General features: G+C 37.7%; 4 protein-coding genes, 1 long non-coding RNA gene and 1 pseudogene across 16 annotated transcripts; 3 read left to right on the top strand and 3 right to left on the bottom strand.

The window, feature by feature from the left end:
* LOC134760307 (small ribosomal subunit protein uS5-like) overlaps positions 1-21,137 on the bottom strand; it is a 21,529-nt pseudogene extending 392 nt beyond the window's left edge.
* Positions 21,138-66,004: 44,867 nt separating this feature from the next.
* On the top strand, positions 66,005-70,428 carry LOC100940197 (uncharacterized). The gene is made up of 3 exons (XR_152627.4): positions 66,005-66,125; positions 67,227-67,449; positions 68,120-70,428. It is a non-coding gene; the product is annotated as an uncharacterized LOC100940197 (long non-coding RNA).
* Positions 70,429-120,951: 50,523 nt separating this feature from the next.
* Positions 120,952-165,538, bottom strand: SOCS6 (suppressor of cytokine signaling 6). 5 transcript variants are annotated; one of them, XM_054537483.2, is made up of 3 exons: positions 165,452-165,538; positions 127,515-127,618; positions 120,954-126,617 (listed from the first exon to the last, which is right to left on the bottom strand). In XM_054537483.2, exon 3 carries the CDS (start codon positions 126,489-126,491, stop codon positions 124,884-124,886), a length of 1,608 nt encoding a protein of 535 aa, XP_054393458.1. In that variant the 5' UTR covers positions 126,492-126,617; positions 127,515-127,618; positions 165,452-165,538; the 3' UTR covers positions 120,954-124,883.
* An 82,377-nt stretch (positions 165,539-247,915) lies between these two features.
* On the top strand, positions 247,916-452,306 carry RTTN (rotatin). 5 transcript variants are annotated; one of them, XM_024236082.3, is made up of 49 exons: positions 247,916-248,403; positions 248,717-248,904; positions 249,750-249,927; positions 252,055-252,144; positions 254,222-254,312; positions 255,978-256,092; positions 257,065-257,215; positions 260,122-260,287; positions 262,850-263,031; positions 265,342-265,457; positions 276,859-277,029; positions 284,627-284,839; positions 286,668-286,780; positions 287,500-287,626; positions 302,928-303,053; positions 303,573-303,689; positions 304,630-304,766; positions 307,884-308,055; positions 311,287-311,386; positions 313,485-313,573; positions 313,957-314,074; positions 318,386-318,482; positions 319,124-319,192; positions 325,089-325,277; positions 325,894-326,133; positions 332,421-332,565; positions 339,524-339,678; positions 344,414-344,633; positions 360,406-360,534; positions 360,991-361,101; positions 365,072-365,230; positions 366,464-366,535; positions 377,592-377,781; positions 379,134-379,222; positions 389,022-389,115; positions 394,905-395,097; positions 397,133-397,223; positions 400,682-400,835; positions 403,727-403,864; positions 407,054-407,271; positions 424,296-424,401; positions 425,166-425,263; positions 426,499-426,576; positions 430,563-430,689; positions 434,529-434,731; positions 437,636-437,903; positions 449,631-449,734; positions 450,848-450,917; positions 451,874-452,306. In XM_024236082.3, exons 1-49 carry the CDS (start codon positions 248,373-248,375, stop codon positions 451,957-451,959), a joined length of 6,684 nt encoding a protein of 2,227 aa, XP_024091850.3. In that variant the 5' UTR covers positions 247,916-248,372; the 3' UTR covers positions 451,960-452,306. The 5 variants fall into 5 exon arrangements, 4 of the variants coding, with proteins under 4 accessions (XP_024091850.3, XP_054394048.2, XP_063573021.1 ...); XM_054538073.2 differs by having other exon boundaries at positions 248,277-248,403; positions 276,859-277,038; XM_054538074.2 differs by lacking the exons at positions 247,916-248,403; positions 249,750-249,927 and having other exon boundaries at positions 248,815-248,904; positions 276,859-277,038.
* A 1,008-nt stretch (positions 452,307-453,314) lies between these two features.
* On the top strand, positions 453,315-594,653 carry CD226 (CD226 molecule). 3 transcript variants are annotated; one of them, XM_054538076.2, is made up of 8 exons: positions 453,315-454,482; positions 455,154-455,297; positions 508,679-508,848; positions 509,142-509,477; positions 559,450-559,794; positions 583,505-583,607; positions 588,892-588,946; positions 591,882-594,653. In XM_054538076.2, exons 3-8 carry the CDS (start codon positions 508,803-508,805, stop codon positions 592,005-592,007), a joined length of 1,011 nt encoding a protein of 336 aa, XP_054394051.2. In that variant the 5' UTR covers positions 453,315-454,482; positions 455,154-455,297; positions 508,679-508,802; the 3' UTR covers positions 592,008-594,653. The 3 variants fall into 3 exon arrangements, with proteins under 3 accessions (XP_054394051.2, XP_054394052.2, XP_024091748.3); XM_054538077.2 differs by lacking the exons at positions 588,892-588,946; positions 591,882-594,653 and adding an exon at positions 585,022-585,601 and having other exon boundaries at positions 453,319-454,482; XM_024235980.3 differs by lacking the exons at positions 453,315-454,482; positions 455,154-455,297 and adding an exon at positions 497,826-499,516.
* A 19,136-nt stretch (positions 594,654-613,789) lies between these two features.
* Positions 613,790-1,054,258, bottom strand: DOK6 (docking protein 6). 2 transcript variants are annotated; one of them, XM_024236187.3, is made up of 8 exons: positions 1,053,836-1,054,258; positions 890,300-890,407; positions 855,545-855,659; positions 778,196-778,315; positions 757,036-757,225; positions 717,336-717,474; positions 697,755-697,872; positions 613,790-614,834 (listed from the first exon to the last, which is right to left on the bottom strand). In XM_024236187.3, the coding sequence occupies exons 1-8, from the start codon at positions 1,053,899-1,053,901 to the stop codon at positions 614,695-614,697; spliced, it is 996 nt and encodes a 331-aa protein (XP_024091955.1). In that variant the 5' UTR covers positions 1,053,902-1,054,258; the 3' UTR covers positions 613,790-614,694. The 2 variants fall into 2 exon arrangements, with proteins under 2 accessions (XP_024091955.1, XP_054394053.1); XM_054538078.2 differs by having other exon boundaries at positions 614,650-614,834; positions 697,740-697,872; positions 1,053,836-1,053,988.
* Positions 1,054,259-1,153,433: the final 99,175 nt, after the last annotated feature.

Raw genomic sequence — 1,153,433 nt, 5'->3', positions numbered from 1 at the left:
GGGCAGAGGAGGAGAGGAGCAGAGAAGGCGCCCAGGAGGCCACCGCCATCTTCAGGGAAGCAGAAGACAAAGGTGGTGAAATGCAGATGGCGGAGAGAGTCACACATAAGGTATTTTGAAATGTAAATTGATGGTGAGGACAATGAGCTATAGCTAAATAAGGAGCAGCTGACCCTAAATAAAATGTGACGTTAATTAAATGGCGTTGTTTATAGAAATGGGAGGAACAGGAGAAAGGTGCCCCAAATGGGAGAAATTAACCGCATACTTAGAGTGAATGCACCTCAAATACTGTATCTTCTGGACTTCGGGGTCTTACAACATCGGGTTGCATTTCCACCCCCGCCCCACAATTGATAGAGAACAAGAAGTTACTTTGCTAAATACTGCCTTTGTGACTAGAATTATAGACTGAAAATATCAACACTACTAAATTACAGTAAATTTTGTGGGCCGAAAATAAATACTGTCATGATAGGGAAAGTATTACAAGAAAAACTCTTGGCATATGTATTTTTACAACTCCCTAGGTAATTACGATGTGCACCTAAGCTGAAAAAGTCATTGCATCACTTTGATGAATATTAGGTAAGAGTAAAAAGGTAGAGTGGTCAAACGGATATAACTTATTTTAATGTGCATATGTAAATTGATATTCCAAAAAGATAACAATCTTTGTAAATTAGCAAGCTAAGAAATGCAAGTAAGTCAATCCATACCTCTCTATGGATATAAAAAATAAAACCCTCTTGCTTTAAGAAAAAAAAAAAAAAAAGTGAAGCATTCTCCTGGCCACAGGAGGTCAGTATTGCTTCAAAACAAAATTACCCTAAATCTCTGGGGGCATAATGGTCTTTTAAAAAATGATTATATTTTCTTCTTAAAAAAAAAAGGGTTAGTTTTTGATATATCTGATTTCTAGGCTTTACTGAGTGACAGATGGTTACAGCATGTGAAAAAATATCAACTTGTTAAAAAATCAACTTGTTAAAAATATGTATTTCATGCAAAATTGAACTTGGAGCCTCCTCATTTAAAAGCAATCCTAGAAATTAAGAGAAAGGAGAAAATTATATATATGTCAGAGAGGATGCATGTGTTCAATTCAACACAGAGCTCAGTGCCAAGGAAAAATGAGAACCATGTCTTCAACTTCTCACTTTGTAACTGAAGAGGTCAGATACACACTCATGACATCTTTTGGTAAAAATACAAAAATGAAAAATAAATGCTGTACTGTAGACAGTGATGGTAGAGAATAGTATTGACTGAATCGTTGCAACGTCCTCATTATAAGATTGAGAGAAATGAGGAGTAAAGACATGACAGAGGGAAGGAGAGTTGGATCACTGTGAACATACGGGTGAAAAATTGTAAGTAGCCTGTTGAGAAGATCTTGTGGGAATGATTGCACCAGCATTTGGGGATGTTGTGTAAGACAGAATCACACACATTGCCCAAATTCCAGCCTTATTTTAAACATTCTGATATTCATTCATTCATTCATTGCTCTAGACAAAGTTTGGACAAAAGCAAACAAAGCCCAGCCATCATAGAGCTGTGTTAAGTGAGTAGACAAATTCCTGGATATGCAATTCTCTACCTTGTGATAAAGGCTCCGAAAGAACAGGGCAGAGTGATTAGAGAAGGCTTCTTCAAAGAAATGCCATTTAAGCTGAGACCTGAGGACATTCAGGCCAAGAGATGGGGATCAGACTGCAGGTCCCGAAACCCCAAGGCCAGCGTGACTGATGCACAGTGAATTAGAGGGAGAGAGAATTCTGGGTCTCAAGGAGTTTCGATCTTATCCCAAATGCAATGGGAAACCACTGGATGAAACTGGAATCATGTGATCTAATTTACACACTTTTTAAGAAGTATTTTGGGCCCGGCACAGTGGCTCATGCCTGTAATCCCAGCACGTTGGGAGGCCAAGGTGGGCAGAGCACATGAGGTCAGGAGTTCGAGACCAGCCTGGCCAACATGGTAAAACCCTGTCTCCACTAAAAATACAAAATTAGCTGGGCGTGGTGGCAGGCACCTGTAGTCCCAGCTACTCAGGAGGCTGAGGCAGGAGAGTCACTTGAACCGGGGAGGCAGAGGTTGCAGTGAGCCAAGATCTTGCCACTGCACTCTAGCCTGGGTGACAGAGCAAGACTCCATCTCAAATAAATAAATTAATTAAATGTAAAAGTATTTTGGCTGCTGTGTTTGTGAATGGGAAGGGGATTCAGCAAGAATGGAAATGGAGAAACGCAAATGTGCTTAGGAAGCTAGTGTGGTTGTCCAGGAAGATGATGCCTGGGAAGAAGAAAGCAAACAGATTCCTGGCATTTAGAAGCAGAACCAGAAAGTCTTATTGGTGGGACAGATGAGAGAAGTCATATTTTTGCTCACCCCGTATAAGTGTATACATTTCTGCCTCTACTGCTGAAACCTATAGAAATATTAACCTTTCCTCTTAGAAATAAAATTATTAAATGATCAATTTATACAAAGAAGTATCAAATAATAAATCAGTGATTGTGTTGATTTATGTACATAAAATAATATCAATTGAATGCTATGACTTTTTAATGATAATGGAAACAAAATTATATTCAGTCAAATGCTTTTACAATTAAAGTTTAATAAAGAAAAGATTAAAAGATGATTATTCCTTTGACATTCTGATTTTATATCCATTGTTCAAAGTCTCTGTTGATTTTTTCTCTTAGAAATATTCATAGAAAATGAATATATTGAGTTCAAAAATATTCACCTCGAAATCTGTACAGTCACATTTCATTTCCATCCTACAAGAGCATTTTCAACAACACTGTGATAAGAGTATCTTCCTCAGCCAGGCGACTAACAGGGGAGATGGTGCGTCTGTGGATGCTTCTAGATCTTATCTAAAGTACAAGAACTAAGATGCTTCACGTGGGCAAAGCTGCTCTCCTAAATTAGTTCTGGACTTTCTAGTGAAAATGGAAGTTACCTGGGCAAGCTGGTTTTCACTAAGCAGAACCAGATTGTCAACTCTTATGCCTGGAATCTTAAGTGAATAGATTTCTTTTTTTTTTTTTTTTTTTTGAGATGGAGTCTCCCTCTGTTGCCCAGGCTGGAGTGCAATGGCACAATCTTGGCTCGCTGCAACCTCCATCTCCTGGGTTCAAGTGATTCTCCTGCCTCAGCCTCCCAAATAGCTGGGACCACAGACGCAGGCCATGACGCCCGGCTAATTTTTGTGTTTTTAGTAGAGACGGGGTTTCACCATGTGGACCAGGCTGGTTTTGAACTCCTGGCCTGAAGCAATCCACCTGCCTCAGCCTCCCAAAGTGCTGGGATTACAGGCGTGAGTCACTACCACCCAGCCAGTTTTTGTATTTTTAGTAGAGACGGGGTTTCACCATGTTGGCCAGGCTGGTCTCAAACTCCTGACCTCAGGTGATCTGCCCACCTCGGTCTCCGAAAGTGCTGTGAATACAGGTGTGAGCCACCACGCTCAGCCAAGTGAATAGATTTTTTTTTTTTTTTTTTTTGAGACAGAGTCTCGCTGTTGTCCAGGCTGGAGTGCAGTGGTGATCTTGGCTCACTACAACCTCCACCTCCCGGGTTCCAGGGATTCTCCTGCCTCAGCCTCCTGAATAGCTGGGACTACAGGTGCGTGCCACCACGCCCAGCTAATTTTTTTGTATTTTTTTTAGTAGAGACGGGATTTCACCATGTTAGCCAGGATGGTCTCGATCTCCTGACCTTGTGATCCACCTGCCTTGGCCTCCCAAAGTGCTGGGATTACAGGCATAAGCCACCACGTCCGACCCACGTGAATAGATTTCCAAAGGTGCTCCTGGCAGGTGCCAGGTGGAGACCTCAATGTGTGGGGGTTTGGGGCACTTTTAAACTATACAACATAAGGATAACGAGGCAGTTAACTATAATGACTGCAATTTTCCTGTAGAAGAGTTGAGCACAAAAAGCAAACAAGGCACTGAGCAGTCTCTGCTGAATGCCAGGGATGCGTTTAGAACCACACTACCTTTAAGCTTGGTTCACATAACATTTACCTGGATCTGGTCCCATAAGACTCTCTCTATGCCCATACGTTGTATACTGCCTTGTCCACATCACTGTCTCTATTCTATGGAACAGCCCAATAATTCTTCACTCCTCTCTTTCATGATTGTTATAGTTGCAAATCGGGATAATGGTTGTAAAGTGCTTTGAAAAGATGAAAAGTGCAAGAGAAATGCAAGACGTTATAATTAATTATGACTTTTTTTATGATTCATCTGTTACATTTTATTATGGCTACCGAACTTATTATCTTATAGAATATGTATATAACTATAATTTTATATTGTGTAACGGTACAGATTGTTTATTCTTAGTCCTCAACAAAGAAATGAATACTAAAATCTCCTTAAGATTTTTTTTTAACTATAGCTATTTTGGCTTTATCCCAAATCCTTAAATCTGACTTTCTAAGGGTGGGATAGAGGCATATGTGTTTTTACAACTCCCTAGGTAATTCCGATGTGCACCTCAGCTTAAAAACATCACTGCATTACTTTTGTGAATATTAGGTAAGAGTACAAAGGTAGTGGTTAAATGGATATAACTTATTTTAATATGCACATATACATTGATATTCTAAAAAGATAACAATCTTTCTAAATTAGCAAGCTAAGAAATGCAAATGATATCAATTAATCTATACCTCTCTATGGATTAAAAAAAAAGCTGTGCCATATATAGATTGTGCTTCTCTGCTTCACCTGTCACTCACTACTATAGTACCTCTGTATCTCTGTTTCCCCCCTAAAACTGGAACTCTCTCCAGAAGGCATCTCACAGGTAATCAAAAACACATTCCCATCTACCAGTGTGGCAACTTCTGTATCTCTGCCCCTTTGCAATGCCTCTGCTGTGTGTGAGCACTCCTGGCTGCCACTAGCGCCGTCACCCACCCATGCCAGTTAAGATCCCAGTGCCAGTGCTGCAGGGCACCGAGTCCTCGCTTGGAGCCAAAGCCACTGCACTGCACTGGCCCTAAGGTCACTGAGATCTGTGTGCTGGCCCCTAGGTGCACACAGCACTGCGATATCCTGTGTTACACAGTGATGTGGAGAGAATCCCCCCACCCCCTCCGCCACATACACCTCCCCATCTAGGCTTCACTTCTGTGTTGGTTTCCCAAAAGTGCTTCTTTACACTCCCAGTGCCTCTCCAAGATTTTTATAAAATTAGCTGTATCTGTTTTTAGTCCCCAGACTTGAAAACCTCATGTGAAGGATGAGTGTGTAGACAGAGGGAGAAGATCTGAGGCTAAGAGGGTGAGAAGGGCTGAGACAGACGGCTGAGGGACAGCTGACACCTGGGGCGTTTCTGTCCTGCCTCGTTTGGCTCAGTCTGCTCCTCCTTATTGTCAGGAGCTGCTCCTTAGAAAGGGCTGCTCCCTGGGTCTGGCAGAAATGCTTGAGTTCTAGTGTGACCACAACATGAGTTTAGGCTGTGACCCTGTTAGGAAAGGGGTCTCAATCCAGACCCCAAGAGAGGGTTCTTGGATCTCTCACAAGAAAGAATCCAGGGTGAGTCCATAGAGTAAAGGGAAAGCAAATTTATTAAGAAAGCCGAGGAATAAAGAATGGCTACTCCATAGACAGAGCAGCCCTAAAGGCTGCTGGTTGCCCATTTTTATGGTTATTTTTGATGATACGCTAAACAAGGAGTGGATTATTCATGCCTCCCCTTTTAAGACCATATAGGGTAACTTCCTGACGTTGCCATGGCATTTGTAAATGCTCATGGTGCTGGTGGGAGTGTAGCAGTGAGGACGACCAGAGGTCACTCTCGTGGCCATCTTGGTTTTGGTGGGTTTTGTCCGGCGTCTTTACTGCAACGTGTTTTATCAGCAAGGTCTTTATGACCTGTACCTTGTGCCAACCTTCTATCTCATCCTGTGACTTAGAATGCCTTAACCATCTGGGAATGCAGCCTGGTAGGTCTCAGCATCATTTTACCCAGCTCCTATTCAAGATGGACTTGTTCTCGTTCACACGCCTCTGACAAACCTACCCTTGCAGATGTGGGATTTGTCCCTGATTTGCCGTGGGAGAGAAATCTGACAGGCCAGTAATATCATAAGAAAAATTATGGGAAAACCTGTTTTATTTACAAATAAGCATATAATTTAGCCCTTACATACAAAGAACTGTTCCAATATTTATCTTTCAGTTTTCATAAACATGTGATCAATCTGTACTGGTATTCTTTTCCCCTTCTTCTTCTACTCAACGACAACTTTGTTATGGAGTTAAAAAATTCTGACCACTATGCAGGTCTGTTAACAAAGTGTGGGCCGGGCACGGTGGCTCACACCTATAATCCTAGCACTTTGGGAGGCCGAGGCAGGTGGATCACCTGAGGTTAGGAGTTTGAGACCAGCTTGACCAACATGGAGAAAGCCCATGTCTACTAAAAATACAAAAATAGCCAGGCATGGTGGCACATGCCTGTAATCCCAGCTACTCGGGTGGCTGAGGCAGAGGAATCACTTGAACCCAGGAGGTGAAGGTTGCGCTAAGCCAATATCACGCCATTGCACACCAGCCTGGGCAACAAGAACAAAACTCCATCTCCAAAAAAAAAAAAAAAAGACAAAAGTGTGTTAGGCCGGGCGCGGTGGCTTACACCTGTAATCCCAACACTTTGGGAGACCAAGGCGGGCAGATCACGATGTCAGGAGATCAAGACCATCCTGGCTAAAACAGTGAAACCCTATCTCTAATAAAAATACAAAAAATTAGCCAGGCATGGTGGCACGCGCCTGTGGTCTCTGCTACTTGGGAGGTTGAGACAGGAGAATCGTTTGAACCTGGGAGGCAGAGGTTGCAGTGAGCTGAGATTGTGCCACGGCACTCCAGCCTGGGTGACAGAGCAAGACTCTGTCTCAAAAAGAAAAAAGAAAGAAAGAAAGAAAGAAAGGGTGTCAATAAAGCCTTCTTTGTCGGTGGCGTGTCTCCTGGCTCTGTAGTATAGTAGGCACCCAAGTCAGACATTATTGGTCAAGCAACTTCTGTACTTATTCCTGATCTCTGTGGGAGAGGCAAACTCTGGGCTAACATCTCATGAATGAATGCAGAGTTGGGGAGTGTGAGGCTTCCAGTTGCAGATAAGCATCAGAAATGCCTCTAACCTTGCAGATCTGCCTGTTCCAAAAGCCCTCCATCAGGCTTACCCCATTAGGTAATTGGTGTCATTTCCCAGGCTGTGACATGTATGCAAGCATACGTCTTAATTTAGGGAGAAGGGAAAAAGGACTATAAATTGGTCTGGTAACTCCTCCATCTGGCTACAAGTCAGAGAAGATGCAAGTGTGATCTCAAACAGTTTACAAAAAAAATATTTATTTTGAGATAATTTCAGACTTACAGAAAAGTTGCAAAAAAAGTACCATGAATACCCGTACAAACTTCAACTGGTTTCCTAAATATTGACATTTTATCATGTTTGCTCCATCATTCTCTCTGTGTCTTAATGGGTCTTTTTCTGAACAGTTGAGGAGTAAGTTGCAGACATAATGCTTTCCTATTCCTAAATATTTCTGTCTTACTAACCACAGCACAATCATCAAAATCAGAAGTTAGCATTGATATACTACTATTACCTAGCAGGTAGATCTTATGCCAATTGTCCCACAAATGTCCTGTGTAGCAAAAGGAAGAAAACACAGTGTTTTAAGGCTTTTGAGTGGAGTCACAATGGCTCTGAGACCTTGTCCAGTAACAGGGACCACAAGAACTGTTAGGACCCAGTCTGCCACAGTCCTGATCTAAAATACCCTTTGGTATTTAGGACATGGGCATCTGCTGATCTTTTCTAAACTGAAGAGAGAAATTAAGGACACAGAATGTTGGTTATATGCCTTTTGTTTTTTTCTCCGTTTCTCTTTTGACCAACTTATTTTAATGCAGCAACTCCTCACAAACTGCCTGATATACCCAACACATATCTTTAGTTCTGGGAAATAGAGAGTTATGTAAGATGTGGTCCCAACACCCCTGTGAATCAAAATGCTATTACATAATCAGTAACTAAACAGAAATGAAATAGTAGTGTTAGGAATGATAAATTCCTCTTTAAAAGGTTTAATTGTGTAACGTTTTTGTTCTTTGTTCAAAAGCCCAACCTCCTTGTCCTCTCATTTCTAGCCTGAAAACCATCCTCCCACTCTTGTTGCACCCTGACATGCCCAGTAGTATAGTGGACAGACCAGTCCTACCCCCTCTTTCTCTTACAAATCGTGCACTTACCTTATTTAGAAAAGTTTAAGTCTTAGCCAACCGGGATCAGTTTAGATTGTGTGGTCCAACCCTAGCCTATAAGGGAATGACACAGGGACAGGAACTGTGTTAGGGTTAAAAACCCCTTCCTTCCTTTGTTCAGTGTGCTCTTGTGGTCAGGACAGATGTGAGCAGCACTCTTCTGCAGAAATAAATGTGCCTTGCTGAGAAATTCTCTAAGTGCTGGTTTTTCCTTGTGGCACTGAGCACCTGTTTCTAACAGTAGTAATGTTAACTGTGGCAGAGAACCAAGTTACCCCAAGTTACCAGCAGTGAATCCATACAGGTCCTCAGCAACTTCAGCCCTTGTCTCCTCAGAACAAAGAAACTGGTCGAGGGGCATAAGGCAGAAAAAAAGACTGAGGCAATTTTCAGAGCAGGAATGGAAGTTTATTTAAAAAGGCTTTATGAATGGTACAATGGACTTTGGGGACCAGGGCAGGGGGAAGGGTGGAAAGGGGCGAGGGATAAAATACTACGAACTGGGTGTAGTGTACACTGCTTGAGTGATGAATGCACCAAAAGCTCACAAATCACCACTACAAAACTTACTCATGTAACCAAATCCCACCTGTTCCCCTAAAACCTATGGAAATAAGAATTTAAAAAAAAAAAAAAAGAAAAGCAAGAAGACTAAGAAAAATAACTATGCTGAAAAGAAATCTATGAGAAATGAATTTCAGGTTTTCTGGAAAGTTCTGACTAAATGACTGCATTATATTATTAGAGTGGTTTATTATGTAATTCAAGACTGTAATTATATAATATTCCAAATTAACTGTCACCAATAAAAATGCAACATTGTTGAAAATAGAAAAAAATAAATAAAAAATAAAATGAGTAAATAAATAAATAAATTTTAAACATAAAAAGGCTTTAGAACAGGAAAGGAAGGAAAATTCACTTGGAAGAGACCCATGTAAGCCCCTGAAAGTCCAAGAGAGAAAAGAACAAAAGGTTGGGCGTGGTGGATCATCCCTGTAATCCCAGCACTTCGGGAGGCCGAGGTGGGCAGATCACCTGAGGTCAGAAGTTCTAGACAAGCCTGGCCAACATGGTGAAACCCTGTCTGTACTAAAAATACAAAAATTAGCTGGGTGTGGTGGCATGTACCTGTAATCCCAGCTACTCGGGAGGCTGAGGCACAAGAATCGCTTGAACCCAGGAACCAGAGGTTGCAGTGAGCTGAGATCACACCACTGCACTCCAGCCTGGGCGACAGAGCAAGACTCAGTCTCGAGGGGAAAAAAAAAAAAATAGAGCAACAAACAGCACTTTAACCTTGATACTGGGACTTTATAGGCTCACCTCTTTCCCATGATTCTCCCCTTAGGGTGGGCTTCCCGCATGCACAGTGCTTTCCTTACCCTTTGGACTTGAGCACACCCAGTGTGTTTAGGGATTTATGCACATGCCCATCTGAGGCTTTCTTCCCTTTTCCCCTTTTCCAATGGTGTGTACCCCACCCGGAACATGGTACTTTGCCATTATTGTCTTTTAACAGGCATGCCCAGTAGCTTCTTCCTGGGGTCTGCATTCAGTTAACATTTTGATGTTAACAGGTGTGGACCATCAGGAAATGGCCTCTCCCTGGCTGCCAAATTATCATTTTTAAAGAGGCAATGTGATAATTGCCAAACCATCGCCCGACATTCCCAGTGGGTAGGGGCGAAGGAGAGCCCTCTCCTGCCCTGCTCATATGTAACTACCTGTAACAGGAAGAAGGAAGAATACAATATATGGTCAAGTGTTTGATAGACAACATGTCAAACGATTTATATACATATTTATTTTTTACACACATATGGTGACATGTGGCATTATTATCTCTATTTTATAAATGAGGAAATACAGGATCATAAAAATCAGGAAATCTGTTCAGCATCTTCACGCAGTGAGACACAGAGCCAGGATCTGAACCAAGGTCGACCTCCAAAGCCCAAGCTTTGTTCCATGAAAACAAGAGGTATAAACAGATAACACAGAGCAAATGTGAGAAGACAGAAGTGGGGACACATGAAGGCTTTCCAGGTCTCAAGGACAAAGGTATATTTGAGCACAGACTGAAGAATGGATGAGACTTTGCGGGTAAAGATGAAAGAAACAATCCAAAGGGGAAAGCCAGCGACTTGAAGTAGCTGACTGCAGTGTCCAATGCTTTGACTCAGCAAAACAGCCAAATTAGGTTCCCATGACAGGGCAGAGGATACACAGCTTCTTGAAAGCTTGAGTGTGCCCAAGGGTCCTTACAGTAACAGCAGAAAGCTCAGACAGATAATTCCTACCATTAGGCAGGAAACAGCTTCTCCCGGGGACTCGGTGGTTGATAAGCTTTCTTTTCACCAGGGAGCTTTTTCTGATTTCTTTTCTTAGGAGGAAGACTTGCCTATTTAAGATAAAGAGTAGAAGGCAGTACCGGGAGCACTTTTCTAAATTAAATAACTCCTCAGGGTGCCAGCCTGTTAAGTGTGGACAGAAGCAGAGAGGCAGGACTTGCTGGGCTCCTCCCCATTCATGAAGTAAAAATTGCAGAGTTCCCCAGGAAGCCACGCGGTTTTGTGGACATCTAAATTTCCGACATAAAGAGATGCTATTTGTTTACTTTTTGCATATTCTAAGGAAAGACAGTAATGCATAATAGATTCAGCAGGACATTGCATCCTGTACAAAAATTTTATTGATCATACTATCACTAATTTCTCCTGAAAAATGACTATAGTAGCCTAATTGAATACTTTTCTATTGTAAATATTCAAATTATATTAATGACTTAGATTAGCATTTTTTGAAAGATGCTCCTTGTGAAGTTTGGAAAGGTACACAGAGTTCAGCTTTTTAAAACTACATTTAAGATCCAAGGCTTACTTCTTACCGTGGCTTACTCCTGTAATCCCAGCACTTTGGGAGGCCAAGACAGGAGGATCACTTAAGTACAGCCTAAGCAACATGGTGAGACCCTGTCTCTACAAAAAATAAAACATTAGCCAGGTGTAGTGTCACGCACCTGTAATCTCAGCTACTCAGGAGGCTGAGGTAAAAGGATTCCTTCAGCCCAGGAGTCTGAGGCTGCAGTGAGCTATGAACACAACACTGCACTCTGGCCTAGGCAATAGAGTGCAGTTTATCTGAGTTTAACTCAGCTTCAAATATAAAGGAGAAGCTTTGAGTACCCTAAACTGCCATGAGCTTAACCACTTACACACTGCTACCTCTGGCCACTAAGCCAGGAGAGAGAAGCAAGTATCCCTCGTTACATCCCAAGCTCCCTTCAGCTGTGAGACACAGGAGCTTCTGCTTCCCTCCCCACAGGGTAGGCTGTAGTCATTCCCCTCCCTCCAAGTTCATGAACACTGCCTGCCATTTTCTGTAGGTAAACTGCTCATTTATTAATCTTATAAAATCATGAATGAATGAACAGCTAGTGAGTATGAAAAAACATGTGTTGTCCTACACAGGAAGCCTGAGATCACCAGCTCAGGTGGAGCCAAGAGGAATTTTGCCAGAAGCCCTGTTCACGGTATGTTTTCTATTTGTCTCTCCAATATCTTCCTACATGTCTAACCACCACAGTGCAAGGATGGGAAGAGTACAAAGATCCTTCCCATTCACTCGTAACTATGAAAGAGATTAACTCACATTCCCACTTAATTCAGGGGCAAGAACGCCCCATATGAAGGATACCTAATAACATTTCTACTTAACCTCACTAATGCAATTAAAGTGAGAAAAAGAAATAAGTGGTACAAAAAGTAGAAGATTGGAGATAACATTTCTATAAAATTCCTAATTTGTAGAAAATGCGTCACCATTAAAAATGCAAGCAAAACTATTCAGAGAGTTCAGCAACTACTTTAAACAAATAGGCCAGGCACGGTGGCTCAACCTGTAATCCTAGCACTTTGGGAGGTGAGGCAGGTGGATCACTGGAGCCCAGGAGTTCAAGACCAACCTGGGTAACATAGCGAGACCCCCATTGCTATAAAAAATACAAAAATTAGCTGGGCATGGTGGTACATGTCTGCACTCCTGGCTATTCGGGAGGCTGAGACAGGAGGATTGCTGGAGCCTGGGAGATCGAGGTTGCAGTGAGCCATGACTGTAGCACTGCATTTTAGCCTGGGCAACAAAGCAAGCCCCTGTCTCAAAAAAGCAAAAACGAAAAATCAATAAATAATAAAATAAATTATTTTATAATTAAGCTTATTTTAAGCTTATTTTTTAAACTTATAATTAAGTTATTTTATAACTAAGCATGAACTATAATAGGAAAAAAATGGAGGAAAAAGAAATAACATAAACTATAAGATTCAAATGAATAAATCTCTTTAAAAGTGGACAAGACCTTTATAGAGAAAACTAAAAATATCATTGAAGGACACACAATAAAGGATTGTGAATAGTAGAGATGTAATCCATGTTATTCAATGATAAGACACATAGATACATTAGAATTTTACTAAAAATATCAGTGAAACTCCAATTTTAAAAATTGTAAACAAGCTTTTTCTTATAACTGAACATGTCTATTCTTAATATATAGAAGAGCAGAGACATTTCTAAAGACAAAACGTGGCGGGGAAGGATAAGATCTTGCCTATTAGATAATAAGGATTATTACAAAACCGTAGTCAATTAGAAGAGCGAGTTTGTTGCAGTACTAGGCAGTACTAAGTAGATCAGTGTTTCAGAGAGGCTGGACACATAGCAGTCTTTTCAATAAATCTGAGAAAATTGGTCATCCGTACGGAAAATATTGTATCCCTCACTTACATCATATAAAGAAATAATTCAAAGCCTACTAAAATGCCAGACATGAAAATCAAATCCATTAAAACATTTAAAAGAATTATAAGAGCAAGATTTTATGACTATGGTAGAAAATGATTTTTCAAACAGGATTTCTTTAAAAGAACAAATGATAAAAAAGGTATATTTGACAACATAAAATTTTTTTAAAACTTTCATGAAACAAAAGACACCACAAGCAAAGTGAAAAGACAAGCACAAACTGGTACAAAAGATTTGCAATACTTAAAGAAAGGCAAGTGTCGGCCAGGCGTGGTGGCTCACACCTATAATCCCAGCACTTTGGGAAGCTGAGGTGGGGGGCTAATCCAAGGTCAGGAGTTTGAGACCAGCCTGGCCAACATGGTGAAACCCCATCTCTACCAAAAAAAAAAAAATATATATATATATATATGCAAGGCCAGACCTGGTGGCGGGTGCCTGTAATCCCAGCTACTTGGGAGGCTGAGGCAGGAGAATCGCTTGAACCTGGGAGGCGGAGGTTGCAGTGAGCCGAGATTGCACCACTACACTCTAGTCTGGGCAATCACAGAGTGAGACTCCATCTCAAAAAAATATATATATATGCAATACTTAAAGAAAGTGTCCAGAATCCACAAAGGGTGATAAATAAATAAGAAAGAGATAAACTATCCAATATAAAGAGAGATGGGGGTGCAAACCCACAGTTCACAGAATAGGAAACAGAGTCAAGAAACATTTGACAAGATGCTCAATTTCACTAGTAATGTGAAAAATAATAGTTAAATGGAATACTGAAATTAAACCACTTCGCATCCATCAGAGAAGCAAAAAATCCAAACTCTAATAATAATAAGCATTGACAAAGACATGGACAAACTTCATTTATTTCAAGAGGAAAGACCATGGTTACAACCACTCTGGAGAACAACTGGGTAAGATCTCATGAAGTTAAAGGTATACTCAGAAATTCCAAAACACTCAGAAATTCTACCTCTAGGCATAGACCATTGAGAAATTCTTGCACATGTAGACCAGAAGATACATATAGCTCATAGCTCTGTTGTTTGTGATGATGGCAAAGCATAACCATCCTAAAAATCCATCAACAATCAAATAGAGAAATAGATTTTTTAATTAACACAGGGCAATTACTATGTTTCAGGAACGTTCTATTGTAAGAATGTTAAAAATATTAAATTATTTAACTTTCAAAAGAACTCTATAAGATAGATAGGTTTTTATGAATTGTAATACTTCCACTATTTTTAGTGACTATTTTCCCCATTTTATAGATTAGGATCTTAAGACACAGAAATAAGCCCAAGGTCACTCAGCTGGTTAGAAATAAAGTGATACAGTGGAATGCTACAGAACAAAGGAAAAGAATGAAATAAAATTATATGTAGCATTATGGATAAATATCAAACGGTGAGAAAAAGTAGGTTGTAGACTGATACAGTAACATACCATTACATTAGTCTGAAAGATGCAAATCAATACTGCCTTAGTTTCCTAGGGCTGCCATAACAAATAAGCATGAACTGGGTAGCTGACAACAGAAATGTATCCTCTCACCCTTTTGGAGGCCAGAAGTTGGAATCCAAGGGACCAGCAGGGCAGCACTCCTTCAAAGGCCCTAGGGGTTCCTGCCTGGCCCTTTCCAGCTTCCGGTGCCTCCAGGATGTCCTTGGCTTGTGGCCCTATCACTCCAGTCACTGCCTCCATCTTCACACGGTCTTCTATTTTCTCTCTTGTAAGGACACTTGTTGTTGGATTTAGGGTCCACTGGATGGTGGAGGATCATGTCTTTTCTATATCCGCCAAGACACTTCCCAAATAAGGGCACACTCACAGGTTGCAGAGGGTCAGGATGTGGACATACCCTTTGGGAGGACCAGCATTCAACCCTCTACAAATATTGTCGGTAATTTACAGGTATTTACCTAAGTAATGAAATGCCATTTACAAAAAAATCTCATGGAAATAATAAACACTAAACCCTCCTCTGGGAAAGAAGGGAGGGAGAGAGTAACAGGAGAGGAAGGTATTACAGAGGGGGTAAGTGTCTCTGTAATTTGTTCTTATTTTAATCCTGGAGGAAATATGGCATTTTAAATCTAAAGTTAATATAGCAACATGTTGAGCTTTGATAGGGCTGAGGGGCAGACACACACCTGTTGGCCATGATTTTCTCTGAAATTTTCTTCTCTTTTTTTTTTTTTTTTTTTTTTTTGTGACAGAGTCTCGCTCTGTTGCCCAGGCTGAAGTGCAGTGGCGTGATCTCAGCTCACTGCAGCCTCCATCTCCCAGCTTCAAGCGATTCTCCTTCCTCAGCCTCCCGAGTAGCTGGGATTACAGGCACCTGACACTGTGTCTGGCTAACTTTTGTATTTTTAGTAGAGACAGGGTTTCACCATGTTGGTCAGGCTAGTCTCGAACTCCTGACCTCCGATGATCCGCCCACCTCGGCCTCTCAAAGTGCTGGGATTACAGGTGTGAGCCACTGTGCCTGGCTGATTTTCTCTGTAACTTTTTATAATTAAGAAATATTTCACAATGAAACAATGCAAAGATGTCCTCTGCCTTAACTCTGTCATGGTATTTGGAAGAGTTACTTTTGACAGGTCCTTGCTGAACCTTGTCTGCAAGCTGTTATTAAACGTCTATGGTATTATCCACTACTTCTCTCAGTCCTATTTGAATCAGCTCTAAGTCAGAGCTCCTCCATGCTTTCCCAACTCACCTCTTAACATTTACAGCCTTTCCTCTCCACCATTTAGTTTGCTTTAGATGTTTTTTCTTATTAAGAACATCACTGCTCCAATAATGATGAACTGATTTCCAAATGTCAAAGACTAATCCAACACAGAAATATCAAAGCAAAGACTGCAGATAAGCAACATGGCTTCCTCGTGATGTTTGTTGTGCTTCTAGAAAACAACTTTTCTCACAAATCTTTTAAATCACGTTTTATCTTTACAATAATGAGTACTCTTGCCTTCTTTGAGAACATCCTCACCTCTCCCAGAGAAATTGTAGTAGCATCAGCAAGTTGATGGGCTGAGACTTATTTCTCCTGGGGTGACCTGCCAATAGCAGAATCATTAGCACAGTCCCCTCTAAAGCACTAATTTTTTTCAATATTCTTTTAAAATTCTCCAGCCAAAAATGATGGGAACCATGATTATTCCTGGCCACTGCCATCTCTAAAGTGGAGTTACTCTTCCTTCTATGCCCAGCCATATAAAATCAAGACAACCCACTGAAATACAATTACTGATGTTTTGAAAAATAAACAGCTAAAGTAAAGCTACAGCAGTTTTAGTAATGTGCTGTTTTATTTTAGGTGATAGGAAAACCAAAAGTTATACAGCTATTTATGAGGTTCAATGATGAAAGTAACACATTATTTAAAAAATTAATCTGAGTAATCATGATAGTACGGAATTTAAAATTAGAGGCAGGGTGAGGTGGCTCACGCTTGTTATCCCAGCACTTTGGGAGGCCAAGGTGGGCGGATCACTTGAGGTCAGGAGTTTGAGACCAGCCTGGCCAACATGGCCAAACCCTGTCTCTACTAAAAATATAAAAATTAGCTGGGCGTGGTGGCACTCACCTGTAATCTCAGCTACTCGGGACGCTGAGGCACGAGAATCGTTTGAACTCTGGAGGCGGAGGTTGCAGTGAGCTGAGATCACGCCACTGCACTGCAGCCTGGGTGACAGAGCAAGATTCTGTCTCAAAAAAAAAAAAAAAAAAGAAAGAAAGAAAGAAAAAGAAAAGAAACAAATTTAGAATTTAGAATCAAAAGACTTTAATTCCTGGTTCTTCCAGTGATCAGCTGTGTGACACCGGACAAGTTAGTTCCGTAAACCTCAATGTGCAACACTGGGCTAATGACAGTAGCTACCTGATAAGATTGACATAGACATTAAAAAATAATAGATAGGCATTCCATATATCATAGCTCAGGTTGCCATACAAAATATCATAGACAGGGTGACTTAAACAACAAAAATGTATTTCCCACAGTTCTGTAAGCTGGAAGTCCAAGATCAAGGTGGCCACAAGGTGGTTTCATTCTGAGACCAATTCTCTTGGCCAGCAGATGGCAGCCTTCTCGCTGTGGGCTCACATGGCCTCTTATATGCCTGAGGGGAAAGAGAGAGGGCTCTCCGGTATCTCTTCCCGTAAGGAAACTGTTTCTATCCAGAGCCCCATCCTTCTCACCTCCTTTAACCTTAATTACCTCCTTATAGGCGCTATCTTCAATTATAGTCACAGTTGGGGGTTAAGGCTTCAACATATCAATTTGGGGGAGACACAGTTCAGTCTGTAATACCTAGGTAATATTATCAGATATTTTAAGGCAGCGACAGGACTGGGCACAGTGGCCTGTAATCCCAGCACTTTGGGAGGCCGAGACGGGTGGATCACCTGAGGTAGGGAGTTCAAGCCCAGCCTGACCAACATGGAGAAACCCCGACTCTACTAAAAATACAAAATTAGCCAGGCGTGGGGGCTCATGCCTGTAATCTCGGCTGCTGGGGAGGCTGAGGCAGGAGAATCGCTTGAACTCAGGAAGTGGAGGTTGTGGTGAGCCGAGATTGTGCCATTGCACTCCAGCCTGGGCAACAAGAGCGAAACTCCGTCTCAAAAAAAAAAGGCAGCCACAGTACTTCTTCCATGCATGTTTGTTGTTTTTTATTGGCCTGACAGAAAAACCCATGAGAAATAAAAATGAAATACTAAGCCCCTCAACTCACTGAATGGACCCCCTCTTGGTCCAGGGGACCCCAGAGTAACCTTGGAAACTGAGTTCTTGACCATGACGAGATGGGGTCAGACACACCTCAATGTGCACCTCCCTTGCTGACCACCATTAGGCTTTCTTCCCTAAGAGCGAAACAGAAACCAGTCTTCCAAATGATTCCACCGCTATTGACCAACCTGACACTGCCCCTCCTTTTTGCCTGATAAGAGACCACGGAACATGGACTCTACAAGGAATGTGCAGTTGGGATTTTTGTGTCCTCTGGTTCACCTTTTGAAATCAGAAGGCCGAACACTCCGCCCTCCGATCGTGCTAACATGGCCATTTTCTGAACATGGATCCCTTGGAGAAGCAGGAAGCTTTATTGCTCATGCATGTGTTTCCTCTTTCATAAAGATTTATGACTTCTCCTGTGGCTTATTAAACACGTATATTCAGCCACCTCATTCAGCATATATTCCTGTTCCTGTTGTCCCTCCCTCAAAATGTTTGCTTCTGGCTTCCCAGCCTGTCAGATGGCCACCCTGCAGGCTGCAATGCTTTCCAAATTTATGAGCCTTGTCATTCTTCAGTTGACAACCATAATCCCTATGCCATAACTTGCACTGCATGAAAATTATATTGATAGGTGTAACCAAAATAAAGAGAATCTTCTCATGTTTTTTATTAAGTTATGTAATTAGAGGTATGTGGAATTTTTCACTCTGCTTTCTCATGAAACAAAGCATAATCATTATTTCAATGCTCCTACAAAATAGTTACAATCACCACTGTCATGTCTTAATGTTTTACAGTTGGAATAGTAAAAACTATGCCCCTGTAATATACTAAAAAGTTTTAAGCGCTTACCTAAGAATATCCTTTAATGAAAGATGTTTGTTCAGTTCAGGTTTCTGCCTCAGCCTCTGAGTAGCTGGGATTACAGGCACCCACCATGATGCCCGCCTAATTTTTGTATTTTTAGTAGAGACGAGGTTTCACCATGTTGGCCACGCTAATCTCAAACTCCTGACATCAGGTGATCTGCCTGCCTTGGCCTCCCAAAGTGCTGGGATTACAAGTGTGAGCCACTGCACTTGGCCTATTGTACCATTTTCTTACTATGAAGATGTTTAAGTTATTTTTATTTGAACTTCCTGGGCAATAAAAATAATAAGTTACAGTTTTAAACACTGCTATATGTATTTATACATTATGCTTTTTGAGAAGGCAATGAATGACAAGATCACATCAGTTTATACTTTTACCACAGCAGTATGAGCTGCCATTTCCTGATACCCTCACAAATACTGATCATTATTGTTCCTTTCTACTCTCTGCCAAATTGGCAAATGGAAAATTACTTAACATTTTTATTTGCCTTTCTTTGGTTTCTATTGAGTTCAACTTTTTTTTTTTTTTTAAGACGGAGTCTCGCTCTGTTGCCAGGCTGCAATGCAGTGGCGTGATCTTGGCTCACTGCAACCTCCACCTCCTGGGTTCAAGCAATTCTTCTGCCTCAACCTCCCAGGTAGCCGGGACTATAGGCACCCACCACCAATCCTGGCTAATTTTTGTATTTTTAGTAAAGACAGGGTTTCACCATGTTGGCCAAGATGGTCTTGATCTCTTGAGCTCGTGATCTGCCCGCCTTGGCCTCCCAGAGTGCTGGGATTACAGGCGTAGACCACCGTGCCTGACCTGAGTTCAACTTTTTTCACACTTCTTGTTGTCCATCCAAGGTTTCATTTGTACAATACATATCTCTGATTAGTAGGGTTTTGTTAAGTACATGATGATATCTGCAATCTTGGGAAAGAGACTTTATGGGAGGTAACTTCACTATTCCTAAAACCTCCCAACTTGATTCTTCTTATACTCAAAATATTATTAAATCCCACACTGACCCTGCACTGCAGCATCCTGAGAAAACTCCACCTGCACTCTCTGGGTGTGACACAATTCCTATATTCCATTATCAGGCAGATAGTGAAGATTACTTAGTACTAGGTCGGGGGATAGTTTATAGGAATTCCTGGGCTTCAGTTTAATCCAATGTTGAATGCCAAACCCTCCAAGATGACATTTCCTCTTTCATCATGTGAACTTTTCATCCTTAAATCTTCTTCTAGTGTGTTGCTGTGTAACCCTCCTTGACTGAATAAACAGTTAGGACTGTATTTCTCAACTCAGGGAGAATTCCTGTTGCCTGATGTCTGGATTTGTCAGAAGTCTCACCCAGCCTATTATAATCTATCTTTATTTTAGAAGCTGTTCTTTTTTCTTTTTTCCCCCCACAGGCTCGATTCACTTTATTTTTTGTGTATAAAACCCTATGTTGTAGCCACAGCTGGAGCCTGGGTCCTCTGCACGGAGACTCTGGCGTTGGCCTTGACCAGGTGTGGTCAGTGAATTCCTGATAGGAAGGCTTGGTGAATACAGGCTCCTTCCAAAGGTGGGGGGCGGGGGTCAGGTAGCTGTAGGTCTTAGAGCTGTAGGGTCAAAGGTGGCCTTGGCAAAGTTGCCCAGGGTGGCAGTGCAGCCCCTGGCTGAGGTGTAGCAGACATCCATACCAGCCATCATGAGCAGCTTCTTGGGCACAGGCACCAAGACGATGCCAGTGCCCCTGGGCACGGGGATGAAGCGCACCAGCACAGAGCCTCAGTGGCCTGTCCCCTTGCAAGGGACGGTGTGGGGCTTGCCGATCTTGTTCCCCCAGTAGCCTGTGCGCACGGGGACAATGGAGAGCTTGGCCAGGATAATGGCCCCGCGGATGGCAGTGGCCACCTCCTTGGAGCACTTAACACCCAGACCGATGTGGCAATTGTAGTCCCTGATGGCAACAAATGCCTTGAACCTGGTGCGCTGGCCGGTGCGGGTCTGCTTCTGCACTGGCATAATCTTCAAAACCTCGTCCTTGAGAGAGGCCCCCAGGAAAAAGTCAATGATCTCAGATTCCTTGATGAGCAGGGAGAAGAGATAGATCTCCTCCAGGGACTTGATCTTCATGTCCTTGACCAGGAGGCCCAGCTTGGTAATGGGCGTCCACCCCTTATCCTTGGCCTTGACTCCGCGAGCTCCGCAGCCTCGGCCCTGGCCCGGTCCACGGCCGCGACCCCGGCCCGGATGCCACTGCGGAAGCCTCCGCGGAAACCACCGCAGTTCCCATCCCAGGGTCCCCCGGGGCTTCCGGGTCCCCGCTGCACCGGTGTTATCCGCCATTTGGTGTTTTCTCGGAGAAGACGGAGAAGCTGTTCTTGTTCGTCATCACTAAGTAACTTCCTTTGTTTTAGAAGCTCTTCTGTGTTCCTCATCACTACGTAACATCCTTTGTTTTAGAATCTTTTCTGTGTTCCTCGTCACTATGTAACTTGTTTCTTTTAGAAGCTGTTCTATGTTCGTCATCACGACGTAACATCCTTTGTTTCCTGTTCTTAATGGCTTTCAGAGAAAACCCGAAGTCAGAAGCACACCGGCATCCACTTTCGGCCGCCCTGCCTGAGTATGACATGGATGGGTGTGACCAACATAGAGTCTTCAGGAGGCTCGGTTTGGTAACTTAGGCATAGTTAATACATCCACATCACTTTTCTAAATTCTATGTTCTTTCATCTCTTTCTCCACATTTATTCATCTAAAAATGGTGGGAGAGGTTCAAAATTTTTTTAAAAACACACTGAAGAATAGTGAGCCTTCTTCATTTGGAATTCATCCCAGTGTTAAAACAAATGAAAGAATATTGTGCAAATTTCCAGGAAAATGTCAATGATGACTGACTAAATTGGAACAAATATCGAAAGACTCCAAAATATTTACATCCCAGCTGGAGGCAAGTATTTCATTCCAAGTCAGGGACGGGACAAAGTGAGGCTGCAGCAGCGGAACGGGCGTAGCCTGGGTCCCAGCCCTCAGCATCACCAAGGCGCATTCGTCCCTGAGCACACCAGGAGTTGTGACAAGTCCTGTTCCTTTGGTTTTAGAGGTTTTGCTGCAGAAGCCATCCCCATTTTGACCACTCCAATAATACCGTAAGCAGAGTTCAAAAGCTGAAGCGGTACACTGTGCCTCCAGGTTGTGTTTGTGGATGATACCCTATCAGGGTCTGAATGTCGTCTGACAGTTGCATCATTTCCCTGGAAGAACACGTGTAGACAGGCCAGCCAGTGGCCCTCTCTGTACAGCAGTGGCTGTGGCACTCAGTGTTGAGTGTGGAACTAGGACTGTGTGATCACCTCCCAGAACTTCCCTTTCCTTATCTTTTTTTTGTTTTTTTTTCTTTTTTGAGACAATCTTGCTCTGTTGCCCAGACTGGAGTGCAGTGGTGTGATCTCAGCTCACTGTAACCTCCACCTCCAGGGTTCGAGCGATTCTCCTGCCCAGCCTCCTGAGTAGCTGGGATTACGGGCACCCGCCACCATACCTGTCTAATTTTGTTTTGTATTTTTAGTAGAGACAGGGTTTCACCACGTTGGCCAGGCTGGTCTCAAACTCCTGATGTCAGGTGATCTGCCCGCCTCGGCCTCCCAAAGTGCTGGGATTACAGGCGTGAGCCACCGCGCCGGGCCTAATTTTTGTATTTTTAGTAGAGACAGGGTTTCGCCATGTTGGCCAGGCTGGTCCTTATCTTAACATAAAGAATGATAAGGACTTCCTCACAGACTGTTAAGAGAATTAAATAAGTCAACACATATATAGTACTTAGAGGAGTGAGCAGTAAATATTAGTTTAATGATGTGAATACACACACAGGCATACTTGAGAAAGCCTAGTGAATATCTGATCTGTCAGTAACAAAATATTCAAAAAACAGCAATGAAGATCAGCAGTTTCTTTTATAATTCAGGAACTAGATAGCCACAAGCAATACAGTTTCACTTTGACTTTCAGACACCACTGAAACACCTGTGCTAGTATTCAGGCTAAAGCTCTTGAAGAGGGTAAAATATTTTCTCCATCTACCTACCTCTGGCCACAAGCACTTATGTGAATTGGAACTCAGGAAATGGTCAAAATCGATGTACTCACCCCTATTTGTATGAGTGTTGATTTAAATAAATTATTAAGATAATTTAACGTATTGATTGTTCAGATTAGAATTAAACAGAGTGACCTTTGAAAATTTCATCTCATGATTACTCTTCATGGCACCTACCATCGACTCTTTTCTTAACCATTGCTCAATACTTAATCCGCACTCCTAGTCCTACCTTCTAGCTGGAAGTTATCATTAAACTAAATAACAGCCTTTGAATGAAAAGCAGGATGATACAGTCTCATTATCTCAATACATAAATCATTTGGTTTTAATGCCACCAAAATCCATCACCACAGTAGCAGTGCCTTTCCCTTGTAACATGGACATTGTTTCTAGGTACTTGTTCTTCTAAGTCAGAAATGCTCTTCCATTATTACATACTTCATCTGTGACAACCATTTCTGAATTCAGGTTTTTTTTGTTTGTTTGTATTTTGGAGACAAGGTCTTGCTCTGTCGCCCAGGCTGGAGTGCAGTGGTATGATCTCAGCTCACTGCAGCCTGGACCTCCTGGGCTCAAGCAGTCCACCCACTTCAGGCTCCTGAGTAGCTGGGACAACAGGTGTGCACCACCATGCCAGGCTAATTTTTTTTTTTTTTTTTTTTTGTAGACGTGAGGTTTCATCATGTTACCCAGGCTGGTCTTGAACTCCTGGGCTCAAAAAATCCACCTGCCCCAGCCTCCCAGAGGGCCGGGATTGCAGGCATGAGCCACCGCACCTGGCTGAATTCTTGTTCCTAGTGACTTCGGGTCCTAAGAAACTTCTGTTTGTTTGTTTGTTTGCTTGTTTAGAGACAGGGTCTCGTTCTGTAACCCAGGCTGGAGTGCAGTGGCTCAATCACAGCTCAATCTAACCTAGAACTCCTTGGCTCAAGTTATCCTCCTACCTTGGCCTCCCAAAGTGCTGGAATTACAGGCATGAGCCACCACACCTGGCCCTTAGAAACTTCGTAAACTATTCATTTGGGTGAACCTAGAAACACCTTAGTAGATCCATTAATTCATTTATTCAACCAACATTTGCTGAGCCCCTGCTCTGCTTTGAGCTCTCCTCTAGGAAGCACGGCAATACACTCAGGGGCAAGTCTGCATTATCCCATGTGAGTGAGGGCTTCACCATCTCGGGGTGAGGCGGAGATGTAAGGGGCTGGGGACAGGAAGAAGCAGATAAAGGAAGGGGACCTGCTTTGCTGGCTGCAGGTACACAGTCAGCAGCTCTGACATGGGAGCTCTCCGTCAAGACATCATCGCAGAAGAGATGATTCTTCCTGCGTCTGGGACAACAGCATATACAGTCTCTACCAGATGGCACGGACAGTTTATGGAGGTGGATGTGTAAAGAAAACATCCTCCTCACCACTCACACCCCTCCCCTCACAAGCCTCAAAGCAGCTCAGAGCGTTCTGCAAAGAGGAGGCTCTGGTAGTGCCGCAAGCCCTTGCCTCCTATTTACATGGCAGCGACTGTCACTCTTTTCCCCAGAAGAAATTTTGCTGTACTCTTCGAAAAGCAAATTAGGAAAGCATTCCCGCTGGCAAATTGAATGTGTCTTCCTGCCATTGCCAGCAGTGCCAAGGAAAAAGAATTGGGGAAGAAAATCAGGGTTTTTCCCCACAACATCACCTATGCTTAGGTGTTGGTACCCACCTAGAAAGAAGAGTGAGTTTAGTGCTCAGTAACAGTCAAGTTTTACCCAGAGCTGGTGGGCAAAGGCCTAGATGTCTGGCCTGCTTTGTCTAATTCTAGAGCTGAGGCTAGAGGAAAAGGCCCTTTCTCTGCGTCTTAGTATCTTCCTCCAACCCAAGATGACAACAAAACACACTTATTTATTTACATAGTTTGGATCTGCCCAAATCTCATGTTGAATTGTAATCCCCAGTGTGGAGGTGAGGCCTAATGGGAGGTGATTGGATCATGGGGGTGAATTTCTTCCTTGGTGCTGTTCTCCTGATAGTGAGTTCCACCTCAAAAGGGAGCTACCTAGTAAAACTGTCTTGCTGCCTATCAGGGTCTTTGAACACATTCAGTGTTGAGGAGCAGTGTGACCATGTCAAATTTTGTGGCAAGAAAGTCCCTCTGTGTGAAAGACCATCTACCTGGCCTGACAGCAAAGCTGCCATGAATTTTCAAAAGCCAGTCCAGCTGACAGCCGGGAGGAATGTGTGAGTCTCTAGTACCCCAGAAAGGTAATGGAAAACAGGTCTTTGAAAATGACACATTTTACATTAGAAAGGCATTGGTATGTACTAATGTTTTAATTCTTCAACACGTGATGCCACAGCCTCTGGATGTCTTCTGGAAAGACCTCTGTCACTCACAAGCATGGTCATGGCCAGAGGAAATTAACCAGAGGGCAATGAGCAATTCCTACTGCTACAAAGAGGGCACCACTCATTGCCTACCAGACCCTCATCCAAGTGCTTTCATTAATTCATCTCATCCTCCAGTCCACCCTATGATATCAGCACTTTGTAATCATCCTCATTTTCCGGTAAGGTGACTGAGGCTCAAGGTTAATGTCAACTGGAGATACTTACACCTGCAACATGAAGGGAGAGAGGAAACAGACATAAATAGAAAGAGATCTGAAGATAACAGAAAAGCAAGGAAATACCAGTAACTAGTGTCATATTACCTCCCTACCAACTGAAGGAAAGTCCATTCGGATGATTAAAACATCTTAGGTATTCAACAGCCTATTTCTAGATAAATTATTTTTTATTTTAAAATACAAATAGAAACATAAAATAGACTAAAAACATGGTAATTAGTAGAGGTTCTTGTAACTGCCTTTGGATGTGTGAATTTGGTGAGGCTGCAGTCCCCAGTGATTCAGTCAAACCCTATTCTAGGGGTTGCTGGGAAGATATTTTGTAGATGTCAGTCAATTCCATAGTCAGTTGACTTTATTTGTTAAGGGAGATTATCTGAGATAATCTGGGGCAGCCTGATTCTGTCAGTTGAAGGATCTTAAAAGCAGAAATGAGGCTTCTCTGAAGAAATTCTGCCAGTGCATAGCAACTCCAGCCCCTTCTGGAGACTGCCCTGCAGATTTCAGACTTGACTATCCAGCCGCATGGTTACATATCCAATTCCCTGCAATAAGCCTCTCAATATCTGTCTCCTACTGGTTCTGCTTCTCTGGTTGAACCCTCATACAGTTGTTAAAATGTTATTGTAATTAATGTATAAGGATGAATTAGTAGTATATTGTGCTGGTATAAAAGCTAGTACACTTAAATGGTTTTAAATTTTTCCGTGTTCCCGTTTACCTATGAACTTACACTCTCTCAGAGGAAGGACTCAGAAAATCATCTTGCTAAGCCCAAGTAAACTCTAAATGTAAATTCCACCTGAACAAATTATGAATGAGTGGAGTCTTAATAAAGTTGCAGAATGTTAAATGAGAGGAGAGAGTGAAAGATGCACCTTCTCTTTGATTTAAAGCATGTATTCACACATACACACACACACACACACACACACGCACACACACATTTTAGAAAAGACTACCTGATTCCCATATTTTCATTTATTCTAACAGCATTCACTGAATGCCAGTGACATCCTGAACACCTTTCAGCTTTATGACTATATTAGTCCTTTCTTGCAGTGCTACAAAGAAATAGCTGAGACTGGGTGATTTATAAAGAAAAGAGGTTTAGTTGGCTCACAGTTCTGCAGGCTCTACAGGAAGCGCAGTGTCTTCTGCCTCTGGGGAAGGCCTCAGAAAACTTACAACCATGGCGCAAGGCAAAGGGAGAGCAAGCACTTCGCATGGTGGAGCAGGAGGGAGAGAGAGAGGGAGGGGAGGTGCCACACAGTTTTAAATGACTAGATCTCACCAGAACGCACTCACTATCAGGAGAACAGCACCAAAGGGGAAATTCACACCCATAATTCAGTCACTTCCCATTAGGCCCAACCTCCAACATTGGGGATTACAAGTAAACATGAGATTAGGGTGGGGACACAGATCCAAACCAAATCAATGACTCTGCATGTTATTCAATATCTCTACATCTCAGGTTCCTCACCTGTAAAATAGGGATACAAATTGTGCCAGCCTCGTAGGACCACAGTGATTATTAAGTTAGTTAAGGTTTTCAAAGTGCTTAGAATAGTCTGACACGTGGTGTGCAACATCTATTTTGTGGGCTGGGGAAGCTGGCAAGGACTTCACAGAGGAGGAGGTGCTAGAAAGACTTGGATTGGGAAAGGAGCACGACGAGGTACTATCCTGAATCATGGGCAAACCGGTTGAGCGAAGCTTGGAGGCAGAAAGGAAGAAAGCTTGTGATAGTAACCCTAATTAAACCAGCCTGCCTGCTGTGAATGGTTCTTACTAGAATCCCCAGGAGAGAAGGTGAGGGCCAGATTTTGAACAAAGCAAAGCCTGGATTCTACCTCTAAACCACATATTCAAGATATCTTAAAAATGACAGTTCATGTTTTTCAAAAGGATTTTATGGTTAAAGAAGTTTGGAAAACAGGGTTAAATAACAGGTTTCTTTCAAGCAGGATTTCCCCCAGTGACCTTAATCTGCTAACACACTGCCAGAGGGGACCCACAGACAGCAGTTCCCAAAATAGAGGACAAAATCCTCTTGCTTCAGAGCATCTCCCAGGAAAACTGTTCCGAGGTGCACACTCCTGCAAATGAGGCTTGTATTATCTATATTTTTGCATTCTTGATGCTCTGGCGTTTGGGGCCTTGCTGACGGGGAGAGACTGCCTCTCTCAGGGCTTGCCAATTCTTAGAGATAGCACAAAACTCACCTGGGAGCCCATCCTTCATATGGAAACTAACAATCCAGAGCCAACACCCACCACATCTTCCACCTGGCACACATACCCCGGAGACAACGTTCCTCTGCGCTAATCATCCAAGAGCCAGGTACCGGACAACTAGGGACAGCCTCTCTAGCCCAGAACCCACTGAAATTATTCAGGCTTACCAATCCTAAGCCTGCCTAGCCTTGCCTTTCCTGTGGAAGCCACAATAAAGCTTCCTGCTCACATTCTGCCCCACCTCTCTCCTGCCTCCCGACACACCCTGGTGCTTCCTCATGGGGCCCAGCAGGACACTTGCCCCCTCCTCTTGGAACTGTTAGTAACAAACTATCTTTTCCACACCAATCATCTCCCAACCTGTTGGCCTCACCATAGCTCAGTGACAATAAAACTACAATTGAAAATACTGATGTTGGCAAGAAAGGGCTTTCAAAGACATTTAAGCAAAAGAGTAACATCATTATGTTTTAGAAATATTCATCTCACACATCCTCTCTATACTATATTTTGAATTCTCAGAGCATTGTTAGAGCCCCAAGAAGCCCAATACAAAAACTGAAATGTTAATGGAGAGATACAGAGGGGTCTGGGGAGCCTGAACCCCCACATATTTGGGAGAAGTCCTGCTAAATGTGATGAGACTTTGGGAGTACAGCATGTCTGAAAGAGGGCTGTCCCCTTAACCCACCTTGGATACCCTGTAGCCAGCTGTAGCTTCTCCACCATGTTTAGGTGATTCTAGAGGTCAGAGGTCATCAGAACTTGTGATTCATCTGCAGCTTTGCAAATGGAAGTACCCCAAGGACTTGCAAAACAAATCCTACCTCTGAGCACTTCATTGCCTCATTTTTCTTGTTAGCAATCTAAGGAGGTTGAGGTTGACTCACTTTGTAAAATACCTTCTGGCTCTGAAATTCTGTGATTCCTGTTTTCTCTACAGAGCTACTAATTCCAGCAAATTTTATAATCCTATAAAAATCACTCTAAGTCACAAATATCAGGATTGCTGTAAAACTTTTCTATGTCCTTTTGTTCTTTTGTATGTGATGCCAGTTCTCCAAAGGGCACTTCTCTTTTGTGAGTTACAATTACCCCTACTATTTATTGTGAGCCAATTAAAATAAATACTGTACTTTGGAAAAGGAAATGTACTTTTTTTCCTAGACCCACGCCAACCTTCATTCCACACCTTGCCCCATCATTTAATCAACTGTGATTTTTATCTACAGTTGGAAAAGACATTAAGGAATGAATGACTCACCGCCCAACCAGAGTTCTTTTAGGTCAAGAGGGCACAGGCTGCACCCCCTCCCCCATGCAAAAGAGCACTTGGCAGAACCCTGAATGGGAACTGCAGTGAAAAAAAATAAGGAAATGAATCACTGGGCTTGACCAAGACTTACTAGTTCTGTCTCCAAATGAAGAAACAATGACAAAACTGCTGGTTGTCTGATAAACAAATTAGAGCCAAGAGTGGGAGACAGAAAGATTTTAGCTGTTATCTTCTAAAGGGAGAAGTTTGCAACCTGATAGAAGGTGCTTCTCTGGACTTCCATGAAAACCAGCTGCCTGTCATTTGATCTCTGTGTGGATCTCAGGTTTCTCATACATAAAATGTCAGTTTGGAGACAAATGGTATTTCAAATTAAATGTCTTCTTTAGTCATTAAATATGAAGGTCGATACTGAATCCTTTGACCATGCTCTTTTTTCAATACAGAAAATAGATGCGCAGGTATTACCAGATTGTAACAAAGCTACCAAAGAAGTATGATCATTGCTCAAAGAAATATTTGTGCAAAGCGGGGAAAATAGCCTTAGAGTCAGGAGCATTAATCCCACCTAAGCCAGCGAAAATAGGAATGCTTGACAGCACAATTTGAAGGAGAAGGAAATGAGCAAAGAAGATGACAACTGACATTTAGGTTGGCCAGTGGGTTATTAGTCATGATAAAGAAAGGCAAAAGCAATAATAAAGTAGAAAAGATTTGCCCCATTAGTCAGCAGTGTAAAGAAGCAGGTGTAAATGATAGCACTGAACATTGGAAGATGTGGACCATGCCGGAGAGATTGTCCCTGTGGAAGCATTCAACTGTTGTACTCAAACAATGTTGTAATTATTCTTACACTCATGTAGGGCCACCACTATATATATTTATTCAATATTTATTTATTGAACATCTACTTATATATAACTACCTTAATCACTTTAGTACCTATAGAGACAAATAATTTCTGCATTTAAGAACTTTTCTGGCTAGGCGTGGTGGCTCATGCCTGTAATCTCAGCACTTTGGGGGGCTAAGGTGGATCACCTGAGGTCAGGAGTTCGAGACCAGCCTGGCCAACATGGAGAAACCCCGTCTCTACGAAAAATATGAAAATTAACTGGGTGTGGTGGCGAGCACCTGTAATCCCAGCTACTCGGGAGGCTGAGGCAGAAGAATTGCTTGAACATGAGAGGCGGAGGTTGCAGTGAGCTGAGGTCATGCCACTGCACTCCAGCCTGGGTGAAAGAGTGAGACTGTGTCTCAAAAGAAAAAAAAAAGAACTTTTCTGTTAAGTAAGGGAAACAGCTAATGATAACCCCACTATAAGTACTATTGCACTTATAAATAAAAAGAACAATGAGCAAAAATATTCTTACCAAAAATCTTATGCTCAAGGTGAGATTAAAGCTTGCTTCAAAGAAAGGATAAGATTTTAACAGGCATGTTGAGAGGAAAACTATTCTAGGAAGATTAAACGGAAAGAGCAAAGGTATTCCTTAAAATGGTTTACAAAACCCTTCCAAAGTTGACCTCACCACTCACAGTGCCTCATTGTCTGTAATCCCAGCACTTTGGGAGGCTAAGTTGGGAGGACTGCTTGAGCCTGGGAGGTCGAGGCTACAGTGAGCTATAATCTTACCACTGTACTTCAGCCTGGGTGGCAAAACAAGAATCTGTCTCAGACACACAAAAAAAGCTGATCTCCACTTAAATTTCCTGCTTATAATTCTCCCCACTCACCAAACTTCTTTTATCCTCCTATTTGTCATGTTTTCTGAAACCTCAGGACCAGAAACAGTTTTTTTCTAAACTTCTATACCTAGAAAACTCCTGATTTCCACTAGAACAGAAAGTAATTATTTCAGGCTTTGAAGACTACGCGGTCTGACTCACAACTATTCAATTTTGCTGTTATGCTGTGAAAATAGCCATGAACCATATTTAAATAAATGAGCAGGCCGTGTTGCAATATAACTTTATTTACAGAAACAGGAAGAGGATTGGATTTGGCCCACAGGTCATAGTTTGCTAACCCCTGCTATAGTGCAATATCACTCTCTCCTAGAAGGGAATGATGTTTTTAGTCCCATGAAATATATATGTACACCCTATGGAATGCATCTGCCTTATGTACTATTGGTTGTTCAATTGAAATTCAAATTTAACTGAGCGTCCTGTGTTCTATCTGGCAATCCTAATAAATGTCCATCAGAACTTCCTGTCTTCATAACAGCAATGCCAAAAATCCTAAGCGCTCAATTTCTGGTAAAACGTGTGTCTCTCGCTTTTCTCCAGCGGACGTTTCCCCCATCCCTTCATCTTCAATTCCCATTCCCCCAGACTCTCTCCCCTCTGCAAGTTTGTTAATTGTTTTTAGAGAATGAGAAAGTAATTTTCATTTCTTTAATGAGTGTTTAAAGAATTAAGGAACGTTTGTCATGTCAGATACAGAAAATAACAGTCTCAAGATTCTCTCATTCCCTGGGTTTTATACCGTTGTATTAATCTAAAAGCTACCCATTTGATCATCTCCTTATAATTCTCCCTGATGATTCAGGAGCTGTACTGCCTGTGGTTGGATTTGCTGCGATGATAACTTATCTCCATAGGACAGGAATTTATTAACTGGTTCCATTTAGATTGGAGCTGTTTTCAAGAGTCTCCTGAGCTGAGCTTTTAGAGTAAACCTCTAATCTCCAATGCAGAATTAAAGACTCTGCTTCTTATGAAAGAAATCACAGGCACCAGCTACTCTTGAAGAATGTTTTCTTGTGGGAGGTGGGGAGTGGGGCAGGAGTTAGGAACTGAGCGGAGAGGAATCTTGGAACCCACGGACTCTACCAGCCGCACCTGTCTTGGCACCTTTCTTCTCAGTCACTGGGGTCACAGCTCTTTCCTCTGTGTCCTCCTCTTCTTCAGGTAACTCACTCTCTGCCCTCCTAGCTGTTCACACTAACATACACCATTTATATTCTAAGGGAGCATTAGTGTGTGTTTTTAATGATTAACTGCTCTAGCACAGGTGCCTTCTGGCCGCTTCCACCCAAAACCTCCTTCAGCTGAGACCCTGCGAAGTCTTCCTGCCTCTCCTGTGGTGGGGTCATAACAGTAACAATATGGCTGTGGTGTGGGAGGTGGCAGGGGAGACTTAGGGTCAACCCTGCTCTAAATCACTGTCATCTTCAACTGCAGAATAGAACTAATATTGAAACCCACAGACCACACAGAAGAAACACCGACATTTCCAACTCAGATTATAAAGCATAAACCCTTCTGTCTCATCTCCCACGTGCCTCCCGCCTCACCTATCCATAAGCTGCCCTTCATGCTGCTGGAAGAATATTCTTTCTGAAACATCAATGCTCACCTTTCTCTCCTGTGCCCAGGACCAGCCCTGGTATCTAGGGGCTGCAGGGCGGAATCCAGGCTTGCCTTCATGGTCTGCTCCTTTGGCCCTCTCTACTATCCCAGCCTCGTTCTTCAGTGCAATCCACAGTCAACTTCACACGGCTGTGCGATCCTCAAGCGTGAGTGTGTTTTCTGTGCCACTCATTCTTTCATCCATTCAGTCAACAGATATTAACTGAATATCTGACTTAAGCCAGGCGCAGTGAAACACACTGGGGATAAAGTAGTGGAATGAACTTACAGTCCATTGACGGATGAAGAGAACTGAACAGGGTAAGACAGAGTGATAAGAGCCCAGGGAGCACATAGGAACAATTCAGAGAGGGAAGGACGTTCTGGATTTTTCTTTGCTACATCAGGCAACTCTGTGTGTGTGTGTGTGTGTGTGTGTGTGTGTGTGTGTAACTCTAACTTGTAATGTGGAGTCATCCCAGCAAAGATGCCTGACCGAGGTCCCCCTATTTTTATTTGTGTCCTCTTGTGTTCCTTACTTTATCACTGCCATTTTGCCTATTACCATTAAATTGTTTTACAAAGAACAATACACCTATTCTCCAGATTACCCCCCAAAACACATTTAAATACATTGCACCTAGCCAGCCGCAAAATCCCTATTTCTACTTGGGCCTGGGAATTATAGTATCCACCAATAACAGTACATACAGATTGCTGACATTTGTACTACAGATAGTAATTTGACACATTTATTGCTCTCAGACCAAAGATATTCCTGGAGGAATGAATTTTAATTTATTTCTAGCTATTTTTTTATTACCAATAGACAATTACTTAGATAGCATCTTGAGTAAACGCACCCCTTGTATCCTAAGCATCCTTTTTAGCCAACTCAACGGATGAGCAAACACATTGCCGCATTGTCCTTAGATCCCAGCATCTCGATCCATCTCTCAGACCTGCAGGAAACTAGATGCTATCACATCAAGTATTTGCTTTATGGTCTGGGGAAAATTAGCTCTTCAATTTCAAGCTTAAGGGTCCCAGGCAGAGTTGTGTTCTAGAAAGATATATTGCACTGTGTTACATTGAACCTGAATCCGTAATCTCAGAGGAAGGTGGGGCCAGCACAGTCTCCAGAACTCGGCTCGGGCAACAGCTCCACGGTGGCAGGACAGCAGGTGGCACCTCCGACATCTCGCGAGCCTCCGCTCCATGGGATTTTCATAAATGAATTGACCAATAACATTTTTTCCAGTAAAATAAAATCATTTTAATGAAATAATAAAATAAAATTGGGGAAGGTTTTTGAGATTATTTTCTTTAACCAGAATTCCAATACTTTCACATACTGTATAATTTTAATGTTCTCTTAATTCTCTTTTTTTAGTAGTAATATTATTTTGTTTTTGTTTTTGTTTTGAGACGGAACTTCACTCTGCCACCCAGGCCAGAGTGCAGTGGCACGATCTCGGCTCACTGCAACCTCTGCCTCACGGGTTCAAGCGATTCTCCTGTCTTAGCCTCCCAAGTAGCTGGGATTACAGGTGTGTGCCACCACGCCCAGCTAATTTTTGTATTTTTAGTAGAGATGGGGTTTCACCATGTTGGCCAGGCTGGTCTCAAACTCCTGACCTCAAGTGTTCCACCCACCTCGGCCTCCTGAAGTGCTGAGATTACAGGCATAAGCCACTGTGCCCAGCCCAAAGCCACCGCGCCTGGCCCTGTTCTCTTAATTTTCAAAAATAAAGCACTCCCAGAGACTTAAGGATATTTAAAAAGTTTTGAATATAAATTCTAACTGCGGCTACATCTGGAGGGAGAGATTATGGGATTAGTTCTACTTTTTTATTTTCTATATTTTGTATGTTTGAATTTCTTTAAGAGATAATATACTCTCTCATAGTATACATACATTTTTTGCAACCAGAAAAAGTAATTTTCGCAGGTTGCAAACTTCCAATTCCTGTTCTATGTAAAGCAAGCTCTCAGTGAATGTGCATCACATATATTTTTGCCTACACCATGATGCCATGCGCTGATAAATGCTCCATAAGTATTAGTTGAATCAAATACTCAAGAAGTAAGCAGCATGTGCCTGTCACCAGGAGCATCATGTGTTGGGTAGGTCTGGCCATCATTGTCTGATCATCACTGCATAGCTGAACGCAGCTAAAACAAATGGAAGTGAAAAGAGGAGAAACTACAGAATTGGAGGCTCCGAGGGCTGTGCCGAGCCTCTGCCCCTCAATCCCACAGCCCAGCACTAACTAGGTCACACTGGAAGGCTGTGCCTGAGGGTGCCTGAGGGTGTTTGTTTCTTTCTTTTGTTTTATCTTATTTTTTTTTTAGACAGGCTCTTGCTTTGTTGCCCAGGCTGGAGTACAGTAGCGTGATCATAGCTCACTGCAGCCTTGACCTCCTGGGTTCAAGTAGTCCTCCTGCCTCAGCCTCCCAAGTAGCTGGGACTACAGGCCACAACATCACACCTGCCAATTTTTTTTTTTTTTTTTTTTTTGGTAGAGATAGGTCTTACTACGCTGCCTGGGCTGAACTCCCGGCCTCACGCAATCCTCCCGCATCAGCCTCCCAAAGTGCTGGGATCACAGATGTGAGCCATCTGGCCTGGCCTGGTTGTTTTCCTTTAAATCCACCTCGGCCCAAGCCCTTGCCTTTCTCCCTGCTACCGCCTGGACAGCCCTGACTTCCTCCCCGCTGCCTGATCACCTAGCAGCCCTGATTGTAAAACACGCTTCCACCCTTGCTTTACTGTCACCATCACTGTCACTGTCACACCTGGAGTGGAATGAAGCATGATTTCAAATGACACCACCACCATCACCTCCTGCTCCCCATCGCCCAGGATGAGACCCGCCTCCTGTGGGGTGTGGTTACCTGGGCAGGAGCTTCGCCAGCCTGAGTCACCCCCTAGGGAGAGGCTCAACGCCTCAGCCTGACTGCTTTGTTGAGTTTGCTGAAGACCTAAGTAGAGAAAAATAACGAAATGAAGCAGAGTTGTTACCCTGATGCTTTCAGCTTTCTATTTTATAAGTACTCTGAATACAGACTAATAAGTATTCTAGTAACGGGTGTACATTTTCTGCTCAATGTTTATTATTCTGCTTGACTTGATTAGGGAACTCATTAAATGTATTAAAATTTGAAAGTAAAGTGAAAATAATTTTATTTTGGGGTGCTCTAAGTTCTGCTACGTCACTTCTTAACCTTGAAATTAGCTAATTTAGAATTGTTTGCTGATTTTTAAATATATTTATCATGATTGTCTTTACATGTGACTTAGAAACATGACTTTGTTTTCATATATGTAAACTTTATAGCAATAGCTTTCATTAATCCTTTAATTAATTTCACCCACATACTTTGAAACGCTGAATACTGGATTGATCTCTGGCTGTTTTGCAAATAAAAATATGCACATAAACACACAAAACAAGACATATGAACTAAAAACTTTTAAATGGTATTTTCAGAAGATAATATTTTTCTATTTCAATTCCTTTTTGACTAGATTTTAATTAGCATTCCAAGAGCTCATGAGGCATGTCTACTAATGTTTCAATGTTTTGAAGAAAATCCTGTTTATGCCGGGCACGGTGGCTCACACCTGTAATCCCAGCACTTTGGGAGGCCGGGATGGGTGGATCACCTGAGGTCAGGAGTTCAAGACCAGCCTGGGCAACATGGTGAAACCCTGTCTCTACTAAAAATACAAAAATTAGCTGGGCACGGTGGCGCGTGCCTGTAATGCCAGCTACTTGGGAGGCTGAGGCACGAGAATCGCTTGAGCCCAGCAGGCAGAGGTTGCAGTGAACCGATATTGCGCCATTGCACTCCAGCCTGGGAGACAGAGCAAGCCTCCATCTCAAAAAAAAAAAAAAAAAAAAAAAACTGTTTATACTATGATAGGTACAAAACCATTCTGCCCCCTAAACTTCTCTTTTTTTCTGGTTAGACCAACTTGTATTGCTCACATCTGCTGAAAACCAATATAATATTCTTTGCATATTTGAAAAGCCACTTTCATTCATATACTTTAGTTCACATATTTATGAGAAGCAATGTGTTAATGAATGAGTTAAAGTTTTAAGTAGTTTGGTGTCTTTAAATGAGGGATTTGTGAATGTTTCGATATCTTGACTGAAACAAATGCCATTTTTCAGTTAATCTAAGATATATACTTGGCAGCTAACATATCATCTTAATTGAATTTGGAAACAACTCGTTTTTTCTAATAAACTTTTTTTCCCACACACACAAAAGCCTGCAGAGCACTAGCAAGTGTGCTATTTTTATTCAAAGCCTGGCCACAAAACGAAGCTAAACCTGATTAGGAAATGATGTCAAGAGATAAAAGAAGTGCAGGATTTGCTCTCTGGTAACTCCAAGGAAAAAAGTTCTTGCAGCCCTTCAGTTGTCTAGGAGAGCAGCACTGAAAGGCTCAGTCAGTGACACCTATTGAATATTTCCGTGGGAGAAATCAACCACTGCAGGCTGGGCAGCAGCGACCTTTGCACCCCTAACACCAACGCGAGGCACCCCTGACACCAACACGAGTGCAACCCATCCTGCCCCAATGGCGGGGGCCCAGTCTAGACGGATGGAAGAGATGCCAAGCAGAGGATGGGGAGAGATTCACATCAGCATCCGTAGGCTCTGGAAAGTTCCTTGGTTCCCACATATCTGAGGCAATCTGCTGCCAAATCTAGAACAACCAGGGACCGTGGTGAATAACTCAAGACCCTGATGGAGTTTGGGTAGAAAACATCAGAGACAACCCTGAGTTCCTAGAGCTCTTGAGAAAAAGGAATAATCATTAATGCTTTACCAATAGAATTTTATAGGCTCCACAGACCCCAACCTTACCTTTCAGGGACAAGCTCCCATTTTCTCAACTTTACATGAAAACATGTTGAAGACCTAGTCCACATGTATGTCTTTAGGTGGTGGCTTAAAGTTTTTTAGAATTGGAGCCTAAAGCTAAGAGGAGGGTTAAAGGGTTGTGAGTTGAAGGCGAGGAGGATGATCCTGAAACACTGAGTTGGAGCCCAAGTTGCTGCCCATTCAAAAGGTGGCCCTGGTCAATGGCTGGCCTGAAAAGCCAGTATGTGCTGTGTGACCAGGGCCTTAGGTATGCAAGTCTGGGAACACCCTCTGTCAAATCCAGGGAGAACATGAAGAATGAAGAAAATGTGTCCACTTCTTTTTTCTTCTCCCAACTAATGATTGCAGTTCTGCTTGACCAAGAAGATGGGAATTCCTTGTTACCCCATCTGTATTTGTTCATGTCCCAGTGAATATAAGTGTGGGAGCATGGACAAAAACCTCCACTTTCTACTGCTCCTTTTACCTTTTTTTTTTTTTTTTTTTTGAGATGGACTCTTGCTCTGTCACCCAGGCTGGAGTGCAGTGGCATAATCTCAGCTCACTTAGCCCGCCTCCTGGGTTCAAGTGATTCTCCTGCCTCAGCCTCCTGAGTAGCTGGGATTACAGTCATGTGCTACCACACCCAGCTAATTTTTATATTTTTAGTAGAGAAGGGGGGTTCACCATATTGGCCAAGCTGGTCTCGAACTCCTGACCTCAAGTGATCCACCCACCTCGGCCTCCCAAAGTCTGGGATTACAGGCATGAGCCACTATGCTGGGCCTCCTTTTACCATTTTACTGGCGTCAACTCCTTCATCTTCACCAGCCACTCCTGTTCACTAAACCCTGCGCTTTGAAAAACCAGACACATTTTATGCCCTTTGAATGAAACTTGTTTGTATCCAAAATTCTCCCTTTGCCCCTTGTTTAGAATTATAAACCAAGCTTACTGGTAAGCCAAGCTTATTACTGATATTATCATAGGCTTAAAACTGGCTCTAAAGGTATATCTGTGTGTGTGTTCTTTTGCTTGTTTGATTTTAATGTTCAAAACACATTGATTTGCTAAATCACTTTCAATTGACTTATATAAGACAATTTCAACAAATAAAATGTATAGTGAAAAATTATAGTATACAATGGACCTGTCTCTAGAAAAAAAAAAATAATAAGTCTTAATTATCAGTTGAGGGACGAAAGTATTCCTTTTAGTTAAACGTAGGTTTTAGAAAAACATTTCTTGGCCAGGCGCGGTGGCTCATGCCTGTAATCCAAGCACTTTGGGAGGCCGAGGCGGGTGGATTACCTGAGGTCAGGAGTTCGAGGCCTGGAGCCTGGCCAACATAGTGAAACCCCCTTGCTACTAAAAAACACAAAAATTAGCCAGGCATGGTGGCGGGGCCTGTAATCCCAGCTACTTGGGAGGCTGAGACAGGAGAATTGCTTGAACCCAGGAGGCGGAGGTTGCAGTGAGCCAAGATCGTGCCATTGCACTCTAGCCTGGGTGACAAGAGCAAAACTCTGTCTCAAAAGAAAAAAAAAAAGAGACAGAAACATTTCTTATGCAGTCCTGCCACAACAAAAGTGAATTTCCTAAGAATGGTTTGAGTATCCAGTGAAATATTAACAAGTGAACTGTAATTGTTTTCAGTCATATTCAGAAAACCTAATGTGTTTACTTGCTGGTTGAGTCTTTGTCAGTCTAATCTTTTTGGCTTTGGTGATTAACTTTCAGTGCCTTTTGGCAAGCTTTTCCTGAGGCTGATCAAGTCGGGCCTATCAGCTGAAATCTCCCGGTGATGTCTGTTCTGACCACCAGGAAGGACCTTGAGTTTCCAGCAGTGTTTCTCTTTAATTTCTGTGTATGCATTTATTACTGCTTGAACATTCTCAGGAGTTTTAAACCTAGCATGGCATTCTGTATCTCCTTCTAGAAATCAATATAAACAACTTCTGGGATCACTGCCAAGTATTCTGTACAAAATCACTCTTGACTTAAAATTCGTGTAAAAATCGTTCAACTTTTTGCAACTCATGAAAACGTTTCATCAAAACTACACAAAAGCTTAAGTTCCTAAACAGTTCAAGAGCTCTCACTTTCTCTGTGTGTGTGTTTTAAGGCAATCAGAAGAAATATCTGAAAGAAGAGTTGCAGCCAGTCTTTTGTTCAGGATACCCTCCCAGGAAGGGATGCCACAGCCCATGGTCTTGGGAAGCCTGCACGCAGGGCAGCATGTCTGAGGATGGGTGGCCCTTCCTCCTGTCTCCAGACTAAACTATCTGCTTTTTTCCTTCACGTTCCTCCATTAACTTAACCTTCTTCCCTCTTCAATATTGGAAAGCCCAAGGTCTCCAGGTGCTGGATATCCAGGCATCATTTTTGTGTTCTTGTCCCTTTCCTCCCCTTCAAGCCCAGCAATTACAATGCCAGGCTCCAGGAAACAGCCCTCAGTCCTAGGAAGAAGGAAAGAAAGGGAAAGATGCTGGATTACTCATCCTCCCAGCACCATGAGTGCCTTAGTCTATTCTGGCTGCTATAATAAAACACCACAGACTGGTGGCTGGACATCCATTTTCACACAGATCTGGAAGCTGGAAGTCCCAGATCAAGGTGCCAGGGCTGGTTTCTGGTGAAGCCTCTTTTTGTGGTTCGCAGACAGCTGCCTTCTTACTTCTGTCCTCATAGGGCCTTTCCTCTGAGCTTGCACAGAGGGAGGGTGGAAGCGGGAGAGAGAGAAAGAGAGAGGTGGGGAGAGCATGAGAGTACACCAGGGGGTGCAAGCAGGCTCTCTGGTAATCTTTTCTTTTTTTTTTTTTTTTTTTTTTTGAGACGGAGTCTGTTGCCCAGGCTGGAGTGCAGTGGCACTATCTCAGCTCACCTCCAGGGTTCAAGCGATTCTCCTGCCTCAGCCTGCCGAGTAGCTGGGATTACAGGTGCGCACCACCACGCCTGGCTATTTTTTGTATTTTTAGTAGAGATGGGGTTTTGCCGTGTTGGCCAGACTGGTCTCGAACTCCTGACCTCAGGTGATCCACCAGCCTCAGCATCCCAAACTGCTAGGATTACAGGCATGAGACACCTCACCTGGCCTTTTTTTCTTCTCTTAAGGAGACTGGTCCTATCAGATTAGGGTCCCACCCTTATGACTTAATGTGACCTTAATTGCCTCCCTAAAAATCCTATCTCCAAATACAGTCACATTAACAGTTAGAGATTGAGGCCGGGCCCGGTGGCTCATGCCTGTAATCCCAGCACTTTGGGAGGCCGAGGTGGGCGGATCACAAGGTCAGGAGATCGAGACCATCCTGGCTAACACTGTGAAACCCTGTCTCTACTAAAAATACAAAAGAAGTTAGCCGGGCGTGGTGGCGGGCGCCTGTAGGCCAAGCTACTCAGGAGGCTGAGGCAGGAGAATGGCATGAACCCGGTAGGTGGAGCTTGCAGTGAGCCGAGATCTTGCCACTGCACTCCAGCTGGGCGACAGAGCGAGACTCTGCCTCAAAAAAAAAAAAAAAAAGAGTTAGAGATTGAATATATTAATTCAGGTGAACAGAAACATTCAACCCCTAACAGTGAGTGAACTGGACAGGTTCTAGGCAAGGTGCCACAGGTTCAGGAATCAGATTCTTGAACCTTTCACTTTAACACGCAATGACTACAACGAGGAGGATGCTGAGGGCAATGATGATGATGGTCGTGGTGAAAATTCACAGATACTAGCTAAGCAACAAAATTGAGAGGAAAAATTACAGCTTTGATCTCGTCATGTGAAATTAAAACCAGTATTAAGAATAGTCATTTACTTAAAGTTGTAGTGCAATTTGAAAAGGAAGAGTATAAAGTACCCTTACCCAGTTAAACCACACTATTGTTATTACTCTTGATTGTACTTTTTAAGTCACACGGCATCACCTGATGGATTGAAAAAAATATTGAAAGAATTAACTGCTTAAAAGAGGAACTGTGAATAAAGGAAGCTGGGGGGAAAATGAGATAGAGAGTGGAATGTGGTAGTGTTCATTCATGCACTGCTTACATGGAGGGAATATGGCCAATGAAGCCTTACATTTCATTCATTCGTTTCATAATTCTTTATTGATTGTCTGTTGGTGCTCGGTTAATGAGGCAAATGAAATCAGACTAGCAAGATGGCTGTCTGCACCCTGGGGAAAGGATGGGATGAGGCAGGACTGGAGGCAGGATGGAGAGTGAGAGCATTCTGTAGCAATCCTGGTCAGAAATAATGGTAGCGTGGACTGCAGTGTTGCCCGATGACTGACAGAGAAATAAGCAAATGCAAGGGGGAGATATTTGGGAGTTAGAATCAGTTCCTGTGGAAAGATTATTCTTACAGTCAAGAAGAGAAACTTGAGCTGTCTACATTCTCTTCAGATCAAGGTGATAATAATGGTAGTTAATACCACATACTTTGCACTTCAAGACAAGTGGTGTTAACAATAAAGGAGTTAGGAAAGTGTGTTCAAATCCTAGCTCTCCCTCACTAGCTATGTGGCCCTGAAGGAGTTCTGAACCTCTCTGTGCCTGTTTCCTCAACAGTCTTGGAAGGATTAAAGGAGTCAACATATCCCCTTGACTTCATGCACTTTTGTGTCTAGTCATCTAGCACATTCTTTCTCTGACCTTAAGACCCACTAACAAGGTGGGAATGAAGAACAAGGTAGAAACTCAAGCAACTCATAGCAGTAACAACACCTCCTTGAAAAATAGGCAGAGGTCCTGAATAGACATTTTTCAAAGGAAGACATAGAAATGGCCAACAGGTGTATGAAAAATGCTCAATCTCACTAATCATCAGAGAAATCCAAATTAGAACCACAATGAGATACCATCTCACACCTGTAAGAAGGGCTATTACTTGAAAATCAGAAGATAAATGTTGGCAAGGATGCAGAGAAAGGGGAACTCTTGTACACCATTAAAGGGAATGTAAATTAGCATAGCCATTATGGAAAACAGTATGGAAGCTCCTTAAAAAATTAGAATTAAAATCAGAGCTACCATCTGATCCAGCAATCCCACTACTGGAAGTACATCCATATCAGTCTGTCATAGAGATGTCTGCACCCCCAAGTTCACTGCAGCAGTATTCACAATAGCTAAGATATGGAATCAACCTAAGTGTCCAAAAACAGAGGAATGGATTATTCATTTATTTATTTAGAGATAGAGTTTCGCTCTTGTCACCCAGGCTGGAGTGCAATGCCACAATCTCAGCTCACTGCAACCTCTGCCTCCCGAGTTCAAGCAATTCTCCTGCCTCAGCCTCCCAAGTAGCTGGGATTACAGGCGCATGCCACCACACCCAGCTAATTTTTGTATTTTTAGTACAGACGGGGTTTCGCCATGTTCGCCAGGCTGGTCTCGAACCCCTGACCTCAGGTGATCTGCCCGCCTCAGCCTCCCAAAGTGCTGGGATTACGGTCGTGAGCCACTGCGCCTGGCCGAGAATAGATTTTAATGTTTTCACCACAAAAAATAAGTATGTAAGTAAACTATATCTTAATTAGCTCAATTTAATCATTCTACAATGTGTACATATTTCAAAACATGTGTATACTATAAATATATATAATTTTAATTTGCCAATTAAAAAAAATTAGTGCATTAAAAAAAGAAGCAAGGATATCGGTAGTATAAATATTATTAAAATTGTCCTGGAGTTATTAACCAATGAAAGTAGGCAAGTGAATGAAATACAAAAGATAAAAATTTAAAATAAATTACATTCAAAATTATCTTCCGATGTTGGGCTTGTATACAAAGAAAACCTAGAGAATTGACTAAAAATTATCACAAGCAATAAGAAAAGACATAGAATTAATTTTTTTAAAAGTCACTTACCCACAAGTAAACAACACCAAGTTAAAAAAGATGATGGGCCAGGCGAGGTGGCTCACACCTGTAATCTCAGCACTTTGGGAGGCTGAGGTGGGCAGATCACTTGAGGTCAGGAGTTCGAGACCAGCCTGACCAGCATGGTGAAACCCCATCTCTACAAAAAAACACAAAAATTAGCCAGGCATGGTGGCACACGACTGTAACCCCAGTTACCTGGAGAGATGGAGGTTGCAGTGAGCTGAGATAGTGCCACTGCACTCTAGCCTGGGCAACAGAGTGAGACTCCATCTCAAAAAAAAAAAAAATGATGGAAGAAGAGACTCACTTCTGCAACAGCAGCAAAAAAGATGAAAGATCTAGTGATAAACATAACAAGATATATACAAGTCCTATTCTTTTTTAAAATTTAAATGTGCCAGTTGCAGTGGCTTATGCCTGTAATCGCAACACTTTGGGAGGCCAAGGCGGGTGGATCACCTGAGGTCAGGAGTTCGAGACCAACCTGACCAACATGGTGAAACCCTGTCTCTGCTAAAAGTACAAAATTACCCAGGTGTGGTGGCACATGCCTATAATCCCAGCTACTCAGGAGGCTGAGGCAGGAGAATCACTTGAACCGGGGAGCCAGAGGTTGCAGTGAGCCGAGATCGCGCCATTGCACTCCAGCCTGGGCGACAGGAGCGAAACTCAGTCTCAAATAAAATAAAATAAAAATAAAACAAATTTAAATGCTACTGAGGGACTGTGATAAAAACTGCCATTTGTTCCTCATGTCCCATCAAAGGGTACAAAGTTTCAGATAGAAAGGAAGAATAGGTTTTGAGATCTATTGGACAACACACTGATTATAGTCAATAATAATGTATTATCTATTTCAAAATACCTAAGAGAGTACATTTCAAATGTCTCACTGCAAAAAAAAAAAAATCAGTAATCAAGGTGATGGATATGTGAATTGGTTTGATTTAATCATGCCACATCATATACATATATCAGAACAACACATTTTACCCTAGAAATGCATGTAATAATGATTTGTCAGTTAGAAAAACGTAATGTAGCTCCTATATTTTAGCTTGGTGTATAGACACGCGGAATTAAAACTGCTTTGCAAGCTTGCTTCTAGGTAAGTATGACCTTTAGGCTTCTAGGTAAGTATGACCTTTAGGCTAAATGCTAGACCACAGGGTTTAAGTAAAAGTGGAATGTACTAAGGCTGGGAGAGGGCCTTAAAGACAGGAGGTAGACCCCCTCCACTCTCTTCCTCCAGGCTGAGCATATGAAGGTGGAGCTGGAACAGCCATCCTGCCTGTAACGTAGAGGCTGTGCTGAGGATGCTGGAGTAACAAAATGGAAAAATCTGGGTCTCCAAGGATGGTATGGGGCAACCATGGAGCCCTAGATAAACCTACATTCATGGGAAAGTGGCTCTTGTTTAGGATTTGTTACTTGGTGCTTTCAATCAGTCACAGCTGAACTTAATTTTGATCCAGAGCCCCAATAAAAGACTTGCAATCAAGACAAGCTGACTCAGCTGTGTCCTTCTAAAAGCACTCCTTTTTAGATTGCTGATTTCACACCAATTATCAACTCCCATCCCTCCATCTCCCCATTTCTCACAAGAATATTTATTTCTATTTTTATTGTATTATCTTTGAAAACATTTAAAAACAAATAACAATTTCTTAACTCATCTTCTTGACTCAAGAATCCATCTTCTATATTGCTCTAAATTATCTTCCTAGATTAAAAATTTCACCCTAAGGCCGGGCGCAGCGGCTCACGCCTGTAATCCCAACACTTTGGGAGGCCAAAGCGGGCAGATGACGAGGTCAGGCGATCGAGACCATCCTGGCTAACACGGTGAAACCCCGTCTCTACTAAAAATACAAAAAAATTAGCTGGGCGTGGTGGCACGCAGCTGTAGTTCCAGCTACTCGGGATGCTGAGGCAGGAGAATGGCTTGAACCTGGGAGGCGGAGGTTGCAGTGAACCGAGATTGCACCACTGCACTCCAGCCTGGGCAACAGAGTGAGAATTCTGTCTCAAAAAAAATAAAAATAAAATAAAATATTTGATCCTGCCAGTCTTGTGTCTGAGATTATTCATCAGTGTTCCACCATTTACAAACTTCTTAAATCCTTCATCATCCAGCCCTTGGCTTTGTCTTCCACTTTCCCTCCCAATCTACCTATATGACCTCCCCGAGATTTCATCCAAATAGAATCCCTGATGGCCAGGCACGGCAGTTTACACATGTAATCCCAGTTCTTTGGGAGGCCAAGGCAGTCAGATCACTTGAGGCCAGGAGTTCGAGATCAGCCTGGGCAACATGGCGAAACCCTGTCTCTACTTTAAAAAAAAAAAAAAAAACTAGTCAGGCATGGTGGTGCACACCTGTAATCCTAGCTATGTTGGGAGGCTGAGGCATCAGAATTGCTTGAACCCAAGAGGTGGAGGTTGCAATTAGCTGAGATTGAGCCACTGCACTCCAGCCTAGGTGCCAGAGCAAGACTCTGTCTCAAAAAAAAAAAGAGAATCCCTTGCAGTTTTCCCAGTGCAGCGGGCTCTTCATGCCTCTGTGGCTTTGCACACAGTTTTCTCTGCCCCATACCCGCTCTGCTCTGACTCGCTCACCTATGCATTGATCTCAGCTCATGCTAGTGACACTTCTAGGAGAATCTAGGAGAAGCCCTCCCATGTCTCTCTCTGCCCGCCCTAAACTGAGCAGATGACCCTCCTTCATAGTTCATTTCCGGATTTCCTTAATACCCTGCTGTAATTCCCAAATACAGTAGTCTCACCTTATCCATGGCTCTGCTTCCCTCAGTTTCAGTTACTTGCAGTCAACCCTGGTCCAAAAACGGTGATGTAGTACAATGAGATATTTTGGAAACACATTAACATAACTTTTATTACAGCCTATTGTTATCATTGTTCTATTTTACTTTTATTTATTGTTAATCCTTCACTGTGTCTAATTTATAAATTAAACTTTTTCATAAGTATGTAATGTATGTATAGGAGAAAACATAGTATATGTGCTTGGGTACTATCCACAGTTGCAGGCATTCACTGGGGGTCTTGGAACGTCTCCCTCAAGAATAGAGGGGAACTATTATATCCCAAACATTAGTTTTTGATCCCTCTGCCCCATTAGAACATAAACTCCTTGAGAACAAAGACTGGACCTTGTTCATATTTGTATTTCAATAATAGAAACAATTGGGGTGACATAGTCAACTTTTAAAACAATTATTGAGCTAATTAATCAATCTCTAGAGCAGTTTTTTTCATACCTGAGAATTCACAGGCCAATGTAGAGTACTGCTGTTCTCTATACCTAGCGTGGGAAATACTACCTTCAAGTTACATAGCATCTCTTTAAATGATCAGTGAGCATTAGTTCAATTGTTTAAAAATACAAACACAAAAAGGCTGGGCGCGGTGGTTCACGCCTGTAATCCCAGCAATTTGGGAAGCCGAGGCGGGCAGATCATGAGGTCAGGAGTTCGAGACCAGCCTGACCAACGTGGTGAAACCCCGCCTCTACTAAAAATACAAAAATTAGCTGGGCATGGTGGTGCATGACTGTAATCCCAGCTCCTCGGGAAACTAAGGCAGGAGAATCGCTTGAACACGGGAGGCAGAGGTTGTAGTGAGCTGAGATCATACCACTGCACTCCAGACTGGGTGACAGAGTGAGATTCTGTCCCCCCCCCCCAAAAAAAAATACAAACACAGGGCCTAGTGTGGTGGCTGACACCTGCAATCCTAGCACTCTAGGAGGCTGAGTTGGGAGAATCACATGAGACCAGGAGTTTGAGGTCAGCCTGAGCAACATAGCAAGACCCAAACTCTACAAAAAAAAATTTAAAAATTAGCCAGGACTGGTGGCATGTGCCTGTGGTCCCAGCTACTCAGGAGGCTGAGGTGGGAGGATAACTTGCACCTGGGAGATTCAGTGAGTTGTGATAGTGTCTGAGCTCTAACCTGGGTGACAGTGCAAGACCCTGTCTCAAAAAAATAAAAATAAAAAACACAGAAGCTAAAACTGAATAGTAGTACTGGGACATAAAGAGATCACCCAGATAATCATGAACAAGTTTATGGGTTTTTAAAAATTATCCAAATAAATTATTCAAGTATTTGAATATTAACTCGACATCCAATTATTATACAAATAAACATAATGTTAAAATATTCTCATTTATATTGCATATCCCTTAAAAACATAACTGTGGATTTCAATTTGAAAAGCAGTTAATTATTATTTTTCTTAGAAGTCATATGCCCCTTCTCCCAGAAAACTGCAAATTTTGCAGCATGTATATGAGCGTGGTTTCATAAATGCCGCAACCCTATCATGAACCTGAAGTTAATTCCCACTTTAATGAAATTTCCTGAAATGCCTTCATCTGCAGCTTACTCTGGGAGGTCGGGCTAATTTAAATATTGTAGAACACTTGCCTTTCATCCAAAACAGAATCCTTGCATGGCCAAGGAACCCTTAGGAAGCACGCCAGTGAGTTTAATAGCCTCTTCAATTTTACTAAACTGCCTATGACTACTTGAAAGATTACCTCCAAGGCTAAAACCCTTGTAAGGAATTTTTTGTTCCAGGCCCAGGCTGACTGGACCTTTGGCTTGAGTTTAACCCAGCTTCTCTGCAGAAATTCTTCCAAAGACACAGAAAGCTTTAAGCTCCTTGCTACAGCTGTCCATCAGTACTCACCTCCAGGCCATTTGAGGTCTAACTGAGAAACTCAAAAGCCGAACAGTCTCTGGGGTAGAAGTGTGGAGAACCTATCCAAAAAGAGTTTACTCCCATGATGTTGGAAAACTTTTTAAGACATGAGATTACCACTGGGATTCTCTACAGACACAGCCTCAGTGCCTCTCGGCTGGTATTTGCAAGGCCCACACTTTTTGAAATAAATTACCTAGTTAGAAATAATGTAAGAAAAAGCAAAACTGCCTCCTAGAAGAGTCACCAGAGGAGTGTTCAAAATTAATGCTGGGTCTCTTTGGAAGAAAGGAATCTCAAAAATGTGAAGGAATATTTTGACAGTTAACATGTAGCTAATTACAGCACGTTTCAAAAGAGGAATCTGCATTTTACACAAATAATTTTCACAAATAAAATTACTCCTGCCGGGTGCGTTAGCTCACACCTGTAATCCCAGCACTTGAACCCAAGAGGTGGAGGTTGCAATTAGCCAAGATCACACCACTGCACTTCAGCCTGGGCGACAGAGCCAAAATAAAGAAAGAAAGAGAGAAAGAGAAAGAGAGAGAGAGAAAAGAAAGAAACAGGAACATGTATATGTAAATGTTAAAAGAAAGCAAAACTGAGTGAAAAGAATGGGTACAAGTTATGGCTACATAAAGGAAAAAATGTGGAAACACAAAAGAAGGGAGAAATTGAAGTGCAAAAAAACCCAGAAAGTGACATAGGACAATAAACAAGCATTCATGCTAAATGTATCTTACTTCAGGATGCTATAAAAATTTAACATAATCCCAGCACTTTGGGAGGCCGAGGCGGAAGGATCACAAGGTCAAGAGATTGAGACCATCCTGGCCAGTATGGTGAAACCCAGTCTCTCCTAAAAATACAAATATTAGCTTGGTGTGTTGGTGCACACCTGTAGTCCCAGCTACTCAGGAGACTAAGGCAGGAGAATCACTTGAACCCGGGAGGCGGAGGTTGCAGTGAGCCGAGATCACACCACTGCACTCCAGCCTGGCGACAGAGCAAGGCTGCGTCTCAAAAACAAACAAACAAACAAATTAACATAGGCTGGCCCTTTAAGCAATACACATTTATTTCTCACAGTTCTGGAGTCTGGGAGGTCTAAGATCAAGGCCCCTGAAGATCTGGTGTCTGGTGAGGGACTGCTTCCTGGCTTGCAAACAGACATAGAGGGAAAAAGAGAGAGAGAGAGAAAGGAAATTTATTAGGGGAACTGATCCATGTGATTATGGAGACTAAGAAGTCCCACAATAGGTTTTGTACAAGCTGCAGAACAAGGGAAGCAGGTAGCATGGCTCAGTTCAAATCTGAAGGCCTGAGAAACAGGGAGACTGATGGTATAATTTTCAGTTTGAGGCAGAAGGCCTGAGAATCCAGGGGCCACTGGTGCAAGTCCCAAAGGTGGGAGAACCTGGAATTCTGCTGTCCAAGGGCAGAAGAAGTAGGCGTCCAAACTCCAGGAGAGAGAGAGATGAATTCGGTTTATCTCTGCCTTTTTGTTCTACCTGGGTCCACAGCAGATTGGATGGTGCCCACCCACATTGGTGAGTGCAGTTCTTCCTTACTCAGTCCTTTGATTCAAAGGCCAGTCTCTTCTGGAAACATCCTCTCAAACCCACCCAGAAATAATACTTTACCAGCTATCTGGATAACCCTTAACCCAGTCAAGCTGACACCTAAAATTAACCATCACGAACACAAAAATAAATATATATATAATGGAGAAATCCAAGTAAATTCTATGAATGGTACTGGTGTACTTACATTCAATGTTAACACTGGGAGAGGCTGGGGGGAAGGGTTCAGAGGACCTTCCTATTCATTTCTTTGGAAAACCTCCTGTGAATCTATAATCATTTTTTTAAAATATGAAAAATTTAATAAAAGGATTTTCTAAGTATTATAAGCTAATCACTCTAAGCACACCTTTATGGATTCTACAGACATCATTCTCTTAGGTATTCCTTTTTCTACTAATTCACATTTTACACACACAAAATTCAAGAAGGTGACACTGTGCTTTAAGAAAAAGGACATTCATATGAATTTTAATGAGGTTTACAAGACGGAGAAATGTCTTCCATATTTTAATGCCTCATTTTTTTCAGATGAGAAGTGATGTTCATGATTGCAAAAATAATCATATGGCTCTTACTCAAATTATTTTTATCAGACAAAAGAAATCAGAAGTGGAAAACCAACTTGTGGTCAGAAAACCAATGGCGGACATGTTCAGTGGGAAGGCCTATTTAAGCGGTTGGAGTCACCCTTTTAAGCCTATTAAGCAGAATCTGTATTCACTGCTGTTAAGCTCACTTATCCTAATTGATAGAATTTGAGTGTTAAAGGAACTCTGGTCACCTACTAGTTCGATGAGATTTAACATCATATTTTTAAACTGCCTTAAGTCCAACTGTGCGGTGTGATGAGAGACTCTTTAGACAGATTACAGCATCAGAATAGAAAGACCCAAAATAGACTCAAGTGCTATATGAGCATATAGTAGAAGATAAAAAGCATATCTGTACAGATTTGTCGGGTTGCTTAATAAATGGTGTTGGGATATGTTTACAGTTAAGATACAAAAAGAAAAAAAATTAAAAGGTATCTGTCCCCCACATTCCTGCAGGCATAGGGGAACGTGGCACTTCTGCTCCATACAGAGAAAATAAATAGGAGGTCTAGGCAGGGGCCACAATAACATGAGGGCTCATAATTTTGGATGTTTTTAAGAGAAATCTCTATTTTTATATGAAGTCTTCCAAATTTTAGCTGTTGGCAACCATGTCAAATATTTTTAAAACAGTGTGTGAAATGAGCTGTATTTAGTTTCCCAGCACTGCCATAGGGAATGACCAAAAACTGGGTGGCTTCAAACAGCAGAAACTTCTTCTCTTATCGTCTGAAGTCAAGAAGTCGGAAGTCAAGTTATTGGCAGGGTTGGTTCCTCCTGGAGAATGGGGGAGAATCTGTTACCTGCTTCTCTCCTAGCTTCTCGTGGTTGCCGGTAGCCCTGGCTTGTAGATGCGTCAGTCCAGTCTCTGCCTCCTTCATCCTGTGGCATCCCCTCTGTGTCATCTGTGTCCAAATTTCCCTCTTCTTATGAAGACAGTGGTCCTTGGATTACGGCCCACCCTATTCCGGTATGACCTTATTTTAATTTGATTACACTTGCAAAGACCTTATTCCCAAATGAGGTCACATTCACAAGTACCAAGGGTTAGGACTTAAACATATTCTTTTGGGGCACATGAACCCACTACGCAAGCAGAGCAATCTGCAGGCCCAATCCGATCTAGGCCACCAGTTTACATTATCTATTTGGTGGCAAAATAAATTCCAAATAGGTTAACATCTTTTGTATTAAAAAGCATTTGAAAAATATTTAGCTAAATGGTTGTACATTCAAGGGATACAAAGGGACTTTATAAGCATAACTCCAAAATGCAAAATTTATACAGAAGATTGATAAATTTGACAGATTTAACCACAAAAATATAAATATTTCTCTACATTAAAAAAAAGAATAAAGTAAAAATACTGACCAGAACTGACAATGTGAGAAAAGGTTAAAAATAGTCTGTAGACACACAATTAGACTTTCTTTCTATTAATTTATAACCCTCAAAAGAAAGATTGGCACAGGACTGCAATAAAAAATTAACAAAAGAGGAAAGACAAATATTCCATAGGGATACGAAAACATGTTGAATGTTAGCAGTTATCAATGTGCCGCAAACGTGAAAGCAATAATAAACCTTTTTCTCCCCATAAAGTTGATCAAAATTAAAAATAAATCAACAAACGTTCCCAGCGATAGCAAGAAGGTAGGGAGATAAAGGGACCATCATCATACGCTGCCATTGACATTTAAATTATCCAACCTTTCTAGGGTCGATTTACCATCTGGTATCAAAAGCCTTAAAAATGTTCATCCTCTTTAGCCAACACGATTTTTCTTCTAGACATATACCCTAAGTAAATAAGTGAGGAAGAAAAACGTTTGAACAAGGCTATTCATCTGTATTAGCTTGGGCTGCCATAACAAAATACCAGAGACTAGGTGGCTTATAAACAACAGACGTTTATTTTCTTACAACTCTGGAGGCTGGAAGTCTGAGATCAGGGTGCCAGCATGGCTGACCTCCCAGTGAGGGCTCTCCTTCTGGCTTGCAGATGGCAGCCTTCTCATTGTGTCTTCTCATGGTGGAGAGAGAGTCTTCCTCTTCTTATAAGACCACAGTCCTGTTGGATTAGCATACAGTATGCCAGACACTCTTCTAGGAATGAGAATAGAGCAGATAATAAGATTAGAAAGGCAGTCCCTGCCCCCAAAGTGAGTTCATTCTAGGAGGGGGACTGATTGTGTACATGATGACATTTTTGTTATTTAAAAATAAAAGGGTACATACATTGAAAAGCACATACATCATATTTATATAAAAATTGGAAAGAACAACCACTAAGATGTGAACTCTCTCCCCTGGTTGGTGAGATTATAGATATTTTTTCTTTTGTAAATCTGTATTTGTATGGATTCTTTTTGAAATAAAGAATGAAATAATGCTTTTAAAACAGAGAAATATATTTCTACATCTCCTTTCCCTTTTTGTACATTAGAGGAAAGCACAGTTCTAATATTTACTCCAATTTTATTTCAAATTTGTAGTATCACTAGAAATGATAGAATTTTCTACCAGAGAAGCACATGCTTTAGGGACCTATCCCATTGACCAGTTTTAGCTCATATAAAGTCACTGAACACAGGCTGGTGTAACTAGAAGCAGATCGCTGGGAATAGGTAAATCTTTCTTCTAAGAACAGAATTCAATTTGTGGTAATGACTGTGTGTTTTCACTGGCCCACAAAAAGCCATGAGGTTACCTTTGGTACTAGAAGCCTTTGATTTAGAGGCAGGTCTATGCCTACTTTTCCCAAGGGAAAGGGAATGCTACTTTGGCAAGGATTGTGGAAATGAAGAATGTTGATTGTTAGGAGCAGAAAAATCAATTAAAAAAAACAATGGAAGAAAACAGTGCAAAGTAAAGGCTATTAATGAAAGGTATCAAATCTAAAAGTATGTGGTAAGTGGACCAATTAGTGGATCATCTCTTAGATTGGCCCCCAAAAATCAGTTTTTTGTGTTTTTGATTTTTGGGGAGGGGGAACAGGGTCTCACTCTGTCATTCAGGCTGGAGTACAGTGGTGTGATCATAGCTCAGCCTTGATCTCCTGGTCTCAAATGATACTCCCACCTCAGACTCCCAAGTAGCTAGGACTACAAGCATATGCCACCACAGCCAGCTAGTTTTTAAAAATTTTTTGTAGAGACAGAGTCTCACATTGTTGCCCAGGCTGGTCTCAAATTCCTGGCCTCAAGTGATCATCCCGCATTGGCCTCCCAAAGTGCTGGGGTTACAGGCAGGAGACACCATGCCTGGCCCCAAAAATCAGTTTTAATGGATGATCCAAGAATGAGTCAAAGGACAGCTTTAATTCACTCATCTATACTCAGATGACTATACTCAGAGAAATAAGAATAAAGAAACAAAAGCAACAGAAGCAGCAGACATTCACCCAGAAATCTGCATATTGTCAAATTTACAGAATTATGTAATAAAATATTAGTTTGGTTTTCACCAAAAACTGGATCAATTGTTTGTACTGATATACATACTGATGTACACTAAATACAATAGAAAGTTGTGTAATAAGATATAACCGACTCACATTCATGGATTATGCATTATATAAATGCTTCATTGTTAGTAGAACCAAAGCTTCCCAGGAAAATAATTTCCAATTCCCTTTGCAATAAAATCCTACTTGTATATATTAAGAAACTTCTCAGCCCTTCATTCTCTTTTGAATAACCTGAAAATAACTTTATTATTTTCATTTTTCTGCATTTCTTGTGTGAATTCCCATTAAGCTGAATAAAACAAATCATTTACTTCTCAATATACGTGAGACAACCAATTGTTGTCTCATATGAAAGGAAAGACTATACGCTTTTGATAGCAAAGGCATTCAGGTTTTGGAAGTTATTTGTGAAAGCTTAAAAGAGAACAAAATAAGAAATTGCTACGAAATCAACCAAGTTCATTCAGTTCCGGTGCATAATCACTTATCAAGTATCTGTTTTGCACTAGGCATTGTACTGTGTTCAGAGAATTCTAAGATGAATACGACATATTCCCTCTAGAAGCATATGTATTAGGAGGTAAACAGACACGTAAAATAAATAGAACATTTCTATGTAATGCACAAGTGCTATGATAGAGGCATCAGTTGAAATTCTAAGTATTCAAATAACGGAATTTTAAAAATCCATACACAACACATTTTCAGTCAAACAAGAAGCAAGGGAGATATATAGTGTTTTTTTTAAGTACTTGTAATAGACTGAACAATGGCTTCCAAAATGTCCATGTCCTAATCTCTGGAAGCTGTGAATATGTTAGGGTACACGGCGGAGGGGAGCTAAGGTTGCTGATGCATTAAGGATGCCAATCAGATTACTTAAATTAGGAAGACTATCTTGAATTATCCAGCCAGGCCCATGTAAACATCCTTAAAATCTTTAAAAATGAAAGCGAAAGACAGAAGGAGTCAGAGTCAGCCAGAAGGTTATGACTATGAAAGAAAGGCACAAAGACAGGCAGCACTGCTGGCCTTCGAAATGGAGAAAAGAGCCACCAGCCAAGGAATGCAGGCAGCATGCAGAAGCTGGAAACACAGTGGAGACAGTCTCCCCTATAGCCCCCAGAAATGAACACGACCTGGACTTCTGTCCTCAAGACCTGTTTGATAATAAATGTGTGGGGTTCTTTTGTTTTTGTTTTGCTTTGTTTTGGAGACAGGGTTTCATTCTGTCACCCAGGCTGGAGGGCAGTGACAGGGTCTCGGCTCACCGCAACCTCCACCTCCCAGGTTCAGGCGATTCTCCTGTCTCAGGCTTCTGAGTAGCTGGGATTACAGGTGTACACCACCATGCCTGGCTAATTTTTGTATTTTTTTAGTAGAGACAGGGTTTCACCAAGTTGGCCAGGCTGGCCTCAAACTCCTGGCCTCAAGTGATCTGCCCGCCTCAGCCTCCCAAAATGCTGGGATAACAGGCGTGAGCCACCACGCCTGGCCAGATGTGTGTTGTTTTTAAACACTAAACTTACAGTAATGTATGACAGCAGCAGCAGGAAACCAACACAATACCCAAGAGGGATGAGACCTACAGGATTCTATTTAGCATCCTAAGAAGTTTTCTGAATTTAAAATTTCTGAGGTCATGATCTACTCTAAGTTCTTTTTCACCTTTTCATTGTGAGCTTTTGAAGGAGGCAAGGAGAGCATGGGGAAGGGAAGGAGAAACTCATACGTGTGTCCTAAGTACTGAGTGCTGAGATGGGACTCTTCCCCTAGATTATCTCATTGGATCCTCACAGAAAGTCCTGGAAGGATGATTTTATTGTCCCATCTTCACAGATAAAGAAATGGAGATTCTGAGCATTAAAGATACAATGCTGATACACTTCTCTCAGACTGCAAAGCCCTTGTTCAATCAATATGCCAGGCTATTGCAAATAAAATCCTAGGCTCCAACACACCGTGGGCTCAGGGGCCTAGGAAAGACCACCATCCTGCCCAAAGGCCTCCTCAGTCTTTTGGTAGCAAAGACAAAAAGAGACTATTTTCTATTTAAATACCATATCTCATCAATACTAGGATTCACCTTTGACATAGTTTGTGTTATGGTTAAACTTTATGTTCCCACCCAAATCTCACCTTGAATGGTAATCCCCGCAATCTCCACATGTCAAAGGAGAAACCAGGTGGAGGTAACTGAACTGAAGCATGGAGGTGGTTTCTCCCATGCTGTTCTCATGATAGTGAGTGAGTTCTCACGATATCTGATGGTTTCATAAGAAGCTCTTCCCGTTTCACTAGGCACTTCTTCCTGCCGACTTGTGAAGAAGATGCCTTGCTTCCCCTTTGCCTTCCGCCATGATTGTAAGTTTCCTGAGGCCTCCCCAGCCATGCTGAACTGTGAGTCAATTAAACCTCTTTTCTTTATAAATTACCCAGTCTTGGGCAATTCTTCATAGCAGTGTGAGAACAGACTAATACAGTTTGGAAACTTGTCTCCCCAAACCTCCTGTTGAAATGTCATCCCCAGTGTTGGAGGTGGCGCCTGGTGGGAGGTGATTGGATCATGGGGGTGGATGGATTTCCCATGAGTGGTTTAGCGCCAGCCACCCTATTGGTGCTGTCCTCATGGTAGTGAGTAAGTTCTCATGAGATCGGGTTGTTTAAATGTGTGGCACCTCTCCCCCACTCTCTCTCACTCCTGCTCTTGCCATGTGAGGTGCCTACTCCCCCATGTGATGTGCCTGATCCCCCTTTGCCTTCTGCTATGATTGGAAGCTTCCTGAGGCTCTGACCAGAAGTAGATACTGGTGCTACGCTTCCTGTACAGCCTGCAGGACTGTGAGCCAATTAAACCTCCTTTCTTTATAAATTACTCAGTCTCAGAATTTTTTCCCTTTTCTTTTCTTTTTCTTTTTCTTTCCTTTTTTTTTTGAGATGGAGTCTCGCTCTGTTGCCAGGCTGGAGTGTGGTGGCACGACCTTCACCTCCCAGGTTCAAGCTATTCTCCTGCCTCAGCCTCCTGAGTAGCTGGGACTACAGGCGCGCACCACCGTGCCCAGCTAATTTTTGTATTTTTAGTAGAGACAGGGTTTCACCATGTTGGCCAGGATGGTCTCGATCTCTTGACCTTGTGATCTGCCTGCCTCGGCCTCCCAAAGTGCTGGGATTACAGGCGTGAGCCACTGCACCCAGCCTCAGGTATTTCTTTATAGTAATGCAAGAACAGCCTAATACAATCCTTTTTTCTGTCTCCTTTTTTTTTTCTTTTGAGGGAGGGCCTCACACTGTCACCTAGGCTGGGAGTGCAAGTGGTGCAATCTCAGCTCACTGCAACCTCTGCCTCCCGGGCTCAAGCGACTCTCCCACCTCAGCATCCCGAGTAGCTGGGACAACAGGTGTGCATCACCATGTCTGGCTAATTTTTGTACTTTCTGTAGAGTGAGTATTTCACCACATTGCCCAGGCTGGTCTCAAACTCCTGGGCAAAGCAGTCCACCTGCCTCAGCTCAGTGCCACAAAGTGCTGTGATTACAGGCATGTACCACTGTGCCTGGCTTTGTTTTTAATTGAAATTACAATGCATCTTATGTTCATAAAGCCTTGCAAGTATAATTGACAACATTTTTTCCTTCTTAGTGATATGTACAATTACAGTGTGTTTTACAATGGAGACTTCTCAGGGTCAGTGAGTTTGCATAGAATGCATCCCTAAGCTAAGCACTGGACTATTTTCAATATCAGGAAACATAAATCCCTTGCCCTGCAGCACAAAGAAAATGGTCACCCATTTTTTAAAATATCAACCCACTAATCAAAATGTGGGTGTTTTTTCTCAGAATTTACTCTGTGCTAAGTAGTGGGCAAGAATCCTTAAAAGGTCACAAAAGAAATGGAAGATGGGGCCTCTACCCTCAAAAAACCCACAAAAGAGGTAAAACTAACATGAAAAGTCATATGACATATGACATACTTAGGGACCTAACTGTAGCAGCAACTACACAAGGAGATATGATCGATTACATCCACATTGTGTGTTTTCATTTTACTTTGTTTCTTATTTTCTTTTTGTTTTTAGTATAGTCTCATCATCAAGCTTAGTTCATTAAACTCATTAAAAGCTGATGTAAAAATACCTTCAGGCCGGGCGCAGTGGCTCAAGCCTGTAATCCCAGCACTTTGGGAGGCCAAGGTGGGCGTATTACCTGAGGTTGGGAGTTCAAGACCAGCCTGACCCACACGGAGAAACTCCGTCTCTACTAAAAATATAAAAAGTTAGCCGGGCATGGTGGCGCATGCCTGTAATCCCAGCTACTCGGAGGCTGAGGCAGGAGAATCGCTTGAAGCCGAGAGAAGGAGGTTGTGGTGAGCCAACATTGCGCCATTGCACTCCAGCCTGGACAACAAGAGCGAAACTCTGTCTCAAAAAACAAACACACACACACACACACACACACACACACACACATATATATATTTTAATGAAGTAACTTAGTGTAGTGACTTGACCTGTGTCCCCTGATAAGATGTTGAAGTCCTAACCCCCCTGCCAGTGAACGTGACCTTATCTAGAAATAGGATCTTTGCAGATGTAATCAAGATGAGGTCATACTGGTTAGGGTGGGCTTTAAATCCAATGACTGACATCTTCAGAAGAGAAAAGAAAGGGAGATTTGGATGCGGAGGCATGAAGAAGATGGCCCTGTGAAGACGGAGGCGGAGATCAGTGTGATGAAGCTACAGGCCAGGAACACCAGGAATCGCCAGGATTCACCAGGAGCTACAGAAGGCAAAGAAGCTTCTTCCCTGGAGGCTTTAGAGGGAGCATGCCCTCACCAACGCCTTCATTTCACATTTCTGGACTCCATAATGGTGAGACAATACATTTCTGTTGTATTAAGCCACCAAGCTGATGGAACTTTGTTATGGCATTGGGTCTGAGAATGGCCCGTAGAGATAACCCACGTGAGATTGATTAAAATTAAATAAAGTGTTTTTGAAAGAAAACACTTAACCTCAAAAATAAATTTTTAACAGCTAAGGGACATAACTCAATTCTTAGAACTATCCAAATATAGCAGAAAAAAACCGTGAAAATCACACACACAAAAATGAAAAATTCATGTAGATGTGAATTTATCCAAAGTAGGAAAAACAAATTGTGCAAAAAAAAAAAAAAATTTAACAATAAATAAAAAATAACAGGGTGGTACCAAAAAAGAACTCTTCCTTGCCTAAACTCAGGTACACATTAAGTCAGCAAAAAAAAAATTTGCAACTATAGCAAACTACATTAAAACTAATGCAGTCTTATTAAAATTATGTAAAGCTATATAATGAAACTATAGTTTTCTATATAAACAATATAAACTATATAAACAATAGAGATTTGCCAACAGGAATTTACTGAGTATCTGCTACTTCTTTCTGGAATGTAGAAATGGAAGAGTATATACTTAATTTTTTAAAAAGGAAGAAAGAGGCCGGCAGTAATCCCAGCACTCTGGGAGGCCAAGGTGGGCGGATCATGAGGTCAAGAGATCCAGACCACCCTGGCTAACACGGTGAAACCCCGTCTCTACTAAAAAAAAAAAAAAAAAAAATAGAAAAAATTAGCTGGGAGTGGTGGCAGGCGCCTGTAGTCCCAGCTACTCGGGAGGCTGAGGCAGGAGAATGTCGTGAACCCGGGAGGCGGAGCTTGCAGTCAGCCAAGATGCACCACTGCACTCCAGCCTGGGCAACAGAGTGAGACTCCGTCTCAAAAAAAAAAAAAAGAAGAAAGAATTCTAAAGTAATACTATGTGCTAAAGTACAGAGAGAGCAATATCCTAACGTGCAGGGGCGTGCAGAATATTGGACTAAAGAGAGAAAGAGAAGTGCCTGTAGCAGTGTCTGACAGACCTCTTACCTTATTATTATAAATACATAACAATATTTTTCCAATAAATCACAAAAATGGCTGGGCCAGCTGCAGTGACTTAACGCCTATAATCCGAGCATTTTGGGAGGCCAAGGCAGGAGGACTGCTTGAGGCAGGATTTTGAGACTGGCCTGGGCAATATAGCGAGACCCTGTCTCTACAAAAAAAAAAAAAAAAAAAAAAAAAAGTGTATAAAGTGCCAAGATACAATTCACGGAAAAAAAAAATTTAACTATTAGATTCATTTTTTTCTAAAAGCAAAACCTCTGATAAATACTTGACATGCCTTAAGAAATACCGTGAAGATAATTCATCAGTTAAATGTTTGAAAGCATAGTAAAACCATCATCAATCTGGAATTAATTCTGAGTGACTCAGAACTAGTTGGGACTATGAACATGGTGGAATACTAAGATGAATGTGAAAATGTCATATCAGAATATCACAGTTTAAACTAGAGCTACTTAAGTCCTTATTTATGTCTCCTTAGACCATATCAGCATGGAAATTCATGGAGGCACAGGAATAATAAAATTCAGCTGTCCCCACCTCTGTCTCCTGCCCTTGACATTACTAGGATTACTAGGTTCTTTCTTTGTTTCAAGCTGTTCCGTGGGTTGATTCACTTGTACACCCAAACATCCATGACTTCATTTCATGTTTGGTGGTTAAATGTGTTGTTAAACATTTGCTGATAATTTTTAGCTGTCCAAACTCTAGAATTAGATCTGCAACATTTGGCTCTGAAACTCCCGCTTGGCACCTTAAATTACCACTAAAAACAAGTCAGCTAGTTCACATATTATGGCTTCTGGGCAATGAAAAGATAGACAGGTAGAATCTGGAAGATGTCCAGCCTAGGACATCTTAATTTCAAAAAGGTATTTAACATGGTGATGCATTAAGGTGCACTTAAAACCACATGGACAAATCCACCCAGTTAGTGTTAATCAGCCAGAGAAGTGATCCAGAATTCTGTACTCAAGCCCATCCTGCTCAGAATTTCAGTTAATGACTTAGATGAAGGTTTACAGGATGATTATGTCAAATTTGCAAAGGAAGCAAAAATCAAGGCCTGGTGCAGTGGTTCACGCCTGTAATCCTAGCACTTTGGGACCAAGGCGGGTGGATTACCTGAGGTCAGGAGTTCAAGACCAGCCTGACCAACATAGTGAAACCCCATCTCTACTAAAAATACAAAATTAGCTGGGTGTGGTGGCACATACTTTAATTTCAGCTACTTGGGAGGCTGAGGCAGGAGAATCACTTGAACCCGAGAGGCAGAGGTTGCAAGGCTCAAGTGAGCCAAGATCGCACAATTGCAGTCCAGCCTGGGCAACATGAGTGACACTCAATCTCAAAAAAAAAAAAAAAAAAAGGCCAGGCGCGGTGGCTCACACCTGTAATCCCAGCACTTTGGGAGGCTGAGACAGGCAGATCACATGAGGTCAGGAGTTCAAGACCAGCCCGGCCAACATGGTAAAACCCTGTCTCTGTTAAAAATACAAAAATTAGCCAGGCATGATGGTGGGTGCCTGTAATCCCAGCAACTCAGGAGGCTAAGGCAGGAGAACCGCTTGAACTTGGGAGGTGGAGGTTGCAGTGAGCCGAGATCATGCCATTGCACTCCAGCCTGGGTGACAGAGCAAGACTCCGTCTCAAAAAAAAAAAAAGAGAGAAGTATAGAGGAAGGCACCAGAACCAACTATACCTGGAGAGAAGAAACTGAGGGACAAAAACTAGCAATAGAAATGCATTATTATCAATATTTAGCAGCAATAGTAGTGATAAGAATAGTAAATATTAGTAATTAAAATAGGAATAAAGGTAAAGTAGAAAATTTAAGGTAAAAATATTCAATTGCATAAAGACAAAACTTGAAGAAAACTAGAAAATTACATTTTTTTTAACGTAGGTTTAAAATTAACTACATATTACTCAGGAATGGAAAACCCCATCGTATGTTCTCACTGATACGTGGGAGCTAAGCTATGAGGACACAAAGGCGTAAGAAAGATACAATGGACCGGGCACGGTGGCTCATGCCAGTAATCCCAGCACTTTGGGAGGCCAAGGTGGGTGGATCACCTGAGGTCGGGAGTTCGAGACCAGCCTGACCAACATGGAGAAACCCCATTTCTACCAAAAATACAAAATTAGCTGGGCGTGGGCAGCACATGACTGTAATTCCAGCTACTAGGGAGGCTGAGGCAGGAGAATCACTTGAACCCGGGAGGTGGAGGTTGCGGTAAGCCAAGATTACACCATTGCACTCCAGCCTGGGCAAGAAGAGTGAAATTCTGTCTCAAAAAAAAGAAAATGATACAATGGACTTTGGGGACTTGAGGGGAAGAGTGGGAGGGAGGCAAGGGATAAAAGACAACAAATACGATGCAGTATATACTGCTCGGGTGATGGGTGCACCAGGATCTCACAAATCACCACTAAAGAATTTACTTGTGTCACCAAATACCACCTGTACCCCAATAATTTATGGAAAAAAAAAACTACCTTTAGCTTAATGTGAAGACTCCTCAGAAAACAGCAGAATAATGGGAAGCTCTAATTTTTATATTAGATAAATAAAAATAAGTGCTATTCATTTTGCTATAAAAAAATTAACTACATATTTAATATGTACCATCTCCATGTCATACATAGTTTTTTTTGAAGTAAGAGTTTTAGGATATATTCATAGAAGTATAGTGTATTTATTGGCCAGGCACGGTGGCTCATGCCTGTAATCCCAGCACTTTGGGAGGCCGAGGTGGGCGGATCATGAGGTCAAGAGTTCAAGACCAGCCTGACCAACATGGCGAAACCCCGTCTCTCCTAAAAATACAAAAATAAGCCAGGTGTGGTGATGGGTGCCTGTAATCCCAGCTACTCATAAGGCTGAGACAGGAGAATCGCTTGAACCCAGGAGGCAGAGGTTGCAGTGAGCCAAGATCGCACCATTGCACTCCAGCCTGGGTGACAGATGGAGACTACATCTCAAAAAAAAAAAAGAAGAAGTATAGTATATTTGTATAGTATATTTATTAAAGGTAGTATAGAGTCATTATATTCAGTATTGCTCAGAACGCGTTTTCTGTTGTAATCACCTGTTAAGGAAGAACACTACCAAACTGTAGTGTCTCTAAAAGTGCATCGACAGCATTGAAAAACACAGATTTACAGCCAACAGGTACCTTGAAGATCATAATTCCAGGATAAACAAATTGAGACTACTGAGATCCTATAAGACTGAAGTAATACTACCCGTATTTATTGGGGTTTGTTGCTAAAAAGGAATACGTGGGACTGGGTAATTTATTTAAAAAGAGGTTTATTTGGCTCATGGTTCTTCACACTGTACAAGAAATATGGTGCTGGCATTTGCTTCTGGTGAGGCCTCAGGAAGCTTCCAAACATGGCAGAAAGCAATGGGGGAGCATGTATGTCACATGGTGAGGGAGGAGCCAAAGAGAGATGCCAGGCTCTTTTAAACCACCAGCTCTCCCATGAACTAACAGAGTGAGAACTCACTTATTACCAGGGGGAAGACACCAAGCCATTTGTGAGGGACCCACCCCTCTAACTGAACACCTCCCACCAGGCCCCACCTCCAACACTGGGGATAACATTTTAACATGAGCTTTTGAGGGGACGAACATTCAAGCTATATCATCACCATTATACACAAGCTTACCTGGAACCCAATATACTGACTGGGTCACATAAAGAATATGTATAGGAATTAAGATTGTTCAACCTGAAAAAGGAAGACCTAATGGTGGGGTACTGAAAGTAGAAAGGCTGTTAAATGAATAGAGGAGGCTGTTAAATGAATAGAGGAAAGATTTCAGATCAGCAGGGCAGACAGTAAGAACTTTACACTGGTAAGGATTGTTGGCAATGAGAGTGATAAATCTTTCAATGAGGGGAGACTGAGGTCACCAGGAGTGTCCAGAGAATAAATGATCACTACAGGGAATGCTGCAAATGTCCTCACAACACTCAGTAGAAAAGTGGATGCAATAAAATTGCCAAATTCTGAATTTCACAAAACCCTGGGGACTGACCTTAAGTCACCAGCATTTTTTTTGCACAGGAACTACATTTACAAAATGAATCACAAAATGATATACAATTATCACCATTTCACTAAATATAGGATATTTTAGCACCAAAACTTCAGCTCAGAATAATGGGCTGTCCTCTAAACTATCCTCCAAACAGAAATAATTTGGTTTGATTGTTGTCATCCAACCATAAATTGGTAGAAATTTGTTCATTGTGGCAGACACTCTTCTACAATGTGACATGAATTCGCCTCCCATAGAGTGGCGGGGTCTGTGTTCTTTGCGTTCAGCCTGAATAGACCTTTATGACTGCCTTTACCAATAAAGGATGGCTTAATGGAAGCTCTATGACTTCTGAGTCCAGGTCATTAAAAAAAAAAAAAAAAAGATTTAGTAAACACTAGGCTTGATGATCTCTCATTCCTCCAAGCCCAAAATGCCATAATTCACTCACAGATCGCCTATTGCAGATCTGAAATGGTGGCTCTAGTGTTCACAAATCCCTCAAAGATTTGACTACATTAATCAGCCCTCTTGATTGATTCCTGTGATGATAAATCCATTGAGATACTTATGGCTGTAAATACAGTTAGCCCTCCATATTCATGGGTTCTGCATCCGCAAATTCGAACAACCACAGATCAAAAATATTTGGGAAAGAAAATGCATGGTTGTGACACTACTGAACATGTACAGTTTTTTCCTTAATCATTATTCCACAACAATACAGTATAACAACTATTTACATAGCATTTATATTGTATTAGGCATTGTAAGTAATCTAAAGATGATTTAAAGTATACGGGAGGATGTGCATAGGTTATATGCAAATACTGCAACATTTTATACCAGGGACTTGAGCATTTGTGGATTTTGGAATCCGAGGGAGGTCCTGAAACCAATCTCCCATGGATACTGACAGACAAATAAATATAAAATAAATCCTAATTAAAAATAACTTTGGCTGGGCATGGTGGCTAACACTTATAATCCCAGCACTTTGGGAGGCTGAGGTGGGCAGATCACCTGAGGTCAGGAGTTCAAGACCAGCCTGACCAACGTGGAGAAACCCCGTCTCTACTAAAAATACAAAATTAGCCAGGCATGGTGGTGTATGCCTGTAATCCCAGGTAGTTGGGAGGCTGAGGCAGGAGAATCCTTGAACCGGGGAGGCGGAGGTTGCGTTGAGCCGAGATCAAGCCATTGCACTCCAGCCTGGACAACAAGAGCGAAACTTCGTCTCAAAAAAAATAATAATAATAATAAAATAACTTTAAGTGAATCGTATTATCTCACCTAACAAAAAGTCCTATTATGTGACATAAAAATAGGTGGGGTAGTGGGTTGCAGAATGGTTTTATTAAACAAATCCACAGCAACTTCAAGGACTCAGATTCTCTCCACCATTCTGTTGGGTCATTACCAGCTGTGTTTATTTTTTGGCCCAAAGACTCCTCCTCTCTCTCAGCTCCCCCAGAACTGCCATGAGCCTGTTCCCCAGAGAGAATGTGATCATTATCATTACAGCTGACTTAAACTCACTAGGACTTATGCTTGGGGGAAACAGGATCACTGTCCCTGAGAGCCTGGCCATGGATAGGAAAAAAGGCTCTGATCACATTGGGGTTCTAGTACAAAAGAAGAACTTCCTTGAAGGCAAGGAAGAAGAAAAGAAGGGCAATGGCTTCTCCACAGTCGAAAGGAATTCCCTTAAGTTTAAGGACTACTTCTCATTCAGCATGGCACTGTGAAAAGTGCTCCTCTCAAGGGGTCCGACAGAACTGTGTTCAAAACCCAAATCAGGCTGGGCACAGTGGTTCATGCCTGTAATCCCACCACTTCGGGAGGCTGAGGCAGGAAGATCCTTTGAGCCCAGAAGTTCGAGAGCAGCCTGGACAATACAGCGAAACCCCATGTCCGCACAAAGTAAAAAATTGCCGGGTGTGGTAGTCCACATCTCTAGTCCCAGCTATGCGGGAGGCTGAGGCAGGAGGATCACTTGAGCCTGGGAAGCTGAGGTATTGAAACCACCTTTGCAAAATTATGACTGAGACACTGAGACATTGAAAGAGATCTAACTTAACTGACTCCATCTTGCTTCTAACCTCCAAGCTGCCCTTGTTCATTCCTGGGCGTAGGCTGAACTAACTTTGGGAGAAATTTAGTTTACAGTTTAAACAAAGATGGTAACAGCAGACCTCCTTCTTGTGTGGGGACTAGATTGCCTTTGTAAGACTAACATTAGCCACAAGATTAGAAATTATGGTTTCGAAGCCATGCAGCTGGAGGCTACAAGATTCTGACCCTCCCTAAACTGCTCCTAACATCAGTGCTGGAGATATTTTGCAGACCTGCACTTGACGGATCAGCCGGCACCTCCCATATCAATAAACTGGCTCATCTGATCTTGTGTCCCTCTGCCCCACCCAAGAACCGACTCAGTGCAAGAAGACAGCTCCCACTCCCTGTGATTTCATCTCTGACCAATCAGCACTCCTGGCTCACTGGCTTTCCCCCATCCACCAAGTTATCCTTAAAAACTCTGCTCCCCGAATGCTCAGGGAGACTGATCTGAGTAGTAAAAAAACTCCAGTCTCCTGCACAGCCAGCTCTGCACGAATTACTCTTTCTCTATTGCAATTCCCCTGTCTTGATGAATCAGCTCTGTCTAGGCAGCGGGCAAGGTGTGCCCCTTGGGTGGTTACAATTGCAGTGAGCCATGATCGTACCACTGCATTCCAGCCTGGGCAACAGAGTGAGACCTTGTCTTGAAAAAAAAAAAAATCCCAAATCAGCCACTTAATGAAAAGGCTCATTCTCCTCACATGCAAAGTAGGGATAACAATAACCACTTCCCATGTGCACATCAGGACTCACTAAGGAGCCAGAGTAACTGGCATCCACTGCCTGCTGATTATGCTGGGGTGTTGCCTGCAGGGAAGTGCTTTACATGCGTCGGCCCAGAGGCTCCCCACATCACGCAGGAGGTAGGCGCTTTGTTCTTTTCTTTTCTTTTTTTTTTTTTTGCGACGGAGTCTCGCTCTACTGCCAGGCTGGAGTGCAGTGGCACGATCTCGCCTCACTGCAAGCTCCGCCCCCCGGGTTGAAGCGATTCTCCTGCCTCAGCCTCCCAAGTAGCTGGGATTACAGGTACACACCACCACGCCCAGCTAATTTTTGTATTTTTAGTGGAGACGGGGTTTCACCATATTGGCCAGGATGGTCTTGATCTCCTGACCTTGTGATCCCCCTGCCTTGGCCTCCCAAAGTGCTGGGATTACAGGCGTGAGCCACAGCACCCGGCCTGGTGCTTTGTTATTTTCATACTGCAGATAGTAATCTGAGGTTTGGAGAAGTAATACAAGACTTGCTGAAGGTCACACAGAGCAAGGACAGAATTCATTCTGACTCCAGAGCCCATGCAATGTCCAAGAGCCCCCACCATGCCACGTTTTGAATGCTCATCTCTCTGCACTGCGTGCAATGCACTGCCCTGGCCATCCAGGCTTGAGGTATCTAAACCATGAGAGAGAGACTGAAAGAGAAATGGCAGCACATCTGTCAAAGAGTAAATTCCATTTTAAAACACTGACTGTGTGTGACAGCAAGGTTGGACAGCTCCACGGGGACACAGAGGGCCCCAGACACACGCCTGCCCTCCTAGATCTTCGTTTAATTCTATGAGTGGCCATGGAACAGATGGCATAAACAATTTTATATCTAAAAACTTCAAAGCTAATATTGTCTGAGATTCATATTGTGAATATATATCCTCATTTTTACAGAGAAACTCTGAGGCTCAAAGACATTGAATGACCTGCTGCTTCACGCACAGGTGGTCAGTGTTGCCAAAGCCCAGGACAAGCAGTCCAGGCAGCTGTCACGTTTCCAACATGTGGAAAGCCTCGCCGAAGCATGAGCTCTGCTGTCACCCTTCCATACAGCCAGGCCACATGAGGCGGACATGGATTTGTTCCAGCAGCTTCACCAGGGAATAAACAGGCATAGGTACAAATAAATAAACCTCAGGCTTGAGATCCTCTCTTTATCCAAAATCAAAAACCAATTCTTTTCTTTCCTTTCTTCCCTGGGGCCATCTTGGTGTCGCCCATCTGCCTGGGCCAGAGGCCCGTACTTGTTCCTGCATTGCCGGGCCATTTGGTAACATGAGGAGCTGATGCCCCTTTCCCTCCTGCTGTATCTTTTTTTTTTTTGGGGGGGGGGGACAGAGTCTCATTCTGTCACCCAGGCTGGAGTGCAGGGGCATGATCTTGGCTCACTGCAACCTCCACCTCCCAGGCTCAAGCGATTCTCCTGTCTCAGCCTCCCGAGTATCTGGGATTACCGGCATGTGCCATCACGCCTGGCTAGTTTTGTATTTTTAACAGAGATGGGGTTTCACCACGTGGGCCAGGCTGGTCTGGAACTCCTGAACTCAAACCATCCACTGGCCGCCTCGGCCTCTCAAAGTGCTGGGATTACAGGCGTAAGCCACCGCGCCTGGCCTCTCCTGTTGTACCATGTTAACCCCAGTTGCTGCTAAGCTAGCTTGTCTGTTTCTTCACCGTTTTCTTTACTTATGTCTGCTCTTCTAAACGTAGACAAACTTTTAGATTTTATTTTCCTCCCCAGTTGTAAATAGCAGAATCTGGACAAGAACTCAACATTTCTATTTCAGATTACACACTCTTTCTATATTACTATGAAGTTTCAAGATATTTTATGCGGCTTTTGTAAGAAACATAATCCTACTAACATTGACTGAGTACCAGGCCCTCTGCTAGAAGGCAGGGAAACTGCATACAGCAACTCCAGCATCATCCAGCCTCGAGGGCGAGGCAGACACGTAAGCAGGTGATCATAACAGTGTGTGCTAAATGATATATTGGGAAAATCACAGAATACTGTCGCAACACCCAGGGTGTGCTCTCACCCATCTTGAGAATGAGGAAGAGTTAACCCAGAACAAAGAAAGGGTAGTTGATGTTTAGTGTTTGGGCAGATACATTCCAAGCAAAGGGAACATTATTGGTAAAAGAAGAAAGGGGAGAAAGAGCCCAGAGTCTTCGGAGATCTGTAAATATTCAGTCTGACGGGGGTGTCAAGGCACAGAAGTGAAGTTTGGAGTTTATGCTACCGACAATGGGAATCTCTAAAAGGAGTTCAGAAAGATCTGAAAATAGACTCAAAGATTTCTTCAACAAAAGGAGATGGGTGTCTGAAAATGATGAAGATGTGGTCTCTGACTCCAAAGAGCTCATCACCTACTGGGAGAGACAGATATGTAAACAAATCATTACAGAACAATTTGTTTCATTCTAAATGTAGCACACACAAAGAGCTGGGGACAGTGAAGAGGAAGCCGTCAGCACTGCCTGGGGAGAAGAAAGGAAGGCTTTGTGTAGGTGACAACTGAGCAAGATGACAGATGAGTGGGCGGAAACCAGTCCTAGCAGAAGGGGTGGACCCCTGGGGCGGGACCAGGAAGGGCACCTCCAATTCATTACCCAAGATTAAATGAATGGAACATTCCCCGTACTCTTTAAATTTCAAGAATTTCTTTTCTTTCTTTCTTTCTTTTTTGAGACGGAGTTTTGCTCTTGTCGCCCAGGCTGGAGTGCGGTGGAGTGATCTCGGCTCACTGCAACCGCCGCCTCCCGGGTTCAAGCTATTCTTTTGCCTCAGTCTCCCGAGTAGCTGGGATTAAAGGCATGAGCCACCATGCCCGGCTAGTTTTGTATTTTTAGCAGAGATGAGGTTTCTCCATGTTGGTCAGGCTGGTCTCAAACTCCTGAACTCAGGTGATCCGCCCGCCTCGGCCTCCCAAAGTGCTGGGATTACAGGCGTGAACCACCATGCCCGGCCTAAATTTCAAGAATTTCTATTGCAACTCCTTTGCCTCAGGAATTTGTCCCCCTCCTAGTAGAGATAGTGAATGTTAAACTGTAACCTACATATCTCTTCTCAAGGATTTTGAATGTTTGTTTGTACAGAGAGAACACTCCATCTGGTATATCCCAGAAACAAAAGGAGCTTTTCAGCAAGATTTTCAGTGCACAGAAGCCGTGCTCATTTCTAGAGGCTGCATTCTCGGAAGCTTTTCGCCCTAAGCACAAAATCAGAGGCAAGTATGAGGAGTGGGGCTGCACCTGAGTGCAGCATTGCTGTACCCATCCTGTTTCCCAGACAAGCAGATTCAAAAATCAAGTGTCTTATTCGCTGGGGTTAGAAAGAATCTATTTTTTTCCTTTGGCAGCATCAAACATCACAAATAATTCCACTGAAAAGAATATTATACCTAATATATTCTACTTAAAGTCCAACAAATATATTAAGAGCAGAAAATTGTAGGATACAAGATTCTCAAATTTTCAGTAATACAGCTCAATATCAGTACACAAGGTGAGGCCTTATGGACTGAAGGTTTGTGTCCACCCAAAATTTGTATGTTGAAGCCCTAACCCCCACTGCGATGGTATGAGGAGGTGAAGCCCCTGGAAGATGATTAGGTCATGAGACAGAAGCCCTTGTCAATGGGACTGGTGACCTTGCCAAAGGGACCCTAAAGAGCTCTTATGCCCTCCTTCCTCTTGTGAGTGCACAACTAGCCGGCAAGCCAGAAGAGGACCCTCAACAGAACCTGACATTGCTGCACCCCGATCTCAGAATTCCAGCCTCCAAAATCGGAGAAATACATTTCTATTGTTTATAAACCACCCAATCTGTGGTACTTTGTTATAGCAGCCGAAAGTGACTAAGATGTGAGGCCAAAAAAGGTGCTTTCTCTATTAACAGCACAACTCTGCCTGTGCTTACAAAGAACTGTGGTTGAAATGGATTCAGCTTTACAACATCTGCAGAAGGCCAAGTTATATGCGGCAGTAGTGGTGGAAATGTTGAACTAGGAACTGTATTAAGGGGTGGAAAATAAAGGGATGAGCCATAATTTATTCAGGAAAATGCAAATAAAAGTAGTGGAAATAGCAATATTCATGAAAAGATAATATGGCATTTAATTTAAAAAGTCAGAGAGTGACTCGGTAATGATAAAAAAAAAAGCCATGAAAAAAATATTATAGTGATGAACCTTTAGGTACTAAATAGCATAGTGGTAAATATATATGACAAAAACTCTGGTCTGGCCTGGTGGCTCACGCCTGTAATCCTAGCACTTTGGGAGGCCGAGGCAGGTGGATCACTTGAGGCCAGGAGTTCGAGACCAGCCTGGCCAATATGGTGAAACCTCGTCTCTACTAAAAATACAAAAATTAGCCAGGCGTGGTGGCTCACGCCTGTAATCCCAGCTACTTGGGAGGTTGAGGCGGGAGAATCGCTTGAATCTGGGAGGTGGAAGTTGCAGTAAGCCGAGATCATGCCACTGCACTCCAGCCTGGGCAACAGAGTGAAACTGTGTCTCAAAAAAAAAAAAAAAAAAAAAAAAAACTCTGAGAATACACAGATAATTTAGTGTAACTGTGATCACTGCAGACTGGTAGTTCTTACTTTGAGCAATTTTGTCCTCCCATGAGACATTGGTGACAACTGGAGATATTTTTGGTCATCACAAATTGGACAGGGTAGAGGAAGGTGCTACTGGCATCTGGTGAGTAGAAGCCAGGGATGCTGCTAAACACCTGCAATGCCAGGACGGCCCCACAACAGAGAGATACATGGTGCAAAATGCCAACAGTGCCAAGACTGAGAAGCCCTGGTCTACAGTATTGCATTATATACTTCTCTCAAATCGACAGGTCAAGTAGACTCTCTCTATATATTTGTGTGTGTGTGTGTGTGTGTATACATCTATTATATGTTTGAATATATATTTGTGTGTGTGTGTGTGTGTATATATATATATATATATATATGAAGCTGGACTTAGTATACAAAGATAACTTTCACCCTGCCCAAAATATCATTATAATATGTAGATGTATATAAACATCTATACACATGCACACATAAATATATATTCAAATATATATGAAGCTGGACTTCGTATACAAAGATAACTTTCTATTCTACAAAATATATGTATTCTCTCTTATATTTAAAACCTTTATGATTATATTTAAGCTTGATAGCATGTTTTAACTTAACATTTATTGTAAGTCAAACACAACTTTATACTGATCAGCATAAATTGGCTAAAAGTTTTTTATTTCTTGAACATTACCAAATTTGATCTTTTTCAAAAGTAAGATAAAATGCCTATCTGAACTTTGAAAGGAGGAAACCTGATGAGATATAGGTTCCCATTTCTCAAGACCTGGCATTGTGGAATCTGTCAGAAGTTAAGAACTAGTTCAGGGATGATGGACTCTATCAGGAGTTAGCCAAGTTCTCATAGAAGCAGAGGGAAAAGGGGAAATTCAAAGGGTGTAAGCTTAGCCAGGCGTGGTGGCAGGCGCCTGTAATCCCAGCTACTTTGGAGGCTGAGGCAGGATAATTGGTTGAACCCGGGAGGCGGAGGTTGCAGTGAGTCAAGACCGTGCCATTGCACTCCAGCCTGGGCAACAAGAGTGAAACTCCGTTTCAAAAAAAAAAAAAGGGTGTGAGCCCTGGTCACATACAGATGCTGTGGGACAGGGACAGTCATTTAACTTAGAGACCATCCTACTTCTTAAACACTATCTGTTATCTGTTCTCTCCAGAATTGGGCTGACAGGGACTACAACAGCTGTTCCCTGGATAAGGTGCCATTAACCTTTACATTCAGCTAAACACTTCCAAAGAGCACTGATGCCCAGACGTACATGCACTCAGGGAGCAGTGGGGGTTGGAGAATGAAGGCGTGGATTGCTATGGACATCTGATTGCTGTGGCCTGAATGTCTGAATGTTTAGTTCTTTCCATACTGAAATCCTAACCCCCCAAGGTGATGGTATTAGGAGGTGCGCCTTTGGGAGGTAATTAGGTCATGGGGGTGAAGCCTTTGTGAATGGGCTTAGTGCCCTTATTATAACAGAGCCCACGGAGAGCTCCTTGCTAGCACCACATGAGGTTATAGTGAGAAGGCACCCTGTATGAAACAGGAAGCAGGCCCTCACCAGGCGCCAGATCTGCCTTGATCTTGGACTTCCCAGCTTCCAGCAATGTGAAAAAAAGTATTTGTTGTAAGCCTTCCAGTTCATGGTACTTTGTTACAGCAGCCTAGTAAACTAACACACGTGGTGAAATCAATTCACCTCCAAGCTGACCTGGCTTGGTGCTTCCTAATCATGAATGGGATCTCTGGTTTTCTCCAGTCAAATTCAAGGCTATTCTCACTCAGAAGCATTTCATCACGTATCTTCCAGGCTATAACTTAATTGATAGGTATAGATGTATTTCCACTAACAAAACTGCTCGTGGAAGGAAAACGCTAGAGTCACCTTAAGCCTCATGCTTTTATCAGACAGACACATTATTCTGGGTCTGTGTACAAAAATTGCTTCCCACACACTCTCTGGAGTCTCAGAGGACCAGGGAAGGAATCTGGCAGGAGACAAGCAAAAGGCGATACACAGTCCACAAAGTGGCACGGGGGTTCTTCCGGCCCTGAGGCCTGTTGACATCACATTCATCATCCCTACATGCCAGGGGTCTGGCGGGCTATGGAGAATCCTCTGCGAGAGGGAGGATGTTTGCAGGAATAACTTTCCTTTTGAACTCTTTTGACATTAGGACCTTATTCCAGGCTACCTCATTTACCAAACACTTAAAAGATCAGGACTGAAGCCGTAGAAGGGGCTTCACTGGGAAGATGTGTCAGCCGCACCGTGCAGCTATGTTGCAGTGTAGTTACATGAGCTGTCCCAGATACCAAGTACGGAAGTTAAAAAAGATAAATAAATAAAAATAAATGAACAAATCAAAAGGAGTAAGTGTGGTGGGGAGGGAGGAAGAGCAAGCACATGGATCATGCACTTTGGGAAGAGAAAATAAAAGAGGAATGAGTTTTCTTTTATCAAGGAAATCTAAATGACATGTTCAAGACCATAGCAACCAATCTAAGTGTTTCCATTCTCCCAACACACAGATGGACCCTGGAGTGAGAGGGTGGAGACAGCAGTAAGTGTGTTTTTCTGTCTCGTTGGAAATGTTTTTCCCGTTGATCTAGCAACACTGTTACATCAGTACAAATGCCCACAACCTTAGGAGAGTTAGGTTCAGGTCCAAAGTCCATTTTCTTGGTTAATCATTACCCAGGACTGTTTAAACCAGGCCATTAAGCTATAACATAACATGCACCCACCTATATGCTTGGATATCTGTGTAGTCTGAAGTGGTGTTTCCTTTGCATTTCCTTAAATACCGAATTCATTTGCCTTTAGAGAATGAATTTATATTTTTAAGTCTATTTGATTGTTGGATTTTTTACTTAAAAACAGTCTTTATTAAAATAGTTTTATTAAAAAACATAGTGGCAAAATTTCAAATTATTTCAAAACGTTTCATGCTCTACTTCTCTGTTCCCAGCTCTGCTCTAGTCACCTCAAAGAGATTCAGTTTGACTTCACATTTTTTGCAGGCAGATGTATCCACCAGCTGACACTGGATAAAAGAGCCCTTTCAGTTAATGTCCCTCTGGGCCAAATGGTAAAGTCACCAGTCCCATGAACTGGTCACCTCCCTGGTGAAGCGGCTACGTTTTCTGGGGTCTATACCCTGAGGTTCGTCGTTGCACGACAGGAAAATTTAGGACATGGACACACACAAGGAGTTTAGGAGCAAATGTTTAATAGGCAGAAGAGAAAGAAAAACAGATCTCTCCATAGACAAGGGAGTCTCCCAGGGGAAAGGACCAGTTCGGTTTGAGGAAGCCATGTCTGATTTACATAGGGTTCACAGATTGGTTCGATCAGGTATGACATTTAGATAGCGTGTGGGGAACACTGGTTGCCCCACCCTAATTTTATTATGCAAATGGGCTTTCCAGTTGATGGGTGCCGTCTTATCTGGTCTTTACTGCACATGTGACTGACAAAGGGAAGGGAGGATGGCACCGCCATCTTGAACATGTCTAGTCCCTAGTTCCTGCAGGCATTCACTTGCCTGTCCCTCTGAGCCAAATGGTAAAGTCACCAGTCCCACGAACTGGTCACCTCCCTAGTGAAGCAGCTACGTTGTCTGGGGTCTATACCCTGAGCTCGACTTTATAGGCTGCTCTTTGTTAAAAAATGATCTGGGGCTGCTTTTCACGAAAAAGAAAACAAAGCCTTGCTGAGGACTCCCATACCTTTGTTATCTGCCTAAGTGATTTCTTCTTAACTCCTGTATCATTGGCAAGGAAAATGTCAGCAAAGAGGAAACAGGAATACGCAGCAGAGTGACGATTTGCACTAAGATGAGAGCAAAGTTTAACCAAATGGAAAAGTCAAATCATTGGTTACAACTTTACTTTACAGTGGAGATTACAAGTTCTTTTCATTTATCCAATTAACCAGGTGCCAAGAAGGTGTTCATAAAACTATGTTGAATTATTCTGAAGGGTACAGAGTTGTACTCTCTGGTACAACTTTTCCTAGATGCCTAGGTTTACAACCAATTTAGACTAAAACTAAATATTTTTTTACTTGCCCTTTACTTAATTCAGCACCTAAATAGGATGTACATTTGCTACTTAAGAAATATCAGAGGTCAGACGTGGTGGCTCACACCTGTAATGGCAGCACTTTGGGAGGCCAAAGTGGGCAGATCACTTGAGGTCGGGAGTTTGAGACCAGCCTGACCAACATGGCTAAACCCCATCTCTACTAAAAATACAAAAATTAGCCGGGCATGGTGGTGCGTGCCTGTAATCTCAGCATACTCAGGAGGCTGAGGCAGAAGAATTGCTTGAACCTGGGAGGCAGAAGTTGCAGTGAGCCGAGATCACACCATTGCACTCCATCCTGGGTGACAGAGTGAGACTCCATCACAAAAAAAAAAAAAAGAAAGGTAAAATAAAATGGGTTGGGGAGGATATGGAATACTAGCTTCTCTAATAAACTTAAAACCTTTAGCCGGGTGCTATGGCTCACGCCTGTAATCCCAGCACTTTGGGAGGCTGAGGCGGGCGGATCACAAGGTCAGGAGATCGAGACCATGGTGAAACCCCGTCTCTACTAAATATACAAAAACAAAATTAGCCAGGCGCGGTGGCAGGCACCTGTAGTCCCAGCTACTCGGGAGGCTGAGGAAGGAGAATGGCGTGAACCCAGGAGGCGAAGCTTGCAGTGAGCCGAGATCGCGCCACTGCACTCCAGCCTGGGCGACAGAACGAGACTCCGTCTCAAAAAAAAAAAAAAAAGCAAAAAGCCAATCACTTAAAACCTTTTTTTCTTTTTTTTAAATCATTTCCTCTGATCCCTGGAGAATTCCACTGTAAATTAGTATCTCCTTTTTACTTTTTCTGTTTTCAAGCAGGAAAAAAAAGAAAATGTAAAATCAACTTATTGTTTTTATTAGTTTGATATATGAACCCTGAATATGTACAATGTTAGATTATTTATTATTTATAAATGTTTAAAGGTGAATAAAAATTACCCTCATAGCCCAAGCATAACAATGTTTTTATTTTCCATGTTTTCCCATCTTCTTGTCCATGGGTAGCTTCAAGAGTCATATAAATGCAAGTTTATATTCTGCTTTTTTTCATTTGAAATCATAACAAATATTTTCACAATATTTGTTATGCACAGATATAATTTCTACGTCTTGTATAATGATGACTTATTTCTCTACTAGATATTTTGGTTACTCCCGAGGTTTTGGTATTGCACATGGGGCTGTAACTATTATATCTTCATGCTTACAGAACAGAAATATTTTGTTGCGTTTGCTGTTGTTTTTTCAAGATGGAGTCTTTTCTTGCTGTCACCCAGGCTGGAGTGCAGTGGCATGATCTTGGCTCACTGCAACCTCTGCCTCCCAGGTTCAAGCGATTCTCCTGCCTCAGCCTCCCTAATAGCTGGGATTACATGCACGTGCCACCACACCAAGCTAATTTTTGTATTTTTAGTAGAGATGGGGTTTCACCATGTTGGCCAGGCTGGCCTCGATCTCCTGACTCAGCCTCCCATCAAAGTGCTGGAATTACAGGCACGAGCCACCTCGCCTGGCCAGAACAGAAATGTTTAACCAGAGATTAACCTTGTCACAAAGCTGTCACTCCAGTAATTGTGTGTTTATGTGTGTGTGATGTTACTCTGAAAAAATTTTAATATCCCTTCCATCCTTAAATTCCATGATTCCCTCCATCACCAGAAAAACCTCAAGTGATCTCACTTAGATACCAGTCAGACAACTGATATTCAAACCAAGGATATTTACAATAGAATTGTTCAAAATCAGGGATAGCAAGGATTCCAGGACCATGAAGACAAAACCAGAGCACAAGCTGCTCTCACTATCAAAAAAGACAAAAAAAAAAAAAAGACACCTCTACTAGGCATTTCAGACAAAACATCCTAGATGATGAACTAAGTTGATGTCTAAGCTTCATAGGCCCAATATTGACCTGCAGTATCTCTGGGCAAAATAGGACATTTTGAAAAGGCCATCTTGATTGTTTATCTCCAGTGAATCAGGAAGAAGGAAGCAAGAGAGAAGCCTCAGTATCAGATGGAACTTAGGGTACTAAAGCTTCAAGGTGGATGAGTACATATACAAAAGTTCCTCTGGACATGATTAGACACTCTGAGATTCTGCTTTTCTGGGTGACCCAAACAGCACTGGGTTTGAATCTACCAGGAGACAAAAACCAAGCTGTGTTTGTTCTACTGAGCAACTGTCTTATTCTAGGGAAGCTATAAATAATAAAAGATATAATTTGTAGAATCCCATTATGTTATCATGTCACTTCAATTCATTTAATCCTCACAATTACCCTAACAAGGAGTTTGTTAGCCTGTTTTTGTGACACCTATCTACACTCATCATGTTGACGATGAATTAAATTCATCTTCTCTGATAAACCTGCAGTCTATCTGGATTAGCGGGGAAAAAGGAAAACAAACTCAGGCTCATCCATACTGTGACTTGCAGGGAACTGCGAGTGATCCACCAAAGAAATGAAGCCAGATAGATTAGTGCATTTTCTAGATAAACACAGGTGTCACCTGACCAGATTGGTGATTTACAAAGATGAGGCTGGATGCAACATAGGGAATAAACGAGAGAGGAGGAGAAACTGTTAAGAGACCGCTGTCTCCTCTGTTATCTCCATTCACATCTAGTTTCTTATTGCACAGTGACCCCAGGCCATTTGTATTACCCACCTAAATTTCATACTTAACATATCTAGAAGCAAGCTTGTCATTATCCTCAGGGAATCATTTGTCCCTTGGACTTCCTAATCTGCGTCAGTGGCCACATATATCATGCTCTTAGTCACAAAGGCTCAAAACCTCAAAATCACTCTTGGCTCCCAGCTCTTCCTTGCTTCATCTTCTTTCAGTCTCTTGTCAAAGCCTGACTGTCTATTCTTTCATAATAAGGTTCTTTATTTCAACTCCTACTGTTACCAAAACTTCTCTAAGTTTTAAACAAATTTGAAGGGGTGGCTGCTTCTATATAATGACTCTGGAAGTCAGAAAGAGGCAATTATTGCAGAGAACTCCAAAATAGACCCAGAGCTCACAACCCAGCCTTCTCCTTTGCACAGCCTCCTCCTTTGCTCATCTGAGTCTGCATTTTGCCTGATACTTATTTTAACTGGCTCCATAAGAAGACAAGGGGAGAAGAGGGAAAGACAACAAGGGGGAAAAATGAGAAAAACTCCCTTGTAAATTGACTGGGACCAAATTGATCCTGGAACATTCTGTCTGAAGCAGGATAGTTTGTCTCCATCAGTGCTTTTGCGCAACATAAATTGAGTGTCTTTTTTAAGCAATTTTTTTTTAGTGTTTACAATGTGTTTGGCATTGTTCTAAATTTGCTATATATTAGCTCATTAATCCTCAAAAAGCCCCTATAAGGAAGGCACTGTTACTATTCTTATTTCACAAATGAGGAAACCAAGGAGCAAGAAGCTTAAAAAGTCACCTGTGGTCACACAGCTGATAAAAATAAAACCAGAATTTGAGCCAAAAACCTGTGTTTCAACTCCTGGGCCCAGCACCCAAGTATCATTCTATTATTGCACTAGTTCCTGAAATTTACATGATTCTCCTCCAGCCTCCTCTCTTCCTTGTTAAATCAAGCTTAGCCTAAAGCTGCCTCCTTACATATTTTACGTTTGGCCTAAAGGTTTTTCTGTACATTGCAAACTATAACAAGTGGAGGTGTAAACAGACAGACTGTAGCCTACTCTTGTGCCAAGCACTGAGTTTTGGCCAATCAAATGTGGTCAACTGTTCAAACCATCTTCAAATAAGGCAAACACCAAGCTGTAACCAATCCCACTGTTTCTGTTCCTCACTTCCATTTTCTGTATGTTACTTTCCTTTTTCTGTCAGTAAGTCTTCTGCCACATGGTTGTGCTGGAGTCCCTGAGCCTACTTCTGGCTCAGGAGGCTGCCTGATTCACAAATTGTTCTTTGCTCAATTAAACTTTGTTAAATTTAATTTGGCTGAAGCTTTTCTTTTCTTTTGAGACAGAGTTTCACTCTCGCTGCCCAGGCTGGAGTGCAATGGCGCGATCTCAGCTCACCACAACCTCTGCCTCCCGGGTTCAAGCAATTCTTCTGCCTCAGCCTCCTGAGTAGCTGGGATTACAGGCATGTGCCACGACGCTCAGCTAATTTTTTGTATTTTTAGTAGAGAAGGGGTTTCTCCATGTTGGTCAGGCTCGTCTCAAACTCCCAACCTCAGGTGATCCACCCACCTTGGCCTCCCAAAATGCTGGGATTACAGGCATGAGCCACCGCACCTGGCTGAAGCTTTTCTTTTAACATCCTCCATCTCCCCTACTTCTGGGCTTCCTTGTTCACCACCTCCACATCCAGATGTCATTCAGAAGTGATGACTCACTCTCTCTTTGATCATCTGAACTCCTATAGCAATTTATCTAGAGTACTTCTTACTTTCAGTCTGGTATAACCTACTCCTATCCTCCAGCCCTGGAGGTACCTCCAGGTGTTTCTAGGTGTTCTCAAAAAAGGAACCACTTGTACTTACAATGGAGCCTATTGTCAGCAGCTCCCTCAGGCAAGGCACCCCCTCCCCACCTAAACCAGGACTCTGCTTGGCTCAGGGTTCCCTGCTGTGTCCCCAGGCGGCTGCATCAAAGTGGCCAGAAGAAGCACTTCCCCTTTGATCCATTCATCCAGGGGCCAACCCTGTACCACTTGCTACTCTGGCCCTGGGGATACATTTGTGATCACAACCAGAAGAAAATTCCTACCTGAAGAGCTTTCATTTAGTAAAGAGTCAGGTAATAAATATAAGAATAAAGAAAATACATAGTATGTTAAAAGACGTAAGTGCTATGAAGAGTAGTAAACTCAGGGTGGACCTCTCTAGATATTTAAGCAAGAGTGGCAGGAAGTGAGAGAGCTGGCCAAGTGGATATGCTCCAGGGAGAGGGAAGAGCTGATGCCAAGCCCTGCAAGAGAGCCCCTGGGTGTGGTGGAGGCCGGGGACATAGGGAGAGTGGAGAAGAGTATGGCCATGCACGCCCTGTAAGAACTGCTGCTCTAAGTTAAGTAGGTAGTCATTGTAGGGTTTCAAGGACAGGAGTAACAGGACCTAAGTTTTAAAAGGAATCCCAGCATTTTGGGAGGCTGAGGAGGGTGGATCAGTTGAGGTCAGGAGTTCGAGACCAGCCCGGCCAACATGGTAAAACCCTGTTTCTACTTAAAATACAAAAAGTATCTAGGTGTGGTGGTGGGTGCCTGTAATTCCCATCTACTTAGGAGGCTGAGGCAGGAGAATTGCTTGAACCTGGGAGGCAGAGGTTGCAGTGAGCCCAGATCGCGCCACTGCACTCCAGCCTGGGTGACAGAGTGAGACACTGTCTCCAAAATAAATAAATAAATAAATAAATAGGATGACTTTCCAGGCAGGAGTGCAATACCACTTGCAGTGTGTGCTCAAGAATGTGAAATGAGACCCATCAACTGGTTGCAGGTTTTTCTCCAGCCATGGCCAGCTGTAAATGTGTAGGTAGAAGTAAGTGGAGGTTTGGATTTGCTAAGATGGAACAAAGAAGGGAGAGGAGTAAGGAGTTTGAGAAGGTGTAAGATCCTGCAAAGCACTCAGAGAATAGTTTTTGGACCCCAGTGTGGGCTGTTAGGGCAATAATTCTTCCCACTTCTATTTCGATTGCTCTTTTTCCCCCTAGACCCAGACAAGCACCTTGACCCAGAGATGAAGTCTATCAAATTTCAAAGTGGTACTCAGAATCTCAGTCTTCCTCTAATGATTAAATTGTGTTGCAGATAAATATGTTCACTTTTCTGCACGTTTAATTTTCCCTACAAGACTGCAAGTTTTAAAGGGAAGAAGCGCTAATTCTTATTCATTTGTTTCCTCTCAGCAGAGGGTCTCTCTGCACTGGAATCATTTGGCAGCTTTTACAAATCATGATGTCTGGGTCCACCCCTAGAGAATTGGCCTTGAGTGCAGCCTGGGGTACTGGGCTCTTAAGAAACCTCAGATGATTCTGATGGGCACCAAGGATGGAAGCCTCGAGACTATATTATAAAGCAATGTCTCACATATAGAAGGTACTTAATAAATAATTGTTGGGAAATATTAATGAATGGGCCCGGGAAACAGCTTCTCAGCTAGCCTCCTGAACTCAGGTATATTTTTCTCCAGTAAGTCATCTTAGACACTCTCTTCTGCAAAACGAAGCTTCCTGGAATTCACGTTAAAACTTCTGCCTCAAAAACATCCTGCATTTCTTTATCATCTGCAATAGTGGCTCCCACACTTTGGTCCACAGGCTGGACCATCTCAAGAACTTTAAAATATGGCAGGTTCTAGGGCTTCAAACCTCATCGAGTTTCTGGTGTAGTCATTGAGAAGCCCAGAAGTCTGCATTCCTATCGGGCTCCCTTCAGAATCCTCATATATACTACGAGGGTGAGAATTCTTGATCTACAAGATAAAACCCAATCTCCTTCCCCGGTTGTCAAATTTCTCCACCATACATTCCTATCCAATTTACAATCTTTTATTTCTGTGTAATTCCAACCCAAATCTTCTGCCACAGGAAAGGAAATTAACCCCATGTTCATTATGGTGCCTTTACTTCCTAATTTGGTTCATGTTGTGCCTTCACCTCAGCTGACTCTTCATCCCTCTATGCCTGTCTCAAACTCATTCATTTTCCTGGACCTGATTCAAACTCTACTACTTCCTCCACAAGGCCATCCAGTTCATTACAGCCCAGTGATGTAACCCATCGTTGCCTAACCCAAGCATCACTTACTGGGGTAATTACTGCCTTTGATTTAACTTGTTATGAAATAATGTGTTATGTGTCTAATGAAGCTATTAGCTTCTGTAAGATGAGGGTAATTCTTCCATACCCCTTTGTATCCTAACTATAGTAAGACAATGAATGGATGAAGGAGTCTATAGCATGTACAAAAATTTCCTTAGCATTTCCTCAAGTCTTTTTTTAATTGTCACGATTGAATTATCACAAAATGACTTCAACTATCTTTTAGGAAAGGCATAGCTATCATAAAATGAAGCTGTGAAGATAAGTTGTGTTTTGTTTGTTGTGTTTTTAATGTCTGTCTTGTGATAATCACTATGTATGAGGTACCACAGATAAGCTAACACACCTTAGCTATTGCAATAAAAAATTTTTTTTAAACAGTAGATGTGAATTGGGTCACATATACTTTCTGGAGCTTTTATTTTATATTCTCCTTGAGCAGTATTAGTCATTTTACATATTTTATTTCCACTAATTACACTTTCTGGTTCCTATAATCCAAAGAACGCTGCTAATATTTTTCATTTCTGATTCTATGAAAATTTTAAAAGAATTTTAAGGTTTTTATTGACCTAATAACTCCACAGTGTTCTATTGTAATAATACACCCTTGTTTAGGGGCTTAGCAGGATTTATAGAAGTCTAACTTTTTAGTTGTGATAGAATAAAAAACACCCAATTTAAAGACTTTTAGTGTCATAATGGGAAAAACACACTACACATCACTATTTACCCAGGGGCTACTAGGGGACCAAATCTCTCTTTTATAGGAAGAATTCTGGAGGAAGTTTTTATTGTATTAAAGGCTACTGTGCACAAAATGCTGTACAGATTTCTATTCTAGTTTTACAAAAAGGTGATACTCGCAATCTATTATACATTATTACCTAGGTCGATGAAAAGAGTCAAACTCTGTGAAATGCCTGAAGAGATTTATTCTGAGGCAAATATAAGTGGCCATGGCCCGTGACACAGCCCTCACGAGGTCCTGAGAACATGTGCCCAAGGTGGCTGGGGTGCAGCTTGGTTTCATACATTTTAGGGAGGCAGGAGCCGTCAATCAAATACATTTGAAAAATACACTGGTTTGGTCCAGAAAGGCAGAACAATTTGAGGGAAGTGGGGACTTCCAGGCTATAGGTAAATTCAATAAATATTTTCTGGTTGACAATTGGTTGAGTGTCTAAAGACCTGGGATTAATAGAAAGGAAAAGTTTAGGTTAAGATGGGGAGACAGGCTGGGCACATTGGCTTATGCCTGTAATCCCAGCACTTTGGGAGGCTGAGGCGGGCAGATCACGAGGTCAGGAGTTCGAGACCAGCCTGGCAAACATGGTGAAACCCCGTCTCTACTAAAAATACAAAAACTAGCCGGGCATGGTGGCAGGCGCCTGTAATCCCAGCTACTCAGGAGGCTGAGGCAGGAGAATCCCTTGAACCCAGGAGGCTGAGATCACACCATTGCACTCCAGCCTGGGCAATAGAGTGAGACTCTGTCTCAAAAAAAAAAAAAAAAAAAAAAAGATTGTGGAGATCAAGGTTCTTTTGAAGTCTCATACTGGCTGCCCTTAGAGAATAGATGACAAATGTTTCCTAATCAGACCTTTAAAAGGTGTTAGACTCTCAGTTAATCTCTTCAGGATTGGGAGGGCCTGGAAGAAAAAGATCTAGCTATGTTAATAGAGATTCTTTACAGGTGCATATTTTCCCTCACAAAGGATGGCTTTGCAGGACCGTTTCAAACTATGGCAAAGCAACATATTTTGGGGTAAAATAATTTTATTTTCTTCTTTGTCACATAATGTTATGCCAGAGTCAGATTGGAAACTAAAGTCATGATATATAGGGTTAAATAAAACCCATCTGATGAGAATTTATGGTTTGGAAGGCATGAGTCTCCAGATCCCCTAAGTAGAAATTTGGGCAAAATAAAAAAAATCAGAGTTTAGTCCTCACCCATAAACTTCCTGAAAACAGAAGTCATAATTTTCTTGTTTAGTGTTTTATCTTATTCAGTGCTTAACACAGGGCTTGGTCATAGTAGGTATGCGAAGAACATTGGTTGGCTCACTGATTGTTAGGCATCGGTGGGTAAGAGCCAGAGAACAGAGGGACAAGACAAGGAGGCGGCACGTGAGTGGAGACTGTGATTATCTCAAGTCCAGCTACTTGCATTTTATGGGCAACCAATTACAAGTTGGCTTGACCATGGCAGCTGGAATGTACTTATATCTTTGTGTGAACTTCGAAAGCAGAATATTACATGTAAGGTGAGGAATCTGGATTCTAAGCACTTACCAATTAGCTACACAATGAAGAAAACTGTGTGTGTGCGTGTGTGTATACATGCATGTGTGTGTGTACATGTGTGCGTGTGTGTGTGTGTGTGTGAGACAGACAGAGAGAGAGAGACAGAGATAAATCACTAATCACAGAGTACTATCTTTGCTGAATATAAACAAGTTTAGGGTGTGAAATGTGGGCCCAGATAACTGGGTTAAAACAAGAAGGAGAAACAAATGGGTAGCCAACTTTTTCTGCACAAGAAAGAGGCACGTGGATAAGTAGAAGGAATGACTGAGAAAGGAAGAGAGAGAAAAGTCTAGCCAACATGCAGGAGGCTGGAGGGAGCTTCCTGTGAGAAATTCCAAACAGCAGGAAGGCTGAAAGCCTTTGGAAAGAATGTCTACTATTCAGCTTTAATCCCCATGCTTTGCTGCGGCATAAGCCTCCCCACTGCATCCCCAAACCTTCAGTGGTCGGCTGCAAAGAAACTTGCCTGCCTTGGGTCATGTACCCTCAAGGAAATGAACTGCCAAATGCAGGATGATGGAGTTAAAAAATAAAGCAAAGAATAGAGACAGGGGCTAAGTTCTATAGGTGGGATGGTAGAAAAAGAGAACAGCCAAGGCATTGAAAAATGAGTCGTAAATGTAAAATGATCCGCAATCAGGTGAGCAGGACCTGTGAGGCAGAGTGGTCTCGATAATGTAAACATCCAGGATTTGGCAGAAAACTTGGCCTTTTAATAAATTGGGATAGGGAATCTCAGCTTATTTTATCAACATCTGGAAGGCAGAGTGATCTCAAACGCCATCTGGGTTCCAATTCTTTAGCTTCCCCCTCAAATGCCTGGTTGCTGAGGATGTCCAAGTGCCAACCCTCAGAGCCCTGATTTTAGAAATAAAAGGCCAGTATTTCTCATGCATATCATGAGGCATAAATATTTAAGAGGGAGGTTTTTGTGATTTTATGGAATGTTTTCAAGTTCTTTGCAACTCTGAACAAATGCTTTCTGCTCATTTTATAACCAGTTTGTTAGGCAACAAAATAGAAGGACTTCTCCGGAGATTTAGATCTTTCTATCATAATCCTCAATATCCTAATGTTTCATTCATTTATTTAATAAGTACACATTTAGCATCCACTATGGACTGGAAATTGTTCTAGATACGAGTCATGAGTAGAAAACACTGCTTGCCCAAAGGGAGCTTAAGTCCAGAGCAATAGTTCCAAACTTGGCTTCTCATCAGAATTGTCACAGAGCTTCACAAGAAGAACGACTCCAAAGAATCCACACAGACCTACTCTACCAGGAATCTCCTTTCCATCCCTATACCTTTTGATTTTTCACTAAGCAAGAGTGGGTAGGTTGAGGAATGAAAACAGGCCAGATGGGGCAAACGGAACAGGAAGAATGCCATGACCACTTTCCTGGAGCTGTGATTCCAGCACGTTATCTGAGGATTGGCTGAGTTCAGGCTAGATCTTCTCAAAATCCTGCCCATTAACCACAGCGAGATAGCATTTCATACCCACAGGATGGCCTAACGAACATGACAGATAATAACGAGTATTGGCAAAGACGTGGAGAAACTGGAAACCTCAAACATTGGTGGTGGGAATGCAAAATAGTGTAGCTACTTTGGAAAACAGTCTAGCAGTTCCTCAATAAGTTAAATATGGAGTTTTCATATGACCTAGCAATTCCACTCACAGCATACACCTAAGAAAAATAAAAACACATGTCCACACAAAACTTTGTATATAAATGTGCATATCAGCATTATTCATAACCAAAAAGAGGAAAGAACTCAAGTGGCCCTCAACTGTTGAATCAGTCAACAAAGTGCTGTATATCCACGCAATGGAATATTATTCCGCCATAAGAAGGTACTGATAGATGCTATAACATGGTTGAACCTTGAAATATTACATTAAGTAAAAGAAGAAAGTCATAAAAGCCCACATATTAATGATTCCACTGATATGGAGTGTCCAGAAAGGGCAACTCCATTAGAAAGAAAGGAGATTAGTGGTTACTAGGGGTTGTGGGGAACACAGAATGGGTAATGACTGCTCATAGCTGTGGGGTTTCTTTTTGGGGTGATGAAAAGGTTTTAAAATTAGTGCATATGTTTGTACAATCTTATGATATACTAAACCACTAAATTGTACACCTTGAAAGGGCAAATATTATGGCATGTGAACAACATCTCGATTAAATACATATATTAAAAAATTTTAATGGTATGATAAAAAAAAAACTCCTGCCTGCCCATACTATGGAGGAAGCATTGGATGGGGTAAAGAAAGTTCTTAAATTATGAACTCCGAGCTTTTGAGGGCATAGATTATGTGTTATTCATCTTTGTAAGAACAGTAATTATTATGCTTCCTAGCCCATATACTGCTTCTGCTAGGAAGGTTCATATTATCAATTAAGAAAAATGAGACTCAGACTCACCTAATAAAGGAATTATTGGTCCATTTGACTGAAAAAGTGCAGATTTTACTTCAGGTAAAGATCGGTCTGCAAGGACCCAATTTCTTTTCATGCCTCAATTCTGTTCTTCTTAAAAAACTTTGACCCATGACTTGATTTCTTCTTGTTCCTTAGATGATTTCCAGTAATTTCTAGAGCTACAAACTTCCTCATCTAAGTCCCTGGTAGCCTCAAAGTCCAGGAAGTGATAACTGATGACCTTTACTGTGCTGACTTTGGTCTTTCGCCATAATAAAATGAATCACGGAATCCAGGAGGAGAATGTAAAAACAAAACAAAACAAAACAAAAAAACAAAAAAAAAGTAAAGGAGCAAAGCTGAATTTATTTTCTTGCCAGGCAAAAGAGAGTCCCTCATTCAAACATGGCTAAAAGAAAAAAGAATGGATCTACAGAACCAAGGGGGTATTTATTCTACATTAGAAAGGATTCTAGGCTTTAAGTACTGATCATTTTTTGGAAGGGTAGAGGAGAAAATTGAAAATTCCTCTTTTTGATGTGATCCATTTTTAAAACTGATGTGATAAAGTGCCACATCAAAGAGACTGGTTTTCAAAGAGCTCTCAGGTGAGATATTTCAGGCTTTGTTTGGCTCATGTGGCACTTTACCATGTGCAAGCTTAGGGCTTAGCAGTTTTCTTTTTTAACAATGATAAACACATATTGTTCTAAACCAGTGAGGGTCCATCCCTGGGTACTGGGTGGGGCCAGTCCCACCATCACGGCTCTCTGTGAGAAAAAAGAATGAAGAGATGATTGTTGGAGAGGTGGCCACGTGCACCGCACTCTCCGTGAGGGCTTTGCAGCATTTACTCAGAAAGACAGTAAGACAATAAGGACCACCTTGACAACAAGTTCTAAGGAAGAAAGTACTACAGACACTAGGACTGTGTGAAAACCCCCAGGCCTCTTGGAGAGGGTTTTCTTGGCAAAAGACAACTATAAAATGTGCCATGTTTTTTTTTTTTTCTTCTTCTCTTTTTTGAGACGGAGTTTAGCTTTGTCGCCCAGGCTGGAGTGCAGTGGCATGATCTCTGCTCACTGCAACCTCCGCCTCCTGGGTTCAAGCCATTCTTCTGCCTCAGCCTCCTGAGTAGCTGGGATTACAGGCACCCACCACCACGCCCAGCTAATTTTTGTATTTTTAGTAGAGATGGGGTTCCACCATGTTGGTCAGGCTGGCCTCAAATTCCTGACCTCAAGTGATCCGCCTGCCTTGGCCTCCCAAAGTGCTGGGATTACAGGTGTGAGCCACTGCACCCAGCTAAAATGTGCCAGTTTTACCTGAAATAATTTATTCAGTAATATATTCACCCCCTTCCCCACCATCACCACAAGCGCTTTACTTTTTACATGTACAGATCAACAACTTAAAAAAAATTATTGAAATGCTGTCAAGACAAGAAGAAATTCTTTATTTGTTAAATCAGGATAATAAAGAGTTCATTTTCATAGGAAAAATTCTTTGTGTTGGCAACAGCATAAGACATCCTAAAGCAAGAGACTTTCTCAGGGAAAATTGTCCAGAGCAAATTCCAAATGAATAGAGTTTCACCACCAAAAAGAGTATAAACAACCCAAATTTTCTATCTCCAGATTCTACAACAGCTATCTTGCCTCCTGTTTCCAAAATAGTTCCAAGTTTAAAACTCATTTCTCAATTATTAAATTTTTTATAGCATGTGGCAGACATGCTGAGAGTTAACAAGTATGTTCTCATACTGTGAGAGAAGGCCATTCATCAAGCTTCAGAATCAGATAACGAATCTTGTCTTTGTTGCTCATTGGCTATAAGGCTGGAGCTAACTGCTTAAACTCTGTCCTGTTCCCTTAAAATGCTGGTGACAATATCTTCCTAAAAGGGTTCCCAAGAAGATCAACTGAAATAGCAATGCCTGTAACGCACTTAGTCCAGTGTCTGGAAAAATCATTCAATAAATACTTGTTCCAGCCTAGCCAACATGGTGAAACTCTGTCTCTACTAAAAATACAAAAATTAGCCAGGCATGGTGGCACATGCCACCTATCTCAGCTACTCAGGAGGCTGAGGCAGGAAAATTGCTTGAAGCCAGGAGGTGGAGGTTGCAGTGAGCCGAGATCGCGCCACTGTACTCCAGCCTGGGTGACAGGGTGAGACTCCATCTCAAAAAAAAAAAAAAAATTGTTGCTATTGTTGTAACAATTCATAGAAAATGTGTTCCAAATACTTGAAATGCAGCCATTAGTTATTGAATACCCCCACATGACTAAATGTATATAGCTGAGAACTGAGGTAGAACCTTCCTCATTTATCAAATGCAAAAACTGACAGAAGACAACATACCAACAGAGATAACCCTATGGCAAAAGAAAATCCAAACTCCTCCCGGTGCAGTGGCTCAGGCCTGTAATCCCAGCACTTTGGGAGGCCAAGGTGGGTGGGTCACTTGAAGTCAGGAGTTCGAGACCAGCCTGGCCAACATGGTGAAACCCTGTCTCTACTAAAAATATATAAAAATTAGCCAGGCATGGTAGTGGGCGCCTTTAATCCCAGCTACTCGGGAGGCCGAGGCAGGAAAATTGCTTGAACCTAGGAGGCAGAGGTTACAGTGAGCTGACACAATGCCACCACACTCCAGCCTGGGCGACAGAGACTCCGTCTCAAAAAAAAAAAAAAAAGAAAATCCAAATTCCCTTGTATCAATTGTCTAGACAAGCTAAAAGTGCCAATTCATAGGAACATTAATTCTCAGAGCCAAAAGAGAACACACTGACTAACCCCACTGTGTAACTGACACAACTATTAAGGCCCAGAAAGTCAACAGAGGGCAAACATCAGGCCAAATATTTATTTACTGACCTAGTTATTTAAAATAGATCTCATAGCTTCTTCATAAAAGCAATAATAATAGCAAGCATGTATATACATTGAGAAACAAAAATAAAATCCTAAGTCCCCCGACTGACTGAACAGACCGCCTCTTGGACAATGGAACTCCAGAAAAAATTTAACAACTGAGTTCCCAGCTATGACTGGGTAGGAGGTAGGACATGCCTAGCTATATCCAGTTCCTCAGAAACTACCATTACACTTTCTTTCCTAAGGGTAAAACAGAAACCAGCCCTTTCTAAAGACTTGCTGAACTCTGGCACAGCAACTGACCAGCATTCTTTCCTGATCAGAGACCAGTGAGCCCACTAAATGCCTTCGTGTACCTGCTTCACCTTTGGACACATAGGGCCTAATCATAATACATTTAAGTGTTAAGTCTCCACCCCAAAATCAACATGGGATGCATGTAACATGCTTATTTGCTTGCTACACATGTGTGTACCCCCTTCATTAATATTCACAGCTTCCCCAGTAACCTGTTGAATATGCACACTTGACCAGCCCATTCAGCATAAAGTCCTGTCTCATCCTTCCCTTCTTTGAAGTGCTTGCTTTTGGCTTCTGTGGGAGACTTCGCTTCCCAGATGGTCAGCCTGCAACTTACAACATCTTATAAGAATAAAGCTCTCAGCCGGGCGCAGTGGCTCACACCTGTAATCCCAGCACTTTGGGAGGCCAAGGCAGGTGGATCACCTGAGGTCAGGAGTTCGAGACCAGCCTGGCAAACATGGTGAAACCCCGTCTCTACTAAAATACAAAAATTAGCCAGGTATGGTGGCACACGCTTGTAATCCCAGCTACTCAGAGGCTGAGGCAGGAGAATCGCTTGAACCCAGGAGGCGGAGGTTGCAGTGAGCTGAGATTACACCACTGCACCCCAGCCTGGGTGACAGAGTGAGACTCCATCTCAAAAAAAAAAAAAAAAAAAAAAAGAATAAAGCTCTCCTTTCCAAATTTATAAATCTCAGGATTCTTTAGTTGACAACATATACATTATATATATATGTGTTTGTGTATGTGTGTGTGTATATATATACACACACACACACACGCACATATATGTTAGGTTAGTGCACAAGTAATTGCGGTTTTGCTACTTAAAAGGAATTGCAATTTTTGCCATTAAAAGTTATATATATTTTCCAGGCACTGTTCTAAGTACTTTCCACACAGTGATTCTCTTTTCCATGTATTTACTTATTCATATATTGGCTCAATATATGAATTTCCATATATGGACTCCATATATTGACTCATGGTATTGATGACAGCTCTTACAGAGGACAGCACCATGCAATGAACAGTCAAGAGTAGCAACATGACAGGAATGGGATGCAAACCCTGGCCACGTGTACAGTGTCTGTGTTCTGCTATTACGTTCCGTGTTCAGCACAGCCCAATATGGGAGCCACTAGTCACATGTGCACATATTTAAAATTTGAATTAGCTTAATTAAAATTAAATAAAATTACAAACTCATTTCTTCAATTGCACTAGCCACAGTTCAAGAGATCAATAGCCACATGAGGCCTGTGGCTTCTATTGTACAGAACAGATATAGAACACTCCCATCATCACAGAGAGTCCTATTGGATGGCAGTGGCACAGACAAAGCCTTGTTGTCTGTGCTCCTAACTATGACACTTTACTGCCTCGTGGACTCTAGCAGTCTACCTACTTTGCCTGTCTATTGTCATAGTTTCCCTAGAATTCAAAACAAATTAAAAAATTTTTTCATTCTTCTATTGAGCAAGTAGTTTATTTAAGGTCTACATTCTACCCACCTATTCAATACAACATACCAAAGGTGGCAAAGCAGACAGAAAACATGTTCCCTGCCATTAAAAACTGAGAATCTACTTGAATAATGTGAGTGAATTCCCCGATGCCTACCACAGTGGGGGCGATGCTCCATTCCAGTGGAACAAATCCACGAGATCGTAGAAAGACAGGATTACTACAGGCAAATTTAACTACCAAAAAATTATTTTCCAAATATTTTCTTGCACTCTTATGGCTTACAACTTTACATTTCTCCCACAGAATCACCGACCCACATCGTGGCTCAATCTATTTCATCTGACCAGAGCCTGTGTAAGGAATCTGTGATTCGCTTGAAGCACTGTATTGTTTCCTATATTACAGGACCTTTTCACTAGATGTGAAATGAAACCATGGAACCCAAATACCTCCTCCGTACTTCGCGGCTCTGACGCTCTGTAACACTGGCCCCTCTGGGACAATGATTTTACATCAGAGTACACCCAGCGTTAAACTCACGTAGGAGTCGAGAGAGCGACCACATGCACAGGTGTGAGGCGGAGGGCAGAAAACTGAGTGTGGACAAGTCAGACCTTGCGTGGAGTCCAGCTGCACCACGTTTGTGGTCTTCTACACCTAGCCAATTCATATATCGAGCCAATATATGGAATAAGTGAATACATGGAAAAGAGAATCACTATGTGGAAAGTACTTAGAACAGTGCCTGGAAAATATATATAACTTTTAATGGCAAAAATTGCAATTACTTTTAAGTAGCAAAACCGCAATTACTTGTGCACTAACCTAACATATATGTGTGTGTGTGTATATATATATATACACACACATATACACAAACACATATATATATATAATGTATATGTTGTCAACTAAAGAATCCTGAGATTTACAAATTTGGAAAGGAGAGCTTTATTCTTTTTTTTTTTTTTTTTTTTTTGAGATGGAGTCTCACTCTGTCACCCAGGCTGGGGTGCAGTGGTGTAATCTCAGCTCACTGCAACCTCCGCCTCCTGGGTTCAAGCAATTCTCCTGCCTCAGCCTCTGAGTAGCTGGGATTACAAGCGTGTGCCACCATACCTGGCTAATTTTTGTATTTTAGTAGAGATGGGGTTTCACCATGTTTGCCAGGCTGGTCTCGAACTCCTGACCTCAGGTGATCCACCTGCCTTGGCCTCCCAAAGTGCTGGGATTACAGGTGTGAGCCACTGCGCCCGGCCGAGAGCTTTATTCTTATAAGATGTTGTAAGTTGCAGGCTGACCATCTGGGAAGCGAAGTCTCCCACAGAAGCCAAAAGCAAGCACTTCAAAGAAGGGAAGGATGAGACAGGACTTTATGCTGAATGGGCTGGCCAAGTGTGCATATTCAACAGGTTACTGGGGAAGCTATGAATATTCATGAAGGGGGTACACACATGTGTAGCAAGCAAATAAGCATGTTACATGCATCCCATGTTGATGACATAATAAGCCAATAAACCCCCAGAAGTAAACGGAAATCTTGAAGACCATCAATTTCTTTCCATCAGCATTTTTTCTTTCTACTCCTCTTCTTTCCATCTTCCATTCTTCTACTTTGTTTCTTCTTTTTTTCTAACTTCGTCATCATTTTAGACCTGAACGTTGGTACCATGGTCTGTTCAGGATTCAAGCTTTTCACGATCTATTATGAGAATTAGGGAAAGTATTCTTCCTTTAAAATTCCTTTCCTGTCTCTTTCTCCACTTCCTTTTCCTATCTTATTAAAGGTAGCTACCATAATGGGAATGGGGAACTTATATGCTACAGCTTTATATACTGTGTTTTATTCTTATCATCTCATTCAATCTTAGAACACCTCAGCTGGTAGGATTATAAGACACTAGACAATAATAATGTGAAAATATATTAACACTCAAGAAAAAAAACGAAAAAAACAAGCAAATATTTTTCATTTATTTAGTCTTTTGAGACAGAGTCTTGCTCTGTCACCCAGGCTGGAGTGCAGTGGCATGATCTCTGCTCACTGCAACCTCCGCCTCCCAGGTTCAGGTGATTCTCTGGCCTTAGCCTCCCAAGTAGGTAGGATTACAGGTGCACTCCACCACACCCAGCTAATTTTTGTATTTTAAGTAGAGATGGGGTTTCACCATGTTGGCCAGGATGGTCTCCAACTCCTGACCTTAAGTGATCTGCCCACCTCGGCCTCCCAAAGTGCTGGGATTACAAGCCTGAGTCACCACGCCCAGCCAAGCAAAAATATTCTGATGACTAATCTCGTAAATAGTTTCTGATGCAGCAGGCGTAGTCATTCAACTTTTTTTTTTCTTTTTTTTTTTTTTTTTGAGAAGGAGTCTTTCTCTGTCCCCCAGGCTGGAGTGCAGTGGCACAATCTCAGCTCACTGCAACCTCTGCCTCCCGGGTTCAAGCAATTCTCCTGCCTCAGCCTCCCAAGTAGCTGGGATTACAGGCATGCACCACCACGCCCAGCTAATTTTTGTATTTTTAATAGAGATGGGGTTTCACCATGTTGGCTAGGCTGGTCCCAAACTCCTGACCTCAAGTAATCCGCCCACCTTGGCCTCCCAAAGTGCTGAGATTACAAGCATGTGCCACCGTGCCTGGCCAAGCAAAGATATTTTGATGACTAATCTCTTAAATAGTTTCTGATGCAGCAGGCATAGCCATTCAACTTTAACTTGCCTCATTTCGCCTACAGGATTGACTTTCATCTGTGAATGAAGATGACTTCCACTGAATCTTTAAAAAAACCATATTATAAACACTGATTGTTGTAGCTCTGTTAAGCTTAAACTTCCTACATTTCTCCTTACAAATTTAATAATGTGTTTTTTAAAGGTGTGGGTAAATACAGGCTCCATAATAATATCTACAAATGAACCTTTAGCATATCCATACTTCAACTGCCTACAGCCCTTGGATGCTAACAGCCTCACATAGAATCTGAGTCCCATCTATGTTTGCCAAACAATCCTGGTTTATAGGGTAATTGAGAAATCTCCGGAACTATTTTCATTATTCCCTCGGACTAGATCTGTCCTCATGTAAATAGTAAGGCTATAAAAAGTTTAATTTTATTTTTTTCTTATTAGCTTAATCAAATGTGCTATGTGAAAATTATTCTTGTGGGATGAACAGATATTTGATAAAGCACATATAGTAATATTTTAATTGTAGATCTAGGCGATGGGCATATGAATATTCACTGTACAGTTCTTTCAACTTTTTAAATTTGAATGTTTTTAAAGTAAAATGTTTAAAATCTCCTTTGTAAAATATTTATCATATATTCTACAGATATTTATTAACTCCTGCTGTATACCAGGCACTGGTATATGATGGGAAAGGAGCATACAGTTTGAGGCAACAATCCTGCAGAATTGGCTTATGTTGAACTTGGAACCCAAAGCTGAGGAACAGATATCCTTTGTTTTTTTTTTTTTTTTTTTTTGAGACAGAGCTTTGCTCTTGTTGCCCAGGCTGGAGTGCAATGGCGTGATCTTGGCTCACTGCAATCTCTGCCTCCCGAGTTCAAGCGATTCTCCGGCCTCAGCCTCTCAAGTAGCTGGGATTACAGGCATGCACCACCACGCCCAGTTAATTTTGTATTTTTAGTAGAGACAGAGTTTCTCCATGTTGGTCATGCTGGTCTCAAACTCCCAACCTCAGGTGATCCTCCCACCTCGGCCTCCCAAAGTGCTGGGATTACAGGCGTGAGCCACCATGCCTTGCCCATATATTCTTTTAGTTGAAACAGGAAAACCCCTCTGAGCTTACTCAGCCTACAGGGGTGAGGGTCCCCAGTTATGTGCCTGTTGATAGTGAGCCAATCAAAGACTTTGAACAACTGATTGAAAAGCCAGTCAGAAAGTTCCATTACCCACTCCTATATCCTCCACATCACTTCCAAAAGTCCTACCCGAAGAGAGCATGCCACCCAATAGAACACTGACCAACCAAATATTGGCCTAAGGCTTCCTCCTTTTATTCTGCAAAACCCACTGTCCTTTCAAATCTCTTTGAGTCTCTATCAGTTTCCTTCCTTGTAATTCCAGCTCACTCCTTTGCTATAGTAAGCTCTGAATAAGTAGCCATTGATGAACTCAACAGTCATCTTCATCCTTTTGATATTCCTCAACTATAGTCATCTACATGTTTAATTGAAATCAGTTGTGACAACTCTTCAAAAACAAATATGATGCCTACATTTCTTTTCTCTATAATTCCATACTCCTCTGTACTGCAGTCTGCTTCTAAGAGAGAAGGGGATCAAGTTACAGGTAGCTTGCCTAGAATGGCATATAACCCACTGTGCCTCCTTGTTCGAGAAGGTCATCTACACTGTGATATTCCAGGCAAAAAATGTTGAGGACCACTGAGTATTCAACTTGATGCATCTATGGGTTGGTGCCTATATTTTTGAACAAAATAGAATCAATTGCTCTGCAATAAACTTAGTTTCTCCTGGAATCTAGTTAGTGAGATCAACAGATGAAACTAGAGAGCTGGATTTTACACCACTTGTCTCTTAACAATGACAGCAAAAACATGAATTGTGCTTAATATATGCCACTGATACTTAACAAAAATAACTCACATACTCACAACAGCCCCATGCAAAGCAGGCAACATTATCCTCATTTTATAGGTACAAAAACAGAGGCACAAAAGTGAACTTCTCCCAAGGTCGCAAAGGCAAGTGACAGAACCAGGTTACAAACTCAAGACACTCTGCTTCCAAAATCTATGCTCTTATCCAATATGCTACACTTCCTCTATTTAGGGTTTTATATTATTTAAGGCATTTATTTCTATGAATGTCAGGGGAAAAAAACATTAGCATAAAAAAATTACCAACTACGCTCTCCTCAATGGGGCTATTCTATAGCTTAAAAAAAAAAAAAGATACCCTACATAAGCAATGACAAGGTAACCATTTATGAATGCCTGACTGGTAGCCTGGCTGTGGGGCTTCATCTTTTATTAATATGGAAGGGGAACACTGCTTTCCTTTGTATGGCCTTATAAAGATTTACTTAAAAAGAAAACTGCTTCATATACTAATGTCGGAATAAGATTTGGTAAAGTTCAGTCATAACTCTTGGAACACAGACTTCTCCACATGATTGGCACAGAAGGAAAAGTGCCAATTCTGCTTTTTTGCTAATGTATTTGGTCAATTCCTGAGATAGTCATTGTGCTCTGTTTCACGAGGAGCAAAGCTTTAATGCTTTATGGCAGATCAAAGACTCTGCCCTTTTCCTCTTTCCTGCTCAGCCAATTATTTTCCACTTTCTGTCATTTAGTGCTAAGCACACGCTGAGCAAGAACTTCCATCTAGAAGCAGGCCTAGCTGCACTAAATATACTGGATGTACTGGCTTCTCTACCTACACCTCAAGGGGTAGAAAAGTTAACCACCTGTCTTCATATGGCTAGTTGTCATAATAAATGTAAAGGAAATTTCCCTCCCCATTTCTATTCTGGAAGATGGCAATTTATTTTATACCTAGCTCAACATCATCAAAACAGAGGCAATCATTTTATTAGGAACCTTGAAATAGTTGTCTTAAGCCCTTATCAGCACATGTGATAGGCCTGGACAGCTTAGGGAATTAGGGCAACTAAGGAAAACTGAAGGTGTCTAACTGCTACTTAAAATATATTTTAATATTTCTCATAATGCAGGTCTGAGGATAAATAAGTTTTCTGACCTTTTGTTTAACTATTTTACCCTCTTTTTTAAAGTTATTTTTAATGGAAATAGAATTCTGGGTTGACTTTCTTTTTCTCTTTAAGCTCATTAAAGATAGTCCATTGTCAGCTGGGCGCGGTGGCTCACGCCTGTAACCCCAGCACTTTGGGAGGCTGAGGTGGGAGGATCACCTGAAGTCAGGAGTTTGAGACCAGCCTGGCCAACATGGCAAAACCCTGTCTCTACTAAAAATACAAAAATTAGCCAGGCCTGGTGGTGCCTGCCTATAATTCCAGCTACTTGGGAGGCCGAGGCTGGAGAAGCTCTTAAACTGGGGAGGTGGAGGTTGCAGTGAGCCGATGTTGTGCCATTGCACTCCAGCCTGGACAACAAGACTGAGACTCCATCACAAAAAAAAAAAAAGTCCATTGTCTTTTGGACTGTATTGTTTCTGATAAGAAGTTAGCTGTCATTGTATTGTTGTTCCTCTGGAAATTATGTGTCATCCTCTCATTCCCAGAAGCTTATAAGGTTTTTCTCTTTATTTTAAATAGTCTGATTATGATATGCCTTGGTATAGTTCTCTGCATTTATCCTGCTTGGGGTTTGTTGGCTGTCTGGGATTTGTAAATTATGATTTCACCAATTTTAGGTAATTTTTTATCATTTTTTCAAATACTTTAACCTTTTCTTTTTCTCCTCTTCCTGTAGGACTCCTATTTCAGTTATGTTAGACTGTTTGATAACTTCCTAAGTATTACTGAGGCTCCTAATTTTTTCCAACCATTTCTTCTCTAGGTCTTCAGAATATAATTTCTATTGCTCTACCTTCAAGTTGACCAACTCTGACAGTTGCAGTCTCCAATTTGCTGTTAAACCTATGCAATCAAGTTTTAAATTTCAGATAGAGCATTTTTTGGTTGTAGAGTTTCCACTTGATTCTTTTTGGAAGTTTCCATTGCTCAGCTGAGATTTCCCATCTGGGCACACTTCTATTGTCTTCTTTTTCCCTACTGTCTGGCCTGGGGTCCCTTGTTCCAGCTTTTTAGCATTCCTGATAATTTTTGACTAGATGCTGAACATTGTGGATGAAAAATTTTAGAAGCTCTGAACTATTATTACCTTCCTTCAAAGAGGGTTAAGTTTTCTTGTTGAAGGAAGGCTAGGTAATGGATTCCTTTGAAACTTGGTTGTAGGCATTGTTAAGTCTGGCCTATTTAAGTTTTCCTTACTCTTCTGGCACAGCCACCCTGAGGTCTTGATTTAAAGCTTAAGTGCTTACCAACCCCATGCTACTTGAACTCCAGCAACTGTCTCCCCGGCATTTTATAGCTGCTAATGTCTCCGGCTCTTCAGCCTCCCTGCTGTTGTTTACTTCTAAGATTCTTTTTTTAGGCTTTTTTTCTTTCTAAGGTTCTTGAAGCTTTACTCTTTGCATGAACATTTTAAGGGTCCAACAATGGCCGGGAACGGTGGCTCACGCCTGTAATCCCAGCACTTTGGGAGGCCGAGGCGGGCGGATTGAGGTCAGGAGATTGAGACCAACCTGGCTAACACGGTGAAACCCCATCTCTACTAAAAATACCAAATATTAGTCAGGCGTGGTGTTGGGCGCCTGTAGTCTCAGCTACTCGGGAGGCTGAGGCAGGAGAATTGCTTGAACCCAGGAGGCGGAGGTTGCAGTGAGCCGAGATCTCGCCACTGCACTCCAGCCTGGGCGATGGGAGCAAGACTCTGTCTCAAAAAAAAAAAAAGAAAAAAAAAAAAAAAAAAAAAAAAGAGTCCAACAATGGCTTGAGGGAAATTGTATGAAGTTCCTTGTTTTTTGTTATTTTTTGTTGTTGTTTGTTTGTGATTCCTCCTTTTCTAAGGTTTTGTCCCTCAAGTTCAAGATACTTTGATAGCTCTACACACTGGCTGTTGTCCCTTTACCTGCTAAGACTGCCACTTTCAGCTTGGAGTCTTTTCATGCATGCTACAATTTGGAAAATGTGCTCGGGGAAAAACCAGGGTAAACGTGGAGCTGCTTCCCTGGGTTTTCTGTCTGGAGCACTGTAACCCATCAAGTCCTGCCTGTCTAAGTTGGCTGCTCCCCAGTGTTTTCTTCATGTTTCAGATGTAGTGTTTTAGGTGGGATGGTTAATCAGCTACAAGACGGCTTTTCACAACCAGAAGTGGAAGTCATAATTGACGTTTGATATGCCATGTTTATTTGTTTACATGTTTATTGTCTTTCCCTCTCTTCTCCTAGCACCCTCCATCAGAATGTCGACTCTGTGAGGACATTTTGTTCAACTAATATCTCCTTATAAAAGGTGCTCGATAAATATTTATTGTATTCAATCGTCAATCACTGAAATCCAGAACAAGGGGAAGTAAAACCTATTGATACCGAGAAATGACAGGTAAAATAAAATTCAGAGTGATCATATGGTAGTCACTTTATAAAATGTGAATTTTGTTATGCTTTCTATAACCTCAATAAGCAAGACAAAACTTGCCTCCAATTAAACCAAGTCTTCTGTGGGAAGCTGAGACTAGCCATTGCTTTCCATAGTGAGGCTGACTCTGAGGTCCAAGACCTGATCTTGAAAGGAAAATCCATCTTCATCAGCTCAGGCTGTTACAACAAAATACCACGGACTGGGCACCTTACATAACAGGAATTTATTTCTCATAGTTCTGAACACTGGAAGTCCAAGATCAAGGTGCCAGCAGGGTCGGTGTCTGGTGAAGTCTCTCTCCTTGGGTTGCAGACGAATGTCTTCTCGCCATGTTTTCACATGGCCTTTCCTTAGTGTATGCAGGTAGAGAGAGAGACAGATAAAGCAAGTGAGAGAGAGAACACCCATGCACAAACATGAGTGCACTCTGGTGTCTTTTCTTATTACTATTATTATTAATTTTAAAGATAGGGTGTTGCACTAATACCCAGGCTGGAACACAGTGACGTAACCATAGCTCATTGCAGCCTTGACCTCCTGGGCTCAAGCAATCCTCTCACCTCAGCCTCCCAAGTAGCTGGGACTACAGGCACACACCACCATGCCCGGCTTTTTTTTTTAATTATTATTTTTAATAGAGACAGGGTCTCATTATGTTGCCCAGGCTGGTCTTGAACTCCTGGCCTCAAGTGATACTCCTGTCTTGGCCTGGGATCCCAAAGGGCTGGGATTACAAGTGTGAGCCACTGTACCTGACCCATGCTCTTCTTGTAAGGGTACTAATCCTATTAGGGGGGCCCTACCCTCATGACCTCATCAAATCCTAATTACCCCCGAAAGGCCCCAGCCCCAAATACCATCACATGGGTGTGTTAGGGCTTCAATATATGAATTTTGGAGGGACATAAACATTCAGTTCATAACAGTGAGGGTGGATCAGATCCCAGCTGGTGGTTGGGTGGGCCACCTCAGCTTTTTAACCTGAGGTCTCTTGTCCTATTTGTGTAGCCCCTGACTCCTCTCTTTTTTCCCATTCAGTTAGATGTTTAGTTGTAATATTTCTGCATGGTGTATATGATTTTTTGGTGGTTTAAAAATTGTGCACACTTTGAGAGGCCAAGGTGGGCGTATTACCTAAGGTCAGGAGTTCAAGACTAGCCTGGCCAACATGGTGAAACCCCATCTCTACTAAAAATACAAAAAATTAGTCGGGTGCATTGGCACGTGCCTGTAGTTCCAGCTACTCAGGAGGCTGAGGCAGGAGAATTGCTTGAACTCGGGAGGCAGAGGCTGCTGTGAGCTGAGATCGCACCACTGTGCTCCAGCCTGGGCAACAGAGCGAGACTCCATCTCAACAACAACAACAACAACAACAAAATGTGCACAAACCCAACCATAACCAAGAGGATTTTGGTTTTCTTTTATTATCTGAGCAGGCAGATTTACTCTGGAATGGGAAACATTCCTGCAGTTAATTTGTTTTTGCTCTGCTCTTGCCACCTTAAATCCAGGAGTCTTCCAAACCTAGCACAGCTTTTTTCTATCTCCAGAAATAGCATTTTTAATAATTCTGTGTTGCATTCGTTCAGGTTGTTCCAGTATCTAACAAAATTTTCTTTCAAAAACAAGACTTTTGTAGTTGTTAAAGATTCAATTCCAACGTATTTCCTACAGCTGTCACATTCAAATAGGTTAAAGGTAAAAAATATATATAAGTTGCTGAAACGATTCTATTGAAGTTTAAAATCTACAACCTCTTTTTCTTCTTCTGGTACAGCAGTGCTTTTTCTCATGGGTTTCCAAATGAAGCCATTTTAATGAAAAAAATATGCCAAGGCACAAGGCTGAAATGTACACTAATACTTTGCTTTGCTGTGACCTTGGAGCTCTCAATAAGTGTGTCTGCATGTCCCTGAATAATTAAGAAAATGGGTTTTTCATGGCTTTGATCACTTTCTAAGCTGGTCTCTTGATTTACCTAGGCAATGGCCTATTTTTCATATGAGAATGCCTCTTCAGAAGGCAACAACATTGTGAAGCCAAACTTTGATCTATATCCTTTGATTATGGGAAAAATATAAATGTAATTTACTTATTAGAAACCATGTAATTTTTGAAGCCTCAGTTGGCAAGTACAGCTAAGGTGTGGTGTGTAGTTTATATTTATGCCTTCAGGGTCCCACTCAAAGAGTTCTTACTTCCTAATCCTAACTACATATTTCCCTAGTAATGATAGTTGATGGTTGGTTTGTGATTGCCTTAAAAAGTGATTTAATTTTCATCAGTTTTTTTTTCCTTACTCCTAAGGAAGTAGTTTTTCCCTGTTTAGAATTTAAAGACAATTGATGGATTCCAGAAATTCAGCAAATGTCAACTAGAAAGGGAAATTTGAACTTGAGCTTTAGAACAATTTGAACTGAATATTTTTTTCCTTTGTGACTTATATACTGAAATACCCACACATTTATAGTGTTTCAAGTCATTTGTGAGTTTTCAAGCTATCTACAGTTGCCATGTAACGGGAAGATTAAGTGTGAAATCTGCATTTAACTTAATTAATATGTGTTATTAGCTCAAGGGCATGAAAGAGTTCATCTACAGACATCAAATATGTAAAATTTATCAACTACTAAATAGTTATCCTTCATCATTAATTGATAGAGCCTTAAACTGTAACACTGTTGTTAAACTATTTGAGTTGAAAGGATTTCCCTCTCTATAGGAACTGGGTGGTAAGCCCTTAGCAGGGTGGGAATATATTTCTATTGTTCCCTCAGGAAGTTAAAACGCAAGACATATAAATGTTCACATAACTAAAATCTCTTAGGAAGCTCTGTGTAAAAGCAATAGATGTATTTTTTTCAATTTCATTTCCATATTAGCCTTAGGGTGAAAATTCAATTTTAATATCTTCATGTTTATTTCTATTCAGAACTTGTGGTAGAAATGAATATGTCTGGACCCAGAGGTTGAGAATATAACTAAGGTAATTCTGAATTTTAGTATGAAATTTTCGATTGCATTTCTCACTACCTGATAGTTTAGGATTTTTTTAAAAATCTAAATAGATTATAAAATAAAATTCTGGGGCAAATTCCCTAACAGCCCTTGTCTTTCCTGATACTGAATCGGAGATTATATCTTTATAGCACTCATTTTGGCAATTAATCATAGACTGCTTAACTGTTCACTGTATAACTGTCTTACCTTCCCAAAAAGATTATAAAAAACTTAGAGCGGAAGATGGCCGAATAGGAACAGCTCCAGTCTACAGCTCCCAGCGTGAGCGACGCAGAAGATGGGTGATTTCTGCATTTCCAACTGAGATACCAGGTTCATCTCACTGGGGCCTGTCAGACAGTGGGTGCAGGACAGTGGGTGCAGCTCACCGAGCATGAGCCAAAGCAGGGCAAGGCATCGCCTCACACCGGAAGTGCAAGGGGTCAGGGAATTCCCTTTCCTAGCCAAGGGAAGCTGGGACAGACGGCACCTGGAAAATTGGGTCACTCCCACCCTAATACCGTGCTTTTCCAATGATATTAGCAAATGGCACACCAGGAGATTATACCCTGCGCCTGGCTCAGAGGGTCCCACGCCCACAGAACCTCGTTCATTGCTAGCACAGCAGTCTGAGTTCTAACTGCAAGGCAGCAGCGAGGCTGGGGGAGGGGTGCCTGCAATTGCTGAGGCTTGAGAAGGTAAACAAAGTGGCTGGGAAGCTCGAACTGGGTGAAGCCCATCACAGCTCAAGGAGGCCTGCCTGCCTCTGTAGACTCCACCTCTGGGGGCAGGGCAGAGCTGAACAAAAGGCAGCAGAAACCTCTACAGACTTAAATGTCCCTGTCTGACAGCTTTGAAGAGAGTAGTGGTTCTCCCAGCACGGAGTTTGAGATCTGAAAACGGACAGACTGCCTCTTCAAGTGGGTCCCTGACCCCCGAGTAGCCTAACTTGGAGGCACCCCCCAGTAGGGGCAGACTGACACCTCACATGGGCAGGTACCCCTCTGAGATGAAGCTTCCAGAGGAATGATCAGGCAGCAACATTTGCTGTTCAGCAATATTTGCTGTTTTGCAGCCTCCGCTGCTGATACCCAGGCAAACAGGGTCTGGAGTGGACCTCTAGCAAACTCCAACAGACCTGCAGCTGAGGGTCCTGACTGTTAGAAGGAAAACTAACAGAAAGGACATCCACACCAAAACCCCATATGTACGTCACCATCATCAAAGACCAAAGGTAGATAAAACCACAAAGATGGGGAAAAACAGAGCAGAAAAGCTGGAAATTCTAAAAATCAGAGTGCCTCTCCTCCTCCAAAGGAACACAGCTCCTTGCCAGCAACGGAACAAAGCTGGATGGAGAATAACTTTGACAAGTTGAGAGAAGAAGGCTTCAGATGATCAAACTTCTCCGAACTAAAGGAGGAAGTTTGAACCCATCGCAAAGAAGCTAAAAACCTTGAAAAAAGATTAGACAAATGGCTAACTAGAATAACCAGTGCAGAGAAGTCCTTAAATGGCCTAATGGAGCTGAAAACCATGGCACGAGAACTATGTGGCAAATGCACAAGCTTCAGTAGCCGATTTGAACAAGTGGAAGAAAGGGTATCAGTGACTGAAGATCAAATGAGTGAAATGAAGTGAGAAGAGAAGTTTAGAGAAAAAAGAGTAAAAAGAAATGAGCAAGGCCTCCAAGAAATATGGGACTATGAAAAGACAAAATCTACATCTGATTGGTGTACCTGAAAGTGATGGGGAGAATGGAACCAAGTTGGAAAACACTCTGCAGGATATTATCCAGGAGAACTTCCCCAACCTAGCAAGGCAGGCCAACATTCAAACTCAGGAAATACAGAGAATGCCACAAAGATACTCCTTGAGAAGAGTAACTCCAAGACACATATTTGTCAGATTCACCAAAGTTGAAATGAAGGAAAAAATGTTAAGGGCAGCCAGAGAGAAAGGTCAGGTTACACACAAAGGGAAGCCCATCAGACTAACAGCAGATCTCTCGGCAGAAACTCTACAAGCCAGAAGAGAGTGGGGGCCAATATTCAACATTCTTAAAGAAAAGAATTTTCAACCCAGAATTTCTGATCCAGGCAAACTAAGCTTTATAAGTGAAGGAGAAATAAAATCCTTTAGAGACAAGCAAATGCTGAGAGATTTTGTCACCACCAGGCCTGCCCTACAAGAGCTCCTGAAGGAAGCACTAAACATGGAAAGGATCAACCGGTACCAACCACTGCAAAAACATGCCAAATTGTAAAGACCATCAATGCTAGGAAGAAAGTGCATCAACTAACGAGCAAAATAACCAGCTAACATCATAATAACAGGATCAAATTCACACATAACAATATTAACCTTAAATGTAAATGGGCTAAATGCTCCGATTAAAAGACACAGACTGGCAAATTGGATAAAGAGTCAAGACCCATCAGTGTGCTGTGTTCAGGAGACCCATCTCACATGCACAGACACACATAGGCTCAAAATAAAGGGATGGAGGAAGATCTACCAAGTAAATGGAAAACAAAAAAAGGCAGGGTTGCAATCCTAGTCTCTGATAAAACAGACTTTAAACCAACAAAAATCAAAAGAGACAAAGAAGGTCATTACATAATGGTAAAGGGATCAATTCAACAAGAAAAGCTAACTATCCTAAATATACATGCGCCCAATACAGGAGCACCCAGATTCATAAAGCAAGCCCTTAGAGACCTACGAAGAGACTTAGACTCCCACACAATAATAATGGGAGACTTTAACACCCCACTGTCAACATTAGACAGATCAACGAGGCAGAAAGTTAACAAGGATATCCAGGAATAGAACTCAGCTCTGCACCAAGCAGACTGAATAGGCATCTACAGAACTCTCCACTCCAAATCAACAAAATATACATTCTTCTCAGCACCACATCACACTTATTCCAAAATTTATCACATAGTTGGAAGTAAAGCACTCCTCAGCAAATGTAAAAAACAGAAATTATAACAAACTGTCTCTCAGACCACAGTGCAATCAAATTAGAACTCAGGATTAAGAAACTCACTCAAAACTGCTCTACATGGAAACTGAACAACCTGCTCCTGAATGACTACTGGGTACATAATGAAATGAAGGCAGAAATAAAGATGTTCTTTGAAACCAATGAGAACAAAGACATAACATACCAGAATCTCTGGGACACATTTAAAGCAGTGTCTAGAGGGAAATTTATAGCACTAAATGCCCACAAGAGAAAGCAGGAAAGATCTAAAATTAACAACCTAACATCACAACTAAAAGAACTAGAGAAGCAAGAGCAAACACATTCAAAAGCTAGCAGAAGGCAAGAAATAACTAAGATCACAGCAGAACTGAAGGAGATAGAGATACAAAAAACCCTTCAAAAAAAATCAATGAATCCAGGAGCTGGTTTTTTGAAAAGATCAACAAAACTGATAGACCCCTAGCAAGACTAATAAAGAAGAAAAGAGAGAAGAATCAAATAGACGCAATAAAAAATGATAAAGGGGATATCACCACCGATACCACAGAAATACAAACTACCATCAGAGAATACTATAAACACCTCTACACAAATAAACTAGAAAATCTAGAAGAAATGGATAAATTCCTGGACACATACACCCTACCAAGACTAAACCAGGAAGAAGTTGAATCCCTGAATAGACCAATAACAGGCTCTGAAATTGAGGCAATAGTTAATAGCCTACCAATCAAAAAAAGTCCAGGACCAGACAGATTCACAGCTGAATTCTACCAGAGGTACAGGGAGGAGCTGGTACCATTCCTTCTGAAACTATTCCAATCAACAGAAAAACAGGGAATCCTCCCTAACTCATTTTATGAGGCCAGCATCATCCTGATAGCAAAGCCTGGCAGAGACACAACAAAAAAAGAGAATCTTAGACCAATATCCCTGATGAACATTGATGCAAAAATCCTCAATAAAATACTGGCAAACAGAATCCAGCAGCACATCAAAAAGCTTATCCACCATGATCAAGTGGACTTCATCCCTGGGATGCAAGGCTGGTTCAACATACGAAAATCAATAAATGTAATCCAGCATATAAACAGAACCAAAGACAAAAGCCACATGATTATCTCAACAGATGCAGAAAAGGCCTTTGATAAAATTCAACAGTCCTTCATGCTAAAAACTCTCAATAAATTAGGTATTGATGTGACATATCTCAAAATAATAAGAGCTATTTATGACAAATCCACAGCCAATATCATACTGAATGGGCAAAAACTAGAAGCATTCCCTTTGAAAACTGGCACAAGACAGGGATGCCCTCTCTCACCACTCCTACTCAACACAGTGTTGGAAGTTCTGGCCAGGGCAATCAGGCAGGAGAAAGAAATAAAGGGGATTCAATTAGGAAAAGAGGAAGTCAAATTGTCCCTGTTTGCAGATGACATGATTGTATACTTAGAAAACCCCATCATCTCAGCCCAAAAGCTCCTTAAGCTGATAAGCAACTTCAGCAAAGTCTCAGGATACAAAAGCAATGTGCAAAAATCACATGCATTCTTATACACCAATAACAGAAAAACAGAGAGCCAAATCATGAGTGAACTCCCATTCACAATTGCTTCAAAGAGAATAAAATACCTAGGAATCCAACTTACAAGGGATGTAAAGGACCTCTTCAAGGAGAACTACAAACCACTGCTCAACGAAATAAAAGAGGACACAAACAAATGGAAGAACATTCCATGCTCATGGATAGCAAGAATCAATATTATGAAAATGGCCATACTGCCCAAGGTAATTTATAGATTCAATGCCATCCCCATCAAGCTACCAATGACTTTCTTCACAGAATTGGAAAAAAAACTACTTTAAAGTTCATATGGAACCAAAAAAGAGCCCGCATTGCCAAGACAATCCTAAGCCAAAAGAACAAAGCTGGAGGCATCATGCTACCTGACTTCAAACTATACTACAAGGCTACAGTAACCAAAACAGCATGGTACTGGTAACAAAACAGAGATATAGACCAATGGAACAGAACAGAGCCCTCAGAAATAATACCACACATCTACAACCATCTGATCTTTGACAAACCTGACAAAAACAAGAAATGGGGAAAGGATTCCCTATTTAATAAATGGTGCTGAGAAAACTGGCTAGCCATATGTAGAAAGCTGAAACTGGATCCCTTCCTTACACCTTATACAAAAATTAATTCAAGATGGATTAAAGACTTACATGTTAGACCTAAAACCATAAAATCCCTAGAAGAAAACCTAGGCAATACCATTCAGGACATAGGCATGGGCAAGGACTTCATGTCTAAAACACCAAAAGCAATGGCGACAAAAGCCAATATTGATAAATGGGATCTAATTAAACTAAAGAGCTTCTTCACAGCAAAAGAAACTACCTCAGAGTGAACAGGCAACCTACAGAATGGGAGAAAATTTTTGTAATCTACTCATCTGACAAAGAGCTAATATGCAGAATCTACAAAGAACTCAAACAAATTTACAAGAAAAAAACAAACAATCCCATCAAAAAGTGGGCAAAGGATATGAACAGACACTTCTCAAAAGAAGACATCTATGCAGCTAACAGACACATGAAAAAATGCTCATCATACCTGGCCATCAGAGAAATGCAAATCAAAACCACAATGAAATACCATCTCACACCAGTTAGAATGGTGATCATTAAAAAGTCAGGAAATAGCAGGTGCTGGAGAGGATGTGGAGAAATAGGAACACTTTTACACTGTTGGTGGGACTGTACACTAGTTCAACCATTGTGGAAGACAGTGTGGCGATTCCTCAACGATCTAGAACTAAAAATACCATTTGACCCAGCCATCCCATTACTGGGTATATACCCAAAGGACTATAAATCATGCTGCTATAAAGACACATGCACACGTATGTTTATTGTGGCACTATTCACAATAGCAATGACTTGGAACCAACCCAAATGTCCATCAACGATAGACTGGATTAAGAAAATGTGGCACATATACACCATGGAATACTATGCAGCCATAAAAAAGGATGAGTTCATGTCCTTTGTAGGGACATGGATGAAGCTGGAAATCATCATTCTCAGCAAACTATCGCAAGGATAAAAAACCAAACACTGCATGTTCTCACTCATAGGTGGGAATTGAACAATGAGAACACTTGGACACAGGAAGGGGAACATCACACACTGGGGCCTGTCATGGCGTGGGGGCAGGGGGAGGGATAGCATTAGGAGATATACCTAATGTAAATGACGAGTTAATGGGTGCAGCACACCAACATGGCACATATATACATATGTAACAAACCTGCACGTTGTGCACATGTACCCCAGAACTTAAAGTATAACAATAATAAAAAAAGAGAACATACATTATAACAATAATAAAAAAAGAGAACATACACACACACACACAAATAAGTGGTAGCCAACATTAAAAAAAATAAAAAACTTAGTGTAAGGTTATAACACTGCCATAATACCTAGTCTCTAGGACTTAATTACTTCCTTTAAAATGTTTCTAAAATTAATCATAATTTTTAGTATGACGTTAGCAGGCACATATGCCAAAATTGCTCACAACAAAGACACAGGTGATTAGAAAATTCTTGAAGTCTTTCTTTTCTTTCTTAACTTGAATTCTTAAAAATGATGTCTTTTGGCTGGGTGCGGTGGCTCATGCCTGTAATCCTGGCACTTTGGAAAGCCGAGGTAGATGGATCACCTGAGGTCAGGAGTTCAAGACCAGCCTGACCAACATGGTGAAACCACGTCTCTACTAAAAATACAAAAAGTAGCCAGGCATGGTAGCACGTACCTGTAATCCCAGCTACTCAGGAGGCTGAGGCAGGAGAATTGCTTGAACTCGGGAGGCAGAGGTTGCAGTGAGCTGAGATTGTGCCATTGCACTCCAGCCTGGGTGACAAAAGCAAAACTCTGTCTCAAAAAAAAAAAAAATGTCGTTTTAAAAATCTAAAATGCATATATATCTTAAATTCATATCTTTCAAAGGGAACCATGCAAGTTTCTAACATATATATATATATATATATATATATTTTTTTTTTTTGAGATAAGGTCTCACTCTGTCTGCCAGGCTGGAATGCAATGGTGTGATCCCAGCTCACTGTAGCCTCAACTCCCAGGCTCAAGCAATCCTCCCATCTCAGCCTCCCAAGTAGTACCACCAAACCTGGCTAATTTTTTTTTTTTTCTTTTTTTTTTAATTATTATTTTTTAATTTATGAAGTATTTATTGATGATTCTTGGGTGTTTCTCGGAGAGGGGGATATGGCAGGGTCATAGGATAATAGTGGAGAGAAGGTCAGGAGATAAACACATGAACAAAGGTCTCTGGTTTTCCTAGGCAGAGGTCCCTGCGGCCTTCTGCAGTGTTTGTGCCCCTGGGTACTTGAGATTAGGGAGTGGTGATGACTCTTAAAGAGCATGCTGCCTTCAAGCATCTGTTTAACAAAGCACATCTTGCACCGCCCTTAATCCATTTAACCCTGAGTTGACACAGCATATGTTTCAGAGAGCACCCCCACAAATCTCAGCTTTGTTCTGGAGACAGAGGGAGACAGATTTCCAACCCAGAATACTACACAGAGCCTAACCAGTAAACAAATAGACATACAAATGAGTGGAATAAAGCGATTTTAAGGCATTCAAACTAAAAAAGAAAAAATAATCATGCACTTTTTCTCAGGGAGCTATTGGAGGATGTGCTCCAACAAAAAGAGGGAGTAAACCCAGAGACAGCTGATCCCCAACATAGGAGAAATATGAAGGGAATCCTGGGAGTGGTAATAAGATAACTCACTAAGTATCACTGGGAGTGATACAAAGAGTAACTTAAGGATATCTTAAGGTTAGCAGCTATAGTAGACTAGAGAGCAATCCATCCAAGTTCAAAGGAAAAAGCTTGAGGACAAGTAGGGATGTTTCAAGAAGAAAGAAAAATGGGTAGATTATCTGTTGTGTTTCAATGCATTGAGAAATAATTTCCAATTCTGATGAAAACTTCAAAGATGACCAGTACATAGAAAATTAACCGAATGAAAAAAATGTGACAAATAATAAGACTGCAGTTGTACAAGAAAAGTTATACAGGAAAAAATAATCATAGCACAATATATGTTTTAGTTATAAAAGTATTTACTGGCTTATAATAATTTGCATACCTCCAAAAATTGGGATATAACACTTTTGGGAGAATGAGAGAAGAAACAATATGTATATGTGTGAGCGTGTGGGTATATATAAGAATTAAAGCATTACATTTATGAAAGTAAGTCAACAGTTAATGCCCTAACGCTAAGGTCTAACCTAAACAAGAAAATCCAGAAATAGTAGTTTACACTGGTAATAGAGCAAAGAGATTTTAGAAGTCAGATAGGGAGCTTTGAGTGTGATAGGCAGAATAATGGCCCCCAAACATATCCACATCTTAATCCCCAGAAACTGTGAGTATATTGCCTTTTGTGACAAAAGGAACTTTGCAGATGTGATTAAGTTAAGGATCTTGAGATGGGGAGATTATCCTGGATTTATCTAAATGCAGACAGTCTAATCACCTGAATCTTTCACAGCAGGTTATCTTTTCTGGCTGAAGTCAGGAAGAGGGAGAAAGATGCAAAGTCTGGCAAGAGTTGGACCTGCCATTGCTGGCTTTGAAGATGAAGGAGAGGCCCTGAGCCAAATAATGTGGATGGCCTTTGGAACTTAGGAACGGGGAAATGAGGATCTCAGTTCTATAACCTCAAAGAACTAAATTCTGCCAGCAACCTAAATGAGCATGTAAACAGATTCTCCACACGTCTCTAGGAAGGAACCCAGCGCTTTGAACACATAGGTTTTAGCTCAATGAGACGTATGCTGCACTTACCATCTCCAGCCTGTCAGATGATACATCTGTGTCATTTGAAGTCACTAAGTGTGTGATATTTGCCACAGCAGCCAACAGAAATCTGTTGAGGTATAGTGAAGAAGAGATATTTTAAATTCTGTGGTACTTTTTACATGAATACATTTGTTTTAAATATGTAACAATTTTAAAACTTCAGTAAAATAAGAATTTATGGGTATTTTCTTGATGTGATTAAAAATATTTAATTAAAACCATCAACCTCCTTCTGGCTTCTCTTCCATTAGGTACATTTACACATGAATTCTGGTGGCTTATGCAGTCCATGAAATGGAGAAAGGAGAAATGATTCCCAATTCATTTTGATATTCTCCCAAGCTTATACTGACATAGCTGTGGTGGTTTAAAGTTGCGGCTGCAAAGTTTTTGACATTCCTACTATTAAGGGGGTTATGAGCCCTTCCCTTTTATCTGGGCTGGCTTGTGACCGAGTTGACCAGTAAATAGTACCTGTGACAGTAGAGGACTTCTGGTGTAGGTTATAAAAGACCATGGTGCTCTGTCTCATTCACTCTTGGAGTCCTGAGCCACCATCTACAATGTCTGGCTGCACTGAGATCATCACGCTGCACAAGCCACATGTAGGTGCTCTGCTCAACCAACCCTCCTAAGTGGATTCTTCAGCCATCTTTGACCAGACAGATGCACAAAGCCTTCCTGTGTAGGAAACGATCTTAGAACCCTCCAGCCCAGCCCACCTGTCAGCTGAATAACACTGAATGATCTTTGCCAACCCTTCTTAGAACAGAAGAACCACCCAGCTGATCCCTATCCAAATTCCAGACCCACAAAATCAGGAGATGTAATACATTGTTGTAAGTCAGCAATTTAAAGTTTTGGGACAGTTTGCTATGTAACAATAGATGCCTACAATATAATTTTATTAGAAGACAGGTTCTGATCATGGCTTTCACACCCTTAACATCAAATCTGGCCTTGGGGATCTTGGCTGAGCTCCAAAAGCCATGGTATTTGGTTCTCTATTGGAGGACAGGAGCCCATCCCCAACCAAGGTCCTGTACCTGAAGACACTCCCAACTCTTGGTCTCATAAAATCCAACTGTCTCCCCAGGAAGGGCCACTTTCTTTTTGTACCCCCAGAACAAAACTTGTTTCCCCTAATGTACCTCATAAAACAAAATTAGCTTTCTTCTAGGTCAGGGATATCCAGAACTCAAGGACTTCAAGACCAGCTATCTTGCTTAACAAAGAAAAAGGGGAAATTTCTCATGGTCCCATGGTAGGAAAAATGCTACCACCAATAATCAACCAACTTCTCAACCCTATCAAACAACATGCCTTATTCAGTGGTGGTGGGTTGAGGCAAAGAGGGGGTGTTTAAATGTTACCGTTAAAAAAATAATTATTGGTTACTTATTGTAGTGTAGCCAGAGAATGTGGGTTTCATATTTTGTAATTTTTAGAATCTGCTGAGATATTCTTTTTCTTTGAGACAGAGTTTCTCTCGTTGCCCAGGCTGGAGTGCAATGGTGCGATCTCGGTTCACTGCAACCTCTGCCTCCCAGGTTCAAGCGATTCTCCTGCCTCAGCCTCTTGAGTAGCTGGGATTACAGGTGCCCGCCACCACACTCGGCTAATTTTTTTGTATTTTTAGTAGAGATGGAGTTTCTCCCTGCTGGACAGGCTGGTCTTGAACTCCCGACCTCAGGTGATCCGCCTGCCTCGGCCTCCCAAAGTGCTGGGATTACAGGCATGAGCCACCGCACCCGGCCTGAGATATTCTTAAAGTCCTAAGATATGATCAGTTCTTTACATCTTCCAAATGTTTATATTAAATATATATATGAATATGTTTTAAAATACCTGTTAATTACATTATTCAATTCTTGTAATAATAAATGCTTGCATAGTATTCACTCTGGGCCAGGTGTTGTTTCAGAAATTTTAGATAAATTAACTCTTAAGTGAGAGCCCTCTGAGGCTGGAGCGGTTACTATTACCGCAATAAACTTAATCAGTAAAGTTAAGGCAGTGAGAAGCTAAATGGCACTGCTAGTATGTGGCAAGGCAAGGGTTTGCACTCAGGCAGTGTTATTTATATTCTAAAGGCCATGTGGCTTATGTAGACTTTATTTCAAGCCACTTACGTTATTTTGAAAGAGTTATAGCATGCCTTATTAACAAACAAAAAGTTTTATTTGCTGACAACCCTAGTTAACTCTCAATGCTTAACATATTTATGATATTTCTCTCCTCTGCTACTTCTAGTTACTCCATTTTTGCTTACTTTGTAGAAGTTGTTTGACAATATTGCTGACATTTAAGTATTCTTGTACATTTCTTTATATTGGTGATTTCTTTCTTTTTTTCTCCTTTGCCGCCTTTTTATTCTAAAGGTTTAAGAGTCAAAAAATGACTAGGTTGCCTTAATTACAACGGTTTGAATGAGTTCGTTTGGTTTTCTTTTTTAATCTGTGTTCTCTTTATATCCTAGCCTAGTTTCTGGGAGGTGCAAGGCACTGAGTGACTCATTGGAACCTGCTGAGTCATTAGAGAGAGTGCCTGAGGGACAGAGGCCAGACTACAACTTAAGCTATCTGGAATCTCACCTCTGCTGTCTTACTGGCTGTCTACATGGGGCTACATGTTAACTGTGGCTTACAGGTAATCATTTAATGTCATGTTCTATCTTTTCCCCTCTAAAGTGGTAGTAATCATCCTTTATCTCTCCATCTCTCCACCAGGATATTGCAAAGATTAATTATTATTAAAAACAAAATGAAATTATCAATCCCTTCAGGAATATGTTTGCCGTATTAATATAAGAAACTATTCTCGTGGTTTCCTTGATTTTTATAGCTGTGCTTATTGTGCCCCTTCTCAATGAAGGAGATATTCCAAATTGCTCCCAGAGGCATATGGCATTGATTTAAAATCGATTCAGTGGCTGAAGAACCCTGAAATTGTCCCAGCGGGTTCTTACTCTGCCAGGTAAATATTTCCAAGAACTAACATGCTAAGTTTGAGACTGGTTATTCATGATTTAACTGTTAGAGTTGTATTGTTTTTGAGTTTCTTTGGGGTTACCTTTCTTGAATCCCTATGATTTTGTGCATCCCGCTCATCTGTGTCAGTGTATGTTCTTCAAGACTGAGGGATACGAGAACTGGCAGGAACAACCTACTTGCTAAGGAAGGACATTCAATGTGTACTTAATAAGATGTTCAGAGGTAGATTTTCCCAGATGGTCACAGGGTCCCATGCTCTCTTTCCTTCCGCTCCAACATCTGCAGCATGTTTCGTTTTTGTCTTTAAGTTTGATGATTCATGGCCACCCAATCGTTGCCACACTTCTAGACAGCAAGTCTTTACTTGACCGTGTACACGTCAGAAGTTGAGAGACTGCAAAGATGGCAAGAGAAAACTCTTCTCCCACGCCTGTCTCTTTTCATCCAGGAATGAAAATCTTTCTCAATCTTACATCTATTGAATCTCATGGGCTTTCTGGCTCTGCAAGGGTGGCTGGAAAAAATGAGTATCTTGCTTTTTCAGCATCTACATTGAGAGGCAGGCAAGGAAAAGGTGGATGAAGACGAATTAACCGAAGTGTCTGTCACAACTAACAAATTCTTTTTCTCTTTTCCTCTCTTCTACTCCACAGAAATCATTGCCTGTCAACAACCTCCCCACCCCCACTCTTGGGAATGGACTCTGACAAACTCACCATCAGGAAAGTTGATGTTTCCCATCTAGGATGGAAGAGTGGGATTCTGAACTTTGTCACTGTTTCTGAAATGTCATCAGCTCCTGTAACTGCACGGTTGGGACAGATCTATTTAAATTGCTTTGAAGTTTTCCCAGGAAATTCCCACAAAATTGCGCAACCCAAGGAATTGAGGTGGAAAAAATGGCACTGGCGTCAATTTGCTTCTCACCACGACCTTGAGAAGGAGGCAGGTAGCCACTTATATTTATGACTTAAAAAATGAGGGATCAACAATTAAAGGGGTAACAGTTCTAGGTGCTTGGACTATTAGTTTTATCAAAAACACAGTCGGTATAGGTTCATTGACAGCTGGCATTCATCATCTGAAATTAGATCCCCCTTTGAAATTATTGTTTCTCTCATTTTCCTTGCTTTTACATAGAAGTTTTTTTTTTTTTTCTGTAAATAGATAATGGCATGGGATGACACTGCAAATAGGCAATATACCATATAATCAATTCTATGTATTAATTCCAGAACAGTTTCCTCATTAATGTAAATACAGGATGCATTCTGGTATCATTATTGTTGACATTTCTCTTTGTTTTTATTATATTCAATAAAATATTGTATTCAACAGCTTACCTCAGAAGAGAAGTTTGATGAGGTTTGATTGTCCTTTAGTTTTACCTTTATCACCCAAGACTGGACCCAAAACCTGTCTTCCTCCTAGTGTGGCAGGGCTGTTGCAATGAAGCATGCAGACAACAAACACATCTTTCTAAAGCTCTCCTTCATCTGAAAGTAAAGACGACAACTTGATATGAATAAAACCCATAGAATTTTGGAAAATTTTGATGTTTCTCAATCTGCACTCTCTGGTTGGGATTGATTTAACTGAGAGTAACAGAAACGTTGACACTGCTTAAACAAATAAGAGGTTTATTTATCTTGCAAACACTATGAAGGTATTCATTTCAGGGCCCAATGCAGCTGCTCCAGGGCCAGCTCATTTGACCTTTCAGCTTTTCTGTCCTGCATGTGTAACTGCTGAGCATCGGAGAGTTACATTAGCAAGCCAGGAGAAGAAGAAGAAAGATGAAGAACGGAGGATAAGTGGCTATAGCAGGAAGTGGAACATTTCCAGAAACCCCAATAAATGTATATCTTGCCTGAACTACATCTCACAACCACCTTTAGCTGCAAGAGAGTCTGGTAACTAGTTTTTTCACTGGGCACACTGCCATTCCTGTAAAAATTAAAATTTTCTTAATGAGGATGAAATAGAGACATGATGTTGCCTCAGCAACTAGCAGTGTACACCACACCTATCATCGCCAGGCAAAGTGTAGTGTCTATGATTCCATTTGTTAGTCATCACTTTCAACATCTATTGCCACAGTAAACGTAAGCCAAAATGATTAGATATCAAAAACTGATCTACCATATTATTTTGTTTTTCCAGTAAGTAATAGCAGCCTTACTCATTCACCTTTGAGAAGAAGTGTAGTTTATTTTATAGTCACAATTTTACATATATTTCTATTTTGGGGTGTGGGAGTAAGTAAAGATCTATGTCTTTGTTTGGGCTGCTGTAACCCAATGCCATACACTAGGTAGCTTATAAACAACGGAAATTTCTTTCTAATAGTTCTGGAGGCTGGGAAGTCCAAGATCAAGGCACCAGAAATCTGGTGTCCATTGAGAACCCACTTCTTGCTTCATAGATGGCACCTTCTCCAGGGGCCAATGAGCTCTTGGGGGCCTGTTTCATAAGGGTGCTAATCCCATTCATGAAGGCAAAGCCCTCATGACCTAATTACCTCTCAAAGGCCCCATTTCCTAATACCATCACTTTGGGTATTAGGATTTCATCTTTTGAATTTTGGAAGGACTTAAACATTCAGTCCATTTGGATAGTAAAGTGAGCTTGAGAGGGACAAAACTCACTGGATTGTCAAAGGGGTCTGGGATTCATCTTGGGACTGCTGTGTTTCCCTGCTACACTGTCTGAGCACCTTGGCTTTACCCTTTAGAACCAAGGCCCCTCAACCCTGACTAAACCTGGAAACAATTTGAACTCAAGGCTGAAAAACAGCTTCTGAGTCAATGGGTGGCCTATTTTGGGCTCTGCCTGACCTAGCTGTCTGGCTGGGTCTGTAGGAAACTCTTGATGGTGTCATAGGCAACAAGTCAATGGTGTATTTAAACAGAGCTGGAGAAATGCTCTATGCACTGCCTGGTTACATCATGACTCCAAGGCTCTTATCCCAGGAAGCTAAATGAAATGGGCATACCAAACCGATGGACTCATTGTGGACTCAGCCTATTGCAACTATGTTACAAGTTTGAACTTTTTTTCCTTCTAGCTTTTTTTTTTTCCTCCAAATCTTTTATTCTTTTCCTCTATTTAGGTTTTGTCTTAGAAATCTTATTAGAAATTTCAAGTTGGAAAGACTTTAAAAAGACCTTTTCCAGCTCCCCACCTGCAGGAATCCTAGAGCACCACATCCACGTTTTTCAAATGTGGACACCTAAAGCTGAGACAATCATTATCTTACAAATCTGCCAGTTTTGAGTAACATGTAAGAAAGGTATTTCTTATTATTACACTGATAGCTTCAACTGGAAGATTTCATAATCTCATACCCACAGGGAAACTCTAAAATCCTATTTAACAAAATGACCAAAAAACCTGATGCACTGAGTGGGTATTACATTGCTAGCTCATCCCTTTTGCATCAGCTTTGTTGATTCAGAATTATGGGATAGCTTAAGAGTCTCTATTAGAAAATTTGGAGAACTATATAAGAAGCATAGCAACAATTCTGTGTAAAAGCTGAAGGTTTTGATGGGGTGTGAAAAAGAAAAAACTGAACAGTGTCATGTGCGTTTCTGTCATCTTTAAAATTAAATTGTCCTATGAGGACATACATCCTTATAGGGATCACTGAACTTATTCTTCTTCATTTTCAACAGTGAAACAGGTTGTATCTCCTCCCTTCCTTTCTTCTAAGGCTTATGAGAGTTTCAAGGAGGAGAGGTTAATCAATTTGATTTGGGATAATGAGAGAAGACATTGTGAGATAAGTCTTGAAATACCTTTAGAGAATGAGTATTGAGTGTCTGGTTGGGTGGGATGGGAAAGATTGAATAAAGACGGATGAATAAATGCAATAATTTTTATTGACTCTGCTTGGGTGGCTAAGTCATGATTACTCAAGCCACTATTATGCAAAGTAAATATGCAGCCCACAGGCAGCCACTACTGTTCATACTTCTTTATCCCTTACTTTGGGGAAGGCAAAGCATTTGTTACTATTGACTCTGTATCTGCTGGTTTGAATCCACAGAGCTGGAGGCCTTTCAGGGGCTTGAACATCGGTAGATTTTTGTATCCACAGGTGGTGGTGGTGGGGAAGGTAGAGGGTGGTCCTAGAACCAATCCCCTGCAGATACCCAGGGACGCCTATATATTCACCTTGTGACCTAGTGTAATTAAATCCTAATGTCCCTGGATGCCACCATATTAGACCCATGAAACCAAGTGAGAGATCCAGAAAAACCCTTACATCCTTATCGGTGTTTCCTAGAGCTTTCTTGGTGTGGGGAAATCCATTGCTTGTGATTACAAAGTGAGTCTTCCTTTTCAATTTAATTTTTTTTTTTTTTTTTTTTGAGATGGAGTCTCACTCTTTCGCCCAGGATGGAGTGCAGTGGTGCAATCTCGGCTCACTGCAACCTCTGCCTCCCGGGTTCAAGTGATTCTCTTGCCTCAGCCTCCTGAGTAGCTGGGATTACAGGTGCACACCACCATGCCTGGCAGTTTTTGTATTTTTAGTAGAGACGGGGTTTCACCATGTTGCTCAGGCTTGTCTCGAACTCCTGACCTTGTGATCTGCCCACCTCAGCCTCCCAAAGTGTTGGGATTACAGGCGTGAGCCACTGTGCCCGGCTCAATTTAATATTTACCCTGTTTGTAAGCCATAGTTAACCAAGGACAGGATTTGACAGCCCACAGTTCTCTCTAGGCAAGACAACTGGCCCTATTCATAAACCCTGATCTAGCAAGCTCTGCTTGGCTCTTAATATGTAAGGGAGCCTTTCCCTCCTACGACTCCTCCAAAACTGGTAAAGGTGAGACTGCCTGGTATTAAGGAGGGAAGAATATAGGCTGGTACGAAAGTGTTCTAGTAATCTGTCTACAAAGCTCAGAGGTGCTCCGAGATGAATGCCCGCCCAGATATTCACTATTAATTGGTTCTTTGCCAGCGTCAGGCCTGGGACACTCCCAGGGGTCTCTGGATTTGACTTCTGTAATCAAATCTTAACAAGCAGAAGGTCCTTTTCACTCTCAAGTCCACTGGTTGTTTCCTGGGGTTTATGACTTATCTTCCTACTAGGACTGAATTATGTAATGTCATAAACCAACACTTCTCCATCCAATCTGCCGTTTCCAAAAAGGAACACAAAGACCCTATGGAACCATAAAGTCTCACAGGTGAAGGTCTAGGAAAACTGTCCTGGAAAATTCCAACATGAGGGGGAGCCTGACTAGAGCTGCAAGGGTCAAAGCAGCTGTAAATCCATCAGCAAAATAAGCCATACACAAAGGGAAGGAAGAGAAGAGTCACATTTTGCTAAAAAGAGGATTCAAAATGTTAGGTAACCCCAAAACTAGAAACTGAAATACAAAAAAAGTTAAAAGAATTAAACAACCATTAAAAAAACAACAACAACAATGAATTGTAAATGAAGCTGAAGATTTGAAAGCAGAAAAGCCACCAGGCCAAAATAGCAGACATGAAAGCTAAATTCAACAGAAATAAAGGTTAAACTATTTTTGATCCAGAAAGCTGAAAGCCTAGGAAAAGCAGAAGTAAAATCTGTGAGGCTTAAAAAAAAAAAAAAAAAAAAAAAGGTAAAAATTTAAAGGTGGGAGTAAAAAAAAAATTGGCTATAGCAAACAAAATTATGTTATTATTGAAGTTCTGACGCAGGGCCAGTATTTTGTGTGTTATCTGCCAGCCTAGCAGCAGGTCTTTCATCTTCTGAGAGCACCTGCCTGCTCTCACCCTTGCCCTCCTCACAGGTGGCCTTTCAGGACCACGAGCACCTACAGAGAATGCAGCTCGGCCTCAACAAACTTCCCTGTTCCTCTATCTTGTTAAATGAATACCCCTAGAGAAGAGGTAGATGAATATGAAACATTTTCTAAAAAAGTTAAAAGTCTGTTTACCTGGTGATGGTATACGTTTGTGAAGTCTGTTCTTTTGCACAATTCTTGATCCCACGATAATCTCATAATATAGTATTTTGTTAGCACTGTCATCAGCAAAGTATAACGTTAACATCACAGATTCCAAATTGGGTTTCACTGAAGTGAAAATTTGTGATACATTCTAAACAAGATCAGTTTAAAATTCATCTTTGAATTAGCCATGGTTTTTCAAAAAAAGAATTTGTTTACAAAGTATTCAAACAAAATAAAGTGGGTGTTTCATCCCATGTTTAAGAACTCTGAAAGATACAATTAAATACAGTGGATATAAGAACTCTTTTCTTACCTACGAAAAAATTTCTAATGACCCCTATATAAACTTTAATGACCTGGTTCTATTTCAATGAAATATTAATAGTGCTATGCTTTTTTAATGTCACAATCCAAACATTGTATCATTTAGCCTAGCCTTCTTTCAGTGAGGTTTCATTACTGTGTCGGTTTTTAGTTCTTTGCTTAGTACAAGTTCTCCAAACTCACTCCAGCCTTCACCGGGAAGGTTTCCATAGATTAGCACCACTAGCTGACATCTTCCATTAGGGACATGATTCTGCTTTCCTATTTTTACTAAAATTTGCTGGTTCTCACCCTCCAGCCCCTGCGCAGTTCCTGGGACACCCAGAAATTTTCTAGTTAACCCCATACTAATTAAAATCAGGCACCTCTCAGGGTATTAAGTAGACTACAAGGCAGGTCTTGTGAACGAAATTTTTTATTTACACACTGTATCTAGAAGCAGATACATAAATTCTTATACAATTAATTTCCAAAAATGTGCAAGAAATTACTATAATTTGTTTACAAACCAAAACACGTATTAAAATCAATGGACTTTGGATAATTCATTTTGTGGTGTTCTCAGTACAAATGGTACACACCTGATTCGAAACATACAGAAAAAGTGTAAACTACCGCAATCTGAATTGCAAGTATTAATTTCATGGCACTCCAACGACTATGAAATTTCTTTAACCCAACATGTATATACTTATTACAAAATTCTATAAGAATTTTTCATAATCTCTGGATGTAGAGTTTGGATCACTTTTCAGAAACAGCAACTACACACTTCGCCATGTTATGACGGATTAATAAAAAGAATGTTTATAAAAACCCTTCTTTACAGGATTAAAAAAGTATTAAAAGAAACCATATTTGTGATTGCTAGTGTACCAACACTTTTAGAATTTTAAAGTTAGTTACGGAACTGGCTATTGTTCCTTTATTAGAGTTTTCAAGAAAACTGTCTATTGCTGGTAGTGTGATTTCATTTTGAAATTAAGAGTTCGCATTTGATGAAAAGCAATTAATATTTAAATGAAAATGTATTATTCCGATTTATTCATAAAGCAGTATCTCTCATATACAATGTGAAATGTACAGTAATTAAAACTGGCATTTCTGAAAGCATTGTTACAAAGATATTTTAGACTTGTAGCACTAGCAGAGACATTGCATTAACCTATGTTAGATTTTAGTAACTTTTATCCTGTTTCAGTAATACTGGCTCAAAAATTACAACATATACTTTGGGTTTTGTTTCCTTTATGCCAATGATTTAGCCTTTTGGAACTGTTTTCTTCAACAGCAAGACGGTTGGTTGCCCCGTGTAGCTGGTTTCCTTAAAAACTATTTTTAGTTCTACGATCATTTCCTGTGACATATTTTGACCTTCTAAATTTTCAGATTATTGCACCAAGTAGAAAGAGTTTTCCTTAGACAGAAAGAGAAAGAATTAGATATTTTTCAAGTACTTTCTACAGCCTTCTTATTATTTATAAAAATGTATAATAATGTTATAGTAAGCCTAAAAATAGCTTCTGGCCTCCATCATGTTTCGTGATGAAATATTTAATAGAAAACAATTCTGATTCATCTATTATGGCAAATGGATACAGCTTTCCTGTTTTCTTTTTCTTGCTTTGAGCTCAGATTTTTAGAAGCACGTATTTAAAAAGCACTCATAGGCTGTGTCCGTGTCATCTATGTTAACTGCCAACAGAATCCTAAAATTTAACCAAATTGTGTCTAGACCAAACTAAATGATGAGTTTTCTCTCTCTTTTCCCTGTTTCCACTTTTAACCGGACTGTGTTAGTATCATATAAAGCCAATCTTTCACATTCTTTTGTGCAGCCCACCCCAAATGGTTATCTTTCTACACAAAAGTAGAAAATATCGCAAAACATCTCTCTGCTTGTAAATTTAACTTTTTGGCAAATAGTTTGACTTTATCATTATACTATCAGAATCTAACAATTTCAAACTAGATTAGAATAGGGCATATTAAAGTATATATTATGAATATACAAAAGCGCATCAAAATTTGGCTTTCTGAATTAGAACAGTATCAAGACTGTCCTCCACTAAAACACAAAATATAATTTTAAAAACATTTAGATGAAAATCTCAATAATCTTGACACTAAGCGGGTAGATCTTAAACACATGGCATGATGAGAAAACGAAGGGAATAGGTTATGTCCACATAAGACGGGTTCAGGGCAGTCCAAAGACCTCTGTGCACCATGATCTCACAAGGAGGACGTGTAAATGCTTCTGGAGACACGGAGAAGCCATTTCAACATTTATGACTAATACACAGTGACTCTGTGACAAAACCTGCCATCTAATATAGATGCACAGGGACTTTTAACTCACCCTAGATATACTTTAAGTTGTTTTAAAAATAAATAGTTTTGCAAAAAAATAGTTTAAATGTCTTGCATTAATTTGATAACAAGCTTACAACTCTGTAATAGTTTTTCATCCAAATAGCTTACAATGAACACTTAAATTATATTATTACAGTATACTCCATATTCCATCTTATTAGGAGAAAACATAAGAAAATGGGAGTCTTTGTAACAAGGTACAATCAACATCCCACCAAAATTAAGTACCTTTTCCCCTTTAAGTCAAAATACCATAACACCATAATATTATGGCATTGTGCCTTTTCTTGGTAATATCTCAGTTCTGACCCTAAAAAACAAAGAGAAAAAAGAGAGGATTCAGATACGTTTGAATGACAAAGCCAGTAAGTTTGACCTAAACCTTTACCCTCATGTTTAAAGTGGGTAAGAGACTTTTCCTATCTCTTCCTTTAAGTGACAAAGGAAGAACCATCCCAAATTGCATGTTTCATCTGAGATAGAAACATTTTCCTTTAAAGGTGTGTAGCTGAAAATTTTCTGGACAGGGCAATCCCAAAATACTACATCCATTGCAGAACTGTGAAATGAATAAACACTCTGCATTTCAAAATAACTAAAAATTATTGAATATAACATCCCTCCCCAACAACCAACTCAAGGAGATAAAATTATTAGCAACGGCAAATTACTTAAGACTTAGCTAAATTTTAAAAACCTATTTTTAAATGGCAGTATACATGATAGACAATATGACTTCCACATTATCTAATATGGTTTAGAATTTTTCTCACATTGTGAGAAAAATTGCTCCACAATTTCCACAATTTTTAAACTAAAGTCATCACGGGTTCTCTTTATAGTGGGGGTAAGGATCGGTCAAATCCAGCACACTTTTGTAGTAACTACATAGAAGAAAAATATAAATCCAACTTTAAAACAATGTTTTCTTTCTATTCAAATCAATTTAAAACTTTTTATAAACATTAATGTTGCAAGAGAATCCAGTCCATTTATGAAAATTAGTTGACAATCAAGTTCACCCAAGAAAATGTTGACTAAGCTAAAGAAATCACAGATAAAACATTTTACCAAAAGGATAGGTAACACACAAAAAAATGCTATCACAGGAAGCTATGATCATCTAATATTTCTTTAATAATAATTCTAGTTCCATAGGTTTTCATGTTATGCCAATTTGTACCCGAGTTTAATTACAGAAAAGGCAACAATTTCTAAATTGGTGGTATACATTTCTTTACAATTTTTTTTTAATGTAAGGCCATTTATTAAAATAGACAAACTAGAAGATGAAAACGAAGGCAACAGAGAAATTCAACTTTTCACAACCAAAAGAATTAGCACAACCTTAGAAATAATTTAGAAAAAAGTGTTGTTAAAAGACACGTTGCAGATCTCCGTTCCATTACCCAAGATTATGTCAATTCACAATACTAAATAAATCTTTTTAAAGTAAGAGACTAAAAACTCATCTTCAGTGTATATGTAAATTCTGTGTTTTATCACACAGGTATGTTTATTCAACACTATCTTTTGAAAACGGGCCATTTAAAAAGACATAGCAATTTCCATTCTGTAAGTTTCATTCAACTTTACTTAGGGTTGAACACACATGAAATGTGCTTTTAATGCATAAAAATCACAGTGGATAGCAGCAAAGGACTGGGTGGGGGGGGCATTGAGAATCTGATAATTCACATTGTGATTATTCTGCACATTGATGAAACATAATTCACACCTCTAAAACCTCAAGACTTCCCTTTTTAAAGAACCAAAATAAACCCAAGACACCTTGCTGACACTTCCCCACCCCTAAACAAACTGATGACTCTTTTACACATAAAACTGAAATAGTTATGGCAGCAAAAATTTTGATGGCAATGAAAGTTTGTAAACTGTATTTCAATCTCTTGTTCTTATTCCCAAAGTGCAAGATGCAGGGTTCTCAATCTTTCAGTAGTGCTTCTCCTGTAAATAATCCTTCATTTTGTTTGGCAAAGGCAGTTTCTGAATTAAGTCTATTCTGGTATACTGACGTATAACAAAACGACACAGGTACTGCAATGAGCGCACCTGCATGAACCGGGACACTGGGTTGGTCAGTCTGACGGGGTAAGTTGCAGATCCAGGCAGCCGAGACCTTGAATAACAAAAAGCTCCATTTTCAGAGTCCCTGATTGAATGCTCAATTAGATCAACTATGGACGTATGTCCTTCCACATCTGGCTGTTCATAAAAGCTAAACCTACCATTTGAGTGCTCAATTCTAGTGTGAAGTGTTTTACCATGGGAGCGAAAGCTCAAGCTTAAAAGGTAACGGTCGTCAGAACTGTCCCGAACAAGAAAAGAACCATCTGGCACGTTTGCTAGCTTCCCTTCTGCCTCCCAACGTGTGATTGGTCCCCAGTACCATCCTTGCTTTGCAAGTTTTTTCAGCTCCTCTGTAAGGCTTGTCACAACCATGGGACCACTACTTTGCACTGAGTCATAAACTCTTGCAACCCCAGGAGCAGAGTTCGGATCAAAATTCAAATGACAGCGCATACTTTCAGCCACGTGGGCTTCTGTGCCAGTGAGTCCACTGAAGTTCCTTTGGATTTGATTATTCTGCATTGGAGGTAGCAATGGTGAGAGTGGAGGGACATCATCCTGACCCGCTCTCGGGCTCTGCAACATGACTCCCGTGGTGCCAATCAACAAGCCATTCACCGACTGATCCACGAAGATCTCTGGGGCGACAACTAGGTCCTGGTCTACCTGACTCTCATCTTCCGGGAAAGAGCGCCCTCCCACTTGAGGAGGAACGGCAGAGACTTCCATGGGAGAAGAGCTGTCCAGACAATAGCTCCGTGATCCTTCCAAAGGATACATCCCCTCATCTAAAGGCACGGTATACTGAATGTAGTCCTGAGGCATAAGTCCAATAACGACAGGCACATGTTCATCCAGGTGAAGATGCAGGTCTCCGTTATGAGAAGCCGAGCTCTTCAGTGAATTGGCTTGCTCTTGGCACGCGGTCTCAGACTGGAGGTCGTGGAAATCCTTCCGGACGCCATTCAGGGCTGGACTCGGGCTGGAAGAGTGAACCAAGGCCTTGACTCTCACCTCCATCTTGATGCAGGTCTCCTCGGAGTTTGTGGGTCGCAGAGGCCACGGCGTGGGACTGTAGTGGTGGCTGCGGAGCGAGGTGGACCTTATCGGCCTCTGAGCTCTCACGTCTTTAAAGACTATGGGTGCTGAGGAAGAGGAGAAGGTGTCCTCATCGGCAGAGCTCCCAGAGGGTGTGCCCGCCTTGCCTTTTGACTTCTGTTTTGCAGAAAGCCGCCTTTTTAGCGTACCCATCAGGCTCTCGCTTTTTGATCTGTTTTTTCCGCCTTTTTCATCTTCACCGTTGATATCGCAGCTGGCCATATCTTTACCATAGCAGCTACCAAATAAAGAATCATCTTTTCCAAAGTCACTGGCTAGCGATGGTTGTTGTACTACCATGAAATCAGTTTCTTCTTTACTTTTATTCAAGTTAAAAGATTTCCGTAAGGTTTTAAGACTAATTTTCTTCATTATGACTAGTTACCTAATCCAAGGGATCAATATTTCTATCTGGAATATTATCCCCAAACATCTGGAGAGGCTGCAAGGCTGCATCTATGTATTTTTCCTGCTTCATTTACCCTTTGGAGCCATTTTCTAAAAAATAAAAATATAAAAAGAGTCATATTAAAAAATATTTCCACAGAAGTTTTATTTTAGTCAGTTTTAATCCTTTAACTTCTGAACAAGAACACCCCAGTCTTTTCTTAATGTCAGCTCTGTTAGGACTGGGATTTCTTTCTATTGCACCCAGCAGAGCAGATCACTGCCTACTACACAATTAGCATTTCGCAAGTATTTGATGATGTTTATTTTGTTATTATTATTATTATTATTATTTTGAGATGAGTCTCACTCTTTCGCCCAGGCTGGAGTGCAGTGGCGTGATCTCGGCTCACTGCAAGCTCTGCCTCCCAGGTTCACGCCGTTCTCCTGCCTCAGCCTCCCAAGCAGCTGGGACTACAGATGCCCGCCACCACATCCGGCTGTTTTTTGTATTTTAATAGAGACGGGGTTTCACCGTGTTAGCCAGGATGGTCTCGATCTCCAGACCTTGTGATCCGCCCGCCTCGGCCTCCCAAAGTGCTGGGATTACAGGCTGAGCTACCGCGCCCCGCCCAATGATGTTTATAAAGAACAAGCCTGCATCTACCTTTTGTTCTTTCGGCACCTTGCTTTTTGGTATAATCTCTAACGTGTGGGCCAGTGTCCACAACCTTTCCAGCTGGACTCTAGCTAGACCTGTGCACTCCTTCAGCACTGACCCCGACTGCTCCTCCGCTGCCCGCCCGTGTCCCAGCCTGTGGTCCCAGCACCACAGTGAAGGAGTTCCACAGAACTGCAATGACAAGCCTAGTCAACTGAACAACTGATGCATATTTTAAATAGTTAAGCATGTGTCAAAATAAACAAAAAGAATTTCATTATCTGTAATAAACTATCTAGAGATGTTCCTCTATACTCGAGAGTTCCTTGAGAATAAGAATCATTCACCTTCAAGTTCCCAATGCACAGAGGAGGAAGAAGTTCAATGCATGCAGGTTGAAAAGTTTCATCTCTGAAGTACACCCATAAAAAGCCATGTGTCTAGTTTTGATCTATTTGGAAGATTATGAAACATATTTCCAGAATTATTATTTCTTACTCTTCTTTTTTTTGCAATTTCCCATGGCAAATTTTTACTTCTATATCCAGAAATATATTTTCTAAACTTTTTTTGTACATTGTTCTACACTGAAATGACAGGCTTTCAATTCTGTAAAGACTTTCTGAAAGTCATTTCACAGCAAAAAATCTTGGTTCCATAAACCACATTAAGTGATCCTAACACTACTTTACAAAGCCCTTGTGTTTAAATTGTGTAGAATGTTTTCTTTTCTCCAACTTCATGTTCTGCCTTCTCTGCACATGCCTTGACAAGGTGATTCGCTTGAGTTGAGCGAAATGCTAACAAAGCCCAGAACAAGATTCTGGCCTCCCAAATCAGCAATTTAGCACCACTCAGTTTCTTGGCACAAGACTACGGCTCTAGCTTTGATCCCATTCATGAATTCACTCTGCATTTACTAAGCCCCTACTCAGCCTCTGCTGAGTCAGCTTGGCTCAGCCCTGTGTGGCAATACACAGATTGATGAATAACTGATGGTCACCTAATCCAGTAGGAGAGGACAGATGTATGAACAGATAAACTGTAGTATCAACCCTTCAGTAACATAATGGTACACAAAGTGGGAACTGACAGGAGAGAGAGAACCTGACAATTGTCCCCTTTTAGTTACAGATAGGATTCGGGTGGTGTGCAGATGGAATCATTCTTACTAAAAACCACTCAGATCAGACAACCTATCGGGATCAGTAATATGTCCCCAAAAGGAAGAAGCAATTTTTAAAAGTCTACTGTCATGTACTATGTTTCTGAATAAGTTGTAAAAAATAAAAAACTTAAAATATTTGAAGCACCAGTTACTTTTAAATAATAAATGAAGTTGTATATTAGGTGAACTCAGTGTCTTAGTAGCATGTCTTCTACCCAAGCATAATGAAATACTATAACTGCCAGAATCAGTAACTGATTAACCCTACTAAATGTGAGATTCAAATAGTTGTGCTTCCCACTATCACGCCCATACCCCAAAACACGAGAGACTAGCAACCACAGTAAAAGTACTTGGCAATTACCTGCTTGGAAATTATTCCTTTTTCAACTACCAATCCATATTAGTAAGCTATTAATCAATACTAATATTAAAGAAACAAAATTCAATCCTAGACATTACAAACTATAAAAGTTCTATTAGGCCATATGGTCTTTTATCTCTTCCTTTCATATTCTAGGCAAAGATTACTCTAAAATTTTTAAGAGTATCTGTTTTTCTGTTTGCACATCCAAAAATATATGCCATCTTTTTATAGGATTACCATCTGTCTTGTGCCTAAGTAAATGTTCTGAATTAGTTTTACTGCTTTTCTAATTGTAAAATTTTAAGTTTATACATATACTTGAAAATGTATATAAAGTTTCAAGGGAAAAAGCTTTAGACATAAACTTTATCCATATGGGTAAAGGATAACTTCTTCAAATAATTTCAACCTTTTCTTAAATGACTTGAGGTAGTCATGTCTGTCAGTCATCATAACACATAATGAAAAAATTGAAAAGATCAAACAACTACTTAACCTTCAATAAATAAAACAGCTTTATTATCCCCATTTTATAAAATGAGGAAACTGGTTATCAGAGAGACTGGAATTTGCCCAACAAAGTTAAACAATTTACTACTAGAAACAGCAGATCCAGAATCTGAACCTGGCTGTTTATTTGCAAAGCTCACATTCTTTCCCTATGCCAAACTGTCCTACCTGTCATTGTACTGCTTACATCAGTGGTTCTCAAACATTCTGGTCTCAGAACCCCTTTATTCTCTTAAAAATTATTGGAAGACAGGAAGAAGCATTGTTTATGTGGGTTGCGTCTCTTGAAATGTACCCTATTAGAAAATAAAACTGACAGGCCGGGCATGATGGCTCACTTCTGTAATCCCAGCACTTTGGGAGGCCGAGGCGGATCACCTGAGGTCAGGAGTTTGAGACCAGCCTGGCCAACATGGTGAAACCCCATCTCTACTAAAAATACAAAAAAAAAAATAGCCGGGCATGGTGGCGTGTGCCTGTAATCCCAGCTACTCAGGAAGCTGAGGCAGAAGAATTGCTTGAGACTGGGAGGCAGAGGTTGCAGTGAGCCAAGACTGCGCCACTGCACTCCAGCCTGGGCAACAAGAGTGAAAACTCTGTCAAAAAAAACAAAAAACAAAAAACAAAAAACCAAAACAAAACAAACACCTGAGAAAATTCGTTATTTATTTATTGAAGACACAGAATCAGAGTCTCGCTGTGTTGGCCAGGCTAGAGTGCAGTGGTATGATCTCGGCTCACTGCAGCCTCAACCTCCTGGGTTCAAGAGATCCTCCCACCTCAGCCTCCTGAGCAGTTGGTACTATAGGCACGCACCACCACGCCTGGCTAATTTTGTCTACTTTTTGTAGAGATGAGGTCTATGTTGCCCGGGCTGGTCTTGAACTCCTGGCCTAAAGCAATCCTCCTACCTCAGCTTCCCAAAGTGCTGGGATTACAGGTATGAGCCACTGTGCCCAGGCGAATTTTATATTTATTTTAAAATGACAATATACTCACTACATGTTAACATTTTCATGAATGATAATAAAAACCAGTGAAAGTGGTACCACCTGACATTACTGTAAATCTCTTCTGCCTGACTAAAGGAAGACAGCTAGACTCTCATGTCTGCTTCTGCACTGAATCTGTTACAGTACAGTAGCCCTCTCTTATCTGCAAGGGATACATCCCAAGATCCCCTGTGGATTCCTGAAATCACATATAGTACAGAACCCTATATAAAGTATACTTTGCTTTTTTCCTAGACACACATACCTATGATAAAGTTTAATTTTTAAGTTAGGTACAGTAAGAGATTAACAACTATAACTAATAATAAAATTGAACAATTACAGCAAAATATTGTAATAAAAGCTATGAGAATGTAGACTCTCTCTCTCTCACAAAATATCTTACTGTACTGCACTTAGCTGTCTTCAGATGACTATCGACCGTGGGTAATTGAAACTGCATAGGGGACTACCTGTAAGAAGAAAATTCAGCCTCCTCCAGATATATAGTTGGAAAAAGGAACAATATATTTTATTTAATAACCTTTTCATATAACTATGGATATTTTTCTTTGATACTGTATCAAAACTCAATGAATGATAGTTTCTTAATGTTAAATTGCCCTGTAAAATCTGAAACCATACCACGAAATTTTTTTACTCTATAACATTCAAACCCATTGGTCATGCCTATAATCCCAGCACTCGGGGAAGCCAAGGTGGGTGGAACACGTGAAACCAGGAGTTAGAGACCAGCCTGGCCAACATGGTGAAACCCCGTCTCTACCAAAAATCTAAACATTAGCCAGGCATTATGGCTCACACCTGTAATCCAAGCTACTCTGGAGGCTGAAGGAGAATCACTTGAGCCCAGGAAGCAGAGACTGCAGTAAGCTGAGATCACACCACTGCACTCCAGCCTGGGCAACAGAGCAAGACTCCATCTCAAAAAAAAAAAGAAACTTTGAATTTTATCACTGGCAACAATACTGTTATTTGTTTTTATTGACTCATGTTGATTATTTATGGGAAAATATCTATTAAAACACATGGAATAATCATGTGTGTCTGTCGATCATTGTTTTTAGTAAAAGTGGTTATTTCACACAAAAAAAGGAGCTAGTTAGCTAGTGTAGACAGCAATTCAAACAAGCACTTCCCCTGGAGACACTCTTCCTTCTTCAGTATGTACCGGAAAGTGTCTTTGAAATACTCACATTTCATAAAAAGAATTTTAGAAAGATGTAAGCTCAGGGTGAAGATTTCATAAAATTAATAATTTTTATAGCTTCATCAATGGCATCTGTAAGTATAACCTTTTTTTTTCTTTTTTTTTACTAAAGTGCTTGGTTCTTACTAAAGAACATACGACTATTATTACATTTACTATTACAGTTTGGTGCCACTGCCTTGACTCATGGTAAGTAAGGTATCATCAGTTTTATCCATCACTGCTTTCTGTACCATCAGTGAAAAAGGTAAATGATGTTTCAGGATTATGATGAAAGAGGATCCACAGACCAGAGCCACAGGCTTAAATTATCTGTGAAGGCAATTTAAGAGAACAAAAAGAAAGACTTTAACATAAAGCAAAGCATCCACATGAAAAGTTAATAGCGTTGTAAATCTCTCTCTACACCATAAGTTGCACTGTCAATTTCTGAACCTGTATGGTTCACGTACTTTCATCTCAGCTTCTTAGATTCTACTCCACTGCTCCTAAACCTGTGAGAACACTATTTGCCATTCCCTTAGGAAAAAAAGGAAAAATAAAAAAGAGATACCAAAGTCTTCCCAGAAACGGAGAATAGAAAAACAAAGAATGGAACAGACCATATAATAAAAGAATTACAATACAAATATAACATGAAATATGATAAGATGTAGGCTCCAAAATGTTTGTTATACCAATACATATAAATGGAGTAAATTCAACTATTAGACAAATTTTTCTCTTTCTTTCTTCTTTTCTCTTCTCGTTTTTCTTTTCTTTTTTTTTGTGAGACGGAATCTTGCTCTCGTCGCCTAGGCTGGAGTGCCATGGCACCATCTCGGCTCACTGAAACCTCTGTCTCCCGGTTTCAAGTGATTCTCCTGCCTCAGCCTCCTGAGTAGTTGGGATTATAGGCGCCCACCACCACACCCGGCTAATTATCGTATTTTTAGTAGAGATAGGGTTTTGCCATGTTGGCCAGGCTGGTCTCAAACTCCTGACCTTGTGATCCACCCGCCTTGGCCTCCCAAAGTGCTGGGATTACAGGCGTGAGCCACTGCGCCCGGCCTAGCAAAACATTTTAAGATCTGATTAAAAAAAAAACAACAATCATATGTTATATATGGAAAGGACACATTAAAACAAATTATCTCAGAAAGTTTCAAAATATCATAAAATCTCTCCAGTATTTCCACTCTTTCCAACTATTCTCTTCTTCACTGTGCCTGCGATTTTCTTATGCTACCAGCTGGTTGTACTAAGTGTGTTCTACTTGAGATCAGGAATGTTTTCAGTAGTGGTCATGACTGTATCTCCAATACCAAGGATAGCTCCTGGGCATGGGTGATGCTCAGATGCAAACTTTTTTTGTATTTAAATTCATTATGCAATTTAAACATAAGAACAAGTAAGAATATTTTTGAAAATTATTTACATAAAAATAGTGCGAATTGATTTAGAAATAATAAATAAATGCAGGTGGCTAAAAATGTTTTCTGTAGAATCAAGTACAGGCAAAAAGACTAGGGAAACATTCCTTTAAAAAAAAACAAAACTATGTCTATAATAAATAATAGTCCAGGTACAGTGGCTCACGCCTGTCATCCCAGCACTTTGGGATGCTGAGGCAGGTGGATCACTTGAGGTCAGGCGTTCGAGGGCCAGTCTGGCCAACATGGTGAAACTCCGTCTCTACCAAAAATTAACAAAAATTAGCTGGGCGTGATGGTGCGCGCTTGCAGTTCCAGCTACTCAGGAGGCTAAGGTGGGAGGACTGCTTGAACCCTGGAGGCAGAGGTTGCAGTGAGCCAAGATCACACCATGCACACCCACACACCAACCTGGGCGACAGAGTGTAGGGACCTGTCGCAAACAAACAAACAAAAAAAGATGTTGGTGTGAATGTGGTAAAAAGGGAACACTTCTACACTGCTGGTGGGAACGTAAACTAGAACCACTATGGAAAACAGTGTGGAAATTCAGTAAAGAACTAAAAGTAGATCTACCATTTCATCCAGCAATTCCACTACTAGGTATCTACCCAGAGGGAAAAAAAAAATTGTACCAAAAAAGATACTTGCACACACACAGCAGCACAATTCACAACTGCAAAAATACAGAACCAGCCCAATGTCCATCAACCAATGAGTGGATAAAGAAAATGTGGTGTGTGTGTGTGTGTATGTATGTATATATGTATGTGTATGCACACACACACACACACACACACACATACACATACCATGGAATACTACTTAGCTATAAAAAGGAATGAAAGAATGGCATTCACAGCAACCTGGATGGAATTGGAGACCATTATTCTAAGTGAAGTAACTAACTCTGGAATGGAAAATCAAACATCGTATGTTCTCACTTATAAGTGCGAGCTAAGTTATGAGGATGCAAAGGCATAAGGATACAATGGACTTTGCAGACTCAGGGGAAAGTGTGGGAGGGGGTGAGGGATAAAAGACTACACACTGGGTACAATGTACACTGCTCAGGTGATGGCTGCACCCAAATCTCAGAAATCACCACTAAAGAACTTCCATGTAACCAAAAACCATCTGTTCCCCAAAAACTTATTGAAATAAAAAATACATTATAAAAAATAAATAAATTCCACTATGCTATCTTGAAAAAAATAACTGGGCCTTTGTACAAAGATTGCTTTGCAAAGGCAATTAAACTTCTAATTATACTTAAAAGAAGTGCTAAACTAGAAATCCTAGACATATTACGTAAGGATATAGATTGTATCATTTAGACTGATACAGAGTTCAGTCAATAGATATTTAAAGAAAACACACTGGTCCTACATTTAGAAATTAATTAAAGAGTGTATTTACTTGTTTTAATTTAAAATAAAATGTTTAAAGTACACAAGTCCCTAGTAGTGAAGTTTTTCAATTAACTGAAAAATTCAATTCTGAAAAATTCAATTCTGAAAAATTCTGAAGAAAAAAGAGTCCTCTAACAGAAAAGAATGGAAAAAGGCATAGGCTAGCAACAAGGAAGCTAGAGTAACAATGGTAAGATGGCACTGCATTCAAGAAAAACTGGTCAAACAAAATGAAAAGGGGCACATTATGAAAAGTATAATCCATAATATAATGAAGAAAAAATCTGCCAAAAATCTTTGAACATAAAATGGAACAGCATTAAAATGTCTCTTTCAGCCCAGGAAAATGAAGTAAACAAAAATGAAGAATATAGCAAATTTAAATTACAAAATTAATTTATCTTTTAGACATATGGGATTCTGTACCCTAAAAAATGAGAACACATCTCCTTTTCAAGAACTTATGGAACAGTTACTAAAGGCCCCTATGTAAACTTTAATAAATTTTAAAAGTCAGAGAGATCTCCTTAATTAACCACAAGGCAATAAAATAGCACAAACAAAAAAAATTAAGTAACTTAAATTAAAATCAAGCATCTTTAAATAACTCAAGTCAGAGATAAAAATCTCAAAGTAAACAAAAATGGTATACTAACATAATGAAAATGCTACATATCAGCTGGGCGAGGTGGCTCACACCTGTAATCCCAGCACTTTGGGAGGTTGAGGCGGGCAGATCACTTGAGGTTAGGAGTTCAAGACCAGCCTGGCCAACATGCTGAAACCCTGTCTCTACTACAAATACAAAATTAGCTGGGTGTGGTGGCAGGTACCTGTAATCCAAGCTATTCAGGAGGCTGAAGCAAGAGAATCGCTTAAACCCAGGAGACGGAGGTTGCAGTGAGCCAAGATTGTGCCACTGCACTCCAGCCTGGGCAACAAGAGCGTAACTCCATCTCAAAACAAACAAACTACATATCAAAATCTATGTGATTCTGCAAGACCCTAAAACTGGGTCCACAGAAAAATTCAAAGATTTAAACACTTACAAAACTACCTGGTAAGGAATTAAAAGAAATAAATTAAGCATTCAATTCAAGAAGTCAGTAATTATAAACGCCCACCCAGCAAAAGAAAAATCAGAAAAAATAATGATAAAAGCACAAATTAATGAATTAGAAAATAAAAAGTAACAGCATTAAACATTATAAGAGTTGATTCTTTAATGATACAAGAGAAAACTCGCTTGGTAAACAACTAGCTGGCATAATCAAGAAAGGGAAATATGCTTACACAAAATTAGAAAGAGAGCAATAACCATGCATGCATGAGGAATCAAAATGTGGAAAACTACTTAGAAAATTTTATGAAAATTAATTTGAAACTCAGATGAAAAGGATAATTTTATAGCAAAATATATATCATCAAAACATGCAGCAGAAGACACAGGAATCCAAAAGAAGCTAATAATTGTCAAGGAAACTGAGAAAGTGATCAAGGAGCCACCACGGCTCTTTTTCCTTCAGTTTCAAAAGGGGAGGACAATAAAGACATAGGTCCAAAATTCGCAACACACTTCAGAGCACAGAGACAACAGAAAGCTCCCAGATTTATTGTTGAGATCAAAAGAATACTGATACCAAAATTTGACAAAGAGGACCAAAAAAAAAAAAAAACTGATCTCACTTATGAACACTGAAGTACAAACCTTAAATACCAGCAAACATTGGGAGTGGTAGGGAGAAAACAATTCAACTAGATAAGGTATATCCTGGGATTGCTAATGTGGCTCTAATTTGGAAGTTTATTAATATATATTACCTTAGATCAAAGGAGTAAAATAATATGATCATAGCTATGAGTCACAAAAAGGATCTGTGCCTCTCCCTCTCCCCTTTCTTCGGTCTCCCTCTCCTTCTTTTTTCAGTCTCCCTCTGTTGCCGAAGCTGGACTGTACTGCCGTGATCTCGGCTCGCTGCAACCTCCCTGCCTCGGGCTCCTGTGACTCTCCTGCCTCGGCCTGCCGAGTGCCTGGGATTGCAGGCACGCGCCGCCACGCCTGAATGGTTTTTGTCTTTTTGGTGGAGACGGGGTTTCGCGGTGTTGACCGGGCTGGTCTCCAGCTCCTGGCCTCGAGTGATCTGCCTGCCTCGGCCTCCCGAGGTGCTGGGATTGCAGACGGAGTCTCACTCACTCAATGCTCAATGGTGCTCAGGCTGGAGTGCAGTGGCGTGATCTCGGCTCGCTGCAACCTCCACCTACCAGCCTCCTGCCTTGGCATCTTAAAGTGTTAAGATTACAGCCTCTGCCCCGCTGCCACCCTGTCTGGGAAGTGAGGAGCGTCTCTGCCTGGCCGCCCATCGTCTGGGATGTGAGGAGTCCCTCTGCCCGGCCGCCCCATCTGGGAAGTGAGGAGCGCCTCTGCCCGGCTGCCCCGTCTGGGAAGTGAGGAGCGCCTCTGCCCAGTCGCCCAATGTCTGGGAAGTGAGGAGCGCCTCTGCCCGGCTGCCCCATCTGGGAGGTGAGGAGCGCCTCTGCCCGGCCGCCCCGTCTGGGAAGTGAGGAGCGCCTCTGCCCGGCCGCCACCCCATATGGGAGGTGAGGAGCGCCTCTGCCCGGCCACCCCATATGGGAGGTGAGGAGCGCCTCTGCCCGGCCGCCCCCGTCTGGGAGGTGAGGAGCGCCTCCGCCCGGCCGCCCCGTCTGGGAGGTGAGGAGCGTCTCCGCCAGGCCGCCCCGTCTGGGAGGTGAGGAGCGCCTCTGCCCGGCCGCCCCGTCTGGGAGGAAGTGAGGAGCGCCTCCGCCCGGCCGCCCCGTCTGGGAGGTGAGGAGCGCCTCTGCCCGGCCGCCCCGTCTGGGAGGAAGTGAGGAGCGCCTCCGCCCGGCCGCCCCGTCTGGGAGGTGAGGAGCGCCTCTGCCCGGCCGCCCCGTCTGGGAGGAAGTGAGGAGCGCCTCCGCCCGGCCGCCCCGTCTGGGAGGTGAGGAGCGCCTCTGCCCGGCCACCCCGTCTGGGAGGAAGTGAGGAGCGCCTCCGCCCGGCCGCCCCGTCTGGGAGGTGAGGAGCGCCTCTGCCCGGCCACCCCGTCTGGGAGGAAGTGAGGAGCGCCTCCGCCCGGCCGCCCCGTCTGGGAGGTGAGGAGCGCCTCTGCCCGGCCACCCCGTCTGGGAGGAAGTGAGGAGCGCCTCTGCCCGGCCGCCCCGTCTGGGAGGTGAGGAGCGCCTCTGCCCGGCCGCCCCGTCTGGGAGGAAGTGAGGAGCGCCTCCGCCAGGCCGCCCCGTCTGGGAAGTGAAGAGCGCCTCTGCCCGGCCGCCCCGTCTGGGAGGTGAAGAGCGCCTCCGCCCGGCCGCCCCGTCTGGGAGGTGAGGAGCCCCTCTGCCCGGCCGCCCTGTCTGGGAGGTGAGGAGCGCCTCTGCCCGGCCGCCCCGTCTGGGAGGTGTACCCAACAGCTCCGAAGAGACAGCGACCATCGGGAGCGGGCCATGAGGAGGATGGCGGTTTTGTTGAAAAGAAGGGGGGGAAGTGTGGGGAAAGGAAGGAGAGATCAGATTGTTGCTGTGTCTGTGTAGAAAGAGGTGGGCACAGGAGACTCCATTTTGTTCTGACTAGGAGAAATTCTTCTGCCTTGGGATGCCGTTGATCTATGGCCTTTCCCCCAGCCCCGTGCTCTCTGAAACATGTGCTGTGTCAACTCAGGGTTAAATGGATTAAGGGCGGTGCAAGATGTGCTTTGTTAAACAGATGCTTGAAGGCAGCATGCTCTTTAAGAGTCATCACCACTCCCTAATCTCAAGTACCCAGGGGCACAAACACTGCAGAAGGCCGCAGGGTCCTCTGCCTAGGAAAACCAGAGACCTTTGTTCATGTGTTTATCTCCTGACCTTCTCTCCACTATTATCCTATGACCCTGCCACATCCCCCTCTCCGAGAAACACCCAAGAATCATCAATAAATACTTCAGAAATAAAAAAAAAAAAAAAAGAAAAAGAACAAAGTCAGAGGACTCACATTTTCCAATTTCAAAACCTACAGCAAAGTTATAGTAGTCAAGACAGTATTGTCTTGGCATAAGGATAGACAAATATGTCAACAGAATAGAATTGCAGGTTCAGAAATACATCCATAACTTATGGGCAACTGATTTTCAACAAACATGCCAATGCAATTTAGTGGGGCAAAAATAATCTTTTCGACAAATGACACTGGGACAACTGAATATCCACTTGCACAAGAATGAACTCTTACCTCATAGCATATACCGACAGAACTCAAAATGGATCATAGACCTAATTATAAGAGCTAAAACTATACTTTTTTATCTTTCTACCTTGTTTAAATATACTTTTATAATAACAAATTGGGAAATATGGTTAAACTTATGGTTTTCTGTTATTGAATGTCATCAAATTGATGAATAACAAATTGATTGAATATCAAAGTTGATTGAGCTTAATTATTATTAAGTATTATTGTGTATGTCTGTGTATCCTGTTGATAGACTGGCAATATTTGGGTAAGTAATAAAAGAAAGACATACATAATTTATAAATTATTGCATACTATATTAGTTTGCTAGGGCTGCTATAACAAAGTACCACAAACTGAGTGGCTTAAACAACAGAAATTTATTATCTCACAATTTTAGAGGCCAGAGGTCCACGATCAAGGCATTGACAAGGCCATGCTCCCTCTGAAGGAGCTAGAAAAGATCTGTTTCATGCTCCTACTGGAAAATATAATTCCAATCGTCACCTAGAGTTATCCCTGCATGTTTGTCTCTGTGTTCAAATTTCCCCTTTTAATAAGGACACCAGTCATATAGGATTCGCAGTTCACCCTACTCTGGTATTATCTCACTTTACCTTAACTAATCATATCTGCAATGATTCTGTTTCCAAATAAGGTCATATTCTGAGTTACTGGGGTTTAGGATTTCAACATGTAAATTTTAGGAGCAGGGGACACAATTCAACTCATCACACATGCTTATTTCATAGGATTAGTTTTCTTCCCTTAATTTCAACAAAATAACTAAATGTGTTATTATAATCAATATTTTTACATAAATTGTATTTGATTGTAAAATCGCCTGAGGAATTAAAAAATAAAAAAGTATAAGGTTATAAAATTTGCATAAATTTTATAAAAATATGTTAAAATAAATGTAAAATTTAACAATTAAAAAAAAAAAGGATCTGAAAAGATACTAAACATCAATTCCTGACACCCCAAACCCATTGTAAAATAGGGACATATATATATATATACACACACACACACACACACACACACAAAATCAGAGCTGTAATGAAGAAATGCTGAAAGCCAGCAACGAGGACATCAATTGTCAGTATTATTAATTAGCATTATTTCCAACATATTAGCCAATGAATTAGACAAGAAATAAATATAAATATTGGAAAGGAGAAGACAAAATTATCCTTATGAAATGATTAAACACCAGAAAATTCAATAGATGCAGCTGAACAAGAGGGGTATGTTCCGAGAAATATGTCGTTAGGTAATTTTGTCATTGTGCAAACACAGAGTGGATTTACACAAACCGTGATTGTATAGCTTACCTAGGCTTTATGGTATAGCCTATTGCTTCTAGGCCACAAGCCTGTAAAGCATGTTACTGTTCTAAATATTGTAGGCAATGTAACACAATGGTAAGTATTTGTGTATCTAAACATATCTAAAGAAAGAAAAGTTAGGGTAAAAATATGGTATTATAATCCTATAGGATCACATTACACACTCGGTTCATCATAGACTAAACTGTCATTTTGCAGGGCATGACTGTATCGGGGAAAAAAAAGGAACTCAGTCAAGTGACCAATTACAAAATTCATATGTAAAAGTCACTAAAAATTCTGTAATTTATTTTTATAAATTTATTTTTAGTTTTGAGATGGGGTCTCACTCTGTCGCCCAGGCTAGAGTGCAGTGGTGCCATCTCAGCTCACTGCAACCTCTGACTCCCAGGTTCAAGTGATTCTCCTGCCTCAGCCTCCCAAGTAGCTGGGATTACAGGTGTGTGCCACCACACCCAGCTAATTTTTGTGGATTCTATAATTTTAAGAAGCAAATAAGAAAACATAATAAAAGACTAGTCCTATTTATAACAGCTTCAAAAAAGGTGAAATAATAGCAAATGTAAAACTACATGAAACACTTTAAAACTCCTCAGAGAATCATAATAGATCAAATATACATAGACATATCTTGTTCTCAGGTAAAACAATTCAATCCTGTCAAAATATTGACTCGAGATCCCAAGAAAACATCAATAATGCTTTTTCAAGAAAGTCAACAAAATGACAGTAAAGTTAACTTTGTTATACAAACAACAAAAAGAGAAAAATTCTAAAAGACTAACTGAAGGAGAATGAGCTACATGACATATTAAAACATGCTGCAACAGCTTAACACTGGAGGAGGGAAAAGACAGAATAGAAAGTCAAGAAATAGACCAAGAGACATATGGGAAGAGTATGTCATTAAGAAGACATCTTAAGACCACCAGGGATAGGTGAACCATCAATGAATGATGATGAGTAGGTAGGAGAAACTTTCGGGACTAGTGGGTCCAGCAGGGCTCTTACTTAATTTCTTGTATTAAAATGAATTCCAGAAACATCAAATATATAAATATTTATTTTTAAAAAATATAAAAGTTGGAGAAAAATATTTTTAGAAGCCTTGCACTGCAGAAGGCCTTCTAATACATAACATAAAACCCTGAACCCATAAAAGAATAAATCTGACAATGCAAAATGTACAAATTTCTTGATAACCAAAAAATAGAGAAAATGCATAAAGAAAGCAAAAAATAGAGAAAAACTGCAAACATATATGACAAAGGATTAATGTTGTAACATAAACTGTGCTGTTAGAAATCAGTAAGAGAAAGGCAAACAATTCTATAAGCAAACGGGCAAAGCATAGAAACAAACATCACACAAAAAGAATGATGAAAAGGAAGAAGAAAGGCAAGAATAAGAAAGAAATCACAAAAGCAAGAGGGAGAACACAAATTCAAGCAGCCAATCAATACCCTAAAATATTCTCAATTCATTCATCATTAAAAAATCCACAGGCCAGGTGTGGTGGCTCACGCCTGTAATCCCAGCACTTTGGGAGGCCGAAGCAGGTGGATCATGAGGTCAAGAGTTCGAGACCAGCCTGGCCAACATGGTGAAAGCCTGTCTCTACTAAGAATACAAAAATTAGCCAGGCATGGTGGCGTGTGGCGCTTGCCTGTAATCCCAGCTACTTTCTTGCTGAGGCAAGAGAATTGCTTGAACCCGGGAGGCGGAGTTTGCAGTGAGCCAAGATCACGCCACTGCACTCCAGCCTGGGCAACAGAGCAAGACTCCATCTCAAAAAAAAAAAAAAAAAAAACCAAAGAATTTTGGCGCAATAGAAATTGTTCTATATCTTGATTGTGGTGGTGTTTATATGACTCAATGCATTTGTCAAAACTCAACAAAATGCAACAAAAAAAGGTGATTTCACTGTATGCAAATTATATCTCGATTTTTAAAATTCATTGAAAAGGAAATTCAAACCAAAACAAGATAACCTCTTCATCTGAGTCTGAAAAACTTAAATTAGTAACACTTAATGTTGGGAAAGGCATCCTGAACTGAGCACTCATAACTCATGATTGAAGTAAACTGGTAAAACTTTGTAAAAGATTATTTGAAAACATTTATCAAAAATTTAAATTGATATACACCTAACCAAGTAATTATGCTACTAATGATTTGTCCTTTGGATATATACTCATGCCAAAAACAAAGACATATGGACAACAATGTTCCTTATTGCATTAATTGAAAAAAAAAAAACAAAACAAAAAGCAAATATTACTTGATCATTGACCTAATATTGGTAAATACAGACCACATATTGGCCTACTATGTGCCAAGTCTTTGTTATAACCCTGTAAGTTTGGTACTGTGCACTGTGGAACCAGACTGCATAAGTTCACGTACTATATTCTGGCTCTACCATTGAGTACTTGTGTGATCTTAGAAATATCAGTACCCATCACTCAGGCTAGTTGTGAGGTTTAAATGCATTAATATATGTGATGTTTTGAAAATAATGCCTGGCTCATATTAGGCTATACAGATGTTTGCAGCTAGCAAAAGTAGTAGTACTAATGTTCTCAATGTATAGATGGGGAAGCTGAGATACAGAGAGGTTAAGGAACTTGCCTAAAATCACACAACTGATTTTGGAGCTCACTTCCCTACACGAAACATTTACTACATAATTCATTTTGGCAAAAATGTGGAACCTAAATGTCAGGAAGCAACAATAACCATAAAAAAATCATCAGACTAGTTTAATAAATGATCATCAATACAAGGGAATGTTGTAGAGATAAAGCCAGATGTCCACTACACATTATTGGAGAAAGAAGCTATAAAACTAAATGCAAAGATCATCTCATTTGTATATATATTTATATGCCTAAAGTGCATAGTAAATGTTTCAAAGAATACACAAGTAACAGTGATTACATCTCTAAGTGAACGGGAAAAGGGATCAGGAAGTTGTAACCGTCGAGTTGTAACGGTTACATTACAGTAATGTAACCGTTGAGCCGATTTTACATGACTACAAAATGACCACTCCACCCCATCAAGTGTTCAGGTACAATTTAAGGTAAAATAAGCCACTCTAAGTAAAAAACCCTGTGTCTGTGTTTCAGTTACTTGGTATCATGAAAAGCAGGACTGTGATGCTCTCAGGGCCAAAGGTATAAACAACTTTCCTTAATCCATCTCCCATAAGCCTTCCCAAACTGTTCCAATTGTTCCTCGCTTTTAATCTCATGAAGCAAAGTATTAGCCTCATGCCTTGCCTCATTCCAAGTACCTCATTTCAGCCTTTTGCTTCCCTCTTCAAGCAATAGCAAAAACACAAGGATGAAAGATGAACTCATTACCTTCTAGGATCTTAGATTCTACTGTAGAATACATTGGGGAACATCTGCAGGAGACTGTAAGAAGTGCTCTAAGAGAAACATATTTCAGAATGCCATCAGCACTCAGAGCCACACCTAACTCAGACCAGGAGGAATGAGGGAAGGCTTCCTATCACTAAGGCTGCTACTTCTGCTGCTGCTCCAACCGCCACTCACTTGGAGGTTATGCACTAACAAATGTTATGTTTATCTTCTTGAATCCTCACAAGAGCTCTACTTGGAAGACACTATTTTTATCTGTTTTATAGAAGAGCAAACTGAACCTTAGCTTAATAATTTGCCCAAAGTCACAAAAGAAGTTACCATGTAATGGATACAAGTGGTGAACCTTTGGTGCATAATTCAAAAATTGCCATGTTACTTGAATGTGCACTCACTTAACATCAGGCATGGCAACACAGAACCTCATGATGAAGAGCACAGACAGGAGACGGGAGATGAGAGTCCACATTGCAACTACTATTTCCTAATGCCCTTGGACATCCATGTCTCAGTCTCCTCATGTGAAAATGGGGATAAAAGCAGTATATACCTAGGCGATTCACTTCTGGCATGATGGAATGAGGTAGTCGGCCGGGCTTGGTGGCTCATGCCTATAATCCTAGCACTTTGGGAGGCCGAGGTGTGCAGACTGCTTGAGCCCAGGAGTTCAAGACCAGCCTGGGCAACACAGGAAGATCCTGTCTCTGCAAAAACAAAAAACAAACAAACAAAAAAAACCGCACAGAAAATTAGAAAATTAGCCAGGCATGGTGAAGAATACCTATAGTCCCAGCTGCTAAAGAGGCTGAGGTGGGAGGATCACCTAAGCCTGGAAAGGAAGGTCAAGGCTGCAGTGACCTGTGACTGCACCACTGTAATCCAGCCTGGGCAACAGAGTGAGATCCTGTCTCAAAAAAAAAAAAAAATCATTTATGAAAACTATATTTTAAAAAAAGGAATGAGGAGGCCAATAAATTTCCTTCCCCAAAAGTAACTATGAAGCTGGACTAAACTGTCAATAGCAACCATTTCAGTACTTTGAATTCATCACATTTGGTGATGACTGGAAACGTTAAGTGTGTACGTCAATTTAAAATACTATAAATATATTTTTTTCATTTCTTCTCTTCTTCAAAGGACATGAGATTGTATAAGTTAATAACTGTTAACACAGTACTGTTGAGGTTATAACATACAACATATAGTAATTTACGTAAATAATAGCACAGGCTGGGCGTGGTGGCTTACGCCTGTAATCCCAGCATTCTGGGAGGCTGAGGCAGGAGGATCACTTGAGGTCAAGGGTTCGAGACCAGCCTGGCCAACATGGTGAAATCCTGTCTCTACTAAAAACACAAAACAATTAGCCAGGCGAGGTGGCACATGCCTGTAATCCCAGCTAATCGGGAGGCCAAGGTAGGAGAATCACTTGAACCTGGGAGGTGGAAGTTGCAGTGAGCTGAGATCATGCCACTGCACTCCAGCCTAGGCAAAAGAGCAAGACTCTGTCTCAAACATAAAAATAAAAATAAAAATAAAGGCATAAAGTTAGGGGAGGAAAAGGAGACATGAAACCAAGTGTCTGTATTTTATCAGTATTAAGCTAGCATTATTTTGAAGCAGACTGTGGTAAGTAAAGATACTGGAGTGATTTGTGGAGCAATCACGAATAAAATTACTTAGACAATATTATTTTAAAAATAAAACGTCAACAGAGGAAATAAATTGGCACACCAAAAGATATGCACTTAACACAAAATAATGCAGTAACAGAGGAACAAATAAACAAAAAAAATTTTTTTAAAGAATAGCAAAATGACAAACATAAATCCAATGGAATCAATAATCACATTAAATGTGAATGGACTAATAAACCCTTACTCCAGGAGTCAGCAAACTTTAGTTCACAGGCAAAATTCAGCGCATCATCCTTTTTGTGTATTTCATAAGCTAAAAAATGTTTTTTTTATTATTTAATGATAAAAAAACAAAAAAGTGACACATGGAAATTATATGAAATTCAAATTTCAATGTTCATAAATAAAAGTTTGGAATAAAGCCACTCCTACTTTGTTACATATCTTTTATGGCTGCTTTCTCACTGCAACAAAGTTGCATTGTTAAGAGGCCATAAAGCAAGCAAAGCCTAACACATTTACAATCTGACCCTTACAGAAAAAGTTTGCTGATGTCACTCTACTCAAAAAGTAGAAATTGTCAGACTAAATCTTTTTTAAAAAAGAAACAACTATGTGCTGGCTACAACAGACTCCCCTAACACAGAAAGACACAAACCACTTAAAAAGGACAGGAAAAAGTTTCCATGTAAATAATAATCACGAGAGCTAGAATAGCTATATTAATATCAGACAAAATAGACTTTTAGTATTACCTGGGGCAAAAAGGGGCATTTCAAAATGATAAAAGGGTCAATACATAATGAAGACACAGCAATTGTAAACACATATGCACTTAATAAAACCCCAAAATACATAAAGCAAAGCCTGAGAGAACTGAAAGGAGACACAGACAATTCAACAATAATACTTGAAGATTTCAAAAAGCCAATTTCATAAATGATGGAACAAATAAAGATGAAATAGCAAGATATATAATACTTCAACACTATCAACTAACTTGACCTAATTAATATTTTTTCAAGGCTTTATTTTTCCGGATAGACCAAAACAAGCCTCAATAGCCAGGTGTGGTGGCTCACACCTGTAATCCCAGAATTTTGGGAGGCAAAGGCAGGAGGATCACATGAGCCCAGGAATTCAAAACCAGCCTGGCCAGCACAGTGAGACCTAGTTGTTGCTAAAAATTAAAAAAAAATTTAGCCAGGTATAGTGGTGCATGCCTGTAGCCCCAGCTACATGGGAAGCTACATGGGAGGATCACTTGAGCCCAGGAGTGTTGAGACTGTGCCTTGTCCATCATTACGCCACTGCACTGCAGTCTGGGTGACAGAGCAAGACTGTCTCCAAAAGCCTCAATAAATTTAAAAAGACTGATACTATAATTATACCAAGTAGGTTCTCTGACCACAATGGAAGTAAATTAATGATATATCTACAACAGAAATAAATCTGGAAAAACACCAAATATTTCTAAATGAAACAAAACACTTCTAAATAACCAATGGGCCAAAGACTAAAAATCACAAGAAAAAGTTAAGAAATATTTTGAACAGAATGAAAACAAAACATACACAAATTTATGGGATGTGGCTAAAGTAGTGCTTAGGAAAAAATGTACAGCTTTAAATGCCTATATCAAAAAAGGTCTCAAATCAATAACCTAAGCTTTCACCCTTAAGAAATTAGAAAATAACTAAACCCAATGAAAGCAGAATAAAATAGTAAATGTTAGAGTAGAAATTAATGAAATAGAAAACAGAAAAACAAGAGGGGAAAAAAAAAATAAAACCAAAGGTGGGTCATTCGAAAAGATAAAAAACAGACAAAGCTTTAGGCTAGACTGACAAAGAAATTAAGAGAGAAGACATAAATTAGCAAAATCAGAAATGAAAGGGAGGCTATCACTATCAAGCCTATGGAAATTTAAAGGATTATATGGGAATACTATAAATCACCTTTTACCAACAAATTAGAAAACTTAAGAGAAAATGGACAAAATCCTAGAAAGACACAAATTACCAAATCTGACTCAAAAGGAAACAGAGAATGTAAACAGACCTATAACGAGTAAAGAATGAATTGATAATTAAAAACCTTCCTATAAAGAAAGGTCAGGCTCGGGTGGCTTCACTGGTAAACTCCACTAAAGATTTAAACAATTAATACAAATCTTCACAAACTCTTTCAGCTAATAGAGAAGAAAGGAACACTTCACAAGCCATTCTGTGAGGCCAGTATTACCCTGATAACAAAGCCAAAAACATCACAAGAAAACTACAAATCAATATCCATCATGAACACTGATAGAAAAAGTCTTTATTATTTTTAGAGACAGGGTCTCATTCTGTTGCCCAGGCTGGAGTGCAGTGATGCAATCATGGCTCGCTGCAGCCTCCATCTTCAGGCTCAAGTGATCCTCCCACCATGGCCTCCCAAATAGCTGGGACTACAGGCACGCACCAGCACGCCTGGCTAATTTTTTATTTTTTGTAAAGATGGGGTCTCCCTATGTTGCCCAAGCTTGTCTAGAACTCCTGGGCTCAAACAGTCCTCCTGCCTAGACCTCCCAAAGTGTTGGGATTACAGGCGTAAGCCACCATGCTTGGCCAAAACTTCTTAACAAAACGTCAGCAAACTGAATTCAGCAACATATAAAAAGCATTATATACTTTGACCAAATGAGATTTATCCAGGTTGGTTTAACATCAATAACCAATTGATGCACTACAGCATACTAATAAAGATGGAAAAAAAACACAAATGATCATCTTAATAGTTGCAGAAAGGCATTGACAACACCTAATGATGATAAAAACCTTTTTATAAGCTAAGAATAGAAGGAAACTTGCTCAAACTAATTAAGGGCAACTATGAAAAACCTACAGCTAACATCATACTTAATGCTGAAGGGCTGAATGCTTGCCACTAAGACTGGGGGCAAGACAAGGACATTTGCACTCACCCCCTCTACTCAACACTGTATTGAAGGTTTGAGCCAGTGGAACAAGAAAAAAATGCATACAAATTGGAAAGGAAGAAATAAAACCATCTTTATTCATAGTTGACACAATCTTAGTTTTTGGCTTTTTTTTTTTTTTTTTTTTTGAGATGAGTCTCACTCTGTCACCAGGCTGGAGTGCAATGGCACGATCTCAGCTCACTGCAATCTCCGCCTCCCAGGTTCAAGAGATTCTCCTGCCTCAGCCTCCCCAGTAGCTGGGATTACAAGCACGTACCACCACATCCAGCTATTTTTTTGTATTTTTAGTAGAGACAGGGTTTCACCATGTTGGCCAGGATGGTCTTGATCTCCTGACCTCGTGATCTACCCACTTCAGCTGCTTTTTTGTGACAGGATGTCACTCTGCCACCAGGCTGGGGTGCAGTGGCATGATCACAGCTCATTGCAGCCTCGACCTCCTGAGCTCAACCAATCTTCTCGCCTCAGCCTTCCAAGGAGCTTGGACTACAGATGCATGCCACCACACTTAGCTAACTTTTAATAGAGACAGGGTCTCCCTATGTTTCCCAGGCTGGTCTTAAACTCTTAGGCTCAAGCGATCCTCCAGCTTTGGCCTCCCAAAGTGCTAAGATTATAGGCATAAGCCCCCACGCCTGGCCAGCTGACAAAATCTTATACGTAGAAAAACCCAAGGAACTCACACAACACACACACACACACACACACACACACACTACGAGCCTACAAACTTAGCAACAATAAAACGACTAGCACACCAAAAGTGAATTAAGAAAACAATTCTGTTCACAAAATATAAAATGACTGAGGAATAAATTTAACACATGTAGTACAAGATTCATACAGTCAAAACTACAAAACACTGCTAAGAGAATACAGAGATTCTAAATAATTAGAGATTCCATGTTTTTGAACTGGAAGATTCAATATTATTAATATGGCAATTCTTCCAAAATTGATCTATAGATTCAAACAATCCCTATCAAAAGCTTAGTAAGCTCTTTTTTATATTAATTGATACAACATTCCTAAAATTTATATTGAAATGCAATTTTGAAAAAGAACAAAGTTGCACTATCCAATTTCGAAAGTGCTTATAAAACTATAGGAATCAAGACAGTGTGCTGCTGACATAGAGACTAGTACACACATCACAGAATAAAGGAGTCTGGAAATAAATCCTTACATTTATAGTCGACTGATTTTCAAGAAAAGTCCCAAGACGAGTCAATGAGGAAAGTCTTCTTGACAAATGGTGCTGGGACAACTGAATAACTAAAAACAAAAATGTAAACCCTTACTTCACACCATAGGTAAGAATTAAGTCAAAATGGAGCATACACCTAAATGTATGAACTAAAACTATAAAACTTTTTTTTTTTTTTTGAGACGGAGTCTTGCTCTGTTGCTCAGGTTGGAGTGCAGTGGCGTGATCTCGAATTACTGCAACCTCCGCCTCCCGGCTTCAAACAATTCTCCTGCGTCAGCCTCCCGAGTAGCTGGGATTACAAGTGCATGCCACCATGCCCGGCAAATTTTTGTATTTTCTTAGTAGAGACTGGGTTTCACCATGTTGGCCAGACTGGTCTCGAACTCCTGACCTTCAGATCCGCCTGCCTTGGCATCCCAAAGTGCTGGGATTACAGGCGTGAGCCACCGCGCAAGGCCATGAAACTATAAAACTTCTTTAAAAAAACTTTGTGACTCTAGTTTGGACAGAGTTCTTGGACACAATGCCAAAAGCACAATATATAAGAGAAAAACTCTGCTAAGTTAAACATCATTAAAATTTAATAACGAAAATTTAAAAATGTTTGTTTCAAAACAAACCATTAAAAGAAAGATAAGCCACAGGCCAGAAGAAAATATCTGTGCATCATATCTTCTAAGCCACAGGCTAGAATATCTGTGTATCATAACTGACAAGAGATTATACCAAGATATAAATAAAACCTAATTGTTTAAGTGAGCAAAAGATGTGAACAGACCTTTGACCAAAGACAACACACAAATGGCTAATAAGCAAACGAAAAGGTGCTTAATAGTATTAGTCATTCAAAATGTAAATTAAAGCCACAAAAAGATACCACTGCACAACACTATCATGACAATATCATGACAAAGGCAGGGATGCAGAGAAACCAGAAACCTTATACACTGCTGGTGGGAATGTAAGATGGGTTGGCTTTTAAGCAAAGTTTTTTTTTCCCCAATTGCGGGAAAGTGACGATTAAAGTGTGTGGCTAAATATAGAGAACAAAAAAATTTATCACACAGCAGGTAAACTTCAGACCCCTAGAAATCATTCTGTATCAGTTCATACAGATCATCCTGTGTCTTTTCTCTTTTTTCTTTACTGTTGCATTGACCTTGTATCTTGACTTTTTATTCTTTTTCTAGTACCTGAGGATCAGAAGTTTCTCCATTTTATTTTAGTCAAATTTATCAGTTTACCTTTATTATTTGCCCCTTCTATTGTCTTAAAAAAATTCATCTGACATTGAGATCATATGTCCTCCTGTATTTGCTGTAAAGAAGTTTTGGTTTTCATATTAAGTCCTTGATTAATCTAGTACTGATTTATGTGTGAGGTAGGTAAGGATTTACATTTTTCCACACAACCAATTCACTCAACACATTTATGGAAGAATATCAACCCTCACAAGAATCAGAGATATACAAATTAAACTATTAACACTATGATTTTCCAAAAGTCAAATCAGCAAAGATTTTTCTAAATGGTTGTATTGATTGCCTGAAAGTGTCTTTTTTAAAAAATTTATTATTATTAGTTTTTTGAGAGTCTCAGTCTGTCACCCAGGCTGGAATGCAATAGTGCAATCTCAGCTCACAGCAACCTCTGCTTCCCGGGTTCAAGCCTCCTGCATCCTGTAGCTGGAAATACAAGTACATGCCACCACTCCCAGCTAATTTTTATATTTTTAATAGACATGGGTTTCACCATGTTGGCCAGGCTGGTGTCAAACTCCTGACCTCAGATGATCCACCTGACTCAGCCTCCCAAAGTGCTGGGATTACAGGTGTGAGCCACCGCGCCCAGCTGAAGGATCTTAATACAGCCATAAAAATTAATTTGGCAATATGCAACTGAAAAATAACCATACTTCTTGACCCAATAATGCTGTTTTTATAAATATTAAAGAAAAAAACCATAAAAATATTCCCTGGATCATTATTTATGACAAAAAGTAAATTTAAATTAAAAAAAATTGGAAACATCCTAACTTCCAACAGTATGAGTAAACAAAATCCTGGCACATTTACACAATGGAACTTAAGAGAACCAGTGAAATTGATATTTATACAGAGTTATAAATAACATGAGGGGAAAATTCATATTGTTCATTTGTTAAGTGCAAAAACACAGGAAACAAAATTATATGTATGTGTTCAATTACATAGAAAGAATAGGGAGGAAAACTGGACCACAAAGTACAGCAGAACTGTTAACTGGATGGAAGAATTTTTTGTAAACATTATTTTCAAAACATCCTATAATGAACATGCAGTGTTTTTATAAGAATAAAACCTGTGAGCTTGTTTGTTCTTACTTTTTTAAAGGAAATGGTTGAGTAAATCCATTAAAAATGCAGGGCCTTTTCTTGGCTTTCAGTTATACCATGACTGCCAAACAAAAAATAAATCAAAAGATGAGACTGTTGGGTTTTTTGTAGCTTTTTGTTTTTACTATTATTCTTTGGCTTTGGTAGAACCTAGACAGCCTCCTCCTCTTTACCTGCTCAAAATAACTTTTTGCAAATCTGACTTAAATTTTTTTTATACTGGTGTATATATATACAGTTAGGAACTGGCCTTGAATATTCAAAATCTAAATGACAAGAGTGATAAGCCTACCAGCTTTTCAAGACCCTCTTCCCTTCCTACTCAGCTTATATTCCACAATTCATCACTGTAATCATTTCCTTGTGTATACTTCTATTCCCTTCCTCTATTCTCCTGAAAAACTCTCTTGGTAAAACCATATTAGCAAATTCAACTCCGCTTATGTCATGCCTGCACCCATAGAGCTAAATAAGGCAGGAGAAAAAGAGAACTGGTCTGATGGGTCTCACTTTGTAGTCAAGGCCATGACCCGCAGGTGGGTCCTTAATGCTGTCTGGAAATCAAACTACTTTTCCCTGGTCCATTCTTCTCCTTCCCTGCTTACCATTTCACACCTTCCCTCTCTTTTCTCCACCCCGGAACACTCCCATTACCCCGGAACACTCCCTCATTTAATATCGCAGCAGATGGCCCAACTTCCTATTTCACCGAGAAAAGGAACGACATCAGAAGACCTTAGACTCGGCCCCCATCTACCCACTCAGCACCATGTTTCCATCTACTCCATCCTGCTACCTTGCTCAAGGGCCCCCACTGTCAGCTGGCACACTTAATCTCCCAACAATCTCCCCACTCCACTGGATCATTCCTGAAAATGTTATTTCTCATATATAAACAAACTTGTAGGGACCCCACCTTCCTCACCAGCTGCAGCCCCATCTCTCTCATTCCCTTTGCAGCAAAATGCCTTAGGAGAATTGAGTCTACTGATGCCCACGATTCCTCTCCAATCTTCTCTGACACCCACACCAAAGCCTTCTCTACCAATCATCGCACAGAGCAGCTCTTGTCTAGCGAGAGTTCACAGTCCTAATCTTAGAGGCACTGTGTGACCACTGACCACTCCTTTTCCTTTAATAAAATTTTACCTCTTTGCTAAGCACACCACTCTCTCACGGTCCCTCAGTCTGACTCCTTTGCTAGTTTCCCTCTGGAGTCTTAACGGGAGTGCCCCAACACTCAAGACTTTGGTCCCCTCTTGTCCATCCGTGATTTCACTCATGCTCATGACACTATATAGCATCGATGTGCCCTACACTCCCAAATTCTCTCTCTTCATTTACAGACTAGTTATATTCAGCTCCCTTCAGGACACTGCCACTTTGATGTCTTGCAGATACCTGAAACTTCACAAGTTCAAAACTCAACTTGGGCTCTTTCCCACCCCACCCCCACACCAGCCCCACTTGCAGGTTTAAATCTTCTCTACCCTACTTCCATTTCCGGCTACTCCACATTCTTCCAATGATCAGATCAGAACATTCAGAATCACCCTTGGCTCCTTTCGTTCTCTCATTCCTCATCCAGTATGTCATGAAATCCCAATTTCAGCTACCTCCAAAACCTACGCAGAATCCAACTACTTTTTGCCACTATACTAGTCCAAGCTACCGTCCTCTTTCTCCTGCATTACAGCAATACCTCCTAATTAGTTTACTTGCTTTCTTTCCCCTGCCCCATTCTATTCTCAACATGTCTCAGCAAACTGGGACAGATGCTGACACTCTGGCTACTACTGTAATAAGGTCCTTTATCTCTGACCCAAGAGTCTTATGTCTTCTGCCAGCATCCATGAAACTGTAGCAGGCTAACTGGTGAGCCTGCCTTTGAGCTTGTGTTGAAGGCAAAAATCTCAGACATTTTACACTTCTCAGCAACTACATTCAAACATAATAAATATTTACAACTACATAAAAACAGAATTACATTTACATAATAAATGGAATACAGTTGCTTTGACTTCTTTCAGGGCCCTTAGCTCTTACCACAATAATCTCTAATTAAAATGCAATAGGAACACTACATGGCTACAAAGGTAGATTTAAAAAAGTTAAATATAGCCAAATTAAGACAAATGAACTTAAAGTTGCCAAATAATTTAAACTTAAGAATAAATTTATATTTACAGCAAAAGTTCTAATAAATTTTCAAGTGATTCACTCCTACTTTATAGGCTATTGACACAAAAATATGGGGTAGCACTAGCTTAAGTTTGCAGGGGGATACTGAGTGAATCTCCATATAAAATACGTGATAATCTCTAAATCATGTCCAGTTCTAAAAGCATCTGACTCAATGAAAATAAAAATATGTACAGACTTAGATATCTAACCAGCAATGAACAACTTTCCCATGAGCATTTCTAAGCATCCTTCACTGTAATTGTGTTCAATGCATTCTTATTCAATTATTAAACTGAATATGAAACAAATATTCATAACGTCAATCATGTAAAAATGCTATTTGTGTTGGCTTATAAGAATTGATTAATGAGGCTGGGTGCGGTGGCTCACGCCTGTAATCCCAGCACTTTGGGAGGCTGAGGCGGGCGGATCACTTGAGGTCAGGCGTTCGAGACTAGCCTGGTCCACGTGGTGAAACTTTGTCTCTACTAAAAAAATACAAAAACTAACCAGGTGTGGTGGTGAGTGCCTGTAATCCCAGCTACTTAGGAGGCTGAGGCAGGAGAACCACCTGAACCCAGGAGGCAGAGGTTGCAGTGAGTCAAGATCATGCCACTGCATTCCAGTTTGGGTAACAGACTAAGTCTCAATGAAAAAAAAAAATAAAGAATTGATTAAATGACTGCACACCTCTCCTTAATTTTTTAATTCAGATTTTAACAGGTTGCATTAAAAAAGTAGTATACATATACACCAATTCATCACTGTCTTTATACGTATGCAGTCATCCCTCGGTAATCATGGGGGATTGGCTCCAGGACCCCCACCAATAACAAAAGCTATGAATGCTCAAGTCCCTTATATAAAATGTCATATTATTTGCATATAACCTATGTACATCCTCCTCATACTTTAAATTCATCTCTAGGTAATTTATAATACCTAACACAAGTGTTATATAAATGGTTATATTATTTTTTGTTGTCTTATTTGCACTTAACCAATTCAAAGAAATGTGATATAAAAAATATTTCATCTTAGTCCCTAGTTCCTGGCACAGTTCCTATATCTTTGGGATTTCCTGAGATAGGAATGTTTTTTATTGTTCAAAACAAGCCCCTTTCAATCACAACTGTTAATGCTAACGCTGTGATTAAAAGTAGCCCTCCTAGATGGCCTCAGGATAGGGCTGGTCACCCCGAGACCCAGTGCCTAGAGTGTGGAACTTTCAGCCTCGACCCCCAGTCCCTATCCTGAAGAGAAATGAAGAGAAAAGGAAAGGATTAGAGATTGAGTTCTACAGAAACTCTAACTAGAAGATTCGGGGACCTTGTGCACACAAGGGCGAGCTAGGCAGGAGGCTACCCTAGGAGGGGACAGAAGCTCCACGTCCCCCCGTGCTTGCTCCGTGCACCTCTTCTACTGGGCTGTTGCTGAGTTGTGCCCTTAATAATAATGTTTTCCTGAGTTTTATCCCAGCAAATTACCTAATCTGAGGAGGTAGTGGGAACCCCTGATTTGTAGCCAGTTGGTCAGAAGTATAAGAGGCCTGGGACTTGCGACTGGCATCTGAGGACGGGGCAGTCTTATGGGACTCAGCCCGTTGCCTGTGGGGACTGTATTTACTCTGGGTAGGGTCTGAATTAACTGAAGTGTTGGACACTCAGTTTTCTTTTTTTGTTTTTAAGACGGAGTGTCGCTCTTGTTGCCCAGGCTAGAGTGCAATGGCATGATCTTGGCTCGCTGCAACCTCCGCCTCCCGGGTTCAAGGGATTCTCCTTCTAGCCTCCCAAGTAGCTGGGATTACAGCATGTGCCACCGTGCCTGGCTAATTTTTGTATTTTTAGTAGACACGGGGTTTTGCCACATTGGTCAGGCTGGTCTCGAACTCCTGACCTCAAGTGATCCACTCACCTCGGCCTCCCAAAGTGTTGGGATTACAGGCGTGAGCCACCGCACCCAGCCTGGACACTCAGTTTTCACGCTGAAGAAGTGGTTGTTGGTGTTGGAAACACATCACAAGAAATAAATCAGCCTTTTATCTTCACCACTGTGTGTATCAGGCCTGAGTCTCCTATGAAATAACTATGACACTTTTCAACAAATTAATATAGGTATCTTAACTCTAAATCAGTGGAGACCTGGGCAACACAGATAATGGAAATCATTTGCACACTGAAAAGACAGCACCTCGACTTACTACTAGTAAGATCCTTAATGATGTCCACATCTGCAACCTTATTGGCTAAGGTATAATTACAGTTGGTGGCTTAGAAACAGCTATTGTAATACTTTCTGATATAATATATATGTAATACATCCTGACCTCCAGAATGATAAATGTAAAATACTATCCTGTATATAGTTCTTTTAATACCATTCACCTATATATGATCATAGCTGACAATGACAAATTAAAGAACAATTATTTAACACTTTAATGTAAACAAAATTATTTTAACTAAAAATATAGCAAATTCCCCAAAAATCTCACCACATTAATTGTCTATGAAAAAGAATGACCTCATGAATTATAAACTACCAAGTAGGTAAAATTCTTTCAGAATTTGACAAATTATGAACAAAGATGTTTTGTTTTTATTCTGTACTGCAGCAAAGTGTTTTAATAGTTTCTTCATTGCTTTTTTATTTTTTCAAGATTAAAAGTAATTTGTTTATATATTAAAATATCTTAAATGTAATGAACTACTAAAGCAAAAATATCTAACTTGTGAAAGGCAACATGCATGTAAAACTAACTGAAAAGTAACACAACTATTAGGACTGCTCTCAGAGCCTTCAGATCAACACAAAAGCTCTAATTTAAAGAGCAATTTGTCCATTATTCAAATGCTTTCACATAGAACATAGAAGATTTTGTCATTCAATTTGCAGTAGAGAATTTGAGTTTTCAGTTAAAACAATCTTTTCCCCATTTCTAAAGTACATCCAAATGAAGAATGGAGTTTTAAATAGCAGATTTGGGGAACACAAAGTAATCCACATGAAATTTGTTATTAAATGTACATTAAGAGCCAACATAAACTTCATTCATTGATCATTAGAGCTGAAGGGAATCTTGGAAAGCAATAATTATTCAATTTAATAATATATCCCTATTAAGCAAATAATATAAAAATCTTACAAAATGAAAAGATTACTTGCATTATAAAACAATAATTTGATTGCCAAAAGTAACCATTTATTGTGGGTTCCCAAAGATGCGATCTCTTGATGCTTTTAAAATAGTCCAAATTAAAATAATTATGTTACCACCCACTACAGATCAGCAGGCCTTTCATCAACTAAGTTAATTGAACTCAGTGACACAGATGTGGCTTCATGAGAGCACTAACTGAAAACACTACCTTTATTTAAAGAAAAGAAATAGATCTGGTTTTCCCCAAAAACGAAGGGTTTAATATTCATTGATGATAGCAAAACAAACAAAAACTGTTTAAAACAAGGAAAAAAAAAAAAACCCTCCTGATTAAACATACACTTCTTTAACTCCATCATTCCCCAAAAGCACAGGAACGAAGAAAATCACAAAGCGAATTATGGCAGATGACAACAGTGTTAAGTGGCTAAAACAAACTGGAGTAAACCGAAATCTAAGACTGCTGGAAAGGAAGACAACGAAAAACCAGCCTGAGAAAAGGTTTCACAAATCTGAACCGAGAGGCGGATGATATTTGTTTAAAAAAGAGGGGGTGAAGAGAACAGTTAAAAAACAAAACTCCCACAGCCAAAAAGTAAACATTCAATAAAAGAAATTGAGGGAACTCCCCTCCAAAGAACAACAACAACAACAACAACAAAAAACTGACAAGAAAAATGGAGAAAAAAGCTAAGAAAATAAGTAGATGGCTTTAGGAGTTCCTATGTCCAATGAAGAAGAGCTTAAGACAGAAAAAAAAAAAAAAGAAAGAAAATGAGAAAATGAAAGGGAAGAAATTATAAAAGTCATTTTAATGGTTTTCCTAGAACTAAAAAACACAAGTTTATAGACTGAAAAGCTCTGTGGAATGCTCAGCATATCCACAGTAGAAAAGAACAATCACCAGATCCACCATGGTAAAATGTTAGTAGTTAGGCAACAACACAAAAGTCCCCCCAAAAGCTTCTAGGGGGAACAGAAATGGCTTACAACTGCCTGGGAAACTGGCGGCATGTGACTTAACAGTAACGCTGAAAACCGGAAGACAACAGAGCAAGCAATGCCTGCAAAATTCCAAGAGGAAACACACTTACAACTATGACCCCCACTGACAGTTCAATGACTCTCCTTGTGCCCTTGCACGTGTCTGGCATTCTTGCAGGGACTAGGCCTGGTTCTGGCCTATGGTGACGAGCGTGCGACCTGCAGATACACCCGCATCCGCCATGGGGACAACAGACAGGAACTGTAGGTGAAAGCAGATTGGACCCAAAGGAAGAGGTCAAGGGAGGCGGCGCCCACCACAGACTTTGTGAAAACAAGACACAGACCTCTATTCATGCACTGAGATTTCAGAGTTAATTTGTCACTGCCAAATAACTTATTTGATCTGAACTAAAATATTAACCTGAAATTTTATACACAGCCAGGAATACACCAAATACTTAGAACACAGACATTTTCTGACACACAAGGCTCAAAAAAAAAACAGTATCATCTTTTCCATCACCTTTCACAGGAAGTCACTAGGAGGATGAGCTTCCTCATATCAAGGAGGTAAACTAAGGAACTGAAAACAAGGAACCCTACTTGGGAAGGAGAAAAGAATTTCTAAGTTGACGGTAGAGGCTCCTGTGATTCGCCCTGTTTTAGATACTGTCCCTGCCTTCTGCATCTTTCTCCAATCAAACACACGTCACCCTGCAAGAGCCAGCTCAACTGTAACATCCTCCAGGAAGACACAAATCCAAATTCCCCAGTTCCCAGGATTAAATTAAAACCTTACGCATCAACAGCAAGAAGGGCTGCATACACCAGAGTCCATTCTGAAATCGACTACTAATGTGGTGTGTGACTCTGGGCAGATGACACCCTGCTTAGACCCAATTTCCTCATCTGTGCAAGGACGAAGATAATCTATAATCAGAGCAGTTCCTTCTAGCTCTAAAATGCAGTAATTCTGCTGCAAATGTATAAAATCACTAAAATCCTACTGTAATTCTCTGCATTGGTATTTGCTTACATTTTCTGCCAGTCTGTGATATTTGGCAATAATGTTATTTCCTAAATATGTCACTTTTTTTTTTTAACTTTAAAAGCAATGTCAACAAACAAAAATGACTATTGTCTGAGGGATGGTTAATACGTTACTGAAAACCGAAATTAAGCTTTAAAAACAAACACCATTATTATAAACATCACAACAAACTTTAAACAAGTAACATACAGACACAGTAAAAATCTACCAGTAAGAATTCATCTGACTTTAAAAGCATGCTAACCCAGCTGCTTCAACCATCTAGCGTATTATCGATATGGTCAGAACAATGTGTACCACAAAAATCACTTTAAGTGCCACCATAAACAGCACCAAATAATCGGCTACCCAGAGCGCTGGGTAAAAATACCTTGTCTAAAGATTTAACACTGAACTATTGAAATTGTTTTTGATGGAAATCTTATCTAATAGGAGCCATACATTCCTCTGTCTTCAAAAAGGTATTTTAAGCACAAGTGTTGTATATTAAGTATAATCTCAGACTGTCACAAACTGCTGTATATAAATGGATGCCTCTCCAGACGACCAAATGTATCTGCTGGAAAATTTCAGGATGGCATAATGACACCATTAGGACTTACTGATGTTCACATTACTGCCTGCCTTCCAGGCCTCAGATATATCCTGTCTTCTTTCTTTTCTTCTCTATACTCAAGAGTCCGATGCTATGGAAAATAAGATAATCATCACTCCCCAGTCTCCAAGTGTGATGCCCTTTTAACAATTTTAAGAAAGTATTTTAGTGTGTTGGCTGTTAGGAGTGATAAAACAGTATCAGAACAAACGTAATCAGAGCAGAAGGCTCTGCAGAGAAGGCAAGTGCGGCATCTTTTTTGTTCTCGGTCTCCCACCAATGAACTGCAATGACCCCACAGCCAAGTCAGGCAGTTGCTGCTAACGCTGTGACCACCTGTAATCCTTACGAGTCCAGCAGCTTGCACTAGCAATCCTTCTGAACACGCCCATTCACTTACTGCTTTCATTTCCATTTCTCTTGCTCCTTTGGTTTCAAACACTTTTCCCACATGAGGCTTCCTTAACAAAAACACTCAAGTCTAACACAGGTGTGGCTGATTAATCAGAATACTACTTTTGACTAGTCAGATTGTTTTAAATTAATAGTAATAATTACTTTAAATAGGAATTATTACCATTATTATATATTATAAAAGAGGGGGTGAGGAGAACAGTTAGAAAACGTAACTCCCACAGCCAAAAAGTAAACATCCAATAAAAGAAAAATTGAGGGAACTCCCCTCTGAAGAACAACAACAAAAAAAAAAAACTGACAAGAAAAACGGACTCCTACTCAGTGGCCAGGCCCCCTGGGATGTGTCAGAGACACAGAAAAGAATTAATAGTAATAATATTAATAGTAATAATTATTTTAAATAGGAATTATTACTATTACTTTAAAACATAATCTGACTAGTCAAAAGCAGTCAGATAAAGGAGTAGAATACTAGTGTTAAAGTATTAGCACTTGTTATATTTCAGGCACTTAATTAATACACTAACATGCATTATCTCATTCCATTTTCTTTCTTTCTTTTTTTTTTTTTAAATGGAGTCTCGCTCTGTTGCCCAGGCTAGAGTGCAGTGGCACAATCTTGGCTCACCACAACCTCCACCTCCCAGATTCAAGCGATTCTCCTGCCTCAGCCTCCCGAGTAGCTGGGACTACAGATGCGTGCCACCATGCCCGGCTAATTTTTGTATTTTTAGTAGGTTTCACTATGTTGGCCAGGCTGGTCTCAAACTCCTGACCTCCTGATCCACCCACCTCAGCCCCGCAAAGTGCTGGGATTACAGGTGTGAGCCACTGCACCCGGCTATCTCATTCCATTATCACACCAGCTCTGAAAGAAACATCATCATTATTAGATATGTAAAGGAACAAAAACTTTAAGTTTAATTTTTTTGTTTTAATCTACCCTATAAAATTGAAGTGCTGAAATTTAAACCTAGATCTGCATCCCCATGGGAGACTGTCTTCCTTAGTTAGCATGGAGGGCTTCTAAGTCTCTGGCTTTTCTAATTCCAAAGTAGTTTTTCCTTCTGGCTTAATTCTACACCAGAAAACTGAGGATATCAGGAGGTTTCAGATAACTGAGGTTTCACTTTACTAAGCTATGTAAGCAGGAGAAATGCGTTTTGGGATGGTGACTTTCTATACACTACACATGACTATACTTCCAGAAGTGAAAGAGATCTGGGCATCTACACTGCGAGTCAGTCTGGTACTTGAGTCACTCAGACACACATCATAGCTCTACAGGCAGCGACAGTTCTCTCTCTGTGGGGCTGTTGGGGCCACGTAATGATAAGGACTTTGGTTTTATTAGTGCTATGATTTACTCAGCCAGGCAAGCAGACCAGCTCAGAACAGGACAAACGACATGAAACACCAACAACTTTCTAACACGTACACAGCACATCTCTGCCTTTAAGGTGTAGATAACAACATGAAAACTGCAAGTACTTTCTGTATACCCACACCCCTCCTACTCAGTGGCCAAGCCCCCTGGGATGTGTCAGGGACACAGAAAAGAAGGACCACAGCAGACATTCTGCCCTCACAGAACTTATTTGGGGGGGGGCGGGGGAACAGCAGAAGCAAGTAAACAAAGTAATTACAGACAATAATAGAGGTTATGAAGGAACCATACAAGTCAATTACTTGGGATTACTGAAGGAGCCGTAAGGTAGTCAAGGAAGTCTTCTCTGAGGTGGTGATGCTCTGAGGCGGTGCCACTGGCATTAAGATCTGAGAATGAACCAACCACAGGAGCCTCCGAAGGACACTGTAGGCAAACAGAACTACTGTGTCACAGGTGGCGGAGCAGGAAGCAGCTCAGATTGTTGAGGAACAGAAAAGCTAGGGCAGAACCCTGGTAAGGCAGAGATGGTTGTTCAAGATGAGAACTAGGGAGAAATGAAAACACATTTCAGAACTAGGCAGAAATGTTATAGTCGATGAGGAAGAGTTTGGATTTTTGGCTGGGCACAGTGCTCATGCCTGCAATCCCAACACTTTGGGAGGCAAAGGTGGGAGGACCACTTGAGCCCATGATTTCAAGACCAACTGGGCAACATAAGGAGACCCCACCTCTACAAAAAAAAAAAAAAAAAATCAGCTGGGCATGGTGGCGTGCACTTGTGGTCCCAGCTACTGGCGGAGGGGGTGCTGAGGCAAGAAGATCGCTTGAGCCTGGGAGGTCGAGGCTGCAGTGAGTCCTAACCGTGCCACTGCACTCCAGCCTGGGCAACCAGAACAAGATCCCCGTCTCAAAACAAAACAAAACAAAACAAAACAAGGGTTTGGATTTTACCATAAATACACATTCATTATAACTTTGTGAGATAAATTATTGTCCCCACTTTAGCCCCAGATAAGGAATAAGACTCAGAGGGCATATAGAACAAGTTCAGGGTGACAGAGCAGGTAAATGGATGCCCCAACATGTCCAGAGTGTGCAAGGTGAGAACTGAAATCTTATGTGATTTTATCTAAGTATGTTTGTTCTCGAAACATCAAGACCAATGGCCACCTAAAAACAACTGCCCCAACTAAGTAAAATGTAATGTTTGTATGGGTGGGTAAGGACCTGAAATCAGTTTAAGTAAACTGTGTCCTCAGTCCTAAAGCCATCACGACTTATTAGCTAAACCAACACGCCAAACAGCATAATAAATTACCCATAAAAACATTAATGACAATTTCACCTCAAAACAATATCAAACACGTCTTACATTGTTCGTCTTTTAACAGCTGAACAATTATTTCTATCAATCTAGCCATATAAGAAAGTTTCTCCTTTTTATGACATATACTAGTATTAGGAATTTCTCCCTTGTAAAATGAATAATTTTACAAAAGCACTTCGGCACCACAGGTGTAAATACAATTTCCAGAATTGGAAGAGGTCATGAGTGCATATTTTTAAGAGAGTAACAATAATTGAGTCCCAATAAGCCCATGATAAATTGAAAATATCTTAAAGTCAAAACTCACAGCGGGTTTATCTGGATATAAGTCGAGGGGCATACTGAATGTGTATCGTTTTTGCTCCATCAAAAAGTCAAAAAATCCAAAATTGGGGACCATCTATACGTTTGGACTTTTAAATAAGATCACACCTCTATGAGCAAAATAAAAGATATGATCAATAACCCAAAAGTTTCCTGAAAACTAGCCACAATGGAGAAAACTAGCAAGATTTTTCTCTGAGGAATGTAGCTACACAAGAAGGCTTAAGAGGTGGACACTTGCAGGCTGGGTGTGGTGGTTCACGCCTGTAAGCCCAGGGCTTTGGGAGGCTGAGGTGAGAGGATCTTGAGGCCTAGAGTTTGAGACTCTAGGCCGAGGGCGACCTCGGCAACATAGCAAGACCCCACCTCTCCAAAAAATAATCAACCAGGTGTGGTGGCACATGTCTGTAGTCCAAGCTACTCAGGAAGCTGAGGGAGGTGGATCACTTGAGCCCAGGTGTTCAAGGCTGCAGTGAGCCATGATTGCACCACTGCACTCCACCCTGGGTGACAGAGGAAAAACAAAAAAGAAGATACTTGCTTTCAGTTTCCTAAAAAAGAGGGCCATTAAAAAGAACACCTTTTCCAGTTCTAACGCAAGAATGAAGAAAAACACTGGAAGGCAAAATGACTCGAAACCCAGTCAGTACAGCACCATTTTCCACCCTACGCCCAGTCAATGGCTCTCAAATTCCTTCCCTGCCACTCCCTGCGGGGGGGGGCCCCACCAAGAGAGGGGGTCATGGGATGACCCGAGGGTGTGCCCTTGGGTGGGAGGCCCTGCTGAAGAGAAAGGGGCAAGACTACCAATTTAGAGGGTAATTTAAAAGATAACGATAAAGGTAAAAGAGAAACAGTGTTTTAAAAGAGATGCTGAATGGAGTTCTAAAAATGTATAGATTCGGGTGAATACCTGGCTGACCCTTACCGAGGCACAAGCGGAAAGCCCTGGCCAAACTCCAGATAGAAGTTCTTCTAGGAATCCTTATCAAATCCACTGTCCACGAACCAGGTTCCTCCAAGGCACCAAGGCAGGCTTAGGGTGGGTGTTGGAACCAAAGGGTTAAGGCCACATATTTAGTTTAGAGCTGAATGGATCCTGGACCTTACCGTATCCACGCGTGCACAAAACCCACTAGGAGGAGAAATTAGAAAGCCCACGGAAAAGTATTACAGACTTTTTTTCCGGTTTTTGTGAAACCTGGTGAGCAATGCCATTCGTGTTTTTAAGGAAGGCTGTCCACAGCATTAAATACTACACTTAAGATTCATTCATCCAAGTAAGCTAAATGGATTTAATGTTATGGTAGTTGGTTAAAAAAAAGTCAAGATAAATTGCTACCTTCTGTGGTTGAGAAGATGTCAGATATTTTATCTTGAAGTAGAACGTTTACTTTTTTGTTTGATTCCAAATGTATCTTTATCCCAAGGAACACAGTAAATTTAAAATGTCTCTGGGAGACGTTCAGTGTGTGTAATTCACGTTATTTCTGTCATTACTGTGTTCTCTGTCCTCATGCACAGTGCATGTTGCCTTATCCGGGCAGACGTTGCAAAAACATTTGTTGAAATGAATTCAACATTATTTATTTTGCTACCGGAAGACTGAGTCCTGCCACATATTCCCACCTGGCCCTTCATTCCAAACAGTGGGGATGGGAACCCCAATTTCACATTCCAACTGAACGTTAAGTTGGCACACACACTACTGCACATATCCCAAGTTTTGTGCCAGGATCTACCCCTGAGAAACGTCCATAATTCCGCTCCGTGAGCCACAAGGGTGTACCTGAAGTTGCCAACTCCCGAAGCAAACTGAAAATTCAGGCCCGTGTCGGTCCCAGGAGCGGTTTAAATTCCACAATCGTCCGGTCCCTGCACCCGGGTGAGTGCGCGGCCGGCCGGCGGCACCTTCAGCTGCAGAGCAGCCCCGGCCTGCAGCTCCACCAGCGCCGGCGCGACCTCGCGGTGGGGCGGGGGCGTCCCCGAGTCCCAGCGCCGCGCCCCAGGCCCGCCCTCGCTCCTGCGGCCTCGCCGCGCCCCGACCCCGAGCCCGAGCCCGCGGTGGTCCGAGGAGGGACCCGGCCGGGGCGCAGAGCCGCGCAGGCCCCGCGCCGCCGCCCAGGCCTCACGGAGCCCCGGCCTCTCCCCGGCGAGCTGCGGGCAACAAAGGCGGCGGCCCGGGCCGGCGCGCCGCGGCCGAAGAGGCCGAGGGGTCGAGAAGAGCCGCCCGCGGCCGCGCAGGCCTCGGCCCTTCAGGGGCCGCCGCGCCCCGGCCCCGGCTCCCCGGTTTCCGCGTCCCCGCTCCCGGGACCGGCCCCGGCCCCCGTTCCCCGGTCCTGGCCCCCGCCCGCGCACCCGCCGAGACGGCGCAGGGCCTCGCGCTGACCCAGACCCGCCGCTGCAGCCCCGCGCCCGGCGGCCTCCCCGGCCCGACTCGCGCCGGATCCGCCCCCTGCGCTCCGAGGCGAAAACCAGCCCCGCGGACGGTGCCCCGGACCGCGGGAGAGCCGGAGGCGGACGGCGAAGCCCGGCCCCTGCCTCCCGCCCGAGCTCCCCGGACGCTCACCCGGAGGCGGCCCGGCTCCGCTTCCTCGCCCAGCGCCGGCGCGACTGCCGCGCTCGCCTTCTCCTCTCCGCAACTCCTCCTCCCGCCTCCTTCCTCCTCCTCCTCCAGGAGGGGCGCGCGGCCGCGGCGCCTCGGCCCGAGCGGGGAGCGGGTGCGGAGGAGCCGAGCGGGCCGCCCCGCGCCCACTACTCGGGCCCGCGCGCAGAAGGGGCGGTGGGGCGGCGGGGCGCGCGGGGCTGAGGCCGGGGGCCGCGCGGGGCGGGGCGGGGGCCGGGCACTAAGTGGGGGTTCCGACGGGAGGGGCGCCGGGCCGGGGTCGTGGGGCGGACGGAGCGCGGAGCCCTGATCCCTTCCCCCACCCCCGCACCCCTCGGCTGGTGCCTGCAGGCGGCCGCTCCTCCCGCCCCCGGTGTCCCTGTCCTGGTTTTTCGTTTGGTGCTTTCCCTCTGGCAGGGGTGGCCCCGGCTAACGCGGAAAGGAAAGTCTCCTCGGCCCCCCGGCCCCGCGGATTTGGCAGCTGCGGTCCCTGTGCCCCTGTGGCGGGCGGCCGGACCCCCGCACTGCTCAGGTCCGCTAGGCTCGCGCGGGGACCCCGGCCTCGTCCCTGCAGGGAGGGGACCCCAGGACAGACGCGCGCGCACGTTGTGCAGAGCCACAAGTGGGGAAACCCTCGACTAAATTGTGAAAAATGCTTTTTAAAAAACCAAACATTCCTTGTTTCAAGCCATCTACTTTTCCATTTAGTCGTTTTCAGGGAGGTTTTGTACAAGGAATAGTTGTTTGTGCCGCCGAATTCCAAGGTAGTGTGATATACAAGTTGCATGTTGGGAACTTGACTAATTTCTTTGGAAACTGGCTGAACATACTACTAATATATAGCAGTACTACAAAAAACTTGATTTTTGTCCATAAGATTCAATAGGAGAATTTGTATTTCTCTTACGATGAAAAATGGTTAAAAAATGAATATCATTAGTATTTCAATAAAGCTTGGGGGGAGATAAATATTATTAAAATCTAACAAGAATTATTGTGGACTTTAAAAGTTGTGTTTCTTGAATAGTACGGACCTTTTTAAAAGAAAACCGAAAGTACAGAGAAAAAAGGGCTAGAAAAAAAGTCTAAAAAGTTGTTGAGGTATGAGTTGGTACCCGAATTATATCTCAATAAAGTTGTTAGTTACAAAAAAAGTTCAAGTACAGTAATCTTAATTCCTATGTCCAATATACAATCTAGATTTCCCCAAGAAATCTAGATTCGTAACAGAAAAGTTGGATCTTTAGATGATGCAAAGTTGATGTCATTTGTTATGTATCATACACTATCATTGTCATCTTCAGTTTTTACTTGAATTTATTAATAAAATACTACCATTATTGTTACCATGATTGAAATGCAACACAATTCTCAAATATCTAATTACAGTGATTGGAGAATGTAGGTCGAAATAGAATTGTCAGAGAAGTTAGTGGGAAACACAACAAACAGTAATTAACGGTGGCTCATGCCTGTAATCCCAGCACTTTGGGAGGCCAAGGCGGGCTGATCACAAGATCAGGAGATTGAGACCTGCCTGGCCAACACAGTGAAACCCCATCTCTACAAAAATACAAAAAGTAGCTGGGCGTGGTGGCAGGTGCCTGTAATCCCAGCTACTCAGGAGGCTGAGGCAGGAGAATCGTTTGAACCCGGAAGGCGGAGGTTGCAGTAAGCCGAGATCGCGCCACTGCACTCCAGCCTGGATGACACAGCTAGATGCTGTCTCAAAAAAAAAAAAAGAAAAAGAAGCAAACGTTTCAATCCTACTGCCTCGGGGTGCCAGTGTCTCCCTATTTTTTCTAAAAATGACAACCAGCAGGAGCTGTGCAACAGGGGGTTAGTGAGCCTTTCACGCAGCAATGGGGCTGTGCAGGATGGGGAAGTGTTGACTCTTCCAGGAGACACTTAAATGTATGGTTAAGACCCTGGGGTTCTGAGTCTGGCAGAGCTGGAGCAGAAGCACAGTTTTGACAGGTCATACAGCTGTGTGACCTCAAACAAGTTTCTCAGCTGTAACCTCAGTTTCTACTTTTGTAAAGGGTGAGTGAGGGGGCTCGATATTAATTATGTCAAATAGTTGTAAGATTACATGAAATAATGCACAAAAACCACTAGGGGCCTAATCTAGGTAATGAAACTTCATGAGTCCGGCCTTGCATTCAGCTCTTTTGAATATGTTATGTCCTTCAATTTTCATATCAATCCTATAAGGTCAGTATTAACATCATCCCCATATTTCTGATGAGGAAACTGAGACTTGCAGTGTGAAAGTAGTAATTTACTCTCCCAAAGTCACAGCTACTATGGGGCAGAGCTGGAATTCAGGCTTAGGCATCTGTGATTTCAGAATATGAGCCCTTTACCACTAAATAGTGATAACAATAACATAGCAACAACTTCAGGGTAGAGATATTAGTGTCTAGATAATACTATTAAAATCTCCATGCATGGCTGAATTCCAAACACTTCTTGGCCATAAACATGTGATATCTTCTTGGCTGTCTGCCAATGAACCCTTTTTTCCATCAGCACTCGCTCTCCCTTTGGAGGAAATCTTATCTTTGCCCTACCAACACCCAGCACAGCTAAGATATGTGCCCATGACTCACCTACTTAAACTCTTGCCTAGGCCAGACAGGGAGGCTTACACCTGTAATCCCAGCACTTTGGGAGGCCAAGGCGCGAGGTTCACTTGAGGCCAGGGATTCGAGAGCAGCCTGGGCAACATGGCCAGATGTCATCTCTACAAAAAATTAAAATGTTAGCAGGGCATAGTGGCATGGGGATGGGAGGATCGCTTAAGCCCAAGAGTTCCAGGTTGCAGGGAGCTATGAACATGCCACTACACTCCAGCCTGGGCAACAGAGCAAGAAGACTGTCTACAAGAGGAACCAGGCTGGGCGCAGTGGCTCACACCTGTAATCCCAGCATTTTGGGAGGCCAAAGCCGGTGGATTGCTTGAGCCGGGGAATTTGAGACCAGCCTGGGCAACGTGGCAAAACCCTGTTTCTACTAAAAATACAACAATTAGCTGGACATGATGGCGCATGCCTATAGTTCCACCTGTTCAGGAGGCTGAGGCTGGAGGATTGCTTGAGCCCAGGAGGCAGCGGTTGCAGTGAGCCACTATCATGCCACTGCACTCCATTCTGAGCAACAGCATGAAACTCTATCTCAATAAGCAAGCAAGCAAGCAAGCAAGCAAGCAAGCAAGCAAAAGAAACCAGAAAAGAAAAAGAAAAGAAAAAAGAAACTCTTGTCGAGATGCTTACTGTTGTGCAAGTGATATAATCATGGAAAGCTCCTGGAAGAGGATGGGATCAAGTCTACTGTAATAAGGTACCTGCACCAAATTGATCCTGGTGCCAGTCCCCAAAGTCTTCTGATAAATCCCTGTTTTGCTCAAGATAACCAATTTCTGTTGTTTACCATTACAAATGCTGTCTGATAAATATGCTTGTTAAAAAATGGGGATAGCCACTGGTCATATTGAAAATCTATCCTCTTAACAGTGACAGGGGAACATAGTTCCACTGCTTCCTCCTAGAGCAATAGCTTATAGAGCCAGAAGCACCCTTACTGATCATCCTCAACATCCTCTTTTTACAGACATGAAAACAGTCCAACATCCTCATTTTAAGGAGGTGGAAACAGACTGAGAGATCAAATGATTTGCCCAAAGTGACAAAGTTTTGACATTTCCCAATTTTGAGTCTTGTTTGATTTCTAATATTAAACCTCTTCCCTTCATCTAAAAGGGGAAAAAGAGAAGTCTAGACTTAAGAAAACTGGGTGGAAGCAGGGTGGGTTACAGTGTGCAGCCTTCCATCCTAGTCCTGGTGATTCAAGTACAGTCAAACCTCACTTAACGACAGTGCTATGTTCTGAGAAAAGCGTTACTAGGTGATTTTGTCCTTGTGCTAACATGATAGACCGTATTTACACAAACCTAGAGGTAGCCTACTACACACCTAGAATAATAGGGTATAGCCTGTAGCTTCTAGGCTACAAACCTGTACTGCATGTTACTGTACTGAATTATGTAAGGCAATGGTAACCCAATGGTATTTGTGTATCTAAACATATTTAAACACAGAAAAGGTTCAGTAAAGATACAGCATTATAATCTTATAATGGGATCACAATCATGTATGCAGTTGACCAAAACATTATCCGGTGCATGACCGTACATCCTCAGTGCTAAAAGCACTCTCAGGGCCCGGTGAAAAGCTGCAAAGCAAGCAAAATTTACCACCCTCCACTTCCTTCCCTCCCTCCCATTACCCTTCTGCTGTTCCTGCCTTCCTGTCCTGATGGTTTAGGCGCCATGCTCCACGCACACAAATTTCCCTTGCGTGGGACTTGTCCTGGGTTACATAATGTCCTCCAAAGAGTCGTGTCCTTTCCAGAACCTTAGAATGTGACTTTGTTGGAAGTGGGATCTTTGCCACTGTTAAGCTGAAATGAGGTCCTGCTGGGATAGAGTGGGCCCTTAAATCCAATGTGACTGGTGTCTTTATAAGAGGACGAGAGACACAGAGAGAGACACACAAGGAGAGGAGAGGCGGTAAAGACATATAGAGAGAACTCTGGGGAGGCAGAGACTAGACTGATGCATCTGCAAGTCAAGGAACACCAAGAATTGCTGTCAACACCAGAAACTGGGAAGAGGAAAGGAAGGATTTCATCAGAGGCTTCAGAGGCAGCATGGCCCCGGTGTCACCTGGATTTTGTAATTCCTACATCCAGAACTGTGAAACCACAAATTTCTACAGTGTTAAGCCACCTAGTTGGAGGTACTTTATTATTTTATTATTTTATTTTATTTTATTTTAGAGACAGGGTCTCACTCTGTTGCCCAGTGGCAGGATCTCAGCTCACTGCAACCTCCACGTCCTGGGCTCAAGCGATCCTTCCACCTCAGCCTCCTGAGTAGCTGAGACTACAGGCATACCACCATGCCTGTCTAGTTTTGTTTTTCATTTTTTTTAAGAGATGGGGTCTCATTATGTTGCCCAGGCTGCTCTCAAACTCCTGGACTCAAGCGATCCGCCCGCCTGAACCTCCCAAAGTGTTGGGGTTACAGGTGTGAGCCACCATTCCCAGCCAAAGGTATTTTATTGTGGTAGGTCTAGGAAATGACCACAGTGCTGCTAGGCCTGCCCAACCTCAGTGCCTGTTCTCTGTAATGAACTCACTGCAGTCTCCTCCTGTCTTAGTCCCTTTTCTGTTGCTATAACAGAATACCTGAGACAGGGTAATTCATAAACGAGAGGCAGCCGGGTGTGGTGGCTCATGCTTGTAATCCCAGCACTTTGGGAGGCTGAGATGGGCAGATCACCTGAGGTCAGGAGTTTGAAACCAACCTGGCCAAGATGGTGAAACCCTGTCTCTACTAAAAATACAAAAATCAGCCGGGCATGGTGGCACATGCCTGTAATCCCAGCTACTCAGGAGGCTGAAGCAGGAGAATTGCTTGAACCCGGGAGACGGAGGGTGCAGTGAGCCAAGATCGCTTTGCTGCACTCCAGCCTGGGCGTCAGAGCAAGACTCCATCTTGGGAAAAATAAAATAAAATAAAAACATAAATGATAGGCCTATTTAGCCCATGATTCTGGAGGCTGAAGGTCCAATATCAGGCAGCTGCATTTGGTCAGCTTCTGGTAAGGACTTCATGTTGTATTGTAACATGGTGGAGAAGCAGAAGAGGAGGCCAGTACATGTGAGAAAGACCCAACATGATGGGCAGCCTCACTTTATTACTAGACCAGTCCTCCCAGAGCGAGAACTTGCTGTCCCAACATGAGTTTTGGTGCAGACAGACCATATTCAAGCCATGGCACTTCCCAATCAAAATTTCTCTTTGAAGAATTTCCCAATGACTGGGTGACCATAGATCCCAGTTTGTTCAGGACAATACCAGGTCATAACTGTTGTTCTGGCACAACTGTTAATCATGCCACCTTTCATCTCTAAATCATCCCAGTTCATATAACAAATTCCACCTAAGGGTAAGATCATGACACATTGACCTGACATCTAAAGCTCTTGGAGAAGTGGCCCCCTCCTGCTTCTCCAGCCTCACAACTCACTGCTTCTTTCTGCTTCACTTTGCCAGGCCAAGATGGGTAATTCAATCTCTAGACAGATCCAGCCATGTATCTTAATTTATACTTTTCTGTCTGCCTAGAATTTTCTTCCTTCTCACTCCCTACCACCTAATTATTTTTATAAATAGAAAATCTTACTCATCATCAGTCAAGGTTCAGAATTGTCCCATCAGAAATGATGTAATCCCATTTGTGAACCTCACATGGGTTCAGTCCTTTTTAGAGTCCATTTCACACTCTACCGTGAATTGCAATATTTCTTATCTCTCCTCCTTTGAATGCAGATGTTTTGTCTTATTTCTCTTTATATTATTTGTACTAGTACCTTGAAAGATAATGTTTCACACAATAGACACTCAAGAAATATTTGATGAATAAATATGAGTATACCATTCCTCTCTGCATCTATTTAAGAGAATCCCTGTGAGAAACGGACTTTCAAATCCTTTTAAAGCTCCACTTCAAGATATAGGTGTGGCTGGTTTGTCCTTCGGGCAGTGACAAATGCCTGCTTTCCAGAGCATAATTATTGAGGGAAAGTGTCTTTGTTGTTTCAATCAGCTAGATTCTGCTAGATGGGAACAAGCCAGAGTCAAAGGAGTATCTACCACCCTGAACAATGAGCTCTGAGGATTTTTAAGACCTGGCAGAAAATACGTGGTGCTGTTTGTGTGGGTACCTTACTCAGAAAGGTAAACAAAGGTATTTAGCAAACTGTTTTTCCCACTTAGTCCCTGGTACATTTAGCTGAGCTTAACATTATTTTCTATTTCAGATCAAAGACTCTCACTTGTTGATAAATTTATTTTATTTTATTTATTTTATTTTTTTCAGACAGGGTCTCACTCTGTTGCCCAAGCTGGAGTGCAGTGGTGCGATCTCGGCTCACTGTACCCTCTGCCTTCTGGGTTCAAGCGATTATCCTGCCTCGGCTGCCTGAGTAGCTGGAATTACAGGCACCCACCACAACAACGAGCTGATTTTTATATTTTTAGTAGAGACAGGGTTTTGCCATGTTGGCCAGGCTGGTTTTGAACTCCTGACCTCAAGCAATCCACCCACCTCGGCCTCCCAAAGTACTTTACTTTACTCTTGCCTGCCCTCTTTACTTCTAGGATTCAGGGTCCTCTCTGACTGCTTACTCAACCTTTCACTATAGGGTAACTGTATTAGTCTGTTCTCATGCTGCTGTGAAGAAATACCAGAGACTGGGTAATTTATAAAGGAAACAGGTTTAATTGACTCACAGTTCCACAGGGCTTGGGAGGCCTCAGGAAAGTTACAATTATGGCAGAAGGGGAAGCAAACATGTCCTTCTTCATGTGGCAGCAGGAGACAGAAGTACAGAGCTAAGAGGGTAAAAGCCCCTTATAAAACCATCAGGTCTCATGAGAACTGACTCTCTACTACAAGAACAGCGTGGGGGAACTGCTCCCATGATCTAATCACCTCTCACAAGTTCCCTCCTCCAACACGTGGGGATTACGGGAACTACAATTCAAGATGAGATTTGGGTGGGGACACAGCCAAACCACGTTAGTAACCCTGTAGATTTAGTGCAAAAACCTAGCAAATACTCATTATTACGAGTCAACAGCATGTATTTGCCACTTTAGAAAACGTAGGAGGTATGTCCTATGATAGAGAATAATATCATCTACAATTCCCCCTATTAACCCAACGATGGAAGAATGTGTTAGAATTCTTCTCTACAATAACCAAACACAAGGATTCCTATGACCAGCTCAGGGTCTTGAACTGCCACCACTGCTTTCCCTACCAGTGAGACTATCAGAGGCATTCAAACCAGAGTGACTCTATCTTGAATAGGGGCTAGGTGAAGTAAGGCTGAGACCTACTGGGCTGCATTCCAGGAAGTTAAGGTGTTCTTAGTCACAGGATGAGATAGGAGGTTGGCACAAGATACAGGTTATAAAGGCCTTGCTGATAAAATAGGTTGCAGTAAAGAAGCAGGCCAAAACTCACCACAACCAAGATGGCAACAAAAGTGGCTGCTGGTCGTTGTCACTGCTGATTATACGCTAAGTATAATGCATTAGCATGCCAAGAGACACTCTCACCACCACCATGACAATTTACAAATGCCATGGCAAAGTCAGGAAGTTACCCTATATGGTGTAAAAAGGGAGAGGAACCCTCAGTTCCAGGAATTGCTCACCCATTTCCTGGAAAGCTCATGAATAATCCACCCCTTGTTTAACATATAATCATCAAGAAGTAACAATAGGTGGAAGAAGCTAAGCAGCCCAGAAGTTCTTTGATACCTTATGTCCCTTTCCCTTGAATCTAGGATTACTGTTGTGACTCACTTTTAACCAATAAAATGCTGTAAAAGTGATACTCCATGACTTGTGAGGTTAGGTCATAAAAGGAGATGTGACCTCTACCTATTTTGCTTGATCACTCTTTCTGGAGCCCTAAACTGACATGTAAGCCATGCATCCAAATGGCCTGAGGCTGCCATAGACACCTAAACTGTACATCAAAAGACAAATGTGCATGCGCGCACACACACACACACACACACACACACACACACACACACAAAATACAAAAGACAAAAAACTTATTTAGGAAACCGGAAAATCACTTGAGTGGTGACTTACAGAAACTCAACATGATAAAAATCTTATAAGAATATCTTCAACTTAACTAGGGAACTGGGAATAAAATTGATACAACCCAGAGTCAGACAATACCAAGTGTTTGTGAGGATGTAAGGAAAATAGGAGGCCTCATATTAAAATTAGTGGTGGGATTACAATTTAAAAAATGCTGGTGGAATTACAAAATGGTTTAACTACTTTAGAGAGTAATCTTGAAATATTAGTAAATTTGAAGGTGTAAATACGCAAGCACTGACACTTTTAGATGTATGCCATCAAGATCTGAAAACAAGAAATGAGTCAGGCATGGTGACTCATACCAGTAATCCCACCTGTAATCCCACTCCAAGGCAAGAGGATCATCTGAGCCTAGGAGTTCAAGACCTGCCTTGGCAACATAGTGAGAGCCCATCTCTATAAAATATTTAAAAATTAGCCAGGCATGGTGGTGCATGCCTGTAGTCCCAGTTACTTGGGAGGTTCAGGCAGGAGTATTACTTTAGCCCAGGAATTAGAGGAATTGGAGACTGTGGTAAGCTATGATCATGCCACTGCACTCCAGCCTGGTCAAAAGAGAGAGACCTTGTTTTAAAAAACGTAATAAAGAAAACAAGAACTGTTTGATGAAGCACGCACTGTTAGTGGTAGTGAAAACCTCAAAACAACACAGTGACGACAATGCAAATGTCTACAGCTGGATAATGGGATAAACCAAATGACTTCCATTTAAAATAAAACATTAGTAAACTAGATTATATGTATCAACATGTATATATATTAAAGACATTATTTAGTGAAACAAAAAACTAGTTCTAGAAGGATACATACAGCACGCAACCATATATGTAAGGTTTGAAGCATTCAAACTAATAATATACAATTTTATGGGTACATGCATATATAGAAAAAGTACAAGACTGAGCGTCGTGGCTCAGGCCTGTAATCCCAGCACTTTGGGAGGCTGAGACAGGTGGATCACCTGGGGTGGGGAATTCGAGACCAGCCTGGCTAACATGGTGAAACTCCGTCTCTACTAAAAATGCAAAATTAGCTGGATGTGGTGGCGGGCACCTGTAATTCCAGTCACTAGAAAGGCTGAAGCAGGAGAATCTCTTGAACCTGGGAGGCGGAGGTTGCAGTGAGCTGAGATCGCGCCATCACACTCCAGCCTGGGCAACAAGAGCGAAACTCCATCTCAGAAAAAAAAAAAAAAGAAAAAGAAAATGGGGTTTGTTTTCCTTCTCTAGGTTTACACATGAATCTGCTAATGTGATTCCTGCAGACCCAGGGCCTTCTCATCTTCCTCTCCTCGTGGTTCCCCTGACATCCTATTAATCAGGTCTAAGTGGTCCCTAAAGAGCAGGCTTGGAGGTGGGATTCTTGGCTGTGTTGGGAGCTTGAGGTCCGGCCCACTCTTTTCTTGCCTTTTGAAGCATTGCGCTTGTCTTTAGTCATTTCTGTCAGAACTGGGATTTGAACCCACACCTGCATTCAGAGACCAGAAGCCATTTCTGCTTTTGACTCTCTCTGTTTGTGATGCCAGAGGAGAGAGGGAAACTTTTCCCGTAGGGAAGCTTCCAACTGGCTGACTTGAATAATAAATGTCGTCAGGGAAATGCGGTTCTCTGGGTGACCAGGCTGGGTCCTGTATCCACGCATGTCTGTGGAATTAGGCATGAAGCGCTCCACTTAAACTCTAGGGAATGGGTTTCCCATAAGGTAAAGATGGCAGTGGCACAGGGCAAGCCAAAAAAAAAAAAAATGGAAGCCAGTCACTGTTAAATAAAACCGGAGCTGGGCAGGAGTTAACGCTGTGAGTGCAGATTTTATTCAGGAATTATTGCAGTAGTGGAAAGAGACCTCAGTATAGAACCAGGCTCAATTCTAAATACAGCATGGACAAGTGGCCATTTATAGCCAAAAAGCAGGGTGGGGTCAGTGGTTGGAAAAGTACTGAGAGGAAACATCAGACATAAGGGGGATTCTGGCTAAACCAACTTGACAGGATTCTTGCTGAAGGCGGCCCAGGGTGATCAGACATCACCTGGGGGATGGTGGGGATAAGGACCAGATATTCAGGATGAACGTCCTTTGTAAACTGACTTAACAGGATTCTTGGTTCAACTGAGTGATGCACACTGACAGAAATGAAGGATGTCCGCTGATTGTTGAGGGCTAGAGGGCTAAGAGAAGTCTGACTAGAGTTAGGCGGAGAAAGTATTTGTCAACAAACATAATAGATCTTACCTCCAAGGGTTTCTCAGGGGATTGAAAGATTATATAATATCTTTAGCACAGAGGTGGGCTGAGAGTAAATCCTCAATAAATGGCAGCTGTTATTACTTTTCTTTCATGGGCCTTATTATGACTGTAATCATGTAATTGTTCACATGATTGTTTGTTAAAGTCTTTCTCTCATGGGAGACTTCAAAATCTGAAAGGACAGAGGTTTCTTCATTCACCACTGTATCTTCAGCACCTGAACGTAGGCTGGTACTCAGTGGGTGTTTAGTGAAACATTGTTGAATAAATGAAGGATTTAATGATGTCATCGTATTTGGTTTTTAAAAAATATATGTGAAAATACTAATTTTGCGTGGGACCAAATGGATGATAGAAAAAAGACTGATGATAAATTTATTTCACAGTGTTTTTATTTCCGTTCACAAAATTTCCAGATGTGCTTAGTAAAATTATTGCCAGTTTGTGAATGAGAATCTGGATGAGTAATTTATTTGAAGATCATACATGGAACTAATTATATAAGAGTCACTAAGTTTGCCAAACTTTTCAATTGCTTTTAATTTAGTCACTGTTTAACAAACTTTACAACACGTTTTCAAATCAGATTTTTGTTTATTTATCTCAAGTCATGTGTAAAGTCCCACTTAGAAAGATTTTTAGGTTCTAGATATAAATAAGGTTTTAATTAGAACAAGAACATATGTTCAAGGTTAATGACTTACTTTTATTTATTATTTATTTATTTATTTACAGAGGGTCTTCCTCTGTCACCCGGGCTAGAGTGCAGTGGCACAATCATAGCTCACTGCAGTCTCATATTCCTGGGCTCAAGTGATCCTCCTGCCTCAGCCTCCCAAGTAGTGGGACTATAGGTCGTGCCACCATGACAGGCTCAATATTTTCTGTGGAGATATGGTCTTGCGATGTTGCCCAGGCTGGCCTCAAACTCCTGGCCTCAAGCGATCTTCCCACCTCAGCCTCCCAAAATGCCAACATTACAAGCATGAGCCACCACACATGGCCCAAGGCTAATGACTTTTACAAAGCCTAATTCCTTATGTTAAAGAGAACTAGAAAGTGACAGTAGTTCAAGTAGCGTCTTTGTTCAGGCTGTTATAACAAAATACCATCAACTGGATAGTTTATAAACAATGGAAATGTATTTCTTAGAGTTCTAGAGGCTGAAAGTTTTTGATTGTGGTGTTGGCAAGTTCAGTGTCTGGTTGGGTCCTCACTTACTGGTTTGTGAACAACCATCTTTTTGCTCTGTCCCCCCATGGCAGAAAAAGTGAGGGAGCTCTTCAGCGCCTCTTTTATAGGTGCACAAATCCCATTCATGAAGGCTCCTTCTTGAGCTGATCCCCTGCCAAAGGCTCTACCTCCCAACATTGTCACATTGGGGATTAGGATTTGAACACAAGAATTTTGAGAAGACACGAACATTCAGACCATAGCAAGTGATGAAACAGATTTTATTCAGGAGCTATTGCAATAGAGGAAAAGAGACCTCAGGACAGAGCCAGGTTCAATTCCAAGTACAGCATGGATCAGCGGAGATTTATAGCAAAGAGCAGGGTGGGGCCAGTGGATAGAAAATTGCTAAGAGGAAACGTAAGGGGTAAGGGGAGATTCTGGCTAAACAGACTTGATAGAATTCTTGCTGAAGATGGGCCAAGGTGATCAGACATCACTTGCGGGATGGTGGGGATGAGGAAGTGGATTAGATATGGGAAGTGATCAGATATCAAGGGTGGAAATTCTCTCTAAATGGACTTAATGGGAGTTTTTAAACTGGGCTATGCAGGTTTGACAAGGATGGAGCCTTGTCGAGAAGAGAATTTAGAGGAGCTCGACTAAAGTTTGGTCAAGATGAGAGTTTCCATCACTAACAAACCTTTTATTTTTCCACTATTATTTTTCAGAAGGTATTAACCCAAAGTTACAATTGCTAGAATGGTGTAGGTAAAGAAAAATACTTTTTTCTTCAACCCTTCTAGGTTCTTAGTTGGAATGGACCCCTATAACAAAAGACAGGCTAAGAAGAAAGAAGCAGTTTATTTACATGTATATTTCACATCTACGTGGGAGAAACCCAGGGAGTGAGTACTTCTTAAAGAGGTGGCTTTGAATTCCAGCTCCTTCAGCATCTTCACGAAAACACAGTGAATTTTGAGAGAAGTGACAGGACAAAGGAAAAGCACTGTTAGTCTGTAGGGGTGGCAAACGGGGTTGAGTGCAAATAAATGATAGATAAAAGCTAGTTAGAAAAGCTTATTCGTGTAGATTCCTCTTATACCATCTCCAGATGGTTGAGTTCAGTGGTTAGTCTTCATTCTCCCTGGTAGAAAGGAAGGCAGGATACCTTTCGTCTTCATAAGCCTATGTCCTGCTTTTAGGTGAATACGGGGAGGATAGGGAGCTTTGCTACCTGAGCTTCTTTTTAATTGCCTTTAGCTCAACAATCTTTCATATTTTGGGGTGTCATATTCCGGTCTCCCACATTGTCAACAATTATTTTAAAGTAGTTGTCCTGTGATTTGCAATTCAGACACATTCTCTTTTTTTGTTTTGATTTGTGGGTGTTTTTTTTTGTTTTTTTTTTTTGAGACAGAGTCTCTCTCTGTCGCCCAGGCTGGAGTGCAGTGACATGATCTCGGCTCACTGCAACCTCCGCCTCCTGGGTTCAAGCGATTCTCCTGCCTCAGCCTCCTGAGTAGTTGGGACTACAGGCAAGCACCACCACGCTGCGCTAATTTTTTTTGTATTTTTAGTAGAGAGGGGGTTTCACTGTGTTAGCCAGGATGGTCTCAATCTCCTGACCTCATGATCCGCCCACCTCGGCCTCCCAAAGTGCTGGGATTACAGGCATGAGCCACCGCACCCAGCCTCAGACACATTCTTGAGAATGAAACTAGTCAGTCATAGATTATGAAATACTTTAAATCTAATGAAAGTCAGATTTATTTCATTAAGAGAGGAAAGAAGAACTATTGAAAGGAGCAGATATTGAAAATGGAACAATGTGGTGTTATTTCACTTTGTGAGCAACCCAGAACAAACATATAGGATGTAAATAGTGATACACAGGCCAATCAATGATTACTGAGGCACTTAGATTAATAGTATAATTTATGTAGAAGTAACTTTACTGTCTTCAATTAATAGCATCCATATCTAAGAAGTATGACATTTGTGCTAGGTCAGGCAAAAGTGCTGGTCATTTCAGTGTTTTGTACAATAATAAACATACCTTAGACATTGGTATATATAAGTTTCCCATCCTGAGTCACATTTTAGTAGTGGCTCACCAAATGACTTAAGATCAAAAGTCACTCTCTTTGAACTAAGTACTGTACAAGAGGTTTCAGTGTGTGTGACTTTCCCCTGCCAGGACCCATTTTACTGTCAGAGTTGGCTCAGAGTTTTGGCTGAGGTTGGGAATAATAGGTGCTAAGTACCTTTATATTAAGTGCTTGGCTATCTTTACCAGACTTGCAGAAGGCTTGCTCAACAACCTGTTATGCCTGAATTGGCCCACCCGCCTAGCTTCCCATAGAAAACAGAAGTTGTGTGTTTCATCCTGTAATGAGGGAGAGGTGGAACTGTTTCCTCCCCATTTTAAGGCAAGTGATGAGAAGGCTAGAGAGAAACAAATTTGAGAGCTTGACCTATGCCCTTGGTGTTTGAGTGGTGCAGAGACTGATGTCAGATATCTAAGTCCATTGTAATTGTTGGTCTCCCATGGTGCAATAGTCACTCCCCCTGTTAGAGTAGGCAGATAGTTAGACATGAACAGGAAAGGAAGCCCGTGGGGGAGGAAGCTCTGGGAAATCTCAAGCCCCAGAGACCACCTGAAACCTGCATACTAAGTATGAGCAGAGAAGAGGGGAAATATCTACACAGAGAGAAACACCCTGAAACACTCCTTAGGATGTCCAGTCAATGCTCATTCTGCAGATAAAATTGTCGGAATCTAGCTAGCTACATGTTGATAAGAAGGGCAAAAGGGCAAAAGGGAAATTAATAAGAGATACGCGGGTGCAGTAATTACAGACCTGACCACTATACGACCTTCCTGGGGTGGTGGTAATGAGCAATACCACCAGTAGGTAGGATTAATATTGATCACGTGGTCCCACACATGTGCATCAACTGACAGTAAGGGAGAATCCCACAAACCTGAGCGGGGAATTAGGTGGGGTCAAAGGCGGAGACTTAACACAGAAGCAAGAAACTAGACAAAGACTTAAGACAGAGGCAGGAACTTAAAGGAAATGTCCGACCTCTTAAAAACTGCAACACAGAACTCTCAGGTTTGTTCCTGGGAAGGTCAGCCCACTTCTCTCTTGGAGTGTACTCTTTTTTTCCTTAATACACCTCTTTGCTTACTTTACTAATTGGTCTCTTGGCTGAATTCTTTCCTTCAAGAAGGGAAGAATCAAGGACCCCATACTTCCCAGTAATACCCCCACATTCTCAATAATGTTTTTGAATAAAGTCTTTATTCACTAAGTCTGGATCTCTTTTTTATTTGCCAGGACTTGAAGTAGCTGTATCAGATGGGGAGCAGTTCAGTGTATGTCTGGAAAGACAGGAGCTGAGTGCAAGTCTGTAGGTCAGTTGGTAGAGACCCGCCCCGAATGAATCAAGAGAACTGTAGGTGAGCGAACCCAGTTGAATGAGGGAAGAGGAAGGAAGAAATATCTCTAAAGAACCACAAATGTAACCACCCAAAGAGTTCATTTAGCCTGCTGCCCAGATAGAGCCAATTTACCAAGACAGGGGAATTACAATAGAGAAAGAGTTTAATTCCTGCAGGGCCAGGTGAATGGGAGACTGGAGTTTTATTATTACTCAACTCAGTCTCCCCCAAAGTTGAAAATTTGGAGACTGGAGTTTTTTAAGGATAATTTGGGGGGCAGGGGGACCAAGGAGTGGGGAGTGCTGATTGGTCAGGTCAGAGATCATCTTAGGAAGGTAAGCCTGTCCTCTTGTGTTGAGTTGGTTCCTGGGTGAGGGCTATAAGATCAGATGAGCTAGTTTATCTATCTGGGTGGTGCCAGCTGATCCATCAGGTGCAGGGTCTCAAAAATATCTTAAGCACCAATCTTAGTTTTCACAATAGTGATGTTATCCCTAGGAGCAAGTGGAGTGATTTAGAAACTTGTGGCCTCTGGCTGCATGACTTTTAAACCATAACGTCTAATCTTGTGGCTAGTTTGTTATTCCTACAAAGGCAGTCTTGTCCCCAGACAAGTAGGGATTTATTTAGGGAAAGGGCCATTATCATCTTTGCTTCAAAGTTAAACTATAAACTAAGTTCCTCTCAAAGATACTTTGGCCTATGCCCAGGAATGAACAAGGACAGCTTGGAGGTTAGAAGCAAGATGAAGGCAGTTCGGTCAGATCTCTTTCATGGTCATAATTTTCTCATTGTTATAATTTTTGCAAAGGCAGTTTTACAAAGGTACCTCATGAGAAAAAAAATCAGCACTGGGGATCTGCTACATTGAGCTCACTAATGGCAGGTGACAACTTTATCTCTGGCAAGACCTTTCTGTCAATAATAATAATAATTATTATTTTTTCTTATGCTAGTAGGTCTCAAGACAGTAGCTAGAAAATGTGAGTTGACATGGAGGGAGGAAATGATCCAGAAGCTGACCACAATCCTGTCCTCCAAACCTGAAGCTCTGATTCCTAGAGGAGTAGAGAGACATTTTACATTGGATAATGGTTCTGAGTTTTGATATGACCAAGGACTGGATTATTTTTTAAAACCTAGAAGTGATGAGATAATTTTTTACTATCTGATAATGCCTGGAGTCAGGAGTGGGAACATTTATGTCCACTGAGTGGTTTTGATGAGACGTGTTGGAAAAGAATAATGTTTTCTTTCTTAACAGATGCCTAAGTTTACATACATGAATTCCTTAGTACCACACATTGTCAACTATGTTTTTTTGTGGTTAAAATGAGAAAAAAAGAAAAGTGAATGATCTGGTTTGGCTGTGTCCCCACCCAAATCTCATCTTGAATTGTAGCTGCCATAATTCCCACATGCCATGGGAGGGACCTGATGGGAGGTAATTGAATCATGGGGGTAGGTCCTTCCCATGCTGTTCTCATGATAGTGAATAAGTATTACGAGGTCTGATGGTTTTATAAAGGGGAGTTCCTCTGCACACTCTGTCTTGCCTGTCACCATGTAAAACGTGACTTTGCTCTTCTTTCACATTCCGCCATGATTGCGCAGGCCTCCCCAGCCATGTGGAACTGTGACTCCATTAAACCTCTTTCCTTTATAAATTACCCAGCCTCGGGTATGTCTTTCTTAGCAGCATGAGAACAGACTAATACAATGAATATATTACAGATGATGAAAATAGAGCTTTCCCCCATTGATCAGATATGTATTGATGGTCTATTTTGTGTTAGGTACTGGGGATACACAGCCATGTTTTCCTGGACATCATGGGAGATGACTGTGATGATTAATTTTACGTGTCAACTTGTACTGGAACGAGTGGTGCAAACATTATTCTATGTCTGTGAAGGTGTTCCTGGGTGAGATGAACTTTTCAATTGGTTGACTGAGTAAAGCAGATTGCTCTCTCTATGTGAGTAGTTATCATTCAATCAAGTGATGTATTAGTCAAGGTTCTCTTAGAGGGACAGAACTAATAGGATATATATATAAAGGGGAGTTTATTATGTATTAACTTGCATGATCACAAGGTCCAGCAATAGGCCACCTGCCTGCTGAGGAGCAAGGACAGCCAGTCCAAGTCCCAAAACTGAAGAACTTGGAGTCCAATGTTCGAGGGCAGGAAGCATCCAGCATGGGAGAAAGATGTAGGCTGCGAGGCTAAGCCCATCTCTCCTTTTTATGTTTTTCTGCCTGCTTTATATTTGCTAGAAGTTAATTAGATTGTACCCACCAGATTAAGGGTGGATCTGCCTTCTGCAGTCCACTAACTCAAATGTTAATCTCTTTTGGCAACACCCAAACAGACAAACCCAGGATTAATACTTTGTACCCCCCGATCCAATCAAGTTGACACTCAGTAATAACCATCACAAGTGAAGACCTACATGAAACAAAAAAGTTAAGACAACTACTATTGATGCCTGAATGCTTGAGCTAGGATATCTTTTTTTTTTTTTTTTTTTTTTTACTTCCTGACTTTAAAGTTGGACTCAAACTGAAACATTGACCCTTTTGGGTCTTGAGTCTGCCATCCTGGAACTTACACCATCAGCTCTCCTGGGTCTCCACCTTACTGACTGTGGATTTTGAGATTTTCCAACCTCCATAATTGCGTGAGTAAACTCTTTATAATACTCTTTAACAAATATACACAAATACATGCACCTAAGTACACATATCCTATTGGTTCTGTTTCTCTGGAGAATCCTAACTAATACAATGTCACTATCCTAAAAAAAATCACACAAATAAATGGGGGTGGTAAGTACTATGAGAGCATATAATAAGCAGATTTAACCTAGTCAAGAAAGACTAAAGAAATATTGTGCTGCCTTCAGACTGAGAAATGGACTAAGCAGAGGCAAAAGCAGAAGCAGAAAGTTAAAAGTTACTGCATTAGTACAAATGAGATGATTATTACATGAACAAAGGGAGTTACGGGTTTGGAAGAAGATGGGTTACACATGTACCTGGGTAGATGGATGGTGGTCCCTTTTGCTGAGAAAGGAGACACTGGCTTATCAGGGACAATATCGTGATCTTGGTTTGGTTGAGTTTAAGTTCTTTTGCCATTTCTAGGTAAAATGTCAAATAGGCAGTTGATTAGACGTGAATAAAATACATGAGTGTAGCATGCTCTTGTTCTAATCATGTCAATTAATGGGAAACATAGTTGAGTTTCTGACTGAACAGGCTTAGTTGCGAAAAAGGAAAAGCAAGAATGAGGGAAGGTTAAAATTATAATAAAAGATTATAGTTGCTGAGTGCTTTACATATTAGATAAGCCCTAAATGCCTTACATACTAAATTAGTGAATATGTTACACATCACACTATGAGGTCTAAATACTATTATTATCCCCATTTGGTAGCCTGACTTTAAGATGATCCTCAGTGATCCCCATCTTCTGGTATTTGTGCTCTTGTGTCATCCCCTCCCACAGTGAGGAGAGCTGACTTGTGTAACCAATAGGATATCACAGAAGTGATTTAGTGTCCTGACTTCTGAGGCCAGATCATAAGAAACATTGTGGCTTCCATCTTGCTATCTTGAATTACTTGCTCTGGAAGAAGCCAGTCACCATCTTGTGAGGAAACTCAAGAAGCTCATGAAATAGCTTATGTTGATAGAAACTCACCACATGAGTGAGAGCATAAAAGTTTGAAAAATTTGCAGCCTGACAATGTAGTAGAAAAGAAAACCCTATTTTCTGGGGAGAAATTCAAGCTGATAGCAGCCACCATGGAAACCCTGGCCCCAGACAAGCCTTTAAATGACTGAAGCCCAGCCCACATTTTGACTGCAACCTCAGAAGAGAATCCAAATCAGAACTATCCAGATAAGCCTCTTCTGAATTCACGACCCAAAGAAACTGGGATAATACGCATTTATTGTTTTTGACCACTGTGTTTTGGGGTGATTTGTTATGCAGTAGTAGACAATACATTTCATTTTATAAAGAAAATAAGTCACAGAGAGGTTAAATAACTTGCCCAGTATCATATAGCTAAAAGTGGCAAAACCAGGATTTGAACTCACATTGTCTGGTTTGACTCCCCTCCTGAACCATCACACCCTATGCCTCTGCTGCTTAAAGAGAGTGAGGCAAGATGTTCAGCATGAGGAACAAAGAGGATTTCTAAGTGGCCCATAGGTACATAAGTATGCTCATTTGCAGAATTTTATTTTATTATTTTGTTTTCCAGAATTTTACACAGTTTATTCTTTAGAGCAGTTTTAGGCTCACGGCAAAATTGGGCAGAATTTACCTACTATTTTTAGTCATCAAGTGTTTGTATATATTTGAATTTACTCAGAAGCTGATAATTTTTTTTTCTTTTCTTTTTTATTTTTATTTTTTTTGAGATGGAGACTTGCTCTGTCACCCAGGCTGGAGTGCAGTGGTGGGATCTCAGCTCACTGCAACCTCCCCCTCCTGGGTTCAAGTGATTCTCCTGCCTCAGCCTCCCAAGTAATTGGGATTACAGGTGCTCGCCACCATGCGCAGCTAATTTTTGTATTTTTAGTAGAGACGGGGTTTTAGCTTCACGGCAAAGGGGATGTTTTCTCTTTGCCCCTACACTCTAATCTATCTCCTTGGTTTTCTCTTTACTTCTGACATCAAAATAATCACCTTTCCATGGCCATATTTTGTAGGGAAGAAGTGACCCACCAATTACATGAGAAAGGGGGACTAAAGTAGTTTTTATTGCTGTCTCATCCCTAAACTTTATGCCTCACTATCATGGCAGAAGGTGAAGGAAGAACAAGGCACGTCTTACATGGTGGCAGGCAAGAGAGCTTTAGGGTAGAGTTAACTTTCAGTTTTTTGTTAATAATTGTCACAACAATCAATGCTAAGTCAGCCACCTATGCACCTCCTTCTTCTCTCTTCATTATCCCTGCATTGTCGTTATGAAAAAGTTTGCTTCAGATGAGACCCAGACACAGAATAGGCTGGGCACCAACTTAAGAAAAGTACTTGGCAAAAGACAAGTCTTCATTTCCTAAAGGAATAAGCAAATACCTATCAGAAGATTATATTTTATCGACATATAGTATATAGTTCATCATAATAGCAAACTAACATCTATCAAAAATGGCCAATGAGCAATTTTTGACCAGTACCTTCTGGAATAGTCTTCTGTTCTATAGATTCTATAGAATCTAGAAGATTCTCCTTTAAAAATATTGGTGCATCTTCATAAACTCAGGAAAAATCTGGCAACCCCAGGATTTAACTCAAAAAGATAAAACAAAAAAGAGAGACCTAGGGAGCTATTTAGGAAACTATTAGGGAGCTATTTGGTGTGATTCAGATTTCCTTCTGTCATTAGCTATTTGTGGATTCAATTTTGTGTGAAAACAATTTTAGGGTTAGGGCAGGGGTGATCTTGGAGCAAACAACTGTAGTCCAATTAGTTAGCTTTTCAGAGGACTACCTCACTGGGTTTCAGACAGGTTATCTCTGTAAAGATACTATCTCTCAACTGAGTTGCTGATAAGTATTGAGTGGCAGCCAGATAAATCCCTTGATTCCTGACAAATGGCTAGAATATAAAATATTTAGTCTTTATTGCTGGTTGGTGCAGAGCAATAGGTTTAACTTTTAGGCAGGCCAAGGATAGGCCAGCCAAGTTTGTAGATGTTGTGGAACCAGACAAGGATAGATCTGAATAGAAGATTCTCAGCTTGGCCCCAGGTTGTCCCAGGGTGTTTCTGAGAGCAAGGCCAAGATACCTTCAAACATTTTACTTCTGCTCTGTCATACCAACAAGTAACATGAGTCTCAAATTTCAAAGCCATGCTTGAATATGCAAAAATGTTTACCCTCCAAATTTTAAAGCAGATGTAATATAAAACAGGAGACGTTTTCTGTGAGATGAAATAAATTCCCTTTATGTTTTCTAGAACTTAATGCTTCTCGGTTAGTGTACACTTTGGTTATTGTTATTTTGAAAGAAGAGATGAGGGTTCATACAGTAAAATTAATAAATAGAAAGCAGGTTTAAATTATAGCTAATCCTCAGAAATATTAGTATTAAACATTTTAATATTAATGTTACCTATTTAGTCTCAACAAAAAGAGTCAAACTCTGTAAAATACTTGAAGAGATTTATTCTGAGCCAAATATGAGTGACCAATGGCCTGTAACACAGTCCTCAGGACATCCTGAGAACATGCGCCCAAGGCAGTTGAGCTACAACTTGGTTTTATACATTTCAGGGCGACATAACACATCAATCAATATATGTAAGATGTACATTGGTTCAGTCCAGAAAGCTGGGACAACTTAATGGTGGGGGATTTTCCAGGTCATAGGCAGATTCAAAGATTTTTCTGCTGGGTGCAATGGCTCATACCTGTAATTCCAGCACTTTGGGAGGCCAAGGCAGGCAGATCACTTGAGGCAAGGAGTTCAAGACCAGCCTGGCCAACATGGCGAAACCCCATCTCTACTAAAAATACAAAAATTAGCCAGGCATGGTGGTACACACCTGTAATCCCAGCTACTTAGGGGGCTGAGGCAGGAGAATCATTTGAATGCAGGAGGCAGAGGTTGTAGTGAGCCAAGATAGCGCCACTGCACTCCATCCTGGGTGACACAGCAGGACTCCATCTCGAAAAAAAAAAAAAAAAGATTTTTCTGATTGACAATTGGTTGAGTTATTGTCTAAAGACATGGAATCAATAAAAAGGAATGTCTGGGTTACCATAAGGGTTTGTGGAGACCAAGGTTTCATCACGCATATGAAGCTTCCAGGTAACATGCTTTAGAGAGACTAGATTACAAATGTGTCTTACCAGACTTGAAAAGTCTGTTCTATCAGTCTTAAGGTCTGTGTTGATGTTAATGCTGGTAAGCTTGGCCTGAATTCTAAGAGGGAGAAAGGTTTATATGAGGCGTGCCCAACTCCCCCCGTCCCATCATGGCCTGAACTGGTTTTTCCAGGTTAACTTTGGAATGCCGTTGGCTGAAAGGAGGGGTCCATTTGGATGGTTGAGAGGCTTAGAATTTTATTTTTGGTTTACATCAGAATGACACATTGTCTCAAAATATTTTGGCTGAATTTTTATTTTTATTTTTTTCAAATCAGGGAATAGAAGAATCCCAACATTATTTTCCTCCCGAATCTTATTTATATATTTCAGTTTCTCCTTTTAAGTCAATCACCTGATTAAAAAAAAAATCCATCTTGTAAATCAGGACTATTAAAGGAATGATGTATTTCCTAAGTAACTGCTCCAAGGGAAGAAAGAACATTTTCAAATCATTTTATGTTAATTAATACTTTTAAGCCAAGAGCAGAGCTTTCCTGTTAATTTTTAACTAACCAAAATAAAAAAATTTTATGACTAGGCAACATTTTGTTGACTTTTTCAGTTTGTCAAACCAGTGGAAATAGACACATTAAAATTGACGTTCAGTTCTAATTAAATTAATTGGTACCAATAGCTCAGCTGTGAGAAACACAGGTAGGTTGTAAAAATGCTTACATGAGTTCTTCTACTCTTAATTTTTAATTTTTTTTAAAACAAAGATTGGCTCAGCATGGTGGCTCACACCTAGAATTCCAGCACTTTGGGAGACACAGGTGAGAAGATGGCTTGAGCCCAGTAGTTCGAGACCAGCCTGGGCAACATGGCAAGACCTCATCTTTACAAATAATAAAAAAAAATTAGCTGGGCATGGTGGTACACACATATGGTCCCAGCTACTCAGGAGTCTAAGTTGGGAGGTTCGCTTGAGCCTGGACAGTTGAGGCTGCAGGGAGCTGCGATGGCACCCCTGCATTCCAGCCTGGATGACAGAGCGAGACCCCATCCCTCCAAAAAAGGCAAGGGAAGTTAATATTTGTCTAAGAGTAATTCACATTATCAGTGTCAGAATAAAATTCCACACCTTAACATCTGGAAAGATGTGAAATAGTGGCTTTTTAGAGAATAGGAATTAAAACTCTAACTCTATAAAATATCTTCCAACTTTTTATCAGAGCCAGGCTTGGTTCAGAAGAATCCTTGTCACCCTATGACAGTATTAGACGTATCTTGTTACTGGAAATATAGTCAGAAGAAAACATCATTTAATGCCTAATTAACAAATAGAAAATCCCATCACCAAATTAGAGAAAAATAAAAGCAAACCAAAAACAATCCTTATCTCAAGGCCTATGATATTCAATAATTATGTTCCATTTCATGAATATTCACAAAAATTTCCAGTAACAAGGGGTAGCATCTCTTCAGGAAGTTGGCGTCATTTTACTTATGGTTAAAATCAATGAGAGAATTTTTAGAAAAAAAACAACAACTCTAAAGCCCTACCCTGGGCTGTCACAGTTGCCCACAGGCCCAACACCACATGTAAGCTGCCAAGACTTGGGGCTTGCACTCTCTGAAGCCATGGCCTGAGCTATACTTTGGCCTCTTTTAGCCATGGCTGGAGCTGTAACAGCTGGGATGCAGGGCACTATGTCCCAAGGCTGCACAGAGCAGGGAGACCCTGGGACTAGTGCACGAAACCATTTTTCCCTCCTAGGCCTGAAGGCCTGTGATGGTAGGTGCTGCTGTGAAGGTCTCTGACATGTCCTAGAGACATTTTCCCCATTGTCTTGGTGATTTGCATTTGGCTCCTATTTACTTATGCAAATTTCTGCAGCTGGCTTGAATTTCTCCCCAGAAAATGGTTTTTCCTTTTCTACTGAATCATCAGGCTGCAAATTTTCCAAACTTTTATGCTCTCTCACCTCTTGAATGCTTTGTTGCTTAGAAATTTCTTCTAAGAGATACCCCAAATAATCTCTCTCAAGTTCAAAGTTCCATATATCTCTGGGCAGGATCAAAATGCTGCTAATCTTTTTGCATAGCAAGAGTGATGACTTTTATTCCAGTTCCCAACAAGTTCCTCAGCCTGAGACCACCTCAGCCTGGACTTTATTGTCCATATCACTATCAGCATTTTGGTCAAAGCCATTCAACAAATCTCTAGAAAGTTCCAAATTTTCCCACATCTTCCTGTTTCCTGAGCCCTCCAAATCTCTAGGAAGTTCCACTTTCTCACATTTTTCTATCTTCTGCTGAGCACTCCGAACTGTTCCACCCTCTGCCTGTTACCCAGCTCCAAGATTGCTTGCACATTTTTGGGTATCTTTACAGCAGCACCCCACTATCTAGTACCAATTTACTGTATTAGTCTGTTCCCATGCTGCTGATAAAGACATACCTGAGACTGGGTAATTTATAAATGAAAGAGGTTTAATGGACTCACAGTTCCACATGGCTGAGAAGCCTCACAACCATGGCTAAAGGCAAATGAGGAGCAAAGTCATGTCCTACATGGTGGCAGGCAAGAGCACATGTGCAGGGGAGCTCCCCTTTATAAAACCATCAGATGTCGTGAGACTTATTCACTATCATGAGAATAGCATGAGAAAGACCTGCCCCATGATTCAATTACCTCCCACCGGGTCCCTCCCACGACTCATGGGAATTATGGGAGCTACAATTCAAGATGAGATTTGGGTGGGGACACAGCCAAACCATATCATGCCCCCATGTTGGACAATCAGCTTCATGGTTCATTCAGGGTAACAGGAGGGGAGGAGAGATCTGCCCACCCTCTTTCCAGGTAACTCACTTGTTCCTGAATGGAAGTTGCAATAGCCTTGGGGATCACTGGTCCACTGTGGGTGGTGTCACCAGGCCCATGGGAAGAGGAGATGTTGCCTCAACTTAACATCCTTAGCTAAGGCAGGGGGCATGGGTTTGGTGGGTGGAGGACCAGAGAGTGGGAAAGGGGGCTGGGACCCTATAGCTGGTGAGTTGCAAGCCCATCAAGCAGTGGGGAGGATGCACTCGTAGAGTCTGCACTTGCTCACAAGTATTATCCTGGTGCCTGAGAGAGCATGACATTAACCAGCAAAGAGAAAACAATGAAACTGGTGGAGCACAGACTCTTTGGAACAACACTACATTTTAAGTGATTTAGTATTTCCTAGAAATTTGATTCCTAAATAACATTTACAAAATTGCATTATTGACTAGTAAGTTTTTCAGTAGAAGCAGCAAATGTCACTTAAAAACTGTGTGTGCTTATGAAAGGAGGTCATTTTACTTGAGATCGATTGTGTGTGCTGCCTACTCTCAGTTTCTCACTCCAATCCACCCTTCACTCATCTCCACTCTACTCTGTGGTCTAGGAGGCTGCTGTCTATGAATGGCATTGCCTGGGGCTTCCTTGCCTGCTGGCATCCATGTGGGTTTAGCAATGATGGTAAACAGTATGTGATGGAAGATCGAGAGCAGAAAGAATTTGGGGTGTTTGATTCCCTTTGCCCCCTCTTTGCTAGGTGCAGATTGGACAGAGGCTGCCTTCCTCCGCTTTAGGCTTTGTCCAGATCTCCCTCTGTCACCCTCCATGGTTCACTGGAGCTGCTCTTTCCTCTTGCCGCCTGGAGCCTGTGGGTGGTAATGGCTTCCCACTGTTGCCAGTTCATGGGTGCTTTGTTATCCCTAGTTATATTTTGGCTCACCACTCTGTGGTCGGCTGCTTTCCCAAGCTTTCTTTGGTTAAACCCTTTGGAACTGCCTTCTGTTTCTGCCAGCACTCTGATTGACACAGCACCTTTTCTTCATACGGCACACAAGTGGATGCGATGCAAGTCTGTAGCTCGGAGGCATTTAATTGGAGCTTACGTCTTAGAATCATGCTGTCATCTCATTTCCTGGTTAATCCCTAAGCATACTCTGATGGCCTGGCAATATGCTAACTTGGCTAGGCTGGACGACATTTTCCAAAATTCTCGTCCCTAACTAATATTCTAGTTAGTGTGGGTCACAGAGATATTTGCAAAGGGGAAGTAGAGTAACTTTTAGGCTCGAGGATCTGTGGAGGCACCAGATATTGTGGCAACTCGTGCCCATTGGCATTTGCCTGCTGGCTGCCCTCACTGGTGTGGGAAGTACCTGGGCCTGCAGCTGTTCTGTCAACCCCAGATCCTCCCATAGCTTCTCTGATGCTTGGGCCACGTGTGTGTTCAGCTACAAAACAAAAATGCCAGCTTCCCCTGCCGGACACCCACGTCATCGGCGTTGGCAGAGACAAGACTCACCAGGCTCCAGTCTGTCTCTGTGGGCTCCAGCTTATGCCCATGGGTTCCCGTTTCCTTTATTCTTTTCCACTTTCCATCTGTTTTCTCTTCCTACCTGTGGCCGTGCAGACTGAAGGTCAAACACCAGACAGAAAGACTACAGTCCTACAGCGACTGCCCAGCCCTTTCCCATGGTAGTATTAGGTCAATTCTTGTAATACACAATATTTGTATAATAAATAATATGTAGAGTGGGTCTGTGTCTCCCATCAAACTCTGACATACTTACTTATACCATCATTCTTTTATCTGCACATATGTACATTAGATGTTTTAATACTTTCTGCCATTGGTTTTTCTTCTTTATTAATGCCATTTCAACTATAATTTCAGAGCCTCATTACCTTCTAAAATATCTTAGAAATAACCCTCTGAAATTGTATTCCTTTGAGAACATAATTAACTAATTAACATCAATCTGGATGCCTGCTTTGAGGCCATTAGCATCCCACAGAGGCTATGATTTGTAAATTAAACTAAAATCAAATTGGCTTTTCTGTTATTTCTCAAACTATTGTATAATAATTACTAGGTTTCTGTGAAAATATTTAAAAATTGTTTAACTTATTAAATGACCTGTACATTTCACTGATCCATGAATTCCATTCTTTCCTTTTTTTTTCTTAACTACCCTTTCTCTTTCTTCTTTTTTCTTTCTAGTTAGATGAATGTCTAAATTGGTCAGAAAACTTCTTCTGTTATCTATTCTTCTGATAAACTACTTCTAGTAAGCAACTTCCTTTCTTTCCATTGTTTATCAGTGGAAAGTAAAGACCTTCTTTCATTGGGCCAATAAAAATCCCCTCCACCTGAGCCCATTTTTTTATTGTAACATTTATTGCAAATAGAAATTTTTTCCATATTCTCTTACTTTTAATATAAATTTTTCCATAATTTGAAATCCATTATTATGTCATTTATTTTGCATGTGTGTGTGTGTCTGTGTCTGTGTATGTGAAAGGATACTAATTAATCTAAATGGAGTTTTTTATACTCCAGAAATGGCTACAATTCCTATTTTCTTTCTTATTTGGAATTTACTTGTCAAAGCTGACTCTAATTCATAGAGTATATGCATTATCTGATATCTATTTCTGATAGAAAATGTGACATAATGTTAGATGTTAACATTCAGAACAAATTATGTCAGGATTTTCTTTTCCAGGAATGTCTTTGTTTTTATGATCACTTAATATTGTGAATTATACACAAATATGTTTATATTAAAAGGGGGGAAGTTTATTTTTGTAAAGGTAAGTAAAACAAACATGACCAGCGTATCTAAGAATCAAAGACCTTTTGTTTATCTAAAAATAGATTAGAAAAAAATTAGAATATTAATTTGTCAATTTATGAAATTAATTTAGAACAAAATAATTATGAGATAATTATGAGAAAAAATGTATAGAGAGCAATTACATTTCAAAACCCTTTCGTATTCACCAGCCTGAAAAATATTTTTAATGTAACCATTATAATCTGACTTTCTTTACTATGTGAATGCCCTCATAGAAGATAAATAAGAACATTCATATTAATAAGAACATGCATTACCTTATTTAATTAAATGCCATCCACAGTGGAACTCATCAATCCGAGGAAGATAATGGACTTGGATTGTTAGGGCATTGCAAAAGCTAAGCCAAGATTTTCTTCTAATTTTACAAATCATTTTCTAAATCAAATACACATATTAGCACAGTGTTCATTTTAAAAGAGGTTTATTTTAAAAGTAATTGGCATGGAACCTGGACAGTGCTCTATTCTACTAATTTTATAGTCCTGGGTAACTCACTACAAATAGATAAAAAGCAGGATCAGTAATTTCCTGAGCCAGAGCTCAGTTTGTAATTAACATAGAGTTTACTTAGATGGAGTGAAGGAAGGGAGGAGAAATAAATAAATTCATAGGAAGGTCAGCTGAAATTAATGTTAAACTCTCCATAATAAAATATATTTTGTGTAGTTTACTACTAACCAATTGGTTTCATTTGTATAGTATATATCCCGTAATTCCCTAAAATATAGGTTAGCATGATAAACAATAATACTAGGATATTATCTCTATTTAAAAAATATAGTGATTATCTAGATTTTTAAAAATCACTGAAAAGAAGCAGCCAATTTATATTCTGTTTTCAATGTGAAGAGAAGGAAATCATTTGCCTTATGAGTTTTATTTCTTGATTAATGTAATAATTACAGTATTGGACATTTTAGAAAAGAGATTGATATTTCAACATAAGAAGAAAATTACCAAGTAATATTTAGATTCAGAATCCCTTGTGGAATTCCATGAAATAAATCAAAGGTAAAATGCTCGTTTCCTTTTCCAGGAAACAAAGTAATTAAATTATCCTCTTTTAAATAGGGTTGATGCTATTAGTTCTTGAATTGATGTAAGTTGATTTCAATGTTTTCTACTTTGTAACATTGAAATTATGCTTCCACATATTGTGATAACATTAAGCATATTATTTTTCTTGGATTAGATGCCTGACATTCTACTATGAAAGGATTATATATTATACATATGATATATTACACTACTAAGTGATTTACATAGTCACATTATGTCTCAAGATTCTTAAGCACGGGTGTTAGCTCTTTAACTGTCTTAACATCCTAAAATAAACAGAACAAACACTTAGATGCATCAGAGTGAGTACATATATATGTTTCTAAAATTTTAATCACATAACTTCTTCTGTTGGTTTTCAGAAGTACTAACTCACCAGAAAAATCTGAGAATTGTGCTACAGACTGATTTTCCTATATCAATTCAAAGACAAAGATAGTGTTGTCATAGGTCTAGTAAAATGTATTGCCAAAAACACTTCTTTAGAGTTCTAAGTTTATACAAAAATAATCATCACACTTTTTCTCACTCATATTTTAGTTTTATGAAATAATGCTACATAGACTCAACTGCACGAATTTCTCTCATAACTGCAAATGCTAGAATTTTAACACAGATCGATCCATTTTCAGGATCGCCTGCCGTAAAATTACTGATTGATCCCTTTGGTTGAACTCTGTTAACTGATTTCTCCTTTCTCTGTTTAGGTAGATTTATAGACCTATCAAACATCACATAAAGTCAGTAATGTTGAAATGTTATTTAATGAGGCTTCATAGCTAGTGTTACAAACTAATGATGTAAAAATTTTAAAAGCAGGTTTGGAGAATAAAACTGACTTCAACATTTCATCCTTTAAAAAACTGTAAATCCTTTACAATAATGGGAATTTGTTCAAAATATATTGAAAAATTAAACTTAAGACAGAGCATCAAAAACTTAAAGGAAAGGTCTTCTTTTAGAATCAAGTAGGCATACTGCCATTTACTATATTTTCATAATTCTGTAACATTCATCCATGGTCAAAGTACAGTCAAAATTTAAAAAATGTTAAATAAGCAAGCATTATAAATTCATATTTTATTTTAATTTTAAGGTAATTCTTCCTAAAAATATTTCATTTTCACTTCTTGAAAACAGTTGCTTTTGTTGCATTGATGAATGAGTTGGTTGATACTCAGCAGTTTGTGGGCTCCTTGAAAGTGAAGCCAGGATCACAAGGCTGTGCGATGGCTTCACCAAAACCATGTGAGGCCACTGTAGCCTTATTTCTTTTTTAGACAGCGTGACTAAAGCGGTAATTAAGGGGCAAAATGTAGACTCAGGGTATTTGAACTTCAGCAAAGCATGTGACAACATCTCTCATATGATATCTTTAAGGATTAAAGGAAGAAATGTCAGCTGGAGGCAAGAACAGTGTGATAGATTGAGCCCTTGGTGAATGATCATAATCAGGACACGTGAAAATGACCATAATCAGCACATGTCAAGATGACCGTAATCAAGGGCAAGCTCTGTCCTTGGCCCTTTGCTGATCAAATTTATTAATGACTTAGATGAAAATATGAAGCTCCGTAGATTTATAGCTAGCATAGAAAACTGAGTAACAGAAAGATCTGCACAATTGGGTTGAATCTACTACGATGAGATTTAACACAGTAAGTTCATGATATTTGGTCTTAAAAAAAATGAACAAGTGAGATTGGAGGAAATGTAGCTCAGCAATTGTAGTGAAAATATGAGTCAACAGCAAGATGTGACTCTTAGCAAAGCTACGCTGCCCTTGAGCTGCAAGAAAAGAAGGGTAATGTCCAGAGTGAGAAAGGCAGTTTTCTCAATCCATTCCATCAAATCCCATCTGAAAAATTATATTGTCTATGTGGTATCAGAGGTTATTCAAAAGAAAGTGATCAGGACAGTGAAATAATTTTAAAGCATGTGATCTGAGGAACAGTTAAAGAAATTGGGAGCCAAGAAGACTGAGGGAATCCAAAATCATGGCTTTAAAACATTTCAAGGACAGCCCCAAAAGAAGAAGGACTAGACTTGTGCCTAGTACAAAGGGTAATACTGAGACTGTCCCCCATACGGAAGTGGAAAGGCTCTTTCTGCAGACCTATGTCAGCTCATAAATGTAGAAGGATTGATGGAATTAGAAAGTCACCATTTTGCAACTGCTGTTGCAGTAATTGACTCAGAAAGGGATAATCAATGGATGCTAAAACCAATAAGAGAAAGGGTGGTGAGAAATAGGATATTCATAGGGTGTCAAAGTATTAACCCACAGATGATGTTCTTCTACCGCTTGTTTTAAAATCACAATTTACTTCTATATAAATATATTAGGGAACAATTTGAACATAATGCAGATTTTGCACTTGCTTATACCTGATTTAATCCAGAAGAGTCATCCTGTCACCCGCTTCTACATGCAAACTTCAGGTCTCTTCAGGGGAAAGTGCCCTATTTATATAGTTTACATGTATTTATTTACCATTTAACATGTGTAAAACTGTGCTGTCATTTTTATTGGGCTCCTGCTTTTAAAAAAAATGCATAATTGATGAAGTTTTGGGTGTTGTGTCTTTAACCTGATTTTCACCATAAACCCTGTGGTTTTTGTTTTGCAATTTTTCATACCTGATGATTTTTAGTACCACATCTGCTAAATTATAGTGGACTCACTGTATTTGCTAATCACAAAGTTTACAAGTACTTACAATAGAGTGATCTTGCTGTATCTGCCTTACATGAAATAATCATCAATAATCTAACATTATGTGCCTCTTGACGGGATGCAATATGATGTACACACATAACCTATAACACGGCCAGAAATATCTTAGTTGGATCTAATCAAGCCTTTATACATAAACAAGATAGGATATATATTTATATATTCACATAAAGGATTGGCTCAGAATTTTCACTCAGCACAAATGTTACATTAAATTTGAAAACAAGAACTAAAATAAAACTGGTGATGAAAAAGTTTTGCAGAAAATTAAGGAAATCTGAAAATAGATTGAGCATTAGATGATAATAGGGAATTATTGCTTATTTTCCTAGGTATGATAATGGTATCATCATCATACAGAAGAATATCCTTTTCTTAGGAGAAGCTTACTAAAATCAAGGTAAAATAGCCTAATGTGTGCAGTGGGGGTACTCACAATACTATTCTTTTTTAAAATTAAGTTTTAAAGATTTAACAATAAATAGTTGAAAAATTAATTAAGATATCATTAAAAAGTGAATGAGTGTTGGGAAAGGGATATTAGTAAAATGACATTTTCAGGTTAAATGTAATTTTTGTGGTCTGCTCCTACTTGAAATATCGTGTAAATTTTGTATAAGATATATATCCAGATTTGTTAACTGGAAGAAAATAGACTAATTACTGACAACTCAACATTAAAATTCCTGGTATTAAAAAATACAGCACCGCTTCATTGGATAATGAACTTCAGGGAATTGTAATGGAAGGCAATGAAGCAAAGAAATGATTTATTTATGTGTAGCCTAAGATGATAAAATGACTTATAACGGTGAGAAGGGTATTCTGAGGAACCACAGCATTGCTGTGAAAAAGCGAGCAAATACTTTTTAAATTTTTTAATGTTATTATTATTATTTTTTGAGATGAAGTCTCGCTCTGTTGCCCAAGCTGGAGTGCAGTGGTGCGATCTCGGCTCACTGCAACCTTCACCTCCTGGGTTCAAGCAATTATCCTGCCTCAGCCTCCCAAGTAGCTTGGGATTACAGGTGTGCGCCATGACGCCTGACTAATTTTTGTATTTTTAGTAGAGACAGGGTTTCACCATGTTGGCCAGGCTGGTCTCGAACTCCTGATCTTGTGATCCACCCACCTCGGCCTCCCAAAGTGCAGGGATTACAGGCGTGAGCCACCACACCTGGCTGAGCAAATACTTTTTGATAGAACTTGTTAAAGTAAAACAAACACAATATCTATAAATATGTTTGTATAAAATATTAGTTCTAAGAGAAGCATTGGGAAGTCTTTATGGCTTCTGGTCTTTTCTTGAGTAATAATATATTAACCTTACCCTTACTTCTTTGCTCCTTAGACACCCTCCTCTCAAATGATTACGTGAAAGAAACTCATAGAAGTTTAAGTAAAACAATCTCAAGCTTTTAATACAACATTATTTTTGACAGTGAAAAAGACGACCTCATTAAGGAAAAATATCAATAACGTGGCATCTATTATATAATTTTACATTCGTTTTAGCTTTAGAACCAAGTATGATAAACTGTAATCACACTGCGGTCATTCATAGTTTTGTTAAACTCTTAACCAGTTGTAGGGTTTTGCTTTTTCTATGCTTTGGCTTTCCTTCAAATCATTAATCTTTTATGTTTCCTCTGTGAATGAAAAGCACATTTTATTTTCATCAATATGAGACAATGTAAGTATGATTATCTCTCAAACTTGAAAATTGATGACCAATATATCAAAATTATAAGACAGTTTGTTACATTCAAATGTATTTATTAAGAGCAAAACTTTCATTTAATTCACTTGACATCTGTTTCATAGAGTCACAGACCTGAGCAAAATTATATTTTTATGGAGAAGAATAATTTTAAAAAATGCAAATGAGGACTAGCTCTAGCTTCTCAGTACTGGTGATGGTGAATTGGAAAGTAGTAGGAAGCATGGCTGGATTTTAAAAAGGCACTCTCCAGAGAAAGGGCTATGACTTGGGCCTGACATGTGCTTGCTGTGTCCAGGGTGCTGAGGGTGAAGGGGGAGAAGGTTAGGAGAGAACATCAAAAAGCACACGAAAACAAGTGCATTTTATGAATTGATGCTTGGAAACATCTTGGAATAATTCTTTTGAACATTGTTGATGGTCAAGATATATCTATTATTTGCAAATTACCAATTGACTGGTCTCTTGCTCCCTAAAATCTGTAACTACTGGAACTCTGACATCTGTTAAAAACTACAGCTGGTCATACTTTACAGTTTCTTGATTTCACGTTCGAAGCCATCTCTAGACTATAGATGGCATCAGTCATTTGTCTTAGAGGGGCTCGTTGTTAGAGAAATGCAAGAGAAAATAAAAAGGTTTATTCAAATTTTTTTCTCTTCCTCTCCCTGTTGGTTATTGCTACATTGGACAACAATACCCTCACTCTATACTCTCTCCCCCAAATTTCTAAAGCAAATGAGGAGGCTGTTCTTCCTTTGCCTTTTTGTGACCTTTCTTTTTTCCCCAGAGAGCCTTGGAAATTTATTTAACTAGATTTCAGCTGTATAAAATGGATGGTTAGGAAGAGAAGGAAGCATATAATGTGGTTGTGTGTGCCCCAATACTTCCTAGAAATGACCCTGTGGGCCAAATTCCCCTAAGGAGATGTCGTGCTGTTTTATAATCCATGGAGCATCTTATAATTATACAACCATTAATTCTTTTTCCTGCTTCAAATTTCACTGATTTACTTATGTAACAGTGTCATTAAATCCCATATATCATTTTTCACCATTAATCCATTATTCATGAGTTTCTTCCATCTCTGAAGTATGTTCATCAGGAAAAATAGCCTCAATTTGCATTTTAATTGACCAAATGTACAGTGGTATCTGATCATATAAATGGTCATTTCTGGTTAAGCAGAAGCTTATGTTTAGTAGGATTAAAGTGATCTTTATTTTACAGTTCTCTCTTCTGATGTGATTTTCATAAATGTTAACATACTGGTATTACCAATAGCTATACAACTAGGGTTGCCAGATAAAATACAGGAGGCCCCATTAAATTTGAATTTCAGATAAACAATTATTTTTCCTTAGTATAAATATTCTACAAATATTATATGCATACTTACATATAAAATTATTTGTTGTTTTTTTGAAATTCATATTTAACTGTGTGCTCTGTGTTTTTATGTACTAAATCTGGCGACCGTACCTACATAGTAACAAAGTCAAAACAACTACATAATTCCCTACTATCAACAAAGATCTCCTTTATTACAATGAATAATTTTTAAAAATATGTTTTTGAGGATTTTGATACTCTTAAATAACTATATTGGTAGGTACCAGGAAACAATATTGATTTGTATTTTTGACCTTGTGTTGAGATAATCAGGTTATATCCATTCAAATTCCCATTGTATAAAAATGTGTAATATTTGCTATCCAATTTTATTTCTACCAGAGAGTATGTACACACAATTCTGCATAGACTAAGTCTTCAACAAATATTTAATTAATTCACGACTCCTTTCTTTCTTGGAAGAATTAAAAACTAAAAATCCATTCAATCAATTTATGTCTCTACTTCAGAAAAAAAATAAATACCAGTAAATAAAGGTCATGAACATATTGTTCCCCAAAGCAGTCAGCAGGTCAACCATCTTGATTTTTACTTTTCATTTTCCTTGACTTCAAGGGAAATATTTTCGTTTCCTATTGCTGTTTGTAATAAAGTACACAAACTTAGTGGCTTCAAAGAACACAAATTTATTCTCTTGTAGTTCTAGATGTCAGAAGCCTGAAATGATTCTTTTGGGGCTAAAATCAAAGTGTTGGAAGGGCTGGTTCTTTCTGGAGGTTTCAGGGAGAATTCATTTCTTTGCCTTTTTCACCTTGTAGAGGCCATTTGTATTCCTTGGCCCAAAGCCCCTTCCTTATTCCAATTCAACTTTGTGCTCCAACGTTACGTCTCCTACTACTTACTCTGATCACACTCTCTCCTTCTTACAGTGACCCCTGTGATTATATTGAATTCACCCAGATAAGCCAAATCCAGAATAATCTCACCATCTCCTTTACCACACCTGAAAAGTTTCCTTTACTATATAAAGTGACATACACTCAGGTTCTGGGAATTAGGATGTGAACCTTTAGGGAAACATTATTCAACCTACCATAGAAAGGGATTGGCAAAATGAAACTCACAATACATTTCTACATCTGTATTATAAATCAATTATATATGTACACACATACCTTACATTTACAGAGTGTTAGTCTTTTTTTTTAACAGCAGTGCTTTTCACTTCCAAGAACTAATTTGAGTATTACTCTTAGAGTAGGTAGTGAGGCAGACATGAACAGGCCAGGAGACAGCCCCTCACCACTGTCAGGCAACCATCAGGAGATGCTCAGGAGGTTATTAAACTGTCTTTCTAGCATAATAATTGGTCACAGCCAGCGCCAGGGAAAGGCAATCTCCCAATAGGTAGAAAAAGCCTGAGACTGGTGATCAGCCGTCTTCCCAATAAGATCTCAGGAGTTGGCAGAGTGGGCTCAAGCATGAACAGTACGAGAAAAATGGCAGAGTTTAATTTGTATATGATCTTCCTCTAGGAACATTTGGTAAGAGAAGAACGCCTCAAGGGAGCATGTGCAAAGCTACGGTAAACACACTGCGCGTGTGGCCCCTCCCAAGGGCTGGCAGCTCCCTGCGCATGCGGACAGCCCACCCCAAGGGAAGAATCAGGGCAGAAGGGGTGCAACCCCCTGGAAGTACTCCAATGTATCAACCCCAAGTCAAAGGTCCAACTGCACACATTCTCTCAAGCCGCCTGCTTGGCCCTCTTCCAAGTGTACTTCACTTCCTTTTGTTCCTGCTCTCAAGTTTTTTTGTTTGTTTGTTTTGAAACGGAGTCTTGCTCTGTCCCCAGGCTGGACTGCAGTGGCGCCATCCCGGCTCACTGCAAGCTCCGCCTCCCGGGTTCACGCCATTCTCCTGCCTCAGCCTCCCGAGCAGCTGGGACTACAGGCACCTGCCACCACGCCCGGCTAATTTTTTGTATTTTTAGTAGAGACGGGGTTTCACCGTGCTAGCCAGGATGGTCTCGATTTCCTGATCTCGTGATCCGCCCGCCTCGGCCTCCCAAAGTGCTGGGATTACAGGCGTGAGCCACCGCGCCCCGCCTGCTCTCAAGTTTTTTAATAAACTTTCACTCCTGCTCTGAAACTTGCCTAGGTCTCTCCTTCTGCCATATGCCGCTCAGTAGAATTCTTCCTTCTGAGAAGGCAAGGACGGAGGTTGCTGCGGACCTGTATGGATTCACCGCCTGTAACATCACAGCACCACGGTGGTGTAGACCAGACAGGTATTGTTGTGCTGCTTTTCTTTTTAATTTTTTTTTTATTTTTTATTATTTTTTTTTTTTAGACGGAGTTTTGCTATCTCGCCCAGGCTAGAGTGCAAGTGGAAGAATCTCGGCTCGTTGCAACCTCCGCCTCCTGGGTTCAAGCCATTCTCCTGCCTCAGCCCCCCGCGTAGCTGGGACTACAGGCGCCCGCCACCACGCCCAGCTAATTTTTTTGGATTTTTAGTAGAGACGGGGTTTCACCATGTTAGCTAGGATGGTCTCAATCTCCTGACCTCGTGATCCGCCCACCTCGGCCTCCGAAAGTGCTGGGATTACAGACGTGAACCACCGCGCCCGGCCTTGTTTTGCTGCTTTTCATATGCTCATTAGTAATCACGACTGCAACCTTTTCAGTGTTTACTATGGGCTAGGTATAATGTTGGGAGTCTTTCATTTCCTTTAATTTTTGGAACCACCCTATGAGGTAGGTTTTATTATTATTCTCACTTCCATGTGAAAATAAAGGAAGATAGAGAGATTAAGTAAATGAGCAACAATTATTAAGACATTTTTAATATTTAGTATTTACTCAGTCACTGTAGTACTTCACATACATTATCCCATTGAATCCTTTCAAAACTTCAATGAGTAGATAATGTTATTAACGCTCACAGTTTGGAAAAGGTTAAATAACGTGCCCAAGGTCACGCAGCTTGTAAGTGGCAGAGCCAGGATGCACACCGGGCTGACTGGATTTTGGGAATCATATTATTAACCATTCCACTCTGTTGAGTAAGGAACTTGTCTACGGTTGCATGGTTCATACGCAGCAGAACTCAAGTTACAACAAATAACGCCCGTTTCCTAGGGTGTTGTTCTTTCGGTCACAAAGCCATCAGGATGATGGTCTGTCTGGCATTCTAGTGCAGCCACAGCCCTCAGATACCAATTCTATTAGCCTGAGGTGAGGCCCAAGCACTAGTATAGTTTAAAAGCTGCCTGGGTGATTAAAACGTGCGGGCAGGGTTGTGAACCACTGCCACAAAGGGTAGATCCTAAACTTCTGGGAAGCAGCAGGCTATGATGCATAGAAAAAAACAGAAAAAATAGAAACTGTTCTGGGCTAGGCTCGGTGACTCACGCCTGTAATCCCAGCACTTTGGGGGCTGAGGCAGTGGATCAGTTGAGGTCAGGAGTTCAAGACCAGCCTAGTCAACATGGTGAAACCCAGTCTCTACTAAAAATACAAAAATTAGCCAGGCGTGGTGGTGCACGCCTGTAATCCCAGCTACTCAGGAGGCCGAGGCATGAGAATCGCTTGACCTGGGGAGGCGAAAGTTGCAGTGAGCTTAGATCAGGCCACTGTGCTCCACCCTGGGCGACAGAGTGAGACCCTGTCTCAATAAATAAATATAATTTTTTAAAAAAGTTGTTCTGGAGGTCAATTACGTGCCCTTGTCACCAGCCATCAGGAGGTTTGCTACATCCTACAGCCTGCATGAGGTTACAGAGAGTCTGCAGAGAGCTATTAACCATTTCTTTGTTTCTACTTCTGCTGACAAATACAGTGAATGGGAACCTCTCAGAAGCCAAAATTACATCAATGTAATCATTAGTGACTCTGATAAGAGAATAGCCAGAAGTCCCCCAAACTGTGAATGTGCTTTCAGTGAGCTCACATTTTAAAAGCATGAATATAGAACAAAGAAAAAAAAAAAGGAAGCCTAATCAAAAATAGATTTAGAAGTATAGCCCAGGCCTGTAAAAATATTGTTAGAAAGGCCAATATCCAGAGTGTGCTAAATTGCAATAAGTCTAAAAACAAAGCAAAACAAAAAAACATTTTTAGAGATACGAGAAGCAAGGCCAGGCATGAGGCTCATGCCTGTAATCCCAGCACTTTGGGAGGCTGAAGCAGGTGGATCACTTCAGCCCAGGAGTTCGAGACCAGCCTGGGCAACATGGCAAAATCTCATCTCTACAAAAGAAAACAAAAATTAGCCAGTGTGTTGGCACATGCCTGTGGTCCCAGTGGAGGTTACAGTCAGCCAAGATCATGCCACTGCATTCCAGCATGGGTGACAGAGGGAGACTCTGTCTCAAACAAACAAAAGCCAAAAAAAAAAAAAAAAAAAACCAAAAAAAGTGAGATACAAGAAGGAAGAATTTTAAATAGCACAGGCCAAGATATCAGAAAACCCTCCTTTAAAAAAATCCACTGAAGTTTGTACATGTTTTCCCTATCATTTAGAATGATTCTCAGACTGGAAAAGATAAGACAAGTATACCTTATTAAATCAGAATTTTAGAGCAAATTTAGAGAATCTAGCTTGTGCTCACTTCACAGCCCTTACCAAGCGAAGTCTTATTTTTTTTTATTTTTATTTTTTGAGATGGAGTCTCGCTCTGTCGCCAGGCTGGAGTGCAGTGGCACGATCTTGGCTCACTGCAACCTGCGCCTCCCGGGTTCAAGTGATTCTCCTGCCTCAGCCTCCCGAGTAGAAGTCTTTTGAATATGTTATTAACTTGGCCAGTCAATAGACTTTTTTTTTCCTTTTCTTTTTCTTTTTTGAGACAGAATCTCATTCTGTCGCCCAGACTGGAGTGCAGTGGCACGATCTCAGTTCACTGCAACCTCTGCCTCCCAGGTTCAAGTGATTCTTGTGCTTCAGCCTCCCAAGTACCTGGGATTACAGGCATGCACCCCCATGCCCAGCTAATTTTTGTATTCTTAGTAGAGACGAGGTTTCACCATGTTGGCCAGCCTGGTCTCGAACTCCTGGCCTCAAGCGATCCACCTGCCTCGGCCTCCCAAAGTGCTGGGATTACAAGCGTGAGCTGCCATGCCTGGCCCAATAGGCGTTTTTTGAGTGGGTGAGACTCCATGCTGGGTTCCTGTGAAGGAGCATTGTCCCCTTGCCACATCTCCCCGTCTCCTCTGGGGCTTGGTCTAGTCTAATGAGTTTATATTTAAACAGCAATGTTGACTTACTATTGAAGCATCAGGAGAACACAGAAATAGAAAGCTGGGCATGTATAAATATTCTCATCTCAAAAATGTAAGGTAACATCTATGAACTTCAGACTTGCAAAGTTGGTGTTGATCTCTAGACAACTCACAGGGCCTTCTGAAATAAGATTTCTGCCATCCTTCTCAGTGCATCAAGCAGAGCCTAAATCACACAGGGTTTTGCAACTCCAGGTGAGGTTGCAGTGAAAGCCTAGAGAACTCCAGAGGAAGAGTGCATTTAGCTTCTTTTCATTTCTAATTGAATTTCAGACTAGGTTTATATTTCTAGAATGGAAATAATTTGCCCTCAAAAGCATGAAAACTTTGCCCCATTGTCTTCAAGGTATTTGAATTCTCCTTCTGGAAACATATGACCTGTTTTTTCCTTGTAGAAACATTTAGTCTTCTTTTTTATTCCTGTTATTTTGAAATGTTATAAAGATATTCTTTGATACTTGTCTTTTCCCATTCATTGTGCCGTGCCCTCAACAGGAAATTTTGCTCTGAAAATTCTTACCTTTCAGTTTGGAGAGATATTCTTACATTATGTCTTTGATATTTCTCTCTCTATTTTCTCTGTTCCTTATTTCTGGAACTCCTACCAAGGAAATTTTTATCTCTTTTCTGACTTTATTTTTGTATCCTTTTTTTTTTTTTCCTATTTTGCATCTCTTTGCTTTTTAACCTTATTCTTTGAGAGCTGTCCCCAACTTTATCTTCCAATCCTTCTATTGCATGTTTTATTTTTGCTATCATAATATTAATTTCCCAGAGTAGTTTTAGTTATCTGAATGCTCCTATATTTTTAAGATCAGTTGTTTCATGGAGGAAATTTTTTTCATAACTTTAAGAATATCTATCTATATATGCATATTTCCTCCTGCTTCCTGTGCTTTCTCTGCCTGTGAGTTTCTTTGTTTTGTTCTTTCATGTCTGGGTTTCTTCAAATGTTCAGTGATCCCGCATGGTCTGTTCCTATTTTAAAATGAGGCTCTGAAAGACTAATTTGGAAGCTCTGTGTGTTCAGGCAGTGCTTTTTGTATTGTGAGTATCATGTGGGGATATTGTGACAAGGTCTATCTTTACATTTGCTTTTTCTTTTTTGGGTGGTCAGTTTCCTTAGAAAGGGATGAATACGTGGCTGTCTGTGTGTTTGGGAGTGAAACTGGGACACACTTGTCATGATGAAGACTTCCAGTTTTCTCCCTCGTTGCAGTTTAAGAAAAGTGTGCCATCTGTTTCCTGCCCAGAACCTGCCTGATAAGCTTTTGGCTATGCCAGAAATCTCTTGTCCAGAGCCCCTCTGGTTCAGTGTATTCAATGAATAAGCCACCAAGTCTTTGCCACAGATTAAGTGAGAAAACAAATGTTCCAAAAAAAGTTGCAGAACAGTATATGCATAATATGATTCACATAATTTAAAATAGTGTGCATGCATTCCACTTCCACATGCCTCCTATATGCGTTGTGAAATAAAGTTTATGGGAGGCCATTGTTTTGGACTGAGCTCCTACGCTAGACCCCGACAGACCAGACCAAACCAGAATGGGTCACTCGTGCCAAGTGCCATGTAATCAAACTGAACTTAGAAATGGGTGTTTCCAAAAAACGAGGAGAATAACAGCAATCAATCCAAAGGGGCCTAGTCCGATGTCCAGCTGCTTCTCCTTTCTCTGTCGATTGAGTGTGGGTTGGGAGGTGGGGTGGGCCACGGGTAGTTTAGGAAAAGGCAATGTTTGAGCAGAAACAGGGATGTAAGTTTTTACCTTGGGCTGCGGTCTTAGGCTTTTTGGCTTGAGTGTGGGACTTCGCCAGGGACTCACCTTTTTCTGCCTAGAATTTCTCTGCTGCCTGTCCCTATCTGAAGGAGTACACTCTAAAACAATAATAAAAAATATAGTATAGTAAGTACATAAACCAGTAATGGTCCTTTATTGTCATTATCAAGTATTATGTACTATTCATAATTGTACGTTATGCTTTTGTACAACCAGCAGCACAGGTTTACACCAGCGTCACCACAAACATGAGTAATGCATTGCACTATGACGTTAGGACAGCTATGACATCATTAGGCTACAGGAATTTTTCAGCCCCATTATAATCTTATGGGACACTCTGTACTACATCCATTGCTCACCAAAATGTGGTTATGTAATGCATAACTGTACATTCAATTGTTAACAGGATTTAACTCTAGGAAATGGTTGTGGGGTAAAAGAAAGAAACAAAGAACTTCTTATTTTTAATTTTTACAATTCTCTGCTCTTCCCCAGAATGACCATATATATCTTTATAATGTTTCTCACAAACAGCTCCCGGTGTAATTCTGATGATCAGCTAGACTTGGAATCACTGGCTACTATTTCTGTGTTCCTCTCTCAGCAGAATATTGGAATTAAAACGATAGCAAAGACTGAATGGCCGAATGATAGGAATTCTACAGAAGTCTTCCTGTATGAGGTTGTGGGAACATGGGTGGTGCACAAAGAAAATGGTCAGCTTGGATTGTTTTTCATTTAATGCATTTTTGGTATAAAAATATCTCAGTTTTTGTTGTTGTTCGTTCATTTGTTTGTTTGACATAGGGTCTCCCTCTGTCACCCAACTTCAAGGACAGTGGCAAGATCACAACTCACTGCACCCTCGAACACCCTGGCCCCAGTGATCCTCCCACCTCACCCTCCACAGTAGCTGGGAATACAAGTACATGCTACCACACCCAGTTTATTTTTTAATTTTTAGTAGAGGCAGGCTGGTCTTGAATTCTTGGGCTCAAGTGATCCTTCCACCTCAGCCTCCCAAAGTGCTGGGACTACAGGCATAAGCCACTGTGCCCATCCTGAGTATTTGTTTTATAGAGTACTGTGGACATCCAATAGATATTGATAATTATATCAATAGTTTACCTGTGAATCTAAACAAGTAGGACTACATATGGTGCAATATGGCTTTAAGTTAAATAAATGATATTGTCTTAAATGCACCCCCATACTTAAAATAGCCATATGAAAAAATACTGATCTATATTGTTCCTTTTTCATACACACACATACATTACAGAATTTGTTTGTAAAAGCAAAGCACTAATTACCTAACCACCTTAACACAATGACTATTTAAAAATATTTCTTTACATTAGATTTCAAAAAAAATCTTCTATTGTTCATGTAAGTAAATTTTCTTGAGTTTTGTCTGATTTTTATAATTCTGAAAACTAGTAATACATTTCACTTTTCTGTACACAGATATTTCTATAAACTGCAATATGTTTGAAAGTATTTTTTCCATTAAATAAAAAAGTAGTATTATGTTTCGAAGTGTCTGCTGTTACTGTTTCCACCCACTAAAAAAACATTCCATTGCTACTGAAAAAAAGTCACTTTTTTCCCTCAAAACATTGTCAGAAATTCATGTGATAGTCTTTTTCTTTTCTTTCTTTCTTTTTTTTTTTTTTTTAATTCTTTGCTAGGGCAAAGGGGAGGGAATATTATGTTGTAGATCATGGCCTTATATACCCTTGTAGTTAAATTTTGAGAAAAAATAGTTTTGAGTAAACAAACAACTAAAGCACCAACTATTTTATTTGTAACCACCGTTTTAAATCGTGTGTGGATCTTTTGTTTCTGGCTATGGGAAAGGTAAATAGGGCAGTTCCTCTTACAGTCATGAGCCAGATTCCATTACGTTTTCGTGCTTGTCCAAATTAGTGAACGATGGCATTTGTTGCTGTTCACAGCTAATTATCAGTTTTTCTACAAATTCAAGCAATTGTATTATTTGGAATTCCATGCTCCTTTAAGCCACGCCAATGTTTTGTTTTGTATTGTAGTGCTCTGCAAATCTGTATAAAGCAATGTATCATTGTTAAATAGAGAAAAAAAAGACCTTTCAGAAAGAATTACCCCGAAACTTTTAATACGACAATTTTTTGTTGTTTGTGCCTGGCTCCAGTCTGAATATCAGCATAAGCATCACGCTAATTTGTGAGTTTTCCATTGTCTGTGAATGAGGTGCCCTTGGATGCTTGAGTTTTTCTAAGCCTTTGCTTTCATTCCAACTGTGGGTCCTGCCACGCCCTAGCCACATTTCAACAACAAAGGCACGCCTCTCAAAAGTATGCAGCACGCTCTGTCACTTTTTCCTCCTCGTACAATCTTACCATTGAGCAAATGATGCGCTTGTTGTTTAAGCAATTAGATAAAGCGATGATGAATAAACAATAATTTCTTGTTTATTCTAATGAAAGAGTAGTTGTTGAAAATGGCTAGAATGGCTATAAATATTCAAATAGGAGTTGTACGTTGCCAAACACCTTCATTTATTTACTGAACATGCCCTTCAAAGAGATTTTTTTTCTTCTTTTTTTTTTAAATTATACTTAAGTTCTGGGATACATGTGCAGAATGTGCAGGTTTCTTACATACGTATACATGTGCGATGGTGGTTTGTCTCACCCATTAACCCATCATCTACATTAGGTGTTTCTCCTAATGCTATGCCTCCCTTTGCCCCCCACCCTCCGACAGGCTCCTGTGTGTGATGTTCCCCTCCCTGTGCCCATATGTTTTCATTGTTCAACTCCCACTTATGAGTGAGAACATGCAGTGTTTGGTTTTCTGTTCCTGTGTTAGTTTGCTGAGAATGATAGTTTCCAGCTTCATTTATGTCCCTGCAAAGGACATGAACTCATTCTTTTTTATGGCTGCATAGTATTCCATGGTGTATATGTGCTACATTTTCTTTATCCAGTCTGTCCTTGATAGGCATTCGCATTGGTTCCAAGACTTTGCTATTGTAAATAGTGCTGCAATAAGAATACGTGTGCATGTGTCTTTATAGTGGAATGATTTATAATCCTTTGGGTATATACTCAGTAATGGGATTGCTGGGTCAAATAGTATTTCTAGTTCTAGATTCTTGAGGAATTGCCACACTGTCTTCCACAATGATTGAACTAATTTACACTCCCACCAACAGTGTAAAAGTGTTGCTGGAGTGCAGTGGCATGATCTCAGCTCACTGCAACCTCCGCCTTCTGGTTTCAAGCGATTCTCCTGCCTCAGCCTCCCGAGTAGCTGGAATTACAGGTGTCCACCACTACATCCGGCTAATTTTTGTATTTTTAGTAGAGACGGGGTTTCGCCATGTTGACCAGGCTGGTCTCGAACTCCTGACCTTGTGATCCACCTGCCTCGGCCTCCCAAAGTGCTGGGATTACAGACATGAGCCACCGTACCTGGCTGCTTTTTTGTGACAGGATCTCACTCTGTCACCAGGCTGGAGTGCAGTGGCATGATCACAGCTCACTGCAGCCTCGACCTCCTGAACTCAACCAATCTTTTTGTGTCAGCCTTCCAAGTAGCTGGGACTACAGATGCAATGCCACCACACTTAGCTAACTTTTAATAGAGACAGGGTCTCCCTATGTTTCCCAGGCTGGTCTTGAACTCCTAGGCTCCAGTGCCCGGCCTATATCCTGACTTTTTAATGATTGCCATTCTAACTGGCGTGAGATGGTATCTCACTGTGGTTTTGATTTGCATTTCTCTAATGATCAGTGATGATGAAAGTCTTCCTTTGAAAAGTGTCTGTTCATATTGTTTGCCCACTTTTTGATGGGGTTGTTTTTTTCTTGTAAATTTGTTTAAGTTCCTTGTAGATTCTGGATATTAGCCCTTTGTCAGAAGGATAGATTGCAAACATTTTCTCCCATTCTGTAGGTTGCCTGTTCACTCTGATGATAGTTTCTTTTGCTGTGCAGAAGCTCTTTAGTTTAGTTAGATCCCATTTGTCAATTTTGGCTTTTTTGCCATTGCTTTTGGTGTTTTAGTAATGAAGTCTTTGCCCATGCCTATGTCCTGAATGGTATTGCCCAGGTTTTCTTCTAGGGTTTTTATGGTTTTAGGTCTTACATTTAAATCTTTAATTCATCTTGACTTAATTTTTGTATAAGGTGTAAGGAAGTGATCCAGTTTTAGTTTTCTGTATATGGCTAGCTAGTTTTCCCAACACCATTTATTAAATAGGGAATCCTTTCCCCATTGCTTGTTTTTGTCAGGTTTGTCAAAGATCAGATGGTTGTAGATGTGTGGTGTTATTTCTGAGGCCTCTGTTCTGTTCCATTGGTCTATATCTCTGTTTTAGTACCAGTACCAAGCTGTTTTGGATACTATAGCCTTGTAGTATAGTTTGAAGTCAGGTAGCATGATGCCTCCAGCTTCGGTCTTTTTGCTTAGGATTCTCTTGGCTATACGGGCTCTTTTTGGTTCCATATGAAATTTAAAGTAGTTTTTTCTAATTCTGTGAAGAAAGTCAATGGTAGTTTTATGGGAATAGCATTTAATCTAAAAATTACTTTGGGCAGTATGGCCATTTTCATGATATTGATTCTTCCTATCCATGAACATGGAATGTTTTTCCATTTGCTTGTGTCTTCTCTTATTTCTTTGAGCAGTGGTTTGTAGTTCTCCTTGAAGAGGTCCTTCACATCCCTTGTAAGTTGGATTCCTAGGTATTTTATTCTCTTCATAGCAGTTGTGAATGGGAGTTCACTCATGATTTGGCTGTCTGTGTATTTGTGTATAGAAATGCTTGTGATTTTTGCACATTAATTTTGTATCCTGAGGCTTTGCTGAAGGTGCTTATCAGCTTAAGTTTTGGGGCTGAGATGATGGGGTTTTCTAAATATACAATCATGTCATCTACAAACAGGGATAATTTGACTTCCTCTCTTCCTATTTGAACACACTTTATTTCTTATCTTGCCTGATTGCCCTTCCAATACTATGTTGAATAGGAGTGATGAGAGAGGGAATCCTTGTCTTGGGCCAGTTTTCGAAGGGAATGCTTCCAGTTTTTGCCCATTCAGTATGATATTGTCTGTGGGTTTGTCATAAATAGCTCTTATAATTTTGAGATACATTCCATCAATACTTGGTTTATTGAAAGTTTTTAGAATGAAGGGGTGTTGAATTTTGTCGAAGGCCTTTTCTTCATCTATTGAGATAATCATGTGGTTTTTGTCATTGGTTCTGTTTATGTGATGGATAACATTTATTGATTTGCATATGTTGAACCAGCCTTGTTTTTCAGGGATGAAGCTGACTTGATCATGGTGGATAAGATTTTTATTGTGCTGCTGGATTTGGTTTGCCAGTATTTTATTGAGGATTTTCGCATTGATGTTCGTTGGGGATATTGGCCTGAAATTTTCTTTCTTTAATTGTGTCTTTGCCAGGTTTTGGTATCAGGATGATGCTGGCCTCATAAAATGAGTTAGGAAGGAGTCCCTCTCTTTATATTGTTTGGAATAGTTTCTGCAGGAACGGTACCAGCTCCTCTTTGTACCTTTGGTAGAGTTCGGCTGTGAATCCATCTGGTCCTGGGCTTTTTTTAGTTGGTAGGCTATTAATTACTGCCTCAATTTCAGAACTTGTTATTGGTTTATTCAGGGATTCAACGTCTTCCTGGTTTAGTCTTGGGAGGGCGTATGTGTCCAGGAATGTATCCATTTCTTCTAGATTTTTGTAGAGGTGTTTATAGTATTCTCCGATGGTAGTTTGTATTTCTGTGGGATCAGTGGTGTTCTCCCCTTTATCATTTTTTATTGTGTCTGTTTGATTCTTCTCTGTTTTCTTTTAATCTTTCCAAAAAACCAGCTCCTGGATTCATTGATTTTTTTTTGAAGGGGATTTCGTGTCTCTATTTCCTTCAGTTCTGCTCTGATCTTAGTTATTTCTTGTCTTCTGCTGGTTTTTTAATGTGTTTGCTCTTGCTTGTCTAGTTCTTTTAATTGTGATGTTAGGGTGTCGATTTTAGATCTTTCCTGCTTTCTCCTGTGGGCATTTAGTGTGATAAATTTCCCTCCAAACACTGCTTTAGCTGTGTCCCAGAGATTCTGGTACGTTATGTCTTTGTTCTCATTGGTTTCAAAGAACTTATTTATTTCTGCCTTAATTTTGTTATTTACCCAGTAGTCATTCAGGAGCAGGTTATTCAGTTTCCATGTAGTTGTGCGGTTTTGACTGAGTTTCTTAATCCTGAGTTCTAATTTGATTGCACTGTGGTCTGAGAGACTGCTTGTTATGATTTCCGTTCTTTTGCATTTGCTGAGGAGTGTTTCACTTCCAATTATGTGGTCAATTTTAGAATAAGTGCAATGAGCTGCTGAGAAGAATGTATATTCTGTTGATTTGGGGTGGAGAGTTCTGTAGATGCCTATTAGGTCTGTTTGGTCCAGAGCTGAGTTCAAGTCCTGCATATCCTTGTTAATTTTCTGTCTTGTTGATCTAATGTTGACAGTGGGGTGTTAAAGTCTCCCACTGTTATTGTGTGGGAGTCTAAGTCTCTTTGTAGGTCTCTAAGAACTTGCTTTATGAATCTGGGTGCTCCTGTATTGGGTGCATATATATTTAGGATAATTAGCTCTTCTTGTTGCATTGATCCTTTTATCATTATGTAATGCCCTTCTTTGTTATTTTTTGAGCTTTGTTGGTTTAAAGTCATTTTTATCAGAGACTAAGGTTGCAACCTACCTTTTTTTGCTTTCCCTTTGATTGGTAAATCTTCCTCCATCTCTTTATTTTGAGCCTATGTGTGTCTTTGCATGTGAGATGGGTCTCCTGAATACAGCACACTAATAGGTCTTGACTCTTTATCCTATTTGCCAGTCTGTGTCTTTTAATTGGGGCATTTGCCCATTTACCTTTAAGGCTAATATTGTTATGTGTGAAGTCGATCCTGTCATTATGATGCTAGCTGGTTATTTTGCCCATTGGTTGATGCAGTTTTTTCATAGTGTCGATGGTCTCTACATTTTGGTATGTTTTTGCAGTGGCTGGTACCAGTTTCTCCTTTCCATATTTAGTGCTTCCTTCAGGAGCTCTTGTATGGCAGGCCTGGTGGTGACAAAATCTCTCAGCATTTACTTGTCTGTAAAGGGTTTTATTTTTCCTTCAATTATGAAGCTTAGTTTGGCTGGATATGAAATTCTGAGTTGAAAATTCTTTTCTTTAACAATGTTGGATGTTGGTCCCCATTCTCTTCTGGCTTGTAGGGTTTCTGCAGAGAATCCACTGTTAGTCTGATGGGCTTCCCTTTGTGGATAACCCAACCTTTCTCTCTGGCTGCCCTTAACATTTTTTCCTTCATTTTAACCTTGGTAAATCTGGTGATTGTGTGTCTTGGGGTTGCTCTTCTCAAGGAGTATCTTTGTGGTGTTCTCTGTATTTCCTGAATTGGAATGTTGGCCTGTCTTGCTAAGTTGGGGAAGTTCTCCTGGGTAGTATCCTGAAGAGTGTTTTCCAATTTGATTCCATTCTCCCCATGACTTTCAGGTACACCAATCAAACATAGGTTTGGTCTCTTCACATAGCCCCATATTTCTTGGAGGCTTTATTCATTCCTTTTCATTCTTTTTTCTCTAATCTTGTCTTCGCGCTTTATTTCATTAAATTGATTTTCAATCTCTGATATCTTTCTTCCGCTTTATCAATTTGGCTATTGATACTTGTATATGCTTCCCAAGTTCTCGTGCTGTGTTTTTCAGCCCCATCAGGTCATTTATGTTCTTCTCTAAACTGGTTATTCTAGTTAGCATTTCCTGTAACCTTTTATCAAGGTTCTTAGCTTCCTTGCATTGGGTTAGAACATGCTCCTTTAGCTCAGAGGACTTTGTTATTACCCACCTTCTGAAGTTTACTTCTGTCACTTAGTCAAACTCATTCTCCATCCAGTTTTGTTCCCTTGCTGGCAAGGAACTGTGATCATTTGGAGGAGAAGAGGTGTTCTGCTTTTTGGAATTTTCAGCCTTTTTTTCCGCTGGTTTTTCCTCATCTTTGGATTTGTCTACCTTTGGTCTTTGATGTTGGTGACCTTCAGATGGAGTTTTTGAGTGGTAATCCTTTTTGTTGATGTTGATGCTATTGCTTCCTGTTTGTTAGTTTGCCTTCTAACAGGCCCCTCTTCTGCAGGTCTGCTGGAGTTTGCAGGTGGTCCACTCCAGACCCTGTTTGCCTGGGTATCACCAGTAGAGGCTGCAGAACAGCAAAGATTGCCACCTGCTCCTTCCTCTGGAAGCTTCATCACAGAGGGCACCTGCCAGATGCCAGCTGGAGTGCTCCTGTGTGAGGTGTCTGTCAACCTCTGCTGGGAGGTGTCTCCCCATCAGGAGGCACAGGTGTCAGGGATGCACTTGAGGAGGCAGTCTGTCCCTTAGCAGAGCTCAGGCCCTGTGCTGGAAGATCTGCTGCTGTCTTCAGAGCCAGCAGGCGGGAACATTTAAGTCTGCTGAAGCTGAGCCCACACCACCCCTTCCCCCAAGTGCTCTGTCCCAGCGAGATGGGACTTTTATCTATAAGCCCCTGACTGGAGCTGCTGCCTTTATTTCAGTGATGCCCTGCCCAGAGAGGAGGAATCTAGAGAGGCAGTCTGGCTACAGTAGCTTTGTGGCCCTGCGGTCGGCTCTGCCCAATCTGAACTTCCAGGAGGCTTTGTTTACACTGTAAGGGGAAAACTGCCTACTCAAGCCTCAGTAATGGTGGACGCCCCTTCCCCCACCAAGCTAGAATGTCCCAGGTCGACTTCAGACTGCTGTGCTGGCAACGAGAATTTCAAGCCAGTGGATCATAGCTTGTTGGGCTCCGTGGGGGTCAGATCCACTGAGCAAGGCCACTCAGCTCCCTGGCTTTAGCCCCCTTTTCAGGAGAGTGAACGGTTCTGTCTCGCTGACGTTCCAGGCGCCACTGGTGTATGAAAAAAAAAAAAAAAAAAAAACTCCTGCAACTAGCTGGGTGTCTGCTCAAATGGCCGCCCAGTTTTGTGCTTGAAACCCAGGGCACCCGAGGGAATCTCCTGGTCTGCAGGTTGCGAAGACTGTGGGAAAAGTGCAGTATCTGGGCCGGAATGCACTGTCTCTCCCGGCTCAGTCCCTCACGGCTTCCCTTGGCTAGGAGAGGGAGTTCCCTGACTCCTGCACTTCCCGGGTGAGGTGACAGCCCACCTTGCTTCTGCTCACCCTCTGTGGACTGCACCCACTGTCTAACCAGTCCCAATGAGATGAGCTGGGTACCTTAGTTGGAAATGCAGAAATCACCTGCCTTCTGCGTTAATCTCGTTGGGAGCTGCAGATTGCAGCTGTTCCTATTCGGCAATCTTGCCCAGGAATCCTGAGATATATTTTTTTAAATCTTAGATTCAGTTTTGTTTCTCATGAACTAACAAGTTGGGGTTATTTAAGATGGCCAAGTAGAATGGTTTAAAATGTGAAACGTGCTACACTATCATTCCTTTAACGTCGAGAGGGCAGGCAGGATATGTGCTGTAGCCCATGGGGAGACATCTCAGGATTCAGGTGGTTCCCTCACACCAGCAAAAAACCCACTCACCTCTGATTCAGGCAGAGAGAGCCAGCTCCCTAGTTCTCCTTCATCGTTTTATGAATTCCACCCAAAGGCTATTGTCACTTACACACAAACACACAGCAGAAGAAAGACAAAGCTACCCCAGAATACAGTTTCCGCAATTGGGATAAATTAATGGTACAGTTACTAACTGGATGACCCAGCTGGGATCAGGAGTTTCTCCAGGATTTGCTTATGAATTAAACTGTACTCTTCATCAGGAAGTCATGTCTTTTTTGATTACTGCTGGTGTGTTTTTTCCTTTCAACTAATTTTCCCACTCACTTTTTTTTGGGAGTTCTGTGATTTGGTTTCCTTCCTCTGCCTACACTTCCTTTTCATCCCCATGTGGCCTAAATGGGGGCCGTGAGTGAAAGGCATTCCGTAATTTTGCCCAGGTTACTACTGCTGGTGTGCTTTAGCATGAACGTTTGATTTGACCCTGGTGTGACTGCCCAGGCCTCCTTGTCACTGGGATTCAGAAACTCCAAGGTGTGGAGGCCCCGGTCAGGTAAAGGATGGAAGCAGCTGGCTGGGGAATGCAGAGCCCTGGAAATCAGCAGATCCTCTGGGCTGGGTCTCCTGTTGAAAACCGCCAGTGGCTTTTCACTCCATTTAGATTAAACCCAAACTCCTTCACCTACATCGGTAGGTCCAATAAGCAGGATCAGAACAGAAAGCCAATCCAGATAAAGGAGGTGAAACTGCAGAGTGAAAACTGTGTGTCCACTAGATGCTAGGTGAGCCAGGATTCCCATTGGAAACAGACAAAGATAAATCAAAATGTCAGGACTAGTGCTGTGAGCTGTGTGCCTGGGGAGTCGGCACCCAGCAGGAGGCCTCGCTTAGGGGACAGAGGCCTGCAGTTCCCCTTCTCTAGGACTGGGGCTGTCAGTAGCACATCAGTTGCCCAGTTACCTGCATGAAGGACTGACGAGGTTTGGAGGGGATACTTGGCAAGCTACAGAAGAGAAACACCCATTTCTACTTCTACTGCATGGTAAAGGTTCCTGGTGTATGTCTGTCTAGACTGGGTTCTGGAAAGAAGAAAAGAACATACTTAATGTCAGTTTGATGTTCTGTTAGAACTCGGACTGGCATAAGGTAACAATTTATCATTAAATTTGACTCTGAGCATTCTGGCAGTCAACTCCAAAAACCATGCAGTCAACTCCAAAAATCCATCAACTTATTGTGGGTCTGTGTCAGTTATCAGCGATGATACTTTTGCTTGAAAATAACAGAACACCCAGCTCGGAAGGTCAGCGGGAAATTCTTCGCAACAAGCAGTCTGGAAGGGAGGGTGAGTCTGTGGGTCATTAAGTCACAGGCTCAAGGCATCATCGAGGGAAAAGGTTTCCCATTCTTTCAGCTCCGCCTCTCTCAGAGCATGTGACCCACCTCCTTCCACCTCCCTGTGGTCACAAGTTGACTGCGGAAGCTTCAAACATCATGTGCTCACACGAAAATATCCAGACGCAGGATGGACAATGAGGAGCACATTCCTGCTCATGCCCTAGTTTCAGAATCAGTCCCCTATGGATTCCTTCCTCCCCATGTCTCATGGGCTGGAGCTGTATCACAGCCATTCCACCAGTCTCTGGCCAGCAGAATGACGACCAGGGTTCAAGCCCCACTCACCTAGGACCGTGGAGGACTCATCTCCCTGAGAACCAAACATAACCGCAGGACAGGCAGCAGGATGTGAATGGGGGAGGCGGCAGCCTGAACACCATTTGCCACAGTGGTTTATGCAATTCTTCCATCCAGTAAAAAGAATATATCAATATTTTTAACAGAGGCTGATCAGCGTTGATATTCATTCAACAAATATATATGGGATATGTCCTTTTAGCTAAACACTGTAGTGCTAAGGTCCTACAGTAGACAAAATATGGAAGGTCATTAAAATATACAGTGATTAAGTCTCATACAGCATGCATAAACCTAGCCAGCTGCACACAATGAACTTACTTTATTTTTACCATGTGTTCCCAAATTTAGCTTACTACTGCAAAAAGGCTAACAATTTCCAAGTGAAAAATGTGTTTTCCTGCAGTAAAATAAACACACTACCACAATAGTTTCCCCACCCAAGCTGATAAATACTTCCAAGTGGAAAACCTACTTTAGTGAAACAAATAGAGTCACTGAAACTTAAAAAAGAAGATCATTACCCATCAACAAATACTTAATTGCAATTGAATTCAGTACTGTTTTGAGAGTATTGAATTCAATACTGTTTTGAGAGACAACTTTTCAATTAAGAATAACACTTGTTCGTTACCTTATGACTCTGTGTGCAGAAATATGAATAAGCCAGGAAAAGCTTATCTGAAAATAGCCACAGGATTTTAGTGACTGTGAGTAGAAAATGCATGGGTGTCAATTCTTTAAAGTGACACTGAGCAAACTATAGATATTGCCATGAAAAAATTTATGCATTATTCAATAGACATTTACTCAGAGTTTTAAAATTCTTAAAGTCATTTTTTTCTTGAGATATTTTCTGTGATTTTTAAAAAATCTAAGGCTATAATATTGTGGAGAAAGCAGTAAAGTAATCACATTGTCAGAAACAATGCAATTTTTGGTAAACTTATTTTCTTAAGATCTGTGGGAAATCCAGAAGCATCTAAGAAGGTTACTACCATTTGCCTATATATGACAAAATCAAAATAAATCGGTCTAATGTTGATCTTAGACTCAGACAGATATATCACATTTTGCTTATCTTCTCTGTGATGATCAATTCTCAAAACGAAATTAGTATACTTCACAAGCAGATTATCAACAAAACTGTCTTGACTTGTTCTTTCTACTGGTCTATTTTAAACATATTACTTTTCCTCCTTGGAAGATATATTGGTAAATACTGAAGCACTATGTTTACCAGGCCTTTTCTCATGCATCAGTCCTTTTGAGTACGGGAAAACAAGGGGAGTTCATATCATTTTCACTCTACAGATGGATATGGAGGCGCAGAGATGTACTGTTTCCCAGCCCAGAGATCAGATCTTGAATTCAGATCTTCTGACTTCAGTAGCTGGAGTGCTGAGGTGCTATCTTGGCTCACTGCAACCTCTGCCTCCCGGGTTCAGGCAATTCTCCTGCCTCAGCCTCCCAAGTAGCTGGGATTACAGGAGCCCGCCACCATGCCTGGCTAATTTTTGTATTTTTAGTAGAGACAGGGTTTCACCATGTTGGCCAGGCTGGTCTCCAACTCCTGATCTTGTGATCCACCTGCCTTGGCCTCCCAAAGTGCTGGGATTACAGGCATGATTCTGGTCTTTTTAAATAAGCAGCTGTGCTTCTGATCGGAAGGAATGTTAACAAAGAGAACAACAGTGAGTATATGAGTTTCTGAATCTGTAAATAATTGACAGGGAAGGCAGTGAGAGAACTTCTGCAACTTAGATACCTACCTTTGCTGGTCCGAAGGAGTTCAGGACATACCAACCCAAAATATGTCTCTTTGGCATAAGAATTATTTTGAGCTAAAGGTACTTGAAAAAGCAGCAGGTGCAAGAGGGTCACTGTGAACCCCCTCTTTCTTCCTGTGAGCAGGAGATAAAATTCTCATGTGCAAGATGCTTTCCCTACACCAGAAGGAAATCCCTACACCAGGAGGAAAGTAAGGTTATTGTTATCAAGGATGGGAAGGCAAAGCCAAGAGAAATCCGTGCAAACAAACCTTGTTCAGTTAACTAACCCTTATCTTCCCAGTGACTTCACCACTCAGTTAATTACCCTGCCCCCTGCCCCGAGCCCCTTTGCCTTGTCATGTTTTTACAATCTACTACCCTTTGTCCAACTCAGTATTAAATGTTTGACTCTCACTGCTTTGTTGAGTCTTCGTTTCCTTTGCCCCTGTGTCATGCAAACCTTTTACTAAATAACTTTGTATGCTTTTCTTCTGTTAATCAGTTTTATGTCAGTTTAATTCTCAGACCTAGCCAAAAACCCTATGATGGTAGAGGAAAAATTTTGTCTCCCCTACACATCCTTATCTTCTCTGGGGAAGGCCTAAAAACTATCTTAGAGTTTTAAAACCTATCATACCTGCTGGGGACAGTGGCTCATGCCTTTAATCCCAACACTCTTTGAGGCCAAGTTGGAAGGAAAAATTGATTCAGGTCAGGAGGTTGAGACCAGCCTGGGCAACATAGGGAGTCCCTATCTCTATAACAACAGCAACAAAATACCAGATGTGGGCCTACTTTTAGATGAGTTAAAGTCAAAGGAAGTTATGGTTATGAGAAAAAGAATATTTTTATTCTTTTTCCACCTTGGCAATTGATTTTCCTCTCAGACCTAGTATTGGTTTTAATAAGAAGAATAATGACAGGCGTGGTACATGATGGTGTGGATTAGACTATTCTCCAATGTGAAAGGAATGGGACATTTTAATTTGATGTTATTCACGAGGGGAAGAAGTCCTAAATAAGTTAAAATGAGTAAACACACTTACCTTCTTTTATAGTATGCTGTATGTGTTAGTCTGTTTTCATGCTGTTGATAAAGATACACCCAAGACTGGGCAATTTCCAATTTAGTGGACTTACAGTTCCACATGGCTGGGGAGGCTTCACAATCATGGTGGAAGGCAAGGAGTAACAAGTCACGTCTTACATGGATGGCAGCAGGCAAAGAGAGCTTGTGCGGAGAAACTCCCGTTTTTAAAATGATCAGATCTCATGAGACTCATTCACTATCATGAGAACAGTCCAGGAAAGATTCACCCCCATAATTCAATCACTTCCAACTGGGTCCCTTCCACGACATGTGGGAGTTATAATTCAAGATGATATTTGGGTGGGGACACAGCCAAACCATATCAATATCGAAAGATAACTCTTACGTAAAATATCCACAGACCAACCTTTGGGAACCACCAATAAAGAGAAGGCATGAGGAGATCTGGTTTCTAGTCCTAGCTCTGCCACTAACTCTATGACCTAAAGGAGTCACTTCTTGCTGGATCTCAGGTTCTTCTTGTAAGACATGGAAGGTACTGGATAAGTACCTTCTGTGTCTCAAATGTGTCCTAATGCCCAAAGGCATTTAGTTCTGAAATTTTACGCTCTTCTATTCCTGCAGGAATCTTCCGCAGTCTGCACCAGCCCTCACTATGCCCTTACTACCGCCTGCCAGTTGTTAAGCATTTTCTAGCCATCACTAGTTAGAAGTGATTTGCTGATTTTTGTACTAACTCCCTGCTATGGACTGAATCGTGTCCTCCACAAAATTCCTATGTTGAAACCCTAACCCCTGATATGGCTGTATGTGGAATAAGGACATAATTAAAGTTAAAGGAGGTTATAAGGCTGGAGCACTGATTTGATTGGATCAGTGTCTTCGTAGGAAGAGACCCTAGAGAGCTCACTCTCTCTGCTGTGTGAGGACACAGTGAAAAGGTAGCCATCCATAAAACAGCTCCCATCAGAAACCAAATTGGCTGGCACTTTCTTCTTGGACTTCTAGCCTCCAGAACTTGAGAAATGAATTTCTGTTGTTTAAGCCACCCAGCCTATGGTATTTTGTTATGTCAGCCAGATCAAACTAAGACACTCCCTAAATACTAGAAGTATGTGTCTATGGGAATAGGTGGGCAAAAGAGATAGAGTTGGAGATGGTTTATTTGTCTTAGGGCTCCCAGCAGAACACTGAGCAGATGACCAAAAGGAGATGAATATTAATAGTGAAACCACCTTGCAAAAGTGTGACAGAGACAGTGAAATAGGTCCAACTTAAACGACTCCATCTTGCCTCTAACCTCCAAGCCGTCCTTGTTCATTCCTGGGCATAGGCTGAGCTAACTTTGGGAGGAACTTAGTTTATAGTTTATAGTTTATAGTTTAAAACAAAGACGATAAGAGCCCTTTCCCAAAACAAACCTCCTTCTTGCCTGGGGACTAGATTACTAACACTGGCCACAAGATTAGAAATTATGGTTTTGGAGTCACGCAGCTGGAGGCTATGAGATTCTGACCCTTCCTAAACTGGTCCTAAAATCAGTGCTTGAGTTGTTTTGTAGACCCTGCACCTGATGGATCAACTGGCACCATCCAGATGGAGAAACTGGCACATCTGACTTGTGACCCCCACCCAGGAACTGACAGTGCAAGAAGACAGGGATGCCCCATGATTTCATCTCCGACCCAACCAATCAGCACTCCCTGACTCACTGCCCCTCACCTCCTACTAAATTGTCTTCAAAAACTCTGATCCTCAAATGCTCAGGAAGACGGATTTCAGTAATAATAAAACTCCAGTCTCCCACACAGCCAGCTCTGCGTGAATTTCTCTTTCTCTCTTGCAATTCCCCTGTCTTGAGAAATCAGCTCTGTCTAGGCAGCAGGTAAGGTGAACCCACTGGGCAATTACAGCAATGCAATAGAAATGGTGTTTCCCTTCTCCCTGACTTGTTTGTTTGTTTGTTTTGAGACAGCATCTTTCTCTGTTGCCCAGGCTGGACTGCAGAGGCGGGATGGCTCACTGCAGCCTCAACCTCCTGGGCTCAAGTGATCCTCTCACCTTTGCCTCCCAAGTAGCTGGGACCACAGGCATGCACCATGGTTATTATTATTATTATTTTTTTTGGTAGAGATGGGGGTCTCCCTATGACGGGTCTCAAACTCCTGGGCTCAAGCAATCCTCCCACCTTCAGCTCCTAAAGTGTTGTGATTATAGGAGTGAGCCACTGTGCCTGGCCCTCCCTGTCATTTAACACATATATATTTACACACACACACACACACACACACAAACACACACACACACACACGTATATCTTAAATATTTTTCTAGTCTTGATTGCCAGGGCAAACTTAGAGTAAATTTATAAATATCAACCTCTCCCTTGTCATCGTAACACACGTTCTTTTATTCATTTATTTATTCATTAACACATTCTGCTTTGTATCAGGTGCCAGTGGTTGATGCTGAGGATATATCTAAAGCTTATCCAGTTTCTAGACTTCGGAGAAATAATAAAATTCTCAGCCCCTAAATGACTGATTGGACCCCTTCTTGGCCACAGGGACCCCAGAAATGCCTTAGAAGCTGAATTTCCAGCCATGACAGGATGGGGGTCAGACACGCCTTATTATACCCACTCCCTCAAAAACTGCCATTAGGGTCTCTTCCCTAAGAGGAAACAGAAGCCAGACTTTTCAAAAGATTTCACATTGATAATGACAATTACCAGCTTATCTTCCCAGGCACAGAACAAAGACAAGATGAGATTAATTTTTCCTTCACCCTTAGCTGAGACACCTGCTTCTTCTATTCTCTTTTTCTTCAAATGTTCACCTATGTAAAATACAGATTTCTTGGGGACTGACTAAAGTCTCACTAGTATGTAACAATTTGTCTCACTGCCCTTTTAATGAAAATGCATAAATACTAAACTTTCTAAGAAGTTCTTTGGAAAAAACAGCCACAGAGGACATCTGTGACTCATGCTTTTCCTAGGCACACCCTCAAGCTGGTTCAATAAACCTCAATTGATTGAGAAACCTGCCTTCATCAGCCATTTTGGTTGTAACTTTCTAGATCTCTGAATGAGTTCATTTCATGAGCCAATAATAACTAATACTAGACAATACAGTTGAAACCCTAGCAGAGATTATATTAGCAGATGAAAGGGAAATTGGACATATAAGAGTTAGCTTCAGAATTTAAGAAGAATAAAAGGGAACAACTATATGGAAAGGCCTTTAGTGCGAGCCTGAATTGCACATCTCAGGAGGTTATGGGTAGAAATGAATGGAGTTTTCTTGCCACTGGAGATGCCAGATAAAAGGCATGAATTATTTTGGTCTTGCAGGTTATTGAATTTAGGCTCACCAGCTTTGAAGCAAGAGATTCTCTTGCTCCTTCAGGTTCTAGATTTTTACACAGTTTTAACTTTATGCAATGTCCCCTTGATACTGTGGGAAAATAAAATTGTTCACAGGAAAACCAGGTCTTTGGTAACTCAATGGGAGGAATGAAACTGTGTCATTTATTAGTTGTGAGATCCTAGACAAATGCCTTTAGCCTTTTAATTCATTCTCCTCATTTGTAAATGGAGATTAATAACAACTTCCGTATAACATTCTGGCAATTCAGTGAGAGATTAAAAGATGTACCTGACACATATACTAAATTTAAGTCACAGTAATTATTAAAAATAAGCATTTTCAAAATGGATATTCTTTTTTGCAAATTTAATAATCATTTCATAATCTTGAAATCCTAATGCCCCACTACTGAATAGAATATATTTTATGTATTCCCTATGCTATTATGATTGAGTAACTTGCACAACAATCAACTGTCTAAAAGTTGCAAGAAATTTCTGATTGTAAGATAGTCTTTAAAGTATTCATAATAAATCTTTCTCTACTGCTGATACAATAATTGTGTATGTTTATGTCTTTAAACCAAAACTTAATTAGACTCAGTTACTGCAACCTGCAGTAATACATTCTTAGAAGTTCCTAGAAATAATGTAATTGCCCAGCCTGGTGCTTCTTGCCCACTGCACAGATAAAGCCAATGCACTGAGACAGCGGTGTTGCAGCAGAGAAAGAGTTTAATTATTGCAAGGCAGCCAAGTGAGAGGATGGGAAATATTTCTTAAATTCACCTCCTTGAGAGCAGAGAGGCTATGGTTTTTTAGGAAATTTGGCAGGTGTCAGTTTCTTGTGGGGGATGTCACAGGACTGATTGAGTCATGGGTCTGGATGGGTCATGGTGGTGTCGGTGAGTCTGCACAAATGCAAAGGTCTGAAATACATCTCAAAGATCAATCGTAGGTTTGACAATAGTGACGTTATTTATAGGAGAAATTGGGGAAGTTACTAATCCTGTGACCCCTGGCTACGTGATTCTCAAGCAGTAAGCAATTATAGAAAGGCAAGCTATGGAATAATGGCTGGTTTTTGTTTAACCGTGCCTACATCTTAGCAGAATTCAGGCCCCTCCCATAATCCTAACCTTGTAGACTTTGATGAGACTTACAAAGGCAGTTTCAGTCCCTGAGCAAGGAAGGAGTTAGTTTCAGGAAGGAACTGTTATCATCTTTAACAAAGTCAGTTAGTTTGTGCTATTGGAAGCAAGATGGGGGTATTTATGTCAGATTTCTCTCACTTTTATAATTTTTGCAAAGGTGGTTTTGATAACCAAAAGCTAATTAAAATGAATGGATAAAAGAAAAGAGGAAAGTTTTCTTTCTTTCCGTGGCTCAGTAGTATTATCAAGTAAATTATCTGATGGATGTGATCTGATGCATTTGATCAATAATAGAGTCTGGTCAAGAGATTCTTATTTGGTTTTACTTGCCTGAAAAAGTGCCTTCACCTTTTATATAACTGTGTGTATATTCCATGATAGTGGTTAAACAAGTCATTTAAATAGATAACATATTATAGCTAAAACCAGATGAGTGTCATTGTAAAAAAAAATTTGCAAATATTACATTTCCATCTGAAATCAAGGACTTTCTCAGGCCAATAATTGTTTTCAAGGATGGCGTTAAAAAAAGGAATGCACAAAAGGGACAGAGCTAAAATCCTAGATTTTACTAAACTCTATGTTCCATTAGGGCAGGGGCAATAACTTATTTATTTTTGTTATCTTCAAAAAGATGTTTTGAATGGATGAGTTAATAAGTGCAGAGTGATCATTAATTCAAATACGCAAAATAGTTAAAATCTGGACATGCAGATGTATCATAAAAATATTTTCACAAATGAAATTACCATTATTGGCTGGGTGCGGTGGCTCACACTTGTAATCCCAGCACTCTGGGAGGCCGAGGCACGTGGATCACGAGGTCAGGCATTTGAGACCAGCCTGGCCAATACAGTGAAACCCCATCTCTACTAAAAATACAAAAATTAGCTGGGTGTGGTGGTGGGTGCCTGTAATCTCAGCTACTCAGGAGGCTGAGGCAGAAGAATTTCTTGAACCCAGGAGGCAGAGGTTGCAGTAAGCCGAGATCATGCCACTGCACTCCAGCCTGGGTGACAGAACTAGACTCTGTCAAAAAAAAAAAAAAAAAAGAAATTGCTATTATTTAATATCATTATTAAATATGTGCTTCATGGAAAAGAACTCTTCCTATGACTAACATTCTTGTATATTTTCTATTATCAAAAACGTTTTAAATTTTTTCGTTAGCAGATATATAAAATTAACTAATAATTATTGATATTAATAATATTACTTTGGTTGCATTTTATAAAAACTAGAGTATCTCATTAATAGCTCTTTGTGTTCAATCCTATGTGTGATTTTTACTTGCTTTTCATAATATGATGCAAACCTGCTTAAACTTAAAACAGGGAAGATGCTACTTCAAGGAGTAGTGGGTGTTCCTCAACTCTGTGGTCTTATTTAGGTAGATGCTTTACTGTGCCCATACTGTGTTATTACAAGTCATACAGAATATATTGGGTTTCATTAATATTCCATATTTCTGATTAATTATTAAAATTTCAATATAGGCTTGAATTTCTACTGATGTTTAAAAACAATTCAAGTTGTATATCTGTGATTAATGATATGGGGATAATTCCCTTGATAGTTAAACTAAGATTTGCTTTTCAGAAATAACTAAACATAACCAGTATAATATACTTTGAATTGAGCTCACTTTCAATTACAGTTAAAGTTCAGTAGGGGATGGGACCGAGGAAAGAATTTCCAGCCAAATTTTACATCCTATGGAATAGAGACAAAGGTTCTAAAGGTTCACATGACAATTGAGTCACCCTTCATAGATTTGTAGGGAAATGAGGCAGTTACCGAGGTCTAATGCTTATAAATATTGTATTATTATACCCTAGCAGGAACCACCAAGTAGTAAACCATTCTGAAAGGCTGAAAGAAGTATGAGTCATAAATTAAACATTTGGGAGAATAAAGTATTGACCATTTGCTGAAAATTCAGAATAGATTCCCCATTCAAGAGAGAAAAGATATGCTAGTCTTTGGGGATATCCTCTCAGTCTTCACCTGGAATGGAATGCCACTTTGTCTCATATAGGAATAAAAATTGGCCCTCATGGCTTCGGTTCATACTGGAGCTTTGATGCCAGTGAGGAGCTGCCACCCTTTTGTCAGTAATAATAGCACATACAAAAGGTGTCACTGCATTTGTCAGGGTTGTTGTGCCAGTTACTAAGCCACTGCCCCTCCGCTTCAAACCACCCTTGGTACTGGGTTTGGTGATGTTGGGGCTGAGTATCTACAACCCACACTTCTGGTCTGCTGGCTGTTGGTCCTGTCCTTGGGAAGGCTTGGAGGGAGGCTCCATGGCTCGGCAAGGACAGGGCTTCTCCTTCATGTCTGCCCCTGTCACTGTGAGCATCACCTCAGCAATAATGCTGCATTTCATTAGCAGCAGCTGATTCCTATGGCACAGTTGAATCCAGTTTGCAGTTTTTCTTCTCCTAGAAGAGCTAGATTCAATGTACCTCCTCAGGAACCACCAGTATCAGCCAGCTCTCAGAAGTCCAGATTCCAGTGCCATGAAGCCCAACTCTGAGCTCAGAATCACCAGGACCAAGCAGCATCCCCTTCTCAGAGGTCTGGGCTTCAAGCTTTCCTTAATTTCTTTCTTCTTCTTTCTTTCTTTTCTCTCTTTCTCTTTCTCTGTTTCTCTCTCTCTCTGTCTTTCTCTCTTTCTATTTTTCTTTCTTTCTTTCTCTTTCTTTCCTTCTGTCTTTCCTTCTTTCTTTCCTTCCTTCCTTCTTTCCTTCTGCCTTTCCTTCTTTCCTTCCTTCCTTCTTTCTTTCCTTTCTTTCTTTCTTTCTTTCTTTCTTTCTTTCTTTCTTTCTTTCTTTCTTTCTTTCTTTCTTTCTTTCTTTCTTTCTTTCTTTCTTTCTTTCTTTCTTTTCTTTCTCTCTTTCTCTCTTTCTCTCTTTCTCTCTTTCTTTGACAGAGTCTTTCTCTGTTGCCCAGGATGGAGTACAGTGGCACAGTCATAGCTCACTGCAGCCTCCAACTCCTGGGCTCAAGCAATCCCATGCCTCAGCTTCCTGAGTATCTTGAACTACAGGTGCATGCAACCATGACTAGCTTTTTTTCTTTTTTCTCCCATAGAGACAGGGTGTTGCTATGTTACCCAGGATGGTCTCGACCTCCTGGGCTCAAGGAATCCTTCCACCTCAGCCTTCTGAGTAGCTGGAACTATAGGTTCGCACCACCACACCCCGCTCCAATCTTCACTTTAGTCCCCAAAGAGGAGGGCCCTCTGCTTCCCATAGTTTCTAGGGTGGTGGTTGTTTAATGTTGTATTTATCTTTTCGGCACTTTGATGTAGTTACCGATTTCACATACCTAGTTATTTATTCTTTTTATTAAATTGTGTCTGTTAAAATAACTCATATGATTTCTGTCTACTGGCTGATACACTTATAATAGGAGAAAAGGGATCAAAACAACTCAACTACAAAAATTAGTCAAATAATAGGGTTAGAATTTTACAAAGAACCATATTGATTTAGAAGATTAAATGGCTGCTTATAATATTTTAAGAAGAGGGAGGTAATGTGAAAGTACTTTAAAAATTGGCTGAATCCAACCGCTTTTCTCAGTTCTTGTAAGTTTGCTGTCTTATTTACAAATATTCAATTCTGCTACAGAATTCAATTCTGTATTCAATTCTGCTACAGGAGAGACAAATGGGTGGATGAAACACGTAAGTGTTAAAGTAGTAGCTTATGAGTTATAGACAAAACTCACAGATTGTGTTAAAGAATTAAAGCAAAACCATGAGTAAGGGGGTACTACCATATTTTCCATTTTTTATGGACCTCATAGTGAGTGTGAAGAGATACCTCATTGTGTTTTGTGTTATTTTTAAGAGACAGGCTCTCGCTATGTTGTCCAGGCTGGACTTGAACTCCTGGGCTCAAATGATCCTCCCATCTCAGCCTCCAGCGTAGCTAGGACTACAAGTGTTCATTGTGGTTTTGATTTGCATTTCCCTAAATACTAATGATGTTGGATATCTTTTCACGTGTTTATTAGTCAGTTGTATGTATATCTTCTTTCGAGAAGTGTCTATTCAAATCTGTTGCCATTTTTTCAGTCAGTTTATTTATCTTTCTATTGCTGAGTTGTAAAAATTCTTTATGTATTATGGATTCTAGATCTGTATTTAATTTGCAAATTTTTTTTTCCATTCTGTGGGTTGCCTTTTCATTTCTTGAAGGTGTCCTTTGACACAAAAGAAGTTTTAAGTTTGGATGAAGTCCAATTTTTCGCATTTATTTTTTTCTTTGGATGCTGTGCTTTTGGTGTCGTATCGAAGAAATGGCTTCATCCAAGATCACAAAGATTCACATCTATGTTGTCTTCTAAGAGTTTTATGTTTTTGGTTCTTATGCTTAGGTCTTTGATTCCCCCCCCAACATGGAGTTAATTTTTCTATATGGCATAAGGTATGGACCAACTTCGTTCTTTCCATGTGGATATCCAGTAGTCTTCACATCATTTATTGAAACGACTAATTTTATTCCCCATTGAATGGTTTTGGCAGCCTGTCAAAGATCAATTGAGGATATATTTATGGATTCATTTCTAGACTCTGAATACTATTTGATTAATCTATATTCGTGTATTTCTTTTGCCAGCACCACACTGTCTTGATGACTGTAGCTTTGGGGTAAGTTTTGAAATCAGAAAGTGTGAGTCCTTCAACTTTGTTCTTCTTTTTCAAGATTGTTTTGGCTATTATGGTTCTCTTGCATTTCATATGAACTTTAGGATCACCTTTGTCTGTTTCTGTAGAAAGGGCAGTTAGAATTCTGATAGGGGTTGCACTGAATCTGCAGATCAATTTGGGAGTATTGCCATCTTGACAATAATTAATCTTGTAATCCGTGACAGAAGATATCTTTCCATTTATGTATTTAGGTCTTTTAAAGTTTCTTTCACTGAGATTTGTAATTTTCAGTGTACAAGTTTTACATTTATTTTGTGAAGTTTATTCTTAAGAATTTTATGATAAAATTCTTCTTGATGCTATTTTAAATAATTTTTGTAAGTGATTCTTATTTTTCATGTGGTAAACAATTCACATTCTGGCTGCAGCACGCAAGTCTTTATCAGGATGGTGTCTCTATTATGCCCCACATCTCCTGGCTGTTCCAGCTCATGGATAGAAGAAAGAACAAACCAGCATCTCTATTTATTGTCCACATCTCCTAAAAAGGGCAGCTTTATAGTTCTGTATTGGAACATGATTTTTCTAGAATGTTCTACATCTGAAAAGTTGTCTCTCGTCATCACTGAGTGAATTTGTGGAGCTGATGCTGTGGAGAGCCTGGAGCACATGGCATCTGATCCGGTAAATGCCACTGCTCTCTAATTAATTGAAAAACGCTCTTTGCTGCTGACTACTGCTTCATGCTGGAAGACTATGTGCCATAATTTAATTAGTGGATAATTCTAATCTACTAACCTAACTAACTCTTCTTTTGAGCATTGTGTCATTTGGCACAACATTTTAAGACAACAGAAAAGTGCACAGTTTCTGGGCAGTGTGCCTTAATTTACTGAACAACTATGGTACTTTCATATTTGATTTAAGTATTCTGCTCTTTGGTATTACAAGGTTTTCAGCCAAACCTATTGACGTGTGCTCATTAAGACCAGTTGTCTACAAAGCACCTGCTTTCCTGTGAAAAGATCTTATTACTAAAACATAGCTAGTTCTTGCCAAGAAAAGGGCTTAAATTTCTTTGGCTGGCTTGATGCTTTATCGGGCTGCCTGTTTGGTCTTTGTAGTCATTGTGCTTAGCCCAAATTTCTTCCTTCTCCTTTTGTTCTGGGAAGGTCCTGCTGTGAATCGCTTTCCATTCTCCCTTCTGGAGGCCAGATCGCGCTGTGCCCAGCCCTGCATCTAGATTGTGCTGTGATACGAACACAATGGTTCTAGTTCCTGCTACCATCTCAGGGGAGTCGTTTGGGTCCAAGGACAACCAAAGAGTTACAGTCTGCACCTCCTCCTCCACCCGGCCCTGTCAGCAAATCCTGTTCCCTTCCTCTGCTTCTATTCTAGTCACCCTCGTCTTTCCCTTATTATGTAACTTACCTGCACATTGCGCACATGTACCATAAAACCTAAAGTATAATAATAATAATAATAATAATAAAAAAAAGAAAAAGAGACAATAATTATAAATTAAAAAAAAAAAAAAAAAAGAACTCCTGTTGGAATCACCAAAGGCAGGGCCAGCAGAGAAAGGGGCTGAGATACAATCCCTCCCATTGTTCTAAGGACAGCTAGTTCCAGCATCGCTCTCCTAAAAACGGAAATACTCCCGTGGGGGAAGCCACCTGAAACTTAAAATACCTCAATGAAAGGGAGAAGCAGAATTCGCTAAAACTGACCCTCTGTTCTAGGACTTGAAGCCACGTTTCTTCAAATCTCAGTTTCCAGATCTGAAAAAGGTGAGAGCAGACTAGATCCGTTTCTTTATTTTGTGCAGGCTGACAGAATGCTTTGGGAATCTGATGAAAGCCGTGGACTTTCTCCTTAGAATAGCGCACACGTGCAAATATATAACACAATTATGAACAGGCTGGGGATTGACTGACACTCTGGAGGTCCGTGTGCACTGAGTTACAAACAAAAACAGAAAAGCAAGCAGATCCATGAACACAATCTCTAAATTCATTTTGAAGCCTTATAGTCTGTGATTCCAACCTCCCTGTCAAGGCTCTTGACCTGACTCAGAAAGTCCTCAGCACCGATGAGTCCCTCGTGCCTCATTCCTGTGACATCGTCAAAGTGTTTGGTTTCCTATTAGTTAACTGGAAAAGGTCATCTTTGGGCAAAATCATGAAACTGCGATGAGACACTATAGGGCTCCTCTACCATTAGGCATTTCTTTACACTTTTGAAATTTTTCTGTTATTAAAAAATTTGTTTTTAAAAATTGTGATAAAATATACATAATATAAAATTTACCATCTTAACTTTTTTTTTTTTTCCGACAGAGTTTTGCTCTTGTTGCCTAGGCTGGAGGGCAATGGCATGATCTCGGCTCACGGCAACCTGCACCTCCCGGGTTCAAGTGATTCTCCTGCCTCAGCCTCCCGAGTAACTGGGATTATGGGCACGCATCACCACGCCCGGCTAATTTTGTATTTTTAGTAGAGACGGGGTTTCACCATGTTGGTCAGGCTGGTCTCGAACTCCTGACCTCAAGTGATCCACCCACCTCGGCCCCCCAAAGTGCTGGGATTACAGGTGTGAGCCACTGTAATCCCTTAAGATTACAGTGGTTAAGATGCGCCTGGCGCATCTTAACCATTTTTAAGCATACTGTTCAGTGGCATCACGCACATTCACATTGTTATATAACCATCACCACCATCCATCTCCAGAGCTCTTTTCATCTTGGAAAACCGAAACTCTGTACCCATTAAAAAGGAATTTTCCATTCCTCCTTTCTCCAGTTCCTGGTAACCACCATTCTACTTTCTGTCTCTATGAATTTGACTATTCTAAGTACCTTGTATAACTGCGATCGTACAGTATTTGTCTGATTCCAACCAAAATTGTCACTGGCCTATTTTACTTAGCATAATGTCCTCAAGGCTCATTCATGTAGTAGCATGTGTCAGAATTTTGTTCCTTTTTAAGGCTAAGTAACATTCCATTAAATGTATATACCGCATCCTGTTTATTCACTCATCTGTCAATAGAAACCTGAGCTGCTTCCACATGTTGGCTACTGTGAATAATACTGCCATGAACAATGGTGTACAACTATCTGTTCAAGTCTCTGCCTTTGATTCTTTTGGGTGTATACTCAGAAGTGGAATTACTGGATCACATGATAATTCTAGGTTTAATTTTTTGAGGAATAATCATATTGTTTTCCATATGGCTGCACTGTTTCACATTCCTACCAACAGTGCACAAAAGTTGCACTTTCTCCACATCTTGGTGAACACTTGTTAAATTTTGTTTTCATTTTCTCTGATGGTAGACATCCTAATGGGTGTGAGGTGGTATCTCATTGTGGTTTTGATTTCCATTTCCCTAATGATTTTAACACTGAGCATCTTTTCATGTGCTTATTTGTCATTTGTACATCTTCTTTGGAGAAATATCTATTCATGTTCTTTCTCTCTTTTTATTTTTATTTTATTTTTGAGATGGAGTCTCACTGTGTTGCCCAGGCTGGAGTGCAGTGGCGCGATGTCTGCTCACTGCAACCTCCACCTCCCAGGTTCAAGTGATTCTCCTGCCTCAGCCTCCCAAGTGGCTGGGATGACAGGCATGTGCCACCACACCTGGCTAATTTTTGTATTTTTAGTAGAGACAGGGTTTCACCATGTTGGCCAGGCTGGTCTTGAACTCCTGACCTCAAGTGATGAGCCTGCCTCGGCCTCCCAAAGTGCTGGGATCACAGGCGTGAGCCACTGCACCCTGCCCTCTCTCTTTTTAATTAATACATTTACGTTTTGCTATGGACTGAATGTTTGTGTCCTCCCAAAATTCATATTTTGAAGCCCTAACCCCCAGTGTTACTGTATTTGGAGATAGGGCTTTTAGGAGATAAGTAAGGTTAAGTGAGGTCACAAGAGTGGGCTCTAATCCTATAGGATCGGTGGTTTTATAAGAAGACAGGCCAGGCATGGTGGCTCATGCTTGTAACCTTGGAGCTTTGGGAGGCTGAGGGGGATGATCGTTTGAGGCCAGGAGTTTGAGACTAGCCTGGGCAACACAGCAAGACCCTGTCTCTATGAAAAGTTAATAGATTAGTTGGGTATAGTGGTGTATGCCCGTAGCCTTAGCTACTCATGAGGCTAAGGTAGGAGAATTACTTGAGCCCAGGAGTGTGAGGCTGCAGTGAGCCATGGTTGTGCCACCTCACTCAAGTCTAGGTGACAAGGTAAGACTCTGTCTCAAAAAAAAAAAAATGACACCAATGAGTTTTCTCTCTCTGTCTGCCACATGAGGACACAGAGAGAAGATGGCCAGCTTTAAGCCAGAAGAAAGGTCATCCTCAGTCTAGCAGCTTGCTCATACTATTTCCATACTCTCTCTTCTTCCAAGTGGTGTGAAAAAATCATTGATTTTTTTTTGGAGAAAATACCCTTTAAAGTAACTCTCTTATTAGAATGCAACCCATTGGTAGCTGATGTAGTTTGGCTCTGTGTCACCACCCAAATCTCATCCTGTAGCTCCCATAATTCCCATGTGTTGTGGGACGGACCCAGTGGGAGGTAATTGAATCATGGGGGTAGGTCTTCCCTGTGCTGTTCTCATGATAGTGAATAAGTCTCACAAGATCTGATGGTTTTACAAATGGAAGTTTCCCTGCACAAGTTCTCTTCTCTTTTCTGCTGACATGTGAAATGTGACTTCCGACTTCCACCTTCCACCATGATTGTGAGGCCTCCCCAGCCACGTGGAACTGTAAGTCCAATAAACCTCCTTCTTTTGTAAATTGCCCAGTCTCAGGTATGTCTTTATCAGCTGTGTGAAAACAGACTAATACGGTAGCCATGCACTCTTACAAGACAATAGCACTCAGTTTATTCATTCATGCACTAAATATACTTATTATTGTCTCCTATGAGTTAAAAATTTGGCTACACTCTAGGTATAAAGTAGAAAACAAAAACAGAAAACTTCCTCTCACAGAATCTGCATTCCAGAAGAGATGATGGATACTAATCAAATACATGTAAAATTGGAATTATAATATGTCACAAAGGTGAAGAATATTGTGCTTCAGGAGTGTATAACAGAGGTTTTTGAACTTAGTCAAAAAAGAAAAAGGCCTTTCTAAAGAGGTTATGCTTGAGCCTATGAAAATATAAAGGGTAGAGAGGAGTTTATGAATCAAATAAAGGAGAATAAAACATTTCAAGCAGAAATAAAACTATATTCAAAAGCCCTGTGGCTTAAAGGAACACAAAAACACATCAGATCTGTAAATCTGGCCAGAGCGAGTGGAGCACTGAGAGTGAATGGGAGCATGGCATGAGATGAGGTGGAGAGAGGATTTGTTCCACACCCTGAACACCATGTTTAGTGTTTTCTTTACACTAAAAGTAATTGGAAGCCACAGAGTACATCAAGCAGTGAAGTGGGGAGGGGTGATGTTACAAGATTTACATTTTGAAAAGATTGCTCTAGCTGTCTGCAGAAAATCGATTTGAGGGGACATACATATGTATTTACGTAAATCGACAATTTAGAAGGATAGATGGTCCCTGAAATAGTCCCTAAATGTTTGGCACCAGAAGTGTTTCAAATTTCAGATTTTTTCAGATTTTGGAATATTTGCATCCCAAATCTAAAATTCCCAAATCCCACATGGTCCAATGAGCATTTCCTTCGAGCAAAAACCTTTGAGTGTCATGTTGGCACTTGAAACGTTTCAGGTTTTGGAGCATTTTGGCTTCTGATTTTTGGATTAGGGATGTTCAACCTGTATTGGGTTTGGAGATATTTTCCATATAGGAGTAAGGAAGGAGAAGCATGAGGGTTCCTCCAGTATCTAGCTTGCAGAAACAGGGAGCCGGCGCAGCTGTTCACTGAAATAGGAAACATTGAAGGAATATGATGTTTGGGAGAGAGGACCATGTGTTTAGATTTTTGTGTGTTGAGTCTGAGATGCCTCTGAGATGTCAGACTGAAGATGCTGAGCAGGCAGTTGAGTACCCTGGTCTGGATCTCAAAAGAAAGAAATGGAGATATAAATAAATGTGTAAGTTGCTTGTGTTTGTTTTTAACTGAAACAAAAAATGTGAATGAGATTAGGGAGTGAGAGCAAATAGCATGGGCCCCGGCTTGAGAATTTCAGAACTTCCAAGATTACTGGTTTATGAAGGAGATCTACCCTTAGTGCTAGGATTTAGAGAAAACACATATTAAAACAATTCAGGCTGGGTGCGGTGACTCATGCTCGTAATCCCAGCTCTTTGGGAGGCCGAGGCGGGCGGATCACGAGGTCGGGAGATCGAGACCACGGTGAAACCCCGTCTCTACTAAAAATACAAAAAATTAGCCGGGCGTGGTGGCAGGTGCCTACTGTAGTCCCAGCTACTCGGAGAGGCCGAGGCAGGAGAATGGCGTGAACCTGGGAGGTGGAGCTTGCAGTGAGCCGAGATCACGCCACTGCACTCCAGCCTGGGTGACAGAGCGAGACTCCGTCTCAAAAAAAAAAAAAAAAAAAAAATTCAACTTATTTTCCAATTTCATAAAATCTCTTTTAAAAAGATTAAGTCTTTTCTGATTCATGACTTAATAACTCACTTCCCAACAGAAATGATCGTAAGCATCACCTGGAAGTTCGTTCATTTATTCAATCAGAATACTTACCAAGCAGGGCTGGGCACAGTGGCTCATGCCTGTAATCCCAGCACTTTGGGTGGCCGAGGTGGGCAGATCACCTGAGGTCAGAAGTTCGATACCAGCCTGGCCAACATGGCAAAACCCCGTCTCTACTAAAAGTACAAAAGTTAGCTGGGTGTGGTGGCGTGCACCTATAATCCTAGCTACTCAGGAGGCTGAGGTAGGAGTATCACTTGAACCTGGGAGGCAGAGGTTGCAGTGAGCCGAGATCGTGCCATTGCGCTCCAGCCTGGGAAATAGAGCGAGACTCTGTCTCAAAAAAAAAAAAAAAAAAAATTATGAAGCAGATGACATGGGTGGAATCTCATAGAAAATCAAAGATGGAGAGGTCTTCAAGTGACCAGCTGTAGGCCCCTTCGAGAGCCAGCCTGTCCTGGGCCACATGAGGTGTGCAAAAATGCTATAAATAAAAAGCATTATTATTAGATTGTAGAGACTAGCCTCATGAGAAGAGATTCTTTAGAATTCCAAGGCTTTTGTCTTCATTTGACAGTTAACATGACACAACGTTTAAATCTGAGTGCTGTGCAGGGTTACCTTCCCAAATTAAGGGAGGACTTCAGACACTTTTATAAAAAAATGACCAGTGTTAGGCCTCCACTGCTTTTTTACATTAACTGATTAACTGCCTTTTCCCCTTAGTGATAACTGGCTTTAAAATGGAGTTGGCACTGAAAAGTATCACAGTATCAAAATACATTCTGCAGAAGTGACTGAAATCAGTATTTTATTTACAGACCTGACACACATTCAGCACAGACGTATCACTAGCCAAGATAGAGCCGAAAGTCAGGGTCAGGTTCTGAACTTCACCTCAATAGATGTGACTCAGCTGGAGCCCCAGAGGAGACCATTATTGTTCAAGTTGAGCGGAGAGGGACTGCTCGCAGGAGCTACTTGAAAGATCACAAGAAACTAGATCTTTGTGTTACATATCTAAAGAGCTGGTTTTGTTCTTTCTTTCTTTTTCCTGGAAATATTTCCTGCCAAGAATCATATATCTGACTGTAATAATGAAGTTATATGTCTTTATCTGTTGAAAAAACTTCTTAACATTATAATAATCTTACCTTGAACTTATACTGCACTCTTCATGGAAGGACTTTCTCATCTTGCTAAGCAAATCTCACAATTTGGAAATCAAAGTACATACTTACCTCATTTTACCAAAAAAGAATGTTTTGAGAGGTTAAATGGTAGAGTGAACAGTAACCCCAACTTGAAGGACAAGGGGAAATGGGGCAGAAACATCTTGCATTTGCTGAATAATGTAGATAACTGGCAATGGTGCTCTAAGGTTCACAAAAGGGCCAGCCGTCTGATCTATCACTGTAGGAGGTTTACATCTAAACGTCATCAGTAAATGGAAAATAACGCTGTCATAAATTCCCAGGAAAAGACACTGATTTTCCTTAGCAAACTTTTTGTGTCTTTACAAAATAAATTCTTTACGAAATAAATTCTTGTGTTTAACTTAATATCAGCCTATTGCTTTTTTGGGTACTACATTATTAAGATACTATTCAGGTACTACAAGATTCACCAATTTAAAGTGTACAATTCAGTAGGTTTTTTATATTCACAGATATGTGTAACCATCACCACAGGCAATTTTAGAACATTTTCATTACCTCAAAAAGAAATCCCTTATGCTTCAGATATTACCACTCTATTTCCCCAACGACTCCCAAATCTAAGCAACTACTAAGCTACTTTCTGTCTGTATAGATTTGCCTTTTCTGGACATATCATATGAATGGAACCATATACTGTAATACATGTACTTTCATGGCTAGCTTTCAGTTAGCATGATGTTTTCAAAGTTCATCCACATTGCAGCACATATCAGTACTTCCTTCCATTTTTAGCTATATAATATTTCATTGTATAGATATGGTTTATTTATTCCATAAGTCTATTGTTTATTCATGAATTGATGGCCATTTGGCTTGTTTCTAACTTTTGGCTCTTACGATAATGCTGCTATGAACAATTGTAGACAAGTTTTTGTGTGTACTTATGTTTTCATTTTGGAGAGCAAGTACCTAGAAGTGAAATTGCTTGGTCATATAGTCACATTCTGTTAACTTTTGAGGGACTCCCAACTGTCTTCCAAAGTGGTTGTAACATTTTATATTCCTACTAGCAGTGTATGAGCTTTCTGATTTCTTCACATCCTTGTCAACACTTATCATTTTCTATTTTTTTAGAGTTTCATTTTTTTTAATTGAGGGGAAATTCACAGAACAAAAAATTAACATTTTAAGGTGTACAGTTCAATAGCATTTAGTACATTCACAATGTAGTACAACCATCACCTCTATCTAGTTCCAAAACGTTTTCATCATCCCTAAAAGAAGGCAGCAAAGCCAAGGAGTCACTTCCCATTCCTGGATTCCACCAGTCCCTATCAACCAGTGATCTTTGTCCATCTATGAATTTACCTATTCTGACTAGTTCATTTTGTTATGGACTGAACTGTGGTCCTCTCACCCTCCCAAATTCATGTGTTGGAGCCCTAACCCCCAATGTGATTGTATTTAGAGATAAGGGTGTTCAGGAATTAATTAAGTTTAAATGAGGTAATACGGGGGAGATGCTCATCTGATAGGTCTGGTGTCCTGATAAGAAGAAGAGACAACAGAGATCTCTCTCTCTCTGAACATGCACAGGGGAAAGACCATGTGACACAGCAAGAAAGTAGCTATGTGAAAGCTAGGAAGAGAGGCCTCCCCACACACCGAACCTGCCAGCATCTTAATCTTGAACTTCCCATCCCCTAGAACTGTCAGAAAATAAATTTCTGTTGTTTAAGCCAACAAGACCATCATATTTTGTTATTGCAGCCCAAGCAGACTAATAGACATGTAAATGGAATTATCCAATATATGGTCTTTTGTGACTTGTTTCTTTACTTAGCATGATGTTTTCAAGGTTTATCCATGTTGTATCATGTCTCACTACTATATTCCTCTATCGATAGACATTTTTGTTGTTTTCAGCTTTGGCTATTGTAAATAGTGCCTCTATAAACATTCATGGGCAATGAATTCATTTGTTGGAACATCTATTTTCATTTCTTTTGAGTATATACCTGGGAGTAGAATTGCTGGGTCATATGATAATTCTGTGTTTAACTTTTTGAGGAGCTGCAAGACTATTTTCCACAGTGGCAACACTATTTTAAATTCTTAGCAACAATGTATGAGATTTCCAATTTGTCCAAATTGGAAACTTGTAGTTTCTCCAAATCCTCATAAATAATGTTATTTCCCTTATTTTTGACTATAGCTATCCTAGTAGGTATGAAGTGATATCTCATTCTGGCTTCGGATTTGCTTTTCCTTGATGACCAATAATGTTGAAGACCTTTTTATGTGTGTATTGGCCATTTATGTAGCTTCTTTGATGAAACGACTACTTAGATGCTTTGCCCATTTTAAAATCGGGCTATCTTTTGCATTTTTGTAGTTTTATTTTTTTGAGACAGGGTCTTACAATGTTGCCCAGGCTTGAGTGCAGTGGTGTGAACATGGCTCACTGCAGTCTTAATTTTGTAAAGAATTTAATGGGTTCAAGTGATCCTCCTACCTCAGCCTCCTGAGTAGCTGGGACTACAGGTTTGCTCCACCACACCCATCTAATTCTTTTATTTTTTATAGAGTTGGGGTCTTAGTGTGTTTCCCAGGCTGTAGGTTGCCTTCTTATTTTTGAGTTGTAAGAGTTCTTTGTATATTCTGGATAATAGTCTCTTACTAGATATATGATTTTCAAATATTTTCTCTCATTCTGTGTATTGTCTTTTAATTTTATTGATCATGTCCTTATGTTCGCAGTAGAAGAGACCTCAAGTTACTGGTGACCTACCCTTACGAGTCCATAGCAACTTCAATCCTTGCCTCCTCAGAACAAAGAATTTGACTGAGGGGCATAAAGGAGAAAAAGAGACAGAGGCAAGTTCCAGAGCAGGAATGGAAGTTTATTGAAAAAGGCCTTAGAACAGGAAAGAAAGGAAGGTGTGCTTGGAAGAGACCCACTGCTAAAACTTAGAAGTACAAAAGTTTTTAATTTTGTTGATGTCCAGTTCATCTATTTTTTTGCTTGTGTTTATGCTGTCAGATCTGAGAAACCATTGCTTAATTTACAAAGATTTATGCCTATGTTTTTTCTAAAACTTTATAATTTAGCTCTTGCAGTTAGGTCTTTGATCTATTTGGAATTAATTTTGTATATGGTGTGAGGTGCAGATCCAAATTCCTTCTTTTGCATGTGGATAGCCAGTTATCCCATTTGTTGAGAAAACTATTATTTCCCTAAGAGTTGTCTTGGTGCACTGGATGACAATCAATTGACCAGAAGTGTGAGGGTTTATTTCTGGACTTTCAATTCTATTCCATTTTCTGTCCTTATACCAGTATCACACTGTTTTGAATACTGTAGCTTTGAAATATGTTTTGAAATTCAGAAGTATAAATTATCTGATTTTGTTCCTTTTCAAGATTGTTTTGGTCAGTCTGATTCTCTTGATTTCCACATGAATATGAGGACAATCTTATAAATTTCTACGAGAAAGGCAGGCGAGTATTTGATAGAAATTGCTTTGAATCTGTAGTTCAATTTTGGGGGTATTGCCATCTTAACAATACTAAATCTTCCAGTGCATGATACAGGATGTCTTTCAATTTATTTAAATAATATTTAATTGCTTTTAATAATGTTTTATAATTTTCAGTGCAGAAGTCTTTCATTTATTGTGTTAAACTTATTCCTAAGTATTTTATTATTTTTGATGTTATTGGAAATTGAATTATTTTCTGAATTGGACTTCTGGATTGTTTATTGCTAGGGTATAGAAAAAGAATTGATTTTGTGTATTGATCTTGCATTCTGCAACCTTGCTAAAGTCTTTTCTTTGCTCTAATAGTTTCTTTGAGAATATCTTAGGATTTTTTTTTTTCTTTTTTTTGAGATGGAGTCTCACTCTGTCACCCAGGTTGGAGTACAGTGGTGCCATTTCAGCTCACTTCAACCTCTGCCTCCCAGGCTCAAGTAATTCCCTCACCTTCCACCTTAGCCTCCCAAGGAGCTGGGACCACAGGCACATGCCACCACTCCTGGCTAATTTTATTTTATTTTATTTTATTTTATTGTATTTTTCATAGAGACGGGGTTTCACCATTTTGCTCAGGCTGGTCTTAAACTCCTGAGCTCAGGTGATCCACCCGCCTTGGCCTCCCAAAATGCTGGGATTATAGGCATGAGCCACCACTCTCAGTCAGGATTTTCTATATATAAGGTGATGTCAATTACATATATAAATTTTCTTTTTTTCTAATCTGGATGCCTTTTATTTCTTTTTCTAGTTTAGTTACCCTAGATAACACTTCCAGTACAATGCTCAATGGATGTGGCAAAAGTAGACAACTTTATCTGTGTCTCCCCTTTTATAATTAAGACAACTATTTACTAAATTGTGAAAAGAAAGCAAGGCTCAATCATGTTGCTTTAATTGAAATGGAAAGTGAATATATCTTGTTTCAATCCTTCCACTTTAAAATGGCATAAAATATGTATTAACTTTCTATTTTGGTATTGAGAGAATAAATTAGAATTTGATGATACCCTTAAAAATTAAATATGTGAATTCATAGGACAAAGTTACGGGGCATCATTAGGAAAATTCGTAAGTGAGGGATGAAACCTTGGGTCATTTTTCCTTCTTAGAGCTCAGAATTATTAATAAATCATGACCTTTATTCTGAAAGAAGGCAGGCTGGGGTGCCAGTGACTTTCCTGGAAGACACACAAAACGTATGCCTGCCCTAGGGACAATGAATAACTTCTACACATATATTGGTTTGAGCCCCCTTTGTTTAGGAATCCTGCTTGCTTGCTATTTTTATATGATGTTTTCATAAATAAATTATGATCCCAGTTAATGTAAAAGTAGGTTGTAAAAGAATTTACTTCTTGGGCCAATAATCTCTCCCCTCCGAAGAATAAGAAAAAAAGTATCAGAGTGCTGCCTTCCCCCTTTTTCTGTTGCTGGAAATGTTGTTTGGATATGGCTGCACAAATAAATGCAGTAAGGTTGTGGGCGCCTCCGCTCTGCAAGCCTCCATCACTTATGTAGCAAAGTTGTTTCTGGGGTGTAAGATCCCTCTGATGAAGGGAGCATCTACCTTACAGTTACATTCAGAGACAGTACTTGAGCATGGTTTGACATTGCATTTGATTCCTGGAAAGGGAGGTATCTCCAAGTTTGACAGGTGTTGAAACAGAGCTATTATTTGTAGTAACTACTTATTATGGGAGGTCTTGGAACAAATCCTTTCTCTAAAACATCTTCTTTGGCCCCCGGCAGTCCTATTAGTAGGTATTATTCATCTTAATTTTCACCTGTGGAAGCTGAGGCTTAGTGAGTCTAGAGATACCATTTTTTTTTCTTCCCTCTGTGCAAGATTCTTTTCCCTCATTTTCTGTGAATAACATACCTTTTTAAGTGGAAGTCTTCTGCCCCACTTTCTGTAACTCTAATTTTAATAATTACAATATCCTGCCCTGCTGTTTAGAGAGTGTGAACAAATAACATAGGATCAGGTAATGTCCTAATGGTAATCCTGATTAGGGTTCTTATCATAGACTTTATATCTGGATGCTCAGAGAGAAGCTTTCTTTTTCTTCTGGAGTCCTTAGATGGGAAGATGGAAGTCTGGACCACAATCTTCTCTTCCTCTACATCTTGAGGAAATTCTGCCTGTAATAGAAGAGAAACATACAACACACTGAGAAAATCAAAGCCAAGAGACGAATAAAAAATATTGGTATTCTTTTGAGTCTCTGAGGCTAGATCCACTTCTAGAGTGAGATAATAGATAACCCATTTTTGCTTACTTGCCTGACTTACAGCTTTGTTATTTGCAACCGAGAAAGTTAATCAGCTTGCCCACAGTTGTGTGATTAGGGAAGGCGCAACACTGCTTTTAAATCCATGTCTGTCTACCTCCAAAGCTTGTGCTCTATACAGTATTTTAGCTTATACTGATATGAACCAGATTTGGTCAAATATTAACAGAAAGAAAGGGTATAAAATGCACATGATCACAACTGACAGATCTACCATATATAACCCCAAATATGAAAACTCATGTCCAAAGTGTGAGGAATAGCAAAAATGTATGTCTTTTCCAAGAGAAAAAAAGCCTTTCATTTCCCCCTAGAATAAATTCCTACAGATAGTAATATGAGTTCTTAGGAGAGTAACTATTTCCTGTGACTTTGGGTATAAATATCTCATCTAATCTAAGTGATCTGATTCAGCACACGGAGGCAATGACTGTCAGTGATTTTACAGGTATGACCAAGAGGTTGAAGATGAATCAGATTCAAGGGGAAATAGCAGAATTGGTAGATAATTAGATAGTAGAATTTGACCTCCGCCTTTGGGTTCATGTGTCCTTAATGTCCTGTGGCTTGTGATCACAGCAAATCTCAACATACAATAGCTCTACCTATGACCCCTTCCCAATCCATGTATATATCACCAGTTGAGTGACCATCATTTATCATCATGTAAAATTCAACATAAGTTTTTATACATAGCATTTAAATAAATACAACAAAAACCACTGTAAATACAAGAAGAAAATTACATATGGTTTTCTATACATCCACACAGACATCTATTGCCCATTTTTTTCAAGTTCACTTAAAATCTTTGACTTTAACATTCACATTACAAAAGGCCCTGACCTTTTGTAATTGTTGCTGACTCTATATAATAAAAGTCGAAATTAATAACTAAAGCATATGTAAGAAAGACTTGGTGATTAAAGACCACCTTCCTACATGGATCTTGGGTGAAACAGAAAGCACCAAAACAGCAGTTTCAGATTGGTTGAGAACACAACCTTACAAATCGAAACTCATGATACATGATTAAAACTTTTTTTACATGCAAATTCATGGACTTAAAATTCTCTATAACTAAAAAAGAAAGAATGTAAACAAGACCTTTAGCTTAAGAAGTTAAAAAAAGAACAGCAAAACACACTTAAAGAAGGATGTAGCCCAGGTGCGGTGGCTCACGCCTGTAATTCCAGCATTTTGGGAGGCCGAGGCAGGAGGATCATTTGAGGTCAGGAGTTCAAGACCAACCTGGCCAACATGGCGAAAACCCATCTCTACTAAACATACAAAAATTAGCTGGGCGTAGTGGCTCACGCTGATGATCCCAGCTACGCAGAAGGTGGAGGCAGGAAAATCACTTGAACCCAGGAGGCAGAGGTTGCAGTGAGCGGAGATCACACCACTGCACTCCAGCCTGGGCGACAGAGTGAAGTAACTGGTAAAAAATAATACAGTTAATACACTAGAATATATGTGTGTGTTTTCAAATAGTAGAATTAATAAATCGAAGGTTTTTTTTTTAGGAAAAATTGCTGAATCAATAGTCTAATAGGAGAAGGATAGATTATTTGCTTTGAATGTAATGAATGGGATTTAATTATTTTTGTCTAATTACAGGAGCAATATATGCTCAACAATGAAAATAAAATAAAATGTTTATGTTGATCTTGGGTGCAACATAAGTAAAACCCTTTCATAGTTTGACCCCCATTTTACTTGTAACATGCTTGTTTTAAGTCAATGGATTTTTTATATTTCTTCTATAGTATTAACGCCCCTTACCCACTGCATCTACAGTCTCTCATCATCTAAGATTGTTCATCTCAGAAATATCATTGACAAGTTATTTCTATTATTTTTCTGTACTGTCACGTGTTTTTTGACCTTGACACTTCAAATCTGTAATTAACACCTTCCTTCCTGGATAGCTACAGACACTTCTGAGCTGGTGTAACTGGTTCTGCAGTGCCCACTGTGGTATGCTATCCATCAGGAGATGTGGTCTTTGGGTCAAGGAATTCAGCCACTGTTAACAATCCTGGCCAGGCAGGCTTAGGCATGGGCTAGTGGAATCTTGGTTTAATATTCGTATCTCTTTCCTCCTACTTTCCAGTTTCCTGCTGATGTCTCCTATAGGCGGCAGCCAACTGGAAGCCAGAGGGCCAGGCAGCCTGGGTAGTGCAGTCTTTTTGCCTGATCAGCTCAGTTGATGCAGAGCTGGAAGAGCTGGGAGGAACCACTAGAAGGTGGAATGGAGAATATCCAGCATGCTAGCAGCTCTCTTGCCCTGCCTCTCTTCTTCCCAGAGATAATATGGCCACCTTGAATTTTGTTCTTTTCCCGAATTTGACACACTCCGTCTGAACTCTTGCCTTTGCAAATACAGTTTTCTCTGGCAGGAATTTCCTTACCCAACTTCTTTGTGTGGCAAACTCCTACTTACTCTTTAAGATCCAACTCAAATATCATCACTCTCTTATTGACACACATGAGGAGGCAGCAAGGTACTCTGAATAGAACAAAGAAACATCAGGTCAGCTCCTCAATCTGTCACTTACTAGTTAATGTGACTTTGTGTGGGGGTACTTCTGTGATTCTAAGTTCCCTCTTTGGCAAAATAGGAATGGGAATACAGTAGGCCTTTGCTGTCCACTGGTTGTACACAGAGAATTCAACACACGGGATGGAAAATGTTCGGGAAAAAAAACCCCACAATTGAAAATAACAATACAACAATTAAAAAATAATACGAATAAAAAGTACAGTGTAACAACTATTTACATAGCATTTACAGTGTATTAGGTGTTGTAAGCAATCTAGAGATGATTTAAAGCATACAGGAGGATGTGTGTAGGTTATATGCAAATACTACACCATTTTATAAAAGAGACTTAAGCATGGGTGGATTTGGATATCTGCGGGGGTCCTGGAACCAATTACCTAGGGATACCGAGGGCCCACTTTACCTGCCTTGACATCCCTTTCCCAGGGAAAGTGAAAGGATCAGAGCGAGAAAATGCAAATCATTTTCCAAATGTAATTTTGTTGTTGTTCTTACCGATGCTTAGAATTAACAACAACAACAAAAAATGATTTGCTCAGCTCGATCACTGTGCACGGTGCAAAAAATCAACTTTGGTGGCATTCAGCAAATCATACCCCCACGTCCCGCCTTTATTTTCCTTTTTGCAGCCCTGTTTCTCTCTTCTGCTCACTCATACCCGCCCACTCCGCTTTTGTAGCTTGCTTGTTCATATCTGAACTTGGGTATCCAAAGACACTGCTTGACTTTGCAGGTACATTCCACCGTTAAAGAGGGTTCGTCATTTAGTTCATTTAGTAGTCGGGGATGGGGAGAACTGTCACAAAGCAAAGTCTACATTCTAAATCGTGAAGTTCTGGGAGCTGAGAATCAGATTGGCAGGGCCAAGAACGAATCCGTCGCCGAGCCAGGAGGCGGGGCTCCTGCTGGGGCCTCTGCAGCCCGCGCTGGGTTCCCGAATTCCCGCGCTGTAAGCCGGAACCCCAGGCCAGCGGGCGCCGCCGCGGGCCCGGAGATCGGTGCAGGACGCACGACCGAGCCAGAACTACAACTCCCGACGTGCGCGGCGGCCAACGCTGCTTCTACCCCTGCTTGTTGCTTTTTTTTTCCCCCTCCGTTTCTTGCGACGGAGACTGCTGTCCAGGAAGTGCGCAGTAGTGATTCTAGAGAGGCTGGAAGTTCTCCTGGCGTCGCTGGGGCCGCGAAGGGCTCATGTAATGCCTCCTACTCCCGGTGAGCGCAGGCGTTGCGGAACTCACCGTCCCACAGGACGTGTTTCCGGGGTACATTAATTGTGGCTGGACGCAGTGGCGCGGCAGTTTAATTCTCCGGCAGCTGCAGATTGATGGGACGAGATGGTCCTGGCGGGGCTCATCAGGAAACTCGGTAACTGTCAGGTTGCCCCTCGCCCAAGGCACCCCCCACCCGCTCTGGCCACTTGCTGAGAATGGTCGTGTCACGTTTCCCCGGCCGGCCGCTCCGCGACTGCTCCCTCTTTCGCCCCCGCTTTGTCAGGGTGGCCCCCGGCGACCCATCTCGGACTTTGTGTGAACTTCGCGGTTCGAGTCCCGAAGGCACCAGTGGCCTGCTTCTGAAAAAACTGGTTTATTTTGTCTTCACGCCTCTCCTGCCCACAGCATAAGTAACGTAGTCTCTTTGCAGTCGGGAAATAAAATAGTTTTGTGCCGTTCGTTGACAGGTCATCAGCTGGCCGAGATCAGGGAGCGCGCTCTCAAGAGTATTCTCTGCAAGATTGAGCACAACTTAATCTGCTACGCTGATCTCATTCAGGAGAGGCAACTTTTTCTTCATTTGCTGGAATGGTTCAATTTCCCGTCCGTTCCGATGAAGGAAGAGGTTCTGAACCTGTTAAGCAGATTGGTTAAGGTAGGGTCATTTTGAAATAAAGAAAATAATCAGACGAGTGACTGTTTCTTAGTCATTTAATTGTAGCGTTTATTGAAAGTTAAATAATTGGGGTTAAAAGTTTTTTAATCAACCAGAGATGTTTAATTTTAATTAATCTGGGTATATGGCTCATCTTTTATTTGTGATACTGAATCCCACATGGTCTCTGCTGTGCTCAGAAGTAACACAACTTCTTTTGAGTTTTGGTATGTTCTGTGTTTTTGAGTTATCTTTGGAGGTTAATATTTGTATTCTGTTTTTATTTTCCGATATTTACATCTTAAAAATTAGATATGTCATTATGAAAGGGAGCACATTTAAAAATAATGTTACATAACCGTGATTCATAAATACCAGTTTTAAGTTGCTTTCCCATATGCTTTTAGATTGGTATTCTTATGCTGTCAGGGTCAGATATCAAAGTGTGGGTTTAACCTTTCAAAACTAAATCACTGTACGTGGTAGAGGAATCTTAAACTACTTTGACATCCTGTTGACCGGTTGGGGCTGGGACCAGAAGGTGAGTGTCAGTGGAAAAAAGTAACCCATTAAAAAAATAAGAGTAGGGATTGATAATGTGCATTTCTAGTGTTCAGTGTTGGCTCATCTTGCATAAATGTTATCAAGTGTTGGATGTATGTCTCTATAGGTGTATGTGCTCCTCATGGAGCACAAAGTGCCTTACTTTGGGGCAGAGCCATGAAGGATTTGTTTTTCAGAAAAGGAACATGTGATATACCAAAAATAATTTTATGTTTTGATTGCTGTAAGTTAATAGAGATTTTGATACAGTTATTCTCAAGATCATCCTCTTCTTATTTTAGTATCCCCCAGCAGTCCAACATTTGGTTGACTTTGGTGCAGTAGAGTTCTTATCTAAGCTTCGGTCTAATGTGGAGCCAAATCTGCAGGCTGAAATTGATGGCATTTTGGATGGACTTTTTATTCTTCCTTCGGAAGTTCCTGCAGTATCTTCTGCCTCATACCAAACCAATCAAACTGGTAACTCTTTGGAATCAACTTGATGGAATCTGTTAAAATACAAATGTATTAATTCTAATGGGAAATTTTAAGGAAAGGGAGATTAGATTTTTTTAAAAAGGATTTCTCCCACCTCCCTCAAACTTATTTTTCTTGTGTTAACTTACATGATTTTGACCTTTTTCCCCTCCTCTACTGTTAGTCAAAGGATGGTACATTTGCATTAATTGCTTTTTGGGTCAGGCCTAAAGGATGCCAGTGACTTTGCTTTTATGAGACCAGTTTGACATATTATTTCTTTGACAATAACAACGTATTTTTATTGAGCACATGAGTGCTCATTGTTCTTAGTGCTTTATATTTGTATTTTTGACCTTGTTCCTCATATTGGAGTATAATGATATCTGTCCTAGCTCATGATCTTGTTGTGGGGACCAATCAAAACGACATAATGCAAGTATTTTTATATGCTGCAGTCCATCATGATATACTTGTTAAAATCCAAGTCAAAGAGACATGGATTTAAGTCTCAGTTCTGCTGCTAGTTGTGTGACCTTGGCTAAGGTAATTAACCCTTCCAGGCTTCAGTTTTCTCATTCAAAAACTGGGATAATAAGAAAGAACACCGGGCTGGTCATGGTGGCTCACGCCTGTAATCCCAGCACTTTGGGAGGCCGAGGCAGGTGGTCAGAAGTTCAAGACCAGCCTGACCAACATGGTGCCCCGTCACTACTAAAAATACAATACAAAAATTAGCCAGACATGGTGGTGGGCGCCTGTAATCCCAGCTAGTAGAGAGGCTGAGGCAGGAGAATCACTTGAACCCGGGAGGCGGAGGTTGCAGTGAGCTGAGATCACCTCCATTGCACTCCAGCCTGGGTGACAGAGCAAGGCTCCATCTCAAAAAAAAAAAAAAAAAAAGAACACCTTTTTCATAGAATTGTCATGAGATTAAATGAGACAATGTCTGTAAAGTGCTTAGCACAGGGCCCAGCGTGTATGAAATGTGGCAGTGTTGCCTGCTGTGCTGCTGCTGTTGTGTTGTTGTTAATGCCTAGTATAGTGCCTTGCACATGGAATGCATTTGAATTGATTTGAAGAAAAACATCTTCATGCAATTTATGTGACTGAGTAGTAAAAGTAAAAAAAAAAAAAAAAAAAAGTTTTGCTGCTTAACCTGTTAGACCATATTTTCTTCTCTGCCAGTACTGTTATAGCTTCAGCTGTGGGTACTGCGGTTCACAACAACAATAGCAGCTGTCATTTATTGAGTTTCGTTGTGGGGCATTGCATACATTGATTTAAACACATCATCTTGTTAAATCTTAAAACAGCCCTTTGACTGAGATGTTATTAGTCTTACTCTATAGCTGAGAATAAAAATATAAAGTAACTTGCCCCACAGTACCCAGTTTTGTAACCTGTAGCAGATGCAGGAGTCTAACATTGCTTTATCTGGCTCCCAAACCTGTGATTTTTAACAATATATTTTACAGTTTCTAAGACATCACAAATAAAGTAGAGGCTTACACTGTGAATTTTTAATCTAATTCCTTGCGGGTGAGAGTAGAAGAATGGTTTAGGGCTAATTGTTATTTTTCTTTATTAGTGTTAGGAACTATTGCCATGAAAACTTAAAATTACAAACTATAGTTTTAGCCTTTTCCTCATTTTCATTGCAGCTGAACTGCTGAACGTATAATCACATGTTACAGGGAATTGTAAAGGTATTGAAAGATAATGTTTGACTTCTTTGTTTTTGACAACTTTCTTTTTAAGGTATGAATGAAAATTGAAATGATCAGGAACTATATAATTGGAGTCAAGGGAGAGGGAGATGGATTAGGAAGTAGAGAGGGATAGTCCTTGAATGCTTTGTAGCAGATTCTTCGTGTACATTCTAACAAATAACTGTGTTTGGCTAACAGTAAAAGTGAGAGGGAAAAAGTGTCTTAACTGGAAGTGGGCTCAATGTGCACATTTTTTCCTCTTTAGGAAGATAGATCATTCAGAAAAAAAACTGGACTTTTTTTTTAATTTTTAAAATGATTCCAATACTTAAGAGAAAACATTACCATTTAAAGAAAGTAAGTTTCACTTTTAGCAAATAAGGAATCGAGAATACAGTAATGTTTATTTTCTTTTCAGAATTGTCAAAAAACCGTGAAATCTTAACAGGATATTTTCCCCAAGACAAAAGTAATTTGCAGCAGATGGAGGTGCCGCCACGACCAGTGGGTGTGTATATGTTGGGAAGTAAATCCTGTTGCCTTGGGAAGTTGAAAATTAGTGTACTTTCTTCATTATTGTGAAGATGTATTTTTACCAAACTTGAATGTTTCAGCACCAAACTACCATTAAGTGTTTTAGTTGTTTCAAGTTAGTTTAGGATATCGAGTAGAAATGATCAAATTTTGTGTTATTCTAACCATATTTGAACAGCTGTGTAGATGGATGGTATTAATGGCAGTAGTATGTTGTACTGAATGAACAAGAGTTTTTTGACGCATTGTGCCCTGCACTACACATGTCATCTCATTTGTTCTCCAGCTTACCGATGGCACCAGCTATCCGGTTATGCCAGCCAGAGACTGAAGATCATTTTAGTTTCTTTTCCCATTTCCTCAACACCCAGTTAATTAAAAAATTCTGATTTAGAGCCCCGTTTCTGGAATCTGGAACCTCATCTCCATCTTTTTGTATCTGGCTGTGTTCAGCCTCAGCTCACATGCCACCTCATCAGAGACCTTCCTGATGATTCTAGCCAGTGATCACTTCCTATGTGTAGTTTTCTTCCTAACACATTATTTTTTATTATTTTTGTTTTAAGTTTGGTAATAGCCGTGAACATTGCATTATTTTCAGTGTCTGGAACAATGCCAAAAAATGTATTAGGCACTCAGTATATATTCTTTGAAGGAATGAATGAATCCTCCTGGAGTGTCTTTGAGATTGGTATTATTAGTGACCACATTTTACTAATAGAGACACTGAGATTAGAAAGGTTGAAAACTTTGTCCTTGGTGAGGCAGTTAGGAAGTAGTTAAGTAATCACGTACTTACTATTTTCTTGCCTGCACAGTTAAGATGAAAAGGATATGTTCAAGAGTATATCTGCTGATGTCACATATTCAAATGAACTCCATTTGGAAGCCTCTGTTATTAAAAAGCTTTCATGGAAACTCACAGATGAAATAACAAGAAAGAACTGAAAACTTGTTAAGCCATTAGAATACTTTACCTTTTCATTCTGGAGAAGTTTTGTTAGGCTTGTAGCAAGCTTTGTTTTTGAGGCCAGATGGCTGAGAGGCTTAATTCCATCAAGATGAGAGACATCTGAAGGGAGGGGGAATCTCTAGGGTTGGTAAAGGATGGGTGTCTGAATGAAGCCGATGAAAACATTAAGGGGGATTGAGATTGTTACACGTTTATGTGAGTTGCAGTTTGTCTTGATTGAGGGTCTGGCTTATTTTGGACACATTTTTACTGTGTAGTGTAAGCCTGTCCTTCCCTCCACCCACCTCTCCTTATTTCCTTAGAAAGTAAATCCTGCTTTTATGTTAGCACTTTTGAAAGAAGTAACTGTGCTATGTTTGGGAATTTAATAATACTGCTATCCACATTTAGCAATTCCATGCTCTTTTCAAAGCATTTGGCAGAAAGACTGCCATTTGGAAGGACTTATGTAGATGCTATTTCTCAGTGTTGCCACCTTAACTTGTACTATATAAGATCTGTTAAAAATAACTTGCATGGGGATAGTTTAAAACTGTGTTGCTTTCTCAGATCTCTTTTAATCTTGTTTGAACACTGATACTTGTTTTTTGACCTTACGATCTTCAAGTCATCTTCGCAGAGGTTTGAAACACCTGACACCATATAGGATATTTGAACATGGCTAGATATAGTATATCATTATGTTTTGTCATTTTTAATTTCGAAAAGTTAAGGTTTTCCCTGAATGTCAGTTCCTTTTATGTTGAATTTAAGTTTGATGTTCTGGTCAGCCACAGGGTAAAATAGAAAATTTAATGGAAACTTTGTATGTCAGTCTGTATTGGGTTGTGTTTAATGCTCTTCTTCTAATACTTATTTTAATATCATATGAGTTCTGTTTAAATTATAAAAAGAGAACTCTCTTATTTATCCTGTGATAGAACAAATTTGCAGCTGACCTTGTTTGGTATATTTTAGGTTACTGTAAGATGCAGCCTTTATTTTGGGACTTGTTTTAAAGGGAAAACTTACTCTTAACATTGTGAATCTGTCATCTCTTTATTGTTTGATACCTTAAGATTTGCTATTTCATTGACAGTAAATCAGACTGTGAAGTGCTTGAAGTTTTCTATATTTCCTTGGCTACCCCTGACCACCACAGACAGACATGTCCTCTCCTCTAATGAAAGGTATGGTGCTTGATATATTTTCGGGTATTTTTGTTCACTTATAGTCATTAAGTTTGATAGTTATTACAATATGTTTTACCAGGAAAAGATACTAGTGGCAGTGAAAGGTAGTAATGGTCATATTTAAATGATTTTTATTTTTCAAAAAGCCAGAAAAAAATTCCTATTTACTTTTAATCAATCTACACATCAAGTTTCTTTTATTTTTTTTTTTTTTGAGACAGAGTCTCGCTCTATCACCCGGGCTGGAGTGCAATGGCACGATCTGGCTCAGTGCAACCTCTGCCTCCTGGGTTCAAGCGATTCTTGTGCCACGGTCTCCTGAGTAGCTGGAATTACAGGCACGTGCCACCACGCTGAGCTAATTTTTGTATTTTTAGTTGAGATGGGGTTTCCTCATGTTGGCCAAGCTGGTCTTGAACTCTTAATCTCAAGTGATCCGCCCCTCTTGGCCTCTCAAAGTGCTGAGATTACAGGCGTGAGCCACTGCATTTGGCCCACGTTCCTTTTTGTGGTTGGACTCTTGTGTAGTCGTTGGTGACAGGAGTTTTCTCTTATTGGCCAGGTTCTCTTATTGGCCATTGCTTATGCTCTTGATTAATAAAAATGGAAAATTAAATATAAATGTAGTCTTTTTGGCAGAATATATTTCAAAATGTGGGCTTCGTTAGGAGACAAATTAAACCATGTGGATAAGGTTGGGTACCACTGATCCAATCTAATGTAATGACTGTTAATTGATTGCTACCCACAAGAGTAAATAGCTGATATATAGAAATTTAGAGAGTATTTTAATGTCCAGATTCACTTTGTGCAGTTTCATAAATGCCACAATACACGAGTTGTCTGCTTTTTTGGAGTATAAATCTGGAAAATAAAGACCAATTTACTAGGGCTAGGTCCAGATTACAGGTGGATGCCATTAAATTATTTTTAATAATGACATGAATTCTCTTGGAACAACATATTCAAGAGGCAAAGTGCACATGGGAAAGGGTTAGGAGGTTGTCTGATCTCTCAGTTTTGAGTCAGTCCCAAAGGCAGAGATGGCGATAATTTCTAATGCATGCCTCTAGATAGTGAATGGTGGATAGTGTAATGGAACTAGGCTGAGAGAAGGGGTGTGATTTTTTTGGGGTGGGGAGTGAACAACTGCCAATCCTAGGTGGGCAGAAGTTGATAGGTGTCCTCTGTATGGGATAGGAGAGGAGTCCTAATCTGATTCACTTTGAGTGGAGAAAGATCAGTAAGGACTTTAATTCTTAGAATTTGCCTCTGTACTGTTGTTCTGTCTCATTTCTTAATTTATTTGGCAGATTTCCTAGAATTGTGTGCTCTTTGACCTTATTGAACTAATTTTGCAGCCTTATGATAATCTCTGAGGGTACAGTGGTTAGTATGATGTCGTTCCTGCTCTTGAGAGGGTCTAGTGGGGAATGCAAAATCAACAGGCAGTTATAATATCACAAATAATGGACAAACGGAAGAAGCACTGCCCTAGAGTTGTTTATTGGTTAGGGAAAAAGATCTAGGAAGACTTTTCTGGAGAATTGATATCTCAGCTGAGACCTGAAAGATTGTTAATGGAGGCATTGTGTCAGTAGGCTACTTAGAATCTGGAATAGATGAACTCTTCTTAAAAATGGTTAACACTGTGTTTTGTAGCTCTTTAAGAAGTAGTAACCACACTTTAATCTGGAACACCTGTGAACTATTGAAGGACGTTATCATGCAAGATTTTCCTGCTGAGATTTTCCTTCAAAGACCAAAAATTGTTCAGGTCAGTGCCCTCTATAATTGTTTTAGATTTTGAACTAGAGAACTTTTTGCAATAAAGCAAATTTTGCAGAGTAGGAGTTCTTGGGAAGCAACTTTGTACTCATGTTTTTAAAAAGTGAAGTATTTGGCTATTTAAAGCACTTATTTGCTAACTTAGGTGGATAGTTTTAGTTCTTCCAATAGTAGTAGTTTCATTTGACACTTGCAGTCCAGTTTGGCCACCTTGAGTTACCATTTATGGATCACCTAAATGGTAGAGTAGACTTTGGACATTGAGGTTGTGCAGGAGCCCTTATTAAAAGTAAGAATAGCATTGCTTCTTGAGTATCTAGTTTATTTAACGCACAGTGCTACATGCTGGGAAAATACAGTAGCAGTGAGTAACACAGATGGATTCTTTTCTTTTTTTCTAGTTTATTGCTTATATAGTAGAGAGAGAGGGATCCAGGGTGGGGAATTGCAGCATCTTCACAGCAGCCAGTAATGGCTCAGCATTCTCGTTCCACACTCCCAGGGCTGAAATGGACTCCAGTGGGTGCCAACTGTTAATACCTAGGATCAAAGCTGGCAAATGATTGCAGAGGAAAGCTGTTAATTACCAAAATGTGGTCAAATGGTTTAGATGCTTGAGATGAAAAGGGCTTGCTGTGATTTTTAAAATGTTCTCTGTAATGTAATGTCCTAAGTGGGGAATAATTTCTGTCTTCTCTCAGAATGGTTACTCAACTAACAGATTTTAGAAATAGGAAACACTGACTATTCTATTTAAATGTTGTCTTATTTTATGTTGACCCATCTCCTTGCTTTATGCCAAGTCATATTTGCCCATTTCTGTTTCTTATGTCTTACAAATATTTGGCAACTTATTTTCTCTTGATTATTCACTTAGGCTTGCTTACTTAAGCTCCACCTTATGCTTTGAAGTTGAGCACTTTGTTCCCTTAATCATTTTCACGGCTCTTCTTGATTTCAGAGCCTTTTATCTCTGTTGAAACTGGCCTTTGGAGGAGATGGAAAGCATCGCCTGGCATTACAGTCAGTGTCCTGCCTGCAGCAGCTGTGCACGTATTTAAGAAACAGACTTAACTTTCACCGAGATCCAGGTTTTTTCTCCAATAAACAGGGTATTTATTTTTATCTGTTTATTAGCCACTGGTGTTATTTGTAGATTCTTCTGGGAACTTTCCATTGTAGTTACTGTTAGGGTTTATTGTGTACGCATTTTCACAACATAAACTCCCCACTCCTAAATGTATTCAAATGATTATCTTTACAGATTGCGTGAATGACAGAAACTGCCATGATCTCTGGAGCCTTTTTTTTTTTTTTTTTTCTGGATAAGAGATATTTACAAGGTGTTTTTCTTTTTTCTCCCAGACTTGTAGAGATTCTATATAAATAGTGTTGTTGGGACGTAGTGACTAGGATATTGGGTATGGCTATTCATGTAGGACTTTGGACAATTTAGCAAGTTACATATAGTGTTAATACGTTGTTTTGTTTGAAAAATATTGATTTGAATTTTATGAAAAGTATTTTTATGCAACTTGCGATGTAGTCAAGTGTTAAAGCAATGCCAGACTTTTCAGAGAAAAAGCGCCACCTAATGGCCAAATAGAGTACCAGACTGGCTTCGACAAAACAGTACAATTTAGGATTTTTGTGTGCTTAATGTAATCTGCATCGAAAGTCAAATATTATAGTCATTTGTCATCATGTTTCATAGTTAATCCCTATTTCTTTGGGAGTTTCATTGATCCTGTGCTACTTGAATATTTATGTTTTACCTTGGTTTTATTCTAGATCTTAGAGGATATGGCATTGTACAAATGACTGATAATAGAGAACGTCTGGGTACCCCATACTTCAACAGAAAAAGAGTTACAATGTTGATTTAAAAAGTTGATATCTCTGAAGAATTGTTAATGTATTTAATAAGTATGTATTTATTACCTGTTTTATGCCCCTGATATTCTAGCCTCTAGGGAAGTATAACACTGAACAAACGAATAAGATCCAAGCCCTTATGAGCTTCTATTTTAAAAGGCTGGGGACAGGTGATACACAAATAATCAAGTTTGCTTGAGATAAGGAGAAGTACTTGAAGGAAATAAAAAGGGTGATGTGACAGAACGTGGTTGGGTAAGCATAGCTTCATTTAGGATAGTCAGGGAAAGTCCCTCAGAGGAGGTGACCTGAAGGGTGACAAGGAACCATCACTTGACGAGCTGCAAGAAGAGTGTTCCAGGGAAGGCCAGGCCTCAAGGTTAGCGCTGAGGGTGATGTCCTTGAGCAGCTGAAATAAAGCCCATGAGAGTGGAGTGCAGTGAGCTGGGCAGGAGAGGAGAATGAGGTGACATCAGAGAGGTAGTTAGGGGCCAGAGTATATTGGGGCTTGCAGATCTTTTTAAAGATTTTATATTTTCTTTGAAGTGTAGTGAGAAGCTCTTGGAGAGTTTATTTTTTTCCCCCTCTCTCTGAGTGTCAATGCTTTTATTACCTAATTCTTTTTTTAAACTGGGGTAAAATATATATAATACAAAATATGCCATTATAAACATTTTTAAGTATACAATATGGTGACATTAATAACATTCACATTGTTGTGTAGCCATCACCACGATCTGTTTCTAAACCTCTTCATTATCTTAAATGGAAATTCTAATCATTAAGCAGTGATTCCTCATTTTTCCTTTCCCCAAAGCTCCTGGTAACCTCTAATTTACTTTCTGTCTCTGATTTTGTCTATTCTAGGTACCTCATCTAAGAGGAATCATACAGTATTTGTCCTTTTGTGTCTGGTTTATTTATAATGTTTTCAAGCTTCATCCACATTGTAGCATGTATCAGAACTTCATTCCTTTTTATGGCTGAGTAATATTCCATTGCATGTGTATCCCACATTTGATTCATCTGTGCATTTGTTGATGGGCGTGTGGGTTGTGCCCACATTTGGCTGTTGTGAATAATGCTTCAGTGAACACTGGCATGCAAGTATCTGTTCAGTGCCTGGTTTCAATTCTTTTGGGTAATACCTAGGAGTGAAATTGCTGCATCATATGGAAATTCTATCTTTAGCTTTTTGAAGAATCGCCAAACTATTTTCCACAGCAGCTGTACCATTTACATTCCCATCAGCAATATATAAAGCTTCCAGTTTTTCCACATCGTCACTAACTTGTTTATTTTTTTCTTTTTTAAAAATAATCATAGTCATCCTAGTAGATGTGAAGTGGTATCTCATGGTTTTGATTTGCATTTCTCTAAGGACCTAATGATTAATGACCAATGAATCTCTAATAACTTTTTATGTGCTTATTGTTTGTTCATATATCTTCTTTGGAGAAATGTTTATTAAAGTTCTTTGCCCATTTAAAAAATTGGACTGGTTTCTTTATTGCTGGGTTTTAGGTTACTTATATATTCTGAAAATTAAACCCTTATCAGATATATGGTTTGCCAATATTTCCTCCCACTCTATAAGTTGTCTTAACACTTTCTTGTAATGTTCCCTTGGTGTACCGAAGTTTTAAATTTCGATGAAGTCCAGCTTATCTGTGTGTTCCTTGGTTGTTTGTGCTTTCGATGTCATATTTAACAATCGATTGCCAAATTCAAGGTCATGAAGATTTATTTTTTCTGCTAAGAGCTTTATGGCTTTAGCTTTTATATTTAGGTTGTTGATCCATTTTGAATTAATTTTTATATACAGTATGAGGTAGCCATTCTTGGAGAGTTTTAAGCAGACGAGTGCATGATCTAGTGTTTTTCTGCTTTGGTAGTCTCTAATGTTGTAACTGAATGCCATTGACTAGAAGGTCCCATGTAATCAAGTCAGTTAGATATAAACCTAAATGTGCTAAGTGAATACTTATAGAAAAGTTTGATCTTTGCTTTTGTTTTTACCCCTGTAGAAGGATTCCTACTATCTTAATTTATTAATGTTTTTGGAAGAATGATACATAAATACCACATAGTCAGAAGTCTGTTTCTACTAAGGGATAATTTTATTCTTTCTTTTTTTCCCCAGACACAGTTTCCCAAAATTCTTCTTTGTCTTATTGTCATGAAGCAAGAGGTACTCATCATTCCCAGAATCCTTCCCCAGGAAGCAGCAGCCCTCGGCCTTCTGTGGTTGGGCGCACAGGCCAGCGACCCAGAGGAGATGGCCAGGACTGGGATGCAGCGTCCTCTAGGTGACTGCTAGCAGTGTCTCTGGGGAAATTAGAAATGCCGGTTAACTTGTGTGTGTTAATTTCAGAAGGAGATAATTATTTTTCTGTCCTTTTTTTTTTGAAACATTAACACAGGTATAGGCCTTGTGTTAAACCCTGGCTTCATACTTTTTTTGACCATGATCCACAGTAAGGACAGATAAATATTACATCGCAACTCAGTGCTCAGTACGTGAACATATACTCTGTTTATGTATATATGTGTGTGTATGTGTCCCCCAAAACAAAAATTCACAAAATAGTATTCTGATACTATATTTGACACACCTAACTATATTTTCAGTTCCAATTTCATTAAAAAAGAAATGATTTTGATCCACTAAATTGTTTTTACCAGCCGCAAACGGAATATGATCAAGTTTAAAAGCATAGCTTTAAATGATAGATACCTTGTTGATAGTATTTTACACATATTTTTGTAAGTCTTATAACAAATGGATAAGTGTTTACTGTTAAAAGGAATGGTTGGAGAATTTTATAAAATAAGGACTCCTTCAAGGTGAACAATTTATGGTATTTGTTAGTGTAAATACAGATTTTTTTCTTTTTTTTTTTTTTTTTTTGAGACAAGGTCTCACTCTTGCCTAGGCTGGAGTGCAGTGGCACGATGATAGCCTTGACTTCTGGGCTCAAGTGATCCTCTCGCCTCAGCCTCCCGAGTGGCTGGGACCACAGGTGTGCACTACCACACTTGGCCGAGCCTTTTATTTTTTGTAGAGATGGGGTCTCACTATGTTTCCCAGGCTGGTCTCGAACTCCTGAGCTCAAGTGATCTTCCCATCTTGGCCTCGTAAAGTGCTGAGATTGCAGACATGAGTCACCATGCTTGGCCCCAGTGCTTGGCACCCAGATTTTCATACACCAACTCTGCTTAAAAGGATTGGTGTGATATTTGTATGTTACCTTATCCTTGGGCACAAACGTGTTAGAAACATATTAGTCTCTTCTTTAGTGTCATTCTAGAAAACGTTCAATAAGTTAAGCATTAGTCTGTTGGCTTGATTATTTTCTTGCAATACTGCTACTACTGTTAACAAGCTAATACCAATTCATACCTGCTGTGTGTATGGTGTTATGCCCTGTGCTTTGCATAGTTTGTCTCCTTTAGTTGTCCTAGAATAGGATTGATATTATATATAGGATTAGTATTATTATTATCATCCTCATTGAGGTTTAGAGAGGTTAAGAGCATAACAGTTGGTAAAGAGCAGAGGTAGGGTTAAATAAAATGATAGGAGAGTCTATGCTCTTAGTCCTTCTATTGTAGTTGGTTGTTCAGCCATGTTTTTCTCTTTCTCCTTGTGAAACCTTTCTGCCTCATTCTCTTGTGTGCTTCCTGCTTGTAAGTTTTCACTCCTGAGTGAACAGCCTCCTCACTGAAACTTCCTTTCAGAGTTACAGAGAAGCCCGAGTTGTTTCCGTATTTTGGGGTGCTTGGTATCTTGAAATGGAAGAAACGACAAAGTTGGTATATAATTTGGGCAGATTTAAATGTTCCATAGCATTAATATATCTCTTGTGATTCAGCTTCAGTTGTGGATAACATCAAAAGACAGAATTTTGAGGTTGTTTGTAAGTGTGAGGCTCTAGCCTTTCTACACTTTTTAAATCCTTACTCCAGCACTTTACATCCGAGGTAAGAACTTTTTAATGAAGAAAGCCAAGGACAATGGGATGTTCCATTTTTTTGGGTGCATTTTTGAAGTCACTACATGATGTCGAATATACTAAATGAAGTAATACATTTCCCGTGATGTTTTTCTGGAAACATCCTTCATTTACTAACACTGGCTTACTCAGAACAGTGGTGAAACTCAGAAAATCTAGGAAACTGTATGAACTATTGGTTTTGTCTTTACACGTTGATTACAGAAGAGCTTTCCTATAAATCTGCTTGTTTTCTTTTAGAAATGAATGGGTTATCAGTGCTAATATTGATTGCTACTATAGGAATGTTGACATGTTTTGAGATATCAGCCTGAAAAGCAAAATATAGATGCATTTTTGGCTTCATTTACAATTTAGAGTCTTTTTTTTTTTTTTTTTTTTTGAGGTGAAGTCTTGCTCTGTCGCCCAGGCTGGAGGGCAGTGGCGCTATCTCAGCTCACTGCAACGTCTACCTCCTGGCCTCAGAAGATTCTCCTGCCTCAGCCTCCCCAGTAGCTGGGATTACAGGTGCGTGCCACCATGCCCAGCGAATTTTTTTTTTGTATTTTTAGTAGAGATGGGGTTTCACCATGTTGGCCAGGCTGGTCTTGAACTCCTGACCTCAGGTGATCTGCCCGCCTTGGCCTCCCAAAGTGCTGGGATGACAGGCATGAGCCACCACTCCTGGCCTTGAGTCGTCTTTATGGAATTTAATTTCGTAAATTTGTCAAAGTTTCTACAAATCTGACCAGAGTTGAATGAAGCAATAGAGTTGTGACTTGTATGGGGCTTCTAATATGCCAGGCTGCAGATACGCAGTAAATCTGTTTGGGGATTGTTTCTATATGCAAGGTTTATCATTTGTTTATTTTGCAGTGGAAGTAGCAGTCATGCTCACGTAAACTCCAGGATATCCGTTCATTCACCTTTGGATATGGGACACATAGACCTACCAGAGCTGGAAACTGAAGACACATTGGAACTACAATTCCAGCAGCTCAGTCTTCCCCAGTTTTGTGTCTCCATTCTGGAATCAGCTGTTCCTCTCTTAAGAACAGGTTAGTTGTTTTTGAAATCGTAATTCTGATGTAATTTGTGTTTGTTTTGTGTTTCGTTAGGATTTTCCTTTTTTTCTCTTCTATGTTAGGGCCTTTGGAATCTGTATTTACTTTTCTTTTGGGATATAAATTTCTAAAAACCTAATAAGGTCTTTATTATTTTTAAATTAAATGTGGATGCCATGGAGGGCTATTCAGCTTGCCCTCCCATTTTATGAGTTTTTATTGGCACAGGCTTTCACGCTTTTTTTTTTTTTTTTAGAATTTTTGTCTATATTTTGCATTTATTCTTGCTGTCATCTATTTTTTTCTTTTTTTTTTTGGATTGTATGGCTATTTTAAATTTGAGCAGTGACAACATAGAGCAACTGGAATAAGGTATAAAATGTGGACTGGCATGAATAGACCAGAATTAAAAAATCTTTGGCTTTTGCTCTTTGGAAACTTTTTGATTAGCTGTCAGTTGTTCACTCTTCCCATTCATTTCTTACTACTTAAGCCACTTAACATGTTAAAAACAAAACTCCAAAACTGGATTCTTACCTTTGTAGTAATTTTTCTTAACCCACAAATATTTTGAGATTCCATTTTTGTTCAGATGTGCTAGGAAAATTTGAAGAGGTTTACTGAAATATACACTGGTATTTAATTGTAATTGTACTGAACAACGGTAACAGCAATAGCAATATGACAGATGTCTACTGAGTCTAGTAATGAAACAACAGTTAGCATGTGTCCCTACTGGGTTCTGCCTTCATACTTGGTTTTGTGTGCATTATTTCATGTATTCTTCATATCAACCCATTTTGTTTTTTCACTGGTAGTTACTAATTTTATCTCCATTTTTACAAATGATGAAGCTGAGTTTTTGAGTGGTTTAGAAACTTGCCTGAAGTCAAACAGCTAAAAGCAGAGACTTGAACCACGATTCTTTTGAATCTAAAGTCCATGCTTTTAAATACTTTAGCATTTTGCAAGGTGTAAAGAAAGTTTTAGAAAGAAAACAGTCATGATTTTTATTCTCAAAATCTATACATTTTCAACATTTGATAAACTCATCAGGATATAAATAAGAATAAGCAAGTTTTGCCCTTTTTACTTTATACTGGCAAAGTAAAAATATATATTCCAAGTTAATGGTTAAGTCCCATGTCTATTTTTTGCCACTTGGTGGTGATGGAGGAGAAAGAAGCAGGAAGGTATATATTTGGAAAACATTTAAAATGTTTTTATTCTGAGGAAAACTGTGTACTTATACTTTTTACTCAGTAAGTGCTTCTACTAGCTGGAACTATATATTAATTCATATACTAATAATATGAAATAAAGAAAGATCTGAACTTTGGCATCATAAAGTACATATGTTTATCTGTCTGGTAAGCTGAGAACAGTTTTAGACTTTAATGATTTTGCATTTAACCTTTCCTTAATTTGCTTTAGAAAGTCAGATTGATAATTATAAAGCTATATCTTGGTACATAAAAACTTCTAAATGTTCTCCTGCCCTTTTGTGGTAAATTATGGCATGATTTGTAACTGTTCAATATCATAAGAGATTTCTAAGAGAATTTGGTCCAGCTGTTTGAGTGAAAAAATTAATCTAGATCCTTCTAGTCTGGTAGTTTGCTTTACTTTGATTCATTAGAACTTAACCTTTGGGATGCGGGGCGGGAAAGTCTCGTGTGAATGTTCATCTCACACAGGATGATGGAAGTGGAATCTGTTATTCTGTCTCTCTAGAGAAAGGAGGTTGCTCTGGTGGGTGTGACTTTGGGAAGTTTTCTTGAGTTTAACGTGAGTACAAATAGAGTTTCTTTAGCAAATGTCAGTATGTTCATTTATTCCTTTAGTTGCTCCAGTCCAAGCTTAGCTTCCCAGGCAACTCCTGTGTGGGAAAATACTAATTTATGAGAAGGCTCACGCCTTCTAGTACTAAGTAGAAATTATTGGAATACGTTTTCTAAACCTTTCTGGTGCTTTGTCACATATTACGTGTAAAATGGATGGTCCCTAAATTCGAAAAATTATTTTATTCTATCTCACAGTACTTGTTAGATTATTGCTACTTTCAATATCTTTTCCAATTATAAATGTATTTGATTTGTTATATAGTAAAGTAGTATTGTGACTGGAACAGAAGCCTTCAGTGTGATTGTAAATTGTGATTTCTCTACAGTTCTAAGAACATTAGAAAAAAAGAGAAAACGTTGGAGCATGACTAACTAGAAAATTGAGCAATATGATATTCAGCTGATTATTTTAAAGTTAAGTAACTTCTTCTCCTTTACTTTTTTCTGTTTGTATTCTTAGGTAGCAGACAAGTGATAATAAGAGTCCTGGAATTGCTTGCAGAGGATATGACACTTATTGGTGAAGCAATTTCAACAGATATCTGGGATGACAGCAGCCTTTTTGGTATAGATATGGTAAGAATCAATGTTTTCTTTGGGATATAGGGAATAGTATTTTTTAAGATTTTGGTTCTTTTAAGCTGGTTTCATTGTCTCATTCGTGTTCAAAATCTTTTTTCTTTTTGACTCAATATGTCCCAGGCTTATTTTATAAATAGCCTGGAACAGGCCTATTTTTCCAAAGGTTCTGGTTACTTCTAATAGGGGAAGGATTATTAAGACCAAAACCAGGCCATCAGAGGTGGTTATAGCTACTGTGGTATCATTCTTTTCTTTCAGGAACAATTAGGAAATACGTATTTTTAAAGATCGTGAATTTATATTGCTATTTTTCTTATTTTAAATTCATATTTCTTATCCTTGCGCTTGCTTGTAGAAAGTCTTCGTTCCTAGCAGTATCAGCATAATTGCTTATTAGCTTTGACCTTAAACATACATAAGATAGTTTCAGAACAGCAATATTAACATTACTATGAACAACTCTAATGAAAAGTTCAAGATTTCCTGGCAGTTCTTTTTGACATAGACTAATCTCACTAAGGATATACAGTCAAAATACTATGCCTTAAGGCTACTGTTACAAATTCAGCATACAATTAGATTTGTTTTTGTTTGTTTTCACTATTGGGAATTGTTTTTTCTTCATAAAAATGTAGCTCAGAGATGCCTCCCTCCCGTCCAGTTACCTTTAAGATGTTTTCCTTATTGGTAGTCTTTCTGGCTATTTTTTCTATTTTTATTTTATTTTTGCAAATGTAAGCAACTAAGTATGTAGATTCTTATCCTCTCCCCATCCTGCATAAAAGGTGGTATGTTATATACACTGTTTTGCACCCTGTTTTTATAACTTAAAAATACGTCTTACATGCATAGAATAGTAGGTATGGGGATTATTCCCTATCTATCTATACGTGAGATTTTCTCATTCTTTTTTATAGGTAGCAAATGCTTCGTTGTGTATTTGTTAACCCAGTCTCTTGATGGATATTATTGTTAATATAAATTATGTACAATGAATAATGTGCTTATGCTATTTCATAAATGTGCAGGTGTGTCTCTAGGGTAGATTTATTTAAGTGGGCATGCTGTTTTTCTAAAAAACTTTTATTTAGCTTCAGCGGTACGTGTGCAGGTTTGTGATATAGGTAAACTGTGTGTCGTGGGGGTTTGGTGTACAGATTATTTTGTCATCCAGGTAATAAGCATAGCACCGATAGGTAATTTTTGTGATCCTTCTCCCACTCTCCACCCTCGAGTAATCCCTGGTGTCTGTTGTTCCCCTCTTTGTGTCCATGTGTTCTCATTGTTTAGCTCCCACTTATAAGTGAGAATATGTAGTATTTGGTTTTCTGTTTCTGGATTAGTTTGCATAGGATAATGGCCTCCAGCTCCATCCATGTTGCTGCAAAGGATATGATCTCATGCATTTTTATGGCAGCATAGTATTCATTGGTGTATATGTACCACATTTTCCTTAATCAGTCTGCCATTGATAGGCATTTAGGTTGATTCCATGTCTTTGCTATTGTGAATAGTGCAGCAGTGAACATACACATGCATGTGTCTTTATAGTAGACTGATCTCAAGTGATCTGCCTGCCTTGGTCTCTGAAAGTGCTAGAATTACAGGTGTGAGCCACCGCACCCGGCTGAGCCATGTTGTTTATGTAGCAGTACAGCAGTTCCTCGCTTGGCATCATAGATAGGTTTTCGGAAACTGTGACTTTAAGCAAACTGACTTATAACAAACCCAGTTATTTTTTCTCATCAGCATTTAGTGAAATGGCATGGAACTTGTAATGCTGTTTCATTAAAGTCAGTTTCCAAGAACGTGTTGACCATGTTAAGTGAAGGCTTGCTGTAGTTTATTCATTTTATTTCTGAGTAGTATTACATTGTGTGGACATACCACAATTTGTTTATCCATTCACCTGTTGGTGGACAATGGGGTTGTTTCTAGTTATTACAAATAACATTCCTATGGACATTCCAGTTATTCCACATCTTCAACATCTATTATGTTCAGTTTTTTTTTTTTTTTTTTTTTTCGGTGGGGAGAGGGCATTCTGGTAGATGTGCAATGGTATCTTACTGGGTTTTAATTTGCATTTCCCTAGTGATTGATGATTATGAGCATCTTTTGTAATTTTTAGAGAGCAAGTCTAGGTTTTTTTTAAAAAACACTTATTCTGAAGTATTTTATTCTTTTCAGTGCCATTGTGAATGAAAATTTTAAAAGTTTTTGGATTGTTCATTATTAGTATATAGAAATACAATTGATTTTTGTGTATTGATCGTCTATTTGGTGGCCTTGCTGAACTTACTAGTTCTGGTAGTTTTTTTTTTGTTTGTTTTGTTTTCTGGTAGATCCCTTAGGATTTTCTACCTATAAAATCTTGTTATCTGTGAATAAAAACAGTTTTAAGATCATCTTATCTGTGAATAAAGACAGTTTTATTTCTTTCTATTTACTCTGGATACCTTTAATTTTTTTAAATTTCCTAATTGCCCTGGCTAGAAGCGTTAGTATAATGTTGGATGGACGTGGTGAGAGCCTTCTTTGTGATTTAGAGGGAAGCATTCAGTCTGTCACCATTAAATATAATATTAGCTCCAGTACATTTGTATTTTGTAGATGCCTTTATAAAGTTGAGGAAGTTCCCTGTATTCTTAGTTTGTTGAAAGTTTCGATCATGAATGATTATTGTATTTTGCCAAATCTTTTGTCTCTATTGAGATGATCATTTACCTTTTTGAAGAGCAGAAATAATTAATTTTGATGAGGTTCAGTTTCTTAGTTTTTCTTTTATGGATCATGCTTTTGATATTTTATCTAAGAAATCTTTACCTAAAGTGGAATACAAAGAATGTTTCCTATGCTTTCTTTTAGAATTGTTACGTGTGTTTTAGGTTTTATATCTTTGATTAATTTTGAGTTGATTTTTATATACAGTACAAGGTAAGGAATGAACTTTTTTTTTAATGGGTATACAATTATTTTCTCAGCACTATTTGTTCAAATGACTATCCTTTCTTTCCTGAATTCCTTACCAACTAACTATATGTGGGTTTACTTCTGGAATCTGTTTGATCAGTTTTCTCTTATGATGCCAATACCCAACTGACTTAATTATTGTAGCTTATAGTGAAGGCTTATAGTGTAGCTATAGTGAAGCTTATTGTAAGTCTTGAAATAAGGTAGTATAAGTCCTTCAACTTTGTTCTTGTTTTTTTTTTCTTTTTTTTTTTGAGATGGAGTCCTCGCTCTGTCACCGAGGCTGGAGTGCAGTGGCGCCATCTCAGATCACTGTAAGCTCCACCTCCCGGGTTCACGCCATTCTCCTGCCTCAGCCTCCCAAGTAGCTGGGACTACAGGCGCCCGCCACCACACACACACACACACACACATACACACACGCACACACACACAACCTGCTGTGGTTTTGAATGGAATTGAGTTGAATTTGTAGATCAATTCAGGAAAAATTAACATCTTAATAGTATTGAATCTTCTGATCCATGAATACCATATATATGTCTTCACTTGTTTAGCTCTTTATTTTTATTTTTATTTTTATTTTTTTTGACGTGGAATCTCATTCTGTCACCCCGACTGGAGTGCAGTGGCATGATCTCGGCTCACTGCAACGTCTGCCTCCCGGGTTCAAGTGACTGTCACTACAGCTTCAGCCTCCCAAGTAGCTGAGATTACAGGCGTGTGCCACCATGCCCAGCTAATTTTTTTGTATTTTTAGTAGAGACAGGGTTTCACCATGTTTGCCAGGCTGGTCTCGAACTCCTGACCTCAGGTGATCCGCCTGCCTCGGCCTCCCAGAGTGCTTGGGACTACAGGCATGAGCCACTGTGCCCAGCCTTATTTAGCTCTTTAATTTGTCTCTGCATTGTTTTGAAGTTGTCAGTGTATAGGTCTTCTACATTTGAGTATTTCAGTTTTGGGTCTTGTCCACTGGCTGATTTTTCTCTTTATGGATCTTGATATGTGTAGTAATTTCTGATTGGATGCTGGACCTTTTCAATGTTACCATGCTGAATGTCTTGATTTTTTATTTTGCCCTTTTAGAAGCCCTTTGGGAGGGTTCTGAAGCCCTTTGGGAGGCCAGCATGGGAGCATTACTTGAAGCCAGGAGCTTGAGATGAACCTGGGCAACAAAGCAAGATCTTATCTCTTCAAAAATTAGTAACATTAGCTGAGCATGTAGGTGCATACCTATAGTCTCAGCTATTTGGAAAGCTGAGGCAGGAGGATCACTTGAACCCAGAAGTTTGAGGCTGACAGGTGGTTATGTTACTTGTAGAGCAGTTTCATTTTCTCAGGACTTTAAAAAATGTTGCTAGAATGGGTCTAAAATAGTGGTTTTCAACTGGGGGGTAATTTTGCTCCCCAGAGGATGTTTAGCAATGTCGGGAGCCATTTTTGATTGTCACACCTGGAGTGGTGCTACTGGCTTCTAGTAAATAGAAGCCATGACAGCTTACCACAACAAAGAATTTTTTAGCTCAAGATGTCAAAAAACCTTGAGGAAGTGTTGAGGTTGAGAAACCTGATCTAGAAGAACCTTTGCTTGGGGTTAAACTCTGCTCCTGAGATGTGATCCTTTGGGACCTCTATTGAATGTCCAAAGTGATTATTGATGACTGTCTACTCTGCCTGGTTGAAGATTGAGTTTTATTGTCTTGTGTGAGCCCTGGGAGTTGTTTAATTTAAATCTCAGTAATCATCTTTAGCCTGTATTTACAGAGTATCTACCTATAATCTAAGCCACCTAATCTCAGCATGGTCTGGATGGAAACTTGTTTAGGTCTCTGAAATTCTTCCTTTGCATAGCTCTCCCACAATTCCTAACCATGTCAGCTTCCACAAGCATCTTCATCTCCTAAAGTCATCGAGACTGTCAGACTCTTTGGATTTCTCTTGCCTGTGTTTGCTGTACAGTAATTGTTTTCAGGTATAGTAGGACTCTCATTGCTTATTTTCCTTCTCTCTGGCATCACAGTCCTGCAATGACACTATGCCACTTTCTAGTTGATTTCTGGGGAAGGAAGGAGATGTCCTTGTTCTTATTTCATGGCCAGAATTGGAAGTTTAACATAAAGTTTTTAATTATGTCATTTAAGCAACTGGCCTATCTGTGAGTTATTAGGTGCGTAAATGTACATTTATCTAGAGTGAAAGTTCTGGATCAACTTTAGAATAATCATTCAAAGTGTGGAGAGTTCAGGATACCTTGTTTTTTGCTGTTTGTATTTCAGTAGAGTAGATAATTTTAGAAAATATGGAATTAAATTTTGTTTTTTTTGCAAGAAGTGTTTTGATAAGTAATATTTTGCATGAGTAATCAACACGTGTATAGTAGTAGCCTTAAGAATGTTATATTACAATATAATATTTAAGAGATCTATGGAATGCCAGAGTATGTCTCCATGTAACTGGAAACCATATCTTTTTTAACATTTCAAAATATCATAAATCATTTGTCATTTAATATCTTTCATTTTGAAATTGTCATCTGATAACCTTGCCTTCCTTGAAGATTTGGCATTCTATCTCTTCTGTTAATGTGAATTCCTAATGTCTGGTCTTCCTTCCTCTCCCTTTCTTCCTTCCCCTCTCCCTCCCTCCCTTCCCTTTTGCTGCCTTGTCAGGGCAGTAGAATCAAAATTTATTAATCATAAAAATATATATTGACTGTTACATTTATCAGGTTTTTTTCTCTTTATGCTATTTTGATGTCGGTCTATATTTAATTAAACATTGTTACAGGCTGTCTGAAATCCTTGTGAATAGAGGTCTGAATATTAAAAAAAATAAATTACAGATATTTACATAATAACAATACCCATGTAAGAAAGAAACCCAAACTTTTATTTTTTTCATAACATGAACCTCTTAAAAAGAGAAAGAAATTGCGTGTTTTAAAATGGGTATATTTTCAAGTCTTTCCTTTTCCGATGATAGTTCTGAATCTTGGTTTTTCTTTAGTCCTTAAGGTTATCACACTATTTTGTAGTACTTTTAGGAGATTTTTCACATATTGAAGGTTTTCAACAAGTAAATTTTTCCTTTGAAGTGTGAGGAATGCTTTATCAGTTGTTTCTTAAATTAACTTAAATTTTCTTGGCCAGAACATTTATCTGTAAAAGTTAGTCATTCACTTTTAACTTTTGGCTGCTGGTACTTTATGATTCAATGAATTATTTTTACTTTAAAGGTTAATTCTGTTGTACAAGTGCCAGTTGGTATGTTAGAAATGCTAAATAAAACAGAAGTACTTTAAATTATATTTGATTTACTTTTACTTGTTTAAAAAGAATAAATGTGTCTTTTCTTTGGCTATATTTTAAAAGAAGCAAACAAGTAAAATTTCTTAATGTTCATACTTTTGCCAGTTTTCAAAAGAAAGACAGAAGCAGTATTTTTGTTGAGTCATTAAAGGAACAAAATAATAAATGTTGCTATCAATTTAGAAATTAAGTACCGGAGGATATATAATCAAATCTCTAGGTATTTCCACACAGTGCTAATATCAGTAGCATCAGTCGTGTCTGGAACCCTGTAACTCAGCATGGAAGGGAATTTCAGTTTCCCCCCTTAATTGAATATTTTTATATTACTCAAAGTGAATAAAAGAAAAAATATTTTCACCAAAATTAGTTATGCTGACCTAAAGTGTGTCATATGTCATTCCCCCTAGTCCTCCATCATCAAATCAGGTCTATTTTTTCCCTATTTACATGCTAAGTCAGGTTCAAGATCCAAGGAGAAAGTAGCTTTCACCTCCTGCCAGATAACCTAGACTCTTAGGTCTATATTCTGTTTCTTTTCCGCATTTCTTCTGTGTCATTCCTGTCATTGCAGTCATTGGAAAGCAGTCTTCTCATCTTTATGACTCATTGCTTCTAAATTCCCATCTGACTGGCTGTGGACTGGTAACTTCCACATCAAGGCATGCTGGTAGAATTGTAGCATGTTGGTAGGACTTCAAGAGGGGCTAAGAGGATTGTGAAAGAAACTAAAGATCTTTGTATCCATTAAGGGCTCATTAAGGATATTTGGACCAGATTGTGAATTGATAACTGGTATAGTGGGATCTCTGATTACATAGACCTTCCCTGCTGCTGCCACCATTCCAAAGACAGTTATTTTAACTCACATTTCTTGATTGCCTATTATTAATATATGCTAGGCACTTGGGATGTCAAATAAGATGTAGTGCTTTTTATGCCTGTGGGTGATAGATACTTTTAATATGACATTAGTAAAACAGAGATAAGCATACAGGAATAACACTTAAACTAAGATAGTTTAAATATAGCACTTACTATATGTCAGACACCAAGCACTATTTATGAAGTCATTTAAGTATCATGACCCTGCAAACTCCGTAACTGAGGCACAGTTTATTTTTCAGGGTCACTTGTGGTTTTGTATTTATAGCCATTATGTTCTATTGCCAATGGTGCTTTGAAAACACTATGAACTATGAACTTGGGATGTCAGTGAGGGCTTTTTTTTTTTTTTTTTTTTTTCTCTTCCCCATACTCAGTCTCACTCTGTTGCCCAGACTGAAGGGGAGTGGCGTGATCTTGACTCACTGCAACCTCTGCCTCCTGGATTCAAGCAATTCTCGTGCCTCACCCTCCCAAGTAGCTGGGATTACAGGCATGTACCACCACTCCTGGCTAATTTTTGTATTTTTAGCAGAGACTGGGTTTCGCCATGTTGGCCAGGCTGGCCTCAAACTCCTGGGCTCAAGTGATCCTCCTGCCTTGGCCTCCCAAAGTGCTGGGATTACAGGCATGAGACACCGTGCCCGGCCTCAGTGAGGGCTTTTTGTAGATCTGAATGAACTGAGTTTTAAATTATAAGTAGGATTTGGCCAAGCAAATAAAATAGCATTTTTTTTTTAATCTGGCGGAGAGTGACAATGAACCATGAGCCATGACAAAGAGGCATGGATAGTTCTGATCGGAGATAAAGGATAGGGCTGGTGGTAGATGGAACACAAGCACCTAGAGCGTGAAATATGAGGTGCAAATAGTGCAGAGAGACTGGTGGGATAAATGAGGGTCTGCCGGTAGGGGTCTTTTGACATGGTGCTCAGTAGTCCTGCCTTTCCTCTGAAGGCAGGATGAGATTGCCTTTAATCAGAGAAGTGCCTCATGAGACTGGCACGAGGAACTGTGACTGGCTGCAGTGTGGAAGGTCCATTGGAAGCATGTGAGGGGCAGAGCCTCCTGTAGTTTCTTCCTCCAGGTGCCTTGTAGAATCCACAACCCATTGTGTATTGCAGAGGTAGTGTATAAGTTGTGTTTACACTATAAAATCTGTTTTATTGGTAATATTTAAGACATTTTGCTAACCTGGTATTTCAGTTTTGTACCTTCTGTTGTAAAAACTATGAGTATCCTGTGAGGACTGGTCTTTCCCCCTCCCGTCAACTCCTTTAGGGTTGTTGCTTAAACATCTTTAGCCCAAAGAATTAAAAAATGTGGGCCAGTTACTATTGTTTTTCAATCCTTTCCTACAAAACAAAACAAAACAAAACAAAAAGCCATTTTTTTTTGATTAGAAGAAATGTTGGAAATAAAACTGTAAAACTCATTCTTAAAGTATTTGCTTTTTATGATATTTTGAGAAGTACTCAATTCGTCATTAGAATTAGCAAGATTATTTTAAACAATTTCACAAGTAAATAGACTTGAATAATAGAGATGTTGTTCTTGGTACTGTTTTCATGGAGAAATACTGTATGGAGGAATTAATTGCCTGTCAATATAATAAGACTGTCACTGTATTTCCAATTTGTTCTCTCTAGACCAGTAGTTATTTGTATGAGGATGTTTTACTTTTTCTGTTTTAATTTTTTAAGGATTGTTCTACTTTTGGTTTAAATATTTATTACTTTTTAGTTTTATTTCTTGGGGATCAGAGAAATATAGCCTTAAATATACATTGAAGTTTTCTTTGTGGTAAAGTATGTTTAAAGTTAATTTTTGTCAGTGTTTCTTGGAAACTTAAAGAGAAGTTATATTCTTTGCAGTGTTCAAAGTTTATGTCTATTAATTTTAATTACGTTCAAAAAGACTGAGTTAAAATCTATAAATTCATATCAATAACATGTTTTGTTGATGTCCTATGTTATTCAGATCACAGACTCATTTTTATTGAGTCTTTATTGTTAAACATGTCATCAGTAGAAAATTAATTTATTTTGCCCTAAATTATTCACCATTCATATTGCTTAGATTTTTTGTTTTAATTCTACTACTCATTGAACTTTTAACCTTTTATTCACAAAGATTTTTTTAAATTTTATTTTCTTTTTTTACTCGTAATCCCATGACAATTAAGGATTTATATATAAATTTTTAATTTTTGTTTTTTACTTCAATATGAAATTGTTTCATTTATGGGAAAATTTAAACTTTTTATAGTATAGTTATGCTTGGTCTACTCTCAAAAGTTTTTGCCTTATTTTGCTTATGTAGATTATTTTGTCTTCCTTTTACTTCTGCAGTGACATTGTTGTACAACTATTATCATTATCTATGCAACTTTTTCATCATCTCAAATGGAATCTCTTTACCCATTAAACAATAACCCCTCATTCTGCCTATCCCCAGCCCCTGGTACCTCATATAAGTGGAATCTATATTTGTCTTTTTGTATCTGGCTTATTTTACTTTTGTATTTGGCTTATTTTACTTTTGTATTTGGCTTATTTTATGTTTTAAAGGTTCACCCATGTTGTAGCATGTATCAGAATTTAATTCCTTTTGAATGCTCAACACCCTTTTCTTTTTTCTTTTTTTTTTTTTTGAGATAGAGTCTTGCTCTGTCGCCCACACTGGAGTGCAGTAGTGCGATCTTGGCTCACTGCAACCTCTGCCTCCCGGGTTCAAGTGATTCTCCTGCTTCAGCCTCCTGAGTAGCTGGGTTTACAGGCACGTCCAACCACGCCCAGCTAGTTTTTGTATTTTTGGTAGAGATGATGTTTCACCATGTTGGTCAGGCTGGTCTTGAACTCCTGACCTCATGATGTGCCTGCCTCGGCCTCTCAAAGTGCTGGGATTACAGGCATGAGCCATCGCACTGGCCTCCTTTTCTTGTACGTATATACAACATACCACGTTTTGTTTCTGCATTTACTGGTCAGTGGCCACTTTCATTGTTTCCACCTTTTGGCTGTTGTGAATAGTGCTGCTGTTAACCTGGGTATGTATACATCTCTTTTTGAGACTCTGCTTTCAATTCTTTTGGGTATATACCCAGAAGTGGAATAATTTGCGGGATCCTATGATAATTCTGTGTTTTTTTGAGGAACTGCCCATTGTATTTTCCACAGTGGCTGCACCATTTTACATTCCCACCAGCAATGCACAAGGGTTCAATTTTTTCCATATTCTTGCCAACGACTTGTGATTTTTGGGCCTCATACCTTTTAGTTGTTCCCTGTGTAGTCATCCTTGAATTGAAAAAATTCTGATATATTAGATGTTTGTTCTTAGTTTGCAGGTGTGTCTCATTCTTCTTTTTATATGTTTTCAATGGAAAATTGAAAGTTAAGTACTTCATTTTTTTTTTTCTTGCTTACTGAGGGTGTCCTTTTACCTGCTAGTTTATGGGGGCATGTCAGTATATCTGGGATATATTTTGTCTATATTGATGTGACTTACAAGTCAGTCTACTATGCATAGATTCTTCTTCATATTTAATATATATCTTTTAGTTTAAAAGATATTATTTCTCTTGAAGTAGTAAATTATTTAAATTTATGATGGCGTAACATTTTCCACTTGAAACCTTATTATCTAAAGAGAGTTTATAAAATTTGATATTTAATTGCTTTTTAATTATTTGACTTTCCTTGATTTGTTTCTTTAGAAATGTTGGTATCAATTTGAGGACAGGGATCATCATGTCTCTTGTACTAATGCATTTTTTTTCATTATGCCTGCCACTGTGTTAGGCGTATAGTAAGCATACGAAATACTTGACGAGGGGTTTATGTGTTAATGTTCCAAATTGGAACAATTAAGCACTAGAAACTAGGAGGAATTTATGGTTCATTTACCTTTTGTATTTTATTGTTCGTATTTATTCATTGTTAAGATTCATCATATTAAATATTTAAAGATTATTGTATTTTTAAAATGTAGGTTTGTTTATCATTGTTTATCATTGTTTATCGTGTAGGTTTGTTTGTCATTCTTTTGTGCTTTTTAAATTATGTCAGCAGGTATTGGTAATTCTCAGAGAGAGGAGTAAATTCCGTTTTGATTTGTTTTCCTATTAATGATAATGATAATATTTTAAACTGTTCTCCATGGCTTTTGTACACTGGCCCCTAAAATTGGTTGTTTTCTTCTGTTTCATGTCGTGTAAATGTTTTCAGAAAGAGAAACTACTCCTGGTGTTGGGAGCCCTTGGAGAAACCATGTGCTACCATAAAAGTAGTGTCAGTTTAGAGCGACCAGAGGTGATGCTCGTGCACCACAGAATGGCCTTTCTCAGCACTTCCCTGTTTGCAGTTCGACTGCTACAAACGCTTCTCCCTGTTGAAAAGGTGAGGCAGGTAGTGCTGCTCATTTGTACTCTACTGACTATTATAAATAAATGCTCTGTTGTAAATTTCTTCTGCTCTTTTCATGGTGTGTAGGTATTGTGCTTTAGGCCATTTTCAAAATAAGTGTAACAGATTATATGGGAAATGTAGAAATTGAGAAATGGCTAATTTTGAACAATTTTGACAAATCATTTGATGGGAAATTGTTTTTTAATCTTGCTGTTGTTTTTATTGCATATGTTTTATTGCAGTCTGTACGTTTGTTTGTTTATTCCTTGTTCATTCAGTGAATAATTTATTGATTGCCTGCAGTGGGCTAGCAGTATTACTTGCTGGATGTAAAACTGAATAGGTTAGAATTAGTCCCTGGCCTCATAGAACTTAGTTTTGTAAAAGACAAGACTTGGCTGTTATCTATAGGTATACACATGCGTATACATATACATATACATATACATATACATGTATATGTACATGTTTGAATTCTTTGGTTTCATTTCTTTAATAACTTTGGGATCACTTGAGGGAAGAGATTATGTCTTCTATACGAATACATTTTTCCATACATATATACATATATAATTGGTGCACTTGTATCTTTTAATTGATTGGAGGGCATTGAAAGCTTACTGATCTTATCTCTGCAGTATGTTTCTTGTTTCTTATCATTAATATCAAGAGTAGCCTTTCCTTCTCTTCAGCTAGCTACGTGTTGTCAGAGTTCTTTACTTATTCACTATTTCCCAGGTTCCTTGACACACAGAATACAAACAATAGTTTCCATTGCTGCTCCAGAAATTATTTTGTAGTTAGCATATCTTAATGTCATGGAACCTTTTCTTTTTCTTGTTTTATCTATTCAAAATAGTGTTAGCAGTGCTTTAGTTTCTAAGTGTTGATCAAGTTGGTTTCTGAGGACTGTCCTGTTTCTTGTATGTGTTGTACGTTATGTATATTGCTGGTGTGTTGCATATTTTAGCAACTTAAGGGATTTTTTTTTTTTTTTGGTCACATGCGTTTCTCTTGAAGGTATCCCACTATTTCCTTTCTGCCAGCAACTTAATTGCTTAATATTTTTATTTTAGCACCTGATCTAAAGAATTTCAGAAGATATCTTTGGTAGGATTAAATATCCTGGTTTTTATTTGATTCATCTAGTTAATATTTGGTAACTTGTTTTATGTCTAAACCATATTTATAGTTTGAGTTATGTAATACATGATTTCATACCTTAGTATGTCTTTTGAAAGTTTTTTTTTTAATTAACATGTTGCTTTAGGTGTCTTTCACAAAGCTGCTTTTCTGCCCATGATAGCAATAAACTATTTTCTGTGCTAGTCTTTATTCTTGTACTTTTCTTTTTCCTGCTTTTCTGTTTTACCTAGCCCTTTCTTTTCTTAAGCTTTGGTGTTTTCAGTTTTTAACTTTTATTCAGAAAATAAGATGTTTATTTAAAAAACATTTTGATGTACAAAGAAGAATAAAAATTCATTTATAATTTCCAGTTAGTTTTGAGGCTTTTTTCTTTTCTGCTTTAAGTCCAATTGACAGCATCTATAAAAGTTATTTATTCTTTTTTTTTTTTTGGTTTGGTTTTTGTTTTTGAGACGGAGTCTCACTCTGTCACCCAGGCTGGAGTGCAGTGGCACTTTCTTGGCTCACTGCAACCTCCACCTCCCAGGTTCAAGTGATTCTCCTTCCTCAGACTCCCAAGTAGCTGGGATTATAGGTGTGAGCCACCACACCCAGCTAATTATTTATTTTTTTTAGTAGAGATGGGATTTCGCCATGTTGGCCAGGCTGATCTTGAACTCCTGACCTCAGGTGATCTGCCCACCTCGGCCTCCCAAAGTGCTGGGAGTACTGGCCTGAGCCACTGCACCTGGCCTGTTTATTCTTTTTTTTTTTTTTTTTTACCATTTCTTATTATCTAACATACATTTTCCGTTTAATTAAACACTTCATAAATTTTAATGGGTACTAATATTTTACCAGCAAGATGTTCTATGATTTCCACAAGGATTCCAGAAATTAAGCTTTTAGGTTTCTTTTTTTTCTTTTTTTGGTATTTTGATAAATAACACTATGCTGAATTGCTAGTTACACATGTTTACTCATATTTTGGATTCTTACTTTCCTAATGGCATTGCTAGTTCAAAGGCTGAATGCTTAAACATGTTTTTATTATAAGCATAATTTAAAAATATTATAGTTTCACAAGTTTTATTGTTTTTAACTAAAGAATGGATAAAAAGAGTAGTACACGGAAAAGAGAATTGTGAGAATATATGGCAGGGAAATTATTAAAAAGAAGCACTTTTTGAAAGTGCCTAAGGCCGGTGTCTCTTCTGTGTGTTTGCTAATTACAGTTTCTGAAATTGTGCACTGTTAGTTTAATCAGAACACTTAAATTTTTAAATGATTTTTAAAATGCTATCAGGAAAAAAACATTAATTCTGTAAAGGCTTTTTTTTTTTGAAAACTTTCATATACATTCAGAAAAGTACATAGTTCAGTGCTTTTTCTACTAAGTGAACGTATCTGTCTTTAAAAAGTGACCACCCCCATAACAGAAAATAGAATGTTACCAGCATTCCAAAGGCCCCTTCCCATCTGTTACCTCTCCCTCCTTCTCCAAACCACACTCCTTTCTGACTTCAGTCACTATAGATCAATTGGCCTGTTTTGAATGTTGTTTAAATGAAATTATAAAGTATGTACTCTCTCAACTCCTTTTTGAGGTTCATAACTATTGTTGCCTATAGCATTAATTTGTTAACTTTTATTACAAAATATTCCATTGTATGAAGTCTGTTAAAAGTGATTTTAATATGTGTAAATATTTCTTTAAAATCTTCTCACCAACTGTATTTTTAAATGTGAGGTTATCTCTGAATTTGAATGTTAGTGATAAAAATATCTCAGATCATTCAGACATCAGTGTTTCGTGGTGTACTTATTACAAAAACAAAGGAGTGGCACACTAAATGCAGGTACGGGAGAAATTATGAAAACTAGAAAACTATTCCTTATGCCTCTTTGTTGCCCTTAGTTATTAAACATTTGCAGCTTTGTTTCCTAGAATTCTGTAAAGCATATAGTCCAAACTCTATTTTCTTTTCTTTTTTTTTTTTTTGAGATGGAGTCTTGCTCTGTCACCAGGCTGGCGTTCAGTGGCGTGATCTCCGCTCACTGCATCCTCCGCCTCCTGGGTTCAAGCCATTCTCCTGCCTCAGCCTCCCGAGTAGCTGGGATTGCAGGTGTCCCCCACCATGCCTGGCTAATTTTTGTATTTTTAGTAGAGATGGGGTTTCACCATGTTAGCCAGGATGGTCTCGATCTCTTGACCTCTTGTTTTGCCTGTCTTGGCCTCCCAATGTGCTGGGATTATAGGCATGAGCCACCGTGCCTGGCCCAAACTCCATTTTCTAAGTATCACTTATATACGCAATGTATTATCAGGTGGTCCAGGAAAACAGGTAAAACACTGCATTTTAAATATAGTATTTTGCTTTAAGGAAAATGACATCACTTGTGTTACTTTTAATTTTTAACTTGTATTCACTAGTCATTATGTTTCTGAAGTCCTTTTCTGTTTTGAAGAGTGACAATTTTTCAAGGCATAAGCATCAAGAATGGAAGAATTCCAATCTCTTAAGACAGGAATTGAATTTAAAATATGGGTGTCTTCCTTAATATTATATAAATGAAAAATTAGTGGTGCTACAATTGCTTGCTATTAAGTATTGCAAATGATCAATCTATCTATGGGTCAAAGTATTGATGGAAAACTTATCCTATCAGTTGCATCATGTAGTTTATTTTTGATTGTATTTTTTCATCTATGTGCTTATTTGGACAGGAACCAAAATAGAAATCAGTAATTTATTTTCCTTAGTGTCAGAATAATGTAAAGTTAATTTTCCATGCTTTTTTTTTTTAAAGGTAGTTATTGTTTTATTGTTTCCGTTTTTAAAAACAAATCAATTATCTAATTTTTGGTAGTTATTTTAAATATATAACTTGGAACTTTATTAAAACAATTTTGATCATTGTGGGAGATTGTAATTAAGGTATTTGTTTTCAGATGATTATATTTGTTTTGATTAATTGACTAAGTACTTTAAAATGAGATCCAAACAAAAATGCTATTTCGTTGCTGTTAAATTTCTTCTTTGGTTTATGTAAATGTAAGGTTATGCTGCCCTCTGTCTGTTGCTAGCCCACTAACAACTGAAGTAGAATTTGCACTCTGAAACTTTTTGCCTTTAAAGTGGTTTTTTTGAGTTGCCACTGACCAAGTAGGTAATTTGGATGTTGGAAAATAAATATGAATCTATGTAGAGATTTCCTAAGTTTAACAAAATGTCCTCTGAGGCCTGTTTTGAAACTGATATTTGTTGATTTTAAATGATTTTGGAGAATACTCATGTATAGGTTAAAATGATACGTTGGTAATCTTGTGAAAAATATTGTGGTTGAGTAAACTAAATTGGTAAAACAAATGAAGGTAATTTCATTTGGGGAAACATCTGGGAAGTAAGAGCTAAAAGTACTAGCCCTGTTCTGGAAGCAGAAGCACAGAGCATCCTAGGAACTGCTGTTACTCTTTCTTAGCTAGTGATGCTCACCAAGGCTAAGGAAGAATTTGTAACACAAGGTCTTTAGCTTTTCAGGGAGGTATATAAAGAGATCTAATAACCTGGTGAAGCCAGTTGAGTGACTGAGAGCAGTGCTTTTCAAAGGGTAATGTTCAAACAGATCACTTAGAGGTATTGTTAATCACATCTTGCATATTCTGATTCATCAGGTAAAGGGTTGGGCCTGAGAGCTGGCATTTCTAACAGACTCAGAATTATGCCATGGCTGCTGAGTGGCTAGGTTTAGAGGAAACATTTATAGCCCCTCCTCCCAATGCACATGAGATGATGTTGCTGATTATTTTTTATCTAATGGGGTGATGGATTTGCACTGAAACATCTTCACTTTTAATTCTGATGGCATGTGACTAATGCTTATATATGCAGGACAGCTATCTTAGATTAGGGGCGTAAATTGTGATTAGTCCATTGGGCCATGTAAAGATTAGCTAATGATATTAGCATGGGGCTTTGAGTTGTTGAGATAGCAAGAGTTTCAAATACAAGTATGCAGGGTGAAACATTGGAATTCCTTTGTGGTGAAGCGAGAAAAGGAAATTAATATTTATTGAGTGCTATATGCCATATGCTCTGCTTAATGCTTGTTTAATTCTCACAGCAGCTGTTATTTTTCTGACTAGAGTCAGAGAGAACTCTCTTAAACTAGAACACAGTGCGTTTAGAGTTAGATCCATTAGGATTTACTCTCTTAGCACAGTGTAAATCGCCTTTGCTAATTTCTCTTTATCTTCCTAACTCTTCAGGAGTGGAACCCCAGGACTGACGGTAGCTGTCATGAAGTACATCCCATTTGTGATTGTTAAATGCCATCTATTTGTTGATGCCTGCCAAATTTATACTTCCAGACCAGACATATAACCTGAACTCTGAACTTACCTATATCCGGTGTCCTTTTTGATGTCTTCACTTGGATGACAATAAATGTCTCCAGCTGAACATGTCCCAAATTTCATTCTCTGTTTCCCCTTCCAAATATGTTCTTCCTATAGTCTTGCCTGTCTCAGTAAATGGCAATTTTGTTGTTCAAGTTGATCGTTGATGAGGCAAAAACCTTAGAGTCAGCCTTGATTCCTTTCTTTTGCTCATATGTAGATCTAATCCCTGAGCAAAATTTGTCATTTCTGCCTTGAATACCTATACGGAATCTGAAATACCTGAGTTAAGCCCACCATTCTGTCCTGCCTGGATTACTGCAGTAAAGTCCTCTGTCTCTTAGCTTCCACTTTTGCACTTTACCATCAGTTCTCTACAGACCAATTTTGATACTTGTTTAAAATGTTCCAGTGGCTTTCAGCAGAGGACAATTCCTTATGATGACCCAAAGCCTTAACTCATCTGGCCCACCACTCCTTTCTTACTCCATCCCTCAGAACCAGCTACACTGGCTTTCTTGCTACCGAATAATAGTTTTTGTAATTGCTCTTCCCTCTTCTATAAATGCTTTCCCTCAGATAGCCACATGGCTCCTGACCCTTCCAGGGTTCTACTTAAATGTCACCTTATTAGCGAGGCCTTCCTCTACTACTTTGGAGAAAAAGGCCTCTACTACTTTGGAGAAGTAGCATTTCCCTGCCTCCACTCCCCATTACTTCTCTGTTCCTCTTCATCTTTCCTATCCTGTTTTAAAACACTTTTTAGCCACACCTAACATCTTAGGAAGTATATCGATTTACACTCTACTTTCTTCAGTGGGATGTGAGCTTCATGCGGGCAGAGGTTTTATTTTGCTCTCTGCTGGGTTCCCAGGACTGGAGAGGTACCTGGCATATAGTAGAGGAACACAGTAAGGCCCAATTAATATTCGCTGAGTGAGTGAATAATAGGTGAGCAGATAATTGAGTTTCTCTTTTTCCTCCCCCGCCCACAAAAAAAAGCATAGTTCTTCACAGAATAATGACGTTTCTCTTTACTTTCTAATAGCTGCTGTTTTACTAATCTGGAGGTTTGTCATGTCTGTGTAATCTAAAATTTTGATTTCTGTAATTTCTGATCTTCATTTAACAACTATATTCATTGAAAGGTATTGTTGTTTAGCTGATTAAGCTCTTAGACTTTCAGGTAGTTAATGATTATCCTTGAAATAGGTTATCCATGAAATACATCATGACCAAACCTACTGTTGTAGAGGCAGCATTTCAGCCGTAATAGTGAGCCTTGTCAAGAGATTTTCTCTGAACATCAAATTTTTAGTCCTTTTTTTTCCTTTAATTGATATTTAGAATCCTGTCACAAAACTAGAACCATTTTTTTTAAAAACCATAGTTCTTTCAGTTTTAAATCTATTGATTTAAGGTTATAATGTGTATAATATTTCATTTGGGCATATTGATTTTATACTAATTAAGGGGCTATCTTCTGTATTTTAGAACTATTTAAAATATTATATTGAATTTCCACTACCCCTCTAAAAGACAAAACCAAAGAAAAAAATTTGTTTCTGTTCAAATCAATCTATAGCTATACTTGATTTCGTGTTATTAATATGTCATTAATAAGCTCTGTCATGTTCAGCTATGGGATGGGGAAGGGTTCTTGTCTTCAGTTTATCGGGTTATTGTGGAGATTTGTGTACATGTACAGAAAATACTTAGAGAAAAAGGCCTCATGCCTTAGTTCAATAGCAGAGGTATATACAAGGTGCAGGGCTCAGGGAGAGAAGAAGTTGGTTTGGGGAAGAAGAAAGCAGTTAGTATCCTAGGCTTTGAGAAAGAGTTGATATTTGGACTTGAGACATTTTGTATTGAACAAAGACATAGAGGTAGAGGTAGATGATGTGTTGGGAAATGGGATTTTCTTTGGAAAAAGCTTCAGTTTTTTGACAAAGAATTGCTAAAAAGGAAGTTGGATTAGATTAAGACTATAGCCCACTATGTTTCTCTAAAATAAGTTTTTTTTTAAACAAAGTTTTAATTTTTTTGTTTTTTTAATTCATCAAGGCAAGCGAGTTTTTACCAGAGCCTATGTCAACAGCATTATTTCTCCTTTCTTTGGACATGCCTATTTCTTTGGAATATCCAAATATTCATGAAGCTGTTGTGGCCTATTTGGAACAGCTGAGTTCTGAAAACTACAGTATTTATAAACGAACTGCAGAGGCCGCTTATTCAATTGAATGCACCTGTAACTTCCTGTCTGATATTGGGAAAGAGGTAAAAAGCTTTTTTAATATCTCTTTTAAATCCCTTTGACATATTTTGAAAATTTAATCTATACTTTTCAAATTGATGGACATATAATTGAATTGTCACAGGTGGGATACATTATTCCTGAGTGGGTCAATTATAAATAACCTGTTATTTAACAGGTTAAAGTAAGGATATGATTTGTATAGAAGTAAAACAAAGACTTTAATTAATGGTGTATATTCCTAATATCAGTGATTTACAAAAAAGCAGTGGTTATTACAAATGTCTTAATATTTAATAATGAGTACCTCTATGAAGTGACTTACTGATATGAACTGAATGACAGTTGATGTAACCAAAATTATAAGGGCTATTTTAGTGCTTACTTGTAGACATATTTTTGCCTCAATATTTTATAGATAGTTATTACATATATATAAAGCCTGATTTTTGAAATATATTAAGTACAGTCATGAACTACATTGTTTATAATGTATTAGGATGACTTTGTGGCAGTGTTACAGCAATAATTATGTGTCAGTATTTATCCCTTTTAAAAATACTACTAGAATATTAGTATGTTATCAATGAAAGGGTTAATGGGTCTTAGAGACAGACATTAATACAAGAGTTGTTTATTGTTTGAAAATAAGGACATGGATTCTGAAGATCTTGAGGAATTAGGGATAAAATTCTTACTCATTTTGGCGCCTACAGTAGAATCTATCTGAACCTATTTATTTTCTTGAAAAAAAATTTTTTTTTTGACAGCCTCCTCTGTTGCCTAGGCTACAGCCTTGATCTCTTGGGCTCCAGCAATCCATCTGCCTCAGCCTCCCAAGCAACTAGTACTATATGCACATGCTACCACACCTGGCTGATTTTTAAATTGTTTTGTAGAGATGAGGTCTCACTGTGTTGCCCAGGCTGGTCTTGAACTCCTGGCCTCAAGCCGTCCTCCCACCTTGGCCTCCAAAATGCTAGGATTAAAGGTGTTAGCCACCGTGCCTGGCCTTGAACTTGATGTTTATAATTTTTCTTATTTACCACGATAGTTTTTTTTTCCTTTCCTTTTGCCACATGTTAGTACCACTGTCTTCTTGTTTTCTCTGTGATAGAATTTTGAATTGTGTCTTTAAGTTGAAGTATTTCTGTGGCTTGTTTTTTTTTGAGACGGAATCTCACTCTGTCTCCCAGGCTGGAGTGCAGTGGTGTAGTCTTGGCTCACTGCAAGCTCCACCTCCCGCCTTAGTGTCTCAAGTAGCTGGGATTACAGGATCGTGCCACCATAACCAGCTAATTTTTTGTATTTTTTGTAGAGAAGGGGTTTTGCTATGTTTCCGAGGCTAGTCTTGAACTCCTGACTTCAAGTGATCTGCCCGCCTCGGCCTCCTGACGTGTTGGAATTACAGGCGTGAGCCACTGGGTCTGGCCTCTGTGGCATTTTGCATGGTCAGTTAATCACAGGTGTTCAATGTCCTGTATGTTCCTAGTGGTCAGGCTGCTACAAGAGGCAGGTTTATAATAAAATAAATACATTAGCCCTACTTTTATTAGGGGAGGTAGAGCTACAAAGAAGTAATCAAAGAATCAGGCAACTTGATTGTAACTTTAAGCTTACTCAGAGTTAAATAATAGAAAGCCTCATGTGGCATTTAGCTAGGGAATTTTCCTACATTTCTCCACCCAGGCTGACATTTTTAGGTTGCTTGATGAGAAAGTGGACTTAAACAAATGTAAACAGTCTCATGGTCTCTGAATGGTCTAATTTCTTGAAGCTGCTTAGTTAGCTGTTGAGAATATCATTGCATATGAACTTGACATTTATTGTTCCATTCTGCTTCTTTTTTAGGGAGAGAAGAATCTCTTAGAATTAGTGGAGCTGGCAGACCAAGCCTTGCGTAGCTTTTCCTATCATCAGCATTTCCCCCTAATAAAGGAAATCATCAGCATTTGTTCAAAGATGTAATATTTTCTTTCTTATTGTGATTACATTATTATTGGACACTTAGGGTGTGTGTAAACTTAGAAACAGTGAAAGTGAAACTGACCTTATATCTTTGTTATTTTTTAGTTTAATTGCTTTTATATGTGTCTGACTTTTAAAGGGTATATGTATGGCTGCATTAGGATACTTAACTGCTATATTCAAGATTAAACTTCAAAAATGTCATGCCTACAATCAAAATGAATAATCCTTGGATTTTTATACATTTGTTTTTAGTATCCATCCAGACTATTCACACACGTTGTTTATTTATCTTTAAAGTTTTAATTAATAATTTAAACTGAGAGTTTTGTAACTTTTATTACTTTGTACCTTTTTCTTATGTGGATTTTTAGAAAAGACTTGTGTATTGGTTAATTTATTTTGAGGACATAAGCAAATTTCTTTTTAGAACTTAGTGTCTTTATTGCTTTTGGAAAGGATAAATTCTGTGATGTGATAAACATCAACTGAGTAGTAGACATTTTGGGTTTTTAAAAATACTCTTTAAGACAGAACCTCCTCTGCCCTGAAACAAATAAGTGCTTAGGTGACTACTTGCTAATATTGGTTATTTTTAATAAGATCTCAGTTTGAGGAATTGGAGTAGGAAGAAATCCCTTCCAGTATGCTTTGCAGTCTTTTGCTTAGTAACTTACTTGCCTCAGACGTCTTGGTTGTTTTACTTTTTCACCAGCTGGAAATCTGCTCAGGCCAGTCCATTACTACAAGGAGAAAGTCAGAAGGTGCTTCTCCATATGTTGTCTCACCCGTTGCCACAAGTGAAAGCTGAAACTTACCGCTGCTGTCTGGAAATCACGAAGGTGAGGTTTTGTTCTTTGTATGTTTTGTTTTTGAGAACAAATAGTAGACTCTCTTGTTATACCTTCAAACTTAATTTACTTGACCTTTTTTATGAGATATAAGAACTATATCCCATAAAAGTAGATGATAATTACTAGTCAATTCTGGAAAATTTGTACTATTAAATTCTCTTAACTTAGTAAGTCCAGTAATTGAATTGCTTTATTCGAAGTTTTATTAAGAATTACATTTATGTTGTATTAATGATGGAAAAATTATAAGGAAAATTGATTTCCAGGTATTCAAAAGTGATTTCTATGCCCAGGAAACCTTTTAGGTTGTTATGGCCTAGATTTTATGGTTTTAATTCTGTTTTTTTGATGTTATTTTTTATTTTTCTTTTCTTTTGAAACATTTATTTTTCTGTCTTCTTAAATGATAAAATATTTTAGCATAGAATATTAAATATTTCAATGTTGAAAAGAACACTGTACATAGGACAATATTTAAAAGTATATATATTCCTATGTACTCTTGAAAGTGTCCTTTTGTATTTAACACTCTTGTAAGTACTGTTTGGTTATAATAAGTGTTTACATTTTGTCATTTTTACTTCTGATTCATTTTTATTCAAAGAAAAATACTAGTTATAGAGGAAGCTTCTTTGCTTTCTCTTCTCCCACCAGCATAGCCTAGCCACTCTTACACAGCTGGTGTATATTCTTCCCATCCAGTTGGTGTATATTATTTATAAAGCTGTATCTTTAATAAATAATATAAAGAATTTTATATATAGCATGGTTAGTATATATAGCAGGATTTGAGATTTGCTTAGTTCATTCACCTTAACTGCTATTAAGTTTGAATATACTTCCTTTTATTTATTGATAAATATTTAGGTTCAGTCTCCTTTTTATTGAAGTAAGTTTTTCAGTATTTTCAGTGACAGTCTGTGACTGTGTGCATATGTTTGAAAATGTCATGATTTCACCTTATTTTGAATAGTAATTTGGCTGCATATAAAATACAGGTTGACTGCTAGTTTTTATTAGCACTTTGCCAGTATTGCTTCATTCTTATTAGGCTTCTGTCATTGTTGAGAAGTCTGATATCAGTTAATTATGATTTCTTTTAATTTTTTTCTCTAGTTTGTTTTAAAATATTTTCCTTTTCTGTGGTGCCCTGCGGTTTCATTAAAATGTGTCTCCACGCATACATGATTTTCTAGTTATCTTGCTTAGGACTTTTTGCTTTGAACACTCAATCTGCCTTCACTTCTGTATAATTCTTGGTCATGCTTATTTTGAATATTGCTTTTCTCTTATCCTTGCTGTTTGCTCCAAGTGGAACTCTTATTAGACCTGTGTTAGACCTTCTTAGTTTACCCTTTGTGTCTTTTAAGCCTTCTTTCATATTTTCCATATCTTTTTAGGTTTTATTTGGGTAGAATTTCTCAGTGGTATCCTTTCAGTACAGTAATTCTTTCCTCAGCTTTGTCTAATTTACTTTTTTTTGATGGTGATATATATATAACATAAAATTTATTTTAGGCCAGGTGGGGTGGCTCATGCCTGTAATCCCAGCATTTGGGAAGGCCAAGGCAGGAGGATCACTGGAGCCCAGGAGTTTGAGACCAGCCTGGGCAACATAGGGAAATCATGTCTCTACAAGAAAAAAAAAAAAAAAAAATAGTTGGGCATGGTGGCATGTGCCTGTAGTCCCAACTACTTGGGAGGCTGAGGCAGGAGGATCGCTTGAGCCTGGGAGGTCAAGGTACAGAGAGCTGTGATCGTGCCACTGCACTCTAGCCTAGGCAACAGGGTGAGACTTCATTTCTGACAAAAAAAAAAAAAAAAAGAAAAAAATTTTACCATTTTAACTATGTTTTCAGTGTACAATTCAGTGGCATAAATACATTCGTATTGTTGTACCATCATCACCATTACCCATCTCCCAAATTGAAACTTTATAGTCATTAAACAATAACTCCACATTCTCCCCTTCCCCCAGCCCCTGACAGCCACCTTTCTACTTTCTGTCTCTATGAATTTGAGGTCCCTAGGTAACTCATATAAGTAGAATCATACAGTGTTTGTCTTTTTGTTACTGGGTTATTTCACTTAATATAATGTTCTCAAGGCTCATCCATGTTGTAACATGTATCAACATTTCATTCCTTTTTAAGACGTAATAATAATCTATTATCTGTATATATGAACACCCCAATTCTGAAAATCCAAAATTTAAAAGGCTCCACAATCTGACACTTTTCGAGTGCCGAAATGACACTTAAAGGAAATGCATGTTGGAGCATTTCCGGTTTTGAATTTTCAGATTAGGGATGCTCAACTGGAAAGTATAATGCAAATATTAAGAAATCCAAATGATTTCAAAATCTGAAACACTTCTGGTCCCAAGCATTTCAGATAAGGGACACTCATCCTATACTACATTTTGTTTATTCATCCGTTGATAGGCATTTGGGTTGTTTCCATCTTTTTGCAATTGTTTATATACCCAGAAGTGGAATTGGTAGATCACATGGTAATTCTGTGTTTAATTTTTGAGGAATTGCCATACTGTTTTCCAGTGACTGTACTATTTTATGTTCCCACTGGCAGTGCCAAGGATTCCAGTTTCTCTTCATCCTTGGCAATACTTATTTTCTGGATTTTCTTTTTTTGAGATGGAGTCTCGCTGTGTCACCAGGCTGGAGTGCAGTGGCACGATCTTGGCTCACTGCAACCTCTGCCTCCCGGGTTCAAGTGATTCTCCTGCCTCAGCCTCCCGAGTAGCGGGGACTACAGGCGTGCACCACCATGCCCAACTAATTTTTGTATTTTTTGCAGAGATGGGGTTTCACCATGTTGGCCAGGATGGTCTCAATCTCTTGACCTCATGATCCACCCGCCTTGGCCTCCCAAAGTGCTGGGATTACAAACGTGAGCCACAATGCTTGGCCTTGTTTTTTTTTTTTTTTTTTTTTTTTTTTTTTTTTTTTTTTTTTTAATAATAGTAACCATCCTAATGGGTGCAAAGTCATTTCCCATCATAGTATTTTTTTAAATTTATCAAGTTTTGATTATCACTTACACTATTTTTCGTGTCTATACCTTTTCTTTGGTTCTTTAATTGACTTGTTCTTTTTTCATGTAATCTTTCATTAGTTTCTGTTTTTTTTTTTTTTTCAACTTTTATTTTAGGGTTGAGGGTGCGTGTGCAGGTTTGTTGCATGGGTGAATTGTGTGCTGCTGGGGTTTGGTGTACAAATGATTTTGTCAGCCAGGTAGTGAGCATAGTACCCAATAGTTAGTTTTTTGATCCTCACCCTCTGATATGGTTTGTCTTTGTGTCCCCACCCAAATCTCATCTTGAATTGTAATTCTGTAATCCCCACGTGTCGTGGGAGGGACCCAGTGGGAGGAGGTAATTGGAATCATGGAAGCAGTTTCCCCCATCCTGTTCTTCTAACAGTGAGTGAGTTCTCATGAGATCTGATGGTTTTATAAGCATCTGGCATTGCCTCTGCTGGCATTCTGTCTGTCGCCTGCTGCCCTGTGAAGAGGTGCCTTCCGCCATGATTATTTCCTGAGGCTTTGTCAGCCATGCAGAACTGTGAGTCAATTAAACTTCTTTCCTTATGTATTACCCAGTCTCGGGTATGTCCTTATAGCAGTGTGAGAATAGGCTAATACATTCTCTTCCCACCTTCCCTTGTGAAGTAGACCCCAGTGTCTATTGTTCCCATCTTTGTATCCATGTGTATATGCAGTGTTCAGTTCCCACTTCTAAGTGAGAATGTGCTGTATTTGGTTTTCCTGTGTTAATTCACTTAGGATAATGGCCTCTGGTTGCATCCATGTTGCTGCAAAAGACATTATTTTATTCTTTTTTAATGGCTGAGTAGTTTTCCATGATGTATATGTATCATAGTTTCTTTATCCAATCCACTGTTCATGGGCATCTAGGTTGATCCCATGTCTTTGCTATTGTGAATAGTGCCGCCGTGAACATCTGGGTTCATGTGTCTTTGTGGTAGAACGATTTATATTTTTTTGGGTCTATACCCAGTAAGGGATTGCTAGGTCAAATGGTAGTTCTGTTTTAAGTTCTTTGAGACATCTCCAAACTGTTTTCCACAGTGACTGAATTAATTTAAATTCCCACAAGCAGTGTATAGGGCTTATAGTATTGTGTTGCCTTTTCTCTCCAACCTTGCCAACACCTGTTATTCTTTTACTTTTTAATAATAGCCATTCTGACTGGTGTGGGATGATATCGCATTGTGGTTTTGATTTGGACTTTTCTAATGATTAGTGATATTGAGCATTCTTTCATATGCTTGTTGACCATATGTATGTCTTCTTTTGAGAAGTGTCTGTTTATGTCCTTTGCCCATTTGTAATGGGGTTATTTGTTTTTTACTTGTTGATTTAAGTGCCTTATAGATTCTGGATATTAGACCTTTGTCACATGCATAGTTTGTAAATATTTTCTCCCATTCTGTAGGCTTTTTACTTAGTTGATATTTTTACTTAGTTGATAGTTTCTTTTACTGTGCAGAAACTTTTTAGTTTCATTAGGTCCCACTTACCTATTTCTGTTTTTGTTGCAATTGCTTTTTTTGGAGACTTCATCATGAAATATTTTCCAAGGCCTGTGTCCAGAATGGTATTTCCTAGGTATTTTTCTAGGGTTTTTATAGTTTTAAGTCTTACATTTAAGTCGAATCCATTTCGAGTTGATTTTTATATATGGTGAAAGGAAGGGGGTGCAGTTTCAATCTTTTGAATACACCTAACCAGTTATTCCAGCACTGTTTACTGAGTAGGGAGTTATTTCCCCATTGTTTGTTATTGTTGTCTTTTCAAAGATCAGATGGTTGTAGGTGTGTGGCTATATTTTTGTGTTCTTTAACCTGTTCTAGTGGCCTGTGTATCTGTTTTTGTACCAGTACCATGCTGTTTTGGTTACTGTTGCCCTATAGTATAGTTTGAAGTCAGGCAGTCTGATGCCTCCAGCTTTGTTCTTTTTGCTTAAGTTTGCTTTGGCTATTCAGTCTCTTTTTTTTGGTTCCATATGAATTTTAGAATTTTTTTTCTAATTCTGTGAAGAATGACATTGGTAGTTTGATGAGAATAGTGTTGAATCTGTAAATTGCTTTGGGAAGTATGGCCATTTTAACAATATTGATTCTTCCTATTCATGAGCACAGAATGTTTTTCCATTTATTTGTGTCGTCTCTGTTATCTTTCTGCAGTGTTTTACAATTCTCATTGTGATTTGGCTCTGAGCTTGGATGTTATTGGAGTATAGAAATGCTACTGATTTTTGTACATTGATTTTGTATCTTGGAACTTCACTGAAGTCATTTATCAGTTCTAAGAACCTTTGGGCAGAGAATATGGGTTTTTTTTTTTTTTCAGGTGTAGAATCATCTGTGAAGAGAGAGAATTTGACTTCCTCTTCCTATTTGGATGCCTTTTATTTTTCTTGCCTGATTGATCTGGCTAGGCCTTCCAATAGCATATTGAATAGAAGTGGTGAGAGTTGGCATCTTTGTCTTGTTCTGGTTCTCAAGGGGACTGTTTCTAGCTTTTGCTTGTTCAGTATGATACTGGCTGTGGCTTTGTCATGGATAACTCTTATTATTTTGAGGCTTCAGTGCCTAGTTTGATGACGGTTTTTAACACGAAGGAATGTTGAATTTTATCAAAAGCCTTTTCTCTTTTGTCTGTTGAGATGATCATGTGGTTTTTTTTTTGGTTCTGTTTATGTGATGAATCACATTTATTGATTTGCATATGTTGAATAAACCTTGCATCCAGAGGATAAGGCATACTTGATTGTGGTGGATTAGCTTTTTGCTGTCCTGCTGGTTTCAGTATACCAATATTTTGTTGAGAATTTTTACATTTATGTCCATCAGGGATATTGACCTCAAGTTTTCTTTTTTTGTTGTGTCTCTGCTAGGGTTTGGTATCAGGATGATGCTGGCTTCATAGAATGAGTTAGAGAGGAGTCACTCCTCCTTCATTTTTTGGAATAATTTCAGTAGGATTGGTACCACTTCTTTTTATATTTGGTAGAATTTGGCTGTGAGTTTGTCTGGCTCAGTGTTTTTTTCTGGTTGGTAGGCTTTTTTTATTTTTTAATGACTGATTCAACTTTGGAGGAACACATTACTGTTCTGTTCATGGTTTTAATTTCTTTCTGGTCCAATCTTGGGAGTTTGTATATTTCCAGAAATTTATCCATTTATTCTAGGCTTTCTGTTTGGTATGCATAGAGTTTTTCTTAATGGTCTCTGAGGGTCTTTCTGTGGGGTCAGTGATAATGTCACTTTTGTAATTTCTGATTGTGTTTATTTGGATTGTCTCTTTTTTTCTTTATTAATCTAGCTAGTGATATATCAATCTTATTTATTCTTTTGGAGAATCAAAATTTGGTTTTGTTGATCTTTTGTGTGAATTTTTGTGTCTCAGTTTCATTCAATTCAGCCCTGACTTTGGTTCTTCTGCTAGCTTTCAGGTTGGTTTGCTCTTGCTTTTCTAGTTCCTCTAAGTGTGGTGTCAGGTTGTTAGTTTGCAATCTTTCTAACTTCTTCATATAGGCATTTAGTGCTATATAGTTTCCTCTTAACACTGCCTTAGCTGTATTCTAAAGATTCTGATATGTTGTGTTTCTGTTTTTGTTAGTTTCAAAGAATTTTATGATTTCTGCCTTAATTTCATTCTTTACTCAAAAGTCATTCAGGTGCAGGTTTAAGTTCCCTGTAATTGTATCATTTTTGAGAGATCTTCTTGGTAATGATTTCTATTTTTATTGTACTGTGGCCTGAGAGTGTGGTTGGTATGATTTCAGTTTTCTTGAATTTGTTGAGAATTGCTTTGCAGCTGAACATGTGGTTGATCTTAGAGTGTGTGCTGTGTGCAGATGAGAAGAATGTGTTTTCCTTTTGTTGAGTGGAGTACTCTGTAGAGTCTCCTAGGTCCATTTGCTCAGGTGTCAAGTTTAGGTCCCAACTATCTTTGTTAGTTTGCTGCCTCAGTGATTTGTCTAACACTGTCAGTGGGGTGTTGAAGTCTCCCACTATTATTTTGTGGTTATCTAAAACTCTGTAGGTCTCTAAGAACTTGTTTTATGACTGGGTGCTCTAATGTTGGGTGCATATATATTTAGGATAGTTTAATCTTCTGTTGAATTGAACCCTTTATCATTATGTAATGCCTTTCTTTATCCTTTTGATCATTGTTGGTTTAAAGTCTGTTTTGTCTGAAATAAGAATAGCAACCCCTGCTCTTTTTTTGTTTTGATTGCTTGATAGATCTTTATCTCCATTCTATTACTTTGAGCCTGTGGGTGTCATTGCATGTGAATTGGGTCTCTTGACAGCATATAGTTGGGTCTTGGTTCTTTATCCAGCTTGCCACTCTGTGCTTTTTAAGCGAGGTGTTTAGCCTGTTTATGTTCAAGGTCAGTATTGATATGTGAGGATTTGATTCTGTCGCCATGTTGCTAGCTGGTTGTTATGTAGACTTGATTGTATACTTGCATCATAGTGTCAGTGGGAGATGTATTTTAGTGTGTTTTTGTGGAGGCAGGTAATGGTCTTTTGCTTCCTTTTTTAGCACTCCATTGAGGACCCCTTGTAAGTCAGGTCTCACGGTAATGAATTCCCTTAGTGTTTGCTTCTCTGAAAATGATTTTGTTTTTCCTTTGCTTATAAAGCTTAGCTTGGCTGGATATGAAATACTTGGTTTGAATTTCTTTAAGCATGCTGATTATAGGTCCCCAATCTCTTCTGGCTTGTAAGATTTCTGCTGAAAGGTCTGCTGTTAGCCTGATGGAGTTCTTTTTATATGTGACCTGCTCTTTCTTTCTAGCTTTCTTTTAAGATTTTTTCTTTCCTGTTGACCTTGGAGAATGATGACTATGTGTCTTGGGGGTGGTCATCTTGAATAGTATCTCACTGGGGTTCTCTGAGTTTCCTGAATTTGTTTATTGACCTGCCTAGTGAGGTTGGAGAAATTTTCGTGGAAAATATCCACAAATATGCTTTCCAAGTTGCTTGCTTTCTTTCCTTCTCTTTCTGGAATGCTGATGGGTGGTAGGTTCGTTTTGTTTACATAGTCCCATATTTCTTGAAGTTTTTTTTTGTTTTTAAATTCTTTTTTCTTTATTTCTGTTTGCCTATGATTATTCAAAGGAGTAGTCTTTGAGCTCTGAGATTTTTTTCCTCAGTTATGTTATTAATGCTTCCAATTGCATTATGAAATTCCTGTCATGAAATTTTTGTTTCCAGAAGTTCAGTTTTGTTCTTACTTAAAATGTTTGTGTCAGATCCGATCACGGATCAAACCACCATTTTACTGGTTTCCATGGGTGGGGCTTCAGCCTTCTATATCATTTCGAGCTTCCTTGCCTTCCAGCTTCTGAATTCTGTCATTTTAGCCATTTCAGTTTGGTTAAGAACGTTTGCTGGGGAGCTAGTGTGGTTATTTGAAAGTAAGAAGACATTCTGGCTTTTAGAATTGCCAGAATTCTTATACTGTTTTTTTTCTTATCTGTGTGGGCTGATGTTCCTTTAATCTTTGAAGTTGCTGTACTTTGGATGGGGCCTTTTGCTTTTACATTATTTGATGCCCTGAGGATTTTACTGTGGTATAAGTTGGGATTAGTCAATTGGCTTGGTTTCTGTGTGCTTTCAGGGCCAGAGCTCAGCTCAGCATCCCTGGGCTGTGTGCTCTAACCCTGGGGGTACACTGAACAGGCCAGTGGCTTTGATTTCTGGTCCCTTGAGGTCAAGCACCTGCTGCACTGGAGGAACCGAGATGTTCCCAGTCTGCTGGCAACAACTTTCCGATGGTGACTGCCCGAAAAAGTGCTCTGAGGGGGCGTGGGGCGGTGCTTTGGGAGAGTGCACTTGTGGTGGGGGTGACCATGGGCGAGTGCACACTGGCAGGGGAGGCTGCAGGCAAGTGCACACCAGTAGGGATTGGCTGTGGGTGGGTGTATGCCTGCAAAAGCGCTCTGACAGGAAGGCAGAGGCTGTTGGCAAAAGACCTATGGTGGTGGCTGTTGGTGAGCATTTCGGCAGGGCAGCTGAGGCTGTGTTGCAAGCTAGTGAGGCAGACAGGACCCTTTGAGAGGCTGGCAGACAGGGTGGCATTCAGATCAGGTTGGCCCAGTCTTGTGGGAAAGATAGCCCTGCTCTTTCTACTTCTGGCAGCCAACTAAGGCTAAAGCCACCTAGAGGAGTATGTCAAGCTTTGGGTGATGGGCACCTATCGGGGAACCTGCCCCAATAGTCATGTAGGTTCTTTTCTGTTTTCCCTAAGTGTCAGCCAGGTTGGGAAATAAAAGGACAGAGTACAAAAGAGGGAAATTTTAAAGCTGGGCGTCTGGGGGAGACATCACGTTGGTGGGTTCTGTGATGACCCACAAGCCGCAAAACCAGCAAGTTTTTATTAGGGACTTTCAAAAGGGTAGGGAGTGTAGGAATAGGGTGTGGGTCACAAAGATCATGTACTTAACAGGGTAATAGAATATCACAAGGCAAATGGAGGCAGGGCGAGATCACAGGACCACAGGACCAGGGCGAAATTAAAATTGCTAATGAAGTTTTGGGCACCATTGTCATTGATAACATCTTATCAGTAGACAGGGTTTGAGAGCAACCAGTCTGACCAAAATTTATTAGGCAGGAATTTCCTCTTCCTAATAAGCCTGGGAGCGCTATGGAAGACTGGGGCTTATTTCATCCCTACAGTCTGGACCATAGAAGACAGCCACATCCAAGGGGGCCATTTTAGAGACCTACCCTCAGGGGCACATTCTCTTTCTCAGGGATGTTCCTTGCTGAGAAAAAGAATTTAGCAATATTTCTCCCATTTGCTTTTGAAAGAAGAGAAATATGGCTCTGTTCCGCCCAGCTCACCAGTGGTCAGAGTTTGAGGTTATCTCTCTTATTCCCTGAACATTGCTGTTATTCTGTTCTTTTTTCAAGGAGCCCAGATTTCATATTGTTCAAACACACATGCTCTACAATTTGTGCAGTTAACGCAATTATCACAGGGTCCTGAGGCGACATACATCCTCCTTGGGTTATGAGATGACAGGATTAAGAAATTAAAGTAAAGACAGGCATAGGAAATCACAAGGGTATTGACTGGGGAAGTGATAAGTGTCCATGAAATCTTCACAATTTATGTTTAGAGATTGCAGTAAAGACAGGCATAAGAAATTATAAAAGTATTAATTTGGGGAACTAATAAATGTCCATGAAATCTTCACAATCCACGTTCTTCTGCCATGGCTTCAGCGGGTCCCTCCGTTCGGGGTCCCTGACTTCCTGCAACAGGCACCTATGGCTATGCCCCAGTGCAGCCATTACTGCGCCAGACCCTCTGGGCTCTGTGCAGACTGGGATTCTGTCTCTGGCAACTCATTGGGAAGTTCTCCCTTGCAACTCAAAGGTCTGTGCAGGTCATGGGGTCTCCCATAGTTAGGATCCTAGAGGATCGTTGCAAGAGTGGGCTGCTCCATGCCTATTGCACTCACCACTTCCCTAAGAGCTGCTCAAGGCCAGGAACAAGTCCTCTAGTTTCTTCTTTTGTGATGTTGTGAATTTTAAACATATTTATTTTATAATCTTGTTTAGATTATTGTATTAGAATCCTCCCACTTGTTATGGCTATTGAATCTTCCTTATGTTGTTTATTGTAGCAGATACTGTTATTTTGATTTTCAGGTCTTCTTTGGCAGGGTAGCTTTTTCTTGTGATCTCGTATTCTTTAGATAGTTGTTGTATATTTGTTTCTGCCTTGCCTTTAGGGATTTGACAGTGGTGATGCACCTTGGAAGGGGTTTGTAATGAAGTTATATTTTCATTTGTATATGTTGAAATAAGAGAAAGAATCAGAGGAGGAAACATTGAAGATAGTGGGTAGCAAGTAGCTAATTAAAAGAAGCTAGTGCCTTTGAAAGTTGAAGGCGGTGGGACCTTAAACATGATGGCTAATTGGGGTTAGGTGGGCTTAGATATAACAGGAAGTTGCAGGAGCCTCCTTCTATTGAGTCTGTATTTTCTTTGAGATTGAAGGTGAGATGTTGAGTGTGTGAAATGACTAATATGAGTAGATATTTGATAATATCAAATAGTAGCATTTTTGGGCTGCATAAAGAGCTTAGTCAATTGTGTCTTTAATCTTAATAGGGAGACTATTCTACTTTGCCTGTTTATCTTTGGCTAGCTGGTGTGGTTTCTGGGAATGTGAACATTGAGATCGATCAAGGGTAGGGTTATTTCATTGCTGTTGGGGAGGAGGGAACGCCTGTGGTGCAAGTGAGCTGAGTAGTTGAAATGACAGACTGTAGAACCAAAGGCTGTAAAGACTACAGGGAAGAAAGTAGAAGGGTTTATGGACTGGAGGTCAAAGGAGGACCATATTTCAAGTTGAGTAAGAAGATTAGAAACCTACATTTATGATTTTAGAGGTAGAACAAGTGAAAAGAGAAGGGTTCCTCAGTTATATAGGGCAGGTGAGTATCATTGAGATAAATAGGTCAAGAAACTAAGATCCCTGTATTTGGGATAGTTATTATACCCCGAGATTTAAAATGATGGAATACGATTTGATATCTTTCTTGAGGCAGATTTTAAATAATTATTGGAAGTAAAAATTTTTGCAGATAGGAAAATATTTGGTGTAAATTGAGTTATTGATGTATATGATCATTTTGTTATATGATGAATTTCAAGTAGGAATAATCTGGATGTTAATTTTTTAGAGGAGTTCTAAAAAATTAACATCCAGATAATTTTTCCTATCATAGAATGATAGGAAAAAAGGAATGTCAGAAACAAATATGTATGTGTCAGTTTCAAATTTGTTTTTTAAAAAAATGCACTGAATTTTAGTAATTTTGAAAATTCTAAATTTTAATATACTATAGTTTTTATAACCAAGTGTCATACATTTTGTTGCAAAATTTAAACTGAAAGAATATTTTTGTTAAATCTCACCTTATTATCCTAGTTGTAAAAGGAGAGAAAATAAAAGAATGTGAACTTTCATTTAGTGTTTTATTTTCTTGTTAACTATTTGGAAATTTATATTAGTTGACACTGTTGTTGCAAAATATTGTGATTTTTCTTTTGTCACAAAAGATAATCATCTATATAGTGCAATGTGGTTTTAAAAAATTGATATGTATTTATTATCAGGGAGTTATAATAATCCAAGTCAAAAGCTCCAAATGATGAGATTTCTTGTAGTTAGCCCCTGTGTCATAAAGATATAGTATCTTGGTTTGGATATAAGGATTTGTAAAGGCATTTCACTTTAATTGGCTATGTCTGTCAGATGATATTATTCCAGTGTCTTCTGGTAAATCTCCAAGGCATTGCTGCAGCTTTACCTACCTAAATGTAGGAGCATGCTAGTAATGTGGAGGTTAATTTTCCTGAAGAGGCAAGTTAGCTTTTTATTGTAAGACTTAACTTTGAGGACGGTATGGTAAAGAGGTAAAATAGCTTTTAAATTTAGGGATGATTAGATGGCCACCACTTCCATGTTACCTACATCTAACACTCATTTAGCAATATTTACTGGACACTTTACTATATGCTAGACTGTAGTGATGTAAAGTACAGAAAAGAGCCTTATCAGAGAGCTTACCTTCTGATAGGGGACAGAGAGAGAAGTATATAATAATTAAAAAAAATTCTTTAAATACATAAAAAGTATGTATGTGTATGTGTGTGTATATATGTATATATAGTTTATAACACTATATGTATAGAATATGTATATATATAGTTTACAACACTGCATATACATTCTATGTATATAGTGTTTTAAAGAAAACAGTGTTGTAAAGACAATGAAAGGATAAAGGACTAGAGAATGACTAGTAATGTGGACTAAATTTATGTAGGCTGGCTAGGGAGGGAAGGAGAATTTCTAGCCAGAGGAAACAAAAAGCCTCTGCTTTTCAGGTGATAATGTACTTTGCCTGTTTCACGAACAAAAAGAAGGGCAGTATAATGAGATAATAGAAAAATGGTACCAGATTGGGTCTGAAAAGTAGACAGGGGGACAAACATTATAAAGCTATGAATTGTATTCTAAGCACAGTGAGATGCTATGAGTGATTTTCGCTTGATCTGATGATCTTTCTGAAAAGATCACTCTCCCGTCGTGGGGAATGGATTGTAGGGGGTCAGGATGGAGGCAAGAAGACCAGTTTCATTGTAGTAGCCCTGATGAGATGTGGTGTGTAGTGGAGATGAAGAGGAGGAAATGAATTTAGGAGGTATTATGGACGTGGAGCTAATTGGTCTTGCTGATAATGAGAGTAGGAGATAGAGAGTGATCAAGGATGAATTTTAAGGTTTTAGATTTAGCAGTTGGATTGATGTCCCAAATATGGGATTGTGGATTGGGTAGAATTCTGTTTTGAACCTAAGTTTGACATGCCTTTTTATATCAAGTGCATATGTTAAGTAGACTGTTAAATATAATAATGCTAATGCTAATAATTTCATTGATAATAATGATAGCAGCTAACATTTATTGAGCATTTACTCTATGTATCAAGTACTTTTATAAGTATATTATCTCATTGAATCCTCCTAACAGCTCTGTGAGCTAGGTACTACCTCTTTCTGAAAACGGAGATACTTTGAATTTGTCCAAGATCATTCAACTAGAAGTGGTGAAACTGGGCTTTGAACCCTGATAGGCTCACTCCAAAGCCCATATTCTTAAGCATTGCACCACACTACCTTTGGAGTGTGGAGCCCAGATTAGGTATAAAATTTTCAGTCATCGGCTTAGAGATGATATTAAAGCCACAAGCCTTGATAGGATCAACTACTGAGAGACTAGGGAAGAGAAGGCCGCCTAGGATCTAACCAGTTAGAAGTTGGGAACAGAGGGAGCCAGAAGTGGAGACAGAGATTAGAAGGAAGAGTCAGATGAGAATGGAGGTGAACACGTTGGATTTGGCATCACTGAGGTTGTTGGTGTCCTCTACAAGAAGCTCCTGTGGAATGGTAGGAACCTAAGTTCTGCTGATGTGCATTGAAGAGGGCCTGGCAAATGAGGAAGTACTGACTGAGGACAGCGAACTCTTGTGAGGGCTTGTGGTGGGAAGGAGAGCTGAAAAATGAATTGTTATCAAGAGGGGAAAGCCAGGGCCAGAGACAGATTAGAATATGTCATATGGTGATTAGAATAATCATGTGAAGAAAAATAAAGGTGCTGGAGAAAAATAAGACAATTTTAGGAAGTGAATCTTGGTTTCAGAAGGGGATAGTCACAGTTTAGATGGTAGGTAAGTATCTTAAGGAGGTAGGTGACAGCTGTTGTTTAGGGCTGAGGCTTTAGATCTTTGAAAAGCTTGTAATACGAACGAAGTTGCTGTCTGTGGCATGAAGTTAACAGTTGAAAGAAAAATAATGTATGCAAATACATATGTGAGTGTATGTGTGTAACTTTTTGACCTTTGAATTGTTGGTAATAGGAAGTAGAAATTTGCAGAATGAAAAAAAGTAGTATTCATGTAACTCATTATTTATTGTATTTTTACCTTCTATATTGTATTTAAATTCCATTAATATTTCAAGTAGCTTTTTTTCCCTTCTCACCTTAAATAGCTGCTAACAAAATACTATTCTCTATCACATATTGAGAAAAAAATTCCTGATAGTTACTGTAAGTGTTGGTTCAAAGTAATTGTATTTTAGGTACATAGCTGTATTGATGATAACTTTATATAATCATATATATATCACATATATAGAATATAAATATGTAGCATGTAAAACTATATATAATAGGTATATTACGTATAAAATATGTATTCTTTATATTCTATATATATAGAATATAAATATATATAGTATATAAAGTTATGTCTCCCATAACTTGAAGTCCCTGAAGTCTTTTCATGTTGAATTTTTCTTTCCCAACCTTTGTAAGTAAAATGCAAATACCTTAGGATAAGTTTCTTACTGTGTTTATGTCCTTTGTGTCTGTCATGATGAATAACTTTAAGAGATTATGGTTGTCTCAGCCGTTTGTTTACTTAATTTATCATGATTCTGCTTGTTGGCAGAAAGTAATATAATATGTATCTCCTACAAACTAAGAAACTGTTAGACAGGAGAATCTTTTTCATTCTCTCTTGTTAAAAAAAGTTTCAATGAAGTAAAAACTAAAATAGAAATGGGATTATAAGCAGAAGAAAGATGGATCTTTTGGAAAAATCGGTGTTGCTAATTTAAAAATACTTTTTAATATTATTTTACAGGAATGTTTAGGTGTCCATAATGTCACTAAACCTGTGTCTTCACTTTGCAATGGAATTCATTTTCTACTTCATCCGAAAGTTCTGTATGAAATCTCTGTATTCGGCATTCAGGAGCCCAAAAGTGAGGTATAACGTTAAACATGAGTGAAAATATTACAGTAATTTAGATACTTAGCTAAATCAAGGTGATATTCTAATATAGTTTAGGTAGCATGGTGAGAAACTAAAAAGAAACCTGTCTTTGGTGCATTGGTTCAGTTGAAGTGTTATTTAAATAAAAATAAATGTTACATAAAATGTGGGAATAAAAATACAGGACACACTTGATTTCAAAAAATTCAGATCAGTTTACTTACATTTTTCATCTAAGATGTAGAGAACTATACAGTACAGGTAGTAAGCAGATTATTTCAGTTAGGGAAATTTTTACTCAAGGGACAAATGTACATTAAAGGTAAAAAATTAGGAATATTAAGGAAGAAAAACAGAACAGAATGTAAGATGATGCTGTGGAAATACAAACATTTGAAAGAAAGAGATGTTAATTATAGCATCTTTCCACATGCTAAAAATGTTCCAGGTGTGTCAGGTGACCTAGCGGGACATCTCATTTGACTGGTTTATCGGGTCTGTGTTGTTGAGCAGGTGAACACTGCTGCCAAGGCCATTCTGTTATACCTGCTTCAGGGACGATTGATGATGACAGCACTGACCTGGAACAAGTTTATTGAATCTCTCTGTCCTGTCATCCCAATACTACAGGTATTCTGTGAAATTCACTTTTTATGGTACCATTTATCTTTGGCTGGGTGTGATTGATTTAAATACATGCAAACAGCTAAACTGTCAAGTTGTGAGAGAAATGAAGAGAAGCTGTGAAGGTGCTGGGGATAAGTGAACAGGAAGTGGGTGGCTGTCTTGTTTCTGGCAGAAAGTTAAACCAGGATAGCTAATTTGTCTGTATATATTTTATATATCTGGGTGGGAGGTTAAAAAGTGAGGTGCATTCACAGCATTGACTGTGAAAAATAGAACTCAATCTTATATAAAGGCTTTTAGGCAGAGCTAACAGTGCTTTTTAAGGAGACCTTACATAACTAACTTGCCTCATGAGTTCCATCCATGCATATGTATGATTAGAGTGATACCTTAATTAACATGCTCCTAGAAGCAGCTTTTTTTCTTTTTTTTTTTTAAAGCAATCCTTCTGGACATTAAAGGAGTCAGGTTCCTGTCTCTTTTGGATGAAAAGGTGGAGTTCAGAAATGCCATCATAAGCACAGTCCTCTTTTAGAGGAGAGAGCCCGGGCCTTGTGCCTTGAGACTCACAGGGTCCTATTCCATGCGTGTAGCATTTAGAGCACTCCATCTTCTTAGGGTGGGGATTGGCTGAGGATCTGCGAGGTGCTTCACCGAGGGGAGGTGCCACTATTAGAATCTTAGAAAATAGAAAAATCAGCAAGTGTCAAGAAGGTTGGCATGTTTTCCTGAAGTTCTCCTGTATGTATGTGTATTTTCTTTTAAATACAGTTTTATTTAGGCTCCTTAGCTCATAGAGGTTATTTTAAAAAATAACGATTTTATTCAACTGAATTGAAAGACATTTATGAGTTGCTGATAGGACAATACAATTCTTATTTTCAAGTTGAAAAATTATGTATACAATTAGACAATAATTTCTCTTTAAAAACAAATCTATTAGGGCTATGCCGACACAGAAGATCCTTTGGGTAACTGCATTCTCCTTCTAAGCAAAGCAAGTTCTGACACAGAAGAGATTCTTCCGTGTACTACCCGATTAAAGTCCATGCTGCGACTTTTGCTAGTGAAAAAGCCATCGTGAGTACAACATAATCTTGTGAACATCAAAGATTAATGGAAACATGCTAAGAAAGTATAGTAACTATATATGATTTGAAACAAAACTAAAGAATTTTTAAGGAGGGGGTTACTCCATTACTAAAGGAAACTAATGCGTGAAACTAAGCAGATACAAGGTCTTTTATGTGCTTGCTGACGTTTCATCCACTTTACAGCCAAGTTATTCCTTGCCAGATCAGCCTGTGTTATAGGACTGCTACTAAGTGCTGCCCAGTAGTGCCCTAGGCAAGTTGGAGAGCCATGGAGATAAATAGATGGTAAAAATTATAGCGCATTCCTATCTTCTCTTTAGAAATTGTTAGCCTCCCAGAGTGATCCTTTTGTAAACATCTGTTCTGAATATTAAGTTTTTCATAAGTATAGTAGGCCAGTTGTCTCATATACCAGAGTTATGCAGGTATTTTAATCCCATATAGCTGTGTTCTTACTTGGGAAACTGAAAACGTATCCTTTCTTTGACTGCCATTAATATAAGCATTGTTTTAATTAATGAAAAGAAGGAGAATGATAACTGTTTTTCTTCCTTCTCTGTCATTGCAACATGAATCTTTTCTATTATTATTTTTAGGTAACAGTGGTTAGATTTTCCCTTACTGAAAAAAGAAAAAAATGCTGAGAGTCGAGATGGATAAGCAGGGATAAAGAGGAATAGTTGGTTGAAGAAGCTAGGAAGAATGGACAGACATTCTTTTCACAATGGATAATTTGTGTTTCCCAAACCTTACATCAGGAAAATACAGCAGCTTATTTATAGACAGATCATTGGACTGAAAAATAAGGAAGTAGGTGGAAGTTAACTAAACTATTAAGAGAATGGAAGGAGGAAAATTATAGAGTCTTTAAAATATCTCTGTATTGTAGAGAGTAATGTTATGGGTGATACAGGAAGAAGTAGGGCAGAGGGAGTTAATGTGCTTGTGTTCTCAGGAGTTGTCTTCTACACATGCAGAAAGGCTGTTCCCTGTTAATTAACATGCTAGTGTAGTACTCCTTACTTGAACAAACCCCCAGTTTGGAGAATTAACATAATAGGGGTCATTTCTTGTTTGCTTTTTGGGGCCCAAGGTCCTCAGTTTAATAAAGACATTCTAAGGCAGGACACCCCCAGGAGCATAGTACAAGGCAAGGCCAGATCTTTCTTTGGGTAAGATAAGTCTCTATTATACAGAACTTGAAACAATTCAAATGACATATTTGTTTTCCTTATTGTATTAATTCTACCCCATCCCACCAACCCATCCATAAACTCCATGTAGACAGGAACCCTATCCGTTGGCTAATCTTTATATTCTCAGAGCTTCATAGAGTACCTTATACATAAATACACAGTCATGCATTGCTTAATGACATGGATGCATCCTGAGAAATGCTTTGTTAGGTGATTTTGACCTTGTGTGAACATCATAGAATGTACTGTACAGAAACCTAAGTAATAATAACTTACTACGTACATACCTAGGCTATATCTTATAGCCTATTGCTTCTAGGCTACAAACCTGTACAGCATGTTACTGTACTGAATACCATAGGCAGTTGTAACACGGTGGCATTAGTGTATCTAAACATAGAAAAGGTTTAGAAAAATATAGTAATATAGTCTTATGAGACCACTGTTGTATATGTGATCCACTGTTGACTGTAACATTGTTATGCAGTGCATGACTGTACTCAAAAATATTAAAGAATTACATACATGTATAGGAATAACCGGATTCTGGCATCCTATACTAAACCTAAAAAGATGCTAAATGTATATACCAGAGAACAAGATGCATAAATACATGCTTTACATATCTCATCTCTAGCCACCTTTGCTAGGGGTTATACCTGTCTCAACTGACAACCCCAGATGTGAATACAGATATCATTGGCTTAGAATGTAAGGAACAAAGGAAAACTATTAGGTAGGTGTTTAGCCTTTCTAAGCTCTCTTGAGGTAACTCAGGAAATGGAGAGGGAGAAAGTTTGCCTGACTTATTAGTCCTCTGGAGATGATATCAGTTAACAATATTGCAGTAAATATCTACTTTGTGTTAGATTCAGGAAGTATTTATCGGGTGTCTTACTATATATCTATGAGCTGTGGGAACGTAGCAGCACACAACACACACATGGGCCCTGCCCTTTCAGCATTTAGTGTGTAACCGGGGAATATAGCTCTTATTATCAATTATTCTTTATTATTAATTGTCATAAAGTGAGATAAAAGTTATGATACAGGGGCTCAAGGTGGCAGGCCTACATACAGAAGGCAACCTGCTGTAGTCTGTAGTAGGAGGGCCACCCTAATGATGCATGTTTTAATTGTTGTCTTATAGGTAGTTCTTAAAACCTGGCAACTTGTATTATTGCTTAAAATTTGTCCAGTTTCCAGGTAGTTCAAGAACCTATCAGAGGGGTGACAGATACATGGTTGTCTCAATATCTGCCGCCTCAGTGACCTTTGTCCACTCAGTGGTTTTTCTGTTTCTCTATTTCATTGTTTAGTGGCATACAGTATTTACTCTTTTCTTGGAAAGTCTCCCACCTCCCCACTCAGCTGACCTTATTCCTAATCCCTTCCAGATAAGGAAAAAGTATTTGTATTTTCATATTTGACAGGAATCTGTTTGACCTCTAATATAAGATTTTGATACACTGTAGTGTTATCACACTTTCGTTATGAGTGTCATTACTCTTCTGTGGGTTCAACTTAACGTTTGGACTGCGGTCAGCGGTCTGTGATACTTTTTATGGTTGAGACTAGTTCACTAGATTTGAAGACAGGAGTTATAGATTTAATTTGCAGATGTACTTATTGAAGTTTACTGATATTTAATCTCAGTGAGTCTGTCTCATTTGTAGTTATTATTTTTTGTTTCTGATGTTTATTTTATAACTATTATATTGAATAAATCATTATAATTATATATCAAAGATTTTTTAGTAGAAAAAGTAAATTGTTACTAGTAATGGCAGTATAATTGTGACTACTTCTTGTACTTTGTTGATATGTAATTACTTGTAATTACAAGCCCTTTTAAAATAGACATTTGTATATCACGAAAGTTTGACTTAAGTACTTTGTGTTCTTAGGGTCCGTTCACTAGCATTAAAGCTTTTAGCATTCCATCTTACCAGTGAAGAAGGGGCTGATACAAAGCGTCCTCTAATAGATGCCAGAGTTCTCTCCAGAGTTACTAATTTGTTCATTGTGAAGAAACCTATTGAACTCAAACTGGATGACAGAAGAGAGCTGGTTATTAAGGTGACTATAAATTTTGAGTTTATTACTGTGTGGTAATTTGATACATTTTTATAGCATGTATTTTATGTGACATTCTTTAGTTTGTGTATGTCCTGGGGAGGGAGAGAAGTATGGGGATTAAGGGCTGGTTTGAAATTGTGTTCTGGCTTTATCTGGCTTCTAGATATGTTGATTTATTGCAGTGGTCCCAACCTTTTTGGCACTAGGGACCAGTTTCACAGGACAATTTTTCCATGAATCGGGGCAGGAGTATTGTTTTGGGATGATTCAAGTGCATTATATTTATTGTGTACTTTATTTCTGTTGTTATTACATTGTAATATATAATGAAATAATTGTACAACTCACCATAATGTAGAATCAGTGGGAGCTCTGAACTTGTTTTCCTGCAACTAGACAGTCCCATGTGGGGGTAATGGGAGACAGTGACAGATCATCAGACATTAGTTAAATTCTCTTAAGGAGCAGACAACTGAGATCCCTCACACACCTAGTTCACAATACAGTTTGCATTCCTACGAGAATCGAATGCCGCCGCTGATCTGACAGGAGGTGGAGCTCAGATGGTAATGGGAGCAATGGGCAGTGGCTGTAAATACATTTTCCTGTCTTTTGCTAGGACTGTACCTGTAGCATGCTGGACTGATGCAGAATTCTATAAAGCTGTCCGCTAGTCCACTGTTTTCATGGATTCATTCCTGTGTTTTGTACTTTCTCATTTCACTCAAGTTTGCAATTTGTCTGTTTTATTTTAGACTAACTTGCCAAGGCCTGTAGTAGTATGGTAGAGCTACATGTGATACAGTCGGTTTTTTTGTTTGTTTGCTTTTTAATGGGGAAACACATTATGTTCTTCTAAACTGAGTGTTCAGGGCTGTATGACAGTGCTGGCTGGCAGGAGGATTGGAGAGTCTTCCACTGGCCACATACCAGGTCTGGTTGGGACTTCCCTGAGTACTAAGCCATTGGTAGTCACTCCTGTGCCCTGATGTATGGAGGAAGGCGGGGAGGGGGCGTTCTAACACATCTTCTGTGAGTCCATGTTAGGACTGGAAGATAGCAGTGAGTGGGAGAAAGGAGCTTCATCTTTGTTATTTTCTTGTCCCTTTTTCCTGATGCTGGTTTTGCCACCTCAGATTCTGTTCTAGCATGAAGTGACAGTAAGGAACTTGTCTAGGGGGTAGCTTTGAAGGGGTGCTGGACAGCAAGTCCCAGAGTGCTGTTTGGTCTGGGGTCTTCTAAGAGGAAGAATGGAGAGGTCCATGGGAATACCAGCTGGTGGCTTCTGGGAGCAACAGGGAAATCTTGAGTCATAGGTCTGGATCACTTTTCTCAGGTTAGCCTGGTACTACCCGTAAAGATGTTAGGGAACATGGTTGTTTTCTGTTACCTTTGTAAGGTTGCTAATGGATTAATGGATTATGAATAACTTCCTAGCAAAAATGTATATTAAGAAGAGAGGGGCCGGGCATGGTAGCTCATGCCTGTAATCCCAGCACTATGGGAGGCTGAGATGGGTGAACCACTTGAGCCCAGCCTAGGCAATATGGTGAAACCCTGTCTCTACTAAAAATACAAAAAAAATTAGCTGGGCTTGGTGGTGCATGCCTGTAGTCCCAGCAACTTGGGAGGCTGAGGTAGGAGAATCACCTGAGCCCAGGAAGTTGAGTCTGCAGTGAGCTGAGATTGCACCACTTTACTCCAGCCTGGGTGACCAGAGTGAGACCCCGTCTCAAAAAAAAAAAAAAAAAAAAAAAGGAAAACTTATTTGACATGATGACTCTTTATTTTAGATCTTAAGTTCCTTCCTGACCTGCTGCATCATTGTTGCAAATTTTATTTATTTATATATTTATTTTAAACTTTTATTTCAGGTTCAGGGGTACCTGTGCAGGTTTGTTATATAGGTAAACTCATGTCATGGGGGTTTGTTGTACAGATTATTTCATCACCCTGGTACTAAGCCTAGTACCCAATAGTTATTTTTCAGATCCTCTCCTGCCTCCTACTCCCCACCCTCAGGTAGGCCCCAGAGTCCATTGTTCCCCTCTTTGTGTCCTTGTGTTTTCATCATTTAGCTCCTGCTTATAAGTGAGAACATGCAGTATTTGGTTTTCTGTTCCTGCATTATTTTGCTAAGGATAATGGCCTCCGGCTTCATCCATGTTCCCTCAAAAGACATGATCTCGTCCTTTTTTAAGGCTGCATGATACTCTGGTGTATATGTACCACATTTTCTTTATCCAGTCTGCCATTGATAGGCATGTAGGTTGATTCCATGTGTTTGCTGTTGTGAACAGTGCTGCAGTGAACATACACATGCATGTGTCTTTATGGTAGAATGATTTGTATTTCTTTGAGTATCCAACATCTATAAGGAACTTAAACAAATTTACAAGAAAAAAACAAACAGCTCCATTAAAAAGTGGACAAAGGACAGAACAGACATTTTTCAAAAGAAGACATACATGTGGCCAAAAGGCATATGGAAAAGCTCAATATCACTGATCATTGGAGAAATGCAAATCGAAACTGCTGTGAGGGACCATCTCACACCAGACAGAATGGCTATTTATTTATTTATTTTTTTTGTGAGACAGAGTTTCACTCTTGTTGCCCAGGTTGGAGTGCAGTGGTGCGATCTTGGATCACTGCCGCCTCTGCCTCCTGGGTTCAAGCGTTTCTCCTGTCTCAGCCTCCCGAGTAGCTGGGATTACAGGCGTGTACCACCACACCCAGCTCATTTTTGTATTTTTAGTAGAGACGGAGTTTCACAATGTTGGCCTTTTGTATTTTTAGTAGAGATGGGGTTTTACCATGTTGGCCAGGCTTGTCTTGAACTCGTGACCTCAGATGATCTGCCCACCTCAGCTTCCCAGAGTGCTGGGATTATAGGCGTGAGCCATTGCACCCGGCCTGAATGGCTATTATTAAAAGTCAAAAAATAGCAGATACTGGTGAGGTTGTGGAGAAAAGGGAATACTTACACACTGTTGATGACAGTGTAAATTAGTTCAACCATTGTGAAAAGCAGTGTGTCAATTCCTTGAAGACCTAAATACAGAACTGCTATTCAACCCAGCATTGTGTGAATTTACCTGTAAATATGTTGGTTATTTAAATAAGTTGACTTTTTGAGCTTTTGTTCATAGGGCACGAACTATAAAATCTTATTGGAGAATTGGAAGCAGATAAATGTAATTTTGGGTTTGTTTTTTTTTTGGTTTGTAGTTGGAGACTGTTGAAAAGGTATATGAAATCTTCACCTCAGATGATGTTGATCTCGTTTTGAGAAAGTCAGCTGCTGAACAGTTAGCCGTGATTATGCAAGGTAATGTCTTTTAAGGAAAATGATTTCTGTACTGCTGGTAATAGAATTTTAGATTGCCACGTGGTACTGGCAGGAGTTGGCAACTATGGTTTATGGGCCAGATCCAGCCTGTGGCCTTTTTTTTTGACAGCCTCAAGAATGGTTTTTGCGTCTTTAGAGTTGTTAACAAAACCAAACCAAAACCAAAGAATATGCGAGAGACCATATGTGTGTGTCTAGCAAAGCCTAACAACATGCTTACTACCTGGTTCTTCACAGAAAAAGTTTGCTAATGCCTTATTATTATTTGACCTGTAAAATGCCATTTGATAGAATTATCTTCTTTCTAAAATATTAGCGTACTTCCAATAGTCAAGTGCATGTTCCTTCCTCAGTTTACTGAGTGCATGCATCATATTTTCAATTTGTACCATCTTGCTTAGGGAAATTAATCAAATAATACTTTTGTGGTAGGTAAAATAAAAATAGTACACTGTAGCTATGCCTTTTCTTTAAACTTTTATTTTTATTTTTTTGAATTATACTTTAAGTTCTAGGGTACATGTGCACAACGTGCAGGTTTGATACATAGGTATACATGTGCCATGTTGGTTTGCTGCACCCATCAACTCATTTACATTAGGTATTTCTCCTAATGCTATCCCTCCCCCAGCCCCCAACTCCGCGACAGGTCCGGGAGTGTGATGTTCCCCGCCCTGTGTCCAAGTGATCTCATTGTTCAGTTCCCACCTATGAGTGAGAACATGTGGTGTTTGGTTTTCTGTCTTTGTGATAGTTTGCTGAGAATGATGGTTTCCAGCTTCATCCATGTCCCTGCAAAGGACATGAACTCATCCTTTTTTATGGCTGCATAGTATTCCATGGTGTATAAATGTTTATTTTTAAAAACAACTAGAGTAATACACTGTTAGCTTTGTTTGTAGTGTTGTTACTCCAAAGCTTTTGTTCTTTGGGTTAGTTTTGAATTTTTCCCCATATGTGATGTATGTACTTTAGTATTTATGAGAAATGATAACTTTGAGTTTATGTAAAAAGATTTTTATGGTTAGCACTTCTTGTCTTGACATTAGTGGAAACTGGAATGAGAGAGTTATTTGAAAAAACATATCCCACATATTTGTAGTTTTAACAACAATCACACAGACTACAGAAAAGAAGACTAGAAAATGTGGAAAGCCCTGGTTAAAAAAAGGATCAAGAAAAACTCGTTAAAGAGTATTCCTTTAATATTGTTAACATTTCAAAAGTATGCCTTATAATTTTGGTATGCACTATATTGGGGGGCAAGGGAAATTTTTTTTTTTAAGTAGCCGCTAAAGATTGTTAAAGTGATAGCTACCACTTCAATATCAGTATGTGAGAGTATGTGTTTTTCCTAATGAGAATATAGGAGAAAATTTTCTGCAAGTTGTTAAATACTTGTAACGAATATATAAGCAATGACAGTTTTGGGTTCTGGTAACATTTGTGTGTGTATGTGCGTGTGTGCATGTCTACACATATAAGTTTTTTTGTGTGTATACAAAAACTTTTTATTACAAACATAATATGTGAATATATGCTTATTAAAAAGAGGCTCATGTTCTCCAGAAATATAGTGTATTATAATCTTGTTCCTTTTATATTTGCTATTAATAGTTTGAGGTTAGAGTTTTTTTATAGATAGAAAAATGTTCATGTTGTAAGTCATATTTTACACATGAGCTTGTGGAGAATTATAAACATTTGAAGGTGATAAATTTGGAAGAGTCAATGAAATAATATAGAGAAGACAATTTGCCATGTATAAATGTAAGCATTCATTTGTATACTTAAATTCTCATAGTTTTCAGAGTCTGAACTAGTTCCATAATTCTTTTTTTATAGTTTTGTTTTTGATGTTACAGAAGTAACATATGCTTTTTACTTAAACATTTTCAAATTGGACAGGTAGACGTAAAGTAAAAAGTTAAAAGTTTCATACTCTAATGTCAACCCCAGGTCTAAGTATTTTTAATAGTTTGAAGATTGTGTGGATATCAGTTCTGAGTATTTCAAAATATGTGTTTTAAACTACAAAAAATGTTCTTTAACTTTTAGTAACTTTTTTTATCTACAGATATTAAAATGCATGCTGTGGTGAAAAAGTTATGCTTAATTGACAAAATAATTGAGTATTTAAATGAATGTGTGAGTCAAGATGGCAAGGTAAGGCTAATGTGCATCTAGACATTGTTTTACAGGCTATTTTTATTAATCAGATCTGAAATTGAACTGAGCAGAATTTGGATGCGTACTTGGATTTTAAATTCTAAGTAACACCTCCTATCTCATTCATTTTTTTTTTTAAATTCGGAAAGTGGAGTCTCTATAAAGGAAAACTAATCCTAAAATTTCCATAAGATAGGTGATAGAAGTATATACAAAACGTACTTTCAGTGGAAAGTAATTCCTAGTATTTATTTACATTTTAGTTTCAGATAATTTTGATGAAAAAGCATAAAATTTAGAGTAAGATAATATTATGGTCTCTTTGATGTCACCTGATAATTGGTGAAAATGAAATAGCTGTGTTTTTCCTCCTGGCGCAGGTTGTAGAATGTTTGGTACAACCATGCCTCACACTCTTGAGGAAGGTTTTATGTGGCGATCCAGTCATACGTGTTTCGCTCTCGCAACAGTCTTCTCTTTTGACCCTGTTATTCAGAGGTAAATAAAAGAAAATCTGCTAATAATTAGATTGTTCTTAAGTGTTTCTTCTTTAATTGTAAGTCACATTTACTTTTTATTTTACTATTAGAACAACAGCATTTATTAGTGAACACACTACTAATGTAAATGGAAAATGTTTAATATTTTTGTGGAAATTGCTTTATAATCCTGTTGCTGAGTGGAGGCTAGAGCTGAGAAAAGCTGAAACCTCTGATTGTTCTTTGTACCTTGATGTAGATGTCATCTGGTGCTCAGACAGTAAACTATTATCTATAAAGAGAGAAAGTTGCAGCTGCTGTTATTACTATCTTCTTTCCGATATCGCTTTCATCTTTCTTGTTTTGCTTATACCTTTGGATCTTGGTACATTTTGTCTGATTATTTCGTTTGACAGGTGTTAAGAGTATAGACTCAACCTGTGTGGGTAGAAACTAGACCATCCTAAATGACTCTGAGCCTAAATGTATTACATTCTATAAAATGTGTTTTTTAAAAACCCATTTTAATTTGATTCTAATTTAGTAAGGTGTTAGATGAACACGTTTCATGTAGTTTTGTCCTGCCTGTCTTCTCTGTTTTTTTTTTTTTTTCTCAATGGAGACCTTGGTAACATTTTGTACTATTTTCTTTCTTAGAGATTTAGGCCACTGCTTTTTAATATTTTGCAAGAGTCATGTAGAATCATCTGAATGTGCTGAAGAGTCATGTACAAGCATCTGAATGTGCTTCATCTTGTCTATTATCAGGCATATAGGAGATAAGTGAGATTTATGTTCAAAATATGTTATTATAATGTAGTCATTTTATTTTAGCATTTTTTCCTCCTGTTGACTTCTGCTTGCCAAGTGAGTAAGATGCAGTTTATTTAAGTAGCAGCCCTAAAACCAGGTAAAGCTCTAAACAGATTCAGTGTGTTTAGGCTCATAACATTTTGAGTAGACTATAATGTTTTTATAAGATTATATAGACTGATCATCTGAAAGAGCAGCAGTTATGGATTTTTAGTTTTCTTTAATCCTGTTAATAATTGTCTTCTTATTAACCTCATTCATTTGAATTTAGTTCCTGGTTTACCTTTTCATTTATAATTTTCATTTAAATTATTCAAGCATGGAACTTATTATGAACACCTACTGGGTTCAAAGGCACATTTCAAGGCAATATAATCTATACCCTTTTCAGTATTTCAGTTTTTCTGTTTCATTGCTGTTTGTGGAAATTACTTTCAGTGAGTTTGAGAATGAATATAGTATCCCCCATTAATGGATTCAGTTTCAGGAAAAATTTTACTTACTTGCTTACTTATTTATTTATTGAGACAGAGTTTCACTCTTGTCGCCCAGGCTGGAGTGCAGTGGCACGATCTTGGCTCACTGCAACCTCTGCCTTCTGGGTTCAAGCATTTCTCCTGCCTCAGCCTCCTGAGTAGCTGGGATTACAGGTGCCTGCCACCATGCCTGGGTAATTTTTGTATTTTTAGTAGAGGCTAGGTTTCTCCATGTTGGCCAGGCTGGTCTCGAACTCCTGACCTCATGTGATCCACCTGCCTTGGCCTCCCAAAGTGCTGGGATTACAGTCGTGAGCCACTGTGCCTAGCCGAAAAATTAATTTTTAACCAGCTGCTTAACCAAGAAAACCCATTTCTCAGCAAACGTTTATTAAGCACATGATTTGTGCTAGGTGCAATGCTAGGCCCTTGGGTTATGTTGATGAGCATGGTAAATGACCCTCATGGAGCTTACAATAGAGTTGGAGACATTGACAAGTAAATATACAGTACACCACAGTAATACTTGTAATTGGGGATTCCTGGTGCCAGAGGACATGCTGGTCAGATTGGTTGGTGAAAAGTATCAGAGATTGTTTCTAGGGAATGTGGCATCTAAGATGGAATTTCAGAAATGAGTAGGAGTTCAAATAGGCAAGATTGACTTCTAGATGGAGCCATGGTTGTGTGTAGGAGAAATGATGTGTTTGAGATGGAGCTGGCTGGATTTGGGGAGTGTGGAGTGAAGGGGAAATGATGGGATGAGGCAGGGAGGGCAGTTCGTGCAGGGCCTGGGAGATTTTATTAAACAGCAGTAAGGAGCCGTTTAAGGTTGTTAAACAGGGGAGTATGTGTTTTAGGAAGATTATTTCTGTAGCATGGATAGTGGATCAAAGGAGTACAATAAATAACTTCTCAGATAACACTGCTTTGAATTATAAACTTTATGTTATGACAATTTTATAGTGTATTTCAGGGTTAGAAATTAACTTAGAAATCATTTACTATACCATCTCATTGTGAGGTCTAGAGAGATGTAGCAACTTGGCCAAGGTTATAACCAAAAAATGGTTATTGGGTTATTTACTTTGCTACTGAGAGAGAATCCAAACTTCCTTACCTTTGTTTGTTTTTGTTTTAAATAATCACAGATCTATACATCCCCATTGTAAAAATTCAGGCAATGTAGAACTATACAAATTGTAAAAGCTTTCATTTTCTTCTCTTTCTCAATTTCCCCAAAGAAGACTGTTCTGGTTATCATTAGGAATGTATTTTTCTGAATGATTTTTTCTACATGTAGTTTTCATTCTGTATATTACAGTATTGTGTTGCTTCCTTTTTTCAACTGGAAATGTAACTTGAATATCTTTCTATATTATTTCATGTGAGTATACATTCTTTAAAAAACCCTAAAAACTACTGCACTGGTGTTTCAGAATTTCAGTTTGCTGTGTTACTGGGTATTTGTTTTAGATTTTTCACCATGACAGTAATCATGTTGTGTGATCATCTTTGTGCATTCAGTGTTGGAATTCCTAGGTCAAAGAGATTTTATAAGATAATGGTTAAGTTCCTTTCCAAGTCACTCTCACCAAAGGTGTTTAAAAATGCTTATTTTCATTACAACTTTGCCAACATTGAATATGTCTCATTAATTTTTTTTTAATCTTATAGGTAAAAATATATAATTGTTTTATTTTCTTATTTTAGTTTTAGTGAAGTTATCTTTTCATATATATTCAAATTTCTTAATCTATGGATTACCTATTTTCCTGTTGTATTTAATTTCTTTTTAGTGACTTGTAGGGTTTTTTTTATTGTAAGATAGGCACAATCCTTATGCTTGATTTTATGTGATTAATATTTTCTCTCAACTTTTCTATCCTCTAAATTTATTTATTATTATATTTTTAACCTTAAACTTAAATATTTTATGGAAACAGAACTTTTCTGTTATGGCAGTTGGGCAATTTTTTATCATACTCTTCAAGTAGGACTTTCTCTAGTTCCAGATTGAAAACACTTTTCTTGTGTTTCGAGTGTTGTTTAAAAAAATTAAATTTTAAATCAGGCAAAGGCGTTGCTGTAATTTCTTATTTATTTGGAAATATTATGGTTCATTCTATTCATCACTGATGTGAAATATCTATTTTATTATAAGTTAATTTTTACATGTTCTCTGTTTCTTTACTTTTTGGTTTATTGCTATTTTTAATCATGCCAATTACATAAGGATGATTTTCTTTTCCTGCAGTTAGGAAAAATCTCTTCTCTCAAAACTTCTTATTGCTGCTTCCCTGAATTTGCTAACTGTGTATTATGTTGTTATTCCCGTGAGATAACATTGTACTTCTTTGTTTAGAATTTCATAGGTTTCAAGGAAATTGTAGCATTGGGATCATTACAGAAGTGGGAACTGAGACTTAATGTTAAAGAATCTGACCAGGGCACTTAGCTAAGTAGTAAGTGGTAGAGCTAGTGTTAAGTCTGTCCGTTCAGAGCACTTCCTTTTTTCCATCATCTTGTCATAATTAAAAGGAACCAAAACAATGACACAGCCCAAGGATAACATTTTAAAGTCAAATCCAAGTTCTATGATCACGTTTGTAGTAAAGGGCAAAAGTTATAAAATAAGATCTCTTGGTGAGGAAACTTTAGCTAGAATTACATGACTCGGCATAACCTTCTTAGAGGCTGTATCAGTTTGTTTCTCTAATTACCTAAAACTAGACAGTGTCTAGTGAGTATATCTACAAGTGTGGCTCCTGGACTGGCAGCATCTGCATCCTCTGAGAACTTATTAGAAATTCACATTCACAGGCTCCACCCTAAACCTATCCAATCAGAAACTGTTTTAACCAGCCCTCCAGGTGATTCTTGTACATCCACAAGTTTGAGATGAAAGCCTGTGTTTTAGTGTCACCTTATCTGGGTAAATGTTGCATTTCTTTTCTCTTCAAATCAAGATATTTTAAATTTGAAGTTCATTCTTTCTAGACGTACAAATATTTCATAAAGTTGTGCTTCTTTTTATTCAGTTTCCTTAATATTTCATGAAGATTGTACTGTCGTGACTGAAGTTGGAGCACTATTTTGTCTTCTATTATTTGATGAAGTATCAAGAATGGATATGTGGTGAGATATAAGAATTTATAAGTTTTTTACTCTTAACTATTTATCTCAGGTATCTGATGTAATCTTATAGCAAGGCATGGAAATTTCTGATTTATGAAGCTTATGCTGTCCATGCTACACACATGTGGTATGAATTTTGATTTGAATAAACAGTATTCAAAAACCTATTGGCTCAGAAAGTCTATCTCAAATTTTATGTTTAAACATTACTAAATATAAAATTTAAAATTACTGCAGTAATTTTTGTCTTTAATACATTTTTAGTACATACCTTCAACTATGTTTTTTTTCTTAATATTTCACGATTTTTAAAAAACCTCGGAAGATGTTTAGGATGATAGTATACAATTAGCACTGATCTTGAGCAGGATCCGTGGGAGGAGACGCACAAAGTCTACCTGCTAGTCCCACCACTGCATTGTATGAATCATTTGTTACGTGGAATTTTTCTTTTAAACATAATTTACTCTTCATAAGCAAATCTAGGAAGTAGCAAACATGTTGTTTCAATACTAAATGATAGACTCAGTTGCACTGCTTGATTTCATTTGCAGTCAACGAAGTGAGGTAAGTTGTATTTGTTAGACAAAACTTGGTCTACTCAGTTGTTTCTTTGTTTTTGTTTTTCTTTTATGAAATAGGTCTGTTAATCCTTCCAATAAACCTTCTTTGCCATCAGTCTTCAGTTTGCCTGTTTCCGTTTTTAGAAGGTAAACGATTTATTTCTCTGATTTTCTTGAAGGATGAAATGTTGTTACAGAAAGGGAAATCAAAATCTATAATTTGTCACAATTTTCATTTAGCATTTAAATCCCATAACTTGGGCTTTCATGGTTCCTTCACAATGGTGCTTTGAAGATTTCAGTAAGTATATCTCCCCACCACCAATTTTTTATTTTGATACCGTTCAAATTTACAGGAAAGTTGAAAGCTATACAGTGCATATCTGTATGTCGTTCAGCCTAGAGTCATCAATTATTTACATATGAGTCTCTTTGCTTTCTCTCTCCTAATATATATTTTTATTTATATTTAATTCTCCCTCACCCGCCAATTGGAAATAAGTTTCAGACATAAATTCACTCCTTTCCTATATATTCCAGCATGCACATCCTTAAGTTAAGGACATTATTCTACATAACTGCTACAATATGATCCCATCTAACGAGATTAAAAATAATTCTGTAACATGATGTGGTTTCTGCAGTTATCTCCAAGTATCTTTTGTATATATTTTTTCAGAATGCAATAACCAGTTAAGGTTCTGCATTGTATTTGGTTTTCATGTCTCTTTAGACTTTTGTAAAAAGTAAATGTTTTTATTGACATATATTGTACATAAAGCATACAAGTCATGAGGGTACAGCCCTTGAATTTTTCCGAGTAAACGTACTTATTTATCTCACACAGATTGACATAGAATATTACTGGCAGACCAGAAACCCTTTTTGTGCTTTCTCATTACCTTCTACCACCCCAAAATGTAATCCTATTTTAATTTCTATTGCTGTACATTATTTTTGCTGGTTTTTGAACTTTATAAATAGAGTGCATTATTATGTTGGCTTTTTGCTCAACTTGGAGAGATTTGTCCATGTTTCTGCATGAAGCAATCAATAGTTGGTTCATTTTCATTGCTATGTAGTATTCTGTCTAAGAATATACAACACTTTTATTTACCATTCTATTTGTGGACGTTTAATTTGTTTTCTGTTTTGGGTTATTATGAATGAATGACTGCTAAGAGCATTCTTGAACATGTGTCATTGTTGGCATACAGGATATTTATGTTTAGCTTTAGTAGATGTTACCAAACACTATTACGAAGTTGTGCTGATTTACATTCCCACCATCAGTGGAAAAGTACTAGCTGCCCCACATCCTCACTAGCCTTTGGTATTTGCATTACCAGTCTTAATGGTGTTTAGGTTTGGCTAAATAATAAAACCCACACGACTGCAGTAGTCATGCTTAGAATGAGATCACATATGTGGGTGCTGGGAGCTGTCTTGGCTTGGAAGCTTCATGTCCCAAATAGAAAATATGTCTCTAGTAAGTGTGCTGTAGGCATAGTTTCCAGGTTGCTTATAAGAGCCACAGTACTCAAGATTGCTCAGAGCTGTGACATCCCATCATGCATTTATAGTTTATTCCTAGATGCCTCAGTCCAGATGTGGGGCGTCATTTTCATCATAAGCAAAGCAGCTTAGTAAATTCTTGACATTCCATATCTATCTGATTTTACTGGGTAAAGGGACAGAGAGTTAGCTCAAGATCATGTTTGTCCATAAAGAGGAGAAAGGGTTTTATTATTCCTTTAATCACAGTAATGTTGTCATTTAAAAAATTGTTGCCCATCTGATGGATGTATAGTGGTATCTCAAAGTGGTCCTGATGTATTACTCTTTGCTTTTTATTATTTTCTTCCTTCTATGTTTTTTCAGACTTAATTTGCTGTTCATTTGCTAACTTACTGGAGGATTGGCCATTGATTATTAGCCACCCTTTCATTTAAAGCTATCAATGTTTCTAAGTATGGCTTTTGGTATATTCCATGAATTTGATATGCCATATTTTATTATTTAGTTCAAAATATTTTCTAAGTGTTTTGTGATTTTTTTTCATTGATCCAAGGGTTGTTTAGAGTTATTGGGGGTAACTAGTGAAGATTTAGTTTATTAGGTTTTCTAGTTATTTTATTATTAATATTTAGCTTAATATTGACGTTAGAAAATATTTTCTATGATTTTAATTCTTTAGAGTTTGTTGAATTTTACTTTATGGCCCAGCATATGGTCAGCTTTTTAAAATGTTCCATGTGTACTTGAAAATAATAATGTATATATAGTAGTTGTTGGATATACTGTTCTATAAGTATCAAAATATATCAGGTTTATTGATAGTGTTCAGATCTTCCCTGTGTCTATTATATGTGTGTGAAGTTCTTTCAGGTAGCAGAGAGGCATGTTAAAATCTCCACTACGACATTGTCATTTTGGCTGACAATGTATTTTGAGGCCATGTAATTTAGTTTGTAAACATGCTGGTGAGTTGTCTCTATCATTATGAAATTATTTCTTTATCTCTAGCAGTGCTTCATCATATAGAATTCACTTGATCTCTTATTACTGTAGCTTCACCAGCTTTGATTTGGTTAGTGGTTAGCATGATATGTATTTTTCCATCCTTGTAGTTTTAGCTGTTCTGTGTCCTTAAATGTACTTTTTTTTTTTAAGAAGTATATAGTTGAGTTTTTTTTGGTCCAATCTGACAGTATTTACAGTTTTAATGGAATATTTTAATGCATTTTACATTTACTAGAATTCTAATATTTTTGAATACAGATTATTAGCTTGCTATTTTCTATTTGTCCTATGTGGTTTTTTTCTTTCTTTTTCCTCTCTGGCTTTTCTTGATTAATTTTTAAAATTAGTCCATGTTTTCCAGCTGTTAACTTATAGTTATATATACATTAAGTATTCTATTTATTTATTTATTTGTAGCGATTGGGATCTTGCTTTGTTGAAGCTAGTCTTGAACTCCTAGCTTCAAACAATTCTCCCACCTCAGCCTCCCAAAAGTGTTGGGATTACAGGCATGAGTCACTGTGCCCAGCTAAGTATTCTTCTATATACATTATTCCTATATATTTTATACAGATGATTATTATTTTATAATATAGAGATTATAATTTACTTCCTTGACTGTGAACTAGTATTTTTACCACATCCCGGACAATGCAAGGACCTTAGAACACATTAACTCCATTCATTTGCTCTTCTTTTTTTTTTCTTTTATTGTCAGGTATTTAAATTCTATACATATTTTAAATTCTATAAGATGTTATTATAATTATTTTGTGCAGTAAATACTCATTTAGATTTGTATACCTTGGTCGTTTCTGTTACTTTTTGTTGCTTTTTTGGTTTTTCTGCCTCCATCTGAGAATTTTTTTTTAAGAGTTTTTTATTATTTAATGTAGTGCACTTACATTAGCAATGATTTCTGTAAGGTTTTTTTTTTTAAATCTAAAAATTGTTTCTGTTTTAAAAAATGTTATCACTAGGTATAGAGTTCTAGGTTGGCAGTTGGAGTCCATTTTTTGTAGGAACATTGGCTATCAGTTTTATTGTTGCTTCTTTGAAGGAACTGTGTTCCCCATTCTCTTAGGAGTTCCTTCAGCTATATCCCACAGCACTTTGCTTGCTTGCTTATTTATACGGGGGAGTTTATTTTATTTTTATGGGTATATAATAGTACATATTTATGGAGTACATGTGATATTTTGATATAAGCATACAATGTATAATGATCAAATCAGAGTAATTAGGATGTCCATTACCTCTAACATTTATTGATTCTCTGTGTTAGGAACATTTCAGATCTGCTCTTCTGGTTATTTTGAAATATACAACAAATTACTGTTAACTGTTGTTACCCTATTGTGCTACTGAACACTAGATCTTATTCCTTCTATCTAAATTTTTATGTACCCATTAGCCATCCCTTCTTAATTCTCCCCTTCCCCACCATCCTTTACAGCCTGTGGTAATCATCATTCTACTCTTTATCTCCATGAGATCATTTTTTTTTTTTTTTTAAGCTCCCACATATAAAGGAGAACATGTGATGTTTGTTTTTCTGTGCCTGGATTATTTCAGTTAACATAATGACTTCCAGTTCAATCCATGTTGTTTCAAGTGACAGGATTTCATTCTTTTTTACGTCTGAATGATACTCCTTATACCACATTTTTAAAAATCCATTCATCTATTGATGGACACTTAGGTAGATTCCATATCTTGGTTATTGTGAATAGTGCTGCAGTAAACATGGGAGTGCATATATCTCTTTGACATACCAATTTCCTTTCTTTTGGATATATACCCAGCAGTGGGATTGCTGGATCATATGCAGGTTCTGTTTTTCGTTTTTTGAGGAACTCCATACTATTTCCAATAATGGCTCTACTAATTTACGTTCCCACTAACAGTGTATGAGCATTCTCCTTCCTCCACATCTTTGCCAGCATCTGTTATTTTTTTTTTTGTCTTGTTGATAAAAGCCTTTTTAACTGGGGTGAGATATCTCATTGTGGTTTTGATTTGCATTTCTCTGATGATTGGTAATGTTGAGAATTTTTTCATATACCTGTTGGTCATTTGTATGTCTTTGAAGAAGTTTCTATTCAGATCTTTTGCCAAGCTTTTAATTGGATTATTATTATTATTTTGCTGTTGTTTGAGTTCCTTATATATTTTGGTGGTTAATCTCTTGCCAGTTGAATAGTTTGCAAGTATTTTCTCTCATTCCATAGGTGGTCTCTTCACTTTGTTGACTGTTTCCTTTGCTATGCAGAAGCTTTTTAGCTTGATATGATCTCATTTACTTATTTTTGCTTTACTTGCCTGTGTTTTTGAGGTCTTACTTAATAAATCTTTGTCCAGGCTAATGTCCTGAAGCATTTCTCTAATGTTTTCTTCTAGTAGTTTCATAGTTGCAGGTCTTAAACTTAAGTCTTTAATTCATTTTCATTTGATTTTCGTATGTGATGAGAGATAGAGATCTAGTTTCATTTTTCTGCATATGGATATCCAGTTTTCTGAGTACCATTCATTGAAGAGACTGTTCTTTCCCCAAATTATGTTCATGGTGCTTTTGTTGAAAGTTGACCAAATGTGTGGATTTATTTGTGCATTCTTTATTCTGTTTTATTAGTCTGTGTGTCTGTTTTTATGCTAGTATCATGCTGTTTTGGTTACTATAGCTTTGTAGCATAATTCAGAGTTAGGCAGTGTGATGCCTCCCTCTTTGTTCTTTTTGCTTAGGATTGTTTTGGCTATTTAGGAGCATGTTTTGTTCCATATACATTTTAGGAGTTTTAAAATTTCTTTTTGTTCCTTCTAGGATGCAAATTTACATGCATGTTAGATTATTTCACCATGTTAAAGGAAAAACTTGAGACAAAATACACATGCATGTGTCTTTACGATAGAACAAAATTAACTTTGGTTTAAAAGATACTGCTATTGAATCTGTTTTTATTTCTAAACGTATTTCTTGGTTCTTGTTGAATTTATTGATGATGAAACCATGTTCTCAAGTGAAAATAATAAGCTGGAAATCAGTCACTTAGTGATCTCTATGATCATAGGCAATTCATTTATCAGCTTTAAGCCTCATTTTGATCATTTGTAAAATAGGTATCATAGTGCCATACCATGTAACTGTGAATGAATGATACAAAATAAGCAGTGTTTGGCATAAAGTAAATATCAGTGTTTTAGCTGAACACCTTTTGTGTTTGGTTCACTATATTCATGGTCCCTGACTTCAAGGAGCATTAGTTATCTCCACAACAACTCTAATATAGCATAGAATGTGGTAAGTCCTCAAGAAAGGATTTAAGTGTTCTGGGGAGTTTAGAGGAGATGAAAAGAATAATTGAAATACTGTATAAATTATGATAATTGTTTAGGGACTAAGAGAAACCTTTGCATTATTGTGGGTTGGGAGGCATTGAACTAGCCCTCATTTGTGGCTCATCTTTTTGAGTAGCATTTAAGAATTTGAAAGTTTGTAATTATTTGTACACATTTTCTTTAGGTATCATCTACCTGTTCATGTAATTGGACACCATGCTGTGAGTCCTTACTCCATAGTTTTGCCCTTATCTGCTGATTGTTTGGCCTTGAAGCCGGTGTCAGATATGCTGAGAATAGCTTGGAACCTGTCATGGTATCATGGGAGTGATAATCTGTTGAAGCAAATGAACTCGGAAACTAAAACGCAAGAGTAAGCTCTTATATTAGTTGAAAAAGCATTTGCAATTAATTAATTGTAATTAATTAGTTAGGTTTTACTTTTTCCTTAGGTCCAGTAGCTTTTTCCCTTGGTATCATCTGATTCTGCTTTTTAACAGTTATAATTTTTACTTTCTTTTAAAGATTACATGTGTTTATTACTTTTAACAACCTATCATACGGGAAAATTTTCAATGAAAAAGCATTTTACTCTGTACTGTTTTAGAGGTTAAAGTCTGATTTGTTCTTAGATATGAATCACTAGGAAAAGGGTTCTGGGTTAGAACAAAATCTCAGTAAGTATATGCATGAGTGTTATCATTAGTGTGATGGTGATTACTTTTGAGTATCTTAATATTCTAATCTCTCTGTCTTATGTGAATAAAAATTTTCATAAGGAGGAAAAGTCAATATAAACATTTGGGATGCCAGTGTAAAATCTTAACATTGACAGATATGTATCAGTTTTTCTTTTGGCTGTAAGTCAATCTTTTGTTAAAAGAAAATGAAGATAAAACAGCTTTTGGGGGAGTTTATGATAGAAATAAGTGTGAGCTTTTATTTAAATAGCTTTATGTTCCTCCTCCTTTTTTTTTCTTTTTGTCTAGAATTTTAGATGCATTAAAGTTATCCACAGAGGACATCCTCACTCTGAAGATAACACACGTGGCTAGTGGGCTGCAGGACTGCCTCCATTCCATTGTTCAGGCTGCAACCCACAGGGAAGTTAGGGCTGCTGTCACCAGGATGAGTTTTTATCTTCTGAATGACAGATTGTCTTTAAAGGGTTGCCCTGGTCCATGTGGGGTTACCTTGAAGTCCTTGGCTTGGCACACCGCACTAAACAGGTCAGTGTAAGGTCAAAGCTGCCAGTTTCAAAGACCTGGATTGTATTGTATTTGTGTTCATCTCCTAACCTTTGAAGAGTCTATGCCCTTACTGCTGCTATCATAGAAAGAAAAACTCCAGGATTTTTATCATCTGTAATAATAGCCAAAGAGAAATTTTTAATTTAGTTATTGCATTGTTGAAGGGATTATTAATAAACTTGTAACAATTTATTATCCTTAGAAAATTTTACCTCACAAAAGCAAATAATTAGGATAAGACATGGATGAAACAAATTGAATGTTTATTTCTATCCATGTTATAAATGAGTTGAGACATCAGTGAATTGATTAATAGGTGTGGTACACCTGCCACAGGCTGTTTTGTTTTGTTTTGCTTTTGTTTTGTTCTTAAGTAAATTATATCATTTTTTTTTCACTCTCAATTTCATGAAGTTGATTGCCATGTGGAGGTTCTTTATAGCAGTTAATTGCGAAGGCTCTAGCTTGTCAATTTAACATGCTTAACTTGTAGCAGATGGTTGCATTTGCAACAAGACTGATAAGCAACCACTGCAAGCAGGTTTTCATTTTATTCTTCATGTGACTTTAGTATAAAATGTATAACTTTATCATTTAACATAAAATATGCAGTTTTTAAGCTGCTAGGTTAAATGAGTTTCCAAAATATGAATTCCTTTATTAGTTTAGCTTTAAAAATTAGTTTATCTGATTAGGCTTTCCAGTGGTGTGCTGGTGCCCACTAATACAGCCTTGTGAGAGAGCTGATGGTTGAATTTTCAGGATTTTTGTAAGGTGATTGTTAAACACAGCCATTCTTAATCATATAAACTTACAATTAAATAACTTATATGAAGACAAAAGGTAATGAATATGCAAACATCACTTTCTAATTATGTGGCAACATTTTACTGTTATCTTTGTTCTTGAGGTTCTGCATACATATGCACTACGGGGGTATGTATTTTATGGAAATAACTACAATGGAGTGCCACTGTGCATCTCTTCACAACTTCATGTTACATGGTAGCTCCAAATTGTCTAGAGTGGTATATTTACACCATGGAAATTGACAAACACAATAAGTCAGCACTCTCAGTTACATATTTATGAGTACACTCCCGCATTTAAAGTCTTGCCAGTTGAAGAATGCATAAATCCTTCACTTTAAATAAATGTAATATGTCCCTATTTGTCAAAAGAAATTTTAACATAAAAGCTGATTGAATTCATTGCACTAAGTTTTCTTTCTCTTGTGAGTTAAAACCATAGAAATAGTATGCAATACCACTTTACAGGAAAGACTCTCAAACTGTGGGTCAATGGAAGCCTTTAGAGTATTTCAAATTGCCCAGTAGCAGTAACTGTATGTGAGCATCACATTTTTATACTTAGTTTCCTCAGGACTAGTGTAAGTAGAGAGTATAGACTGTGTATATGTTTAATATATATACACACGTATATATAATATTCATCTTGTATTTGGTTTTTAGGCCTGTGTTTGATCATGGCAACACAGACGCTACTGCCTAATTTATAAATATTCATGTATTTCTGCTGTATTATGTTTCACTAAGGAATGTATCAAAAATATATATCACAGAATCCACCTTTTTTCATGAAAACTTTTTAAAAACTTTACTTCCAGAAATGTATGTACTAATGAGGCTTTGGGAAACTTTAGTTTTGCTTTCATTCAGTTTAATGATAGAAAGGAACATTATCTTTTTGACTGATTATCTAAGATGAACCAACAGTTTAAAGGGTGCTTGGAGATAGAAAATTCCCATAAATTATGGCCGTATAAAGTATTGAGATATTGAGAACATTTTTATAAGCTTAGTTTAATATTTTTTAAATACAGCTATTTCAAATTATATCATTCTAGACAAAACAAAATGTAGAGAAGCATGTTCATACCTGTGTGAATGGTTTTTTATTGTATTTTTAAAATAATATTTTTTAGACATTTTCCATGTCAGTAAATATACTTTGAGGCTAATTTTTCAAATATATGATATATCCAAATGAATGTTCCGCAAAAGGGGTCCTTTTAGGAGTGAGTGTGTATGTTAGAATAATTCTGGCTTTGCTCAGATATTTTGAAATTGTCCTCTCAGGTCATTTAAGCAACAGATGTAAGGAAGTCTTATTTTATTTTGAAGTTACATTTAATTTTTTACCAAAAAATGATATTAGCAAACTCAACTATCAAGAGAGAACGGTAAAAATGATTTTTACATGTATACCGAAATGAACACCACCCTAAACCATGACTGTTTATCACTATTAACAAAAGTATATTTCAGTTTGACAACAAAAAATGGTTTCTAAAATCTTTTTACTTATGGTACTATGGCTTCTAAACATAACTTTCCAAGCTGATTATTTTAACAGTCCAACATTAATTTATGTGTATGTTTTTATATGTGTGTGCTAACACACAAGCATACTATTATAATCTAATATCATTTTGGAAACTTATTTTAAGAAAACAGTTGATAGTCATGGTTCAGTAGGATTACAAGTTGTTAGAGGTATCTAGAGTCTTTTTTTTTTTTTGTCTTATCATTATTTTTATTAGTTATAATTGTCATGTAAAATAGCTACAATTATACAAATCAGTATTTTTTTTTGAAATGTGATGATTTGAAGCAATTCTAAGGGCCACATTTTCTTTTTTTTTTTTTCTTTTTTATTATTATTATTATACTTTAGGCTCTATGGTACATGTGCGCAACGTGCAGGTAAGTTGCATATGTATACATGTACCATGCTGGTGCGCTGCACCCACCAACTCGTCATCTAGCATTAGGTATATCTCCCAATACTATCCCTCCCCCCTCCCCCCACCCCACAACAGTCCCCGAAGTGTGATGTTCCCCTTCCTGTGTCCATGTGTTCTCATTGTTCAGTTCCCACCTATGAGTGAGAATATGCGGTGTTTGGTTTTTTGTTCTTGCGATAGTTTACTGAGAATGAGGATTTCCAATTTCATCCATGTCCCTACAAAGGACATGAACTCATCTTTCAACTAGTTTCTGTTGAGTTTGCATGTTTAATGCCTCTCTACTCCTTTCCTACTGAAAGTCCTATTGCTACTGTTTTTCTCCATTTTTCACCAGACTGTAGACTGACTAGCGAATTGGTTTTCCTGCTTTTAACCTTATGCCACTCATTTATGTTGCTTCCTAAATGATCCTTCTGAAATACATGTCACCTGTGGGTTCTATTCCATGGTGTGCTGGATATTAATAGAATTCCAACCCCTTAGTATGCTGTAGAAAGTTCTTTTTGATCTGGCTCTTGCTTACCTTTTCAGGTGCAGTTTCCGCCTCTCTCTCTAACATATACTGTGTTTCTATGAAGTGCAAATATTGAGGTTTTATGAAACTGCTTGATATTTTAGGGCATACACTTCTGTTTTATACCTCCTTGCTTTTACATAGTTAACTCCCTGGCTGCCTTGTGAATATCTACTCTTCCTTGAGCTCCAAGGTCTTCTTACTCTGTAATGTATGTAGAATTGTAGTTACCATGATTGTCATGTAGCTTTCCTGCATTACTTCTACAGTTGTTTAAATATTTGTCTTCTCATGTGCCTTGGGTTTATTACATTCCTTTTTATATCCCTCACATATGGCATAAGTCATAGGATACAGTTGGCCATGCAGCCTCAGCATGAACACCTCCTTTGAAGGATATTCATTCTGTTTTTGCGCTGTGATTATTTGTAAGTTTTTTGTTCTTTTGGACTGTACCTGGTCATTTCTACCTGTTATTCTGTCCTTTAAACTCACAGAATAAATACTGTCTTCACATGTGACAACTTTTCATTTAAACATAACTATAATTTCTTCTCTATTCCTCCCAGCCTGCTTTAAATGATTTGTTTTTTTTTTTTTTTAGACAGACTTTAAAAGCCACAGTGTCCAGACTTCTCATTTGTTCATGCTATTTTACAAGGGTATTGTGTTTCTTAGGACTCTCCCTGAGATCTGGACATGATACCTTATATGGGTGTGGTGCTGTGGCATGGGGTGAATAGGAAGAAAGGGGCTACTGCCTTTCTTTTCCTACTGCTTTTCCATCATTCAACAAACATTTATTGGTCACCTACTAGGTGTCACTCTTGTAGGAAGTATAGCAGTGAGCAAAATTGATAGGGTCCTGCTGTCATGGAACTTGGAATTAAGACAGCTAAAACTATAATCAAAAGTAGAAATGCTTCCAAGCAGACTATTAGGAAACTGTATTAGAGGAGCACCCTATCCCTCTTCAGTAGAGAGAAAGTGGTTCAGAGAATGAAGCTTAAGCCAAGGCATAACAGGTTTAAGGATGTTAAAAGTCTATGGGATTGGAAGCTGAAAAGATGCCAGGCACACAGAGAAACAAATACCACATGATCTCTCTTATATATGGAATCTAAAAAAGTCAAATTCAAAGAAGTAGAGAGTGGAATTGTTACCAGAGGCAAGTGGCAGGGGGATGTGGGTAGAGAAAAGAGAGACGTTGCTGAGAGGTTACAAAATTCCAGTTAGACAAGAGGAATGAGTTCTGGTGATCTCTTACAGCACAGTGACTATAGTTAATAATAATCTGTGTTTCAAAATAGCTAAAAGAATGGATGTTAAATGTTCTCACCACAAAGAAATAAATATTTGAGGTGATCGGTATGTTAATTAGCCTGATTGGATCATTCCACAATGTATACATGTGTCAGAACAACACATTGTACCCTAAAGATATATACAATTATTATTTGTCAGTTAAAAATAAAGCAAATAAATGGAATATAGTTTGATGCATGTTATGTGACAGAAATTTGATACTTTGAATCCGTAAATGGATGATCAGTTGACTCACAACCACTTATAGAATATATTATTTCTCCTCTAGACTAAAATGCCATATTCAACAAATATTATACAAATTAATTTTTTTTTTTAAATGCCAGGCAAAGGGATAGGCCCTGAGTTAGGAAAGAGTGTCTTGTGTCTTCAAGAGGAATTGAAAAGAGGATAGTACACTAAGATTTAAGGGATATGAGGGTGGGTATAAAATGGGGTTACAGAGGTGATATTTTAATGTTACACTGGATATCATGGAAGACTTCTTATAATCTTTATGATTGTTAAATCATAAATCTCCCAAAGATCTATGGTTGTTAGAATCACCTCTCAATTTTCATAATTCGACACTTGCCATCCTACTCAGCTGAATGTCATTTTGGGGATGTGGGAATTTTAAGTAAGGAAAAATAATAATGAGACAAACACCACATTACTAAGAAACACAGCATTATATATCCCTGGTGTTGGACTGCTTAGTTTAGTATTCCTGTTTTAAAACTTGCTAGCCATGTGACTGTGGAAAAACGACTTAACCATATTTTTGCTTGGGTCTTCTTGTCTTTGAAATAGAGGTGCCTACTTCATAATGTTGTTATGAAGTTTGACAAAAACCCTGCTCTTAGAACATAGGCTGGCACAAGGTTGGTGCTCAATAAATGCTGAATATTAAGATTCATATTATTGTCACTCTTATTAACATTTTGATGAAATTGCTTTAGATTTATAAAAAATAAAACATTACAGATAAAATTGAATCTCATATCTCTTCCTGATTGCTTTTTAAAAAAAGGTTTCCAAACTACTTCTCCCTTTTAAATAAAAGTTTTATTGTCTACTAATGTTTTAGCTCTCTTAAACCAGTTTTGTTTTTTTTTTTAAAGAAATCTTAGAAAATTGGCTCATATCCTTTTGCTCCGAACTTACAAAGAAATTTCATCCTAAGTCTACCTTCAGTGTTTTCCTTGCCTGTTACAAACTCTGGTAGCGTCCTTTGCAGGCCTTTTTTTCCCCCTCACTTTATTACCTTATTTTTTCGAGTTGATCAGAATTAGGTTTGAAGTACTAATTCTTCTTATCAGTGAAACATGGCATTCCCAGTATGAAAAAGCAAGTTTCATTGGGCAGTTATTAGAGTCAGTGTTTTTCCCCTTGGTATTTTTTTGGTACTTTTTCTGAATTTGTTATTTTTCTCTTATGATATTTGTCACTTCTAGTTATTTTAGTTACTTGTCCACATGTTTTTTCCACTATAAGCTCATGTTCTTGAAGGCAGATACCCAGTTTGTTTCAACTTTGCATTTTCCAAAGCATTTCAAACAGTGTCTCATAAAATAGCATCCTCACAAGACATCTGTTAAGTACATATCTATGATGAACAGTGGTATTGTGTATTTTAAAGCGCCAGAAACCATGATTATTGTCTTTTCATTATAGGTTTTTACAAGTGCTTCCTGCTTGCACTGAAGATGAGAAACTGCTGATAGATATCGTACATTTTTTAAATAAATTAATAAAAGAACAAAGAAAAAATTCTTCATTAGAACTTCTAAACTGGATTCTCGAATTACTTCTTAGACATGTAAGTGGTGTTAAGGAATTTGGATTTTTAAGTTTGGGAAATAACTTATTTGTAGAAATCATTAACGTTTTATTATGGAAAAGGATAATTTTATATCGTCTATGTTTGGTAAAGTAGTCTTCATGTAATGAATGGCTCATAACAACATGGCTTTCCTGATACGATTGTGAATGTGTTTATTAAAATTCTGTACAGTGAATGGGACCTACCGTCTTGTGTTTAATAAAACCTGTTCTGCATGTGAACTTTCTGCTGCAACTGTATTTTTAAGTGGGGATTTCAGTTCAGGTGGCAGGGGACAGGGTGGATGTCCAGATAGGCATGTTAAGAGTTAGCTAACAAAGCCAGATGGAGGCAAGAGGGGGTATAGTGATGGTGCAGTTATAAAGAATGAATAAAGTGCGCTCAGGCCTTAAATAACGGTTACTGGAGTATTTACCCTTCTAGCCCCTACTACTCTCAGATTTTTAGCTCTTCTAAAAATTCTAAATTTTTTTTTTTTTGTTTGAGACGGTGTCTCGCCCTGTCACCCAGGCTGGAATGCAATAGTGTGATCTCGGCTCACTGCAACCTCTGCCTCCCAGGTTCAAATGATTCTCCTGCCTCAGCCTCCTGAGTAGCTGGGATTACAGGTGCCTGCCACCACGCCCAGCTAATTTTTGTATTTTTAGTAGAGACAGGGTTTCACCATGTTGGCCAGGCTTGTCTTGAACTCCGGACCTCAGGTGATCCGCCCACCTTGGCCTCTCAAAGTGCTGGGATTACAGACGTGAGCCACCGCTCCCGGCTCTAAAATTTTTCTAAATAGCTATTCTAAAAATTCTGGCTATTCAGATTTCTTATTCTAAGAAGTGTGTGAAGAACCCAAGAAGCCAGTTTCCTGTTGTTGGTCTATCTGTCTCTTTATGTATTTATTTGCAAATACCGTATGAATTTACTCAATTTAGCTAAGATAAAGCTTTACACAAATAAGAAGAAAAACAAAACAAAACTAGAAAAGAGGACCTAAACTGATATAGGACATAGTGGATCTTATAAGGCAAATATGTTTCATTATATATTAATACATTTGCGAAACTTAGAGATAATTTTATGTAAAAATATGAATTCCTGTGTTGTTAGAAATGCTAACTGATATGAATGTTTGTGTGTATATAAAACTTATTTAGATGTTTATTATTGTCTTAGGCTGTTTTCTGTTGTTTTTAACATAATATCAGAAACTGGGTAATTTATAAAAAAACAAAATTTATTTCTTACAGTTATGGAGTCTAGGAAGTCCAGGTTTAAGAGGGCATATCTGGTGAGAGCCTTCTTGCTAGTGGGGACTCTCTGAAGAGTCCCGAGGTGATGCAGGGTATATATGGTGAGGGGGCTGAGCATGCTAATGTGCTATCTCAGGTTTTTCTCTTACAAAGCCATCAGTTCCCCTTCCATGATAACCCATTAATCCACTATCCATGAATGGATTAGTCTATTCATGAGGGTAGGGCCTTCATGATCTAGTCACCTCCAAAGGCCCCACCTCTCAATACTGTTACTTTGAGGATTAAATTTCAACATGAATTTTGGAGGGAACGTTCAAACCGTAGTAATTATCTTTTCCTTTATTGTGGATTGGTGAAAGTAGGGACTGTTTTGTTCATTATTGCATACCCAGCATTTACTATAGTGCCTTGCACATAGTGAGCTCTCAATAAACATTTATTAACTCAGTAATAAGCTATGTAGTTAATTACAAGAAGCACACAAAACCTTAATTTTATAACTTGTTAAGATTTAACAAAAATGGAAACCATGTATTACTTTCAAGGTTACTTATATATTCAAATGTATTTATAGACTGAATTTCTAGAATTGTAATTGCTGAGTCAAATTGTAGAGGTGCGTGTGTGCTGAGGTTTTTGTGGTTTTGTAAATAGATAACTTATTTTGAATTAAATGGAGATTTTTTCATATTCGGTCGTTTCATTAATTGTATCTTGATGTCCTTGCTGGTTCTCTGCCACAATTGGGTTGTTAGTCTCCTTTCATTTCTTCTTTCTTGTCCTTTTTCTTTTCCTTCCTTCGCTTCTCCCTTCCCTTTCTCCTTCGCTTTTTCCTTCCATTTTCCTCTCCCCTCCCTTCCCCTTTCCTTGGAGCATGATTTCATTCTGGTACCTGCAACTTGGACATTAGTGTAGAGATCTTTCACCTTTTGATTAAATTTATTCCTAAATATCTTAATTTTTTTGGTAGCTATTTTAAATGAGGTTTTTTTTGGGGGGGGGCGGTTAGTGTATAGAAATGCTACTGATTTTTTATATGTTGATTTTGTATCCTGCAACTTTATTGAATTCATTTTTAAGATCAAAGTTTTTTGGTGGAGTCTAGGTTTTTCTAGATTTAAGATTATATCATCAGCATAGAGGGACAACTTAACTTGCCTTTTTTCTAATGTGGATGCCTTTTATTTCTTTCTATATACTAATTGCTCTGGCTAGGATTTCCGGTACCATATTGAATAGACATGGTGAGAGTAGACATCCTTGTCTTGTTCCTGATCTTAGAGAAAAAGCTTTAAACTTTTCACCATTGAGTATGATGTTAGCTGTGGGTTTTTCATATATGGCCTTTATTGTGTTGGGATTCCTTTTCTACTTAATGTATTGAGAGTTTTTATTATGAAAGGATGTTGAATTTTGTCAAATGCTTTTTCTGCATCTGTTGGTATAATCATGTGGTTTTTGTTCTTAATTCTGTTAATTTGGCATATCACATTTACACATTTGTGTATGTTGAACCATCCTTGCATCCCTGGAATGAATTCCACTTGATTATAGTGAATGATCTTTTTATTGTGCTCTTGGTTTCAGTTTGCCAGTATTTGGTAAAGGATTTTTATATCTGTGTTTATCACGGATATTAGCCTGTAATTTTCTTTTCTTGTAGTTCCCTTGTCTGGCTTTGGTATCAGTGTAATGCTGCCGTCATAAAATGAGTTTGGAAGCGTTCCTTCTTCATTTGTTTTTAGAAGTACAGAGATTAGTATTAATTCTTCTTTAAATGTTTGGTGGAATTCAGCAGTGAAGCCATCAATCAGGTCTCGGGCTTGTCTTTGGTGAAAGACTTTGCATTACTGATTTAATCTCCTTATTATTGGTCTGTTCAGATTTTTTGTTTCTTCATGATTCAATCTTGGTAGCTCTATGTGTCTAGAATTTTTTCCACTTGGTTGTCCAATTTGTTGACATGAAATTGTTCATAATAGTCTCTTACGATTCCTTGTGTTTCTGTGGTATCTGTTGTAATGTCTTCCCTTTTGCTTCTCATTTTATTTGTCTTCTTTTTTTTATTAGTCTAGCTAAAGGTTTGTCAATTTTGTTCATCTTTTCAAAATCTCAGTTCTTGATTCTGTTGCTCTTTTCTATTGTTTTTCCAGTTTCTATTTCATTTGTATCTGCCCTTATCTTCATTGTTTTCTTACCTTTTACTAAGTTTTGGCTTCATTTATGCTTCTTTTTCTAGCTCCTTGAGGTTGTTTACTTGATATCTTTCTTTTTGACATAGATGTTTATTGTTATGTATGTCCTTCTTAGACCTGCTTTTGCAGTATCCCATAAGTTTTGGTTGGTTTTGTGTCCATTTTTGTTTGTCTCATGACATTTTAAAATTTCCCTTTTAGCTTTTTCTTTGACCCACTGATTGTTCAGGAGCATGTTGCTTAATTTTTATGTATATGTGAATACTCCAGAATTCCTTCTTTTGTTGACTTCTAGTTTTTTATCATTATGGTCAGAAATGATATTAGATATGATTTCAGTCTTGTTATATTTGTTAAGACTTGTAACACCATACATTTACTGTTAATTCTATAGTGTGTCATAAGTGTTTATGTATATTTTATAATTTATTCATATTTATGAAATTAAAATTAAATTCCTACAGGACTCTAGATGATTGTATTATAATTTTAATGCAGTTTTTGAAAAGGATTTTTGGTACAGTTACATTTACTTATTTGGTTTTGTCTGGTATTAAACCTTTCTTCGGAAAGCTTCTACTTTATCTCATATATTATCACAAGTGTTATAAATAATAATACTTTTAAGAGTGCACACAAGTGAACTTAAGTATTCACTATCAGTTGGGTTTACTCGCTAAATATTATGCTACAAGATAAATTAATATATGTTATATAACTACCAATGTTTAGGATAAAGGGAACCTGGAAATAGAAAATCAAGTAACTTTTTAAAGTTTATCCTTTGAAGTGAGTAAAATAAGTGAGAAATGATTTAAGAAGTTCAGTAAAATAACATTTCCAAGTAAATATCTTTGAATGTATGGACATACATGAAGAGATATACAAAAGTTGTGGTTGCAAAAACAAAATTAGGCAGATATGAACGCCTGATTAGTCAGAAGAATGCTAAGAGCAGTGAAAAGAAAAATCAGCTAACTTCCTGAGGGAAGATTTAGAAACTTTCTCTTCTGAAATTTTTTTCCATGTGTTTTATCAAGACATTCATTTATTACAAACATATGGTAATTCTTAGGCAATTTAGGAGTTTATTGCACCTCTGATCTGTTTTTAATATGATATTTTGTTTATAGTAACCTAGAAGTGCTGAATTTGAATACCTTTCTTTTTAGAATGCATTTTTTTTTGATAGAAGTTCACAAATGTGGGGCTGTTAGTTTTTTTCTTCTTTTGGTGAAGCTCAGCAGAACTACACAGCATATATATTTTCCTTGGCTGACTTTCCTGTAACAGGCTCAATGTGCCCTCAGACTTTATTGAGGGTCTTGCAATTACTTTTGGCATAGCTTGCTGATGGATGTAAAGTTGGATATGATGAGTGGTAACTGTGTGTGTAAACAAAATGAGCCATCATTATAGAAATGGTTGCCCTTTAGAGGTCAACAGTGACAAAATAATGGCCGAAGTAGTTGGTTTAAAATTAGGATTGAATCCTAACGTCTAAAGACAAAAACTTCAGATATGATTAAGCACTTGACATCTGTAGGCATCAGTAGAGACATCTTATTCTACTCTGTTGTACTTGAGAAATGGTAATTCACCCTATATTTTACAACTGGTATTGCTGAGGTTCACTGAATTTCAGTGTTAACATGTAAATCAAAGGTAAAAAGAGAAAAAAAACCTCAGTAATCTTCAAGTGGAAACAAGTTATTAATAGCATGAGATTCTTTGGGAGAATCTTAATTTTTAGGTGTACACATACTGTTTCGGTATATTCATGTATTAATAGTAGCTTCTACTTAATTTTTATCAGCATATCAGAATTAATAATTCCTGATAATGAAATTGTTTTACAAGATGGAGTTTGCGTCTTGGTATAAACAGTTTGTTCATTTTGTCAGTAGTTTTGGGAGTCAGAAGGCATGTGAATGTGAGTCAGCTTTTGGATATTTAGGGCTCAGAACATTATAGAAAATATATTTATTTTTATGATTTACTAAATGTGTATCTCGATTATTTTATTCATGTATGAAACATAAAAGTTGCAGTTATGTCTTATTCAGTTTTAATTTATCCAAAGACATATATTGCTTAAGATAAAAGAAAAACTTGGGAAAAAACTATTTAGATGTTAAAACACTGTAAAATAAGAGCAAAATGTCACTACTAGTTTCCAAAAGCTCTCAGTTATAGTATTTATAATTGTATATATCTCTATATACTATAAGCAATTTAGAGGTTTCTTTACATATTTTCATTTCTTTTCCCTAAAGAGAATGCAATTAATTTTGAGTTGAGCTCTTTAGGTGAAGGATTTTATAAGAACGATAGTTACATTTTGATTGTATCTCTTTTTGTGTGTTTTTACATGCACTAGTGATGTGACACTGTGCTGAGGATGGAATATTAACTAGCTTTGGAGTAAGATGCTTCTTGCTCTGCCCTTGTCTGTCTAAGACTTAGACAATTATTTAACCTCTTTATAAATCTATGTTCCCATCTGTAAAACAGGAATGAAAATGCAAATCTTCTAGTTTATTCAAAAAGGCAAATGAAATCTTACTTTTTTTTTTAGCACAGTGCCTGAGGCATCATAGATGATTAATAAATATCCCATATATCTATTAATGCTTCTGATTGTAACATTTTCTTTTGTCAATATTATTAGAAATAATCCTTTTATATTCCTCTATGTATTTTTTTTTTAGTTGGGAAAAAAGGAGAAACTTTAGAAAGAACTAATATTTGTTTACTAGCCTATCAAGTTGGCAAAGATTATTGCAGTAATAATCCACATAGCACTGTCTTGGGTGCTGTGGGTCTTTTCACATCCTGTGTAATTGTATGTATTGGTACATTTTTTACAGGGACAATTTGGCAATATATATCAAAAAATTAAAACTACTATAATATTTTGATTTAGTAATTTTATTGCAGATTTCATACATAAGATAAAATCCAACTTGAGTACACTGTGTGTTGCAGCTTAGTGAAATTATGCATCATTGATTATCCAGGAGTTAGTGTGGTAAATCCTTATTGTTGAAAAACAATCAGATATTAAACTAATGTTTTTGCAGAAATATTGTTAATAACAGGAAGTCGGAAAAAATGGTTACAGTAGTGTTTTTTTCACTTGATACAGGTTTGTGAGAAGTGTACAGTTTTAATTCTGTTTATATTCTCAGAAACAAAAAGGAGAGTGTTATATATCAATATATAACAGTGGCAATTTCTGTGTGGCATGATTATGTGTGGTTTTGTTTTTCTCGTCCTTTTTTTCTATTTGATATGATAAATATGTTTTTCTTTTGTTGAGAACATGTTAAACATCTTTTGAATTTAGAACATCTCTACTAATGCAGTAAAGGCCCACACCTACTAGTTAGGTAATATAGCTCTTACTAGAACTTGGTTAGCAACAAAACCCTTTATAGGAAACAATATGTAGTTCAATTAGTAAATATATTTTTTACAAATTTCATTTTTTAGAGTGCAAACCCACTGTTAGACCTCTTGGTTCTGACAGAGTCACAGGAACGAGAAGAAACAGATGATATTCGGACTGCTGTCAGGCAACAGCTTCAGAAAGAACTGATTGCTCTTTTTGATACCTTGCTGCTCAATTTCATGGAAGTTACTGACAGGTACCATTTGTAACATTGCAGGTTTAGGTGCATTTATATAGAACCTAAGTTTTCTTTGATTTTCAAAGTTTTACTTTGTACTTCTTTCAAATTAAGAAATACCTCTTTCAAATACTTAAGTAATAATCAGTTATAGCGTTCTGTTTGTTTTTGTTTCGGTTTAATCTGTTACAGCCTGATTGTACCTGCTTGGTCTCTTTCACTACACACATGCACACGTGCACTCACATATGCACACACACAGTGTTTTGTTCTCTAGGGTTTAATTCCTGGTTCTCTCTTAATTATCTACAAATCTACTTGAGCAGTCATACCTATGCCTATGACTTTATGATTATCTTTACACTGATGACTTTCAAATACATATCTCTGGTTATGAATTCTGTTTTTTAAAAATAAAAATATTAAGATGAAAGTCACTATTTTAACCATTTTAAAATGTACATTTGAATGGTTTTAGTATATCCACAATGTTTGCAACTGTCACCACTACCTAATTCCAGAACTTTATCATCACCCCCAAGAGAAGCCTTGTATCCATGAAAAAGTCCCTCCCTATTCACACATTCCTTTAGGCCCTGGCAGCCACTAGTCTTCTTTCTATGTCTGTGGATTTGCCTATTCTGGATATATCACATAAATGAAATCAAACAATAATGTGACCTTTTGCGTCTAGCTTCTTCACTTAGCTTCATGTTTCCAAGGTCCTTGCATGCTGTAGCAAACATCACTACTTATTTCTATGACTGAATAATATTCTACTTATAGATATGCCATACTTTCTTTATCCATTCATTCATTGGTGGACATTTCAGCTGTTTCTACCTTTTGGCTATTATGAATAGTGTTGCTGTAAACACTCATATACAAATTTTTGTGTGGACATGTATTTCAGTTCTCTTGAGTATATAATTAGGAGTGGAATTGCTGGTTCATATGGTAACTGTAATGGTAACTCTATGTTTGACTTTTCAAGGAAATGCCAAGCTGTTTTCCACAGCAGCTATACCATTTTACATTCCCACCAGCAATGTATGAGTGTTTCATTTTCTTCATATCCTCACCAACACTTGTTATTATAGCATCCTAATGGGTGTAGACTGGTATCATATTGGTTTTTATTTGCATTTCCCCAGTGAAAGATAATTTTGAGCATCTTCTCATGTTCTTACGGCTATTTGTGTATCTTCTTTGGAGAAATACCTATTCAACATCTTTGAGGATTTAGTATCAGTGTGCATCAGGGATATTGGCCTGAAATTTTCCTTTTTTGTTTTGTTTTGTTTTTTGCTTTAAATGTGTCCCAGACATTCTGGTACATTGTGTCTTTGTTCTCATTGATTTCAAAGAACATCTTTATTTCTGCCTTCATTTCGTTATTTACTCAGTAGTCATTCAGGAGCAGGTTGTTCAGTTTCCATGTAGTTGTGTGGTTTGGAGTGAGTTTCTTAATCCTGAGTTCTAGTTTGATTGCACTGTGGTTTGAAAGACTGTTTGTTATGATTTGCGTTCTTTTGCATTTGCTGAGGAGTGTTTTACTTCCAATTATGTGGTCAATTTTAGAATAAGTGCGATGAGGTGCTAAGAAGAATGTATATTCTGTTGATTTGGGGTGAAGAGTTCTGTAGATGCCTATTAGGTCAACTTGGTCAAGAGCTGAGTTCAAGTCCTGAATATCCTTGTTAATTTTCTGTCTTGTTGATCTGTCTAATATTGGCAGTGGGGTGTTAAAATCTCCCACTGTTATTGTGTGGGAGTCTAAGTCTCTTTGTAGGTCTCTAAGAACTTGCTTTATGAATCTGGGTGCTCCTGTATTGGGTGCATATATATTTAGGATAGTTACCTCTTCTTGCTGTATTGATCCCTTTATCATTATGTAGTGCCCTTCTTTTTCTCTTTTGATCTTTGTTGGTTTTAAGTCTTTTGTATCAGAGATTAGGATGGTAACTCTTGCTTTTTTTTTTTTTTGCTTTCCATCTGCTTGGAAAATCATCCTCCATCCCTTTATTTTGAGCCTATGTGTGTTTTTGCATGTGAGATGGGTCTCCTGAATATAGCACACTGATGGGTCTTGACTCTTTATCCAATTTGCCAGTCTGTGTCTTTTAATTGGGGCATTTAGCCCGTTTACATTTAAGGTTAATATTGTTATGAGTGAATTTGATCCTGTCATTATGATGCTAGCTGGTGGTTTTGCCCATTAGTTGATGCAGTTTCTTCATAGCGTCGATGTTCTTTACAATTTGGTATGCTTTTAGCAGTGGCTGGTACTGGTTGTTCCTTTCATATTTAGTGCTTCCTTCAAGAGCTCTTGTAAGGCAGGCCTGGTGGTGACAAAATCTCTCAGCGTTTGTTTGTCTGTAAAAGATTTTATTTCTCCTTTGCTTATGAAGCTTAGTTTGGCTGGATATGAAATTCTGGGTTGAAAATTGTTTTCTTTAGGAAGGTTGAATATTGGGCCCCACTCTCTTCTGGCTTGTAGGTTTCTGCCGAGAGATCCACTGTTAGTCTGATGGGCTTCCCTTTGTGGGTAACCCGACCTTTCTCTCTGGCTGCCCTTAACATTTTTTCCTTCATTTAATCTTTGGTAAATCTGATGATTATGTGTCTTGATGATTATGTGTTCTTGAGGAGTATCTTTGTAGTGGTCTCTATTTCCTGAATTGGAATGTTGGTCTGTCTTGCTAGATTGGGGAAGTTCTCCTGGATAATATCCTGCAGAGTGTTTTCCAACTTGGTTCCATTCGCCCTGTCACTTTCAGGTACACCAATCAAACATAGATTTGGTCTTTTCACATAGTCCCATATTTATTGGAGGCTTTGTTTGTTCCTTTTTATTCTTTTTTCTCTAATCTTGTCTTCACGTTTTATTTCATTAATTTGATCTTCAATCACTGATATCCTTTCTTGGTGACCTTCGGATGGGGTCTTTGAGTGGACATGCTGTTCCTTTCTGTTTGTTAGTTTTCCTTCTGACAGGCCCATGTGCTGCCGGTCTGCTGGAGTTTGCTAGAGGTCCACTCTTGACCCTGTTTGCCTAGGTAGGTATCGCCAGCGGAGGCTGCAGAACAACAAATATTGCTGCCTGATCTTTGCTCTGGAAGCTTCGTTCCAGAGGGGCACCTGCCAGATGCCAGCCAGAGCTCTCCTGTATCAGGTGTCTGTTGGCCCCTACTGGGAGGTGTCTCCCAGTCAGGATACACGGGGGTCAGGGACCCACTTGAGGAGGCAGTCTGACCCTTAGCAGAGCTTGATCGGTGTGCTGGGAGGTCCGCTGCTCTCTTCAGAGTCGTCAGGCAGGGATGTTTAAATCTGATGAAGTTGCGCCCACAGCCTCCCCTTTCTCCAGGTGCTCTGTCCCAGGGAGATGGGGGTTTTATCTATAAGTCCCTGTCTGGGGCTGCTGCCATTTTTTCAGAGATGCCCTGCCCAGACAAGGGAAATGTGGCAATCTGGCCATGGCAGCCTTGTTGAGCTGCAGTGGGCTCTGCCCAGTTCGAACTTCTCAGTGGCTTAGTTTACACTGTGAGTGTAAAACTACCTACTCAAGCCTTGGCAATGGCGGATGCCCCTCCCCTCACCAAGCTCTAGCATCCCAGGTCGATCTCAGACTGCTGCTGTGCTGGCAACCAGAATTTCAAGCCAGTGAATCTTAGTTTGCTGGGCTCCGTGGGAGTGGGACCTGCTGAGCCAGACCACTTGGCTCCCTGGCTTCAGCACCCCTTTCCAGCAGAGTGAACGCTTCTGTCTCGCTGCTGCTCCAGGCACCACTGGGGTATGGGAAAAAAGAACTCCTGCAGCTCGTTTGGTGTCTGCCCAAATGGCCGCCCAGTTTTGTGCTTGAAACCCAGGGCTCTGGTAGGGTAGGCAACTGAGGGAATCTCCTGGTTTGTAGGTTGCGAAAACCGTGGGACAAGCGCAGGATCTGTGTGGGAGTTCCTCAGGCTCAGTCTGTCATGGCTTCCCTTGGGTGGTGGAGAAAATTCCCCGACCCCTTGTGCTTCCCAGGTGAGGCGACGCTCCACCCTGCTTCGGCTTGCCCTCCGTGCACTGCACCCACTGTCCAACCAGTCCCAATGAGATGAACCGGGTACCTTAGTTGGAAATGCAGAAATCACCTGCCTTCTGTGTCGATCTTGCCGGGAGCTGCAGACCGGAGCTGTTCCTATTTGACCATCTTGCCAGCAATCCCCCCAACCTTTTTTTTAAAAAAAAAAAAAAGAGATGGGGGTCTGACTTTGTCGCCCAGGCTAGAGTGCAGTGACACATTTTTAGTTCACTGTGACCTCAAGCTCCTGGGCTTGAGAGATCCTCCTGCCTCAGCTTCCGGAGTAGCTGGGACTATAGGTGTGCACCACCACACCTGGCTAATTTTTTCTATTTTAATTTTATTTTATTTCATTTTTTTAGAAATGAGGTCTCACTGTGTCGTGTTGCCCAAGCTGGCCGCAAGCAATCCTCCCACCTCAGGCTCCCAAGGCACTGGGATTATAGGGGTGAGCCACAGCCCCTGGCCCAGTGTAATTGTTACTTGTATTTTATATGACATTCTCTAGTTGGTATTTTATGCTTTCCTTGAAAAGTCTCATTTTGATAGAGACTATTTTCTGCCATTTTGTCTAGTTCATTTTTTTCTATTACTATGAGTTTAAGTAACCTTTTATAGCCAGTAAGATAGCCCATTAAGCCCATTATACTTTCTTGGTGGTTGATTTTCCCTCTTTTGCATTCATAGGAAATGCTCGGAACTTCTTTACGTTTTTCAAACGCAGCTGGCTCTGAAACTGCTCCAGTGTCTGAAAGTTACGGATGCACCTCATTTCTATGGCCTGCCATCCCTTGAGCGGACCTTACGAGGGATGGCTAACCTCACTGCGTTTCCGGGATGGAGCTCACACTCTCCTCTCACAAAGCCTCTAGATATCTGTGTGAAGTACTTGTCAGGTCTCCTTGAGGTAAGTAAAAATAGCAGCCCCACCCCCCCACATGGTAGTTATTTACTATTAGTTGCTTTTACTTTATGCCAGGCCACAAGTGCATTATATGTTACTCTATTCAATGTAGAATATTATACATTATTTATATAAGTCATAATAGTGAAATGTTTTAGTGATTTTTATTAATAGTTAAGTAAGGAAGGTCACTTTTGTAAATACCCTCATTTTCAAAAAAAAAAAAATGGAAACTTTTGATGCTCAAAGGAAGTGTTCACTAGAGCATTTCAGATTTTGGATTTTTGGATTAGGAATGCTCAACCAGTAAGTATATGATACAGATATTTCAAAATCCAAAGAACTCCAAAATTCAAACACTTCTGGTCCCAAGCATTTTGTATACGGCATACTCAGTCTGTACAATGTTAAAGGATATTTGTTTTTTCTTTTTCTTCCAGTTTGTGCAGTTTAGATGCTACTGCTATGAACATTCTTATCTTTTGGTGAAAATGAGCATCTTTTTTGAAATTTTATTTTCTGTTATTGAAATATGTAAATATAGCCAATTTTTATACATTGACCATGTATCCAGCAATTCTTATTTCCAGTATCAAAACAAAAGCCTTTAATTTTTCACCCTTCAGTATGCTGTTTATAGTTTTTTTTTTGTCAATTAAGAAAAATCACGTTAAGGAAGTTTTCTTTTGTCCTGTTTTGCTAGGAGCTTTGTTTTTTAATTCATAATTGTATATTGCTTTTTTCTGTATCTTTTAAGATAATCACATGATTTTTCTCTTATATTCCATTACTGATTGATTTTAAAACATTAAACAACCTTGCATTTCTCGAAACATTTCAGTTAGGTTGTGATGTATTACTCCTTTTATATATTAGTGGATTTCGTTTCTCAATTTTTTAGAATTCTGATGTTTTTAGAATTATTCTGCCTATTTCCTCATGTAAAAAAGTTTTTTGAATTTTGCATCTTTTTTCTCTTAAAGAATTTGTCAGGTTTTTAATAATCAAAGTCATTCCATTCTTATGACTAAAATGGGAGAATGTGAGATTGTAAGAACGTGACTTTTTCAACCATTTTAAATCTTTTCCTTTATATAATTTTCTTTTTTGGAATAGCTGATTTGCATTAGTGTGATTTTGTTCTCTAGTGTTACGTAGAATTTGATCGTGAAACAATCTTGGCTTGCAGTTTTCTTTTTGGGAAGACTGTAAATTGTGAAATGAAATGACTTTTTTTTTTTTTGAGACAGAGTCTTGCTCTGTTGCCCAGGCTGGAGTGCAATGGCGTGATCTCAGCTCACTGCAACCTCTGCCTCTCGGGTTCAAGTGGTTCTCCTGCCTCAGCCTCCCAAGTAGCTGGGATTACAGGTGCCTGCCACCACGCACAGCTAATTTTTGTATTTTTAGTAGGGACAGGGTTTCACCAGGTTGGCCAGGCTGGTGTCGAACTCCTGATCTCAGGTGATCCACACCCGTCTTGGCCTCCCAAAGTGCTGGGATTACAGGTGTGAGCCACTGCGCTTGGCCTGAAATGACTTTAAATAGATCTAAAATCGTTCCGTTTCTTTTTATGTGTGTCAGCCATAGTAGGTTATGTTTTTGTAGAACTTAAAAACTTTTTATCTAATTTTTAAAATTTGTTACTATGAAGGTATTCATCAAATCATCTTACACTTTTAATGTCTGCTGAATCTGTAGTGAGATCCCCTTTCATTGCAGACATTAATTATTCCTTTCTCAATTTTTCTTGGTTTATCTTCATAATAGAATGAACCTTTGGCTTTGTTGAGCCTCTCTTTAACGTTTTTCTCCTGTTTTATTTCTGCCAGTATTTATTATCTCCTTCTACTTTTAGTTTAGTTTACAGCTCTTTTTCTAACATTTTAAGGTAGAGGCTTACGTCTTGATTTTTTTTAAAGTCTTTCTCAAATGTGCGTTTTTAGCTCTAATCCTCTAAGCATGGCCTTATGCCATGTTTTTATCATCATTTAGGTCAAAATATTTCTATTGTGATATAATAAATATGACAATGATATGGTTGTACATAGTTATATGAGAACGGCCTCATCACAGTGGCCTGACAATTTTGCATATCTGCCCTTGGGCTTCATAGACAAGGCTTAACTACAGCCAGTCTAAATCTTGGCAGGATTTCCTGTGATCCTTCTGGAACATGAGAATATGAAAGGCTTATGAGCAGCTGACTGTACAAGACTGATTCTCATTTACTTCACTGTCTATTAGGAAGTCAGTTAGGAGCCCGTTTCTTATTGGTTCCTAGGTTCCGATGAGCACTGGGCTTTCTGCCTTGCTCTCCTTGGGGCGTAGCTACAGCTTATAAAACTGCTTTACTGCAACATGGCGTGGGCTTCTCAGCAACAGATGTCCTGCATCTTTGTTATAGTCATCTGGCCCCTTTGTTTCAATGTCATCCTGTGCAAGGGATACTAGTAGCTGGCACCTTTGACTATTCTTGCTTTTGCTGTGCATGTAGGTGATAAACTGTCTGAATCCAAAAATTACTCATTGTTTTCTTACTGGACAAATCTGTCAGCCTTGTTTTGATTGCTAACTGTGTTCGGACCTCAAGAATGACTCTTGTAGAAAGCAATGTAGGGTCAGATTTTGAAAGATAAGTAAATTGGTAGTGATAGCAATAGACATTGTAGACATGGAATTTTCTGATAAAATTGTATCTATAACCTCCTGTTTTCTTTCTTGCTGTGGGTGACTTCTTGCCATCATATAATCTCTACCTACTGCCAGATTATTTTTCAGAAACATAAATTTTTCAATCCAAACCTCTTTTTTTTCCCAAGAGCATAAGACTCAATAATTTTGCATTTAGAGATTTGCCTCCATTGTAGTTTTTTCCCACGTCTCTGAATTTTCAGTTATATCTGGCTGTTTTTCCAAAATAAAAATGCACTTTAAAAAGACTGCTTCTTTCACATAGCTTCCTCTCTTTTAGGGATGGCAATATCTACAAAAAATTTAAGATCTAACTTATTTATTTACCTTCATTTAGTAAACCTTTTCTTATTCTTCCAAAGTTGGATACTTACCTAATACTGTTTGGCCTTTCCTGTAGGTTATATACCTGTAACAATTTATATATGTGGCTATTACTTAATACATTATATTTTTATTTATTTTACTTTATTTCTTTGAGACAGGGTCTTACCCTGTTGCTCAGGCTGGAATGCAGTGGCGCAATCACAGCTCACTACAGCCTCAACCTCCTGGGCCCAAGTGATCTTCCCACCTCAGCCTCCCAAGTAGCTGGGGCCACAGGTGTGCACCACTACACCTGGCTGTTTTAATTTTTTTGTAGAGATGGGTCTCACTATGTTGCCCAGGTTTATCTTGAATTCTTCGGCGCAAATGTTCTTCCCACTTTGGCCTACCAAAGTGCTGCTATTACAGGCATGAGCCACTGTACCTGGACCTTTATTTTGTTTTCTGCATTGCTCTAGTAGACTATGAGCTTTTAAGTATCATCTTTGGGCTATTTCTCCTATCCCATGGCTACTTCATTGACCTAGCACCATGGTTTTTACATAGTGGTTAGTGAATCAGTTAATTAATATATGTGCTACATAATACATATATATTGTGTATAGTTTTTAAATTAAGATACAGTTTGAGGAACATTTTGGAAATGTAACATAAATGATTATAAAAATATGTTTTATTTTTGTATTTTTATTATTAAATAATGATTTAAATAATGTATATATATATTTTTGTCTGGTCTTATCTAGAATTTTTTCCAAAAGCACATATTGTTTTTAAAATAAATTTAAAGATTATAAATACTCTTTGCTGTACTATAAAATTTAATATGAATTTTACTGGAGTCCCTTTAATAAAATAAATTTCGGAGAGGTTCCAAGATGGCCAAATAGGAACAGCTCTAGTCTAGAGCTCCAGCGTGAGTGACACAGAAGACGGGTGATTTTTGCATTTCCAACTGCGGTACCGGGTTCATCTCACTGGGGCTTGTCAGACAGTGGGTGCAGCCCATGGACTGTGAGCAGAAGCAGGGCGGGGCATTGCCTCACCCAGGAAACGCAAGAGGTCGGGGAATTCCTTTTCCAAGCCAAGGGAAGCCGTGACACATGGTACCTGGAAAATTGGGACACTCCCACCCTAGTACTGTGCTTTTCCAACGGTCTTAGCAAACAACACACTAGGAGATTATATCCCACGCCTGGCTTGGAGGGTCCCACACCTACAGAGCCTCGCTCACTGCTAGCACAGCAGTCTGAGATTGAACTGCAAGGTGGCAGCGAGGCTGGGGGAGGGGTGTCCGCCATTGCTGAGGCTTGAGTAGGTAAACAAAGTGGCTGGGAAGCTCGAACTGGGTGGAACCCACCGCAGCTGTAGGAGGCCTTCCTGCCTCTGTAGACTCCACTTCTGGGGGCAGGGCATAGCTGAACAAAAGGCAGCAGAAACCTCTGCAGACTTAAACATCCCTGTCTGACAGCTTTGAAGAGAGTAGTGGTTCTCCCATTACAGAGTTTGAGATCTGAGAACAGACAGACTGCCTCCTCAAGTGGGTCGGGTAGCCTAACTGGGAGTAGCCTAACTGGGAGACACTTCCCAGTAGGGGCCAACTGACACCTCATACAGCCGGGTGCCCCTCTGAGACGAAGCTTCCAGAGGAAGGACCAGGCAGCAACACTTGCTGTTCTGTAATATTTGCTCTTCTGCAGCCTCCACTGGTGATACCCAGGCAAACAGTGTCTGGAGTGGACCTCCAGCAAACTCCAACAGACCTGCAGCTGAGGGTCCTGACTGTTAGAAGGAAAACTAACAAACAGAAAGGACATCCACACCAAAACCCCATCTGTACGTCGCCATCATCAAAGACCAAAGATAGATAAAACCACAAAGATGGGGAAAAAACAGAGCAGAAAAGCTGAAAATTCTAAAAATCAGAGCACCTCTTCTCCTGAAGAGGAACACAGCTCCTTGTCAGCAACGGAACAAAGCCGGACAGAGAATGACTTTGACGAGTTGAGAGAAGAAGGCTTCAGAAGATGAGTAATAACAAACTTCTCCAAGCTAAAGGAGGATGTTTGAACCCATCACAAAGAAGCTAAAAACCTTGAAAAAAGATTAGACGAATGGCTAACTAGAATAAACAGCATAGAGAAGACCTTAAATGACCTGATGGAGCTGAAAACCATGGCACAAGAACTACGTGACACATGCACAAGCTTCAGTAGCTGATTTGATCAAGTGGAAGAAAGGGTATCAGTGATTGAAGATCAAATGAATGAAATGAAGTGAGAAGAGAAGTTTAGAGAAAAAAGAATAAAAAGAAACGAACAAAGCCTCCAAGAAATATGGGACTATGTGAAAAGACCAAATCTACATTTGATTGTTGTACCTGAAAGTGACGGGGAGAATGGAACCAAGTTGGAAAACACTCTTCAGGATGTTATCCAGGAGAACTTCCCCAACCTACCAAGGCAGGCCAACATTCAAATTCAGGAAATACAGAGAACGCCACAAAGATACTCCTTGAGAAGAGCAACTCCAAGGCACATAATTGTCAGATTCACCAAAGTTGAAATGACAGAAAAAATGTTAAGGGCAGCCAGAGAGAAAGGTCCCGTTACACACAAAGGGAAGCCCATCAGACTAACAGCGGATCTCTCGGCAGAAACTCTACAAGTCAGAAGAGAGTGGGGGCCAATATTCAACATTCTTAAAGAAAAGAATTTTCAACCCAGAATTTCATATCCCACCAAACTAAGTTTCATAAGTGAAAGAGAAATAAAATCTTTTACAGACAAGCAAATGCTGAGAGATTTTGTCACCACCAGGCTTGCCTTACAAGAGCTCCTGAAGGAATCACTAAACATAGAACGGAACAAACGGTACCAGCGACTGCAAAAACATGCCAAATTGTAAAGACCGTCGATGCTAGGAAGAAACTGCATCAACTAACGAGCAAAATAACCAGCTAACATCATAATGACAGGATCAAATTCACACATAACAATATTAACCTTAAATGTAAATGGTCTAAATGCTCCAATTAAAAGATGCAGACTGGGAAATTGGATAGAGTCGAGACCCATCAGTGTTGCTATATTCAGGAGACTCATCTCACATGCAGAGACACACATAGGCTCAAAATAAAGGGATGGAGGAAGATCAACCAAGCAAATGGAAAACAAAAAAAGGCAGGGGTTGCAATCCTATCTCTGATAAAACAGACTTTAAAGCAACAAAGATCTAAAGAGACAAGGCCATTACATAATGGTAAAAGGATCAATTCAAGAAGAAGAGCTAACTATCCTAAATGTATATGCACCCAATACAGGAGCAGCCAGATTCATAAAGCAAGTCCTTAGAGACCTACAAAGAGACTTAGACTCCCACACAATAATAATAGGAGACTTTAACACCCCACTGTCAACATTAGACAGATCAATGAGACAGAAAGTTAACAAGAATATCCAGGACTTGAACTCAGCTCTGCACCAAGCAGACCTAATAGGCATCTACAGAACTCTCTACCCCAAATCAACAGAGTATACATTCTTCTCAGCACCACATCACACTTATTCCAAAATTGACCACATAGTTGGAATTAAAGCACTCCTCAGCAAATGAAAAAGAACAGAAATTATGATAAACTGTGTCTCAAACCACAGTGCAATCAAACTAGAACTCAGGATTAAGAAACTCACTCAGAACAGCTCAACTACATGGAAACTGAACAACCTGCTCCTGAATGACTACTGGGTACATAATGAAATGAAGGCAGAAATAAAGATGTTCTTTGAAACCAGTGAGAACAAAGACACAATATACCAGAATTTCTGGGAGACATTTAAAGCAGTGTATAAAGGGAAATTTATAGCACTAAATGCCCACAGGAGAAAGCAGGAAAGATCTAAAATTGACACCCTAACATCACAGTTAAAAGAACTAGAGAAGCAAGAGTAAACACCTTCAAAAGCTAGCAGAAGGCTAGAAATAACTAAGATCAGAGCAGAGCTGAAGGAGATACAGACACAAAAAACCCTTAAAAAAAAATCAGTGAATCCAGGAGCTGGTTTTTTGAAAAGATAACAAAATAGATACACCAGTAGCAAGACTAATAAAGAAGAAAAGAGAGAAGAATCAAATAGACACAATAAAAAATGATAAAGGGGATATCACCACCAATCCCACAGAAATACAAACTACCATCAGACAATACTATAAACTCCTCTATGCAAATAAACTAGAAAATCTAGAAGAAATGGATAAATTCCTGGACACATACACCCTCCGAAGACTAAACCAGGAAGAAGTTAAATTTCTGAATAGATCAATAACAGGCTCTGAAATTGAGGCAATAATTATTAGCCTACCAACCAAAAGAAGTCCAGGACCAGATGGATTCACAGCTGAATTCTACCAGAGTTACGAAGAGGAGCTAGTACCATTCCTTCTGAAACTGTTCCAATCAATAGAAAAAGAGGGAATCCTCGCTAACTCATTTTATGAGGCCAGCATCATCCTGATACCAAAGCCTGGCAGAGACACAACAAAAAAAGAGAATTTTAGACTGTATCCCTGATGAACATCAGTGCAAAAATCCTCAATAAAATACTGGCAAACTGAATCCAGCAGCACATGAAAAAGCTTATCCACCATGATCAAGTGGGCTTCATCCCTGGGATACAAGGCTGGTTCAACATGCACAGATCAATAAACGTAACCCATCATATAAACATAACCAAAGACAAAAACCACATGATTATCTCAATAGATGCAGAAAAGGCCTTTGACAAAATTCAACAGCCCTTCTTGCTAAAAACTCTCAGTAAATTAGGTATTGATGGGACATATCTCAAAATAATAGCTATTTATGACAAACCCACAGCCAATATCATACTGAATGGGCAAAAACTGGAAACATTCCCTTTGAAAACTGGCACAAGACAGGAATGCCCTCTCTCGCCACTCCTATTCAACAGTGTTGGAAGTTCTGGCCAGGGTAATCGGGCAGGAGAAAGAAATAAAGGGTATTGAGTTAGGAAAAGAGGAAGTCAAATTGTCCCTGTTTGCAGATGACATGATTGTATATTTAGAAAACCCCATCATCTCAGCCCAAGATCTCCTTAAGCTGATAAGCAACTTCAGCAAAGCTGCAGGATACAGAAATCAATGTGCAAAAGTCACAAGCATTCCTATATACCAATAACAGACAAACAGCCAAATCATGAGTGAACTCCCATTCACAATTGCTTCAAAGAGAATAAAATACCCAGGAATCCAGCTTACAAGGGATGTGAAGGACGTCTTCAAGGAGAACTACAAAACACTGCTCAACAAAATAAAAGAGGACACAAACAAATGGAAGAACATTCCATGCTCATGGGTAGGAAGAATCAATATCGTGAAAATGGCCATACTGGCCAAGATAGATTCAATGCCATCTTCTTCAAGTTACCAATGACTTTCTTCACAGAATTGGAAAAAACTAAAGTTCAAATGGAAATAAAAAGCCTGCATTGCCAAGACAATCCTAAGCCAAAAGAACAAAGCTGGAGGCATCATGCTACCTGACTTCAAACTATACTACAAGGCTGCAGTAACCAAAACAGCATGGTACTGGTACCAAAACAGAGATATAGACTAATGGAACAGAACAGAGCCCTCAGAAATAATACCACACATCTACAACCATCTGATCTTTGACAAACCTGACAAAAACAAGAAATGGGGAAAGGATTCCCTATTTAATAAGTGGTGCTGGGAAAACTGGCTATCCATATGTAGAAAGCTGAAACTGGATCCCTTCCTTACACCTTATACAAAAATTAATTCAAGATGGATTAAAGACTTAAAACCATAAAAACCCTAGAAGAAAACCTAGGCAATACCATTCAGGACATAGGCATGGGCAAGGACTTCATGACTAAAATACTAAAAGCAATCGCAACAAAAGCCAAAATAGACAAATGGGATCTAATTAAACTAAAGAGCTTCTGCATAGCAAAAGAAACTACCATCAGAGTGAACAGGCAACCTACAGAATGGGAGAAAATTTTTGCAATCTACCCATCGACAAAGGGCTAATATCCAGAATCTATAAAGAACTTAAAGAAATTTGCAAGAAAAAAACAACCCCATCAAAAAGTGGGCGAAGGATATGAACAGACACTTCTCAAAAGAAGACATTTATGCAGCCAACAGACACATGAAAGAATGCTCATCATCACTGGCCATCACAGAAATGCAAATCAAAACGACAATGAGAAACCATCTCACACCAGTCAGAATGGCAATCATTAAAACGTCAGGAAACAACAGGTGCTGGAGAGGATGTGGAGAAATAGGAACACTTTTACACTGTTGGTGGAACTGTAAACTAGTTCAACCATTGTGGCAGACAGTGTGGCGATTCCTTAAGGATCTAGAACTAGAAATACCATTTTGCCCAGCCATTCCATTACTGGGTATATACCCAAAGGATTATAAATCATGCTGCTATATTCATGGAACTAGCCCAAATGTCCATCAGCAATAGACTGGATGAAGAAAATTTGGCACATACACACCATGTAATACTATGCAGCCATAAAATAGGATGAGTTCACGTCCTTTGTAGGGACATGGATGAAGCTGGAAACCATCATTCTCAGCAAACTATTGCAAGGACAGATAACCCAACACTGCATGTTCGTACTCATAGGTGGGAATTGAACAACGAAAAACTTGGAAACAGGGTAGGGAACATCACACACCAGGGCCTGTCATGGGGTAGGGGGAGGGTGGAGGGATAGCATTAGGAGATATACCTAATGTAAATGACAAGTTAACAGGTGCAGCACACCAACATGGCACATGTATACATATGTAACAAACCTGTACGTTGTGCACATGTACTCTAGAACTTAAAGTATATATAAAAAAAAAACTTCATTTTTTAATTATAAATATTAAAAAAGGTTCAACTGTCAGTATACTAATTAGTTATTTGCTGCTGCCTATTAGAAATGTATGAATTTTAAAAAACAGGTATATTAAAGAGTTAATGATAATTTTTCTTAGAAAGTCAGCTCGTCTAGTGCATTTAAAATGTAATTCAGTTAGTCTAGCTAGTGGCCTATCTCATTAAGTTTTTCAAAAAAACAACTCCTGGATCCAGTGACGTTTCGAATGATTTTTCATATCTTGATTTCCTTCAGTTCAGCTCTGATTTTGGTTATTTCTTGTCTTCTGCTAGTTTGGGGTTGATTTGTTATTGCTTCTCTAATTCTTTCAGTTGTGATGTTGTTAATTTGAGATCTTTCTAACTTTTTGATGGAGACATTTAGTGCTATGAATTTTCCTCTTAACACTGCCTTAGCTGTGTCCCAGAGATTCTGATGTGGTGTAACTTTGTTCTCGTGAGTTTACCTGTGTAACAAACATTCACGTGTACCCCTGAACCTAAAAGTTTAAAAATTAAAAAAAAATAATTGAACCTTTAAGTACCTAGTTTGTAGCATTTTTTGTAAAGTGATTTATAAATACTCTATTTATCAACCTTTTACAGAGTCAGTCTCCTCTAGAAAGTGAGTTTTACTCTTTGAAATCAGGAATAGGTGAGGACCTGCCACAGTGGTAACTAAAGAAGAAGTGAAGTGTTGCCTCATTTATGTTTAGAAACTATCAGAAGTGCTTTTGTTTTAAAATTACGTGCAAAGATTTTAGATCACACCTACGTTTCAAATACCAGAAATTGAAATGAACTGTTTATGGTATTGGAGAACAAAAGGGCTTAGTTTTAGGTAAGAAGTGTAGGCAAAAAGGCAGTAGTCCATTCTATGTTCAGTTGTCTTTGAGGTAATAAAACTTAGTAACAGTTTGTTAGCTAAAGGATACATAAAAAGCACAGTCCCTGTTATGTAATGTTTCGCAGTTATAAAAAATTTGATTAGCCAATCTTGCTTTGATTTAAAAAGGAGGTCATTTCATGCTTCATAAAACATCTCGAGCAGAAAATCTTTATGCCTTTATGTTAAATGGCAGGAAAATATTAGGAAAGAATCTGTCACTTTTGTTAAAAATTGTAGCAGGGTAACATTTAATCTTGGGACTATCTGCTTAGTTTATTAATTACATAAACAGGTATCCCTGTTGTACTACTAATGACTAAATTCATCTTTTAAAGAATGAAGTAAGGCTTATGTGAGAGAACATTGAAACAAAGTCATTGTTGGTCCAAATGATTTGCTTCATAGTTTCTTAGTAATTAAAGCTGTTTCCTTTTTGGAAGGGAGCCATATTTCTAATAAAAGATTAGCTTGTTTCTGCACAGTGAAATTTGAATATGAGTATTTGCTTTTTGTAGCTGTGAAATGAGACTTTTTAACTAAGCATGATTAATTATGATAGGTGAATAAACTATGATAATTAAATCTTTAAATCAGATACATGATGTATAATTCCAGAGGTCTGATAAAAATATCAAGTTGAAAGAAAATATTGGCAAAGGTCTTGGCTTGTCATTTATAAGCTAGAATTTAAAATCATTATACAGATCACAGATGTTAGATATCTCCAAAGATGACTTAGAGGAAGATAAAAAGGACCTGATCATTTAGATATTTTATTTTTCAAGTAGTCACTTAAAATTTTAAATTTTTGACCTTGGGGAAGGGGCAGCTGTGGACACAGCTTCAGCAAACTTAAATATTCTTGCCTGCCGACTCTGAAGAGAGCAGCGGATCTCCCAGCACAGCACTCAAGCTCTGCTAAGGGACAGACTGCCTCCTTAAGTGGGTCCCTGAACCCCATGCCTCCTGACTGGGAGACACCTCCCAGCAGGGGTTGACAGACACCTCATATAGGAGAGCTCTGCTGGCATCTGGCAGTGCCCCTCTGGGACAAAGCTTCCAGAGTAAGGAACAAGCAGCAATCTTTGCTGTTTTGCAGCCTCCGCTGGTGATACCCAGGCAAACAGGGTCTGGAGTGGACCTCCAGCCAACTCCAGCAGACCAGCAGCAGAGGGGCCTGACTGTTAGAAGGAAAACTAACAAACAGGAATAGCATCAACATCAACAAAAAGGACTTCCACTCAGAGACCCCATCCAAAGGTCACCAACGTCAAAGACCAAAGGTAGATAAATCCATGAAGATGAGGAAAACCCAGTGCAAAAAGGCTGAAAGTTCCAAAAACCAGAACGCCTCTTCGCCTCCAAAGGATCATAACTCCTTGCCAGCAAGGGAACAAAACTGGACAGAGAATGAGTTTGGTGAATTGACAGAAGTAGGCTTCAGAAGGTAGGTAATAACAAACTCCTCCAAGCTAAAGGAGCATGTTCTAACTCAATGCAGGGAAGCTAACAACCTTGAAAAAAGGGTAGAGGAATTGCTAACTAGAATAACCAGTTTAGAGAAGAACATAAATGACCTGATGGAGCTGAAAAACACAGCACCAGAACTTCTTGACACATACACAAGTATCAATAGCCGAATCGATGAATCAGAAGAAAGGCTATCAGAGATTGAAGATCAACTTAATGAAATAAAGCAAGAAGACAAGATTAGAGAAAAAAAAAAAAAAAAAAGGGAATGAGCAAAGCCTCCAAGAAATATGGGACTATGTGAAAAGACCGAACCTGCGTTTGATTGGTGTACCTGAAAGTGACAGGGAGAATGGAACCAAGTTGGAAAACACTCTTTAGGATATTATCCAGGAGAACTTCCCCAACCTATCAAGACAGGCCAACATTCCAATTCAGGAAATACAGAGATCACCACAAAGATGCTCCCCGAGAAGAGCAACCCCAAGACATGTAATCATCAGATTTACCAAGGCTGAAATGAAGGAAAATATGTTAAGGGCAGCCATAGAGGTCGGGTTACCCACAAAGGGAAGCCCATCCCTGTTAGTCTTAACAGCGGATCTCTCTCAGACACCCTGCAAGCCAGAAGAGAGTGGGGGCCTATATTCATTATTAAAGAAAATAATTTTCAACCCAGAATTTCATATCTAGCCAAACTAAGCTTCAAAAGTGAAGGAGAAAATCCTTTACAGACAAGCAAATGCTGAGAGATTTTGTCACCACCAGGCCTGCCTTACAAGACCTCCTGAAGAAAACACTAAATATGGAAAGGAACAACCAGTACTAACCACTGCAAAAGCATACCAAATTATAAAGACTATGAAGAAACTGCATCAACTAACAGGCAAAATAACCAGCTAAAATCATAATGACAGGATCAATTCACGCGTAACAATATTAATCTTAAATGTAAACAGGCTAAATGCCCCAATTAAAAGACACAGACTGGCAAATTGGATAAAGAGTCAAGACCTCAGTGTGCTGTATTCAGGAGACCCATCTCACATGCAAGACACACATAAGTTCGAAATAAAGGGATGGAGGATGATTTACCAAGCAAATGGAAAGAAAAAAAAAGCAGGAGTTGCAATTTTCATCACTGATAAAAACAGACTTTAAACCAACAAAGATCAAAAAAAACAAAGAAGGCATTACATAATGATAAAGGGATCAATGCAGCAAGAAGAGCTAAGTATCCTAAATATATATGCACCCAATACAGGAGCACCCAGATTCGTAAAGCAAGTTCTTAGAGACCTACAAAGAGACTTAGATTTCCACACAATAACAGTGGGAGACTTTAACACCCCACTGTCAGTATTAGATAAATGAGACTGAAAATTAAAAAGGATATTCAGGAAAAAAAAAAAAAAAAAAAGGATATTCAAGAGTTGAACTCAGCTCTGGACCAAGCAGACCTAATAGACATCTACAGAACTCTCCACCCCAAATCAACAGAATATACATTCTTCTCAGCACCACATCACACTTATTCTAAAATTGACCACATAATTGGAAGTAAACCACTCCTCAGCAAACTCAAAAGAACGGAAATCATAACAGCCCCTCAGACCACAGTGGAATCAAATTAGAAGTCAGCATTGAGAAACTCACTACAAACTGCACAACTACATGGAAACTGAACAACCTGCTCCTGAATGACTACTGGGTAAATAACACAATTAAGGCAGAAATAAATTAGTTCTTTGAAACCAAAGAGAACAAAGACACAATATACCAGAATCTCTGGGACACAGCTAAAGCAGTGTTTAGAGGGAAATTTATCTCTCCAAATGCCCACAGGAGGAAGGGGGAAAGATCTAAAATCGACACCCTAACATCACAATTAGAAGAACTAGAGAAGCAACAGCAAACAAATTCAAAAGCTAGCAGAAGACAAGAAATAACTAAGATCAGAGCAGAACTGAAGGCGACAAGAGACACAAAAAACCCTTCAAAAAAAAAATCAATGAATCCAGGAGCTGGTTTTTTGGAAAAGATCAACAAAATAGATAGACTGCTAGCCTGACTAATAAAGAAGAAAAGAGAGAAGAATCAAATAGACACAATAAAAAATGATAAAGGGGAGATCAGCACTGATCCCACAGAAATCCAAACTACCGTCAGAGAATATTATAAACACCTCTATGCAAAAAAACTAGAAAATCTAGAAGAAATGGATAAATTCCTGGACACATACACCCTCCCAAGACTAAACCAGGAAGAAGTTGAATTCCTTGAATAGACCAATAACAGGCTCTGAAATTGAGGCAGTAATTAATAGCCTACCAATCAAGAAAAGGACCAGAGGGGTTCATAGCCGAATTCTACCAGAGGTACAAAGAGGAGCTGGTACCATTCCTTCTGAAACTATTCCAAATGATAGAAAAGAGGGAATCCTCCCTAACTCATTTTATGAGACCAGCATCATCCTGATACCAAAATCTGGCAGAGACACAACAAAAAAAGAAATTTTCAGGTCATTATCACTGATGAACATCAATGCAAAATCCTCAGTAAAAGACTGGCAAACCGAATCCAGCAGCACATCAAAAAGCTTATCCACCATGATCAAGTCAGCTTCATCCCTGGGATGCAAGGCCCGTTCAACATATGCAAATCAATAAATGTAATCCATCACATAAACAGAACCAATGAGAAAAACCACGTGATTATCTCAATAGATGCAGAAAAGGCCTTCGATAAAATTCAACATCGCTTCATGCTAAAAATTCTCAATAAACTAGGTATTGATGAAACATATCTCAAAATAATAAGACCTATTTATGACAAACCCACAACCAATATCATACTGAATGAGCAAAAGCTGGAAGCATTCCCCTTGAAAACCAGCACAAATTATTTATGAACTCTTTAAAAGGATGCTATAACATTTTTAAAAATATTATAAGCATATTCTAAGTTACAACTGTGTACTAGGAGGGCATCACACATCTTTTTTTTTTTTTTACAGACTTTAAAAGGAAAAATATTGAAACTAAGAATTTTTGTTTTTGTTTTGAAAAATTACAGAATCTCACTCTGTAACTTAGGCCAAGTGCAGTGGTGCAATCATAGCTCACCGCAAGCTCCAGCTCCCAGGCTCAAGTGATCCTCCCTCCTCAGCTTCCCCAGTAGCTGGGACTATAGGTGTCCACTGCCATGCCTGGGTAATTTTTTTCTTTTTTAAAGTAGACTGGGTCTTGCTATGTTATGTAGGCTGAAGAATATTTTCTTTTAACAATGGTAAAATACCCATAACATGAAATTTACCATCTTATTCATTTTTAAGTATATAAACTAAAAATATTACAACTTTATAAGGTAAGGATTCAATTCATACAAGTCAGTAGACAGTTATATATTTATCTTTATGTACCATTAAGAATAAAGCCACCATGAAACTGTTTCCATTTGTTTTTCAGGTCATTACTTCTTTTTATGTGGAGCGTGGAGGAAATGCTATGTCCTTCATGGGAAAAGGTGTTACAAAGAGCACAATTCTTTGCTTGCTTCACTTATCCCATGAGATGATGGCCCAGGCTGGGAGCTCGGTGAGCACATTAAGGCTGTCTATCTTCTAAACATTTGCTTGAAAGGGAATGTGCTGTGTCCAACACATTTCAAGCATATATACTTGCTACATGAAAATGTCTCTTTTGACTTTTCTTTTTAGGAAACAAGAATGATTTTTGACTAGAATATTTCTTAGAAGTTGTATATTAACAAATCTGAATCTTATTTGAAATTGATTCAAATGTGCATCCACTGGAAAACTACATTTTGTCTACATTATGGGAAAAATAGCTTCTGTCAAAAAATTGTTATGTTTAACTTTTTAAAGAGAAACAGATTTTTTTTGTTTGCCTTTTTTGACTGAATAATGGATTAAAACCAAGTCTAAAATACATTTTCATGTTGTTTTCATTACAAATTCTTGTTTTAACCTTCCTGCATTTTATTTTTAGAAACTTACCTAAAGTATTTCTGTTTCCCTTTTTTCCCTCTAGGAGTGGATGTCACTTTGGTTCTTGCCTTTGGGTAGTCATAGTGAAGAACATATTCCTACTCAACAAGGATTGGCTTGGTTGATTCCATTATGGGTTGATCGGGACCCAGAGGTGAGTGTGAAGGAGAATCAATAGTATTGTGTTTAGATTAAAAAACAAATGACACGGGGCCGGGAGCGGTGGCTCACGCCTGTAATCCCAGCACGTTGGGAGGCCGAGGCGGGCAGATCACGAGGTCAGGAGATCGAGACCATCCTGGCTAACACAGTGAAACCCCATCTCTACTAAAAATATAAAAAAATTAGCCAGGTGTGGTGGCAGGCACCTGTAGTCCCAGCTACTTGGGAGGCTGCAGCAGGAGAATGGTGTGAACCTGGGAGGCGAAGCCTGCAGTGAGCTGAGATTGTGCCACTGCACTCCAGCCTGGGCGACAGAGCAAGACTCCATCTCAAAAAAAAAAAAAAAAGACACAAAACATATATACATATACATAATTATATTATGGGATTATTGTAGTGACTCTACCTTATGTTTTATTTAAGCCCTGTTTTAGCTTAGGCTGCCATAACAAAATACCACAGACCGGGTGGCTTAGACAACAGAAACTTCTTTTCTTGTAGAAGCTTTGGAAGCTGAAAGTCCAAGATCAGGGTGCCGGCATAGTCAGGTTCTGGTGAGGGCTCTTCTTCTGGCTTCTAGACGGCTGCCTTCTTGCTGTGTATTCACATGGCCTTTCCTTGGTCCATGTGTGTGGGGCAGGGGAGGGAGGAGTGGTATAGAGACAGATTTATCTTTTTTTTTTTTTATAAGGTTACCAGTCTTATTGAGATAGGACCACTCCCTTACGATCTCATTAAACCTTAATTATCTCCTAGAAACCCTATCTTCAAATGTAGTCACTTGAGCATAAAGGCTTCAACATATGAGTTTTGGAGGGATGCAATTCAGTTCATAGTTTTCCACCCCTGAGCCCCTGAACTTCATGTTCTTCTTCCATGCAAAATGCTTTTATTCTCCCTCAACAATCTCAAAAGTCTTAACTTCTTCCAAAATCAACTGTAAAGTCTGAAGTCCAAAATCTCATCTAAATATCATCTAAACCACATCTGGGTAAGTCTCCAGATATAAACCCTCCTGAGACAGAATTCTTCTCCAGGTGTGAACCTGTGAACCCATACAAGTTATGTGCTTCCAAAAGATGATGGTAGAATAGACATTCCCATTCCAAAAGAGAGAAATAGGAAAAAAGGAAGAAGTGATGAGTCCCAAGCAAGTCCAAAGCCTAGCAAAGCAAATTTCATTAGATGTTAATGCTCAAGGATAATGTTCTTTGGCTTGATGCTGTACCTTACAGGCCCACCAGAGTGACAGCATCTGTCTAGATGGCTCTGTGGGGTGACCCGATCCCTTCGGCTGTCTTCAAGAGCCCCACCCATAAAGCTGTCTTCAAGGGCAGCCATGTTCCTGAAGCACTGGGCAGGGTGATCATTCTGGCCCACAGAAATCAGAGGTCTTTGAAACCAAGGAGGAAAAGCCACCCCCCAGTCCTGTGGTGGGATTAGCAGCCTGGTGATCTGTGAATCATTTTTTGGGTCATTCTTACTTTTCATTGAACAGTACAGTAGTCGTCCCTTATCAGAGGTTTCATTTTCCAAAAGCAGCCTGCAGATCAGTAGTAGCCAAACCCTCCCTCACAATGCCTACATCATTCACCTCACCTCATCTCTTTATGTAATCGTTGTATCATCTCACATCAATACAAGAAGGCTGAGTGCAATACAATAAGATAATTTTGAGAGAGAGACCACATTTATATAGTTTGTATTATAGTATATTGTTGTAATTGTTCTAGTTTATTTTTAGTTATTGTTGTTAATCTCTTACTGTGCCTAATTTGTAAACTTTACCATAGATATGTATGTGTAGGAGAAAACATAGTAGTTATAGGGCTCAGCACTATCTGTGGTTTCAGGCATCCACTGGGGGTCTTGGAATGTATTTCCCATGGATAAGGGAGGGACCACTGTAGCACACATTTGCTTACAGAATCCAGGAAGTCCAACAGCTTTCCTTCATTCTCTGCATCTTTCTCTGTCCTCTTTAGTTCAAACTGGCAGTGTCTTTGCTGATATAATCCCATCTCTATTCCTGGCTTCTGCTGAGATGTCTGATTAAGTCCATGAATTGCACCCGTGATCTCTTTCTTAAATGGTTATTCAGCCACACCCTCCATGTTCTCTTTAGAACAAGCTTTCTCATTTTTTTTGCACAGATAGGCTGAGAATTTTTCAAATCTTGTTCTTGTTTCTTTTTGCTTACCCATTCTTAATTCCTTCTTTAATTCATCTCTCTCCCTTTGCATTTTGCTATAAGCAATCAGGAGGAACCAAGCCAATTTTTCAACATTTTGCTTAGAAATCTTCTCAGCTAAATATCCAATTTCATTGCTCACAAGTTCTGCCTTCCACAAAACACTAGAACATGACCACAGCTTAACCAGTTTTCTTGCTACTTTATAACAAGGATTGCCTTTCCTCAAGTAACCTTTTTTAAATAACACTTTCCTCATTTTTGTCTGAGATCTCATGAGAATTACCCATGTCTACGTTTCTGGCATCCACCTCAAAACTCTTCTAGCCTGTGACCCATTACCCAGTGCCAAAGTCACTTTCATGTGTTTAGGCATTTGTTTCAGCAGCATCCCCACTCCTTGGTACAAAAATCTGTATTAGTGTGCTCAGGCTTCCATAACAAAATACCATCCTCTGGGTGGCTTAAAAACAGAAATTTATTTCTTACAGTTCTAGAGGCTGCAAGTCCAAGATCAGAGTGTCAGCATGGTTGGTTTCTGGTGAGGGCACTCTTCCTGATTTACAGAGGGCCACCTTCTCACTGTGTGCTCCTTGGAGCATGCACATGGAGAAAGATTTCTCTCCTTCCTGAGGCCACTATTCCTAGTGCAATAGGGTCCCACCCTTATAACCTCATTTAACTGTAATCACCTAATAGCTCTGTCTCCAAATACAGTTTGGGGATTAGGGCTTCAGCATACAAGTTTTGAGGAGACACAGTTCAGTGCACAGCACCCTCATTTTCAATCAAATTTGTTCGAGTATAGATTGAAAATATAAAAGAGAAAAGGTTATAGTATCTATTACCTTCAGAAGAGTAGAAAATTATTGGAGAAGCTTAGCCATTTTGAAACATTTGAAAAGGATCTGGAAATTATAGACATGCAACACTTAAGTGTCATGTAATGAAATTAAATTAAATGCAAAAAATTGCATTTGCATTACAATACAAAATTTTGTATTATTTCTTTCCAGTTTTAGCCAGTTGTTTACTTTTTTCAAGCAAAATATGCTATTATAATAAAATCTTATTTATAGAAATATTTGAAATACATTTTTTAGTCACATTGAACTTGGATTTACTACTTGACTATTTTATGACTGCATTTTTTTACAATTCTATAGCTGTCATTGAAACTATATTTTTGGGTTAGAATTCAGAAATTTACCAAAACGTGTGGCTTGAACAGCAGTGGTTCTACAGCAAGTGTATTATACCACATCAATCTTATTTGGAAACGTTTTTCTCTTGAATAACTTTTGAGGAAAATATGAAATGCCTTGTAAAATGATAATTGCCTTTTTGTCTAGAAGTTTTAAGAAAGTTAAAATCATTTATTTGAAAGAAACACTAAAAAATTAAGAAAGGTAGAACAAAGAATAGCTACCTTTTTTAAGAATGAAGAATAAATTGAAATTGTGTTCATGAAAAGTAAGTGCCCTATGCTTTCCCTGGAAAAAGGCTTGCAAACTATAATTTTTATGCATCTTTTTATACCCAGTTTTACTTTGCTTTGAAATTTGCTTATATTTAATTTTTCCTATATTATTGCTTTCTTGAATCATGGAATGGAGGACACTGTCTTCTATAGATGTCTTTTATAATTTAGGATCGTAAAACCAGTGGCATATTTTTTTAAAGTATGATATTTATGTACCAGAAAAACTAAGAATTCATGTTAGGAAAAAAAGCTTATTTAATTCAACAACTTTCTCTTTAATTTGAACAGGTGAGATTCACTTCACTGGGATTAGGATCAGCACTGACCACCCTTGAAACTGGCTGTGTGGCCTTAGCAAACAGTTGTCAGAACATTTCCGGTGGGCTCTGGGGAACTGTGGTGAACATTCTTCTGGACCAGTCAGAATGTAGCATGGTGCGCCGGGAGGTATGTCTGTCTTTTCTCCTTTTTTCCTTAGAAATTATTTGTGATAGTATCCATACTTGACTCCTGCTCAACATGGTGGACTGACCACTGACCATGATCTCTTCTGCCTGTGAAAACCCAAGAAGAGGATTAAGGTATTCATGCACAGGAAAAACTGGAGTCCTTCCTTCCGATACGATAAAATCGGAATATACTACATTGTAGTGTAAACTTTTTTATTATGCATTGAAAAGTAGTTCACAGGAAAAATTACCTTTATATTATCTCAGCATTTATGGGTCTCTAATATTTATGAAGCTTAGTATAGATAAGAGGCTGTCAAAATAACTCTCTTTGTGGTATTTATCATATAACATGAGAGGGAAAAATAAACCCTATTTTAATTCTTTCTAATAGCTTGTGGGTTTTTTTATTGTTGCTTTTATTAAAGTAATGATTCATGTAAATGGTTTTAAAACAATAATCAAATTGTATTTAGAGGCTTATAAAAAAAACAGCAGCTCCTGGGTCCACCATTAGCAGTCCCCAGTTCCAAGCTCAAAAGGCTAGTTTTCTTGCTATTTGCCTTCATGTTTTTAAGTAGTAATGTTTATATTTATGGCTGCTTCTTGATTTATGAACTTTAAAGCTTTTCCGTCACTTCTAGTTGTCATGGTTGGAAATGTCAGTTTCTTAGACTCCTCCTGTTAATCCTGTCATTCTCCCATTATAGTTACATCATCTTTCATTAAGTAGACAATCAATGCTTCTATTTGTATGATTATTTAATTTGATCATCTTCAGGATCTAGTCAGTCAAGTTGGACATTTGTGGTTTGTATTTCTAGTTAGAAAGTTTTTATTGAAAGGAGTCTGTATAAGAGAAGGGAGAAAGCTGGGGAGAGGGGGGTGTGTGTGTGTGTGTATAATCTGAAAGGGCATAGTAGAAACCTAAAATTATATTTCTTAAATGCTACCAGAAGAGTCTGTGTTATACAAATCATTTTTTAATAAAGCTGAATTCTGAAATAGGAAAAAATATATTTCCTGATGAAATAATTTCATATACTGTTAGGTCATTACCTAACAAAGTCATCACCTAACAAGAAATACAGTTTGACAATTCTCATAATGACCTCTCAGCATGTGCAATTGACCAGAAATATGTCTTTTGCTATTACATTACAATATATTGGTTATTTCAGAGATGACAACAAGATGGCAGTATTGACCTTTTTTTTTTTTACATTTTCAGGCTGCATTTATTCTTCAGAATCTCCTTGTAATTCCAATGCCTGCAGAAATTATAAAGGATTATACTTGGCAGGTGGGTGATTTTAAACAATTATCAACCTAGTAGATATTTCAAATTAATTGGTGATGAATTTTCAGCATAAGTAATATATTTCATTACTGATGAAACTATGTAAAAGACAACAAGGGTCTCTTAAAGTAGAATGTAGAATTTTTCTTCTTATGCTGACCATACTTAAAAATTCTTCTCTATAGTGTTCAAAATAATTTAAAACAAATAATAATAGTTAACATATGTTTACTATGTTTTAGGCACTCTTCTAGAAATGTAAGACATAGTAACTTGTATAATTGTTTGAATTGTGAACTGTTACTATCCTCAATTTCTAAGCTTAGGGAGTTTTGCACAGAGAGTTTAAATAGTTTGTCCTAAATCACACTAGCTGTGTGATTAGTCAGTGGTATGCCTTTGCTTTGAGTCTAGGCAGTCTCCTACCCACTTTGCTATATTACTTCTCTAATTTAGTAATAATAAACAAATTTGTAGATAGTTAAATATGTGTTGATGTTAACATCTTTTTTTCCTTTTCTAGGTTAGTGCACAGTGCGGGTTATAGTTTATCTTTCTTTGGTTTCTGTTGGGTTAACTTTCAGTTTCATGTGCTGAACATCACATCAGTAAATAGTTACCTAACATTTTTATAGCTTACATTAAAAAAAAATTGTAGCTTCATGGGATACATGTACATGTTTGTTACATAAGTATATTGCGTAATGGTGGGGATTGGGGTTCTCGTGTACTCATTACCCAAATATTGAACATTGTACCCAGTTAGGTAATTTTTAACCTCAGCCGCCTCCCCTATTCCCTCCTTGGGAGTCTCTGTGTCTGTTATTTCTATCTTTATGTCCATGTGTATTCATTGGTTAGCTCCCACTTACACGTGAGAACATGCAATATTTGATTTTCTATTTTTGAGTTAGTTATTTTGGATAATGGCCTCCACCTCCATCCATGTTGCTGCATTTTTAGATAATTTGGAAGATACAAAAGTACACTCATTGGGGAGATAAGATGTCCTGTTTCTGTTCTTTTACCTATCCATGTATTTTCACCTTATAGGTATATATTTATCATATTGCTACACCTCACTCCTCAGAATCCTTTATAAATCTAAGGTTTATTTTTAAGTTTTAATTAGATTATACTCTTAGAGGAGTTAGTGAAACATGGTGAGCCATAGCAAGGGCAAGTTTCCACACATGACCCGAAGCGTGAATCCAGGTGGTTGTCAAGGCCCAGGTAGCATATAACTCTTGGAAGGCTTACCTCTCCAAACTTTACAAACCCAGGGTACCTCTACCAGTCATTGTAAATCCCAGGCTTGTAATTTGCTCGCAATTTCTTTAACATTGCCTTCTGATAATGGCTGCTTATCTACTTTCCATGTTGTAATAAAACCAGGAGACAAAACTAGAGGGAATATGCAGGATTAATAGTTATATTAATAGTGTAGTAGTTTTGGTACCTGTTATCCGGAGACTGCATTTTAAAACATGTTGTTTTTGGCTCAAATACAAATCATCTCTACTCCTATTGTTAAACTAGTGACCCATGTACATGGATATACTTGGTGATGTACTACCAATGAATTTTTAATTATTGAAATAAGTATAAAGGCAGAGTATATTAAAGTTATATTAAAGTTCCTGGGACATTATGTTATAATACAGAACCATATGTAACTGTTCATATTTTTCTCTTAGAAATTAAATAGTAAAGTTTCTGTTTGTTGCTGGTGGCATGCTTACTGCTGTTTGTTGGTTTTGTTATTCTTCAGTCTTCATCATGGAAATCATTTTCTACTAAAAAGTGGAAAATAGTGATTTAAGTTAGCTTTTGGAGTTTTGGCCTTTTGGCCAAAATAAAAAAGTTGGAGAGCCACTGCTGTCCCAAACAATACTTGATTACAACTTTTACTAGTCTTAAAAATTAGAGAAATAAGGACAATCTTGTATGGTTTTTAATAAACTCAGATTTTCTTCCTCTCTTTTCAGTTTTTTTTTTTTTTTTTGGTTATTTTTGTTTGTTTAAGTGTCCTTCCTTGGCAGTGAAAATAGTTAACTCAGTATATCTGTCATGCAATTTTAAGAAAGTTTAGTGGGGTCTGAAATTCCAAAGTAGAAACAGCTGCTGCAAGAAGGAAACAAGATGGTTGTCTCTGGGTGCAGCTAGTGGGACACATGGTCCTTCGCAACCATGAAAAAGGGGCCACGTAGCCAGTATTTTAAAATTCAAACAGTCTTTGGTAGAATTATGAATAATAATCTTATTCAACAAAATGTTTCATTTACTTATTTTAGTGTACCTTTCATAGTATTTTGGAGGATATAGCATGAAACAGCATGTTTAGGAGCCTTGTTAAAATTTTATTTTGGTTGAGGTAAATATTTGATTTTTTTTTTTAACAAAGAGAATTGCTTCTATTGCTTTGCACTTTGTTTCCTGCCTGCAGTCTGAATTAATGCCCACTAGTGCTCTTGTTTCATAGGCTTTCTGAGGCATTCTATTTATAATTACTACTCCTTTTCCTCTCCTTCCCCTGCACAGTAGCATAAATTCCTACTTCATGTCATGATCTAGAATTGTTGTGAGTAGTAATAATACGCATATATAAATTATGAATAGTATTATAGCCGAGTTTCCCTTTTATTGTTAGATGCCAGAAAGTAGAGCCCTTTTATCAATTGTGACTTTTTCTGTATGTACTTAAAAAAAAAAGACGGGGTCTCACTGTGTTGTCCAGGCTGGCCTTGAATTCCTGGGCTCAAGAGATACGCTTGCCTCAGCCTCCTGAGTAGCTAGGACCCCAGGCACGTGCTGCCACACCCAGCTTACCTTCTAAGCTTTATTCATGGTTGCACTTTTTTCATATCTCTGGCTTTTTTCTTTCTTTTATCCCTGGTATGCATTTACTATCGTGTTACAATTTACCTTTCCTTGTAATGGGCCTTAAATCTTTTCTCGGACAAGATGGGAGGTAAATAATTTAAAACAATTTATTTTTTTAAAGTATTAAATAATTTTACCAACCACTGCAATTCCCATTTTAATCTTCCTTTTAAAGACACTAACATTTAGTGTCTTACCACTAAATAAGGTTATTTTCCATATTTGCATTATTTCTTATCATTTAACTTAATCTTCCTAAGTAGAATGTTTGTTTCTGACAGGGCTACATTTTTTATATTTTTAAAAATGTTTCTCTCAACCCCTACCACAGAGAAAGTAAGTGCTCCATCTGTCTTGACTGGTTCATTAAAATGTGCAAAACATTTGAGTTATCCTTTTGGTCTTAATATCATAAGTAAATACAGTTAGAAATAAAACCTTAATTTTCGTAGCATAAGTCTCCTTTTATTTTTCTGTGGATGCAGAAGCATACTGGAAGTGGGGTGGTCACCAAGAGGAGGAGCAGATGAAGTATCTCGGCCTGGCTTCCCTTGGCATCCAGCACTCCTACCAGGGGCCTTGATACCAGGCCCCCTGCTGGATATGAGAACCCAGTTCCTGCTGTGTCAGTCTTTGGTGTATCACAGCTCTTTTATATTCAGGACACTAACTTTTCAGAGGGATATTTATAAACATTGGTCTTGTTCTTGAGTCAAACTCAGCCTCATTCAAAGCTACATCCCAGCTGGGCGTGGTGGCTCATGCCTGTAATCCCAACACTTGGGGAGGCTGAGGTGAGAGGATCACTTGAGCCCAAGAGTTTGAGACTAGCCTGGGCAACATAGTGAGACCCCATCTCCAAAAAAAAAAATTTAAAAACTGGCCTGGAATGGTGGCATGCACCTGTAGTCCCTAGCCATTCAGGAGACTGAGGCAGGAGGATTGCTTGAGCCCAGGAGTTTGAGGCCACAGTAAGCTATGACTGGGTCACTGTGCTGCAGCCTGGGTGACAGAACAAAACCCTGTCTCTAAAAACAAAAACCCTGCATACTGCATTCTCTGCCAAGGAGAGAAAACTGAGCCAATGTTCAGTTGACACGAAACTGTATTGTGGCTCCCAACTGTCCAGTGTTTTTCAGACCAGTTTCCCACAGTCTGACTAGGAGTTAAGACTCCTGAATGTGGATTTCATAACTGGGTTTAGTTTGAAGACTAGTGTCACAAATCCGTATCGCTGAAACTTTAACAACCAATTTTAGAGTTGATTATAACAAGAAATCTATTGATTAGAGATGGATTATTGATGTAATTTGTCTCAGTTCATTTCTGTAAACATTTGTTGAGTGTCTAAATATTGGAGATTCACAGATAATCCAATTTAGTACTCTTGGGCTTATGGCCTACAGGGGGATGACATGTACCCAGGAAACATTGTTATAATCATGTTATGTATGATGATGGTAGCTTATGCATAATTTTAGTAATATTTAAGTTCTTTCCACTTGAAAATAATCTCACATTTAAATGTAAAAGGTAATTTCATGCACTTAAATAACATAATGGGTTGTCAGTTTGTGATTTAAATAAACTTGTTCATGCTCTAGTTACTTTCCATGTTTGTGACAGGACTTTGAATTGGTACACAGACTTTTTAAATTTTATTTTGAAAAAAATTAGATTTATAGGAAATTTGTAGAAACAATACAATTTTTATATACTCTTCACCCAGATTCCCCAAATGTTATTTTACACATTTACTTCAGCTCTGTCTAGTGTCTTCTTTCTAAACTATTGGAGAGTTGTAGACATAATGCTTCTTTTCCTCTGAACACTTAAGTGTGGATTTCCTAAAAATAAGGATATCCTCTTACATAATCACAATAATAATTATCAAAATTAGGAGATTACTCAAGGATTTTCAGTTGTCCCACTGCTGTTTTTAATAGAAAAAAAAAAAAGAAAAAAAAATCCAATCCTGGATCCAAGATCCAGTTCAGGAATACACATTGCATATACTTGTCTTACATATTTGCTTTCGCTCATCTGAAATAGTTTCAAAATTTTAAATATTTATGCTCTTAACATTTTTGAAGAATGCAGGCTACTTATTTTTTGTAATATCCTTCAATTAGATTTGTCCTTTTCCCCAGGTTTAGATTTGAGTTACGCATTTTTGGCAGAAAAACCATAGAAGTGATGGGTTCTCAGTGCATCATGTCAAGAGATATTATATCGCTCTTTCCCATTGTTGGTGATATTAACTTTGATTACTTAGTGAAGATAGAATCTGCCTGTTCTGTCCTTTGTAAAGTTACAGTTTTTTCTTTTGGAAGGAGGTGCTCTGAGACTGTAAATATCTGTTTCTCATCAAACTTTCTTTCACTAGGTTTTTGTTTTGCTTTGTTTTACTTTTTTTTTTTTCTCATAGGTTTTTGGGGAACAGGTGGTATTTGATTACATGAGTAAGTTCTTTAGTGGTGATTTGTGAGATTTTGGTGTACCCATCACCTGAGCAGTATACACTGCACACAGTTTGTATCTTTTATCCCTCACCCCTTCCCACCCTTTTCTCTCAAGTCCCCAAAGTCCATTGTGTCATTCTTAAGCCCTTGCATCCTCATAGCATAACTCCCACTTATGAGTGAGAACATGTGTTTGGTTTTCCATTCCTGAGTTACTTCACTTAGAATAAGTCTCCAATCTCATCCAGATCACTGCGAATACCATTAATTCATTCCTTTTTATAGTAGTATTCCACACACACACACACACACAGTAGTATACACACACACACACACCAGTTTATCCACTCATTGGTTGATGGGCATTTGAATTGGTTCTACATTTTTGCAGTTGCAAATTGTGCTGCTATAAACACGTGTGTGCAAGTATCTTTTTTGTATAATGACTTCTTTTCCTCTGGGTAGATACCCAGTAGTGGGATTGCTGAATCCCACTGGTAGTTCTACTTTTAGTTCTTTAAGAAATCTCCACACTGTTTTCCTAGTTTTAAATTCCATTCATGATTCTTATCTGAAACAGTTATTACAGAATTGTTGCCAAATGATTTTCTAATTCCATCATTTCTTTCTATGTTTATTACATGCTACTGTAAGGAAGAACTTTTCATTCTTCCTTGCTTATTTAGTGATTCACTTATTTACACCAGCATGGATTGAAGATTCTTAAGTTTGTTTAATGGGGTATAATCTGTTCCTATCATTATTTGTTTCAATGTTCAAATAATTCTAGCTTTGGCCAGGGGAAATTTCTTCATGATGGTTCTTGTGTCTTTATCAATATTTGAGCCATTTCCTTACTCCTGGTACAGCAAAGTGTTCTAGACTGTCCCAGCTCCATCCTGGAATCAGATATTTGCTCCAAGGGCTCTGATTTCTTTTCATGGAGAATGGTATTTAGAAACCAAGATCTGCGTTCTAGATGTATTCATTGTTCCTGGGGTGTCATTGCTTCTATGTCCTGTCAGTGAACAAAGCTAGTAATTGTCTGTGTATATGTTTTAAATAGTCAACTCATTTATAGTTATATATTATTTTGATATTTGATATGATTAATATGTATTATTTTTATCTTTTAATATGTTTGTTATGAAGCATCATGAGTATTTCCAGAAGACAATGAGTACTTGGTAAACTGATATCATTGTAATGATATTTTACATGTAGTTTTGGATTTCTAATGTATTTAGGGTCATTTTTTACAGTCTTTGGATTATATTATAGCATTTTTGTTATATATGACAATAATTCATTTTTCTCCTTGAAAATATTATATCTTCTTAAATGTTATTCTTACTTTGCTTCTAGTACCTGTTCAATTATGGCTAATGGGTATATTAGCACTGATACTAGGAGTATAATATGCATTTTAAAATCAATATTCTGATTTATTGCATTCTTGATAAAGATGTTTTCAAATTAATTGGAGCTTGATATGACATAATTAATTTGCAGTTTTCTTTGTAAATGTATTTGTAATGGCATTCTGGTGATTTGAAGAGCTTTCTTACTTTCCTTCTCAGCTCTCTCTGGCAATTCAGCAGACGATCTGGCAGCCCCAGAACTCACCTGAGGGCAAGGCTAGTCATGATACAGATGTCTTGAGACAGAGCAATTAGACCTGATTGCGCTAATTTCCCCACCATGCTAGAAGATAACCCCATCAATTACTGATGGATGTATGGAGCAGAGCCTAGTGTGTGCATGAAAGACTTCATTGTTCTGGCCCTTGGACCACTAGTTATCTGTGAAAGCCTGAGCCTGGCCATCTTTTGTGCATATCCTGGGCTTGGCTCTATTATAAAGCTCTCTTAATAAGTGTAGAGAATGGGGATTCAGGCTTAATGCTTAGTTAAATAAAAAATAAAATAATTTTTATGTAATATGTGCCTATTTCAGATTACTTGGTTTTCTTTTGAGCAGTTCAAAAATATTTTGAAAGCACTAATTGAACTTTTTAGAAGAAATTTTTTTTTCAAGTAATAAATACATATGGTTAAAAAAGCTAATAGAGCTTATAGTGAAATTCACTATCCATCTCCATTCACTGAGACAGTTTTACCTCTGATTTTAATTCTTCAGGGAGTTACCACTGTATATCTAAATAGCATGTTTGCAATAATATATTTATTCATATACTACTTTAGTACCTAAGGATTTAGCTCATGTACACAGTTTCCTGCAGATACCACGGTATGTCATAGTACCATAGTGGTATTACTGCTCTTATTTCTCCACTGGTCACACTTGCTCTTCCTGGTTTTGTCACCCGTGCATCATATCTTTTGACCCCAACCCATTTTGAGATGAATAAGACATGGCTGAGATGTACCTGTCCTTTCTTCAGTCTTTCCTCTTCCATTTCTACTACTCATCTTTAATAGTTTTATTTTTACTTTTGCTTTGTGAGCGTTGATTATGTTTACATTCTCATCTGCAGTCTCAATTTTATCTGTAGGTTGCTTCTAAAAGTTGAAAACCGTAACTCACTACAGAGACACTTAGTGGGCTGTGATTACACTTTCTTTTCTCGGCTTCCAGGACCAACTCATCTAATACTCAGAGGAAAAGTTTTCTGGTATTTGTATGTATGTATACATGTATACGTGTGTGTGTATATATGTATATATAAAAATATAATTTAGAAATTGATTTGGGTGATTTATTTTCCCTTGAGGTTCCTGTTTGTTTTTTCTTATATTGTGGGTCCATATCATGTCTCATGTCTTAAGTTTTTCTAAGCTCTTAATCATCCGTTCTCTTCTGTTAGAATTTCTTTTCCTAGTCGTAATTCTCAAAATGATTGTACTGGTAACTAGTGACAAGTGCATGAGAGATAAATATCACAAGTTCTTGCATATTTGAAAATGTCTTTAAATTGCACTGGATTGATAGTGTGGTTAGTTACCATATGTTTGGTGAAAATTGTTCCTCCCAAGAATTTTGCTTCACTGTATTCTAGCATCCAGTGCTACTGATGAGAAGTTGAATTTTCATCTGACTCTTTTTACTTCTTTATGGCTGATGTTTTCTTTCATTATCATCTCTTTGTCCTCAGTGTTTTAGGATTTTTTTTTATTATGTATCTTTTTTTCCATTTTTCTTGCTTGACATTTATTAAGCTCCTTAATTTGAAGATTTGGATCTTCTGTATTTTTTTTGGCTCTGACAAATCTTTTCATATTTATTTCTTTTAAGATGAATTTTCCTTTTTTTGTGTTATATTTTATCTTTCCAGAAATTGTAAGTCCCTTATTAGGCCTCTGAATTTATTTTCTCTTATTTCCTTTTGTATTTCCATATCTTAAACCTTTTTGCACTATTTTCTGTGATATTAAATTTTTTGTTCATAAGCTAAATTAGCTTCTTCAATCTTGGTAGGCTAAATAATTTTTACCATGATTTATAAACAGAGGAAAAATACAACAGATTCTAAACTTTATTGATAGATTTAGTTATAAATTTGTGTCTCTTATTATGACTTTCTTTGTTACTTATATTTTCTAAGTCTGTGTTTATATTAATAGGAACTAGAAAATAAATTTTTAATTTATTGAAGGGAAAACGTGATTGAACTAGGTTCTTTATCACTGTGACAATTTTACATATTTAGAGAATAATTGCAAGAGTTCTAATATCATATTTACATGTATAACTTCTCATTTCTAAAATACTTAAAAACTAAAGAAATGTTAGATTTTAGAAGACAGTGGGTTTGTAACTCTTGTCTTCCTAACAGTTGGTATAGCCATCAGCCTCAGTAGGCCTTGAACAGAATAAAGAATCAGCAGATTTAAGAGCTCTCAAAGAGCTGTAAATGTCGTTTTTTTCTGTTTTTAAGATTTATACAGTTTACATTCTCTTGTCTATTTTCATTAAACTTTTGTGAATTTTGGGTTGTGGTAACTGATAGAGGAAGCATTCATGTAGACATGATTTTGCAAAAATATGAAAAATTGTGTAATTTTATATAATCTGTATGGCAAAATATTTTTAAGTGGTTCTTTGTATCATTATAAAATATATTTTGAAAAAAAGTTTTTGTACAGCTTTGATTAATCACTTTTGATTTATTGAATTTTTTAGATGGAGCGAAGCTAGTAAACCCCCTACGATTCTTGTCTTATTTGTTAATTCCTTCCCTATATTATTATAATGAGGACTCTAATTTGTGATGTTAAGCAGTTTATTGCAAATCTCTTGGGTGTTTGGCATGTTTTGTACATTTAAGTATGTCATAACTTGCTTAAGAGATAGAATTTCTTGAAGCTGTGAATGTTAAGATTGACTCTGTGATTTTGGGTGAATACTTCATTCTATATAATAAAATAAGGTAATGTATTAAAGGGCGCCAGTACCTGTAACATATACCTTGGTTAATAAATAGGAGCCACATAACCCCATTCACTTTGTATTTCTCTCCATTTTACCTGATTCTTCTAGACCTCTACATTTAAAATAATGACAGTGACCACCATGTGCTGGCTGTTCATTACAGTAGTCTTATTTCTCACATAAATTGCTCTGTTTAGGACGAGTAAGCTCACAGTGTTGGTAGATTTATTACAACACATCAATAACAACTTCTTAGTCATAAAAGACATTGAATATTGAAGAGGTTTAATTATAATGATGTATGTAAATGTCCTTAAAAAGAAGTGTTAATAGAAATAACCTTGTTAGTGTAATCATGCCTTTAACTTGTGAATTCCTTTGTCTTCCTGAAGAGTAAGTTAAAATATCCATCTTCTCTTGGTGATGGGGAGGGTGAGAGAAGAGACACACATACAAATCTTATGGTTAAAGGTCAACTTGGAATATGTTTTGAACATATCTTTCCTGTTAGCTCTTAAATTTCTGTTTGCTATCTTTTATTTTTCTCTCTCTTATGGCCTGTTTTAAAATCTTAACTTTATTATCATTTCCCAGAAAATAGAAATGTTTATAAACTAATGATAGGATTATTTGCAAACTTCAAACCAATCCTCATTGCTTGCTTTTTGCTATTAGATATTCCAGGAACAGTAGTAAGTGACAATGTAAAAAATTGTTTGGGAAAAATGCAAAGAGAAAAATTGTGTAATAGCAGATTCTTTTCAGCCTCCTGGTGGCAGTTCATGTGTGTCTATGTGTACGTGTGTGTTTTTTTTTCCTTGTCAGGATTAATTCAGTGGGAAGTAATGCGACAGATTTTGCCATATGGATATTGATGAACCTTGTCATTTTACCTGGCTTAGTGATAGGTATAAAAAAAAATTCTGAACATAATATATGGACCACCTTATTTCATATATTTTAACACCTATTATTTTATTATTATATTAGGTTGAAAAATACTGCTTTTATTGTGTTTTTGGCTCAAGTATATGATTTCTTGGTTAAAGCTGATCATTCCATGGAAACATTTTAAATTAAATGGCCCCTCAAGAGAAAGATCAGCTTTGTCCCTTCACGGGGGTGTTTAGGCAGCAAAGACCTAGAGTATTATGGAATAATTTGTCCTAGGTCAGGCTGCTATAACTGTGTAAGGACAAAAGCAGAGTGGAAGGAGATGGGAGCATCTGGGACCCATTTGTTTCCTTGAGAGGAGACAATGGATCTTTTTAAGGAAATTGTTGGATAAATCAGTGTCTCCTTCTTTCCCTCTTTTCCTACAGGGTCCCTGTGTCCATGATGAGGACTCTGGCCTATCGCTCATCGGAAAACCTGCCCTTCAGGCTCTTTTATATCACTGCCATTTTTATGAACATTTGAATCAGATGGTAAAACATTGTTACCTAGGACGGTGTATGTTTGATTTGAATTTTTCTGCTTTTGATAGAAATTCAGAAAGCAATGATTTAAATGGTAAGTACAATATCTTTATGTTTTTATTTTTGTAATATGTAACTTTTAAAAACTGTTAAAAATACATACATTTGTTTTAAAAATTTGAAAAATGAAAGTATACAGGGAAAACATTCATTTCCAGTTCTACCACCCAGAGAGATGTATTTTCTTCCAGTCTTCTTTCTCTGTATAGCCTTTGTTTTATGTAATTATGTTCATATCTTGTGTACATTTTTGTATTTCCTTCTTTCGCTAAATATTCTACAAGCATTTTTCTATGTTATAAATTCTTCATGGAAGTTATTTTTGACATCTTATTAATATTTTATAAGTTTTGCCCATCAGTACAGTTTTATAGTTTCTTTCTCTATTAACGTCTCAAACTTTTTTGGAACTTTCACTTCTAGGCAATGTACAGTTTTTTTATCCTTCTTGTGAATGAGACTTTTTCCCACTATATTTTCTAATTCATTTTGCTCGTGTATCAGAAAGTTATTTATTTTAGTATGTTATTTATTTGTCACAATATTTTCCTGAAACCTTTTTATTACTTTTGTTTGTAGGTTCTCATAGATTTGCTAAGTATAAGATCTGAGCACATAAAAATAATTATATCTTGTAATAAATAGTAATTTAATAATATAAATAGCTTTTATTTTTAAATTCATTTTTATAATAATTTTTTAGAATCTTGCCATAGTTTCAGACGTACAGAAAAGCTTCAGGAATAGTACAAAAAAATTCTCAAATGTTAACATTTTACTGTATTTACATCCTACCACGTGTGTTTATGTGTGTATAAATAAACGGATATGTGTGATCTATATATATTCTTTCTGAGCCATTTAAGAGTAAGTTGAAGACATGAAGTTCCTTTATCCCCAAATTATTAAGTGTGAATGTGTGATTCACTTTTCTGTTTTACTTCTTGGAGGAATCAAGAAAATGAGATTTGATGAAGTTTTGAACATTTTAAATATCCCTCTTAGAAAAGTGACTCACTTAATTGTTTAGATTTCTCTGGATCAGTTACTTAGAGCATGGCCCTTAAACTAACAGCATTGGCATCTCCTGTGAACTTGTTAGAAGTGAACACTCAGGGCTTCCACTCTGACCTGGGGTATTGGAGCCTCTGGGGCTGGGGCTGAAGCAGCTGCTTTAGCAAGCTCTCAGTGATTCTTATGCACATTAAAAAAAACTCTTTCCTTAGATTTTTTTTTTTTTTTAAATAGTGGTCTATCTTAGAAGCCAGATCCATATAAGTTTTTTTCTTTCTTTAGTTTTGAATTGGTTTCCTGTAATGAGTACCCTTTTAGTTAATTGTTACAGTTCCTAGGAGGGTGTCCATGGTAACAGTTTTCTCGTTGCAGGTTTAGATGACTCATTCAAGTTTTGGAGGGCTCCATCTAGGATAAGTCAGGATCGAGATCCAGGTTCTCTCTCCACCTCAGAAACAACGGTACTTGCAAAGAATGCATAAGTCCTTTATTTTGAATCTCTGAAAAAATTTGAATTTGCATAGTGGGAGACTTAAGAACACAAAGTGTAAGGTTATAACAGCTATGATTTATTTGAAGTGCTGTCTGCAGAATTTTGCTAAATTATTGTATTCAACCTGCACATCAGTCGTACATTATAGATACTTATCTTGCTTTTCTGTGTGCGCAAGCCACTCTGAAGTAAAGTAACTTTGTGATCATTAGTGCTATAAGTAGCAGAACTGGAGTTTGAACCAGGGTGTGCCTTGCTACGGTATAGCTACACTGAATATCTCTTTAGTTGAGAATTTTCAACCTCTGTTTCCTACCTTTTTTGATAGTACAAAAGTGTGAAAATATGTTTTTCGTTAGTATTAGAAGAGAACAAATCCTACATGATTAAAAATGGTTGATTATGCTGAAATTGTGCTTAAGGGCAGGGCAATATGCAGAACATTCAGATGATTCTAGTGTGGTGCTGACAACTTTAAACACACTTCTAAATACTTGAATCACATAGAAGTTTATCTGGAATACCTGAAATTTATATATGCCTGTCTGCATGCCCTCTTTCCTTCCGCTTTCATTCATGCATTCGTTGCTTTTTTTGCAGAAAAGTTTGAAACACTGAGTATTTATAAGGAATGATTGATACTAGGTTTCAGTTATTTACAAACATACAGAATCATTTATTCTCAACTGGGAAACGTTACTTTTAATTTTAAAGTGTTTTTGAAATAATTACTGTATTATACAACATATCAGGAAGGCAAAGATTTGATACACCTGTTTCCAGGAACAAAAATAATGTGAGAATAATAATTATTATACAGACATTATAATGTAAAGATTATGTTTAATCTATCTCCTAGTTTCTCAAAAGACTGATACTTTTTGCTACAGTTTTAAGTCTTTTTTTCCCTAGATTCAAGAGAAGTATTTGTGTTTAGTGCTACATTGGACCTTCATATGGAAAAGTAAGATAATTACCCGAGTTCCACTAGATGTCATGCTTTCCTTTCCAAGGTGGAGATAGTGTGTACCTTTGTCTCAACAAGAGCAGTAATATGATAAATGCCAAACTGAATTGTCTTCATTGGTTATTTAGTTCACAGAAGGACAGCATGAATGTGTGCTTAAAAGTAAATTTTGTTTGGTTAGCCTATTTGTCAAAAGGGCTATAGACTAGCCTTGAAATCTTTGTACATATTTCAATTTTTTTGCTTTTAGTAGGTACTCCGTAAATAATAATTGCTCTAATTAACTTTGAGTTATCTTAGCTATTTTGTGGTGAGCACTAAAGTCGTATTTATCCTATGCAAGAAAACCTAAATACAAAAAGCAAAAGCATATCAACCTTTTGAATTTCTCTATTTTGTAATAACATATAAATCTTACAGGTTAGAATACTAGATTTTCTGAGAAAATTTGGAAATATATTATTTATTGTAGTCATTATTAAAGAAAGAGGCACCCTGATTAAAGTGAAGGTCTTTAACTTGTTTGTGTTTGAATGTAACACAGACTTTTAGAAATATATACCAATGGAATCTTTTCAGTTTTTTTTAAAGAATTTTGTAATATGTGTAAAATTTATTTCTTATTATTTTCCCTAAAGGCTAGTGTATTCTGTTAAAATTTTTATAGAAATTTACTTTTTACTTTCTTTTTCGGGAGGTTTCCAAACAGAATTTTTAGAATGGGTGACTTTTATTTACAAAAATAGTCTTAGTACCCTAATTCTACTAGTTGTATTTTCTTTACCATACCCAAGATGGTGTGTATCTTTGTCCCAACAGGAGAAAAATCTGGAGCGTGTTTTCATTCTGCCAGTATTACTTTAAACCAAAGCTGTCAGTACTTAGACCAAGTCATACTTTCTTATGTATAAGAAAATGTTGAAGTTACAAATTGAGGTATAAGTTGAATGGATGTAAATCATTAAGTAGCTTATCTGCTTATTTATATCTTTGTTTTGTTTATCTCAGAACTGAGAAAAATGCAGTCTTTTATTGGTTAGTTGGCTGGTTTTTCCATTTTGTCTTTCCAAGGAAAGCATCATATTTTGATTTGGGTCATGTCATGCAGCATGCTCTCCTGGGTCACTGTCCATTTTGTGCTGTTAATGCCAAGTTAGGGACTTTCATGCTGTTACCTAATGTGTACTAGTTCAGTTGTTTGGCAAGCTTTGTAAGGATTGTTGGGTCCTGTATGTTTGATAAACTGCAGATAGAGTAAGCAGAGTGTCATTGTTAGCTTTGGGGCATTGCCCTTGTAAATGCTTCCTCAGGAGTGGTCTCTATCGAACTCGATATTCTCCTCCTCAGGGGTAGGAGGGTGCAGCCATTAGGTGTTGTTTTTCTTCTTGAAATCACGTTTATATCCAAGATGGATAGCTGTTTGTGCCTCTTACACACCTGTGTGCAGCAACAGCTTTATGACCAAAATTTGGTCTCTTCTGTTGTTCCTGAGCAGAACTATGTCTGTATTTTTTTAAATTTATCAATTGTCAAAATAAAATATGTGGGAAATGTAATTCCTTTCTTTTTGAGCCTTTCTTTGTGAAATATGTGATACTTTCAAACTTTTTCTGGAGCACAGATTAAAAGAAAACTGATTTTAGTTTTTCTAAACATTTAAAGAGAATTTTTAAACTTCATAGTCTTAAAAAAACTAAAAAGCATTGTTACTATTTTGCAAAAGAGGAAATTAGGGCATGGAGTGAGGTCCCTCTCCATGGAGTGCATGCTTGTTCAAGTTCCTAGCATGGTAACTGGTAGACCATTCTTTTGAGTCCAGAAGTATGTTTGCTTCCTCGTTCACTCTAAGGCGAGATGTGATTGATCCCATAAAAGATGGTGTAGTCAAGGGACAGTGAGGTTTCTTTAGAGGGAAAGATGAAATGAAAAGTGATTTTGTGTAGGAAGTGGCCACTGAAATAGGCTTTAAAATATTATCCCCTTCTCTTTTATATGCATATACACATTTGCAAGGGACTGAAAAGATTCAAATATTCCTTAGGATTCAGTGACCATTTAACAAATGACAAAAGTCTACTTGAGAACATAAAGCATACTTAGACTTTCTAACTAAATATGAAGTTGTGTTGTACTGAAAGCATTAACATTCAGAAAATGCAAGAGGTTGTTTCGAGTAGAATGTGGGACGGAAAGCTAAAGTTTGATGACCTGACTAATCAGATAGGAGTTAGTTAAGAAAGCTGAATCAGCTTTTGGATTTGAAGAGGTAAGATATAATAGCTATAAAGATAAAGATGTAAGGATATTTCAGCAGCATGGAATGGCATGAAACATTACAATTGATATGAGAGAAATAACGTATTGACACTCATTTGATGGTAGTTAAAATTGTTTTATAGAAGGAAGAGTAGACAGAGGAGAGTTTAAGCAGGGATGGATCCAAGAGGCTTTCTAAAAGAAAAATAGTTTTGACATAGGCATCACTGATAGGCCATACAAATACCTCCAGCATGGTGACCCCAGGAAAACTTGAGGAGGTGGCAGTTTGTGTGATGGTGGAGAGAAAAAGAAAATGTTATACTCTGTTTAAATAAATTTCAGCTACCTGTGGATTATCCAGAGTCTAACAACCTTGTATATTTAGTTAGGAGGAAAATACAAGTGAGACAACTCTTGGAAATTTGTGCTCTTAGATTACACAGGACGGCACAGGAACTGTGACTATGTTGTGGGGATAATCTGTCTCTTTAAGTGGTCCTTTAGTTAGACATGCAAGAATTGTCTATCATCTTCTGCTCATTCCTTCAGAGGAATTTTCTGAGCTTTCTTTTTTTACATATATTGTACATAATCCATTTGAATTATGAATCTATTAGTTGAAATAATTTAAACTTCTTGTTATAATTTGGTTAGAATTAATGATTACAAATTGAGAAGCATGCCAAAGCTTTCCTGCTCTTGGGCATATAGAGAAAGGTATTATTTATTAAAATGAACACATGGAACTTAGAATCTCTTAGAAACCCTTCATATCTTATATTTTTCCATGTTTTCAAAAGGCTAGACTTGTACTTTATTTTTTTCACACTACAATCCTTATTTTCTCCCTTTGTACCTTTTTAAAAACAATTAAATAAACTTTTTTGGCACCAGTACTGCTTTTGAGGGAAGATGATGAAACTATTATAAGATCATTTTGGCAAATACAGTATTCAAGTTCTGAATTAACTTTGAAAAAGAGTTAAAGTGTCTAGTGAAATCACTTGCTTCTGTAAGGCAGATACAAAGAAAATCATTTTTGTACACTGATGCATTTTTGCTTATATGACAGAAATTGTTTTTTACATTCCAATTCTACTTGGATATGGCAAATGATTCTGCTATTTTCAGTGATTTCAAAGGGACTTTCTCAATTTTAGCTGCTTATTTTACACTGAAGCATAATTTAGAAACCTTCTTTAGTTACCAAATCTGCTTACAAACACATTGAAGAACAATTTTTTTCAGTTTTTATAAGCAAGATTTGAGTCCATTTTATTTTTTATTTTCCCCTAGTTTTGAGCTAAAATGACAAATAAAATTGTATATATTTGAGATACACAGTGAGATTACTTGATATATGTATATGTGATGAAATGATTACCACAGTCAAATTAGTTAACACATCTGTCACCTTAGAGTTAACCTTTTTTTTTTTGTGGTGAGAACACTTAAGATCTACTCTCAAGAAATTTCAAGTAGACTGTGCAGTGTTATTAACCATATTCACCATGCTACACGTCAGATCCCCAGAACATACTCATCTTATCTGAAAGTTTGCACTCTTTCACCAAACATCTCCCCTTTTCCCCAGCTCCTATTCCCTAGCAACATCCATTACACTAATCTGAGTCTGTTTTAGGACAGTACCTTTAAGTAGCATCAACCTGCTCTAAAAAGCTTGTATTGTCTTTTGTAATATCTGTAAAGTGATAAGACTAGAAATATATTCAAATTCAGATTTTTTTTGTCTTACTGAGGGATTATAAATTGAAGATCTCAGGATATGTCATGTGGCAGATGTGAAAGCGAGGGAAAAGTCTAGATTGTGATTTTGCACTTAGCCCATTCTAATGAATTGAGCAAGTGATAGATACAAGAATTAGACTCTCGCTGTTGTAAGAGGACAACCCTAGTTATCCTACTTACTGTGAGGTAGAGCGCAGCGAGAAGCTTGACAGGAAGGGATGACTTAAGCAGACTAAGTTTGCTCTTAAACTAAGCCAAGTCCTCCTCCTTCACCTGGGATGGGACAGGTGAAGTTAGTCTAGCTGAAGTTCCACGGGGACACAGGGGGATCAGGGAGAAAGAAGTAAGCCTCTCTTCTCAAACAAGGCCAGCCAGCTTTCTCAAGAGGTACGTCTGAGGACTTCCTCTGATTTTAATGCATTTATGCTGTCATGAATGCAGTTCTGGACTGAGAATCCTAATTAGTCTTAACTTGGACAAATCCCTTAACTTGTGGTCCTTTTCTCTAAATGAGGACGTGGACTAGGTCAGGCTTTTTCTACCTATAGCTTCGTAGGCTCATACTGCACCTTCCAGTAGCTAATACTTAATGCCAACATTGTCTAGTTATTACTTGGATTTTAAGGTGAAAAATAACATATTTACATATCGATGTACTTTATCAAATGTAACCAAATACTATCTATTGGAGATTATATCTAAACAAGCAAAGATTTGAGCATAGAACTGGGACAATTTGCTTCAATACTTTTTTGCTTTTAGTTATTAAAATAGCAATATGTTAGTTTAGCACACTTAAAAAATAGAGGCTAGTAGAAATATAAATCATCCATAATCAATTTTAAAGAACCATATAAAGCAATCATTGTGTTTCCCCAACCACATGGGGTAAGTTATAATACAATAAGGTACTTTCTAAAAGCATCTTTTCTAAACTTGTATATCCCTTCTGTGGACTATACTAAGGAAAATCACATCTTTATTAATGCCTGACCTTTGTCATGAATCACAACTTTGCTTTCTTCTAATGAGCCAGGTATTTAGTGGGCCCTTATAAGCTTTCTTTTCCCACACTGATTGTTGAAACCACAAACCAGGTACCTACTTCTATTTATATCACTAATAAGGCCTTCTTGAGTCTTTATCAATTGAAAGAATGTTCAGTGAAATGACAAAGGATTTCAGCATCATTATCCCCTTAACTTTTCTTATACAAGCAAAAGAGTTGTGGCAGGAGCCAGATATATTAGCTTGTGCATAGTTTGTGATATCAGTCTTGGCATAGGATTATTTTCTTCACAGAACTATAAATGTTGTCTTGATATCTGTTGACAGGAACATTTTTTCACATACCTCTCATTGCCAATTGTAGGCAAATATATTTTTAAAAATATAGGTATTGATGGGACGTATCTCAAAATAATAAGAGCTATCTATGGCAAACCCACAGCCAATATCATACTGAATGGGCAAAAACTGGAAGCATTCCCTTTGAAAACTGGCACAAGACAGGGATGCCCTCTCTCACCACTCCTATTCGACATAGTGTTGGAAGTTCTGGCCAGGGCAATCAGGCAGGAGAAGGAAATAAAGGGTATTCAATTAGGAAAAGAGGAAGTCAAATTGTCCTTGTTTGCAAATGACATTGTATATCTAGAAAACTCCATTGTCTCAGCCCAAAATCTCCTTAAGCTGATAAGCAACTTCAGCAAAGTCTCAGGATACAAAATCAATGTGCAAAAATCACAAGCATTCTTATACACCAATAACAGACAAACAGCCAAATCATGAGTGAACTCCCATTCACAATTGCTTCAAAGAAAATAAAATACCTAGGAATCCAACTTACAAGGGATGTGAAGGACCTCTTCAAGGAGAACTACAAACCACTTCAAGGAGAACTACAATGAAATAAAAGAGGATACAAACAAATGGAAGACCATTCCAAGCTCATGGGTAGGAATAATCAATATCGTGAAAATGGCCATACTGCCCAAGGTAATTTATAGATTCAATGCCATCCCCATTAAGCTACCAATGACTTTCTTCACAGAATTGGAAAAAACTACTTTAAAGTTCACATGGAACCAAAAAAGAGCCCGCATCGCCAAGTCAGTCCTAAGCCAAAAGAACAAAGCTGGAGGCATCATGCTACCTGACTTCAAACTGTACTACAAGGCTACAGTAACCAAAACAGCATGGTACTGGTACCAAAACAGAGATATAGATCAATGGAACAGAACAGAGCCCTCAGAAATAACGCCGCATATCTACAACTATCTGATCTTTGACAAACCTGAGAAAAACAAGCAATGGGGAAAGGATTCCCTATTTAATAAATGGTGCTGGGAAAACTGGCTATCCATATGTAGAAAGCTGAAACTGGATCCCTTCCTTACACCCTATACAAAAATTAATTCAAGACGGATTAAAGACTTAAATGTTAGACCTGAAACCATAAAAACTCTAGAAGAAACCCTAGGCAATACCATTCAGGACATAGGCATGGGCAAGGACTTCATGTCTAAAGCACCAAAAGCAATGGCAACAAAAGCCAATATTGATAAATGGGATCTAATTAAACTAAAGAGCTTCTGCACAGCAAAAGAAACTACCATCAGAGTGAACAGGCAACCTACAGAATGGGAGAAAATTTTTGTAATCTACTCATCTGACAAAGTGCTAATATCCAGAATCTACAAAGAACTCAAACAAATTTACAAGAAAAAACAAACAACCCCATCAAAAAGTGGACGAACAGACACTTCTCAAAAGAAGACATTTATGCAGCCAACAGACACATGAAAAAATGCTCATCATAACTGGCCATTAGAGAAATGCAAATCAAAACCACAATGAGATACCATCTCACACCAGTTAGAATGGCAATCATTAAAAAGTCAGGAAACAACAGGTGCTGGAGAGGATGTGGAGAAATAGGAACACTTCTACACTGTTGGTGGGACTGTAAACTAGTTCAACCCTTGTGGAAGTCAGTGTGGCGATTCCTCAGGGATCTAGAACTAGAAATTCCATTTGACCCAGCCATCCCATTACTGGGTATGTACCCAAAGGACTATAAATCATGCTGCTATAAAGGCACATGCACACATATGTTTATTGTGGCACTATTCACAATAGCAAAGACTTGGAACCAACCCAAATGTCCAACAATGATAGACTGGATTAAGAAAATGTGGCACATATACACCATGGAATACTCTGCAGCCATAAAAAATGATGAGTTCATGTCCTTTGTAGGGACATGGATGAAATTGGAAATCATCATTCTCAGTAAACTATCGCAAGAACAAAAAACCAAACATCGCATATTCTCACTCATAGGTGGGAATTGAACAATGAGAACACATGGACACAGGAAGGGGAACATCACACTCTGGGGACTGTTGTGGGGTGGGGGGAGGGGGGAGGGATAGCATTGGGAGATATACCTAATGCTAAATGACGAGTTAATGGGTGCGGCACACCAGCATGGCACATGTATACATATGTAACTAACCTGCACATTGTGCACATGTACCCTAAAACTTAAAGTATAATAATAAAAAAAAAAAAACAAGCTTTAGGTTATTGTTACCTAGTATCTGGATCTAATACTATATAAAATAAGGCATTTAATGTTTGTTTATGATTGACTTATTTAGACTGAACTTCTTTCCAGATTTACTTTTTAGATTATGTGCTTAGCTTACATTTTTTAGCTGCAGCTTTCTCACTTATTTCTTGGCATCATGACTGTTATACTTACTTAATGTGGTGAAAGATGGTTAAGGGCTCAAGTTAAAAGGAGGATTTAAAAAACTGTATATTCCATTTTTAGTAATTCTTCAAATTTATATTCTCTTTACTATTAGAAACTGCAAATAAAAATAACCTTAGTTTTTGCTTTCATTTCATCATGGTAATTCTAAGGTACTCTAAGTGTTAAGATGTATACACAATCAATGTACAAATACTGTGAGCTATATAGGATCTGAGTCTGGAATGACGGTTTATAACTTCTATGGATAGCTAATGTTGTGTTACATGTACTGATATGGAGGCTACCCAGGTATGGGCACTTCATGTTACTTCACAGAAGAGAAACTGATGGTAAGGAAAAGAGTTATCTGACCTCACCACGTAAGTATTTTTCACCTAAGAGGTGCCAAACACATCACTTTGTGCTTTTTCAGTCTTAGAAGGTCGGTCTGCTCATTATAAACCTGTAGGTGAAATTGTACTTGCTTTCCACGGATTTTGTTATATTTAATGTTGTATTCTGAAGCAATCTCAGCATACTGGCACAATTTTTTAGTGTTCTTCCTTGATAGGAGGTACGATAGAGAAAAATCTTTTAATACTTCTAATTTTTTAGGCACTATTAAAATTTATGTGTGCCATTTGGAACATTAAAAATATCTTTATTATGAATCAAGAAATGCAAAATATCACAATAAATTATAGTTAAGGTGGTATATTTTAGCCTTCCTAACATTTGGGCAATGAGGGAATTGGCCTTATGGGAACCTTAAACTCCTAAATGGGCCTCAAGTCAATACTGCTCCTTTGAGTTACTGATTTATATAAATGATAACAATTCCTTTAAGAAGTGGAAATGCCGTTTAAAAAAACTGCTGTAACTCCCAAGATATGGAGTCTTTTCTAGTTATCCTAACTAGTATAATTTTGTTTTAAACCTCCTTGTTTAAGGATATCTTGTGTGTATGTTGCCTGTGTTTCATTTTCCGTACTGTAACATTAATAAGTAAAATAATTTACTGATTCATAGGTGGCACCTTCATTGGAGAGTACTGAATTTCAGCCGCTTGTGCAGTCAACAACACTTCTACCTGAAGCCTCCCATGACCCGTTTGTGGCTCAAGGTATCCTTTTAGTGAAGACATTCTACTGTCAAAAAGAAAAATGACAAGTTGGTCCAGACAGATATTTTGAAAGTAAATGCTTAAAGAACAAAATTTTAATGAAATAAGTAGACCATTATGAAATACATTTAGAACCAATGTATCAGAAATTATTAAAATAAATGCTTTTAATTAATAAATGGAATTTGGCACTTAATAGTCCAATTCCTGTGTGACTCCTTATTAGGCACTCGTAGGTATTTGACATTTGAATTTGGGAACTGATGGGTATAACTTAACTTTATTTTTTTCCCTTCTTTTGAGAAAACACGTTGCTACAAGTAATCCACTTGAAAGTAAAGTGATTCTGGTTTTAAGTATTTTCTAAGGCTATGCTTCCATTTAAAGGCACATAAAATGTATTGAGTCTTTATTTTATTAGAAATGCACAATACACAACTTGGGACTTATTTTTAATAATGGCAGTATATAAATTTTGCTCCTTGTACTGGGAACTGCTTCCAACCCTGCTGTGCTTCAAATTTGCAACTTTGCTTTTTTTTTTTTTTTTAAATTCTAGAGAGTATATAAGCCTTATTCAGTAGCATTAAATTCCTGACTTGAAAGGACTATACTACCTAAAAAGAAAGTAATTTTAAACACTGGCATACATATAAGTATATGCAGAAAAATTGCTTTCTGAAACATTTAGAAAAACTTGCTGAATTAAAACTTTGAACTTTGATTACAATATTTGTTCCAATGATTTCCTAAACAGTGTTCCGTTTTGGTTTTTAGTAATTCATGTTCACTATATATAAAATTGTTTAACTGTAGAAAATACTCATTTGATCTTCTTAAGAACAAAAGGAGCAAACTCAGATTATTTAAATGGCTAAGGACATAGGGCATGAAATGAAATTCGATCATGAATTTCATGAACATTTATCTCTAAAAGCATGTTGCCTTACTCTGATTTTTAACAGCTTTATTGAGATATAATTCACATACCATATAATTCACTTGTTTAAAGTGTATGCTTTATTGGTTTTAAGTATATTCAGAGTTGTGCAACTGTCACCACGATCAATTTTAGGATATTTCCATCATCCTGCAAAAAAACCCTATACCCATTAGCAGTCACTCCCTGTCTCCCGCATTCTTGGCACTCTACGGAATCACTAATCTACTTTCCTTCTTTATAGATTTGCCCGTTTTGGACATTTTGTATGAATGGAATCATATAACATGTGGTCTTGTGTGACTGGCTTCTTTCACTTAGTGTGCTGTTTTCAAGGTTCATCCATGTTCTAGCATGTATCAGAACTTCATTTATTTATTGACAAATAATATTCCACTGTATGAATATATTACATTTACCCATTCATCACGTGATATAGGCATTTTTGTGGACATACAGGCTTTCTGTTTTTTGTTTGGATTACCCTTGATTTTAAATTTATTTTATTTTCAAGTATTATGCTTTATTTTTATTTTTATTTTTTTTTGAGGCAGTCTCACTCTGTTGCCCGGGCTGGAGTGCAGTGGCGCAATCTTGGCTCACTGCAGCCTCTGTCTCCTGGGTTCAGGTGATTCTTCTGCCTGAGCCTCCTGAGTAGCTGGGATTACAGAGGTGCGCTGCCACACCTGGCTAATTTTTGTATTTTTAGTAGAGCCTGGGTTTCATCATATTGCCCAGGCTGGTCTCTAACCCCTGACCTCAGATGATCCACCTGCCTTGGCCTCTCAAAGTGCTGGGATTACAGACATGAGCCACCATCCCCGTCGACAAATAGTATGCTTTAAATGTATATTTATGCAATTTTACTCTTTGCCAATCATTTCAGCACATATATATGACCAAAAAAAAAAAAAAAAAGCATATAGAAGAAAGAATACCCACAGAAAGGGGAGGCATGAACAGAGGATTAATCCTCACAATTTTTTGGTGATGTATGACGCTATCAGGTATATTCCTTTTTTTTTCACAACTTGGAAATAAGAGATCAGGGTGTCAAATGTCCTCCTTAGTTTTACAAAATAAATTAGCAAGAAAATTGAAAAAATGTGTATCAATTTATATTCTGAACTAGCTCTCTTTACAGAAAAATTCAAAAAAGGTTTCTATATGCTTGCTCTAGAAGTGCTGAAGATATGTAATACATATTTTATGAATACTGAAAGATTTCCCTTGAAATCATTTGGACAATTTTCATTAGAATTATCTCAATTTAGTTTTTTCCACTTTTATTTCCAAAGATTTATCATTATTTTTTAAGAGACAGGGTCTAGCTCTGTCACCCAGGCTGGAGTGCAGTGGCATGGTCATAGCTCATTGTAGTCTCCAATGCCTGGACTCAAGTAATCCTCCTGTCTCAGTTTCCCAAGTGGCTAGGATTACAGGCATAATATTTGAGGGGAAAAGAACACAAACTCTCATGTAAAAGTAAGCAGAAAACATGAAAAGATAATTCACAAAGGACCTAAAAGTAGCCTTTATCTTTGGAAAAATATTATACAAATTAATACTACCCGAAGATACTTTTTTATTTATTAAATTGCCAACAATCAAGTATTGGCAGTACATTCTTTTGGCGAGGCTGTGGAAAATGAGCGCTTTCATACATTGTTAGAGAAAATGCAAATTAGTATAATTTTGGAAGGGAATTTGGCAATACATAACAAAACTATGTATTTACCTTTGATTAAACAATTCCACTTCTAGGAATTCTCTTTTATTTATCTCCAGCAATATAAAAATACATATGTACTTGGTAATTTAGCAAGCATTGTTTGTAATTATAAAACATGGAAACAACACAAATGCCTGTAAGTAGAAGGATAGTTTTTAATAAATATATAACAATATATAGATAATGATAAACATATAACAAAATTATTTATAAATAAAATTTATTTTTAAAATAACAATGGAGAACTACAGCTATTAGAAAGAGGGGGCTGGGCACAGGAGCTCACACCTATAATCCTAGAACTTTTGGAGGCTGAGGTGGGAGATACTTCTCGCGATAGTGAGACTGTATCTCTACAAAATATAAAATAAATTAGCCAGGCATGGTGGCACACACCTGTGGTCTCAGCTACTCAGGAGGCTGAGGTGGGAGGATCACTTGAACCCAGGCTTTGAGGCTTCAGTGAGCCATGATTGCACCAGACTCCAGCCTGGGCAACAGAGAGACCATTTCTCCAAAAAAAAAAAAAAAAAAAAAAAAGGAGAAGGGAGGATATCTTCAAACAGATATAGAACAAATTTTAGGAAATATTGTCAAGTGAAGAAAGAAGCACAATGATAAAGAGTATTTATAGTTTATGATATTTACAGTTTTCTACTTTTGCATATGAAAGAAGGGGAAATTTAAAATACATGTATCTATTTGTGTAGAAAGAAAACAGGAAGGAACAGCTGGAAATGAATGAGATTAATTATGAGAACGGGTGGGAGTTAGTTAGGAAATAAGAGAGGATGGGAACAGTGTAGAGGAGATTGAGGGGTGGGATAGTGACCCTTCTCTGCATGTATCTTCTTGTATAGGTTGACTTTTATAACCATGTATGTTTTACTTGCTGAAAAGAAAAATAAAATCAACAAAAATGGGAAACAATAACATGGAATACAAACAAATTAATCCAGCTACATTTCACATGAATAGCATTGAAGTAAGAGAGGAAGTAACCCCAGTAACTCTCAGACATATTTTTAGGACTTTAGTCCTCAGACTATTGGCAAAAAGAACTGTAACCAAGCATTGAACTCTAGTTACTAGTTTTATTTTTTGCAGTATTATTAGTTAGGAATTCTGAAACTACTTATTGTGTTCATAAGGCAAGGCAAATAAGTAAATATATTGTAGACAATGAAAGCCAGATTTTTTACTATCACATAAGAGAAATTACAAATATGGAAGGAGGAAGATGTTTAATGTTGGATTATATTTGGAGTGTTGGATTATATTTGGAGCTTTCAGTATGAATCAATTATTTTGTTTTTTAAGAGATGAGGTCTCACTCTGTCATCCAGGCTGGAGTACAGTGCTGTGATCATACATAGTTCACTGCAGTTGCGACCTCCTGGGCTCAAGTGATCCTCCCACCTCATCCCGAGTAGCCAGTATTAAAGGAATGTGCCGCCATGCCTGGTTAATTTTTAAATCTTTTTGTAGAGATAGGTTTCTCTATGTTGCTCAGGCTGATCTTGAACTCCTTGCCTAAAGTGATCCTCCTACCCTAGCTTCACAAAATTCTGGAATTACAGGCAAATTAATGATTTTTAACTCATAGATAAAATATATGTTTATGTGCCCAGGGGTATGTATGTGCATGCGTATGTGTATACACACACGTTTTCTAGCTTAGAAACAATGACACACTAAATAGCAATGTATACATTTAGTGCCCAAATCTTGCTTTCCAAACTCCATTCTCCACTTTAGGGAATCTACACTTTGGAACAAATATCCAATTTTAGAGCTTGGGCGAGGAAAGAACAAGATGAACCTGGAACATCTTGCTGTGCCAGAAAGTAAAGGAATGCTCAAAGGTTAATGGAGGTGTTAACTAATGTAGAGTGCAGTTACCTTATTACTGTTCTAAAGTCTAAAAGTATTTTGGAGAAAAGGGAGCTCTCATACAGTGTTGTTGGGAACCACTGTGGAGAACAGTATGCAGGTTCCTCAAAAACTAAAAATAGAACCTACCCTCTGATCCAGTAATCCAGCTGCTGAGTATATATCTAAAAGAAAAAAAAAGTATATTGACGAGATAGCTGCACTTCCATGTTGATTGCAACACAATTCATGATAGCCAAGATAAGGAATCAGTCTAAGTTCCGTCAGCAAATGAATGGATAAAGAAAATGAACCATATATGTACACAATGAAATATTACTCAGAGAAAAGAATGAAGTCCTGTCATTTGCAGCAACATGGATAGAACTGGAGGCCATTGTGTTAAATGAAATAAGCCAGGCACGGAAAGACAAATATTGCAACTCATATTTGGGAACTAAAAAAAAAAAAAAAAAGTTGAACTCATGAAGATAGAGAGTAGAATGAGGGTTACCAGAGGCTAAAGAGTGGAGAGCCAGAGATAAAGAGGGGATGGTTAGTGGGTACAAAATACAGTTAGGAGGAATAAGATCTAGTGTTCAGTAGCACAACAGGGTAACTATAGTTAACAATAATTTATTGTATATTTCAAAATAACTAAAAGAATGGAGTTGGAATGTTCCTAACACAAAGAAATGATAAATGTTTGAGGTGATGGATGTCCCAGTTACCTTGATTTGAGCATTGCACATAGTATGCCTGTATCAAAATATCATGTGTACCCCATAAATATGTACAATGATTATATATCCATAATTAAAAATTAAAAATAATAAAAATAGTAAGATTTTACTCTGAAAAAAACCTAAAGATTATTTGAATTTGGACACACCTCTGGCCCCTCGAGTTTCAGAAAAAGGATTGTAAATCATCTGTTTGTTCCTCAGTGTCTGAATACTTGGGGCATGAAGTCACGTTCTGCGCTTTCTGACTTGTCTCTTCTGCATACGACAATGTCCGTGTGTACACATCTACATCCATACATGGTGGAGGGTGAAGGTCAGGAGTAGTAGGGGTAGCCTGACCCCTAACCTCAAGGTTAAAATGAGCCAAGCAGCTAAGGCAATTCCCCAACTATACATTATCATTTTCAGGAACTTTCCTATGATTATAAGAACGTTTGACTATTGTACATAGCTGTAAGGTAAATAAAATAATAATTCTTATGTTTATTTTCAATAATAGGTCACCAGGAAAGTACATCACCACGGCCACCTCATGATTCATCTCTTTCTGCTCCCCTGCCCAAACTGTGTGTTTTTGTTACTCCATCTCTTCTTTCAGCAATGTGCAGCCTCTTGGACAACCTCTTGACGATTGCTCCCAGAGACACTGCAAAGGCTTTTCGACAAGTTCATCTCATAGAACTTCTCTGTAGGTAAGAGATAAATACTCCTAGAGAGGCATGTTAGTCGAGATAAATTTACACAAGCTGTATTCATGACTTGATATAAGATTTCATGTGACCTGGGAATACAGCTTTATTCTTTTTTAGGCTCATTGAACTCTAGGATTTTGCTTTTGTCAGAATTGCCTTGATAGTTTTTATTTTACATCTATTAAAGCACTTGTATTAGTTTGTTATCTCAATTATTAAGGCCAAAGAAAAACTCCTGCTTTCTAAAATTCATGGATTCTAAACCTTATTTATCCTCCAGCACACTTAAGGAATATGGTGCTATCCTCTATTCTTAATGGATGTGAAGGACTTTGGGAATTCATCTTTTTAGTGGTCATATCAGAATAATGTCCCTGGGTTGAAAAATTATTGGTTAAATTCATTTGGAGTTATTTTGTTATGGGAAATTAAACTTTTCATCAAAAAGTATTCTGATAAAATTTAGAGAAATTAAATTCAAAGAAAAATTCTTTGAATTTTTATTACTCACTTATTTGATATTAATCAGTCTGTAACATAATTTTTCTGAATTTCTCGTAAAGTATAGTAGAAAAGGACTAGATATTGAATTCAGGCTGACCTAAGGTCTAATTATAGTTCATTCACTCAGTAGCTTGCAGCCTTGGGAAATTAATCCCTACTGTGTCATTAACACCTATTTAATGGGGTTAGTGTGAGAATTAAAAGTGATGGTATCTAGGATACCCCCTTAAGTATTACTTCTCTTTTCTTCTGGTGTTCAGTTTATTCTAGCTAACCATACCCACCTCCTTTTGACCACACGTTTATTTGCATTTCTCTGTCTCTCTGTCCCTTTAACTTTGAACGTTCACCATCTGAAATGTCTTCCTTCTTTTTGCCAAATCATAGTGCCTTCTCTTTCTTTCTGGGATATTAAGAAAACTCTAAAAAATATAAACTCTAAAAGAAGTATTCCTTGTTTCACCTCATTCAATTGTAATTATTCCTTTAACATGTATGATAAGCAATGGGGTATGAGTTTCTTCTGGCCTTAATATTTATTGGTCGTTTTTTTACTGTGCCTCCTCGGATTGGAAAAGTAACTGCTAGTCAGTTGGCTTTCCTTCCTGAATGCTCCTGCCTGAAGATGACCAATAGAGCTCTAGGGATAGGATCTTCTTTGCTTCTTACGAGTCAGCTAAGAGTCTGATGTGGCATTGAGGCCACAGGGGCATTAAAAGACCTTTTATGGCAAAGGCTTATCATATTTCCATACCTGTTTTTCATTTTTGACTTAAAAAAAATCCTACTTGTTTTACTTTATTTATTTTTTTATTTTTATTTCTTTTTGAGACACAGTTTCACTCTTGTTGCCCAGGCTGGAGTGCAATGGCGCGATCTCGGCTCACTGCAACCTCCGCCTCCCGGGTTCAAGCAATTCTCCTGTCTCAACCTCCTGAGTAGCTGGGATTACAGGCATCTGCCACCACGCCTGGCGAATTTTTGGTATTTTTAGTAGAGACGGGGTTTCACCATGTTCGCCAAGCTGGTCTCGAACTCCTGACCCCAGGTGATCCACCCACCTTGGCCTCCCAAAGTGCTGGGATTACAGGCGTGAGCCACTGCAGCCGGCCTGTTTTACTTTATTTTGTTTTTTACTTTCTAAATATGAACAGTGTTCTTGCTATTTTAGCCAGTATTTTTGCTATTTTATTAGGAAAGTAACCACCAAGGTTCCTGTTACTCATTTGCTTTCTTTCCAAATGGGCTGTATTATATTTTATTCTGCTTTTAATTAGGTTTCCTTAGATATTTTCTTCACAACTCTTTGCTTCTCACTTTTCTCTGACAAGATATTTTTCTGTTTGAAGGTAACCCAGGATACAATTTGAAATTCTTTGAGATATCTTTTTATAAACATTTTCTTTGCTTATAAATATCCTTTCTTTTGAATTGTATTCGAGTTACCTTTAAACTTCAAATTCTGATTTCTTAATCTTTAATAAAAAGTATACTAATCTTCTGAAGGATTTTCTTTTTCTGGTCGTCACAGCATTGCAGATGCTACCCTCATACAGACATGTGTCCAGGAACTCAGATCCCTGCTGCCTTCATCACCTCCAGCTGAACACACTCAGGCTCAGGTAAACGTCTCAAGTCTGTTTGTGGGTTTGTTTACGTTAGGTGTCAAAAATAAAAATCTTGCTGAGGAGATACTAGTCATACGAAAAGGATGAAAACCTCTCAAAATATACATGGTATGATGAGATTATTTGAAATATGTTACTTAAAATTTTAATATGGGACATGTTTGGATGTTAGAAAAGACGGTGGGATTTGAAGATCTAGATTCTATTCTTGACTCCATCATTAGCCAGCTTTAAATGTATGATCAAGTGTCTGGATATCTTGGAGCACCACTTTAATAAAGAGGGACATTGGCATAGTTCACCTCCTGCTTCTGTGATTTTAGGCTATCTCTGTTATTTACACCAAAGTTAAAGTTTTTAAAATATTTGGTGGCTAAGTTATGTGTATTTTCAAAACCCAATTTGATAAAAATGATTTATTCATGCTCTTTCACAGATATTTACTGTTTTAAATTCTTGCCTATAGCTAGAATCTATTTACAAAACGTGCTTAACAATTATTTATATAGCTGTTGCTAACAGAAATTTTATTTCAAAATCAAATTTTAAGAAGGGCTACAAGATTTTTTTGGGAGGTGATGAATTAAAGGTGAAGTAGACCAATATCTCTTGCTTTGAGATGTGTCCTGAATAAGACAGACCCCGTTACAAAGTTTGGGAATGCTACACACATGGTCTTTGAAGCTCTTGTCCTGGTGCAGTGTTTTCACCTGAGCATGCCTATTGTATAATGACTGTCTCTTCCATTTTTCTGCTCTCCATCCAACAAATCTTTGTTGAGTACTTGCGTGTGCCTGGATCTTCTCCAAGTGAATAAAACAAAGACCCTTCCTCAAGTTGGGAGAATAGATAATTAGAAAATCCATATATGCCTGAAGATGATAGACATCTCAGAAGAAAAACTAAAGCAGGGTACAGGAAGTGATGTCAGAGTAGGAAGGGTAGAGCTGTTCCGCTTAGGATGATTAGGCAGTGACGTGGGACCCGAAGTTAGTGAAGAAGCTAGTCCTGTGATCATTGCAAGACCCCTGAGGTTGGGGTATACTTGGCCTATCCAAGAAACAGCAAGAAGGGTGGAGTGGCTGGAGCAGAATCTATGAGGGCAAGATGAGGCCAGAGGGGCACAGTCAGCTCCATGAAGTCAGGACCTTGCTGGCTGTTATGTTCCATTATGTTCTGAGTGTCTGGCACAGGGCTTGTCTCATGACAGGTGCTCACTTGATACTTGTGCGATGAATGAATAATAGCAGTAGCAAACATTTATGGGTATTTGTTTTTGTTAATTCATGTAATCTTCACAAGAATCATGAACTTATCATTAATGTCATTTTATAAAGGAAATGCCTGAGGCCCAGAGAGTTGAGTGACTTGTCCAAGGTCTCTGACATAGATTCCAACCTATGCAGGTCAGTTCCAGGGCCCACATTCTTAACCACTGCACTAGCTGGCCTTATGTAGATTAAATGCTTCTGGGCTCTTGGTATTTATATAAGATCATTCACTCATTCCAGAAAATTCTTGAGCCTCTGCTTTACCAGTTTCTGTTCTAGGTGCTAGTGATATATCTTTGAACAAAGCAGATGAGTATCTCTCCTCATGTAGAGTCTGTGCCATAAATGCAGGAGACAGACAGTGAACAAGTAAATAAAATGCATTTTATCAGATAGTCACAAATGGTATGGAAAAAAGTAATTGAGGATGGGTAAAAGGGTGTGTCAGCAAGGGGAGGGGCCTCCTGAAGGTGACACTTAAGCAGAAAGCTGGGGAGGTGAGGGAGCAGGCTGCGAGTGCCTGTGGCAGATGGCGTGGTCAGAGCCCTGCTGGTGGGGTTATACTCTGCTAAAGGTACGATGTATTAAAGTTTGTGGTCAGTTGGTTGGTATTTTTTTTGAAGAGGGCCATACATAGAAAAAGAGTTACTTTATCAACTACTCTTAATATATTAATATTTTATTTAATCTTGAATGTTATCATATACAAAAGAATCTTTAGCAATTCAGCTTTTTCTCTATAACACTTCTTGCCTCACCTGACATGGTTTATCTATTTATGGTAATATTTCATACATCCAAAGGTTAGACTTGCTATAATTTCAGTAGTGTAGAGTAAGAATGTAATATGAAGTCTCAAGACTTCACAGCAATAAACAAATTAAATTTCACAAACTGAAGAGTTTGTGAAGCCTGGAGCCACCTACACTTTTATATAAAGCAAGTTGGCAGATTAGATAAAGGGAGGACATATTCATCAGGATAAGTAGGACAGAACTATTTGTAAATAGTCTGAGACAATTGACCTCAGAGACACATACACCACACATTTACAACAGGCTCTCGACTCTTCATTACACTCTTACAACCCCGGAATAAAGTGAGAGGAAAAAAAGTGTGTGTGTGTGTGTGTGTGTGTGTGTGTGTGTACAGAGAGAGAGAATGACTGATTTCAGAATATCTTTATAAAATTCACTTATATGTAACTGGCTCATTGCTTGAGGGTAGTGGACAAATGAGACATCACAGCTCATTCTTTAATTGTTACATATTCAGAGGATTATTTTTCTGAACAGTACTTTTGCCAGTTAATACTTAACAATATTAGCATCAGGCAAATTCCAGAGATGGTTTTGTTGGTAATATTGAAGATGATTTAATTTTTTCTTTTATAATTAATAATAGTATTTTTATGTTGAGGGCAAAAATAGAACATATTTGCATTTTGTTTGTAGCAATAGCTAGGCTATTAGGCTAGCTTCCCCCCACCCCCACTTATGCACTTTGAAGGGTATTTTTGTAATCTTTCTTTCTTTACAAAATTATAGACTTCATGGCTTTGTTATACACTTTTCTACTTCTTCCATAATATTGATTTCATAATTTGACTACTTGAAAAATATGGAGACTTTTTTTTTCTTTTGAAACAGGGTTTTACTCTGTCACCCAGGCTGGAGTTCAGTGGTGTGATCACAGCTCACTATAGCCTCTACCTTCTGGGCTTAAGTGGTCCTCTCATCTCAGCCTCCCAAGTAGCTGGGACTGCAGGCCCAGCTAATTTTTATATTTTTTGTGGAAACAGGATCTCGCTGTATTGCCCAGGCTGGTCTCAAACTCCTGGGCTCAAGCCATCTGCCCACCCTGGCCTCTCAAAGGACTGGCATTACAGTACAGGTGTGTTAGCCACCACACCTGGCCAAGACTTTACTTCTTTAAATGGAATTCAAAACTTGACTTTGAAAACATTGCTTTGTTTGGTGTATAGTTGACAGTATTAATATGGCTGTTAATGACATGCTTATGAGAAAAATAATGCTTTGTCTGCTATGTGTTAATTTCAGATCTTGAAAAATTATGGTTAACATTTTATTTTTTATTGTGTTACAAAAGTAAAATACTGTATCACTGAGATGGGCTTTTTATATGACATGTTTGATTTGACCCTGTCTCCTTTTCAAACAGGTTTCCTTTCTCCTGGAATACCTATCCTCTTTGTCCAGGCTTCTGCAGTCATGTTTATTGGTGGAGCCTGACCTTGTGATTCAGGATGAGCTTGTGAAACCTCTTATCACCAATATCATTGGAATTCTCACCATATGTACCAAAGATGTATTAGGTAAGCTTAATTGTTTTAGTTTAGAATGTAAGTGAATAATACTGAGAAAAAAAAAACTTACTCTGTTTCAGATATTCACTTGAAGGTTACTTTTTGAGTTTCTTTTTGCTAGTATTTTGGAAGGCTTTGATAATGTGTTGTATAGTTTGGATACCTTTTAATGGTACCAATTAAGACACGTGTGTAGTATAATAAAGGACTGCCTTTGAGTTTTCAGTTTAAATGGGGGCAAAGCTCTCTGTGTGATGTTAGAAAGTACAGTGAGTTCTGGATATTAATTATTCTTATAAACTATGGCTAAGGCCAAAAACTTAATAAAACATACCTAATAACAAGTATAAGCCAATCTAGAATATATCAAAAATTTCCTAAGGTCCGAAATTATTGAAATGTATATATATTTTGTGATCTAATGTTATCTCCAGAGGAAAGTATTTTATGTATTTTATGTATTTTATAAGTATTTCCAGTATTATAAGTATTTTATAATTACAATACTTATATTATAATTATATTATATTATATAATTTTATACTTATATAATATATACTTATATAATTATATTATATTATATTATATATTATATGTACATAATTATACTATACTTATATAATATTATACTTATAAGTATTTTATAATTATAATACTTATAATTTCCAATATTATAAGTATTTTATAATTATAATACTTATAATTTCCAATATTATAAGTATTTTATGTATTTTGTAAGTATTTCCAGGGGAAAATATTTTATGATGAAAAGTTGAATGTAATGCTTAGTGGAGAAAATTAAAGCAAAGTAGGATCTTTGTCAAAATCTAATATAATTGTTTTAAAAATGGAAACAATCATTTATAATGAAGTAATTGACCATTTGGTAATTCTCTTTGCCTTTCAGTTTTATTTGAACTATGGATTTACTTGGTTTTAGGTCTGGAAAATGAAGTGTGTTATGATACCCAGCAAAGCCAGTTCTCAGCATCTCATCAGTGTTAAAATGATATCGATGTTAAAGGAATAGTAATTCCTTAGAAATTCAACAAGTGGCAGTGATACCCTAACTAAGCTTATTAGGTTAGACTGGACAAGCTCAACAAGGTGATATCACCCCCAATCCCTAAGTAGTGAAAATTGATTCTGGGGAGAAGAGGGTGAGGCAAAAACATCTTAGAAATTAAAATGGTTTGTAGGCTTCCAAAGCTCAGCTCTACCTGAGACAATCTTATTACTATTTCTCTTCTTGGTTTTTCTTGAGAATTCCTTGGGAAGCATTGACGTTGAGTTCATGGAAGATACACAAGATGTATGCAAGACTAGTGCCACAAAACTGTGGTGAATAGATGACAGCAGCTGGAGGACCTTTGGTTGATTGTTTGATCCCAAGGTCATAAAGCAAAAGGTGGTCTGTGTATCTTGGCTGCTATTGGCTGCCTTGTGAATGCTTTTTATTGATCCTCTTGCTTTTCTGTATGATTTGAGCTTTGAAAATTAAATGAAAGTAGTATATATTTAATTACATAAAAGTTGTTTAACCCATCATTAATTACATCAAGTGCTGAAAGGAAAAAATGTCAATATCTGAATGTACATCTATTAGCTAGTTAAATTAAAAATTGTTTTCTCATATCTAGCAAAAGGTTTTAAAAGTTCACTAAAAATATTTTTTAAGAAGTTTTTAAAATTTTTTCTGAAAACAATAAGTTAAATGATTTTATAAGAATTTATTATATTGCTATTATGTATTTACACGAATTGCTAATTTATGTATGTAAATTGATACATTGTGATGATATATATATAAGTAAATAAATTATATGAAAAGTTATTCAGCAAGTATAGGTGCAAAGCTAAATTTGGTGTTAATAGGTCTTTAATTTTTAATTTAATTTTCAGCTTAAATGTTTTATTCGGCTATTCTTACGCCTGTATTGCATAAAAACAGTAAGCTCTATACTTAGCCTTTTTATGTACAAAGTACAGATATACATATAATACATAAAGAGGTATACAGTATATGTGTGGAATTAAAATCTTGTGGGGATGGCAATGAGGAAACATATTTCTAAAATAAACTCTTTAGAGAGCCACTAATGACAAAAGGGTTGAGAAACACCAAGGATTGCCCTGGGGAAGGTGCAGTTTTCAAGTACCTCATAGGTGCTGAAGTACACCTAGATGGATGTCCTCGGGATTAACGTCCCATCAAGTTTACATTATAGTGGAATTTCATGAAAGATGACAAATCCTCCTGATGGCATGGTCAGAGAGAGTCCTCAGCGACTGCTCTCCAGCTTCCATTTACCTGAGTGCAGAGAAGGGAAAATGGGTCCTCATCCTAGAATTGCTACATCCTTAGCCATAGGAAGAGCTGCAGAATCTTCTTTGGTGTCATACTTTTCTTTGTGGGATGATACTTTTCTTGGTTCTCCAAAGAAATTCTTTTCTACCTTGACCTTGGCACACTGTGCTTTCCTTTCACTCCTGCCCAAAGCTGCTGGAGGGGATAAAGGAACTAGGGGAAAACTTACTCTGACAAAAGCAGCACAAACAATGACATATTTTTATAATGTGCCAATATGTAGTTCTGCAGTCATGGCTTAATATTTAGTTTGTCACACCTTCTGATTGTTCTTGAGTATGCTTTAATAAGAGGGGAGTTTGTGAGTGTGGCTTTATATGCAGGAGGGTGGAGGGGAGATATCTTAAGAAGCAATGGAAAAGAAGTTAATTGAAATAAATTTTGGATAATGCTGAATTAGATTTGTCTTCATTTGATAAGTGCACAGCCCTCATTTTAAGTGTAATGAAGTGTCTGTGGTAAGTTTTATATCTTGAAAGGTTCTTTTCCTTCTTTGTGTTAATAACTTGAAGTGTTTTGCTTAATTTTATAGATAAAGAGTTAATATCAGCTTTTTATCACACATGGACACATTTATTTAATCTTCTGGCCATGCTCCTGAGGAAAGCCGGTGCCGTCACACTCCCGTCTGTTACCGTGGCCCTGGCCAAGCACTGGACAGTGGCGATTGGTAAGAAGATACTCGCATAATCTGGGGGGCTTTCTGCTAATAAAACGAGATAATGATTCTGCCTGTTTAGATACGTAAATTCACTAAAGTTAAGTAATTATGGCGTGGCATATAAAAGAGATATCAGGGTGATTGCTTTGAAAAATTTGCAGTGTTCTTGAGCCCCCCAAAAATGCATTTTCGAGAAATTGAAACACATTTTAAGATAACATAAAAGCGAGTTAGGAAAGCCTGTGGTTTTATTATTTTTTAAGCTTTTTAAAGATGTCATCCCTGAAGCTCTCTTTTATTGAGAACATTATATTGGCTACTGTTGGTTTTTTAAAATTTTACTTTAACTTCTGGGATACATGTGCAGAACGTGCAGGTTTTTTACATAGGAATACATGTGCCATGGTGGTTTGCTGCACCTATCAACCCATCATCTAGGTTTTAAGCCCCGCATGCATTAGGTATTTGTCCTAATGCTCTCCCTCCCCTTGCTTCTTATCCCCCGACACGACACGGTGTGTGATGTTCCCTTCCCTGGGTCCATGTGTTCTCATTGTTCATCTCTCACTTGTGAATGAGAACACGCAGTGTTTGGTTTTCTGTTCCTGTGTTAGTTTGCTGAGAATGATGGCTTCCAGCTTCATCCATGTACCTGAAAGGACATGAACTCATTCTTTTTTTATGACTGCATAATGTTCCTTGGTGTATATGTGCTGCATTTTCTTTATCCACTCTGTCATTGATGGGCATTTGGGTTGGTTCCAAGTCTTTGCTATTGTGAACAGTGCCACAGTAAACATATGTGTGCATTTGTCTTTATAGTAGGATGATTTATAAAACTTTAGGTATATACCCAGTAATGGGATTGCTGGGTCAAATGGTATTTCTGGTTCTAGATGCTTGAGGAATTGCCACACTGTCTTCCACAATGGTTGAACTAATTTATACTCCCCCCAGCAGTGTAAAAGTGTTCCTATTTTCTCCACATCCTCGCCAGCATCTGTTGTTTCCTGACTTTTGAATAATTACCATTCTAACTGGTGTGAGATGGTATCTCATTGTGGTTTTGATTTACATTTCTCTAATGACCAGTGATGATGAGTTATTTTTCATGTTTGTCGGCCGCATAAATGTCATCTTTTGAGAAGTGTCTGTTCATATCCTTCACCCACTTTTTGATGGGGTTTGTTTTTTTCTTGTAAATTTGTTTAAGTTCCTTGTAGATTCTGGATGTTAGACCTTTGTCAGATGGATAGATGGCTAAAATTTTCTCCCATTGTGTAGGTTGCCTGTTCACTGTGATGATAGTTTGTTTTGCTGTGCAGACGCTCTTTAGTTTAGATCCCATTTGTCAGTTTTAAGCCTGTGGTTTTATAAAGGTACATATGATATGATTATAAAACAATGAGATAAATGTTACTGTGTTGGTATAGAAACCAGTATTGTTTCTGACATATGTACATTGTATGTGGATACATCTTCATATATAAAATCCAGTATACATGATAACATGGAAAGTTATGATAAAAATAACTTTCTCATCACATCAGAATTTTCTTATAGTACAGAAATGCCAAGAGTATGGTATAATTATTTTTATAAGATGTTTTTCATGATAGTTGCCCACTAAAATAAACATGATTATTTTAAAATAACTAATCTTTAATTTTTCATGAAGCCTCCTAAATTTTAGCATAGAGAAAAGCTGTTTTTTAACATAAATATTCATAATTGACATTTATGTAACCTTTTTAAACAACTTGCTCAAAATTGAGTTATTTGAAGCTTCCAAAGTACCTGCTAATTCAACTGACTGATTTTTTTTTAACATTTATTTTATCATTTGATCATTCAGTAAACTTAAACGCATGATACAATTTTTAACCAAAGCGATAGTAAGAATTATGGCAAATGCATGTTTAACAAGGAACAGAATTGTTAGTTTTCTGAGAAGTTCTGAGTCTACCATGGAGTACAGTGTCCACGTAGGATATCATTATTTTGTTTAAAACATAATAATTGAAAGAGATTGACTGATTAAGACATTGGGATTTTCTTCTTGTATTTATTGGGGGAAAATTAGTTTATCACCTGAATCACCAATAATATCAATAGAAAGCATGATGCTACCCATATTAGATAAATCTGGCCTGCAGCTTGTTTTGGTAAATAAAGTTTTATTGGAACATAGCCACACTCATTTACATATTGCATATGGCTGCTTTCATGCTACAACAGTTGAGGTGAATAGTTGTGAAAAAGCTACTTGGCCCTTTACAGAAAAAGTTTGCTGACCTCTGACTTAAACTTATTTATCTAACACTGTTTCTCTAGTGATAAAATAAATACATATTAAATTCAAAACCTTCCTTCAAAATATGTGTACAGTTTTATGTAATAATAGTACTAATCAAAAGTAACTTACTGCATAAATGGTTTTCATAATAGTAATGTTAATGAAAACATTAATAACAATTATCATTGATTTTTTTGCCATGGTTTTATTTTTGGTTTTTGTTTATTTTTTAAATCAATTTCCATCTCATATGCCCATATACATTTAAAACATCTCGGGGTCACTCTGTAACTTGTGTTATCTATAAGAGTCTTTTCTCAAACTTGACTGATACTTGGACATCATTTAAATGAACATAATTCTCATGAAACCCTACTGCTGACTACTTTATTTTTCTTATGTAACTTTAATTTGTACAAGCCAAAATCTAACTAAAAATTTTTATGGTTATAATTCTCACACAAGCATAAATCTAAAATATAAAATCAAACAAAATTATAAATCCAATTTTTCAAGTTTATAAAATGTAAAACAACACATGTAATTTTGATTAAACAAAGTCAGTTCTCTCAACAGGGAATTAGTAATGACTGTTTCAGTGTAAATTCCTTTGTGTTTGGCCTGTTCTTTCCACTCTGTATTAAGTTTGTGAATCAGTTCATGACCACTCATGTGCTATCTGAACTGCTATGAAATATTTGTTTGTACGTTGTGCCAACACTGCATACTAAGTCTTGCTTTTAAGTTCTGTTTGGCACCAGCTCCTTTAAAAGTTGCAACACAATCATACAATTGGTAATCTAGATGATCCAGAGTATAGTTACTTTAAAATCAATTGGATTTCCTTTTTGTTGAATTTTGAAGAAATTTTCAAACATTCACATCTGAAATTATTCTTTTAGATATGTTCTGCAAATGTGCAGGCTTGTCTGCCACGTGTCCTGCCCTGTATACTGCCAGCTTGCAATTCCTTTCTATTCTCTTGACCGAAGAAGCAAAAGGGCATCTCCAGGCTAAGAGCAAAACACATTTATGCTGTAGTCCAACAGTGGCTTCACTTCTTGATGACACTCAGGAAAATCAGAAATCTCTAGAACGACTTAGTGATGTAATTCTTCAGGTACGTCATTTCTTGGTTTTTCAAAAGCTTTATTTAGCATTTAAATAAATTGACTTTCAGTCATGGTCTTGTTAAAAACTGTCTCAGTCATTTAAATTAAGAAATAGTAATGCTTATTATGACTGTTTAAATGATACAGAAGTTTATAAAGTTAAATTAACTATCTCCTCCTTAGCCCCACCCACTTATGTTGACCAGTTTCTTCAGTGAATATGATGTAAAGATTTGAAGTGAAATATTACTAATCTAAATCTAACAGTTGATCAAAACAGTGTTTCATATCATGACCAAAATGGATATATTTTAGGAATGCAGTTATGGTTCAAAATTTATTGTAATTTTAAAGATATATCTATGTCTCTGAAAATATATTCTAAGTGACATTTGATTTCTATAAATGGACCACAGATTTTTGGGGTTGGTTACATGTATAAGTAAGTGGACTTGTCTGGCACATTTGGAAGAAAATGCCCCCTTTCCAAGCCCTGTTGCCTGTTTTATCTTATAAAATTATGTTTACAGTCTAAAATGTGAGTCAAGAATTTTGTTAATCAGAAAACATTCTAAAATCACTAAAGTCTTATTTTATAAGTAGATTAGTAATTTTTTAAACACTGTGTGTTTACTAAGTTAAAGTTGTACATTGTTCTTTACCAATAGGAATATTTTTAGATTTTTCAGTATTTAGAATTATTCTTTTTAATCATGTGGTTTTATGATTTTTGTCTTCTCACTGAAAGGTAGAAAAGTAGTAGAATTGTTTATTGAAGAATTTGCTTCAGCTTCCCAATCAGCCAGCCACGTTTGGCAAAGACAGATTGTCTCTGTGCTGATTTGTTATAGTTCCTTTGTTGCTTAGAAGATTGTTCCTGTGCTGATTTGTTATAGTCCCTTTGTTGCTTAGAATTTGGAGATTTTTACCCACTTCTTTGCCTGTGAGAGTCGTGGTCATGCAGATATTTCTGGTATGACTGCTGGTGCATTTTGAGCACAAGGCTTGATTATGTTGAGATGCGGAAAGGATTGCCAGTAAGAGAGAAGAAAATGCTTCCTGGTTCACCCAGGAGCTGTCCTGTGGAGAGTGTCACAGGGCTCCTCAGGGGACTTTGTCTCCCTTGTGCTACAGAATCTGGTTGCCTTTCCAGCATAGATAAGAAGCCTGTTAAGGCATCCCCCATTTTCTCATCCATCTCCAGCAGTGCCTTCAGAAGCCTGGATACAGCTCTAGGGGAGAAGAGTTCCTCAAAGCATTTCTCTAAAAGCCTCTTATTCTTGGGAGGCCATAGCTTTCCTGTACCTACTACCTCACTGTCAGTTCACTCAAATTTTCTTAGTTGAAAACAAAAACTGGACGTTGTCCCAGTTTTCTCATTCCCCGTCAGAACAACAGACTTTATTTCCCAATGATTAACTGAGTCTCCAGTTTTGCACTTTAAAGAATGTTGTAAGGAGGAAAATTCAAACCTTTTCAAAAGTCTCCCAACTGCAACCCCTATCTAATTTAATTATAAATTTCCTAACTTTGGCTTTGGTTGGAGCACGGTACTGCTTGGGGAAAGGGTTTTGCTCTTGCTGACACACTTTGCTCCTCAGAGAATTTCAGTGACTTCACTCAGAGGACTGAGTGCAGTGATGGCAGTGTGCTGGGCCCTGCCCTCCCTGCTGAGGCCAAAATGGCAATAGCTGTGGGAACCTGGCTCTGCATGGATGACTGTGGGTGTCCTGCAACCAATCCTCCTGGACCTGGGAAATTTAAAGACTTCCAGCCAGGCAAAGCCAGGGCTATTTTATTTCCCAACTCTTTAATGTTGTTTGTGGTGCTGTGTTTCAAGGATCTTTGATGAAACTCATGATACATATGGATCCATGTAGGATAATGAATCAGTTTATAGTAGTATACACAGGAAAAAAAAATCTGTGCTAGAGGAATTTGTGAAATTTACCTTGTCCTTATTTTTACCTAATACTTTGTAATATTATTCTTTATCAAAGCTTTTGTTTATATTTTTTTTGTTACCTTTTTGGACAAAGAAAATGAGATAGCCTACAGTCACAGAATATCTCAATGATTTTCGTAATGACTAGCTAATTTTCCTCTTTATTTCTTCTGAATTACAAAACATGTATTTTGTGAGGGTATGGATACATTAACCAATTATTTAAACCATGTTTCCTAATAAATCATACTGTTTGTGTTCGTGTAAGCAGTAGAATTTGGATACATGACATCTGTTAGAAAGGCACAGGCAAGTTTAAGACAAAGAAAGTAAAGAGAGGAAGTATACTCCTGGCACACTTATGACAAAATGTGTACCTAATATAAGTTGGGACAGTTAATGGGCCTATTAAATTACAAACACTGTTTTCTTTGCCCTATAGAAATAGGATATGTGAATTCAAATATTATTAGAATACATTCAACAGCAACATTACTTTTGCTAAGTAATAAATGTAGCTTACTATATGTCCATGGAGGCTGTGGTTTGGGCCAGGTGCTATATGAAGCAAAGTAAACTACAGTCTTTAAATTATCTGAAGAAATTATATTCTAAAATTGATGTCTTTCAAAGGTCTATTTAAGTTTTCTGTAAAGTCATACTCAAAAAACATTCGATATGGGACCTTAGGCAAATCACTTAACTTCTTGTGATTCAGTTCTTCAAGTGCAAAATAATAGGCTTTTATTACATTATAACTAAGTTTCAGCTGCCTCTAAAATCTCCATCCTCCTAACAAATTACTGTATTGGAACTTCAATTAAAATGTCTGGGCAGAGTTAGCTTTTAAATGGTACTTTATAGCACTATCCCATAGGGGATACATGTTGAAAGTATTCATACTTACATCTTTAGTCATGTGTAAGTGTTTTTTTGTAAGTCCATTTTGAGGTGGTTTCAGACTTTGAACATTTTCTAAGAAATATTCAGCTGTCTTTTGTCCATAAAATACTGAACACATTTGACTTAGTGGAGATTTTACCTTCCCTAGTTTATGAAGATACAGTAGTCTCCTCTTATCTGTAGTTTTGCCTTTTATGGCTTCAGTTACCCATGGTTGACTGTAGTCCAAAAATATTAAATGGAAAATTCCAGAAATACACAATTCTTACGTCTTAAATTGCATGCCATTCTGAGTAGTATGATGAAATATTGCTCTGTCTCCCCCCGGGACATGAATCACCCTATGTCTAGCTTACCCATGCTGCATATGATATGTGCCCATTCATCACTTAGTATAGCCATCTTGGTTATCAGACTGATGAATCACAAGACGAAGAAGGATGAGTGCATTGTAGTAAGATATTTTAGAGAGAGAGAGGCCGCAATCACATAATTTTTATTATACTATTCTGTTATTATTATTGTTAATCTCCTACCTGCCTAATTTATAAATTAAACTTTATTGTAGTTACATATATATACGAATGAAACTTAGAATATAGGGAGTTGGGTACTATTCATGGTTTTAGGTATTCACTGGGGGTGTTGGAATGGATCCCTCAAGGATAAGGGGGCGTACTGTGCTCAATATGTTTTATTTGCAAATACATATAGATAACAAGATCAATAAAAATCTCTCTATATGTAGTAGATTTCGTCTATAATTGATGTATTAATCAATTGAGATAATGAATTAATTTTGCTCCTTATATTTGATCTGATATCTAAAAGTAGTAATGCAAATGAGGAACTCTTGCGTCTTATTTTAGATGTATTTTGTGCTCACATTTAGTGAATGGTAAAATTCAAGGGTAAATCTGTTGAAAGGAGGGCTTATATATTTAAGATACCGTTGTGTTGATGAATGTTCACTGTAATTAAAAAGCCTATTTTTTACATTAAGTACCTTTTGGAAAGAAAGCAAGGAAGTCTTGACCTAGAATACCCTACATCACTTAAATGTACAGAAGGGATTAATCTAGAAAGAGCATGACATTTAAATGAATTTTGGTTGATGAAAAGACATTATGTCTTGCTCTGTATCATCTTGATTTCTTTTTCTCTTTTTGTATATTTGCATCATCTAGGAGATAGTTATCTGTTGCTTGAGTTTATTCTCAGCCTTGCTGCCTCCAGGCTCCTCACACTTCCGTTGTGTCCACTTGCTCTTTGCAGAGATGCTCAGACTGCTTTTCAGTCTGCAGTAAGTACTGTATGGAAACTGATAGAAAGTCAGTTCTTCACTCCAGCCTTTCCTTCAGTATATGTTGGAAAGTATATGAATTTACCATAGGTTAATCCTGTTTGTTTCCTTTTTGTTTTTTTGGTTTTGGTTTGGGGCTTTGATTTCATTTTTACCATGTACACGTTTTAGAGAACCAAACAGTTCTATCTGTAAGTTTTTACTAAAAGTAGGAGATTTCTGCCTTCATTCCTCATTTTCTCAGAGGTGACCACTTATACCTCATTCAGCTACTTTTTATAGCTTCTCTTTCATGTCTCTAAATAACATGCTTATATTTTTTGTCTTGATTATTCAGTTTTAGATATTATCTGTTGAATTCCTACTATGGAAAATGAGACTTTAGCTTTTTTTTCATGCCTCACCCACCTACCCTGCCAAAATGGGTTCCCTTCTCATTCTCCTAATATTGGTATACCATAATGCCAATTAGAGAATAGGCAGCGTGAATGGTATTAAATTTATGACAGTGTTACACACAATTGAACCGTGTTGCAGAGTGTTTAACTTTCTTTTCTTGCACAGCTTTTGTTTGCCTTAGAGGTAATTATTGTATTATTTTAAAACGTGCTGACTTTCCTGTTATCACTTATAAACTCCATGCTCTTTGCCAGAATTAAATATCCTCTCAGTGTGTTCAGAATTGTCAGAACTTCATCGCTTCATCTTTTGGAAGAAATCTCTTCCCAGTTCCTTCTAACCTACTTGGTGCCTGTTGTCATCCTGGGATATCCATTCACCTGTTTCCGGGAATTCCTTTACCTCTGTGCTAGGTGCAGTCTCCTGTGGTCCTGAGATATCCATTCACCTGGTTCCAGGAATTCCTTTACCTCTGTGCTAGGTGCAGTCTCCTGCATCCCGCATGCAGTCTCCCATCTCCTGTGGCCTTCTCTCCTTCTCTTCATTTTTGCTTAGAGTCTCTTCTCCCTTAGCTTTCAGAGAAAAGATACCGAGGAGGTCTTTTGAGATCTAAGTGACTGAAAGTCTTTATCTCCCTTACATGTAATTTATAGTTAGGCTAGTGAGAATTCTGGATTGGAAATCATTTACTTCAGAATTTAGAAGCCATCGTCTGTTCTTTTTAATTCCAAATGTTACTATAGAGAATTCTGAGTAATTCTCTACTCAGAATTACTGGGCGCGGTGGCTCATGCCTGTAATCCCAGCACTTTGGGAGGCTGAGGCGGGCGGATCACGAGGTCAGGAGATCGAGACCATCCTGGCTAACACGGGCTAACACGGTAAAACCCCATCTCTACTAAAAATACAAAAAAATTAGCCAGGCGTGGCGGCGGGCACCTGTAGTCCCAGCTACTCGGGAGGCTGAGGCAGGAGAATGGTGTGAACCCGCGAGGCGGAGCTTGCAGTGAGCAGAGATCGTGCCACTGCACTCCAGCCTGGGCGACAGAGCAAGTCATCTCAAAAAAAGAAAATTCCGAAGCCCTTAGAATTCTTGGTTTTTCTCTTCCTGGAAGTTTTTAGAATCTTTCTTTTTTCTCATATTCTAAAATGTTTAGATGAAGCATCCAGGTTTGGATCTGCTTTAGCAATTGTACTGGGCTCTCTTGGGGATTCTTTCCATCTATAAACCATGCTTTCTAAATTACTTCAGAGACATTCCCTGTACTTTGTATGCTCTGTACATTTGGAACTCCTATGAAGTTTTTTTTTTTTTTTCCCTATGTAATCTTTCTTTGCTGTCTTTTCCTCTATTTATTTTAGTCTTTCTTCTCTGTTTGGCAGCTTTTCTTGGTGTCTGGTAATCTTGATTGTGTGCTCTATTTAAGACTGGGAAACTCAAAGCAGATTGACTTCCCTGAGCATATGAGTGCAACTTGTCAATTGCTGTCCAAGGGGACCAATGGGGGTTATTTTGTAGGCTTGTCTTCTGGGGCTTATCAGATTCCCTGGAGAATGGTCTTCTGATCTCTTTCCTGGAGGTGAAAACCCAACTGCCAAATGTTATGTAGCCAAGTAGGAGACGACAGCTGAGGTCTCAGAATTTAGTTTGCACAATTTCACTTAATCCTTCAAAGGTTTTAGTAGAATACTCTTGCCCACAAATGTTCGCGTCTCTGCCAGTTCAGAATCCTAATTTATCCTCTCTGGAGACTAAACATCCAGGATTTTGCAATGACTGGGAGGAAGAGTGGCTTAGTTACATAGAAATTGGTGGCTGGCAGGCAGGTCTGGGCATGTAACTGCATTTTAGAGACTTTAAGCAATCCTCCCTCATCCTCACATCCAGGGATACTTGGTGCTAAATTTCTTCAGCCTTGGGCAATTCAGTGGATAAACTGGGGTAGTTTTCAGCTTTCCCCACTCACCACTTAGAATTCAGGGTTCCCAAGCCTAATAGCTTGCCACTCATCCAATACTGCTTTCTCATTTTCAGGCGTGTGTGTGTGTGTGTGTGTGTGTGTGTGTATGTGTGTATGTGTGTGTAATCCCATTTTTGTCATTTTAATGGGATTTCAGGAGGGAATAAAAGACATATCTGTGCACACAACTATTTCCTTAGGAGTCTTAACTCCGACCCAACCCTGCCTCCAATTGCTACATATATTTTTATTTTATTTTTTATTTTTATTTATTTATTTATTTTTGAGACAGAGTCTCACTCTGTCACCCAGGCTGGAGTGCAGTGTGGCACGATCTCAGCTCACTGCAACCTCTGCCTCCCAGGTTCAAGTGATTCTCCTGCCTCAAGCCTCCCAAGTAGCTGGGATTACAGGCGCTTGCCACCGTGCCCAGCTAATTTTTGTATTTTTCACATGTTGATTGGCCAAACTGGTCTCGAACTCCTGACCTCAGGTGATCCGTCCACCTTTGCCTCCTAAAGGGCTGGGATTACAAGGCGTGAGCCACCACGCCTGGCCCCATTATCATTTGTTTCAATAAATTTTTCAATTTTCTCCTTAATATTTTCATTAACCCACTGGACACTCAGGAGCATATTGTTTAATTTTCATATGTTTGTGTAGTTTCCAAAATTCCTCTTGTTATTGATTTCCAGTTTTATTCTACTCTGGTCATAGAAGATGCTTGATATTATTTCAATTTCTTGAATGTTTTAAGACTTGTTTTGTGAACCTAACATGGAATATCCTACAGAATGATCCATATGCTGAGGAGAAGAATGTGTATTCTGCAGCCGTTAGATGAAATGTTTGGTAAATATCTATTAGGTCCGTTTTGTCTTTAGTGCAGATTAAATCCAGTGTTTCTTTGGTGATTTTCTGTCTGGAAGATCTGTCTGTTCAATGCTGAAAGTAGGGTGTTGAAGTCTCCAGCCATTATTGTCTTGAGATCTCTCTCTCTCTTCAGCTCTAATATTTGCTTTATATATCTCAGTGCTCCAGTGATGGGTATGTCTATACTTACAATCATTATATCCTCTTGCTGCATTGACTCCCTTATCATTATATAATGACCTTCTTTGTCTCCCTTACAGTTTTTGTTTTGACATCTATTTTGTCTAATTATAGCTACTCCTAATTTTTTTTTGTTTTCATTGGCATGGAATGTCTTTTTCCATCCCTTTATTTTCAGTCTGTATATATTTTTATTGGTGAAGTATGTTTGTTGTAGGCAACAGATAAGTGGGCGTTGTTTTTTCATCCCTTCAGCCACTCTGTGTGTTTTTATTGTAGAGTTTAGTCCATAGTCCATTTTACATTCAATGTTGTTATTGACAAGTAGGGACTGCCTTCTGCTGTTCTGTTATTTGTTTTCTAATTGTTTTGTGATCTCATTCTTCTTTAATTCCTTCTGTCTTTCTTTTAGTGAAGATGATTTTCTTTGGTGGTATGTTAATTTCTTCTTAGTTTTTGTGTCTCCATTTGTATCGTTTTTGGTAAGAGGTTACCATGATGAGGCTTGCAAATACCTTCTTATAGCCCATTATTTTAAACTAATGACAACTTAATACTGATGGCATGAACAAACACACACGCAAAAGAAAACTAGTAAAAACTCTACACTTTAACTTTATCTCCTCTGCTTTCTAACTTTTAGTTGTTTCTCTTTATGTCTTATTGTACTGTCTTTGTCTTAAAAAGTTGCTGTAGTTATTATTTTCGATTGGTTCATAATTTAGACTCTCTACTTAAGATAAGAGTAGTTTACACAACACCATTACAGTGTTACAATAGTCTCTGTTTTTCTGTGTGCTTATATTACCAGTGAATTTTGTACCATCGGGTGATTTCTTCTTGCTCACTAACATCCTTTTATTTCAGATTGAAGAACTCACTTTACTATTTCTTGTAGGACAGGTCTGGTGTTGTTGAAATCCTTCAGCTTTTGTTTGTCTAAGGTTTTTATTTCTCTTCATACTTGAAGGATAGTTTTGCCGTATGTACTATTCTAGGGTAAAGTTTTTTTGTTGTTTTGTTTTATTTTTTTTTTCCCTTCAGCACTTGAAATATGTCATGCTACTCTCTCGTGACCTGTAACATTTCCAGATATATTGGAGGTCCATTGTATGTTGTTTCTTTTCTCTTGCTGCTTTTAGGATCTTTTCTTTATCCTTGACCTTTAGGAGTTTGATTATGAAATATCTTAAATGTCTTCTTTGGGTTAAATCTGCTTGGTGTTCTCTAACCTTCTTGTACTTGAATACTGATCTTTCTCTAGGTTTTGGAAGTTCTCTGATATTATCCCTTTGAATAAACTTTCTACCACTATCTCTTTCTCTTAACTTTGCCCTTTCGAGGTTATTTTTTAGGTTTTATAGGCATGCTTCATTCTTCTTTATTCTCTTTTCTTGTGTCTCCTTCCTCTGACTGTGTATTTTCAAATAGCTTGCCTTCAAGCTTACTAATTCTTTCTTTTACTTGGTCAGCTCTACTATTATGAGACTGATGTATTTGTCAGCATGCCAATTGAATTTTTCAACACTAGAATTTCTGTTTCATTCTTCTTAATTATTTAAATCTCTCTGTTAAATTTTTCTGATAAAATTCTGAATTCCTTCTCTTATTTTGAATTTCTTTGAGTTCCCCTAACACAGCAATTTTGAATTCTCTGTGTGAAAGTTCACATATCTCTGTTTCTCTAGGCTTGGTCTCTGATGCCTTATTTTAGTTCATTTGGTGGGGTCATTTTTTCCTGGATGATCTTGAGGCTTGTAGATGTTTGTCAGTATCTGGGCATTGAAGAGTTAGGTATTTGTTTTAGTCTTTGCAGTCTGGGCTTGTTTGTGTGTGTCCTCCTTGAGTAGGCTTTCCAGGCATTCCAAGGGAATTGGACCTTAAGCCCAATAACACTTCGTTTCTTGCAGACTTGCGGAGGTACTGCCTTGGTGGTCTTGGATAAGATCTGGGAGAATTCTCCAGATTACCAGGCAGAGACTCTTGTTCTTTTACCTTACTTTCTCCCAAACGAACAGAGTCTCTCTCTATATACTGAGCAGCCTGGAACTGGGGGTGTGGTGATATTAGCATCCCTGTGGCTACCACCACTGGAACTGCGCTGGATTAGTCCTGATGTCAACACAACACTGGGTTTCTCTCAAGCCCACTGCAGTTGCTACCTGCTTACCTGTATTCACTCAAGGCCCTAGGACTTCATAATCAGTAGGTGACAAAGCCAGCCAGGTTTCTGTCCTTCCCTGCAGAGCAGTAAGTTCCCCCAGACCCTGAGCAGGTCCAGAGATGCTATCTGTGAGCCAGGGATTAGAGTCAAAAACCTTAGAATTTTACCTGATGTTCTATTCTAGTGCAACTAACCTGGCACTCAAACCACAATCCTGGGTCCTTTCTGCTCTTCTCTCCCCTTTCCACAGGAAAAGGAGACTCTCCTTTTGGCCACCAATACCACGGTCCCATGGGAGTTCTACCAGGCTGCTGCCAGTGTTCACTTAGAGCCCAAGGGCACTTCTATCATTCTGTGATGAATGCTGCCAGACCTGGGGCTCACCCTTCAGGACAGTCCGTTCCCCTCTGGCCCAGAGATGGTCCAGAAATACTGTCCAAGAGCCTCGGCCTGGATTCAGGGAGCCCAAGAGCCTACTTGTTGCTCTACCCACTGTGGCTGAGCTGATACCTATGATGCAAGACAAAGTCCCCTTTACTTTCCCTTCTGCTTTTCTCAAACAGAAGGAGTCTTTTGTTGTAGCCACCACAGCTGCGAAATGTGCTGGGTCATACCTAAAGTCAGCACGTCCCAGAGCCCAAGGCCTGTGGTGTACTATTTGGATATTGCTGCTGGTTATTCAGGGCCTGAGGGCTCTTCAGTCAGCAGGTAATGAATCCTGCCAGGACTGGTTTCTTCTCTTCAAGGCAGTGGGTTCCCTTGGCCCACATTTTGTCTAGAAGTGTCATCTAGGAGCTAGGGCCTGGAATGGGGGTCTCACGACTCTGCCCAGTGCCCTGTTCTATTGTGACTGAGCTGGTATCTAAGATGCAAGACAGTCTTGTTTACTCTCCTCCTCAAGTAGAAGGAAGGAGTCACTTTTGTTGCTGCAAGCCACACTGCCTGGGATTGAGGGAGTAATGGTGTAAGGCCTCCCTTAGCTGCCCTGGCTGTTGTCTCCCTGTGTCACATGCCACCATAGTCCGCTGGCTCTAAGCCCAGCCGAACACTAGGAGTTGCCTAGGAATTGCAGGCCTTGTGTCCAAGACTGCCTTTCAAGTTTACCTAGGACCCCAGAGCACTGGCTTTACGGTGGCAAGGCTTGCCAAGAAACTCCCCTTCTGACTGCTGGTTTGGGCAGTTGATCTAAATGATCTCTCCATGCATGATTATTGGCTGAGCCCAGCACAGCTTTGCTCTCCATTGTGACAGAGCAGCACTGAATTCAATGTGAAGTCCCCCAGTTGCTGCTCTCTCCCTCCTCCAAGTGTGCAAGTTAGCTCGCCATACCAGGCAGCTGCTGCTGATAGATAGGGGAGGAGTGGTGATTCAAGACTGTATCTCCGACACTTTTCAGTTCCTCTTTCAGCCGTACACATTAAAACCAGGTACTGTGATTGCTCACCTGATTTTTGGTTCTTGTGACGGTGCTTTTCTGTGTGCATATAGCTGTTAAAATTTGGTGTTCCTGTCGGGGGAGGACAGACAGTATAGGCTTCTATTCTGCCACCTTGCTGCACTCACCTAGCTGATTCTTTTTTAACTTTTAGGTTCGGGGTACATGTGTAGGTTTGTTATATAGGTAACTTGTATCATGGGGGTTTGGTGTATAGATTATTTCATCACCCAGGTACTAAGCCTAGTACCCAACAGTTATTTTTTCTGATCTTCTCCCTCCTGCTACCCTTTACCCACTGGTAGGCCCCATTGTCTATTGTTCCCCTCTTTGTGTCCCAGTGCTCTCATCATTTAGCTCCCACTTATAAGTGAGAACAAGCAGTATTTGGTTTTCTGTTTCTGCATTGTTTCCTAAGGATCATGGCCTCGAGCTCCAACCATGTTCATGCAGAGGACATGATCTCACTCTTTTTCATGGCTGCATAGTATTCTGTGGTGTATATGTGCCACATTTTCTTTATCCAGTTTTCCATTGATGGGCATTTAAGTTGATTCCATGTCTTTACTATTGCAGATAGTGCTGCAGTGAACATTTGTATTCATGTGTCTTTATGATAGAATGATTTATATTCCTTTGGGCGTATACCCTGTAATGAGATTATAGGGTTGAATTGCAGTCCTGTTTTTAGCTTGTTGAGGAATCACCACACTGCCTTCCACAATGGTTGAACTAATTTGCACTCCCACTAACTGTGTATAAGCATTCCCTTTTCTCCACAACCTCATCAGCGTGTGTTAGTTTTTGACTTCTTAGTAGCCATTCTGACTGGTGTGAGATGGTATCTTACTGTGGTTTTGATTTGCATTTCTCTAATGATCAGTGATGTTGAGCTTTTTTCAATATGTTTGTTGGCAATGTGTATGTCTTCTTTTGAGAAGTGTCTGTTCATGTCCTTTGCCCACTTCTTAAGGGGTTGTTTTTTTCTTGTAAATTTAAGTTCCTTATAGTTGCTGAATATTAGACGTTTGTCATATGCATAGTTTGCAGATATTTTCTCCGATTCTGTAGGTTGTCTGTTTACTCTGTTGATAGTTTTTTGCTGTGCAGACACGCTTTAGTTTAATTAGATTTCATTTGTCAATTTTTGCTTTTGCTGCAATTGCTTTTCGCATTTTCATCATGAAATCTCTGCCAGTTTCTGTGTCCAGAATGGTATTGCCTAGGTTGTCTTCCAGCGTTTTAATAGTTTTGGGGTTTATATTTAAGTCTTTAATCCATCTTCAGTTTATTTTTGTATATATATAAGGAAGGGGTCCAGTTTCAATGTATGTATATAATTAGTTATCCCAGCACCATTTATCGAATAGGGAGTTCTTTCCCCATTGTTTGTTTTTGTCAGCTTTGTCTAAGGTCAGATGGTTCTAGGTGTACACTCTTATTTCTAGGCTCTGTATTCTGTTCCATTGGTCAATGTGTTTATTTTTTATACCATTACCATGCTTTGGTTACTATAGCCCTGTAGTATAGTTTGAAGTCAAGTAGCTTGATGCCTCCAGGTTTTTTCTTTTTGCTTAGAATTGCCTTGGTGTTTTGGGCTCTTTTTTGGTTCCATATGAATTTTAAAAGTTTTTTCTAGTTCTATGAAGAATGTGATTGGTGGTTCGATAGGGATAGTATTGAATCTACAAATTGCTTTGGGCAGTATGGCCATTTTAGCGATGTTGATTCTTCCTAGCCACGTTCATGGAATGTTTTTCCATTCATTTGTGTCACCACTGATTTCTTTCAGCAGTGTTTTGTATTTCTCCTTGTAGAGATCTTTCACCTCCCTGGTTAGCTGTATTCCTAGGTATTGCATTTTATTTTACTTTTGTTTTGTTTTGTTTTGGTGGCAGTTGTGAATGGGATTGCATTCCTGATTTGCCTCTTGGCTTGATTGTTGGTATATAGGAATGTTAGTAACTTTTGCACATTGATTTTGTATCCTGAGACTTGGCTAAAATTGTTTATCAGCTTAAGGAGCTTTTGGGCTGAGACGATGGGGTTTTCTAGATATAGGATCATGTCATCTGCAAACAGGGATAATTTGACTTCCTCTCTTCCTATTTGGATGCCCTTTATTTCCTTCTCTTGCCTGATTGCCCTGGCCAGAATTTCCAGTACTGTGTTGAATAGGAGTGGTGAGAGAGGGCATCCTTGTCTTGTGCCAGTTTTCAAGGGGAATGCTTCTAGCTTTTGCCCATTCAGTATGATGTAGACAGCAGGTTTGTCATAGATGGCTCTCGTTATTTTAATATATGTTACTTCAATACCTAATTTGTTAGGAGTTTTTAATATGAAAAGATGTTGAATATTACTGAAAGCCTCTGTTGAGATAATCATGTTATTTTTCTTTCTAGTTCTGTTTATGTGATGAATCATGTTTATTTGTTTGCACATATGTTGAACCAACCTTGCATCCTAGGGATAAAGCCTTCTTGTTCGTAGTGGATTAGCTTTTGGATGTGCTGCTGGATTCAGTTTGCTAGTATGTTGTTGAGGGTTTTTGCATTGCTGTTCATCAAGGATATTGACCTTTTTTTTGTTGTTGTGTCTCTGCCAGTTTTGGTGTCAGGATGATGCTAGCCTCATAGAATGAGTTGAGGAGGAGTTCCTACTTCTCATTTTTTTGGGGAACAGTGTCAGTAAGAATGGTGTCAGCTCTTCTTTATAGATCTGGTAGAATTCGGCTGTCAATCCATCTGATCCATGGCTTTTATGGTGTGCGGGCTATTTATTTCTGATTCCATTTTAGAGCTCATTATTGGTCTGTTCAAGGATTCAATTTCTTCCTGGTTCAGTCTTGGGAGGATATATGTGGCCAGGAATTTATCCACTTCTGGATTTTTAGTTTGTGTGCATAGAAGTGTTCATAATAGTCTCTGATGGTTATTTCTGTGGGGTCAGTGGTAATATCCCGTTTGTCATTTCTCATTATGTTTATTTGGATCTTTTCTCTTTTCTTCATTAGTCTAGCTAGTGGTCCATATATATATATATTTTTTTTTTCAAAAAACCAGCTCCTCACTTCATTGGTCTTTTGAATGGTTTTTCATGTCTCAGTCTCCTTCAGCTCTGATTCTTTCTTGTGTTCTACTAGCTTTGGGGTTGGTTTGCTCTTTCTTCTCTAGTTATTTTAGTTGTGATGTTAGGTGCTAACTTGAGATCTTTCTAACTTTTCAATATGGGCATTTAGTGCTCCAAATTTTTCTGTTAACACTACCTTAGCTATGTCCCAGAGATTCTGGTATGTTATCATTGTTCTCATTAGTTTCAAAGAACTTACTGATTTTTGCCTTAATTTCATTATTTGCCCAAAAGTTATTCAGGAGCAGGATGCTTAATTTCAATGTAAATGAATGGTTTTGTGCAATTTTCTTTGTATTGAATTCTGTTTTTATTGTGCTATGGTCTGAGAGTGTGGATGGTGTATGTATTAGACCATTCTTACATTGCTATAAAGAAATACCTGACACTGAGTAATTTATAAAGAAAAGAGGTTTAATTGGCTCACGGTTCCACAGGCTGTACAGGAAGCATAATGCTGGCATCTACTCAGCTTCTGAGAAGGCCTCAGGAAACCTTCAGTTATGGCAGAAGGGGGAGCGAGGCATCTCACATGGTGGGAGCAGGAGGAAGAGAGAGGGGCAAGATGCCACACACTTTTAAACAACCAGATCTCATGAGAACTCTGTTACAGGAACAGAACCAAAGGGATGGTGCTAAACCATTCATGGAGGATCTACCCCAATGATCCAGTCCCCAACGTTAGGGATTATAGTTGAACATGAGATTTGGGTGGGGACACAGATCCAAACCATATCAGTATAATTTTGATTTTTTTGAATTTGCTGAAATTTGTTTTTTGTCTGATTGTGTGGTTGATTTCAGAGTATGTGCCATGTGGCAATGAGAAAAATGTATACTCTGTTGTATTCTGGTGGGGAGTTCTGTAGATGTCTATCAGATCCATTTGGTCCAGTGTTGAGTTCAGGTCTTGAATATCTTTGTTAATTTTTTGCCTGGATTATCTGTCTGATACTGTCAGTGGGGTGTTGAAGTCTCCCACGTTACCCTATGGGAGTCTAAGTCTCTTTGAAGATCTCTTAAGAACTTGCTTTATGAATCTGGATGCTTCTGTGTTTAGTGCATATATATTTAGGATAGCTAGGTTGCCTTGTGGAATTGAGTCCTTTACTATTTCTAATGCCCTTCTTTGTCTTTTTTTATCTTTGTTGGTTTAAAGTCTATTTTGTCTGAAATTAGAATTGCAATCCCTGCTTTTTTCTGTTTTTCATTGCTTGGTAGCCTTTTTCCATCTCTTTATTTTGAGCCTATGTGTGTCATTGCATATGAGATGGGTGAGTGCCTGCAGGCAAGGCAGTGTGAAGGAGGCTGCAGTGGGGGAAGAATGCTGGTGCTTGTCCACTGGGGTCACTCTGCTGGAGCACTCTGCTAGTCAGGCACAGTCTGCCAGTGCAGGAGCTACCGTGTGGGCCTGTACCTGGGAGCTTCACTCCAAGCAGGTGTGGCTAGGCTCCGACTCTGGGAGAAGCCAGCAGACCAAAGGGTGGCCCAGACTGGCTCCATCTCATGGGCAAGACCACCCTGCAGAGTTGAGGTCCCACAGTTTCCCTAGGGATAAAGTCTCCTATGGGAGCAAATCTAGCCTAAGGGGATGGGCATCCTTGGCCGTGCTCCGCGATAGACATTCCCATACCAAACTCTGTGGGCTCTGCCTTAGCTGGAGTTCTGCTTCTACCGCTTCCCTAAGCAGCTTTCCCTGACAACTCAAATGTCCATGGTGGTCCAGGGGTCCCTTCCCACCAGGGTTCCAGAGGCCTGTGGGGAGAGCGAATTTTGTTCCTTGCCTTTTCAACTTCCCCCTCTGCAGGAGTTGTTGGGGGCCAGGAACAAGTTGTGGTGCTTGGTAGCCCCGAGCAGGGTCCCCAGCTTCCTCCCACTTCAGCCCCAGCTCTGTCTTTTCCCTCCATCTGCTCTCAATGCCCTCCCTCTGAAGATCTGCTAGGAGTGTGCCAGTCTTCTGATGTCCCAGTCCCTCAGTGGGAGATGTTCCTCCTGGCTGTATCTAGTTGGCCATCTTGGAGCAGAAATTTCTAGTTTTGTTTTGTTTTGTTTTTTAATAAAAATGTATGGAATCTGTTATTGTGTCTCCTTTTGTACATATTAGAAAATTTTAAGTGAAAAATTTCTAACTCATAAATTTAAATGTATAAAGGAAATATACAGAAATAGTAGTTTCGGAATTACAAATGATTTTCCATTTCTCTGAAAGTCAAAAAAGTTATGCACTATTTTTTGAGAAACTGTTATGTGACAGGTGCATGTTACCATAGAAATGACAGATGGAAAGAACCAAATCACCTGAGATATAGGGGTAGTTTAGATAGAAATGGAGAGAGGGGAATGTGTCCCCAGAAGGAGAAAGGAGGAAATTGATGACAGTTCTCCTGTTCAGCAGTTTTACAAGGACCCATTTTAATAAGGTACACACATATATATACAATATGCTCTGGTGAATTTGAGTAAGTATATGAGCTTGCTATGTGAAAGCTAAATAAAGCTTTTTTCTGTAGATGATGAGTCTTTGAGAATGATTGTTGTTCTTTTCCATATTATAAACAACTTATACAGTCTTATCCACACAGAACATTCTCAAATATTAATGACTTATCAAAATCCAGTGTATTTCACATGATAGTTGAAACCTAACAATATCTTTTAAGTAGAAAATGTTCTTTATTCACAACAGTTTTGCTCCAGATTAAATATTTCTTCAAGGCAGTTTGATTTGTATTCTCTGCAGTGCTATGAAGGGAAATCCTCCAAAGATATCCTGAAAAGAGTAGCTGCAAATGCATTGATGTCACTTCTGGCTGTCAGTAGAAGAGCACAGAAACATGCTTTGAAAGGTGAGCCACATGACACATCAGCTGTTTTGATGGCATTATCAATTCATATGTTTTGTTGCTTGTTCAAGTTAATTTTCTTTGGACTCAAAATGTAAAAAACGTATAGTATAATCTCAGTGTCACTAAAAATAATTTTTTTTCCATACAGAAGCAGTAAATATGCATTACTTTTCAAATAAAAAGATTAGACATAGTTCGTTTTTGTTTGTTTAATATGTGATGGTTCTTGCTCTAAAGAACCTATATGTAAATATTAGAGAAGCTAAAAGTTAACACATTGAGTTTCATTATAATTAAATATTACTATCCAAAGCACTCAGTGCATACCTGAACAAAACCCACATAGTTTTGATGGTAAAAACAGCAACAGATGATTCCATATTTTCGTATAAATTTCTCTCTTGAGTGTTGTAATTTCTCATTTGGGAATCGGAGAATATAGATCTGAGAATTAAAAGAGAATAATGGCAACATCAGGTCCATTAATATCAATTGTGATTTGCTACTAAAACAACTGATGTATTCCTCAAGTTGTAAATTGGACTTGGGTAGTATCTTGCTAAAAACTGAAAACAAGTGGCCTTCAGCATTTTAGTCCTCTTACTTTTCCCCCCTCTGATTCATTAATCTCTGACTGAAAATTCTAAAATGAAGTGGGTCATAAACAGAAAATGTTACCTTTTTGAGAATCTGATTGGTATATGTGGTTTTAACTTACTTGGAAATAGAATATCCTTTTGACTACTGCAGATTTTGTCTTTCAGCCAATCTTATAGACAATTGCATGGAGCAGATGAAACACGTAAATGCACAACTGAACCTAGATTCTCTGAGGCCTGGGAAAGCAGCATTGAAAAAAAAGGTAACATTCTGGGAAAAATGAATGGCTATATATAGACACCATTCTCCAGTCCTCTTGTGCCTAGAAATGAGCATGAGCTTGAAATGAGTGTCTCATTTAGAAGAAAGGTACAGATGGATAAATTAATGAGACTACTACATTAGCAGATTGTTGGCTTTTTTTGGTCTTAATTCTTACTTGAAGATCTTTAGGCAACGTCTGTCTATTATGTACTGTTGTTATTATAAACATTGGAAATATCCACATATACATGATACTATGCCAGATAAATTTTTTATACTACAAAAAGAAAATCTTTATCTCAAAACAAGCATAGGTTAACTAGGAATGAGATCTATAACAACTATAATTTATTAAGAGATTTCTATATGTCAGCCACTATTGAAACATTTCATATTTATTATCTCATGAACAAACACTCATTACAGCATAGTCACACAACTGGTAATTGATGGAGCTAATATTTGCCCCAAATCTGGGTGGTTGCAGAGCTGGTATGCCTCATCTCTGTTTATCTCCTCCTGTGCCTTCTGAATATCTCCTCTAGCATTGAGTCTGCTGGACTCATGTTGAAACTGCATGCTCAGGTAAACTGAAAATAACATAGTTATTATATAATAGCTATGATTAACAGTAACTACTGTGGTTAACAAGATCTGCCACCCACTTATTCAGTAAATGAAAGTGTGTGAATAGTATAAATATATAAATATATGTGTGTAGGTAAGGCCATTATAGCAGCACTCTATGTAATAACTAGTTTCTACTGCATTTAATAAGAAACCAAGACAAAGTCTTATTTAATAATGTAATTGATGCAGGAGATTGATTGTGTGTTTATCGGTTCTTTTTTTTTTTTTTTTTTTTTTTTTTGCCTCTTTTCCTCTCTAGCCAAAGGTCCTTCATCATTGAGAAAGTCAGCCAACACCTGATATGATTGAAAATCTGTCAGTATCTGCCTCACTTTAATGAGATGAAACATGGAGGCTATCATATATCCGAGTTCCTCCATGCTTGATAGAACAGAAATAGCTTTTTCGTGGTGAATGTGCTTCTTGAGATATGGTCATCTTTCAGAGATCGTTAGCCTGTCAGTTTCCTCAAAGTTACAGTGGTCGGGCATGATTAGAGCACACCTGCATTGTACTGTGACCCAAAGGGGAGGGAATTACTATCCACAAAAAGTGAAGTATGCTGTTGCATTCACAGTTTTCAACTGCTTTTTGTTTAAATAGGAGGATGGTGTTATTAAAGAGTTAAGCATTGCCATGCAGCTCCTAAGAAACTGTCTTTATCAAAATGAGGAATGTAAAGTAAGTAGAGCTACTTTTCAAAATTTTAATAGGAGTACTGGTATTAAGCAGTTCAATTTTTATATGAGATAATGTAGTAGGAAAAATGGAAAGCTCTGACTTTTAAATTTTTAGACACACAGTTGATTGGTCCTTAAACTTCAAAATTTTAATAGGAGTACTGGTATTAAGCAGTTCAATTTTTATATGAGATAATGTATTAGGAAAAATGGAAAGCTCTGACTTTTAAATTTTTAGACACACAGTTGATTGGTCCTTAAACTCAGTGTTAATTGTCAGAAATGTGTGTATCTAATCGTTATTCATCAACACTGATTACATTGTGTATATCAGTGTTTTGATTTATCGTTGAAACTTTAACTTCACAAACTTCAGCCTCATTCTGTACTCTTAGGTATTTTAAATGTTTTAGGTATGAAATGAATGGCTGGATGTGTCTTATAAGGTAGATTCTTTCAAAAAGGGTTGTCAAAACAACTCTTCAAGGAAATAATTGAAGCTATCTGTATCTATAAGGAAAGAAGATGAAGAGTTTCCTGCTTCAAAGGAGAAGATAGTTAGAGCTGCTACCTAGTGTGGCCACATCCACCGAGAGGAAGTTTCTTCTAGCTCTGCTGACTCCCTGTGACCATTTACACAGCCCTTCTGTCTAAAAATCACTGAGATATTTTGCTTCGTCTGTGAGCATTGATGATGTTTTAAACCATTGTATCAGTACTACTGTAGAGGATATAATCTTTTGAACACTCTGATTTGCTTTGTCTATAGTTTTACAACACTTTTGAAATACTAGATTAATGCTTTAATGCAGAAATACTAGATTATTCTTTATAAAAGCTGGCCATGAAAATAAAATTTTAAAAAATACTAAATTAAAGCTTTAATATAGAAAGCAAAGATAAATTATAGAAGCTTTTATTGCCTTATAAATTTTTACCTGTTTTGCTTTTACTTGTGGTAAGAGCACAACTGGAAAAACCATACCACATCTGGGGAAAATGGACATGTTGAACACACTTATTCCTTAAGCGATGTTAAAAAGCCAGATACATTATATTTCAAAATAGTTTGATGGAAATTAAGTATTTATTTATAAATACTTATAAAATTCCCTATATATGAATTTATATAAACTTTTTCTCAAAACAAAAGTGCCATTAATAAACTTAATGATTCCTTCGTGCTTATGATATTATGCTTGTGACTGGATGTACAGTCAGTATTTGTGTGTAAATGTAAATATATAAATTTCATGTGTATGTGCAGTTAATATTCATTCATGACACCTTATTCAGGGAAATACTCTGGAATACTTTACATGTGGGATCTACCTATAAAGATTTATGAAATGCTAACCTGGCTACTAGGTATAAATATTGTGCTCAATTTGTATCACATTAGCCATTTATAAAAGTGTAATATCTCAATAAGTCAAAGCATTTCTGTATTTCTAAGTTGTTTAATAAGAAGTAAATCCAAAGAATATTAAGATTATCCTTGAGTATGAATATAATATTACGGAGGTAGAGATTGTTAATTTCAATTTCAGCTTTTATCAGGTGTATGGCATGTTCTCATTGTTAATAGTTGGCCACTATTGGGTAATTCACCAGGTCACCCACTGCCACTCCACCCTGCTGTTTGCATATGCATAATATTAAGGGGTTTTCATACTGGAAGGATCATGGTGGCTGTGAGGTAAATGAATTAAACAGTGGACAAGGTTAGATGGAGGGGACTGTCGTAGTGCAGACAAGAGATGATGGCACCTTAACTTGAGCAGGTGGAAAGGAGAAGGAGGGTAGGGAGTAAATTTGAGGCATTGAGAAGAGGAGGAATGTAGAATGATCATGCATTAAGAGTGCATGATAGAGCAGAGCGCAGGTGTGAGAGACCCGATATTCATGCTTGCACGTGCTAGCCTCAAGAGTCTTTGGGGCATCCAGTTGAAAAATGGCTTGTGGCCTGTAGATTTTATGGGTCTGGGACTCTAAGGAGTGATACAAGCTGGGAGTATTAGGAGTTATCAATGTGTAGATGGTGTTTGTGGTCCTCACTATTGTTGAAATTTCCCAAGAAAGTATGTAATGAAAACCAAGGTCATATCTTTGGAAAATAGGAACATTTAAGAGGGGGCAGAAAACAAATGAGAAGGGAATACTGGAAAAGGAATTTGGAGATTGCATTAGGCCGTTCTTGCCTTGCTATGAAGAAATATCTGAGACTAGGTAATTTATTAAAGAAAAGAGGTTTAATTGGCTCACAGTTCTGCAGGGTATACAGGAAGCACAGTGGCATCTGCTTCTGGGGAGGCCTCAGGAAGCTTCCAATCGTGACAAGAAGGCAAAAGGGGAACAGGCACATCACATTACTAGAACTAGAGCAAGAGTGAGAGAGCTGGCGAGGAGGTGCCACACACTTTTAAATGACCAGATCTCATGAGATCACTCACTGTCTTGAGGAAAGCACCAAGCCACGAGGAATCCGCCCTCAAGATATAAACACCTCCCACCAGGCCTCACCTCTAGCACTGGGGATTACAATTCAACATGAGATTTGGGCAGGGACAAATATCCAGACTCTAAAATGATCCAAGATAGAGCAGCAGCATGGAAATTAAGAGACATATAGCAAATGCCACAGTGCTTAAGCGTTGGTGGCAACCACAAAAGTAGAAGTGGCCTCAATAGAATCATCAGGGCAGAAAATAAATGGAAATGAGCTAAAGATTAAATGTGAGGCAGGGAAATTACAGCAATAATAATGTAGAAGTTTGGTCATGAAAAGTGGCATTAATAACTTAGGACATATAAGGTGAAAGGAAATGAGTATGTTTGTTTCTCTTAACATGTAAACTACTTGAATACAGGCACAGAAATGAGCCAGTTGGGGACGAGTTGTTTAAGAGATAACAAGAGGAGAACTAACTGGTGGATTAAGATCCCTGAGGAGGCGGGAAGAGCTGTGTTTCAGAACACAGATGGATGTATCAATCTCTGGCAGGCAAGAAGTGGAACACCTCTTTGTCACTACCAGGCAGACAGAAAGGATGAATGGATGAAAATACAGATAAACTATGGGGACAGATTGGCAGAGCAGATAAAGGAGTTTGTACTTAATCATTTCTGTCTTCTCTGTGAAATAGTAAACAAGGTCATCTGCTGCAGATGGAGGGCTGTGTGCCACAGAGAGTGGTGAACATGGGAAGAACTTTAGGGAGAGCACTAGGAATGACTTCAGTGCTTACAGAGAGTGTTGAACACTGGGAATCACTTCTCCTCTTCTGCTACTTGATGCTATGTGAAATTTTATAGGGTGTGTGTATTTATGTGCATGCTCACGTGCATGAACATGGGTCTACAAGTTACCTCGGAATTCTTGTTCATTTGAAACATATTGCTGCACTTAAATAGCTGTATTTTATCTGCAATATTGTCCCACGGTAACTGATCTTTGTAATGAAGACTCTGAGTTACTTCAGAATTTATTGATTTATCATAATATTTAGACTGAATTTTATATATTCAAATTACTCAAAAACTGTAATTTACTTTGAGTATATACACACATAAACACACAGAGAGAGAGAGAGAAGGAGAGGGAGAGAGGGTGGCCAAAGAGGACTCAGAGTTGATCAGAATGTTTACTTAACCAGAAATTCTCACTTCTTGGCCATTTCATAGCATTTACAGGAATTTATTCAGTGTTGTGAGATATCACTTTGCTGTTTAACTTACATGTTACAAAGGCTATTTTCTATGCTTCCTACCTTAGTGGTACATCTTAACCATCCTGATGTCAAGATTGGTCAGGCTCGTGGTCAGGGCAGCCATGTGTGGAGCCCAGTGGGGCTGGGGCAGGATGCTGAAGCCATCCACAGGGTTCTCCTTGTGTCTTATGTTGGTGGCTTTTTGTTATTGTTTTGATTTTAATGTTATATTTTCATATATTCAGACTAATGCTGTCTTTTTCCCTTCCTTCAACAGGAAGCAGCTCTTGAAGCTCACCTTGTCCCTGTGTTGCACTCTCTCTGGCCTTGGATTTTGATGGATGATTCATTGATGCAAATTTCTCTGCAGCTCCTTTGTGTCTATACTGCAAAATTTCCAAATGGTAAATAGGATCCAATACTGCCTTTCAATAATATATCAAAATACTAGGTTTATAAATGTTGTTAAGGTGGACTGTAAAAACTAATACATATTTTGAAGTATTTCTCTGATTTATTGAGGATATGGTGGGCAAAGGCAAGCTTTCTCGTAGGTATTGTGAGAGCAGACAGATATTTTAGTGTGTTTGTTGGCATGAGAGAGTCATTGGCAGTGCAGGGAATAGAGAGGGAGGACTAGTCTGATTATCTGGTAATGGGAAATTGAGTTTAGTAGGAAAATTGAGAGGATAAAAATTATGATGTAAGACCTCAAAAGCCAGGTGAAGGTTAGAACTTCTTATAGATTCTAGGGCATGAGACTGGCATGTTGAAAGTTAGTTCTCAGAACAGTTGGTCTGGTGATACTTGATATCACTAGGGCTCCTCTTTCGCTCATGCACTTGATAGACATTTTATCAAGAGCCTGCGGTGGGCCATGCACTGTGAGTTCTGGTGAGAGTGATCTGAAATGAGATAGGAGGACAGGTCATGTAGGGCCTCAGGGGCCAGAGTAGGGATTTTGGATTTTTATGTGAGTTTAACAGGATGACACTGGCAGTTGTAAGCTGGTGAGTGGCATGATTTAATTTGTGTTTAAGAAGGATTAGGCTGGGTGCGGTGGCTCATGCCTGTAATGCCAGCACTTTGGGAGACCCAGGCAGGCGGATCACTTGAAGTCTGGAGTTTGAGACCAGCCTGGCCAACATGAGGAAACCCTGTCTCTACTAAAAAGACAAAAATTAGCCAGGCATGATGGTGCATGCCTGTAGTCCCAGCTACTCAGGAGGCTGAAGCAGGAGAATCACTTGAACCCAGGAAGTGGAGGTTGCAGTGAGCCGAGATCACGCCACTATACTCCAGTCTGGGCGGCAGAGTGAAACTCTGTCTCACAAAGAAAAGAAAAGAAAAGAAAAAGTACCCTGGGTGGTATGTGGAGAATGGATGGTTGGGAGCAAGTCTAGAAGCAGGGAGACTTGTCATGGAGATATAATGGTGGCTTGGCCTTGAGTGGTAGCTGGAGAGATTGAGAGAAGTAGACAGATTCAGTATATAGCTCAAAGGTAGAGTCAAGGATACCTGTCGTGGGAGGTAGGAAGGAAAAAAAGGTGTCCGGAGTGAACTTCATTTGGAGAAATGAATCTGAGTGCACAGTAGTGCCATTTACTAAAATGGGGAAGATTTAAAAGAAGCAGACTTGAAGTGAGAAAGTAGTAGGAATCAAGAGTTCTGTTTGGTCTTGTTAAGTCTGAGGTGTTGATGTTCACTCAAGTGAATATAGTAAGCTGGAGTTGAATTCAACAGAGTAGAGGTAAGTTTGAAGATTTAAAATGTTAGGAATATTATTACTTATTTGTTGCTACAAAAGAAATTACTCTAAAATTTAGCATCTGCAAACATCAATCATTTCATTATGCCACGGCTTCTGTGGCTCAGGAATCTGGGAATGGCTAATCTGGGTGGTCCTTGCTCAGAGTCTCTGCAATCATCTGAAGTGTTGACTGGGATAGAGGATCCAGTGTGACTATGGGAGCCTCAATTCCTTGCTACTTAGGGCTGTCTCAAATGACCCAGAATGAGTGGGCTGAGGGCAGAAGTTATAGTCTCTTACAATCCAGTCTCCGAAGTAACTGAACAGCACTCCTAGCTCCTGTGGGTCACACATACCAACCCTGGTACAGAGGCAGGGGCCACTGGGACCATCTTGGAGGCTGGCTACCACAGGAGTCGTTGTCATATAGATTGTATTTAAAGCCATGTGGCTGTTTGCGATTACCCAGGGAGAATGTGTAGATGGAGAAGCAGAAACCCATGACCAAGTTCTGAGGCACATCTACATTTGGAGTTAATCAAAAGATGAGAAACCAGCAGAAAAAAAAAGAGAAGGAGCAGCCAATGAGACAACAGTGCACAGTCACAGAAAGTCAGAGAAGGGCATGCTCAGTTGTGTGGAATGCTATAGAAAATTCTACTAAAATGAGGATAGAAACAGTGGCCATTGGACTTAGCAGTACTGATGTTCTTTTGGACCTTGAGGATAATTTTAGTGCAGTGCCGGAATAGAAACCTACTTAGTGTGAGTTGAGGAGAGAAGATGAAGAAGTAGAGGAGACAGCTTTTCCAAAATGTTTTACTCTTAAGAGAACAAAGAAATGGAGCAGCAGCAAGAGACAGATGTGGAGTCAAGGAAGGAGTTTTTGCTCTTTTTAAAAAATGTATGTTGTTAGGACATGTTTATTAACTTAAGGGATTGGGAGAATGAGGTGCAGGAAAGAGTGCAGGTAGGAGCCCAGCCTGAGAGGATAAGAGAGGTGCGAGCTAGAGCACAGCTGACAACAGAAGCAGAGGGAAGGCTGAGAGGAAGGATGTGGGTTTAGGAAGGCTGGTAGACTTGATGGGAATGATGAGAAAATTCCCATTTTGAATACTTCTGCTTTCTTCATTTAGGAGAGAACACTGACACTAAGAATGAGCAAAGACAAGGAGTAGAGGTGATGTGAGAAGAGGAGAAGGTGTGAAGTAGCTGTTTTTAGAGGAAGGAAAGTAAACACACTAGAGAAGCAAAGTAGGATTTCTGGCTGTGTTAAGTACCCATTTAAAATTTATGGTCATAAATTTAGGATTTGACTAGTTAGCAAGTTTTTGTGCTTTCTTCTAACTACACTCAGTAGCCCAGCAACTGGGGTCTCTGGATATCAAAGGTTATACAGAGAAGGGACTGGAACTCAAAACAGTTAACAGCCCATCTAGTTACTGCCAGATGCTGTTGATGGCTGATTCCTTTGAATAATCTGCCAGATGCTGATGATGGCTTATTCCTTTGAATAATCTGACACCTCTGGAGCTGTCCATTTTGATACCCAACTCAGGTTGTCTCCAGTCAGCACAAAGAGATATAAACAGACCTTCAAGCTCTTGAACTTGAACTGTCATTGAAGCATATGCGTACAGGATTGTCCTTGCCTTCATTCTGTGCTGTTAACTTTCTCCGTTCCTTAGGTCTGGTGGGAATGTCTCCTTTCAGTGCATTTTCCAGCTCCACTAGTATATCTTTTGTTTGTTTACTCATGTTTTGTGAGTTTCTTTTACAGAATGTATTTGATTCTGATCAATTTATACTTAAGTTGGCCTCCTCATATGAACTTTCACAAGTCAATTATACCTTAGGTTTACGTATAATACAGTCTTATTGATTTAACATTAAAATGTATTTCTAATTTTTTTTTCTCCCTCAATAAGTCTCATTCAGTTACTTAATTTCCTGAGAAACACTGGACCCTGGAAAGCCTGTAGATGCCACTTTTGGCTCCTCCCATTCTAAGCTGTGTGACCTTGAGCAACAAACTGGCTTTTCTGAGCTCTATATCTTTGTTGACCAAATACAGAAAATAGTATTTGTTCCGTCCCCTTTCCCAGGGATATTATGTTCCTTATTTGTATGTTATGTAAAATGAAGACATTAGACAAGTTATCTCCTATTTCTAAAATTCTGTTCCTTTACACAGACCTTTATTTAGATGTTTTCTTTAGGAACTATTAAAAACCCTAGTATGCTTATTTTATTCTTTTTTAAAAAATAAACCTGGTGTCTTAAAGTGCTTTATTGAGATAATTAGGCCCTCCGTGAGGACAGTATATCTATTAGGTTGAATGTAGACACCAACATTAGCCTCCATTGCTAATTTGCAATTCACAGGTTAATGGCCAAGTCATTTTGTTAGACAGATATGCTTTGCCACTTAGTGTCTTCAAAAACTAAACAGGGAAACTGAGAAGACATTGTGATAGGCTGTTATTTTTGAAGGTTGCAGTTCTCTTTGTTGGTCAAGTTGTGGGCAACACCCTGTTCAAGCTACACATAGAGGAGCCGTGAGCAACTCTCTGATGCTGTGTATCCTAAAGTTGGCTTCCCAGATGCCACTGGAGAACACCACGGTTCAGCAGATGGTTTTTATGCTTCTTTCAAACCTGGCCTTGTCACATGACTGTAAAGGAGTAATTCAGAAGGTAAGCAAGTAAACTCCCCATGTATCTTAAAAGGGCACTCAGTGAAATAATCTTTCCAGTCGAAAGTTTACAACTCTGTTTCTAAGATTAATATATTATGATTTTGAGGCATTTTATTTTAAAGGATTATAAAAGGGTTAAGAGGTTCACTTTGTTTAAAGCCAGTTGATAGATGACACGTGCAGAGGGACAGGAGGTAGAGTCATACCATTTCCTTCTCATTTATCTTATTAGCTTTCAGATTGTATTTTATCATTCTCAAAGATGAGGGTTTTAGAAAGCCGTCTTACATTTATTGGAGATAATAAAAGTAGTATGTTGGTCCTTAAACAGACCAAATTGAGCAGTAACAATTTCAGCTTAATTTCATTGACAAAATGGTTTATGAAATCACAGCCCACTTCCCCCCGTTAGACTTAACTTCCTTATGGCATATTAAGCAATTTTATGAGTTCTCTAGGATTCCAGTTCCCAATCTAGACTTCTCATCACTGATTTTAACTTAAGGTAATTTAAAAGGGATGTAGTGAGTTAAATAAATTCTAGTACACATGTGCACTTATATTCGGTATTTAGATGTGTATAAACAGAATCCCTAATTGGGAAAATCCCTTCAAATTTGAATGTAATCAGATTATATATTACTTACTAGTATTGTAATTTGAGTGTTTCCATTTCTTTTACTTGAAGGCCAAGATAAATTGCAAAAGTTGAGAGCATTTATAAGAATTGAGTCTCCTTTTCCTCTACTGTATCTTCTCCCTGAACTCCTCAGAAGATACTTTGTTATCACCACATAAATAGAAAGATCGGTCTTTCTAAGGAAATGGAAAGATCAATCTTACCAAGGAAAAATGTTTTCAGTGGCACGTTGGAGCCAGCCTCCTACTGACTCATGAGTGTCATCTTAAATTTGCAGGAATTTTATAAAAATTCCAGTTGATGTTACATTGTTATTTTGAAATCAGCCACAGTGGGTGTATCACACCACGTAATTCAGCGAACTGTACAAATCATGGATCTTTTCTACCCTCACCATAATCAGTTGTTTATTTACCAGCACATGGCTGGATATTTTCTTCATGTATATGTTCATGTATGTCACCATATGTATATATATTTGAATATATTTTCTTCATATATGTATTCATATACATGCATCATTTCCAAAATGAGACATTCTCTTGAACTGGATATATGTGATTAGCATCCATAAGAAAGAGATTCTGCATATGTGAGAGCAGAGCGGGGGCAGTGCTTTCCACCACTTCCTTATAGAGCACGTTGGTGGGAAGCTAAGTGGGAGCACCCAGAAGGAATGTAAGTGCCAATCTCGAGTCTGGTCTGTGACTTTGAGCTGGAGACCTATTCTCTTTCAGCTTCATTTGGGTTAAACAAAATAATCTCTAAGATATGTTCAACTCTTAATCTGTTATTCTAGTGCTATACTTAAGAATATTTTGATGAAGTGTGATCAGACTCTCTTTCCAGGGATGGATTAATCAAGTCTTTTTCCTCTGCTCTAATTAGGAAATGCCTGAGAATTCCTCTGCTGCATTAAGTAATAATGAGCCCAGACACTTGACACTTCTACTTCTTCATTACTCATCTATAGGACATAGAAAATGCAGCAGGTGCTATTGTACAACTTAGGCTCTGAAATATCCTGTTTTTTTTTTTCTACCATGGTATACATCTCTACATATTCTACCTGGTGTAGGAAATTGTCTGAAAACATCTTTAGAAGCAGCAAAGAAAAAAAAAGGAGTGCTCACAGCACATTTACATTTGACATCTACTTTATCACCCCTTGTCAGTCCCAAATCCAGCAAGGGTTGAATTTAAAAACTGTCAATTTGGCTGAGAGTAGGTGTGAGTGACAGCAAATGCAGCTGAAAGTGGGCATGTAATTTTACAGTTTACTTATTGTGTGGGTAATGTTGATAATGTTTCTGTAGCTCATTTCATTCTTAACACTCAGAGTCCTTTTGTATAAAAACGTTGTTTATTTTATAGATTAAAGCCAACATCTTGATTTTGGTCTAGGAAAACCTAAGAGATAAACTGGAGTAGATTTAAACAGAGAGAGAGAAGAGTTATTCTGTGCAATCATAAAAGTTAAGTGATTGCATTTCATTTCTAAAATGTCCACCTAACTGTGGTTTCCATGCTGCCATGGGCTGCAGCTTGATGCAGCACTTCTATACTTTGCATATAGATTAGTCTAAGCAATAATTTATCATCTTTCTTATAGTTAAGGGTTTGGTGGGGTTTTTTGGAAGGGACTTTATTTGGAGGTTGAAAAGACTCTTACAGTTCAAATAATAGAGCTTTCTCATCTGTAAGAATAATAGAATGACATGTAGCCATCAGAAATTCTTAGTTGTAATGATAAGTACCTGGAATAAAGTGAATGTAAGATGTATCTATACATTTGATAAAAACAACAACAACACCTGTAGCTACAGTGATTCAAAATACCCTCACTACTTCCAGAGTTGTTAACTGGTATTCAAGACTGATTTGGATTTTTGCCTTTTTTCCTTCCATAGGGTAGCTTTTAATGAATAGCAAAATCACCAGAAGGCAGAGAGAAGAGAAAACTCAAGAGCCCTGAAATAATCTCCAAACTTAATTATCAATTCTAAATAATTACGAGTTAACTATAGTATACTTCATCCATCACGAGGAAATAATTAGCAGGAATTAAAACTTGAGCACTATTTTGTTCTTCTTACCTTTTTCACTTATACTTGGAAATAATAAGAGTATTCAGAAGGTATTAGAAGGGGAAATTAATGTAGGGGAAGAGTATATCAGAATGTTAGTTAATTGGTCACCAAGGGACTAGGAAAATAATGAAAAATATGAGAAGAAAATAATATTCTCTCTATTTATCCACAGAGTAACTTCTTACAGAACTTCCTCTCTCTAGCATTGCCGAAAGGAGGAAATAAACATCTCAGTAATCTGACTATTCTTTGGTTGAAGTTACTCCTGAATATATCATTTGGAGAAGATGGACAACAAATGATTCTGAGGCTTGATGGCTGTCTAGACTTACTAACAGAGATGAGCAAATACAAGCACAAGAGCAGCCCTTTATTGCCTCTTCTTATCTTTCATAATGTTTGCTTCAGTCCTGCTAATAAACCCAAGATCCTGGCTAATGGTAAGTATTCACACACACATACATTTATATATGTAGTTATTCATAGACTGTTCAGGTCAACACCAAATAATTTTATAAATAATTTTCTAGGCATTTATTAAGCACCCACTGTGTTCAAGGCACTGTGGAAGGCATGGGAATGAATCAGGCATGGCTTCAGCCTTCCGTGGGCTTCCAGGAGTCTCCTGAGGTTAGCAAATCATGTCATTCCCGTGCACATAGTGGACACCTGGAGGAAGGGGAGCTGTGGATGAGGGCTGCCTGGCCTTACCTTCTGCTCCCTCTCCTCCTTGCTCTTCCTCTAACTCTGGCTCCCCTCCTCTGCATCTTCAACCAAATGCTACTATGTCAATGAAGCCTCTCCGGAACCACGTGTTAATATAATAGCCCCCAACCCCTTCTTTCTGCCTTCTCTTTCCTCCTTCTCACTATTTCCTTTCCTGGTTTTATTTCCCTCCATAGTATTATCGCCATCTGATAGACAATGTGTTTCATGTATCTGTCTATTCCTAGTCTTCCCACACTATGAAGGTAAGCTCTTATGGGGTCAGGAGGTTTTTGTCTGCTTTGTTTGTTTATGTGTAGCACCTAGAATTGTGCCTGCAAGTAGCGAGCACTCAATAAATATTTGATGATTGAGAGAGATCCTAAGCAGACCGGAGAGAGTTCAGGGCTTGAGATCAGATGGTGCAGTTAGCCTCGCAGAGACTTCATTCTCTGAGATGTAGGACAGATGGAGGCGAGGATTGGTAAGGATTCAGAAAAAAATTGAAGCAAAAAGAATCAGAAAGATCTTTTTCTGCAACCATATGTTATCTCTGTGAGGAGTATGTGAATTTCATGGGGAGTGAGTTTTATAAAAGACATGTGTTCTAGTGAAAAACAGAAGAAGGTGGGCTCCAGACCCAGTGCACCAGGGCATCACTCCAGTGTCGCCTGGTGCAGCCTCGCTGGGCCCAGCTTCTTCATCTATAAAAGAAGCCCACTCTTCTTGGTTTGGTAAGAATCAGTTTATAAACACACATAAAGTGCCTAGCACTATTTCTGGTACATGATAAATGTTTAAGATGGATTCATTCTCTTGTTCTTTCATGTTTTTCACTTAAACTTTTCTCAGAGGCATTTTTCTGTGAAATCAAGGGTTTTCTAAGTGTACGAAAATGATTCTTCTTACATTTTGTGGTGTATATAGTTGTGATTCTATTTTTCTGATAAGCATTCTGATAATCAACTGCTAGATACGATATAGAAAGATGTTTAAAGTTCAGTTAGCTTATACCAGACCTAACCTTACTGTGGATTTTGCACTCTGCCTTCCGGTGGCTGCTGTGTTGATGCTGTGTTCTCTGTTGCTGCGTGATGTACATGACTGGTTTTATTTCCATCTTCTCCCACTGTATCTGCTTCAGCCCTTACATTTGTAAAATGAGGGTAATGATAATCCCTCCTTAGGGCAATGAGAGCGCCTGTGAAGGGTTTGTGACCATTCTTGGTATATAGCAGCTGCTCAGTAACATCTGATATTGTTTATTCACCTTTCTTAGAATGATTTTTTTTTTCTTTGGGGACTACTTACTCCAGTTTATTATTGAGAGTTGGAAAAAGGTCAAGCTTTTTGAGAACTGAAGGAGAGAAGTCTGCATTTTTCCACTTCTAGACCCCTCTAGAATTATTTTTAGCATTTCTTTATAGTCAGCTATGCTTTTTCTCCTTCATTAGCTTAAAGCAGATGGATAAACTTTGGTGAGAAGCTTCCCCTACCCCACAGACTAGAGATCAGTGGGCTTTTCAGGCAGAGGTAAGATAAGAGACATCAGCTATGCAGTTTCTGTGTGGGACTATAAAGGGATGTCACAGGCTATGCCTGTCTTTCCACTTGGGGATCTACAGAGGAGGCCTTAGCAGAGTCAGCCAGCTTAAAAGTCTCCCAGGAAAGGCTGTCTCTGATCGGTAGCACCCACACATCTGGTTTAAATGGTCAGGAGTGGAGTGTGCAGTGGAGCTTGACCTTGCTGGTAAAAAATAGATCTGGGGCTTGGCATGGTGGCTCACAACTGTAACCCCAGCACTTTGGGAGGCCGTGGTGGGTGGATCATTTGAGGTCAAGAGTTTGAGACCAGCCTGGCCAACATGGTGAAACCTCGCCTCTACTAAAAATACAAAAATTAGCCAGGCATGGTGGCGAGCATCTTGTAGTCCCCAGCAGGAGAATTGCTTGAACCGGGGAGACGGAGGTTGCAGTGAGCCAAGATCGTGCCACTGCACTCCAGCCTGGGCAACAGAGTGAGACTCCGTCTCCAAAAAAACACAAAAAAACAAAAAAACAAAAAAACAAAAAGATCTGGAACATTCCTTGTTTCTGGTAATGCCATACTAAGTCTCCTCTGAAAACAACAATAACATGCTAGACAGGCTGTATTAAAATGCACCTCAAAATAATCCAGAAACTGAAAAGATAGTGAGAAACTTCCAGTCCAGTTTTGATTGAAAGTCTTGCCCAGACAAGTAAGAATTATATAGAAAATTATTTTGCCCCAAATGCATTTGCCAAGATTGTATGCTTGGCTTTTGTTGAGGAGTATCGAGGGGTGAGAGAACAGAAGCCGTGATTCCCCAAAGTGGGGATTCTTACTGGCTATCCTGCTTGTATTAAGCTGGACCTCCAAAGAACCATTCTCTTAATACATGGATAAGTCAGAAATAAGTTGGTTTCCCAAACTTCATGAAGGAGACTGTAAAGAAAAGGAAAAAAAAATGTGAGAATGGGTACTACAGACTGCTTCTGATAGGGCTCGGCACCCAAAGTTGGCCGTGAACTTGGCTTGAGGTGTCTTCGATTGATGGTGCCTCTGGTACTTAGCAGAAAGCAAACTGCCTTGGTGATGGATGAAAGACAAGTTCATACTGGGCCTCAGGGAACCTCTACAAATAATTTTTCAAAAGCATTAACCAGTACAAAGTTAGAGACAATCAAGCACATTAGGAGACATGGCAACATGTAGTTAAGAAACAGCAGAAGGATAAAAATACCAGTTTATCTGCCCAGACTTTGAATATGGGAATTACAAAGCACGAGTTTAAAAATAACTTTAATTATACCATATTTAGATAAATAAATGACAAGCTTGAAAATTTTAGGAAATGGGAAACTGACAAGTTGAAATATTTGAAAAGAACCAAACAGAACTTCAAGAACTTTACTGTGCAGTATGATAATCAGCCACATGTAGCTATTTAAATTTAAACTAATTAAAATTATTTAGTTGTACTCACTACATGTGGCTAGTGGCTATCTTATTAAATAGCAAGACATAAATATTTCCATTATTGTAGGAAGTTCTGTTTTACAACAGTAATCTAGAACTTCAGTAGCCAAAATTGAAAACTTAATATACACGTCTGACAGCAAGTTAGGTATAGCAGAGAATTTAGGAATTAGAAGATAGATTTGAAAAATATTATCCAGAATGCAGCAGAGAAAGCTAAAAAGACGAGAAGGGATTAAAAGAATCAAAGGTAAGTGACACAGCAGATGTATCAAGACAGTCTTTGTGTTTAATGAAGTGTCCTAGGAGAATGGGAGAGGAAATATTTGAAGAAATGGTGGGTAAAAATTTTAAGAACTTTTCTAAGACATTAATGTCACCATAACTGACAACTCACTGTAATTACCAAACTGACATCCCTAAACTTATAATTAAACCAATTATATTAAGAAGGTAATATTCAAAGCTCATTACTTTCTCATTATTTACATTTTACTACCGTATATTCACTTTAGGTTATTTAAATATTTATATGAGAGTTCAGACTTACTTGTTAAACTCAAAATTGTTTTATTGCTTTGTTATATGCATGTTTCACAATAACATTTGTTTTGTTAAAAAAGTCAATCCACTTGCATTATCAGAAGGGCCCACCACATTAATTGACACACACACACACACACACACACACACACACAGTACTTTATTAAAAATGCTTTAAGAGATAGCAGCTGGTTGAAGGAGTTATAAACTTACTTAGATCACTGGAGTTATATATTCTCAGTGTTTGAGACAACATTTAAAAACATCACTTGAAGCTACTCAGATGGAACATAAGGAAATCACCCTCCCATTTAATAAGGGGACATTTGATGTGCCCTGATGAGTAGCACTTGCAGCCATAACCTCATGTGATAAATTGCATCTGCAAGCTACGTACATGGCTTGGTTCTGGGTAGGTTATGATACAGGAAAACCAAAGGGCATCAGATAGTGCAGATGAGGTGTTCAGGGAGTCGGCTGCAGCGTGCCCGAAACATCACTGCACCTGCCTTTCACATTGTCCTGATGCACATTTCCAGTTCTCTTTAGGGAGCAGCTTTTTTTGTTTTGTTTTTGTTAAATATTTAAAATCCCTTAAAATAAAAAAATTGAATTATATAGACAAAATTTTTGTTTATTTTATTCTGGAATCTTTCACACAACGAATATTTATTGAGCTCCTAAAATACACTAGCATTGTGGTTGGTCTAATACCAGTGAGCAGACACTGCCATCTAACTAATACCAGTGAGCAGATGCTGCCCTGTAACTAATACCAGTGAGTAGACATTGCCCTCTAACCAATACCAGTGAGCAGACGCTGCCTTCTAACCAGTACCAGTGAGCAGATGCTGCCCTGTAACTAATACCAGTGAGCAGACACTGCCCTCTAACCAGTACCAGTGAGCAGACACTGCGCTGTAACTAATACCAGTGAGCAGATGCTGCCCTCTAACAAATAACAGTGAGCAGACACTGCCCTCTAACCAATACCAATGAGCAGATGCTGCGCTCTATCTAACACCAGTGAGCAGACGCTGCCCTGTAACCAATACCAGTGAGCAGACGCTGCCCTGTAACCAATACCAGTGAGCAGACGCTGCCCTGTAACCAATACCAGTGAGCAGACGCTGCCCTGTAACCAATACCAGTGAGCAGACGCTGCCCTGTAACCAATACCAGTGAGCAGACGCTGCACTGTAACCAATACCAGTGAGCAGACGCTGCCCTGTAACCAATACCAGTGAGCAGACGCTGCCCTCTAACCAATACCAGTGAGCAGACGCTGCCCTCTATCTAACACCAGTGAGCAGACGCTGCCCTGTAACCAATACCAGTGAACAGATGCTGCCCTCTAACCAATACCAGTGAGCAGATGCTGCCCTGTAACTAATACCAGTGAGCAGACGCTGCCCTCTAACCAATATCAGTGAGCAGACGCTGCCCTCTATCTAACACCAGTGAGCAGACGCTGCCCTCTAACCAATACCAGTGAGCAGACGCTGCCCTCTATCTAACACCAGTGAGCAGACACTGCCCTCTAACCAATACCAGTGAGCAGACGCTGCCCTCTATCTAACACCAATGAGCAGACGCTGCCCTCTATCTAACACCAGTGAGCAGACGCTGCCCTCTAACCAATACCAGTGAGCAGACGCTGCCCTCTAACCAATACCAGTGAACAGACGCTGCCCTCTAACCAATACCAGTGAACAGACGCTGCCCTCTAACCAATACCAGTGAGCAGATGCTGCCCTCTAACCAATACCAGTGAGCAGACGCTGCCCTCTATCTAACACCAATGAGCAGACGCTGCCCTCTATCTAACACCAGTGAGCAGACGCTGCCCTGTAACCAATACCAGTGAACAGACACTGCCCTCTAACCAATACCAGTGAGCAGATGCTGCCCTGTAACTAATACCAGTGAGCAGACGCTGCCCTCTAACCAATATCAGTGAGCAGACGCTGCCCTCTAACCAATATCAGTGAGCAGACGCTGCCCTCTAACCAATACCAGTGAGCAGACGCTGCCCTCTATCTAACACCAGTGAACAGACACTGCCCTCTAACCAATACCAGTGAGCAGACGCTGCCCTCTATCTAACACCAATGAGCAGACGCTGCCCTCTATCTAACACCAGTGAGCAGACGCTGCCCTCTAACCAATACCAGTGAGCAGACGCTGCCCTCTAACCAATACCAGTGAACAGACGCTGCCCTCTAACCAATACCAGTGAACAGACGCTGCCCTCTAACCAATACCAGTGAGCAGATGCTGCCCTCTAACCAATACCAGTGAGCAGACACTGCCCTCTATCTCACACCAATGAGCCGACGCTGCCCTCTATCTAACACCAGTGAGCAGACGCTGCCCTCTAACCAATACCAGTGAACAGACGCTGCCCTCTAACCAATACCAGTGAGCAGATGCTGCCCTCTAACCAATACCAGTGAGCAGATGCTGCCCTGTAACTAATACCAGTGAGCAGACGCTGTCCTCTAACCAATATCAGTGAGCAGACACTGCCCTCTATCTAACACCAGTGAGCAGATGCTGCCCTCTGTCTAACACCAGTGAGCAGACGCTGCCCTCTAACCAATACCAGTGAGCAGATGCTGTACTCACAGACCCTGCCCTTGAATCTTTTCCTGTTTTAGTACCCTTTATTTCTTTATCTTGCCTGATTGCCCTGGCCAGAAGTTCCAATACTGTGTTGAATAGGAGTGGTAAGAGATGGCATCCTTGTCTTGTGCTGGTTTTCAAAGGGATGTTTCTAGCTTTTGCCCATTCAGTGTGATATTGGCGGTGGGTTTGTCATAAATAGCTCTTATTATTTGGAGATATGTTGCATCAATACCTAGTTTATTGAGAGTTTTTTGCATGAAGGGGTGTTGAATTTTTTTGAAGGCCTTTCTGCATCTGTTGAGATAGTCATGTGGTTTTTGTCATTGGTTCTGTTTATGTGATGAGATTACGTCTATTGATTTGCGTATGTTGAACCAGCCTTGCATCCCAGGGATGAAGCTGACTTGATCTTGGTGCATAAGCTTTTTGACATGCTGTTGGATTCAGTTTGCCAGTATTTTATTGAGGATCTTCACATCGATGTTCATCAGGGATATTGGCCTGAAATTTTCTTTTTGTGTGGGTGTCTCTGCCAGGTTTTGGTATCAGGATGATGCTGGCCTCATAAAATGAGTTAGAGAAGATTCCTTCTTTTTCCATTGATTGGAATAGTTTCAGAAGGAATGGTACCAGCTCCTCTTTGTATGCCTGGTAGAATTCGGCTGTGAATCCATCTGGTCCTGGGCTTTTTTTGGTTGGTAGGCTATTAATTACTGCCTCAATTTCAGAACTTATTATTGATCTATTCTGGGATTTGACTTCTTCCTAGTTTAGTTTTGGCAGGGTATATGTGTCCAGGAAATTATCCATTTCTTCTAGATTTTCTAGTTTATTTGCACAGAGGTGTTTATACTATTCTCTGATGGTAGTTTATGTTTCTGTGGGATCAGTGGTGATCTCCCCTTTATCATTTTTTATTGTGTCTATTTGATTCTTCTCTCTTTCTTCTTTATTAATCTGGCTAGCGATCTATTTTGTTAATCTTTTCAAAAAACCAGCTCCTGGATTCATTGATTCTTTGAAGGGTTTTTCGTGTCTCTCTCTCCTTCAGTTCTGCTCTGATCTTAGTTATTTCTTGTCTTCTGCAAGCTTTTGAATTTGTTTGCTGTTGCTTCTCTAGTTCTTTTAATTGTGATGTTAGGGTGTTGATTTTAGATCTTTCCCCTTTCACCTGTGAGCATTTTATGCTATAAATTTCCCTCTAAACACTCCTTTAGCTGTGTCCCAGAGATTCTGGTATATTGTGTCTTTGTTCTCTTTGGTTTCAAAGAACTGATTTATTTCTGCCTTAATTGTGTTATTTACCCAGTAGTCATTCAGGAGCAGGTTGTTCAGTTTCCATGTAGTTGTGTGGTTTTGAGTGAGTTTCTTAGTCCTGAGTTCTAATTTGATTGCACTGTGCTGTGGGAGACTGTTTGTTATGATTTCAGTTCTTTGGCATTTGCTGAGGAGTGTTTTACTTCCAAGTATGTGGTCAGTTTTAGAATAAGTGCAATGTGGTGCTGAGAAGAATGTATACTCTGTTGATTTGGGGTGGAGAGTTCTGTAGATGTCTGTTAGGTCCACTTGGCTCAGAGTTGAGTTCAAGTCCTGAATATCCTTGTTAATTTTCTGTCTTGTTGATGTGTCTAATATTGACAGTGGGGTGTTGAAGTCTCCCATGATTATTGTGTGCGAGTCTAAGTCTCTTTTTAGGTCTCTAAGAACTTGCTATATGAATCTGGCTGCTCCTGTATTGGGTGCATATATATTTAGGATAGTTAGTTCTATTTGTTGCATTGATCCCTTTACCATTATGTAATGCCCTTCTTTTTCTTTTTTGATCTTTGTTGGTTTAAAGTCTTTTTTATCAGAGACTAAGATTGCCACCTCTGCTTTTTTTTCCCCCCTTGCCATTTGCTTAGTAAATCTTCCTCCATCCCTTTATTTTGAGCCTATGTGTGTCTTTGCACATGAGATAGGTCTCCTGAATACAGCACATCAATGGGTCTTGGCACTTTATCCAATTTGCCAGTCTGTGTCTTTTAATTGGGGCATTTAGCCCGTTTACATTTAAGGTTAATATTGTTATGTGTGAATTTGATCCTGTCATTATGATGCTAGCTACTTATTTTTTACCAGTTAGTTGATGCAGTTTCTTCATAGTATCAATGTTCTTTACAATTTGATATGTTTTTGCAGTGGCTGGTACTGGTTTTTCCTTTCAATATTTAGTGCTTCCTTCAGGAGCTCTTGTAAGGTAGGGCTGCTGGTGACAAAATCTCTCAGCATTTGCTTTTCTGTAAAGGATTTTATTTATTTTTCACTTATGAAGCTTAGTATGGCTGGATATGAAACTCTGGGTTGAAAATTATTTTCTTGGGCCAGGCACAGTGGCTCACACCTGTAATCCCAGCCTTTTGGGAGGCCGAGGTGGGCAGATCATGAGATCCAGAGTCTGAGACCAGCCTGGCCCATATGGTGAAACCCTGTCTCTATTAAAAATACAAAAAAATTAGCCAGGTGTGGTGGTGCCCACCTGTCATCCTGGCTACTCGGGAGGCTGAGACAGAAGAATTGCTTAAACCTGGTAGGCGAAGGTTGTAGTGAGCCGAGATCTCACACACGGCACTCCAGCCTGGGAGACAGAGCAAGACTCCATCCCTCTCCCCCCGAAAAAAAGAAAAGATAAATTCTTTAAGAATGTTTGATTTTGGCCCCCAGTCTCTTTTGGCTTATATGGTTTCTGCAGAGAGATCTGCTGTTAGCCTGATGGGCTTCCCTTGGTGGGTAATCCGACCTTTCTCTCTGGCTGCCCTTAACATTTTTTCCTTCATTTCAACCTTGGTGAATCTGATGATTATGTGTCTTGGGGTTGCTCTTCTCGAGGAGTGTCTTTGTGGTGTTCTCTGTATTTCCTGAATTTGAATGTTGGACTGTCTTGCTAGGTTGGGGAAGTTCTCTTGCATAATATCCTGAAGAGTGTTTTCCAGCTTGGTTCCATTTTTTCCCATCACTCTCAGGTACACCAATCAAACATAGGTTTCTTCTTTTCACATAGTCCCATATTTCTTGGAGGCTTTGTTCATTCCTTTTCTTTTCTTTTTCTCTAATCTTGTCTTCACGCTTTATTTCATTAAGTTGATCTTCAATCTCTGACATCCTTTCTTCTGATTCATCGATTTCGCTATTGATACTTGTATATGCTTCACAAAGTTCTCGTGCTGTGTTTTTCAGCTCCATCAGGTCATTTATGTTCTTCTTTAAACGGGTTATTCTAGTTAGCATTTCCTGTAACCTTTTATCAAGGTTCTTAGCTTCCTTGCATTGGGTTAGAACATGCTTCTTTAGCTCGGAGGAGTTTGTTATTACCCACCTTCTGAAGCCTGCTTCTGTCACTTCGTCAGACTCATTCTCCATCCAGTTTTGTTCCCTTGCTGGTGAGGAGTTGTGATCCTTTGGAAGAGAAGAGTTATTCTGATTTTGGGAATTTTCATCCTTTTTGCACTGGGTTTTCCTCATTTTCGTGGATTGATCTACCTTTGGTCTTTGATGTTGGTGACCATCGGATGGAGTTTTTGTGTGGACGTCCTTTTTGTTGATGTTGATGCTATTCCTTTCTGTTTGTTAGTTTTTTTCCTAACAGGCCCCTCTGCTGCAGGTCTTTGGGAGTTGGCTGGAGGTCCACTTCTGCCCCTGTTTGCCTGGGTATCACCAGCGGAGGCTACAGAATAGCAGGTTGCTGCCTGCTCCTTCCTCTGGAAGCTTTGTCCCAGAGGGCACCCCCCAGATGCCAGCTGGAGCTCTGCTGTATGATGTGTCTGTCGACACCTGTTGGGAGGTGTCTCCCAGTCAGGAGGCATGAACATCAGGGACCCACTTGAGGAGGCAGTCTGTCCATTAGCAGAGCTTGAGCACTGTGCTGGGAGGTCTACTGCTCTCTTCAGAGACAGCAGGCAGGAACATTTAAGTCTGCTGAAGCTGCGCCCACAGCCGCCCCTTCCCCTAGGTGCTCTGTCCTAGGGAGGTGGGAGTTTTATCTATAAGCCCCTGACTGGGGCTGCTGCCTTTCTTTCGGAGAGGAGGAATCTAGAGAGGCAGTTTGGGTACAGCATCTTTGCTGAGCTGTGGTGGGCTCTGCCCAGTTTGAACTTCCCAGTGGCTTCGTTTACACTGTGAGGGGGAAACCGGCTACTTAGGCCTCATTAATGGTGGACACCCCTCTCCCCACCAAGCTCGAGCGTCCCAGGTCGACTTCAGACTGCTGTGATGGCAGTGAGAATTTGAAGCCAGTGGATCTTAGCTTGCTGGGCTCCATGGGTGTGGGATCTGTTGAGCTAGGCCATTTGGCACCCTGGCTTCAGCCCCCTTTCCAGGGGACTGAACAGTTCTGTCTCGCTGGCATTGCAGGCACTACTGAGGTATGAAAAATCTCCTGCAGCTGGCTTGGTGTCTGCCCAAATGGCCGCCCAGCTTTGTGCTTGAAACCCTGGGCCCTGGTGGTATAGGCACCCAAGGGAATCTCCTGGTCTGCAGGCTGCAAAGACCGTGGGAAAAGCGTAGTATCTGGGCCGGAATGCACCGTTCCTCGGGGCACGGTTTCTCACAGCTTCCGTTGGCTAAGGGAGGGAGATCCCCCACCCTTTGTGATTTCTGGGTGAGGCGACACCCCACCCTACTTTGGCTCGCCCTTCATGGGCTGCACCCATCGTCTAACCAGTCCCAGTGAGACGAGCCGGGTACCTCAGTTGGAAATGCAGAAATCACCCGCCTTCTGCATTGATCTCACTGGAAGCTGCAGACCGGAGCTGTTCCTATTCAGCCATCTTGCCAGCCACCCTAGTCATTTTTAAAAGCATCAACCAGTGTGATATTTGATTATCATTTTTATATAGTAGCTCATGCTATTGATATGTTTGTATGATAGTCTTTATAATTTATCATGAAAGCAGATCTGTTTTTCTGCCTGCCAAAATGTTAGCTGTAATTGAGTAACTCATTAATGTAACTAATTGTATACTTATTTTTGCACACTTGTGGTCTTTAAATGAATGTGCCTTTTCTTGAATTCCGGCCAAAAAATGAGGCCGCTTCAGTGTCTTTGACCTTTCTGTGCCTGACATGAAAACAATGTTTTGAGGTTGTCCTCCCACGTACCACACGGCATAAAAGATTGGTTTTGCCATAGTCTAGTGATAGCAGCTTTATGTGTGCACTCTAATGGGAAAAGGGGGGTGTCTGACTAGTCCAAGATAACAATACAATGCAGTGTCTGGGACGGAACCTTTTTAAAATATATGTTCATTTTTAGAAAAAGTCATTACTGTGCTTGCTGCCTGTCTGGAAAGTGAGAATCAAAATGCTCAGAGGATTGGAGCAGCTGCGCTTTGGGCTCTGATATACAATTATCAGAAGGTCAGTTTTAAAAATCATTGTTACACCTGGGGAGCAAACAACGAGGTGTAACCCAGGTATAAACTCTTAGGATACATCCAAAGGTGTCAAGAGTTACAGCAAAAGAAAAAAGACAAAATCAAAGACCCGTGTTCCCTTTGCTCATTCATACAATTAGTAAACCATCAGTTGAAATCTTTTTATTTAATCATTTCAACAGAATGTCTCAGTTTAGAAGAGAATCTCTGAACTGACTTTTTCCTCTTAATTTAAATTGATTTACTGTATTATTGCAATTTTAGTATAGATTGTTTCTTCTAAAAGATGTATCAAGGGAAAACACATCTTAAAGTAAAACTGAGTAACAAAAGTTTTATCCAATTGTACAATTCCCCTTTCTCTAGCTCAGTTCTTGTAAGACTGCAGCACAAAGCCTGCTCTGAGAAAAGGGCAGGCAACGTGGAGATTTGTGTTCTACTCTTTCTCTGGCCTTTGGACTTCTGCTTTATTGCAGACATCTCATTCCTAAGGGAAATACCCATAAGTATCTAGTGATTAAATAGTAGCCAAGTGACAGCGTTAGGATAGACAGCCATCCTAGAACGGTGTTCTCTCAGCTGACTGTCTCTGCCTGGGCTAGTTTTCTCCCTGCTGGCCAGAGTCACGTACACAAGGACAAGAGGCTGTTGTTTTCTTTCTCACCTGGGTATCCCCAGAGCTTAGCACAGGATTTGGCACTTTGTAGTTACTCCATAAATATTTGTTGGCCAACTGCTAACATTTGGTATACGTGATCAGAAATCTGAGGTTCGAGGGAATATGAAAAACTGAAACCAAGTTTGACTAGTTTAAAATAGCAAATTGAGATTGGGGGAGAAGGAGTAAAAGAGAAGGGAAGAAAGAAAATGGGAATAGAGAAAGAATCAAGTTAGATAAGAGGATATGGGCAAGACTTCAGAATGTGCAAGGGGATTGGCTCAATAGGATGTATTATACTAAGATAGAACTCTCTAGTTATATTATTATATTTCATAATATTCTGTTTAATACTGTAGTTAGCAATGGGCAGAATTAGTGTTTTGCTATCATGATCCATAACACATGGCAAGAAACCTAATTAATGGATTGTTCTAGGCAAAAACAGCTTTGAAAAGCCCATCAGTAAAAAGAAGAGTGGATGAAGCATACTCCTTAGCAAAGAAAAGTAAGTTGCAATAAGAAAGAGATTATAGTTAAACCTGGAAGCTATTAAGTGAATTTTCTGATTAATGAGATATTTGGACAGGCCACAGCAAAATGGCATTGTAAAATGTGCCAATATTCAGTATGTGCTTTAATTATATCATTTTTAAAAATAATAAAATAGATGAAGGTTTAAGATGTGATCGCTTCTAAAAATGCATCTATGATCTTCGTCTTATTTTTGTACTAAATTTTCTTTGCCAACAGTGACCACTGTGCTGAAGTATGTTCTTAGTGATAAGAACTGGCCCAATTAGAATTAACTGTGAGCAGAAAACTTGGATCTAACGTCAGGGAGCTGGAGGACAGTCTTCCAAGGATTGATCCTGTTACCCTTATATCCACATTTCCCTGTGATGTGGTCACAATACTAGAGACGGTTTTCTTTTCAAAGCACATTATTCATTTTTAGTGACACCAAATTTCAGTGAGCGTTATTCTCTGAACATTTTTTATGCTAAAACACTGAATTGTGTCTTTCCTGTACTGTAATATATCTGTTGGTTATTTGTGTTTTTATAGCCTGATTTTTTTTTAAGCAGGGGAGGTTTTAGTTTGTTTTAGCTGTGACCATGAATTTCTGGAGCTAGTGAAGTTAAAGTTTATGCTTTAGGAAGGATGGTACATAAAAAATGAGTAATGGCATTCATTTGGAATTATAGTTAATGGTATCCATTATGGGGGGTACTTTTTAAAAAATACTCTGGGTAAGCTGTTAATTTAAAAAATGTATTAATTTTGTAACTTGTTTGTTTTTTAAAAAATGCAGAATATTCTGGAATGCTATTACATCAAGAACTTAGAGCTTTAAATTATATATAAATCCTGTTCATATGTATTTGTTTATGTGTGTGCCTCTTAAGTGTAGTACCAAGTTTCGTAAACTAGTATTTCTGTACTCTTATTTTTCTATCTCAGCTTTCCCAAACTCAGAAGCAAACCCTCTAAATGCCTATTACTTGAAATGTCTTGAAAACCTCGTGCAACTCCTTAATTCTTCCTGAGTGCCATGAGATGCTACACCTTGAAGCTGACAGTCATCAACAGGGGAGCTAAAGTTGAAGCCAGCTGTGTGTAGCAGCTGTTACCTGAAGACATGCTACCTCTCTACAAAGTGTTGATCCCCTTCTTTCCCATCAGAGAGAGAACTGGTGATACTCCAACACCGTCCAGTCGTGGCAGCTCTCCAGAAGTAATAGCAGCTGACAAGTTTCTGTGCCTTTTCCTTTCTGTTGAAAAGGCATAGAAAGTTCTGGGAACATAAACATTTTTACCCTTTTCTATGCCATTTATTTTGTAAAAATCCTATTTAACAGTTATTTAATAAAACAATATTTTTAGAAACTAAAAATTGACTAATAATTGCTGCTTACAGACTTTTATCAGTCTCATGAATATTAATTTTAGGAGTTGAAATAAGACATTGTGTCCTGGTTGTTTCTCTCTTTTTTTAAATTTTAACTGATGTAAAATTTGGCTCTGTCAGTACAAATCCTTATTTTCAAAACTTTCTGTTATCCAGAGCATCCATACTGGAAAGGGGCTGTGTAGAAGTAAGTGTGCATTATTTGTAAAGGGCTGTGTGGAAGTAAGTGTACATGATTTGTAAGTAGCTTTCTTGGGCAAGTTTTAGTGATGTTATCTTCTTTCTAGATGACTCTTAAATCATTACATTTATAATCTTCACCATTGTTTTCTGCAAGGCTGTGTAATAAAGAAAAAAGAAATAGAGTTGGGGCTATATAAGCCTGGGTTCAAATTTAGCTCAGCCTAAAACATCGTGAAGAATAGAGTAAGACTGAAAAATGCAGAAGATGGCCAGGCTTGGTGGCTCATGCTTATAATTTCAGCTCTTTGGGAGACCAAGGTGGGTGGATCATTTCAGGCCATGAGTTTGAGACCAGCTTGGGCAACATGGTGAAATCCCATCTCTCCTAAAAATACAAAAATTAGCCATTCCTGGTCTTGAGCGTCTATAATCCCAGCTACTCCAGTGGCTGAGGCACGAGAATCTCTTGAACCTGGGAGGCAGGGAGGTTGCAGTGAGCTGAGATCATGCCACTGCATTCCAGCATGGGTGACAAAGCAAGACTCTATCTCAAAAAAACAAAAACAAAACAAAACAAAAAAAAATGCAGGAGGAACAAGCTCTGTACTCTATTACATAATCTTACTTAACCTGTAGTTTTTAATTCAGCACTTAAACCAAAATCAAGTACTAATCACTTTCAGCAACTTTCCCAACACTTTTCAAAGTGAGAAAATTGTGTGTAAGAGAAATAAAAGGTGAACTATTAATATATATATGTTTGTATATACATATATGTCATATACATGTATACATATAGATTCATTTAGGATAATGTTTTCAGAAAAACTGAAAGGAAAAAATCATTTTAAGTGCTGTTAAATTGCAAACAGCAATAAAATAAGCAATGATGTTATTTAAGCTGGAAGTATGAGGACAAAATTTATGTTAAATACAGAAATAGTAACAGTTAAGTTTGTAATGTCTGAGAATTAATTGATTCGAGATCTGAAAAATAAATCTAGGAAGCTCAGAAGTTTCTGAGCCGCCCAAGTTAATGTGTAGCGGAAAACTCAACAATTCTGAGAGCAGGAATCTTGGGAATTATTTTTCCCTTTTCTCCCGGTGTCTTATATTTTTTGCCATTTTTCTGGAATTCTCTAATTAGCCCTCACTGATAAGTAAATGAAATGAATTTCTAACTCCCTTCGTAACTCCTTTATAACTCCTCCTTCTATGTCCCAGCTATTATTCTTGGAACTTTTGTCATTTAATCTATCTTTTTCTAAAATACTACCAATGTCTTTGTGTTCCAGGTGAATAAGCAGAGGCGCAGAGCGGTTAAGTAGTGTGCTCATTGACTGTGGTTGGTTATCAGTGAAGTGGAGGTTGGAACCCAGGATAACTGCAAAGAAGTTTGGCTTTTCTTTATAAACCACTTTTCTTTATAAACCATTTATTCTGCCCCTCTACCACCCCCACTGAAATATTTCTTTTTGTGTTTGAATCTTATAGATAAACACCGTTTTTCAACAAAAATTTGTTCTCTTCAGGGAAATGATATTATGGTTCATTGATTGACTGATTCACATATCAGAGTAGGCACTACCTCATCTTCTTGGAACCAGGAAGAATTGTTGTAACTCATCATTTTCCCTAGCAGTTCACAGTAGTACCAGAGGGAGATTTGTAGCCTAGTAGTCAGAACCATCCAGAAATGTTACCTGCCAAAGCCCAGGAGGACTGCAGACCTTGGAAAAAGGAGAGGGACCATGGCTTTAGGGGAACTTGGATTTGCCTCTCTTGGTGTCCAGGAATGTAAAGCTCGGGTGCACGCTGTAGTCCAGATCCTGGGGGACAGTCCTTGCAACTAGGTCTCCTGGGATTGTGCCCTGTCAGCCAGTGGGGAAGACGTTTCAGCAGGAACCTTGAGATGACTGGCCTACTGCTGTAGCAGCTGCCCTGCCTCTCCCTTGCGGACCAGCATCAGAATCCTCAGGTGTGTGCATTGAAATGCAGATTCCTGGGCTCAATGAGGCAGACTTGTGTCTAGAAGAATTTTTAGCAAGCTCTCCAGGTTCTGCTCACCACAGTTTGAGAACCACTGATTAATCCCCATGATTACAGAAAACTGCCTAGAACACGAAAATTATTTCATATCACTTAACTGCTGCCTGATGAAATCAGGACTTGAATCTGGGTCTCTTGAATGTGAACCAAGTATTTTTTCTTTCATACCTGCCCAAGTTTAAGCAAGGATCCAGGAAATAGGTGCAGGGGACTAGTTCATACTTCATGGTGTCCAATTTCTCCATATCCTAGCATTTTTGGTGGGCCGAGTTAGTGTATGTGCGCTATGGAAGCACAAAAAGGTAGTGCCACATCACACATGAAGTGCAGACATTGATACTGAGGCTTCTGGGCTTAAGACTTGAGCAGTTTGAGGGAGGAGGCAGCCATTAGTTTTGAAAACAGGAAGCTAGTAGGAAAGTAGTGTTAGCAGACCTGGCTAGACCCTTTTCCCACTCTTCCTAAAAACACGTACAGAAATGAATAGCTAATGTACCTCTTTTTTTGGTGTTCTATAAAGAATGGAGCAAAAAAAAAAAAAAAAAAAACAACAGCAGAATTTTGCCTATTTAACTCCAGATCACCAATTTTCTTTTGTAGTGTTAAATGGACTCATCATCCGTGGTCATTTTGCATCATCAGTCTTTGGGGCTGCACCTTGTGTATTCCCCATTTCTTGAGGTTGCCAGAGCCCCAAGTCTGCTTCTTGACTCGTGATGTTCCTCGGATTTGGCAGAGTGATGGGTAAGAGTAATGACTGGCATCCCCGCTTCTGCATTAAGATCTGCTTGCAGTTATTTCAGTGAATGAGAGAGCATAATAGAGCGGTTAAGAGTAGAGGGCTCTTGAGTCCTGTGGACCAGGAATCAACCCTGGCCTCACCACTGCAATTGTTAGAAACCTGGAACAGGCTCAAGTCTAACTGGGGATGAGGACACCTACCTTGTGCAGTTGGTGAGAGGACTGAGTGCTTAGCCTGGTACATAGTTATCCCTTAGATGTCATCAGTGATTTTTTGTTCTTACAAAATTCTCAAAAACATCTGTTTAAGCAAAAACTTTAAATCTTTTGTGTCCTTGCAAACTTTCCTCCCCTCTGGGAGGGGATGTGCTGGAAAGTGAGTTGGGCTGTGAAAGCTAAGGTTCCAGCATCCCAAAAGGATTGTTGGTTCCTGGTGGAGTGCATGTCCACAGTCCTGGGAGGACTGATTGCCCAGACACTTGGCAAGGCGCCATTGAGAACCCGAGTCTCACAAAGCACTGCGTACAGGCATTATATACACCTGGGGTGGGCACATTTTGTTCTGCTTGTCATGTTGTCTTGATTGAGTGTCAGTTGGCAAAATATTGCTCTTTTTCCATCTGACTTGTGTAAATGGAAGATTCAAAAAATTATAACCTTAGTAACCAAAACAAAATCTTAGCTTAAAAAAAATCCTTCAATTTGGGAGTAGCCATTTTTTTTTCTTCCCATTGATCACTGTTATCCAAAGATTAAGGGGCATGGACGATAAAATGCTATTGTTTTGGTCAATTAGGAAACTTAGTTTTGGGAAACATAGAGTTTATTCTTCGTAACTTAAAATTTATCATAGGAAATTCATCATACAACTCAAGTTTCCTTATACGACTCAAGTCCCGCACCTGGGGCTGTGTGGGACTTCGCTGGGCCTCAAGGCTCAGAGGTACAAAAGACTATGCCAAGACCCCGGGGTTCTGAGATTGGCAGCAACACAGAAGGAGCTCAGTGTGATCCTACTTTAAATGTTTCCAACAACGTTCAGTTTTGCATTTTGTTTGCTCCTTCCACATTGGAGGAATCTGCTTCAGAAAAAAAAAATCTTTAGACCCATGTTTTACAAAATACCCATATGGTAACATTCAATAAATTTCTTTTTAACTAATTTTGCATGAAAGCTAAAAAAAAAAAAAAAGTGTTTTAGTACAGACTCCAAGGTAATGTTCTTTGACACATTTCTACTTTTCAGTGGCATCCTTACCTCACTTTGGCCTCTGCCAATGCTTGTGCCTTTGGAGTATCTGCACCCATTTGGGTTCTTCTGGGCAGCGATACTTGGTAGTCTGGTAGCAGATTGCTTGCAGTTCTGTGTAAATTCTGAAAACATTATTTCTTCAAACAGTTTATTGGAACATTCTTTCTTTGGCTTACCATGGAAGTAAACATTATAAAATGGGAACTTACTGTTTTTAATTGTTTTCTGGTCATATTCATAAAGATTGGATTGCAAAGAATCAGTTTATGGGTATAATACCTGGTTTAAAGTTATATTTTGTATCTGCTAGGAATAGCCACATTTCACTGAGGAGAAACTCCAAAATAATAATGGCTTCAGTAAGAGAGGAGTTTCTTTTTCTTTTTACTGTTTTTGTTGTTGTTGTTTGCGTCCCAGGAAAGGCACACATGGGCAGTCTATAGCTAACAGTGTCCTCAGGGACCCAACTGCCTGCTTTTCTGCTCTGTCTTTGCACGTTTCCTTTAGGAAGTTACCTCATGGACATCAGGAAGGAGAAAGGCTGGAAAAGGACTTCCTCAGCTGTGTTTCCCTTTAAGGAGCCTTCCCAAAAGACAGGTCCAATAACTAGAGCTCACATCTCAGACAGAACAGCATATGGTCACTCAAAGCTTCAAGAGAGGCCGAGAATTGCAGTCCCTTATTTGGGCACATCGCCAGATCCAGTAGCACAGGCCACTGCTAATAGAGAAGGGGAGGTGGTGTTTGGTTCAGCATCCACCAGTGTCCACCAATGTTCTTGATTTGAGAGAAAACTGATGTAATTAGGGGTAAAAAAAAAAGAAAAAAAAGTATTGTCTTCTCAAGTAAATAAGATTAGATGCTTATTGAATTTATTCAGTCTGCATTTAGACTTTGTGATTAATTCTAGCTGCATTCAGAGCTAAAAATATTAGCGTCAGAGAAAGAAGTCAGATGCCTTTCCAGTGTAAAGCCAAATGCTGTCTGTGGAGTTTATGCCTATGAAATGCAGCCATCAGCTGTCAGGGTCCACCTTCTCCTCAGGGAGAAATGAGGCTGGGAAATAGAATGGTTGATGTGAACAGATTGCCAGCATTTTCACGGACAGTAATTTAAAACTGGCTAATTGAAAAATAAAATTAATTGCAACATTTTAAATATGTACCTTTAACATTTTATGTATGTAAATATATATTACATATATGAATCTAAATATATATTACATATATATGTATCTAAATATATTTATTTTATGTGTGTAAATATATATTCATTCCACAAACTTTTGATTAAGGGCTGAGGCCTTTTTAGAGTATAGTTCCCTTATTGGTGTTAATACTGTTTTTTTTTTTTTTATCATAAATCACACCTAATGCATTTGAACAATTTCCAGTTTCAGTTTCTGAAAGTGGAGCAAATACTAAGGCACATATTAAAGCAACCCAAACTAACCTCTTCCAGATCTTTTTCTTTCCTCTAAGGATTCTTCCAGATTTCTACCATTTTTTACTTTATTCAGTAGTTGACTTGCCACACCAGATTCAACAGCAATTTTTAAGTGACTCCTTGTTACCAATTGTTTGCAAAACATTCAACTTAGTTCTTACAGTAACAATTATTTTTCTGATCACTTCTGTCATTAATATTTCACCAAATTCTATAATTCCAGTAACAAGTCTAAGTGATGTAAATGGTTTGGGAACAAGCACAGCCAAATCTCTGTAAGCATGAAACTCACCTAAGGGAAGCCAGAGAGATGGCACTAATGCCCACCCCCTTTGTCCCTCCCCTGCTCATGTGCTCTGGCATCAGCCAGGATGTTTTATTGGCAGAATGGAGAGAATTCTTTAATCTGAGCAAATCTGTTCTGTGGTGGCCAAGTAAGAGAGGCTATGCCATTCTATGATCTTCTGAGGTTTCTTCAAACTTTGAACTGCCTTTTGTTTGTTTTCGTGGTTACTCCTTTGCCTGGCTCCCTATTATTAGAACAAAGATTTCCCGAGGATATGTGTACTTGCCTGGACGTTATTCTCAACTCACCTTTTACCCTCATGCCCTCTTCAGATTCTCTGGCTTGCTCATCCTATGCCTGTTCTTCTCCTACCTCTTTAATTCTTCAACTTTCCTCCCCCAGAGTGCTCCTCCACCCACTTTCACATTTACATTTTTCTGCCTGTTGTAAAAGGCCAAAATGTCACCTCTCCCATGAAGCTGTGTCAGATTCCCCACCTGGGAAGAAATGGTTTACTCTGAGTTTCCACAACTCTTTTAGATTTTAATTTTGTTGTTGTTTTAAATCTTTATGTCCCTTAGCCCTTTTGCCCTCATATTATGTTGATTCTCATACATTGTTCCCATTATCTCCATAAAGACATGACCTTTGATTGAGCTTGTAACTCCCCGCCTCTCATGACGCCTTGCACAAAGCAGGTGCTCAATATATATTGAATGAATGAATATGACTTTATTAAGCAAAGCTACAGAATTTCACAGTGTAAGTTAGGTTCAAAATTTATTGACTTTTTCAAAATTTGCAGAACCGTAAGTGTTTCTTTTATGGAATAGATTTCTGTCTACTGAAAAAAGAAGTATAGCTTAAAACACTTAAAATTCTTAAACTATCTTTTAGTTCAATGAAGAGGGAGAAAAAAACAATATTTTTGCTAGGATTTGAAAACTAGCACCCACATGAAACAAATGCCAATCTAAACTTTAAGGATCCTTTTTTTTTAACTAGGAATCTTACTTGTACATTCTTTTGAGGAATAGAGTGTAGGCATCAGCTTTTTGAAAACAGCAGTAAATTCTGAAAAATGTGTAAGCTGCAACTCCAGCAGTGTGGGAAAACAGAAGTAGGCAATTTGCATTACCCATGCTGTGTGAAAGGTACAAATCAACAGATCACCTGTCAGCTTCCTTCCAGGCCCTGCTTCTTAGTGTGCAGCAGCAGGCACTGTAAGAACCTGACTTTGACTAAAATAAACGTGACAGTATTTTCTTTGCACGGAAAGAGAGGAGGGGGCAGCAGTAAAGGCTGAAAGGGAACGTAGTAACTTGACTTAATGAAAACTGGTGGAAATGCATATTCTCTTGGTACCATCACAATAGGGAATAACATCTCTCATTGTATCACTTTAAATCTTTCTTAGCAGCAGCTGCTATGTGGAAGAATGAGGATACTGCATCTCTCATTTGGTGATTCTGAGTTTTGACCCAAATTAAGAAGCTTTAAATACAAAGTATGATTCACAATTGGTAGATCCAACATGTATAGCATGAGCTAAGTATGATTTAAAGCCTTGAAATGGTTAGGGAAATGGGGCTAGTGCTGACCAAGACGCTGACCTATCAGGACTGCTGATCCCTCTCCCAAAATTTCCTTTAGGATGGAGAGAGAATTGTAAGAAACCAACTGAGTCATGGGGGAGCTGTTGGAACTGCTGTGTTGGGGGTGGGGGATGTATCTTTGTTCAGGGGCTGCAGACAGCCCCGCAAGACCATGAGAGGGAAGACAGGTGTAAGGGGGGTAGGCAGTAGTGGGAGCTGTTCTTACTTCTCCCATCCATTGCCTTGGGGAAAACAGTGCCTGCCCCTGGCAGTTTAGATTTCTGGTCCAAGTGTGCTCATGAGCAAACTCTGGGCAGCAACACAAACCTCTGTGCTTCTGAGGAGCCGGGAAAAAGGGTGGGTCTCCTTGATCTCCATTAGGCTCTTCTGTTCTCTGCCACTTCAGTCCCCCACAGACATAGGCACTACAGTCTCAAAACATTTCTTCCTAATGCTTCTCATTGGGGGAGCAAAGGGTGAGGACCTGACAGAGAAGAAGGTACTTTGGGAGTGGGGAGTGACTGATTGAAGCCTAGAACTAGTTATCCATTATAGGCTTATGCACCCCTTGATCTGTCTTGGACTCATACAAACTAAGGGCTGGCCTTCCACTGTACCTGCCTGATACTCCAGAGGAAAATGAACTTATCAGGCAAAATAACAGGACATTTGAGGAAAACAACATGCTGAAAATAGGTTTTCAAAAAGAAGCAGAAACATTAAAACAGATGAAACAAAAATTTAAAATTAGTCAAAGTCATTGAAAGAGATGAAGAAATTAAAAATATGAACCCCAAACAAGAAAACATTAAAAAAGCAGAAAATATGTGCAGCAAATATAAAAGTTGAAAGACTACAATAGGTAGAACTAAGAATAGATACAGTTGAGTTATGAATTAATGAATTAGAAAACGAGATTGAGGAAATCTCTGAGAATTAGATGTATACTAAATAGAAATGATACTATAATAGTCCCAAGCCCCAGATTTGGGAAACAACCCAAATGCCTATCAATAAAAGAATGGATAAATAAATTGCAATATATTTAAGCAATGAAATACTGTTCAACAATGAAAAAATACTGAGAAATACAACATTATGTATAAACATCAGAAACTGATAAAAAGCTTGACATTAAAGTTTATATGTACCTCATTTATATGAGGTTCAATAACAGAAAAAACTAATCTCTGGTGACGGAAGTCATAATAATGGTAACTTAGAGGTGGAGTATTGACCCAAAGGTACAAAGCAACCGTATGTCTTCTATACCTTGATTTATAATGTTCTATGCCTTGATTCAGGTTATGGTAACACAGGTGTATGCATATGTAAAATGTCTTTAAAATTGTGCATGTTATATGTACATTATTCAATAAGGTACTGAAAGAAAATTAACTAGATGATAGCAACATGACGGACATTGGTAAGGGAAGAACAAAGGATGTGAGAAAATGCTACCTTGTTATTGAGGTGGGTTTTTTTTTTTAAGAAAAGATGAAAAAAACAGACAAATTAAAAGAGTAAATATGACAGAAACATAAAAGCATATCAGTAAAAGTAAATGAACTAAACTTATAAATGAAAGATGAACTTGATTTTATGAGTTTAGTCCATTTACTAAACTTACTTGAAAGACTGAGTTTTAAAATCTAAATATATATTATTTACAAGGGTGAAATAAAAGAGTGAAAAAAAGTAACCCAAATAAAATTGGAAGTTACTGTCAACCGATACTAACATGAATAAAATTGACTTCAAGATTTTTTTGAAATGGAGATGAGAAAGATCACCATAATGATAAACGATTCAATTCACCAAGAAGATGTAACAATTTTAAACATGCATGCATCTCATAAAATAACCTCAAAGTATATGAAGCAAAAAGTGGTAGAAATACAAGGATAATTTGACAAACCTGCCATCACAGGGACTAGATTTCTGCACATGCTCATAGGTGAAGCAGGTAAAAACTCAGACAGGATATAGAAAATCTAAATAATACAATTGATAACCTTGATCTAATGGGTATATACAGAGTTTTGCCACCAAAATTTAAAGAAAGCACATTTTTACTTGTTTCATATGAAGAATTTACAATTATCAGGTATTAGGCAACAGAGTCTCAATACATTTCAAAGAATAGGTCCATATAGGTGAAGAAGTCTTACCAGTATGTGATTAAGTTAACAATAAGATAGTATCTTAACATATTTGGAAATTTTTAAAAGACACACTTCTAAATAACCCAAAAGTTAAAGCAGAAACCACAATGGAAATTTACTGCATGATAATGAAAACACCGCACTTAAAGACCTGTGGGATGCAGTAAAAGTGAAAATTTTCTCCTTTTAAAATCTTTGTGGGAAATTTTTAGCTTTAAATCTATATAAAAGAAGAAAGTCTCAAAATTAATGAGCTACCTTATGTCTATTTTAAGAAGTTTGAAAAATAATGAAAGACTAAACCTAAATTAAGTTTGAGAGAGAATGAAAAAACAAGAGCTGAAGTCAATGAAATAGAACCAAAGACATAATGTAGGAAATCAACAAAGCAAACAAACAAAAAAAATCAGTTATTTGGAAAAAAGAACAGTAATTAGACAAATTTCTGTCAAAAATGATCAACTAAAAAATCAAAAAGATACAAATAATACAATGAAGGTAAATGTGGACATACATACAGATAGAGATTAAAGAGATACTACTAGGATGTTATCAACAATTCTATACTAGAATATTTGCAAGCATAAATGAAATGGACGAATTCTTGGGAAAATATAATTTGCTACATATGGCCTCAAAAATAAAATTCAGTAGTCCCATAGCTATTAAAGAAATCAACGTCGTGATTATAATCTTCCTATTAAAAACAAGACAGATTGTTTTTTGATATGATTAGGCTTTGTGTGAATGGAGAGGGAGACTTACTTAGATTTTGTTTTCCAAAGATAGCCAGGACAGTATTTCCTATCCCACTTACTTTTCTTAAAAAGTGACTTTGATACTTCCCCACTCTAGAGGTGGGGTCTGTAATTCTATGGCAAAGGTGATATGATATAACTTCCAAGGTTAGATGATAAAAGATGATGCAGCTTCCTACTGGTTCCCTTGGAACCAAGCCACCATGTTGTGAGAAAGCCATGCAGCCACACGAGGAGGCCGTGAGTTCTGCATGACAGTCATGGCTGAGTTTCAACCCCAGACATGAGTGAATGAGCCTTCAGATGACTCCGGCTCCCAGTCATTGAGTCACCCCAGCCTTTGTCTTCCCACTGAGGTCCCAGGTGTCATGGTAAATGGAGAACCACTGCTGCTGGGCTTTTGCTCAATCATGGCCCACAAAATCATTGAGCATCATAAAATGATTGCTCTTTTACATCATTAGATGTCAATTCTTCCTAAATTGGTTGATGGATTCAACACAATTCGAGTCAAAATTTCAACAGGATATTACTATAGAGTTTTATGCAATTATTCTGAACATTATATGAAAGAATAAATATCTGAGAATAGCCAAGACATTTTAGAAGAGGAATTTTGAAGAGCAATGGTTTTAGAACTTAATATTAAATTATGGTAATTAAAACAGTCTGATATTGGGGCAGGGATAAGCAAAACATATGGAAATTTAATATATGACTAAAATGGTATGCAATCAGTGGAGAAAGGAGAGACTACTTGATTAATAGGGTGAGAAAAAATATTATTCATACGAGGAAAGATGGAATTGGATTCCTTCTTTACAACATACGCAAAAATCAATTCAAAACAATTAAGGACTTATATGTCAAAAACAAAATATTAACACTCTTAGTAGAAAACGTATTTTAGACCATGGGCTAGGAAAGATTTTTTCCAACTAGATTTTAAAAAATGCATTGACTATAATAGACAAGATTGACAAATTTCAATATATAAAAATTAGGAACGTTGTTAACTGGAAAACACCCATAAAGAAATTTAAAAAGGTTGAGTTATGAACTGGATGAAAATATCTGCAATATATGTTACTGACAATGAGTTAATATCAACAACATATAAAGAACTTCTACAAATCAATAAGTGGAACATAACCCAATGGAAAAAATAGGAATCATGAGCAGGCATTTTCAAGAAAAGGAAACTCATCGACCAATAAGCATATAAAAAGGTCTTCAATGTAATTTTCATTTAGGAAAATAACAATTAAGAATTAAGACCACAGTGAGTTACTTTACACTCAAATGATGACAAAAAGTTAAAAGTCTGATGGTAAAAATGTTGGAGAGCATATAAATTCATGGGAGTTTTTATACATTCCTGGTGGAAATGGAAGTAGTTGCAACCACTTTGCAAAACAGTTTGACATTATTTCTAGAGTTCAACATTAACATACACTATGATGTAGCAGTTTTAGTCCTTGGTATGCATCCCCAAAATATTCAAGAGAACATGAGCATCAAGAGTCATGTAAAAAAGTGTTAATAGCAGTATTCTTTACAGTAATGACCACCTGGAAACATCCCAAAAGCCCATCAATCGGATAGTTAATGAATAAGCAGTTTACATAATTCAGTTTACTCAATGGAACATTATGCAGCAGTCAAAATGAATGAACAATAACAATATCCAACAGTATGAATGGATTGTAGTAGTAGAATCTTTTATTGTGGTAAGTCATATAAGACCTTCCTTTTTAAATAATTAATTGTGCAGTGTGGTATTGTTAACTATAAGCATAATGTTCTACAGCAGATCTCTAGAATTTTATACCCATTGAATAGCAACTCCCCACTTCTCCCTCCCCCCAGACCCTAGCATCCAGCATTCTGCTTTTTGTTTCTATGTATTTAACTACATAAAAGTGTAATCATTCAGTATTTGTCCTTCTGTAACTGGTTTATTTAACTTAGCATGATATCCTCAAGGTTCATTCATGTTGTTATATACAGTAGAATTTCCTTCCTTTTTGAAGCCAAATAATACTCCATTATGGTCACCCAGCCTGGAGTGCAGTAGTGTGATCTCAGCTCACTGCAACCTCGGCCTTCTGGGCTCAGGCAATCCTCCCACCTCAGCCTCCCAAGTAGCTGTGCCAACATGCGTGGCTAATTTTTGTATTTTTTGTGGAGACAGAGCTTCGTCCTGTTGCCCAGGCTGGTCTCAAAATCCTAAGCTCAAGCAATCTGCCTGCCTCCGCCTCCCAAAGTGCTGGGATTACAGGAATGAGCCACCACATCTGGTCCACATTTTCTTTATCCATTCATTTGTAGATGGACATTTAGATTGTTTTCACATCTTAGGTATTTTAAATAATGTTGCACTGAACATAAGAGTGCAAATATCTTAGAGATCCTAATTTCAATTCTTCTGGATAAACACCAGAAGTAGGATTGCTGGATCATATGATAATTCTATTTTAGTATTTTTTTGAGACATCTCTGTATTGTTTTCTATAGTAGCTGCATCATTATATATTCCCTCTAACAGTGCACAAGTGTTTCAATTTTTCCACACTTTCACCAGCACTATTTTTTTATAATGGTTATCCTAATGGAATGGTAATATTGTTTGATTAGCATTTTCGTGTTGATTAATGCTGCTTGATCACCTATTTCTGTTGGCCATTTGTATGTCTTCTTTGAAGAAATGTCTATTCCAGTTTTTTGTCCATTTTTTAATTGGGTTTTTTGGTTCTTTCCTATTGCATTGTAGGAATTCCTTCTATATTTTGGATATTAACTCCTTAAAAGATACATGGTTTGCAAATATTTTCTTCCATTCTGTAGGTTACCTTTTCACTGTTAGTTGTTTTTCCTTGCCATTCAGAAGCTTATCAGCTTGATGTAATTCCACTTATTATTATTATTAGTTCTTTGCTTTTGTTGTCATATCTGAGAAATCATTACCTACACCAATGTCATGGAATTTTTCTCTTATGATTTTTTTCTAGAAGCATTACATTTTCATATCTTACCTTTAAGTATTTATTCCAATTTCATTCTTTTACATACGGATATCCAGTCTTTCACCACCATTTGTTGAAGGGACTAACTTTTCCCCATTGTGTGTTCTTGGCACCATTTTGAATATTGGTTGACCAGATATGTATGGGTTTATTTCTGGTCTCTTTATTCTGCTCCACTGATCTATATGTCTGTCTTTATGGATTCTGTGACATTATAATACATCTATTTTGAAACCAGTAAGTTTAGTGCCTCCAGCTTTGTGCTTCTTTACCAAGGTTGCTTTGAATATTCAGGACCTTTGTGGTTTCCATATGAATTTTAGGATTTCTTTTTCTGTAAAAAAAATGCCATTAGAATATTGAGGGAGATAGCATTGAATCTGTAGATTGCTTTGGATAATATGGAAATTTTCACTAATTAAGTCTTCCAATTCATGAACACTGTATATTTTCCCATTTATTTCTATCTTCTTTAGTTTCTTTCATTAATGTTTTGTAGTTTTAGTATATAAATATTTTACCTCCTTGGTTAAGTTTATTTCTAAGTGTTTTATTATTTTTGGTGCTATTGTAAATGGGGTTGTTTCCTTGATTTCTTCTTTAGATAGTTTATTGCTAGTGTATAGAAACACTACTAATTTTCATGTGTTTGTTTTGTATCCTGCAACTGTATTAAACTCATTTATGCTAACGTTTTTGTGTGTGTGGAGTCTTTAGGATTCTCTACGTATAAGATTATGTAGTCTGCAGAGACAATTTTACTTCTTCCTTTCTAATTTGAGTGTCTTTTATTTCTTTTTCATACCTAATTTCTCTAGTCAGGACTTCAAGTACTATGTTGAACAGAAGTACTGAGAGTGGGCATTCTTCTTGTTTCTCATCTTAGAAAAAAAAGCTTTCAGGCCAGGCACAGTGGCTCATGCTTGTAATCCCAGCACTTTGGGAGGCTGAAGCGGGTGGATCACCTGAGGTCAGAAGTTTGAGACCAGCCTGGCCAACATGGCAAAACCCCGTCTCTACTAAAAATACAAAAATTAGCCAGGCATGGTGGCACATACCTGTAATCCCAGCTACTCAGGAGGCTGAGGCAGAAGAACTGCTTGAACCTGGGAGGTGGAGGTTGCAGTGAGCCAAGATCATGCCATTGCACTCCAGCCTAGGCAACAGAGTGAAACTCCGTCTCAAAAAATAAAGAAAAAAAAAGCTTTCAGTTTTTCACTATTGAGTATGATGTTAGCTGTGGGTTTGTCACGCATGACCTTTATTATGTAAAGGTAAGTTCCCTCTGTGCCTAGGTTGTTGAGAATGTTTTTATCAGAAATAGTGTTGAATTTATCCAGTCTTTTTTCTATGTCTATTGAGATATTTGTGTGATTTTCTTTATTCATTCTATTAATCACATTAATTGATTTACCTGCATTAAACCATCCTTACATCCCAGGGGTAAATCCTACTTTGTTGTGGTGTATGGTCCTTTTATTATGCTGTTGAACTTGGTTTGCAAGTTTTTTTTCTTTTTTTCTTTTTTGAGGATCTTTGCATCTATGCTTATCAGGGATATTGAACTATAGTTTTCTTTTCTTGTATATATATCTTTGTCTGGCTTTGGTATCAGGGTAATGCTGGCCCTAGAAAATAGGTTTGAAAATGTTCCCTCTTCCTTGACTTTGTTTTGTGGAAGCATTTATGAAAGATGGAAATTAACTCTTTAAATGTTTGGTAGAATTCACCAGTGAAGTCTTCTGGTCCTGAGCTTTCTCTGGAGGTTTTTGGTTGCTAGTTCAATTTCCCTCTTGGCTATAGATATGTTCAGATTTTCTGTTCCTTCATGACTCTGATTATAATGTGTCTCTGTGTAGACTTCTTTGGGTCATCCTATTTGGAGACATTTGAACTCCTTGAATCTGGCTGTTTATTTCCTTCTTCAGATTTCGGAAGTTTTCAGTCATTATTTCTTTAAGTAAGCTTTCTGCCATTTTTCTCTCTGTCCTTATGAGGTGCCATTGCAATGTACCATGTATATTATAGCATGTACCATTGGTCCCCTTAAGTTTTTACTTTTTTTATTCTTTTTGTTTTTGCTCCTCTAACTGAATAATTTCAAATGACCCATTTTCAAGTGTGCTGACTCTTTTCCTTTGCTACATCAAGTCTGCTGTTGAGGGCCTCTGGTGATTTTTTTGGTTCATTTATTGTGTTCTTCAGCTCCAAAATTTTAGGATTTTTTTCTTCAATTTTCTATCTCATTGAAATACTTATTTTGTTCATGCACCATTTTTCTAAGCTACTTGAGTATATATATGATGATAATTATGAATTCTTTGTCAGGTAATCATATTAAGTGATTTACCTGTGTTAATTTATCTCTTGCATCGCAGAGATAAATCTCACTTGTTCATGGTGTATGGTCCTTCATTTCTGTATTCACCTTCATTTCTGAAGATTTACTTTGTGCCTTTGTTTGGGCCATGATTTCCTGTTCCTTTGTGTTTCTTAACCCTTTATATTAGGGTCTGTGTGTTGGAAAAATCAGCTGCCTCTCCCAGTCTTTACAGCCTGGCTTTGTGTAGGTGATGACCTTCACCAGTCAGCCTTGCTAGTGATGCTGTGGTCCTCTTAAATCTTTTCTTTGGGTATGACTTCCTTGGACTTTTGTATATAGATCATAACTAGAAGGATTTCCCAGTTTCTTTTTTTAGAAGTTCATAATCTCTTTTCTCTCTGCTGCCTGTCTGCTGTACTGCAGTCCTCTGAAACACTAGCATACTACCCAGCTCTTCTTTTTGTTGTTTATCTCAGAAGCCCTCAGATATCTAAAGTTTGCCAAGTCTCATCACTGCTCTGAGCCAGGATAAACAGAAGCTAGTCCCTCAAACAGCCTTCCAAAAAGTCTGAACATTGGAAGTATGTTTCAGTCTTCTCTTTCCATCCTAAGGGAGAAGCCAGGGGCTGTGTGTTTCCACGATCTTGCCTTGCTGACTGCTATGGTTTCAATGTACGTGGCCCTCCGAAATTCATATGTTGAAGCCTCATCACCAAGGTGATGGATTTTGAAGAGGAAGCCTTTAGGAGGTTATTAGGTCACAAGACCTCTGCCCTCATGGATGGGATTAATGTCCATATAAAAGAGGCTTCAGAGAGCATTTGTCCCTTTTTCCCCTTCTGCCATGTTAGGACACAGCAACAGGACACCATTTTTGAAGCAGAGAGAGCAGGCCCTCACCAGACACTGAATCTGCTGGCACCCAGTCTAAGGCATTTTGTTGTAACAGCCTGAATGAACTTAGAAATTGGTACTGAGAGGTAGGGTGTGGCTATAACAGATATCCAAAAATGTGGAGGCAATTTTGAAACTGGGTAACGGGGGGAAGCTGGAGCAGACTAGAAAAAGTCCATATTGCCATGAATGGACCATAGAGGGGGATTCTGGAGGGAATTAAGAAAAGGAGAGCTGTAGGAAGATTCTCAGTCTTCTTGGAGATTAAGTGGTTGTGATCAGAATATAGGTAAAAATATGAACAGTAAAGGTGTTTGTTTGTTTATTTATTTATTTATTTGAGACAGGGTCTCACTCTGTCACCCAGGTTGGAGTGCATTGGTGAGATTACAGCTGGCTAATCTTGAATTCCTGGGCTCAAGTGATCCTCCTGCCTCAGCCTTCCAAGCAGCTGGGACTATATATGCCAATTTAAAATTAGCACCTACCTAATTAAAAAAATTTTTTGTAGAGATGAGGGCTCACCTTGTTGCCCAGGCTGGTCTGGAACTCCTGGCCTCAAGCAATTCTCCCGCCTTGGCCTCCCAAAGTGCTGGGATTACAAGCATGAGCCACCATACTCAGTCAAGTACAGGTGCTTCTGATGAGGTCTTAGACAGAAATGACGGATATGTTAATGGAAACTGGAGGGAAGGCCATCCTTGTTACAAAGTGGCAAAGAACTTGCCTGAATTGTTTCTGTGTCCCAGTACTTTGTGAAAGGCAGAACTGAAAAGCAATGAACTAGGATATCTGACCAAAGGAATCGCTAAGCAAAGTATTGAGGGTGTGGCATGGCTTTTTTGACTGTAGTAAAAGGTAAGAAGACAGAAATGAATTAAAGATGGAATTTCTAATTAAAAAGGAAGCAGAACTTAAGAGTTGAAAAATTCTCAGCCTGGCCAACTTGTAAAGAAGAAAAAGACATGTTCTGTAGAGAACTGAGGTTCTTTCCAGGGGGTGTGGCCCAGTGACTGTCAGGAGATTAGGTTGGATAGAAAGGAGCTGGATGCTACTCATCAGGACAATGAAAGGATGACCCCAAAAGCATTCTGGAGATCATGGCCACTCCCATCACAGGCCAGAGTGCCATGACCTTGAGAGCAGAATGGTTTCAAGGGAAGTGCCCAGGTACCTTTGGGACCTCAGGGCTCACTGCCCAGAGTCACCTCAGGTCTCTGCTCCATGCATTCCAGCACAGAGCTCCTTAGCTCCCTGCTGGGGTCAAGTGGGCCCAGGTACAGCTTGGGCCACCACTCTGGAGGGTGGAAGTGATAAACCTTGGCAACATCCACATGGCGCTGACTCTGTAGGCACACAGAGTACACAAGGTGTGGAGACATGGCTTTCTAGCTCTCAAAAGTTACCTCAGAGAACCTCAGGGCACACAAGAAGAACTGCCACAGGCATGCACAGCCACAGAGATCCCCCTATTAGGGCAATGGCCAGCAGAGCCAAAGGGTTGCGGCCGCCTCTGAGACTCCAGGACTGTAGCAGCACCAGCAGACAACTCCAGCCTGGGAGAGCTGTAGGCATGCAACTGCAATGTGTGGAAGCTGCCACATGGGCTGCACCTAGCAAAGCAGTGGGAGTGGGGCTGTCCAGGCCTGGGGGCCCAACCCTTGCCCCGGTATGTCTAGAAGGCAGAACGCCGAGTCAAAATTGTTCTGAAGCCTTAAGATTTCATGTTGGTTTGGCCCTGTTGGGCTTTGGACTTAATTTGGTACCGGTTACCCCTTTCTTCCTTTTTATTTCTTGCTTTTGGAATGAGAATATCTATCCTACATCTGTCCCACCATTGTATTTTGGAAACATGTAACTTGTTTAGTTCCACAGTCTTACGACTTAAGAGGAATTTGCCTCAGAATAAATTGTATGTTGGCTGGGCACGGTGGCTTACACCTATAATCCCAGCTACTCGGGAGGCTGAGGCAGTAGAATCGCTTGAACCCGGAGGCAGAGGTTGCAGTGAGCCGAGATCACGCCACTGCATTCCAGCCTGGTCAACAGCGAGACTCCATCTCAAAAAAATAAATAAATAAATAAATAAATATATAAAATAAAAAAATAAATTGTACGTAGGGTGTCAACCATTATCTGATTTAGACAATATTTAGATGAGACTTTAGACTTCAAAGTAAGTGCTAGAACAAGTTAAGGCTTTGGGGGCTTTTGTGATAAAATGAATGCATTTTTTTTTGTCCTTTGTGAGAAGGACATGAATTTTGGGGAGCCAGAGGTGGAATGCTATCGGTTCAATATATGTGGCCTTCCAAAATTCATGTGTTGGAACCTAATGCTCAATGTGACAGTGTTAAGAAGTGAGGCCTTTTGAGAAGTGATGAAGGCGTTAGGGCTCGTTCTTATGAATGGATTCCTGCTCTTATAAATGAGGTTGAAGGGAGTGCCTGGTGCATTTTGCCCTCCTGGCTTCTGCCGTGTAAGGACCCAGCAACAAGGCAGAGAGTTCTCGGAAGCAACACACGAGCCTCACCAGACGCTGGATCTGCCACTTCCTTCATCTTGGACTTTGCAGCCTCCAGAAATGTGAGAAATAAATTTCTGGGTTTGTATAAATTCCACAATTTGGAACAATACAGATGATCAGAAACACTGAGCATAGGTGAGGGGCTCTGGCAATGAGTGTGTGCTAGTCCAGATGGTGACTTTGTTCTGAGCAGCCCCAGGCATCTAGAATATGCCAAACCTGTCCCTCGTCCAGGACAGGTGATGCAGAGCCAGTCCTCCAGGCAGCCCCGGAAAGTCCAGAATATCAGACACTTGCTGCAGCTCTGTCCCACCCCAGGGAGAACTCAGGATTTGGGGGTTCCCCCTCTTGTTCTGTGCTGGGCTGCTGAAAGTATAACTGGTGAAAGCATACTAGTGTCAACTGTGTCCTTTGTTCTCAGTGGCTCCTGACCTAGGGCTATTTCTGTCAACTCTCAGATTCAGGCAAGACAGAAATCAGTCCCTTGGGAAGCCCCCCAGAATGTCAGAACATGGGACATATGGTCAAGTCCCCTCCTTCCCTCCCCTGGGAGAAGTTATGACCTGGGGTTTCCTCCCAACCATGTGGGAGGTGCCAGAGAAAGGATTATGGAGCAAGGGTATCACCAATTTTTCTACTGGCTTCAATACCGCTGGTTTCATGCTTGCTCAGGGTCCAGGAGCCCCTCAACTAGACTCTGCAGCCCAGCACAGAACAAGACGGGGAACCCCCAAATCCTGAGTTCTCCCTGGGGTGGGACAGAGCTGCAGCAAGTGTTCGATGTTCTGGACTTTCTGGGGCTGCCTGGAGGACTGGCTCTGCATCACCTGTCCTGGAGGAGGGACAGGTTTGGCATATTCTAGATGCCTGGGGCTGCTCAGAACAAAGTCACCATCTGGACTAGCACACACTCACTGCCAGAGCCCCTCACCTGTGCTCAGTGTTTCTGTTCATCGGTATTGTTTCAACAAAGTACCTTAGACTGCGGAATTTATTCAAACCCAGAAATTTATTTCTTGCATTTCTGGAATTCTCAAAAGAAATTCATCCATGCATAGTTGTTGAATCTTGTGGGGGAGTGGGTAGGAAAAGAGGTCTGGGGCTTCCTATTCTGCCATCTCACTCCCATCACTGTTAGTAGTAGAATATTCAATGAAGAAAAATGTGTCTTAAATATTTATATACTCTTTTCATAGAGGTGAAAACAAGAAGAACAACAACAAACAATTTCACCACACATACGCACACAAAAACTACATAAAAAGGCAAATCAAGAGGGCGATGGTGACTTCAGCAGGGGAAGAGCAGTGGGATGTTTTGACATTGGGAGAACACAAGTAAATGTAGGTTGCACCAAGATCCTGGTTTTTGTTTAGGGTGACGGGTTCATGGTACTTATTATACTACTTTCAATAATCAATTAAGTAATTAATTAAAAAAACAGACCGTGTATGAATCAGTGATGGAAATATGTCCTCACTTAAGACTTGTGAGTAAACCATATCTGTACACCTGAGGAACAGAAGAAAAAAAATACAACTCAGTAAAATTGCTGTTAGAAAATAATACCAATTTATATTCCAAAGTTTCTTCTAATTGCTGCCTAATTATGCCGTGCAGGGAGGTATTGAAATATGCATATGAGAATTAGAGGTAAATTTTGGTGAGCCATTGTTACGATGGACAATAGAACTGCTATGTAGGTAGGGTGAATAGGAAGCCAGGGGGCGTACAGGTTTGTAGGAAGAACTTGCAATATGAGCCTTTTGAAAATTCCAGGCCAGTAAGACTGAATAGCATTCTAACCTCCAACAAGGTGTCTGCAGAATGCCTTTTGTTTTGATTGTCTCAGCACCGTTTTGTATAAACAATTCCTTCTCTCTCCTCCCATAGTAATTCCAGTGGCTACAGGGGTGGGCCTGTGACCCAAATGTGCTGATCATGGGCCCCATCCCCTTGTCTGCAGGAGCTGCTCAGTCTCTAGGTGAGAGTTGATATGTGTGTACTAACAGTGGACGTTTCTCTTTTCCTTTTGCATTGCGAACTATAAAAGTAGTTGCTTGTACTTTTTATTTCATTGATTTTGTAGAATCCCTTCAGTTTACCTTTTCAAGCTATATAATGGTGTAGTAATGGGTTTGAAAAAGTTCACCTGTCACAAATTCACAGAACAAATCTTGATAATATATACTGAAAGGGCCTGCAGGTCCCTTCAGTATACTGCTTGATTGAACACTGCCCAGTTTGTTATTCCAGTTACATATGAATAGCACAGGAATAAAGTACTGTTTAATGCAGAACACAGAAAGAAACTGAGAAATAATTTGGTTGAATATGTACACCAAACCACCGTGACACGTAATTTATCTATAGAACAACCTGTACACGTACACCAATCTCACTTCCTGAAACAACTGAATTATAAATCATTATTCTACAGCTGGATGAAAGTTAAAGGTCTGTCTCCTACCTACTTAGAGCTAAGGGCATAGATCAAGTCAATGCAAGTATGCAATTAAAAAGAAAATGACTGCAGATCTGTTTCTATTTAATACTTAGAGAATTGTAGGTTCTAAGTACTCTGAAACAGCCACTAATTTCATTCCCTTGGCTTACCTATTCCCTTGGATATAGGTAAGACATTTCATATATTTGAATTTTGTGTGTGTGTGTGTGTGTGTGTGTGTCTGTCTGTCTGTATTGTGGTGCTTTAATATTATTCTGGCATTTTAGAATGGATAAATTTCTATACTTTACTCTCCAGATCTTATTTAGTACACCTGGTTGATACCCTGTCTTATAGAAGAACAATATTATTATTTCTTGTTCATTGTAGAATGATAGCTAAATTGAAACATTTCTGACAAGGTGTGATGTTTCACTTTTACTTCTATTCAGCTATGAACTAGTTCTCGTTTCTGAGAACCTGAACCCACCGTAAAGCCTGTCTTCTGAACTTTCAAGGACTCCTTAGAAACTTGAGGTTTATGATCTAGTTTGTGTTATATTTGGTTTAGTTTTATTGTAAATTTCTTCAGTTCTTTTTCCTGTATGTGCTTTCCCCAGGAAGTCACATTACCTCTTTTGACTTTAGTTATTACTTCTATTGGGAAGATCCCAGATTTACTTGGAAACGTTTGTCTAATTCCTTACTGCTTTTTCCCACTATCCATCTGCCTCCTCCATGACTGACTTCTCAAGCCCTTTTCAATCTAAATAGTCCCCTCCCCCCAGAAGGATTTCAGTTTCCTCCACATGCCATGCAATAACTTTCAGAATTTTCCAGGTGTTAGCATTTTCTTTTATCCCTGAAAGTACAGTTTGCTCAAATTGACACAGCAGCAACCACACAACCACAGTTCCTGACAAAGAGCCACAGCAGGACGTATAGGGACTGCAACAGATCACTCAATGAGATTTGAAGGAATTTTTGGATTTATTGTCACAGATATTTTAAAAGAGGTTATGGGAATTAAGGAACAATGAAGAGATAAATGATTGAGCTGGAAAAAAGAATAAAATATACCACTAGAAGTTCATGTTTTTCCCCTCTTCTGAAATGTTTCCAAATCTTAAATGGGCAACAGTTTTGCTCTCATATCTGCTGACCTTATGAAAATTATAGCATAATTGAATATGCCTGGCAATGCGTAGCTCCTAGGATACTGTCAATAATGGTTCCTTCTTCACTTTCAACCCCACTTCCTCTTCAAAGGTCTCAGATTAATTAGACTCAGAAAATGAATTCAACCTTATCCTATGGAAGTAAAAGGAGCCTCAATGCCCAATTACGTAATCAAATATAGGATGCTGTTAATATACTTGGAGCTCTCCAAAATGAAGATAAAATCTTATCTACATAACCCACATGGAAGTGGTGTTGGCTCTTATCTTTCACCTATTGATAATACAAGAGAGAAGAGTGAAATTATGTCTAATACCAAATGTGCTTAAATAATGAGGCCAGATCATCTAAATCCAGCTTCTCCTCAATCAATCCACCAAACATAGATGGATGGATGAGAGAGAGATTTTTAGCAGACTCCAGTCCAGGGTGCCTGAGACCACTTGGCAGAGACACCATTCATTGTATGCCATGTGCAACATAGGGAAGCCCATGATCGTTTGTCATCTGCAGGGAATCACACCCTTCCAGCTATGGTACAATACTACAAATCCAAGTTGAGATATTTTCAGGAGGGATCAAGAGCGTGGTGCATTGTGTGAGGACGCCATGGCCCAAACAAGAGGATTTTTGATGTTTGAGAAGAGAAGAGGTGGTGTTTGGCTAAAGAAATTGTTCAGGAAAGAAATGATCAGCATTTATATAGACATAGTGATGTCAACACTGATGATCAGTATTTTAAAAATCACAGTTAACATGTATTGGGAAGATGGGGGGAGGAGGAAGTGAATGTAGATGTGTGTAAAAGGAAACACCTCACCTATTGTGAATTACCAATCAAATATTTTTTGAACAAAGTAAAACCTTCCCCAAGAGTATAAGATGAGGGTCAAACAGGTTTAGGAAAAAATGCCTTTTTTATTTCAAAACAATCAGGAAATCAGCATTTTGTCTTACTCTCAGTTTGCATAAATTTTTATTTGGTCTGTGAAAGAGAAATAATATACTGAAGGAAGGCAAGCAATAATGTATAAAATAGATAAGTCCAGAGGTAACAGAATGCACATATTATTTAGAAACATGACATAAGAAAAAACAGCCAAAAGATTTGATAGTTGTTGTTTCTAAGGAGCAGAAATGCAAGGCAAAGAGGTGCAGAGTGGAGTAAGGTTCTGAAATGCCATTCTGGCTGCATTATTCTAGGAGGTTCTAGGAATGAGTTTCAGCACAATTGTGGACAAAAAGCCTCTCAGCTCATATACATACAGAAGGCTTTACACCCTTCGATCAAGACCACAGGCACAACAAAGTTAGGCTTTTTGCTGCTTGCAGCAGCAATGGAGCGCGCACACACACACACACACACACACACACACACACACGATGGCAAAGCGTGGGCCAGCGCGCACACACACACACACACACACACACACACACACACACACACACACACACACACACACACACACACACACACGATGGCAAAGCGTGGGGCAGCACCTGGCCTGGTTGTGAGGATTTAACTTGTGTTAGGAGATAGTGAGGTGCTGAGGAGGTGACGAGTTTGTTCTGGATCAGGTGCTGTGTGATAGGAGGTAGGAAAATAGAGTGACGCTAAAGCCACAGCTTGAGCAGAAGCAGCTGTCACTCAGGTTATCTGGGAGAGGGCCGTGTTTGGTGATGGCTGTAGCACAAGGCAAGTTTTTGTCTATGCCCACAAAGGATTACACTGTGGTCTTGTATTTCCCCATGCCAGATTGCAATCAGCAATTTCCCCAAGGAGCCCTGACTTGTTTAGTAGGAGATGGCATCTACCAACTAAGTTATGGTAAGTAGGTAGGTGTAGATGTTGCTACTGGGCTATGTTACTTCTAGACCCTTTTAGTGGAACTAGAGCCAGAACTAGAAATACATTTTTAAAATTCATATGTTTCCACCGATAACTTCAGTTTCAGTCCAGTAACTCAGAGTTCTTCTCCCTTCCCCATTCCATATTTGTATGTCTCTTACCCATAGTGAGAACCCTGGTTCCCTGTAATACCAGAGTCAAATGTATCTACTCATTTCCTCTGTCATATGCAATTTGGACAAAGTGCTTTCAGAATTACTACATGAGTGCTGCTACCAAGGACAAGCAGATACAACTTTAGTTCTGTGATGGTTAATACTGAGTGTCAACTTGATTGGATTGAAGGATGCAAAGTAGCCACCCTGGGTGTGTCTGTGAGGGTGTTGCCAAAGGAGATCAACATTTGAGTCAGTGGCTGGGGAAGGCAGACACACCCTTAATCTGGTGGGCACAATCTAATCAGCTGCCAGCGAATATAAAGCAAGTAGAAAAATGTGAAAAGGAGAGACAGGCCTAGCATCCTAGCCTACATCTTTCCCCCGTGTTGGATGTTTCCTGCCCTTGAACATCGGACTTGAGACTCAGACTGGCTCTCCTTGCTCCTCAAGCTTGTGGATGGCCTACTGTGGGACCTTGTGATCATGTAAGTAAATACTTAATAAACTCCCATATATATATACACACACACACACATATATGCATTATATATATACACACACAGGCATTATATATACACCTATATACATTATATACAATAGGATATATATTATATAGGAATATATATTATATATTTTATATATATATATATAAAATGCTAAGTACTCTACTTCTAATAGTATGGAAAACACTGATAGTCCTTGGTGTGAACTGTTTAGAGAGTTATGCAAAATAAATGCATTTGACATGACACTCCTGCTTCACTGCTCGTGAGAGGCAAGGACTTTAGTGACTCTATACGTAATACCTTTGACCATATGTGGAGAACCAAGGAACATAATGAAGCTGATTGGTTGCTCCTCAGTTCAGTGGACAAAGTGATGAAAGAAAATGATGAACTCAGGGATTCTGTCCCCTGGCTTCAGAAGCAGATACCGAGCTGCAAATCTGCTAAGATTGTCCTGAGCTGAAATTATGGTAAAACAGACACAAACTTTTATCATGCGAGTGGCTGACCTGCAACGAAAGGTGCATGCACAGCCTCCCCAGGTGTCTACTGTTAAAGTGAAGGCCTTGATTGGAAAAGAATGGGACCCTGCGACTTGGAATGGGACGTGTGGGAGAACCCTGAGTTTGTAAACTCTGATGAACCATTTTTGCCAGAAGGAACAGCTTCCCCATCCCCAGTAGTGGCAACACGTTCTCCCCTACCATGCTGCCATCAGCCTTTCCACCTTTGTCTGAGGAGATAAACCCTTCACTGCCCGAGGCAACAGTGATGGCCTCCCCTGAGGCAGTTACCAGGCAAAATAATGTTGATTCTCCTCAGGTGCCACCCCCAACACCCCTGTTTGCTTCTAGACCTATAACTAAACTAAACTCCTCGCAGGCCCCTAGAGGTGAGGTTGAGAGTGTAACCCATAAGGAGGTGTGCTACACTCGAGAAGAACTCCTTGAGATTTCTAATCTGTATAAACAGAAATCTGGAGAACAGGCATGGGAATGGATATTAAGGGTATGGGATAACGGTGGGAGGAACATGGAGTTGGATCAGGCTGAATTTATTGATTTGGGCCCGCTAAGTAGGGACTCTGCATTTAATGTTGCAGCTCTGGGAGTTTAAAAAGGTTCTAATAGTTTATTTGCTTGGTTAGCTGAAATATGGATTAAAAGATGGCCCACTGTGAGTAAGCTGGAAGTGCCTGATCTCCCTTAATGTAGAGGAAGGGATCCAAAGGCTTAGGGAGATTGGGATGGTGGAGTGGATTAGTCACTTTAGTTTTACTCATCCCAGCTAGGTGGGTCCAGAAGATATACCCTTGACCAATGCCTTGCAAAATAGATTTGTGAGTGCAGCACCTTCATCTTTGAAGAGCCCTGAAATTGCTTTTCTCTGTATGTCAGATCTAACAGTGGGAACCACAGTCACTCAACTAGAAAATTTAAATACAATGGGAATAATTGGATCCTGAGGTGGCAGGGGCCAAGTGGCAACACTCAACCATCAAAGGCAAGGCAGGCGTAGATACTGTAAGAGACAGCAGAGACAAAGCAGCAATCAGAATAGTCTGACTTGTGTAGAGCTCTAGCATTGGCTAATTAATCACAATGTTCCTAGAAGTAAAATGGGTAGGAAGCCTACTGCATTTCTACTTAACTTATATAGGAAGAAAACTTCTAGGTTGAGTGGACAAAAGACTAATTCGAATTATAAAAACAGAAAATCATGGCCCCTCAATCAATTTCCAGACTTGAGCCAGTTTACACACCCAGAACCCCTTGAATGAAGGGAAGGCTGGGTGCTCTTGAGGAAGGACCCCACTATATTACCAGCAATTTATGCAGTGACTCTTGCTCCCATCCTTCTCCAAGGATACTTCCAGCCTTTTACCAGGGTAACTGTGTACTGGGGAAAGGGAAATGATCAGACGTTTTGGGGACTACTGTACGCTGGCTCTGAGCTGATGTTGATTCCAGCACAGTGACCCAAAATGTCACTGTGGTCCTCTAGTTAAAATAGGGGCTTATGGAGGTCAGGTAATTAATGGAGTTTTAGCTCAGGTCTGACTTAACAGTGGGTCCAGTGGGCCCCCAGACTCATCCTGTGGTCATTTGCATAATTGGCATAGACATACTTAGCAGCTGGCAGAATCCCCGAATTGGCTCCCTGACTGGAAGCGGGAGGGCTACTATGGTGGGAAAGGCCCAATGGAAGCCATTTGGCTCCCTACCTAGAAAAACAGTAAATAAAAAACAAGATTGCATCCCTGGAGGGATTGTGGAGATTAGTGCCACCATCAAGGACTTGAAACATGCAGGGGTGGTGATTCCCACCACACGCCCATTCAACTCTTCCATTTGGCCTGTGCAGAAGAAAGATGGATCTTGGAGAATGACAGTGAATTATCGTAAGGTTAACCAAGTGGTGACTCCAGTTGCAGCTGCTGTGCCGGATGTGGTTTCATTGCTTGAGCAAATTAACACATCTCGTGGTACCTGGTATGCAGCCATTGACTTGGCAAATGCCTTTTTCTCCATTCCTGGCCACCAGAAGCAATTTGCCCTCAGCTGGCAAGGCCAGCAATATACCTTTACTGTCCTACCTCAGGGGTATGCCAACTCTCTGGCTTTGTGTCATAATCTTATTCGGAGAGACGTTGATCACTTTTTGCTTCCACAGGATATCACATTGGTCCATTACATTGACGACATTATGCTGACTGGGTCCAGTGAGCAAGAAGTAGCAAACACACTAGACTTATTGGTGAGACATTTGTGTGCCACAGGATGGGAAATAAATCTGACTAAAATTCAGGAATCTTCTACCTCAGTAAAATTTCTAGGGGTTCAGTGGTGTGGGGCCTGTCGAGATATTCCTTCTAAGGTGAAGGGCAAGTTGCTGCCTTTGGCCCCTCCTACAACCAAGAAGAAGCCACAATGCCTAGTGGGCCTATGTGGATTTTGGGGGCAACACATTCCTCATTTGGGTGTGTTACTCATGCCCATGTATCAAGTGACCCGAAAGGCTGCCAGTTTTAAGTAGGGTCCAGAACAGGAGAAGGCTCTGCAACAAGTCCAGGTTGCTGTGCAAGCTGCTGTTCCATGTGGGCCATATGACCCAGCAGATCCAGTGGTGCTTGAAGTGGCAGTGGCAGATAAGGATACTGTTTGGAGCCTTTGGCAGGCCACCATAGGTGAATCACAGTGGAGGCCTCTAGGATTTTGGAGAAAGGCCCTGCCATCTTCTGCAGATAACTACTCTCCTTTTGAGAGACAGCTCTTGGCTTGTTACTGGGCTTTGGTGGAAACTGAATATTTGACTATGGGTCATCAGGTCACCATGTGACCTGGACCCCTATCATGAACTGGGTGCCTAGCCATAAAGTAGGTCTTGCACAGCAGCATTCCATCAACAAATGGAAGCGGTATATATGTGATCAGACTCGAGCAGGTCCTGAAGGCACAAGTAAGTTACATGAGGAAGTGGCTCAAATGCCCATGGTCTCCACTTCTGCCACCCTGCCTTCTCTTCCCCATCTTGCACCGATGGCCTCATAGGGAGTTCCATATGATCAATTGACAGATGAAGAGAATACTAGGGCCTGGTTCATAGATGGTTCTGCACGATATGCAGGCACCACCCAAAAGTGCACAGCTGCAGCACTACAGCCCCTTTCTAGGACATCCCTGAAGGACAGCGGTGAAGGAATATCTCTGCAGTGGGCAGAACTTTGAGCAGTGCACCTGGTTGTGCACTTTGCATGGAGGGAGAAATGGCCAGATGTGTAATTATATACTGATTCATGGGCTGTAGCCAATGGTTTGGCTGGATGGTCAGGGACTTGGAAGAAGCATGATTGGAAAATTGGTAACAAAGAAATTTGGGGAAGAGATATGTGGAAGGACCTCTCTGAATGGTCAAATACTGTGAAGATATTTGTATCCCATGTGAGTGCTCACCAATAGGTGATGACCTCATCAGAGGAGGATTTTAATAATCAAGTGGATAGGTTGACTCATTCTGTGGACACCACTCAGCCTCTTTCTCCAGCCACCCCTGTCATCGCCCAGTAGGCCCATGAACAAAGTGGCCATGGTGGCAGGGATGGAGATTACACATGGGATCAGCAACATAGACTTCCACTCACCAAGGTTGACCTGGCTATGGCCACTGCTGAGTGCCCAATTTGCCAGCAGCAGAGACCAACACCGAGCCCTTGATATGGCACAATTCCTTGGGGTGATCAGCCAGCTACCTGGTGGCAGATTGATTATATTGGACCTCTTCCATCATGGAAAGGCCAGAGGTTGGTCCTCACTGGAATAGACACTTACTCCACATATGGGTTTGTCTATCCTGCACACAATGCTTCTGTCAAGACTACCATCCATGTACTGACAGAATGCCTTATCCACTGTCATGGTATTCCACACAGCATTGTCTCTTGACCAAGGCACTCACTTTATGGCTAAAGAAGTGCAGCATGGGCTCATGCTCATGGAATTCACTGATCTTACCATGTTCCCCATAATCCTGAATCAGCTGGATTGATAGAATGGCGGAATGGCGTTTTGAAGTCACAATTACAATACCAACTAGGTGACAATGCTTTGCAGGGCTGGGGCAAAATTGTCCAGAAGGCCGTGTATGCTCGGAATCAGCATCCAATATATGGTACTGTGTCTCCTATAGCCAGGATTCATGGGTCCAGGAATCAAGGGGTGGAAGTGGAAGTGGCACCACTCACCATCACCCCTAGTGATCCACTAGCAAAATTTTTGCTTCCTGTTCCCACAACATTGCATTCTGTTGGCCTGGAAGTCTTAGTTCCAGAGGGAGACACAACAACAATTCCATTAAACTGGAAGTTAAGATTGCCACCTGAACACTTTGGGCTCCTCCTACCTTTAAGTCAACAGGCTAAGAAGGGAGTTACAGTGTTGGCCGGGGTGGCTGACCCGGACTATCAAGGTGAAATCAGTCTACTTCTCCTCAATGGAGGTAAGGAAGAATATGCATGGAATACAGCAGATCCATTAGGTCATCCCTTATTATTACCATGCCCTGTGATTAAGGTCAATGGGAAACTACAACAGCCCAATCCAGGCAGAGCTACAAATGGTCCAGACTCCTCAGGAATGAAGGTTTGGGTCACTTCACCAGGAAAAAAGGCATGACCTGCTGAGGCCCTTGCTGAAGGCAAAGGGAATACAGAATGGGTAGTAGAAGAAGGTAGTCATCAACACCAGCTACAACCACGTGACCAGCTGCAGAAACAAGGACTGTAACTGTCATATTTCCTCCTTCTTTTGTTAAAAACATCTTTGTGCCTGTATACACTTGTACTAAGAAAATATCTTCATTTTATTTCCTTTTCCTTTATCATGTGACATAAGATTTATTGACTTCATATCAGCATTTAAGTATTATTAACTTTATGTAGTAGTATTTAGGTTAGGGATTGGTGCGTTTCTGGTTGTACAAAGGATAGTTGTATTATGTTGGGCATAATTATGGCCTTATTATTGTCTTTATTTGAAGATTATGTGTGATCTCAGGAGACATGTATGGGTTCAAGTTGACAAGGGGTGGACTTGTGATGGTCAATACTGAGTGTCAACTTGATTGGATTGAAGGATGCAAAGTATTGGTCCTGGGTATGTCTGTGAGGGTATTGCCAAAGAAGATTAACATTTGAGTCAGTGGGCTGGGGAAGGCAGACCTACCCTTAATCTGGTGGGCACAATCTAATCAGCTTCCAGTGAATATAAAGCAGGTAGAAAAACGTGAAAAGGAGAGACAGGCCTAGCCTCCCATCCTACATCTTTCTCCCTTGCTGTATTATGTGGATGTACCATAGTTTATTCAACCAGTTTTCCAGGGATGGGTATTAAGTCATTCATAATATTTTGATATTATAAATAATGCCACAATTATAAATAAATTTGGGAAGAGCTGCTATCTTTACCATTTGAATCTTTCTATCCATGAACGTGACATGTCTCCATTTATTCAGGTCTTTGATTTATTTCATCAAATTGTTCTAATTTTCAGCATAAAGATACCACACACATTTTGTTAAATGTACATAATTTCTTATGGTTATAAATGATATTGTGTTATTTTTGGTTTCTCTATGTTCATGTTTATATATAGAAATGCAATTGATTTTGGGTGTTGATCTTGTATACTGCAAAGTTGCTGAACTCACTTATTAGTTTTACAAGTTTTTGTAGATTTCTTGAGGGTTCTACATAGACAATCATGTCACCTGCAAATAGCAACAATTTTCTTTTTTTCCAATCTGTATGGCTTTTATCTCTTTTTCTTGCCTTATTGCAATGGCCATAACATCCAATACTATGTTGTATAGCAGTGGTAAGAAAGGACCTTTTAACCTTGCTTCCAGTCTCAGGGGGAAACTATTTAGTCTTTCTAGCTGTAGGGTGATTATAGGTTGTCTTTACCAAGTTGAGGTAATTCTCTTTTATTAGTAACTTGCTAAGAGTTTTCATTGGGAGTGTATGCTAGATTTTGTCAAATGCTTTTTCTTTGTCAGTTGATATAATCACATGATTTTTCTTCTTTAACTTGTGGATAGTTGAATTACGTTGATTGATTTTCAAATGAGAAGTGACATTGAAGAGGTAAAAAAGGGAGTAGACTTTATAGAACTTTGACAAGGAAATGGAGATGTTCAGATTCAATCTATCACCTAGCATGTTCCAAAATCTGTCCTGTGGTGTATGCTAATAAATGATATATAAAAATATAATTGCATGGTAAAATTATAGTCATGTGCTGCATAAGGACAGACTAAAACAGCAGACTACATATATGACAGTGGTTCCATAGTATTATATGGAACAACACTATACTGATGTAAGTTCCATAAGGTTATAATACCATATTTAAACTCTACCTTTTCTATGTTCAGATATGTTTAGAAATGCAAATACTTACATTATGTTACAATTACCTACAGTATTCCATACAGTAACATGCTATACATGTTTATAGCCTAGGAGCAACAGGCTGTAACATATAGCCTAGGTGTGTGGTAGGCTCCACCTTGTAGTTTTGTGTAAGTGCACTCTAGGATCTTCACACAATAAGGAGGTTGCCTAATGATAGATTTCTCAGAATGGATTCCTATTGTTCAGCGATGTGCGATTGTTCAGTAAGTTCTCACTTAGCATCATTGATAGGTTCTTGGAAACTGTGGCTTTAAGTAGAACAACATGTAACAAAACTAATTTTACCGTAGGCTAATTGATATAAATAAAAGCTAAGTTTTGATGGCATATTTCTGGTCACAAAAACATCACCAAACTTCTAAATAAAGACCCCAAACACTTATAATATTAAACATTGAAATAAATGTGAGCTATACATACTTTGAAGAAAGATGAATAAAGACAAGCAAGATAGTTATTTACCCAATATTTAAGTTCAGGGTTTTGGGAGGCCAGATTCCATCCCAGCAGCTCAGGGTGCAAGGCAGGAACCAGCCCTGGACAGGACGCCGTTCCATCACAGGGCTCACTCACACACACCGACACTCACCCAGACTGGGACCATTTAGACATGCCAGTGAACCTAACCTGCACAGCTTTGGGATGTGGGAGGAAACTGGAATACGTGAAAACCCATGCAGACATGGAGACAGCATGCTAACTCCACAAGGACAGTGGCCCCAGCCAGGCATCAATTTTTTTTTCTCATCAATATTACAATGAAATGTCATTGAATAAAATGACATTATTTGTGGACCGGTGTAGTTTGAGAAACAGTGGGTTAAACTAAGCTCGATAAACTTCTTTGCTGCTGAACTTACCAGAGCTTTTAATGTGCTGTGTTGAGTGATTTCTGTGTCTACAAAATGGGAATAAAGTGTGTAGAATTTCCTAATCCTGTTTATCCACATAATGAACATTTTCCAAGATGTCAGTGGCAATTGGAGGATGCACTTTGGGAATCATTGCGTTAGGGAGTCAGTTTGTTCATTTACATCTCGGACTCAAGGTGTATCATAAAAGGAATCACTGACCTACAGAACTGTAGCTGGCTTCCTAACTGCTGTGATGCTCATTTTATTATGTGTTGAGTGGGGGGAAAATGACTCCCATAGGTGGGCTATGGGGTGTTGAGGTTGAAAGTGTGGGTCTACAGTCAGATATCTGGGTTGAAATCCTCGCTTTGCTACCTAGAGGGTGAGGGAGGACATTGGGAAAATTACTTAACCACTCGGTGCCTCAGTTTCCTCAAATGTAGCATGAAAATAGTAGCAATTCCTGCTCTCTAATATTTTAAAAACAGTTAAATGAATGAAACATATAAAGCATTAGAGGGTGTCAGACACATAGCAACCATCCAACGGTCACAACCTGGCGTGTGAATCATCAGAGCATTAAGTGAGATGGTTTGTGAGGCATCTGTCTGTCAATACTGTTACTCTGAAAGCATTCATTTGGAATGTGGACCTGAGGGAAGGCTGTTGTAGGATGAGTTAGGAGAAGGTGAATCTCTGGCTCCACAGTGGATTCTTTGAGAGCTAGGAATAGTGAGAATGGAGGTGGAGAGGCAGAGGTCACTCTTACAAATATTTTCATGGAGACTCTTCAGGAGTTGGTGGTTGAATATGAAATGTAAAAAGGACAAGCCAAAGATGGCATCAAGATGGAGCCTCTGTGCTGGGGGAGTGGCTTCCATGAATGATGTGTATCCTGGATATCAATGTGTAAGACAAGATTTTAGTGTTCTAGTTAAAAATGATAGCTATTTCAGTTTCTGGTTTTAATAAATGCAGGAAAATTAAGAGTTTCAGTCCATTTGTGCACACACCTGAAACCTGATCAATGTTGGTGAAGGAACAATCTGATTACACAGTTGTACTACAAGGAAAATTATGCCCATGATGCAACTTTGAACTTTGAGGACATCGCAGCTTTTTATTGAGGGCACTGAAGTGGAGGAATGGCTCCTCTGAGAGGAAATTAAGCAAGAGAAAGGCATGCTGGTGCTCAGAATGAAGAAGAGAAACAATACAACAAGGAAGAATTGAAAAGGCCCCTAGAGAAATCAATATGCATAAATTAAAGAATGGGAGAAGAGGAGATGTGATTGCAATAGCAGAGAAAATTTAAGTAAATAGGATCTTGGTAAAATGACTTAAAATAAGCCAAAGGTATAAAATATAACTCACTCTGCATATATAATCATGGACTTTAACCCAACTTTGTTTTCATCTTATTTCTCATTTTCTTGGATAGTGCTTGTGGATCCTAACATTTGGAAACCCAGAATACCATTATTAGAAAGGAAAAAGTCTAAAAGCATTTGAACAACAAATATTTTAATGAATTGGTATCTTTAGTTGAAAACGTATTAAATGTGTGTGTATTGTTTAACTTCAGTTGAATATTTTTGTTTAACTTTAGTTGAATATTTTTTCTTCTGTCTTTATTTTTCATGATCTTTTCCTTCAAGGTGTCTTCCCAGCAGTCCTCAAACCAGAGCAGTGAACACCTGAATGAGTGGATTTTCCCAGATAATTCCGCTTATTTCTGTGCGTTAATTCTGAGTCAATGCTTTTGGGAAGAAGAAAGGAAATTAATTAGTATCTGGCTGGTGTGGTAGGCAGAATAATGACCCTCCCAAGGATATCCATATCCTAATCCCTGGAACCTGTAAATATATGACTTTTCATGACAAAAAGGACTTTGCACATGTGACTAAGGTTAAGGACCTTGAGGTGGAGAGATTAGTTTAGCCTGGATTATTCAAGTTTGCCTAGTGTAATCCCAGAGTCCTTAAGGTGGATGAGGGAGGCAGAGTGGAGTCAGCAGGAGATGTGAAGAGGGAAGGTTCAGGCCAGTGCCTTACTGCGGACTTAGAGATGGAGTGGGGCCACGAGCCAAGGAAAGCAGCTGCCTGCAGAAGCTGGCAGAGGCAAGGAGCAGGTTCCCTCTTGCCTGGAGCCTTCAGAAGGGCACACAGCCCTGCTGCTACTTCCGTTTGAGCTCTGTGAGACCCACACTGGATTCCTGACCTAACATTTTTTTTTAATTTAAACTACTAAATTTGTAGTAATTTACAGTGGCATGTAGAGAATGAATACAACATCTCTTAATACCTACATTATGCCAGACAGAGAGAGAGAGAGGGAGAGAGAACACACAGAAAACAGGAGAGAGAAGAGAGAGAAACCCGGGAACTGCTAGATAAGACAGAGATAGAGAAAGAGATAGAACCAGTGCAGAACTGCCCAGAAAGCTGCCCTGCAGAATTATGAACTGCTTTTGTTTATGCCAGGGGTCTCCAGCCCCCAGGCAGTTGACTGATACCGGTCTGTGGCCTGTTAGGAACCAGGCCACACAGCAGGATGTGAGCAGTGGATGAGCAAGTGAAGCTGCATCTGTATTTATAGCCACTCGCCGTTGCTCACATTACCACCTGAGCTCCGCCTCCTGTCAGATCAGCAGCAGCATTAGATTCTTATAGGAGCACAAACCGTATCGTGAACTGTGTGAGTGAGAGATCTAGGCTGCAACCTCATTATGAGAATCTAATGCCTGATGATCGGTCACTGTCTCCCATCACCCACAGATGGGATTATCTAGTTGCAGGAAAACAAGCTCAGGGCTCCCACTGATTCTACATTATGGTGAGTTGTATAATTACTTCATTATATATTACAATGTAATAATAATAGAAATAAAGTGCACAATAAAGGTAATGTATTTGAATCATCCCGAAACCATCCCCCCTCCCTGGTCTGTGGAAAAATTGTCTTCCACAAAATTGGCCCCTGGTGCCAAAAGGGTTGGAGACCACTAGTAGGCCACTAAACTTTGGGGTAGTTTGTGATTTCATGATAGGTAAAATAGATATAGATGAGATCGGTTCTGGCCAAGGAAGCATGAAAGCGTCTGCAGTGTAAGGTTTTTCTTGCTGGTGAAGGAGCCTCACAGGAAGGAACGGATTGCGCTTTTCTGCCTCTGGACCTTTCCCTGAGGATGCTCTGTCAGAGTCGCAGCATGTCCTGAAGGGGCAGGGAAAGAGGATATGCTGTGCTGTGTGCCTGCAGTGGGCAGAGGAGCTGTGGGTGGGAACCCCAGGCAGTGGCCACATTCACCTCGGTTTCCCTTTCAACATGGCTGACTGACATTTCCCTCTGTAGCAATGTATTAGACCTGAGGTATCAGTTAAAGGCTAGTCAGGAAGAGGGAAAAAAATCTAGATATTTATGCAGAATAGCATTTAAAACAGAGGGTGAGGGAGCTGCGAATCTGAAGGCCTGCATGCACAGGCTTGAAGGAGTCTCCTGAGTTCAGATTGACTTGAAAGTTTCAACAAGTCAGAAGTTCCAGCACAGGAAGAATCCACTGGCTCATCTACAGCTGTCTCCAGCCCGGGTGCAGGGAGTTTCTGGGAAGATCCCAGAAAGGAGGCTGCTTCAAGTCTCCTCTATGGAAAGTCCTCACATCTCACCACAGCTAAAGAAGAACAACAAGCATACATTTCCACAAGTGGAATTGTGACAATTATGACTGTCAGTTCGACAGCAATGAAATCCTACTTCTTTTCTGATTTCCAGACCTCATGCAAGTGCCTTTGGTTGACAGAATCTCATTTGGAATCCTGCTGCCAGGGTTTCTGGCAGGTGCAGCATCCAGTCTTGCAGCCCCTAGATACAGGGCTCTTAGGGTGGCCGTAGAGTTTGCCATCCAAATCAAGACACTTTTGAAAATGAAATGTAAGCTTGGTAATAAATACAACAAGGTGAATATTGGACTGGTTTCAGGGAGCCCAAGCGATGTAATGCAGAAAGCATAGACAGAGAAGATGCTGCTGCTTGGCAGGAGGCAAGCGGGTGCATCTGGTCAACCATGGCATTATATCTCCTTCTGGGATGCAGTGAAGGCCCAGCAGGAGAAAGCCTTAAGCTCTCCCTTTGAGCCAGCACTTGTATTTATTAAGATCCTATTGGACATTTTGGCACTTCCTTCCCGCTCTTTATTTATTATTTATTTTTTATTATACTTTAAGTTCTAGGGTACATGTGCACAACATGAAGGTTTGTTACATATGTATATATGTGCCAAGTCGGTGTGCTGCACCCATTAACTCATCATTTACATTGGATATATCTCCTAATGCTTTCCCTCCCTCCTCCCCCAACCCCACAACAGGCCCCGGTGTGTAATGTTCCCCTTCCTGTGTCCAAGTGTTCTCATTGTTCAATTCCCACCTATGAGTGAGAACATGCAGTGTTTGGTTTTTTGTTCTTGCGATAGTTTGCTGAGAATGATGGTTTCCAGCTTCATCCATGTCCCTACAAAGGACATGAACTCATCCTTTTTTATGGCTGCATAGTATTCCATGGTGTATATGTGCCACATTTTCTTCATCCAGTCTATCATTGATGGACATCTGGGTTAGTTCCAAGTCTTTGCTATTGTGAACAGTGCCACAATAAACATATGTGTGCACGTGCCTTTATAGCAGCATGATTTATAATCCTTTGGGTATATACCCACTAATGGGGATTGCTGGGTCAAATGGTATTTCTAGTTCTAGATCCTTGAGGACATTGCCACACTGTCTTCCACAATGGTTGAACTAGTTTACCATCCCACCAACAGTATAAAAGTGTTCCTATTTCTCCACATCCTCTCCAGCACCTGTTGTTTCCTGACTTTTTAATGATTGCCATTCTAACTGGTGTGAGATGGTATTTCACTGTGGTTTTGATTTGCATTTCTCTGATGGCCAGTGATGATGAGCATTTTTTCATGTGTCTTTTGGCTGCATAAATGTCTTCTTTTGAGAAGTGTCTGTTCATATCCTTTGCCCACTTTTTGATGGGGTTTTTGTTTTTTTTCTTGTAAATTTGTTTGAGTTCTTTGTAGATTCTGGATATTAGCCCTTTGTCAGATGAGTAGGTTGCAAAATTTTTCTCCCATTCTGTAGGTTGCCTGTTCAGTCTGATGGTAGTTTCTTTTGCTGTGCAGAAGCTCTTTAGTTTAATTAGATCCCATTTGTCAATTTTGGCTTTTGTTGCCATTGCTTTTGGTGTTTTAGACATGAAGTCTTTGCCCATGCCTATGTCCTGAATGGTATTACCTAGGTTTTCTTCTAGGGTTTTTCTGGTTTTAGGTCTAACATGTAAGTCTTTAATCCATCTTGAATTAATTTTTGTATAAGGTGTAAGGAAGGGATCCAGTTTCAGCTTTCTACATATGGCTAGCCAGTTTTCCCAGCACCATTTATTAAATAGGGAATCCTTTCCTCATTTCTTGTTTTTGTCAGGTTTGTCAAAGATCAGATGGTTGTAGATGTGTGTTATTATTTCTGAGGGCTCTGTTCTGTTCCATTGGTCTATACCTCTGTTTTGGTACCAGTACCATGCTGTTTTGGTTACTGTAGCCTTGTAGTATAGTTTGAAGTCAGGTAGTGTGATGCCTCCAGCTTTGTTCCTTTGGCTTAGGATTGACTTGGCAATGCAAGCTCTTTTTTGGTTCCATATGAACTTTAAAGTAGTTTTTTCCAATTCTGTGAAGAAAGTCATTGGTAGCTTGATGGGGATGGCATTGAATCAATAAATTACCTTGGTCAGTATGGCCATTTTCACGATATTGATTCTTCCATCCGTGAGTATGGAATGTTCTTCCATTTGTTTGTATCCTCTTTTATTTTGTTGTGCAGTGGTTTGTAGTTCTCCTTGAAGAGGTCCTTCACATCCCTTGTAATTTGGATTCCTAGGTATTTTATTCTCTTTGAAGCAATTGTGAATGGGAGTTCACTCATGATTTGGCTCTCTGTTTGTCTGTTATTGGTGTATAAGAATGCTTGTGATTTTTGCACATTGATTTTGTATCCTGAGACTTTGCTGAAGTTGCTTATCAGCTTAAGGAGATTTTGGGCTGAGACAATGGGGTTTTCTAAATATGCAATCATGTCATCTGCAAACACGGACAATTTGACTTCCACTTTTCCTAATTGAATACCCTTTATTTCTTTCTCCTGCCTGATTGCCCTGGCCAGAACTTCCAACACTATGTTGAATAGGAGTGGTGAGAGAGGGTGTCTCTGTCTTGTGCCAGTTTCCAAAGGGAATGCTTCTAGTTTTTGCCCATTCAGTATGATATTGGCTGTGGGTTTGTCATAAATAGCTCTTATTATTTTGAGATACGTCCCATCAATACCTAATTTATTGTGAGTTTTTAGCATGAAGGGCTGTTGAATTTTGTCAAAGGCCTTTTCTGCATCTATTGAGATAATCATATGGTTTTTGTCTTTGGTTCTGTTTATATGCTGGATTACATTTATTGATTTGTGTATATTGAACCAGCCTTGCATCCCAGGGATGAAGTCCACTTGATCATGGTGGATAAGCTTTTTGATGTGCTGCTGGATTCGGTTTGCCAACGTTTTATTGAGGATTTTTGCATCGATGTTCATCAGGGATATTGGTCTAAAATTCTCTTTTTTTGTGTGTGTGCCTCTGCCAGGCTTTGGTATCAGGATGATGCTGGCCTCATCAAATGAGTTAGGGAGGATTCCCTCTTTTTCCATTGATTGGAATAGTTTCAGAAGCAATGGTACCAGCTTCCCCTTGTACCTCTGGTAGAATTCGGCTGTGAATCCGTCTGGTCCTGGACTTTTTTTTTGGTTGGTAGGCTATTAATTATTGCCTCAATTTCAGAGCCTGCTATTGGTCTATTCAGGGATTCAACTTCTTCCTGGTTTAGTCTTGGGAGAGTGTGTGTGTCCAGGAATTCATCCATTTCTTCTAGATTTTCTAGTTTATTTGCATAGAGGTGTTTATAGTATTCTCTGATGGTAGTTTGTATTTCTGTAAGATGGGTGGTGATATCCCCTTTATCATTTTTTATTGCATCTATTTGATTCTTCTCTCTTTTCTTCTTTATTAGTCTTGCTAGCGGTCTATCAATTTTGTTGATCTTTTCAAAAAACCAGCTCCTGGATTCATTGATTTTTTGAAGGGTTTTTTTGTGTCTCTATCTCCTTCAGTTCTTCTCTCCGCTCTTTAAATTCTAAGAACAAAACTGCAAAATAAGAGTTAAGATCATAGCCAGGCAGCAATTGTTTTGTGAACTCTTACTATATGCTGGGCACTGCTCTTGGCACTGGGGATACAGCTAGGGTGATCAGCCGTCTGGGTTTGCCTGGGGCTGTCCTGGAGTCAGCACTTCAAAGTCCTGAGTCCTGGGAAACTACCTGGCACCAGGAAAACACAGACAGTTGGTCGGTTTGCTACAGCAGTGAACAAGGCAGTCTTCACATCAAGGAACACATGTTCAAGTTGGAGGGTCCAGAGACGAACACAAAATACAAACATAAGACAACTTTACATGGAGTGTGCCAGCAGGTTAGAATGAATTTAAAGTATTTATTTGTATATTGGTTCATCTGTTTATTTTATAAAATGAGCTGTCTTCTTCTCTTTCCAGTGGATGAAAGAGCTGGTTCCCTCAGCACACTGTTTGGTTTTTGGAACCACTGTTGACCGCCTCAAGCAGGTGCAGGTAAGGGTGAATAAATGCCCTTGCCTGGGGTAAGGCTATGGAAGGACCTTTTCCGGCTGATGCAGCATGCCCTTCCTGAATCTGTATAGTCTTTGGGGCCAAGGAGCCAACTTTTCAAATAGGCCACATGTCCTAGGAAGAGGAGGGTGAGACTCTGGCCCTGCTCCCTTTGAGAGCCAGAATTGTTAGATGCTTTCTGATGGCTGAGGGCAATCCTTACTGAGGCATGGGTAGAAGACATACCCCAGCCCTTTAAGTGAGCTAGCTATGAGGGAAGGTGGGCTGGACCCAGGGGTACCTGGTCCCTGCTATATCAAGGATGACCCACTGTCCTGGTTTTCCTGGATCTGAGGGGTTTTCTTCAAACCCACTGACCCCTTGGTGGCTCTTAGGGTGACCATAAAGTTTGTCACCCAAATTAAGACATTTTGGAAAGTGAAATGCAAGGTTGTTAATAAATACAACAAGGTGTATATTGGACTGGATTCAGGGAGCCCGAGAGATGTGATCTTAACCACGTTAGGTAACATTGTACCAGATTCAGATTCCAGGGAGGTGCAGCCAATGTATGGCTGAGGCTGGAGACCCTCCCTCATTTAGGCACGCTGCTAAGGTGGTGGGTTTTGGGGACAGTGACTGTTCTGTAGATGCTAACTAAGCAGTTCAGATATAAGCGACATTGTGTAATTGCAGATGAAAATGTTCTCAGTAAAATATTCTAGAAAGAATATATCTTAATTTAAGCAATATGAGGTTTCTGCCATTTTGGAAAATGAAATTTTCTTTAAATAATCTGAGATACAGCGGTATTGAGAGTTCAGGAGTCAAAACAACCTTTTTGACACTGAAAGTGTTAAAAGACCCTCAGTGGATCCCGACAAGAGTGGAGCCCATTGGGCCACGGGTGACATGAGGTGGGGGCTGCCTTCCTGGACGATCAGCCGTGGCCTAGCTGGGATCTGCGCTGCCATCAATGCGCTGAGGACTGGAGGTCCCACAGCTAGCCAGACATGGAACAGGATTTGAACCCAAGTCTCTCTGCAAAGCTCACACTCTTACTTACAGGATGGCAACTCTCGCCCACTTTACTAAGTAGCCATAATGCAGTGTGCAATGTTATCAAATAGTTGCAGCAGAAAGGGATGTGGAATGCAGAGGAGAAAGGCATGAGCTTTGTCAGGGGACTGGGACTGGGGGAAAGAGATAGTGGGTATCTGCAAGTCCCTGTTTGTCCATATAGCTGTACTGCTGGCTGCTGCTTCCTGGTGTCATTTAGAAAAATTCCCAGAGAAGAACTTAGCACTTACCCGGGCCTGTTACTTGAGGTCTGGAGTCCTTAAGATGTGTGTGTAAGTACTTATTTCCCTGAAACCTTGAGACCCTCAAGAGAGGGGGACTAAAAACAGTGGAGGAAGAAAAGAACAGTGGCCAAGGGAGTCGTGGGTGAAGTTTGCTGGGCCCTTGGCAATGCTAAAACCAGGTAAGAACCAGGGTGTGGATTTCTGCTCCAGGGAGCACTTTTCACAGCAGTTCATCCATTGCTTACTTTTATGGGGATATGTGTGTTGTAAAAGGTCTTCAATGATTGATTGTGCAAACATATAACATTTCCACAATATACTAGGTGAAGACCTTTTAGCAGAGTGCCGTCAATAAGTGCCTCATGAATAGCCATTCATAGCCTGACCTGCTTAATAATGTAAAAGAGTATAAAATTCCAGGTTACTAAAAAAAATATTTTTGATGCATTCTCAAAATTGGGTCTTGCCATAGAGGAGCATAGGACATACCTTCATTTATTCAAGACTTCTTTTATTTCCTTTGATAAATTAGCAAATTTCTTTGTTTAAATCCTACAAATTCTTGAGATACATTCATATATATTCACACGGGCACACATTTATACCTACATATACATACGCATGTGTAAATTTTGCTGTTCTTTTGGGTAGGATATACAATAAAGCTACTGAGTCTTATAAAATTATTTTGCTAGGTAGCTTATTAAATTCTTTTCTGTTTTATTTGACCATGTTCTCTAGGCGGATCACCTACAAATCCTACATTTTAAATAATTTTCAAGGTTTACAGCTCCTATTCCTTTTTAAAATCTATTACATTTAGTTAAAACCTCCAGAATATGTTAAATATTGACAGTGATTGTGGCCATCCTTGTCTTATTTCAAAATTGAATTGAGATTTTTCTATTGTCTCACTATCAAGGTTGCTGTTAGTTTCTCATAAATTTTCTTTGTCATGCTGATGAAATTGTAAAATTGCTATGAGTCTTTCCCAGGAAAGGATATTTAAAATTATCAAGTATCTGGCCAGGCACAGTGGCTCATGCCTGTAATTCCAGCGCTTTGGGAGGCCGAGGCAGGCGGATCACCTGAGGTCAGGAATTCAAGACCAGCCTGGCCAACAAGGCAAAACCCTGTTTCTACTAAAATTACAAAAATTAGCCATGCGTGTTGGTGCATGCCTGTAATCCCAACTACTTCGGAGGCTGAGGCAGGAGAATCACTTGAACCCAGGTAGTGGAGGTTGCAGTGAGCCAAGATCGTGTCACTGCACTCCAGCCTGGGCAGTAGAGCAAGACTCCATCTCAACAACAACAACGAAAATTGTCAAGTATCTTTTTGGCATTTACTGGTTGTGTTCATCATCATTGCCTTTTGTTGCTGGGGGAAATTGAGATATTTGTTCTGCAGTAGCTCCTGCTTTCTACGTTCAGTTCGTTGCTTCCTTGTGGTCTCGTAGTGTCCTTTAACTCAGTCTTTTATTGCCTGTATTTTCTTTCTTTTCTTTTTTAAGATGGAGTCTCGCTCTGTCACCCAGATTGGAGTGCAGTGGTGCAATCTTGGCTCACTACAACCACTGCCTCCCAGGTTCAAGTGATTCCCGTGCCTCAGCCTCCGAAGTAGCTGGGATTACAGACGTGCACCACCACAACCGGCTAATTTTTGTATTTTTAGTAGAGACGGGGTTTCACCATATTGGCTAGGCTGGTCTTGAACTTCAGGTGATCCGCCTGCCTCGGCTTCCCAAAGTGCTGGGATTACAGGTGTGAACCACCGTGCCCAGCCATTGCCTGTATTTTCTATGCACTGCTGGTTACTTCTAGAGGCTTGGCTGCATTCAGGCTCAGCTACTCGGGGAAGAGTACTTTCCAGGTGGCGCGGCTTTCTTCCTGCTGCATCTTGTCGGGAGCCCCCTCATGCCTGGCTGTGCCATATTTAGTGAGATTACGGCTGATCCGAGGGCTCAGGTATTGTCAATCAGCAGCACCTTTCATTATAAGGTTCCCCATTAACCTTCCACCTCATGGTTTTAGCATCTATTAACAATTGTCTCCATCTATTATTTTAATAGGGGTTGCAAAATGGTGACTTAAAAAATAACTATGATTGTTTTTTCCACTTAGTAGCTGAATTTTCCTATAAAGAGAAACTCAGGTCACCTTGAATTATAATTTGTACAGGAAAGGCAGGGTAAATGCTTGATTCTTTCTTTCCTTACCCTTTGTTAGTACCTTGGTGACCTTAGAAAAAAAGAGGAAGGAGGTAGCTGATGTGATGCTGCAACTGGGGATGTGATGACTTTTGCTGTTTCCTGCTTCTGTCAACAACTGGTTAAAGAGTATCTTTGCTTTAAATTGTTCAAAAAGCCTTTTGTAAGGGTCATGAAAAAGTGTTGGAGAAAGGGCTCTTGTTGATCTCTGAGTGGTAATCTTCATTCTCTCTCACTACTTTCCCTCTTTACATCCATTTGTTCTGCTGGTTAGAACATTTGGGACATCTGTTTTCTGGAGGGATAGGGCAATTTAATTTGTCTCAGGTTATTTTTATTGTTTGTTTTGTAATTTATTATCGATCGTGTGATATTTCAACATTTCCCCTGTTTGCTGAGTAAAATTCTGTAGTTCCATGTTGGGGGAACAATGTTGCATCCTTGGGGCCAAGATCTTGGGATGCCTGTGTTTCCTTGGAAATGATTCAAAGCTAAGTCTTGGGTTCATTGTATTTATTACAAGATTTCGAGAGCCTCCAAGAGGAAGCTAAATAAACCAGAGAGGATAGACCTCTACAGAGAAACAACAAAAGATATCTCCATTGTGCCTCCCTTAAAAATAGCAATAGCTAAATAATTAAAAAAAAAATAGCAATAGCTTTATTATGGGATGTGGGTGATAAGAAGGAGAAGGATATGTGTGTGTGTGTGTGTGTGTGTGTGTGTGTGTGTATTTGCCTGTGAACACTGAATTAGGGAGTGACCATGAAAAAGTAATTTGGGAAAACCCCCCAGCCTGTATCAATCTGGATTTTGTGAGTCAGGGAGTAAGCAAAAGATACTTTCAAGCCAGGTCCCTGTAGGTATGAGCATCAGCTACTGTCATGATAGATAGGATTTGCATTCACCCTATTGTGAACCACGTGGGTAGACGGTGACTGTTTCAGCCGATGTATGAGGTTCACTTCAGGGCCCACTGAATAATTTCGAGGAAGAGTTTTGACTCAAAAGAAAACTTGTCTTTGGGTCTGTCCTGCAAAAATCAGTGGGTGTTTTGGGTCAAGGCTGTTTTTGTCTTTTTCCTTGAGAAAATAGAAAGTTGAGGCAAAAAAGCAGCCCCAATGATGGCAGATTGGAAACAAGATGGAATTGGGATTGTGATCACAATATGGAGACCTTACAGATGGAAGTCATTGCATGGCTTCGTCCTCATTCTACAAGTGCTGACTGAGCACCTGGCATGGGCAAGGGCCCTGTGCAAGGATCTGATAGAGCAGGGATAAGAGACTTTACCTGGGCCTGGAAGTGCCTATCAGGCTCTAGTAAAAAATGCAGTGAGTGAATAGGCATAATAGGATGTGGCAAGTATTTCAGTGAGGACATATTTGGGGTTCTCAGGAAACTCACAGGACAGATGTGGGCCCCAGGGAGAGTATAAGATACATTTGAGCTGAGACCTGCTGGATGGGAGAGGGATAAGAGGTGAGGAAACTCCACGTGCAAAGGCCCTGCCCCATCAGAGCATTGTCCTCAAATTACACAATGTAAGTTGGATGAGCAATAAAGGCTAGGAGTGAGCAGAAGACTTATAAGACATAACACTGGGAAAATGGCAGTGATCAATGACACAGGCCTTGCAAGTCAGTAAGACATTTGGATATTCTCTTGAGGACAGTGAGGCATTGAAGGGAGTGACGAGAGTCAGGCAGGTGTTTGAGAAGCCTGCTCTACCTCTGGCCCACAATAAGGCTCAGTAAACACTGTGTCATGAGAGGCAGTATTGTACTTTCTTCTCCCTTGCTTTCTTATATGCAGTGGTCCAGCAGAAGAGACCAGTCCTGTACCTGCGATGCATAATTAAATGTGCAGGGTAGGGCAGCCCCATGAGTGCCTTCTCACCTGTCAAACGTGGTCCTTCCTTCCTAGTCTTTCTATGAATTTTACACACTAAAGCCTCAGCGACAATCCTTCATGGCGGTTTAACCAGCAGGGAACCTCCATACCCTAGTAAATCAAAGGAATCAATAAAACTAACTTTGCCATGGCCTGGTGCAGCAAAAAAACCTAGTGTTTCTAAGAGACAAAAGCTGCTAAACGTGCAGGGTTAGTGCTCAGGAAACACCAACTTGTGTACTTTTTCTGTCGGAGAATGGGAGGCAAAGAAAAAAAAAGAGAGTATCTAGAAAGTAAGACCGAAAGATACTTAGATATGGGCAGAGATAAGGAAGCTTCTTGACTTAAAGAGACGGCTGAATCTAATATGCTTTGATTGGCAGGAAAAAAAAAAAACGGGGAAGAAAAGGCAAAGAAACAAACTGATTTCGGCAGGGAGTGTAGTTTCTGTTTAGAGCTAGAACAAAGGAGAAGTGCGTCCTTTCAAATTGTAGATTCTTTGGGGGAAAAGAGAGACAGAACTTTATCTGAGTTTGGAATGAGTCTGAGTAGCTGCAATAGTAAAGTTGCTTCCAGAAGCAGGTAAACTTGACTTCAAAAAACCCTGCTTCATGAAATATTAGTGCTTCACTTCAGTTGCTATCTGAAGAAGTTCTGGTAGAGAGAAGAGCTCAAGAGCACTGACAGAGTCAGCTCCCCTCAGCTCCTGCAGTGCTAATTAAGGGAGGGAGCAGCGGGGAGCTTGCAGTGACCAAGAGGGGGTTGAGGCTAAGAGGCCGCGATAAACAGGATACGATAAAAGCCCTTAACCAAGACACAGATGGGAAGAAGCGTTAGAGCGAGCAGCACTCACATCTCAAGGTTAGTAACCTTCTCAGAAAAAAAGACTGGATGTGTCTGAGCTCAACTTTTTAAATTAATCGTGTGCGAAAGGGTGGGGGCTGCAAACCATGGCAAGTTGATGCAGCAGGAAAAGAGAGTTGCCGGAAAAAGCTGGAGTAAGTTAAATGCTCGGTGTTCTGTGAACTGTTTAATGAGGGGTGCAGTTTGTAGTAAAAGGGTGCCAGTTAAGTACTTTTTCTCAGTCTGTCTCTAGAAATGTATTTATAATAGATCCGATCGTAAAGTTCTTGAGAATAAGAAAACTGAGCTAATTTTACTGGCATCTGGTCTGTCAAGCTAAATCTTCCTTTTCTCCAGCAAGACTGAACAAGGATGAACTTAAATAATAAATGTCCATGATCCAAAGATTTATTGTCCTACTCAAGGGTTGGGAAACTTTTTCTGTAAAGGGCCAGATAGTTAGTATTTACTTACAGCTTTGTGGGCCATGTGGTGTCTGTCAGTTGTGACCTAACACCTCTTGTTTCCAGCATTGCAGCACAAAAACAGTGGCGGGTGGTATGTAACCAAATGAACATGGCTGTCTCCAACCAAACTGTTTATGGAAATCAGATAGTGGGCTGCATTCAGTCCTCAGGCCATAGTTTCAGAACCCTGTCTTAGAGGATCCCTGCTAAACCCCAACTGGAGTCTCTGTGTTGACTGGAAGTGGGGTTCTACTGGTCACTCAGCGGTAGCCTCACTCCTGGGGACATGTGTGACTTGCCAAGGTTCTAAGGGTATCATGGTCTAGAGGAGACCATGTGGCCCACATTGGAAAGATTCTCTTAATGAGATTATTTGAGGAAGGGAGCAGAAACCCAGACTATTGTGTTCCTGTGGAAATCTTTTTTTTTTTTTTTGAGACGGAGTCTCGCTCCTTCGCCCAGGCTGGAGTGCAGTGGCGCGATCTCGGCTCACTGCAAGCTTCTGCCTCCCGGGTTCATGCCATTCTCCTGCCTCAGCCTCCCGAGTAGCTGGGACTACAGGTGCCTGCTACCACACCCGGCTAATTTTTTGTATTTTTAGTAGAGATGGGGGGTTTCACCGTGTTAGCCAGGATGGTCTCGATCTCCTGACCTCATGATCCGCCCGCCTCGGCCTCCCAAAGTGCTGGGATTACAGGCGTGAGCCACCGCGCCCAGCCTCCTGTGGAAATCTTACTGGAAGCATGAGCCTCTTAACAGCTGGGGTATCCCAGCAGAAGGCAGGCAAACCCTCACATCTGAGAAAGAGCGGAGGGAGCAAATGACCTCTCACACTATAATCTTCCCAGCCCCAGTCACTTGTTCTGAGTTTAGCTAGATTTTCTGTTTGCAGTCCTCTGCCTTCCAGCATGTGAATAGTTTTCCAAGCAGGTGTCGAAAGGTATCAGAGCAGATTCTCCATCACACACATCAGGTGTTTTTGCATAAACTGGGGAAGGTGGGGTCATTGACTAGACACTAGGAGACTCCTCCCAATGCTCAGAAACCGTAGAGACATCTGGGGAAGCAGGACATATTGTAGGTAGCAGAAACAACGAAACTGAGGTGACAGGGAAGGTTCTGGCTGCGTGGACAGCCTACAGGAAGAAGAACAGTGTGGCTGAAGAGTGTTCCCCATCCCCACCCCCACAGGCCACCTAGGAGTCTGCATGCAGAGGCAAGCTTGTGAGATGAATTCATGCTCATGTGGTTAGCTGAGACATTTTTAATAGTAGAGAAATCCAGTAATATTTTGATTAATGACTTCCTTGAGGACAAAGCTCTTTTATACAGACAGCTCTATTAGAAAAAAAACCTCAAGCCAAAATCCCTTCATAAATCATGCAAAAAATGGCTGCTGACACAACAAAAATAGCTCAAGCACCATCTCTATTTGTCTTTGGTTAGATGTTGATAAATAGGGCTCATCTCTAGCAAAGTCGTAACAGCTGGACTTTGTCTTCAGCTGCAAGTCTTTCTGCCCCTTTCATTCGAATCCGTGACCTCTAGAACCCTCGATTCCAGGGTGCAAATACACAAGTTCTCTTCATCTCTTTACTAGTTGGCTCTGGATGCCTTGGGAATGAGGAGTTCTTACAAGTTATTACCAGTTAGTACCCCTTCTCCAATCCTCCTCACATGCACCTCATTTCTTCATCCTGGGTGAGGAAGTTCACTTTGGGCCCGATCATAGAAGCCACTGAGAGTGGATGATGCTACGTTTGATCTCATTTCCTTTAGGATTTGAGGCAGCACAGTGTTGCAGATGCCTGCTTGGCCCTCGGCCCTTCTACCTCTCTACCTGCACCTCTACCCCACTCTACCCAACCCTGACCCCTCCCTCAGAAAATATATATGTTTTGGCATTTGTTTAATAAGCACATAATGATTTTTTAAAATGTCTTAGATCATTTATCTGACAACCTCGACTATCATGATCTTTTGCATTACTGATTTCCAGCTGTTATCACAAAGTTGTGACACAGAGTGTGTCCGTGGACTCCATGCTTAGACTGTACTATGCTAATGTACCGTATTCTTAGAATGTACTTGGCATCTTTGGACCGGGGCGGTTGGGGGATCAACTGAAATCAATTAATACCTGGCCAACAGCAAGATGGGGTGGCCTCATTCATTGGTAAGACCTGGGGTGAATGTGGACACATACTATTCACTAGTAATAATTTTTAAAAATTGAGGTGAAATTCACATAACATTGTTCACCTAAGATTTACTCAATATTAAACTTTTTTTTTTTTTTTTGAAATGGAATCTTGCTCTGTTGACCTGGCTGGAGTGCAGTGGCACAATCTCAGCTCACTGCAACCTCCACCTCCTGGGTTCAAGCGATTCTCCTGTCTTAGCCTCCCAAGTAGCTGGGATTACAGTTGCGCACCACCATGCACAGCTAATTTTTGTATTTTTAGTAGAGTCGGGGTTTCACCATGTTGGCCAGGCTGGTTTTGAACTCCTGACCTCAAGCAATCCACCTGCCTTGGCCTCCCAAAGTACTGGGATTACAGGTGTGAGCCACCACACCGGGTCAAGATTAAACATTTTAAAGTATACAGTTCAGTGGTATTTAGTACATCCACAATGTTCTGCGATGACTGCTTTTATCAGATTCCAAAACATTTTCATCATTTTAAAGAAAACCCCATACCTTAAACAGTCACTCCCTATTCCCTCCTTCCAACAGTCAATCAATTGGCAAATCACCAATCTGCTTTCCATCTCCATGGATTTAACTATCTGGATATTTCATATAAATGGATTCTTACAAAATGTGGCCTTTTGTTTCTGCATTCTTTGACTTAGCATAATGTTGTCAAGGCTTATTCATGTTGTAGCATGCATTAGTCCTTCATTCCTTTTTATGGCTGAGTAATATTCCATTGTATGGATTTGATCACAGTTTGTTCATTCATTCATTCACCTACCTGTTGGCAGACGTTTGGATCATTACCACCTTCTGGCTTTTGTGAATAATGCTGCTATAAACATTGGTCTACAAGTATTGGTTTGAGTATATTCTTTTGAGTATATACCTAGGAGTAAAACTTCTGGGTCATATACTAATCCTGTTGAACGTTTTGAAGAATCTCTAAACTGTTTTTCACAGCAGCTGCATCATTTTACAATTCTTTACAACACTTGTGCAACAGTACACAAGGGTTCCAATTTCTCCACATTTTCCCTAACATATTTATTTTTCTCTTTTTGGTTATAGCCATCCTAGTAGATATAAAGTGAGTTCTCATTGTGGTTCTTATTTGTGTTTCCTTATTGACTGATAATGTTGAGCATCTTTTGGAGAAAAATGTCTATTCAAGTACTTTGCCCATTTGAAAATTGGGTTGTTTCTTTTATGTTAAAGTGTGAGAGTTCCTTATATATTATGGATATTAGACCATAATCAGATAGATTATTTGCAAATATTTGCTTGCATTCTGTAGGGTGACTTTTCACTTTCTTGAAAATGTTCGTTGATGCACAAAAGTTTTTAATTTTAGTAAGTCCAATTTATTTTTTTCTTCTGTTTCCCATAGGTTTGGTGTCATATCTAAGAATCCGTTGCCAACTTCCAGGTCTTAAAAATTTACCCCTGTGCTTATTCTAAGATTTCTACAGTCTGAGGTCTTATATTTAGGTCAACCCATTTTGAGTTAGTTTTTATGTTTCATGGGTGGTAGGGATCCAATTTCATGCTTTTTGCATGTGGCTATCCAGTTGTCCCAGGACCATGTATTGAAGAAGCTATTCTTTCCCCATTCAGTGGGGTTGGCACCTTGTTGAATATCAATTGTTCATAGATGTATGGGCTTATTATTGTTTTTATTTGTATAAATTCAAGGGGGTACAAGGGCAGTTTTATTATGTAGTGGTGAAGTCTGGACTTTTAATATAACCATCACCTGAATAATATATGTTGTACACATTAAGTAATTTCTATCCCTCACCCCTTTCTACTCTCCCATTCTTCCAAGTCTCCAATGTCCATTATTGCATACTATATGTCCATGGGTACACATTATTTTGCTCCCATTTATAAGTGAGAACATGTGGTATTTGAGTTTCTGTGTCTGAGTTGTTTCATTTAATATAATGGCTTCCCGGTCTATCTATGTTGCTGCAAAAGACATGATTTCATTCTTTTTATGGCTGTGTAGTATTCCATTGTGTATATGTACCACAGTTTCTTTATCTAATCCTTCATTGATGGGCACTTAGGTTGATTCCATATCTTGGTTACTGTGAATAGTGCTGCAATAAACATATAAGGGCAGGTATATTTGTAATATAATGATTTCTTTTCCTTTGGGTAGATACCCTGTAGTGAGACTGCTGGATCTAATGGTAATTCTATTTTTAGTTCTTTGAGGAATCGCCATACTATTTTCCATAGACGTTGTACTAATTTACATTCCCATGAACAGTGTATGAATGTTCTCTTTTTGCCACATCCTACCTAACATCTGTTTTGATCATCATTTCAATTTCCTTGGTCTATTTGTCTATGTATATGCCAATACCCACACTGTTTTGATTACTGTAGCTGTGTGCTACGGTTTTGAAATGGGAAATGTTAGTCTTTCAGCTTTTTCTTCTTTTTCAATACCATTTTGGCTATTCAGGACCCCTTGCAATTCTATGTAATATGTTCAGACTTCAGAGTTGGTGGATTCAGTAGCTCAGTAATGCCATCTGAGCCCCACATTTCTGTCTCTCTCTACCACCCTGTTTGTCCTCAGGCTGATTTCCTTCAATATGGCTGCCTGTGGTAACCAGGACAGCATTCTTGTTCATGCATAATGAGAGGAGATAAAGATAGAAACAGGGATGGAGAGAAGAGAAATTGTTCACATTCCATGCTGTTTTTCTGGCATGGAATGTGAATAACTTCCTTCACTCTGATGGGCCAACTCAGGCCATAGTTGGCTTCTCTGACCCCTCAAATCAATCATAGTTTTCAGGCTGGGCATGGTGGATCACGCCTGTACTCCCAACACTTTAGGAGGCCAACGTGTACAAGTGCAGAATTACATGAGTCCAGAAGCTCCAAGCAAGCCTTGGCAATGTAGCAAGACCCTGTCTCCGCAAAAAATAATTTTTAAAAATTAGCTGAGTGTGGTGGCTCACGCCTATAGTCCCAGCTACCCAGGAGGCTGAAGTGGGAGGGTCACTTGAGACCAGGAGTTTGAGATCAGCCTGGGCAACATAGCAAGTCCCCACCTCTATACACACACACACACACACACACACAAAATCATAGTTTTCAGTAGAATATAGCTTCGATTTGTCATAATATCTCTGTGGCAAGTGGAAAGGGGTGGATACTCAAACTCAGGCATGATACTGCTAGGAGTGAGGAAAGTGAAATGGGTGATGGTCAGTTATCTTTCTAATAATTTAAATCTGATCATATTATTCTGGTGCTTAACAATCTCCAATTGCTCTTAGAATTGTACCAGGAAGTATATAAGGCAAATGTACTCCCACCCCACTCATTTCTACGTCTTTCTGTTTCCATCTCCCCTCAATGGGTCCAGCTACAATGATTGAAAAACTTCCACAAAGTCTCTGACTTTGTGCACCTGCTCTCCTATCCACCTGGACTGCTCGTCCTCACACCTGGCCACACCCTGCATGTGGCCACAGCCTTCTGCTTCTGCAGATTCCAGAACACACTTCACTGCCCAAGAGCCTTTCCCGACCACCAACCTGACACAGCCTCTGCTTGGCTGCAGCCCCAGCCATTCTCTCCCATGCCTGTGTGTGTTGCTTCCTTTTCATAATGTGACATGCACCTCATAACTGTGCATTTATTTGTATGTTCATCTGATGTCTGTCTTTCCAACTAGACTGGGAGCATGAAAAAGTTTTTCTGTAAAAGAGCAGGTGGTATGTTAGACTTTGGCCATACACTCTCTGTTTTGAGATCACGCCAGATGCAGTATGTGTGTGTGAGAGAGAGGGAGAGACACAGAGTGTGTGAGAGTGTGCAAATGTGTGTGTGAGCATGTGTAAATGCATGCATGTGTGCATGAGTGTATGCATGTACGAGTGTGTTCGAGAGTATATGTGCAGATGCATGTGATTGTGTGAGATTGTGCATATGTGAGCATGTGTGAGAACATGTATAAGTGCATGCGTGTGTGTGTGCATGTGTGTGAGTGCATGTATATGTGAGTGTGTTTGAGAGTATGTGTGCACCTGCATGTGATTGTGTGAGTGTGTGAGAAAGTGTGAATGTGTGCATATGTGAGTGTGAGAGCATGTGTAAGTGCATGCGTGTGTGTGTGGATGTGTGAGAGTATGTGTGTACATGCATGGGATTGTGTGAGATAGTGTATGAGTGTGTGAGACTGCATATGTGAGTGTGATAACATGTAAGTGCATGAGTGTGAGTGTGCATGGATGTGAGTATGTGTGCACATGCATGTGATTGTGTGTCTGAGACAGTGTGAGCGTGTATGTGGGTACATGTGTATGTGTGTGCATGTTGTGTGTGTGAATGTGTGTTAGAGCATGTGTGAGTGCATGTGTGAGTGAGACTGCAAGTGTGTGTGAGTGCATCCATGTTTGGGAGACAGCATGTGTGGGTTCATGCATTTGAGTGTGTGAGTGTGTGTGTCAGTGTGTGCATGTATCCATGTGTGTGTTTGTGTGTGAAGGGACACAGGTCTGAGGCAGAAGATAGGAGTGAAGGAGGGGTACTTAGGGGGATCCTGTTCTCAGGACCTTAGGAATTCTCTGGACTTGGTTTAGCCCGGGATTTGTAGTTTCATTTTTGCTGGTGCCTGTCAGGAGAAAATCTTGTCATTAGGACATAATAGATGAAATTAATTTTTCCAATTCTGATGGAAGTCTTCCATGTCCTTGCCACTCCAGTTTGTTCTGTACAGTGACCAAGATTATCTTTCCAAAATGCGAAGCTCTGTGCACCGCTTCCTCCATCAGCTCCTCGGCGGCTCCATGTTCCTCTCAGGGATGTGTTAACGTCACAGGCGTTACTGAGAGCCTGCTTTGCCTGAGGAATTGTGCTGGGTGCTGGAGTTACAGAAGTTAGCATGACGCCACGGTTTCTGATTGCTATGTTTCAGTTCCTTTATGTGTGTCACTCAGGTCACTTTTCAATCCAGACTCGTTTTCGGTCACTTCCCCACCCACTAGACTGTAGTCATACCATTTCCTGAAACACTCGCATTGTCACGCCTCTGTCTTTCCCCTACTTTTTCTATAAAACCTTTTCCACAATCTATTAGGATGATTTGTTCTCTCTCTGGCTTTCATAAAACTTAGCAAATGACTTGTATAGAGATGATCATGTTTTGCTATAATAAATTGCTTGTAAAATTGATATGACCCGCTATATTATGCATAACCTGAGAGCAGAGATGTGTCCTCTTTATGATTGTATTTCCAAGGGACTAAGCAGAGGACCCGGCATAACTCAGTAAAATTTGGAGGAATTGTTGCATTGACTTATTTACAAAACAGAGATAACAGATACCTCTTTTGACTACATCACAAAACAACTAGAGGCACAAATAATATCATAGATGTGAAAGCTTTTAGAAAACATAATGCCATATAAACACAAGGTGACGCCATGCTTGATCATATGTACACATTACAATTTTGTTCTGATTATCATTACATTGTTGATTTTATGTTCCCTGAGAAAGTTCCCACATTAGATACTCATGCTGAGTAGTCAACACTTGCTGATACACTTTGAGACTGAGTCACAAACAAAGTTCAGGGTCGGCATTAGATAAAATTGCCTTCAGTGGTTTCTGCTCCTATTTTTCCCAATTTTTACTCATCTTCTGTTTTGACAGTCTTACCAGGGTCAAATGCATTTATACAATTCCTCTTTTTATAGGGGTATACTTTTTATACTGACATGCTGATACGTTCCTAACAAGTTCTTAAGAATTGGAACTTGTATTTTATAAGAGAAAGAAGAGAGCAATGGTGAACCTGAAAAATGAATCCTGTTTTGATATTGTACTATAATTATGTAAGATATGACCCCTGGCAGAACCTGGGGGCAGGGACCTCTCTGTACTCTCTTTGTGACTTCTTGTGACTCTATAATTATTTCAAAATCAAAAGTTAAATCTCTCATAATGGTAGATCTGCATATGCCTTGGGCCACCGTACTTTTGTATCTGATGGGCTTTTGATCTGTTTTTTGGTCTTCATCAAAGCAAATGCCTGAGATCAGCAAGGAGGAAGAGGTGAGAGGAAGGCTACAGGATGGGCTGTCAGCACTGGGCGTAGGCTCCCTCCACCCACTTCAGCCTCTGCCTCATCTTATGCTCTCAGTGAGGACTTCTCTGCTCCATGCGTGTACCACCTTTCACTTATTATTTATATTTTTACATCTTTATTTTAGTTTCTGCCTCCTCCGCATAGAATGTAAGTTCTATCATGGCAATATATATATATTTTTTTGTATTATTGTATCCTCATTGCCTACAGCAGAGTTAGGCACAGATAATGCATGCAGCACATGTTTGTTGAATGAATGACTCCCTGTAGAAAATGAAAGCCCGAAAATAAGCCGACTGGTTCTCCGAGAGAGAAGTAACTCAAATCTGCCCATCCTTATAAAGGAGCAAACCTGACTTTTCAGCTAAGGCCTTTTCCTGTGTTCATACTTTAGAAAAAGAAGACACGACTGATAACATCTGAGAGGAAGGAAACTGCATTGTGCCGGGGATCTGCATGTCACATTATAAAAAGCAATTTTTTTTTTAATAGACCAGCCTTTCAAACAGTTTCCAGAGATGGATTATCCTACTTTACTTTTGGCTCTTCTTCATGTATACAGAGGTAAAGATGATCTTTATATCTTCATTTAACATTTTTGCTCCTGTTTTTGTTCATATAGTGTGGCATATTCAGAATTTACAATGCTCTTTAGTTGGCTAGGATAATTTCTCACTTGTTCAGAAAAACTAAAAGTTACATTTTCCAATTATCAGCAGGACACCTTTTTAGACGAAGGCAGAAACTGTCAGCTTTTACCGTGATCTCAGTGCACTAGGTCTTCAAAAGCTTAAGATATTGATTTGGTGTTTCCATCATCAAGGCTAACAGAATTAATGTGATGTTGTGTATTTCAGCTCTATGTGAAGAGGTGCTTTGGCATACATCAGTTCCCTTTGCCGAGAACATGTCTCTAGAATGTGTGTATCCATCAATGGGCATCTTAACACAGGTGGAGTGGTTCAAGATCGGGACCGAGAAGGATTCCATAGCCATTTTCAGCCCTACTCATGGCATGGTCATAAGGAAGCCCTATGCTGAGAGGGTTTACTTTTTGAATTCAACGATGGCTTCCAATAACATGACTCTTTTCTTTCGGAATGCCTCTGAAGATGATGTTGGCTACTATTCCTGCTCTCTTTACACTTACCCACAGGGAACTTGGCAGAAGGTGATACAGGTGGTTCAGTCAGGTAAGGGCAAGTTTGTTTTTTTTTTAATCCCTTTTTATCCACCTACAACATTTGTTTCTATAAAGCCCAAATAGAAGCTATAGAATGTCTTCTCGTATTTCTGTGGCATTCTCCAATTCCATTTCTAGATGTTTTGATGTTACTGCTTTGAAGGAGTAATCTTGGGAGTCTGTTTCATTTTTCTGACTGTGCTGTTTTGTCTGAGTAGAAGTGCCTTTCAAATTTGAATGTAGCTGAAGAAAGCACAGGTTTTATGTTGTCTTAATGATAACCTGAGCCTTGATTAAACTGATGTTGGCAACACATGGGTTCAGGATCCTTTCAGGGCTTTATCACAGTGACATAGCACCATTCCCTTCTGCTGGACACTCAGCAACCACATCAACCCCTGGGTGTTCAAGGTTCTTCCTACAGTACCAAATCTAAGTTTGTTTTCTTTCTTTCTTTTCTTTCTTTTCTTTCCTTTCTTTCCTTTCCTCTTTCTTTCTTTCCTTTTTTCTCCTTCCTTCTTTTTTTTTTTTTTTTTTTTTTTTTGACATAGTCTCACTTTGTCACCCAGGCTGGAGTACAGTAGCATGATCTGGATTCACCGCAACCTCCAGCTCCTGGGCTCAAGTGATTCTGCTACCTCAGCCCTGCAAGTAGCTGGGACTACAGGTGTGCACCACCACTTGATATGGTTTGGCTGTGTCCCCACCCAAATCTCATCTTGAATTCCCATGTGTTGTGGGAGGGACCTGGTGGGAGGTAATTGAATCTTGGGGGCAAGTCTTTCCCATGCTGTCCTCATGATAGTGCCTAAGTCTCATGAGATCTGATGGTTTAAAAAAGAGGAGTTCCCCTGCACAAGCTCTCTGTTTGCCTGCTGCCATCCGTGTAAGACATGACTTGCTCCTCCTTGCCTTCCACCTTGATTGTGAGGTTTCCCTAGACATGTGGTACTGTAAGTCCAATTAAACCTCTTTCTTTTGTAAATTGCCCAGTCTTGGTTATATCTTCATCAGCAGCGTGAAAACAGACTAATACACCATGCCAGGTTAATTGTTGTATTTTTTTGTAGATATGAGGTTTCAACATGTTGCCCAGGCTGGTCTTGGATTCCTGAGCTCAAGTGATCCAACTGCCTCGGCCTCCCAAAATGCCAGGATTACTGGCATGAACCACCAAGCTTGGCCCTGGCTCTGTCTTTCACCTCATCCAGGTTTAGCTAGAGAGGACACTTTCTTCATAAATTGTGAGCTGTGGTGTCAGAAAGAACCCAATGATCCCTTGGAGTGTTTTTTGCTTTATCTACCAGAGATTGTGGTTTTGTCTTTCTAGTGATGACTACATGAACTGGTTTGTAGTATATTGGAAACACTTGGGTTTATAGTCATCACTTTCCATCAACCTTGTGTTAGTTGCTTGATCCCTCTGAATCTCAGGTTCCTGAAGAAGAAATGGGGTTGGTAGTACCATTCTACTTGTTGAATGGCTGACAGACAATATATTTAAAGAACTTGGCCCATGGTAGTCAGAGAATGATACATCTTATTATTATTTCCTATGCTTGTGATCCAAAAGGACTAATAATGAAATTTTCAGATATTAGTGACAATCTAAAGAAGGGAATATTTTTGGAGCTGTGTGTTTCTTGTGCGGTGTCCCTCAAATTATACTCATGGCTGTACAGAGAGAACATTTTGTGACATCTGACATAATAGTGCTTTATTTTTAAGGGATCTATGCTCTAAAAGAACAATTACAGAATTATATGAGGGATATCAAATGGTCAGGAGATAAGAAACATCTTCATATATTTAGTTTTCCCTTTCTCTTTAGGTGTAGCTAGGGTGAAGACTAATTTTGTGTATATAGCTGAGGCTTATAGAGTGTGAATTTGCAATGTTTCCTTAGTTAAATGTTTATTTATTAAAGACTCCATTTCACCATACAAGTCCTCATTTGCTGTTGTATGTAGACACCTGTTAAATCCTGCTTGGAAGTTTTTACTGTGTAGTTCACTATAAATCAGTCAGGCCGGCGAAGTAGAAGATTGGCAAAGCTTTTAACATAGAGTGAGCCATTGGAAACAAGGCCTGAGCCACCAAAGCTAGAACAGGATGCACTCCCCACTGCTGCCTTGTGTGGTGTGCCTTTAAAGTTTGGGTTCCAAATTAGCTGTTTTGGTTTCTGTCACAGGACAACCAATTGAAAACAGCTCGACCTTTCAAGATAGAGGATGGAGCTAACCTGTAGAGAACTAAATGATTGTTGTTACGCAAAGGTAGGATTTTTAACATCACATATGAATAGCCTTAGGAATATTTCCTGTTGTTTTCATCCAGATTTGTTGTTACTGCTAGTTTTTGAGGTTAGGAAAAGAGAGCTTTCCCCTTCATGGGGCTTAAAAAAATACAATGTGGAGATTTTCAGTCAGTTATCAGTCAGAGGAAGGAATACCAGCTGTCCATCTAGTTTGAATTCTTCATGATGGTATCCTTAGCCATGATCCATTGCTCTTGTTTTGATCATTTATATTTTAAAGAGCAGATTGATGCAATGGGCTAGTGAGGGCATTCTACCCTATTTTGAGAGTTTGAGAGCTTCACTTTTTAAAACTAAGAATGATAGTGAGTTTAAAAAATATTAGTTGTATTTCAAAATTAACCTTAGGTGTGCTTAAAATTTTCTTATGTACTTTAGTAACAACATACTGGGATTGTAAATATTGTACTTTTGTATACTGTAAAGGGGGAGTTGAAAATACATTAAATAGTAAAAAAAAAAAAAAAATCAGAGAGTTGAATCTAGAAATCCTAGTTTGTATAATAGATTGTAAGAACTTCAGAAGGATGAAGGAGTTGGGCCCTATGCTCTGTAAATATGTTGATTTTTGCTATTTATTGATAGCTTATTATGTGCGGAATTTTACGTAGTCTGGATCCTCATAGACTTCCTCCTTGAATCTCCTGTGTGCACTTGAACGTTTGTATTGCCTGATTTTACAGGTGATGACATCGAAGTGCAGTGAGGGCTAGTGGTCTTTCCAAGGCCCTAAGTTTCACATATGTTGCAGCAGATAAAGTTGCAAATTGATGTAACTGTCAGCCTGGGGGACATGGGAACCCACAACGGCCCTCAAAGAAGTAGACCTGGGCCGTTGTACCTCCTATCAAAGCTACCCTCCTCCAGCTTTCAGCCTAGAGTTTAAGAGCAAACAGGACATCTTATTCTAAATAAATGGTACTACTAATACAAAGTTATTTGAAAATATGTGTTCTTTCCAGAACACGCATTTCTTCATTAGCAATTGATTTAGAGACTCTGATGGTAAGAATAAATGAATTTGTTTTTACCTAGTTTGTGAGAAAATAAGCAGAGATGACTTGGGGGACAATATTTTCAAGGTAGCCCTTTCTAGCAGAGTTTGTGAGGTCATGGAGAAAATTACTGTCACTTATGTGTCTCTGGCTTTATTAGTCAGTTAAAGCAAATATAGTTGCATTTACAGAAATACCCCCAAAATGAGTGACCCACTCAGAATGCTCTGCCACCTAGTGTTTACAGGGTGCCTGCTCTGTAGGCTGCAACTGAGTGTCATTTCATTTAATCCTTATGAAGCACCATGGGGAGGCAATGTGTTCCCATGATACAACAGAAGACACTGAGGTTCAGGGTGGTAGACTCACTTGTCCAAGGTTATCAAGCTGCCAAGTGACAGCACCAGAGTGACCCCAGTTGATTTTTCTGAAGAGCCAGAGACCTTAACTCCAGCAGAATGAACCAGGGAGGGCCATGGTAGAGAAAAGTCGTGCTGGACCCTGAAGAATTGGAAGGAATATTTTAATTAGAGCAGCCGGGGTCTGGGGAAGAGAGAAAACAGAGGGAAGGGTGCCCTGGGGGTACTGATGGCTTAAAGAAGGGCACAGTGGAGGTGTAAAGTTCATGCAGGAGGCAGATCCTGGCCCTCTCTGACTAGGGCACTGGGTTTGGATAAGATGTGGTTCTCACCCTGGACTCTGAGTCCCTCTACACCCACAGAGGTGGCCTGAGAGGCAGCCTCCCAGGAAAGGAAGACACTGTGAGAGTGAGACTCTCTCCCTGCCTGCACCAGCAAAAGGGCTCAGCTTATGATACTTTAGAGTCTCAGGAAAAGCTTTAGTACAGTAGATTCTGTGCTTGAAAAAGGAGTTGCAGCTCACCAGGGCAGCAGAATGTCAGAAATAAACCTGAAAAGTTATTGATGTTGCCTAATGGAATTTTGACTTCCATCTGTAATGCAGACCAGGGGACATCTCTGAATAGTTCTTAGAGAGAGACACAAAATAAAACCAGATTTTTCTTTCACCACCTGAAAGATTACACTAGCTGCAGCCTTCTAGGAGAGTAAGAGTTTGCAGGCAAGGTAAGCAAATAGGCATCTACAGATTGGAACCCTTACATACTGCTAGCAGGAGGATTAATTGGTATCGCTATTATTTTAGTCAGACTTCTCCAGAGAAAGAGAACCAATGTATATATACATGGAGGTTTATTATAAGAAATTGGCTCACATGATGTTTTAGTCTGTTCTCACACTGCTATGAAGAAATACTTAAGACTGGGTAATTTCTAAGGGAAAGAGGTTTAATTGACTCACAGTTCAATGTGGCTGGGGAGGCCTCAGGAAACATACAATCATGGTGAAAAGGGAAGCAAACATGTCCTTCTTCCCATGGCAGCAGGAAGGAGAAGTGCAGAGTGAGGTGGGGGAAAAGCCCCTTATAAAACCATCAGATTTTGTGAGAATTCACTCACTGTCACCAGAACAGCATGAGGGTAACTGGCCCCATGATTCAACTACCTCCCACCAGTTCCCTCCCACAATACATGGGGATTATGGAAACTACAATTCAAGATGAGATTTGGGTGGGGAAACAGCCAAACTGTATCATTTTGCCCCTGGCCCCTCCAAAATCTCATGTCCTCACATTTCAAAATACAACCATACCCTTCCAACAGTCCCCCAAAGTCTTAACTCGTTCCAGCATTAACTGAAAGTCCACAGTCCAAAGTCTCATCTGAGACAAGGCAAGTACCTTCCGCCTATGAGCCTGTAAAATCAAAAGCAAGTTAGTTACTTCCTAGATACAAGGGGGGGTACAGGCATTGGATAAATACACCCATTCCAAATGAGAGAAATTGACCAAAACAAAGGGGCTACTAGCCCCATGCAAGTCTGAAATCCTGTAGGGCAGTCATTAAAACTTCAAGTTCCAAAATGATCTCTTTTGACTCCATGTCCCACATCCTGGGCATGCTGATGCAAGAGGTGGGCACCCATGGTCTTGGGCAGCTCCACCCCTCTGGCTATGCAGGGTACAGCCTCCCCTCTTGGCTGCTTTCACAGCCTGGTGTTGAGTGTCTGTGGCTTCTCCAGGTGCATGGTGCAAGCCGTCTGTGGATCAGATTCAGATTGTGGGGTCTGAAGGATGGTGGCCCTCTTCTCCACAGCTCTACTAGGCAGTGCCCCAGTGGAGATTCTGTGTGGGGGCTCCAACCCCACATTTCCCTGCTTCAGTGCCCTAGCAGAGGTTTTCCATGAGAGCTCTGCCCTTGCAGCAACTTCTGAATGGACACCCAGGTGTTTCTGTACATTTTCTGAAATCTAAGCAGAGGTTCCCAAACCACAGTTCTTGACTTGTGTGCACCTGCAGGCCCAACACCACGTGTAAGCTGTCAAGCCTTGGGGCTTGCACCCTCTGAAGCAACAGCCTGAGCTGTGTGTTGGCCCCTTTTAGCCATGGCTGGGACATAGGGCACCATATGCAGTCCCGAGGCTGCATAGAGCAGGGGGTCTTAGGCTTGGCCCAGGAAATCACTTTTCCTTCCTAGGCCTATGATGGAAGGGGCTGCCATGAAGGTCTCTGATATGCCTTGGAGACATTTTCCCCATTGTCTTGGTGATTTACATTTGGCTCCTCATTAGTTATGCAAAGTTCTGCAGCTGGCTGGAATTTCTTCCCAGAAAATGTTTTTCTTTTCTGTCGCATCATCAGGCTGCAAATTTTCCAAATTTTTTATGCTCTGCTTCCTCTTGAATGCTTTGCCCCTTAGAAGTTTCTTCTGCCAGATACCCTAAATTATCTCTCTCAAGTTCAAAGTTCCACAGATCTCTGGGGCAGGGGCAAAATGCCACCAAACTCTTTGCATAGCAAGAGTGACCTTTACTCCAGTTCCCAACAAGTTCCTCATCTCCATCTGAGACCACCTCAGCCTGGACTTCATTGTTTATATCACTATCAGCATTTTGGTCAATGTCATTCAAATTTCTAGGAAGTTCCCAAATTTCCCACATTTTCCTGTCTTCTTCTGAGCCCTCAAAACTGTTCCAACCTCTACCTGTTACCCAGTTGCAAAGTTGCTTTCACACTTGTGGATATCTTTGCAGCAACCCTCCACTCTCTGCTGTACTCATTTACTGTATTACTCAATTTTCATGCTGCTAATAAAGACATACCTGAGACAGGGTAATTTATGAAAGGGAAGAGGTTTAATTGATTCTCAGTTCAGTATGGGTGGGGAGGCCTCAGAAAACTTACAATCATGGTAGAAGGGGAGGCACATATGTCCTTCACATCGCAGCAGGGAGAAGAAGAATGAGTGCCCAGAGCAGGGGAAGCCCCTTATAAAACCATCAGCTCTCATGAGAACTATCTATCATGAGAACAGGATGGGGGAAACCACCCCCATGATTCAATTATCTCCACCTGGTTTCTCCCACGACACGTGAGGGTTATGGGAACTACAACTCAAGATGAGATTTGGGTGGGCACACGGCCAAATTATATCATATGATTATGGAGACTGATAAGCTCAAATTTGCAGTATGGGCTTGCAAGCTGCAGACCCAGGAGAGCCGATGGTACAGATGAAGCCCAGGTCATCTGCTGCAGAATCCCTCTTGCTTGGGGAGGCCGGTCTTTTTGTTGAATTAGGCTCACCTACATTATGGAGGCAAACTGCTTATTCAAAATTCACCAATTTAAATGTTAATCTCATCCCAAAACACCCTTCAAATTGACACGTAAAATTAACCATCATACCTGTTTTGGAAAAATGGTATGGCATTAGCTAGTTAAACCCCCAAATCCTATGATCCAATAATTCTACTCTGTTTGGTATCCAAGAGTTCTCTCACTATAGGGAAAATTCCTGACAGTATTTATAGCAACAGTGATTGCAATAGCAAAAAATTGGTAACAACCCAAATACCCATCAACAGTAGAACAGAAAAGCACACTGAGGTCTATTCACACATTAGGATACTCTACATCACTAAAATGAGTGAATTATCACTTGCTCACCGACATGAATGAAGCTCATGAACTTTGTGTTGAAAGAAAAGAGCAAGTTACAAAAAAAAAAAATAGGTAAACTAGGGTTCCTTTTCTTTAAAGGTTTTAGAAATATGCATAATTAAACAATATGTTATTTAGATACAAACGTGGTAAAACTATAAAGAAAAGCAAAGTTCAGAAACATGGTAGGTGGGGGATAGAATAGAATCAGGAAGGGCTGAAAGCGTCTTTAGGGCTCATAGTCAGGGTGTTTTCCTTATATAGGTGTTTTATTTCCCATTTGTCTCAAAATGTTTTAGAAGATTTCTTTCAAATCTACTGATTTCTTTTTCTTTTTTCTTTTTTGAGATGGAGTCTCACTCTGTTGCCCAGGCTGGAGTGCAGTGGCATGATCTTGGCTCATTGTAACCTCTGCCTCCTGGGTTCAAGTGGTTCTCCTGTCTCAGCCTCCTGAGTAGCTGGGATTACAGGCCTGCACCACCATACCCAGCTAATTTTTGTATTTTTGTAGAGACGGGGGTTTTGCCATGTTGGCCAGCTGATCTCAAACTCCTGACCTCAGGTGATCCATCCCACCTCGGCCTCCCAAAGTGCTAGGATTACAGGCATAGGCCACCTCGCCTGGCCAAATCTACTGATTTCTAATGGTGAAAAGAGATGCAATTGCAATTTTGAGCAGTTCAAAGGTCTAAGGTAAGGATGAAATCTTCATTCTGATATGGCCTGGGGGCCAGGTAGAGGTAAGTTTCAGCAATGGTTTCAAATTTTTGTGATCCAAGGACTAAAAAATGATGATTTTAGTAAAAAGGATGTGAAATTAAGATACCAACTTGGCTAGCAAGAGTGGAAATAAGTCTGTTTCAGGTGTATTAAATTGTAAAGTAGCCTTTGACCAGCTGACAATTGAAATTATGGAACAACAAACCAGGACTGAAAATATCCAATTTGAAGTCATCTGAATGATCATCCAGCACATGTGAACAAGAGGGTTAACTAAGAAAGTACCAATGGATGGGGCAGAAGTCTAAGGTCATAGCTTGTGGCTTGGAGGATGGTCACATTGTAGTGTGTTAAAGAAAGGTGTTCATGTTAAAGAATGTAGAGGGCATAGAGAAAAGGGGGAGAGTCAGGGGAGGGAGAGGAAAGTGAACAGGCAAATTATTGTTGTGAGAGCAGAAGACACATAGAACTCACATTTATAGTAGAGGGTTAGATTTTCTTGCTCCACACATGCAGGTGCTTTGTGTTGGCTGTATCGTATGTTTGCTTACTCTGTGATCTCCCATATTCCAGTCCATTTATCTCAAACTGGGCACAGAGATGTTCCTCACTGTTTCCCTTTAAGAGTCTCATTCTCTCCCAGGTTGGATGAGGCTCCTTATATGCCATCCATGCTCATTCTTAGAATGCTCTTATCTCTACACCCTTCAAGGACAAGTGTTCTCTGTCCAGGTTCCCAGCAGCTGACATAGCAGCCAAAGTTTTCATTCATTCTTGTGTATATGTGCTGGTTAGTGGCACTAAAGAGATTCCTTTAATATTAAGGGCTCCAGAATTGATGGCAGTTCTGAGGAATCCTATGATGAAAGGCATTCTAAAGATCATGCTGGTCTATATATTAGTTGAGGCCAGCATGGCCAATGTTTTTCTAATGCTGGGGTATAATCTCAGCCTTTAAATTTGATTTAAAGCTAGGGAGAGGGAAGTGTCTCTAATCTGGCTTTTATAAATGGGTGTGCTGATTTGCAGGAGCTGAACCCACTTATCCATTAATTCACTCATCAAGTCTTTCCTGAGAATCTACAATGTGCAATGTAATGTTCAGTGGTTTGGAAGATAGAAAGACATGGATCTTAGCTCTAAATAGGATGCAGAAGATTGGGAGAGAGAAAAGTTGTATATCACAAATTATTATTTGAGGCAAAAAAATAAGTCGCATCGTAGTCTAGAGGATATAATTTCATTTTACCTAGGAAATTCAGGGCAGAGTCCCTGAAAAAGTGAAATTTGAACTTCACCTTGAAGGAGGCAACTCAGAAAATTCGGATGTTGAGATTAGTAGGCACTATTCCAGGAGAATTGCTTTAGAAAATTATCTAGAAAATAGACAGCTCTGGCTCCAGTGTAACCTACTTTGGAAGATAATTTTCATTGTTCAAAAAAACCCCAACAACAAAACAACAAAAACCTCTAAAATTGAACCAACACATAGAATTGATTAACAAATTAATGCAATTTATTCCAGTTTACAGTTCATGGCTTGGTTGACATGTTGAATTACTGCTTCAAAAGGCAAGGGAAGCCAGATGCACTATGTAATTGTATTTTACAACCTATCTTAAGGTACTTGCACACTTTCATTTTGGCTTTTGTTTTGCCTATCCCAAATTCAGAAGGAAGTAAGAAAACATATGAAAATGACACTATCATATCTGTTAATGACAGATGAAAGTGATGGAGGAGGAGACTTGGTCTGAAAGGCTATTGCCTGTCAAAGGAAATTTCAAACAAGGTTAAGAACGCCACAGAGAAAGAGTCTTTCTTATTCTCCTGTTATAAGGGTCACCAGTTCCTGCTAGCTTCTTTAGTCCTTGTGTAGACTTTTTTCAGTTTTGTCTATCATATGTATCTCTATCACTTTTAATTTTCTTAAATCGGATGGAGAAATAAGAAAAAATCATTTCAAATCAACTGATTAGAGAATGAAGCCATGAGCTCTCTCTTCAGGCCCATTCTGGCGAGCTTAGAAATAAGTCATAAAGGTTTTATATATCCATGTGTGTGTGTATGCATGCACACATACAAGACTAAAAAATGTTACATTTTAGCAGTTTTTCATTTAAAGAAAAAAATACTAAATGGTACCTATAAGGAATCCACAAGGGATGAAGCAGAAACATTTTAAAGTCTTAAAAATCTCACTCCATAGTGAAATAAAATAGTATATAAAGAAGGCAGATGATAAAAATAATTTTAAGACTCACAGAAAGCAAGGTTATGGTCACTGCACTTCTCAAGGATGAAGTAAATGGGAAACTGAAAGAGGATGATTACTAGAACGTGTGCCAAGGTTGTTTTTATCGACGTGCTTTCCCTGTGCTAAGCCTAGGAAGGAGCAGGCACAAGAGCACATGTCACTGTGGGAATCAACCCTCAGGCTTTCGGGTAAAGCTCTGTAATCAAAAATCAAAAAAAAAGAGAAACTTTAAAAACTCTCTAAAGCAAGATAATACTAAATTTATATACACAATTGGATTCAATAATCGAATGGCTGATACAGTGGAATTCACGTACAGGCACAGGTACAGGCTTGGGTTTTTGGGGAGTGAGATTGTCTGTCTGTCTCGATGCCTGGGTTTCTCTCTACCTCCTTCACCTCCTTTATGCCCCGTGAGACACCCCAGTCTTTGACACTTCTAAGCGGTAGCAAAATCCAGAGGAAACTTTTACTTTGGGCTTGTTGTCAAATGCACTCAGGCAAGCCAGAGCAGGGAGTGGAATTGGCTGCCATCTTCGTGTGTAGCCATTTTGTTTATTTATACTACCTATGTAAACTTGAAACTGTACCCTTCTTATTGCAGATATTTATATTTTCAAGATGATCGTAGAGTAGGGGTATGCTTGGCTGAATTGTTAGAGAATGGGCTATAGCTGAAGCTTCGGACAGTGATTCTCCTGTGACCCCAGAACATTCTTTGAGTATAGCTGGAAACTACACAGTTCTTGGTTTTTCCTCCTTCAACTCTCAGTGATCAAGACAACTCACACCTTTACCACAACAGCTCTTTACCCAGCACTGAAAGCAGCTGTCAACCACAACATGAGGAATACATTTCCTCTTCAGAATGGGTGTTGGTGGTGTGTGGGTGCCAGTGCAGCGTGGGGACTGTGGCCTCACACATGAGTAAGAGCTGGTGTCCTATAGCCTTCAATGCCTGTCAAATAACTGTGGAACATGTTCAGCCCACACACGTTGAGACTCCTCCTCAGACCATCTCGGCTTCTGTGATCTTTTAAAAAATTCCTCACTTCAAAGGTTGAGAGCTGCAGATAGTGGGCACTGTTCTCCAGCACTTGCTCTGGGAAACTTCCTTATAGGATTAGCGAGTAGGTGTGAGTGACCTTCAGAAAGGCCTTATAGGAATTTACCCATTAACAGATCACATTATTAACTGAAAGTAAAATTATAAATTGCATTTTATAAAATAAAAAATGTGAGATTTGAGATATTCGAAAGCAAACAAAAAGAAAATAAGTAACTGAAGAAAGTCCGAAAGCTCTTGGCTGGTAAAGCTCTCAGTTTTTACTGATGCTTGGAGCTCCTCTGTGGCTTTCTCTTTGAGTTAATGCTGTCCTGTGATGGTTTAGGTAGCGTCGATAAAAAGATCTGGTTTCTAAGTTATGGTTTTTGTTGCTGGTTTTTGTTTTTGTTTGGTTTTATAGGGAGAGGAGGTTGCAGGCAGAATGGCTTTTTCTTTCCTTGGAGAAAATGGTAGGAGACTATTTCTGAAGACATTTAAGATTTTGAAACTGTTAAGAATTTCAAGACCATCAAGTCAATCCTTCAGGGATCAGTGTGAAATTATTCCCTCAGGCAACATCTCTTCTACTTACTCCTGAGCAGTTTTAATTAAATAACTCAGTTGATGGGGCTTCTGGCACTTCCCTTGAGAGATTATTCACAATCCAATAACTCTCAATGTGAGAAAATTTTTCCTGACTTCAGCTATTTAACCAACTTACACTTTAAAAAAATTCTTCTTTGTAATCTGCCTCGAGAGAAAGAGCCATGTTTCGTAGAATACTGATATAAGAAGACTTCCAAAGATGGAGGTGTGATACACAATATTCATACTTACTAGTGTTGTAAATAGCTGTGTGCATCATGTCTGCACACAGTGATGACCGTGGCCAAACGGAGTAAAATCTGGGCGTTAATTCTGGGAGCATTTAGGTGTATCATTTAATGAGCAGAATCCTAAGAAACTTAACGTTCTCATTTTAGCAGATAGGCTCTTAAGAACATATTTGTTCCAATTCTTGGCCAGCTACATAAAATTCTATATGCTACCAACACTGATATTTCCAGAATTGGTTAGTGAAAGTGTGAGAGTGTGTGTGTGTGTGTGTGTGTATCCTCTGTGTGGACAGGATCATTTCCTTCATGATATATAAAGAACCCGAGACTATAGCAAATTTTAGGTCATTTACCTAATTCATTTCACTAATAGGATACATTTATTTCTCTTTGCAAACTGGAAGCTCTAGTTGAATGGATACTATTTTCATCTGAAACAGCCAAAGAATTCAATTGTTGTATTGGTAATGTTAGTATATGTCCCCAAAAGAGACCCTTTGTAAAGTCCCATTAACTCCTGACATCAGATTTCTCAAAATATCTCTTTATTATCTTATAAGAAAGATAGTTGCTCATTTAAGTGAAATAAAGAATACTTAACTTAGGGCTTGTAACTTCTCCTTTTATTCTCTTTAAATCCTATAAATGTTTCCGGAAAGAACAAACATTTAATAAGATGAAAATATTTTCGACTACTCGCATTGTGTTTCTTTGTGCTGACACAGTGTTTGAATTTTCATTCTTAACATGGTCTGATTATTCTGTTTTCAGTGAAAACAGCAGAATTGAACCAAAGGGAAAATGACTAAACCTTGTTGCTCAAATGACACAGAGGTATTTGAATCTGCTTTATTGGATGAAGGATGGTAACAGTAATTTAAAAATCCGTGTAAATCATATCTAAATCTGTTGAATAGATATTATTGTTTGCTGTGAGGAAAAGAAAGAATGTGTGCCCATATGCCATGTAAACATATGGGCCAAGTGACTGGAATGCAAGGCGGAATTTGGAAAGTAGCTTAAAGCAAGGTTTGGGGAATTGGGAGGTGACAGAGGTTACTTCCAGTTTGGGGAAACCATGGCCTGGAAATCTAGGTGTAATTTGGATGAATGGAGACAAGGGCTGGCAGCAAGAGGGAGGAAGTTCAAACAGGAAAGTGCCTCACAAGAAACATCACATACCAGGGAGATGCTCTTTGTGTTTGAGGCACATGAAAAACAAATTTGGCCAGAGGCTTAGGGGAAGGTTGGAGGGTGGAAGGTCCAGATTTGGGACTTCATTTGGTTGTTAGTAAAGTTTTCAAATAGTGAAAGTCTCATGTTGGCCATGATTGGGAGCCATGACCCTACCAACAGCATGGAGGATGATGTAGAGGTAGGAAGGCAGAAAGATAGGAGGCACGAAAGCAGACAAGAAAGTGGGAGGCCTGTGGCCCTGCAGCGAGGGAGGACACTGCCCCTGGTGCAGTCCACCAGAGCAGTCTTTCCAAATTACACACCAGGAAAGCTCCCCTGCTGCAAGTTTCTCCTTCCCATTTCCCCCCTCTTTAATTCTATAATTGTTTATTGAATGTCTGTCATATGCTGGGCCTGTGTGAGGTTAGAGGCACATAGGAGAAATGGCCCAGTCCCTCATCTCAAGCTCAAGGCTCTGTGTGGCTTGATGCTTGCATTGTTTGTGTGCAGAGGATGGGAATTGGTGGAGCTAGGAGTGGGTCGTGACAGTGTATGTGTGTGCATGTGGGAAGGAGGGTTGTGGAGTGAGGGAAGGGGTCATTCAAGGAGCTTCAGAGATCAGAAGACACTAGAGCTTACTCATGAGGGAAGATGAGAACGGATTGAAGGGTGGTCATGCTGTTAGCTGGATGGCATTCCTGCTGGAGGGAAATCATGCCAGTGTCGCAAAAGCAAAATGAGGCTGGTGTGCTTGGGAATTGCAGGATGGATCATAAAGCCTGAGTAAAAGCTAATTTAAGTGGGTAGTGGTGCCAGGTGGTGAACTTGGAGGGGTGGATAGTGGTGATAAAGAAATTTGATGTGTGATCAGCAGGAGCTCCAGATTTTTGCTTAGAAGAGGGGGCATTCAGAACACTTGATTTGGAACTGCATGTTCACAGCAAACCCACATGCTTACTTAGATGCATTTTCTTTGCAGTGGGCTGGGAGTAGGAACTTTACTTCCCTCTAGTTACATTGTTGTGTCATGTCAGAAATGTACACTATTCTAAGGTATTTTGACTTCAGGTTTTAGGCAAGGGATTTCGATTAGTCTGCAGTTAGAAAGAGCACTCAGACAGGGTTTAGAAGAGAGATTGGAAGTAAGAGAGAATAGAGGAAAGACAAGTCAGGAGAATTGTGTCCCCAAGTTTATTTGGTGAAGTCGCAACTCCTAATATCTCAGAAGGTGACTATTTGGAAATGAGGTTTTTAAAGAGGTAATTAAGTTAAAATGAGGTCATTAGGGTGGGATCTAATCCAATGTGACTGGTTTCCAAGTAAGAAGAGGAGATTAGGACACAGAGGGTCATCTGGAAACCAAGGAGAGAGGCCTCAAAAGGAATCAACCCTGCTGGCAACTGAATTTTGGGTTTCTAGCCTGCAGAATTGCGAAAAAATAAGTTTATGTTGTTTAAGCCATCCAGTCTGTGGTACTTTATTATGGCAGCCCTAGCAAACTAATGAGGAGATGATGGGAATAAGTCAAACAAGAGATGAAAAAGTATTAAACTAAGGCAGCTTAAGTGGGGATAAAGCAGATGGGGCATATTCAGGATGAATTTTCTTCCGAGTGTATTCTTCATTATTCTGATTTCTTCCCCTCTTGAAGATTCAGGACTTACATTTTAAAAAACTATTACAACTGCCAGAGCTTTGACTCAGAAATTGCTGGAACACTGCTCCCCACCTACTTGCTTTGTCAAAGTTTCACTCATAGTTCTTCTGTCTGTCTCTCTACCTTAATTTGTGTTTTGCAGTGCACACACCTCCATCTTTCCCAGAATTAGTACACTTAGTTATTTTGTAATCTATGTCTGATGCTGTAATATTAAAGTAGTTCTATCTCTATTGTCTGTCTTTTTTTCTTTACTCAGTTTTTTTTTTCTTCCTGTCATTGCTTTATTTTCTTATGTTCGTGGTTATTTTTCACTGTGTGCTGCTCATAGTCCTTGATAAAGCCTTCTGGGGATTCTCTGAAGTCTAAAATGAAGGGACCTTCGTTCTCAGAGGAGTTGAAACTTGGATTACTTTCAGCCTGAGCTTTACAGAGCACCTGTGCTCTGGGAATTTAGGCTATAAATCCACATGAGGACTGATTTCTGCTTAGAACTACTCAAGGATTTTCTTTCTTTCCCTTATTCACCTGGGGGTGCAGGTGAGCGCATGCTTATTTCCAGGTCATTGTTACCATGAAGGAATATCCCTTAGAGGTCTCGACAAGAGGAAGATCTTCTTTTTAATTCTCACTTCAGGTAGGTCCTGGGTTTTGACACCTATTTCTTTGGTGTTGTATGAGGTTCAAAAATCAGAGTTCACGTTTGCTTAGACTGGCAGGTGTGCTCAGGGCAGAAGTGGCTTCCACGTCCGTATGTCTCTAGTTTTTCACTTCTACCTGGATTTTTCCGGTGGTCCCTGTGTTCTCAGAGATTTGATGCTTTAATATTTAAAAACAAAATTAAACCTGCATATTTAGTTGTTTTTAATAGGAAGTTTGGTGATAATCATGGAGCCTGATATTTCACGGGAAATAGAAATATTCCTATTTCTAAAACATACATTTGCTCCTTTCACAAATCTGTCCTGCTCCCAGTCTTTCTCATTTGAGTCAATATTCTCACATCTTAAAAACATAGAAGTCATCTTTTATGCTTTGTTTTGCCTCATTTTTCACATCTAAGTGTCTAGACTTGCAAAATAGATGCCTTATATCCATTTATCTCAAACTATATTGCAACAGCCTTCATTCAAAGCACTCATCTTTTACCTCTTTGTATTTTTAAAAAAGTATTTGTCATCTAGATGCTTTTACCTGAAAGTCTGATCTGAATAATGTAGCCCATCATCTTCCCAGAAATGATGTATCAAGTACCCCAGTTTTTGGATTCTTCTCCAGTCCCAGTAGGATTTTGTTTCTAGTTGCCTGTGCTCATGGTGCAGAGGAGAGATGCCAGACCTCCTTCATTCTCGATCACCTCCAGAGATGGCATGCAGCCTGTGGAATTTCCGTATTTCTGGGAATGAGCTCGGACAACAGGCTAGAGAGAGACACAGAGAGAGAGAGGGAAATTGAGAAATGACAGATTTCATAATATATTCGATGTTGGGTGTGAAATAGAAAAGGGATTCAAGAGTGGCACCAGGTTTTACCTAGGATCCTGAGTAGATGGTGCTGCCATTGACTGCATCAGGGAGAATGAGATGAGAAGCTCCGGAGTGGGGTTGAATGGTTTGGGTTTAGACATCCAAGTGAAGCTCTCTAGTAGGCAGGAGGATTTTTTAATCAGAACCCAAAAGAGAACTTGGGTTGGAGATGCAAATGTGGTAAAGTCACGGGTGTGTACGGGTGTGTACAGAGAGCTTTGGCTAGTCTTCCTTCACATTCATAACCATTGAATGTTTATTATGTGGCAGCCCTGGGCAGGGCTCTAAAGGCTTTACATTGATTATTTCATTTAATCCTCACACTGTCCCTATGAGGGAGATAGTATTATTAATACATAATTTAAAAAGCAAAATTAAAAAAGTGAGGATAGACTATGCAGCATATAGGGAGGAAAAGGACCTAGCACATGAGAGTGACTTGATAAAATGATGTTACAAGTACATGAAGAAATCAAGATGGAAGGGATGTTACTAGATCCAGGGTGTCCTCACGATCCGCACCACAGTTTGCAAACAAGTGGCCTGTAACACCTATTTCATTTGACCAACACATTTTTGGAAGATCAGAAACACTCATATACACATCTGGATGGACTATTAATACTGCCATAAGTTTTCTGCTTGGCAGCATTTTCTAGGCTGAGTAGCAGGAACCTTTTTGTAAATAATATATTCCTCAGTCACCCACAATCCCTACTCTTCCCTATTGTAATACCTTTGGCTCTGGTCATTTCCATGATCTTCCTGGACCCTCTGGGAATTTGTCTTTGCAGCCCTCACCTACATAGTTAATCTTGACTCTTAAAAGTGCTGTTCAAGGTCTTCTAAGGCTTGGTCCCTGCATACCTTCCAAAGTCACCTTTGCGTGCCTTTTTTTCCAGCCAAACATGGTTAAGTGCAAATTCCCTAGGCATCCTCTGCATTTCTGAATTGTAGATGTTTTTGCTTGTGCCTTTTCTTTCCCTTAAATACTCTTTCACTTTGTATACTACAGACTGAATATCCCAAATCAAAAAATCTGAAATCTGAAATGCTCCAAAATCCAAAACTCTTTGAATGCCAACATGATGTACAAAGGAAATGCTCATTGGAGCATTTTAGATTTCAGATTTTTGGATTTGGGATGTTCAGCTGGTATGATGTAAATATTCCAAAATCCAAAATAATCCCAAATCTGAAACACTTGTGGTCCCAATTATTTTGGATAAGGGATACTCAACATGTACTCATCCTTCAGCTAAGGAAACCTTGTCCCACCCCTAAAACAGGAATCCATGTTTCCTGCATTCCCCCGGATGTTGTTTGTGGCCACCTTTTCATTGAACGTATTTTATTTTCCTTGCATTCCATCTAGTGATTACCATTCCCATCTCCCTCACTGCCTCCTGTCCTGAATGAGGGCAGGCCACATCCCATTTCCCTCTTTATGAGCCCAATAATGTTGAGAACAGAGCTTTGCCCTTAGGAGACATGCTCAATAAAACAGCAAAAGAATTGGGGTGAAGTGAGGGGAGTGATAGAAAATGATCAGCACCAATTGCTGATCTGTACATAGGAAAGGTATCAATTCCATATGTAATTAAGTAGAATAGAACAGCTGCCTATGAGTACTTTCCAGGAAGTGAAAAGTATTCCCCTGGGTGGTAACAAAGGTTTATGACTCATCATATGTGAAACATGGTTTGAAGTGTATCTGGATGTGAATTTGTCTTCCTAAATGGTTTGAAACTTATCTACCGCTTTTCTGCATATTTCATAGCTTAATGAAATTCTTCAGTATTTCACCTACTAGTTTGTTATTTTACCACTCAGAATGGTTTAGTGTCATTTGCAAGTTTTTGATAGGGATATTTATTAGCACATTATTTGTAAACATATTATGTGAACTTAGTACACTCATGTTCATAACAGCATTATTCACAACAGCTAAAAAGAAGAAGCAACCTAAATGTCTATGGAGAAATAAATGGACAAACAAAATGCAGAATATCTACAGTGTACATCTATTATGTATATATGTATATAAAATGTATGTAACATGAAGAATATATACAATGGAATATTCTTCATTCTTAGAAATGAAGAATATTTGAACACATGCTGCAACATGGGTGAATCCTGGGGACATTACTCCAAATGAACAAAGCCAGTCACAAGACAACAAATACTTTATGATTCCACTTATATGAGGTACACAGAGTAGTCAAATTCATCGATTCAGAAAGTGGAATGGTAGTTGTCGGGGGTAGGGGATGGGAGAACAGGAAGTTGTTTAATGGGTAGTGTTTAGATTCTGCGAGATAAAAAGAGTTCTGAAAATTGGGTATACAACAATGTGAATATACTTAATACTACTGAACTGTACATTTTAAAAGGGCTAAGATGGTAAATGTGTGTGTGTATGTGTGTATATAGTGTCTTAGTCTCTTCAGGCTGCTATAACAAAATACCTTAGATGGGTAATTTATAAATAATTGAGTTGTATTTCTCACCGTTCTAGAGGCTAGGAAGTCCAAGACCAAAGCACGAGCAAATTTACTGTCTAGTGAGGGGTTGCTGTTTGCTTCCAAGACGGTGCCTTCTTGCTGCATCCTCATATGGTGGAAGGGGCAAAGCAGCTCCCTTCAACATCTTTCTGAAGGGCACTAATCACATACATGAAAGCAGAGTTCTCAAGACTTAATGATGTCCCCAAAAGCACCATCTCTTAATACCACCACAATGGGGATTAGGTTTCAATATGAATTTGAGAAACACATTCAGATCATAGCAGTGAGCTTAGTTCCAGGATTATTTCATGGGAAATTTCATTGTTAACAATTCTTTATTTAGAGAAATTCCTGCTATCTATTGTTTTGGTTCTTGTCTTCATTACACCGAAACAAAAAAGGGTTTGTGGACACAAAGCTTTGAGTTCTGTCCTCCTAATTCATCTGGTGACATTTGAAAGTCTCTTCATTTTTCTGAGCTTCAGTTTACTCATGTATAGAAAGTACTCATGTATAATATGTACCTTAGGGGAGGCAATGAGAGCTAATGAGATAATATACAAAGATCCTATATAGTACTTGGCACATGGAAGTTGCTCAGCTCATGGTGGTTCCATTGAATTCCCTTTCCATGTTCCCTGAAGAATTAGATATCTTGATGAGTCTGAAACTTCAACTAATTTCAACTAACTCGTATTTAGCTGTTACCACTTGCCAGGCATTCCATCAGGAACTGGAAATATTAGGATGAATGAGATATTATAGCTCCTGCCCTCCTCCCTATCATATGTGAGTAGATACTACATATTGGTATGAAATAATGCTCTCATGGAGATAATGCCATAAAGGGGACTCTCAGAGTCCTTAAGATGACTGTTGTCATTCCTCATTGTTCAACTTGGATGGAAAGCACATCTGACAACTAAAGAAGTAGGAGTTAGCCAAAGAAAGGGCAGGGTGTCCTCTGCAGTAGGAATAGCGAGTGCAAAGGTCCAGAGAATAAATACAAAGCGGGAGATGTAAGAGGATGGAAAAGCAGCCCATCATCCTGAAACATAATGTATGAGGTGGGAATGGGATAGATACAAGCAGAGAGGTAGGCAAAGACCTGATGCTAAGTGGTTCTTTGTTGTTGTTTTGAGATGGAGTCTCACTCTGTCGCCCAGTCTGGAGTGCAGTGGCACAATCTTGGCACACTGCGACCTCCACATCCTGGGTTCCAGTGATTCTCCTTCTTCAGCCTCCCGAGTAGCTGGGATTGCAGTTGTGCGCCCCCACACCTGACTATTTTTTGTATTTTTGGTAGAGATGGGGTATCACCACATTGGCCAGGCTGGTCTCGAACTCCTGACCTCAGGTGGTCTGCCCGCCTCGGCCTCCCAAAGTGCTGGGACTACAGGCAGGATCCACTGTTTCCAGCCTGCTAAGTGATTCTATGTGCTGTGGTGAGAAGTGCATACTCACCACAAGGGGACTGAGAGTTTATTGAAGGGTTTTAATGTCTTGAGAGAGAGATCAGATTGATGGTGTCGTGGACAGTCATTCATATGGGAGCAAGACTGGAGTGAAGGAGGCTGGGCAGGAGTCTATTTTAGTAATATAGTAGGGATGGAGCAGAATAGGGCAATTTGGATAGAGAGTGTAGGGTCCATGTTTGAGAGATGTTAAAAAGGTAGAGTTGACGGGATCCAGCAACTGATTGAATGAGTGAGAAAGGGAAGAGGTGTTAAGAAGGATACCCAGTTTCCGAACAGTGGGGAGAGTAAAAAGGAGCCAGTTTGGAGAGGGGAATATGGTTTTGGAATATCCGTGAATAGAAAGTGGAAAAAAAAAAAAAGCTAGAAAATCTAAATGAGTTGTTTCTTTTGTTTCTCCTTTGACATGTGATTTATCTACTCAGGAAATTCTAGCAGGTGAATTTGCATTCTTTTTCTTTGCAGAGATCATTCTGCATTTCTGATCCTAGTTTGTATTTGGTTATGCACCAAGTACTTGTCCCAGCACATTCTCCCAGTTTTCTAGACATAGCAGTGAGACTCTCTGGCTTTAATTTCATGACCTACCTAGAGTTCCCCTTTTGGATAGCACCCATTGAAAACTCACTCATTCTGAAGCATGGTGGCCATTTGCAAATATCGGAAGTGCATTTTGTCCAACAGGTTGTCTTGTAGCACCTGCAAAGCAAGCTGAGTGTAGGATTTTTATTCCTGGTGAGAACATTTTGTTCAGTTCATGAGTTAGGTCAAAGGCTTATTTATTTAAAGTAATATATGTTGCCTATCTGTTCTAATGGAAATTCAGGAATTCTCTAATCACTTTTGCCAAAAAGATGAAACTGAATAATCCCTTTAGTGTCCTTGTTACTCTGTTTTTATTCACTGAAAAACTTTTGTTGTGTATGTTGTTTTCAAATGCCATGCAGTTTCTCTCACTCTCTTTCTCTTTTTGATGTGCTCAAAAACTTTTCAACATTTACTTTGGAGTCTTATGTGAGATAGTTTTCAAACACTTTTCCGGCCTCACTACTTATTTGTAACTCTGGGCTTTGCAATTCTCCCCAGTTTGAATGATTTTTTTTTTTTTTGGTAATACCTTCATCCTACTGTTACCCTTTGGCTTTGTCAGTTCAGCCATAAGGGGTTTCATTTGAAGCACTTGGCCCTTTAGATCTATTGGCATATATTTTCCCTGGACTTTCAAAAACATGTTTTTTTTTTTTTTTGTAAATCTAGGGGTTTCTTTGGGATTTTTACCTTTTCAACTATACTTTTATTTTTTAGACCAGGATATTTGCATTTTACTGCAGTTTTCATTTTTAATTATGCAAAAATTTCCAATGAACTTTTGACTTTGCCTTTCTAGTCAGAATTGCCTTTTGTCGTTTGATCATGACAGATGCTTGAAAGTGCATATTGTATGTATCTATTTCATTCCACAATGCAATATACATTTCCATACATTTTTATTCCTATAAATTCAGGAGCCAGTTATGTGCAATACAAATGTAGTGTGTCTATAGCTTTTTCAGAGGTGGAATTCAAGATACGATGCAGATAATGGAAGCAGTCCATCAGTCCTTCCTAATTTAATTTTTCCATCTGTCTCATTTTGCATAATATTTTCTTCTATGATGTTGGCTTGGTGGTCTATGGTATAATTCAAGAAGCTCGTTTCTCCCTTATAAAGTTTTGAGGTTTCTGTTGGCAGTTGCTATTTAGATATGAGTTTCGTGGAAGGCATCCTCGATAAATAATGCTGCATCTGTTTTTACTTTGAAGTCTGAGGGCACAATACTCCATTGATTTTTATTGATTAAACTTTTTCCATCCTAAATCAGATGTGTCACTTCTATCAAGGTTGTCACTTTCTTGCAAGTTTCCCATTAATCCTCTTAATTTTTTGAGGCCTCTGGGATTTCTGGAGATAAAGTTATGAATTTCTATTGGTCAGTTCTCAGATAAAGAAGGTGATAGAGGCTTCACTGGAGAACAACTAATGTTTTTAAGAAGGCCAGAGCTGATGGGGTAAGGCAGGGATAAAAAGAGAACATTTTTGCAGTTGGTGTTGAGGAGGGGGCAGGATTCTAATCAGTGACAACTTCAGCCCTGCATTGATCCCACTCCTGGCTCCCAATTCTTGTCTTCCTGCAACATGACACTTGCCCTCCAACATTATGATGCCATGTTTTGCTATTTTGTTATCAGATTTTCTTTGTTTCCTTCCTTCCCTCCTTCCTTCCTTCCTTTTCTTTTCCTTCCTTCTTTCCCCCTGCCCTGCCCTGCCCTGCCCTGCCCTGCCCTGCCCTGCCCTCCCCTGCCCCTGCCCTTGCCCTGCCCTGCTCTGCCCCTGCCCCTGCCCTGCCCTGCCCTGCCCTGCCCCTGCCCCTGCCCCTGCCCCTGCCCCTGCCCTGCCCTCTTTTTTTTCTTTGACTTTTTTTTGAGACAAAGTCTCACAGTTACCCAGCCTTGAGTATAGTGGCACAATCTCAGATCTCTGCCTCTTGGGTTCCAGCCATTCTTCTGCCTCAGCCTCCTGAGTAGCTGGGATTACAGGTGCCTGCCACCATGCCTGGCTAATTTTTGTAATTTTAGTAGAGATGGGTGTTTCACCATGTTGGCCAGGCTGGTCTCGAACTCCTGACCTTAGGTGATCTGCCTGCCTTGGCCTCCCAAAGTGCTGGGAGTACAAGGCATGAGCTACCAGGCCTGGCCAGTTATGAGATTTTCTTTTCAAAACTGCTCTCATGCCAGTGTTTATCAGCTCTCACTACTTGAAAGCTGTATGAGGGTGGAATTGGGTAAACTGCGAAGGGCTCCGTTCCCAGGGGTTCGTTTTCAGCACTGTGCATCCTCACAATGGCCTGGTCTGTTTCTTGACTAGATAAGATTTGTGGAGAGATGAGTCCTCATTTCTCAAGTCCAGCATTTCCATAATTGTTCCATTTGCAGAAGACTGTTTTTAGTGTAAAACATTATACAAAGCCGGGCACAGTGGTTCACGCCTGTAATCACAGAATTTTGGGAAGCTGAGGCAGGAGGATTGCTTGAGCCTAGGAGTTTGAAATCAGCCTGGGTAACATAGTGAGACTTTGTCTCGATTGAAAATAAAAAATTATCCAGTTGTGGTGATATGCCCCTGTGGTCCCAGCTACTTGGGAGGCTGAGGCGGGAGGACTGCCTGTGCCCAGGTGGTTGAAGCTGCAGTGAGCTATGATCTCACAACTGGATTCCAGGCTGGGTGCCAGAGTGAGACCCTATCTCAAAAAATAAACAAACAACAATTATAGACATTCAACTAATAAATACTCAAGGCCTTACTTCTTGACAATGAAATCATTTGCCATTCCTTGTATTAGGCCTATATTAATATTTTTAAAATAATATTTATGCTTTTTAGATAGAACAAATAAAAACATTTGCAATACATTTGCCACATTTCTGATGCTGTTAGAAAAACCTCCTGCATGTTTATTTTTCCAGCCCTTTGTACACCTTAGTGCTCCGTTTAGTAAGTGTAAGTAATCTTTTATCATGGGGATTTCTTATGCTTGATTGATGTGACTGGTAATAACAAGGTCCCTAAAACAGTGAAGATTCTTGGTACTTCCTCAAGTGCAGTTTTCCAAAGACAAAAATGGGAGCTTGTTTTTAATTTCTACCAAAAGAAGCAAAGAAACAAAAATTCAAATTAAAAAAACCCTAAAATCCCCAAACAAAGCCCAAACTAAATCAAAACAAAAAGCCCGGAGGAAAGAAGTCAGTAGAGCAATAAGACTAAGAATAAAGAATATCATGGAGGCAAATTATGCCAAAGAGCATGGGATAAAACTTGGAGTGTGTAGATTTGCGTCCTTCCTTTTGACTTACAGTTACTTAAATTGACTAACAAGGAGACAAGTGATTTAAGGTAATATTCAAAAGATAAGGCCAGTCCACGAAGGGCCTCATGAGTCTTCCCACAAGGCGGGTGTGATGTTCTGCCTTGTGGCTCGGCCTAGGGGGAGGACAGCCACCTTATTAAAGAGATTGGGTAGGGAGGTTAAAAGATGTGGTGCCCTCTTATATGACTAAGAAGTCATTCTTTCTGTGGAGATGCTTACAATCCAATGGTCCAATAAGATGTGTTAACTTCTCACAGAGTTGGCCAGAGTGCAGATAGGATAGGATGAAAACTGCACCCTCAAAGCTGGCGAAGCTTCCCAGATGATCCCATGTGAGGAGGCCTTCAGGGTTTGAGGATCTCAGCAGACAGAACAGCCTGCACAGGGCGTGGAGGCATGGACAAGAGAGGTGAACACATCAGGGCCTGGAGTGGTGATTAATGGTGGTGATTGTGGGGCATGGACAGATGTGATGAGAGGTGAGGGCAGAGAGAAAGAGGCTTAGAGAGAGATTATAACTGCATGAGTCTAAGACGCTCCAAGTATTGAAACTGGTTTGCAAGCACAGAGGTCCATGATCAGATTTACATTTGGGAAGAATTGCCCTCCCAGAGGAAAGATTGGGTATAAGTTTTCATTGCCTCGGCATGAAGAACTGAGCAATTGCATCCTATGATGGCAGTGACCTGCAGATGGGAAAAAGACAAATACACAGGGCTGAGTTGTGCTGCGTAAGCGAGATGACTTTTTTGCATAAAGGACTCCAGAATTAATAGTTCGTAGTTATCAGTTTAGGGACCATGTTGTGCTAGATGATATACATCTACTATTTGGGTACATAATGAGTCTTTAGTTTTGTTCTATTAAAATACTCAGTCAAATTTCTATGTTCAAATACTGACTCTTCCTTCGCTAGCCATAACCCTTGTTACAATATCTTTAAAATGAGAGTCATAATAACAGTGCCTCAAATGTAAGGTGAGATTCAATAAACATCCCCTGCAAAGTGTTTATCACACATCGTGCCTCATTATAAATACTTAGTATATATTAAATTTTTTATTATGATTAATTGGCCCAAATAACAACATAAAGAAGAATTGAAGCAAAGTGGTTTTTCTTTTGAGGAGTAATTGTAAGTACTACTGGGTATAAAGAAAAATACAGAGGAATGAATTTTCATGTAAGTAAAAAGGAGAAGTGTCAAGTTTTCTTATATAAAAATGAAGAAATGAATGCATTGGTGAGGCAATAAGTGATTCTATATTATAAACTCCATGGAGCATTGTTTTTATCTTGTATATAAATGGACATTTCAAGGCAGTAGGGGATGGATTTTCTATGGAAAATTCCTGTTTCATAATGTGAAGAACAAAGAGACCTCTAGTCTTCTTTTTATCAAAGCAAATGGAAGTAGAGAAGTAAGTTCATTTGTAATATCTTCCCCAGGAAAGCAAAACAGTTTTAAAAATATCTTCAGTTTTTCCTGTTTCTATTTTGGGTTTGAGCCTGTGTAGAGAGTGACAACAAGGCCAGGCGTGGTGGCTCACGCCTGTAATCCCAGCACTTTGGGAGGCTGAGGCAGGCAGATCACTTGATCCTAGAGTTCGAGACCAGCCTGGGCAGCTTGGCAAAACCCTGTTGCTACAAAAAAATATAAAAATTAGCTGAGTGTGGTGGCACATGTCTGTTGTCCCAGCTACTTAGGAGGCTGAGGTGGGACGTTGGTTTGATCCTGGAAGATCGGAGCTTCAGTGACCTGTGATTGCTCATGGGCAATAGAGCGAGACCTTGTCTTTGGGGGAAAAAAAAAAAAAAAGAGTAACGACAAAAATAGATGAAAGTAAGAGGATAACTCATGCTTCCTATAGTAACTGACTCTCTTTTTTGAAAGAACTTCATTTAAAAAATCCTCATTCAGTGTTTGGTACTGTTCAGTAAATCACATCTCTTGGTACTAGTATTTATGACTCAGTCATGATAAACAATTTGCCTTGTCAGACTTAATAACCCTATCCTGCATTGTTCAGCGAAATAAGATGAAAATGTGCTTTGCCTGGTGCCATTTACTTCACAGACAGATATTATGTTTTGTCTCTTCAGCACTTATTTACTCTTAAAATTTAGGTAATCTCCTTGCCTTCAGTTCTTTCAGAAAGTAGAGTTATTCACTTTCTTTTGATACTAGATATTGTTTGAAGAGTTTTATCTACTTCCTGGATGATCCTTTAAATATTATGGTGAAAATGAAATGGTTTGTCTTCTGTGATAAATTTCCTTGGTTCAAGACTTCTTTTGACAATATTTTAGATATTTTTTTGTAGCTATGTAAACGGTCAGTTTTTTCCTTCCTATGTTTGAAAAAAGCTCCCTGACAGCATTTCTGGAATGTTTAAATTGCCTGGGTTTCTCAGTTATTTTTCTTCAGTTTGAGCATAATGGAAACAGAGAGGCCATAACCAGTTCTTGCTTATCCTTGAGAAACGAAGTGGCAAATTAGCTGAGATCATATCCAATACTCATTGGACGCAGTGCTTGAAGCCTCAACTGTCCGAACATTTTCTGTTTAAAGTGTTAACCTTTTTCTCAGTTTGACATTTCTTTCCTTTTGGCTCTTTTTTTCTTCATTTGGCTGCCAGGTCCTCTGGTAGTGACATTATTTCCTAAATACTTCATCTTTCCATTTCTAGGCCTTGGGAGGGCCCATGACCCCCTGCCTCCTCTAATTGCATCCCACGTCCATATCAGTGCAGCAACAATCTCAGCCCTTCCTGAAGTATCACTAGCCTGCCCCACACATTCAATCCACGAAATTATACAGATGTGTGTTGGGCAACAGTCCAGGACTTCCACTTTCCATCTGTATTTTCCATGACTCCCCTGTTTGCACAGGGGTTCTATAAGTGCCCTGGATGCCTGCTGATGGCTGTGGCTCTGCTCCAAGTCAAGACATTGCTATCTTGCTCTGGATCCGGCTCCTTTCCTACTGTGCCCTGCACAGAGCTCACAGTGCAATTTACATTGTAATCATCTGTTTAGTTTTATGGCTTCCTTATTAGTTCCTTATTAGTTCCTAAGCCCTGGGAGGACTGAGACCATGCTGTCCTTAATAGCTGCTTTTTAATTAATTAATTTATTTTTTGAGACAGAGTTCCCCTCTGTTACCCAAGCTGGAGGGCAATGGCACAATCTCGGCTCACTGCAACCTCCACCTGCCAAGTTCAAGCGATTCTTCCGCCTCAGCCTCCCAAGTAGCTGGGATTACAGGTGCCTGCCACCACACCTGGCTAATTTTATTTTTGTATTTTTAGTAGAGATGGGGTTTCACGATGTTGGCCAGGCTGGTCTCAAACTCCTGACCTCAGGTGATCCACCTGCCTCGGCCTCCCAAAGTGCTGGGATTATAGGCATGAGCCACCGTGCCTGGCCCTAATAGCTTCTCTAGTCCTTCTCATGTACTAGGCCCTTACCAAATATTTTTGAACTGAATTTGTAATTGAAGTAGGTGACTCTTTTTGTAAGCTCTTTCAGGGACGTGATAGGTCTTGTCCCATCAACACTGCCTCACACATATTTTGCAATAGACCCTTAAGAGTAGATTTGTTTAATTGAGATGAACTCACCTCCATGTTGAAGACTAAATTGGCTGTGCCCTTCTCCTTGCTTGGTGTGGCTGGTGAGGCACAAATTTCATCTAATATGGCCTTAGGTAGGCAGGTTCAGTGGGCAGCTGACTTGTTTTCAAGGTTTTCAAGGTTTCAAGGTTTGTATATAATTACCAAGAGCCAGGGGCTCTTGGTAATTATAAAGCTCTTTTGCTCCTCTGTGGAGTGAATTCAAACCACTCATTTTCCTTCACTATAACTTCCCTCTGTGATCTCAAAGCATAATCAACAATGGATTAAGTATTAGACAGGAGACTCAATCATTGATCCTTTTCAATGACTCCCCCCTTGTCCAAGAAGCTGTATGAAGAGTTAAAGATATATTTATACATATAACTCAGGTCATACCTGAAGTTCTCAATGATAGACGAAAGCACTCATTTGGAAAAGTAAACTCAAACTAACAACTAAACTAAACTAACAGTGCTAACACACTAAAATCAGGTAGGAGAACATACAAATTCCTGTGCTTTATTTTTAAAACAGTCAACAGCTGCACAAGAGGCATATCTTAGGAGCGGTACTGTAAATGAAGTGGTGCATATAGGCTAAAATATGAGCATAAAATGCATGTGTTGTGGGGGGCATGTAAACCTAGCTTGAGGAGGAGGAGTAACCCAGGAAAGCTCAATGGAAGAGGCAGAAAGTAGGAGAAGGAGGGAAGGAAAGATGGTGCTGGGGGAGGGAGTGGCCCAGTCCAAAGTTCAGACGTGAGATGGAGTGTATGTGGTGAGTTGGAGGATCTGAGAACGAGCCCAGGGGCAAGGTGAGTGGTGGACCAGAGCTGACACTTGGAGAAACCATGACTACTTCTGTTAGGCCTTAGAATATGTGCTGAGAAGTTTGAATTTTATCCTGGAGGCTTTGGGGATACATAGAATTTTAAGCTAGGGACTAACAGGGCCAGATCTGTTTTACAAAGATTACTCTGGCTGTACTATGTAATGTATACAGAGAATTATGACAAGGCCTTTGTCATCACCGCCTGGGGAGAGGTGATGGTGAGAACCTTTTCAAGTGGGAAAGCAGAGAAGTAGGCAGATGTAAGGCTATTAAGGAGGAGGAAGTGACAGGATTTGGGTGTGAGTGAAATGGGAGGGGTGCACAAAGGAAGGAGTGAAGCTTGGCTGCAAATCTTGATAGCAGGTCATGTGGGGAGATGGTATTAACCAAGATAGAGATTGTCGGAAGGATACCATGTCACAAAGGTTCAGAATTTGTATGCAGAAAGTTATACTGCTCTCTCAACATCCCTTAAAGCAAACTTGATGAGCATATAATGAGTGCCCATTGGGTGCTCATATTGAGTATAAGAATCTTGTATGTTCCCTTATGTGCAAAATGTATAAAAAGGACAGTTCATGCCCCTAGTAGGTTGATACTCTAGTGGATGAACCATATATTCAGTATGAAAGATAAAGCTAAGATTTCTAGTCCAATGACTCATTGAAAAATATTGTGTGGTTTGATGCTTGTCTAAACATCAGGAAAACAAATATACTTTTTGTATTACTTTATGAATCAAACACATCATTGTTTCTTGTTGAGATGATAAATGTTTTGAGTCATGGCTTTCTGGAGGATATTTTATTCGGTACAGATTAGTCTGACAGCCTATATTTTACCTTTTATATTTTAAGATGTATTTCACTTTCAGCATTCAAACTATATTTTGGGAGAGGAAATAGAGGGATGGTTAGATGGTCAATGTCATACTAAATTATTCCTTAGGGCTAGAGCATTCTTAAATTCTATTATTTAAAATTGGTTTTGTCTTGTTACTCTTACATGATTTTATAAGTAACCACATACAAAATTAATCTTTTCCTGAAATATACATTGAAGTTTTTAGTTTTGTTTGTGGTATATTACAAATAAATCACAAATTAGTATCTGTGTGGTTATCTCTGGTTGCTGAAATCATCAGTGATTTATTTATTTGCATCACTTAGATGTCTAAATTAAACCTGCGAGTAAATTATTTTTGCCGTAAAAGGCAATTGAATCTAAAATATGGTTTATTCTCTTAACTGTTATTCTACAGTAATATACCTCTGAAATGAAATAGCATAACTGCAATAAACCTCACATTAGGGTATATCTGTAATCACTACCATTGGCTCTGGCACATCCTGTGATTTGATTCTGATCCCCAAATTTTATGGCTTTTTTGTTTTGTTTTGCTTTTAAAAGACAAACCTATAAATGTGAAAAATGTAATTCCAAGATAAGAGAGTTGGGAAGCCATTACTGAAGGCAATTCTAGAGGAAAATTGAGAGTTTAAAATGATAACTTTAAAATATTTAAAATTATGGAGGTGGAAATTAAATTGCAGACTTTGGGGGAAAGTGTGTACTATGCAGGGGAAATGGAAGTCATCCCTAACTTAGAGAAAGAGTGTGTAGTGAGATAAAAGAGCCAAGGAGAATGGCAAACACTGAGCTTAAATATTTCAAAGTAACTATTTCAATTAGTTTCTGCATTTAAAAAATGGCACGTAGCAATAGGACATATACCAATTCTTAGGAGGCATATTTAACTAAGTTCTTTCTGACCTAGCTTCCAACGGTATATTTGAGAACTAACTGTAATCTGGAAAAGAATTGTTTGTTTTCTCCATTTCATCTTTGCTTCCAGTGTTTACAATTTTAATGGGGCTGTTAGATGAATTCTGGCAAATGGAGAACCATGGCATGATAAAAAGTACCTGGGGACCTTTGGTTAGTTACATTAACATTGAATTCATTTATTAGATTAAAAATACATCATATGGATTCTTTGATCATTTGCTAAACTGTATATGCATTTCTGTATATTTTTACTTATTCTTTTACTAATAAAGCAAATAGCAATGATTATCAACTCTATCAGATCCAATATTCTCTTTTGTAATAAATACTTTATAAGTCTCCTTAACCATTTTGAAATCATATTCTTAGATCATGAAAACTACACACATAATTTCACAAGAATAAACATATGCTCTAAATGTAATATAAGGAAGAAATTACATGAAACTAAGTTATAATAAGATAGTATGTATTTAATATATAAATGTCTAGGTGCTATTATGTGAGAGGGATAAAATGAAATGGTGAAATATGTTCACCTCCATTTAGAATCAGCGTGAACTATGACTAGAAGATGTGATTACCCTGAATGGCATCGTCAATCATTAACGATACTGTTTCCAAAATGAACAACTCTGGTAAAGCTCTAATACTTCAAAGTAAAATCTTCCCTCACTTTAAACTGAACAAGAGTAGAATTTCTAGAAAATCAGAGTATGCTAAGATAGTAAAAAAATATTTTTTTGGATGTTTTCTTGTGCCAATTTACTTTCAGGCGAGTCAGGACCTATTGCATTATTAATTTTAATTCCTTTGTCTTTCCTTTGCAATTTTTTGAGATTTGGCTCAGAATTTGGGACATTGTCTTAAATATAGTAGGTCCTCAATTGATGGTTATTTGTGTGTTAGTTACTTTAGAGCATGAACATTTCTATTTTATTGGGAGTAACAGAATGACAGCTGAATGCAACTGAAATGGTTGTGGTTGTCATTCTCAATTAGAAGGAGGGCCAAAAGTCTAGTCTATCTTGCCTTTTCTTTTATTCCAATTTACTTCAGTAGAAATGCTTTTCTAAAGAAGCAATATATAGGACCTGGCACAAATACTGAACTCTGTAGCCCTTCAGTGAGAAAATTGGAAACTGGCAGAACTATCACAAGGAATTGCTAACCACAAAACTTGAAAATAAATATTCTCCTCTTGGTCCATGAACACAATGGAATAATTGACATATGGTGTTCACTGTGAGTTTCTTTTCTGGTAGTGCTAATAAACTTGAACTAAGCTCCTCTTTGTCTTCCTTGAATTGCCAATGGCACTGATATGAGGTGATTGACTTGAAGCAGTCAAAGAAGATCTCATCAAACTCATCAAAAATGTCAAGGTCATAGAGCAGTTTTGCAGGTGTCATATGAAATATTATATAGAAAGGTGGAATTTCAGAGCCAGAGATTTTTCACATTCTGACATAATACATACAAACCAAATTCATAGATGGTATTATAAATACTGGACATTTTAGATTATTGCTCCAAAATCATGCTATGAAAATATGATCACAATGAGACAGCTTTCCATATTTTGGAAATCTCTCTAATAGAAGTAGTGCATTTCCCCCAACTCATTTTGTTTCTAGAAACCTCATTAAGATCAATAGAATGATAGAGAAGTCGTGGGATGCCATTTCTTCCCTTCATGCTTTAATAAGAAACATCTTCTTTCTTTTTCTCCCTTTCCAGTGAGGGTTGCCTATAATTCTCCAATTCTTTTAGCCCATCTGAAGCCCATCTTTCAGAGGGCTGGTCCCTTGCTCCGTAACATGCAGGCTTAGCATTTCACTAGGACACTTGAGCCCTGCAAAAAGAATTCTCTACCCACAGTGAACTCCTTCCTGCTCATGAGGTCCATCCTGCAGAGACTTCTCCTGCCTCCTTCCCAACTACTCTAAGCACCAACTTACCCCACACTTGTAATTTAAATGGTAATTTACAAAGGTTGTTACTCTAAGAGTATGGCATATGTTTACTGAGTTTGCTCTAAGATGATCTATTTTTTAAAAATAATATTCACACATAATGCATAAACATTAATAAAATTCTAGAGTTGCTTTAGGCAGTTTTTCATTTAGAAAAAAGCACGTTTAGAAAATAAAAAGATTATTTTGTTTTCCAATTATGACCAGACCTGTCCTCTTCTCACTCTGAGAAATAAAAAGCTTAAATAATTCCATCTTTGATCTGTGGTCTGTGACAATAACAAATCCTTTAGGGACACTTATCTCTTCAATAAGGACTTTTTTGGTTTTCAGAGCTCTGGCGATCTATTTTCTAAAATGTTTCCATGTTCATTTTTCTTTCTGTGATATCTTTGGTATTCTTGTGATGTCTCTCTCTCTTCTCCACTGCTATTGGGAAAGGTGAGGGGGTGGAGACAGGGAAGAGGGCTGTGGTTGCTGGGCTTGCAGGTATGATGGCGCATCCCAGAGCCCGTTTATCCCCCCATCTGGTGCTGGTGCTAGAGGAATCTGCCCATCAGAAGTGATCTTCTCTATTTTCCCTATTCATGATAAGCAGAGTGTCATTTAGATCTGGGAGTACCTTATTCTAGTTATAAGAAACCAGTGAGACAAACTGTTTGTCGCAATGAGTTCCCTAAGTGCTCTTTATCTGCTAGCTCCTGGTTGTGCTGTGTTGTTCCTCTCCTAAAGCTGAGGAGAGAGAGAGAAACAGATCCCATTTGTTACAAGTGATTAGATCCAAAGACTGATTCTTCTCTTTACTTCTCTACCCTGAATTTCATCATCTATAAAATGATACAATAATCCATACTTCACTGAATTGTAAATGTGAAAATGAAATAGTACTGCATATGCAAAGCATTGAGTATAGTCACAAGCAGATAATAAGTCCTCAAACTATAGCTATTATTATTATTAGTCAGACCTAAAGACTAGATTATTATCATCTTTCTTAATAAAGATCATGAAATATAGCCAAATCCCTGAGCAAATCAGAGGTGACATTTGTTCTAGCCCTCAGTAGAGAGGAATTTTGTGTCCAAAAATTTAAACAATTTTGTAGTCTAGACATCTCAATCTCAAAATTTACAGAGCTTTGTATACCCTTTCTCAGAACTCAGGAAGGAAAAGATATGTGGATATAAACGAACAAACAAAAACATAGAACGGGCATCATTTTAAAAATAGCCACTCACTTTATGACAACATTGCTGATTTTGATGTCTCCTGGGTTTTCATGGATTTCTTCCCATAAGAAGGCTCAACCATTTTATGTTTAAATGAAGAAATGAAAGAAACACTTTGACTTTTGTTGCCATTGCTTTTGGTGTTTTAGACATGAAGTCCTTGCCCATGCCTATGTTCTGAATGGTATTGCCTAGGTTTTCTTCTAGGGTTTTTATGGTTTTAGGTTTAACATTTAAGTCTTTAATCCATCTTTAATTAATTTTTGTATAAGGTGTAAAGAAGGGATCCAGTTTCAGCTTTCTACATATGGCTAGCCAGTTTTCCCAGCACCATACATATGTAACAAACCTGCACGTTGTGCACATGTACCCTAGAACTTAAAGTACAATTAAAAAAAAGAAATACTTTGAATAGATATAAGAAAATGAATTTACTGTATTCAGTTGAACAACAAGTTAACTCCACAGCCAAGAAATATGATTAAGAGATGTATTTTTGTGGGCAAAGACTCTTAGTTCCATATACTCATTAGTAATACACACACGCGCACACACATACACACACATACACACACGTGCACACACATACACATACACACACGTGCACACACATACACATGCACACATGTAAAGTGAGATATTCTATTTTATTTTGAGAAAAGAATAAAAATCACAGTTAAAAATGTACACCAAAGTATTTACCTCTTTATTTTAATCAAGTGATTAGAAAATACATGAAAAAGTAATACATGGGGCAGATAAGTGTGGTGAAGAGAGAGTTGCTTTGGATTAGAGTTGAGAACTCTGGCCTCATTTTGAGTGAATTGGGTAATTTTCCAAACTTATATGACTGTTAGTGTTCCCGTGTGTGTGAGGATTGCCGCCCTGCAGGGATGGGTGAAGTCGAGTGCCTGGCCATATCAGTTGTGCCCAGTCTGTGAACAAGGACTTTGAGGTCACTCTTCACTTGTGGTTTGTAGCAATATCTATTTAGGGTTTATTTTCAATTTGTTTTGGTCCCAACTTCCAAAAAATGAAGAAGGTAGTTCCCAGGGCTTGCTAGGCTAATAGACTTTTAATGGCTCAATATTCTAGTTGGATAAATGTCAGCATTTGGAGAAAGGATGCCGGTGTTCAGTTGCTTTTTGCTAATCCACTCTGTTACCCTTCCTCAAGGGAAAGATGGGGCTCTGTGGCAATCTCCAGCACCCCAAACCTGTTCCACTGAAGCCTTCTCTGAATTTTTTGACATTACTCACTTTAAAAAATAAGATTAACTCACATGTGCCAACATGGACCTATCTCAAGGAAGACAGAGAAATTTATACTTTTTAGCTAGCAAAATGTTGGACCATTTCAATTAACATTGTTTCTTGTGCACCAGTATGTTGAGCTAACTCACTTCACCAACATCCAGTTTGCTATTTATGGCCTCGGTTCCACCCATGAGAACTCATTATTATTCCTCTTTCCTAACCGACTGCAGTGTAGTCCCAACGCCTCATGGTGTTTACTCCATTGCCTTGTACCGCTCAAGATGGTGTTGCAAAAACATTCCTTCTGCTCTACCATCTGTCTTGTCTTTCTTTTATAGACTCCCAAATCTGGCCTTCTTACCCTTCTAATAATCTTTAAATTTTAGAATATTTTTAGATTTACAGAAAAGTGGGAAAATGAGTACAGATAGTTTCCATATACCCCTTATCCAGTCTCCCCCATTGTTAACATCTCACATTATTGTGGTATATTTGTTAAACCAAAGAAACTGAAACTGGTATACTACTGTTAACTCAGCTCTAGACTTTATTTGGATCCAAAGTGTTTATGTTTTGTCCTCTTTCCTTTTCAGGGTCTCCTCCACCAGCCCACCACATTGCATTGAGTTGCCACTTCTCCCCAGTTTCCTCTCATCTGTGACACTTTCTGTCTCTCCTTGCTTTTCATGACCCTGGGAGTCCTGAGGAATACTAGCCCAGTATCCTGCAGAGCATCTCCCAATTAGGGTTTGTCTGATGTCTCACTCATGATTAGACTGGGAATATGGAATTTTGGAAAAAATATCATAGTCACAAACCCCTTCTCATCACATCATATCAAGGGGTACTTCATACATGCAGCATCACTGAGATGTTGGTCTCCATCATGTGGTTAAGGTGTGTTTGCCACGTTTTTCCACTGTGAAGTGAAGTTCCTATTTTTCCTTTTTGTGTTCTAGTCTTTGGACTCAAGTCTTCAAGGTGTGCCCATCCTTACAGGGCACAGGGTAGAAAACTACTAACACAATGCACCGAGAGTATCAAAACAACATTTACAGGAATTTTAAAATGCATAAAAGAAATAAATGAAAAAAGTTCAGGCTGCCGTTCTTGTGTTTCCTCTTCCCGTTTCCTGTTCAACTCTCATTCAGAGTACACACGTTTTAACTGTTAGCAAAGTGTACATACATGTCATTGATAATTTTTTTCTGTACATTATGTCATAAGCATTTCCAATACTGATAGACTGATCTTTACTTTTCATAATTTGCTTCACCTTGTTAAGTTTCTGGACATTTAGATTCTTTCCAATATTCTCTATTTCAACTAATGGTTGGTAGTCATCTTCACATATGTAATGCTTTAAAGAATCATTGTTGCCTAAGATTAATTTGCAGACATTCCTCTGACGTATAAAGAACACAAATTAAATGCTGAATACATGTATTATTATCTCCTTTAACTCCCAAATTTCATTGCAAATCCAAAATAAATACCATGGACACTCTTGTTTCCCTCTTGCTGTTAGTTTTTTTCTGGGCTACTTTTCTGAATTGATCCGTTGATTACAGCTATCCCTGCTAATAGCTGTACTCACACGGGTTTTTCAATATTGTTATATTTTTCATTTTAACTTCATTATGGTTTGAACTAAATAATTTCAGCCTCTTCTACCTTAGGGAGTTGTGAGAAATACTGTTGATCTTTCTGTGGTTTGAAAAGCACCTGGAGCTCTTTGGAGAGAAGGTATTAAAACCATAAATTTGCAGTGCTGGCTGATGCTCAGGGGTGTGTGGCGCCAGGAGGGAAAGCTCCCGTGTGGGTTTCCATTTGGCCAACATGGGAATGGAGACCCAAACTCATATAGGGCCTGGACTGGAAAATATTGCTCTGAGTTCCTAGTATCATTCACTAAATTTACAACACATCATCTTTGGAGATGTTTTCTCGTCCATTTAGTCCCCCCAAAATTACTGGGCAACTTAATGTGCCTGGCATTTTGCTAAGATAAGACATATTGAAGCTACAATGTCTTTAAGGAGTGGATAGTTTCTTAGGGTAGGAAGTAAATGACAACAAATAAAAAACAACACAATAGAACATAGAGGTAAAACAGAGGAGGGAGTGGTTAGCCTATTTTGAAATGAGTAAGAAAATATATCCTTGAAGCAGGTGATGTCACAGAATAAGTGATATCACAGGATAAGTGGCATCACAGGATAAGGTGGCATCACAGGATAAATTGTGTAGGATAAATAGCAGTTTTCTTGGAATGAAGTGGAAGGATTATATGAAGGCATTCCAGGAGAAAAGACAGCTGATGCAAGATCATAAAGGTGAATAATGTTCTTGGGGAAACTGGAGTATATGGCAGATTCTAGTAGGAGATGAGACTGGAGACAAAGGCAAGAATAAAATCATATAGGATTTTGCTAAAGAACATGTGCTTTGTACTGTAGTAGGAATAGGAAACATCCGAACTTTTTAAAGTACAGCTGTAGCCTGATAAGATTTATGTGTTAGTTATATAGTCTTTGATGCAATATGGATTGGACGGAAAAGGGGCTACAATTAGAGTTCATTTTGACATCTATTTTAATAGTCCAGTTGAAAAAATGTAGGGAAGCCTCTGATAACCATATCTCAAATTTTCATTGTTTGGTTAAGAACCCTGTTCATCACCTTTAGGTTAGTAGTCATTCTTGCTGCTGTGCAGATTTCTTTGAGATTGTGCTTAACTCCTACAGATGTAGTAAATGAATTCTCAAGTATTTATTAATCATCCAGTATGTACAAGCTATTATGTAAGGTTTTTCCTGAGATTAGGAGTGCAATTCACCCTACAATTAATTACCTGGCAAGCTTTTGAAACATGGTGGAGTAACAAGAAACAAACAAATATTTTAGAAATGATTTTTGCCTCCAAGGAGCTTGGCATAATTGAGAAAAGCAAGACATAGCCACAGAAATAGAAAACACGACAGTTTATATTTTGCAAGTGCAGTACTTTGTTATATCCAATTACACAAAAGTGTGGAAAGAGAGAGCCGTAGGATTCAGTGGCTGAGAGATTACTGTGGGTAAATCCTGGGAGAGAGATAGGTCAAGCTGGGACTTGAGAGAGTGATAGAGCCAAACAGAGAGTCAAAGACAGAGTCGGCTTTGTTTTGTTATTAATTTTTAGATTGTAAATTGACAATTTATAATTCTATAAATTTATAGGGTACAAACGGAGGTTATAACTTATACATATAATGTGTAATAATTAAATCAAGCTAGTTCACATATCCATCCTCTCAAATATTTAACTTTTTTGTGGTAAGAATATTTGAAATTCACTCTCTAGAAATTTTGAAATGGGCAATACTCTATTATTATATGCATCAAGCTGTGTGGCGGAGCTCAAAAAAGGAAGAATCCTATGTCTTCTGTCTGACTGAGGTTTTGTACCCTCTCAACCATTATGTCCTCATTCTCCCAATCCCCAGCCACTGTAATCACCATCCTACCCTCTGCTTCTATGAGAGAGATTTCATTGACTCAGGTCATGTTATCAAGAAGACATTCAAGGGCCAGGCGTGGTGGCTCACACCTGTAATCCCAGCACTTTGGGAGGCCGAGGCGGGCGGACGACTTGAGATCAGGAGTTCGAGACCAGCCTGGCCAACATGGAAAACCCCATCTCTACTAAAAATACAAAAAAATTTAGCTGGGCGTGGTGGTGTGTGCCTATAATCCCAGCTACTCGGGAGGCTGAGGCAAGAGAATTGCTTGAACCCAGGAGGTGCCGAGTCGAGATACCATCACTGTACTCCAGCCTGGGCAACAGAGTGGGATTCCATTTGAAAAAAAAAAAAAAAAAAGACATTTAGGAATCTGGTTCCAGGCACACTGATGGAAATTTAGATTCTAGGCTCCAAATACAATTTAGTAAAGTTCTACAATTGTGCTTGCCTTAGATTACATTCACCAGAAGCAGTCCCTGAGAAGAGGATAAATGTGAAAAGGATCCATTAGGAAGTGTTCGCAGGGAAACCCATCAGGGGATCTGGATTGGAAAGGGAAGGAGAGATCCAGCAAGGGCACAGGATCCAGTGAAGTCTAGGGAAGCTGCCTGGTCAGGAAAAGCAAACTCTACCAGGGTCAGGCACTGGATCAGGGTCCCTTGATCAGTGTGTGCATTCTCAGGCAGGCTCCAGCCGCCCTGGACAGTGCTCCAACCTAGAGGGGCAGGTGCTGGCTGTTAGGGGAGAAGAGAGCACAGAAGTTGGGGTGCTTCAAGAAGGCAGAAAGGTCCCGGGGGGTGTCCGTGGAACTTGAAAGCATCTGCTCACTGTCCGAGTCAAGCCAGGCTCCTGCTCCACTTTTGTGGAGTTCCCTGCATTGCAGGGTGTTTGGAACTTATTGCTTAGCGAAACCCAAGCAAGGATCTCATCTTTCAGTTCTTCCCATTTGTCATTTGCCATTTTCCCTTATAACGAACGTGAGTATTGTCTGAAACTCGAAGTCCTCCAAGAAATCCTTACCTTTCTTGCCTGCGGCCAGTTACAGCATGAAATATTTTGCTAGGCAAAATAGGGCTGATATTCACATTTTCAGGAGAGAGCTGTAAGGGTGAATTTTTAGCTTGCTTTTCTTTAAGTCCTGTTGCTATTCCTGACTGGAGATTTTTGCAGCGCTGAGCAAGACCAGAGGACCTTGTGTTCTCCTTTCCCTACAGAAAATGTCTTCTATTTCATAGGTCATGTCTTTTGCCTGCAGAAATTTGCAGAAATTATCTTCCAATTTTCAGAGCAATTTTAATTGGATAGGAATCACACTGTTAGCAATGGTGAACCTCTGATTTTCTGAACAGTGTGTTTTAAAACTTAGTTTTATAATTAACTTGATTTTATTACATTTTTTTTTCAATGGAAGTCAAAATATGTAAGTTCACATCTAGGCTTGTATAGTATGTGTAGAGTACGTTGTGAGGGTGTGCACGTACTGTTTCTTGGTTTCCCATTTCTAACATTATATCAATTGGTTCTTAGTCATTTTTCATATGTCATGCATCACAAATGCTACTTATTTGTTCTCCACAAAGCCATCTGGAAATACCAAAGAAATGTAATGAAGTGGATACTAAAATAGTGACATGGTCAGAAAATATGAGAAGAGGAAGGAAATTGAACCTGGAGTAGATGCTCTAAAGGCATCAAACTTAAGCTGTTCGATTGCTTAAGTTTGGAGTCCTAAATAGATTTTCTTCTGGCAAATACCCTTGTGTTTGGTGAGAGAATCTTTGACAGACCTTGGTGAGCACCGTCAGGCAATAGCTGCTTCTGAAACTCACAGCTCCATTTCTTTGGGTCTCTGCAGATGCCATCAGGGCCTCAATAGGGAATTTCTAAAGGCTCTGTTTGTGCTTTCATCACTTTGTTATTTGGAAGACTTATCGTCTTTTTACGGCAATTATCTGCTTGTGTGTCTCTCCACTAACCCAGTCTGTGTTTTATTTACACCCAGTAATCCTTGTGGATGAAGGAGTGAATGTTGAATGAATAAAGGAAGGAAAAATAAAGGAGGTAAAATTTCACCGCCTCTGGTTTGCAGTCCATCTTTCTGCATGAGTCTCCCACCAATCCCGCACTTCCACTCACTCTCCTTCTCTGCCCTCTGCCCCACGGTGTACTCACCTTGGCAGGGACAAGGCTAGTTCTGGGCTCTCCTCTGTCTCCTTTGCCACAGCAGGTCTATTGCTGGCCACTCTCCTATGGGAAATGTCTTCCTTGCTTTCTACTTGGAAAACAATCTAATGGACAATTTCACACTAATGCGTTGGTGCCTGCCAGGAATTGAAAATTTTATATGCATTTTAACAAGCACAAGTACAGAAATTGATTTCTAATTATAAGAGTTAAGGAATCAGAAAATAAGCTATCTAGGAACAGAGGCATCCTTGGAGCTGATGTTGCTTGCCTCTGACATCCTGCCCTGCTGCAGGGTAGAAAAGAACACTCTGGCTGTCACTGGAGTCCCTTCTCAGGGCTGGTTTGAGACTGGCTCCCTAGACACCCTGCCTAGGTGAGAATGTCCTGCCATTCACAGCTGGGTGGACTTATCTGTGGGGACTAAATGCACTAGCTTAGGTAATGCATTTAATGCTGGCACTTAGTAAGGACTCATTCAAGGCTGATTATTTTACTTTTAAAATATACTGAAAATATTTTTAAGTATATGGGACAAAATGCTTAATGTAGTCTCCAGGGACCATCACTAACAATCTGTCCTCTGGTAGGGAATCATTAGAGATGGTGTTAATCTCTTAATATCTTTTTGTGTTAAAAACCTGCCATGCAGAAAGTCTACATTAAATTGTCTAACCTGGGGGGCCAATTGGTAACATTTTAGTAGAAAACAGACCAATGCTCTTGGGCATTTTTTTTTTTTTTTTGGTTTTATGAGACCTCAGAGATGTACTACCTATATTTAAAATTCTTATATCCCATTAGTAATTTTTCTGGTTGAGAGAAACTGCAGAATGGCTCAAAAGTTTGACTTTTCCATGTGATTCAGCAAACCTTATGATACTAACTATAATAAAAAGCATCATTCTCGTTGTACCATGGTGAAGAGATTGAAAGTTTTTTTTTTTTTTTTTTAATTAGAACCTGAACAAACATTACACCAAGGGGACCCACGGTTACCTTTCAGGTAGCCAATCTCAAGTTTCTGGAGCTCCATGAAGCTGCCCTTGGAGGCAGCCTGGGCTCTGAAGCTGGGGAGGTGGGTGGCCTCAGCAGTTGCGTTGACTCCTGGGTAATTTGAATCACAAATCTGCCGGGGCCTGCATTGCAAGTCCTTTGCTGTTCAGTGCTTAGACAGGGGAATCGTTCTTTGGACATACTGCAAATCATCTCTTAATATGGATTTTCTGGGCTGAATCCTGATTTGCCATGCAGGACATGCAGCCTAAATCTAGTCCCTTCATTTTTTTATTTCCACAAATGGCCTCGCCTGGCTTCCCTTCACGATGGCTTTGTCGGGTTGTGTTTTTATCTCTTTATTGTGACTCGTTCTTCCCACTTTATCTGTGCCTTTCAGTTAAGCAGTCTTTTAGCTTATTTTTTATCTTGTTTGGTCCTTTACCTTTTATCTGCACTTTAGATGAAAGACAGAAAATGGCAATGCGTGGGAAGCAGTGTTGCGAAGACGGCAGATTTCCTCAACGGAGTGGACTTGCTGCTTCTGATGGGTGCTGGCGAGGCCCAGACTGTGCCCAAGATGTCGTCCTGATGGTCCTTACTCCCTATTAGTGTCCTAGAGCTGCTGGCACACGATACCAAAAGCTGGGTGACTTAACAGAAATGTGTTGTCTTGCAGTTTGAAGTCCGAAGTGAAGGTGTCAGCAGGGTTGGTTCCCTCTGGGGGTTGCAAGGAGAGGTCTCGCCTAGCTTCTGGCAGTTTCTGGCAATCTTTGGCCTTCCTTGGCCCGTGGAAGCATCAACCCAATGTCTGCATTCATCTTCACATGACGTTCTGCTTGTATTCATGCCTGTGTCAGAATTTCCCCTTTTTATAAGGACACGGTCATATTGGATTAGGGGCCACCCTATTCCAGGACGACTTCATGTTAACTAATTGTATCTGCAACAGCCCTATTTCCAAATCAGATCAGGTTGTGAAGTACTGGAGGCTAGGACTTCACAATAGGAATTTTGGGGGACACAATTCCACCTGTAACATCCCCAAACTTGGCCATCTGGGAACATTGCAGCTTTTTAGAGAAGTGCCATCCAATACTGTCATTGCTGTCTGTGTTTGAAATGAATGCACACAGGGAGTCTAAGGTGTAGGCAGGAGCTTGCATTCTCTTTCTGGGAATGCTGATGCATTCTAGGTAAGAGGCTTCTGTTTCTATTCTGCTTGAAGCTGCCTGACAGCTCAGTTCAGTGTCCACCGTGACTGTCTTTTTCACTTTTTGGCTGTCACAGCCAGAACTATGAGGGAGGCAAAGGCATCCTTGGGAAATTCTGCCTTTTGTGTCTGTGTTTCTCCTTCTGTCCTCAGTACATCCTGCCACACTGCATGCCCTATGAGCTTCAAAAGTGCCATTTTTCCACGTTCTGGACTTTGTTGCTTGCTTGTAACTGGGAATTTGTGTTTCTATTTCTTTTGCTTGCTTATTTTTGAGAGCTTTATCTCAGGCACTTTAGGAGACCTCCTTAGTCATCATGCAGTCAACATTTCATTTTGCATTTATTTGGGTGACTAGTAAGAGTTTGTAGAAAAGTTCTTAATTGAGCATATTCATAGACTAGGCACAGTTGGGAATACGTGAAGCTACTGGAGCTCCTACTAGCATCATTTCTAATTAGCTAGTGTAATAATAGTGCTCCTGCAGATGGCTTAGGGCAATGCTGGGCTGTTTACGTTTTAGTCTATTTGAAGCATCGTAAGAACAAGTTATTGTCTCGTGCTTTAGAAACCTTGGGGAGACGTCTGACTGAGCAGGCGCTATTGATTTGCACTTGATCTGCACCTAAGAGATGGTTGAACAAGGAGAGTAGTTAGGCGCACTCAGCAATGGTGAGTAGACAGGGAAGGGCAGTGGACCCCTGGGGGCACAACACACATTTTTTTAAGGACAAGCAGAAGAAGAGAAAGCATGAAGGAGATAGCAGAGGGAGGTCAGAAAGGAGAGAGGAGAAGCAGGCAAGTGCAGTGTCACAGAAGCCAAGGGGTAGAGTATTTCCAGGAGGGCTGGACATCCAGGATTCAGGTCAAGAACATTGATGACATTTGCAGTCTTGGTGGAAGGGTGGAAATGGATGCTTGATTGTGTCGAAGCACACATGGGAAAGGATGAGGCTGAGCAGGATGGGAACCCACTCCTGGAATTTTGAATGAATAGAGAAGAAGAAACAAGGACTGGATGGTGCCAAAAGGTCCAAAGTTGGTTTTCAGGAGTGGGAGAAATATCCTGTTTAGAGGTGACAGAGAGAAGAGTCCATTTAGAATTGGAGGTTAAAGATACAGGAGAGAGTTTAGCGTTTGTGGTGTTCTGGCATGAAAAATGTATGAGCTTTAAAACCAAATTAGTTTGTTGCATTTCTGATGCTGCTTTTTGCCAGCTCAGCTCTTTGGGAAAGCTACTTCAGTATATATATTTTTTCAACTGTGAAACAGGCACATTAATACTGATTGGATGTTATTGTTAGGATTAGAGATTGGGTGTGTGAAGTATCTTTCACAAGCAGGGACTTCAGTTTAGGTTCGTTCTCTTGCTTCTCAAATCTTGTACAAACAAATACTTTTTTTTTTTTTTTTGAGATGGAGTCTCGCTCTGTCGCCCAGGCTGGAGTACGGTGGTGCGATCTCAGCTCACTGCAAGCTCCGCCTCCCAGGTTCACGCCATTCTCCTGCCTCAGCCTCCTGAGTAGCTGGGACTACAGGCGCCCGCCACCATGCCCGGCTAATTTTTTTGTATTTTTAGTAGAGACGGGGTTTCACCATGTTAGCCAGGATGGTCTCGATCTCCTGACCTCGTGATCTGCCTGCCTTGTCCTCCCAAAGTGCTGGATTACAGGTGTGAGCCACTGCGCCCGGCCACAAACAAATACTTTTAAAGCTTTTTTAATGGAAGTTTCAAACATATACAAAAATAGAAAGAATAGCATAATCAGCTCCCATATGACCACTATATAGCTTCGCCAACTATCAAGTTTGGGTCAGTGTTATTGTTCTCTATTTCTCACACACTCTCTTTCCCGTGATTAATTTGAAGCAAATTCCAGCCGTTAAGTCATCTCATCTATAAATATTTTAGCCTGAATCTCAAAAGATGAGTTTTCTTTTTAACATAAACATGATACCATCATTACCTTCACCCCTCACAAAACAGCAATAATTTCTTAAAATTATTAAATGTCTACTTTGCATTTCTCCAGTTCTATGCATTTTTCCTTTTCAAGTTCCACACATTGTTACTGTGTAATACCTCCCTTTAACCTGTAGGTTTATTCCTCTCCACCTTTCATTTTTTTGTTGTTGTTGTCACCTTGAGTTTTTCATATTTCCATGGGCTGCTTTCCCATGGTGGCATTTGATACGTTTCTCTGCTCTTTGCTGTTCTGTAAGTTGGTGGTTAGATTTGGAGGCTTGATTAGCATCAGGTTTGATTATTTTGACAAGGCTATGACTTCCAAGGTGGGCACTGTGGAAACATAAATGGCATTTGTGAATTTGCAGGCACTGAGGATTGTTGCCTAGAACTATCAATTTGTGTAGGCATGACTAATACTATTTTAAGTATATTTCTTAATATTAGGGTTATTATAGATGTAAATCTCCCCCCAAATCAATAAAAATACATGCACATTGAGTGCAAAGTGAATTGCAAATCAATTTTTTCAAGTGTTTAAAGTCAAAAATACAGTTCTATTTTATTAGAAAAATTTTTTTAAAAACTTTTATTTTATTTTTGTGGGTACATATGAAGGTTTGTTGCACAGGTAAATATGTGTCACAGGGGTTCATTGTACATATTATTTCATCACCCAGATATTAAGCTCAGTACCTAATAGTTACCTTTTCTGCTTCTCTCCCTCCTCCCACCCTCCGCTCTCAAGTAGACCCCAGTGTCTGTTGTTTCCTTGTTTATGTTCATAAGTTCTTATCATTTAGCTCCCATTTGAAAGTGAGAACATGTGGTATTTGGTTTTCAATTCCTGCATTAGTTTGCTGAGGATAATAGCCTCCAGCTGCATCCATGTTCCCACAAAAGATATTGTCTCATTCTTTTTTATGGCTGCATAGTATTCCATGATGAATATGTCACACATTTTCTTTATCCCATCTGTCATTGATGGATGTTTAGGTTGATTTCATGTCTTTGCTATTGTGATTAGTGCTGCAGTGAACATTCATGTACATTTGTGTCTTTATAGTGGGATGATTTATATTCCTCTGGGTGTATGCCCAGGAATGGGATTGCTCAAATGGTAGTTCTGCTTTTATCTCTTTGAGGAATTGCCATACTGCTTTCCACAATGGTTGAACTAATTTACACTCCCACCAAGGGGTATGTGTAAATTATAAGTGTTCCCTTTTCTCTGCAACCTCACCAGCATCTGTAATGTTTTGCCTTTTTAGTAATAGCCATTCTGACTGGTATGAGGTGGTGTCTCATTGTGGTTTTGGTTTGCCTTTCTCTAATGATGAGTGATATTGAGCTTTTTGTCGTATGCTTGTTGGCCACGTATATGTCTTCTTTTGAGAAGTGTCTGTTCATGTCCTTTACCCACTTTTTAAAGGGGTTGTTTTCCTCTAGTAAATTTGTTTAAATTCCTTATAGATGTTGGATATTAGACCTTTGTCAGATGCATAGTTTGCAAATATTTCCTCCTATTCTTTAGGTTGGCAAATTTTTTATGCAAAAAATATTGATTGACTTCTCTACTTTATGCCAAGCATGGTTCTAGGTGCTAAGTACAGAGTAGTGTAAAATGGTCTAGCTATACAAAGGCTTGGGTTTACGAAGCTGACAGTAAAAAGACTCAGGGTTTTGTGAAGTTGGTGACGGATTTTGCAGAGCTGCTCAAACTGCATGCAGAGCTGTTGACCAGTGAGGATGGTGAGGAGGACAGGTCAGTAGCCAGGGAGGTGCTGGTGGGCAGGGGCAGTGGCATGATGTAAAGATGCCCCCAGCAATGTTTGGGGTACCCAGGGCATGAGCGGTGGTTGGAAAAGTGATGAAGCACTGAAATAATTTCCAAGGATGATTTGTGGTCAAGCCAGAGAAGCCACATACAAAATAGAGAATATTTCATCATGATATCCTGCAATAAAAATCATGGAAAAACAACACAGTCTATTCAATGTTTATTCTAAGTATTAATACATAGCTACATATAAGTATAAACTGGTTTTCATTATTTGTATTTGTTTTATTGAAATCAAACTTTTTTCTTCCCAATTAACTACGACATTTTGGTCTCTGTTTCACGTGAATCCACTTTCCAATTCCAAGTTCATCAGGATCCCAGGGCTCTCTTGTTTGTGTAGGCTCTTTCTGGCAGTTCTTTTCAAGGTCATTTTGAGCTGCCTTCTACTGAGCTGTGCAGGAGGAGCCTGTGGTCTGAGAAGCCACAAGCAATATCTGAGGCAGGGCAGGTTTGGCCGACCTCGTAATAGGTCTTGATTTTCATCTAACACCAACCAATTACTTTGTTTGTCAGGAAAGGTTACTCAGGGGCTACTCTGAGCTTCTGAACCACCTGGCTCTAGGGTTGGGAACAGCTTCTTTCAGCTCCAGGCTGAGTCTATTGAGAGGCAGGTCTAGGTCCTCACATGGAGCCTCTGCTGTAACCTCCCTGCACTTTGCTCTCCAAAGACAGCTGCATCCCCTCTAGGATTTTCCCCATTGCTTCCTGCATTGTCCTTTGTGAAAATGCAGACACGGCTATGAGAAGACCCCTGTTTCTACCCGAGTCGGCAGGTTCACGGGGGCCTGAGAGCATGGTTTTGGTTAGATAGGCAGACAAAGGAAGCTCCTGAGATTGGACGGGGCGGCATCCAGAGAGAAGAAGAAGAAAAACACAAAACAGTTGTGCATGTGAGCACTGAGGACAAGCATCCACACTGCCTCTTACTTCCCAGGGACCAGAAGGGCTCACATGAAAGTCGATTTCTCCTTTTTTTCATTTCTTTTATGTTCCTTCATTTCTCCACATAGTGTGCTAGCATCTGATTTTATGTTGTCACGCATTTCCTTCTTTTCTCACGTCTTCCTTTCCCTGTTTTAATTTTTAGTTTAATTTTCCTTTTGTTTCTTTTAAGCTTTTATTTCCTTTTTTCCCTTTTTTAAGGAATTTTCTTCCTTTCCTTTTCTTTCTTCCCCTTTTCTTGTGTTGCTTTATTACTTAGACACGAAATGTTTTCCGGGGTGTGTTATGTGGGTAAAGTGCTACCTTTGGTAAACAGTTGTACAGAGGAGAAAACTAGAGTGCTGTGGTTTTCTTTTTACAACATTTTGACACATGGAACCGCATGCTGAAGATGAGAAGCTAGTTTTTGGTGCGGCTGAAACTATCGTAGACATGATATTCTAGTTCAATAGATGGCAAATCTTACTGCACTTTAGACTTGCTTTCATTCTCTCTTTCGAAATGTGCCATCTCTTTTTTGTTTCTCTGTCTCCTTTCCTTCCTTTTTTCTTCCTCCCTGCTTTTTTCTTTTTCTCTCTTCTCTTTTTCTCCTTCCTTCCTCTCTTTCTCTATTTCTTTTTTCTTTTGTTTGTATGCCAAGACAATGGCTCTTGGGCCAGCCCTGAGTGCAACTGTCACATAAGTTGAAGTGACAGATGACTTCCCACTTTTTGCATTTCTCCCTTAGTGCCAGAGAGTGCTGTGACGTCATTACTGCCCAGGCCTCACTCTACTGAAACAGCAGGTCAGGATTTGTTGGCATTAGTGATGCTATCAGATGAAAGAAGGTGTTCATCACTAATAAATAGATCCACTTGTTACCTTGCTGGGTTATCTTAATTTTGAGAAATAATTACCACAGTTTATTCTTCAGATGAGGTTCCCAAACTTTTTGGTCTCAAGACCCCTTTATGCTCTTTTAAAAATCACTGAAGGCCCTCAGGGAGTGTCTGTAGGCTATATCTGTCATGTTTACTGTATTAGAAATTCATATTGAGCAAAATTTAAAACACAAGAATTTTCAAGCACGCATACTGCTAGCTGGCAGAGCCTCTGGAAATATCTACTGTATACCTGTGAGAGAACTGGAGTGAAGAGGGGGAGTTTCATCTCCATATCACTAGGAAAATAGATTTGACCTTGCATATCCCCTAAAGGGACACAGAGATGCCCAGGGCCCCCAGACACACTCTAAGGAGCACGGACTTAGATATTTGGTGACAATTACTGAGTACTTTATGCTAGGAATTCCAGAAATGGTGTCGGGAAGGCGGGAGAATACTGGTGGACTTTCGTGGTATCAAGAATTGATACCACATGTGGGGCCCTACTCTACCCGTGTGTAAGACAACCCTGTATATCTGAAGAATGAGATCATGTGTATATTCAGTGAGAATGATTTGGTATCTTTTTCATAACTGTCAGAATCTTAGCCAGAATGATTATAACCTGAACATTTGATACTGTAGGTCAGTGTCAGAGACACCAGCCTAGCATTATTGTCTAACAGTCTCTTTGTAAAATTCAGCCTCTTGATATGATACCAAGAAAAGCACCAGGGGTTTTGGCTATGTTTCTCACTACATGGTTAACCAAGTAACACTTATGGAACTACGTGTGAACAATCATATCCTCTTTTCTATTTATCTCCTGGACTTAAAAAAAAACAAAAAAAACCAAAAAAAAAAAACCCTTTCTCTTACAAGAATGTGTCATTCATGACTGGGCGTGGTGGCTCATGCCTGTAATCCCAGCACTTTGGGAGGCCAAGGTGGGTGGATCACAAGGTCAGGAGATCGAGACCATCCTGGCTAACATGGTGAAAGCCCGTCTCTACTAAAAATACAAAAAATTAGCCGGGCGTGGTGGCGGGCGCCTGTAGTCCCAGCTACTCGGGAGGCTGAGGCAGGAGAATGGCGTGAACCTGGGAGGTGGAGGTTGCAGTGAGCCGAGATCGCGCCACTGCACTCCAGCCTGGGCGACAGAGCAAGACTCCATCTCAAAAAAAAAAAAAAAAAAATGTAGTGTAAAGAGGTCATTCACAATGGAAGAACTGTGTTAGATAACATCACCAATTATTTTTATGATTAGGTATCTTCCAGTTGGGTGTCCCAAAATTTGACAACCTGGATCTAATCATTTACTTCTTCTTTTCAGATAGTTTTGAGGCAGCTGTGCCATCAAATAGCCACATCATCTCAGAACCTGGAAAGAATATCACACTCACCTGTCAGCCTCAGATGACACGGCCTGTGCAGGAAGTGAGGTGGGAAAAGATCCAGCCTCATCAGATCGACCTCTTAACTTACTGCAACTTGGTCCATGGCAGAAATTTCACCTCCAAGTTCCCAAGACAAATAGTGAGCAACTGCAGCCACGGAAGGTGGAGCATCATCGTCATCCCCGATGTCACGGCCTCAGACTCAGGGCTTTACCACTGCCACTTGCAGGCCAGCGCAGGAGAAAACGAAACCTTCGTGATGAGATTGACCGTAGCCGAGGGTGAGTGAGCACCAGACATCTTCCGGTGTCAAACATGGAAAAAGCCAACCCCGTGGGCTGGTCTCTGTTTTTATTTATGGTAAACATGTTCATTTAATGTGCATATTCAGCATTTTTTTAAATGGCTGAATTTAGGTGTGTTGGCCATTATCCTAATATTTAGTGTTTCTTTATCTTGTGAATCCATCAATCACAGATTCAGTGATAAAAATCTTTCCAATTTTCTTATCTGCCACCATCCTGAAACTTAAATCGGTAAAGGGCTGAAAAACATATGGTATTACCAGCCTTCAGGTTTCAGCTGTAGAACTCCTGTCTTCCCAATTACATGAATATTTTTGATGGTGGTGATAAAGTGTTAGAATCCCCATGTACCCCAGCAATACAAGACAGTGCTACGTTGATATGGCTGAATCAGGGCTGCGCTGAGTGCAATTCAGCAGGTATTTGAGAATGTGGTTGCCAGTTTGCCAGACAGGAGCCTTTTTTTCTCTCAGTCTTTTTCAGATATGGATGCAGAAACAGACTGATGTTGCGTCTTAATATTACTAGGAAAATAGGTTTGACCTTGCAGATCCCCAAAAGGGACACAGGGATCCTCAGGGTCCCCCAGACACACTATAAGAACCACTGACTTAGATATTTGGTGACCATTACTGAGTATAATCTTTGTGCTGGTGAAATTGGCCTTTGGGGCTTCCACCTCCTCCAAGGCCTCCTCCAAGGCACCACACTGTTTGTGTATTAGGCATTTGTCTTTTTGTGTCACAATGAAGCCTTTCATTGTGTTTCAGGACCTGCAAAACCTAGATCCACTTTGCATGAGTATGAGAAAAAGTAATTTCTTTCACTTACAGAAGTGCTAATATAGAGAGGCCCATATAGAGGTCTGTGTAGAGGCCTGTATTATAGTTGAGAGGGAGGAAGGCCATCCCAGGCTCTCCCAGCTCTGCCTCTGGGCCAGCTTCCTCACTGTAAGGACATGGAAGAGAAAATAATTTATTTTTACCTTTCACTTTGTTCTCCCTTCTTCCTTTCCTTCCTCCTTTCCTTCCTCCCTCCCCTCTCCTCTTCCCCTCCCTTACCTTCCCCCCCAACCTTCCCCCTTCCCCTACCTTCCCCCTTCCCCTACCTTCCCCCTTCCCCTACTCCTACTCCCCTCCCCTCCTTCCTTCCTTCCTTCCACCTGAGCAGGCCCCTTCCAAAGCACTGCACTATTTGTGTATTAGGCATTTGTCTCTTTTGTCACAATGAATCCTTAAATTGTGTAAGATTCCAGCCCCCACAAAACCTAGATCCACTTTGTATGATTGTGAGAAAAAGTGATTTTTTTTTTCATTTACGGAAGTACAAATATAGAGGTCCATATAGAGTTCTGTGTAGAGGCCTGTATTACAGTTCCCTCCCTCCCTCCCTTTCTCCCTCACTCTCTTCCATCTTTCCTTCCCTTCCTTCCTTCTTTCACTCCGTTCCCTTCCCTTTTCTTTTCTTCCTTCCCTCCTCCCTTTCACATGTTTTCAGCCGGCTAATTTACCTTTGACTTATGCTAGACTTGTAGAGCCAGCACTTGCTAGGCTTTGGCTGTCCCTTTATAGACTCTGCTCATATTGCAAACTGATATTTCTTCCTGTGTTGAAAATGAAGAAGAAAAGGTTTTGTATAAACAGAAGCCCTCCACTATAGCTCTGTGTATAATAAGGAGAGCATTTTCAGGGGATAGCATCTTTTCATACACAATCACCTCGGACCACATCAAGCCTCCCTTGTTCCTCTGGGAACTGTGGTGAGCCATACATTGGACTTAGAATTTAATGAAAATGATGAGTGGTTGGTGAAATATTTGGGGGAGGAAAAACTAGCAGAGACTCCTCATTTTAAATGTTGACTCTGTTCCTTCAGACACAAAAAGTATTTCTTACCTAAAAATCCCTTGCATTATGGAAGTATTTTTTGAAACTGGTTAGGAAAAAGAAACAGTGAAAAAAGATTAGAGACCAAGACAAGAAAAAAATGTTCTATTCAGAAAAGTATCATAAAGAATCATTTTCAAACACATATAAGATTTTGCCCATTATATGCTGAAAAAGTAATTGTAAACATCTTAAATTATAGAGAAAATGAAGGTAACAGATTTTTAGGAGATATGGTTATTTAACTCTTACTAATTAATAAAAATGTCATTCATCTGTCCAAAGATGACTAAGCTTCTTGCACAAAACTATTTCTTTGTATGTAAATTATAAACAGTGTCAAAATCTGCCAATGAAATGAAGATGACTAAATGTAATGATCAGTATTGTTAGTGTCCATATGTTTTGAACAGTTGCAAATGGCTTTGTGACATTCAGTTGACAGATTGAAAGAATGTCAACTGGACCTTGTATCCATTAGTAAAAAGTTATCATTGACAGAAGATGACAGCCATTGACTGTATATTTCTGTTTAATTCCTTTTTTCAATTTTTATAAGTGAAAGATTGAATATAAAAACTTAGATGCAAAGCAAAACAGATCATTTGCGTTTTCTCTGGTGCAATTTGATTATTTCACGTCTTGAGGCTCTTTGGTCAAAAATCAATGTGGAGATTAAAGCAGAGAGACAGATATAAGATGTGGGACAGATTTAATTTATTTCAACTGCCAAGGGAAAGGTGATTGTGGCAGATTTTATAAATTGCTGTACATACTTTTGTTAGTTCTCAACGACTTCTTTTATAGCACATAGTATTGGATCTAAAAGAGATTTTTAGGACTCTCATATTCATACACACACACACACACACACACACACACACACGCACATGCAGACACTCACGGACACACACACAGAGAGGGGCTCTTCCCCTGACTCCTACCTGCCTACATTCATCTTCAGACAAGTACCAGGTCACTCAACAGAGGACCCCTGCCAACCAGCGGGTCAAGTATCCCGGCCTTGATTGGTTTTGAACAGAGGAGAAAATGGCAGAAGCAAGAACTAAACTCAAATTTACCATTGACTTTCTTTGCTGAATGAAAACAAATATGTTTCTCTTGTCCTTTGCACTTATGACCTGAAATGTAGAATGAAATAATTCCAGACTGACTTTTCTGAATTTGAAACTTGCCCGGACCGAAGGGCAAGGAAAGTGGGGACGGGGGGAGCACAGGGGAATGTGTGTTTATTGACAGTGACTACAGTTATTTTTGGCCCTTAACATCCTCTGGATTTTCATTTGTCATAAGAGAAGTATTTTAGGTGCCACTAAAATAATTTGTCAAATATTTTAATATTAGCTAAATGATGTGCAGAATACTATTGTTTAAACTGACCTTACTGGCTATAAAAAGAATGAAGGCAACAGAAATAAAATCAGCTCTTGCAGAAAGTTTCTGGAGGAGGCTAATATTGAAAAAACTTCTGTTTGCCATTGATAAGTATAATTACTCATGTCCATGTATAATCGTCTTCCACCAGTGAGACCACTCAGGCGGGACCATCAAGGTTCAAATGAGGCATTGATGATTAGAGCTGAGGAATGACGTGAAACAGGTTATGAAGAGTAACCCCAAATATGCAGGAGGAATGGGGAGATGGTGCATGGGAGACTGTAGTCAAATGACTAGGTTGGTATGGAGAGTCTAAGTTATGTATTAATATGGGACGAGGTAGGTTAAATTAAGTGATGACAGTGAAAACCTGCATCTCATATAATTGTCAAACAAAGCCACCATTAGTTCTTGAGCAAAGATGGCAAAACAATAATCAAGAAAGAATAAGTTGCTTTATGATTTTCAGTGTGCAAGTCTTTAAAATTTTTGGTTAAGTTTATTCTTAAGTACTTTATTCTTTTTATTGGTATTGGGGATGGGATTTTGTTTTAATTCCTTTTTTGGATAGTTTGCTGTTTGTGTACAGAAACCTGACTGATATTTTATATGTTGATTTTTGTATCCTGCCTCTTAACTGAATTCATTTATTAGTTTGAACAGGTTTTTTGCGGCACTTTTAGGGTTTTATACATATATGATTATGTCATCTGCAAACAGAGATAATATTACTTCTTCCTTTCTGATTTGAATGCCTTTTGTTTTATTTTTCTTGTTTAATGGCTCTGATTAAGACTTCTTGTACTATGTTGAGCAGAGGTGTTGAAAGTGGCCACCTGTGTCTTTTTCCTGATCTTAGAGCAAAAGTTCTCAGTTTTATATGACTCAGTATGATGTTAGCTGTGGGCTTTTCATAGATGGCCTTTATTGTGTTGGGGTAAATTCCTTCTGTACCTAATTTGTTGAGAGTTTTTTTTTTTTAATCACACAAGGATGTTGAATTTGTCAAATGCTTTTTATGCTCTATTGTGATGATCATGTGGCCTTTTTATATCACTTTGTTAATGTGGTGTATTACATTGATTGATTTACGTATGTTGAACCATCTTTGCATGCCAGGGATAAATCAGAATTGATTAGAATATACAATCCGTTTAATGTGATGGTGAATTTAATTCGCTAGTATTTTGTTGAGGGTTTTTTCATCTGTGTTCGTTAGGGATGTCAGCCTGTAGTTTGTTGTTTTTTTTGTGTGTGTGTTGTCTTTGATTTTGGTATCGGGGATGCTGGTCTCATAAACTGAGTTTAGAACTGTTCCTTTTTTTTTTTTTAAAGAATCATTTATTGATTATACATGATAATGTAGAATTGTTTCTAAACTCAGGATTGGCATTAATTCCTAGAATGTTTGATAGAATTCATCTGTGAAGCCACCTGGTCCTGGGATCACTGATGGGTCATAGGCCCCTGATCCACCTAGGTTGGGCACAAAGGTGTCCTACACAGGGGAGAGAGATTCTGTCAGCATGATTTGAATCTCAGTTTGTGCTTTCCACTGCCTCAAAACACTCACACTTTCCTACTTTCTCCTTTTTCTAACTGACTAAGTTTCCACCACATTTGCTTTTTTTCCTATAGAGTTTCAGCCAGGTCTCAATGTCTATGTTTTTTCCACATCAGACCAAACTGCTTCCCCATCATTGAAATATTAAGCATCTTGGATTTCTCAAACTTTTATAGTCTGAAAATTGCTACCCTCGAGTGACTTAATAACTTCCATCTATTTGTATTTATTTATCTATTTTTCGAGACCGGGTTATGAGACTGGCTAATTTTTGTATTTTTGGTAGAGATGGGGTTTCAAGGATGGTCCTGGGCTCAAGCAATCCCCCTGCCTCAGCCTCCTAAAGTGCTGGGATTGGTAGTGTGAACCACCACACCTGGCCTGCATCTATTTGTAATGTTCCAAACTCTTGTTATCAGAAATTAATTGAGATTAAGGATTATGGCATCTGCTTAAAGTTGTCAAAGCATCTTTTCAGAATATGCCCAGTAAGTGTTCTTGACCGATTATGTTAATGTTTCTATTCATTCTAGTAGGGGCTGTGTCCATTTTAACTTTAAGTTTTGTACCTCTTTTCTTTCCAGATTTTTTTCTTCAACATTTAACCTTTGAGGTTTACTGATTGTTGATCAAAGAAACTGAAATTTCAAAAGATCAACTGCAATATTTGGAGAAAAAACTTTCATGAACTCTTGTTTACATATAGAACTTTCAGATAGGGCTATTTACTTTTTTAACTTTCATTTTCTTATTTTGAATTTTTAATATAAGTGGCACATAATTGCTGGTCATCTGAATAGAAGGATGGGATTAGTAAATTAAGATTACAAAAGCATTCACTAGGAAATCATAGTGCCACAGCTAAGAGAATCTTCCCAGATATTTCTTCTGGGACGATGTGAGGTATAGATTGACAAGGAGGAAGGACAGGGGAATAGAGTGCTGTAAGTTATAAATACATCCCTATATAGATGATACATATTATTTACACAGATTATAATTCTTGCCTGTAGATGGCTTGGGGGAGGTTACTGACTTTGAGACTCTGTGCTTCTGAGTTGGATTATAAAATTATTGAAGAAAGAAAATAAATTTTGCTTATTTCCTTGGCCTTTTATTTCTGTCAAAAACCAACCAGTTTGCTCCCAGTCCATTTGGATTCCAGAAGAGTTTCAGGTTGTAGACAAGACAGTTTTTTTTTTTTAAGGGTTCCATTAATCCAGAACCTTCTGTCCCACTCCTATGAATTTAGAATAGATATAAAGCTTGTAGACATGAGGACTGTCTGAGCTGGTGTGCACTGGGCTGACAGATATGTCCCTTTCCATGACATTGTGTGGTGAATCTCAGCCTTTTATTATCTTTACCTACATGGAAAGTAAAATGTCCATGACAGTTAATTTATATGATGGAGCAACACGACCAGAATCCCAGAGCACCATGTCACTGCTCACAAGCTAAAATAGCCTCTACTCAAACAGATCAACCACAATTTTCAGCCCAATTTAGTTTTCTCGGTGAAACTGGGTATCTAGATGAAACATAGTTTCCAGCATCACAAGTGAGTTGATTACTCAATCATGGCTATTATGTCGTTGCTTTTTTACTTTACTGTTGCCTCTGCCCAGATCATTTTTTTAATGATCTATTGCATTCAAAAAAATGCAACCGGTCAGTTAATTTGTTTTGTAAGCCCTACTATTGATCTGTTCATTTTTTGAACACACAAAAACCTAGAATGTTTGCCTGCAGTCATTTTTTATACATACTATTATTGTATAGATAAGTAAGATATTGAATAATAGTGATAAGTTATTGTCAGAGGGAATGAAACTCTAAAAGGTTACATGCTGAATTTATCTGATGACACTATTATATTGAAGAACATTGTTGACTGTATATTGCTACCTCGTGCATAAAGCAAGTTCTAACAGAACACCACTATAAACAATGCAAGTGTGTAGAATTAGAAAGCAGTTGATCCTAGGAACTGCTGTTCTACAGGTGGACCTTTATCCTCTGATTGAATTTTCAACTCTTTTCATAAAGTTTTTCTCTCCCTGGGAACTTAGACTGCAAGTTGGGATTCAAATTCAGACAAATGTACTGATTTTCTTCCTACTTAAAATTCACACGTGGTGCTTTGGGAGGCTGAGGCAGTAGGATTCCTTGAGCCCAAGAATTAGTGGCTGCAGTGAGCTGTGACTGCACCATTGCACTGCAGCCTGGGCAACAGAGCCAGACCTGTCTCAAAAAAAAAAAAAAAAAAGGAAAAAATAGTCAATGCATGGGTACATTTATTTGAGACCTTTCAAATGACTCTGACTGTCAAATAACCATTTATACTTTATTGTCACATATGGAATTTACAATCTAAAAGCACCTGGGAATTGTTAACAGCTTGAGGTTGTCTCTTAGAGCCTTATTAAAAACTGAACATAAATGATTGTGCAAAGATTTCTCCAAAGGTAAGTAGAAAATTACTTAAAATGTAAAAAAAAGTTATTCTTATAAGATTAATAGCATTTCGTTCGTAATAGAAATTCTAATTTAAGTATTACAACTCAATCAGTCGATTACTTTGAACTTCATCTGAAGTATTTCAAACATTATTGACATGGCTCCTGATAAATATTCAAAGGCGATGTACTAGGTTTTTGGAGGACTATGTTGTTTAAGAGGACGGAAAATGAAGAATAAACATAGATCTGTCATAAGTAGAGGTATATCTTTGAACCCCAATTTGTATCTTTAAGCTATTATTTATACTAAAATGATTCAGGGATTTTAAAAATACATTTATTCAACAGAGGAATAAAAGTTTTTTTTGGTAAAACTTTTATAAAATAAATACTTTGCAATTTTCATTGAGCACTCTAAAATTCATTTCCAGGATTAATTCAATGTTTTTAACTTTGGTAGAACTCAAAGGTAGGCCATGGTGTTCACAATCCTTTAGATATGAGTGGCATTTTAATTAATTAACTCACAGGGAGAGATTCTTTCACAAGTATCAAGTTGAAATGTTAATACTCTCAGCTGGATTGGTGGAAAGTGAAAATGGCTTTAGCTATGTTGGACAGTGAGTTAAACAGTAAAAAAAAAAAAAAAACCTTATTGTGATGATGATGGACACGGGTAAAATAAAAAGTAGATGTTGAGAAGATTTCATTAACAAAGGGTGGGGTATTTTCTGTGGGACGCAATGTGTAAATGAACCCATGGGAGGGAAGTTTATACATAAAAATACAGGCTCACCAAGTATAGTTATCCTGATGTCACTGTGTCTTCAGTTTTTCACATCTTATGTGGAGGATTAGAGGATTGATTATTCACTCTTTTAATTTGTGTGTGTGTGTGTGTGTATGTGTAGGTGTATGAACTGAGATATCTGTAAGTATTTGTTAGGAGGAGTAACAAGTTTATTTTTCAACCTGCCATATGGTAAACACTCAACAAATACACATGATTGTGTGGGCAATTTTATAACCACACTTACCATATGCACACAAGCCAAATCCCCAATATTTTAATCCAAACAGGTCGTTTTGCTTTTATATGGACTATTTTCTCTTCCTGTTCCAGCAAATAAAGGTATCAGTTTTGAAATCTAATCATATAATTCCTTTTTAAATTATTGGCTCTTTTTAAAAAGGAGAGATGAGATGGGGAATTAAACTCTAGAGCATAAAGCGGCATATTCTGAAATTATTCCTAGTTATTACTTCTTATAGCCAGGCACAGGCTTTCATGTTTTGTAGAGCACTTAGGGAATTTTTTTTCATAAAATGGTTTAAAATTGGATAGACTATTTGGAGGTAAATATTCAGCCTAAGGCTTGCTGAATTTCATATTCTAAAGATCTGTACAGTATTTATAACACCTTTAGATATAGGTCTTTGTAAATGCTATATAGTTTGCATTTTCAAGTTTCCTTTTTTTAAAAAAATTATTTTTACTTTTATTTTTATTTTTATTTTTTGAGACAGGGTCTCACTCTGCTGCCCAGGCTGGAGTGCAATGGCACGATCTTGGCTCACTGCAACCTCCTCCTCCTGGGTTCAAGCGATTCTTCTGCCTCAGCCTCCCAAGCAGCTGCGATTACAGGCACCTGCCACCATGCCTAGCTAATTTTTATATTTTTAGTAGAGACGGGGTTTCACCACGTTGGTCAGGCTGGTCTCAAAGTCCTGACCTCAGGTGATCCGCCCACCTCGGCCTCCCAAAGTGCTGGGATTGCAGACGTGAGCCACCGCACCCGGTCACATTTTGAAGTTTTCTAAGGACCCAAGGAAAAAGTTGTAAGTAGCTGTTCTAAGAATTACGTGTCACAGGGCTTTGTCTTGGTCGCTATATGATAAACACACATACCATGTTTCTATGTGTGCCAGTGGCTGTTCTGAGAATTTACTCGTAGTTACTGATTTACTTGTCACAGCAGCCAGACTGCCCATGTTTGACGTCTGTGGAGAGTGAGGTATGGAGAGTTGACGGGATTTATCTCAGGCTTGGTAGATAATAAATAGAGGGGCAGGGATTCAGATCCAGGCTGACTGGCTTCAGAGTTCCTATTCTTGGCCCCAGCACTACTTTTCTGCTCAAAGTGGAAAAGAAAAACCATTCTCATCAGGAGACTCATCACAACAGAAGCTGATGACAGTGGAGCTACAGAGCGTCCTTCTTCAAGAGGTTTATACAAGTGATAGGTTTCAGCCTGAACCAACGTCTAGAGCAAGTTTAGGCAAAGGAGTGGGGGAGCGGGGGTGGTGCGTGGTCTCCCGCTATTTTATTTCAGCTCGGGGTCCTTCGCTGACCCCAGTGCTATGGGGGGACCTTCTCCTCTTCCTTCCTGCCTGCCTTCTAGGGGCTTGTGCACATCATGGAGTCACGTGAGGCAGGCTGTCCACACAGTGCCATGAGGGACAGGCACAATCAGGTAGCAGGTGTGAAGGCCTGGAGGGGAGGTGCTGGTTGCTGGTGAAGTCAAATCCACACGAGGAACAGATTAGGGGAACTTTAGGAGTAGCCTCTGGGCAAAGGAGTCCTGGTGATGGCTCAGGTCTCATAGGCACAGCTTCTGGCCACTACAAAGCACCTGTTCTCATAGCCTCGCCAGATCCACCCACTGGACGCTTCCTGTGTGGGAAAGCCCACTCCCTTGAACAACTTTCCAGGAAACTGCTGAAAGTTCCCAAGTACGCCCTTCCTTCCTCCTTCTGAGGCTTCTCCCTTCTTCTCTTCCTATCAAATCCTGTTCTCTTGCTCTTGTACCCAGACCGTAATGCCTTCTTGAAACCAGAGCTGAAGTAATCAGAATACTAGTCCCTCCTTCCTTAGGGACAGTGAGGGCTTCACCTCTAAAATCTTACCTCCAAAAACAAAAGTTTATTTTCCATATTAAAACATTCTGAACACATGTTCTCTCATGTTTATGTAGTTTATATTGTACAGCTTTATACATAATATATTTAAATGGTGTGGTATGCCTATTGTGTGTCTTGTTGCAACCTGCAGACACCAGGCTGTTTATCTTGATTTCACTACAGCATTTGGAAAATTTCCTGTTTCTTGAGGATAAGCATAATGGTAACACTGTAATGTAGAGTTATACCTGATTAAACAACAGTAATAATAAAAATGTGCTGGAGAAATAGAATTAGAAACAAAATCTCCTCCCTACCCAGAAAACTGCTCCACAAAGGTAGAAAACAAAACAATTTTGTTATTGAATAAGCACTGAATCAGAATGTAATGCATGTCACAGGCAACCTCCTAAGAGACTGCAAAGACAAAGAAATCTCACTCTCTCATACAGCCAGGTAGATACAACCCATTACATACGTGCTCTAAAGATGAATGATAACTAGTCTTCGAGTAAGAGGGCTTGTCAGACATTTGTCACACATGCTTCATCCTAGATTCAACTGGTAATTGGGGGTGACTGTGTGTGTTAGCTAATAATTGGCTTTATCCAAAGGTAAAACAGACTTCTCACATCTTTACGACAGGAGGTACTTTTGCACCTTGAGTGAGGTGCTGATGTAGTTTTCTACCCTCTCAGAGATTGGGAGTAAGGGTGCTGTCTTCCTTGATGGTTACATTTCAAAGGGATGGCTCCCAGGTCCTTGAGAAAGACATTTCTCCATCAAAAGCTGACAAGAGACTTATCTCGCTATTAAAAAGATGTGCCTGTCTTTCAAAGAGACAGAGACAGAACTGCCAATTACAAGTTTTCTAAAGTCAATACCCTAAGAAAGGAGGGAGGAGAAATCCACGGGCAGGCTGGGCCTCAGCAGCTGGAGCTCCCCTGGAAGGTGCTTTCTAGAGTAGAGCAGTGTTTCTCAACACCATTCTGTGGAACACCAACATCAGGATCATCTGATGTGCTTGCTGAAAGACACGGACTCCTGGGACTTGTTCCCAGGCCTAGGAATCAGGGTGATATTCCACAAGGCTCCATGTGGTCATTTGTATTGTTTTCTTTTAGAGACAGGGTCTTGCTCTGTCATCCAGGCCTGGGACTACAGTCCTTAGGACGGCCTGCCTGCTAGGTTGGCTCTCTGTGAGCATGTGGGAACTTGGATTTTCGGAGGCTTTCAACCATTCTCTAACTGATGGGGTGGCTCATTCTGTCTAAACTGTTTATACAACCTATGTGGTTTATGCTAAACACCTGCTTTTCTTCGGGGATATCAGCCAGTCCTTCTGACTTTGCCCAGGCAGCTTATCCGTTTGCTGATTTGCTTTGGATCCTTCTGCTGTCATAAACCTGAGCTGTGACGTGGCTACAGGCTGAAAGCTGTGTGTCCTTCCAGCAAGTTCCAGATCCTGGGGAGGGGGCACCCTGAACACAACTGTGAAATAGTGTGTTGGTTGCCTTTTAATGGTGATGACTCGTTTTGAGATGATGTTTCTATTATATTGTTAGAAGAACATATACATTCTCATACTTGTTTTATTTGAAACACAGTTTACATATACAATAGGCCTTATTTCTGTAGGCAATAAGTAATGAGATGTCTTATATACATGCATCTTCTAAGTTTAGTAAAGCTTATTCCTTTTATGTACCAAGTTTTTAAATTATCATTTTTAGATGGAAAGACTTTGAAGCTGGATGGCATGTTTCTTTGCCTTACTAAACAGAGGATAATAGATATAACCATCTTGTGGCTGTCCTGGTGTCCTCTGAGCACCAAGTCTTGCACTTTGCTCTATGTGGTTGGCTATAATGAGAAGCAAGATGGTTAATCCCCGCATTAAATTACCTTGTACCATTATACTCTTGTATGTTTGTTTGTTTGAATGTAGTCTCCTCACTCACTACAAAGCATCACCTACCTCATTTGTTTCCCTCAATATTCCATAGTCTATTTTTTGCCATTTTTCTAGTTTTTTTGTTATAAAAAAATAACTTTTAAAGTTAAAGTTAAAAAATAACTTCTGTTATAACAGGAAGCCAGATTCCCAAGAGACACGTTATGAATCAAAGGTGACAGTGTCTACATGACAGTCTCACTGCTATGCTTATCCAAGCAGAGAACTTGTTGCATCTACTTCATTTTCTTTTTTATGGACTTGGCATTTAATTTCTAATTCCTGATTTCAATCAAGACATGTTCACAAACATGAACACAAGAGCACTAGAAATAAAGCTAAACAGAAACAGTCTTGGCTAGGCTTTGACTCAGAGTCAGGTGTCCATAATAATCCCTCAGAGCCAGGCGTAGTGGCTCCTGCCTGTAATCCCATTGCTTTCGGAGGCCAAGGCAGGAGGATTGCTTGAGGTCTAGAGTTCAACACCAGCCTGAGCAACATAGCGAGATCTTGTCTCTACAAAAAATTTAAAAAAATATTAGCTGGGCATGGTGGCATGTGCCTGTGGTCCCAGCTACTTGGGAGGCTGAGGCAGGAGGATCACTCAGAATCCAAGCCTGCTACATGAACTCTTTTCTGCACACTAATTCACTAAGACAGTGAGAAAGGTATGTGCAGCTCTTGACATTCTGACTTTTGAAGCATCTATATAGTCTCTTTAAATAATATGTTCATAAAAATTGAGGTAAATATGCAAGAAGTATAAGACTTAGAAATATTTGGGTAAAAATATGAGATACCTAATACAAAGGAGTCAGCCGTAACATTTTTCTCAATAAATGTGTCAATTTGAAGATGTTCCCATCTCTTCGTCCTCATGTGCTGACTTAACTATCCTTGCCATACACCAATCACTGTAGAGAACTTATGGCCCACAGTACGGAATGATGCTACATTATTGCACCAGAAAAAGTAGCTAATGCAGTCATTCTATATTGTGTAGTTAAAACGTACATACAAGCTATCTTAGGGTATATGTTTCTCAACTGACAGAAACCTTTAAAGTGTTTAAACTATTTGGGACAAGTATTTTCAACATAAAATTTCCCACCTGATATACAAATTTTGCTATAATTTGCCATCAAGAGAGGCAAATTGTAGCAAAATTTGTACATCAGGTAGGAAGCTTGCTTCCCTCACTGGTTTGCTCTATAATGACAGGAAAATTATTTAGATTCTCTGGGCCTTAAGTTTCTTAGTTAAAACCTGATAATACTTTTATTTTGAGGAGAAGTAGTTGCTATTTACTCAGAAGAAGGATTAGAGGTTGAAGCCATGGCCCTTTAATTCTCTGAAAATAATTTACACTCTAGGACCTTCTAGCTATAAAACACGGAAAGGTTTCTGAAATACAGAGTATAAAACTGATTTATCTGGACAAAGAAAGTTGACCTTTGAAAACTTGGAATAATATTACCATACCAATATCCACGTGATGCGTATTTCAGGCATACAGGAAAGTTCAGCACACGTCGTGCTACTATTATTTCCAGTGGTCTGCCAAGGCAACAGTTATTGTATAGATGTTTACCAACAGTACCTGTGCCTTTCCCCAGGAAGGTAAGTCTAGCTGCAGGAGCAAGCATGCTCTGCTGTACACGACTACTTCAATGTGACATCTCAACATGAAAAAAGTAGAAACAAGTTATCTGATTAACCCTCATTTGGACTGTGTCTACGTAAAATATAAATGCATATTAAATATGCATGATTAATAACTTAAATCGTTTGGTGCTTAAACTGTTGAAAGCACCTCTACATGCTTGATTTAAATCTCATAGCTACCCTTGTGGTTAATTTTATCATCATTATGCAGTTGCCAAAAAAAACTGTTGAAAATATTAAGTGTCCTATGTGAAGTCTTCCAGGGGAAAGAATTAGAAGACAGGACTAGGCCCCAAGGCTTTCTCCTCAATCTCTGTTTTCAATAAACCAATGTCTGAAGTGGGACAAAGATTGAATACTTGTCTATATTATATAGAAAGTCAAAACTTGGAATGACCTGATAATGCAGAATCTGTCAGCTCACCCACATCTCCTCTGTCTGAACTCACTCACTATGGTCCATCTGTACACAAAACAAGGTCTAATATTTGTTTATTTTTTTTAAATCTAAAAAAAGTTAAATCAATTTTATTTTTAGTTGACAAATAATATTTGTGTATATTTTGGGGGTACACTGATATTTTGATATATGTATACAATGTAGAGTGATTAAATCAAGCTGATTAACATATCCATCACCTCATTTACCTATGATTTCTACAGTGAGACATTTGAAATTTACTCAGTTATTTTGAAGTATACATTATTATTAAGTATAGAGACTCTGCTGTATGATAAATCTTAAAACTTGGCCGGATGCTGTGGCTCACGCCTGTAATTCCAGCACTTTAGGAGACCGAGGCAGGTGGATCCCTTGAGGTCAGGAGTTCGAGACCAGCCTGGCCAACATGGTGAAACCCCATCTCTACTAAAATACAAAAATTAGCTGGGCATTGTGGCGGGTACCTGTAGTCCCAGCTACTCAGGGGGCTGAGGCAGGAGAATCGCTTGAACCCAGGAGGCAAAGATTGCAGTGAGATCAGGCCACTGCACTCCAGCCTGGGTGACAGAACGAGACTCTGTCTCAAAAAAAAAAAAAAAAAAAAAAAAAAAAAAATCTTAAGACTTATTACCCTTGTGTGTCTGAAATTTTGTACTCTTTGACCAACAACTCCCACTATCTCCATCCCCATTCTCTTGTACAGCCTCTGGTAACCATCCTACTTTCTACTTCTAAGACATTAATTTTTTTAGGTTCCATATTTAAGTGAGATTATATGGTATTTGTCTTTCAACAGTGTGCGAGGGTTCTCTCTTCTCCATACCCTTGCCAACTCTTTCTTCTTTCTTCCCTTCTCTTCTCTTCCCTCTTTCTTTCTTTATTTTCCTTCCCTTCCCTTCCCTTCCTTTCCTTTCCTTCTTTCCGCCTTCCTTACTTCCTTTCTCTTTCTTTCTCCTCCCTCCCTCCCTTCCTCCTTCCTCCCTTGCTTCCTTCCTTCCTTCCTTCCTTCCTTCCTTCCTTCCTTCCTCCTTCGCTTCCCTTCCCTTCCTTCCTTTCCTCTTTCTCTCTTTTTCCTTTCTTTCTTTCTTCTTTTTCTGAAACAAAAGTTCTCACATATTTATTACTGAACCTACCTACTGGTGCAGAGCATATAAACAAAGAGAAAAAACATATTCCCAATAAAACATGTTCAACTGTCCAGATAGTGGTGACATCCACAGATTGACATGGCAGCATGATGGTGACCTTGACACAGCGTAAACCTGTGTGCCATCTCCCGTGCAATTCCGTATAAACCCAGGTTGGTGGTTCTTCAGTGGCTCCGTTTTGGAGCTGTACCTGGTTTTATTACCAGCTTTCATCTGAATCCACTGGGAAATGGTGCTGTGGGAAGTCAGGGAACCTGAACGGAGGGACTGGCTGAAGCCATGGCAGAAGAACATAAATTGTGAAGATTTCATGGACATTTATCAGTTCCCCAATCAATACTCTTGTGATTTCCTGTAGCTGTCTTTAGTTTAATCTCTTAATCCCATCATCTTCGTAAGCTGAGGATGTATGTCACCTCATGGCCCTGTGATGATTGCATTAACTGCACAAATTGTTTGTAAAGCATGTGTGTTTGAACAATATGAAATCTGGGCACCTTAAGAACCGGATAACTGTGATTTTCAGGGAACAAGGGAGATAACCTTAAAGTCTGGCTGCCTGTAGGCCGGGCAGGACAGAGCCATGTTTCTCTTATTACCGAAAACGGGTAAGAGAAATATCGCTGAATTCCTTCCCCAGTAAGGAATATTAATAATTCGCAGCCCTGGGAAAAGAATGCATTCCCGGGGCGGGGGGGAGCCTCTATAATGGCCGCTCAGGGGGGTGTCTGCCTTATGCAGTTGCAGATAAGGGATGAAACACGCCCTGGACTCCTGCAGCACCCCCAGGCTTGCTAGGATTAGGAAATTCCAGCCTGGCGAATTCTAGTCAGACTGGTTCTCTGCTCTTGAACCCTGTTAAGATGTTTATCAGTGACAATGTGTGCCTGAAACTTCATTAGCAATTTTAATTTCACCCGGTCCTGTGATCTCGCTCTGCCTCCATTTGCCTCGTGATCTTTTGTTGCCCTTGAAGCACGTGATCTCTGTGAGCCACACCCTATTCGTACACTCCCTCCCCTTTGAAAATTGCTAATAAAAACTTGCTGGGTTTATGGCTCAGGAGGCATCACGGAACCTGCCGACATGTGATGTCTCCCCTAGACACCCAGCTTTAAAATTTCTGTCTTTTGTACTCTTTCACTTTATTTCTCAGACCGGCCAACACTTAGGGAAAATAGAAAAGAACCTACATTGAATTATCAGGGGCAGGTTCCCCCGATAAAATGGGACGATTTTGCTTTTGTTTCTTGGCCAGGAATTGCTTGACCCTGAAAGTCTTGGGAGAAGACATGGTGAGGAATGGAGTCAACCACACACACCATGATGGCGGAGAAAACCACGTGTTTTCTTTCATCTTTTTGAGAAAAGCCATTCAAACAGGTGTGAGGTGGTCTCTCATTGTGGTTTTAATTTGCAGTTTCCAGCCTAATGCTTGATGTTAGAGAGTCAGGATCTGTGGGTTTTCCCTGGCATGTTCTTTGGCCCAGTTATTCAGGTTCTAAGTGACTTGGTTTCTTCACTCCCTAACTCCACCCATACCCTAGTAGAGGATAAACTATAGACATTAAATGGCCGCTCTTGCCTGCCGAACTCTGAGGGAAGGGACTGGCAATATTTCTATCATGAGCCTTTTCTAAGAGTTTATAACTCAGCCATAAATACTTGTTATTGCCAGAAACTTAGCCTAGAGGGTCACAATCCTGGAGTAAATTATTCATTTATGTATTTCACTGACTTGCTTTAAATTGTTTTAACTGTATTTATCTTCTGTGATGGAAGGAAAAGTAATGCTTTTACGGTTCAAGACACTTGTTCTCCTGTGAATCAACACAGCATTGGGATATAAGTGAAAAAAGTTAGCAAAAAAATGGCTTCTGGGAACAATTCTTCTTTTTTAAAGAAAAGGGCTTCAGGGCTGACATTACTCAATCTGAGATCTATTAGCAAAACTTAAAAAACTAAATGTTATGAACTATTGATTAACTCCCAAAGCATCCATACCCATTTGCTTTTCCTTTTTATTTTCCCCAGCCATACAGGGCCCAGCAAGGCGCAAGTTTACCCCAGCCTTGTTCTAAGCCAGTGGTCATTCATGTGGAAGCTGCAGGCAAAGCAGGGAATGGACTGAGAAGCCATGTTGGCTACAGGCTGGGCCACTCTAGATTGAAATGTCTCTGGACTGAATCTCTACCTGACTCCATGCTTTATTTCACCTTTATTTCTTAAGAAAAAATCCTTTTTCCCTAACTATTTTTAAATTGTCTAGGACTTTTCAAAACAATATATGTTCCACTAAATCAGGTATTGTGGTATTAGGATATGCAGATCTATAGGTTTCTTCCACGGGTCCTGGCTCAAAATTCACATGGTCCTTGTTATAATGTTGGGGCACTTTAGGCCTCAGGAAACAGAAGTTCTCTCTGGCCTCCTGTCCTTTCTCCTGACCAAGGTAAGACTCTAATCTGAATATGGGTCAAAAGACCCTCATTCCAGAGAGGATCCCACCCCATACCTAAAGTCTGGACAGGCCTTGCTGGGTTTAGATGATATGCTTTTTGCCCAATCCCATTTCTACAGGGTTGTCAGTCATACCTACGTAATGAAGCCTCCATAAAAACCCAAGAGGATGGGGTTTGGAGAGTTTCTGGACAACTGAACATGTGGAGCCTCCTGGAGGGTGGTGTGGACAGGGAGGGCATGGGAGCTCTGTGCCCCTTCGTGCATGCCTCACCCTACCAATCTCTTCATCTGTATCCCTTGCAATATCCTTGATACTAAACGGACAAATGTGTTTTCTTGAGCTCTATAACTGGCTCCACCAGATTAACCAAACCTGAAAAAAGGGTCTTGGGAACCCTAGCTTGAGACCCATTGGTCAGAAGTTCTAGAGGCCTGGGGCTGGGCATGGTGGCTCATGCCTGCAATCCCAGCACTTTGGGAGGCCGAGGAGGGTGGATCACCTTAGGTGAGGAGTTCGAGACTAGCCTGACTAACATGGTGAAACCCTGTCTCTGCTAAAAATACAAAAATTAGCTGGACGTAGTGGCAGGTTCAGCTACTCGGGAGGCTGAGGCAGGAGAATCACTTGAACCTGGGAGGCAGAGATTGCAGTGAGCCAAGATCCTGCCATTGTACTCCAGCCTGGGTGACAGAGTGAGACTCCGTCTCAAAAAAAAAAAAAAAAAAAAGTTCTAGAGGCCTGGACTTGCAATTGGTGTCTGAAGGGCATGGTTGGCAATGGAGGAGAGGGCGCGATGTCTTTGGGACTGAGCCCCCAACCTGTGGGATCTGGTACTATCCTAGGGTAGATCGTCTCAGAATAGAGTTGGCAGACACTCAGCTGGTGCCCATTACTTGGTGTGTGGGGAAAACCACCCACATCTTTGGTCACACAAGTCTGTTGACGATTGCTGTGGTAGTGTGAGAACAGAGGAAAAACACAATTTGACAGAGTTTTTTTTTCTACACAGGTGTCAAATTTGTTTTTACCTACCACTTTGTCTATAGTACCAGGCATACAGTACACCTTGAAATACTTTGTGTTTAAAGACTGAGTGAATAAATGGATCTGATCCAAGAGGCCAAACATTACTAAAAACAGGTTACAAATAAGTAACATATTTCCTATGAAACAATGCATCTGAAATTTGGATTTATAATTGAACAGTGTGTCACAAGTGGTCGTACTTTCAAGCGGATTATACTGTTAAATTCATATAAATTAGACTTTCATAAAGAAAGCCATCTTAATTGTTAAGTATTCTGAGTCTATTTCTAAAGAAAAGATTTCTACATCCTATACTTTAACCACTAAGATTTGATAAAATATTCTTTTTTAAGCCTGCAGATCTTTATTTTTTTGGTACTGTATTTATTTGCCTGATCACAAAATGAACACATCATCTAGAAAATTTGGAAAATATAAAAAAGCCCAAAGAAAACAATTGCTTTAAATTTTGTTTTAAAATAATTAACTGTCAAATAAAGATTGAATATATTCAGGGCATACAATGTGATTATTTAATGTATATAAACATGGTGCAATAATCACCACAATTAATTAACTCGTGTATCACCATCCATACTGTATAGTAGGTCCCCCTTATAACCAAAAGTTGGTACCCTTTAGCCAACGTCTGCCTATTTTCTGCACCCCTACCTCCTGGCAATCACTGTTCTATTCCCTGCTTCTATAAGTTTGACTTTTTTAGGTTCCACATACAGGTGAGATTATACAGTATTTGTCTTTCTGTGTCTGGCTTGTTTCACTTAGGATAATGTCCTCCAAATTCCTCCATGCTGTCGCAAATGGCAGGATTTCATAGCAAAAGAACAACCCAATTAAAAAGTGGGAAAAATAGACGTTTTTCCAAAGAAGACATAACACTGGCCAATACGTATATGGAAAGCTGCTCAACATTAATAGTCATCGGGGAAATGCAAATCAAAACCACAGTGAGCCCTCACCTCACACTTATTAGAATGGCTGTTATCAAAAAGACAAGAGATAGCAAGTGATGGTGAGGATGTGGAGAAAAGGCAACCCTTGTACACTGTTGGTGGAATGTAAATGGGTGCACTCATTATTGGTACAGGTTGGAGGTTCCTCAAGAAATTAAAAATAGGCCAGGTGTGGTGGCTCATGCCTGTAATCCCAGCACTTTGGGAGGCCAAGTCAGGTGGATCACCTGAGGTCAGGAGTTCGAGACCAGCCTGGCCAACAGGGCGGAACCCCATCTCTACTAAAAATACAAAAATTAGCTCGGTGTGGTGGCAGGTGCCTGTAATCCCAGCTACTTGGAGGCTGAGGAAGGAGAATTGCTTGAACCTGGGAGGTGGAGCTTGCAGTGAGCTGAGATTGTGCCACTGCACTCCAGCCTGGGTGACAAGAGCGAAACTCCGTCTCAAAAATAAAATAAAGTAAAACTATCATATGAACCAGCAATCTGATGGGTATTATATACAAAGGAAATGAGGTCGGTATCTTGAAGAAATACCTGCACCATGTATGTATTGCATCATTATCTACAGTAGTCAAGATGTGGATGCAACCTAGGTGTCCATCAACAGATGAATAGATAAAGAAAATGTGGTCCATAGACACAATGTAGTACTATTAACCCTTTAAAAAAGAAGGAAATCCTATCATGTGTGACAAGGTGGGTAAACCTTGAGGACATTATGCAAAGTGAAATAAGCCAGACACAAAAAGAAAAAATTTTGTATGACTTATTTGTGGAATCTAGGTCTAAAACGTTTAAAAATAAAATGTTTGCTTATTTGTCTTAGTTTCTCTTTGCAGTAAAGTTTGTAAAAGAATAAGTGGGTCCATACTTTGAGTTCTTACGAAAAAAATGCAGCTACATAGTGGATAAAATGAGAAGAAATTATCTGAGGAAAAGATAGGGAAGAATTGGTTCAAAGGCATGGTTTTCGGGCTGCAATAGGATTCCAGACAGCCGGGGTGTCACAGTACAAACATTCAAGCTTGGATTTCAGGTGGAAGGGAAATTGTGCTACCCTCTCAGAGCCTGGCCCCATCCTAATGGTGGGGTGATTGACAGGTTCGCTTTCCCGAAGAGAGACAGCAACGAAGACCATTGGGTTTCAATTCAGTCCCATTCCCAGCAGCAGATGTTGATGGGATTCTTCTCTGTGGGAGGCACTCACAACACGCTCTGTGGGTTGGGGGTTGAGAGGTGTGTTGTGGGCAGGAGGATGTAACAAAAAGATAAAATGTTCCCTGACCTCACTGGGCTCACACTCCAGAGGGGACATTTCTCTAATCACAGTTGATTGTTCTTGTGAATATTGACTCACGAAAGTCTCATCACAATTCTGTGATGTAATTAGGGCTGCTGCCATTGCCATCAGTTGACAAATGAAGAGACACATACACAGTAAGGAATTTGCTGGAGCTGGTCGTTGAATTGTGAAAGATTTAGGATGAGAATTTCAGATTACTGGACCATGGTAAATTTTCAGACATTGAGTTGGAGTAACATTTTTTTTTTCGATTTTTTTTGTATCATTACCAAATTGAATAGAAAATATCTATTTTTCTTAAATTATACTTATAAACATCAAAGTTATATTCTGTTGTATGTTGAATGTACTTAATATATCAGGCATAAAAGATAATATTTGTTTATTTACTATTTTATTTATTTTTACATAGAGTCTCTCTCTGTTGCTCAGGCTGGAGTGCAGTGGCAAGATCTGGGCTCACTGCAAGCTCCACCTCTGGGGTTCAAATGAGTCTTGTGCCTCAGCCTACTGAGTAGCTGGGATTATAGGCGTGCACCACCACACTGGGATAACTTTTTGTGTTTTTAGTAGAGACGGGGTTTCACCATGTTGCCCATGCTGGTCTCGAACTCCTGGCCTCAAGTGATCCACTCTCCCAAACCTCCGCGATTACAGACCTGAGCCACTACACCTGGCCTATTTACTATTTTAATAGTTTTTTTTTTCTACAAAAGATTTTGTGTATATGATTGGCAGCTTATTTGAATGAGGTATTTGGCAAACGCATGCTCTTTATATTTTTGTTCTTAAGGTGTTAAACTCAGCTTAATCAAAAAACATAAAAATCTATTAGGAGTTAGAAATATTTAGGAGACTCTAAAAGAAAAATTCTCTTTTTCCTGCAGCTCATTCTATTTTTCTTTTTTGTTGTTGGATTCTTTGTTTTTGTTACTCAATAATTAATGTATCTTTTTTTTTTTTCTTTTATTATTATTATTATACTTTAGGTTTTATGGTACATGTGTGCAATGTGCAGGTAAGTTACATATGTATACATGTGCCATGCTGGTGCGCTGCACCCACCAACTCGTCATCTAGCATTAGGTATATCTCCCAGTGCTATCCCTCCCCCCTCCCCCCACCCCACAACAGTCCCCGAAGTGTGATGTTCCCCTTCCTGTGTCCATGTGTTCTCATTGTTCAATTCCCACCTATGAGTGAGAATATGCGGTGTTTGGTTTTTTGTTCTTGCGATAGTTTACTGAGAATGATGATTTCCAATTTCATCCATGTCCCTACAAAGGACATGAACTCATCATTTTTTATGGCTGCATAGTATTCCATGGTGTATATGTGCCACATTTTCTTAATCCAGTCTATCATTGTTGGACATTTGGGTTGGTTCCAAGTCTTTGCTATTGTGAATAATGCCGCAATAAACATACGTGTGCATGTGTCTTTATAGCAGCATGATTTATAGTCCTTTGGGTATATACCCAGTAATCACCAAGTCAATCCTAAGCCAAAAGAACAAAGCTGGAGGCATCACACTACCTGACTTCAAACTATACTATAAGGCTACAGTAACCAAAACGGCATGGTACTGGTACAAAAACAGAGATATAGATCAATGGAACAGAACAGAGCCGTCAGAAATAATGCCACATATCTACAAGTATCTGATCTTTGACAAACCTGACAAAAACAAGAAATGGGGAAAGGATTCCCTATTTAATAAATGGTGCTGGGAAAACTGGCTAGCCATATGTAGAAAGCTGAAACTGGATCCCTTCCTTACACCTTATACAAAAATCAATTCAAGATGGATTAAAGACTTAAATGTTAGACCTAAAACCATAAAAACTCTAGAAGAAAACCTAGGCATTACCATTCGGGACATAGGCATGGGCAAGGACTTCATGTCTAAAACACCAAAAGCAATGGCAACAAAAGCCAAAATTGACAAATGGGATCTAATTAAACTCAAGAGCTTCTGCACAGCAAAAGAAACTACCATCAGAGTGAACAGGCAACCTACAAAATGGGAGAAAATTTTCGCAACCTACTCATCTGACAAAGGGCTAATATCCAGAATCTACAATGAACTCCAACAAATTTACAAGAAAAAAACAAACAACCCCATCAAAAAGTGGGCAAAGGACATGAACAGACACTTCTCAAAAGAAGACATTTATGCAGCCAAAAAACACATGAAAAAATGCTCACCATCACTGGCCATCAGAGAAATGCAAATCAAAACCACAATGAGATACCATCTCACACCAGTTAGAATGGCAATCATTAAAAAGTCAGGAAACAACAGGTGCTGGAAAGGATGTGGAGAAATAGGAACACTTTTACACTGTTGGTGGGACTGTAAACTAGTTCAACCCTTGTGGAAGTCAGTTCTCAGGGATCTAGAACTAATTAATGTATCTTTTCTTTATTTTCCTGCCTTGCTTTTTACTGCCTTTGGCTGAATTCCTAATTCCTACAATATTTTTTTTTCTCCTAGGTAAAACCGATAACCAATATACCCTCTTTGTGGCTGGAGGGACAGTTTTATTGTTGTTGTTTCTTATCTCAATTACCACCATCATTGTCATTTTCCTTAACAGGTGAGTAGTGCAACTTATTCTGACTCTTATTCAGCATGTTAGAGGTTCTCTATTAATAACCCAGTAATTTGTCAAGCTGTCTCAGCATTCACATATATATTTTCGTGAGTACCGTTCTAACACAAAGGAGGAGAAGTAGCTGTAGTAATATTACAGGAAGAGCCGCAATAGTTCATTTAAGAATTGGTAGAAGCTGGTGGTCTGCCCCTTTTATATTCTGCCTGATGCTTCTGCTCTTTATCCTGCCCTGTCTTCCTCCTCCTCCAGGAAAAAGCTGTCAGTGAGCGGGTGGTGTGTGTGTGCATGTATGACACAGCGTGAGATGGATACAGATTCTGAGAAGGGGAAGAACAAGGTTTAACAGTGATAAAGCTTTCATTTATTCATTCATCAAATATTGATTGTGCACAGCAGTGAACAAGACATAATGAAGCTCACATCCCAATAAGCAAACAGCATAATTTCAAATAGTTGTATGTTCTCAGAACCAAGAAATCTAGGTGCTTAAAATTAGTGAGAAGAAGGAATTGGAGGGTGCTGCATTACAGCAGGGAGCCATTTGGCCTATACTAAATTTTTTTAATCTTTTATTTGCTGGTCATAGTGATAAGTGCCTGAAGTTCCAGCTACTCAGGAGGCTGAGGCTGGAGGATTGCTTGAGCCCAAGAGTTCAAGTCCAGCCTGGGCAACATAGCAAGACCCTGTCAATAACAAAAATTAAAAATTAAAAAAAACCTTTTACTGTATTGTAGCACAGTTGGGAATTTTCTAGGATATTCTTGGCTGAGTTTTTCTTCCCCTTCTAGCTCTCCTGTGCTTTTCAACTCACTTGTGTAGGTATTTGTTGCATATCTTTGCTGTAATCATAGCAGGTTGAAATTATTCCTTATAATGTATTACAGCTAAAGTGTTATGTTCTTAAGGGAGGAAGGGACCACACTTTTGATGTCTATATTTTGCATGTTTGGCATATCATAGACACTTAATATATGTTTGCTGAGTAAGTGAATATATCCTTCTGCACTCCTCTCCTTCAGTAATGTTACCAAATGCACCACACACACACACACACACACACACACACACCTTGTTAATAGGATTTCCAGTAGGTCTCTCATCTAGTCTCTTCATCCTTGACCTCTGGCTATTTAGCAACTGTCATCACTGCTCCCTGATTTTGGTAACGTCTCCAGCCTGCTCTCAGCTATAGCCCCTTTCTCTAACCCATCCAGTTTCCCTGGGTCTTCTTCTGAAAGCTGGGTTGGCATGTCATCTTCCTGTTCAATATCTTTGATTATCTTCCCACTCCTACCAGAATAATGTTAAAACTCATTAACCCTGTCGTTGAAGTTGGCCTATATTCTGACTGAAGCCTAATTTTTATCCATACTTTCTACTTTATTTAATCTCCCAGATGTTGATAAATTTTGTGGAAACTGAAGCACACCCATCGCTCTCCCCATCTGGTTTGCTACCAAAGTGCTGTTCCCCACATTTGGCTGCATTCCTATGTATCATTCAAGTTGTGAAACACCTGTCCCCTCTGTGAGGTCTGCACTGTTCTCCATCCCTGCAAATAGACATGATGTCACCATCTGGAATCATCGTGTACGTCTCTGCTACTCCTCACATCCTGCTTTGTATTTTAATCACTTTCATGCTTGCCATCCCTTCTATTCATAATGGCAGAGTTTGTGTTTTATTCATTTTTTTGCATTTGATAGCATTTAGCACTAATCTGTCTAAATAATGAATGCTCAATAAACATTTGTCTAATTAAACTGAAACAGGAGGTCAGGTCATTTTACCTTTTTCCCCATCACGGACTACCCTTAAGTCTTTCCCTGAACAGCAATGAGCAAATTGAAGTAAGGAACCGAGGTGTTAGTAGCACCATGGACTCTTCCACTGTTTCACCTTGGCAATGGGAAACATCCTGGGGGCAGAGATGACAGAGGGAGCACACGGGAACCAGGCAATGTGACTAAGAGACAGCGAGTGGTGACAAACCTCCACAGGGTCACAGATGTTGGACATGATAGATTTTGCTTCATGAAAAATTTTGCTTCATGAAAATGCATTATGCATTACTTTTACATGAATAGCTAAATTGAACGGTAGAATATATTGTCCCACTTGGTTAAATGTGATAAAAGGAGATTAGTGGACTTGAATTTGTAATCATGGATGCACACCACAAGGGAAAAGCACTTGTTCCTTCTACCTTGTCACTAGTATCAGTTTGCGGTTGTTACTTCCAATAGAAATGCTTTGAAAGGTGACCCAAGGGCTCCAACAATGACCTTCTGAACTCTGTTTTACTGACTGTTTAAAATAATCCTGCAGCTTCAGATGTATTGACTTGGATAGAAGCCAACATAAATGAGACAGTGTCCCTGAACAAAACTGAATACTTCACACTCAACGCCTAGTAGCTTATGTGTTGGAGGGATTGGCAGCAGCTTCTCTGCTCCTGGTTTGTGCTGTTTTCATGCAGAGATAGCAATAGTAACACGACCAAGTGACCATGGCTAGGGAAAGGGCCTCGCATTGGCAAGTGTGAAAGGAGCCAAAAATATGGCCAGGCGCGGTGGCTCATGCCTGTAATCCCAGCACTTTGGGAGGATGAGGTGGGTGGATCATTTGAGGTCAGGAGTTTGAGACCAGCCTGGCCAACACGGTGAAACTCCATCTCTACTAAAACTACAAAAATTAGCTGGGTGTGACAGTGGTGGGCACCTGGAGTCTCAGCTACTCAGGAGGCTGAGACAGGAGAATCACTTGAACCCGGAAGGCAGAGGTTGCAGTGAGCTGAGATTGCGCCATTGCATGCCAGCCTGGGTGACAGAGCGAGACTCCATCTCAAAAAAAAAAAAAAAAAAAAAAAAAAAAAAAAAAAAAAAAAAAAAAAAAAAATCCCTCATCCTGGGAAACTCCTTAGTCCCAGGCAAACCAGAATGGCTGGTCAACATAAATCCAATAGTGATATGTTTACTCTTTTTATTTTTTTATTTTCATTTTTATTTTCTTAACATTTATTTTAAGTTCAGGGATACATGTGCAGGATGTACAGGTTTGTTACATAGGCAAACGTGTGTCATGGGGTTTGTTGTATAGATTATTGCGTCACCCAGTATTAAGCCTCATACCCTATAGTTATTTTTCCTGATCATCTCCCTCCTCCCACCCTCCACCCTCCAGTAAGCTCCAGTGTGTGTTGTTCCCCTTTATGTGTCCATGTGTTCTCATCATTTAGCTCCCACTTATAGGTGAGAACATGTGGTACTTGGTTTTCTGTTCCTGCATTAGTTTGCTAAGGATAATGGCCTCCAGCTCTATCCATGTCCCTGCAAAGGGCATGATCTCATTTCTTTTTATGGCTGTATAGTGTTCTATGGTGTATGTGTACCACATTTTCTTTCTCCAGTCTATCATTGATGGGTATTGAGGTTGATTCCATGTCTTTGCTATCATGAATAGTGCTGCAATGAACACATGCATGCATGTGTCTTATAGTAGAATGATTTATATTCCTTTGGGCATATACCCAGTAATGGCACTGCTGGGTCGAATGGTATCTCTGTCTGTAAGTTTTTGAAGAATCACCACACTGTCTTCCACAATGACTGAACTAATTTACATTCCCACCAACAGTGTAAAAGTGTTCTTTTTCCTCCACAACCTTGCCAGCATCTAATATTTTTTGACTTTTTAATAATACAGATGAGAGGACTGAACTTTAAAGACATAAATAACTCAGCTAGTAAATTGCAGAGTGCAAGTTAAACACAGATCATTTGACTCTAAGTTCCATGTTCTCTTTTGTTTCATCACATTGTATACTCCAGGCTTATTTAAATTGTGTGTGTGAGTGTGTGTGTGCATGTGCGTGTGTGTGTGCGTGTGTGTGTGTGCATGTGCGTGTGTGTGCAAATGCATGCATTTGGACCTGGTTGGGAACGTTAACTGCATGTTGTGAGATAGCAAGCCTTGTGAACCACAATTTAACAAAAGGTCAAAGATCATAGATCTTTTCCTCATCTTTAAAATGAGGAGAATAATAGCATCTATATCATAGATTTATTTTGAGGAGTAAATGATCTAATTTATATAAAACATCTAGCCATATGCCTTGTGTATAGTAAATTTACACATAGAATAAATAAATTAATGAATAATTGGTCAAAATAATGATAAATAAGAAATAAATGCACATGGAATAAGGTAAGATTATATAGACATGATAGGAGGATTTCAAAGCAACTAGAAGAGACAATTAGAGTCAATATCCATTTCCTGCATAACATTTCCCTGGAGAAAGACCATCTTGTTTTCAAGATATTCACAAAGGAATTACAACCTCACCTTAAAGAGAACTCCCAAAACATTACATTTCTGTATCTAACCTATCTCCTCTGTTGTTCAATAAGAATCTTTTATTTAGGGAGATAAAAAAGAGTCACCATCTCCCTATAATAACTATTTTATATAGTTGGATACAGTTATATCAGCTCTTGCATTCAGTTACAGTAGCCTCTTCTTCTCTGGTATTTTCTCTTCTATGATTCCTCTGGTTAGGTTTTTATGGGTTTCATTGGAACTGTGGAGCGTTTATTGAATACTGTGGTTGCAGATGGTCCTTTCAGCCACAGCGAAGTGATTCCAGAAGTTGTAGAGCTTAATAGTCAAGAGGGAGGGCGATGGATTTAAATTCCAGTACTACCACTAACCGATCATGTGATTTGGGGCAAGTTACTCTTCCTCTTCACACCTTAGTTTCTAAACCTGTTTATGTAAAATCTTAATAAAATAATCTATGTACGTGATTTAATAAAATAATCCATACAAGTGGTTTAGAATAACACCCAAAAGATTTTATAAAGCTTCATTACATTGTCATTTAAGAAGTTACACTGCTGGCATTTAAAAGAAATTTTAATTGTGGAAAATGTCTTAAATGTGAGGTTGTTTGTAGAAGGCTATAAGCCATTTATGTAACAAGTCACTATAAATCATTCTTTAGTAAAATCACTGAGATTAATTACTAATGCACAGTGGTTAGGTATCCATTTAGTTGCCTTCACCATCTGGGAGCAATTTGGAGAAGACAGGGAAAATGAAAAAAAGTGTAGGGTAACAGAATTTTGGATAAATGTGCATAAAGCTACTTCAACATATTAGAAAGTGCATGTGAGCTAGGGGTACAGTGAGGTATAGAGTATATGAAATAATATTAGTGCTGGAATATCATATCTTTATATTCCTTATTGAATATGCATTCCAGAAGGAGAAGGAGAGAGAGAAGAGATCTATTTACAGAGTCCTGGGATACACAGAAGGTAAGTTTATACGGAACTGTCATTTTTTTCTTTTGTAATTTACAAATGCAAAGTCAGTCTCTTTTGCAGTTAGCAATCTTATATTTTATTGTCCTTTCAGTAACCTGATCATGCAGTTGCCTGTAATTTAAATATCAGCTATTTGAAGAAAGTTATTTTCTGAACTATTCTATTTTTAATACCCTTTGAAACTAAGTTTTTTATATGAATATAAATAAAGGAGCAATTACCCTGGCGTAATAACAATCAACACTATGCCTTCCCTAAATCTTTGTTCCTTTTCTAAGGCTGCTGTGACAAATTACCAAAACTGGGTGGCTTAAAACCAACAGAAATCTATTCTTCCATAATTCTGGAGGGTTGAAGCACAAAAAACAGTGTCAGAAGGACTGGTTTCTTCGTGGGATGAGAATCCATCCCATGCTTCTGTCCAGCTTCTAGCGGAGCTGTCGATCCTTGGCTGGTAGACACATCGCTCCAGTCTCTGCCCCTCTGATCACTGTTCTCAGCTGTGTGTATGTGTCTGCCTTCCTTCTTTTCTTATGAAGACCCCAGTCATCTTGGACTTAAAGGCCCACCCTTCTCCAGCACAGCGTTGCATGAGCTTAGCTAATTACAAGGATCTTATTTTCAAATGAGGTCACATTAAGAGGTTCTGAGGAGGACGTGAATTTGCGGGGGACAGTATCCAATCCAGGAGAGGACATAATATTTTTATGTCATAAGGTTATTGTGATGGTTAAATTGCATAAAAGAACCAGAAACGTAGCAAGCACATAGAAGAACATAATGATATTCATTATTATTATCATCTTTGCAGTTAAGTTATTAATTAGTGTATACTCATGTTATACAGTCAAAGAACTTTTTTATTTCCTTATGGGCTGCAGGAGTTTGATGAGCTGTAAAAGTTTCTTCCTTATTCTGCCTTGCTTCTGCCCCTTAGTGTTTAACTAAAAGACTAGAAACTTCCTTCTGGGTTTGCAGATAAGAGGGATATATATGTATTTTCATGCTCATTATCCCCACTATACTTCAAATCTCTTTCTTTAATGCACAGCATCCTGTTTATGAAATTTCACAAAAAAACGTTGCTATGGATTGAACATTTGTGTCTTCCCAAAATTCATATGTTGAATTCCTAACGCCTAATGCGATGATATTAGGAGGTGGAGACTTTGGGATGTAATTAGATCATGAGGGTGGAATCTTCGTGAATGGGATTAGTGCCTTTTTAAGGACAAGAGCTTCCTTCCTCTTTCTGTTCTTTGCATTGTGAGGATACTGAGAAGACAGTTGTCTGCAAACCAAGAAACAGGCCCTCAGGCCCTCACCAGACTCTTTTTTTTTTTCTCAAGTTAGGAAGATACTTTCTTAATCTTGGACTTTCCAGCCTCCAGAACTGTGAGGAATAAGTGTTTGTGGTTTAAGCAACCCAGTCTACGGTATTTTGTTACAGCAGCCCAAACTAAGACAAAAAATTCCCCAATTCCTATCCAAAAGTATATAAATTTCTTTTCATTTTAATTATTTGCAATTGAATTCTACATGGCCAAAAGCCAAGTACTAAAAGGGTTCTGACAATCCAACATGTGTTCATCAGATGCCTTCATAATTTATCAGTTTAACTTTTTGTTTATTAAGTAGTTACTTTTGCAAAAATATTTTTTTGTTTGTTGGCAAAAAACATGGATTGCTTCTTGATGCCAACTGTAGAATCAAGAAACCTTACTTTGTTTCATCAGCCACTTCAGCAAGCAATAAATTGGTCCTCTGTCATATACAATTTTGGGATTCCCTTCTTCATCCTTAGCCTTTGTCTACTCATGCCAATCCAGTCACATTTATTGTTGTGAATTTCGGGAATGAAAAGGAGTTTTGCAACTGTCTATATTAGGTATCCAACTTTTTCAGGCTTTTGTAGAATACTATTTTGAAGGATTATTAAAGAGTTAATAGGTTGGACTGTCAAAAAAAGACATTAGAACTACTTCATTCTGTTTTTTAAAAGATAACTTGTATAAGTAATCATGGCACTTGAATTTTCATTTTACTTTCTTCTTAAAAACACTAAGGTCTGTCTGGGCATGGTGGCTCACGCTTGTAATCCCAACACTTTGGGAGGCTGAGGTGGGTGGATCGTCTGAGGTCAGGAGTTTGAGACCAGACTGGCCAACATGGCAAAACTCCATCTCTATTAAAAATACAAAAATTAGCCGGGTGTGATGGTGCATGCCTGTAATCCCAGCTATTCATGAGGCTGAGGCAGGAGAATTGCTTGAACCTCGGAGGTGGGGGTTGCAGTGAGCCGAGATTGCGCCACTGCACTCCAGCTTGGGCAACAGAGCGAGACTCTGACTCAAAAAAACCAACAACACTAAGGTCAATCTAAATTTTTAAATTACTCATCAAAAGACCTTTCTCTAGTTTCTTTTGTCTGTCAATTTGTCTTTCTTTTTTTACACCCGCATATTTTCTGTTACATATGTACATATGTGGTCAAAGTGACTTGATTATGGTAGAGAAGATGAATGATTATACAATACCATCTTGATGTCAGTTTAGTTTTGTTAACTTTTTATATGTTGCTTATTTTTTAAAGTTCAGACACTGTGTTAGAATTTCCATATAAAAATGATAATAATTGTTCTTATCAAAATAGCTTAACATTGGGAGAGGGAGTTCTACATTGAAACAGGTAATTCATAGCACAATACAGCAAGTATTAATCTAGACTAGGTTTCTGTTGCATCTCAGTCAAGAATGTGATTTCTAAGAGAAGTTCAATACAATGAGAAAAATGTTTTATCAAATTAATTATAATGGAAACTTGTCCCATATCATGCCTGCATTTATGAGAGGTATGTTTTGAATGTCTTCATTAGTTGTTGAAATGCAGTGAATTATTGACACTCTCTGCTGTTTGTCTTTCTAGGCACCCAACAACTATAGAAGTCCCATCTCTACCAGTCAACCTACCAATCAATCCATGGATGATGCAAGAGAGGATGTTTATGTCAACTATCCAACCTTCTCTCGTAGACCAAAGACTAGAGTTTAAGCTTATTCTTGACATGAGTGCATTAGTGATGACTCTTATGTACTCATGCATGGATCTTTATGCAATTTTTTTCCACTACCCAAGGTCTACCTTAGATACTAGTTGTCTGAATTGAGTTCCTTTGGTAGGAAAAATACTTCATTACCTAAAATCATTTTTCATAGAACTGTTTCAAAAAACCTGACTCTAACTTGTTTATATACAAAAGAAAACTTACTGAATCATATAACAGAATGATCCAGGGGAGATTAAGCTTTGGGCAAGGGCTATTTATCAGGGCTTAAATGTTGTGTCTAGAATTAAGTATGGGCATAAACTGGCTTCTGAATCCCTTTCCACAGTGTTGGATTCGTTTCCCTGGTCTTGGCCTCACTGTCATGCAGGCTTTCCTCTTGTGTTGGCAAGATGGCTACCAACTCTTGACAATTCATACATCCTTGTTTCTGTCTGGTAGAGAGTTTGCTTCTCAAATGGAGCAAACAAATTTGGTTATTTTTTCACTGTTAAATAGGCATCATGACCAGAAAGGATGGAATATCTTAAGTAAACTAAGGGTTCACTTCTAGAGCTGAGAGCAGGTTCAAAGCACAATACTGGGCAATTCAGAGCATGGTTAGAAGAGGGAAGGGGAGTCGCAAAACTGGAGAGTTTACCAGCAAATATTGACTGCAGTGATTAACCAAGACATTCTTGGTTAACTAAAAAGTGAAATATGGGATGGATTCTAGAAATGGGGTATCTCTGTCCATACTTCTAGAATCCACTCTATCAGGATAGTCCAGAAGAGTACCTGGCAATAGAAGAAATGAATAATCAAGAGGAAGATAAATGCAAGAGGGCAATCCCTTACTATTCTCATATATATTTATCTCTCATTCTGTATAGAATTCTTGCCGCCACCCCAGGTCTAGCCTTAGGAGCAAATGTAGTAGATAGTCCAGTAATAAATAACTTAATATTTTTGACTTTTTTTTTACTTTTTAGAATTATTTTTAATATGTAAATTCTCTCAAAAGGGTCAGGCACCTAGTTATTATTTTTTAATGATTATGTGAAACTTGAATATAATATACCACTAAAAGTGACGGTTGGAAGTGGTGGCATAGGATGGTAGGGTAGAAATTTGGGAGGGAAAAAAGAAATTGGGAGAGTACAGGCAAAAGGAGAAAGGAATCAAACCACAGAAAAATACAAAGGGAAACTTCTGCTTCACTATTTGGACAAAGACAGCCCTAATGACATCACCAACAGTCAAAGCAATTAGAGACCATACCTGATATTGTTTAAATTCTAGATGTAGGCAAACAATGAAAAGCATTTGCCAAACTGAATAAAACTGTCATGGTTACCTTGAAAGGACAATGGCTATTATTAAATATAGTGATCATTCATGTCTAAAAGATTCATTATTTGTCTCTAAAGATTTCTAAAGACCACCGTCTAGAAAAGATTCATTATGAAGGCTGTATTTAAATATCAAAGTTGTGGACTTCATGATAATCTTAAATGAAGCAAATCTAAATTCTCCTGTTGCCTAGACAGATTCTAAGATGTAATTTACACTTTTAAGCTAATTAGTATTTTATGGTTTTAGCCTTAAACACCATGTGTGCCAAATAATGCACTTGTTTTGTGAATTACAGAAATGGTAAGTGCCCACATTTCTGTGAATTATAAAATTTGTGAGTTTTTTTAACCCTTTTCAGGAGTGAAAAAATAAAAACAACCATTTCCTAGTTGTACTTAAGTATATGCAAGAAGAGTAAACTCTCATTTTTATTATGTTTGCTTAAAGATCTTTTAATACCTGGATTCATGAAATGTTTCCACAAATATATTAGTGTAACAAACTTGAAAGGCAATTTACAAGAAAACACTCTCCTATCAGATCAATCAAAGATTCCATGAGTGAATTTATTGGTTTGCATGGTGAAGCAAGCATAGCATCCATTAAAAGGTAAATAATTTCTTTTCTGAAGGGTAAATACAGTCAAAATATCACTTTCTGGAAAACTCCAATAACCAAATTCTCAGTGATTAGTGTATGTGAGCAGGAAAACATTTTTACAATTGTAGTATGGGGAAATATAAATCCAATTTTAAGAGAAAAAAATAATGACTGGGTGTGGAAGGAACAGTACAGTCAGATACCATTGTCATGGTGGTTTTTACTGGGAACTTCATGAAAGACTTTTGTAGCAAACCACTGAGGTATTGCAAAGCCTCCAGAACATTTGGAACTTGTCTCTTTTTTCCTTGCGTATGTTTGTGTTTTTGATCTCATTCAAAATTTTGATGAGAACTATTTACTCTGTCCTTTCTTCTCTATATATTCTTCCTCTACAGAGTGTAGGATTTTTTCAGGAATTTGGAGCCATCCTAAGTCCTCCCGAAAATTCTCTGACCTCTTCTGATACTCCTGTTATACCCTCAGGGGTAATGCTTGTGAAATTCCATTCATTCATTTTCTTTCTCTGGACATCTTTACTTACCAAAGCACTTTCATTGTAATCTTTTTAACATCATCCCTAATTCGTGATAGTTTTGGAACTCTCCCTAGTGTATGTTTCTCCCCCTCTACTCTTTTGCACCTATGATTCTGATTGTTACTAAGAAAGCAGATTAAAAACAGATCCACAGAATAAAAGATCAGAATTCCAGTAAATTATATTTTAAATATAGATATTTTTTACAAGTTGCTGCTTTGGAAGCAAAATGCTTTTTAAGTTTTATATATATATATATATATATATATATATATATATGTACACACATAATTTATATTGATGGATAATACATTAAGAATCTATGCTTCCTTTGAATGCCATAAATATTTACGTTAAAGTAACCAATTAAAGGAAATTACTTTGTGATAATATGATAGGTAGATTTGTTAAACATCATCGTGGAGTACACAGTTTTGTCAGGGAAAGAACACATCTTATTGAACTATGATGACTATGCGTTGACTATATTATTATAAGAGGTAACTTCAAACTTTATTTAAAGAACTTTAGGTATGTTGAGAAAATAAAATAGAAATTTCATTTACTTGTAATCATGCTTAAAATGGGAGGTAGGTGATATAATTTTTAGTAAAAACTCCAATTTAAGTTTTAAGTAATTCAGTTTATTACTAGAATACTATATATATAAACTTAAAATACATGGGTTATCAATTTAAAAGACAGAGTAAGTAAAAATACTTTTAGTAGGCATTCTTCTATCATGAACATCCAAGTTATATTGGTTTCTATAGAACAGCATTAAGTAAAAATTAGAGCTGTATAACAGTAATTTTCTAAATTGAGAGAATCCACATTGTAATGAGAGATCGCTGTGACCAAAATGCTTCTCCTTGATTTATAATGATGTACTGTATTTCGTACTGCTTATATGAAATTTCAGCAAGATTGACGATATTATAAAGATGCTTATAAACTGTAAGTGGAGATGCTAAATTGTGAGTACAAAGTTTCTTTTTCACAACAGTGATAAGAAAATATCTTTAAAAAATATAAGACAATATAAACATGTCATCATTAGTTTAGCTACTATTAAAATGTAACATCTAGAAAGTATTGACCTCCACCTTCAGACTACTGTATAAGTATATTTTTTCACTGATCTGTTCATTAGAATTCTTCCAGCCAAGACTCTGGGCTCTTAAAACATGTATCTGAAAACTAAAAACAAGTGTTTTTTTTTTTTTTTTAAAGCTTCTCTATTTCTAGTGATTCAATACGTAGAAAAATAGCTTCTAGAATTAACTGCAATGCTTTCTAAGGAAATTTTATAAATCCTCAAGGTCGGTTTACATATGTTTTTCTAGATTCAAAGCACTAACTATGTTATAAGATGTAAGAAAAGGTCTATTTGGAAGTATGGGTAATAAATGTCTGGGATAATTCTGGTTTATTTCCTGTTATCTTTGTTAGAATAAGTTATATGGTCAACCTGTCCAGAACACTTTTTCTAGTGTTAGTGTGTACTTTTGGATTTTTGGTTCTTGTAGGGTATAGAAATATTTTCCTTGATGTCTTGTATTCTGTTGTTTTGAATGAATAAAACACAATGTTTCACCATCACTAGTTTCCTTTGCCGTGGAGAAATAGCAGGAAAAAATTTCTACAGAATAAAATTAACTGATTAATTACATGCAGAAAAAATTCAAATCAATGATACATTGTAACTTTTCTCTCAATGCAATGTTCTTTGTATTTTATTTTATGATTATTTTTTTGAGATGGAGTTTCGCTTTTGTTGCCCGGGCTGGAGTGCAATGGCACAATCTCGGCTCACCACAACCTCTGCCTCCCAGATTCAAGTGATTCTCCTGCCTCAGCTTCCTGAATAGCTGGGATTACAGGCATGCGCCAACATGCCTGGCTAATTTTGTATTTTTAGTAGAGACGGGGTTTCTCCATGTTGGTCCGGCTTATCTTGAACTCCTGACCTCAGGTGATCCACCTGCCGCGGCCTTCCAAATTGCTGGGATTACAGGCATGAGCCACCACTCCCAGCCTTGTCCTCTGTATTTTATAAGTGCATGTAGTGCAAAGGGTCAAAGGGCTTTAATTTTTTCTTTCCAAAACATAGTAGTCCCTTGCCCTTCCTCATTTTCGTTACCTTGAGACAACAAATTTTACTACTTCTAACTCATTATTTTATTTATGTTCACTTTTCTGAATAGCATGCTTATGACACTAATACATTTTTTTCAATTTTAGACATTCATTATTCATTTAGATGTCTTTCTCTCCCTAAACTCACCACGTAAAACACTCTTCTCATGTCTCTTTCAGAAATATTTGTATTAAAATATGATTATATCAATATTTGGCGTTTATTTCTCATGACCTTGCCACCACTCTTAATTAAACCACATGGTAAAAATATTTTGCTTTCCCTCCTACATAACTTTTTTTCCACCTAGAGCTAATAATTATCATTTTGGGGACTTACTTTTTCTGTATTTACCATAAATTTACCTGAAACTCCTCTCTGATGCAGCAGGAATTCTAGCAATGTCAACTTCCTTAGAAAGACTCCATTAGAAGCTTGACTTGGGGCTAGAAGGAGAGGCACACAGCTGCCATCCTGGTGTCTCCCTTCATCCAGAAAAAGGGGGAGGAATATATGAAACCTAGAATCCACTCTAAAACATTTGCTAGAACAAAAGGACATGCGTACCAACATGGCACATGTATACATATGTAACAAACCTGCACATTGTGCACATGTATCCTAAAACTTAAAGTATAATAATAAAAAAAGTTTACAAATTTTCATGCTAAAAAAAAAAAAAGGACATGCATCTCCACGTTGTAAATGTTTAACAAGTGCCCATAACAAGGAATAATAAGTCTATTATGTTTGCTTTTGTGTCTGTAAAAGTTGGGGGTATTGGTTGTAAGCACGAAAACAGATTGACTGTTGAAGGAAAAAGAAATACGAGGTCGGGAGTTCGAGATCAGCTTGGCCAATATGGTGAAACACTGTCTTAGTAAAAATAGAAAAATTAGCCGGGCCTGGTGGCACGCACCTGTAGTCCCAGCTACTTGGGAGGCTGAGGCAGAAGAATCGCTTGAACCCGGGAGGCAGAGGTTGCAGTGAGCCAAGATCGCGCCACTGCACTCCACCCTGGGCAACAGAGCCAGACTCCGTCTCAAAAACAAAAACAAAAACAACAACAAAAAAAAGTATTTGAAGATAGGGGTGGCTCATAGAATTCCCAGGACACCTGATAGAGTAGGCTTGCAAAATACAACATGTGGCAACTCCAGTGGGAAACGAGGCAGGAAACACTTGTTTCCTGCAGAAAACAACAATTTGGGCTTCAATACCCTCCCTAGAACACGGGGCAGTGAATCTGAGCAGCATCAGTACCCCACGTTCTGATGAGTCCTGAGCCCCTATTTTGACTTGTTCCAAAATCAGTGTCTCTTAAATATATCTGGGAGGCAGCAGCCGGTATCTCCCCCTTCAGCTTCCGTAGTGACAGTCAAGGTACAACTTACTTTCCAAACAGAACACACCGTGACATTCCCTCCAGGCTTGCTGAAAAACTTCAACCGACAAATGTCCCTACTCGACCAGATGATAGTTTTCTTAAAGGCAGGGTTTAATATACCCTTTTATATATGTTTCAAGGCCCTATGTAATACCTGAGTTTATTCCAGATGTACCTAAATATATCCAAGGTTGTTTTAAAATAAATTGCTGAAAAAACACAAATACAGTTAGTATCTATATCAATATTCTCAATTGGCAGTTTTGCAATAATGGCCGATAGTTCGTTTTTAGTAACACTATTGACATTGCATTTGGATATAAGGGTTTACTAATCATCCGCATGTATACATTGCATATTTTTCTAGACTTTATTCAAATCTATTGATTTTTAAACCTTCAACTTATGTCTAGACACGGGTATACCTTTACAAAAACTACCATTTTTTTTTGGTAACATACTACCTCCAAAATTTCAAGTAAGAAGTTGATTTTTGTCCATTTTTAAATGGAAAACTTCTAATCAAAATGCTACAAAATTATACTGTGTATCATTTGACCTATAGAAACCAATATTACAGGAAGAAAGCAGAGCCAATCTTCTACCTGTGGTCAAATAAGTGGAGGACCTTTCTAGACTAAGTTCTCGTGAGTTTAAAATACCAAGCATAAGTTCTCCAAATTCCTGAAAAGGAAGCCTTGTGTTGTATTTCCCAGCCATATTTGTAAGACATAAAAATAAAACTTGAGAAGAAGCTATGATAACTTTCTTCATTCTTCAAAATTTACATAATCTCAACTGATTTTATGTTTTTATGAAAATGCATTCTTAAGTTATATCCTTATTCAATCATGTATTCATTACATCCTTTATGCCAGGTATCCAAAACTACTTACAGTGACTAAGACCATTTTTCTTTGATCAGCTGCCTGAGTAAGACTTTGAGCTCTCCAATATACTCTCAGTGATACTAAGTTTTCTGAGTAACAGCTTTGGATGTGGCTTCAGTTGAGCTGATTTATCCCACACTTTATTTTTATTGTATAATGGTCCTCAGAAGCAAATTTTGATTTCTTTTTAGCTCACATAAAAAATGTACAAAGAAATGTAATGGCTCAGTAGCTTCTAGAGATATAGATTACTCTTCTAACCTTTCTGTAATTTTGTATGTCTATTTTATAATTCTTTCAATGTCTAATGAATAGCTATCTTTTTTTGAGACGGAGTCTCGCTCTGTCGCGCAGGCTGTAGTACAGTGGTGCGATCTCGGCTCACTGCAAGCTCCGTCTTCCGGGTTCACGCCATTCTCCTGACTCAGCCTCCCGAGTAGCTGGGACTACAGGCGCCCGCCACCACGCCCAGCTAATTTTTTGCGTTTTTAGTAGAGACGGGGTTTCACCGTGTTAGCCAGGATGGTCTCGATCTCCTGACGTCGTGATCCGCCCACCTCGGCCTCCCAAAGTGCTGGGATTACAGGCGTGAGCCACCGCGCCCGGCCTCTTTCGTTTCTTAAGGTGGAAGCCTAGATTATTGATTTTGTATGTTGTTTTCTTTTCCAATAGTGGCACTTAATGCTATAAATTTCACTTTGTTCTACAAGTTTTGGTAAGCTCTATTTTTATTTTCATTTAGTCCAAAATATTTTAAAATTTCTTTTGATATTTCTTCTTTGAGCCATAAATTATTTACAATGTGTTGTTTAATCTCTATATATTTTGGGATTTTTCTACTTTATATCTCTTACAGATTTCTAACTTAATTTCATCATGTTTTTAAAACATTCTTTGTAAAATTTCTATTATTTTAAATTTTTCAGGTGTATTTTATGGCCCAGAATATGGTCTATCTTGTAGAATGTTTCATGTGATCTTAAGAAGAATGTTCATTCTGCTGTTGAGTGTAATATTCTACAAATGTCCATTAGATCAAATTGATTGATAGCACTGTTCAGATTATCTATATCCTTTCTGATTTTCCCTCTTCTTGATCTATCACATACTGACAGATCAAGTGATCAAGTCTCGTTAAAGACTGCAAGTATAATAGTGGATTTTTCTATTTCTCCTTGCAGTTTTGTTAGTTTTTGTCTCATGTATCTTGATACTCTTGTTAGTACATATACTTTCAGAATCGTTAGGTTTTCTTGGAGAATTAACCCCTTTACCACATGTAATGTCCCTTTTATTCTTGATAATCTTTCTTGTTCTGTCTACTTTTTCTGATATTAACATAACTTTCAGTTTTTTAAAAAATTAACATTAGCATCTCACATCTTTATCCTTTTAATTTTAAATTATCTAAATATTTATATTTAATGTGCCTTTCTTATAGACAGTGTATAGTTGCGTCTATTTGTAAATTCACCCCTTCTTTTTTTACTTAAAAATGTTATTGCTATATAATAGTTGTATATATTTGGGGGGTACATGTAATGTTTTGATACCTGTATACAATGTGTAATGATCATATTGGGTAATCGTGATATCTTTCACCTCTAACATTCATCTTTTTTGTGTGTTTAAATCCACCACTTCTAATTGGTACATTTAGATTATTCAAATTTAAGTGATTATTGACATAGTTGGATTAATATCTACTATGTAACTTTTCTATTCTTGGACTTGTTCTTTCTTTTTTATCCTCACTACTTTTTCTGTGTTCTCTGATTTTAACTGGGGTTTTTATATGATTTAATTTTCTCTCTTGGCATATCTTTCATTGGTCAACCTAGGTTTTTCTCCTTTTCCCCTCTTTTTTTTTTTTGGTATTTATTCTATTTAGTGTTATCTGAGCTACCTGAGTTGGTGTCTATCACTAATTTTGGCAAGTTCCCAGATGTTATTACTTCTAACATTCTTTTGCTCCATTCTTTCTTCTTCTTCAATTATTCCATAGTCTTGAATGTTCTGGGTTTTTCCCACTCTTTGAATTTTAGTTTGAAAAGTGTCTATTGGCCTAGCTTCAAAGTCATTGATTCTTCCTTCAGGGGTTCCGAGTCAACTGATAATTGCATAAAAGATATCCTTCCTTTCTGTTACTATGTTTTTTATTGCTACCATTTCTTTTTTATTCCTTCTTAGTGTTTCCATCTTTCTTCTTACATTATCCATCTGTTGTCTATTTTTTTCAGGAGAGCTCTTAACATATTAATGATAAATTCCATGTCTGATAATTCTGACACGTGTCATGTCTCTATCTGGTTCCAATGATTGCTTTGTCTCTTCAGACCATGACTTTTCTTGCCTTTTGACGTTCTTTGACTTTTTTTTTTTTAATTTTTTGTTGCAAGCCAGATCTGGTGTGTTATGTAATAGGAACTGAGGTAAATAGGTCTTTAGCTTTCAGACTTATCTGAATCTGACTAACTATTAGACTGTGTTTAAAGTCTGTTATAACCATAGGTGCTAAATTTCTTCAAATTCCTCTAGTGTCTTTGTTTTGTTTGTTTATGTGTTTTTCCCCTTCTTGAGTTCAGCCTTCCCTAAGTGCTCCTCTTCAGAGAGACTTTCTGTCTTGCAGCTCTTTCCTCTGCAATTCACTGTTACTATACTGGAGCCCTGTTGGTGTAGTACTAAGCTGTGGGAAAGGAGAGTGCTCTATAATCTTACAGTGAAATCTCAGTCTTTTAGTGGGTCTGTGTCTGGGACATTCACAGAGCTTCTCCAGTGGTATTGCTTCCTCATCCTCAACTCCCTTTCCTGGCTGCAGCATTCCCAATGTATTTCTTTGAAGGCCTGCCCCCTGTTGACTGTTATTTTCCGTCTTAAGTGGAACAGGGAGACTTCAGGGGCTGGGACGAGGTTTGGGAATTGTGCTTGGCAGAGTCCTTTCCATCTTTGTTACCAAGAAGGTTCACGGCTTATTTCACAATGGATGTCCCTCTCTATCTGTTGCCAGAGCCACGAGGAAATTTTTCTTGGATCCTCATAATGAGCACCTTGGAGTTTCCTACTGGAAAAGCCCTTCAATGTGTGGAGTGCCTCAAGAGCACAGCCCCCATGGGTTTCTTGCTCACAGTAGTCCACAAACAGATGCCAGCAATTCACCCAGCTTACCATATAAAGGCTCATACTAGTTTATGGCTCCAGTGCTTTGACTCCAGATAAATGGCTATTGGTCGCTGTATCTCTCTGGATGTATCTGTATCTCCAGATTATGGGGTGGCAGTTTGCTCAGGACCTTGGTTCTCTAATAGGTCTAAGAAAAGTCATTGATTTTCAGCTTTCCAGCGTTCCAGCTTTGTCTTGTTATAAGCACGGCAGCAACATCTTCCATGCTCTTACCATGATGACACTAAAGGCAGAAGTCAATCTCCATGAATAAACATTTTAACACATATGTTTTGTGTTATCTTGGTTTCTGACCTGTCTCTTTGCCCTGACTTTCTGATACTGCACTAGGGTTCCTGTTGCTGGACTCCATTCCATATGACTTGCTCTCGTCTAGGCTGCTCTTTGGCTCATCTTTATAAATCATGATCCAAAATGAAGCACATATTTATAATAAAGTATAGACATCAATCTGAAGATGAGTAGATCATACTGAGTTTCACTGTCTATGCTTGGATCAACATCAGGCCTTATACAAGTATTCAAGTCCAGAGGCAAAAGGTAATAAGGAAAATTTGTAGCACAAGCCACAAGGAGATAACATGTCAAGTCCACATGACTGGAAATAAACTGAAGATGAACTGCTGGGGATGCTCACTCATCACAGAGCTCAGTCTAAAGCACCAGATTTCATAAGCTTTTTTTGGGGGAAATTCTGTTAAAATGAAATATGAGTCACATGGTGGTGTTTCACTCATCAGATGTGTTCAATATTAATTCATTTTAAGGTTTAGTTGCACAAAAGGTAAATGAGAATTAGACTCCACGGGTAAGAGGAGTCACAGAAGTAAGGCATTGTCAAGGGTTCTATGTCTATATATTGAAATATTAGGCTTCTGAGAAAAAAACACAATAGGAAGGAAGATGAACACAACAGAGGGCAGAAGGTCTATATGTCCTCAGGCCTTTTATGCAATGTTTGTTAGCGGAATGTTTTTTAAGAATGTGTGAGAGAGTCATTTTAATGTGAAATAAAGACCTAAGTCTACAGACTTGCCTCATAGTTTGTTCATTCCATATGGTCATATGTAAATCGTGCAAAGCTTTTATAAATAGATCATTTAATAATTTCTTAAAGCTGAACCCCTTTTCTCTCTACACATTAGTGGAAGTAGCGTTGAATACTTTCTATTAGTATAGATAAACAAATGAACAAACAAAAAAACCCAATACTGCCCAAAACATGTTCCTATCTTTTCCAGGTTAAGAAAAAGCTTAAATAGTAACTGACCAGTAAGAATCACATGGCATTTAAGCCTCAGGAAGAATATTGTGTCTAGATAGAAACAAAAAAAGTCAAATGCAATCTCTTTTACTAAACAGTCAACAGTAATGATCTGAACTAAATGAGAAATCACAGTGTTCTTATATATTAAAAATAATGTCTCAAACCCCATCCATAAGCTTAAGTTAAACACATGGTTAAATACACCATCAAAATGTTATCATTTACAAGGTAAAACACCATAATGTAACATCTCTTGGCATATAGTGTCTCTTAGATACTTGTGTGTTCAACATCTCTATTAAAGAGTTGGACACTACAAATGTCACATGAAGGATGGAGTTATGTTTTGTTCATGAATTTAGAGACCATTTTGTACTATATGTAATGTTGATTTTACCTGAGATATCAATTGTCACCCCAAATCAGTCTAAGTTGTGCATAATCTTAAAAGTGCAATGGACATTATCTCCCATTAAATGCCTACGCGTCCCACTTACAAATTCTAAACTTGTAACAATTCCATTTTAGTTACATTTCCTAGTCAGATCTCTTGAGGATCCATGCATTTTAGAATTTCTAATGCCATCCCTTTTCACTGTTGAGAAAAAGGGTCAGATAGGAGGGAGAGGAAGGGAGGGAGGAGTGGAGAGCTGAGTAGAACATTTTAAATCTATTTCTTGTAACATTTTTCTTTAGATTATTCTGATGAGAGTAAAGTGACTAGTTACAGTAAGTAAAATGGGTTATTTCTGAGTAGTGATCTTAATAATTTTTTGGGGGGGAGCATGAATTTCTAGCTCTATATTTGGCTCTTTGAAATGTACTTAGATTTGTCAAAAACCGTAAGCCTCAAAAACAGCAGGTTACCTAAAAACAGCAGGTTATCTGTAACTTTTAATAGATATTGGAACAAGAAAGGAATTTAAGTCAAATGGAACTCAAAGGACAGTCATTAAGCAAGATTAGACTAAGTATACCTGCCTCATGGCTTGAGGTATACACTTCCTCTCCAGATGGTGAGCCAAATCTTACAGAAGGGACCAAATCTTACCCATTTTTGAATTCCCAGTAGTTAGAACATTCAGCTCATGCTTTTAAAATTGAATTTCGGAATAACATTTTCCCTCTTTGGCTTTCTCATAACCAAAGTTTGCGAATATTCAGAGAGTATTGAATATTTAGAACGGATCTCTGTAATTCACACATGAATAGAAAGTAACAATGAGACCAGGAGTGGTGGCTCGTGCCTGTAATCCCAGCACTTTGGGAGGCCGAGGTGGGAGGATCACTTGAGGTCAGGAGTTCGAGACCTACTTGACCAACATGGTGAGACCCCGTCTCTCCTAAAAGTACAAAAATATTAGCCAGTTGTGGTGGCACTCGCCTGTAGTCCTAGCTACTTGGGAGGCTGAGGCAGGAGAATCGCTTGAACCTGGGACGTGGAAGTTGCAGTAAGCCAAGATCGTGCCCCTGCACTCTAGCCTGGGAGACTGCATCTCAAAAAAAAATGACAATGAGTGTATGTTTGTCTTATATGCAAGTTTGTGTCAAGAGAGGAAGAAATAGAGGATTTTTTTTTTAAATGAGGTTTTAAAAATGTATAGAACTCAAGTAGCAACAGATACATTTGGAGTCTGTTAGATTATGGCATCTAATAAATTTTTTCTTTTTTTAAAAAAAGAGGCTTTAAAACATTTATACAGTCCAAATAATGAGACAATTTTGGAGTTAGACTGTGTGTCTAATAATTTTTTTGTGATTAAAATGCAGCCTATTTGTTGGGTGGGGTGGCCAGGGGGGAAGAGAAAGAGGAGAAGGAGGAGGAGGAAGAAGGAAAGAGAAGTTCAGACATAGCTTTGAGAAAGAAATTTAGGGAGCTAGTGAGGATGGTCTCTCTTGCTTTCCTTCCTTCCTTACTTCTATCCATTTTCATGTCTCCTACAGAAAGCCATGTAATATTTGCTGTCACAGCTCCATACTGTCATTGATGCATATCAAATGGAATTAAAAGGAGGCAAGAACAAAGATCAGGAGATATTGTTTGTCCTCCACTCATGTTTTGGAGGTAGCAATTAGTCAAAAAGTAGTGATTGGCCTTTGAGATCAGATGAAATCAGCAGGCTAATATCCTAAAGATACCTACATATTAGTGTAATTCATACTTCCGTGAATGTTTTGATATTCTATCCAGCTCTTACTCAAATATTTATTTTAATAATTCACCATATGGATGCTAAAATTAGATAAATCTTTTAAAAATATATTTCTTGACTAAACTGGAAGTAGAAAGAGTTGATGTTCTTTGTACATTATGAAAATAGCAGCATAATTGGTATTGAGCTGTGCCTTGTGACATATATTTATTAAATACCTTCTTTGATGTTAGCTCTAAGCTTATATAAACCTTTACATTATTTCTAAATACATTTTCCTAAGTAAATATAGTCTCTGTGATTTTAATAGTGACAAAAAGGGAAAGAAAATTCATCAAGTTCATACAACCAATTTGTTACGAAAATGTGTCACTAAAAATTCATATTCAGAATAAGCTGTATTTCATTCAATATTGACAAAGAATGGGTGATTTCATCATCGTTGCCACCCCTGAACATTTTTCAAACTTCTATTGGCTGCATAAAATGGAAAGGTCTCATACATTTTTCATTGTTTTCTTCAATTCATGAATTTGGCCCAGACTTACCCATCGAAGGGCATCTTTAACAGTACTGACTACTTGATTCCTTTTCTCTCACCTAGTTTGATTTCTCTGATATTATTGGAGCTTCATACTCTCTTTAAAAGCATTATTCTCTAAAAGGAAAAATACTCATAACAAATTAATCTAGTAAGCCCATAAGAAATGCCCAGCTAATATTTAAAGGTTAAGTTTGAAAAACAGATTCTGTAAATGTATTTCTAGACAGGTCTAAATCTGAGTGACAAAGGCTACTTAATTATGGGCTGAAAAATAAAAGAAGCCGTTGATAACATTACAGCATGATAGTCACAGCTGCATGCATTTCGCTTTTGAAGTTAAATCTGTATCTACCAAATGATGTTTATTTTCAATTTTTTTTTTTTTTTTTTTTTTTTTTTTGGCTATTAGAGAGTGAGCAGAGTTCTGTAGGAAAAGCCATTGTCTAGCTGTGCAACATTATGCAAGCCAGTTAAGCTCTCTGGATATCTTTTTTTTTTTAGTTTGAGGCCGAGTCCCACTCTGTCACCCAGGCTGGAGTACAGTGGCACGATCTCAGCTCACTGCAACCTCCGCCTCCCAGGTCTAAGTGATTCTCGTGCCTCAGCCTCCTGAGTAGCTGGGATTACAGGCGCCTGCCACCACGCCCAGCTAATTTTTGTATTTTTAGTAGAGACGGGGTTTCGCCATGTTAGCCAGGCTGGTCTTGAACTCCTGACGTCAAGTGATCCACCCACCTCAGCCTCCCAAAGTGTTGGGATTACAGGTGTGAGCCACCGCGCCCGGCCTGGATATCTAAAAGTGTTAATCTCTAGTGTCATTTTCCATATTAAATTCTATAATTCCTTCAAACCAGAGTCAACCTAATAAAAATTCAATTATATTAAAAGATGGAGTTAGGAAAACATTGGAAATACATAATAAATTATCGGTAACCTTTCATTTAATAAAGGGCCTTCTTTCACTTTATTTTCAAAATAGCAAGCTAATAAGTGAAGGAGTAAGTAACATTTTAAAAATTAGCAGAGTATGATTGTCAGAATTTAGTTTAATTACATAGTTACATTTCATCACATGATAACAAAAATGTAAGAAAACCAAGTAATATTACAGTGTTAGCTTTATTAAATAACTTGTGGGTAAAACCATCAATTTAGTTGTTCAAAATCTCAGTCATGCAAAGTTGTGATGTAAAGTAGTATTTTTGAACTGCTTTACCTTTAAGTGATGGAGCAAACTTTAATAGTGCACAACCTCATAGCAATATCATTTGTAAATTTTTTAGAATTATGAATAAGACATTGTTAACAATAGATTAGGTTTATTTATTGATGGTTAAGATAAAAACTATGACTTCAGAAGAAGGTAATTTTTCAATTATGTATTTCATGTATTTTTACCAAGGGGAAAAATCACACAGACAGATTTTAAAATAATTTAATTTCCTAATTTTATTATTGCCTCATTATTATAATATTTTCTGTTCTGCCAGAAATTCACATTTCAGTTCCAGGGACAGCTGTTGCTTTGCATCTCATCCCAAAACGTAGTTCAGCTAGTTTTTAGGTACAGATGTCCCCAAATTATCATTTATCTAGAATAGATTGTTACTAAAAATGAAGTATGCCAAATCATCTATTTTCCAACAGAAGCAAATTTATAATGGGTGTTTTATTTCTTAACAAGGGCCTAATGTCCAAAGTTATTTCTTATCAAAATGATCACAAACATATTGAACCAACTACAAATGACATCGCTTTATGAGGTACAGTATAAGACTTCACAAAGTATATATAAATTAATTAAATAAAGATTTACAAAAAGCAAATATATAACACATTATTTAATATATTTTAGAGATTCATAGGGATGAGGATTTTGCAGGATGGGGTAATTCTGTGTGAATCTATTAAGGAAAAGATAACTTCAGTGGAACACACAGAGTGGGTCGAAAGCCAAAAATGTGTGTGTGTGTGTGTGTGTATGTGTGAGTGTGTGTGAGTGTGTGTGAGCATGCACTAAGGTTGGGGTGGAGGGGGCCTCTGCAGGTCTTGGAAAGTGTCCTGTCATCTGCAGTAAAGATGGAACTGGCTTTTATGTCAGGGAGCAGCCTGAGTTGTTGATGTCATTTATGCACTGCTTGCTATAACTAAAGTAATACAGTATCTTATAACTGGAAAGAATCATACTATGTTATCAGTTTTCACAACAAAGTTGGAGCTCTCTCACTCTACCCACTGATACATATATATATATTTTTTAAAAGAGTAAGCATTATTTCTTGAACTATGCACTATACATGTGAATCTGAATTTGATTTCAAATTATTTCATATTGACTTATATTTTGTTAATTTTTGATGCATATTTAATATTAAGATACTACTATCATTCTGTTCTTTATTTTCCCTGGCTTTCAGTCCCTCTGTAAAATAGTTAATGATCTGGAACTACTTTCTCAACCATTTTCAGATGTTTTCTTTGAGAGAAATCCTGCAGTGACTTAAAAAAATTAAATCCTTGTCTCAGTTTCCTCATTTGCCTGACTTTGGGTTTCTGAATTTTGGACATCTGATAATAACCAACTCTTTTGAGGCTGTGGGTCTCTTGAGGGAATTAATATAACAATTCAATCCTAACATTAGCACAGCTACAGGCTGAGAGTGTAGACCTTGCTCCATTCGATGTTCAATTCTGTGCGGACAGGGTTGATTTTATGCTCACAGTCTAAAATCATCCTAAAAGCAGGAAAGAGTGAGGAACTTAATTGTTTCAACTGCTAACATGGGCCCAAAATAATGATTAGAAAATTTAAATCCATTCATTCTTTTGACAACCAGAATGTGGAGTTCAGACTAGGGAAGCAGGCATGGAAGATAACTTAAAAAAAACTTACTAGTTAAACAGAATTGTTAGAGGGAATATTTCTACTACAAATGTATTTTTCCTCTCTCCTTCAAATATTAATATTTACAAGATGTTAAAATCTTAAGGTAGGAGAAAAGTGTCTGAAAATTACAAGTATAATGTGGTTTTCATACTATTTAGTAATTTTAACACATTTCTTACTCAAACTTCAGTTAATTTAAATCATTGTCTACTAAAGGTTATCAGGAAAAACCTAATGTATAAGGTATTATAATGTAAAAAAAAGTCATTTCCCCAATTCTTGTTGATAATGGAAGCTTCTTGAGGCTCACATGAAAAAAATGTAGCCCTGATGTTATCAATTATGCAACAAGGTTGTTACAAATGCCATAAATAATGACACTGTAAAGTGCTAGAAAGTGATAAAGATTCCAAAAATTATAATCACAATTACTATGTGATTGTGATAAATTAGTAGGACTACTAAACACAAACACCTACTTAATGTTTTTTAGTTTGACTACCACTTTAGGATAAGATTGAATTTCAAAGAACTGGATGACAATATACGAGTAAACAAAGCTTATACCAACCATTCATGACCTACCAGAAATCTAATGAATTGCCCCATAACACCTCTCTACTGATATAGCTGGTGATGAGTTCAGCAAGAGTAGAGGCATCTGAAAATCTGGGAAAACACTTAAATCTACAAGGGTTTATTTATTTTGAGGCCATATGGCATTTCTCAGCTCCCACTATGTCAAACTGGGAGATGTCATGGAGCCAAGGAAACATTCCTAGATCAGGAGCCTGGAACTACGAGAAACAATTCTTGGCTCTTTCTTTGCCTTTAAACAAATTACAACATCCATGGGTTTCAGTTTTCTCCCGAGGGAAACATAAAGTGGGACCTTGATTCTACATGACCTTTAAGGGTGCTTCTAGATCTAGCTAGCATTCCACCTGCCTGGGAAATGTGCCCAACTTCCATAAGAGTCTAAAAACTGTCTAGTGCCTCCTCTGCTGGCATAATTGCACGAATGCTACAAGATTCACATTCTTGAGTAAGAAGGTAAGGATTTGTGGCAGGTCCACAGAGAAAATGTGGGCAATCTTCCAAATATGTTTATAGAGAATGCACACACGAGAGTGTGATCTCGTCTCACAGATCCAGCCCCGCACACCAGTCTCACCGATAATTTATGTTCATGATAAAATTCAAATGAGGTTGGCTATATAAAAGTGATTCTTATGTTCCTGAAGACACATTTTACTGTGGGGACTTGGTTACACATTCTTTCTTGTTAAACGTTTTTCACTAAGCCGAAAGACACATCTTTGTTGGGAATGTAGTGACTTCCTCTAGTGACCTTGAGACGTAAAGCAACAGATGTCCTCTGTAAATTGCATACTCAGTATGAGGCGACAGGGAAGAAGGCCAAGTCCGTGACACTGGCCTTGGGTTAGAATGTTAGAAAGGTAGATATCAAGTGTTACTCTGGACATTTCATTGTATTCTTTATCATTTAACCTAAATTGTTGCCTTCATGACTAGTTGCCATCCTTCCTCTCTATTCTCTCCATGGGGAACTGCACTTCATAAATTTCATAGTGTACAAACACACACTCCATAAATTTCACAAACTAAATTTGTGTGGCATGTCATCCATTGTTATAGCTGTTAATGCATATTCAGTGGCAAATTTGTATCGATTTTGAGAAGGCTGTGTGTTAGTGACTGATGAAGTAATTTGAAATTGCAAAGCTATTTACAGACATGATCACAGGATTGGAGAAACATGTAGAATTTTTACTTTGTAAAGTCTTCTATATAATATTTTAAAATAAAACACGAATTGGTAAAGCCTAAAATCTCAGTTCCATTAGGTGTATACTGCCCATTTATTGTGCTGTGTTATAATATGCAAAACTGGAATATAACTTTTTAGGAGAATATCATTTCCTTAGCTTGTTTTCACTGTATCACTAATGCCCAATTTTAGTAAATGGCTCAAATAATCTAGGGAGTAGGGTCCCCATGCCTTTTTACAAAGTTTTCTGAGATACTGGCCAAACAAGGAGGGGCACACATCCATGTTTATGATGTGTTTTTAATATCTACAATAAAGATACGACATGCAATAAACTGGATCTGTAGAAACTACTACCAACAATGTAAAGTTATTTATCAGTCCACTGTTTCTATACTGAATAGAAGGTACAAGAGGCTCACCATTTTATAGGTGATGAAAGATTTTCAAACATAATTTCCCAATGAAGACAGAGAAGAATTACGCAAGATACTAGGACTAGTTCTCTAGTTACTATTTGGTGAAAAAGGTGAGGTTTACGTTTAATAAATATGTTTCCATCGATTTCACATGCTCTATCAAACAGCATCTTCCCTCATATATAAATATATATTTCTTATTTTATTGATTTCAAATTGTGGCAGTGGCCAGAACCTATTGCTTCATACATATTTGCAACCTGCATAAATAAATTAGTTCTGAGTGCTTATTATTTGTTCAATAAGTAAGTGAAAGATGTGTTTTCTTTTCTGCCTCTGCCCCCACCCCCCCAGAATAGGAAACTATTGGATCAAGGTTGTTTTGTACTTTCCTGCATTTTAAGTGTAATATCATGCATCAATCATGTGTACATTGATTAATATTATCAGAAGAAAAAATTGGGAACATAAAAAATAAGTCCCCTCGTGTAATCTTTCAGTGAAATGGATACCTCCTCTAGGCTTTGTCTGTTTTCAGAACTGCTATTCCTTACGTTGGGTTCCTTTATCATTGGTCTCTTCCAAACTGATGCAGAAATGTTTTATCTATTTATCTGTACAAATCTGAATGCAATTCAAACTGAGTCACTTTCAGAAGGAGCCAAAAGATATCTTTGGTTCGTAGTAATTCCCCCCTCACATTGAAAAATACACATATATTAAAGATATAATACAATTTTTGAAGGGAGAAATGACTTACAAAGTGTAGAGGCATCCCCAGTCAAAAACCTACGAGCCCAAGCGAGTGGTATACATATCCATGACCCTTCTGGTTGCTCCAGTGAAATTGATTTTACGAAGTTCCAGGAGACTGGTACAGTGACTTTCCATCTTTGGTTTTGGTAGAAGATTTATCTGTTTGTCATTTTTATTACAATGAACACTGCTTCATGTCAAGTATATTAGTCTAATATAAGTTCTCCTATCTGTTCATTTAGCAGTCTTGACTCAGCTACAATTGTGAATGTACTTGGAGGAGTATGCTAGAATTAAGCTCCAAAAATGTACCATGAGATAGATTATAGCATTCTCCTCATTGTGATGAGATCTGGTTAAAAACTTGGGAAGTAGATTTCTCTCACACATACTCTTTTTACGACATCATTTTCAGAATGAACTGGCCTGAGGTTATGCCTGATCTTTGGTGCTCCTTCAGTTATATTCATTGGTAATGATCAGAACCAAATGGAGTTCTTGAAGCAATTACATACAGGTATTTGTCTCCTAAGAAAGAGACACAAGAGCAGACTCATCTAATTAGCAGAAGCCCTCCCTGGACTCGCTGTTTGTGCTTCCAGCACATGAATAAAGCTGAGATGTGAAAACCAGGACCCCTGAGGGCCGTTCCCCATAAGTCCCTTGTAGAAACTTGTGGTGTCTAAGCAACAGCTCAACTGAGTGAGCCGGCGAGAGGCTTGCTCTGAATGTGGCCCCACTAGGAACTGTGCTCAAATGGTCTCAGCTGGGAGTTGCTCTGGTGTATTTGACTAAAGGCATTTCAAAAGCAAATGCCATGTGCAAAAGAAATTCACAAGTGTTTAACCCCAAAAGCTATGATTTCAAGGAAGGCTGTACAGTTGTAGGAACCAGTCATCTGCTCCTCCGCTGTGTCAGCAAAATTCACAGTGCAGAGAACTTGGGTAATTTTCTTTTTATCCCTGAAAGCTTTAGGATAATTATTTTTTTGCAGCCACATTAACTCTTATGATTAGTCTCTTGATGGGGTTTTCATACCTAGTGGAGTGATTTGGAGAGCCTAGGTAGTTGCTGTAAGTGCACATCTATCTAGGAGGGATCCGGAACCACTTTTATTCGGTAGTAATTCACTGAAATTAATTGTCAATCTGCACTCAAGCTACAGATAGGGATGAAAAGACAACTCATCAGAGATCAGCAAAAAAAGTACCCTTTCAAAAGACTAATTTGGATAGTTTAAAAAATTTTCCTATTAAGAAAAAAACCTGGGTTTTCATCTTGCGTGACCTGAGCTCACTGTTCTTTAAACCCACCCTAGAGTATTTGAGAGATAACCATCTTAGGCACAAAGCATCAGATGATTCAGGCAGGATGATTTTTATTTTTACTTAACTCCAAAATTAAGGGCAAATATATCTTTGTTGACCTGAATTAGCCAAACTCTTTCAGTTTCTGTGGAAATCACTACCTCCCTTTAAACACTGTAGGTTTGTAATCAGTGTCAGGGATGATGGAAATTATTGATCTATTTTATTTCTTATAATCTCAGACAACCTGTGCCCAGTAAAAGAAAAAATAAAGCCCTGCAAGTTCTGGTTACACAGTAAATTACAAGCCCCCAGTGGTTTTCTGAGAACAGCATCTATGACATTTTAAATATTGATATCCACAACCCTGTGCCCATTTTGTTCTTCTCCTTACTGCAAAATAGCTGAGTTCTTTATTGGTGTATTATTTCTTTCTTAAAAAGTTTTTCATTTAGAACCTCTCTTTTCTCTCAAGGTTAAATGGAAGCTGATCAGTGTTCACGTGGAATCCTCCTCACGTAGCTCAGATGGATGGCCAAAGGGAGCAACATTGTCAACAACAAGGAAACACCAGAAAGACACGGTATGACATGATGTGTAGGACAGCTAGACTGGTTCTTTTGCTTCTGAATGTTCCCCTTCTCACATTTTTGCTTACACTTGTTAGGAACAGACTGGATTACATACACTTTTGCTAATAAGAAGCCTTTTTTTTTTTACAGCATTATTTTAAAAATAGCTATTCAATATAACAATCTTAATTTTAATGCACCAAATTATGGTTTTCAACAATTTAAGTGAGCATATCCTGTCACCCTCAGCACGTTTGATATATACTTGTTATATATAGATGGATATAGCAATATCCATTTGTCTACACACACACACACACACACGCACACACACACACGAGTAGAGCTACAGGGCCCTGCTTAATAGTGTGTTCTGAATTTCATGTTCCTTTAATTGTCACTGGGTTTATTTATATGCAGCTATGATGTCATTTGCAGAGCTTACTGTATTTGTCCCTGTCAAAACTTTAAAAGCCACAGAGCTTGTGGAGGGTCACCATTATGTCTAAGGACAGACCCTGTGCTCAGATGGGCGGACTGAGCTGTGAGGTCAGTGAGAGGTGCCCACCACCCAGGCATACCCCAGCGTGGGCAACTTTTCCCAGTGCTGAGGTTTCTGTTACTGTCAGACCCAAAGAATTTTGTTTATTTAAATAACTGTTCATACGATTTAGATTCTATTTATGTAAAACATAGATTTCCCCCAAAGAAATTCAATAAATAAAGGACTTAGCCACTGAATCAAGGAAGCAGAACTCCAGTTTTTAACCTTCCAATGGGACTGGGGCTAGAGCCGACCCATTTCAATTTGTACTGCAATTGGTCTTCCAGGAGGCAGAGGGTGCAATGACCCCACAGACAGGTCCAGGACAGACTGTCTCTCTAGTCAACAGCGGCTCTCTGTGTGTCATTGGATGAGGCTGGAGCTGTAGCTGAATCCATAGCTGCTGGACCGCGACAACGGCTGCTGGGCCTCTTCACTCTGTTCTGGGGCGTAGCTGGGAAATGTCTGTGCACGAGACATCTTTGATGAACCAAATCCATGACCTAGAGAGGAAGAAAGGAGAGCTCTAGTGAGAAACAGATTCAGAAGCACAAAAGATACACTATCATCTATCTATTATCTATCTATCTATCTATCTATATTTTTAAGAACAATAAACAAAGCAGCAGCTTTCATATCCTCAATATTGAGCTCAAGATAAGTTGGTAAAAATTGAGCAATTTTGTTGCCTTGATCCTTGATGAGTTAAAATGTATTCAGAGCTCAATATTTCCTCCAAATGTACTTTGCCAAAAATTCTGGATGCCAGAGAGCTAGGTAGATTTTCTAGGGAATCTGAAACTTCTACTGTTCTTCAACTTTTGAAATAAAAGCAGAAAAGCTTTTCCCCAGAAAAAGCTGTTTTTGATGGAGAGCCTATAAGCTGCTTTCTTTTCCTTTATGCTCAATTTCAGCATATAAAAGCAAATTACACACTTTCTTAAAATCTCTGGGAACAGGCAAGCTGTGCTTTACCCTAACCAGTAACCATTAATTATCAGGAAGAAAGCTTTTACAATGATAGAGGTAGAGATTCTGACTTATCCTAGCCGGTGTGTGAGTCACCGTCACTGAACTCACTTCATGATATGGTTAACCCAAACAATTAAGCTCGATGGCTACCAAAATGGCCAAAAGTTAAATTCCATACAAAATACATTTAAAGAAAATTCTGTCTATGCTTTTGGTTGTTCAGCTGCACCCCTGCCATGAGAAATAGTCTATCGCAAACCAAAAACAGAAGTGATTACCGAAAACTTTTCAGAATGCTAACAATGTACAGAGAAACGCATGCATGCTAACTAAGGCTTCTGATGAACTTTCCAGTCGTTTCCTCATCTTTATTTATTTGTTTTTTCCCCCTCATCCTTTTTAAGCCAGCAATTATTCTTCATACTTGAGAATGACTTGTATCTAATGGATGAGCTTAGAGGGAGAAGAAAAATAGATGTAGTAAGTCATGCTCTTTCAGAGTTTCTATTTTACCCAAAAGAGGGGCTGTGCTGAGTCTGATTTGTGTGTTATCTGATCGCTTGGGCGAGGAACACAGAGAAGACAATCTGTTAACGCCGAGCACCGACCATCTCTGTGTCAGGCTCTGCAGGTGGCTCTGTCCTTGGCAATGTCACTCGCTTTCAGCCTGTTTGATTGCCAGGTGTGTTTGGCGACGTGGAAAATACTCTCTCAGTGTGGGAAGCCTGGGATGCAGGGAGGAAACTCAAATGAACTGGGTGGTAAAAGGCTAATTAAAACGGAACCACTTAACCACTTAGCGGTAGAACCACTTAAATGTCAAAATACTGAGAGAAAAATATTGCATTAAAAAAAAAGTTATTTCAGATTTACTATGTCCTGGATTCTGTTGCTGTCCACGTCAAGGCAAGTGCACCAGGCTCACCAAGAGTGGATCAAAGAGAAGAGGGGCTTTTCCCTCGCACCTCCTGCCCCACGCCCCTGGCTCTGCCGGCGCCAGTCCTCTGAGCTTCCAGAACTTTCTGCCCCATGGCGCCTGGAGGCTCTACTAGTCCCTCCCTCCCCTCTCTCCCAGGGTCCTGCCCCGCTCTCCTCGCCTGGCCCGCAGGCCTGAGGGTGGTGATGCTTCCTGCTGTTGCGCATGTCCGCATTTTCTCATCGGTTCCCCCAGCTCTTTAAGCAGCCTCCTCATCAAATTCTTTTAATCTCAGCTGAGTGCATCTTCTTTCCTGCAAGACCCTGATGGTATAGTGAAGGAAAAACGAAGCAGGGCAGAGGAGGGGAGGAGTTAAGAGAGTTAAAGGATGGGTTAAGGTAGTGATTACCAAACAAGCTAGGAAAGTAGTTAGCGGTGGGACCAGGGGATTATGGGATAGACTAGGGGAGGGGGCTAGGGGAGGAGTTATGGAAGGAGCTAGGTAGAGGCTAGGGGCGGGACCAGGGGAGGTGCTAGGGGAGGAGTTAGGGGAGGGGTTAGGGAGAGACTAGGGGAGGAGCTAAGGAGATAAGGCTGGGGAGAAGCTGGGGGAGGAGTTAGGGAGAGACTGGTGAAAAGCTAGGGAGAGACACAGGAGGGGATGGGGAGGAGCTAGAGGAGGAGTTAGGGAGAGACTAGGAGTGGAGCTAGGGGAGGAGTTAGGAGAAAATCTAGTGGAGGAGTTAGGGGAGAATCTAGGGGTGAGGCTTGGGGAGGAGTTCGAGGGACTAGGGAAGGAGCTAAGGTAGGGGCTAGGGAAAGAGGAGCTAATGGAGGGGCTAGGGAAAGAAGCAGTCATGAAAGGAACTAGGGGAGGAGCTGCAGGAAGAATTAGGGGAGGAACTAGGGGAGGAGTTAGGGGAGCAGCTAGGAAGGGATTAGGGAAGGGGGAGGAGTTGGAAGACGCTCTAGGGGAGGGGCTAGGGGAGATTTTAAGAGTGTGGTTAGAGGTTAGAGGTAGGATCTCTGGAGCTAGAACACCAGTTATATATGTTGCCTCTGCTACTTCCTAGCTTGTAACCCATCTTAAGGGAATTACTTCATCTCTGGGTTTGTTTCCCTATCTAAAAATTCTAGATGGTATAGTGGCACTTAGCTTATACGATCCTTTTGAGTATTAAATCAATGAGTTAATCCATGCTAAGTGCTGCCACCATGTCATGGTAGTCGCCAAATAGGATTGGTAACTAGGGAGGTCAGCAAAGGCCTCCCTAAGGAGGTGGCATTTTGGCGTGATGAAATGGAAAAGTTCTGATACACTAAGCTGATATGGGAAAAAGCACTTAAAAGTTTTGATGATTTTGTCTCATCTTACCATTGACTCTAGATGATAATTCATAGTTTCTGTAATTGGGGATACTGTCATTTATCAGCATAAGATAGCTAGAAAGTATAATATTAAGATAATGCTCCTAGCCTTGGTTTTATCCTGTTTTTTTTTTTTTTTAAAGTTTTAGACATATCTGAAAGAGAACAAATGCTGAGGCATCTTTAATTCACACTACTTGTGGGCTGAGAACTGAAGCTTAAGTTATAATAAAAAAATATAAAAAAAGAAAATTCAAAATAGACTTTGCTTATTAACACGGTTTTTTAAATCCTAGAATCTTAGATGTAAAAAGTCAATCATGCGATTAATATTAACCATCATCTATTAAAAAATTCAAGGCTCCACAGGAAAGACAAAGTGTGGAAGTATGACTTTTAGAGTCCACATGCTGTTTTGAATGATGGTCAAAGACAGACAACAATAAACATCAAATCAAGAGTTCATACAGCCAGTGCTATACAGGGTCACAGAGGAAAGCCAATGGGGCTTAGAAGAGCATGTTATAAAACTGTACATGTCACTTCAATAATCACAAATAACTTCCCCTGCACAGTATGCAAACTCCCCCACTACCATGGGCTTTTGAAACAGACAGACTTGAGTTCTTCCATGCCTTTTGGAGCCTCATTTTTTCTGCATGGGGAGAATATAGTTTCCCAAGGTATTTTCAGGATTTAAATGAAACAACATATAGGAGACACCTAGTATGACAGATATGCAATAAATGTTAATTTTCTTTTTTCTGCACTAAAGGGGTGATATTCTTGGACTTTTTTTTTTTTTTTTTTTTTTTTTTTTTTTTTTTTTTTTTTGCTCAACACCTATGGTTTCTCCACCATCTCAATATGCTGTCCCTCACTGGTATAGTTCAAATTTGTCCTCCAAAGTTCGTGTTAAGAGCTTAATGTTCAATGCAACAGTGCTGGGCAGTGGCACCTAATAAGAGGTAATTAGGTCATGAGGGCTCTGTCATCATGAATAGGTTAATTTCATTGCCACAGAAGTGGGTTAATTATGACAGAAGTGGCTTTGCTATAAAAGTGAGTTCTGCTCCTTCTTGCTGTCTCATCCTGTCTTGCCCCTCAGCCTTCCACCATAGGATAATGCAAGAAGAAGGACCTCACTAGATGTGGGCCCCTCAATATTGGACTTCCCGGTCTCCAGAACTGTAATAAATACATTTCTTTTCTTATTAATTACCTAGTCTGCGGTATTCCATTATAGCAACACAAAAAAGACTAAGACATTCACTATGACATACTTAGAATATATTCCCCCTCAAGGTCAGCATCGCTTTCTTCACCTCATCTGTGAAGAATTTCTAGTCTAATTAGAAATTAAATTATGATTTTTCTTACTGCAACCGTTTCTTTACAGATAATTCACAAATGATGCTATTTAATACATATTACAAAAATAGCATACCTCAATCAGTACTCTATATATGAAGGTTTTGTAAATGCTGTCTGATTTTGGCAACAATGAGTATGAGAATAAAAGAGAAATAATTAAGCATTTTTTCAATGTTCATTTGAATTATGCCCCTAGACAGTGTTGATGGAAGCAAAACAAAATAAAAATCAACTCTGTGGCTTAAATTAAAAAGCTGATGCAATAGACTTGCTCATCACACTATACAAGGACTCTAGTTAAATGCTTCCTAAACTTTTCCTCCAGATTACCCACTAAAGACAAATAAGGCAAATATGTACCTTTGGAATCTAAGGGATGCTACAACTTAAAAGCAATAAAATTGCTAATGGTTATTGGTTTATTTTAAAAGTCCTCTTACCTTTTCTAATCTATTGTGTATTCATGTTTGTTTTAATACAAAATACTATTTTCTACCCATATATCTAGGTAATGTTGACAATCTGGGGGAAAAAAAACATATCACATTTATCTCATAGTTCAAGTATACTCTGAAATGACACTCTTACTGCCACTACCTGCCAGCTTCTCACTAGGGTATGTATACATGCCCTAGAAATGTAGTCCCATTCCATAAATAAGAAAATATATTGGCTACAGAGATATTTAAAACATTTGCTTTATTCTGCCAAAATTATATGACCCTCTCTCTAATTCCAGGGACTCAAGAGTATCACACAATAAAAGCAAAACCACTCTAGCCTTAAAAAGAAGCTTCCTTGCTGTATCATAAAAAATCCAAACCAGTAATGAACTAGAAAGAGCAGAAATTCAGTAGAAAATAACAATCAAATTGAAATGCAAGACCAGAGATTCACATTATGAATGGAAGAAAAAATGGAGACTGACAGCACATTGTGAATATCCTCTCCTTCCCGAGGAATTAAGAAATGCATTGTTGCTGACACAGAATGACCAACAAGAGTTCCCTTTTGGCTAGTCTCTGAATTTTTATCTTAATAACACTGATTTTATTCTTGATATACACTATGAAGGAAATTGTTTTTGTAGAAAGTCAGAAAGATCCCAAGGCATAAAACTTCCAGTATTAATTGGTAAAAGACAATGGGCCTGGTAAAGGTATATAATAGTGTGAATTTATGTGTTTTATTACTTTGTTAGAATCTGGGGGAGATAAAAGGGTATGGTCTCTATAAATAACAAAACAAAACAACAAACAATGTGATAAATAAGTAACAAAGTCATCTGATGAGGACACAAGCAGCCCAGAGTCAAAGCATTAACAGTTGGGCCTAGATAGACACAGAGGAGACGCTGTCATCCATTAACAAGTAGCTTCTAGCCATTAGAGGAAAACGGAGCGGGCAGGCTGCAGATGTAAGCATGGATGGATGGTGGAGGACAGAATGGAAGGAAGGACTTGGGTACAGAAGAGAGCCCATTTATTTCACAGGCTCTTACTGCAATGAATTGGGGGCCAGAAGCTTTTTTTTTTTTTTTTTTTTTTTGAGACGGAGTCTCGCTCTGTCGCCCATGCTGGAGTGCAGTGGCGCGCTCTCGGCTCACTGCAAGCTCCGCCTCCCGGGTTCACGCCATTCTCCTGCCTCAGCCTCCCCAGTAGCTGGGACTACAGGCACCCGCCACCACACCTGGCTAATTTTTTTGTATTTTTTAATAGAGACGGGGTTTCACCGTGTTAGCCAGGATGGTCTCAATCTCCTGACCTCGTGATCCACCCGCCTCGGCCTCCCAAAGTGCTGGGATTACAGGTGTGAGCCACCACGCCCGGCCCAGAAGCTTCTTATGGTGATATGGTTAGGCTTTATGTCCTCACCCGAATCTCCTCTTGAATTGTAATCCCCAGGTGTTGAGGGAGAGACTAGATGGGAGGTGACTGGATTATGGGGTTGGTTTCCCCCATGCTGTTCTTGTGATAGTGGGTGAGTTCTCATGAGAGCTAATGGTTTTATAAGTGTTTGGCAAGTTCCTGTTTTGCTCATTTGCTCTCTCTTGCCTGTGGCCATGGAAGATGTGACTCTTCCTCTTCTGCCATGATTGTAACTTTCCTGAGGCCTCCCCAGCCATGCAAAACTGTGAGTCTATAACTTACCCAGTCTTGGGTATGTCTTTATAGCAGTGTGAAAATGGACTAATACATACAGAGTATCTAATAATTGGGAAGTTAAGTAAATGTGAAAACCAGACTGCAAGTAGAAGCAACCCAGGGCTCTCTACAATACCTTGTAATAAATAAACTTATTATTTAAATGTATATTTGTATATTTTTTATTAATATATTACAGTTGCATATATTTTGAGAGAACACATGATGTTCTGAAACATGTATAGAATGTGTAATGATCAAGTCAGGGTAATTGGGATATTCATCATCTCAAGCATTTATCTCTTTTTGTGTGTTGGACATATTGGAGATCTTCTCTTCCAGCTAATTTGAAAAATACAATAAATTATTGTTACTATAATTTATCTACTATACTATGGAATACTGAAACTTATTCCTTCTATCTAACTGTATTTTTGTTTCCATTAACCAACTTCACTTCATCTCTTTCTTCCACTTTCCCTTCCCAGCCTCTGGAAACCACCATTATACTCTCTGTCTCCACGAGATCCACTTTTTCAGCTCTCACATATGAGTGAGAACGTGTAATATTTGTCTTTTTGTGCCTGGCTTATTTCACTGAATATAATGACCCTAGTTCCATCCATGTCATTGCAAATGACAGGATCTCCTATTTTCTTATGGCTGAATAGCATTCCATTGTGTACATGTACCACATTTTCTTTATCCATTCATCTGTTTATGGACATAGGTTGATTCTACATCTTGGCTATTGTAAATGGTGCTGCAATAAACATGGGAATGCAAATATCTCTTTGACATACTAATTTCCTTTCTTTTGGATATGTACCTAGAAGTGGGATTGCTGGATCATATGATAGTTCTACTTTTAGTTTTTTTGAGAAATCTCCATTTTATTTTCCATAATAGCTGTACTACTTAACATTCCCACCAACACTATGTGAGCATTCCCCTTTCCCACATCCTTGACAGCATTTGTTATTTTTTGTCTTTTTGATAATAACAGTCTAAGTGGGGTGAGATGATATCCCATTGTAGTTGTGATATGCATTTCTCTAATGATTAGTTATGTTGAGCTTTTATATATATATATCTGTTTGCCACTTGTATATTTTATTTTGAGAAATGTCTATTCAGGAGTTTGCTTATTTTTACATTTTGCTTTTTTTTTTTTGCTACTGTGTTGTTTGAGTTATTTATATATTCTGATTATTAATCCCTAGTCAAGTCAATAGTTTAGGAATATCTTCTCTCATTCTTTAAGTCGTCTCATTGATTTGTTAGCTTTTTTTCCTTTGCTGTGCAGAAGCTTTTTAGCATGATATAATACCATTTGTCTATTTTGCTTTTGTTTCCTGTGCTTTTGTGGTCTTACTCCCCAAAATCTTTGTTCAGACCAATGTCCTGTAGCATTCCCCCAATATTTTCTTTTAATAGTCTCAAGTTTTAGGTATTACATTTAAATCTTTACTCCATTTTGAGTTTATTTTTATATGTGGTGAAAGATGGGAATCTAGTTTAATTCTGTGTATAAATAACCAGTTTTCTCGGCACCATTTATTAAGCAGACTGTCCTTTCTTTAAGGTATGCTGTCAGCATCTTTGTTAAAAATGAGTTGGCTGTAAGCGCGTGGATTTATGTCTGGGTCCTCAGCTCTTTCCATTGTTCTGTGTTTCTGTTTTTTGCCAGAACTATGCTGTTTTTGTTACTATACCATTGTAGTTTAATTTGAAATGGGATAGTGTGATGTCTCCAGCTTTGTTGTTTTTGCTCAGGATAGCTTTGGTTATTTTGGGTCTTTTGTGGTACCCTGTGAATTTTAGAATTGTCTTTTCTACTTCTGTGAAGAATGTTATTGGTATTTTGATAGGGATTGCATCGAATCTGTAGATTGCTTTGGGTAGTATGGATATTTTAACAATATTTATTCTTCCAATCCATGAACATGGAATATCTTTCCATTTTTTTGTACTCTTCAATTTCTTTCATCAGTATTTTATAGTGTTGCTTGTTGTAAAGATGTTTCACTTCTTTGGTTAAATTTATTCTTAGGTATTATATTTCTATTAATAGCTATTGTAAATGAAATTGTTTTCTTTATATTTTGTAGCCATTGTAAATGAAATTGCTGTCTTTATTTTTTTTTTCAGATTGTTTGCTGTTAGTGTATAGAAACACTACTGACAGGCCATAATGAATAATGAGATTGAAGGAGTAATAAAAGTCTTCCACCAAAGAAAAGCCCAGGACCTAGTGGAATCACTGCTAACCTTTGCCTAACATGTAAAGAACTAATACCAGTTTTACTCAAACCATTTCAAAAAATTGAAGAGGAGATAATACTTCCAAACCTACTCTATGAGGCAAGTATGACTCTGATACTAAAACAGAAAAAGATAGAAAAAAAAGAGAAAACTACAGGCCAATATCTCTGATGAATATAGATTCAAAAATTCTCAACAAAATAGTAGCAAATAGAATTAACACATTAAAGAGATCATTCACCTTAATCAAGTGGGATTCATCCTCAGGATACAAGGATGGTTTAACAATCAATAAACATGATACAGTACATCAATGAAATCAAGGACTAAAACTAAAACTAGATGATCATTTTAATAGATGCTATAGAAGCACTTGATAAAATTCTACATCACTTCATTATAAAAACCTTCAACGAATTGGGTATAGAGGGAACACATCTCAACCGAATAAGGGCTATTTTTGACAAACCCACGCTAATATCATACTGAATGGGGAAAAATTGAAAGCCTTTCCACTAAGAACTGGAACAAAACAAGAATGCCCACTTTTACCACTTTTATTCAACATAGTACTAGAAGCCCTAGTCAGAGCAATTATGCAAAAGAAATAAATAAAGGGCATCCAAGTTGTAAAAGAAGTCAAATTATCCTTGTTTGAAGATGTTACGATCTTATATTTAGAAAAATCTAAAGACTCCACTAAAAAACTCTTAGAGGTGATACACAAATTTACTAAAGTTGCAGGATACAAAATCAATATACCATATATTAATTATACTTAGCAATACTAGGACTTATTGCCAACATCTTCTCTATAAACTGTATCTGAATTTTATGCAATTTGTTTTAATTATAAGTCAAACCAGACTATTATGGTTATGATTTGATCATTGTGCTTTCCTAGGGGGCTTCTGAAATTCCTTTGGAGATCTCAGGGTCTCAGTAGCTTTGTGATCTAAGTAGATTTGTTGAGGGTGTCCAGGCTCATGTTCAGCACATTTGAGAAATGGGGAATGAAGATCGATGGTTTCAATCCATAAAGACAGTGATGCCGAAAAGCCATAATATAATAACCACTGTTCGTTGAACATATATTTCATGTAGATCCAGTGCTAAGTACCTTAGAAATCATATTTTTAAAAATCCTCATATCAACTCTGTACAGTGAGATTGCATATTGTGATGGCTTTTATGTGTCAACAGGAATGGGTTAAAGAATGCCCAGATAGCTGGTGAAACATTATTTCTGAGTGTGTCTGTGTAGGTATTTGAGGGGAGGTTAGCATCTGAATCAGTAGACTAAGTAAAGAAAATCTGCCCTCACCAATATGGGCGGGCATCATCCAATCCATTAGGATAGAACAGAAAGAGGAGGAATGGCACATTTTCTCACTGTTTGAGCTGGAACATCCATCTTCTTCTGCCCTCAGACATCAGAGCTCCGGGCATTTGGACTATGGGACTTACACTATTGGCTTTCCTGGTTCTCAGGCCTTCAGACTTGGACTGTGTCTCACTTCTGGCTCTTTTGGGTCTCCAGCTTACAGATGGCAGATCATGGAACTTCTTGGCCTCCATTATAAGGTGAGCCAATTCCCATAATAGATCTCCTCTTATACATCTATATGTATCCTACTGGTTCTATTTCTCTGGAAAACCCTTACTCATACACATATCTTCATTTTACATGTGGAAAAAAAAATTAGAAGCCGAGAGGTATTTAACAACTTGCCAAGCCGGATAGTGCAGAAGAAGTCAGACCTGGGTTTCCTGGAAACAGAAGCCAAAGCATGCCCTTAACATGTTCTACTTTTCCTTATAGAAGCTCTTTAAACACATGGGTCACTTTAGGATACAGTACAGCTTCAGAGAAGAAGTAATGTCAATTTTCACAACTCAATGCCTTAAGACTTGATTCACGTTCCTTCAAAATTGTGAAGTGTGTTGCTGAATAACAAAAAACAATTCAAACAAGTAAAACTATGTCTTAGTCTGCTGGGGCTGCCATAATAAAATGCCACAGACTGGGTAGCTTCAGCCACATTTATTTTCTCAAAGTTGTATAGGCTGGAAGTCCAAGATCAAGGTGTTGGCAGGGTTGCTTTCTTCTGAGGCCTCTTTCCTTGGTTTGCAGATGGCCATCTTCGCGCTGTGTCCTCACACAGCCTTTCCTCTATGTGTGAGCATGTCAGTGTCCTAATCTCCTTTTCTTATAAGAACACCAGTTGTATCAGATGAGGTTGTACCCATTTGATCTCATTTTACCTTACTTATCCCTTTAAAGATCTTATCTTTAAATATAGTCGTATGTGGGTTTGGGGAGTCAACCTATGTATTTTTGGGGGGATAAAGTCAGTCTATAACAAGCTATAAAAATCAAAATGAATCAGGAGACATTAATTCATAACATCTTTTCTTTTTCTAGGGATTTTTTTCCTTCCAGCTTCATTGAGGTATAACTGGTAACAAAAACTGAACATAATTAATGTACATAATTTAGTGGGTTTGGACGTTGGAACAATTATTTTCTTGGCCTTTTCTCTGGGAGGTATTTGCACTTGTTGGTGAAATTATATAATTTGGCTTAAAATTACATACAATGATTAAATGTGGCATGTAATTTCTGATTCTTCAAATTGTCAAAAAAATTATTTTTTAATTTAATGGCTGTTATATGTCACTAGGTTTCTGATATAAACTGTCAAATTGCATTGCACTAATTTACATTCCCACCTAACGGATATAAAAGTACTTTCTTTCTTAACATTAGATAGATATGAATATTATTAGATTTTTAAAAATCTTTTTTCCAAGTTGAATACAAAAAATTGCATCTCATTGTTTAGTTAATTTCTTTTTTTTTCCTACAGAAAGTATTTAATTTTTTGTGGTCAAATCTGTCTTTTTGTTTTCTGGGTTTTGTGTCTTGATAACAAGTCTTTTTTCATTGCAGTAATATTAAAATATTTTCTCCTACTTTCTTCTTAATACTTTCATAAATTTCTTCTAACTTTAGCTCTTTAATTCATTGGGAATTTATCTTGGTTCTCACCCTAAATTAAGGATTCCTATATTATGTAATGGTTAATAGTATAAACTCTAAAAGAAGACTACTTGGTTTGACTTCCAGCTCCACTACTTACCAGCTGGATGACATCCAGAAAGTTCTTTACTCTTTCCCTCAAGTTCCTCAGCTGTACAATGGCAATCATAATAGTTTCTACTAATAGAATCATGTATTAAATGAGTTAGTACATAATGGTGCGGGATAATATTATATAATAGTGTTAGTTTTTGTCCTGTTTAGAATTTTTAGAAACTTTTCTTTGTTTCCAGTGTTTTAAGCTTCAGGATGAAAAGCTATATATTTGTTTTTAAATTAAGGAACCAAAGTCTCTCATTTCCAAGAAATATTTAGAATTGTTAAAATAATTTCCTGTTAATTATTTCCTTCCATTTCTCTGTTTTCTCTCCCTCTTTTCCACCTCTGTTCTCTTTTTCTGGATCATTTCTTAATTATATGTTCAAGTGCTGTACTGATCTGGTACTTTTCTAATCTTGTCTATTTTCACTCTCCTTTTTGCAACTTTACTATGTGGGAGATTTGTGATTTCCTTAACCTCATCTTTGAGATTTACAGAATTAAAAAACATTCTATTACCCAAATGTTAATTTATAAAGCCTTTTATTCCCCTTCTCCCTTCACTCTCTCCCTCTCCTTTCTCTAACATACATACTATATATATATATAGTATATATGTATATATGTATATATGTATATATGTATATATGTATATATGTATATATGTATATATATAGTATATATAGTATATATGTATATAAATACATAAATGTATTGCTATTAGTGGGACTTTCATCTCAAAGCTGTGGTTCTTTTTTGTTTATCTCATAAGTGGACATGCAACTATTCTTTACTTATATCTTTAAAACTTAGATAGAAATATTTGAATGGGAAAACTGCCTATCATTTAATTTTATGTAGTGCTCAGCCCACGGTTATAAAAAGACTGGTAGGTTAACAACAATATCCAAACACTAAAATATAGTGAATATAATGTAGTTTATAATAATTTGATTTGTCTTGAAGATGGTTTAATTTGATTCAAATAGAATTATATTTTCATAGCTATTTTATAAATTCTCCATAATAAAAATAGTCTTATATCTCTTATTTTAGTCAATGTAGCATTCATTTGTTTCTGTTGCTTGCATTTAATTTCTCTTGTATTTTAATTATTCTAATTACCTAGTGAGATATTAATTTTCTACAACTGCGATCTCTTTGCAAAGCTTAGATGAATTCTTTACCATTAGCAAATAGATAATTCATTTGAATAATTATGAAGCTTATAAGCAATCTGTGACAGCCAGTAAAATGTAAATGTTAAAATGGCATAATCTAAGTGAAAACATTATATAAAGACTGGAGAATACGTGAAATAAAAATTCACTAATGTTCACAAGAGGAAAGGAAAATATTTCATAATGAAAAATTCAGGTATTTAGGTTTTAAACTATAAATATTTCATTGCTATATTCAAAGGCTCAGTTATCAAGAATATTATATTAAAGTATCTTTGTTTTAATTTCTGAACATACTATTAGAGAGTTTTAAAAATCAAGGAACTATTTAGGATGATGAAGTACAGTATTCCCCATTGAGATAGAGATCTGAACTATAAAGTGAGCTATTTAAAGAAATGTACTGAAACGCCACATTAATGTCCTACAAATCAATAACAAGAATAATACATATAAGTTTATAGTTCTTAAAATGATATATTAAGAAAAAACTTGAAAATTTTGCTACAATTCTTTTCTAAAAATTTAAATGAATGCAAGAAAACACATTTTCATAAGAATGAGACTTCTCTGCACAACATATACTTAAAGATTTGTTACAAAAGAAATAGTATAGACAAAATTATTGAATGTTACATACATTTACAGAGGAGTCAGTATGCAGAAAGTTCAGGCTACATATGAGAAACATCATGAAATTATTTAAAATTTACTATCTGGCATTCATATAATGTAGCACAATTTTATTCTGTGGTGGATACAAGGTTAAGCTTGCATTTAGTCCAAGGACTTCCGAAATGACTTCGACGATACGTGTTAAAAAAATTTGCTTAACTTGATAAAGATCTGAATTTTCATCTTACTTTCTAGAAGTTTGACATGTAATTATCAAAATGAATTACCAAAGAAGAAGTTTGCCTAGGGCTTTTCTTTCTGATAACTGATTAGATTAATTTTTCAGAGATCTGGGAAGCATTCTGATGGTCAGGAACAAAATTTTGACTTTTATATTTGTAAATATTCCCTTTGTCACTCTTATAAGGCTACAATGTCCAAATGGTCATGGCTTTAAGACTTTTTATGTTTCACCATTATGAATTAGACCCAAATCCAAATGGCAAGTAGTAGCAGATGAGACTGGGAATGGAGAGGGAATCAGTCATGGAAAGTTTGTTATACTCTACCAAACAGATTGGATAATTTTTTCTAATAGGTGACAGGAAGTTTTGAATGATTTTAAGAACATGAGTGATTGGATCAGATTTATGGTTTGGAAACTCATTCAATGGGACTACCAAGTAGCTGTTTTCAACTCTGTTTCCACTATACTATATCTGATGAGTAACAATTTATCCCTAGATCAAACAATTTTTTTTTATGCAAGACTAGTACAGAGATTAAAAAGAAGCTTCTGGTTTTATTTGCATTTCCCAAGGTTTAGTAACAATTCCCCATTTTCTGCAGCAAATTATAATCCTCTAGCATCCAATACGAGAGTTGAGAATTGTGCACATAGATCTATGTAAGAATGGAACCAGAAGGGGTGGGTATGAAAGGGAATTGAGAAGCAATGTATGGAGCATTTACAGGAGTAAATAAATACTATACTTTTTACCTAGCCTAAGCCATGAAGTAGGTATTATTATCCCCTGTTTTAAAAACACAAAACCTGGAGCCTTTCAGTGACTTCTCATTAAAGGCAAATTAGGGTTTAAACCAGATCAGTCTACATGGGAACTCTGTACTCTATCTTAGACTTTGACTTGGAGGTTAACTTCAGAGCCGCTGGTGGTGGAACTGTTCGTGACCATTGAACGCAAAGCAAACAGGACATAGGAGGAGAAGAGAAGGTCAAAACCACAGCAAATTTTAACAGCAAAAACTTCAACAGGGTCTTAGCAAAAATTGCAGCAATATCTACCAGTAGGAACCTGAAGAAAACCCCAAAAGGAAAACATTCTGTATTTGGTGCTTCATGTGAAGAGGAGAGCAGCATTCTCACACATTTCTTTTTGCCCATGTAAGTAGTAAGTAGACACATACCTTCAATAAACACCAAAGGATGTGCAAATTAAACTGCTAGAGGTGTTATCTTTTGACTGTTCTTGAAGAGTAAGCTTTAGTTCATTGAGTATGGAGCCCAATTCATCCATTTCTTTCTTATTCTTTCATGAAACATTTTATACAACTATGGCAGCTGTTCAGTAAATGTTTACATCTTGAACTGACTCTTCATTTGTGATCAGTACTGTTGATCATTTCAGATATGTTTCAACTTTATTTAGTGAAAGAAGTCCATTTTTCTTCTTACTTAAAAAAAATGAAAATAATAAAAATAATCCTTAAGGTTATTTGACCCTAAAAGAGGTATCTCCAACATTTACCAAAGTCAGTCTTTGTCTTGCTCTACTCAGGTTGTCATAACAAAATACCACAGACTGGGTGGTGTAAAAAACAGAGATTTATTTTCTCACAGTTCTGAAAGCTGAAAGTCTGAGGGCTCTCTTCCTGGCTTGCAGGCAGCCACCTTCTCACTGTGTCCTACAGGGCCATTCCTTTGTGTGTGTCATGGAGAGAGAGAGGAGAGAGAGAACTGCATTCTCTCTCTCTCTCTTTCTCTGCTTCTTATAAAGCCATCACTTCTATAGCCTTAGGACTCACCCTTGTGACCTCATTTAACCTTAATTACTTCCTAAAAGTCCTGTCTTCAAGTACAGTCACATTGTGAGTGAAGGCTTCAACATATGCATTTTGGAAGGAACGTGATTCGGTCCAGAATCATCTTCTAACAACGGAGTGTAGTCCAAGTGCCAGTAGTCACACGCTAGATGCAACATGAGCATCCAGAGACCAGTTCACCACCAGCTGCAACATCTCAGAGAAACTGCCTGGCTACACTTAATCCAATTATGGATTTTATTTCTAGACTAAAGCAAAGGCCCATTAAACTAACAAAGCTTGCCAAAAATCAAAATTCTGAGGTTTGGACTTTCTTAGAGAACTGAGAAACTCAGGAAGATTCCTTGGGACTCCAAACAAAACATACACCGTACACCTCCTTCTCCTACAAATACCTATGGAAGGAAGGATCTCCTTCAAGTTTAGAACCCATGAACTTTGAGTACCTTATAAAACCACCAGACTCCTGACACTTCCCCAAGATACAAAGCATCCCTGGCCTGCAAACAGGGGGCATTTTGGCAGCAGGGGCTCTCCCAGAATCATTCTCCTTTCATATCGCCTTCCAATGTGTTTCCTTCACATCTTGGGACATCTCAACCAGGAGGGAGTGGTGAGAGGGATATGCTCTGAGATGGCTGAATTTGTTCACAGTAGACACCCCTGTGCACCAGTCAGGGTTCAGGCAAAGAAGCAGAACCAATAGAAGATAAATATTAAGAGGCTTATTTCAAAGAACTGGCGTATGTGATTGTGGGGTAACACTAGGCAAATCTGAAGTCCAGGGACCAGGCCTCCAGCAGGTGTAAGCTGGATATGGCCTGAAGTTGCTGTCCACCTTCACCAGGAAATCCTCAGCCTACTTTTCAGGACTTTCAACTGATAGAATCAGGCTCTCCCAAATGACCTAGGATAATCTTCCTCATAATGGACCTTAATCACCTACAAAATACCTTCAGGACAACACCTACATGAGCATTTGATTGAATAACTGGGGCTGTAGCCTAGCTAAGTTTACACATCCAAAGACCACCACAGCCTGTATACAGTCCCGTGACACTGCTGAAGGCTACCAGGCCCCAAGCCAAAGACTGGAGCCACGTAGAGATGAGATCCTGAGAAGCAACGAGAAAAGCCACAGTCATAGCCCTGGGATTTGGCACAACCACCAATAGTCACACAAGCCTCCCACCATCACCAGCAAAACCTGAAGGATACTTCCTATTGGGCTTGCCCTCAGCAGGCTATTGTAAGGGTTAAGTGGAAGAAATTTTTTAAAATACAGTGAAAACCAAAGTTTTACATACATATAAAGGAGGGCTGTTTTTACTATTTTTTTTTGCTATCAGAGAATGTTCACTTTTCATCTAGAACCTAGGAATATCCTCACAAGTACACAAGGGTATTAGGCAGTATCATCTCCATAAGAGTAAACTCTTTTTCTGTTGTGGAGTTCCATATATTTCTTACTTTTAGCCAGTATCACTCAATCTAATCCATATCAGTATCTTAATCGTAGGATAGTAGCCATCTCTTTTAGTGTGTATTTCTCTCAATGGATGAAGAGTATGCATACAATCCAGAAAAAAATCCCGAGTGAAATATGTCATTAATGCACATTTTTAAACCCAAAATGTTTTGCCACTCATCAAACAAGCAAGCAGCTCCTCACAATTCTGCTATCCCGGCTGCAAGAATATGTGACTATCTCTCCTGGGGGAACTCATGCAACCTGCCCAGGATTCATTTTCATTCCAGCATGTACAATCCCAGAAATTTAACAGGACTTCAGGCCATCTTTTTGCTTTCTAACTGTGGTAAGAACACTTCACATGAGATCCACCCTCTTGAGAAATTTTTAAGTGAAAAATACAGTGCTAAAGGGACAATGTTATACGACAAACCTCTAGAACTTATTCATCTTGCATAACTGAAACTTTAGACCTGTTGAACAGCAACTTCCCACTTCTCCCCATAGACCTTGAAAAGCATCATTTTACCCTGTTTCTATGAGTTTGATGGTTTTAGATACCTCATATAAGTGGAATGATGCTGTATTTGTCCTTCTGTGTCAGGTTTATTTCACTTATTATAATGTCCTCCAGATTCATTTGTGTTGTAGCACAGAGGTGTCCAATGTTTTGGCTTCCCTAGGCCACATTGGAAGAAGAAGAATTGTTTGGGGTGACACATAAAATACACTAACACTAACGATAACTGATGAGCTTTACAAAAATTGCAAAAAAAAACTTATAATGTTTAAGAAGGTTTATGAATTTGTGCTGGGCCACATTCATAGCTGTCCTGGGCTGCAGGTTAGACAGGCTTGTTTTAGCAAATGGCAAGATTTCCTCCTTTTTTAAGGCTAAGTAATATTCCATTTTGTGAATATATACATATAGTGTGTGTGTGTACTACATTTTCTTTATTCATTCATCAGTCAACAGACAATTAGGTTGTTTCCATATCTTAGCTATTGTGAATAATGTTTAGGACATGATCTTACCACTGGCTAGTATCCTATACTAATACTTTCACTAATAGCCCAAATCACAAATACTTTAATGAACAAAAATTATTATGCTTGTATTTTCTGCTACATAGATTTTTATACATGCAAACTTAATCAATCTCTGTAAAATAGCAATTGTCAGGAGAAAGCAAAAAGCAGAATCCCAAATAATTTTTCCTAGTAATACACACCAGTGGACTTCAAGCAAGAATCAAGCTGCCTCTGTGCATGGGATCATCTCCATAAGGTGCGTAGATTACTACTAAGAATGAAAAGTAACAAGACATTTGGCCTTAAACTTGCTATTTTTATATCATGTATCTTCCCATCCAGAAACTTAAAGCACTATTAACATATAAATTTAAACATACAGAAGCAATAAGAAAATATCATCAGAATGTATTGTTATTAAACTAAAAAAGCTAATTCACTCAACAGTTTTCTAAATATCAAAATAACATACTCTATACACCATGGAATACTATGCAGCCATCAAAAAGAGTGAGATTATATCCTTTGCAGGAACATGGATGGAACTGGAGGCCATTATCCTTAGCAAGCTTAGGCAGGAACAGAAAACCAAATACCACATGTTCTCACTTATAAGTGGGAGCTAAATGATGAGAACACATGGACACATAGAGGGGAACAACAGACACTGGGGCCTATAGAAGGATAGAGGGTGGGAGAAGGGAGGGGATCAGGAAGAATAACTAATGGGTACTAGGCTTTATACCTGGGTGATGAAATAATCTGTACAACAAACCTCCCCATGACAAAAGTTTACCTATGTAACAAACCTGCACATGAACCCCTGAACTTAAAATAAAAATCAAATTTTTAGAAAATATTCATTGGCCATTCATTGATTATATTATCATATTTTTGTTAATACAATCATGTGAACCATGCTATGAAAATTATATACATATTGATTAAAATGGTCTAGAATCCTGAGAAAAATCAATAATTGAAAGTTACCAATAGGACATACATGTCTGAGTCTCGACTTGCTGCTCATACTCCCTGCATCACACTTCCTATGTGGGCCCACATTTCTCTGCTTTCTATTGCACATTCTAACAGCCAGTAACAGATTTCCCTAAAATACATTATGTCTGCATCTTTTAGGTTCAGTTCAACTGTCTGTTATGGGGGAGGCAGTGAAGGGAATAAAAAGAAGCTCTCTTAACAAAAGAATTCTGATAAGAGACATATTCTCTAGTGAATCATCCTCTGAATGTTAACCATCACAGTTTATAGGATATTTACCCAGTAATCTCTTTATTTTCCATCTTTAAAAGTACCCTATTTTGGTATAGCAGTAGTCTCTTACAGCAATTTTATGGGGCAGCAAATCTTTGAGAACAATTTTCTATATTCAGAATTAAAACACGCTTCACTCTTTTTAACAATGGCTCTAACAGGATAAAAGCTTGGTTATAAAACCACAGGAGTCATTCAATTTCTCTTCTTTGTGTCTGTCCTAAAATAATTTTTCCCCTGTGAAAATCACATGAGCTCTCTGATTTTTTTCCATTTCATATTTGTTGATAGCATGCTATTGTTTTTTTTAAAAAAAAATCCTTTGGAGACTCTTGCCATCAAAACAATAGCAACAACAAAACTCTATCTGTCTTATGAGAAATAATTTAAACAACACTTCTCAGGTAACTGAACTATCTTTACCGGAAATTAATTGTGATTAATAGTTTAATTCGGTCCTGTGAATTTTATTGGTAAGAGGGCCACTTACCTAATTTTCTTTTCTCTAGTGAAAGAAACATTGTCTGTATTCATTCTTTCTTTCTCATATATCACGAGGTTATTCAGCTTTCCCTATGAAACTATCCAGTTGGTCACTATTACATAAATTATCTCATTAAGACTTGATATGCATTTCATATCAAGGAATGATGGCACTGAAACTTAGCAGAGTCTTACTAAATAATGGGTAAATGTCAAATCCAGCAAAATTTTGAAGGCTTCACCTTTAGTGTGGGAATTGTTAAATATCACTACTTGTTGACATTGTCAAGAACTATGAAGGGCCTGAAATTTTACCCTACTTATAAACTAACAAATTAGCCTGCCACAGTTTCATGGATGTTGGCAGAAGACATGAGACTGCTGGGTCAGAGACAATGGGCAGTTTATTACTCACAGCAATTGCATTAACGAGAGTATTAACATTTTTGATGGTCTCCTGAATCCCAGTTCCCAAAAGATGACGTAAAAAGGTTCAGGTGGCACCTGCACATGAAGTAGGTTGTATCACAGGAGGGAAACTACAAGTTTGGGGAACCCCAGTGTTTTATAATAGGCAATAATCCAGCCTGACATTTCCCCCAGAAAGAGACATTATCTTTTTTTGTACTGGAATAAACAAATCTTCCTTTGGCTTCAGAGGAAGACCTTTGAAGGCCTATGTTTCTTGACATATCCTCAAAAAGAAAATCCAGAAATGCAGTCATTGCCTTTGCTCACAAAACATGCAGAAATGCAAAAGACTCATGGAGAACAGTCTATCAATAAACGTTCTTCATTTTCTCACTAAATCTGCATCTGTTTACATTTTTTAAAAATACTTTAAATTGTTATACTTGTTGGGACCAGTGTGTTATAATGAAGTTATAAAAGTTTTTTTTAAAAAAAGAAATAGTAATTTCCTTATTCTCATACCTATAGCATACATTGACAATCGCATTTAGCTTTATAGTTTTTTTACATTTTTATTTTATAAAGGATTGTCATTTCCCCATGTCAGGACCAGGCTAAATAATTAAAGTACTTTGATTCAACAGGTAATGATTAACAATCAAAAATGTGCAGGGCAAGATGAGACATCTGTACTTCATTTTGTGTTCCACTCTATCTGTGTACACAGGAGTGAGCTGCTGCATCCATTTTTCATAATTTTACTCATTAATATTTATTGAGTGCCTGCTGTGTGCCTGGCATTTCACAAGGCTCCAAAGACACAAAAGTAAATAAGCTTCCTCTTCTCAACTCAGTATAATCTTATAGAGGAGAGACAAAAGCAAGGAGATGAGAGATGAAATAGAGGTATGCAGAGGATGCTAACAGACAGAGTGAAGTGGCTTCCAACTCAGGCTGGGCAGGATGGTGGGGAAGAGCGTGTAAGGCTTCCTAGATAAATTCTTAAAGAAAAAATGGTAATTAGCATGGTAGGAGTTGAAGTTCAAATGAGTGTGAGGGCGAGCATTCCTAGTAAAGAAAGAAGCCTATGCCACAGCTCAGAGAGCCTGCTTTTTCTGGAAACTATGTGTAGTTTCTAAGAGGGCCATTAGAGCAGAGGGTGTCAGGATGGTACTGGAAAGCTGAGGCTGGAGAAGCACATTTCAAACCACAAAGAGTCCTTAGGAGAAGGAGAAGTGTGTGTGTGTGTGTGTGTGTATTTTAAAGACAAAGGAATTAATTGTAAAGCAGGGGTATTCTCCATTCTCTTATATCAGCATCTTCCTGGTGCCTTCCTTCTTGACTCTGTACTTTTAGCTCCCCTGAGACCCGTTTGAGTTGCTTCACTCATCTCTATCAAGGTTCTTCTATGATCATTTCATATGATTTATATTTGGAAAGAAATGTCTACAAAAAAAAATAGCACTTACTCTAAAAATACAATTTGTATTTCATTTGCACAAGTCAAAAACTTACGTGTTTGAAGATCAAAAGTTACAATCATTAGATGATAGTGCTACCAACCTGACCTGTGTGTGGTATGTGTTCCAAAAAAAGCAAACAGAAACTTACATCAGACAGCCTTGTTATAGTAGTTATTTTTCTTTTTTTTTTTTTTTAATTATACTTTAAGTTTTAGGGTACATGTGCACAATGTGCAGGTTAGTTATATATGTATACATGTGCCATGTTGGTGTCCTGCACCCATTAACTAGTCATTTAACATTAGGTATATCTCTTAATGCTATCCCTCCCCCCTCCCCCCACCCCACAACAGGCCCCGCTGTGTGATGTTCCCCTTCCTGTGTCCATGTGTTCTCATTGTTCAATTCCCACCTATGAGTGAGAACATGCGGTGTTTGGTTTTTTGTCCTTGCGATAGTTTGCTGAGAATGATGGTTTTTTGTCCTTGCGATAGTTTGCTGAGAATTATGGTTTTTAAAAAAAAAAAAATTTTTTGAGACAGGGTCTCGCTCTGTTGCCCAGGCTGGAGTGCAGTGGTGTGATCTCAGCTCACTGCAGCCTCAACCTCCTCCTGGGCTCGAGCAATCCTCCTGCGCTCAAGCAATCCTCCTGCCTGAGCTTCCCAAGTAGCTGAAACCAATGCACGTGCCACCATGCCAACTAATTTTTGTATTTTTTGTAGAGATGAGGTCTCACCATGTTGCCCAGGCTGGTTTCAAACTCCTAAGCTCAAGTGATCCTCCCACCTTGGCCTCCCAAAGTTCTAGGATTACAGGCGTTAGCCACTGTGCCCAGTGTCCTTTAAATTTTTAACAAAAATAGTTTACAAACCACTTCAAACCCATTCACTGTCATGACCCCTTGTGAATCCAGGCTGAAGTGTTAATGAACACCCAAATGGTAGTTATTAAAGGAGATTGGTACCGCCCTGTCCTGAGAAAGCCACTTTAAATTGAGGCTCCGCAGGACTGAATGAAGTTCAGACTGAGAGGAGTTATACCCAGGGTATGATTCTTTTAGTCTTAGTCTTGAAAAATTACAAATGACCATTCATATCAACTTCAACTGCTTTTGTACTCAGAAAAATCTCACAATTCAAACTATTTTTCTAAATTTCTTTCTAGTGTTACTTAATGCTTACCTATTTCCTTATTTCTCAAGGTCTTTGTAATTTCTTTTCATCTATAATGTAGAGAGAGAACATAAACTAATATGTTTCTCCAAAGAGCTACCCAAATTTCCCGGTACCGGAAGTTTTTTTCAAATTTGATAGAGGTATAGAGACTTGTGTGCAGGCTTAGAGACAAAAAGACTCGAACGAACATAAACTGTTTCTGTCTTTGATTTAGTAAGATTTAGAAAAACTTAATTTATGTGACTTACCAATTTGCATTAAGTCAATGTTATTAATTATGTAAACATAAATGGTTTACATTAAAATACTCTTATCTTCTACTGCAGTAGTGAGAGCACAGAGTGAATTTAGGAACATTAGCCGCCACCCCATTGTCATCGATGTAATCCAAGAATCCAAGAACACTGCAAATGGTTTATCAATCATAACTTCTTTTTTTTTTTTTTTTTTTGAGATGGAGTCTTGCTCTGTCACCCAGACTGGAATGCAGTGGCGCAATCTCGGCTCACTGCAACCTCTGCCTCCTGGGTTCACACCATTCTCCTGCCTCAGCCTCCCAAGTAGCTGGGACTACAGGTGTCCACCACCACACCCGGCTAATTTTTTTGTATTTTTTAGTAGAGACGGGGTTTCACCGTGTTAGCCAGGATGGTCTCAATCAATCATAACTTATATTCAAGATTTAACTTTCTATTCTATTAAATGATTATTACTCATAAAACAAAACAGAAACACTAATGTTTCTGACTTTCACAATTATGAAATGAAAGTAAAACATAAAGAGATAACAAATATTTGGGAAAAAATATTCTCATAGTCAAGTACATACAAAATACAAATAATTCAGATTATGCTGTGCTCTTTTGAAAATCTTGTAACAGTGTGGCATTAAAAAAAAGTATGATGCATGCCTTGCACCTTTGCCTGTAAAATATGCTTTTATTTGCAAAATATTGTCCTTTTCCCCAATCACTGTGCCATATGGCAGTGTTAATATTTTGGAGGTCAGTGAAGAGTTTTGAGCTGGTAGCCTGAGTTCCACCATTACTGTCTGTGTACTTCAGTGTCCTCATCTAAGAATGAGGATAAGACACCTCTCCTGTAGGCCTATCAGGTATATTAAGTAAATTGACATAAATGGGATATCTGACACTGTTAGTGCTCACTAAGCTTTCAGTGTTATTATGAGCCTAACACTCTGCTACTTGATATGTGATTATATTTGACCCAAAGTAAGCTGGTAAGTGCTAGGACTGGCCTTGGCATCTGTACTCTCAGCCTTTTCCATATCCTGCAGGTTTTCAGTTCCATCAGAACATGGACCAGAATATTGTAAAGTAGCAGTTACTCTGAACATACTTTTTTTAGCCAAAAACATTAGTATTTAATATGAAAAATAATTCATAAAAATATATCTCAACTATATTCTTCCAATTAATTAAAAATTAAAGACTAATAAGGGGTTAAGATGACATTTTTTATTGCTGCCCGCTGGCAGAGTGGTACCATGGCTAATAAGAGTTGCTAAACCCACCTAGAAAAGTGTCCTCCTAAAACATGAGGAATGTCAAGAAAATTCCTTCTTTCTCCTACAATCTTGACTCCATTTTCGTGAATCTCCGATCTCTTACTTTCTATTGGGATGGTTACAATACTAGTAGAAACATATTGCAATATCCAGTCCAGTAGGTGTTACTAACTAGAAAATTATTTAGATTTCAGATTTCTAGGCTTTGAAATTATTGCATGGTTTATTCATTGTATAATTCAGACCTTAGAATCATGAACTTAACTGTAATAAATAATTATAGATTTTTCTCGGTTATTATTATTGTGGAGGAAGATATAATACTCCAAAGTAACAAGTCTTCAAACTTTGGTCTGAAAACATAGTCTCTTTACTGCTAATCTGTTTTAAGGCTGTATGGTTAATTCACTAATTTGCTCATAGGGACTGTGGTCTATGTATAATGAGATGTGTGGTCACAACTGTCATTATGCACAGTTCCTATTATTTCGAAGAGGAACATATTGCACAAGAGACATAAAAGGGTAAAGTCTATTGGCAGAGAAAAATATAGGAGCAGCTGCTGTCGTTTCAATGTCCAGTAAATCAGGAGATTTGGAAAGCGGCCTGGCAATGCTATAGGCCTTTCGTGTCTGGAATTTGATTCTTCAATAACCCAAAATAGGAGCAGTGGGAGTGGAGAGGGCCTCCTAATGGATTCATGAGCCTATTTTATGTTTTGAAAATATCACTACATAGAGGATGAATTGCTATGTTTGGTCTTTTTCTAACATTGTCATTATTATCAATATATTTGGCTCTGCTCCATTTCTCCTCTTAAGTCACAGTGTGTTATTTTTGGAAAACATAATCATGTCCACAGAAACTTGTGTTTTCCATAAATCCTAGAAGACATAAACTGTAGGATAGAAAGTGCAAGTGGATAAGCATATAACTGGCAGGATGATCTTTACGTAAATATACTTAATAAAACAGAAAGTAGGACCAAAACAAACAATTTTAAGCAAATATTAAAAGCCTCAAATGACACATATATGTTTGTATATATACATATATATGTGCATGTATGTTTGTATGTATGTATCTACTATCTATATCTACCCATCAGTCTATCTAGGTAAAAAGATAAAATTGAATCCTATGAAATTACAGTTTTGTAGGTCACACCTCTACTGTAAAATATAAGTAATTTCACACAGTTCAACTTAAAATACATAGATGGAATGAAGAATTAGGTGGTTATTATAAGACTTTCTCTTACTTGTCATTTCATTTGCTTTTATTTAAATTATTTTTTCCTGCAGTTTCATTCTTATGTGAAAGCATCATCTTAATATAAACAGAGTTGCAGCACTAATCACGTTAACACTGCAGATGTGTCTAACCTTATTATTCGTAGTCCCAAGTAATTGCCACAATGCAAATTTTAGCATGTATCTCTATCGTATATCACTGCTTTATATTTAACGTTTTTCCTCTGATGAGTTCCAAATCACAGAAGGAATGCACATTTGTCGCAGCAAGTGAGATAATACAATATAAAGGTGAACAAAGGCAAAGGGAATCTTCCCTCCTTACCCTCCCTTCCTTCTATGTCACCCCTGAAGTATCGCTACATCTCTATTTAGTTTTCCCTTAGGGGAATCTTGTCTCGCAGGAGGATGTGTGGCCCGCCTTCCTCCCTTCTTTCTTCCTTGTGCTGTCTTTCATTTCCCATTAACCACTGCCTTGCTTTTCTTGGTGCAGTGTGTTGACTCCCCTGATTTACAGCATTGCAAGTTATTGTTCTGGGGGTAGGAATTAAAGGGAACAGAGCAGGCAGCTCATTCCCCTTTCATTCCTATGGGTGTCAGATTTGACCACAATGACCTCAGAAAAAAAATATCAGAGAAGAGGGATTACCTCGCCACCTCTCCATCTTACCATTTTTTTCTTATCTGGACACTCAAACCCTGCTAGTCACATGACACCTGATATGGTTTGGCTCTGTGTACTCACCCAAATCTCATCTTGAATTGTAATCTCCATGTGTTGGGGGAGGGTCCTGGTGGAAAGTGCCTGAATCATGGGGGTGGACTTTCCCCTTGCTGTTCTCATAATAGTGAGTTCTCATGAGACCTGGTGGTTTAAAAGTGCATGACACTTTCCCCTTGTGCTCTCTCTCCTTCCTGCCACCATGAGAAGACATGCCTTACTTCCTCCTCACCTTCCACCATGATTGTAAATTTCCTGAGGCCTCCCAGTCATGCTTCCTGTTAATCCTGTGGAACTGTGAGTCAACTAAACCTCTTTTCTTCATAAATTATACAGTCTCAGATAGTTCTTTATAGCAGTGTGAGAATGGACTAATACAACCATGAACCCTATTGTGAACTGTGCAGGGGAGGGATCTAGACTGTGTGCTCCTTATGAGAATCTAATGCCTGATGATCTGTCACTGTCTCCCATCACCTCCAGATGGGACCATCTATCCACCTGAAGGGGCCTTTGCCTCAAATGACACAGCAACACACTTTGCCTCCCTCACCTCACTCAGGGCCAACACAGCCTGAAAAGTGCACATACACTTTGGTTGCACTGCAGATTTCTGATCTGGAATATCTGGTCTAGGCTACCTTTTTCATTTCTCTTTCCAGTTGGCTCTTGCTGCTGACTACTGGCCTCTGTATTTTTCCTTGGATTTTCTTTTATTGATTTTCTCAAGGTCACACACTCCAGGCCACGGGCTTTCTCTGACCTCCTCCCTGGGTGTCTCTCCCATCCCTACTCTGCTACCAGAGCCCTCCCTGGGTCAAACACCTGCCACTTAAGGCCTTCTTCTTCTGCTGGTGGCTCCTCCCTTTGGCACTACATCCTCTTGGTGGCAGGTCACATGCTTAATTGAGGTAGTAACCTGTATGTATATTGCTTTTAAGTGTCATAATATTTTCACATATAATTACTTCATTTAATTCTGAAAATAGCATTGAGAAATGAGAGTAAGACTTGTTCCTACTTAGCACTCGGAAAAACTGAACCTGGAGGAGTTTGCATGATTTTGCTAATGCCTTTGCTAGGATTGTTAGGTTACAGTGAAGTCTAAAACCCAGATTGCCCAATTCCTAGTTTGTGTATTTGCTCCTGTGTACCATGCTCTAGATGTCCTCTGTGCTGTGCTTTATAGCTTCTGAAACACCATGATCCTTTTAAAGACAAAGCTTTCCTTAGGTTCCCCTATCCCATCACTTAACCCCCAAGATGAAACCCAGCTTGCTTATTAAAAAAATGCAATCTCTAGAAATTCTTTAATTTCCACCTAAAGAAAATGCCCATCAAGGTTAGAGGGTTTCCTTTTCTCCTAATTTATTTATTTCTTGTTTTTGGCATAAACCATGCTTCTATTTGGGCCTCTCCAATCATACTGCACTGGATCAGTAAGCATAGAAACATTAGGGGCAACTTTTTTATACTCCCAGGGCACTGCAGGACAACAATCTAGCCTTCTCACAGCCTTTCATTAAATACTATTTTGAACATCCCCATAAGGACATACGTTCAACCTAGAAACTCCCACACAGTGACAACTTTCAATTAATTACATGTATATTTTTCCCTTGGTATGATCCTTTTTTATTACTACGTAAAACAATGGCTGATAAGGGCACCTCAAACTTTGGAACTTCACAAGTCACTTAATGTCTCTTGGGCTTGAGTCTCCTTATCTGTAAAATAAAGTAGTGCCCTTGTCAGGTGCAAGTTTGGAAGTCAGGTAGGCATGAAGTAGAGTCTTGACACTGTCTATCTGAGTAAGATGAAGCTGCTACTGTGTTCTAGTAATCAGGTGAAACATGCTTGATGCTATACTGGTATCTTGCAATTTATTTTTTTATGTGTCACGTTCATATGGTTAGGCTTTGTGTCCACACCCAAATCTCATCTTGAATTGTAATCCCCATAATCGCCACCTAGGGGAGACCAGATGTAGGTAATTGAATCATGGGGGCATTCTCCCCCATGCTGTTCTCATGAAATCTGAAGGTTTTGTCAGGGTCTCCTCCCACTTCGCTCAGCACTTCTCCTTCCTGCTGCCCTTGTGAAGAAGGTGCCTTGATTCCCCTTCACCTTCCACCATAATTTTAAGTCTCCTGAGGCCTCTCCAGCCATGCAGAACTGTGGGTCAATTAAACCTCTTTTTTTAAATAAATTACCCAATCTCAGGTTTTTAGCAGTGTGAGAATGAAGAATGTAGGATGCTTTGACTCATTAAGTCAGGATTATTCATGCTGACTATTCAAACCAGGTAGTGTTGTCCTTCAACTGTGCATCCCCTCAAGAGGTAGGTTCTGGTAAGGAGCTGTCCATCACAGGACATCTGCAATTTGCCTTCAGATCCTCGGGAGCTGACAGCAGCCCGTTTATTGCCACTGACAACTGTCTGATCTAGGAGATGTGACCATCCCTCAGTTTTGCATGGCAATTTGTTCTTAAAGATTTTTCAAAAATATACTAAAAATGATATAATTTATCATCACAAAAAAGGGTGTTGGATGGTGGAGACAGTACAGTATTATCACTATATTCCCTATTAACTGGAACACACAGTACAGGGTAAAAGTATCTTGCAATTGAATTGAGTTAACCAAGATACAGGCTGAGAATATGTAACTCTGGGAGAACAAACATGAAATTACTTTTACAGAGAGGGTCTCTCTGAAAACGCTAAGATTTCACCCTCTGTGGTTAATTTTCCCTTCACTCTGCTTTATTTGTCTTTATGGCATGAGCACTCTTTACCATTCTATTAAATATATTCTTGTGCATATATATATTTATTAAATATATTCGAGTATGTATGTATTTGTTAAATATATTGTAGTCGCCATAATTTTTGTTTGTTGCCTGCCTCCTCTTTGCAAATGTATTTCCATGAAGGCAGACTTTGTATATCATATATATCACATAGAAGATGTTCACTAAACATTTATTTTGTCTTGAGGCATAACAAAGTCTAGGTAACTTAAATGGCAGTGGGATATTCTTAGGGAAATCAGGAGATCTGAGGTTCCTTCTGACTTTGCTGTCCAGTACCTCTGCATTTTTCTCACAAAACTGGAAGAAGTGAACAATGTTGCCTGGAATTTAAGCATATATCAGAATCACCCAAAGGGTTTGCAAAACACAGATTCTTGGGGTTTACCCATAGAATTTCTAGATCAGGAGGTCTGGGTGGCACTTACATTTCTTTTTATAAGTTAATTCACTGTTAGTTAACCAAAATTGTATATATTGATTGTATACAACATAGTGTTTTGAAATATATATATATTTTTTGGAATATATAATGGAATGGTTAAATCAAGCTAATTAGTATATGCATTACCTCACATACTTAACATTTTTTATGGAGACAGAACTTAAAATCCACTCTCTTAGCAATTTTCAAGAATACATTTTTATTAACTATAGTTATCATGTTGTACAATAGATCTCTTGAACTTGTTCCTCCTATGTAACTGAAATTTTGTATATTTTGACCAACCTCTCCCCAATCCCTCAGCTCTCCCCCAGCCTCTAGTAACCACCACTGGACTCTATGCTTCTGTGGGTTCAACTTTTTAAGATTCCATACATAAGTGAGATCACATGGTATTTTTTTCCGCTCTGTGTCTGGCTTATTTCACTTAACATAATATTGTCCAGGTTCATCCATGTTGTAATACATGATGGATTTCCTTCTTTTTAAAGGCTGAATACTACTCTACTTGTTTGTGTGTATGTACCGCATTTTCTTTATCCATTCATCTCTTGATGGACGCTTAGGTTGATTCCTTATCTTAGCTACTGTGAATAATGCTATGGTAAGCATGACAGTATAGATATATCTTTGAGATACTGATTTCATTTCCTTTGGCTAAATAACCAATACTGGGATTGCTGGACCCTATGGTAGTTTTATTTTTAATTTTTTGAAGGACCTCCATACTGTTTTCCATAATGGCTTTACTAATTTACATTCCCATTAGCAGTTGTGCAAGGGATTCCTTTTCTACATACCCTCACTGACACTTATTATTTTTTGTCTTTTTGACAATAACCATTGTGATATCTCATTAAGGCTTTTATTTGTTTTTCCTTGATAATTAATTCATGACGTTGAGCATTTTTCATGTACCTGTTGGCCATTCTTCTTTTGAGAAGTGTCTATTCAGGTCCTTTGCCCATTAAAAAAAATCAGGTTATTTGTTTTCTTGCTTTTTAGTTGGTTGAGTTCTTTATATACTTTAGATATTAACTCCTTATCAGATGGATGGTTGTAAATATCTTCTACCATTCTGTAGGTTGTCTCTCCACACTGTTGATTGTTTTCTTTGCTGTACAGAAGCTTATTAGTTTGATGTAATCCCATTTGTCTATTTTCATTTCCATTTCCTGTGGTTTTGGGTCTTATAATATCAAAAAAATCATTGCATAGGCCAATATCATGGAGCTCTTCCTCTATGTGTTCTTCTAGTAGTTTTACAGTTCTAGGTCTTACATTTAATTCTTTAATCCATTGTTAGTTGATTTTTGTATATTACATGAGATGTGTCTAAATTCATTCTTCTGCATGTGGATATACAGTTTTCCCAACACCATTTATTGAAGAAACTGTTCTTAGCACTTTTGTCAAAAATCAATTGACCATAAATGTGTGGATTTATTTCTGAGCTCTCTGTTGTATTCCATTGGTCTATGTGACTGTTTTTACAACAGTGCCATATTGTTTTGATTACTTAGCTTTGTAGTATATTTTGAAGTCAGGTAGTGTGATGCCTCCAGCTTCGTTCCTTTTGTTCAACATTACTTTGGCTATTCAGGATCTTTTGTGATTCCATCAGAATTTTAGAATTGTTTTTTCAATTTTATAAAAAATGTCATTGGAATTTTGATAGATATGGCATTGAGTCTGTAGATAGCTTTGAACGGTACTGACACTTTAATAATATTAATTCCTCCAATCCATAAACACAGGATATCTTTTCATTTATTTGTGTCTTCTTCAATTTCTTTCATCAATGTTACGTGGTTTTCTGTGTACAGGTCTTTCACCTCCTTGGTTGAATTTATTTCCAAGTATTTGATTTATTTAATTTTCTGTAGCCATTATAAATAGGATTATTTTGTTGATTTATTTTTTTGTTAGTGTATAAAAACACTACTGACTTTTGATTTTGTATCCTGCAACTTTACTGAATTCATTAGTTTTAACAGTTTTGTCTGTGTGTGTGTGTGTGTGTGTGTGTGTGTGTGTGAAGTCTTAGGGTTTTCTATATATAAGATCATGATGTCTGCAAACAGGGACAATTTAACTTCTTCCTTTTCAATTCGATGCCCTTTATTTCTTTTCTCTTCCTGCTTACTTTGGCTAGGCTTTTCCAGTACTATGTTACATAGAAGTGGGGCATCCTTATCTTGTTCTGTATCTTAGAGAAAAATTTTCAACTTTTCACTCTTGAGTATGATGTTAACTGTGGATTTGTCATAGATGGCCTTTCTTGTGTTGAGGTATGTTCTTTCTATACCTAATTTATTGAGGTTTTTCTTATTATAAAAGGATGTTGAATTTTGTCCAATGCTGTTTCTGCATTCTGAGATGATTATATAATTTTTGTCCTTCGTTCTGTTAATGTGGTACATTACATTTGCATATGTTGTGAGTATAAGATTTGCCTATGTTGAATGACCCTTGAATCCCTGGGATAAATCCCACTTGATCATGGTGAATGATCCTTTTAGTGTCCTGTTGAATTCTGTTTGCTAGTTTTCTGTTGAGGATTTTTGTATCTATGTTTATCAAAGATAAGGGCTTGTAATTTACTTGTAGGTCTTTGGTTTTGATATCATGGTAATGCTGGCCTTGTAAAATAAGTTTGCAAGTATTTTCTCTTCTTCGATATTTTGGAAGAGTGACGGGAGTTTGGGAATGACTAGTGTTCCCTATTTTTTAAATGTTTGGCTGAGTTCAGTTGTGAAGGCATCAGGTCCTAGGCTTTTCACTGATGGGAGACTTTTATTACTGATTCAATCTTTGTACTTGTTATTGTTCTGTTCACATTTTCTATTTCTTCATGATTCAGTCTGGATAGATTGTGTGTGTTTAGGAATTTTTCCATTTCTTCCAGGTTATCCAATTTGTTGGTGTATAATTGTTCTAGCAGTGTCTTACGATCCTTTGCATTACTGTGGTGGTAATGTCATCAGTTGTGATGTCTCCTCTTTCAGTTCTCATTTTATTTACTTGAGTCTCTTCTCTGTTTTTCTTAGTCTAGGTAAAAGTTTGTTGATTTTGTTTATCTTTCAAAAAAAACAACTTTTAGTTCTGTTGCTTTTTTCTATTGTTTTTCTTGTCTCTAATTCGTTTACTTTGAGTCTGATCTTTAATATTCCTTCCTTCTGCTAACTTTAGTGTTATTTTGTTGTTCTTTTTGTAGTTTTTTGAGGTGTGACATTAGGTCGTTTGAAACATTTCTTCTGTTTTGGTGTAGGCATTTATTGGTATTAGCTAACCTTTGAACTGCTTTTGCTGCTCCTCATAAATTTTGGTATGCTGTGTCCCTTATTTGTCTCAAGGTATTTTTAAATTTCTCTTTTAATTTATTCACTGGTCCATTTGTTTTTCAAAAGCATGCTGCTTAATTTCCATGTATTTTGACTTTTCTAAAATTCCTCTTGTTATTAATTCATAGTTTTATACCATTGCGGTCAGAAAAGAGACTTGACAGGATTTCAATCCTCTTAAATTTGTTCAGACTTGTATTGTGGCCTAACATGTGATCTAACATGGAATGGTCCATGTGTGCTTAGAAAAATGTATATTCTGCTGCTATTGTATGGAATGCTTTGTATATGTCTGTTAGATCCATTTGGTCTAAGGTATAGTTTAAGTCCAATGTTTCCTTATTGATTTTTTTTCTTTGGATGATCTATCCATTGCTAAAAGTAAGATATTGAAGTCTCTTATTATTATTGTTTTAGAGTCTATCTCTCTCTTCAAGAATTTATTAATATTTGTTTTATTTATTTAGGTGCTCCAATTTGGGGTGCACATATGTTTACAATTGTATTCTCTTGATGAATTTACCCCATTATCATTATATAATGATCTTATTTGTTTCATTTTACAGTTTTTGACTTAAAGTCTATTTTATATGATACATATATAGCTACCCCTGCTCTCTTTTGGTTTCTATTTGCATGGAATATGTTTTTCTATCATTTTACTTTCAGTCTATGTGTGTCCTTAAAAATGAAGTGAGTCTCTTATAAGCAGCATATAGTTGTGTCTTTCTTTTTAATACCTTCAGCCATTCTATGTTTTTGATTGACAATTTTAATCTATTTTCATTCAAAGTAATTATTGATAAGCAAGGATTTACTACTGCTATTTTGCTAATTGTTTTTCGGTTGTTTTGTAGATCATTTGCTTCATTCTTCATCTCTTATGGTCTTCCTTTGTGATTAAACGATTCTCTCCAGTGACATACTTTGATTTCTTACTTTCTGTTTTCTGTGTATCTACTATAGGAGTTTTTGCTTTATGGTTACTGTGAGGCTTATATAAAACATCTTATAGTTATAACAGGTTATTTTAAACTGATAACAGCTTAACTTTGATTGCATTAAAAAAAACCTCCACACTGAGGACTTGCATTTCTAACAAGGTCCCAGGTGATGCTGATGATGCTAATTTGGGGCCCACACTCTAAGAACTACTGACCTAGAACATTTCTAAATTTCTATAGGCTTTGACATTTTGTGATTGAGAGTAACAAATAGTAGTCACTATCAATAAACTGACAATAAAACTATGTAACTTGACATTTTAGATAATAAGCAACTAAGATATAGTTTGCCCATAATATATTCATCAGCATCTCCTGACAAGGTCTGTATAAAACTTGATGTAAGTCCAATATTGATTCTACTTTCCCTTTGAATATATGATGTACTTGATTGGATTGTGTTTACATTTTAGAAATTTGTAGACATAACAGTCAATTTGCATGCAATCTGATTACTAAATGAGCTTGTCATTTAACATAATGATATTATATTATAACCTGCCGAGTGGTGTGAGTCTCTGATTACCTAACCTTCCTTGTAAAATATTGATCCCTAAGGCTGATGATAATGGAACTATAGTGATGGATAAATGAGATTTATACTGTACTTCTGTATCTTAGAAAATTAAATCAAAATGCATTTATGGACCATCTAGTTTGTTTCTAGTCAGGACAGAAGTTGCAAAATTTATTTTTCTTATCTATTATTCTGCTAGGTTCATGAGTTCTAAGGGAAATAATCCTGTTTTCCTGCTTAATACATACAGGCTAAGCTCATTAATTACATGGAGATTAATGTGGCATTTAGTGTAGATACTCTAAAATACATTTGCATTGAGTGTTTGACCTTTTACATTATTAAAAGTTAGAAGTGCCAAAATTTAACATACAGCACAAATCCAAAAACAGAATTAGCATGCTTCTGAACATTTTTATATTTTGTTCAACTATCTTCCAATAAGAATTTCTTGGCAGCAAAACCACCTAAGAAAACATAAGTAAAACTAATTTTCTAAGCTATGTGGATACCATTAATGACATCATTTATTATACTAATTATAATAGAACAAGTAATTCTGTATGGCTGGGGCTCTACAAGGCTAGAAGACTAAAAATGATCCCAGAAAAGAAAGAGATTTAAATGGGTACAATAAAAATTTCAGTTTAAAACTTCAAAATGTGTCCAAGAAACTTTGAAGAAAAACCAAGAAACCAAAAAACCTATACTTTTTCAAGCAGAAATTTAAATGCACACATGTACTTCCCATATGCATACATAATCTTAGTTCCAAAAACCACATAATTAATAATTAAGATAAATTATTATAATAGACTTTACCTTCATAATAAAGTAAAAAACAGGTTTGAAAGGATAGGCACCATTCATATTACTTTTCTTAACAGCTTATTTGTATACTCGTACCGCAAGAAGTTTCAGTTAAGCTTATAAACTTTCAGCCAGTATTTCAAGTAAATGTGTATTGCTTGTTAATTGACAGTTCTCAAACATTATCATATATATGCTTTACATTAGATCAGGATTTTTTGGTGAGAAATCTATTTGGAAATACTGTGGTCTGTTTGGTTTATTTTGTTTGTTTCCCCACATATGCATGAGACGGCTCTTAACAGTGTTGTGGTTTTATGGAATACCAAGTGAAGAACATCAAACTGTAGAAACAGGTTCAATCAAAATTATAGCACCACCTACTTTGCAGGGTAATTGTTTTATTTTTATTACTTCTAACACTTCCAGAATACAGAAATATGTATTTTAAAAAGGATTACATGTATTTTATTTTGCATAGACTATTTAATCAATATATCTCAGGCCATTATTTCTCATAACTCACTTCTCTCATAAAACCTCACAAGGGCTTTCAAGAGCACCTTCACACCCTGTCTCCCATCTCCACCCTCTATAAAAGGACACAACATGTGAAATAAAACCAACCTACACATGCTCATGAAATTTTACCCTTTGAGATAAAAATACTTTCTTCATGATGAGTCTACTGTCTCAACAGTATGTTTGCCTCTGTTAGAGAATAAACCATAAATGCAGGAGCTGTATCTCTTTATGTGCTGTGCACTTCCTGATTTATTGATAGTTCTTAGTCATAATAATCACTAAGTGAGTGGGTTTCGAATCTCTCCTTCATAAGCCTCCGTTTTAGCCGTGAAATTTTTTAAATGTAGCTTGCTGGGAATTACTGCCTTTGCTTCCACAGTACAAGGACTTCACCTTACTCTCTGAGCAGAAATTTATTTTGACCTTTCCCCTGTTCATATTCCTTCATATGTTATTTATCCAATAGGGCATATACTCCCTTTGGTAGATACTCATCACCAAAATCAAAGTCAGAGAAAATTTGACTACACAACACCAGTACCAATTGGTAGTCTGTGTCAATAACTGAGGCTGCAGAACCATCATATGTGTTAATATGAAAACATTTGACTTAAGATTTTCTGAGGAAGCTTAAGTAGTTTCGTTGAAGGCTGAACTGGTTTGGTCCTGAATCTCATCCTCTATGGCATAATTCTGGCCATAGAATGAAGATAGAAATAACAATCACAAAAATCATTGTCCCAAATGTGTTAATGTGTTCATCCACAAACACAGATAAATAACAATTTTGTTAATACATGCCACCGATTTTCTAGCCTACAGACTTAGAAAACATAGACAGTTCATATAATGTGTATAATTTATCATAGTATCTCCTTAAAAAGTATCTGTTTCTAATTAAAATCAGAGTTAAAAGGAATAATTGACGACTGTATATATGTATATATTCTATTCTTACAGATTATAAAAACTCTGTCATCACATAGTAAATTGAAGAATTAAACCATTTGTCAATATAATTGAAAGGAGATTTTCTAAACCTCAACAGCACAAAATGTCTTCATTTTTCTGAGCAACTGACCTTCTTAGAAATCATAAGCCCACTCTGGGATAATGAATTACAAAGTTAAAAGTCTTGTTTTTTCATTGTCTCAGTGAAAACAACTTTTCAATGAGACTCCTCAAGTCATCTGAACCTAAATCTTTATTCAACAAGTTAAAACAACAGACAAACATGCCCTCCCCCAAGTCATTTTTCTCTCTGTATTGCTCTCTTCTGGGAACCCAGACATTAACTTCAAAAATTTTGTTTAGGGAAAATCAATCCTCTTTCTGACATTTCTAGTTTGAATTACCTCTGTTTTCATTTGGCTGAATTGTTTTTGGTTTATATTTAACCAAAACTCATGCGCAATAGAGAAATAAGGTAGAGTTTTTGGTAATTTAAACCAAAGTGACTTTCTATTTCTTCCTTCAACTTTTCTGCACTATACTTCTTCTACAGTGTGGGTCATAGCTATATATATATTTTTTTGAGATGGAGCCTTGGTCTGTGCCCAGGCTGGAGTGCAGTGGCGTGATCTTGGCTCACTGCAACCTCTCCCTCCCGGGTTCAAGTGATTCTCCTGCCTCAGCCTCCCGAGTAGCTGGGACTACAGGCGTCCACCACCACACTCGGCTTTTTTGTATTTTTAGTAGAGACGGGGTTTCACCATGTTGGCCAGGATGGTCTCGATCTCTTGACCTCGTGATCCACCCACCTCGGCCTCCCAAAGTGCTGGGATTACAGGCGTGAGCCACCTGGTCATAGCTATTTTTTAAAAATAAATCTCTATTACTCACTAAATCTTCCCTTTGGAATTTCTTTCATTAGATTTATCAAGAGTAAATGAATTCTACAAAATTGTGAGTCATCTTATTTCCTGCTTGGTGCATTTTTATACAGTTTTCTTGCATTTGACATATTAACCTCTTATTGAAGGTGGTTTTGCATCTTATTTAAGAAGAATTTTCTCAATGTTGTACAAAATGGATTTTCCTTTTTTCTTGCCTTACTGTGTAGTGATTGGGAAACCATTATCGAATGTCTGTGATATTGCTAGGAATTAATATTAACAAAAGAGCATTTCATAAAATTGTTATTATAATAATTACCAGATTTATGTTTAGAAATTTTAACTCAACAACATAATTACTTTTAAATTCAATAATTATTTAATAATATGGTAAAATGCTTCTGCAAAGTGTTAGGTGAAAATGGAGGCTTTATAATCAGATAAATCAATACAAAAATAGTATATGTAACATCATAAAATCAAACAAATTTTTAATAATGGACTTTCAATCTATCTTTCATATATATTTTAATAGCTACTAATTATCATTTCTTCCTTTTTTAATGTTATTAAAAATAAGAGCTAAAGGAGATAGTTTCTTATATCAATTCCTACTTTCTTTGGCTTACATTTTATAGAAAAATATTGTGACTTATCTTTTGTGTTGGTCAGTTTTCTGTTGCTATAAAGAATACCTAGGACTAGGGTAATTTATTTAAAAAAAAAGAAGAGTTTTAGTTGGCTCACATTTCTGCAGGCTGTACAAGCATGGTGCCAGCATCTGTTCGGCTTCTGGTGAGGCCTCAGGAAGCTTTTAATCATAGCAGAAGGCCAAAGGAGAGCCAGCATATCACATGGTGAGAAAGAGAGAGCAAGACAGGGAGGGGAGGCCATGACAGACTCTTAAATAACCTGATTTCGTGTGAACTCACAGAGTGAGAACTCAGTCATTACGGTGATGACAGCACCAGGACACTCATGAAGGATCCGCCCCCATGATCCAAATATCTCCCACTAGACCCTCCATCAACATTGGAGCTTGCATTTCAACACGAGATTTGGAGGGGACAAAACATCCAAACCATAACATCTTGCATTTTAATTTAATAAGAAATACATAATTGTTTTTAGAAATTTGAGATAAGATTTATTTCTGTAACAAGTACTGATGCTCCATGACTTACTATGGGGTAACTTCTGGAAAAGTTTGAGGATGTAACTCCATCATCAGTCAAGGAGTGCACCAAATGCATGTGGCTTTCTTGCCATGATGAAGTTGAAAAATTGTTAAGTTGAATCATGGTAAATCGGACACTATGTCTATTTATTTGTTGCAGGCACTCTTTACCAGGAGAAAAAAGACACCATTTCTGTTCTCAGGGAGCTCGTGATCTACTGTAGAAAGAGATGATTGCACTGTTAAACATATATTCATATAAAACATTATGTGCCTTATCATGGGAGGGTGGGGTTGAGATGATATGAAAGAACCCTTGGCATGGGTGGGCTATGGAGTGCATAGGGTGGAGGAAGAAGGGTTCCCAGAACTAGAGCATCATAAAAGGCCTCTGAAAGTGATGGTGTTAAAGAAGAGGACTGAAATTTGAATTTCTCATCCTTCCTTTGCCAATGTTATTTATAATACGTATTGACAATAGCTAACAGAAATTGTTTCCTATATAAGCCCTACTTTCTTTTACTCAACACTCTGCAAGAACAATTCTGATCATTTTTACCCACAGCAGGGATAAGGAGCCTGGGTTAGGTTGCCCAGGCAAGGGAAAAGCACATAAGATGGTTTTAATCTGAGAGAAAGAACAGTAACTTTTGGTAATTAAAACATCAGTATGGCTGACTTGGCAGCCCAGGGGGACCGTGTGAAGAGGTGGGACAAAGGGGATGGAGAGAAAATACAGCCCCCAGTGTAAAGGGCCTTAGAAGTCCTGGAAAGCAGTTTAGACTTTAACACAATGACCAAAGGGAGTCATTACAATGGGACCACAGCAGTCATTTCTACTAAGATCATGCTTGCTACAAGGCAACGGATGGATTGCAGCAGGCTGTAGAGGAGGAGACAAGTTTGGGAAACCACTTATGTGGGTGTTTTAATAGTTTACATAATCTTCCAATATTTGGTGGCCTTGAAATTATCATTTAAAACTAGAACTATTCATTAAAAATTAATTAATGAATTTTAATTTTGGCACTTAATAGCAGAAGCAAGCAAACAAACAAAAGATCAAGAAACAACCTAGATGCTTGACAATGAGTGTTGGTTATATTAATTATGCTACAGACATATGGACTAGAATACTATATGGCCATTATAAATGATGTTGTTTAAGAACATTCGTGATTGGGGAAAATGCCCAAGACATGTTGCTAAGGAAAAGGCTGATTAAAAAGTAGTCTAAAAGCCATGAGCCACTGAAAACAAAACAAAACAAAACAAAATCAAAGTAAAGAAAAAGGCTGGGCATATGTTTATACCCAAATACCAATACAATTTTCTCTGGGAGATATGAATCAATTTTAAAATAAAAAAATTCATTTTATCCTTGGTTCTCTTTTCTTTTTCCAAATTTTCTTTGGTGGCTATGCATTATTTTACTCAGAAGAACATGTACTTTAAAATAAACTTGTTTGTTATAACGAGAAAAATCATTAAAGAAATATTTCAAAAGTCATGTAGCACATTATCTGAAAAGAATGTAAAGTCACACATTTCTTGAAGAATAAAATTCATCAAAATAATAGTGATAACATTTCTAATCTGTGCAGTGTCCAAACTGCTCAGTGGTTGATTCAGAGAGGCCAGCTTAAATAAGGGCACAGGATATGAACCACTGTAAAAATGATGTCCCATGCTTTTCAGAGGTCACTTTCATAAATAAGAGAAACAATCTATCTTTCTGAAACTATTATAGAACCGAAATAGAAAAAGTCTGAAGAAGACAAAATATTCACATGAACCATTTCCCCCCCAAATAACCAGTTCTGACAAAATAAACTAACAAAGCTTTTTGTGTTAAAGCAATTGTATTACACGTGTATACAGATAAAGTACATTGGATGAATCATGTTTAATAATAGCACTTAATATCTTTTCCAGAGGCATAATGGGTAATTTCTCTAGCATAAGTGGTTTATGAAAAGAAGAACTAAAAAGCAACAAAATAAGTGCAGGATGATTTAGCTTCTTTGTTATAAGCAATTTGAAAATATAATGGGGAAGAGAAGAAACTAATTGTAATACAGGAAAATTTTAAAATCCCACTTAATGAGAAGCCATTTGGTAAGCAGAGTATCTAAAGGAAAATATTAAAATACTCTGAAATTAGGTAAATCCATAGATTAGTGGCTTTATATTTCATTTACTGTTTCAATGCAATGGAAAAAATAAGCCAAATTGAATGGCTCCATTTTGGTGTGTGTGTGTGTGTTTTAATAGAACATAGAGAAATAAAGAAAAACTAAAAATAGTAAAAATAACTCCGTAAAAATAAGCTGAACTGCAAATGTTTCTTTCCTGCTGATTTCAATTTGTTGCCTTAAAATTATATATGCTGGGAGCCAATTCCACCCCTTGAAAGACAGCTATTGTAATTAATTTTGTTTGCTTTTACATTAAAGTCAAATGGCTTGGAGAATCAAGTTGTGCGGTTAAGTTTAGAGGTTGCTCAGCTGATATCTGAGACTGGAGACACTGAAGTGTGAGATAACCGTAATAAAATGCCTCGGTCATTGAGGGCACCCTAAAACTGATTGATTCTCGGACTAGAACCACACCTCAGATTTATTATGCTGTATCTTCCACATATGTTTGAAGCAGTCTGATTACTTAAGACATTGATTCTGCATGACAAAGCTATTACATTTATAACCCATGGCTAAAACTTGTTGTGGAAGTAGTTTTCTTTATAGAGTTTACTGACTTGCTAGGGGCATTTTATGATTTTGAATGCTTGTCAGGAAAATATTGGAGATAAGCAATGCTGAAGAACTACATGCACCTTTCTTTTTATACAGAGTTAATGAAGAAACATTTTATGCTTTTTTTCACTTTTTTCCAAGAATGGACAATTTTAGTGATTTCAGAATGATAGGTGCTTTTCATAGTTGATTTTGTTAGTTTTTAGGTTAAAGATGAGTCAAGATTAATAACCTCATTTACAAAATGAGGTTAGGTGTTCCTAAATTTCAAATATTTAATCTTTTTTTAGCTAGTCTTCAGCATATTGCTGCTGATGATAAACTTCTTAAATAGGAATTTCTAATTTTGAAACATCTTAATGGATTATAGAAAATCTGAAAACATTTAAAATGTCAAATGAAGAAGTATTTCCTTTTAGCTCACGACTCCATTTTTTTTTCTTATAGGTCAGTATACTAGTAATAATAGTAATACTTGGTAATAATAATAGCAAAAATGATGACAGTTAATGCTGAATTTAAGTTTACTATGTACTAGGGTCCATGTTTTCAATAATTATATTAAATTCTGTTTACAATCCAGTGACTTGCTAAAACGATTTTTAGTTCTATTTTGTACATTAAGAAACAGAGACAATACAGTTGTTAAGTGTCCTGCCTGCAATTGTATTGCTAGTACTTGACAGAGGATTCCAATGAAGTTGGTCTCATCTCAAAACCGTCCTCTCTGCTATGAAGGATAACAGTAGGAATAAGTTGAAGCTAAAGAACAGATCATGAGGTGAAAATGCTTGTCTCTATAACATAAAAACTTGTAAATGGTAATATGCAGAACATTTATTTCTAAATATATAATAATAATTTTAAAATAACATATGATACAATTGATTTAATTTATTTAAGAGATTCCAAAATAACATAAAACAGAAAACAAAAACCTTTTTTATTTCTCCCCAAATCTGGTAAGATTAACTTCTGGCATTTCAGATAACCTAAACTTTCACAGAGATTTGAAAACATGATCTAATGCACAAATGCTATACAATAAATACAGGTGATTAAAATTAAAAAAAATTTAACAGTAGATAAACTGTTGTATGTATAATTTGGTATTACACACACAAGAGTTTAACCATTTTATTTAAAATAAGACACAGATACAGAAAACCACATTAAATGATAGCTTAATGAATTATCTTAAGCATTTGTAACTCTTACAATCCTTTAGCCTGTATAACCATTGTTCACAATAAGTCATGGAACTTTGCCCTCCTACCCAGAAGCCCTTCAATAGGTCCATCCTTATCATAGATTTCTTCCCTCCAAAATAACTATTGTCTTGACCTTTATGGTAATCACTTCCTTGCAATACTCCATTGTTTTACCACCTAAGTGTGCATCCCTACACCCATTTATATGTCTTGTATGTCTCTTTTAATCTACAGGTTCCCTCTTCATCCCTTTATTTTCCTTGCAATTTATCTATCAAAGATCCCAGACTGACTGACCTGCGGATATGTCCACAGACTAGATTTGCTGTTGCACACTTTTGCTGCCTATATTCCTTTCTCCTCTCTATATTCCTGAAAATTAGTAGCAGATATAGAGTCTTGATTAGATTCAGCTTTGAAACTTTGTCAAGGCTATTGGTAGTTCTAGATTCTTTCACCTGGTGCACACAGTCTGGTTTTCACTCCTTTTCTTTGATATTAACAACTGCTATTTAGAGAACATTACAAAGAGGCAATAATCACTTTTTTTAGTGCACTACTGCCTGCCTTAATATTTGATGAAAGAACGAATAGTAAGAAGAAATGAATACAATATAAGGCTTAGTGTTAGCACTGTGAGGAAGTAAGAAAATATTACAACCTAAGAACTAGGGAGAATAAGCTCTATGCAATGGTATCTGTAACACCAAATAGAAAACAGTAAGTGCCAAATAAGAAAAGAAGGAAAAAAATGTTATGGCAATTCAAAAGAGGAAAAATTACATCTCATTGGGAAAACAGTGATAAAGTCTTAATAAAATAAGTAGAAGACATCTGATTTGCAATAATACTTACTTATGTCAAATTTATTCTGTATATTATTTTAAAAATTAGTAGACTAAAAACTGGGCTATTATTTTTCCTGTGCTAGCAAAATAGAGGATTACTGCCTCTGCTTTTGTTTATATTCTGCCTTAATGTATGAGGGTATTTTGTAAAGGTTAATATAATCTCAAGATGTTAACTTCCTGAGGCAACACTCTAACAACTTTACAACTTTATATTTTTCACATTTAATATGCATTTTCACTGGGTAAAATTATCCGGCTACAGTGATGGTGGCATTTCATTACCATAAAAAAGATATAACTCTTCTCAAAGAATCTTAGACGAGTTATATCTGAGCAATGCCAACACATAATTAAATTTAAAATCATTTATATTCTTCCTTTCGGTTGGTGAGAAGCCCTATCATTTGGGGCAGGTTTTGTGCAGGTGTAAAGTATTGCTTTCTAATTATTTCCTGATAAATACAGGCAATTTCATCTATCAGGAGGTAAGTTAGTAATTGGAAATAATCGATTAATTTCAAAGAAATTAGTAGATTGACAGATACAATTTCCAGAAAGAGTTGTCACTATAGTCCAGCTTAGTCAGTTCATCAAATATAAGCTCTTTTCAAGAATCTTACTAAAGAAAAACATTGAATCAGACTCAGGATTTATTTAATCCAAACTTTACCCTCTTTTCAAGACATCATCAGCCTTAGGAGGAGTTATGTAACATCAAATAACTTCAATATTCTAGGCTACTCAAGAAACAAGCATATGAGAATTACAAGCCAATGCCTCACAGAGTCCTGCAGCTGGCTTCACAGTTGTGGAGACTGACTGTGCCTCTTTTCTGGACATGTGTACTTTGTCTAGTATTTGTACACATGAGCTAATTTGACAGGTATGCTTTCTAAATTAATTCATGATGGGGAATTGCCAGTGACTTTAATCTTTCCACAAACTTTATTTCATGAGAAAGACTGGTCTTTTTTTGAAATTGATGTGTGCTATGTTTTGTGCACAGCACACTCTAAGGATAGGTGTGTTAATACCTATCAGAACTCTTACTGACAAAGTACCATCAAAGATGGTGCTGTCTCATGTTCTTAGAAGGCTGGCAAACAGGTGAAAGTGAATAGAAATTGCTGTCTTGTGGCCAGCATGTATTAGGCTTATGTATATTAATAAGAAGTTAATTAGAATGGAAGGAATGGGCAAGGAGGGCACTCTGCTATTATCGTTGCAGACAGATCCTTGGTAACAGTTTCTCATTATGTGGAATGGCAGAACTGGGGATTAGAGAAATTGTTTGTAAATGTGGATCCCAAAGCCTTCTTACAAAAGCAAGCCAGGCTCATTTGTGAGTTTCCAGGACCCTTCTTTGGAATTTTCATCCTTTCCATCACGCTGTTACTGAGCTCACCTTGAAGCAACAGGAGTTGCTGGGATCCATCTCTGCCTAATCCAGTAATTGGGACTCTGGCCACAGCCAGCTTTCCCTGCACTGCCGCTGCCCAGATAATTGCTGTGACATTTCATTTCTCTCTTCTCTGAAAGAAACACTCAGGCAGAAAACTCATTCTTCTAGAATGTGCCTCAGGCCCTCTGTTACAGGATGAGCGCGGATCACAGTTCAGTGGCTGGCTCTTTCCCTGCGTGGTCAAAGTTGCTTTCCACAGTTTGATTACTCAGAGGAAAAATAAACCCGAGCAGACACACAGAGTTGTTTCTCTCTTCTTTCCCACTTGTTAGGAGGTGGTTAAAAGCAGATAAAACTTCTCCTTAACGACCTTTTACTTTGAGTGCTGCAAGACATTCCATTTATCCTGCCTGCCAAATGGAGAAAATTCCCAAACTGGCTGTCGTTAAATCAATCAGTGTGTGTCATGAACGAACTTTCTTATAAAGAAGGCCTGGCCCTTTGCCTAGCACACAGTTGGTGCTTAGTAAACATTTGTTAAATGAATACAGGCGTCAGAGAACTGGAACCTTGTTCTCACATTAAACAATGTTGTTCCAAGATCTTTGTTTTGATTTGTGCTTTCTCTGGCAACTGGGTTATGCTGTCTTTCAATATATTACTATTAAGTTTTGTAAGATGTTCCTACATACTGTTTCATAATTCAAAATATAAATATATTTTTAGCTCTATAGAAATAGTCTCATATCCTTCCTCACGTTTTTAAAGACTGAAAGATTTCTATGCCCATTGTAAAACATATTCTGAATGAAAAAAATGGAAGGGCTAAGCATTTTAAAGCTTAAACAGCCTTTGCCATCATCTGGTATATATCTTATATGAGAACTGTACAGCTCAGAGATGATCATCCACTTGTCTTGGTTGTTTAAGAGGTTAGTGACCAAACTGGGTTGAAAACCCAGGTGTCCTAACTCCAAGAATAATGGAGTTATTGTAAATGAAGTTATATCAGACGCCCACAACATTTTAGCACCAGGGACCAGTTTCATGGAAGACAATTTTTCCATGGATCAAGGTGGGGGATGGTTTCAGGATGATTCCAGTGCATTACATTTATTTTGCACTTTATTTCTATTATTACATTGTAATACATAATGAAATTATTATACAACCCACCATAATGTGGAATCAGTGGGAGCCCTAAGCTTGTTTTCCTGCGACTAGACAGTCCTATATGGGGGTGATGGGAGACAGTGACAGATCATCAGGCATTAGCTTCTCATAAGGAGCATGGAGCCTAAGTCCCTCACTTGCGCAGTTCACAATAGGGTTCATGCTTCATGCTCCTTTGAGGATCTCATGCCGCTGATCTGACAGGAGGTAGAGCTCAGGTAAGAATGTGAGTGATGGGGAGCGGCTGCAAATACAAATGAAGCTTCACTAGCTTGCCTGCTGCTCACCTGCTCTGTGGCCTGGTTTCTAACAGGCCATAAACCAGTATTGGTCCTTGGCCTGGTGATTGGGACCCCTGCTTTGCATCCTATCTGGAAGTAGAATATGATGAGTATGGTGATGGAGTGGAATCTTACACAACTTACTTGGCATATCTGTTCTGAAATCCCATTCTGTGAAATAAGAGACATTATCAATGTTCCCACTGCCAGTATTCCTAAGGGAAAGTACTACCTCATTTAACGAAAAAGAAACAACAGAAACAATGGATATTAAAGCTGAAAAATCATAATGGTTAAAAAAACATATTTTGGTGGAATTGAAAATAGGCATTCATTTTCCATTTAATTACTTTCTCCTTTCACTAATGACATCAATTCAGACCTCTGGCAGGGTGCTTACCCTAGAACAGTGCAAAAGGCAGATACTTCTGTAGAAAGCTAGCTAAAAGGAATTTGAGTATTTGATAGAATTATGGATAACTGAACAGTACTGGGGATGCTTGGGAGGGAAGATGTGAAGATGGAGCTCCAATGACATGGAAAGTAGGCGGGATCCAAGTGATGACCACCATAAGACACATAACAGGATTATTTCATAAATTTACTGAGCAAAATGAAAAATTTCCATTCAGGGTGTTGGGAGAGCAGTCTGCCATTTATCACTGTGAGTATTCATCTGAAGCTTCATAATTCTGTCAGGGATGTTAAATAAAAATAAATAGGAAGAGGCGTATTTGGCTAAACTTAATGTCTATGCTATCACAGCATCTCAACAAAACAAGAGAAGAGTCCTCAGTTTCGTTGAGTGTGGCTTTTACTTTAATATCCCATTGGGCTTCTGTCCTAGAATTCTTGGTGTAGGGTTATTTTTTTTCAAGGAACAATGAAAATACAATTTATTTTTCCCATAGTGCTTATTTCTTTCTCTCTAGATGTGCAAAAGATGTTGGGAAAGTGCTAACTCTTCTAAGAAATCTTTTCTCACTGGTAGTGAAAAGAACTCTGAAAACTTGGGTTTAAATTCTGGCTCTGTCATGTTCCAGTTATATGATTTAATTTAATGTTTCCTAAAGGTAAGAAAATTTTTACATTGAACCCTTTCCTCAGATCCCTAGGAGTCTTAGGTTCCCCTGTTTAAAAAAGATTGTATTTAAAATAAAACATTATTTTGTGATTGTGATATAGGTGTCAATGCAACCGTAATTACACATGTAAAGTGGCACTGGAGTTGTGTGGAACTAAAGCACTGTCACTTTATGAAACTCTGGTGCAGTAATCAACTAGCTGGCCTTTCTGTCAACACCCTGATCTCACCATTAGCCAACACTTTCTTTATGTTTGGACCATCAGTTGGACATAAAATTCCTTGGAGATAGGTAAAAATAGTATATGCCTAGGACAGTGCCTTGTATTTGTAGATAACTATTTGTGGATGCTATTCTAAATTAAATGGATATGTCTGTTTTTGTTACTGTTTCAAAAATTCTATAACCTGAAAATCATGGTCAAAGTCCGAAAACTCACCAGAAAACTATAAGTCAATCTGTTGAGTTACTGGTCTCAGCTTTCAGGCTGTGAAGCAGTATACAAATGATACAGTTTATTGATCCTCTGGTACTATTTATTAAAAGTAGGAGATTTAATACAATAAAAGTAAAATTCTGCTGCAAATAATTGTTTCTAATATGGATATTTATCTATTTCTTAGAAGATGACTGGCTATAAATTTGAATGCATTTTGTCACTAAGTTATTCTTCATTTTCAATGTCAGTCTTTGTTTGAATAGATCATTACTCATTTTCAATGGAGACTATTATTTCTTGTTTTTCTATAATTTGCATCACTTTTTATTATCTCCTGAAGGACGATTTAGCAAATTGATCAAGGACAGCAAAACCTGGAAAAGCATGTAATATGTTGTAATCACAAGTTTCAAAGGACTTATTGTTCTTATTTTTGATGGGTGAGATTCTCTTACATACTGGAATTTGGGTCACAGTAGCAATGCACCTAGTTAGAGCAATCAGACAAGAGAAAGAAATAAAGAGGAGCCAAATTCAAAAAGAATAAGTTAAATTATCCTTGTTTGCAGATGATATAATCTAATATTTGGAAAAAACTAAGGACTCCACCAAAAAACTATTAAAATTGATTTAAAAATGTAATAAAGTTGCAGGATACAAAATCAACATATGAAAATCAGTAGCATTTCTATATGTCAGCAGCAAACAATCTGAAAAAGGAATTAAACAAGTAGTGATAAGATCTCTGCAACAAAAACCGTAAAACAATGATGCAAGAAATAGAAAAGGACACCAAAAAATGGAAAGATATTCCATGTTCATGGATTGGAATAATCCATATTGTTAAAATTTCCATATTACCTAGCAATCTATAGATTCAATGCAATTCCTATCAAAATACCAATAACATTCTTCACAGAAACAGAAAAGACAATTCTATTAAAACTACAAAAGATACAGAATAGCCAAAGCTATCCTGAGCAAAAAGAACAAAACTGGAAGAATCACATTACTCAACTTCACATTATAGTACAGAGCTATAGTAACCAAAACAGCATGGTAATGGAATAAAAACAGACACATAGACCAATGGGAGAGTATAGGGGACCCATAAATAAATTCATACATCTACAGTGAATTCATTTTTGACAAAGTCACCAGGAACATGCATTGGGGAAAGGACCATCTCTTCAATAAATGGTGGTGGGAAAACTGAATATCTATATGCAGAAGAATGAAACTAGATCCTTATCTCTCACCATATACAAAAACCAAATGAAAATGGATTAAATACTTAAATCTAAGACCTGAAACTATGCAACTATTAAAAGAAAACATTGGAGACACAATCCAGGACATTGGACTGGGCCAATATTTCTTGAGTAATACCCCACAAACACAGGCAACCCAAGCAAAAATGGACAAATGGGATCACATCAAGTTAAAAAGCTTCTACAGCAAAGGAAACAATCAACAAAGTAAAGAGACAATTCATAGAATGAGAGAAAATATCTGCAAACTCCCCATCCAGTAAGGGATAATAATCAGAATATATAAGGAGCACAAAGAACTCTATAGGAAAAAAATCTAGTGATCTGATTTAAAAATGGGCAAAAGATCCCGATAGACATTTCTCGAAAGAGGACATACAAATGGCAAACAGGTATATGAAAAGCTGCTCAGCATCACTGATCATCAGAGAAATGCAAATTAAAACTACGTTGAGGTATCATCTCACTCCAATTAAAATGGCTTTTATTCAAAGGACAGGCAATAACAAATTCTGGTGAGGATGTGGAGAGAAGGGAATACTCACACACTGTTGGTGGGAATGTAAGTTAGTATAACTACTATGGAGAATAGTTTGGAGGTTCCTCAAAGAACCAGAAGTAGAGCTACCACATGATCCAGCAATCCCACCACTAGGTATATTCCCAAAAGAAAAGAAATCGGTATATTGAAGAGATAGCTGAACATCCATGTTTATTTCAGCCCTACTGACAATAATCCAGATTTAGAAGCAACCTAAGTATCCATTAACAGGCAAATGGATAAAGACATATTCAGCTATAAAAAAGAATGAGATCCTGTCATTGGTAACAACGTGGATAGAATTTGAGGTCATGATTTAAACTGAAATAAACCAGGCACAGAAAAACAAATTTTGCATGTTTTCACTTAGTTGTGGGAACTAAAAATTAAAACAATTGACCTCATGGAGACAGACAATAGAATGGTGGTTACTAGAGGATTGGAAGGGTGAGGGTGGGGTAGGATGGTTAATGGGTACAGAAATACAGTTAGAAGGAATAAATAAGATCTAGTATTTGATAGCAGAACAGGATGGCCACAGTCAACAAAAATTTATTGAACATTTAGAAATAACTAGAAGAGTATATTTGGATTGTTTGTAACACGAAGAAAAGATAAATGTTTCAGGTGATAAATACCCCATTTACCCTGATGTGATTGTTATGCATTGTATACCCATATCAAAATAGCTCATGTATTCCATAAATATATATACCTATGTACCTACAAAAATGAAATTTCTAAAAAGAAAAAAGCCCAATAGCAATGCAACCCTGCATTACCGCACATATTATAAATATAGAAAACCAAGATCTTAATATTGTCCATACAGTATTTTAAGAATATAAAAATTCTTATTTAGTGTATGCTTCAGATTGCATAATTAATTATAAACACATTCTAGACTTTATAATTTAGTGGTTCTCAGAAACACAGCAATTTTTAAAAAATTATACTTTAAGTTCTGGGATACATGTGCAGAACCTGCAGGTCTGTTACAAAGGTATACATGTGCCATGGTGGTTTGCTGCACCCAACAACCCATCATAGGTTTTAAGCCCTGCATGCATTAGGTATTTCTCCTAATGTTATCCCTCCCCTAACCCCCCACCCCACGACAGGCCCCAGTGTGTGATGTTCCCCTCCCTGTGTCCATGTGTTCTTATTGTTCAACTCCCACTTATGAGTGAAACATGGTGAAACACAGCAATTTTTTAAATTGCACAGGTGCCTGGTGCTTCTCCTGATGGATTAAGAGACATCCTCTCCTTTGACAAAATCTCTGGTCACAGATAATAGAGGACTTGGGGTTTAGTCTGTACCTCTTGTTCAACTCTGAGGACCTTGATCCTGTTGCTCCATTTTAGCAACAAAGGGAAGTCAATATGCCTTTTCAGTACTGTGCATGTGAAGTCATAGGGGATCAAAAGTGTCTTTGTGTTTCAGAAATAGTGGAATATCAGCACAGACTTACACTGCAGCCTCCCCTAATGTGCTTACTGTTGTATGGAGGACTCAGTGGCAGAAAACTTGCTGGATAATCAAGTAAAGAAGAAAAAGTGTTTACAAATTTATTCTGAAGGTGATATTCAAATAGTTTCAGCTGATATCTTAATGGTTAGCCATGGACAGGTTTGGAAGAAACTGGGTTTAATATATTTAATCTGTTTGATGTAGTTAATAAATTGATACAAATTTTGGCAAAAGAAATACTGCCAAGAATGTTTGTAAAAAGTTTCTTTTTAATGTCATCTTTGGGAACATAAACAATCTCAGGTTCTCAGTTGCTTACCACCCCAATATAAAAAGGAGTGCAGTGAACAGCAGTTTTTTGTGTTATTATAAAATATAGAGATAATAATTTTAGTTTTATTTGTTGAATTTCTTTTTTATTTTACTTACAAACACACACAAACACACACACATACACACACCTGACACACACACACAAACACACACGCATACACACACCTGACCCAATATAATGGGTCATCCACTTTATTTATAGTTGAGTTGGGAACATTTAGGGAGATTTACCAATATAATGCAAGCATTAATTTTTGGTTTGGAAAGAACAAACTGAACGAAATAAGAAAAAGGTCCTATAAGAGGTATTTAGTTTACTTGTAAAGCCAGATTTTATATGCATATATACCATATATTATTTTATTTAACAAATATTTAATAATTTCCATTAAGCCTATGAATAAGTACTAATCACCGTGGAAGAAGAAATTCAGAATTAGGGAGACAAAATTGTACTAGCATCATTTTTCACAATTGTCACTTTGAATCATGGTCATGTTTGTAACTCAAATATATGGTCTTGGTTATTATTATTGGAAACAATTTCTTAAAAAGTAATAACAAAACATCATTTATCTTTAAAGAACTTCCATAAATGCCCACTAATTTTCTGTTTTAAGGAACTGTTTATTGGCGATACTATCCTTGTTAAAATGAGTTGAAGTTATATATGCTATTGTATTTTCATGAGTTGCATTATTTCTGTTCTTTGGTTATTTACGGGAAAACATTTCCATTATTTCATGAGATAGCCTTGCTGAAAGTGAAAACACAGGGCAGCTGGACCAATTTTTTATGCTCCTAATTTACAGATTGGGACATAATAAAAAGTAAATGAGATAGCTCTTTCTCACCAAGTAGTCTGTCTTCATTACCTGGCAGCGATTCTGTTACTGACATGGGTACATTTAAGAGGCATTATGATTACAATTTACACATTCTGATTACACTAATGCATATTGTTTTATGCCGAACACTTTTGCCAGTCTTCCAAATGATCAGTTAGGACGCCTTGGATAGCTTTACTCTCTGTTCGTTAAGTGCCAAGTTTAAATAGATCATATGCTTAACATTACCTTAATGTTGGAATCTCCACCTACTCCTTAATTTTTATGTGTTACATATCATTGAAAACTTCCATTCTACATAATAAAAATGGAACAGAACCCTCTAATTTCTTCTCATTACAAAGACCCCATTTATGCTTACAAATTGTGGCTGCATTCTGCAGAAAGTTAGTCATCCCTCCGTGTTTGTGAACTATACAATTGTTTAAGTGAGTGAGAAGACGACTTATGAGATTTCTAGATTCCTAAAGACATTAACACACACAGCTAGTAACGTGCCAGTTCTAGTACCTTGTTGGGTGTGTATCCTGCTTTGTCAGGAGAACTTTAGGGCACTCAGTTTAATCCAGAAGAGACCTAGATTACCCCTGGTTATTTAATAATCCTTTAGGCACTCGGGAGTTGACTTCTAGACAAAGTAGAGATGTTTGGAGACTTGAGGATTCCACGCAAGAGTTCTCTGCCATTTAAAACCCTTGTCCCCCAAGTGGCTCCAGAAGGGCATTGGAGGATTTCATAATATCTTAGAGCTGCTGGTGACTCAGCAACTTCTGCAGAAATACACTTATAAGTGGTAGCACCTGTTGGGTATGGACACCCTCAAAAGTAAGCTAATTGTCGAGGCTGAATATATTTAGTCTAAAGTGCATATATATTTAGTCTAAAGGTAGAGCATGGAGGAGAAAGCAGATTAATTGCAACCTTTTAAGTATGACAATAAAGATAGTTTGTCTTTTTCGGAACTCATTTGGGTCTTCTCCCAGGCTCTAGAGAAGCACATATTCCTTCCCTTCATGTATCTGTCTTAGCTAAAAAGTTTGAAAACAGGTACTGTATCATACTAGAACCACTTTTAACTTTCAGGTTGTTTAGCAGTGTGCCCTAGATTTCTGTTTCTGGTCATAATGGAATATCTAGGAATGAGCTGGCTTTCCCTTTTGGTTGTAAACAATTAAAAAAACTGTATCAACATATAAAACAATTGATTTCACACACTGGACAACAGGCAGCACAAGACTGTGACCCTTGACAGAAGAAAAACAAATAAAATGACTTTCATGATTCTTCCTTATAATGTATTGATTCCATTTTCTCTTCCACTATCAGAGAGGTGGACCCAAGGTAAGAATCTGAATGGAGGTCCACATGCCACCTGTCTAAATACGTATGTTACAAATAAAGTTAACACACTGTAAAAGGAAATATGTTATATTGTCCTATTTTGACAAAGACACATAATTATGACCAAAAAAAGTGTATTGGATCTTGATGCTAGTTATAAAAATATTTTCAGTTTGAGAAAATTCATCAAGTTTTGTTTTATTTTGTTTTTTGAGACCAAGTCTCACTCTGTTGCCCAGGCTGGAATGCAGTGGCATTATCTCAGTTCACTGCAACCTCTGCCTCCCAGGTTCAAGTGATTCTCCTGCCTCAGCCTCCCAACTAGCTGGGTTTACAGGCATGCACCACCACGCCTGGCTAATTTTTGTATTTTTGATAGAGATGGGGTTTCACCATGTTGGCCAGGCTGGTCTCAAACTCCTGACCTCAAGTGATCTGCCTGCCTCAGCCACCCAAAGTGCTGGGATTACAGGCGTGAGCCACCAAGCCCGGCCATCAAATTGTACACTTGGGATCTGTGCGTTTTTGAATTAGGTCAAACAATCTGAAATTGCTGGTACTTAATCACTTTTGACCTACAAAATTAGGAATCACATGGTTCAACATAATGTTCCCATATGTATGAATTTTATATGACAAAATGTCTGCAAAGTGTCAAAGTTTACTGTATTTAATTATTGTGCATGTCTCAGTGTTTTACTGATCACAGTGCAAAATGTTCCTTAGGTGCCTTTTGCAACTGTTGCAAGCTTTGTGCTAATGCACTAACTTCTGAGTATTTTTGAAACTATACATTGTATGTCAAAGCCAGAAAATGAACACTTGCTACTAGTAGGAAATAACACTTCATTATGCAAGATTCTCTTGTGTTTAAGTTCTGAGGAAAATTAATTGATCTCACCACTCAAATTTTCCCCAACACTTTCTGTAATATAACATTACCGTTATTTCAACTCTACATAAATCTCTTTTTTCCATAAGGCTGACTCTTTATATTAAAGATTATATTCAGAATAGGAGTTAGGTTAAGCCACAAGTGACTCATTCATTGAAAGCTCAGACTTGTAAAATAAAGGGAAGCAGTCTAACATATGAAATATGCTTGTATCAAAATATAATTTTTAAGATCAACACGTATTTCAAAAATCAAATATAGGATTTTTTTGCTAGATTATTATCATGTGCTTTGGTTGTTTACTGAGAATATAGGCCTCAGATTTTATATTAAGCGTAAGTCAATGAATTTTTAGACGGTCTCCATGTCAAGTTTTGATTTATTTTTTCAAGCATGTGGAAACCATTAAGAAATAAATATAGGTGTTTTTCCCCTTCCTCATAAGAGTATTTTAAATATCAAATGCATACAACAGGAAAGCATAATTGATAAACAAAACCAAATATGCAAAAGTCTTTTACTTAGTATAACTTCCCCAGTTCTATAATGCTGAAGATATTTTAATGGCATTAAGACTAGCTGAGTACGTATGACTTAATTTGAAGGTCTAACTCTGAGAGAGCATTACCTTTCTAACAAAGAGAGCTAGAAGAGCATTTTAATCATATTTGATTGGCATTCACATTTAATAACTATATACCAAGACTTTCCACAAAGTATTATGGTAACTTATAGCATAAATCATAAGAAAGGAAGCAACTCATAAATGAATAATGTAATGGACAATGTAATGTCAGGAATGAGGAAAGAAACATCAGAAATATGGCAACAAAGCACATTGAGATAAAAAGGCAGTGACTGAGTTTCAAATCTGGCAACAGAACAAAAAGAATTCTTGAGGTTTCTAGATCTGCATACCCATGGACTAATGGCAAATCTATTCCTAAAAGAAGATTCCCAATAACTGGTACAATTTAGGGGGGAAAAAACCTGCCTTGATTTAATGTCTTGATGCTCTTCGATATTTTTCATGTTAATATCCCTTTTTATTGTTAAACCACCATGGCCTTTGCTGCAGAATGAGGGTCACAGGTTTTTATTAGAATTGAAACGGAGACCACCATAGTTACATAGTTTGAGGGGATAATTATAGATGTCTGGGCAAAACAGGACAAACAGAATTTCAAGACCCAGTATATAAAAATGTTTTGCTGAACCAAATGCGTAATTGCAAACCTACATCTTAGAATTAAATTCTAGATTTGATGAATAAGATACTCAGTAAGACATCATCCAAATAATCTTTTTAGTGTCCAGCTCCAAACAGACAATCTTATCTTCTTTACTATATTAACAGAACATTGCTGATGTTGGGCTGTCATTACACACATAAAAGTTCTGAGAAATGGAAGCATTTGCTGAATTATGTGTCCTATATGACAGCAATAATGGGAAAAGCAAGTCACCACAGACTGTCATCTGCCATCCCATCAAAAGGACACTGAGTGTACTTTAATTATAGCGTGTAACATGAGATTATGCTTCTCAGTTTAAAGTGTTGCCGTAGTGTTTACGGAATCAGGTTATGAACTGCATTTTCAGCACCAGCATGGGTGACAAACAGTCTCTATGACTTTGAGATTTATAATTATAAAAAACATCGTAAAGTCAATTTTACCTGCATTTCTTTAAGGTTAACGATCCATGACCAAGAAAATGGAAAATCTGATGAATCTCTCATTAACTTTTCAAAAACACAGTGTGAAAATCTTATATAAAAACAAGAATTATCTATCTTGTGGAAATAGATTTTTTTCTCCCTATGGAATAACTACATTGCCATATTTGGTAAGTGCTTAGGAATATCTTAGGATTAAATTAAACTAATGAATTTTTTGGATGGAATAAAATGTAGTCCAACATAAAGTGATTACAGATAGCCATTTTCACTTAATCTTATGCAATTTTTAAAGAAATTAATCACAATTTTACTTGCATAATAAACTACAAGTGCATCATATTTTATATTAAATTTTATATTTTTTATATTAAATTATAAAATAAAGTGTGTTCTTTTGATACTGTAATATTATGAGAATAATTTATTTATGTATAAAAAACTCCATATAAAACCATGATGTTTTGTCTAGGGCAAAGCTAACAATTTAATGAAAGATAAGTCCATATTTCATGCCTAAGAATTATGGGATTCTTACTTTAGAATACAAATATTATTATGCCCACATACATGTATCATTTTTATATCAAAAATTAACTTGTAATCCGTTATGATGGTAATGATATTAACAAAAGGGTGGAAAATTTTTATTATTTTATTTTTTTGAGACAGAATCTTGCTCTGTCACCAGGCTGGAGTGCAGTGGCGTAATGACAATTAACTGGGGTCTCTACCTGGGCTGAAGTGATCCTCCCACCACTCAGCTTCCCTAGTAGCTGAGACTCCAGGTGCGTGCTGCCGCACTTGGCTAATTTTTTGTATTTTTTGGTAGAGATGGGGTTTACCCAGGTTGGTTTGAAACTCATGGGCTGAAGTGATCAACACGCTTCTGCCTCCCAAAGTGCTGGTATTACAGGCATAAGCCACCACGCCCAGCCAAGGGCAGAAAATCTTTAAATATCACTTGCTGAACATTTAATATTTTAAATATAAATTTAGAAACATGAATGCACTACAATTTTATGCTTTTTGAAAAATGAAATGATATTCATTGGAAATTGTAAGAATTTTAAAGAAAAATTGAGTATAGGCTTTCATATTTTTCAAATAACTGTACAGATAAATCAAGTGCTTAAATATAAAACCAGAGCATTGATTTGGATGTTTTTAATTATAAATAATTAAAAATACAAATCCAAAGTGATTTTAGAAAATAAAGGAATATCTTGAATTGTCTCTAGAAAATCCAGAGGTCATGTGAAACTCACAATTGGTTGATCGGGCCACTCAAGAATGCCATCAGCACCTGGATCATACCAGAACAATGCTGCCCAATGCATGTAGTATATAAGACACCAATGCAACGTTAAATTTACTAGTAGCTACATTAGAAATCCAAAAAGGAAGAGGCGGAATTAATTTTGATAACATCTTTTAACCCAATGTATCCAAAATATTATCAGTTCAACATGTAATCAATATAAAAATTATGAGATACATTTATTTCATGCTAAATCTTCAAATCTGGTGTGTGTATCTCTCTTATAGTATATCTCAATTCGGACTAATCATATCTCAAGTGTTCAACAGCCACATGTGGCAATGGTTATTGTACTGGATGCACAGTGCTAGTGTTGGCTTCACCGTCACGTGGCCACTGTTTTGGAAGGAGGTTGGCCACAGCCACAGCAGGAGCTGTCCGTTCTCTCAGTTAAGCCTGGTGGGTGAGAAGTACTTTTGAACAAAAGGCTGAGATGCAAGTCTCTTTCATTGGCTGGGTCATGTCTATCCCTGAATCAATGGCTCTGATCAAGCAAACGAAATACACCAATTAAGCTCACCAGTGTAGCCACACCTGGAATTGAGGTGCTGTCAATTTCTTCCAAAGTTCATGGGCTACAGGGCACACACAAGCTGGCTACTGAAATGAGAATCTGGAACCCACAGAGAGGGAAAAAGAGGATGGGTCACACTTCTGAGAGGATAGTAGGAGTGAATAGCAAGCTTGTGTTTTAAATCACATGTGACCTGTTTTGATATGTTTTTAAAATAGGAATTTTCTTGCAAGTTTTTTATTTTTTGAGATGGAGTCTTGCTCTGTTGCCCAGGCTGGAGTGCAGTGGTGCGATCTCAGCTCACTGCAACCTCCGCTTCCTGGGTTCAAGCGATTCTCCTGCCTCAGCCTCCCAAAGTGCTGGGATTACAGGTGTGAGCCACCGCACCTGTCTTGCAAGAGTTTAATGAAACACAACTTGTTCTATTGTCTTTGTGGAGCTAATTTCTAAGATAGTTTCTTAAGGAAGATGCATGAAGCTTTAGAAAATCTTAGAACACGGCCGGGTGCGGTGGCTCACGCCTGTAATCCCAGCACTTTGGGAGGCCAAGGCGGGGGGATCACGAGGTCAGGAGATCGAGACCATCCTGGCTAACACAGTGAAACCCAGTCTCTACTAAAAATACAAAAAATTAGCCAGGCGTGGTGGCAGGCACCTGTAGTCCCAGCTACTCGGGAGGCTGAGGCAGGAGAACGGCGTGAACCTGGGAGGCGGAGCTTGCAGTGAGCCGAGATCGCACCACTGCACTCCAGCCTGGGTGACAGAGCGAGACACCGTCTCCAAAAAAAAAAAAAAAAAAAAAATCTTAGAACACATAAAATTTCCAGTTAGTTCTGGATTTAAAAAACTCTGGTCACTGACAGAAAAAAAAGGAACTTACTTTTCAAAACATCCACTCTTTCTGTAGTCTCTATAACTAATCTTCCTATAATCTTTCCACTTTTTTCACAGTAATTATTTTATTATCCATGGGCTGTAATAGAACTGCTATATTTTTCATTCTTATTTCTTAGTTGTCCTAAGCTAATTCTATATTACAAATGTGAATTATGAACTGCCCAATTCCAGAAGTAATTATTTTTCTTTAATGAAATCTCTCTTTTGCTAGAAAATATATAATTTTACTTGTTTATAACCATAACAAAGTTTTCTTTCAAAGGTAAATATGAAGTCAAGGTAGTCATCTGGATGAAAAGATCACTTTTACCTTGATAAATTTTTATTTAACAGGAAAAACTTCACAATTTTAGAAATTAAACTTCCAAATGATGTCATTTGCATAAAATGGTAAATGATTTCAATATATGAAAATGTTAATTAAAATAACCAATATTATATAATCCTGCATAACACCATTTTAAATCTACTTTGAAACCTAGCTTTTCCATCTGTAGCTGAGACAATTACTCCTAGAATATACAAATTTCCATGCAGATACGGTAGTAATAGAGTACTTTTCATAAGCTTTACCCATTATAATTTCACTTACTTGGCATATTCATATGTTTAGGTGGTAAGTCATGTCATAAATAAATCATATCACTAACATTTATTTCTGATTACAGATAATGTATTTACAATTAACACTGATGAAAAAACTAGAGCTGGTTTGTTCCAAGTCATGTACAATTTTGCATGTAGAAGTATCCATGAACAGATGGTGAGTGATGCCATACGTAACCAAGGGTGCATTTTCTTCAAGAAATCTAGGAATGCCATGGGAGAAAACATCAGTCAGCTTACCAACTAGACACTCTTCACTCTTCCTTTGGCAAAACCTTCTTATTTTTATAGCACTATAGAAAAAAATCCTCTTTTATTTAAGAGTGCAGATGAAGTCTAGAAAAAACTGTCTTCTGACAGTTTCCTCTGAAAAATTTAAAGGGAGACAAGCAGATGATCAGTTGAATTTTGGAATCTATTTTCAGAGTGTTTTCTCTTGGTAGCTGAAATTGTTTGTGGGGATTGCAAAGACCCAGTGTACACCATAATATTTCTGACAAATGGCCGTCTGTCATCCAGTGAACAGAGAAATCGGTGGAGATCTACAGACTAAATTAAGAAATCCCATAGCTACTACACATGGCTCTACCATAGACAGCCCATAAGTATCCACATCTTGGTGTCCATTGAAAAACAAAGAGAACAGAAACACAGAGCTTTCTTCATCCTGTATACCTTCAGACACATATAACATGGTCATATGATTTTCACTTAAAATCTCAGCTCAGTTTTGTAACTTGCCAATACCAAGGTCTCAATTGAATAATGAATATACTCGCATACATAGCAGAAGATAATTGATTGTCTAATGTTGTATTCCGTATAGAAAGAGAGATTGTGTCCATGAAAGCTTTATATTCTATATTACTGAAACATAATGTTCAATGTTTCAATGTTTCTTTTTGTTTGTTTGGTTTCCAAGATGGAGTCTTGGTCTGTCGCCCAGGCTGGAGTGCAGTGGCACAATCTCTGCTCACTACAACCTCCATCTCCTGGGTTCAAGTGACTCTCCTGCCTCAGCCTCCAGAGTAGCTGGGACTACAGGCACACATCACCATGCACGGCTAATTTTTGTATTTTCAGTAGAGACAGGGTTTCACCATGTTGGCCAGGCTGGTCTTGAACTCCTGACCTCAAGTGATCTTCCCACCTCAACCTCCCAAAGTGCTGGGATTACAGGCATGAGCCACCGTGCCTAGCCAATGTTTCAAATAGGAAAATATATGGCTATTTGGGGCAGGTAAATCCTGGGCATCAGATTTACTGAGGGAGACAATGCTGGAAAGAGCCTTTTCAGCAGCACAAAAATGAGGTCAGAATAAGAAGCACCAAAAATATGAAGAAAAATCCGAAATTACCTTGATGGCAGTGAGTATCTAATGCTTTTATTCTTTTGTATTTTTGAATTTTTTTAAACAATTATATTTTCAGAAATTTTTGTTTTCTCAAATGTGAAGGTAGGACCATATTTTCATATTCTATTATTTATATAATTATAGTTCTTTGTACAATTCTAAATAAAATATTTTCTTTTTCCAGTAATAACACAATAAAGAGGATACTATGATTGAATTTGAGTTATTTTTTCATGAAACTGTGAAAACATGAAAAATATGGCAAATATTTATTCACAGTATAGAAAAGGGTAAGTCCAGGTTTGAAGGGCATCAGAGGTGTTGCATGATCAATAGTATCTACTGCCAAGAAAACCAATTAAAAGTCCCCTGCATATGAAGTTGAATGGACTATGATACAGTGGCAGATTAAGAACACACAAATACACACACATGCACCCACACACACACACACGGGGCAGGGAGACCTCTCCTATTGTTACAGCTAAATTATCTTTTAAGCACTCATAATATTTTTTATTTTTTTCCTTACAAATCAAAAGAGTAGTAACTTGGGATACATATTCTCTCTATTTACAATTTCTATTACAATTCAACATAATTACAAGAATTTAATAAATAGCAAGCATAACAACACTGACATTTCTTGCCAGAAACATACTGTTTTTGTGTGTGTGTGTAGACTGTGTGTGTGCCATAAAGCTGTGTAGGGCACTATGCTCAGTAGGTACTGGAGGAGGTGGAGATAGTCTCTGCTTTGATATCTAGTGGGCGTGCAGGGACATGTATGCAGTAGGGTAAAATTAATCCACTGTTATCTGGACCTCTAAGTACGTTTAGCCACATCACAAGTAGGGATTGCGAAAAAGGCATTGAGTGAAAACAATGGTATAAAAGGAGGGTAAAAATGGGGAAGTACATGACCATTTGGGACAGTTAAGTCCTGGGCAACAGATTTATTGAGGAAGACAGTGCTGGAAAGAGCCCTTTCAACAGCATGAAGATGAGGTCAGAATATGAAGCACCACAAATATCAAGAAAAATCTAGAAATTATCTTGATGGCAATAAGCATCTAATGCTTTCTTTTTTGTATTTTGTATATTAAAATCGTTTTCTAAATTACAAATGATAACTTGATTTTTGTAAAAGATTCAAATAGAGCAGAAGTGAGCCGGTAAAATTCTTCTAACCACTCTGCTCCTTCCATCCCCATTCCACTCACTAGGGGGCTGGAGTTTGAAGTTCTATGTCTAAAAACAAACAAGGCAAACATACTAACAACGGCAGTACTATGCTATATTTTCAGAAGTTAGCAGTCAGAATCCTTTAGGCTATCTCTTCAGATATTGACCTCCATATTCTTAAACAAAAATGGTTTTAAAAGCTGGGTTTTGATTTTTCATTTTTAGACATTATAGATTTTCTTCCTACTATGGAATATGGTGATTTAGTGGTCTGAACCACTCCCTTCCTTCCTCACACACACTTTTTCTCCTTTCATGCTCAGAATAAGTACATTTCAAAAGCAGTATTTAGTGTTTGCATTAGTACCACCAATCCAATTATGATTTATAAGCCAGCCGTGTAGTTTACAGTGGTTTCATGTCTGCTTTTCTCAGACATCTGAGTTAACTTCTGAGTGAATTGTTTATTGCCTTGTTTGTAAGCCTGCTTGTGTGCATGGTTTTATTCTGCTTTCTGCACTGCCTCGGTCTCTTTGAGATTTCTTTTTACGCAATTTATTTGCTTTGGCCTCTGTTTTTTATTTCACACTTTCCTCAAATATCTGGTGACCCCTAACTGGCTAACTCTCGTGCATCTCAACCCATCTCGGCATCTGCTTCTCGGAGGACCTGAGTTAAGCCATAGGTCTTCCTTTATTACAGGAAAGACTTTTATATACATCTTGTATTCATTCTCTATTTCAGGAAAATCTGTATGTTCAATTCCATTATTTGACTTGTGCACATACCCATGTATTTTCCCTCTCTCTGACTGAATTTCTTTGTTACTTTATTAATGCCTGTTATTTTCTGAAGCTACTATAGTCTCTTTTCAGCTACAGTTACTGGATTTCTAAGTGCTTATAAAAATTGTTTTATTTGTGTGAAGCATTTATCATTATTTTCAATTTACTTTGATGAGCACTTTAGTCTGCTTTATATCCTTTCCATTGTCTTACTTGTTCTTGGATTTCTTGCAACTCTTTCAACCTGTTAAATCGGAGTGCCGATTTTCATGATTTCCTGGATGTATAGAGAAATATTTTTTAAATTTTGTTTCTTCTTCATTTTTCCCTTTGTTGATTTTCTCTTTTAAAATTTTTTTATCATCCACAAACAGATATCATGTTGAATCCTTTCTGCTTTTTTTTTTTTTTTTTTTTTCGTCAGTGAAGGGGACAGTCCTGTCTAGACCTAATACTTGTTGTGAAGTGTAGGGGCTGATGAGAGAGAAGAGGTGGGAGATTGGGAAGGAGGTCATTTTGAATTAAATATGTCATCTCAGAACTCTCTGGCCAAACTGGGTAGTCCTTTGTGATAGGTCTGTTAATGTGTATTGATAGAACTGAGTCAATTGCTGGGGTAAGAAAAAAACTAAGGACGGCTGTCATTTTGCAGGCCTGGATAAAAGAGAGGTTGGTGGTGATGTCAGGAACATTGTTAAGGAGTTACAAGTGAAAGTGAAAAAGTTCTTTGCTAAGCACTTTATGTATAAAGCCAAAGGATATTTTTAGCATAAATAATAGGACTTATTGAGAATATCATACCTCTAATATAATTCATCAAAATTGTATTTCTATTAAATAAATCTGAAACTTTAAGAATAATTTATTTAAAGAAAATCTCCATTAATACGGTAAGACATTTTTCTTAATATTAATGAAAATAATTATCTTAAGGAAAATTTGTTTCAAAAAAATTGATATGTAAGTGATGGAATGCTGAGGCTTTGAAGAAGTTAGTTTTACTTTTTTATCCTGTATTTTTAAAGAACTATGATAATTAAAGTAGAAGTGAAGGAAACTGATGTCATGTCTAATACAGATTTCACATGCCTACATTTCTTTAGAATATATTGATACCTCTTGATGAATACTGAATTTTATCAAATATTTTTCTGTACCTACAGAGATCATCTCATAATTTTAGCTTCCATTTCCTAATATAAAATCATTTATTGATATTTTATTGTTAAAGTAGCCTTACTTTCTGGACTGTATACAATTAGGTTGTAATGATGTCTTCAGTATTGATGTTTGTGAGATTAGTGGATTTTATCCTATTTTTGTATTGTCCTCATCTAACCTACAAGGTTGAGTGCTTAGCTTATTAATTTTCCATCCCTATTTTCTTCTAAATATGTGTATTTAAGTCTATAAAATTTTCTCTACCAACTTAGCCACATCTCATAAACTTTGATGTAGTGTTTTCATTATCGTGTAGTTCCAATATTTAATAAGTTCCCTTATGGTGTTGTCTTTTATTAAAGATCTTATAGATGTGTTCTTAAATTTAAAAAGTATAGGCTTTTTGGCTTTTATTTGTATTGCATTATGATCTGAAAACATGAGCCCATGTTCTATAGGCTCTTGATTATTTTATACATGTTAAGATGTGTTTGTGGCATCTTATATTGTCAAATTTTGTTAATGTTCCAAGAATGTTTAAAGACAATGTATAGTCTCTGATTTTTGTTTTTGCTTAAGCTTGTTTTATGTTGTTTAATTTTCTATTTCCTTAGAAACTTTTTTCATGCAGTCTAATATTTATAAGATGTACCTTTTGATAGTTTGCTGAGAATGATGGTTTCCAGCTTCAAAAAAACCAAACACCGCATGTTCTCACTCATAGGTGGGAATTGAACAATGAGAACACATGGACACAGGAAGGGGAACATCACACTCTGGGGACTGTTGTGGGGTAGGCGGAGGGAGGAGGGATAGCATTGGGAGATATACCTAATGCTAAATGACGAGTTAATGGGTGCAGCACACCAATATGGCACATGTATACATATGTAACAAATCTGCACGTTGTGCACATGCACCCTAAAACTTAAAGTATAATAATAATAAAATTAAAAAAAAAGAAAACCAAATACCACATGTTCCTTTATAAGTGGGAGCTAAATAATGAGAACATATGGACATATAGAGGGGAACAAGACACGCTGGGGCCTATAGAAGGGTGAAAAGTGGGAGGAGCGAGATGATCAGGTAAAATTACAAATGGGTATTAGGCTTAAAAAATAAAATAAAATGTACCTTTTTAAAAGTCTCATTATAATTGTCATGTTTTCAATTTTTTTAGTGGAATCATATGAAATGGTTGTTATTTAACAGTACTGACCTACAATTACGGCAGTTTCAATTGCTTCCACCTAATAATTCTGTCCATTTTTATGTGTGTGTACAATCTTAAAATATACTCAAGGGAATATTTTATCAAGAGTTCAGATATATTGCATCTTGCTGATGAATCATTTTTTTATAATGATAAAATGTAATGACCCTCTTTTCCAAAAACTTTGTGTTTTGCCTTGCCTTCAGTTTACTTTCAACATTCCTGTATATTAAACTTTAGATGTTTTCTGTTAGAAACAGCACAAAGTTGGGCTTTTAAAACTCAATCTAAGGTTTTCTTCCTTCTCTTTTATAACAGACAAATGTAATCACTTTTGTTTCTTTTGATTCTACATATTTATATTTTCTCTCTTATAGTGTCTGTTATAATATTTATTTACTCTTTTTTCTTTCTATATTTTCTCTACTTTTAATCACATTAATTTTAAAATTTCCCCTTTTCTCCTATTTACTTGTTTAGATGTATTTATAATCTTTTAGTAGTTTACTTAATGTGCCCGCTTGACCAAAAAGTAAAATCAAATGTAAAATATAAATGTATCCATACTTCTCTTTTTATTACCTTCCATTTCTTGTTACTGCTATCAACTATTTTAATTCTACCTTTTTTTTAAACATCTAAAACTTACTCTTTATTACCATTACTGTTATTAAAGTTAATGTATATTAGGTTTGGTCACGTTTAACAGTATCTTTACTTCTTGTACTCCAGTCCTTCTTTGTGAGTTCAAATACGTTTTCTGTTAAGTACATCCATTATTTATTTTCTTTAGGGAATTTTTGTTCGGTAAACTCGGCGTTTTCCAAAGATGAATCAATTTAGTCTTTATTCTTGCATATTTCAGTTGGTGATAGAGTTTTTAGTTATTTGAAGACGGTTTTCATTATTTTCTGGCTTTTATTGCATCTGGCCTCATTTCTTGAATGGTTATAAAATTCTTGGCCAACTAGAGATTTCATTTCATCACTTCCTGTTCTATCTCATTGTTATTGAGATATCTGATGTCAATCTGGTTTGCTGTTCTTTTGTAGGTTATCTGTCTTATCTCTCTGATTTTAAAACTTCCTTTTGCGTTTAGAATTGGGCAATTTTACTCTCATGTTTCAAAGTATGAATTGCTTTTTATTTTTTTCATGCTGGAACTCAATGTACTTCTTCAATCTGACAAGTCATACCATTTGTCTAGTCTGTAGAATTACCAGTTATTATATATTTACCTCATCCCCATTTGCTGTATCATCTCCTTCAGGAATGATTATTAAATCTGTGTTCAATATTCATACTCTATTCTGTAAGTCTAAAGATATATTTCCCATCCCTTAATCTCTTTCTGTTGCACGCTGAATGATTTCCTCCTATCCTACAACTTGCTCATTTTCTCTGCACTTGTGACTAAGTTACCACTTTCACAATTCAGTTTTTAATGTTAAATTAATTTAACTGTGGTAAGAACACTTAGCATGAGATCTACCTTCTTAACACATTTTTAAAAAAATTTTTATTTCCATAGGTTATTGGGGAACGACTGTTTGGTTACATGAGTAAGTTCTTTAGTGGTGATCTGTGAGATTTTGGTGCACCCATCACCTGAGCAGTACACACTGAACCCAATTTGTAGTCGTTTATCCCTCACCCCCTTCCTGCCCTTTCCCCCTGAGTCCCCAAAGTCCATTGTGTCATTCTTATGCCTTTTCATCCTCATTGCTTAGTTACCACTTATGAGTGAGAACATATGGTGTTTGGTTTTCCATTCCTGAGTTACTTCACTTAGAATAATAGTCTCCAATCTCATCTGGGTTGCTGCAAATGCCATTAATTCATTCCTTTTTATGGCTGAGTAGTATTACATTATATATATATATATCACAGTTTCTTTATCCACTCATTCATTGATGGGCATTTGTGTTAGTTCCACATTCAATTGTAAATTGTGCTGCTATAAACATACATGTGCAAGTATTTTTTTTCGTATAATGACTTCTTTTCCTCTGGGTAGGTACCCAATAGTAGGATTGCTGGATCAAATGGCATTCTACTTTCGGTTCTTTAAGGAGTCTCCAGACTGTTTTCCATAGTGGTTGTATTAGTTTACATTCCCACCAGCAGTCTTAACACATTTTTAAGTGTACAACACAGTACTGTTAACTAAGCACAGATCTGTAAAATGTGTGCATCTTGCATAACTGAAACTTTATACCTGTTGCACAGCAACTCCTCATTTCTCCCCCTTTCAGCTCCTCGTAAGCACATTCTGTTCCCTGCTTCTGTGAATTTGGCTATTTCGTATACTCCACATAAATTGAATTATGTAATATTTGTCCTTCTGTGAATGGCATATTTTACCTAGCTTAACGTCCTCAAGGCTCATCCATGATGTAGCACATGGCAGGATTTCTATCTTTTTTGAGGCTGAATAATATTCAATTGTATGTTTATACCACATTTTCTTTCTTCGTTAATCCATCAACGAACGTTTGTTTCCATATCTTGGCTATTGTGAATACTCCTGCAATGAACATGAAAGTGCTAATATCCCTTTGAGATCCTACTTTCATTTTTTTTTTGATAAATACCCGTAGGTGGAGTTGTGGGTTTTATGTAGTTCTATTTTTAATTGTTTTGGCAATCTTCATACTGTTCTCCATGGCAGCTGTACCATTTTGCATTCCCTTCAGTGGTGTACAAGAGTTCCAATTTTTCCACATCCTCACCAATACTTTTTGTTTTTTAGATAATTAGCCATCCTAACAAGTGTGAAGGGATATCTCACTGTGATTTTGATTTGCATTTTCCTGCTGATTAGTGGTGCTGAGTATCTTTTCATGTACTTATTGGCCATTTGTATATCTTTGGAGAAATGTTTGTTCAAGTCCTTTGCTGTTTTAAAAATTAAGTTATTAGTGTAGGTTTTTTTTGCTATTGAGTTGTAGGAGTTCCTTATGTATTTTAGAAATTAGTTCCTTATCAGATACACAGTTTGCAAATATTTTCTTCCATTCCACAGGTTGACTGCTTCCTCTGTTTATTGTTTTCTTTACTGTGCAGTTGATTTTTAGTTTGATATAATCCCACTTACCTACTTATGCTTTTGTTGCCTGTGCTTTTGGTGTCAGATTCATGAAACCATTGCCAGAACCACTGCCTGAAGCTTATCCTTCTAGGAGTTTTATGGTTTCAGGCCTTAACCTTTGTCTTTAAACCATTTTGAGTTGACTTTTGTGCATGGTGTAAGATAGGGGTCCAATTTCATTCTTTTGCATGTGGATATCCAGTTTTCCCAGCAAGGGACTATCCTTTCCCCATTGTGTATTTTTGGCACTCTCGCTGAAGATCATTTGGCTTTATAATGTTACAATTTGTTTCTGGGCTATTATGTTCCATTACTCTATATGTCTATCTTTATGTTTTATTGTTTTAGGCATATCACTTTAATTATTGGAGCTTTGTAATATACTTTGAAATCAGTGAGTGTGATCCTTTTAGCTCTGTTCTTTCTCAAGATTGTTGAGGCTATTTGAGGTCTTTTGTGGTGATACATGAATTTGTGAATTATTTCTATTCCTGTAAAAAATACCTTGGGATTTTGTTGGGGATTGCATTGACTCTATGGATCCTTTAGAGTAGTATAGACATTTTAAGAATGTTAACTCTTTCAACCCATGAATACAAGATGTCTTTCCACTTATTTGTATCTATTTTGCTTTCTTTCATCAATATTTGTTTTATTTATTTTTTTAGAGATGGGGTCTCATTCCATCACCCAGACTCGAGTGCAATGGCACAATCATAGCTCACTGTAGTATGGAACTCCGGGGATCAAGTGATCCTCCCACCTCAGCCTCCCGAGTTTCTGGGACTACAGGTGTTCACCTAAAAACCATTTTTTTTTTTTTTTTTTTTACTGAGGTCTCAGTGTGTTGCCTAGAATGTTCTATGTTTTCAGTGTACCAGTCTTCCACATCCTTAAATTTATTCCTAAGTGTTTCTTTATCTTTGTCATCATTTTGATATATTTTCTTCATAACATTCATCAAGGTCTGAAATTATCCCATATATTATTTTCTTTACTTAATTTTTTTGGTATTTACTTTCATGTAAAATACCTAATTTATTTTCTTCATCTCTCGGTCTCCAGCTATCTGGAAATAGGACATAAAGCAATTCAATGCATAGGTGGTAAATGGATAAATAAATGAACAAATTAATAAGTCTGCTGTAGTTAGCTATGTGCCTTTTTAAAAAATAAGATGGTAATGTACATAGAGATGGTGACCACAGTGATTTTTTGCTCTGTAAATGAGATACATCCCCAGGATCTGACACAGCCCCATAAATTCTGATTGAAAAAAAATCGATTCCACTCCTAGAAATGTTATTATAAACATTATACACATATAGTGTGTATAATGTGTAAAATATTATATACACATGTGCTTATTGAAACATTGTTTATAATAGTAAAAAGCAAAGGATAAGGTACAGCATGCTAAACAATAGAGCAATGGTTAAATAAACTAGAGTTTGCAGTAGACTATTATGCAGCCCTTAATTGCCACTTAGACTTTGTTTCAATTCTACCAGAATACAAAAACATAGCAAGTAAGTGCATATGTAGTATGATCTTAATTTTATAAATACATATATGAATTTTATCTTGACCTATACTTTTATCTATGTATCTATACTCATATTTAAAAATGTTAATATATGGTAATGATGATTTTTACCTTTTTATTCACATATTTCTTCACGTCTTGAGTTTTCTCAACCAGGCTATATTTATTTTGCAATTTATAAATTTGACTATTAATTTCAGTTAAATTTAATGTATTTATACCTTGGAATTCCATCAGATTTTCAGATATCATACTGCCTTAACTTAAAAAGTTACTTTTCAATGGAAGGTACAGAAATTGTTTAAGGGAAATAAAGCTTGTCTAAGAAGACATTTACATTTTTGTTATGGAAGTCATATGAACTAACAACAGAGAATAACAACAGGGAGGCTCCATATGTCAGCATTAATGCCTAAAGAAAAGAAAAGGAAATATTTAGGAGAGTGGAAAGTGTAAGAAATAGAAGGGGTTTGCAACAGGAAAAGTGATTCTGAAATCTCCAAAATAAGACACTTCTAAAGAAGTTGAAATGAGGGAGGAACACATTTGAATGTGCTATAAAGCTTAGTTAAAAAGCTTGAAAAGCAATAATGAAAAGTAATGGCAACCCTCACGAGTTAAACCCATTAATTTACATATAAGATGTGCTTTAAATTGTTCCACAAAAAGAGCAAGGCTGTTATATGAGATTTTTAAAAGCAGTGACCAAACTGTATACAAGTCATCTTTGGACACCACGGACTTTACACAAATTGCTTAGATGGCTTCCATCTGGGTTGTCTCATTTAAAGCACATTTGAGAAGAGCTGTTGCTTGCTTTTCAGAAGAATCATTCTTGTAAACCTTGATTATAGTTCAAAGAGAATGTCCTTGGGCAGAAGGGTAGAGATTATACATGTTTTCTTTCTCTCTGCTTAAACTCTGTTGCCTCAAGGTAGTTATGTAACTTTCCTATCCGAGTGACAATCTAGCTAGAAAATCAAGACTGCCTGCATTGATAATCCCACTCTTTGTCCTTTGGCAAGTTATTTTATCTTTGTGTGCCTCGGTTTTCTTATTTGTAAAATGGGGACAATAATAGCCCCTACCTTGGAGAGTTGTTGGGAAGATTAAATATCATGTAACTGTCAAGTGCTGAGTAAATATCAGCCAAGCTGAAAATGACACCACCTCTCTCCATTTATAAAAACGCCACTCCTAACGATCTACCCTTTCAGGGGTTTTTGTGGTTTACATGAAATTATATTTGTGATAACACCTAGCATAATATCTTGTTCATAGAAGGTTGCTCAATAAAATACCCTTCTTCTTCCTACAAAAATTTTCAAACATGTTACACCTCCTCTCTTGCTATTCAGACCATACAATCTGTTTGAAATCTGGTAAGTGGTTCACTCCCACCCATTTACTGATTGGAAAAGTTAAATGAACATTGAATGGCTGTTAAATTCTGAACTGGGGTGAGATCCTTGGCTTCCTGACTCTTAGTGTCTCATTGCTTTCAGAAGGATGAATTCAGTGCTGAGATCCAGGAAATAAGTAGTAGATTAGGAAATTAACTATTGGGATTTTTAATTTTACATACAGCAGTTTATTAGACATGCCTCTAAAGAAGCTGGGACATTAATGTAGACATCCTCAAACAGTAAAACTGATTATGCTCTACCATTTGCTTTTTTTTGTTGTTTTTGCACAAAAATGTGGGTTTTTGGTAAATGTAAGAACAATGCTAAATTATACTATCAGAAGTTTGGACAATTTTAAAAATATTTTAAAAATAAATTTATAAATGGTAAATCATTCTCAAAGAAAAGTTTCAACTCATCAGGTTGGTGTTTGTTAGAGTTACAGATACAAGCACAGGATGTTTCTTAGACAACATCTTTTTTGAGCATATACAGAATCCTAAACTGGAAATGATAGAGCCATAGACAATGGCTACTCTTCAAATATACACTAGAGAGGAAACTTTCCATGTTTATCTGGAAGAATGAACTTTCCTGATGAATAAAAAACTAAGTACAGCTTTTGTCTTAGAGTTGTAATTGTCAGTAAGAAATTTTGTTCTAAAATAATTTTACATATATGTAAAAGACATTGATAATGTTTATCATTAATCATATATGTAAATGACATACTATGTCACTGAGAGTTTCATATCAACTCTTTCTAATATTATGAATAGTAAAACAAAAACTCACACAACAGTTCTAAACTCCTTACCAAACCAGCATAATATAGCAATGGCAACCAAAAATTTCTAAGAGCACTCCCAAACTACATTCTTCTTCCTAAATTAAATACAGGCATTCAACACACACACACACACACACACACACACACACACACACACACACACACACGCTTCAAATCTTAGCATAAATTCCTCTTATATAAACATATAACCATGCTCCTGAGTTTCAAACTATTGGGTGGTTCGAAGTTCGAAGCAACAAATTACCAATTAGTGTCTATTAATTGTTGGACAGCTGGCAGGTGCTAGAACTTTCAAAGAGGTTCTTCACACCTGCCCAGCACTGTGCTAGATGTGAAGGACATATCCAGGCTTAAATCAACATCAACTCTGCAGTTTATTCTCTGGCAAGTATAATTTTAAGGATGTTAATTTCCTGATGTTTCTCATCTTTTATTATCTTTCAATCATTATCAAGTCTCTGCCGTATTCTGCTTGGCAGGCAGAGGAAAATGAAGGAAAACTTGTTCAAAATACATGTATTGAACCTATAATTCAGGATGGGGAACATTTAGTTGAAGGGCCAGAGACAGAGATGAGATTAAGAAAAATCAAACAAGAAATAGAGACCAAGGAGAGAAAAGGCAATTGAACATTTTTCCCTCTAGGGTCTTTTTTGTAGTTTACAATTTGTGAAGCTTAGCCTAATACATACATGTTTGAGGGAAGTAATATGAGAAGCCATATATGGTGAACCAGATGCTCCTCTCTTTCTCTGTGTATATATGTGTTTGTGTGTGTGTATATACATATACATGACAAAGACAGTTGAGCATCCGTTTGTGTTAAAATCTGTCTGTATTAACATTTGTCTGTATTAATTAATCTGGTTGTATTGACATTTCCCTGAACTAATATTATGTACTGTTTATTCCCTTCTGAATAAAATCGAATATATATGTATAATTTATTTGACATGCCTTTAATATATATTCCCCACAAAATTTGATTAATATAGAACTCAATATGTTACTTCTTTTATTTAAACAATTCAGTAGGGGAAGCTTGATGGAGAAAAATATAGAGACTGAATAGACATTTTAATTTCCACCAGATTTGAATTAAAGAGAGTGAATAACTTCATTTTAATAAAACCATTGGTGGATTATACTAATCCAGTGTAACATCTGGAAACTCTTAATCTTTTATCTTTTAGTAATTACTTGTACATATCTGGTAAAAAGTGATTAAATGGCTGATTTGGTATATTTTGCACTGTGAATCCTCTTCGGATTTTAATTTGGGTGATGCAGAAGAATTCAATTAGTAATGTAAATCTTGTTGCTCGCCTCTAGTTCAGCCAGTAGAATGCGCTGTAAGAGAGAATCAATGTAGTATTAACTGGCTGGAGAAAGCTAGTCCACATTAGGAAAGAGGCTGGGGCCTCATGGAGGAAGAAAGGTCTCTGAAAGGCTTCTGGGCAGTTAGGGTAAGCTAATTAGTAAGAACTGATTTGGGGTGGGAGGGTAAGTAGTATGGTGGGTGTGGATGAGTATGTTTGGGTGGGGGCATCTCGTTTGCACTGGGCTGAGCTAAATACAGTCCTTCCATGAGTTCTGCAAACCTTGGGTTGGAAAAGAGGCTCTAGTTTGCCTTAGGCTACCTGGACTGAGCAATATAAGGCATGGGAGAGGTGGTTTATCTGTTTAAGGTGCCATGTCTTGTTTACACTCACTGATGAGAAGAAAAAACTTAAATGAAGACTTCAGACTGAATTTTATTCCTTGTATTAAAAAAGAGTGAGAGTTAAACTTAGATTTAGTTTTTCTAAAACCTTAAAAACTAGAAACCATTTATTAAAGCTAGATTTTTTTTTCTTTTGAGATAGACTTTCTCACTCTGTCGCCCAGGCTGGAGTGCAGCAGTGCAATCTTGGCTCACTGCAACCTCCGCCTCCCGGGTTCAAATTATTTTTGTGCCTCAGCCTCCTGAGTAGCTGGAATTACAGGTGTGAGCCACCATGCCTGGCTAATTTTTTTTGGTATTTTTAGTAGAGACAGGGTTTTGCCATGTTGGCCAGGCTGGTCTCGAACTCTAGGCCTCAAGTGATCGCCTGCCTCAGCCTCCCAAAGTGTGGGAATTACAGGAGTGAGCCACCACGCCTGGCCTAAAGCTAGATTTTCATAGTCCTTAGAACCAAAAAAATTTCCCCAAGCACAGTAAGAACTCTGTAATAATATTTCCAAGTCAACACTGGAATAAATAGGAGTAGGACAGCCTATCTGCCTCTGCCAGAATAAAGAAACTTCATAGTGAGAGTTTGGTTTACAGCAGACTCTTAAACAACACAGTATGGACTGCATGGGTTCATTTATATGTGGATTTTCTTCCATCTCTGCCACTCCTGAGACAGCAAGACCATCCTCTCCTCTTCCTCCTCCTCCTCAACCTACTCAGTTTAATGATCCACCTCCACTTAATGAATAGTAAATATATATTCTCCTCTTTACGATTTTCTTAATAACATTTTCTTTTCTCTAGCTTACTTCTTTATTGTAAGAATACAGTATATAATACGTGTAAACCAAAATATGCATTAATTGATTATTTATATTATCGGAAAGGTTTCTGGTCAACAGCAGACTATTAGTAGTTAAGTTTGGGGGTGTCAAAAGTTGCACATTGATTTTCTTTTTTAAATAAATAATTTTGACTTTTCTGTTAGATTCAGTGGGTACATGTGCAGGGTTGTTAGCTGGGTATATTGCATGACGCTGAGGTTATGGTTACGACTGATCCCATCACCTAGGTGGTGAGCATAGTACCCAATAGTTAGTTTTCAACCCTTGCCCTCCTCCTTCTTCAGTGACTACTATGGCCGTACTTATGTCCATGTGTAACCAATGTTTAGCTCCCACTTATGAGTGAGAATGTGCGGTATTTGGTTTTCTGTTCAATTTGCTTAGGCTAATAGCCTCCAGCTACATCCATGTTGCTACAAAGGACCTGATTTCATTCTTTTTTTATGGCTGTGTAGTATTCCATGGTGTATATGTACCACAATTTCTTTATCCAATCCATTGTTGATGGGCGCCTAGGTTGATTTCATGTCTTTGCTATTGTATACACTGGTTTTAGCTGTGCAGGGGTGGGGTAGGCACCTCAACTCCCATGTTGTTCAAGGGTCAACTGTACTTTAATATATTAATAATAGTTAATAATTATTGAATGTTGACATCTTATGTTGATGATCTCATTTAACGAGATCATGAGAGGTGATACTATCTTCTTTTAGATATCAAGGAATAAGCTTAGAAAGGTTGAGTAAATTGCCCAAAAATCACATCAGTCAGTAGTGGTAAAGTTAGTAGTCAAACTCAGGTCTATTTGACTCCAGAACTCAAGATTTTAACCTCTATGGGTAACACCTTCAAGATAATTGAGCCCCAAAATTTGTTTGATAAAATCTTCCACAAAATTACTGCCTCACAATCCACTGGAATAAGCAGGTTTGTAAACAAACACATTCATTTAATAAAGTTATACACAAATGTCTCTGGGAGCATGGAAAAGAGGCGATTAATTAAGACTGCAGGATGTGAGGATCATTTCACAATGGGAATATTTTGTGCATTTTTATGATGTCTGCTTTAGGGAATAACCGATTCATTTATCTCTAAAAACTGACATCCAGGGATACATTTCCTGCCTTTGACATACCTTTCTTAAGGTATGGGCATACAATAAATGTTTATAAATAAGGTTTAATAGACAGAAGTGTTGCTTCTAGAAAGTGGCTCATGTTTTAATGGCTGTTGCCAAATGGCTACCAGGCTTCATTTTACTTCTGTTGCAAATTTCTGTATTTTTTAAAACTGGCTATCAGAGGCTTTTATTAGCTTTGAACTTGAAAAACAAAATAGAAAATCTCAATAGAAGCAATTTATATACAATGCAGTTTGAATGGACAGTAGAGAAGGACAGAAGGTCATTGCTGAGCAAAGAGGAAACAAAATCTTTGATTTACCTCCTTAATCTATGGCAGAACTCTATTTACCATTTTCTGAAGGTTATCTCTAATTCTAATTGCCTATTTCCATCCTGTCCTTCTGAGAAAATGAAGCCACAGACACCCTTTCCATGAGCGTCAAATGCCTTCTGGTGATTAGGTATGCTTCCGTGCTGACATTGGTGGTCTTTAGCTTAATTACGGATATATAGGGGCAAAGCTGGCCTGTGGATATTAATCAGTGTTACTGAAAGCAGAACTCCTAAAGCTACCACCTTTACAAATGGTATATCCAATCATTCTTGATTCAAAGAGTGTAGTTGTTCAAGCTGTTTAAAGAAAAGGAGTCAAAGTATATTCCACATTATTTTGTGTGAAAATAAGGGATTATCATATGTATTAGTCCGTTCTCATGCTGCTATTATGAAATACCTGAAACTGAGTAATTTATAAAGAAAAGAGGTTTAATTGGCTCACAGTTCTGCATGGCTGGGAAGGCCTCAGGAAACTTACAATCCCGGCGGAAGGGGAAGCAAATACGTCCTTCTTCACATGGCGGCAGGAGAGAGAATTGGAGCGTGAAGGGGAAAAAGCCCCTTATAAAACCATCATATCTCATGAGAACTCACTATCACAAGAACAGCATGGGGGAACTGCCCCCATTACCTAATGACCGCCCATGAGGTCCCTCCCACAACATGTGGGGATTACAATTCAGATTACAATTCAAGATGAGATTTGGGTGGGGACACAGAGCCAGACCATATCATCATACATTAGAGAAAGTTTGGTTATCACGTGCAGTCCCATAAACCTGCTCATTGGGCACTGTGTTCAGCTCATATTCTTGGCTCTCATTCTCACCATTAGTTTATAAAAGAAGAACATGAACCAACCCGAGAGAAAGCAGCAGGTGTAGAGAGACAGATTTTGAGCCATCGTGTTAAAGGGGCAGATCTAGCATTTCACAGTCCTCCCTGTGTTCATGAAAATAAAGACTAGTAGTAGCAAGTATCTGTGCTCAGTCAAAACGATCCTAAAGCAAAAAGCAGAAATGCCAACAAACACCTCACCTTGTGCAAGAAGAGCATGGGGCTCACATGTGGGACTAGACACGATTCCTTGATATAGAAGAGAATTTTTCTCAGGTCCACCCTCATGGAGGAGGATGTGGTCCTGATGTCACATATCTCCATGTATGCTCTATAATGCATTGCTAATTCACTTCAGAATTCAATAGGCTTTACTGAGTGCCTGCAGTGTACCTGGTACCATCAATGGCTTTTACTGGTTTGATTTGTCATTTTCAATAAATGCTTTTGTCATCTTCACAAATCCTGACTTAAAAACCCTGCTGTATAGCCTGTCATCTAAATATGTCTAATGGTGATTAAAAGTCAAGGTGAGAGCCCTAAAGGAAGAAAAACTCAGTAATCTGATTTCCTTGTTTTTTGTTTTCTTTTTCTTTCTTTTTACCCTTTCCTGTGCTCCCCTCCTCAACTTCTTTGTATTTCTTTCTTTCTCTTTTTTTAATGATTGTTCCTCAGGGCTTTCAAAACATTCCTACTACATTTCCCAACACCTTGGAAATACAATTATATGAATATTAAAACAAATAGTATGTATTCACTTCAGAGTTGCAAGTTTAAAATCATGTTCATCCCTTTATGGTTTAAGTTTCCCTCGGTCTAGAGACAACATCTCTAGTATGAGCATGATATAAACATTTTTCATAAGCACAGAGGAAGTTAGAGAAGTATATATAAAAAATTACTTTCAAATACAAATCAACCATCCTTATGATAATCTGGCAAAAAAGAAAAGTAATGTCTGTTTGCCACTTCTACAAGAAGAGGCGGCATAACTCAACCTCTGCAAACCACTTAGGGACAGAGATTTTTAAACAGTGGCTCCCAAGTACTTAGTACAACATGTGCTTGTTAGAAGCTAATTATTCCCTTTTCCACTCTTTTGATTCCAGACTACTAGAATACAATGGGGAAATCATATTAACTTATTCTTTGAGAGCACCCTTCTGGGAGTAGCATGGAAAGATTAGGCAGATTGTATTGGAGATTCTATTCTCCAAAGATGAAGGTAGATGCAGGATCTCTGTCCTGCTATGTCAATCTTTACGTGTGTATCTAGCAATGGATGAGAGAAATGAATACAGCAAAACTGAGCTAAGTCAAAGCTTTGAGGCTGACAGGCAACTGAAGTTATAGGTAAGTCTTACTATAGAATGAATTTATTATCATGCCACGCATTTAAAAAAATTTGAGTACATGTGCTGGTTATTCATGAATCTTAATCTCTTAAACTTTAAATATATGAAAGTTTTCTGCTTTTGTTTTCTGAATGAGGTCTGCTAAATTTAATTCATATTGATCTCAGCTTCACCTAAGAAATATTTGAAAATTCTAAAGATATATTTTTATTCCTCAGTGCTACCTGCAGTTTACTTGACAATGATATATTCCCACATTGCCAGACTTTTACTTTGATTTGGTAAAATCAGTGATGACAGCTGGCTGACAATATTCTCCTTTTTGTAAATAAGAGGTAATGCCACTTCAAGGAGCACAGCTGAAAAAGCAAGATTCAAAATAACTAGACTTTTAAAAAATTATTTTTTTAAGACAGGGTCTTGCTGTTTAGCCCAGGCTACAGTGCAGTAGTGTGATCATGGCTCACGGCAGCCTCAACTTCCCAGGCTCAGTGACCCTCCCATCTCAACCTCCAGAGTAGCTAGGACTACAGGCGTGTGCCATCATACCCTGAAATATGTATGTATGTATGTATGTATGTATTTATTTATTTATGCAGAGATGGAGTCTCACTATATTGCCCAGACTGGTCTCAACTCCTGGGCTCAAGCAATCCTTCTGCCAAGTTGCTGGCTTGGCCCTCTTCCAAGTTGAACTTTCCTTCTTTTCTTCCTTTCCTTACTGTTCTAAAGCTTTTTAATACATGCTCACTTCTGCTCTGAAACTTGCCTAGGTATCTCCTTCCGCCTTATGCACCTCAGTAGAATTCTTTCTTCTGAGGAGACAAGAACTGAGGTTGCTGTGGACCCGTATGGATTCATCGCCGGTAACTTGCGTAACTCGGACATCTGCCACTGCTAACATATTTGGTCCACATGACTCAGATACCTTCCTAGTGGCCATTGAGCTCCAGTCAATCCTCAATGAGGAAAACTATCCTCTCAATATTCAAGAGTCACCCTTCTAGAGAGGACCTCTGCACTTCCTGTCAGTGGGACAAGACAGTGGTGAAATCCTGCCCTTGTCTCCCTTGGACCTGGCTGGATACCACTTTCACCAACTGATGCAGCCAACTCAGCCCTGACAGGTAGCAAGGAGCCAAGATCCACCCAACCACAACCACCCCTCTGTCAGCAGGAAGCAGTTACTGAAGACAGAAGTCATCCATTTTGGATGACAGACCTTCATCCAAAGATTTGAGGTCCTGGACGCTTGAGGTGAAAAATGTTACAGCAGGTAGCTAGTCATGTATGAGCAGGGCAAGAGAGAGAAGCCCCACTCCTAACACACACCAGGAGTGTTGGGCAACAATCAGCTGATGGTCAGGCGGTTGTTAACTGTTTTGGTAAAGTAATAATTGGTCGCAGCCGGCCCCATGGAAAGGCAGTCTCCTACTAGATAGAAAGCACCTGAACTGATCAGCAGCTTCCCAGTAAGATTTCAGGAGTAGTAATAATTGGTCACAGCTGGCCCCCGGGAAAGGCAGGCTCCTACTAGATAGAAAACAACTGAAACTGATCAGCAGCTTCCCAGTAAGATTTCAGGAGTAGTAATAATTGGTCACAGCCGGCCCCGGGAAAGGCAGGCTCCTACTAGATAGAAAACAACTGAAACTGATCAGCAGCTTCCCAATAAGATTTCAGGAGTAGGGAGAAGTAATGCAAGATCCCGGAAGTATGCCAACCCGAAGTATAAAACCCGAAGTCAAGCGGTCAAGCTGCGCACTTGGTTTCTCAAGGCGCCTGCTTTGTTCTCTCCCAAGGTGAACTTTCTTTTCTTTCCCTTTCTTTTCCTTGCTGTTCTAAAGCTTTTTAATAAACTCTCACTTCTGCTCTGGAAAAAAAAAAATCAAACTCTCAAAGTGCTGGGATTACAGGGATGAGCCACCGTACTCAGTGTAAGCTACACAGACTTCTAAGTGTAGTTTTGTGAAAAACGTACGTGTTCATGGAAGGGTGCTGAGGTTCTGAATTTCTCTTTTTATTTCTTCCTTACTTTCAATAGTTTTATTCTGCCCTGATTCCATTAGGGACTAGCACCTAGTAAAAAAACTACTGAGGCTCCTTGCTCTCTACTTGTTTTGACTATCACAACAGAACGAAGGAAGAATGAAATACGTGACCATTATCAAAGTATAACTAACAACTTTATCTATTCATCTCTATATTATATGCCTGTCTACTGCCTACTATCAACCATCTATCCCCTTATCTGGATACTTAAGTTTTTATATCTATATGTATAACCCTGAGGGATATACAGGGTGGTAAAACGTATTGCTCTAAGAAGCACACAGTACAAAAACTAAACCCACAGTATAGTGAAATGTAACTTCCGTTGAATATATTTTATAAATATTTGACTTAAGTAATTACTTTAGTCTGCATATTTTTTACTCTGTAATCACCACCAACCAACCAGTGAAACATGAAATATTGAGATTATGTAAGTAAATTGTAATTGAAAAGGCATGTCAAACCTTTAACTTTGCTGGAAGTTAACATCAATGAGATAAGAGTATTTCAATCAGTTATTATATCTATACAATATATAAATCAACATCTTCAAGAAGTCTCTGGAAATGTTTTAGGATATACCAGTGCATTCTAATTTTTTATCGGCTGCAGAACATTATTGCAGAAATTGTGTGTCAGTCTAAATCTTAGCTCTGTCTTCAGAAAACGTTTCCTTAATACTACCATGAGAAGAGTTTTTATTTTCTGGAATTATAGGCCAAACCCTTGACAAAAACTAGAGTTATCATTATACTACTTCTGACCTATTCCCAAGTTTTTTGTATTAAGAGCATTAATATCTCACTTTTATTGCTTAGAAATTTGATAGGTTTTTTTCATTTAAACATCTTATAGTTTGTTTTCAAGTGAATATCAATATTTACACGTATATTATGTTTAAATAAAAATCTTACAAGCGTATTTTCAAATTATTTTTCATCCCAGAAATAGGTAAGGTTAATTTTGCATGATCATGACTCAAGCAATTTGAGTGTGTGGCTGCTGGCATTTGAACAGGGAAATAAAAGCATGAGATACTCGTCTTCTCTTTCCGATTCTTGAAATTGCCAAACCAGTCCCCACTCCTAGCTTTTCTTAACCCTCTAATCCTTATCCTATTAAATATTTTATCATACAAATAACAAAGATAATAACTCTTAAATACAGGCAGTCAAGGTGGCCATAAGAGTCCCTTTAAAATATAAAATGTAATTGCCTTCAGTAATTACCTAAAACCATTCCAAGTGCTTTGCCTTGTAGAACGTATCTTTAACCATTAATTTCCATGATCGAACTCCATTAGTCTAGTTTGGAAACCCTGGCAAGCAAATATTGGTATAAAAAGACACATTTCTTCAGTTTGCTTGCCACGGAAATATTTTTTGTCAAAACTTACAGCATTGTTAATAGCGAGCAAAGGCTAACGTGTGAAAGAAAAACACAGTCTGAATGCCTAACTGCCAGAGGGTCATAATTGGTCATTCTTTCCCCAGATATTTTTTGGATGCTTATTACATTCAAGCCTATGTTTGCTGGATGAGTAAATGCTCTCGGCTGTGTGTGTTTCCGCCTTATTTTCTTAGTTTCTTGCTTCCTCCAGTGTTGGCTAGCTGTTAGTCAGTTGCTTGTAGTCAATCAAATATTTTATTTGAAGGGTAAGATTATTCAGTTTAAAACAAAAGGGAAGGAACAGGAAGACAACTGCTGAAGCTGGGTTGTCTGCTGCTGTTAGTCAAAAATCTGCTAGCTATTAATTTGATTCATCCGGCAAGCTATTCCTATGCTAGCTAACTGACCATTTATCATTAGAAAAAGTACAAAGGCAAAGTATCTACACGTGGCCCTTCTACCCTGCACCCTCTCCGAATGGTTTCTGTATTAAGGGTTTCTGTATTAAAGCTTTGACTAAACTTTAAGACTTTCATGGGTAGGTTTATGTACCAGTTTATGGCAGAGCCTTAAAGCCTGAAGTCAGCCTCCTGAACTGATATTGAATCCTTTCAAGGAAAAAAAAAATGCGAAAAAAGAAATCCTTCATAAAACACAGCATGAAGCAGACCTCAGCATTAGCTTTTAGCTTCTGATAATGTGCTTGGTATAATGTTTTAGTCAAGTTCTCGTGCCAAATTGGGTCCTTAGCCCTCACAGTAATTTTTGAAGTATTTTTTACCACGAGTGTATGAAATGATAGCTTTTAAAAAGCCACTGTAAATCTCAGAGCTCCCACTGCGGCCAGTGACAGCTGATAAATGGGAATGGGAGGAAAAGCAAGCAATGCAAATACAAAGCAATTTGCATGACTCAGTCCACCTGGAGGAAGCTAATGGACGCGCTGCTTTCTTACTTTAAAATGACTTGCCTTGCAAACTGTAGATTTCACCAACGCTGTTCTGACGAGTGATGTGATGCCAGTACGCGCTGCGAGGAAGAGATATTGATTTGGATAATGTCATTGGTTCAGTCAAGCTTGTCTGAAGCTAAAAGAGAAAAAGAAAATGTGTTTTAGGCCTTGTTTAAAATAATAAACTGAAATCTGCTCTTTTAAATGTTCAGGGTTAAATGTGAGTGACAGATGATAGAATCTGCTATAGATACCTGCATGATCCCCGGTGTAAGGATAACTTTTTTTTAAAAAAAAATCATTACTCAAAAATATGAAAGGAATACTTGGAAACAATTTAATCTAACTCAAATAAGAAGAGAACATTAAGATGGTACGAACGATTCCAATGACTTGTAGCAATGGGGAATGCTGGCAAACACTCAGGGCATGATCAGTTGTACTCACTCCACCTGACAAAGTTATTTACATTTCTATGGACAAGAATTATTTACATTACTCTAAGCTTTCTACAATTTACAGAGTTGTAAAATAGCTCAAAGGTGCCAGCCCCTTCAGAAGCAGAGACCCATGAAAGGTTTACAGAATACCCGTTATTTTATTTTTTTTACCCATTTCAATCTCTAAAAATTTTTCCTTACACTTCCTCCCAACCTTACACAATGGATATTTTCTCAAATAGACCTTTTTCCTTGCCCCTGTGATAGAATCTTGTACATATTAAAGAGGATATTCTCAGAAACAATGTAATAAAATTGTGGCATGTTTGTTTATTCAAAACATACATTTTAAGGATTGCTGAGAGGATTCACACAATACATTGATTCACACAATTACATTGCATTTTCAAGAATAGCTTTATTTTTATTAATGCAGAAGAAGTTTCAAGAAACATGCAGAAATGGTTTTATTTAGTCTGGCACATGTCTCTGACCCAACCTGAGGAAATGTTTACTTTTTGACAATGAACAATCCTCTAATGAATAAAATCTCACATTTTCTCTTATTTAATGCCTGACTCCTGGCAAAACTGAGAGTTGCAAAGGTCATCTCTGTCAAATCTAGGCTTTGCATGCCTTTCTGCTACTGTGGCATGTACCTCCCACGGTGCACCTGCACACTCCTTGCCAGGCCCTCGATGCTTGGATGGGCCACATACTTCTGCATCCAGCATTGGATTTGAGTCTTACCACCCTTCATAGAAGATGCTAACAGGAAAGTACCTAATATGACACACCAGGTCGTTCAAGGCTACATAAAACTAAGAGGTTCTTACATTTTAATAGAAAGTGGAATTAAAGAGCTTGAACATATTTCATTTTACTTAGTAGTAAGGCATTTCTGGAGCTGCTACGTCTTGTCACAGAAGTGCCATACTCAGTCTATTTAAAAGTCTGGCACTGTTGAGGTATCTTTCTTTTTTTAAAGATGGCTCCAAATGGTAACTTTGCAGCCATTCTTTGTTTTTCAAAATTTGGTAGACTTCAAAGTTTTCCTGCTCGTTACATAAACACGTGAACTATCCACATCCACATCCTGTGGTTGGTGTTTATAGGGGTGGGGTTCTAAGGAGACAAGTTTCTGGGTTATCATAGAGCAGTGCTTTCAGAATCTTTAGGTGGTTTGGTAACAATAATAATGGCAGGAGACAGCCAAATGCCTAGGCAGATAAGAAAGGTTCCCCGGGGAACCTCTGACCCGCCCAGGTCATTGTTCATAGGGGACTTGTCTAAACAAGCCCACGTAAAAAAAAAGTTCTGTCCCTTAACACATGCGTAGTAAAGGAAATGAATTGGGGTGGCTCAGACTAAGGGCCCACATGTGCACTGGAAAAAATGGGGTGGAACCACCAGGAAATCACACCTGATGCAGGGGAGGAGCCTGGCCCCTTCGGCTCCTGTGTGGTGGCCTGGTGTTCAATCTGTGAGATGGGAGCTGGCTGGCAGGACCCCTTTCTTTGCTGAGAGCTCCCCTTTCGCTTAATAAATTCCGCTTTCCTCACCCTTCAGTGTGTTCACATGCCTAATTTTTCCTGGTTGTGAGACAAGAACCTGGATTTAGCTGAACTAAGGAGCAAAAAAATCCTGCATCAACAATGGACATCTCCAGTTTTACCCCAGACCTAACAGTGGGGAACTCGGCAGGTAGGGCTATGCACGTTAAAAACATGCATTACACCCCCATATGGATGGAAGTCCATCATCCACCACCATAAAGAACTAGAGGCAAGGCTCATGTTATGAAAGCATTATTAGGAGAAAAGATAGGACTTTCATCTTTAAAGCCAATTTCCCATATGAGGCATAAACTTAACTAAACACATAAATCTTCAATTCATGTCAGCAATGCCCATTAATAACAACAATCCATAGATTCAATCTCATATTAATCACGGTTCTGTCTACTGTCTACTCCTTATTCCTTTTTCTAATGTATTATAATTTATTACTCAGCATACAGTACATCATTGATGGTAAATTAATCTTTCCAAAATGTGATGAAAGTGCTTTTTCTTCTCTTTTTTATTCTGGGAAACATTTTTCTTCCCAAATGGTCAGTTTTAAACATCAGGGAAATAGAGTCAGCATTTTTTGTTTGCTGGAAATATAATTGGAAGCCACTGGATAATAATTCTTCCACATGATTTACTTCTGAATCACCCTGTATTGTTTTACACCTCATGTTTCTCTACTCTTCCCTCTTCATTGTTTTCACGTTCGAGGATGCTTTTAATGATAATTCTATTTCTTTAGGTTTCTCTTTATTCTACTTCCATAATTTATTGCAGAAAAATGGAAAATTTGTGTTGATCATGGATTTTCTTGGGATCTTTGCCAGGGATACAAATCTAGTCCCCCCATTTCTCAGATGTCTAAATGTTCCCCTGGACTTTTAAAATAGAGTCCATTCCCCATGTGTACCTATGTATTGAGTACTGCTGTAGACTGAACTGTGTTCCCCCACAAATTCTTATGTTAAAGCACTATCCCCCAAATGACTATATTTGAAGACAAGGCTTTTAAAGAGCTTAATGAAGGTTAAAGGAAGATATAAGTGTGGGGACCCTAATCAAATAGGACTTGTGCCCTTAGATGAAGAGGAAGAGACACAGGGATAAATATTCACAGAGAAAAGGCTATTAAGGACACAGCAAGGAAGTGCCCATCTAAAAGTCAAGAGAGGCCTCAGGAGAAACCAACCCTGCAGGTATCTTGGTTTTTGCACTTCCAGCCTCCAGAACTGAGAAAATAAATACCAGTTTGTGGTATTTTGTTATAGCAGGCTGAGCAAACTAATATGAGTACTCTGTCATGGGGAATCTAAGAAATGTAGACTCTGTCTGATTTAACCAGCAATTTTTAATTTTGTTATGAACTTTAAGCAATGTATTAGAAATTGACCTGTTTGATCTGTGCAATGACTAAGACAGTATTTCAAGCACTCTTGATAATTTTTTTTTTTTTTTGAGATAGGGTCTCACTCTGTTGCCCAGGCTGGAGTGTGGTGCAATCTTGGCTCACTGCAATCTCCGCCTCCCAAGCTCAAGAAATTCTGCCACCTCAGCCTCCCAAGTAGCCTGGATTACAGGTGTAAAACTTTTTTTGATGACAGGCTTCAACAAAGAGGACCCACATCCTTAACTATCTAATTAAAACTCATCCTTAACTATTTTCATATTATAATGCTTCAATTAAAAGCATTAAGAAAAAACAAAACTTAAAATGCTAAAGTAATGTCTTAATTGAAAAAGCAATGCATCAATCTGACCAGGAGGATTTTTAGGATCATAAAAGTATGTGTATCAACAAAATATATAAGACAACTTATATTGCAAATATTTATGTAAAAATTATATTGAGATTATTTCTAAACAATGTATTTTAAGAAATTAAACAAGATGGATACATGTGTTTGAAGTTCTTTCATTCCTTCTCTGCAAGGGTCTGCTGTATTGATTCTTTCAGTGGACTTAGTAAAAAAATTTCTCAAACAGCTATACAAAATTCTGCAATCTTTGTGCCAGAATTCCTTTGGTTTTATAAGACTATTTCCTGTAGGCGATGCTTCTCTTTTTTGCATAGGGTCAGGATTTAGAAAGGATGCTCTAGCATACATGCAGATATCAACTAGATTAGGAAGCATTGATTAGTTCTTGATACACTTGCTATCACTTTTTGCCATTTTTGGTTCTAAACTCTCTCTTCCTTCTATTCTTTTGAAACAGCTGTCAGTTTTCTAGGATATGAGCAATGAATCAGGAGTTACTTACTCAGCATCTAGAGAGAGTAGAGATCACAGCTCAAGTAAGCCTGGAGAGTAGTTAAAACATTTGTGCTTTATTTGAGAGGGACAACCGACACATCTCATCACAAAGCCAACAGTCTAAGAAAATAATTTAGCCCCCAAGTGTGCCGTATGGAGACTGCATTGATACCTTTGTTTGAATATAACACAGATGAGAGTTACACTGTCCTCAAGTTGATGAGAATAGACCCTTCTCCCCAACCAGAAAAGTTTAGATTTAGAGGGCTCTTGTAAAGATAGAAACAAGGGTGGGTTCCTTGTGTTTTTCGCATTTAGGCAATATATAAATAAATACACTCTTATTTGTAAATATTTGAGATTTGTAGATGATATCAAAGAGATTCCAACCCTCATCTATCTCTCCTCCCCTAAACTTTGGAAGATTCTTTTGAACACATTTCATTGAGAAGGACATTTTTAGGAAACAATGCGTCCTGTGTCACTCTGGCTTTGCACTTTTGTTACTATCTTTTCAAGTATGTTTGTACAGCAAACAGCCTCCAGGCAGAGGGCAGATTTGTTTCTTGACCAGGACAGTACAGATCCTATTTTCCTCCAAGGCAAAGGCTGGCCAGGGTTGCTAGCAGCCCCCTGATAAGATGGGGAGTTGCTAACTCAGATCCCTCGGCTGAGGTAATATTCAGCACCATCCACCCTGGCTGCTCCACATGACCCCGTGGGACCGGGGGACCAGGGAAACCTATGGAAGCATGAAACTCAGGATGCTCACTGTGCCTCAGGAATCAAGCCCTCTGTCTCGGACTCAGGAGTTTTTTGTTTTCTGCCAACATCCATGAAACTAATAGGCAAGGGAAGCAGGGCTGGTAGCATCTTTCCTGCTTTTGCTAATCTTTGATTGTCTCTACTCTTCCTATCTCTTGAATCTAAATTACTGTATTAAATTTCCTTCATTGAACTGTCTATCACAGGCTCCATTTACTTATGTGGACCCTGAATAACACAAAGGACTACCTTGCTATACCCCAAATTTATTCACTATATCCACACTGAAAGGCATTAAGTTATTTCTGCTCTTTTGGAACTAAAAACTAAAAAATCTCAAAACTAAAAAATTTTGAGAAAAATTTTAAACATTTAGGTTAGTATACCATCTAGGGACTTTAGCTTATGTATGTATAAGTAGAATTATGACTGTTGTTCCCCTAAAAAGTCATCAATTCTCCAAAGGTTATTTGGTGTTCACATTTTCATACAAAACCATCAAATTCTTATAGGATTTTTAAAAAAATACATGTTTTTATAAGTCCTTTCATATGTTGAATTTATATATTTGGGTTTTACTTTGGATAATGTTTCTATATTTGTATATTTTTTAGAGAGTTGTTTTCATTTATGTAAATAATTTATATTTTTCAGTTTTTCTTATATTTTGTGCTTGTGCTAATTAATTTCTACCTGCTGTTTTTCTTAGGTTATCTTCTTGATCTTTTTTTTTACCTTCTGAAGTTAAGTATTTTTAATTAAAATTGTATTTGTTTAATAAAAGCATTTGCTTCTGAATGAAGTAGAATAGAAAGTATTCTCTCTTAAAATTATATAATTGTAAATTGTAGCTTTATTTCCCTTTTTTACATAAAGTATTGCTTGTGTATATTTTCTTCAGGTAATGATTTTTTGTGCACTTTTTTTTTTCCTTTTTGTAGAGACGAGATCTCATTATGTTGCCCAGGCTGGTCTGGAACCCTGGCCTCAAGTAATTCTCCCACCTCAGTTTCCCAAAGCACTGCCATTAGAGGTGTGAGCCACTGCACCCAGCCATTTGTGCAAATTTTATTATTTTTTATTTAATGTTTTGTAGTAGAGAACATGCACTGAGTAGTTTCTGTATATTAAAATTTATTTTTCATTTTTAACTAATATGGCCAATTTCTGTACATCTTATAAGTACTTGAAAAGATACACACACTGATGTAGAATCTCTCTACGCACACTCAAATACACACATAATAAACACTATTCACTCTGCATTTCCTATTCTATATATTTGTTCAATTTTTAATCTACTGTATCAAGATATGAAAGTGTTAATTTCAAATGACTGATTAGCATGTTTCTGTCCATTTCCTCTTGTATCTTTAAGTACTTCTTAACTGTACTATAAATTGACAATTTATAATTATATATATTTGTGGGGCACATGATATTATAATTTATGAATACAAGTGAAATAAATCAATCTAATTAACATAACCATTAATTCAAATACTTATCTTTTTTGTGATAAGAACATTTGAAATTTACTCTTAGTAATTTTGAAATGTACAATACAGCATTACTAACTATATTTGCCACAATAGAACCCTCAAAATCAAAAACATACTCCTCCTGCCTGAGACTTGTACCCTTTGACTGTCATCTCCCTGTTGCCCCCGAGCCCCTAGCCTTTGTAGCCACATTTCTACTTTCTACTTTTAGGAGTTGATTGATTTAGATTCCATTTATAGGTGAGAATACATGGTATTTGTTTTTGTGTCTGGTTTATTTAACTTAGCATAATGTTCTCCAATTCCATCTATGTTGCTGCAAATGACAGTTTTCTTTTTTTAAGGCTATGTTGCTGCAAATGAGTTTTTCTTTTTAAGGCTCAATACTATTCCACTGTGTATGTATTCCACATCTTTAATCCATTCATTTGTTGATAAACACTTATGCTGATTCCATAAACTTACTATTGTGAAACATGCTGCAGTGAATATAGAACTGAATCTCTTTGACACTGATTCAAATCATTTGAGTAAATACCTAGACGTAGAATTGCTGGCCTATGGGGTAGTTTTATTTTTAAATGTTTGAGGAACCTCCATGCTGTTTTCTACAATAGTTGTACTAATTTGCATTCCCAGCAACAGTGTTCAGGGTCCCGGTCCCCTTTTCTCCATGTCCTCACCAGCACTTGTTACCTTTCATCTTTTTATAATAGCCATTCTGACGCGTGTGAGAAGATATCTCATTGTGGTTTTATTTGCATTTCCCTAATGAATAGCAATGTACAGCATTTTTTATGAACCTTTGTAGCCATTTTTATGTCTTTTGAAAAATGTATACTCGTATTCCTCGCCCATTTTTTAAGTACTATTTTATACATGAAAATGGTGTTTTATTTAATTCACAAAGCTTTCTGACTGTTCTATGGTTCTATAACTTACTTTCCCCTTCCTTAACTATTTTATTAAACTCTCCTTTAAAAGTTGGGTCCAGGCCTAATGTTCAACCTCACCTCCATCTTCTAGCCCCTACCCTTCCAAATGAATAAGAATATCCTCTATTTTCTCCTAAGAAGTCTGGGCTTTCCTTTCAAGAAACAGTGTTGTTCATCATCCATTAATATCTTGTTTCATCTGCACTTAGTCTAGTAGAAATTATTGAGCATTTTTAACACACACACACATATATGATATATATATAAAATGCCTTTCCCTTATTTTCAGCCAAATTCAAGTATTCTACACTTTTATATCCCTTTAGTCATTTTACCTGGCATTTGACCCAGAACTTTTTTTTTTTTTTTTTTTTTTTGATGCAGTCTCGCTCTGTCGCCAGACAGGAGTGCAGTGGTGCAATCTTGGTGGCTCACTGCAACCTCTGCCTCCCAGGTTCAAGCGATTCTCCTGCCTCAGCCTCCCAAGTAGCTGCACTACAGGTGTGCAACATCACACCCAGCTAATTTTTTTTTTTGTATTTTTAGAAGAGACAGGGTTTCACCATGTTGGCCAGGATGGTCTCAATCTCTTGACCTCATGATCTACCTTCCTTGGCCTCCCAAAGTGCTGGGATTACAGGCATGAGCTACCACGCCCGGCCAACTCATTGATTTTATCTACTTAAATCCTCATAAAATTTCTGTAAGATAGGAAATGGATGAAATATCTCTCTTTAAAATGAGAGGATGCTGAAGCTTTGAGATATTAATTGACATTCCTAAGACCATGTATCCTGTGGAAGCAAAACTGGAATCATGATTCTGCTCTATGCTTTTGTCCTTTTTTCACCATCAAGAGATTCTGTATAACGTGTTTCCTCATAATCTTACATCATAAATAGTATTAAATATTGCATTATTTTGTGAAAGATTGAAGATGGCTGCAAATTCGTTTAAAAGCTGGCATTCAGAAATCGCCTATGTTCTTCCTTTTTTTAAATGTTCATTTTTAAGTTCTGGGGTACAGGTGCAGGATGTGCAGGTTTGTTATATAGGTAAATGTGTGCCATGGTGGCTTGCTGCACCTATCAACCCATCACCTAGATATTAAGCCTAGCTATTTTTCCTAATGGTCTCCTTCTCCCCACCCCAACCCCCGATAGGCCCCAGTGTGTGTTGTTCCCCTCCCTGTGTCCATGTGTTCTCATTGTTCAGTTCCCACTTGCAAGTGAGAACATGTGGTATTTGGTTTTCTGTTCCTGCATTAGTTTGCTGGGGATAATGACTTTCTAGCTCATCCATGTCCATGAAAAGGACACAATCTTGTTCCTTTTTATGGCTGCATAATATTTCATGGTATGTATGTACCTCATTTTCTTTATCCAGTCTATCATTGGTGGGCATTTGGGTTGATTCCATGTCTTTGCTATTGTGAACAGTGCTTCAGTGAATATATGCATGCATATATCTTTGTAATAGAATGATTTCTATTCCTTTGGGTATACATCCAGTAATGGGATGACTGGTCAAATGATATTTCCGGTTCTAGATCTTTGAGGAATTGCTACACCATCTTCCACAATGGTTGAACTAATTTACATCCCACCAACAATGTAAAAGTGTTCCTATTACTCCACATCCTTGCCAGCATCTGTTGTTTGATTTCTGCCTTAATTTCATTATTTATCCAGAAATCATTCGGGAGCAGGTTGTTCAATTTCCATGTAGTTGTGTGGTTTTGAGTGAGTTTCTTAATCTTGAGTTCTAATTTGATTGCACTGTGGTCTGAGAGACTGTTATGATTTCAGTTCTTTTGCATCTGCTGAGGAGTGACTTACTTCCAATTATGGGATAAATTTTAGAGTAAGTGCCATATGGTGCCAACAAGAATGCATATTCTGTTTTGGGAGTGGGTTTATCAGGTCCACTTGATCCAGAGCTGAGTTCAAGTCCTGAATATCTTAAGTTTCTGTCTCGGTGATCTGTCTAATATTGACAGTGGGGTGTTAAATTCTCCCACTATTATTGCGTGGGAATCTAAGTCTCTTTATAGGTCTCTAAGAACTAGTTTTATGAATCTGGGTGCTCCTGTATTGGGTGCGTACATATTTAGAATAGTTAGCTCTTGTTAAATTGACCCCTTTACCATTATGTAATGCCCTTCTTTGTCTTTTTTGAACTTTGTTGGTTTAAAGTCTGTTTTGTCAGAAACTAGGATTGCAACCCCTGCTTTTTTGTTTTCAATTTGCTTGGTAAATTTTCCTCCACCCTTTTATTTTGAGTCTGTGTGTCTTTGCATGTAAAATTGTCCCCTCCCTTTAATCTGGGCTTTTTGGTGATTGTTTTGACTAGTATAACATATGGTAGGTGTGACATTATGTCTGCTGTGGACATGACTTCTAAGACCCTTATGACAGCTCCTCTTCCTCTCACTTCTGAGTCACCATGTAAGGCTGCATACATGTAAGACTGCTATGGAGTGAGGAAGCTTCAAGTAACTATGTGGACAAGTCATGCAATTCAAGGTTTAAATCCTTCTTAGAAAACCTAGCAATTTTCTTACAGATGGGAAATCAACATGCAGAAAAATTCAAGAATTTGCTCGAGGTAAAGTCTCAACTACAGAGCTCCCAATAGAAAACAGTTCTCTAGACTCTGAGCCCGTTGCTCTTTAGACGTTGATGCTGATATCTTCTGTGGGGGGAATAAAGAGCTTCCTCCCTAATATATTGCAATGTGGACATTCCACCCTTATCCTTTGAGAAGACCTAAGTTACTGGGAAGGTGGGGCTGACAAATGTTGGGAATTTTATGAAGGTATTGGCAACCCACACCTCTTCATGCTTTTACCAAAAATATGACCTAGGTAATCTTACCGCCTCTGAAATTTTTTCCTTTGTTGATTTGAGGCTTTTCTTCCCCCTGTAATGAACATTGATGCTAATTTGTGTTCATTTACATAAAATTCATTTGTATAAAAAAACTGTTAACTGACTTTCCTTTTGCTCTTTAGTGATTGCCTAGAAATTGCCTAGACAAATCTATATACAACTGACAGAAGAAATTCAGCATTTATAAATTGACATTTATGAGCCATTCTCTATGTGCCTGGCAATGTGCAAATTGGTTTCATATGTTATGCTACTGAATATTCACATAAATTGTCAACAAATATGCCATCTGAACTTTACAGACAAGGACAATGAGGTACAGAGGGGTAATAGAATTTGTTCATGGTGACACAGTTAATGAGTGACAGCTCTGAGGTTTCAGAGTCTTGATATTCTTCCCTCTTCCCCATGAGTCACTGTACAATAAATTACTGGATCTCTCTTCTCCAGGATACAGGTAAGATGAGAATTACACCAATTGGGTAAATTTCACAAAACCAGAGCAGGAATGCGGGTGCCTGTTTCTCATGTTCAAGACAGAACACCACAGTACGCACAGCAGAAGCACATGAGCTTTGCTTTGCACCAACCTGTTATCAAGTATCAACTCCACGACTGCCTCCTAATTTGACCTCAGGAAGGCATATATATATATATATATATAAGATTCAGTTTTTCCTTATCTCTAAATTGGAGTCAATGTAATCTAAAGTGTTGTTATAAGTATTATATAAGATGTACTTTGGGAGTTAAAAGCATAGTGTTTGTCACATGTTAAGTGCTTGGTAAAGATTGCTGCACTGGAATTTACTCCTGCATGGAGGAAGTGGCATGGACCAGAGGGGTCTACATGTGTATATGTGGTCAAGACATGAAAATTTGTCCAAATTGAGGTATTAAAGGAATGACAATTAAGACAGACATATATTTTGATCTAAGCCTAATTACCAAATAGAAATACAACCTCTCAAATGAATATAAGGAATAGCTGAATAATACCAGCAGATGGGGAAAAGTGGAAGAGATGAGAGACACGTGAGACAATAGTAGCAGAATGTGTGTCCATGTGTATGCATGTGTGCATTGTATGTGTGTGTGTGCATTGTAAGCTGGGAAGGGATAGCCATAGCTTTCTCTGTATGATGAACAGAGTTAAGAAATGCCTCTATGTGCATATGCCAACATGTTCCCTGGTATGACTGACACAAGAGGGACTAGGTAAAAAAAAATCTGTGAATAAGAAATATTGCAAAGGTACAAGTGGCCAGAAAGTATGTGAAGTGACATGTGAAATGTATATCAGTTGTGAAAAGAAATGTTATACTGCTGAATCAGAAAATGCTGCATATATAAGTGCTCTTTCAGTTGAGAACATTGAGCTTTATTTATTCTTGGAAAAGACTCACGAAACCTGAAAACCTGGAAACTGTATGAGAATAGAGATGTCAGAGACCTTAAGCCAGCCATGCTTGGCATTCTCTGCACTTGTTAAAACAGTCCTCTGAAGTTTGAAGGTTTATGGGCAATTGGCTCATCACAGACTTGGCTTAATTTTCAATAAGGGACACCTCACCCTTAATCTTCCATCTTATTCAAGATAAATGGAAAGGAATTAGAAGATACCATGCTAAGTCTATACCAGAATGACAAATAAAAGGTAATATTTACACGGTCATTGAATGAAAGTTGCTAGATGTCATTTAATTGAACTTTGTAGGATATTTTCATTAAACCTGAAAAAATGAGTGTTATTGTATATTTCAAATCATGTATTGGCCAGGTGCGGTGGCTCATGCCTGTAATCCTAGCACTTTGGGAGGCCGAACTGGGCAGATTGCCTGAGCTCAGGAGTTTGAGACCAGCCTGGGAAACATGGCAAAACACTCTCTACTAAAATACACAAAATTAGCCGGGCGTGGTGTGGCATGTGCCTGCAATTCTAGCTACTAGGGAGGCTGAGGCATGAGAATTGCTTGAAACCAGGAGGTAGAGGTTGCAGTGAGCCAAGATCATGTCACTGCACTCCACCCTGGGCAACAGAGTGAGACTCTGTCTCTAAATGAATAAATAAATAATTAAATAAATAAAACCATGTATGGACCAAAATACTTTCAGGAAGTCTGAAAATAAGCTGAGTTTGGGAATAACAGCAGAAACTGTCATTCACTTTCAACATCATTTCCGTCTGCAATCAGTAATGCATTTAACAACATGTATATTCTTAATCTGTCTCTATTATCTCTATTTCTGTTTATCTATTTGTAAGTAAGACACATTTACAGAGCTGCTCTTTGAATATAAGAAACATGATCAATACACATAAAACGTTAAATTTCTTAGTGATTTATAATCAAATTTTGGGCTCTTTTTAAATTAAAAAAATGTAAATATCTAGAGGCTATCGTTAAGTTCATAAAATTAATTTCCAATATCTGTGCATAAAGCTGGGATGAATTTTTAATGATGGTTAAAACAGTTTTTCCCATTTAAAGCTAAATTTTCTTGCTAGTCATTTTATGAATTAGCTTATAATTACTGAGCTCTTACTAAAGACCAGGTGGTGTTCTAACACTGTGAAGTACATATTATATCATTGTGCCTCACTCAACACCTTTTAAGTACAGGTAACTGAAGCACAGAGAATGTAACTTGCCCAAGGCCACATAGCTCTGTTGCAGTCTTTCCCTGGAATCAACCTCCGAAATCCTACTGTGTTCCTTCTACAAACTGCATCTGTTCACTGAACACATCCCAGGAACTGACACTTCTGCTCACATTCACTGGACGTGGCCTTCATTATCCTCCCAGGCAATGCTTATATCAACTCCTTAGATTTTAGTGGCCTACATTTAAAAAATACTTCTATTTTATAGCATTGTTCCAAAGAAAAGATAGTCTGAGCCATTGCATTGTATGTGTGTATGTTGTCACAATGTCTGTATGTTGGGTCATTTTGATGAACCTTTTGAAATCTGTTATTTTCATCTGAGAAAACTATCCCTGTGCAGCTTTCTTTATATTGTTCAGTTCCAGCAAAGCAAAGAAACAAAACTATTTTTTTAAACACAGAAATTACAATATTTTGTGTTAGGCAATGATTTTTCTTATACAGAATCAACTCTGATCTATTTGATTTATATTTGAGAAGTACATACATATACATGTATACATACATGAAATGCATTTTCTGAAGTGACATCTAAAGTATCAATTTTAAGGAAACAATAAATTTTAAGAAAAAAGAACATGATAGTCTAATTTTTACTCGCATCATGCAAGAACACCACTGGTTAGATAAATTACACATTGCTTTCTCACTATCTCCACCTCCTTTGTGTCCTTATGCAGAGATACATGTTTCTCCTTGGCCATGTGTATGTGTGGGTGGTTTTTTTTTTTTAGATGGAGTGTCGCTATTGTTACCCAGGCTGGCGTACAATGGCATGATCTCTGCTCACCGCAACCTCTGCCTCCCAGGTTCAAGTGATTCTCCTGCCTCAGCCTCCTGAGTAGCTGGGATTACAGGTGCCCGTCACCATGCCCAGCTAACTTTTTGTATTTTTAGTAGAGACAGGGTTTCACCATGTTGGCCAGGCTGGTCTTAAACTCCTGACCTCAAGTGATCTGTCCACCTTGGCCTCCCAAAGTGCAGGGATTACAGGCGTGAGCCACCCCGCCCAGCCAAGTGAGGTTTTGTTGTTGTTGTTGTTGTTTAGACTAAATTTTCTTTAGTGTTCTGAAACTGAACAATAGTAAGTGAATTGATTAATTGGGATCACAGATCCATTTTCACATTTTCATTATCAACCATAATAATTTGTTCTAATTCAGCTTGTGTTGTTTCATCACAATCCATGACTATCAGTAAAAAAAGAAAAAAAAATCACAAATATGCAAATGTGATCACTGTCAGCAATCATAAAAGCTCTAATCTTATGATTAATAATGATAATATTGAGTGATAAAATCATGAATAGAACTCTGAATAATAACTTTATTTGCACTTCTTCTTTTTTTTTTTTTTTGATACGGAGTCCTGCTCTGTTGCCCAGGCTGGAATGCAATGGCGCGATCTCGGCTCACTGCAACCTCCACCTCCCGGGTTCAAGCAATTCTCCTGCCTCAGCCTCCTGAGTAGCTGGGATTACAGGCACCCACCACCACACAGGCTAATTTTTGTATTTTTAGTAGAGATGGGGTTTCACCATGTTGGCCAGGCTGGTCTTAAACTCCTGACCTCAGGTGATTTGCCCGCCTTGGCCTCCCAATGTTCTTTCTTTTTCTGTCCACCAGAGCTTAGGAAAATCACAGGATTGACAGCTCTGGAGGGCAGCCCATTTGACAAGTCCCACTGATGATGTTTTTAAGGCATTAGACAAAGTCTTGATATCTTCCTGGCGTTTCAACAGCACTCATGCTATTTGTCCTTACACTGTGTACAGAGCTTTTCTGGTGAGCAGAAGATGGGGATTGCAGAACAGGAGCATCCTAAATGCTGTTTTTTTTTTAATACACTGAAATTCTCATTTTGTGAGGGTGTTTATATACAAATGTTTTAAAATTACTTGCAATGTTAGAAGATTGTAAATTACTGACAATCCCCCCCACACTTCTTTTTGCTTACTTATTTGGATATAGCAGAAAAAAAATTGTTTTTTTTCCTCATTCTTGTCTTTTCAACTGCTCTTTACGTGTGAGCATTTTATAATAAATTGCTTTAGAACATAAAAGGCACATTTTAAAAGAAAGCACCTTTCATTTAATGTGCATGTGTGTGCGTGTAAAGCAGATCCATTAAAATCTAAAATTAAATTATTTCAGTCCAGTTGAGGCCTTGTCCATGATTTCAGCCTATACTCAACCTTAACAGGCTAAGTCACATGGGTGCATTTGTGATACAGTTTCTGAAGAGTGGCTTCTATCACAAAGAATGTCAAAACTTTCTTTGATAATGTTGCTTGCACATGCATGTCAAACCATCTACAGATACTTTTGGCAATGGAATCCAAAGAACTCTGCTAGCTTTAAGAACAAGAATGATCTCTGTGAAATGGAAACATTTCTAGAGATGAACATATTCTGTTCAAATATCTAGCTTTAATCATTTTCTCAAATATTTGAAACATATTCCTCAAAAATAGTTCCAGTTTAATATGTATTACCCTAGCTTAATTCTCCCATGTATCTTAAAACTCTTTTTCAAACTACAAACAAGTCTAATTTTAAATGAAGAAGGTATAGAGACTCCTTAAGACTGCTGTCTCCTTTTCTGCCAGGTCCCCTTTCTGATTCTCACTTGGAGGCAGGAATGAGAAGCTGTTGCTATACATCTGAATGCAAAATGGCAAGCATGTCTTCTTCTAATACAGAGATCATTCTATGGAGGGCTGACTCCAATAAGTTGATTATCCAAATAATCTGTCTGGTTCTACTGCCATGACGCTATGAACAAGCTCAAATGGTGTATTTATTATCGTGTAGCAAAATTCGGTGATGGTGATGTCTTACCCATACATACATTAAGGTATGGAAAACTTTTGATATTTCAAGGAGTCAAAGGACATGCAATAATCCTGTTCTGGGCAGTACAAATTATTTGATCCCACACAATTCTGGGCTACTTGAGAAGGAACTTTCCTGCTCTTTTATTTCCCTATACCACTGTGCAGGGTACTTAGCATGGTGCAAGCACTTTATAATCTTGTGAATGGTTAATAAACTGATAACCTCTCCTTAATATGTTAATTGTCAGTTAATATTAACTTTTTATTCTTCTCAGTGAAGGAAATCAAGACATTCACTTTTAATTATCTTACCAATTTAGTGCTTCTTTTGTCCAGTTACTGTTGAGTGGCAAACGTAATGTTTTCTTACAATGTTGATAAATTTTTCTTTTTCTTTTTCTTTTCTTTTTTTTTTTTTTTGAGATGGAGCCAAGCTAGAATGCAATGGCATGATCTTGGCTCACTGCAACCTCTGACTCCTGGGTTCAAGTGATTCTCCTGCCTCAGCCTCCCGAGTAGCTGGGATTACAGGCATGTGCCACCACGCCTGGCTAATTTTGTATTTTTAGTAGAGACAGGGTTTCTCCATGTTGGCTGGGCTGGTCTCAAACTCCTGACCTCAGGTGATCTGCCTGCCTCGGCCTCCCAAAGTGCTGGGATTACAGGCATGAGCCACCGTGCCTGGCCAATGCTGAGAAATTTTTCTAAACATCAAATTCTTCAAGCAAGAATAGAAATGTCCTAATTCAGATTATGGATATATGTCAAATATGTTTATTCATGTGGCCCCCCCAAAGAAAGAAGGTTATAAACAAGGGCAAAATAAGGTCTTATATGATGTGAAAAGATCATACTGAATTCTTTCTTTTATAGTAAGAAACGGTTGTTGAGACATTATTTCTCATTTGAGTTTGTTTATCCAACTTTCAAGTTACAATTTTGTTATTTTAAATAGCAAATGAAAAATTAGAGAGTATTTAAACATTCTTTCATGCTTGTTGGAAATTTTTATAAAAGAGTTTTCTGTGGCCAGGCATGGTGGTCATGCCTGTATTCCTAGCACTTTGTGGGAGACCAAGGAAGTTGGACTGCTTGAACCCAGGAGTTCAACACCAGCCTGGGCAACACAGTAAGACCTCGTCTCTATAAAGTATACAAAAATTGGCTAGGAATAGTGGTGCAGGCCTGTAGTACCAGCTAGTTGGGGGCTGAGGCTGGAGGATCGCTTGAGCCCAGGAGGTTGAGGCTGCAGTGAGCTGTGTTCACACCATTGCACTCTGGCCCAGGTGACAGAGCGAGACCCTGTCTCAAAAAACAACAGCAACAAAGAAAAGTTTTGTGCATGTTGAGGTATCTATAAAAAAATTGTATCTGGGAGAACTGGAAAACTTTGCTTTTGGTTGTAGTGTTTTGGAAATTTAGGCATTTATCAACTTGAGGCAGCTTGCACTTAGAAAAGGATTAGTTCAGTTTACTCTGGAAGAACAAATTAGACATGGAGGAGTAGTTCTTACTAGCATTAACCTGCAGAGAAAAGCATAGTTGTGAAATTATTTCTGAATTAAACCAAACACTCTATTGACATGTATGGGCCAAGTGATGGAGTCTCTGATTTTGTAATTTCTAGAAACATTTTCTCTGTTGAGCCTTGCTGAGCTTGCTGTTTAAATATTTGTTGCACTCTCCCTTCTATCTCTGTCTCAGCACTGATATTGGCACCCACGCCTGTGGTGTACACCCTAGTTTTAGACTGCCTGTGGTTACAGTGACTGGATCCATTATCTCATCTCTGAGCCATTAAAAACAATTACTTGGCTCCATTCCTTTGACTTGCTTCTCAGTGGCACAGGACACAAGAAACATACAACAACATCAACAACAAAAGTGAATTAAGTTTTGTTTAGCAAATATTTTGGCACAACATTGTTAGAAATACTTGAAAGATTGTGAAGGATATTATGTAGCCATAATAGCAACTCTTATAACAACTCTTATAAATATTCAATGTCACTCCGACATCACTGTCATCCATAATGAACGCTTTCATGGTACTTCTATGTGCTTGGTCTGATTCTCAGCACTTTACATAGATGAATGCACAGAAACCTCATGACAACCAAATGAGCGGAACTATTACATGCCTTGTTACAGATAAAGGAAAACCAGAGTTAAATAATTTGCCCAAGATTACACAGCCAGTAAGTGGTGGTGTTGGCATGCAAGCCCAGAGCGCCAACGGGATACTCTTCTTTATGGCAGATAATTACAGTATGTGAAAGAGCTCTTGGAATTTCCATCATTAAAATATAATTTAAATCACTCTATGAGCTTTTGCTTGTTTAAAACAACTATAAGTGAAGAAGCACAGAGGTTAACTAATAGCAAGTGACATCATGGTTAGCCCCATGGTAAATTTTGGTTGAAAACAAGCACCAGCAGATTGAAAATATGTGCTGACGATCAATATGCATTACTCTGAAATAATTTGAAATTTGATAGTTATATTTTTCCACTTGATTTTAATCACTAGAAAAACATCACATTGATTAGATAATTGTTACAATGGTTTAAAGTTAACCCAAATCTTTCTAGAAGATTGTTTTACCAGCCCTCTCTAATTGATGATTCTTCAGTCAATCCCACAGTCTCATCCTAATCATCCTACAAATGCTGAAGCTACTCTTTCATTTCCATGGGGAGTCCAATGTCCTGTGTTGCCCTTTCCCTCCTGAGGTGTTAGGAAGGCTCTTTTTTAACCGTACCCCAGATGGAGAGATAAATATAGTATTGAGAAAGTTAAAAGTGCATTAAGAGTAAAATATGATCATTTAAGCTACTTCAATGTTTTATTTCTTTTAAAAATGTTTATACTTCAAAATATTTCATAGAATTTTAGAGATAAAAACTAAAATAATAGTAATATAAAACTTTGTCTTAAACTAGAATAGACTTACTGATGTTTCACAAAGAGAATTATAGATGCTTCCCAAACACAACCTGTCCTTCTATAGATGAACTCTGATGCATCTTTATAAATCCTAGAGAAAAAATAATACTCATCTCTTAAGATCATAATCAATAGTCATTTCGTTGTTTGCTTTTCAAGCAAATTAGTAATAAAGCTTATAATTATTTTTCAGCTTGTCATATTAATAAAATTTACTACTTTAGATTCTTTACTAGATTATTTTTTAGCTTGATCCTAAAACTGGACTACAGTTCCAGGACAAGACGATAGACAAATTATTCTATTGTCAACCAGCATAACCTCCTTCTGCAAACATTTTATTATATATACAGAAAGAGCTAGAAGTTTTAGAGCACCTACGGACAAACATAAAGGTTAAAAAAAACAGTGGAACCCTTTCTGGTGAGAACTTAATTTTCCTAGTTATTTTGAGCCCATATTTAAATCTGATTGTCCAACTGTATATGAGGACATGCAGACAGCATTGCTTCTTATTTCATGCAATCCACTCTCTGACATCCAAGGCAACAGGTCTTACATAGGTAGATGCCAGAAGTGCAGGGCTCACAGTTGGTGGCCACAAATAACTTCTTCTTTGACATATTGAATAGGATATTAGAGAGATGAGAGGGTAGGGTAAGCCCTCGGGATCAGGGCAGGGTGGACACTCAGGCGCTGACATGAATGGCCCCACACATACACGGTGTACATCAGATCCCAGTGACATTCATTTCCAAGCTGATTGATAGGTTACCAAGGAAGGGGCCTTACCCGGGCCTTCTGTTCCATTTCTAGCATTAATCTTTCATGTTGCTCAGCTATGGCCAGTGTCGCAGAATGAACCTTCTGATAGATCATTTCTCCTTCCCTTGTTTGAAAAGTGAATAGTCCTTCTCCTGTGTCACACATTCTGTGAGAACAGAGATAGGGAAAGAGATGGGTCTCCATGTGTTCAAGTGCATAACAGTTTTCCACGTAGACAAAGCCCTTGCCCTTGTGCCTCCTCCTCCTGACCTCCACAGGAGTTAGTGAGGCTGATTCAGCCGTAACCAAACCAACCAAAAAGTGCATCTTTAAATGGCACATGGAAATGGAAATAAAAATAAAAACCCATGTATATTTGGATGTTTAAAAAGGAAGCATTCACAACAGTGTAAAGGAACAGAAAAAAAAGGTGATTTAGGCAATGACAGTGGATGCTTTCCAATATTTAAATGAATTAGTGTTTTTATGTGCCATTATGACATAGACTATTATGATACAATATTATGGGGAAACTGTTATGCAGTTATCACTATGTCATTTCTGACAGCATATAATATTAAAATTCTTATGTCAATTCAGGGAAAAATCAGAATGCAAATTCTTTTTTCAACTATCTAATTAGAATTACTTTTTAAAAACTTTTTTTATTAGGAAAACTCCACTGACAAGTTGTTATTCAATAGGATTACAGGTAAGTTTTATTAACAAAGGCTAACTCTAAAATGGAAAATATTTTAATATTTTAAGCTAGCTTTTAAGAAAGTCTTCAGAAAGACCCACCCAATATCAATATGTTAATATTTGGATATTGGATATTAATTGGATTTCTGTGTTGCTGATTTTTCAGATTACAAAATCAAGCGATTTTCAAGTTATAACATAAAAATATTCATGAGGAAAACTATTTCTTTAAGCACCGAAAAGATTTTAGATTCTTCTCTATGATTCTCCAAGGAGTTTTCAATAGAAAAGAAATGTCTCAAGAGGCTTCCGACATTACAGAGGATGCAACTGTGATCCCTTAGGGCCCTATAGAGCCAGCACTTAGCTTCTCTGAAAGAGATCTTAATAAAATTCACACAGCGTGAAATGGAAAGTCTGGGGGAAAAATGAAGAGTTTTCACAAAGTGAAACAAATGAGCTTTCTTTGTTGATTCAGAGGAGTAAGGAGCAGCAGCAACAAAACCATTGATAAGTAGTGACTGCATCTTGTTTGAGGTTGAGCTTTGTTCATAGTCGTCTGAAAAACAGTGCTTATTAGCCTTTGGAAATGAGATAATGAAGACACAAATTGTTATTTCACACTCAGTCATTGAGATGTAAATGTCGAGTGCTTGTCCACTTCCTGGGATTTGACTCTGCCCTGCGCAAAAGCTTGCATGCTTACAGGAGGGATTTTTGTCTCTGAAGTAAAAACTACTGTAAACTTCATCCTTTGATCATGAAATAAGGCATTTAAAACAGCATAAAAAGCAAAGAAACTTTAGGTAGAAGATGCTCTTTCTTCAGTGTTTGTACCTAAGCCTAGATGAAGGTCATATTTATGATTTTTGTCAGCCATATTGGAATAAATGGGCTAGGTGATATGGTTTGGCTCTGTGTCCCTACCCAAATCTTATCCCAAATTATAATCCCCATGTGTCCAGGGAGGGACCTGTAATCCCCACATGTGGAGGGAGGGAGGTGAATGGATCAGGGGGCAGTTTCTCCCATGCTGCTCTCCTGATATTGAGTGAGTTCTCACGAGATCTGATGGTTTTGTTTTTGGAAGTTCCTCCTTTGCTCTTCTCTCTCCTGCCACCATGTGAAGAAGGTCCCTGCTTCTGTTTCACCTTCTGCCATGATGGTAAGTTTCCTGAGGCCTCCACAGCCATGTGCAACTAAGTCAATTAAACCTATTTCCTTTGTAAATTATCCAGTCTTGGGTATTTCTTTGTAGGAGTGTGAAAATGCACTAATACTCTAGGTGTTTCCCTTATTATTTAAAATGTGTTCTTTTGGGGCTGTTAGGGAACAGATAGACTGTTTCATATCTGTCTAAACAGTCTTGTGGTAACAAGCCAATACTAGAGAATGTAATTAGGAGAAAGAAGAAATAATTTAGATGGCATTTGACTTGCTCCTCAAAGCATGGTCCACGGATCAGTAGCATCTGCCTCCCTGGGAGCTTGTCCAGACCATCAGATCTAAATCTGCATTTAACACACCCCCAGGTGACTCACATGCACATTATATTTGATAATGACTGGACTCCAGAACCTTCTCCACAGGTCACCATTTCATCAAAGAGGAGTGGGAGATGACACATGAGACCCACAGGAGGACATATTAGAAGATGTATTTGCACAACTTTTTAAAGACTGTGATATATAAAACTAATATTAGAAAGAAATATGTCAAAAAGGGCAAATGAACCCGAAGAATTATTTCCTTAACTTGGGAAAAGCTAAAGTGTTACATTTGAACCCCCAACTCCCTTGCCAACAAGATGCGCATTCCTCAATTGCATTTATTTTGTGAAACAGGGAAAATATGGTTGACGTGTGTTTGTCCTGACTTCAAACAAGAATTCTATTGATATTTGTAGACAACTGCAAATGTAATCTCTCTTTATATCTAACAATGTCTTTGTACAAAATGAATTTTTTTTCTTATCTAAAATAGAATGTTGGATAATCTTTAAGGTTTCTTTCAGCTCTGAGGAATATTCTAGGGCCAAATAAAAATTCTAAGAGGTAAACAGAACTGGCACACTTGTTTCCAGAATTTTCTTTGTTTTTGTTTGTTTTTGACATTGTGATATAGGGAAATTATAACAATATAGGATTCAAAAGACTAGGGCACCGATTTCAACCACAATGCTCTAGCCTGTCATATAAATTTATCATGTAATTTTCAAGTAGCTACTATAACCTAGGCACTGTTTTGGGCCTGGGAACTGAATAGGAGGGAAAAATATATATGGCCTATTGCTTCTGAGGCTTTTGAGTAGTGGGGAAAGGGCAGCAAGAATTACAAACTTACTGTGATATGTGCTACCAGGGAGAAGAATAGGGCCATGAAGAGGACAACTGGGGATCAATCTGAGCCAGTTATTTTACCTATTAACTTATCTATAAAATTGGCAACAAGAATTTATCAGTCTTTTTTTTAATTGAATGAAGTAATGTATGTGATAGTGGGCAGGAAAGGGTTAATTTAGCAGGCCCCAGTTGGTTATTCAAACCCTGCACATTCTCCATTCCTAGTTTTAGGATGGGCCTATGGCTGGCTTCTGGGATATGATTTCTGGGGCCTTTGGAATATTCTGTCTGTTTCTGTTAAGTCTGAGACCTTGGGCCATGCTATACCCATTTGACCAGATACATTAATCCCAACAAGGGACAGCCTAGTGGGAATGCCTGTTTTCACTCTGATGCAGCCTGGGGTCTGAGTAGCTGAGTCAGTCCTGGGGGTGCTGCATGCCTACATGACTGACCCCCAATAAAAACCTTGGACATTGAGGCTCAGGGGAGCTTCTCTGGTTTACGGCACTGCATGTGTTGTCACATGTCATTGCTGGGAGAATTAAGGGTTTCCCCATGCAACCCCACTGGGAGGGGCCTTGGAAGCTTTTGCCTGGTCTCTTCTGGCTTTTATCCCTTGTGACTTTTCCCTTTGCTGATTTAAATCTTATTTCCTCACTGTGGTGATATAAACTGTGAGCATAATGTGTTTTTCTGAGTCTTGTGAGTCTTCTGGAGGAGTATTGAGCTGGAGGGTGGCCTTGGGAACCCTTCCATCTGACACTGACAGCATGTGCTAAGGAGTCAATATATTTTAATGCAGTAAGAATGTAAAATTCCTAGTCTTTTCCCTAAATGTCTGTTTGTCAAATTACATTCCTCTATGGAATCTAAGAGAATATCCTCTTTATCCAGCCTCACCACTAGCATCCAGAATCACTTGAAGTAACAGTACTGTCAGACTTATCTCTGTTATGTTCTAACAAATAAAAAATAACCAGGATCATGTGGATGTATCTATTTGAAGGAAACCGAACTCCAGAGGAGGTGCTCCACTATTCATGGTTCTTAGTTGCCTTCAAGGGCAGAATCAGCCCTAACATGGTGCGTGGAGGAATTTTCTGGAGAAAATATTCCTAGCATTGAACTACTAGACCACGCCCTCTTTTTCTTGTCTGTAACTCTCAAACTTGGCTCTCTATGAAGGCGTGACTTTGAAATGCCACTCTTTCTTCCCACATGATGTGTGAAAGAAATTTACCAAGTCAAAAATTATGGAGACATTTTACTTAAAAAAGTATGTGTAGATACTTAGATAATTTTTTGTGGGTCTATAGATAACACTTTGCTGCAGATGAATTAGTTGACATCTGGCAATTTTGTCCATCTTCACAGCTGTATAATTTCATTCTCACTGTAAGTTTTGCAATATTGTTTACATATTTAATAACCAAATATTTAGCCTCTGTGAACATGGAAATTATAAACTCTCAGTAATGGGGTAGAGTAGGAGCGTGTTCCTAAAAACCCAGTGGTATTTCTATTCAGTATTTAAAATTTAATGTTTAATTATAGAACATAATGAAATTCTTCAAAGCACAGCTTTTCCACAGAGCAGTTAAAACCAATTAACACTTTTATTCTGTTAACAGTTTAATCTTTATTGTCATTTAACGATGCTAGAATTTTCCTTTTTTTTTTTTTTTTTTTTTTGCTGCTATGAAAAGATTGGTTACTCTGAGTCAGACTTTAATCTAAGAAACTCTAGGCAAAATGGACAGACAGTTTGTAAAAAACAACAGTACAGAAAAGTCAGTAAAGCAACAGTACAGAGAGTCAAGACATAGACCCAGTTCATATAATAGTTAAACATATGGTCCAAGTAGAGTCTCAAGTCAGTTAGGGAAAGCTGACCTCTTCAATAAACTGTTGAATGGTAGCCATTTGGAAAAACAAAAAAATTTGAATCCATGTCTCTTCCTCCATTGATATAAATTTCAGAGAAAGCAAATGGGGGGAAAATAAAGCGCTACAAGAAAATATTGAAGAATTTCTACATAAACTCAGAAAGGAGAAGGGATTTCAAGCGAGGATTCAAGTAAAATCACAGAAGAAAAGATAGATGAATCTGCCTGTGAAAATACTTTTTAAAAATAACAGATATCATAAGACATCATAAGACAAAAACAAGAAAAAGATTGAAACTCAAAACACTAATTTCTCTTGTTTCAGCTAGCAACATATTTTAGAAATTCAACTACTGAAGACTACTATTCAGTAGTAGTTGTAATAACAATAGTAGTATACAGTGAAGAATGATAAGTTACAGGGTTTTAGGGTTTACACACATTAATTTTTTAATGCTCAAAGAACTCTATGAAAAAATTATGAAAAGTAACTATTTTTCATGTGAAAGTAATATGTAGAACGTGCTAATGTTTGTGTAAAAAAGATGTGTGGGACAAAATTTCAGTTAAATAGGAGGAATAAGTTCAAGAGATCTATTGTCCAACATGGTGACTATAGATAATGAAAATATATTGTATACTTAAAAATGTAAAGTGGGTGGATAAGTGTTCTCACCATGGAAAATGATGACTATGTGAGGTGATGCATATGTTAACTAGCTAGATTTAATCATTCCACATGTTTGTGTACTTCAAAATATCAGGTTGTACACAATAAATACAATTTTATGTCACTGTCAAAAATGTGCATGGGAAGAATTTATATGCATCTTTGCATGTATGTACATTAAACTCTGGAAGAATACACAAAACCTACTAACTGTTATTTATTGGGGGTGAAGTAAAACATGCGGTTTAAGTATAGAAGGAACATTTTCACTAATCTTTACATAAATGATAAAATAAGGAAATGTTATGGATTTATTTAAAGTAAATTAAATTAATTTTTTTTTTTCATAGAGACAAGCTCTCACTCTATCACCCAGGCTGGAGTGCAGAGGCATGATTATAACTCAATGCAGCCTTGAACTCCTGGGCTCAAGTAATCTGCCCACCTCAGCCTCCTGAGTAGCTGTTAGTACAGGCGTACACTGCCACGCCTCTCTCTCTCTCCTGCTCCACCATGGTAAGACGTGCTTACTTCCCCTTCTGCCATGATTGTAAGTTGCGAGAGGCCTCCCAGCTATGTTTCCTGTTAAGCCTGTTAAAAATTGTGGGTCAAGTAAACCTGTTTTCATAAATTACCCAGTCTCGGGTAATTCTTCATAGCAGTGTGAGAATGGACTAATACACATGCCTACAAGGAAATCTTGGTTTTACTCTGGGTTCTGCTGCCAACTAGCTTTGTGAAATGCCATTTAACCCTCTCCAAAATTCAGCTTTTAAATGAAGGAGTGAACATAAACCATATCTAAGATACACATTTGTTCCCAAACTCTACAGTTCTTCCACCTGTGTACTCAGTGATGGCACAATTAGTCACATTAGTTAAAATCTATCTTTTCACATCTTTTCAAAGTTTTCATTTTACCCTATTCTGTTTATTTTTTCTTACTTTTTCTTTTCTTTCTTTTACTTTAACTCAATAAGATGACTAGTTGAGTCTCCCTGAACACTCTGGAGTTTGGCTTTAGTAAATCTTTGAAAATATATACATATAAGATGCTCTTCTATTTATCCTACTTTATGCCTCAAAAATTCAGAATCAAAAAAACCCACCATGTGAAGATGTGATGTAAGTCATAAGACTTGAATTCCCTCAATATATGATCACAAATTACCATTATCCTTATTATATGGTTACATGTTAATGAGGGTTTAATGGGAAAAAAATCTTAAAAGATTGACAGATGACTTTATATTTGCCCTGTATACATATCTCCTGGAGGCTTTATTGTAAACATATCAGACATTCCCTGACAATTAGGAATTTTAACATTTTTAACTCCCAATGTTAATCACAAAAAGCACCTCGTGTACTCCTTAAATGTTGACCCAAACAAATGAAAATTATCAATATAATGGCTAAATAAAAAGTATTGATTTTCTAGTTTCTGATAGAAAAAAAAGAAGCAAAACAAATTATAGAAGAAACATTGTTTTTGGAGAATGGTGCCTTGGTGCTAGTGTGCTCTTCCAAATGGGGTAGATAGATAAAACAGTTAAATACAGAGAAGTGATACGTTCTTATCCTGGGTGGAAGACTTGTTCTACTTTAAACTTGTTTGAGGGCATCTGTGTGTATCACATGGAACAGCTACTGATCTATACTCACACCTATTTTTGTGGTGAAGAGCTAATAACAAAAGAAGACAAGAAGAAACTTGAATTCTGTCATTTATGAAGTATACTTTCCTTTTAACGTGAATTTAACTGCCATGTTACGATTGGAACAGTTTTTAGTTTGTCCCAAATTTTAATAGTATTTAGTCTCTGCATTAGAGAATAGTTATGCTTTTTTCACCATTTTGAGGAGAACCTAACAACAAGAATTATATTTCTTCAGAGCAAAAAGAGCATGTGTAATCATGTGTAATCAGGATTTAAAATTATATTCGTATTCCTCTTTTGCTTTAAATGTAGATAAGATAATTTTTTAATTATGTGAAAGATCCTTTCAGCATTTCAACTGACTGTAGAAGAAAGACAGTGTCATAGCCAAATAGAAAATAAATATAAGACTGGATTTGATTTGACTAAGGATTGACTTTTCTTCTCAGGTTATAATTATTCATTTGTCAACATATTTTCGGGCACTACCCACTTGTCTACTTGTCAGGCACTGTATTAGATTTTAGATTTTCAGAGATAACCATATTACTTTTTTCAATGGAAGATGTAATATTTTTTAAAATCATATTTTTAAAAACATAAGTAATTACCATTATTTTATGAATTATATTTGTTCTCATATATATGCATTTAACTTTTTATTTAAAAACTCAGTGAGTAGATGATTATATAAATGTATATGGAGACTAAGAACTTTTGAATTTATTACTTTATTGTGTTACAGTTTTCTCTAGAGATTTTTAGTTGACAGATCACTGATAAAGTACCACATTTTTTAAGTTGGGATTATCAAAACAAGCTACCCAGTAAAACAACAAAACACAAATCATTCTAAGATACTCAGGGCAAATACTGACTGGTATTATAAAAGATGTAGGCATATGTTTGATCTACTGAATTTTTTTTAATTTTTAACATTTTATTTTCATACATTTATTTATTGTAGAGCTAGGGCCTCTCTTGCTCAGGCTGGCCTCAAACTCCTGAGTTCAGAAGATTCTCTCACCTCGGCCTCCCAAAGTGCTGAGATTACAGGTGTTAGCCATCACATCCTGCCTAAACTACCAATTTTTAATTTGTTTTGAAACAGAAATTAAAATTTACTGAAATCATGAACAAAATGAATCTAAGTTTTAAACATTAAAGAATTTCAAATGCAATCACCTAGATGTTCTATAATTTCAAACGTCAAATGTTCATTTCAGCTTAGTGGATTTTCAACCTTAAATTTTTAACTTCATTTTAACACATTAAATTGTATTTCTTAAAACAATCTTCATTGAAAATGTTAGTGAATAGATAGCTTGAATCACCTTCAATGTAGAAGCTAAGAAGTAGAATAAATATCTCCCTATCAAAAATAAAAGTATCAGTCAGTTTGTATTGTTCCTTGATATCTTTGATCTTCTTAGCTATACAATGTTGGTCTCATCATAGTTCATACTAACGAATTCTAGTTTAGGAATGGACCAACCACTTCTGTTTCTCCTGCTGAATTAAGTATAAATCTGTATTATAGTACTTCTAATATCTCATTATCTTTATTTTTACATGATGTTTTCCCAACTAGACTTATCCCCTGAAAACACAAGTAGATAGGGAGGAAAATAAAACTTAGAATAAAACCTATAGAGGCTGGCAGCTCAGTCCATGAAAAGGGGATGTTGGTGTTTGAGACAGGGTGGTAGGTTTCCACCCAAGATCCTGTAGATGTCAGAGCAGGCTGCTTGGTGGCTGGAAAAACAGGAGCATTCCTAATTGTTGTTTTGACTCCAGTTGTTTTAGCTTTTTACTTGGCTGTATCTCTTATGTAGTGTATCTTCCCTATTGATTATCTTCCCTCTTTTCCTTCTGTATTGATTTATCCTTTCTCTAAGCTTTCTGAAAAACCTTGTCATATTTGTCCTTCCCATCATCTTAACATATGTTTATTTTGTTCTTATTTCTTCCTATGGCTTCCTTCTTTGACCTTTAAAGATTCTTCTTTTTGAAAGCCTTTATTAGATTTTACAATAAAACGTTTAGAGCCACTCCATTTTCTTAAATTTGAGAATGATGTCTTTTTTACCTATCTGATTTGTTTGCTTCCTAGATCCCATTTTTACATTTTTATCTGCCCTCACATTTGGGCGCATATATCCAGATTTGGTATTTGAACAGATTGTGTGTGGGAATTTCCCTTGGCGGGGTGTATTTTTCACTTCGGCAACAGCCAATTCCTATTCTTTGGTTGGTTGGAGTCTCAACCAACATGCACAGAGTTGCTCTGAATCCTCATTTCTTACTGGTGCCCATCTACCTCATTTTGGGAATGGAATTGAGACAGTTTCCTACCTTCTGTTGTTAGACTTCATGATTCTAACTGTAAAAGAAAAAGATACTAAAGTCTGGTCAAGCTGATTTCAGTTAATATTTTGAAAATAAAACCTTCACTTTTTGCTAAAAAGACAAACATGTTGGTAGAAAAGAACAATCGGGACAGATATAATGAAGGAAAAATAATTTCTTAATTGATGCTAATTCAGGTAATGGTAAAAAAGCAGAAACAATACAAAACTTGAGTCCTTTAATAAAGAAAAAAATGAAATAGCAAAGCGAGGTTTAACTCACAGAATACAGAATCTTTGGTTGAAGTGAATTGACCTGTACTTAGTATTTGTATGTTGTATGTATGTGTATATATGAATGTGTACATGTATATATGTGCATATATATTATATATGTATATGTGTTTATGTGTGTATATGTATAACATATGTATATGTGTATTATTTTGGTCTGTTTCTCTAGAGGCTTCCTAATTAACACAGCTTGCAGATCTTTGTCTTCTGACTTCTCAGCCCCCTGCTGACCCCATGGAAATCTGATCCTGGCCCTGGTCAGGTGAGGGCTGAGTAGGATGAGTGGGATGCACTGCAGGGGCTGTCCTTGATGTCACAAAAATCATGGTGGTTCTTGAGAGATCAAAGAATAAAGAAAAATTGTATTTTAAATGAAGAAGTTTCTTCTGTTTTCGTGTTTGCATCACTATAGACATTGCTCTTCAAGTTGTCTTTCTCCTGAGATCCAGGTAGACTTTCACTCTCTGAACCAGCTTGTAGTTGAGAAGGTAAGAGAAACGCTGCCCAGCAGATCCAAGGAGACCTTTTCTCTTCCACAAACAGCTGCAGACACAGCAGAACTTGGGTAAAGGGGGCAGGAAGTTACTGTAGTGCAATGGCTTTACCTTTTTTTTTTTTCAGTATACTAAGGAATTTTCTCCACTGAGAAATTATTGTGGACACTTTCACTTAATCTACCAAGGACTTTGATTTGCCATGGAAAGTATTATTACAGCAAAAGAAATAGGAAGTCAACATTTCACTTCTGAGATTCGGAGTAAGATTTGAGTCCCTAGCCAGGCAGACTTTGATGAATTTGTAAAAGCCAAATCTAGATGATTAAGTCAGCTTTGCTATAAATCAGAGCTAGAGGGAGATTAGAACATGATTTAAGAGGCAACCTTGTTCCATCTGGACCTGGGTGACTGTGGGGAAAAAAAGTTAGAAAGCATTGGGTGAGATTTGTATATCCCGATGTCTCTTATCTGAGTGAAAATTCTGGAGAATGCAGGAATGTGAAATAAATTCGTCTCTAGATAGGTGAGCTAAATGTTACACTCCTGACTCCCCAGTGCCTACATCTGGCAGCAGGACATCCAGAAATTCCAATGTGGAGGACTGGAGTCAAAGAGAGGGTGTAAGAAATCTAGGATCGAGGAAACTGGTCAGGATCAGGGGTTTCAGTGGAGAGTGACACTGCATCCCTGCAAAGCCCAAATCAGTTCAGTTATATTTATTACAGCAGATGCCAGCCTGGAACAGACTAGACCAGATGAGGCTTGAATCTGGGGTTCCTTTTATTCCATAAGGTCATGTAAGATTTTTGTGTGTTTAAACATCAAACTACATAAAACTGGGAAGAAGGGGCAGAAAATAGTATCACACCAAGGTGAGTCATTTGAAAGGGGTGATTTGAAATGGCAAGCTATAATTATCCCCTTCCCAGTGAGAAGGGGTTCCTGAGAAATAGTCAATAAAAACAAAGAATTTACACTTTCTTAACTGAAATCAGGTTGTGTTAAATTCTTGAACCTGCTACAGTTGTAAAGCATCTGCAATTTCAAATAGCAAAACATTTACTCCCTTGTCTATGAAAATTAATTGGCAAAGGGTTTCATTTATTGTGGTCTCACATTTATATAGTCATCAGGCCAGATTTACAGTCTCTCCCTAAATTTGGGGAAAAATATTTTTTCTAAGTTTCTGCCCACACATCTTTCTAATTCTTCCACTATTTCATTCCTGCCTTCTACAATCACTTGGGGGTATGGAATGAACTGAATATATTTTATTTTGATTCACATTATCACTAAAGAGGCTCTTTTCATTGTCAGAAAGCCACACACAAAAAGCCAAAATTAAAAATGTATTCTTAAATGTTGAGCATGTAGAATGATATGCGCTAACACAGGCTCCAATGACTTAGATTTCAGCCACTTCACAAAACAGTCTGCTATGGTCTGAATGTTTGTATTCCCCCAAAACTCATATGTGGAAACCCTATTCTTGATGTGATGGTAGTGAGAGGTGCGGCCTTTGGGAGGTAATTAGGTCATGAGGGCAGAGCTCTCATGAATGGGATTAGTGCCCTTATAAAAGAGACCCAGGCTTGATGCAGTGGCTCATGCCTGTTAACCAAGTGCTCTGGGAGGCCAAAGAAGGAGGATTGCTTGAGCCCAGTAGTTCAAGATCAGTCTGGACAACATAGTAGGACCCTGTTGCTACAAAGAAATAAAAAAAACTTAGCCAGGCGTGGCAGCATCCACCTGTAGCCTCAGCTACTTGGGAGGCTGAAGTGGGAGGATCACTTGAGGCCAAGAGGTCAAGGCTGCAGTGAGCTATGATGGTGCCACTGCACTCCAGCCTGGTTGACAGAGTGAGGCTCTGTCTCAATTTTTTTTTCCTTTTTTTAAAGATCACCAAACAAAACAAAAAGGCCCAAAGGAGCTTGTTTTGCCCTTCTACCATGTGAGGACACAGCATGAAACCACCACCTAAGAGGAGTGGGCTCCCATCAGACACCAAATCTGGTGGCATCTTACTCTTAGGCCTCTCAAGAACTGTGAGAAAAAAAAATGTATATATACACACACATATATGTATATACGTACATATATATGTACATATATGTATATATGTACACATATATACATATATGTGTGTGTGTTTATATATATATACAATTTGTTGTTTATAGGCCACCCCGTTTATGATATTTTATTATAGCAGTCCAAATGGACTAAGAGTCCAACAACAAAGCGAGGTCACTAGGGCAAGGCATATTTAGGCACTGGGATCCTTTCTGCTGTGGTCATTCACATGCGACATTAAGACAGTTTGAATTTGGAGGCTAACAATATTCTCCCCGGTGAGATTAATGCTTAGCCGGAAACTGGAGGAACAGTATGGGGTGAGAAAGAGAGAGTAGCAAATAAACAACAGATTAAAGAACAAAAAGATGAATGGGAAAGGTCAGTAGTCAAATGGTGATAAAAATCAACAAGGATTGAGTCCAGAGTGATGATTCAAACAAGAGCGTTATTCAGTGAACTAGCTAGTTATAATCTGAAGAATGAAAAAGGCCAAAGAAGTGAGAAAGAGGGGAGTGAAGATCTGAACTAGCAGAGGAAGTGAAGTTAAATTTATAAAAATGACTTTCAAAGTCTCATCCTCATGGGATATTCTTGACATCCCTCTCTCCATGCTGCCCACACTTCTGGCTGGGTGTACCGACTGCATTTTCCTGATAACTTAAGCTGCTGGCTGGTGAGACAATCAAATTCTCCCCGCTGAGTGACTTCATCTACAAGACACAGGAGTAACCACCGGCGAGAGAAGTTCAGTTGTGAAAGAGAAGCAAAGGAAGATGATGGGTCCTTAGCGAGGGTGCACAGCCCCTTCCTCCATTGTTAGCTCTCCATTCCGTTTTGCCTGATGCAGGGCACACTTTGTTTCATATATTTAGATTCCACAGCTTTCTGATAATGGGGACTGAGTATTTTAAATACATTTCAGGGGTGGGCGGGGTGGCTCATGCCTGTAATCCTGGCACTTTGGGAGGCCAAGGCGGGCGATCACCTGAGGTCAGGAGTTCGAGACCAGCTTGGCCAACACGGCGAAACTCTGTCTCTACTAAAAATACAAAAATTGGCTGGATGTGGTGGCTCACACCTGTAGTTCTACCAACTTGGGAGGCTGAGGCAGGAGAATCGCTTGAACCCGGGAGGCAGAGGCTGCAGTGAGCTGAGATCGTGCCACTGCACTTCAGCCAGGGTGACAGAGCGAGACTGTCTCAATAAATACATATTGAAAAATTAATAAAAATAAAAATGAGCACGCTTTTTAGGTGATTTCTGCATATTTAAGTTTCAAACTACTTTTAGAGCAAGCCCAGGGTAGTTTCCTGTTCTTTCGAACATCAGGAAAGAACCAAGGGCTGCAGAAAGCCTCCTTACAGGACCCGATTCTCATTAGCTTGTTCTCATTCAACAAACGCTTATCCGTCCCTCGTTGCACGCAAGGCGCTCTGCCCAGCCAAGTATGTGACTGCAGGCTGACGGGTGGTGATCGGGAAAGCTGCCCGAATGAGTAAGATTCTGACGCTTCTTTGGAGTAGTTTATCCTCTGTCTACCACCTCCAGATCACCACATCTCCATGACTGGACCCAAATAAAGTTATTTCATATTTCCAAAAATACTTTCAGTTATTAACACCTTTTAGGAGAATTCAGGGGCTCATGGTAGAAATGAATGAATCATGTACATAACTGAGAAGTATTTATACAGAAAGAGTTTTGGTTTTCTGGAAAGGGTAATTTCAGATATTTAGAAGTAAGAGCCATTACAATGTTGGTTTTACAAGTCACTGGGCTTTATAACAACATCAGAGTCCTGGTGGGTCAGGAGAAGCAAAGGAGACAGCACTCGTCAGTAGCAGACAAGAGCAACTTAGCATTCTATATAATCTTGGAGAGAGCTGGTCTAAGTACCTCAGGTAAGTATTTTAACAACTGGATCCTCTCTGGACTCCAAACACCCGCTTCTTGAGCAGTGACGTAAGATGGGGGGAGAAGACAGAGTGAGCTGGCTGCCTCACTCCCTCTCTAGCTCCTGTCCCAGCTTGAGATGAAATTCTATGGAAGAGTAAAGAAGATAGGAGCTTACTGGAATCTCTTCTACTTTTCTCAACCCAGCACCAACTGTTATAAAGAATGTGATAAAAATGTCATAAGGAAAGTTGTTGAGAGAAATTTACTCTTTTACCCTTGAGACTAATGGGAATTCAAGCACTATATATTTTATTTTTCTTAATGGTCAAAGCCCTTGGCTGCATATTGTAAATACCTATCATGGATCAAAGCAATCTTAGTGAAAAATATTTATTTCAGCTTTGCTAGTTGTTAAATCTCCATGAAATGTTCATTTTCAATGCTATCTTCTCTACGAACAAAAGATTGTCTGCTCCTAAGCAATATCTAAATAATATCTATAAGGTTTCATTTCTTATTGTATGTAAGGATGAATTATAGAAACTCCATCATGTAAAGTTTTGTATTGCTCTGTTGTCTGATTTTAAGTAATTGAGCTATAAAATTATCTTATTTATATAATTCCTACTATTTTTTTCTATCTGGGGATTGATTACACATTTCAGCTCCCAATGATAATCTCTCTCGCTGTTTTCATTAAGCATTCCTACAAATTGAAGGGGAGATGGAATTAGCAAGGTAGAAAATGAGAGAATTAAAAAGCAAATCTCCTGTGTTTCTTTTCAATTAATATTATGTCAAGAAAGAAGTAAAGGTTTTGAGACCAGATTACAAGGTTGCGGTGCACTAGGACTCACAGAGCAGTGGAAAGGATACCCTGCAAAGTTCAAACACTACCTTCTTGAAGGCAGGTGACATCCTGGGGAAACACACTGATGAGGAATCGAAGGCCCTGGGCTCAGCTTGGATGCCTTGGAAAAGTCACCTGACCTCCAAGTCTGTGGCTGCCCATCTCTAAAACTGCTTGCCTTTCACACCTTAGAGGGTTGCTATGAGGATCAAAATATGAACACATTTTGAACACCGTCAGGCACTGTGAAATAAGATACTATCAGTGTGATTACGAGCAATGGTTTCACAGGAGCACTACACTGCCTAGAGAGCTAACACATCCTCCTTTGCAAATATTTTCCTGCTGTGCTTTAGACTATCATTGGCCTCTGCCACCTTCCCCAATGGTGTTGCATTTTCTATGTTTAGAGATGGTGTTTCCTGTTCTTAGACTGTGATCCACAATACCCCTGACAGGCCCAATCACACCCGAGCGTGTGTTCTATCAAACTAGCAATTGTCCCCATCAGAGCATCTGCCTGTGAAAAACTGCTCCCCTGGTAAAGTGGCAGCTTTCCACGGAGGAAATCTGCCTGTGCTTTCACCAACACAGACAACAATGGAGAAGGGAACAAAAACACTGCTATTTCACTAGCTCATGTAAAGGTCATTTCTCAACCTGTTTCTTGTGCAGTGGAAGGGGTTGATTATAGAGCTCTAGTAATGTCGCCTTCTTGAATTCATTCTTGTTCTCAGGGGCTGTGCTGTCTTCCACCTAGACCAAGTTTCATTACGTTTAGTGCAGCAGAGCATGCAGATGATGTAGTTAGAATTGCAGGCAAAATAACCCATTCCTATACCTATTGTCAGCTTTCGGCATATTTAATAGAAATGCAGTATAAAAATATTTAGTTGATTAGGATTGGAATAAATAAAAAAGACGTAGTTTCTGATTTTGGATTTGGCTGACTTTATGGATTTTTCTCTGGGGTTCTTTTTAAAATATTAATTTTCCTTAGCACAAAGAGTAAGAAAACAGAATTTCTTTTAGAGAATATTTCTAATTTCTTTAGTAGTTTTGAATTATTGCAGGGTGCATTTTAAACCAGTCTTACTAGTAGCTAAAGGAACGCTATCTATTTCCTCAGGATCATGGGCTGTTATTTTTGATTTTGGTGCTGATTATTTGTTAATATTTTAAACTAACATAAATGTGACTGAATTTAACTTTAGAGATACGAAGTATTTTGCTGTTAATGCAAACACATGACAAAGAAAACCTAATTTACGATTTAAATTTCAGAGTTGAACAAAAGCATACTAGATTCAGTTTCCATAGATAGAAGTTTATATTCAGGGTTGTGTGAATGACTTACATGACCTTGACTGACCTTGACTGTGCCCTGTGATATCTATTCTCTGTCCTTCCTTGTCTTGTCTATCTGGTGCTTTGCCCTGGGAAGCTGACTTCTACAAGCCTCTCTGAGACAGGCACCAAAGTGATGGGCATTTTGGGGAGAGGATATAGTAGCTGTCTCTAAAACTTGGTCATTAATGTCCTTCTAGTTCTAGATCAAAGGAAAATCGTGTCCAGGCTGAAACAGTAGGCTTACACTTAATGAGGATGTCCCCCACACTAATGAGGAGTTGCTAGGCTGTTTGAAAGCACTCATTTGAAGATAAGAATAATAACTTACTGGGATAATACCCTCTCTTATAAATATGAACTAAAAGTTCAAAGGTGTAAATGTGAATAGTATTAGCATCCTTTTCCTCCCTGAATAATGTATTAAGAATATCAAAGCTCTTCAAACAGTGATCAAAAGTGACACATAGACCCAAACATATGATTTCATTTTATAATATGGAATTAAGATTTCCATTGAAAAGAGGTTGGAAATAACACCACATCTTTTTTGAGGGAGGTTTCAGTTTCCCACGAGTTATCATAATATTCCAAATCCACACGAACTCTGGAAGCGACCCTTTGCAGTCTAAATTTTCTCCTATTAATTAAGGCTTTTCGTTTAAAGACTGATCAAACAGGTTTTATATGGTATATTCACAGTTTGCCTTACGGAGAATAAACTTGCAATGATCCCTTCGCTTCATTCTATTTAAAAAGACAGCACTGTTTAAATTATTTATTTTTTTAGGTTGTCTTTTGTAACTGGAAGAAAAATAATTCTTTAGTGGTAAGTTTCTATAATTTTTATTCTCATTAATAAACGTATGAAATATTATACTTTAAGTAAATTCATAATAGTGCTTCTACTGCATTTTAAAAATTCCTTCCAAGGGAGACAGCTTATGAAAGAACTAATATAATTAGCATTTTGTGTCAAGACAGAGAGGAAAATGCTTATTGCAGTTAAAGAATGCACCTGAATGTGTAGTGCAAACGATAGCACAATGTGATTGAAGAAAATAAATTAAACTTATATTTTTGTTTTCGACAACCAAAACATGATTGTTCCTATTTTTATAATTTATATTGTCATAAGCATATTTTTATGGAAAATTTGATGTTTATTTTTTGTTAAAGATCTATAGCCAGTTGCCTTGGAACTTCTGCTGAGTACTTCATCAAGCACCAGCTGTTTGAAGAGGGAATAAGCCAGAATAAAATTCTCGCTCTTCAGGTAAATAGTTAGCTTAGGCTATGCATATCTTCAAATAATTAAGCATATATTTCTTGGGGCCTATTATGTGCCAGGAACACATATGCTAGTAGGAGAAAAGAACTTTCAGAGAAGGATGTTAGGTATATATTCTATAACATTTTATCACAGGGAGCTCCTGGCAATAATACAAAAGGGAACCTTTAATCTAACATTTGTATATAATCATGGTTATGTGAGGATAGCTACTTCTTTTTTATGCACTGAAGAAGGCAAGACTTGGAATTTTTATGTAAACTTTGTGTTAGTGAACACAAACAACATTAATAATAAAAATGATAAAGTCAAGATTTAACCTACAAATATCCTTTGTGGGTGGGCTGTATATAAGGCATTTTAGTACAAAAGTAAAAAATTCCCTCCATTCTGGTTGTATTTAGTCTTCTATATAGGAATCCATATATTTCATCTCTTTAGATTTTAAAGTAGCTATATTTGATGAAAATGATCACTTTTGAACTGCCTTACAGAAAATTTTTTCGTTTTATTTTGATAAAAATAAAACTTGTCTATCTGGCGCTGTGCCCTGGGAAGCTGACTTATTAAAAGAAATAAGTATTTTAAGGGGACAAAATTATACAATCACTATGCTAAGCATATTGCAAAACCAAAATAAAATAACCGAACTTTTGTGACTGATTAGATAAAAGGATTGATTCAGCATTATATCCATGTAAATCATGGCAAAAAATTTGATGAAGACTTTCAACTATATGAATTCATATCTGAGTAGCCCTTTAGGAAATCAGTCAACTTTGAAGTTTTGTGCCAATAACAACTTAAATTTAAATGATCTGCATTTTGGATTAAGATTCTATTCATCACCTGAGCAATTTTTTGAAAACTTCTTCATTGTCTTAAGCGTATTTAAATATGGAATTAGCATATAGGATCAAAAGGGGAATGCAAACATGAATGAAAACATACATTCCCTGATGGTGATCACTTGCTATAATTTTATTGCCCAGCAAATTTTCCTTTTAATTTAGACATTGGGAGGTAAAGGTAATGAGTTGAAAGTTGGCCTAAACATCATCAATGAAAGTCTTGTGTTGGTTAGATCATGGTTTCATGCTTTAAAAAAAAAAATTTTGATTTGTTTTGTTTTGTTTGAGTCAGAGTCTCCCTTTGTTGCCCAGGCCGGAGTGCAGTGGCACAATCTTGGCTCACTGCAACGTCTGCCTCCCAGGTTCAAGCAATTCTCATGCCTCAGCTTCCTGAGTGGCTGGGACTACAAGCGTGTGCCACCACACCTGGCTAATTTTTGTATTTTTAGTAGAGATGGGTTTCACCATGTAGCCCAGGCTGGTCTCGAACTCTTGACCTCAGGTGATCTGCCTGCCTCGGCTTCCCAAAGTGCATGATTCATTTTCGATGCCTGTTATGTTGGTGAGAATTAATGGTAATATAAGTGAATCCTCAACCACATGGGGCCTGGGACTTTTAGGTATTGATTATGAAACTGCCTTTGCAAAATTATGAGTCAGAAAAATCTAACATAGCTGACACCATATTTGCCTCTAACCTCATAAGATAACTGTCCTTGCTCATGCCTGGGAACAGGCCAAACTAACTATGGGAGCAATTTAGTTTATAGTTTAACTTTAAAGCAAGGATGATAACAGTCCCTTCCCCAAACTGACCCCTTCTTTGTTTGAGGACTAAAAGTACCTTTTCAAAATGAATGAAAGGCCCAAGGTTTGAATTATGGTAGGGGCCTGAAATCTGCTAAGATGCAGGCATAGTTAAGTGATAACCAGCCATTGTTCCTTAGTTTGCTTTTCTATAATTGCTTACTGCTCAGGAGTCATGTAGCCAAAGGTCACGAGATCTGTAACTTCCCCAGTTGCTCCAACAGATAATACCACTATTGTAAAACCTAAGTCTTTGATATATTTTTCAGACTTTGCATTAGGACAGACCAACTGATTCCACTTGACCTGTGACTCATACCAAGGAACTTGCTCAACCAGTCCTGTGACCCCTCACCCAGAAACTGACTCAGTGCATGATGACAGTTTCAATACTCCTATGATTTTATCCCCAACCAATCAGCAGCACCTATTCCCTAGCCCCCTGCCCTCCAAATTTTCTTTAAAAACCCTAGCTTCGGAACTCTTGGAGAAGCAGATTTGAGAAACATCTCCTGTCCTTCCATTCGGCTGACTTGCAAAATTAAACTTTCTCTGTTGCAACACCACTGTCTCAGTGTATTGGCATTTCTGTGTCATGAGCAAGAACCATTGGGATGTAATAATTACATTTTTTTCCAACAATTTCAGCTCTATTCTTTCTACTTCTAAGATCATAGACTTATTGAGATCCAGAATATATTAAACTGTGATATTATACTACCAAATTCTTAGCTTTTATTTAGATTTAGAGCAGAGATTCCAGTTTTCCTTTTTGTTATAATCTAGTATACTCATATATTAATTTGTATGGTCATCTTGATTCTCTTTTCCAGTATTTATCCAGGTCAATGGTTTCGTGAGTTCCATTAAAAAAACTAGGGGCAAATAGAGATCCAACAGATTGGGATGAAGTAGGTGCTCATAGTGAATGTTGTTAGGCTTGTTTTAGTAGTAGAATTCATGACTAGTATAAAACATGAGGCAAGTTCTCTGTTCGTGAGAGGTAAAGCTATGAACATAATAGAAAGTGATTACTCACTCTTTGATGAGAATGGCATAGTATCCTTTCTTTTTTAAGCTAAATAGGGGCCTCATCATAATGGTAGAGAAACAATTTCTCTGTTTTATTAACTCGTTATTTCCAACCCCTGCCTCATAATTCCTTTCATGATAAAATGTGCCCTGTTTTTATTTTCAACTCACATAAGAGTTTACTGCTTTCTGAATCAAGAATTAAATTTCTCAATGTTACTCCTTGCTGCTTGGAAACTGTATGTTTCCCTCATCTTTCAGTCAACTGTTGTGTGCTCTCACCCCAACTCTCAGCTTCTTTTGGGGGGTTGGGGGCTTAGGATCAGAGTTTAATAGGCAACAGAAAGAGAAAGGAGAATAGCTCTCTCTCCTGTGAGAGAGGGAGGTTCCCAAATGGGTCTTCCCAACTCTCCCCTTCTACCCACTCAAAATTACTTTGGTTGCTTAGGGAATTTCAAATGCAAGAATAGGCGAATCCACCCCTTAATGTCTCTAAGACTTAATGTGGATTCCACAGATTCTCTGTTGCTGTCCTCATCAGCTGTTGGATATGGAATCCTGCCACAGAAGATTAAACAACGCAACTTTCTAACTTATATTAAAAGGGCATTAACCCAAGTTAAGAGTTACGCTCCTTAAAGGAACATACTTAGAAAACACATTACTCTATTAATATTTTTTTATTTTCTATTTTCCCGATTCTTTGACATCTAAGGTCTCAATGCCACTGGAAGGACTGCCCCTACCATGGTTAGTCAAGTCCTAGAGATAGTAAATAACTTCCCTGAAGGTGGGCTTTTCAAATGCAAACCAACCGATATAGAGCCCACACTCACAACCACCTCCTTCATCAGACTCTTTAACTCTGAGCCACTATCTCTCTGCCCTGATCACCCCAGGGCCAAGGATCAGATCAGGAGGCACAGCATCTATGCTCCAGAGCATGCTGAAATTTTCAAACTAAGGAATCCTAACCTGCTTACTTTGGCTTGCCAGTTACACAATGAAGGCTCTTAGCCAGTTTCCCTCTTTCTCTGCCTGTGACCAACCCCAGTACTTCTCTTTGTGGCCCCCCGGAGCCGTGGCGTGCTCCCTCCTCTTGGGAACAGAGTCACAAACTATATTTTCAAAGAAAATGATGTCCTTATCTATTGACCTCATCATGCTTAAATAATAATAAGACCCACTAAAACAATCACCCATGCACTCTAAGCAACTTTTTATTTGTTTTTAAGTACTTATTAGGTATAATATGAAATATATTTCCTCATATGTTCTATCATTTTCACATTTTTAAAAGTTTTTCAAGGCTCATTTTACCCACTGAGAAATATAAGTAGGCTTAATGAATACTTTTACACATTAATGTTTATATTACAAAAGCTTTTGTCATAAAAATAACATGTATAGAGAATAAAACCCAGAAATATATCTACATTGGGTTTTAGGAGTTTATGGAATAAAACGAGTCAATCTCTCCACCTGTGCTGCAGGAAGGGTGTGACAGAATTATTCTTTAGACCAGAATTCACGAGTTTATATAAAGCAATCAACTAAAATACGTTTAAAATTCTCAACTGGTGAGTGGGTAAAGGAATGATAGTATATTCATATGACAATAAAAAAGAAGAAACTCCTATATGTGAAATACCATGGAAGAATCTAAAGAGCATTACACTCGGTGAAAGTAGCCAGACATGCATTTAAGTGACTTTCTAGTACAAAGCAAGACTATAGGGATAGAAGTGAAGTCAGTGTTACTCAGGTGCTGGGTGGAGTAGATGGCTTTGATCACTTGGGTACCCATTTGGAAATTAGAAATAATTAAGAGATTACTTTTAGGAAAAGGAGCAGAATTTGAAACACCACTTCAGGGCACAAGAACAATTTTTTTAAAAAGCCAGTCCCTGGTTATAAGTAACCAGAAGACTTTTTTGTCCATTCTGCAGAGAATCTGTTATCTAAAACAACTATAAGCAACTACAGACACAGTCTGAGAATTTTCTTTAAATGGCAATAAGGGTTCTGAAACAAAGGGACATTTTGAGGCAGATTAGCACAGGAAAAGCAGTGTGTACACGGTATAGGATTAAGAGAACCTGTGCAAATAAAGACACAAGACAAAATAAAACCCTAGCTATTTCAGGGGTTAAGGTTTTCATCATTTCCAAAGTGAAGAGGAAATTGAAACACTCGTATTAGAACATCATTGCAACATATTTATAGTTTGCCACTTATAATTATACTTAGAATAGTTGCATATTAAATTGCCTCATAGTTCGCATTGAATGGTGACATTCTCAACTAAATTTTTCCTGTTGACGCCTCAAAGTATGGCTTTACAGAATAACGTGGATTAAATGAGCCTCAAATTACAAATTCCCTCAATAATCCGGTAGGTAGACAAGAATACTGTCTCACTGTAGCCCTGCTTTATCCGGGAGGGTTCGATGCTGCTCTCTGACCTCCATGGGAGATATGTATCAGTATCTTAGCCTGCTTAGCACGATTGGAGAAAATATCAATGACTTGATTTGAATAGATCTGGGACGCAGCTGCTAAAATGATGTTGCTAAAGCATTCCTTTTTCTTTTGATTAGACTTTATGTTTACAAAAAACTTAATTCCAGCAGAATAACGAATGGTTTTGTTTTCTAGCTCTCTGCTGAATGAACAGTTTTGCCAATTATCTTAATAGAGTAGTGATATAATGAATGCAACCTCAAATGCAAACCAACCAATCCACAGTCCATACCCCAATCACTTCCTTCATCAGCCTCAAAAATCACTAAGTGCACCAGTAGAATGGTTTCAGAGCAGTAATAGGAAAGCAAATAGAAAGTCAAGGGGGACTTTCAACACCAACAAGACCAATTCAGATCCTGATCTGACTTGTTGCAAATACAATCTCTTTCCAGAGTAATGCAGCATGAGTCTGCCACACAGAACTTTAGACAGAGTCCTTTATTTCAAAGACTGTAAAGTTGGAAGAATTCATTCATCCGCAAAGTCAAATGTCAAAAGTTGTGCTTCCCACTCCTCATCAGGCCTGCGGTTAACAATGCACTCGACTGGCAACTCTGCCATGTAAGAGGGTGCATGAGATCGCAAGAGCTGATGCCTCTACAGTCTGAAAAGTTGCCAGACCATACGTTACTTTTTTTTTTTTGATTCATTTTGAATTTTATTTTTCATATTGACATATAGCTAACAAAATGTGTTAGTTTTTCCATAAGGATAACTATTATTTATGACAGCACTGAGTGTGTGGGGGCTGAATTTTTGGCAACAACAGTAACCTTTTTACAATTTGATTGGTTTAATGTCATAACAGCATTAGAATTCCAACACAGACTTTTGAAAAAAACAGTATCACCTATATTTCCAAATTATTTAATTGAATCGTGCACCTAATACCTTAATTTACTTGTTGGTTTTGATCTCTTGTCTCCTTCTTGGAGGGACCATACGCTACTTAGTTTAGCCTGTGTGCATCCTGCCCTGGGACCTGATTTCTACTTTATCTTTAAAAATATAAAACCCTGGTGCCCTTTATGTTCCGTTACTGTCTTAACGTTTTAAAGAAGACATCAATGGGTCCAATTAATAATAAATGTGGCTTCCATTTATGGTGTGCTTACATTTTGCCAGGATGTCATCGTTTCTTTATGTGTGCATCATCTCACTTAATTCTAAAAACAACTGCGTGGCCTGGGCAAAATTAATCTCCAGTTTTTAGATTAGGAAACTAATCCCCAAAGAAGTGAAGAATCTTGCAGAATCTAGACCGATTTGGCTTGTAGATTTTATATTCTTGTTCAAAGCACTTCCTTACATGGCCTTAATGTGAGACATGTATAACGTAATAGTGCCACATTTAGTCATATATAAAGGATTTTTCATTCTAGAGCTTTTCCCTAGGTAATGAGTGTCTCATATTGTATTTATTACAAAAAAACACATTAAATAAATATACAAAGTAAGTTTCTATGGTATGATTTGATTTCTGCATATACGTACTGTTCATACCAAATCTTTCTTGATTCGTGTATTATTGGAGTAATTCTATGAGTCAATGAAAGCATAATCCAACTTACCTAAATTTATATAAATACACTCATCACATTTTGCACTGCATAGATGAAAAATACTTATATGAAAATGTTGCTAAATATTTAATGATCAAGGTGAATTGCCTTGCAAAATTTCCTTCTAAGTTCTTTTTATTCAACTTCTGTGGTATATTGGTATTTAAAAAAATCTCTTTGCAATATTTATTAGTTTTTTTCTTCTGAGGCAGATATATTGCTAAAAAATATTTATTTTTATGGCTTACTCATTTATGAAAGAACATTAACAGAGCATAATTTCTGTTCTAAATTTATTTTACTTATTCCACATAAACCATTTTTGAGCATACTGGTGCATGAGCCAATAAAAAGGATGAAATTATCAAGATAATTTACTAAATATCAAGTTACTGATATTTAGAAACAATCTAAATATAGAAACACTGACAGAAACAATCAGGAGGCCCAGGACAAAGCAGGAGAGGTCTGGGCTGTCCAGGCAGCTCCCAGGGCCCCGCTTCTGCTTTCGGGTGTGCATTGTCTGGCTCAGATTACACCAGGTCTGCACTAGTGCCCCCAGCAAGGAGTGGTGAGAGTTAGGAAATCTCTCTATTTTATATCCCAACTGTTTAGTTTGTCATTCTCCAGAAAGCTCTGCCTCCTAAATCCGGAAGCTGTAGGTCTGTTTACCATAGGTAATCGTAAACTAGAAGCATCCTGCTAAGAGCAGTCTGTATATAGGGGGTCTCTTTTTAGTAAAGATCAGTAGTCTATTTACCAGGAGTTTACTCACCAGCAAGTTTACAAGGAGATGAGACTGTATCACCTCCTGTCCCGCTGGAGGTCCCTTTAGTGGTACTCGAGACAGAAATGATCATAGATTAGGTGTGTAACTTCCTCCACCATAGTGGGACACATCCTTGAATCTATAATTTATTTTCACCACTTTGCTGCGAGTACTGATGAGGTTAGAGCCAAGACTGGGAGGTTAATCCTATGTGATTCAGCAGCAAAACGTTTCATGGTGATGTACCATAACACCAATGCAGATCTACCATCCTGGGAGTTTCACAGGTTCCGCTTGAAAAGGAGGAGGTGTAAAAAAGGTATGATGTAGTTATAGAAATCCAGCACCCCTTTGAGTAAGCTAATTAAACAGATATAAGAGTAAGAAGGTACAGATGCAAGTTTTGTGAGGCTGAAAGCTTATACAATTTTAGAGGCCATTTTACTTAAATATAAAGAACAGAAAAATAATTGTCATGTACAAAATGACAAAAATATATGATCACATGTGAACAGGGTGGAAGGTCACCTTTAACAGAGGAGTCCTGAAGTCATAGCTCATTAGTATCTCAGCAAATTCTGCCTGTACATAAGTATTTGTGTTAAGAGGGTTGCATTCAGTTGTTAGGAACCTCTGGAATACACATAAATAAAAGAGATTTGGTATGCGGGAAGCTTATTCCACAATCCATGCTACCTCCCACGGTATTAGTTCTCTAATGCTATTTTGGTATAATGATGACAGAAATAAACATATCTGACTTTTTAACTACCTGAATACTTCTAAATCTTTTCTTCCCCAATTCAGCAAAAATCTTCATGAATTTCAGATCTCGTTGAATAATTGTCACAAGTTCTACCTTTCATTTCTTTGTGCTTTTCCCACAACTGGATTAATCATGATTTTAAAACAATAAATAATAGCTTTCTCATTCAACTGGCTAGGGATAGATTGTGATCTGGGCATCCTGAATATCTCTCAAATAATAGGAACTCAGTGATCATTTGTGAGAGAGTAACTGATACCCTTTAGATAATCTGGGATGCAAAAAATCTCCGAGTTTCTAAATTGTAGCTGTAATTTCAAGGTCAATCTCGTATATCTTGAAAGCAATATTTTCAAGCATCTTTTCCACCTATGTAATCAAATCAGGAAAGATACAATTTTATATTTAGCACTTCATTTATTGGGAATTTTGGAGAAGTGAGCTTCCAATGCACATTTTTGTTGTTGTTGAAACAGAGTCTCACTCTGTCGCCCAGGCTGGAATGCAGTAGAGTGATCTCGGCTCACTGCAACCTCTGCCTCCCGGCTTCAAGAAATTCTCCTGCCTCAGCCTCCTGAGTAGCTGGGACTACAGGTGCATACCCCCACTCCTGGCTAACTTGTGTATTTTTAGTAGAGATGGGGGGTTTTACCATGTTGGCCAGGCTGGTCTCAAATTCCTGGCCTCAAGTGATCTGCCTGCCTCAGCCTCCCAAATTGCTGGGATTACAGGCATGAGCCACGTCGCCAGGCCCCAGTGTACATTTATAGAAAGATAATTGGCATACCCAGAGAGTTTGGTGGATTGTATACATTTATACACTATCTGTCTCAGTGGTCTTTCACCTGAAAATTAGTATCGTCCTATTTTATTCTGAGTTGTAAACTGCACCCTTCAAAATAAACACAATAATGTTCATTGCCTCTTTCATAAAAGTGTTCCTTCACAGAATTGATTTTCTACATAAATGTGATTCAGAAAAGGTTCATTTTTTTATGCCAGTATAGAGAATGATTAATAATCAATTGTCTGCTCATTTTGAGTTTTTTAGGGTGACTATAAGGAAAAAGACAAGTACCTACAACTAACAGAAAACAAGTATAGGGCCTGCCACGAATGGTTTCGCCTACAGAATTCACGAAGTATTAAAAGTCAGGAAAGTTTTTTCTTCTGATACAAAGTAGTATTGTTTATTTTCCTAACTGACTTGACATCAGCCCCACAAAGTAGGGTAAAATTAATTATTTGGCATTTTTTATCTATTATATAATTAAATAATTGAAACACATCAGGCAATAGATGAGCAAATAAACATGTGATGCCCTGAGGAGTATTTGGACAAACAAATGTCAAAGGAAAATGGATTGTTCAGAATTTCAAGGAGCAAATATATTTTCATATTAAAGAATAGAGTAGCATTATTTTTTCATATATACTAATTGTAATCCAAGTAGATGCTGATTTTCCAAAGAAATGATTCAGAGAATATACCAACCAATTGGTTTGTTTTTAATCAACATGAAAAGTAAAATTTAGTAAAAGTTCTACAAGTAACATAATTTTTAACAACGGTATGAAAATTACAGTGGTTTTTAATCACAGCTTCATTAAGGATGATTTTATTTGAATATCTGTTACCTTGTTTGTCATTAAAAGATTCCACTATCATCGGGATTGTATTTCCAAAGGTAATGAATTCCATAGGTGCTAATTGCCTACTAATTTTACTTGTAAATTATTTACTTGGAAATAGGTCTGAGGGAAAGCATATCGTGGACTCAGGATCTCTGTGCATTTATTTTCTTTGCTCCTCTAACGATATGAATTGGAGGTGTCTTATAAAGCCCATGTTCCAGGTACCATATATCGAAAACAAATTGGAAAGCTTTTTCTCACCTCTATTTGAAGGGTTGATTAACTCTAATATATTTCTCCGGAACTGTAGATGTAGCCTGAAGAGTAACAGTAGACAAACCAAAGCTGGAGGGCAGATCTAAGATCGGCAGCAAATGTTGAGCCTTATGCTCCCATAACCTCTAGCATCTCTGCATCTTCTATTAAGACACAGCCTTGCTTGAGTCAGGTGAAAGTGGAGCTAGTTTTGAATAAACCAAGCTACCTATTTCATCTAAGTCAACTCTTCATGGTAAAATAAGCGGAACAAAAAATACCCAATTTTGTTGTAGTTTAATCGGTTTTTGTTCTCATGGCAGAATACCTTAACGATGGACTGCATCATCTTTCAAGACAATTACGAATCCATGATGTACTTAGAAATATTAAGGAAGAAAATCTAGTGTCTGGAAGTTCTACACTTAACACTGATTTTGTTCTACATTCGCACTAATTTTGCTTTTTGTAATCTAATATCTCCTCGGGTCAAAAGAATATGTTTTCCCATCTATTAGTTATTGCTGTTGGAGCCTCTACCACACAAATTAAGTTCTTTGACCTCCAAACACAAAACCTGAGACGTATTAGCAAAGCTATGTTATCATGAGAAGAATATGTGTTTTTGCAGCACTGTGAGATTTGGATTGGTTTTACTATGTGTGTGCAAATTGATTTTGATTCTTGAGTTGTATTCCCTTCATTTGTGAGAAGCATGAGAATACCTATTTTGTAGGACTTTTGTGCTATAATGTATGTGAGAATTAGAAAAATGTTTGAAATATATTCGGTGTCCAAAAAGTCAGTTTTCTCTCCTTTAAGTTTTGTTAAACCTCTTCTGATCTGCTTCATTTACAGTAATGAAAATTATTAAAAATAGTAAGTTTATAATTTTTTTTTTTTTTTTTTTCCTGAGACAGGGTCTCACCCTGCTGACCAGACTAGAGTGCACTGGCATGAACATGGCTCAGTGCAGTTTCAAACTCCCGGGGTCAGGTGATTCTCCCACCTCAGCCTCCCCAGTAGCTGGGACTAAAGGCGCACATTACCACACCCAGCCAATTTTTTGTATTTTCAGTAGAGATGCAGTCTCACTATGTTGCCAAGTCTGCTCTTGAACTCCTAGAGCTCAAGCGATCTGGCAGCCTTGGCCTCCGAAAGTGCTGGGAATGTAGTAGGCTTGAGCAATGGTGCCTAGCCAGTAAGTTTATAATTTTTTAAAAAATCAAGTGGCCAAGAAGTTATAATAAGATGGTGAAAAATCTAAGCAAGTAAAGATATTAGAAGGAAATATAAGAGCAAAAAATAGTTTTGAAAGAACAGATTTGATCACAATTTGAATTTTATTTATAACAAGAAAAATATCTTTTTTCTTTACTCTTTTGCTAATGCTAAATAACCCAGATAATTTTAAATTCTTTAATTTTAGTAAAACATAAGACATTGTGAGTTAATTACCATGATCAAGTACATATAATATGATGTGTGTCTGTAAAAGATAAAGATAATAATGAATTTATAATCTTTGTCTAGAATTTATTCAACACCAAGAAAAAGTCTTGTAAATACAAGAGCAACTACAATTTTGACCCTCCTCTTAGACTTTTGTTGTGAGAGTTTTAGCATTTTCCCAACAAAAGTAGATGACTTGAATCCACATGTATCAACTTATTTTTTTTAAAAATTATTGCAATAAAAAATGGGAAAAAATTAACATTTGTGTCAAGGATAAGTTAATCTATTTGACTAATTAAGAATGAAAAATATTTTCATTTATAAGGAATTTTGACAAGACTTTGGCTATTTAATTTAAAAATAATAATTTCAGGACTCCATTCCTTAGCACTCATTAGAAGATTTCAAGCCTCACAAGTTGTGAGGCTAATGCACGTGGTTATTACCACCATTAAAGTAAGTGAAGCCAGAGTCATACGATGGATGTTCTTGAAGGGCATATGAACTTGCTTTGAAAAGTCCCCTTGAAGAAGCTTTCACGAAATGTTCTAAATAAGGACAAAGCAGTGATATTGGCATCGCTCTCCCACAAAGAGAGCCCTGCTGTGAGTTTATACTCAGTTCATTGTTTGTAATCATTCTCCTGCAGCTCAAGCTACAAAATCATGCTCTGGTGTTTTAGCATTTTTCATGAAAGAATATTGATTTCTTCAAAGGAAAGGCTCCTTTTTGATTCCCTATATTGCCCTGTCCAGTGCTGTGCATGTAAAAATAGGTGTTTGCCGAATTTAATCATCTCATATACCTGTGTTACAGCTTTCAAAGCCCTTGTTTCAAAGCACTTTTTTTTTTTTTTTTTTTTTTGAGGCAGATTTTTGCCCTGTCACCCAGGCTAGAGTGCAATGGCATGATCTCGGCTCACTGCAACCTCTGCCTTCTGGGTTCAAATGATTCTCCTGCCTCAGCCTCCCGAGTAGGTGGGACACTGGCATCCGCCACCATGCACAGCTATTTTTTGTATTTTTAGTAGAGACAGGGTTTCACCATGTTGGCCAGGCTGGTCTCGAACTCCTGACCTCATGATACCCCTGCCTCGGCCTCCCAAAGTGCTGGGATTACAGGCGTGAGCCACCGCACCCGGCCTCAAAGCACATTATTTCATTCGATCCTCATATCAGCACTGAAGGTAGACATAGCAGAGTATATTTTTATCAGGTTCTCACGGATGAGGAAATCAAGCCTTGGAAAGGTTAATAGAATATAACTGAAGGCACAGGGAAAGTGCTGGCTCATGCAGAAGCGGAGTCTGAGCGGTCTGATTCATTCTCCCATGTCATTTCAAACCACGATTGCTCAGACAATATTGCCCTAGGTACATTGCATATTATAAATTATTAACCTACAGGATTCATTATTAAAATATCCTCCAGAGTCACCAGATAGACATATCTAAAATTTAAATCTATGTTTACTTGCTACATTAAAAAACGACTCCTTGCTGCCTGTAAGATAAAGTCCAATTTATTTTTTGACATGACATAGAAAACACTCCTGGTTTTGAGCTTTATCTGACTTTCTAACAAACTCTCTGCCCACTTTATTCTTACTCTAATCTCCAGCAGCTAAAATCTGCTAAGAAGGAACCATCCATGCTCTGCCCGTGCTGTGTGGCATGGAGAGTAACCTGACCCCTCTATCCTCACGCCAACCTCACGCTTTACCTTGAAGAAGTCCAATTCATATTTTATGTTTCGCCGTGCAAATCATCTTCTTTCAGGAAGACTTTCCTGAGTCCCTACAATTAAATTTGGTGCCTGTTTGCCTAGACAGGACTGTTCTCCAAATGTCTCATGCTCCCCTTCATTCCCTGCACCCAGCACAGTCTGGAAACCTTATCACTAGCTCCCAAGAGAGGGCTATGAACAGAAGGGACACCTGCTGAAGCCAAAGCATCTATTTTTTGATATGAGTGTTGTCCTAATTGCCTAGGATAGTTGCCCAGAATCAGAGTGGACTAGCATGAGTGAGAGATCAGTTCCAGCTGCATAAACCATTGAGACTTTGTTCATCACTTAAGGATAAGTGATGATCCTAATACTTGATACTAATAGTGGTGCAGTGATAAATGAATAAATAGCCCTAAGATACAGAGCACGGAAATAGTGGCTGGGCCAGGGATAAAGTAAAGTAGTAAGCAAGCTGGGAGGATGATATTTAGCAGTGAGATATTCGGTAAAGCTCTTGCCTCTTAGTAGAACTTGTGATAACTTGGTAGGCCGATTTCATGTCTTAAGAGTTTCTAGACTGTACGGGCAAATGTGAAATTTAAAAATAAGAGGCTCTATTCTCCCTGTTGAAAATGGGCAATTATCCTTCCTGTTTCTTAGGGCATTTAACTTTAGAAAACTTTTGGTTGTAAGCACTTTCTCCTCTCTTTGAAATGTAAATAATTCTTCTGAAAACCAGATAGGTCTTTTGTCAGCTTTAAGAACCTAAAATGCCTTTCTCAAGGACTCACGAACCATGCCTTTGACATGTAAATCTGAAGGGAGATGCACCCCCATCTCCTAGTTTCTGTGATAGAGAGGGTGCCTAACTTCAGGTGCTACTTCTCTCCAACTTGCAAAACTGTCTCTTGTCATAAAGATACAAGAAGTTTGTTTTTCCTCTGCATAAAGCCAATTAGCCAACACAAATGGTTACCCCAGTTACAAGGATGAGGCATGTGTGACAAACAGTGCTGTCCAGTTCTCTTGCTTGAGACCAGTAATTGTTTACCTTGAGAACCTGCATGTATTGAGTTGTACCTGGTTGGCTATATCAAAGGGTGGGATTCTCCTTCTGTCTGCAGTTTCTTAGCAGAAATAATGGAGTGTTTTTTTTTTTTTTTAAATCACCTTTATGGAGAAGATTTCTGCATTGGGAGATTTTGTTTTTCATTTTATTCCTCCAACAACATCTAGGAAAAGTGGTTAGACAACAAAATGTTAACAGTGTTTGTTGACTGATAAGGTACTAAAAAGAAAGAGGCTCTTAGAAAGAAATTGAGAATTTTCAAGCAAAAACGAAAGGCATTTGAAAAATTCAAGACCTTGTAAAATTGGAAAAGAGAGCTCTGAGACAGACACTTAATGTCTTTAAGTGACAAAAGCAAGTTAAAGCAGTCTCAAGGAAAAGAGCAGATTAAATGTAATCCCCACACCTATTGCTAAAACCTTTCAATTAAGGTGTGTCAAGGTAAAAAGCAGCTCAAGGGTAGGATACCCATTATAATCTGTTAATTAGATAAAAATGACCCGGGGCAAAGAATTAAGTGAGTGCTGCTCCTACAAAAACCTGACAAAGTCAAGGCACCTTTCAAATCAAAAGACAGAGTTTTGGGGGAAGAAATAAACAATCAGAGCATATCTGAGAAATAGAGCTCAAAAAACAAAAAACAAAACAAAACAAAAACAAACCAAGAAAACACTTCCTTGGTACAAGTGATTGACTGGCACTAAATATACAAGAAATCTAGTAATATTTTGACAAAGTTCTACAGGGAAAACAGGCCCTAAATACAAAATATTTATAACTTGTTAAGATTCAGTAACCTTCAGATCTCTACTACAACTTCTCAGGGTAGATGTGGGCTGATAAACTTGCAACACTTCAAAGAGAACATTTTCCCAATGTCCAGTTTGAATATGGACAAGGAGGATAATGATAAAGGAAAATCCTCCTGGCGGGCCGAGGGCAGAACCAAGTGGAATAGAGGATTAGCACGTTATTCCCAAAGAGCAGAACGAGGGCCCAGTCGCATATCCTTGTTAATTCTGGATAAAGACCCTGAAGATATCCGGCAAGCAGCTATTCAGAATTACCAGGACCAGTGACTGTTGCCTGCTTGCCTCCCGAACTTTCCCTTGAATGGGAGTGTTTGCAGGGGTAGGCATCCCACCTCTCTTAAACCACTGTTCCTTGGGCCAGGGTGGGTAGAGGGGGGAAAAAAAGCATCTTTTTCTGGATCGTTCTTTTGGAACCATTAGAAGTCATATCGGCCGAGCGCGGTGGCTCATGCCTGTAATCCCAGCACTGTGGGAGGCCGAGGCAGGCGGATCACGAGGTCAGGAGATCGAGACCATCTTGGCTAACACGATGAAACCAGGTCTCTACTAAAAATACAAAAAAATTAGCCGGGCGTGGTGGCGGGCACCTGTAGTCCCAACTACTCAAGAGGCTAAGGAAGGAGAATGGCGTGAACCCGGCAGGCGGAGCTTGCAGTGAGCCGAGATCGCGCCACTGCACTCCAGGCTGGGCGACAGAGCGAGACTCCGGCTCAATAAAAAAAAAAAAAAAAAAGTCATATCTGGACCTGATGTACGCACTGCTACAAATCGCCTGCAGACTCTGGACTTTGAGCTATAATCAGTGGCTTGCTGGATTGCTTTTTGGGTTGTTTCCCTTAAGGAACAATTGAGTGTGTAGGAAGAGAAAAAAGGGATCTTTGCTCATCAGAAGATATGACTGTGGCAGAGACAATATGCTTACCAAATATTCTACATACTCTCCACTTGTCCCTTCGCAGATGTGGGGTGGGGGGTGGGGGTGCTGTGGGAGGCCACCTTCTGGATGGTGGGCTATTAATAGGAATAACATGCATTACCACTGTACTAAAGTATTTAAATGTTTTATATTAGCCCAGGCTGCCATAAGAAAAACATGACACAGAGTGGGTGACTTAAACAACGGAAATTAATTTTCTCACTCTGGAGGCTGGAGTCTGAGATCAGGGTGCCAGCATGGTTGGGTTCTGGTGAGGGCTTTCTTCCTGGTTTGGAAATGGTCACCTTCTTGATGTGTGCCCACATGGTCTTTCCTCCGCATGGCAGAGAAGAGGGGCTGAGAGGTTTCTTTCTCCTTCTTATAAAGCCACTGATCCTATCAGATTAGGACCCCACCCTTATTACTTCATTTAACTTTAATTCCATCTATAAAAGGACCTATCATCTCTGGCTCTTGTCATAAAGATATAAGAAGTTTGGGGGTTAGGGCTTCAACATATGAATTTTGGGGAGAAACAATTGAGTCCATAGCATGCTTGTTGGAGAATGTTCCCACCTTCTTCCCCTGCTATGCATGGCAATGAGGTGGGTTAGCATGAAGATGTCTGAGTCACAAGATTGCAGTATCCTAGGTTTCTGAATCCAGGTGCCCTGGTGATCTGTCCAAGCCTGCATCAGGCATAGCTTGAGTGGGAAATAAATCTTTGTTGTATTGAGCAATTGAGATTGGGTGTTGACATCATTAATGTTTTTAAAATGATACAACTTAACCTATATTCCTAATACATAACCCTCCTGGGATGTATTTTATTACAATTCCTATATTATATTGAAACGATTAGTTGATCTATCTTACCAAGTACACTATGTGCTCATTAAGGGAAGGGACTATGTGTTACCTATCTTTATTTCTCTAGTTCTTACCATAGTGTTCAATAAATGAAATAAAGTAGCCCAGAGAATAAATGAGGTTTCTGGTGCCACAAAAAGACTTAAATCATAATATCTAATTGAGTTTTAATTACAAAGTATAGAGTAGCAAAGGCCTCCATGAAAAAAAATTGCATCAGGGATGTATTCAATGTTTTAAAATCATAGGTCTATATAAACTCTTGCTTTAATTCCAAAGAAGTAATGCTAAGACAAAGTGTTTAGGAACCTAGTGCCTTTTCTTTCTGTGTGTCTAATTTGGTAAGTCTCTTGCTATGATAATACCAGTTCTGATTTTTTTTTCTCCCTCGGACAGAGCATTAATTAAATGACTTAGGAAACAGTTTTTATCGAGAAATGGCAACTCTGATCTTCGTTATTGCTTAATTAACTTTAAAGTTCAATACATTTTTATTGAACCCACACATACTTTAATGTGAATTGCTTTTTACTAATTGGTCTGTAGGAATCACAATGACAGTTTTGGTCGCCTTTTAGGCTTCTTTTATTCTCATTCGGAAAGTTCCTAAACTTCATTCATAGTCATTAAATCAAGAATGATTTCTGGAATCAAGAAGATAAAGTCAAGAGAGTTGTAAAGTTCTGGTTTGATCTCCTCCCGTGATTTGTGAAACGTCACCACATTCACTCCTAGGTTTCTGTATCCCAGGACACCACCCCCAGCTGGCTTTATTCAAACAATGGAGCCATTCATTGATTAATTCCTTCATTCAACAGAAGCACATGTTTTTACATTTTAGTATTTCTGAAATTGGGGTATATTTTGTTATGACATCGTCTATGGAATAGCAGCCTCCAAATGATGGCTGCCAGGTGGTGGCAGTGATGTGGCTGCTGTTGCCTGTGTGCACAGGCTCAGGATTTCCTCACTTCAGTTGAAGCTCTGTGCAATGTTGGTACTTCACGTCTTGTGTTTGACTATATTTTAGTTAATTGCAACTCTTCAATGTTTCAGTCAAGAAATGTTTTAGGACCATTTCAAAGAGAAACACGAGACCTTGTTATCTAAAAACCTACTGTGTACACCTTCTGGTAGATAAAGTTTGCACCAACAAGCATACAAAACTTGCAGGACAGATATCAGTAGTTCAGAAGAAAATCTTAGAGTCCCAGAAGTATACTCTTTTATGAAGAAATGTGTACCACTAACACTCTTGATGGCAAATCAAATGATATTTTGTTAAAAAAAACAAAACAAAACAAAAAACCCAGAAGGGCGTTGATAACTCTGGGTTAGTACAGAAATGTTGGAGTCCATTATGTGAGAAATTCCTTAACTAACTTAGACCTTATAGCATATATAACATAATTCATGTTTATTATGTATTAATTATATTTTTATGCTTTTGTATCATATTTAAGAACTTTCTGTTTTATCGTTCCTCTTAACCACTTGGTTATGCATTAGAGAAAAGATTCTTTCTCTTTGCACCCCTGACCAATGAAGGTTTAGGAATAAATTAAGTCTACCTATGACATCACAGAATCCTTAATTGTATGACATATAACATTTGCTTCCACTAACCACCTTTTCATACTAACTATATTGCAATATTTAAGTATTATTTTGCATTTCTAATTGTTAAAAATTAGTAACTGGGTTTTTCCCAGGTTTCTAAATGGAAGCAATATTATCAAAGTTAGTGAGACACATATTTTAAGCACCAATTTTCTACTAGTAAGCACCATGCTGAATATGGGTGCTTAGGTTTTGAAAAATAATTCATACAAAAGATCAGGGGCTCGCCTGAATTTTGGCCATGCAGGCAGGAGCTCATCTTTTTTGCTTACAATGTTTATGAGGTAATATGAAGTAAAAATGTCAAGTCAGCAGTTAAATAAAGGAGTTTTGTCTTTCACAGGATAAAATTGTACATAATCATGAATCTTATCACTTCCTTTGAAGGTCTGGTTTTTTTTTGTGATTTTCTTGAGAAAATAAGCTTGCACGTCAAATTGGTTGTTTTTACCTTTAAAATGCAAAGTTATGATCCTTATGGTAAAAGAGCAATTGCTCTGAGCTGATGTGAGATTATGAATACATCTCCCAGGTGCCATGCTGCACTGAGGATGATTACCACAGAGAGTTTCCTGGTCCTTGTTCTCCTTCTGCCCCACGCTAGGTGAGTGCTCCTTGAGACTTATGGCATATAATTATGAGGTGACAGAGGGATGCTTCTCCAGAATAAATGATGTAGATCCATTCCTACTGTTCATGTCTACACTTCAGGTTTACAGTAGAATTTAACAATGCATTTGAAAAAGTGTGTCAGTGAAAAAAGTATTTTGACATCCAATTGTATTATTTTCATATGTATTATTTGTACCAATACTACTATTAGTGCATATAGTAGTATAAATAAATAGCTAAAATTTATACCAAGTGATATGCCTTGGGCGATGAGCTAATAAAATCTAGAAAGTGTTGGCCTTTGGCTTTGGTTTGCTAGGATGACTGGCCATGCCTTACCTGCCAATCTGCCCTCTAAATTGTCCCCAGTCTCATCACCAGTGACCCCATCAGTCCAGACCCAGGGAACACTATGTCCCACTTTTATTTCTCTAGATCAAGTATGGACAAGACCTTCCCCCACTGGCTCATTTTAACAACGGTGAAATCATCTGGAATTTACAAAACAGATGCACAAAATTATGGACAATTTCTCAGTCACTAAAGAGCAAATGACACCCAAAATTCAGAGAAGGAGAAAAACACAAATGAACTGTGTCCAAAGGACAGATCTCTAATCTCAAAGACAAGGAAATAAACAACAGAGGGAAAAAAATAGATATCAAATTCCTCTATCAAATAGAAAGATCTTAAAAAACTAATGTGGACAGGTATAAATGGAGTGAAAATTCTGAATAACCATTCTTCATGAAAGAAAATGACTTGTTATTTAAAATTTTGAGTGGAAGTCTATTGAAATGTTGAAACAGACAAAATAGTTAAATTGTTTTCCATAGAAAGAGGAAGACAGGTATATCTAGAAGGATCCAAGGGAAGGGATCCTGGAGGTAGTGCTGGTAAATGATGAAAAAACGAAAACAAAACCCCAACCCCAACAAAACCTTAACAACAACATTCAATTCATATATATATATATCTGTAAAACTAACTGATATGGTTTGACTCTGTCCCCAACCAAATCTCATCTTGAATTGTAGCTCCCAAAATTCCCATGTGTTGTTGGAGTGACCCAGTGGGAGATAACTGAATCATGGGGGCAGTTCCTCCCATACTGTTCTGATGGTAGTTAATAAGTCTCACGAGATCTGATGTTTTGATAAGGGGAAACCCCTTTCACTTGGCTTCATTCTCTTCTCTTGTCTGCTGCCATGTGAGATGTGCCTTTCTCCTTCTACCATAACTGTGAGGCCTCCTTAGCCACGTGGGACTGTGAGTCCATTAAACCTCTTCCTTTGGTGAATTGCCCAGTCTTGGGTATGTCTTTATCAGCAGTGTGAAAATGGACTAATATACTACCTTTTTAAAGCCAGTAAAAAAATAAGGTGCATCATAGATTTTAGGTCAGTGAATCTCTAAAACATGTCAACTCATTTTCATAGTCATAATTTTTAAAATACTAAACAATATCTTAAAAATATTCATTTTCTTATAAGAATTTGTATTTCCCAATGGCTATCAGAATGTGATTACACTATTACACTCTCAATATCTAGGTAGACAGAAATAGTTGAACAAGTTCATAACTACTAAGTAAACACAGGATCTAATGCTTTTCAGAGAAATCAGCGTGGTAGAGACTTTAATATTACCGTAGTGCAAAAGGGCCCCAGACTTGTAAGATTACTCCAGTTCAGGTTTTTTTTTCTTTTTTTTTTTTTTTCTCTCCTTAAAATTTTAAGAGACGTGGGACCTACCCTAGCTGGCTGGATAGATATTATTAGAATGTGACATTGAGTAAATATTTAGCAGCTTTTAAGAAGAAAGTTATAAACTTAAAAAGATTATATCAAATGCAATAAAACCTCACTATAATTGCCTTATAAGACCACAAATTCATTTTAAGAATGTGATCAATCATGTCCCCTGGGTGAAGACGGAAGCATTAAACATCTCCTTTTCATATAGAATCCCCAAACCTAAGTCTTATCTTGGATGTGTGACAATATCACAATGGGGTCATAGCATAAAGACAATGATTTGGTTGGTTGTAGTTTATGTCTAAATCCGTGTTTATTAATAATGACTGTGAAGCAAGGATTCATTTCAGACACTTGTGGATTCCAACCATATGCTGTGATCAAGAAAGCATATTTGCCTAAAAGCAATATTTAAATTTCTTTAAAACTTAAAAAAAATATTGTTTGCTTATTAAAAAACACTCACAAAAACAATGCAAGCAAGGACATGCTGCCTTTAATTTTATGGAGATCCTTTTGCATACAGGCACAGCAAAAAATAGTATTGTAATAATCTTGCAAAAGATATTACATTATTAAAATAATTACAAAACCAGTTTGAGTTTGATGGTAGTATAAGAGACTGAAATTATTTTGAATGGGGTAATTAGCCTGCCAAAAAATTAACATAATTGTATTCATGTTCTTAAGAATCTGAAGAAATTATGTATTTGGTAACTTTTACCCTGAATGAAAACAGTGCTCACCGGGGGCAATGATGGACAGAACTTTCTTTCAGGACTGTTATACAACTCCCACACTTGGTTGCTGCATTAGATCTTACCTTCCTGACTCAAACGTGAACCACGTTGAGTCCCGACCATATCTCCTCAGTGAGCTGAGAGGCCACATCACCAGTTTGACCTTGGCATTGTGGATATCCCAGAGATAGATATTTTCATGAGTGATCTGCATTGTGCATTCACCATAAATATCCAGATTTGGCGTAGGCATAAGATACACGTTGAATCGCTCTGTGAATAAACAAAGAATGGAGAAGATTAAGTGAAAAGATGTGTGACTGTCTATGGCCATATGATATTAATTTGTTTATCTACAGACTGCAGGAAACATTACCATATCCTCCCTAGGTGATATGGATAAACATTGTAGAACATTACATATTTTCAAATTTGTATGAGAAAAGGAGTTCATTAAAGTGTTCTGAATCATTAATTCATTCACTCACTCAACAACTTTTCATTGCATGTATTGTCTATGGTGAGGATTAAGTAGTTAAATTGCACAATGGAAAAATAAGGGCAAAAGTTAAGGGAGTCTCTGCCCAAATTGTGCTTATGGTTTGCTCCTTCACACAATCTAAGTGGATATCAAAGATACAATTCCAGCGAGGGATATCTTATTTGCTCTCCTTAGGCAAGATCTTATTTGATTTTTACCTTTGTTGATGTGAAGTATTTAATGCACACTCAGACTGACTCACTAACTACTTAAGCACTGCAAAAATAATTTAGTTTGTATCTCAAAACAAATTGTAGTCATGGTCAAATTTAGCATATGATAATTGCAGATATTCATTACAGCCTTCTGCAGAACTTAAGACATTGCTTTGGTAAGCAAAATAAAAATACTTAACTTTTTTCATTCCTGGATATCCTATGGTTGAAAATATGATTATTAGGCAATCATTCCAAACCTTACTTCGTAACTGTCTGTGTATCTTAAAGGCTATTGCAAAGTTATGCTGCCTTTGATTCCCATTTAGATGCATTAAATAGATTTTTTTTTTTGAAAAACAAGATCAGTTTGTAAGTTCCAGGAAGTAAAGAACTTGATATGCCTTACAACATACTCTATAAAGTATCCCTAGTTCCTAGCACCATATCCTTGGTTTACATTAAGTGTCCAATAAATATTTGATAACTATATGAATAAAATACATCTATGCCATGATGAATTACGAGATGGAAGAGTTGAAGAATTACAAAAAAAGTCATGATAACAAAAAGTTTAAGAATTACCGGCAGATATACCTCTGTGGGTTAGGATTTAATTGTGAATAGTGCTTTAAAGTCAGTGCTGTTGAATTAATTATTTTGAGAGACGAAATAGTGCAGCTGCAGATAGAAAATGATTGATATGTTTAGGAATGTACTATTATACATCATAACAACATAAATGCTACATGTTTGCTGGTACTGAGCTGAAATTGTATAACAGAAAGATTCTTTTCTCTGGCAGATATTTTACTTAGTAAGGATTCTCTGATGCCAAAAAAACAATATTTGAATTCCAAATTAACATAACCATGATAGCTTAACATTTACTAGCCATAAAAACAATATTTATACTCATGTGTCTTGATATTTTGGACAATAGCTTATCTAATAATTCAGTCTTTTGGATTATTGACCCATGAAACTAATATGTATATGGATTTCACATTCATTTCCTAAGAAATGACAAATTGCAATCAATTCTATGGCTGAAAGCTGAAGAAAGAACATTGCCTTATTAATTATCTGCAATGAAAAGCCCAAATATATACATATTCCCAATAGCTTAAAATTCTTACGTGCAACCAACTGAAGCATTTAGCATTAAACATTTAGCATTAAACACATACATTCCCATCATAATTCCCACTCCAATGGAATTACTAGTAAATCAAAGGGGCATGATCCCATATAAAACTATAAATGAAACTTGGACCCAAAGGGTTTACAAAGGAATATAGACAATGCCTGAACATCAATCTTCTGTTCTTTGGCCAAGAAGCTTTTGATAAAGTTCAGCTCCTACATTTGGAATTAATCACATGTCAGTGGCACCTGTTGTGCATAGAGAAAATATTGTTATAGAAATGGAAAGTAAAACATTTCTTTACATTCTTTCCTTGTCATCAATTCCAGAGTCAGAATTAGCAACCAAAAAAAATAATTGCCAAAATGCCACTAAATAACATTTCTTCCAAAATATTGAAGTAAACATCATTAACCAGTATTATTGTTGCTTATGGCTGTATTGACCCTTGATGTTCATGCCCATAGTTTGATAGTTAAAAACATAGAATGTTTAAAAAAAAGATCTTGTCATTGAGTGTCCTTCCAATGGATGGTATATGAAACATGACCTGTAACAGCAGACCCAGAAGGACCATTACATTTTCACTGAAATGTTTGTGTGCTCAAATGTTAGCAGATAGAGCTTAGGAAAAATAAGCAAGGAAGAGAGTACAAGCATCACACTGGACACTGGAGAAAGCTGAAAAAAATCAAGTAAGTAAATTTAATAAGATTCACATGATAATAGGGCTCTATGTATCTCTATCTCTGTCTCTTTCTCTGTCTCTATCTCTATGTATATCATCAAGGCCCATTTAAAAAAAAGTAATTGGACAACTTGCCCTAAGGGAGTTTTTCCAGGGCCATCTCTAGTCAATACAAGCAGGTGAAATTTACCCGTGGTGCCCCTGCCTCTTGCCTGCCTTCTGCTTTCCCTGTCCTCACTACTTTTTTACCCAGCAACTCAAGTCAACCCTTCTTGTTGTGGTTTAGAACTCTCCAGTCTTCCTTTGGATGCTATTTCTTGCAACTTTAGAAAAAAATTATACTAAGATTATATTTATATTTTCAATTTTCAAATATTCAAAATCTATTTCTCTCCTAATGGCTAATATCTAAGAATTTCAGATTCAATTAAAAAGTGAACAAATTTAATCCAGCAGAAAACTAGGCACAAAAAGATGAAGGCAGCACATTATGTTACCTAACTACTTAACCGAATTCCATTATAATGAGGAAGGAAGCTTTCTGCCTTTTCAATGAGTGTATTCTCTTAGTAGCATAATACACTTTGTTTTATTGAAAAATTTATTAAGGCTTTGCTAGAAAGACCATTTCAAAATGGAGTGGTTAAAATTGGCTCCATTAAAATGATTTTTAAACAATGTTTATCTTTGTGAAAAAATTCTATCAAGCAGGCATTTTAAATCACTCTCTAATTATGCTGCTTTTTACATTTAAGAACCCATGTTTGGTTTTTATTTCCTATACCATTGGTTTTTCAGACTTCAGTGTGCTAAAATTACCTGGAGGCTTTGTTGAAACACAGAATGCTGGGCCCCCTCCAATCTTATAATTTCTGGTACAATAGGGCTGGGTTGGAGCCAGATAATTTACATTTTCTGTTTATTCCTAAGAGATGTTGACATTGCTGCTCTGCAGACCACACTTTGAGAACTGTTGATTTGTGAAACTCACTTTAAAATATTGCCAGGGAAGTAGCAATATTAGAGAAATCATGAGGAATAACTTTGGAAAATGATGCCATGTACCAGCAGAACAAAAGAGCACTTGTTTTTTTCAAAAGTGTTATCTAATATCTGCCCAAATAAATTAATCCCATCTCAACTGATTCATGTCTGATTTTGTAAGAAAGAGTTCTTATGCTAATTGGAACAAAACAAGAGACAGGAGCATAGAAAGAAAGATATAGGGAAGATGGTTTACAATTTATCAAGATATGTGTATTCCAACTATTTTCCTTATTAGATGATTGACAACAACAATAAAACATTATTAAAACTAAACCCATTCCCAAATACCCAAAAGTACTGAAAAGGAAACTAATTGTCTAAATAATGATAATAATATCCTAAAACATAAATGTTCTGCTAATCTGTGAAGACTGCTGAATGTATGGAAAAACGAATTTTTGAAAAGGTTATGTAGAAACAAATACCAAATCAAAATGTGTTAATTCATATAAGATTTAAAACTACACACTTAAAAAGTCCCAAACACATTGCCCGTGAATTTGTATGTTGGTAAAATTTAGAGTTCCATATTAGCTAATATGTGAGAAAGTAGAATTTTATTTTAAATGGTTAACACAAAAACCAAAGGTGGAATATTTATTAAATATTATAAATATATAATTATACTATAATAAAGTATATAATTTTATTATAATATAAATATTGCATCCAACAAAGATGCTAGTATTGAATCCGCAATTATGTTTACAAGGGCATCTTTTTCACTAGGGCTGAATGATGAGGTCCAAAGGAATAGGCCATGCCCAGAGAAGGCTTGAGATACAGGGGTAAGGCTGCAACTACACGAGTCTAGACGGGGCTACAAAACAAGGCTTAGACGAATTGAATAGATCAAGGTCTGGCAAGACAGGGTGACTGCACTCAGGGAAAAGGGGCAGCAAGGCTCCAGGTGGAACGAGAGGGGACTGAATGGATCATCAGTGCCGAGAAGAACTGAAATCTTCCCGGTCAGCCAGTGAGTTTTTAAATAGATCAATTTTTTTTTTTTTGACAGAGTCTCGCTCTGTCGCCCAGGCTGGAGTGCAGTGGCGCGATCTCGGCTCACTGCAAGCACCGCCTCCCGGGTTCACGCCATTCTCCCGCCTCAGCCTCCTGAGTAGCTGGGACTACAGGGGCCCGCCACCACGCTCGGCTAATTTTTTGTATTTTCAGTAGAGACGGGGTTTCACTGTGTTAGCCAGGATGGGCTCGATCTCCTGACTTCGTGATCCGCCCTCCTCGGCCTCCTAAAGTGCTGAGATTACAGGCGTGAACCACCCAGCCCGACCTAAATCGTTCTATTTTATGCAGGAACAGATCCAAGCATAGCTGTGAGTCTGAGACTGGCAGGTGGAGGTAAGTGGATCTCGCAGTTGCCTGGAGAAGCAAAGGATCAGAGACCGGGGTTTCTGACAAGAAGTAACATACAGAAAACAAACGGGTGAGAAGTCCTTCAAACAACCCCTTGATAATTTCCCTTTTGTAAGAATACAGATGGAAAACTATGTTTAATGGAGAACCGTACAGGAAAACAGACATATCTGTTCAGCTAAATTTCCGTTATACTAAGTAGAAATATATATATAAAAAGAGGCTTTGGGAATTTATGTATTAAATAGCTGTGCATCTAGCACATGGTGAACATTCAGTGCATTGTGACTGCATACACATAAAATGCATTTTTGTATGTTAGTTAGAAGAAATTTGAAAAATGTCTACTGGAAGCCAATAGATTCTTTTTTTTTTTTTTTTTTCCTTCAAAGAAGACTTTTATCCACTGTATTCTATTTCTTCTTCTGCTTCAGAAGTCACGGGTTTGAAGATTGGGTCAAAAGAAAACAATGGAACATGGAACAAAGTATTATACCTAAATATTCAGAAACCGAGAGATGTATAAATATTAACTCATTAGGTTTTCCACAGAGAGGAGTTAAATCTAACAATATCTTCAGCTAAGTAAGTCAGTGTGAACTCCTTATACTTTTAGCTTGTCTTCCTCTTAAAAGCCAAAAATGGCTCAAAAGAAGAAACTGTACAAAAGGAAAGGCATTCTTGATTTAGATCGTTGGTGACATAATGATTTAGGCTGTAAACAATTCCATGTGTAAAATTGAATCTTTATCCCTCATGAGGCTTAAATATTTGTTAAAATTTATTAATTAAACTATCTAGGCATTATTAAGTTAACTAACATAAATAAAATTAATACTTACATAAATGTATACAGTAGCTATAAACTGGTTATATAATGATTTAAAATAGCTGTAAGTATTGGATAATTTGTTTACATATTTTTTCATTCTGCTGTAGTTTATATCCATCTATTGTTTCTCCCACAAGTGTACATAACTAGAGTCACTGGCAAAACTTGGATGGCCTGGGCCTATCTGAGCATAAATGGCAAATGTCAACCCTAAATTGGAGAATTTCACTTTATTGTTTCTATTAACGAGTGATTCCATAAAGTTAAGACTCACTTCTCTATACAACCAACTGGTCAAAATAACTTTAAAGATTTAACTGAGATTCTCTGATGGCAGTAGGCTTCAAATTTGTTTCAAAATATCACATGATAAAAAACCCAGTATTTATAGAAGACATTGTTTACGTTAAATCTGTTACTGTAGCTAATTCATTAAAAGACCCAGATTTAGTAGGTACAATTTAGGAAAATGGTTTTTCTTCCAACCCTGCTCTCACACAGCTATGAAATTTCCTCTTCTTGTCCCTGGTGGTATCTCAGGCAGAGATTAGTGTTTAATTCACTATTGCCCATAAGGATATTGTCAAGTTTGTCTCAGATGAGATGACTGGTGTAATTGATAATTTTAAAGTCTCAAATAAATGGAAGTTTCTCCTCTTCTTTCAGGTCAAGTCCATTACTGAGAGTCCAGCAATGAGAATGAGAAAGATAGAATATGCTCTTTCCTGCTTGTTCCATCACCGTCTTTCCACGGTGACTCCCCACCGCCCCCCTTTCTTTTGCTTTTGACTTCTCCAGGGTAAGAATAATGAAAAGAAAAGGGGGTAAATTCCTTCTAAATAGTTGTTACTATTGAAAGTTCTTCTTTATTTTTGAATTCTTAATGACAAGATGTATTCATATGCTACCTCTCTCTTTGAGGCATATGGTATGTTCCTAAGAACCATCCCAACACCTCAGAAGAACCATCCCAACACCTCAGATATCTCCCCTGCTCCCTGAAGGGGAGGTGCCTTGATTAGACATGGAGCCTACTACCCTTAGCTTCTATTTTTTGCATTCCACCTTTATTATCTTTCTGCTGGAGCTCTTTCTCACAGGCAAGAGTTGTCCTGGTGTGGGTCTTTTCAAGATGAATCAAGCTCAGCTAACTATAAGGTGTGCACTTGTCCCACCAAATGTGGCAGTGTATCTTGTCCAGTTGCTGACCCATTCTCCTTGTTTGGCTATCACAAACAGCCTCGGACCCATCTTGCATCCTGACCTCAGGTTCACCATGGTGAAAACTGAAACCACTACTTCCCCAAACTCAGGTTCTTCCCCAAACTCTCTTGAACACTGCCCAGGTACCAGCTTGGGTAGCACTACTTGATTCTACAGTTCTACCAGCATGGGTGAGGTGAGAAGCCAGTCTGTCCTCCTGACAAACAACCAAATTCTACAAGTAGTTCTCTTGCCCTTCCTCTTTCATGGGGCTTGAGAGGGGTAAATGCCCCTTCTTTTCTGCCCTTCTCCTATAAAAGACTTTCAATGAATTATCTTTACGTCTCTCTTAACATTTCTTGGTTATTTTCACCCACTATCCATAGCTCTGTGGCCACAATACAGAGACAACAAGAAAGTCCAATTCTATATTCTTTTTTTTTTTGTTTTTGAGACAGAGTTTCGCTCTTGTTGCCTGAGCTGGAGGGCAATGGTACGATCTCGGCTCACTGCAACCTCCGCCTCCTGAGGCAGTGATTCTCCTCCCTCAGACTCCAGAGTAGCTGGGATCATAGTCACCTGTCACTATGCCCAGCTAATTTTTGATTTTTTAGTAGAGACAGGGTGAGTTTCTCCATGTTGGACAGGCTGGTCTTGAACTCCTGACCTCAGGTGATCCTCCTGTCTCGGCCTCCCAAAGTGCTGGGATTACAGGTGTGAGCCACCATGCCCAGCCCAATTCTATATTCTTCAACACTTTTTACATACCAATTAAAACATGAAATTTTAGTAAGAATCCAAAACTACTAAATGGTATTTAGGCAAAAGACCAGAGACATTGGTCTAATATTAAGTGTTGATGAGTAAGTCCTCAAGAATCTGGTATTAGAAAAACTGGACTAATGCTTGGAATTTATTATTGAGTTTCATATCAATTTGGAATCTAGACTCATCCCATTGTTTAAACAGTCTGCTTTGTTTTTTTCTTAATAGTTACTTGAAATGCTAAAGGAACTAAATCGAGCCAGATATTACACAGAAGATGAGACATTTCAAGATCATTCTGTTCTTTATAATCTTATCTCCAAAATTTCTATAATAGACGATTATTGCAGTGGTCACTCTTCAATTCTAACAGCTTTAGAAGCTGAACCACACTGAAAAAGCAGATATTTGCACATTTAGACCCATCCTTAGATCTGTATAATGCAATTAAACCATGAATAAACAAAACATGATTTATGCTTGTCAAAATTTGTGGAACTCTTCAGAAATTGTGACTCCATCTCCACCACAGAACTAAAATTCATCAAAATTTATTTTATTATCACACGGAAATAGCAATAGATTTAGTTGCTAGGTGCCATCTGCTCAGTGTCAAAGATCACTGTGAATTGGAATGCTTACATTTCTTGAACAATAAGCAGTACTTAAAAAAAAAAAATCCACAGTATCTTTTTAAAACTCCCCAGAATTTTCTTTTTTGCTTTACAAAAATTGACTATTGCATGGATTTTATCTGCATTTCCAAGTAAAGCATGTTCATGGCAGCAAATATGGAAAATTATTTTTAAAAATAAAAAATTTAACTGTTAAACCTTAGAGATTTCTGTTATACTGTATCTTAATACACAAAAATATTCACACACAATTATTATTACACTGAAAGTATTTAACCTTGTATATTGCACTTATAAGCATTTTCAGACACTATTAAATATTCTAAGGTGCTAAAATTGTTAAGAAATGCATAATATTACACTATATAGCTATGCTATAATTTATTTAAATTATCTGTTTAACGAATATTAAAAGTAAGCCAATTTTAATCTAATGTAAATTAAGATGCAATAAAATAACCAATTTTTAGCTCAATTTGCTGAATAATTCAGTCCTTTTATATTGGTTCATAGAGTTTACTGTACTACATTCTTCTATGTAAATTTTAGATAGTTTTTAATATCTTTGATTATAAACTTACACTGAGTACTAAAATCTGAATCACTGGAGCAAATACTATAAACTCTTTTAAGAATCACACATTGCCAAATTGCTTTCCAGAAATTCCTTACCAATAAATATTCAAAATACATATAGAGTGAGTCATTATAAGTGTCTTTTGCCAGATTTATCAAAAATTACATCTACTGTTTGTTTTCCTGATTGTGAGAATTCTGTATATTAGAAACTTTTCTGAAGATGTTTATGACAAATACTTCATCTCAGATTTTCATTGGTTTTGTTTACATTATTTAGAAAACAATTTTATTTTCTTTAATTTTTGTAATAAGTCCTTCGTTCTTGAAAGAGTGAACTATATTGTGAAATATAATGGAATGTTCATATCTTACGTATAATGTTCTGTTAGTTTTGACAAAGGCACAGCAAGACATGTAACGCTTCTGTCCCCACAGAAAGTTATCTTACAGCACTTTTCAGTTGTCCAGGCCCTCAGAACCACCACTGATCTGATTTCTAACACTGTTAGGTTAGTTTTGCTTATTCTCTACAAGGTTCTTGTGGACTGATACCCGCACATCATGACTTGATTCCATCTGTCACTTCCCTTTTTATTTTTAATTTTTTGATGGCACTTTCTTGATGAGCAATAGTTTGAGTTTTGATGAAGTCCAACATTTCTTTTTATAGTCTGTGCTTCCGGTGTTTTATATAAGAAATCTGTATATATCTCTAAGTTGCATCCATCTTAAATTGATGTTTAACTGTGGTGTGCAAAGGGGTTCAGGTTCATCATTTCACACAGATATCCAGTCATTCTACAACAACTTATTTTCAGATGTTTTACTATTCTCATTAAAATGAATAATAAGCTTATGAAAAAGAGTATTGTCCTTGCTTTGGGAGGCTGAGGTGGGTGGATCATCTGAGGTCAAGAGTTCAAGACCAGCCTGGCCAACATGGTGAAACCCCGTCTCTACTAAAAATACAAAAATAGCCGGGTGTGATGGGGGGTGCCTGTAATCCCAGCTGCTCAGGAGGTTGAGGCAGGAGAATCACTTGAACCCAGGAGGCGGAGGTTGCAGTGAGCCGAGATTGCATCACTGCACTCCAGCCTGGGCAATAGAGCGAGACTCCGACTCAAACAGCAGCAACAACAACAACAACCACCACAACCTATTTGTCTACATACGTGTGTGTCTATTACTTCTGTCTATTCTGTTCCCTGGATCTCTGTAGCCTTTGTCCTAATTGTTATCACTTATAGTAAGTGCTATAATTAGGAAAGACACCGGTTTCAACTTGGCTTTTCCTTTTCAAGATTATTTGGCTTGTGTTGGTCTTTTGCCTTCCAAATTCATCTAAAATTGACTTGTCAAGTTCTAGAAAAAAACATGTCTGGTTTACTGGGATTATGTTGGATTTACAGATCAATTTGTGAAGACTGATATCTTAATGATATTGAGTGTTCCAATCATAAAATGGTTTATCATTTCATTTATCTAGACCTTTTAAAACTTCTCTCAGAAATATTTAGTTTCCAGTGTGGGGGCTTGGTGTATCCTTTGCTAGTTTATCCCTCAGTATGTGATGGTTTTTCATGGGTTTATAAAAGGTATTTTAATATTTAATTTTATAATATTAATTGCATTATATGAAATATAAGTATATATTTAAAAAATTGAATACCAACTTGTTATCCTGCAACATCATTGAATTCACTTGTTAGCTATAGTTACTTTCTGTTAGAATTTTAGGGTTTTCCGAGTACACAACCTAGATTATACTTCTTTATCATTTTTTATAATTTTAGTTTATTTTCTTGTCATATTACATAGATAAAAACTTTCAGTAAAAAGTTGACTAGAAGTAATGAGAAAGATATCTTTGTCTTATTCCCAACTTTAGGAGAAAAACATTGAGTACTTTACTCTCAAGAATGATCTTTACTGAGGACTTTCCAATGATGTTCTTCAGTCTGTTAGTGTCTCATTTTAGTCCTAGGTTTTGTGGGTGTGTGTTTGAAAAAGAATCTAGCTTTCACCCAGGCTGGAGTGCAGTGGCGTGATTGTGGCTCGCTGCAACCTCTGCCTCTTGGGCTCAAGCAATTCTCCTGCCTCAGCCTCCTGAGTAGCTGGGACTTCAGGCGCACGCCACCACACCTGGCTAATTTTTGTGTTGTTAGTAAAGATGGGGTTTCACCATATTGGCCAGGCTGGTCTCGAACTCCTGACCTCAAATTATGCGCCTGCCTCAGCTTCCCAAAATGCTGAGATCACAGGTGTGAGCCACTGTCATGCCTGGCTTCTATTCCTAGGTTTTTGAGAGTTGATTTCATAAATGAATTTTGAATTTTATCAAATGCTTTTTACAGATGAATTATAATAATCACATAATTTTTCACCCTTCATGGATTAACATAAGGAAATATTTTGATGGGTTTTTGGGATTCTTTGCATTATTGGGCTATGCCAACATTGGTCAGGGTGTATTATCTTTTTTGTATAATATTGGATTCAATTTCTTAATATTTTAAAAGTAATTTTAGGCTTAGATTCATGAAAGATATTTGTCTGAAATTTCCTTTACTTGTATAAACTTGGTCTGGTTTTGAGTATCTGGGTAATAGTGACCTCATAAAATGAGTTGTGAAATGATATTTCCTCCTCTGTTTTCTGAATAGTTTTGCATAGCATTAGTATTATTTCTTATTTAAGTGTCTGATATAACTTAACAACTATTTGGAACTAAAGTTTTTGTATTGGAAGTTGCATAACAACATATTATTTTTTTTAAATGGTTATAGGGCTTTTCGGATTTTCTATTTCTCCTTGAGTAAGATTGTGTAATTTGAAGCCACTGAATGATATGAAATTAGATTATTTTAACTCAATCTGAGAAAAACTGTTTAAATAAAAATAATTTATTCAAATTTGTTATTAAAGCTAGTGTCTTATATTATCTTGTTTTATCATGTGTTGTTCCTGTTTCCTTTTTTATATTTTAATTATCTTCATCCAGTGAACTTTGAGGTATAAATGATATACTGCTTTATTTTCCAGAGCTATAAGATACTATTTCGATGTTTCTATTATGGCAGATGGGAAATTTAGGGCATTTCTTTTTTTTTTTTTTTCGGGATTTCCCCATGTTGGCCAGGATGATCTTGAACTCCTGACCTTATGATCTGCCCGCCTCGGCCTCCCAAAGTGCTGGGATTACAGGTGTGAGCCACTGCACCCGGCCTCTCATGTAAACATTTTTTTTAAATTAATTAATTAATTTATTATTATCATACTTTAGGTTTTAGGGTACATGTGCACAATGTGCAGGTTAGTTACATATGTATACATGTGCCATGCTGGTGCGCTGCACCCACTAACTCCTTTGTAGGGACATGGATGAAATTTAGGGCATTTCTTCCTCCCCTAGATCTCCCCTCAAATTTGTTTAATATTTATTGTAGTATAATCTGGGATTTGGGAATAATATTGTTGCTATTAAGGTCTTAATCCGTGCTCAAAGAAAAATGAGGAGCTTTATAGAATATATTAAAGTGAAAAGCTACAAATTAGTTATTGAAATATCTATCTCAAGAAATTGGAAAAATAACCAGCAATTAGGCCCAAAACTGTAGAGCAACTGAATTATTAGTAATAGTGGATGAGAGCAAACATTAATAAAATTAAAAAAAAATACAAAGTTTTCCAGGGCTGTTATAACAAAGTACCACAGACTGGGTGGCTTAAAGAAAGATAATTATTTTCTCACTGTTCTGAAGGCTGGAAGTCCAAGATCAAGGTGCCAGCAGGGTTGATTTTTTTCTGAGGCCTCTCTCTTCAGCTTGTACTGGGCCATTTTCTTCCTATATCTTTACATAGTTTTCCCTCTGTCTCTGCCTGTGTTCAAATTTCCTCCTCTTACAAGGACACCAGTCATATTGGATTAGGGCTCACCTATATACTCTCCTTCTGCCTCAATTACCTCTTTAAAGGTACTACCTACAAGTACTATCACATTCTGAGGTACTAGGGGTTAGGACTTCAACATATACATTTTGTGTGAAACAAAATTCAGCCCACAAAATATGGAAAAGAGGTTTTAACACATAGGCAAGTGTCTAGTGATGCCAACTAAGAAAAGAGCCACACATGACCAAAAGGAATGAATGCAAAGGATGCCACCATACTGTAAAAAGATGTTAACATTATAATGCAAAGATACTCTGATGAAATTTTTGCCAGTAGTTTTGAAACTTTTCAAGCAATGGGCAAATTCCTAAAATCAACTGTAGATTTTTTTTAAGCCAATTATAATTGACAGTACATTACCCCCAAATTTCAAGCTTTAATATATATATATGAGCACCACTGGAATTGTTAAAATAGAAATGTCTGGGCTCCACCTCCCGATATTTACTTTGTAGGTGTGGGTGAGCCCAGAATTCCCTTGTTTAATGTGCACCGATGTGAATGTGATGGTGATGTTCACGCACATCCCAGAGAAACTGACTTTCCTGCCAGGCATGGTGCTGCCTGCTTTCCAAGTCATATCTTATTTAGTCCTCACAACAACCCTCTGAAATAAGGACTATCATTATCCTCAATGTGCAGAGTAGGAAGCAGAGATTAAGAGAATTTCACTAATCTGACCAAGTCCCCATAGCATGTAAAAACTAGAATAGAACTTGATGATATACTAACTTTGTCAACTTTTTTCTGACAGTCTACGTATTTGACTTTCCAGCTTCATACAATATTTTGTTTTAGTACAGCAGGAAAAAAAATGGATAATTGAAACTTACGTATACCAAAAAATGAAATCCCAATATTATATATTGAATTTAGAAAGATTATATTGTTTATTTTTGTGTTAAATTGCATTAATTTTATGTCAAATGAGGACTCACTTAACCCATTTTTTTTGTTGTTGTTCAAAGTTCAATCCCTGAGCACCCTTGCCTTTTCCTCTAGGCTGAATTGAAAGCTGGCAGAAGTGATGTAGTCACAGGAGCTGGCAGAGGAAAAGGGGTCATCTTATCTCATTTGTATGCGCCTGTATGCCAATAAAGTTCCTTGTCTCTGCTTTCCTGTGCCATGTCAGTTTCTGCTTCCAGATAATATCTGGGGTCAGTCTGCACCTAAGGAAAAGTTGAGCACCCTCTCCATGCCACACTCAGTTTTGAGAAAATTGAGGCTCTTTACTTTCTTAAATCTCTCTGGCTTCCAATAACACATTGTCTGCTATTTGTCCTATGCCTTTCATGAAACCCAACAGGGAAAATCACATTCTAGTCTTCTTTTGAAGAAGCTTCCAATTTACACAAGATGATATAAGCACGTGTCACTACCCACTTGACCTCCCATGGAAAGAGGAAAGGCAAGGAAAGGATCTATTTCTTATTTTCCATAAAACTCTTCTTTTCCAAGCCACTCTTTTCATCTGGTTGCCCATACCTGGGAGCAGTAATTCTGGATTCAGTATTCTCCCCCAAAATCTTTTCTCCTTACATAGCTGTGAATGCTTTCAAAATCTGCATCTTTATTCTTACTGTACAGAGGGCATGTTCCCAGGGCAAAAGAACCAGGATCGGTCCTTTGGTGCTTCAAGATATTTCTTCATGTATACATCTCCTTTATCATGTATACATGTCCTTTATAACAGTACAGTTAGACATGGACAAATGGATCATTTAGATTTGACATTGTGATACGAGAAGCACTACAAAACATCTTTTGCTTTCCTGAAGCATCTATGGCAAAGTATAGGGAGAAATAAATATAGCTTTGACCTTTTTCTGGTGTAGTGTGTATTGAAGCCCAAGTGAGAAAAGTGGTGGTTATAATTTGTATTTTTCAAAATTATATGTGATGTCTATATAAATCAAATAATAAAAGTAAAATGGTACAACACAATGGTAGGCAAAATTGCTATGGTCCATTCAAGACTTTGTGTTGCATCCATTAGTGTCATCTTATTTCTTCTAGAGGCGCTGCTTCCATAATCATTGCCTTTCAGCTTTCCCTGTAGACAATAACCTCTGTTGATTATATCAGCATTTGTAAATATGTGTTTCATGAAACACAAGTCCCACAGGATATGAATACATGTTATGTGCAGAAGGAGGCACCTAGGTCACGTGAGTTTGGGAAATGTTGGGTTATACAAAGTTAAACAGATTTATTATAGGACTTCTCAACAGCTTTACTAATGTATATTGTGACTATCATACAGGGCTGGTATTTGTTTCTTAGGGCTATCATAACAAAGTACCAACAATTGGTTGGCTTAAAATAACAGAAATATATCATCTCACAGTTCTGGAGGCTAGAAGTTTGGAATCAGAGTGCTGGCAGGGCCATCCTCTCTGGCTGCTCAACGGAAAAATCCTTTCTTCCTTTTTCTAGCTTCTGGTGTTAATGGGCAATGCTTGATGTTCCTTGGCTTGTGGACGCGTCATCACTCCAGCCACATGGTCATCTTCTTGTGCATCTTCACATCATCTTCACTTGTCCATATCTATCTCTGAGTCCAAATCTCCCCACTTTACAGTGACATATTAGATGTCATTGGATTATGGCCAACCCTAATTACCTCATTTTAACTTGATTGCCTTTACAAAGAAACTATTTCCAAATAAATTCACATTCTAAGTTATGAAGGGTTAGGACTTCAACATATCTTTTTGGAAGGGACACAATTGTGATACAGTATTAAGTTCAACTGATTGATTCCCTCACTGCAGAGAGCAGGTCATCATCATTGTCAGAGTAGTATTTTCAGGAACTTACTTTGGGCAAGGCCTAGAGCATGTGAATGGCATTTTAGAAACTCAGACGTGAGTATGCTTGGGTTTTTTTTTTTCCTGATGCAAAAGTTGGTTTTGCTCAGTGTCATCCCATAGATAAAATTATTGCCCTGGAAAACTCTTTTGTTTGGTTATAAAGAATACGTATATAAGTGAAGATGGTTTACCCCAGATCCTTAGTAAGATATTGGGGGAAAATCCTCAAAACAGAGAGAGGCCTATTGTTACTGTTGCCATTGTTTTGTCATTAGCTGGTTATTTTCCACATGAGTAAGGTGCTGCTAATATTGGCTTTAATCATTGACAGACATCAAGAGTTTCAGACTTGCCTGATTGAGAAAGCTAATTTAGAGGAATAAAAAATAATTATAAAAAGAAAAGTGCAAGCTACTTTGATTAGAATTAATCTCACCTCTACCACGGTACTTCCCTTTTGTTTTTATTTCGGCATATGTTTTATTATACCTGAGATGGTAGATTGTATCATTTTTTATATCAGCTTTTCACTTCCTTTCCATATGTCATACATTCTAACTCCTATTGTGGCCTCATAGATGGGGTGTACTGTGCTTCTTTGACTTTGGGCTTGGCAATAGGACTTGCCTTGGCCAGTGGAATGTTAGTGGACATGAAATATGCAAAGGCTTAAATTGTGTTGCGAATCTGGGCATACCATCATGCATTACTGTTATCTTTTGTTTTGAGAAGTGTGCTTTGGGAAGTTGCAAGTGTAAGGAGGTTGAGAGACAGATGAAATAGACACTGGCATTGTCTGCAGCTTGGAGCCAGTCTCAGCACAACCCAGTCTAACTCAGCCCAACTTTAGCCTTTTTACCTGTGCCTGAACAACCAAGATCTGCTTCTAGGTCTGTACTACTGAGATTTTTGTTGACTGGTAACACAACATTATTTTACAAAATATTAATTGATACACTTTGTTTATGTTTGTCTCCTTTACTACTTTGTGAGCTTCTAAGCATTTTGTTCAATTTTACATTTCTTGTTTAGTTCTTACATATCATAGGTCCTCACGATGTTTGATGAGTCAGGAATGAATGAATGACATTCAAGGGTGTCTGAGTTGAATGTAGGAAGCATGTTTACCATGGCAACTCAGGTAATAATTTAGAAACAACACTAGCATATTGCTTTGGTTCTGAGACAAGTTATACAGGTCTTTAGGCTAAAAGAAGAAATGTATGTAGCCCACTCATAAGCAGAGATGCTGGGTCCCAGAGAAAGGCAAACCCTTCAATCTGACTCTGAATAAACCAGATGGCAAAGTCTGAGGTTCCATTATTTTTGTTCCAGATGGAGATCTCTTGCATCAGTAGCAAATTGGACCTATCCTTTGTGTCCATTTCCAACTGCATTTGCAGGAATTTCCTACAAGTGAATTGCTTCTTGGTTACGACGTTCACTTTTGCTATTCATGATGAATAAGCAACATTTGTTTTCCACAATTGCTATTATGTGTTGTGAATCCTTTATAAATAACCATAACGCCATATATTAATATTTTTTATGGTCAGTATAGGCTATCTTAAATACTACTGAAAGACCTGGAGATTCTGGAAATTTTAAGAATTTAAACTTTGAAATGTCTACCAAGTATGCACTTTTCTGTAGCAGTGTCATCTGAAATCAGAACACATTTTCCTCTGTGTGTGTATGTATCTGTTCGTGCACATGTGCATGTGAACTTGCGTTCATGTAACTTTCCCCATACTATGTGGGATTCTGGGTCGATATGAAAACAGCTGAAAGCAGTAGATAAAGATGATTACAGCAAAGAATTTAATCAATAACCACTTTTATCTCAGCAACACAAATTATCTTTCACCTTTAAAAATTATTTGCATAAATGTCTCTTCTTAGCTAGTCTCAGGGTAAATAAGACCAGGCTGTCAGAAGAGGCAGGAAAACACAAGAAGAGAAGTAGCAATTTTGAATGTCAAAAAAATGCTGCGGTAAAGACTAAGCGGTGTGACTGTATTTAATCATAGAATACTACGAGATCACCACAAACCATGTTAATGTAATTAATTACAGTAATTCTGCTCACATATCTCTTAGTAGAAAAAGTTCAAACTATCCAAGTACATTATTGGCAAAATAATAAAATCATGTTTCTGATGAAGATTCAGTTATATAATTTAATACTAAAATGTCTTAATAAACAATCTATCGTGCTAATTCTTTGATAAAAGATTATTCAGTCTATATATATTAGTGACTTCAACCATGTATTAGGAAGTTAATGATTTTGTTTATTTTAAAAGGTGTTATGCTTGAAGAGTCTGGAAGAGTGATTGAGAGTCAGTGAAATGACAGCTTTAAAAGTCAATGTTATTTTTAAAGACTTTAGTTAGCTAAAATGCTTTCCCTATACATTTAAGTAAAATAAGTGAGTATATTGTCTAAGAAATAGCTATCTACTCCAAGGACTGGGTGGGAGGGTCCAAGTTGACGGATGAGATATTTTAGTGTTTACCATGAGGTTTTATAGCCTACTGGTAATTTTTTGAGAGAGGGTTCTAAATTGGAATTATCATAAGTATGGGGGAAGCCTGTTGATTAGAAAGTGAGAAAATTGGGGTATACACCTAAGAAACTGTGCCAGTCTCTGTGTGTGTATAGTTCTCTCTGTGTATACACACTAGATTATTGAGCTAGCAAGAGTAGAGTCTGAAATCTTGATATTGCCTCAATGTTTATTCCTTTTATTATTCACCTAATGTGTTGATGCCAATTTTAAAAAGTTCTAGCTGGCTCTGAATGGGCCAAGAGGAACACAGAAAAGGGATATCATCAAAAGTTATGGAAGTTCTTTAAAGAGGGGGTGCAGACTTGACGACCCTGAGCAATGGCTGTATCTGTGGCCTTGGCAGCCAAATAAGGGGGAGGAGATTCCAGGGACAGGAAATCCTCCCCATCCAGGAATTTTCTTTTAATGCTAAACATTGAAGAGTCTTAGTGAGTACGTGTCTGTCTCCCAGCATGTGTACTAAAGTAAAGTTGCAAATTTCCTTATAGGATATCATGTATCTTTGTGGGCCATTTAAATAAACCCAGTATTACTTTTTCCAGCTAAATTACTCATAGATTTGTTAACTATATTTTTAAAGCACATATATCCTTTTGTTTGAAGTTAGGATTATTAAACATAATTAATCTAAGAAAAGCATTTATAGCTTTGTTATAGATTTCTTAACTATATATTTAAAGCACATATATCCTTTTGTTTGAAGTTAGGATTATTAAACATAATTAATCTAAGAAAAGCATTTATAGCATTGGTGATATAATTTCAGGTCCACTGTAAAGTATATGCAGGAATTATTTTTTCTCTTCTTTATTTTGACTTGTGTGTGTATATGTGTTGTGTGTGTGTGTGTATGTGTTTTAAAGTCACCTTCTGCTTTTTATGTAGCTTTGGCATTTTATTCTGTGTTTGTCCTATTCTAAAATAAATCTATATTAAAAATTTCTCTTTATGTTCTAGACAAATTACTTTGACCTTATTATCAAATTAGAAATAAAGTTATGATAAACCAAAGAAGTACATTATACATTTGGATGGAAACTATATATATCTCCAAATCTTCAAAGTAAAAAGCATACAGTCCACGCTACAAGAGGCACAGTATTTCTATTTACAAGCTTAATTTATTCACTTTTTTCATATTTCCTTTATGTAGTACTTGACAAATTTTTATCAGTAAGAGGTGTTTCCTTTTCTTAAACTGTGAATGGAAAGCATACATTTTAAACAGCATGATTATGGACTCTGTGCTTAGCACTGCTCTCAGAAAACAAATCAGAGGTGAAATTTGAGAGAGTGTGGGAGAGGAACTGGAATATAAACCAGAAGCTAGATAAAGAGCTACAGAAATGCTTTCATGACTTTCTTAAAAACTCAAATGGAAGCAATATTTGGAACTTATATATGCTCATGATCAATGAGCAGAAAAAAACTTTTTTCATTTTAGCAACAAATAAAAAATAGTGTTACCATGAGCCGTGAGCTAGCAATGGCTGTTGACAGTATTGTTGTTAGTAATAATGAGATTATAATCATCATGTGCTATCATGTGCTCTTTTACCTATGCTATTTAGTTTATGACCCACAGATAATTCAAGAATTTCTTTCTTTTTTCTTTTTTTGAGATATGGCCTCACTCTGTCACCTAGGCTGGACTACAGTGGCCCAATCTTGGCTCACTGCAACCTCCGCCTCCCAGGCTCAAGCGATCCTCCCTCCTCAGCCTCCTGAGTAGCTGGAACTATAGGCACACGCCACCACAGCCCGCTAACTTTTGTAATTTGTAGAGACAGGGTTTCACCATGTTGTGCAAGCTGGTCTTGAACTTCTGAGCTCAAGCAATCCACCCACCACTGCCTCCTAAAATGCTGGGATTACAGGTGTGAGCCACCACGCCCGGCCCAGAATTTCTTCTTAATAAATAGTGTCAAGTTTCCTCTATATCCTTCAACCTTTCAAAACACCGATCATCAGAACTTAGCAACACTAAAAAGTTTCTATTTTCACACTATTCAATCATCTGGTGGTGGTGATAATATTTTTAAAAATGAGCTCACAATCAATGAATATTGACAGGCTGAAAAATATTACTCCAATTCTGTTATTTAGAGTTGCTAGTCAAGAACATGCAGCATAAATTGTTATGAGACATTAGAAACGCTTGTTAAACTAGAGAACAGTGTAGTAAGTAAACACCATTAGAAACAAAAACCTCAGTTTTGTGAAACCCTGAGATTTTACTCACTACTTTCCTCCTTGTTAATATTAGCCAAATGTCCTAAAAGCTACCGATAACCTGATAAGCCAAATCTGTTACTGTAGACTCTAAATCTATAATAAGTCTCAAAAAAGAAACTGGAGGGATGCTAGCCATTCAAAAGCCTTCTGAAGAACAAGTTAACCTATTAGTTATTAGGATAAAAGGCAATGTCACAGACAAGAAGCCAGGAGACCTGGGTTGTACCTTAGCATTTTTTCCAGTTGTTACACCATTGTGGGAAAGTTCCTTAATAACTTGAACTGTTCAGTTTATTTTATATATATGTTTCTGAGACAGGGTCTTATTCTGTTGTCCAGGCTGGAGTGCAGTGTTGTGATCTTGGCTCATTGCAACCTCTGCCTCCCAGGTTCAAGCAATTCTCGTGCTCCAGCCTCCCAAGAAGCTGGGACTACAGGCGCGGGCCACCACACCCAGCTAATTTTTGTATTTTTAGTAGAGATGAGGTTTTACCATGTTGCCCAGGCTGGTCTCGAACTCCTAGCCTCAAGGGATGGGTCACCCTCGGGCTCCCCAAATGCAGGGATTACAGGTGTGCGCCACTGCACTTGGCCTCTTTGATTTAAAAAATATGATTGGTCTGAAACATTTCTGAGATCCTTTCCAGTTTCAAAATTCTGCAATTACAAGGGTATTCTGAAGTGTGATGGAAGGCAATCTCACACCTACCATTCTGTTCCCGCTGCACTCCTGCCGCCAGAAGGTCGGGCTCCCCAAGGCTGATGTCATTGAGCCTGGTCCCCAGACACTCCATGCAGAGGTGCTTGCACCACTCCTCGGCCTCCAGCTCTGAAAGTAACCACAACATCACCAGTCAAGCAATGCTCCCTAGGAATGATGGAAGAAGAATATTCCCTTAACCATTTTCCCAGGTAACTGGCAAGAGTTAAGAACCTGCCTTTAAAAAACAACAAAAAACTGTATTTAGGAAGTGAAAATAAGTCCTCGAAATCATTTCCTACTCTTTGACATTATATTTTTAAGTAGTTTATCTTATTTGTAGTACTTTACCTTATTTACAAATAATAGTCTGAGAATATTTGTTTCTTATATAGCATAGTTTAGATTGATTTTATTTAGGGAGGAAAATTTACTTAAAATAATAAATTAGCCAGGTTTAGTTACACACACACACACACACACACACATATATATAATATATATACACACACACATATGTATACTTCAAAACATGCTTTACATGACAAATACATTTAATTTTATGTCAATGTAAATTAAGTAACTAAATATAAAATAAAAAATATATAAGTGAATAGCTGAAAAAATGTCAGGTTAGATTAAACAAATGAACGTTTTCCTGAAAGTGACTTAGATTTGTATGAGTTGAAGACCTGATCCCCAAGTCATTCTGAATTGTAATGGGTCATAAATCAGCTGTAGAATGTGATCATTTTTCTTTGTAAACAATACAAATTAGGCTTTTTTTTTTTAAATTGGGGTAGAATCTTAAAAGTATCTCTTCTCTTTGGAAAATTCCAATTACCTAAGACATTGATTAGATCATTGCTTTTTTTTTTTTCTGTGATTACCTCCCAATTTCTTTATAATCACATTTTCCTCTTGCTTAAAACATTAGAATGTGTTACATCAACACAAAATCCTGTCATATCTAAAGTTTTCACAGGCTTTCATAAACGTAAGTGAATTTGACTTTGGTGTAAGCCCTGTGCGAGTGAGGTAGCCAAGGGTTAGGATCATATCTGTGTCTCAAATCATTGGTCAGCATCAAAATAGAATTGGAAATCAACTAAGTCTTCCAGCTACTTCACTATGCAGAAATTTGAAAAAGGGTCTCAGGTTTAATATTTTAGGCCAAGCTCCAACATCACTGTACAGAAATTGGATAAGAACTTTCCATTGACGTCTGCCCAGAGAAGTTTCTGACTTTTCCATAAATCTAGTACAGCATAAATCTGTACTAGAATAGTGTAATATGGATTCTCTGTAAATCTCTTGTTGCCCTCTGTGAATGACACCTCACCCTTTGCCTTGGCATTTTAAACGCCCCAGGAAAAGTTATCTGTGACAGGTTTTCTTGACTTTTGGGATCTGAATACCAACACTGGGCTCTCCTTGATGGTCAACACCATCAAATTTGGGTAATGTTTTCTTTCTGAGCTTAGTCACACTGCCTTTGCAGCAAAAATAAGTTTCATCAATGAGATGTGAAGACAAATTTGTCATTTATTTTTAGTTTATTCAAGACCATGACATACTTTTAAAAATAACAAAAGAAAGAACATGCAGTTCCCCATGGGATCTTGTTCTAATAAAAATAATAGTTCCAATGTTCCCATCATGAGAAGCATTTTTATTTACGAAAGTACAGTTTGCATGTATCAGGGACCATCCCCTCACTGGTGTAAGGCGTACTATCAAACTATGTCAAGGATCAGGAAGATTTTCAAGAGGGCCTGGTTCCCTCACTTGGGTGGAGTCAGAGGCCTGGGATTAGCTGCTCAGGCATTTCCTTAGGAACCCAGAAAATAATCCTTTCCAACCACAAGGCTACCAATATAATAAATGCACCATTTGCGGAGGCTATGGCTTACTAAAAATAACAAAAAAAAAAAACAACAACTTTTTTCTTCTAGGAAGCAAATGCCAGACTTCATAGAAAAATTTTATTGGAGCAACAAAAGCATATATTGAATGTACTTTTATTAGATATATAAGTATTTATAAAATGTATAAAAGATTTAAAATATTTTCTAACAGTCAACCAAAATATTATGGGTTAAACCAATTTACATGCTATGTATCAAGAAATGTTTGAAATTTCTGTCAAGGGAGACACTATGATTATTGTTGTTTTTCTTTTTTTAATTTTTTTTTATTATTATACTTTAAGTTTTAGGGTACATGTGCACAACATGCAGGTTTGTTACATATGTATACATGTGCCATGTTGGTGTGCTGCACCCATTAATTCGTCATTTAACGTTAGGTATGTTTTTCTTTTAAATTTTTAATGTTTTAAGTTTTTCACAAGACTCCACGATGTAAAAATAATGTAAAGTCACATGCAATTAAAATCTTTTTTGCATTATTCTATGTAATAGTATTTCCAGTTCTCTACAGATAAAGATGAAAATATCTAATGTGCTATTTGGGAGTAAAAATTAGAACGTTAAATATGCCAAAGCACCTTGGTGCCAATATTCTCTTTAAGCAGTAAGTCGGTGCATGCCCAGACATTTAAGAAATATATAATTCACTCCTTCTTTGTGTTAAGTCTTTTTGTCCCAGGGTTTAATGAGACAAAGAAAGCAATCATACAGTAAAAGGCTTCTATGAAACTGGAGTGGACTCTTTCAAGCAGAACTAAATGCAGAATTTCTGTAAGTGCTGGAACAAAGAAGTTTCCCATCACGGCAATGAGAGGTATTCATGGGCTCCTACCAGCAGATAAAGATGTCTTTTGCAGACAGTGCTTCAGCATTTTAGTAGTGTAGTAGCATATAAGAATAGGAATAGCAAGAATAATAAAAGTAGAGTACATACTGTCACACTAAAGACTGAACTGTAAACTATTTCAAAGAGAGAAAGGGGAAGAGAGATTCTTACAATTCAGGGCTCATTCCTTTAACAAATATTTCTTGTGAACTCTCCATATGCCAGGCCCTGTGCTAGGAGGTTATATGAAAAACACACCATTTCTGCTCTCAATAATCACAGACTCTAGTGGGATGGGCAGGTGGGTTTAGTATATGGTGCTCTGGAAGGCTGTTAGCCTAGCTAGGCCGAAACTGAGGAACTATGCCAAAGGCTCAGCAGAGTGAAAGTATCAGGGCAAGCAGAGAGAAAATGATGATGTGTGTGCTAGTGAGTGAGTGTGCGTGTATATCAGCGTGTGTATGTGGGTGTGAGTGTGCATAGCAGTGTATATGTTTGTAATGTGTGGGTGTCTGTGCACACAGCAGTTTTGATGAGTGTGTGTGAGTGTGCATTTGTACTCATATTTTGTGAGTGTATGAGTGTGCGTTGGAGGAGTCTGGGAGGAGTGAGGGAGATGCCTGGGGTGGAGAGGGAAAGACATTTACAGGGTAGCAAGAGTGACATCCTGTAACAGCTGGAGATAGCTCTGAGTTCATGTAGAAAAATGTGAGAAACAGTGTCAGTTCATTCTTTTCACGATTTTCTAGTTTTTGGCTCAATTAGATCAGTCCTAAAACTTCACTTCAAAAGTATTAACCTTTATAGTCTGTATACTTGGATCTAACACTTTTGCTGCACATAAGCTGAATTTCTTTGACTTTTAGACAAAGCTTTGGTTTTATAAATCTATTTTTGACAGTCACCACCTTTCAAATATTACAACTATGCTTTTTAATTCTTCTTTCTTAGGCAAGCTCTATGTATTGAAGTCTTTTAATCTTTTATTGCATGTTAATTTTTTTCTATCACTATTTAATTGGTGTTTTTTCTCTAAATTATCTTTCACCTTTCATTTTCATATTTTTTTTTTACAGAACTGAGATTCAATACAAACGCAATAATATGAACCCACCCACTGCATTTTAAAATGTTTATTTTCCCATAGACCGAGTGCCTTTTGTAATTTGCTTTATCTTTCAAACTTTTCAGTCTACACATAATGTGTAAATAATTAAATTTCATTATGGAAGAATAAAGACATTAAAGTGTTCTGTAAAGGTTTATATTTTTCTCTTCATGATGAAGTGCTTTTTCATTAAGATGCCTTTTTCAGATAGCCTGCAGCTATGTTCAAATTTTTAATTGAGTAAATAACTTTTTCTCTGGACTAGAAACGCAAATAACGTTTTCATTATATAGAGGATTAGTTAAATGAAGAAATTTGGTAATTTCCAAAAGGAAAATTGAAAGGCATTTGGGAATAATAAGACAAATGGAGACTAGAGATTAAATTAAATGGTGAATTATGTGACAAATGGGTTGACTGACTGCAGAGAAAATGATGGGAGTCCAAAACCAACTCAGTCAAAGATGGTGGCTCCTCCCTGTGTTTCAGTGTCTTTCCATTTCTCCACAGAATTCTGGGGGAAGTATGGTGTCTTACAATACAGTGACATGGGACTGATGCAGCGCTATTTTTAATTCTGATTCAAAGGGATCAGAGAAGAGGTATTCAAATAGAAGGCCTTTAATAAATGCCTATTGACTAAATAATTAGATTCAAGCTTTATTGCTTTTACTAAATTTAGTCCTTAAGATAATGACATTAAAGTTAAATGATCCAAAATGAGCTATGTTTGAAAACAGAGTGAAAAAGTTTTCAACATATATATATACACATGTATATATAGATACAGAAAATATGCTATCAGCCCAAAATTACATAGCAGAATTAAAAATAGCACTGCATCAGTTTCATGTTATTTTATTAGAAGATGCAAGTAAGACTTTTTTGTGTGAAAATAATAAATCATTGTATCTAGTTCCCACTGGAGTTAGCTTTTATTAATAATCTTTGGAAAATGTAGACAAAATAATCCTGTTTCGTCTTCAGCATAAGCAGAAATTCTTAATTCTATCTAATTCTTATGTTCTGTGCAGATTTGCTATGATTTGATGATAAAGGTTGTTTTCATATTTATTAACGTCTTAAATACATGCTTTGCTGTGAAGTGAAGAAAAATGTTTCCCTTACAGGCTATTGCTTAGAGAATATAAAACTCTCCCTTATTGTCATTTAAAATTTATAGAACTATTAAAATATAAGACATTTTGATGATGCTTTCATTCTTGAAAACTGGCGTGACTTTCTACTTAACTGGCCTTGCTGATGTTTTACGGATTTTTGTTTCCCCACCACCCCCGCTTCCCTTTTTTTTTTTAATAGTAGGAAGACAAGAAACCAGTTAAAACCTAAGCACCGCCGGGCGCAGTGGCTCACGCCTGTAATCCCAGAACTTTGGGAGGACGAGGCGGGTGGATCACTTGAGATCAGGAGTTTGAGACCAGCCTGGCCAACATGGCGAAACCCTGTCTCTACTAAAAATACAAAATTAGCCGGGCGTGCTGGCACGCGCCTGTAATCCCAGCTACTCGGGAGTCTGAGGCAGAAGAATCGCTTGAACCCGGGAGGCGGAGCTTGCGGTGAGCTGAGATGGCGCCATTGCACTCCAGCCTGGGCAACAAGAGCAAAACTCCATCAAAACAAAACAAAACAAACAAACTAACAAACAAAACCACCTAAACGCTTGTTTCAGCAAAGATCAAAAGCATGGATCTCTGGTTAGCCTACAGGAACAAGCTTTTTCTGTTGAAGTCAGATTTGTAGAGTTGACCAGTGTAGGAGATGGGTGTACGATTAGTTTTCTAAGTAGGAAGTGCATTTATTTCCTTTCTGTGGAGTGCCCCTCATTTCCTCCCTTCCACAAAGTTCACTGATACCTAATAGTCCTTTAAAATGTAGTTCAAATATGGCCTTCTTAGTTTAGCTCTTCAGACCCATGTTTAGATGTGACACCTTTCCTCTACATTTCCATAACAGTGTAGAGAATTTTATCATAGCCCCTAAATATCAGATGAGATTGGGTGCATTCAGGGTGGTATGGCCGTGGACGCCCCTAAGTATCAATGAGCTATTGTTCTGCCTTTCCCAGTCAACTTTAAGAAATTGGAGTGCAGGAAACTTACTTGATCTAGTCACCCTTTACCCTAGAACTGCACCTGGATATGGAAACGAATACATAAATATGGAACAATTAGGTATATATCATTTGCAGTTTATTCCCAGAAATTCAAAACAAGTTCTGAAGCCAAATGCAAATAATTTGGTGAGTAGTCTCTTGGAGGATATTTTGAGGTCTTTATTGTCTCCATTTAAGTAGAGTTTATAAGTCTTGCTTAGCTAGATAAAATAGATCTTTAGAAAAAGAAACAGAGCACTACCTGACATGGTTCCCTACTGAACTTAGGTAATGATAAAATATCATCTATTCAGAAAAGGTTTATTATTTTATTGGCTATTTTTTTCTTTCAACCTCATTAGGAATATTTATGCAACCTGAAGTTTTTGCATAAACTCTTCTAATTTTATTTGTGATCAGCACTTGATTAAATTTTTATTTTCTATATAGATATGACAGTGGAATCTTAGAAAAAGTCAACTTAGAGCCAAGGAAATGTGTTACCACCTAAATGCATCTTTGATGCAGATAATCATAACTTGTTTTCCTTGATTTAACAGTAGGTTGATACATCAACTTTCTGGGCTCAATAGAGAAAACCTTATTCTGCTACTTCTTTTATGAATTGAAGGAGTGAAATTAGGCTTTCAAACATGGCCAAAGAGAAAATTGCCCCTACCTATTTTCCAAAGTAACAAATGACAAATAACTGCAACTGATACAACAATCAAATATGCTGCTTTTTTGCCTGACAAGAATTCGTTGTAAAATTCTTTAATACGGAGGTTAGTGAATGACACAAGAGCTTAAAACAATCCAGAGAAAACAAGAAAGAACAGAAATGGACACCAGTAAATGATCTGAAAAGAATGGTGTAGTGTGTGTGTGTGTGTGTGTGTGTGTGTGTGCGCGCGCGTGCATGTGTGTGTGTTGGGGGAGGGAGGCAAAGATGGGAATTGGGTATTTTTAAAAACTCACGAGCTTAAAAAGGATCCTTTCCAACAACTTGGAAGCTCACCTTGAGAATGAATGCATTTCTGTGATGGAAAGCCAGCACTGGGGAGAATTCTTAATAGATGCCAATAGAAAATTTGATGCACAGGCCGGGCACGGTGGCTCATGCCCATAATCACAGCACTTTGGGAGGCCAGGATGGGAGGATCACAATGTCAAGAGATTGAGACCATCCTAGCCAACTTGGTGAAACCCTGTCTCTACTAAAAACACAAAAATTAGCTGGGCATGGTGGCATGTGCCTGTAATCCCAGCTACTTGGGAGGCTGAGGCAGGAGAATCACTTGAACCCGGGAGGCGGAGGTTGCAGTGAGCCAAGATCATGCCACTGCACTCCAGCCTGGTGACAGAGTGAGACTGACTCAAAAAAAAAAAAAAATTGATGCACAAGTTTTTTAGGCTTCTCAAGAATACAATAATCAAGCAGACAACTTTTTGAGGAAGAGGTGCTACCAAGACCCTTTATCTTAGTCATACTTTCCTAAGACTCCAAAAGCAACTGCTTTCTGTGCAGCTCTTCTGAGGTGGTTGGCAGTTGAGAGAGAAACAGACAGGAAGAGCTGTGTGCAGGAATATGAAAACAGAGCCAACGATATGGGTATCTAAACCGGAAGTCTGAAATCATACAGAGCTCTAAAACTGTTTCTCTGTACCAAATCTGTTACAAAAACATTTTGACGTTAGTCCCTATTGAACATGGAACTGAATTTGGCCAAATGACACCAACAAATCTGAAAGTGTATTTATTCCAGAGCCTCCTGAAAGGAAAGAAAATCAAATTCATAACAATAAATAAATAAATAAATATGTTGAAAAACTCAAATTGATAACAGCTTGATTTTCTTCTGAGGAGGACCAGTGTTGGACTTCCATCCTTCAGAACTATAAGATAATAAATATATGGTGCTTTCTGCTACTGTGTGCGGCAATTTGTTATGTCAGTAATAAAACACCAAAACAAATATAAAGGCCAAATATTTTATTCCTTTCTAATAGGAAAGCTTCCAAGCACGCTAATTAATGGGATGTGATCTATGAAAACAATTAGAAGTATATATAAGGAATATGGTGTGATTAAATCTACTTGAAGCTTAATAAATAGGAATTTCCGGATTATTAACATGAAGGGGGCCAAAAAAATCTCAAGGCAGAGAATGCTGATCTGCCAAAAGCCAACCGAGAACAAGAGCAGGAGGGTCAGAGGGGGGGTGTGGGAAGGGGTCCGAGGGAGAGTTGGAGCAACCACCAGAAAGATTAGATCCACCAGTAACCTGAAAGTACTGAAAATGTACAAAGGAAGAGATTTCGAAGGACATCTGGTATAAAGGAAGGGTGTTATATAAAAGGCCAAGCATGTGATTTAAAAAACACATTGGGTTTAGAGGAGCAAGTCTTCCAGTTGTATAGCTTACATCATGAAATACTACGCAGCCATAAAAAAGAACAAAATGATGTCCTTTGTACCAGCATGGATGCAGCTGGAGGCTAATATCCTACCAGAATTAATGCAGAAACAGAGAACCAAATATTGCATGTTCTCACTTTTAAGTGGGAGCTAAACACGAAGTACACATAGACACTGAGGAGGGAACAAGAGACGCCAGGGCCTACTTTAGGGTGGAGAGTGGGAGAAGGGAGAGCATCAAAAAATTACCTGTCGGGTACTTTGCTCATTATCTGGGTGACAAAATAATCTGCAATTTACCCATGTAACAACCCTGAACATGCACTCCCCTGAACCTAAAATAAAAGTTGAAGGGAAAAGAATAAAAGCAAAGAGAGAGGAAGAAACACCCTTTAGCAATTGGGTGGTAGAGGGAAAAGAAGAAAAAGTAGAAGATTTAGGGTCCTGTAAGTAAGATGTTGCCACAGTATCAGGGAACTGACCATCCCTATCACAAAAGGCAAGCAAACAAAACCCTACCATACTTCCTGGGCCTTATTAAAATGACAGAAAAAGGGCAATATTAAACTAGGACTTTTTCATTGACAAAATACTTTTAATTACAAACTCTGTTAACTATTGAGTAGTCAGATGCTGTGTTTTAACCTTTTTGTTCAAATATTTAATTTTGTAAAGATTGAGATATAAATTTTATGTATTTATCATGTACAACATGATGCTTTGAGTCACATACATTGCAGAATGATCAAATCCAGCCAAACAACAAACTAGGACTCTTATACATCATCCCGATATCATAAAAATCAGCAAAGAAAATAAAAGTCCATAGAGAGAACTACTGCAGAAATTCAAGACAAGAAAATTCACACAAATTCAAATAAATTAAGGAAAATAAACTCCTACCACACCTCAATCCCCAAAAGTAACATGAAGCAGAAGAAAACTATGCGTACACTCCAAAAATAGTTGAATGTGCTCAATCATTGAGGGTGTAAAATATAAACTTGAATCAAAAATTCATAAACCAAGAATGGAAATGAACAAAAACTATAGGAAAAATGAAAAGAATAGCATGAGTTAGAAAAAGAAGTGGAAAAAGACAAAATAAACCTAGGAATGAAAAATAAAGTACAAGGTACGTTAGGTAGAATAGCGTCAAATGAACACTTATTAAGAGGCATTGAGTAAAATACAAAAATAAATTTGTCACTAAAAAAGAAGTAAAAAGGGTCGAGGAGAAGCAGTGGAAATGGATAACAGGAGAAGAGGAATGACAACTAGGATCAATATAGCAGTGGAGTGGGGAATGGTGGTGATGAGAATCATTCACATTTAGGATATATTCAGGAAAGCCTACAAGATTTGCAAGCACGGTATGAGGGAAAGAGAAATTAAAGATGAATACAAAATTTTTAGCCTTTACAACTGGAAAAATGGATTTATCATGTAGTGAGATGGTGAAGACTGAGAAAAGCAGATTTAGAAGAAAATAACAAGAGCTCAGTTTTAGAAATAATTCTTAGATTCTTATTAGTTATTGAAGTGGATGGGTGAATAGGCAGTTCACTATATGAGCTTGGGATTCAGGAGAGAAATTCAGATCAGACTTATAAATGTGGGAGGCAACAGCATATTGATTCCTTTTAAAGTCATGGAACCAAATGAGATCACCAAGAAGTCTGAGTAGGTAGAAAAAAAGAAGACATTTAAGGGCTAAGACCTGAGATACTCCCACAGTTCGATATTTGGGAAACAAACAGGGAAGGCAACTAAGACATAACAGACATTTAAGGAAGAAGAAACCAGAAAAACATGCAATATGCTGAAAGCCAAGAACAAAAAATGTTTCAAGGAGGAGAGAGTAGCCGACTTTTTCATGCTAGCAAAGCTCAAGTCAAATGAAGTCCAAAAATTGATTGTAAGATTTTTCTAACCTGTAGAGCATAGCTACCTTAATAAGGAAAGTTTTGTTAGAAAGTTTTTGTTACCTTTTTCTTAAGGTAGCATTAGCTCCCGTAATAAGGAAAGTTTTTATTAGGCTTCCCTTATTGTCTTTGTTGGAAGACAAAAGACAGCTTGAATAGGTGCAAGAGAAAGCAGGAGAGAAGGGAAACAGAAGTTGGAGTCAGTGCAGACAGTTAAATAATAGACAACTCAATCTAGAAGTCATTTATTTTGTAATTTTTTTTAGCTCAAGAAGAGAAATACCTGGCACAATGGCTGCAGAGGGAAGTGACATCAAGAATTTTGCTTGATGGTGAGTTCTAGTAGCATAAAAAGAATATCAGGATGTGTGCAGGGGCGTGAGAAGGAGTTGGAAAAACCATTATAAAGCCCAAGATATTAGATTCTAGAGATGAAAGAGGCAGGAGAAAGAGCATGTAGCTGACATGGACTGAGATAAAGGGCACGTTGAGATTAATTTTGACAGCCCTATGCTGATGCTCTGCAGAAAAGCGTGAGAACTAAAGGGAGGTTGGGATGGGGGGTGTCCTTCTGGAAGCACAGTGTCCCTGGTGGCTCCTACTGACAGAGGTGGAGCCTGCAGATGGGCAGACTTATTTCCTTAAAACGAAGCTATTTCCTCATGGCTGCAGAGGAAAGCCTCCTTGAGTGGTCTCATGCTGAGTACACAGCTTGTGAATCCCTGCTGATGGTAGCCTGCAGGCAACTTTTGCCAAAGGTGACCCGGGGTTGTCAGCAGACAGTTGTTTCTTATTCAATCCATGTAACAAACCTTGGGGTCATTTTTGACATCTGTCATCTAACTCATTCCATTCCTTCATCTCACATCATCCATTCCATTCAATGAACATGTTTTTGAGTCCCACTATGTGGAAAACACCATAAATGGGCCAACATAATAGCAAATAGCAACATGGTGCCTGCATCAGTCTGAATATGTGATGTCGATGATTAACAGAGCCATTCTGCAGACTCACCGTGTAATTGAGAAAAAAAAAAATTTGTTGGGTTAAGACACTGAAATTTTGGGATTGTTTGTTATAGCTGCATGCCTAACATTTCCTGTCTAATTAAAAAAAAAAAGAAATAAAGAATAGAAGTCAGCTGAGAAGGGTGATGCTATGTGTCACTGTCTTGGTGTTCAGTCAGCAACGGAAACGAAATGAACTGGGCATTGGATAGAGGCTGATCCATTTTATGCAGTAGGGAAATATTTGGTTAAAACATCACCTGTAGTAACTTGGTGAATGGATTAGAAAATATCTGCCCTAGGAAAAGGAGTTGGAAGATAGAATATTAACAAATTTATCAGCATATATTTGTTGCCATAGACTGTATTTGGCAGGGTATTAAGAAAAAGAATTGGTCAGTTTGCACACAGGATCAAAAGGAAATAGAGTGTATTTAAAACTTGGAGCTTTTCAAGGTTGAAAAAGGCAACTGCTTCTCAACTCCAAGTCAATACCAATAAAATAAAAATGATAAGCCTTTGAGCTACATGCCCTTTCCTAAAGCCTGTGAATGGTTGAACGCATCTCAGAGTAAAGGTCTACTCAAAGGTGGAGCCCAATATGCTTGCTTAATAGAGAAATGGTTCAGGGAAAAGAAAGCAAAGGGGTGGTTCTCCCACCAAAACCTGAGGGCATAAGGTCTGAGACAGAAACAGCAGGAGGCTTAGGATTGAAGAGAAATACTTCTAGAAAAAAAAAATCAAACAAAGCGGTGGGTGTAACTACTGGCCCATGGAACCAAGTAAAATCAAATAGATCACAAATCTGCAAAGTTTTAAAGAGTTACACTGCCAAAGAAATCCAAAACTTCTCTAAAAAAGTCAATCGCTTTTGGAGCTTATAAATCATCCTTGAGCTTCTAGGGCAGAAAGCATCTGAAGAAGTTTCTTAGCTCCTAAAGAAAGTGTACACTCCCATGCTCGCTTCAGAGGTCGAGTTAAGGCAGACGACAGAAAATTAGAAAACTCCTAGAAAATGACATCACTTCAGATAACAATGGACTGGTGGCCCCCTCCCAGAGTGCAAAATTACTACCTAATCAAATAATTAGGTACCTGTAATTAGGTACAAATAATTAGGTACCTATAATTAGGTACAAATATTCAAATACCTCATTCCACATAGCAAGGAGGCTCTGAAACTGTTTATCCCATCTCATTTCACAGGTGTGCATTGGGTCATAGGTTTCTAGCTCATAAAGAGTCACATCTGGACTGGTTGTAGGGACAACCTTGCATTGCCCAGAATCCTGGAGTCATGACTGGATGAGACACTGAGTTAGTGTCTTTTGGGAAGGAGTGCATGCATTTTTTTTCCTTTTTTGAGACGGAGTCTTGCTCTGTTGCTCAGGCTGGAGTACAGTGGCACAATCTTGGCTCACTGCAACCTCCATCTCCTGGGTTCAAGCGATTCTTCTGTCTCAGCCTCTGGAGTAGCTGCGACTACAGGCATGTGCCACCATGCCCGGCTAAATTTTTGTATTCATAGTAGAGACAGGGGTTTCACCATATTGACCAGGCTGGTCTCAAACGCCTGACCTCGTGATCCACCCACCTTGGCCCCCCAAAGTGCTGGGATTACAGGTGTGAGCCATTGTGCCCGGACACATTTTGTTTTTAGGAAGAAAACAATGAAGTTCAGTGAGCAGAAGCATGCTTGGTGGGATCCTTTGCACAGTTTCTTGTTCAGCCGGATTTAGAGCTGCTGCTTTTGGGCACATGGCAAGATGGCATTTTCTCCTCTTTGGATGCAGGTGCCTGGTACATTGTGGGTAGTCAGAGAGTGAATGAAAAGTGAGTGAAATATTTTCCATATGTTTCCCTTTAAATACACACAGTCAGAGAAGCCCTGAGTGCCTACAGGGTGATATTGCTTGCAGTTAGTACATGGGAGGAATGTGATGAGTATCTTTGTTTATTTCCAAGAAGAGCGCCGCTAGTGGTTTTGACCATTACCCCACTAGGAATTATTTTTTTCCTTCTAGTCATACATCCATAAAAGAAGAAAGCAAAAGGACCACTGATGTTGAAATACAAATAATTATTGAGGAGCATAAAAAGTATAATTATTCTGATAATTTGCATAAAGATGATCATTAAGATTTACATGTTCCAGTTATACGAAGTATTGTACAGCTCATAAAGATGGCTTTTTAAAAGCCAGTATCAAATGAAAACTTATAATAAATATTATGTTCAGATTAATTTTCCATTCATTGGAAAGAAAGATCACATATATTTGCGGAAAAGCACTAACAGGTCTGAAAAATGATTTCTGAGTAATGATGAAATTTGTATGAAAACAACATACAGAAGTATGAAAATAAATCAACTGATTACTTTTTAAAACTACAAGAATTTCAAACATTAGATGCTGAAATTAACACAAACTTTTAATGCATTAGTACATTTAAAATTTCAACCTTTGTTTTATATTAGCTTTGCACTCCAATCCAAACATCACACAGCATTTTATTTAAAAATGTATTTGTTGCCTAGTCACCCTTTAAAAAAATTAATGGCTTATGAAATGAGACAAATTAGGAGTGTATTTTTATTATAAATCAGAAATTTTATTAAAGTAAACTTTATAATATTGTTGAATGGGATTTGTCCTCTTGTGTTTGGAGCCCTCTAAAGCTACCACTTGAGAACAATATGCACTAAATAGCCGCACATTCCACAAACATTCTAAAGACAGCCACCAGAGTCACACAGTATCTAAAATTAGGGATTTGAAGATAGGCTTGTTGCCTTCACTGGTTGCCTTCAGTTGGTTCCAACATATTGTTCAATTTTATTAAAAGCTCCACTGTAGTTAATGCCAAACACAGTACTGTGCCTAGGGTGTGGGGAAAGGATAACAAAATTCCTCGATTCTTCTCAGAACCATACATCTCCACAATTTCTTAGTTAACATTTTCCCAATTAACAGTGTTCTCCAATGTGTTTGTATTATCATAATCAACCATGGACCATTTAATTATTATCTGTCATTGGGGCCCATTTTCATATTGCAGGTGGAGTTTAGGCTGAAGGGATTTTCTGTGGTCAACTGACTTGTGATTTCTATCTTTTTTTTTTCTACTTTTATTTGAAGTTCATGGGTACATGTGCAGGTTTATTACACAGGTGTCATGGGGGTTTGTTGTACAGATTATTTCACCATCCAGCTATTAAGCCTAATATTCTCTCTGTCCTCCCACCCTTCATCCTCTGATTTCTAATCCCTTTTTAGAATATCTTAAAATAAACCTTAGAAGTCAAGACCCTGAAGCAATGCAGAACTTGCAAAGAGGGGTGCCTGGAAAATTGCTTCAAAGTACAGTGTGGTTTAGGAATTTCTATGGGACCAAAGGGATTGGCCAGATCCATTCCAGTTTTTAACTATATCCCTAAGGTTGACACATTGTTCAGCAGATTCTGCAGGCAGACTGCCTTTTAACTCCTTGACTTCGTTAATAACTGCACCATATTTTAAGGGACTTGAGATTCCACACATTTTCCATGAGATAAAACAAATAATTTCGGAATGGCTTAGGATAGTTCAAAAAAAGGATCTTTTGGTTTACTTAATTGGCTTTGGAGCTAAGGTGAATACATGTCGCCTTGAAGGCTGGATCCATCATATTGCTTAAAGTCATTTGTCCCTAGTAACTATTTCTATGAAGGAAACAAGTTTAACTTGGCTTGAAGATCAGTTTCACAGGAGGAAGTTTAGTAAAGCTAAACATCATTTTGGAGTTGGCAATGGGACAGTGTTGCATTGGCATGGCACAAGAAATGAATCTTCAAATCATTTCCATTTTGCTCCTTTATAGATCACAGTTGATTTTTTTCTAAAGTGCAGATTTTAAATAACTTTAAAAGTCTCATTGGAAATCTATTACTGCACACTCATGCAAAATTTGCTTTGGTTCATTAAAATAGATCAACATAAAACTGTATTCAAATATTTTTATTTGTTCAAAGGCAATATTCACCTACTAACAGAGGTCTTTAGACAAAAAGTCCAAAGTGAACAAAAGGGAAACAACCCAGGATTTGGAGCAAGTAGTATTAAACTCCTGAGAATATAGTTAGAGTAAGAGAAAAACATTTTCAAAGAGCTTTCTTTATTAAAAATTGAGGTAAAGAGCGTAATAAATTACATCAGCAGCAAGCCTTCCAAAAGTAGCTGTGATAAGTACACATCCTGATTAAAACGTGAAAGCCTCAAAACAGAACCACCAGAGAAACAGGACAGAAGAGATAGAAGACTATAAAGAGTAGCTCCTGGAGGCCGGGTGTGGTGGCTCACGCCTGTAATCCCAGCACTGTTGGGAGGCCAGGGCAGGTGGATCACCTGAGGTCAGGAGTTTGAGACCAGCCTGGCTAACATGGCGAAACCCCATTCTCTACTAAAAATACAAAAATTATCTGGGCTTGGTGGTAGGCGCCTGTAATCCCAGCTACTCAGGAGGCTAAGGCGGGAGAATCACTTGAACCTGGCAGGGGGAGGTTGCAGTGAGCCGAGATCTGCATCAATATATTGATGGCGAGATTAAATTCTGAGTTTATTCAGAAGAACCAAGGTGAAAAATAGGTTAGTCACCCCTTCTGATTACCGTTTGTTTCTGTGCTAGCCCAGAAGTACAGCTTTTCAGAGTGGACACACCTGGGTACAGTTCAGGGCTCCAACTCAGACAAGAAAACATCTGTAGCAGGTATTTACAGTTAGGGGTGATTGGCGACAGTCCACATTACATATATTACGTAAGCTTTCTACTTTTCCTTCACATTGCAACTGTGTTTTTATTCAGCTTAAAGAATTAATTCAGTAAATTAAAACTATATTTTAATGAAAAATTATTTTAGGTGGAAAGAACAAAATTGACCAGATTGAATCATGTTGCATTTTTATATTATCTGATAAGAATGATCTAACGTTTAGAGCTGCTATCCTGACAATTACATAAAGGAACCTTAAATTGTTCCTACAGAGTATAATAGGAAGGAGGCTCCACCATTTCTCACATCTGACTGAGTTACTTATGCTTTCTGAATTTCAATTTCCTATCTCTAAGATGCCCATAGTCTCTTCTTTTTGCTCCTTAATTGCTTATGCATATGCTATAAACTGAATGTTTGTGTCCTCCTACAATTCATATGTGGAAACCTAACTCCCAAGGTGATGCTATTAAGATGTGAGGCCGTTGTTGATGTCATTAGGTCATGAGGGCTCTGCCAGCAGGAATGGAATTTAGTGTCTTTACAAAAGACCCAGAGAGATCCCTTGCCCTTTGCAGCATGTGAGGACACAGAGAAAAGACAGACACCTATGAACCAAGAAGTAGTAGGTTGTCAACAGACGCTGCATGTGCTGGTGCCTTGATCTTGGACATCCTAGCCTCTGGGACTGGGAGACATACATTTCTGTTGTTTATAAGCATCCAGGGTATGGTAGTTTTGTTACAGCAGCGTGAATGAACAAAAACAGGATATAATTTGCTGAGTTTTGATGTGTCACTTCTACTTCTTCAGACTTTCAGCATCTGCTGTCCCCTCAGTTGAATTTGTAATCAAAGCATAAGAAATATCAGGTATAGGCCAGGCGTGGTGGCTCACGCCTGTAATCCCAGCACTTTGGGAGGCCGCGGCGGGTGGATCACGAGGTAAGGAGTTCGAGACCAGCCTGGGCAACATAGTGAAACCCCGTCTCTACTAAAAATACAAAAATTAGCCAGGCGTGGTGGTGGGTGCCTGTAGTCCCAGATACTTGGGAGGCCGAGGCAGGAGAATTGTTTGAACCTGGGAGGCGGAGGTTGCAGTGAGTTGAGACTGAGCCACTGTACTCCAGCCTGGTGACAGAGCGAGACTCCATCTCAAAAAAAAAAAAATCAGATATAGATGTCTTATGTCTTCAAAAGAAATAGCAAAAGGAATGTATTGCTCCTTGAGGTCAGTGTGAAAACTCCAAAATCTATCCAGTTTTGGTTATGGAGGTATCCCTTATGAGATGTTAATCTTGCTAAATCTGTCATTTCAAGTAGAAAAATGAAATTATTTTAGTAATTGTGCTAAGACCAATCTGAAAAAAATGTCGGTATCCTGCACTAGCGCATACCATGATAAAAGAAACAATGAGAGAAAGTGGTTAGCCTCATTGAGACTTGTAGAGTTGAAATTTGTAAGTTATTGGAAATTTTTCATTCATTAGCTTTTATTTGAATATACAAAGACACTTGCATCCTACTTTTCTTCAAACAAAAGGTAACACATTTAGCAATTGATTAAAGTCAATGTTCTGAGTTATGAACAATCCATGCACATGACAGGCCTCCATGCAGAGGGTTTGTTTCAGACGTACAGAAACTAGTTTGAAAAGCGTGAAAAGTGGCCTTCAGGAAGAAAGTCGGGGCCCTGTTTATGTCATGCATGGAAGCCGCTTACAAAGAGACCAGATGTTGCCCTGAAACTGAGACAGAGGGTACAGCAGAGGTCCCTCCTCTTATTGTAAAGCTAGGAAGACACCCCCAAATCATTTGCATCAATAGAGTGACCAGGTTTGTGATTTTCTTCTCATCATGAAACACCAGGATTTCAGACGGCCATCTAATAATATTTAAAATCTGGCATTTATTCAATGTTCAGAGTGATACTGTCCCAGCAAATAATTACAGGCGCAGTCAGATTAACGTCCTTTTTAGCCCCTTTCTAAGACATTCCAAAACAAATTAGGGCTGTAAAACACTGGTCAATGTGCCTTCTCTCCGTCCTGATCCTCCACTCCAGTTACCACATTTAACGACCTGTTTGCTCATGTTCCCAGTGCCCTTGACTTTATCTCAGCCTGTGTAATTAACCGGATTCAGCTGGCAAACGTGAGCAATGTTCAATTTCTCAGGGGATTAATTCCTAAATACAAACAGAATGAAATATATTGTGCAGAAACACATAACCTATTATATTTGAATATCTTCTTAGTTTTGCAAAACCACAGCATGTAGCCTTCTTGTTGCTGCTTCGTCACTTTATCTTTTTCTAATGGACACCAGTGTTTCAATACATTGAACCATTTGGAGGCACACGTAGATGTGCACAGCAGTGACTTTTGAAATCATTTTATGTAATATGAAAGGCCAGAATGCTGCTTGTTTCTTCTGGACAGGCCAGAGAGCCAGGACAGCATCCTTTGACCATGAAGGTTAAATGCTGGAGCAGCAGAGAACATGCAGAGCTCAGGGTGCCAGAAGCCCCTGTCACCTGAAAGATTCAGTGGCAGCAAAGTCAGATGTAATGATTAAATATTTACATTGTTCTACTATTTGATTTCAGGGTGTTAAGGAAATTTTCAATTTGCCTGTATTTGATTTTAATGTGTTTTCAAATATTCGAAGTAGACAAAGTAGCCTTCTTAAGGGAACTAGACCAAAAATATTGTGTTGTAACTCTTAAGGTCTAGTTTTTACCATCTACAGGCTGAGAAGGGATTGTGTTTAATTATTATGTGCAGGCTTACTTTTATAGCTGTGCTAAGCTGCAGCCAGGAATATTGAGAGGAATGAATTATTGCAAAACCAGTTACTAATTAATCTTTTTCCTTGTTGAAAAAAGAGAGTTATATATGCAAAAATAAAGCATTTTGAGCTCTCCGTATTAACTTGTGCTGTATTCTGGAATACTGAGAAAAAGACAGCAGAAAAAGATTCATTTCCGTTTATGAAATAGAGAAATACAGCAAGCTGCTACTGGCAGATATAAGTAGCAGAACTAAGGAAGCAGAGAGACCCTTTACTTTTGATTATGAAAATGAGTGAATAAAAGCCTGTTCTTGGCTTTCAAGTCTTTCCGATGCTGCTTTCAAATGGAATAAGCTAGTATAATAATAATAGCAAGAGTAATAGTAGTAGTAATTATTGTCAACATACTAAATATTACAACAATACTTATTTTAAAAATATTTACTGTGTGCCAGATACTAGTGTAAGAAATTTACATTACATATATTAACTTACGTATGACTCCCAACAAGAAATAGACACTACTAGTTTCACAATTTTGCAGATGATGTCACCAAGACCAAGGAATTTAAAGTGCATGTGAAGATTCAGGAGTCAAACCCAGCAATCCAGCCCCAGTCTATGCTCTTAACCTTAATAAAAGATTCCAGGCCAGGTGTGGTGGCTAATGCTTGTATTCCCAGCTCTCCGAGAGTCAGAGTTAGGAGGATCTCTTGAGGCCAGAAGTGTAAAACCAGCCTGGTCAATATAGCAAAACCCCATCTCAACAAATGAAGAATTAAAAAATCAGTTGGGCGTGGTGGTGCCTCTAGTCCCAGCTCCTCAGGAGGCTGGGGTGGGAGGATCGCTTGAGCCCAGAAGATGGAGGCTACAGTGAGCCATGATCGTGCCACTGCATTCCAGCCTGGGCAACAGAGGGAGACCCCTCTCAAAAGCAAACACACAAACAAAAACAACAACAGCAACAACAACAAAAACCCACCCAAAACCAAACAACCAACCAAACAAACAAAAAACCCACCCACTCACCTACACACCAACCAACCAACAGAAAGTTTCCAGTTAATTTGTATCTTAGGTCTGGTAGAATGCAGACCTAATTCCAGAATTTATGAAACAGGTGAAAATCTCCTATCAAGTTCATGAATTTACTATTTCCTTCGTGTGGTGGGCCAGTTTTCCCCTTGTAAAAGTTATCAGCACTTAATTTTTATTTTGAGACTATTTTGTTAGGTGTATAAGAGTAAAGAATTATTAGCCTCTGTTTCTAACACGTGATTTAACATCAAAGATCTCATTACATCAACTTTCTTTGGTTAGCTTTCGCCTGTTATATTTTTCTGTATCAATCAACTTTTACTTAGATTATGCTGTAGTAAGAAATAGCCCCGCAATCTCAGAGGATTCTTATAACAAAATGCTTATTTCTTACTCCTGACCTTGTTCGATGTTGGTCAGCTTCAACTCTGCTCAGGTTCTCTCATTCTGGGACCAGGCTGAAGGGGTAGCTTCCATCCCAGTCTCAGGGCAAAGGGGATAAAAGCTAAGGCAGAGCCATGTCAGGTAGTTAAAATTCATATGTGGCACGTGTCACTGTTCCAGGTTCCACTGACAGACTCAAGTTAATGGAAAGGGAGGTTTAATATTCTAACAGAGAAAGGCAGGCAGGCATGAGAAACAATAATCCAACCCAACACATCGCAGTCATCCGTCCCATCCTTTTACTTTCTATTACTGTGGATCCTCTATTTTATGTGCATTTATCTTGTAAAGAGTATGTAACTAAGTTTTCAATTCAGTTGGAGATATCTTAGAAAAACCTATGTATTTGCATTTACTTGGATTGTTACCGATCATTTCAGTTTGTGTTTTCCGTTTGCCGTGAATTTTCTTTTTTTCTGTCCTCCTTTCCTATCTTCTCTAACAGAGCACCTCAGACTTTATTATGCATTAGAAATACCTGGAGGGTTGGTAAAGTGGATTCTTGGACTCCAACCCTGGAATTTCTGATTCAGAAGATCTGGGGTGCAACCTGAGAAGTTGCATTCTAACAAGCTCCCCGGTATATTGATGCTGGAGGTCCGGAGCCCACACTCACTCTTCTGCAGTTATCCATTGCATTGTCTTTATTTTCTCCCTTTTTCACGTATAAGAAAAAAATACAATGATCTTAGAATACTTTAATCAAATTTCCTCTTTTTACCATATCAGTGTCCAACATTACACTTATATTTTGTTTTAAGTCTATTGTTTTTAAATTCTTAAAATAGTTATCTTAGCATTTTACGTCAATATTACTTTAAATTTAGCAACTTCTTGACTTGTTTTAAGTCAACATTTTAATCAACATTTAATAAACTTATACTATGTGCCGGTGACAAACCTATGATGTAAGTGCTACTATTATTTATATTTCCACTGAACATATGTGGAAATGGAGGCACAGAGAGGTGCCTTTGTCACAGCACGCTGACTAGAACACCTACACTCTAAACCACTTTGTGATATTGTCTCATCATTGTGATTTGCATCTTCCTCCTTTCTGTTTTTACTTTCCTCTTCCTAAAGAATATGTTTTTAGTACTCCTTTCTGTAAAGGTCTAGGTTATTCAATTTCCTTTGCTTTTATGTTTCTGAAAATATCTTTCTTGCTACCCTTACTATTCAGTGTTAATTTATCTTGACTGTTGCTTTTCCCCAGCATTACAAAAATTTTTTAGGGTATTTTGTCTTATTGTTGCTAACATTGAGTCATCTATTCATTCTGTCATTCCATTCTAACAGCAGTCTGATTTTTCTCTGGGGTTGCTTTTAAGACTTTTTGTTTTATATTTAATTTTACATATTCACCATTATGTGTCTACTTGTTGACTTGATGTAACTCTCAACAACACAACTCTTTCTTCAATTCTGGAATTTTTTTTCAGCAATTGCCATTTTGATTTTTGCCTCTTTCCTATTCACCATTGTTTCTTTCATTGTAAATCCTGTTAGACATATGTTGGATGTATGGTGGACATTCTCACTCTTTCATATCTTGTTTTTATCATATGTCGTATTTTATTTTTCATATTTTAGATTAAGGTTTTTATATCTTCATATTTTGTGCTTCGTTCTTTTTTTTTTTTTTTTTTTTTTTGAGGGGTTGGGGAAGGAGTCTCGCTCTGTTCACAGGCTGGAGTGCGGTGGTGTGATCTCTGCTCACTGCCACCTCCACCTCCCGGGTTCAAGCAATTCTCCTGCCTCAGCCTCCTGAGTAGCTGGAATTACAGGCACCTGCCTCCACACCCAGCTAATTTTTGTAGTTTTAGTAGAGACAGGGTTTCACCATGTTGCCCAGCGTGGTCTCAAACTCCTGAGCTCAGGCAATCCACCCACCTTGACCTCCCAACATGCTGGGATTACAGGCGTGAGCCACCGTGCCCAGCCTTTGTGCTGCATTCTTGATGATTTATCCAGATTCATCTTCTAAGCATCTAGAATCCTCTCGGATAGACTAATTTTATTTAATCCTTTCCATTTCAATGGCATTTTAAAATATCTTAAAGTTATATTTGTTTCTTTTACATATATTCTGTCTTTTATATTATGCCTTTCCAATGTAATGTCTATTTTTTTCTTATATTTATTTTAAATAAAATTATTTCCTATTCTTGTAAAACTTTTCCCATTATTTGCAGTTCTTAGGATGCTAATTCGCTTTTTTGTTTTGTACCTGGTGAATTTCCCTCTTTGTGATTTATTTATGTGGTTGGTGCTATTTTATTAAAGTAAGCTCATCTTCAGAAGGTTTTTCTCTTCTGTAGAAAACTCGTAAACCTGGAATTCTTTTTTTGTTTTGTTTTGAGACAGAGTCTCACTCTGTTGTTCAGGCTGGGGTGCAGTGGTGCAGTCATGGCTCACTGTAGCCTCAACCTCCCAGACGGGTTATCCTCCTGCCTCAGCCTCTAGAGTAGCTGAGACTACAGGTGCACACCACCACACCCAGCTAATTTTCTGTATCTTTTGTAGAGATGGGGCTTTGCCATGTTGCTCAGACTGGTCTTGAACTCCTGGACTCAAGTGATCCACCCGTCTCCACCTCCCAAAGTACTGGGATTACAGGCGTGCACCACTGTGTCCAATGAGCCTAGAATTCTTTAAATGGTCTCAACAAAATGGTTTAATCTTTTCCTCTGTCAAAGCCCTACAGCAGTCAGCAATTCTAAACAAGTTTGAGTTTAATATTAGCTTGGAATTCTTTTATTATGCAAGTAGTTTATATTGGGATATGATATTCATAACAGGGGCAAGCCTTCATTTAGATGACAATTCACCATTTTAATTCTGAGAGAGATGTGTCAGCCTTTCTCATTACTTTCTGAGGGTGAGTGAAATTTTGCTATTTCTTTTATAAAGAAGGGAAGAGCCAGATTTTATGCAAAAAATTCAAGTCCAGAGCCCTAACTTCATGCCGACTCAATGTCAATGTCAAATTTCCTGCCCCAGAGAAGTTTACAATTGTGTGTGAGTGTGTGTGTGTGTGTGTGTGTGTGTCCCTGTTCAAGTACATAGCAACCTGGATTTGTTTCTTGATGTCTTTTGTTATATTGGAAAAATTCTCTGCCAATTTCCATTCAAATATTTCCTTGACACAATCTCTTTTTCTCTTAAACTTCTGGAACTCCAATTACAAGTATGTTAGACTTTCCCACTGCATCTTATCCATCATTTTAAATTTTTTGCTCTTTCTTCTGTGTTTAGTCTATATATTTCTAGTGACCCATTTCTGTTTACCACCACATTCCTCAACTGTTTTTAATCAATATCAAATCTTCATTACATTTTACTTGCATTTGTAGGATTTCAGAATTTTTGTTTGATCATTTTTTAGAGGTCTCAATTCTCTGTTGAAGTTTTCCATCTTGTCGTTCACATTTTGAGCATGTTAATCACAGCTATTTTGACTCTTATATTGGATAATCTGTGGCCCTGTTTCTATTAACTATTTTTTTTCTCCTGGAGTGATTGGTGGTATTTAATTGAATGCTGGAATGTATGTTTGAAACATTATAGGGATAATTTGAGGATCTCAATGATGTTTATCTCTGTCCAGATGACAAAGGTCTGAATGATGTTATCTTTATCAATTTGCTTTACTGCATGTGGTTAGAGATTTATCAATTTTATCCAGTCTGGGACTCAGCTCATTCAAATCTGAGTTTCAGTTTTTGTAAGGACTAGTTTTTGTTCATTTTTTCTTCATTTCTGGGGTATACCCCTTCAGAATCCCACTAGAAATGTGGGATGTTTACAGAAGTCCTTCTTCCTTGGTGGATCCTGAAATCCAAATTTGACTCCCAATATCATGAGTCTATTGGAAGTTCTCTTAGCCACCACCTTCAGCTTGGCTTCTTCAGCCCCTTAGTGATTACCTACCAGATGGCAAGTACTTCGGGAAGCAACACAGAGTCAAATGTCAGGCTCAGTTCTCTGTGTTTCCTTTTCTCCGGGACCTCAGCTCCCCAAGTCCTGGCTGCCTCGGAAGTTAGCTAAAATCTTCTTCTTTTTTTTTTTTTTTTTTTTATCGTCCCAGTCTCAGTCTCATAAGACTGCCTAAAACTCTTCTCAGCTATCTGCCATAGCCTCTTCTTTCTGCGTGGGCTTGCAGCCTATGTTACTTACGAATTGGCAAACGCTTCAAGGTATAGATGGTCTTAAAGGCTAGACTCACCTAAACATGTTGGCTTTCTCTCTTGAATCTTGATTTCTCTAAATCCAGTTGCTTTGATGTTTCTTAGATACCTTCAAATAGATGATTTTGAAAAATATCCATCATTTACACATGTTTCTAACGAGAGTGTTGGTGTGATAAAAGGGAGTCCCCCATAGCCAGAAGTAGAATTCCATCATGAATCTTTAAAAATACAGACATCATCCCCTTAGGGAATATATGTGGGTCTGAAAATAACATAGACTGTCCGATAATTGTTTGTCCTTACTATTCGAAATTGATTTTCAATTTCTTGCAGCTAGAATAATCTCTATGCTTTTTTCAAGCTTGTCTATGTAGTAAAAATAATACGTTTCTTTGTAGGGTGATGTTTCTCCCACCAGGTTACTTAAGGCTGTATGTCCGCTGCTTGAACCCTAAAAGCTGGGAAATGAGCCAAGGCCATGGTGCTCAGCTGAGGAGCAGGTGTCCCTGAGAACCCAAACATCCTAGAGTGTATCTGGGAACATACCAAGGAAAACAGTCTCATCACATGCAGCAGCCAAAGAGCCACAAAATCAGCTTAAAAGCAGCTTAGAGGCGTGTGGTGGGTGGATTTCTAGAGTTCTCCTGATGCTGCCTGAAAATGTCCTGTTTGTGAATCCTAATAAACTCATCTACTCCTCAAGCTGGAATTGCCCAAGTCATTCTTTGGTCTCTCAGCTCCTTCCCAGTTTTTGAGGGATATTCTTCTGTACAGTCCTGGGATTTTTCCATCACACTCTTTGTAAAAGGAAGGGAGCCTGTGTGAGTCAACATCTCATATTTATATGGAATATTCATCTTTTAAAACAAAGAGTTAAAACAAATGTGAACAAAATTAAAAATTGTTGATTCCAGATTTCAATAAATAGGTACTTTTTATATTATTTTTAGTGTATTGTATAAAAAACAACTCCTCTGAAAGTTATTTAATAATTCACTTGTCATCCTAATCCTCTCTGTTTCATGGATTGGCTTGAAAGCAAAATTACTCACACAATCGCTCCTTGGTAATGGAAGAAGAACACCCTTAGTTTTCTACAAGCTGTGTGTAAATGCCTATGGGAGCCATTTTTGTCATAAGAGAAGCCAGCACACAGCAAGGTTAAAGCAGAGAGAAGCACAAGGACACTAGCTGACCAAAGGCCATTCTCCCATTGCTCTTTTGGTTATCAAATCAATTCACTTTTAAGGCTAACTTAAATTAGTTTCCTTTTTAAATTTTGTATCGAAAGGATTCTGAATAATCAAATGACTTAAAGTATTAGTATTATTTAACCAGTGGAGGTCAGAGAGATGTTTAATAGTCTGCTTTGCAAGGAGATAGTGCAGAAGAGAGATTAAAGGGGGCTGATGGGGCTGGGCGCAGTGGCTGATACCTGTAATCTCAGCACTTTGGAGGCTGAGGCAGGCAGATCACTCGAGGTCAGGAGTTTGAAATCAGCTTGGCCAACATGGTGAAACCCCGTCTTTACTCAAAATACAAAAATTAGCTGGGTGTGGTGGCGCATGCCTGTAATCCCAGCTATTCCAGAGGCTGCAACAGGAGATTCGCTTGAACCCGGGAGGCAGAGGTTGCAGCGAGCCAAGATCGCGCCACTGCACTCCAGCCTGGGTGACAAGGCAAGAATCTGTCTTTAAAAAAAAAAAAAAAAAAAAAAAAGGAGCGGGGGGCTGATGATGCAATTCAGGGCAAGGATTGGGTTCCCTAAGGAGGAGCCAAAAAAGTCCAGCTGTGAAGGTGAGAAGATAAGGAATATCTTAAGGGAAAGCAGGGACAAGTTTTGGAAAAAAGTGCAGAAATTGGACTATATCTAAAATATCATGGGAAGGATCTAGTCTTGAGGGAGCCATTGGATTATGCATGGGATGAAAGGCAGAGAAGATTATCTGTGCTTCAAGGATGTGGTAATGATCAAAACTAAAGGTGGAGGTATTGATGTTATTATGGTTCCCCTGTTATTACAGGAGGCTCAAGTGGAGAGGAAGGGCACAGATGTCTGGTATGCTTCGTACTGGGAAGCATGCTATGATGGTGACTTCTATTTCCTCTGGAAAGTGGGAGAGAGAGTCCTTCTGCTTACCAAAAATATGCTTTCTACATCTCTCCACGTACAGTCTAAGACTGCTTTTTAAAATGTTTATGTATGAATGTATGGCTGGAGCATATTCCATATCAAGATTGTTCTTAAATTTTAACCACCGCCTTGATGAAGGGCATTTAGATGCTGCAATGAATAAAATGTGGACAGGCTATTATACCAAAAAGAACAGTCAAAGAAAAAGTATGGGTATTTGGAAATTAGAAGCAGTAATAGCAGCATGAAAAAAAATGAAGGAGTTGGAAGACAAATTTTTTCTTGTCTTGGATATATATTTTTAATTGTGGTAAGAACACTGAAAGTGAGATCACAGTTTGAAGTGTATGACGCAGTACTGTTCAAGGTAAGCACAATATTGTGCAGAAGATCTCTAGAATTTATTCTTCTGGCATAACTGAAGCTTTACATCCGTTGAACAGCAAGGGTCACCTCCCTTCATTGGATATGATAGTTTTTAATCCATTTTAACCAAAATAGCTCTGAAAAGTTGGAAAACTAACATAATTAAACTTGAGGAAAAAGTTTGTTTTATTTCTTATGAAAGTATGTCAAGCAATATCTAGGCATTTCCTGCACATTCCTTCCTTTTTAGGACCCCGGGTCTGGCATGGCTCGTATGTGATAGGGAAGATGTTTAGGGCTTTGTTCACTCTTGGTAGCAGATCCTCTAGAACAGAACCTTATGCCCGACTCAAGGCAGGAGGCATCTAGAACCTTTGGATGACTTCTAGCTCAGAGACTGAAACTCTCACTTAAGATTACTTTATAACGTCTTCAACCCACAGAGCAGTAGTATTCCCTGTATCCTCTTTACAAATACATAAAATCAACCAACCATGTTTTTTTATTTTAAAGATGATAATTTTATAGAAAATCCTAAAATTTTCACAAATTCTTGTTAGACATGCCACCTATCATACTGGCCTAAGAACAATAGACAGTAGGCACAAAGTGTTAATCCCACTGGGTGACAAGGCAAGAAAAGTCCTGCCTTGTCCTATCCTTGGAAAGGAAAGTAGCTCTGTGGTGATTTTTGGCTGTCTAAGCCTTATGGAGAGGACTCTAGGAAGGGAGGTGGTCCCATAAGAGATGTATTTTAGGATCAGTGGGTCAAGCTTTACTTTTTAAAAAATCATTATTATTGCAATTTCATAAGATTATTGCATAAAAGATTGCATAATTATTGAGATTGTAAGGTATGACATCTTTCATATTTCATAAAGATTTATATATTCGTGTTTATTTAGGTCTTGCACATTTCTCAAATGTTTTACTATTAAAATCTTAGAATTTTGTCATTAAAAATAATGTTTCTATTGCCTTTTCTAAATATGCAATGTTTCTTTGTCCTTGATTTCCATGTATTGACCTTATATCAGGCCCTTTACTAATCTCATTAATTCAAATCCATTTTTAGTTGATTTTATTTTGCATTTTCCAATTATAAAGTCTGTTAAGACGCCACTATCTTTAAGAAGGAGTATGCAGAAAAAGTTCTTCATAGTAATATGAATTCTAGGAATATCTATTGAGGCTGATAAATTACGTTCATTTATCCTAAAAGCAGCAGCAAATCCCTGGCAGTGAATGGGAGGCAACCCTAGGATCCATCCCAAACTAAAATACCCCTATTTTCATCATTGGCATGGATTTGTGGAAGTCTAGTCCATGCAATGAAGGGTGTCATTTTTTAGATCTCTGACAAGGAGATTTAGTTTACATGGACATAAATTATTTCTTTGAGAAAGGAAGCTTTCATTGTAGAATAAATGGCTTTGAGAAAAGCTTTATTGTAACCATTTTAAAAAATGAATAGAAAATAGCCTTCCTCTTTTTCTGTAATTAGATGAGCCTTTTAAATTGGATTAGTGATAGGTATTGGAAAAAATACTAGTGTCCCTTTCCTGCCTCAGGTGTGCGTGTGTTCTTGGGAATGGACATATCCACAGACTCCTCCAGTGGGAAGCTGTGTGGATGGTAAGAGAAGTCGAGAATACTTCTTTGCTACAAAATGATCAGGACAAAAGAATATGCCACATGGATGCTATGCTCTAATAATATCGTATCTAGTGGGATTAAGTGCTTTGTGGTAGAAAACATGTCTCTCTTTTAGTGTAAGATTCAGCTCATGTTCTTGCTCTTAATTTATAGATGTTTAACATAATGTACATCTGAAAATGGCCAGGGATTTGACCTTCTGCATAGGAAGTAGGAAATAAAAAAGAATTTACTACTGTTCCCAGTTGCATGAACAGCTATTTTATTGCTGATGGGAACGGGGGCTGTTCTGATTATTTTCTACAAATTCCACCTAGGCATAACCAGAACATGCATTGGCATGTAGCCAAAGCAAACTGGAGTGCTCAGAACTGCTGAGTCCAGGGCAGTGATGTTCTACCTATCAATTAACAGAGGATATTTAGTACACTTAGTTTCACATCGCCATGTCCTCTAATTCCTAGTCCTTATGCTAGAGATACTAATAAGCCATTTTATTATAATTTTAAAATTCTCAGTAAAGGTCATTTACATAAACTCTTATTAATAGGATGGTGAATACATCCTTTTCAATGGAAAAGAGAAAGAAAATGGGCTTTAAAAAATATTTTAGGTTCAGAGGTACCTAAAGCTAAAAAATACAATGTGCACATTTGTTATACAGGTAAATTCGTGACTCAGGGGTTTGGTGTACAGATTAGAAAATGGGCTTTTGTTTTGTTTTGTTTTTGTTCAGACACAAATACACTGTAACCTTGGTTTGTACCCAACTTACCAATAATATTCTGAAATTCAGCACAATAACATTTTGATTTGATTTCTTTTTAATATTTTCTTCAACAATTATAGTAAATAACTATAGGGAGCTAAAGTATAGCTCCCTATAGAAGCTATACATTAGAAGACCTGAATGTGGCTGTAGTTTCATTTTCTGGATGTGTAACGTAAAAAACAAAAAGTAAAATTTGAAAGTATTTTTCAACGAGAAAAGGAGAAACAAGGACGTGCCAGGCTTCATGATGATTATATGATAGCTAAACAAGTATTTGATAGGCTTCTAGTCACTGTAATCCTGTCCTAAAATAAAGCAGTATGTAAACAAATGAATAAAGATAAATTCATTCTGGCTCTCTCTGGGCAGCTAAAACTGCAGCCTTCACTAGCAGGGTCCTGTTTAACATATCCCTGCCTGCGGGCAGAGAAAGGCATTTCTCTGCTTCTCATCCAATTTGCTACATCACCACTTCTTCTGTCCTCTGCACCAGCCTGATGACGTGGAGTTGATCTATGGGATTTCATTTTCAGAAAAGCCTTTAAGTAGGAGACATAAGTTTCCAGATCACCAGCAGACTCTCTAGTGCCTTTCATTTCTCCTACTCCCACATTCTGCTCTAAAGTTTACGGGGAGTCCAGGGAGTGGGGAGTGCTTGGGCAGAGTGGGGAGTAGAGTGTTCAAGAAACAAGGGCACAGTACCTCACACACGCTTACAACCCAAGGCCTGATCCCTCTTTAAGGACAGAGTACCTTGTTTAGCCTGATGAAATCCATTTACTTTCAGATCTCTTGGCTGTTTGTTTGCATCTTCATGGACTTAAGGAGTCACCTACTGGAAGTGACGTGCTTTCAACTAGCAGTTTAGAATCTGCGAGCTGTGGGACTTCCAGGGTCCTGTAGGATAATGATGACTGCCTTATTTCTCCACATACCCTTCAACATCATACCCTTCAACATCATACCCTTCAGCTAAAAGAGCCAGTGAAACCACCATAACCTGTACTTCTAGCATAACCAAGAAATAACAAACATATAAACTTCACTTTACAAGTACATAAGAAAAAAAAAATGAAACTAGAAGACCAGCTTTGGAGTACATAATGAAGACAGGAGATAGATAGATAGATGGATGGATAGATGGATAGGATAGATGGATAGGGTAGATAGATAGGATAGACAGGATAGACAGATAGGATAGACAGATAGGATAGACAGATAGGATAGACAGATAGATAGGATAGACAGATGGATAGATGAGATAGAGTAGATTAGATAGATTAGATAGCTAGATAGATTATATAGCTAGATAGATAAAAAGACTATATGAAGAAAGGAGAGAGTGGAGGAGCATGCTTAGCAATGTGGGACAATTAATCAAGATATTGATCAGATACAAGGGGCCCCACCCTGAGGGAAAAATAGAGGTAATACTGTTGAGACTTGATGGACAGATCCTCCTTGACTGGGCAATCAAAAGGAAGAGTCTTGGAAGTGCATAGACCAGTAGGGGCCAGTGTCGTGAACACCCTGTCTCTAGAGCAGAGGGATGCAGCCTTTAGAGGTTTGGTGGTAAAGGAAAAGGAAGCAAGTGGTGAAAAGTAATGCTCCTAAACAAGTAAACAGAATTAAAATTAGCAGAAGTTTAGCTACCAGCCCTTCTCCACCAAATGGGCACACGGAAGAAATCCTCAAGAATTAAACCCAGGGAGCCCCTCAAACTCTATATCCCTGAATTTACCTTTAAGATTTTGAAAAACACAGTATTTAAAAATGAATAAAAATCAATGTACTAACAAGAAATTTTAAAAAGAGAATACATAATAACTGGTAATTTTTTTCCCTAAAATAACCAGAAATCAGAGGCAAACTGTAACATCATACTCATGTCTGCATTAAATACTGTCAAACAAGCAACTGCAGACATAATGAAAGCAAACACCTTCTGTCAGAATGTCAAAAACTTAAAGATATGGAAAAAATATACAGATATCCAAATAGGAAAAGTAACTAAAATATGCATAATTGGAATCCCTGAAGAAGAAAAAACAACTGTAAAACAAGACTAATATTTAAAACAATAACCCAAGAAAACTTGCTCAAAATCAAGGAGCTCAAATCTACATTTTGAAGGGGTCTATTATATACTGGGGAAATTAAAAAAATCATTAATTCCTGGATATACTCTAGTAAAACTGCAGAGAATAAATACATATAATAAATACTAGAACAAATACATATTCCTTTTAGATCCCAGGTAAAAAGACGAAGTCACTTATAATGGAAGAAAAGGTTGAAATCAGACTGCTCGATCACAAAATACAAAATAAGACAGTAGTGGAACATTCCAGAAGAATCGACAAAAGAATTATTAAGGGTCTTTAAACTCTAAACATCATAGAAATACATTTAAAAAAGAAAAACTCAGGAAATGCTGTCTTTGTTTATCTCCTTGAGAAGTTTACGCACCTTCTGAGGAACAACTTGATTGTTTTAGTTTTAGGATATTACAAGTAAAGCTGCTATGAATAATTATGTACAGGGTTTTTTTTGTAGACCTAAGTATTCATTTTTTTTTCCTGGGATAAAGGCTCAGGCATGTCATTTTTGGGTTATATAGTAAGAGTGCATTTTTTTAATATGAAGAAACTGCCAAGCTGTTTTTCACACTATGTCTACAATTTTACATTCCCACTAGCATGTATTTTGCCCAGTAAGCCAATGTGAAAATACTTTTCTTTTAATAGATGAGCTTACTCCCTTAAAATTATGGCTATATTTGATACAATTGGTCCCGACTTTGTCATCTTATTTATGTTTTATTCACTGTGTGTATTATATTGAACATAGATGAATATTCAGAAAATTATGCTGAGTGAAAAAGCTACTCTAAAAAGGACACATTATCCTATTTATATAATATTCCTAATAATGAAATTAGAGAGATGGAAAACAGGTTAGTGGTTGTCAGCAGTTGGGAAGATTGGGGGAGTGTGGTGCGTGCACCTCTCACAGGGTAGCATAAGCCCATCTCTGTGGGGATGGGGCAGTTCTGTATCTAGACTGCAGCAGTGGTTGCACAGATTCACACACGTGATAAATGGCATGGAATTATACACACACACATTGTATCATATTAAATTCCTGGTTTTAGTGGTGTTCTACACTTATGTAAGAGGCAACCACTGGGGGTCGATATACAACACAAAGATTGCATATCTTTGAGAATCAAAGGTATACAAGAGCTCTCTCTACCATGTTTGAAATTTCCCTATGAATCTGTAATTATTTCTAAATAAAAAGTTAAAACATCTATTTTAATATTGGTCCTTCCAAAGCATTCATTTAATATTTTCTAAGAAAAGGAAATATGCAGCAAGAATTGTGAAGGATCTGAGATTTGCTTTACTTAGAAGCTAACAAGTCCACCTGTTACTCTTTCATAAATCCTGGCAGCTGACAAGACTCCTGGATCAGAGAAAAACTTTATTACTCAAGACACAGCAATTAGCATCAGTATCAGCAGGTCTTGAATAGCTAAAACAATCTTGACAAAGAGTAATAAAGTAGGAGGAATCACTCTACCTAATAAAAAGGCTCACAGTTTAGCTGCAGTAATCAAAATGCTGTGGTCTCGGCAGGGCACAGATACATAGATTAATGATTAGAATAGAGAACCCAGAATAGACCCACACAATTACGTCCTAATGATTTTTGACAAATGTGTCACAGCAGTTCAATGGAGGAATGGTAACCTTTTCATTAAATGGCACTGGTGCAATTGGACATCCACAGGCAGGATAATCTTGACTTAAACCTCACAACTTCTACAGTAATAAACTCAAAATGGATCATAAACTTAAGAGCAAAACGAAAAACTGTAAAATGTATTTAAAGGTGGAAGAAAAACCTTTAGGAATTAAGAGTAGGCAAAGAGTTCTTAGATTTGGCATTAAAAGAGTGACTCATAAAAAGAAAAACTAATAAACTGGACCTCATCCAAATTAAAAACTTTTGCTCTGTAAAAACCTATGTGAAAAGGATGAAAACAGAAAATACAGGCTATAGACTAGGGGAAAATATTTGCAAACCACATATCTGACAAAGAACAAATATCCAGAATTTATAAAGAACTCTCCAACATCAATAGTAAAAATGAAACCAATATCCACCTAGAAAATGGGCAAAATACATAAACAGACATTTGAATGAAGAGGATGTATGGATGGCAAATAAGCACTTGAAAATATGCTCAAAATCACTTATCACCAAGGAAAGATAAGCTAAGTCAAAAATGAAATGTCACTGCGCACCTATCTGGATGGCCAAATTAAAAATAATACAATGGTGACAACACTAAATGCTGGCAAGGCTGTGAAAACTGGACTACTAATAGATATCTGGTGGGAATGTCAAATGATACATTTTGGAAAAACATTTCGGCACTTTCTTATAAAACTAAATGAGCTTTTACCTTAAGAATCAGCAATTAGCCCCTTGAGCATTTATCTTGGATAAATGAAAACATGTCCACATAAATCCTGCACATGAATATCTATAGCAGTTTTATTTCTAAAGGCTCCCAAATGGCCCCAGATGTCCTTCAGTAGGTGAATGGTTAAATACATTGTGATGTAACCACAACATGGAATGTTTAGCAATAAAATGGAATAAATTACTGATACATGTGTGGATCTGTCAGAAGGGAATCAGGCTGGGAGAAAAAAGCCAATCCCCAAAAGTTACATACTACCTGAGTTAATTTACATAACATTTAAAATGACAAATTTTAGAAATGGAAGACACAAGCCAAAGGTTAGGGATGGGGTGGGATGGCATAAAGGTGAATGTGGTTCTAAAAGGCAACACAAGGACTCCCTGTGGAGTTGGAATTGTTCAGTATCTTGGCTGAGTTGTTTATACACAAACGGGCCAGGTGATAAAAATGTATAGAACATACATACACACAAATGAATAAAAGCAAAACTAGGAAAATCTGAATCAGATCAGTGGATTGCATCAATGTCAATATCCTGTTTAGGAGGATATTATACTTTAGTTTTGCAAAACATTACCATTGGGCTCCCTGTTATTTTCTACAACTTCATATGAATGTACAGCTACTTCAATAAAAACAGCAATAACAAAAGAATAGTAATGGTTTATTACAGTGAATATAAAAAGAATCCATAGGGCCATAATGATACAAAGATTGGGAAACAAAGTATGTAAAGAGCTTTTCCTCAACATGTATGAACTTTTTTCTAAGACCATCTAAAAATAGGAAAGTAATGATAGAGTCTCTGTTTTGCAATCATCAGTGTGCTATTTGTTCTATGCAAGGTTCATTAATAGGTACTTAATCTATAGGGTTTAAGTTTGTGAGGAACAAAATATTAATTACAAAAAGAAAGTTATGTTTACAATAAGGAAATGTGGCAAAATCTACCATATCCAAGTAGCTAAAACTATCATTGCCCATAACGGGACAAATTGGCATTGTGTACCTTCTCATGTCAGGCTGTGAGAAACAGATACATGTAGACATTCTTGGAAAGAAAGATGTTTAACTTGAGGAAAAATTACAACAAATTCAGGTTGGAGGATATTATAAGAGACAAGTTTCTAGACTCTTCCCGAATGTCAATATTTTGAAATAAAAAAAGAATAAAAATGAAAAAAAGGCAGGTAGATAAATTAATCTAAATCAAAGGAGACTAAAGAGATTATGATAACCAAATGCAATAAGTGTTTGTTTTGTTTTAAGAGATGAAGCCTCATTATATTATGTTGCCTAGGTTGGCCCTGAACTTCTGGCCTCAGCCTCCAAAGTAGCTGGGACTACAGGCATGTACCACCACCATGCCTAGCAAACAAGTGGTTCTTGACTGAAATCTGAAGCAAAAAATAAAATAAAATAAAATAATAAAATAAAATAAAAATCGCTAAAGGTGAGTTGTGGAAGAAGGAAACATCAAATGTGCCTGTATTCTTTTATCAGTATTAAATATGTTGGTTGTGATCATGGTATTGCATTTATGTAAGTGACGGTTTTTTAATTAGAAGAGATGCTGAAATATATAGGGTAGGTATCATCATGTCTGCGACTCACTTTCAAAGATCCAGTAAAAAAGTACAGTTAGGTAGACGGAGACATGGAGAAGAAAGAGAAATAAGTAAATATGATAAATATTAACTGCTGAGTTAGAGTGTAAATGCGTTTTTACTACTTCTATTTCTTCGAGTTTTCTGTATTTGTAATTCTTCAAAATTAAAACAAATCCAGTGGTTTTAAATGCCCCTAACGAAATAAAAATGCACTGGCATCTTTGCTTTAAACAATCTAAATGAGGGTGGCTGGAGAGAGAGGAGGAAAGAACATGCAATTTCACATCTCAGATAATTATTCTGCAGAATCTTTTTTTGTGTTTTCCACACTGCTGCTTGTGCACAGCAAGAAGGCTATGGTAGCAGTCGGATGTTTGGGAAATTTAGATCCTATATCACTAGACACTGTTATCACTAAGGAGCTAGTTGAAAATTCAAGTCGGGAGACCACATTCTAAAATAACAGTAATTTTGAGGCAGCATTCTCATTGCAGAGATTCTCAAGCAATGCAATTAGTATGGGCAGCTGATATCCAGCTCATAAGTCAAATAGTGATTATGTTAGGTGCAGGAAGAAACCACAATGAAAACAAGCTTAAATTATTGTCACAGTTTAAGCATCTGCTTCTTCAAAAATGTAAATTCCTGGGCCTGTTCCAGATTTAATAAATTAAAAAGTCCGTGGGTGGCTCCAGAGTCTAAATTTTTATCCAATTTTTCCAATAACATTAATTAGCTAAGGTTTTGTAAGCAACTGGCATAAGGTGTTATTGCTGTTGTTCAAATATAAAAAATAAATCTGATTAAATTTTCCCATGAAATATTTTTGTAATCAGTTTAGTCAATGATTAAGTGGAAATTTTTTGTGGAACAGCATTAGCACTACTTCATATTTATTTTATCATTAGGTTGAGGTTTTTTTTTTTTTTTTTTTGAGATGGAGTCTTGCTCTGTCACCAGGCTGAAGTGCAGTAGCATGATCTCGGCTCACTGCAACCTCCGCCTCCCAGGTTCAAACAATACCCTGCCTCAGCCTCCTGAGTAACTGGGACTACAGGCACGTGTCACCACTTCCAGCTAATTTTTTGTATTTTAGTAGAGACAGGGTTTTACCACGTTGGGCAGAAGGGTCTCGATCTCCTGACCTTGTGATCCTGCCCACCTCAGCCTCCCAAAGTGCTGGGATTACAGGCGTGAGCCACCACGCCTAGCCTGTTTTTTATGACAGTAATCAGAAAGCACATTTTGAAGCAAGTGGAAGAGCATGCTGTCATACTAATTTGTTACTGGGGGATGCTGCCATTGAAGAGTCCACTATTAAGCAATAAATACTCATATCATTTAATGAAAAGCATTCGGAAAGAGAGATCAGATTGCTAAATAGTTTTATTTCCTTATATGGTCTTGGAAAAAGGAAATATTTTTTAGTGTCTTGCTGGTCATACTAACAAGTAAAGAAGGGATCATGATCGTACAAAAACAGAAGCCCATCTGGATCCAACTGCCCTGTCCCTTACTCTTCTCGGTCCCTGTCTCTCTGTGCCCCCAGGGTTAGATGCTGTTGCTTCTGTCATTCATCACAGGGGTTTAAGCTTCTGCTACAAGCAGGGTAGCTTTTCACTTGTTGCCAGCATTCAAAAAGGGACTAAGATGCTTTTCTGAAGATTTGGAAACAGAGATTCCTAATGGCTAAGCAAATTACCTAAGGGCATAGAACCGAATGTGGCAAAGGGTACATCTTTCAGGCTTGCAAGCACTTTTTTTTAAACAATTGTACCTCTCATGAAATAAGAATGAGAGGAATACTACATATCAGGGAAACAGGGAATTTTAAGAGATTTTGAGGACTGTGAGATTCTCTTTGAGATGTATTTTCGGAATGTATTTTGAAAGAGAATTAACAAAGAGTGAGAATACCAGATTGAGGCAATATTTTGCACATGATTGTGAATTGCAAAGGGCTAGTAGGTCAGCTCAGGTATGCAGGCCATCCTGGACAGTGTGGAGACATCACAAGCCTTTGTCTGTTTACTACAACTGTGCTGCAGGTTAATCTGACATTTGTGTATGCAACAAAATGAGCAGAAAGGCTGGAGTCAGGGGAACTGGTTAAAATGGTATCTAAGAAAGGGGCCTTAGCTCAAGGTGCTCATGGTTACCTGGGGAAACAGGCAAGTGAACCTCATCATCAATTAATAGGACCCTGATCCAGCTGTAACAATCAGAGGAGGACAAGGGACTTTGGGGAGATAATGCCACTCTTGCTTAGTTTTGGGACAGGAAAGAAATAGGAAAATAATAGGGTAGAGAAACTAACTTTGATATTCCTCAGCCAAGTAGTAATGCTATGTCTCATGCTCTGTTGACTTTCAAGTTTTTTCTCTCCTTCCTCTTTCTTTTTCTTTCTTTCTTTCTTTCCTTCCTTCCTTCCTTCCCTTCCTTCCCTTCCTTCCCTTCCTTCCCTTCCTTCCCTTCCTTCCTTCCTTCCTTCCTTTCTTTCTTTCCTTCCTTCCTACCTTCCTTCCTTTCTTTCTTTCCTTCCTTCCTTCCTTCCTTTCCTTCCTTCCTTCCTTCCTCCCCACTCTCTTTCTTCTTTCCTTCTTCTATTTATCAGTCACCTCTACACAATTCGATGCCGTGCTTTTGTTAGGCCCTAACTACTATGGAATACAACAATACAGAAGGCATTCATTAGGATCCTGTAACACCTTACAAGAGAGCAGTGTATGAAAAGTATTAAAAGAACCATGAAAAGTCTGCACAAGGACTCAAAGAAGAGTTGACCAGGTTTTCAGAAAGCTATGAAAAGGAAAACTGGGAAAGACTTTATAGAGAAGGCAGGTGAGGACCTAGCTCTGCCAAATCTTCAGGAGCCCTCCCTTCCCCATCGGCCGAGTCCTCCTCTCTACAGAATCCCACCATGGCCTTATCAAGTGTGGACCCTTGATTTGGATTTTTCAAGCTGCAGAAGGATCCTTCAGTGCTGAAAAGGGTTTTCTCTAAGAGAGCAGAGGATGGGAGGACACTTAGAGATATTTTTTCAAGCTTTGTTTTAAGACAGTGGAGAAGTAGCTCTTAAGAGTCTAGGATTCCATTTGGATCGGGGATCACTGGAGAGATGGACACTCATAAAAAGCTTTTCCTTGGTTCATCTGTTTTTCCTAACTTCTGCTATTATGCCTCTTTGACTGCAGGAAAAAGAACACAGAATTTGAGATTTAAAGTCTTCAGTTTCTGTCCCAATTCCATTTACCAGCTTTGTGATTTGAGCCTGAATTTCTTCAGCTATAAAACAAGAAAAAACAAAAAGACCTCCCAGGATTATAAATATCAAATGAGAAAAATGTACTTTTTCAACTGTACATCATGTTAATATTGATTACCTTTAATTCCTTTATAAATCCCCACTTCTAACTAGCCATAATTTCTCTTGTGAGGTTATACTGTATGTATATATAAAAACAAGTATATTATATACAGTGTACATTAACATATATTTTCTTAAACAGGCATCAAATCCTTTAGAGAATGATTCTGGATCCTTCTTCAAGCTATTCCCATTGAAGAACCGCAAATGAACCAGGAATAAATCATTTAAGAGTTCATATAAGAACCAGTACCATAAACTAAACCACAAGCACCACAAGCCAATGATTTGATTCAAATTAATCTGTTAAACCAAACTGAAGCCAAATATTCAGTTTCTTTGACTCAAACTTGATCTGGTAAAAACTGGAAAATACTAAATACTTAAACCTGGAAATAAATACATGTGGTTTTCTAATATTATAAAGAAAAGAATAAGTATACCCAAATCAATGTTTGACAAACTTGTTCCTTCAAAAATAAAAATCACCTGATGCATTTGAAAACGACACAGATTTATGGGCCTTATCCTCAATCAGAATCAGAAGAGACAATGGAATCCATATTTTACTTCATAGGCAAGATAATTCTTATAATCAGGCAAGTGTATGGCAAAGTGCTCTACAGGAAGGGTTGGCAAACTGTGGCTCACAGCCTGTGGCCTGTTTCTGTAAATAAAGTTTTATTAGAACACAGTCATACCCATTTGTTACATATTGTCTATCACAAAGTTGTCTATCACAACTATCAACAAAGTTGAATGGTTTCAACAGAGACTTTATGACACACATGGACTACAATGTTTACTATCTGACTTTTTACAGAAAAAGTTTGCCAACTTCTGCTCTAAAGAAACATCAAAGGCAATAGGAAGACTATTGATCAGGGAATTAGGAGCTCTGAGTTCTATCAAACAGCAGTGGGTCTAGAGTAAGATGCTCAACTTTTTGAAACCAAGGTATGTTATAAATAAATAGTTGAGGACGGGCATAATATAGATCTCCTATCCTTATGAGATCATAGAAATAAGAAGTCATTAAAAAAAGAAACTTAAAAGTTTGCCAACCGAAATGTCAAGGTCCTTTGATTTTTTTGCTGAAAGTATTATTAAACTGCCAAAATAAATATATAACTCAACGTTAATCAAAGGCTTTGAAAGGCAGCTATCTACCCCTTTGCTGGTTTTAAAAAAAGAGAGAGAACATTATAATTTTCTAAGTGGTAGAAGTTGTCTTTTAAAACTTGTATATATGTGGAGAGATTTAAGTAAAATGGTTTTTGATGATAAAATGTTTGTGACCCAATAGATTAGATATTCTCTAAGGTCCTTTTCAACTCCAAAATTCTTTGAACACCAATGTACCACATGAATACTTCAAAGTTATTATGATGACTTTTCTTTCTCCCTGAATGATGAGAGAGGGATGAAACATTTGCGGGGGAAGGAGTGGAGATGGTATTTAAAACAAAGATAAAATGGAATTATGTAGGCTCTTACGTTTGGTAATTACTGAATTAAATAAGGATAAAAGTATCTTTTTATTGCCTTTTACTCTCTTTTTAAGGCCTTTAATATGTAAATGTGCCTGACAAATTTTCAAAAAAGGGAGACATGTTACATTACATTTCCTAAACTCATATGACCGTGAAAATTTATTTTCCTGAACATCTCTTGTGAACTCTTTGTCAATGAAAACACTGCTTTAAATAATAACGATCAGTGGTTTTAGGTAGGTTTATGACAAGTGGAAGACAATAACCTGGCTAAGACAGATCACAGGGTGCACAGAGCAGAGGCCAAGCTTGGGGAGCTCCCTGCTGACGGCTCTGGGTAATGACCCAGGGTCCCAGAGTGAGGAGAGGGGTATGGCGGTGGGGAGAGGGTGCTGCCATTTAGAACTAAAACAAAGTTCCTTTAAGGCATCTATGTACACAATCATCCAATAAACACACCATCTACTCCACCAAAGTCAAGTCACGTCATTTACTTAGACCCTCACTAGTCTGCATTTTGCCTTTGCATCCTTTTTTTGGCCTTTTAGCTGACTTTGAACTTCATTGAACCAGACTTCCTTTGCATAAATGCATGTACTCTACAGTACTGGAACCGAAAATGTGACTTATAATCATTGTATCTCTGGTAGCCTTGATCATAAGTTTAAGGCAAATACTGACAGTTGCAAGGAGTGATACAGTAACTGCAAGAAGAGCAGCTAGTAGAAGGGAGAGGGAACATAAGCAGGTCTTTGAAGACAGCAAACCAATGTTGCCCCAGAAAGCAGAGCCCAAGGCAAACAACTCTGGTCACTAAGACAACTCTTGTTTGCTTTTGTCCTTCTTGGACATTCATGAGTGGAGTTAAATGCAGCAGAAATCAACTTTTGGCTAGCGTAGACTACCTTGTTAACTATCTGTGAGCCAAGCCTGGATGGCTTCCTTTTTCTTTAGTAGTTCACAGGGAATCCTTTATGAGGCCATATACATCGATAGAAGAAGGTGCCAGGGCATTAATTAAGGACATGTGACAAGGGGGTCTGTGCCACTTGTCCTCATAATATCTTGTGTCATCTGTACTAGTTAGGGCTTGATCCCGAATATTCCATTATAAAGTGGACTGCTGCTATGTCCACCTCATTTTAAGATTAGGTCAGTTTTTTCAACTTACAAAGGGTGGCTTCTGTCACATAGGCATTTGGTACCCCATGGTCCAATAATCAGTCCCCACTAGTGCCAGAATCATGCTACAGATAATTTTACAATGGAGGACAGTTCTCCATAAAAGGCACGAACTCCTTCCAAATCTCTAGGTGTCTGCATTACAGAATTCCTACTGGGGCTTGCTGGAGACCTCTACTCACCATTCTTCCATACCGCAGACATCAGCAGCACTATCTCTACTGTGTCACAGACTTCCAGGGACAGAAAGCTTGCAGCAGAGCCAGCACATGCTGAAGAGCCCTTTCTTGCTCTGGACTCCACTGAAAATGGGCAACCTTCTAAGTAAAGCAATAAATGCATAGAAAAAAATATTCTGAAATATTATGATATATGTTGTTTCCAAAATCCAAAGAAACTCCCAACATTGCACCCACCTCTTTCTTAGGGTTGGAGATGCTGAGTGTAACACTGACTCCTCTGTCTGGGTAGGGAATCTAGGTAAGCAGCTACAGAGGATCCCAACACATCTTCTTCCACCTGCACCACATCTCATAACCACAAGAGGAAGAAGTGTTGGTAATTGTGATGCTACCACATGCCTAGAGTTATCACCATGTGTTTACAACCAGAAATCAGATCCTCGTTGCTGTCACATAGGGGAGTAATCCAAGTCCTAAAATCTGTCCTGAGGGTGTGTTGTCTAAAGCCATTCTTGGTTCCATGGAAGCACGAATAGTTAGAATATGCAAAGCCTGAAGCAAAGGCGTAAGTGGTGCTACTTTATTAGATACGACAATTATGGAAGGAGCAGTAAGGGACAAGTAAGAAAGGAAAAGCCAATACGATGATGTATTATTAAGCTTATACACATCTCTGAGCAAAACATTTCTCAGTCCTGCACAGTTGTCTTGTAAAATGCCACAAAACTGTGTCTCAAGCCAATCCATATGAGGAGAAAAGAAAAAGAGAAATATTGAATCTCTGGTTTCCACCTCACATTAGAGAAAGGTTTATACTATGGCTCGTTAACATCCCTACACTTTCTAGTTGTCCATGCATAAGTACCCATCTGGGTCACATGGAATTCTAAGCCCCAGTGTCAACAGGAAAGCCATGCAGCAGACATAAGAGCCACAGGGTGTGTGCACTGCATGTTTGCACCTGGATTGTGTCAACTGGAGCCCACCTGGGGCTGGCAGATGCGGCAGTAAATAGCATAAGAAACAGGTGTGCCTGGCTGTCTGCGGCAGGAAGAAGTCAGTGAACGTGGAGAAAATTAAGAAGGGGATTACTTGGGGAGGAAATTAAGCACATAGGTTGAAAGAGTTTACTGAGAAGGAAAGACATTTTAAGAAAGGGAAATAAATTACAAAATACCAAGGATGTTTAATTTTACCAGTAATATGGTAAAGGAATCTGCTAACAAAAGAAAATCTTACCCTGCCTTGTTTTTGTTCATTGTGCTTATTATTTTCTGAAATTATCTATTTATTTGTTTACTTCTCTGTTGTCTGTCTCCCCATATAGAAAGTTCTCTCAGGGTCTGGGCTTTATTTCTCTTGTTCATTTCTCTAAGTCCAAGCAAAGAGTCAACAGCCAATAAATAGTTATTGAATAAATAAATACTATCAAATACATTATTTCTGGTGAACAAAAATTTCCTCCTCTCCTTACACAGTATTCAATTCAGAGAAAAGGAATGAGTATTAAATATCATGTTATCTAATTCACTTGTTCGGCTTGTGAACTGGATAACTTAAGTGACATGCTGAAGTCACAACTTAGATTGTGAAGTTACTGGGACTAAAATTTAAGTATCTTGACAACTCTTGTTTTCTTAACATGGCAAAAAGCATGATCAGTTTTTAAATGTCTTTGCTGGGGAGTAGCAAAGTAGACTGCTGCTTTAAAATGGTTACTTTAAAATGGTGTACAAAAGTACACTAAAGTTTTAAAGTGTTCTAGAATTGTGCAAAGAGAAAATTTCATATGACCTTCATGATACGTAAGCGAAGAGGCATTATTATTTCCACACTGAGAGATAATCCTAGGTAGCTAACCGGCTTACTCAAGACCATACTACAATTTGTACTAGACATGGTGCTGAACTCAAGTCAATTAATTTCATTTTCAGAGATTTTACGTTTGGACTAATTTTTTAGAGGAGAGGATATGAAACCATTTTGTACTCTTTATTTTTGGTTTGGGAGATAACTTTCTTATATTCCTCTAGTTATGATTAGATCAAAGTCACTGCTAAATTAATAGTCTTTTTTCATTTATGTTTTCTTATAAGACTTTCAATATTACTTTTCTATATTTATACTCTTCTTGCTCCTCTAAATCCTAAAACCATTGGTGAGCCAGGGAAAGGTCACTTCTAATTGTTTCCCTTACTCAGTACTTAGTATAGGACCTTTTTGTTTTGAGTTGAAATATTTGTTAAATGGTCTCACAATCATTTCTTCAATGTATACTACTTATTGTCGCCACTAAGCATACATTTTACCAGAATTTGAGAGTGAAAATGGCACCCTGGCCATCACTGGGTAATTAGTTAGGCGTTTTCCTCTCGTTCAATAAGTAAACTTCTGTTTCATAAGTTAAAATGTATTTAGATAGGTCCTGCTTTGTGTAAAATAGGCTTTAAAGGAAAACAAAATTGGAAATTTTGATTAGTTTTACTAAATTTGAAATCCCCATTCAATAAAAATGTAGTATATAATTTTAAACTATGGCCAAAATAACTCATAAGCTAGAACTTGGTTGCAAGATATGTTTACTAAGAAGATACGTGGAAACCCATAGGCAGAATATGTTCTGCAGGATAAAACCAGCTACATTTTCAGAAAGCTTAGATTTCTGGTTAACAGTATAGACTTTGGATAGGCATTTTGACATTTGAATTCTTGCTCTGTCACTAATGAGATGTATGAGCTTCAACAATTTCTTAAACTATCTTACCATGATTTTCTCATTTGTAAAATGGGTGTGAATAATATTTGCTGCATCTGATTATTGTGAAGAAAAATAAATTAATTCAAGTCTTACAGGCATACTGACAAGTAGAATATACTTAATAATTATTAGCTATTGTTATTCTTATGAGGACATTACATGTACTCTGGGAAGAAAACCATTAATTAAAACAAGAGTTCTTGACAAATCAATGAAAGCCATAGATACATAAATGAGAAAAGAAGTCAGGGAATACATGGGTTCCATAAAGTCCATGCATGGACCAGACATGGAGAATCTATGATTCACAGCTGTGAGCTTAGTAACTGCTCTTGAATGGAGGAGAGACTTGGCTGCCATCAGTGTAAACCATGATGTTCCCCACATAAACTGAGGACTCAGGGGAGGCCACAGAGGATGGTGTCTGATCACAGTGGTTTCTATGGGTACTTGTGTCTTACAAGTGATGACAACACAAAGTGCCATCAGAAAGAAAATATTAGATTACTGTTGCTTCCTGAATTGGCTGGATGCTAACGCTTATTTTGTCTTGCTCCAAATGATGCTTCTTTTTATATTTATTGCATGGGCATTTGTAGGATGTATGCAGATATAAATAGGTCAATACATGTTTTTGAACAAAATATTGAAAAGTGGCTACTGAAATTGTGTATTTCTAAATATAGAAATATACCTCGGGAGACTTTACTTTCAATCATCTTGCTACCAATCAAGAGGACAGTACCTTCTGCTACAATCATCTTAGTTGTCAAAGGCCACCAGGTGACTTAAATATTTAAAATTTGTACCCATGTGGGGAGGTGGACCCAGGTTCCTTTCTACATACAGTATTCTGATACACCGATGTTATCTTCAAGATAACAGAATCCCTTAATCCTAGAATTTAGAAGTCTGTTTTAATATTTTAGAGGGAAAAAATACTGGAACTCAAGACTTTTGGAAAATTATAAATAATAAGTTTCAAATGAAAAACTCAGAACGAAATGGGAGAGCTGTATATATTAAAAACTAGAAAATGCATGAAACTATTCTTAAGACCCACACAGCAAGAAAACTTAAGTGTTGATTACACTATACGTTATACTCAATTTCCCACTGTCAAAGGGTCTACCGTCTATTTGCTGAGCTGATATGTCTCCTAAGACAAATGAAGCAAATCTGGTTTGTTAGTGATAAATAAAGTATGTACCAAGTTTTTATACTGTTTTTGCATGGTCTTCAAGGGAAATACAAATGCATTTTATTAAATTACCAAATAGTGGTAAATATTTCTTAAATTTTAAGGATAAATATTAGGGTTTTTGACAATGGCATTTATTCAATGGTCATATAGTCAAGAAAATATATGAATATTTGAACGGTTAAGGCATACAATGAATCAAAATTTAGTCACATAACCAACGTAAAGATTTTCAAATAGAGTCAATGTGACTTGTGATAAAAAGAATTAGAGATGCAAGTAAGCAGGCTTACATAAACAAATGTATTTTCAGGAAAGAGGTTTGTGAAATCTAGAGGATAGTGCTTGGATTTTCGGACACTTTGGCTAATGGATGTACACATGTCCACTTGTTAGCAGTAGTTTTCAAGTCACAGGGTTTTATACATGAACAATTTCTTTTTCCTGTGCATATATTCACGGTATCAAACATCTAATATTGTGGAGAACATCTGAACAGTCTGTGACATGTTCTAGCTACAGTAACGTGCTCATACTGATCATTCCTTTGGCAGGGTGAGTTTTTCACCCAGTAATGATGAAAGAACCCTGAAAGAGGGAAGGTTAGATCGATTAGTCTGTTTGCAGGATGATGTACTGTACATGACTCAGCTGACCAAACTGAGGTTGAACAGTGACAGATGGGTAAAGTTGGAGTTTCATGTTAGGTACCATGAATTACCATGCTATTCACTGAAGGTCTCCTAGGCCCAGCTGGTCACACATTATCTGATGGTGTTTCAAATTCCACTTTCAAATTACTGTCTGGATTTTGTTGTCTGGCAGTACTCTAAGGAATCCAGCAGCCTCAAAAGACACTGGGCTTATATATTATCAATTACATCATCTCCAAATCCCTAATGGAGTTGGGAGAACTTTCCCATACAAAGAGACAATTAGCAAACATGTCTTCTCATATTGTCTACATTTTGTGTATATTTCCTTGATGTTTGATCCAGGAGGAATACTGTAAAATATGCTGAAATGCAAAAACAAGAACTGCTTTTTTTTTTTTAAGAAGACATAGCTAAAAATACCTTATCTCTAGCTATGAATAGGAATAATATCCTGGCAAATAAGTATCTCCTAATTCAACAAGAAATATAACATCTTGAATGCAAATTATTTAATAATTTCAGTCAACTCCTTTAGTTTGCCAAGCTACTTCTCAGTTACTTGCATTTCTAAACTTGGCAAGTTACTTGGGGCACCTACTTTTTATAGCCTGAAGTAGCTATCTTAAGAAAATGCCTATAAATTTATACTTTTCTGAGTAAGACAAAAAATGTTCAGCAATACCGGAAGTATTTTACAGAAGCATTTCATGGGAATTCAGTAACGATTTGTATTATACAGTGCAATACATGCAGTCACAGTATAATTTGACCATTCAACAAAGAACAAATAAATCCAAACTAATGCCTGGGGCTTTGAAAATAGAAAAGAATATAATGACTAATGCTTTGTGAAACTTGGCACATTTTTCTCAAGAAGAATTATATATCTATCCCCCATTATTGTTTCGACTTTTTATAGCACTTTATATAGTAACAGCAACCTTCTTACTCTACACTCAGCCCTTTGGCTGTATTCTGACAGTCTATTTGTGTTCTGATTTCATGAATAATGAATGAATGAAAGTGAAGAAATACATAGCTTTCCTCACTCATGCAAAAAATTTTAAAGTGAAACACATTTTAACATAAATGCTACTAAATGTTAAAAAAATCCAAGGGAACTAAAATGTGACAAGGTGGGACATTCCTTTTTTTAATTCCAAGGAAGCATAGTATAATAAAAGGAACAGTGGAATCAGAAAACCCATAATCAATTTTCCAGTTGGCTTTTGAAACATCACATGAAAAATGGTCAAGTTAGGTCTTTCTGGCCTTTCTTGGTTACTTGTTATTGGCATGTAGAGATACAGGCCAGGTAACTATGTGCACAGGGTGGGCTTATATAACCTAATAGGTTTTCATTATGAATTAATACATTGTTAAAAAAAAAACTACCATCAAATGCAGAGTCAACTGTATATTACAGTTTCTACTGGAAGTGTGCTGAAGTGCTGAGGGTATGTTAAAGACCATAGGCACATTGGGAGGCTGAGGCAGGTGGATCACCTGAGGCCAGGAGTTCGACACCAGCCTGGCCAACATGGTGAAACCCCGTCTCTACTAAAAATTAGCACCTGTAATCCCAGATACATGGGAGGCTGAGGCAGGAGAATCGCTTGAACCCGGGAGGCAGAAATTTCAGTGAGCTGAGATCGCATCACTGCACTCCAGCCTGGACAGCCAGACTCTATCTTAAAAAAACAAACAAACAAAAACAAACAAACAAACAAAACCCCATAGGGCTGAAGGAGGGTTTGTGTTGGGAAGCAGAATCCTAATGACTTGCCCACCGCTCTCGAAATGGGGGAGGAGTCAGTCCTTCAGGGTGGAAATGATCAGTCTGTTAAGATAAAAACAGTCCTTTGGGTTGTGATTGGAGATATAACATTAATTTCATTTTATTAACTAGTTCCTCAGTGCCAAGTCTCAATAATGCTTTTATTCCACTTCTAAAGAAATTAACATTAGAAAACATTTATATTGCAAATTTCTCTTTCAATAAAAGTGCCAGATGCAGGAAGAGAGGAAGATGTTGGGGAAAAAGAGCCTGTCAGAATGCTGCTCTTTTAATTAGACACCATCTGTGGGATGAGCAACATGTCAGTCATAAGTATAATTCATGGTCATTGAGTATGATTGAAAAAAAATAAGCAACTATAATATTTGATATCTTATTCGAAACTTTGGCAACTGAACTCTCATACACTGAGCAAATTCCTGAAACATTGCCACTTGCTGTGTCACTAAAGGTCACAACAGTCTTCTGGATTGCTCTAGGGGTGCCAGGCTATCAACACCATACAAATGAACCTCTGCATAGATATGAAGCTACCTGAACTCTCTCAGAACAGCTGCCAGGTTAATTTGGCAGCAACTGTGATCCTCAAACTGGCAAACCCCCAACATTCCCTCTGATGGGCTAGGAGGCCTTAGAACATTTCAGCCTCTGTGACTAAATTGACACTTTTTGCTACTATATGATCATCTCTCCAGCCAGGGGCTAGGTGCTCTCTGTAACTTGGATAAGCCGGGCTCTTTTGATGAGCACTTAGACTTGATATTTGTGGCTTGCATATTGTTCCATCACCAGCTCCAGCTTACATAGCCTTCAGTTAACTCTTAAATGTACATGCATCCTACTCCAATCTATCCAACAAGCCTTTCCTGCATGAAGGTGTGAATTACTGTCATACTTGGATCTAGTTTTAAGGCATTCCCAAGCTAACAAATGTAATAATTGTTTCTAGATGCCTCTACAGAACTCCAGTTTAGAGATATGCTCAGAGATGTTTACAAAGGTGTTCATAAATCAAAATGTTAGGCAAATATGTTCATAAAATTCAAAAATCAAAATATGTTTAAGAAAAGTTTAGGAAAAGTTTCATACCATATCCCTCCTGGAGGAACATAGCTTATCATAACATATTAACTGCTCTGAGGAGTTCTATAGTAGATAAAATTGTCCTACTCTGTTTATTCTAACATTTCCCATATATATATATATATATATATTTTTTTTTTTTTTTTGAGACAGAGTCTCACTCTGTCACCCAGGCTGACGTGCAGTGGCGTGATCTTGGCTCACTGCAAGTTCTGCCTCCCAGTTTCAAGAGATTCTTGTGCTTCAGCCCCCCCAAGTAGCTGGGATTACAGGCGTGGGCCATGAAATCTGGCTAAGTTTTATATTTTAGTAAACATGGGGTTTCACCAAGTTTGCCAGGCTGGTCTCAAACTCCTGACCTCAAGTGATCCGCCTGCCTCGGCCTCCCAAAAAGTGCTGAGATTACAGGTGTGAGCCACCACACCCAGCGTCCCCAAACATTTGATGACACAGCAACCCTTTCTTCAATCCAGCTATTTACCTTGCAAAAAATGAATGGTTTACAGAAGGCAATTTGGGGAAACACTGTATGGTAAAATAAATGTATTCAAATTTTATTTATGAAGAAGTAAAAGGTAAAAATTGACTCCACAGGAATCATTTTAAGAAACATTGTTTTATACATTATGTATAAAATTCATTTAAAGGATAAAACGAGGATTTTTTTTTTCTATTTTATGCAGTTTTATGAAGTGACATCTCTATATTTTACACACAAAGGTAAGTTGTGGATAATGATACCGAAAAAGAGTGCTGTCCCAAAAAATTCATTTCATTAAGTTATTAAGATTCCTACTTTTTCAAAGTCTCTTCATCCTCATACTTGATTGATTTTGACATCCAGGACATTAGTGCTTTGAAGACCATAGAAAAGTTTAGGAAGGTGAGGCCGGGCGTGGTGGCTCACACCTGTAAATCCCAGCACTTTGGGAGGCCGAGGTGGGTGGATCACAAGGTCAGGAGATCGAGACCATTCTGGCTAACACGGTGAAACCCCACCTCTACTAAAAATACAAAAACACTAGCTGGGCGTGGTGGCAGGCGCCTGTAGTCCCAGCTACTCTACTAAAAATACAAAAACACTAGCTGGGCGTGGTAGCAGGCGCCTGTAGTCCCAGTTACTTGGGAGGCTGAGGCAGGAGAATGGCGTGAACCCGTTAGGCGGAGGTTGCAATGAGCCGAGATGGCGCCGCTGCACTCCAGCCTGGGGGACAAAGCGAGACTCCGTCTCAAAATAAATAAATAAAATAAAAATAAAAAAGTTTAGGAAGGTGAATTATTTATAAATTATTACACCAGTATCATACTGAGCATCAGAAACATCCCCCTAAAGCACCGTGGGCACTGCTACAACTTTTGGGTTAAATCCGTCTGCAAACAACCAACCGAAATGTCTTTCCTCGGCTGCTGCTCAATCAGCACTCTCTGACTCTCTGCACCTGAAGAAGGCATTTCTCATCTCTGGGTCTTTTTTTTTTTTTTTTTTTTTTTTTTGCTTCTTGGCACTGCTGTTTTTCTAAAATGTTGTGAATGCTGGATTAAACAGGGTACTACAAATATGAACCAGGCCATGACTCGGCAGGACTCCATGCCCTTCAATGACTGCCCATCTCACTGCGTGAGAGTATTTACCCAGGTCTATAAGGCCAACAAGAGCCTTAACTTCCCCTCAGCTTGACTATACTTTAGAAAAACTTGCTAGGTACCTCTAGGCCTGACCCCTCTCTCCCCAGTCCTTGCAGATCCAGGCAGTCTAACCACAGAGGCCCCATCCCTTCCTTTCCTTGGAGCATTTACTTCAGAAAACTGGTAACTATAACTGCCTCTTTGAGACAGAAATCTTTTTAAAACCTCTTGCCAGTTTTGCATGCCAGGAATGTCTTTCTCAAGGACCTGGGAACCATCCCTTTGATATACAGTAATCCAAGAAGACACTGCCGCTATTTCTCAGTCTCTGTGAGAGGGCAAGGGTCTAACTTTGATGAGCATCTCGATCCAAAGTGGAAAACTACCTCCTGTCAGGAAGATATGAGAAAGTTTATTTTTCCTTTGGTTAAGACCAGTTTTTCCTGCCTCGATTTTCTTGGAAGCATTTATCAGGAAGTTATTAAACATTTTACTCATTTGTTGTGCATATTTTAGCCTCTTCCCATTGGGTTATAGGCATTTAGCTTATAGCTTTTTGCCAGCATGGATTTTTCTTTGCTTGTTTGCAGCTGTATTCCTAATGTCTTGAATGAAATCTTTACAAGATTGACTTTTAGTATGTATTTTTTGACTTGATGAATAAAGAAATGAAGAAAGGTGAATACATTCTTTTCTCTGGTAATCATTAACAGAAGCAAATGTGAATGGACCGAGAGGCAGTTAGAAGTGGTCAGAGGAATACTCTCATGAAATACATCTCTGGCTTAGCTTTTGTTCAGCTAATTGTATGTCATTTAGAGATCAAGTGGGATGGCCAAATGATTAAAGCGACAGATTTTATATTTGTGAAAAATGTCACTAAACAGTTTTTAGCAGTGAGACTATAATTATTTTTTCCTTTACCTGGTTATAGAAAAATACAATGGATTACTAGCTGGTTTTAAATACAGGCAGTGTTAAGTTTCTCTGCTCAGGAATTGGCAGTGCTATCAGTCATTGTCTAAAGTCAGGGTGTCAGATGCATCTTGGATGTGAATTTTAATACAGAGTTCATCTTTACTTTGTCCAGGAATATAGGGATCAGGCCATATTTTTTCTGTCTATTCCATATGTCAGAATTCCCCTGGTTCTACTCATGAAAACACAGACTCATCAACTGCCTTTTAGTAACTTTATTTTCACTGAGATAATATTTATGCATTAAACCGTTGAAACAAACAAAGAAAAAACATGTTTCAGAATGATCAAGCCTGAGTTTATGAACATCTTCTCTTAGTCTTCCAATATTTTATGTGAATATTGAGTCCTGGGCCTGGCCCAAAGAGTGCATACAATAAAGAGTAAGAACATTGCTGCCGCTGACATGGGAAATACTTAAATGATTTGTGTGTTTTCTGAAGCAATTAAGATACCTGCTTTTACAAACAGACTTCATAAGACTTGAACGCTTCTTGATTTGAACTTACACACATGAACTTTACCATGTGAGCATCTGACCTTACATACCTTCAGAGCAAAGACAAATATTTATTACCAATAATAGACATGATGAATCTGACTGCAATGCTAGCTAGGTATAGGTGGTCCCTTATTATGTGTATGGGCTACAGTAAAATATATCTTTAAAAGCAGAAATCTCAACCAAGGTAATTTCAGGGAAGTTACCCTCCCAAGGTGCATCACCAGAGAACCTAGGCAAACCATAGATTCACTTCCCTGACAAATTATACAACAAAGTTACTCTCTGGCCATAAAACATGCTCCTCTTAGGGTGTTAACTCATGAAAATGTAGTAAAACAACTCCAGCTTATCACCTTAAATGAATTTTAATTTGGTCTTGACACTAATAAAGAGTTTACAGCATTCTTAGGTCACCTACTGCATTGCTTTATAGCCTTTTAAATGGCATTTTGAACATTTACCTATGTAGTAAGGACACGGAAGATGCCAGAAAAAAATTAAGAGAACTAGTTTTCAGATCTTCACTAGAGTTGTCAAGTCAAGTTGTTCTAGAATGTGTTTCAACTTTCAATATATTTTCATAAATACTTTCATGGTGATACTTAATAAAAATTTTTAGGTGATATTTAGTAGAGTGGGATGTACAGGAACTTTAAAATAATGTTAATCTTCAAAATGTTTGGGAAAACATGTAAAGAAGAAAAGATGATATTTAATAGGTTTAGGTGTAACTCCTGCAGCATAAAGTAAAAGAATATACAAAACACTATCCTATACTTACAAATTAGGAAATAATTGGCTTCTAATGTGTGTGATAAAATGATTCCAAAGCCAGGATTCATTATAAATTGAATAGTAAATAAAAATGGTATTTTTAACTTAGAAAATAACCACACACGTAAGAATTCATTAATTAATTAAAAAATCTGGCTCCTAAAAAGAACCAGTAAGTAATACTCTCATGAAATACATCTCTGGCTTAGCTTTTGTTCAGCTAACTGTATGTCATTTAGAGATCAAATGGGATGGCCAAATGATTAAAGTGACAGATTTTATATTTGTGAAAAATGCCACTAAACAATTTTTAGCAGTGAGACTACAATTATTTTTTCCTTTACCTGATTATAGAAAAATACAATGTATTACCAGATGGTTTTAAATTACAGAGGAACACAATTTGAAACATAAACATACTGCTAGCAGGTTTTAGAGAAGTGACTGCAAAATTTTGCTATATCTTAAAAATACTTTAGATATTTGCCATTTTTAACCGATAGGATAAAAATGATTATGATTTACTAAATCTATTTGGCACAGTCAGATGATAAGGTTGATTGATAATGAGGATGATGATGGTGATGATGAAATGTTTTAAAACTAATCTCTTTATGGATGGGTTTTGGAAAGAAGAAGATAATTTTAGGGTCCAATAAATTAAATCATTTCTGAATTGTTTTTAGATTTATTAAACACTAGAACTCCCCAAATAATGAAATATTGTTCATTGTTCCCTACTCTGTCAAAAATCAATAGAAGAGGACGTTGTGTGGAGCCATAATACTGGCAGTTACCATTCACTAAGGTTTCACTCAGTGCCAAAAGCTTTATGTCTATCATGTCAAATTGTTACCAGCACTATAAATTACTCCTTTCTGCACAGGAAAACATGAAAGCTGAAATGTATGCAGTATACCAGCTAGAAGTACAGGTTCTGGGTAATACTCCCTCAATTCACATCCTGGCTCTAGGGCTTACTAATTATGTGATTATAACCTTTCTGTGTCTTTGTTTCATCTCCCCTAAAATGAAAATAATGACATTATAAGAGTGTTGTGAGAATGATTATGAGATTCAAATGAGTTCAAAGTGTAGGATACTGTAAGAGAAACACAGTAGCATTCAATAAATACTAGTAGCAATCATCAGAGGAATTTAGAAGTTTGCCCAGCGTCATAGAGCTAACAGTTGGCTGGGTTAGATCCCTCTGTTTCCAGTGCCCTTCATTGCCTTACTTTCATAGAAGACAAATAATTTTTCTTGAAAAGGTGATTATGCACATTATGAGCCAGTTTCATCCAGACAATATAGATGTTCAATAATTATTTAGACTGAAGTTGAATTTTACCTTCTTTGTTAATTTTTAGGTATATTTTTAATCATTTTTTTCATACACTGGAAAATTTTATTGAATGTAAAGGATGAAGTATCCACAAATAATTAACATAGTGTAAAAACAAAGCGTGGTGTATTAGTCTGTTCTTGCAATGCTGTAAAGAACTACCTGAGACTGGGTAATCTGTAAAGAAAAGAGGTTTAATCAGCTCATGGTTCTGTGAGCTGTACAGGCTTCTGCTTCTGGGGAGGCCTCATGAAACTTACAATAATGACAGAAGGTGAAGGGGAAGCTGGCATATATTCAGATGGCCGGCAGGAGAAAGAGACAGAGTAAAGGGGTAAGGCCTACACACTTTCAAACAACCAGATCTCCTGAGAACTCTATCATGAGAACAGTAAGGGGGAAGTCCACCCCCTATAATTCAATCATGTCCCACCAGGCCTCCAACACTGAGGATGACAACTCTACATGAGATTTGGGTGGGGACACAGAGCCAAACCATTTCATATGGAAATAGTGAAATGGCAATTCCAACTCAAATGGGTTTATTTCACTTCCACATGATTCAGCAATGGTATTGGTAAACACAAGCAATTTTCTTTTATTCTTCCTAGTCAGGTACATTCCTATAAATCCTTATCTTTCTGAAATTTTCAAGAGGATCAATAATTGTTTTAAAGTTTCACATTCATATGCCTTAGACAATAATAATATTGTTGCACCTGCCAGTTGTTCAGAACTCTGGATTTCAATTTTCTTTGTGTCATTCTGCAATTTCCATTCAATACCTTCAAGTTCTTTATCTAAGGAGGCCATGGTGACCTGCATTAAATCTAATTTTCTGCTGACATTGCCTCACTATTTATAAACAAAGTCAGTACAATTTAGCAAACCACAGCTATGTTCTTAGAAGTAGTACATTTAAAGACAGAAAAAATATAGCTTGAAGCAAATGGCAACAGTATACTTAAACAAAAAATCCCATTGCTTATTTCACAGCATTTCTAGTGTCACACTAAAGTAAAATGCTTTTGGCTGCATTGTGACATGAGGGGCAGCTTTGTGACATATTCTGCCCAAGAAATAATAGTTATCAAAACAAATGAATACTGCAGATGTCAATATGATGTGTTTCCACAATACAAAGCTTGAATTCACAGGAGACAAAGGTTATCAAACTGTGAACTTACATATAATTCTCTAGTTTCTATTTTCTCTCTTTATAGGGCTGGAGAAAGTAATAAAGATAAGGCAATGAGCTTATAAGCTAATAAGATGTGCGCCTGGAAAACACAATAAGCAGAAAGGATTTCTTTGGAAAATTAAACAGGATTTCCTATGTGGTCTTTCTTAGCACAGCATCAGATACTTTGGGTATTACATATTTCTGGCATTTGAATCTGTAGAAACTGAAATTCAAAAGGGAAATTAACACAAAATCTGTTACTATATGTACAGGATTTGTAAGTCAAAAATTAGATTACTATATTTCTTTCCAAAAATTAAATTCTCCCAAGAAGCAAGTACAATAAATATATCCGAATGAACTTTTAATTACATTTTCAATACACTGTTAAGATCATTGTTTCTTTTTCAAAACACTGCGATCAGCAACAATAAATGTGTGTCTTTTATTTGTAAGGCACCATCTTTTATTATTGAGGAATTAACTATGTTCCAAAAGAAAGATATCCAAATAATCAAAGTTCACATCTCTCATTAAAGCTGTTTTCATAAAGTCCTGTTGAAATGCCTCCTGTCATTCCAGTTTACTCCATTGAGTGTCTCAGTTTCAGCACTCTTAACTCCATCAAGATCACCAACCATTGTGAATCCCATGATCTTTTCAATTCAGTCACCCTCCATGGCCTCACTCCCCTCCTTACCCACCTTAAACTCCTTAGTCAGCCATTAGAATCACTTCCTTGCAACGTCAATTTCCTCAATCCTGCCTCTTGTTTCCTCATATACGTTTGGCAAAACAGCAAAATATATACATTCCTACAGATCCTATATAATTTTAAAAGAAAAGGAGAAGGAAATACAAGTACATGGTATCAGTAATGAGATGAGAAAGGGTATACGAATAAAAGGAAATTAAAATAATAAGGTATATAGTAATAATAGCTGGCACTGATAGAGCACTTACTGAGTCTCAGTCAGTAACAATTTTAGTACATTCTATAATTACCCTTTAAAAAATGTCAAGGCAAAGCCTTATGGAGATAAAGTCACTTTCTCCCAACCATATCACTGGGACGTGGAGTGCCAAGATTTAAACCTAGGCAGTTGGTGCTAGGTGTATGATCTTGTCCAGTTCACTATACAAAGGAACCCTAAATTCAGGATGAAACAGTGTTCCAGAAAAATCAGAATGCATTCAACCAGAATGCATTCAAGTAGATGTAGAATGCCTGAGTGACCAGGAACTTCGTAAAAAAACACCCCTCAAAACTGCACTAGGCTAAGATGGTTTCAAAGCAGCATGAAAATAATATTTCGTTTGTTATTTCAACTGCTATAGTGCTTAAAAACCAACACTTTGAAATTCCTTGTACATAAAACACAACGTCCTGATGCCGAAACCTGACTAGGAAAGTACACAAGGTCTACAGGCATGCCTCAATTATGAATATGATTGTGAAAAACCTACGAGTTTCAGAAATTTGAATTTACAAGTACATTAAGAATAATGCTTAAGATTATTCATTATTGACATATAATCATATTTATTATTAACTATTGTTTATAAAATGCCAGACATTGTACTTTTGATACGAAATCTTCCTTGCAAACCCATGAGGTGGGATTGTTATGGCCCCATTCACATAAGGGGAATCAGAGGTGTAGAGAGGGGTAATTAGAACTCGGTCTGGCTGCAGGGTATGCTTTTACCCATGACCTTTCCTCTCAAATGGTTCAATATCAGGAAATGTGTTCACATTGATTTAATTCATCATATTAAATGCTTAAAGGAAAAGAACCATGTAATTATACTGATGGATGCAAGCTTTGAGTGAACTGACATATTTTAGCTATCAAAAATATAGCCTCGTGTAATTGTGAAATGATATCAAATAAATGAAGTAGGTGACATTTATCAAAGTGGAAGATGTTCACAAATACAATCTGGAGGAAAAAAATGGCAACTTGCCAAATAATGGAGTATAATACTTGTTTATATAAATTTCAAAAAATGCAAAGCAATTTAAAAATACGTATTACTATGCGAGTATAATCACAAGTGTCTACTAAAGAAAGTATGCAAAGCATTATAATATAATTTTAGGGATTGAGAAAATTGTATTAAAAGCATACATCACATTTATATTGTATTATATTTATTTCTTAAGGTGGTTGGTAAGTTCACAGGTGTTTGTAATATTATTATTTGCTTATGTATGTTTTAATAATACATAAAATCAACACATACTAATTTAACAACTTTTAGAATATAAAAATATAAAGGAAACATCGTTTATTATTATTTGATATTTTCTTACCAAGACACAATCATTAATATAAATTTTCAGTACCCCGTATTTTGACAAACATATATACTTATGTGTATATGTGTAGATATGTGTGCGTGTGTATGTTTACACACATGTTCACAACAGCAGGATAACTTTATGGTGCACACTACCAATTGCATTGTTCACTTAATTTACAATGTACATCTTTTCAAGCCAAGGAATCCAATTTACATCATCAGCTTTAATTGATGCAAATTATTTTGTATTTTACGCCAATAACAAACTGGTGGACAATTAGTTCATTCATTTTCCTGTTTTATATAAAGCACTGCCATGAATTTGTCTGTTTTCCAACTTTTACCCAACGTGCTTGTTTACTCACAATTTTGGTCATCATTCTGGCAAATCCACATTTTAGAAGTTGCACATGGGAATTCCGAGAGGCATGTAGTGCTGAAGGTGAATTAACAATCCTGGGTCATTTTAGAGAAATTCCTTAGCATGGTTCTGGACACCCACGATCATGAAGGTGGTGTGACGGCACAAAAATGTCAGCCAGGGCAGGTGTGGGATTGACCTATTCACAGAGCCTATCTTGGAAATGGCAGTCTAGTTATTGTGCTCTGCTGGCATTTGGATTTGTTTTCTTCAATCAGTTCTTACTGAAAGCTTTCAATTCGGTGTCCTCACGGTATAGAAGCCCCAGGCACTGTCTCCCGGTCCACGGTCACAGCCATGAAAATGCATGCGTATTGTGTTCCATGTTCTTCTGGGGTGAGCCCAGGCTCCCAGGTCCAACTTACTCCTCTTTGGCTTTACTTGCTTTCTCTCCAATCTACTCCTCTTGAAAATGTTCTCTCCATTTAGTTTTTTGTGGCATCTCTTTTCTTTCTTGCAAGTGGAACTATGCATTTAAATGTTTGTTATATTTTACTTAGGACTTGTTTTTAGGCATTTTGTGTTGTGTGATTTTTTTTTTTTTAGTACATAATGTTGACCTTATTTTTGGACATAGAAGTTCTGTGTCACTTTGACAATCAGAAAAAAAAATCGTTATTTTTATTTAAAAAGAAATAATTTTCATTTGGACCACTTGTGTTCAAAACAAAGTCCAAACTTGATAGGGTTTAGCTGTGTCCCCACCCACATCTCATCTTGAATTGTAGCTCCCATAATTCCCATGTGTTGTGGGAGGGAGCGGGTGGGAGATAATTGAATCACGAGGGCAGTTTCCCCCATACTGTTGTACTCTTCTTATGGTAGTGAATAAGTCTCATGAGACCTGATGGTTTTATAAGGTGAAACCCCTTCATTCTCTTGTCTGCTGCCATGTAAAATGTGCCTTTCACTGTCTGCCATGATTTTGAGGCCTCTCCAGCCACCTGGAACCGTGAGTCCATTAAACCTCTTTTTCTTTATAATTTACCCAGTCTCAGGTATGTCTTTATCAGCAGCGCGAAAACGGACTAATACAAAACTCTTAAACCCTTCTTAGCTGTTTCCACTCTTCTGTCCCTGCCTCTAAAACTGCTTCTTTAAAAACACAGAGGAATTTCATCATTTCTTGTTTGCCTTTATACACAGCTTGCCTTTTTTCCATGCGCCTACCTGTAGGAAGCCATTTAGTCCTCCACAAGGGACAATTGATTCGGAAGAGCTCTATATTAGTTTCCCTAGGACTGACGTAAAAATGATCACAAACTGCGTGGTTTAAAGCAGCAGAAATGTATTCTGTCACAGTTCTCTAGGATGGAATTTCTAAGTGCATGGCTGGCTTCTTCTGGAGGGCTGAGGGACAATCTTTCCCATGCCTCTCTCCTAGCTCATGGTGGTTGTTGGCAAGGCTTCACGTTCCTTGGTTGTAGCTGCTTCTTTGCATCTTCACGTGGCTTTCTTCTTTCCCTGTCTCTTGTGGGTTTCTGTATCCAAATCTTTCCCTCTTTTGTCTCAAAGATATCAGTCCTTGTATTTAGGGTCGACACTAAACTGGTATAAACTCATCTTGACTTGATTACATCTAAAACACTTTACTTCTGCATAACGTCACATTCACCGGTACTGGAGGTTAGGACCTGAACATGTGTTTTGTGGGGACACAAATCAACCCACTACAAATTCTTTTTATCCTATCACTCTGTCTTTTCTCTCCCTCCCTCTCTTCCTTCCTTCCTTCCTTCTTTCCTTCATTCCTTCCTTTCTTCCCCTCTCCTTTCTTTTCTTTTCTTTCTTTCTTTCTTTCTTTCCTTTCTTTCTTTCGTTTTCTTTCTCTTTCTTTTCTTTTTCTTTCTCTTTCTTTTCTTTCTTTCTTTTTCTTCTTTTCTCCTATCGCTGTCTTTTTCCCTCCTTCCTTCCTTCCTCCTTCCATCCCTCCCTCTTTCTTTCTTTTCTTTTTTTTCTTTTTCTTTTCTTCTATCGCTCAGTCTTTTCTCTCTGTCTCTCTCTCTCTTTCTTTCTTTTTCTCCTATCGCTCAGTCTTTTCCTTTCTTTCTTTTTCTTTCTTTTCTTTCTTTCTCTCTTTCCTTTTCTTTGTCTCTGTCAGGCTGGAGTGCAGTGGTACAATCACAGCTCACAGCAGCCTCAACCTCTTGGGCTCACTCTACCCTCCCACCTTGGCCTCCTGAAGTGTTGAAATTACAGGCGTGAGCCACCACTCCCAGCCGAAGGCTGTTTTGTGATACCAGAGTACATTGCATTTGAAAAACCTCTTCCTAATCTGTTTGTAGCGAATTTTTTTTTTTTAACAAATATATGGATATACAAGCGACAAGTTGGCAAAAAGTAAACTCAGTCCTGAGGTCTATTGTACTACTGGATATTAATTGTTTAGAACATTTTCTAGAAAGTTTAAATTTAAAAGTCTCAGATATTCTTGTTAGCTTATTAAGACAGATTGCTACTTTAAGAAGGATATTTTTAAGTCCTCATTCAACACTTCAAATGAAAGATTTTGTTTATATATGCATAAAAATATTCAAACCATTTTTTTTGCTACAAAGATTTCAAAAAGTCTGGCACCCAATTATCGAGGGCTTAGTTTCTTAAAAAAGCACAATTCTGTGTAACAGGGTATCATATGGTAAAACTTGGAAGTGAGACAGCAAGGTAATATGCTTTATGTAAATTCTGCAAATAAAGCAGAAGTATATTTTCTTAATGTACAAAAATAAGGAATGATAATGACAACTCTTCAACAACCATTTTCCAGCTGATACTGTATGTTAATTGCTCATAAAACGTTTTTAAAAGAGTAGTTTCTAAATTCTTGCACATCTAGTAGTTAGTTCTAAAGTTACTTTCTGGAGCTTGGTTGACCTTTGGAAAAATCTACTTGGTTGACTTAGAGAAGGGGCACAGGGCCAGCTAGGGCTTCATTGTGTAAAGTGATGCGAGGGCCAGGCCTGGGCAGCCCAGCAATGAGCATGGCATGGTGGAGGTGAGGGGTGCCAGAATGACACACAGACACCGACGCAGAGCAGACAGTCATGAGTGGTAGCTCTTTCTACTCTTCATCAAGTTCAAAGACAGGGAAACAAAGCAGCACCAGTGTGATAGTAACACTCCACTGAAGCTGGAAACAGGAAGAGAAGCCTCTCAGAATATGTACTGGATTTCTGGATTTTATTCTTATGCCATTAATTTCTAGAGTTCATCAGTGTCTAGTGAGTGATGACACCGGAATACATTAGTATTTTGCATGTCACGCTTAACTGTATTCTCTATCCTTAAATTAGTTGTTTAGCAGCCAATATGTTTTTCTCCCACTGGGAACTCATTCCTTTCTTATTTCCAATGTCCCAAATCCAAGCACCTCTTTTAGAAAAAATGCATTAGCCACACTCATCCTAAATGAAATCAGTTCACTTTGGTTATGATTTTGGTGTCAAAGATAAACTACTTTCAACTGAACACACCCATTTCTCTGATACCCCATGCACGGTAGAGGCTGGAAACTGCAGGGCAGTTTAGTCACATCAAACTTTGCTCAAATCACTTCTGTCTCTGGTTTGTTATGCCAATCTGACAATGCCTTACCCAAATTTCACCAAAATAATGTAAACTTTTGGTGGAGGTGTGTGCAGCTTAAGGTTTGGTATTTTTCTTCAATGTGAAATTGTGAGGAGCATTAAAAATTTAAAGTCTCATTACACTGACATTGCTATACAGCATTCCACATTCTCTAAAGAATTAACTTCAAAATCTCAATACATTTCAGATAACATAAGGCCACTATGTTCTGTTTTTAATGATTTCTTCCACATCTCTTAGCAGGATGGCTGAGAAGCAGATGGTTATAAACCAGCAATTTTATTCCACAGTGACTGAGTCAGCTAGAAATATAAGTTGTTCCAGCTTTATTCAAGTTGTCTTTTGTATTGAGCAGTCAGTAAACAGAAATGTTTCCCATTATCCCCAAAGTAATGGAATGTCCATAAAAGTGCTGGACTGACATCACTTGAAACTGAAGTACTATGTTTGCCCACAGACCATATAACTGTAAGCAGCACTAGTGAATAATTTTTCTAATGTCATACCCTAAGTTGGCTTCTTAAATGCAATAACATTGATTTTCTCCTTTGTCCTGGATACATACCAGCTGTTATTTGGGGTTATATATACTATATTTGCAATAACTTAAAGTCATATTTGACTATACCACTGATCTAACACTGATAAAATCTATTAGTTGTTTTACTATCTTGCTTTTATCAAATCAGCTTTGTGGCCATAAAGATGAAAAGTTCTATAATCTGGGATAAGTACCTGAACTATACAACCTTTATATGAGGGACCCTGCCTCTATTCTTAAGCAGAAAGTGAGCCCCTCCAATCTTTAATAATCTACATGCTTCAAAAGGATTTCCGAATAAGGAAATAGTAATGCTTTCTTAAAAAATCAAGTAAAAATATTTTTGGTAAAATAACACACATACACATATATGTGTGTGTGTATATATATATATTCTTTATTATAATGTTAATGAATAGTATGGATTATTTGTTTAGTGTCTACAGCTATAACACGGATGCAAAACAAATTAATTTCTATTTACAGGTTCTATGCCACATATTGAAACCAATACAGGTTTTGTGATAGCATCTATTTGCTAACAGGGTAGATTTTAAGTGTTCTTAACACACACACACACACACACACACACACACAAAGAAAAAATAAAGTAATAATTACGTGAAGTAACAGATATTTTAATTAGCTTGATTGTGGTGACCACTTTATGAAGTATACATATATTGAAACATCAAGTTGTATACCTTAAATAAACAGAATTTTTACTTGCTAATTATGCCTCAGTAAAACTGAAAAATGCTAATGAAAATAAAGGTTGAAATGTATGCCTACTCCCTGTCATTTTGAATTCAAGGATTTTTTTGAATTCAAGGATGATTTTTGACAGCATCTTTTCCAGATGATTTGTGGTGGGAAATATTATGCCAAGTCTGAGAAGCAGAAAACTACAGAGATTCCTCTGGAAAAAAAATTCTTAGAAAAATTAGTGATGATATTTTAAGATACAAGTATATTGCCTAACACAAATCATTATGGGGAAAAGGTGTTACTTTAGTAAGTAATGTTCTCTTTGAAATAAAGATGTAGAATTTGATAAATAAAATTTGAATAAACTGAAATATGGTAATCTGATAACCAGGTATTTCAGGTACGAGGTAATACTCAGAAAACTTAAAAATATTAATTATAAATATATAAATATATTGAGATTTGGGATTTACCCAAATTCATTTTTACAATTTTTCATGTGGAAGAATTTATTCAATTGATACATATTCCATTACATATTTTGGAGGGAAGAACCTATAAAAAATATCCTCATTATATTAAGGAATACATTCAATGCTTCATGTAATTATTTAGGAAATTAAACAGGTAATTTAGACTTAAAAATTTACTTGTCCAAAATTATTTGAAGATAAGTTTTTAGGTTTCATATGCTGACACAGTTATACTCTTTTTTTCCTCTTTTTTTTCTTAATGAAGGTAAGAAGAATCTATTTTTTTATAAGAGAAATTTTTCTTCATCTATTTTTTTGGATCCTCAATAGAACCTCTCATATAGAAAAGGAAGGACAAAGTATCAATTTTATTTCCCTTTATTTCTCTTCATTTATTAATTTTAAAAATAATCAGTGGTTTATAAGATTTCTCCAGTGGCAGAATCTATTAACCAAACTTTGGATTTCTGTACGTCATCTCCTTTTTCATTTACTAGCCATTGCCTTGAGACTGGGACGTACTCAATAAAAGAAAGAAGGGCTCTCCTTTTAATGAATAGGCAGAATGTTGAATTTCTCATTGTATACAGCAATGTTTTACTTGCAGAGTTACTGCCACAGGCCTGGTTTGCCATAACCAATTTTACACACACATGCACACACACACACACGCAGCACGCTGGTCGTTCACTCTCACATCACAAGCACAAAGCACATAGTCTTTAAAATTTGTTTTGAAAAAAGCAATAGGCAAGGCACGGTGGCTCCCGCCTATAATCCCAGCACTTTGAGAGGCCGAGACGGGTGGATGGCTTGAGCCCAGGAGTTCGAGACTAGCCTGAGCAACATAACGAAACCCGATCTATACAAAAAATACATAAATTAGCCGGGCATGGTGGCACACAGCTGTAGTCCCAGCTACAGGTGGGAGGATTGACCGAGCCAGGGAGGTGGAGGCTGCAGTGAGTCGTGATCATGCCACTGCACTTCAGCCTGGGCAACAGAGCAAGACCCTGTCTCAAAAGGAAAAAAAAAAAGAAAGAAAGAAAAGCAAAAAAGAAAAAAATAATTATCCAAAAATAGAAATATATCATTAAGATAAAACAAGTATAAATTTTACTAATTCAGGTATTAATAATTCAACACACTTTTATTAGCATAATACAGGGGTAAGCAAGCCAATATGTGCATGTCCTCACTGAGTTAAAATCTGCCAGAGTAGAGAGACCATGAACGGAGTGTGAAGCCCCGCTTTAGGGTACTATGGGAGTGGGGAGCAAAGACACTAAGCAGCGTGAAGGGGCACAAAGCAGGAGAACCTTATGCTGAAAATGGAAGGAAATGTAGGAGTTGGTTGGGTGAGGTGTTGGTGCCAGGCTGGGTTAGGCAAAGGAGCAGCTCATGCAAGGCCTTTATGTTAGAAAAGAGCAAGAAATACATATGCACCCTCACACACCTGCACCCTCGCACACATGCGCCCTCACACACAAAGTCTCTTCGTGCTCATAAACATGCACAAGCCACACAGGCACAGGTTGAGGATTATTTTTGGTTTTGTAGTTAGTTTCTTTTTACCATATTAGAATTATATGAAATAGCAATTGCCAGTTTTCTTGAAAAAACTAAGGAAAACAATTTTTTCTGCAACTGTCTTCCCATCCTGGGTTTTTTTTTTTTTTTTTTTTTTACTTAAATATACGCTATAGACAACCTTAAGATCACAGACATATACCTAATTTACTTTTTGTTGAAAATTTTACTGAGATGATTATAGACTCACATGTAGTTACAAGAAATGATACAGAGACATCCTGTGCACACTTTGTCCAGTTTCCCCCAGTGGTAACATTTTGAAAAAGAGCAGTATAATATGACAACCGGGTGTTGACACTGATAGTCCACTGATCTTATTCTGGTTTCCCCAGTTTTACTTATACGTGTGTGTGTGTGTGTGTGTGTGTGTACTTGTTTCTTTTTCCTTTTTTGGGATACATGCCTAAGAGTGTAATTTCTAGGTTGTATGATAATTTCATGTTTAATTTTATGAGAAGCTGCCAAATGATTTTCCAAACTGACTGTACCATTTTACATTTCCCATCAGCAACATATGAGAGATCTAGTTTTTCTGCATCCTCACAAGCACTTGGTGGTGTCGCTAATTTTTTAAAAATGTCAGTCATGCTGATAGTGTGTCACTATGCACCTCATTGCGGTTTTAATTTGCATTTCCAATAAATTAATTGCATTTAATTTGCATTGATTAACTTACTTAAAAATACTGAACACATTCATGCACAAATTCACATATGCAAAATTTCATGTGAATGCAATAAATTGTATACTTGATGTTTTCTTTTGCTCATTTTATCTCCTTTCTTTTTTGTAATTTTAATTTTTATGGGTACATAAAAATTAAAATTCTTTTTTTGGTTACCTTTTTTGTCCCTTTTCCTTTTCCATCCACCTCACCATCATCCTCCTTTACCTCAGGTAGCAGTTGTTAAAACTCTGTCTCTCTCTCTCTTTGTTTCCTTTAAATATGTGATTACAGTTGCTCCTAAACATCCATACGTAGGGGATTGGTTTAAGGACCCCCTTCTCTGACCCTCAAATACCAAAATCAATGAATGCGCAAATCTCTTACATAAAATGCTGCAGTGTTTGCATATAACCTCCCCAATACTTTAAAGTACATCCCGACTATTTATAATATGTAATACAATTTAAATGCTATGTTAATCATTGTTATACTGTATTTCCTAATTTGTATTGTTTTTTATTGGTGTATTGTTATTTTTCTTCTGAAATATTTTCAATTCACCGTTGATTGACTCCTCAGATGCAGTATCCACAGAATGGAGGGCGGACTGTGTTCGTTGTATACTTCTTGGGTGGTTGCTTTGCCTGAAGAACTAAGTTTGATTGAAATCTTCTCAAAGGATTTAATCAGAATTCTTTCTAGTGATCGCAAAATATTTCATGGAATAAGGATACACCATAAATGCTGAACTGTTTTCTTGATAGGCATAAATTTCCAATTTTTTTGCCATTATACATAATGTACTTAATGTTCTTGTACCTGTATCCTCATGTACTAGTGTGTATGCTTATATGAGATATATTCCCAAGGAGGTTCATAGAATCAAGGGTATGCATGTTTATTTAATAGCAATTGCCAGTTTTCTTGAAAACGTAAGGAAAACAATTCATATTCCTATTAGCCATTATGAGAATATACTTTTACATACATTTTCATGGGAAATAAATGTGATAACTCATTTTTCCCCTTTCTTAAAATTTTATTTTATTGTGATAAGAACACTTAACATCAGCTCTACCTTCTTAACAGATTTTTAAAAGGGCAATACATTATTGATGAATAGAGGTGCAATGTTGTACAGAAGATCTCTAGAGCTTATTTACTTTGCTTAACTGAAACTTTATGCCCACTGGTTAGCCCCTACCTTCTGGTAACTACCATTTCATTCTTTGGGTTTACGAATTTGACTATTTTAGATACCTGACATAAGTGAAATCATGCAGTATTTGTTTTTTTGTGACTGGCTTATTTCACTTAGCACAATGCTCTCAAGATTCATCCATGTTGTTGCATATTGCAGAATTTCCTTCTTTTTAAAGATTGAATACTACTCTATTGTATGTATATTCCACATTTTCTTAATCCATTCATCAACTGCTCAACATTCAGGTTGTTTCCATATCTTGGCTATTGTGAATAGTGCTGCAGTAAACATAGGAGTGTTAACATCTCTTCAAGATCCAAGTTTTAATTCTTTTGGATAAATACTCAGAAATGGGATTGCCAGATCATATGGTAATTCTCCTTTTAATGTTTTGAGGAACTTCCATATTGTTTTCTATAAGAGCTGCATCAATTTGTGTTTCCATTACTAATACACTAGGGTTCCAATTTCTCCACATCTTTGCTGACACTTGTTGTCATTTTATCTTTTATTTATTTATTTATTTATTTTTTGTAATAGCCATCCTAGCAGGTTTGATTTACATTTTCATAATACTCATTGTGATTTTGATCTACATTTTTATAATGATTCGTTATGTTCAGACCACCTTTCATACACCTGTTGACCATCTGTATGTCTTCTTTGGAAAGATGTTTATTCTGTTTTTGAATTAGATGATTTATTTATTTGCTATTGAGATGTACACATGCCTAATATATTCTGGAAATTAACTGCTAATCAGGTAGATAGTTCACAAGTATTTTTCCCATCCTGTAGATTGCCTTTTCATTCTGTTGATATCTTTCTTCACTGTTTAGAAGCTTTTTAGTTTGACACAATTTCCATTCGCCTACTTTTGCTTTTGTTATCTGAGCTTTCTGTGTTATAGCCATGAAATCATTTTCCTAGACCAAGGACATAAAATTTTTCCCCTACGTTTTCTTCTAGAAGTTTTACAATAGCACCATAAAGAATAAAATACTTAAGAAATAAACTTAACTAAAAGTTAAGTGAAAGTTTTTTTTTTTTTTTTTTTTTTTGAGACAGAGTCTTGCTCTGTTGCTCAGGATAGAAGGCAGTGGCACCATCTCGGCTCACTGCAACCTCCACCTCTTGGGTTCAAGCAATTCACCTGCCTCAGCCTCCCGAATAGCTGGGATTATAGGTGCCTGCCACCACGCCCACCTAATTTTCGTATTTTTAGTAGAGATGGGATTTCACCATGTTGGCTGGTCTCGAATTCCTGACTTCATGATCCACCCACCTCGGCCTCCCAAATTACTATTCTTTAAAATACAAACATTTATGAAAGAAATTCAAAAAGATACAAACAAATGGAAAAACATCTATTGCTCATGGATTTGAAGAATTAATATTGTTAAAATGTCATTCTACCCAAAACAATGTACAGAATCAATGCAATCCCTATCAAAATTTCAATGACTTTTTTTTTTACAAAAATAAAAAAAAATTCTACAATTCATATGGAACCACAAAAGACTATGAATATCCAAATCAATCTTGAGAAACAGGAATAAAGCTGGAGGTATCACACTTCCTGATTTCAAATATACTACAAGGTTACCATAATCAAAACACTTTAATACTGGCATGAAGGCAGACATATAGAGCGATGGAACAGAATAGAGAGCCCAGAAATGAATCCACACATATATAATCAACTCATCTTTAACAGGGGTGCCAAGAACACATAGTGGGCAAAGGATAAGCTATTCAACAAATAGTGTTGGAAAATTGGAAATCCACATAGAAAATAATGAAATTGGACCCTTATCTTACACTATATTGAAACATCAAATCAAAATAGATGAAAGGCTGTTATAAGATTTTAAATAAATTTATAACTTGAGCTGAGGGTTCCTTTTAATCTTGGTTTTATTCTCATTTTGATTTTTTATATCTCTAACCATTTTATAATTTAAGTCTTCTTAAAAAAACAATTTTGCCATTTGTATTTATAAAAATGTGAATTGCCTAGTCATAATCTTTGCATAACTGTAATTGTTAACATTTCCTCCTTGGCACTTTATAAGAGTTTTTTCACATTATAGTTTTTAACATTTTATCTGTTACCTGCATTTCCAATATTATTCTAAAACTCTAATTTGTGTAGTGACTCTGCTTGTGAATCCTTTGCTGTAAGAGAGTTGTTTGATTTTTTAGGCTCAGATACATCAGTCAATGTGTTTTATAGTTTTGGAGCTCTGTCTTTATAAAGAAGGTCTCTCCCTAGATTATGCATACAGTTTTCCAAATTTTCTTTGAAAATTTTTTAGACTTTAACATATTGTCTTTGGTTATTCACAGATATTATTCCATATAAATTTTAAATAATTTTCCCTACTCCAAAAGTAAAATTTTGTTGTCATCCAAGTAGGAACTATATTAAAATGCACTATTAACACGGGAGAAGTTTATATTTTAATATTGTGTTTTGGGAGAAGTTTATATTTTAATATTGTGTTTTTATGTCCAAGGAAATGATCTATTTTGTTTATAAATAATACTTGTTATTTTCCTTTATATAGTAATTAAATCGCTCTTGAATATTTACCTTTTTCCTGCTATGGTATATTGCTGTAGCTTTTTGTTAATTTTTAAATTTAAAGTTAAAAATATATTAAAACAGAATAATATCAGATGTTACTATGCTGGCTTCATAAAATAAATCGGATCATATTCCTTTTTTACGGGTTTTAATGTTTCAAAGGCAACAAAGTAGATCAGGTGTGACTACCAGGTAACTGCTCACTCCCCCCGGGGGTAAGGGAGTTGGCTTGTTTGCTGCTTGTTGCTATATGTGCTGGTTGTTCAAAAAGGGCCTAGTTTCTGGTTCTGAGTTCTGCAACTGTGACACAAACCCATTGCATGTGCAGGCATCCATCTGGGCTAATCACATTGCCTCTTTGGGACTTGGGGAAAAAAAAAATTCTTTTCTCTGACCCAGGAATCTTTTGTCATGTGCTGGGATCCATGAAAGAGTAACACATAAAACCATCTTTGGCTAAATTTACTCTTAAGTATTTTATTAATTTTAACACAATTTAGATAGATGGGCTTATTTTTAAAAATTTCCTTGTTGAGGGGACGCTAAGGCATAGAGTTGCTTGAACCTGGGAGGCGGAGGTTGCAGCGGGCCAAGATTGTGCCACTGCACTCCAGCAGCCTGGGCGACAGAGACTCATCTCAAAAAAAAAAAAAAAAAAATTCCTTTTTGAATCGTTTGTTGTTAGTATACATAAATGCTACTGATTTTTTGTATGTTGATCTCATATCCTGCATCTTCATCGAATTCGTTTATTTGTCCTCACAATTTTTAAATGGAGTCTTTAGGGTTTCTACATATAGGATCATGTCATCTGCAAACAGAGGTAATTCTAATTTGGACGTCTTTTGTTTCTTTTCTTGTCTAATTTCTCTGGGTAGGACTTACAGTGCTATGTTCAATGGAAGTGGCAAGGGAGAGCGTCCTTGCCTTGTACCAGATCTTTGAGAAAAAGCTTTCAGTGTTTCTTCATGGATTATGATGTTAGCTGTGGGCTTTTCATAAGTGGCCATTATTCTGTTGAAATTTTTTCCTTCTATATGTATTTTATTGAGAGTTGTCTTTCTTTCCATATAATTTTAGAATTCCTTGGGAATTTTATTTATATTTATTTTTATTTTTTGAGATGGAGTTTCACTCTTGTTGCCCAGGCTAGAGTGCAATGGCGTGATCTCAGCTCACTGCAACTTCTGCCTCCCGGGTTCAAGCAATTATCCTGCCTCAGCCTCCCAAGTAGCTGGGACTACAGGCATGCACCACCACGCCCAGTTAAGTTTTTGTATTTTAGTAGAGACGAGGTTTCACCGGGTTGCCTGGGATGATCCTGAACGCCTGACCTCGGGTAATTTGCCTGCCTCGGCCTCCCAAAGTGCTGGGATTACAGGTGTGAGCCACCGCACCCGGCCAGGATTTTTAAATATAGACAATCATGTCACCTTCAAAAAATGGGCAGTTATATTCATTGCTTTCCAATCTGTATGTCTTTTATTTCTCTTTCTTGCCTTACTGTGACAGCAGAGCTTCTGGAACTGTCTTGCACAGCACGGAGGAGAGCAGGAAAGCTTTCCATCTTCCCAGTCTATGGAGAAAGCATCAGTTTTTATCTTAAGTGTGATGTAGCCATAGGTTTCTGCAGATGTTCTTTATCAAGTTGAGGAAGTTCCCATCTATTTTTATTTTCTCATAGTTTTTATCATGAATGTCTTTGAATATTCTCAAATACTTTCTCTGTGATAATATAATAACATAATTTTTATTCTTTACATTATGAGTGGGATTATTTTCTGAATATTGAAAATTATACTATCTTTTATTGTTGTTACATTTCATTTTTCAAGTCATCCACCAGAAAAAAAGTGATGTTTTAACTTTTATCCTACTCTTAGTAATAATTTGTGCTTAAGGAGAGACCTCAAGGAAAAGACAGCATATGACTGTCATCTATGTTAAGTGAATATACGTTTGGTAATTAGCATCAGGACTTAGGTGAAAACTTGTACAGGTGACCTAGTTGTTAAGAGCATGTGCTGAGGTTCAAAGTACCTCTGTTTTTTCTTTGGTTAAACGGACAGGTCAGTCCACATGGGGCTGCAGGGAGGACATTTTGCATTAATACGTTTCCTACTCTTATTGCAGAACTGTGGAAAGGTTTCAGTAAAACTACTGTTACTTTTTATCATTTTGTATGTTTAAGCTTTTAAAAATGACAAATACATCCTGAATGCTGCAAAATGATTTGATCTCAGCTGATTCTGAAACACACACACACACACACACACACACACACACACACACACAAAGGGATCTCTCCCAACAGGGGGTCGCATAAAACTACAAGGATTTTTTGAAATTTTCTATCCTGAGGCCATGGTGCAGATACTCTCTCTGACAAGGAGAAGCGACACTCTTATTAAACTTTAGAAAGTGGGTTTCTTCAGACTTCACCACTGCACAATGTACCCATATAACAAAACTGCACTGGTACCCTCAAATTTATACAAATAAAATGAAAGTGGATTTCTTGTTATCAGTTGGCAATTCCTTTGAGTATTTAATAATCTATACAATATCTACTTGGCACAGCCTTTTCTTGGAGAATAAAATTTTATTAACAGATATAAACTACTGTAGCTTAACATTTATCTAAAAATAATTTGCATTACAAAGTAATAAAATTTCTTGCTTATGATTTTCAAGTTCTTTTTTATCCCGATCAGCATGTGTCATGAAGTTGAGACAATTTAAAAAAATCTTGCCTTTATTTCTCAAACACTTTAACTACTGGCTTCAAGCAGACTTAGATCTATACATAAAAAGTAGTTTTAAAAAAGAAATAATACTTTCAAGTAGGTCATATTTAAAGTAGTTGAAAACCATTTGCTAGAAATTCAAATAAAAGCATTCTTCTATATTAACATCTGTATCTAACTTCAGCCACATTGTCAGGAAATTCTTCTCTGGGAAGTTAAGACCATTTTATCCTAATGAAGAGCCCTTCATTTCCCAAAAATCTTACACGAACCATGAAACCAACATTAAGAAACCTTCACATTTCAGACTTGTACGTGTGAAATTCAGACAACAGAAGAAACAGTCTTTGTTAGCAAGAGGATTCTGTGTGTTCAAAAATTTTTAAAAAACAGAACCTTGTCTTTTGTGGTCATACTAATCCTAGTTCCTTAATTAGTATACTAAATAAGCCATTTTTCCCCACTGGTAATTGATAATGGGAAAGTTCAAAGTCAGATATAGAAATTATCTGTTTATATTAAAAATAATTGCGGTGTTCAGTTTAAATTATGGATTCAAATTATCACTGTGATTTATTGAGACCACTACTTGTCATTTTCAATGAAGAATTCTATTAATGACCCTAATTTGAAGCTTATATTTTGAAATTATCCTAGTTAAAATAAAATTATGATCCTATTTCTTTAGAAATGTTTTTCACTGAGAATAAATCATATAATAACTTAATATCCAAAATAGTTTCCCTAAAGTTATACTTCACAAATACATGCATTTTAATTTCAACTTTTTGGCTCAACAAGAACTGAGCAAAGTTTTCCACAGATGTCTGTATTTTAGGGTATCTAGAAATCTATGGAAGAGACTGACATGGTAGCAATAGCTGTGATGAGCAGATTCTGGTATAGGTTTTACATGATGCATAGACTGGTAACAAATGTCCACAAGGCACACTGTAAGGTAGGCTGGCTGAATTGTAGGTTTAGGGGCTACAAGGGTAGGTTTTTGCACTCTGAAATCAGCGTCAAAAAGTAAGCCATCTTGTAACATTTCCATTTGTCCTACAGATGTGTGGTAAGCTCACACAGCAGCATTTCAGAGAAAACCAAGCAGGGCCTCAATAATTATTTCAAAGTTAGCAATAAAACAGCATTCTAAAATGACCCTGAAGGAAGTCCTGAGTTAACTAAAAGAAAATGTGATAGGCTCAGCCTTCTGCTGAATCACGTATATTGAAAAATGGAACTCTCACAATACAACTTTAAGTCTGGTTCTTCCTTATTGTTCACGACACTAGGTAAACATCTAACATTTCCAATCAAGCTACTGAACAGTGGCAATGATTTTAGTATTGTCATTTCCATTGTTGAGAAATAATGAATATCACTTCATCAATCTGAAAGCATTCTATAATAGGATGGTGTAAGAATTTAGTTTTTCAAACACCAGTTATTGTAAGATATAATTTTTCTTTACTAATTTTTAATATATCCTTGATAATGCACTAGATTTCTATTATACTTGAGTCTACTGTAGGTCATTGATATATTTTTATTCACTTCCACATTATTTTTAAACAAAAAACATCTCATTTTGGTATAGTTTTAGATTTAAAGAATTATTGCAAAAATAATACTGAGTTCCTATGTAGCCTATATGTATCTTCTCCTATTAGTAACATCTTACATTAGTATGGTACATTTGTTAAAATTAATGAACTAGTATTGATAAATTTTTACTAACTAATCATCACATTTTATTAAGTTTTCCTTAGTTTTAACTTATTGTCCTTTTTTGGTTTCAAGATCCCATCAAGATACCACATTACATTTATTCATCATGCCTTCTTAGCTCAATCTTGGTTGGGTCAGTTTTCTAGGCTTTCCTTGTTTGTAATGACCTTGAAAGTTTTGAGGAATACTGGGCAGGTATTTGTAGAATGTCCCTTCATTGGGATGTGTCTGATGTTATTCTCATGGGTTTATAGGTTGTTAGGATGAAGACCACAGAGGTGAAGTGCTATTTTTGATCACATCCTATCAAGGGTAGATTCTATCAACATGATTAATCATTGTCGATCTTCACCTTGGTCACCTGGCTGAGGCAGTGTCTGTCAGTTTTCTCCACCATAAAGTTGTTTTCTCCCATCCCTTTCTATCCTATTCTCCTAGGGAGGAAGTCACTATGAAACTATGAAGCCCACTTTAAGGCACAGGGAGTCATGCTCCACCTCCTCTGGACAGAGCATCTACATAAATTATTTGTAATTTTCTGCATGGGATATTTTTCTATAGTCTCCTATGTATTTATTCATCAAGCATTGCTAAAGCATGGACTCATAAATATTCATTTATAATTTGGGTTATAATCCTTTGCTACTTTATTTTAGTATTCAAATTGTTCTATCTGTGGCCATTGGGAACTCCTGTGTCCCTTTGACATACAGAAGCATTCGTGTGGTACTTCCTTACTTTCTGGCACTACAAGATGCTCTGGGCTCGTCTTGTGTATTTCATGCCCCAGTCCTAGAATCTACCATTTCTCCAAGAAGCCCTGGTTTCTGTTACTAAAAACCAAGAAAGATCTGGATGCTAGGTGTACTTGGGAGTTTTATTTTAAAATTCTAAATCTTTATAGCCTTTAAATTAAAATTAAATGCTTTTGTTAAGCCAACCCAGTGGGCTGGCTTGTATAACGATGAGGTGCTCTGACTCTAGCCCCTGGTCAGAAGTGGGGCGCTGCTGTGTTATCACACTTACTGTTTTGAACACCCTGGTCCTCTGTTGTGCATAGACCAACAAAATTCAACAAATCATACTTCAGAATTTCCAGATAGTATACAAACACAAGTACTGCTGAATTTCAACTATGTTTATATGAGTTTCTGAATTAATATATCAATATCAATATATTATAGAGACTGACATTTATAAACTAAGAACTTGAGATGATGGGAGCACAGAAGTCAAATGTACTATTCAAATAATACACCTTTTCTATTAAAATGCTCTAAGTATCAGGATGTAAATCAGAGCTTTGCTTTCAATTGGGCCATTGGTATGTATTCTGTGATCTATTAAGGCAAGGACATTCAGGTAATACCAGGATAAATGAGGTAGAAAAGAGTCACGGAGCAGCAAAGATATTTAGACAAAATTTTAGGAATATATATTTTCTCTAACTTCCAAGAATATAGAAATTTGAAAAGGCAGAATCTTGTAAGCTTTATAATATTCGCAAGCCTAGTTTATTCTAAAACCAATAGAAAGTTAAATGAAGAGTAGATTATAATGATGTAAATCAGAAAAAAATCTGTATAAATACATAAAATTGCATTAATGATTTTCTACTGTAATATGGGATTCAAGATTGTAATCAAATTGAAAGCAGCAATATACTGAATGATTAAGTTATTAACTAAACATGAATTTTAGGTCAATACCTTTCCAAACACAACATAAATAAGGTTTTCACATAAAGAAATATAACCAAATATCATTCTTTAACAAATTAATAGGCTCCAGTATTTCCTATACATTCACAATATTGCTCACTACAATTTGAAAATGTACAGTAACTGGGAAAATTAGAAATTTAAATATTAAACATTACCTTTTAGTTTTTTTTAAATACTAGTTTTAATATGAGAGATTAAGAGCCCAGGGAAAAATAAAGTGGTTTACCAGTTTTAAGACAGTTGATAGGAAGGCAGAAAAATCATTGGATGATATTATATTACACCAGCAAGGTTGGGACAGGGGGTATTACAAAATGGGAATTTATATCAATTAACAGGCTTCTGTGCAACTCCAAAATGTCAGTTTTAAATGATGAAATGAGGTCAGATGGCAAGTGAAGAGAAATATGCCAGGACAGATGGATAAAGGCACGCAAGAAAAGAGGAACACGGAGATAAATTCCAGTTCAGTTTAGCCATACTAAGATAAGGTCGGCGAGAGGTGTGAGCAATTTCAGTCAGGCAAACGGACATTATCAGTTTTAGAATAATATAACCTGATATCAATGACATCCATAAACAAAGTATACAAAACTAGAAGGACCATTTTACTTTTTTAAAATGCTGAATAAAATTTCTCCTAAAGACCTAATCATTAGTTTAAGTTCACATCTTGCAAACCCTTGGTACTTTCTGCTAACATCCATTATAAAACGAATGCACCATTGCATTAAGCAAAATCTTTAAAAAGTGATAAGCCAACTACTATATTACACACCACAGGGATTCCAACATGAAAAATACTGCAAGTTCAAACTATAAACTGCCTTGTGTCTCAATAATGTCAGAGTGCTTTACGAACTGAGATGCTAAAATTCAATCTGAAATGTATTTACTTGTAGTACTGAGAATCCATGAAAGCAATACATTCCTCAAAGTTCTGTTTTGTGGTGTCTGTGGACTGGGGTTGTGCTCTGCCATGCTTTTGCACAGCACCCTGATTCCTGCCCTACAAAATGCCTAGAGACACAATGAGCAAGAACCAGAATATTGGTCATGCACTCACCCGAACAACACCTGCCAGGTATTGTTTACTTAATTCTCAAAGCTTGAATGGAAACCCCAACAGGCAGACCACCTGGGAGCCAAATCCAGACACAGACATGTAACAACAGGCACCAAAACATCTGTAGAAAACAATACGTTGAGCTTCTGAGTGAAGTCTTCTACAGCACATTCTCATTACAGCAGTCCATCCTGTTCAATAGTGTACCTTAATCTGCCTGGGCCCTTGTCTCATAAGCAGCTCAATTTCCTCAAGGGGTAGATGGCCAATAATAGCTTACCTGACTCACAGGCAAATGTCTTCGATGTTTCATCATGAAAGATGATTGCCACAGCATGCTTCTTTGTCTCTCTGGGCAGTCTGGTTATATTTTTGATATTGTGCAGTTCAGTTACCTTGAAAGAAAAAATATTTTTAACTTAGTGTAGAGTACGTATGCTGTATGTTGGAGTGCTGAAACAAAATGATAAATTATCACAGTCTTACATGAATTTCCACTGGATATTTGTACTCCTTTTGAATTGACGTTAGCCAAAAACAGTAAAGAACAAAACAAAATGTCTTCTATTATGCCCTTAACTTTGGTCACAGACTATATTCTTTGCTGCATTTTGAAATGACCTACACATTATGTAGAAGGGTTCTATGGACTTTGTGCTTTTATTAAAAGCATATACCTGGCAAATAATAGCAGTTGTGGTATACAGAGGATTCTCATTAAATATCTGCTAAATATTGGTTATATTTAATATCTCCCCTCTCTTAATTCTCACCTATTATTCAAATTTCCTGTAGGCTTATGGTCCTGAGGCAACTGACACATCTCTGTCAGAAAAGTGACTGGAGAGCAAGTCCATTGCTCCAAAAGTTGTATTTTAGAGCAATAGACTTGCTCTCCGGAAAAATGCTCATAGTGTTCACAGACCCATACACCATTTCTCCCACCAAAGCCCATCCAAGATTTATGCACCCAGGTTAACAACATTTTATTTATTGGGCAATTAATAAATATCTAGAAGCCTTATGTATTTTGGATGTTGACTCCTTATTGGTACAAGATCTTCTGCTACAACTTGTGCATCTTTAATTTCCCCCACAGTCAACAGAAACAAACAAATGTATATTTCCTCAACAACTCTGCAAACACAACATTGCAATAATAATATTCAATGAGTTAATTTTTTAAAATCTTCTTATCAAGGTGCTGAATTTTTTCTTCCAATTTATAAGATTTCTTATTTCTAGATCCATACTGTTAACAGAAAGAAGACAGGATTAACTAGCATAGTAAACAGCAAATTAATATCCTCTTTTATGACAACCTATGATATTATATCTATAATTAGATGATCTTATAATAAATTCATTACCTTTTGACTATGCTTTAATTTATCTTCTCCAAATGTAGAATTTTCACAGGATACAACTAGCTTTTTCAAGGCTATTTTGCTGATTAATATTTTTATAAACACAATAATTAAACACATGCATATTTATATACACATTTGCATATTATAGTTATATAATAAATATTCCAATATATAATACAAATATAATCAATATTTAAGTAATATTCCTTAGGATCTATTTTCCTAAGGAAATAATATTTTATTATCTTTAACATTAAGTGTGGTTAGTACTTAGCAAGCATTTATATCTGTATTTAACATTACACTATATAAACTAGACTAAGATCCCCAATAAAAACACAAAAAAACCTAAAAATCACAGGCAAGTAATCTATAATGTGGATGGAAATGAGCAAGTGGATATGTTGGGATGGAGACTACAGAGAGTGGCTGAAAGTTACCTGTCAAGGAAAATCACCCAAGTCATCAGGTATTTTTTAAAGTTACAGTTGATCATCTTTATTTGTGGTTTCTATATCTGTGAATTCACCTACTTGCAAAAATGTATTTACAACCCCAACATAAATAGGCATGGCACATCTGTGGTCATTTGTAGACATGTGCATGTGCAGAGGGGTGAAAACTTTGAGTTTCCAGATGTGCACGCTTCCAGCTGAGGTTGAAAAGGTGATGCTGTGTCTTATTGTGTTTGTGGTCATACTGTAGACAAATGTCCTTTTCATGCTCTGCATAGAGCCATGGCTTTTGCATTTTTGTGATTTTTCTTGTTGACTACACTTTTAAAAATGGCTCCCCAAGTGCAGCGCTAAACTGCTGTCTAGTGTTCCTAAGTTAAAGAGGACTGTGATACCCCTTAAGGAGAAAATACATGTGTTAGATAAGCTTTATTCAGCATGAGGTACAGTGCTGTTTGCCCTAAGTTCATTATTAGTAATCAGATATCTTTAAAGAGCAACAATAAAACGAGGTAATATAATGATCAGTTAACAAAAGCATTGTGACTAGAGGTCATTAATTAATTCATTCATGATTTGCAACTGAATGTTTGCAGAGGTTTTATAGACCATAACTACAATGAATAATGAAAATCAACTATATGCCTTAGAGATTGTTGTAGCATTTACCATAAATATTTTAACATACCAGAATTAGCTTTAGATTGATATTGTTTTCCAGTGAAATATAGAAATCTCATATCTACATAGCTTTTTCCCTTACTGTGATATTATTTTTATACATATTACATCTATTAATATAAATGTTACAAACCCAACATTACATCATATTTATAATTTTAATTAATTTATATAATTTTGTATCTTTTAAAGAAGCTGAAAGAAGAAAGGAGATCAAGTATATATTTATTGCTTTTTTACATTAACATTTTCTTTATAATTTCTGGATCTTTTCTTTTGTTCCTATTGACTTGAGTTACTATCTGAAGTCATTTCCATAGTCTAATACAACTTTGCTCCCACCACCTCCTTTGTGTTGTTATTGGTAAATATATTAGAACTCTATATGTTATAGGCCTGAAAGTACATTATATACATATTGTTTTATGTAATTGCCTTTTAAGTCAGTTCAGAGGAAAAAAATAAGCACGCATTTATACCGTCTTTTATAATTACCTTACTGATACTGTTTTTTGGTATGGTTGGACTGCGATCACTTACTATTTCTTGTGAGGCATGTCTGTGAGTTTTAGTCTGTCTCACGATCACTTTATTTCATCTCACTTTTTGAAGAACACAAGATTCTTTGTGGACGTGTTTTTTTTTTCCCCTTTAAGCACTTTGAATATACTTTCCACTGCCTTCCAGTCTACAATGTTTTTAGTGAGAAGTCAGATGTTAATCTTATTGGGGTTCCTTTGTAAGTGAAGAGCAGTTTTTCTTTTGCTGCTTTCAAGATATTCCATTTGTCTTTGTCTTTCAGTATTTTTACTATGACATGCCTGATGGTATATCACTTTGCATTTATCCTACTTTGAGTTAATTGAGCTTCTGGATGCGGAATGACAGTGGTTTAATCAGGACTCCCTTTCATTCTTTCTTTCCATGACCACACCCAATTATTTAGCTCCACTACTTGCAGGCTGATTTCTTTATTTTTAAAAAAATATCCTGGGGGCATATATCACTTCACATATGGGGCCAATTCAATTTGGGATCCTTTAAAGTGATAGTTCCTGAGGTCATTGTTTTACATTGGTTCTAAATCCAAATGGGCTCCTCCCAGCTGTCTATGTTCCAGGTCCTGTCCAGCAAACTTGCTGACCTACAGTTTAGCTTATATCTCTCATATACCTATCATTTTCTCTCAATTGCTTTTCATCACAACCTCTGTGCTTTTGTATAGTGTCCTTATGCTTAAACTTTTCCACACCCTGTTGAAAATGGAGTCAGGTGTTTTTGGAAAGAGACTGAGAACTCTGTTTTATGGTCAGCTTTATTCTTCTAGGGCAAAAATCTCTAAGCCATTTGTCTTAGTTAGGGTTCTCCAGAGAAACAGAATCAGTAGTATATATGAGGGGTCTTCAAAAGGTTCATAGAAAATGCATATTGTGAAAAAACTATGCATGGATTAAAAATTTTTTGCACCAAAATAAATTAATAATCTCATAACTCATAAATTCACATAAACTCATCGACTCTTGTTGTAACATATCTAAATAGACTCTAGTTTGAGGCACTAAGAAGGATAAGACATCAGTTTGAAAAGAACTCTAATCAGAGCAACACGAATTCTGCTAAAATTGAAGCAAAGACAAACATCAAACTTAGGGCAAAGCTTGGGTGGAAGAATGATGAAATTATTGATGCTTCACAAAAAGTTTATGGGAAACAATGTCCAAAGAAATCAGCAGCTTACAAATAAATAAATCAATTTAAGAAGAGACAAGATGATGTTCAAGATGAAGCCCTCAGTGGCAGATCATCCACATCAATTTTTGAGGGAAAAAAATCATCTTGTTCTTGCCTTAATTAAGAAAGACCAACAATTAATGGCAGAACAATAGCCAAAAACACAGACATCTCAATTGGTTCAGCTTATACAAGTCTGACAGAAAAATTAAAGTTGAACAAATTTTCCACTCAATGGGTGCCAACACTGTTGTGCTCAGATTAGCTGCACAATTGTTTTTCTAATTCTGTAAAAAAAGACATTGGTAACTTGATAAGGATTGCATTGAATCTGTAGGTTGCTTTGAGTAGTATGGTCATTTTAACAATGAAGTTTTCCAATCCGTTAACATGGCGTGTCTTCCCATTTGTTCAATTCTTTCATCAGTGTTTTGCAGTTTTCCTTGTAGAGGTCTTTCACCTCCTTGGTTAAATTTGTTCCTAGATATTTTATTTTATTTTTTGAGGTATTGTAAATGAGACTGCCTTCTTGATCTCTTTTTTAACTAGTTCATTATTGGTGTATAGAAATGCCACTTCTTTTTGTATGTTGATTTTGTATCCTGCAACTTTACTGAATTTATCATATCTAAATCCACTTTGGTAGAGTCTTTAGGTGTTCCTTTTTCTTTTTCTTTTTTCTTTCTTTCTTTTTTTTTTTTCATATAACAGACAGAGTATCACTATATTACCCAGGCTGTTCTTGAACTTCTGGCATCAAGTGATCCTCCTGCCTCCACCTCCCAAAGTGTTAGCATTGTAGGTGTGATCCGCTGTGTGAGGCCAAAATATACATTTTTCAAAATATAAGATCATCTTATTTGCAAAGAGGGACAATTTGACTTATTTTCAATCTGGATGCCTTTTATTTCTTTTTTCTTTTTTTGCCTGTTTGCTCTGGCTAGGACTTCTAGTGCTATATAGAATAGGAGGGGTGAAAGTAGGTTTTCTTTTGTTTTGTGTCAGTTCTTAGAGGAAAGGCTTTAGCTTAGAAAATTAGTTTTAATATATCTGTTATTTATATTTGTTTTCTCCCTACTTGTAATTACCTCATTTAAAATTATCTTGAAAAATTAAAATATTTAATATGGGTGATTTTAAGTAAAATAAACTTAAAGAGGTTTGCTTATATATAAAAATACATATATTTCTATATGCAAGTATCTGTATGTATGTGTGTGTGTATATATGTGCATGTGTGTATATGTGTGTACATGCATGTGTATACAATTTGCTATCTATCTGTCCATCCATCTATCTGAAAACATTCCTTTTCCCTTTCAGTAAAAAAAAAAATAAATAAATATCAATGTCTTACAGTTTCTGAGAATTAATACCCTGGAGAGAAATATGAAGTTTTTTAGGAAGAGTGATTCACGGGTTGTATTTTAAGCACATTAAATCGTGTTCTGAAATAAAGCTTAACTTCTTAATTTTTAAATGATTAATGGAATCAAGCGATATTAACAACAACTTTTATTACAACAAAATAAATTGAAGTTATGTTTGAAAAGATATACCATTTTCAAATGCTACTAATTTTACCTCAACAAAGGATCTTAATGAAAATTATGTGTGGCTTAAGAATTTACATAAAAAGTAAACAAAGAATGATATACTGTTAAACTACATTACATATAATAGCTAGCTGTACCATATTATAAAAACATTTATAAATCTGTTTGAGAACCTTTTCCAAAGGTTTTTACTTGCAAATATAAAAGAATATTAGAACAGATATTGTGATTTCTATTTTTTGTCCTCTTATAATAAAAATTGACAAAATAAGCTAATGGATAGCCTAGCAAAATGCAGCAAACCCCAGGGATTTTCTAATTTCAGTGCCTTAGGCAATCTGACAGATGATGTAGTTCAAATGAAGTGTTTGCTCTTCTGTAAAATTTACATTTAGAAATGCAGACAGCTTCTTCAAGCCCACATTGTTACAGTACTTTTTAGAATAATGCAAGGTTTTTCATTGTTGATCAACAGTGTGATGTTATCCACTTCAGCATGTACCCTAAGAAATTAAACAGATACCAGAAAAGAAAAATATAATGAAGAGTATCAAATTCTACTTTTTTCTTTCTTTCTTTTTTTTTTTTCTTTTAAGAGACAGGGCCTTGTTCTGTGGCCCAGGCTGGCATGAAGTGGTGAGATCACAGCTCACTGCAGCCTCAAACTCTTGGGTTCAAGCAATCCTCTTGCTTCAGTCTTCCAAGTAGCTGGGACTACAGGTGTGTGCCACCATGCCCAACTAATTTTTTTAATTTAATTTTTTTGTAGAAATGGGCTCTCTCTATGTTACACAGTCTGGTCTTAAACTCTTGGCCTCAAGCTACCTTCCAGCCTTGGCCTCCCAGAGTGTTGGGATTACAGGCATGAAATTCATCATGCCGCTGTGCCTAACCAAATTCTACTTAAAAAAAAAATTTAACCACGAAAATTTAGGAGAAGATCTAATGTATTTGAATATCCTATCTTCATTTCTTTTTTTACTGTCAATAGTATATGGATTGACCATCATGGGAAACTCTGTTATTTACTTACATAAAGAAAGCTTTTAAAATTTCTAAAATGTTTTAAAATTATGTTTTTATTATTCTAAAACCTGTCAATGTAACATAAAAAATTATCAACATTTATTAAAATTGTGAAATCCTTGAGCTTTTCAATATCAGTAAATTATTGCATCATTAAAAAATAATATGTACTTTTAAATTATTGATTTTTCACATGGCTGTAAAAGCATAAAGTACTGATTAAAGTTTAATAAAAGCATTAGACTTAACTATTTTAGATAAATATGAAGTTGACTGAATTGAATGGAAGGAAAAATTACTTGAAAATAATTCAGGTTGTTCACATCCAAATCAATATGTTCCATGATGAAAAATTTAAAATATTAAGGTCTGATAAATGACAAGACTAATGCCTAAGTATAAAATTACCTAAATGACAACACTGCTAACAGATGTTATTTAATTGTCATTTTAAAGAGAAATAACTAAGCAATTCACGGTGCTAGTAGAGACAAAGATGAAACACATGACCTTGTTTTTGTAGGATTTCATAATTTATTTGAAGTGGGAAAATAAAAAATCAGTAAACCCTATGAAAGAAGGAAAAATCAGAATTAAGGGAGCAGAGAGGAAGAAAGATCTTTATTTTAATTTGTGGGTTCTGCCACTTCTTTGTAGACATGACACTTGGATTTTAAAGGGTAAGTTTAAAAAAAAAAAAGAAAAGAAAAGAAAAACAAAAGTCACCAACTCCCAAATCTTACTCTTACCCAACTTTATTCATGTGGGTTATATCTGCTAGTGAGTTCCATAAGAGATATTAGAACTTATACATTCTTAAATATTTTTTATTTTATATTTAAAAAAATAATAAATGAATTAATACCAACACAAATAGCATTTTAAAATGAAAATAATTCCCAAATAGTATGAAGAATGGCAACATTTTTGCATTTTTCCAAAACTCAAATATCTGGCTTAATACAACACAGCTTAATACTCATATCTGCTTCTGAATTTAATCTGTTTAATATGTTCTTTTGATTAAGAACATATGAAGAAAATAAGGCCTTATACAGACATGAACTTGTCAACTAACCTATATTAGTCTCCTTTGATTCTTTCTCTAAGCTCAGCAAATGTTTCATTGAAGGTTATTGCAACAGGGAGTCTGATACCGTGTCACATGCTTTTCTTACTCCTAAAATTCATAGGTCTAGTTTCAACTTTTAATGAGTCTTTCATCCATTACGGTTTTGTATCATCTTGGACTAACCTTTGGGAAAATATTGATTTACTCAGTTATGCAAACATTCCAAATATTGACATTTTATTATACATATTTTTAAAAAATATTTAATATCAATCTTAGTCTCTTCAGAAAAGTCCAGTTTTGAGAAGTTGTTAAGTTGAAAAATGCAGATACAAGATTCTCAAATTTTAATTTTTACTTGCAATCTTAAATTTTCAAATTTTCGGTAAGCACTCAGTTGTTTTCCTTGATGAGACTCCCTTAGTTCATTTTTGAGAACATATGTGACAAATACCAAAGTCTGAATGGCCACGGTTTGTCTGTCAGTCATTCATTTATTAAAAGAGCTGTTTTTTTCTTTAAGTAACTGCTAGGCTTGTAACTTCAACCATCACACATGTGCTCTCCTCAAGACAGCCATCACATGTCAGTATACAGCAGAAGTGACCTATGAGTTCTATTTATTTTGTCAAGTAGAATATTAAAAAGACACACTTGGAAGTCTAGACTTAAAATTAGTATTTCTTACTACTTCATCAAGGACATTCTTAAGTAAAATGAAAATAAAATTGGCATTTTTTTGTGTGTGTTTACTTATTTAGGTAACTGCATGATTGTAAAAAATATAACTGCTACTATTGTTTGGAGCCACTGCCTCGATGAATGTTATAGTTTTAATTACTATTGCAAATGCACCAAAACAGAGTGAAAATGAAAACCAGTAGAAAAGACAAGTAACACAGAAGCATTATGATGAAAGGGTGTTGTTTTCACGGACCACTCTGAGATCCACTCTTCCATGTATAACCTCCTCCTGGACCCACAACATCTGTTCTGTCATGAAATTTTGTCATTTCTACTTCTTGAACATTCTCCTACCTATTCCTTCCTCTTCACATTAGTGACTCATTTAAGCCCTCACTCTTTCTCTTCCGAAATATTTTCATTATGTTCCCATCAGCCTCCATGCTCCTCACCTTTCATTATCTTGATCACACTGTTTTCAGACTAATATTTCTTAACCATACATTTAATCATGCCCCTCAAGGACTTAAGGGTATTTAATAACATCTTAAAAATGAAATTTTCAGTCTTTAGCAAGACCTAGAAGGCTTTCCATGATTTAGTTGCTACCTGCACATCTAATCTCATCTTTTTCCAACTCTCAACACAAGCTAAGTTCCAGCCGTATACAATGTCTTTCAATTTTCCTGAATAAAAAGCATGCTATTTAAAGGTTGGGAAGCTTTTCACAAAATAATCCGCTTGGAGTATGCGGGTCTCGCATATTTCTATCAAACTAACAATCATTCTTCAAGACCAATGGGCAGGTCTTCCCTGAGTGACTCATGCAGAGTTCATAATTCATTCCTGGACAGACCTTTTCTCTAGAACTTGGCAATTTGATCTAAACTCAGATGCCTCTGGCTCATTATGAAATCTGTTTGTGTTCTTATGCAGGACACAGTAAGTAAAAATAGTGAATTTTCATTCATTAATGTCATTTACTTACTTCTTTGCATATCTAGACTTCAACACGGGATTTATCTACTTATTCATTTGTGAGTTTTGACAGTGTGCTGTTCACTGTGAAGACCACTAGGCATTTATTAAGTGATTATTCTTTTCATAGCCTATGGGAGAAGAAAAGAATGAAGAATAGGATTTATTCTCTTGGGGTATATGCTGTGAGAGGGAGGGCATATTTAGATATTTTAGGAGTTAGAAGAACAAACGTCAGAGAGAAACTTTGCTTCAATTTTAGTTCAAAAAGGTTAATAAGATTTTACTTGTTCCACTATTACTACCATTTAAGTGGAGGTATATGATATGGGCTTAAGGACATAGTGAAATTTTCTCCAGTTAAGCCCAAGTTTTTCAGTTATTTTATTTGCATGCTCGGTAACATTTGGAATATATAAATTATATTTTACTGCGTGTTTTAAAAACATCATGCTATTTATTTTATGCATCTTTTCTTTTAGCCTAACTGTGCAAATTAAGTGGAATATTACCACTCAATGCAGATCTTACTCACTACAATCGCATTTACACTATTTACTGCATACATAGGCAAAACCCCATATTTGCTATAATTATTAGCTTTAATGTGCCTCTTTTCAGCTTGCATCATGATAATTGAGATTAGATTATCTGCCCATTAAAGCACTAACATTCTTTCTTTAAACCTATCTTTTGAAAAGTGAAATTACTTTCTAGATTTTTTCAAGTAGAGTCAAATGAATTAGAACATAAATTTTACTATTCTTTCATACTAATCTTACTAATAATTCTTATTAATCTGAGTATTTTACTAATCTCTTATGGTTGTTTTAATTAAGTCAAAGATCTTACTTTTGAGAGTAAAATAATATCTTTTAGGAGCAAGTTTAATACAACTTCACTTTATTAGGATGGAAAATATTTATTTTCTACTAAGAAAAGAAAATGAAAATTTTACTGCATTTTCATTATGACAATAAATATAGGTTAATCTCTCTATGCTTGAATCCTAAGCTTTCATAACAATAATTTAAATATTTGTATTACCTCATACATTATATGCTTCAATATCTGGATCATGAAATTTGCATAGAAACTTTACTATTCCTTTTTTCCAACTAAATTTATATCAATTTTCCAGTAGCTGCTTCCTTATATTTGCCTCCTGTTGCTGATAAAAATGAATGTGTACAACAAAAGAAATCAATTTAATTCATTCTTAAAGCTACCTGTGACAGACATGTGCTCTGACACAATTCTCCTATGGCTCACCACTGGATTATCCCAATATGTTTATTATTAATAATTACAAGCTTAATCTTTTACATCTTTGACATAAACCACATTATGAAACGCCTCATCTAAAAATGAATTATATCAATATAATTATAATTATATCCATAATTATATTAGAATTAAAATTAACTGTAATACTTACTCCATTGGCTGTCTACTCAACATCCAGCTCCAGTTCCTTCATTCTTACCAGAACCTGATTTTGTTCAGTTATCTGCCCCTCCAACAAGCAGCCAGTGTGTGTCCTGGTGGGAATCTCTCAGCCCTAGTATCTCGGTACAACTCATTATTCCAAGGGTAAAGTTTCCTTGCTTGTGATTAGTTTAGAAAAGGGAATATGAGCCACATATGGCTAATGCGATGTGAACAGAAGTCTCCTAGTGGTAGCTTCATGATAAAACCAGCTTTCCTCTGTAGTACTGCTGCCCTATCTGAGTGTCATAACTAAGAAATGCTACAGCTGCCTGCCACTCTACTAGATTGAAGAGGATGAGGCAATCCTAAGGATGGAAGAACACAGATAGAGGAAAAACATACATGTTTTAATTGCTTAGCAAGAGTTACTGAATCAAGCAACCTTGAAGCCAGTTTCTTTTTCTGCTATAATATGTAATAATGTACATTTGAAACTTGTTTGCATTGGGTTTCTGTTATTCGCAGTCCCTAAAATTTCTAACTGATAAAGCAAGCTTAGAGTGGAGCTTGCCTCATTTCACAAATGGCAAAATGGCTATCCTGGTTTTGGTCTCTATCATACAGTTAGTTAAAGTCATAGAGAGAATAAGGGCCAAATTTCTTATTCTCAGGCTAGTACACTTTTTCCACCCATTCATGCAATAGCCATTATTCTGAAAGTCATGTGATTTATCAATGGTAAATATCAGCTAAAGAAGAAGTTATTACAGAGAAGAATTCAACTATAAAAGTGACTCAAATTGCAGGGATGATGAAAAGAAGCCCAGAAAAACCTCATTACCTTATTATGCCTAAATTATTATGAGATTGTCTATTATAAAACAGAAAGACAATCTACATTCAAGTCTGGGAAATACAGAAAATCAGTATATAGAAATATAGGCACTGAAGTAGAAAATCTTTGCACTTGCTTCTCCTCTGTGTGTGTGTGTGCATGTGTGTTTAAATTTACCACATCTAATAATATGCTCCACTGACTCCAAAAACAAAAATTCACAAAACAACTCAGTCAGTTACAACATCGCTCTTACTTTGAGAGCTGCAATTTTACTACACAGATATTATCAGATACTATACAGCTACTATGGCTTTACGTAGTAGATGGACAAACTTAAATCTCTTCATTATTGCAATGGGTTGCACAGGGGCCTCTGGGAAGATATGTCCAAGTCCTAGTCCCTAGAACCTGTGTATGTGTCCTTATTTGGAAAAAGAGTCTTTGTAGATGTAATTAAGTTAATGACCTTGAGAGGACATCATTCTAAATTTAGTGTAGGCCTTAAATCTAATGACAAGTGTCTTTACAAGAGACGAGCAGAGGGAGATTTGAGACAAAGACACAGGGAGATGGCCCTGAGAAGATGGAGGCAGAGATAGAAGTTATGCTGCGCTAACCAAGGAAGATGCTGAAAAATGCAAGCAAGGAGACTCCCTTGGGAGCGTTGGGAGTGTGTGGCCCTGCAGACACCTTGATTTCTGACTTTTGGCATCCAGAATTGTAAGAGAATAAATTTCTGTGTTTTTAAGCCACCAAGTTTTTGGTAATTTGTGAGGCCAGCCCCAATTTCTACAATGACACAGATTATGAGAAGATAAGCAGTGCCGTCTGTATTAGAGTTAGTTATTACATGAACATAAAATAGAAGGACAACCACGAAAATTTTCTATATCGCCCCATTTCTCCAGTAAGATATTTGTTTCTTTAAAAGCAAGAGATACAGCCCTGCTTATTCAGTGTCACCTGAAGGCATTAAATATGCTTTTCTTTTTTATTCTTCATTTATTATTTATTTTTGATGCTAAGAAGTCCACATAGCTCTCTAATGTGCCTCCCCCAGAGGCTGGGCAGGTGATTGATGGGCAGCCTGTGGGTGGTGAAGTTCCATTTGGGCAAGAGCTCCTTGTCAACGAGCCCTGTCAGTATCAGGGCCCCAGGAGGAAATGCAGGGAAAAGGCAGCTAAGCACAAAGCCTCTCTTTGGAAAAATAATTTACTGCTATCTGATGGGGGCCGCAGCAAGCAGCACAGCTGACCTGTTACTGAGCTGGTGAGCTCTTCATCTGCCCTCTGGGGCTACCTCCTTTCCACTGGGAAACTAGCCAGTAGGGTCCGAGGACATCCACCTGCAGAAGAGGTCATTCAAACGTTCAGATGGGAAGTCCTGAATGTTTCAGAGCGTATGGCTTCCTCTGTTCTTTGTAACCAATCATAGTTTATTTTATTTATTTATTTACTTTTTTCTGGTTTGGGCACATTAACAGGGAACAAAAGAGTAGCATGGCAGAGGGCCTGCTGTCAACCTGAAATGCTAGGCTGAATGACCCTGGAGAAGACAGCCAGTGGGTCCACTCTTGCCTGTAATGATATTATGAGGAGTCTACAGGTCACCCTCTTCAAACAGATAAAACATTTCTTTGTCAAAAAGCTCCTTTATACTCCTGTGGTCTATCATCATAAACTTGGGATTTTCACAAAGATCTTGAGAAAATACGTGGCTAATATTTAAACAAGTCATTCTGCTAGTTGTGGTTTCTGTAACTGCTTCTCATTGGCATTTCTGGAATCAAAACAGGATTGTTTACTCATTTAATAAAGAAGTTCGCTGTTTACTGCACACATCTGACAGCTGGGAAGAACTACCATGAGTTGGCCAGGATTGCTGACCTACCATTAGACATAAGACAGAAAATATAGAAAGATCAAGTTCTGGTGGCATGAAAAAAACTGACAACAACTTGAGAGATCATTGCCTTAAAAATGTTGTTGCAGCTGTTCAAAAGATACAAGGCTATGATTAGGGACAGATTGCTGACATACATCAACTTTTAAAAGTGTCACAAGCTGGGTTCTAAGTGGAAATAAAAATGGAAAAGCTTAGGAGAAACTGCTTGCATGTGATGACATTGTATCAGTCTATGAATGTTATTCAAGTTCAAATCATGGACAACCCATTCAACTTAGTTCTCAGGCAAGATTACACAGACGCTAAAAGCAGTACAGTGTAACACTACACATGACCCTAACTGGTTTTGGAAGCACATGACCTTTGTCCAGTAAATTATATTGTCCAATGAAAAAAAGACACATTAAATTTAATCACAGGTGACAAAATTATCCAACAAGGAAGTTAAGCAGTAAACCTATCACTCTCATAAGCAAAGATATGGAAGTTATATGAAATTAAAAAATGGTTAAGCTATTTTATATTATCTGTGTGGCCCTATATACACACATCCACTATCAACAGCAAACAAAATAGACACTTTCCTTCTAGCACATTTGGAATATTTGTGAAAACTGAAGACAGTGATAAAAAAATCTTAGTAAATTCAAAAGAACAAAATTATACAAATTATATCCTATCACCATAATATAATATGATTAAAATTTATAAGATAATTAAATATTCTACATATATAAAAATAAATAGCAAATTTCTAAAAAACATGAGTTAAAAGGAAATTATGTTAAATTACAAAATGTAGATTTTAACAAAAATTGAACAGTATTAAAATTTAAGAAAACATGTAGCTTTAAAAATATTTTTAATGAACAAAACAGGTTGACAGCAAAGAATTTAGACATTCATCTGAAAATGTGATTTAAAATAAAGCAACAGAGCATTTCCATAAAGACATAATAATGATAAGGGCAGAAATCAATGAAATGAAAAAAAAATCTAAACAAAAGCTCCATTTGAAATGATTAATAAGAGACCTCTGGCAAGCCAGATGAAAGAAAGTAGGAATAAATCAAGTACAGGATGAAAAGGGGAAAACTGAACAAAGAAAAATCCAAATAGTAATAAACAGCTTCTAAACAACTATATATTAATTAACTTAAAAACATCAATTAAAAGGCTGTATATCTAGGAAAATACAAAATATCAAAATTGTCAGCAGAAAAAAAAAATAGAAAACTTGAGTAAAACAATATAGTCATTTTCCAAGAGCCCATTTCCAGATGGTTTCATAATTGAATTTACCAAACATTTAAGGGACAGTGAATTAATCTCTTCTCTAAGATAGTCCAGAAAAAAAAAGCAAAAGCTGCTTAGCTATTTGAGTCTGGTTTAATATTGATGCAAAAACCAGATATGGTCTGGGCACGGTGGCTCTCTCCTGTAATCCCAGCAATTTGGGAGGCCGAAGTGAGTGGACTGCTTGAGGTCAAGAGTTCAAGACTAGCCTGGCCAACATGGTGAAAACCCGTCTCTACTGAAAAATACAAAAATTAGCCGGGCTGGTGGCCACAGCTGTAATCTCAGCTACTCGAGTGGCTGAGGCAGGAGAATCGGGAATCGCTTGAACCCAGAGGTGGAGGTTACAGTGGGTGGAGATTGTGCCACTGCACTCCAGCTTGGGTGACAGTGAGAGACTCTATCTCAAACGAAAAAACAACAGCAACAACAAAAAACCCTGATTTTAAAAAAGTGAAAAGAAAAGAAAAAAAAACCAGATATGAAAAATGTTTAAAAACTATATGGTGATTACTAAATTCATTTGATACTGTTTTAACAGTACTTTGATGGAGTCTTTAGAATTTTCTTTTTTTCTTTTCTTTTCTTTTTTTTTTTTTTTTGAGACGGAATCTCGCTCTGTCGCCCAGGCTGGAGTGCAGTGACACGATCTCGGCTCCCTGCAAGCTCCGCCTCCCGGGTTCACGCCATTCTCCTGCCTCAGCCTCCGGAGTAGCTGGGACTACAGGCACCCGCCACCACGCCCGGCTAATTTTTTGTATTTTTAGTAGAGACCGGGGTTTCACCGAGTTAGCCAGGATGGTCTCGATATCCTGACTTCATGATCCTCCCGCCTCGGTCTCCCAAAGTGCTGGGATTACAGGCGTGAGCCACCTCGCCCGGCCCAAATATTAAAGACAAAACTTTAAGGTCAATTGAATAATATTTAAGATAACACTTTTTTTTTTTTTTTTTTTTGTATGGATGGAATCTCACTATGTTGCCTGGCTGGTCTTGATTTCCTGGCCTCAAGCGATCCTGCTGCCTCAGCCTCTTACAGGGCTGGGAATACAGATGTGCTTCACCATGCCTGGTCTATGATGATATCTTTGTGGTGTATGGGATGGGGAAGTATTTCTTAAAATAAACGATGGCAGCTCAACCCGTGAAAAATTTGAGTACATCAAATTTTCAGATTTCTGTTCAATGCAGGACTCCATACACAAAGTTAATGACAGATAAGACAAGTGAGACGTTATTTCCAATGTGTAAAACTGAAGTGAGTCTAGTGCTTAAAACAGACAGGTAAACCTTACAAAGCAGCAAGGAAAATGTAGAAACTCCAGTAAAAAAAAAAAAAAAACCAGATGATATCAGGCAATTAATTCCTGGATTAATAAAACCTGAAAGCAACCATGCACCTGAAGAATATCTCAAACTCATTAAGAATTACAAATGCGTGTTAAAACACTGTTGACCATGACTTTACACCCGTGAGATTTGGAAAAGTTAATGAATGAGGGTAGGCGTCAATGAGAATGTGAGAATACAGAGATCCTCATGTACCAGGTGAATATGTAGAATGAACTGCCGTTCTGGAAAACCATCTGTAGTACATATGTAAGTATCTACATATATTTAACAGAATTATCTCATTCCTTATATATATTCCCCAAAGTTTCTCACACTGGGTCACAAGGAGAGGATACAAAATCTTAATTACAGCACTATTTGAGATGAGAAGTTGCTAACATCTAGTTTCTATCACTAGGAAAAATGAAAAAGTAAAATATAGTGAAGGCAAACCATGGAATATCATGTAACAGAAGCAACTGGCAAAATGGACACATAGAAATGCGAATGGATCTTAAAAGCCATAATGCAAGCTGAGTAAAAATAAGAAACAGAATAAGGGTTATAACATAATAGCAGGTACATGAGTTAACAATGCAGTAAGTGTACAAGAAATCAATAGTACAAATGTATAAGAATTACATAAATACAAAGTTTCCATCAAATTTACTGTAATGATTGTCCACGGAGATGGAAAGACGAATGGGATTAAGGAATAGGAATAAAATAGATTAATCAAATATTATAGAAACCACTGATGATAGCATCCATTAACTAAGTAATATGATTAACTCAACCTGTGCAGCTGAGCTTTACTACACTAGAAAAAGAAAGGAAGAGAGATGGAAGGAAGGAAGGAAGATGAAAAAGAGTATTTGTACAGTCATTAATATATATCAACTCTTTGTTACAAAAAGGCTAGGAAATTTTACTTTCCTAAACTTATGAGACCAACCCTAGGTGAGATCTACAAGTTAACTGCCAATCATGTTTAGCTGATGTTCACCTATACACTTATTGCATTTAGGCATATTTCATAATATTCAGGTTTATTTATATTTTCACAAATCCAGCTAGAGATTTATTTAGCTTTAAATCATAGGAAACCCAAGCAAACTATAGCCTGTGGGCCAATTTGGTCTACCTTCTGTTTTTGTAAATAAAGTTATATCAGAACACAGCCAGGCCCATTTCTTTACATGTTGTCTGTGGCTGCTTCATGCATTACAAAGGCAGAGTTTAAGCTCCAACAAAGACCTATGGTCTGCAAAGCATAAATTTTTTACTAGCTGACCCTTTACTTTAAAAAAAAAGTGTCCTCTGAGGACTAATTTCAACAAACAGGACCTTTTTTGTTCCACATTAGAACTCTGAAGTAGGTAGTTACTGGTGTTGGTTCAGCAGTTTGATGCTGTTAAGAGGCAGCGTGTCAGGCCCATCTGGCTGTCCTTTTCTTAGCATTTCTCACAGGCTTGTTTCCTCGTGGCCACAAAATGACTGCTGCATGTCCAGCCATCATGATTTCAATTTAGAAAAAAGAATAAGGGGGCATTATTGGCCATATCAGAAAACATAAGGCCCTATTGATAGCTTCTATCAGACTTTAATTTATATCTCATTTGCCAGAAATGTACCTCCCTATCTGTAGGAAGTACAGAAAAGTGATCATTCTGCTTTTTCAGTCCCTTTAGTAGAAATGGGAGAGGAAGGTAATGTGTCACAAATGGGAGTTAAGTTAGCAACTAATTAAATTATATCCCATGCCTGAATTGCCAAAGTTGTATCACGTTTCACTTCAAACATGATGCCTATAGGTGTATACTTCCTACAGTCCATGAGGGAAATGTGGATCTCTTAATTTTGTCAGCCGAAAAAATTCCCTCCCATATGAAAGCTAAAGTAAAATTGTAATGGTAGCCACTAGAGTTAGATCACAATGCAGAACTTTAAAGGTATACTTCTTTCTTCCTTTAACAAATAGCCTAAAATGACAGTGTAAGCACGTCCACATGTTTTGAGTTTTTTTGAGTAGAGTTGTACTGTTACCAGTACCTTCCCATAAATTAGAGAAAGTATTGTCACAAGGCTGGGAAGGCATGAGTGATGAGCCACAGCAAACAAGTTATCAACCACTGGGCCCTCCAAGGATGTCAAATGGGTATTGGTGGTGGGCAGAATTCTAAAACGCCCTCCAAGATGCTCCAACCCCTGCTACGTATGCCCTAAGTTAGGTTATGTCATATGACACTGTTTACTTTAAGAAAGAGTGGTTCCCAGGTCCATCAACAAATGAATGGATAAAGAAAATGTGCTGTATATACAGGATGGAATACTATTCAGCCATAAACAAGAAATTAAGAAAATAATTCTGAATTTATTAAGAATGAACATCTGTCATGTGTGGCAACATGCAAGAGTTTGGAGGAGATTAAGTGAAATAAGTTAGGTACAGAAAGATTAATACCACACGTCCTCACTGCATGTAAAAACTAAAAAGTTGAGCTCATAACGAAGAGTAGAACTGTGGTTATTAGAGGCTGGGAACGGTTGGGGGGAGGGAGAATATTGAGAAGTTGCTTTTTAAACGGTATAAGATTACAGCTAGATAGGAGGAATAAGTTCTAGTGTTCTGGCACCATAAGGTGACTATAATTAACAACAATATATTATATATTTTCAAATAGCTAGAAGGACAGATAGTTAACATTCTCAACACAAAGAAAAATAAATGTTTGAGGTGATGACTATGTGAATTACCCTGATTTGAACATTATACTTTGTACACGTCTCAAAATATCACATTGTATCCCATAAATATGTACAATTATTATGTGTCAATTGAAAATAATAAAACCGAAAACAGAAAAAGGAAATGAAAATGAAAGAAAGATTCCCCAGGCATGCCTGGCTTCATCATGGAAGCTTTCTAAAAGCAAGCAGAGTATTCTCCAGTTGGTCACTGAAACGGAAGTCAGAGATCCAAAGCACGAGAAGAATTTGATGTGCCCTGCTGGCTTGGAGAGGGAGAGAATTACAGACTGCAACAGGCTTTAGTTGCTGAGAGCAGCTTGTTGACAGCCAGCAAGGAAACAGGGAGTCAGCTCTACAGCTACAAGGAACTGAATCCTGTCAACAACAGAAGGGGATTTGAAGCAGATTTTTCTCTACAGCCACTAGATGAAAACCCAGTCAACCTGACAGCTTGACATCTGCCTTCTGAAACCCTGAAACAGTCTGAATCAGGCTTTTGACCCCAGAACTGTGAACTAAAAAATGGGTATTTTTGAGCCCCTGAGTTTGTGATGATTTATTATGTAGCAAAAGAAAACTAAAACTGTACTTCAATTATTGTTAGCATTTGAACTGCATAAAAAATTCAATTATTTGGGATAATGGTGAGACTGACCAGATCAGTTTGCTTGGAAGATGGAACTGGAATGAAACATTAACAAAATTGACTTCTGGCCGGGCAGAGTGGTTCACGCCTGTAATCCCAGCAATTTGGGAGGTCGAGGCGGGAGGATCATGAGGTTAGGAGATCGAGACCATCCTGGCCAACATGCTGAAAACCCCGTCTCCACTAAAAAAAAAAAAAATACAAAAATTAGCTGGGTGTGGTGCTGGGTGCCTGTAATCCCAGCTACTCGGGAGGCTGAGGCAGGAGAATCATTTGAACCAGGGAGCTGGAGGTTGCAGTGAGCCAACATCACACACTACACTCCAGCCTGGTGACAGAGCGAGATTCCATCTCAAAAAAAAAAAAAAGTTGGCTTCTTTTGGCCCACCTTCGGAGAGTTGGACAAACCAGCTTTAGGACTAGGAGATTAACATGATAGCTTCCAGCATGAGAGAATATCAAATAGGAAAACAGTTTCCATTATACCCAGGAAAACCTTTTATGAAAGAATAAAAACAGAGAATTCCAGGCTATTGAAAATCCAGTTACATTTGAATATTATAGTATGCTTGATATCTAGATATGATTAACTTGATTCTAAAAAGTAGAAAAGGAGAACTATGGGGAAATAGTTGCATTTAAAAGCAAAAATTTATAATCTTTCTTTCTCTTCGTCTCTCCACTTCCAAATAAGTCAGGGAACAAAAACTTGTTTGCCTTCATATTGTGTGGGAGAAATTGAACCATTTATTCAGGAGATCAATGTATGTGTGACAATACTCTGAGTAGAGAAATTAAACAGTTATAATCAAAACAAGTAATTTCACTGTCTCAAAACCCCCAGTTCCCTAGGTTAAGGACCTACTCTCAAATAAAACTAGTTTAGTGTTTTTTCTCAGTCTGTAAATTAAGATACTTCAAAGGTCAATTAAAAGTGTACTTTTTTTTTTTACTAAAGAGCTTTTAAAAATATTAAAATACTATATAAATTTGAAATAAATATGAAGCAACATTATTATTTATTTCAAAGGATGCTAGATATTTATAGTGAAGTGCAAAGTATTATTTAAGAATAATTTCTCACTGAAATATTGTTGAAATTGTAAGTTCTAAATAAATATGCATTTATAACTTAAAGTGTAATATATAACTTTCCATTAATGGTAGGAAACAATTTATTCTCATTGGACATTATGCAGTAAGCATTTCTCCTGTTGCATTTGTCATATGTTATGCAATTAGGCAGAATTTGTTGATAGAGTAAAAAGGGAGAGTTTTAAAATTCAAAAATGCACTGATGATACTCTGAAATAATGAAAAGCATTGGATCTAAATCTGTGAATTAAATGCAAAAATGCTCCAGAAATGATGGAAATAATGTCATAACAGTGTTGCAGTACCGAACATTCTTTCACAGTATCTGATTTCCCATGTAAAATGACTTGTTTGAAATTATCATCCAAATTTCTCTCAAAAATTTTCTAAGGTTGATATGAATTATTTTCTTAATTTCAAAAATGCAAACTCTAAGGCAGAAATGACTTTTACACAACAGTTATTTTACATTTTACATATTATCTTACTCGCAATCACCTCTTCACTTTGTGTGCCATGATGTTATTATTACTTGCATTTTACAAATAGGGAAATATATTTTTTAAATTATACTATGATTTTTCCTGTATAGTACCATTATAGGTGGTTGCTTTACAAAAGAAAAAATGGATAAATTTAAAAAGTGGAATAAGGACAGTAATTTTGCTAACATAAATCATGCTGCTATATACTCTAAGTCAATCCCAGATCAGTGATACAGGTATTTTTCTTTTTAAATTATTTATTTATTTATTTATTTTACTTTACGTTCTGGGATACATGCGTAGAACGTGCAGGTTTGTTACATAGGTGCACATGTGCCATGGTGGTTTCCTAAGAGTCTGAATCATAACTGCTGTAGAGAAATGGGTAATAAACAGAAATCCGGATTACTGAGTGATCTGCTTTCCATGGCATTATTAAGCCACATAGAATAATTCTTATCGGCGATAGATATCTAAGATTTTGTAAAATTTTAATTGACTTTAATTCAACTATTACAAAAATCTGGAAGTTTCCTAGAATTTAGACATCACAACGTTACGGATCCCCTCCACCTGAAAGTCTTAACACCTAGTGCCTCTCGCTAATCTCTGGTTTCGAGTTTTCCATTCATAACCAGACCATCCCTCTAGAGACACTCTACACAGATGGTGCTCAGTCCGTGGGCATATTCCCCGCTCTTCATCCAAAATAAAAATGAACTTTTCATTTTCCGTTTCTTTGAGTCTTCCCTGAGACACCTGCATGTGATAATATAAGTAAATCAATTGGTAAATGATTGTGAATTGAGGTGTCACTGTCCTAGAAACCGATGTGTATATTAGTAAGTGCTTAATGTTTAAGAAACTGAGACCTCTTCCAGATAAGAGATTGAAGATGGATGAATACATTAATGAATAGATAAGATACCTTAATCTAAACAAATCATGATCACTTTGGGAACTTCCAGCAGGTATTTCAAGAGACACCAAGCCCTTTAACAGCTTTCACATCGCATCACATGTGTGCTCATCCAAGCATAGGGCCATTTCTTCGTGGAATCGAAATGAGGGTAGAGTGTCCAACAGAACATTATGCCCATGTGCCATTTCTGCATTTACCAATGCCTTTTCTTCTAGTTTTGAAGAAATAGTGTATTTATAGGTTGCTGTTTTTCACAAGGATGCCTTTATTTTCCCCAACTTTCTGAGATGTTTGCTTTACCTAAAGAAAAATACTGCCAATGCCAAACAAAGAGAATAAAATGATGTTTTCAGTGTTGGGTTACAGGGAATTTGAAGTGAGATTGGTCCCAATACAAGCACCGCTTTTCTGGCATCATACAGTTTTCATGGAACTTGACGTTGTTCTATCTTCATTCATCCTTCTAAGGGATTTTATTTATATTTTCCTCCCTGTAGACAGAACTCATATTTATTTTATTAAAATGTCTATAAACTGCTTCTTTTTCATCTGCTTAGAAAATTAAGGAAAATTTATTAGTTGATTCTATGTAAATTGCTCTAGTTCAGTTTTCATTGAGGATAAATTTGTTTTGAATATCTGTTATGACAATTATATACAGCTACATTTTCAACCCTAATGCATTTTTAATAACTTCCTTCAGCAGCTAGTGATTTGAATTTCAAATTTCTCTCTGCCAAGAAGTTTCTAAAAAGTATATACCATTTTATAGCAGTTTCATATAAAAATTGATTTATGCTGCAAGATCTCTCTCACAGTAAACATATCAAATGTCTAAATGAGACCATTAATACTCATAAGCTTATAATATGTATGTTCCAGATAGGGCATAACACAAAGTTAAAGTTGGTAAAGAAATAATTGTATCCTTGGCTTATTTTTTCAGAAATCTCTCATTTAGGTTGCAAACATTTCATTCATTTGATTGATTATTTTAATTTATTGCTATTGAGTGTTACAGCAGATTTTAGGATATATCAAAGTAACTGGTTAGTTACAAGTTTAAGATATTTAAACACTCACAAATAGAACAGTTTGAGAAATCCTCACTAGTCTATTTCTCTAAGCCATCTTGATAATGAATATTTTTTCCCAATTCTGAAGATCCGATATTTGGACTGGCCATTAATTATCTAAGAGAAAACAAAGATTTCACATCTTGTCTCTCTCATAAAAGGAGCTTCCTTTATTTACCTGACCCTCAGAGGCAACTACGACCAAATTTACAACTTGGCCAATGTACACTTCTGAATAAAAAGGATTAATGATTCTAGAAATGGAGCAAGCCATGAGGAATTATGGTTTAGTCCATGATTTTGTAAGAGCAAGAGTATATTTGAGCCTAAAAATATTTAAAAACTTCTGTGATTTTTTTTTTTTTTTGCCTTGATGGCTGATTGTCTAGGCCTTGGACAAAGTAACACCATCTGATCCCTATGGTGACACTGAAGTCACCCACAGCCACCTGTCCTGTCCCAAGGAAACATCCATGGCCTCCAATAATGTGCTTTCTCCTTCTCCTTTGTAAATATCAAAAATTTTAAACAATTTTCTCTTTGTTAAAATAAACATATTCTCTCTTTTAGAATTATTACTATTTCCTTAGGAGTATAGTTACATAGTATTGATAATTACTATAACCTTTGCTGTTTGGTCTTTTAACATTTATTCCACTAACAGCTACTCATTTAAGTGGCACTCTTTGCAATTTTTAAAAGCATTTCTTAAATTAGCTTTTTTCCTGTGAGGGCTCAACTTTTTTTAATTTGTAGCTCTCAATAATCTTAGAACTGAAATACCTGTGAAATACCACGGATGTTACTCTAAGGCTGATACCAAACTCCATGTCATTTAGAGAAAAGGGCTTATTATAAAGTTTAATTTTGCATGGCTCTGCTTTTACAGATGGGCTTTGATATACACCCACCTTAACTTTAATTCTATTCAGTAGGTTTCCTGGGCAATTTCACTACAATCTGCTGTACTTCTAATTGTTTAATGAAAATATATACCTGAATATACCATAGATGCCTCATACTATGCCAAGGATGACATTTTTCTTCACCAGTGAAAACTGCTCCTCCTCATATGGTAACTGTTTTTGTGAATGGGAAATCATTCATCCACCACCCTGTATTGAAAAGATCAGAACTTTCATTCCTCTGTCTTCCATTTCCCCTATACACAGTCAGTTACAAAGTCTTTTAAAAAAGTTTTTTTTTGTATAAATTTAGGAAATACCTGTGCAGTTTTGCTACATGAATATGCTGTGCAGTGGGGAAGCCTAGGCTTTTCACCATGGCCTGAAGGGTGTACGCTGTATCCATTAAGTAATTAATTCTACTTGACTGTGCCTGGAAAACGTCACCTAAATCTATCTCCTACTTTCCATTCACCTACCTTTCTCCATTCAGGACTCTGACATCTATTTTTGGGAAGTGGGAATATTATAATATTTAATTAACTAGTTTACCTGTTACGTAGTATATTACCCTATCCACTGGCTGTGAAACCACAAAAATGGATTTTTTCTGAAATACCTATTTGAGAATATGACAAAGCATTTTAACCCTTTCACAACTCCCCTATTGCCTAAAGATAAAAACTAAACTCATAGTAAGGTATTTATACCCCATTATTGCCTTATGCACTTCTTTTGGGCTCATCTTTCCCACTCCAGGCCTCCTTTCAGAGCCTGCCAACACTAGATGACTCAAATTCTCTTCAAATCATCATGCAATGTAGCTTTTCAGTACTTGTGGTCACATTTTTCTTCATATAATGCATTTCCCCCATTATTTTACTTTGTCAAAAGTAAGTAAACCTAAGAAGTCCTTTAAGTGTCACGTCCTTGGTAAAGTCCTAGTTGCCAGAAGCAGAACTAACTGTTCCTGTGTACTTTTAACATTGCACTCTACATTTAATCATATTTCATTATAGTTAGCTATCTATAAACCTTACTTCATCAGATTGTAAAATTTCAAAACAATAATGATAATAACTCTTAGTGTTGATTGACTCCTCCAAACACTCTTAAAATTTTTATATGTAGAAACTTATTCAAGTCTCCTCCTGGTCCTAGAAAATTAGGACAATTACTGTCCCTAGTGTACAAACAAGAAGAGTATCTTCTTCATTTTTTGAAACTTGGGGTCTGCGTTGTCACTACACATAGTAGTCTCACAAAGATTTATATTACATTATGTGATTACATTCATAATCATATTGCATTCATCATATATGAATTGGGCTTAATAGCAATTCCCCAATAAAGAGGGCAGATCTCTTTTCCTTCGTAGCACAGAGGCAACAACTTCTAGAGATGGATGTGCCCATATGTTACTTATCTCACTTAACGAGTGCATACATTCATACTGATGGCTTTTACCTTAATTTGAGCAATTCAGAGTTGCTTAATAGTAATATAATTTTGACGACTAGGAAGAATAGATCACATTTGAATGATAAAGAGTGGCATTATAGAATAATGAAAGGATGGTAGAAGAGAATTTGAAGAAAACCAGATGTATATCCTAAGGGAAAAAAAGAAACAGAAATCAGAATCATTGAACTAGTTAAGATAGTGGAAAGAAGAGACATAGTAAGGTTGATACAAAGACACAAGCCTTAGGTAATATTTACTAAAATAAAATCAAAATCAGAAAAGGGGCCTTGCATACACTATTAAAAAAAACTTAAAATTTTTAATACTGATGAATCATGCCTATGTTATTTTTCCATATCAGGATTGGTTGAACTTTGCTGTTTCAGTTCACAATCCATCACAGAAAAAAAATTAATAAAATTCCTGAAGGGAAACTTAAGTCACTGGGAAAGTGAATTACCTTTCCAATGCTATGAAAGGAAAGTTGTAATAATAAAAACTTTCATCTTCATAGCGTTGCCACAAAAAGGTAAATTTTAACTGTCATATCTACTGAACATAGTTACAAAAGAGCTTCGGGGTGCTTTAATTTAAAAACTCTGTGTGGTTTTTAATCACAGGATGATTCCCTTAACTGTTCCTGTTCTCACTGTGCTCTTCATGCTGTTTTGCCACTTCATTTTCACACATTGGAGGGAAAAATCACACACATAGAGCATGTGTGTTTCTGAAATGTTGATCACAGTTTTCCAATATTAATTTTTATCCAACCTACTTATATCAATACTCATATTCTCTTCCAGCTTTTTTGTTAGAATGAATAAAGTATCCCGGGTTCTGTCAAAGACAAAACCCTATAATTACGCACATAAACTTTCTCCTCATCACATTTCCTGCTTACTAGATCATTCCCATAGGCCTACAGGTGTGTTACCTGTAGGTAACATATATGTCATATTTGAAAACATACCTGTTATATGTCGTGGCTCAAAACTTCTTGAAAACGTTTTCTAAGTAGCTGTCTCTTTCTCATCTACCATTCTCTAATACGCTCCTTCAAGTAAACTTAGTCCCCATATTTGAATGAAACAGCTTTTGTCAAAGTCATCAAGGACCTCCGTGTCGTAAATGCAATTGTCCCTTTGCTTTCATATTACTTAATCTCTTGTTGGTGTTAGCCATAATACCATTTGCTCATCTTTATAAATAGTTTTCTCTTGGTTTCCAATGATCTACTCTTAATGTTATTTTTCACCTTTTACTGTTCTTTTCCCTAGACTTCTATGCTGTTCCTTTTTCCTTCACTAGTCTTCCAAACGTTGGATTGCTAATTATCTTCTTTTTCTTCTCTGTCTTTCCCAAGGACATTTTATCCAGAGCTATAGCAACAGCAAGTTGGCTGTTGTTTCAGCCAGCAACAGCAAGGTATTATCAATATGCCAAAGATAACCAAAGGAACAACTTTAGCAGTGGCATTTCCCTCACCTCAGACCATAGCTATTTATCTAATTGACTACTTGACATTTCAGTTTGAATGCCTAATAGACATTTGAAATTTAACATATATAAAGTAAAAGCTTATGATTTTTACCCAAAGCCAGATCTTCTAGGCTTCCTCATCTCCATGAACTGCATCACCCTTGACATTGTTGCTCAAGCCAAAAACCCACGGATCATGCATGAGTTCTACCTTTCATTCACACCCGACACTTAATTCATAAGTAAGTCCTGTCCATTCTTACCCACCATATCCAAAATTTATCCTTTAACTCAAAAACAATGAAAAAAGGTTTATTGCAATCTATTTTTGTTACCTTTCAGTTTAGAATATTTACCTTTGTGATATCTATTTAGCCCTTTTGCATATTGCTCCTTGGCATATGCTAATTTTCAAATATTTAGAGCTTTCTAGATAATACGTTGTTATTGATTTCTTATTTAAACCATCTATGGTCAAAGAACACAATACTTTTCAATTTATTAGGACTTGTTAATATTCTTGAACGTGGTCTACTTTGTTGACCATGTCATGTGCACTTGAAAGTAACCTGTATTCTATAGTTGTTTTGTGTATTGGTATAAAAGTATCAAGTCAAAGTGGTTGATTGTGTTAAGTCTGATCCCATGTCCTTGCTGATATATATATTTTATCTAACTAGTCTATCATTTGGTAAGAAAGGGAGGGGGTTAAAATCTTCAATATGGATTGTGAAATTGTTTCTTTCTCCCTTTAAATCTGTCAAATTTGCTTCATGTATTTTTAAGTTCTGTAATTAGTTCCATAAAATTTGTGATTTTTATTTGCCCTGATGAATTGATTCTGTTGTCATCATGAAACAACCTGTATCTTTGGTAATACTCTTTGTCTGGAAGTCTATTTCATCTGATTTAATACAGCCACTCCAAATTTCTTATTATTACTATTTTCATAGCCAATCATTTTTTCCATCCATTTGCATTCAGCCTATCTGTATATTTAATGTGCATCTTTCGTAGATAGCCTATTGTCAGGTCTTGATTTATTTCCATTCAAATAATTTTTCCTTTTTAATTGGAATGTTTACTAACATAATGTAATTATTCATGCGATTGGCTTTAAATAAACTGTTTTCTTCTTTGTTTACATTTTTGCATATTTTTGTTGTTGTTTTACCTCTTTTCTCCTTTCCTATTTTCTTCTGGAATTTTTGAATATTATTTAAAATTCAATTTTAGTTTATTCACTTTTGAGCTATATATTTTTACGTTAATTTAAAAATGTTATTCCGGGGATTACAATAAACCCCTCAATTTATCCAAGTCTACTTATACTTAATATTGTACCACTTTATGTAAGCCATGAAAATCTTACAATGGTATGAGTCCGTTTTACTCACCACCAACATCTTTACATTATATTTATCACATATATTACATATTCATACATTATAAATCATGTATGCATATATAATGACTAAGTTAGTATTTTATATTTACCTATATATTTATAATTATTGATTCCCTTCATCTATTCCTGAAGATTCAAGTCCTCCGGTATAATCTGCCTGAAGAACTCACTTTCAATACTTTTGGAGGATAGATCTGAAGGAAATAAATACCTTTAGGTATTTTTTCTTCTTAATCTGAAAGTGACTTTATCTCACCTTCATTTTAAAGGATATTTTTCACAGACGTAGAATTTTTGGTTGAAGATACTTTTTTTTTTTTTTTTTGTCATCCTAAAGATGTCCCACAGACTCTTCTGGTTTCCAAGATCACTGCCTTCCAAATCACTGGCCCCCAGTATGTCATGTCTTTTTTCTCTGGCTGCTTTGAAGATTTTCTTTCTCTTTTATGAAAGACCTGGTAGGCATGATTCTTTTTCCAAACATCCTGCTTCAAATTCACTGAATTTATTAAATCTGTAAATTCATGTCTTTGAATTTGAAAAATTTGGGAATTTTTCAGCCATTATCTTTTTCAAATTTTTTTCTTCCTCATTCTCTTCTTTCTTTGCAATGGGAATACTAACTAGGAAATTGTCCCTTAAGTCCCAGAAGCGGTTTTACTTCTTTGTTTTTTAAAAATTCTCTTTTTCATAGCCAGAGATTTTTTGTTGTTGCCGTTGTTCTATCTTCAAGTTCACTATTTCTTCTATTATTTTCTTCCTGCTATTAATCCTACCCAGTGAAATTTAAATTTTGGATGTCTTACTTGTAGTTCTAAAATTTCCATTTAGGATTTCTCTTTTTTCTCCCTTTGGCAGGTGAATTTTGTTTTTGCTTTTTTAAAAAATATATTGTTTAACTTTTATTTTAGGCTAGGGGTGTATGTGCAGGTTTGTTATATAGGTAAACTTGTGACTGGGGGTTTGGTGTACAGATTATTTCATCACCCAGATACTAAGCACAGTACTCAACAGTTTTTTTTCCTGAAACCTCCTTCCATCCACCCTCCTCCTTCAAGTAGATCCCAGTGTTTGTTGTTCCTCTCATTCTGTCCATATGTTCTCATTATTTAGCTCTCACTTACAAGTGAGAACAGGTGGTATATGGTTTTTCTGTTCCTGCATTAGTTTGCTAAGGATAATGGCCTCCAGTTCCATCCATGTTATATATGATCTTGTTCTTTTTTCATGGCCACATAGCATCCCTATGTACCATATGGTGTATATGTATGACATTTTCTTAGGTTGGTTCCACGTCTTTGGTATTGTGAATAGTGTTGCGATGTGCATATATGTGCATGTGCCTTTATGGTAGAACGATTTACATTAGGATTTCTTAAAAACATAATGTTTGTTTTTCTGCCAAAAATACTTTTTTAAAATTAAGAGTAATGATATTTTCATTCACTTCATCAAGCACAGGCATAATAGCTGGTTTTAAATCCCATTCTAATAATTCAGGATCTGAATCATATCAGGTTGAACATTTGCTGATTTTCTTTTCCTTTTAGATTGGACTCCATTTTCATAGTATTTTTTATCTTGAGGAATTTTGAATTTATATTGGACATTGTAATTGTCATGTGTAGCCTCTGGATTCTGTTACATTTATCTGAGGTGGTTAGTGTTTTGTTTCAGCCAGCAATTACCTTGCTTAGACTGAATTGCCAAATGCTACACCTGTGGTGGGGTGTGGCTCAAACTTCAGTCAGATGCTTAAGCTTTAGTTGTGAGTTGCTTTCAATTTGCCACTTCATAGCTGGTTCAAATGTCAGCCACATTCTCGTTCTGAGTTTATGTACATATTGAAGAGCTCCCCTTCTCTAGCATTCTCTTTGGTGGAGTTTCTTCCTCCCTTTCCAGCAGCCTAGATTTCTCCTGGTTTCTGAACAATGATGCTGAGTCTTTCTGTGGTTGTTTTAGTCAGCGGTTCCCAACCTGTTTGGCACCAGGGACAGGTTTCATGGAAGACAATTTTTCCATGGACCAAGGGATTGGTGGGGGCTGGGGAACAGTTTCGGGATGATTCAAGCATATTACATTTCTTGTGCACTTTATTTCTACTATTATTACATTGTAGTACATAATGAAATAATTATACAACTCACCATAATGTAGAATCAGTGGGAGCCCTGAGGTTGTTTTACAGCAACTAGATGGTCCCATCTGGGGGTGATGGGAGACAGTGGCAGATCATCAGGCATTAGATTCTCATAAGGAGTGCACAGCCTGGATCCCTTTCATGCATAGTTCACAATAGCGTTTGTGCTCCTATGAGAATGTAATGCTGTCACCGATCTGACAGGAGGTGGAGCTCAGGTGGTAATGCCAGCCATGGGGAGCAGCTGTAAATAAACACAGATGAAGCTTTGCTCCCTTGCCCACTGCTGCTCACCTCCTGCTATGCAGCCTGGTTTCTAACAGGCCACAGCCCAGCACTGGTTCATGCCCTCGTAGTTCGGAACTGTTGGTTTTAGTCATCCCATTGCCATGGCCAATATTGCTTTGGTGTGTCTACATCTGCCCCCAGCCTAAAGCTGCACCCAGAGAAAGGGAGAAGCTGTCATTCCCTTGTTTCCAGATCTGACTTTCCCCCACAAACGACTTGCTTTTTTCAGAGACCTAGGGACTTCTTTGTTTTTGCATTTTGTCCAGTGTAAGGTAAATTGATGTGTTTTGGTCAAGAACAGGCCGAGGTAAACATCCTGCATGACTCAGCAGGATTGGAGTGCAGGTGCACAATTCCATGCATTATGTAAACACAGCTAGGTAGCCATAACACGGGAAGGCTCATCACCTGGCTCGGAGCCACTGTTGTTTGTAAAAGGTCTAACTGCCCTGCTGACGCTGTGCATATGGCATGCCCAGAGAAAGAAAGAGAGCCAAAGTGGTCTCTGCAAATGTGTTCATTTTGCAGTTGAACATGGGGGAGCCAGGACACAGGTTGGGCTTGTGCCCAGAGAGACAGTGAAGTTGCTGACTTTGTAAGGGAGAGCTGGTTGCCTGAAGGCAGGCAGCAGGGAGCCAGAAACCAGCTTGGGCTGAGAGGGAGAGAGTGAAGCTGCTGACCCCATAAGGGAGAGCTGGCCATGCAGCTGTGAGTGGGAGTGGCAGGAGCCACAGAGGCTGCTGAGAAGGGCACAGCTGGAGCAAGCAGCCAAGATAAAGGTGGACCATGTAAGTAAGCTGCTGATGAGACAGACAGTGTGAGAGAGCTGCTGAATAAAGCCATGTGTCATCTCTACCTGTCATTTCTTGAGTGTTCTTCCAGCTCCCTACCCCCAACCACTCACTCCCCTCGGACCTCAGCTGGGGCTTGAACCTGACATCCAGAGTTTCTATATGTCATCTGTGGGAGAGTTATACTGTCAGAGGATCACTGTTGTGTACTGGAAATGAAAACACAAAGTGGTATTTTAAGACTATAATGCCAGACCCGGGCTTAAAACCCTGGCATTGACCTCTCATCACTTGTAGTTTAATTCAGTTTTTATGACCTCTTTTCCTACACTCCAGTCACAACAGATCTCTTTCAGGTCCTTGATCACGAGGAATTGTTCCTGCCTCATTTTTTTTTGGTAATGGTTTTTAAAAATTTTTCTTTCTTCTTGGAATGATCTTTCTTTATATCACTGAATTTGTTAAGGATTGATTCTTTTTCTTCTCAGTTGAGTCTTAGCCTACTCATATCTATAGCTGTTATCCATTAATTCTGTATTATATTATCCTATTTTTTAAAAAAATAAAGACACATTTATTACATATTTATATTGTTTTATGTTATCAAGAAGTGAAATCAATGATAGACTAGAGCACCATCTTTCCAATACTGTATCCCCAGTGCACGGGCCAGTACCACATTCATGGTAAGGGCTCTGTAAACATGTCTGATGATGTTAATGAGTTGCAGTTCCATACCAGGCTAACGGATAGACCATGTTTTGACGATTCACAGAATAACTCAAGGAATGAAGTTTGCCTTGAAATTCACAGCTCACAGTGGAAGCCAAGTGATTTTTAAAGAGGCAATCTGTAAGATAAATAGGAGTTAGCATTTTCTTTAGCTCTGAGCACTGCCGTGGAGTGCCTGTGATTGCCTCTGTGGGATAAGGAGTGGGCAAGATAGTAAAAATCAAGTGAACATAAAATAAGGAGGAAGGGCTGTTCCACATGCCTCCTAGAGATGCCCTTTCTCTTCATTTGGCTGACACATTACCACCACTAGTTTGGCCATTCAAATATCATCTTTACAGAGAAGTTTTACCTGAGTTCCAAATTAGGTAAAATGCTCTTTCTTCAGCAATCCATGAATACTTCTCCATCTGTACTTGGTATATTGAATTGAAGTTATTTGTGTATTTGTGTCTTTTCCACTAGAATGCAAGCTTTTTCGGGGCAAGACTGTGTCTCACGCATCTTTGAATTCCCAACCAGGAGTGGAATGCCTAGCATAGAGCAGACACTCCACACCCATCTGTGTCCAAATTACCAATCCTTATAGTGGGGTTGGAGTACTAGAGTGTGTCTATTTTTTTCAGATAAAAGATAGCTGAGTCCAGAGATAACATAATAACGCTTCTTGACAATTTTTCCTGTTTCATTTGTAAGTAGAAATAAACTGGGCTGGATGTGGTGGCTCACGCCTGTAATGCCAGCACTTTGGGAGGCCGAGGCGGGCGGATCACAAAGCCAGGAGATCGAGACCATCCTGGCTAACACGGTGAAACCCCGTCTCTACTAAAAGTACAAAAAATTAGCTAGGTGCAGTGGCGGGCGCCTGTAGTCCCAGCTACTCGGGAGGCTGAGGCAGGAGAATGGCGTGAACCTGGGAGGCGGCGCTTGCAGTGAGCCGAGATCGTGCCACTGCATTCCAGCCTGGGCGACAGAGCCAGACTCCATCAGTAAATAAATAAATAAATAAATAAATAAACAAACAAACCAAGCTGTACCGGCTAGAGAGCTCCAACTAGTATATGTCACTAACCAGCAGGCAGGAACTCTGACCAGGCATCCAAATAAAATATAATATGCTGAACCCATCAAAATTTTACTCACAAACTAGATATCATGGACTCACATTTTTACAACCTGGCAGTTCCTCATTAAGTTAGGTTTAACTTTATTGCCAAAGTCATAATCATAGTTATAACACAAACGTATCAGTAAGACTTTAGAATTCAAATAATTGCATATAATGAGATTGAGAAGTATTATGCTGGCTGTTTATGACATCATATATCAAATAATCTTTAGAGATATATAACAATTTTAAAATTCGTCTACTCATGAGAAAACCAAACATCCATGAGCTAGTAAGTGACTGGACAGAAACTTGTATTCTCTGGCAGTAAATCTATATCAATGTATGGAATACTTGGCTGGGTATGGTAGCTCATGCCTGTAATCCCAGCACTTTGGGAAATCAAGGCAGGAGGATTATTTGAGATCAGGAGTTTGAGACCAGCAACAGAGCAAGACCAATGTCTGTTTATATTTAAAATATTTTTAAAATTATATATATGTATATATACACATAGAGAAAATGGTTCCCAGAGAGTTTTACAAGCTCAAATTTTAAATGATTACTAGTTAATATTCATAACTAATAATAATAAATACTAGTTATTGTCAAATAATCTATTTTTAAAAAAGAAATTAGAACAATATATTACATAAAATAAAATTCCACAAATTCATTACATTAGCCAGGAAAACTTACTCCATGTATGACCAATGAGAAATTAAAATCTTTACTGAGTATTCTACCAATTAAGCAACACTGTTCTACAACTCTGAGTTTTGATCATGAATCCTTTGTATTAATATAAAATACCTAGCTGTGTTTTGATGTTATCATGAAAGATATATTTAGCATCATTTTGGGGTTATATTTTACATTCTTTTAATTCTTAGGAAATTGGTATTTTATTCCTAGTATTTATGCCTTATCTCTACACATCAGCATATTTGATGATCATTTTCTTGTTAAGGAGCTTACAAAACAGCAAATGCCATATACATTAACAATATCATTAGCACTGTTAAAGGCAGCCCCCTAATTTGTATCTAGCAAATATTGTTCACAGTTTATGCCAAGTAAAAAAATGCATAATTAACCTCAATAGAGAGAAAATACCTACTCAGCACCTTAGAAAAGGATTTGGTTGAGTTACGAGTCATCTCATTTTTCAAAGTAGCAATAAAAATGAGTCTTTGGTTTTGCAGAGGTACCACTGGCATTTACAACAGATAATTAAAGGAGAAAAATAACTTTTGCATTTTATCAGAAAAGGGCATTTTTCCCAAGCCATTAATTTTTGCCACTGCAGATTTCATCTATCAAAGAAATATCTCCACAAGTGTTCAAAGGGCCCAGTTGTTCCCCAGGGACTCCCAGGACTGTGACTTACCTTATGAAAGTTTCTGAAATAAGCTGCCTTTTCATCTGGAAATTTTTCTAACCTTCTGGGTCCTTTGCTAGACGCCTTCTTGAAAACCAACCAGCATCGTCTGAAAATCTGAAAGCAAATAAAGGAATCCCATTATCCACATTTTTACATGAGTTTATGACATCAGGAGTTTACTCAATCAATTTTTTAAGTGTATTTCACAGAAAGGAACTGTTTTTGATTGACAAGCATGTTCTTAATTAAAATTACAGTTTTTTTTAAAATATGATATTTCATGTAAAATAATTTTTTGTGAAAAGATTTTGTTTTGAGGTTTTCACTGTACTGGCTGATTTTAGTAGTCTTTAATATAACTAAATCATCTGGATGTCAATACCATGTAAATTATTATCACCATCCTAGTGACAGACAATTCTCCATCTTCCATGCTAGTGCAATGGCAGGTTAACAAAGTTAAGTGAAGAACTTACATAATACTCAATTTTCTATCTTTGAAAAAAATCACACTTGAAAATTTACTTATCTTGTAGAATTTTGGATTTTTAAAAATAGATGTTCATTAATAATTTTGAAAGCAGAAAGAAATATATTTTTAGTATGAACACATCTGTCTCACACTTTTTAACTTTTGTAATAAGTATTTATTAAATACTTACATGCAATAAATTAAAATTTATATACATATTTAATCCTCATAATGAAATGAGATTAATGTAAAATAGGCATTACTTTCATTTCAAGATAAAGTTTGTGCCAATGTCAGGATTTGAACACACACATCTGAATCTTTTTTTTTTTTAATCGTACTTTAACTTTTAGGGTACATGTGCACAATGTGCAGGTTTGTTATATATGTATACATGTGCCATGTTGGTGTGCTGCACCCATTAACTCATCATTTAACATTAGGTATATCTCCTAATGCTATCCCTCCCCCCTCCCCTCACCCCACAACAGGCCCTGGTGTGTGATGTTCCCCTTCCTGTGTCCATGTGTTCTCATTGTTCAATTCCCACCTAGGAGTGAGAACATGCGGTGTTTGGTTTTTTGTCCTTGCGATAGTTTGCTGAGAATGATGGTTTCCAGCTTCATCCATGTCCCTACAAAGGACATGAACTCATCATTTTTTATGGCTGCATAGTATTCCATTGTGTATATGTGCCATATTTTCTTAATCCAGTCTATAATTGTTGGACATTTGGGTTGGTTCCAAGTCTTTGCTATTGTGAATAGTGCTGCAATAAACATACGTGTGCATGTGTCTTTACAGCAGCATGATTTATAATCTTTTGGGTATATATCCAGCAATGGGATGGCTGGGTCAAATGGTATTTCTAGTTCTAGATCCCTGAGGAATCTCCACACTGACTTCCACAATGGTTGAACTAGTTTACAGTCCCACCAACAGTGTAAAAGTGTTCCTATTTCTCCACATCCTCTCCAGCACCTGTTGTTTCCTGACTTTTTAATGATCGCCATTCTAACTGGTGTGAGATGGTATCTCATTGTGGTTTTGATTTGCATTTTTCTGATGGCCAGTGATGATGAGCATCTTTTCATGTGTCTTTTTGGCTGCATAAATGTCTTCTTTTGAGAAGTGTCTGTTCATATCCTTTGCCCACTTTTTAATGGGGTTGTTTGTTTTTTTCTTGCAAATTTGTTGGAGTTCATTGTAGATTCTGAATATTAGCCCTTTGTCAGATAAGTAGATTGCAAAAATTTTCTCCTATTCTGTAGGTTGTCTGTTCACTCTGATGGTAGTTTCTTTTGCTGTGCAGAAGCTCTTTAGTTTAATTAGATCCCATTCGTCAATTTTGGCTTTTGTTGCCATTGCTTTTGGTGTTTTAGACATGAAGTCCTTGCCCATGCCTATGTCCTGAATGGTATTGCCTAGGTTTTCTTCTAGGGTTTTTATGGTTTTAGGTCTGACATTTAAGTCTTTAATCCATCTTGAATTAATTTTTGTATAAGGTGTAAGGAAGGGATCCAGTTTCAGCTTGCTACATATGGCTAGCCAGTTTTCCCAGCACCATTTATTAAATAGGGACTCCTTTCCTCATTGCTTGTTTTTGTCAAGTAAAAAGAGCCTGCATTGCCAAATCAATCCTAAGCCAAAAGAACAAAGCTGGAGGCATCACGCTACCTGACTTCAAACTATACTACAAGGCTACAGTAACCAAAACAGCATGGTACTGGCACCAAAACAGAGATATAGACCAATGGAACAGAACAGAGCCCTCAGAAATAATGCCACATATCTACAACTATCTGATCTTTGACAAACCTGACACGTCTGAATCTTAAGCTTTGATTGAAAAAAAACCCAGACTACTAATTACACTAACACAAACCATAATTTCTCAACCTTGCCTTTATTTTATAGGACTGAGTAATATTAGACCTGTAGATTGTTCATTATCTATTTTCCACCATATCACACTCCCTCAACAGGTATGTTTAAAGACACAGTAATAAAATGAATCTTTCTTTCCAATAATTGAAGAAGTCTAAAAATGCAAATTGGCCACAACTTTTAAATTTCAAAATTTAGTGTATTCTTTGCTGGTGGATAATTTCTTTACGCCCATGAGGAAATCAATAGAAGGAAACTTCTGAAATCTAGATCACAATATTTCTCTTCTATGTCTTCATTTAAATTGCAAAGTTGTCATATTTTTTTTACAAATATAGCCTAGATAATATAATTCCTTTGAAGTGTGCATTGCTTATTATTCACTAGAAGACAGTCTTTCCATGTTAAAAGGCATTCTTGCAACAATCACATAAAGACCTCTCATTATAAAAGTAGAACAACCAAGCATATACATAATTTGATTTTACTCTTTCTTTCCTACATCTTCTTCAGGAGCCTTGAAAAGCATGTGCACGATAACCCTGAACTTCCTGCACACATGAACATGCCTCTCCTCTGCCTGGATCAGATGCACCTTCCCTAACAAACACTTCCTAACCATGAACCTGAAAATTATGAACTATATTACTCCTTTAGAGCTCCTGGTGTTCTTTCTACATACAGCTCCTGTATTTCACACATAATGTTGTAGTTATGTGCTTATTTGGCCCCTTACTTATCCACACTCCCAAAGTGAAATGTATTTTAAAAAACAGATGATTAGAATATGATCAGCATATGGTTTGTTTACCTTTAATTAACTTAATTCTACATAGATTTATTTAGTGCTGTAGAATTCTGCTTTTGAACTTAAACGAAGTAATTACATTTCAAGTGGTAACAGATTTTGGAAATGCAAACATCAAGGAGAGACAGTTTGATATAGTGGAAACTTAATCGAGCTCTGGAATCAGACAGACATAGGTTTACATTATGGCTATGCCGCTTACTAGCTGTGCAACCTTACACAAATTACTTAGTGTCTTCGCTAATAAAGAAGGGTACCTACCTCATGAAACAGAGGGAGGATTTACCAAGATGGGCTTATGTTCTAGTACATAGAATACTCTCCATAAGGCTCAGCCATTTCTCAAGCGCCTTTTTCTTACAGAGTAGGCACAATTTTCTGCACATGAAAAAGCCATATGAAGGGACACTTTTTTCCTAATGATATACAATTCTAATAAATATTCAGCTCCAGAATATTCAGATGCAAATATTTTGCAACCAGAAAAATTAGAGGACCATATAATTTTTTTAAATAGAAAGCATATTAATGATCTCCCAAGTACAGACTGTGAAACTACAAATATTGGACTTGGAATTCCAGCTCAGCCCTTGCTGGAGCCACATAACTTTGGGCAAGGCATTTATCTCTCTGAGCTTGTGTCCTTAAATTAGCTAAGGACAATTAAGTGTTAAGTGTTAAAAAATTAAGTATATTAAGCTCATGCCGCAGTGCATAGAAGGTAGTCAATATACACAGGGTATTGTAATTCAAAATGGATAAAATGCTGTTAGCAACAGACCTTGTTCAGCACATCTATAACCATTATGGGTATTTACATGTACTGTAAAAATTATTGCTTGCATCAATATAGTTTTAAAGTTTTCAAATGATTTTCATAATTATGAGAATTATGTTATATATAATATCAATAAACAAAAGTGTTTATTCCATTGAATACACATATGAGTTCCTACTATATTTCACAGTAGTTTGGAATATTTGTTAAGCAATATGACTATTTATATTGACATTCACTAATACACGACTGAAAAGAAAACAAAAAAATTGGCATCTAATTTGGTTTTCCTAGAATTACTCTCTTCACCATATAGCATGAAATAATTTTTGGGCAGGATAAATCATTTCACTCAGAGTACACTAAAGAGTACAATTCACACTTTTGTATTAGAATTCAGGATATTATATTGTAATGCCTAAAAACAGTTTTTTAGTCACAACAATTTAATTTTTAGTGCAGGTTCTGCTATTCATTAAACACTTTCACTTGCAGAAGTTAAATTCAGATCAATATACCTCGTGAAGATGCTCTTTGAGGATTACAAGACATAGCCTGAAGAAAGCATCTGGCATGTGAATTTGAAAAGTAATCCACAAACTCTTACCTGAAACTCTTGGGTTTCTGATACTGCCATGACTGAACCGCATCCCACAGAATTCATCTACTGATGCCCTAACTCCCAAGGTGCTAGTATTTGGAGATGGGGCCTTTGGGAAGTAAGTCGTGAGGGTTGGGCTTTGATAATGGGATTAGTGCTCTTACGAGAAGACACAGGAGACAACTTGCTTTTTCTCTCTCTCTCTCTCTGCTTACTCACAAGGAGGAGGTCATAGGTACACACAGTGAGAATGTGACCATGTGCAAGCCAGGTAGAAATCCTTCACCAGAACCCAATGGGGCTGGCACCCTCATCTCAAACTTGCAAACTCCAGAACTGTGAAAAAATAAATGTCTGTGGTTCAAGCCACCAGGAATACGAAATTTTGTTACAGAAGCTGGAACTGACTAAGATACTTTCAGATATCTTTTTTTAAAACTAGCAGCGACGGTAGGATAGTGCTGGTTGTGGTAGTTGTCAGAGTAACAATATTGGGGAAGTAAAAAACAGTTACATGAATCTAAGATTTGAGAGACTGCTAACAGAAAAAGATATCTGCAAAGTAGGATGTATAGAGATTATCAATATTTTATCTTTTAACTATTCATTAATGGATTTGGAGTCTTAATTGAGGAGTAAAATTGAGACTCAAATCCCTAGTAATATAGTTGTTGTCTTTTTGTACAGAGCAATGCTTTCCCCTGTACTCTCTGTCACTTTGTTACTCATAGCTTGGGAACAATCATGATGTTAAATGAAACCTTATAATATTCGTGGAAATATGTAAATACACATACTTGCTGACTGTAATTCCCCATCTGATGTTACTGTAGTTACTTTCTATTAAAGAGTGAGTTAAACATGAGCCAGAAGGCGTATTTCTATGTAGGCACTCAATATTGTTTTAAAATAAACCTAATAATAGATAATAAGGAAAAAATAGATGTAATATTTTTGACAGCATCTTATCTCTTTGCTATTACATTAAGAAAGGCAATCACGCAGAGATAAGACTGATTTTTAAAGATTCTATGTAGTAGACTGTTTACCAAGTTGAAGCCCTTAAGTTATTATTATTTTTTAATCTTGGACTAAGTTTAGGTTTATAAACAGTTGCAAAAATGGTGGAGTTCCTGTATACTCTATACAGCTTCCTCTGATAGCATCCTATATAACAATGGTACATTTTCAAAATGAATGCACTAATATTGGTCAAATACTATTAACTAAACTAAAGATTCTGCTCAGATTTTGCCAGATTTTTCTCGTCCTGTTCTGTTTCAAGATCTAACACAGGATACCAAGTTGCATGCAGTTGTTCTGTCTCCTTAGTCTCCTCTGATATGTGACACTTTTGTTTTTCGTGACCTAAACAGTTTGGAAGTCTAATGGTTAGGTATGTTGTACAATGTCCTTCATTTCTGTTTGTCTTAATTAAGTTATGTTTGATGTTTTAAAAGTCTAATAAACATCTCATCAAATAATGAAAACATATAATTTATTAGGAAATATGAATTCACCATGGCTATGGACTAGTTATATTTTGATCAGATCTCTGGCTGATTTTTAAACTTAAAGTAGCAAAAAAAATCATTTAATAAATGCAGAGTTCCATCTTCTACCCCTCTTTGGACACAGTTTTTCGAAGTATTTTGCTTTTTAATAGGAGTAAAATAAAAAGGGCGCTGGAGTGGAGAATTTGCAAGTGTCATTCTCTGTCAATGTAAAATCGAATTAAGCATGAGTCAGCACACTAAAAGCCGCCTCCGCACCAGAAGTATAAAATAAGCAGAAGTACAAGGAGATCACCTTTTCTGTACTCTTCGTCAAACCAGATTTTATTAGTGTATTAGGATCTGCTTTAGGCCCTATAACTGATGCCTTATGTGAGAGTTTTGGAGAAATTCCAGGACTGAACGGCAGAAATGACTGCCCGAGACCAGGAAATCACTCCTTGGAGAAAAAAGAATAATAAAGGAATAGGTTTTATTTTGCTTGTAAATGAAAGATACAAATTCTTTGAGTACATGAAAGAGCACCACATAAATGAAATGCAGTACCTTATTTTTATTTGCCTCCCATGAGAATGGGACATAAATTAATGACCTCCGTTAGCAGTAGGTGGCAGGAGATGGTGCAGTCTCTTCAGGTACTACTTGGCTCTTCAAGGGCATCTCAAGGTACAGAGACCATTGGCTGGTTAACAACAGAACCTATTGCTTACAAGAAAATGTACCTTTCCGGTGTCTGTCTTACAGCAGATGACATTCCCGCCTTCCCCATCATTTCAGGATGCTGTACCACTTTATCCTGGGGGATTAACTGATTTCACTTTCTCATTCAAAACTATCTCCTAAACATGCCAGTTATTTCATCAAACAGGCTCCTAGGTGCCCCTCCGATTCTCATATAGAACATTCCATGTTGTTGCTAGGACTCCAGGAATTCCCAGGATCACAGCTGGTCCACACCCTCAGCTTTCCACTGTGTTAACCAGCCAGCCAGCATGCCATCATTAAATACCTTCCTAATCCGCTTCCATCTGATGAAAACCATTTTACCGCATAGCAATCTCTTTTCCTTAGTTCTTTCTCCTTTTCAAGGTGATTTTACACCAAGGATATCCTGTTTCCATTTAAGACTCACTGTGAAGTAGGTGGCAGATTTCTTGGCTTCAGTTCATAGCCATAATTATGTTATTTAGCTAGGACTCATTCACAAGCTCTGCCTTAACCAGAAGTTGGATTTAATGGGCCTGTTTTATCACAAGCTGTTGACCTAATGAACTCTGCACTTCAAGCAGGATTTTGGTTAGAAACTCGGAAGAATTTTCAGTTATAGAAGTTGTCAAACCTGAGAGTCAATTGCTCTAAAGGGGGTGTTGGAAAGTTTGTTCCTTGAGATTTAAAAAATTATAGAAGGAAGTGTCAAAGCTGGAGTGGCTAAGTTTGTGTTCCATTCTGAAAGCAAGATACCATGTGAATGACATCTTGGGGAATAAGATTTATTATTAATTTATAATTATGTATCAGACAAACACATCAAGACAACAAATGAATAAACAAATCAGCAAAGCCCATCCAGAAGAGTTATTTACAGGTTTATGCTATGAGTAATTTCAGTTACTTGGTCTTAAGTGTTTGCCCTTTGACAAAACGTGTGTAGTACTATTGAAAGACACACTTGGTTTGTGTAAAAAAGTAGTCAATGCACAGGATTAACTTTAATGCACTGATGAGTTTAGCTTTAGCTATCTTTTCAATAGAGAAATGAGTTTTGCTCTATCTTAATACTAGTTTATATTTAATGGCTGTTAAATAGATGCATAGATAGATACACAGATAAACATAATGCTACAATTCCTCTTATTCATTCATTCATTTATTCAAAAAGTACTTGAGAGTTCTATATTCTCTGGATAGAGTAATAAAAAAGAATTTAAACAAGATAATAACAACAAAAACCAAGTTTTTGCCCTTATGGAAACAAAGTTCTGGCTGCATGAAACTACCATTTCAATATGGTAGATGGGTGGACAGCAAATAAATAAGCACATTTGTAAATAGCTTTATTTTTATTTTTATTTTTTTTTGCTATGTGCTATGGGGAGAATTATGCACAAGGATGAAGAAGGGAACACTGGGTGTGATGAGGAAAGGCTCAACCCCCAGGGAGATTTTTAGGAGCAGCATTAGAGAACATGAAAGAATGAATGATGCAGACATCTGAGGAAAGAGCATTTCAGCCAGAGAGAACTGCACACGTAAATACCCTGATGTGGGAGCTTCTGAACTGCTTCAAGAGCTGCAAGGGGCCAGTGTGGAGGGCAGGGAATCGGAACAAGGTGGCTGGAGTTCAGAGAGACAGAGACAAGCTAGGTTAGGGAGGGATCTTGGCTTTTACTCTCTGATGCCATTAAAAGCTCTAAGCAGTGAGAGAACACAATAGAACTTAAATCTTAACAAAAAGAAACTGATGTCACTATATTAATATCAAAGTCTACTTTAAAGCAAAATGTATTATTAGAGATGGAGACACTTTGGAATGATCAGAGGTTAATTCAGCAGAATGTGTAAACTCTTCTGAATTTATATGCATTCATGAATGTAGCCTTAGAATTGTAAATCAGAATTGACAAAAACCGACAAGGCCACAATAACGTGTTTTGTTTGTTTGTTTGTTTAAAATGTCAGTATCTGCTAACAAATCAGGAAGGATACACAGTATCTGAGCAAAAATATTTATCAAATAGATTAAATAGACCTCTGCAGAATGCAGTACCCAATGATTGCATAATATGAATTATTTTCAAGCTCACACAGAACATGAGAGAAACTAATTATATATTTGGTTACAAACCAGAAAATTCAAAGGATTTAAATAAGATTGAGTAACAAGATGGGAAGACTTGCTATATAGAATACCAAGACCAATTAGAAGACACAGTAATTAAGACACTGTAGAATCAGACAAATACAAATAGATCAGTGGAACAGAACCATCAATAAACACACATATGTATATTTGATTTATGACAAAAGGAGCACTTCAAAGCAATGGAAAAAGACTTTTTAATAAATAGCTCTGGGATAGTTGGATAAATATATTGAAAACAAAGTGAAAACTGACTTTTTCCTGACATGATATCCCAAAATCAGACGGATTCTTTTTCTTAACATAAAAAAAGACTACACCTATTTAAAAAAACTGCTACAATGCCCACTCAACAGGATTTTTGCTCTTTAAAGCATGTTACTCTTTTCCAAAAGGGTGACACTTACATTTTCAGTCTTAGGAATCAGGTGGATCCTTAATATTCGTGTAAAATGTCCAGTAATTAAAGGTTTTTGAAGAAAATATAGTATGTTAATTAGTATGTCAGTGATTTCAAAGTAGGGAAAAATAAGACAGAAAACATTATTGTAAGAGAAAATAAGTGGAAATAAATAAGAATATAAATTTTTATGTATTAGGAAAGAATTATCAGAGAATCAAAAACCAAGGAATTGATTAGAAGATACTTGCCACACACGTAACTGTTACATGGGTACATATCAAGAATATGTAAAGAATCCAAAAGAAGACAGACAATCCAGTTTTAAAAAGGGCAAGATACTTGAGCAGGCACTTATAAAAAGGAGCTGTATAAATGGCCAATAGGCTTATATAAAATGCTCAATCACATTCGTACTCAGGGAAACCTGAAGTAAAAGCACAATAAGATATCAATTCATTTGCAACAAAATGGAGAACAAAATAAAAATGCTGATAATACCAAGTGTTGGTAAGGATATGGAGCAATGGAAGTCTCACACTCTACTGGAGAGAGTGTGCACCGGATGACTTTGGGAGATACATACCCAGAATCTAGCAATTCTGCTAACAATTTACACAGGCTCTAGCAAGTCTACTCCTGGTTATGTACTCAACAGAAATATCTGTACATTGCACAAGAAGAATGGCCACTATAGCATTATTCACATAAGTCTCAAATGCAGAAGTTGTGATTGAGGTATATAGTTGAATACTAGGCAGCAATCAAAGAAATACATGAACTATGGTTACATACAACCTCATAGGCAAATCTCAAAAACGTTATGTTGAATAAAATAATCCAGACACAAAAGAAAGCATGATACAAGGCTTATTTCTATAAATTCCTCAAATTGCCAAAACTCAGTTACACTGTTCAAAGATGCATGCTTAGGTGACAAGTGTATAAAGAGTGAGAAAGTGGCTTCCATCATAATCAGCACACTGGTTCATTTAGTGGGAGGTCCTGGTGTGAATGGGAAGGAATGTATTGGGATTGGGGTTTCTTTTTGGCTACTAACAAAGTTCTATTTCTTGATATAATTTGCATGTACACTAGTATTTGCTTTAAACTCTCCATTTAGTAATTTTAGTCTCCAGTTGTGTCATTTTCTCTATGGGTGCCTTAATTACAATTTTTTTAAGTTTAAAAATATCACATGTTGAAGTTTATGCAGATGTTATGAGATCCATTTTGGTTTTCTCCTTATTTTTGCTCCCTATTTGTAAGAAAAAGTGATATAGGAACAGATAGAGACAGACGAATTGATCCTTTGCTAGGATTTTCAAGGATAGCAGAAGGCAGTCCCTGCTACATGTGCTACAAAAGGTGTTATGACAAACCACTCATGAGACTGAAATTTGTAAAGAAGCAGGTGGACATCAAACAGCTTTTGGTTAAGATGCAGGCATCCCAGAAGTACTGACATCTAAGGCGCTCAAGTTTCTAAGGAGCCCTGACATCTTTAGCTTATCTATTAAAAGAAATAAGTAAATGACTGGATTTTCAATTGGCGTCTGGAGTGAGTATGAAAGTGGTTGTTCTGGGGCTTCTGAAGGGAGACAAGCTGGGATTCTACCTAGCAAAGGGTGTTAAATCCACACTTGTTGAGCAGGGAGACACTGTGCTGGGGCCTTCACATACAAGGTCAGGCAATCCTGGCCACAGCACAGAAGGGTAAGTAAGTCTCATCCACTTAAGTCAAGTAATTTGGCAAAGATCACAAAACCAAGTGGTGCTACGAAAACTCTAACGCATTTGTCTGTCTCCAAAGCCTCTGTTTTCAGCCCACCTCTCTGGCCCACCCTAGTTCCACATCATAATATCTCTAATCTAAACTGTGTTGTACCAGAGGTGGTAATTAAGCATACACTTCAACAATGGATGCACGGACAGAAGGCCACGATTTACGTCTCTTTATTCTTGCGTGAAATAATGAACTTATTTTCAATACTTAGTCTTTAGAATACACTTACACTATGCACAACTGTTACAGATTTCATTACAATTTCACTTTGTTCTCCAGTCAATGTTTTATTATCTTTCCTTGTAAGCTATTAACTGACTTATGAGCAGGAACAGCAATTATTTTCCCACCTGCAGCAACATAGGCATTCAAAATATGTTTGGGATGAATAGAGATGAAGAAATTGATATTTTAAAATCACAATGTTAAATCTTAAAATATTATGGTTTCTAATCTTAATTTTTATCTCCTCTTTTTGTTAAAATGACATATAATACCAAAAAGCCAATTAAAGAATATTTTAAAATTCCACTACCATCCAGAGAAAAATGTTGCTAGCATTTTGATAGACAGCCTTCTAAAATTAGCACACCATAGCTCTGTGTGCACGCGCGCATGCACGCACACACACATTTTCTATATGAATACAGCTTTTCAAAGAGTTCCACTTTCATAATTCATTCATTCGGGAAACATCTTATGAATATTTGCTATTTGCCAGGTACACTTCTAGTTGCTTAGTGTCAAGTAGTGAATGAAACAAACAAGAGCACCTGCCATCTTTGTCTTCATGGAGTTCACCTCTCAGTACAGACACAAAGAAAAAAGAAAAAATAACTGAATAACATGCAGATTATAATAAAGAACAACTAGTATGAAGAAAATTAAAAGAGAATGGGAAGTGGAAGTCCTGGAGGAAGTAATCCTCTTATTCACATAGCAAATGTTCTGAACTTCATGCCTTATCAATAAATACACATGTATAATATCATTTTAATGGTAACTTATGGATGGATTTATGTATTAAATATTTCCAAACAGGTTCCTATGGAAAAACATTTACAAGTACAAATTTTATTGATATTGTCGCTACAAAATATAGAGCAAACATAGATAATATAAATTTAATACAGAATATTTAGTATAAGGCTTGCTATATTAAAATTCACCTTTAATATATGATTATATATTTAAGATGTTTATCTACTTATTAATATATTTCCGAAAGTCCTAAACCAAGTTCTTAAAACAGGGAGATTTATTTTTCCAAAACACTCTGAGCTCTGACATCTTGATTAATATATAAAAATCCCTAAGTATTTTTCTGCTTCATTTGTTCACATGACTATGAGCTTCTAAAGTGTAGAAACAGTGTCCTTTCAATTTTTGTCCAGTAAGTCCTCACTATGTTCCAGGAAAGTGATTTTTAAAAATCCTCTCCTAATTTATGTAACAATCATCCAAAATATAATTTGCTCAGCAAAATGTAGGTGAAACCTATTTGCCTTTCTTGAACATGATTGGGCTTGCCTGAATAGCCAAGTATGTGAACTGGGGTAATGCATTTTGCAATTATTTATGGAGATTTCAATACGTTTTAGAAGTGATTTTCTAAACATAGGAATATTAATAATCAATTTGGAAAATTCAAAATGTAAATACATCTTTGGAAAGAGTGAAACATTAAAAACAATACACATATATTAAAATCAGACAGTTTTGCTAAGAGTGAAATTTTGATGTTTGTTTCAATATATGAATTTCCTAAAAGCCACTGGCGTAAGATGAAAAATAACAGTGATTTTCTTTATATAGCCACTGAAGACTTTCCATTACTTTGACTGTGTAGTGCTTCTAATCTATATACATGTTTAACCTTTTTTATTGACATATCCTCCTGGATTTCCTGAGCAGAGGAACCTTAGTATTTTACGCTGTATGGGTCCATTCTTTTTCTAATTATTGTTTGTATTTCAAATATTTGATAGACAGTATAAATATTATCTGCCCTACGTTTAAGTCAATGATTTATGACTACATGATAATCAAGATATTTATTGAATAAAAGGTAGTTGTTGAAAATTAAAACCCCTATATCTTGTTGATTGCAGAACACCACATTTCAAAAATACACAGCACTGTTTTCTTCAGACTGTGGAATTCTAATACAAAAATATTGGGCCAGTGATTATTAGATAGCCCAGGCACAAGCTTCACGATGCCTAAAAAGTACTTGAAATGTTACACATATTTTTTAATGTAACTGTGTTATTTTCTCAGACAAATGAATTTATGATTTCAACTCATTCTCAAAGGAATCATTTGGTGTCCATACACTTATCACTATATCTTTACAATAGAAGAAAAGCATTCTTCAAAAATTCAACTTCATCCTTTCACTAATGTTTTTTTCCTCTCTACTGCTTTGATTAAATTAGTATTTTTTAAAAAGTACAGTAAATGTTACTTCCTGTAAATAAGTTAAGATTTAAAAAAAACTCCAGCCTGGGCAACATGATGAAACCCTGTCTCTACTAAAAACACAAAAATTAGCGGGGCATGGTGGCACATGTCCATAATCCCAGCAACTCAGGAGGCTGAGGCAGAAGAATCGCTTGAACCCCAGAGGCAGTGGTTTCAGTGAGCCAAGATCATGCCTCTGCACTCCAGACTGGGTGAGGGAGTGAGACTCTGTCTCAAAAAAAAAAAAAGAGAGAGAGAGAGACACAAGAAACAACAAAACAAACAAATAAAAAAAGAAAAGAAACTGTCAATATATATTAGGGAAAACAAAATGATGTAACTTGTTCTCATATACATGAAGTAAAATAACTCTTAGCTCTCCATATACTTCATAATTTTCTTCATATTTTTCTAAAGAAGCTTTCTCAAACTGTGGTTAACATCATTCGATACTGATGTATATGCTGAGTAAAGAAGCCAAGGTTCCATGTGTAAATGATTCTGCAAAATGCTGGATTAAACAAAGGGAATTTGTTTACTCAGGGAATCTCAAAGCATTTAAAATGCATTGAGAGGGAGGAAAAACATATTGTTTCTCAAATTAATTAATACAGCATCTTTGTTTTTATTCTATGTTTTGTTTTAGTTTTGCTTTATTTTTTTCCCTTGGGTGATTTATCTTATCCAGAGTTGTTTGGTATTGGAAATAATCAGAAAATTTCACCAGTGCTACTTTCCAGGAACATTTTCATTCAGGCATTTTTTTATGCCTGAAAATGTATGGAAGGTTGTTGTTTAGATATACCTAAAAATGATGACTTTGCTTCTTAGTAATAAAATTTTGTACATGCAGAAGAGATTGAATTTTAAAACTTCATGTATTATTAAAGAAATAAGTAATCTTAGGTAATCCATGATTTTTTTTTTGTCAAAAATGTCTGTAAAATTTTGGATTGGCTATGTTCTAATATTCTGAAAATGCAAGATGATTACACTTTATAAACTTAATAAAATTAACATTTCCAAAGTATCTTGGCACGTAGGAAGTATATTAAGACTGGATATAGCTATTGTTATACTCTTACTTATTAATATATCTTTATCTAAGAAATAGTAGCTATTAGCATTAATTTCCTATCCTAGATAGGTAAAAAAAAAAAAATTAAAAACTCTTCCCCACGTTTTCTTAGCTAAATCTAATAAATTCTTTCAAATAAAAAATGTACTTTGTTTCGTTAAGCTCTACAGACTATAAGTGCTTCCAGATCTGATTCCCTGAGGGTAAAATGAGTGTCTATCTTGCATAGGCATCAATTTTCCTTAAGGATCCTCAAGTAAAGATCTTTAACAAACTCTCACTTCATTAACAAACCACTTGATGAGTTGAGATACAAACTGCTTTATGGAAATTGCCACCAAAACGTGTGTGTACAACTACTATGCCCAAAGTAAGCCATTCAATTTTTTAAAATTAAATGCCTAATCAAGAACTAGGAAAGGACTGGACAAATGGGGTAATGGATTACGAACTTTAAAACATAAGTTTCATGATAAGAATTTGTAGAGGGAGCAGAGAATCTGCAACAACCCACCTCATGCATTTTCTCACTCTCTGATTATATCATTATGGTAGTAAGAATGCCTCATCCTACAACTACTAATTTAATTTAAAAAGCATGTCTAATTTGCATAGGCCTATCATACAACTTCCTTTAAATATGGCAGCTCCCATAAGAAGTACTGTGGCTACAATAATGATATTCCACATTAGACAGCATTTTTTCTAAAAAAAAGTTTCATGCATTTTGGCAAATAGCTAAACGCATCTAAGAAGCAAGTCATTCACTAACACTTTAATCAGATTCAGAACTCCAAGCAGCATCAACTTAACTTAAGGCACGTTAAGGTAGAAATTCTTAAGTAAACTGAAGCTTTTACAATTAAAAATTCTTAAACAAAATGCTTAAGGTCATAAATAAAATCAAATTTTAAAAGCAGCCATATAGGTCCAGGAATATACCAGACTGGTTGAGTGACCATGTATTTCAGGTCGACTTGTATTCAATGTCTCAGTTTTTCAAGCTACAAGTCTCTAAGCTGTCAGATCTGCAGCTGTCATTAAAATATCTACAGTTCTGTGGCTTTTATATGCTTAGCCAAACAGACTGTATGCTGCTACAATACATACATCCATTATGGGTCGTCCTTTGTACAAAATTGTAAGTCAGGATATGGTTCACAGCCTGACGAATTCTCTGAAATAAATGCAGTGGCTCTCTGATAATGTAAAGCCCAAAATGTTTTTCTCCACCTGTGAGTTTATTAGAAATACCTAAGAATATAAGAGCAACTGAAAAAGACAAGTCAGCTATAAAAAGGTGCTCCCTGTTCACAATAGCAAGATATAGAATCAACTTAAGTGTCTGTCAATGGACAACTGGATTGAAAATATGTATATATACGAGGCCGGGTGCGGTGGCTCATGCCTGTAATCCCAGCACTTTGGGAGGTCGAGGCGGGCAGATCATGAAGTCAGGAGATCGAGCCCATCCTGGCTAACACTGTGAAACCCGTCTCTACTAAAAATACAAAAAATTAGCCAGGTGTGGTGGCGGGCACCTGTAGTCCCAGCTACTCAGGAGGCTGAGGCAGGAGAATGGCGTGAACCTGGGAGGTGGAGCTTGCAGTGAGCCGAGATTGCGCCACTGCACTCCAGCCTGGGAGACAGCCAGACTGTCTCAAAAAAAAAAAAAAAAATATATATATATATATAGATAGATAGATAGATAGATAGATACAATGGAATATTATTTAGCCATAAAAAATAAAATCATGTCATTTACAGCAACTGGAGGTTATCCTATTAAGTGAAATAAGCCAGGAACAGAAAGACAAATATTGCACATTCTCACTTCTATGTGGGAGCTAGAAAAGTGGATCTCATGGAGAGAGTAGAATGATGGTTACCAGCGGCTAAGAAGGGCGTATGGATGAGGGGGGATGAAGAGAGGTTGGCTCTAATGGGTACAAACACACAGTTAGATAGAAGGAATAACTTCTAATGTTAGATAGCAGAGTAGCGTGACTATAGTTAATAGCAATTAATATAGTTGGGATAATTGTCCACTCCAAATCTCATGTTAAAATGTAATCTGCACTGTTGGAGGTGAGACCTGCTGGGAGGTGATTGGATCATGGGGGTGGATTTGTCATGAATGGTTTCATAACATCCTCTTGGTGCTAGCCTTGTGATAGTGAATGAATTCTCCTGAGATCCCATTGTTTAAAAGTGTGTGCCCGGCAGGGTGCAGTGGCTCATGCCTGTAATCCCAGCACTTTGGGAGGCTGAGACGGACAGATCACAAGGTCAGGAGTTCGAGACCAGTCTGGCCAACATGGTAAAACCCCGTCTCTACTAAAAATACAAAAATTACCTGGGCGTGGTGGTGCGCACCTGTAATCCCAGCTACTTGGGAGGCTGAGGCAAGAGAATTGCTTGAACACGGGAGGCGGAGGTTGCAGTGAGCCAAGATCATGCCACTGCACTCCAGCCTGGCAACAGAGAGAGACTCCATCTCAAAAAACTAACAAACAAGCAAACAACAAAAAAGGGTATGCCCCCTGACCCAACTATCTCTCTTGTTCCTGCTTTTTCCACATGAAAACATGCCTGCTCTCCCTTCACCTTCTACCATGAATCAAAGCTCCCTGACACCTCCCCAGAAGCAGATGCTGTCATGCTTTCTGTATAGCCTGAAGAACTGTGAGCGAATTAAACCTCTTTTCTTATTAATTACCAAGTCTTGGGTATTTCTTTATAGTAATGTAAGAACAGCCTAACACAGCAACGTATGATATAGTTCAAAACAGCTAGAAGAGAGGACTTAAAATGTTCCCGACAAACAGGAATGATAAATACTCAAGGTGATGGCTACTCCAAATACCCTGACTTGATCATTACTCATGCCATGCATGTAACAAAATATCACAGGTACCCTATGAATATGCAAAATATTATGTATCAGTAAAAAAGCAACCTCTGTTTTAAGAGGCACCAAGCAGTCCACAGTGATAAAAGGCAAAGAGCATATAACTTGGACTGTGAAATACGATCGTATTTTCTTAAATATTTGCAAATCTAAATATATTTATTTTATAGGTAGTATCCCACAAACTGTAAGAACTCATATCTCTGCTCGAAGGGTTGGTTTTATTTAAGTGTTTTAAACAGTTATGTTGGCCATTCCTGGTTATGGAATCTATGACTGAAAACAGCAGAGGTAGAAAGTGAGAGGTTCAGGAAGAGAGGACACAGACACATGCTATCATTGTATGTATATGGCGCTAGCCATTTATATTTATACATACATGTATATGTATGTATATCTATTTTTCTCAATTTTAGTTTATACTTTTTTTTTTGAGATGGAGTTTTGCTCTTGTTGTCCAAGCTGGAGTGCAATGGTGCGATCTCGGCTCACCACAACCTCAACCTCCCAGGTTCAAGCGATTCTTCTGCCTCAGCCTCCCAAGTAGCTGGGATTATAGGCATGCGCCACCATGCCTGGCTAATTTTGTATTTTTATTAGAGATGGGGTTTCTCGATGTTGGTCAGGCTGCTCTCAAACTCCCGACCTTAAGTGATCTGCCCGCCTTGGCCTCCCAAAGTACTAGGATTACAGGCATAAGCCACCACGTAGTTTACCTATTTATATAAATAATATACGTGAATATATGCATCTATCGAGGTATAAACACCCAGCTATTTAAATATAAATCATAGGACCAACACTTTTTAAAATTCTAGGTTTAGTTTCTTTTAGAGCATAAGCTCATTTTTATAAGAGAATGTACTTACCAACTTTGTAGCTTAAAATATTTCATCATTTGCAATTATATAATCCAAAATGTGAATACTGCCATCTATTTACAGTATACTGAAATACTGGAAAAAATGCTTAAAGAGCAATATGTATATCTCAATTTATCTTATTTAGTATAGTGGAAAAGACCAAAATGAATGTAGTAGTCTTTTCCAGTTCTATTATCTAGCTTTCTCTTCATATTAATAATCCAGGAAAACAATTGTAAAATTCATAATGGGCAAATGACGATTCTAAAATTCTAACTAGTAGCAATTTTTGTGGAGGTCAAGTGTTTTTTCTTTTTCTTTTTTTTTTTTTTTTTTGGTATTTCACTGAAGAGAAATAGTGATCTCTGCTGATTTTGTTACCAGATCATCAATGAAATACCAGGAGAAAATACACACATGGCTTAAATTTACAGACAGAAATGAAGTTTTCTAAACAGCAGCAAGTTTTAGGTCAACAGTGTGAAACTGTCATCATTACAATAAGAATGAAAACCAGTTGTAGAGTACACCGGCCCAGCAGTACCCCAAGCAGAAGGAAATTTTTGGAAACAATCACAACACTGGACGGATACTTAAAATTACACCCTTTAAGTTCCCAGCTTTCAGAGAGCTCAAAGCTGAAATGATGCAGAATGAATAGTCCTTTCTTTTTGCTCAAGAACTCTAGGAAAAAGCCATGTTTTCTGATATCATGGGTTGTATTTTTTTTTTTTTTTTTTTTTTTTTTTAATGGAGTCTCGCTCTGTCACCCAGGCTGGAGTGCAGTAGTGCAATCTCGGCTCACTGCAACCTCCACCCCCCGGGTTCAAGTGATTCTCCTGCTTCAGCCTCCTGAGTAGCTGGGATTACAGGTGTGCACCACTACACCCAGTTAATTTTTTGTAGAGATGGGGTTTCACTGTGTTAGCCAGGATGGTCTCAATCTCCTGAGCTCGTGATCTACCCGCCTCGGCCTCCCAAAGTGCTGGGATTACAGGCATGTGCCATCGTGCCCGGTGGGTTGTAATTTTTTTTTTAATCAGAATATTTTTGCCTCTATATAAAGTTATGCTTTTGAAATTCATGTTTTATTTTAATCAATCAGCCATAGAGGTGAAATTCAATACTATACAAAAACCATATTTCTATGTATGAGCAGTTCAGTTTGTTTTTATTTTATGGATCCAGTTAGCATAGGGTTTGATCATGCCAAGACCCAGTTCCTGAAGGTTCTAACTGTACGGTTTGAAATTGTGGCCTGAGCACAACTATATTCTCTTTAAAACTTCTCAATGCTTCTGATAGGCACTTCCTGCTAATTTTGGAACTTCTGAAATTCATGACCACAGTATTTTTGTTTTACATTTGTTGAGTGTTTTCATTGTGTGGTTCTCTTCCTTGACTGACTACTCTCCCACTATTTTCTTCATTCACTCCTCTTTTTAACTTCGTTTTCCTAAATTTGATCATTCCTCATTACCTCTTATTCCTTGTGTACAGTTTCTCCCTTGAAAAATGTATGAAAGCATCACTAACGCATGGATAATATGACACTGATATCTACAGCACTGAGTTTCTGGACAAGTTTTTTTTGTTTTGTTTTGTTTTTCTGAGATGGAGTCTTGCCCTGTCACCCAGGCTGGAGTGCAATGGCTCGATCTTGGCTCACTGCAACCTTTGCCTCCAGGGTTCAAGTGATTCTCCTGCCTCAGCCTCCCACGTAGCTGTGATTACAGATGCACACCACCACACCTGGCTGGTTTTTTTTTTTTTTTAATTTTAGTAGAGACAGGGTTTCACTACGTTGGCCAGGCTGGTCTCAAACTCCTGACCTCCTGATCCGCCCACCTCAGCCCTGCAAGAACTATCATGAACTAACCCCAAAGTCATGTGGAACATTTGTCCCTTTCTCTATTAAATCCTCTCCTCAAATTGGACTGGTTTAGTCATCATTACCCCTTGAATATATTTGCTTCCATTTCTTTGCTTGCATTATTTCTTACCTGAAATTCCCTTATTTTAAAAATGTACATGCTTTATAATGTTTTCCCTTATCATTTGTTCTTTGTTGTCTTTGAAATTAGTCTCATCCACAAAACAACAGAATTAGGCTACATTATTATCATTTTGTTTCACATGAAGAAATCAAGGTGCAGAAATATTTTTTAAAAAGGTAGTAATGGAGATACAAGAATCAAGCCCTGAAAGTCTAGCTTCAGGGCTTGGATTTAGAATTACAAAATTACACTCCCTCATACATTATACACTTGAGCCTTAAGCAAGATATTAATGTATTGGTTTAAAAGTTGGGAAAACTTACAACACCAAGGAAAACAGGTTGGCTTTCTTCAAGAATGAGAACTTGGACTTGGGGGAAAAAAAAGAATGGAAAAAACAGAGATGTAGTTGAAATGAGAGGTTGTATATGTTTGTCTGTTTCTTTCATCCTTGTTTCTTTGTGAAGTCACCTTTTTGTGGGAAAGGTCTTCTCTCTTTATCTTTCCTCATACTTACCGCTTCTCACTTGCTCTCGGTTCACCTGCCTGAGAGTGAAGTGTATCCAAACTCCCTAAAAGAAAGTCCTTGTTCTCAAACTGGAAACCAGTCATGAAGAAGTACCACCCATTTATTCTGGCACACTGAAAATTTCAGCACAATTGCAACTTTTCATGTCTGAAAGCCCAAGTGACAGCTGAAAATAAAAGTAAATCGAAAGCAGTGTAAAGAAAGAAAAAGGGTTTACAACTTACTTTCCTCCTTCTAAGACCTAGGGAATCTAAGGCCATTACGGGGTCTGCTTGAGATTAAACCAATGAAGAACTCTCTACTTCATGTACTTAGTTATCAATAGATTTTTGTCCCAAAGCAGACTCCTTTGAAAATACTCCTTTGGACAATCTTTCTATCCTTTCATTTGAAGAAGACAAATCAACTGCAATAATAAGTATGTTTTAAAATCAAGAGTAAAACAAATGTCAAGATCTCAACTAAATGATGTTTGAGACCATGGCACCTTGCAGCCTTAGGAACTAATCCATGCTGGGTGTATGAACAGAAGCTTTTCACCTCATTGCATGAACGAGTCATGAAAGCTTCAGAGGCTCGAAAGCCCATGGAAGAAATAACTTCAAGAATGACTGATTTCAAATGTACAAAGCTCCCTTGAAATGAAATGTCTTAAGCAAGCGTTTTTACTCAGAAAAAAAAAAAAAAAATCAATCTCTGGAATTGCAAAAAGTACATGGTGTTTCTTTCCTACTTTATAGTTTCATTTTTATTGTTCTCCCAAATTTAATGTTAGCTGCTGTGTAATATGTACCAGCTTTTTGTGTAGCGCTACATAACTGGGCTTGGAGGGGTTCTATATTTGTTTTAATATTATTTTAATTTTATGGTTTAACCTAACTTTTTCTCTTGGGTCAACATTTTGGTCATCACTTTCATAGGGAAGCAGCAACAATCTTGACTTTCAGTAATAATAACTAACATCTTAATTTCTTCTGTTTCCCACCACTGTAAAGTGACTTACAAACATTAACATAGTTTAAGCCACACCCAAATCCATCAAGGCAGGCAATGTCATTATTCCTGCTTACAAAATGGGACAGTCAGACAGAGAAGTGAAGTAGCTTGAAGTTTGGCATAATACTAAATTATTGTTATGTTTGCTAAGTTGGTTTCCTATTTAAGCTTTCTCTTCTTCTCCAAACTGTTCTGTAAACCACAATAAAAATAATCATACTAATGCTTTTTTAATTTCATGGCACCTTTGAGAGTGTCCAGTTGTCTAGCAGGTAAATTCTAACTGCCTAAATCCCACACACAAGGCCATCTACACCATCTCCATTCTGCCTTTTCAGACTTACTTCCACTTCTTTTTACTCTAACTAAACTCTAGGGACTCACAACTACTTGTCAACTCCCTTTCTTTTTAAAATTATTTATTTATTTATCTATTTATTTATTTATTTATTTATTTGACAGAGTCTGTCACAGATAGCTCCCTTTCTTTGTGCTTTCCAGGTATCCTGACATCTGGCCAAATTGACTACTTTTTCTTATCAATACAGAGTTTTCAAGGAAGGAATTGTTTGGCAAATCAAGCTTTCCTGTTCATTGTAGTGCCTACGGGTTCTATTTTCCTGTGCTCTATTTGCCACAAACATGATTATTATCTTACTCTTCTGTTTTTGTAAATCAGCATATAGAAGTTTCATTTCTTCTGTGAGAGTGCATGGTTGTTGAAGGTAAAACTTTGTATGTCAAACAGCTTCTGGCACAATGTATTCTCTTCGTGGCTCAGTATATATTCATGGGAGGCATAAACTCATGCCTTGGATTCCTAAAGGACCAGTATCAATTATTTCAAACCTAGATACATGCAATTATATATATTAATAACACTTTCACACCTATCTCCAATAAAATATCTCTCATAAATGATTGGAAATGGTTGGGTTTTTAAAATATGTAATAATGCACTCAGTCTTTGTGGACAATATATATACATCATCAACGCACAGATCCCACCCACTGCTGCTTCCTTGCTTTAAGACTCATGTATTAAGCCATTATGAATAAGGCATCAATTTCCCCATCACAAGCAAGTACATATTTCTACTTAGGAATTATTCCAGAGCATGAGAGGAAATTACAGTAGTCTGCAATTTTAGTGGCTTAACTTACAATTCAAATTATACAGTAAATACATGTTGACAATGGGGGAACATCATACTTATATTTGGGTAAAATAAAACTCATAGTTGCCTTCAAGGAGCAAACAGTTTGGGGAAACAGAGGAACAAATAAACATACTAGTAAGTAAGTTCAGAGAAGTGTTATGATATGCATTTTATATATTATAATATATGCTAGTAGGATAACATACACACTCTTTTCTTCCTCCCCCACTCAAATTAGTGCCAGAATTAGCATTAAACTTAATGGCGAATTTCTGCCAATGAGGAAAACAACAAAGATTCTCTAACAGAACTATGATTTGTATGGTAGTAGAAATGTTAACCAATGCAATTACAAAAGAGAAAGAAATGAGAGAGAGAAATATTAGAAAGTAAGAGCTAAAATAACTTTAGGTGAAATGCCTATATATTTAAAAGCCCAATAGAATCAACTTGATTCTATAACAAAGCATAAGGTAATTAATTTCACTAAGATAAGTGTTAATAAAATTAATTATCAAAAGTCTATAATCTTGAATATACACACCATAATCATTGAAGAACTATGATGGAAGAAAAAACTTCATTTACAATGGCCACATAAATGTGAAGAAGTTGAGAAATACACTTAAGAGAATGTCAAAACTCACCAAAGGATCATTAGAAGACATTTATGGAGGAAATAGATTATGATTTAATACAAGAATCAACCAAGATTGTGGACAAAAAGTAAATTCTCCCATATTAGTTAAATTTTGATTGCAATGAACAGTAAATCAGTCCCTGGGAACTAGACACATTATTTAACTTACAATAAAATAAGAAATAGCCAGTAAAACTCAGAAAAATAAATACAACGGTGGGGGAGACCAAATATATATTAAAACATAATGCCTCAATAATTAAAACAGTATGGCAATGGCAGATGAGTAATCAGAATAGAAAAGCAAAGAAAATCTAGAAAGAGGATATGATGACAAATGTGGCATCTCTAATCAATGCAGGAAGTATAACAAGCATTGATAGGTTCTGTGTCCCCACCCAAATCTCATCTTGAACTGTAATCCCCATAATCCCCACATGTTGATGGCAGGCCCTGGTGGGAGGTGATTGAATCTTGGGGGCAGTTTCCCCCATGCTGTTCTCAGGAGACATGATGGCTTTATAAGCATTTGACAGTTCCTCCAACACGTGCATTCTTTCTCCCTCCTGCTGCCTTGTGAAAGATGGTGCCTGCTTCCCCTTCACCTTCTGCCATGATTGTAAATTTCCTGAGGTCTCCCCAGCCATGCAGAATTGTGTCAATTATACCTCTTTCCTTTATAAATTACCCAGTCCCAGGTATTTATTTATAGTACTGAGAGAACAAACTAATACATATTTCATTTGAAAAATATATATCAAAATTGCATACATGTGACTTTGAACCATCATTCCCACATTCTAAAATGTACATCTTAGATACGTCTGCATTCATAACAATGTTATGTGCATAAGTTATGTATTATAGAATTGTTTATATAGCAAAACCTGTAAAATAAAATTAGCCATTAATAACAAATTTATTAAATAAACAATAGTACATGCACTTACTGGAATAAGAAAGCTTTCTATACGCTGACATGACAATCTATCCAGGATACATATGTATCTCCTGGAGGATATATATGTATATCCTGGAGTCCCTGTGCCTGTAATCCCAGCTACTTGGGAGGCAAAGGCAGGAGGATCACTATATGTGAAAAAACAAGCAAACAAACAAAAAAGCGGTTTTTGTATGAGAAGAAAAATAATTAAAAATGTGTGGTCACATTTTTTTTATCTTCACAAAGAAACTCTGGAACTACAAAAAAATGAACTTAAAAAAAATAAGTTTCCACTACAGAATTCAGGGGTAGAATCTACCACAATGAAAGAAGGAGACAAACTTCTCAATTCACAAATTATGTGCTAGTGATTTGCCTATCTGGTAATAAATACTAAATTTGATGAATGACAGTTTAAATGCTTGACAGAGGTATTTGAGGTGTTGTTTTTTTTAAAAATTATATTGACAACCATTGAGTAATTCATGATCATGTTTGTATTTCAGGATGGTTAACTCTGGTGGTGTAGTGTAGTTTGATAAGAAAAAGCCTAAGGCAGGGATAGCGCTTAGTTGACCTTACTTCTATTATAATAACAGCTGATACTCATTACACGATTTCTGTTTATGTTTGAGAGAGCATATCCAAGCACTCTGTCCCTCAATTCTCACATCTGCTCTGTGTGAAAGCTACTCCTATTATTTCCATGTTAGAGATGAAAAAACAGAGAGCAACTGAGACTTAGATAAACCATCCAATAGCCTAGGAGGATCAAGGGCAGTATTTGCAGGGCAGGCTGGAGAGGAAAAAGGGATCCAGGAAGAAGGGAGGAGGAGGAAGGTTGACATTTAAAGGGAAATGAAGGGATGGGATTCTGAGGACAACAATCAGAGAGGTGACCAGAGTAACTAGGGAGGAAATATCCTGGTGAGCAAGGCAGCAGGAATAGAAAGGTTGGTGTAGCAAAGAGAAATGGAGGCCAAGGATGGTAGCTCACACCTGTGATAGTAGCTCACACCTGTGATAGTAGCACTTTGGGAGGCCTAGATGGTCAGATCGCTTGAGCCTAGGAGTTGGAGGCCAGCATGGGCAATATAGTGAGACTCCTATCTCTACCAAAAATACAAATTTAGCTGGGCGTGGTGGTGGATGCCTGTAGTCCCAACTACTTTGGAGGCTGAGGTGGAGGATCGCTTGAGCCCAGGAGGTCAAGGCTGCAGGGAGCTGTGTTCACATCACTGCACTCCAGCCTGGGTAACAGAGCAAGACCCTGTCTCAGAGGGGAAAAAAGAGAAATGGATCATCTAAGGCACCCAAACTTTTAAATTATTCTTATAGGGAAAAAATATTAACAATGAATAGCATGCTTTAAAAAAAGACACTAAAATTTAGACCTCAAGCGGTCTCCCTAGTATTCAAAATACTACAGGGCTTGCTCTAAGACTTATTTTTCTTCTCACTCTTTTCATACTTACCTTTCATGTAAGTTCTCATATTTCAGAATAACATTTCTATTCTCAAAATGCGGTTGTTCTGAACAAGAAGATAGATACATGAGAAAAGAGCCTATTTACCTTAGATTTCAATAAAATAATGATAGCCCTGTAACTTTACAATATTTTTTGCATGTCACAATCATAAAGCATCAAATTGAACATGACAGTTTTATTTTAAATCTCTGCTTGGATACAAGTCCTTTTTAAAAATCCCTCAATCATTCTTCTAGAAAAAACCAGCAATACTAAAAGCTTTCTAAGGAGCTTATTTTTACTGGAAACCATATTTCTGATACATCTTGGACATGTTGGACTGTTACATCAATATACTTTTAAGACATAGTGTTATAAAAATCATATAAAAACAGAAAGAATGTCCTCTGAAAAAGAGATTTTACTGGAATTTTGGCAAGGTACCTATTGATGATACCTTTGAAATATGTTTGCTAGGCAAAGATCATAAATGATTCCTTATTCAAAACCTTAAAATTGGAACTGAAGTAGAAGTTTGCATATTTGTGTAAAATTCACCGACTTGTCTAGAAACAAAGGAATAATCCAGCTCTCCTCAATATGTCTTTCTCATAATAAGTGCTCAATAATTAGTTGAGTGTATAGATTGCTAAGTGCAATTAAATCAGTTAAATAAATGTACATATGATACTTAATGTTTTCCACTGTGCTAGGCACTGGCAAATATGAGAATGAAAGGATTCCAGCTTGAAGGAACTGGCAGTCTGGTGCGGCAGACCAGCATACAAATAAATAAATCCAAATCACTGAAGAAAGAGCCATGATAATGATATTCTCAGTGGGCACTGAGACAAAGAGAAGCACCCGACGTAGCCCGCGGAAAAAAGCCTGAATGAAGGAACCCTACTAAAAGGGAAGAGAAGACATGAGTGACACTGAGTTAACCAGGCAATATCAGAGCCAGAAGGCAGAAGTGAGCTCAAGGTTCAAAAGTCTTTATAAAATCTAAGTGGAATATTCCTTGTGAATAATTTTATGTCTTACTTGAATAGGGTTTAAAACTTCTGTATTGGCTGGACGAGGTGGCTCACGCTTATAATCCCAGCACCTTGGGAGGCTGAGGTGGGAGGACTGCTTGAGGCCAGGAGTTTCAGACCGACCCGGTCAACATAGCAAGACCTCGTGTCTATTTTATAAAATAATAATAATAATAATAATAATAAATCTTCTGTCGTGTATGTTAATGTGAACATTCTTGTGTCTGTATGATAATTTTGATTAATTTAATTCAAGATAATATTCAATTGAGCCCTTGTTCTTTCAGTCACTCACCAGCTACATGATATTGGCCAGCTTACCAAACAACTTGGACTTTCTAATTCTCTCTTGTAAAATGAAGCGGGTGAACTAAATCGCTGTTAGAAGTCCCTTTAAAACAAAAAATCTTGTGATATATTGTGGATATATCAATACATGTACTACACTGGGTGTATCTCTATCTTTCATTGTTTAAACTTAATAATTGAAAATATGTAACAATTTTTATTAAAGTGATGATGTTTAGACCAAGAATAAAAATTCAAACATATAGAAGTTTAGAAAAGATAGAAAGACATTCACAAACATTTTGCCAACCAGAAATAACTACAATTATTAAAATAACCAAAATTCTTTATATATTATTTGTTTATATACATGGGTAAATGGATATTCAGAATTAATTTTATAAAGATAAGATATACTTAATAAAAACTATACTTGATAAGTACAAAACATTCCCTTTTACTTTTCAGTTTTAACAATACATGTTTAGCAGTTTATGTTTTATCAGTCATATTTTTACAGAGCAAATTCTACAGTATTTACCTTGCATTCTACTCATACTAGACTAAATTATCTGAATATTGCTGGATTTAATATTTACCAAGTCATTTTTAGCACAGATTCTGTATTTCTGAGGTAACTGGACATGTGTCAGTGGAACCTGATTTTACTGCCACCTTAATTGTTTCAAGAAGGGCTTGTAGGTGTAATCCTTTGAGTTCTTTCTTATATCCTTGAAGAACAAGACCATATGCTTTCTTTATACTCAGGGACTATTTGGCTGGATTAAATTTCTTGGTAAATGCCTGATTATACGAGACCTTGTAGACAGTGTGCTAATTATGTGGACATTGAATCTGGCACTAGTCTTTTCTCTATGTCTCTCCATTTACTTTTTTGGCAGAATTCTGGATTTCATAATTGGCTTTCAAGAGTTCTTTTTAGCTGTTATAATTACAAAGACCATTCATTTTTAGGAAGTTATACCCGTTATGTTGGTATTTGGCTGATAATTTGGCCAAGTATGACATTTTTTGCATAACATCTCCTGTGACTCAGAACTCTGTAGATTTTTTTTATTTTCTGAAATCCACAGTTTCATAATGAAATTTGGGACTCCTATAAATCATCCTGCTCTAAGTCATTTTCTTTTCTGTTTGGCAACCTGAAAACTTTAGATATTTATATTTCTATAGCCTAAGTAAAGATACTTAATAATAAAATATTAGAAGTAATACTCTTAAAAATCAGAAACATGATGATAATGTCCATTATCATATATATAAATGAATCACATATATATATATATATATTCAACTGAGTAGTGAAAATTCATAGCAAGTTCATTAACCTAGAAAAATATTTTTAAAAAACCAGGGGTTGAAAAGGTTTTTTTAAAACACCCCAAACCATAATTATTTATGGAAATTATATTGTCTACATAAAAAGTGAATCCCTAGAAAATTATTAGAATTACAGAGATTTCAGGAAGTTAGCCAACAGTAACATGAATATGCAGAAAGCAATCGCTTTCCTGTCCACCAGCAACAAAGATACAGAAAATGTAAGAGGAAATTATAAGTTTTACAATGACAATGAAAGTGATAATATAAAGCTTGGAAATAAATATAAAAAAACTATTAAGACTATTATGAAGAAAATATAAATTTTTTGAAAGACCTAAGGAAATGAAGAGATATATGCACAACATACAGTGATTCACATTCATTCCCCTCCTACCAATCTATAAATGCAATTTTAACCAAAACCCTTATAAGATCTCTTGTGCAACTTTACAAAGCTAAAATCATAACAGGTGCTAAAGAATGAGGGTGCACTGAGACACAGGGAAGCACATTGATATAGCCTGAGGAGAAAAGCCTAAATGAAGGAACCTTGCTTAAGGGAAGAGAAGACATGAGTGAGACTGAGTTAACCAGGCAATATCAGAGCCAGGAAGCAGAAGTGAGCCTAAGGTTCAAAAGTCTTTAGAAAATCAAAGTGGAATATTCCTTATGAATAATTTTATGTCTTATATAATTTATCCAAGATGATCATAGCAGATGCTAAAGAAGAATGAGGAAGTTTTGCCTATGGTATGAAGACTTATAATAAAAGTATTGGAATTAAGAATATGTTGTTTTGATGCAAGGATAGATAAAGGAACAAGTAGAAACTATTAGGAGCTCATCTGCTGGCATGCTCCTATGTGGAGTGCTAATACATGACAGAGCTGGGATTTTAAATGGAGTGAGGGACCACTGAGAATACTGGCTATTCATATGGAAAAAAACAAAGAATAAGTTTTACTCCAAACTCACACCATACAAAGAATCAGTTCCCATGCATAAATATTGTATATATGAATAAGAAAATTAAAAAAAATGTAGAAACAAATATAGAATAATAAGTGTATTACATTGGGCTTGAGAAGGAATTCTTAGATGGAAAACAATTATATATCTAAAACATATACATGTATATACAGAAGACACCTATGTAGCAAATGCATAGATAATTGTGAAGCTGTCAGCTTCTAAAATATTCAATTATCACTTTCATGCAATTGCAATTTTATAACTGTAAATTCCTGTATAAGATGAACTATAGTATTTTTGTTAAATTACAGAAAAATGTTATTTTATAGAATAGAACCCATATCTATGAGACACATATAGCATAGTCAAAGAGACCTGCATTAAAACTGCCACTTAACAGCAGTGGGACTACAGGCAAGTTACTAGCCTTCCATTTAGCAGACTAAAAAATGGATTTTAAAAAAGAGCTTCTAAGAGTTGTTGCAATGATTTAATGAGGTAATACGTGTAATGTACTTTTGTGCCAGTGCCTGAGACAAAATTAGCAGTCCAAAAAGGTTAATGTTATTGTCTAAAAGTACTGGAGGTCATGTAGGCATGCATATCTACATTTTATCTATCTTTATTTATTGATCTATCTATCTATCTCTATCTAAAGAGAATGAATTGGAAAAACTTTTCTTTAGAGAAAGAAATATAAAATTAAACAAGTAGAACAAATGATATAAATGACATTTAAAATCCAATGTAACAATTCTATCAAAGAATAAAAACCAAATCATTTAGAAATAATAAAAAGGGGAATAATTTCCTGAATTTTCAAATCAAGGAGGAAATAATAAAAAAAGGAAAATAATACAGTCTACTAAAACTCTAAACTTACAACATTTAGAATTCATTATATCATAACTTAAGTTTAAGTACGTAAGTTTTCTATTGGATACTGAAATAAAAATAACCCTTTCTGTATTTTATAGATTATAATCTGAGTTTCCCATATTAGTCATTTAAATAAAACAATTACTAAAGTTCCTTTCCTGCAGTTGTCAGATTAATACTTATATTTGCATAATATGAATCATTTCATGTTTGTACTTTTCAGTGAGATAATGCCTAGTACCTTCTTTTTATTTAATTTGAAGAGAAAAATCTGTTGGCATAACATAAGACATGACTTATTCTGTATTATAGAGGACATGACAAGCCACACTAAAAATAATTTTTTGGGGGATAATGAGAACACAATTAAAATGGCTGAAAAAGGAAAAAATTTGTCAGAACTAATTTTGAATTAATACTGGAGTTATGTTATTAGTGAGCAATACTATACATGAATTCAGCTTGAACGTACGTAGTTTACGATTTAAAATACATTTGAAGCAGTTTCCATATAATGAAAAGAACTGTTTTGTTTCAGTAGTTAATCACTTTTTTTTCTGGAGGTGCAAAGGATGTTGGATTAGCACATCTAAATGTGATATTTTTTAAGAACATACTTCACTGATATTCCTTCTTATTTCTTTTAAAGTATCACAAATTGTCATTTTTCAAAATGACTATCTGTTTGTTCCCAAAAGAACAGACATTGAAATTGATGGTTTTCCATAAAGCTGTTTTCTGAGAAAACAATGTTTACTTTGACAACAATTTATCCACCTCTGAAATTTCATTTCTCAAGCAGTTTTATTTCCATAAATATCTTTTTTTGTTTTCAGACGGGGTCTCACTTTCTCACCCAGGCTGGAGTGCAGTGGCATGATCACGGCTCACTGCAGCCTCAAACTTCCAGGCTCAGGCAATTCTCCCACATTAGCCTCCTGAGGATCTAGGGTCACAGGTGAGGACCACCATGTCCAGCTAATTTTTAAAATTTTTTATAGGGACAGAGTCTCCCTATGTTGTCCAGGCTGGTCTCTAACTTCTGGCCTCAAGTGATCCTCCTGCTTTGGCATCCCAAAATGCTGGGATTACAGGCAAGGGCCACCACACCTGCCTTCTGTAAACATCTTAATGCTATTGGCGGTGAATATTAACTGAAAGAAAAATATTACCCAAGTTATTTAGAAAACCATTACCTAACTTGTTCAAGTAGATTTTTGACTGGGTAAGTACACTTTGACCTGCAAATTGGCAGGGAAAATTTCTACTTTCACTTTTTTATAAAATAAGAAAATGCCCCTTCTTTTATTAACAGATATTATCGCATGCAGAATCATAAAAATAGAAAGTCTTACTGTGTAGACTAAAAATGAAACTGAGAGCTCTGCAAATGTTTGTTTATAAATGCTCCTCTTCCCCAGAATACTGACAGTAAAACCGGGAGAAGGGACCAGAGCTCTGTTCAGATAGGCAAGAGGGCATATCTTAGCTCAGGCTGCCATAACGGAACACCATAGACTGTGCGGCTTAAACAACAGACGTTTATTTCTCACAGTTCTGGAAGCCAGGAAATCCAAGGTCAAAGTGCGAGCTGATTCATTTCTTAGTGAGGGCCTTCTTTCTGACTTGCAGAAAGATGTCTTCTCACTGTGTCCTCACATGGTGGAGAGAAGAAACTTTGGTGTTTTTTCCTATACTTATAAGAACACTAACCCTACCATGGAGGCCCCACCGTCGTGACCTCCTCTAAACAAAATCACCTCCCAAAGACCCCGTCTCCTAATACCATCACATTGGGGATTAGGGCTTCAACAAATGGCTGTGGGGAATACACCCAGTCCATAACAGGGCTCTTCAGCATTTTTAAATTTTAATGAAAATGTAGGAGACATCCTTTAAAAAGGAGTATCTAAATGTTTCAATGTAATGGCAATATTTCATTGAGAATGAAAATATTACGGCCTCAGTAAAAAGAGGGCAAAAAGATACAAGTGGGTAATGTCCAGTGCTTAAAATCTGAAATGGTGTAGTGATCTCATGAGAACAAAAGGAATGAATGTACAATCAAGAGGAAGGGAAATAATTTCGTGAACTTCAGGTTCTGTATGTCTGGACTTCATAAGAGGTGCCTTTGGCTCTTAATGGCTGTTCACGTCCTTCATTTAAGGAATTCTCAAACCAGAAAAAAAAAGCAGTGGCAGTGGACTTGCCCATTTATTTATAAAATATCTCTTGGTAGTGGACTTATTTTTGTTTCGTAAAGACTAGACAGTTATAATTATTATTCAACTAGATTTTTGACTGGGTAAGTGCATTCTGTCCAGCAAATTGGCAGGGAAAATTTCTACTTTCACTTTTTTATAAAATAAGAAAATACCCCTTCTTTCATTAAAAAATATATAATATACAACATATATGTTATATAATATGAAATTTATTATATTATATAAAAATAGTTAACATAGTAATTGTTTCATCAACTTAGAGCTATATATAATAACCCATCAAGAATGTTATAGTATTTTTACTTTTTATTATTATTTTTCATTGAAAATATTCAAAATGTACTTGAACAATTAATTTTTTAGTTAACTTTGAATAATCAGTGAGGCCTAATAGTCTAGCCTGAATCTCTCTGAAACTGCTAATGATGAAGGTAAGCTAGTGAACCAGTTATATGACACACGATTTTCTAGGGCAGTGGTTCTATAAGTGTAGCCCACAGATCAGAAGTTTCAGGATCACATAAGAACATGTTAATAAAAATTATATAAATCAGAATTTCTAGGGGTAAGATTCAGCAACATGTGTTAAAATTTTTATTTTTAATTTTTTTTTGCAATTTTTGTGGGTACAAAATAGGTGTATATATTTATGGAGCACATGAAATGTTTTGATACAGGTATGCAATGTGAAATAATCACATCATGCAGAATGGAGTATCCATCCCCTCAAGCATTTATCCTTTGTGTTAAAAACAATCCAGTTATACTCTTTTAGTTATTATTGACTGTAGTCACCCTGTTGTGCTACCAAATAGTAGGACTTATTCATTCTCTCTATTTTTTTTGTGTGTAGCTATTAACCATTCTCACCCCCTCCACCATGCTTAAAATTCAAGTTTAATATCAATATGCTTTATCAAGCCCTCCAGGTGATTCTGGTGCACGTGGAGTACACTGATTGAAGGACAGGTTTTGGACTAGGATAACTTCTGAACAAAATGGCATTAACATTCCCTTCAGCTTGACCAAGCTTCAGACTTCTTCCTGACTAAAGGCTCCTAACCTCTCTTCTCTAGAGAAGAGAGGTTATTTCCCTGCCTTTTTGAGATGTAGATCTTCTTTCAGCCTCTGGACAGTTTTACAACACAAGAATGTCTTTCTCAAAGACCTGGGAATCATCCATTTGATATGCAATCATCAAGGAAGATAGCTCCCCTATCTCCCAGTCTCTGTGAGAAGGCAGGAGTCTAATTTCTTAAGTACCAATTAGCAAACACAGATAGCCTAATGACACTGACAACCTCGCCCCTAATGTCCTCCAGGATTTTTCTGTTACCTCACTTAAGAAACTTCTCAGACTGGCAAATTGGATAAAGAGTCAAGACCCATCAGTGTACTGTATTCATGAAACCCATCTCACGTGCAGAGACACACATAGGCTCAAAATAAAGGGATGGAGGAAGATCTACCAAGCAAATGGAAAACAAAAAAAGGCAGGGGCTGCAATCCTAGTCTCTGATAAAACAGACTTTAAACCAACAAAGATCAAAAGAGACAAAGAAGGCCATTACATAATGGTAAATTCCACAAGAAGAGCTAACTATCCTAAATATATATGCACCCAATACAGGAGCATCCAGATTTATAAAGCAAGTCCTTAGAGACCTACAAAGAGACTTAGACTCCCACACAATAATAATAGGAGACTTTAACACCCCACTGTCAACATTAGACAGATCAACGAGACAGAAAGTTAATAAAAATATCCAGGAATTGAACTCAGCTCTGCACCAAGCAGACCTAATAGACATCTACAGAACTCTTCACCCCAAATCAACAGAATATACATTCTTCTCAGCACCACATCACACTTATTCCAAAACTGACCACATAGTTGGAAGTAAAACACTCCTCAGCAAATGTAAAAAACTTCTCAAAGTCCTTTTCAAGAAGACTATGAGAAACTGGTGTTGAATCCAGTCTTTTTTTTTTTTCATTGATACTTGTCATCTTTCTTGGTTTTCTTTGATACTTCTCATCTTTCTTGGTTAATTATTCTTTGGTACTTCTCATCTTTCTTGGTTCTCCAACCTTTGGTGAATCACTGAAAGCATATCTGCTATCCAGGCCCTACTGACAACCACACTTTACTTGTTCAAAGTCAAAACTACTTGATTCAGATAGATGTAGATGCCATTTTTGGGTGTGCAATATTACACAAACCAAAGCATACAGGGCATACAAAGTGTTTTTGCTTTAAGATGCAGCTAATGTCTGCCCAGTGCCTGCAATATAAAGTTCTACCAACAAACCTTTAGTTAATAATAAAAAACAAAAGGGGCCAGCAGTCAACATAGTGTAGTATTTAAAAGCAGCGTGCCTTGGAATCAGAGACCTGAATCTACTGATCATACTGATTATTGGTATGATCTTGTTCAGTTCACTGAACCTTTTTGGCATCAGTTTAGTACTCTCTAAGATGGTAATAATATTAATAATAACAATAATAATTTTGAGTGCTTTTTATAGGATCATGCATAAACTCGTTTGACCTCAAAACATTATGAGGAACCATAAGTCTAATTTGATAGATGAGTAATGGTTAATGGACTTGCCAGAAACAAGATATAGGCTAAAGCCTTTCTGATTCCATATTTGTTATACTGAAGCTACAAAAATGAGGTAATATATGTAAAGTGCCTAACATATCATTATTATACATTTAATACAATTTTGAAGAATTGTGAAATAAGAAATATAGGGGTACCAAAATTAAGTAATACTGAAGTTTAAGAGTACTGTTCTGATTTGGATTGTCACTGAAGATTGCATGGAATAGGGCAACATTAATAGTTAACTTTAAAGGATGGCTGTGTTGGATTTTAATAAGCTAAGTAGGAAAAGAGGTCTTTTCAATTTAATAATAATAACTTGAGCAAAGATTTAAAGGAAGAAAATATATGAGGCATTCAGTGCAGGGAGTATATTTATTATGTTATGGAGTGCCCATTATGCTATCTTGCAATTACTGTTTTACATAGCAGAAGCTGAGACTCAGCAAACATTTGTATACCTTTCCAAGTGATGGCACGGTGCATTAAATAAACATTAAATGCATAAATAAATAAAGATTGCAGAGGTTGCAGACAGGAAAACCCTTTTTGGAGAGCCCAGTTTGGATTCCACTGAACAATGAGTCAAAAATATGAGATGAAGATATAAAATAGTGCTGACTATGGGAATTTGAAAGAAGTAGCCAGAACAAAACCTCACAAAGCAATGAAAAGAATTCTTGGTTAGGTGGATAGGAGGGTGAGGGAAAAAAGACATGTAAGAGGGGTTTCAATTTTTAAATAAAGACTGGAATAAAAATTATGATGCTTTCAATAATTCCTGGTATATCACTCCTATTCCGGTTATGCAGTAAATTACCTAATTAACTAAATAATTGCCTTTCATTTCAGGTAGTGAGGAGGACAGTCGTGTGCACACACATATATGTGCAAAGCACACACACACAAAGAGAAAGGGAGAATAAGAGTACTAAACCAAGAAACCATATTCATTGCAAGGTCTGCCTACAAAAGGGCTGGAATTCTAGAAATGCAGGTGACTTCCTTCAGGTGATTTATGCAGTTCTTGATACCTCTTACACTGGAAGAGCCATATTATTTTGCCCTGTGGACCTGTCAGGGCAAGGAAAATTCACTGCTGTTTTCACCTTGTTTAGCAAAAGGTGAGATTGAGTAACAACATAAGCACAGCCAGTTGCTCTAAAGTGATGCTGTTTAAATAGTTTCCAACCAAGATAGATGTTGAGTAATATTACACATGACATGACTGTGCTAAAGATTAATTAATGAGGCCCAGATAGAGCTATGTCATGGATGATGGATACAGTCTATGGAGATACATTTTATTAAACCTTACATTTAAATAGAAAGCCTAAATAAGTACATGCTGAAATGCAGGACTATTTAGAGTTCCCTGGCACCATACAAATTGGCAAGATTAGAGCTTTCCTTAGGAGAAGTATTCTTACCAGCAATGAGTCAGGCTATACTTCAGGGAATCTCCTGGATAAATGCCAAACACAGAAATCAAAGTTCTCCCTGCACTAATTCACCCTTATTCTAAAGTGAAATACGCTATTAAAACCTACTGGGGAGTTAAGTAATTGCTTATTTCAAAGTTGTTTTCCTCCTTTTACTAACTTTAAGTACTTTAGAATATTTTAAGTCCTGAAGGCAATATGATTAGAGAATATAACTGTTATATTTGTGACAATAATTGCATCTGATAGAACATGGGAAAGAATGAAGGGAAGAATATTATTTCCAGAGATATGGATAATTTACTTTATGCAACTTTATGCATCTTAGTTTCTGCATCTGTAAGGTGAAGCTTTTTTTTTTTGAGACAGAGTCTCGCTCCGTCGCCCAGGCTGAACTGCAGTGGCACTATATCGGATCACTGCAAGCTCCGCCTCCCGGGTTCAAGCCATTCTCCTGCCTCAGCCTCCTGAGTAGCTGGGACTACAGGCACCCACCGTCACGCTCAGATAATTTTTTGTATTTTTAGTAGAGATGGGGTTTCACCATGTTAGCCAAGATGGTATCAATCTCCTGACCTCGTGATCCACCCGCCTCGGCCTCCCAAAGTGCTGAGATTACAGGTGTGAGCCACCGCACCCGGCCAGGTGAAGCATTTTTACTGGGAAGTAACCTTTATGATTATAACTAGGTTTAAAGTTCACCAACAGTGGCTGTTATTTAGCTATAAAAAGCAATCAAAATCAGTCATTTTTATAAATATGAAGTTAAATCAACAAAAGCTCAGCATTCGCCTTTTCAAAGTAGGCTTCCTTTTTGTAGAAATGAGTAGTTGCCAAATGAATTTCAGTGGAAAGTATTTATATTTAAGATGGAATGCAGAATGGGACCAAATAATCTAATTGCATTATGCTATGGTTTGACTGTGTCCCCACCCAAATCTCATCTTGAATTGTAGTTCCCATAATCCCTACGTGTCCTGGGAGGGACCCAGTGGGAGGTGGTTGAATCACGGTGGTTGAATCATGCTGTTCTGATGCAAGTGAGTAAGTTCTCAGGAGAGCTGATGGTTTTAGAAGAGGCTTTTCCCCCTTTGCTTGGCACTTCCCTCTCCTGCTGCCATGTGAAAAGAACATGTTTACTTCCCCTTCTGCTATGATTGTAAGTTTCCTGAGGCCTCCCTAGCCATTTAGAACTGTGAGTCAATTAAACCTCTTTCCTTTATAAATTACCCAGTCTCAGGTGTTTCTTCATAGCAGCGTGATAATGGACTAATACACATTACAAATAAATGAAACAACCTCAGTGAAGTGGGTGGAGGGTTGGGTGCTGAATTAAGTAAATTTGCAAATGAATGGAGACTGTAAGACTAAAGACAGAAGTAACAATGCATATGTGCTGAATCTAATTGATAAAGTTGTTTTATATAAGAGTACCTTAACAATGCTAAACCACTGTACATGCGTACTGGAATTAAACAATTAAGCAATGGGTGGTGGATGGTAGGAGGTGGATTTCCCATTGTTCTTCTGAGCAGAAGGTTACAGATAAGCAAGGGAAGGGGATCGAATGATCCGTGTGATAATAAATGATCTATGGAAACAGAAGCAGGAACTCACATTTAGCTTAACACAGATACTGATGGTTCCATGTAAAAATATTTATGGATATATGTATATACATGTGTTAGTGAACACAGATATATTTCCTTGGTCTCTCAGCACTTATTGTTCTTCTCAAGTTCACATGGAACATTCTACAGAATACAACCATATGCTGGACCATAAAACAAATCTCAGTATGTTTAAAAGAACTGAAATCACACTAAGTATGTTCTAAGAGCACTACGGGAAGAAATTAGAAATCACTAAGAAAAGAAATGTGGCATATTTCTGTATGACCCAGAAATTTTACTCTCAGGGATATATCTAAGGGAAATGAAAACATATGTACACACAAAAACTTGTACATGAATGTTTACAGTGGCATCATTCATTCTAGTCAAAAAGTGGAAACAATTCACATGTCCATAATCTGATGAATTAATAATTAAAATGTAGGATATTCATACAATGGAATATTATTTAGCAATATAATGAAATGCAATACTGATACATGCCACAATACTGATTAACTGAAAGCATAATTGATAGCATTATGCTAAGTGAAAGAAGTCAGTTATAAAAGCTGACATTGTGTATATTCCATTTATATGAAATGTCTGTAATAGTCAAATAAACAGAAACCAGTAACCAGTGGTTGCCTAGGGTTAGGGGAGCATGAGGAGAAATGGAGAATGACTGTTCATGGTTATAGGATTTCTTTTTATGGTGATGAAAATGTCCTAAGATTGATTGTAGTGATGGATGCACAATTGTGTGAATCCACTAAAAACAACAGAATTGTATATATTAAATGGGTGAATTCTATAATATATGAATTATATTTTAATAAAGCCATAATAACAATTTAATGAGGGATGTAGGAGCATGTATAGTTGTATTTTAAAATAATATATTTATATACATACTGGCTTAATAATGAATAATTTTTAAATGGTATAGATCACTGCTTGTCAAACTTTACTGTGTGTGTTTCATGAGCCATACAAATACAGGTCACAGGCCAGATTTACACATGACTGAAAAGCCAAGAATAGTTGTAGCGTTTTTAAATGGTTGGAAAAATTAAAGGATAGAATATTTCACGGCAGGTGAAAGTTGCGATGTGCATAAATAAATTTTTAGTGGAGCACATTCACTTATGTATTGTCTGTGGCTGCTTTTATGCTACAGTGGCAGAGGTGAGTAGCTGTAAAAGAGACTTTATGATTCACAAAGTCCAAAATATTCACTCTCTGGTCTTTTACAGAGAAGAAATTGCCAAATTTCCCATTCACAGGGAGTATTTGAAAGCAGGGAAATGGCAAGTGTAGTAGTACACGTCTCAACCAAGGGAAGTGTACTAAAGATGAAAGGAGATGTTGGATTTAAGACAAATAGGACAAGAGAATAATTATTAATTCATCTTTCCTCAGTCCTCTTATCATTGAATCATTTCTCTATAACAATTACCACCTTCAATTTCTTTAGAGATTTCTCAAACCTTCAATATAAAATAGAAACCCCCCAGAAATGTGCAAAATTATTCACGACACATTTCAAAAATATTTATGTAGAGTTTTAGATTAAAATTTTAAAATATAAAGAAAAAATACAAGCTAAATTGAAATAAAGAAAATCTAAATGTTTAGAATAGAATAATTTGACATTTGAGGATAATGGTAACAATCAAAATTGCATTTTATTATGCATAATAAAGAAAAAATCTGAAGTATAATTACCTCTCAAAACTATAAACAAAGATTACTTAGCAAAATCAAGTCGTTTTCCATTTCTTACATAGTTTTAAAGAGGTACAAGATTTAGTCATTTCTACCTATCCATCTAAAATGAATTACGAAATATAATATTGATTGGATTAAATTCAGAAAATATTTTTATATTCTAGTTTATATACTAATACAAGACAAAAATTAATGTTTCTTTTTCCACTGAAAATCTTCATTTAATATCCATTTATTAAAAGAAAAAGCATTCCTCATCTCTCCAGTGAATTTGCAAGCATAGCAATTAAAGTCAACTGGTCCAGTAATTGGAAGGAATACATGATTGGAAAAAGAAAAAAACTCTCCCTATTTCTTTTCTATAAACAAACGAATCAAAATAATTGAATTAATTTCAATTTTCAAAAATTTGTTTAATAATTATAGGCTACTGGACAATTACTTGATTTTAAAAATTAGGTTGAAATCCTTCATAATCCACATAATATTAATAAAAATAATTATTGTGGCTTCAAAATGAATGGTTTTTCATTACATTTCTATTTCAAATGAACATTTTTAGTTGTTTATAAAATAAAAAACTAATGTCTCAGAATGGTCTGAATAGCTCTGACATAGATTGATTTCGTATATTTGTGATTATTGTAATTGTCTAAACACTAATTAGAACCTATTTAGCCAACTAAAAGTTACTACATGCTATTGTCCACACTCCTCCAGTCTGTTAAGCCACTGTGTGTACTACTGTATTTAGGGAGTATGAGTACAATGAAAGTGACACTCTAATTTCACACACAGGTTCAAGGTTTTAACAAAACTTTAAATTGCATAAATCATATGAAAGTTGAAGAATGTTTAATAAGATACACCTTACACTATAAAACATTTGGGAAGTATTGCCTATTTTATTTTTATGTTTGGGTTGTTTAATTGAATAGAATGTTCAATTTTTAAATTTTCAACGATTAATTCACCACGTAACTTCAATTCTTATGCAAAATTGTCCAAATTGTCTAAAACAGTGACAGAGCTACACAATTAACATGTTTCTCAATCACAAAATAAACACAAAGCATCTCATCCACTCCAGAATACATAAGTCATTGAATAAAGCACACAGGCTTGGATAAAAATCTCCTTTAATAGAATTAGTTCTGCACCTGTACAGTTTTAGACATAACTCTTCACTATGCAATTGCTGAAAATCCGAGATGGAAGTTGAAAGAAAATTTGAGACTATAAAAATACGAACTTGGAAAAGCTTTATATATATTTCCAAGTCAATATTTAGCTTTTAGATCATGCTCTGAGAATGCATTTGTAGATGATGTTCATGCATTCTCTGTAGGTCAAATCGTTGTAACCATTACTTTAAGTAAAAGAGATTTCATGGAGTTATCAGCATGACACACACTATTGGTGCTGACAAAGCAATATTTTCTTGGATCACTGCTACTTGAGCTAGATCTAAACAGTTACAAAAACACAACATAAACAAAATAAATAACACCAAAGAGACAAGAAAAAAACTTCCAAGAGAAAAAAAAATGTTTCTTTGGTGGGAGATCAATATCTACAGTATTTGAAAAAACTATTAAAGTGAAAATGTTTTTAACCATTGAATAAACATTTGTTTTCAAGTAAAAAAAAAAAAACAAATGGATAAATCCAACAGATGATTTCTCGTACGTATCTTACATTAAATCAGTTTGAGAGAGTTTGAATTTAGACTTGATTCTTCAGGTGATAAGGTAATTATTTTCAATCTGAAGTATATGTTATAGCTATTGTTTAATTATCTTTAAAAAACTGTTTAGAAACCACTTATGGAACATAAAACTTAAAATATGTCAGTATAAATATTCCAATAAAATATTTTAATTTATTATGACTTTTTCTTATTCCTTGTACACATTTCACAAAATAATTCTTTTAGATGAAAATATATCTCTGTATAGCTTCCATTGTTCACTCTGTCATCCGTGGAAGATGCAGAACTTTATTGAATCAATATTCAGAAATATGGCTTTCCTGGATAATGTTTGGATGCAGAGAGGTTTTGCATCACACACCACAAAGTGAGTCACTTGGTAATAAATTTAAATTACACATTTCTGATAACACCAAAGTTCCCCTGGTGAAGCCTAGAAAATCTGCTTCCTTCTGGTCCCACTTTCTAGATCTTCCTTCCCAGATTCTCCTTGTCTTTCTCTGGCAGGAAATAGCTATCCCTTAATGCTTCCATTCTTACAGAGCCCACTCAACAACTGGCTCCCAGAAAAAGACACACTTTGATCACTAGAACTTACCCTCGTAAGAAAGAAGCAAGGAGACTGGAAAATATAGATATACTTTTCTCCATCACATACTTAACTATAATTTGTTGGGTTTTGAATAGCTAGAAGAGAGTTCAATAATGTGGAACAGTAATCAATGTCCCACAAGGAGATATCACAAAAGTTGGACAGAATACTATCTATAAATTATCCATGAGGAACACTTGTTTTAGCCAAACCTAGTTAGTTAACTAATAAATCCAGAATGTAGAAGGATGGTTTAAAATGATATTTCTCTGAGAAAGAATAATTTAGTTTTGTGAGTCTCTACTTTTTTTTTCTTTAATTAATCATTAATTTTTAAATCAATACATGTATACTGAGCCTAAAAATTTAGACAATCAAGATACTATCCATCCATAAGTATGTAAAGACTCCATATGCATAGATTTAAATTTTTTAGAAATAGCACAGTCATTGCAAACATACACTCTGAATGCACTTTGTCTATAATCTTACTTAGCTACCAACTCTCTTCAGAAAAAAATGGATTCTATTTGGTTCTAGTTGAAGTCTTACAAGTTCCAAATAAAGCTTTATTGTGTTTGGGGACCTCCGAAGTTGAAGTACTGATCCCTTCAGCCATTTGCCATTTGTTTCCTACTAATGCAATGGATAAGTTGTGTGTGTGTGTGTATGTGTGTGGGTGTGGGTGTGTGTGTGGTTTGTTTTGAACCAACAATATACTGTTAGTAAATGGCATGCAAACCTAAAGACACTGTGCAAAATTATCCGTCAGGTCCATTCTAAGGGATTCAGTTGATTTTATCGTCCTCACCTAAGTGTGTACAACACATATACGAAAGAAAAACACTGGAACCTTTAGTTATTTAGTAAAGATGGAAATTTTCACTATTTTGCTGAAGGTTCATATTTAAATATAAATAATATAAATCAAGACGTTAATCTACACAGTTTGGGAGATTTTATTTTTTATATTATAAATGTTTTTTTAATTTTAACTGCCACATAATAATTGTATGTATTTATGGAGTACAATATGACATTTCATGCACACTTAGTGTAATGATCAAATCAAAATAATTAGCATATCCATCAACTGAAACATTTATCACTTCTTTGTAGTGAGCACAATATTCAATACATTATTACCTATAGTCACCCTACTGTGCAATAGTGTATCAGAACTTATTTCTCCTAATTGTACCTTTGTACTCATTAGAAATGATTTTATGTGCAACTAATGGACAGATATTCTACCCATAGATTCTCTACTCTGTTTTCTACTAGAATAATTAAGGAAAAATTTAATCCTCAAATCCATATTCTCCACTCATAGAAATTAAACATCGGTGTTTTTACTCATTGTCTTTTTAAAATAGATTTAAAATACTGTGTTGACTTAAAACTGAACTATCCTTTCATAAAAGTTGCAAAGATGGAAATAAACTTTGATTCAAATATATATATATTTTTAAATGACTGTAAAATTGAAGGCATTGGATGCAGCATACTTCCTAAAAAAACACTTCGGTTAAAATACTGCCAGAATGGTGACACTTGATTTGATTGGTTCTTTATTCTCCTCAACTTTTAAAATACAGGAACCTTGACGATCGAGATTACAAATTATTTAAACTGTTTAACATACTATGACAAATAAATACCTATTATTTAAAACATGCAACAGTAAATAAGAAACTCGGATTCATGGTTCATAATCTATTCATAGAGATGCTAGATGTTTAAGAACAATTCTATAATGTTTATGGATGGTTACATAAAATAGAAAAATCTGGAAAATGAGTTTGCAACTACAGTAATATCTGTTGTATACAACAGACTCTACCATGGCCACTTGTTAAAGACTAAGCATTCATACACTGATGTCTTTTAAGCAATCAGAATCTTTACTGTTACTACCATCACACTTTCCACATTTCATTAATTGCTTCCATATTCTACTCAGACAAACATGAACAGTTGAATTAAGAGGCCCCTCTTTTTATCATTAAATCTCAAACTATTTAGGTAGAGCCTAGAATATTTCATAGATGTGAACAGAACTGAATTGAATTGAATTGAAATAAAAATTTCAGGCTAACCCCACCCTATTACCTAGTATAGGTTTTGTATGCTTGGGACCAGAAGTGCTTCAGATTTTGGATATTTTGAATTCTGGAATATTTGCATATATTGTACACAATGAGATATTTTGGGGATGAGACCCAAGTCCAAGCATAAACTTTTATTTATGTTTTACATTCATCATATATACATAGAGCCTGGAGGTAAATTTGAATAGTTTTTTGCATGAAACAAAGTTTGTGTTAATTACTTATGTGTAAAATTTTCAACTTTAGGCATGATGTTGGTGCTCAAAAAATTTTGAATTTTGGAGCATTTTCGATTTTAGACTTTTGGATTAGGAATGCTCTACCTGTATTCCAAAACAGCAGCAGAAAACATCTAAAACTATCAATCAGTGATTCAATTAAATAAGAGAAGTAAGATTTAAAAACATATACACTGACATACATACTATTCAAGTATATTTAATATCACACAAAGAGGATAATAGGATTTAATTACATTAGCATATATTACTAACACCTTACCCAAATCTAATAGTGCACTATATATTTTTGACTAGGTCTAATAGAAATTGTTTTAAATAAGTAAATACATTTTCTTTAAAAAGCATTATTTTTTAAAGAGTCTTCAGGAACATCATTGAGGGTAACTAAAATTGCAAGTAACTACTAAGTGCATAAATTCTCTTTAATAATAATAAATGTCAAGTTTTTTATGGTGACTTAACATTAGACTTCAATGTCCTGAAAGTTATTTCCTCTGCACTGAAGAAAATAGGAAGTTTTATTTTTCTTACTATTATTTAAAATCAAGCTGCTCAGGCTAACAGTGCCTCAGATACATTTAGGCAATATTATTTTGTGTGGTAAAATAATCATGAACAATAACATTTCATTTTAAAATTGGAAATTAAAAATAAAAAACACTACGTATTAAATGTATCTGACTTTTCTATTTAAGGGTTTATTGACAATGCCAGCATAATACAGTTATGAGTATTAATACCATTATTTTTCATTATAGTCATGTTCTCATGCCATATTTCATACATGACTTACCAGTCATTATTTCAAACACTTTGAGAGAATATTTTTATAATTCTGAAAGTAATATAATGTCACTACTGAAGACTCAGAAAAGTAAAACTGATAAAATAATGCATTTTAGTCTCCACTCCAAAGAAGCTCTTTAAAACATTCACGTATATTTTTCCAGATTGATTGTATTTATGTTTCTAATAATTATGGAACTCTTTTAGTTTTCCTTTTACACCTAACATTTTAGCCAACCTCTAAGTCTCTTGTCTTCATGTTCAATGTTTTATGATTCTGTATAATTTATTTAGATATTTTCATATTTGGGGCATTTCAGTTTTTTTCTTCTTGTATGTGTGAATAACAAAAATGAAGCAGTGATGAACATTCTTGTATCTGAATTATTGTCTTCTGCTGCTGTATTCTGATTATGTTAGTCTGACTAGTAAGTGGCTATGAGTATAATTTGGTTACTGAGGTTTGTGTTTTTTTCTTCACTACAAATTACTAAATTACCCTCCAAAAGTCTGCATCAATATACACTGTGTCAAAAATTTGTGATTATGTTCAAAACAATTTTCTATTCTAGTGATTCATGGCATAAATATTTGTGCAATAGTTGTCTCTCGTGCTCAATACAAAATCTGTGCAGTGGAGCCAAAAAATGAGTAATATTCCCATTCTTATACTCATTAATCTTATTTTTAATATTTTCTTAGGAAAATTTCTGAAAGCCAACTACAATACGCTGTTGGTAATTTTCTTCATATCCTCTTGCAATTGACATGAAACACACAGAGAGTAAGGAAGATTTTCCATGTCAAATACAGAGTGACTAAGAAAGATGCTACCAGTAGAAGATAACTTTATGTACCTGACAATTTTTAAAACCACCATCAGGTTTGTCAATGGTAAGATTACCTGCCAACATATATTCCATTATATCCAGTGAAACGTCAATACATAATTTAAAGACACTACACCAGGTCAATATCTTCTATTGGATTCCTTCCATCATATGTTCCTTTTACATAGCATGATTTTAACTTTGATACATATTTTTTAGAAATGTTTTTAAAGATTTTTCTTTCTGTTTTTGTTTTCTCTTTAGCCAAAGAAATAATGCCATGGAAAGATTATCCACATATTATTCACCTTGCCAAATATTTTTGCATATCCCACAGTTACCATCTCATGTAATTTTGATATAAAAATTCTAAACTCAGTCATTGACCTCAACTGTGATAACCTACTGATGTCTTCAGGCAAACATTTTTGGTTATTAAATAATACATAAAAATATTTAACTTGCAATGCACTATTTTTTGTAAGTGACCAAGGTATTTCCTTATAACTGACCATAAGAAGGGGGCTGTTGAGGAAGCAAGATCAGAATAATAAGTAGAGAAGAGAGGCAGACAAAAGAGGAGTTCAGCCCACACTAAGGGCACAGCACATTATAAAAAGAAAAGGAAAGAGCAGAAGAAGGAAAAAAAGGGAAGGAAGAGGAGGAAGAAGGAAAGGGAAGGATAAGTAGGAGAGAATTTTAGAAATGTTGGTATTCAGGTCTTTACAATTTTACCAGTAGATTCCTTTAAAATTGTAATATTATGGAAACAAATTTTCAATTTATCAGACCGGCAATGCTTTCCCAAAATTAAGGAGTTCTGAAAAGCATCCTAAGAAGTAAATCTTGTAGTATTTATGACATGTAATAATGATACTCTAAATTATTAAGAGACTCAAAGAAATGCATAAATGGAAATTTGCCAGCAGCCTGCAGGCAAGCTACCAACGGAAGTTAAAAGCTATGCCTTTCCAGCTCATGTAGAAAGATGTAATTTGGCTAGGGGAGGCAGCTCTAGTGCTGCTAACATTTAATGTGTGAGAGTTGATGTAGAGAAAATCTAGCCTACAAGGTAAACAGCACCTGCAAAGATTAAATTGGGACACAGGACAGCCCAGTTCCATATAATAAATGCTATTCCATGATTGATATCTGCACATCCACATCATTTGCTGCTTGGAACACAGTATCTCTAAGAAAAGGTTATGGGAAATTAAAAAAAAAAAAAAAAAAACAACCCAAGCTGTATAACACAAGTCTTGAATATAGATTGTATACAATTCAAAGGCATCTCAAATGAAGTGCCCTAAGAATTAGGGACAGGGTCTTTGAATACTAAGTTAAAACAAAGTAATAATGAACAAAAACATATAAAAGCAACACAGCTCAACTTCTAGCTACAATCAGTCAATGCATACATACATACAAGAAATGATTCATCTAGAGGACCGGATTATAGAAGAGACTCCCATGGCTGTATATAGTTCAATCAACCATTCAAAAAGAGCCCAGAATGTCTCAAGTTTAATGACCAATGTCAATAAATTTCCTTATAAGCTTGAAAAAAGAGTTGCCAATTGAATAGTTAATAATATGAATAAAATCTAAAAAAATACATAAGCAAAACAATGTTTTTCTTCCCCCTATGCAGAGGTCAGGTGGTTTCATGTAGTCATATGGAGATCTAATTCACTCAGCCATTATATCTATACAGTGAATATAAATGCATCCATCTACTGAAGCTTAATAAGACCACTTGTTAATCTTGGCTTTGACTCTATTCTGACTTAGGGGTCTTCAGGGAGTATTTTAACATCTCACTTATTGACCAAGAATCTCCTATGAGTTCATATCCACAAACGGAACTGTGAGAAATAGATTCAAAAATTACAATCTCAATATTCAAACTTTTGCTGTCTAAAACAATACAACCTCAAAATTCTTGTAGACGGAGAAAGAGGAGATAAGAAGCATAGTATTTTTGGGCCTGGCATGGTGGTTCAGGCCTGTAATCCCAGTACTTTGTGAGGCCAAAGCAAGCTGATCACTTACGACTAGGAGTTTAAGGCTAGCCTGGCAAATATCGTGAAACGGCCGTCTTTACTAAAAAAAACAAAAAACCAAAAAAAACCAAAAAAAAAAACCGTGCGTGGTGATGCATGCCTGTAATTCCAGCTGCTCCGGAGGCTGAGGCAGGGGAATCACTTGAATAAGGGAGGCAGAGGTTGCAATGAGCCAAGATCGTGCCACTGCACTCCAGCCTGAGTGACAGAGTGAGACTCCGTCTCAAAAGAAAAAAAAAAAGTATAGTACTTTTAAATGTGAAAATGCAGATTATCTAGTGCAGCCAAAACAACATTAAAGAAGATAATATGATAGAATATTGTTCCATAATAAAAAATCAATATACAAATCTCTTTGCCATTAGATAAATGTTTGCCTAGTACATTTTAATGACCATCTAATTGTTTCTTGCAAATGAAGTGTTTCGTTTACGTCTCTATGTCTTTGCATATACCGTCTTCCATAATACTTCCTTTTTGTCTTCACCTGGTGAAAGTTAAGACTCAGTTCACTTACTGTACAATGCTCTCTTGTTCCCTCAGGCAAAGTTGGTTGTTCTCTCATTTTGTAATCGGATTTTATTCAAATCTAATTTGTACCACTAATTATTTGTATCATAATTATGTGTTTGTGTTTCTGCTATTCTCACTAGATAAGGTATAATTTTAAATCCTAAAAAAGGATCTTCTTAACTCCCAGCATACAGTACAATACCTAGAATGTGAAACACTCTCGGAGATAGCACACTTTGTGAAACAACCTGGGCCATTATAGGCACTCCAGGGTGCACCAGACACACCAGGGTGCACCAGACCCTCCAGGGTTACCAGACAAGGTCCCTGCTTTCAGTATGCTTGCAAATGTCTTACAAACTTCTCTGAAATAGAAACTTAAATAATGTTGGAATTTTCAAAGTTACAGAAAATTAAGAACTGATCAGCATTTTCTAAATAGTGAAATCAAAACAGTGTGAATATTGGTGGAAATTAATCTGTGGTCTCAAGAGTTTAAAAATGCATGATCATAAATCAGAGAAATTCAGAAGACCTGTTTGCATGCTTGAAAATGCTGAAACATCCTCCAATTGTAACATTTACCAAAGTTATTTGATCATAGACTGTGTGTACGTGTATGTGTGTATTGTTATTCCATGAAGTTATTAGTGTTACACAACTTATTTTTCCCCCTCAAATATATTGGCATAAAATAGCTACTCAACTAAAATGAGTGAGAGTGGAAAGATAAGTTACTTCTTCACAGTTTTCTCTAATTTGTTTCCTGTTGTTTCTTTTTAGAAAGCTGTTTACTTTTTCAAGTCTATTCTATTTTTGTTTCTTCTGAGCTGTAGCAGAAAGAAATAATATTAAAAATAGCTTTTATGTTTGTTAGTTCATGCCTGAATCCCTCATTTATTCAGTATGCCACTGGCTTTATGGCAATGACACTCTCGGGTGGCCCAGAAACAAAGGAAAACAAAGACAGATGACCCACCAAGCAACAGTAAAAAGCAGGTTATCTAGTGAATATTGGAAAACACTGAAGCACACGGGCTGCTGAATTTATTATCATGTTCACCTTAGAACCAGGAAAAAATGTTTGTAATTCCTTCCATATGCATTAGAAAGGTTATCTCCCACAAACATGTGGAAAATTTTTCTTGGCTATAAATATTTACACGATGCCTCATTTAATCCTTCTGTGGTCTAAAAGAAGCCTAGGAAGAAATCATAGAACTCAATAAACTACACAATTAAGCACTCTGGATAAATCATTCTGATATAAAAATGTTTGTCTCATTTCGTGTGTTTTAAATATTATAGTGGAAATAGGTTAAACACTTAAAACAAATGGAAAGCTGTCATCATCTTAACATTAGCTAAGAGCTGATACACATGAATAGCTGATATAACTCATAGAAGATTCACCATCAATAATTTAAAAAATTGTCCACCGTGTCATCTGATTAACTGAGCAGAGCCTCTAATCAGTCTGAGGCTATGAACAGAAGACAACACTGAGTGAGCTGAATGGCGATGCCTGCAAAGCCCATAGCAAGCATCTGTTTCTTCAAAAAAAAAAAAAAAAATATGGGGAGCTCTAGTCATGAAGTGGTCTACAAAGTAGGAGGTAGCATGTTGTATAATAATATAGGCAAAGACAACAGCCTAATTTTAAAATAAAATAAAAATAGATTCTTAAAACAAAAAACCTACCCAAATTTTTTTATGTGAAAGATGTGGGATAAATTAATATGTTTGCTGGTTAAATGACATTAATCATGATTTTGTTCCAATATAAATTAATAAAACAACTACCTACTTGTTTATTGTTAACAAAGCTGTCTATATGAGTTACATGTACTCTATGTTTTTCATTTTAAAGTTCCTATTTTATGAATCAGATGAGTTATTTATTACAATTCAGGATTCATTCAACTAGTTTGACTTTTAAACAATTTTTTACAACACAATATCTTATTAAAATTTTCAAGAATGTTACTTTCTTCCACTTGGAAATTTGGCACAAAAAGGAGATTTGAAAATTGATATAGTACGTAAGGCAAGTCTTGTTAATTTTTCAAGACGATGGCAAAGGAGAAAAGTGTTCTTAAATGTCCTCTTCATGTCTTCTTCCCTCTTTTTTCTTGTTTCCCTTTCCTTTTTCTTTTACTCATTTACATTTTTATCTTATATTTGATTCAATATTTTGACCTCAAAGTGATCAGTGAAAGTACTTGGAGAAATCAAAATGCATACTTACAGGCTTCAAGTATTTACACAAACAAGTAATCAAATAATTTCAAGAACATTTCAAGAGAAAAAATCTAAATGAAAAAGGATCTTACATTGTTCATTTTGCATATATTGATTTTTGAATTATTCTTACATAATATTTTAAAATATAAAATCAATAAGTTACATGCATTGACAAGCAGCTAAAATAAAACCTAACTAGAGGTAATACGTATTTTAAACCTTAAGAGATGTCTAACATTTTATTAAATTTTAATCTGACAAATACTAACTTGAAATGCAAATTATAGTAATATTTTAATTATAAATTGTATTTTCACTTTTCTTGATAAAATTATAGATGTTGCAGTTTTATAACACCAATAAGCATGTTCATCCTTTGGCAAATACAAATGCATTGATTCACTGCTAAGCAATTTAGCTTAACTGAAATTTTTTTTTTATAATTACTGTCACACCACCTGTATATTGCTTTGTTGCTGAAGAATTTTACCATAATGCACAATTTTCCAAAAATCTCTCCATTATGCAAGATTTTCAGATAATAGAAAGGCTCCTATGTATTTTACCAGACAGTGAAATCTAGTTTTAAACCCAACAGGTAAGTACAATTCACTAGCAATGTCAGGTTGGTTAGAAAACAAAGGGTTATCTTTTTCTTTGGAAACCACTTATTGCTGGAAATTCTCATTATCTGGAGTGACTGGAAGCTTCTCATAAGCAAAGTATGGCAAGATGTATTAGGGTAGATTGTACTGAGAAAGAGAGAGAGAGTGTGTGTGTGATTATATGTGTGTGTGCACCCACGCACATGCTCAAAGGCGTGTGTCTGAGTTCAGTATTAGCAGTCAGGCTAGAAACTTAATTAGCTGAAACTTTTGACCAAAGGATAGAAGCATAGTTTCTAACTAAAACATGTTAACAGTCATGAGTTAATTCCTCCTTTCTTATTTTTAATAACAATATGTGAACAGAAATGAGTACATTTATTGGTAAAATATAAAGTATTGAACTAACATGCATTACATTTAGTGAACGAGATTCTATTGTTATTTAAATAATAGATACAAAAATGAAAAATAATCTCAAGATTAAATTCAATCTTCCATACTATTTTACCTCATATATTTAATAAAATCAGCTAATTGTGGTGTATAATAAAATAAAGTTAAAAATTTAGCTAACATTCATCTCCAGTGATACATATTCACACTAATGAAATGTGACATCTGAAATACCAGATTTTAAAGGAAATTTGAATAGCTGCAATCCACATACTGGTTTTTGTTGTTGTTAAAAGTTATAACCATTTTTAAGGGAGAATAATCATAGAAAGCATTGATTTAAACCTGTTCTTAATTATCTAAATGGGGCACTAAGTCACAGAGTTATTGATTGACTTATCAATGATGATATCCATGCTTAATACTGTAGGAAGGGCTAATACTTGGGATTCCTTCCCCCACCCCCACTATTAAAAATGAACTATTTCTTGCTGGATTAAAAAGCAAAGCCTGGCCAGGTGCAGTGGCTCACGCCTGTAATCCCAGCACTTTTGGAGGCTGAGGCGGATGAATCAACTGAGGTTAGGAGTTCAAGACCAGCCAGGCCAACATGGCAAAACCCTGTCTCTACTAAAAACACAAAAATTAGCTTGGCGTGGTGGTGGGTGCCTGTAGTCCCAGCTATTCAGGAGGCTGAGGTAGGAGAATTGCATGAACCCGGAAGGGGGAGGCTGCAGTGAGCTGAGATCATGCCATTGCACTCCAGCCTGGGTGACAGAGTGAGACTCCATCTCAAAAAAAAAAAAAAAAAAAAAAAAAAAAAAGAAGAAGAAAGCAAAGACGAAGGGCTTGGAAGAAGAAGAAGAAAGCAAAGACAAAGGGGTTGGCTTGACCTAAATGCCCACAGTCCAGTAAAGTATGATGCTCAAGATAGCATTGATTGCATTGATTGACAAGGCTTGAGTATGGTTTCTTGCCCTTTTTTGTAAGAGATAGGTTGGGGAGAGTACCGAGACAAGGAGACCCATCTGCAAATATGAAATATAATTTCCACAAAAATAAAATATATTTTAAACCTAAAGATTGTTGGGGGGGTGGGGGGGGTGGGGAGATGATGAACAGGAAAAGACAACTGAAATCCACTAGAAACACCATTATTGTGATCATCAGGATCAACCCAAGCATCTGCCCAAACATAATCCAACTGATATTATCACTCCAATCTCCTTTACATTGCACATTCATACTTACCAACCCAGCATATTTCTCATGCTTACCTAACAGTCTGATATGTGTTATTTTATGTGATTTTAGTCTAATGAATACTTAATTTGGAATGAAAATTAAATGAGCCAGATTCTAGAAGAGATTTAGTGAAAGAACTATGGTTTCAATGGTGATAGTAAGGTATTCATATTTTACAATTAACAAGGCAAATGGTTTAATATTTTGCAGGACACATTGCTAATTATAAATTTACATATGGGATGAGATTGGTCTGTAATAACCGTTAAGGAGATCAATAAATGAAAAATCTTTAACATATTAACAATGACAGTATAGACCTAATCCTACTCATTGCTCCTATCTCCTGTGGTATAAAACAATCATAGTATATTGGGAAAATGACAAAGTGCTTATGTGTAAAACAGGCTTCATCTCCTTTAATATCTGCATATGAATGATAACATTGAAGTAAAGTTTTATAGATTTTGAAGATGTCTTACTCCTTGTTTTACGAGTCCTTCAAATATTTACCCTTATTTCCTAGGCAAGTATTATAATTATTAGATCTTATCTCCCAAATGAAGTTCAGTTTTAGAGAGTTGACTATAGCTCTCTCTCTAAAATAATAACAATATTATGAATCTGTACCTTGTGCCTCATCTTATATACTGCATTCCAAAAAAGGAATATTATAATATGTGAGAGCAATGTGCCAAGATACAAAAACAACAGATGATATGGGAGAAAGATGGTTCAAGGTCTTGAAGAGCTATATAACTGTCAACAGATAATGCTGTAATAATAGAGTGCATAGGATATGAGGGAAGTAATTTTTAATGTAAAGAAAACAACAGTAGAAATAGGAATCAATGTGTTTGCTCCAATCACCTCGCTCTTCAAAATTCATTGCTTCTGTTAACAAGTTTCATTTTGTTTAATTTTATTTTCTTATAAATAAGACAGTGTTGCCAGAATTATTTGTATTCTTCCTCAGTTCAACCACTTAACTTCATCTATGACTTGGTAACATTTATAATTTCCTCCATATAATTATAATTTAGCCAAAAAGAAAGAAAAAGGGGAGAGAAGATCAAAGATGAAGATAAAGATGATGAGGAAATGAGCAAAAATAAATTTACACTAAAATACAAATTTTAAATTACTAAAGTTATTTTACTAAAGTGAGAATTGGCTATTAAGCACATTTTTCCAAATGATTGACTAAACTGAATCTGACTTCCCTATTCACAGCAGTTCACAATCATAACATATTTTATACATTTTAGTAAAGATAATTTCACCGTTGCTCATGCTTTGTACTTCGGCCAATACACAGATACATAGACCATTTTGGACATGATACAATGTATTCATGTTGGTAATGGCCATTCATAAAATCATAGAAAAAATTAAAAACAATTGGCTCTCTGTTTGGTATTTAAATGTAATAAGCTAAACAAGAAAACTCCAATTCATCTCATTTGGACTTTTAAAAAATACTTGGCATGAGTGTCTTAAAAGCAATTAGTAAAGAAGTTAATAAAATCAGTAGTCCATATTTACAAAAGCAAATTTATGGCATGAACAGTGAGTACTAAGATACCCTGGTAAGTGATTGAAGATGTTTTCATTACTTAATGGTTAATATTAACTAAAAGCAATATTGTATGATTCCAATAGCACCAAAAAGAATATACAAGTAATGAAGAATTAAACGCAATATCCAGCAGCTCCAATTCAGTGTAATAAACTTGTATTTCATTGCTCTCTGTGCTTAATAAGAATGTTAGGATTCGTTTGTTTCAAGAATATTCAAACTTTAGCCAAAATGACTTTAAAATAATAGCAAGTTTCTGAAACACAAATTAGAGCATTAGTCTCCTAGCAAAGTAGTCTCAGGGTAAAAGCTACATCTAATTGCCATTCTTCCATTAGTCTTGTATGCTGCAACATTGATTTAATAAAACAGGACAGTTTGATCAATTTGAACATTACTAGCAAAAAAACGCAGCTGTCACTGCTGTTTCTGCATTGAAGTTTGAAATAATGAAAGCATTTCACATCCATTTGCTCTTGCATAAATACGTAGCACCCTGAAAATCTCAACAATGGCACAATTACAATTTAGTTGTGCTCACCCTAGAATAAAAATACGTAAAGACAGTTTTATTTAAATGAGAGCTGTCAAATGTGCAGCTTAAATATTAAGTGAACAATTTATTTGGGAAAGTGTTATTGGGGGTAAGGAGAAATAAAAGTCTGATACAGAAAGTACAAATATTCTGGCTTGTGTGTGTGTGTGTGTTTTTTTTTTTTTTTTTTTTGAGACGGAGCCTAGCTCTGTCGCCCAGGCTGGAGTGCAGTGGTGCGATCTCGGCTCACTGCAAGCTCCGCCTGCCGGGTTCAGGCCATTCTCCTGCCTCGGCCTCCCGAGTAGCTGGGACTAAAGGCGCCCGCCACCACGCCCGGCTATTTTTTTCTATTTTTTGGTAGAGACGGGGTTTCACTGTGTTAGCCAGGATGGTCTCGATCTCCTGACCTCGTGATCTGCCTGCCTCAGCCTCCCAAAGTGCTGGGATTACAGGCGTGAGCCACTGCGCCCGGCCATATCCTGGCTTTAAAATTAATTTTGTGATTATCGGCATAATATTTTGTTAAGACTTTGAAAGGTGGTTGAATTTCATATACAAATGAGGTTGAAGAAACATACAGAAAGAATAAAAAGAATTAAGATAGTAAATTATTCTGGGAACCAGGACTTGGTAATTTTGAAGAGTAGAAAAAAAGGTTCTCTGATGAAGGAAAGAATACTTGGGAGTCATAAGCACAACCAGGTGGACAGGGTGTGTCTTACCACTGGTGATGGTTATACTTGAGTAAATGTTGGAAATGTAATAGGATTGTTAAACTATGTAATATTAGCTACACAAATGTGGAATACACATCATTGTTCTATCTATACCTTAGCAATATAAATAAGATTTTTATCAAAATATATAATTTGTTTTTAAAAGCAACAAAGATGCCATGACTAGTTTAATCACGGCAAAAGTGTTTCTTTTTCCTCCACAGTGGTCAAATAGTGCCTATAGCTTTCCACCAGACTCTGTCTATATCACTCATTCTCATTTCTTTTTTCCTAACCATATCTGGATCTTCTAGTTTGCAGTCATGAATTCCTGAGACAGACTGCGTAAGTATCATGGCATGACCTTATGAAAGAAAAAATATCTCTGCTATAGTATGCAATGGCGCTGTAGATCCATAAATACAGTTAGTGCCAAACTTGACCCATCGCGCCAATTTTAATAACTCTGTCTTTACATCACTGCCTAGAACCCTGTAACCCAAACGCTATCAATCTCCACCTCCATCCTCACACTCACTACCTAATTGTTTCCATAATGTGACCTTTACATCTCCACTGAAGTCTGTGACTTTAAGCAAAACTGAATTCTAATTAAAAACTTTCCAACAAAATTGGAAAGGTACAGATGACTTCACTGGAAAATTCCACTAAGTTGCAAGGAATAATATAAATTCTATACTAACTACTGCACAAAACAGAGAGGAGGGGATATTTCTCAAGTAATTCCTTGAGGATAGCAGTTGCTGAGATTAGAGAAAAGATATCACAAGAGGAAAAAATAAAGCTACAGACCAATGTACCTTATTAATATAGATGCAAAAAACTCAATAAAATAGCAGCAAAGATTACCAACAATATACAAAATGCACAACTCATCATAACCAAGTGGAATTTCTTCCAGTAACCAAGGTTGGTTCAACACTGAAGGCTATGCAATTAAATTTACCATATCAAAAGATTATATAATGGAAAAACTCACAGCTAATCATTGAAATAATATTTGAAAATAATCAACATCCATTCATGAAAAAAAGACACTAGGAAGCTAAGACTAGAAGGAAAATCCCTCAATCTGACATATAGCCTCTATAAAAAACCTACAATTAACATCATACATAAAGGTGAAAGACTGAACACTTTTCCCCTAAGACTGGGAAAAAGTCAAAATTGTCTTCTCTTCCCTCTCCTCTTCAACATCATCCTTGAGATGCACTGACTGCATTCAGTCAGTTCTACAAGGCTACATAAGAAAAAAGAGGCATAATGACTGGAAAGACTGAAAAGGAAGACATAGGATTTTATCTATTCATGAAATTCCAAAGAACATGCATGAACTTTCTAGAATTAACAAGTGAGTTTAGCACTGTCATACAAGGGTTAAAAAAAGCAACTTATTTATATATATTAACAATGAAGATTAAAAACTTTAAAAAGTTCCTTTTACAACAGCACCATGAAAGATGAACTACTTTGGCATTAAATCTTACCAAATATGTGCAGAATAAGTATGCTGAAATCTACAAAATGTTGATGAAAGAAATAAAATATTTAAATAAATTAAGGTATATATAGTCTTTATATTTTAGAAGACTCAACAGCAGTAAGATGTAAATTCTCTCCAAAATAATACATTTTTGTAAAACTCAATGAGCTGATTCTGAAATATATGACAAGACAAAGGAATTAGAGAGGCAAAACAATTTTTAAAGAGAACTATATTGAGAAACTTGGACTACTAGATATTAAGACTTATTTTAAAACTATAATTACCGGCTGGGCACGGTGGCTCACGCCTGTAATCCCAACACTTTAGGAGGCCGAGGTGGGTGGATCACGAGGTCAGGAGATCAAGACCATTCTGGCTAACACGGTGAAATCCCCTCTCTACTGAAAATACAAAAAATTAGCAAGCCATGGTGGCATGTGCCTGTAGTCTCAGCTACTTGGGAGGCTGAGGCAGGGGAATCGCTTGAACCCGGGAGGTGGAGTTTGCAGTGAGCCGAGAATGTACCACTGCACTGCACTCCAGCCTGGGTGACAGAGCAACACTCTGTCTCAAACAAAAAACAACAACAAAAAAAACCCTATAATTACCAAGAAAGTAAATATTGACAAAAGAATGGATATACAGATCAATGAAATACAATATAATCCAAAAATATATATATTTAAATATATATAATAAATATATATATAAATAAATACATATGTGTGTGTATGTATATATATATATGCATATATATATATATGCATTTTCAACAAGGTGTGAGGCAATGCAAATTCAAAATGTTGCCATCATTTTGGAAAACTTTAGCAGTTTTTATAATACTGAATGTACACACACCATACAACCCGGCAACCCCACTTCTAGGTATTTATCAAGAAAATTAAAACATGTTCCCACACAATTTATGTATGTATGTGAAATGTCTACTCACAATTCTAAATGTGGAAATGGCTCACATATACTTCAACAGGTAAGTAGATAAATAAACTGTGATAGGTCCATTTAAAGAAATAGTATTTGTCAATGAAAAAGAAGTGACCCACTGATAAATATAAATGCATAGATAAATCCCAAATGCATTATATTAAATATAAGAAGCCAAACTGGAAAGGTGATGTTGTGCCTGATATCATTTCTTCGACACTTACAAAGGCAGAACTATAGAGACAGTTAACAAATCATAGGTTGTCAGAGGTTAGGGATAAATGGTGGGTTCATGACAAAAAGACATGAGGAAATTTGTGGGGAGTGATTAATTGTTGTGTATTTTGATTCTTGTGGTGGTTAAATAACTGTACCCATTTCTAAGGCCTTACAAAATTTTACATTAAAAGTGCAAATTATACTGGATGTAAACATATCTTAATTTCTTTACAGAAAAATGTCCTGTCCCTGAGTGATGGTGCTACCTTATATACTTTTTAAAAAAGAGTCTTTATAACTTCCATCTATTTGTCCATTAGAAGATAAATTGGAGAAAATAAATGTCAAAGATTGCTGAACCCAAAGAGTATTATGTTATTATCTTAACATAATAGCTACATTCATTTGTTGCTAGAATTTACCAAGCACCTTGCTAAGACCTTTACATTCATTATTTCATGGAACTGTCACACTGATCCCATCAGTTAGCTATAATTGCTTTTATCTTAATGTGAGAAAAAAAAAAGCATATGGGTAAGTGTCCAGCATTTTTTTTTTGAGGAAGTTTTAACATTTTGTGTTTAATTTTGCAGTATTTTGGTGAATTCATGTTGTTAGAAATAGGATTTTGTTTTGTTTTGTTTGCTTGCATGCTGCTGAATAAAGAATGGGAGTACGGGCCTGGCATGGTGGTTCACGCCTGTAATCCCAGCACTTTGGGAGTCTGAGGCGGGTGGATCTCTGAGGTCAGGAGTTCAAGACCAGCCTGGCGAACATGGTGAAACCCTATGTCTACTAAAAATACAAAAATTAGCTTGGCGTGGTGGTGGGCACCTGTAGTCCCAGCTACTCAGGAGGCTGAGGCAGGAGAATCGCTTGAACCTGGGAGGCAGAGGTTGCAGTGAGCCGAGATCACACCATTGCACTCCAGCCAGGGTGACAGAGCAAGACTCTGTTTCCAAAAAAAAAAAAAAAAGAATGGGAGTATGACAGGACTAGAATCCAGTTCTACATTTAATTCTGAAGCCATGATTTGTAACCACTCCACCATAGGTTTTTTCCCACAGCATTAGAAACTTTAAGGCTTCTACAGTTCAGAGGTTCACACAGGAAACAAGTCAATGGAATTAGATAGTAGTTACTGCAGTGGACTTGGCCAATTGTATAAAAAGACTCAAAGGTAAGGGAAGATAAAACTCCACTTTTGCTTAACCACAGTCCCTTCAACATCATTATCTCCACCTCCAAGTTTAAGGTGACAAAAGAAGTTAGTTCTCACCTGACAAAAGAAAACCCTATCATCCTTACTTTTCAGTTAATATTTTAGTAGCATTTATTTTCATATGCATGACGGGATGTGACTGTGGACTGTGCGAACTAGAAAAGAGAACTTTTCTTCAGTCCTCCAGTGGAGTAGGAAGTCACAAGTTACAAACAGTTATATGGATAAGTGAAATCATAAACATTATGTGAAAGTAAGTGCAGAGGGAACTATATATAAGTAAAGAAGGAGAAGAATGGAGAGCTTCCAGTAGGAGCTTTTAATTAGAGAAAAAGACAGACAATCTCGTCTTTAAAGTCTTCAACATTTTTCCTGTAACAAAACTGAGATACTGGTGGAAAATAGGAAAAATATTTAAATAGCTCTCGTGGAATCGCAAAAGCCATAGATAACAAGATTTCTGAATAATCTTTATATTTTCTCTTAATTATTCCTGTGTTTTTTTGATAGCATGTGGTAGGCTTAAGCCATTACAAAGTGGTATTTCACATGTTAAACAAATGGAAAAAATGTCACTTTTATTGAAGAAAAAAGATTTCTTTTTGCATAGACTGCTGAAAACTATAAAGATAGATTTTTATATTTGAATATTGCTCATCATATACTTTATCCATTTATAATATTCGTTGGATGCAAAATGTTACTAGTACATATAATTCCCCAGCTAGCTATATAACGGCACACATTATATTTGCCTTAACTAGAGAAGCAGGCTCAGAAAATTATCAGGTATATGTTCTAATATTAATTTACTTACTTTCTATTTCCTTGTCAAGTTACTTCCATTAAAAATTGTGATTGTGTGGAAAGTGCTGGTGCTTTTTTTTCAGGAACTGTGGTGTTATCTTCTTGCTCATAGTTTGTCAGATAGAATGGGGTAGTTGGGACAGTTTCAATTAAGACTTAGAGATTTAAACTTTAAAACTTAGAGATTTTAAACAGCAAAGAGATAGATCTTTGTTGACCTCACATATTTCTAAAATGACTTATCTTTTATTTTAAATTACCTACTCATCTAGCTGCCTAGACAAAATGACAGTTCTCTATCTTAAACTTATCCCATCACCTCTCAGACTAGACAACTAGATTGGTAATTAGCTTAATATTTGACATGGAAACCTACAGTATTATAATTTTCCATCGTGAATCCATAAGAAGATATAGCTGAGGATGCTCTTATAAAAAATTATCTGAGTCATTCAGAATTCTCAATAGTTCTTTAGTTTGCAAAAGGTACTCCTTTTTTGAAACAATGTTTTAGACCTATGAATATAACATTTTCTTCTATTGTTCCAGAGAATAATGACTCTATTCATTTCTTTTTCTGTCCCTCAATAAGAAATATATTGGTTTAAAATATTATTCAATATAAAATGACACATATGTCAAATAATGTATTAAAATTATTTTTGTGACTGGAATTAAAATTTTTTCTTCATGCTCTAAATTATTACATTTATATCAGGATGAGGATATATTAGCTAAAGCAAAATATCTTATTTTTAAAGACAGCATATGTTGAACTGAAAAACAAGTATTTGTGTTATTTTAAGACATTGTTTAGTAATTTTACTGTTTTAAAGTCTATTATTTTAAATATTTTTGCCTTCTTTAATCTTACAATGAAGGAAAATTCAACCATACTTACTATTTACCAAAATAGAAGAATATACCAGGCAATGAGAATGAGAACTTTATTAATTTAGATGTTTTCTGCACTTTCTTATTTCCTCCTGAATCTCTTTCAGGTAGATTTACACTTTCACAGTAGCAGTGAACTCTCCCTGCCACAAAGAAACAACAGCTTCCACGTTGAAAATTCACTAGTCAATTATCCGCCTTAGTTCATTGGGTCTCTATGTCAACTGGAAAACATTTTGGTTATGCACAACACTTGGTTCCTGTTTAGAAGACAATTATCTCTGCTTTAAGGTTTGATATTATTACCATAACTATATTTTTAGGTGTAACAAAAGAATGTCTCAGATTGAAATCTGTCACACATGTAGCTATTTATTATACAAATATTTTTAGCATGCATACACACAATAAAATCATACGACCTATTTTGAAAATGCAAGGACATTTCAGCTATCTGGTAACTGTAGTTTGCATGAAAGGTTCATTTAAGAAAAAAAGTATGACAATACTCTTAGGTCAAGATTTATTTAAGGCTAACACCAAGCAGAATCCTTTAAATTCACAGCCAGTCACAGGGCAATTTAGAGATAAATGTACCGGCTCCATCCATAAGAGGGCACACTACAGAACTTTCTGTATCCTTATCCTATTAAGAGTATCTTTAAATAGTTCAGTCAGTCTAACATCTTTTGAAGACCACTAGTTTCAGTAATGAAAACTTATTTGTAATATTATTCATAGTACTTTATAAAGAAGCGTGCTGTTTGACTGATACACATATATGGCCAGGTCAAGCACATGTGAATGCCCTTTTTAGGTGTGGGGTTCCTGATTGCACACTAAATAACATGGGATTTGAGGCCATCATAAGACAACTGATCCACTCCTTAGATTGTAACTTAAAGTAACCACCTCAGAATTTAACATGGTTGATACTTTGCTAGTTTCTAACAAATTAAAGATACTAGAACAGCTTCTCTGCATTCAGCACTGCTGAGCACTTATTACTTGAAGCTCTGTTCCCTTGGGACTCTTGACTCTAACCTCTTCTGAGTCTCTGTATTTCCTTAACCATTTTATCTTTGTTTTTTGAATTATTTCTTCTTTCTCGACTTTTAATATATTAGCAGCCACCCTCTTTCTGTTCTTGGCCCACAGTGTCTCTGTCCACAGTGTTTCCTTGAATTACCCTCCTCTGTTTCATGGTTTTCTTGGTTTCAGAGTCCTGAGCCTTATCTGTTGAATATATTCCGCTAAATTTTTCAAAGACATTCAAATTTATCATTCTTCCAACAACAATTATCAAACTTCTATGATAAATGATATTATGATGCTTTTCAAGAAGTTAGCCAATTATGTGGCCTTTTACTTGGTGTCTTACCAATGGTATTGCAACCACAATTTACCACTTTTAAAAAGTCAATCTCATTACTTTGTTTAATTTTAGTAAAACAAACTATTCTGTATATTAAACAAAAGCAACTATTCTGAAATAATAGCTCTCTTGGCTCTTCTGAAGACATTAAGGAAGAAATATTATTCCACTGTTACAGATCATTGTTCTGGGTTTCCTGTCTCTGTTTCCCACACAATCAATACAATAAGAATGTGATTATAATAACAATGAAAGCTATGTTCTGTATTTTTTGCATTTATTAATCTCTAGATTGATGTTCTAATATTCTAACCTTTATAAAGATATATTTAAGGATTCAATATAAGTATAAATCATCCCTGTGTCTCAGTGGGAAATTAAAAAAATTAATCATTACATGAACTGACATAAGTGTTTCATTTTAATCTTATGGTGATGTTCATGGTTACAGACTTATTAGAAAAGCTAAAGAGGTTCCATGTATCCCAACTGTAATTAGGCATTTTGCAACAATTGTTGTATGTTAATTAGGCAAATGTAAGAATGTGGAGACTACTAAACACCACTCCCCTGACCCACAAGTACATGGAAACCTGAGATGACATTGCAAGAGCAGAAACTCTCAGTACGTGCTCTTCCTTGAGAAGAAAAGATATTGAACTCTGATGTTGGTTGTGGTGCTGGATTGATTAGACAACTCAAGCTGAGATTACACACTTACATGGAAAATAAATTATTTGAGGATATTGGGTTCCAATATATAGTACTTGTTTTGGCAATAATATAACTTTTGAAAACTGTACTCTTTTATTCGGAGCTTGATTACCTAATAAGCAACATACACAAACTAATTCACTAATCAGTTGTCAGTGGAGTCAAGTTAGCACGAACTCAGTATTGTTTGAGATCATCTGATAATGATAAATTTGAACAGCCAAAACTCTACCATAAAATAAGTTCTTAAAAAATAGTGTTCCAAGTGTAAAGTACTTTCTTTTGGTAGAAAATATGACATTTTAGTTATTATATGAGAATGCTATTAACCATGATTATTTCAACTTATTTTTCCGTCTTTTGTGTTGGTTCAGTACCCCATTTTCTAGAGTTGTTTTTCTCTTGAGGCTCTCTTTCAAAAAAAGTAGAAGGGAATGCAACATTAACATACTCTAACACACACCCCAAAACCAAATGTTTGTTGGCATTTCAGATTTTACACAACAATTCCAAAATACATGTGTTTATAAATCACATTAGCTGTCTTAATGGTGACAGTTAGATTTATAAACAAAGTGGTTTGATCACTCACCGTACATAAACTCTAAAATACTAAATGATGATTTATTATATTTGTCAAACTATATTGACTGAAATTAATTTACATTTCAGGGTGATTATAAGATTACATATTATTAATAAAGGTAAACACATCTATCTAGCTATTTATCTGTATCCACTAATTGTTACTTATATTGCCAGTAACATATATTAATATTTAGTTAAATGATTGAACTCTCAGCAAAGTATTCATTCAATAAATATTTACTAATTGCCTTCTCTGTATCAGGCACTATGTCAGGTGCTGGGGCTACAGGCAGTGAAACCAGGAGGCAGGGTCCTTGTTTTCATGGAGATTATATTCTAGAGGAGTTGAACATCCAATAGTGGCTACGGCTAAAAGGACATGGAAGGTAAAGTTAGGAAGCTGAGAGCCAGTATAATGGAGAGGTGGCCAGGGGAGACCTCATTGAGAAGGTGACATATGAAAGAGAATGGCAAGAATAAAGGAAACAAGTCAAGTCCTTTGTCCATGGGGAAGAATGGGAAGGTTGAGGAGGGAGCAAGTACAAAATCTGAAATGTGGATATTTATTTGATGTGTCCAAGTAACTATAAAAGCAGAGGCGGAGAATTCCAGAAGATAACGTCAATGCCTTGAAGCCCACAGTATGTATGTTGGTGGAAAATAATAGATTGACAGCAATTATGGGAAACCATTGGAGGGCCATGAAGAAGGGCTTACACAATCTCATGTACCGGTATCAAGCATCGTTCTGGCTGTTATATGGAGAAAACTGAGGTTGAAGTCGATGGGGTGATGTAAAACGAAGCAAGGGAGTCAGATTGGTACTAATATTATCCATTTACATATTCTACGTACACCACAATGTTGCAGAAGTCCAATAGTGGCTTGGGCAAGTGGTTGTGATGAAAAATGTTAGCATTCAGGATGTGCTGCACTGTACTTTCTTACGGGTAAGAATTACAATGTGAGGGAAAGATGGAAATTAGGAATGACTCTAAGCCTTTCATCAAGAAAACCTAGAAGAATATAACTACAACTAATAAAAACGAAAGAGTGCAGAAAGAGCAGATTTAATGAAATGAAGCAAATGTTGGAATTTGAACTTGTTAAGTTTGAGCGCCTGTTAGGCTTCCAAATGGAGATGCATAGCAGGCTAGGACCAAAGAATCTGGAGTGGGAAGCCGAAGTCCGGGCTGCAGATACAAATGTCAGAATTGTCAGCCATTAGAAACTGATGACAGTAGGGAATTATATTTACATGAAATAGAGATAAAATCTACCTGCCAAATTACTGATTTTAGAAGTCCTTAGCTTGTGTTTTGGGGAGTAAAATTTTAAAACAGAGAAAAATCTGCCCTTTGTTGAAGTTAATCATTTTTGCGTAAATTACTCATTCTACAAAGGAAAAGTAGATTTGATTAATTCTATCACACTAATTCTAGCCTATTTTCCACAGTAAGGAATATTGTTTTCAGTCCACATCTATTGATTGATTGACTCAAGAGTTAAAAACAGTTTTCTATTTCTCAGGATAAAAAATTATTTTAAAAACTAAACAAATAATCTTAGCCCATCGCATCTTTTGGTCCAATATTCATTATCTCATATATATATGTATGTGTATATATACATACACACGTATATACATACATATACATACACACATATATGTATATATATACCCTTAAGCATAAATTATGGAGAGAAATTTATTTCATTGTTTATCCTGTTTTTATTACATTTGTCTCTAAAAATTGTGTTCAGCATAATGGCATTTACACGCAGCATATACCATTGTGAAATATAATATTCAAAATTATTATAAAATAATAAACACATGAATTTATTATCTCAAAGTGACTCAGTTGAGAATCTCTATAGTTACACAGCCTTGAAAACAAAGGAAGATTTTTCAAACAGTTACTTAGGCATTCTTGCATAATAATTTAAATATTTTCTCTTTTATTTGTAAAATCAATGTAATAACTCACCCTGATACATGGGAAAATTTGTTTTCAGGCAGGCAACACATGTTTATTCAACAGCTACTATGTGCCAGGCACTATGTTTCCCACTGGAGTTGCATCTTTGTACAAGAGAGTGCCCCTGCCCTGTTCCATGCCTGGAAGAATTAACCATGAAGTACAAAATGCTTTAACTGTGAAAATAGTTATAAGAATCACCTTAAACCAATTCACCCCAAAATTATAATTTACCCCCCAATATAGGCTAATTGTGGCCTTTTAATTGTGGGGTAACTTATACACTAAGATATCAATTAAAACTCACTGAGAACACTCATATTTTCAATAAGCCACTGTCATCATATCTAATTATATGTGAGCATATATAATTGAATTTTCCAAAATAATTACAGTCTTTAAAATATCATTTGGTATTCCTTATCATATCAAACTATTTGCATAAAAAATAAGAATGGCCCTGTCTGGGACTCATCTCAACTCTATTCTTCAAAGAAAATCTTCTGGGTTTATAATGATTTGTCTTTAGGCATTATTAAAATAAACCTTTGTGGTTTCAAAGAAGAATTGTTCTATTTTGTTTCAATACTACAAAGTAAGTTAAAAATTTACAAACTTGTTATACTTTATTTTCATTAATTAAAATTAAAATTTTATTTTATTTCATTAATTAGAATGAAATCAAATAATTAATTTCATTTTACTATATCTAATTTTCCCAAAGTGAATTTTCTAAGTATTCTGACCTCCTATGCACATAGTAAGATTAACATTCTTTCTTTAAGAGTCACACAAGTATTCATTTTTTGTGTGTCTGTGTGTGTGTATTTGTGTGTGCATGGAGAGAGAGAGATAAGCTTAATATTATTTTTCTTCATTTTTTTTCTTTTTTTGGAGACGAGGTCTAGCTCTGTTTCCCATGCTGGAGTGCAGTGGTGCAATCATAGCTCACTGCAGCCTCAAATTCCTAGCTTCAAGTGATCCTCCAACGTCACCTTCCCAACATAGTGAGATTACAAACATGAGCAACTATACCTGTCCAATATTCTTTTTTTAAGGCATAAAGTAACACATCTCAAGTTTTAATTTTAACACTGTTATATATTTTTAAAAGCTTTTAAAATAAAGTTGATGTGCAACCTAAATTTCCCTAGAATCTGCAGATCAAGCAAGTAAAGTGAATATCCATTCATTGATTTTGCGATTCAACAAATATGTATTTAGTATCTTCTATTTCCAATAGGTGTTAGGCCCATGCAGGGGAATAAGATGGACATGATGACTATCAACTTGGAGTCCATAAATTAGTAACCGTCCTTTCAGAGGACAACCTGTGAGCAGGAGAATAACCAGTGCTTGAGACGTCACCATTCCACAGACCAAGTTGGCCCCTATACCCAGTAACACTCCATTTCCAGCCACATGAAGGATTCTCCCTTTTCAAGGATCCTGCTTGTGAAACGTGGCAATGGGGTGGTGTGGGAGGGGGATGTTTCCAGAGATTGGGGCTGGACACAGCATGTGTGTCATCAGACGACACTTGGTTCTTTCTCTAGCCTGACCCTTTAGCTTGTCTGTTAGAGTAATAGGGACTACTTAAAACTGCTGTTCTAATGACTTTGCTCAAGTTTAAGAAATGTATATTTCAGACAAATGCTGTTTAGAAGGTTTGATAATATTCTTATGTGTAGCTTTCCAGGCTATACTTTAGAAGGATTACATATTTACCCTAATCTGCATTTTTTGGTACTTACTGTCTTTGTGGCATGGATGGTCAATACTAACTCAAACCTGTTTAATATAAAATGAGACTGACAGCAATACCAACCTCATAAGGCTGTTTTAATAATTAATATTTGACTATTAGTAATATGCTTAGAACAATGCCTAGTACATTCTAATGCAACAGTGTTAACTCATGTTTTTGCCTGTATAAGTACTTGCTACTAAACATGTCATTCCTGACTCCATATTATTTACAACCTGTATATTGCATCCAACAAATTTTCAATAAATGTTCTGTGCCACGGAATGAGTTCTGGAAGCCTGAAAATTACTAATATAATTCATGTTTTAAGATTCTCACATTCTGTGGAGAAGCAGAGATTTAAAGTAACTACAATGTGATATGATGTGTGCTGTGATGGATGGATTCAGAGAATACTATGAGAAAATATGAAAAAAAATCATCCTACCCATTACGGAGAGGATTATGAAGAATTTTCTGGTCATAATGTCATATGAAATGGGTTTAGAGGAATGAATGGAGATTAGTCAAGAAAAAAGATAGAAAAAAACATTGTGTCCAAAAACATGGGTGTTAGAAAGCATTGTCCATTTGGGGAACTGTGTGAAATTTAAGTGTATAGGTCCACTGAAAATAGCTGAACGAGATAGCTCTGATGGCAGTGGCGTCTGTCTGGAGCCACTGCTGCCGTCACATCAGCTGCAGCCGGGAAGCCCCGCAGGGGCTGCACCCTCCATAGACCTCGTGGTAGCCGGGACAAGTGGGAGCCCCGCCCCTTCCGAGTTGGTGGGGTGGGAACTCCCGGGATGCAGCTGCAGCTGCCCAAGTCATGGCTGTGGACCCGGGCATCCCACTCCACAAAGCAGGCAGGATCCTTGTCCTCCTGGTCACAGCTACAGACACTCAGGTTGTGCCTATGAACCCAGGCCTCCCTCGTTGACGGTGACGTCTCAAAGTGGGGGGCCTGGGAGCAGGCAGGAGACCTGCCCTCCTGGGGCAGCTGCAGATGCCCAAGTCACGGCGGCGGATCTGGGCCTCCCAGTCCACAGAGCAGGCAGGAGACCCACACTCCTGGGTGCAGCTACAGCCACACAAGCCACAGTGCCCTACAGAGTCAGGCATCTCCCCCCGCAAGTTTCAGAAGTGACTGCTTTCACTGCCTTCCCTCTCTCCATTTCCGGCACCCGCTCCAATCTCAGAAAAGTTGGGGTTGAGCCCAGGTGCTGTCACAGTCTGGCTGGGTGTGCGCACACTTGGGGCAGTGGTGACACACCAGCCCCTGCCCACATGGCCCCCTCTGGACTTTGGGTGCTGACGAGCATAGGAGGGAAGTTGAGGGGGTGTTGCAGGTAGTTCAGTGCTGGCCTGCAGGCTCCTCTTGGCATGAACAGCCTGGATGCCATGAATGGCAGCAGAGGCAGACAGGCTCCTGGGTAGAACGGGATGTCCAAGCCTACTTTCAGGCTGGGAAGGGCCTGAAGGCTGCAGGCAGGGCTACCAGTCCCACTGACAGGAGTGGGAACTTGTGGTGCCTTTTCTGGGCCCGCCTACAGCCGCCCATGGACCAATCAGTGTGCACTTCCTCCCCTTTGAATGCCCATAGAAGCCCCAGGCTCAGCCAGAGCTGAGCAGCCACTGGGACAACCAGCTGCAGAGAGGAGCTACTCACTCCAGGGCCTCCTCTGAGGTATTCTGTCACTCAGTAGAGCTCCTCTTCACCTTACTCACCCTCCATTTATCTGCATGCCTCACTCTTCCTGGACGCAGGAAAAGAACTCGAGAAATGCGGAATGGCGGGGCTGAAAGAGCTGTAACACAAACAGGGCTGAAATATGCCCCTTGCTCGCCACATTGAAGGTAAAGGGGAGAAGAGAGCTGTGGCCCTCTCCAGACCTGGGAGCTCCCCAAGCCAAGGCTGTGACTCCCTCTTTGGGGCTTTGCATTTCCTGGAGTCTCCAAGCTTCCACTGTGTTCCCTGGGGGCAGCTGTTGAAGCTGCTTGTGGTGAACCTGGTCCAGCCACAGCCTTGCAGAGAGCAGGCACCTGTTCCGGCACCTGGAAGTGCCCATCCCGCTGCATCAGCCAGCATGCGTGACTGTGCAGTTGCTGGACCCAATGCTTGCTCCCTCACACACCCCTTGCTGCTCCACACCTGGCTCGCACTTGGCAGGTGTGGGATCCAGGCCAGTAGTGTGAGCCGAGTAGAGCCTGCCAAGCTGAGTGGGTGCAATGAACCCACTGGGCCCAAGCAAAACTCACACAAAGGTGCCACTGGCCACAGAGGTTTCTGTCCAGAAATGCATCACCCTAAGGATCCTGCAACAGCATGATTAAAAAATCAGTGCATCAATAGCTATGTAAGAAGATAAGGGTAATTATATCATATAAGTTTTTGAGAAAAATGAGTAGGTAATAAGACTGTTACCAATACCAATATATTTAACCAAGTCATTTAACTAATGAGTACAGGAAGATAAGACAACACAATCAAGAAGAAATCATGGGAGGGAAGAATTTGAAGAAATAATTTATCAGTAATTCCAGAAAATAAAATGCCCTATTCTCTCTTGTGCCTAACTATAGACAGTAATTGTTTAAAAACATAAGCTATTATGTAGTAAAACTTTTTTTTTTTTTTGAGACAGAGTCTCACTCTGTCACCCAGGCTGGAGTGTAGTGGCATGATCTTGGCTCACTGCAACCTCTGTCTCCTGGGTTCAAGCAATTCTTGTGCTTCAGCCTCCCAAATAGCTGGGATTACAGGTGTGTGCTGTCACACCTGGCTAATTTTTGTATTTTTAGTAGAGATAGAGTTTCACCATGTTGACCAGATTGGTCTTGAATTCCTGACCTCAGATGATCTGTCTGCCTTGGCCTCCCAAAGTTCTAGGATTACAGGCATGAGCCACCAAGCCTGGCCTACAAAATCTTTTTTAAAAATCTTAAGTGGGTTTAACTTGCGGTTAAGAAAGAAGCACTAATCTGAAAATTGTGCAAGACAAAAAATACTTTTATATTTGCCAAATTTGTTGATATTAGAAGACAAAATATCTCATGTAGATTTTAGGCTTCAGTCATTTTATGCAGAACTTTAACATTCCTGAAACAGACCCCAGGTTACTCTCCTTTGAAGTAAAATGGCATGTGTGAATATAATTGCTATCTGAATGCATGATTATCTGTTAATTTGCTTGATTATGGTAATCATTTCACAATGTATATGCATATTATATCATCACATTGTACATCTTAAATATATACAAGGTTATTTGTCAGTGATTGCTCAATAAAGCTGGAATAAAATAAAATAAAACCATTATGGGTGTGGCATGAAAAAAGCCACAAGAAATTATTTCCTAACTATTTGTTGCTTGTAATTTTCTGTTATTTGTAAATATATTCACCAATTTAGGAGATATCAAAATGCTTATATATAGCTGGTTTCTAAAAGATGGGCATACTAATTTCATATATGTATCTCTATGATTTTGAAAAAAATGATAACTATTGAGTGTTGCTCATATTTCCAATATTATCCTTAGTTGCCTTGTCTAGTGCAATGATTCTCAAATTTTAGCATGTATTAATATCCCCTAGAGTGGCTAAAAAATCAGATTATGGTGTTCTACTCCCAGAGTTTGTGATTTAGCAGATCTGGTTGAGGCTGAATATCTGAATTTCTAACAAGTTTTCAGGCAATGCTAGTGCTCTTGGTCTGGGGACCACACTATGAGAATGACTGTTGTAATGCATGGATGTCCATGTCTTGGCCACTAAACACTATGCATTGTTGGACAGCCTGTGTTTACTGCCTGTCTGAACCTCCCTTACTTCTTAGAAAAAACTATACAACTAGCCATGCCAAACGTATAAGTTTACAAAAGGGATTAAATAAGGTAATGTCTTTTAAAATATTTTATAATCTTTTAAAGTGCTACTCAAAGATGAATATGAATATTGTGCTTCTACGTTGGTATAGAGAGATTATAAACTTCACCTGGGACGTTTTGGAAAGATCTTAATATTGTTGGTGACTGTCATACAATGACATCATCATGATGTTTATATAGATGTGATAGCTAATATTTTGAGGGCATTAGCTGTGACAATAAGTTTATATTTTCATTTAAGATTCTTAAATATAAGTCAGGTAGTATTAATATTCTCATTTGAAAAGGAAAAAGCACAGGTAGTAAATGACAGAGCTGGGTTTGAAGCTAAATAATCAAGAAAAAAAAAAAACATTCCTTTTGAGTATTTCTTACACTATCCTTAAAAATCCAAAGCTATAACAAAGCCCACCAATGGTGGACTGGGTAAAGAAAATGTGGTACATATACACCGTGGAATACTATGCAGCCATAGAAAAAGAATGAAATCATGTCCTTTGCAGCAACATGAATGCAGTTGGAGGTCATTAGCCTAAGTGAATTAATGCATGAACAGAAAACCAAATTCTGCATGTTCTAAATTAGAGCTAAACATTGATTACACATGGACACAAAGAAGGGAACAATGGACATCAGGGCCTATGTGAGGATGGAGGGTGAGGATTGAAAAACTACCTATCGGGTACTATGCTTATTATCTGAATGACAAAGTACATCAAACCCCCGTGACAGGCAATTTACTCACATAACAAATCTGCACATCTATGCCCTGAACCTAAAGTGAAAGTTAGAAAAATAAAATAAAATAAATAAATTTTTAAAAGAAATAAGCGGTTTATTAGAATTGGAGCTTGCAGATACAGATTGTACAGTCTCTGCAGAAGCAATATTGTTCTTTGCTGTCTAAGAAGGTGACATCTCACATTATTTTACATTGTGTATGATATCCATAAATTTAAAATTAACAATTGTATGATACTTTGTTTTCATGTAAATAGTATTGTGATTTATATGGTTCCTATTGTATATTTGCAATAAGTCGATACAGTACATTAGTCTTTTTACATGCGTTGTTTATCTGCAAATAAGATTACAATTAGAATTGTCGATTCACACTACTCATTTCTTCAGTTTTCTATCTGCTGCTGGCATACAATTAGCTTTGCAAAGAGACAGATTTGGGAATGAACACTTTGTAACAGATATAGCCATAATAAAACTATCTGAGTTCTCAATTGGAAATACTCATATTTAATATTCTTTTGGTTCTCTGCACATTGATTGCCATTTACTCAGCGGTAATGTCTAGCCAGTTGGCAAAAAAGATGGTTTATATATTTAGATAGCATAGAAAAAAAGATGATTTATATATTTAGATAGCATAGTTAAGAAAAAAGATGATTTATATATTTATAGACAGCATGTTCAGAAACATTCCTGGGTAACCTATTCTAAACAAATTCCAAGTCAGCAGATACAATAAACAGTCTCCAAGGCCATAGTCTTGTGTCAAATAACAGCCTGCTAAATGACTACTGCAATTTGGAAAACCTTCAGTCATGCCTGGAATTAATATTCAGCACAGATTCTTGTTTCTTCCTTAGGAAACGCACTGCTAACAAGCTAAACATTTTGCAAATTTATGATGAGACTCATATCATACATAGGACATATAATACAAATGTGACGAGACAACATTTCAGAATCTCAAATTTAGCCATAAGTACTTTTACTGATTTCTTAGAAAACATTATTTCAATGCCTAGAACTATGTTCGCTAGAAGGAATACAATGATGCATAAAAGAAACTATTTTATTATATACACAAACATGTATTTATTATATCAGAAAATGACAGGCAATATCGTTCTTCAATAGTTAGCTTTCTGCTGTGAAGGGCATTTTAACCAATCGAGATGGAAAAGTGCAAAAATTACACATTTCCTCTAGATAAGACAGTAAAAGTATTTATTAATCATCTAAGCAAACTCCATAGATGTTCTGCACTGATAACATTGGTTGGTTAATTTATTTTCCTTTCATTGTGTTTATTATTACTACTAATAGATAACACTTACTGAATGTTTAGTATACACCATGCCATTGTAGATAATGTAGATAACACTTACTAAATGTTTAGTATATACCATGCCATTGGTTAATGTTAATTAACTCCATCTGCTCTTCCACTGCCGGCAGCAAACGCTCAGGGACTGCGGCCTTCTGAGGGCATTTCACAATGAGACATAAGTCACTCTTGTAAAATTCATGACAGAAATAAGCACACACACATATCACCCATATGCAAAATTCAACCCACTTGGAAATTAGCAGATCAAATTTGCTAAAGTTGAATATAAAACCCAATACAAGGCTTTAAATAAAAACACTTCACAATTTTATTACATTGATCTCAAAATGTTTTTATTTAATTAAAAAAACCAAAACTAAATGGAATCGGTTATATTTTTATTTTTATTTTTTGCTTGTTTTAGTTGTACATAATGGAGGTAATTCAAATACTTGGGAAATTATTATATTAGTATGTAGATGGTCATAATTTTGTCTTTGATCTTAAGATTTTTTTAAGTGAATAGTTTGTATTACATAATAAAAAAGTATTTTCTAGCTTAAGTGTATGCTAACAGGCATATATTAATGAATCAAATTTCCCTAAAAGGCATGTCATTTTACAAATTTATTAAAACTCCTTCTTAACTTGAAACATTTTTTCATAATTATCTTCAGCTTTCCACAGTCCAGTGTTAAAATTTTTTTCTAAATTTTGAATATCCTCTCCAACATATATTTATATAACAATTCAAATTTAGCCAAATTGCTTCTTGCCTTTGTGAGGAACTGAGTTTGCCAGTTAAAACAATGTGGACTAGAGTTCCTCCTGATGGTGGCATGAGCTGTGTCTGCTGTCTAATGATATCCTTGTGAGGTCTGGCGTTTCACCACTGACAAGAAGTCATAATCAATGCAAACAGAGCATTCACCCATTACAGCAAGAAGTTTGTTTTGCTTTTTTTTTTGTCTTCAGACATTCTTAAACTCTTAAAATAGAAAATATATCAGGACAATTCTTTTGCAAAATCTGATTCTCAAGCAATCTCAGCTTATGAACAATTGGCATGTCTTGTGAATATGTAAAACTATGATATGGCAGCCTACAATATTGCATTGAATATGGCAGAATTTGTCTAAAAACTGTATTTATGTAAAGATGGGTTTTTTTTTGGTTTTTTTTTTTTTTTAGAATTTTTGTCTCTAAAAACTATTCACCACTTCAAAACTGTTCTTCCTAATGTATTTTAAAGGACACATATTGGAAAAAATACTGCTGTTTTTTTCCATCACCTTCTAAAGAAATATTAACTTGTGTCAGCTAATAAAATATCAATCTAAGACATACCAAATCGTGTATGGCCAAAATTATAAAATTCATGAAAATCTGAACAGGGCTTTCCATATGCATTAGAAAGAGAAGGATAAGGAAAAACCTACAAATGTAAATTTTATTCTGTAATTAACAAAAGAAACAGGACCCTAAATGAAGTAAAATAGTAATGCCAATGGGAAGGGGGAAGCCAGGAAAATTTCTGAGGTAACCTATAATCAATCATGGTGATAATACTGGTATTTTGGACTCCTTTCCCTCAAAAAGCTTAGATTTGTAGTACTGTCAATTTCCATGGTGTACACACTTCCTCCACCATGGCTGATTTCAAGCTATTAATTTGAAATCATTGCAAGTACACAGCACTATGGAAATGGGCTCACCCTCCCTGCCCTGGCCCATGGCCCATCGCTGGTGGGAAGATGATGGGCCTTCAGTATTTGGAAGTGGACCGTTTATCCCTATGTGAGCAAGTAGAAAAAGAGCTGATGAACCTTCAGTATTTGTACTGACAATTTCTTCAGAGTCTGAAAAGTTTTCTGCAAGAGATTTTGAAAAGTTGAGATTTAGAACTATGTAAGTATTTAAGCTGGACAAGGTGGGTGGGGCATCAACGTATGGCCAAATCACCAAATATGCTGTGATCAGTTTAGAAACAATCTAACTAGTGAACTTGTGTTTCTGAGTTCAGCAGTGGTTCTTTATGGAACCTCTCTTAATGCACCCACCTATTTTCCATTTAGTAGAAAAGTTCTATGTGTATAAAACTTAAGCTACAGCTCTTTGAACCCTATGGACTCCATCAATAAGAGCTGAGCCAATCAGAAACCTGAGACTATTTCTCTATTAATATGGTCACAGATCAATAAACAGGAGTTCTGGCTGTAGTAGTACAGGTAGCAGTGACATTCACATAAAAGGAAGCGACACAAAGAGAATAATACAAATGAATCATGATGATATGGTATGGCTGTGTCCCCACCCAAATCTCATCTTCAATTGTAGTTCCCACAATCCACATATGTTGTGGGAGGGACCCGGTAGGAGGTAATGGAATCATGGAGGCGGGTTTTTCCCTTGCTGTTCTTCTGATAGTGAATAAGTCTTACGAGATCTGATGGTTTTATAAAGGGCAGTTCCCCTGCACTGCTCTATTGCCTGCTGCCATATAAGATGGGACTTTGCTCCTCCTTCACCTTCCCCCACGATTGTGAGGCCTCCTCAGCCACGTGGAACTGTGAGTCCATTGGCCCTCTTTTTCTTTATAAATTACCCAGTCTTGGGTATTTCTTCATGGCAGTATGAAAATGGACTAAAACACATGACAAGAATGTTGAGGTGGCAACACTGTGGACTAATGAGCTGGTGGCACCAGTGGGGAGCAGGAAGCATTGATGGTGGGTAGCAGCCCAAACAGAGGGAGGCAGACGCAGTGTTAAGACTGAACGTTTGTGTCCCACTCCACCAGTTTCATATGTTGAAACCTCAGTTCCCAATGTGATGGTATCTGGAGACTGGGTCTTTAAGAAGCAATTAGGGTGAGATGAGGTCATGAGGTTGGGGCCCTCATTATGGGATTAGTGCCCTTCTAAGAAGAGACACAAGACAGCCCACCCCCTTTCTCTCCTCTTGAGCACAAGAAGAGGTCATAGAAACACACTATGAGATTGTGGTCATGTACAAGCCAAGGGACTAGGCTAGAGAAGGAAACCTATCTGGCTAGCACCTTGATCTTGGACAGTCTGGCTCCCACTACTGTGAGAAAGAAATTTCTGTTGTTTAAGCTGCCCAGTCCATGGCATTTTACTATGGTTCTGAGAAGACTAAGACATGTGGGCTCGGTGTAAGTGAAACATCAAGGCTGTTTGGGACCCTCAGAGAACCTAGACTGTGCCTAGACCAGAAAGAGTTTTTGTGAAAGCATTTGGGGAGTAACTCAGATGAGTGGGAAGCAGAGGTCAAAAGTGAAAGCAAGATGCTCCCTGAAACTCTGAAAGATGTCAGGCAGGGCAGAGATCTTTAAAATGTGGAGGGGCTAAGATCTCCTGCCCTAGAATTGGAGATCCAGAGCCCAAAGCTTTCCAGCTGATGAAATAACCTGTTACCTGCTTCTCAGGGCCTCTTTCCTGACTCTCTCCAGAAGTTGCCTTGCATAACTTCTACAAACATTGGTGGAACATTCCTCAGCAAAGGGGTAAACATCTAAAGTCAGCACTAAAATTTAAAAAAGGGACTTTTGGTTGTTTCATATTAATGAAAATAATAAAAGGATAATCCACTCACATCAAATTATAAACCTGGAGAAAGTAAACCAGAGATCAGGTTCCTTCCAGCTCCTCACACATTGGGGGCAGATTTTGCCCCAATTGTCCTCAATGAAGCCTGTGATGTTAGTGACCTCCTCAAATCTAGACATGCCCCTTTTCAGTCTTTGATCCCTAATTTATGACCACTGGATTTATAAAATAGAAAAAGGTGAAAAATAGGTAATTTGAAAGACTGTAACAGGACATTGAAAAGTGAGGCTGATACCCCCCTAACACACACACACACAAACACACACACACACACACATATCCTATCAGTGCCAAGGCTAATTGTAGACAGAAATTATTGAATCAGAGATAAAGACAGCAACTGACACTGTACAGGTGCGTCTTCCCTCCACTCTCCTCCTTTCCCCGTCTTTCTATCCCAATGGGCCCTGACAGGAAAGGCAGGGTTGGGAAACTTACAACCCTAAAGTGGAGCACAAAGTAGATCATTAATAATATACAATAGAAAGAAGAAAGAAAGGGAGTGAAAAATAAGGAATGAAGAAAAATATAAAATGTCAAACAGGAAAATAGGTGTATATAAGCTGCAGATGGTACTTCTATAGCAAACACTCATAGAAATGTAAACTTTAAAATGAAACCAATGCTATTTTTAAAGTAAATTTCCTTAATACTGTTAGTTAAAAAGAAAAGTATGCTGTGGTAGGTTTAGGATTTACCAATAAAAATTCCTTCATTGAATAAAAAACTAGCCTGGAGAGACCTAACCACCACATTTGTTGAGTGAAAATTAGTATTTCCAGACTTCTCTGTGTAAAGTTTCATTTGATAGATTCGAATAAAATAAAACCTTCAACAAAATGTGGGTGCAGCCACTGGCATTACAATTTGATCAAAAGCACTAAATTTCAAGTTTGAGAAAGTACACAATGTAAGTTTCCAGAACACATTTTAGATCTCCATTCTGGATGGCAGATTTATGGCCTAGGTTGAAATAGTGAACTGTGAATATCACCGCACACAGGAGAAATAGGAAAAACTAAAAAATAGAAAACAAAAACCCACACTACTGTTTTAATTGGTCCTATTGTCACTCTTACTAAGACTTTTCATGAATTTTAAAACTGTTTCTCCTAACGTTTTCTAAAGTAACTTCAGATTAAACAAAAACTAAACATGTATAATTTTTTCAACAGCTTGATCAGTTTATATGTGTTAATTTACTCTTAATTATAAATATGTTCTTAGTAAAGCTAATGTTTAAAGATATCAATAAAGGAACAAGAAATGTCTATACTCTGCAAAAGAAGAATGTAGACATTATTACTTATAATAATAATGAATATAATAATGTTACATTATATATTAAAAAAGGAACTCAAACCTTTTTACCTGTGAAATATCCTATTTTCCCTGCTTCATATGTGTTATTCATCCAAGAAGTGGCATTTATAGACCAAAAGAGAATGAGTAAATGATACTTATGTGAAGATCAGGTATATTTCAATAAATGAAACATATATTAATAAAAAAGCTTAGTTTTAGGGGATACTGGGAGATATATATATATATATACACACACACATATATGTATACATATATATATGGATATATACACACACATATATATAAGCCTTAAATGTCTGAAGTCTGCAATGAGACAGAAAATTCTATTCAGAATGATTTGACTAAATTTTCTTCTTACTAGAACGGACAGGATATGTCTGTGTTAAAATTCTTTCTAGAAAATATTCTCTCAAAATTTCCTACCAATTTGTATTGCATTCTAGAATCCCTTAGACATAAACATCATCTCTTCTCAAACTGAGTTGAATGTTTGAATGTTTACCCTTCATTTCCTAATCTTAATTTAAAGTTTATCACTGGAATTTCTGAATTTCTACTGATAAGCAAATTTCTTTAAGGATGTGTTAATTGAAAAACGTATGTGATAGATGGAATTTTATTGAACGGTTTTATTGGTTAATTGCTTTTTTGCTTACCAATAGATTATTATTTGACATATCAATATAAAGAATTTCCATCTCTAAAATATTTATTTTTTCAGATTAGGAATTGTGGTAGGTTTTATTTTACATCAGCTGCAGAAATCTCTCCCATTGTATGTTCTGCAATGTGGCCCTCCCCTCTCTTGTTAAGGGAGGAGTCTATTTCTCCACCTCCTTGAATCTGCACAGCCCCTCTGAATTGCTGAGGCCAACAGTATATGACTGAATGAAGTGATCCCAGTCCCAGGCACAATAATTAACTGGATGCAGGGCTTCTGCTTCCTGTTTCTGAAGAGCCAACTGGCATATAAAAGGTGGCCTAAGACACAGGGAGAGGGCCTGGGGCTGGAGCCTTCTCCATGAGACAGGGAGAGGGATAAACCCTGTTCTCTGTGAGTAGAGAAACCCACCATCTTGGACATAGCTCCTTCAAGCTCAGTCCCTTTTGCTAACACCCCATAGATCCATAAATTTGGGGTGAGATACCAGCAGAGTGCTTTCCAGTCCTGGCAATAGTTGAATAAAATGAAATGTTTCCAGCCACTAACTTTTGGGGTTGACACATTAAAGCACAGATAAGTGAAACAAGCATTAAAGTGTCTTTCTTTATTTCTAATGACTTTGTATTATTTGAGGCCAACTTTATTTTCAGAGGCTATCCAGGGATGAAACTCTCATAAACGATGCCTTATGGGTTAATTTTTCAAGACACATTGCTCCACTGCTCCATGCCTCTTTCCTAGTTGCCAAAAAGATTGTCACTAGGATTAAAGGAGCTTGTTAAGGTATGAAAAGGTCTTGGCTAGTTGTTTATTAGCCAACATGCCAAAGGGAAAATGCAAAAAAAATTTAAATCTGAATCTTTATTTAGTTGCCTAAATGATTAATTCTACCTCCTTACACACAATTTTTATCTATAATAATAGATTGAGTTTACTTCTAAACATCTTTGTGATTCAATGTATTAAAATCACACCTGAGAAAAATAAGAAAATTCTAATAGATACCTAATATAAAACTGTTTTCCTTAAAGGCCAGAAGCAGTATTATTTATTTATCAATTGTTTTTCCTCTATATTTAGAATTTTTATCCAGTGTAAGTTAAATTTTAAATAATGGAAACAAATGTGTTTCACAAGGGAAATAAATATCAATGACTCAAACAACACTATAGTCGTTTCTGTCAATGATTTAGACTTCACTGTCAAATATTTATGTAACATAGTTTAAATGAAAGTAAAAGTATGAATGAAGTGGCATTTTTCCAAAGGGTAATTCTCTTTAAGAGCTCATTCAAATCTATTATAAATGCTTTAATAAGATTTCATTATTTCAACTCTTTGGGGCCATGTTGCTGTAAAGCATTTTTACTTCCTGACACACATATTATTCCGCCTAAAAGTTTATAATTTTTATGATTTCTTTATTTACTGTGACATATATACACAGTCATATACCACATAACAATGTTTTGGTCAATGATGGATTACACACATAATGGTGTATGTAACGGTGGTCCCATAAGATTATAATGCTTTATTTTTACTGTACATTTTCTATGTGTAGATACCCAAATACCTATCACTGTGTTACAATGGCCTACAGTTTTCAGTACAGTAACATGCTGTATAGATTGGTAGTGTAGGAGCAATAGGCTATATCATATAGCCTATGTGTGTAGTAGGCTCTACCATCTAGGTTTTTGTAAGTGCACTCTGTTATGTCTGCACAGTGATGAAATCACCTAACGACACATTTCTTAGAATGTATCCCCGTTGTTAAGCAACCCACGATTGTATATGTTAAATTTTATAATATCTGTATTTACTATGATAGTATATATTACTATGAGATTATTAACTTGGGAATATGCTTTCAGTGGTTAATATTTTGATTTGGTATTATTGATTTATTCATGAAAAATCCAACTTTCATGTATAAATATATAAAATAAAAATTAACAAATTAATTTTAAAACTAGAATTAGATGGTTAAAATACTCCAATATCAAGTAAATAAGATTCTTTTAATATTATGAAGCAGATATGTGGTCAAAATTTGTCTTTATTTATTTATTTTTATTGTGTATATTTAAGTTGTACAACAATATGTTTTGATATACATACACATAGTGAAATAATTACTACAGTCTAGCATTTGACCTATCCATCACTTCACAGTTATTTTGTGTGTGTGTGTGTGTGTGTGGTAAAAACACCTAACAACTATTCTCTTGTCAAACTTTCAGTACACAATACAATATTTTTAACTATAGTAGTCCTCAAGCTGTACATTAGATCTCTAGATTAATTTATCATACATAATGATATTTATCACAAGTGGATTCAATTGTGAAGAAGAACCTTTCAAAGACATGCATTCTTATATTTTATTGACGTTTCAAATAAACTGGTTGTCAAGAACATCACATTTCATCTTTTTACACTATAGACCTTAAAGTCAATTCAGTGATAAAACAGTTTTCTGTAAAATATGATTGGTTTTCAAATGATTCTTCAGTAGGATAAACTTTTTAAATTTGTAACAAAACCTTCCTCATAATTGCAATGAATAAAGCAGGTGCTGATGTCACGTTTTTAGGGAACCAGAAGTTGAGATTGGCCATATTCCTGCCCAGTTGATCTCTCTCTTTCCTGCTTAGAGAGTTCCTGAAGTACCTCTGTAGATGTTTAGATTTCCAAGCACATCATTCTGAAAACACAGTACTAGGTCTATGAAGATCACTGTCATAAATCAAAATATTTTATGGAGTGAACAATGGGTTCAATAAAAAAGTCGTATCCCCAAAAGAAGTAATCTATACTTGCCCAACGCCTGAAAGAAAGTCATTGAGGACACACAGTGACCTAAGTACTAGTTGCAAAACGTTTTCAGTTCATAAGCAGAATCCAATCCCCAGAACCACTCATTTGATGTGGCAGAGGCAGTGCACCACACATTACATCTGCTCTCCATGTTTTCTAGCCCCCTGCATTTAGGAAGGGCCACATTGTGACTAATCTGTAACAGCAACCTAGTGTCACTCATTAGCTCAGTTAGTAGAAGGCCAGGTAAAATCACTAGCTCAGTTAGTAGAAGGCCAGGTAAAATCATTAGCTCAGTTAGTAGAAGGTCAGGTAAAATCATTAGCTCAGTTAGTAGAAGGCCAGGTAAAATCACTAGCTCAGTTAGTAGAAGGTCAGGTAAAATCACTAGCTCAGTTAGTAGAAGGTCAGGTAAAATCATTAGCTCAGTTAGTAGAAGGTCAGGTAAAATCATTAGCTCAGTTAGTAGAAGGTCAGGTAAAATCACTAGCTCAGTTAGTAGAAGGTCAGGTAAAATCATTAGCTCAGTTAGTAGAAGGTCAGGTAAAATCACTAGCTCAGTTAGTAGAAGGTCAGGTAAAATCAGTAGCTCAGTTAGTAGAAGGTCAGGTAAAATCACTAGCTCAGTTAGTAGAAGGTCAGGTAAAATCAGTAGCTCAGTTAGTAGAAGGTCAGGTAAAATCAGTAGCTCAGTTAGTAGAAGGTCAGGTAAAATCAGTAGCTCAGTTAGTAGAAGGTCAGGTAAAATCACTAGCTCAGTTAGTAGAAGGTCAGGTAAAATCACTAGCTCAGTTAGTAGAAGGTCAGGTAAAATCAGTAGCTCAGTTAGTAGAAGGTCAGGTAAAATCACTAGCTCAGTTAGTAGAAGGTCAGGTAAAATCAGTAGCTCAGTTAGTAGAAGGTCAGGTAAAATCACTAGCTCAGTTAGTAGAAGGTCAGGTAAAATCAGTAGCTCAGTTAGTAGAAGGTCAGGTAAAATCACTAGCTCAGTTAGTAGAAGGTCAGGTAAAATCACTAGCTCAGTTAGTAGAAGGTCAGGTAAAATCAGTAGCTCAGTTAGTAGAAGGTCAGGTAAAATCACTAGCTCAGTTAGTAGAAGGTCAGGTAAAATCAGTAGCTCAGTTAGTAGAAGGTCAGGTAAAATCACTAGCTCAGTTAGTAGAAGGTCAGGTAAAATCAGTAGCTCAGTTAGTAGAAGGTCAGGTAAAATCACTAGCTCAGTTAGTAGAAGGTCAGGTAAAATCAGTAGCTCAGTTAGTAGAAGGTCAGGTAAAATCACTAGCTCAGTTAGTAGAAGGTCAGGTAAAATCCTGCAGTCTCTTTTTCTTCTGTGATGGCAAACAAGGAGCTTCAAATGGTTCGGTCTCAACATGGTGGGACTTTGACCAGCTGGGTCTCAGGTAAACAAAAGGGAAAGGACCCCAGCCAACTCAAAATGTTCATGTTACAAAGTTGCTTTAACTCTTCAAGCAGAGGAGTGGTCTTCTCGTCTAACTACATTTTTCTATTATTTGACCACTTGTGGACAATATGACATATAGATTGATAATCACCCATCTACCTTGTATAACTTTTCAAGCACATACTGAGGTACTAATTTATTTGAATCATTTATCCCTTCCTGCAAGTGCTGTACAAATTATCTATCATTTAGATAGATAAATGGATGATAGCTAGATAGATGATTGATAGATTTAGATAGATAACATAATGACGATAGCCCTTGATAGAAAATGAATAATTAAAAAAAATTATAAAGCAGCTTTGAACAATCATTGATCAACAAAATCATTATGGAGATACTTATTGAACCACTTCTAAAACATGGAATGTGGTCACTAAATGTTTACTGTAAATGAATGAGTAATAGTACTTGTGAGATGATCTTGAGCTTGTGGAAATATATATATATATATATATGCACACACATACACATATACTTTTCATTTTTGTCATCCTTTCACTCTAGAGACAAAGAAAAAAAAGCAAGTTGGAGACTGTTCATGAAAATATTTCCAAAGGTTGTATTATTAAATTTATTTTACTTTATAGTGGTAGAGGAGGTGAAGAAAGAGAAAAATTTAATGGATCTCATCCTCACTATGTTGAAGGCAAGATATGTTGTATATTTTACTTTAAAATTTTCAGTGAAACCAGAGAACATCTTGTCTAGTCATTTAAATCTGACCAGATATTTTTTTCATTCCTAGTACATTACCAATTTCTGTCTTCCTAAGACAGACAAAGCAAATGAGCCAATAGTCAACCAGGCCTTTCTTCACTCCTCTGAAGGATCTTAGAACAAAATGGCACAAAAAAGGGTTAAGCCTTCACTTCTCAAGCACAGACTTGGGATCAGGGAACAATTAGGGGATTCAACTGCAGGATATCCTATGCCCTCTTACCTTTATTCTGCATCCATGGGACACAGTGAAATGGCCAACTGAATGAGGGAATGCCTTCAATGGTCTGGGGTAAAGGATCTTTTCTTCTTTTTTAATCTACTATCTGTTAAGAGACTTCATAAAGCACATTAAAATATATTTCTAAGAAAAATACATATATGTGATATAGACAGCACTAATAGATCCAACAGGTCTAAAATCACGACAAATTTCTAGCAAGGCTTTCAGCATGCCCTCTCACTTGCTGCCCTTGCTCACCATGGAACCACTGGGAATCCAGGAGCATTGCTGTTGCATCATCTGCTCAACAGTTGATTCCACAAATCCCAAACCAAATCCCAAAGGGATGTGCAAATGATCTACTGTGAAGAGACAAGTGACCCTCACTATTAGTGGACTCTGTATTTGCAAATTCTCCTACTCGTTACAATGCATTTGTAACCCCCCAATTAATATTCACTGCACTTTCTCAGAAAGAGAAAGGGAGAAATCTGAGTCACCCAACGCACAAGTTTCCCAGCTGAAGCCCAGCAGGTGACGCTCTTCTTTCCTGTTCCAGCTCTCCTAACTATAAACAAGTGTCTTTTCCAGAGGTCTATTTATTAGTCATGATTTCCACATTTTTGCACTTTTTGTTGGCAATGTCACCATTTAAATAACTTCTAAGCACAGTGCTGAAGTGCTGTCCAGGAGAAGGCTGTGGTGCACCTTAAGGAGAAAATATGATTAGATAAGCTTAGCTCAGGCATGAGTTACAGTGCTGCTGGCCATGAGTTCAATGTTAATGAATCAAGAATATGTATTACATAAGATGTTTTTCAATAGAAACACACTCAAAACAAGTTTCTGTGTTGATCCGTGGGTAAAAATGTTGTGACCTGAGGCTCTGAGAACCCAACCCTGTATTTCCTCTAGGAGCAATGGTTCAGTATTACTTGATGACAAAGCTTAAAACCCTTCTAGATTTTGCCATATTAGTTATTTGATTCATTGAACAAATACAAAATACAAAACTCGAAAACGCCTGAAAGTATTTTAGGACAGTGTTATAAAAGAAAGATAGCTTCTAAATTTAGGCTTTGTTCCCATCAGCAAAAATAAATCAACTGAGTATCTCTATGCAGGCATACGAAGCTGAAACATTTATTTGGATTCCTCCTATAAAATAAATATCTCAGTTACTTAAAGCAAAGAAAGCATTGAGTCTTTTAAAGACATATACGTATTACATAGAAACCAGCTGATCAAAATGCTTTATAAGAATAACATTTCGGCCAGTCTCAGATTTTAGAGACCTATTGAACATTTAATTATTTTTTTTTATGGAAAGGCTCAGGACTTAGGATTTGTAAATTAAGTGAACAATAATTCAATATATATTAGGGTCACAATGATATCCACTAAGAGCAGGTTCCCTCAACTTCTTGCTTTCTGACACAACAGATAAATAAATCATTAGGATTCATTGTTAAACTGTTAAACATCTTTGCTAATTTAAAAAATAAAAATATGTAGATATTTAAGTTATTCAAATGAACAAACCCAGTTTGGCATATAGATTAATGGATGGAAAAATTCTATTAATCACCAAAGGAAAGCAATTAACAGCGGAGATGCCACAACCAGTATGAAAAAACCCCAAAGACTAATAATGCATCTCTAACCCTTTTCGTTTCTAAATTTTGTTTAGGCAAGCATGAGGAAAGCCTGCACGCCTGCTAAGGCAGTGTTGTAATTAAGCAAGTCTATCCTGCAAACTTACTATCACAATCTGGAGGGAAGACTTTCTTGAGCTTTGAATGGCACCTGCAGTTCACTGAGCAGAATGGAGTTACAAGGACTCTAGTGTTACAAGGGATCAGAAGAAAGCAGCAGCCAAGAAAAGCAAAGACTAGATAGGAAATCAGCAGACAAGTGAGTACTTCATAGTCTGTCCCAATGCTATGGAAAGATAGATGCCCATTCCTTCCAAAGAGGCTGAAACAGCTTTCAAGAGAGTAAAGAGAATGAGTCTTCTAAGATAGATGGGGCCTCAAAACTCTTTCATCTAATAACATCCCTGTATCATTAAAGAACAGCAATTACTCCTTTTATGGCAATTGTGAATGAGAGTTCATTCCTGATTTGGCTCTCAGCTTGACTGTTGTTGGTGTATAGGAATACTAGTAATTTTTGCACACTGATTTTTTGTATCCTGAGACTTTGCTGAAGTTTATTAGCTTAAGAAGCTTTTGGGCTGAGACTATGGGGGTTTTCTAGACATAGGTTCATGCAGGGATATGGGTGGAGCTGGAGGTGATTATCCTTGGCAAACTAACACAGGAACAGGAAACAAAATAGTAAATTTTCTCACTTATAAGTGGGAGCTAAATGATGAGAAAACATGAACACATAGAGAACAATACACACTGGGGCCTGTCGGAGGGTGGAGGGTGGGAGGAGGGAGAGTATCAGAAAATATACCTAATGGCTACTAGGCTTAATACCTGGGTGATGAAATAATCTGTGTATCGCAAACCCCCATGACACAAGTTTACCTGTGTAGCAAACCTGCATTTGTACCCTTGAACTGAAAAGTTAAAAAAATAAAAAGAATAATAAATAATTTTTAAAAGAACAGCATTTAGTAAATTACTGTAGAGATTCTTTTAAATTACAGAACTCATATTTCTTATGTCACTTTTTTATTTCATTCTTTTTCATATAGTTTCTTATTTTATAGAATAATTTTTATAACAGAAGCTCCTAGCTAGCAGAGATATACATAAGGATGCATAGCAGAGATATACATAAGATACACAAACTAAAACTTCTAAAATGGATCATATTTATGCTGCTATGAAATATTAATTTGTTTTGTCATTTCCAATTTTACTATATATTCTCACTTTGGTAATGGGCAGTTTCAGCCTAGAACAGAATTGTTTTTCCAGCATATAATGTCATGATGGCACTTAATGTTCTAAATTCCATGGGATACAAACATACATGAAGTTAATTTTTCTTCAATTCTTTCCCCAAAATATGCTGTAAGAAAATTGTCAGTCCCATTCTATTTATAACACTTGGATGAACCCCTCTCTAGTTTTCTGATAATTTTCCATTTGGAAGACTCGTGCCAAGCCCAGTTTAAAATCCCCATCACTGCACGTGCAATACCATTCAGGACATAGGCATGGGCAAGGACTTCATGTCTAAAACACCAAAAGCAATGGCAACAAAAGCCAAAATTGACAAATGGGATCTAATTAAACTAAAGAGCTTCTGCACAGCAAAAGAAACTACCATCAGAGTGAACAGGCAACCTACAGAATGGGAGAACATTTTTGCAATCTACTCATCTGACAAACGGCTAATATTCAGAATCTACAATGAACTCAAACAAATTTACAAGAAAAAACAAACAACCCCATCAAAAAGTGGACGAACAGACACTTCTCAAAAGAAGACATTTATGCAGCCAACAGACACATGAAAAAATGCTCATCATCACTGGCCACCAGAAAAATGCAAATCAAAACCACAATGAGATACCATCTCACATCAGTTAGAATGGCGATCATCAAAAAGTCAAGAAACAACAGTGCTGGAGAGGATGTGGAGAAATAGGAATACTTTTACACTGTTGGTGGGACTGTAAACTAGTTCAACTATTGTGGAAGACAGTGTGGTGATTCCTCAAGGATCTAGAACTAGAAATGCCATTTGACCCAGCCATCTCATTACTGGGTATATACCCAAAGTATTATAAATCATGCTGCTATAAAGACACATGCACACGTATGTTTATTGCGGCACTATTCACAATAGCAAAGACTTGGAACCAACCCAAATGTCCATCAATGATAAACTGGATTAAGAAAATGTGGCACATATACACCATGGAATACTATGCAGCCATAAAAAATGATGAGTTCATGTCCTTTGTAGGGACATGGATGAAGCTGGAAACCATCATTCACAGAAACTATCACAAGGACAAAAAACCAAACACCGTGTGTTCTCACTCATAGGTGGGAATTGAACAATGAGAACACTTGGACACAGGAAGGGGAACATCACACACCGGGGCCTGTCGTGGGGTGGGGGGAGGGGGGAGGGATAGCATTAGGAGATGTACGTAATGTAAATGATGAGTTAATGAGTACAGCACACCAACACGGCACATGTATATATATGTAACAAACCTGCACATCATGCGCATGTACCCTAGAACTTAAAGTATAATAATAAAAAAAATTAAAAAAATAAAATCCCCATCACACATGTGACTGATATCTCAGCTCCTCTCTACTCTCAGATATGAACCTCAAGGGATGTGAATGAGAAAAGGCTTGGCCATTTCTGTCCTTCTTTTCCAAGTGCCTGACGGCAGAAGGTGTGTGCTGGTTTTGGCTGGGTCTCCCAATCCTCTACCAAAGCTTTACTCCTCTGGCACTGAATTTAAATAGAATGTGGAAGAAGGGCAAATATCTCTTTCCTTCACTGTCACTTTGGAGGTAGATATATTGGGCTTCTCTGGCCATCCAGTCATCTCAGGAACATGTGTGAGTTCTTCACAGGGTCCTCCAGAGCCTTTCTCATGTACAGTTCCCTGACTTGGGACATCCACCCATCTCCATTGACTAAAAAGTAAAACCTGCCCTAACCAGTATCACATACATGGATTATTGTCCCTCAGCCTATAATTCTGTGCCTATTTTAAAATCATCACACTGTATTGTGACCTCAGTCATATCAAAGTCATATCTCCATGTCTCCTTCCCCACACATGTAAGACATTTCTCACCACACCAAGATGCCTTCAAAAAGCAGAACGCAGAGGGATTACGCAATATCCTTTTGTTCAACTGACAAATAGATCTTAATTCAAAGAGATTAGATGTGTCACTAGGGGTAGGTAGTTTATGTAAATTCAGAGAATATTAATTACAGAAGAGACTACAGAAATATTTTAGAAGATCTTAAAATATTTTAGGTATATTTTAGAAATATTTTAGACACATTAGACACCTCATTTCTATAGATTAATTTAGTCACAGATATGTAACTAGCAAATAAAAAATCTGTTTGGTTCTTGTCAATATTACAGTCAAGATTCATATCTTTGACACTCATTTTATCATATCAAAATGAGTGGTAAACTTTTCATCTCAAAAGTTAGATGACATTTGGGAAATAAAAGGAAAGTTTTCCACATGTATCATTTATTAGCTTGAACCTTTTAAATTATATACCAGTAAGGATATTTAAAATGATAGAGTCCATAAGATATTTTTTAAAAACTAAAATTTATCATTCATCTTAAACTTATTTTGAGTTATCACTACTACTAACTTGTATTTATTTTACCATTTCAAGTAATGCATATTTGATTAATAAAAAGGCATTCAGTTTTATTAATATGTCAACAAATAGACTGTAACACCTATAGTTTAGATGCTGGAGAAATAAATGAGTTTTGAGTGTGCCAATTTACTAATAAGTTTTGAAATTGACTTGTTCCCTCTTGATTTGTGTCTAAATGTATTAATGTTTCTGATAATTAAATTAAAATCAGGTCCCTACCACACACTCACAAGAGACTAAACAGATGCAAAAGAAATGTTTAATCATATTAGTGGCATCCTTCATTCAAAGCCCTTTATGAAATTCTAAGCAATTTGCTCAATTATTTTTATATCTCAACTTAAGAGTATTAAATACCTTTTTTCTGCTCATGGTAAGAAATTATAATTCCATTCCAACCGATACCACAGGTGATAAAGAGTATTTCTTTTTTGTGTGTGAAAATTTGCCAAAGTTAATGATTACTTGGATAAGAATATTTTAAGCTACATAATATTAACTTCTATTAATGAATTGGTTCCTTCCAAAGAGCTCAGAATTAATCCTATAAAAGTGTATTATGATGACCATATTACAAAAAACATATCCGCAGCAAAGTAAAAGCTGAGAAAAAGGTTGTATTCCTGTAATCCCAGAACCCTGCAAAACATGCTTCTACATTTCATCTCATATATTAACTGGCTCAACATCCCTTTTATATTGAGGGCTAGGTATGGGAATCACATTCTTCCCTTACTCTAGCCCATACTGTGAAATGTGTCAGTGTCACATGTTGCTAGCTTGTATACCAACTCATGTTACTGTATCCTCTCTGAGTCACCTAAGAACTCTTCCTTGATTTTTATTCTCATATTTTTAACTTTTCACTGGAATCCTTCAGGGCTAAACTTGTTTACCATGAACTTAATATCTCCATTCCCCTCCTCCCTCTGGCAAATACCCTATTTCCTGGTTTATTCTATTTTAGTTTATAATAACCACTAGTTCCCGAGAACAGGCAACTTGCATTTATCTCTTAGTTACATGCTTCCTTACCTCCCAATGCAAGCATCCTTCAGTGTGCTGAGCACTCAAGAAACAGTCTGGCAAAAATGAAACTGACAAAATATCTAAATTGGCTGTATACCAAAAATGTCTTAATTTATGTCTAAATTTATCTTAATTGAAATCTATACTATAATCTGGTGGTCTTTTTCTGTAACTGAAAACCTGTAGTAAATTTAAGAACTATTAAGTGCAATTTTGTATCATAAATTGGATCCTGGTACAGAGAAAAAAACATCAGTGGCAAAGCCCATGATATCCAAATAAAGTGTAGGGTTTAGTTAACAGTGATGTACCAATACTGGTTTCTTGGTTTTAATAAATGTATCATGGTAATGGAAGATGTTAACTTTAGAGGATATTGGATAAATAGTAAACTTCCTATACAATCTTGGTGAATTTTCTGTAAATTAATACTTATTCCAATAAAAAAATAATGAAATAAATGTGTATTATCAGAATCAGAAAACAACACTAATCTTACAATGGCATATATTGAATTTGTTTCTCAAAGAAAATGATCAAATTGACTGAGGAGGTTGTAGTTAGGAAACTAGAACATTAATTCTTTTTCCCCTTTTTTTTAGATTAGGAAATAAAACAGTAAGTTTAAAGTGACTACTTTCTAATAATGATTTAAATAAAACAAAGGAGAAGAGGGAGGAGAAGGAACGGGAGGGGAGGAAGAACCAACTTAGATAGGTGTCAGATTAGAAATTCAAGCCCTAAAACATGGATTTATGTTCAACGTGCAAGAAAATTCCTTAGAATAAATGATGGCTGATATAATTTAACAAGCAAATGCCCTATGCTAAAATAAGACTGCTAATCTGATTTTTAAACTATGCATGAAATATTAAGTCTAGTGCCCAAAATAGCGTGTTTCGGAAAGCCTCTTCTCTCTTCCAGCACACTGAGCTAATGGGAGTATAGAATAAACACACACATATTCAAGTATTTTGTGAAGTATAGATTAATTTATCAATGCGATGAACATTAATACTTGAACACTCAGTTTAAAGTAATATTAGTGTAATTTTCTGTAGCTTAAAAGAAAGATAAGCTTAAAAGAAAGGTAAGTTTTCCTTACCATTTGTTAATGATAATACTTTTTTAAATTGCATTCACCACTGAAAAATTTTGTGACAGATTCGGCCTAAATGAGATCAAAGCTAAAGTCTCAAATACTACAGTGGTGTTCTTTTCACAGTTAGGTTTTAATAAACCAAATGTAGAAGGAAGGTAATGGATATGAAAACCTGATTTTAAGGTCAAATTCATGCTAATATGTAAGGTTATCTTCTTGGCTGTTGAACTGATAAATGAATATTGATCATGCAGGAAATCACTTTAAAAGTTATCAATGTTCAAAAATTTTTCTTTGACATTTCTATACAGTCACAGTATACCTAACCAAAAACAAGAATTGGGTCATCTTTGAATTTTAAAACATGCATAGAGTAGCCTGTACTAAATACACATTAGCTTCTATTCAAATATAAAATGAATAATGTTTTAGAGGAATGGAGGAATAAATACTGTTTATTTGCATCTTCAGGACTTCATATTTTTGGGGGATATAGAAGCTCAAGTCATAGCTGTTGAAAAAAATGAATGGTACAGTTAGACTCCCTCCTGCTTTAAGGTTTCCATTGCTACGGCAAACAAAGAAATACAATTAGAGACATAGCTTTATTTGATCAAAAACATAAAACATATACTTTTTGATCTTGATGAAAGTTAAGGATCACTTGCTCCCAGGTACACCCTACTACCACTGTAGCCTCCAAGGGGACAAACTTGTCTCAGCAATCTGTGAAACTGATGCTTTGGGCTTAGAATGGATCTCGAAACCTGCTTCCACACTTGTGGGCTGATAGGATCCCCCAAAAGATAAATGTTGTTCTAAAGTTTATTTCAAACTTCAAATACATATTTCAAACAGCATTGTCACCATGGGATTGTCATATAAAGCACACAACAATATGTAGTCATCCATATACCAAATCTATCTTTAAAAATAATACTATTTTTATGCTACAAGTAGCCTATTTTATACATAAATTCAGTGATGGGGTTGTGCAGAGCACTCACAGAATTAAGACTTCAGGTAAAGCATATATCACCTGACTAATCCAAGTAACCTTTTACTGTGTATATAACCGCGGGAACTATAAGTTCCACTGGCCCCTTTAGATTCCTTCAGTCTCATTGTTCTCTGTCCTGCTGTCCTGGAGGCTGGTCTTCATGGATTGCATGAGTATGTTCCATGCTTCCAATTGGGTTCTGACAAAGGAAAGTTCCAGCAAGAGATGGCAGGAAGCAAGGAGGAGCACTGATTGTTCTCTCACTCCCTCTCTGCAGGCCGCAATCGGCCCTGATACCTGCTTCCTGCTACCTCTTCTCAAGCCCAATTCCTGATGGGTGGCCCCTTTCTCAAAGTCAACTCCAATGAGGGTCACCAATCCCTTCTCTCCTCCTGTGGACCTGGGGGTGGCAGAGGCCACCTCCTGCTTTCTCTTCTTTTTGGTTTCCCTAACCTATTAACTGCCATGCCCAGAGTAAGGCTTCTCTAATCCCTCCTTCTGAGAATGCCATTGATTTCCTCCGGGAACTCTGACTGATGAAGTGACTATTACACCTGCCTTCCAAGAATCCCTCTGATTTCTCTTCTGCTCTTGAGAAAACAAAAACAAAATTCCTGAGTTCTCAGGTACTTACATTCAATATTAGACAAAGAGTTTAGGAATACCTAGAAAATGTTTTACTCTTATGTATACCCTTCATGTAGAAAAAATTCACATATATCCATATATCCAGAAAACAAAACCCATTCTTATATCCTAGGGAAAAATAATACATGATAAACTCACAAAAAAACGGCCTGTGAAGACTTGCATTTAAAATGTTGGGCAGCAAGTGAAGTAACGCAGAAACAGGAAACCAAACACCCCATATTCTCACTTGTAAGGAAGTGGAACCTCCACCAACCCCAGGCCTCATGGATATAAAGATGGCAACAACAGACACTGGGGACTACTGGAGGTGAGAGGGGTGGGAAGGAGAGCGGCAAGGGCTGAAAAATGATTGGGTACTATGCTTACTGCCTGGGTGACGGGAACAATCATACTCCAAACTTCAGCATCACACAGTATACCCAGGTAACAAACTTACACAGGTACCCCTTAAATCTAAAATAAAAGTTAAAACAATGAAATAATAAAAAATAAACATTAGATAGCTATGATAAGTGGCTCATATTGTTTAATGTGTGTTTAGTAAAACTGGAAAGTTAACTTGTGTCTAATAGAATGAAATTTTTTTTTCTAGTGAAAGCAAGTAGGAATAGTTGTTGCATATTTACTACAAGAGCTGATAATATCTAAAGTGAACAATGACTTTTCAAGATATATATGAACAACATATAAAGTGAACAATGAATTTTCAAGATACATAGCTTGGGATGATGGCAGTAAAAATAGAGCTTTCTTGTTTCCAGGAACAAATTCGAGGTAAAGGCGGGGCCATCTAAATGAGGATTCACATAGGAAAGTATGTTCAGCAATGTTTGGCAGCAGAGAAAATGCCGAATTTCTCTCTGCAAAAGTTAAACTATTTGCCAATTCTGTGACAACGTTTTCCTATTTTTTCTTTGTTTCATACTTCTAATGTCAAATTTCTTGATTTTTTCAGTCTCATTAGGGGAACATTTCTAAATACTAAGTGGGAATTTATAATTAATATTAGTGCATTTCCACGGGGTCCAATCCTAATGCTCAGTGTTACTGCATGCCCTTGGAAACTACTTATTCCTGATAAGATCAATACTTTTGTTTTTCCAACTTCACTCTGTGAAAGTAAGATTCCAATACTCTCCTCTACCTAACCACATTTTCTTTTTTCCAATATGGTGGAATATGTTATGCAAATGCTTATTCTGTTGTGCTAAAGTTGATTAAATTCCTAAAATATATAACTGGTTTTTATTAGCTACCTCATCCCTTCAGGAGTGATTTAGTGAGTTTTTTTCTTGATATGTTAAAGTCAATGCAAAATGTACCCTTCTGGAACTTGGAAGTGAAATAATTATTTGGTTCAAGTTTTATATTTTTGTGATATAAGAACATAAATTTTAAATATGAAGATACATTGTTGTTAAAACATTACATTCTGTTACATTGTTAAATTTAGTGCAAGTTTTTGCTACAGATAATTAAAATCACAGGCTGTAGGATTTCTAAAGGGGTTATATCCATTTGTTAACAAGAATTACAAAACTGAATTCATTTTTGTTTTGACAAGAATTATTCTAGCTCTGAATACACTGATTGTTAAATTTTGCACTGGGAAACCTTTTGAACTATTTTAGTTATCCTATGGCCAAAGATTTTCTTGCCAAAGAAGGCACTGGCAGTTCCCCAAGGAGTGCTATATAAGTTGGTTCAAAATCGAAAAATGGCATTATAAGAAGTTTCAACACATTTTCCAATGAATGGGCCTTTGGAATACATTAAACCATGTACAAACCATATCAAAAGTCAAATGCAAATTGCTTATAGGTAAAATTTTTATTTTAAAGATCTAAGCACATATTTTCTGATGAGTCTAAAATGAACAATACTTATTGATATTAGAATAAATCAGGTGAGAGTTTGCCTTATAACTGAAAAATTCAGCATCAGAGTCATTCAATCTTTCAAAGCTTTTCTCCTTCTCCAATACTTAGGGGGCCACGTTGCTTTTATAATTGTTCACACATGATTTCAAGAAAGAAAGTAAAAAAGGAAAATGAAAGAGAGAAAGGAAGAATGGAAGGGGGATGGAGAAGAAGGGAGAAGAAAGAAGAGGAAAGAAGACAGAGCAAAAACCAGAGAGAGAGTGTGTGAGAGAAACGGGAGAGGGAGGAAAGAAGGAAAGAAGGCCCCCCCCCCCACCAAGGACACATATAATAAAATCTATATTAACATATGAGGGATTTAAAAATATTTTGCAATGTATTTTCATTTCCTAAAAATTCTATTTTAACGAAGCTTCTTTCCATGATTTTTGGCTTCAACAGAAGGAAATAAATGTGTGATTGAGTCTGAAAGCTGAACTTCTTGAATTTTCACTGAGTCCTAAAAGCTTGGGTGCATGGGGGAAAGGTGTGCACTTCCAGTAGGGCTGTGATAGAAAAACCCAGATAGGGTGGATAGGAAGCTAAAAGCAAGAGGGACAGCACAGAAGGAACGTATCCTGCTTCTATTTGTAATCGTAGGAGACAGTTTCCCTCCAGCGGATTCCATAACAAGACATGTGGTCAAAGCCATTTAAAATCATTACATAGATTATTCGGTTGAGAAAGAACATGAAATAGTGGTTTAGAGTCTCCTTCCCTCAGCAACATTGTAATGTGGAAGGGATTCAAAAATCCCTGCATATGAGCTAGCAAGGACATGGGATTGGTCTGCCAGCGAGTCACTATGCTGAGGGTCTAGTTGTCCCCAGAGCATAGACTGACAGTGCTGGGTGCAAGACAGACTCCAGATAGAAAATACAGCTGATATGTAGCGATCTTCAATGGCTGAAATAAATCAAATGAGTCTGAGTTAACAGGGACCACTAAGCCTCAACCACGACAGGAACCACTCTAGCTCCTGTGGGAATATGAGGGAACAAGATGTCACCATTGTGATCATATAAACTGATGGGGCCTTTTAACATCTTTTTGATATTTAAGTTTTCACTTAAAATTGTTTAAAAATTAGGGTTGCCATATTTAACAAATAAAAATACAAATAACTTTTATTTGTATTTTTCAATATTTTCAAAAATTATTCTTTGGACATATTTTCAAAAATTACTCATTGTTTAACTGACATTCAAATTTAACAGTATTCGTATATTTTACTTGGCAAGCCTATTTATAATGAAACAGCAAGTATGAACTTCTCTCTCATCTTTGGAAAGCAGGGTTATATCAGTTACATAAAATTAAAAAATTTACATAAAAATAAAATTTTTATAAAATTTACATAAAAATAAAAAAAATAATTTTTTCCCAACCAAGTTGATACTTAGCACTGCTATGAAACAGGGAAGCAAATGCCAGCAACTGTCTTTGAAGAGGTTTCAAATAGTATGAGCTTTTTCAACATGGATAAGAACGAAAAACACAACAACATGATATGAATGACCTATGTTTGAAATTCTTTGATTCTTATAAAGAAGTTTTTGAATTAAATAACTTGTCTGCCTCTAGACCAGAGTCTGTGACTGAGGTCAAATGAAAAGAAAAAATAAATGTTTCTTTAAAGAAATAATGAGATCCCGTGTGTGTGTGTGTGTGTCTGTACGTGTATGTGTGTATGTTTATGTGTATATGTGTGTATGCATGTGTGTGCGTGTGTGTATGTGTGTGTGTTTTCAATTCTTCTGATGAGGGATTGGGAAGAAAGGCAAAGAAAAAGATTCTAGAAATAGTTGGAGAACTTCCTTTCCTGTGGGCATCAGTGAGCACTAGGGATGTGCGGGGCCCAGAGACCTGGCAGGAGGAGGAAGCCACCTTTTGTTTATTGCCACAATGAACAGATAACAATTCCAAGGCACATGCAATCTAGGAGAGCCCAGGTAGTGGACTTAGAACAGAAATCTGAGACCCTAAGGCAAGAATATGATGTGCCACCTTTTCTTCTAAGGTCTGCAGGTCCCTGAGGGTATTCTCATTATAAAGACACTCGGGAGAGTGGTACAGTGCAAGGAAGAAGGGAACCTCATTGTGTGCGCAGTAACCTTACCTTGCCTGGGCGCTCACACTCAGAATCTGGCCTGAATACGTTAGTAGGCCCACCTGTTTTTATTATATCTCTTTAACCTCAAGTGAAACAGGTATTTTAAGCAGTTTTCTGGCTTTTCGTAAATAAGAATCGGAGGAACTATTTCCTAGGTGAGGTTATGTCTCAATTTTCTCATAAGTGAAATGGGAATATTTATGTTACCTAACTAAAGAGTTGTTTGGGAAAATCATATGAGACAATGCATGTAAAGCCCTGACCACAGTTCCTGCTGAGGAAATAAATGTAAACTAGAACAGTAATGCTACTACTTATAATTATTCCATAACCAACACTGTAAAGTAAGTAACTGTGCTAGGGGATAAGAAACCAGATTGCTTGAAACTTGAAATAAAAAATAGGGCAAAATAGAATTCATCATTGAGAGTAGAGGCAAATTGTATCAGGTGATTTGAAAGTTTCTCTATATTTCAGGCTCAACCAAGAACAATTATCTGTTTGAATAGAGCAAGTAACAGTTTTCCTGAAGCAAATGGCAGTTCACTCACTTGCTCATTCGATATTTATTGATTAGACGTCTCTTTCAGCTGTAATATCACCAGAGCATCTTAAATGGTCTCCCTGATCCTTTTCTCTCTTCTCCCTGCAACCCCCCACCCACTTGTAACACAGCAGCCAGTGTTCTCTAAAAACAAAACAAAACAAAACAAAACAAAAAAACTCATAAATCAGAGAAGGACGAATTCCTGCTTAAAACTGTCCAGTGTCTTCTCAGAGAACTGCAGATAAAATCCAAGCAGCGTGCCACGGCTTACAAAGCCCTACTCAGTTAAATCTCCCACTGACCTTTCCAAACATGTTATTCAATTCTACCCACCATATTCACCTCATTTTTGTTCCTCAAGTGCACCAAGTGTTTCCCTAACCTCCAAAAGCACTTCCCTGATCCACCGGTGGCTTCTGGCCTGGAGCCAGCAGGCGGCCTCCTCGCTGCCCTTCATCTCTGAAATCACCCTTTTTTTTTCTTTTTTTTTTTTTTTGAGATGGAGTTTTGCTTTTGTTGCCCAGGCTGGAGTGCAATAGCGCGATCACAGCTCACCGCAACCTCTGCCTCCCAGGTTCAAGCGATTCTCCTGCCTCTAGCTTCCCGAGTAGCTGGGATTACAGGCACATGCCACCACGCCTGGATAATTTTGTATTTTTAGTAGAGTCAGGGTTTCTCTATGTTGGTCAGGCTGGTCTCGAACTCCCGACCTCAGGTGATCCGCCTGCCTCGGCCTCCCAAAGTGCTAGGATTACAGGTACAAGCCACCGTGCCCGGCTGCATCACACTTTAAAAAATCCTTCTACAGCATTTATCTTCATCTATTTTTTGTTTACTGTTAAGTATTCACTCTGAGCCCCCTCCTCTAAAATGAAAACTTTAATAGGACCTGACTGCTTTATCCCCAGCACCTAAGTCAGAGTCAACAACCACATGTTAAGCGAACGAAAATTTCTTACGCTTTGTTCTCCGCTCGTTTACCAGCATCTTTTCCACACAACTTTCTGGAGAAGGCCATGTATGTACATATATATGTATTCCCTCCCGCCCCACCATTCAGGCCCCATGTTATTGCTTTCTCTCACAGTCCCGGATACTAAGCAGAGAGTCTCCGGGGCGGGGAAAAAAGGGGCAGGGTAGGGTGGGATCCGCAATGAGTGAGTCTCATGGGGTGGGATGGACAGTGCTGGACCAACAAGACCTAGAATAAATGACTGAAGGAGGGCCAGGGCATCCTCAGCTCTAAACAGGTGCGCCTGGGGGCCACCGGCACTGAAGGTGTTTCGTTCCCATCCATTCCAGCAAGGCCAGGCCAGAGAAGGAGAGTTTCCTGGCCCCAGCCTTCCTATGTGCAAGTCCTGCAAAGGAGTCTCCTGTTTGGCTATGCGATGAACAAAGATAGCTCAGAAGCTCCCAGCTTCCAGAGTCACGTGGGGCTGGGCCTGAGAAAAGCAAGGGTGAATGAAGGGCAGTCCTCGCTTTCTGGAAGACTAGCACCTCAGAGCCTGCTTGAACCGTTTTCCCTCCTGCTGACCCCTGGACTTGGGGCCAGACCTACACACGCCAAGGAATGGGCACACACCATTCCTCTTGTGAAGTTCACAAAATACAGACTGGTCAGCAGTGGGAAAGGATCATAATGCTGTGGTGGCAGCAGCCTGTTTTTTCAAAATCAATTTTCCCTTCAGCTGGGGAAGAAAGTTGAAGTTGTAGTCGGTGCGTGCTAAGGCTGGATACCCAGCGGGTAGGGGAGATCGGGCACTCGGTTCAAGTAGGCCACGATGAGATAAGGTTGGAGCCCAGGCTGAAGAGCACCCGAGCGACCCAGAAGCAGATGCCGTCACTTCCTGGGGAAGGGTCGGCACAAACAGTCCTTAAAGGGGCAGCTGCAGGAGCCAGTGGCACGGGAGACAGTGGGGGTGCCTCTGCCGCGCTCCACCCGCCTGTGGCTCCTGTCCAACCTCGCCGATGGCGTCCTGCCCTCTCGTGCCACGAAGTTCACGGCATCCCCACAGCAGCGATCTCCGGGGCGGCAGTGCCCAGGCTCTGGCGAGGCAGCCGGCAGGAAGTAGGCTAGCAGCACCAAGCCCGAGATGAGCACGCAGGCAACCATGATGTTTGTGATTTCCGGCGGATGATGAGCAAGTAGATGACGTCAGTCTCCCCTGGGCTATCTGCTGCGCCACCCTAGTGGCGGCAGATCACCCCAGGCGAAGGTTATAGATCATACGAGTTTTCAAATAAAAACCATCAAAAAAAAAAAAAACCGTAATTATCATCTCTATGAATTTTTAAATTACCTTTCCCTATCCTGCAAAGCAAACACACAGAGTTAAAATGACTTGCATTTGATATAGTTTATTATTTAAGTGAAGGGTGAGAATAAAAAGCAGTCTTATTTAAACTTGTATAAATCTAATAATTACTAGTAATAAATAAAATAAGGTAAAATCTCCTTATTTTATGAAATTATCAGTACTCAGCACACACTAAATATTTAAAAATCTGTATTTCTAGTTCTGACTCCTTGGGCCCTTGCCCCACAATTGCTGGTTGCCATTCCGTGTCACTCTTCCTCTTTATGTTGCTTTGAAGTCACTATCAGCAATATCAAAGTCATTCACTTCCTAAGCAAACCCGCAGTTCCTTCAGTAGCATCATCTTCATCCTCTCCCCTGACCTATCAGATAGAGAGGGTATCATTTTCAAAAGTAATTCCTCGCACACCTCCTTTGTCCCAAATATCCAAGTAGTCAGAAAATCCAGGTGCAGCTTACTCTGAAGTGTGTCACAGTTTCCTCCTTTGCTTTTATTTTTAAAAATCTCCATTTTTATCTAGAGCTATATCTCTCTAGTAGTATTCAAGTTTGTGTCTTTATATTCTAAATTCTTTCTGCTCTAGTCCATCTTGCATGCAGCCGCAATAAATTTTTCAAATCTATGACTATTACCACACCTAATCTAAGTTTGAAATCTAAAATTGCCCTACATTGTATATCTCTTATGAGATTGTATATCATATGACATTGTGTATCATATGAGATATGAAATATTTTTAAGATCTTTCAACCTCTATTTCTCTATGAAGCCACATCCCTGCTTCTCAGATCTCAGAAAACAGAGCACAGATAAACTGACAGACTATGTGGGAAATCTATATACCAAGCCATACACTCCTCAAGAGTATAGACGCTGCCAATTACCTCACAGAGGACCTGGTGTATAGTAGGCAGTTGAATTTATAGTGTGTGTTATTGCATTGAGCTTAACTGAATTTTATTTTTAATTTATAGGGGTACATAATAGTTACACATATTTATGGGGCACATATGACATTTTGATACAAGCATATAACATGTAATGATCACATTAAGGTAACTGGGCTACTTCCAAGTGTTTCAAATTCTAAGTGTGGCGGAATTTAATGGCAAAATCTGCTCAGTGACATGTTTCTATTTGTTAAATAAGTATTCATTATTTGTTTCCTGAAATACAGGAACCTCCTTTACAGTATACAAAGAAAATAATTCCATTATAATGAGAAATATCAAATTGTCACCATATATAATGTCAGCTATGTATATTATATAAGCCAAAGAATGATACATGAACCATGATAATCACCTAAGGAGGATAAATGATGAATTAATAATGAGAAACACAGTAAGAAACGAGGGAATTCGCATTTCATTTGAAAATATAATAACTTCAAAATTAAATCATTGCCTATTGCATGGCATAGTGCTTTTCAAAACTGCAAGCTGTCTCTACATGCTATTATTTACAATACAATTCAGGGGCTATCAGAACCCCTTCAAGTCCCTTTGGAAACTGTGTTGTCTGTCACTTCTAATACAGATATCACAACAATAATAATAATTATAAATAGCAAGACTCACAGCTAATGCATACTTCATATTAACAAATGATACAGGAAATTGCATATTTACACAAACTCCTCAGGTAATTATGTTAACAGTAAGTAACTATCTGGTGGCACACAAAAGGATAGGTTTCCTAAAAAACACAGATTTTTTTATTACACGAGAGATAAGAAATTGTGATTGGATAATATCTAGATGATTTTATAGAAAACGTGCTAAATTATCATTTTTTGCAACATTATGAGCCAAATATAAATTAGTCAAATATAGATGAGGAAAGCAAGTTGTATTTCCTTGGATAACTATGAAATGAACCACATAAACTATGTTTCACATAAACCTAAAGCCACTCATATTTTCATATATTATACTTCCTATAATATAAGACTATATTCCTGACTCAAAATGCAAAATGAATCACCTCATATTCCTGATTCAAAATAAATTCTTATTTAGTTCACTGTCGAATTTTTTATTTGTGTTACAGGAAGAACTTGTTTTTTACTTCATTCATCTTTATCATTTAAAAATGGTCTATGATCTTATATATGAACTGTCAATAGCTCCAGGAATTACTGTGTTTACCATATGACCTCTTCTATTTAGGCAGCTATAATAGAATATGGTGTGTTTTCATAACTTATTCAGTCATTTCTTAATCTTATCCTCCTCTTTATAACATTATTAAATAAGGCAGTGGCTAATAGTCTGCATCATATTATGCAGACAGAATTGATCCTTACCAAAAATTTTACTAAGGTTAAAATGCGTCATTCTGATCTCTTTGATGTTGCTACTTATTTATTACTTCCTAAGCGCTGAATGCCTTCACGGTCTTTCCTCCTTCCTATTTAAGAAAACAAGAAAAGTGAAAACAAAAAATGAAAGAAAGTTACTATTTCTCCCAGTATCAATATAAAAGTAACTTGGATTATTCACCAGAAAAGAATATTTCATTACGGACACAGAAGAGGGGTCCTTCTCTCCTTCTTTCCTTTCTTTTTTCCTTCCTTCTTTCCTTCTTTCCTCCCTCCCTCTTTCCCTCCCTCTTACTTTTTCTTCTTTTTTTTCCCTTGAGTCTTTGGGATTTTTCAGATTATATCACACACATCATTAGCTGATCAATGAATAAGTCAGAGATTCTCCCTTATGATCTCATACAGCTTTCTTTTTTGTTTGTTTTTGAAAAATTTTTCAAACACAAAAGTATGTAAAATTTTATAGTAAGTTTAAATTTAACAGTTTGAATGTTCCTCAAAAAATTAAGACTAGAACTACCGTAAGATTCAGCAATCCCAAGTCTCGATATATGTTCAGAAGAAATAAAAACACTATCTCAGGGATAACTCTGCACTCTCATGTGCACTGCAGCATTATTGACAACAGCCAAGATATAAAAATATAAAATCAATGTTTGTGTGCATCGATGAAAGAACGGATAATGAAAATGCAGTATAGATGTACAGTGGAATATTATTGAGCCTTAAAAAAGGAAGGAAATCCTGACATTTGTGACATCATGAATGAATCTGGAAAACATGCTAAGTGAAATAAGGCAGGCATGGAAGGACAAATGCTGCATGATCTCACTCATATGTGGAATCTACAAAAAGCAAACTCATAAATGCTCAGCATAGGATGGTGGTTGCCAGGGGCTGGAGGAATAGAATAATGTTTGTCAAAGGGTTCAAAATTTCAGCTAGACAGGATGAATAAGTTCACAAAATCTACTGTACAGCATGGTAACTATAGTTGATAATAATGTATACTTACCAAATTCTAAGAGTGTGGATCTTAGATGTTCTCACAACAAAAAATATGTCAGGTGAAAGTTTAGTAAGCTTAATTAAACTATTTCACAATGTATAAAGCATCATGTCATACACCATATATAATTTTTATTTATCAACTATATTTATAAACTAAAATGTTTAAGGTATCAACTATACCTTTAAAAATTTAAGACAATAGAATACTAGAAATTTTATTTTATATAGTTCTATCACATAAATACAAAAAGAATTCAATATCTTCTTATGTAAACGAAAATACAAATTTATCCATATCTGATTTCCATTATTTTATATTCTAAGAAAACTAAAGCTCCTTCAATTATGGATAGAAATCAAACATGCCATACAAGAAAATTAGCGAACTGACTTCCAGTTGTGTATGTATGTACAATCTTTCCCCCCATTATTGGGTTAAACAAACTTTAGCTGTGAAGAACATGGAACTAACCCGAATGAACAAAGGTCTTTCTTTCGTTTATTAGTATTAAATAACCAATTACAATATGTAAAGATGCTACAAGGAGAGATAAATAATTTTAAATAGAAGTTAATCTGGATTACATTTAAAGAGCATTTACTTTGAAAAGTGTGATCTGAAATTTTAAAATAGAGGTTTTGTCTTTATTGTTGTTCTTGGAAACAGATCCTCCAAGCATTTCAACTGCCAATACTTTCCTAGACTAATTTGAAGTGCCCTGCTTAATTTTATGTAATAATATCCTAGATCTTTAAATACATTCTGTAGTTTACATTGTTCATAGTTAAGACTGACTTTCTTCACAATTAGCGCAAATTGCAAACATTTTATTGAAAAATACAAAATATCCACAGTTTTAGCTACAGAACTTTATAGATGATGTCAACACAATATTTTATAGATTATTTTCCCTCATTAATTTTGCAGGGCAAAAATCTTCACTGAACATCTCTGTCCTAGACTGAAGATGGTGAAATAAAAATACCATTGTGTATTAGCTTCCTCTTCTCATAATCTAATATAAAGTCCAATTAAATAAATATCAAACTGCTGTCACCAAATTTTCAGTATATCTGAAGCTGAAGATACAAAGAACATTGGGAATAGGCCACTGCCTAGAGAAGAGCAAAGTGGACCCTAATAACTGAAATTTAAACAGAAAAACAAACACACCCACTCCATTGTTTACAATCTCCCGAGACAAGCTTTTGCCAAGAAAGGTTTTTAGAAAATCTCACATCAGGATGTCAATCCCACATCAGGATATGTGACAAATAACTGGAATTCACACTGATTAGATTATTTCTTCTTAGAAGTGAGTCTATCATTATGCAGACATGTTTATGAAAACAACACTCATGCTGTTAGGTTATTATACTCATTAAGTCTGCTACAATTATATTTAAAGCCCAGGATAAACTGTGCACTTTAAAAATTGCCAAATATTTAGGCGGTCCAGTTCTTTATGCTGTCAGGTCCAGAGTTCAGAATGCTGGAAACACAGGAGGGAGCAATTTAAGTAACAAAATATTGACAAAAGTCAATAGTAAATATCATTTTCAAATAAAAGTAGCAGTAATTACAGTGATTACAGTTTATCTGGTGTCAATGCTAAGCATTAGCCTGACAAACAGACATAGTGCCATAAAATCTAAATAAGAGGATGCAATTGAGATTAACACACACACACGGACACACATGCACACACACATTTGCACAGACACACACACACATGCACAGAGACACACACATGCAAACATGCATTTACATACATATGCATATACATACACACACATAGACACACACACAGACACCCACACATGCACACATATTTACACGCAGATACACATACACACACACACACAACAAAAGTCAATGAAACAGTCTTGTAGCCAACAGAACTGGAAGTGCTCTGTGGAGTTCTCTCTCGAGTGTCTTCCTCAGAAATGAGTTAGCTTAATGTTTCAGTTAGTTTAATGACAAAACTAGTGTTTTACATAAAAGAAAACATTCCTAAGGGGAGATGATATGGAAGAGGGAGCACGAGAAGCCAGCAGTAAACAGCAATGTAACAGATGTTGCTGTTCATCTCCAAATGCCAAGGGCTGCTGAAGAGCACTCCCAAGGGCTCCCTCTGAAGGGAGAGGGAGAAACTGCTATGGTAGAATTTTGGTGTTCTCCCAAGATTGATGTGTGGAAATCCTAATCGCCACGGTGATGCTGGGGAGAGGAGAGGCCCTGGGGAGGTTATTAGATACAGAGGGCAGAACCTTCATGATTAGGCTTGGTGCCCTTATAGGAGAGGCCTGAGAGAGACCCCTCATCCCTTCCACCATGGTGAGGACACAGTTAAGGTCTATGAACCGGGAAGCAGGCCCTCACTAGACACCAGTCTTGGACATCTCAGCCTCCAGCACCATGAGAAACACATTTCTGTTGTACATAAGCAACCCAATTGATGTTATTTTGTTACAGCCATCCAAATGGACTAAGACAGTCACTAAATATATTTCAAAATGCTTAGCCATAGACTAAATTCCAATTTCCTTTTAGTCTGTTAATACAGGCTGATCTGATGAAGGGTAATGAAAAGCAGGCAAAGTTGTCAGTCATCTCTTTGGGCTCAAAGAATTTAAAAGGCAGGACATTTCTTAATGGCTTGAGTTACTTTGGTACAGAGTTTAAAATAATTGCCCAAGCTCCCAAGAGAAACCACCTTTCCAATGCTTAAATGCTATTAATCTGGATTTGTTGAATTCTGTTCAGATTTGAGAGTTTCATAATCTTCTAGCAGAAGGATTAATCAGTTAATACCATTCATGAATGCTATATAAAAACATTTTTTAAAGCCAAAGCAATTCACTGAAGCTTTTAATAAAAATAAAGACCAAAATCTGGCACAAACAGGAAAGGGGCTTTCTATCATTTACAACAATGTGCTGAATAAATATGCCTTTAAATACCCATGACATTTAGAATTTTTAATACCAAAATTGAAAGAAGCAATAATGTAATCAAAATATTCATGAAAAGCTGATGTCTGAGGATACTTTTGTAAATATTCTTAACCTTCATAGCACAAGGAATAGCTTGAGGACACACACATACACACAGAAATATACTACACTTAATAGCCTATGCAAGAAGGCCAATAGCTAAGATTTCATTTAATCAGTGGTTAGTGAATAGCTTCCATCTGACAGGCCTCCTACAAGATTTTGACATGGTTAAAAAATATACAACATGGTTAAAAAAATATACAAGGCGCTTGGTTTCATAAATCTTATGATAGAGGGAAATGCAGACAAATAAATAGACAATTATTATATGATCTAATCAATGGCGTGAAAGCACATAGGGGAAATGTAACACACTTTGGAATTTCAAGGAAGATATCCAAAAAGAGATATCCTATCTACTTGAAAAATTATTAGCAACTAACCAGACAAGAGGATGAGAAACTTCAAGGGAATTTGTCTTCCTTTTGAAAATGCAAGGGAAAGCAGTCTGGACAAAAGGAAGAACAAGCATAAGCACCTAGAAAGATCCTATAGGCCACAACAAGGATTAAGGCTTTTGAGCTGTGTGGGAAGTTTTAAGAGACAAGACAAACTGGAGTTTTACAAGATGACTTAATCCACAAGATGGTCAGAGAGGATCAAAGAAGATGATGAACCGCACTGCCATTTCTATTTCAAATTCTTAAGACACATGTACACATACACAGGGACATATGAAGTCATTTCAAAAATTTGCTTAGCAAACAACAATAGGACTATGACTGGAGGGGGATATGAGATCAAAAATGCTTTTAATTTTAGGCTTAAAGAGGGTTTTGAAAAGATGTTTATAACAGCTAGAATAAAAGTGGGGTGAGATAAATAATATAAAGATTGGAGGAAAGCAGAACATTAATAGATTAAATGGGGCCTCCAAGAGGGGATATGATTCAGAGAAAAGCTGGGAGGAATTTAGACCAAATAGGGATATGTGCTCCACTGTAATGAGATGAGATGAATAAAGGGAATTTATTTAATAGATGCCAGTAAGGCTGCCAGGCGTTTATCAGGAACTGAGGAGCCCCTGCCAGCTGTTCCCATGGTGGAGTTGGGAGGTGAGGTGATTTGCTTTGAGTGATGAGGAATATGTCAGGTCAGAAACTAAAGGAAATAGAAGAGGCTTGAAAATAAGCAAAAATAAACTCATAAAACATAAAAGTAATTCTGGGAAGCATTTCTGAGTTCCAGATAAGATTGCAAGTGCTTCTAATAAAATACCTTTATAAGTTTGCGAGTGTGTTTCTGAGAGAGAGACAATGTGTGCGTGTTTCTGAAGTATATGTGTTCATCAGAACCAAGAAAGAACGTGCTTGCTTTACAATACCACTACTACTATTAAAAATAATTAATAATAATGACAAAGAGGTCAGTGCCATTCCACAAATATTCAGAACTTCCTAAGAGCAAGGCTATGGGAAAGGCACTTTGGGAAATGTAACTCAGTTTAAGGCTTTTCTCTGCTTTCCTCAAACATAGTACTATATTATTTTGCACGTGCACACACACACAGAGAAACAAGACAGGTTCAAAAGACCAAGTATGAAGCAGAAAGTGTTGCTGCTCTGACAGTTAAAAAGTGGGCATGATCTAAGTTAAGATGAAACTGCAGGAAAGGCAGAGGTAGGCTTTTAAATGATGCTTATGAAAAATGAAAAGAGGGCAATACAATTATAAGGCAAGAAGCCACTATTTTAACACGTCTTTATGAGTTGAAATGTAGTAGATTCAGTGGTTTAGTTGCAAAATAATAAAAACACATAACTGATTATATAAATTTATGATACCAATGAGTTTGCCAGATATCAACAATTTGTTACAATTTCTTCAGTGTTCATGAAGGGTATGCATGACTTAATATTTAATTACTATTTTGGGATGTTATATAGATATGGAAACATTAATATATTCATGTACAAGTACATTGAGTTCATCTAACAGTTTTATGTAAAGCACAAACTGACTGATATTATTTAGCTACACCTGCATAAAACTTATTGACATTAATATACCTCAATATACGTATATTTTATTGATATATGATTGATGTATTAACATATATATCTCCTTGTTACTGTATCATGTCAGTGCACAATAATTACATCTGACCTATCATTGGTGATAAGTTTTATTACTTAAGTTGTGAATATCCTGTTTTCTGTTTTTCACCCAATGATTGACGATGTTTGAGTGGTTCAATGACTGCTTTAGTAATTGTGAAAAATATGTCTTTCTATTTATATCAATCATGTTGCATTTTCACTTGTCATTCCTTAGTAATGAGGAATTTTCTCCTCTCCCTTATATCCCTTATATATTGTGCCAGAAAGTACAGAAGTGCTTAAAAACTGACAAGGAAATGGCAAAAGGGCCCAGAAGTCAGCTTAAATAAGCTCTCATTGGCTACATTTGGAACAATTTAAGTATTAAAAGGACTAATGAGATAAATTGGTTATGAATTAAATTTTGTAAAAGAGTTACTAAATGCTATTAAAGAAATACGAAAAGTAATATTTAAACACAAATAACAAAATAAGAAGGTAGTTTCTCCAACAACTTTTACCCACACATACAACACCAAAATTGGGTTGGGTTATTTAGCAAATATCATCTGAAATGTATTTTTTTTAAACTCCACATATTCAAGCCAAGCACCAAAAGTAACCAATATATTGCTTTCACATTTCTTTAGAGTTTTTCCCTAAATAAGAATTATGAAATATTATTTATTGTGCTAAAAATAGTAAAGTTCTAAGTACAGTGATGAAAGCTTAGTGATGGTGAATATAAATACAGAAACAGAAAGCAGTACTTTCTACAACAATGACCATGACAGTGAGTTCCATCGTTCTGAGCACAAGTCCTGGAAACAATGCTGATTGGGATTTGCTCTTATTTTAAAATGTGATATTTCTCAACTGTAATAACAGGTGAACACTGAATTATTTTAAAATTGAAATCCCAAGAACACTGACATATTGGAAAACTTGATACAGATTGGTCGATAATTATTATTGATGTTATCAACTCCATAACATGAGGACCAACAAATAGGGCCAGAAAAACTTGGAGAATAGATTTTAAATAAGAAACAGGCACATAATATTAACAGAAATGTATGAGCTCTAGAAAGCATAAAAGGCTAATTTTAGGGGTTACTAAAATTTAATTTATTGAGTTTGGAATACAATACATTACATGGCACCTTCACACACACACACACACACACACACACACACACACACACAATATTTTTTTGAGATTTCTCACCTCCTTGGTTAGGTATTTCTAAGTATTTCTCCTTCCTTCCTTCCTTCCTTCCTTCCTTCTTTTTTTTTTGGGGGGGTTATGGGGGGGAGTCTTGCTCTGTCACCCAGGCAGGAGTGCAGTGGCGTGATCTCAGCTCACTGCAACCTCCATCTGCCCGGTTCAAGCAATTCTCCTGCCTCAGCCTCCCAGGTAGCTGGGATTACAGGCACCTGCCACCACACTCAGCAAATTTTTTTGTATTTTTATTAAAGACTGGGTTTCACCATGTTGGACAAGCTGGTCTTGAACTCCTGACCTCAGGTGATCCACCCGCCCTGGCCGCCCAAAATGCTGGGATTACAGGCATGAGCCATAGCTCCCAGCTGGTATTTCACTTTCTTTTTGGCTACTGTAAGTGGGATTGTGTTCTTGATTTGATTCTCAATCTGGGCATTATTGGTGTATAGAAATGCTACTGATTTTTGCACATTGATTTTGTATCCTGAAACCTCGCTAAAATTGTTTATCAGATCTAGTAGCATTTTGACAGAATCTTTAGTGTTTTCTAAGTGTAGATATTGATAGTGAAGAGAAATAGTTTGACTTCATTTCATATTTGGATTCCTTTTATTCCTTTCCCTTGCCTGACCGCTCTGGCTAGGACTTCCAGTACTATGTTGAGTAGGAGTGGTGAGAGTGGGCATCCTTACTTTGTATCCTCAAAGGGAATGCTTCTAACTTTTACCCATTCAGTATGATATTGGCTTTGGGTTTGTCATACAAGGCTGTTATTATTTTGAGGTATGTTCATTTGATGCCTAGTCTTTTGAGGACTATTATCATGAAAGGATGCGGGATTTTATCAAAAGCTTTTTCTGTGTCTGTTGAGATGATATATGTTTTTGCTTTTAATTCTTTTTATGTGGTGAATCACATTAGTTGATTTGCATATGTTGAACCAGCCTTGCATCCCAGGAATAAAGCCTACCTGATTGTGGTGAAAAAGTTGTGTTTTTTTTTTTGTTTTTTTGTTTTTTTGTAACACGGAGGTTTGCTCTTGTTGCCCAGGCTGGAGTGCAATGGCATGATCTTCGCTTGCTGTAACTTCTGCCTCACGGGTTCATGTGATTCTTCTGCCTCAGCCTCCCGAGTAGCTGGGATTACAGGCATGCGCCACCACGCCCAGCAAATTCTTGTATTTTTAGTAGAGACAGCTTTCACCATGTTGGCCAGGCTCGTCTCAAACTCCTGATCTCAGGTGATCTACCCGCCCTGGCCTCCCAAAGTGCTGAGATTATAGGCGTGAGCCACCGCGCCTGGCATGTGAATTAACTTTTTGATGTACTGCTGGGGAACTACCAAATGCTGCTCAAATAAATCTGAGATGACACAAACAAATTGAAAAACATTGCATGGTCATGCACTGAAAGAATCAATATCATTAAAACGGCCACACTATCCAAATAAATTTACAGATTCAATGCTACTCCTATCAAACTACCGATGACACTCCTCACAGAATTAGAAATAAACTATTCTAAAATGCATAATGAATGAAAAGAGAGCCCAAACAGGCAAAGCCACCCTAAGCAAAAAAGAACCAGACTTGAGGCATCACATCACCTGACTTCAAACTATACTATAGGACTAGAGTAACCAAAACAGCATACTACTGGTACAAAAACAGACACATAGACCAGTGGAACATAATAGAAAACTCAGAAATAAAGCTGCACACCTACAGCAAGGCCAACAAAAACAAGCAACAGAGAAAGGACTCTCTATTCAATTAATTGTGCTGGGATAACTGGCTAGCCATATGCAGAAGAATGAAACTAGAACCTTATCTTTCACAATATACAAAAATTAACTCAAGATAAGTTAGAGATTTAAATGTAACATCTGAATGTCTAAAAATCCTAGAAGAAAACCTAGCAAATAGCCTTCTTAATGTTGGTCTTGACAAAGAATTTTTGGCTAAGTCCCCAAAAGCAATTGCAAGAAAACCAAAAATTGACAAATAGGACCTCATTAAAATAAAGAACATTCACACAGTGAAAGAAATGATCAACATAGTAAATAGATAACCTACAGAATGGGAGAAAATTATTCACACACTGTGCATCCAACAAAGGTCTAATATCCAGAATCTGTAAGGAACTTAAACAAATCAACAAGCAAAAATCAAATAACCCCATTAAAAATGGGCAAAGGACATGAACAGACACTTCTCAAAAGAAGACATACAAGTGGCCAACAAACATGAAAAATGCTCATCATCATTAATCATCAGAGAAATGCAAATCAAAACCACAGTGAGATAACATTTCACACCAGTCAGAATGGCTATTATTAAGAAGTCAAAAAACAATGGATACTGGCAAGACTTCGAAGAAAAGGGAACACTTATACACTTTTTGTAGGAAAGAAAATTAGTTCAGCCACTGTGGAAGGCAGTTTGGAGATTTCTCAACTTAAAACGGAGCTACCATTTGACCCAGAAATCCCATTCATGGGTATAGACCCAAAAGAATATAAATCATTCTACCATAAAGACACATGTATTCATATATTCACAGCAGCACTATTCATGATAGCAAAGACATGGACTCAATCTAGGTATCCACCAGCAGTAAGGTGGATAAAGAAAATATGATACATATACACCATGGAATACTGCATAGCCATAAAAAAGAATGAAATCATGTCCTTTGCAGCAACATGGATGCAACTGGAGGCCATTATCCTAAGAGAATTAATGGAGGCATAGGAAGCCAAATACCACATGTTCTCACTTATAAGTAGGAGCTAAACATTGACCACATATGAACATAAATATGGAAACAACAGACACTAGAGGGGAAAGGGAGTGAGGCATGGGTTGAAAAATTACCTATTGGGTACTACGCTCACTACCAGGATGCAATATACTCATGTAACAAACCTCCCCAAGTACCCCTTGTATAGAAAATAAAAGTTGAAATTTAGGAAAAAAAGGTTTAATTTTTGACATAATTCCTGGAATAAAAACAATGTTTTGATATCATGAAAAAAGAGGGGTGTTTTGAGGTAGAAGATACGGTTCTTGACTACAATGGATGAATGCTAAATGTTTATTTTTATATGGCAGAAACAGATTTGTAATCTTGTATCACGTATATTTCAAACAAATTTGAAGTCTTTAATCCTCTTTTAAATTATGATTTTTAATTTGGATACACTAGAGTCAGTGTAAGTCTCTTTAGAGAATTGGCATTTCAAACTAGTTTATACTTTTTTGGGGGAAATAAGATTAATGTTGTCATCATTTGTATGGATTTTAAAAAGGTAAATGAGTCCAAATTGCCCATCATTTAGCTTTTTGAATATAAATGACAAATTATTTGCCAATACAGCTGTAGGTAATTTTACTGAAGGAGAAAGACTGCCAATATTTTACATTTCATGCTGCGGCATTTACCCCTAAAATGTTACATTCTTCTTATCTGCCATCAGTTAAAATCCTAAGCCTCTATGTATCTTACTTCCCATCTATGTAAAAACAAACTGATACATTGATAAAATATCTCCCAATATACAATTGTGACTCCACACAATTCCAATGCATATGCCACATGTAATATCAGAGAGAGAGAGTGAAAGACAGAGAAACAAAAAAATGAAGTATTTTATAGGATGAATTATTCACATATATTTCTGTTAAAAATAGTTGAGTCAACGTTCACTTTATGTGTTAAAAACAAACACACACATGCAAAATAAACTTACAGACTCTCCGTGTATCAAAAGCTTTCTTCAGACTTAAAAAATAAAGTAGGTCAAGTGGCTTTTGACCTTGCAAGAATGCCTTTCAGTGTTATTCTGCAATCCTATGTGTCACTGCAATTACTGCTAGAAGCATACCTACTAGTTACTATTCTTTCCTTCATGATGTTCTGTGCTTTTACACATTAATGAATTTCAGCTTGGTTTTTCTTTTCTTTTTTTTTTTTTTTTTTGCTATAGCTATTCAGCAAAAGTACCTAAAGGTGAATTATAAACAGAGTTGAAAATGTTCCACAGCTATTTTCATACACGGTTATATATTATTTGAGACCCAATAAAGCTTTGGTATTAAATTAGTAGTTAATGAAAAATTCCTTACTTCAAATGCTAAGGTATTTTGATAATGTATGCTATTAAGATACGAACTTATTATCTAGCTATTTTCTTTCTTTGGTCTTCTTTACAGATTTATGTCAAAGTTTACAACTAAGAGAAAAACTCTTAATTCCTCAATTCTGCATATTAGATCACATTTCTACAATGCTGAAGCAAAAGTTTCTCACATTGTATCTGCCATAAACTTGATTATTCTTAAGTGATAATGGAAACTACTGTCCATATCGTATTATACAAAAAGTAGACTTATCTTGCACCCAACTTTTTAGCAATAAACTCTTTGCATAAATATACAAGAATAACAAAAACTAGTAATTAAAGACCACAACTAACTAGACTAGAAGTCAGGATTATCAATTACTAAAGAGAGCAAAAGATCTTTAGGATGAACATATGTACAAATTAGTCTAATACAGTCCTGGTTATACCTTAACCCTAGTTTCCTGTCTTGTCAGCTCTTCTTTGTACTTTCAAAGTATCCAGATTTGGGTGACAAATTATTTGGTGACTCTCTATATAACATGCATTTTGATATATTCTACTTTTGAAAAATGTGGCAATTGAAATACATTGCCACATTTGAAATAGAAAATTGCCATATTTTTCAAATATATACATGGCACTCAGTATTGGTAGAATGCATAGTAAATATTCACTTTTATTGCAACTAATATTTATTTAAAAATATAACAATATTTCTGATTATTCAATGTTCCAAAAATTAATAATCTCTCCTTAAGGACCAAGCATGGTATAATCAACTATTAAGAATCAATTTGGGCTGGGCACGGTGGCTCACACCTGTAATCCCAGCACCTTGGGAGGCTGAGGAGGGTGGATCACCTGAGGCTAAGAGTTTGAGACCAGCCTGACCAACGTGGTGAAACCCCATCTCTACTAAAAATACAAAAGCATTAGCTGGGCATGGTGGCGCATGCCTGTAATCTCAGCTACTCAGAAGGATGAGGCAGGAGAATCACTTGAACCCAAGAGGCAGAGGTTGCAGTGAGCTGAGAACGTGCCATTGGACTCTGGCCTGGGCAACAAGAGTGAAACTCTGTCTCAAAAATAAAAGTAAAAATAAAAATAAAAAAAGAATCAATTTGGGATGGCATCACCCAAATGGCAGAGTAAGAAATGCCAGCCCAACCCTCCTTGCACAAAAGCAACTACAATGCCAGCAAAACGTCTCAGAGTCAACTTTTTCAGAATTCTAAAATCTAGTTAAACACTTAAAACAATCTGGTGAAAGTTTAATGATGAAAGAATTTGCTGCATCAGTGTAAGAAATCACTGTGGCATTTTAAGTTGTCTGCCTACCATCTCCCACTTTCCAGATGAGTGATGGCGATAAAGACAGCAGCAGACCACACTCCTTTTTCAGGCTGCTAGTGCCAAAATGAGCAATGCAACTGCTATTATCAAAGAATTGTGGCTGTGTTTTGACCTGTCTTTCAAAGCTCCCTGAATGACTAGCTTTAGGGCTACAGTTAATTTGTCTGAACCAATACATTCTCAGGGCTGGGATAACATTTGCAAAAGTATTTAAAGGTCACTGGAAGCCTGAGATAAGGAATATAATAGGCAATATAACAAAACTCCAGGGAAGAAGAGGTTAGGAAAAGAGATATGTTGACTTTTAAAATATCTGTTTATACCAGAAGATCAAGAAGACTAATTACATGACCAGGGCTATACACATACTCTGACAAAAGCAGAAAATAAGCTCAGCTTTCATCACGGGCTCACCTTCTGACTCCGTGAAAATAGGAGGTGAAAGCTAAGGCAGGGCTGTTAATGGCCTGGCTGAGCACTGAAGGAATAAAGAAGAAAGAAACTTATGAAGATTACAGTGGAGACGAATGAAATAAAGAATAGAGAGAATCAACAAAACCTAAAGTTGGCTCTTTGAAGCCACATTGCCAAGACAATCCTAAGCCAAAAGAACAAAGCTGGAGGCATCACGTTACCTGACTTCAAACTACATTATAAGGCTACAGTAACCAAAACAGCATGGTACTGGTACCAAAACAGAGATATAGACCAATGGAACAGAACAGAGCCCTCAGAAATAATACCACACATCTACAACCATCTGATCTTTGACAAACCTGACAAAAACAAGAAATGGGGAAAGGATTCCCTATTTAATAAATGGTGCTAGGAAAACTGGCTAGCCATATGTAGAAAGCTGAAATTGGATTCCTTCCTTACACCTTATACAACAATTAATTCAAGATGGATTAAAGACTTAAATGTTAGACCTAAAACCATAAAAACCCTAGAAGAAAACCTAGGCAATACCATTCAGGACATAGGCATGGGCAAGAACTTCATTGTCTAAAACACCAAAAGCAATAGCAACAAAAGCCAAAATTGACAAATGGGATCTAATTAAACTAAAGAGCTTCTGCACAGCAAAAGAAACTACCATCAGAGTGAACAGGCAACCTACAGAATAGGAGAAAATTTTTGCAATCTACCCATCTGACAAAGGGCTAATATCCAGAATCTACAAAGAACTCAAACAAATTTACAAGAAAAAATCAAACAACTCCATCAAAAAGTAGGCAAAGGATATGAACAGACACTTTTCAAAAGAAGATATTTATGCAGCCAACATACACATGAAAAAATGCTCATCATCACTGGCCATCAGAGAAACGCAAATCAAAACCACAATGAGATACCATCTCACACCAGTTAGAATGGTGATCATTAAAAAGTCAGGAAACAACAGGTGCTGGAGAGGATGTGGAGAAATAGGAACACTTTTACACTGTTGGTGGGACTGTAAACTAGTTCGACCATTGTGGAAGACAGTGTGGCGATTCCTCAAGGATCTAGAACTAGAAATACCATTTGACCCAGCAATCCCATTACTGGGTATATACCCAAAGGATTATAAATCATGCTGCTATAAAGACACATGCACACATATGTTTATTGCGGCACTATTCACAATAGCAAAGACTTGGAACCAACCCAAATGTCCATCAATGATAGACTGGATTAAGAAAATGTGGCACATATACACCATGGAATACTATGCAGCCATAAAAAATGATGAGTTCATGTCCTTTGTAGGGACATGGATGAAGCTGGAAACCATCATTCACAGAAACTATCGCAAGGACAAAAAAGCAAACACCATGTGTTCTCACTCATAGGTGGGAACTGAACAATGAGAACACTTGGACACAGGAAGGGGAACATCACATACCGGGACCTGTTGTGGGGTGGGGGGAGGGGGGAGGGATGGCATTAGGAGATATACCTAATGTAAATGACGAGTTAATGAGTGCAGCACACCAACATGGCACATGTATACATATGTAACAAACCTGCACGTTGTGCACATGTACCCTAGAACTTAAAGTATAATAAATAAATAAATTAATTAAATAGGAAATAAAAAAGAAAGAAATATAAATAATATCAATAAACTTTCTGATAGACTGACCATGAAAAAAAGAGAGGACTCAAATTACTAAAATCAGGAATGAAAGTAGAGTCATTACTACAGATCTTATATAAATAAGGAATATAAAAGATATTACCAAAAACATTTTGTAAGAGACACGACCTCGCTGTGTCACCAAGGCTAGAGTGCAGTGATGCAGTCATAGCTCACTGTAACCTTGGACTACTGGGCTCAAGTGATCCTCCCGTGTCAGCCTCTCAAAGCACTGGGATTATAGACATGAGCCACTATGCCTGGCCAAGAAAACAGATTTTTGATATTCTCCAAAAAATACTACTAAGCTGAATCTAGCAACATATTTAAAAATATATATACACAATAACCAAGTGAGATTTATTTTAGAAATGAAAGAGTGGTTCAACATATGAAAGTCAATTAAAGTAATATGCCACAATAGACTGAAGGAAAAAAATCTATATGATGACCTCGATTAATCCCCCCCCAAAGAAAGCATCTGACAAAATCCCAAACAAACTGTTTCATGATAAGAACACTTAATAATCTGGGAAGAGAAGGGAATTTCCTCAACCTGATAAAAGGCATTTATGAAAAGTTCATAACTAGCATTATACAAAACAGTGAAAGACTGAAAACCTTCCCTCTAAGACTAGGAACAAGATAAGGATAAACACTTTAGCCAGGACTATTCAATGTTGTACTAGTAGTACTAGTTAAGAAAAATAAATCAATGATACTCAAACTGGTTATATCTATAGGTAAACCTAATAATATACATACATAATCTTTAAAAACCCACATACATACACACAAATCTATTAAACTAAAAAGCAAATTTATCAAAGTGGCAGAATACAAGATCAACACACAAAAAATCAGTTGCATTTCCACGCAGTAGCAAGGAATAATATGAAAATGAAATAAGAAAATAATGGATCAAAAAGAATATAATACTTAGCAATACATTTAACCAAGAATATGCAAGACTTGTATACTGAAACTAAAAAACATTGCCAAAATAAATTAAAGCAGGCAGAAATAAATAGAAAGGCATTATACGTTCATCAACTCAAAGACTTCACAGTGTTTAGATGACAACACCCCACTGCCACAAGTGATCTACAGAATCAATGTAATTTCCATAAAAAAAGGGAAAACCTGATTCAAAATTCATATGGAATTGTAAGTAGCCATAATAGTGAAAAATAAATTAAAGCAAACTTGGAAGACTCCTATTTCTCAATTTCAAGAGCTACTTGGGAGGCTGAGGCAGGAGAATTTCTTGAATACAGGAAGCGGAGGCTGCAGTGAGCTGAGATCGTGCCATTGTACTCCAGCCTGGGGGACAGAGTGAGACTCTGTCTCAAAAAAAAAAAAGGTTGATTTTATATTATGTTAACTTTGCCTCAATAATAACTTATATAAATTAAAAATAAAAATAAAAATCAATATGGCATTTTGCACTAAGCAGACAGCAATAAAGACGGCAAATTCTTCCCACTGGAGCTTTTATCCAAGTAAACCTCAGAGGAACATTTACAAAACAGGCATAGCTCATGTGTGGGATTCGGTGGTTGGGAAATGCATTCTTGGAGAACAACCACAAATTGAATCAACTCCATATGGTGCCCTTTTTGTGCAGTCACTAAGGCAATGAGTTCCTGGAGTTATACATCCACAACTTTTCTTTAGTTCTCTTCAAATATTCAGCCATCATGACATAGTGCTACAATAGTTTCTTTAGCTACATTGCAAGTGAACCAGCCCAGGCTGCAATGATGAGTGCCGTGCTCTCCAAAACATCAAAGGGCTTTAAAAATTCTAAACTGCCTACTGTACTTGATCCTCCATGAGCTCAGCCATTTCCTTGAAGTCATTTAAAGACATCTTAAAACTTACATAGTTTAATATCCTGTCTTATAACCTTCCCTGATTGCTTTACAAGTAGAGACAAATTATATATAATGTACATGCATATACATATATATACACATATGCATATATCTGTATATGTATTAATGTATGTATATGTGTACTGTGTGTATATATATGATTATGTGTGTATACATATGTTTATGTTTATGGAATGTGGTAAGTACAAGCATAGAGTGTACACAGCAGGTTAAGGGAGCACACAGACTTGACCTCCACTCTGAAAGCGAGGACTATGATGACTGCAGGAGATGGTATCTGAGGATCTATCCTAGCAAAATGCAGGAGCAAGAATACTATGGGTCTATGTCTAAATACCACTATCAGCAACTCCTTCAAACAAGACAGAGTCAAGGGCGTGTAATTCCTTGTGGATAGAGCATTTAGTACAAGGGTTAGAAAATAACACAAGAAAATGCTGGAGATACAAGTAAGAGACGGCTCCTGAATGGTTTTGAAGTCACACTAAGGAGTTCAGACTGTCTCAAGCACAATCATATCAGGAAACAGAATTTGGAAACAAACAGAACAAAGATGACAGTTTGCTACTCTCTTACAGGCTACAAGAAAAAGATATGGGTTCAGGTTTTCCCATGTAAGTTATTTACATGATTTAACTCATTGAATCATCACCTAGTAGCACTTTGCAGAACAGAAAACTGCAGAACAAAGAGAAGATAAATTTGCCGAGGTCACATTGCCGGAAGTGCTGGAGCTGGGTTTCAACCTGAGATGGTCTTGCTCCACACACGTGACCACTGTGCTCTGGTGTTCTCACAAGATCTCTTGAATCTGCCTCTAGTTTTTTGCTGAGAGAGGAGCTATGCCTTCATCAGGTAGTCAAATGTCATATTCAAACACTAAAATCTTTCTACTCATACAGAGCTGTTTTCAAATTAACAACCTGGAACATCATGTTCAGAAATCTATAGATCCTATGTAAATGTAACTTTTTACTCTGAAAGAAATTAATTCAAGCTCTGAGTCTACTGACACATTTGTTGTAAGGTAAATAGGCGTGTTCGTATCTTTGGTATACCAAATGAAAAAAGATGAGTGATCTTCATTATTTTACATAAAATGAGTGTGAAGCAACATTCGTTTCCCTCCATTATTTGTAAATAAATTAAACAAGTGTTTATTGAGCATCTGCTAAGGGTCTGCTTTGTGCTATTAGTATGCAGTGAGAAATAAATGATCCCTAATCTTACGCACCTCCCAGTAAGGTAAAGAAACGCTAACAAAATAGTCACATAGATATACAATGAAAGATGTGCAATGAAGTGTCTTCAAGACAATAAGCAACATGTATAAGTATAGTATAAGACAATAAGCAACATGTATAAAGTAGCAAACAGAAATTCTAAATCTATTGTTGAAAAATAATTTGCAAAATAATACGGTTTGGCTCTGTGTCCCCACGCAAATCTCATCCTGAATTGTAATCCAAATTGTAATCCCCACATGTTGGGGGAGGGGCCTCGTGGGAGGTCATTAGATCATGGGGGCAGTTCCCCCATGCTGTTCTCTGATAGTGAGTGAGTTCTTACAATGTCTGATGGTTTTATAAGGGGCTTTTTCCCCTTTGCTCTGCATTTCTCTTTCCTGCTGCCATGTGAAGAAGGATGTGTTTGCTTCCCCTTCCACCATGATTGTAAGTTACCTGAGGCCTCCCCAGCCATGCAGAATTGTGAGACAATTAAACCTCTTTCCTTTATAAATTACTCAGTCTTGGGTATGTCCGTATAGCAGCGTGAGATGGACTAATACACAAAGCATATTAAGAGTCTTTGAAGATCTTTAAAAATAAAAAGAACATAAAATATGCTTTCAAGTACTGTTAATATTCATAAAATGAACAAATTGATCCTATTTTTAGAAGAGAGAATTAAGCAAGTCAAAAACAACATTAATGGTGAATTTAAAAAAACACAAGGTAAAAGACAGACTGATTAATTCTGCAGGATTGGTACACAATTTAGAATTGTCCAAATCCTCTGACTACCTTGTTCTCTTACCTCTATCTCTGCATGTTCCGGGGTAACCACATTTTAATCCCCAGCTTAAATGTTATCTCCTCTCTTAAAGTATTTTTCTGAACTCTGCCTTCCTTCCAGCCTGAACAATTTTTTCTTTTCTTTCAATATCCAAAATGCCTTATTGTCTCCTCCTTAAGGCATTCATCACATTCTGTGTAACATTATGCACACCGGTGTTCTACCTGTACCACTGGGCCATCTCTTTATATCATAAAACACCTATTGTGCTTTTCACTGTGCAACAGCTGTTGAATGAACAGTTATTCTGCGCATCCCCTGGATGTTGATATTTCTATTATAAAAAAGAAGACTACATTTTCAGCTACGTTTATTGCTAAATTATCCAGTGCACGTTCTGGTGGGCTCAAAGAACATAATTATCTAATTCGGAAATACCTTGCAAATGTAAGTTATTTATGCCACTCACGTTTGAATGAATCATTGGAGGTAGGTCCAGTATAGATTTGAAAGTTCTTCTTTACAAAAAAACATACTTCAAAATAAGTAATTCATATTAAGTTGAGTAATAACAGATGTTATGTACAAAGTGTATTGTATTAAATTTATCTTCTCTAGTCTCCTAATGTTTTAAATTGCAAAAATATTTCAGAAAGTATAAAATAATTGAGATCCTCAAAGGAAAATGCCTAGCTAAAAATATACACAACCTTTGTGAGAAAGATGGACAGAAAAGAAACAAATAATTATTGAATTTCAAAAATTAAGTACTCATAATATTTATCATACTTTTATACTATTTTTGACAGTAACAGTATAATGATAAAAACTGTAATAAAATGTTACTTTAACTTCATCTGGTATTCATGTAAGGAGTATTTTTGTGGTGGTTGTTGGCCATAAGGACAGATTTAATCTGAATACAAAACCATACACACACACACACAATTTACTGGAAATTAAGTGATATAGGGAATAGAGAATTAATTTGAAAAGTTTAATTTTAATATCTTTCTGCCTTTGTAATTTCAAACGCTTAAAATAGTCAACTAATTTTTTAAATTAGCCTATTGAAAATCAAATAGTAGCATTTGAAATACTTCAAGAAGCTGATGAAATTCACTACCTACTCACTCAGTACTTGTATTAAACCTTCAATCAGACAATGTCAAGTTGTTTTTCTCTCCCAGGATCACAGTTCTATATAAATCGACCATTATTTTTTTGTTTCATGTTCAATGTATCTCATAGACAAAGAAATGTGTGTGTGTGTTTGTGTGTGTATAAAAGAACAAAAATCACAGAAGAAAAAGCAATTTGTGTAGAAAAGTGAGATATGCAGAGACTGAAATTCTTCACAGACACAGTAAATGCTAGAGGACAGTGGAAAAAAGTCTACAAGGGTCTCAGTGAAAAAGACTATAACCCAAGAAATACACTTGGGCTCAAGTTATCCTGCAAGTAAGAAAGCACCAGGCCAACATTCCCAAAAATATGGTAAAACAGAGAACAGACCCATGGCTGCTCCGAATGCCTTCTTGAAAACAACTATAGACATAACTTGTTTCATTGTACTTAAATTTATTGTGTTTTGCAGATATTGCATTTTTTACAAATTGAAATTCTGTGACAACCCTGTGTTAAGCAAGTCTATCACCTCCATTTTTCCAACAGTACGTGCTCACTTCACGTCTGTTTGTCATGTTTTGGTAATTCTCATAATATTTTAAAGCATTTCATTATTATTATATCTGCCATGGTGATCTGTGATCAATGATCTTTGATATCACTATTGTAATTGTTTTTGGCACCATAAATCATGCCCATATAAGATGCTAAACTTAATTGACAAATATGTTGTGTGTGTTCTGATGTCACTGACCAGCCATTTCCCACTTCTCTCCCTCTTCTCAGACCTCCAGATTCCATGAGACAACAATATTGAAATTAGGCCAATGAATAACCCTACAATGGCCTCTAAGTGTTCAAGTGAAACAAAGAGTGGTACATCTCTTGCTTCAAATCAAAAGCTACAAATGATTAATAAATCATTAAGCTAAAAATAAACTCAGTGAGGAAGGCATGCTGAAAGCAGAGATAGCCCAAAAGCAAGAGCTCTTGTGCCAAACAGTTATCCAAATTGAGAATGCAAAAGGAAAAGTTTTTGAAGGAAATGAAAAGTGCTACTACAGTGAACACATGAATCACAAGAAAGTGAAATAGCCTGGGCTGCTGACATGGAGAAAGTTTGAGTGGTCTGGATAAAAGATCAAACCAGCCACAACATTGCCTTAAGCCAAAGCCTAATCCAGAACAAGGCCCTCACTCTAATTCCATGAAGGCTGAGAGAGGTGAGGAAGCTACAGAAGAGAAGTTTGAAACTACCATAGGTTGGTTCATGAGGTTTGAGGAAAGAAGCCATCTCTATAACACAAAAGTGAAAGGTGAAGCAGCAAGTGCTGATGTAGGAGCTGCAGCAAGTTATCCGGAAGATCTAGCTAAGATCATTGATGAAGGTGGCTGTGCTAAAAACATATTTTCAATTTAGATAAAACAGCCTTCTGTTGGAAGAAGATGCCATTCAGGACTTTCATAGCTAGAAAGGAGAAGTCAATGCCTGGCTTCAAAGCTTCAAAGGATTGGCTGGCTCTCCTGTTAGAGGTTAATGAAACTGGTGACTTTAAGTTGCAGCCAATGCTCATTTACCATTCCAAAAATCGTAGGGCCCTTAAAGATTATGCTAAATCTACTCTGCCAGTACTCTATAAACAGGACAACAAAGCCTGGATGACAGCATATCTGTTTACAGCATGGTTTACTGAATATTTTAAGCCTAATGTTGAGACCTACTGCTTAGAAAAAGAGATTCCTTTTGAAATATTACAGATCACTGACAATATACCTGGTTACCCAAGAGCTCTGGTGGAAATGTGCAAGGAGGTGATTGTTGTTTTTGTTTTGTTTTTTGAGACCAGATCTCACTCTTTGCCCAGGCTGGAGTGCAGTGGTATGATCATAGCTCACTGCAGCTTCCATCTCCCAGGCTCCAGAAATTCTCCCACCTCAGCCTCCTGAGTAGCTGGAACTACAGGCGTGTGCTACAACACCCAGCTATTTTTTTGTAGTTTTTGTAGAAATAAGGTTTCACCATGTTGCCCAGCCTGGTCTTGAATACCTGGGCTCATGCGATCCACCCACCTTGGCCTCCCAAAGTGCTGGCATTATACCTGGTGGGTGATAATTGTCATTTTTATGCCTGCTAACACAACATCCATTCTGCCACCCATGAGTCAAGGAGTCATTTAGACTTTCAAATCTTATTATTTAAGAAAAACATTTCATAAGTTTGTAGCTGTCACAAATGGTGATTCCTCTGATGGAATTGGCCAAAGTAAGTTGAAAACCTTCTGGAAAGGATTCAGCATTTTAGATCAAGAACATTTATGATTCATTGGAGGAGGTCAAAATATCCACATTAACAGGGAGTTTGAAAGAAGTTGATTTCAACTCTTATGGATGACTTTAAGGAGTTCAAGACTTCAGCAGAGGAAGGAATTGCAGACATGGTAGAAATAGCAAGATAACTAGAATTAGAAGTGGAACCTAAAGATGTGACTGAATTGCTGAAATCTCAAGATAAAACTTTAACAAATAACAAATAAGAAGTTTCTTTTTTTGCATAAGCAAATAAAGTGGTTTCTTAACACGGAATCTACTCATGATGAAGATGCTGTGAACATGGTTGGCATGACAACAAAGGATTTATAATATTACGTAAACTTTGTTTATTCCAATTGTGAGCAAAGTTCTACTATGGATAAAATGCTATCAAATAGCGTCACTTGCTACAGAGAAATCTTTCATTAAAGGAAGGCTCAATAGATGTGGCAAACTCACTGTTGTGTTGTTTTTAAAAGTTGCCACACCCACCCCAACTTTCAGCAACCACCACCTTGATCTGTCAGCAGCCATCAACATTGAGGCAAGACCCTGCACCAGCAAAATATTACTACACACTGAAGTCTCAGATGATCACTGGCATTTTTAGCAATAAATTACTTTTTAATGAAGGCATTACATTGTTTTTCAGACACAATGATATTGACACTTAATAGACTACAGCAGAGTGTGAACATGACTTTTACATGCACCAGAAAACCTCCAAATTTGTTTGACTCTTTTTATTTTGATATTTGCTTTACTGTGGTGGTCTAGAACTGAACCAATAACATTTTTAAGATATGCCTGAATGAACAATATTTCCAAGATATGATAAAATCCAGATAATTCCTTTGGATTAGCCCCATCAAGCTACCATTGACTTTCTTCACAGAATTAGAAAAAACTACTTTAAATTTCATACGGAACATAAAAAGAGCCCATACAGCCAAGACAATCCTAAGCAAAAAGGATAAAGCTGGAGGCATCATGCTACCTACTTCAAACTATACTACAAGGCTACAGTAACCAAAACAGCCTGGTACTGGTACTGGTACTGGTACTGGTACCAAAACAGATATAGAGACCAACTGAACAGAACAGAGGACTCACAAATAATGCTACACATTTACAACCATCTGACGTTTGGAAAACCTGACAAAAAACCAGCAATGGGGAAAGGATTCCCTATTTAATAAATGGTCTTGGGAAAACTGGCTAGCCATATGCAAAAGACTGAAACTGGACCCCTTTCTTACATCTTATACAAAAATTAACTCAAAATGGATTAAAAACTTAAACGTAAGACCTGAAACCATCAATACCCTAGAATAAAACCTAGGCAATACCATTCAGGACATAGGTATGGGTAAAGATGTCATGACTATAACACCAAAAGCAATGACAACAAAAACCAAAATGGACAAATGGGATCTAATTAAACTAAAGAGCTTCTGCACAGCAAAAGAAACTATCATCAGAGTGAACAGGCAACCTACAGAATGGGAGAAAATTATTGCAATCTATCCATCTGACAAAGGGCTAATATCCAGAATCTACAAAGAACTTGCACAAATTTACAAGAAAAAAACATACAACCCCATCAAAAAGTGGGTGAAGGATATGAACAGACACTTCTCAAAAGAAGACATTTATGCAGGCAACAAACATAGAAAAAAAGCTCATCATCACTGGTCATTAGAGAAATGCAAATCAAAACCACAATGAGATACCGTCTCACACCAGTTAGCATGGTGATAATTAAAAAGTCAGGAAACAACAGATGCTGGAGAGGATATGGAGAAATAGGAATGCTTTTACACTGTTGGTGGGAGTGTAAATTAGTTCAACCATTGTGGAAGACAGTGTGGCAATTGCTCAATGATCTAGAACCAGAAATACCATTTGACCCAGCAATTCCATTACTGGGTATATACCCGAGGGATTATAAATCATTCTACTATAAAGACACATGCATACATATGTTTATTACAGCACTGTTCACAATAACAAAGACTTGGAACCAACCCAAATGTCCATCAATGATAGACTGGAGAAAGAAAATGTGGCACATATGCACCATGGAATACTCTGCAGCCATAAAAAAGGATGAGTTCATGTCCTTTGTGGGGACATGGATGAAGCTGGAAACCATCATTCTCAGCAACAGGAACAGAAAACCAAACACTGCATGTTCTCACTCATAAATGGGAGTTGAACAATGAACACATGGACACAGGGAGGGGAACATAATACACTGGGGCCTGTCAGGGGGTAGGGGGGTAGAGGAGAGATAACATTAGGAGAAATACCTAATGTAGATGACGGGTTGATGGGTGCAGCAAACCACCATGGCACGTGTATACCTAGGTAACAAACCTGCACGTTCTGCACATGTATCCCAGAATTTAAAGTAAAAAAAAAAAAAAAAAAATCCAGATAATTCGTATATGTATCAAGATAAAGAACTCAAGAATAGAGAGGCTGCGGTGATGAATCACATAGATTTTAATATAGAACTAGGGTTTTAAATAGAGAACTAAGGTGTAAGAACTGTAATTATAAGACAGGACATAAATATTAAAAACCTTCAGTTAAAATAGTACACAAAAATTAGAAAGAAAAGAAGGATTAAAAGTACATTCACTTTATCAGTTTTCATAGCAGGGAATAAAGAGATATTATCTTAAATTATATTAAATAGTATCTTTATATATCTAAAGAAAAGCACATATGAGCCAAGAGAAACACTGAATACAATTTAAAGGGATAAAAACGAAAGAGGGAGGGGGAAATATCACTGAAATATATATTTATGTATTTTCCTTGTAGCATGTAATATGAATTATTTGAAAATAAAAACAATAATAAATTGGAAATACTTTAGGCCAAAAAAGTAAGCAAATAAAAATATTTTAAAAATATATTCCATTAAGGTGAAAAATGATATTTAATGCTATTCTGCAACTTGAACTTCTTACCACTTCAGTATCCATCCTGACTTTATTGTTCCAAAGTTCTACTTCAAGATCCACATAATTAAGAAAGGTTTAAGGAATCCTTTCCCACTTTGTGTCGACAATCGAATGAAAAGGCCGCTTTCTGTCTCCCCTCAGAAGCACAGCATTCATCTCTATTTTTATTATGGCTCTACAAGATTCCGCACATTTGCCCGTTTACTAAATCAACCCACCAGTTCAATGCATTCTTAATGGAAAGACCCATATTTTATCTGTATTTACATTTCCAGTAGAGTGCACAGCTTAAATAAATATTTGATAAATGGATGATTAATAAACTTAAAAGTCAGGATATTGAGGGGAGAGGGAGAAAACCTGAGCCTAGTGACTGGGCAATGTGCAAATGCAAAGACTATTTCATTGGCCTCAATTTGTGACAACTCTGAAGGCTCATCCCAGTTCCAGAGCTCAACTGTGGAGCAGGCTAAGACGGCAGCTGCAACCTCATTGTGGATCAGGATCCCCTAGACTAATCTTACTCCTTCCTTCCTCCCTCCCTCCCTTCCTTCCTTCCTTCCTCCCTCCCTCCCTCCCTTTTTTCTTTTGACAGAGCCTCACTGTGTCGCCAGACTGTAGTGCAGTGGCGTTATCTTGGCTCATTGCAACCTCTGCCTCCCTGGTTCAAGCGATTCTCCTGCCTCAGCCTCCCAGGTAGCTGGGATTACAGGCGGGTGCCACAATGCCTAGCTAATTTTTGTATTTTTAGTAGAGACAGGGTTTCACCATGTCGGCCAGAATGGTCTCGATGCTCTAACCTCGTGATCCGTCCGCCTCGGCCTCTCAGAGTGCTGGGATTACAGGCGTGAGTCACAGTGCCTGGCCACCTTTTCCATTTTCTTATGTATGTATCTCCCAGGAACAATCCAGTACACATACCACATGCAAATCTCCATGTGCATCCTACATGTAGGGCACTTGTTACTTCTTTCATTTATTTTTTGAGACTCATCACAGTCTGAAGGGGAAGAATTATTTCCCCCATTTGTTCAATGAGAAGTTTAAAGTGCAAAGTGTTTAATTAACTTGTCCAAGATCACATGGAAAGCATGTGGCAGAAACATTAATCAAGAAAAATGCCAGCAGAACCAGAAATCAATAGTTATTTGTGGAATGATAGAGAAATTGAAAACCATGTCTCAAACATCACTCTGTCAGCCTTGCTTCTACTGGCTCCACAAGGATTCCCAGACCCTTTCATTGCTTCCACACCAAACTGAACCTGACCTCACAAAATTATGCTTGGAAGAGAAGTTAAAAATCAGTAAGAAATAGTTAAAATGTATGATAACAGATGGAACTGATTATTCCTAGTGGAAAAAATCATATGTGATCAGGAAATTTTGCTGTAGTTGAGGCTATAAAGTTAGTACATGTAGTTTTCTTTTTACATTAGCCATGTGTTGGGAAAACTTTATATAGTATATAGAAAATCTGTAGTGAAAAAGTACATAGGAACGTATGTGACAAAATTCAAAATCTGAAATGCATATTGTTCTTTGTATATTTGTGCTCTCTATTGAACTTCATGTCATAAAAGTGACTATATATTTAACCAGTTTCTCAGAGGAAACAGTCTACATTTCTTTCCAAACTACTTATATCCAGGTTTTTAGAAGGGAAGAATAACTGTTTTTTTTTCTTTTTTGCAATATATACAGATGACACAGACAGTGCAAAGCCTCTAAAAGTGTGTGCACACTGAGTCTCACTGTCCTGAATTCTTCCCTGCAATGTGGTTCAATGTATTACCTTTTCAAGTACAGCATGAGACTTAGATGTATATGAGTTTTATCTCTACCTGGAATAATTTTTGGCTGCTATTTTGATTAAATGCATTTTTATTACATTATAGTTTACTTACAAAATTTGATACGATTTTTAAAAATGTAGCTCACTTAAAAGACATCCTTAATTTTCCTGCTATTTCTATTGCAATATGTAGTCAAAACTATTATGCTTTTGCATTCAACTTAAGAATGAGATATTTTAACATATTACATTGGTTCTCAGAAAATAAATTCAGGAAGAAAATTGAAACTTGCTTTCTAAGAGTGTTTTACTACCGATTGTTCAAGCAAAAGCAGTGTTCAATTAGCACTAATAAATAAAATGCTAACAGATCTCCTAAAAATTGTGGATGTGTTCTAGTTCAATTTAAAATTTAATTATAACTTTATTAATATATAGACTTAAACTAGATTCAAATGCATTAGAACACACAGAATCAAGTTTTTAAAATAAGACTAAATAAGGTAGAAGAGAGCTTGTTTCTAGCTATACCACGGTTTTCACAAACTGCCACTTCTATGACTTTGCAGTAATCAAAACCATCAAAACAAATAAATCATTGTGCTTTGAGGTCAAGCAGACACGTCCATAACCTCAAAGCCTTGATTTATTAACATGGAATGTGCCAGAAAATATAATGCACACACACTTTATCTTTAATAATGAAATCCTAGGGGGCAACTCCTTAGCTTAATTCATTAATTTTATATCAACCACAACACAAATAAATGTTTCCTAATGAAATCTTTTTAAAATTGTATGAATTTGTATTTTAAATAAAATCGTATTTTCTTTCATTAATCACTTTTTCTTTTTTTTGAAGGGGAGAATTTAAACTTGGAAACTTTGGAAACAAATTCCTATGCAGTAACACCACCAAATGTATCACTGTTGCCAGTAGTCATTATATAATTACTCAAACTGTGAAAAAGATTAATTTTACATATTGAAACCTTGTTGAAATACAGAAATATGCATATTCATGCCCTCTCTTCTCTCAAAATAGCATTAGGTTATTAGCAATCAGATTAAAAGTTCACTCTTCAGTTTATGGGTGGATTTCACATTTTTTACACATTTCAAAATAATTAGAATGGGAAACTTTTTTCTTTTTTTTTTGAGACAGGGTCTCTGTTTCCCAGGCTGGAATGCAACGGCATGATCTCGGCTCACTGCAGCCTTGACCTCCTGGGTTCAAGCAATCCTCCCATCTCAGCCTCCCAAGTAGCTGGGACTACAGATGCACACCACTACTCCTGGCTAAGGTTTTTAATTTTTTGTAGAGACAGGTTCTTGCCATGTTGCCCAGGCTGGTCTCAAACTCATGGGCTCAAGTAATCCTTATGCATTGGTCTTTTAAAGGGCTGGGAATACAGGCATGGGCCACCATGCCCAGCCAAAATGATAAACTTCTTTAGTTTAATAATTTTTAGGGGAAAAAACTCATTAATTGTATACTACATTGTGAAATACCAATGTTTAACTGTAATTTCTTTTCAAATTTTCTTTTTATTTTTGGTTATTAAAACAACATCAGTTCCTATGGTTAAGCTGCAATTTTTTAAAGTATAATGTTGAAATGTAGGATGCTATTTTTAATACCTGCAAAACAAAAAATTAAGATAGATAATTATTCTGTGCTTATGTAAGATATTAACATAAGGGAATGCCAGATGAAGGGTATGTAGAATTCTCTGTACTATCTTTGTAACTTTTATGTAAGCCTTAAACTATCTCAAATTAAAAAATTACAAAATATATAACTTTGACCCAACAATTCAACTTATAAGACTTTATCCATGGGGTGGGGAGATTTGAACAGTAGGCAGTAATTAAACAAATTATGCATTATCTGTAAATCATACACATTGAAAATTGTGTACACCTGTATTTATGGTGAGAAATTGAAAATTAATTGGGACTGTAAAAATCAACCCTGCCATTCTTGGACTGGAATGAGACAGGTAGCGCCAGATGCAAAGTTAACAGGAGTCACCCTTTCTCCCAAAGATAAGCTATTATAAAACCAAGGGCAGCATAAGGATACTCTTTTATGAATGAGTGCTGTTTTTCTACTCACTGAGAAACATTGTTTGCTGTCAGAAACTTTGATGTTTGAAATTATGTAAATAAGAATGAAACCTCCCACTCTTGCCTAGAGTTGCTAAGTTACTTTGACTCAGAGAAGCTACAGCAACTGACAACTCAGGTGCAGAGATTCAGATAAGGGGTAACTGGACACAGCTCTGTGTAATTATCTCAACTCTGTAGTTTCCAAGGAAAAAGGACTCTCAGTTTACACTGCAGTCCAGAACTGATGGTAATCCCTTTAAATAGTCCTGCTTTGTGCCTGCTGAAAGTACTGTTTTATTTACATTTCCCCAAAGCTCCATCACTCCCTAGACACTGCAATAACTATCTCTTTTCCTTAGTTTGGTGAGAACTCCTAAAGTTTCTCCGCTGTGCCATCTCCTTCATTAAACTGAGGTAATAAACCTGATTTTGTCACAGTAGAGGCTGTCAATGGTGGTCTTATGTTGACTGAACTAGGAAAATTGACACGGGAAAACATTAGTAATCTTCTTTTATTTTGAGACGGAGTCTTGCTCTGTCGCCAGGCTAGAGTGTAGTGGCGCGATCTCGGCTCACTGCAACCTCCGTCTCCCGGGTTCAAGTGATCCTCCTGCCTCAGCCTCCCTAGTAACTGGGACTACAGGCGCCCGCCACCACGCCTGGCTAATTTTGTATTTTTAGTAGACACGGGGTTTCACCATGTTAATCAGGCTGGTCTCAAACTCTTGACCTCAGGTGATCCACCAGCCTCGGCCTTCCAAAGTGCTGGGATTATAGGCATGAGCCACCGCACCCAGCCAGTAATCTATTTTCAAGCAGGAAAAAAATTCCTATAAAGCATTGCATATACTCTCTGCTATTTTTGCAAAATAAAATTATGTATGTATTCCACTTAGGGAAAGAAAAAAATCTAGGTAGATTCATTCAAAGAATGAATAATGATACTAATCCTAATGAGGAAGCAGGAGAGATTTTGGGTAAGTCCAACTAACTTCTTTATCGTTGTCTATGTTGTGTGATTGCTATTTTAATAATGAGCAATTCATTTTTATGATGAAAGACTTTTTTATATTTTGAAGAGAATAGTCCATTGCTCTCAAAAAATAATAAAAAAGCCAAAGTAAAAAGAAATAACCTGTACCTTAAATCTGAATAAGCCAAAAATGACCTACTTTCCTTGCCATTAACTACAGTCCCTTTCTGAATGCTTAGACTAAAGATACAGGCATAATAAATATTCTAAAATTGGATGTTAAAAAGATGACAGTATTGATGTAGACAACCTAAGACTTTTTGGAAATGATGGCTTTTTCTTCTCCTTTGTAATCAGTCAATCCTAGACCTTCCAACACAGGTAGATCTCATAGTTATAATTGTCCCTCTACAGATTAAAAGCTTTTTGATAATTAAGAGTTTTGAAGATCAATGATGTAAAATGCCCACTTAGAAATTTATTTCAGAAGCAGCTGCATAACCGTCTATGCACTGAGATTGTTTTTATGGTTCACTTTCATAAAAAGGAAATTCCATTAGATAAAAACGGCTAATTTATCAGCATTTCATAATCAATAATAATCAATGTTTCATAATGATAATGAATAGTTTAACCAATTTATCTTTGGAAAAATTCCAGAAATAAGAGCAATGAATCTTATACTTTGCATCTAAATGAAAACAATAGTTTATCTGTTTTTAACAAATTTAAATTGTTATACTAGGCTTAGAAATTACAACTGTGAGAATGCAAATATCATCACAAATTACAGACACTGCATTAGAGGTGGTATGGAAGAAAAAGAAGACCTTGAGTTGTATTAATAATATATATATATATATATAAATAAGATATATATATAATATATATATCCCTCAATATTTTCCTTATAGAAAAATCAACATAGATATAGATGTTGTTTGTATTAAATGTAACTTTGATTGAATACGTTTGGTTTTCAACATATATTTAAGCATAAAACATATATTTAAGCATAAAATCTCAAGTACAAACAGGAATCTAAGAAACTATTTCCAATATATTTTTGATAGAAATATAAAATATCCATGTGTAGTAAATAAAGAAAAGCCAATCATTTTTAAATTCTGGAATATTAGATCATGTTAATATTTAGTAAATTAAATCATTTTAGTGTGCAGTTAAACAGGGCAGAGCCACATGTTCTCCGAAGAATAAAGATTCTTAAATGAGAAGTTTTCATCACATCTTCAATTCACAGGAATATGTCCATGCTACTAAAATTCTCTTATAATTTCCTTATATACATAAGGAAATCATCAGAGTCACAGGGGTAAATTTAAGCATATACTACAACAAAATTTTTGAAGCAAATGGATAGAACAACTAATTAAATCATTTCCTATAAAACACTGATTCCAAAGCCCTCAATTAATTACTTCTCCTGTGGCTGTTCTGAACAGGCAATATTTCTTCTTATTCCAGATTGAAGTAGTCCAAGCAATGTTAAGCCTTTCATCATGAGTACATTCATTTGTGAAAAGCAACAGACACTAAAGCTACGCTTTGGTTTTGCAGATTTCTTTTCTACGTATCACGTAGGTGCCTATAAGGAAACACTAATAAACATGAATGATGATTCCACAATTAAAGACAATGATTCTGACGATTATTCACCATTGATGTAAAATATAGTACCACACTGACACTCTAGGAGTTTGTTTGAGCAAGTCCTTTTATTTTTACTTTTTAAAAATTTATTAGAGTTTATAAAAGGAGAATAGAGAGGTTGTTGAAAAAGCTGATTTGTTTTTGAACATGTTAGACAATCCTAGGCAAGCTATTTGGATTTTATTATTTTTGGTATTTTACCCAGCAAGTGAGCTATCAGAGGCTTATATTCTAAATCACTTTCTCTTTGACCTACATAACCCAATAATTTTTCATGAGGAAGCTCTAGAGTTATCCTCTTAAGGATTAAGAATTAATCCTTATTGGGGCCCAAAATTTATATTTTTATATTAATTATTTAATTTCTCTTTGAAACTCAAATTTCAGATGATAAAGAAGAAATCTTTCTTGAAAGGGCAATTGTAGTAAGAATTTAAATATCTGAGAATGGTTAGAATCATATCTGGCACCAAGTAAATGCTAAATCTGTATCATGGAATGAATGAATGAAGACATAAACTATAGGATTTTAAATACACTTCCTTTAATTTATCAAATTTGTATATAGAGCACACATTGTGTGGGCACAAAACAAAAAAGCGCAGATTACTATAGAAATAACCTATATGCTCTATATTTTATAATCTATTTTCTCTATATATAAAAACCTTATTCTCTATATTTTATAACTTAATTATTAGTACAGTACAATGAAGACAAAGTTAAGATCATGAGGAACTATAAAGAAAGTAAAGTCACTTTAAAAGTAGGCTATTCCAGGCCAGGTGGGGTGGCTCACGCTTGTAATCCCAACACTTTGGGAGGCTGAGGAGGGAGGATCACCTGAGGACAGGAGTTCGAGACCAGCCTGGCCAATATATTAAAACCCCATCTTTACTAAAAATACAAAAATTAGCTGCGTGTGGTAGTGGGCACTTGTAATCCCAGCTACTCAGGAGGCTGAGGCAGGAGGATTGCTTGAACCCAGGAGGCTGAGGTTGCAGTGAGCCAAGATCACGCCACTGCACTCCAGCCTGGGTGACAAGAGTGAAATTCCATCTCAAAAAAAAAAAAAAAAAAAAAAAAGGTAGGGTATTCCATGATGTATATGTACCACATTTTCTTTGTTTTTATTTTCTTTAATCAGTCTATCATTGATGGGCATGCATTTAGGCTGATTCTATGTTTTTGCTGTTGTGAATAGTGCTGCAACGAACATATGGGTGCATGTGTCTTTAAGATAGAATGAGCTATATTCCTTTGGGCATATAACCAGTAATGGGATTGCTGGGTCGAATAGTATTTCTGTCTTTAGGTCTTTGAGGAATCACCACACTGTCTTCCACATGGCTGGAGTAATTTACACTCCCAGTACCAGTGTATAAGCGTTCCTTTCTCTCCACCACCTTCCCAGCATCTGTAGCCAGTCTGACTGGTGTCAGATGGCATTTCATTGTGGTTTTGATTTGCATTTCTCTAACGATCAGTGATGTTATGCTTTTTTTCATAGGATTGTTGGCACATGTATGTCTTCTTTTGAGAAGTATCTGTTCCTATCCTTTGCCCACGTTTTTATGGGGTAGTTTGTTTTTTCCTTGTAATTTTGTTTAAGTTCCTTATAGATGCTGGATATTAGACCTATGTTGGAGCGCTATGCAGCCATAAAAAGAGAGAGAGAGAGAGGGAGAGAGAGCACATGTCTTTTGCAGGGACATGGATGGAGCTGGAGGCCATTATCCTTAGCAAACTAACACAGGAACGTATAACCAAATACCATATGTCCTTGCTTATAAATTGGAGGTAAATAATGAGAACACATGGACACATAGAGGGAAACAACACACACTAGCACCTTTTGGAGGGTGGAGGATGGAAGGAGAGGGAGGATCAGGAAAAATAACTGATGGGCACTAGGCTTAACACTTGGGTGAGGAAATTAGCTGTACAACAAACCCCCATTACACAAGTGTACCTATGTTACAAACCTGCACTTGTACCCCTGAACTTAAAAGTTAAAAAGAAATAACGGAGAGTAAAAGAAAACCAAACAACTGGATAAAAGGTAGGGTAACATCGGACTAGTAGGGATCAAGAATGACTAGCTGGAGAAAACAGTCAAAATGTGACACATATAATATTCTACAAAGTGAAAAAATGGGTATGAATGTTTATTAAAACAATCATTTTTGACACTTTTAAAATCACTTCACTGTATTGATTGAATATCTAATTTTATAGATTTTCTTGTGTTTCTCAATTTATTATTTTTAATGGCATACTCATGATCTACAGTGTTTAGTAATATGGCCCAAAGTTTAGTCATTTGTATCTTCCCCTAGAAAATTAGAACCAAAACGACTTTCACAGGTGATCTGAGTTTACCCTTTTGAGATCCCATTTCAACATTTGTAAATTAAGTTGAACCATGTAATACCCGAAATGCATTTATAATTACGTTTCTAATTTTAAAAGTCAATGAATTTTTTATTCAAATCTTAGCAAAGTATTTGATGCAACTTAATAAACAAATCCTACAATGCAAATGACAAAGTAAAGGATTAGGAAGATCCTGGACAGCTTTGGAGAGGAAGGAAAATGTGTTTGGATATGGGGAGGAATAGCAGTGTTCGTTATACATAAATGAACAAGTCGGGCAGAATAAGGGAGCCCATCTATGACCTACACATATGCAGAAACGTGGTATATGAAGAAGTAGCACTGAACATGAATGGAAAAGGACAGATTATTTAACAAATTGTGATGAGAAAATTAGCTAAACATATGAAAAAATTAACCTGATCATAATCTCTCACCAACCAATGACAATCCAGGTGAATGGATCACTTACATGTAAAAATTAAAATGTAAAACAATTAGAATAAAATGTAAGAGAACACCTTTGTGATTTTAGGGCAGTGAAAAATTTCTCCAGAAATAAAAGTAACATGAATACGTACATCTAGCTCTACTATGCTAGTGTTAAAATAATCTTTAAGACAGTTTTGCCCACTCCTTAATATTTAGAGAAATATTTCGATTCAATATACAGATAGTGAAATAAACGCAAGCAATATAAGCAATCAGAAGATTAAGTATATGTTTACCAGTTTATATGATTTTTTAAAATTTTAATGCAACATTTTTTCAACACTTTAAATCAGAATACTCTGATTTAATATTGCAAATATCTGATTAAAGGTTATTTTAAACTTGTATTTTTATTTTAAATTATTTTCTAAAAATTAAAAAATGATTGCTTTAATCATGATGCAATGAATAAAATAAAATATTTTATAATACATTCAAATTTCCAGTTAATACATTTTAATGAGATCTTAAAAAGTAAATATATCATTGTGGGATAATTGAGAACAAGTTAATTTCATGAACATGTAAATATAATGAAAAGCAGAGAAAAAAGGTATATTAAGGGCACAAGCAGAGCGCCATAAATAATTGAAAGGGGGAGGAGCCGAAACCACATAGTGTTTAGGACATCTAGAAAAAGCTTGTAAATAAGGTGGCTTTTTAAATGGTCTTAAGTGGCAGGTAGCACTGTGACAAGCTGTGATAGTGGGAAAAGAAAAAATTATTATATAAACATAAATATATATAATAAAAAAATGGAAGTGGGCAAATTATCGATCCATATTTACATAATGATACAATGCACATAAGGCTCTACTCTGACTACGACAGCAAAATTCTTCTCTATTTTTGCTGCTCACACCAACCCTTCCTTGCACTTTTTGCCTGGCATCTATATAGTACTCCTGCTTCCAGTCCTGCTCACAATAATCTAGACTGCACATGTACAAATATTACTGTGTTACTCTGACCTAACTAATTTGGCCTAACCTGGCACACTTTACACACAAGTGGCACTGAAGCATGATGACAAGTATTCTGAGATCCCTACGCCTTTGTCCTGCCCATGTTGCTCTATTTGCCTGAGTAAATCCAGCACAATGTTGAAGATACATGTATGAAAACATGAAAAGTTGTGCATGTTTAACAAGCTCATGCACAAGAATTTTAATAAATGGAGGAGAAAAACAGACTACCTATATGGGAACAAATAAATCCCAAACTCAAACGCTGAAATAAGGATTACTTAGACATTGATTAAAGATCTACATGTGGTTTAATTAGAACAGAATATTCTGTCATTAGACTAGAAGATAGTAGCTTTATGTTGTTGTAAAGAGAGCCTTCTTGAGTAAGACAAAAAATTACAAGTCACAAAGAGAATAAATTTGATTTTATTAAAATGTAAAATGTTAGTAAGACATAGAAGACTATAAGCAAGTTTAAAGGCAAGCTATAACATAAGACAACTGTATTGTGTATAACTGTAAATAACTAATATTTAAAATATAGATGGCATTCTTGTACACCATTAAGAAAAGATGTCACATAGAAAACTAATCAATAGACGTGAAGAAATGATTCAAAACTAAGAAAATCAATTGGTCAATAAACATATGAAAACATATTCAAAGTGCAGAGAAATGCAACTTTTACCCACTCATTTATCCAAGGGGCAAAAGTCTCACACTGTCATGGGTTGCTGAGAAGGTAGAGCAAAAGGTTCTGGAATTCACTTGGCTGCATTTAGATACACCATCTAGCAAACTTGCAGTAGATGGTAAGTATGTGGCCAACCTATGCCCAGCAAATCAACTTCTAAGCATATAACCTAACCAAACTCTTGCACATTTGCATTATTTGCATTAAAATACAAATTATAGGTATTTATACAAAGCAATACTATACAGAAGTAAAAATGAATGAACCGCAACTCTATATATCAAAACTATTACATTTCAAAAACATAATCTTGAGCAAAAACAGGAAATCGCATTCTGTACGATTCTGATTACATAAAGTTGAAGTTACGTAATTCAATAGCAAATATTATTTAAAGAAATACAAAATCTAATAAATGTAGAAAAACTGTACATAGGATTATAAACATGAGTTTTCTTCTGAAATAACTATATTGGGATATACAGCAGGCTTCAATTATATTAATTTTATTTCTTTTTTAAAATCTGAAACACATAGCAAATTTGTTTGAAGAAAAGTTTATGCTCTTTGTATGTTTGAAATATTTCATAACTGAAAAAATCTGGCAATAGTAGTTGTTGCTGAGGACAAAAGAAGTTTTCATTTCATTGGTTCTAGGCTTATAAATTAAAACAATTATAAGCAATCTGAAAACATCTAGTAAAGTGAACATATAATACACGTTTTAAAAACCAGTATTTCTACTTCTATCCACATACCCTGGAGAAACACGTATATATGCAATCAAGGATAATTATATGTTTGTTGAAGCATGGTTTTAGTAGCAAAATCAGCAATATCTGATATTGTCCATTAATAGAGGAAGAGTGATTAATTTATGCAGTAGAGGACAATACAATGGTTGAAGTGCACAGACTCGTCTTAGGTAGTAACACAGATAAATACCGAAGCCAACTCTTCAGTGTGAAAATGGCAAAATAGCAAAAGGTTCAAATGGGTCTTCAACTCCCAACATTTTTTGTCGTTGTTGTTTATTTGTTTGTTTGTTGAGACAGGGTCTCACTCTGTTGTCCATGCTGGAGTGCAGTGGCATGATCTCAGCTCACTACAGCTTAGATCTCCCGGACTCAAGTGATCCTTGCACCCCAGTCTCGCGAGTGGCTGGGCTACAGGTGTTCACCACCATACTTGGCTAATTTTTGTATTCTTAATAGAGATGGGGTTTCACCATGTACCCAAGCTGGTCTCGAACTCCTGGGCTCAAGCGATCTTCCCACTTCAGTCTCCCAAAGTCCTGGGATTACATCCGTGAGCCACTGTGCCTGGCCACATTTTTCTATGTTAAAAAATTTAAAGGAAAAGAAGAACTTTCTAAAATATAGTAGTGTGCGCTTGGAGGTTTGTAATGTGACTCTCTGCAATTTCCATCATGCTTGAAATATTATATTTAAAAAATCTAAATGTAACAATGGTAGATGTTGCAAATAGTTCTGAATTGCAAGTTTAAGTTTAAATTATTAGTCTAGGTAATGAAAAAGCATGGGAAATTTTAAGAGGAATAATTGTTTCAAACCAAAATTTTGAAAAATTAATCTAGCAGAAAGTAGAAGGATAATTGAGCGAGCAGTAAAAAGAACCATTAGAAAGTCACACCAACACTTGTGCCTTAAGTTACACAAACAGAATATATCAACTGGAAAGAGACCACAGAAGGCAGAGACATTCTGAGGCAGCACTAATAAGATACAGCACTCAGTTGGATGTTCTCATTGAGATAAAGACAAGACAGTTTTACCTTTGAGGTCTAATATCGAATAACTTCGAAAAGAGTGGCAGTGTTAATAGAAATATCTACTTAATATATGTTTCTACATGACAGAGTAGCTGGTTCAGGAGGGAACAGAATATATTTTATTTAGACTCATTGGCCTGGAGTAAAATATGAGTAGGAAGCAGAAAATATTTTATAAAAATTTGAGTATGCCAATCTGGACACGGAAAGTGAGATTAAAGTATAAAATTAAATTTCAGAGAAGTCTTTTGAGAAGCACTAATAAAACTGTAGGGCTCAGGACTTGAGGAATTCTTTGGGAAAGAGGATAAGATTTTTTTAAAAGCACAACTCTTGTAGTGGTGGGTGGAGAGAGAGCATGAGGAGGAGGAGAAGACAGGGAAGGCGGTCCAGTGGGCCAGGCAGCAGGAGACACACATGTGTGGATCGTGGATCCCTGGCCTTCCAGACAGATGGGATAGTCAGGTACTAGCAGCAGAGGAAGGGCTGGGAACTGTTAGGGCACACATGATGGAAGGTTCAGAAATTGAGGGCTTTCTAAGTGATTCTAGCTGGACTTCTGGTGGATGATAAAAACTTAAGGGAAACTGAAAGTTGTTTTTGTGTTGTTTTGCTTTGTTTTAATGGCAGGAAAGAGCTAGTCAGGCAAAGGTGAGGAAGCCTAGTTCTCCAGGTGAGGAAGCTGGGATGCCTCAACACAGAGTGTGGTCAAGACATCATCAGCCTGGTAGCCCCACACCAGTTTCTGTGTCTTTCCCATGCATCAATCCATGCACACAATTTTGTCCAATGAATATGTTTAAAACCACATGTAATCAAGTAATTTCTCTAGATTAAAACATCATGCCTTTCCACTTTGACTGTATCAGATATAAAACTGTTTTCCCTGTGGCAAAAAAGAAGTCGTCCCCAAAGAGGTGAAATTAAATGTAAAGATACTCCTTCATTGTGGCAAGTCAAATCTGTATTTCTTGTTTAGAAATACCAATATCAATAGGTAAAATGGTATAGGGCTTACCATGCACCTGGCATTTTGCAAATTTTATCTTATTTACGTCTTGCAATAACCCTATGGGAGTTGGCCATTTGACACTTCATGTCCATTTTACAGATGAGGTATGAAGATGGAAAGTCCACAGCCTCAACCAAATGTCTCTATTTCCAAAGTTCTTTGTCTGCATTACACTCTGGTGATATTCAGAACTTGGTACTCTTGAGCTAGGGCTTAAATAATATTAATAATCTGAAGTACTGGATTTTCCTGAAGTAGAAGTCTGTGGAGAGTTGTTTCAGAGACAAAAACAATGTAGTCTTTGATAAGCTCCAGCTAAGTCATAAAATCACGTTATAAAAACCAACATCAATGAGATGGAAGAAAAGCCATTTCAGAATCATACTGCTGCATATAGAATGTTTTTGTAAAGGTTTTTCAGGTTTTAAAATAAGTACAATTGAGAAGCTGTCTTAATCTTTGAGTACATTTAAAGTGATGCATGCATCTTAGGGTTTCAAAGATGGTAGACTGCACACATAACAGGGAAAGTGATCAAGAGATCTGAGGAATCATTAGTGACATTACCTTTGAGATTGGTTGAGGCACTCATCAGGGACTGTGAATTGAAATAGATACAGCCAATGGTTCCAATTAAATTGGGGAAAAACTATATAAAATAGGAGCCTTAGAATTACTGTAGATTATATAGAAAAAGGGTATCATGTCCTAGTCTAGGGTGGCACACCAATCGGCATCCTCAGAGATATGCCAACCTCCTCTGGGGTAAGGGTGGAATACACTGTCATGAAATTGTGTGCAGTGGTTGAAACAGGTGTTCTGAGAAGGCGCTAGAAATCAGTGTAACAGATCTGAGCCTTCTTGCGTTATCTCAGCTTCCTTAACTTCATGGGCTTCCTGTATAAAATGAGGGATAGCATTAGGAGATACACCTAATGTAAATGACGAGTTAATGGGTGCAGCACACCAACATGGCACATGTATACACGTGTAACAAACCTGCACGTTGTGCACATGTACCCTAGAACTTAAAGTATAATAAAAAAATAAAAATAAATTAATAAATAAATGAATAAATAAATAAATATAGAGAAAATGATATCTGACCTGCCCACGGAACAGTATAGCTGTGTTAAAGGTGTACTGTGTGTAAAAACAGTAAGAATTCATACCGTTGGGATGATTCCTAATAGAACATTTCGCTTGCTGTAAAAGTTGCTGCACAATTTTATTGTACATACTATTTGAAATTTTGCATTAAATTTTAAAGACAAATATATACTCAAAGAATAGTCAAAATAGTAACTGAAAAAAATCACAATATAACAAATACATCTAAAGACAATGCAGGACTAATTTTTTTTTAATTTAGATAGCCTTTAAAACAAAATCTCTTCCCTCCAAAACAGCAATGTACTTTGCTGTATTTTTTTGTATGTTTTATTGGTTAAAAAGCTAAATTTTAGTATGTTCACAAAAAAATTGTCAAAAAATAAATTTAGGTGAAGTTATAAAATGTAGTTTGTAAAAATTAAACATCGAATAACACCTCTTAGGTAAGATATAAAATATATTATCGCTGACATATTTCCAATTACAGGCTTTACATTGCAATGGATTGATATTGCTGAAGCTAATTACAAAGGTGGATATTACAAAGTGCCTCTCTGAAGGTGGTGCCAATATTCTTGTACATATCAATCAAAACCATAATGGTGCAGTTCTGAATGTAAACTTATTTAACAACTTAACAAATGTTTATTGACTGCCCTCTTTTGTGCCAGAAAGAGTCTTACATATCATTGTATCCTCCTGTGTATAGTAAATGCTGGGGTTGGTATTAATGCCATCTTTTTACTTCTTCATCCTTGGTGTATTTCCTATTAGCATATCCTTAATTAACACATATTAAACATATACTAACACATCCTTAATATTTGTAATTGAAGAAAAACCTACCAGATACTTACAGATTCTAACTGCAGAGCAAAATAATTATTTACTTCACCTTTGATCCCGAATCCTGGGTGAATCATGAATATCCAAATGCATTAGGTGCTATTTCTTTAGGTGCTATTACTTTTCTTTTGAAAAGTAATTTTACTGTTTCCCCTTTACATTCTAGTCAAATACTGACATTAAGCTGTCAGAAGAAAGTATAATGACTTAAACTTCTTGGATGCTTTATTTGGGACTTTATTTATTTTGTATTCTGCACACACTTTTATTGTCATTTAAAAGGGAGTTGTGACTAGTTAAAACCACGAGTATCAAGATAGCTATGTGCGCGTTTTGGATGGGAATGCAGCTCCGTGATCTCTCTTTTACTGCAGTTACAAAATAGAATTTCATTGAAAAGGCATTGAACTTTATCTTCTAAGTAATGAAGCCTTCTAAAATTTAGTCAAGATGGCCCTAGAGCTCAACATCAAAGACACAGAAGTTTTGCACTGCTGTTTGTTTTTAAAGTCAATGGAGTGTTCAAACCACTTGGGTCCTAGTAATTAAGGTATTATGTGGGCAAATGTAGCTTATATAAACCTCATTTCACAGAGAACACTAAACTGCAACTGCAAAATGATTAACATTTATATTTTCCCCAATTCAAAAGAGAGAACCATAAAATGAAAAAGTCCCAGCCAATAATTGAAATACATGTACTTAGGCAACAAAAGTGTTTTCCTCACTATTATTTCTTAGTTTACTATTACTCTTATATGAAATTTAAGGAGCAGCCATTTCTTGACTGGCATTAAATAAATATTCCCTTTATGTTTATTTTAAAGCTCTCAGGCTAGGCATGATGGCTTATGCTTATAATCCCAGCACTATGGGAGGCTGAGGCAGGAGGATTGCTTAAGGCTAGGAGTTCAAGACAAACATGGGCAACACAGCAAGACCCCATCTCCACAAAAAAAAAAAAAAAAAAAAAAAAAAAGAAATGAAATTAGCTGGGCAAAGTGGCACGTGCCTGTAGTCCCAGCTACTGGGGAGGCTGAGCTGAGACAGGAGGATCACCTGAGCCCAGGAATTCAAGGTTACAGTGAAGCATGATCACACTCACTGCACTCCAGCCTGGATGACAGAGCAAGGCCCTATCTCTAAAAAGGAAAGTGTTTAATATTTAAATATAAATTCTACTTTACATATTTCTCAGAATTCACTGAGAAAAGCTGTTACTCATCAGGCTTAGATGAAAATATAAAATTTATCAGATATGATAATAAAGGATCATCCATTTGCATTTGACATAAAATGAAGTCAAGTAATCCCAAAAGTCCAAAACAAACACCAAAAACTATGTAGACCATAGGCAGAAGAATGAAACTGGACCCCTCTCTTTCAATACGTATGTAAATGAAATCAAAATGGATGAATAACTTAAATAAGACCTAAAATTATGAAACTACTAGAAGAAAACATTAGGGAAATGCTCCAGGACACTGGTTTGAGCAAAGATTTCTTGAGTAAGGCCTCGAAAGCAGACAACCAAAGCAAAAATGGGCAAATGGGATCACATCAAGTTTAAAACCTTCTGCACAGCAAAGGAAACAATCAGCCAAGTGAAGAGAAAACCTACACAATAGGAAAAAATATATGTGAAACTATTCAACTGACAAGGGGTTAATAACTGGGATACATAAATAACCCAAACAACTCAATAGCAATATAAACAAACAATCTGATTAAAAATGGGCAAAAGTTCTAAACAGACATTTCTCAAAAGAAGCCAAATAGTCAAAGGTATACGAAAAAAATGTTCAACATCACTAATCATTTGGGAAATGCAAACAGAAACCACAATGAGATATTATCTCACCCCAATTAGAATGGCTACTATTAAGAAGACAGAAAATAATAAATGCTGGTGAGAATACAAAGGAAAGAGAATGTTTGCACACTGTTGATGGAAATAAAAATTATTTCCATCTAAAATACAGTATGGAGGTTCCTCAAAATTTGAAAATAGAACTACCATATGATCCAGCAATCCCATCTGTGGGTATATATACAAAATAAAGGAAATCAGTATATTAAAAAGATACCTGACTGCCATATTTATTGCAGCAGTATTCATAATAACCAAGATATGGTATCAACCTAAGTATTCATCAATGGATGAATGAAAAAGAAAATGTGGTATATATACACAACGCAATATTCTTCCTCCATAAAAAGAATGAACTCTTGTCATTTGCAGCAACATAGATGAAAATGGAGGTCATTATGTTAAATGAAATAAGGAAGACAACGTCACATGTCTCACAATATATGGGAGCTAAAAATATTGATCTCATGGACACAGTGGACAGAATGGTGGGTACCAGAGGCTAGGAAAAGTAGTAGGGAGGGGAGGTTGGTTAATGGACACAAAAATACAGTTAGATAGAAGGATAAGACCTAGTGTTTGATAGTGCAATAGGGTGACTAGTAAAGTTAATAATTTATTGTATATTTCAAAAGAACTAGAAGAGTAGAGTTGGATGTTCTCAACACAAATAAATGAAAACTGTTTGAGGTGATGAACATCCCAATAACCAAGATTTGATCATTATACATTGCATTATTGTATCAAAATATTACATGTATTCCATAAATACGGACAACTATTATGTGTCCATAAACATAAAAAATTAAAAAATTAAAAATAGTATAATTGCCATAACATTCCAATAGCCTAAAATGGTTTAGGAGACCAAAGACAAACACGCAAGAATGGAAACAGTACATTCAAACAGTGCCAGGATTATATATACAACTCCAAAGTGATCATATCATAGTCTATATAAATGCAGTCCCTTGGATTTGTGCTGAGTACAGCCCTCGCAGCCCTATGAGGTGGGCCTAGGTTACAAATAATAACTCCATGAGCTCAGAGATAGTAGAAAACTTCCAGGTTGAAGATGATAGGTGATACAATCTGGAGGGAGTAAAATTTGAGCATGTTCTTAAATAGGTGAAATTTCTAAATGGGGCATACTGGGCTCTATAAATTATTAAGAACAGAAGGCAGATGTTTCTCCCACTTTCTGCTGTATTTCTAGGAAGAAGAGTGGGAGAGGATGTAAAGTCCTCACTTTGAAGGGAACAATTCTCACTGTCTCCAAAAGAAAAGACATTTTTATGTTTTCACAGGTGGCAATGTGGAGAGTTATTCCATTAAATCATACTTGTGTATTCATATATTTATACAGTTAGTTAAATTGTATGCAAAAATGCAAATTTAGCTTTTCTATGCCATGGTGGATTGAGTTCCAGAATAACTGTTTTCCTATTAAGAATGTTCAGCAAAAAGACATTCATTCATTTTCAGGACATGTTTGTTCCTCGCTCCCACCCTTCGTTTCCTTTCTTCCTTCCTTCCTTCCTTCCTTCCTTCTCTCACTCCCTCCCTTCCTCCATCCCTGCCTCCCTCCCTTCCTTCCTTCCTTCCAAAAAATTTGTCTAGAGATCTGGAAAGCAGAAGAAAATGGAGTAGCTACAGAAGACGATGTTGTTAAATGTGCCCTTAATTATGAGTTAAATAAGCTAACTACATGATGGGTTTGTAAATGATAAGTGTATTCAGTAGAAATGTTTATATGAATATACAGTCAACCTAAAATCCCTTAAAATTCTGTAAGCCATAAATTAATCTTTTACATGTTTAGTAACCTTGAGATTTAATATATGAATCGTAAGGTTGAGGTAAATATTTTTGACCTCTCTTTTGTGACCCTCAAAATATGGCTTTCTTTTTAAAGATTTTTCTTCCAAAATCAGAATTTATCTCCTGAATGCATTGACCTTTAGGTGCTGAAAATGACATAATGCATCCTTGCACAGATGTTTGCAAAAAGTAAGCCAAAATGTTACATAATATATCAACACAGCTATCTACATGAACTCACTGTATCAGACTTTGAGTTTAGCTACTGAGGTAAAACTGTGGTAAAATAAATATCTGGTGCCTGTCTTTAAGATAGTAATAATCATTTAAAATTCATATTGGAAGGTTGGGTGGGGGGTCTCAGGATTCAAAGCATCACAGAATGACACCTTTCCCCTTTATCTGTTTTCTTGATGATACGCAGAACTTGACAGCCCATCAATCAAAATTTGGCCTTTCTCAACCTGAGTTTCATGAGAGAATGAAGACTTACAAAAAATGATTTGAGTCATTATTTTCCTCAATTCACAAGTATTGAACAGTTGCTACCATTTTCCATACAGGAAGGAAGTTAACTCGTTACATACATTGGAAGACTCAAGGAATTAAGAGTTTCTTCTCTTATGGAACCCCAGTTCAGAAGGGCTGCCAAGAAATAGGTTCCTTTTCAAAGGTCTGTCCCAGGAGACTTTTGGTATCTGTCAATGAATTCTACTATTTAAAGGTTGAAGTGTCATGGACTAAGCACTGTTTTAGATCTTGTAAAGTATTATTTTACTCAACAGTGAGGACGGTGTTCTTCTACCCAATTCATAATTAAGAAAAGTGAGACTGGAAGATATTTGAAACTTACTATAAGTTACACAATTCATAATTGGCAAGTTATTAATTAAATCCCTCAATTGATTCTGAAAGAGTATACTCTTTCCATTTTTCTACGCTACTTCCACTATAATTGTGCCCCACTGGATGGCTTATCACGTTTGTAAAATGAGGCTAGGTTTTGATGCTCCCTCTTACATTTTCTAATTAGACTTTTAATTTTAAGATAACTGTTGTTACACATGCAGTTGTGAGGAACAGTACAGAACAACCCTGCATGCTCTTTATCCAATTTTCCCCATAGTAACTTCTTGTAAAATTACCATCTCATTTCATAACCAAAATACTGACATTACCACAGTCAAGATACAGAACATTTCAACCATCAAAACGATTCCCCATTCTTTGCTTTTATAACCACTTCTACCTCACACACAAACCCCATTCCCTCTTTCCTGTCCATAACCTCTGGATACTACCAACCTGTTCTTAATTTCTATAATTTATTATTTTAAGAATGTTAATAGAATGAAATTGCACAGTATGTAACATTTGGTGATTGGTGTTTTTACAGACACCCATCATAATTTTCTGAGATTTATTATTACTTTGGTCCTTTGTTACTGTTGTGTAGTATTGCATAATTTGGTGAACTACAGCTTATTTAATCATTCACCTAATGATGGACATCTGGTTTATCTTCAATTTATTACTATTTCAAAGGAAGCAGCCATGAACATTCATGAATAGGTTTGTATGTGAGAAGTTTTCATTCCTCTGACATGAATGTCCAGGAGTGTAATTGCCAGGTCTCATTTTTGCATACGTAGGTTGTTAAGAAATTGACAAATTGTTTTCCAGAGTGTCTGAACCATTTTATATTCCCACCAGTAATGTATGAGTGATCCAGCTATCCAGCCTCTCTGGATTCTTGTCAGCATTTAGTGTTGTCACTTTTTCTTAGCCTTTCCAATAGGTGTGTAATGATATCTCCTGGTAGTTTTAATTTGCATCTTCCTAATGGTTAATGATGTCAGATACCTGTTTATGTGCTTATTTGTATACATGTCAACTTTGGTGAAATGCATGTTCGTGTCCTTTGCCTGTCTTCTGGTTGAATTATGTTTTTAAAAAAATTTACTGTACTGTTTTTAGAGTGTTTTTTTTTTTTTTTTTATTTATTTATTTATTTATTTATTTATTTTTTTAATTTATTTATTTATTTTTTTTTTCTTTTATTATTATTATTATTATACTTTAGGTTTTATGGTACATGTGCACAATGTGCAGGTAAGTTACATATGTATACATGTGCCATGCTGGTGCGCTGCACCCACCAACTCGTCATCTAGCATTAGGTATATCTCCCAATGCTATCCCTCCCCCCTCCCCCCACCCCACAACAGTCCCCAGAGTGTGATGTTCCCCTTCCTGTGTCCATGTGTTCTCATTGTTCAATTCCCACCTATGAGTGAGAATATGCGGTGTTTGGTTTTTTGTTCTTGCGATAGTTTACTGAGAATGATGATTTCCAATTTCATCCATGTCCCTACAAAGGACGTGAACTCATCATTTTTTATGGCTGCATAGTATTCCATGGTGTATATGTGCCACATTTTCTTAATCCAGTCTATCATTGTTGGACATTTGGGTTGGTTCCAAGTCTTTGCTATTGTGAATAATGCGGCAATAAACATACGTGTGCATGTGTCTTTATAGCAGCATGATTTATAGTCCTTTGGGTATATACTAGCTTTTTGTCAGAGATGTATAGTCCTTAAGTATTTTCTGCCAGTAAATAGCTTGTCTTTTCATCCTCTTAATAGGGTCTTTCACAGAGCAAAAGTTTTTAATTTCAATAAGATGAAATTGTCAATCTTTCCTTTTATGGAATGATTTTGTTATCAAGTATAAGAATTCTGCCTAGCCCTAGATTTTTTTCTAATGTTTTTCCAAAAAATTTTGATAGCTTTATGTTTTACATTTAAGTCTGTCATCTGTTTTGAGTTAAAAGGTGTGAAGTTTATGTGAGGTTTCACTTAGTTTGCTCATGTATGTTCAATTACTCCAGTAACATTTGCTGAAAAGGCATTCCTCTTTATCAAATTAGTTTTCCACCTTTGCCTAAAATATGTTACGTGTATTTGTGTGGGTCCCTATTTAAAACAAACTTTTTTCTTAATTATATGATCTGGATGTATGCTTATATCAAAGCTCCTACAAATCCCCATGTTTGAACAGAATAAATCACTAATGATGCTCTAATGTCCAAGCTAGGAGTAAATAAAAGAGAAATTAATTCTATCTACTTATTGCTAAAGACAATATTTAATATTCACTACTCTAAAACATTGATGATTTTAATATATTTTAAAACTTAATTGAGTCACTTCCAATAATGCTGTTTTACCAATTATATGCATTAGTTGCAAGCAACAGAAGCTGACACTTGCTGATTTAGACAGAAAGGAATTTATCAAAGTTTTTATTATTTCAAGATAGGAATAGAGGACTGGAGAACCAGGTTCAAGACTAAGCAACCATAAATATTCTCTAAAGTTATTAAAGTGGCTTAACGAGTGTATTCACTTGAGACAATAGATGCAGTAATTTGCATTGTTTCTACTTTTGTGTCATTACATTGATCCAGTAGAAATGACTACTCTATCCTCCCCTGTGAAGATGCCTCCACTGAATTGCCTCTTTTGTTACTAACTCAAAGTCGGTCCTAGGTGCCTGGAATTTGTAAAAGCCAGCTCATGTTCTTGTGCTCTGGCTGCAAGGCAGATAAGCATTTTGGGCATTTCATCTTTTATAATGCAAGACCTTATTTGCTACCTTCACCATTCATAATGTGGGAGTACTCTCCAAATATGGGAAAGAGACTCAAATTCTGGCTGAAATAAAGAAATGACAAATGGCCGATATAGACATTTATTTTATTTTATTTTATTTTTTTACTTATGGAGGCATACTTTAACTTATTTATCCTAGCTCTCTAGGGTTCAGTGGAAATATATGGTGATAAACAACTTGCATTAAAAATTATTCTGGGGAAATGTACTTCATTTATTCTAGAATCACTTGAGATAAAAACCAAGCCTGAAACAAATAATTCTCTTGCCCAGAAGTCAATTAAGGTAGAATCTCTGGGAGTCGGTCTTGCCATTGCTGTTACCAAAACAAAAGAGAAAAAATAACCCTCAAAAGTAAAATAATTATTTTTCTTCACCGTCATTGTCACAAGCCATAGTGCTACAATGGAGGTAGATAACTTGTTTTGAGAATATTCCAAGTCAAAATTATCACAGGTAGAGGGTCTCACAATGAAGGAAAAGCCATAGCCAACTCTCTTGTCTCTCAGCAGAGTTCTGGAGGGTCACATGACCTCTACCTCCACAAAAAGCCATTAACCAGTGAGAAAGTTCCATTTCTGTTAACGGTGTAGTAAGTAATTCAGGAAAGCCCACATGCTCATGATCACAAATGCTGCACATATACAAAAAGTATATATATTCAAAGGCATTGAAAACTACCAAAGATAAAATTGATAATTTATTCTTATTATTTTTAAATGAACCAAATGATAATTCTAGACATGAAAATAAAATCATCAAAATTGATATCAATGAATAGTTTTAACAGTAGATTATTTGCAGTTGAATAGAAAATCAGCAAACTGAAAGAAATGCAAGAAAAATATTTATCTTGAAGATTTGAGAGGCAAAGAGATGAAAGAGTAAAAGCATAAAGACACTTTGAGAAAGGGTAGTAATTACTTGCCATATCTCTGCTTCCTTACATATGAGTAAGGACAAAGAGAAAGAACGGACAGAATTGATAATTGAAGAGGTAGTGGTGGAGAATGTTTCAAAACTGATGAATGATATCAAGCCATAGAATCAAGAAGCCCTATAAACCTCAAGAAAGATGAACGGAATGAAAACTATATTTCTACATGTCATAACAAAACTCCTGAAAACCAAAGATAAAGAACATGTTAAAAGCAGAAGAAAAGAGACTAATCATTTTCAAATGGCAAAAATAAGACTGCCAGGTGGATTCTCAATGCAAACAATAGTAGGTGAAAGACTCATTTTCCCCAAGAGCTAGAAAAACAAAATACTTCTGTAGCAATGGTTCTCCCTCCTGGCTAGCCTGTAGAATCACCCAGTACCTTTCCTAGATACTGAAACTCACTTCTTATTGGCTCCTTACCAACAGTCCTATTTCACTACAATCTATTCTACACCCCAGGCTCAGGAGTTTTGTTAATTTGACAATGAACATTTAACCCCTCTTGTAAAACACATCAGTAACTTCCCAGCTTCTTAGAACACTACAAGCACCCTTATTCTGGATCTTTTCTCATTACTCCACACTCATCTCGACACATATTGTTACCTGGATATGTTGTGTCCTATGCATAGAACTTTTTAACAAACCCTTCTTAATTCACGACTTGTCAGCTTGATGGTTACTTTCTCTAAAAACCACAAGGGCACCTACCATCTGCATGAACTCGAGAGGTACGTGCTATATATTGCTTCAATTTTCTCTCTCCTCATCCATCCATCTATGCCCTATCTCTTCAAGTAGGAAACAAAGAACAAAGAAAGGAACATAAAACATAAACCTCATAGATATCAGGAGCAAGGTGTTGCAGGGTAGCAACTGTCTTTCACAGCCATGAGACCAGGTTTATGAAGAAGACAAAACTGACTCTGAGCTACTGGTTTTTTAAAATATAGTCTCATGCACTGAATCTCCCATTGGGAAAATCATGATTGCATTGTTCAGAACTCAGCGAGTCTTAAATTAAGTACAATTTAAATAGCCGTGGTATCTTAATTACTTAGATGAGAATACACAAATTAGACAATTGAAATCTTTCAAGAGCATCCACATTGCTGGTAGAAGCATCAGTCATGTATCAAGAGAGCCTGGAAAGTCCTCAGAAAGGATTTACTCACGTTCATTACATTGTTTATGAAGTCAATTTCTGTACGTCGAAGAAATTTTTTGTTGTATTCCTTCTGTGTTCACATTATAAAGCATTATAGACTGTCAGGAAATTAGTGTTACATAAAGGATTTAATGGATAATTAACTTTATATTTCAGAGGTCTTCGCACTAACAACAGTGTAATTAGCAGTTTAGAGGAGTCTAACATGTTACATATTTTCTCTGTTTTCTAAAAAATTATCATTTTATGGCAACAATTATCAACTCTGGTGTCACATTGAAAACACTTGAGAGAACTTTAAAGCAAACCCACACTCAACTCCAGGCAGGCCAATTCAGTGAGGAAAGCCCAGGCCGAAGGATCAAGTTCTGCAGGTCACTCCTATATGCAGTCGTGGTTGAGAGGGATTGTTTTTTAATAAAGGGATAGGTAATATAGATAATTATTCAAAATATCAGAAAACAACAGAATGTGTTGAGTGGCCTTAACAGTGCTAAATAATTGTCCAGTTTTAAATGTCTAGAATAGCATATTTCATACTTATACATAAAATTGGTAGCTTCTAGGTAAATTCAGTATCATGACTTGGTACTAGATGTACTTTGGTTTAGAGGACTTATATAGCTAAAACTTAAGGATTCCAAATATGTGATGAAGTCTATGAAAGCATCAGTAAAATGACATGGATGCTTTCTACAGAACTACCCTACGGTCTTTAAAACACTCTGGAAAATGTATTCCTATTTGCTAGTAAGTTTAAACAAAAAGAAATATTTTTCAAAGCAAGGAGAAATATGTGAAAAGTATGATTTTATTCTTATTTTGCATAGCATGTGAGAAAATTTACTAGAATTATGTAAACAAAAATAAATATAAAATTTACTGGTTGCCATGGTGTTAAAGTTATAGCTTTTATAGTTTTGGGGAAAAAATACTAACTTTCCAATTTTAGACAAATATTGCATCTATTTTTCCAAGTAAAGACTAATGTAGACATAAAATGGTTTATAGAATTAAAAACTTTCCTTGTATTCTACAAAAGCATTTTATGAACATATTCTTCTGGTGCAGAGGTGGGGAGTGCATTCTGCTATCCACTCAGGAAAGATAGCAATTCCATGTGTATGGGTAGTAACATGCCATTTGGAAATACATACATATTCTGTTGAATATATACATATCAATATATAATACATTATATATGTATATATGTGTGTACACATATATACATACACACATAAACATGCTAAAGGGTAGTGAGTAATCAGAAAAAAGCAATTCCATATTCACAATGGAAAAATCATTAGGAAAAAATTACTATACACGTTTCTACATGTGTATTAGTCCATTCTCACGCTGCTGTAAGAATATACCAGAGACTGGATAATTTATAAAAGAAAGAGGTTTAATTGACTCACAGTTCTGCATGGCTAGGGAGGCCTCAGGGAACTTACAATCATGGGGGAAGGCACCTCTTCACAGGGCGGCAGGAGAGAGAATGAGTACCCAGTGAAGGGGGAAGCCCCTTATAAAATCATCAGATCTTGTGAGAACTCACTACCTTAAGAACAGCATGGGAGAAACCACTCCCATGATTCAATTACCTCCCATCGGGTCCCTCCCATGACACGTGGGGATTATGGGAGCTACAATTCAAATGAGATTTTGGTGGGGACACAGCCAAACCACATCAACGTGTAATACGTTTCATGTATAAATGTACACATTTGAATAAGAGATTGGCATACAGGCAACTTAAAAAATCAATAGCTTTTTAATAAAGAAACATAATTTAAATACATCTATTTTGATTTAAGCCCCCTTTAAAGCAGCAAGCAACAAAAATAAGAAACAAACAAAATAATCCAGTCTCTTGAGTTGAGATCATGCTGTGGTTGAGTATTGTCAATGCTTGGGCATTTAGCTAACACTGTCATACTATGTGAGGCATGACTATGTCACCACATATTGCCTTTTGATTTGTCGGATCCCCATTAATCTGTATAGTTTTTATAATTCAGGTTTTCTTTAAATGAACTCACCTTTCATTAAGTTGATTTAAACATAATCTTTTATAAAGCCAGGTTAAATAAAATATCATCTTCTATAAATAAAGGTAATGCTAAACTAAAGATATTTAACTATTTAAATAACTTGTAAAATTCTACCCAGACACTGTCATGTAAATTTTGAAAGGTGCTCTATTTTTTTTTTTTTTTTGAAAGGAGAGATTAGTGAATTTGTGTTTGGTATCAATGAAAATGAAATTGTGTCAATTCAGTGTGGCCTGGACAAGTATCTGCATAGTACTTCCTTATTGTGACATAAATTCTTTCACTAAATAGCATTTTTGTCTGCAATCTAAATAACTTAGCATTGAGTATAGTGAATGATTGTATCAGCTTTAAACCAAGATACCAAAGAAAGCACCTTGACTTTGAAGGGTACACATGACTATGTTGAACTTGTCTATATATACTCTAAAGTGGTAGCTGTTCTATAGCAGATATTACACTGAACTTGAAGTTATAAACCTAGGTTTGTAGACAAAAACACACAAACCCAAGCTATGTCTCAATAACTCCAGCTGATTTGCCTTATGTCTTTTGGATTCTAGTTTATGTACAGAATGGGGGTTAAAAATTGAATATACGTTTAAAATCCTACTATAAGACTTATATATTATGTGTGATAAGTCTTTACAAGCTGTGAGATGCACAATACACACAACATGTAGTGAGACTATCTTACCATTATGAAGTCTCAAACTAAGCATTAATATGTCTTTGTTCCCAGTAATTTTATTGTTAAGCCAAAAATAAAAATTAACCAAGAATTGTTGCAAATAATTCAGGAAAATGGCAGACAAAATATTTTGCACATGTTGAAAGGTTACAACCATCACTAATCATTGCAAGTACCATGTAAACAAGTTTTCTTTATTAATTTCTGCTCTTGCTTATAGCAAAATATCATTTCTTATTCTATCCACTTTGACTGACAGGTGCAATATTCTCATTGAGTAACAGTGTAACAATATAAAAATGAATTACTTAGAGGATAATACTGCTCTGTATCTTAAAATAAATCTACAGAGGATTTATGCAGAAAGTTAATGAAAATGTTCCCTATCTAGAATTTGTGGGTTCTGTGGACAAAGTTACAAGACCTTGAAGAAAAACAGAAAATACTGTGACTAAAGTGAGGCACAAGTAATAAAACTGAGGCTAAAGAAATTATAGTATGCTCCCTTTTAATTCTTTTATCATATTTGATAGAAATTATGTCTTCCTCAAAACCAGCACTGCATTTCAAAATATGTGAATCTAGAGATTATCTTTAAATGGTGGGACTACAGATAATTTCAATTTTGTTTGTATTGCACGCCTTTTATCTTCTACAGTTTCTAAAATTGATGTAAATAGAAACAGTACAAAGATACTAACACTTAATGGTCCTACTCAACAGTTTCTACATGGTTTATGATCCAAAGAGGGCAATGCTAACTAATAAAAATACTTCAAAAAGATGACATTTATGTCAAATATATATGCTTCATAGTAAACTATTTTTTTTTTTTTAGATGGAGTTTCACTCTTGTTGCCCAGACTGGAGTGCAGTGGCACGATCTCAGTGCACTGCAACCTCTACCTCTCGAGTTCAAGCGATTCTCCTGCCTCAGCCTCCTGAGTAGCTGGAATTACAGGCGCCGGCCTCTGCGCCCCGCTAATTTTTGTATTTTTAGTAGAGACGAGGTTTCACAATGTTGGCCAGGCTGCTGTCGAACTCCTAACCTCAGGTGATCCGCCAGCCTTGGCCTCCCAAAATGTTGAGATTACAGGCGTGAGCCACCACACCCAGCCTAAACTAATTTTTTATTCCATATTCCATTTTATACTGATCCAAAATATTCACCATTACTGTGCGTGTTTGAAAGACATTTAAGGAAACTGGGAATGTAGATCGTACAAAGATATTTGGCCACTGTAGCACTTCCCTGCTCACTATCTATTAATTTCAGTCATTTGAAAGATCTCTTTAAGTACTGAGTATTATCTTTGTTTTCTAAGAAAAGGAATGCCATTTTTAAAGTTCTCCTTGCCAGCAGTCATCTGTAAATCTATCAAGATAAAAACTGAGATGTGAATCTTGATAACTCTCTCTGATTTACCAGCCTCTCCCAGGTCTTACATAGGCATAATAATTTCATAGCAAAATCCAGCCACAATGTCTGTATTTGGTTTTTACTATAAAAATTACCTTAATTTTCATTGTCTTTGGCTTAATTTTTGAAATTCAAAGAACATCAGACATGTTCATATACAGACAGAGGGATGTTTTTAAAAGGAAAAAAATTGCCAATAGAGATAGAGTTTCTAAGCATACATCAGATATCATACACACAAACATGCAGTTGAAGATCATGCAAAATATAGGGATTGGGTAGAAGATATATAAAATCTTTGCTTACTGGAAAATTCTAAGAACTAGCATTATTTGCAGGAATATGTACAGATACAGAAGTAAGTGGCAAATCTACACACAGCGTAAAGAATATGCATAATTGTCACCATGAATAAAAATCTAGAATCAAATAGAGAGTTCAAATAATTGAAATTGTCATCTGCTAAATTAGTATTTAATGAGAAATGATAAATATACAAATGATAAATAAACATAGATACCGCAGATCCATTTCAGAAAACAACGTCCAGGATACACAATATTCTGGACAAGTAAAGACTGAAACACACTCATTATAACTTCTGCAGCATAAATCCATATATTAGAAATTCATATACAAAGTAATGATCCTGAAATTTCTTTAGAACTTTCAAATGGTCAGAATGACTAAGTTATCTATATGTTTTATCTTAAATATATTTATTGCATCTAATTCTTGGCAAATTGGTAATGCATGCCATGCAAGATATATAATCTCTCTTTACAAACTAGTTTTTACAGACTTGGAGACCAAAGAAATTGTAAAATGGTCTAAAGGACAAGATATACAAATGCACATATGCACATTTCTATTTATTTTATTTTATTTTATTTAGTTGGTTATTTTGAGACAGAGTTTCGCTTTGTCACCCAGGCTAGAGTGCAGAGTCACGATCTCGGCTCACAGCAACTTCCACCTCCCGAGTTCAAGCAATTCTTGTGCCTCAGCCTCCTGAGTAGCTAGGACTATAGGCACCCATCACCAGACCCCGCTGACTTTTTGTAATTTTTAGTAGAGATGGGGTTTCACCATGTAGCCTCAGCCTCCCAAAATGCTAGGATTACAGGCGTGAGCCACCGTGTCCAGCTATTTCTATTTATTTTAATCAGTGAGCTTCTATAAAAGGGTAAATTTTCATAAATATCTCTCATGAACAAATACTCTGAGGAAAGCTGTTGCGAGAGGAAAGGAAAACTTACAGTGTTTACAGAAAGGAGATCAATTATCCTTAAGCCAGGAATGGAGGTGTCTTGAGGTTTTAATCAAGAAGGGAGAAAGGGCAAGAGGTAGGTGAATCCACAATAAGTTGTTAAAACAAAAATATGCAAAAAGTGAAATTCTCAATAGGTGCTCAGCTCATAAAGTTAGTACTCTTCAAAACTCCAAATCTGTCCCTCCACATTTCCCTGCTTCCCCTACAGCAAAGTTGGTGCAAAGTGACAATGACTGGCCTGATGTACTCTGAGTGGCAATGATGCAGGGGTTCTTTATTATAAATAATTCAGGCTTAACACAATATGACTCTAATACACACACAAACACCAGTGTACACTGCCTCTTAAACTGTGGGCACTCCAAGGTAATTTGATCACTTGTTGAGTGTGTACCCGAATACACACACACACACAACCACCCTATCCTGAGATACTCCTTCAGAACCCACACATATCAATACCAATCTCTCACCTAAGTTTGAGTAAGAAATATAAAATGTCTGTAGAAGACACTATTTTGTCTGCATACAATGTGTCTGTGAATAGTCATGTTGATGTATCTGAATGAATTCCTTGGAAAAAAAAATGATGTGAGGTCTGTGTCTAGAATAAGTCAAGGTATAGCACTCTAAAATTTGTACAGTGATGTTGATGACAATGACTGTGATGATGATGATGATCACTCCACAATGCTGCATCTATTTTTGATAAATTTAGGGTCAATACACAAAGTGTTAGATTATTAATGCTTTCAGTGATTGAGTTCTTAGTTTGGCTGCAAACAAAAAACTGACTGGATATTTTGCTATATATGCCTTGTTTACTAAATTTTACTTCTTTGCCCAAACAGTGGGTAAGGGACTATAATCAACAGGTTGCTAGCTTCCCCAGTGAGACACAGGGCAAGGGCCCTTTTGACCTCTTAAACCTGGAAGCCCCTCTGAAAGGTCTGACTTGCTACCTAAAGGACAAGAAATGTCTTACTGCCCTCATTCAAAATTGCACTTACCTGTGAAGAGCAAAGGGCACATTAGAACATGTCATCATAAATTATGTTTCACATCAATAATTATCTCTGATGCAATCAGCCTCATATCCAGGTCTTTTTTTCTACATTAGAATATCACAGACTTTGATTCTTGAAAGCATGAGTACTGTCCATAATAAATGAAATATCTATGCATGTTCAATTATAATTATTTATATTTTGAAATTTAGTATTGGACATAAATCATACAAAACTCATCGTGTCCTTGGAGATAAAAAATATGTCATTTGGAAAAGTTCATACTTTTGAGTCCATAAAATTAGGAATATGTATTATTAACTATGCAAAGGAAATATTAATGTTTGGATAATTTCAATTTTTATGATTTGGAGTATGACTCTTTAAGGCACAAAATATTTGCTTAGAGTTTTACTATCTTATGGGACACGCTTAACTTAGTAAGCTTCACAGAACCAGCTATGTGAAGTTTTGCCATTTAAATTCACTCTTCTGCATATTAGAATATTCTGAATAGAAAAGTATCTGACTTAAAAAAAAGTTCCCAAAATAGTCAACGTGAATTTAATATTTTGATTTAATTTAAAACAAGACTGTTTCAATATCTAACTTTGAAGTTTACATTTCTCAGGTAGAAATGGAGGACAAAAGCAATTAACTTTTATATGAACACACTTCTATTGTTTTCTATGAAGGCTGCACTTTACAAAGGCGAAAAGCTCTAAACAGTGAACATAGCAAAAGAGGCTTTGTAAGTGTAAATATACATTTGCACACATCGTTAGGCAGAAATGGTGTTCAAGATGACATTTCAAACGCTGTGAATGCCATAGTTACCCAAGAAGAATTCAATGCACTTTCCTTGGGCCCTATGTTATAATTGGGTTACATACTCAGTTTTTATTGTGTGAAATCCTGGAAGGCTTGGATGGGGTGGAGGGGAATCCTAGAGACTCCAGGGCCAAGTGCGCAGGAAGGGGATGCTGAGGCTACATTCTTCAGTCTCATTTTCATATGCAGGTGACTCTGTGAACGCAGACATACATCTTGTCCGGGACTTAACTCATCCATTAGTTTATATAGTCTGAAGCATCAGATACAATTGCGATTTCAAGAAGACCGAAGGCCGAGAAAAATGATCAAGCATCCAGTGGTAAAGCAAAGGGCTTCAAAGGTCAAGCTAAGAAGACGACTCCCTTCCACCTCCAGCTCTGCACCTCCCTTGGCTGACAGCTGTGTGGTGACAGACTTGAGCATTGCGTCCCAGCTGCGAGGAACAACCAGACTCCTGGAGAACCGCAGCTTTTCCCGTGGGTTCGTCCTTATATCCCTGGAAAAGAATGAGGCGCTTTCTTCTACCCAAGAAAAGCCCTTGAAACCTGGCCGAGGATCTGACTCTGGCGCCTTCTCTCTCTCGCCTTGGTGGGGCTCACGGCAGCGCACGTTGGCTCCAGGCTGGAGGAAGGGGGGCGTTGCTGTCACCCAGCTCCGCACTCGCTCTTGCAGCCTCCCAGCCTACTACAGAGCTGCTGAAGTTCCAGAATGGGCCCCTGTTGTCCTTGGGGTACAGTCTGCACCTTTAATGCGAAACCCAGCAGAGGCAGCACCAAGAGTCAAGTCTGCCTTTCCCGTCCTCCTGTCCCCAACACCTGGCGCCGCCAACTCCCGACAAAGCGACTCCTGGTGCTTGGTGATCTGCCCTCTTTCGGGGATTCTACCGTACCTTTCTTCTACCCTCTAACACTACCCTTCTTTTGCTTTCTTTTTTACACAAAAATTAGCAAAGTCCTCCCCTCCTTTTCCCCTTCTCCAAGTTGGAGGATTCATCCAGTCATCAGGGAACACAGGAAAGGTTCTAGCTCAAGGACCCTTTGCCCCGGGATGCAGGAGCCTGGTACAACTGGTACTTGGAGAACAGTGAGGTAGACACAACCAGAGAGTCTGGAAAAGGGGCACTTTCTTTCCCAGTCGAGTTTCCCCTCGCTTTTCTGGACCAGCCAGCCCGGGTCAGCCTCCCAGGCCACCCTACATCGCGCGCTCCCCAGGGACCTTCTGCCCGTCCCTCCATCCTCCCCCTCGCGTCCCAAGTCTAGGCTGCTCCCGCCCAGGTGACCGCCCCTCCTGTCCCGCTGCCTCCCGTGAGTCCCTCCTACCTCCTCGTCTGGTCACTAGAATAGTTTTGAACCCCTGGGTTCTACACCCTTTCCCTCCCAAGCCAGGCAGCGCATCTCTCAAGAAGTAGCAAAAGGTCTCCGTCAACTTTGCCGTCACAGAGCAGTGACCACGGGCGGGAGCGGGGCACACACCTGCCTGCACGCGGGCACGGGTCCCCGGGTCGGGGAGCACTTGCGGGGCGCGGGAGCCGCCCTCGGCCACGGCGAAGGCGCCCTAAACTACAGCCGGCAGGGACGCGCGGCGCTGGGAGGGCATCAAACGGGAATTTCGAATTGAGCTTGGGAAGCGGAGACCAGAAAATGGTGATTCTAAACACACGCGAGCGTCGCCACACAGAGCAATTCCACCCGAAAGGCGCACACTTTTGAGAACAGACCACCGTGGATAGCACTGCAAAGAAACCTCCTCCAAGGCACGTTCCTCCTTGGAACTGACAATCCCTTTCGTCTACTGACTTCCCCGCACGGTCGAAGACAGCCCGGTGCACTCGAGGATGGGGACTCAGGCGCTCCTGAAGCCCCCAGATCCGTCTGCAGAGCCCCCCGGCAGGTGTGGCCCCCACCTGGCCAAGCAACAAGCGGGCCATCCGCCTAAGGGCCGGGTCCCTCTCCGCCCTGTACCCGCACGGGTCACCTCTCCCTGCCCCCCGCCCCAGGCAGCCAGCCGTGCCGAACGAGCGCCGGGGAAGGAGCAAGCCGAGCGAACCACTCACCCCAAGCTTCCTGCTGCGGATTTTCACGTAGCCCTGCTTGACTATGTCGTTAAAGTTGGAGGCCATGGCCAGCGCGATCGGGCTCCTGCGCCCCGCGATCCGCTCTCCGGAGTCGAGAGCCGCCGTCCGCCGCCGGGTCTGCGCCGGTCTCGCATCCAGCCGGCCGCCGCCAGCAGCAGCGCCGCCGCCCGCTCCTCCCCGAGCTCCCGCCGGTGGGGACGCGGGGTCGCCTGCAGGGCCGCCGCGGACAGGGAACGGGGCCCGGCGCCGCGAGCCGCGCCAGCCCTCCGCGTTCCGGCGCTCACCTTCGCTCCCCGCCGCGAGCCCCGCGCCGCGGCCCGCGCCGCCGCCAGCTGCGGGCGCCCCCACCGTGCCGCCGCCCCCGGCAGCACCCACGGGCTGGCGCCTCGCTCGGCGGCACACAGCTGGCCGGAGCGCACCACCGCGGCTCCCCGGCGCGGGGGGAGGGGGCGGGCCGGGGGGGGCGGGCTGATGCGCCGGCCCCGCTCCCTCCCCCTGGCCCGTGGGGTGGCTGGGCTCGGAGACGCTCGCAAGACGCGCTCCATCCCTCTCCGCGCGGGCGGGAGCGCCTCTGCCGCCGCGCGCCCCGAGGCCCGCTCCCCACCCGGCTCCCCGGTCCCGCAGCGCTCCCCGGGCGCGAGATTCCTAAGGACACGGCGCCTCATTCCCGGGCTCTAAATCTCCACTCGCAAGCTGGGCACCGGGGAAAGGGCGGTGGGGACACTTCCAACGCGGAAGGCCAGCGGGAGCGAGACACTTGTTTATTTCATCGGCCTTGTTTACAGTACATTTTTATTCCCAAGCACACGCGGCCGTTCCAGGTCTTTGCCCCGTTACGAAGTGTAAATCGACGCCAAACCCTTCCTGGTGCACACAAAGAGACCAATCGTGCGCATGTGTCTAATCCTCCCGCAGCCTAGAGACAGGCGGGCGGGCGAGGCAGCCGGGCGCCGACGTCCTCTGCTGAAGTGGAGAAGACCGACCCGAGTGGTTGATTTATGCATGCGTTTTCGTTAACTAGGACTAAAAGTGGCTCCTGGCTCTTCTGGGAAAATGGAGAACGTGGTTGTTATCAATGGATGCCAATGACTTCTTGAAATGCTCAACTTGTACAAACAAAAAATGAAGAACTTTCTCCCCTTAATGTAGAAACACATGGTATTTTAAAAGTAGGTTTTTCATTATTGTAAAGACATTTTAATTTTTAAGATTATATTTTTGTGAAAGATTCGAGGAAAAAGAGGGATATTGAGTTTTGGCAGGAGGCAATATATGGATTTTTACTATAGGCTAGAACATTTAGTACTTACTTCTAAGGATGTTTCTAATTAGTAAAATGTATAAAGATTGACAATTTTTAAGGTGACTCCTGCAAGAGTTATATTTAATAAAAGTTCAAAAGATGATGTTTGTTTATTACAGTGAGCAGTATTTTTCCAGGTTCTCATTTAAAATTTCCTACCCCTATTTGAAACACAGTAATAGAAAGAAAGGAAACTGAACTTGAATGGGGTTGGGGGGGAATGTAAAAACTTGAAGAACGAGGTGGCATGTCCCTCACTCCAACCAGATGAGCATCCAAGGGAGATTTTTGTCTCATCCTTAGCAGAAATCTCCATCTAGAGCCCATGTAAACCAATGGAAATTCTTACTTGCTTTAACAGCACACTATTCCTATTCATTCATTAATGTGGGCTAGCTTTTTTTTTTTTTTTTTTTTTAATAAAAAAAACCTTCCACCGTGCAAAGTACCAGATGCTGGGGCAGATCAGATACTAAGAATAACATGGTAAAATCCTTTCGGCTGTCACTCTGGAATGGGCCCAAACTCTGACCTTCCCAGAAAATTTGCATAAACTCCCTGGAATGGGCTCAAGCTCTGACCTTTTCAGAAAATTTGCATAAACTCTTTGATAACTCCTTGTAATTCTTTCCTCTAAATACCTGGCACAGCTTGTCTATTCCACCCACTTTTTACTATTTCATACACTCCCTGGCCATTTTTTTAGAAATGTAAAGACTGCTTTAGGTTTGTAAATGCTTTAAATAAGTGATTTCATTCAGCCCTCTTTGCAACCACATATGTTAAATGTGGTTGCCAGTTACTAGATGAAATTGAGGCTCAGAGACATTCAGTTGCAGAGCCAGACGTTTCAAGATTGATTTGAGGTCTACAATGATTCTATGACGACTGACTCCTTCTCCTATTTATATAATCATCTGTTTCACAAGTGAATTATCAGTTCTTTGAAGTCAGGGATTAGTTTTGTCTCAGCAACAATCTTAGTGGTTACATAAATAACAGTCAGGTGTGATCAATAATCGTAGCTTTTAATGATTATGTATGTGATTACTGTGCCTACATTCATGTTTATCAATGTCTTTGTAACACCCTAGCATGATTTCAATATTCTCATTTATCTTTTATTTTTAAATTTGTGATACAGAAATTTTTATGTATGTGTGTCCCTCTTTTTATGATCTTTATTTGCTTCTTGAAAGCACTAGGTTATCTGTCACGTAAATTTTCCCAATTCTCGATTTGATTGCATAGCATCAATTAAATATGTTCACCCAAGTCCCACATTTCCTACTAATGTGACTTAGAAACTTACCTGCATTCTCCTTTTTTTTCAAAATAATTAATAAAAGATGCTGTGTATATTCTACTGAATCATACCGAAGGAACAAAATATCTAGCTGTCCAATTGATTAGAAGGTTAAAGTGTTGTCAACACTCATCCGTACATTATAAAATTATAAAATATAAATTATATGAAATTGTAGAATTATAAAATTCTCCACCAACCTTCCAACTAGTGGTTTTTGCAGCCACTGATGATCATTGCTTAGATACATTATTTCATTAGGGATTGCAAAGTTGTGATTTTCTAATTTATCTTTATTCTTGAATTTATGAGTATATACCCTCTTCTAAAAAACAAACAAATAAAAGTTCTTTCCCTCACAAATTAGAGAATTCCCCTGAAATAGACACGCTATAAGAAAGGCAGGCTTGATTCTTAACCATTATCATCCATGTTTTAGAAAACTTGAATGGGTCCTAGCAAACTCAAAATGAATCCCTGCTCCCTTTGGAATATCATTTTCAAAAATGTAGTTTTGTATATTTGATGTATTTCAGGGCATCACAGTCATTATTCTTTTTGGTGTCTGAACTACCCCATCTTAGGCGAGAAGGAGCTGCTTCCATAGACATTTCTGCATTTTGAACAGGTAGCCATGAACTTTACTGGCCTGGCTGTGATCAATAACAAGGTATCCCATGTTTATCTAATACATTTCCAACTGCAGACCTGGAATTCATTATTTCTTTTGGAATCTTCATTTGTTTTAATGAGAAATGAAATTCATTTCCCATAATTTGGTTCCCAGTGGTGTTTTTTGCTACTAGTTTTATGCTTTTCAGTTATAAAGCAAGGAACCTTTTTTTTTAATTTCAGAAATATATATTAAAAGAAAAAATTCTCACTTTCAAAGGATATTTTCATTTCAAATTAATGTTGACATATTCCATATTTAAAGATCACTTCTTTTCCTTTGAGATACTCACTATGTGAAAATATTTTCAAGTTTCCAAAGTCAGACATATCAAATAAGGCACATTGAGAGATATAGCTCTTATTTCTTTCCCTTCCTCTCTTTGTAAGAAACAATTTTTATTAGTTTTTGGTTTGCCCTTTCACTGCTTTTTTTTTTTTTTTTTTTTTTGACAATATAAGGAAAGACATATATGGGTACCTATTTTTGTCTTTCTTACAAAAAAAAAAAAGAAAAGCATACTATTCAACATTTTATTACTCCAGTAGGCAGCCTCTAAATTGGGCCCTAAAACTTGATATCGGGCCCTGTGTAATTCCTCCTTCTCAGTGTGCGATGGACTTCCCCGCCCCACCCTCGCCCTGCTGCCAATTTCTAATGAACACAGCAGAAGTGATGGAGTGTTCTTCCTGAATTAAGTTATAAAAAGACTGTGGCTTCTTATATGCTGAGTCATCTCTATTGGATTGCTTGCCCTGGAGAAGCCAGCTACCACAATGTGAACAATCCTGTGGAGAGGCCCATGCAAATGAGCCTGGAGGGTGACCTTCTGAGGCTTTCCAAAAGCCATGCGAGTAAACTCGGAAATAGATCCACCCAGTCGCTTTAGGTGACCACACCCTGGCAGTCACTGAGAGAGCCTGAGCCAAGACCAGCCAGCTATGCTGCTCCTAGTTGTTTTTCAACAAAGGAAACTAATTTAGTTATTTGTAAATTAATAACTAAAATAGACTTTGGTATGTGGAAGTAGGGTGTTGTCTTAACAACAACAACAACAAAAAACCTAAAATTTGAGAATGATTTTGGAATTTATGAGTGGTCTTGAGAAGAGTATTAGTAGAGGCTGAAAGTATCTTCAATGTGCTGTTTGTAGCATTTTGGACTTTGAGGGCACTGAGGAAGCTCACACAACAAAGTGAAGAAAATATGATTGAAAATTGGAAGGAGGAGTATTCTGGTTATTTAGTGGCAGGAAATTTAGTAACAATGTTCCTTGCAGCTATGTGGAAACTAGAAAATGTAGGTAATAAACTCCCTGATCTAGATAAGAAAATCTCCAACCAAAGTATTTGAAGTGCAACTGTTTCTTCTTTCCATTTAGTAAATTTTTGTTTGTTTGTTTGTTTGTTTCAGACGGAATCTCACTCCGTCATCCAGGCTGGAGAGTGCAGTGGCAAGGTCCTGGCTCAATGCAACCTCCACCTCACAGGCTCAAGTGATTCTCCTGTCTCAGCCTCTCCAGTAGCTGGGACTACAGGCATGCGCCACCACACCCGGCTAAGTTTTGTATTTTTAGTAGAGACGGAGTTTCACCATGTTGGCCAGGCTGTTCTGGAACTTCTGGCCTCAGGTTATCTGTCCATGTCAGCCTCCCCAGCCTCCCAAAGTGCTGAGATTACAGGCATGAGCCACTGTGCCTGGCCCCACTTAGTACTTTGAGAGGAGAGAGAGACACTGACGGAAGGACTGTTAAACAGAAGAGAGCCAAGAACTGATGGCTTCGAATATTCTCACCTTCTCCAGACTAGGATGCTCAAATTAATAAATGACAGCTGAACAAAGATTCCATCCTGGGCACTGACTGCCATGAATATTTAGTGTAAAAATAATGTCAAAGTAGTGACAACAAAATATATTTTTTAAGATTTCAGAAAATCAATGATTTTATGGTCACACTCTTGGCTTTATCTTTACACCACATTGTCATGGCACTGCTCTTGATTTGATCTAATGAAGAGAGTCACAGGAAACCCACAACATTCTTGAAAGATTTATATATGCTGGAGCATTGCCAGACAAAGATAGTCTACAATGAGGAGAGGCACGTGGATCCCCAATATTCTACTAACAGGAAGTAGGCAGAGAGGACAGGTCAGGTGCAGAAACATGCTACATTAAATAAATAAATAAATATTACTCAGAGGGAGGAACAACGAGCCTAGAAGGGAGAGCAAAGAACCTTGGAGGATTATACCCTCACCCTGAGAACTAGTCCAGGAACTTCCAACATTTTCCCATCTGGATTTCAGAATTATCATGGACCAGTAATTGTTTGCCTTCTGTTTTCTCCCTTTTCGAACAGGAATGTGTATAGTGGTTGTATTATGCTTGTCCCACCATTGTTGGATATATAGTAGGCAGATAACTTGTCTCTTTAGTTTCAAAGGTTTGAAAGAAAAGATCTACAGTTGAAAAACTGTGCCCAAGGCATTACACGTGAGAAGCCTCATTTCTGTTTCATGCAACAAAATTTTGTACTTTGAATTCAGACTGTAGTGAGAATTTGAAGGTCTTAAAAGGGGTTGGCATATTTTGCACATGAGGCACATGAAGCATGGAGGGTCGGGGGCAGCCTGTGGGAGGCAGCTTTGAAGATGGGTCTACAACCTCCCACCTCCTTACAATCCCCTCTTTGCTTGTGGCTTTGACTACTGAATAAATTCTCAGTCTGGCAGAAGTGATAGAATGTCATTTTCAAGAATAGGTTATCAAAAGAATGCGGGTGTATTCCCTAGGTGTCTCTCGCTCTCTCCTTTTTTCCTTTCGTTTGCAAAATGAATATACTCCTTCTTTATGAATGTCATCTAAAAGTATTATTTAGTTCATGTTTGTAATTCGAAATATTGGAAATCTAAAAATACACTCTAGATATTTCCTGGCACTCATTTTTAGGGAATTATGCTTTTTGAAAATGTATTTTAAGGATGTTTAGTTTACTGGGCGAGAGACTGAGTTAGGATACCCTTGGCATCCATTTTCACTTGTACCATGAGGTAGCGAAAGATACGGCTTCTAAGTATGCCTTTTGAGACTTCCTGAAATTAACCTACTCAGGTCACTCACCCACAAATATCTCGATCTTCTTCTCATAATGACAGATTCCTGTTCGGGTTCATTTTTATTCTAATGTCTAATAGTTTCCTCCTCAATGTGGGACTTCATATTTCAGAGTACTAATCCTCAAGCAACTCCTATATACTTGCACCTCTATCTACAGTCTCCACACAACCCCTTGAAGTTTGGGACATCTGAAGCCCAATCTTTTAAACTTTTTTTTTTATTAATTGTTCTCAGATTAGTCTACTTATTCCTTTAGTCTAAGTAGGAAATCTTCCTCTAGAAAGTGTATCATTGGAGATATATATATATTTTATTCTTAGGTCAGTAATAGATTGTTGTTTTCCTCTTGCTTCTCCTATACAACTACTTTTCCCCTGACATCCTTGTTGCTGTTGGTGATTAGCCATACCCACCCTGATTTTAGCTTCTGTGGCATATCTTGTCACTTAGTTAAATTAAGAAGTTCTATCAATGTTTTTCCTTTTCTATCCCAGTTGCTGTCTTTATTTGACAGGATTTAAGATATTCAGATTATTTTGCAACACCATCTTACAGAGCACCCACTTCTATCTTTATAAGATATTGTATTTACGATGGAAAATTTTTACATAAATATTTAATCCACTTATTTAAACTTATTTGAGGGAAAACCAACATCACTACATTTCTGTTAATGTTTAATATACACTTCTTGAATAGATCTTTATTTAATATGAATAGCCCATATATTATTTACTAAAAATAAATATGTATTTGCTTTTGTTTTTGTACCTTCTATTCAGCTGAATAGAATAGTCAATTTTTATTATAGAACCACTTATTTTAGTCATTTATAATAATTACAATGTGGATTTCATATGCTTATAATGGTGGTTAACATCTGTCACTGCAAGTTCCTTTCCCATCCGAATGTATGTATTATAATTGTTCTTTTCAAAATTTGTGATACTGAAGTTTTATTCTATAAATCCCTCCCATACCCTCCCCACACTCCTCCCATTTCCCATTGGATTTGCTTGCAATTATATGATTACTTTTCATTAAAATTTGAGTAAATGCATGTATTTCAAATTTTGAATTTTCCTATTTAGATTATGAGTCTGCTTCCTTTTTCCATAAATCATACTACTTGGCAACATATTGCAGTATTTAAAAATATACATCATGTTTACATATTTCTTTTAAATTTATTCTTTGGCACATTTTTTGCTGTCATAAATAATATTGTTTCCTTTATTAAATTTTATCACTGATGACAATATTAGATTATTGGAAATGCTTTTACAGAAGTCTCATGGAAAGCTCCTACTATTTAGAATTGATTTTAAATTGATTTTCTTGCATGTTTTGTTCAAATAAAAATAATTTTGTCTCCTGTTCAGTATTTTTACGATAATATTTTTTATTTTTTTATTTGCAATGGATATAACTTCTGGAACAATGTGAAGTAACAACTGCTAATGCAGTCATTCAATAACATTTTTGCTAAATAAGAATTTGAGGAGGGATTAAGGATTAAAATGTTAACTATTCAGATAAAATACTTCTTTTCAAATCTTATTTTATAAAGTACTTGTTAACCAAAGTATTTATTAAATTTTACTAAATGTGGGCGAGGCGCGGTGGCTCATGCCTGTAATCCCAGTGCTTTGGAAGGCCAAGGCGGGCAGATCACGAGGTCAGGAGATCGAGACCATCCTGGTTAACACCGTGTAACCCCGTCTCTACTAAAAAAATACAAAAAAATTAGCCAGGCGTGGTGGCGGGTGCCTGTAGTCCCGCTACTCGGGAGGCTGAGGCAGGAGAATGGCTTGAATCCGGGAGGCAAAGCTTGCAGTGAGCACACATCGCACCACTGCACTCCAGCCTGGGTGACAGAGCGAGACTCTGTCTCCCAAAAAAAAAAAAAAAAAAAAAAAAATTTACTAGATGTGGTGTCTTTTGTATCTGTGAAAATCATAATATAATTTGTATCTTAAGTTTGATAAACTAAGTACATTAGTGTATTTATTTGTGTTGACCATTTTCAATTTCCTAAAGTACAATTTGGTTAATCAAGATTAATAATTAATCTAATGTATTCAATTTGATGAGATAAGTTACCTGTGATTGATGTAATTACTTTATAGTTGCCATGAAGTGTTCTGTGTATTTTTTTAAAAAGGAAATACCAAATTATATTCCTTTTTCTATATTCAGAAACATTTTAAATAAAAAATGATCTGGTCTATAGAAGTTTGACAGAACTTTTGGCCCCATATATTTGACAAGTTAATTCTTTTATTGCTTTAAACTCATCTGAATTCAATGAGTCTTCCAAGTGTACAAAAAATTTTCTCTGCTAATTTTAATGATTTATGTAATACAGAATCACAAGTATCTTTAGGATTTGAAAATTAATATTTCATGTTGTATACAGAATTTAAAAAATCTCTTTGATGTTTACAGTAGTAGTCTCTTGTTTCTAAAATTTTGTATTCCCTTTCTTCTTTCTTTATTTTTTTGATTATGTTTACCAGGAGTAGGTTTACTTTTTCTCATTAATCAACTCATATTTTTATTATTTAATTGCATTTTTTCATTTATCTTTTACATAAACACATAGCTGTCCAAAATCTTTTATAAAATGTATAACTAGTTTCCTGCTATGTCTTTACTTAGATACAGCCCCACTTCCTAGAGTCAAACACATTTTAACACAGAAGTCCCCAACCCTGGGCCATGGACGTCACACACAGAACATCTATCTCTCTCCTACATCCTTCAAATATTATTTCTTTCACTCTCTTTATTTCCACTATTGTTTCACTGCATACTATAGCCTTAATTGTGTTTACTCAAAATTTATATATTGAAGCCCTAATTCATGGTACCGTAAAATGTGACTGTATTTAAACAGGCAGTCAAGTTAAAATTAGGTTATTGGTGGGGAGAGAGGATCTAATTGAATATGTTTGTTGTCCTCAGAAGAACAGGAAGTTTGGAGATAGACAGGTAGAGGGAGAAGATGATGAGAAGATATGGGGAGAAGATGATGAGAAGATATGGGGAGAAGATGATGAGAAGATACGGGGAGAAGATGTCCGTCTACCAGCTGTGGAGAGAGGCCTCAGAAAAACCTAATCCTGCTGATACTTTGCTCTCAAGACTTCTAGTGTTTGGCGTGTGAGAAAATAAATTTCTGTTGTTCGAGCCACCCAGTCTTTCGTACTTTTATATGGTAGCCCTAGCAAACTACTACACTGTGCTACCTTAAATATTTTATGGCTGTGGAGGCATTCACATATTTCTTTAGATTTATTTCTTGATATTTAAATGTGATGTTTTACTGCCAATGTAGGTAATGTTTTTGAAATACCATTTTCATTTTACTGTATAGAAATACAGTTGATTTTATATATTGATCTTGCTACATTCACCTATTAGATCTAGTAGTAGATTTGCAAATTGAGTTTTCTACATATACAATGATGTCATCTCTGAATAAAAATAGTTTTATTTCTTCCTGCTCTGATAAGGGTCTATTTAAAGTTTAATGGAATTGGTAAGATTGGATGTCCTCGCCTGTTCACTTACTTTGGGGAAATCTAATATTATATTAATTAAGATATTAACTTCATAAATAGTTTTTGTTATGCAGAAATTTCCATTGCTGGTTTTCTGGTAGATTTTATATGAATAGAGTTTGAATTTTATTAAATGGCAAATGTTTTGAGGAGGAGACTGTTCAAAGCACTTACAAGTCTCCAGTTGGTTACTTAGGCCCCATGTCATTCCAAAAATTCCGCTTGGTTTCTCATTTCCATACCTATGGACCACCAATGGGAGCAACCTAAAAATTCTCAGTCTCCAGTTAGAGCAATATAGCTAAATGTTCTTAGAACAGAAATGACTGCTTACACATGATGTCACCACTTTCTCTATGGCTTTAAATACTTACTCATCTGTTGTGTTTTCAAAGACCTGATGGATCTTTGACTCCTAAAAAACAATAAGACTATGAGGAAGTTGCGTGCTACTTTTCAGAAATTTTTGACTTCACCTTTTAAACCATACTGCATCACTTCAGAATTCAACACATTTCTTTAGAGGAGAAATTGTTTGAGTCCCTTCACATGTCCAATTTTGTCCATATCTGAGAATTTTTCTTATGATTTATTTACGTGTTTTTTAGAAATATGTTATTGTAGGCCGGGTGTGGTGGCTCACGCCTATAGTCCAGCAGTTTGGGAGGCCAAGGCAGGTGGCTGGCCGGAGCACAGAAGTTCAAGACCAGCCTAGGCAACATGGTGAAATCTAGTCTCTACAAAAAATACAAAATTATCTAGGCATAGTGGCATGCGTCTGTAATCTCAGCTACTCAGGAGGCTGAGGTGGGAAAATCTCTTGAGCCCATGAAGTCGAGGCTGCGGTGAGCCAGGATCCCAGCCCTGCACTCCAGCCTAGGTGACAAAGACCCTGTCTCAAAAAGAAAAGAAATATACATATATAGTATAAAAGAGTCTTCCTTTCCATTGTTTTCTAGAGATGTTATGATTTTCCTGGAACTTAACCTATGCTAAAGTAATTGGTAAATTCATAATAGATTTTTTTGGCTTATACTATGAAAATGCAACCAATAAAAATCTCTATTTTTAAAAAATAAAGTTTTCATATGTGGACAAGTACTTAAGTGGTGAAGGTTCAACAATTAAGTTTTCAAATTGAGTTTATATTTTTCTTATGTCTGTCTTGTTACAAGAAAGTTAAATTGAGCTCTTTAAAACTTAATTTCTGTCTATTTTTCTTAGATTTCAATAGATTGTGCATATGTATTTAACTGCACTGTTGTTTAGTGCATCCAGATTTATGAATGTTATAGCTTCATCATATATTATGCCTTTTAAAGTCATTTAATGTCCTTTATAACTTTTGGTGCTCTTACCCTTCAAATATGTACTCTTCCTGCTCCTTATTATGTTTGTCATATGTCTCTTTACCAAACTTTTTATTTTCATTATTTTAAGTGTATTTCTTTCAAACAAGTTTTACACTTTAACCCAACTTGATATTTTTTGACTTATAATGAGATAATTTATTTAATTCACATAATTTATTTAATTCACACTTATAATAATGGCTATGCTAGATTTTATTCCTTTCCTATATATTTTTTATTATTGATTGAACTGTTTTTCACTTTTTTCTGTGTTTGTTGCATTGATGTGTTTTTTAGTTATTCATTTTTCTTCATTAATTTAGAACGTCAAATGTAATTTTCTGTTCTAGAAATGAATCTTTTTTCTTGCCTCTTAGGCAAACATATATGATTAATCTACTGGATGCACTAATTAACTCCCCAAGCAAAACCATTTCCCCCACCAAGATATTCTATTTTTCCTTAAGTCCTGAAGAAATAATTTTAGAATAGTTTTATTTTCACCTTGTCTTTTTCCCTACCCAAGTAGAGATTTAGAATGTGGTCATTTCTCTTCTCTATTCCTTTCCTCCAACTATAACTTATTTTTTTCTGAGATGAATTTTTCATAATTTGTCCCTTAACTAATTTCCAGGCCCTTTTCCTACATCTTAATATGATATATATATCATCTTAATATGATATATTAATATATATACACATATATTTATATATATATATACACACGTCATGCACATACACATATACATACATATCTTAAGGTACTCAACATATTTTTCTCTAAGTTTTATATTCCTCTATTGTAGGTATTTAGGTGTTTCTTGTGGTCTTCTGTCTCTATTTTTGAACAGAGTCTGTCCTGAAGTGGGTATGTGATTGACAGACTTTGGATTTTTGCATCCTCTTTAAACATCTTTCTCCCTGAAAATTGAATAACTTGTTAATTACAGTGTACATTCCTGGGTTTCAGTCCTATATCTCGGTGATTTGTATATGTTATTTCATTGTCCTCAATCTACAGTGTGCAGGTAAAAAATGCAATGTTGACCGACTTTTCTTTAGTATGTAACTTTTTTCTTTCTGCTTTGTATCTTGTAAATTTTTCCTTCATCCTTTAATTTCAGAAATATACCAACAGAGGCTTGTGTGCTTTCTAATTAAGACACCCTGGAACTTAACACTTTTGTTTTATTACTAATATTATAGAAATATTTTCTATTATTTGTATTATTTCTTCAATTTTTGCTGCTCATACATATATTATCCTATTTCTTTTTCTGGAATTTTTATTATATCCAGAACGCTTTTTGTTGTTTCCTCTTATTATTTTTTCTGTCTCCTTATGTTTTTGGCTCTCTTCCCTGAGACATTTCTTGCACTTGATCTTTCAGATCATACACTCAGATGTCAACAGTAATTCTGCTCCCTTAACTCATATTCTAAACACATAATTGGGAAATTATGTATATGTCTCTTGAAAGTCTTTTATTAACACCCCACTGTCAACATTAGACAGATCAACGAGACAGAAAGTCAACAAGGATACCCAGGAATTGAACTCAGCCCTGCACCAAGCGGACCTAATAGACATCTACAGAACTCTCCACCCCAAATCAACAGAATATACATTTTTTTCAGCACCACACCACACCTATTCCAAAATTGACCACATACTTGGAAGTAAAGCTCTCCTCAGTAAATGTAAAAGAACAGAAATTATAACAAACTATCTCTCAGATCACAGTGCAATCAAGCTAGAACTCAGGATTAAGAATCTCACTCAAAACCGCTCAACTACATGGAAACTGAACAACCTGCTCCTGAATGACTACTGGGTACATAACAAAATGAAGGCAGAAATAAAGATGTTCTTTGAAACCAACGAGAACCAAGACACAACATACCAGAATCTCTGGGATGCATTCAAAGCAGTGTGTAGAGGGAAATTTATAGCACTAAATGCCCACAAGAGAAAGCAGGAAAGATCCAAAATTGACACCCTAACATCTCAATTAAAAGAACTAGAAAAGCAAGAGCAAACACATTCAAAAGCTAGCAGAAGGCAAGAAATAACTAAAATCAGAGCAGAACTGAAGGAAATAGAGACACAAAAAACCCTTCAAAAAATTAATGAATCCAGGAGCTGGTTTTTTGAAAGGATCAACAAAATTGATAGACCACTAGCAAGATTAATAAAGAAAAAAAGAGAGAAGAATCAAATAGATGCAATAGAAAATGATAAAGGGGATATCACCACCGATCCCACAGAAATACAAACTACCATCAGAGAATATTACAAACACCTCTACACAAATAAACTAGAAAATCTAGAAGAAATGGATAAATTCCTCAACACATACACCCTCCCAAGACTAAACCAGGAAGAAGTTGAATCTCTGAATAGACCAATAACAGGAGCTGAAATTGTGGCAATAATCAATAGCTTACCAACCAAAAAAAGTCCAGGACCAGATGGGTTCACAGCCGAATTCTACCAGAGGTACAAGGAGGAACTGGCACCATTCCTTCTGAAACTATTCCAATCTATAGAAAAAGAGGGAATCCTCCCTAACTCATTTTATGAGGCCAGCATCATCCTGATACCAAAGCTGGGCAGAGACACAACAAAAAAAGAGAATTTTAGACCAATATCCTTGATGAACATTGATGCAAAAATCCTCAATGAAATACTGGCAAACAGAATCCAGCAGCACATCAAAAAGCTTATCCACCATGATCAAGTGGGCTTCATCCCTGGGATGCAAGGCTGGTTCAATATACGCAAATCAATAAATGTAATCCAGCATATAAACAGAACCAAAGACAAAAACCACATGATTATCTCAATAGATGCAGAAAAGGCCTTTGACAAAATTCAACAACCCTTCATGCTAAAAACTCTCAATAAATTAGGTATTGATGGGACGTATCTCAAAATAATGAGAGCTATCTGTGACAAACCCACAGCCAATATCATACTGAATGGGCAAAAACTGGAAGCACTCCCTTTGAAAACTGGCACAAGACAGGGATGCCCTCTCTCACCACTTCTATTCAACATAGTGTTGGAAGTTCTGGCCAGGGCAATTAGGCAGGAGATGGAAATCAAGGGTATTCAATTAGGAAAAGAGGAAGTCAAATTGTCCCTGTTTGCAGATGACATGATTGTATATCTAGAAAACCCCATTGTCTCAGCCCAAAATCTCCTTAAGTTGATAAGCAACTTCAGCAAAGTCTCAGGATACAAAGTCAATGTACAAAAATCACAAGCATTCTTATACATCAATAACAGACAAACAGAGAGCCAAATCATGAGTGAACTCCCATTCACAATTGCTTCAAAGAGAATAAAATACCTAGGAATCCAACTTACAAGGGATGTGAAGGACCTCTTCAAGGAGAACTACAAACCACTGCTCAAGGAAATAAAAGAGGATACAAACAAATGGAAGAACATTCCATGCTCATGGATAGGAAGAATCAATATCATGAAAATGGCCATCCTTCCCAAGGTAATTTGCAGATTCAATGCCATCCCCATCAAGCTACCAATGACTTTCTTCACAGAATTGGAAAAAACTACTTTAAAGTTCATATGGAACCAAAAAAGAGCCCGCATTGCCAAGTCAATCCTAAGCCAAAAGAACAAAGCTGGAGGCATCACACTACCTGACTTCAAACTATACTACAAGGCTACAGTAACCAAAACAGCATGGTACTGGTACCAAAACAGAGATATAGATCAATGGAACAGAACAGAGCCATCAGAAATAACGCCACATATCTACAACTATCTGATCTTTGACAAACCTGAGAAAAACAAGAAATGGGGAAAGGATTCCCTATTTAATAAATGGTGCTGGGAAAACTGGCTAGCCATATGGAGAAAGCTGAAACTGGATCCCTTCCTTACACATTATACAAAAATCAATTCAAGATGGATTAAAGACTTAAATGTTAGACCTAAAACCATAAAAACCCTAGAAGAAAACCTAGGTATTACCATTCAGGACATAGGCATGGGCAAGGACTTCATGTCTAAAACACCAAAAGCAATGGCAACAAAAGCCAAAATTGACAAATGGGATCTAATTAAACTAAAGAGCTTCTGCACAGCAAAAGAAACTACCATCAGAGTGAACAGGCAACCTACAAATTGGGAGAAAATTTTTGCAACCTACTCATCTGACAAAGGGCTAATATCCAGAATCTACAATGAACTCAAAGAAATTTACAGGAAAAAAATAAACAACCCCATCAAAAAGTGGGCAAAGGATATGAACAGGCACTTCTCAAAAGAAGACATTTATGCAGCCAAAAGACACATGAAAAAATGCTCATCATCACTGGCCATCAGAGAAATGCAAATCAAAACCACAATGAGATACCATCTCACACCAGTTAGAATGGCAATCATTAAAAAGTCAGGAAACAACAGGTGCTGGAGAGGATGTGGAGAAATAGGAACACTTTTACACTGTTGGTGGAACTGTAAACTAGTTCAACCCTTGTGGAAGTCAGTGTGGCGATTCCTCAGGGATCTAGAACTAGAAATTCCATTCGACCCAGCCATCCCATTACTGGGTATATACCCAAAGGACTATAAATCATGCTGCTATAAAGACACATGCACACGTATGTTTATTGTGGCATTATTCACAATAGCAAAGACTTGGAACCAACCCAAATGTCCAACAATGATAGACTGGATTAAGAAAATGTGGCACATATACACCATAGAATATTATGCAGCCATAAAAAATGATGAGTTCATGTCCTTTGTAGGGACATGGATGAAATTGGAAATCATCATTCTCAGTAAACTATCGCAAGAACAAAAAACCAAACACCGCATATTCTCACTCATAGGTGGGAACTGAACAATGAGAACACATGGACACAGGAAGGGGAACATCACACTTCGGGGACTGTTGTGGGGTGGGGGGACGGGGGAGGGATAGCACTGGGAGATATACCTAATGCTAGATGACGAGTTAGTGGGTGCAGTGCACCAGCATGGCACATGTATACATATGTAACTTACCTGCACGTTGCGCACATGTACCATAAAACCTAAAGTATAATAATAATAATAAATAATAATAAAAAAAATAAAAATAGCAGTGAAAAAAAGGTCTTTTATCTGCATTAAGCTGTCATTTTGATGTTCTCAGGTGTTCTTTGTATTATTTTATTGATAGTCACTCATCTCCTCCATCAGTTGTGCTTCATGTGGTTTATTCTGATTGCTCTGCCATATTTCATTGGCTTCCGGACTCTTCTTATTTTGACTGGCTCCTGTCTAGATGTTGCAGATTAATAAATTGTGAGAATCTTGCCTTTCCCTTTGAGGTATGTAGATCTCTCTGCACCACAACCTTTGTTGAACAGTGGCTTTCCAGTCTTACCTTTTTGCTGTTTTTCAGACCTCAGAGGAGAGTGTGACAACCAGTTAATCTTTTTAGACTATAATAGGAGAAAATTTCCCCACTTGCACCCGGCTCTTAGCTCTTAGCCATTTGACTCAGAAAATATGAGGTGGGGCAGTAAGCAGCAAAAGAGAGAGCCCCAGTCCTCTAGTTTTTCCTTTTGTTTTCCCCATTTTTCTCTACGGGAACTTTAGAGCACATTGAATTTGAAGACCAGAATCTCTGCAACTGTGAGAAATTTTCTTCTGTTATCTTAGTATATTTTAATTCCTACTATTCAGAAGTTATACTTTGATTCAATTTTGTCTCCTTTTTTAAAAATCTATTGCTTTTTGTTTTCTAATTTGGGATATTTTCTGGATTGTTATATTTAATCCATTCCATTGTGTAATAATTTTACTTTTACTTTGGCCATGATACTTCTTATCAATCAGAGCTTTTGTTGTTCTGATTTTTCCTCCAAGAAGCAGTCTACCTAGTCTTCTACATGCAATTTTTTCCTTATTCTCTGGGGACGTTCACTACATTTTAAAGTTATCTTCTGCTGTTTGCATTATCTGTTTCATCTGATTCTAATTTTTGTTATTGTTTAAACTTTGTCTTTCTAGTTCATGATTCATATAATTTTCAGCTAATTAGTGACACTTGGCGGACATATATATATATATAAATTAAGGAATAGGAAGGTAGACTGGCAGATGTGCATGTGTGAGCAGCATTTACCTTTAAGATTAGAGCATGGGAGCCATCCTTTATGTTGGCAACATTCCCAGTGAGAAATGAGAAGAGCTTTACTTAGTTAGGAGCACTCACACTGGTTGGCTTTGTTCCTCCCAGTTAGTTCAATTTCTTTAGAGATGAGCCCTCTGAATTTTTGCCCCTGGGTAAAACGCCAGATTGCCAGATTTCAGTGCAATAGGTTAGTGGGTGGGTGAGGTGATGACTGCCCTATGTAATCTTTCAATTATTTTCTATTCTATTTCCTTTTTCTACTATAGATTCTGCTCTAGCCTCTAACTTGAACCTCTTAGGAATGGTGCCAAGCTGGCTGACTTTCTTCTCCAATGCAACAACTTCCTTATTTATTTAACTGTTTTTTACTGCAACGTTCTCTGCACTCCTTCACTCATCAGCTCTTCTCCACCCACTTTCTTTATTCTAGAGGTGCTCAAATAACATCTCTTGATGGCTCCCCTCCAGCTCTCTTCACTATTGTGATTATCTACCTCTAAAATATTTTTGTTTATTCTCATTTTAGAAGAAAAAGGATGGAGATGACACAATAGCTCATCATTTCGAAAAGGAGTATTTTTTCTATTTGTCTTTCCTAAATTTATTTAAATTTATTGTTTTTACTATTTTTGCCTTTTAAATTAGATGCTCAAATAACATGTTTATTTATTTATTTAACTACCTAGTTTTATTTTTTAGTTTATGTTTTGAAACAGGGTCTCACTGTCATCCAGGCTGCTGTGCAGTATTGTGAGCATGGCTCACTGCAGCCTCCACTTCCCAGGCTCAAGTGATCCTCTCACCTCAGCCTTCCCAGTATCTGGGACTATAGCCTCTCATCACCACACCTGGCTAATTGTTGTATTATTTGTAGCAATGGGGTTTTGCCATTTAGCCTAGTCTGGTCTCGAACTCCTGGGCTCAAGCGATCCACCCACCTCGGCCTCCTAAAATGTGCGAATTACAGGTATGAGCTACCTTGCTTGGCATGTTAGTTTATTTTTACATGATGAAACCATTTAAAGCTATGCACTTTCTTCTAAGATCAATTTTGTGCATATTTGCTATATCATATAGTTCTCATTATGATTACAGTCATTGAGAAACAGTCAGATGTTAAGATTTTGATTCATTTTTTGATTTGAGAGCCATTTAATAAACCTAAAAACTTCAGTCTTAGATGACACTTTGCTGTTAATTTCTATTTTTATTGCATTTTCGTCAGAATGAATTCTATTTAATTAAGCTAACCTATATTGTTATAATCCTATAAAATGAATACTGATTGATATTTTCTCTTAGGAAAATATAATTAACTTTTCAAAATATTCCCATGGGTTTATTTATTTTGAGAAAACAAATTCTCAATATGTGCACATGTTGCAAATTGATCTTAATTACATTATTCAACCCTTTATATCATCATATACTGTCTACTTTGGAATAAAAAGTTGAATGTATTAACTTCAACTATTGTTTCTGACAAATTTTTTTGTGTGTATTGCCACACAAATTTATCTCTAAGATTTTTCATGAGGAAGGGGACACAAACATTGGCGTTTGAGATTGTATAACTTTGTTGAGCCTCACATATTTGTATTTAATATAAGTAGTATTAATATTTCACAGTTGTCTATGAGTATTATATGATATTTCCAAGACTATCATATATAATATTTACTCAATAAATGCCAGATATATTTTTATGTTTTTTAAAATTTTGTTTTGCCATATACATTTTGATGCAATGAAATTCAGTGCATAAAGTTGGGTCTGCTTTGTCCTTTAAAATAGACACTTGTTAACAAAGTTACTGTGGTAACACATTTTGCCTTGAGTTCTCCTTTGCTTGATTATTTTTAAGACTTTTTTCCCATCCATACTTATAAAGAGGTCTAAATTAATCTATTCTGTTTTATTTTTATGTTTGTGGACCATATTGTTTTTGGTGCACTTGTTAAATTTGTTTTTTTGCATTGTTGGGTTTTCCTTATTAATCTAATCCTAGAATCCTTTGTTTTTATGACTAATATAATTATTTTTACTCCTATTTTCTGCATCAATATTTTGTTTTCATATTATTTTCATTGTTATTTTTAATGCTTTGTTAGATGGTTAGGTACGCGTTCCTTTTATCTTCATCAGTATTTTAGAAAATGCAGCATCTTCCAAAATATAGAGGAATATTATATATATAAAGATATATATATAGAAATATATAATATATAAATATACACAATACATAAAGATATATATATTTTCCCAAGATATAAATATATATATTAATATTATAACTTATTGTTTCAAATATTTCAAAAGCATTTTAGTATGTATTTTAATAATTGAAGGAGATAAACTGAAATACTATCTTTGATTTTTCTCCTACTTAAGATAGTGTTTAGGAAACTTTTCCTTGCCCTCTCCATCTAAATAAGGTTTAAAATATAACTTGTGGTAAGTTGGTTATTTCCAACACTTTTTTTTGTGTCAAAGATATATTTGACATTTTATTCAAATTTATGATCTGATTTATTATTATAATTTAAATATAATAATTTTTTATTTACTTATCATGGAAGAAAATATTTGTGTCTCTTATTTCTATTTCCCATTAAAGCAAGCAAATAGGTTCAAGGTATTAAAAAGTAATATTTAATTATTAAAAAATAATTTGGAATTAAAAATCTATGTCAATAAATTGGCATCCTCATTGATATGTAATATGTAATATTGATTGACATACTTATAAGACATGTAATTTAAGAGAAATAGAATTAGTCAAATGGGATTGCAGAAATTTCTTTCTTTTTAGCTAGAGATATCTAATTTCATAAAACCAGTAGTTCGTGTTCAACCCTCTAGTAGTTTTTATTTTAATCCAGTGATTTGTCCATGTGAGATGATATTTTGAGGTATAGCAGATATAAGAGAACCAAAATAAGGGAAAGTTCTTTTTCAGTTAGAAAGCAGATGCACAGGATCTCTTAGAACAGAAAACATGGACAGAGAATGATAGATGGGGGAAGCTTCTATCTTGGAGTCCCACAACCCCTGAGGGCTGACTTCACATTAGGACTTTGTAGACCCTGTATTTGCAGATCTGTCTTGTCCATGATACAATTTTTAACACTCCTGTTCTGTCTCTAACAGCTTCTCAAATATATATACATATATATGTATTTGGTGCTAGTGGAATAAATGCAGCTTTTAATATCATAGCTCATTATGGAGCTCCATTATGCTTAAAATGACCATGTATACAATTAGGAATCAGCTTGAAACTGAATAAAGGCTATAGGATTTGAAATCACATGCTGTCATTTAGAATTTTGTTTCTGGAACCTACAAGCTCTGTGAACTGGGAAGGTTTGGAAAGTCATTTATCTTTTTTAATCTTAGGTTTCTTTGGTAAAATTGAAGTTGGTATTCAATACAAATAAGGTGTTCCATATAATTGGTATGAGGATCAAATGACAGTTGAATGAAATCAGTATAACCCTAAAGCACATTATAAATATAAAATGCATTACCTATAACCTCAATTAGTACAAAGGATTTTAAAAATATTTAGAAGATATAGAAAAAGAACATTCACTTTGCCAAACTCTGCACTTAACTCTCTAACAACAGACTCAGATACATATCACTGATATCTTCTTGTTCATGTGGAGAAACATTTGAACACATCCAGTATGGAGTCCTGAACACAGATAGCTGTATAAAGAAATGAAAATAGTTATTGTATATAAGTACGCAAAAGCACCTTAGGGAGGGTATTTACAACATGTCTTTAAAATCAAAGGAATATTGATTTTAAAGCAAGAGAAGAGCTACGGGAAGTTTATATTTGAGCTTTAAAAAGACAATGGTAGGATCTTTGTTTTCCTCTGAGGATAACCCAAAATACACTAAGGCTCACTGACAGGCTGGCTGGCTTAACACATCATAGAAGATTTTTAGGCAACTCCCTGGGTCTGCTGTGACTCAAGGAAGAAATTTCTCATCAAGTTTTCACAAACCCCAGTGATTCGGCAGTGTCTTCCTTCTTCAATCCTCTCTCAATACCACAGCAATTCAAATAACTAAAAGAGAGCCAGAAAAGTTGTCAGAGGTTATCTTGCTCATGTTTTCTAAATTTAAATATCACTTGGAACAGATTTTTATCAGAAGCCAGGGAAATATTGGGTGTTTAACATGTAATTTAGGCAAGGAAAGAAAAATAGAATAATTGGAAAATGTTTAAGAAAGTATCTGATCATTTAGGAATATTCTTCATTTATGCCATAATATATTAGATCTAAGGCACGTAATTAGGGAAAGAGCATTTTGCTTATTCCTATAGGTTCATGAAATACTCTCTTTTGTGATGGCTGAAGAATCATTATTGAAGATATGGAAAGTAGCTGTGTATTAACACGATACAATCCAAAGATATTCATTCTTTCCAGATGGCAAATCTATATAATATTACAAAAAAATCTAACTATCATCTCTTCTTGGGATCTCAACTAAAATGATACATATTCTTGAGACTGTTTTTGACATCACTATGTCTTCAGACAAAAATCAGCAATTTCTTATTTTGTATAATTAAATAATTGTTATGATTGCATAGATGTATTTCTAATATAATCACTGACTTACATATCCAATGCAGTATACTGGGCACCCTATTAGAATAATCACAGTGTTTTATTTGCCTTTTCACATACAATTTACCATAGTGACTTGAATATGATAAGTACTTAACAAAATTTATAGAAAAAATCAATGTGGTAACATTTTATAGAAAGGAGAATAAGCAATAAAAAAGAAGTATCAAATATGTCTATGAAATCCTGATAACAGCCAAAATGTTCTCAGGTTAAATATTAAACTTTATTATTTTCATGTGAAGCTGGGATTTGACAAAGTTTGAAGTATAATGTAAATAGCAGGATTTGGCTTTCTGGTATATAGTTTAATGTAAAATACATGGATTCTACTTTGACACCAGATGACTGTTATGAAGATTTTAATAAATATATCTATTTTCCTTGAGTTTTATTGATTTCATGACAAGAAATGTAAGTTTAAAAGGAGGGAGAGAAAAACAGTTCTGATATATTTGTAATATTGGTAGAATCCAGGACATCTTGTCTGTTAAGGGATAAAGAAAATCAATAGAAGGAAGTTTCAGCAGTTTCTGGGAGAAACTAATGTAAAGTGTATTAGATATCATGTTCATGACTTTGGATAGTACAACATTTAGGTCAGAGATAATGTGAACTTGATATTCAAATCTAAGTATAAAAACACAATCATAGACATTAGTAAATCCTGAGATCTAAAATATTGGCATGTAGATATGCACGTTGTTCAAAAGGAACATGCCTGACCAAAAATGTGGTTGTTACTGATTTCCCTGCAAAGAAAAACATCTAACTATACACACATTCACATACTTAAAAATATAGGCATGGCAGAACACACTAGAAGAAGAAGAGAGAAATGAAGAGACAGATGAGGAGTCAGAAAGAGATACAGACACAGAGAGACAGGGGGAGAGAGAAAGGGGGAGTAGGAGGGAGAGAGAGACTCTAAAGCTATTCCAGTCCAGTGGAAAACAATAGATGACATGAACAGATGATGCATCTCTGTTAACAGATTGGATGTGGCAGGCTATATTTTAAAAGATATGTTTGGATGAGTTTCTTTACCAAAGTAAGAATTATAATTATCTTCAAGTAAGTCAAGTATTTGGAGTGAATATCTGAAAAACAGATGAGTTAGTTTGCTGAGGATGATGGTTTCCACCTTCATCCATGTCCCTGCAAAGGACATGAACTCATCCTTTTTTATGGCTGCAGAGTATTCCATGGTGTGTATGTGCCACATTTTCTTTATCCAGTCTATCATTGAAGGGCATTTGGGTTGGTTCCAAGTCTTTGCTATTGGGGATAGTGCTGCAATAAACATATGTGTGCATGTGTCTTCATGTAGAAAGATTTATAATTTTTGTGGTCTTAGAGGATTAAATTGAGATAGATCGATAGAAGTATAATGGGAGGATTTTTTCCCAATTTACTACAGTGTACAGTTTGAGCTACTCAGAAACAGCCAGTAATATCTCATAAGACGGTATTTCTCTACTTCTAAAAGTTTCAGGAGAAAACTTTCTGACTCTTTCTGCTGAATGTTGAGGAAGAAATGCATACATTTGTCAGGTTATTTTAGATGCCTTTAAGATGCTTTCAGACCCATACATTTATGAATAACCTTACAAGAATCAAAGACATTTCACATAGGTTTCTCAAATCTCTTTGATGATCTTGTATCTTCATTTGTCTTATCCCTCATGTACCCTCATGAGCAAAGGTGCTTTCTTCTCATAAGAGCTTTCTTTTCTCTCTGTAACCTCTTCATCCCCTTCATCCCCCTGCTGTTCTTCAACCGATTCCTATCAACTCCATCTAATTCACCTCAAAATGCACTAACTTTCACTGCCTTGGAAGATATATCCTGTGATTGGTTGCCATCTTCATTAGCATGTCATGTCCCTCTCCTACTTCATCAGTGACCTTCACTTCCTCCCAAACCCACACCTCTCTCCCACTCCAGCCCTTTGCAATTTGATTTCTGACACAGGAGTTAAATGAAATCTATTTTTCCTAAGTCATAAATGACCTATTGCTTTCAGTATTATAATCTGTTACTGATTAAGACGTGGCAGGGAAGAAGATTCAGTATAATATTGAGAAGAGATTTTTTAAAAAATTGATAAATCCAGACATAGAAGTGGTTGCATCATGAAGCAGTGACTTTTTAGTCACTTGTTTTCCTGGTCATGTGCACAAGTGCTGTTCCTCAACCTGTCTGTTTCCAGGAAGGGTTCTCCCCACTGTCCGTGCTGGAGGTTGCATCACATGAGGAGCGCTAAAGACAAGCATCATGAACTCTTTCTTGAACTCTTTCTTTCATGAACTCAAGAATAATATAGTCTACTGGAAAAATCTGGGGAGCTCATGGAATGCTGGGGGCCCTGGTGTTGATTAGAAACCGAGGTGTACAGGGAGTATGAAGAACTGCACTGTTATAGCACTCATAAGCTCTGCTCCTCAGAGGAAAGATATTCACCTTTCCTTTGGTTTGAGCAACATTATTTCAAGAGTCGATGTTTTGCTAGACATTGAGATAGCTATTATGCTACAGCCTGTTTTGCCCAGTTTTAAGATTTGACCCCTTCAACATCTATGAAGGAAGAGAAGCACTTTGATTTGCATATGACAGGAGACAGTTAATTCCATCACTAAAAACTGGCTTGCTGTTATAAACGGGGCATGAATGGTGATCAGGAAAAACTGAAAAATATCCACTTTGGAAACAAAAGAGGTAATTTATAATCCTTTCCCAGTTAAATTTTAAGCTGAGTAAAGGCTAAGTGTCATGAAAGTGGCTTTTAAATGACTTCTAATAGCATTGGATCTCCTTGTAAGCCTCATTAAATAGGTTAAAGATTGAAACCCTGTTTGTCAATTGCAGCGGTTTGGGGAACCACTGTGCCATCACATCTGGTCTTTTGGAGAAAGTGTACCACAAATAATATTCATCACTGGTGTCAGGACCCCACCTCTGTGTTTCAACTCTGGCTCCCTGCATTGATACTCAGTTTACCTGACAATTGGAGAATCCAAGGTGTGGAAGTAAAACCGTAATGAACTAGGACAGTAAGACTAGTAGTGATAGTGGTGATGGTGAAGGGGAGTATACATACTTTCTTATTATATTTTTCATGTTCTTTCTTGAATTTTAATATTTTTAAATGAATTATACACCTTTTAATTGGCACCTGGAATACTCTGTCACATAATAAGGATTCCAGAAACATATATTTAATTGAACTTTATTCAATGACTAATGTAGAGGTACTCAACATTTAAACATTTGTATATGGATAATTCTTATAGGAGGGACATTAAATTATAGTGGAAAAAAACAGAGTGCTTTAATGTTGCTAAATATTTAAGTGTGCTCTGAAGGTTGTTTCTGATAGCTCATTACTGCTTCCTTTAAGAGAGCAGTAAATTGTGAATGCATTTAGCTTTGTTGTTCTTCCAAAGGAAAACATGATAAAAAGGAGGAAGGCATTCCAGCTTTTGGTATTATAACGAAAATCAATATATGTCTTTTGGCCAGAGTCAATATAGAAAATAAATTCTAAATGCCACCTTGATTTAAAGAAAGTTTCCACAATATACTTTCTTATGCAACTCTGGCTCTATAATAAATGGAAGAGTTCTGTTAACATAAATAATACCACTTTGGGAGGCTAAGGCAGGCAGTTTGCCTGAGCCCAGGAGTTCGAGACCAGCCTGGGTAACACAGTAAAATCCCGTCTCTACTAATATACAGAAATTAGCTGGGCATAGTGGCATGCACCTGTAATCCCAGCTACTCAGGAGGCTGAGGCAGGAGGATTGCTTGAACCCTGGAGGCAGAGGTTGCAGTGAGCCAAGATGGCACCACTGCACTCCGGCCTGGTGACAGAGTGAGACTCCGTTTTTAAAAAAAAAAAAAGAGAGAGAGAGAATGACTATAGGAATGAGTATGAGGGGATGGAGTGGTGGGATGATACAGTTATTGAGCTGAGGATTCAGGAAAGGTCATGAATAAAAGGTCAGATCTTTCAGCAAAATGATGAAGTAGGTGTTCATACTCACAACAGTATTCAAATTATGTGTCCTTTTCTAATCATATTTCCAATTGTCCCTGAAGCCATCCCAAATTTATCTAAAGCTTCTCACATCAAGAATCCACCAGAGAAAATGCCCCACCTCTTCACTAGAGGCAGGACCAAAGCCAAGGCACTCACCATGGGAAAGGATGTAGGTATAGGAAATTCCTCATAAATAGCCTTTAAATTATGGGGTTGACATATTGAATGGCAAGCATTATTTCCTAATTGTATTCATTTATGTTTACTATAAGCACATATAAAAGCATTTGTTTTCAAAGAGTGGGCATATGTGTTAAAGTCCAGAGACCAAGATTCAAGGGGAAAACTGAACTAACTTTGCATTCCACATCATCTCGAGCCTTTGAGATGTATATTATCAACCAAAGAATTTATGTTTTTAGAAGAAGCTATTTTGAGTGCTTTCAAAGACTAAAGGAGAAAATTAAGCTGAAGAAAATCTGGAAATATTATAAAAGAGAAGTACAGGCAAATAAAGCATAATTGTAAATTTATTATAAAAATAATTAATGGCAAGAGAGGGAAGGGTATGATAGCACCACGTTACTAGATACACCTGTAGAGCTATGAAAGGTCGAAGTATTAGAAATAAGAAATGGAATCTAGGGAAGACAAGACCAGAGGTATTCTGGAGAGAGAGATGAGCTGATACAGGAGTCTTGGAATTGGAACTGAGCACAGAAACAGAGCAACCGAAGAGATACAGTTTGAAAGTGCTGCACTTGTTGCGTTCGGAAATTTATAATCATGATGCTTTTAAGTATTTGGGGTGAGATTTTATGTAATACTTGAAAATGTAAAGGTTCATTCAAGAATAATCTCTTGTAGTTGTATGAGTATAAATATATAGAAAATCTGAATTAATTTTGAAACATTATATTAGCATGTAAAAACATGCAGAATGTATTTTGAATGGAACATTATTTTCCATTGTTAAAGGCGAATGGCACTCTGATTGTGTAATACAAATATGATTATGTTAAACACAGGGTCACTTCAAGCATCCTATTATCTAACAGCCACTGCCTCTCTTTCCGGTTTATTCCAATAATCTCTTAGCCCTACCAGGACCCACATTTTATATCTATTGCCCTGTCAGTGTCCCTCACCCCACCCTCCTAATCCCACTCATATTCTCATCTCCCCTTTGGATACGCACCTTCTGTCCACGTTGACCCATTCTCTACCATTTCCTCTTCCGCTTTTGCCAGGGAGGTCAATCTCTACAAGGAGGTTAACCTCTACTACTCTCTAGCTTATGGTTGGGCTTCGCCAATGGTAATCCCAGCAGAACATAAGAAGAGAGGAGAGTGAAGTCAGGTATTTATCTCCCAGTTCACTTCCTGGGATGTCATACTCAACTGTTTATACCCCTTGGGCAAAGGTCCCTGTTTCTCTCAAGGGCTCCAACTCTACTGGAACATAGATTCTGCTAATCTTTTCTTCTTCATTTTCCAGGGTGAGAGGTAGAATTATTCTATTGACACCAGTTACAGCATACTTTGAGGTTTTTTTCTCTGTACCTACATAATTTCAAATAGCCCCTTCAATAATAAAGCTTTCCCAGAAAATGCTGAACATATCTGTTTTCTGTCAGGACTCACTCTGCTTGCCACACACCTACCCAGCAGTAGTCTGAACGTAAATCATTGTATACAATCCTACCTTTGCAGGCTCTACCGCTGCAGATGAATGCAGCTTGCAAAAGCACACAGTTATCTTGATTGGATGTGGCAGACTAAATAATTGGCCCTCAAAGATGTTCAATCCTAGTTGTAGGAATCTGTGAATGTGAGCCATGGCAAAGGTAATTTGTAGGTGTAATTAAAGTTAGGGACCTTGAGGTGGAGAGATTATTCTGGCTTATCTGGGTGGGCCCAATCTAGTCATGTGAATGTATAAAAGCAGAGAACCCTCCTACTTGTGGTTAGGGAGATGCAAGGATGTAAATGGGACTTGACCATTTGCTTGTTTTGAAGATGGAGGAAAGAGGTACAAGCTGAAGATGGTCGACTTGTAGAAACTGGGCATCGCTGTCAAATTGCAGCCAGCAAGAAAACAAGGAGCTCAGTCCTACAGCTGCAACTAACTGAATTCTGCCAACAATTTCACTAATTAGGCAACAGATACTCCCCTAGGGCTTATAGAATGAGGCGCAGTCCTGCTGACACCTAGAATTTGATCAGACTTTAGTCTTCTGACTTACAGAATTGGAAAATAATAAATTTATGTTACATTAAATCACTACAATCGTGCTAATTTGTTATGGCAGCAATAGGAATCTGGATTGACTGTAAATTTATAACTAATAATTGAATTTTAAGTGCTGTCCCAGGAATCCTACTATATTATCCTACTCAAATTACTTTAACACTCACCAGAGGCAATTTGTTGGATTCTCTCTTCTCAAAATTCCACAGATTCTCTCTCATCTTCATATTCATCCCATAAAATCATTTTCTATAACACTGTGAAAAGAGAAGCATTCAGAAGAGAACTGGCAAAAGCTCCCTCTTACAGCACCAACCTTTCTGAAATCCAGCTGATTGGCTCCACCCTCCTTCCTTTAACTGAGAAGGAGCTGTCCTTCTTCCCATCTGAGACCAAACTACTCTTTTGGGCAATAGGTCTCATTCTCTTTCACTTAGGAAAGTAATTCCTAACAATGGAACTCTCTCCTAGCATTGTTACTTTTTCCCTTTATGTTACATAATTTTGATCAACACAAAAACTGACAGTAATAAACTTCATCTTTCAAACACCTTTTCTTGAACTCATATCCCCCTCAAGCTGCCATTTTGTTTCTCTGCTCTTGAAACTGAGCTCCACATTCTGCTTTTACTATCTTTCTTCACAATCTCTTCTAAGTTTATTCCTTATCATCCCCCCGCCTTTATTTATTTATTTTAAGAAAATGCTTGTGTCAAATCACTAGCAACTCCCCTTCGCTAATTTAATGCTCAGGTGTCATCATCACTCGGTTGATCCATCAGCAACTTTTGACCTACCCAATCCCTCCTTCCCCCAGCAGACATGCGTGTGGCTTCCATGACCCCACTTTCTCTTGCTTTTTCTCTGTCTTCATGGAACGTTCTTTCCTAGAAATCTTGGCCAGCGTTTCCTCATAAAGAGATGATAGGGTACCACACCTATCATAAGAGTTGATAGGGTACCATAAAGAGACTATAGGGTACTATCTACCATAGATGATAGAGTACCATGAGTTTTTTTCATCAATATGTAAATGTATCAGGATGACAATAATACCCATTGTAAGGCTGGTGTGTGTGTGTGTGTGTGTGTGTGTGTGTGTAACCAGGAACACTGGAACTGTTTGTTATTTCTAGAAACGTTTGCAGTTGTTACTATCTCCCCAACTTTTCAATGGTTGGAGGCCCTAGGGCTTGGATTTCGGAACTCTTGTTTATGCAAATGCAGTTCCCTGGTTATCTTATTTTATGACATTGAGTATTTCCCAAACAACTCCAGACTGGAAATACTTCTAAACTTTACTTAATTGTCTAATAATCATCTCAAAGTTAATCACTGAGCTCCTCATACCTGTTTTTCCCAGGTTTCTCAAAAAAATTAAATTAAATGGCAAACTCATTCTTCCCATTGTTCAGACAAAAAAAAATCTGCCTCCTCTGTATCTCTTGCAATTGAAATGCAAGCCAAAATCTTATTTTGTTATGTATATCCTCAATTTTTATCAAGGAAATGGTATTTTCTCACCTCCTTGATAGACAACACCCCGATCTAATTCATCATAATTTTCTGCTTGGAAATGGGCTACCATTAGTACAATCAGTGTATAGACATTTGGGGTATTTGAGTGTAAACTGTGGAATTTAAATTGGATATGTGTGCATCCTGTCATCACAACTAAAAAATAAGGAAGGGTTTAAAACAAATGTATTGCTAAATGTCATATTAAAAATAAGACAACTTTAAAAACCTTTTAAATATTTTAATCAACATTTAAAATGCAACAATGGAAATTTTTTAGAACTTTCATGAGATGTAATTGAGATATATTAAACAGACATACATTTTTAGTACTATTTGAGTAGGTTTGACATATGTATACCCCCAGGAAATTATCACTGCAATGAAGAAAGCAAACATTTTGATAACTCACAAAGATTTCCATATACACCTTTGGAATCAGTTTCTCCCTTTATCCTCATCACAATGACCAATGTACTGTCAGTCAAATAAAACTTGTACCCATGAAAAGAATGTGCATTCTGCAATTGTTAGGTATAAATCTTTTATACACTTCTATTAAGATTAAGGTACTCAATAGATGTGGTCAGTTCTTCTTTGTCCTTTCTGATTTTCTTAATCTAATTGTTCTATCAACTATTGAGAGAGGGGCGTTAAAACTTTCTGTTATCTTCCTTTCAAAATTCTGTCGATTTTTGCTTAATCTGTTCTGCAGTTCTATTAGTAGGTGCACATATATTTATAAATAGTTATAATACTTTAGTAACTTTTCCATTCTATCATTATGAAATTCTTTATCTCAGGTAATACACTTTATCTTGACGTCCATTTTATGTGATATGAATATAGCTCCTCCAACCACTCTGGCCTTCTTACACTTACGGTTTGCATAAGACACTTTTTTTCCAGATATTTGCTTTCAATCTGTCTCATTTTATTCAATTTTTTTGTAGGCAGCATATACCAGGCTCTTTTTATTCATTGTATCATTAACATTTCTGTAAATACTAATATGGTTGGAATTAGTTTTACTATTTTATTAACCACTTTGTTTTTCAAAACTTATTCTGCCTTTCCTGTCTTCCTTTACATTATTTGAAATTTTTTTAGTGATTTATCCTAATTTATTTGTTGTTTCTTTTGTTGAGAACTCTTTGTATTATATTTGTCCAGTTGCTTTAGGGATTACAACATGCATAGTAACCTTTCACAGTTAAATTTAGAATTAATAATTTATCAGTTTATTAAAACGTAACAAATCATAACCATATAGTCTCTTATGGCCCCTCCCACTGACCTCTACATATAGCTTTTATAAATATCACATCTACACACATGGGAAGCCCCCACAGACAATGCTATCATTTTTGTTATCAAAGTTCATGTATTTTTAAGTACTTACAAGAAAAAAGTAGGCTTCCTTACTTGAGCAGATATTTATCAATGCTATTCCTTTTCCTTCATTGCTGAAGATCTCCTTAGACCTCTGGTATAGTTTCCCTTCAGTCTGAAGGTCTTTAGAATTTCTTGTGAGTGGGTCAGTTGGTTGCAAATTCTTTTTGTTTAGCTTCATCTAAAAATGTCTTTATTTTGCTTTAATTCCTGAAGTATATTTTCATGAGATACGGAAATCTGGGTTAAAAGTGTTTCCCCCCCCACCCCTTCCATTAAAGCTACTGTCTCCTGGCCTCCGTGCTTTTTATGAAAAATTTGTGATCATTCTTACTGCCATCACTCAGTTTAGAAAGTGCCATTTTTCTGTGGCTGCTTTCAATATTTTTTCCCTTTATTTTTAGTTTTGGGAAATATGATTATAACGTATGCAGGGTTTTTTAATTTTTGTTTTTTGAGATTCATTGAGCTACTTGGATCAGTAAATGTATATGTTTCACTACATTTGTTAAACTTTGGTTATTATTTCTTTAAATAAGATTTTTGCCCCAATTTCTTTCTGTTTTGCTTCTTTGTTAATGATGACACATTTACTCGATATTGTCCAACAGTTCCCTGAGTCTCTTCATTTTCTGTGTTATGCAGTTTGCATAATTTCTACTGTACTATCTTCAAGTTCATTGATTTTTTCTCTCCTAGTTTTGTTGTCCTACTGAGATCTACTAGAGACTTAAAAATATTTAGATATTGTATTTTTTAGTTTTTAAATTATTTTGTTTATTGTAGTTTCAATTTTTCTGCTGAAAAGTCTTATTTTATTTTTAATTTTAAATGTGACAGTTTTGTGGGGGTCTTACTCTGTCACCCAGGCTGCAGTTCAGTGATGCAATCACAGCTCACTGAAACCTCCACCGCCTAGGCTCAAGAAATCTTCCTGCCTCAGCCTCCCAAGTAACTGGGACTACAGGCACATGCCACCATGCTTGGCTATCTTTTTTTTTTTTTTGTAGACATGGAGTTTTGCCATGTTGCCCAGGCTGGTCTTGAACTTCTGGGCTCACACGATTTGCCCACCTAAGCCTCCCAAAGTGCTGGGATTACAGGGTTAAGCCACCATGCCCAGCCAAATGTGGCATAGTTTGATAAGCTCTTTAATCTTGCTGTTACAATCTCAACATCTTTATTATTCATATTTGAAATCTGTTGATTGTCTTTTCCCTTGGGATTTGGTCGTGTTTTTCTGGTTTTTGGTACATTCTGTAATTTTGGGTTGTATCGTACACATTTGAATATTATGTTAAGATGATGCATCCTGTTAGAATCCTCTGGAAATGTTGATATTTCAGTTTTAGCCAGAAACCAATCTGGTCAGATTTAGACCATAATTTCCATCTTGCATTTTGTGGGTGGTTGTTCAAATCTCTGGTCAGTTCTCAAAATGTTTGCTGTTTAGTACATTCAAAAAAAAATGTGAGACCTTATGAGTGGTTTAAATCTCACTTCTACTAACTTTTGCTATTTTGGCTTGTGCTGTTCTATACATGCATAATTCATGTGTTAATTTAACTAACTTGCCCTGATGTTTAAGTAATCATCACTTCTCAAAGCCTTTGTTGTGTTGATTTGTGTCTGTCTTATGTATGTGTAGCTTAAGGGTGAGACTGAGACTGGAGCATGTTCATATTCAAAATTCGAGTTGCCCTTCTTTGTTTCTCAGTGCTCTGGATTCTCCTGTACTCTCTGGAATGCAAGGTCTTTCTTTGCTGGTTTCTCTGACCAGACATGAGACTTCTCCTGAAGTTCTAGACATCACTACCAGCCTGCCACTATGTTAATGGGACCCACCTCTGGAGAAAACTGTTGGGTGAAAACAAAAACAAAACCAAAAAAACCTAACAAGAAATTTAACATTCATGCAATCGGTTCTCCAAATTCTGACTCCTCATCACAATCTGTTTTTGCGCACTTTTCAGAGTCTATAGGTAGTTGGAATTTTTCATGTTTTGTTCATCATATTTAGTTCTCATCGGTAGGAAGCATGAACTCTAAGAGTTTTACACCAGTGTGTCAGATCTGAACATGGGCCTTGGTTACATGATGATGGAATAGGAACAAGCACACATCTTTTTAGAAAAAGGAAGAATGAGAAAGAGTGCGCAATCTACGGCAGTTAGCAAACACTGCCTCTTTGTTGAATTTCCCCTAGCTTCCTCTTTTTTTGCTGTGTATGAATAAGTCACTTGACTGTTGTCTTCCTTAGACTCTGAGAACCTCTTCCTTATCTATGATCCTCAATGGTCTAATCTGAAGTTCATGACAGAGATGCTGCATGGGTGCTGATACAGAAATAGGGCTGAGGGTAATGTTAATAATTGAACAATCAATATTTATAAAAGTTTGTAATTTTGTGGCAATAAAATTTTAAGTTTTTGCAGGCTAACGTCTATTTGATTTTAGCAAACTCTACATCAAGTTAATCATATATGTAGTTCTTAAATCTGATGAATCCCGTCTCTTATTTACTGGGATTTGTGTTTGCCCATCCTCTTCCTCTCGATTTAATGGTATGCATCTTGAGGTCATATGAAATAAGAGGCTAGGGCAAGAAGGAGACACTCTTAATTAGATTGGTACAATTGGGATGGCTTTTAGAATCATATCTCCTGTTCCTTGGGTTAAACATACAGTTGATTTTTCCAATTTTGTGAGCTGCAAATTACTGGCTTCTCAGTCACTTTAAATGGCTCCTTAGAAAAGAGAGAGCCTTTTTTAGCAAAAGTATTTCCTTTCATCTTTCTCGGTAACTGGCCAAGTCTCTCCTCAGCTTATCTCATGGTGTCTCATTAAAAGCATCAGGAAGCAGCCAACAGACATGAATATTCTAACTTTTCGACATTTTAGCAATAGACTTATTAGGCAAAGTATTTACTCCCCAGTTCTCTATTTTAATTTTAACTATATCAAAAATTCATTGGAACTCTTCCCTTGTCCTCATATTCAATCATATATATGTCCAACAGATTTTAATTTCTATTTACTTCTCCAAGGCAATAATAATTTCCTATCTCCCTATAACCATTTGGACAAGCTGTTTAGAAGAATGCTGACTGGAGGCAAAAGTCATTTAGAAAATAAATTATTTTTTGATAGACAAACTATATTCAAATAATAACAAGGGAATGACTATATACCATAAACATGTTGTCAGCTTAAAATAGATCTGCATTAGCCGTTTTCCAAGGCTGACATATTAGCTTATGAGATAGAAGAATGATGCATTAATTTGCCTAAAATATATTTCTAAATCGATGGATTCTGTAATTTCTTTCATTTAGATCTGAAAAGTGTTCACCAATGTCTTTCTCTAAGAGCTATGGAAATGAAACAAATAGGATTTTCTCTTTAATCTCTTAGATACCAATATTGATTTATTAATTTAACAAATCCTTAGCTGTGTGTATTGTGCATCCTGCACTCACACTGGGCTCTATCCTGTGTATACACTGGGAACAGACAGCCTTGGAGGTTGGGTCTGACAGGAGGATGGACCCAGAAATGACTCAAAGGAAAACAAAGGAAAATATAAAGACAAAGGAAAATCAGAGAAGTGCCATGATGTAAAATAAAAGCAGGATGCTTGGCATGAGAACACAACACAGAGAAAGATTTATTTCAGACTGAGTTATCATGAACAGATTCCTCCAAGAAAGCCCTGGTAAATGCATTTCATTTTGTTTGTTTAGTGTAACTTAACATTTTATGTTTTATAGACATTTATTTTGTAATCCATTTATTAAAAACAAACATATGGTATATTATGCAGGTTAAATCAGCAGTTTTGGTGTAACTACTTTAAATAAAAATGTCAGAGGACTCTTGTAATATTATGAACTCATTTCAAAATATTTTCATGATCCAGATGAGTGACAAAACTTATATTATCCTGCTGCTACCTTTGCCTTCCCAAAACCATCCCCTACAATTTACGTCAGAGTGCTTTCGTAGTATTTTAAAAATTATCTCACTCCTCGGTTTAAAATCTTTTAATGCCTTTATATTGAGCTTATAATCCACCTGAATTCCTCTGTGGGCCTACAAAGTCTCACATGATTTGGGTTTATCACCCTCTAATTATAACACCCCCTCCCCCCACCTTCCTCTGATACCCTGCCAGAGGAAATGAAATAAACTCTAACATTGAAGAGAACAGTCTGGCTGCAAGTGACAAAACTGAAAATACACAGTCACTTTGACCCATTATTTTATGTATGAAAATGAAGAAATAACAGAACTGGTAATAAAGGCTATGCGCAAAGATGTTTAATGCTAAAGTTCTTTGTTGTAGTAAAAGTAAATTAATAAAACAGAAGACATCCTGAAAACAATAAAATGTTCATTAGTATGTGGAAGATGGTAGAGAATTATTCTAAGAAGACCATTATTACCAGCTATTACAACATATTGGAGATTGATTTCAGAATGCATTTGTATAGGTATCTGGGAATGTACTTGTCCAGTCAAAGGTCTAATGCTGAGCAGCATACTGGGACTGTCACATTGGAGATGAGAGAATGTCTTTCCAGCTGATCTGCATCAACTAGAAACATAGTTTTCTCCCCATTTCCTACGGGCTTTCCTGCAAGCCCCCCTGAGTTTGAGCAAGTTGACACAGTAGTATTCATACTACTCTGCTAAAATGTCGGTGAACATACTTTAGATCTGTTATGGATAAAGCAATGCTAGCTGCTACTGAGGTCCAAGACCAGAAGGGAAAAGGAAGCAAAGAAGAAGAAAAGACGTGGAGAGGAAGAAGGGTAAAAGAAGAGAGAAATCTTAAGAAAAAACTTGAGTCAGAAAAACTATGTCCATTGAGTACAAAAGACGTGCTTATGAGGAACAAAGTAGTTTTAAAATATACTGCTTATTAAGAAGCTCAAAAAGAGAAGAAAATAAGGTATGGTTTACAATTCTTTATGTGGTAATTCATGTATAACCAAATGAAGCAGGATTACAGTTCAGAGCAAGCTTGTCTAATCTGTGGCCCATGGGCCACGTGCGGCCCAGGATGGTTTTGAATACAGCTCAACACAAATTCATAAACTTTCTTAAAACATTATGAGACTTTTTGCCATTTTTCTTTAGTTCATCAGCTATCATTAGAGGTAGTGAATTTTATGTGTGGCCTAAGATAATTCTTTTTCCAATATGGCCCAAGGAAGCCAAAAGACTGGGTACCCCTGGTTTGGAGGAAGTGTGGATAGGAGTAGATTGTGTACAGGTCTGTAGATAGCCCAGATATTAACTATGTTACCAGTAGACTTGCTCATTTCTTCAAAAAATTTGAATATATGTTACAAACTTTCATTTTGGGCATGCAGCTAGTGATTCTGACTGAAGGATTTACAGCTTCAAATTTGATAATGTATATAATGACAGTCTATGTACCAGGATTAAAATTAGAGTTTGGAAGATTGCCATAGCAACTCAGAAGAAAAATAAAGGGCGGGGTGGAGGGTGGGTGTGGTAGAGCCTTATTTTTTGTGGGTTCAATATAGGAAGTCAGATCAGAATTGTGACTCAGATACCGACTTCTGTGAGAGAATTCTCCATCGGCTTGCTGTGGAGGCTACAGGAAGCCTCTGGCAATATTTGTTCTGGCAATTTTTTAAGGCTGCAGCTGGTTTTTAAGCTGAAAAGTTCAAGTCTCTCTAGACTTTTCAAACGTCATCCTCATCTCTGCTTACAGTTTCCCCTCTATATTCCATAAGTGGGTTCGATGCAATTGTAAAGAAATAACCATTCTGTCCAGGGCTGTTTTCCAGAACTTCAAGATGAGAGATCACAAGTTTCTTTTTAATAAAAAATATAGCATACACTAATAAGTTTTAAACAATGAATTCTAGGCACATTGTAAAATAACCCAAACATAATTGTGTCCCCATTTTTTTTATGGCAAGCACTAACTTCCGTTCTGAAATGAGCTTTTTTTCACTCAATACTTTGATTTAGGACTTATGCTTCTTAAAGTGGAAATACTTGGAAGACAATTGCATTGATATGGTGAAAACAAAGCAATAATAAATATAATACATTTTAGAGAATTCCAACCAGTTGAGACTTCCTTCCACTAAATAGGAACAGCAAAGTGTGTCTGGGGGCAACATTGATATAAAAGTATATTCACTCCAGGCTGTTACGCCATTTCATAGCCGCTGAGTGATTTGGGAGGTATGTAGCTGCCTGTGGACTTTGCCTCTGGCTTTGTCTGTGTCTGTCTCCAAGGCTAGTTAATGGCGGGACTGCATTTTTCTTTTTCAATCCAAGCTAATCTTCAATCTTTTAATTTTGGACTGGTTTTCACTCTTTCAATATAAATTATAAAATGAGAGTACATTGTTTTATAAATTGCTACATGATAGAAGCAATACATAGAGGAAAATAGATTGCATTCATTGCAAACTTTTAGAAAACGTAATAAAATACAAATGAGAATTTAGCTCAATAAGTTTGAAATCGAATAACAAAATAAATACACAAAGAAATCAAATGGGGAAATTAATAGAGACAAGCACAGATATCAATTTTTAAAAAGTAAAATTAACAACAGAAAAACAAAATTGATAGACCAAAGGCAAATTCTTGTAAAGTTCCTCCCCACAAGAAATGTCAAGCCTCTGAAAGTCTAAGTATAGTACAATGTAGATAATTGTCTAAGAAACTACTAATTTGCTCCAAGAAAAAACAGAATCTGTTTCTGTTATTTTGTCTCTTAGCAGCATTACTGAGGTATAATTGACATACCAAAAAAAGTGCACATGTTTAATGCATATAATTTGATGAGTTTGGACATTTGCATGTACCCATAAAATCCAACCACAATCTACTTAATAAACATATCCATTACCTCTGAAAGTTTCTTTGTGTCCCTCTGTGTGTGTGTTTGCGTGTATGGTGAGAACTCTTAACATGAGATCTGCCCTCTTAACAAAATTTTAAGTGCACCATCTCTTATTGTTAACTATATGCCGTATGTTTTACAGCAGATCTTTAGAACTCATTCGTTTTGCATAACTGAAACTTTATACCTATTGAGCAACTCACCATTTCCTTTTGCCCCATCCCTTGGCAACAATGATGCTATTCTCTGCTTCCAGGAGTGTGGCTATTTTAGATACTTCACATAAGTGGAATCATGCAGTATTTGTTCTTCTGTGACTGACTTATTTCATTCAGTGTAGTATCTTCCAGGTCAACCAAATTGTCACAAATGGTAGGATTTCCTTCTTGTATAAGGCTAAAAGACAAAATTTCAAAGAGGCCAGATCCGTTAATGGAATTAAAAGATAATCAAAGATAGACCTGAAAGCTACAGCAAGCCAAAGCATTTTAACCTTGACTTTATCATTTCAAGAAGCGGTAGTTTCTATCTAATGCTGCAGAACATAGAAACAAACACAAGTAACAGTTTGATTTTAAAGAGTACTTATTATTTGTCTGGAACTTGTCTAAATATATCTACTGTAACTTTTAATCCATTTGCTCCTCACATCTGAGGTGGAGTCAGACGGAGAGCAGGCTTCTGGGAGCAGGAGCTTCTCCCTAGACACAAAGGGCTTCTCTCTGCCCTCTTACTCACCTGATCATTAACAGAGAGGAGAGAACTTGAATGCGGATTTTGGGCTGCAGCCTCCTTCTCCTTCAGCAGGAGCTGCTTGCTGTGCTCCCGAGAAGCCTGCAAGTGAGAGGCCATGCAACCTGATTCGTACTCTCAGACAACCTTCTTTGACTTAGCGTCTTTTAGGAAAAAAATGAGATATTTTCTTTTATATTTATGTCATTTTTGAGTTTGTTCAGGATAGTGATAAAGAAGAAGGGTGTTCTTTTGGAGGAGCATTTTGGAGCCTCCCAGCGTTACTCACATTGGCTAGAATATTGAAAAATTCGAAACATCTAGAGGGCCATGGTGGTCATGTGGGTGGCTTTGGGTATGGCCAGGACTTGAGCTCTGAGGTTGCAATCTTGAATTTCAGAGTAAGGCAGGGTATTTTGACCCAAATAATCTGTAGAGGCTTATATTAGGTCAAGTGAGTATTTGACATTGAGAAGTGGTCTTTCAACTGCTGTGTCCTAGATGAAACGGTTTGAGTCAGCCATTTGCTTCTTGACCTGGACCTGTGACTGCAGTTTACCATGTTGTTTTGCTTTGTTTTGTTTTCCATGGGGTGAGGGGTGGCCTCCTTTTCAGGACAACACACTATGTCCTCCTAAAGGGGACAGGCCACCAGAGAGGTGCTAGGGTTGGGCTTCCCAGCAGTCTTGTCAGTACCTATCAGAAACTTGGTGTCTGCTGACCCAACAAGCAAACACTGTCCACATGTCAGAATATTATTAGCAAAGCAATGACCCCAGGGCAGAGCCCATTACATCCTGTTTTGATCTATGCTTAGTCTTATTTATGTGGTAGCCGCCCCTGCACAACACAGACACACACAGGCAAACATACCACAGTGAAGTGTCTGGGGATTTGTTAATTATAGCAGTTCCAATCCCTCAGGTTTTCAAGATTTCAACTATGATTACTGATACAAAGATATTAGATTTTATTAATACATAAATAGAAAGGAATAAGAGCCCTTGCAATATTTCATTTTGGTATTAGAGAAACAATCTGCAAAAATTATGCAAATTGTGGGTACAAGTAGTTTGAGAAATATGCTTATTATCAGAATAAGTGGAGGAACATAATGTGAGCAATAGAAACAATGGAAAATATATTTAAGAGAGAGAAATTCCAGTGCAAATAGGTAGAGATCCCAAAATAAAGACAACAGATTTGAAGAGAAAAATCTGATATGATATTGAAGGCCAGAGGAGATGATATAAATATGGGGAAAAAGCCCCCATAACCAATCGCTCTTTTAGAGAAATTTAGTAAAATATGTGTTGTATTTATTAGAAGACAAAAGCTTTACCTATGACCCACATAAACCTAAGGCTTATTTGTCCTCAAAGAAGACACGTGGGAGTGGCTCTTCCCCAAATAATTCAGGACATCATTGAAAAGGGGCTTTACAACAGGGATTCCATAAGAAAACCAAATGAGGAACTACCCCTCAAAGATTGTGACAGCTTTACTAAGTGATGACCAAAAATTATCTGTGCAGGTATGAAGGAGAAGTCCAGAAATACCAGTGAAAAAGAGTCAAGGTCTTCTTAGGTAATTTCAAGAGAGTATAGCCACTGAAGGCAGGCATATAGTTTTGCCATCAGCAAGTTGCCTAATATGCTTATGGAACTAATACTCTAAAGTACCTACAAGGCGAAAAGGGGAGAAGGCAGGCAATGGCAAATTGTGTTCCGACTTGGATAGATGATGGTATGAGGGCATTACATAGCCCAGAGAAATGATGAAAACAAGATTGGTTTGAACAAAGGTTCACCACCCACAAGCATTAGAAAGATCTGGAACCCTTTTACTATCTGGACAAAATATGAAAGAATATTTTGAGAAAACAAACTTATGGGGCACAAAATACACAAAAGGTTAAAGGAAAAAAAGTATCCATTCTGGAAAAATAAATTATCCCACAAGGTATCAATAAATCACATTGCATCCCACAAACATATACAATTAAAATTTAAACAATCTGCATGTATTAGAGAGGGAAGGTTACTCAGTTAGAAATGTTTGTATTCATGGGAATCCAGCTGAACCTTCCTGAAAAGAATAAGGAAATGGCAGAGAAATTAAACATGAGAAGCACATTTCAGGACTGTAGAGGAAAAAAAGTAGCAATGTAAAATAATGTGCTTTAAGGCTTGGAATATTGAAAAAGTGGATGAAAAGGGCCATGTCCTAAAGGAAACAAGCAGGGGTATCAGTTCCTGTTAGGTTCCTTTTGGCACAGGTTTCAAAAGCATCAAATAGTAGCTCCAGATCAGAAGTCTGAGGGAGATTTTCCAACTGAAACAAGTAAAGGGATGAAAGAGAACCAATTACTAACAGGCAGGTTTCACAGGCTTTAATTTATCCCATAATAAGAGGCAGTAGAATGAGCCACTGTAGCCCAGGAATGAAAAAGACTGCTCAGGAAAATAGTGGATGCTGTCTCAGATAGAAGATAACCTTGGTATAACATTTGGGCAGAAATAGGGGAGTTGGGATAAATAGCAATTACCACTTTTGATTAGAAAATAAAAAGCACCACAAATATTACCTGTTGACTAATGCCTGTTTCTTTGGAATTTTCTTGACTTCCAAGAAACTACAAGCATTTCAATGCCAGTGTATAAGACAGAGTATAGATGCGTAAAATGAACCCTTCTTCAGATTTAATGGTTGTATAGTGTGAAAAATACTGCTTTGCAGGGTTATTGCTTCCAAACAAATGCAAATTTATAGGGCATGGATTCTGAGTAACAGGAATGAACTGATTGTCATTTTGGCCAGGATAACTCCATGAAGATGATCTCTTCAGACTCCCCTTTCCTTCAGTTTCTGCTATGGACTTTGGCAAAGCTAAATACCAGGTTATGGGAATATAAATATACCGACGAATATTGTTATCAAAGCTAATGATACATTTTTTAAAAATGTATAGTAATGGATATGGTAAATTAATAATTTTATGTGCTTTGTGGATGCTTTTTAAGTCAATAAAAGTGAAACTTGGCCAGGCATAGTGGTTCACACCTGTAATCCCAGCACTTTGGGAGGCCGAGGTGGGACGAATGCTTGAGGCCAGGAGTTCAAGACCAGCTTAGGCAATATAGTAAGACCCCCATCTCTACAAAAATCAATCAATCAATCAATAAAGTAAAAAACAAAACAAGAAAAATTTAAACTCTTGAGAAGTTTGTTGTATCTCTAATCTCTCAGGCCTTGAAGGACACATACCCATTAGCATGAGAGATGCGAAAGCTGTCTCTAGCTGCTGCAAGGAACACACTTTTAGGCAGTCATCAAGAATGCCTGTTAGTGAGATGAAATTGAGTAAGAAATTTGGGAGGATAATATTTGACTTAATTATAACATAAGAATTTTAAATTGTAGATTTTAAACTTCTAAAAACAAGATAATTGATTTTAATTGCTTCAAACTTTCTATCTTTAGATTTTAATTTGAAAAATGTTTAAATATTTAACCTTTAATTTCTTCCAGGAAATTCAAAAATTGCCTGGGATTAAAACTGGAGAAATATCTCAGCTGACAGTATTAATTAGAATTTATGTATTGGGTTTATGCATCTTATCTTACTGCTTACTTGTAAGCTCACAGTACTTTGTGGCTGGACATGAGTTTTAATATGAGAAGGAATAGAATGGAAATGAGATGCCTGAGGAGTTGATTTTCAGAATGTATTTTTCTGATTCATGGTAAAGACCTGAGAGGGGCTGTATTAGTCCCTTTTCAAGCTGCCAATAAATACATACCTGAGACTGGAAAAAAAAAGTGGTTTAATGGACTTACAGTTCCACATGGTTCGGGAGGCCTCACAGTCATGGCAGAAGGCAATGAAGAGCAAGTCACATCTTATGTGGATGACAGCAGGCAAAGAGAGAGCTTGTGTAAGAAAACTCCCATTTTTAAAACCATCATATCTCATGAGACTCATTCACTATCATGGGAACAGGGCAGGAAAGACTCATCTCCATAATTCAATCAACTCTCATCAGGTTCCTCCCACAACACATGGGAATTGTGGGAGTTACAATTCAAGATGAAATTTGGGTGGGGACACAGCAAAACCATGTCATTCCTCCCCGACCCCCTCCCCAAAATTTCATGTTTTCACATTTCAAAACCAATCATGATTTCCCAAGAATCCCCCAAAGTCTTAACTCATTTCAGCATTAAATCAAAAGTCCACAATCCAATGTCTTATCTAAAACAAGGCAAGTCCATTCTGCCTATGAAACTGTGAAATCAAAAGTAAGTTAGTTACTTCCTAGATACAATGGGGATACAGGCATTGGGTAAATACATCCATTCCAAATGGGAGAAATTGGCCAAAACAAAGGGGATACAGACCCCATGCAAGTCTGAAATCCAGCAGGGCAGGCAAATCTTTTTTTTTTTTTTTTTTTTTTGAGATGGAGTCTTGCTCTGTCACCAGGCTGGAGTGCAGTGGCGTGATCTCAGCTCACTATAACCTCCGCCTCCTGGGTGCAAGCAATTCTCTTGCCTCAGCTTCTTGAGTACCTGGGACTGCAGGTGCACACCACCACATCCAGCTAATTTTTGTATTTTGGGTAGAGACAGGGTTTCACAATGTTGGCCAGGATGGTCTTGATCTCTTGACCTCATGATCAGGGCAGTCAAATCTTAAAAGCTCCAAAATGATCTCCTTTGACTCCATGTCTTGCATCTGGGTCACGCTGTTGCAAGAGATGGGTTTCCATGGTATTGGGCAGCTCTGCCCCTGTGGCTCTGCAGAGTAGAGCCTCCCTGGCTACTTTTGTGGGCTGGCATTGAGTGTCTGCAGCTTTTCCAGGTCCACAGTGCAAGCTGTAGGTGGATCTACCCTTCTAGGGTCTGGAGGATGATGGTCTCTTTTTACAGCTCCACTAGGCAGTGTCCCAGTAGGGACTCTGTGTGGGGACTCCAACCTCCCATTTCCCTTCCACACTGGTCTAGGAGAGGTTCTCCATGAGAGCCCTGACCTTGCAGCAAACTTCTGCCTGAGCATCCAGGCATTTCTATACATCCTCTGAAATTTAGGTGGAGGTTCCCAAACCTCAATTCTTTACTTCTGTGCACCCACAGGCTCAACACTACATGGCAGCTGCCAAGGCGTGAGGCTTGCACCCTTTGAAACCACAGCCCAAGCTGTACCTTGGCCCCTTTTAACCATGTGTGGAGCTTCTGGGATGCAGGGCACCAAGTCCCTAGACTGCACACAGCACAGGGACCCTGAGCTTGACCCAGGAGACCATGTTTTCCTCCTAGGCCTCCGGGCCTGTGATGGGAGGGGCTGCTGTGAAGATCTCTGACATGCCCTAGAGACATTTTTCCCACTGTCTTTGAGACTGACATTCAGCTCCTCATTCCTTATGCAAATTTCTGTGGCCAGCTTGAATTTCTCCTCAGAAAATGGGATTTTCTTTTCTATGGCATTGTCAGGCTACAAATTTTCTGAACTTTTATGCTCTGCTTCCCTTATAAAACTTAATGCCTTTAACAACATCCAAGTCACGTCTTGAATACTTTGCTGCTTAGAAATTTCTTCCACCAAATACCCTAAGTCACCCTTCTCAAGTTCAAAACAAATCTCTAGGGCAGGGGCAAAATGCTGCCAGTCTCTTTGTTAAAACATAACAAAAGTCATCTTTGCCCCGATTCCCAACAAGTTCTTCATTTCCATCTGAGACCACCTCGGCCTGGATTTTATTGTCCATTTCGCTATCAGCATTTTGGTCAAAGCCATTCAACAAGTCTCTAAGGTGTTCCAAACTTTCCTACATTTTCCTGTCTTCTTCTGAGCCCTCCAAACTGTTCCAACCTCTGCCTGTTACCCAGTTCCAAAGTCGCTTCCACATTTTTGGGTATCTTTTCAGCAACACCCCACTCCTAGTACCAATTTATTGTATTAGTTGTTTTCAAGCTGGTGATAAAGACATACCTGAGAATGGGAAGAAAAAGTGGTTTAATGGACTTACAGTTCCACATGGCTGGGGAGGTCTCACAATCATGGCAGAAGGCAAGGAGAAGCAAATCACATCTTACACGGATGGTGGCAGGCAAAGAGAGAGCTTGTGTAGGGAAACTCCCATTTTTACAACCATCAGATCTTGTGAGACTCATTCACTATCACAAGAACAGTGCAGGAAAGACTCACCTCCATAATTCAATCACCTCCCACCAGATTCCTCCCATGACATGTGGGAATTGTGGGGGTTATAATTCAAGATGAGATTTAGGTGGGGACACAGCCAAATCATATCAGGGGCTAAATCTAATCTCCCCAGAACAAGTCACAAAAAGGCATCCACAGGACCAGGGCTGAGTTTAAAAGAAACAACTTAGTGAATGGAAGATGGAGGCCATGCTGTCTTCCAACCTCAGGAAGAGCCACGTCCCTTTTTACAACAGGGATATGATTATGCACAAAGAATTTCCAGAACAGAAATTGTCTCAGATATATGCTAACCTCAGTGTGACAGCAGAAACACTTTTTCTTGCTTTCTCTTGTGGTCATGAGGAGAGGTTTTCACTAAATGACTTAAAGCTACTGCACATATTCTTTCCTCCCACAGAGAGGTGGAGAAACTTAATCAACTGGGAAACTTGGGAAACATAATTAGGTGTGCATCATTCAATGCCACCTTTTTGTCCTTTAGAGCATCAGCTGCCCACAGTGATGCCATTTTTTTTTTTTTTTTTTTTTTTTTTGCTGGAAAATGGCTGTTAAATGTGTTTAATTCTGAAGTTTACTTGACATCTGTTTCTTACCAAGATACACACTTCAATCGACCTTTAGTTATAAGTTGATGTTTTGACATACATAGTGGTAATTTATTCTCAAACTGTTTAGAATCTGCTACAGAGGTGTGATCTTTATTCTAGGATCTTTTATGGAAGGCTGTGAGCAGTAAGTTTTGCTATTCACATTTTAAAGAAGAAACAGAAACACAGAGTTTAAATTATGAAGTGTACATCTCACAGATGGTAAGTAGATGAACTGTGACTTGTATCCATGTAATCCTACTCTAGAGACTGAATTCTTAACAACTATGTTCTATTGCCCTGGTGGAAAGTTTGCTTTGTGATAATGTTGCCAAAAACAAACAAAAAGGAATAAAAGCCCAGTGTCCTCAAGGGGAGCATGATGGAACGATCTTGAACTGACTGAGGCTCCCTTCCCTTTCGTGACAACTCTGATCTCTCTCATCTTCGGGCTAATCTTTGGTCAAGGCTTAGGGATTGCTAAATGTAAGTGAAGCTTTGAGATCCTTTCTGTGGGTTGCTTGGAAAAAGCCAGTATCATCCTTTTGTTCCTCTCTCTGCAGGATAAACAAATCTCTGGAGACTAGTATTGGAAGACACTGGGAAGGGAATAGGAAGTTAGAAATCATGGGAAGAGTTTTATCCACAGTGATCTGTGTCATCAAAAAAAGGAAGGTCGAGTTCAAACCACTGTGTGTGTGTCTGATCGTTCTGGTCGTGAGGACACTGAGAAGACGGAGCTTGTGGGAGCTGAGCCTGGGAAAATATAAACAGCCTGAGAATAGGAAGGGCTTCAAAATTTGGATAGATAGTCTGATAACCACTAGCTTACAGCCCCTGCCCAGAATCTTGTGTGGAATCCTACCACTGAGGAACTATCGCACTTAGGGTACTCTCCGGACTTCATCCTTAATGGATTTCCAGAGAAATATAAATTCTCTCAGATAGCCTGAGGGCAGAACACAAGGAAACCACACAGAGCAGATTAAAGCTGCTGGAAGAAGTAAGCAGCTTGAGAAAAATAGTGAGAATGCCTAAAAAGATTTAAAAGGAACCAACATACACACAAACATAATTTCTAGAGAGTAAAAAACAAGTGATTTCTAACTAAATAAGTGGCTGATAAGTTCAAGTATGGTAAGTGTTTGGTAGATTAAACGCAAACATTATTTAAAGCACAGGCAAAGTCAGGCTCAGTGGCACATGCTTGAAATCCCAGCACTTTGGGAGGCTGAGGTGGGAGGATTGCTTGAGCTCAGGAGTTCGAGACTGGCCCGAGAAACATGGCAAAACCCCATCTTCACTATAAATAGAAAAAGTAGCTGGGCATGGTGGTGCACACCTGTAATACCAGCTGCTTGGGAGGCTGAGGCATGAAAATCACTTGAACCCAGGAGGCAGAGGTTTCAGTGAGCCGAGATGGCACCAGTGCACTCCAGCCTGGGTGAGAGAGCAAGGCTTTGTCTCAAACAAGAGCAACAACAAAAACCCTAAAGCACAGGCAAAAATATTGAAGAGATTGAAACACACACAAATATGTATGTATACAAATATACATATCTATAGCTATGTCTACCTATCCATCTATCTATATATACACACACATTTAGAATCAATAGAACAAAGAAACCCACAGGAAAAATATGTTAGGTAATCTAGCATGTACTTTCTGGCAAAAAATAAAAAGTTTTATCTCAAGCATTGAGGTTTTCTTACCTCAGGCACTCTTTAAGTGGACCTCAGTCAAAGACTTAGGGTTAGGCAGTTTACTTGGGAGGTGATCCCAGAAAGCTCAGGTGTGGGAGGAGAGAACGTGAGAAGAGGGCAGGGAGTCTGGGGAACCAACCCAGAGTATGTTATGGAGATGGTTACTCTTGTGGGCAATTTGAATGCACTCCTGGGGAACTCTCTCAAGAACCATGGAAAATGGGCCTCAGAATTATTCCTCCTGGACCAAAGAATCTGGGGCCTATGTGTTACATCTCACTGGTGAAGGGTTATTCTTGAGGAGACAGCAAATTCCCTGCAATTCTGGAACTCCCTGAGCTTGGGCTGATTAAGCTCAAGAGAAGCACAAGGATGCTGGTAACTGGGGTGGGAACTTGTGAGTTTCCCATGGCTATAGGCAAAGTCTGTGGGAGATTTCCGGGATACATAACAGGACATTAACTGTGTCTGGGGAAATATTGATGGTAACACTGAAGGTGCTTAAAACAAACTCAGATTTGAGATGAAATTTATTATCTGGCTGGGCACGGTGGCTCATACCTGTAATCCCAGCAGTTTGGGAGGCCGAGGCAGGCAGATCACGAGGTCAAGAGATCAAGATCATCCTGGCTAACATGGTGAAACCCTGTCTCTACTAAAAATACAAAAAATTAGCCAGCGTGGTGGCACGCATCAGTGGTCCCAGCTACTCGGAAGGCTGAGGCAGGAGAATCGCTTGAACCTGGGAGGCGGAGGTTGCAGTGAGCTAGGATCGCACCACTGCACTCCAGGCTGGGCAACAGAGCGAGACTCCGTCTCAAAAAAAAAAGTTATTATCTTTTCACATTGAATGGAAATAAATCATAAAAAAGAAGTCTGACATTTGGGTCCAAAATGATGACAATGATGCTGATAGTGATGATAATGATGACCATTACAGTAGTGAAATACTTATATGGCATTTTTGTTGTGTCATGTACTCTTCTGAGCATTTTACACATACACTGATATAACTCCTTCAACAATCGTATGAAATAGTAGTTGTATTATCCTCATTTTACAGGTGAGCAAACTGGGATAGAAGGAAGACAAGTAAGTATGTGTACCTTGCCCAAGGTCACACCCCAAGAGTAGGAGGATCATAATCATGGCTCCAGGCAGCTGGCTTCCGGAGTTCACACTGACACTACACTGCCCAATGTGTTTGTCTTGCCAGTGTGAAAGAAAAAGCATTCAGTGATACTCGTTAATGCACGGTAAGGAAGACTTTACTCAGGACCATACTATAGGTTCAAGGGCCACTGCAATGGGATCTTTTAGTGGCAGAGAGATTGGGATCAATTTCATTCATATATAGGCAAGTGGGAATTTACAGCCTAGAAGCTGTGTGTGGGTCAATGGATAGGAAATTAAGAGAAAACACATCGGAGTGAGGGGGATTGCAGTTACAGACAGGCCAGGCTTGTAAGACATCATGTGGGGAATACAGGAGGATGCGGAATTTGATCAGATATCGAGAATAATTAGGGGTCAAAAATGGAGGTGTTCTTGCTAAACTGACTTAGCAGGGATCTTTGCTAAAACAGAATTTTATGAGGAAATGCACAGATGGGCCTAGGAGAAGGTTCAGAAACCTACCAAAGTTTGGCCAAGCTTTGTCACGAGGACTTGCTTCAACCTTATTAATCAGCTACATGACAATCTTTGTTTGCCTTTAGATTGAGTATTTACTCAAATTCGATTCTGGCAACTTCATTGAAATTAAATGCATGGATATCTTTCAACACTGTAATCCTGCTATTAGGGTTCTATCCCTTAGAAATACTATAATCAATACAGGAGTAGGTATAAATAAAATAGATTGCATCCAATTTGTTCATACTAATCCCTAGCAAGAAACCAAGTAAATACCCATCAATCCTGCGATGTTCATATTAATTACCATACACTCAAGAGTCTAAAAGCATTAAATATAATTAAGGCTAAACCAGCTAAAAAGAGGTATTTCCACGAAGTAGTATTGAGGAAGCGAAGTGATATAAAAAGAAGTTTTCTAAACACTATTTTGTCTGCAAAAGAAAAGTGGTACAACTATTAGTGAGTTGATGTTAAATATACACAGAACGGACTGTTTCTGATTATATAACTTGGATAAAAAACATTAAAATATACAAAAAACCAAAATAAAGGGACACACAGCTTGACTTAACTGAATATGGTGCCTTGTTTTCTGTGTATGCAGTGGTTAAACTTTAAAATCAATGAGTGAAAGAAGCTAAAACAATGAACGGAAAAATATTATTCAGCCCCCTCCTCAAGTTATATATGTGGCATAATTATACTAGTGAATTGATATAAAATAATTTATGTGAACCCATGCAAATAATTATATCTCTATAGCATAAAAGTCCTTTTAATATAAAATTAATTTAATAACATTTAAAAAGTGCCTTAATGAGTACTTGGCTTACAATAAGTACTTAATAAATTGCAATATTGTATCTGTTTTGTTTATAATAAATTACTATAATATTACTCTAATAGAAAAGAAAGAAAAATACAGCTCTATGTTTCAAAATGTGGGAGCGGATGAAAGGAGGAGAAGATTAGAGTAAGGAGGAGTGTCCCAGATCAAATCAATGCCTTTCCAGGGTCTAGCTGCAGATACAGCTTTATCTTCAAACGTGATTTTCTCAGCTCCCCAAGGGCTTAGGGGCTATGCTCAACACAGTCTCTCACAAGCCTCATCAGGGCATCTGGGGCAGGTCCATTGACCCGGTCACTTCCAAATGAATCCAGAGAGGCTCTGACTTACCCACCGGCTGGAACGTTGGGAAGTAGGTGCACAGGCTTAGAGGACAAATCCTCCCCCTTCCCCCTCTCCAGCTCTTTTGCAGTTGAATGTTTCCATAAAGCTTCTAGAGAGATGTCCAAAATGATCAAGTGACTAGCTTGTTTCTTTTGAGGTTGTAGCTGGTTCTGTAACACACACACACACACACACGCACACACACACACACATTTTTTTTTCTCTTTTGCCCGCTTCACTTGTCTTTTTTCCTCAGTGTGCTTGCACAGGTATTTTATTCATCCAAAAAGTATTAATATATATACTTTGCCCCAAGTTTCCTTTTTCTATGGTATCAAAGCTGAGACAGGAGTGGAAGAGAGAAGGACAGTGTTGAATAGAGTGGAATCAAAGCTATGTAAAATGGGTTTAGACAAAAATTATTATTTTGATAAAGTATATCTAACAGAAAAGCCGTAATTGGTTTTTGTTTGTTTGCTTGTTTGTTTTCTTTCTTTCTTTTTTTTTTTAGACAGAGTTTCGCTCCTGTTTCCCAGGCTGGAGTGTAATGGCATGGTCTCCACTCACTGCAACCTCCACCTCCCGGGTTCCAGTGATTCTCCTGCCTCAGCCTCCTGAGTAGCTGGGATTATAGGCACCCGCCATCATGCTCAGCTAATTTTTGTATTTTTAGTAGAGATGGGGTTTCACCATGTTGGTCAGGCCGGTCTCAAACTCCCGACCTCAGGTGATCCTCCCACCTTGGCCTCCCAAAGTGCTGGGATTACTGACATAAGCCACCATGCCTGGCCATGATTATTAATCATTAGAATAATTTCTGAAACACAGAAAAAGGAAAGGATCCTGATATGTTTTGGCTGTTTCCCCAGCCAAATCTCATCTTGAATTATAGTTCCCATAATTCCCACATGTTGTGGGAGGACCTGGCGGGAATGATTGAATCATGGGGGTGGTTTCCCCCATACTGTTTGGCTTAATTCCACTGGGGAGCTTTGGGATGCAGCATACATAGCACATGCATCTCACAGTTATCGTAACAAAATAGCAAGTCAACCAACTCATTAAATTACTCACCAACTTTGATCAGTTATTTTTGAAAGCCTATCCTGGGAGCATGAATTCCCTTAACGTCTATTTTGCTGAAGCAGAATAGAAGCCATTTGCCAGAGAGAGCCCTCAGATAACGAGACAGAATTGGTTGTAGTAGGACCAGCAGTAATGGCAATAGTTAGTGTTGAGAACATTTGACTGGACAATGATGACATTTGCTCTAGCAATGCAACCCTAGTGGAAGTCCTGTGTATCCCTCCTGGGTTAAATAATTAACAGATAGTGCACAGTTCATTACATTGTCCTTTTGCCTATGTAACTATGCTAGTCAGCTTGGGTTCCTATAGCAAAATACCATAGCCTGGGTGGCTTACACAACAGAAATTTATTTTGTAAAGTTCTGGATGCTGGGAAGTCAAGGATTAAGGTACTAGTAGGCTTGGTGTCTGGTGAGGGCCTGCTTTCTAGCTGGCAGACAGTGGCCTGTTCACCGTGCCCTTCCACGGTTGTTCCTCGGTGCACGCTTGTGGTGACAGCAAGCTCTCCTACCTCTTCTACAATCCCACATGGGGACACCACCCTTGTGACCTCATCCAAACCTACTTATCTCCCAAAGACCCCGCCTCCAAATACCATAACATTGGGGGTTAGGACATCAACATATGGATTCTGGAGGGACACAAACATCCAGTCCATCACAGTAACTATCAACATTCTGATGGTGTTATGAATTGAACTGTGTTTCCCAAAAAAGATATGCTGAAGTTTTGGCCGAGCATGGTGGCACATGCCTCTAATCCTAACACTTTGGGAGGCCAAGGCAGGGGGATGGCATGAGCCCAGGAGTTGGATTATAGCATGGGTGAGATGTTAAAAGTTAATTTAAAAATTAGCTAGACATGTTGGTGCATGCCTGTAGTCCCAGCTGCTTGGGAGGCTGAGGTGAGAGAATCATTTGAGCCCAGGAGTTTGAGGTTGCAGTGAGTATTGATCATGCTGATGCACTTCAGCCTGGGTGACAGAAAGAGACCCTTTCTCTATTAAGAAGAAAAATATATTGAAATGTGAACCTCCAGTACCTCATAATGTGACCTGATATCGAAGTAGGGTAGTCACAGATGTAATTAGTTAAGATGAGGTTATAGTGGAGTAGGGAGGGCCCCTAATCCTCTATGACTGATGTCCTCATAAGAAGAGAGACATATCAGGGAGAACATATAGTGACAAGGGAGACATCATTGGGAGCAATGCTGCTACAAGCCAAAGAATATCAAGCACTGCCAGCAAACACCAGAAACTAAAAGAAGCAAAGACACATTCTCTTCTACAGGTTTTGGAGGTTGCATGCCCCTGCTGGCACCTTGGTTTAAGATTTGTAGCCTCCAGAACTGTGAGAGAATAAATTTCTGTTGTTTTGAGCCACCCAGGTTGTGCTACTTGGTTACAGAAGCCCTAGCAAAGGAGTGCGGACAGGGTTTGCCCCATCAGCTGGGGTTCTAGTGGAGATTTATTGGAATATGATATGGTTTGGCTGTGTCCCCACCTGAATCTCATTTTGAATTGTAGCTCACATAATTCCCACCTGTTGTGGGAGGGACCCGCTGGGAGGTAATTGAATCCTGGGGTCGGTTTCCCCCATACTGTTCTCATTGGTAGTGACTAAGTTTCATGAAATCTAATGGTTTTATAAGGCATTTCCCTTTTCACTTGGTTCACTCTCTCTTTGCTGCCATGTAGGATGTGCCTGTTGCCTTCCACCATGATTGTGGGGGCTCCCTAGTCATGTGGAACTGTGAGTCAATTAAACCTATTTTTCTTTATAAATTACCCAGTCTCGGGTATGTCTTTATCAGCAGCATGAAAATGGACTCATACAGAGCAGATTCCCCAGATGACTAGTGTTGGACAGGTGTAGTGAATGAAAAATAAACCATAATTGTTTCAAGCTGTTGACATTTGGGATTGATTCTTTTTCGAGACAGGGTCTTACTCTGATGTCCAGGCTGGAATACAGTGGTGAAATCGTGCTGGGCTCAAGTAATCCCTCTTCCTCAGCCTCCTGAGTAGTTGAGCCCACAGGTACACGCCAGCACACCCAGATAGTTTTTTATTATTTTCGTAGAGACAGGGTCTGGTAATGTTGCCCAGGTTGGTCTTGAACTCCCAAGCTCAAGCAATACTTCTGGGATTACAGGCGTGAGCCACTGAGCTCAGCCTAATTTTTTTCTTTTTTTTTTTTTAAACCACACATAACATAGCCTGTTCTGATACAGAACAAGTAATGCATCCGATGAAAACACACTTCTAACAATTACGTTTTGTACAGTCATTGGATGATGAGGATTTTTTTTTCTTTTTTGCCTGATGGAGAGAATCTTGCTTCTTGAGTGCCATTGTGTCTGCCTTGAATAAATCATTCATAATACCTTCAATTCAGTATATTCAATTACAGCCAATAAATATTTTTGAGCACCCACTATTTTCCAGGGACATAAAACATTACAAAATAATCACAATTATAGTCACTGTCTTATGAAGTTTATAGTTTGTTAGGGGACACTGACACTATCAACAAATAAATATATTATTTGTGTTATTGTTAGAAATTATGGCACATGTGACAGGAGTGTTGTTTTCAAACAATAGTATTGATCAATTCAACATTGTCTCCAGGATAGGATTTAGGGCCCAGGTGTTTTACACAACAATGTGTCGTTAGGGGGAATATCAGCTTCAGGTGGCAAACGTCCATGATGTTGGCAGCTAAGATGTACATACCATTTTATCCCCGATTGGGTTTTAGTTTTGATAATTGCTCCATGTTGCAATCCCCTAGGAAGTTTGGACAAAATATGAGTTGGTAGATATGTGTTATGTAAGAATGGAAGCCCAGGTGAGATAGGCTGTAGCAGGGTTGCATGTGAACTCAATTTCACAAACCCTTCTTCAATATCTCCATATGTTTCCTGCCTCCGACACTTATTAAATGTGTGGTCTTGTTCACGTTACTTAACCTGTCCATGTCCTCTCTGTAAAAATAAGGATGAAAGTTGCACATATTTCCCAGGGCTATTATGAGGAGTCAATGAGATATATAAAGTAGTCTGTACAGTACCTAAGATTAAATAAGTAAGCAATAAATGCGAGCTTTGATTAATGGTAGTGACAATAGCAGTGGCAATATTACCTTCATTTTGCAGAAGTAGAAGAAATTGAGTCAGAGACTGACAGTCATTCTCACATGGGTTCACACAGCTGTAAGGTGACTGAGCTGGGATTTAAACCTTGGCTGGCTCTGGAAGCTCTGTGTGTGTGTGTGTGTGTGTGTGTGTGTGTGTGTGTGTATGTATGTGTTTAACCACTGCAGTATTATTGTCTCTGCAGTAATAATATTAGTTGTTTCTGTCTTCAGTTGTGTGAAAGCAGGATCTTCATGAGGTGTTGAAAGAAAGCTTATGCAACTTTATGTAAACAATTTACTCACGTATTTTACAGCTGTCATTCACTGCATTATGTTTCTCAAGGGTAAAGTAAGTGTGTGTGTCTGCATTTACTCTTGAGCAAATAATTCGCCCGTGATCCATTACTATAATCCCTAACTTGTCCCAAATATACGGATTTTGAACTCTTCATTGTTTAAATTCTTGGTGATTAATTATGAGATAAGGTTGAGAAAAGCCACTTCTGTCTAGCCCAGCGTATGATCACAGTGAAAGGAATAACTATAATGTCACATTGCAAGTATCATGTAGACTGTTGTAATTAATTTAAAGAAAGAGAATATTTTACAGAGAATATGCATTGACAATATGTCATTTTATAAATAAAATGGCCTGATTTCACAATAAAATTTTCATGAGCAGAATATTTTAAAATAATTTCAAATTCTGAAGGGTGCTTGATTATTCCATTATACTTCTAATTACAGCTGTAAAACAAAACCTTTCTGTGAATTTGCATAGAAATTGATTTGTTTCTAAGTAAATTATTTCTACTACTATCTGAAATTCAGGGTCAAATCACTAAATTCTCATGAATCAAAATGATTTTTATATATGCACATACATTTTTTTCCTTTCACTGCATATATTATTTACATTTTAAATATCTAAAGGAAACAAATGAAACACTCTTCTATTTGATGCTTGAAATGAAATAGCTTCTTTTACAGAGCAGTAATATATAGCTGTTTTTTCCCAATTGCTCCAAGAATTTACATAAAAAGTACAAGATGGTTTACATAATATTTTTCTTGCAAGTTTCTTTTATCTCTTTAGTCCTAGAGAAAATGACAAGTTGTAGGGTAACATGGTCAGTAAGCATCGAAAAGGAATGTAATTTGACAAAATAAGAAAAGAATAATGGTAATGTTTAACATTTACCACCTCGCCAAAATCACTATGTGCCTGGTAATTTTCTAAATACTTTATATAATTTTAAATGACTCTCTCCTACATTCAAATTATAATGATCACAAATAATGCCAACATATTAATTTACAAAGCCTCTTCACAATTTGAAAAAATACTATTTCCCTATGATCAGTCTACTTCACAAGACAAGTTACAGTAAAAACTGTTGTGTTGACATATAGATTCAAACAGATTTAAATGTTATTACAATAGTTTCTGAGGAATCAAGACATTGAGACATGCTTTCACTGGTTTGGAAAGTGCAACTGAAATACTTGAAATCTTTTAAAAATTATACCTCAAGTTCTGGGATACATGTGCAGAACATGCAGGTTTGTTACACAGGTATACATATGACATGGTGGTTTGCTGCACCCATCAACCCATCATTTACATTAGGTATCTCTCCTAATGCTCTCCCTCCCTTTGCCCCCCATCCCCTAACAGGCCCAGATGTGTGATGTTCCCCTCCCTGTGTCCATGTGTTCTCATTGTTCAACTCTCACTTATGAGTGACAATATGTGGTGTTTGGTTTTCTGTTCCTGTGTTAATTTACTGAGAATGATAGTTTCCAGCTTCATCCATGTCCCTGCAAAGGACATGAACTTGTTCTTTCTTTATGGCTGCATAGTATTCCATGGTGTATACATGCCACTTTTTCTTTATGGATAAAGAAAATCCATCTATCATTGATGAGCATTTGGGTTGTTTCCAAGTCTTTGCTATTGTGAATAATGCTGCAATAAACATACATATGCATGTGTCTTTATAGTAGAATGATTTATAATCCTTTGAGTTTATATCCAGTAATGGGATGGCTGGGTCAAATGGTATTTCTGGTTTAGATCTTTGAGGAATTGCCACACTGTCTTCCACAATGGTTGAACTAATTTACACTCTCACCAACAGTGTAAAAGCATTCCTATTTCTCCACATCCTCTCTAGCATCTGTTGTTTCCTGACTTTTTAATGATCACCATTCTAACTGGCATGAGATGTTATCTCATAGTGGTTTTGATTTGCATTTCTCTAATGACCAGTGATGATGAGCTTTTTTCATGTTTGTTGGTCGCACAAATGTCTTCTTTGAGAAGTGTCTGTTCATATCCCTCACCCAATTTTCGATGGGGTTGTTTTATTAACCAAACTTTTCTCATTTCTGCTCTGTTTGACATATGCAGAATAATGCCTTTCACTGGTCCCCACATTTGTAAAGGTTGTGCTGCTAGTCTCAGTGTCTACTGGTTTTAAAGTTCATAACGAAGATAACTTTGCCTTGATGTCAGTAAGAAAGTTAAATGACTCCATGGGCCACTATTTTATATTTATCCAAGTTTTTCTTCTCTTTCACATTTTATTTATTTTCTAATTTAACACCTACAAGACAACTTACTTATTTCCAAGATCTTAAAAACTATAGGATGTCATGCAATATCAAAGCCCCGAGTAATGGTAGCACGTTATACATGTTTCTGAATTACCTCATAATACTCTTAAAGACTATACTTTACATCAGCCATGTTTTTAACTTCTTGAGATCTAACAAAATTCTCTAAATTTGCATTGTGGCTTCTAATTCAACACGCCTTTATATCATTATGAATCTCTATTTCCATAATTCCATTAAAATATAAAATGAAATAAAAACAAGAATAAATATTTGCTCTAGAAAGCCAGTAGAATGCCAGAAGTGGACTTAGAAATGAGAACATTTGGATCCATATAAAGCATAAAGAATGAGACTGGCATCATGTAACAGAAAGGAAACAGCTCACAATCCTGCATGCAGCTCACCTTGGGATAATCACAAAATCAGAGCCAGTAGGGAATAGATAGAATCATCCTAAAAATAGCCAGCATAGCTACTTGTGAAAGGGCTAATAAAACAAGACATCAATTGTTTTGTCACCCCTAGAAAACTAATGGCTTGATAATTGAGCTGTTTCTGACAAGCTTTATAAGTGATTGGAAGCCTCAAGCTTCATTCCCCAACTCTCAGTAGAGATTGCTGTGGACTTTTCAGGAAATCTTCATGTGAAGCCCAGTTATACGTACATGGACCCTTTCAACCAAAACCTCATCAACAGAGAAGGGACAATAACCATAAGAATTTGGAGGAATCCAGATGCACAAAGAGAGGCATCTATTTTTTTAGCTAAAATTACACCAGTGGAAATACAGTTAATTTTTAGAAAAAGGAGAAAGTTTCTAAGTAAGTATAGTAAATACCTTTCAAAGCAGCTGAGAGAATATGACCTTGGAGAAAACAATATAGGTTGTGAAAAATATCCTGCATTCTTATAAATTAGAAGCATGATTGATGATCACTGAAAAAATATTCCATAGAATGGGCTTGATAAGCACAACAAACACACCTACACTGAATGAGCTGAGGGAATCTCTTAAAAATATAGCGAAAAAGGACAAATCTTATTTCTAAAAATGAAAGACAGTTTGATGATTGTGTAGATATGCAAACACCCCTGATACTATCACCACAATAAACCTGTTAAAAATAAAAGGTAATGCTTGCTGATAATCATTAATAAAAGAGCGGAATAAATTTAGACGTGAGAGATCTACGTTTCCGACATGCATAACAGATTTCTGAAAAAATCTAGAGAAGGAAATCAGAAAAAAAAAAAAAACGCATTCCCTGAGCAAAAGAAAGATGGACACCTAGATATATATGTATTAAAGTAAGAAAAAAATCAAAGTGAACATGCAGGTTGCTACTACGAAATAAGAGTTAGCTAAATATCATTGGTACTCTTAGTAATACAGAATTCTAGACGAAAATAGTGGAATTCTGAGAGACAATGATGTGTAATCTAACATTCTATGACCATCCAAGTAAGCGTTTGATGATGAGGGAAAAAGAGTTATTCACATGTGTAAAGCCAAGTCGTTTTTCATCACGTACTATTTCTGGAGAAAAACAACAGCAGAGAATGTATTCCATTAACATGGAAAATTAAATCCAAGAATGAGGAAGTTATAGGATGTAAACCAAAATTGGAAAAATATATTATTAAATCCAAATTATTGTTGAAAATCAGCATTTTAACTTAATGTAAACTTAAAGAAGCTTTAAATAAGAAACAAGATATTACTCATAAAACATTTAAAATAATTGACCATTTACTAGAACACATAAAAAAACCATGATGAAGTCTAAAGTTAAGAAATCACACAGCTCTTACTCTTTGAATATGATATAATATTTATGAAAAATTAATAGTACAAGCTGCCCTCCAATCTTTAAATCTTGGAGTTAAATAAAATTTTCTAAATATTTCAAGTTATATTTTTAAAAAAATCAAGTTAACGTCCATTAAAAGTAAATGAAAGTATTAAATATCATAACTATGAGGCCTGGAGGAGAATTAAAAACCTAAATATCATAACTAGGTATTCTATTGCACAGCAGAGTGACTGTGGTTAACAGCATTGTATATTTCAAAATAACCAGAAGAGAGGATTTTGAATATTCTCACCACAAAGAAATGCTAAATGTATGAGGTGATGGATATACCAAACGCCCTGACTTGATTTTTATACAATGAACACACGTATCGAAACATCATAGTGTATTTCACACATATGTACAATCATGTGTCAATTAAAAATAAAAACAAAAACCAAACTCAAGGTAACCAAAAACACTTTCACATTAAGGTATTAGAAGAACAATAACAAAATAATTGAAAAATACATAATAATGAAGAATTAATATAAAATAGAAGTTAAATAAAAATAAAATAACAGATATGATAAAACTTTAGCATGTGATTACAAAGTGTCCTGGGAAAAGACTGATTTTAGCAGGTATTAACCAGGGGGAAATTCAAGTGACAAACATGAGAAAATCAGAGGAATAAAAAAGACAACAAATCTGCAGAATCAAATAAGACCAAAAATAAACCTATGGATCACTTTGAGCAAATTTATATAAAATCAATTAAAATTATAGATGAAAGAGAATGATTAACAAGGAAAAGTAAAGATTAGTAAACAGATTAAGGAGAAGCCAACTTATTGGAGCAACAGGAAAACAATAAAGATAAATTTGAAAAGATTAGGAAAGTTCTATTCTCCAAGGAGCAGCAGATCAATAGTTTTAACAGGTTAAATTCTTACACATCTTCAAGAACATTATACTTATTTAAATAGTTGCAAGGCGTAGAAAAAGACAGAAAGCCTTCTAAGGTATTCTGTGAAGCTGCTAACCTTGACAAGAATTGCATAGGTTATTCCCATCCACATATTTCCTGGATCCCTTTCCTTTTCTGTTGATCACTCTTAAGACTTCGTGGTTTATGATTGTTAGTATTTCTTGTGGAAAACCGCAACTCCCTTGCCTTCTGTACTTAGATGGCAAATCTCTCTAACACTGTTAACTCAAATATCTGTATTCTTTGCAACAGAACCCAAATAGATGAATACTTCTGGAGAACACAAAAACAAACCGAAATGACAATTTATAGTTTAAATGAATAAATAATACAAACACTGTTATTACTGCCAGTGTTTCTAAACACGGTTTCACAAACCTCAGTTATTTGTGTACTTCCTGTATTATTTTTCCCCAAACAAGTATGTATTGTACTTATGTTTACTAATATAGTTCTTCAAAATCAAAAATGTTTTGTAGAGACAGGGTCTCACTGGTACATTAGTCACAGGGTCGAGCAAGAATGCACGATGTATGTTCCTTGCCTAAGCTGGTCTCAAACTCCTGGGTTCAAGCAATCCTCCTGCCTCAGCCTCCCAAAGTGCTGGGATTACAGGCATGAGCCACTGTGCCTGGCCTGAGCAATTTTTATTTTTAAAATTAATTAATTACTGTACTTATTTATTTTTTGCAGATAAAATTGTATGTAGTTATCACATACAACATGATGCTTTAAAGTACCTATATAGTGTGGAGTAGTTAAATCTAGCTAATTAACAAATGTATTACCTCACATATTTATCATTTTTGTGCTGAGAACACTTAAGATTCACTATCTTTGCATTTTTTATGAACTCATAAACTCAATAACAAATGGACAAATAATAGGAGCAAATGATTTAAATAAATGTATCTTCAAAGAGGATATACAAACGGATGATAAGCACATTTAAAGATGTTGAGCATCATTAATTATTGTGGTAATGCAAATCAAACCTACAATAAAATACTACTTCAGACCCCCCAGGATGGCTAACATGAAAAAGACAGACAGTAACAAGTATTGATGAGGATAAGGGGAAAGTGGAGTCCCCATAAGTTGCTGGGAGGATTGTAAAATGGTACAGTCACTTTTGAAAATATTTTGGCAGTTCCTGAAAATGTTAAACAAGCAATTTCATTAAGGCCCCAAAATTCCTTTTCTGGTTATATATTCAAAAGAATTCAAAGCATATGTTCATAAAAACCTATACAAAAATGCTCATAGCAGCTTTATTCATAACAGCAAAAAAGTGGAAATAACCCAAGTGTTCATAAACTGATGAATAAATAAGTAAAAAGTGGTATACCCATTCAAATGAATATTATTCTGCAATGAAAATGAAGGAAGTGCTGATATATGCTACAAGGATGGACCCTGGAAACATTATGCTAAATGAAATAAACTATTCATAAAGGTCACACACACTGTCCATTTATACAAAATATTCAGCATGGGCAAATTACAGAAAAGGGAAGTGTGCTTTTTCTTGTCAGAGGTTTGGGGGAAGCATGGGGAATGGTAAGTGGCTGGCAATTGGTAAAGGGTTTCTATTTGAGGGTGACAAAAATCTTCTAAAATAAAATAGTGGTGATGGTTGCACAACTGTGTAAAAATAATCAAAACCACTGGATTATAGACTCTAAAGGGGTAAATTTTATTTTACATGAATTATATTTTAACAAAACTGTTATTTAAAATATAAAATGTGAAAGAACAAGTTGAAATATTTTAGAATATACGGGAAAGGGATTAATATAGGAAAAAGTAAGAAAAATGATATTATACAGACACAAAAGAGAAATTACATATAAGAATGATGGAAGCAATAGCAGTTGAAAGCAAGGATACAATTTACATTGTAAGACATTTTGCTAATATTAAAAATATATAAAAACGTAGTTCAAAAAGTTGTCTAATATCCAGAAAAAAAATTAACGCTAAAAGACTGCAATTAGAAATACATAGCAATGTTATAATTAAATGTATAACTGTCCAAGAGTCATCTGCACAGTGCATGTTTTTTATATTTACATAAATTAATGAGGAGAAGGATGCCTGATTAACTTAACCCAGCAGGATATCAGAGGGATGCAATCAATAAGCCTATAGTGTGATGATTCTTACTGAAATCCATGCATGAGTGGCAGTGTAGACTCACACTTGGGTACTAGGAGAGAGAAAGGCTATAAATAAACATACATACATATATATGTGTATATATATGTATGTGTATATATATATATATATATATATATATATATTCTGGTTGGCATGGTGAAATCATCCTGAAACGTGATAATTTCAAGCAAGCATCTTTACTTCCTCCATAAACAAATAGATATGGAAGGAAATAGCAAAAAGCTGGCTCTAAAGTCATTACTCCAATTTAAGGTGTACCTCATGATTTGCTGAGGAATAGATTTGCATTCCAGCATTAACTCAAGGAATCATTAAGGATTTACTATACCAGATCCATGATAAATCAGTATCTAGACCAGCAGCTGTTGTCAGTTAATGAGTAGCCAGTTTTGATAAGAGGCCCCTGCCTTGGAGAATGAGGGCTAGTCACAGAGGTCTGAGCAGGCTGTGTATACTTTACATACTAGCTGAGTGTAAAAAGTGAGGGTACCCCAGAATGGATGGCCTCACTGAGCTGAGCCTCATTTCTTGTGACCGTGAATTTTCATGGCGAGTCATATAAAATAATTACTCATGAAACAGCTGTTCAAGTAGCTGAGGATTTGACAGTGAAAGAAAGAGACAGAGTTTTTGTTTTTAAGGAGCTTCCGGTTGTTGAGATAAAAATAAGCAAATAAATAACAAATGCATGATCTTTCAGTCTGTGCTATTTTGTAACGATGATCAAGTAAGGCCTTGCTAATGCCAGGATATCTTAGCAGACATCTGAGGGAAGGAAGGGAGTGTACTACGTCGTACCCGGGAGAGGAATGTTACATGCATAGGAAGTATCAAGTACAAGGTCACTGAGGTGTGAGCAGTCTAAGTGTGTTGAAGGAGCTTCAGGAGGTCAGTGTTTCAAGAGCCAAGGCATCCCATGAATAAGTAGTAGGAGAGCAGGTAATGGAGGAAGCAGGCGATCATATCAAGTACATCCTGTAGGACATGATGCCCGAATAGATTCTGGGATTATTCTGACTGAACTGGGAAGCTATGGGGGGATCTGAACCTAAGAGAAAAAAGATACGATGGCTGCTGTGTGCAGAATACCTCACTGGGGGTGGGAAAAAGAAGGGAGATCAGGTAGAAAGCAACCTCAATGCTTCAAACTAGGTAATTCGAGAACTTACATTACATAGTGATTGAGTTCTGGACTTTAAAATTTTTGCACAAGCAATGGATAAATGAAATGGGCATTCATTGAAATGAGAAAGACTCTAATAAGACCTGTTCTCAAATGTAATATTCTTTTTCAATGCTAAATTGAGCGAGGCCATTACATAGTTAAATGAATTAGGCAATTGATTCTGTAGTTCCATGAAGGTGTTTGAGCTGAAAAATAATTTTGGGAATGATACACAAGCACCAAATTTTAAAGTCAGACTCAGAAAATTCATATAAATTGCCCAATATCAAACTTAACTATGTAAATGTGTGTGTGTGTGTGTGTGTGTGTGTGTTTATAGCCTTTCTCTCTCCTGGAAGCCAGCCCATTAAAAGTAATGGCAAAAACCACAATTACTTTTGCACCAACCTAATATTAAAAGGATCACAGCAGAACACCAGGCAAAAGTTAGCATTTTACTTGGAGAAGTCTAAAACCTTCTGACATCAGTTCCAGTAAAATAATTTTCTTTTCAATTATTATTATTTTATTTTTAAAGTTTTATTTAGGTTCAGGGGTACATGTGCAGGTTTGTTACTTAGGTAAACTTGTGTCATTGGAGTTTGTTATACAGATTATTTTGTCAGATAGGTACTAAGCCTGGTACCCAATAATTATTTTTTCTGATCCTCTCCCGCCTCCCATATTCCACCCTCAGGTAGTTCCCAGTGTCTGTTGTTCCCCTCTTTGTGTCCATGTGTTCTCATCATTTAGCTCCTTCTTATAGGTGAGAAGATGCTCCATTTGGTTTTCTGTCCCTGCATTAGTTTACTAACAATAATAGCCTCCCGATCCATCCATGTTCCTGCAAGGGACATGATCTCATTCTTTTTTTATAGCTGCATAGTATTCCATAGCGTATAAGTACTATGTTTTCTTTGTTCAATCTGTCATTAGTAGGCATTTCGGTGGATTCCATGTCTTTGCATTGGGGGAAGTTCTCATGGATGATATCCTGAAATATGTTTTCCAAGTTGCTTCCATTCTTCTCACCTCCTCAGAGATGCCAATGAGTCATACATTTGATCTCTTTACATGATTCCATATTTCTTGGTGGTTTCGTTCTTTCCTTTTCATTTTTCTTTTTTTATTCTTGCCCGACTGTCTTATTTCAGAAAGCCAGTCTTCAAGCTCTGGGATTCTTTTCTCGGCTTGGTCTATTCTGTTGCTAATACTTGCGATTGCATTATGAAATTCGTGTAGTGTATTTTAAGCTATATCAAGTCAGTTATGTTTTCTATATGTTGGGCGCAGGGGCAGGGTGCTGGAGGAGGCTGAGCAGGCGAGATCAGTGCCCACCAATGCTCCAAAGGCAATGATCCTGCACTGCGGGTAGTGAGGAGAGGTGGGCTCACACTTGCAGCAGTGGCATGGCAGAGGGCATGCACACGTGCGTGTGGTGGGGAAAGGGAGGCAAGGTCCACCCAGGCACACATGCGCCGGCAAAGTGATGTGGGGCATGGCCGTGAGCAAGTGCCTGCAGGCAAAGTGGCATGCGAGAGGCTGCAGTGGGGGGAGAATGCCAGGGGGCTGATGTGTGTCTGTAGGTGCCACTTCACTCCTCTCCACTCTCCACTGTCTGCCAGCACAGGAGCTATGATATTAGCCCCCAGGAGTTACCTGGGGTGGGGGTGAGGGGCTGCACTCCAAGCAGGCACAGTCAGGCTGGGGTGCTAGGAGAGGCCAGCAGACCGAGGAGTGCTCAGGTCGGACCTACCTCGTCTCATAGGGAAAACTGCCTTGCAAAGTTCAGATCCTACAGCTCCCATAGGGCTAAAGTCTCTTATGGGAACAAGTCAAGGCTAGGGGTATGGACTTTATGGCTGTGTTCCACTACTGACAGTCGAACACCAAACACTCTGGGCTCCACACTGGCTGGAATTCTGCACCTACCATTTCCCCAAGCAGCTCTCCCTGCCAATTCAAGTGTCCATGGTGGTCGTGGAGTCTCCTCCTGCTGGGATTCCAGAGGACTATGGCAAGAGTGAGTTGCTTCTTGCCTATTCAACTCATCCCCTTCCCCAGGAGCCCTTTGGGCCCAGGAATGAGTCCTGGAGCCCAGTAGCCTTGTGCAGGGTTCCCAGCTTCCTCTCCCTTCAGCCCAGCATCTTCCCCTCCCTTCAGCCCAGCATCTTCCCTCTGTCTGTTCTCAATGCCTTCCCTCTGAAGATCTGCTTGGAGTGCACCAGTCTTCCCTATGGCCCAGTCCCTTAGCGACAGATGTTCCTCCTGGCTGCATCTAGTTGACCATCTTGCCAACTCCTAGGCACTTTTTTTTTTAATAGGTCTTCTTGTTTTTGGCAAAACAGTAAACATCAGTTTTATCACACTGACACGGTTGACTTCTGCTGGACCCTTCATAAAATCATTTTCTAAGTTTTCTGTATTAGGATGCAATTTAATTTCACGTTAATAGACAAGGTGTTTGAGCAATGGCTGTAAAGTTATTTTTCATAGACAGAGCAATTATCATGGAATATTTTCATCTTAAACTCATCATCTCGCACCTGTTAATTATATCCTTTACTTGCCATTCTTCATCCAGGAATTTTACTATAAATGCACATAGTCCAACTGTTTAATACAATAAGCAACATTTTCAGACCAGCTATATCATGCAAAAATTTTCATACAGATAGGGACTTACCATTATTGCTCCTCTAGTAACTACCATTACTATATTTACTTGCCAAGAGCTCTTTTTTAGTAAATTTAGAAAGATTTTTTATTGAGTTCTTATTGTTTCTCAGATTTCTAAGTAGTGAAGGAATAGGTTATAGCCTTGCTGAAAATCCTTTCATTCCCATGGAGTATTCAGTACATATTTCATTTATATCTGAAATGTAAGGTGAGGGGTTATATTATATTATCTATTAAGAGAGAACAGATAAAGAAAAGGACTAGTATGAAGACAGAGCTCTGAGGTGCCCCAGAATTTAGAGGTCCATAAGATGAGAATTCATCAAAGAAGACTGAAAAGTAAAGGCCAGTGTGGTCAGAGGATAATCAAGAGATAGTGTTTCTGGGAGGCCAAATGAAGAAAGTGTTTTAACAAGGATAGCGTGACCTGTGTTCTTCATTGCTGATAGGTGGAGTGAGATAAAGTCTGACTGGGGTTTGGTGACATGGAAATCATTTGAGACCTTTACAAGAGCAATTTTAATCAATTGTCTGGGATAAAAGCCTGATTGCAGCGTGCAAAAGAGAAAAAGGGCAGCAGGAAGTGCATTCGGCAGTAAAGAATTGAGATTTGGAGTGGTAACTGAGAGGACGTGCAAGGTCAGCGAACAGGTTTTTCTTTTTTTTTTTAGATGGGAGCAATTTCAGTATGTTCAAGAGGTAATGGGAATAGTTTAATTAAAAAGGAAAACAAGGATTATGCAAGAGACAGAGGGCAATTTATAGGTTAGGCAAGGTTGGAAAAGATCCAGTTGACAAGTAAATGAGTAGCCTTAGGGGAAAATGCTTCCATAATTCACCCAACTACAAGTCAGCTCCATAGACATGGAATTTCTGTAAAAGATGGCTACAATAATAAAATAGAGGCAGGTCCTTGGCTGACAGAGCAAGTTTGATTGGACCCATTTCAGTACCAGGACTGTTAGAGAAACTTCTGAAAGTTTCAGCTAGAGTAAGCCATCCCCAGAAAGCAAGAGGCGGAATGCTCTGTCTTTGTTTTAAACTCTTCTTATATAAGGGTCTTACTGATATAAAAGCTAAGCTAAGTTGTGTCTACATGTGGGTGGGCTCACAGTGTGTCCAAATTAATTACTTCATTGATTTAAAGAAAGTTATCCTTGGCATTTCGGTGCATAAGTACATCAAAGCATGACTGGAATCATCTTTAAAGTATGTATTGTTATTCCATATCAGAGCATTTGAACACTTGGTTGTTCAGGAGTTTGTCTTTGCAGGCATTACTAAGCTGCTTCCTTAGCCATAGACATCTTATGATCATGTGAATGGTAAAGAATGTGCCTTGCTAGTTTTAAGACGGAGCTGATTTTTAAAATGGTGGGTGTCTCTCTGGCTCTATGCTCCTGTTTCCCTAACAAAGGTGCAGTAATCTTGAGGACCATCTTAGAATTGTGCTATTCCAAGTTCCAATTGCTACAGGAGGAAATAACCAGCATGAGGGTTACTAGGAGCAGCCAACATGGTCATAAGCGGGGAGACTGCAGCGAAAAGAGTTTGGGTATTTGTTTAATGTGTATGTTTGCATATTTCACTCTTTAATTCACCTATAAGATAAATTCAATTGATTTTTTTTCCTATATAACAACCGAATTACTTGTGTAACAATAATTAAATAACCTCTCTTTTCCAATTAATTTGAAATGACTTGTTTTTAATATATTAAATTTTCCTGTGTAACAATGCCATTTTTTAAGTTTGATGTATTATTCTTCGGTAAATTAGCTATTTTTTTGGTATAATGTTTTATAATCTCTGCTTGGTCTAACCCCTACCACATACCATTAATTATATATCTTCCTATTTGTTTTGGCTTTTTTTTCTTTGCCTCTTATTATTATTTCAGACAACCTTTAAAATAATATGTTGTCAAGTTTCCTCAAAAAGTGACATTGGTTCTATTACATAACAAAGTTAACTAGAAAAACTCTGATACATTTGTAATGCAAATATACACCTTCTTATGTCTATTTCTAAGCATTTGTAAGAAGATTTTTTGCATATTTTCCACAGATATTTTATTGCTGATTCTTGTTAGTGTAATTTACAACAATCCTCGTTCCAATCATCTCAGGAAGGTGGGAATATTGGGAAACACTGTTGCAAAGTCAAGCATTTGAACCAGATGTACTGAGAAGGAAAGACTATTTAATAAAATTTTTATCTGTGCAGAATTGGTGACGATTATATTACTAGCTTGTTGCTGTTGAGGGTTAAACCTGGAAAGAAGGTATCTTCCATAACAATGAATGGCAGGTAAGGGCAAGGACCTTGTTCCCTCTTCTCCTCCTCAGCCCGTCATAGGCTTAGCATGGAATGGATTAGTAGGAAGAAAAAAATTATTCCCCTGCCTATAGCAATGATACATGACTACCGTTGCCACTTCCCTGGCCATTACTGGGCTGAGGAAAGAGAATATAATCCAATTCTCTTCTGCATTCTGTCTCTAGATGGCTAGTTAGACTTCTTGTCTTTACTACTGATTATTTAAACCACAATGACAATTGGACTACTGGTAGTTACATATAGAGCATTGAGGGGTCCTTAAAAGTATCTGCTGAAATTAAGTTCATATATAAAAATTCAAAACCTAATTTCTATACTTAACTTTCTGCAGGCTAAAGAATACTCCCTTTCTAATATATTGAGGCATTGGATATTTTAAAACAGTTTTGATGAATGCATATTTCCTAGCTTATTGCTACTTAGCACTAAATTTAGAACCTGGAGCTAAGGCCTAAGAAATAGGCATTAAAATGAAATATTAATTTGGAATTATTTATCAGCAAATCTTGGTCATATCCATGATTATATATCATAGCATATTGAGCCTAATAAAAGCTTGAAAAATAATTGATATTGTTTAAAAACCATGAAAGTAAAAAAAACTCTTAATATATTTTATCACAACTGAAAAGTATTCTATATCATTCATAAAAGAGTATCGTCATCAACCTACTCAATTGGCATTAACAAATTTACATTGATTAGATTAATAATCACTAACATTACAACTTAAAACTGAAATTTCAATGCTAGTGTAATTAAAATTGCTTTTATCTGTGATGTGAAAATTAATACTGTCACCTTTGTATTCCAAAAATTACTAAATATGATGACTAAATTCTTTTAAGCTTGTAGAAATAATGATTAATTTTTAATAGTGACTCAATAGTTTAATCTGTAAATTGATAATTAAAAGTTATTTCAATGTGATTTTTAATTGATATGCAGATTTAATAGCTTCAGATTAGATTGCTGTTATGGTCCACAGTTTGTAGAGTTTTACTTCCAATTTCAAGACTTAAATCTATATTAGAGAATAAGAATGTTTATTTAATAATAATACATTTTCTTTAAATTTCTTTAAGTTCTAGAGAAATATAGTAATAGCAATTTTGCTGTTTTTGTTGCCCTGAAAATTCTTTAAATTTATTAGAATATAAAAATATTCTAAAGCTTAATTCATAGTAGATTTACAACTAATATAAAAAGGGAGATTTCATTATATTTTATCTTAATGAAGGTAAAATTTACATATGGTAAGTGAATAATTCATAAGTATACAATTCAATGGGATTTTACAAATGTATACTGTCTTAGTCTGTTCCGTGCTGCTGTAACACAATGTTTGAGACTGAGTAATGTGTAAACAATAGAAATGTATTTCTCACAGTTCTGGTGGCTGGGAAGTCCAAGATCAGGGCACTGGTATCTATCTTGTGAAGTTCTTCTTGCTGTGTTTTTATGTGGAAGAAAGGCAAGAGAGTGCACACCCAATCCTGAAAGCCCTTTTTATAGCAGCATTGATCTACTCATGAAGGCAGAGCCTTTATGACCTAAACATCTCCCAAAGACCCCACCTTCAAACACTATTGAATTGTGGATTAAGTTTTCAAAACATAAGTTTTGGTGGACACATTGGGACCATAGCATATATATTTGCATAACAACCACCCACTTAGGATATAGAATATTTCCATCTCCCCAGAAGGTTCCTTCATGGTCCCTTGCAGTTAATTCCCGCCTTTTCACAGATATCCACTGTTTTGATTTCTATCTTGATAGATTAGTTTTATCTGGTCTTGAATTAGAAAGAAAAACAATAAAATTATATTGTATGTCTTTTATGTGTTTGTTCTTTCACTCAGCATAGCATGCCACGATTTGTCAATATTCTGTGTGCCAGTAGTTCATTCTTTTTATTTACATTGTTGTATAAATAGACAAGCATTTGTTTGTTTATGGCCATGGTAATGAACATTTTGGTCATTTACAGATTTGAGATATGATGTACAAGTCTTTTTTTTGAGGTGATGGGAATATATGTTTAAATTTGTAAGTGAGTAACCTTTTTATATTCCTATGAGAAATGTACAAAACTTTAAGATGCTTCACATCTAGCCAATGCCTGGGGTTGTCTTTTTAACTTCAGCCTTCTAGGGGTTGTAAAGTGGTATTTTATTTTGATTTTAATTTGCATTTCTCTAAATTCTAACGATGTTGAGCAGCATTCTGTGTGTCTTAGGTTATTCATGTATCTTATTTTTAAAATTATGTGTTTGCATATTTCTCCCTTTGTTGTTTTGTCTTTTTAATTTATTTGAAAAAAATATTTACACATTCTAGATACAAGATCTTCTGTCAGATATACATATTTATAGAGAGCTAGCACATATTTTCAGCCATTATATTTACTTCCAGGAACAACAAAAAATACACTTTAAACATTATGTCATAATACCTCCAATTTTAATCTACTCTCAGGGCAAGATTTAGTGGAGTTGGACACAGTGGCTCATGCCTGTAATCCCAGCACTTTGGGAAGCCACGGCAGACAGATCACTTGAGTCCAGGAGTTTGAGTGCAATCTTGGCAAGGTGTCAAAACTCCATCTCAAAAAAAAGAAAAAAAAAAGCTAAGTGTGATGGCATGTCCCTATAGCCCCAGATACTTGGGCTGAGGAAAGACTGCTTCAGCCCAGGAGGTAGAGGCTGTAGTGAGCCATGATCGTGCCACTGCACTCCAGCCTGTGTAAAAGAGCAAGACCTCATCTAAAGAAAAAGAAAAAAAAAATCCTAAAAAAAGCACGAGAAAAGACACAAATAGCATACAAAGGGGTTCCAATATATCTGGCAGCAACCTTCACAGTGGAAACCTCTCACAGGCCAGTAGAGATTGGCATGAGATATTTAAAGTGCTGAAGAAAAAAAAACAAAAAACCTTTTATCCTAGAATAGTGTATCTGGCAAAAATATCCTTTAAACATGAAGGAGAAATAAAGACTTTCCCAGACAAACAAAAGCTGAAGGATTTAATCAATACCTGACCTGTCCTACAAGAAATGCTAAAGGGAGTTCTTCAGTCTGAAAGCAAAAGATGTTAATGAGCAATAAGAAATCATGTGAAGGTACAATCCTCACTGGTAATTCTAAGTCCACAGAGAAACATAGAATATTGTAACACTGTAACTATGGTATGTAAACTATCCATATCTTGAATAGAAAGACTAGAAGACAAATCTATCAAAAATACTAACTACAACAACTTTTCAAAACATAGTATAATAAGGTATAAACAGACAAAACAAAAAGTTTAAAAATTGGGGGAATAAAGCTGAAGTGCAGAGTTTTTATTAGTTTTCTCTGGGCTTTTTTATTTGTTTTTTTAAGCCAGTGTTAACCTGTCCTCACTTTAAAATAATGAGTTATAAGATGTAATTTACACACCTCATGGTCACCTCAAATAGTAATTAAAAAAAACTACAACAGATACAGAAAAGATAATAAACAAGAAATTAAAGCATACCACCAGAGAAAATCACCTTCCCTGAAAGGAATATAGGAAGGCAGGAAAGAAAAAAGAGAAGACCACTAAACAATCAGAAAACAACTAACAAAATGGTTGGAGTAAGTTCTTACTTATCAATAATAACATGGAATGTAAATTGACTAAACTCTCCAAACAAAAGACATAGAATGACTGAATGTATTTTTAAAAAATCTCAGATGCACACATCTGTTATAAAGATATATATAAAGGGATGAAGAAATATATTCCATGCCAATAAAACCCAAAAAAGAGCAGGAGTCACTATACTTATATCTGACAAAATAGATTTCAAGACAAAAACTATAGGAAGAGACAAAGTAGGTCACTATATAATGATAAAGGAGTCAATTCAGCAAGAGAATATAACAATTATAAATATATATGCACCTAACCCTGGGGCACCTAGATATATATAAGGCAGATATTATTAGAGCTAAAGGGAGAGATAGACCCCAATATAATAATAACTGGAGACATCAACACACTACTTTCAGTATTGGATATATGTTCTTGACAGAAAATTAACAAAGAAACATTGGACTTAATCTACACTATAGATCAAATAGATCTAATAGATATGTACAAAACATTTCATGCAAAGGCCTCAGAACACACGTTCTTCTTTTCAGCACATGGATTATTATCAAAAATATACCATGTGTTAGTTCACAACACAAGTCTTTAAAGTTTTTTTAAAAAAGAAATCATATTAAGTACCTTCTCTGAACACAGTGGAATAAAACTAGAAATCAATAACAAGAGGAAATTTGGAAGCTATACAAACACATACAAATTAAACAATATATTCATAAATGACCAGTGGGTCAATGAAAAAATTAAGAAAGAAAATTTAAAAATTCTTTAAACACATAAAAATCAAAATACAACATAACAAAACATATGGGATAGAGCAGAAGAAGTACCAAGAGGAAAGTTTGTAGCAATAGTGCTTACATAAAAAAAAAAAAGTACACAAGAAAACATCAAAGAAGCAACCTATTGATGTGTTTTAAAGGACTAGAAATGCAACAGCAGACCAAATCCAAATTAGCAGAAAAAAAGAGAGATCAGAGCAGAAATAAAAGAAATTAAAATAAAAAAAGATCAATGAAACAAAATGTTGGTGTTTGAAAAGATAAATTTGTTATGAGCCTTCAGCCAGATCGACTAAGAAAAAAAGAGCGAAGACCCAAATAAATAAAATCTGAGAAGAAAAAGGACAAATTACTATGGATACTGAAGAAATTCAAAGGATCATTAGAGACTACTATGAACAACTATATGACAATAAATTGGAAAACCTAGAAGAAATGGATAAGTTCCTAAACACATGCAACCTACCAATATTGAACCATAAAGAAATCCAAACCTGAATAGACCAATAAAAAGTAATGGGCTATAAGGTGTAATAAAAACTCTCCCACCAAAGAAAAGCTCAGGACCCAAAAGGCTCCACTGATGAATTTTACCAAACATTTAAAAAGAACTAATACCAATCCTACTCAAACTATTCAAAAAAATAGAGGAGGAGGGAGTATTTTCAAAATCATTCCACAAGGCCAGTATTACTCTGATACCAAAACCAGACAAAGACACATTAAAAAGAGAAAGAAAGAAAGAGAGAAAGAGAGAGGGAGATGAGAGAAAGAGAGACAGAGAGAAGGAGAGAGAGAGAGAGAGAGAGAAAGAAAACTACAGGCACACATCCCTGACAAACATTGATGCAAAAATCCTCAACAAAATACTAGCAAACCAAATTTACCAAAATATTAAAAAAGTGGTTTATCATAACCAAGTGGGATTTATCCCAGCTATGCAAGGATGGTTCAACATATGCAAATAAATGATGTAATACATTATATCAACAGAATGAAGGACAAAAATTATATGATCATTTTAATTAAGGCTGAAAAAGCGTTTGATAAAATTCAGCATTTCTTCCAAAGAAAAACCCTCAAAAAACTGGGTATAGAAGTTATATGCCTCAGTACAACAAAAGCCATATACAATAGACCCACATCTAGCATCATACTGAATGGGGAAAAACTGAACGCCTTTCCTATAAGATCTTGACCATGACAAGGATGACAACTTTCACCGCTGTTATTTGACATATTACCGGTAGTCCTAGCTAGAATAATCAGACTATAGAATGATATAAAGACATCCAAATTAAAAAAGAAGAAGTCAAATTATCCTTGTTTGCAGATGATACGATCTTGTATTTGAAAAAAACCTAAGGACTCCACCAAAAAAACTATTAAAATAAATAACCAAATTCAGTAAAGTTGCAGGATACAAAACCAACACACAAAATCACTAGCATTTCTATATGCCAACAGTGAACAATCTGAAACAGAAAGCAAGAAACAATCTCATTGACAATAACAACACATAAATGTAAATATCTATGAATTAACTTAAAGAGGTGAAAGATCTCCATAGTAAAAATTGTAAATCACTGATAAAAGAAATTGAAGAGGACACCAATAAATGAAAAGATATTCCACGTTCATGGATTGGAAGAATCAATATTGTGAAAATCTCTGTATACCCAAAGCAATCTACAGTTTCAATGCAATCTCTATCAAAGTATCAATTACATTCTTTATAGAAATAGAACAAACAATCCTAAAATTTATATGGAAGCACAAAAGACCCAGAATAGCCAAACCTATCCTGAACAAAAAGAACAAAACTGGTGAATCACATAACCTTAATTCAGATTATATTATAGAGCTACATTAACCAAAACAGCATAGTACTGCCATAAAAACAGACACAGATTAATGGAACAGAATAGAGAACACAGAGACCAATGCACACACCCACAGTGAACTCATTTTTTACAAATGTGCTGAGAACATACACTGGGGAAAAGACAGTCTCCTCAATAAACGGTGCTGGGAAAACTGGATATCTTACAAAAGAACAAAACTAGACCTCTATCTATTGCCATATAACAAAATGAAATCAAATGGGTTAAAGACTTAAATCTAAGATCTAAATCTATGAAACTACTTCAAGAAAACACCGGGGAAGCTCTCCAGGGCATTGGCAAAATTTTTTTGAGTAATACCCCATGAGCACAGACAACCAAAGGAAAAATGGAGAAATGGGATCACATCAAGTTAAAAAGCTTCTGCAGAGCAAAGGAAACAAGCAATGAAGTGAAGAGACAACCCACAGAATGGGAGAAAATATGTGCAAACTATCGATCTGACAAGAGATTAATACAGAATATATAAGGAGCACAAACAACTCTATAGGAAAAATCCTATAGGGTGACAGAGTGATTACACTCAACAATAATTTATTGTACATTTTTAAATAACTGAAAGATTATAATAGAATATTTGTAACACAAAGACATGATAAATGCTTGAGGTGAAGGATACCTCTGTTTGCCCTGACATGATTATTAAGCATCGTATACCATTCTCAAAATGTCTTAATGTGCCCCCAAAATACATACACCTAAAATGTACCTATCAACATTTTTAACTGATAAAAAATAATTACTTTTGTTTTTAGAGGGTTAGTCAATTATTATTTTCCATAATATGCATGTAAAGTTTGCATTTTTATTTCATTATATCCTCACATTGAGTATTTTGGTGTCCAGAAATATTTATCTTAAAGGATTCTAAAGGGAGTAGGGAACCAAGAAGACATTATTGAAATTAGTTCAAAGTAAATTTGGTGCCGGGAATTATGTCTAGTGCCTGTAATCCCTGCCCTTCGGCAGGCCAAGGTGGGTGGATCATTTTAGGTCAGGAGTTTGAGACCAGCCTTTCCAACATAGTGAAACTCCATCTCTACTAAAAATACAAAAAGTTAGCCAGGTGCAGTGGCAGACGACTATAATTCCAGCTACTCAGAAGGCTGAGACAGGAGAAATCCTTGAAACTGGGAAGCAGAGGTTGCAGTGAGCAGAGATCATGCCACCGCACTCCTGAGTGGGTGGCAGAGTGAGACTGTACCTCAAAAAAAAAAAAAAAAGAAAAAAGATAAGTTATATTTGACTTTAATACACATTTTTTGAGAGATACTCTGATGGAACACATTAATAAAAATTCTCAATAAAAACATATTAGATGATTTAGTTTAATCAAACCTAGGAAAAGCCAAATTATATAACAACAATAGGGAATATTGTATGTAACTACAGAGCATGAAATTTAAAAATAAAAATCTCCAGTGTGCTTGCCAAGAAGATTTATGACTAAAAAGTAACAGCAAAAATTTCCAACTTTTCTTTGCAACTTATTCTGTTTTCAGCATCAGGTTATGGAAAATGTATACAGAAAAACAGTTATGGGTTCTGTTTTCCAAAATAATTCAGATTGTAAAATGGTGTAAGTTGTAAAGTAACAAAGTTCACGAAAGGAATATTAAGAATATTAAAAAAAAGTACTATAAAATTGGAAAAGTAAGTAAGGTCCAATTGTGAGTAAGTAAGCAAGACTTTAGGGAGATGCTTACATTTCTTCACAATGGTAATGAGGCAGTATGCTAGATTGTAGAAACGTAATCCAAGAACGATGTCAAAATGGGAAAAGTAAAAAATAAGCCAAGAAATATGTAGATACCCAGACAATGGATTATTTAATACCTATCCCCAAAATGCATTAAAAAGAATCAAGACTATAGCTTTGGAAATCTAGGCAGGAGCCAGATTGTGGAAATACTTGATCTTATAGGCTTCCTAGAGACTTGAACTTGACTCAAGAAGGAACAGAGTATCAGCTAGCTTTTGAGCTGGAAAGTGATATAATATAAGTGTGCTTTAGAAAATAGTAAAACCACTGTAGAGGATACAGCCTAAAAGATGGCAATGCCCGTATGGACTAATGTCACATACATTCGTGTTACTCTACAACTTATTTTATAAAGGGTGTGTGTGTGTATGTGTGTGTACCTTACTTGGTTTAAACTCCATTAAAATACAAGTTAATAGCTAATAATCAAACTACTGTTTTTTTCTAGATTACTTATTTTAAAAAAGAAAACCCATGCAATTTATAGTCATAACATTGCTTTATTTTTCTAACAGGAGAGTAAATCATATGCAAGATACCAAAAAAGTTCCAAAAGATTTCACTTTACCACCCCACCTGACCATGGAACATAGTAGAACCCCACATTAACAGCAAGCAGTTCCTTAAGAACATCAAGATATGGGAGGCACTGGATGAAAATATGAGCCCTGTAATCATAGCAGACAAATTTCAAGTCACCTCAGTAACCTGGAATACATGTCCCCTGTTGCAGCTGGCCATAGGACTACTCTTGCTGTCAAGATAACAAATGATCCTCGACGTTCCACATATCTAGCCTACCCAGACTCCACTATTATAATGGGCTCTATCTGAACATGAACATAGCATGCAAATAAAACTGAAGCAAGCACAAAATAGATTGGCTCATCCACTGGCAGAAGCAAATCCCTCATAAACATAAAGGCACATCACTATCACCACTGTAATCACCATACAACTGCAACACAGAAGAGTTTTATATGTACAAGGACCCCTGATAATTTTTTCGTGAGTGAATGGTGCCCTCAAGTTTATAACCTTTCTTCTCGTAATGAATCAAATTTGATTAAGTGCAGACTCATGTACCCCAACCCATTGTTAATTAGACTATTATGTGAAATTGTGATAATCTTGGAAAAGAAAAAAGCCATCTTAACCTTAAAACAACTATTACATGGCAAGAGTTAAATAAACATCTGAAGAAGTTTCCCATTTAAGAAAATTAGTCTAAATTATTCTCTATTATGTATGCCATTGAAAAGATTCTTTTAAAAGTGAGCAATATTTCTTCCCCATTATCAATCAAGCACATAAAATTTAGAAGTCAATTTTTTTTTTTTTTTTTTGAGATGGAGTCTTGCTCTGTCACCCAGCCTGGAGTGCAATGGCATGATCTCGGCTCACTGCAATCTCCACCTCCCGGTTTCAAGCGATTCTTCTGCCTCAGCCTCCCAAGTAGCTGGGACTATAGGCATGCACCACCATGCGTCGCTAATTTTTATATTTTTAGTAGGGACCAGGTTTCACCATATTGGCCAGGCTGGTCTTGAACTCCTGACCTCATGATCCACCCACCTCGGCCTCCCAAAGTGCTGGGATTACAGATATGAGCCACCACCCCCAGCTAGAAGTCCAATTTCTTCCGTGAATAATCACATTAGCCAACTTACAAATTTAAAAAGATTTTTTTTTTTCTGGGCAAAGTGATGCTGAACTTCAGATTAGAAATTTAGGTTCACCAAAGTCTTCAATGGGTACACTCCTAAATATTTTTTAAATTATAAGTTTTAAAATATTTAACCTCATTCTTTGAGTGATGACAGAACAGGTTATCAGACACCTCATGGTTTTCTGGTGCATGTTCCTATACATCAGGAGGCTGGGTGGGAATGCATTTAGTATACAAGAGTCTATGATGAGGGAAAAGCCATATTTGGTCTTCTAGGAAATATACTCGTACCTCCTCACACCAAAAATTACTTGGTAGATATGACGAAAGTTCTAAATTTTATACTGTCATATTGTATATCTCTGAGATATATGAGCTGAGACCTAGTGAGATATTTACCCACTGAGACCTAGTGGGTAAATAATGTTTTACCCACATGTGTTCCCTAATACAGACAAGTTGGTACCAAAACTAACCATCACATTCATGGCCCTGTATTTATTATAGTAATTGCATAAGTAAAAGCTTTTCCACAGAGAAATCTCCAGATCCACATTCCATAACAGAGATGGGAAGATCGAAATGGAATATTTTGAGTTAATGGAAATAGTCTGTAACTTGATTGAGGTAATAGTTGCTTGGGGATATACATTTATTAAAACATCATATTGTTCAGTTTAAGTGGGTACATGTGTGTAAATTCTACCTTATAACGTTGATAGGAAGATTAAATGTTACAAACTAGTTAGTTTTGTCAACTGATTTAATCATCTGGGTTTATATACTTACCAGCAGATTGTAAAATACCCACTGATATTACTGGACATACATATTAAAGTGAAATTCTATTACATAAAATTAATAACTATGAATTGCTTCGGAATTTAGTAATATAATTAATACCTAATGTTAAGGTAAATAATAAAATGACTATTAGTCATTTGTTTTTAAGTATCAGAAAACTCATATACAAGAAAACTATATGGGACTATAAATCTGTGGAATCAATGTGTAACATGCTATTAATGTGGCAAGCAAATTTACCTATTTTCCAAATCTATATTGTCTGCTGTTTAAAGGTATGTATCATTTGTGAGACTTTATGAAAGTGAAAATGAATTTCCACAAAACAGCTTCTTCCATTTCTCTCATCACCACCAAAATGACATTTCATAGCACATACTAATGCCATACCAAAAACACAATTTGCAGACAAATTTTTCAGATTATAGAGTTTTTTGTTGTTTTACTTTTTATTATTGTTTTGTCTTTGTTTTTCTTTCTTTGTGTAATCTTCTGAGAATCAACCTTCACCTGCCATTGTTTACAGATTTCATTAACAGTAAGATCTGATATTTTCTTTTTTTTAGACATGAGGTCTTTCTATGTCATCCAGACTGGAGTGCAGTGGCACAATCATAGCTCACTGTAACCTCAAACTCCTAGGCTCAAGCAATCTTCCTGTTTCAGCCCCCTAAGTAGCTAGGAATATGGACACCAGCCACCATGCGGTTCATTTTTTTTTTTAACTGATGGGATCTCGTTGTGTTGTCCTGGCTTGTCGCAAACTCCAGGCCTCAAGAGCTCCTCCTGCGTCAGTCTCCCAAAGTGTTGAGATTACAAGAGTGAGCCACGGTGCCTGGCCATGGTGAGACATGTTTTTATCTGATCTCAACACTTTGGCGAGGTTAATAGGTACATGGATGTCACTTGACTCAAGTAGTAGCAATGTGGCTTTCATTCACATTTATGAACTTGAAATACATAGATACAGAACTGATTTGCAGAATATTGGCAAACCAGATTATATGAAGATGGATGCCCAGGAGAACGTCTTTCCTTATATCTTTATCTTCCTGTATAACAGTAGATATGGCTTAGATTCTAAGTAAGTGACTGCTGAAATCATTTCTCCCTTATCAAACAGGTATTATTTTTCATTACATACTCTCTTTATGCTAATTATTTTATTGATATGAGGGATAATTAAATATATTATTTGATCTACTATATTTGTATCTAGCAGACCTGAGTTAAAGGAATAATAGAGGCTGGGAATGGCCCCATTTCCACAAAAAAAATAAAAATAAAAATCAGCTGGTAGTCATAGCTGTGGACCTAGGGAGGCTGAGGCAGGAGGATCACATAAGCCCAGGAACTAGAGGCTGCAGTCAGCTAGGATCATGCCACTGCATTCCAGTCTGGGTAACAGAGCAAGATTCCTTCTCTTAAAAAATTAAAAAAGTAATAAATAAAGGTAGATTAGGTCTTGTCTACCCAAAGAGTCCACAATTTGAGCACAGTAACCATTATTATACCTCTAGTGGCAGTAGCTGAACATAATTTTGAATTTTACTTAATTAGAAATAGGATGAGTACATTTTTGTGTCAAAGTGATCACCTGTGTAAACCTTGTTTGTAATATTAGTTAACAACAATATATTCTATATTTTTTCCTGTCTTGCATTGGCTTAAATATACATTTCTAGTTGCTTATCATTTGTTTCCATCTATAGTCTAATTACCTCTTCCAAGAAGCATTAATCTCCTTAATCCTATTTCATATTACTCACACTCTTTTTTTAAACTTTTACATTCCTGGTAGCTTACAGAGGTAAGGTAGTCATTCAAGAATAAAAACCCTACTTAAATAATCTTTCTTTAATCAGTTACTTTAACACACGCATATTTAAATTTATATTTACTAAAATTTACATCGTTTCATTTATTTTACAGCAAAAATCTTTTTAAAAAATATTTTTTAAAAAACCACTCACATGAAACTGTGGCATATATTAAATTTAAAAATAGAATCGAATTTACTGAAGAGACCAGGAGGCCTATTTCTCTTTTCACATGCTCTATGGCAGCTGGAACCAGAACTCTAGAAAATGAAGTTGGAAAATTGTAACAAGGTAAATTTATCCTAGTATATTTAGCCAAACTGTAAAATTTTGGTGGCATGCATTGTTTATATATTCTTTCTGTAGAATATTCCAAGTTATGTTGTGAAATTTAATTATGTAATATTTACTTGAAATACACACATTATATGGTTTGGACTATGTCCATGTCATTACCATGAGGATTTGAACTAGGCTTAACACTTGGTCAGTATGAATCTGATCTGTATTGTCCTACAAACGCAGTCTACTTTGTTATTTATTTTTCATCTGAGTTATTATAATAAATTATGATTACTTGGGCATTCTGATTTAAGTAAATGATTAAAAAATGTGTTTGAAATGATCAATTGGGGTGCTCTATAATGATAGTCTTTTATCATCATGATTTATCTCATCTTTATATTAATATACTTTACCTAAAAATATATAACTTTTGGACAAAAAGTATATGTTGTCATCATTTTCAAAGGAGGAAAGAATCATTTTAAAATTAAGTACATATTGTGGGCTACAAAAAAATGACCATGTTGTTCCTTCAGTGGAATTATCATCCATTGAACCATCCCATTTTTCTTCTCTTTTACAGAGATATAACAGTTATACTTAGCTTTAGATCTCAGTAAGAAATAAAAAGTGTTTATTAACTAGTTTGCCGTATATATACAGGAATTCTTACTGTAAAATTATCGGTGTACTCCTTTTTATTTTACATAAAATGTCTTTTAAAATTAAAAATAGAGATCCTACACTTTTCCTTTTTTTTTTTTTTTTTTGGTGACAGGGTCTCATTCTGTCTCCCAGGCTGGAGTGCAGTGGCCCCATCACAGGTCACTGCAACCTCTGCCTCCCGGGTTCAAGCGATTCTCCTGTCTCAGGCTCCTGAGTAGCTGGGATTACAGGCATGTGCCAACACACCCAGCTAATTTTTGTATTTTTAGTAGAGATGGGGTTTCACCATGTTGGCCGGGCTGTTCTCGAGCTCCTCATTAGCTGGGATTACAGGCACCTGCCAACACGCCCAGATAATTTTTGTATTTTTAGTAGAGACGGGGTTTCACCATGTTGGCCAGGCTATTCTCGAACTGCTGAACTGATCCACCTGCCATGGCCTCCCAAAGTGCTGGGATTACAGGCGTGAGCCACCATGCCCGGCTGAGATCCTATACTTATTCTAATAGGTGAATTACCTCATGATTTAACATTTTGAAGATAATTTTTAACTTACATGAACTATGTCTGATGTTCTTTTTCGGTGTCTTTGATAGGACAAAAGGAAAAAATATAATTTAAAAATAGTGTGAGCTGCATTTGCTCCAGTACTCATACCTCTTTTAAATTTTAATTCTGTCTGTCGGAAAACATTTCACATTTTCTTGGGCTATTGGGGCACTATATATTATTGATGTGTATCCCAAAGTACCTGACTTCCTAAAAAAAAAAAATGCTGAAAAAGTAATTCACTGAACATTATCTTAATACCCTGGGTATATTAATGTTTGTTCTTATACAACTACCATTTATGGAGGTCGACTCAAGGATGAGAGAAAAATGGTATCATCAGAAATGTCTTGATGACTTTGGGTTCCAGCCATGGTGAAGTAACTAATACCACAGGAACCTTCCCATAATTGACAATTTAAGAATTAGATAAAATATGTGGGAGAATGTTTTCAGGTAATGAACGATAGATAATGCAGGGCTGTTATTCCTGGAGGAAGGAAAACATACAGAGTGAGCCCCTCATCACTGAAAATACTGCCGAGTGGGCACGTTCTCCACAATTGCCTGCAAAGGTAGAGCACAATTGAGCACAAAATCCTCGCTGAAATTAGGATGTGGAGTCTAAGTTAAGAGATGATAACTTAAGAGTCGGAATTTGCAGGAAATAATAACCGAGAGAAAGGAAATACACCCACAATTTTTAAGAAACTTTAATTGAGTCCCCAGTGATCCGTTTGCACAGAACCTGACGCCTAGCATCAAATAGCTTCTTGGAAGTTATGAGCTGAATGAAGATGTTGGAGGTCACACGATGCCTGAAAAGTAGGAGTTCCAACAAGCCAGCCACAGGAACTCAATTAACTCAGACAGAAAACACCATCTAGAATAACGACTACTTGAGTTCAGCCCTAAAAATCTTTAAAATGAAAATTGAAGGGATAAATCTGACATAACAATAAACTAACTGCCTGCCAAAAGCAACAAGTAAAATACAGTACTAATATAAAAAAAGACAACGAAATCTAAATCTCCCCAAATGTAGTATCTACAATGTCTACAATGCGATAAAAATTTCTAAACTTGGCCAGGTGCAGTGGCTCACACCTGTAATCCCAGCACTTTGGGAGGCCAAGGTGAGCAGATCACAAAGTCAACAGTTCAAGACCAGCCTGACCAACATGGTGAAACCCTGTGTCTACTAAAAATACAAAAGTTAGCCAGGCGTGGTGGTGGGCACCTGTAATCCCAGCTACTCAGGAGTCTGAGGCAGGAGAATTGCTTGAACCCAGGAGGCAGAGGTTGCAGTGAGCCAAGATCATGCCACTGCACTCCAGCCTGAGCGATGGAGTGAGACTTCATAAAAAAAAAAAGAAATTACTAGACTTATAAAGAAGTATAACTTCTTTTCATACAGATATAACAGTTATATCTTCAAAACTTTTAACTTATAAGGGGAAGTACTTATACTAATTAGTGAATAAGTACTTATAATTGTTGGGGAAGGGATGACTAATAGAAACCAACAACAAGATAATCTAGATATTGCAATTAGCAGTAAAAGATTATAAATAACTTATAAGTAGATTTAAGACATAAAAGAAAATATGACTATACATAATAAAGAATGAAGATTTCAGAAGACCAACAAAACCTACAAAAAAAGATTCAAATGGAAAATTTCAGTATCTGAAATGCAAATTATGTCAGTTGCCTAATCCAGAAGATTACAGATGGAAAATGAAAGGCCTGGTGAATTTAAAGATAGATCACTAGATACTAGCTAATCTGAAGAACGAAGACTAACAGATGAACAGAGACTTGGTAACTAAGTTACAGAATGACAAGCTATCTGAGGCATGTTAAGGCCTATGAGAACACGGGAGAGAGAAAGAATGAAGTAGAAAATATGGATGTGAAGAAATGTTGTCTGAAAATATTATGAATTTGGTGAAAAGCATAAATTTACAGATCCAAGACCCTCAGTAAATGCAAAGGTGGGTGATTTATAAAGATAACCACAACTAAGCACAGCATGAGTGCTGAAAAGCATAGATTAAAAAAAGTCTTGAAACAGTCAGAGGGGAGAAATATATCATATATATGGAAGCAATAATACAAATAATTGCTGACTTATCATCTTATACAACGCCAAAGACAATGAATCAACTTTAAAGTGCTGAAACTAAAAACAGTCAACCCAGAATTCTTTACTCAGCAAAACTATTGTACAAAATAGAAAATGAGGTTTTTAGACAAATAAATGAGATTCACACCAGGTGGGAAAATAATAATCTAAAAATGAGATTTTTAGACAAAGACATTTTAAGACAAATAATTGAAAGAATTCATCACTGCAGAACTGAAATACAAGAAATACTGAAGACATTTATCTTTTACTGAAGTGACAGACACCAAAAGAAAATTCAGATTTACAAAAATGAATGAAAAGTGCCTAAAAGAAACATAACTCTGTGTGCATATATGTGTACACATACATGTGCTGTTTTTATACATATATAACTATTCACAAATAAGTACATATATGCTTTTCCTCTCAACTTTCTTAATAAGGTATTATTATTTAAAGCTAAAATTATAACAACATATTGTGCATTTATAATATATGCAAATGTAAAATTTTATGAAGTATAGTGGCTTCTCTACAAGAACATCATACTTGGTAGGAATTTAATTATTATCCTCTATTTGTGTCTTTGTGTGTTTCTTTTTCTTGTGCTTTTTTGCAACCAGGTGCAAATTTGCAAAATTACCATAATTTGGTATAAATTTATTATTTTCAATACACTTTAAAAATATAAATTGAGAAGACAGAGTGAGGCAAGTAAGAGTTTAGTTTTCATTCACATACAACATTTTGAAAATATTAGGTAGTATTGAAAGCATTAAAAATAAATGGAAACAAGGGAGTTAGGTGTGAATTATTTTCCCACCTGGTGCAAATCTGGGTGAGAGGGGTGTGATGTAGTTTATCATGGACAGAATACACAACCCCAGATTAATCTCAAAACTCTCACTGAAAACTACTCCATGAAATCTCTCTCCATTAAAAGGATAAATTTGAAAATGTTTCCTATCTCTGAAACAAAAGGATTTATTAAAGTCTTCCATCACATTATCTAACTAGTAATCAATAAGATATATATTAGTAGTTTTAATAAATATGTTACATATAAAGGATTTATTTCACCATAAAAAAATATATATATAATTATTATTTTTTTTGAGACTGAGTCTTTCACTGTTGCACAGGCTGGAGTGCAGTGGCACAATTTCAGCTCACTGCAACCGCTGGCTCCAGGGTTCAAGCAATTCTCCTGCCTCGGCCTCCCGAGTAGCTGAGATTACAGGTGCCCACCACCACACCTGGCTAATTTTTTTCCGTAGAGATGGGGTTTCACTATGTTCATCAGGCTGGTCTTGAACTCCTGACCTCGTGATCCACCCGCCTCAGACTTCCAAAGTGCTGGGATTACAGGGGTGAGCCACCGTGCCTGGTCTCATCATAAGAATTTAAAAGCTTTTTTTCCAGAGTTGTAACTCATAAGGATAAGTCAGCATCTGCCACGGAATATTTTTGAAGTAGATGCACTTAACTTTTATGCAAAAAGAATGCCAGTCTATGGAGGTAGCTGAACATTTTACTGTTCCTCTCCCAACATCAAATCTGGTATACCTCCTTGGGGTAGATTTAAAATACGTCTGCAAATTCTTTGGCACTCTTTCTTTTTTTAAAAAAATTGTACTTTAAGTTCAGGGGTACACGTGCAGAACGTGCAGGTTTGTTACACAGGTATACATGTGCCATGATTGTTTGCTGCACCTATCAACCCATCATCTAAGTTTTAAGCCCAGCATTCATTAGGTATTTGTCCTAATGCCCTCCCTCCCCATGCCCCCTACTTCCTGACAGGCCTTTGTGTGTGATGTTCCCCTCCCTGTGTCCATGTGTTCTCATTGTTCTACTCCCACTTGTGAGTGAGAACACGCAATGTTTGGTTTTCTGAGAATGACGGCTTCCAGCTTCATCCGTGTCCCTGCAAAAGACATGAACTCATTCTTTTTAATGGCTGCATAGTATTCCATGGTGTATATGTGCCACATTTTTTTTTTTTTTATCCAATCTATCATTGATGGACACTCTTTCATTTAAAAAGTGGAATGTAATTCTCCTTCCCTTCAATATGAAACAGATTTAGTGAATCACTTCTAACCGGTAGAATGCAGCCAGTGTTGCCGAGCTGGTGAAAGGTTTTGCTACAGCTACCTGGCCCACTTGCAGTGCTTCCTCTGGGGAAAGCGAGGCACCATGTCATAAGCACAGGAAGGAAACCCACGGAGAAGCCTATCTTGGGAGAAGCTGAAGCCAGACAACCACTAGCACTGTCTGTTACTCATGTAACTGAGCCTCCCTGGAAGCAGAATCTTCAGCCACAGTTAAGTGTTCAGATGACTGATGTCCCCGACAGCATCTTAACTGCAACCTCATGGAAAACCTTGGGCCAGAATGGCACAGTGGAACTGATCCAGGATTTCAAATGTACAGAAACTGTGAGGACAACGTATCTTTATGTTTTAAGCCACTAAGTTGTAGGGTAAATTTGGTATAAAGGTTAGATGCCCAATACATTCTCTTCACATTTTTCTTTTTAAAATTAGATACCATGGAAAACATAGCATAAAAAGAAACTTCTAAGTGCAATACAAAAATATTTATACGTCACACACTTAACCACACAGGTTAAGAAATACAACATGGTCAGTACTTTCAAGTCCCCTTCCTAACCATGTGTCTCTTCCTAGTCACATTACCTTCCCTCCACTCCATAGGTAACCATTTTCTTGTCATTTTTTTGGTAATCGTTTTCTTTCTTTTCTTCACATGTTTTATTTTTATTGCTTGATAATAAGCACGTAACTTAAGAATTATGTATATTAATCAACATTTATTGAGCCTATCCTTGAATTCTACAGAAACATAACTATAATCTATCTTTCTTTGATTTTTTTTTCTCTACATAATCCTTACAAGATTCTTTGATTCTGGCCAGGTGCGGTGGCTCACTCCTGTAATCCCAGCATTTTGGGAGGCCAAGGCCGGTGGATCACTTGATGTCAGGTGTTCGAGACCAGTCTAGCCAAAATGGCGAAACCCGTTTTCTAGAAAAAAATACAAAAATTAGCCCAGTGTTGTGGCGCACACCTGTAGTCCCAGCTACTCAGAAAGTTGAGGCAGGAGAATCACTTGAACCTGAGAGGCGGAGGTTGCAGTGAGCTGAGATTGGAACACTGCATTCCAGCCTGGGTGACAGAGTGAGACTCTGTCTCAAAAAAAAAAGATTATTTGATACTGAATGTAGATGTAGTTTAATCATTTTAATTGATGTAGAGTAAGCCATTTTATAATTCTTCTAGAAATTATCAAATCTATTATTGATGGATATCTGCTGTGTTTCCTGTCTGCTTGTTGTTGTGAGCACTGCTGTTATTTACATCCTGTTATTTACATGTCTCTTGTTGCACTTGCACAGGAATGTTTCTAATAAGATTTTATTCCATGTAATTTTCTTATGCCATTCCTTGTCTTTATCATTCAGTTCAAAGTATTCCTGGTCTGCCCAAAACGAGCTGCACCTTTGACCAAGTCTGTTATCTTTTCTGGCTCCTGTTGCCTTGACTGCAAACTGAGGAGGGAACAGGTCTTCCCTCTTTGGGGTCTTATGAGGGTTAAATATAAAGGGTTTAGGACAAAATCCTTTTAAAAAAAGCCTTATAAAGCAAGAAGTTTTGATTTTTTGGTTCATCATCCTCCATGCTAATTATAGTGCCCAGCATAAAGTAAGGATATGTTGGTATTTGCATGGCTATTATTTTTCTTTCATATATTAGTAATTCAGAATTGTGTTTCTTGTGTTGAATTTCAAACATAAATGTTTTTTCCCAAGTTTTGTTGGTTCATGTGTGATTTTTCCTATTGATTGCCTACTTAACTGAATTGTAATTATATTTATACTCTCTGTACTTTAAATACTTCCAAATTTGTTGATTATTTTTGGCCCATTTTACCATCTCCAATTTTGATTTATAAAAATATTACTTGCAATTATTCATTCTTTATGGTTTCTAATTCATGCCCATATTTTAAGGCTGGCATTTTATTTATCTTCTATATAAATATAGTGTACAGTTATCATATAATCTGTCTGGTAATGCCAACATATAGAAATAGTTATGATTTTACTCATACTATCCCATATGAAAATACAAATAAATAAATGTTTGGGGGCTTTTGTTTCACTTTTGCTTTAAAAGTAGATTCATATGGACTGGTTTATATCTGCCTTATTCATTGACTGATTATCCACAAAATTCCTTTTAAGTCCATTAGTGAAACTATATAAATCATTATTTTTACTGGTTGTATAACATTCCACCAAATTAGAGCAATAACTATCCAATAGTTTTCAGATTTTCCCACTACAGACAATGTTGTACTAAATATAATTTTATGTATAAGATAAATACATGATATATATATATTTTATATGTCATATACATATTATATATAATATATTTATATTACATATGATACATAAATATAGCATATACATATATATGATATCCTTATGTCATTTAGATTTATATATGATATATTTATGTGTATTTATATATACATAGCATACAATCCAATTTTTTTCTCTATGGAACAAATTATAAATAGTAAAATTTCTGTGTTAAAGTATGAGATATATATATATTTTAAAATTAACAAAAGCCTTCTATGAATTGTTTATTTATATACTTTGTCCATGGATTTATTAAGGTATTGGTATTTTTACATTAATTTGATCAAACAGTATGTAAATAACCACATTTTTTGATCATGTGAGTTGAAAATAAAGTTTTCTTATTATTTTCTCAAATTACTTTTGTAGACAGCATTGGATATATGTGAGAGAGATATATATATATCTTCTCGCATATAATTTATAAGTTTTAGTATTAGTAAAGATGATCTTCTCCACACCTAATGAAATCATTAAACCATCTGGAATTTATTTTTAATAATGTGTGAGAGAGAGTTCAAATTATACTTATCCAGATGGATATCTAATTATGCCAACATATTTTATTAAATGCCTCATGCTTTTCACACTTGCAATATCACATTTGTCATACAATAAATTTTCATATATCATGAGTGTTATTTTTGGACTCTGTATTATGATTCATCAGCCTATTTGTCTACTGGCATGCTGGTGTAACGTTTATTTTACAATATTAATATTTCAATAGGTTCTGATATCTAGGTTGGCCAAAAATGTCCCCACTACAGCTTTGAATTCATTTTTCTCCTGGATATTCCTTGATTTTCACACCTTTCAGTACAACGTACGATGATCGAGTTGCTCAGTTTATAAAAACCAAACAACACAAAACATAGTCATCCCTGACTTCTCCCTTTTGCTTACAATCAACATACCTTCCATAAACTGCACCTGTTGGCTTTACCCTGAAAATATTTTCTTAAACTATTCTCACTATTACCAAAACTCTAAGCCACAATCATCTCTTGCTTGAATTGCTCAAGGACCTTCTCATTGCTTCTCTCCTTTCACTGTTGCCCTTCAGCCGTTCATTCCCCACCCTAAAACATAATATGGCTTAATATGTATAACACACCAAGCCAGTCTCTTGCCCCTGCCCTCACCATCAAATTCCTTCCTATCGCATGTGGAATAAAAGTCAAAGTCCTCCTCAGTTTACACAGGCCTTGCAAAGTGTGGCATCTGGCTGTATTTTGGACCTCTGTTCCTGACGTTCTTCTCCTCATTTTGCTTTACTGTTTTTCAAACACACTACGTTTTTACCTCAGGCATTTGTACTTACTGCGGATAATTCTTTTCCTCCATGTATTTACAGTGATTAATAGCTTAACACACTGCATTCACATCTCAATTTAAATGTACTTCTTAGGAAAGTTGTTTCCTGACCACCATATCTGAAACAAAATCTCTTAAATTCATTTAGCAAATGTTCTTGCTTTTTCCTCGTAGCACTTTTCCCAACCTGACATTATGCTATGCAATTTTGAAATGAATTTCTCCCTGGTAGACTACAAACAGCATGAGGGAAGAATCATGCCTATTTTCATTTGCTTTTGCATCCTTAATGACATAAATAATGCCAGGCATGGTGTTGACTTTCAACAAATACTTACAGAAAAAAATGAATATTATTTTATATTGAAAAAAGCTATCAGAATTGTAGCTGAAATTACATTGGATTTATTTAGAGTTTTGGGATAATTTACATTGATATGATTTTAGGTTTCTGCATCCGTGGGATGTTTTTCATTTGTTTATATCTTTTTTGTTAATAGTAGTTTTAACTTTTATATAGATACAAGACTCTGTTAATAGTATTGTTAAGTATGTCGTAATTGACATTGTCACTGTGTTGAAGTACATTTTTCTCTTTTCTATTTTCAAACTAATCATTCGACAAAATATTTAAGTCCAATACATTTTTGTCTCTTGAATTTTAAGTAGAAATTATATTAGATAAACTAATTTATATCTATAGTTGTTATTTTATTTTCTTATCTTTTTTTTTTTTACAATCTCCCAAATATTTTGATAATGATACTAACCAGGTCATGCCTGTCTATTTCTAGGTGTTTTTATTTCCTCTTCTACTTTACCTTTACATTTTTCCTGTAATTTGAGGCATTTCCCCACTTATTATTCTAAGCTTTGTTTTAGCTTAGTCACCGTCCTGTACTCCAAAATACCTAATGGAGTTTTAAAATTTTGTGATGTTTAAAAAATTCTAAAGGTCAAAATATTTTATTGTAGTTGCTGCTTTGCTCCTCTTTTATCTTTGCCTTGTGAAAGACTTGATTTAAGTATTCACCTTGTATTCTCTTAGGATAGGCCCACAAATGGGTTATTTTCCTCCGGATGCTCCTTGGGGCTGTGGTCCAGCTGCAAGAATACCTTGTGTAGAGTCAGATCTACACATAGGACTAGGATGTGGTCTTCCCTGTGTGTTTCCCTGAGCTACTCAAGATTGGAACACCATGAGGAAGTTTTTCTGCTGCTCAGGAACAGGCGAGGGGAAGGTCTTGACTTCCACCAGCAGACAGAGGCCAAGAAGACTAGGCAATGTCAGCCTCCTCCCAGGGTTGAGGTGGTCTTGGTGTCTATGGATCCCTGGGGACCAATCTCACCAAGCTTCACAGTTCATTTCTTTCCACAAATGCCACTTCCTAGAGTCTCAGATGATCTAAAGATCTGCAACTGTCCTCTCAGAGGTAGCTGGAGTGTTATTCTTCTTGCCCTGTTTGCTTAGTAGCTCCAATAGCCTGACTTGAGAAGAGTAGATAAATTCCAGTTTCTCTTGAAGGGCAGTTTTAACCGGATCTGTGGCTCACATGTGTAATCCAGCACTTTGGGAGATCAAGGAAGGAGGACTGCTTGAGCTCAGGAGTTTGAGACTAGCCTGAGCAAAATAGGGAGACTTCTCATCTCACTATTAGCTGGGCATGGTGGTACATGCCTGCAGTCCTAGCTACTCCTAGGTAGGCTGAGGTGGAAGGATCACTTGAGCCTAGGAGTTTGAGGCTATAGTAAACCATGATTGTGCCACTGCACTCCAGCCTGGACAACAGAGCAAGACACTGTCTCTTAAAAAAAGAAAGAAAGGTAGTCTTTCTTTCCTCTATTGTTATTTTAAGGCATGTTAGACTGTATAAAATTTTTAAGCTTGTATGAAACTAAAAATAAGACACTTAGATTTAAGTTTATTTACAATTACATTACTTGATAGAAGATGATACTATGGTATTCCAAATGCCCTTATTTGCACACTTTAGATGTATGGTTTCCTTATGTTTAACCTAATAGTGATTTAATAAATGTTATGTGCAGTACTAATAGTAGCACTTGATACAAGAGAAAGAGCCAAATTATTATTTTTATACAAGAACAACTAATTTATACTTTTTTGAAAGATTAAAAAAACTATATTTTTTATTGCCAAATGTTGAATTACCAAAATGCTGTAAAAAAATTTCCAAAATAAGCCAATCTCCAATAAGTTTTAAGATGCAGCTGTAACCAAGCTACCAGATGGCACGATTACAAGAAGTAATCAAAATTTTATGAGCATGTAGTTGGGACTTTAGGAGCTCTTGTATTGCTATAATGGTGCTGGAGATTTTAGTGAACTGTTAATTATAGTTTTGAAAATAAATTAATTTTAGAGAATTATGGAATTTATCCCTTAGGGTTAGAGCCTAATCTCATAGTAGAGTACAACTTTAAAATATCATTCTGCACAATATCAGTAATGTCTTTAAGAAAAAGGAGTAATATAAAGAAATTAATGTCTCCATAAGAACTAAGAAATCATCTCTCTTTATAATAGTGCTCTGGTCCCTAGATGCTTGTTGTATCATGATATATGATAGTCTTGCTGTTAATTACTAAGTCATTTAAAAGATATGGGACTGGAGAAATGAGTCATGTCTTATGCGAGGACTCACTGTCCCCAGGCTGTCCTTCGTCTTCAGGAGCCCTATTATTTTACCAAGTTATATGCATGGCTTCCGGCTGTTCAGCAGGGTGCTTTGAGCTTATAGAAAAGGTTAAGCATCGTCACTTTTTCCTGCAACTGGCATCAGCTGGCATGGTCAACCAATTAGTTAATTTTATACTTATTTATTGCCTCATTTTGGAATAAAATCCTTATATGTGATTTAATTATAGCAAAAGCCTTTTAGTCTTTATCAGAGACAAGATTTAGCAAATGTAGCAAGCCAGAGGAAAGACCTTGCATCAACTCGCAGCTCTCTGGACTGGTGCACTGTTTGTATGAGGATATTCACCAGAACTTTTCTGTTTCATGATTTCTATACCTATCCCATTGTGAAATCCTTTCATGAAGGTTAACTGAGGGGACTGTTGAAAATCAAATTCTAAAGACCATTCCTCAAGCATTATAGATATTAATAGCTCAATTTAGAGAATATTGAAAACTTCACTAAAACTTACTTTCTCTCTGGAGACTGTGAAAACAATGAAAGAAAGGAAGGAAGGAAGGTAAAATATCACATCAAACTAAAAAGCTTCTTCACAGAAAAGGAAACCATCAACAGAGTGAATAGACAACCAACAGAACGGGAGGAAATATTTGCAAACTGTGTATCTGACAAGGAGTTAATATCCAGAATATACAAGATACTCAAAAAAACTCAATAGAAAAACAAACAAAAAACAAAACAAACAAACAAAAAACAAATAATCTGATTTAAGAATTGGCAAGAACCTGGTTAGACACTTCTCAAAATAAGACATACAAATGTTTAACAGGTATATAAAAATGCTCAACATCACTAACCATCAGGAAAATACAAATCATAACCATAATGAGATACCACCTCACTCCAGTTAGAATAGCAATATCAAAAAGTTAAAAGGTAACAAGTGTTGGTAAGGATGTGGAGAAAACGGAACATTTATACACTTTTGGTGGGGATATAGATTAGTACAGTCATTATGGAAAACATTATAGAGTTTCCTCAAAAGATTAAAATGTTAACAAAACTACCATATGATCCAGCAATTCCACCACTGGGTATATATTCAAATGCAATGAAATAACTATGTCAAAGAGATATCTGCACTTCTGTTACAGGGCAGATGAGCCCCCAAATTGGGGCTTAGCCCAGGAAAAATCTTGGCTTTACTCAGGAAAGAATTCAAGAGCCAGCAGTGGGAGAAGAAAGCAGGTTTATTGAGGTGACAGTGTTACAGCCCCATGACTGCTCCTGCAGAGCAGGGCTACCCCATAGGCAGTGTGCCCAGAGTAGCAGCTCAGGGGCACTTCTGTAGTGCTTTTAATTACATGCAAATAGCTGCTTTTAATTACATGCAAATTAATGGACGGGTTATTCAGAAATTTCTGGAAAAGGGGTGGTAACTTCTGGGTCTTTGCCATGGAAATGTGAGTAACTTCCAGGCGTTGTCATGACAATTGTAAACTGTCAGGATGTTGGTAGGTGTGTCTTATGAAGAAGTGCTTTTTTTTTTTTTTTTTTTTTCTTTCTTGAGACCCAATCTACCTCTGTCACCCAGGCTGGAGTGCAGTGGCATGATTTCTGCTCACTGCAACCTCTGCCTCCTGGGTTCAAGTGATTCTCCTGCCTCAGCCTCCTGAGTAGCTGGGATTATAGGCGCCCACCACCATGCCTAGCTAATTTTTGTATTTTTAGTAGAGATGGGTTTTCACCATGTTGGTCAGGCTGATCTTGAACTCCTGACCTGAAGCAATTCACCTGCCTCAGCCTCCCAAAGTGCTGGGATTATAAGCGTGAGCCACCGTGCCACTGTGCTGGGGTGAGAGGTGCTTTTGATACCTCTTCCCTATTTCGGCCAGGCTTAAATCTATTCCAGAGTCCAGTCCTGCCTTCTACCCTACTTCCACGTTTATTGCAGCACTATTCACAATGGCAAAGATATGGAGTCAACCTAGTGTCCATCAATGGGTGAATAGATAAAGAAAATATAGTATATACACACAATAGAATATTATTCCTAGATAAAAAGGAATGAAATCCTTTCATTTGCAACAAATGCTTGGAACTGGAGGTCATTATGTTAAGTGAGATGAGCCAGACCCAGAAAGACAAATGCCAAGTGATGTTACTCATATGTAAAATCTAAAGAAGTTGATCTCATAGAAGTAGTGAATAAGATAGTAGTTTCTAGAGATGGGGAAGGGGAGAGATAGGGAAGGGGAGAGGGAAAGGAAGAATTGGGGAGGCTGGTCAGAGGATATAAAGTTACAATTAGAAAGGAAGAATAAGTTCTGGAGTTCTGCTGCACAGTAAGCTCAACAATACATTATATTTCAAAATAGCTAGAAGAGAGGATTTTGAATATTCCCACCATAAAGATATGATAAATGGTTGAGGTGATAGACGTGCTAATTACCCTAATTTAGTCATTAGACAATGAATACATGTATTACATCCCATTGTACTCCATAAATATGTACAATTATTATTTGTCAATTAAAAATAAAAAATAATGAAGAAAAAAAGGAAGAAGGAAGGAAGGAAAGGGAAGGAAGGAAGGCAGGCAGGCAGGAAGAAAGAAAACAAAAGAATGAATGAAAGGAAGACACATGCATGTTCTTACCGACACACAGATGTGGGGAATGGCAGCTTCTTTTTTTTTTACTTTTGAAATTCTGACCATATTTTCTCTACCAAGATTTCAGGCCTACTCCCAAGGTCATATCTTTTACTTGACCTTTAATAATAATTACACCAGTTCCATTTTAAAAACATTAATTATCACACTGTCTGATTCTTTCTTATCTCTACTCCTAGAGCTGATCATTTTCAAAACTCTTACACATTAGGGTCTCTAATCTACCACGTTAGTGCCCATTATTGTCCATGTATTTTCATATCCTATTGTGTAGGCGAGGTATAATTGTTCATGGTGATAAACATTCTTCTGTATACATCCTCGAGTGCCTTGTTTCTCCCCTTGCTCATGTGGTTAACCCAAATATCCATCTACAAGATACTGACATGAAATCCAATGGAGAAAATATACAACTATGTTGAATAGTCATCTTTAAGTTAAAGTAAGATTTAAAAAGTCTAATACTAGCCTAGTTAATTCATTCTCCCATATGCCAAAATACTGATTCTTCCTTTCAGCAAACTTCCAATATTTATTCTTCCTAATTCAATGATAAATCACAGGCAGTAAACTGAGAACTACATTTCCTCAGCAATACATTTACCATCTTATCTGTGTTTGTAATATCTTCCTTCCTGTTTAGATAGTAAATGAATGGAATATTCAGAACAATTGCCCTCAGGAGTATCCAGGAATATACTTCGTTACATGGTAAAATGGACTTTGTGGATGTGATTAAATCTAGGAATCTGAGATGAGCTGATTATCTAAGATTATCTCACTGGGGCCAAAGTAACGACAATAGTTCTTAGAAGTGGAAGGGGGAGGCAGCAGAGTCAGAGGGCAACGTGACTATGGCAGCATGACCAGTGCCATGTGATGTGTTGCTCACTTTAAAAAGAGAGGAAGGATGCCACAGCCAAAGAACGTGAGTGGTCTCTAAACGCTGGTAAGGTCATGGAAACAGACTTCCTCCAGAGCTTCCAGCAAGGAAAGGCACCTGGCTGACAACTTCATTTTAACTCAGTGAGATTGTTGTCAGACTTCTGACCAACAGGCTTGTAAGGTAAATATGTGTGGTTTTAAGTCACAAAATTTGTAGCAATTTGTAGAAATTTGTAGCAGCAATACAAAATTGATGATTACTAGAGGAGGGGATGCGGATGGGGAACAGAGAGAGATTGATCTAAGAGTACAAAGTTTTGATTAGACAAAAGATAGAAATTTCAATAATGTATTGGAGAGTGGTGACTATAATAAATAATGCATTGGATAACTCAACATTGCAAAACTAGTGTATTTTAAATGTTCCACCACAGAAATGCTAATTATATGGGGTGATGAATTTATTTAGCCTGATTTAATCATTTTACATTGTAAACATATATCAGAACATCACATTGTATCCATAAATATATTCAATTATTATTTGTCAATTTAAATTTAGAGATATTGGAATTGTGGAAGGGTAGTGGGGATGGGGGAGAAGTGGGGATGGTCAATAGGTACAAAATTATGGTTTCAATAAGATCTAGTATTTGATAGCATAACAGGTGACTACATCAACAATAATTTATTGCACATTTAAAAATAACTAAAAGAATTATAATTAGATTGTCTGTAACATAAAGAAAGGACAAATGCTTGAGGTGATGGAAATAAAATAAACTATAAATAAATATTTTAAAATAAAATTAATAAAATACACTTTACCTATTCCCATAAAAGACCAAGATCTCCACTACATCCTCTCCCTTCTTGCTTAATTGATAGATTTACTCTTCAGATTTTCCTTAGTTTTTCTATATTATCAGCTTCTCTCTTTATCCTCTATGTATAATTATAAAAATAAATATTGACAAATATAGATAGATTTATATGTGGCTATAGATATGTCATCCTGTATATCATACTGTAATATAACTGTGGAGACCTCATTACCCCCACTAACTGCCATCTCTTCTCTCTTGTTGTCTTTCCAACATGACTCAAAATAGTTTTGTATACTTGGCACATTAATTTCATGTTCTGTTTTTGAACTACTCTCTCACTTTTTCATTGAACAGAAATCTGTAAAATCTTCGGAACTTCTGTATAGTCAGAACCACAATCTTTTCTCAATCCTCACCTTTCTTGATTTCTCAGCAGTGTTTATAGTATATTTGCAATCTTTTTCATTCTGCTGCTGGGGACAACACATTCCTACCTCACTAAATGTTTCTTCTTCATCTGTTTTCCTTGCTTCTTTTCTTCTTTCTGATTTTAAAGATAGACAGAACCAGGGACCAATCATTGCAACTTCTCTCTATATATTTTCTAAATACATTCAATTTCACAGCTTTGAATACAGCCTCTTTTCTGATGATTCCCAAGTAGATACCCAAGGCCCTACCTTGTCCGTGAGTTTCAGACCAATGTGCTCAATTCTATCTAGTATCCCTATTAGGGTGCTTTTAGAAACTTGTATATTAAGAAGTTGCTAATGTTCTAAATATTTGTGTTGTCTTAAAATTCATATGTTGAAATTCTTACTCCAAAGATGACAGTATTAAGTCTTACGGCCTTTTGGGACGTGAGTAGGTCAAGGGGAAAGACCCCTCAGGAGTGGGGTTAGTGCCTTTATAAACTAGGCCCGGGGGGCTTGTTCACCCCTTCCAATATGTGAGGACACAGCCAAAAAGTGCCATCTATGAGCCAGAAAGATGGCCTTCAATGGATTCCAATTTTGCTAGCATACCGATCTTGGACTTCCCAGCTCCTCATCTGTGGTGTTTTGTTATAACAGCCTGAATGGACTAAGTCCAATATGGAACTCCTTATTCTCCCCTTGTCTGAATCCTGCTCCTTACCATGGTTCCTATTTTAGGAAGTAGCACTAACATTTATCAAACTTCTGAGATCAAAAACCTTGTCATCCTTAGCTGCTTTGTTTTCTTTACACTGAACATACACACATAAGTGAGGTCCTGTGAGTTTTGCTTTCAAAATATATCCTAATTCACACTGCTTCCAAATACTATCATACTTCTGCTACCACCCTAATCCAAACCGCCACGCTGATGTGTCTTGACTTTGTAGTAGCCTCCTATGTACTGTCCAGGCTATGCTCTTGCATTTCTGTGGTTAACTCTATACTGACCAGCCAGTAAGTTCTTCTTGTATTGCTGATACAAAAACTATGAGGGAAGCCGCCTCTCCAGCGTGGTTTATGTTTACATCTTTGATCATGCTACTTGTCTATGGAGACTTTCCTAAAATTAAGCATTTCTTCTTATTTCTGTCATGACAGGGGAGGGTTAAAATGAACATTTTCAAGGATTTCTACTTGGCCTTTCCCACCATAATGGCATTAAACGTCAAGAAACCAATGTGGAAGTTCTTCTACCTGCTAATAGATTTGTAGTGATTATGTATTTGGAGATGGATGAGTAAACACATGATCCTATGGACTTACTGGACCCACTTGAGGGCTGTTCTCCATTTATCCTCTGGTCTCCATAAGCCTCGACACTACCCTGTGGCATTTCATTTCCCTGAAGGTGAGAGCTGCTGTATCATTTGCCCATGCTAGCCTAGGCTGGGATCTTAGATATCCATTACCCAACTCCCTAGGTATACCCTAGGTATACACCACCAGGGCTTCCAAGGTAAGTAAAGGGAGCAGAGTGCCAGTCCCTCTTACGTGAGGAAAGGAATCGCACAAGGAGGAGGAGCACAACCAGCGCCATGTTTTGCTTCCTTCATAGCATCCTCACTCAGAAAATCTCCTTCACAGCATCCTCCCTCGGAAAACCTAGACTAAGCCTCTCAAGGAGCCGACAGAAATCAAGAAAAATAATTTTATTCAAATAATTCCAGTTTTTGGCCCTGTAACTGAAATGACCCCCTCGTAAGGAACTGCCAAAGACTGGATACTGACTCAATGGGGGAGATAAATAATTAGAATAGCAGACATATTAACATCTCAAAAAATTGTCCTAACAAAATAATTTGACAAGGATTATAGAATTAAGAACTTCAGTCTATTCTATTTTTCAATATGATACAATTTGTTTGTAATTTTATACAATAAAAATAAATGTTTTAGTTTTAATTAATAAAATTTATTATTTTGATTCCTATGATAGAAAGTATTCTTTTTTTTTTTTTTTTTTT

This window comes from Pongo abelii, chromosome 17 (assembly GCF_028885655.2).
Source record: "Pongo abelii isolate AG06213 chromosome 17, NHGRI_mPonAbe1-v2.0_pri, whole genome shotgun sequence".
In the NCBI taxonomy this organism is placed as follows: Eukaryota; Metazoa; Chordata; class Mammalia; order Primates; family Hominidae; genus Pongo; species Pongo abelii.
This window is presented reverse-complemented; position numbering and strand designations above follow the sequence as displayed.

Excerpts from the sequence above, each read along its gene's own strand:
- SOCS6 (XM_054537483.2), bottom strand. The coding sequence starts at position 126,491 with ATGAAGAAAATTAGTCTTAAAACCTTACGGAAATCTTTTAACTTGAAT.
- RTTN (XM_054538073.2), top strand. The coding sequence starts at position 248,373 with ATGGTCCTGGCGGGGCTCATCAGGAAACTCG. Across the intron at positions 303,054-303,572 it reads TTCAGGAGCCCAAAAGTGAG|GTGAACACTGCTGCCAAGGC; the intron begins GTATAACGTTAA and ends GTTGTTGAGCAG. Across the intron at positions 339,679-344,413 it reads TTCATGGAAGTTACTGACAG|GAAATGCTCGGAACTTCTTT; the intron begins GTACCATTTGTA and ends TTGCATTCATAG.
- CD226 (XM_054538076.2), top strand. The coding sequence starts at position 508,803 with ATGGATTATCCTACTTTACTTTTGGCTCTTCTTCATGTATACAGAG. Across the intron at positions 508,849-509,141 it reads TCTTCTTCATGTATACAGAG|CTCTATGTGAAGAGGTGCTT; the intron begins GTAAAGATGATC and ends TGTGTATTTCAG. Across the intron at positions 559,795-583,504 it reads GAGATTGACCGTAGCCGAGG|GTAAAACCGATAACCAATAT; the intron begins GTGAGTGAGCAC and ends TTTTTCTCCTAG.
- DOK6 (XM_024236187.3), bottom strand. The coding sequence starts at position 1,053,901 with ATGGCCTCCAACTTTAACGACATAGTCAAGCAGGGCTACGTGAAAATC. Across the intron at positions 757,226-778,195 it reads AGTGCAGCGGGAACAGAATG|AGCGATTCAACGTGTATCTT; the intron begins GTAGGTGTGAGA and ends GTTTATTCACAG. Across the intron at positions 614,835-697,754 it reads TGAAATCTACAGTTTGCAAG|GTCATGGATTTGGTTCATCA; the intron begins GCAAGTCATTTT and ends CTTCCTCTCTAG.